This window comes from Urocitellus parryii, chromosome 3 (genome assembly GCF_045843805.1).
Source record: "Urocitellus parryii isolate mUroPar1 chromosome 3, mUroPar1.hap1, whole genome shotgun sequence".
Lineage (NCBI taxonomy): Eukaryota > Metazoa > Chordata > Mammalia > Rodentia > Sciuridae > Urocitellus > Urocitellus parryii.
The window spans coordinates 77,091,541-78,244,973 of NC_135533.1; the positions used below are offsets into that span (position 1 = coordinate 77,091,541).

At 35.1% G+C, this 1,153,433-nt stretch overlaps 3 protein-coding genes and 2 non-coding genes across 7 annotated transcripts; 1 reads left to right on the plus strand and 4 right to left on the minus strand.

Moving 5' to 3' along the window:
* Positions 1-22,841: 22,841 nt before the first annotated feature.
* On the minus strand, positions 22,842-22,964 carry LOC113196838 (U6atac minor spliceosomal RNA). Its single transcript, XR_003302609.2, has one exon. It is a non-coding gene; the product is annotated as a U6atac minor spliceosomal RNA (small nuclear RNA).
* Positions 22,965-111,631: 88,667 nt separating this feature from the next.
* Positions 111,632-773,962, plus strand: Hdac9 (histone deacetylase 9). Of its 3 annotated transcripts, XM_026407939.2 has the most exons (27): positions 111,632-111,709; positions 306,700-306,762; positions 387,989-388,230; positions 392,001-392,151; positions 393,178-393,304; positions 395,543-395,664; positions 428,417-428,548; positions 433,725-433,840; positions 443,737-443,859; positions 447,146-447,356; positions 447,763-447,980; positions 458,672-458,752; positions 464,767-465,030; positions 523,785-523,965; positions 534,231-534,364; positions 547,155-547,275; positions 551,898-551,947; positions 577,809-577,916; positions 613,453-613,508; positions 613,753-613,840; positions 619,442-619,561; positions 619,874-619,971; positions 661,117-661,235; positions 718,314-718,447; positions 731,497-731,581; positions 759,972-760,119; positions 773,751-773,962. In XM_026407939.2, the coding sequence occupies exons 1-27, from the start codon at positions 111,694-111,696 to the stop codon at positions 773,788-773,790; spliced, it is 3,348 nt and encodes a 1,115-aa protein (XP_026263724.1). In that variant the 5' UTR covers positions 111,632-111,693; the 3' UTR covers positions 773,791-773,962. The 3 variants fall into 3 exon arrangements, with proteins under 3 accessions (XP_026263724.1, XP_026263756.1, XP_026263821.1); XM_026407971.2 differs by lacking the exons at positions 458,672-458,752; positions 523,785-523,965; positions 534,231-534,364; ... (10 more) ...; positions 759,972-760,119; positions 773,751-773,962 and having other exon boundaries at positions 393,178-393,298; positions 464,767-467,597; XM_026408036.2 differs by lacking the exons at positions 428,417-428,548; positions 458,672-458,752; positions 523,785-523,965; ... (11 more) ...; positions 759,972-760,119; positions 773,751-773,962 and having other exon boundaries at positions 393,178-393,298; positions 464,767-467,597.
* Positions 235,355-235,460, minus strand: LOC113196861 (U6 spliceosomal RNA). Its single transcript, XR_003302616.1, has one exon. It is a non-coding gene; the product is annotated as a U6 spliceosomal RNA (small nuclear RNA).
* Positions 773,963-853,405: 79,443 nt separating the features above from the next.
* Twist1 (twist family bHLH transcription factor 1) lies at positions 853,406-855,202 on the minus strand. The gene is made up of 2 exons (XM_026408662.2): positions 854,442-855,202; positions 853,406-853,897 (listed from the first exon to the last, which is right to left on the minus strand). Exon 1 carries the CDS (start codon positions 855,084-855,086, stop codon positions 854,484-854,486), a length of 603 nt encoding a protein of 200 aa, XP_026264447.1. The 5' UTR covers positions 855,087-855,202; the 3' UTR covers positions 853,406-853,897; positions 854,442-854,483.
* A 25,673-nt stretch (positions 855,203-880,875) lies between these two features.
* Ferd3l (Fer3 like bHLH transcription factor) lies at positions 880,876-881,382 on the minus strand. The gene has a single exon (XM_026408927.2). It carries the CDS (start codon positions 881,380-881,382, stop codon positions 880,876-880,878), a length of 507 nt encoding a protein of 168 aa, XP_026264712.1.
* Positions 881,383-1,153,433: the final 272,051 nt, after the last annotated feature.

Below are 1,153,433 nucleotides of genomic sequence, written 5' to 3' on the forward strand. Positions count from 1 at the left end.
TTTTATTGGTCGTTCATAACATTACATAGTTCTTAATACATCATATTGCACGGTTTGATTCACGTGGATTATGAACTCCCCCTTTTACCCCGTATACAAATTGCTGTATCACTTCAGTTTCCCTTCCATTGATTGACATATTGCCTTTCTAGTGTCTGATGTATTCTGATGTCTGTCCTATTCTCTACTATCCCCCCTCCCCTCCCCTCCCCTCCCCTCCCCTCCCCTCCCCTTTTCTCTCTCTACCCCTTCTACTGTAAATCATTTCTTCCATGTGTATTATCTTGTCTTACCCCTCCTTTCCTCTTGTATGACATTTTGTATATCCCTGAGGATCGCCTTCCATTTCCATGCAATTTCCCTTCTCACTCCCTTTCCCTCCCACCTCTCATCCCTGTTTAATGTAAATCTTCTTCTCAAGCTCTTCGTCCCTACCCTGTCCTTGTTTACTCCCCTTATATCAAAGGAGTCATTTGGTATTTGTTTTTTAAAGATTGACTAGCTTCACTTAGCATAATCTGCTCTAATGCCATCCATTTCCCTCCAAATTCTATGATTTTGTCATTTTTTAATGCAGAATAATACTCCATAGTATATAAATGCCACATTTTTTTTATCCATTCATCTATTGAAGGGCATCTAGGCTGGTTCCACAGTCTTGCTATCGTGAATTGAGCTGCTATGAACATCGATGTAGCAGTGTCCCTGTAGCATGCTCTTGTTAGGGCTTTAGGGAATAGACCGAGAAGGGGAATAGCTGGGTCGAATGGTGGTTCCATTCCCAGCTTTCCGAGAAATCTCCATACTGCTTTCCAAATTGGCTGCACCAATTTGCAGTCCCACCAGCAATGAACAAGAGTGCCCTTTTCCCCACATCCTCTCCAGCACTTATTGTTGTTTGACTTCCTAATGGCTGCCAGTCTTGCTGGAGTGAGATGGTATCTTAGGGTAGTTTTGATTTGCATTTCTCTGACTGCTAGCGATGGTGAGCATTTTTCATGTACGTGTTGATTGATTGTATGTCCTCCTCTGAGAAGTGTCTGTTCAGGTCCTTGGCCCATTTATTGATTGGGTTATTTGTTATCTTATTGTCTAATTTTTTGAGTTCTTTGTATATTCTGGTTATTAGGGCTCTATCTGAAGTGTGTGGAGTAAAGATTTGTTCCCAGGATGTAGGCTCCCTGTTTATCTCTCTTATTGTTTCTTTTGCTGAGAAAAAACTTTTTAGTTTGAGTAAGTCCCATTTGTTGATTCTATTTGTTAACTCTAGTGCTATGGGTGTCCTATTGAGGAATTTGGAGCCCGATCCCACAGCGTGTAGATCATAACCAACTTTTTCTTCTATCAGATGCCATGTCTCTGATTTAATATCAAGCTCCTTGATCCATTTTGAGTTAACTTTTGTGCACGGCGAGAGATAGGGATTCAGATTCATTTTGGTGCAAATGGATTTCCAGTTTTCCCAGCACCATTTGTTGAAGATGCTATCCTTCCTCCATTGCATGCTTTTAGCCCCTTTATCAAAAATAAGATAGTTGTAGTTTTGTGGATTGGTTACTGTGTCCTCTATTCTGTACCATTGGTCCACCCGCCTGTTTTGGTACCAGTACCATGCTGTTTTTGTTACTATTGCTCTGTAGTATAGTTTGAAGTCTGGTATCGCTATACCACCTGATTCACACTTCCTGCTTAGTATTGTTTTTGCTATTCTGGGTCTTTTATTATTCCATATGAATTTCATGATTCTTTTATCGATTTCTATAAGATATGCTGTTGGGATTTTGATTGGCATTGCATTGAACTTATATAGGACTTTTGGTAATATCGCCATTTTGATGATGTTAGTTCTGCCTATCCATGAGCAGGGTATATTTTTCCATCTTCTAAGGTCTTCTTCTATGTCTTTCTTTAGGGTTCTGTAATTTTCATTGTATAAATCTTTCACCTCTTTTGTTAGGTTGATTCCCAAGTATTTTATTTTTTTGGGGGATATTGTGAATGGAGTAGTTGTCCTCATTTCCGTTTCAGAGGATTTGTCGCTCATATACAGGAATGCCTTTGATTTATGCGTGTTGATCTTATATCCTGCCACTTTGCTGAATTCATTTATTAGCTCTAATAGCTTCTTTGTGGACCCTTTTGGGTCTGCTAGGTATAGAATCATATCATCTGCAAATAGTGATAATTTAAGTTCTTCTTTTCCTATTTTTATGCCTTTAATTTCTTTTGACTGTCTAATTGCTCTGGCCAGTGTTTCCAGGACTATGTTGAACAGAAGTGGTGAGAGAGGGCATCCCTGTCTTGTACCAGATCTTAGAGGGAATGCCTTCAATTTTTCTCCATTCAGAATGATGCTGGCTTGTGGCTTATCATAGATTGCTTTTACAATGTTGAGGTATGATCCAGTTATCCCTAATTTTTCTAGAGTTTTGAACATAAAGGGATGCTGTACTTTGTCGAAAGCTTTTTCTGCATCTATCGAGATGATCATATGGTTCTTGTTTTTAAGTCTATTGATGTGGTGGATAACATTTATTGATTTCCGTATATTGAACCAACCTTGCATACCAGGGATGAATCCTACTTGATCATGGTGTATAATTTTTTTGATATGTATTTGAATCCGATTCGCCAGAATTTTATTGAGGATTTTTGCATCAAGGTTCATTAGAGATATTGGTCTGTAGTTTTCTTTCTTTGAAGTGTCTTTGTCTGGTTTCGGAATCAGGGTGATGTTGGCCTCGTAGAATGAATTTGGAAGTTCTCCCTCTTTTTCTATTTCCTGAAATAGCTTGAAAAGTATTGGTGTTAGCTCCTCTTTAAAGGTTTTGTAAAACTCTGCTGTATACCCATCCGGTCCTGGGCTTTTCTTAGTTGGTAGTCTTTTGATGGTTTCTTCTATTTCCTCTATTGTTATTGGTCTGTTTAGGTTGTCTATATCCTCCTGGCTCAATCTGGGCAGATCATAAGACTCAAGGAATTTATCTATGCCTTCACTATCTTCTATTTTATTGGAATATAAGGATTCAAAGTACTTTCTTATTATCTTCTGTATTTCTGAAGTGTCTGTTGTGATATTGCCTTTTTCATCCCGTATGCTAGTAATTTGGGTTCTCTCTCTTCTTCTCTTCGTTAGCATGGCTAAGGGTCTGTCAATTTTATTTATTTTTTCAAAGAACCAGCTTTTAGTTTTGTCAATTTTTTCAATTGTTTCTTTTGTTTCAATTTCATTAATTTCAGCTCTGATTTTAATTATTTCTTGCCTTCTACTTCTTTTGCTGTTGTTTTGCTCTTCTTTTTCTAGGATTTTGAGATGAAGTATGAGATCATTTATTTGTTGGTTTTTTCTTTTTTTGAGGAATGAACTCCAAGCAATGAATTTTCCTCTTAGAACTGCTTTCAATGTGTCCCATAGATTCCGATATGTTGTGTCTGTGTTTTCATTTAACTCTAGGAATTTTTTAATTTCCTCCTTGATGTCTTCTAAAACCCATTGATCACTCAGCAACCTATTGTTCATTCTCCAGGTGATGCTTGATTTTTCCTTTCTTCTTTTATCATTGATTTTCAGTTTCATTCCATTATGATCAGACAAGATGCATGGTATTATCTCTACCTCTTTGTATTGTCTAAGAGTTGCCCTGTGACATAGTATATGGTCTATTTTTGAGAAGGTTCCATGTGCTGCTGAGAAAAAAGTGTAGCAACTTGATGTTGGGTGGTATAGTCTATATATGTCAATTAAGTCTAGGTTGTTAATTGTGTTATTGAGTTCTATAGTTTCCTTATTTAACTTTTGTTTGGAAGATCTGTCCAGTGGTGAGAGAGGTGTGTTGAAGTCTCCCATGATTATTGTATGGTGGTCTATTAGACTCTTGAACTTGAGAAGAGTTTGCTTGATAAACACGGCTGCACCATTATTTGGGGCATATATATTTATGATTGTTATGTCTTGTTGGTATATGGTTCCCTTGAGCAGTATGAAGTGTCCTTCTTTATCCCTTTTGATTAGCTTTGGCTTGAAATCTATTTTATTAGATATGAGTATGGACACTCCTGCTTGTTTCCGTGGTCCATATGAGTGATATGATTTTTCCCAACCTTTCACCTTCAGTCTATGTACATCTTTTCCTATCAAATGCGTCTCCTGTAGACAGCATATTGTTGGGTCTTGTTTTGTGATCCATTCTACTAGCCTGTGTCTCTTAATTGGTGAGTTTAAGCCATTAACATTTAGGGTTATTATTGAGATATGGTTTGTTCTTCTATCCATATTTGTTTATTGATGTTACTATACCTGATTTGTTATCCTCTTTGACTACTTTCCCCCCTTTACTGTCCTACCTCCCATTGTTGGTTATCAATGTTATTTTCCATTTCCTCTTCCTGTAATGTTTTGCCAAGGATTTTTTGAAGAGATGGTTTTCTAGCTGCGAATTCTTTTAACTTTTCTTTATTGTGGAAGGTTTTCATTTCATCTTCTAATCTGAAGCTTAATTTCGCCGGATACACGATTCTTGGTTGGAATCCATTTTCTTTAAGCGTTTGAAATATGTTATTCCAGGATCTTCTAGCTTTTAGAGTCTGTGTTGAGAGATCAGCTGTTATCCTGATTGGTTTACCCCTAAATGTAATCTGCTTCCTTTCCCTTGTAGCTTTTAAAATTCTCTCCTTATTCTGTATGTTGGACATCTTCATTATAATGTGTCTAGGTGTGGATCTCTTATGATTTTGCACATTCGGCGTCCTGTAGGCTTCTAGGATTTGGGATTCTGTCTCATTCTTCAAGTCTGGGAAGTTTTCTTGTATTATTTCACTGAAAAGATTGCTTAATCCTTTGGTTTGGAGCTCTGTGCCTTCCTGTATCCCAATGACTCTTAAGTTTGGTCTTTTGATATTATCCCATAGTTCTTGAATGTTCTGCTCATGGTTTCTTAGTAGACTTGCTGAGCTATCTATGTTCTTTTCAAGTTGAAATATTCTGTCTTCATTGTCTGATGTTCTATCTTCTAAGTGATCAACTCTGCTGGTAGTATTCTCAATTGAGTTTTTAAGTTGGTTTATTGATTCCTGCATCTCTAGTATTTCTATTTGTTTGTTTTTTATTACCTCTATCTCCCTGTGAAATTGATCTTTTATTTCCTGGATTTGTTTGTCAATATGATCTTTCATTGTCTGATTTTGCTGTCTCATGTCTTCCTTGAGACTCCAGATCATCTGAAGCATGTATGTCCTGAGCTCTCTATCTGACATTCCATCTGTTGCAGCTATTACCTCTTCTAAAGTTGAGTTGACCTGCATTGCCTGTGGTCCTTTCTTTCCTTGTCGTTTCATACTTCTGGCGTTTCTTTCTGCTTGGTGAAATTGTTGTGTCTTTGATATTTTCCCCCTCTATTTAATTATATTGCTCTTGTATAGTTGAAAAGTCACCCTTTCAGGGCAGGTAGTGGCTGTGATCCTCCTCCAATTAGTGTGATTCTGGGGAGGAGAGATATTAGAAGGGGAGGGAAGAAGTCACTAAAGAGAATGAGTGTAGGCAGGTAGAATTCAAGGAAGGTGGAATAGGAAAATTGAAAGAAGTGAGAAGACAAAAGAAAAAAAAAGTGAAAAGAAAGAAGAAACGAAAAAAAAAAATAAAAAAAAAATAAATAAAAAAAATAAAAATTTAAAACCAACAACAAAAAAAAAAGAAAAAAAGAAAAAATTTTATAATGATAGTAAAAAAATGGAAATTAAAGTTTAAAAAATAATAGTAATACTAATAAAATAAAAAGAATTTAAAAAAATGAAACCATTAATAGGAGCGTTAAAGAACAACAACTACATCAACAACAAAAAGTGAAAATAAAATTAAAAAAATACTAATAATAATCATTAAAAAAAATAATAATATTAATAAATGCAGTCATATAGCTCGATTAACTTCTCATCCAGTTGGTGGAGCTATGCCCACTGGGCCAGGCTTTTCTTCTTGATAGGTGGGAACCAATCACTGTGCCTCAGCTCTTCTTCCCAGACTGTGTGGGTCTCTAATCCTGAGTGCCTAGGGCCTTCTCTTGTGGTTCCTCAAGCCAGGCCCCGCTCACCTGTGACACTCACCACAATACTGACTACACGCCAGGTCTGCTGCTCCTGGGAGCCCTGTTTTCATGGGTGCCTGGGCACACCCTTTCTGTTTGCCTCCCTCAGACCCTAAGTTTGTAGGGCTTGGGGCTGAGGGCCCCCAGCGAATTTATTTGCCCTCAGGTAGCAGCAACTCCCCTGATAGCTGGTGCAAGGGACCTGTTGTCAGCACTGGTGATAGCAATAGCTGGGAGTCCTGCACCGCTAGTCCTGCGTCACTCCTGATTCCCTGGGTCTGGCTGTGGTGCTCAGTTGGCTTTTACCTCTTTGAGTTCAGGCGGGCCTACTAGTTATTTCAGCGGGATCATTAGTGTTGAGTCCATGAAGCAGGCGAACCTGAGCTAGAATGCAGCCAATTCGGGCTCGGTGTGTTCTGAGAAGGCTAGACCGTTCGCCCGGGGTCCACTTCAGCTCAACCGTGCCTAGTGGTCCTGAGCGAACAGTATTTTGACAGTTTCCTTCTCCCTATGCCCGTGCAGCTGAAGGGGTTAGAGACTTGATCTCTCCGCGTCCTGAAGGGGTTAGAGACTTGATCTCTCCGCGTCCGCCGCCATGTTGGATCATTTAGATTTTAAATTGTCACTCATCTCATCAGCTGTTCCATTTTACTCGGTTAAGAGTCTGTTCTAAGGTGCTCCGTGGAAAGCGGTGGCGGCAGCGGCGGTGGCTGCAGCGGCGGCAGCGGCGGTGGCGGCAAAGCTGTGGCCTTCGGGACCCCCGTGGAGGGGGTGCGGGCTGGGGGAGGGGAGGCAGCGCCTCGGGGCCCCGCGCAGGCTGGGTACTGGGCACGCGAGAGAGCGGGTGGGGTGGGGGAAAGAGATTGAGATCTAGATTTAGGGAGTGAGCGTGGGAGGAGAGATGGCGGGGGAGAAGCGAAGCGGAGAGGCGGAGAGGGGAGTGAGAAGGGGCCCAGGGAGCCCGGCAGCTCGGGGGCTGCAGCCTTACTGCTCTTGCTGAAGTCGTGGCGGATTCACTCCATCTAGGCCCTTTTCTTGACACGGTGCTGAATCCTTGTCGACAGAAGTCCTTTGATGATCTTTACTTCTTCTTTTAAGAAGCAGCAACATACGCTGCGGCGGCGGTGGCGAGGAGCACAGAGCAGCTCACTCATTCCCCGCCGCCATCTTCCACTCTCAGCGACTATTACTTCTAAGGCACATGAGGATTCTGTGCCCTTTTGAATTTGTCTTCCTTTTTCTCCTCAGTGGATCCTGTTCTGTTCAGCACACCGAGCTCTGTGCCATCCCTAGGTCCAGATTTTCTACCTGCAGATCTCTCAATGTACCTTCCTCACTTCTGGAAGTGTTCCTACAAGACCTTGCCCTGACTCCATTCTTCTGTGAGGTGTTTCTGGGTGACCCTGACATTTATTACTTCTATCAATTCATCTCTCAGTGTTGGGGTTCGTCTTCCTCAGATACCCTGAGATTTCGGAGGGCAAAGCATGTCTTCTTAAGCTCCCTTTTTTTGGGGGGAAATATAAAGGACTCACTTAACCATTTTATTTATGGTTTCTCGCTTAGGTGAGTAACAAATTGCCTAGCACATTAAAGGAGCCAAATAAATGAAGAATGAAAAGACACCCTGGGAAGGGACTGATGATAGTGATGATGGTGCTTGGAGAAGGAAGTTGAAGATACCTAAGCAAAACCAAGTTACTTCCTCTCTGTTGTGAATCATGGCCCTTCCTCTGATTTTCTATTATTTACTCATTTGTTGACTCTCTGTTCTTTATTCACATCTTCTGAGTGACAAATATCATTCTTTTGTCTCCATTTAGTACTACCCATTGAAATGTTTTCCCCCTTTGTGAGGTTTCTTATCTATGCCTTGAACATTACAATAGAGTGGTCATTGATTGCAAAACCTGTGGGCTTCTATTGAGTTTCTTCAGTGTGGAAAATTTGCCAAGTTGGGAGCTGTTTTATCTAACACAGTAATAGAAGCAGACCCTTCTATTTTTATAAACCTGGACTTCTCCCTGTTCCAATTCTTCTAAGCCACTTCCCTCTCACAACAGATATACACCATAGCTAAGAATAGTGGAAAAAGTAAAAGGATTTTGAGTAGTGGGTAAGCAGGAAGTTATTTTATGTTAGTTTAGAATCCGTAGGTCCGGCATTCTTTAAACTTTGAAAAATTAATGCAATTTTTTGCTTACTGTGTTAATGGTAACTTTTTTATATGTTAGATTTCTGAGGACCTTTGGTAAAAATATGTAAAAAGGAAAGATGGCTTAAAATTGATAACTTTCCAATCTCTCTATATTTTTAATTCCTCTTACTTCAAATGACTAATTTATAAACACTTTAATGTAATAATTGAAGTCTTCATAAAGATCAAGTTAGGATCTTACACTTTCTTGTGCGTTTCCATTGAAAAATATATATTTTGGGCTTTATTTATTGCTTGACAATGTTGTAGTGTGGCATTTGATGTGATCCCTTATATTGGATTATATCTAGTTAGATGAGGTTATTTTTGCATCTGCCCAAGAAATTCATGTTTCTAAGGATAATGGGAAGAACAGATGAGGAAGAGACAAGCAATCTATGTCGTTCACCCAGAGCTCTTGGGAGCCTCTTTGGGTAGACTTTGTTTGTCACACACTAACAAATCTGTCTTACCCTGAATGATGCAATGGTCCAGCCTCCTGTGGGGTAACATCCTTTGACAATAACGCCACAACCCATTAGTTGATCACAAACTCCCTGAATCTGTAGGGACTTGTCCCAATCTAAATGAGTGACTAATTCTTAAACTACAAGGGGAAGCTGAGGTCCTTAGGGAGTAGCGACATGTTAAGGCTGGATTGTTTATTTTGCTTGTTATAACTGCAGGATCATTAAGGAAATGCTTATATCCTGTTGTGGTCATATGTTCTTAACCAATATATAGGGTAAAGAGGTTTTGATCATTTTTTGCTTCTGATGCTGTCAACTTCCTGACCATTCTCTACTCTCTACCCCTGTGGAAAAAAATTCATACTCATTGGGTCTAAAGAATCCCATATCTCTTTGCTTGGGATATTTTTGTTACTTTATCTATTTATCTATTAAGCAAAGTTATACAAATTAGTATAAACGCAAGGACTTAAGCACAGGCTCTGAAAACACCTATCTTTTATGTGCCATTCACTAACTCTCCCTTTGTCCTAGTTTCCTCATTTGGAAAATATGTCATGAATTTGCTTTAGTGGTATGTAAAGGTATAATTGTAAGAAAGAGCCACTCACATCAAGCATTCATTTAGTATAATCACATATGAAGTTGCTTTTTTTTCCCTCCTCGATACAGTGAATGTCACTGGAGAATCTGGTGTCTGTAAATCTTTCTCCACTGATAAGACTGATGCCTAAAACCATCACTTCCCAGTCCAATCAGATGTTCAGTTTTGATTCCTTCTCAAGGAGAAATGTTCACTTTTGAGCAAATAGAATTATGCCATGCTTCTTTTTTATTATATGCCAGCTTTCTACTTTAGCCCACCCCCAATAGTAAATGACTTAGTTGCCTTGCTTCACCTTTTTGGTGTGTTAGTATATTTTTGACATACCAGCATTTCTTATGAGTACCACCCTCCACCCCACACACTTATCCTGTGGACATTTGCTGATATACAATGATGCCTATGGAGTAATAAAATATTTTCTCTGAGTATCTTTGTACTACACACTTCATTTGTCATTTTTGTCAAATGATTTTTTTTTGATATATCAGATATGTCATTGATACAATTGGGATTTATCATTTTACTATTTTTCATAGTTTTGATCTTGTAAGGTTATATATCTTGTACCCAGATTTAGATTCAAGAGTTATAGATCTCTGTGGGCTCCATAATATGTGGTAGGCAACATAGCAAGATGGAAAGAGTAAGAGTACCAGAGGATCCAAGGAGTCCCTATTAAAAACTTGCTCTGCCATAATTGATTTTGGGGCTCTGGACAAGTTACTTTACCTCTCTGGGTATCATTTTTCTGTCTTGTATTAGTTTCCTGTAATGATTTACCACAAATTTGATGGTTTAAAACAATATAAATTTATTCTCTCACAGATTGGGAGCTAGCAGTTCAAAACCAGTTTCACTGGGTTGAAATCAAGGCATTAGCAGGGTCATGTCCCCTCCAGAGGCTCTGGGGGAGAGCACATCCCTTTTCTCTTGTGGCTTCTGGTGGCTGCTGGCATTCCTGTTTATGGCTGTGTTGCTTTGGTATTTGCCTCTCTGGCCACATTGCCTTCTGCTCATGTCTGTATGTCAAATGTCCCTTCTGCCTTCCTCGTATAAGGATAGGTGTGATTGCATCTTGGGCCCAGCTGGATAATTCAGGATAATCTTTCCATATCAATATCTTTAATTATATCTATGAAGTATTTTTTTCCTATATGAAGCAATCAGTATTCACAGCTTCTAGGACTAAGATGTGGGAATCTCTGGGGTGGTGGTGGTGGTCATTTTCAGCTACCAAATACCTAAAATAATTTCTGAAGTAATGCTAGCTTATAATTTCTGTTCACATATTTTCTAGTCATTCATGTACTCATCAAACTTTGATTTCATCTGCTCTTTGTGCCAGATACTATGCTAGGTATTGGGAATAATCTACTGTCCATGCCTTTAATAAATTTACTATGTTATCAGTAAGATTACCATACAGAATAATAATGTAGACAACCTAATCCATACTGTTGCATTAGATTTCGGTAAGTCTCCTTTTATATGGTTCTATAGAAAAAACTATCATTATGCCTCAGTGCTCATAAATCATTTCTGTGTCTGTAGGAGTGATGTGTGGCCTGTAGACCAGAGAGTATTTTATAAGGGGAGGGGAAGAAAGCACATATCAATATAAATTCAACTCAAAGTATTGAATACAAATGTAAATTCTACACCTCACTCCCCCAGGGAGTTTTAAATTGTATACAATTCTTATTAATGATGGCTGCATATTAGCATCAATATCAGAGATTTAAAAACTCATATATCAGACCCCCAATCCCACCTGTATGTGGTTCTGGGTGGGGATACATATTATAAAGCTCATCAGGAGATTCTTAACATGCTGGTAGCATCAAGCATGGAGAACCTCTGATCTAATAGAACAGGAAAACAAATACAAAGGTACTGATAAATATTCGAGGTAGAATGCCATAAGTTCCATTAAGATATATAGAAATAAAGTAATTTGGATACTTGAAGTAGAATGAGATCATACCTGGCTCAAGGAAAATTTGGAGAAGGAAATGTTTGAAATGTCCTTGATGGATATGTAAGATTTGCACAGGCATCATTTAGGAGAGGGCAATTGGAAGAAAATCCAGAGGTTCTGAGTTGGGGAAGGAGGTGGGTCATGGCTGCAGTAAGGTTCTGGGGCCAGAGTCTAGGCACCAATTTTCCTTTTACTGTGACTTTCTGTCCTATAGCCCTGTGGAGTTTTAGGTTCTAAATTTAAACTTGACTTTCTTGGTCATTAGGAAGGTATTTTTAAAGGTAGGAGGGTAGAACATATTTTATTTAACAGCTGATAGTTTGCTTTATACTTTTTAAAAATTTAGAAAGAAGATAGCTGGGCTTCCATTTGTATTCTTGCTTCCATAAGCATTGGGAACAGGCTACAGTGAGAGAAACAGAAATGGAGAGGAAGGTTTAATTTGAAGTGTTTCAAAAGCAGAATACGAGGGATACAACAACTGATTGGAAGATGGAAAGACAGTGGGAAGTAACAAAGGGTGAATAAGAAGTTCAGAAATGATGGTAGAATCAGCATGAAGGAGTGATATTGACAGAAAAGATAGTGTTCACTTAATTCTATTCACAAGCCAGGAGCTTTTCCACTGCATTTTCTTTAGGTCATTGAACTCAATACATAACCCTCAGGTAGATACTATTCTTGTCCTCATTTTACAGATGGGGAAATCGAGACCTTGAGAGTCGAATTATCTTGCTCTGTCAGAGTCTCACAGTAAATTGAGTGGAACATCCAGCACTTAGATCCAGGTACCTAATTCCAGAGTTTGCACTGTTAGCCACAGTGTGCTAGTTGTCTGGGGGCTAGATTAAGAAGAAATGGAGGGAAAGAAGTTGTACCCAAAGATAGGAGTTTAAGAACCATTTGAAGACAGACTGCAGATGAAAATATGGGTAGCATCAAATCAGCAAACATCCCCTTATCAATTAATAGCTGCAAGAAAGAGAAGCAGGACAAAGACCAAGCCTAACTAAAATGTGCTGGAGGGTCATCCCTCTTTATGGCTGCTAGTCAGTGAACCTATGAGGCATTGAAAAAAAGATTCTTAAATATTTAAATGAGCACACAAACTGATCTCTCAATCCTGAATTTTTTCTACCTGTGCTTAGGATTCTACCTACTTAATAATTACAATGAATTGAAGGAGACAGATGTCAACGATTTTCTCAACCTCTGTTCTTGTTTTTGTGAACCTTATTAGTTTAAAATCCTTGGGCTTTTCTTGGATTCTTTTTTTCTACGTTATTTCATCTTTCCCCAGCAGAAGAGGTTGCTTATGGGGAGGTTATGCTCAAATAAGAAGACTGGCAGAATAGTTCTCTATTTTTTGTCACTTGAAACAGTCTGTGAACTGAAATATTATTGACAAATAACATAAATTGTGAGGTATCCTGGCTGTCAAGTGGCTTTCTTCACCACATCCTCTGAGAGTGCCTTGAAACTTATTTTATTTTACCATTCTCATAATGAGTATGCATAAAGAGGCACTATTCAATAACCCAGGGAAATACAAATATTGCCTTCAAAATATAAAAATTATATTCTTTGTTGTTATCTGTCATTATAACCAGATAAGTTTTGTATGCTTGTCTTGTTCTCTTAACCCTCATTGTTCCACAGTCACAATCTAGCATATTCATTTGCAATTTTTCAGGGTAGTGAATAAAAAAGGACTTCAGCGTAGCTATATGATTGTGTAAATATTTTAATGTTATAATGCTGTGCTTCTTGTGGTGGTTTTCTCAGAATTAACTTTTTTCTCATTGAGATTTGTAATTTTAGCTATTACAAAAGTAGTACCATGCCTAAATTCTTAAAAAATACTGCAGTGCCTACTTTCCTCTGCATCTTGCCTGTTCTATTTTCATTAGTACTCCAATCGAGTTTCTGTGTACAGTGTGGTCTTCCTACATATTTCATCCTATCTGACTTTATTAGGAATATTAATGAATGGGAATCTCATGAAAGTGTTTGATTAGAATCCAGGGAAATCAAAGTCCTGTGCTAGAAAGGTCAAAACTGGCTTTCACAGCCAATGATTTTATGACTAGAGTAAAACAACTTTATTTATAGATAGCAGTCAACAAGGCAAAAGATATCATTTGTTATTTGAAAGATGTTGGAGAAGCTAGTGATTTTCAATTTGGAATATGTATTCAAATCACCTGGAGAACTGGAAAAAAAAAGAAAGTAAAATCTGAACCAGATCCATCAATCATCTCAATGAGTCCAATGTAGTTTGAGCTCTATGAGGTATAGGCAGGGGCATCCCTTGAATCTCCAAGGTGATCATAGCGTACACCCAATGCTGAGAACCCCTGTTAAAAGAAGCATGACAAAAGCGCAGAGGAGCAGCACAAAGTAAATAAATAAGAATTGTTCCCATTTAGGAAATGACGTATTCTTTCTAAAAGAGGAAATATTGTTTAATTAGTTATGAAAAGTCACTTCTATTTTGAAAGGAAGCAAATTAATCTTACTTAGATATTAATTGTTATAATGATATGTGAGAGAGCAAATTTACATTTTTTTAAAAAGCCTTTTTTTTTTCTGTGTTTTTAAACTCACTTATTTTATTTTCAAGATTATTGCATCTCCACTGTGGCCATAGATTTTCAGCTCTAAATTATTCCATTTTGTGAATTGGAGCTGTACATTAATTTGCAAATGAATAATTGAAAGTCAGTATGATGAATGTGGCACTTGAAGTCAATGAAAAATTCAATGATTATCTTGGGCATTTTTTTTCTCCATAAGGAAAGCACAGTTACCCTAACAAATGATATTTTGCAGAATACCTTGGCCATTGTGGGCTAGGGTTGCTTTCTCTGTGAAATTGGGACATTACACATTGCTGAACAGTAGTTACCAAATGTTGAGTGTTCATTGTATTTCAGGTTCCAAGTGTATGTACTAAGTGCCTTATATGGGATATCTCATTTAATCATAGTAAAAACTCTAAAATTCTCTTTTAAAGATGAGAAACCAAGTCTCATAGACTTGTCTTAGGTTAGCATTTCTACTTAAGGATTGGGCCACAATGTGAATCTCAGCAGTCCAATACCAGGGCCACTGGTAGCAACCTAACAGTGATCCATTATGAAGGCAATTCTTTCTTTTTGACTAAAACTAGAAATTAAAGCTTGTTCCTTTTTAGAGGGAAGCTCTCCAAAATGATAGTCTCAATACTTCCCAATTGAATACAGATTTGTTGTTGTTGTTGAAGCTAATGAGAAACAGGTGAACTGCTGGCAGTAGTGTCAGCTCCCGGCGCTGACTTGGTGAAGGACAGCTGCTCTCTGGTACTGGTTGGGTTTTGAGGAAAGAGCATTACTCTCAAAACTTTCTGAACCCCTCAAGATTGACCTTCTGTTCACTTCAGTGTCTTAGGGAAAACTTGGGCTGGGAGCAAGATGGAAAAGAGTTCATCTAGATGAAAATGAATTGGTTTAGTGAGAGGCGGTAGTGGAAAGCCCAGCAAACTTGTGGTCAAAAAGACCTTAAGTATATTCTTGGCTCTGCCATTTATATCCTAAAAGTCACTCAAGTTTTCTGAATCTCCATTTTCTCATGTTTGTAATGGAAATACCTGAAGGGGCCAAAGATCTAAACAAGACAATATAGTGTAAATACTATCAGTGTAAGAGTTTCTGGAAATTGCTAATAAAGAAGCTTTTCTAGGTGATGGACTTTATCTCTTTAACATGCAGAACAAAAAAACACAACTAAATTTTACTCCTGAATTCTACTTAAATTAGAAAGTCCCCCTGCAAACACTTACTGACTTTTACCTCAATATTTAAAACTCCTAGGCATTTAAGCAGCCTCTAAGAGCATCAATTACTTACTACCTAATGGTCAAATCCCATCATCTTACTTTTAGATAGAAAATAATATCAGTAATATAATATATAATATAATATTATAGCAGTTAAATAATAATTCATTCATTCAACAGTGGCATGTTGAGTCACTGGAAATAAAAATTAGTGAAAAAAGGCAGCTCAGTGGTAGAGCTCTTGCCTAGCACGATTGAGGTTCTGGGTTTGATCACCAGCACTCACACATTCACATTCACATGCACACACACACACACACACACACACACACACACACACACACAATCAGTGAAAGTAAGAAACAAAATGATCTCTTAAGCACACAATATGTATCAAGTGTGACTTATAATCTTCTTTGATCTTTACAATGATCCTGTGCTGCATATTTTGCTAGCATTACTCAGGATTGAGGATACCAAGGTTCTGAGAGTTAAGAGACATATCCAGCCTCTCCTGGCAAAGTTTTGGTAGATCTGGGATTAAGTCCCAATTGCCTCTTTCAGCAAATGTTTTTCTTTTAACCATTCATTAACTAATACTTCACTTAATCTAATCTTCCTTGATGTTCTTTCTGTGAGCATCACAGATATTTTCTTAGCCATCTGTGCTTGAAACAATAGCACCAGTTTTGAAACTCATATTTTCTTCCCCTTGGTATTGTCTGGTTGAGGCTTGATCAACTTTTTCTTCCAGTTTTGTTGCTAGCCTTTAGTACTCATGACGTCTTGTTCCTACCATTGTAGTAACACCCCGTACAGTTTTTCTACTTTTACAGTCTCCTCCATTCAGCTTGACAAATCTTACTAAAACATAAATCTAATTATGTCCACTTCCCCAAGTCTGCATGACTTTCCAGGATCTATCATAATTGTCAATACTCACTATTATTGTTTATATATAAAGTGTCCCCCAAAAGTTTATGTAGGAGACAATGCAAGAAAATTTAGAGGTGAAATGATTGGGTTAGGAGAGCCTTAACCTAATCAGTGCATTAATCCCCTGATAGAGATTAATTGGGTGGTAACTGTAGGCAGGTGAGATATGGTTGGAGGAGGTGGGTCCTTGGCAAGTGGAGTCTCTCCCTCTTTGCTTCCTAGTGCCAAGCTCTCAGCTGCATTCTTCCATCACATTCTTCCATCATGATGTTCTGCCTCATTTCAGGCTCTGAGGAACAGAGTTGGCCAGTATGGACTGAGAACTCTGTAACTGTGAGCCCCCAAATAAACTTTTAGTCCTCTAATTGTTCTTACCAGGTCTTCTGTTCACAGCAGTAAACAAGCTGACTAAAACACTCACCATGCATTTCTAGTGTCCAGGGAATAGGGCAAACCACATTTGAATTTTCTTCCTCAATATGCTGCTTCCTGTACACAAATTCAATCCTTTCCAGGCTTGTCTGATAAGAATTCTAGGGGGCTTTTTGTAGCCACATTCCTAGGCCTCTCTTGAACCTACTGAGCCAGAATCACCAGAGATTTGTAGAGCCTGGCAGTCTTCTGAAAGGCTCATGGTGCAGGTGCAGAGCCAGGACCATCCTGGTTCTTTAGCTCCTACTGTGTGTTGAGGAACTGTTAGCCAATGCCACCTGAGGTGATGACACTTAATCATACCTGAGCCCTCTTCTCTGCTCTTTTTCACACATCACTGGGGTACAAATCAAGTGCCTAAACCTCCCAGGAGACATTAATTCAAGTGAATCTTCCAAAGAGATGGTTTTCTCATACTTGTGTGAGCATGAGGTATTTTTGTTGAGCACAGAGCAAGACACATGAAGGAGTTAAACCTGTCAACAAATATTTATGAAAGTATATAGATGTGTAGAGTTGTATATAATTAAATATGCCTATGTGTGTACATAATTTGGGGCATATGTATAAATGTGTATGAATCTATGTGTGAATGGATGGTTTGCCTTCCCTGAAACTTACATAAACTGGTTTATAAAAGGATCAGCAAAATTGCAAGATAAAATACATTAATGACCATATACAACAAGAGGAAAACACTAGCCAGAAAGTAAGATGGAATGGTAAAACTTTTCTACATTGTCATTAAAATGTACATTGAAATATATATCACTGCTTTTCTCTTTTTTTTTAATACAGCACAATTTGCACTATTAACAAGTAAAATTAGTTTTTAAAGTCATTCATACTACCATACAACATGTTTATAGATGTTTTTCTAAAGAATTTCTATTTTCCCAAAATTCCTTTTAAGTATATTATTTTTATTAACTGAAAGTTTAAAAATTCTAATTAAAAATGGTAGCATATAATTGTTTTGTTTCTAAAATGTTATTTGGCTTTTATACCAATTATGCTTAAAAGTTAAGTATAGATAGATGTTTAACTGGAAAGTGAGAAAATAATTTTTTAGAGCTCCAAAGAAAAATGGAGTTTTAAAGTACATTCTGAATGTGGCCAAGTGGCATGTTAATTCATTCTTTCTTTTTTTCTATTTCCACCCATCCATCCGTCCATCCACAGTGTATTTATTAAATGCCTCCTGTGTATATTGCAACAGATATACACTCTTAAAAGTTTACTTTAGCCTTGATATTCCCTCAGTAATACTGACTCCTTCAAAGCAGAAGAAAGATAAATGAGATCTGCCTCATCACTCTAGATTGATTTGCTTCAATAAAATACTTGTTATTTTCACATATATTTAATATTTTAAATATTGAATCAAGTAACTCAATATTGTGAAACTTTTTTTTTCCTGACTATTAGAGTCCTCCTATGTCTGACCAGTGGTTCCCAGGTCTCACTGGGTAGAATGTTCTTTTTCCAAATATGATCATTGGTCTAGGATATGTGCTTTTATATAGTTCCCTGATCTGCTGCATTGTGTCAGCAGCATGCAGGCCTCAGTAGCCTCTTACACAAAGAGGATTTGTGTGTGCTGCATGCACCACACATGCCGAAGGGGAGATAGTGAGACAGGCTGTGGTTGAACCTGGTTATAGCTCTCCTATTTTGGTGGAAAGAGGATGGGCTTTGAAGCTAACTAGACTCAGACTACTTCAATCCAGTCTTTTCCTCTTATCTGATTTTGGCAAAATTATCATTTTTTACATTTAAAAAATGTGGAGAATATTATCTATCTTTTGGATTTCACCCACTGTCAAAGTTTACTTATGTGACTGCCTGACCAATATGGTTCTATAACATGTATACTCAGAAAAATGAGAAATTATATCCCATCTATGTATGACATATCAAAGTACATAAATGCTTTCTACTGTCATGTATAACTAATTAGAACAAACAGAAAAAGAAGTGGGAGAAGGGGATAAAATAAATCATTAAAAGCAAATAAATAAAATTCAGAAATCATTTAAAAAAAGTTTACTTCTCTTGTTCTCTTGCACTACCAATAAATAGTTCTCCAGTGCAATTAAGTAGTAACATTTTTAGAATTATAGGTATCAAACTAATTGTGCTTCTTTCTTTACTTGTTGAGTTCTTTTATTAAACTTGTCAATAACACCTTAGCACAAAGACTATAATTTTGCATCTTTGTTTAGGTTCTGTAGTCTTTAGTGTATTTGCTGGATTCAATAAATAACTGTTGAACTAAAGATACAGAATAATTAGTCTTTATGATCTTATTAGTACAGTCTCCTTTTATCACTGTCCCCACTACCCATACACAGAAACTGGTGGCAACTAGGGACGGGAGTATAGCTCAGTGGTAGATTGTTTGCCTACCATGGCATACACAAGGCCTTGGACTCAATTCCAATACCACCAAAACGAAACAGCCCTTTGGCAACTTAAACAAATTGATTAAAATAAAAACCTCTAGTTTGATCAGAAGGCTTGTAGGCAAAATGGCATGAAACAGTTTTTACCATGAGGTTGGGTATGAAATAGAGCAGGACTTAAATTCTGTCTCTGTTATTTATTAGCCATGTAGGTGGAGAAAAATTACTTAACTTGACCAAGTTTAATTCATTTCTCAAGTAATCTTTGAAGACCTCATAAGCATTAGATGAAATCATGTAATAAAACAAAAATGTGAAGGTCTTCTGAAGTGTTTTGTTACCGTGCACTATCATTTAAATATGTTTACATTGCTTCTGAGTTCCTGAAAAAATGATTTTGGACTAACCCATAGAACTCCCTTTGAATATCATTCTTTGTTTCAAACGTTATTTCCTTGTGGCAGGAAGCGATAAAAACACATGGCACAGACAGCTAGTGACTGAAGAGGAAGTTAATGGTGTTTGTTTTTCCTCCAGAATTAGTAGTTCAAAAATTAAAAATAAAAATGTGTCTTGCCAAGTTTGTCAGATACACAGAATGCTTTGATTACAGGATTACAATGGTCCTAACTTCTTGATATTTGTATTTCTTCAATATTTATGCATTCAAACTTTTTAACATTTAAAACTTTCAGGCTCTAAATTTTATTTTATAAACTACAAAGATTAAAATATCCAAATGCCATAAAATACACGTAGGACTTATTTCTTCTTTACCCTCTAAGGCTTAGAAACCAAGAGAAGTTTTAGAGTAAAATATTTTGAAATATTGACAAGCACAACATTCACCATGAGGATTCCATGTCAAGGTTGCATTGCCTTTGAGGAGACAAAGGTTTAACTGGTTTTAAATCTGTGATGAGAAGAGGTAAACAAGGCCTTTCCCCAGATACATAATTGAAAAAATATACCTGAGTTGTGATTGGAAAGTATTGCTTGACTCCCAAAACAGCTCATTTTGTACCAGAGATTTCCTGCAAATCTGTGGAGATGAGGCGGAGGGTGCTTCAGCGGAAGGTGGCAGATTAAGCAAATCTGCAACAGTGACCATAGATGCTATTTTAGAAAGTTAGAATATTTTTTATTTCAGGGAACAAATTCTTGGAAGGGAGAATAAACTTGTTTAAAATGTCTTTCACTTAATTAAAATTCAGATTTATGTCATTTGTTGCTGCTGTATAATATCATTCTGACTTTTGCTTGGCTAATGCCTGATGGTTTATAAAGATTCAAGTGCACTTTGTTATGGGTAAATGGAGTTCTTTGGGTAAATGTTTAACTTTTTATTGCAAAATCCCTTGTGCACACTTCCATTGTCAAGTTTAGCAGTAGCATACACCCTGGGAAAAATCACTTTTAAAGCCTTTGAAAAGAAAGCATTATGGGTATTTACTGTGAGAAGGAAGGGAAGGCAAATATGTAGGGTTGTGTCATTTTACTGAGGAATCAGCTTTGGAAAGGTCATTGAGGAAGTAGTATTTGGGAGTGGTGGATATTTTTAGATTGCTTTTAAGTAAAATTATGTTTTTTTTTAATGAACTGGAAAGAAATCATCTTGTTTTCCAAACTGCATGTCATGTACTATTAATGGGTTATGAAATCAATTTAGTAGGTTCCAATTAAACAACAGAATGGAATAGACTACAAGACAGTATACCAAAGTGCACTGACATTTAAAGATTAAGTATTAATTTATGAAGCTGATGTTTGAATTTTATATAGATAAGTATGTCTCTATGTGTGGTGTGTAAACTGTTTTTATTATGAAACATATTTACTGGTGTGAATTGTAGTTAAAAAAGCTGGAAGCCTCTGGGTCCATTTCCTAATTTACAAGTGAGGAAACTGAAGAAGGCTGGCAATTTAGTGTTTCTCTTTGAGGTGGCTTATCTGACATCAGGCTCTCTCTTTTTAGAATCTCTTTGATCAGCTATTAATATTCTACAGTATTCCCCCTCCCTGCACCATGCTTTAGCATTCTTGCATTTTTGTGACCAAGAACTAGATGACAGATGCTGATTATGGGGGAGATAAATTATCACCAAGTCTCTGAACACCATGTTGGGCAGGTGTTTGATAACTGTACTGCCATTGGAAAGCAACACCATATTTATAGCTCTCTCTATAGAAGAGGTCAGTTATTTTACAGAGGTAAAAACAGATGGAAATTTGGGACAATATAATCAGCAAATTTCATCAATAGATACAGATAATCTTTACCAGCTTCTACCATTTGTTTCAGTTCACTTCAACAAATATTTATTGAACTTCTACTTTGTGCCAGGTGTTTTACCAGCTACTTACTTCCTCCTTTTTTGAGGAATGAATTATTCATATAACTACATTGATCCCTCTATTTGTTTGCAGTATATGCCAGGAGATTTATTGAAGAATGAGGTGTTTTGTTCATCAAAGATAAAAGAAATGTAGCTCCATGATTCAAAACACAGTATAATAACTCTTTGGAACTCTTTTATGCTTTGTCCAATGTGTTAGGTTTTTATCTCTAACAAAATAGGCTTAGAAGAGGAAAGATTTATTTTGCCTCCTAGTTTCAGTCCGTGGTCAGCTGGCTCCATTGCTTTTAGGCCTGTGGCAAGGCAGAAACATGGCAGAAGGGCATGGTAGAGGAAAGCTGCTTACCTCGGGGAAGCTAGGAAGCAGAAGGAGAAAGGGGCTGGGGACATAGCCCTCTATGGATGCCTTTAATAACCTACTTTTCCCAACTAGGCTCATCTTCTAAAGTTTCTAGTACTCCTAGTAATGTCATCAAATTATGAATCCATCAATGAATTAATCCACTGTTGAGATCAGAGCCCTCACAATCAAGATCACTTCCATAGAGCCCCACCTCTGAACGTTTCTGCACTGGGGTCCAAGCCTTCAATGCGTGAACCTTTGTGCAACATTCCGAATCCAAACCCTAACATCTGGAAATGTTCTTGGTATCTTGCACTTGACCTTTTATTCATTATGAAGTCCTGCAAAGATCACCAGTAGAATTCACCTTAAATGTTTCCCTCTGTCTTTGCTTTCATAACACATTGATTTTTATTGAACTTTTCCCCTGTAGCTGTTTACTCAGTGTCAGTTCTGTACTGTGAACTGATGATTTTTTTTTTTTTTTCCCTCTAACAACCTCAAAATCAAGGAAGCAGAACTGGGAGGGCCACTGTCTGGATGCCATGTGGAGCTTTGTCATTTGCACATTGATAACACTTTTTATTTTTTTTTTTTATTTTTGTGTGTGGCAGTTCCTGAAGGTGGCGGTCTGTTTTCTGACTCTTCTTTTTGTTTTTAAAGTGTTCAATGCAAAGGATATCATTCTACTTTTTGCTTGCTTATTAGTTGAGAGTTAGTGCATGACTCACTGTCTAAGGCAGTAATAGAAGCAGAAAACAGTCCCCAGATGGCACCAAGAGCCTCTTCTTGATAGCTGTCAGTGCAAAGAGGGATGCCCATTAGGTCCAAGTCCAAGGAGGGAGATGTATAAAGAGTTTGCTCTGTCAGTGGGTTTAGAGAAGCTGCTTTTGAAAAAAATTTGTCAATCATTTTTATCTTTACTACTTGGAAAGATTAAATGTAATATTTTGTAGACAGTTTTACATGTATTCTTGATTACGAGTGATTTTGAACTTTTTTTTCCGTATCTTTATGGTATTTTCTCCCTCCAATTTTGAATTTGTGTTCTCTGCTCATTTTTCTTTTTCTGCTGTCCTCTTTTGATTTATAAGACTTTTGTAAATTGTGGTTGATTTTACCATTGTAACCTTGAGTGTATACTTTAGTGTTGTTGAGTACATTCACATTATTGTGTAACCATGGCCACTCTCCAACTCCAGGAGTTTTCCATTATCCCAACCTGAAATAAACAGATGTCACAAAATGGGCAGCAAAACCTTAACTGTGTATGTGTGTGTAGATCTCAGGGCCTCTTCCATCTCTATCCAGGGGAATGCTAATTCTCCTCCATTTATAACAATTATAGAAGTACTTCTTGAATGATATAATTCCTTAATCAGTTATCTGGCTCTAAAACTGACGAAATTGTAGATACTTCACTTAAAAAGAAGTTTTCATACATTAAATTAACAGTTGAACAGCTGTTCTCTTATAACCATCTTAACTGCACAAGGTTCTGTTTTGTGGACTCTTTATAGTTCCTCCACTTTTTATTTAAGCTACTGGTGTTTGATGTTTTTCTTGCTTGCCACTGTGGTATTTCCAGCTGTGCATGGAAATTAATTTTCTATTTGAATAGACAATTCCCGGAAACTATCTATTAAGGTTATAGGAGGCAAAGAGAATGTTGCTTTTCCTTTTTTTTTTTTTTTTTTTTTGTGATGTTCCTGGCATTATGAGGGGGTGGGAAGGTGACTTAAGAGTTCATGATTGGCAGTTTATTTTTGTTTTTAAATTATATTACTTAAATAAAATAAACTTTGCCACAGTTCATAAAAGTGAACAATAATAGAAAGTATGTGGCACTGAGGACTTATCCCCCATGCAGCAAAACAATTCCAAATGGACCTTCTGTAGGCTCTGAAAACAGTTTGGACAACATAACTCTGTGTATCTGACTGATTTTGTGGGAGTTCAAAATCCAAGTTTCAGAGAGTCTTATCTAAAACCCTAAGGGGAAGTTGTGTATTGGAATTGAGACTTTATCAGATTTTAAAAAGGTACTATGATTTTTGAAATATACTAGGTTTTGAAAAAGACCCTTTACCCTGTATTTCCTGTCACCTTCAGTGGGATCTGAAATGACTCCCCATAATAAAAAAGGTTCATATTTCTGCAGTGAAGTTCAAAGATATTAATACTAAATGAGATAAATTGAAATAATAAATAACTTTATATTTGCTTAGGCTAGTTTTGTTGCCTAATGAGTTTAGATTTGTCACCAAATGATTTCTAAAAGTCCTTTGTTCTTTATGATCATGGGCAAAGAGGGATAAGCAAAATCTCACCTCTGTGTTAGGGACTTCCAGCTTCCTTGGTTAGAAGCAGCTTAGCTGCATACTCTAGCCATGCCTCTCACATTGTGGATTTGGCATTCTCAGTCTTACAGACAGTTTTGCCTCTGGGGTTCTATACCTGCTACTCCATGATTCCTCTGCTGAATTTAATCTCTTGTTTTTCAGTCGTTTTGTACCTTTTTTTATACTCAACAATTTTGCTATTATATGTAAATGTTTCATCATACCTTAAACACACATATTATCTATTCTCTTTTCTCTATTCCTTTGCACTGGTTATTTCAATACTTGAAATATCTTTTACTTCCTTTTTCCTATTAAGTTTATCCCTTGACTCCTATTCTACTAGTAAAATGTAGATTTTTCTTTGTTACATTCTTTATATTTTCTTAGAGCTTTGAATCCACCTATATTATAGCATGTGGTGCATTGCTCCATAATTGTTTGCATATTTATCCATTATAACATAAATTCCTTGAGGATCGTACCTGCACGGTGCTGGCACATCACAGATTCAGAGATTTTTAGCCCAAGATAAATAAAAGGTGTATATTTGGAGGCTGTGGGATAACTCGTAGAATAGGGAAAGAGGGATACACAATAGAAATAAATAAGTTAGGAACAAGGCAGACTAGTATAGGGTAACAGTTTTGTTTAGTTCATACAGTTGTATGAATTAAAAAATTAAAAGACCTGAATGATTTGAATTATTAAGAAAATTTCATAAAGGATGTAAAGCTCGAGACAAACCTTGGCAGGTGTTTAAAACTGGGATAGAAAAAGAGCATATAGTGCTGTTCAGAGAAGGGGTGTGTTTTGAGTGTGCATTGATTGGTGCAGATGTGTGAAGAAGATATTTAAACCAATGGCCTGTTATAATGGAAGTCATGAATTAAGAGAGTGAGAGAAGAGAAAGGTCAGTTCACAAATTGGGGCTGGATTATGTAGAATAATATATAAGAAAAAGAATTAGAGTTTTTCGGAGTAAGGCCATTGTGGGTTCAAGAACAATGGAGGAATTATACTGTAAGAACAACATTTCTGAAAATAAATGTGCCATGGCTTATGTGGTAATGCCTGAACCAGTGATGTAGACAGTGTGAGGACAGGGCTGGTTCATATCCATTTCCTGAAAACAAGTAGGAGATTATACGAACTTTAGAAGTTATAAATTCTAAAGAAGAAGATTCAGTGAAATGATTCTAAAGAAGAATTAATAACTTCTAAAGTTATTATTGAGAAGATGGTGATGAGCAGGGCAAAAAGGTGGCCAACTTTTAAAAAGTAAAACCATAATGGTTCATTTGTAGTGTCAACTTGACTGGGCCACAAGTTGCCCAGATATTTGGTTAAATATTACTTTGGGTGTTTCTGTGAGGGTGTTTTTGGAAAAGATTCCATTTAAATTACAATTAGACTGAGTAAAGCAAATTGCCTTCCATAACATGGGTGACCTTATCTAATTAGTTGAAAATCTGAAGAGGATGAAAGACTGACCTCTTCCTTCACTCTCTTGTAAGAGAGAATTCTTCTGTCTGTTGACTTTTGAAGTGGGATATTGATTCTCATTCTATAGGTGCCTGTTGGCCGTCAGACTCCACCATTGTGAGTCAGTTCCTTAGAATCTTCCCAACCTGTCAGAATCAATACGTATCTCCTATTGGTTGTGATTCTATGGAGACTGAAAACACATAGGATGGGGGGCGTCTGATAGATAATGGGAGTCACAGGAGGTGAGGAAGGAGTTAAATATTTTTAAAAATTTGAGAATGAGAGTTTTAGAGGAAAATAACTGTAATAACAGGAATAGGGAAGCTGAAAAATGGCAGTTAATTTTAAGGGAGATTGTGTTTGGTTTTGATTTTTTGGACTTGGAAATGTTATTGAAGATTCAGTGAAATGATTTGAAACTACCATGGTGAGATAGGTAGCTTGTTTGGGTGAGATTGGGTGTGGTGTCTTGGAATCTCTAAAAGCAGGTGAACAGAAGTCACAGGACAGAGCAAAGTCCCCAGTGGAGTGAGAGAGACAAGCGTGAGGCATAGATTTGTGCAAGGATTTCTAGATGAGAATTATGGAGCCAGAGAAGAAAGGTGAGCTGCTGGTATAGGAAGGGATTTGATGGCAGAGGTCTTGCTTGACTTTGGTTTGTCAGCCTCCTCCATCTCAGCTTCAGAGGTTGTACTTCAAGTGTTCAAGATCCCTAGACGTTATTCGTCTCTTTATTTTTCACTAGAAAAACATTTTAAATGAAAACTGGAGCAGGGATTAGGATTTCTTTGCTTCATGCTTTGCATTTAAGTAGGTTTGTAGATTGAGATTTGATATTTTAATTCCTAAGGCTTTGGTTTTCCCTTCCAAAAAAGGAGGTTAGATTAAAAATATTTACTATTCCCCATAGCTCAAAAATTCTGGAGAAAAATTTCTGTATGCCAGGACTAGTTCAAAGCCTCAAAAATGTCCTCAAGTATATTCAGAAAATAAAATTTTATAGCGAATCATTTCTTCACCTCTATTTTTTGAAGTTTTTATTATTTAAGTATCAGTCAAAATATTTCAGTCAATGAAATTGAAGTCTCACATAATCTTGTCAAGTTGCAACTTTGGGCTAAAATTTTTGTCCTTAAATATTATATTTGTGGTTTAAAAGTAATTCTTTAGAGAGGGCCAAACCCTGCTTTATATAATGTTTAATTAATATGACTGTGAAAAAGAAAAATAAATACAAGCAGAATTTCTCTTTAAATTTCTAAGCTATAAGGAAATTTTGAGTCTTGTGAAATTTTTTTTTCTATTACAAACTTTCAACTCTTAAAATGTTTTCAGAGAATCAGTGTGTGATAAATACTAAGGGAGGAATCCCTGGTTCAGATAATCCTGTGTGTTTAACATACTCCATCCAAAATTCTGTTGCACCTCCTGTTCTGTTTGTAGATCTGTGTTAACATCATGCTGTCCCACAATACCCATTTTAAATTTATGTAAAGATACTTTCTCTTCTGAATGGCACATTCTTCAAGTCTATATTCATTATTGTTTTGGGTATTTGATGAATGTATGATGTTTAAGTTATATTCTATTCCATATCCTTTAAGAATACTTTTCCTAATTGTACAATTTGAAATTTGATGAATTTCCAAAAACAATTTGGAAAAAAAGTCCTCCTTTTTTTTTTTTTTTTTTTTTTTTACATATACAACATTCACGTATGTTGACATAAAGTATTCAACACAAAAAACTATTGAGCAGTTGAAGAATATATGCCATAAATTTTATTTCAAATGAATTCAACTACTAGCATTCAAAATTAACATTTTTGTATCAGACAGAACTCTTTGGGCCCCTAGGATATGCACTGTGAGTTAGATATTGGTTACCATAACAATTTTTCTTCCTTCTTGGTAAGCAAGGGCACTTTCCATGTCTGTTCTTGCTCAGTGACCATCTACAATATAGGACTTCCACCGGGAAATAATCTGCCTTGTACCACCAAGGTGCTGCTGTTGCTTTTAGTTATTTAATATCTCTTTTATTTGCTTTTCTGCTTCTTAATTGAGGATAGTTAACAACTAAGAATTCTCTCAGGAAATAGTGTCACAAAAGTAATCAGATATGGGCTTTTCTGATAACAATTAGTCTATCTTCAAAGCAATATCTAGAAATATTTACTTCCAATAGAGATACTCTAAAATTGTTTATTTTTATTTTCCACATTTTCCGAATTTCTGGATTTCTTGTGAAATACCATAATTTATTCTTGGATTTATTTTTATCTGTATTTTTGAATACAAGACATTTAGCATTCACTTTGGCCAACTGCCCTCTTAGTCTGTTGGTATTATATATAGTTGTATAGATAATAAGGATCTGTTAGACATAAGGATCTGCTTTTACTGTTTTATTTGTAATAAGACATATAAGAAAGTAAGATAATAATAATGGGATCTACATACTCAGAAACATAAAAAAAATGGTAAAACTTTTGTGATAACTTTACTCCATTTATAAGTCACTCTAATGACTGCTTTGCTTCTCAGTAATTTTCCATTTGTAACATTTTATACCTGGTTACACAAATGTAATGCAATTGAACAAGAAAACAATTATCTGTCTGGTGGAAATAATGTACTTATCTCATTGAAACAATTGACTTGTTTAAAAATACACAGAAGTTTTAGTTCTGCTCAGAGTGCGGTTGCCTGTAATTTGTAACAAATTTCCAGGAAGAATTAAAATGCTCTGATGTAATTGGATCAGCAATTGAATCCACTAGTTGTGAGTGATAAATTTGGGGGCTTAATTCCCCTCTCATATAAACTTCCATGTGGAGCCGTTTTGGATTTGAGAAGGTTTTTTCAATAATATATGAAATACATTGGCTGAATGTCTGGAAAACTTCACTCAAAGGTTTTGTCTTCCAGAGAAAGCTTTGCATTGACTTGTGGGTTCTGTCAGTGGAATATTTCAGCACTTTTTGGACAGTTTCAAATGTTTCTTGGAATTTTGTGTGATGTTTGGCTCAGACTATCTATAGGATCACATTGTATTCCAGATAAGCCCTAAAAGCCATAATTTTTCTATGACAATGTGGGACTTTGTTGGGTTTTGTTAAGAGGGCTAACACCATTGGGCAGTCGAAGGCTTGACATAATTAATGACACTTCCTTCTCAGGACATAACTGCTTAAAAAGTAATACAGAAAGGCACAATTCCTTTAGCCCAGTATTGTTTTTCTTGTATCTGACCTTTTTCACAGAAGTCAATGTCTGTTTCAATTCCTTATTATATATGTCTGTCTATATACCCAAGCTAGTTAATTTTAGTTATAACATCATAGAATCTTGATGGTGCCCTAGGAAAGGTCTGAGACAGCTCCCTTGTTTTACACACAAGCAGAACCAGGCCCACCCAGCTCCTTAGTTTTCCCAGGAAGCCATGGCACTGCTGGCTACATGTCTTTGGAGGCCTCTCTGGCTGCTTAAAGATCTGCCCTCCATTCCCCATCTCAAATTTATATCTCTATGAAATTTTCCTTAATGTGTTGTCGCTCCCTATATATACTTCGCATTAATTTGGGAAACCAGCAGAAACATTTGTTTCATATCTTGTTGGGATTTCCGAGTGCTATCTACTATTCCATTCTCTTGAGTTCTGAGTCACTAAGAGATCAATACAGGAAAAAGAAGGGCATCACTGGTAACAGCTCTGTCACATCATGTTGGGTTGTAAGACGCAGTAGACCAAAGGCTGAAGCTGACTTTCTGTGCCTCCCCCAACTTCCTGTTGAATTTTCACCCCTTCATAGAGAAGTGTGGAACTGTGGGTGTAGGGTCCAAACCCCTGTAGGGCCGCTCTAAGGGAGGACAGAGAAACCAGCACCTCAGAGAGAGCCAGGAGCCAAGGGCCTCTCTCAGAGCCTTTTATCCACTCTGGGCAAATAAAGCAGGCCTGGTTCTACAAATAGGAAGCAGTCTCTTTCAGTAGCTCACTGTTTGGTAATGATCTTCATCTTTTCTTTCTTCTTGGTTTATCATTTCTGTTTCCACTAGCATTCTGAAACCAGTGTCATTTACATTTCTTCTCCCTGCATCATGAGTTATTTTTCTATTATCCTCTTCAATAGAGTTGAAAAAAGCAAAGGCAGTGAAAGCAGCCTAGGCAACTGCTTATTTACAATTGAGGAAAATAAATGAGAATTAGGGAGCTGGTTGATGAGAGATGGCACTTTGAAAATGTGCTCAGAATACTTCACAGGAATGGAACACGAAGAAGAAGCCATTCTTCTTCTGGTATTTTTAAGAGGAGAAAACTGGAGAAGACTTTTACTTCTTTATTTACAGTCTTTGTTTGAGCTCTAGACTGCTGTCAGGGCTCCCTATTATATATTAATAGATATATTTCCAGCTGTCTATAGGCAGATTCCAACAAGCTGACTTTGCTTTCATTTTCCTGTGGACTTAAAATCAAGTAAAATGTGAGATGACAGATGTCTTGGATTTTTAGTTGACCTATGTATGTAGATTTCTACCAAGTTTCATTTGTTTTTCTTCCAGTTATTTTTAATATATTTTTTCTTTACCTTCTTTATTAGCTTTCTTGAAAATATTTGCCTACAGCAACCCAAAGACTCTTTAACAGTTTCCTTCATATTAGGGGATTTTCTCTATTTAGGATTTCCTGTCTTGTGGAGCACGTTGCACCTGTGTGCAGACACTTCTACTTAATTTGGAGGTAAATTAAAAGTGATTTAAAATTCTAATGTTCTAGATACACTTCTCCTTTCCTGCTGTTCTACTAGGCTTTGCTTCCTCTCGGTAGGCTGAAGTCTGTTTAGATACAGAGAGCTAATTACAGACTAATAGAATTAAGGTTTAAGATGTTCCAATACCATTCTTGGAATTGAAATCATCTTTCAGATGATTTGTTTTCAAAGAAGTGATGTAACGGACATTTCTGGAATCACCATTATGCTTTTGTTTAGTTGGCATGTCAAGTATCTGTTGCAGTGGAAACTGAGAAATGACAGACAGAAAATAGCAGAAAAGTAGCCCCAGCACATGACATGTGATGCCCAAGCTGCACTTAGTGCTGGTGGAGACCATGGGCTCTGGAGCCATGTGCCTTGTGTTGAAACTCAGAGAAAAAAAAAAATTGTGTTTGCTTATCTGCACAATGCACATACTCATTAAAATATCTACCCCCAAAGGAAGATCATGTGAGGGATGAATGGATTAATCCATGTACAGCACTTTAGAGCAGTGTCTGGAACATTGTATGCTTTATAAATGTTAGCTGTTAGTCCTCATAGTTCTAATTGGGTATGTGGATCCAGGTTTCCTCTCTGTATTTTCAAGTGTTTTTCTGAGAAACAGTATTATTTAGGAAAACTGGACTATAAAGATCTTTTCTGAGGTGTTCTGGCCTGCATTTTTGTTTACTTAGTTTTTATTTGCTTTTTTTGTTTTGTTTTCAGTTTGCAGTGCTAGGGATCAAACCTGGAGTAGGCTGGTGTAGCTCATGTATCCACACCTCCCTGACTTCAGGCTTATTTTTAAATGTGAAGGATGCATCAAAAGACTTTTGAGTCTCATCTTTGTATAATTTAATATTAGTAAATAACTTGGGCTTCCTGGTAATCTGTGTGAAATAATTTGGGGATTTCAGGCAAAATTATATATATTATTTTCAGTTTTGGCATTCATTTTGGCACTAACTTAATTTTGTTCAGTATCATAGTTGCTCAGATTAGAAGGGAAATATTGAGAGAATACTCTTCAAGTTGCTGACTGATCTAAAAAGGCATAAAATGATTGTGTATTTTGGAGAAATGTAGCATAATCTAATACCCAGAAGCAAAATATCCCAAGGTGAAAATTCCATAATATTGTATGTGTTGGTGGAAGAGGAGTATTGAAGGAAAAATATTAAGGGAACCTAAAAGTTTTACTTTAGTTTGTATAATAATTAACTTGGCTACATAAATACCAGGGAAATAATTAGAATAAACAGATTATGTTGAATGCTTAAAGAAATATGTTTGACAACTTTTAATTTTCTTTCCTCCCACACACCACTTCCTACTTTGTTTCTGGCACAACAGATGTGCCTCAACACAGTGAGTGATCCAGTAGAGTTTTGTGAACACCTGTGATGTGAAATAACAATTTTTAAAAAATTTTGGTTACATTTAATGAAAGTCACAGAAAGTAAGAGAAAGAGCACTATAATTTCAGATAATGTTATGCAGATATAAACGGTAGCCAGCTTTGACTACAAAACTACCTATCAATGTTCTTTTTTAAAGGTAATATTAAAGCTTGTGTCTGAATGGTGAATGTAAACACATAAAAGCTGATTGTAACCTTCTTTACGTTTCCCAGTTAGACACCAATGAGCTACTATTAGGCAGAAGAATGAAGAGTTATAATTGGTAGAGAAAAGTGAAAAAAAAAAGCAGTGATAGAGAATTTTTTAATACTCTCTTTATACTATTCCAACTTCTTTGAATAGATCAATTAATTTATTTGGTAGTTTTTTTCCCCTTTATGATTCCATGAATCAAACTTGGGCCTCATGCATGGGAAACAAGCACTCTGCCATTGAGCTACATAGCCAGCCTTGATTTGCTGGTTTTAGCTTAAAACTAACTTTAATTCTTGATTTCCATGGAGAAAATACATCTTATTTTTGCTTTGTCCAATGTAGATTTACTACATTAATTTTTTATTTTAGTTTTAGCCATTTATTTTTCTATTTAAATGTCAGAGCAAGAACCACAGCCCAGAAATGTAATTTTTCTGGAAAAGAATTAGTTTTATTTTTAGCTTTGGCCTTACTATGATACTTTCATATATCCCAAATTTTGACATCTACTACTAATTTAACAACAGCTAACAATTTTTTTTCTAAATTTTAAATTATAGAACAAATAATGTTATAATTAAGAACTATGTCAATATACCAACTTGTGTAATTTGTTCCCCTTTTTTTTTCAGGGCATGTTATTTTTCAATTTATATTGTCCTTACACACAATAGACACTTTAATGACTTTGTAATATTGTATCCTTTCTAGAGTGATTGTTTGATAATCCTTAATTATTTAATTATTGCTCTGAGGATATAGGTGTTTATTTTTAATGTTTTCCTGTTATAAATTACATCAATACAAATGTTTATTTAAATTCTCTCTCTTTGGGATTATTTAGTTTATAGTTTCTTGCCTCAGATAGCAATAATATATGGATTTAACATTCTCAATTTTTCAATAAATTATAGTTAGTTGGACATATTCAGAAATTTTTGTATTTATTCAATAAATGTAAAACGGTACCTAGGTGTTGTTTTAATTTGTCTTACTTTAATAAATAACATTTATTAAATGTAATTTTATTCTTTTATCCATGCTTAATAATTTAGTTTCCTCTTGTGTAATTCCATGTTATTGAGTCATTTTTCTTCTGAATTTTATGTTTTTCTGTCAGATTGTTTATCTTCTCTACATAACACAGAAATCAACTTTTTATATCTTTTAATAAAAATTTATGTAGTATGTCATTTTTCTTATTAAAGATTAGACTCTTTTATAACATATCTCTTTTTTTTTAATTGACTCAAGGCTTAAAAAGTTGTCATCCTGTTAAAAACCCTCTATTTATGCTAATTTTTAATGAGCTTTTATATATGCAACTAAATTTCATATATTTTGTATGTATGCACACATACATACATACATATATGGATATAGAAAGTGATAGATTAGTATTATAATGATAATACTGTAAATTTTGACTCATTTTCCCCAAATTATCAACTATTTATATTATTTATTAAATAGCTTTACTTCTACCTCTCAATTATTTTGTATTTCCTTTATATCACATTATTGCATGCTTAAATATAATTAAATGTTTTAGTGCACTCCATTATTATTCACTGATCTATTTCAAATTACATATCAAAACTTACTTCAATTATTAATTCCTTATAGTTTGTTTTAATAATGTTTTTTTTTTCTTTTTCAAATATCATTGAGTTTCTGCATGACAGAAAAAGTATACATATAGAAATTTTTTTGTCAAACGGGAAGAATTTTTTTTTTAGAGAGAAAGAAATTTTTTTTTTTTTAGTTTTCGGTGAATAGAACATCTTTATTTTATTTTTATGTGGTTCTGAGGATCGAACCCAGCACCCCACGCATGCCAGGTGAGCACGCTACCGCTTGAGCCACAATCCAGCCCTACATATAGAAATTAAAATAACCCAGTTCCCCCCTTCTGGTAATAAAAGTCTTACTGGAAAAATGGGTATGCAAAAATGTAATTATGCTATAACATGGTAAAAAAATCAAGGAGAGGTAAACAAAGAATTGTGATTGAACAGAAAAAAATGGATTTATTTTCATCTGTTTATTTTTCTGTTACATATTTTCTAGTTCTGACAAAAATTCTATTGTAAGGTTAATGGCTATTTTATTGTGTCTACAAAATAACTGGAAAACATTTGATTTCTTTTTATTGTGTGATCTTCTTACACAGAATTAGGATCTGTCATTTTTTTGTTTCTCAATTAGGTTCTGTGGTTTTCTTTAATGTGAAACACTTGAGAGAAATTTCAAGTTAAACATGTCCAGGGCATGAATATTATTCATGATAGTATGCAAATAATAATTATGTATTTGATTAATGATTTTTAGAAAGTCTTTATTTTCCGTCAAACATTCAGAGAAATTTGGAAGACATACTCCTTTATTTATCTATTAATTCAGTGTGGGAGCTCACTGTTCATTGGTAACCCTTTGGGGACCTGATAAGATGTAACATACACATGATGATAAATGTGGAAGTGTCTTTGAGGTTTTCTTGAATGATAATTTTTTAGCAGTTCAAATTTTGAATAGTTAATTTTTGAAATCAATGATAGCCCAATGAGAAATTCTTATACCAAGGAAATCATAGTCTTATGACCACTTGGTTGGAATTAGGGAACTATATATGTTTCATAGTCATGGAAACCTGTGACTCATTATTTTTGGCATGTGAATATATTTTCTATCATTGCAGCTGCTAATTGCCAACGAGGAGGGACAAAAGGTGTTAAGAGTTTTGGAAAATAAAACTTAAATACACATCAAATATTAATCATTTTTGGAATTCTGTTTGTATTAGTTATATAAATCCTGCTTTTTAAGATGCAGAAGTTTATTCCATCGTTTTAATTTTCTAAACTGTGCTTTATTTTAAAAATACTTTTTATTTGCAAATTAGGTCAGGAATAAGCGAGATCTTAGTGACGTAAATAAACAAATCCCTGTGGAAGATTGTCTTTGGACTTTCTCTTTTGTGTAATTCTTTTTATACACAAGAACACGTCTCTTGGCCAGAATCCCATTATAAAAAAGAAAGGGTAGGAGTGTATGTGTGTGGAGGGTGAGTGTTCCCAAAGAGACTCCTTGAATTTCAGCCTTTCAATTACTTGATTATTCTTGTGGTTACAGGGGATAAAAGAATAATGAGGAGTTTGTTTCCTATGTGGATCATAAAAGATAATATGGGTATACATAGGGCCATTGACTTGAATAAATGGATAGCCTTTTAAAAATTCTTTGGAGGGGTGCATAATGTTTTTTTGGAACACATGGAAATTGTTTTAGTGATCCAAGTTCCATGTTTTCAGAGGAAGTTCAAGTGCAGGAAGGGGAGTGGCAGCAATTTGATAATAAATCTGGCTTAAGTGTTTGTCTTATTTAATTTATGCACTGCCTCATTCACAAAATGATTGAGCATTCCTCATAAGAACATATTCAACCTAATGATGAGCAAACATATTTATAAGAAGTATAGTAACAAGGAAAAATACAAGTAAGAAATCCTAACTGGAAAAAAGAAAATAAATATTTTAAGACCAGTGTGGTTGTTTTGTTTTGATTCATCATTTATTGTGACCCTGAATTTTCTAGCAGCTATGGCATAGATAGATGGAGACAGATGCCATGTCTCTTTGCTATATACACACAGGGGCTCACATGTGCACACTCACACATTTATTATAAATATTAAAATGGCTTGTTTTACTTATTATTAGATCTTTATATTTATGTTATTTTGAAAGAGCAAATTGCATTGATGTTCGTTATGGGCAGCACAGCAATGTGAATCTAATTTCGAAAAGATATTTCTCATACAGACCTTTACAGATAATGTACCAGGTGATGTGCTTACAAGTACTGTTAAGTTATTCCCTTTAAACAAGCTGGCTTAGTTGTGGGTGATTTCAGAATAACCTCTTCAGTTCCAAATTCAAGAGTGTAAGGATAGGAAATGTTGGGGAGGGAGGAGAAGATATGATGTAGAAAAATTAGCAAGTCCTTTATTTGAGAGACAAGTTCAAGTGCTTCTTGTTAGTTACTCAGATCAACACCTTTTACATTTTTCATCTCAACGTTGACCTCTCTTTCTTACCCTAATGTCACCTGCAGTGAACAATACAAAAAATAACTCCCCTAATCTGAAGTCAGTTTTAGGTTATCTCCTTTAATTTATAAATGAAGTCTACGTGGGTATAGAGTGTAGGAAGACAATTTAAAGAAAAATTTGATATTTTTATCAAGGAGAAAGGAAAGCAAGCTGAATAATAAAAGTGCAGTTAGCATGAGAAACATGAAAAACAATTAGAAAATGTACAAGTGTATAAATAATTAGATAATTTTTAAATTATGTGGCTTGTAAGTCACAAGAGAAAAAAGTCTTAGCATAATACTGAGTCAGAAATGGCCCCTGCCTTGCTCAGGCATGCATTTTCTTTTCATTATATGTAACTTAATTCTTTTTTTAAAAAATATTTTTTGTAGTTGTCAATGTACCTTTATTTTATTTATATGTGGGGCTGAGAATCAAACCCAGTGCCTTACACCTGCTAGGCAAGTGCTCTACCACTGAGCCACAACTCCAACCCTTAATTGTTTCCTGATGAAGTCTGAATCCATTGAGTCCATGTAAGTTCCCATTATTTCATATTTAGCAGGTGTTTTTGTTTTTAAATCTTATTTTGTCTAGTAGGTCATTCCCATATTCCTTTAGTCCCTTTGGTCTGTGGGCGTAGATATTTTAATGGAAAAAGCTAATGACTTTTCTGATTTTGTGACCTTTTACTTTATGCTTCAACAAAACTTTTAATCACCTGCTTACGTAACTGGCACTCTGCTAAGAGCTTTTACACATCTTATCACATATCATTTCCCATAATAAACTCATGAGGTAAGTCCTTTATGGCCCCCCATTGAATACGAGGGAATGCTGAGCCTCTGGGAGAAAGTAGCTGGGGGTCACATTGCTAGATGGTGCTGAATTTTGACTCAAGTCCAAGTCGTTTGTCCTTGAAGCCAGTTCTTTTATGGTCCTGTCTCCTGCAAAGAGCTTCTGACTTTTACTTAAGATACACTCTACTCTTTGTTTATTAATTAATCTTGTGTGAAATGTAATCTATTAAATCTAAGAATGCTATTGTTATCTGGGCCAAATTGTAGAATTGAAGTACTGAAATGCAGATCTGAATGTTGTTGACTGTACAATACCTTTGAGAAGAGCCAGATCAAGTTTCCCTGGGTTGCAATCAGGGTGATTAGAGCCTAATAAGAAAGGAAAAACAAATCTTTAAGAGAAAAAAAGTGTGTAATATTTTTGACATTGACCTTATAGCTCTTTTTGACTACTATGGACAACTACAGACAGATATAATGAGGAAGGTGAGGCAATTCTTTAAAATTTAGTTGTGGTCATCAGACATTTACTGAGCACCTACTAAAATTGAGATATTCTGCTATATTCTGTGATACAATCTTAAGACATAGTTCTGACGCTCAAGATAATTATACTCTCATGGAGAAACTTTTAATCTAATGAGATGCCCAGTTTTCAAAATTTCAAATTCAGTAAATTGCCTACTATAATTATTGTCTTTGGATATTTAAAACTTTTCTAATGAAAAAATACAAGTTCTAGTTAAGAGGGTTTCCTGTTTTAGACAATGCTTATACCATAAGTTTAAAACTTTTTCAAATATAATCCACATGTTACCTTTAGAACTAAAGGATATAGAAAAGAGTTCATTTAACGTAATTGAGTCACTCAACCAGGTCTATTTTAAAACCAGTCACTTCCTTTTCTTTCTTTGTACCCTGTGACACATAGACTTCTAGAATCAGGAAAGTATTGTTTTTGTAGAACAAAACTAAGTTAATATGGTTAGTATTTTTCAGCTCAAGGTAGTAAATTACATTGAAATTCTCTCCCTACTCCTTCTAATTTCAGGCATGAAATAGCTTCTCATGTTGTAAAATGACAATTTTTATTTACTTATAATGAAATAATCCCTTTTATTTATAGCCAAGTTCATCATTTTAACATTTAATTCTCCATGACAGTCCGAAGGAGAGAACTTGGCAACCCTTCATTATTATCTGTTTTTATCATCAGAAGGCATTTATTTGCATGGGGAGTGTGGCAGTGACGTCAAGGATAAGAATGAGCTACTCCCTGACTTTTTGATACAGGGCGGCCTTTCCTTTGGAGTCTTGATGGTAAATATGACCATAATTACCTAAAATGAATTCAAGTAGTTTACCAGTCAAGATGTGCAGAGTTCCCTGGAAACTTGAAAGCACGTAATTATAGCTGCGGAAGGAGAATGTCTAATAATAAAAAGAGAAAATGGCAGTCTTGAATTAGTGATTCGGGAATCCCGTCAGTGACCGTCTATGCAACAGCATCTCATCTGATTTTAAGCAGCTTTACAAAGTTCTTGCTGGATGGTGCTTTTGCACCTTTGTAATTGTGGGAAGATTCACTCATCAGAGAAGCCCACTAACTCATCATTTCAACATGACACAGAAGTAGACTGTCAGGCCTTGATGATGTATCTTGAATATAAATACAGCCTTTGTGGGTGAGTTTTGGTATTTTCTGTCTTGTGCAAGATAGTGCTGTATATTGAGAAAAGTTCAATGTCAAGGACATCCAAAGTGATTTTGTTTTATTTTACTTTTTGTCCTAGCATGTGAAATTATTAGCTTCTATGGAACTGTTGATATCCTCATGATTTACTTCTGAATTGGTCACAGTATTCCATGGATGCTATTTGACTTCGTTCTAATGGAAAGGCATTTCCTGTGTCTACTTCATTGATGATAAACAGGAAGGAAAATAATGGAGAGAATTGGAGAACTGGGTATTCTATTTTATTGCTGATTTTTTTTTTTTTTTTTGCAGTACTGGAGATTAATTCAAGCGTGCTTTATCCCCAAGCTACACCGTGAGCCCTTTTTATTTTCTTTGAGACAGGGTCTTGCTAAGTTGCCCAGGCTAGCCGTGAACTTGTGATTCTCTTTCTTCCACCTCTCCAGTCACTGGGATTCCAGGTGTATGTTACCACACCTGGCCAGAGAACTGGGTATTCAAAATCTGTGCCCCAATAAGATGATTATGGTCATGCTCTCAGCAAGCACTTCTGAATACTGGTCATTGTGCTAAGGCCTCGAGATGCAAAAATATCTTGTAAAGACTGTGTCTATAAGGATGGAGATCACAGTCTAACTGGAAAGATAGGAATAACATTTATGCCAAGAACAGATTAATTAATATAAAAGATGGCTATTGGGATTATTTATATTATGTTGAATTCAGATTGTTGGGAGAATTAATAATTTGTCTAATTTTTAACTTTCTTGTACTCAGATTTCATTGCTGTAAATTCTGATGATTATGGGGGAGTGAAAATAGCCTACAGGAGAGGAGTGGGCATTTAGCTGAGAAAGAAGAGGGAAGAGGAAACAGGGAAGACTGTGAAGAATTATGGCTCGAAGAGGGAGAGTGACAGTTTGAAGAACAAAAGTCCACTGCAGTGTAGTGAGCAGAAGGGAAAATGGCAGAGATAAGGGAAAAGGTCCAAAGATTCTTTTGGAAGAGAATTATTTAGTTACCCAAAGATTGATCTGTTCACTGAGCTTAGTGATTCATTGACTGTGTGTTTTGGGCAGAGGCCTACAAACACTAGAATGCCATGTCTTTGTAGTAATCTCAGTGTTTTCTGCATGTTTCCTTCCAGGCAGCATACAAATTTGTCTTTATGCAATGTGATGATTGGGATTATGATAGGATGATGAGTCATACCACAATGGAGAATTAAATTAGGAGAAAAAAGTTTATTATTCATCATCTTTATTATTATAAAATTTAGTTCTGGAATATTCTGAAATGCTTCTTTTATCAAAATTTATGATCACCTTTGGTAGTATGGTTGCATTTTCTTATGATTATTGACCCTGTCATTGGTAATACAGCATAATCTTCAGGCCCTGGGCCTGATAATTGTTCCTACATCCTAGGAGAGATAAGATACTGCATCAGGTCTCTTGTTATATCTTTCCTTGACTATTTTATAAGACAGAGGAAACATCTTCTCTACGTTCCTTCCTTGGAACCCTGAAATAGAGAGGAGGAAGGTTCTAAAAATTAGGCTTCAGACTATTGAATTCAACTTGCAATCCCTCCTGTACAGCTGGAATCCAAACCAGAGTGTCACATAAACCTTTTCCTAATTGATGGTGGTTGTTCATTTATTAATGTAGACGCCCTGAGCCTTGGATGTGTGAGCCCTAAAAATATACTTCCAGGGATAAAAATAGATCTCTGGGAGTTCTGAGATGCTGCTTAATCAGAACCAGCTGCAAGCTGTCTAGAAAATGCAAGTTATATGAGCCAGATGGCTTTTGCCCTTTTTGCTTTAGACAGCATGTAATTTGGATAACTACAGCTACAGTAATACATTTTGCCAGTCACACTGTTTGATAAACATATTTGTTGAGAACAGCCACTTCCAATTAGAGACAGAGTAAAATGTTAATTTATTTTAATAATTTTTCTCTCTTGGGTAGGACAAAAATACTTTTACCAGGTTACAGAAATATCTGTTCATGGGACAAAGTACTATTAGAGAGTTATTGTATGCTGGTGGTTAATTTTTAGAATTGGCATTTAAATAAGGATGAGGACTATTCTTGACCTACCCCTTCATTTTTCTCCTTTAAAAAAATGTCCTCTTCAGGACAGGATTTTTCATACTTATGTTTGCTTTACATGTAGAAACATGGTTTGTATAATTTTTAACTTTCTTGTACACCGATTTCATTGCTGTAAATTCTGACGATTGTTATTATATTATTGTTTGTCCACACACCTTTATTAATGGGGTGGTTACGGTCATTTTACTTTTTTGGCCCTCCTCTTAGAGAATGAATATTCTCTATTAACCCATTGCAGCGTGACTGATTTTCATTGCTGAGGACTGAAAACATGGACACTGACATTGACTGAATTCTAATTTCTTCCAATTATTACTTTACTCAGATAAAGCATGAAAGCTAACACTGTTTAAACTGTTTACACCCGAAGACCTATACTCAGATACAGGCTGATTTTGAAATGTGAAACTAGCAATTCTGCCATTTCCACTGGTAGCACTACTTCTGGATAAAGCATTTTAAGCCCTGGTCCCCAATCACACGCATTGAAGTATTCTGTACTTTTTTTTTTTTTAATTGGTTGTTCAAAACCTTACAAGGCTCTTGACATATCATATTTCAGACATTAGTTTCAAGTGAGTTATGAACTCCCATTTATGTCTTGAGACGTCTACCAGCCAGCATGCCGCAGACTACTAAGTACCTCTGAAGGATCTCTCATGTCATAATTTTTTCATAGTTCCAAGGCTTCCAACATTGTAAGTTTAATAATCTCCCAGCAGTTTTTTTTTCTTACTCAGTTTAAAGAGGAAAGGGTATTTCATGTACAGGATTAGTGATGTTGGAACATAAACACTGTTATAATAATAGCTACAGGTTTATTTACTCTTAACTGTGGTTCCAGGAACTATGATAATCACTTTATACATTCTTGCATCAATCCTCATAACAACATAACAGTATTACAAGGCATGTATTTTTATCCTGTTTTTCTGAGGATGCCATGGCTTTGGAGTGTAATTATTCAGCCTAACACAGAAAGTGTCAGAGCCAGAATTTGAAGCCATTGTTGTATTAATGGTCTGTCTGATTCATAATCTTTTAACTCCATCCATGAAGCTATGAAAACTGGCATTTGGCTTATCCAGAGCTGTATTTTCAGAAGCAAATGTGTTCCTCTGTCCATCTTCATATGCTTAACAGAATTCACAGTGTTGCTTCTTAGAATTTAAGTTCATATTTATATATGAAAGGATCTGATTTCTCTTATTCAGCCTTCTTAGATATATTATAACTGACGTGCCTTAGAAATGATTCATATCACTGGGGAAAAAATCTTATTTTGGTGCCAATAGGTAGTTGAGAATTACCCTGTTGGGTAAATCTTGGAAAAATTGGTAGGCACTTGGGTGATATGAAACAGCACAGGAGACTAGCATGCACAAAATTTACCAAAGTTATGTTTAGCACTTTATGTAACATACAGGTAATAAGATAAAGAAATTCATTGATGAATGCAACAGATAATGCGTGCACACTGTGTTAGTGTCAACAGGGAATAAGATGAAGCATTTTTTATGAAGACCTCTTAGTTATGATTCTGTTCATCAAAAGCAAACTGGAGGTCATGGAAAAAATGTTGTTTCTGACAAGTTTGGTAGAGAATACTATTGGAGTCATAATATACTATTTCTTGAAAGATAATGTAAAATAATAGAAAATTTTATACCTATGTATTGTGATTTAACAGTGAACTTAATGCTATCTTTAAATGAAGGGTCGATGTTATTTGCTGTTTCTGGAAATGAAAGAGAAATGCAGATAAAATATTCTTTCTAATAAATGGATCATTCTATTGAACTCTATTCTGCTCTACAGTATTAAATTCACATTTCACAAAATTATACTCAATTAGATACAGATTTTAATATGCAATCTGATACTTGCCTGAGCTGATTGGAAAAAGAATATTATCATTGGATGAGAGAAATTATAGAAGGCCTAGAGATAGTCTGTCTTTTCTTTATGTGGAGAGATTTATGTTCCAATCAGCCAAAAGGGCTTATGCAGTCAGTAAATACACCAATTTTCTGCTAATGTGTGAAGTCCTGTAGTTGGTGCTCTTGATAGGGAAAATGATACATTAAAAATGATCTCTGTTCATGTGTATTCAAATATAAGCAAACTGTTCCTTTCCTTCCCTATGAAGATTTTAGTGGCTTAATAATTTATTATGATCAAGTGATATAATAAGGAAGTGTTAAGCATCTAAGAGGTGGCTGTGTCCTTGTTCTGAAGGATTTTTAACACTTGTCACCAAAAAAGGACTTTGTTCATGGGTGGCTTAAAATGTGGTCCCAGAAAAGTGTGGTGTTTGGGAAGATAGTGATTCCAAGAAAACATGGAATAGGTGAAGGGAAATTTTATTCTTTATTCCATGGAAGGTTTTCTTGCCTTAGTATTCCTGAAGAGAAGAAAAGTATTGGGCTGAAAATATTTGTTATATACCCTTGGGCTCTACTGGCATATTCCAAGCTGTTATTGTCAATCATATAAATACATATTTAGACACTTTCTGAAACACTTCCCATTCCTTGAAAAGAGAGAAGTCACTCATCTGGGTGTGCCACGTTAATATGTACAATGGCTTTCTAGAACTGTCTGATTTATCCACTGTGGCCTCTCTTGTCCTGTACTTCTTCAGAAGGCCGCCACCTCTTTCTTTTTTCACTAAATACCATAATTTTATTTCAAGTTTGTAGAATTATCAGATGTATCTGGAGAGGGAGAGGAAGAGAGAACAGATTGGTGGTTGTTTAGTTGATTAATTGTGATTGGGTCTTTGTTAGGAAAGTTTTCCCACTGTTTTTGTTGACATATTGCAAAGTTAACCAAAATCTCATTATTTTTTTCATAGATTTCACATAAACACTAGTTTTTTTTCAAGATAGGCAACAATATTATATTCACATATAATCTGTATTCCATTGTTTATGAATTTGAGTTCTTTTCCTATTGTATTGGTAAGAATGTCCCAATTTCTGGTGGCAACCACAATGGAAAGCAGTATGGAGATTCCTCAGAACACTTAGAATAGAACCACCATTTGATCCAGCTATCCTACTCCTCGGTTTATACCCAAAAGGACTTAAAATCAGCATACTACAGAGACACAGCTGCATCAGTATTTATAGCAGCTCAAGCACAGTAGGTAAACTATGGAACCAACCTAGATGCCTTTCATCAGATGAATGGATAAGGAAAATGTGATATATATATATATTTATATATATACACACAATGGACTATTACTCAGTCTTAAAGAAGAATGGAATTTGGCATAGGCAGATAAATTAATGAAGCTGGAGAATATCATGCTAAGTGAAATAAGCCAAACTCCCCAAACCAAAGACCAAATACTTTCTCTGATAAGCAGTTGCTGATCCATAATGGGGATGGATAAGGAAGAATGAAGGAACTTTGGATTGGGCAGAGGGGAATGAAGGGAGGGGAGGAGGTGTGGGGGTGGAAGGACATGGAATGAGATAGACATTATTACCCTATATACATGTATGATTACAATACCAGTGTGACTGCACCATGTAATGCCAGAGGAATGAGAAGTTATGCTCCATTTGTGTCCAATGTGTCAAAATGCATTCTACTGTGATGTATAACTGGTTAGAGCAAATTTTTAAGAAAGGGAAAAATAATGTCCCAATTTCATCCTGATATTAGTGATGGATATCTGTACATATGACTTTATTGGAAATGACTCTACTAAATGTTTATAAGATATGGATTCAAAGTTGAAGATAGGGAGTCTTTATTATATTCTTGAACTGTCCTGGTTTACCAGCCTATGGATATGGAACAAGATGACTGTTTTTTAGGGGGAAAGGAGAGATCTGTTTGAGTTGATTTGGGTCTGTTATTTACAAAACTTCATTAGTAGATTGACTAATATTAAATATTGCTGGTATTCCTAAAACAAACTCAATTGGACATATATTATTATTATTTTACTATTGTGCTAAGTTTGGTATGTTTTTAATCCAGCAGTTTTGCCTCTCTATTCACAACAGATACCAACCTGAATTTTTTCTGTTTTATGAGCTGTTTTTAGGTTTAATGCAAAAGTTACTAGAATCCTCACTTATGATTATATATGTTGCACATTACCACTTTAATATTATACTTTGTATAGTTATTATGACAATTTTGCAAAGGAGGGCAATAACATATTTTGAGGAAGGGACTTAAATATCAGCTAAAGAATGTTCTAACCTTCTAAAATGCATAATTAAGTACTCCATATTTTTATATTCCTTAATTATTTAAAGAATCCACATGTAAAACAATTATTTAACAGTAACTTTACTTAAATTTCTTCTAGAACTGTTGGTCTGTTTAGGTACCTATTCTACTCATCTGGGATGATTTTATAGTTCTTTTGAATTTTTAAAAATCTTTAGCAACTATGTTAGTTTTCTGTTTCTATAACAAAATGTGAGGCAGGTAAACTTTCAAAGAAAAGAAATCCATTTAGCTCACAGTCTTAAAGGTTCAAAGGTATGGTGTCAACATCAGCTTGGCTTTGGTAAAGACCTTATAGCAGATGGAAACACAGTGGCAGAAGTACATGTGAGAGGAAAAGATCACCTGGTAAGATGAGAGAAGAGAGACTGGTCACAACCTCCCACTAACCTCGCATCTTAAAAGTTTCACGACCTCTTAACATGTCCACACTGGGAACCATGCTTCCAACACATTGGGGGACACATTTAAACCATATCTACAGCAGTGACAAACTGTATATGAATACTACTTTTAATTCTTTTAGTCTATTCTGCATTAATTATTTATCTTGCCTTTGTTACTCATTTAATTTTTTTTAGGGGGAGGGTTGTTTTCTTGAGCATTGAGGTTTGCCTTTTGTTTCTTATTCGTTCCTTGTCCTAATTTCTTTTACTTTCTCTACTAGAATATGTTTTACTATTTTTTTGGATCAATAGTTTTCTTTATTAATTAGTATTTATTAGTCTTTAGTATTTATTTCCTTTTGTTTTCCTTTAGATATAGCTTCTTTTTTTCAAATAAAACAAAACCAAACCCAAACCCAACTATTTGTGCTGAACAACTAGCTGGTTTATTTTTCTAATTTTTTATTTTTTTATGGGGCTGAGGATGGAGCTCAGTACCTTGTGAATGCTAGGCAAGCACTTTACCACTGAGCTACATATACCCTCAGTTCCTAGCTAAATTATTTTTGTTCTTTATTTACAAAGGAACTTTCTAGATACTTTTTGAGTTTACTAATTTCCTGCAGTCAGAGGATTAAATTTATACCTGACGTAGGACCTCTTTGCAAATGTGTTTTTACCTGTACCCTACCTGTCCAAGAATTTTTTGGAAACATTTAGCTTGAAGAATTGACACGCTGAGGTTAATCTTAAAAATTTATATTAGGATTATGCTGTCAAACAATATCTAATGTTTTAAAATGGTATTTCTTTAATTCTAAAAGCAGTAATGCATGGATATGGACTAGTTATATAATGATTACTCTAAAATTTAACAAGTTAAAATGACAATTATTTTCCACCACAGTTTCTGAGAATTGGGAATCTGAGAGTGGCTTAGCTGGGATGTTTTGGCTCCAGAACTCTCATAAAGTAGTGGTCAAGCTGTGGGACAGAGCTGTGCTCATCTGAAGTCTTCAATGGGTTTGCAGACCCATCTGCAAAGATGGTTCACTCACACGGCTATTGGCTGGAGGCCTCAGTTCCTCACTGGCTTTTTGCAGAAGGTCTCAGTTGCTCTCCACAGATGCTGACTTCCTCCAGAGTGAGTGATCCAAAAGAGTGGGGTCGAAGTTACAACGTCTTTTATGCACTACCATCAGAAGTGATCCCATGCCTTTTGCCTTATTCCTTTGACTTTCTTTCTCTCCTTGATGCAGTGTGGAGATGATGGCAAAAAAGAGTGAATGCCAAAGGTGGGAATGATTGGGCTATCCTGTAAGGTAGTCACTACACATACAGAAGGATATAAAAATTACTCTTAGGTCTGCCATCCAATCATAATGGGTCTTGCCAGTTCTTTTTCCTCCTTCTGTAACAACAGAGCACAAATATTTTTTCATGTTATGAAGTAGCATTTTTGAAATATGATGTTTCTAATATTTGTTTAGTGTGCAATGGAATGTGTGGGCATGCCAGTCTATTCACATTATTTTTAATTACCTTGATTTGAGTATTTGACTATTATAAATCATTTATCATATTTGCTTGCCCATAATCTTTGAGTGCTCTCACTATTTACCTAAAATAAATTCCTAGAAACGTTATTCCTATGTTAAGGCATATAAACCTTTGAAGGCTTTATAGACATACTGCCAAAATATTCTCCAGAAAATGTGTACCAAATTGATGCTTTCATTGGCTTAACAAAAGAGTACTTGACTTCTTAAGTGCTTACCCAAACTAGGTCCACTATTTTTTTTTAAAGTCCCTGATAGGGAACATACTATCTCATTGTAATTTCAATTATTCTTTTGATTATTAATAAATTAGGGGAATTATCTTGAAAGTTGTTTTCCTTAATCTAAATAGTATCCCTTTACTTTATTTTTAAAGGTATAAATTTATCCTACTTTCAAAGATATATGTAGTTTTCTTAAGAAAGCTCTGTTTTCTTTGAAAATTTGTTCTTCTATTAAGGGTACACAATGAAACTGTTCTGTAGTGAACTTGGAATATTGAAAACTAATTGAATAACTTGAGCACTTTTGAAATACCATGCCAATTAGTTTGATGGTTACTAACAGAGTTTCCATAACTTACATTTTATTGAGGGAACATTTGCTAGGATAATAGGTTAAAGTGTGAGAGGATGCTTTTTTCACTTTTGTTGCCAGCCATCTGCCAAAATTTGGTGAGTGTTGAGGAACATTTGTCAAGGCTAAAAGCATAATTGAGAGTTGTCTGGTATGAAAAAATAAGAAAGGCACTCTCAATGTTCCCATGTGATAGAATGACTTACTACTGGAAAAGTTTTCCTATTCATTGTTTTCATCGTTTTAGTGTGGTACCAAAAAAAAATTAACTTGCAGAACAGTTTTCTAATTCTCAAAAATTTCACTTGATTGTTTTGTGTTGTTATCATAATCAATTTTAAAGTCAAAATGTCATTATGAAGTCATTATGAAGCTACATCACTGAGCATGGGTAGGATATAAGATGCACACCTCCAAGTGGTTGGGCAGGAGCAGAATATAGCAAAAAAGACCTTGGAATCTGAACATCTTTATTTAACAGCCAGCCAGCTCTGTTAACTTTCTTTGTGACCTGGGCCCTTTTTGTGTTGGTTTTCTCACCTGTAGAAAAGTGATTAAAAATGCCTACTTTGCCAGTTGGTTTTCAAATTAAAGTATATAATGTACACATAACACCCGGCACACACAAGTGTGCCATGATATGTGTATGAAGCAACGTGAATACTATGGAAGTGTTTACTATTCTTAACTTAAGTGGTTGGAAAGTTGTATCTTCATAAGGTTTTAGCAAAATGAAAATTTAGTGATTTGTAGATGGATTTTAGTTTGTGCTATAGGTCTCTCCAAGAGTATATGTGGTAGGGGAGAGGACAGCAAATAACTGTGCAACAGTGAGGTATTTTGCTGTTATTGTATTTATACAAAAAATTGCTAAATGATTCAAGATAAAGTAACACTAGTTTTAACTCTCTTCTGTTAAGAAGTGCAGACCATGCCAGGCAAAGTAAGCTGTGAACTAATCCTATGAGCATGAAAATGAAAGTGATCAATGTGATTCATTCTGTGACACTGTGACTAAGGGGGAGGAATGAGCTGAGCTAGGGTTGATATGAAAACCTGTGCAGATGTCTACTTGCTGCTTTGTCCTGAGCCACATTGACTTAACTTGCCATCAAGGATCTGTGTTTGGTGTTCAGTGTGGATGGGGAAGGTATGATTACACCACAGGGGACCTTGATTATCAAGAAAAAGATTATGCACATGGTATACCATCACTTGAAGCTTCTGGAGCAGGAGAGAAGTTATGATTCAGGTGTTTGAGAGAATTTAATGTAGAAGATGTGATGTAGGGCCTCTGTCATAATTCAAATACAAGGGTGCACCCTGAAAGAAGGAAAAGAGCAGGACAGAGGCTGCCAGACTCCTAACACTTAGAACCATCACTTTTAAATTCTCTGCTCTTCCAAGTGCTTCTAGTGATCTGGTTTTTTTCTTTTGTGAATATATTGCAAAAATAAGTAATTAAAATGGAGATGATGGTTGTTTGCCTTTGGTTGACTTCACTTTTTCTTTTAACACTTTATTTTTCAAGTAGACCAAGAAAATGCATACTTTGAAAATCATATGAATATAATTATATAACTATAATTTTAATTCACAATTTTCTTCCTCTCTTGGTGTGCTCACTGTGAATGATCCTGGCTGCAGACAAACCCAAGAGAAAGTAGCATTTATGGAGTCCCTTTGCTGTTTTATGAATATCAGTACAGGACCCCTTTATTATCTATAACATCCTTATAAAGTAGCTGATGTTATTCCTATTTTATAGGTAAATATTCTGAGATTATGTAAAATTAGATTCTGGTGAGTGTTGTGCAGAATGCTCTGCTTGTAGCAGGAGAAATTAAGGACTCAACCAAGAACAGTAATGTTGATTTTTCCCCCTTGTTTCCAAAATAGAGAAGTGAGTCTGTCTTGGAGGATACAACTTGATCCTTTCTCAGAGATATAATAGCTAGTCATAGAGCTGTTCCTCTGCTTCCTGAGGAAGTGAGATTCTTCATGAAGTGGAGTGGTGGTCTTCCATGTCTAAAGATAATTAGAGTGTGCTCTAGTCAAACTGCTAAAAACTATGGAAAATAACCTCAAGAGAAATCTAATATTCCACATTGATAAAGCAAATATCTTGTTTTGTTGTTCCTGAATGAATGTTCGTGAATGATCATGAATGCTCTACATAATGGTAGTTTTTGAGAGAGATGAATTAATATGTCATTAATAAGAGGTGGCTTTTTCTCCTTTTAAAAATTATGATGAAAGATATAGGATTTTTTGGGTCTGGGGAGCTGCTTGGTTTCTAGTATGAAAAGAGTTTGAAAGTTGAATTAAATTGGACCCTTTCCTGTTATTAAGATATCTTTAAACACTCTGCCTGATCTGGCTTATAATTCTTGGTTTCAAGTACTAATGGAGATGTTACTTGCAAGTTAAAGCCTGAACTGAAAAACATGCTTGTGAATTCCTTTATAAGTGGCTCTTTTAATTGTAGTTCTTTTAAAAAGGAAGTTAACACTTAAGTATCTATTAATTCTTGACAAGGACCTTATTAGACTGAAGCAAAAAAGTGTTTTTAAAAAGGCAGGTAGCTGTTAGTATTATATGAGAATCTGAAACTAGGAAAGTAATTATTATGAGTTTCTTAATCTTTTACTTTTTTTTTTCAAAAGGGAAATGTCTCTGTATTTTCTTATTAGAAAAGCAATTGTTAAATGTTAAAACATGTTCAAACAATGCTGAACATTGTATATTAAAAAGTGAAAGTTTCCCATAATTTTACCCCACCTAGATCACTACTGATAACAGTTTAATATGCAAGTATATTCTTACAGGATTTTTTTTTGCAAACACTGTATTGCTATCTACATATGTTTTAAATGGAGAATTGCTTATAATGCATGGACTATTCCTTAACTTCTTTTTTTCTTATTGAAAACTGTTGTTGATCTATTTCCCTTCAGTAGTATCAGATCTACCTGTTAGATGTTGGTTGTTTTGCCATTTTAAAAACAGTGTGAACAAATATAATTTTTGTATGTTTTTGCATGCTTCTCTCTTTCCTTAGGCTAAATTCATACAAATAGATCTGGTAAGGAAAGGCAATGCCTATTTCAAATTTCCATATACCTTTTAAAAATGCACCATAAAATATTTTACCAATTTATTTTTTATTTTTATTTTTATTTTTTTTGGTACCAGGGTTGAACGCAGAGCAACATCTCCAGTCCTTTTTTTCTTTTTCATTTTCTATTTTTTGAGACAAGGTCTTTCTAAGTTGCTTAGGACCTTGCTAGTTGCTGAGGCTGGCTTTGGGCCTGCAATCCTCCTGCCTCAGGCTCCCAAGCTGCTGGGATTACAGACATGAGCCATTGCACCCGGCCCAATTCATTTTTCTCTCAGTGTTGTATGAAAAATTTTTTTGCCTTACTCTTTTAGAACAGTGTGAATAATAGTTTTTACTAGTCAGGAAAGAAGAAAATGTATTTCTTTGATTGTTAGTGAGTTTGGAAATAGTGTCATATGTTTGTGAGTTCTTACTTTTTCCTTAGGAACAGCTTGTTCATGACATTTGGCATATTTTTTCTTACAGTGCTTGTTTTTCATATTAATTTTAAAAACTTTTAATATATCCTTTGATATATATGTTGTAAATATTTACCTACTTTTTTCTTTTACCTTTTATGATGTACAAATATTTGTCGTACAAATGGCTGAAGTTTATATATTCACATAACTCATTTGTTTTGCTTATGGCTTCTGCTGTTATTTACATGATGAGTAAAAACCCCAGTTAACGTTTCTTGAGACCTAGGCATTTTATGTGCATGATCTTATTGAAGTTTGATACAACAGCCATGTGAATAGGATACTGTTAACTTCATTTTCATAGATGATGGGTAAGTAATTGATCCAAGATTGCACAGTTTTAACTGACAGTGCATCTTTCAAATATAGGCTGTCAGATAGCTCTCTCTCTCTAACCCCAAGATTATTAATACGTAAAACAAAGACCTCCTGTATCACTTGTACTTTTCATGTTTAAAAAAATCTTTGTATACTTAATTGCCATGGGATTCATCTATTTATTTTCATTTTCACCTTATACTAAATTTATATATACACGTGTCTCTACAAGTTCATTATAGTCTCTCTTTATTATAATAATTGTGTTATTTCTTTCCCAGTGCCACATTGTTTAAATTATTCTGGCTTTAGAATAATTTTTTTCTTCTTCTTCTTTTTTTTTTTTAATCTAAGGGAAAATCTCCCTGGTTACTTTTCTCTTTAAAATTCTTCCTGACTATTCTCATATACATGTTTCTTCCAGAATCAATATGTTAAATTCAATGTGCAAATTCTCCCTTCAAAACACTTTGTAATTATACTAATTATAACAGCACAAGTAGCATCACTGCAATATCGATCTTTCTATGCAGAAAAATGGTACATCTTTCTATTAACAGTTTAAGTAAAGTTGTGCCATTGATTTTATTCAGGTTTTGAACAATTTGTTTTAAGTGTATTCTTGAGTTAAATTTCCATCATGCTGATTTTTGCTCAAATTTATGACTGCATGCTATTTTGATAGTGGATATATGTTAGCTGTCATTGATATTTATGAAGTCCAAGTTCCATGTCATGAATACTATGCTAGTTCATATCCTCTTTTTGTATACTCAGTGTCAGAAAGGGAGGAATGGCTTTAACGTCCTGATGGCCAAAGGCTTCTTAACAAGCTGTTTGTATATGATCGTTCAGTTTTTTTTTAATTTTAATTATATGATTTCTAGTTACTGGTTCATTTGAATTCTGGATATCCATTCAAAATGGTAATTTGAAGCCATAGTGGTTGTTAGAGGACCAGAATCCTTTGAAAGTGCCTTGGAGGGCCATGGTGATGTCACACACGTCACAAGTGGAGGCCCTGCTGTTCCTTCCATACTGCCATGTTCTTGGATGAACAGGAAAGAGCAGACCTTCCTTAACAAAACATGACCAATGACTGGAGAATTAGAAGTGAGTAGAGAGTGTAATAGAAATTGAATTTCTAAAAGAAATACAAGGCTGGAAATCAATTGCAATGATGAAAAAAGGCCACGAGAAGCCCGAAGAAGGAGGCAGGATAATAACGAAGAGACAAATAGGAAAAGATAAAGGACATTTAAACAAACAAACAAACAAAAAATCAGTAGAGAAATTTGGAAGATAATCAGAGCTGAAGGAGCAAACAGTATGAAAAAAATGTAACAATGTAAGATGATGGAAATTTAGTAAAACTGACTGATACAGATATAGTTGGCTTAAAAAAAATCTCCCTGATCTTTTCCTTTAAACTACTCGGTGTCTAAATAAAGAAGTTGCTGATTTTTCTGTAGCAGGCTATTTCAGTAGTGCATTTTGAAGGTTTCTTCATGGAACATGATATTTTACTACCTGACTGAAAGTGAATAAACAGAACTGGAGAATTTCTGCTTTGCACATTTCTGAAGCTTTATTATATCCTTATATAGGTAAAGAGAGAAGTATACACCGACTATGACAAAATGACCACATGCTTCACACTTGCACTACCTCTTTTTATGAAGCTAAATTTGGACTTTTCAAAACCTCCTGTTTAAAAATACATCCCAAAGACTTCTGCTTATTGCACATTTTGTTCCTGTCCTGTACAACTTAGATCTTCATTTACAATTCTTTTTTTGAATATTTTTCCTTTCTTAGGAATATAAAAGGAAGTTATTGACATATAATCCTTCACTATGTTATATGTGATAGTTAATGTAAGAATTTTAACTATATGTGTTTATGTAAATAAGATTTGCATATAGACAAATCTTATGAAAAAAATTCCCTGAAAGATTTTTTTTATTATATGATTTATATTTTCCTGTCAAGTTCCCATTTTATTCGTTCTGTCAAAATGAAAACTTGCATTCTGATTTTATTTTATTTTAGGTATCAGAGATGGAACCCAGGGGCAGTTAACCACTGAGCTACACCCCTAGCCCTTTTCATTTGTTGAGACTGGATCTCCCTAAGTTGCTTAGGGCCTTGCTAAATTGCAGAGGCTGGATTTGAACTTGTGATCTGATCCTTTAGCCTTAGCTTCCCAAGCCACTAGGATTACAGGCGTGCAACACTGAACCCAGCCTGATTTTAATAAATAAGAAGTCATATTTAGGAAAGCATCAGTCCTTTAAAAATAACACTTAAATACAAAATAGTAATGTTATAATATTTATTGACACATATATCTAGAATATTAACATGTTTTCTGTTAAGCTTCACAGAATTTTTAAAATTAAAGATGAAAGTACCAGAAATTCTCAAAATACAACAATTAATCTTTCTTTTCTAACTCATTCATTATGTAATTCACTAACCCAATATTCCAATTTTCAAAATGCTAACTTACCTCCTTCTAGCATGTTGAACTATATTTAACTGTAACATGTTTACATGTCCTGAACAATATAAATTTTGAATATGTAAAGTATAGCCTGAAATATTTGTGAAATTGTTCTTTGAACTATTTTCTAAATGTGTGATTTTCCTGCGGTGAAATAGTGGATCAAAGTAATCTACAAATTAGTGAATTCTAAATGTGTTAAATCATTTGTTTCCAATTTGGAATTTGCTTAAATAATTTATAGTGTCATTAATAGGAATTTTAAAAATGTCAAATTGATGTCAAGAATCTAATATTTATTAAAATAGAAGGTGTTGAATGGGGTAGTCTTTTAAGTAACAGCAATTCATGTTAAAAGTAGTGACAAAATAGTGGATAAAATGGAAGTATGGGATCTAATTACTTATTTAATAAGCAACAGTTTGAAGTTTCTACTATTAGTGAGGCACCTGCTGCATTATGAGGACTACGATAGTCAATCAGACTTATATATATTTTTCTGCCTTTCAGAGCTTACAGACAATCACCAAAGATGGTACATAATTATAATCCAAGAGATTTGATGGTTTCCAATAAAAATTACTTGTTGTGTCTGCCTGATTTCTAAAACCTGAGAAATAAGAAAAAAAATAGTATGGTGAATGGGAAACAAAAATACCACCTTTGGACAGATTCGGCTGATATTGGGGCATCTGTCCTATATTAGAGAACAAGTGGGCTTTCTTTCTTTCTTTTATTTTTATGTGGTGTTGAGGATCAAACCCAGGGCCTCCAACATACTAGGCGAGCCCTCTACCTCTGAGCCACAACCCCAGCCCAAGTGGGCTTTCTAATACAATTGGCCATTCGTATCCATGGGCTCCACATTTGTGAATTCAAACCACACTGGACCAGAAACTAAATTAGGCCTGTGATGGCTGAATCTCTACTAATCATGTACAGACTTCACTTTTCTTGTCATTAGTTCCTAAACAATACAATATGACAACAATTTACATAGCACTTATATTGCATGGGGTATTATAAGTCATGATTTAAAGTATATAAGAGGATATGTGAGGGCTCTATGCAAATACCACACCATTTTATATAAAGCACTTAAGCATTTGTGGATTTTGGTATTTGTGGGGTATCTTGGAATCCATCTGTGGAATCCACCACAGATTCAGGGATGACTATCCTAAACCCCAGGATTAGAGAGATTTATCTATCTAGTTCTGGGAATGGTAGACAACTGTGGGCTTCCCTACAGGAAGAAGGCCTGTGTGACATACAGCAAGAAGATAAGAATGAGATTGTACATCTCCCTTTAAAAAACTCATCAGGTCAGTCTCTGCTCCTTTGTGGAAGAATAAGATGTTCATACAAGTAGTGATCCTTCCACATGCAAGAAACTTTAGGAATAGGGAAGGAGTGACCCCAGCCCACCCCTTAACAACAATGATGGGTGGTACAATTTAGGGCTTATGAGAAAGAACATGGAATACTATGGGAATACAATCTGATCTAAAGTTTCAGTGGAAGTGATGTTGAAGGTAAAGTAGGTGGTAAGACTGGGGAAGGGGATTTCAGACAAGAAGAGAGACATTCTGACACGTGTATGGAATTCCATGCAATTCAGCACAACTGGTTACAGCTTAGACTATGAGATAGAATAGAGAGTGATATAGTAGGGTATGTGGGCAGTGATTGAATCTTGAGTGGATTATGAGTCAAATTCAGGTAAATGAAGGGTGATCAGAAACATTAGAAGACTAATAACAGAATCAGGTTAACTATATAAAGATCATCTTAACTATAGCTTAGAGGAAAGCAAAGCCAGAGAGCAGAAGGCCTGTTTGGGGTATGCAAGGGAAGAGGTTAATGGGAGGGCCATATGGGAGATGATGCTTTTGTAAATCTTGCTTGAAGGGCAAGGCATTCAAGTAAAGGTGTTTAGAAGGCTAGTTTGGTGCATACACATAAAAGTTTAATGAATGCCTATAAGTATTTGAAATACTGATCTGTGAATTTATACTAAACTGAAGTAGTTAGAAATTTAACTTGACTTATTTTCCAATAGAGATTTTATAGTACTTCTGAGTGTTTTCTCATAAATACAACCATTTAAGTAAAATTATTTAACCAAAAACTTTTTTGGAAGAACATTAAAACTCAGCTTACTGCCACTGTTTACTATAAGATGCTGTTGATTTCTTGTAAGCATTCTGGTTTGTGGGACAACAAAGGAAAATTTATGTCCATTTTGGGAGAAGACACATTTTCATTGAAAGTGAACTTGCTAAAATTTCATAATCACATCCAAAAGTACACTGTGAAGCCAAGTTTTCTTAGCTGATACTAATATACAGTGATTTAAAGGGTACACAATTTCTTTTTTTTTTTTAATTGGTCGTTCATAACATTACATAGTTCTTAATACATCATATTACACGGTTTGATTCAAGTGGATTATGAACTCCCGCTTTTACCCCGTATACAAATTGCTGTATCACATCAGTTTCCCTTCCATTGATTGACATATTGCCTTTCTAGATTCTGATGTATTCTGCTGTCTGTCCTATTCTCTACTATCCCCCCTCCCCTCCCCTCCCCTCCCCTTTTCTCTCTCTACCCCTTCTACTGTAAATCATTTCTTCCATTTGTATTAACTTGTCTTACCCCTCCTTTCCTCTTATATGACATTTTGTATAACCCTGAGGATCGCCTTCCATTTCCATGCAATTTCCCTTCTCACTCCCTTTCCCTCCCACCTCTCATCCCTGTTTAATGTAAATCTTCTTCTCAAGCTCTTCGTCCCTACCCTGTCCTTGTTTACTCCCCTTATATCAAAGGAGTCATTTGGTATTTGTTTTTTAAATATTGACTAGCTTCACTTAGCATAATCTGCTCTAATGCCATCCATTTCCCTCCAAATTCTATGATTTTGTCATTTTTTAATGCAGAATAATACTCCATAGTTTATAAATGCCACATTTTTTTATCCATTCATCTATTGAAGGGCATCTAGGCTGGTTCCACAGTCTTGCTATCGTGAATTGAGCTGCTATGAACATCGATGTAGCAGTGTCCCTGTAGCATGCTCTTGTTAGGGCTTTAGGGAATAGACCGAGAAGGGGAATAGCTGGGTCAAATGGTGGTTCCATTCCCAGCTTTCCAAGAAATCTCCATACTGCTTTCCAAATTGGCTGCACCAATTTGCAGTCCCACCAGCAATGAACAAGAAGGGGTACACAATTTCAAAAGATAATAATTTGTTATCAACATTCATCAGTACAAAGAAAGAGCCTGGAACCATTTCTGATAAAACTTCCAAATTTACATGAGAAAGTCTTTTGCAAAAGTAAACTCCTGCTGCTCAGCTGAAGGTCCTGCAGTATCAACCGCCAATGTACTTGCTGTGTGCTGTCATTTTCCCTTTTATTAGAACTATTATCATATTATTATTTTAATGCCTTTTGTGTAATGTTATAATAACTTCTAAAGGATTTCTCCTAATATTTTGATAACTTTTGTTTGTACTCCCCGTTTGAAATAGTGTGACCTGTTAGTACTTACAAGGTGAATTATATGCTTTGAAAATCTCTTTTTCTAAGCTGTCGTGCTAATACATTTTTATTTATTTTTCTCTTAAGCCTCATGGCAATCTTCTTTAGTCTATATGTGCTCAAAAGGTGTATTTGCATTTCTATTCAGAAGAAATCTAGATAAATTTTGCTGGAAATGGCATCATGTGAATTAAGTTTCTTTGGCTTGAAAATCCTAACCACTGTGCTTTATCTGGTGGAAATGTTAATATTTGGTGATAAAATAATTGCAAACACCACTAAACAGACCTTTCTTCACAGGCACTTCATAGAATAAAATTGTAGATGGCCTACAACTGCAACAATTCACTATCCGTGTTCTGGTTTTGTCATTTTTATTATTGCCAGGTGATTTTTAAAAAAATTATTTTAGAAATAGACAACTTCATTGTCAAAGATAGCAGATGAACTTACAGAAAATGAAGCTTAAAACTCAGTTTTTGTGGTGGGTGCATACTCCTTTGATTCAAATAATCTGAAACATCTCATCCCCTAACACGTGATTTCACCTGTACAACAGTTCTGATGTTTGTTTTCTGTCACTGTTCTAAAGGAAATCTGTGACATTAGAGGATAATCTTTCTAGAGAAAAATAGGCAAATTACATTTCCTTCCTCCCAGGGAGGTTGTGTAGAAAGTTTGTGCAGCCTGTGAGGCTGGCCTAGAAGTGAGAAGTTCTAGTTCTAGAAAGGGATGGGCTTTTTCCTTCTTAGCACACTTTTTCTTTTGACCCATTCTGTATGCTGGGATCAATGCCGGAATAAATGTGCTCACCTGCTCTTGTCTTTATGTGTCAGTTGGAAGAAGACTGGAATTGGCACATGACTCTGAGCTCAGGCAGAGAGCTTAGCTTGAGAAAATTAGACTGAATGGGATAAAGTTTGTAGCCTTCGAAGCTGGTCCAATTATCTTTGTAAGTCCAAAAGGTAGAAATTGGACCTTTTAGCAGAATACAGCTGTGCCAGCCTGTCATTTTGAAATGGACTGTGTGTGGAGAGGCCAAACATTTGTATAGGGACTGGAGAAGGAAAGAATTCAGGTGTTGTTGGGTGTGAATTATATACAGTGTTTGTGGGGGGGGGTGTTAAGAAAAGGAGCACAAAATTACAAAAAAAAATCATGAAAAGTTCTTAGAAGGGGGCTGATTCAAGTAAAAGGGACCTGTGCTTAAGTTTCAGAACTTACAGTAAATCCAGCTCTAGCCTCCTATGTAAACTTGAATCTGTGAAGTTTTAAATGTAAGTTTATGATAAAACTGAATATATTAAAATAAGGGTGAATGCCATATTCCTGAGCAGAACTTCTCTGCTTCCTTCCTTTGTAATTCCCCATGCCTCATACATGGCGTGGTAAGACCCAGCTTCTCTGCCAGTTGCCATTGGATTCTAAACTGCACATCAGCTGGGATGTCCTGCCCAGTGCTGTACCTCTCATGACTTGCCCTGTGCTTGGAAAACTGTAGTTGCTAGAAGTTGAATAGGGGGAAGCTGGGGTCATGACACCATCTAGCACATTCCAACAGCAGCCGAGGTGCTGTACTTGATGTACTAATAGAAGTCTCTAGTGCTATTATGTGCAGAGACAGTTTCATCAATCATATGGACAACAGCTGCCAGGTTTTATTTGGTGAGTAAGTTATGGAAAAGATGCCTTCCAACTGTGCACAAAAATTGGTAATGAACAGGCTGGAAGTCCATCCTTCTGGTAGGAGAGAGTAATTATAACAGGTCTGAAGGCAGAGAATCTCAGAATGCCCTCTGAGGATATTTTGCTCATCTGTCAATACATTTGAAGATTTATTTCCTTAGATAATAAGATTCAGGGGGAAAAATTCAGAGATCAAATTGTTCAATTTGATCAAGCTAGACTGAGTAACTGATTTTAAACCAGAAGTCTGTTTACGGATTTTATAACTGAGACATCTAACCATATCTAAAAACCATCACAATAAATGTTATTTCTTGAATTTAAACAGAAAAATGATGTTTTCTCTTTCCTCAAAATAATTCTCTTATTGCTTAAGTTTAGTGTTTATAAGATTTCAGGCTACTGAGTGAGTTTATATAACTGGTGGTGGATTATTTTTAATGCTTAGGACAACATAGGATAAATACTGCAAATATTATACTTTGTATTGTCAAAAGAGAAACATCTTAGAACAAGAAATGTATGGGATTATCTAAGACCTATCTGTAGGAAAGATTTCAAGACCTGCTACATAATCTGTGATATCCAGTGTAAAATGAAAATGAAAATCTTTGGTTAAAAATTATTAATTTCAAGATAGTCATAGCAATAATTTAACCAAACATGGAGCTTTTCTAAGTTTGGGGCACTGTGCAGTTGAACAGGGCATGTACCCAGCTGGTCCTCAATGATACCTTTGCATGGTTATAGAAGCCCTTAATAACTGTGTTACTTGGAAAATGGTGGGAAATTCCTCTTTGATCTCAGCACCAGAAGAAGGTTGATCTTCCTAAATGATCCACTACATTCACTTGATTGAGCAACACTAATAACCAGATTTTAGCTTGTAATCCCAGCTACTCAGGAGGCTGAGGCAGGAGAATTGAAAGTACAAGGTCAGCCCCTAAGCAATTTAGTGAGACCACCTTGTCTTTATAGATATATGTGTGTGTGTGTGTGTGTGTGTGTGTGTGTGTGTGTGTGTGTGTGGAGAGAGAGAGAGAGAGAGAGAGAGAGAGAGAGAGAGAGAGAGAGAGAGAGAGAGAGAGTACTGGGCTACAGATGTAGCTCAATGACAGAGCACCTATGGGTTCAATCCCCAGTACAGAAGCATGTGCTGAAATGAGATCCTCTTCCTCAGTTTGTATTTTCTGATTTTTCTCTTTGTTATTTGACTTTGATTTTATGTGCAATGTTAATGGATTTTGCTCATTGTAAGCCACCCCAAATACTTTTGAAAGAAGGTAAAGAACATAAATAAAACTCTCAAAAATGGTTTTAAAAGTTGACTTAAAAAGTCTATCCTCATCAACATTATTTACCAGATGCAGTAATAGTACTATTAATGAAATTAATGCATTCCAACAACATAATTTGTTAGAGACTTCCTAACTACAGATAGAAATAATCTAGAAAGCAGAAGGATGCATTTTAGATAAGCGACAGCATGCAACAGATTTTCAATAGGAAGAAAAATGTCTTAATCTTAAAAGCTTAAGAAATTAAAGTTAAAGGAGATGGAAGTTGGGGCTTGGTTTATATACTTGGAAAAGGAGAATCTTTGCGGAGCAAGCATAGAGGGGGAGAAATCCGGGGGAAGACAGTCCTTTGCCAGGCTCATCTCAGAAAATATGACATCTGCTTTTCTGTTCCTTAAAATGTCCAGCAGCCTTAGCCAGCACTCCAGAAGAAGAAAGAGTCAGTGTGGCTCATGGAGACTCGAATTTTATGCCTTCCTCTCCAAGTCATCTCAAGAGAGTCAAATTGGATTGTCTTCAACAGGGCTGCCGGGTTCAGCTGTGCCAGGGTTTTCACAGATTCACTGGGTGACAGTTGAGTGACATCTGAGTTCCTCCTCACTTTATGAAGATCAAGCTGCATCTCCTCTCCAGGGGCATGTTCTCCCACTCTCCCAGGAAGGGGAACCATGTCAACTAGTGTTTGGACCCTCAAGAGCCAGCTAAGTAAGCTTAGTAGACAGCCTGGATATTCAGGAAATCTTTAAAGTGAGAAAAAGCCTTTCTTTATTAGGAATAAAAAAAAATATTTTCAATTAGTGAGCTCAAAAAATGAAAATATTTTAATCTTCAGAATGGATTAAGTACTGATTGAAGTAGAATAAGAATAGTCATCCTCTACTTTCTGACAGGATTATGGGAGGTGGGAATCAGAACCTCAATATGGGAGTTCTCCTTTTGCACACATGCACACAGGTGAGATAGAACACAGACACACAGACAAGATTGAACCCAGAGGTGCTTTCCAGTTTTTTTTTTTTTTTTTTGAGACAAGTTCTTGCTAAGTTGCTCAGACTGGCCTCCACCCTGCAAACCTCCTGCCTCAGCCTCTTGAGTTACTGGGATTACCAGCATGTGCTTATATGGGAGTTGAGGGCTTGGGAACAGGAGAAATAAATAAATATAGAAGGAAACAGATACAGTGTTTTCCCCCTACACTCATTTTGGTTTAGGTACCTTCTTTCAGGGGATTTGCTCATTTAACTATTATTTGTGTTAATTAAAGTACTATTTGATTTGAGTGTAATATTCTCCTAAGTTTTTCTAATCTTCTGTTATAAAATAAATCATAGTCATTCCCTTGTTAAAACTAATGGAAACATGTGAAATCACACATAAACACATGGGAAGATAAATACTGATAAATTAGATAATATTTTTGTAAAAGCAAAGTGAGAAAAGTTAATTTCCATTGAAGGTAAAATAATGAGCACATTTGTGATCGGTGCCTCTTGTACAAATTATGAGAAATGATATTTAAGCACATATAAAATGAAACTTAGCCTGTACTTTCACATTTGAAACACTAGTTATCTAGGAAGATCACACTTAAATGGCTGTCCTAGCTAGGGGAGTTTTCCTCCTTGATGCTTGCTGGTGGACTTGATTCTCTTCTCCCTATGCATGTTGAGTGCCCATTTTGTGCCAAGTGTGTTGCCAGAGGATCCAAAACCCAAATCTCCCAAGTTGCTATGTAATTGGTATGTGGTATAATTATACCTGTCTTCATAGTTTGCTTCTCCCCTTTTTACTGTAGTCCCCAACACTTCCTAAGAAGTACCTTTTAACCATTATCCCAGGCTTGCACATCTTATCAAAATTATAGGCTTCCCTTTATCACTATCTGCTCTGTAAAATCTTCATGCATTTCCCTAGTTGGAGCTAATCACTTCCTCCCTAGTGTTTCCTAGAGCACTTCAAATTTTATGTTTGTATCATAGTTATTTCTGTGTCTTTATTCCCCACTAGACTTCAAGGTCCCTGGAGATGTGGATTCTAATTAATCATTGTTATCGCTCTTCCTTATGATATTAGTGAGATGCTTTTCTCATAGTTGGTGCTCAAAAAAGTTAATTATAATAAATCAGTTTGGATTAAATTAGTGGTTTATTTGCTAACATTTCAGGGACATAGATTATTGCCTTACTTGGTATCCAGCCAGTTTGGGTGATTGTTAATATTCTTTGTTATATTTAATGTACAATGGAAAACTTAATGCCTGCTGTCCAATTCCTGAAAAAAAAATCCTCTGTAGTTCTTCCCAGTCTGCTGTGCATGCAAACATTATTTCTATGAAGCCAGGAGCATAGACTCATAATAAACCATTTTATATTCTATGCTCTTCTGTCAGATATGTAGGAGACTCAATTAAACTAAAAGAAAAAGCAATTTTTTTTTCTGTAAGTACAAAACTTTTGAAAAAGATTGCTGTCCCCAAACAGCTTTTTAATTCTGAGAGAAGCGTGTCTGGAGGTTTCTTATCAAGCTTCCGAGAGTTCGTGCTTTCAAACATCTCTAATGGCTCTGTCACAAATGCTGCCCACAGACATCAGGGCATCACCCAGAGCCAACGTTTTCTCCCATGAAACAGCAGCATCTAATAATTTGTGATGAACTTCAAATTATTTTAATGGGATTATTCTGCTTCTTGGCATATCAAGCAATTTGTTTTACACCTTTACTCATTATTTTTCATTTTTGAAGACTTAAATAGAAGAGACATGACAGAATAGAAGCCCTGTTTCATCTCTTGGACCATTAATTATGCCACGGCGGTTTCAGTACTGATGAGAGCCCAAGAGAAATGAATCCTGTCGGGTCGGACTTGGTTTAACAGATTTCATTCTTTATACTTCAAACAAGTTTTCCTAGAAAATCATTAATCACTAAACTATGGATTAAATAGTGACAATAATGGAAATATAACCAACAACAAATTGTTCATGGTTGGCTTCCCCAAGGGTTTGACAGCTAATTTATAAAACAAGTTATTTTTATACAGCAGGACTTTTGTGACTAAAGCAAAATTGCCTCAGCAAAATGCTCAGCCTTATTCTGTAGACTGTGGGAATGATTCATATATGGACCTTCATCTTTCACTCTAGACCCCCTTTTCTTACCCTTTTTTTTTGGTGAGATTTCAACTTGTATTCCCACTCTGGCTCATTGTCAGCCTGTGCCCTTGAAACAATTACTAAGTTTGTGGATGTAAAAGCCTACGAAATCAAATCAATTTTATCTTTGTCAACTCAGGGTCTGCATTGCAAAGCTCTCAAATCATATTGTAGGAAACTTGGCCAATAGGTAACACAATTTTTTTTTTTGGATTTGATTTTTATTGTATAAGTGTTATGTATCAATTACATTCATAGTTCATAACACAACACTGACATATAGTAGATAAGACTTTCTTAATCTGGAAGCTTTTACTTTTGCTGGCTCTTTGTTTTGTCTAAGTGGGTGTTCTGTGTCACATTTTATTGTTGTCAGGAAATTCAAAGCAAGAGCTTTATCCCTTCCAGACACCTGTTATGTCCACAGAACAGTGTATAGGTATTAGGGAGTGCTACTAATAAAGCCTAGGCTGGGGAAAATAGGACCAAAACCATGAAGACAACTTATATTTCCTTAAATGTTTTCTTTACTCACTCTTATTTATTCATTCATGCCTTTAACATCTTTATTAATTAAAAAAAGCAGCTAACATTTAGCTGTTCAGTCACTGATCGTTACATGTATCCACACAATAGTAAGTCGTTTTGCAGATTAGGAAAACTGAGCCACAAGATTTGAGTAATTTGTCTAAGACCAACTCAATACTAAGTGGGAGAGCCAGGTGAGATAGGCAGTCTTTCTGGCTCCACAGGCTGCTTTTGACCAGCATGTCTTACTGGTTTTGACCTAACATCTGTTGACTTCTTGTGAAGTGGTAGGTCTTCAGAGAGGGATAGGACATTGAAGGAGAACTAAGTCCCTGCCTTTTAGAAATTGGGGCCATTTGAGAAACCACAAAAGCAAGGTTGAATACCAGGGTCTCTAACTTCAGGTGTACTGCAGGGAACAGATGGAGATGGGGAGAAGGAAGGTTGTGACCAGGTAGAGTTTGAAGTCATAGTGTGAAGTCTGTGTTTCATTCATAGCTGCACATGTCAGTAGGATCACCTATTTGGGATTCCTCCAGAGCTTGTGGAAACTGCCCCTCTGGATTCTCCGCTGGAACTTTCCTTCAGATTCTTAAGAGTAGGACCTGAAACTCTCATTTTATACAAGTGTCCCAGATGATTCTTACCCAACTTTAGGTAGAAAACCACTGGCATAGGTAAAGAAACATGTGGTAAAACACCATATTTATTTACATTTTTATGTTTGGCTTAAATGATAACATTTTTGTGTAACATAACTGAGAAAAGACAAAAAAAATTATCACTTTATCAAAAACTAACACTGGAAATATACTTCTAAGAGGGCCAGTAGGTGCTAAAAGCAGTAGAATGCTGTTAAATGTTTCAACAAGCAGCTCTGTGGGAAAAAAAAAAGCAGCAGCAGCAGCAGCTTTGATTGGTAGCACTTGTGTTGATTTCCAGAAAGCAACTTAAGGTTGGGAACATGTAGTTGAAAAGTACATGATTGGTTCCAGTTCCCCACTACCTGATATTGAGTTTCAACAATGAGTTACTGACAACATTTGAAGTCTTAGGGAACAATTAAAAGAAATAATATATATATATATGTGTGTGTGTGTGTGTGTGTGTGTGTGTGTGTGTGTATATATATATATATATATATATATATATATATATCCAAGTTTATTAAACCTTCAGCAACTTAAACTGATGGGAAGATCTACTACCTTTGAGTCCTGAAGATATTTTGTGAAATGTCATGCCAGCGAAGGTAATCTCAGTCTTCTTTTTTCCACATATTTTTTATTGGTGCATTATAGTTGTATATAATGATGGGATTTGTTGTTACATATTTGTGCATGCACACAACATAACAGTCTAATTTGGCCAATATCATTCCTCAGTATTTCTACTTTCCTTCCCCTCCTCCAAAATCCTCTGGTCCCTTTCTTCTACTCTGGTGATCTCACTTTTATTTTCATGAGATCACACCCCTTTTCCTTTCTTTTTTCTCTAGCTGCCACATATGAAAGAAAACATATAACCCTTACCTTTTTGAGTTTGACTTATTTTGCTTAACATAATGTTCTCAAGTTGTATCTATTTTCCTGCAAATGACATAATTTTCATTTTTGTTTATGGCTAAATGAAATTCCATTATATATATTCATTCCACATTTTCTTTATCCATTCATTCATTGGTAGATACCTAGGCTGGTTCTGTAGTTGTGCTATATTATAAATTGTGCTGTAAACATGGGTATGCATATATCACTGTAGTATGATGACTTTAATTCTTTAGGATAAATACTGAGGAGTGGAATAGCTGGTCATATTGTGGTTCCATGCCTACTCTTTTGAGAGTAGGCAAAAGCGTACTGATTTTATAGTAGTTGTACTGATTTACAATCCCACCTACAGTGTAAAAGTGTTCCTTTTTCTCCACATCCTCACCAGCATTTATTATTGTTTATATTCTTGATGACTGCCATTCCATCTTATTTTATAGTGAAGAAAGCTGAGAGCTACTACATTTAAAGAATTACCTAAGGTAACATGACAATTTAAGAGATAACATAATGCCTGACTTGCCTCTAGACTATTTATTGGTCAAGTCATTTTTCTTCATTCTGCACTGGAGCTTTAGTATTTAACAAGCTACAGGATGCAACCAAGAGGAACCGTGTGTGCAATGCTAAATGGCTGACACTGTGGAGGTAGCAAAATGATACAGTAATTCTGATATATTAGAATTACTTTACTGATATATTAGAATTATATTTACTGTATGTGTGTAGATTATATGATCTATCCCCAAGTTAAGACATACAAGACATTCATTCTGCCTTCACTGGGAGTTGTTTTCTTGCCACATAGAGAAATGACAAGCTTGAAGGAGACAATTCAGAGGTTGAAAGAAGACTAATGAGGAGCTGAGGTCATTTAGGAGATACCTACACATAGGCTAGTGGCCCTCAATGGATAGTCCTTGAAATGGGCAGCATCAGCATCACATAGGAACTTGTTAGAAAAGCAAATTCTTGGGCCCACATCCAGACCTGTTGTAGAAGAACCTGTGGGGCTGGCCTCAGTGATCTGAAATTAATAAGCCCTCCTGGTGATTCTGATGCTTGCAGAAGTTTGAGAAGAACCCTAGATTTTTCTGAGGCCTCAGACCCAGAAGGCCTAATGAATTATATGGGATCTTAAAGAAGAGAAGACCTGGGTGTCTCATTCCAAGCTGACAGATTTTAAATCAGAAAAAACGTGAGTAATCACTAATTTGATTGCAGAGACTTGAAGAGACTCAATTAAGTTATATGCTATTAGGTAGCATTGGGGGTTTAAGGTATAGATTCAGTTCAGTTGAAGGAAATTAAGATAGTCACCTTTCTTATATACATGGCTTTATGGCTTATAAAATAGGATTTTCTTTGTACACTTTGGATGTCCTTAGAATTAGTACTGTGCCAAACAAATGAAGTGAACAGTAGATTTTGGTACATCATATACAGTTAAGTGGTAGTTCATACTCTTGACTGAATTAAGACTCATTATGTACAGCTGTGGGTCTGGGGAGGCAAAACTTTTGAAATAGCAAGCTATTTCAAAATATGGTCCATGTGAATTTTTCTTGGCCTTTGGCACCATGGATTCTGGCTCCCTACTTCATGGCTTTGACTTCGAAGACCTGATTGTGCATCTGCAGCTTGGCATAGCACACCGGTAGTCTTAACTAGTGTGACCAACTCATTCTAGTTTGCTTGAGACTGTTCCTGTTTTTCAATTGCAAATCCCAAGTCCCTCAAATTTAAGTCACTCTCTTCTTAGCTCACTTGACTTAAGACCCCCACTGGGTACTTACTTTGCTTCTTCCACTTTGTGGGCTGGTGGCACGTTCCTGGCAGGCTGGCAAGCCTAGCTTGCCCTGTTCCTGGGAACTCCAGAGCAACTGGAGAGTTGCTGTGAAATAGTCACTTTTACTTCTTGTACATATAAGTCATATTTGTAGAAAGTATGATTAGAAGTTATTTTTAGCCTGTGTTAAGTAATTCTTACTGATTTAAAAATATCTAGTCACATATTACTGACACAAGTCAGATTACTAACAGCAATTTATTAAAGCTTGGAAACATCTTGCTGTGGAATGACTTCAATTAAGGAAAATCACTCAGGGTAGAATTTAAAAGCTTAGCGTGGCACTGGAGTATTGATTATTTGGTATAAATGAATGATACCTGAAATGGGATTTTTAGAAAATTCATCTTGCCTGTATGTGGAGTAGAATAGAGGGATTCTGAGGTGTGGAGGCTTAAGAGGAAACACATGTCAATCAAGGATTAAGATGATAAAGGCACACCAGGATGTTAATTGTCAGAGGAAAAAGAAATAATCATTTTAAGATATTTTGAAGGAAGAATGGGTAAAGTAATAACCTGGGTAATTAGGAGAATGGTAGCACTGGTAATAAGTAGGCAAGTCTAAATCTAGACAATTGAAATGAACTCAGTTTTAGGTAAATGTCAGGAGCTGAGATACTTCAAGCAATATGAGATTTGGGTGAAGGCCCAGGAGAGAGGTATGGGCTTCATTTACCCATTTGTATTCTCTTATTAAAGGTGATGGTTGAAACCTTGGAGGTGGCTTACAACCCAGCCCCTTAATTAATGTTTTATTTATTTTTTGTTAGTTGCTCATGACAATACAGTGATCTTGACATATCATACATTTGAATCAAATGGGGTATAATTTCTCATTTTTCCAAGATGTAGAATCACATTGGTTATACAGTCACATTTACACATACAGCAGTACTAGTGTCTGTTTTATTCTGCTGCCCTTCCTATCCCCCATCCCCTCCCCTCCCCTCCTATCACCTCTCTCTACCCAATCTAATGTGACACATTTCTTTTTTTCCCCTCACATCATCATACATGTATTTTGTATAATGATGAGTTTTAATAATAAAACCCCCAAAATTCTCAAAAGCTAGTTTGTTATTCCATTTCTATCAATTCATTTTCTGTTGCTATAATGATATACCTGAGGCTGGGTACTTATAAAGAAAAGAGGCTTGCTTAGCTCCATTTTGGAGACTGAAAGTCCAAGATTATGTGGCCTCATCTGTTGTTTCTGCTGAGGATGCCCTTGGCTGGGTCATATTGAGGAAAAGAAAGGGGGCCAAGTGGCCTTGCTTTGCAACTGGCTGACTGGAGAGAGATAACTTACTCCAAGAGACCAGTATTAATCCCTTCTAAGGGCAATGTCTCCATGACCTAGTTACCTTACAGTAGGCCTCGTTTCCTAAAGGTTCTCCTTCCTTGACACCACCATACGGGGGACCAAGCTCCTTTGGTGGACAAACTATATTATAACCATAGCAACAATGATATGGAAATCAGTATTATAAGATACCAATCTCTTAATTTCTACAGTATTTATCATTTACAAAGCACTTTATCATTTATTTATTATTTCACTTATCTCTGACCGAAACCCTTTGAGGTAGGTGATTTAATCCCTAATTCATAGATGAGCAAACTGAGGCTCAGAGTGATGGCACTGGTTGCAAAGACTTATGGTAAAATAAACCACAACCAAGTCAGGTTCTTCCACAGCCGCAGGCATGTCTCGCACTCCACCACTTCACACCAGTGTGGTGAGTTGTTGTTCCAGTATTTCCCCAGCACAGTGCTGACTTCAGAAGCTCATGGTGATCCGCCTTCATTAATCACACAAAGATAGACCCTCTTTTTATAGGTGTTTTAGATGGGTAAATATACCTGACAATGCTCTAAGACTTGGGTACCTGAATTTTCAGATTCAGTCATCTTCACTGAGAACCCAAGAATAAAAATCAGGCTGATTGAGGGCAGAAGAAGGCTGAGCCAATTAAAGAAAAACCCTGGGAAGCCAGGATTAAGTAGCACAAACATGCAGATGAGTGAGCTGATGAAATTGCACCCTTTGCTGAAAAGCAGCACACTTGAAGTAGAGCCATAGAATGTTCCACTAACTTTTAGCAGTGGGAGTTACATAATCTAATAATTAATTGTCTGTAGCTTCCAGGCCTATTAGGGAGGTGGGGAACAGACTCCCGAGGCAAATCACTGGCTTCTGTGGAACATTGCCCTAGGCACTCAGCCTCAAATTGATAATGCTTACAAGTTGTTTTTCCCGTAATTTTTAAACCCTAGATACAATCCTTCTCCGGCTAATGGATATTTTAAGTGTATTTTTAAAGATTTTTTTGCTGGAGTTCCACTTATGGTTGGAAATTGCCTAGTTGATCACAATACTTCCAAGTATTAGATTTGATACTTTTTTTTTTTCTTTTTCGTTTTTCCTCCCTGAAAGATAATAATGTTCAAAAATACAAGGTGACTGAAAATTTCTGGTACTCTGGAAAACAAAACAAAACAAAACAAGAAACCTGGGAGCATGTGCAAGCAGAAGCATGCATTCTTTTGAAACAGTTAAGCTGCCATTAGAAATAGAAGGAAACCCATTTTATCTGGGTTACAACGATGAACAGGCTTTACTCTCACAAAAGGAGGAATCTGAACAACCGGCAGCTTCTCGTCTCACATCCCGACTTGAAAAGGAAGAGCCTTGCCACCACATAGTGGGCGCAGAGGCTGCAAGTGGGTGAAGGGCCTCAGTCATCGGGGCCATAGGTTTCCTTCTGATGTACATAAAAGCTGACCAAGGACTTTGTGAAAACTTTGAGCTGCCTTCCTGACCACCTTGGTTTTTGTCCTTCACCCATAGATCAGCGTCATTGACAATCCTGTTCTTTTCAAGTGGTAAAAAGAAGTTAAAAATAAAGTTCTATTTTTGATGTACCTTTGATTTTCTTCAAAAACATTTCAGATGATAGGAAAGAGAAATACAGTGATAAATTTCAGCAAAGACCTGGCAGAGTCTTCCTATAGTTTAATCAAACATGGGCTCAGCTTCAAATATATTAAGTTGCCGCAGGAGAGGGGGAATGCCTTTTGGAAACAGTTAGCGCTTCCCAGAATCTTAACCTCCTTTTATCACAATACACAGTAGAAGTTCCAAGGTAAATAAAGACAAATAACACTTAGGGGAATATTGCATGAATGTAGGGTTAAGAAGCAACATGTAAAAAGGAATGATCCTGCACAGGTTGCCTATTCCTATAATATATGCTGTTTTTTTTTTTTTTTTTGGTCCTTTTCTTTTTTTCCTGGATAATTTGGACTTTATCCAAGATGACAAATTCCAGTGTTTCTAAAGTCCGTGTGGTCAGTCTGATCTCCTTAAAGGTCAGAAGGGATCCCTTAGCTTGCAACTTGTTGAAGACAATAGAACCTACTAAAGATCTAAATGCAAGCACTTTGGAACAAATTCTTCAAAACATGCCTGTTTCCTAGATTTATAACTGGAGATACAGTGATTTCTAACTGGAGATACTCGTCCCAAAGCAGGAGACCCTAGCATAAACATGGGAAACTTCAAAGTACAAATACTTTGTGCTCCAGCTATATGGTTGATCAGCTGTGTGTTTTTAGCTATCAAGTTTGTTAATTACCACTTTGCAAAACCAAAACCATACTGAACATTTCGGATAGTACATCTCTTGTCCAATGAAAATGCAAACTACTAATGTTCTCCTTGTAGTTCCTGGGCAGCCTGCTATTGCCACAGGTGGGTTTATATTCTTCCCTGGTGTTAACAGAGAAGAGGTATTTTCTCCTTGTGTTACTCAGAGCTCTTTTCTCTATGTTCTTTCTGTTCCTTTTGGTCCTCCGCTGTTCAGGGGTTGTTTGCTTCTGTTTCTGTGAACTAAACCTTGGCCTCACGACATTGCAGCCCGTTTGTTTCTCTTTGTGTTTTCAGCTGTTTGTTGTTTTCATTGTATGTAGATCTGTGTCAAAAACAGACAGAAGAAAAATTACCTTATGAAAAATTCTACCTTATGAATGAATTAAAAGGGCAGTTAATATCATTCAGTTAAAAGCCCAAGTCGCTAACATTTTAGTATAGTTTATCTAAATGTTTTCTGGTCACTTGGTTCAACAATGGCTGCATACCAAGTTTCCGAGTTCCCTGATATTGATTTACCTGATGTCTATTCATTGGTTGAAATATATCAACATGCTTTAACTAAAAGCATAGTTAGTGACTTGCTTCTTGGGCCAAAGAATGCATTTGCTTTTAAACATAGGCTGTAAGCCTGTGCTGTACTGTGGAAGATAAGGCAGAGAATGGTCTGTCTAGAGATTGGGCTGCTTCTGTTATATAACTAGAGCAACTCACTTCTGGGATTTTTAGGGAACCTTTTGGAATGGCAAAGATTTGAGTTTTAGATTGTGGCCTTTGAACAGCTGACTTCCTGTGTAGGGATAATCCATCTTCATCAGGCCCTTCTGGATTTTTGTTTTTCTCCAGTGCCTGGTAAAAGAGTCATAGAGTATCTATTGGTTCTTCCTCAATATACAGTTCTCTCCCAAATTCTAAGTGACTTAGAATTTCTGTATTCCCCTATCAGCTTCGGCTCTTTGAGTAGTTTTCTGAACATATAGCTCAGCTTCTGATATAGGTAGACATTTGCTACTCCTTGATGAAGAATTTAAGTTGTATGATAGACAGGTAGTATTTTTTTTATCACCAATCCTTCTATTATTTTTGCATGAGAAGAACTTTTTGAGGTATTATAAGCCCTTAATTACTGGAAGGAGCAGAAGTCCAAATGATTTGCTCTGAGAAAAGTGCCTGGGTAGGAAAGCTAGGAATATCAAATTGAATTTCATTCCTTTAGATGATTTTATCTGATCGTGTATCATCATTCAGAATCTATCTATATTTTCTCAGTCAATATTTTTCTGATAGTCTTCTTCATTTTCTTCTTTAGAAAGGAATTTATATGTATGTCATTGTCTATTCTTAAGGATTAGGGTCAGTATTATTTTCTCTTTGTGATATCAGAATAAAATTCTACTTAATTTATTTGGTAATCATAGCCTTTCATGTTTTTATTTTTCTGCCTTGTACTTTTTTTTTTATTAAATTCCCTACTTTAGATGCTTCCCTGACATTTTCCTTGGTGTAATCACAAATAAATTCTGTTGGTTTCTTTTAGTTCCCTACTCTCTATAATTCAGTTACTGTGAATCTCTTGGCTTATCATGTGCATTTAGAATGGAAGAATCTCATTCGAAAAATATTTTTATTTGCATCATGTTTATTGACAGAGAAACAAAGACCTTCATGCTCTATTGTTAAATGCATAAAATAGCACCAAAGAATAGATACTGGGAGATTAACTTTCTTGAAAAACAAATACTTTGTTACAGCTATTTGCATATGAAAAGATGTTCATTCTTAGTCACCAAAGTATTAACTGATTACTGATATTGTTTAAAATATTGGTAATTATAGCTTTCATTTTTCCCACTATTTCCTTTTTCATTCACTCATTTATTCTTTTTTTGTATATTTTTATTTTCTAATTTCCTGTCTTATTGGTGTTAAAAGGAAATATTAAGTGGAAAAATAGATATACATGAAAAAAGAAAAGTCTCACAAATGTAAAGAAATAATTGTGAACTGTTACATGATTTTATTTCACTGACAGTGTTATGAACTTCTTTCTCTTCTTTTATTAGACTGAAGTCTAATGCTACTTCCATTGAGCCTTGGAAGGCATAGAACATGTCTTCCCATTAGTGTTAAATGCCCCATGTTTTGTCAACGTGATCAAGAAAGGACTTCACTTTGGATATCTCCTACAACTTACTTGGGCATGAAGAAGGCCCATTTCAACAATGATGACCCCTGACCTCTGGATAAAAATGGTAGAAGGGCACTGACTCTTTTAAACTCTGCTCAGGGTAGGGACAATCTGTTTCTGAGCAGAAACAGAACTCAACACCTGGGCAAGTCATGTTGAATTCATATTATCTTAAATAATATTGCAAATGACAGAAAGATAAGATTGGAGAAGAAAGCATGGCCCTAGGCTAAGATGCATCCCTCTTTGCCACCATACATTTGTTTTATTTTCTGGAATGAAAGATGGAGGTATTTCAAATTCCTGTATAACAACAGTATCAATAAGATGCAGCTTAGTTAAAAAATATATTTTATTTTTCCATTTGTGATTACACTAAGCCTCTGTGAAAATGGTACACACCAACTTCACAGCAGGAGAGGATGGATATAGCAAGATTAGAGAGGCAAGATGTTCAGGATTAGAAGGATCTGTATGGCTGAGAGTGAGGTAATGATAATGATTATGTGATAATAGTACTGTTGTGCTGTTTTATGAGGCAGTAATCCAGCTCCCAAAGCAGATAAACTATGGGGGTGAAGGCTGAGTTTATCCCATGGAGGGGAATAGATTGTTGCTGAATAGCCCAGCATGACAGTAAGTCTTTTTATTTTTTGAGGCAGGAGCTTAAAGTAAGTTTTTAAAATAAAATGAGTAACTTCCTGAATATGAGCAAAGGAACAGCTGAGCAAGGGTAATAGAAAAGCAAACCATGCAGGAGGATGAGGGGTTGCTGGTGGATTTTTTTTTTTTTTTTTTTTTGTAGTACAATAGAGACTGTAGTTCTCCTAATAGCAGAAAAAATTTCAGGACCCCAAACAAAAGCAAAAACCCCACTCCTAGGCAATTTTGCCACTGAAACGTAGTGATACTTTTTTTTTCTGGAAAAGTATTAAACTACTACAAAATGCAAACACATTTCCATTCATCTCATTTTAAATCATTCTTCATTCATTTCTTGAAAAGTTGCTTGGTGGAAGGGACTGCATTAGTTATAACAGGAGTTGAAGACAAATAACACATTATTTTTTTTATTTCTATGAGCTTACAGATCCATATAGCTTAATAAGATGCTTAAAGAGCTAAATCTTTGTCTTTTATAAACAAGATTGACTAGAAAGCATATACCACTGGATTTTAGGGATTCATCTTTCCTGCTCCAGTGTACACACACACACACACACACACACACACACACACCACACCATACATACGTAATCCTCTCAAGGCTTTCTCAGTTCTAGTGGAGGTGGTTTCTCAGTATGTATTGGTCTATACTGGTGGCTTCTCCTGGGTGTGTGGGGCTAATTCAATGGGATTGCTTCACTGGCAGCAAGTCTCATTCTGGGACAGCTGGGAACATTTCGCTTCATCTCCTAAAGCATTAGTGCTTAGTACGAATTCTTTCTCTCTCACAGTCTGCCAGCAGGCATCCCTGTGGGGTATTGTCACCTCAGAGGCTGCACTAGCAAATGGGCTCTTATGTCTTGCACCCTGTAGAATTGCAAACCATGACTTTTCTATGTTTCTGGAAAGTATTAGGACACCCCTCTCCAAGGCATGATGTCACTTCCTCCTCTGCTTCTTCATTCTCAAACAAGAAAATAGTTCAGTACCTCATGGGCTTGGACCTTCCAATGCAAAGGCCCATTAAATTTTGTCTTTGGGGGACAAAACTTAGCTTGAACTTCTTTTCAGCCTAATCACTCAAGAGACTAACTTTAAGGACATTGAGTTTACCCCAAGATTACCTTCCGGGGAACATGAGGATGAAAGAAAAAAAAAACCTTTAATTCATCCTTTGTGAAGCTCAATTCAAGAAAAGCAAATCTAACTTAAATTCTCAGAAAGTTACTCTGCCATAACAAATGTCCATAAGGTATTTGCCTATTTGGTAAACATTCAGGTCCTAACACCTAGCAAATTACTTGGCTCATAGTAGGTCAAATATGTACACTTTTAAATAAATAGTGAATGTATCAGGCTCTTAAAAAGATGCCAGAAGGTAGTTTCCATCATTGCCTATGTCTGGGAGTACCAAAGAAAATTTATTCACAGAGGTTTATAATATGCTTATATACATCAGACACCTACCTGGTCACTTGGAATTTATTACTGAACATAACAGACAAAAGCACTGCCCTCATTTTAGCAAAGGAGACAATAAACAATAACCGCATTAAATAAATAAGCTATCAGTATTATAGAAGACAAGTGATATAGAAAAAAAAATAAAAGGATTGATCAGGGTAGGTTTTATTATTAAATAGAGTGGCCAAGATTGACTTCACTGAGAACATATTGAATGAAGACTTAGAGATGGAAGAAAGTAGTCAATGGATTTTGGGGCAAGAGTATGCTGGGGGCAGAGGAAACAACTATAATAAAGTTTGTAAATGTGTTTGGTACATTTTTTAATGGATAAAATTGACTTAAAATTCCCCATTTTAACCATTTTGAACTGTACAGGTCATTGGTATTAGTGCATTCACCCTGCGTAACCAACACTGCTATCTAGTTTCAGAATATTTTCAACATTCCTAAAGGAGACCCCATACCCACTGAGTCACTCACCCTCAACATCTCCCCTACCCCTACTGCCTGGCAACCTCCAGTCTCCTCTCTTCTATGGAAGTGTTGTCATTTTGAGGTAGACTAAGAGGAAAGTGTGGGCTGGAGCATAGCAAGTGAAAGGGAGTTAATAGCGGAGAAAGCCAGTGCATTAATGGAGAACTGAGTTGGATTATAACCCATGTAAAACTTGTTGTAAGGAGTATGGGTTTTACTCTGAACAAAATGAAGAACATTCTGGAATTTTAAAGTTATAGATTAAATGTTCTATAGAAGAGTAGATTTTGTGTGTGTGTGTGTGTGTGTGTGTGTGTTGTGTGTGTGTGAGAGAGAAAGAGAGAGAGAGAGAGAGAGAGAGAGATGGGGGAAGAGGTGTGTGGTGGGGTAGGGGAGAAGAGAGTAAGATTGACCAGGAGGTTATCAGTATAATCCAGGAAAGAGAGATGATGTCTCAGAACATGGTGATAGTAGTGAAATTACTTAGAAGGGGTAGAATGCTGGAAATATTTTGAAGCTAGACCCAACAGGACTTGCTAATGGATTCCATTTCAGGTGATATAGAAAGAAGCCAAGGATTGCTCAATGATTCTGACTTGAGCAACTGGAAGGATTAAGTTGTCATCAACTAAAATGGGAAAGCTATTACTAAAACAGTTTTGAGGAGGAATATCAGGAATACAGTTTGGGGCAGGTTGAGTTTGAGATGTGCTTACCCAAATGAAGATGTCAGGTAAATAGTTGGATGCATGTGTTTGGATTCTGAAAGAGGTCTGGATTAGAAATTGGGAGTCATTAGCATAGAAATGGACTTTAAAGCCATGCGTGTAGAGAAGGTCACCAAGGGATTGCAGCTGACCAGGTAAAGAGACCAAGTCCTGAAGACTGACCATAGAGCCTCCTTCAATGTTGAGGAGCACAGAAGAAATAAAAAATGGAGGGATTGCGGTAGGACAATGTGTGTGTGTGTGTGTGTGTGTGTGTGTGTGTGTATGTGTGTGCAGTGTTTTTTGAAGTCGAGTGAAGAAAGCAAGCCAGGAGGAGAGAGTGGTTAACTGAATGAAATTCTGCTCTTTTATTTGTTTTTGTTTTTATTTTGGTACCAGGGGTTAAATTCAGGGTCACTAAACCAGTGAGCCACATCCCTAGCCCTTTTCTTCCTTCTTCGTTTTTCCCCCATTTCTTTATTTTTGAGACAGGGCCTTGCTAAGTTACTTAGGGTCTTGCTAGGTTGCTGAGGTTGGCCTAAACCTTGTGATCCTCCTGCCTCAGCCTTCCCAGCCGCTGGGATTATAGGAGTGCTCCACCGTGCCCAGCTATTATGATCTTTTGACTAATGATTGTGGGGAAAAATTAAACTGAAGTGAAAGTCAGATTGGAATAGGTTTAAGGAATAAGTAGAAAAAGAGGAATAAGGGACAGTGAGTACACATGAGTGTTTCAAAAATTTTCTTGCAAAAGGGCTGAAAGAAATGGCAGTCATACTCCTTTCTTCAGCTCCTTACCTTCACTAGGAATCTCACTTTTTAAAAATTTTTTATAACAGATAATTATATTGTTAATTCTTGCAAGTGATATTTTTCTTTGCAAAATGTTATGTTTTCTTTCCGCACATTCTCAGGACAATCTTGCCATTTCAAAAGAAAGATGAACCCATGGGCAAGACAGTGAGGGAAACATCGAAATGAACATTCTCTTTCAGACTCACTAATAAGAAGCCCAATGTTTTACAAAATAAAGAAAACCTTTAAAAACTGTAAAGATTTTGTTCATATACTTCTTATAGGTTATTTTATAACTGTGTCTACAAAAGCTAAGGAAATTTGGAAAAATTTAAATTTTGGAAAATTTTAAAGTCATGTGGAGAATATCTGAATAACTCTTCCTTCTAGTTCTTTGGAGAAAACAGAAAATTATATGCAATGCTTATTTTAAGGCTTTTACAATGTTTAATTTATTTAGGAACATAAAAAATGTATTATGTATAACTTAGCTAATAAAGTTGTATCTGGGATAATTAAATTTTAAAAATATGGTAGATTAACAAAGCCATTGCAGATTTACTAATTGAGTTAGCTATTTGATGTTTTTAATTTTTTTTAAATCACAAGTGGGATTCTAAAGTGGCTGAGGTGAAATGAATTTAACATTTCTCATGCATTCAGTACTTGAGAAGAAGGCAAACAACAACCATAAACACTAGTATTAGAAATAAACTTTTTAACTATTTGTGTGCTCTTATGACATTAAAAAGTTTGAGAGACACATTTTATTAAAAATAACTCCATAATAAAAGAGAGAACCCATGCATTCACTGGACATGGTATTTTTGACATGAAATTTGGTGCAGTCCTTTGCAGGTTTTGAGCCATTACCTTCTTCAGTATTTTCTGGCACACTGTCATGCCTAGTTCCTTCTAGCACGCTGCTCTATAATTATTGTTTAATCTCAGTGTTTCAAAATGAAGGTCACCCCCCACCATGCGCTGCATGAGGCAGAAGAGGCTGAAATACAAGATGCAGACTTTTCTGAGGGTTGGCTCTCCAGTATTCTCCTCACCAGGCTGTGGGAAGGGAGCATTTCATGCAGCATTTGTTGAGTACCTGCTATGTGTTGAGCATTGTATCAGATGGTGCGAGGCAAAGATGAGAGCTAGACTCATTCACCCAGCAATTATTCATTTCATCAACATTTATGTAAAAATCTTTTAGGTTATTCAAACAAATATCTAAAGGTAGTCATTATTCTGCAGCAGCCAGAAAGGAAGGTAAAGTTTGCCATTCATTGCTTTGTAATTTAATCCATCTATAATATACCTGCTATAACTTTATTTCTAGCCAAGTCTTAAATTTAGACTGCTTTCAGCTAGAAAATCTTAGGGATATAGTTGAGGAAAGAGTTCTTGTTATAAAAAAAGTCCCAAAGCTTATAAGAAAATTCTTATTTTTTTATATTTAATATTCTTTACATTTTCCAACTTCAGGATACTTTTAAAACAAGTAAATACTAATTTTTTGTTTTTTAGAATGAAAGATAGAATATTCCCATAGTCTAAAGTATCTATTTTTTTAGTGGGTAGTGTTATAGGTGTAAAGTTATCTCTTAAGTTTCCTTCAAGTGAGCAAATGTGTCAGTGCTTCCTGCTTTCTACAGACACCTACGTCCCCCAAGTTAACTTTTCCTTATCAATGAATGATCTTTCTGTTTCTCTCAGGGGAAGGAATCCATTAAATAATTAGGTACCTAAAGTCTTTAACATTTTTTACTAATATCTGCTAAATTGCCTTTCCCCCTCCTCCTCCTTATACTTCCCCTGTAATTAGAAAACTAAGATGAGAAGTTGGTAAATCTTTTTAAAATAAGGATTTGATTAATTATGAATATGACTGCTAATTTTAGGCAAGATTCTGTCTTAGCAACTGGAGGAATCCAATGAAAATGAATATATTTTTCTACCTCTGAAGTAAATAATAATCCAGTGGGAATCAAAGAGGGAACCCTGCATCGTTCAGGTAGAATTGCATTTAAAAGCTCTGGTAGTAAGATAAAATAAAAAGGGGGAGCAAAGGTGGATTCTTGCATTAACCAGGAAAATCATGCCATAGTGAGATGTGTTACTTTTGTAAAGATTGTGAAATGCTTTTCACTGAAATACTACATTATTCAAGGTGGGAAGGGCCTGTGTGAGATAAATCAGAGGGTACAGAAGAAAAAAAAAAACAGGATTGAGTTTAGAAGTAACATCTCAAAGGAAGTGATTATTTTGCACTCCTCTGCCCCTGTAGAAACTAATGTCTTAGTAAAAGAGAATGTATTTCCTAGGCCATCAAATTCTTCCTTCAAGGGTCCTTCCCTTACAGAAGGAATCCTATGAAAAGGAGAGAATGGTCCCCACTGAGTATCCTCCAGGCTTTCATGTCCCTGAACTTTGAGTCACCACTGTTGATTGTTAATATGCCTATTGTTCTATCATCCCATTTTTTCTCATAGCAAAGGGCTTTCTGTGAGTATCCCTTGATACTCTATCACCAAAACAAGGGCAAATATAGGAGACCATCTTGCATCCTTAGCATTTAGCTGAGGGCCTAATGCACAGTCTGGGCTCAATAAATATTTGTTAACAATTGGGTTACTATGCACATATCCAAGCCTTTACTGAATTAAACTGTAGGGTGAGCTTTGGGGCAGGTGAAGAGCAGGGAGTTCCCATGAGTAAATAGTTGTGGTATTATAAAAACAAATCAAAACAACATCACCAGTTGACCCTTACCCTTTTTAGGCAGGACCTTAACTCTAAGTAAACTGGACGGCTTTTCATGTTGTATCAAGTCAGTGCTGTCACCTCCATTCAAGAAAGGCTCATTGAAGTATGTTCCTTAAGTATCTGAGTGATAACAGGTCAATGAAGTTTGTATATGTATATATGTGTGGCTTCCAATTCCTCAAACTTCTGTGAAGTTAGCATTGCAAAGTGACTTTGTTATGGTTGGACATGAGTTAAAGGAAAGGAATCAGGTGCACAATACATGTTTATGTTCCTCCAGTGTACACTTTCCAAAAAGGAAGGGTTGCCTCACTGTATTTCCCTATATTTCCACTTCTATCACTGTCCTACAAATAACTACAAATAGTTTTTACATGGAAGTAAGCTAGTCTTGAGAGAACTCAGCACATACTAGCACAGAGCAATATACAGTAAGGAACAGATGAAATCATCTTCTCTTGTGACATTAACATTTCAGCAGAGAGGCCAGGACACACAAAAAAATGATGAAATAGCTGAGGCACCGACAAGAGAAATATGGAACTACAGCCAGTTACAGTGATCCTCAAATCCTGAGAGGTGGCTGAAATCGTGTGGTCACTGCTTCCTGGAATGGTGTGGATCATCTTATGCTAACTTTCCAAAAAAATATTTGATGTCATCAAATTCATCATTCAAATATGAACATTATGCATGTAGATTTAGGCTTTTAATATTTTTACCACTACAAAAAGAGCTTAATAATATGTCCTATATACTGAACTTATTCTATCCCATATGTAAGTTATATATCCTGTATATAATAAGGTATGTGAAACATGGGAACTACTTTAGAAAAATCAAAATTAAGAATATTGTTGCCATGTTTTGAAGGCAAGAATTTGGAGCTGTGCATAAGCAACTAAACACTTTTAATGTAGTCCTATATTTGTCTCAATTCTATATAACACCAAAGCACAGAAGCATTGTTGGTTTGAAAGTAGATAATATCTGGGGAAACTGTACCTGAATTTACAGTTTTTGTTTATAAAATATTTATTAAAAGAGAAATTAAATTCATTCATGTTTCTATTACAGAGGAGAATATACTTAATGAGACCAAATTTTGATTGGTTAATACAGTAAAGGATTGTTTCTCACCTTCTAATTATCCCATTTGAGTTAGAGTTGGTGGTAATGGGGAAGGTGTTGGGATCTTTGGTTCTATCCAGACATTTAGAAATTCTGGCTTATTTCACTGACAGTGGCTTCACTCTCAAGGAAGGCCTTTGAGTCCCCAGTGGGTACCCTGCATCCAGCCAACAAACAGTGAAGGAGAAAATGTGGAGGATGGTATTGGAAGGTGTGTTTTAAGTTCTTACCTGGTGGTTCTAGCTGTCATTTCTGACCACCTTTCTTTTGGCCCTAATTTGATCACATGGTACTACTTAATGTAAGGTAGCCTGGGAAATGCTTTTGATCTGGAGGAAAAAGGAAGCAGGGTTTGAAAATACAGAACACTATATTTGCAATAGTATTTAAACATTGCACATTAATTTGAAAAATTTGGGACTTTCAATATATTTCAGAAGTTTCTATTTTAACACAATTCCCATGGGTCAAATGAAAAGGGAATGACTCAAAACATGATATGTCAACTTGATTCTCTCTTTAGGGGTGACAAACAGTATTTGATGTCATACAATTTGTCATTGAAATATGAACATTATACACATAGACTTTTAATATTTTTACAACTACGAAGAGTAGCTTAATAATATGTCCTGTATAACGATAAGAAGGAAGACATCAAATTAATTGACAAATTTGGGATTGCCTGTATTTAAGGAAATAACTGACCAAAGACAGTTCAAATGGAAGTGAAAGATGATTAACTCAGTGCCTCAAATCTTAAACTGTAAAGAGACCGGTGGTTATCGCCATTAATCAGCTGTGTATCATTAAGCCATTCACTTATCTTCTCTGAGACTTGACTGCTTCCTATGAAAAGTGGAGGTAATATTGATATTTGTTTTCATCTTTGCTGTGAAGCAAACAAAATCATGTATGTGGGAGGGTTAAAAATATTAATTGCTCAAAACATTTTATTTCAGGCTAGTTGCATTAAAGAGAAAATTATTTCCAAGACTACTTCTGTCACTCACCTATGACTCATGAATTTTCAGTTGGCATAGAGTAGCATAGAAACTCTTTCAAATATTGTAAAATCAAGGTTTATCTGAGGTAACCTTTGCTTGTCTTTGCAAGTATGTGGCTGAGTAATAGTTCAAAAATAGCAAGTTATTTTGAGGAAGAACATATGTTCTTTAACAAATAAAATAAGTACTCTGATGAGAAATTTTATAGCATTTTTAATCACACATTTAAAATAATTTGAATCCTGCAATTTAAATCACTCGTACTTTCATAGGAATTTAGTGCTTTATTAAGTACAATAGTACTATTATGTGGAGTTGCATGTTATGAGTAGCTCTTACCAATCTCTGTGAAGAAAAACCATGCTGTGAGTAATCAAGACTGAAAACACAACTAAGCGTTTTATATATTCATTGTGTGTCTTGCAAAATTATGAATAGACATTCTATACATACACATGAATGGTAGGTGTGATTAAAAGTGACTTTTTTTTTGGTAAGTCAAACAGCTCTCTGCTTTATGATGAATTTTGTTAGTGCCTTTCTACCAGGAGTTCATGATATGCTCATTCAACAAATATTTGAAGACCAAGCTGTTGTAGGAAGTAGGGGATCTAGTAGGTGTTTTCAGGATATTAACAAAAAGTAGATGTAACTTCCTTCAGGGAGAATTTATCAGCTATTAGATCTCTGATATGTAAGATAAATAAAATATAGTCAAACCAGTTTTTTTCCTCTCAGATTGAAGAACAGGGAAAGACGGCGTCATGTAGGAGGAGCATCTTTCTTGATTCTTGGAGGATGGGTTGAATTTAGTAGTGTGACAGTCATGAATAGTACTTAAGATAGCAAGCATGGCATGGACAAGAAAAGCTGATGACAGAGAAGCCGTTAGCTGTGCCTAGAGAATTAGATGTATAAAAGAATAAAGGGAAAGTTAAGTTTGAAAACAGGTTGTGATCAAACCCTGGATAACCTTAAATCCAGACAACTCTATGATCAGTTTTGATGAGACACTGATGAGTTGGCAGAAGGAAATGACATCACTCACTTAGAGAGCTTTGAAAGAACATTTTAAAAGTCATAGTTTCTGAGATGACTTCATGATCACTGTCGACTCTTCAGAAACCTGGCCATCTTAGCATATCTAGAACTTTATCTTCTTCAGTAACTCGAGTAGCTAATTTTGTTTGCCCCAGATTTTTAAGTCATATCTTAGATCCATGGTGAATGTCCGAAATTATCATGCAGTGCCACCTGTTGTAGGAATCCTATATAAAGATAGTAAGGCTGTTATTTAATAAGGAGAAAGAATTACTGACTGGCCACATGGAAAGTGGGGGTGTTAGGTGAAGTGAGGGAAAAATATAAAACATGATGTTATTATTATAACACTGTGTAACATTTGGAAGATATCAAATAAATAGAAATTAGTTTGGAGGGATTTAGAGTTGTGATTGGATTTCAGAGGAGCTGGGGGAAGAAGGCAAAGGGCCCACAGTAAGTAATGAGACTGATGGTGGATCCTCAGGAAGCTTCTGGTAGATCACACAGCCAGTGAGGAGCTGGTTCCGTCATTTTGCTGGTGTTTCTTGAATTATTTTCAGAAGCCCATTGATATCGTAATGGCAATGATAATTATAACTTTTGGAACCCAAAAGTTAAAACTAATTTAAAATCAATGAAAAAAAAAAAAAAAAAAGAAAAAAAAAAAATCAATGGATAAAAATTATTCAGCTGTTTTGTAATTTTTTTTTATGAAACAGTGGCCACATGATTAAAAACTGATGAATTTACTTTTGCTTCTTACAAGTTGAACAAATCCATCCATTTTCCTCTTTTTCCAATTTTATTGCTCTCTTATTTGAACAATATTTTAAGTATTTTTGAAATATATAAAGGTAACAATACAAAAGCCAAAATGTAGGGGAAAAAGAGCCAGTAATAAGGACACGTAAGGGAAGAAAACGTTGGGTGAATTAAAGATTCATGAAATCCAGATGCTAAAGTGATATAATTTTGTATAAATAAATGACTCATATATCTGTATCTGAGTTTTCCAGAAGCCACAGAAGAGAGGTAAAGATGACAGGTTTATGAGATTGACAGTGTCTGTGATCTAAAACAAGGCAGCTGCTCAGGAGAAGCACAACTATTCCTAATAGCAGATCTTGGAAACATCTTTTCCGTAGGCCTTCTGAGAAGTTCCATAGGATGTAATGCATAATGAATGTTTTCAAAAACATCCTTATGGTAAATCAGGCAAACTTGTCTTATAACTTCTTAAAGTACATTTTTATAATGCTTTTGGCTAATTACATAATGCTTAAGAAGCACCCAGGGATAAACAAGGACCAAAAAATGTATGCCAAGCACCAACTGTAAGGGAGGGAATTAGAACTGGGCCAGTCAACAGCTGGGCAGAGACTTCAGTATCACCTGGGGGCTTGTTACAAATGCAGATTCTCAAACTCCTTCTCAGAGCTACTGAGTCATAATCTTCAGGGCATGAGAAGCACATATTTGAAGTATCTAAGATGACATAAAGGACATTTAGATAGTCATTAATATTATGCCTCTTAACTGAGGTTTAGATAAACATTAGGTTGCAATGAATTTGGAGGTTGTCCCCATGGCAAAGTATGTGAAAGAAATATACATTCTTTTACTGGTTAAGGGTAGATCTGATGTTTTTTCTCTTATTAAAACCTGGGAAACATTAGGCATTTAGTTACTGCCTGATATGTGCAAAGCCCTGTGTAAATTATTTTAGAAATGTAAAGATGAGTAAGACATGGTTACTATTTGTAACAAGTAATCTATTAGGGGAGATTCAGTTGCAAAAAAGTTGGCACAATGAAATAAGAAACACAAGGTACAAGCAAAATCCTGTGATGATCGTTTATTTCTATTGCATAGTATTTTTTTTTTAATAGACGAGGAGATTGGCTCAGAGAAACAGTTGCCTCAACTATTAGGTTTTGAAGTTAGGAATTGAATTTAAGGTCTTTGTGTTTCTAGATACAGTATATACTTTAAAAATATAACTTCTTAAGAAAACAAAAACAAAAAGGTGGGTACGGTGGGGCATACCTGTAATCTCAGCCACTCTGGAGGCTGAGACAAGAGTATGGTAGGTTCAAGGCCAGCCTCAGCAACTTAGCAAGGCCCTCAGCAAGGTAGTAAGACTGTGTTTCAAAATAAAAAATAAAAAGGGCTGGAGATGTAGCTTGGTGGTAAAGCATTCCTGAGTTTAATTCCCAGTACCAAAAATTAATTAATTAATTAAAAGGGGAAGAAAAAGAAGAAAGTCATTACAAAGGTGAGAAAAATCATCTTATAAATCAGTAGGCTTCTGCATCCAACTTCAGTATTCCAGAAAGTGTCATAATTTTGAATCACATCTCCTGTTTTTAGTTGCTATAAACTTAGATGAATCCTGCAGTTTTCCTCAGGAGGCAATTAAGTAGGGATCAAAATTTTGCCAAAATAAAGAGAGTCATGATTAATTTTTTTCCTTTGAACAAAAACAAGATTTTATTGTTATATGAAGAAAACTCGTTTTTACCCTTGAGGGCTGGTGTGAGATTTAGTGAATTAAATATTTAGCACATAGTTGGTCCTCAATTAATACTGGTTGGGTAAAAGAATTTAATATTTACCCTTGATCACTTTGGCATCCACTTCTAGTGGATAATGAAAGCAGAGTCAAAAGAATATATTTAGAATAAATAAATCTTGCCTCCTTTAGAAACATTTTATGCTATACTAATCCTTGTTTCCAGATTGGAGCTCCCCATCACTCAGGGGAGCTTAGTGATGCTTCAGTTATACTTGGCCACACTTAACCCCCATGCCATACTCATGTATGTAATTGTCTTATATTCCTGTGGTAATGGAAGCCTTCTGAAGACATATTCATATTTTTCATTCCTGCATCAAATTGATTAGGGGTGTGTATGTAGGAGGTGCTCAGTAAGTATGATAATGAAGAATGAATGATGATCAGTACAATAATTATAAGTCAAATCTAGTCTAGAATGATGTGCCTTCCAATGGTTGCCTTTCAAACCTGATTGAAGTCTTGCTAATTGAAGTTGTTCTTTGACAGTGCTTCTGAGTGTTTAGAGTACTACTATAGGGAAGGCTGGCATTTACTGTGTGCTTGTTCTGTGCCAGTTTTCAGTGTTTCATTAGTCAGCACAAGTCTTAGGGACTCTTATTGTTTCTACTTTGGAGATAAAGAAACAGATTTATAAGGAATTCATAATCTATGCAAACGTGTGGAGATAGTAAGTGGTTGAGCTAGGATTTAGATTTGCTTTTAAAGTGCTGCTTACTGCTCAAGGATGAGAGTAAATGAAAGTAAAAGAGTAACCCGGAGGTAATAATTGACCAGGCCATTTATTCCCAAAGAGTATGAATACACAAAATGACCTGATTTGGAAAATTATACCACTCTCATCCCGGAAGTTGGATTTGGTGGGATGGTCAGACTCAGACTTGCAAAGTCATAAGAAGATAGATCACAGCAGTGTGCAGAGAAGGGAAGATTCAGTATATCACCTGAACCAGCCTTAGCATAGGGAGTTGATGGCTCTAAAATGTAAGTGAATATGTTGTACAACTTTATACTTATTTCTTTTTTTTTTAAAGAGAGAGTGAGAGAGGAGAGAGAGGAGAGAGAGAGAGAATTTTTAATATTTATTTTTTTTAGTTGGCGGACACAACATCTTTGTTGGTATGTGGTGCTGAGAATAGAACCCGGGCCGCACGCATGCCAGGCGAGCGCACTACCACTTGAGCCACATCCCCACAGTTTCTTCTAACTCAAGAAAATGTATTTTGATAGGACCCTGCTCAGCTTCTCAGATGCCAGCACTGCAACCTTTTCCCCCATTTGTTCAGGAATCTGTGGTTAAGGAAGGGACCCCAAAGCACACATCCCAGTCCAGGGCACTGAGTCTGTATATTGTAAGGTAATCATGGGAGTCCAGAAACCGTGAGGCTGTCATTCCATGGGAATAATGGGAAGAAGTCTCGTCTTTATTCACACTCCAAAATAAGGTTTACTTTCTGCATCTAAGATGCATTGGAGAGCACCAACCCCAAAGGGTTATGGCTTCTGAAGAAAACAAGTGTGGACTGGGATACCAAGTGTTGTATGAGGCACATGCTTTCCATAAATTCGAAGAAAAACATTCTCTTATCTTTTTCTGTCCAGGTTTCAAAGTTTTGTAGAGTTTCTGGTTGTTTCATTCTTGTTGTTGAAATAATGGAATGAGATTTTAAGTGTGCATGGTGACTATTTGTCCTAAAATTTGAATAACAACTAAATGGAAATTCTCTTTCAATTCATTTTAACACAATGATTTACTGTCTATTAATACAGTCCACCCAAAAAATTATAGCTTTAGCCAAGCAGATTTGTCCTAGCAAAAATATCAACACATCCTTGATGTGTTTCTCTTACTAAGGCATTATTTTTTAAACCAACAGGGATCATTTAAATATGAATAATAATAAATAATGTCAATGACTTTCTTTTTCTTTTAAAAAGTAAAACCAACACAAAGTAATTAGCTGCAAAGGACTATGTAATACCAACTCAAAGTTTGCATATTTAAATATAGGGGTATCTGGGAGTAAGAAAGTACAAAAGTTAAGTTTTTTTTTTCTTTCAGTATTGGTATTGAACCCAGGGACATTTTACCACTAACCTACATCCCCAACCCTTTTTAATTTAAAATTTTGAGACAAGGTCTCACTAAGTTGCTTAAGGCATCAATAAATTGCTGAAACTCACCTCAAACTTGAGATCCTCTTGCCTCAGCCTTCCCAGTTACTGGAATAACTGTGCCATTTCAATCACATAGAAATTCAGTTCTTATAGAAACAAACATTAACTCCACTGCATTTTTCTTGTTGTACATTAAAATATATATTTAATAGCCTAACTAAATACATATTAAGTTTAATATAATTTGTTTTTTTATTAGGCTAATGACCTTAATTTTGCCTTTCTTGGCTCTTTTGTCTTTAAATTTTTAATTTTATGGATTTCCTATTTATGATACTCTATTTTTTTTCCAAAGGGTTAAAAATACAGTAGTATTATTATGGACCTTTTACCAGAACTATGGATCATTTGATAAGTCAATTTATTTAAAAATTAAGCCAGTTGCCAAGTTTAATAAAATATTTTAAAAAGATTTATTGTATCCAATGGTGATGACAAGTCAGCTAATTTTAAGTAAGATCTCATTTATTAACTAAAAGCTTCTACAGCAAAATACCAACACATTAATTTTCATCAGTATGACATGAGATTCAATAACTCACTTTAAAAGCAGATTCTCATATTTTAGGCAATTTAGTTGGACAGAACTTTTAAAATATGTGAACTTATTTTGACATACAAAGTTTCAAGCATTTATTTTATGCTTGTTAAAGCCCATCTTACCTAGCTATATTTGAGAAAAAAAATGGAAAGATGTCTGATTGATCTCAGAAATGTCCTAGTATCAAGTCTCTGATGATGTTTAGTGGAAGGCTTGGATGTGTTTGGTATAATGCTGTGCTCTTTCTCATCTTTGTAGATAGCACCCACAGAAAGAGCCACAGGAAATATATAATTATCATTTCACAGTAAGACCTTGAACAAGCCTATGGTTGTTCAAAGCCATTGGTTGGGTAAGGCCTCTCTAAATGAACTGTGTGTGTTGAGATTATGTGAAAACCACATGGGGATCAGTGCTGGAGAAATCCTGATCTTGGAAGATTTTCATACAACTGCTTGGGATTTTAATTTGAATAAAGAAGCACTTTGACAGTTTTTACACTATCTTTAATAAATAGTTTTATTGAAATAGGTAAGCATGTCATATTTTGACTTTTAATGCTTGGATTAAATGTTATATTTTAAGTCATTTGTAAATTTTGCAGAGAGAAATTTGTTCAGATGAGCATCATCGAATCATAATTCATTTGGAGCCAGAGAGATTCTAGATAATAAACAATTCAAAAGAAATAATAACATATTGGTACTAGTACATTATTATATATATATCTTTATATGCATATTTTATGACATAATATAAGCTTTGTGCCATTTAATTAGAATTCATTTTGATGAAATTTCAGTGTGTTGCTTCATAATAAAATATAATTTTTGTAATGGACCCATCTTAGAGGGGGATGTGTAGATCTGTGTACCTGCCTAGTAAATACCTGAGAAGGTCCTAATCTTTCACCTCTGGATGTCCTTGATGGACTGAAGAAGCAGGAAGTGATGGCTAAGGCAGAGTTGTAAATTGCCTGCCTATATGTCGAATCAATACCCCAACATCAGTAGATTCCCTTGGCAAAGGCTGGGAAACATACTGGTCCAGGCACTTAAGGAAATTTTTTTCTAATTATTAGTTAATCATGACTCTAACTTGGTAGTAACCAGTGACTACACAAGGCAAAGAATATAGACTTTTGAGAATTGTATCAGAAAAGTCACCGAAGAGCAACAGCAATAATAACAAAAAGAAGAACAATGAATAGCTAAAACAACAAACCCTGGTAATGTTTTGTTTCTATAGTTATATCTTTGTATTATTATTTCACATTGTATAGTTTTCAACAAGAAAGCAAAGTTAAAAACAAAACAGGAAAGAATGGCTCAGATATGGGGGGAAAGCAGCCAATAAAAACCATCCTTGAGTAAGCTCAGACATTGGAATTACTAGAAAAATAAATTGAGATATTATAAATATATTAAAAAATATAAGTTTTTGCTTGAAATCTCTAATTTTGTCATTGAATAAATACTCTTGGTAGTTTTCTTTACAGTGACAAGTATAGTTGGTTTACTTTTGCCAAATATTCTGGTTTGAATAGCATTTAATTTAATCTTTTAAATAAAAATTATTTTCTGTTTTTGAAAAGGCAACTAGTTTGGCTCACAGTTCAAACAGTTAAATAAGTACTTTTCTTTAAGACAGCCACCATACATCCATATGTAGTAGACAAGTTTTATGTGTATATTCCATATAATCACACAGAATATTTAAAAAATAGATACCCAAGAGTTGGGTTTCAACAAAATTAATTTATTCTGCTTCATCAAGGGCATTCATAAATGAAATATATATTAAAGGATTTTTTTCCTAATGGCAATGGTATAGTCTTAGAGGAATGCCATTATTATTAATATAGTTTAGTGCCACTGCTTTGTTTCTTGCTGAGGCATCAGCCACTTTATACACCTTTGCTACTACATCATCAGTGCCAATACCAATATGGTTAAAATAATATTTTAATGTCATTATATAAAAAGAATATCAAACCTCAAGGGTCCATGTGTCACACTTTTTGAGAACTGGAGCTTTAGAAACAAAAGCCATAACCTATATAGGTATTAAGAATTTTCTAACTGAACATAAAAGTATCAAAATTATATATCTAAATTTCAACTTGAGCTCTGTGCTTTGAATTATGAACAGAAAACAGTCAGCTCTGAGAAGATCAGTCTACAGCACACATATTCCCTAGCACATTTTGCTTGATCAGGTTCATATTTAGAAGACCTGACTTTACAATGCTAATGCAGTTTAGAAACATTAAACAAATATTTTGATTTATTTTAGTTGACAAATATTGAACACACTCATCATGTACAAGGTGTTGTTTTGAGATATGTATACATTGCAGAGTAAGATGAAGTAATTAACATATGCATGACCTAACATCCTTATTTTTTGTTGTGAGAAAACAAAGTGTACTCTGTTGGCAGTTTTTAAGAATACAGTGCATTATTATTAACTGTAGGCACTATATTTTACAATAGATCTTTTGAACTTATTCTTCCTATCTAATTGAGATTTTTGTATCCTTTGACCAACCTCTCCTCAATTCCTCTTTTGGTATCCACCATTTTTAATCTCTATTTTTATGAGTTCAACTTTTTTAGATTTCAGATAAAAATGAGATCTGTAGTGTTTCTATTTCTGTGCCTGCCTTGTTACACTTACCATAGTGATCTCCAGGTACATCTACATTGTAGCAAATGATAGGATGTCCTCTATATTGAGGCTGAATAGCATTCTATTGTGTGTGTATACCACAGTTCCTTTACCCATGCATCCACTAATGGACACTTACATTGATTCCATATTTTGGATACTCTTGACTATACTGCAGCAAACATGGAAGTTTAGATATTTCTCCAACATATTGATTTAATTTCCTTTTGATATATAGTTTGTAGTGGAATTGCTGGATTTCAACTAGAAATATTTTGTGCTAGACAAATTTTAGATGGATACACATACTATTAAAATATCAATAAACCTGAGGAGCTATTCTCATATAGTATATTTCTTATTTTACTCTTTCTTTGCTTAGAACTTGATAGAATGCTAAGCAATCATGAATGAACACTATTGATCTTAATTGATGGTGCTGCTCAGTTATTGGAGTCATTTAAAATGTGCATTTCTTGATCAATTAATATTTTCTTAAAAATCAATTATTTAACAGAGCTAATTCTTTTATAATATTCAAAATCCTTCAAAAAATCAATTATATTCCATATTTCAATTACTTTCAAAAATTTGTTACCTATGTTAATGTTTCATTGATACACATACAATAGGTATATACATTGTTTGAGCTGGTAGTTTATTTGATGACTGTGTCTTATCTGTCATGTACCCATAGTATTTGGCACACAGAATTTGCGGGACAAAGTATTGTAGAATAGCTTCTATTTTATATCTTATTTTACTTATATTTATCTTTGTGAATTGTGTTTCCAGCTGAGCTGAAGAATGTTTGGATATGAGAGAAGGTGCCAGAAACAAAGTTGAAAAAATATTGTTGTTGAAAATTCTTTCTTAGGGTTAAACTCCTCAATTTTCAAATGTAGTTGATTTTAATTAAAGTTTAAAGAGAAAAAGAAACCATTGGAAAGATATGGGAACTAAATAACTTGCTTCTTGTGAACAGGGAGTTTGTGGTTTGTGTTAATGGTATTCATTACACTGATTAAAAGCAGTGATGCATTTGCCCTGTTTATTTTCCAAACCAGTGTTTTCAGTAATGGGGGGTCGTTTGTACTCGATGCTTCATGTGATGAGGTATTTACTGATGGGCTACTTTGACTTCTCTATGTAAATTGATAACCACTTGGAAGGAACTGATCAAACAAAAGAGCAAATTCTTTTCTAGAGCTGGACCATTTATTCCAAATTCAGACAGTAAGAAAACAATTGAATAGCTTTTATTGCCACCAGCTGTGCTATGGTTATTTGAACAAATGGAAGACTCAAGTAATTGTACAATCTCATTATATACAGCATTACAGAAAATCAAGATTCTTTTGCCTAATAAATATTGCATTTATAGTTAAGGAATGTATTATTGTTTAAGTTTCTATGACTATGGTGAGTGTTCGGCCCTTTGAGGGTTTTTATGCAATTCTATCGAAATTGATTTTCTAGAATTTCAGACAATATGCTCTTGTAGAGTTTGAAGCAAACTCATGATTATTTCTCTTGTAGTCAGATATATACAGTGCATATACATGCAATACATATATGTTTGTGTGTGTGTGTGTGCATGTATCAAACCATCTAAACTTTGAAAGATTGTATTTCCCCATCAAGGAATTCCAGAGATTTATATCACTTGGCTACTCTTGGGATTTGGAAAAAAATGAGAACTGGTGTTTAAATGTTTTAAGAAGTCATTTTCCAAGCAATTGAGCAGGTAGTTAAAAATACTTTGTTTTCATTTCCTTGCCTGAGAAAGCCCTAACATCTAAAGGTTTAAAAGAAGAGTAGAAGAAATGACACTGTATACCCCAGAAAGAAAATCCCCACATTTGGGTCTACAGAGTTCATTAGTCAGTGTGTGGCCTCCTCATGTTTGAAGTATGAGTATGGGAACTGGGATTGCCTCTTGGTTGGGCAATTCTGTGGACTAACTGTTGGTGTACCTGTTGATTCTTGTGACTCTTTAAATGTTATCCTTAAAAAGGGTGAGAAGATCTTGACTTTGTAGAAGGGGAAAGTCCACACAAAACAATTCAATCAGGTTTTCTCAACCTTAGCATTAATAATATTTTGGTCTGTATAATTTTTTACAGGGTCTTTCATGTGCATGTAGGATATTCAGCAACCTCCCTGGCCTTCATCCACTAGAGGCCAGTAACACCTTCATTGCACAGAGTGACAGTCAGAAGCATCTTTATGCATTGCCAGATGTTCCCTGTAGGAGGGAGGGCAAAATCATCCCTATTGTGAACCACTGTGATAGACAGTGAAATCCTAGCAAGTGATGTTGGTTCTCATTTATCTATCTTCATTGCTTATTGAAGTGCCTTGCATAGAGTCTGATCTCAATAAATGTTCTCAGTAAATGAAAAAAATAATGAGACTTATTTTATTTTTATTTTTCTCACTTTATTTGCCATTGATTTCTCACATTATTGATAGAACAGAAATGGAATAAAAAATTCAATGTTGGGTGCTGGGGCTGTGGCTCAGCGGTAGCACACTTGTGGGGCATGTGTGAGGCACTGGGTTCAAGTCTCAGCACTGCATATAAATAAAATAAAAGTCTATCAACAACTAAAAAATTATTAAAAAATAAACTCAGTGTTGCATTGTTCAATAAAAAAAGCCAAATGTCAGAAAAGGATCTTAATGCTAAATAATATAGAAATGGCCATGTTAATATGGTGCATTTCCTCTGTGGAACATTACATATTAAAAAATGTGTTATCTATTAAATCTTTAATACTGTTTTGTAAAATGTGCCTGTAAAGTTGCAAATGATCTATCTTTGAGGACACTTATATTTATGTACCTGTATATGTACATGCACATACATTATTTTTTGATAAAAAAAAAATGAGTAGGTAGGGAATACCAAAGTCATTGTTGCTTTTAGCAATAGATTAGATTTTATGTGTTCTTTCTGAGTACTTTTTGAGAAGATGCTGTCCTTTTCTTTGGTCATTTGAAAAGCTTGATAAAATTAATAGAAAACCAGGTTAGTGAATTTTATATCATTATTTGAAATGGCATTTTGTTAATTTTTAATGAAAAGTCTAAAATATGTTACCAAAAAATTTCTGTAATTATATTATTTGCTTCTGTTGTAACATTGTTAATTGACATGAACAAATGAAGCATTAAAATTGGATTAGCACACCAAGCATATCTGCAAGGAATACTCTGTATTCACTAGCTACTATATGGAAATTCCTTAAAATGTATGGGAAATAATTTCTACAAAGTTTATATATATTTCAAGGTGGTCATGGGCAATTGTTATCATCTTTTGTCATCATTCTTTATCATTATCTCATTGTAGTTTTTCTTAAAATGTAATTGAGCAGTGGAACAGATATTTCAAGTATAAAGTGATTTTTAAAGGATGACATATTTTCAATAATTGGAGAGATTCATTTGTAGCTACAGATCTGCTTGCTTACTCTGTGTATTACATTGTATGTTGAAATTAAATTGCACAGGAGGTATTTGTGAATTACATCCAATTCTCTTGCCTAAACTTAGGCTCATAGAAAATTTCTTAGAGAGATCCATAGCTTAAAACAATAGGAGGGCTGGAGATGTGGCTCAGCGGTAGCGCGCTCGCCTGGCATGCGTGCGGCCCGGGTTCGATCCCCAGCACCACATACCAACAAAGATGTTGTGTCTGCCGAGAACTAAAAAATAAATATTAAAAAAAATTCTCTCTCTCTCTCTCTCTCTCTCCTCTCTCACTCTCTCTTAAAAAAAAAAAAAAAAAAAAACAATAGGAGCTTACATGCCTTAATGTTTGACTCCATGCCTTAATGTTGGACTTGGCGGTCCATGTATTAATATGTATTCAGGTTGCCATATGTTTAAATAAGACAAAGAGAAAACATTTGGTATTAGTTTTCCCTTGCTGTATAGACTAACTCTGGATCTTAAAAATGCTGTAATTTTGTATTTAATGCATTCCAGGTCTTTGTCTCAACCTGAAGCTCACTGTCTCTCTTTTTTCACCCTAATTCTTAAATTTCCATTGTTTGAACAATACTTCCTTAACCTGGGCATTCCATGATGCTTTCTTCTCTGGGGTACCAAGGAACTCTCCTAATATTGTGCTTTGCTTGTCACAGCATTGCAGTACAGGTTGGAGAGCCCTGCTTTAATTTCAGTCTTGTCCAGGTGTCTGGAAGCTTCTGTGAGGTCAGTCACTACAGTGTCTTCAGTTCCTAACACATGGATAGCATTTAATAAATGTTTACTGAATGAGCACATGCCTGAAGGATGGGAAGGATTACAGTTCCAACCAGTTTTGGAAGAAAAAATAAGAAGCATAGAAACAATTCTTAAATAATGGAGTAGTACAATATTTATTGAACAATAACATGAGATCAGAGATTTAGTTTTTCTTTTATCACCAATGTACTGACTTGGTAATGTGGAATTATGGATATGTGCATTTTAATGGCATAATAAATTATTATAGGATAGCAATATTCCAAATGTTTATTATTTTGTAAAATGTATACTAATTATTCCAACAATTGTAGTATTCACATCTGCATCAAACATTTTCCAGTTAAAAGAAACATTAGTTTTTCATCTTAACAGATTGGGATGACTACTTTTTTCATCTGCAAAGTGGCCAACCATTCAGTCTCAACATATTTTAACCTTATAAGTATAATAAACTTTTTTGACAGAGGAATATTAATATATATATATGTATATATGTATATATATATATATACATATATATATATAAATGTTGTCATATATATCTATGACATGGTATATATGTACATAAATATATACATATATAATGCATATATATATTCTTGCAATAAAACCCTTTCTAGAGTTGATGGAATTATAGGTAATTTTTTCTATAATTATGTATATTTCTATATTATGATTCTGATTTTTTAAAAATATGTTTTTAAAAGTTTCTTTTGTGGGCTTAGTTTCTTATTTTCACTGTTTCTTGAAAGGCTGCCTTCTGCAAAATTTTCTTCCCCTTCTTTAGAAAGTTTCTTTCGAAATGAGTCCCTAAAATTGTGGGTAATCTTGCCTGCATTTTTCTCATATATATTAATCTTAGCTCAATTCAAATTAAAACAAAATAATAGCCAATAGTATGTTTATACTTCACCATCATTATGGGATTTTATTTCTCATTTAAATGTCACAACATTTTGTAGAGAAGGGGATTAGCCATTTTGTCATTCATTTATTAATAATCAATATGCATATAAGGAGCACTAAATGTAAAATGTATGAGTATACAAAGATAAAGATGTATTTCCATAGTTAGAATACACTATTGAAGAAATTACTAACAGTATCCCCAAATCAAAAGAATCCTAGAAATAAATCTCATAAAAGGCACAAAATATTTTGATGTACAAAAATGAGCTTTAATGAAAGTCATTTGAGAAGATTTAAATAAATGGATACAGGTACCATGTTCATGGATTGGAGTAGTTGATACCATATGAGTTTTAGTTTTCTTCAAATTGCATTGGATTCAGTAAAATTCTAATTAATACTGTGATAGAATATTTTTTATGAGGTTTGACAGACTAATTTATGTAGGAAAGTAAAGGTTGAAGGAAAGAAAAGACAGTTTTTTTAATAAAAATATAAAGTGGGAAGAGTGGAATCATAAAGTACCTAAACTTTCTTTTAGAGCCATAGTGTTGTTTTGTAGCAAAACAGAACAGACTGCAGGCCCACAAAGGATAAATTTGTATGTGGAAACCAGACATAAGACAGAAGCAACATTGTTGATCAGTGGGAAAGGAATGAGTTATTTAACAAAATGGAGCCAGGGCAAAAGTTTTAAATTGTAGTATTTATAAAAACACAAAACAATTTAGATGAATTAAGTGTTTAAATTGGAAATGCAATTGAGAGAATATCTCATGACAGTGATGCAGAAGATGTTTCTAAATGAAATGTTAAAAAGTTCTGGTCTCAAAGGAGGGGATTAATTATTATGAATAAAAATGATTAGCACATTTAGAATATCCAAAAGAAATATAACTAACCCAATGGAAAACAGAACATATAAGAATGGTCAGTTTTGATTAAATGAAATTCAAATGGCTATAAACAACTGCAATATTGATCAGGGAAATGCAAATTAACACTACAATGTTATACAATTTCACACATCCATTATATGAACGAAAGCATAAATTCAACAATACCAAGTGCTGGTGAAGTTATGGGGCACCAGGACATTTCACAACACTGAGAGGTGTAAATTGAGACAGCAGGGAGAGGAATTTTATACATGTACAAAGGCAAGGTGTTTTGTCTTCTCAGGGCCCAGCAACTTCACTGGGACATAAACATGTTGAAGAATGTTTATTCAGTATGGTTCACGGTATTGAAAAAGTTGGAACCAAACTAAAAATTCACTAATAGGAGAGTGGATGAATAATTTGAGATATTTTCATGCTATGTAATATTATGCATCTTTGATAATGAATAAACTAGGGATGCACATATTTTCATGAATAAATCTCAAAATATGTTTATAAAAATAGGTTGCAGAAAATTATGTATACTTTATCATTTATGTAAAGCTGTAAATGTGCACAACGCTGCTATAGATAAAGTTATAAACATATGAAATAAAATATAAAGATGGGCTTAAGAATGAAAATCCTAAGTTCTAGAGCTGATTATTTGGGAGGAAAGGTGTAAACAATCTTCAAGAGTACTGTAATGTATTTCTTAAGGGGGTGGCTTTCAATGCCATTTTTATAACAACGCCAAATTTGTGTGTCTAGCACAGAAAGCTTACCTGAATGTCAGGTATGAAGACCCTGATGTTCTGACAACCTTGAATGACTATTGAACTCCAGATGTTCCACTAAAGTGACTCAACACACAGTCTTCCTAATCCTAGTTGATGAGCAATTCTTTAAATTGTTCAGGTCAGAAACTTTGAAATAATCACATAATATCATCTTTCCCTGATACCCCAACTCCAGTCAGAAATTCCATACCTGTCTGTACCCTTAAAACACTCAGTTTTCTACTACCCTGTATATATATATACTGAAATCTTTTGTTTAGATTTCAAAATAGTCTCCCATTTCATCTCTCAGCTTCCCCTCAACCCTATCACCTGTTCTCAAGGCAACTGCTCAAATGGCCCTATTAACTATAAGTCATATCATTCTTCTGCTCAAAGCCCACCAATAATTCCCTCTCTTTCCCCCAGAAAAATCCAAAGCCTTGCAGTGGTCCCCAAGGTATTGTATGGTGTGGTCCCTATCGTCTCTCTCACCCTCTCCTGGTAACTCTTCCCTTCATTGGAGTTGCTCAAGTTTCACTAGCCTACCTCATGTTCATGTTCTGCCCCAAGTGCCCCTGGCAGATACTTGTACTTGAGCTTTCTTTCCCCTTCAGTCTGCCCAACCAGTTCCCCTTGTGTGTGTGTGTGTGTGTGTGTGTGTGTGTGTGTGTGTGTGTGTGTGTTTGTAAGCCCTTTCTCTTCCTCAAGTGTTTTCTCAAAGGTCAGCTTTTCACTGAACCCTACTATGGCCGCACTATTTAAGTTTACATGCAGTACTCCCATTCCATGTTGTATGTGGAACCCACCTGTCATTTGCCTTGGCTTTGTGTTCACTTTGTCTGCCTTCCATGCTAGAATATAAGTCCTGAAAGAGTCAGGATCTTTGTGTCTCATTTGGGAGTGTTATCCCAGTCACCTTGAATAGTACAGGTGTGGTAAATGCTCGAAAATTATATATTGAACAAATGAATGGATGAATATACAGTTGTTCATTATGTTATTCTTTCTATAATGTAACATTTAATTTTTTCTTGTAGTTGTAGATGGACAGCATGACTTTATTTTGTTTGCTTATTTTTGTATGCGGTGCTGAGAATCGAACCCAGTGCCTCACACATGCCAGGCAAGCACTCTGCCAATGAGCCACGGCTGCAGCCCTATAATGTAACATTTTAAAGAAAGGAATTCAGTTGAGAAATAAATCACAGTCCACAGGTTGACACTAGAAATAATAAATTATATAGTTATACAAACATATAAGTTTTCATATATTTTGGGGATATCTGGGATTGAACTCAAGTGGGGGGCATTTGACCACTGAACCACATCCTCAGTCCTGTTTTTTTTTTTTTTCTTTTGGTAGTTGTAGATGGACAGCATGCCTTTATTTTATTTGTTTCCTTTTTATGTGGTGCTAAGAATCAAATCCAGTGCCTCATGCTAGCTAGGCAAGTACTCTGCCACTGAGCTACAGCCCCAGCCCCCAGCTCATATATTTTTATGTTAAAGTTTGACTCCATTTTTTACCTTTAGGAAGCTAGACATGGAAATAATGGTAAGGCAGGTGTGCATATTTAATGGATAACTCACACAAGGGAGGATGGGCAAGGAAGAACTCATCAAAGTGCAAGTGTGGACATTGACCCCCTGTTCCTTTACATTACCTTTTAAACTCTTGTATGGGACTTTTGCAAACCTCAAAATCCTCTCACTTTCTATTGAAATTCTTTTAAATTTCTCAGCTAATGCATTCACCTTGTGTCAGCTTCTTGATATTATTTTAACACATCTTTCTATAATTGTTATTTAAGTGTGGCACTTGAGTTTTCTGGAATGTTGTGAGCTGTGATTGATCATTGTACATGCATTTCAAGTAGGGACATCTGTCTCTGGAGCATATTATGTCTCCTGATATGCCATTTCTCAGCTTGACAGAACACCTCTAGAGGGCATAGGTTTTAATAAGAGAGTATGTGATTTTTTTTCTCTTCCATAGAAAGAGAGCAGCATTATGTTTTATAATGAAATAACGAATAGTTGGAATGACAGCTTATCCAATTTGCTTTTCTTCATGAGCCAAATATAAAAACAGAAAAAAATGCTTATTCATTTTAGACCTTCTAATATTTACTTCAAAAACATTTTAGGTGGAGAAATATTTACTAAATTTTGCATGTATTCATAGTTGACAGTGACCAAAGTAGCTTCATGTATTTTTGTCCTAAATTTTTCTTTTTATATCCTTATTTTTATACCCTAATTTTCTTTTCCATGCTATTATCTAAGCAATTTTTCCTCCAATTTCAAAACATGCTGTTTTTATGCTAACTGTACATTTATTTCCATATTATTGTTGCCAGTCATCCAGTAATCATAGCTTAATTCTTAAATAATAATAACAATAATAAAAGAATAGCTTGGTTTGGACTCTACCCTGGAGGAGGTCACAGTTTGGTGTCAGAAGCAAACAAAATGCCTTCATAATGGTATGAGGTGTGCACTCAGTAGGGGGTGCCAGCATGTGGCATGGGGGAAACAGTGACTCCTCTCCTTGGATGGTGGACACCAGGCAAGTGGGTAAGTTATCAGTGAAGATAACTGATCCAAGTCTAAAGGAAATGCCAGTTTGAGTGTAGGAGTTGGGGTCGGGGGGAGGACAAGTAGGGAGCAGCAAGTGCAGGTAAGTAGGAGTGAAAGTTTGGGCCTGTTGAAAGAGAGATCATTTCACCTGTGGCAGGTATGAGGGGAGCTGATGGAGGAGGCTGGAGAAGTAGAACTTCCTTGAGAGAGTTCACACTCCTTTCTTCTGTTGTGATTCTTTCTCCCTGGCCCTAATTCTTGTTTTGCACCTGACTGTGGTGCAGCTAGTTAGCAGGAATCCTTTCCATGTCTGTATTATTCTGCTTTCTTCTGTGCATGGCATTTGTACCTTTACTTCATCAGCCCCCTCCTACAAACAGGCAGGAATGCCATTTTGAACTTTTGTAGAAACCTCCGGTCCTCTGAACTCTTTTCATTATTACTTAACCAGCTGTTTCCCATTTCTGGGTATTTTGGTAAATTTTCAGAGCATTTCAAAATTATATATCACTCCTGCTTTCAGTTGCAGGAAATTGGCCTCTCATTTTAGAATCCCGTGATCTGTGAAATGGGCATTTGGTTACTTAAAAACATTTCAGGAGATGAGTTTCAGGTCTAGAATCTTTGCCTAAACACTTCAAAGGTAAGTTTTATTTTTTTTTTCACATTTAGCAGTGACTAAAAAAATAAATAAATAGAGAGAAACAACCTTTGAATGAGCTGCTTTATTAAAATAATGGAGCAACTTGGTAGAGGAAGAACTCCCTGGGAAGAGGTTAAATAATATAAATAGCTCTGCTGAGAGTGCAACAAAGTTCTTTATTGTGCTGTTGCCACAGCAGCACCAATAATTCAAAACAAGGAAATGGAGTCTCATGTTTAATATAATACAGACTTTTCCCTAGAACTTCTGTGGTCTAGCATTTTTCAGGGATCGGCATGTTTATCTACATATGTCTAAATTTAGACATGCCTTTTATGTAACATGGTAAAAGAGAAGTACTTAAAATTCTATAAGATGCAGTTATTTCTTCAACATTTTTTTTTGTTCTAAATTGACTTTAAAACATCAGGAATTTTCCATGCTGAAATAAATGCCCCAGGACATTGTGAATATGTGCATATGAAGAGACATAATCTTTTATGCATTTCACATTTGATTTAGAAAGGTCACTTTGAAAGGTATGAAGAGATGTTTAGTAATTCAAGAAAGAAAAATGTTTTTTTTTTCCCCTATTGAACATGTAACCCCATAACAAAAGCTGTCTCTTCTGTGAAAGTAGGATCTCTATTCTGAAGGTCAGAATCTGAAAACTCAAAAACATGATGTATAAGTTTAGGGGGCTTTAAATTCAACTTTAGTCACTTCAGAGATAAATTTGAATGATATTGAAAGCCAATCTCAGGTATGCATAAAAATTCAATTCATTATTCAACAAAGCACAACTACACTCCCCCCCCCAAAAAAAATCGAAATACAATAAATGCTTATTTACAAATAAATGTTTCAATGTAGCAAATTACTTTTTATTAAATACATTTGATACAACACAGTATTCATTTAGTCTTAGATTTTTTTTGCCCCTTTGTTAGTTTACTTCATCTCATAGCCAGCCTAATTTTTACACCACTAGTTTTATTAGGGTAAAACTTAGCGTAAATGTGTTGGCAATTCTGATGTTTATAAAGTAAGAGTAAATGAAATGATTAGGGAAATTTTCATATTCTGATCTATTCCCCAGTTACTTCATGATAAAGATGATGTATAGTACTGGTCAAAATATTTACCCAGTGGATATGTGGGTTTACATTTGCCTATTTAATAGGGATAATTATTTCCTGGAAGTTAGTTTTGCAAAGCTTTAATTATGTACTCTGTATAAACTGGTTAAATATTATTTTTTCATGAAAATTTTATTAAGGAATTGTAGCTCAATTGTTCACTTATTCCCTCTGTCTGGTATTGAAAGGGGAATTCTGAGTGTTGAAAGGGGAATTCTTAGAGATTTAAGAAAATAACTGTGAATTAGCCTTAAAAATGATTGAAAAGTTAAAAAGCAAATAAAAGGAAGTGAAAATGAATTTATCTATTCAGCAAATATTTGTTAGGGACCTATTTCTGTCAGTTATGTTTCTTGGCTCTGGGAATAAAGTATTCAAGAAGACAAGATAAGCTCATGGAATGTATGTATAATACATATTTAAAGTAGGAATTTGGATAATAAAACAAGTGACATCTTCTAATATTATTATAACTTCTTTTTCTACTTGATCATTTGTTCAGGCACTATTTACTGAAGAACAAATAAAAATTTTTATTATGCACCCTTATCACTCTTCCTTCACCAGTTATCTTCTAATTTCTCCAAAGGAGTAATTTTTTTTTTTTTTTTTTTTTTGGTGCCAGGGATTGAACCGTTTGTGTGTGTGTGTGTGTGTGTGTGTGTGTGTGTGTGTGTGTGTGTAGGGGGCTTAACCACTGAGGAACATTCCCAGCCCTTTTAAAAATATTTATTTAGAGACAGGGTCTCACTGACTTGCTTAGTGCCTCAAAGTTGCTGAGGCTGGCTTTGAACTCTTGATCCTCTTGCCTTGGCTTCAGGAGCCACTGGAATTACAGTTGTGTGCCACCATGACTGGCTAAAAGGATACATTTTAAAAAATTAAATGGACCACACATAGTGTTGGGAAATAGTTAGGGTTATCCACCCAGGCCAATGTTTTACTCAGCTATTCCAATCTGTACCTTCCTGACACTGTGGTTTGTGAAGGTGTATCCGAGGAAGACCAAGTGTGAGGATAATAAGCTTTCTGAATGATGGCCATATTTTATTTGGTATTACTGAGCATCAAAACAGTTCTTTGACTCCTATTCATAGATTTTTCTCAAGGGGGGGAAAATATTGCATGAGATTTGTAGCCAGTCTTCCTGGTCAGACCTACTGTGCTTCATAGATACTGCTTTTATAGTCCTCTCTTTAAGAGCGAGAAGTGGACAAAGGATTATATGACTTGTACTCTTCAAATAATCAAAATTAAGGACCTGGTGAAGAATTTCAGGAAACCACTTCCTTTATTGATTCTCTTTTCAAGTAATATGTGTTTCAGAGTATAATAGCCTAAAATTTGACTCCAAAGCTTCAGTGTAGATGAGGAATTCTTCTGGCTGAAATTTATAGCAAATGCTCAATTACCTTAGCTTCTATTGAACCATATTCTAAACACCTTCCTTTGTAACCATCACCTTGTGCAGAAGTCTATATTTTTAGCCTTTAAGCAGAGCTCAAGCACTGTATTTAGACATCTGACTTGAAGACTAAAATTTGCTCAGTGAGCAGAACAAATGTTCAGAAAATAACATTTCAAGGTTAGAGTTAGTGTCCTGAATAAAATCCCTTTTCTTCTTGTTCTCCCTATTGAATATAGCATAAATAGTGTATCCTGACTGGCTTTCAAGATTAAAAATCAGAGAATAACAGTGAACTTGGAGAGGGAAGAGGGAGTAATTAAAATGTGAAGGGGCTTCTGTCGAACAATTGTTTGCTTGAAACTAAGTACATGTTTTATTCCTGATTCAATAGGATTATGGATCTTAAAAGGATTTTTAGAAACTATATAGTAAAGCTTTTAGAAAAAAGGGCCAAAATGAACTCATAGCTACTAAAATATATTGGAACACACACAGAGACACACACACACACACACACACACACACAATCATCCTATGTCCTTCTTAGTATAAAGAGAACACTATTTAAATACTGTTTGTTACTAGTTTTAATGGTTGTATTTCTCAATGTTTGACCATTTACAATATATTAGCAACTGTGCAAAAGCTTTTTTATATAATTAAACTTTATTTAATGTTCACAGTAAGTCTATGGAGTAAGTATTATAAGCTTTATTTTATAAGTGAGAAAATAGAAGCCAGAAAATTTAATAACATTTCTGAAACTATGTAGTTAGTAAGTGGTGGTCTACTATAGATATTTCTCTGAAAAATCCCCAAATGGTGCCCAAGACACCTTGGTGTTGTGAAATGAAAATAATTATTTCACCCCTTTCTCTCAGCAAAATGAGGAGGTAGAAAGTACATCACTGTGGAAGTTTGAATTCAAAAGTCCTGCCCCATGAGCTGTACAAACGGAGCGATTTATACCACCTTAATTTACTTAAGTGCTACTGTGATATTTTTATGTGTGAATAGAAAAAAAGTCTGGGAGGTGCCAAGTTTTTAACAGTGACTTTTTTTACAGTATAGGATTATGAGGCAGTTTTTACTTTTGTTCTTATATAGTTTTTTGTATTATTTGATTTTATAATCATATTATTTGTATAATAATTAAGACTTTCCCTTTGAATTCAAAAGCAATAATTATGTATTATTATTTACAAGTAGTTTGTAAGATGCCAGTTTAGACACATACATGTGCACATACATACACATATATAATTTTAATTTTTCATTAAATGCTGGCATATGGTGGCTGCATGAAACTCTGGGACCACTTTAGTTTTATATGCTCAGACCTGATGTCCTGACTTGTGGTTCAGAAAGCTTAGGCATTGGCTCAGTTACGTATTTATTGTGTACCTTTTTCCAGTTCTGTATTAGCTTCTATTTTCTTTTCTACCATAGTAACTAAAGGAAAGAAAAGACTATTTTATTCTAATTATTAATCTCCTTTACTTGATGAACCTCTAGGATTTTGTTTTTTAGGTTGTCTGTATTAAGACTACTGCACATGATGAGATATCTGGATTTCAAAATAAACATATTTGTATAGTATTAGACACTGGCTGTGTAATCAGTTCTATTCCTCTATTTGTCAAATATGAGGCCTTGGTCAATGTACCTAATCTTTGGGTAAAGAAGTGTTTCAGTCAGCTTTTTTTGTTGTTGTAAACCAAGGACCTGGCAAGACCAATGTAGATGAGGCAAAGTTTATTTTGGCTCACAGTTTCAAAGGTTAAGTCCTTGGTTGGTTGACTTCTTTGCTCCGGGCTGGAGGTGAAGCAGAACCTCATGGGGCAAGGGTAAGGAGGAGGGAAGCCACTCAGAACATGGCACTCAGGAAGCAAAGAGAGCTCTGCTCATGAGGGACTGAATATAAACCCCACAGTCGCATCCCTGGTGACCTACTTCTTTCAGCCACATCATACCAACTACAGTTACTGCCCAGTTAATCCATACCACTGAATTAATCCACCTTAATTTTAAGGCTCTCATAACCTGATCATCTCACCCTTGAACATTTTTGCATTGTCTCACACATGAGCTTTTGGAGGCACCTCATATTGAAACTATAACAAGTAGTCTTTTCACCTATCAAATAGGTGTATGAAAACTTAACCCTGTTTAAGGATTGTTCTGATATTTAAGCAAGTTAAAGTTTGTCAAGTTTGGGGTATTATGGGGAATGACCATAAATTTCTTTCTCCTTCATTTCATTTAAATCCAATATTCACTGACACTGGTTACTGTTATCCTAAGTAAAGTTTTTCTTATTTACTTGCAGTAAATGGGATGTGACTTTTAGTACTCTGTTTTTAAAAGTTATAAAAAAATGTGGAAGTATCTAAAAAGATGACCAGTTGACAATAGATTTCACATTAACATGAAGTTGATTTCACTCTACATCTTCTGGGTTCCCAGGCAGGCATCTTTTTATCAAGGAGAAAAATAGTGGTCCACAAGTAAAAGTAAAAATAAAACCTCTAAAGCCAAAGGACACACCCTTAACATTCTGGGCTTTTTAAAATCTGTTTTGTATTAAATGTGTGGGAAAATATTATGTGTGAAATACAAGGGTGTGGATGACATGTATGTTTGTATTTCAAGATTTGTATCATTATGCATACATATTTTTGTATCTGTTCCTTTACTTACCATTGTATTATGAACATTTTTAGTGCCACTGAATATTTTCCATGTCATCATATGTAGAAGTTTATTATAATCCATCATATAATTATATCATAATTTTTATTATTCCTCTTGTTAGGCATATAGACTATTGGCAATTGTTCAATGACATTTTGAATTAACATTGTGATGGACTTTCACTTACATAAATTATCATTCACATCTTTGATTTCTTTCTTTAGAAATGATTTCTAGAAATAGAATCACTCTCAAAGAGTGTGAACTGCTTCAGAAATTCTTGATAAACTGACAGTTTTCCCCCCCAGAAAAGGTGTACCAATTTACACTCCTATCAACAGTGCTTTTCACATCATGTGCTTGCCATCAGCATCTTCAGCATCAGTTGATGGGTAAAAATGTAAATAATTTGCATTTATTTGATTACCAGTGAAGTTGAATATTTTGTGTTTACTGGGGAATACATACACATACACATACACACATGTAGGCATTGAAATGTTCTTTCTTTTCAGCAAGTAATTAAAGACATTGTATTCCATTCACAGTGTTTTTAAAATTTGAATGTATGTCAACAAGCAAACTCTTGGCTAAAAATAATCACCTTTGCAGTAAGTTCAGTCAAATGCATAAAGCATTTTAAAGAGTTTAATTTTGAGATGCTTTCTTAAGAAAAATTCACTACATGATGCTAATGCTTATGAGATTTTCATATCTCCTTTTATGCAGGGCAATTGGAAATTTTGTTGTTTACCCTGGGTTCCCCAACAGTGTTGAACTAGCAACTCTCAAACCTGCCAACATCTGCTTTTGTAATCAAAATTGAAAGATACAACCAAAAGGAAAGATTTAATTTACAAACTGCATAATCTTCTGATTCTGCAGAATTGAAATGAATAAACTTGAAAACATATTTAAGACTCAAGCTGTAGTCAGCATATAACTTAAGACAGGAAAAAGGGGTGAATTTCCTTTCAAAATAAGCACTATGCATAGCTGTACTCCATGAGAGAAAAAGAAAAGACAGTATCTGCAAAACTTACATAATCATTTCTACACCAATCACCATGGTTCAAAAACTCTCTCTGTATGATCTGGTGGTACATATTTACAAATTGCAAAAAAAATCAATCATAATTATAGAATTTGAGGTATATGTAGCTGTGTATATTAAATAGCCTTATTATGTGTGATTTTTAAAGATGTAAGCTTATGTTTCAAGATGTCAGATTTGGTACCTAGGATGCTCATCTTTGAGACATTTCTAGTCAAATATTTATAATTTGGTGGAAAATAAGTTTTCATAGGAATAAAATGTGGTCCAGGATTCAGCAGAATGAAGGATAAGATTGGCAAATAAGGAAGTTTTATAAAGTATTTTCAAAGTGTTAGAGGACCTTAATAAAATAATTTTATTGAGTTAAACATGACTCAGCTTCTAATATTAATTTTGTAAATAGGAAAAACGTAGTTAAATTACCAAAGCACCTTCATTTTAAAGGTTAATTTTATTATTATTATTGAGCTCATGGGGAAATTTATTTTTTACCCTTTTAAAAATGTTAGCTCTTTTTAAACCAATGTACAATTATTTAGCTGCTTTCTATGATATGCATTCAGATCTGCCTGTGTGGGCTCTGGCTACCTAATATAGGAGACAAAAGAATTCTTTATGTATTTGTAACATAAGGTAAGGAATCTTATTATTTGGGCACATCTTTCTTCTGACTTGGAGACGGTTTAACTTTTACATCTAGTCTTTAACTAGTGCTTGAGATGAGTGTGACTAAATATTTGAGAGGAATTTCATTTGTTCATTTTAACTGTGGCCCTATCGGAATGTCTTCAGAGCATATCATAGCTAAATTCTCTTCATTTTTAAATTAAAATATACTTTCTGTCATTTATTTATTAGTGTAAAACCTTATGTTCATTTCATAAAAATTGGAATATACTAAAAAGTACAAAGAAAAATGAAAAAAATGATATATTAGAGCTTACCTATAAATACATGGATTGTAACTCTGCAATGCATCTTATTTATGTGTAATTGTTTTTTAGAAATGAGATCAAAAAGCCTAGTCATCCGTTTGTTACACTGAATATAACATTTTAACATTGCATATTTTAAAACTGTCAATAAACATATTTTTAATTTAATTGCCAATATCTAGGTCAGAGATCATTTCAGCCTGAAGATAAATTATGTAGTTTGAAGAGTGCTTGTAATCTTTTAAATTAGATTTCACATAAAAATCCAGAGGTCCACGTTCTCTTGAAAGATGGGAAGTTTAGCAATGCTGAACCTCATATTCCTGGTTGGCTGCAGTTGTGGGAGCTGCCTGCTTTAGCAAGGGCATATGTCCTAAATTTATTGCAGTCCTTCCCTAATCTGTGCTCTTGATGTCCCTGCCCAACTCTCAAAGCCAGAAGAATTTGCAAAGGCAGGGATTTGTCTAGTGTAGTGGTTTTTAACTAGCCTTCCTGGTCCTTTGGAAATTTTTGGAAATTCTTCATGCCACCGTGCTTAGAGGGTGCTACTGGCATTTAGTGGGCTGGGGTCAGGGATATGGGGGTCCTGTAACATGAGGAGCAGTTCTGTACCTGGAAGAAGTTTTCATGTTTCCTGAATTTTCAAATATCTTTTGGGACACTCATATAGGTGAAACACCTGTTTATAATTATTTGAGTCTAGAAACAAAATCTATTGCACTTACCAAAACTTTTATTTCAAAGTTAGCATGCATTGAATTTCTTGAACCACAACTACTGTAGAATTTCAGTTAAGATTGTTCTTTGTTCATTATTTGAAGGTTTGCTATGAATTGTTCCCTACTTAGACAACCATACCACTGACACCAATGTGGCCCATGGTGCTTGAGTGACACATACAACCAGGTTCTGTCTGTGCATTTCCAGCTCCCTTGCTCAGTAGAAGAGAAGGAAAGTTGAGAACTCCTTTAAAGTCTTCTATGAATAAGGAATAATCCTCAGGTCCTATAAGAGAATATTAATTATGCTTCATGTTTTCTTTACCTTTATAGTTTGTAATTTGCCTTAGCATGTTATCTGGATTTCAGTTAATCTTATTTTCCTTTTATTTTATCATGTGCTTGCAAGTCTACTTTATTATATTTATTCTAATACTAGATTTTATCCTAATGTCTACTCAACTATTAACCTTCCAGTCTTTTACTTTCTACCTTTCTTCCAAGGACCATCTTCTTATTTATTTCTTATGAGTTCCAATTTACTCATTGGTAGTAGGGAGAGCACCAGAGGACTTCTTAAATGGGTATATACCCCTGCCTGGAAGTACTTTATTGACTTTCAAAAACATACTTTGTAGCAGTTGGTTGTATAATCTGTGAATTTCCTTTTTAAAGGGTCTGTGGAAGAGGGCAGACAAAACACTTGTTTCAAAAATGGGGCTTAGTGCTTGAGAAGCTTGATACTCTAGGTGAGTATCCAAGACAGTATAAGTGCTAAGGAGCTTTCAGTCTTCTGGGAAGACATCACATAGAATAACCCCTGAATGGATTGGGAGGATGCTAAAGGGAACTTAGGATTTCTGATGGGGCCAGCAGACCTATGTGATTCTGGGAGGAAGACTTCCAGGAGATGCTGAAGAGGTGCGTAAGCCCAATGGCATGTGCGAGTGGGGTGGAGATCTGGGAGGGGGCTTGTGACCACAGTTCTTTTCTTTAAACCTTTTTCATTTTTCCTTCCCTTCTTTCTTCTTTAGAGCTTTGTCTTTTCCTCTTCCTTCCCTGAAGGTGCAAAGCTGCCGGTAAAAGCGAGAGGAACTAAAGCCATAGGTTATGATTGTACCGTGTTGGTTTGGGGACTTTGTTTTCACTCTGAACACAGACAAATATAAAGACCTTGGGGGTTGGAACGATGCCCTTGTTCCCCTTCAGTGGGATCTCAGAAGAAAGCATTGCTTATATTTCGCTTTGTTATACCACATTTCCTTAGGTCTGATTAGAAAACATTTATTTATAGAGGTAGAAAATAAATGCAATAATTCTGCTCAAAGTTATTCTTTTTTCTTTCCCTCGTTTCATTAGGTGAGTAACACTGTGTTGGGAAATACTAAGAAGGGAGGGCGACAGTCGAGGACTGCTGGTTTCCTTAGCCTGTCCCAGCTTACTAAATTTAACTCTTTTTTTGTGAAACCATCACCACATGTGAATATAATATAAACTGTCAGAAATTCTCTGAAGGGACATTTTCTCAGCCAATCAAAAGCAAGGGTTAATGAGCCTTCGAGATGATTTGGTTTTCATACATTCTTTTTTTTTTCTAATTCCATAATCCTTAGATATGATGGGAAATATACTTCAAAGTGAGTACTCCAGATTTAATTCAAATGCCACCCATTTAAGTAGCTCAGAAAACTGCCTGATCTAGGGTTCTGGGGTGACAGTGTTTTATATATGTTGCAATCTTTCAGAGTTGGATCAAAACATCAAAAGCTTTTTATTTCATTAAAATATGTCTCGGGCTCTGTATTTCTTCTCTTGTTGCAGGCTTTACATCTAGGACACAGTTCACAGCTTCTTCTTCAGGGAATGTTTAATTTTCCCTCACCCAAAGGCTTGTATTTGCTACTTTGTCCTGTATTTTAATTACCAAGCTCCAGAGGAAGAGAGTGGTCTGAGCCAGGGCCCCGAGTTGTGGAAGTTTCTATATCCGGTAAACTGGCTCCATTCCAGGGCAGAATAATTTATCAGCAAATGAAACACCAGACACTTCCCACACGTCCTCTGATTGCATTAAAAAAAAAATCACTCCCTTTCCCACCCAAATTGAGTTTGCTTAGAGTAGAGCCAACAGGCGTTCTCTCTCTTCCTCCTCCTCATTTTGTTGCATGGCTGGTTTCTGTAGTCTATTAGACTTCTTATTAATAGTAAGATGTTCATTCATTAACTCTCTCATGCCTACAAGCCAGATACAGTTGCTCTCTCTGCCCCCTCGTTATGCTGTCTTCATAAAGTCATGCCGTAGCAAGGAAATGAGCTGGAAAACTGATTTTGCTTCTGTAGCATCAGGTACTATTTAACCAGTGGGAGGGACTGATAAAATTAGCAAGTTGACTAACCACTTCCCTTCCTTGTGGCTCTTTAATATTATAACGGATACAGAAAAGTTCAGAAGGACTGGGCTAGTTTTTGAAACCACAGCACACTTTGGTAAAGAGGGAATGCACAACAGAACCGGTGAGTTTCTTTCTTTTAAGTTTCTAAGAGAACTATGAAAAGGAAATTGGGGTGGATGGTTTTAAGTTTGACTTTGCAAATAGTGTTTAGTAATTTGTGGGCTGTGGAAAGATAGACCTGCTAGGAGGAGGGAGACAAAAGCTTTTCCAACCAGCAGCAGCAGCAACAGCAGCAGCAGCAACAGCAGCAGCAGCAGCAACAACAACAACAAAAATTAGAGTGAGCAAAGAATTCAACTCTGTTAATATCTTTACTATTCCTGATAGGGAAGATGAAAATATTTTGAGAATATTTTTACTGGAATTAGTAAATTCTGTTTTTGATCAATGAGTTCCTGTACTCATAATTCTTGAAATTTAGTGTTGTCAACAGAGGCACTGTCTATGGAACCGCAATGTCCCTCTGGATCCTGACCAGCTAAAGGTCTTCAGTTATCTTCTTCTTTATGGTTGAAATTTTTATTACTTTTAAATTTTTGATAACACAGAATTTCAAGCAAATGAAAATAGAATGAGTAGCTCCCCATGCAGCCCTCCCACAGCTCCCACAGTTAGGAGCTCAGGCCCACACTGTTTCTTCCACACCTCTGTGCTGTGTACCCCCTTCACTCTTATTGAATTGCAATATTTTGAAATGTGCCCATAGTGAACAGTAAATGAAAGCAGCCTAAAATCCCCTAAAGGATCACACCAGCTTGGTAATTTAAGTTTTAGAGAAATATTATTACAGAAAATTGAATTATGAATCACAGAAAGCAAGACTAAGTTTCTAAGGGTTGGTTTTTCCAGTGAGAGCAGGAGTAGATGATAGGATTTAAGATCATGAAATCTGAAGCCAGACTGATTGAGGTCACATTCTCAGTCTCAATGTCCTTGAGGAAGTTTCTTAACCTTTTTATGCCTTGTTTTTCTCACCTGAAATTGAAGATAAGAATACTGACCTCCTGAGGTGAAGTGCAGGTAAAGACTTATAAAAATGCCTAGGAACAGATGCTTTTGGCCCCCCAGTCAGGGTGATGTTAGTGTTGAGATCTGTGCAAGTAGCCAAACTTTGTGCCTGAGAACACTTGGTTGTCTCCTCACCATTGCTTTTCTCTTAACTATTGGATAATGGAAAGCTGGAAAAAGTCTCCATAGAGAGTGATTTTTGTCCTGGACCTGGGAAAACTCACCACTCTTGCCCTTCACCCCAGCTCTGAATTAATTCTGAAAATGAACAGTGTCACAGCTTGCCTTGTCCACCTTCTCCCTTTGAGAGGAGTAGAGGAAGTAGACCCTTGGCTCAACTCAGAACAAGGAACAGCATATCTGCAGGAAGAGCTCAGTCATGGGCCTCTATAATCCTGTGAGGAGGTGTGTTGTGGCCGTTGTGGGTGGTTTTGATGGGAAGCTGCACCCCATCCCAGCACTTATCCTTTTCTCTCTGAAGTGGAGCTCTCCAGGCTGCCTGGGCTTTCTTATAGGGCTGCAAGCTGCTCAGATAACATTTTTTCATTAGTAATGAGAATGGGGGAAATTCTGAGGCTGGCCATAAATGCAAAGGTGAGGGTCTTCTCTAGTTCATGCCATCTCTGCATCATAAATCAAATGGTAATGGCTTCCACATGCCTGTTAGTGCACTGTGTGGTGTTCTTGTTTAATCATCCCAATTTCCTTGTGTGATACTTATTGTTAATATCTTCAATTTATAGATAGGGAAATCAAGGCACAGAGAGTTTGAGCAATGTGCCTTTAGTTACCTAGCTAATAAGAGAGAGCCAGGGTTTTCTTCCAAGTCTGTCTGACTTAACAGCTTCTTAGAGTGTTTGTCTAAAAGAAATAGGTTTATTTAAATGAGTACAATCAAAATGCATCCATGATTCTGCTCTCAGTCTTTCAGAAGGTGAAAGTTACCCCTATTCCTTAAGCAAATTGTATGGGAAAGCTTTTGTCTGGCAACAGTTTTCCCACAGTGAATTTTCATAATGCCTAATTACAAGCTAGAAATTTGTCATAAATCTTGACAAATACAGAGTGGTGGGGGTGGAGTTACCACTGTAATGAAGTAAATATTGAGCTGGGGGGGGGGAAGAAATGCTCTTTCAGTAAATTAACCATGCCTCAGTGGTAGATTTTGTTTTTCAGGCCATTTGTCTTTCTTGAGTTTTTGTAGAGGATGGGTGAAATTCATCTAAGTCAATTTTCAAGAACACATAGTGCTGTTGTAAAACAAATGATAAACACTGATGCACTGCAGAAATAAAAATTGGCTGAATTTTCCGGGAGGTGCTGAAGAGAACTGGGACATGCACAGTCAAACATTTTAGAAACCTGGAATTGACTTTCGGTGCTTTTTCTTTTAGATTACTGATATAACTGCAAAAATAGAACTCAACGTGTGAATGAAGGAAGAGGTTAATTTCACAACTTTGGAGAATTGTTTCCCCCTCCAACAGAGCAAGGGTGTTTTTAAAATGCTTTCTTTTACTAAAGGGAACACTGTCTGGAATCTGGATCTGAAAATGCAAAACAGATATAAAATGATTGACTTGTCTTTTATCAGGCAATCTGATATGATCTACAGTCTTTCATTTTTACCTTGTTTTCCCTTCATTGTCTACAGTACTTATGTCATTTTGATAGACTCAGCCAAGCTTTCTGTACCTATAAAAACACTGAACAAGATTTGAAAATATGTTTTCTTTTTTGCAGAGGAGGAAAGGGATAAAGGGAGTTGGAGCTGCTGGTAGAAGAGGGAATGAAGTGGGAAGAGTCATTGTTCTTGGCTCCTTAGACATTAGACAAGGCAGAGGCCCTTTAATACTGGCAACTATAAACTGTTTTTCTTTTTTCCCCCTCTTCCTCTCTCTAATGTTCATCTCATAAGACTGTATCGTTCATAGCTCATAAAGTAAGGGTCAGGGTTGGAAATTTCTGATCTGTCTGTGGTTACAGACAGGTTCAGAAGTGCCATTTAGCTTGCTACTGCCCACTTCTCTGTGCACCAGTGTAATTTTTGATGGGCTTGGTCATCTACTGGGTTACTGAATGTCAGTATCCTCATATTTTCAAGTCCTCCTTTTCCAGCTTGATCTTTAACTTTTTAAATTTTTTTTTTTGGTCACTGTGGCTTGGATATTCAATGTTTTAGTAAAGCATTTTAAAAAATTTAAAATGCAATGGTCTCTTTGAGGAAGAGTACCTGCCAGTATGGTTGAAACATGTAAAAAGGGGAAACATGTAAAAAGGCTTACCTGAAGGTGTTGAGCAGAGTCCAGATTGTTCAGGGCCTAGTAGGTCATGCTAGAGAGCTGCAAATGGTTTAAGTGCAATAAAAAGTGATTTCAAGGTTTTTGCAGGAAGTTGCAGGATCTGAAGAACATTTTAAAATTAGTTGCAGATGGGAGATAGATTCAAGAGGTACAAGAATAGAAACATGGAAACAGGTCAGAAAACTATTGCCTAGTCTAGAAATGATGGTAATCTCACCTGCAGAGTGGCCTTAGGGATAAAGACCACTCAGTGGACAGAGTGAGAAATTCTGCATAATTACTAGGACTTTATAAAGAAGTGTATGAGAAAGTGAGAGTGCAGAAAGTGTCAGTTATGATCTTGTAGTGTGAACAGCAGGGTCTCAGGAGATGGTACCTATGAAGACTGGCACAGTGAAAGGAGAGCAGGCTTGGACACCTCAGATGAAATGCTTTTGAAACGTTTGAGGAAATATGTCAACTTGGCAGCTGATGGCACGGAAGTGGTGTGTGAAGCCATGGATGTGATTGTGTAGGGAGATGTATGACGTGAAGAAAACTCACCAAGGGGAATTCCATACTCAACCATGGGGAATTCCAAAATTTAGAAGCCGGGTAGAGGTAAAGGATCTAGTATGGGAGGTAGATAAGTGAGAAAAGAGGAAACCAGAATGTTGTGACTTTTAGGATGACATAAGATGGTAGCATAATCAGGAGGAAGGATTGATTACCTATATTGAATGCCAAAGAGCTAAGAAATTATTAAAAACACCAGAGAATTGGAATTGGCCATATGGAGTTCATAGATATAAAATAAGTAGGCAAAATGCTATTTCTTTAGAATTATATCACATGTTGACATCTTGACCAATCAGTTTTACTACTGACTAAATGAAGGCGAGAAGACGAGTACAAGCCATGTTATTTTCGCAAGTGACAATATATTTATAACTTATTTCTATTTTCATGAAACTGTATAGTGTTCAGGAAAACAATAATATACTATTTGTGCTGGTTTAAATTTATTTCCCTTCAAGTGTAAAATTCTTGATCCATTCAGATTCTTCATATGTGAGTTTCCAGTGTCAAGGACAGCAGGTGCAATTGTTCTCAACTGGAGGTAGCTTTGTCCCTAGGACACATTTGGCAATGTCTGTGGATATTTATGATAGTCACAACTGAGGTATAAGTATGCCACTGAGTAGGGAAAGACCTGGGATGCTGCTGTACATCTTCCAATGTACAGGACAACTTCACACAACAATCACTTGGCCCAAAATGTCAACAGTGCCAAGGCTGAGAAATTCTGACACATCTGCTCAGTGCTCAACATAGGGCCCTGTTGGTGGTAGATTGTCAGCATAACTCTCCTGTTAAAATCTCTAGAATGGATTTTCTGTAGAATGGATTGCCAAGAGGAAATGGGGACAAATAAACTCAATGCCTTCATGGGCTGTGGCACCAAAAGAAAAGAGTGGACTTCCTATAACTGAGACTGAAGGAGCCTACGATGAAGATGATGCTGGTTTAAGCACCATGGTAGAATGGAGGGTTTATTGACAGAAAATGCACATCTACTCAGTGCTTAACATCAGGCCTCATCAGTGGTAGATCATCACTAGAGCTTTTCTGTCGAAGGATGGGGATCTCCTACTTTATTTTTCATGGTCTACCTATAGGTTCGATCTTTGGTTTTGGTTTTCAGGTGGAGTTTGTTTGTTTAATATAATGAAGTAAGAAATAAAAGTAACTTGCATTTGTATGAACTTCTGTGAATTAAGCTCTTTTGAAGCTTATGTCCAAGTCTTATAAAAATTCCAAAACATATATTTATTGTCACAAAAATGTGACAATAAATATATGTTTGTTTTGAAAATCAGCAGAAGAAGCATATGAATACAAATAACATGACAGAGAATTTTAAAATAAAAATAAGCAAAAAGCAATAGGAAATACTCATAATGTGTTTTTAATCCATTATCTGTGGATATTGCCTAAATATTCTTTCTTCCTTCTTATTTCTTCCTTTAACGTGGCTTCAAGTTTTTTACCCCTGCAGAACTAATTTTCAACAGAATTCATCTATATGTTTATAAATAGAAGACAGTGTCATCCAATGTTAGACTTCTTTTATCAGAAGGTACCAGGGCAGATATATGCTAGCAGGTAATATTATTATTACTTTCATAAATTCTATTTTAATCCAATTTATCAAAAATTCATAAACATAAATGAGAAATGTAAGACTGAAATTTTTACATTTGTTAATCTGAGATAATTTTCTCAAAACAAATTTTTATTTTCAAAGCAATTCATTTCCTTTAATTTATACTTGAATTGATTATGTCCTTCAGTCAAGGTTCATGTGATTTTGTTGCTGCCTAAACACTCTTGGGCATATACTATGACTGCTAGTTGTTTTAAATATCCCATATGAAAAGTTATAAAAACAAATACTAAACCTGTAATTATAGATTTGCCTATAAGAAAACTGAAATTTTATTAAAAACATTATATAAAAATTTTACAATAACACAAACAAATGAAAACTCAGTAAGTGAAAAGCATTTTATATTTACAGTTAAGAGTGTGGCTCAAAATAATGAGTTAGATTTCAGACTCCTTTTTGGTTCCCAACTTTTCTAGGGTTTCCCAATGAATAAAGATATTTGTATAATTAAAATTCAGTTAATTACTGAAACTGAATTAAGATGACAGTGAATGAGCAGCCTCAGGTGTGTGGCTCTGCATTTTAAAGTGGTGCATTTAATGTTTATGCAAGAGTAAGATTTTTAAAAAGTGATTAGCACCTTGACTGTACAGCTCCTATTTTTTTTTTTTTTTTTTTGGTAACACTGCATAAGATTTGAAGCCCTCTTTGCTTCAAAATTTGACCTATTTAGAAAAGTTCTGGATAGTTTCTACGTAATATATTCTCTCAGTTTTGTAAGTGCCTTTGGGTAATATATTGAAGAGGCAAGCAGTCTCATCAAGCAACATAATGGACCTTATCACATTTCAAGATACATTTTTTTTCCCCTACTACTGCTGCTTCAAGTTTTGTTCTGTGTTTAATGATACCACACTCTACTGGCAAGGGGAGTTTTCCAGAAGTTTAATTCTCTTTGCATACAGTGCGGTTTTTAGTCTGGCTGCCGTTTTCAGATCTTTTCCTTGAAATGAGGTGACATAATTTGATTTTTTACAATAAGGAAAAAAAAGAGTTTTGTTCATCCTGAAAGGATAGAGAAAGAAAGTCTGTGACTTGATAGAATGAGAAAAATGGATTGGTACCAGCTCAAGAAGGCAGGAGACAACTCCTGCTTGGATGAAAAGTATAATTGGTCTCTTAGTAAAGGAAAATCCTGGGGATACATCATTCCAGTGTTCAGCCAGGGAGAGCCCAGCTGCTAGAGGAAAAGGGTCCAATAAACCCCCACCATAGTGAACACTTTTTCCTTCTTGGTAACTGTGAATGGCATATTTTAGTAGCAGATGTTAAATTTTGATGACTTGTCAAGAGACACCTGACAGGTAAGATACTCTTTACTATCTCTACTCTTTGCAACCCTTGAAGTCTCAAGAGACACTAAGTAACTTTACCAGGAACTCAGATATCTCCACCCTAAAATTCAGGTCTTCTTCGTGGTAGAGCTACCTCTTTAGAGATATGCTGACTTTTCTGAGCAATGTTTAGGGTAAGATCTGATCTTAATTGGTTTCACACACTGTGGAAGGCTTCCTTTAGTAAACATCAGTTCTCTTGCTTTAACAATACCTTAATGAAGAAACAATGAACTGAAGGACATTTTAAAAGTAGGTTGTATAAGACACTTAAAAAATGTTGAATAACACAATATTCTCTGTAAAATACTACGTGAACTAAGCAGATTATAAAGCAATATGTTAATATAGAGGAGTTATTTTATCAAAATTAATTAACTCACACTATAAGAAAATTTTTATTTATTTTTTGCAAGGCTGGGGAATCTACCCAGGGTCTTGTGCATGGCAGGCACAAGCTTTACTACTGATCTATACTGCCAGCCTTAGCAATTAACTTAGTTTTTCACCTTTGACATATCTTCCTAAGTAAATATAAGTAAATGTAAATATAAATAAATGTCTTTCTTTTTTTTTTTTTTGGTACTGGGGATTGAATCAAAGGTTGCTTATCTACTGAGCCATATCCCCATTTTATTATCCCCATATTTTATTTAGAGACAGGGTCTTGCTGAGTTGCTTAGGGCCTCACTAATTGCTGAGGCTGTTTCTCAACTCGCAGTTCTACTGCCTCAGTCTCCAGAGCCACTGGGATTACAGGTGTGTGCCACCACACCCAACTAAACAAATATCTTAATAAATATAAAGTTATTGAGCTCTGTGCAATGCAAACTATTTCACATAAACAGTTTATGTTAAAACTAGACAGATCTTTGTCTTGGTTTAGAAAAGAAATATTCTGTATATATTTAAGGAAGATGAAGTGATTTTATATATGTAATTGATAAAAAAACTTCATTTTTTTAATAATGATTATGAAACAGCATTTGAAAATCCTGAAATCATCAATTATAGTTAATAGCTTATACCTATTCTTATATCATGGATTATAGTTATGGCTTATACCATTCTTTAAGACCCATGCTGAGAAAGTTACTGTCAAATTAAGGAGAGTTAAATTAACTTTTCTCTTTAAAACTGAAGTTGAGAAATATCAATATTTTAATTCTGTAAGTGAAAACACTTTTTTTCCTGCAATGTAGTTTTCTAAATAAAATATTCATTGCATAGGTAATATGACCATATCCTACACATTTTGTGTGAAATTACTAAAAAGAATATTCCTTCAAATTGATTCATTCAATTGGAACTTTCCTGCTTTTCAATATAAGCATCAGAATTACATTTTAAACATCATGAGCTGTTGTTTCAGTGATTTGAAGATAACAATGTGTATTTTCTTATATAAAGCAAATTAATTTAAATATTATAGCCAGAGTTGCATTTTATGATGAAACATGAAGTATTCTTGGTTTTAAAGCTTATGTTGAAAGTAATTATAGCAGAAAGCAATCTAGACATAGTACATATATGTTTATTCTTGCATAAAGTGATTTAATCCTCAGTTTTATTCCAGAGACTTATTTAGGTTTCATTTAGTATCACACTGGGATAGTAAATAGCTTAATACTTTCTTTTATATTACTATCTAGGTATTTAAATGCAGAAATGAAGACAACACTTTGACTCCTACTGTATTTGAATGTATGAATTTACATATATAAAAACATACAACAATAAATTTGTTTATAGAACAAAATAATATCTGTTTTTGTGACTTACTCACTTACTCTATAGAGACCGTGAAATCAGAATAAGTCTGTCCTCAAACGAGAGGTGCCACCTTCTTCTCCCTTTTCCCCACCAGACACTAATGGTGTGAGTGAATGACACAATGGAAAGTTCTTGTTAATTAGGTGTTCCTGATGATAAAGACTTAACACGTCTCGGTTTTCCTATTTCCTCTCAACCATCACCAAATTCAATATGTAAGAAAATGATCTCATAAAAATCTTTGAGCTTAGTCATTTTTTGTACATATGCATTTGACAAAGTAATTAATTCATTTAAATGTTCAGAGACTATTGCTGTTGAAATCATATGTGCAGTTTTCTAAAATATAAAATATTAGGTGTTAAGAGCAGAGGTCTCATCATCAGTCTGATTTTCATGAATGGAAATTTAAGAGTTTAAATTTAAGAGCCAAAATGGTACAGCAATTAAGTAGAAAATGTACAGGATTAATAATACTCCCAGTCTGCTTGTTGGCCTGCACTCTTGGGTTAGGGATACTGATTTTATGCATGTAATTGCCACTTGTGATTTGTGCCCATATGCATAGTTCTCTAATCATGCATGGTTCCAATGGGGACTGACTTGGCATATGTAGTTTTTATGTATAGTTTTAGCTAGAAAATGTGAAAGAATTCAGATGGTGATATTGGTTGTGTCATATATTGCTTTTTGATTAAGGCATTGTAAATGTGCAAGGTATGGTTGGATCTGGGGCTTGAAGTATCATAGAAAAGACATTGGTCTCAGAGTCAGGAGGACCTAAGTTTTCACATAATCATTAACTATTTGAGTGACATTTGCAAACTGACTTTACTTTCCAGAGTTGGTTTTCTCATATAATATCTACTTTGTTAGGTGAAGTAAAATTATTATTATTTTTTTTTGTGGTATTTGGAATTGAATCCAGGGCCTCAAGCATGCAAGGCAAGTGCTGTGTCACTGAGCTACACTCCCAGCACATGAAAAACTTAAGTAAAGTCTGAACCTAGCCTTTTAGAAGACAAAGAAGAATTGATTTTGCCTTTATGAGTCCCAGTTTCTTCACCTATAATGTCTACTCTGTAAGGTGATATCAAAGGTAAAATTAAATTATTATGTAAAGCTAGAAACTAACTTTTTAGGAGGCATAGGCAGTGTTTGGTGTCTAGTACAGTATTTGAGGTTTAACAACTGCCAGTTATTATTTGCATGAATAAATTAATGCACTTGGAATGCTGGAAGGTAATCAGCAAATATTCATTTTATGCTCTTCTTTTTCAGAGTTCTACATCTGGTTAAGTTACTAGTTAACAATAGTTAAAACTTCAGTTAAGTAACTTTTTCTTCTTGGTTTCATTTTCCCACATATATAATATTGTGCAGTTTTATCAGTTGTTCTTTCATAAATGATTTTTTTTCTAAAAGCATAGATTTTCACTGGATGCAGTAGCATAAAGTTGCCTTTAGAAGACTGGTAGTTTTTCACAGAAAGGCTAGAACACTGGTTAATGCAACTATTGAGTGTGTAGTAACTTGATTTCCATTGTAATATGGCAATATAACCTAGAATAAGGAGCTAAGTTTTTAGAGATGGCAAAAGGGTAGCAATAGAATGAGACCTTAAACTTTTTACATTGAGAAACATAGGTGTTGACATCCATGACATGTTCGCTGTCTACCAACATTCACTCCTCATTGTTCCATGGAAATAGAGTTGTCTCTGAGCACATGGTCCACCAGCTAGGCACTACCACCTCCAGATAGGCGTGACTCGGTTCTTAAGAAATAGAATGTGAGCCAATGTGCCTCTATTGGGCTTTGAGATGTCAGTGGCTGTCTGTGTTCCTTCTCTCTCCTACTTGCTGGAACCTCAGATGGTTTGGGTCCACTTTTAACCATGTGTTGACAATGGTGATCTAGAATCTGTCAGGGAAGCAAGGGGAAAAGAACCTTGGTGGCTGAAGGCCCCACCAACTTGAAACGTCGTACAAGAAAGAAATAAATGTCTCTGTTTAAACTACTGTATATTTATCATCTGACTTCATTGTTCTAACTGCTTAATCTAGACCCTGACTGATACCGAGTCCCATGGAATTTGGTTGATCCAGGTTCTTCCCATCATTAACAATTAGGGGATCAGATTTGAATCTCCATGCCTAGGTGCCCTCATGTTATGTGGTACTATTATGGGATTGTGTAAGAGCTTTAACAGTTTGCATTTACGATACCAGGTACAGTGCTAATATACTCTGTCAATTAATGTTCTTGATCAGGTTCTAAGTTAGAAATTATCATCTGGATTTTACGGTTGGGAATGCAGAGAAATAATGATTGTGTGTTACTTCCCGAAAGGTCCAGAGCTAGTCATTACAGAGGCAGGTTTTAAGTTAGACATCTCATTACAGAGGCAGGTTTTAAATTTAGACTACTTGATCCCCAAACTCACAATCTTAAGCAATATTAACAGCTCCTAACACAATGCCTGGAAATATTAATTTATATTAATTTATTCCATAGGTGCTAATAGTGTTATTCTTTATCAAACCTTAAATGGGCATCTGATGTGGGTAAGATATTGCGGGCTATGTTGTGAGGAGCTTGAGGCAGGGGACCCGGGAGCATAAATAAGGCATTGCCGTGCAAACACTGCATAAAAGCTGAACAGAAGTAGCTTCTGTGTGACTAAGAAGGAAATCTTAGAAATCCATGAATCCTAGAAATTAGATTGTCTACCATGAGAGCATAGAATATGACACATTCCATACCGTCTGTATCAAATCAAGATTTCAAGGTGCATACTTCAGTTTCAATGAGGATAGGATGGGGAAGCTATTTTTATGTATCTAAGAATAAGTCTTGTGTTTCTCTAAGATAATTCTCAAGTGGGATGGAAGGACAGAGACCCTGAATGGAAGAGGCATCAGCATCAAGCATGTCCTAGACCCCTTCTTGCTTACTTGCCCACTAGGGAATCCTTCTTAACAGGGCAGTTGATGGAGTTCTCATTTTATTGAACAGAGTCAAGTGTCAGCTGGGATTTCTAAGTGATACTTTCTGGTGGGCTATGAAGTTGGCTTCTGCTCACATTCTCATCCCTCCAGGCAGGAGACCTTTCGCAGCCAGCTCCATCTGGAGTCCCCTTTCTCTCCTGGTTATTCTCTTCTCCTGGATTCTTTTCCCTTTGAATCCCCCTTTTTATAATTCTAATGTTGTCTGTGCATTTGTTTTTACTTGTATATTGTCCATGCTCTTCCATCTCCACCCTTGACTGTTAATGCCACAGTAGCAAAAATCTCCATCCAACCCCACCCAATGTGTACAGATCTTCTTGGCCAGTGCCTCACACGTAGCAGAAGCTCAATAGATAGCTGTTGAATAAGAAAATGGATGGATGGTTTCAGAGTTGAGTAAGAGAAAATTAAAATGTTTTAGTTTCTTGTACCTTCTCAACTAATCCTGAGAAATAACAAAAATAAAAACACGTTTTGGATAAATTGGCTTTTACCAAAGTCAGAAAACCATATTCCAATTTGCTAGTCTTTTCACCTTTTCTCTTTCTCCCAGCTCATATACGTCCAAAGAAATGTATCCAAACACCAAACTAAATAAATTACAACTCCCCTTTTATCAGCAGGTTTCTCTTCCTAGTCAACTGAGAGCTGTAGTAATTGATAACCATTTAAACCACTCAAAGATCTGTCCTGCCATCATGGTGGGTACAAAGAAACAAACTTTCTGATCTCTAGGTAGGGGCCTGGTAATTTGGAGATAATAAAAATACTTTAAGCTTTCAAAAGGCAGAAGAAAAAAATATTTCTGAGACCTACAAATATAAATATTTACATATTTATATATTTCACATATTTATATTGTTATGCATATTATGACAATTTAGATTGTCATATATCATGAAAATATTACAAATATAAAACACAAGCTCTTTAAGTATAATTTTAAGCACTTTAGTTTTATGTTTAGATGCCCAACTAGACATTTTATCAGTGTCATTAATATTAATTATTAAAGACCTGTTCATCCAATGAATTGCCTTCTAGCAATCTTTCTGAACTAGATTAATTAGAGTGTGAAGTTTAGAAAATCAAGCCTACATAGAATATTTTTAAATATTAAAGAGGAAAAAAGAGTCATGATTTTAACCTTGTTTCTGTCATAGTTGTGTGGTTTGCTTAATCATGAGCAAGCAGAGAACTTTTCCCATGAGATAAGTTAAACTTGAACTCAGATCTGTTATTATTCAAGCTTTGGAGAGTTTATAGCTAATCATTGCTTGTTCTACATATACCATACTCCCTCCTAAAGTGATATTTAACCTGAATTTATCATGTGCTACTGGATTTTAAGTATCTTAAAGATAATAGAAAATATTCACATCTTTTCTAGATTATTGGTAGAGAAAAACAAATGTTAGATATGACTGCCCTGAAGAAAATGTTCTGCTAATCCTTTTCATATGCCAGACATAACAAACAGAATTATAGAATATATAAAGACAAGATTTAAGTTACAAATATTGTAGGTATGAAGGTTGCTAGCCATTATTTCCCCTCTTATTTATGCTGTATTAAACTAAAATTCTGGAGATTACTATGAGTTTTCATGGATTAATACAGAGGCAAGAAATAAGATCCATTGAATACCTTTATAATGCCCTGTCTTCAGGTCCACTTTCTAAGGCAGGCAGCACCTGTGTGTATAGACAGAAACTGAGGTCCAGAAACTCCAGGAAACTGCCCAAGTCCCATGCCTGATGAGAAGAGAATGAGTGTCAAGTCCAAATCCCAGGCTCTTGCATGTACTTGGTATATCAAATCTATACCACTCACATTTCATTGCATAATTATAAGTTTACTGAGACTTTGACCAGAATTATTGTAAAGCCGGGCTTGCTTTATGGCTTTGGGAAGAACTGAAATATGTCATGTCAAGGACAATGAAATGTTAAGCCTTTTATGTGGTATTTAGTTTCCTTTACCCCGTGCACACTTATCCTTGACTTAACACCCATTTCCTTCAAGGTCTCTGTAATGAGACCTTGCACATTTTCCAAAAAATACACTTTGTCAGTGACGGTTTATTCACCTTACTTACATAGTTCGAGGAACTGCTTGTTTAAATTTAGATACTGTCTCTGATGAAATGTTTTGACAAAGTAATACCAGCTTGATACTATTTAAAATATTTTGACAGATGGGAAAATTGTTTCAGTCTGAGTTGAGCAATACTTTATTGCAGTATTTTGCGACTTAGGGGAAAAAAATGGTAAAGGTAGCCTCACTGTTCCCCAAAATAGCATCCTGCCATCCTCCCTGAGAAGAGAAAGGCCTCCATTCACTCATAGATTACAATATGTGTGCCGCGTATGTTAAGAAATTCTTGCAGTTTAAACAAGAGGGAACATTTGGGGACTATTTCCAAACAGGGAACATTTATTGTTCTGTAAGCAAACAGAACCTAAAGAACTTTTAGAAACATTTGCTGTGATGGCATTTTATCAGAGCCTTTTCATGCCCTTGGTGAGATTGCCTTGAGTTAATGAAACAAAATCATCAGAATTTAAAACTGGCTTGGTTGAAAAGAAAAAAAAAATACCCTCAAATGTAATGACTTCAAAGTCTAGATATTTTAGGATGTTTTTGTAATAAATGTATCTTTCAAATTAGTTACAAAGGAATAAAATGTAGATTGTTCTTGTTTGTGATGTTAAACACATAGGAGGAGAGATGACAGGGCAGAGGACCAGCGGGAGCAGCATCACCTGGGAACCTGTAGAAAGGCGCATTCTTGGCCTTCTGAATCAGACCCAGGTGGAATCCAGCCCTGTGGGCTTTAACCAGTGTTCCTGATCTTTCTGATGCACCATATTGTTGGCTAAGTACCCAGAGAGAGCAGAGATTTTCAGAGTATCCCATTGACCTCCTTCAATTTCTGCCATGTGGAGGGAGGAGGGTTTCGAGGGGAATGATCAGAAATGGTTTCCAGGTTCCTCCACACCTGTTTCAACTCTTCGAACCTCTTTTACATAGGATTAAGTTTTATATTGGGCTCTGAAAGGATTTGAAAACAACTGTGATGGATCTTTCTTTCGAGGAGAATACACGATGGCCCAGAAACTCTTCATGGATTGACAGCATCTCTTACTGTGTTTCCATTGTTCTAGGCATGTATGTGACCTGAAATTGAGTTTGGTGAGTGAAGTCACAGTGGATCTGTTTGTCGGTGACAGCCTGGTGCTCAGGACTTGTAAGGAACCTATCCATGCTCAGATCAGGAAGTCGGCTTGACTTTCCTAGTTACAGTGGAGGCATGGCCATAACCATTGTGCACATGGATTTGTGTTTAAGTCTTGATCTTCTCACTGTGCACAATTCAATATGTAGAAATGGGAATATCCCTACCATGTGTGTGTCCAGTAATAACTTGTATTGCCCATGACCAATTCAGGCCTCTACTTCCACATATTACTGCAGGTTGGATCTGGATCTCATACAGGGCTGTTACTTCATGAATGTGGAATCAAAGAAAAGGAAAGTTGGTATTTTCTTCAGGTTTGTATGAGCTTTTATAACTCCCCTTTGTGTGCACAGCCACATTCACACACACAGAGTCCATCATTTACCATGTTGCTGAGGGCTCCTAAATTCAGTCTCTCTCTTGATAAATCACATTATATAAATTACTCTATCATTTCTTTCCAAATTATGTTTTTAAGAAATTTTCCAAGTAAATTGATGACAATTATTTCTATAGATATTTTTATATTATTAATTAAACTTTAAGAAGATTTGTATTATTTTAATATAACTTATTTATTATGTTAATAATATAAATTGCTATCTTTAAACCCTGGATTCAGGCAGTCTGTTTCAAAATCTTCACTGCTAAAGTTATATTCTGTTTTTAAGATTGTAATACTATCAATAAAGATACATCAAGTTGGGATTTGTTTTCTCCTCAATATGGGGGCAATATAGTGGCTACCTCAGAATTTTTGAGTAGAGGAATTTAGAGATGAAGGATGGGGATATGTTGGAGCCTGGCTTTGGAGCTGCCTTTCCATCACAAGCATCTCTCCCCTCCACCCCCTCCTTATCCCTCCCTCCAGAGTGTTTGGGGAAGTTTTTGTAAAGAGGCAGATGGAGATTAAGATGGAGGGGAAATGGCTTTTGCCACTAAAACACCTCTTGGACTACCATGGGAAGTTGACTTTAATCCCATAGTTAGAGAAGACACTTCTCCAAACCTTTGTTATGTGGAGCCTCTGTGTGATTTTTCTGCACCCATACATTTTAAGCATGCTTTACCTCATTTCAGAAAGAAAGTATTCACTGTTTTCAGGGAGAGAAAGAAATGATGTGATAGGCCTTGTTGCTCGGATTCCCCCCTGGACATACCATTAGATCTGAAGGACTTTTAACACAGCTTGATATTTTGAAACACAAGGATTATTCTTTTCCTGGCATGATTAGATATGTCTTTAAAATATGCCTTCAGTGTACAGATACAAAATTCAAAAACAGGAGGGCCAAGAAGTGAAAAGTCTCTCTCTCTCCCGCTTTTTTTTTCTGTTTTTCTTTTTCTTTCCTTTCCTCAGAAATAATCACTATTTCTTCTCTCTTGTGCAGCCTTCCAGAATGTTGTGCTATGTGTGTCTGTGTGGGTATGTGCAGTAAATATAAACATGGTATAGCTTATGTTACTTGCTTTTTTTCCTCTTGATGTACTACTCAGAGTTTGTTCTGTATACGTAAGTACTTTTTGCCTTCATCTTTTTCACAGCTATATAATGTTTCATTGTGTGAATTTTCTGAAATTAACAGAACAGACCTTCTTTGGCAGACATTGTAGATAATTTCTAATCTTTTGCAAGCCTGAATGTTTTAAATGTAAATTTCCTGTAGGGTTATGAGTCCTCTGTGTGGTCTCTGATTCTTAGCTGAAGCTTTGCCACACTGAGTCTTCAGCAAGAACTGATAGAAATCCCATTTTTGAATTAGGTCAGATGTGTGTCAGGAAGCTGCTTGATCTCAATTTTCTCGGATGGCTATTTTTAGCTTCTGAACTGTAATCATAATAAGAAATCTTCGTATCTTGTCCTAGACAATCTTCTGTTAGAAGATTAAAGTGATCCCCTTTACAAGTTCAAGAAATGCAATTTTCTAACAATTTAATGGGTTGATTAGGGACTTTGAGTGTTTATTTCTAGATGGAGAAAAAACCTGCACTCTAAAAGTTTTATCTGCTTTATTCTAAAAACTCTGAAAAAATCATTTTTACCCTATAATTCATGAGATTTGGATTGTTAACTATAAGGCACATGTTTCCTTAAATGCATAGATAGCTATTTCTTTGTCGTATTCTTTGAAAAAGGTGTGGGGACTGTTAATTTAGTTTAAAAAAAAAAAAACATTTCCTGACCACGTGAGTTTTCTGTAAGCCATGCATTTCAAGCGTGTTTTAGCTTATTTCAGGAAGAAAGTATTCAATATTAGTGAGTGATAATTATATGGAAAACAGACCAGCAAGGCAATCAAGTGGAAAGTTGGTAGAAATGTGTGGCTAAGTGATGTGGACCATTCTGTGTTTTCTGACTCAATTATATTCACACTGCCTTAGAGATAACAACATTGGTGCTATGTAGCAAATAATCTGAAGAAAATAATGCTGCAAATTCTTTGAGAAGTAGTTTTAGAATTTAATATTTTCCTGTCAGGAGATTTATGACCTGACACTGAGCATTATTAAGGCTCAGATCCAAATACTTAGTTCATTTCCTCTTGCTCAGCATTTAGCAAAAATGTGAAGCACACTAGCCAGATACCAGTTCGTCAAGCTCAGGCTTCAAGATTTGATATCCTTGTCACCATGAGTGAACTTTGGAATATTTGGATTTTAATATATGCAAATGGTTTTATAATGTATGATGTGTTAGGTGAAAAATTATTACACATGCCAACAATTTAATTTAAAATGTTACTCTTGAATATTTTATAAACCACTGGAATAATAACAAACCCTTAATGAAAATGAGAATGATTTTGCTTTGTTTGCTAAATCATGTAGCCTGCATTTTATTTAACACATTGCCTCAATTTATCCTTTTGTCCAAGAGATTTCATGTTAGAATAGAAAATAAACAGCAAATCAAGTTGGACTGCAATCACCTTCACTTGGGAAATTTTACTTAGAGCCATTTGATACATTTTTGGAGGAGTTTCAGGGACCCACATTGGTTAATTTGAATCTGCAACTTGATTACACATGAAATTAAAGTTAATCTAAGTGGACAGAATCAATACTTTTCTGAATTTAATTAGATGGCCAGCATCCAAACAAGAGATTATTCTTTTTTACTATCTTCCTGTCCTCTTTCCTTGCAGGGTGAAATCATTCCTTTGCCAAAATATGTTGGACAGTTCCCTGGTGACAGGTTCTATAGAAACTCATAGCTGTGTTGTTAGCAAGGGGGAGCCCAAGGGGAGGGAAATGGGGGTGTGGAGTCCATTGTCTTCTGGAGATGGCAATAAGACCGCCGCCTTATCTCCACATCGCAGCCCTGCTGTGAGGACAATATCCCATTTGCAGTAGATCAGCAGTGACTCTCTCAACCAAAATGATAAACCAGGATGGTATTTCTTTTAGCTGGGGAATTCCAGGACAGAAAGGCAGGCAAAGTGGGGTGATAAATTATGAAGTAGACTAGACTTGCATTTTGAGGATCTTGCTATTTATAGTTATGTTTGATATGGAATGCCTGGAAATATGGCAATAAATTGAAGCTAAGGTTTTATTTCAGGTAATAACTTTCTTTTTATCTCTGTTGGAGCGTTACTGGACAACCTAAAGGGGTTTTGGAAGGACTGCATGGTATAACCTTCATTGCTCTTTGTGTTCAGTGCTATAAACATGTTTTTAGTTATTGTGGGGTAGGTTGTCAGTAGAGTTTTAAGGCAATTTGACTCTAGCTTCATGAGACAGTTGAATTGCTGTGGTTGATACAGAAATGGCTTGATGGGTAGATACATTGCAGTCATAAAGTAAGTTTAGTAAGGTTTAAGCCACATGAATATATTTCCAATTTTGTGGTTGTTGTTTTTTTTGAATGAATGAATGAAGTCTGAAATTTGTGTTTTCTAATTCAGATTTTTATTTTTTGTATTGTACCATGACAGATAAATATGTGCCAAGCGTCTAGTGTGAAGCAGCAGCAGTGGGGGATAAAAGCAAATATCAGAAAGGTCCTGTCCTCATGATTCTCAGCAATCTGCTTGAAAAAAAATAATAAAAAACCTGGCAAAAGTACATGGAATGATTAAGTAACAATAGCCACATAGAGATTGTGATCTTATTTTAGGTGTCACGAAGAGTATCAAAACAGAAGGCATTTGTGTACACCTCATATTCAAGGAAATGGATTTTTTTTAAGACTGATGAAATCTGAAAAAAAAAACATCATTTGTTCCTTGTTTCATATGCTGTCTTTTAAAATTAATATTTATTGAACACTTACTAGGTGTTAGGCACTATTCTGTGTGTTCTGCATGTCTGAATTCCTTTGATATTTGACTTCATGTGAGATAGGTCCTGCTATGATCATCCCCTTGGAATAGATAAAGGACATGAGGCACAGCATGGTTCATTAGTTGCTCAAGGTCACAGAGCTTGTAACTGCCAAGGAAGCCCAGGTGGGAAAATAGGCAGCAGTGTTTTGGAGTGAGTCAACCCTTTTGTGTGTGTGTGTATGTGTGTGTACTGGGTATTGAATCCAGAAGCTCTCCACTACTGAGCTAAATTCCCAGCCACTTTTATTTTAAGACAGATCTTGTTAAGTTGCAGAGGCTAACCTTGTACTTATGATCCTTCTGCCTCAGCCTCCCGAATAGCTGGGATCACAGGCCTGGGCCAGGATACCCAGCTAGAGTCAACACTCTTGACCTCTGTTCCTCGAACTTTTCCTCATTTTGCTTATTGTTAGTTAACAATATTCTACTTGAACCCTAAGGAGATGTCCAACTTGCCCTGTGATCAGAGACTAGGAATTTATTTCTCTAAAAAAAGTGACGATAAGTTATTTTGGTTCAAGTATTCACAGCCCTACATAATGTAAATGACGAAATTAATCCCCTTTGAGGAGGTGGATAGAGTTAGGAAGACACCTTAACTTTTGAAAGTTGAGAACTGCATATTTATGTAAATGTGCATTTCCTCTGTTTCAGTCCAAACTGACTTTCTTCCTGGGCAGATAGATCTTTATTTATCATGACATCTGTCCCAGATCACGAGAGCATCTATCACAGCCTTGAGTATGTGCACTGAAAAGGGACCCTAGAGACAAGGGGAACTACTTTCCAGAGATGATCCTTCACCTAAAACTTTTCTTCATTTATAACAGAGGATCCCAAACTTCAGTGTGCATCCGAATCAGCTGGAGGACTTGTAAAATAACATGGATTGCTGGTCTTACCTGCAGAATTTTAGTTGAATAGATTTGGGGAGGGGCCTGAGAGTTGAGTTTTCTAACAAGTTCTCAGTGAAGCTGATGTTACTGTCTGGGATCCATACTTTAAGAACCATAAATTTACTCTAAAAATGCAAATTGAAAAAGACTAGGTGCCATTTGCCCTTTTTTTTTTTTTCTTTGCATTTGGGCCAGCACCTCATTCTTGAAATGCCTATGCTTTTATTAAGAAGACCACACAATCAATGAATAGCTTTCTTGGACCCTGGGAAAATTTACATAAATCTCCAAATATAATAATCACTGATTAGACCATGGTTTTAATTATAATTGGTTATAATTATTAAAACCAATTCACTCTGCTCACTGTACGTATTATCTTCGTAAAATAACAAACGTAGGTTGGATCTTATCCTCATTCTATATTGGGAAATTGCAGTTTAGAAATGCACATGACTTTCTCAAGGCTATTATGTACACAGTAAGAGGTTTCCCTAAAAATTCAAACCCAGGATTTGTTTGAATTCCATTAGAAGGCATGCTCTTAACTACCACATTTTAAAATCTGTAGTGATGAGCTGAATTTCACTTAGGTCTAAAGTTTTAGTGTGGAGTCCTTTATTTATAATACTGCTTTTATTTATACTTTTAAGCATCCTAAAACCAGCAGGAAATAAAAAGTGCATGACCACAGATTTTTAAAAGAAAATATATAAATCTAAATTGCTCTTTAGAATGTGACTTTTTTTTTTTTTTATTTGTAGTTATCCTCTTCACATTTTGGGAGTTAAAGTATCAATGTTAAGATTTTTTTTGTGTGGATTGTGTTCTCTCTTTGCTTTTCAATTGTTTGCACCTATATGTATTTATGACAAGAATTTCAAGCAGTGATTGTTATACTTTGAGGGAATGTACATTTCTTTGATAGTTGGTTAAAAACTATGAAGTTTTTCATAAGAAAGTGCACTAACTTTGCACACTGCCCAACACCTGTCTGTGGACACTGGATGAAAATGCTGTGGATTCAAACAGCCAAGAGAAACAAACTGGACTTCTGTATCTGAAAGACCTACGTTTGGGCTGGGGATGTGGCTCAAGCGGTAGCGCGCTCTCCTGGCATGCGTGCGGCCTGGGTTCGATCCTCAGCAACACATACAAACAAAGATGTTGTGTCCACCGAAAACTAAAAAATAAAAACGTTAAAATTCTCTCTCTCTCTCTCTCTCTCTCTCTCTCTCTCTCTCTAAAAAAAAAAAAAAAAAAAAAAAAAAAAAGCACAGTGAAAGACCTATGTTTGTGTCTGTTCCTTTCTGTTAATATGAAATTTGGGGAAGTTATTACCAAGTCTTGTTTCTTCATCTATAAAATGGTAGTGATGAAAGTGATAATATCTAACCATATCTAATATGATAATTAGATTTTAAAAATTCAATGAGAATTCAATTTAAAAAATGTATATAAAATATTTGCTCCATAAGTGTAACACCAGTGTTTCTCAAACTTTAAAGTGCCTTTAAGTCATATGGGGATCTTGTTAAAACTCAGACTCTTGATTCAGGAGTGAGACCTGAGATTTTGTATTACTAACAAGTTCCCAGGTGCTGCTGCTCCTTCTAGTCCAAGGATGGGACCATATTTGAACATCAAGGTAGTACACGATACACATAGAGGAAGTGTTTCTATAAACAAGAGCTCTTAAATGTCACATTAACAGAGCATCTCTGTGGCTAATTTAGCACTGGCTTGGGGTCATCTGCTAAAATATGCTAATACAATATTTAAGAAATGAGAAACCTGGTCTCTAGAATGTTCTCATTGGGAAGTGGTGCATTGTACTCTGGTTTTGTGCTGCATTATGTTCCCCCCCAATACATTGGGAGTCCTCTTTGGAATAAAACTCCATTAAAAAACTATCCACATGAAAAATTCTCCTCTCGGTGTGTCACAGTGAATGAGAAATGTAATTGAATAACTTAGTGTCATATGTTCAGTTCTTGTGGCAGGATTTTCTTGGCTAAAATAATAATACGCCATGGCTTCCTGATTGTTCTAAAAAGTAAATTGATGAGGGCTGGGGTTGTGGCTCAGTGGTAGAGCACTTGCCTAGCCTGTGCAAGGTCCTGGGTTCCATCCTCAGCACCACATGAAAATAAATAAATAAATAGATAGATAGATAAATAGATAAATAAATAAATAGTATTGTGTTCAACTACAACTAAAAAAATAAGTGTTTTTTTAAAAAGTAAATTGATGATGCTGAGAGCATTGCTCTTTATATATTTTGAATAAAGAATTGCTAAAATTAAGTATGTTGTACTTCTGTCTGGTAAAGATTGTTCTCAGAGTAGACGTTGGAAGAAAAACTATATAGGGATAGCCAGTCACTTCTAATGTTGACAGAAAGGGTAGTGGTAAGACATACATGGTTTTCCTAACATGGTTTGAGTAACTGGTTCCAGTTTGTCACTGGGGGCACACTGTTCTAGTGCTGATCCATTTTCTCTGATAACTATCAAATCAACTGGTGCCTACAGGAGCTGGGAGCAGACAGGCAAAGAGCCTCCGGGCACATGTGGAGCTGTTGTTCAGACTGATAGAACTTTCTCCTTAGGAAAAGAATCCATGGTGTAAGGCCCCACTCTGTGTCTCGTGTCTTTCTGTTAGATGTTTTTTTGTGTGTTCTCCAGAGTTTCTCATAAATGTTATTGCTCCATCTTGCACAAATGGCCTAGTATAAAATGATGGGTTCTTCTTAAAAATCTGCTTGTAAGAGTGGAAGTGGGAGTGAAGGCTGCCCTGCTTGAACTCTGAAAATGTGATGATGATGGTCTTCAGGAGGAGCTCTGGCTAATCATATCCTTTCGGATGGCATGTACTTGCCTTTAAAACAGCATTAAAAGAGAGAGAAAGGAATCATGCCAGACCCTGCTTCACCCCAGAGTGCTGGCCTCCCCGGGAGAGTCTAGAATTGATGGTTTTCTACTTGAAGCTGCAGGGGATGCCAACATCTCTTGGGTCAGAGCCTTTCCTTAAATAAGGGAGATTTACAAAAAGACTGTAGCCCAGGACAAAGGATTCATCAAAAGATTACAGTTTGAGTGCTTTAATCCAATAGAAAATGCTAAATAAACATCCAACTTTTTGAAAAGATGAAGTCTTTTCCCTCAAGCCCACTTGCTTGATCAGCCACACCTCATACTTGCCGTTTTCAATAACAAATGGAATGCAGATGATATTTATTGCAGCAGGTTTTCTATTCAGAAGGCATAACCAATGAATAACTTTGGTGACTCCCAGAGTCACCTGTGAAGATGGTGAAAATATTTAGAATTCTCAATTCCCACCACATTCATGCAAAGAGAACTATGTTGGAGTGGGGTTGAAGCACCTGGATTTTTAAACTGTTCTATTGTTGATTTGAATTAATTCATCATGGATTAGCAGGTTGCCAGTAAAGAGCACTAACTACTGATAATGATAGATTCTTTTTTTTTCTTGAGAGACGAAGGCAGTGAATTATTACAAGGCTTGGGATTTGGTTTCAAAGGGACCAGGCTTCATGTGTTGGTTGTGTTACTTAAATACTTTTATTAAATCTCTCTTTTCCTCTGTTTCTTATTTGATAGGTGGGGAAAATTCACTTTCTATCTCAGAATGGTGAAGACAGTTATGCCTAGTATTGAGTTGACTAGTACATTATAGGTTCTGCTACTTAAAATCTGGCCCTTGGATTATAGTAGCAATATCACCAAGAAGCTGCTAGAAGTGCATAATATCAGGCCCACCCCAGATCTCCTCGGTCAGAATCTGTTACCGATTGCTAGTGTAGTAGTGTTTGCCATGTTTGGGGGTGTTTTTCAGTTATTAACTGATAATCTTAAAAACACTTGATCGTTGAAACAAAAACATTTTGTTTGTGTTTTCTTTTTGTTCTTTGTTACTAATGAGTAGTTTCTGGTAAAAATGAGTTTGTGCTTCAGTAAAACTTCCAAAATTGCATCTCAGATCTTAAGTAGCTTTTAGTTATTTTCTTTTTCTTTTTGTGCTTATGCATTTAAATATAAACTACAAAGCCAAAAAAGCAGTTTAAGAGTAGACATAATGTATCCACAGATAAAAACTCATCTAGCAACCAATAAAATGGAAACTTGTGAATGTTTTCAGCAAATTCCCAGCCAGATTAAAAAAAATCAGATCAAATAAAATATTTGGAAACTATGCTATTTGTTGATGCCTATAAGTTTAAAAATAAACCAAACAAATCTGCTTATTCTTGCAAAGCCTAAAATTTATGAGTTCCCTTCATTATTGGAGTGAAAAATCACCATTGTAAATGCTGTCTATGCTAAATTTAATTTCTTTATTTGAGTTTTAAAATTCATCTATATGTGTGTGTATGTGTGTGTGTGTGTGTGTGTGTGTAAAATTCAACTCTGGCCAAAGTATAGAAAAAGCTAAATTTGAAATCACCTCTATTCTGTTCCTTGAAGAAGTTTCTAGCCATACAGTTTTGAAAAGAAGGTAAAGATGTATTTGTCATCAAGAGGCAAGTCTGAATATTATTGACATGATTGTTGAAGGCTTTTAGAAGATTTTTATGCAGTTATTGAAACTAAATGCATTACCATTCATGGTAGACAATCTCAACATTCACCCAATATTTTGATTTCCCCTCCTTGGAGTACAAACTGAGTGAGAAAAGCAATTTTCGTTTTTTCATGTAGAGTCTATTTTAGTTAATGTAACAGGTTTTTTGTCAGTGTTGACCAATTTTCAGTTTCAAATTTTAACCTAAACTACTCAAGATAGCGGGAACAAAAGATTTTCTCTCAGTCCTTAGCCTGTTATTTCAGCACCTGCTGCTCACCCCATAGGCAGCCTGGCTTTTAACAGGCTCATCAGCAAATCTGTGGGAGGAAAGTCTTAAGGACATTCAAACACATTCAGGTGTCCAGTGATGATCAAAGATGCTTAAAGTAACAGCCAATTATTTTTATCTGTTTATGAGATTAATTGTGTTGGTCAGATAACTGGACTATACTCTTTGTCTTCCCCCTTCCATGGGATCCATGGTTGATCTTATTAAATCCCCTAGAAGCACCTCCGTGGACTTCAAAATCTCTCTGTAACTTTCAGTGAATGGGGGAGCTTTACTGTGAATGGTATGAGCTCCTATTTTTCAGAACAGTAATAATACTGAGTATCAAATCCTTTGTACTGGCTTCCCTATCCAATCCTGAAAATGTGGAGCTGCAGGACCAGTGACTCTTTTTAAGTATCCCTTATTGTCAATCACACTGACTAATCACTAGCAGAGGACTCTTGAATTTGGCAAACTTGGGATTTATTCTAAAAAGTGCCACTAACTTATGGCAACTGTCATTCTTCCTGCTGACTCATTTTTATTCCTTCATTGATCTCTGGGACATGAGGAGGAAGGGAGTTAGTTCTATTTTGGTAGATAAAATTTTGTCCCTTCGTGAAATTGTGAGTGTGCTGATTAAGTCTGACATTTGACATGACTTCCTTACACTCCATTTTTCTCTTTGGACATCCTCCTGCCCACATATTGGCACAAGGGTGCTGTGGAAGGGCTCCAGTCTTGGGGGACCCTGATGGCTGGTTCCTGCTAAACCATGGCTAGCTGTGTGAACTCAAGTCATGCTCTAACTTCTTTGGGAAAACTTTCCTGTTGCCCAATTCCAAGCATATTTATTTAAATTGTGGTTGGGAGGAAGAGAAAGGAGAGATAATTAAGGAGATAACTAGCATTGCTATAAAAATATTTATCTTAGGTTGAGCCATATACAGTTCCCATTTTTATAAGATAGGCAATTTCACATGATTTGACCTAGTAATTTTCTCTTTCCACATTTCAAGGCCTAAGGACTCTGATATAAATAAGGCAAGTTCTATAGATGTCTTTGAAATTTTCCCACTCAAGTCAAATCTGGCTTGAGTCCAAATAGTGAAATGGAAATTGTTCTTAGTGTTTGCAACTACATTTTTTTTTCTGTCTTTTCCCTTTCATACTCTTCTCTCTCCTCCCTGGTTCACTCCAGACCTTCAAGACCTTCATGTGCTTCCCATCCTACCCTCTCATGATCAGTCCACTTACCTCTCTTTTCTGCCTCCTGATTCACTGTCTTTTTAATGATTACCAGAATCTTTGCACTATGCAAGAGAGAGGAAAAGAAGACACATGAAGATGAGCTAGACAACGATGATTAGCTCAAGGATTGGCCATTCTAAATGAGTGATATGCCTTTATATTGCTAAACATATTCCATTTGAACCACAGGATCATTTTGTAAGCTTTTGAAAACAATTTGTATGATTATGGAATTACAGGAATAAGATTAAATGGGAAATGGTTTGATTGAGTTCAGAAATGGCACATACTGGTGAGCTGTGGAGGGTTATTCCTTCACGTATTGTGCCATTTTTGAAGACTCAGGTTCCTGTCTGACTTGGGCAGTGAGTGCATGAATAATTGCCTTATTAACTTTTCTTTCCTGAACAAGCCAAGTTCCAATCAAATTATATAGTGAGCCACAGATGAGATGCACCCTGGTGCACAATAGAACCATATAAATGTTGGTATCCATTTCTTTTAAATTGCAGAGTGGTAACTTTTTTATTGCTTTGAATATTTCATTTAGAATTTATAAAAAATAAGTAGGGCAGAAATTGAAATATTTCTGTTTTCCATTATGTATTAGCCTCATTTTCAAAGGTATTTAACTTTTCAAGCTACTTAAATTTATTTTACTCTTCTTTGAGGTAGGAATTCCTTTGAGATTTCTAGTGGAAGAAATGTATAGCTCTCACATCACTCAGCTTCCCAAGGGCCTTTCTCTTTTATTTGAACCATCTTCTGACAATAACAAGTAGAACAATATCACTCAAAGGTAAAGCTGATATTAAAATCATTCCTCCTTCTCTGTGGATTTAGCTGCATTAAACACTGTTCATCTGTAAAGTGTGGCACAACCTGAAAATTGCATTTTTGGTCTAGGACTTTAGGATTTAAATGTGAGCAACACAATTTGGATTACTCAGTTTATTTCTTTTTCATAATCACAGACTTTGGGCATAAGAGACAAGTGATTTTCGATATGGAGGAAGAGGTATTGAATGTAATTTCCATGATCATAAACTACCACAGAGTGACTAATTTTTGTGGATTACTAAATCAGATACCACAGAGTCCAATTTCCCTTTAGGATTCCAGTTAGATACATGATTGTTTTGTCTGTGAAAATAATTTTCAGGGTTTACTTAATGGGAACATATTATTTTTAATACACTATAACTCACATTTCCTACTTTAGCAAGAGATTTTGTTTTCATATTGAAAAAGTTGAGTCTGAATAGTTCAATTTTATAGAAAGTTGTAGAGTTAGCTTTTTGTTTATTCTCTCCTTAATTGAAAGTTGGCATGGCTTATGCTGATTGGTGATGGGCAACAAAGGTGTTGTAGTGCAGGAGAGGAAAGCAGGCAAACCTGGCTAATAGTAAGTAGGGATTTGATTAAAAAAAACCAAGGGCAACATATTGGGTAGGTGAAAGAGAGAGGAAAATGGCAGCTAGTTTCAGGATAAAGGTACAACAATAGCACCCCCCGCCCCTGAGATAAAAAGATCCAGGAAACACAGGGAAAATTTGAGAAAGGATCTTTGAGGGTAAGGGGGGGCTGTGGGAAAAGCTGGGAAATTGACTTGGAGAAGAGAGGTTTAGGAGGAACAGAGTAGGACGGGACTAGAACCCCACTCCTAAAGTGCAGGCTCCATTTTAAATGACATTGACCTTGGAGATAGTTGGCCTATTTCTGGAACAAACAGTGTCAACCATTTACATGTTTCTTACTCCCTCTGAAGGATTCCTTATCTTAGCCCATAGAAAGCTTGCTCTTAACAGTTGCTCAAGCTGAAAACCTCAGTTATCCTTAATCCACCTCTATCTCCCAGCCCCATATCTGATTGTCTTTAATTCTTATTGGATCTTTTGTGGAAAATGTACCTAGGCCCATGACCATTTCTCTTTTACTCCCCTGGCATGATTCTGGCCCAGGCTACTGTTATCTCTTAGCCATTTTATTACAGTGGCCTCTGACTCTTGGCTTGACATTGTTCCCCTATAGACAATTCTGAACTCATCAGCTAGAGGGATCTTGTGAGAATGAAAATTCAAGTCCTTAACTGCATTCTGTGAGGCTCAACATGAGGGATTTTTACCAGGAAGCACCTTGGAATCCTCTGGGGGAGTTTTACAAACCAGTTCATACCTAGGCTCTAACCCATAACAGATTTGAACGGAATGGTGTCTGGGCATTGTATCTTTTAGAAGCTCCCATGTTTAGGCACTGGATATCAACAATAGATAACATGATGTTCCAAGTCTCAAGCTTCTGACCCCTGGCAAAGAAGATCAGAGGACCCTCCACCCAGACAACTGTGACATTCTGCAAGTGTTAACACTAGCTGGATGAAAGAATTACTGGGGAAACTGAAGGGGAACTAGGTGCTAGCAGATTCTGTGTCTGGTGAGGGCCTGTTTATTGGCACATAGATGACTGTCCTTCTCACTGTGTGCTCACATAAGGGAAGGGGTGAAGGAGCTCTGTGGGGTCTATTTTATAGGGACACAAATCCCATTTATGAGGACTTTGCCCTCATGACTGAGACACATTTCAAAGGCCTAGCCTTCAAAATCCACCACGTGAGGATGAGATTCCACCATAGGAAACTTGGAGGGAGTACAGAAACGTTCATCTATAGGAAATTATACAAAGTGGGGGAAGTGAAAAAAAAAAAAGTAAGAAAGAAAAAAATGTGGCATCCTTCTGGGCCTCAATGGATGAGGAAGGTTTCCCCTAAGAGAGAAGGAAAGTGCATCCAAGAGGACTCCTTTACCATGTTGATGAGATACCAAGAGGAAACATGATATGCTTATGAGCAGAGCCTTTGAAATCAGGCAAACCTGGGTTAAATGACTTCACCTATTAGAGTCCTAATGTTCCTGTCTGTGAAATGGAGATAATAATAGTATCTTCCTCATAAGGATGGAAATTTTTCACTGTATTTGACACAGTGTAGGTATTCAGTAGTATTGACTTTCTACAGAAACTAACTAGGCATTTCTCACAATGGAAATTGAAATATCTTTTAAGTGGTTTATGATTTCAGTTGGGTGCTCTGTGCCCTTGCTACTCACAGAGTAGTTCTCAGACCAGCAATGTCAGTGTAACTTTGCAGTAAGTCAGAATTGCCATGTTTGGGGCCCCTTCTCAGAACTATCAAACAGAATTTTACTTTCTAACAAGATCCCTTGGTGATTTAAGTACACATTAAATTTGAAGAGTATTGGTGTTAAGCATGTGAAAGATGAATAAGAAAATAGATCCTGCCTCTGTGCAGCTTTTAGAGGTCTCTGGAACAACTTTAGTATTTACAGAAATAATTATAATGCAGGGTATAATGTGATAAATGACATGAGACGTCCTCACCAAATTCTAAAATAAAACAGATTGTTTTAAGTTCAAACTGAAAATAGTATGAAGTTCTTTTTCTGAAGATCAAGTTGAAAGTTCTTAAAGTTACAATGAATTTTTTTTCTTTTCTGCATCCTCAAATGCTATAAACCATAGAGCATATCATATATAAGTGTAGAACTTTATTTGTTCATGTATATTGTGAACAAATGACCCACAAATACAAATTGAATCCATTGTCTGAAAGAAAAGGAACAAGAAGTACCAGAAGGTAATAAAAATTATGTGATAATTTTAAGTCTATGGGATAAACTAGGCTATGGAGAGAGAGGTCAAGAGGACAAACATGTTAGTGAAAATATTGCAATTGCTTCAATTTTTGAAGCTCAGAACTTTGGGAAGGAAAATTCCATTTTTAAAATACAAAAGCAATGAACAAAACAAAATTTTAATTTTCTTTGTTAACATTATGAACAAAACACTGATGTATTAATTACTCTGCTTTTAATAGTAATAATTTCATCTTTTCAAGCTGACCATTGCAAATTACTAGAACAGCTTTAAATAAAGCAATTTAGAGAAAGAAGATTATAAAGTTCCATATAATCACTGTGAGGTACTGATTACTTTTGAAATTCATTTTGCTTTTTAAAATTAGCATATAAACTTTTTAAGTATAGTATAATTTCTCTTTAATTTTTTGTTAAAAAACCACATAGCCTAGTGAAATATAAGCAAAAACAATAATTTAAGATAAGTGTTTTTTTTGTCATTGGCTACATTAACAATGGTTAATGAAAGTGAATAAATTCTGCTGGAGTTTTGTTCTTGATAACATAAGTGTAAATAGTGAACTGCCTTTTCAATGGCAAATTGGACCAAATTATTCATAGTTAGTTATATTTTGTGTATAGCATTAGGTAATGTAAATATATATTATTGTCTTACTTCAAGTTGCATTTTTGCTAGCAGGAATTTTAGTTTTTACTTTCATAACTTAATTCAACTGAAAGTTCCTATTTACTTTTTCAAATACTGTTTATTTTAATAAAATTACGTAAAAGAATCTATCTTCAAAATTATAACATTCTTAGGAGTTTTACAAATTGTTTGGGACAGGGGAACTTGGGTAAAAGATATTGAGAAGCATTTATATTATTTTCTTGGCTATTTAATTCAATTGATGTTTCATTTTTCTCTTTAGGAATTATCTGTTCTGAATTCCTCCTCTTCCCTTACACATTTCTGATTTTGTCCCAAAACAACAATGCACACTGGCATGTTCTCAGTGCCTAGAATGGAGAGTAAGAGGAGTATGTTGATAATGTAGCATTTCATCTATAACCAAGATGGATGTAATCATTGGGTTCACCATCACTTAAATTTTTTTTAACATTTATTTTATTTATTTATTTTTACATGGTGCTGAGGAATGAACCCAGTGTCTGACACATGGTAGGCAAGCACTCTATCACTGAGCCAAACCCCCAGCCCTCACTTTTAAATTATTCAGAGTTTTAACAACTCTAAGAAGGGCAGGTTAAGAGTTGTGTAACTCTGTGGGCTGTTTTCTTTGGATGCAAGTCCATCTTTGCAAACTACTTCTTTGTGGATATATTCCCTTTTGTATAAGATAAACATTTTGAAGAAATCTGACGTTTTCATAGTTAGAATCCATAGAAGAGCTTCTGTTAGGTAGTGTTTTGAATGATCGACTGTTCCATGGATTGATTATTCAGATAAGCAAGAATCTTCACCCCAAATATATTATTTTCCATCATCTCTTCATTTTCCTAGGATTTTGGATGTCTCATGGTATTTATAAAAGCAATTAAGACTTGAAGGATTTTTTTCATCTTTCCCGTCTGCTAATAATTCATTAAAATCCATATAGCTATGTGACAAGATATCCATAAATAAATTCTTACCCTGATTTTTATTTCTGTTTATGCATTCTTTTTTTTTTTTGTATGTGTGGTTCTAGGGATTGATACATTCTAGGAAAGAGCTTGATTACTAAGCTACCCACCCTAGCCCTAACATTTATATTTATATGAAATGACTTGACATTTGATTTATTGGTTATTAGACTTATTTAAGTAAGGAAACATTTTTTTTCATTTTTAATTAGTATATGGAATGCTTATATGATTACAAATACTTTTTTCAGGAAAATTTACTTATTTCTTATAATAAGCTGAGTTATTTGCTATAAATTAAATTTAATCTGGCAATTAAGATGTTGTTATTCTTAGTTTACAAATCAGAATCCAGATACTATTGGGCAGAAAAGATAACATCAGAAGATAGCTAATTTGTAGTAAAAACTACATTTTCCAGCAAGCATTAATTTGAGCCATATGTAATTGCGGGTATTTGACCATTTCTGACCTACAGATATGGCAGTTGCATATGATTCAAACTAATAGACAAAGCCAAAATTTGGAATGTTACACCAATTAAAACAATTACAAACAAAACACAGAATGGGTGACACCTCATCTTGGGGTGCAAATTTTTATGCTTAAAAAAACAAGAAAAACATTTTGGAGGAACTTGCTTTTATATCATCACATAAATGTGAAAAAGCTAATTAAAACTATTATTAACCAGAAAATTGAAGACCAAGTTGAAGAGCCTACCAACTCAAGTTGGATAAACAGCAAAAAATAAAAATAAAATATGCGAATCTTTTGAAATACTTTTCTGTTTCCTAATATCACATCAAACTTCCTGATTTTAATTAGTGGAGAATCAGTTATTGGTTATTTTAATCTTCTTTTGGTACTTGTTTCCTTTTTTATTGTTGTAGGATTAGATGAAATAATAACATTAATTTGCTCCTTTGTAAAAAGGGAGGTTGTGTTAGAAGTATTCTAAGGTGCCTTTCAGCAATTGACTGCCAACAAATAGGAAAAATATAACATGGTTTGAAGAATATTTATTTAAGCAGTAATTATGACTGGAAAACATCAGAGTGGAAATGAGGTATAGTTTAGAAACCTCTGCTTTAGCTCCACTCCTTTTTTTATTGAGTTCATTAAAATAAAATGAAATTGTAAAAACTTAAACCATGACTATTTTTCTCTTTGAATTTTAGTTCCTGTTGAAATTGGAGAGAAAACCACACAGCAACTAAAGCACGCTAATAGGAGAAGTGGCTACCCTCCAGGGGTTTCACAAGGTGGCATTGCCTTTACTGATTCATTAATTAAAAAGTGCTTGTTAGGTGCTGGGGCTAGACTCACATTTTCCAGACTCACAGTGAAGCTTAGCAGTGGCCATTCTGAAACTTCCTGGGTTAGCATATTGGGACAGCAAGGTTTGCATTAACCAAACTCCCAAGGTATGAACATAGGAACTGAAATGCAAATATGTTGGTTTATACAAATTGGTTTATACAAATTCTTTAATTAAAATCATCTAGGATACACACCAAGTCAGTGTTTATTTACTGGAATTTTCTCTATAGGGAATCAGAGTGTAGTTAGAAGGTCACTTCGTGAGGCTGAGCTTGAGCGAGAATTGTATGATTCCATGTATGACATGTTCCATGATACTGTTCTCTGACAGTCTGGTGCCTCCATTTCTACAAAAGTGATGCACCTGCCTGAGGGACCAGCTTGCTCAAGACTGGACCAGAATATGTGTCCTGTTGACAGTGCTTGGATATAGATTATAGCTTTTGTTCCCTTTTCTTCTTCACAGTGTACTCTCCTTGCTGGCCAGTATTTTATATAAGCTTACTAACCCAACTTTTTAGCTAAGTGCCTATCCCCAAAAAGTGCTCGAGGTATATGTAATCAATTTATATCACCATCTAGCTAGCCTCAACATTCTTATAATTTTTGCATTGGAAATATTATATATGTTACTTCTAAGATACTTTGGGTATATTGTATGCTTAAGATTCTGTGGGTGTGCATGTATGTTTTCTTGTGTGGGAGGAAAATAGGAAGGCATGATACCTACCTTTTGCCTTTCTGCTTTGGGAAAATAAAAAAAAAATCAGATTATATTGTTTCGCAGAAGTTCTGTATGTTTCTCAAGTCTTTTGTGCTTGCCAAATAAAGATGGAAAGTGTGAAGATTATTTCCAGAGATAAAACTTCAACCATCAATGAAACTCAGAGAAGCCTTAATTCTTGTCTGTTTAATGAAGATCTGTGTGTTGTTGGTGGGGATGCATGCAGCAAGAGAGGGACCCTTGAAGGTCATATCTCAGATGCTTTCATGTTGGTCAAGAATCTGAAACTTGTTGGTTCTAGTCTAATCTTCATTAACTGGATAATCTTTTTCTCCTGAAACTGCTATTCCACTATTAAAATTAATGCATATACAAGATGTATTGTCTCTGACTAGAAGAGATAATTTTAATATTTTGCCACAATACCTCAAGGCATTGGTCTGCAATGTAGACTAATGGGTTGAAAAAGATATTAACTTCAGAAAAACTGAAGAGAGTTATTCACTCAGAATACTTCTATAACCACTGACTTCTGAATTTTATATTTCTACCTCAAGGAAGGGGGGGGGAACCCAAGAACTATTTCCCCTCCACTGCCTCCCCCCTTTTTTTTTTCTAAAAATAATTCACTTTTGGTTTTGTTACCCTGTAACACATGCCAAAATTCAACCCAGAGTGAATTTTTGTAGCTAACTTAGAGCCCCAAAATAGAAACTGCTGACAGTTCCTTAAATACAGTAACACTGGCAGGTGCCTTGGTAATAAATTCATAAGCTTAGAATCCACAAAACAATAAAGTTATGCAAATTGGAGCATGTAGGAAGAGTAATCTGAAACAAATGGCAGAGAAGCAAGTTTTGCTCTGTGGCATCCTGGTTTTGCTAACATAAGGCAAACAACCCTGAGGAGAATCAGGGAAATTAAAGGCCAAGAGGGGTTTCGCAGACATGATCCAGGAGGGCAGTCTGAGCGGACCAGCTACACACTGATTTCTTTGTTTCTACAACCATAAATAGATATGAGAAATTGTAGGTTTTTCATTTCAGGTATACCCCTCAGAAGGTAAAGTGAGAATTAAAAGACCTAACATGATTGAAGTTATCAGATTTGCTCTGTTTTAATTGTTCCTTTAGCAACATTCCCATCAGTCATATTCAGATTAGTTGTTTAATTTTAGTCAAACAATCAAGCATGTCAGACATTTTTGAATTCCATTTATTTAAAATATCCATTCTTAATTATCCCTTGACTTTGATTATTAATCTCTGCTATTATTGGCATACCAGAATATTGTCTTTTTTTAATGCTCAGGGTTTTTTTGTAAATATATTTTCAATTAAAACTTCAAATACCTCTAATCATCTCAGACAAAAATGGAGCTGATAAATATAGCACTATCATTTATTAGGTGTGTGATGAAATGTAATTTTGATCCTTGTACTATTGCTTGAAGAATGTAGCAGAAATGTTTAATGTTTTTGCTTTTTGTTTTTTACCAACTTTAACTCCTGAATAAGTACAAAATATACACACAAATATTAGAATGATGATATTTTTAAAAAATTTCTCATTAACCATCTTATTTGAAGTGCAGAGTAGTGGACTGCTACAAGATATTTTTTAGGGCTAGGGATCATAACTACCCTTTTAAATGGTATAACCCATTACCCAGCATTGTTGTCTGGCATTTACTTTATTCTCAATAGATACTACCTGAAATAAAAACAAAACAAAGCAAACAAAAAACAGCCTTCATCTGAAAACTCTAGTCCACAAAAAGCAAGCTCAGGGGGATGGGAGTCATTACCCATGCAGAGCTACTCAGGTCTGGGAGATCTAGGGAAGCATGTAGTATGAGATGCTCAGGTCACAGGGACAGGACTGAAACACTGATACCAGACTTATGTTAGCTCAACATGCTCCCCATCTGCATATTTGCTAGCCATCCAAACATTTAAACTTGTTTAAAATTAGTGCAGTTTATTTCTTTGAAGTTATAATTAAATTTTTTTTTTCTAGGAGTGAGAAATTTATACAGATACTTAATATTTTTCCTGGTTATTTTCAAACTCAGAACCAAAATATTCTGGTGGAAATAAGATTGACCAGTAAATATTATGAAGTGACCAGGATAGCCATAGTTTCTCTGACAGACTTCTTTATCACACCTTTAAGACAATTTTTCATTTCTCAAAGTGTCTGCTTAAATCTCTCATTCTCTCTGGTTTTTCTAAACAAACAAATGACAGATGAAAACTTCATCATTTAAACTTGGCTCTTGCTTCTCTTCTTACAAGGTTTTTCTAATATAGTTAATGAAAAAGTCCTTAAAATTTGTGAGTATATTCAATATTTGGACCAATAAAAGGAGAGGGCCCTTTAAAAAGGAACTATAGCACCAGGATCCAAAAAATTATTGTGCCCCCTGACCACTCTATACTAGATGTGAGATTATAGGCCCATCATTGAACCTTTGTGGATGTCAATTAATACATTGATAAGACACATGCAAGAATTAAAGATAGTGGTTATTTTAAATGATTGAAAAATCCACATTTCAATTTGGTTGTCATTCTTTTTCATACTCAACTGTGTGTGTGTGTGTGTGTGTGTGTGTGTGTGTGTGTATTTTACTGGAGACCAAATGGAGGGCCTTGTACATCCTAGACAAGTGCTCTACAACTGAGCTTTATCCAAGCCCTTTTAAAAACTGTATTCTCAGACAGGGACTCACTAATTTGCCCAAGATCACCTTCAACCTGTGATCCCTGCCTGAGCCTGTCAAGTAGCTGGAATTACAGGTGTGAACCACCATGCTCATTCGTTTTCACATTGAGTAGACTATGAGAAAGTAATTTTGTTAAAGGCAGATAAATCTATATATCTTATAAGATTAGGAAAGTGGAGACCTGGCTTAATTTTGGATGTGAGAGACCCTTTGACAAACACCCAATTGTGAGGACATAATCTTACTCCAGGATCCCTTCTCAAAGTATTGGAAGTCTAAATTTATTTTATGCTCAAATTTATGGTCATGCCATATTTGGTTAATGATATTATCAGGCATTACTTTATATGCTAAGATACCTTGTATAGCATACGGTAGATCACAATATGTAACTAGAAATTAATAACAAAGAATGATAATACAAACAAATACTTGGAAGAAATAAACCATTAAAACCAATAGGATCTGAGGAAATTGAAACTGTAATTGTGTGTGTTTTTTTTAAAGAATAATATCACTATTCAGGAAAAACTCAAAATATCTCATGAGATTCAGCCAAAGCTCTACTTATTTCAAATATATAGCATTAAATGTTGTCAATACAAGACTATTCCCCACACAAAATAGGAACATTTAAAAATTATATAAAACTTAAACATATTGTAATATTGAGGAATGAGATGTGATAAACAATAAAATTTAAAGGAACAATAAAAAGTAGCATTCATATATGCAAAACTGTTTCTTAAAAGTAATTATTAGAAATTTATGGATATAGCCTCCAGAAAAATTATGAAGCATAATTATTTTAAAAATGAGTAGCAAAGTTGAAATGAACTTCTAAATTTAATAAAAATCAAAAATTATATGCTGATATACCATGAAACTTGATGGCAGGAAAAATATCAATGCCTACCTACTCTGAGTTTCAGAGTATAAAGTGGAAAAAAAAAGATAAATCATCATTTAAAAATAATTCCTCAAAATATTTTTACCAGTAAAATTTTCAATTTTTAAGAGGTTAATTCTTGTTTTTATGAATAGGAATTCATAAAAAAGCATTCCAATTAATGGTTAACTTAATGTAATTAATTTGAAAGTCAAAAACCTGATTCTAAAATCTGACAAAGTTTTGCATTGCCAAAAACATATCCGTAATCCAATCCATTTTTAAATATATAGACAAAAAGTCTAAGTGTGAAATAGCAAATGAAATTTAGCAATATCTTAATGAAATAATTCACTTAAACCAGTGATGGCTGAGTTGTGAATTCATTAACAGTTAATCAGAGAAATAGATCAAAATCTCTCTAGAGATGGAATAAAATATGAAAAAAGCTTACTATTTATTCCCGGGAAAAATATTAATAAACCAGAAAGAATATACCTCATCACTATATAGGATAATGTATTTAAATGAGTAATTTAGTATGATATGCCCAAGGCATGCTTGCTGTATGTCTTATAATCCATGATATACTAATGATATCAAATCCAAAACATCAAATAATAAACATATTTATCTTCATTACTTTCAGAAATGCCATTAAAGTAGCAATAAAGATTGAAAGTATGAATACACAGGACAAGGGGAATAGGAGAGAAGGAAATTGCAGAGAAGGAATATCAACACATTTTTGGAAGATGTAGAGGTGTTAGTACCATGGAGGAAATTCACATTCAATGTCTAGAAAGAGTGTGATATTGAGAAGCAAGATATTTTGTTCCCTGAACTCTAAAGACTCCCAAGATTAATGAGTGGGTTAAGGGCTGAATATAATGGTTGGTTGGAAATAGGTTTAGATATAAGTTAGATTACTAATCACACTTCTCTCCTACCCTCACCACCTTATATGCTAGGGGAATACCCTAGCACAGTCTCCTTCTTATCCATCAGGGTTTGAGAAGCTGATCATTTGAAGAAATCAATGCATAGGATTTTGAGAATATGGGACACCAGGTATGTTAGTCAGCTTTGTGTGGCTGTCACCAGAAGACCTGATAAGAACAGCTTAGAGGAGGAAAAGTATATTTGGGGCTTACAGTTTCCAAGATCTCAGTCCACAGATGACAGACTCCATTGCTCTGCGCCCAAGATGAGTCAGCACATCAGGGGGAAGGGCATGTAGGAGGGAAGCTGCTCCCTTCATGGAAGCCAAGAAGCTAGAAAATGGGTAGGGAACCCACAGAGAAGATGCAGCCTTCTAGGAGATACCCCCAGTGGCCCACCTCCTCCAGCCATGCCCCACTTGCCTATAGTTACCACCCAGTCATTTAAACTAGGATGGCCTGATTAGGTTACATGTTTCACAATCCAGTCACCTTACTTCCGGATATTCCTGCATTAACACATGAGATTTGGTGGGACACCTCATGTCCAAATCATAATGCCAGTGATATGGGAAACTGGGAGTGAGGAATGTGGTTCGTAAGAAGGAGATTAAGTGAAAGTCTACATTCTGGATGTGAGAATTGTCAGTCTGTACCCTCCATGCTGACCATCTTTCAGGAGAATGCCCAATTCTAATGAAGTAAATAAAACCTTGAAGATGGGAAGAAAGCAAAGAGGAACCTAAAAGAAATGCAATTAATGAAGGAAATGAAAAAAAAAAAAAGCAAAAGCATCAGAGAAATAAGAAATACATTATGTCAATTAAATAAGGGGACAGTGTTTTTGTTCTCCTGTGGGTCCTTTTTTTCTGGATTATACTCAGTTATAGCAATCTTCTCACATCTTTCTGTGACTCTGTTGTTCTCTCCATTTCTTTGTCTTACACAGTCTCTATGCCGCCAACAAACCTAGGTTCCAGTCTTGTGGCTTCCTGAAAAAATAAGCCTGTAACTGGAAGATCCCACGTCCCAGCTTCTCTTAGATTGCACATTGCCATGTTCCAAGTTAGACCAGGCCCATTCTAGTCTTAATATAGGTAGATTTGCTGTGAACTCATTCAACCCTGGGAAGACTCAAGACCTGTTTTTCATTGTGTTAGCTTCCAGGATTCTACTGAAGCTTTTTTTTTATTTGCTTTTTTTACTAACTATTGAGTAACTATTGAATGAGAATGACATTTGTATTTCCAAATATGTAGGAAGATCAACACAAGAGACAGTAGACTCATTTTCAGGAAAGGAAGAATGATAAGATATTGTTTATCTTTCTAAGAATGCTTAGAATGTTTTACTTAAAGCAGGAAGTAAAGAAGAAATGAGCGAGACTATAAACCATGCTCCACATGGGTTGATTCCAAATCACCACTTCTTTCTATCATCACACGTGGTGAATGGGGAAGGATCATGGCCTGTACAATGGTGGGGAAGAGACTAATCCATATGTAAGGGGCAAACAGAAGTAAGACATGAATTAATATCATTCAAAAACATTTCAGCTACACAAAATTTTGTATTTTTCAACTTCTTCATGTGTTTATGTTATTTTTCCTGTTGCTATACTGATAATATAAATTATATAATGATAAAAGTATTTAGTTCATAACAATTTAAAAATTTTTAAGAAAATTAAGAGTTTACCTTCTCTAGTTATAATTCCTAGAATGAACTCAACTCTTTGCTAGATAAAGGGCTTTGAACAAGTATTATAATCTCTAGTGCTTCAGTTTACCCATCTGTAAAATGGAAAGAATAATAACATATATAGTATATGTTCTGTCAGGTCAGATAACTATTCTTATTATTGTTATTGGCATTTGGTTTAGCATCATTTTAACTTGTACATAAATATTGTCTAGCTTTGTTTTTCCACTTTTATATTTTAATCTCTTTTTCCCCCTCACATTTTTACATTCAAACACTGATTTAGATGCATTCTACATAGTCAAGTTTTTAACTACAGATAAGCAAACAGGGTCCTCTGGATTCTGTAAGCAGAGTCTCTTTTTATTGTAAATAACAGTGTCTTCAGTTTAACATAGGTACTTTTCACTCTGAATGTATATAAAAAGTCCTTTCTATATTTTAAAGAATAAAACTGATAGAAACTTGGTTGCGTTTCTAACCATTTAGGAGAGATTTAATTATTATTACTCATGTAGTCTTGTGTTAAATATTTCTAAAAAGTCATGCTCCAATTTGAAGATATTATGCTCATTTCATATTTTACAGATGACAAAGTATTGCCACTATTTATTCCTTATCTATTGTCTTTTGAGGAAGCCACTAAACATAAGTTCTTATGGAGGCATTTCTTTAAACAGTAGTGGTGTCATATCACTTACAGTAATTATTTTAAAACTGACATTCTGACAGTGTGTTGAAAAAAGAAATGGTGGCTATGTGAAATTTACATACTTAAATTTTAACTGAAATTCATTTTGTCAGAATATCTTATAATCACCAAATTAAAACACTATATAATTAAAATAAAATGACCTCTGCTTGTGCCTTGAAACTCATCTCCTAGTGCTTTTGTTAGTTTTTCTCCAGTGACATTATTTTATTATAATGACTATTTTAGAAATGACAGAGTAAATTATTTTCCAAAAATTTGCAGTTGTTCAGAGAAATCCTTGAACAATATACTGTATGAATTATTTTCACATTAATTTAGTGACTTTTAAAAGAGGAACAGCAAATCAACCAACTTTCAAATTCCCCCCTTCTCATACTTCTGTATTTTATTTATAGCAGAGGAAAACCTTCCTTCGTTTCTTCCTGTCAGCTGTGCAGAGGCAGTTCCACTAAACTTGGGTGAAGAGATCTCCAGAATATATTTTGAGTTCTTTGAATTAGTCTCTGTTAAGTACTTTGAGTAAGATAATTATTTCTCTAGCTAAATTGACTGCATGGTTTCATGATGTAGATCTACAAAGTGACCTATGTATTTTTTTTAGCATTTCTATATAACACTTTGAAAATCTCCTTCATTAAGGAGAATTTATTGTTATGGAGTAACTTTGTAGAAGTATGAAGAATATGTTTTATATTTTGGAATCGAATGTTATAATAAAATGAGTTCTTAGTTCCTTGATCTAATTTTCCTCACAAGGTCACTTGCTCATTCTTTGACTGGTTTGATCCTCTTATAACAGAGTAAGATTGTTCGAGTATGTATAATCAATTTCATTACTGACAGTTTAGAAGCACGTTAGAAAGCTTTCATATTGAAAGTATTTGTAGGGGCCTATGAGGAAATAATTGAGCGTGTGCCACTACATTCAAGAAAGGTAATGCATGTATATGAAACTCTCTTTCTTAAATAGCTGTGGATGATGGGTAACTCACTTAACCTCTCTGGACCTCAATTTCCTCAACTATAAAATAAAGATAATGCTACCATTTCTGGTGAACCCACAGAGTTTGAAAAATGAGATAATGAGAAAATTGATATAAAAATGCTTTGAAAAGTATAAAGTACTATATAAAAATTAGCTGTTATTATTTTTCACTCTTGTTTTGCAATCTAGAACTTCAACAGAATTAAGTGCCTTTATTCTGGTAATAAGAAGGGAAATAAACAAGTATTGTATTTAAGATAATTTATATCTAAGAAAGAGAGAATATGCATAGGCCTAAAATGACAAGATGATAAAGTTACATAATCTGTTGAATGTATGGTAACAACACACTGTGTTGGAAAAGTTGAAGTCTAGTATAAAGCTATTATTATTCAAAGAAAATCTAACCAGATGAAGAAAAAGATATTGTAATGATGATAACCATTTTTCTTAATGATTTTGTAAATCTAAGAATTAGGCTCAGGTGCATAGTAGGTACTTAATAAATATATTAATTTCTTACTGAATGAATAGCACTTATTATAAGATATATCCAAAATTTGTACCCATTTCCATATAGTTCACAAAAAGTTTAGTATTTTTTCTGCTTCTGTTGAGATTTCATGTCACTTACTCTGTTAATGTGTCTTTTATTAATGGATTTTGTGTGATAACCCACTCTTACATTACTAAGATAAATCCCATTTGATAAAGATATATGAAAATAAGATAATTTTTATATTGTTCTGGATTCTAATTGAATAATGTTGCTTTTATTTTTAATCTTCTCTTTTTCTTAAAGTGGAAAGCAAGGTAACTGACTTCAGACCTTTCTTATTTTCAAATATAGCTATTTAGTGCTATAAAATTTCCTCTAACTGGTACATTAGTTGCAATACACAGATTTTTTATATGCTGTGTTTTCATTATTTTTAAATACTTTCAAATAATAAAAAAGAAAATTGTGTCAACGATAGATGTGAATTTGCTTGGCTATGATAATCACTTAATGATTGACATACATGTGTATCAAAATTTCATGTTGTATACCTTAAATTTACACAACAAAAATACTTTCAGATTTTCCTTTTAAGTTGTTCTTTGATCCACAGATTACTTAGAAGTATTTTATTTATTTTCTAAGTATTTGAAGATTTTTACATTTATCTTTTTTATATGTGATTTCAATTTATTCTGTTGGTGTCAATAAACATGACTTCTATGACTTGAATTCTTTTATATTTATTTAAACTGGTTTTATAGTGTTTAATCTAGTGTATAAAACCACATTTGTAGGTAAATATTGCATACCCATTTGAAAAGGATGTGTATTCTAGTAGGAGTTTTATATAAATGTTAATGAAGTCAAGTTTATTGATTGTGCCATTCAACTCTTGTCTATCCTTAATGATTTTTTATTCACATTTTCTACTAACTATTGAGTAAAGAATGTTGAAATCTTCTACTGTATAATCATGGATTTGTGTTTTTCTTCTTGCAGTTCTATCAGTTTTTTGTCGAGGCTCATTTATAAAAGTTCATAAACGTGGGCTGGGGATGTGGCTCTGGCATGCGTGTGGCCGGGTTCGATCCTCAGCACCATATACAAACAAAGATGTTGTGTCTGCCGATAACTAAATTAAAAAAAAAAAAAGTTCATAAACGTTTAGAATTGCTATATCCTCTTGGTAAAATGACTGCATTACAATTTTGAAATGGCTGTCATTAGTGATATTCTTTGCTTTGGAATCTATTTCGTGTCAAACTTTCTTTTTTTTGTTAGTATGGTATACCTTTCCCAGTTCTTTCACTTAACTTGACTTTTTTTCGGGGGGGGTACTGAGGGTTGAATTCAGGGGCACTCAACCACTGGGCCACATCCCCATCCCTATTTTATATTTTAAAGACAGAGTCCCACTGAGTTGCTTAGTGCGTCAGTTTTTGCTAAGGCTAGCTTTGAACTTGTTTTTCTCTCTTCTTTGTTTCTTTCTTTCTTTTTTTTTTTTTTTTTGGTGTTAAGTGTACAACCAGAGAAATGAAAAGTTGTGCTGCAATTGTGTACAACGAATCAAAATGCATTCTGCTGTCATATATACCCAATTAAAATAAATAAATAAATCTTTAAAAATCAGTATATAGTTGAGTACATTTTTAAAATTCAATCTAGCAATCTCTCTGCCATTTTAAATGGACTATTTAGGCCATTTGCATTTAGACATTGATAAGATTAGGTTTAAATCTGGTTTTGGTATTTATTTCCTGCTTATCTAAACTGTCCTTTCCCTTTTCCTTTTGTAACTTAGTTTTTGATTCATGTTTTAGAAATTTTTATTTGTTTTAATTAGTTATACATGACAGTGGAATACATTTATGTACTTTGATAAATCGTGCATAGATGGCATATAATTTCTCATTTTTCTGAGTGTATATGTTGCAGAGTCATATTAATCATGCAGTCACATATATACATACAGTAATAATGTCTGTTTAGTTTTACTATCTTTCCTATCCCCACATCCCCTCCCCTTCCCTCCCATCACTTCCCTCTACCTAATCTAAGGTAACACTATTCTTCCCTAGTGCCCCCCACCTTATTGTGAATTAGCATCCACATATTAGAGAAAACATTTGACCTTTGGTTTTGTGGAATTAGCTTATTTCACTTAGCATGATATTCTCCAACTCCAACCATTTACTAGCAACTGCCATGATTTTACTCTTCTTTAAAGCTGAGTAATATTCTATTGAGTGTATATACCACATTTTCTTTATCCATTCATCTATTGAGGGACACCTAGGTTGGTTCCATAGTCTAGCTATTGTGAATTGAGCTACTATAAACATTGATGGGTCTGCTTCACTATAGTATGTTGATTTTAAGTCTTTGGGTATAAATCAAGGGGTGGGATATTGAATAGAAGTGGTGAAAGAGGACATCCATATCTTGTTCCAGTTTTTAATGGGAATATGATTCATTTTTTTTAAAAAAGAAGTTATTTCATATTATCTCTTTTTGTTGGCTTATTACAGCTCTTTGGGGTATTTTAGCTGTTATTTTAGAATTTATATCATTCATATTTAATTTATCATATTCAGTCTATAAATGATATTATGGTACTTCATGTATAGTACTAGAATTTTATGGAAACTATACTTCCATTTTACCCTCCTAATGTACCATTATTGTCATAGATTTTATTATTATTTTAATTATAAGCCCTAGATTATAATTAATGTGTTAATGATTTTTGTTTAAATGTTTAATTATCTTTAAAGAAATTTAAATAACATAAAACTTGGGTTTTCCCACATAGTTACCTTCTCTGGTGTTTTTTCATTTCTTTGTTTAAATCCATTTCTTCCGTCTGGTATCATTTTCCTTCTGCCTGTAAGACTATTTTTCAGAATTTCTTGTAGTACATACCTTCTGGTGATGAGTGATTTCGGGCTAAGTCTTTCCATTTTTGAAGGATGTTTTGGCTGTATGTGGAATCCAAGTTGACATTTCTCTTTTGGTACTTAAAAGATGTTCCACTACTGTCTTCTTGGTCACAGTGTTTCTGACCGGAATATGCTGCCATTCTTATCTTCGTCCCTCTACACTTAAAGTGTGTGTGTGTTTCCCCCCATAGCTGTGAATATATTCTCTTCCTTTATGATTCTTTTGGAGCAATCTGATTATAACCAGGTTTGCTGTATTTTTGTTTTTTGTGCTTGGTGTTTGTTGACATTGTTGGATCTGTCTTTATTGTTTCCATCAAATTTGGAAAAGTTTTTGTACATTATTTCTCCAAATATTTTTCACCTTTTGGGAGCTTTACATACGTGTTTTTAAAACCACTTGAAATGGTCTCAGATATTGACACTCCTCCTTTCTTATATAAAAATGGAAAATTCTCTTATCCATTTCATATTGGCAGTTTCTGCTGCTATGTCATCAAGTTCTAACCTTCTTTACCCCCTGCAATGTCTAATCACCTGGTAGCTTCATCCAAAGTTGTTTTTCATGTGACATATGATAGTTTCCATTTCTAGAATTTTCATTTGGTTCATTCTAATACCAGCACTCACTACTTAACATTGAACACACAGGACATAGTTACATAACCATTTTAGTGTGTTTTATTTTTTCGGTTAATTCTAGCATCTCTCAGTTTTGTGCCTTGTTTGATTGATTTTTCCCCCCTTACTTGGGGTCATATTTTCCTGCTTCTTGCGTGCTTGGTAATGTTTATTATAGGCCAAGTAATAAAAAATTTACCTGCTTGGGTGTAAACTTTTTATATTCCTAAAAATATTCTTCAGCTTTATTCAGGGACACAGTGATTTAACATTTTTATCCTTTGTGTTCCTTTTAGGCATGCTTAGTACAGTGCTATCTAGACTTTATTATTTCTGTGAGGGGAGTCTCTTTAGTTTTTCGGTATCCACTGTGCCATGATTCATGAGGTTTTCTCTCTACTTGGTGTGAATAGGTGTTATTTGTATTCCTTAGTGACTGTCAGGCTCTATTGCTGCCAGTCCTTTATGGTGACTTTTCCCTGGGTTAGTTTCCTTACACGAATGTACTGATGAGAGACTGAGGATATAGTTATATTTAACCTGATTTAAACATTTTTCATTATGTACATGTATGAAAGTATCACATTACTCAAGGGGCTTTATGTATAGCTCTAGAATTTGTCTCTTGGTGCTATTCTCTTCTTTCTGGTTCTGACCTGTGAACACTTTGGTGTTCAGACTTGGGACTCTGCCCCTTCAACTCTGGGTGTCTTCTGAGTTCCCCCTGGGTTTCTGCTCACGGTACCTTAACTGGAAAATCTTTCAAGGAATTAAGCTGGAACAATCTCTGGGTTCATCTTGTATATTTTACAACTCTCAGGAATCACCATTCTTTATTGTCTGAGGTCTAGTGTTTTAAAACTTATTTCAGATAAGTTGTTCATTTTATGATTGCTTCAGATGGGAGAGTAAGTCTGGTCCATTACATATATCATCGTGACAACAAGTAGAAGTTTCTTACTCAAAATAATACTTATATGATGAGAATAATGTTTTAATGCTTATTTTTCTCTATTTTATCAAAAAGGCTAAGTATTTTACCTCTGTAATTCAAGTCTCTCATCTATAAATTATAGTTGTGTCTTCTTTTAGGATTGTTGAGAGATTTAAACAAAACAGCACTCTAAAGCACTGAACAGATACTTATCAGCTCCCTGAATAGTTTATATTTTATTGTTATCATTTTTAAGTTAAAAATCACTTGCAACACTCTTTTACTTATAATGACGGTCCACTTATATTAAATTAAATTTCTATTTCTGTTAAAAAAGCTAAATGTTTATGTTTTATTCAAGCTAAAGTTTAAGTGGATCTACTGAATGAGAGAGAAGAATCATATTTCTTGAAAGACATACAGATGGTAACTGTTAATATAGGAAGTTGGGTAAAGGTTTTGGGGACAAATTTTGTTAAGGAAACTTAACATAGCACTAAAAATCTTCTTCTTTTTGTGCTTTTTTTTTTTTCTCTTATTACTGGGAATTGAACCCACAGGCACTCAACCACTGAGCTACATTCCCAGTCCTTTTTGTATTTTATTTAGAGACGGGGTCTCACTGAGTTGCCTAAGGCCTTGCTAAGTTGCTGAGGCTGGCTTTGAACCTGTGATCCTCTGCCTCAGCCTCCCAAGCTCAAAATGTTGTTTTGACAATGATAGTCTCTATCCTAAAAAATTTCCGGTACCAATTCACTGAGTCCTGTATTCATGATTTGTATTCCCTTGCATAAAATCACCTGGAAAGGAAGATTCTCTTTTACTTTCATCTTTCTCAATAAATCTATTCTGTTTAACCAAACAAACTCAGCAGCATAGGATTTTAACTTGTCTCTATGGTATCTTAGTCATCAGTTTTTTAATGCATGGGTCACTGAAATTACCCATTGGGAATCATTTCAGTATTCCCTAAAGTGAAAGAAAGAGCTACTTAATAGTGAATACTTCATGTCTTATGAACTTTTGGCAAGGGAGGTAATTAGTAACTTGCTATTTAAAACTTCCAAAGCAGTTTGTGGTATATAAATTATTTACATGCAGTTACAATACATTAAACATAATTTAATGGAAAAAAATGGGCACATTTCAAATCATCATAGAATTCATGTTATCTACAGAAAACTTGCCTAGGTGTCTGGCACGTTCTGTGCTGTGTCATGTTGCAGAATATGGCAATGCAGAAAGGAACTATTCCTCACATCACAATTAAAACTAGAATCCAAATTCACCTTTAAAAGCTTATGAGGTCTGTAAGGTACTAAGTTATAGTAGTAAGAAATTCTGGTATATCACATAGTAGGATGATTATATATAATGATAATTCATTATATATTTAAAAATACAGGAATTTGAGTGTTTTTTTTATAAGGAAATGACAAATGTTAGAGGATATAGTTATATTTGACCTGATTTAAACATTTTTCAGTATATACATGTATGAAAGTATCACATGGTACTCTATGAATATGTTCAATTTTATGTTTTTATGTATCAGTATTTTTATTTAAAAAGTAAGTTCAGTTCAAATAAAATAGACTACAATGATAATGTCAAATTTATTATTTTTAAAAGACAGCAAAATATAAAACAGGAATAAATTTCTAACTTGATTCTCACTAGAGGACTTTGCCTTCTTAACCCCTCCAGGTTGTCCCCCACATTCAGTGAAAGAAGAACCATTTCAGTATAAATTTTTTCTACACTAATCTAAATTTCCTTTAGAAAACATTATTTTCTCAGCAAATTCCCCCTTTATGTATGTATTTATTTCTGCCAAAAAGAATCATAGTAAAATATAAGAAGGTATTTATTTTAAGGTGCTCACTAAAGTAAAAAACAATTCAGTATATTCTAGGAATGCTTTGAAGGAACCTTAATTTTTTCAGTTAACTAACCATTTGTACTGGGTCATGATCAAGTCATTTGTACCTTCTCTAGAATTTCTTCTGCAATGAGCAGTTCAACAGGAATATCCTTCCATAAGGTCTTAATTAGTATTGGGGAGAGGGGCAGAGGGATTGGTATATTTGAAAGAAAATATTTAGTGTCTTAGTAGGGTTCTCATTATGTAAAATATGCAAAATCAGGGCATTTCAGATTATAAGTGAAAATTGTAAATGCCTTTTATAAACTTTGCAAATGTTATGGTTGTGTCTTGAACCAAGTAGGTGCAATTGTCTAACAGGTTATGATAGTGGTAGGATCATTTATTGATACTATGTGGTAGAAACTAGTTAAGAACTTTACAGGTATTATTTCATTGCACTAAGCTTCTGAGGCATTGTTATCTCCATCCAAAAGGTAAGGAAACTGAAGTAGAGTGGTTAAGGATATGGTCCAAGACACAAAAACCAAATTCTAATAAAGTTGTCTAATTCAAAGACAGATCATGATAGTGTCTTTATCAGGGTGCTGGTGTTTATATGTGGTCTCCAGAAATAGTTTAGGTGGTATTAGTACTAAAATAGGAAGACAAATTAATCTCCCATTCTGTTGGTTTTAAAAGCATTTTTATTTGCATCCAAAATTACTATTGTAAAATTTTCAGAGAAGATAGAATCCACATATTTTAAGCCTTTGTTTTGGCAGAAAAAAATAGGATTTAAGAATTTGAAATTTGCTCAAAGTGCAAATATGCTGTGGCATTTTGGCGTTGTTCCAAGGGCACAGATTTAACTTGGAATTTTGGTGACTGTTGCTGGGAATGTACTGTTTATCAAATTCAGTGTTAACTGCACAGTTGAAGATTTTCTAGAAAAACTCTCTTTTTAACTCTTAAGAAATTCTTCACCAACTTCTAAGGGTTGAAAAGTAAAATTCATAAGAAGATATGCTTTGATGAACAAATCTATTATAGGGTCAGTGAGGTTGATTCCTAGAGTTGGCATAATTGGGAGTTGGCTGGTCTGGCCAACTAAACCCTCTACTAAACCCTCATGGCCTTGCATCTTAATGGAATAAGAGTGAGTGAAGTGTATAGCCCTTCACTATCTTAGTGAGTAAAATAATCAGACAGAAAACACCTGTTCAGTGGTGGTAGTTGCTTCTGAGAGATTTATAGGTGGTACATTAATCAAATGCATTAGTAATTCTATGTATGGAGAGGGAGTATTTTCAAAGACTGAAATTTTCCATTCTTCTAGAGGTAATGCTGTGACCCTATGTATGGAATGTATTAAACACTAGGAAAAGGGAGTGTATTTTAACCTAGGTTGATTTTTTTTCCTAGCCTACTGTTCATTGCTTTCAGAAAGTTTACCCTCTCCTTTGCCTCTACATTGTTAAATCATTCAGCTCATGTTGGATGTCATTTTCTCTCACGTACTAGAACAAATGTCTGATGAAAAAGTCATTGACAATAGGAATCACAGTTCTTCTAGCCATTCATGTAGCAGAACTCAAAAATTTGTTAATCTAATACATTCTTGTTTAATGATAGTTCCTGGTTTTCTTTTAGTAGGGTGATTCATTCTCTTTGCTAGTTAACCGAAGATGAAAAAAGACATTTTTTCAGGTAGTAGAGGACTGATGAAGAAATGCCCTATAAGCTAATTGTGTTCCATAGAATAGATGTAGAAAGAGATGAATTTGTTTTTCATGGGACGGAGGAGGTATAATTCCAATGCATATTATATCCTTGGGACAAGACCCTAAAGAATATGATTACTATCCCTTATTTGATTGAGTGGCGGATTCTCCTTATTTCTGTGTTGGTGCTGTCTGCACCTCCATTCAGCATTTTCCTTCCCTTTTAACCTATATTTTCAGGGTTTTACTCCCCCTGCTGGCTCTTGGCGTGCATTAAAGTTGAATATTTTCCAGGCCTCTGAATTGTGTTTCTCTTAAAGAACTCTCCTGTAGTAATTAATATTTGTGTTCCAAACACAGCGGCGGCTGTTTCTGAGTTTGAAGGTATGCATTTTATATTTTCATGAGCTCATTTCTTCTCGAAATTTCCCTAGAGAGGCTAGAGCAGACCAATGCTAATTTAGAACATACAGAAAAGACATTTTGAATTTTTGAATGCTGCATATAATTGGTTTAATTACAAATCATTTGCTAAAAGAAAGTTATATTCTGGTCCATAATGAAGAAAGTTTCTTTCTTCCTCTTAAGATAGCAGTAATTGTGCTATAAAAAGAGAAAACAAAATGTGTGCATTTTAAAAGAATTCATAAAACCTTTGAAATGGATAACTTAATGTTGCAAATATATCGAAATGGATGATTTCAAGCATCTTTAACTTGATATTGCTTTGGAACAATGATCACCCATTTCCATTACATCTTTATGGATATTTCTTTTTTAATATTATTTTTTATTTGTAGTTGGACACAATTCCTTTATTTTATTTATTTATTTATTTATTTATTTTTATGTGGTGCTGAGGATTGAACCCAGGGCCTCACACATGCTAGGCGAGCAATCTACTGCTGAGCCACAACCCCAGCCCTTTATGGCAATTTCTTTATGAGAGAATTTGGGTCACTTAAACCCCCAAATTGTCATGTGCCTTTGTAGTTTTGCATTTATTGGACATAGTTTTCTTTTTAAAAACTTTGGGTTGAATTAAAATATGAAAGTGAATATTTCCTGAGAACCAATTGTTTTAATCTGAAGAAAAGAACTGCAGTTTTTGTTGTTACTAAAATAAAATTAAAACAAAAAAAGTCCTCTGACTTGGAAATAGTATTTTCAGAAACTATGCACTCAAAATGTTCCTCTCATCTGAAAACCTTTGTAATGTTATTGCTTGTTTGGAATACTGGGTGGAACTGAGGATGCTGTTTTTCTACATTTCCAACAGACAGTGTCATGTTTTGTCAGCGATTCTCATCAGTTAATATTCACTGACATCTCACAGCAAGGAAAAGTAGAAGTTTCTCATTTTTTCTTGGGAGCCAGAAGATAAAAGTTTATAGTCATTTTTCTTGGTCTGAAAAGAGAAGAATAGCTTGTCTGTCACCTTGATATGTTTTCCTAGTCTTTACTCATTTATGGACTACTATACTTTGGATGAGTATCCTTCCAAAGTCCATATGTTAAATATTTGGTCACCAGTGACACTGTTGGGAGGGTGTGGGGACCTGTAAGCTGTGGGGGCTTATGGGAGGCCATTAGGTTACCAGTTCACCAGAGGTATGCCATTGAAGGAGACAGATGGACCCAAGTCTGTCTGTTTCTCTGTTTCCTGGTTTGGATATGCATGGATTACCCTAACACGTATTTCCCGCCATTGCCATCCAGCACCCTCGCCAAAGACTTAAAACAATGGGACTGCCCAATCTTGAACAGGATGTCCAGAACTGTAAGTTTTCTCTGTATAAGTTAATTGCCTCGGGTCTTTTGTCACACTAATGCAAAGCACACAAATCATGGGCAATCATAGGAGCGTGTGGTGGTGGCACAAAGATAATAGGATGCTATTGGACAGATCCATTTTTTTAACATCATATCACAGAATGGGAGTTTTTAAAAATTGCTCTTATTCTCTGCACTACACTGAGTGCATATTTTACAGAATTTCTCTTTAGAACACAAAACTTTATGAAAAATATAATAATTCACCATATTAATGTAACAGCATCCAATCCCATCCTAGTTAGCAGCACTGTGAAGTTTTCATACCACCCAACAACTGCCAGAATATACAGCATGTGTATTTTTAAAGCATATTAAGAAGTTTCCAAATGAAGACTGTTTTCCCACTCCTACCAGAAAGTAAAGGAAAATGAGCATTTCATCAGCAACACTCTTAGTGCTGTTACCAAGAAATAAAATATGAAGTGAAATTTCATGATACTGTGAAAATTTGGTTGTGAGCCTCTGGGGGTGGTCAGGAAGGGTATTTTTTATAACTAGTTCATGAAGGAACTTCCAATCTTAGACCATTTTTCCTTAGATATTTGCTTGGATTCCTAGTAGTAGAAAACCAAAAGTACAACCAATAGCTCCCATGTAAATTGTGTTTACTCCCATTCAGATGAAATAACCACAGGGATCTTAAGGCAAAGTAAAAACACTGCAATATTTTTTTTTAAATCTATGTATCTCTCTTTGCACATAAGTTCAATAACTATGCAATTTTAAAGTAGGTAGAGGGTTTAAAGGATCAGGTATTCTTACTTTCTCTTTTTAAAAGAGAATGAAGTAGCAACTACAAGTTGAAAAGGCCGTTATACTGTAACTATCCAGTGTTTCTCAGAATCATTTTATCGTATGAATCTCTTGAATTCCCTGTTAAAAATATCAATTTCTAGGCTGCTCCAAGAAAGATTCTAGGTCTTGCAGAAAGTACAAACACCTCAGGTACTTTTTATGATTAGAATTTAGGGAGCACCCACTGATTTAATGAACTGTAGAAGCAGTATCAGCCATTAAGAGGTGAGATTCAGAGTAAAGATTCATATGTTCATTTAGGAAGCGCTTATGTATTAACATCTACAGAGCACTTACTTTGGGCCAGATATGGCCACACTTACTAGGTGTGTGACTTTAGCCACGTATTTTACATTCTCTGAATCTATTTCTCTTTCAAAAATGAATTTACTGTCATACTCATAGGTTTGGGGAATATTCAATTAGATATGTACTAAGAAATATAGAAGTTCTATCATGCTGTATGTCTATTTTAATTCATGGAGTATAGTGGAGGGGTCATAATTTAATTATCTTAATTAGGCATTTGTATTGTATACCAAGTTCTCTTATGAAATTAAACGTTTGTTAGGCTGGGGTTATAGCTCAGCGGTAGAGTGCTTGCTCCGCACATGTAAGGCCCTGGGTTCGATCCTCAACACCACGAATAAATAAATAAAATAAAATAAAGTTAAAAAAGTGTTTGTTATTCTTATATACGGTTCTTATTGGTATCTTTTTGGAGATTTATTTAGAGATCAAGAGTCACTTAATATCTTTCAGGATTTAAAAGCTAAATATTAACTTTTTCCCCTTCTCTTCAGCCCTTTGAAAAGTTGTGTTTTTTTCTGCCTGAAGTCACATTTTGCAACATCATACAATGCTATTAAAGCAACAGCTACTCTTCATAAGCGCTTACTGTAATCGAGGCTCTCAGGCACTCTTTGTATTATTTAGTCTTCTCAATAATACTACATTGCAGGAATGATGACCATTGAAAGGAAGGTTGAGAAATTCATTAGTTGGGACAGGGTCTTATAGATATGATAGAGTATAATAGAAATTATTTTAACCTATGTCTTGGTTCAAGTTCCAAGTTTTGACCATTTTTTCATATAAATTCTTCCTATAACTTAAGTACAGTCATATTTCCCCAAGATTAGGAAATGCATTTCTCACATTGGCTTTCCAATGACTTCCTCTCTCAGGGAAAAATCTAGACCTTACTGAGACCCACAAAGCACTGCATGATATGCCTTACCTAGTCAAGAACATTTCCACTTTCTGTTGCCTCAGCCCAGAACTGTTTTCTCCTACATAAGGGACCAGTTTTTTCATCTTAACAGTGACATCTTACCAGGCAACCTCATGTGCAGGAGTGTCAGCACAGGCACACACAGTACTGCCTCTCCTTCTTGCTGGACTTCTTTATCTGTAGCACTAATTAAAAAATTATATGGTATTCTTAATTTATTCTTAATTTCTCCCTAGTTTAATGTAAGTTCTTAAAACAGTCACTTTATATTTACTCTTGTATTTGTATGTTGAATCTTGAATTAGGGACATACTCACTATTCATTGTATTAGTAATTTTGTGCTTTTCATAATATTAAGTATTTTTATTTAATTTCTTGATAAGTACCCTAACATTGTCTGTATTAGCTATATTTTTCATAACAAAGTTCTTGAACCAAAAATGTGTTGTTGGGTTTCACTTTTTGTACCAATAGAAATTATCACTATGCAAAAGATAAAACATATCTTTCTAGGTAGAATATTTAGGGTTTCATGGATGTATAAAATGCCAGAATACATTCTACTATCACGTATATCTAAAAGAACAAATAACATGAAAAAAATTTTTAAAATTATATGCCATGTTTTAATATCATTCTTATAGATTTGCCTTGTACATATTTTTTAAAAAGTATTATTTAATATTTTAAAAAAGAATATTTAGGGTTTCTATGAAAGAGTGTTTTAAAAGATCCCTTATTTAAGCAACTAAGTAGCTATTTTGTATTAATAGCCAGTGTCCCTTGCTTAGTCTTTCCCTTGGAAGCCACAGCGTGGGACTCCATGTGAGGGTTAGGTACTACCTCAGTCTTAAACGGTATTCTCATTGGGTATGCTTCCTGGCCACTAGCTCTGATCTTTATGATATTAGTATTACATAAATGTGGTAATGTTAATTCAATAGGTTTCCAGAGGGCCTTCTTTTTTTTCCTTTCTAATATCTTTTACAGTGCATTTTTCCTTTATAGAAAACTGAATGTGTGAATGTCAGAATTATTTTACATATGTTTAATTCAATGTCTTAAGGGTAATTATCCACCTTGTCTTTTTTCTTAAAAAAAAAATTCAAGTTCTGCCAACTTTATTTTACTGAATTTTATGTAATGTTAATGCTAAGTTTTGAAAAGCAATGGTTTTGTGGAAGCGGCCATTTTAAGTATTTAGATTCTATGCAAAAGATAAATTCAGAAGCTCACTGTACACCAGGTTTACTGACATTTGTGCAAAGCAACATGTAGCAACTGTTTGTGGCAATGTCCATCTGATTTCCCTTTATCACCAGCTGGTAGATCATGTATCTTTGTCAAGGCTAGCATTTTAATATCCTCTTTTAGCCATCTTTCTTTCTTAATTTCCTTCCTTCTCATCCTTCCTTTCCTCATTTTAAGCTACTTTGAAACTTAATAGTATGTTAGTGATGTTTAAAATGCAAATCACTTTGGAAATGAGGAGGTAGACATTTATACGTGTGTTCTGTTTGGGAGTTTCTAAGTCTGTTTCTCTGGGATGGTTAGTACATTCTGTAGCAATAAGGGGAAAATCCAAGTTTCACAAAGTAAAGGTCAAGAGACATGGAACAACTATTTTATTATTTGCTTTCAAAACAGAGGGGATATGATTTATGTCAGATATAAGCTTATGTCATAGCTATGCAGGTGCTGCCGTGAAGCTGTGACCCCCGTCTAATCCCCATAACGACACTGAGCATTGACCACATTAGCTTTGTAGTTACCGACAGCTTTCCCAGGGGCCTTCTAGTTTCTGAACCCAGCCGCCAGCTAACTGGCTGGCCTGGGCTTGGTGCAAGAATATTGTTTTCTGAGTGCAACCTGAAATACATTTTGTAATCCCTTTTTTTAGTTAATTGACCAGTCTGTTTGAGTTTGAATCTCAACCCTGTCCCATCCCAGCTGTACAATTTGAGTTAACCTCTGTGTTTCATCTGTAGAAGGGGTGGATAAAAATAATACATATACCATAGATGTTATGATAATGAAATGTGTTCATATTTGCAAAACCCTACGTAAATATTTGTTAAAGTTTAACTTTACCATGTAAATTCTTTTCAGTTTTGTGTTTTTCTTCATTCATATAGGCGCACAGGTTATCACAATTTTATCAAGAAATTATTATCTTTGTCTTAAGTCTCAAAAATTTTGAACTGATATAGTAAATAAATGGAAAGCGAGAATCCAAAAAACACCTCCTATTTAGAGTAATATTTGGGATGGGACAGAGGATTTTACACAGCCGTGGAAAACAAAAGCTCAAGAAGAAAAAAGTTCAAAATAAATTTGTATTTTTTCTCACAATAGCTGTGGGCACCCTTCAAGTTTCAGTGAGGTGATGACAACATAATTAAACAGTAAAATATTCAATTTCTTATCTGTTCCTTCGTGTGCCTGTAAGTCATCTCCGAGGATCCTCAGCTTTGTTAAGGTGTCCTTAGGCTATCGGTTTCGTCTGATTTCTCTGAAAAATGCACATAAGTAAGTACACCCTCCAACCAAAATAATAATATTTAACGAGCAAATGCTGTAGCAAATATTACTTATGAGTAGGACAAAAAAGAGTGAGGTAAGATAGAAGAGCTGAAACAATTGAATACTCTAGAGGGAAACAGTAGGTCACCACTGATTTGTAGGTGTATATTTTAAAACGTATTTGAGGTGGAAGGAATAAATTGCAATGAGGATTCTGTAACATACAGCTGCTTAGTTCCCATTTCATTAATTGAGGGAATGTATTTGCCAAGAAGTCCCCTCTGGAGGGCAGTGCAGTCCTACTTTTGTTGTAGGAGAGTCTGGTACCTTTAAAGTTTCAGGAAATTTCACTTCAAAGATTCCTACTTTCTAAGATGTGAATCACTCCCTCTTTTAAATACTCAAAAGGGACACAAAAGTGAAAGTCAAGTCTCTTTTTGTTAAGATGGTTGGCATGCTAGACTGGGGGGGGAAATGGCCCGAAACAGGACTTTGAAATACCATATGGAGAGTGATTCAGCATTGCTGTCCCAGAGTTGGTGAAGCTGGGTGGTGCAGATTAGGAACTCCTGATCTTTGTGTCTTTTCCCCTTTGTTTTAGATACTTGTGCACTTCAACTTTATGATCCCTGTTTTTGTCTCTTTACTCTAAAATACGAATCTGTACCTTTTAAGAAACTCTGCTGTCAGTCTTACTATATAGGGTCTTACAGGTCAGCCCTGAAGCCAGCGAATGCCTCCCTATACCTTAACAAATCAGCAAAATATTTTGAGAAATGCTCTGCTTTTATGAACAAATACCCTGATAGTTATTGGATTTGTCATAGCATCTAAGGTTTCTTTCATAACCATACTGACCTTCACGTGCTATTATATTACAAAACCAACTCTTTATGTAATCAAACCAAAGGAAGAATGCTTCATTAGCTATACATGACCCTACATGACGATAGAGGCATACAAAAGTTATTTTTTTCAGCAGTATCGAAGTATTATACAAAGAAATTTCTTTATACAAGAATAAGACCTGGGATATTTGATGTCTCAGGAGTAAAGTAATGTTGGGATTTTTTTTTCCCCTTTTCTTTTTCTGTTTGACTCTGAAGGCTGAGAGCTTTCAGCAGGGGGATACCATGTAAAACGCAGCTTCAGATCTTATAACTCCAAGCGTCACAAAAATGTGTAAGCTATGAAAGACTTTTCTTGTGAGCAAAACAACTGTGCTTTTCAGCTCTAAATCATGACATAGTCTTGTTATACCACAAAGAATTAAAGAATGTTAAGTAAATGGCTTTCTTCCCTCCCTCTGTGCCTCTGAGGATAGTTATTAATGCCGATTCTTGCTGCTGAGTGATCCTAAAGCTACTGTCGCAACCTTTTTATTCCCCGAGTGCAAATGAATCCTTTATGAGGTAATTGAAGGAAATTGATGACATTATTTGCTGTACCTTGGGTATCAACAGCATATAAATGAAAAACACAGCAGAAGGACTGGGCCGTATCACCATGTGACCAACACATTTGGATCAGAAAGATCTCAAGTTTTCTGCCTGAGCAAGCTTGTGCCTTTGTTTCATAGAAAGTAGCAGGTACACAGCTTTTTAAAATTATGAACTCCTGGTGTTAGATTACTACCACCCCATGTACATGTAAGGGATGTGGATTTTAGCAGCACAAAGAGCCTGAACTTATCCATTTTGTTCTTCTTTGTTTATTTTAATGTTGTCTTCACAATCTAAATAGTACTTGTTTTGCCTTCTTTTATTTGAATGTTAGTGTCTGCACATTCTAAGTCAAGGATGGCTTTGCCTTTGTGTTCAGACTCACTATTTGGGACAGAGCAAATTCTAGCATGTGTGTTTTAGGAGGAGAAAATAAACACTAAAAAGAAATTTAAAAAATTTTTACCATGGAGTGTAGATGAACGATTTAAGTAGAGATGCTATTTTAAGTTGGTCCTACTCAATGAGCTATACTAAAAGAACATTTATTTACCTAGCTAGAAAAAGTCATTTTAAATATGTTCTCTAGTTACTTTCCTTCTCATTTATTACATTTGCCACTTCATTGTGACCTTAGTGTGACCTTGAGGTTTATGGGCTAAAGGTAACCATTATGCAATAATGAAAATATGTAGACCCAGCTTTACCACCTAGAAAAAAAATGGTTTCTTATATTTTGTTTAAATTAACACACTTTGGTGTTTATAAAACTGCTCCATGGTGCTTGAAAGAGGAGAGAAGCATTAATCGCAATTAATGTGCGGATTTGGCTTTTAGAGACTGTGTTTAGTGGAGGTGAGTCAGCAGGCCTGGCTGTATTAATTATAGTGGTTTAACTCTCCACTGGTTTTGATTCACAAAGATATACACTGTTCCTAAATTAATAATGCTTTAAAGCCTAAATTGCTTAGAAAATAATGAGGCCTAATCAAAACTATGAATACCCATCTTTGCTTTCTTGTCTCGTTTGATTTGTTTGATTTGACCTAGCTAGATGCAAATATATTCCACTTCCACCTTGCTGTGATCCCATAATCTGACCTCAGTGAGATGAGCAGTTCCTCATTTGGATGGTGAGGGAAATACTCTTCAGAAGGACCCAAAGCAGGCAATGCAGAAAGCTTTAGAGAGTCAGCACATTTGTGACACAAAAGCTCTGATGTGACTTATTTCTTTGAGACCAGCTTTTGAATTCTGCCTGGTTTGGTCCTTACCCTTGTAAGTGAACTGGACCACAGACATCCTTGACGATCCACAAAGCGTGTGATACAAATAATTGTAAATTGATGATTAAAAATCTCCAGTCTGCTTATTTTCAGCTGTTTTTCTATGATCAATCAAAACCCATTCTTTATTTTCAAGTAGAAATGATGATAATTATCCATGGTAAAATAACTTTCAGATCCTATTGATTGCAGTCAGTCACTGTGGGCTATGTTCCAAGCATACTTCTCACCACTTACACATGAAATAAAAACTTTTATTATCTCCATTCTTTCATGAGGAAACTGAGGTACAGAAAAACTAGGTTCCTTCCTCGAGTAACAATAAGTTTCAGAGCCAGTTTCCCATTCCAAAAGACTGAGTCCCTGCTCTCACCTCCTGAGAATCTCTGTTTTTAGCAAAGGGTGTATGTCACATCATCTCGACTAAAATGTTTTGACAAATTTAAAATGGAATTTTTTTAAATGCTCCTTAGTAAATAAGTAAATATAACTTAGATTTTTGGGAACATGCAGTTAAAATGGGTTTCTCATCAGCAATGAAGGCAAATTGTTAAAATCGTGAATCATTTATAAACCTTGGGACATGAAACCTTATTTTGAAATGGGCCGTTGATCTGTACACTAAAAGTATAGACATGGCTAGTTTTCATGGACACATTAGATACAGACCTAACATCAACCTCAAATCCTTAAAAGGTTAAGTATATACTGTATGAGATGTTGCGAATTAGCCATTTACATGTTCTTTCCCCAAAAGTTTGGGTCAGTAAGTAGCTTAACTTCTTTCTATTTTACGACATTGATTAAAGCTGGGTATTTTAAAGGAGAAAGCAGCATTACAAAATGAGGAGTTGTCTTAAATGTTGTGTTATAGAGTGTTTAATTCTATACTTCTGTTTTTTAAAAGTGAAATAACGCTCATATCTGAAAGTAGGTATTTTTCAGGGGTTAATATGGGAATGGATATTAGCTATAAATTGGCTGGATTATGGTGATAGCTGCACAATCTTGTTTAAAAGTACTTTAATAGGCATTGAATTTGTATCATTAAAATGACTAAATTTATAGTACATAAGCATACCTAAATAGAGTTGTTTAAAAATGCACATAAAAACTAGAAAAGAAAAAAATAATGACACGGAATTGTTTTTCAGACAATCATTATTAGAGTAAAATTAATTTTCCCCCTGTGAGGTTTATTTACTTTAAAAATCTAAAGCCTTTCGATTTCCAGCACCACATAAAAATAGATAAATAAAGATATTGGATTCAACCACAACTAAAAAATAAATATTAAAAAAAATCTAAAGCCTGACACCAAATGTGATATTTTTTTAATTGTTGGTTGTTCAAAACATTACATAGTTCTTGATATATCATATTTCACATTTTGATTCAAGTGAGTGATATTTAGGCCAGCCAAACAGTGAGGAATCAGCAGGTCCTGCTTTCTTTTTCCTTTTTGATGTTATCTGGTTGAGTCAATATTCCTTGTAGCCTCTAGAGGGCAGCACATATGTTTTTATTTAAGAGACATGTCATCCCAGAAATCTTAACCTTTTCAGAACAAAGTGCAGTAACTCACAAACATCAGGAAAGCCAGAATGCTTCAGATTAACTGTCCCGTTCCAGGGGTTTGTCCTGAGGACCTGCACATCTGAGGACCTTCCTTTAGGAACTCCTAAAAATGAATCAAATAATAAAACCAGCATTTGCATAGGAAAGGGCTGTAGCTCAGGAGATTGTGACAAGAATCCCTGAATCTCTTTAAGTTTATAAGATTACATTGGAAGAACTGGGCTATGCCAAAGACAAATATAATTCCAGAGTTCTTAAGGTATTCATAATTAGGAACACAGGACTTAAAAATTTGTAAGATTTTTTTTTTTTTTTTTTTTAATATGGGGGAGTTAACTCAGGGACACTCAACCACTGGGCCACATCCCCAGCTCTATTTTGTATTTTATTTAGAGACGGGTCCTACTGAGTTGCTTAAAACCTTGCAGTTGCTGAGGCTGGCTTTAACTGGCCATTCTCCTGCCATCCTCCTGCCTCAGTATCCTGAGCTGCTGGCTTTTAACAATTTTTAAGACTTAAACATCTTGGTTTTGTTTTTGGTTATTCTTTTATTATTATTATTTTACAGTAGAAACCAATAAATAGTGGTTGAAGAGGAAAACTAATTAGTATTAAATGATCATTTTTTGAAATAACTGGTCTTCTCTCATCCCAGTAATCAGTGGCGTTTTCTCTATTCTTACTTAATTTAAAAAAAGTCTTTAGGGCTGGGGATGTGGCTCAAGCGGTAGCGCGCTCGCCTGGCATGTGTGCGGCCCGGGTTCGATCCTCAGCACCACATACCAACAAAGATGTTGTGTCTGCCGAGAACTAAAAAATAAATATTAAAAATTCTCTCTCTCTCTCTCCTCTCTCACTCTCTCTTTAAAAAAAATAATAAAAAAATTTAAAAAATCTTTAAAATTATATAATTTTGAGATCTTATAAGATGATATAGAATTTATAGGAGTTGATTTCAATGTAGACATCTGAAACAGATTTGGACTCTCACTATATCTTTGCTTTGGTTCTGAAATTCTTTCTATATGTCTATATATATATATATATATATATATATATATGAGATAATCTATATATCTTTGAATAAATGTTTATCTCTCAAATGCATATATATATACATATATATATGACAAAGTATCATAAGTTTAAAAATGCAAATAGTAAGAAATAATGAGAAATGTGTGAACACACAATCCAGTGATTTAAAAAATCACTGAATTTGGGTGAACTTAATGGTTATTTTTTTTCTCCCTTTATTTTCCTCCTTCCCATTTCTCCCTTCCCCCTTCTTTCTTTTTCTCACTAACTGTGACTGCAGGCTAATTGTGTGCTGGACATGGTTTCTTTCCACAGATACAACAGTGAGAGCACAGCACAGTTTATGCCTTTGTGAAATTATAATCAGTGCAGGAGGTAGAAAAATCAACATATAAACAAAAAGTAATATGTAATTATGGATTGAAATCAGTTAAAAGAAGAAAAAGGACAGGACATGGAACTCCTAGCTGACTTGAGGCTGGAGAATCAGGAAAATGCATGGGGGCAGGGGGTGTGCTACTTTTGGTAACCCCACCACATAAAGAATTGGGCAAGGAGTTCTTTAGAAAGTGGAACACAATAGGAGAGTTCCTGAGTCAGGGAAGACCTGGAGTTGTGAGAACTGAACAGATGTCAAGGTCTCTCACTGTGAATGAGGACCAATTGGTCCTTGTGAAGAGCTTGGATCTGTTTCTAGGTGTCGTAATGGCTTTAATGGGCAAAAGGAAAAGAGTGACATCCTCTGATTGAGCTTTTGAAAAGATAATTCTGGTTGCTCTGTGGAGAATGGATTGGAGAGGGGCTGAAGTAAATGTGGAAGAAATTAGGTGGCAGTCCTAATCTCAACAGATACTCTTGCAACTGTATTTCACCTGCACTTGACGAATAGGAAATAATGTATTGAGTCCACTGAGTAGGCAGTAGAAGAAAAAGCTCCATTTTTTTTTCTTTAAATGTATGCATAGTTTTCAGCTTGTTAAGTGTGGCTACACTGAGGTAGTAGTTAATGATTGTAGGATACTTAAAAGTACTTTTGAAAGCCTTAATATTTTGTGTTTTTTGTTTTATGTAAACTGACATTGGTTGTAAAACACTGAGATAATCTATATATCTTTGAATAAATGTTTATCTCTCAAATGCATATATATATTTACATTCATGAATTCCAAAATATTTCAGTAACACATTAAAATAACATGGACTTAACACATTTGTGAAAACTGCTAAATTGTCTTTATATCCTAGATTACTAGCTTTCTGACCCTGAGCAAGTTATTTAACCTTTCTGTGCTTCAGTTTTCTTTCACATAAATGTGAATAATAAATGCACCCATTTCTTATAGATCTTAGGATGACTAAGAGTTATATGCAAAGCACTTAGAATATTAGCTGGCATGTATGAAGCACTATACTGGTGTTGGTTATATTTCCAGTAACATCAATTAATCACTGGAGGCTATTAAGCTGACCTCAACACAGAATGTGTCTTCATCAGGTCATGCAAGGTACTTCTTAAGGCTTACTATTTCAGACACAGACATTTTCCATCAACCAGAAATTATGAGAAATGCAAATAGCATTGTTCTCTTAGCTACCAGTATTGTAAAGTGAACTTTGGGCACTCATGTAGGGGTTTTGACCCAGCTGAAAGGACTTGTGTATTTTGCTTACCCTATATAGTCATCTTAGAACACTTTGGAATAATTATCAGAATATACATCTTTGTATTAATCCACTTTTGAAAAATTGAAGATCTGTGAACATAGATTTGCTTTACACATGGCAACCATTGACTGCTACTAGGTGGTGAATATTCCTTGAGCCCCATCTCAGAGTTAGGTAGCTCTTCATCCCCCTAAATTCATGTGTTACCTAATTGGCTCTTGGAGGCATTTGAGTTTAACTCTGAAATAGCTGTGGTTTGGGTATATGCTAAATAAGAGGTGTAGAAGCAAAGATCTAGGAGATACTCAAGTCTTTGTGCTCAGGAAGCTGGCTGAAGGCATGGTGTAGTAAGTTATACTGTCAGGTATACCCTCTGAGTTCATTTAGTAGTTAAGAACACAGGTTCGGTTATCAACAGACCTGCGTTGGGCTTTTGGGTTTACATTTACCAGCTATCTCTTGGATACTGGTATTATCACTAATCCTCCTGAAACTGGAAAACTGAGATAAAATAACCATGTTGTAATAATGTCATGAAAATTAAATGAAATAACGCATATAAAGGTAGCCATCACATAATCTGGGATTTCTTAAATACTGACTAAGTGATTTGCCCAAGGACAATATCAAATATATTTCAGGGTTGATATTTGAGCCCACAAGAGTTTGCGCCCAAACCTGCCCTGTTAATTTTGGCATTGTTAATAGCTGCTTATAAATTGGGGTGGTAAAGAGAGAAGGAAGGAAGGATATTTGCTGTTATCCCAAACTACCATTCTATTTCTCTTCTTCCTTTCTTGCATTTCCTCAACTTTTATTTCATGCCTTGAACTTGCAATTCATTTTTTTCTAAAACTTAAGGAAATTTCCAAAATCGCACTAAAGTCGACTCAACAGTGCAATGACCCTCCATGTAGCCATACTTCCCAGAACTCACTTTCTGTCTCCAGTGGATCTCCTTCCCACACCTGAAAATACTTCCCTAAACTCATTTTCCTCTCCTGTTGAGGCACCTGCTGGCAGCACTTCCTCCTCCTGCCTTGTCTCCCTCTCAGTCCACAGTCCCCTCTCAACTCCTTACTTCTTGGTCCTTTGCTCTTCCTTTTCTAGGTTGTTTTAAGAAAATCCTTATAAATTTTTGGATTTGACTAGGGTTCTAGTTTAGGGATTAGTCTTCAGTCCTAATCTCCTGACCTATCTATAGTCCTACGTTTTCAATTTCTTTGCAACATTTCTGGAAAACAAAAACCAAAAAGGAAAACACCCAAAAAAACAAAAAGCAAAAGAAAACCAAAAACTCATCATCTCTCTCACCAAGAAGACTTGCTGTACACCATCATTTTACTCATTTACACAAGTGGCCTCTTGAAGTTCTTCCTCTGTCCTTTCATATTCCAGCATTCAATCCCTACCACCATTGGTGATATTTTTTAGTATCTTTGTCTTACTTTATTATCTCTGCTCTAGACATGTATCAACCTCACAACTTGTTATCCTTGCTTTAATCTTCTTTCCTACACTTCCTAAAACATCTCTTTCATGAAAAGTTTCCAGAGGCTTCTCATTTGCTGTGAAAAGAAGGAAAACTTAAGAGTCACCATTTCCCCCACCGTCCTTCTCTATCCAATGCCTGTTCTTTCACTATCACTTTAACCTAATACACTCTTTATATCTTCTAAAGGCTACTTCAGTATCATCTCCTTTTTGAAGATTTCCATTTCTACCTTCAAAGAATAATTTCTATTTTCTTTAGGCCCTATAGTTACTTTTGATGGCACTCATTTCAAAGTTATTACTATTTATTGCTGACAGTTTTTATTCATTTGTCTTTTTTTTAAAGAGAGAGAGAGAGAAGAGGGAGAGATAATTTTTTAATATTTATTTTTAGTTTTTCAATGGACACAACATCTTTATTTTTTATTTTTATGTGTTGCTAAGGATCGAACCCGGTGCCCCATGCATGTGAGGCAAACGCATTACCACTTGAGCCACATCCCTAGCCCTCATTTATCTTTTATATTAGTAGATGCTTACTTTTTAAGGGCTGCAACAATTTCTTCATGCTTATTTGCTTTCACAATACATCATTTCTTTGTCCAGTTTTTGGGGAGCAAGTACTGAGGATTGAACCCAGTGGTGCTCTACCACTGAGCTACATCCCCAGTCTTTTTTATTTTTTTTATTTTGAAGCAGGGTCTCCGTAAATTGCTGAGGGTCTTCCTAATTGCTCAGACTGGCCTTGAACTTGCAATCCTCCTTCCTCAGTCTCCCCAGTCGCTGGGATCCCAGGCATGCTTCACCATGCCTGGCTGTCCATTATTTGTGATGACTCTCACACTGGAAATGTGGCAGAAGAATTATCCTCGTCTGGTATCAGTTTTGTAACATGCCACAGTTACATGCAAATTTTCAGTTTATTAGGCTTATTCCAAAATAGCCTGTTTCCTAGAGTAAAATGGTGTTTCTCATCTTCCAAAAATTATAAGAAAGTGTTTTAGTTAGCAAATTTTGGTCCCACCTGCCCAGCTGTATTTTTGTTTTGTTTTGTTTTTTGTCTCCGTACATTCTAGCCTTGAACAATAGTGTATTTTTATAAAATATACTAAAGTTTCTAAAAGATGGAGAGGTTTATTCCTTTCTCTGGTACAGCCTAGCAAGGAGAGAAACGGTATCTCAAGCAATGCACACGTAAGTGACAGTGGATGGCACCTGTTCCCTCACCCACTTCCTCTCTCCTGAGGTTACCCATGCCAGAGCTTTCTTTCTCTTTAACATCTCCACCATTGAATGCTTGCTTCTCCTTTGGGTAGCATTTCTGCCCCCGCCCCAGGAAGAACTTAAACTTTAAAATTAAAATTTTAATTTAAACATTCTCATTTCGTATATTTGGTAAACAATGACATTTAGTTATGTTACACCAGGGAAACCAAAGGAAACATTCATTTCTCTTATTTTAGAAACACTGACTGACTCAATAGGTATAAAATTTTACTGAGGATTAGATTTCTGTTGACTGTATGTTTAATACTACTTCTGTTTAAGGAAAAGACCTTAGGTTTAATTCATACAGCAATACTGTTGCAAATGTGTAATTTTCCAAATTGTCCATAGTCCACAAAACACTTTAATGTACTGTTTCCTTTATTGCAGGGGGAGAGAGAGAGAAACATTTTGGCGGAAAGCCAATTTATTACTGATGCACTCAGGAGACCTACCGTCAGTACATGATATGCTATTTTCCTCCTAGTCCTCTGTATTTCTTCCCTTCTCTCCTTGCCAGCTCCCCACCCTTCTGGAATTTCTTGGTTCAAGGACAAGTGCTGACTCAGCGTGGGCCACCCTCTCAGGGCTGACTTAGAGCTTTCTCTGCTCCTAAGGAGGTGCCTTGGGGGAGCAAGTGGAGCACCAGCGAATTCTGCATTTCTCCTGGGAGTCGTAGCTCTCCTCACTGATTATGAATTGTTTCTGGGAGAACAGAATGAGCTGTTAGGCTGCAAATGATCTAACATTTCATACTTGACCATGTGGACTCTCAGCATTTATCATGTTTCAGTCCTCATTTCCAAATTTCACTATATGACTGCAGACACTGAAGGATTCTATTGTCACGGGATAGAAATCTGTGATGCTTATGTGTTGCAAACCTAGTTTATTATACCTCTGTGATGGAGGGGAAGGATATATGTATATTATGTATGTAGAAGAACCTTAACTTTTTTATAAAAATATCAATCTCGATAACTTAGAAACACAAGTTTCCTGGGAACTTGGATGACCCATCATCAAAATCATGATAACAATTTTAAACACTAGGGAATGTGGAGATTTAAGATTCATAAAGGTATGAAAAACAATAAATTAAATAGGCATAGGTTATACAGACATAAATAGTTTGGCATTATTATGAGTGCAAATGTTAAGCATACAAGTAGTGATTTCAAAAGGTGAGCAAAAGTCTTTTTTCTTATAACCTTTATTCACATTATAACCCTTTATTCACATTACACATCAACTCATCATGCTGGGGATTTTTTTTCTATTTCTTTCCTTCCTCCCTGCCCCTCCTTTTGAGGTGCTGGGGATGGAACCCAGGAACTCCCTCATGCTAGGCAAGCCCTCTAACACTGAGTTACACCCACAGCTCTGCTTAAATTTCATATCCTGGCTTTTATACTGTCTACCTCTTAGCAAGAATTATTCATGAATTGTATTTGAAGGTAGAGCAATCCTGAATAGTAAAAGTTCTGGCTCATTTTTTAAAGGTCAGAAAATATGCTTTGTTATGTTTAGTTTGTATCTCCCTTCTAGTAAGCATTTATGCCTGACAATTACCAAAATAAAAATTGAATTTATGAGGAAAAAAAAATATTCCAGATTGATTCAAGTACCTAGAGGTGCCAGTTTTAGACATGTGTTGATAAAATGTATTAAAGTGGTAAACTCACTAATAAGCAATTTTGCATTTTGGATTGATTAAAGAATGTTTATGACAAGAAAAGCACATTACGAAAATAATTACAACCATTAATTATAATTAATTCTATTTATCTCTTTTAAGGAAGGATAGGATTTAATTAGGTGGTTTTTCTTAGAATCTTTAATCCATGGCTTTTATTTTAGCCACAGTGGATTTTCATATAATTTCCTTCTTTACTTTATTCTTCATGTTAAATGAGGTACATATCTTTTGTAACTTCTTAGTCTCTGATCTCAGATACTTCTAAAGATGATTGTGAGGATTAATGGGCAATCTTCTAAATAATTTTGTGTTCTCAAAGAAATTTATTAATTATTGATCCTAGAAGAAGAACTGGCACATTTTAGCACATTTTGTAGAATTCCATCTAAATTAGCAAAAAAAGAAGAAGAAGAAGAAAGAAAGAAAGAAAGAAGAAAAATAAAAAAAAATTTTTGAAGAGTTTCTCATTGTATGTTTTCTTAAGACAGAAGTCATCATTTGTTGTGCTATGTTTTGGGGTTTGCATTTGGTACTGTGCTGTGTAGATAAATCAGTAGGGTCTGAGTTAAGCTTGATTTTGAAGTTCTGTTATTGATTCACTAAGTGCCACTAAGTCACTGCATCTGCTTCCTATTTACAAAATGGAAACGTTTTCTGCTTCTAATTTGCCCCTCAGAAGTGCAGTGTTATGAGGGTTAATTAAAGAAGACCAGTGGACTGAGCATTGAGGAAGGAATAAATATAGGCAAAAGGTAACATTACCAGGTGTCCGCTGTGTGGCTGATCTCAGTTCTGAGAATATGACTTTTTTTTTTTTTTGCATTTGTATTCAAAGGGCAGCACACTGGATCAGTCCATTCAGAGATTTCCCTGGTGTTCCAGTTCAGATAGGAAATATCCCCAAAGGTCATGTGTGAGACAATGCAAAAAGTGTCAGAGGTGAAATGATTAAATAGTGATAGTTTTAACCTAATCGGTGGACCTATGGATTAACTGGGTGGTAACTGCAGTCAGGTAGGATGTGGCTGGAGGAGACAGGTAACTGGGCTTGTGTCTTTGGGTTTATAATTTGTTCCTGGTGAGCAAAGCTCTCTTCTCGGCTTCCTGGTTGCCATGTCCTGAGCTGTTTTCTTCCACTACTTCCTTCCGTCATGATGTTCTGCCTCACTCTGGGCCCAGAGCTATGGAGTGGGCTAACCTTGGACTGAACCTCTGAAACGATAAGCCAAAATAAGCATTTCTTCCTCTATGTACTTCTTGTTAGGTCTTTTGGTCACAGAGATGAAAAAGTTGGCTAAAACACCTGGCAAAATGCCTCATCATGTCTCAGTCCAACTTTTCCTAAACTTTTCAACTTTTACTCAGCCTCAGAAATTTTATTCTGAATGGTTGGACTTTATCAGATATTATTTTGCAATAGCAATCCACTCATTCTTCTACCTCGTCTATCTCATTTCCTGCAATGGTTCATAAGCCCTCTTTCTGGAGCCTTTCCCCCATTTTTACCACACCTTCTGTCCACTTACCTTAGAGCTCAAGGTGGGCATAGCTGACTTACTCATTATTTCTGGAATAAAACTATTGTGAAGCAGGATTGCCAACGTTGAAATCTTAGTCTTTCTAGTTAAATTCCTTGGGGCTGAATTTCTATTCTAAACTAGTTGTGCATTGTTTTTTAATGGTACTGACACTTCTCATGGGTTCTTGTAAGGACTAAGATAATAGAAGCTCTATGGCACAGTGACCGGCACACTTTTTAAAAATAATACTATTATTTGTGTTCATATCAGAAATTTTAAAAGGTTAGGCATAAAGGGGAAGAAAATAAATCAATAAGGGGGCACAAAATGGACAATAAAAATGTTGAAAGAATCAGGTTTTTTTTTCCTTCACTTTTTGGAAGTAAAAAGAAGAGATGGTGATTCAAAAAATGGAGAGTTGTATTTAACAATGTTACTCAGAGGGTCGTCCATGGATCAGCAGTGTGGGCATCACCTGGAAGCTTTATAGAAATTGAACACCTCAGTAAGCCCCGAGACAGTTAATCTGCATTTTAACAACATCCCCAGGGATTCACATTAAAATATGATAAGTCCTGGTCTATATCTTCAGCTGCAGCAGGGAAGACAAATGAGATTATGATTAAACTAGCCTTTGAATTTGCCTACTAGCCCTTAAGAGGAAAACAGGAAGGAAAGAATAGGTGACAAAGAGAGGAAATAGGTATTGCTAATTCTTTAAAGAAACTATCAAAAATAAGCAGGTCTGGAATGATATTAGATGATTCTTTTAAAATGCAATGGGACTGAGATGAAATTTATTTATCTTCATGAACTAGAAAAAATAGAATATGCTATACCATGACAGTAAAGTGTCACACAGTGGTGAGAGATTATAAAATAATGTGTAAGTGAAGTCACAGATACTAAGAGATGGGACAGAGAGTTAAAAGAGGGGGAAAAAAAAGCATTGGAAAAAAATTGTGTTGAGAAGGATTCTGAGGCCCACATAGTATCAGCAGGCAAAAAGCTATGCTTGTGAGCAGTTCCTGACATTGGTGATCAAGTGGGACGAAGGATCACCTGGCATTGTGTGAAGTTAGTCAACAGAAATACAGAAGTAACTATCCCATGGATTTGTGCTGAATCCCTGCAGAATTATTTGATCTTTCTCCAGGAATGCTTAGTCTAGGAAGAGGAAATGCAATCAAAGGAATGAATAGCAATGAAATGCCCTACTCTGAGGTCTGATTTTCATACAGAAGCAAATAAACCTAACCTTTTCCTAGGACAAAATACTCCACTTCCTAATTTTTAACATGCGAATGATAATAGTCACTTCCAAATAGAGTTACAGATGAAATGAATATAACATATTGGCTTATATATTAGTTGTTTCCCCACTTTTGTACTGTTTTTAATTTTTTTCTGTCAACTTTTCCTGTTAAAAAAAAGTGTTTTTTTTTTTTTTGTTGTTGTTGTTTTGTTTTGTTTTCAGCACTCAAAGCAACCAGGAAACATAGAGTAGGGTTGAAAAACAGAATGGCAGATTAGTATTCCCACTCTCCTTTCCCACTACTGTAATTTAGTTCTTTAATTCTTCCTTTAATCTCATTAATTTTTGTTGCTTTGCATGTTATGTAGAAATGAGGTGGACAAAAACTGATCATAGGGTGATGTTGCTTTGCAGAATTAATTGTAAGCAAAGCATATTCAGAAACTGACAAATCCTCAACCAAGTGGCTCAGGAGGCAGTGGTTCCATTACAGTCAGTTATTAGCTGGCAGAGTCCTGCAGGTTCAAAATGAAAATAATGGGATAACATAATCTAGGACCTTGGGAATTGAGGTTTTTGAATCACACAGCAAATGTTCTAGGATGTAAGACTTAGAGTTTACATCATAAGAAGGTTTCTGTGCCCCCCCCCCGCCAAAAAAAAAAAAAAAACAACACAAAAAACCACATAGACTTGTGCCTACTTTTCCACGTGTCTGGCCTTTCAGCTACGTTTGGCCAGGAACCTTCTTGGCTGATTTGGGAGCCTTGTAAACATGGCATGATAAGGTGCTTTTTTCATTGAATTTTTTGTTTCTAAATTCATTCACAGGGCATTATGTATGGCTGGAATTGATTCACCTTTTACTGCACTTTAGCATTCCACTAATTGAATCAGTCACATTTGCTTATCTAGTTTTTTCCTCAACAGGTGTTTACATCGTGTTTTAGATTTTTGCTATTAGGCCAACAATACTCTTTTGAATATGCTTCTGTGTATTTCTGGTACAGATGGCGTTTTCCCTTGAGGCATATTGGAAGTGGAATTACTGAGTCATAGGGTAGATACATATTCAGTTTAATAATTCCAAATTATTTTTTAAATGGGAAAGCCAATTTATACCCCCCCATTAGCATTGTGTGAGAGTTCCTGTTGCTCCATCTTTACCAACTCTTAAATATTCAGATTTTTGGGGGGAAGGATACTGGGGATTAAATTCAGCGGTACTTGACTACTGAGCCACGTCGTTAGCCCTATTTTATATTTTTTTATTTAGAGACAGGGTCTCTCACTGGGTTGCTTAACACCTTGCTTTTGCTGAGACTGACTTTGAACTCACGATCCTCCTGCCTCAGTTTCCAGAGCTGCTGGGAATAGAGGCCTACGCCACACCGCAACCAGCTCAGATTTCTTAATTTTTGTCATCCAGACAATGCTTATGTGATCTTAATTTTCACTTCCCTAGTTATACTCATGAGCTTGAGTATATTTTTATGTTTTTATTCCCCCAGAATAATGTTTCTTTTTATGAGAAATACCTCTTTTGTCTATTTTTCTTTGGGATTGCTTCTATCTCTTGTTGACTTCATAGAAATTGTTAAAATATTCTAATACTAATCCTGTGTAAATTTTCCCAGATCATAGATCCTTTTTTTTTTTTTTTTTTTTTTTACTTTCTTTTACTGTCCTTTGATAATGGGAGTTTTAAAGTTTGATGGATTGAAATTTATTGTTATTTTTGTTTGACAGTTAACACTCTTTTATGTATTGTTTAAAAAGTTCTTTCCTATGAAACACCATAAAGATATCCCCCTACATTTCTTTCTAAAATTCAAGCTACCAATTACATTTTACCTGTTAATTCACCTGGAATTTTTTTGTGTGAAGCACGAGATAGGGATCCAGTTTGATTTTTGTTTTTCATTGGGTTAACCAAGTATCCCTGACTACCCAGTGATCTGCAGTGTCACTAATGCCACAGATCAAATGGTCAAACACAGGGTTCTATTTCTGGACTGCAGTTCCATCGATGAGAGCTTTGCCTTTCCTATAGACTCAGTGTTTGTAAAACAAAACATGTTCTTTTGTTAAACTGTGCTTTATTTCCTAAGAGGAAAAAAAAAAAGAGTTTAAATTAATTTTATGGGAAGAGGTCACCAGTTCAATTCCTTTCCTGTGCTGTCTGTGCTGGTTGAAACACTCACCTCTCCACTATCTGGGTTTCACAAGGATCCACTGGGTTATGCTAGAGAAGTAGAATAAACATGTCCAGCTTTCACAAACACACTCAGGGCAGCAAAACTGGGTACAGAAATTCTTCCACAACCACCGGCCAAGTTAAGAAGGAAAATGCCATCCACAGCAGCCGTGGGCAGGAGTAAGGGGTATAATGGCCACAGCCTTGTCCTTAAATACATTGCTGACAAAAATCCTTACCGGTATTTAGACACAGTGATTATAAATTATTTTTTATTCCATCTGCTAATGTTTAAAAATCTACTAAATCCATTTTTTCAGCCCTTGAAACTCTACCACCTGGCTAACTGCTTTCACACTATTTAAATACCATGCAATGAGGGCTTTTCTTAATTTTCTTCCCTTTGTTCTACTTCGGTATCATTTCTGTGTTTAAAATGAAAGGTACTCCTAAACTTTTTGTACCTGTGACTATAAAGAAATGGAAGAATCATGTTATAGTTCTGTTTTTCTAAATTAGAAATGAAATTAAATCCCGAGTTGTTGCTGATGAATAATTTTGAGTCTGTTCTGTCTCAGTGTCACAGTCCAAGAGTAAAATGCTGCTTGTGTAAACAAGTTTTTACGCTTTGAAATGTTTTAAAGTGTAAAAACCTCTAGTGAATTCAAAGAAAAAAGTAATTAACAACCTATGTCTTTGTTTTTTTATAATAGTACTTAAATATTGTCATAATATGCTTCTGTGTTTCTGAAAATGAACCTTTTGGTTCACTTTTAGATCTAGTCAATTTTTTTCATCTCTCTTCCTTTCCCTTTCTGTTTTTCATACTTTTTTTTCTCACTTAAATGTTTGTAAATTTGTGTCCTTATGTAGAAATCTTGAGAAAACTTTATCTTGAGCTTTTGGTCTTTATTGACTTACTGACTCTCTCAGTGGCATTTCTCATTATGTGTCAAATAAGTTTTCCCCAATTTCTACTCTGTGGATTTTGCAGAAAAGGAGGCTGTACCTGAAGCCAAGGGACTCAAGACAGCTAGCATTGTTATTCTAAACATCATTTCAGAATGATGCAGAACAACTTCTGAAAAGTGTTTCATGGTCCATCAAGGAGAGACTGTGGAAGTATGCCATTCAGTGCGCCTGTTTCGGTCACCGCCCCCAAGTGGGATTGTTTGCATCAGTGTAACTGCTGCTCAGGAGGGAAAAAAAGGGTTTATAGGGAATCTCTAAATCACTCTCAGGTAGGAAGGGATTATAAGGTCAACTTTTCCACCACCTGCCAATGCAATAATTTTTTTTTTGGTAGGTTCAAAGAATATTCAAGAAGAGGTGTTTTTTTTTTTTAAAGGATTTTTAAGACTTGCTTTTTTTCAGTCTCTCTCTCTTTTATTCCATAGCTACAAACATAATTGGTCAATGGAAATAATGATAATCCAAGGGGGTGGGGAGGCTGAATTTTAACAGACTGGTGGTGCACAAGTTATTAAGAAAGTAAATTTATTCCTGCAAATCACTGTGCATGTGTTCCTATAGGTTCTTCCAGCCCCCAAGTGGGTTACCTTCTTCCTGGACTCACTAGCAAGCCCGTCAGTGTGGTTCTAGTTAGAATCCCATAAATCTGTGATATAATTAATTGCATATCCTTTCAGGCTAGCAGTGAAAGGAGTAACATTGGCCAGGATTTTGATGTTTTGCCATATTCTAAAATCAACATGATGGTATACGACACTGCTGAAAACATTAATTTAGGGGGTGGCTGGAAATTGCTGAAAACACTGAACTCCAGCTAGTGAACCCAAACATTCTCCTTTTTTTCTACTCCTAGATCAGAGAAGTCTGTGTAGTTAAAACTTCATTCCTAATCTCTTTCTCTATTTCAACTATATATGCATAAAGATATATATATACACACACACACATGCTGAACACTGCTTCTTATAATGTAAGTCTGCAAATTGTAGGTGTGAGGCACTTGGATCATTGTGCTCTCTATGAGGAGTATATTCTACAACAAGGTTATTTTATTGGATTTTTATCTAGCCCTTGCAGGCAATATACTGGATTTAGTTTGATGCATTTTTGCATAAGAGTTCTCTTTGGTCCACAATGGTTGGTGTAATGAACTATTTGTCCTCTTTTGATGACATCCAGTTGCTTAAAACCTATAATGAGATGTCAGGTGAATTGCACTGATTGGCACTGATGTATGGACTTGTTGAAAGATTGCAGAGTTTCCTGAAGGAGCATAGAGGAAAATGGCTGTTTAGAGGTTTGGGTCTCTTAAGCATTGAAATTATAATCACATAAACAGAACCACTTCTGCAGGTCTGAGGTGTCATCGTGAATTTTCTGGCTAATCCATCCATTCATCTCAATGGTCCAGAACTTGCGCTTCATGTCACTCTTTGCCTTTGTTCTGTACTTTGATCTTTCAAAATGTCTGTCAGAAGAAAAGTGTTTATATTGAATTATGTGTGGACAAGGGTAGAGTGCATACTTCAGAAGCTTGGCATGAAATTTGCTAAACAAACGTTGCCAGTTGTTCTGCAGCAATAATCAAGGTATGGATTTCAGTTTAACAATATGTACGTGTACATTTTTCCCCTGCAAAAATAACTTTAATGTGGATATTTAAGTACAGGAGATTCTGTTTTTGTTTCTTTTCTGTAGCAGGCATCTATCAACCGATTGTTTGCTTTTAAAAATTAATGTTCATAGGAAGTTAAATAACTTTTTAAAATAAATTTTCCTCCTAAAATTCTAGTTTAGTGAGTTAACTAAATAAGTGCTTGTGATGAAGAATCTTTTTGTGTATATATTTATCTCATTGATTCTAGTATTGTTATGATAGCCTATTTTGGTATGTATAAATTATGTCTATTATAATACATGTATTGGAACATATTAGGAATTGTGCAACAAAACCCCAAACAAACAATGGGAACTAATTTCCCTGAAAGCACTATAGCAGACACAATAGAGGGAAAAAATGGCTCTGTTATTAATTGCTGCAATCTGTCACGGCTACTCATATTCTCATGTCTCATATCTTTTTAAATAATTATGAAATCAATTAGGGATTTGTGTCTGTAAAGTATCTGAAATGGTTTAAGAACAATAAATCAATTTCTCTAATGTGATATTATGGGTGTGTGTGTGTGTGTGTGTGTGTGTGTGTATGTACACACTATATATATATTGTGTGTGTGTGTGTGTGTGTGTGTGTGTGTGTGTGTATATATATCAATGTTCTAAACTAGTTTACCTGTAATGGGCAAGAACAGAATTCTTTGACATTGGTCATTTTCTTCCTTTAATATGGAGACTGAAGTAATAGTGCTCTCTATTGCTGTTCCCCGAGAGTCTTGAGGAAAAGGCAGATCTTAAGCCAACTTTGGGACTTTTCCAATTGAAATTGAATTGTAACCTGCAGTGACAGTGGTGATCTTCTTTAATCTGTTATTTTCTCACTATAAATGAGGTATTCTTGGACTCTGAATGAGCCTCACCTGTCCTATAAGGCAACATACACTCAACCAATTGTGATTCTGTATTTGATGAGGCCCAGGCATGAGTATTTCTTAATGTTTCCCAGGTGATTGATTCCAAGGTGCAGACGAGGTGAAAGCTACTGAGCTAAGGAGATTGAGCACAGTGATTGGGAGCTGTGAGAATACCAGACTTTCCAGGCAGAATGAATTACATGGATACCAATGAACCATCCGAAGCAGGAGCTTGCCCTGCTATTCTTCAGAGGGCTTCTCAGTCCTGAGAACCAAGATAGGCAGAGCAATGATTGAACCACAGCAGAGAGCTGGTAAGGCAAGAGCAGACTGTTTTCCAGGTGTGGGTTTCCTATTGTCTCAAGATCATTTCAGCTGCTAAATAGAAGTTTTGATCCTTAAGAGGTTTTGATTTGCTTAATATGGGTACCTCTTCCCATTCCTAGGGCCAGTATTGAATGGTTGCAAGTGTTTTGATGGAAGTTTAAAAAGATATTGCTGGTATAATTATTTTCTGAAAAATTTAAAACACCAACCTGGGTCCAAAGTAGTTCTAGTTCCTTTGGAGGTCTATGATCTACCAAAGCCAGAGAAAAAAGCTTTTCTGACCAGCTGGGAAGCTTCTGGCAGACTTCCCTGTGTCAGTGGTGTGGGTGGCCATAATGGTGATGTTATGATAGTAGCTAGCTGTTGGAGGTTATAAGGAGAACAAGACATTTTGAACAAGCAATCAAAAGAGAAACCATATAACTGATTTCTCTGTCCTTAGGAGTGTACTTGAACAAACTATAAATTGCATATTTGCAAAGGCATTTGTCTTGAGACAGATTCAAAACTTGAATGAGTTGGAGTAAATAGACTTGATTTTTTTTTTATTTGCAGTTGTAGTGCTCTCCAGCTGAGCACCAATGAGCATGTTACTTTTTGTAAGAAAAAGTATGTTTGCTCATGTATTAAATTCCAAGTTATGATTTATGTGAAGTCCTATAATTTCAAAGACTTTTTTAGTGAGGACCTATGGTATATGTTATATAAAAGGGATATCTTAAGTATGTTTCTCTGTGTCTCAGTTCACTCATTCATCTGTAAAATGGACAATAGTTACAGTGTCACTCTTCTAGGGTAATTATTATAGAAAAATATGTGTATTTAGAGGATCCTAACAATGATATTAAGAGCTATTCTGTTTATCTTTGTGTCCATGTACCTCAAAGATCCTGATGAACTTTGTTTTGTTTGAATATTGAAGACATTTTTCTACTTTAATAGTATTTCATAGTAGATTAGAGATTCCATTGCAGGAAATGAGGTGTAAATGCCACATTTGCAATGCTGCTTCCCTTGATACCAGGTGAAACCCAAGGAGCCTTGAAAGGAACACTCCAAAACCTGAACTCCTGAGGGAACCCTTCTTTGCTAATCACTGACATTTTTCAGTTTACCTTGAAATTTCATTTGTTTTGGAAAAATAAAAAAGAGGATAATGTGTGTGTGTGTGTGTGTGTGTGTGTGTGTTTCTGGCATTTAAGATATGCTAAATTTTAAAGAGAAATAGTGAACTTATACTTGTGACTCAATTTCTTTTCTGTTGATCTTGATATATTTAGAAATGTGAAAAGAACTCTATAATTAGATAGTTAACCTGACTACTTCCAAAGTAATGTGGGAGGCATTAATTTATTCATGTTATTCATGTTGTAAGATAATTTAGAATATAGCAAATGTACAAATAATTATTAATTCTAGAATGGATTGGACATAACTTTCCTGTGTTCATATATGAATGCACACTAGTGAAACTCCATATCATGTACAACCATAAGAATGGGATTCTAATTAGAATAAGTTATAGTCCATGTGTGCGTAATATGTCAAAATATACTCTCCTGTCATGTATACCAAAAACAACAGATTAAAAAATTCGTAACACAAAGCTAAAAAAGTTAATTATTAAAATCAAAGAATGGAATTAAAATGTAACTAATTCCCTCTTAGATGTATTTCTTTTACTTTGAATGAACATTCTTTGTTATTTATTAAACCATACATATGTATGTTTTAATCATATCAATATGCTATATATGATCATATATAAACATACAGATATTTTATGGTTTATTGGTAGTATGGGTATGTGTAAGTGTGTGAGTGTGGGTGCATGTGCATTCATATGTGTTTCTCCTCTACTCACTCTGTAGCGTGTCTAGTAGAAGCAGAAGTATTCCAGAAAAAGAAGATAAGCATCCAGTTCAGACAGGCTTACATGCTTTTGACTATTATCTTACCCTATTTATTAGCTGTGTAGCCTTGAACAAGATCACTTAACTAACCTCTTAAGAGATGTATTTTCCTAATCTGCAAAAGTAACTGATAAAACCTACTTCATAAGGTTGTTTGGGAGAATAATGAGATAATTTATGTAAGGTACTTGGCATAAAACAAGCACTTAATAAGTTGTCCTTTGCCTTTCCCCTTGGGTGGACCACCACCAGTGTCTCAGATAGTACTCTGCCCTTGAGCCCTGGCTGAGGAGTAAGTGGGTCTTACAATTTAGCCATCTCTCTTAATCAGCTCAAGCCTTAATGTGGAACTGTTTTCACACTAGCCTGAACTACAACTTAGAGCCCCGAGGTGAGAAGCTGAAGTCCTGGCCTGACTTGTCGCTGCCCTACAGCTATGTGGCCCTATCATATCCATTTCCTCAGCTATAGAGCAGGCATCAATATCTGTCCTCTAATGCTAATCCTCATGTCATTTTTTGAAGATGAAATGAAATAATGTTTATGGAAATAATAATTATACAATTAATATGTTATGCCAGTTGTCATGTAATAGTTTTTAAAATTTGTTGTTTTTTAGATATTTATAACAGTAAGGTGTATTTTGACATATACTTACATGGAGTGTAACCCATTACAATTTAAATCCCATTGGTTGGCTGAACATGATGTGGAGTTACATTGGTCATGTATTCATATATGAGCATAGGAAAGTATGTCTGATTCATTCTAGTGTTTTTCCTATACCCATCTTCCTCCCTTCCCTTCATTCCCCTTTGTCTAATCCAGTGAACTGCCATACTTCCCCTTCCCTACCCTCCTTTGTTATGGGTTAGCATCCGCATATCAGAGAGGACATTAGGCCTTTGGTTTTGGGGACTGGCTTATTTCACTTAGCATGATATTCTCCAGTTCCATCCATTTACCAGCAAGTGTCATAATTTTGTTCTTTTTTATGGCTGAGTAATATTCCATTGTGTATATATATCACATTTTCTTCATCCATTCATCTGTTGAGGGGAACCTAGGTTGGTTCCCAGAATAGCTAAATCAATCCTTAATGAGAAAAGTAATGCAGGAAGCATCACAATACTAGAACTCAGATTACATACACTACAGAGCTAAGGTAACAAAAATGGCATGGTATTGTCACAAAAATAGGATTGAAGAACAATGGACAGAATAGAAGATACAGAGACAAACCATCATATAGACAAAGGCGCCATAAACAAATATTGGAGAAAAGATAGCCTCTTCAACAGATGTTGCTGGAAAACTGGAAGTCCATATGTAGTAGATTGAAATTGAACTCCTATATCTCACCCTGCACAAAACTCAATTCAAAGTGGATCAAGGACCCTGGCATTAGATTAGAGACCCTGTACCTACTAGAAGAAAAAGTAGGCCTAACTCTCCATCATGTACGCTCAAGAATGGGCTTCCTAAATAAAACTCCTAAAGCACAAGAAGTAAAGTCAAAAATCAGTAAATGGGGTGGCATCAAACTAAAATGCTTCTTCATAGCAAAGGAAACAATCAAGATCATGAACAGAGAGCCTACAGAATGGGAGAAAATCTTTACCACCTGCTCTTCGGAGAGAGCATTAATATCTCTAGGACACACAAAGAACTCCAAAAGTTCAACCCCCATAAAACAAGTAATAGTTTTTTTGTGAAACAGAGTAGGCAAGAAGATGAATGACTTCAGGACATTTGCTGGTAAATGGATGGATCTGGAGTCTATCATGCTAACTGAAATAAGCCAATCCTCCAAAACCAAAGTTTGCATTGTCTCTCTGATAGGTGGATGCTACCACATAACAAGAGGTGACGGAGAATAGAAGTTCATTGGATTAAACAAAGGGGAATGAAGGGAAGGGAGGTGAGGTGAGAAAGACATTAGAATGAATCTGACATAACTTTCCTTTGTACCTATATGAATACATCACAGCGAATCTCAACATTGTGTATTTCCACAACACTGGGATCCTAATTAGAATAAGTTATACTCTTTATTTGTAGAATATATATCAAAATAGATTCTATTGTCATGAATAGCTAAAAAGAATAAATTAATAAAACAGAATAGGCAACATGAAAACAATGTTTTGATTATTGATATTGAGTGTTATAGTTCAGTTAGGTGGGTGTTTTCAAAGAAGGGGCCGAGAGAGCTCTCTAACTCTCCTGGACCAGAGTTGTGGTACTGGAAGAGCAAGGGAGGATTGGGAATGAGCCTAAGGAAAAGGTGGCCTAATAAGTAAGACCCTGGGGGGTAGGTGTGGGAGGGGTGGCAGGCCTCTGTGTGCGTGTGATTAGAACATGCCATCCATGTTGCCTGGGCCAGCAAACAGCAGGAAACAGAGAGGCAGATACTGTGCTTGCTTACAAACTTTATCAAAATAAGTACAGTGTAGAAGTAGAAATAGTCTTTCTTCCTAAATAATATATGAAATGTATACATTTATAATAGTTCTGTATCCAAGATATAAATAATATTTAAAAATTACTAATTTTTCCCCAATGCCATAATTTTGATTCCATAGAATGAATGTATACTTTTTCATGATTCATAAGTAGAAAGCTTTGATTCATCATCTTTGGTATATTGGGATTGCTGGCACACTGAATCGATGCACATTTCATTTTCTGTCTAATTATTGAATTGATTAGTGTATATTTCTATTGCTTTACGAGGCTGGCATTCATGAACTAATTCTTGCACCATATTGATGCTGGCTTCCTTCTATTAACTGTAACACTACTGTGATGCTCCCTTTCCTTTTCTTGAATTAAGAAAAAGCATGCAGAGATGACTGGGTGAACATCTAATTAATTATAATCTGTGGGTCAACCCTTTGTTCATCTCTAATCTCGTACTTCTACTTTTAGAGTTACTTTATTTCATCAATAATCATAGGCTTTTCCCCTTAAAAACATTGATGTCCTAGTCAGATTAGGCTGCTATAAAAATAAAATACCATTAACTGGATGGCTTATAAACAAGAGAAATTTATTTCCCACAGATCTGGAGGCTGGAAACCCAAGATCCAGGTGCCAGCATGGTTAAATTTTGGCAAGGGCCTGCTTCCTTGTTCATAGATGCCTCCTAATGCCTTCACACTGGGGGCTAGGATTTCAACATAGGGATTTGGAGGCACACACACTTTAGTCTGTAGCAACTAAAAATTGGTTTTCTTTAAAAATAAGCTCAAGTTTTACTCACAAAATGCTGCAGGTATTTTACCACTTAATAGTGTTTATTAACCCCATAGATTACTCATTTATTCTGGAAGATCTGTTTATTTTCTTTCCCATTAAAAATGGACAGTGTACTCATTTTTCACATTTACAACACTTGATTTGAGGAAGCATAGGCTTAATAAAGATAATATTTTTTTTGTAAGTCTTAAAGTCCTCTTAACAGGGTGAATGTGGTGAATGTGTTTAGTATAATTTGAAATTTAAATATCAGTCTCTAGAGCTCAGGCATACTCTGTTCTTTCTGTAAATTAGACAGACTATGTGTATGTCTTTGTGGTGTGTGTGTGTGTGTGTGTGTGTGTGCGTGCATGTAGAGAGGGACAGAGAATGAGCAGCTATCCTGATTTATCTCTTGTGTTTTGTACTCCAGAGATAATAATGGTGTAACGATAGTTCACTGAGATGCGATTACATTTCAGCATTTAAAAATTTACAGTTACTCATATAAAGAGAATAATTTTGTTTTTCATATTTTTCCTTTAAGATTTTAAGTAGATCCTGGTCCTTTAAATAGGCAAGGGAACATGGAAGTGGTTCAATTTTACACCTTGAGAAATACTTAACTTGCATTCCAGAAAACCTGAGGAGGTCTCAGATTCCTCAGAAGGTGGATCAAAACTAGTGAATCTGGAGACTTGAAAATAGATGATGCTTTAAATGGTTAGTCAGCAAAATGAAGTGCTTCTAAGGTTTTGAAGCAGCAAAAAAGAAAGCCCTAATAAACAAAGAAGCTCAATCAGGTGCCACTCTATCAAGGGAACTCCATGCTGACAGTACCCAGGGACTAACAAATGTGACTGAATGATTTCATGCAGATTTAGGAAAATGTAAGAGATTAAAGTAACTGGCAGGTGACAAATCAGAGGGGTTTCACCTGTAAAAATGTCAACACACATAAAAATTTTCTTTCAGTGTAAGCAAATGCCACAGCTCAATCTCTGAAAGAGTAAATTACTTAGTGCATATTGTATACATATTTATGTATTTGTGTATTTATATTATATTTAATAAACCATGTATTTATTTTATGTTTGTGTATATTTATAAAATAAATGTATTTTGTTTCAGTTAATCGCTGATCATATTACAGTATCTTTAATAATGCCAAGTAAAAATATCTGAGAATAGGTTAATTTCACATTGGAAATAATTAGTCAAAAAAGTCAAATTTATGTTTTTGGCTAGGATAAAATGAAATTATACACACACACACCGCCCTAACTGTAGATATGTATTTATTTACGCATGTGTGTTTATATGCATATAAATATGTTTATGTGTATGCATAGTGTCTATTTTGGCATAAACATGAATTTTATGAAAACATAGCCCATACCAAAACAAGACAAAATGCCTTCCCTTCAATATGTCTGAGAAATTGAAGCAATAAAGCAGATAGCAAAGGAAACTTGTTTTTATTAAATGATATCTGTGTTGTTTTTAGTAGAACTAAATGTGGAAAGCCTTCTCTTAACTCAATTTTATCTAAAGCTCTAATTGGTTATTTGATTTATGGGCTCATCAGTTTTATTCAAATACCTAGTGAAATAAAACCAAAAGTTATTTTTCAAAATATGTCTATCTAGACTTCATTATTTTTATAATACATAGGGATCTGTTTTTTTTTCTTTTTGTCAAGGAGCAGCTTTTGAAATGTATGACTTATAAATGGCTTCTCTCTTTAGTAATACTGTTAGTAATGCTTTGCAAAGTCCACCACTCAAAAATTTGATGGTGTGAATAATAGAAAATGTACTTAAGAAATTAATAGAGAGCTACATTGTTTTTAGTATATCATTAGTTTATGTTGTTTATATTGTCAGTTTATATAAGTATAAATTAAAACTGTGGAAGCAGTATCTCCTGTTGCAGTCACTGTTTGGTTTCTATTTTTGTTAGTTAAAGCAAACAACTACATTTGCCTGGTGTAGCAAACAGGTCTCATAGTCATGTATACAGGGAAACAACTTTTTTGTCTTCCAATGAAAAACCTGTTTATTTTGTGAGCATCTTCTTAGGGAAATCAATACTAATCACTCACAGATCTTTGAATGCATTTCACTATTTTGTGTTTGGGTAGCCTCTTGTCCTACATCAGAAATCTGAGGTAAAGAATCGGGGAGTCCACCAGTTAAGTTTTATTGACTCACACACACAAAACCTAGCTTCACACGCAGAACTTTAAGTTCAAGGAGAGTGACCTTGAGTCCATTTCTGTCTTACTTTCAGAACATACTACAAGGGGACTAAATTTTTTCCCCCGATGCTGTCTTCCTTCATAAGACAGTTATTTTTCTGGGGCTTACAGCACTTCGTGGCAAATAATGATAAGTTCTCTGTTGTTGTTATTTTTTTTTCACATATGGTTTTGAAAGCAGATGTAAGAGATCTGAAGAATTCCTGATGGATCAATCTGAATTTCCTGGAACACCCCTGGATTTGGGTCTTGCAGCTGACTCTTATCCAAGAAAACCACCATTGGGAGCAAAATCCCTCATGCTTCTCCCTCCTGGTGTAAATGAATGAAGTAACTCATTTTAGTCTTGCTATAGTCTGCTAGTCCCTAAGTAAAATGAGACATTTACTTATATGAATAAGTACAAATGTGTCACATTTCTTCTTTGAAAACTAGAGTCTCTCAGATTAGGTTTTTTTTTTTTTTTTAAATGACCCAGCAAGGTTAAAATCCAATAATGGGTTAAAATATATTCTAACTCGTATATAGTCAAAAGGGAATATTATATAACAACTCATGGTATGTAAGACAAAAAGCATTAAGTAAGGAAGAGATGAATGTATTTTAAATAATTTACAGAAATACCTACAGTTAAAACGCAGTTGGGATAGGGATTCAGATTCATTTTGATGCAAATGGATTTCCAGTTTTCCCAGCACCATTTGTTGAAGATGCTATCCTTCCTCCATTGCATGCTTTTAGCCCCTTTATCAAATATAAGATAGTTGTAGTTTTGTGGATTGGTTACTGTGTCCTCTATTCTATACCATTGGTCCACCCGCCTGTTTTGGTACCAGTACCATGCTGTTTTCGTTACTATTGCTCTGTAGTATAGTTTGAAGTCTGGTATCGCTATACCGCCTGATTCACACTTCCTGCTTAGTATTGTTTTTGCTATTCTGGGTCTTTTATTATTCCATATGAATTTCATGATTCTTTTATCTATTTCTACAAGAAATGCAGCTGGGATTTTGATTGGCATTGCATTGAACTTATAGAGAACTTTTGGTAATATCGCCATTTTGATGATGTTGGATCTGCCTATCCATGAGCAGGGTATATTTTTCCATCTTCTAAGGCCCTATCTCTCGCCTTGCACAAAAGTTAACTCAAAATGGATCAAGGAGCTTGATATTAAATCAGAGACACGGCATCTGATAGAAGAAAAAGTTGGTTATGATCTACATACTGTGGGAGCAGGCTCCAAATTCCTCAATAGGACACCCATAGCGCAAGAGTTAACAACTAGAATCAACAAATGGGACTTACTCAAACTAAAAAGTTTTTTCTCAGCAAAAGAAACAATAAGAGAGATAAACAGGGAGCCTACATCCTGGGAACAAATCTTTACTCCACACACTTCAGATAGAGCCCTAATAACCAGAATATACAAAGAACTCAAAAAATTAGACAATAAGACAACAAGTAACCCAATCAATAAATGGGCAAAGGACCTGAACAGACACTTCTCAGAAGAGGACATACAATCAATCAATAAGTACATGAAAAAATGCTCACCATCGCTAGCAGTCAGAGAAATGCAAATCAAAACTACCCTAAGATACCATCTCACTCCAGTAAGATTGGCAGCCATTAGGAAGTCAAACAACAATAAGTGCTGGAGAGGATGTGGGGAAAAGGGCACTCTTGTTCATTGCTGGTGGGACTGCAAATTGGTGCAGCCAATTTGGAAAGCAGTATGGAGATTTCTTGGAAAGCTGGGAATGGAACCACCATTTGATCCAGCTATTCCCCTTCTCGGTCTATTCCCTAAAGACCTAATAAGAGCATGCTACAGGGACACTGCTACATCGATGTTCATAGCAGCACAATTCACGATAGCAAGATTGTGGAATCAGCCTAGATGCCCTCCAATAGATGAATGGATTAAAAAAATGTGGCATTTATACACAATGGAGTATTACTCTGCATTTAAAAATGATAAAATCATAGAATTTGGAGGGAAATGGATGGCATTAGAGCAGATTATGCTAAGTGAAGCTAGTCAATCTTTAAAAAACAAATACCAAATGACTCCTCTGATATAAGGGGAGGAAACAAGGACAGGGTAGGGACGAAGAGCTTGAGACGAAGATTTTCATTAACAGGGTTGAGAGGTGGGAGGGAAAGGAAACGAGAAGGGGAATCGCATGGAAATGGAAGGCGATCCTCAGGGTTATACAAAATGACATATAAGAGGAAAGGAGGGGTAAGACAAGATAATTCAAATGGAAGAAGTGATTTACAGTAGAAGGGGTAGAGAGAGAAAAGGGGAGGGGAGGGGAGGGGAGGGGGGATAGTAGAGAATAATACAGACAGCAGAATACATCAGACACTAGAAAGGCAATATGTCAATCAATGGAAGGGTAACTGATGTGATACAGCAATCTGTATACGGGATAAAATTGGGAGTTCATAACTCATTTGAATCAAACTGTGAAATATGATGTATGAGGAACTATGTAATGTTTTGAATGACCAACAATAAAAAAAAAAAAAAAAATAAAAAAAAAAAATAAATAAATAAATTAAAAGGAAAAAAAAAAAAAAAAAAAAAAAAAAAACGCAGTTGGGGTACTCCATTTACCAAAACCAACACAAAAAATAACATTAAATGGAATAACATTTATTAAATTGTATCTTTGTTGTTAGGTGATTTAAATTAGCAAAATGGAGACCAAGACATTATTTGCTTTAGATTTGCCATAAGTTTGTGCAGGGTATAATATTAAACAAAAGAGAATAGGCTGTACAGAGATGGAGGATGCATTGATTCCTGGGTGCGGGGTGGCCTGGGCTGGCTTTTCCTTTGCCTCTAATGCAGCTGTCCTTGACTCTCCTGACCCAAGTGCCATCCAGGTACTGACCTCACAAAGGAGAAGGGGCAGCAGCATACTTGGTATATTGGAATCTGTTCATATGTAGGCGTTTACCACCATTCTGGGAAACTCTATATGATCTATATGCTCTCAGAGGGCTTTTTTCTTTTCATTCTTTAAACAAGCTCATCATTTGTAAAACTGCATCATGATCTGGAAGGAAAGAGCAATTAGTGTTGGGGCTTCCAAAGTGTCTTTACTTCTAATACTCTGGAGTTCTGGAAAGCTGTCTCTTCATATTTATGAAGCAAAACTTCTGCAGAAGAAGACTAATTGTGTTAGGTATACAGTTATTCTAAGCCTTTGACAAATGGTTTGGGAAAAAATGTTGAGGATATCATTAATATGGTTAAATAAATATCTCAAACTAGAAAGAGAACAGTTTACATTATCTGACCACAAAGCAATACAGTATAAATTAATAACAAAGCTTTTAAATAAGGAAATTACTAGAGACATAAAAGGAAAACCACTTTTCTAAATTTTTGGATCAAAAGGAAATCAAAACTGTAATTACTGACAATTAAGAACATAGTGCCAGTGATAGGAAAAATATTATAATGTGTGACATATGACAAAATTACAATTAATAGGCAGATTTCAGACCTATGCTTATTTTGTTAAAAAAGAGAGAAAAGAAACTATGTACTCAATACTCAAATTTAGATAATACTTCTGAAACAATATGAGGAAACTAATTTTTAAAATAAAATACTAATGAGAGACAAATTTAATAGAGTAGACAAATGAGTTGAAGAGTATGTCTTAGGAAAATGTATGTCAGGACTTGGCAGTACACATTACCTTAGAAAATATTTTAATATTTTACATACTTTTTTGTTGCTTGTTTCATATTTTTTTGCCTCAGGTATGTGGACTCTTGGTTAGTTCATGAAAAGAGTTAATGCCAGTGGATTTCTAAGGTCAAATACAAACTTGTGTGTAACATTTTTCTGGATAGTGTCAATTTTAGCTTGTTAAGGTATTTTGGACTACCACCTTCAAAGGTCAAATATCTCCACTCATAATAGCAACAAATAACATAACGTGTATTTGGAACAAACTTTACAAAATGTATTTGGAACAAACTTTACAAAAACGTGTTAAGCATATAACAAAAACATACATGAGTGTGTATGTAAATGTATGAATACAAATACACACATTTTTTGAATTGAGAGAATGTGTGACTTAATCGAACTACTTATATTTCTATCTAGAAGGACTCATTATTGTAAAGATGGCATTTCTTTTAATATTTTAAAAGTAAATTTATGATTATAAAGCAATCCTACCAAAATTCTTGAAGAGACTTATAAAGTGAATATGATACTCATCAGGAGTAATAAACATTAGGAAATGGCCATGAATAATTTGATTAAGAAGAAAAAAGAGTACTCTACCTGCAAGATTTTACATATATATCACAAAGCCACAGTAGACTTGAGCTAGAAAATCTAGAAACTAACCAACTAGAGCAGGGATGGGACATTTGTGGCATCTTGTTGCTATGGAAAATATTTACTGGTGAAGGATGTTGGCACACTTTCCTACTGGGCCTGCACAGGGCCGTGGAATGCTCCATATAGGTAGTATTTGGCTATCAAAGTTGGCAAAACGTCTTGGCATCCATTCTGGTATATGATAAAAGTGGCATTTAAATTAGTAAAGAAAGGAAGGATTATTTCAGAAATGATTATGGAAATGCTGGCAAACTCTCTGGAAAAGAAAAAGAGTCCTTTACTTCACATTATATACAAAAATAAATTGCAGATGGATCAAAGGGAAAAAAGAAAGAAAGCAGGAAAGAGCCTGAAGATAAGATTTTTAACTAACATCAAAGTAAAGAATGTCTTTTAGCATGAATGCAAAGGATGCAAAATGGTAAATGAAAAAACTACAACATTTTAAGGGTTTTTTTTAAATCTTAAAATGTACTAGTCACAAAAAATACTTGCTTTATTTTATACCATTTTGGAAAAATTTCAAAATATACATATACCAAATAGATATAAAAATACATTTAGCCATTCATTAAAGGTTGGGAGATTATGGGTCATATTTTTCTTTTATTGTTTTTGCAATAAACATTTTATTATAAAAAGGAGTATGTATCAGGATTTTGAAGGGAAACATAGGCATTGAATATATTTTTAGTATCTAGTATTTTTAAAATATTCAGTATTTTTACATGCATTATTTTTAAATTTCCTCAACAGTCTCTGAAAATAAATAAAATTTTTAAAAAATGTCAGGAAGTTAAGGTTCAGTGAGATTTAGTTAGGAAGCAACAGAATTGGGATTGGAAGCTCATGGTTGTACAGTCCCATCCGTCATTAGCCAGCATCAGCTTGGGTCTCTGTGCTATTAGATATCAAATTAGAGACAAAGAAGGGGAAAAAAGGTGACATTTAAACCCTGTCCTGATCTTTCATCAGCAGAAGGGGATTATTTTATCCTACTTTCTATGCCTGTCCCCAGATCATTCCATGTCCCTCCCATTCAGTCCTTCAAGGAAGTGATAAAATCTATATATTTCTCCTATAAATGATAGGCTTTTGGAGACACAACATCAGAGTTGGATAAAAAGAAAGCTCTCTCTGTCTCTGTTCAACTTTTGCAGATGTGAGTCTGTGCTGGGAGATAGTTCTTCCATCCTTCTTTTTCTCACTGACTTGTAAAGCTTGCATTCAAATTCTTTTGGTGACCAAGACTGCTGATGTTGAGAAGGAAAAGTTTATTTCCTTATCATAGGGATTCTGGAGTTCTTAATTTTATGTGTTATAGGAGCCTTGCTGCAAAAAGAGGCAAAGTGGTGGAATCAAATATATGCATTATGGCTCCAGGTAAGAAATAAGCACTTCTCAAGTGCAGAAGTATTTTGAGACTGTTAATTATACCAGACCGGTGTATGTTCAATATATCTTTCTTCTCTCAGCATGTGTGCTGCTCAAGTCCCATCATTTCCCTTTTGGATAATAGCACCATAAGAAATGAATAAATTTGTGTTAGGATGCTGGTGACTGCAGCCAGTTTTCAGTTTGGTTCTGGGATATACTAAAATAAGTTTGTGTGTAGTTTGGAAAGGTATTTTGCTATTGATATGGTATTGTTCTCTGGCCTGTGTTTGGGGTCTTCCCTGCTTCTGTTCACAGAAGAGTGTTACTTGAAACATCTCACTAAATATAACAAATTTCAAAATGACTAAAACAAGGACCATAGTTATATTTAGGACTTTGTTCCTCTGGAGCTGTTTGCTGACAGTTTTCTTTTAAGTTGGCTTTAAAAAATACCTCTAAACAGCACGATAGTGAGCACTTTGTTGCACAAACAATCCCAATTCACTCAAGCCTCTGATCCTTTATTTTTAGGGACAGGAGGTGGTATGTAATATTGCAGCCATTATAGGCATTTGTTAAGAGCTGGAGGAAAACTTCTCTAGCACAGGGCCTGCTGGGCAGCCTATAGTGCAGACAATGTTACTCTCCCTGTTTTTTTTTTCTCCTTCTAAATCTTTAGTAGTTTCCTCATTGCTTATCAAAAACAGTCACACTCCATATAGCCCAAGCCACTTTTATTATTTAACATATCCTTTGTTTCAGTAAAATTATGGCATTTAATATTCAGATGATGATGCTTATCCATTTTCTGTTTCCTTTGATCATCGTGTTTTCAGTTTCCTGGTCTTTCTGTCTTACATGTCTCTCTCTCTCTGCCTGAATGGCCCAGCATAGCTTATCCAGGAAGCCTGTACACATCTCCAAATCTGAACATCATAGCTTAATCACTTCTATCTCTGATACCATGTACCTTGTGCAATCTATTTTGGAAGTTTTCTTGCTGGTGCAGCTAAGCCTATGGCAGCCCCATAATATGCATGCAAGGTATCTATGTTATATATACAATTTCCCCCCAGGATAATTCTTCATGTCTCACATTACTTGGTTTCTAATTCCTATTGACTCCAGTTTTACAGCTTAAAATGGGGTTTTATTTTCATTGAATTTGCATTGAAAACCTCATTTTGTATGTATGAATTCATTCATTTATTTATTTATTTTGTGATGACTTCTCCGGGATAAGAATTTTTGCCCTTATATAAGTCACTTCCTACCTTTTGCTCTTATAAAGACCTGAGACTAAACCCTAACTTGATACTCACTCTCACCTTGAACTTGCCTATCTGCCAGAGGAGGAGAATTAGTCTCTTAAGCGTTTATCACATTTAACATTGCTTTATACAAGGTGGTTCCAGAGTCCCTTTGGTGCAGCCTAGTAGGATGGTAATAAAAATGACCTATTATGATGAAGTCACAACTAGAAAGGAGAGTGTTCAGTTTCTTCAGCTTCCAGCAAATCTATTCTCACTCCTGTGTATTCCCTTCACTGCCACCTTTAGTGTCTTTAGCTTTGACTGAGATCCATTCATGGAAGTTTGACTTAGTGTCTTGGGATACACTTCATGGCCAAATGCATGTTCTGCTTTCAGCTTCCTCACCATTTTCTTTCCCTCCCCAAGTCCAGCAGCTCATAAGTCCTTTTCAAGTCTGTGCTGCACTCTTCTTGTGCCTGGTCTCTCATGGACATTGTTGGTCTTAGATCTGTCTAATTCTGCTTCTAGGTAAGGAGTGGTGAGCTGAGTTTTTGAGGATAAAAGAAGACTCAAAGGAAAATAGTATCTCCAGCTCCAAAGAGTGACTGTCTCTATCTTTGCCTTAGACAGCTCCTTTTCAAAATAACTTTAACCTTTTCTCTGTTTCAGCATGGGCTGAATCAAAGGGGGAATCCTGCTTTGTCAATTTTTTTTTTTTTTGGTTCACAAGGATTCTGGTTCTATTTATGATTTTATGGGTGCCCCATCGGGAGTTTTGTGTATAGAAGGTGCTCAGTGAAATGTTGGTTTTATAATCCTGCCCATTTTTCTTAATTCCTGCATCTCATTTTCTTCTCCTATTATAGAATCTGAGTACAATTAAAGCTTTCTCCGAATCGCCTGTGTTTTATTTCTCAGTCAGAAGCTTGCAAAGAATATTTTAAACAGTTGTCGTGTGGGCTTTTCCTGAAATGCCATGTCACTCCAAAAGTGATACTCTGCTATTTTGACTACTCATAGAAAATGAGGAAGGAGGTAGGCTGAACAGAGAGAAATTCCAACTGAAATAGTACTCTTGCCAAGCCAGTGGTAGAGGAACGTTGCTAATCTTTAGAATTTTAGAAATAATTACGGCATGGCGAACTTTAAAAATCTTTCTTTTCAGTGGCAAAAATAAATGATTAAACAATATTAATTGTTGGCATAAAGAGAAACTATTGAATAAAACATATTCTAGTAATTCTAATGATATGATGTGGTTATATGATTTATTGAGATCTACGGGTATGGAAGTGCAATAATAAGTTATATCATCTCATTATTTTAAAACTATAACTGTTTTTTGTATGTCAAAATAGGTTATAGGGGACAAAATAAACCATGAGAGGAAAAAAGCTTTCCATTGACATTAGATTTAAGTAACCCAATGTTGTTCTTATTTTAAAGGGTTTCTAAAATTTGAGTTTTTCAATTATAGTAGCAGTATTTTAAATTATACATGGGATACATGTGTATTCATCTTGTTTAAGAGAAAAGAATCTATTTGACTTAACCATGTGGGCTTTTTTTTTTTTTTTTCAAAAAACAATACTTTGCTGTATTTGTGTCTGTGGCTAAGATAATCAAATGAGGCAAAATTGTCCCAGGAACAGTATTTTGTCCCCAATTTATTCCAAAATTGCCCCTACAACATTTTTTTTTTATGTTCTCTGTAGCCCCTGTCATGATCTTCTAAGAAATTCTCCCTTCACCATGATCTTCCCTGAGTACATCTGAAGTGGGTAGTGATGTAGGTAACCAATGTTAGACACCTTCTGGAGACACCTTCCCAGGGGTGAAGGTTTGAACCCCAATGTTATTTTGTTTAACCTATAAGGATAGAATGGGAATGAAGGAAGAAGTGGGTTTTTGTTTCTTTGTTTGCTTTGTTTTTTGAGGACCTGCTTCAAATGCCTATTGGGACTGTGATCGGATCATTTGTCTCTTTTATTGGAGACTGTAGTTTCTGTAGTGATTCAGTTCCCTCAGAAACTTAGTAGGTTATAACATATTACTTCCAGTTAGTTTGACAGTCAATAAAAACATCCCCAATTTTTCAAAACATAGTTAGTTCCTAACTCTGCTTTACTTCTTCCCTTTCTTCTTGTAGATTCTTTCTTATTTTCCTGTGGCCACTCTGAGTTCATCTGAAAGAATAGATTGGGGGAAGTGATAGAGGTGGCACCATCTACACTATAGTATTTTTTTGGTCACAACCTCACTTGGGAATTTTTAATGGACTTTTACTGTTCAAAGCCTTTTTTAACATTTTTTTTAAAATTTTTTTATTCTATTCTGTTTGAAGCCTTTTAGTGTTGTGTTTAGTTTTGCTGTTTGAGAATGAGACACAGTCTGATTTTTTAGTTCTATGAAGTCCCAAATTTTTGTGATATTTCTGTCTACAAACTAGTTCAATTTTATCCAGATTAATCTTTTTTTTTCTTGTCACACCAAAAAAAGTAGTAAGGAACAAGGAATGAACAAGAACATCATGGCCTTTCGATATCTCTTCCTCCAGAACTGCAGTTTCTTAGATAGTTGGATTGCCTTTTGAATAATTGTAGGCTTCAGATATATTAAATGGCTATTCTCTGGCACGGGCTGCCAGCTTTTCAGCTTGCTACATCTGTCTCCTTACTACCATATTATGACACAGAGCCAATATTAAAGTTTTGGGCCTTTGTTGCAATCCCATTCTATCTCAAATTGTCAATTCTGTTTCTCTGTTAAGCTAGACAAGGTGTGGCAATTTAGCACAAAATAATGAGTGAATTAAAACAGTGACATGTTATTCCTCGTTTGTATGAGTCCTGAGGTTACAGGCCTTTAGGTCAGCACAACCACTCTTCTTCTCTGACATTCATGGACCTATCTTGAGGTAGTCTCAGAATCTTCAGCACATGGCTTCCAGTGCTGTCCAGAACATCAGCATCCCAGGGACTGGAAGGGAGACGGCATCTGGAGATATGCTAGTCATTATTCTGCAGAGCCTGGATCAAGAATGGTGGCTGGGGTGTGGCTCAGCAGTAGAGCACTTGCCTCCCACGTGTGAGGCACTGGGTTCAATCCTCAGCACCACGTAAAAGTAAAAAAACAAAATAAAGATACTGGGACCATATATAACTAAAAAAATTTTTTAAAAAAAGAATGGCATATGTTACCTTGCTCAGTTCCACTGGGTGGAGTGAGGTCAGTTCACCTAACTATAGAGGAAAAGGGCCTGTGTATGACAGAGGAGAAATGCTTTTAGTGGCTAACTACCAGTGGCATTCACCATAGGCTGATGGGAAGGAATTTCTCCACGTCAAAGATAGGTATTTTTAGATCTCAGTTGTGCTTGCCCCTAAATGATAGACCACACACAGTTGCGCACACGCATGCATATGAGTTCAAAAAAGAGGCAGTCAGGGATGAGATGAGGGATGAAAACTGAAAATTTATGCAAAGGTTTGCCAGTGATTTTCCTGGGATTTTTTTTTGGGAGAAATTGAAGTTAGCTGCATTTATAAGTAACGTTCATATGATGACTAGATTTAATTTTATAGAAACTATGTGGTTACTGTCCCCTAGGATAAGTTTGTAGGGCTGGAGAGGGGCTATAATGCCCAATCTTAGTTTTTTTTTTTTTTTTTTTCAGAATTATAGCTAAAATACCAGTAGGGCAGCAAGTTCTGTCTCTCAAAACTACCGGCTCCTAGCAGTAGACAAGGCTTTCTTTTGATTTTGGATGGTTGATTCTATTCTTGCTTCTGACCCCATCCCAGATCAGGCTGCTTTGCATGTCACTCCTGAATTTGTAAAGGTTGCTAATATCTCACCACTTCAGTACATTATGTGCCATACTTTTTCCTGCTCATGAAAATCTTAAATTGTTATGCATTGTCCATAGGATACATTTTGAGATCCCTCACTATCTGTGCCAGATCTTTAGTTCTGGCTCTGGGTCTACCTCTAACTAGCTGTATTATCATCGAGAAATCACTTAGGGGACTGTTAAGTGTCAACAGCTGTTCTGTGAAGCAATAGTTATTTCTTGGTCAAAGAAGATTAGGAAACCTTGTGCTCTATGTCCTTATCTTAGTAATATAAAATTGGTGATATATTTTAGTTTCTGAGAAGTCCTGCTGCAAAGTGGACCTGTTTACCTGGATTTAACCTTCCTACCATTCTCTAGTGGACCATGAGATCCTTTTACTTATATAGAACATCAACACTCCAACCAGTGTTCCCCAGAAGCTGCAACTTGAAATAGTGAACTACTTTGAATGACACTAGGGATCTCCCCCCAAATATTCTACTTCTTCCTCATTCTCATTTAATAAAAATGGCAGCTCTGGAGTAAAACACTTGGATATAATGACAAGAACTGTAACTTGCTACATGGGCAGGCTTGGGCACATTACTTAGCCTTTTTGTTCCCTAGTTTCTTCTGTAAAATGAGGGTGAGAGAAGTTTTCCCTCATGGGCTTATTTTTAAGAAAACATGAATGACATGCATGTTTACTGCTCAGAGGAGGGCCTGGCATGATGTAAGTCTTTAGTAAAATTTGTTTTTATCATTATTCAAAATAAAAGGTACCTGGAGGAGAGTAGATTAATAAAGATAATTAAGTAAATTAATAAAGATTAATAAATTACCCAAAATTCTGCCAAGATTTATAAAAAAATTAAGTGTGGAGATACACATAAATTTTACTTTCCTATTTTTTCTACTTATATCTTTTTCCTAACATGAAATGAGATTATCATCCTCATCACTTATATCTTTTTTGAATGAAGTGAGCAAAACACAGTGAGAAGTGAGGTTTGTAGAGTTATAAAGATTTGTATTTATATCCCCGAACCACAATATAAATTTTGTCACTTGAGCAAGTTACTTAGTCGACCTGAACTGTAGATTTCCTATCAACTAGCACTATTATGACCAGCCAATTTTCTGTAACTATTCAGTTAGTTATTCTCATTATCTCTCTCCCTCTCAAACACACCACACATACACACACGCACGTATATATACATGTATATATACGTGCGTGTGTTGTGTGTGTGTACCACCCATACAGAGTACATACACATGTATGTATGTATGTATTCTGTATGGATGGTACTAATCTCAGTTACTGGCAGGCATAAATATTTGGTAAATGGAAACTATTGCTGTTATTGTAATTGTAATATTATTCGCTTAAATCCCATTCCGACAGTGTCAAGTTCTCCGACACCTGCAGTCTAAGTACCATAAAATTTCCCAGAACTGTAAGATTTTCCCCTCTGTGTATTAGGCATCCACATCATTTTATTGTTGACATATTTTACATATTGACTTTTTTTGCAACAAAATCTTTCAAGTCATGATTTTTGTTTTTTAGAGGATATGGTATTTCACTTTCCACTAGAGAGGTGTTCAGTTGGATATTATTTAGCTTAGAAACAGCCAGAGGAGGGATGAGGAAAGCAATTGAACAATATTTCTGTTGTCCCTGTTTATTTGCTGGACTTGACACTTAGAGTTCACTAAAATGCTCAAAAAGATGATAAGTGCTGAACTTTTTGGATATGATTGACAAAAAGTAACTGAAAAGATTAATGAATACCCCAAATTCTGCCAAGGTTTGTAAAAAAAAAAAAATTCAGTGTGGAGGTACACATAAATTTTATTGGAAATGGAAATGAAAACAACACTGATTTAATAGAGATGTTAAAATAAAAAGAAATATAAAACTATGTACTGATAACTTTTAAAAATTAGATAAAATGGAATTTTTTTAAAAGGAAAACATTGTCACAAGATGAAATAGAAAACCTAAGAGTCATTAAACATTATACAATTTAATTTAGCCTAAGGGGCAGAGTGAACTAGTCAAATTTATAAGAATGATTCTGGACAAGAAATAAAACATAAAATTAATTAAAATTAGAATTAGACAAAAAAAAAAAGAGAGAGAGAGTTTTGCAGAAGAGATCGTTTTGGCCCATTAGGACCAGAGAGGTTATCATAAGATGCATAAGCTGTGCTTGGTAAAGGAAAAGAGAGAACAAAAGAGATTTGAAGCAAATATAACAAATATTAACCAGTTTCAAACCAGGCATGCTTCTCATATTATTTTTGTTACTTTTCTAGTTATTTGAAATATTTCTAAATTTTGAATTAAGGTTTTAATCGAAGGTGAATTGAGATAAGGCAGGAGAAGTATTTAGGACTGGGAGGAATACTTCATGTGGTGTACATTCTTGTTTAGAGCACAGGAGAGGGTGAGCTAAACTAAAGCCACAGAATTTTGGACTATTTTGTGAGTCCCCTATTTCCCATTCCTTCCCTGACAGAGATGCTTTAATACCCCAGATGCTAAAAGGTCAGGAAGTTTATGTTGCTCTCTTGCTCTTTCTCTCTCTTCCTTTCTCTCTCTGTCCTCTCTTTCTTGTGAAATCATTTTAGCCTTCCTTTCCTTGGTTGTAGGAAATTGTTTCAGTGAAAGTTTCCTAAAGGCTGCTAGAAAGCAATGCGTGAAACAGCGGTCCTTGTGGCAAGTGAAATGCGTGCGGGGTAGCTTTAAGAGTTCAATGTGAGTTATTTTTATTTCCGTTCATAGGCATGTCTCCATGAAGTTCAAATTATCCCTTGGACAGTAGAAAGCAGTCTGTTAATTTAAAGCTAGACTTTTTTTGGTTCCATAAAGCCAAATTTAGGATGGATTTCAAAAGCTAAATAAACAACAGTCTACCTCCCCATTAAAAATGAGTGTGTCAGGTTTCTGTGTACTTAAGTCTTTAAATAATCTCCACTTAGCATTTCTAAAAGGACCTTAAATATTTAGGAAGAGGCTGGCCTCTACAGTGATACCTTGTTTGTTAAAGGGACCATCAGAGGTGGGGAACCTCTTAATCTCCTCACTAAAATCTTGTAGGTATCTTGTTGATTTTAACAAATTAAAATGGAGACTGAGGAAGCTGGGCTTATTGGGGGTGGTATGGGACTGAAATATCAAGAGGGGGCAAAGGCCATAGTTCAGTATCATTTTTGTATATAATCCCATAAAATATTATTTTAAAAATTAGTTCATTTTTATAAACAAATTTATGCTTTATAACAGTAACCTGTATTTTGACTTTTAATCAGAGTTCCCTGTAGAATTCTTGAGTACACATATTTGGATCCTGCTTTGGAAATTTCAATGTGGTAGTTCAAGTAGTGTGTATGCTCTGGATGGACATGTGTGTACATGTGTGTGGAAGTTCCACAGTTATTCTAAAGCAGATCCCAGGATCAAGGGCTATTATAATATGCCAAATTTCCTCTTTGTAGAACTTTATCATTTAAGAACTACACTCTGCAGATTGCCTGCCTGCCAAGATGTAGCAAGGCTAGTGCTTATAAGGTTGCAAAGCCAAGCTTTATTAGAGCTGTTTTATGTGTGAATGTTTCATTTCTTGTATCACAGGACACTTTACAAATCAATCAACAACACAGATACCTATGCATTTATTAATTAATAGATAGTTTTAAAATTTTCATTTAAGATAATTTAACAAAATAAAACAGAACTTCTACTGAGTAAAACAATAAACATAAGACATTTAGCATTGATCTGGTTATAATAGTTGATATGATTTACAGGAAAAAAATTTGGCCAAAATGATAATATAGCAATTGTACAATGTAGATTTAATTTGATCATTGTGCTACATTTGTCATTCTGCTGAAGAAAGTATTTTTAACTGTTATGGTATGTGGACACAGTTATGATAAAATGGACAGACCTTGAAAGTTCAAATAAGTTCAGGCCTTGAATCTTGGTTTCCCACTAGCTATGTGATCTGGAAAACAATTTAAAATAGGGCTTACCAATCTCATGAGATTATTTTAAGGTGAAAAGGAGATACTGTGTGAAAATGCTACATAAAAATAAAGCAGTCTCATTACTTGTTTGGATTGGGTTTTGCACTTTCTGTTGGAAATGTGCATATGGGCATGTCATGTTGTAATTTTGTGTTTGTAGATTTCAGAAGAAATTAAATTATGTCAGATATCTTTCATGTTTATATTTTTAGCAATCTAACACTTCAAGTAATATCTATGTACTCTTTTGGGAAGGATGACATTCTTTGTTAGGGTGTTCTCAAGTATGATTATTCTCTCAAAATTGGATTTCTTTGATATTACTTAGGATTATAAAAGATATAGTCCATGTGCTAGAAACTTGACATTGTCAACACATATTAGAATGTTTTTATATTTATTTTTTAGTTATAGGTGGACACAATACCTTTATTTTATTTTATGTGGTGCTGAGGATCGAACACAGTGCCTCACGCATGCTCACTACCAAGCACTCTAACTCAGAGCCACAACCCCAACCAACCCTTAGAATTTTTTATTTAACACTTTAAACTTCAACCACTGCTCTCCCGAAGCCAATACCTCATTTCCAAGAAAAAGCTAAAACTTTATTTTTATAAACAAATTTATACTTTATAGCAATAACCTGCATTTTGATGTTTAATCAGAGTTCCCTGTAGAATTCTTGAGTACACGTATTTGGACCCTGCTTTGGAATTCTGATGTGGTAGTCAAGTAGTGTGTGTGCACGCTCTTTGGACACGTGTACTTAAATCTAGAGCTGTATAATTTCATATTGAAATTTCTATATGAAAAAACTTGGGAGGTGCACTTTTTCAAAAACTACATATTAGTCAGTAACTGATTCTACTTTAGACTTGTTTCTCACAATGATAAATTATTATATTTTGAAATATTAATTTTATTAAGAAGAATGGACAAGGCATTCTTTATGTACAATTATTAGTTGAGTTTTCTAAGTAGCACCCAAATTGCTTGTCATTTCTGTCTCCACTCCCTATTTGCCCTTCCTCCTCTCTCCTTTTTTCCCTTCCCCCATTTTTCCTTCCACTCTTCCTTCCCTTCCTGCCACATGTGTTTAGTGAGGGGTACTATGTCCCAGGCACAGGCACTGGGAGTAAATATGAAGAAGAAACACGGAGTCGTTCCTGCTCATAGAGAATTTATATTCCAGGGGCAGATGGACATTAAGTAGAGTTTTTAAAAATTACGCACACACACACATACACACACACACACACACTGATTACAGAAATGATAAGGACTATGGAGATATTTACAGGGAGCAGTTATAAAGGGAACGGACGGTGATGTGAATGGACTCACTTCCTTTCACAAAGAATGTGAAGTTAGGTCATCAGTATCCTCAACAGCTTGGAAACAGAGGAGCTGACATTCACCCCTCCTCCCACCTTGGCTTCCCCATATATTCTCCTCTCTAATTTTATTTAACCTTTGAGGCTGCTCTTGTATTTTTATTTGAACCCCATTTTAACCCTGTAAATTGTTTTAAAGGATAGAGGTCAAGGTGCTAATTTTTACCCTTGACTGCCACTCTTAAGAGGTGGTGCCCCAGAGTTTCACACTCCTTTATGGAGACCAAGCTTAAAATTCCCGGTGTCTGATTACTGGTGATAATCATGTTCAGTCAATATATTAAAGACTGCAAAATATTTGGAATTTTACTTGAGACAAGTACTTCAGTTAGTATGTTCATACAAGCTCTTCTGATTCATTTTTTGGGCTGAAGGGTGTCATCTTGTAAAACAAATTTCTTTGTTATTTATTTTTTACTTATGCAATATCTCTTCCCTCCCAGTTCCACTCCTAAATGCCAGATAAAGCCTAAGTTAAAAAAAAAATCAATCCTGTGTTAGAAAAGATCATTTTTGTTTCCTAGTTTTAGGCACACCAAGAAGGGAGAGGAGAGAATACAGTTAAAATGTGTAAAAGTAAATGATTAAGAAAAATATGTTTATGAATAAAATAGAAGACATGCAGGTTTTAAGGGGATAAAGATTCGAGGAAGAGAATGGGGATAAGTGGTCATTGTATGTTCATGTCCAGATCTTTTTTATCAAAGAAAGGAAAACGATAGAGCCACATTAGCACTAAGCTAATGAAGCTGTTTATTGTTAGATATGGTGTTATCAACTTAGAATGGAGTAAAAGGCAAGCAATGCTTGTTACAGAAAGAAAAACGTCATGGAATCTGAAAATAGCAGTTTGAAGTCAATAATGCTCTTGCATCATGTAGGCTCAGCCTAGCGATTACTCCCTAGGTGAATTCTTTGGGCAATTTATTTACTGTTTTTGCAAAATGTAAACATCACCACCACCTCTTGAGAAAATATCTAGGTTCCTCTCCTCCCAGTGGATGTTAATGAGTGTCTTTGAGAATGCAAAATTCTAAGACAGCATTCAGAAATGAATCTTCTTTTAAAAATTCTTGTGATACATGGACAGATTAAAATACAAGGGGTCTTTAAACATCCTGCTATATGGATATACATTATCTATGACATCCTCACCTGGTTATCTGATAACAAAAACCAGTTGTAGTGAGATTCACATCAGAGTTCAAAGACAAAAATTCCACATTCCCAATTATTATCCATTTATAATTGTAGGACTAAAACAGTCAAGAAGGCCAGAGAGGGAGCTCTCCTGTGGCCTTTAATAATGTCACACAGTAGCAATACCCCAAACCAGGTATTGCCTATATATTTCATCCTAGGAAAGGGGAATTGGAAGGGATAGTGGTAATCATAAATCCAAACCTATCATCTTACAGTTGAGGAATCTGAAACCTGCTGAGGTAAAGTGATTTTTTCCCAAGGATAAAATACCCAATCTTAAATTCCAAAGTAAATTCGTATTCCAGGGTGGCATAATTTATTTCTCAGCCTAATCTTAGAAGGTATCCCTGGTAGCTTCAAATTATGAATGTTTTTGACAGCTGCTTCAAAGTATTGTCCTTCTTCAACATACAATGTTTCAAAATAAACAAAAAACTATTCAAGACAGTTCTCAAAAGAAAAAAAAAAAACAGTCACAGATTAGCACCATTTCATAATGAACCCTATCGGTTTTGTGATTTTTTTTTCACATTTTAGATGATGTCTTCTTATTTCCAGGAAGAAAAGAAAGTATTTTCATTGTGAATATTGGTGAATCAAGGTTTTGTTGTTAGAAAACTTTTATTTAGATCTCAGAAAATACAGTACTGCTTTAGAGTTCGTTTTATTTTGCTTTTCCTTTTGTTATATCATTTTAGACATTAATGCATTCGCCAGGTTTTTGCTTGAGACATTGGTGGACTTTGTAGATCTTTAAATTGGACAAGTGGAAAGATACAGGGGTATAAGTGTGAGCCTGGACTTAGTCAGTGTTTGAGCCATGTTAGCACACTGGATTCTTTAAGATGTATTCAGTCATAATTTTATCATTTAAATGTGACTGAACTGTGTTTAGCCAATTCTGATACATTTTTTAAAAGAATGTGCTGCTGAGCTAAGACTCTATATGCCATATTTCAGCCCCAAGCAGATTTTTATGACAAAGTCATAAACCCCTGGAAGCAGGTTTATAATGGAAAATGCAACTTGACCTTAACTAAAGGAGCCCAATGCACCTTACAAAAAGGCTCATTTTTGAAACAAACGAAATCTCTTTCTCCCAGGGGTGGTGTCATAGGAGAAAGGTGTATAATAATAGTTGTATTTACCATAAATACCTAACATATTTTATGATGATTTGATTGTATTAAAAAATTTCACCTTATAGATTTTAATAAAGCTACCTATGTGCAAAGTTATTGCAGTTGGATTTCTTTTCTTTCGCCCACTGGTCTCAGTGGAAAGAAGCAAGCAACTCTTATAAAAGGCTTTAGTTTTTAGTACCTGCTTAATAAAAAATAATTTCCTCTTCTTTGGACTTGTTCATGAAGCTGAAAAATGACTCCGAAGGTCAGTGGTGTGTGGCAAAGCTAATTTCTATAAGCTTTTTATCAGGTGGTACTGAGTAAAACAATATGGGGAAACTGAAAAACCCACACTACTATACCAAATTTACCAGGGTGAGAGTTATCCCCGGTGTCACAAAAAGGAAAAAAAAAAGTGACTTTTTTTTCTTCTTCTAGATTTTTAGTACAGCAACAACAACAAAAAAATCTGTGATAAAAAAGGAACAAAAGGAAAACCTAAAGCATATGGAAATTTTCAGCTACCTTTAGCTTTTAAAAATTGATGTAAATGGCCCTTATTGTTTAAAACACAGTATAATTCAAGTTTTGTTTGTTGTTTTGTTGACAAGGGAACTCACAGTAATAAGGGTGAGTGAGGTGATCCATATCATAGCAACCTGGAAAGTGACTGTCATTCAAATAGGTATGCTCCTCTGCAAGGTACCTTTTCCCCAAGCATCACATTTTCTCAGAGGAGCTTTAGGAGGACACTCTAATCAAGAAGAATGAGGCATCTTCCCTGGAGGTTCAGTAGAATGTTTGCTCTGTGTCTTGCAGAGCAGAGTAGAGGATTATCACTCCCCTCCAGCATATTCACAGGCCAGCTTCCAAGAAAGAAGCTGGGAGCTGGGCTGCAAGAAGTGCCGGAGCTCCTGTGTAGCTGGCAGCCCTCTCCTGGTAAGCTCAAAATCACATTTCTTTCTCTAGCTCTTTAGGCTTGGGAATTGCAAGGACATGTTGAAGCAATCTATGCGTAGGAGGTCAAAGGTTCCCTTCTTACAATCCTTGAGCCCAAAAGAACCAAACCCCAGGAACTTGGAGAGTTGATGAGTCCTTCATTATTTTTATTTTAATGGCTAGCTTGGAGAGTTGGAGATAACATTAGGTGGAAGAAGGAACATACTGCTTGGGGTCACGTCTCAGAGGAAGGTGAAAAGAGCAAAATAGCTATAATGACTTTAGAAAAAGTGGCCAAAGAATTTGTTTCCCCTTTTTTTTATTCACTTGGCTAAACAATAAGTCATGGGTTGTATAGATGTGAAAGAGAGATGTTTAGATTGTCAGGTTACAATATATAAAATCTCCCACATAGCTGCTGTTCAGCAGTTGTATACTTGGTTAAGATAGTGATGGTCGGGAAGAAGGGCATATTCTACTCCTGACGTGGGAGACAGGTGATAAGGATGATGTGGACTCAGACAAGTGGTTGTTAAAGGAGCAGGGTGTGAGAGCATTCCTTCCCATCAGATGACTTCTTAATTTCACAAAAGTTGAAAGAATGGTCATTTACTGAGAGGGGGTTGAAGAGGTTATGAATGAGAATTTGAAAAGAATGGATATGAAGGAAGCAGGGTTTACAGTATAAGAGAGGATAGTGACAAGTGACACAGAAAATTAAAAGCCCAGCTTCAATTTATTTGAATCAGTAGAGAAGGATGAAGAAGAATTAGATGGGTGAGGTGAAGGAACAGTAAGTGTGATGAAAGCAATTAACCAAAGACCTCTGGAAAAGGAAGGGTGACCTTCAGTGACAATCCACTTCCAGAACTGGTGATCTTGTCATATAGGTCTCCCTTTTGCAATTTGCAAAACTAATTTTATCTTAGGTTCTCTTTTTCTATCATAGGAGGGTATGAGTGTTTAGGTTGGGCCATCAGCTAACGTAGAAGGATATGAGTGTTAAGGATGAGTTGCCAGATACTAAATAAGCACAGTACAAATTGAACATCTCTAGACATCTGAAACCTAAAATGTTCCCAAATCCCAAACTTCAACATGATGCCTCAAGTGGAAAATTTCACACCTGACCTCATGTAACAAGTTGCAGTTAGAATGCAGATACACTAAAAATTATATATGAAATTACCTTCAGGCTTACATGTAAGGAATATAGGAAACATGAATATATTTTATGTTTAGACTTGGGTCCCATTCTTTAGGTCCCATGTATATATTCCAGAATCTGAAAAAATACTGAAATCAAAATACTCCAGTGATAATTATTTTGAATGAGGGGTACTCAGCCCGTAGTGTAATTTGTGTAAGCTATGCTCAGATGCCTTAAGTGCTGTATGAAAATGGTAGGAAACTCTTCAATCTAAACTTAATCATTTTAGGCTATTTATGACTCTTCTGGAGTCTTAGAGTCTTCTTGCCTTTTGTCCAGCTTTTAATACTTTTTAGTCCTTTTAGTTTGGGCATGTCAAAGATTTGCTCTATAAAAACTACCAGAAGTTGGTATTTTTATGAAGTGTTATACGTTTATATTGTGACACAGTTTTGAAATTATAGGCTGATAGGAAATAAAATCACTTGATAATCTCCTCCTGTACTCTGAGAAAACCATTTATACTAGAGGAAAGGACAGTCCTCTTATCTTTATATTCTCTCCTTTCTAATTTGTACATATCTACTGGGCATCTCATCTTCCCTCAGCTGCTTGACAGGATTTTATAACTGTTTATCTCAGTTGGAGATGGAGTAGAGGAGAAGAGGAGGGAGCAGCTTTGCTGAGGTTTCAGAGCTTTGTTCTGGTGCAAAACACCCAGCCCTTCTGGACCTTCTTTAAACGGGAGACTTTAATATCTTCTAATTTCGAGTTATTTATTATTTACTTTTGATGCTGGATATTGACCCCACCATGCCTACCACACCCTCTGCCCCTCAGCCCCTCAGTTGTATTTAAAGCCATAAGACCTGATTATACTGGGGTGGTAGTGACAGGGGTGGAGAATAATCCTAATAGTAAAGTGGCATTGAATAAACAATGATTAGTGATTTTGCCTCTTGTCAAAACTGTACACAAGCCTGATGCAGTGGCACTTGCCTGTAATCCCTGCAGCTGGGAGGTTGAGGCAGGGGGATCACGAGTTCAAAGCCAGCCTCAGCCAAAGCAAGGTGCTAAGCAACTCAGTGAGACCCTGTCTCTAAATAAAAGGCAAAATAGGGCTGGGGATGGGACTCAATGGTCAAGTGCCCTGAGTTTAATTCCTGGCACCAAAAAACCAAGCCAAAACAAAAACAAAGACAAAAAATAAAAACAACAAAGACACAAAAACAACTGAAACCCTGAAGTGGATTTTGCCTTACTTGCATCTGATATGGTTTAAACTCCTTAAATCCATGAGCCTTCAAAGTGCTCCATCATACTCTATTCCTATCCTCCTTTTCTTTTTGCTCCATGTTATCCTGCTATATATACACCTCTCTTGCCCAGTTACTATGCATAGTTCACAAGCTGTTTTTATGGCCTCTGGCAGTTTCTCTGGGTTTCTATTTTCTTTTATCAAAATTTTACCCACTCAAAAAGACCCAATTCAGTTAGAACTTTTGTTCATGTTTTCAATCCTCTGTTTCCTCTTTCCTCTTTCATTGGCTTTTATTTGTTCTGTCCTTTGTGGCACTTGTCATATTCACTTCTTGATTTATGGCTGTTTATATACTTGTTTCGTCTCTCTCTCTCTCACCAATCTACTTGGCAAATGCCTTAAGTACCTTTTTGGGAAAGGATTATTTATTAAGCACCAATCTTGCATTAAGCAACGTGGCTGGTTTGGGAGTGGATACCAAAGAAAAATAAGACTTGCTTCCCTATTCTTCAGTTCTCAAGGATCTTTCAATCTAAGCAGAGGTAAAACAGGGAAGCAAATTATATCAAAATAATATAATCAGTGTAGCCATCCAGGGATCTCAAATTATTCTGGAAACAGAGAAGTCACGTGGCCCAGGATGAAGAGTTCAGAGAGGGTTTCTTAGAGGAAAAACTCTTGAAGTAAAATCTAAAAAGTTGAGTAGGAGTTCATGGGTTCACGGAGGGTTTTGAATACCAGCCCAGGGTGGGGAGAGTTCTAGGCTGAGGAAAGAACATTAGCAAAGTCAGGAAGGCATGGCTCAGCTCGGTGAGTAAAGGAACCACAACCTTCTCAATAGGAACGAAGTATAGATGGTAAGATTGGATGAGGTAGGAGATGAACCTTGAGTAGAAAAGAGTTCATAAAGAGTTCTCAAATGCCAAGCCAAGGGGCTTGGCTTTTATCCAGGATATATTGGAGCGCCCTCAGAAGGTTTCAGATGTGTGAGAGGCATATGATTGTTGGTTTACAGAATGCAGTCTGGTGACAATATGGGTCATTACTCTGGAAGGAGGGAGCTGGTTAATATTTGGGATTGCTTGTTCTTAGAGTGAATCTTGTATTCAACACAGTTGAATGAAAGGTTGCTTTCATGCTCTTCTTTGATGAGGCATTGCTTTCAAGAACAAGCTCAATCAAAAGCAATGTACATTATTGTTAACCTTCAGAGAGAAAATTTGGGGTAACATAGCAAGTCTAAAAAAAAATCCACAGGAAATCTGATGTTCTAAACAGAGTGATTATATAAAATGCTGGCTGTGGCTGAGGCAGATGCAATCAGAGAATTGCATAGTTGTGAGTCAGAGTTGGGTTGGTCCTTAAAGTCCTCTGCTTGATAGTAAATCAGTGGCTTGGGGAAATATGTTTACGTTTCACTTCTTACTATATATCTGATTACATGTTTTGAGAACTGGATAGAAAATATCTTTATTTACAAATTTGGAGCATGAATTATATTGACTATATGTACATACAGGCATAGAGTTCCTGTTCAGTGTATAAATATAGTGAGGTATATATTTACATGATAAGATACTGCTAATTTGCCATTTTATTTCAGTCAGAAACATATCCAAGATGTAATGAAATTCAATGACTCTAATGGTAAAATTATCATTACAATGGAATACTATATTATATTTTATGATTTGATCAATAAAAATTTGTTGGTGAAAAGAGGAACAGACTTAGCTGGATTTTTTTTTTGTTATTGTTGTTGTTTTGCTCTTTCTTCCCATGTGCTCCCATATATCTTTTCTGTCATACAACTTAAACACCCTGTTGCACTCATTATTTTGCTTTCTTTTAGATTGAATACTTAGATGTGTGTACTTTAGAGGCTTCAAGCTGTTCTCACATGCCAATTCTGACCCTGTTATAGATTGGTATAGTTCTAGTTTGTAGGTATTCATTCCTTTACAATATTTAATTACTATTACTGATTTCCCCTCCTTGATTATTTTTTCAGTGTCTCTCCTCGGATTTTTTCCCCCCATAGCCCTCCCTCTACTTATCTTCCTTTCCCCAGGTGGAAATATAGCAGGGTCAGGTCAGTTAGGTCAGGGTCATGCACAAGCCACAGAGCAGCAGGAATAGCCTTGGTCCCTTCTCAAATGGAACAACTCTTGCTCATCATATTGAAAATACAATACCCAACTTATGTTGGCATCTTTCTGGAAAGATAAAGAGGGCTGGAGCATGAAAAGGAAAGAAAATAACTTTGGAAAGTACAGAACAGTTTTGCCAGTGAGAGAAAAGAAAAGAAGAAGAAGCTGGAGAAAGAAGTAGGCGACATTGTTAATAAAGTTAGCATATTCGAATATTCGTTCTTGAATTTAAAAAAATTCTTTTGTAGTTGTAGATGAACAGAATGCCTTTATTTTATTTATTTATTTTTATGTGGTGCTGAGGATCAGACTCAGGGCCTCACATATGCTCAGCAAGTGCTCTGCCACTGAGCTACAACCTCAGCCTCAATTTTTTTCTTTTAAAATACAATTTTGATAATAATTTCCTCTTACCTTCAATTTTAGTGCTTGAACAAAAGCACTGCTTTAGCACTTTAACTTGTAGCATTCAAAAGATAAAAAACCAGAAAAATGAAACAACTAATGGGCTGAAACTCAGACTGCTCAGTTTTCTGGGGATGCCTTCCCTACCCTTGGTTTCTTGTTGAGTCAACTGTGGTTACCTAGCAGGTTTTTTTCTTTTCTCTGACCAAATTTCTGGGTAACATGCCTCCCCTCACCTCCAGGCTTTGTGAGTACTGTCTACCAGAAGTTATCACACAAAAGACTACTTTCAGACCATTGCTGGTTATAAATGTATGACTTAAATATAAAAACAGTACAATTATGATACTTAGCATAAATAGCATAGGTTTTTAGTCACCAAGATTTTTAGCATACTGAAAACATTCTACAAAAATACTGATAACCTAGAATCTCATTTTAGTCTACATATCATTTAATTGTTTCAAAATTATATGAATTTTTCATAATTATGCCTATACTGTACACAAAATATTGTCCTACTTTTTCATCTGAACATTTTTAAACCATGTTTGCACTTTTGCTAAAACACTTTTGCATTCAACTTTTTTGGTTCCTAATTTTGATGTAGCAGCTAATCATACTGCATATAACATTTTTCTTATATCTAAAGTATTAGGTTCTTTGTTTTGGTTTCTTTCTTTCTCTTCCTGGTTATTAAAAATAATATTACCTATGAATATAGCAATGGGTTGATATAAATAAAATGTATTACTTAAAATGATTCATCTGAGACAGGTTCTCAGAAATAATCACATATATCTTCTTTGAGGAAATAAACTGTCTGGTTACATGCATTGAAATTAGTCATAGGACTATAGAAACTACGTATCTATGAGTAGTTAAAGTATACAAGGAAATATAGGACCATTTTGGGTAAGTAGTCTTTCATACAAAGATCTGCTGATCTCATTTTGTATAGTTTTCCCCGAGTCCAAAGTCTTTTTTATTTTTATTTTTTATTGTTGGTTGTTCAAAACATTACATAGCTCTTGACAAATCATATTTCACACTTTAATTCAAGTAGGTTATGAACTCCCATTTTTACCCCATATACAGATTGCAGCATCACATCGGTTACACATCCACTGTTTTACATATTGCTATACTAGTGTCTGTTGTATTCTGCTGCCTTTCCTATCCTCTACTATCCCCCATCCCCTCCGCTCCCATCATCTCTCTCTACCCCATCTACTGTAATTCATTTCTCCCCCTTGTTTCCCCCCCCCCCTTTCCCCTCACTTCCTCTTGTATGTAATTTTGTATAACCATGAGGGTCTCCTTCCATTTCCATGCAATTTCCCTTCTCTTTCCTTTTCCCTCCCACCTCTCACCCCTGTTTAATGTTAATCTTCTTCTCATGCTCTTCCTCCCAACTCTTTTCTTAGTTACTCTCCTTATATCAAAGAAAACATTTGGCATTTGTTTTTTAGGGATTGGCTAGCTTCACTTAGCATAATCTGTTCTAATGCCATCCATTTCCCTGCAAATTCTATGATTTTGTCATTTTTTAATGCAGAGTAATACTCCATTGTGTATAACTGCCACATTTTTTTTTTATCCATTCGTCTATTGAAGGGCATCTAGGTTGGTTCCACAGTCTTGCTATTGTGAATTGTGCTGCTATGAACATCAATGTAGCAGTGTCCCTGTAGCATGCTCTTTTTAGGTCTTTAGGGAATAGACCTTTTTTCCCTTTTATTCTAGATTTCAATTCTTTCTCAGCCTATTCAAGATTAATCAACTCCCTTGAACTTTAGATTTTATAGACCTACTTATTGAGTGCTTTGCTATGTTTCTAGAAAAAGTCTGAGTTCTGTTTAATCATCTTTTCTTCAGAACCAAGAATCATTTCTTTTCTGCCCAAAGAAAGTGTTCCTTTGAACATCTCTGTTCTAGCTATCAGTTGTTCACCAGGGACAAAAATGTTGCACATTAAAATCTTGTCTATCCTTCGTATTCTGAGGCTTCATACTAGAAACAAATCTCACCGTGGGACCACATCTATTTAGGCAAGGAATCCAAAAATATCTGAATGATCAACAGAAATAGAAGATTCAAAGTCAGTGCCCAGCCATCTGTTGTTGGTCAGTTCATAAGCAAGATCTCTGACAGAAAACAGCCCCACTGCACACACAATCTTCAGCCCAGTATGTCTAGGCACTTAATCAGTTGCATTGTTTGGATTCTTGAAACTTTGCAGAGCATTTATGAGTTAAGTGTTAGAGGACCTGGAAGCATCAATTCCATAGAACAGTAGTAAATCTTCAAAACTGTTTTTCAGATGTCAGTAGGCACGGTGCTCTAGAGACTATTAAGGAAAAGGATGCTGCTCTTCCCAGTTTTTAAAGAAAATCTGATTGTGTTTCCTTCTATTAGATATATAAATTCCACTGAAAATTTCTTTGAGTTGAGATCCTTTAAGATTGGATCATAAATGATTTTTCAGATAGAAATGAAACCCTAAAGAAAGACATAGAAGAAGACCTTAGAAGATGGAAAAATATACCCTGCTCATGGATAGGCAGATCCAACATCATCAAAATGGTGATATTACCAAAAGTTCTCTATAAGTTCAATGCAATGCCAATCAAAATCCCAGCTGCATTTCTTGTAGAAATAGATAAAAGAATCATGAAATTCATATGGAATAATAAAAGACCCAGAATAACAAAAACAATACTAAGCAGGAAGTGTGAATCAGGCGGTATAGCGATACCAGACTTCAAACTATACTACAGAGCAATAGTAACGAAAACAGCATGGTACTGGTACCAAAACAGGCGGGTGGACCAATGGTACAGAATAGAGGACACAGTAACCAATCCACAAAACTACAACTATCTTATATTTGATAAAGGGGCTAAAAGCATGCAATGGAGGAAGGATAGCATCTTCAACAAATGGTGCTGGGAAAACTGGAAATCCATTTGCATCAAAATGAATCTGAATCCCTATCTCTCGCCTTGCACAAAAGTTAACTCAAAATGGATCAAGGAGCTTGATATTAAATCAGAGACACGGCATCTGATAGAAGAAAAAGTTGGTTATGATCTACATACTGTGGGAGCAGGCTCCAAATTCCTCAATAGGACACCCATAGCGCAAGAGTTAACAACTAGAATCAACAAATGGGACTTACTCAAACTAAAAAGTTTTTTCTCAGCAAAAGAAACAATAAGAGAGATAAACAGGGAGCCTACATCCTGGGAACAAATCTTTACTCCACACACTTCAGATAGAGCCCTAATAACCAGAATATATAAAGAACTCAAAAAATTAGACAATAAGACAACAAGTAACCCAATCAATAAATGGGCAAAGGACCTGAACAGACACTTCTCAGAAGAGGACATACAATCAATCAATAAGTACATGAAAAAATGCTCACCATCGCTAGCAGTCAGAGAAATGCAAATCAAAACTACCCTAAGATACCATCTCACTCCAGTAAGATTGGCAGCCATTAGGAAGTCAAACAACAATAAGTGCTGGAGAGGATGTGGGGAAAAGGGCACTCTTGTTCATTGCTGGTGGGACTGCAAATTGGTGCAGCCAATTTGGAAAGCAGTATGGAGATTTCTTGGAAAGCTGGGAATGGAACCACCATTTGACCCAGCTATTCCCCTTCTCGGTCTATTCCCTAAAGCCCTAATAAGAGCATGCTACAGGGACACTGCTACATCGATGTTCATAGCAGCACAATTCATGATAGCAAGATTGTGGAATCAGCCTAGATGCCCTTCAATAGATGAATGGATTAAAAAAATGTGGCATTTATACACAATGGAGTATTACTCTGCATTTAAAAATGACAAAATCATAGAATTTGGAGGGAAATGGATGGCATTAGAGCAGATTATGCTAAGTGAAGCTAGTCAATCTTTAAAAAACAAATACCAAATGACTCCTCTGATATAAGGGGAGGAAACAAGGACAGGGTAGGGACGAAGAGCTTGAGACGAAGATTTTCATTAACAGGGTTGAGAGGTGGGAGGGAAAGGAAACGAGAAGGGGAATCGCATGGAAATGGAAGGCGATCCTCAGGGTTATACAAAATGACATATAAGAGGAAAGGAGGGGTAAGACAAGATAATTCAAATGGAAGAAGTGATTTACAGTAGAAGGGGTAGAGAGAGAAAAGGGGAGGGGAGGGGAGGGGAGGGGGGATAGTAGAGAATAATACAGACAGCAGAATACATCAGACACTAGAAAGGCAATATGTCAATCAATGGAAGGGTAACTGATGTGATACAGCAATCTGTATACGGGATAAAATTGGGAGTTCATAACTCATTTGAATCAAACTGTGAAATATGATGTATGAGGAACTATGTAATGTTTTGAACGACCAACAATAAAAAAAAAACAACCAAAAAAAAAAAAGAAATGATAAAGTCATAAGAGGTGTTGTCAATTCTAACAGAGTGGATTTTGAGATTTGGCCACGATTGTGGGTGGATGGCAACTCAAACTTCCGTAGTGTTTGTGTCATGGCATTTTTGGAAAAATTAAATGAGATGATGTACACGGAGTACTTAGAATTATACTTGGCAAAAAGTTAGCTCACAATGAATGTAGTTACTATTCATTTTACAAATGTGAGAAAGCAGTGAAGAACCAGCCTAATGGATTTCCTGAGTACATTTTCAGATACATGAAAGCAAGGTTTTTTTTTTGTTAAATTATTCTATCTATAGGGTAAAGTTCCTGAGTTGTAGAGGCACTCAGTGAAATGGGAATCAACGAATGAATGACTTCCTTACTTGTATCTGTCTGTTTGCCTTTGAGTATGTATATATTCTCTCAACTACAGCAAAATCAGACACCATAATAATACTTCTACTAACTTTTTGGCATAAATCTTTTAATTTCCCTCTTAGGAAGTAGTTCACATAAACAAAGCTCTAGAAAATAAAATAGCTCTGCCTGGTACTGTAAGTTCAGAAAAATAGCCAATTTCTTAATATGGTAGTAATTCCTAGTATGACTAACTGGGCTGGGACTGAGACCAAGGACCTTGACACTAATGGGCCGTTTGTGAAACTTACACAGCCTGCAGTCATCCTATCGGAATGTCCTTAGAAGCCATTGCCATTGTAACAGAAAAGAATTGGGAGCCTTTTTCTTTCTTGGAGGTTTCTTTAGATTTCTGTATTTTGTGAGTTCTGCCTTTGGGAGCAGGGTTTGTGGTTTGGTTACTTACCTAAGAGCAAATTGTCCTAATAAACATGTAATATTCTCTAAGGCAGCCTCTTGCTGAAATGAATGAAATGGCATATATCCATATCACAGCACTTAAAAAGGCACAAATCAATTTGACATAAGAGCAACCTATTCAAATAAAATTCTTCAAGCAGCAAGTTTTTAGAGATAATCAAATCCATTTTTAAACTTCCACAATTTCACTAACTTTATGCACTCCCTACAGACATGATTATCTTATATAAAAAATAAAATAAAAAGAGCTGAAGATATAGGGATATAGTTCCTTGGTAAGCTGTTTGTGTGCCTTTCCCTTTTGATGATGTTGGTAAAGAAACAGTCCTGGAATATAGCTGCCTTGCAAAAAATTCAAGGAAGTGTTTTCTAGGTTTTGCTGACTTGTCTTGGAAGCAAACGAATTATGGTGCAGGGCTGGAGCTTTACCTACTTGTTAATTGGCAGGTTAAACTTTTATGAGTTTCTGGTACCCTGGCGATACATGACTATTAAAATTTGCAGGTGGTTCAAGGGGAGAGAGATGTAAGTTCCTGTGCTAGTAATATATCATAAAAGTGTATATTTCATGTGCCTGTTGTGAAAATGGAGACTTTAATACTCTTACACAATATAAGCTGATTAAGGAATCTTTATGGATCTCATTAACTATGGGTCTTTTTTTCATAGAAATGTGAAAAGTGTAATGCTTATAGACAGAAGCATAGAAGAACATAATTAGCCTAGAGGTACCTCTTTGAAACTGAGTTTAGTTGTACCCTCTGCATTCACCTTCCTACTCTTGGAAATTGCCCTCTGCATAAGACGTTGCTTCTACCATATGAAATGGTATAAATCTGACATTTTAATTTTCCCTTCAGAAGACAGTGTTTGCTTAATTATACCTACGTTATACTTAAATGTTAGCACATTTCCTCTTTTGAGCATGCCTTTTCATCAGGAAATGTAAAGACACAGACTGTGGCTAGTGATGTGATACCACATAATTAACAAAATTTTGGAAAAAGTGATATGATTGTAGTTCCTTAGAAGCTATGTTTTTCCTATGTTTTACATGTGGTTTTAAGAGGGAAACCACCCTCAAATATTGGCTAAATTAACCATTTCCCCTCAAATCTTAGAAGTAACACTGTAATTGGGACTATAGCTGGTTTTAACCCAGTGAAATCATGAAATGAATTAGTTTGAATTAAGAAACAGGTAGAAAAATAATAATAGAAAGTATTTATTTTAAGTTCTAATTCAATCTTTTTTTAATCCACTATTTGGGAGGAATTTTTTTTTTGTTTTTCCTAGTTCTAAATCATAATCTAAAATTGTTCTTTTGGAATGCTAGGTTATGTTGTAGTTTCTTCACTGTCTTGGTAAAAATGTAATGTTTTTGTTTGAAGGAACTGAATCCATTTGTACTTTCTGCTAAGAAAGAAAAAAATCTCTCTTCAAATTTATTCTTTAAAGAAATGATTATTTTCTAACTTGGTTTGCCTGTGGTCAGGATGAGGAAGCATCAAGGAAGGTGGGACTCATGGGGCAGTAACAGACAGACTGAAGACAAGATAGGTGTATGATGGAGAGGTTGAGGACCCAGACTGCAGGAAGGCTTTGGTCGGCATTAGCATGAAGAAAGAAGTGGTGCTGAGCTGGGGAGGCAGAGCTGATGCAGGAGGATTACAGGTTCAATGTCAGCCTTGGCAACTTAGCCAGACCCTTTCCTCTTACATAAAAATAAAATAAAGATATAAAAAAATAAAATAAAAAGAGCTGGAGATTTAGGGATATAAATGCCTCTGGGTTCAATCCCCAGTACCACAAAGAGAAAGAAAGAAAGAGAGAATGCTAGATAGACAACATCATTAGGGATTTTAGTTTTGACATCAATCATAAGAACTTTGCAAAATTCTGCCTGCCAAGAAGCCACAAAACTTTATTTTGACAAAGAATGTTTTCTGAGCATGGCAATTATATATGAATATACATTGGTGTATTACACACACTATACATACATGTTATATACATAATACACTAAGATACTATATTTTTGTAAGGACTCACAAGTCAATTTAATGGTGTTTTAAAAATGTCATTTTTAGTTGGGTGTGATAGTATACACCTGTATTTCCAGCAGCTTGGGAGGATAAGGCAGAAGTATAATCATAATTTCAAAGCCAGCCTCAGTAATTTAGTGAATCTCTGTCTTAAAATAGAAAATAAAAAGGGCTGTGAATGTGGCTCACTAGTTAAGTGCCCCTGTTGTATCAAACAATCAATCGATATTTCTTAAAAAGTCATTTTAATTGTGTGACAGATCATACAATAAGTTTAAATATTTGTTCCCTTTACTTTACTTTCTTCTTTAGAAATATATTGTTTCAGACCTGGACATGGTGGTGCACACTTACAATCTCAGGACTTGGGAGGTTGAGGCAGGACAATTACAAATTCAAGGCTAGCATGGGCAACTTGGAGAGATTATGTCTCAAATTAAAAATCAAAATGGCTAACTCAGTGGTGGAGCACCCCGGAGTTCAATCCCCAGTACTTAAATAAAGAAAGAAAAAAAGGTGGGTGGTGGTGGTGGTGGTGGTGGATATATTGCTTCAGGAAAGAAAAATGATAGATTCTTTTGACCTGATAAAATATATGAAGTTGTGAAAAGAGGCATTTATTAAGGTATCTGTCTTAACTTTTTTTTTTAATTTCAAAAGTATTCCAAATGATTTTCTTACCAAACAAATTGTCTTAGAAAAAAAATGTGGTAAATAGAAGCTTGACAAAGATTCCCTGTTTTGTTGAGCTTGTAAGGTACAAACTTGATTTTATAGGAAAGATGTAAAGAGAAAAGGAGTGCAGAGAATTATAATCTAGTCAAGGAAGTATTTGGAAATCATTTCTTGCAAAGTGAAAAGCTGCTAAGCTGCTCAATACAGTAGCAGAGGCATGTCTGCCATATTTGGGGGGTGCTCAACAGCTAATAAGCCAGGACCACCAGCTGAATTATTTGGTCAATGCATGGCATACTGATGGGGACCTCACCTTACAGAAAGATTCAAGTCAGTTTACAGGATTTATTAGGGACCTGTTTTCTATATGTCTTTCACTAGGTGCCTGCCTAGGAGAAAAAAAATTACTTAAAAATAGGCAGTGGGGTTATGTCTCATATAATTCTTTATTTCCTAGACCAAACAAACAACAAACAAACAAACCAAAGAGTTTACTGATAAAACATTAATAAACATAAAAGTCTAAAATATAGATATTAACAGTCAGAGGAGGAGGCAGAGGCAAGGGTTTCAGAAAAGGAGGGCTTCCCTGTTGTGGTAGAGAGTAGTCCTGATTGCTTGCAGCTGTGTTGTCTGGCTTTGTGCATGTGCCTAGTGATGATCATTTGCTTTCATCAGTTAGTCTTCTAGGCCTCCTCTGATGGAGACACGACTACCCCCTGATATAAGAGGACCCTGAAAATGGGTGGAATAAATTGTTGGCCATTAGATCCCTGCAAGACTCACATTCACATCTGACTTGCTCCAAAGACTGCTCTCTTCATCACATTGACAGAAAACAAAGCAAGTGTTCCCAAAACTTGAAAGTGTATGTCACATTCAACAGGACACATATCTCCAGTTTTCATAATTCAACTGCGAAATGAAAATTGACAAAGTAGAAGAAAAGACATTTTCCACAAATGGAAACTCTTCATCTAGTAAAAACTCGAAAAAGAAATTACCCATTTCATTACACTATTGCTTTAACTTTTTCAAGTTCTCAGTAGATGAAGAGTATTGATTAAAAATACTTTCATGGGCTGGGGTTGTGGCTCAGTGGTAGAGAGCTTGTCTAGCATGTGGGAGGCAGTGGATTTGATTCTCAGCACCACATATAAATAAAATGAAGATGCATTGACAACTAAATATGCATATACATATATATATTTAGTTGTCAATGCATCTTATATATTATAATATATTATTATATATAATGCATATATATATGTATATGCATATATATATAATTCTTTCATAATTTAAAGTTTCATAAGAAAGAGTGTTCATTTGAGGACTTTAAGAAACTAGTATAATATGAAACAACTTAAACCACATCAATAACAAATGTTACACACCTCAAGGTTTTAAAATATGTTAATTTTCCGAATAATTAAAACATAATTTAGCTTTAGAAACAAATTGTAAAACTTCTTAGTCAGGAATGTACATTGACTAAAGTTCCTCTTAAAGGCATTCTTTAGCTTTAACCAACTAAATAAGGAAGGTTTCATTGTAATTTGAGAGAAATGAAAAATAATAGTATTTAATTTATTATAAATACTTCAGTTGTGAATTGCATTTGATACAAGGATATCACAAAAGGAAGGTGAGACAAGAGGAAGTGGAGAACTGTCAAAATCTGAAGAAATTGTGTGATAAATACAGTATACTACCAATTTTCTAGTTTCATTTAAAAAACTGTAAAAAAAAAAAAGAGCAGAATTTTTGGTTCCAGATAAATGAGTCCATCTCTGAATTCCTAAGGATTCACCAAGTTAAAAATCTGTGTTCTTCTTGATAATTCAAAAGTTCTAATGCTAATAGCTTTCCTCCATATAGGGCTAATAGGAAGTATACTTGAATTTTTCAGTCTTTATAACTCCATTAATAGCTTGAAAATATTGTCTTTTCCATTTATGAGATGTGTCTTTGTTTATAAAGCATATGTAGCCATATTCTTTACAAAATGTGCTTTCTGGGCAAAATCTTTGAAATAAACATGCACTTAGAGGAAGAAATAGTGAAGAGTCTGGGTAATCACTAGCCTGAATACTTACACAATTAGGTGAGTAAAATGGCACCTCATACATCAGTGCTGAACTAAGGTTGATTTTTATGCTGCATAAACTGAAGGTATTTATCATTTGTGTTATTAGTTAATAGTGATTAACTCTGTGGTAGGTGCTATTCATGTGTGTGTCAAGCTAAACATACTTTAATATTTGATACTTCTTTAATATCATCTAAGCTTATTATAAAAAGAAATCTAAGTGAAAGTCTCATAAACTCACTTCAGACCAAGACCACACATGAGAACCTTCAGCTTAAAAGGAAATTGGAAGGCCAGAGGGAAGAAATTACAAGGAAATGAATGATGTTTTAAAACTGAGGTACTATAACTAGAGTGCAGCTACTAAGATATTAAAATACTTAGACATTTAAAAGACAGGGTTAATTGACATTTACTCTACAAATGCATTTACATGAAAATTTGAAAAGTATTTGATCAAAGCAGAGCTTTCAGATTTCTTTTGTTACCAAACTATTTTACTTCAAGTATTTAGCAATGTAGTGAAGAATTTGACCCTTATATTACATAATGTCCATTAAAGGACAAAAGTAAGAAAGAAGCACATTTATGTTTTTAATAGGAGATATGTCTTCTTCCTTCCTTGCTTCTAGGTTTTTTTTTTTTTTTTTTTTTTTTTTTTTGCCATGGCCAAGAGAAAACTAAATTTCATGTTCAGCAGAGGGAAACAAGTTATTTCAGTTTAATTACAAGGACATACCTTTCACTCTATATTTTATTCATATTTTAAATTATTCAGTAATGTGTCTTTAATTATATATGTTACATAAAATTCCTTTTAGCTATTTATGGCAAATAAATTACAGGTAAAGGAATGACCCTGAGATACATAGGTTTTTGCATTTGCTATTTTCATTAGTTGTCTGTTCTTTAGTGAATAAGCACATTATGTAGGCAGACTATTAGGATATCAACAGTCACTCCTACATAAAGAAGAACATTGTAAGAAACTTGGAAGAGATTGAGAAAAAAATATAACTTCAATCAAGAGGAAAGGCTATGTGTTATTTTTGGAGACTATCCTGGCTGAGTTCATATTTATTGGAGAAGCAGAGGGTCATTGAATTGGATAGTTTCTTTTATCTCAACTTATTTCTCTCCCCATCCTTAATGTAGACAATACCTTCATGCGAAATGCCTTAAATTTTGTCCTAATTCTGTATTTTCCCTAGAATCACCTTGCATCTTTATTCTATGATCTGCTTCTTCCTTTCCTCCTTACCTTGCTGGTCCTCATCCTTCTTCCCTGTGGTTCCCCTATTTTTTCCCTCCTTTTACATATAAGAAAAGTGATACTCAGAGGCTTGAAGCAGCTTGACAGAGTTTACACAGCTGCTAATTGGTCAAAAACTTAATCTCCTGACTCTTGCTACATTGCTCTTCCCGAGTTTCTAAAGGAGTTCTTTCTTAGAACATGATACTACCAGACTGAGGCATAGTTCTCATTTGCTTGAAGTGTATATGTTTTCTGTTTAAACTACAATGTCCATGGGTCAATATTCAGGGAATTCATATCTAATTGTGTCAGTTTTAAAAAAAATATTTTAAAATATTGAAATATTTCCACATTGGCCAATAAGTAACCACTGCCTATGCACTGTTCCCCTTTTATTTCAGCAGCCCCCAAGAATCTCGGGCTCCACACCCAGTTAGCAGTGCCCTTACAACTCTGCTTAGTAGCATATGAGGCACCTAGCTCCCAACAGTTGGATGAAGGATTAGTAAAGCACTTCAGGTTTTCATACTGAGCTACACTCTACCATATTTATCTTTAGGGGTTTATTTCATTTTCATAATAGTGATGAGAGGGAGAATTTACTTGATTCCAGGCTTTGCTCATCTTTTCTTTCTAAACATTGTGTGTGTGTGTGTGTGTGTGTGTGTGTGTGTGACTGTGTGTGTGTGTGACTGTGTGTGTGTGTGACTGTGTGACTGTGTGTGTGTGTGTGTGTGTGTGTGTGTGTGTGTGTTGAGAAATGTCTGGAAACAAGATACAAGAAAGTTATTATGTAGTATCAAACTTTTCTAGCACCTAAGTTCACTTTAAGTTTTGCAAACATATTCCTTTTAAAGATCATATAAAGTTTCAATTCTGGAATAACTCAAAGAATCTACATATGTTTTATGGATTTCAAGTGTTTTATGGATTTCAAATTGTGGAAAATTATTGTTATATCTTTAATAAGTTCTTGACTTTTTTGTTTAATTTGTTAATATGGAGAATCGCATTGATTGCTTTTCAAATTTTCAAACTACTTAAGAATTCTGGGGATAAACCCCACTTAGACATGATGTATTAGCTTTTTACTTACTTTTGCATTTGATTTGTTTAATTTTTATTTAGACCGTTCATATCCATGTTACGAGAGATATTACTCTGTAGTTTTCTTGTTGCATCCTAGATAGGATGTAGTATCAGAATAATGCCATATAGGATAATATTATGTATTCTTTGTTTTTCTAGAAGAGCTATGTGGAACTGATATTTGGTTTTTAAAATGTTTGATAGAATTATCAAGTGAAGCATTCTAGTTTTCTTTTGTGGGAAGATTTTAAAACAAATGTTCAATGTCTATTATAGATACAGGGATATTCAGGTTATTTATTTTTTTCTCCAGTGAAATTGATAGTGTTTTTCAAGGAACTTGTTCATTTCCTTTAGGCTGTTCAACTAATTTGAAAAGGCTGATCATATTGTGTTTATTTTCCTTGTAATAGTTACATAATCTGTAATGATGCTACCTGTGTGGGTTTTTTTATTTTAAATAACTTTCCAACACTTTAAATAAGTTTATTCTCTATCTTTTTGCCCATATTGTTTCTTATGGTATATTTGCTGTCACTCTTAGTTGTTATTCTGTATATTATTTGTATTTTTACTCCAAATTTAAGTATTTTCTCTTTATTATATGTTTTGAACAGTTTGATTATGATATATTTTGATATAGTTTTATGTTTTCTGTGCTTGAGTTTCATTTCCCAGTGAACCTTGGACCTGTGGATTTATATATATCATGGAATTAATTTCCTTTAAATATTTTTCTTCTCTCCTCCCATTATCCCACAGTTCATTAATACCGTTTCCCTCTGTATTATCTTTTGAGTAATTTCTTTCTCTCTTCAAGTTTACTAATCTTTCTTTGGCATTGCCTTCTCTGTTATTTTAGCCCATCCTATTCATGTTTCATCTTACACAATGTAGTTTTCACTTCTAGAGCCCAATTTCTATTGTTTTTGTATCTTTGATATTTCCACTTACGTTTTGAACAAATGATTACATTTTTAATGACTGTCTTAATGTTCTTGCCTGCTCATTTTAGCATCTGTTTCAGTGCTAGTTCATTTTAGGCTGACTGCTTTTTCTCCTCACTTTGGTCATATTTTTTGAATGCCAGATAATTTTTTAATTGAAAATTAGTCATTGTGAATTTTAACTTATTGGTTGCTAAATACTTATGTACTACTGTAAGTCCTGCTTTTTTCTCAGTGCAATTAATTTATTGGTGAAAGTATTTGTCTTCTTGGGTGTTGCTCTTAAGATTTGTTATTATTAGGACTAGAGAAATATTTAACTTTGGACTACTTACTTCCCAGTACTGAGACAACACCCTTCTGGATACCCTAATGAATGCACTTAATTTTATAAACTTTTGTAGTCAGGCTGGTAGGAACAGGTGTTCTTCTGGTGACTGCTCATCACTGTTACTACCAGGTCTGTTAGGTGTTTCTTTCCTGGCCTTAGTTCCCTTACTTGTACATGTTAATTTCTCTGCTGCCAAATAGTTAATGGAAACCCCCTGCAGATTTTCAAAGTCTGCCCTCTGCCCTCTTCTCTCTGGTAATCTGTGAAGAACACTCTGTTTCATTCTCCTTGGCATCCTAGCTCTCTCCTCTCCAGTGTGGGAGTCCATCAGGCTCCTCCTGGGCTCCACCTCCCTATGCTACCCCAGAAGTGCAAAAACTTTGCTCTTCATTTCTCAGGATTATTAGCCTTTATTTTCTCAAGTCCAGAATCTTGAAAACCATTATTTTGGCTTTGCTTTGTTTGTTTCAGAGTTCCAGTTGTTTTAGTCAGAAAGGCAAACTCAGTTCTTGTTACTTCAAATAGGTCGAAAGCTGGAGTTCCTTGATATTTGGTACAGAGTGGAAGTGGGAAGACTTTGAGACTGCATCCTGAAGTGCTGTCCTCAGAGAGTAAAATTCAGAATAGGTGGTAGTACGTTCACTATTGAATACATCTTAATACTTAAGTTTTTTCTTTTCAGAAAATAAAAACTTACTCATTTTTAAAAATAGGAAAAGCATACAAACAACAACAACAACAAAAACTGTGGACACACATGCATTTAAGTTTTTCTTCAATGAGATAGTAAAAATATGAAATATTCATAGGCAATGCAATAGATTATAATTAGGTGGTTCCCAAAGTTGTGTCTCTGTATGAGTAATTATCTTTAAGGAATGTACACAAAATGAATTCATACCATTTGTAAGACTTTCTTTATTTTATGCCTTTGTCCTTCATACATTATTAGTGATGGAGTTTCATGCTTTATTAAATTTATTATGATGATTGAAGGATGGTAAGGTTTTGATTTTGTTTTAAAAATCATTACCTGATAAGCCTGTGGCTCAGTAGTAGAACATTTGCCTAGCACCTGAGAGGCACTGGGTTCTATCCTCAGTACCACATAAAAACAAATAAGCAAAATAAAGGTATTGTGTCCATCTACAACTAAACAGTTTCTTTTAAAAAAGTCATTACCTGACAAAAGTATAGAAGGATGGTTCATGTTGTGTTGATTTCCTCTAAATATTTTTGTTTTAGTGTTCTGTGCTTCAGTAGTTTGGAGACAATTGGCTAATCACAGGTACTTTTAGCCTTACATATGTTTTTTTTTTTTTAAATATGGAATGCTTCATGAATTTACATGTCATCCTTGCATGGGGCCATGCTAATCTTCTCTGTATCATTCCAATTTTAGAATATGTGCTGCTGAACTGAGCACATCCTTACCTACTTTTTATTCAGAGATTGATTAACAATAGATTTTATTTAGGAAAACAGAAAATGTTTCTCTTTCTGAGTATCTTTATTTAGGGGATAGTGTATTCTGACCTATACAACTCATACAACATGGACAATGGACACATCTGAATGGCCAGTTTCTTCCTTTTCTCCATAATAGATATGCAACTGAACCCTTGCTCCAATACTTCAAAGCAGTACTAGGAGGTGGATTTTTTTTTTAATTTGATAAGTTCCTAATATTGTTTCTGTATGACAAGAAAACAGGAATTAACTTGGTCCTTGCCCTCTTTGTTATAAGTATATGGCTAGTGAGAAAATTGCCTTATGATGATAATGAATGGGTTAATAATTAATGTACAAAGAAGTATATCTTTTATTTTTTACAATAGTGTTCAAGGTGCCCATTATTATTCTTATTTTTTTAAATGAAGAAATTGAGTCTTAAAGAGTTCAATAACTGCTCAAGGTGTCACAGTGAAGGTGAAGCTCTAGATGAGACCCCAGGGTGTCAAAGACTGTGCTTCGCTGCCTCCAAGTGAGAGGATGAGATTTTAATTTTTTTTTCTAATAGTGGCACTGTTCCTCTGCAGACACACTCAGAATCACCAAAGCAGAGAAACGACTCTATTCTGTGCACTATTTATCACTCCTGTTATTATTCAGAGCTTTTATTTAAAAAGGAGAATGATAAATTACACTCTTGTTGAAATAGGCCTTTTAGACCTTTGAAGAGTTGGAAACCAAAGGAAACAGACATTCCACAAGAAATGTGACCTATTTTTTTTAAAAATAAATCTTTTCTTTCACTAAATCTCCTAAAAATATTACCATTTTTATAAAACTGTTCTGGTTTCTTTGTGCAAATAGCTGCAAGGATATGTCAGTGGGTAGGTTCATTAAAAATTACAAGCATGCACCATGACTGTGAAAAGTTCTCACAGCCTATTTCCTGCACTTTGGGAAGGGCGCAGCTTTCTAGCGATGGCTGCCCATGAATCTTGGAGGCCAGCACCTGCAGATTACAGCCTCGGGCACAGACACTGTGAGAACAGTCTCATTTTGTAAAACCAAAAAGCTCTGCTGTTCTACAGAAATGTTTGAGACTGAGGAATGGACCTAGATGAGATAAACAAAACTCATAAACCACTGAGATTAGATAAATTGCTGGAGTTGTTTGTGGGGCTGGGCAGGAACAAACATTCTCTTCCTAAATGTAGTTTTCCTGCACTTGGGACAAGCACACTATCTGATTACCCAGGATGATTTATTTATCTTTCTAGACTGTTGACATGAAGTCTGAATTTCAAGCCCAAGAATAGGTGTACTTCCTGCTGTTATTTTCTTTGCAGAAATCACTGACTTCTCGTGTTACCTTTTGTGATGGGTGGTGCCAACAATATCAAAGTTTAGTGTGCTCACCTCATCTGTAACAGTAAAACTTAGTAAGTCACACTGGGTTTGAAGTGTAGGTTCTGGTGTAATACTCCAACAATGAATAGGGTACCTGTTCTCTTTATAGTTTCTGTTACAGCCTTGTATTGGTGACATTTCAGTGTCTGTTTGATAAAGATTGTTCATACCAATAACTCATAAAATTCATGCTGCAGGGTATAAGTAAGTTCTGCTGAAAGCACTCATTTATTTATTTGCTTTTTTCACTGATTCTACAAATTGATATTATAACCCATCTCTTCCAGACAGTCATGTGGATCCGGGGTGATCATGGGGACTCCGGTGAAAAGAAGATTCTTGCTCTTTTAGAGCTTGTGTTTTAATTGGGGGGGGGGGCTTTTGTGTAAAAGATGAATAAAATGGACAAGAACATACCAGGTAGTGATACAGCTCAGAAGAAAGTAAAACAGGGAAACAATGAAGTGTGCCGGAAGCTGGCTGTACATGGTGTGGTCAAGAGTGGCCCCACCACTGAGGTGACATAGAAGTTCATTCCCACATGAGAAGCAGGCCGCCAGGGGAAGATCTTATGCATGGATATTTCAGATGGAGATAACAGCTAGTGCAAAGACATAGCTATGATGAAGACCTGGATATGCTTACATCCTCTGCTCTGGACTTGCCCCTTGATTTGCTTGCACTTTTACTATTCATACCCTTCCTTATCCTTCACATCCTTAATGAGAATTACACTGTTCAGCAACTATGCAAATATTGTCTTTAGCTAACGGATTCTGTAATGTCTTCAAGAAATTTCATATTTAGAATAATTTTACAAAATGATTTCATTTAAAAGTAGTTACTGAACAAACAGGTAAATTGCAAAACAATTTCCTAAATATCTTTCATCTCAAAACTTACTTTTTAAAAAAAATGTGCAAATATATTGTCTCTAAAAAACAAAAGAGGGAGGGAGGGAGGAAGAAAGGAAGGAAGGAAAGAAGGAAGGAAGGAAGGAAGGAAAGAAGGAAGGAAGGAAGACATGCAATTCTTTTTATGTCTGGAAAGACAGAGAACTGTTTCCCAAATGTGGTTACTTTGAAACTGGGAGACAGATTCCCATGTTCATAAGGGGAAACTTCCAGGACATAATTTCCTAAATTATTTCTTTCACTGCCCTCTTGGTAGCTCAGTGTCACGGATGAGTGAGTTTACCTCACAAGTAAGCATTTAGCTCCCCAAGAACAGACTCTTAACCTTAGCTCGCCACGTGATTCGACTCGGGGTGAATGCACAAGATTAATGAGGACCTTGAGTGAAAACAGTCTCTTGTAAGGACAGCACTAAATCTTGAAAGGCTGCTTGTTATTTTTCATGGTGGTTGAGCCCTGGACCAACCCCAACAAGGATTGGTGGTGGTGGCTCTTGATCTGGGTGTATCTTTAATCCCCTGATCCTATTTCTCTGTTATTGACATTATGTGATTCTCTGTTGGAATCTATTTTTAGGAGATACTGCAGATCCTTGCATTTTCTCACTATATCTAAAGGTGAATCTTATCGTTTTTTATGCCACTTATTTTCTCAGGTGATGGGAACAGGACACATGTTACATCTGGAAGTTAATGCCTTAGTTCTAGTTTATTCTTTCTCCAAGTACGCTAAAGACTTTCTTTTGTAGCATTGATCTTCTAGTGGACAATAAAATGGTGAGGAAAAATGCTATCAACACCTCCCATTCTTCTCAATTTCCCACTGTCTCGTGGCTTTTTTTCCATACCTGTACCATTTTAGTAAAGAAAACACAGAGCAGTAATCATTAGGCAGAAAGGACTTGAAAGGAGAATCATTGGCAACTCATAATCAGCCCAGCAATAGCAACAAGAGATTTTATATTGTCAGGCGAGACAGGCTGGGTAGAGAATGCAAAGGCAAATGATAAATAGAGTATAAACATATACACAGGAGGAAAATCTGAATCTACTGCACGGTTCACTTTCCTTCAGTGGGCTGCTGGCGGTGGTCTCAGAAGAGCACTCTGATAGGCGAGCAGGAGGCACTGGTTTTATAAAACAGAATCTTCAAAGGACGAGGAAGGCAGGCCTGTGGGGAAAGAAAGCAGAAGTCTGGCAATAGGTCATGGGAAAGGAAGGAATCACTGTGGGGTTTGGGCTTGAAGAGAGAAAAAAGTAGCAGCAGGCCACAGCCAAACCTGTCATTAGCTTGCGCGCGCGCACACACACACACACACACACACACACACACACACAGACACACATCACTGATCTTAGAATTGGTTGGACTGAATGTTATTTTTTTCCCGTCTAGACTCATTTCCTATCTTATGTTAATAATTTTGCTGCTTCTCTACACTTAAGTCTTAAAACTTAAAAAAATCTCATAGTCCTGCATATGCCCCCAAAGTGTTATGCAAAAAGAGTTCTATGGAGCTAATACCTACAAATACATCAGTTTTCTATCAAAAGTCACTTTATGGCAGGCTGCTATTGGGTAATTGAGATGCACTTTACTAAACATATAACAGGTTTAAACTAGCAGATTTTATTAATACTTGTTTTTGTTTTTACAATCCAATTACCTGGAACAGTGCCGTTTATTCAGAACAGGTTTTTTTTTTTTTTTTTTGCTTTAATTTCAAAAACTACATTGATTATTTTGATGGATGTTTAAAACTTCACTGCTTTCACAGAAAAAAATACTTCAAAAAATGATTCTTGTTTTTTTTCACTTTTTGTGTGTATTGGTGGTGCTTTATTTGTACCACAGAAGTATTCATTTATACATTTAGAAAATGAGTAATCCTTGTTCATTTCTTCTTTGACAGCAATATGAGAGTATAGCTTTTACGTACTAGATAACCCATCAAGAGAGGTTTTCATTCAGAAAATGTTAGAGGGTGCTAGCAATGCCTTAAATGAAAAGAGCTAATTTACCACTTTCATTTCCTAAGAGTGGGTATGGAGTGACTTAAATTTTTTGCTCATGGTTTTGCATTTTGGAGAGTACTTGGCAGAATGGTTTGTGTGTGCTCTTAGCTGAGAATGAAGATTGCAAGTCCAAGGTGGCTTTTAGTTCCTCAGGGCCATTCTCCACATGGCCTTCTGTCATTCATAATCACAAGCTTCATACAAGGAGAATTACTCTTGAGGTAGTGATAGCAGAAGGCTAGATCTGTTTAAAAAGTTTGACTTGGAGTGAACAGTACAACTTACACGACATTGTGTGGTGCAAAACAAGTCACATGGTCAGCCCAGATTCAGAGGGAAGGAGAATGGTCTCCAAATTTTGTTGGGAGGAATTGTGTTCATTTACATGGAGGGAAGGAATTGTTGGGTGCTATATTTGGAGACCAGAGCACTCCTCTTACAAATATAACATTGAATATAATAAGAAAGCTCAGTTTCTTAATTGTAAAGGTCCTTTTTAGATGTATAGCCTATAAATATTGTGCATAATTTTGAATTCATTCTTTCTCAATATGAGCTCATGTTTCCTTGATTTGGAGTTGTGATACTCCATGTTTTTATTGTTATTGTTATTCTTCTTATTATTTTTCATTCTGGGAATTGAATCCAGGGGCACTGAGACATCCCCAGCCCTTTTAAAGTTTTTTTTTTTTTTTAGACAAGATCTCACTAAATTGCTGAGGCTGACCATGAACTTGTGATCCTCCTGCCTCAGCCTCCCCAGTTGCTGGAATTACAGACATGTGTCACCATACCAGCTCCATGTTATTGATTTTTGATTTTTGATCTAATAATAAAGAGCTTCCCTTGTTCTACAAGTCAGACAGTTTTTACATGTTCACCTTTAATTGATTCACACTCAACTGATTTATTTTGAAAGTATTCTCTATACCATGCTTTGTTGAAAAGAATCTGAAGACAGATGGATTTGAGTTCGAATAAAAATCTATCCTCTTATTGAATGTGGACATTTGGGTAAGTTACTGAAATTATTCAGGCTTCATTCTCCTCATTTATATAATGAGAATAATTATATTTTATTCATCAGATTAGTATGAAGTTAAGTAAAATTCTTATATATATCACATAATATAATTTCTGGTGTATTTTATTGGAATGTAGTAGGATTTTCTTCCCCTACATTCCTTCTACATAATAATTAAGTTTCTCATGTAAAATTGTTTTAAAATAGTTCAGGGAGATATAGCCTTCTTCAATTTTGGATTTAATTATTGTAATGAGATCTTATATTAGCAAGAGCAATAATAATATTATTTTCTTATCTAAATACTTGGAGAACAAAATCAAAGTTTGATATAAATTCTAGAGGTTTTATGTTTTATGTTCACTGGTGCCTAGTGTTTGCATGAAGTTTTCACTTTTCAGAATTCTTTTTTTTCCTACTTCTTTATAATGACAGCATTTCTTATAAGCTAAGAAATTTTGCCTTTATGGATATGACATTACTTTGTGACTTTTATAATATTATCATCAAAAAATCTCATGAGATATTTCCCCCTCCATTAGCATTTAATATTTAAATGAAACAATAGCAATATAATTATATTTCATGATTATCTTGTTTAGACTGTTCTAATATTATGTATTTAATTTACCCTGTTAGAACATGTATTTTTAGCAAAGATATTTGTGTTTTACCTAAGAGACGTTTATGGAAATACTTGATTTTTGAATTCAATCTCCAGGTATAGTAGACCACTTCTTTTCTCATCATGAAATAGCCTTCATAATGTTGAACCTTGGCTTTTACCAAAATCAATTGGACAGAAACTTGTAGATAGCTCACATGGTTACATCCAAGTAAGTTAAGTTAAAAGTTTTCAAAAAAAATGCAAAATTATTACTAGCAATTTTGTTGCAGATAATTTTGTTCAAACAGATATAAAAATAGTTGGAAAATGCTAGTTTGCATCTGAGATGTATTATAGTGACTCTATTTTGAAAGTCAGATAAGAGCTAAGATTAACCAGCAAGTACTCATGTTACCATGAAATAGAAAAATGCAGCACCAAGGGTGGCATGACATGTTCCCCCATTCATAACTGAGTAAGCAGGTGACACATGTTAGGGAGAGAGCTACTTTCTGATTTTCCTCTGATGAGGCTTGTCAACTAATTTGAATTTGGGGATTTCAAAATATTACAGTGTATGAAGTCACTGGCATATTTTAGCATTTAACAGAGTCTTACACGTAGTTCCAGAGGAGGATCTTCCTTCTCCAGTTAACACTAAATTATCAGTGCTTTGGCAGGAAGCAGAGAGTGCCATGTGGGTTGTGTTTCTGGGGAGTTAACATTGAAAAACTCATTGTACATTACATTTTTAGAATATATTGAGAGGAAATTTCTCCCTGTTAGCTCCACCAAGGTTTAGGCTCTTTTTTCAAATTAATTTTGAGTCCCTTTAACACAGTCTTTGGGAATCTGTGCAGGTAGATGAGATCATCATGTCTTTTAAGAGATCTGTCATATATTTCAGTTATTATATCCCTTGTGATAAACTCAAGCCCAACTTAACTTCTATCAAGCCAGCATATATTCTCAACATTGGGAGGATACAACAGAAGAAAGATTTGTTTTCATTTGGACATGACTGAGTAGTTGCTGACACTCAATGGGGAATCGATTCCATCCATATATTAGCACAACAGTATGTGGATACACAACTGCAGAAAAGCAGACTAATAATGATTTGCATCTGATTTTGGGTTCAGTGTGTCTTCGGAATAAATCAGGCATAATTATAAGACACATACTACAACAAATAAGGTGGAGTAATTCCAGGGAATCGATGGATCTACAACATATATCAAGAGCTTTAAAAGAAAAATCTCAGTGGCTTATATTTATTATCTTTTGTGCATGGGAACTTCTGAAGGTGAATATTGTATGAAAGTAATTTTTCGTTTTTTTCTCCCTTTAAGAACCAATTTAAGAACCATAAATTGGCAGTATTTCCACAAAAACTAATACTTTTTTTAATCTTAGTAAGAAATACTTAATGTAGTAAAGTACAATGACAAGGACACCTAATATTAAGTAGCAGCTTTTATCCAGGAGTATCTATATGATTTGCAATTGAATTGGCTCATATTATTTACAAATATTAATGATGTTGGGTATCCATATTAAACCATAATTTTTCTGAAATATTAGTACGCTGAGAGGAAATGTGAAATTTTCAATCAGCATCTTCAAAGAGAATGACTACCTCAGGCGTATAATTGTCAACAATTTAGTCAGACTCACATACACAATTTCAAAATCACTTTTATTTACCCCTCTCATCCTTATTTCAAGTCTAGTTGTATACTTTATGAATCCACAAATGATTGCCTTTATTGAAAGGTTTGTGTTATTCAAGATGACTTGTAAAGTTTACTCAGTCTTCCCTAGCAAGGGAAACAGGAAATTCCAGAGAACACTAGACTCAGCAAACCTATAAAATCTGAGAAAGCAGACCATTATTTCTGGAGACATTTCACATAACACTTTGAGAAGCAATGACTAATTAGTTTTTGGTCTTAACAATAGCACTTTCAGCGGCTGTTTTTCTCCCCTTTTATAGCTTTCATATTAGGAAAAGAAGGAAAGTACCTCCGAATGATGAAATATTGGCGAAGCATGCACTTGCTTCTCGGTAGGAGCTCAACTCTTTGATCCTTGGATAAATTACCTTCATTGCCTGGCTGGTATTAACTGGCTGGAGAGTAACAACCAATTGTTGGCAGTACAACAACATCCTAATATGCTTTGCCTCTAATGACTGAATGATTATTTCAAATTGAAGGTTCTGTTTTTCCTATTCCAGAATTCATGTAAAATGAGCCCTTAAAGAAGTCTGGCTGCTTATTCATACCTGTACCCTCGTCTTATTCGTGGAGCACCTTGCCTAGCCACCCACTCCTCAACTGGCAGCCAATTGTTAGTCATTAGCAGAAGAAGATCTATTCTGAGTCCTCTAAATGCAAACATTTGTACATTATGTCTCCTGGCTTGCTTATCTTATTTATTTACTTATCAACTTATTTACTCATTTATCTGTTTTAGAATCTCACCTTTTATCTATATCAAGTCAAGAAGTCTTCCTTGACTCCTCTTACCTCTACCTTCCCACAATGAATCTGTCCTCAAGTCCTGTCTGCTCCTGTCTGTTATTCTGCTGATCCTGGTCTCCAATGTGTAATAAATTTAGTTGATCTCTTTGTTTTTCTTTAAATTCCCCCCTCTGATCCAACCAAGACTGGCTACATTTCCTTCCTTCTTTTTTCTTTTTCTTTCTTCCAATATTTTGTTTTATTTTGGTACAAACACTTAACAGGAAGCCTACCCTTATAACAGATATTTTTAAGTGTCCAATATAGTATTATTATTCTGGGTTCAAGGTTGTACAGAAAATGTCTAGAAATTATTCTTCTTGCATAACTGAATTTGATTATCAATCCCCGATACTCCCTCCCCCTTCCTAGACCCTAAACCACCTTTTGTTCATTGTTTCTATTTGACTGTTTAGAGACTTCATTTAAGTGGAATCGTAGAGATTTGTCTTTCTGTGACTGAGATATTTCACTCAACATACTGTTTTTGTGTTTCATCCATGTTGTTGCATGTGGTAGGATTTTCTCATTTTTAAAGGCTGAATAATACTCCATTGCATGTAGGTACCTATTTTTTTTTTTTTTTTTTTGTAATCCATTCACTGTTGATGGACACTTAGATTCTCAATTCTTTTAGATAAATACCCAGAAGTGGGATTGCTGGACCATATGGTGTTTTTATTTTCAATGTTTTGAGGAAATTCTAGATTCCTTTCCATAGCAGTTGCTCCACTTTGTGTTTCTACCAATAGCATACAACAAACTGAAAAACTTCTCCTCAGCAAAGGAAACTATCAACAGAGTAAGAAGGCAGCTTACAGAATGGAAGACAATATTTGCATGCTATATATCTGATAAGGGGTTCATTACTAGAATATATAAGGTACTCTTACACCTCAATAGTAATAAAATGAATAACCCAATTAAAAAGTGGGCTAAAGACTAGCATAGACATTTCTCTAAAGAAGACATGCAAGTGAACGAAAGGTATATGAAAAAGTGTCCACTGTCACCAATCACCAGGAAAACACTAATCAAAATCACAATGAGATAGTACTTTACAACTGTTAGAATAGCTATTTTAAAAAAGACACACATGGGGAGAATGTGGAGAAATTGGAGCCCTGGTATATTCCAAAGCCAGCAGGCTGCTTGAGATTTTAGAAGTCATATCTTGGTGTTTCCTCTGCTCAGAACCTTCTAGTAGTCTCTCATCTTCCTCAGAGTAAAAGCAAAATGCTTTTCATGGCTCACAAGAAACTGTGGCGCCCCTCACTGCAATTCCTGTCTGTCACCCAGTCCTTTGGACTGGACTTGGGCATGCTGAGTGCAACTGGGTGCTGCCTTAAGCACTCAGAGCTCTCACACTTAGGCAGTTCAGCTCCAGATCCCTGTGTGGCTCTTTATCTTCCATCTTCAGATTTGTGCTCAACTGTCACTTTCTCAGAAAGGTTGTCCTGGACTACCCAGTATAAACAGCATTTATGCCCCCTTCCACATTACTTTTCTCTGCATCCTGCTTCCTCCAAAGCACTGTTACGAACCGACAAGGTGTTTGATGAGTTGCTTATAGTGTGTCTCCCCTCATTAGGACACAGACTTCATGGAGGCAGAGACTTTATTTTGGAACTGGCGTAGCCCTCGTGCAAGAACAATAATGCCTAACACGAAATAGGGATTTAATAAATACTTTGTATTTCTTGAATGAAAAAAAAATGAATAAAAAATTAACCTGTCTTTTTTTTTTTCTTACTCTTTCCTTTGTCTTGTGTTTCCCACCGCCACTTTCTGTCATTCAGTTTTATATCTTGAGAATTTGTTTTTTTTTTTCTTTGGCATCAATTATAGAAGTGTTACCCATCCAACCAGTTTTGTAGTAAAGTTACTTCCAAGTGGATGCTGGACTTATTTAATGTCCTCAATTCCAGATGGCCTGAAAAAGTCTGGCTCTGTGTGTGAGAGTGTGTGTGTGCGCGTGTGCAAACATACATGCACGTGTGTGCTTTAAACTTGTCTTTACCCTGCCTGTAATGTTTGCAATAAAAACAAAAAGGAATATAAATTTCATATAATGTTTTGGATACAACTTCCTCATGTTGTTGCAAGTCATTCAAGAATGAACACATAGCATAAAGTTTAAATTTGGAGAGGCAGAAATTCATAATTTCTTTGACCCGAATCATGGAATTCCTTTGCAATTTAGATACACTTCCAATTGAATCAGATAGCTGGCATAGAATTGAAACTGTTCTCAATGGACTGGATTTTTCTGTATTCTTTTTCCCAATATTTAATTGAAATGCTAAAATAATTCATTTGTTATATTCCACTAACATTTCCTGAGGGACTACAATGTAAAGTAATATTAATTTTTATACACACTTAAGTGTTAGGAACTCCAATAGGTATTTCATACATTAATTTATTTAAAAATTGATAATTTACAACAGTTTTATAAAGGTTGAGAATATCATCCTTATTTCACATCAGCAATCTGAGGGTTCTGAGAGATTAGTTTACTGAAGTACACAAAGCCAGGAATAACATAGCTTGGAAACTGACCCAGTCTGAATTAAGAACTTGAACTTGTTTTCCTAGACTAGAGTTTCTCCAACTGTGAACTGCGACCTATAGTAATGAAACAATTATAAATTATGATTATTTCCACATACATATTTTTGAAACAAAAGTTTCTTTGTATAATACCAATATCATATATACCTGTATTATAGATGCATTCTAATATTTTCTACTCAATTCCAGCCTAGCCTATCCCAGCCCATCCCATCCTGTCTCACCACCTGCTAAATTGGCTTTCTGATGTACCCACTGTTTTAGAAACTGCTTCTAGTGGCTCTCTCTTTGGGAGGTTGAGGAGGATCACAAGTTCAAGGCCAGCCTCAGCAAGTTAGCAAGGCCCTAAACAACTCAGCAAGACCCTGTATCAAAATTTTTAAAAAAAGGACTGAGGATGTGGTTCACTGGTTTGGCAGTCCTGGGTTCAATCCCTGGTACATAAAAAGAAAAAAAAAATCCAAGACAAAGAAGGAAAGAAACTGCTCCTATATATTTGAAGTACTGTGAACAAAATTAGATGATCTGGAACTTACAGATGGACAGGAAAAAATAATGCTTAGATACAGTAATCATCAAAGATGATATATTAAATGTAGAGAACTTTTTTATTTCCATAAGGGCACAAAAGTGGATGATATTCTTTAGATCCCTTCTCGTGGTATTTTCAAGTGTCCCAGCCTGACAAATTCATGAGAATTGGGGAAACAACTCCCATAATATGGTAAAAACATGCATTTGCCATTTTTCAATTTCTTTCTTTCCTATCTGTGACAGTGATTTTGATACCTAACCAAATGGTGTTATGCTTTAATTTTGGGGGGATTTTTAACGTGAGCATTATATCCCTAATCACCCTGTGAATGCTAAAGGAGAAAACGAGAGAGAGAGAGAGCTGCAGATGAGCTTTGAAAAACAGAGGGCTAAAGACATGCACTACAATGTTGCTGATGAACATATCATTGTCACATTATCATAATACCATTACACCTGCATGTTGCCTTAAAATTAAACAGTAAATAAGTGTTTACTGTGTTGATGAACAAGTGCATTATATACTGATGTCAATATCTTGTGGTACGTGCAATTGTGATTAGGACTGTGAATTACATATCAATACCTTGCTGCTGTATTAAGTTATCTGTTGTGAGAAAAATCAATTTATTCTACAAAATTTATTGAAAACTTGGTATGTGTGGAAAGAACTGTGTGCAGAATACCATCTCCATTGCCTACACCACAAACACAGGATTCATCTCCTGCACATTCCTCCTCACATTCTCCATGGACAAGTAATTTTGAAGAGTCCTGAAAAAAACAAGTGTTCATGCCTTTAGCACTATTTGTCTAAATAATCTAATCATGCCTTTCAAAATCTCTACCAATTTTCCTTTCTCTAGGGGAGAATTAATCGTTCATCTATCTACTTATCAAAAAATGCTTACTTCCATTCTGTAGGCTGTCTTTTTATGCTCTTGATTGTTTCCTTTGCTGGGAAGAAGATTTTTTTTAATGCCATCTCATTTATTGATTTTTAATTTTACTTCTTGTGCTTTAGGAGTCTTGTTAAGGAAGTCCATAACTGAGCTAATAGGTTGGAGTGGTGGGCCTGCATTTTCTTCTAGCAGGTACAGGGCTTCTGTTCTAATTCCTAAGTCTTTGATCCACTTTGAGTTGAGTTTTGTGCAGAGTGAGAGATAGGGTATAAATTTCATTCTGCCACATACGGATTTCCAGTTTTCCTAGCACCATTTGTTAAAAAGGCTATCTTTTCTCCAATGTATGTTTTTGGCACCTTTGTCTAGTATAAGATAAGATAACTGTATTTATGTGGGTTTGTCTCTTTGTCTTCTATTTCATTCCATTAGTATTCCTGCCTGTTTTGGGGCCAGTACCATGCTGTTTTTGTTATAATAGTTCTGTAGTATAATTTGAGGACTGTTATTGTGATGCCTTCTGCTTTGCTTTACTCACTAAGGATTGCTTTGGGTATTCTGGGTCTCTTATTTTTCTAAGTGAATTACATGACTGCTTTTCTATTCCTTTGAAGAATGTCATTGGAATTTTGATGTGAATTGCATTAAATCTATAGAGTACTTTTGGTAGTATGGTCATTTTGACAATATTAATTCTGCCCATCCAAAAACATGGGGGATCTTTCCAGATTCTAAGGTCTTCTTTGATTTCTTTCTTTTGTGTTCTATAGTTTTCATTCTAGAAATCCATCACATCTTTTTTAGATTGACTTTTTTTGAGGCTATTGTGAATGGGAGAGTTTTCCTAATTTCTTTTTCAGCAGATTCATTATTAGAGTATAGGAATGCAATTGATTTATGGGTGTTGATTTTGTATCCTGCTACTTTGCTGAATTCATTTATTAGTTCTAGAAGTCTAATTTAAAATGAGTTACTATACATAAATAGCAGAAAGATCAGTAGAGCAGAGGAAAGGGAACAGGGATGGGGAGGAGAGTATTGGGAAGTATTGGGGACTAAATTAGAACAAATTATATTTCATTATTTTATAATCATGTCAAAATTAATTCTGTTGTCATATATAACTAAAAAGAACCAATAAAAAATAAAAATTAAAAATAATGCTTACTGAGCAACTACCAGGACTCTAGCTCTGTGTTGGACAGTTTTTTTAGTTCATTAAGTTTGGTAAATTCTCTGGGAGGCATCTCCTTCTAGCTCTGTATAGACACTGTCAGCCTCCTCATCCATTCCTTGGTTGTAGCAGAGTGCTGTGGCAATGTCTGTTTTTGCTTTACTTCTCTGTTTTATTCTGATAGACTTTGAACTCTCTTTTTTTGTGTGTATGGTGCTGGGGATTGAACTCAGGGCCTTTTGCATGTGTGGCAAGCACTCTACCAAACTGAGCTATATCCCTAGTCCAACTTTGAACTCTTTTGATGACATATATTTTAACTTATTTATCTGGATTTTCAGAGGTTAATATGAGGGCCTTGCATACAGCAGACACACAACAAATACTGAATTAATCAATGGAGAAAAATTCAGTAAAATTTGATATAAATTTCTCATTACAAGCCTGGTAATTCAGGCTATCCCTAGTCCCTCAGATTCTGGACCTTTTTTGAAGCATTCCTATGCACTCATATCCACATGTTCACCTGGAATCAGTAATAATGCTACTGTCGACCTCCTGAATGCTAACTGAATATTTGAATGTTCAGTTTGCATGCTTGAAACATTGATAAAGGGCTCTTGGCAGGAGCAAAGTCTATTGTTATATAGATTACAACAACCAGAGTCAAATAAATATTATTTGTACTATACTAATAGCAATATTTGTACAATACTTACACTGATGGCTCCTATGAGTTTTCTTTGGAGCTATTGAAGTGATGTATGAGATAAAGTAGTAGCATAAAATTTATTACTGCTGCAGTCTTAAAAGTTTGTTCAATCAGAATTTGACTAAAAATAGGAGATTTCTAGTTCAAATAAGATTATGTAAAAATTATTGCTCAGTCCTCCATTTAAAGATTTATACGGTAATCTGAAAGGAACAAAAATGTGTAACTTTCAGTTGAAAGTTTGTTTAATTCTATTAGGAACTCTTGTGTGTGATAAGAAATGTGAGAAAGATTCCTTGATTCCATTCATTTTTCATTTAAAAAATTTACATGTGGTTGTTTGTTTTCACACTAGTCTCTGATAGACTTATATTTATGAACCCATCTGTCTGAATTTTTGAACTGATTTTAAATTATGGAAATATTATGAGGGGCTATTTGGTGCTTCACATTTATGACAAGCATTTAATTTAACTCCTTTGCAAAGGAAAAGGATGTAAAACATTTAGTATCTGATATGAATGGTTGTACCTGGTAATTGTAATTCAGTAGATTGTTTTAATGAAAAATTAACATTGTTAAATGGGGCTTTATTTAGTACACAATTTGTAGTTAAATCATTCATGTCTTAGTAGTAGCTAAAATGAAACGTACATGGTGGTTTAGCATTGTTTATTTTTTGAAGGAAAATGTAGATGGATAAGGGTAGATAAAATGTGGTGGAAATAATTGGCTTGCTGGTCCTGAAATTCAAGCCCTGTTACATATCATTTACTGATGAAAAAATCTAACTGTACTGATATAACTAACATATATTATTAACTTATTCCCTTTAGGATAAAGCTAATTGTGAAGTGAGGAATTTTGAGGGCTCTCTTCCAATGGGACTGGAGGTTTTATATACTAGTTAAAACTCTGTAAATCTCCTCATAGTACATAGTATCAAGTTTTCTGAGCTGATTTTAATTAAAGTTGATTTTAGGCTCAATTTCACTTCATTTGAAGCTAAAATGGTCTGTAGAAAGTAATCTTTTATGTAGAAGGGTAAAAGGAGAAATTTTAAAGAGTGTATATGTATCTGTGTGTGGTATGTATATATGTTTATATACATATAATATATTCAAGAACAGCAAGGAAAGTTTGCCAAAAATATCATATGACCTCTTTGTTTACTGTAAATTTTTTGAGCTGTATCCAGAGGAACTTTAGCCTACTGAAGTCAGACTTTTGAATCACCAGTGTATATGTGTGTGACCATGGACAGCTCATTGAGAACCTCTTGAGTCTCTATGTGCTATCTTTAATCTGTTTTTAAAAATTTGCCATCATCAAAATATGCACTTCAGAAGCCATAAAAAAAGATTGCAAATTTGACATGTTGTACATGTCAAATATATATATATATATATATATGTGTGTGTGTGTGTGTGTGTGTGTGTATACACATATATATGTGTACATATATATGATGCTGAATAAATATATAAATATGTATTTTAAATATATTATTAATATTTGAAGGGTTCCTGCAAATCACGAAAGTACTACAAATGTGGATGAAGGCTAAGCAAATATAATTCATAGAAGAAATTCAGATGGCTAATAAACATGGCATATGTTTATGTGAATAAGTTATCAAATAAAATGATACATTTTTATTTACCCTGAGGATCTTTCTAAAAGATTGGTATGACCCAGTGTCAGTGATGGTGTGGGAACCTGGGCAATATGATGTGCTATTAGAAACCTTTAAGGGCTAATTTTTCATTTAAAAAGTTTAAATTTTATGCTTTGTCAGGGGTTTGACTTTTTAGAATCAACATATAATAAATAACTATTTATACATTTGTATAAACTCATGCATGCAGACTTTCTATTTTTAATCATAAAATTATTATAGAAGGGTTACACTGTGATGTGTCTATAGTTAGAAAGAGATATGTATAACTGGACATGAAGGATGTCCAAGACATATTGCTAAGTGAAAGGACTAGTTGTATGCTATGTAATATATGTGCTATATATTATAATATATGCTATATGACATGTTATATATCAATGTGCATATGTGTGGTGTGTGTGTGGTGTGTGTGTGTGTGTGTGTGTGTGTGTGTAGATACTCAGTAAAAGGTCTGCAATAATACATAACAAATTCTTAGCAGTTGTCAATCCTGTGGAAGGAAATGTTCCCTTTTCATTCTATAAACATATGAATTGTTTCAATTTTATGAGGCTAAAATTTTAATATTTAATAATTATAAGTTATTTCTGCTTGCATCATCCTAATAATAGTAGACACTTAGTGAATCAGTGAAGTGAAAATTACTTTCAAATGCATTGCACAGTACAAAATAATGTGCGTGCATGTCGTGTCCTGGTACAGCTTTGTCCTTAGTTTCTGTATTTGTGTTGACGTGCATCATATGTAACTTTGGAAGAGTTTGAATAGCTTCCACTTAACAGGCAGTTAATTTGACCTGCATAATTCATTGTTTATTGAATCCAGTGGTTTTGAATGATGCTAAATGTTTTTCCTCTGGTAATTTCAGAGATTCAAAATGGGAAGACTGCCATATTTGGGAGTTTTCAAATCAATATCAATGTCTTTCATATTCATATTCTCTCTCATGCTCTCTTTCTGTGATTCTGTGCAGTCTATTTTCCCCACTCTGCCTCTTTGTTCATCGCTTCTCTCATTCTCATAAAATCTAAGAATACTTTGAATGAATACTGTAAGTGAATTGTCATTTGACTTCCTAGAGGTAATATGAGGCTTTGTAATGCTTAAAATTCATTAAATCAAGGCAACAAATTAAATCTGTCTGACTGTCAGTCTTATTATAGTCTGTCAAGATCTTTAGCCATCTCATTTCAACTTCTTCAGGTTCCCCATCATCTCTGCACAGATGATGCTCACAAGCACTGCTGCCTCTTCCCCTCATGTCTCTATAGAATCCTGGAAGCTCCAGAGATCTTAGCCTTCATTACTACTGTTTTCTCACTGACAGAAAGACCAATTAGCAGTTGAAGAAATCAGTTTAGTGGATTAAAATGAATATTTTCAACAGGATTGAAAATGTCAGAATGCACAAAATGTAGCTAGCTAAGTTTCATCTCATAAAACTCCTCCTAGTATGTACTATCATATGTATATGTATGGGATATGTACACATACATACACAATGTAAATGTTAATTCTTATTGTGAGTTACAGTCAAGAAGTTCAAAAGCCCTTATCTTCTGAACTGGCTTCACTTAATGATACTTTGGAGTAAGCTTTAGTTTATATTGAAGTTCCATTATAAGAATATATTTTCTGAAGTTTATCATTGCACTGACACTTGAGATGTTATCAAGGAAGTTACTCATTCCATCGCATCATTATAGAAACTCCTGGGAGAAATTCCTGTATGGTATTAATATAAGAATAATTGTACCTATCTTGTTTTATTTTTATCATTGGGACACTGTGAAATAGGTTCCCATCTATGTTTACTTCTTTATATTGCAGTTAAATAGAGTAAAACTATTCATCCTTAAATGAAGACACACACACACACACACACACACACACACCCCACACACATTCATAAAAGGATCTCATTTAGTCTTATTTTTGGCTTCATCTTATCCCTATTCTTATTTCTTCTTCTTATATCTGGCATTATTTTATGGACCTATTCTTGTTTCTCTCTTTGTATTTCATTACCCTTACAGATACATTAAATCTTTTTTTTTTACAACAAATACTTCCTTTTCTTCTCAAATAAAGTAAAAGAAGCATACAGATTCTAATGATTCTAAAAAATGGCATAGCTACTATGTTTGTCAGAATAAACAAATACAACAAAATGTAAAGCTCTGGGATTCTCCTTCTCATTAAAGCCTTTATATTTGTCAATTTTCTATTTAAATGCTAACTTTTCTTCCAAGCTAGAAGTCAAATTGCTTGACTTCCACGTTTTCATGTTAATGTTCTGAAAGCCAATCCACAATAAGAGTCAATGATTGGGGTGCAGTGGCACATGCCTGTAATCCCAGAGACTGGAGAGCTGAGGCAGGAGGATCCAGAGTTCAAAGCCAGCTTTAGCAAAAGCAAGACACTAAGCAACTCGGTGAGACCCTGTCTCTAAATAAAATACAAAATAGGACTGGTGATGTGGCTCAGTGGGCAAGTGACCCTGAGTTCAATCCCTGGTACCTGCCCCACCCAAAAGAGTTAATGAGATCTACCACATTAATTAAGTGCATTAGGGGAAGAGATCTGGCTTCTAGTTTCAACTTTACCACTCTGCTCTTAGAGACTTTGGCAAGTTGACAGCAACTTCATAAGGTCTTTCAGTGTTATGTAGACATCTGGCCTTTATTTTGTAACTATATTCCATTACTTTACCCATATCATTTCTCAACTCTTATTGTAACCTTTTACTTGATCATTTGTCTTTCCCTCTATTTTTGGATTATCTTTTCTTTTAATGAATTTTTAATATTTTAGTACTGTGTGGCAACTCAAACTGTTACATTTTTAAATAAATATATTTATAAATACATCTATGTATATAAAAGTCACATGTTTGTATATTTAAAATATATAGTTTTTCAAATGGTATAACACTTGCTTGGAAATAATGTATTATGATTTATCTCAGCTTTTATTTTCATTCATGCATAACAAAGATTACATATTATGATACATTCTGATGACCTCTTTCAATATTTACCTGTTTAGGGGTGAAACTCAGATGACTTTTATTTTGGAAACAAGAAAACAAATTATAAAAGATTCCCGTTGTTTTCCCCTCCATCTTCCACCCAGAGAAGAATTTATACAGTTAGAAGGACTATCTAAGCACAGAGGGAAATTAATTTTCACACAGATTTTCAAATTCCAATGTAAGGACTCTTTCAAAGTCTGAGCAACCTAAAGAGAAGAACAGCAATCACAACATTAATGACTAACATTATACACAAGATGCCTCTCCTATCAACACTGTTTTCTACTACTATGTTAGTTGTGGATGGGAAGAATTGAAACTTTTTCTCTGTTCTACTCATTACTCTTACAATACACACCACTCCTGTAGATTTAAGATTCACCAAAATTATTGGAAATTAGTAATTTTCAACAATCTATATGATCAAATACTATTATTCCCAAATTGATGTTCTCACTTTTCTGAAAAGTTAAGATCTGCACTCCATGTGGTCTTGGTGCATCTTATTCACTCTCCCCCCACCTTTGCTTACTATATTCATGCATTGATTTCATCAGCATTAAAGGGGCCCACCATTGTTTGAATTCCTGGGATTTCCAATGGAAACATTATCTGAAATACTACAGTTGTTCTCAGAGTAATCTGAACTGAACCATGTCTGCAATAGGTTTTGTACTTTAGAGTGAAAGAGTTTATACCATCCTACTACTTTGCAATATCTATTTATAATTCTTTATGCTGCAGTGTCATGGAAAAGCAGCATTTTTCCCCCTTCTCTCTGGGGTTTTCAGTGGTTTGAAAGTCAAGACAGTGCCTGGCTAATTAGCTTCTAGTTTGTCTACATCTCCAGAGGCCCATTCAGCCCCACCTCAGCCATAAATTAGGGAAAGTGACTTAGATTCAGACCTTAGATTCACAAGGGGCTTTATTTGGGAATTCAGCTATAGTAGATGGCCAAGGTACCCACACTGACAGCTGATTGGTTCCTAATATCTGAATTATTTTCCTGAGCTAATGCTAATCAGTGGCAGTCTCTGATTTACTAAGGTATCACAGACAGAAACAGCTTTTATCGCAGTCCCTGTCCTGATACAAACCCTCTTCCACAGAAGTGAGACAGAATCTCAGTGTGCACAGATGATCCACGGATGGCAAGGTCCTACATTTGCCTCAAGTGGCTTATGGGTTCCTTTCTGAAGAAAATTCCATTCTATGCTTTTGTTTGTGCATTCTACAGTGATAAGTTAAGATATATTTTAGCACTAATTTTGTGCACTGTGATAAAATGATCAGTGAAAATTATTTAGTGATTTAATGTAAGTGTATTTTCTGTGACAGGAAATTAAACCAAAAAAGACCAATTGGCAGATAGCCTCACCTCTCTCACAAATACCTGGTTGGAAAATGGTTAGTTTGAAGGAATAAACACATGTATCTCATAGAAGGAAACAAAGTTAAATAAACAGGAAGTAAGTACAATTAGACAATTGAGCATGGATAATCTTTTAAGACTTGGATATTCACGTGTTAGCTATGGTCCATTCTAAAAAATAAAAGGTCTTACTCTTGTAATAACAGCCTTGGAAACGAATATTAGTTAAGTTTCCAACGCAGTATATATGTATTTAAAAATATATATATATATATATATAATGTAAAATATATACTGGCTTAAAGACAAGTGTTTTATTAACTAGAAAGCCCAGCATGTCATTTACAAAATAGAATTCATGAGGTTAAATATGTTTTGAATGACACTAGAACTCAGCTTGAATTTGTACACACATATATAGGAACATACTCCCTGTGCATATAGTATCTACCTACCTACCTATATGGAGAAGAAAAGCTTCATTCTGACCACTAATAATAAAGATAGTAATTACTATTAACAGCAATATTGAAGTAAATCTCTGAATAGACATCTTCATACATATTTTTTGCATATATTAGCTTATCTTATAAATAAAAGGGGAAAGCTAGATTACTATACTTTATCCTCCAAACACTATATGTTCAATATTCATCTTAGTATTTGAATTGTTATTTCCAAATGCATTCATTTTTTTAAGTGTATGGGATGAGATGATGGTATCCTTGTGATTGATGAAGGTATCTGGTTATTTGACTTTGCTAGGATTCTTTTTTTTTCTCTTGCAAATTCATAGTTTTTTATACTGTTCCATGACCAAAGGAGGCATTAATCACAAATAAAATAGTAAACCATAATGTTTTAATAAATGTTTGGAATGAGAACTTAAATTGGGTGACTGATAACACTGTTACATTGTCATTTTTCTCTAAGTAGGGTTTTGCTAACCCTCTTCTTTCTCATTAATATCAAGTACTATTCATAATTTTTGTCATAAAATGACTTCTATCATTTTATTTTGTATGGAGTAAGAATATAAAACATTTTCTTCCTCATTTATTTCATTTAATGACTAAATTTCCCTAGAATATACAACTGATCAGGGCTGGATGTCTTAGCTACGTTTGAGTTTCTTAAATTATGCCAGGCCTTAATCATTCTATGACCTGAGAAGGCCCTGTCCTCTTACCAATATATGTATTATAGAAAGGCGGGAGGTTATATTCACCATATCAATGATGCAAGAATTCACAGCTGCAGAAAAATGAATTATGCATTTTTAAGACAATAATCTTATCATGGCAACAGACTGCATTCTTAATCAACTGTAATCAGCTTTCACTAATCATGAAGGTAAAATTAGTTCTATTAGATCAAGACACAACTTTAATAATATAAATCCAATTACATTGAGTTATTCTAACTTTTTGATGAACACTTAGCTTTTCACTATAGACTATTCTTGAATGAGTTGTATAATTTGTTTATATATTTACATTATTTTCTATACGACAGTACTAATCAACTTTATGTGTTGAGAAGCTGGTAACTTTCTGTTCACTAAATCATTTTCCTAAGTTCTCATAGTACAAATAATTAATGGTGAAATATGGCAGGACTGAGTAGACCCTATAATTGTGTTTCAGATTGCATCTGTCATTATTGAGAGAAAGAAGTACCTAGGATAATATGAGTCAATGTTCATAGAACTTTCTGAGCCATTTTTAATGAAAATTTAAATCAAACATTGTTCGTCAGTGTCTGTAATTGTTCTCCTGTATGTTATAACCAGGCCTGTCTGTTCCTGAATGCCCAGAAGCAGAGCTGTTTACAGATAGCAATGAAAGCATTGTTTTGAAACTAGCTTGCTGGAATCAAATACCTCTTTTTACGCATGGCTAAGTTGGATAGTTGACAGCCATATTTGGAATTATCCTGAAGTTGGTTTGACCTTTTCATTAGGTGCTAGAAATGAAAGCAGAGAATAAAAAGAAGACTTTAATTTAACCTTTTTAACAAAAAAACTGCTTATAAGTCAAACACTTCTTGATATATACATGAGCTGCTGACGCCATAGAGGCTCATTTGCTTCTTAAAGAACAAAATTTAAGTCCAAGGGAAGAGAACCTTTCTCTGGAACAAGTAAGCTCTATTTAAAAAGTGTAGGTCTCTATTTAAAGAGAGCAGGGCTGGCAAAGGCCTCTGTCATCTGGCCAACCAAGAGGATAATGTGCGGAGACATTTAAATTCAGTGGGACAAACACTACCCTTTGTTGGCTCCCACACTCTCAGACACACACAGAGAGCTCCCACTAAAGTTAGAGAACTGTGTCTAATTTGGAATTCAGAAGATGGCCAAAAATAAATAGTTTATTGTGATATTCGGATTATATTCACAGTTTTCTAGGTTTATGTGGATGACATCACTGCTTTCAACTGAGCCATTCATCAACACTGGTCACTATTCTTTCATATGCTTTGTGGTGGGTGGGCTTAGAAAAGAAAAAAAGAGAAGGACTGAATTTAGAATAGATTTGACAAATCTTAAAAGAAGGAGAAGGCTTACGGATATGTTTTTGACTCATATCTTATCCTTTACTCTAAACATGCTCCGTGTGTGTGTGTTAACTATGTAAATATTTCAGGTATTTTAATGACAAAAAAAATAGCATGTTAGTTGAAGATATCAAAAATTTTAAAAATACTAAAGCTTCCTTTCTCCCTCTATTTCTATTTCCTTGGGGAAAGACTGTTAATATGGTTCTTTCAGGTTTTTTATTTTCCCTTTTAATTTTAGATAATACAAATGTGTTTCTCTCTCTCTCTCCCCCCCCACATACATATATACACATACACATATATATGTGTGTATGTATACACATACATATACATATTGTTATGTATACACATATTCACAATATGTATATGTGTATATGATAATATGTATATATGTGTGTGCTGGTACAAGATGCTTTTTAAGAAAAACAGTGACATATCAAGGATGGCCTTCTATATTAAATGCTATAAATGCTCTCAATATATTTTAACAGCTGCACATTATTCAGTGTAGGAACAATATGAACAAACTTTTTCCCAACTATTGGGTATTTAGTTAGTCTGTTCTTTTTTTTTTTTTTCTCTCTATTTCAAAAAACCAAAACAAAACAAAACAACAAAAGAAAAAACCCCAAAACAAAAACCAGTGAATATCTGTGTGCATTTTTATCGATGAATGCTTGTGACCATGTGAGCTTTCATTTTTAAAAACAGTTGTGGAAATTTGGGTAAATGTCATCAAATTGCCATGTTGACAGATTCTTTCTTTCATTCCTAAAAAATAATATAGGATTACTGATGTCTTTAAAATAATGGAAATGTTTATTGACCCTCATATGTCTATGACATCAATGACCTTTTAAAAAATACAAATTTAGATGTCACTGTATGAAAATAAAAATAAGGGTTTCAAATGATTTATGATGAAATACATTGAATCTAAAATAAACTGTGTGAAGAAAAATACCTCATAGTGTTTATTTTAATGATTACTGTATTTCTGTGAAATATTTCTACACCGCTTGTGAAAATGATGGTCTCCAATATTAACTGTGTTTTACTGTTTCTTTTCCAGAGATAAAAATAAATACTGATAATTTTATGCTACTTATAAAGCAGAAGAGATTAAGATTTGCCTAACTTAACCATTATTGTGGAACTACTTGGACTAGTAGTCCATGAGAAAATGGAAATGTTGCCTTGTCTATCATCATTTTTTTCATGTGTAGCCTAGAATTTGAAATGCATAAAAGTAAACTCAAGAGTGATGACTTTTGTTGTGCAAATTGAAATTATAAAAACTGAGATTTTCATGTCTCTCAAAAATATGTGCATTTGTAGCTCTTATACCCTATGCTTTCTTATCCAGACTGAATATTGTGGCAGTAATTTTATAAATAAACATCATGTACACCTAAAATCATCACCATATACTTTATAAAATCAAAAATTTTGATTGTTTGAAACTCCATTGGCTCCTATTGTGTGTGTATTCCTATTAGGATATATATTTGGAACAACACAGGTAATGTGTGTGAAGGGAATAGATAAATTGTAGATTGATATGAACCCCTGTGCACATGTCAGAAATAACTGTAGGAGGATCTGTAGGTATTTATCTTGTGGAGAAGAGACAACCATAACTATTATAAAGTATATCAAGAACTCTCATATTGTGAACAATATGAAACTAAGACCAATGAGTAGATATTAACAGGGAAACAGTTCAACTGTGGTTTAATCCTTATGGATATTTTCTGTACTAACAGTGCTTATTTATTGTACAAAATGAAAAGTATTGAAACAAAACAATAACACCTTTGACTCCACTACCAAGAAGTACACTAGTTTGTCATATGTTCTTAATTGTATTTAAATTAATTGAATATTCATTAGAGTTCTGGGACTAATTAGGGTCACAGAAGGAAGAACGGGTTATTATAACTATTTCATGGTAATTTGAATGTAACAATTTTTTTCCACTCAAATATTTCACCTGTTTAATACTACTATTTATGGTCTGTCTCTTGTTGATTTCTTGATACAACTTGAAAGGGAGTCTTCAAAAATATGTTGCAAACATAATGCAAAGAGATTTGCAAAGTCAAGTAACATTTTTTTTGGAAGATTTGGAATTTTATTAATTTTGCTGAAAACATCAGTTGACAAAACATTAGAGAGCAAAACTGAAATTCTGGTAGAATTTGACCTATTGATACTTCAATAAGGCAGACCCTACAAGATTTGTTGCCTGCTAGATTGCTTAAAGGAAACTGAGGTTTGGGTTGCAAAGAGAATAATTTGCATGTCAAAAAAGTAAGAAAAACTCTTGGAAAAATTGATAAGTTCTAGAATATTTCAGCAGAGCTGAAGATTGTATTGGAAATTATTACTTGTTTTGCTGGTAAAATTAAATCCAAAAAAATTTATATTAAATCTGAAAATACATATGCCCTAAGACCTGGCATAGACCTTTAGATACATTCTCTATAGAAATTACATATATATGAATAAAAATGTATTTACCAATGTTTATAGAAGTCTATTCATAATAGTAAAAGTGTGGAAACAACTTCAAATTTAAAAGGATAAATTTTTAAAATTCATATAGGGGAATATCATATAGTAATGAAAATGAGCGAAATTTTCCGTTACATGAAATAACCATCAATGAACTTCACAAATACAATGTTGAAAGGAAAAAGCAGACACAAGAGTGCCTTGAGTATGATTTAATTTTTAGAGTTAAAAATTAGGCAAACCTAATCAATAATTTTAGAAGTCTGGCTAGTTCTGGGAGTTTGTGTCTAAGAGGGAATGAGGAGCTCTTCTGTGGTTCTCAGAACCTTCTCAGAAATACCAAAATTCTGCTGGTATTTTGGCTCTGTTTGTTTGTGTTTTCACTAAGATCTACTACTGTGGTTTGCTTATTTTTCTGAATGTATGCAACATTCAAATTAAAGTTCATATTAAAAAAGTTTCCCTGCCCTATCTCCCCGCCCAACACACACACAAAAAAACAAAACAATTCATTCTGTATTCATTCTAAGAAGGAGCTCAGAGTTATAAAAATAACCTAAATCTGATCTGGGGATGTTGCAAATGGTAGAGTGCTTGCTTAGCATGTGCAGGGCCCTAGGTTCAGTCCACAGATTGAAAAACAATGAACAAAACAAAACACCTTAAATTTTATTAAGTACATATTTACATTTCTTTATTTGTATGTTTTATATATTTTTATATATCTATTTTTGAGAAAATATTTCCCCTTCTGGCCGTGCCCCCATGGTTTAATATGAGATTTAAGTACACTAATGGTCTCAATATCTCAGATAATGAAAAATCTCCAATTTATACCTCCAGTATATATCTGTCTTTTTAATTTAGGAAATTGAGAACTATCATACATTTTGTTTCACTTATCATTCTGTTGATGCTATTTTCCATGACATTCAATATTTTCAATTAAAAATATTTCATTGACTGAAAGTACTAACATATATTTGCAATCTCCCTATTTTGGATAATATAAGTTATTTCCAATTGAGGAATTACTTTCTAATAAAGACATTAACAAATAAAACAGATTTCTCAAAAAAATTCCTGTTTTTTTTTTTTTTCTTTCTAAACATTCAAGCTGAGGCTAAGTGGCCACTTATTAGAAGAGTGAAGGGAATTAGACCAAGATAGTGCTTGGAAAATACTAGGCTCCTCAATATGTTTGTGAATAAATTAGGTTTTGGAAGTCCATCTAATTCTGATTGCCTAAAATATGTAAGCAACTGGAGTCAATAAGAGTATCGGGGAATATTTGCTAAGGCTGAAGCACCTGATTCTGATTTTTACATCCACAGCTGTGATAACTGATTCAACTCCAGTGCTTCAATATTTACTCATCAATTTTGCCATTATTTTAAAAATAGAAGATTGGCAGAATTAATGCTAATGGGAGCCTTTGCTTAAGCAAATGAAAGGTTAGACGTCTCCAGTAATGGCTTTATTTTAGCGGCAGAAGAATTTCTAACAGAGCTTATATACTTCATTTTTATTTATCATCACCCTTTCCCAAGGCTGGCTAAAGTCACTTGCATAAAAGAAGTTGATTTTGGGTAGGACTGTATGGCCCTGGGGACAGAGACCTGGGATCAGGGTGACCTGGGTATTGGGAGAATTGTGGATTTGGGAACAGCCTGGTAGTTTTACCAGAATCTGCCCCAGTTCAGCCATCCTTATGGTAGATGCTTATCCCTGGATGTTAAGGATTGCCTAGGACCCAAAAGAGAGACTGGGCAAAAGTATATGTCTCAGGTAACTTTGCTGTGGAATCCAGCATCTGAACCTCACTCAGTGGTGTGAGTGGTTGTGGATCAATTCATCAAATTAGAGTCCAGAGGCCAGCTACCCAGAGAGGGCAGTGTATCAGCTACTGACCTTAGTCCTGGGCTGAGTGTGATAGATGCACAGATATTAAGCATCACACAGTAAAAAAAAAAAAAAAAAAAAAAAAAATGCTGCCAGAGCAGGAATAGGCCCAAATTAGCAAAGGAATGAGGGCGAATATAAAATAGAAGTAACTGTAGGAACACTGGGCAGCATAGGCCTTTAAGAACATATATGACATCCTTAGAAACAACCAGAGTATCAGAAATGAATCTTTGAGTTTGAGGCCCATGCTGTACAGTTGTGGCTAAAAAGTTGGACCATGAGCTGATTTGTCCAGAGAAATTTGTGAGAAACCACAGGAGGAAGGTCTGTTGCTTACACAGGTAGAGACAAAGAGCAGGTGAGTTGTTAGAAGACATAGTTGCATCAATAGGTAAGACACACGTGGGCACCCTACTAGGAAGTGTTGTTGTTGCTTCCCAATGCAAGTTTGTCATGCTTTCACTTTTCTCCTGTTATTCTGATGCTTTTCACAAAATAAGTTAGAAAGTACTCACTGAATGAATTTAGATCTTCTGATCAGAATTTTTCTTAGGAACTTCTCTAATCATGTGGTTAGGGCGAAACCTGCTTTTTGTCTGTCTGTGGTCTCAAAAGACTGGAATTTACAGTGTATCTTTTTACATACCCAAGGTAGTCATCTGCTTCTTATGAATTTCTCAGATTGGATTATTTCTAATAATATTAAATCACATCTAGATGTAATGGTGATTCACAAGGTCAGCATGGGAACAAAAAGGAAATTTGTGTCAATTCTACATTTGTGAGTAAGATCTAATTGAAATAATACATTTGCCTGAATAATATAGATGAAAACTAAACTCCCATTCAGACTTGCCTGTAAACAAAAGTGGAGGGACTCATAAGTCTTGAGAAAATGGGGGAAATTGTCCCTTTTTAGTTTAGTTGCAGAAATATTTATTTAGCAACTACCAAGATATTCTGGGAATTATATTATGCGCTGAGAGCCTCATAAATTAATATGAAAACAGACATATTATTCAGAAAGCATAATTGACTACATTAATAATTATAGATTGCTAAAATTTCTAAAGTGTTAATTATGAAATCAAAAGTTGGTTTAGTTAGAGCAAAAAAGATCTAGGGTTTGTATGATATAGTTATTAATCTTATAAAAATATTAGAGATTTACGCAGAAATTTTTAAATTTTTAAGCTCAAAAATGTTTTAATTAACAATTTGATGAATTGTAGTTCTTAGGAGATGTAATTAACCTTCTAATTTTAGGTAGGTCACTCCAATTTTAGATTAAAGCTTAGGAAAATTTTATAATAGAAGTATTTTATATTTTAATAACACTTTACAGTTTGAAAAGAGATGTTTTGAGGTAATTTACTTGTTAATATAAATAGGTCAAGTACTTCTTCCATTTTCTACATAAAGTATCCATAGTTGAGTTAATCAAGTTTACAAAGCTGGTGGAGTTGGAAGTCAAACTCAAGTATTGTTTTTTATCCCCTAAATTTTTTCCTTATGTTACATTAAGTCCAACATATTTTGAAAGGTTTAAAATCTAAATCATTATAAAGCAAAATAAAATTTAATTCATTTACTTAATTGCTCGCTAAATTAAGAATCTGTAGGTAACAGGAAATTTATTTTATTAGTTTTCTAATTAATAAAACTGTCTTCTATGTTATTAGACAGCTGTTATTTTCAGCAATTATCCTAAGAAAAGTGGCATATGATAATTAACTAATTAAACAAGTTTTATTTAGCAATTCTGTTTTCCCATTACTAGGTTAAATATAATAATTTTTCTATAACTGTGTAAAGTAGAATATCATAAGTTAATCTTCATTGCAGAGCTTGGTTCTTGCTAAGAACAAATGTTCAAAACAAAAGTTTTCTTTTACCTAAAAATGGAGGAGGATAGCATCAGAATTTCCTTTTTTTCTCAGCTGGTTAGTTAGTTGCCCCTGAGCATGAAGATCATACATAATTCACAGCTGTCTGTTGTCTGAATTTTTCCTTTCCTTTTTTTTTTAACTGAATGTTTATTTGCTTCAAAGTCCAACATTTGGATTAAAAAAATAGAATCAGGGATAAGTATGTTAAGCATTAAAAAAAGGGTAAGTCTTTTCTTGTTTCTTCTAGGAAAATTAATATTCAGTAGCTTAGGTATACTTATGTAAATAAAAGATAAAATGAGTTCTTTTTTCCTTGACATTCAAGATGATATTTAAAATGGGTTTTTAAAACTGTTAAGTCAACTCAAAGAGTCCTATAAAACTTGAACTGGAAATACTTGTGGTTGTAATATCATTGGCCCCTTTTACCATTTTGAGTGACATTTTGAACAGATCATAGATTTAATTACACAATCAAAAATTTCTGTGTGATTAAAGGATTTAAATGAAATGGGAAAAATTATGTATTGGTATTTATCTCTTCCAAACACAGAGGGAAAAATTCTTACAATGAGAATCTGTTAGACAAGTCTATGTTTATGTAATCATCAGAATTTTAAAAAATATATTAGAAATGATTTACCGCTTTCCCAAAGATCTAAGTACAAAATCTGTTGTACACCCAGAAGAGAGTGCAAGAAGAATAAGCTGAGTTGGGGATGTAGCCAACCATCTAATTACACAAATAGATTCACAGCACAGTTGGGTCACAAATTATGTTTCTAAACTTAGGAGATGAATCTCCACCATAAATTATTGAAAAGCACTCTGTGGTGCTCCTCTCTCCATTTCTCACAAATTAGATTACTGAGAGCTATAAAGCAGCTTTAGAAAGTGTTTTCCTGGCTGTTTTAAAATTTTCCTGTATCATCAATTAGTGTCAACCTTGAAAACATCATTTATAACAAGAAAACATTGAAACCAAAGGATAAAGAAGTAAGGAAAATATTTCTAAAAGAAACAAAAGAATTTTTTAACCTGCTAGGTAAATTTAACTAAGTTATGGAATATTTGTAAGTTTCTACATCCCAAATTTCCACGGGATAGAAATGTAATTGCACATTAAATAAATAAGTCCCCCATTTCTTTTCCCTGTTGTTGATTAAATAATCATAGAAGTAGAACAAATATTATGAAGATAATTTCCTTCCACTATGCATTGATCCACTTGCATATTGAGCCACATTTAGTCTTAAGTTTACTTATATTCACTACTTTCATTCATAAAATTCATGAGCCTGATATCCAGTGGATATAAAATAGGAAATAAAATTATGAATGACACTACAATAAATTTAAGATGTAGTTGTTCTACTTAGGTTTTGATTTTTTCTATCCTTCTTCCTTTCTGGGCTTATCAGATGGGTCAACAATCCCTTTGTCAGCTTAAGAAAGGGAATGATTAACAAACTTTTTGTTGGCAAACAATATTTCAAATCTGTTTTTCCAATACTAAATTGAATATGAAGCAGCGTGTGATTTAAATAAAGGTTCATGAGGTCAAACCAAGTTCAAATATAGCTCTCTTCAGGAATAACAAAATGATTTTGTTCATTATCCTTTGCTCTCTTGTGCATTGGCTTCAAACTCCAGTTTTGTTATAGGAAGTGAGTAGTGCAGCCCAAGTGCTTACATTTTTTTGAGATCTTAACCTAGTAGGAAATACAAGATTACTTTTCCCAGGATTCCCTCCAGATAAGTTCATTGAATCTCAGAGGTTATGACTGGTTCACATGTCCATTCCTCAGCTTAATCCTTTCTTAAGAAACAAGAAGACAATATGTTGTTTTCAGATCCCAGAAGATATGCATGTGGTTCTGTTTACATTTTTCCTATAGCATTTTGAGTTTACTACTTGGTGTCCATCTCATTAATTTGTATTGCCTTACTTTCTTAATTTAGAATAAAATAAATACTTGTTAGTAACTGAAAGGGAAAATTCTTTGCAGGGGTTTGTTAACTAAGAAATAAAATTTATGAGACGCTAGGAATGTATTTGCTTTTGAGATTTTAATTTAATGTTAACTAATTACAAAATATTATTTAACAAAGAATAATCATATCATTCTTAGACTTTTAATTAAGGGTTTCTTTCTGATTAGTTATTGCCTGTCTCTGTGTGGATGACCCTTCATATTTACAGATTGGTTGGTTTCTGCGTATGAACCTTAATAGTCTTATAATTATATGTTATGAAAATCTGCTCTAATTAATTTTCCTTTATGTCAACTGAATTTGGCATCCTTGTTGAGGCATTAATGAGTTTCAAAAATAGTAAATTTATAGAGAGTTCCATTTTCTGGATTAGTCAAAAGTAGTGTTAAACTGGCTTCTCTGTGTTTGATATCGGAGTTTTTCAGATGAAAACCATTTTAAAATGGATTTTTCTTACCATTAGATAGGTCTTATTTCTTACAATTGATAGATCTCTGCCATTGGAAGATATACTGCATGTATTGCCTAAGGGACGGACACCTGCATATGCAAATGCACATACGAATACTATGGAATATGGAACCCATGTTCTTCCTATTTCTCACTTTGAAGTTGTTTATGGGTTTGCATGCTTCAAGTGGGCTTGATTTTTGTATAATTGTTGAGCTGAATCATATTTGTTTTGTTGTGACATGTGCTGCCTTGCCATCAAATAGTAAGTGCCATTGTGCTGACAATTCCTTGGCATTTTGCCCCAGAGAAGTATTGTGTCATCAAAAGAAGCATTCACCCTGTCAGTATCCACATGCTGATAATTATAATGTGGACATTTGACCACAATTTGCGGGAGGAAACCATCAAAAAGAATATATTAAAATAAGAACCTTGACTAGGCAGAGTCATCTCTAATAAGAGAAGAGCTCTTTTTAGGCTTGGTAACTTACATGAGCATATGTGAAAACGGCTAATATTTCTGAAAGAAAATGGTTACTAGGAAACTGTGAAAAGCACCCTAATTATCTGACCTCCAAGCTATCTCAATAAATATAGAATTCAGATCACTTTGTGTTACAACCAGTACTAACCAATCCACTAATATTCTTCATATCCTAATGGTTTATTTCCAAGGGAATTAAGATGCACTGTCCTTTAAAAGATTGGATACCACCTCAAAAAAAATGGATTTACTTCAGAATTCACAGCCCATGGGTTTTAACTACTGCATATTTCGTTTCATATTGCAGTCTTCTATATCGTAGGTAAAGTCCACAAAAGAATATGAAAATATCTTTTGTTGTTGTTGTGTGTCTGGCTGTGACCTTAAATTCATAAATGTTAAGTTCTTGAACTCTACCCAGAATCGTTCAGAAGAGAGAACTCCAGGTGGTGGCTTTAGTCTGTTGCTCATGCTCCCACAGAGGGCCCTTCTTTCCTAAACCTGACTGTCCTACCCCACCAGTCCTCACGTGGACCCTCACACTGTGTGTGCAGCTCTGGGTCCACTATAGTTTCTTCCTTGGTAAATCCAGACCTCACCCAGCTTCTTGGATTTCTTAGAGGTAAGCTGAACATGAGTGGGTGACTTCCTTTCCCATGCTATGGGTCAAAACTGTGGTCAGTGTCAACTTTGGCCAAGACCTGTTTGACCCAATTCCACTATGGGCAACTGACCAAGAGGTTGTTGTTGGTAGCAGGCATGAGTTGGACAAGCAGGTTTACCAGCTGGGCAAAACTTGCAGGTTGATTGTGTATATCTTTGGGTTTTTCACCTTTTCCTATTTTATTTATTGATTGCTTTTTTTTGCCTCTTACCTCAGCTCCATAGATCACTTTCTCTTAGCTGCCTGTACCTGAAGTCCTTACTTCCTATTAAGTTTTAATAGCTAAGTCATAGGTGAAAATGCTAAGAATCAATTCTTCTCCTTCCAGACAAGTTTGATTTTTAAAAAGATACTGTAGAGAAGCAAGTGTTGGATAGGAAAAAGCATAAAATTATATTAAAATTGTAGAAGTGGAATGAAAGAAATTTTCTATGAGAATGATGAGTAAATAAATGAAATACCATATTAATAATATTCAAGCTCATGTTCAAAAGGCTAATTTTTCATTTTTTTCCCCTCTGAGTGGTCTGTTTTGTGGCGAGGCAATTTTTTTTAACAGGTAAGACAAGCTTCATTTCACTGACTATAATTGACTAATGGCAACGGTAGAAAATAGCCCTTAGCCTCCAATTTTTGCTCCCTTGACAGTGACTCAGCCTGCCTAGGGTGATGATTTAATTTTCATGGTATTCAAATTACAAATTAACATTTGTGAGTATAGTTGGGGAGATGGTGCTAAAGCCTAGTAGAGTTCTCTAAGGATGGGGTGCCCCCCTGGGCTACATCATCTAACTTCCTTATTAAAGGGAAAGGAAATTGGCTTTTGGTTTTCTTACAGCATACCTTCTAGTTCTCATGTTTAAGAAAAGCATTCATCTACCTACAGAATCTGAAAACCTCATAGCTTTTCTTATTTTAGAATATTTCAGATCTTCAGTTTGTATACTGCTATGGATGAAGTTAAAATGATTGAGAAAGGCAATTGTATATTTGTTCTTAGTTATTGCAGTTTTATATGAGCACAATGTATACCTAGCCCATCCGCATATTGATGATAAATATAGGATTACAAGTACTTGTGTTTAACCTTTATGGAATTATAAGGAGAAAACAAAGCGTTTTTTTACAGCAACTAAGCTTGATATCAGGGCAGGTTAAATAGTTGTTTATTCAACTACATAAAATTTTGTGGAATGGTGGTATAGAACAGCTGTATTTGGTGGCCAAAAGTCACAGTTTCTATATTTTATGAATTTCAAATTCATTATTTGGTAGCAAGAGTGGATTTTTCCTGAACTCAGATAGAAAATATTTGGAGGGAAAGAATACTGTGTTTTCCTGTAAGGTAGATGGAACAGAAAAACTATAAAAACAAATGTTCTGCTGTGACTAACATTTGCAACTCAACCTGTTTAATAGACTCTGGAAAATAAACAGTGGTTCCTAAGGAAGATTAGAAGAGCCAGAAAGAGAAAATTAAATTAGTAGCAGTCTTTCTGTGGCGAAGCCTATTAAATGGAGAAAGGAATAACAGCATCAAATCTAGCAAAAAGTCTATTGTGTGTGTGTGTTTGTGTGTGTATGTGTGTGTGTGTGTACCATGTGTATACATACGTATACACACATATTTCTATCAGACATACATGGATTTAACAGTCAAAAAAAATTTTGGAACCCTAAGTATTTGGTTAAGTGCTGGAAACTGATACCAGATTGATATTTAGAATGTAAAGTTAGTTCTTTTTGACAGATTGATCCTATGATAAAATTATAAAAGTCATGAAATTTAAAAATAAAAATCTGTTATGCAATGTTGAAGCAGATTTGGAAATTTTAGATTAGGTTTAAGTTAAAGTGATAAAAATGGGAATTTTAATGAAAGTATTTCTTACAAAATTAAAGGTTTCTAAAATATTTTGTTTTCAACTTTAAAAAAGATTAATCTCAAAAGATTTTATTTAAATCCAATATTTCTCAAAAAATGTCTACAAAATTGTAACCTGGTGGCATAGCATCTGCACCTGCTTTTATTAGTGGAAATATTATGTTATTTTCCTTCTGATAATAGGACTCCTGTTTTTTAATCATGAAATAACACTATATTGGCAGTGTGCAAAGAACCTGCTTTCTAAAAAATCACCTTAACTTTTCCTGACAAATTTAAACTGAAATAATCACTTTGTTATGAGTTAAGCTGCCTACTTGTAGATCCAGGGAGCATTTGAATAGAAATCTCCTCCAATTTTAAGACCAGTTTCACGGCTTTCCTATTAGGTTTAGTTCCTGTAAAGTTTTACAAGAGATAGATTTTCTTCTTTATTTTCACCATTACATATGATTTATTACTGCTTGTATGTTTATGCTTAAGTGACATTCTTTCATGATATTTTTATCCTTTTATTTGACTTTATCCCGTTATTTGGTTAATGATAGGATTCTAAAATTATCATTATTTCAACTAATAATGATGTTAGTCACTTTTACATGATTCGACGATGGTGATTCTAACTTATGTGTAAGGGTGCTTATTCTGTGTCAAGCATTCTGTTGAACATTACATAGATTATCTCAGTGACACCTCCCAGGTGTTAAATTAGGATGAGAAAATTGAGACCCAAGAAGTTCAGTACCATGCTCATGCTGAATAAATTTGTAAATGGTTGTGTTTGACTAAGTACATCTTCTTATGGTTTAGTATTGTCTGTATCCATTCATTAATTGTAAACCCAACTTTGAAGCTGCTGGTCTTGACATTTGAAACAGAATGGGCTGGAAATTAAAAGTCTGTTATATAAAAGTGTTTCTGTTAACCTTTCAAGTAATGATGTTATAATAATTCCATTTCAATAGTTAGCTCCCAGTACTTAATCTCTGATAAATGAATTATTGTTTGTTATAGTCTCTCATCTTCTTTCTTGCCTCTAGGCTTCCTGTTCTCATCCAGAGCTTTATATAACTATGTATATTATTACTCAAATAACAGACTCACATTATTTTTCTGTTATTAAAAAGTACTGTTTAAGGCCAGGCCTTTTTTCTTTTTTAATGTGATAAAACCCACACAGTGAAAATAATGAAAGTCTGCCTCCCAGATGAAGAAATAGAATTCAACCAGCACTTCATAGCAACGAGGTCCCTTCCAATCTCTGGTACAACTTCTTTCCCCCAGGTAATCTCCATCTTGATTTCTATTAATTTCATTTCATTTTGTCTGTTTCTATAGTACACATAATTGTCATTATAATGAACATATTCTTCTGTGACTGGCCTTCTCATGAAAACTTAAGTTTGTGGCATTTACCCACAGTGCTGTTTGTGACTATAGTTTGCTGCTTTTCAGAGCTGTGTAGTATCCGCTCCCTAACTATATCACAATTTTGACCAATTATGAATATGTTGTTGTTCATGCCTTTTTCCCTTTCCATTCTGTAACCTATGAATACAATGAAATTTAATATTCAGTATCAAACAGTTGTCCCGAGTAGTTGTTTTACTTTACAGTGTTACTAGTACTCTGTTGAATGTACTAGTTGCCCTACTTCCTTGTCAATATGCAGTGTCCCTACTCTTTGTCTTTTGAACCAGGCCAGTGGCTAATAGTTTTGGTTTTGTTATGGTTTGAGTTTGTGGTGTCTCTCAAAGGCTCACATTCTTGAAGGATTGGTCCCCAATGCAGCAATGTCCAGAAATAAGGTTTATAGGAAGCGATGAAATCAACAGAGGATTGATCCATTTGATGGATTCATAATTTGAACAGACTAATGGGAGGAGGTGGGAAACTATAAGGCAGGTAGAGAATGTTGGAAGAAATAGGTCAATAGGGGCTTGCCCTTGGGAGCTCTCTCCCTGTCTTTCTCCTTGCTTTCTGGCTGCCATGAGCTGAGCAGCTTTCCTCTGCCATGGCCTTCTGTCAATGATGTTTCTGCCTTGGAGCTGGCAGACCATGGAACTGTGTTTGTAAGATTGAGGTACTGTGTTCATGCTGTCAGCTGAGGGCCACGCCAAACTTCCTGAGGCCACCTACTTTCCTATCTCATGACCCTCCTCCTCCATCTTGAAATCTAGCAGCAGTGAGTAGAGTTCCTGTTATACCTCAAATTGTGTATTTTTCATCATTTTGTCTCTCTGACCAACTCTTATGCACTAATGCACTAATGTTCGTCCTTCCTTCCTTCCTTCCTTCCTTCCTTCCTTCCTTCCTTCCTTCCTTCCTTCCTTCCTTCCTTCCTTCCTTCTTTCCTTCCTTCCTTTCCTGAGGATTGAATGCAAGGTCACTTAACCACTGAGCCACATCCTCAGCCCTTTTAAAAACTATTTTTATTTTGAGACAGGTTCTCACTAAGTTGCTTAGGGCCTCACTGTGTTGCTGACGCTGGCTTCAAACTTATCAATCCTGAGCTTCTGGGATAGAGGCATGGGCCACCATGCCTGGTTCCTTTTCTATTTTTGAGAACACTTATGACTATCTGGGTCCACTGAGATATCCAGGATTATCTCCCTATTTTAAAGTTAGGTGATTGCAAACTTTATTCCACCTGCATCTTTAATGCCTCTTTTCCATGTATCATATTCATAGGAGTAAAACCAAGGCCAGCAATCATGGAGACCAAAATTTTGTCTGTCACAGTTTGTGTCCAGTCCACCATTGTGTTCCAAGTGCTCCCATTTCCTTTTTCGGAGATTTTCTATTGTTTCAGAGTAACTTCATTTTTCTAAATTTCCTTTGTTTTTCCTATTTATAGTCTCTCTCTTTTTCCTTTACTCTCATGACCAGATTATTTATTTCTCTGTCTTTCCTGGGTACTTTTATTATTTCAGGTGGCTTCAATGACCATCTGTATACCAGTGATCGTCAAATCTCTTTTGAATGCCAGACCAAAGGTAAAACTGCCTACTTGACACTTCTACTTGGATGTGTGACAGTCAAACAATTTTAATGAATACAAAATAATTTACTGTCTTTCAGTCCTACTGAACTATTCCAGACCTACAGTTCCTCCACTTATTTCTTTGTCAGTAATGACCCTACAATCCCAATAAGATAAGCAGACCAGAAACTTAGTGATCATTTATTGTATCTCTCTCTCCTTCCTACACCACCTCCATTGGTCATTGATATTTTTCTTCTTTATAACTATCTCTGGGATATTTCTGCTAAGTCTAACTAACATGTGAGGCCTTCATTATACTCCAGGCCTCTGATGTTTTCTCTGTCTGGAACAACTCTCTTTGTTGCTCTTCTTGTTATTTGCTGGGTATATTATGTTTATCCCTTAGAGCTCAGATAAATACCACTTTCTCAGGAAAACTCTATGAATCCCAGAGCTTTCATAACATCTTACCCTTGTGACTCATAATAATGGTAAGTGATTGATAAATTATATAACTTTATAAAGTAAACCTTGTACTGTAGGACATCTTATATTTACAGAAAAATTGTCCAAATACATCTAAGTCCCTGTATATCCCTCACTAATTTTGTCTTCTGTATTATTCACATCTCACATTACTATACTGCATCCATTAAAATCAAGGAACCCACAATGGTACATTAATATTAGCTACATGCCATAGTTTCTTTGGATTTCATGAGACTTTCCTTTTTGTACTTTCCTCTCCTAGTGGTCCATCTAGGCATCTAGGATAACTGTTTTATATTTCAGCATCATGTCTCCCTAGCTTCCACTGGTCCATAACATTTTCTTGGACCTTCCTCATTTTTGATAACCTTGACTATTTTGAGAAGTAGTGGATGAATATTTTATAGAATCCCACCAATTTGGTTTTGTCTGATATTTTCCTCATGGTTAGATTCAGGTTATGGGTTTTTAGGGGAAGACCATAGAGGTGAAGTGCCTTTTTATCACAGGAACATATCCCTGTGACTCACACCAGATGATTACCTGGCTGAGGTAATGTTGGCTAGACTTCTCCAGTGTAGAGTTATTTTTTTTTTATTCTTCTGTCCATACCCCAATCTTTGGGAGCAAGTCACTAAGTGCAGCTCATAATCAAGGGGTTGGAAAGAACTCCTTCTCCTACTTGAGAAGAAAATATCTACATAAATAATTTAGAATTTTTCTGCATGAGAAAAATTGAATTCTTGCATTGATTTATTGAACCACTTATTTATATCCAGTGCTATTCTATCAATATGGGTAGATGAACATTTATTTTACTCTTTGTGTTATAATTCAATACTATTTGATTTTGTTGCTGAAATTTTTATAGCTTTAACCATTGGGAGGTATAATATTTTAAACTGTACTTTCTTGGTTGGAATATAAGCTCAAGAAAAATAGATGTCATCTCTATTTTAAAATTTTAGTGAAAGGCCTGGCTTCTAGTAGAAATCAGTATTTATTTCATGCTCAAATCAGTGCATGCATGAATGAATTAATAGGACCTATAAAGATAAGAAAATAGCGTTCTGCTTATTTAGTGTTGAATAATTCCTGAGTTGTCTTTGATTTCTAGTCACTTAGTTATTTTTCATATTTTTGAATCTTCAAACGACTATACAGGTATAAACTAAATGACACAAAAATAAATTTAAAAGAAAAATAAATTTTCTGTAATGTTAGACTTGTGTTTACAATGATGATATCATTGTTACCTTAGGCCTGTCTCATTCCAGATGTTTATTTATGCTTTTTTGTCATCCTGCTATTCCTTTATGTCTTATAATCACCTACTCTATAATGATTCTGACTCATGCACTATTCATTGCCTTTGTGATTCCCCATAGTTAACTGTTGGGTTTTTTAAACTTCTAGTTTTACTTAGTTGTCCAATGTGATTAAGTAAAAACCTATGAAGAGGATCTGAGAAGATTTTTGTTTTGGGACCTACATGTGTATATTTCAATTGTGTGTGTGTGTGTGTGTGAGAGAGAGAGAGAGAGAAAGAGAGAGAGAGAGAGAGAGAGAGAGAGAGAGAGAGAGAGAGATATGAGGGCAAGTGGGTGTACTTGGTAACTTATTTATGATATTCTGTCACTTTCTCTTTGGGGAAGAGCAGCACATTTTTTTGTTTAAATTTGGGAACTTCTCACTATTATTCATCATCAAATACAGATATCATAAATCAAAGAGCAGCATTAAATGTCGTATTTATATACGCTATTTCTGGGAAACACCAGACCTAGAGTTATTTTGGGAAACTGTGGGTTGACCTTGCAAAACTCACATAAAGAAGAAGAAGAAAAAAAAAAGAGCACATTTTAAATGGTGACACATCTAACAGGGAACTTAACAGAGCAAGTGAAAGTGTGTAGGTGTTCAATAGTAACAACCTAATGGTACCACATTGTATTTCATGAATGGAAGCAATTCACAAAATTCCCATAAATAGGACTTCATGCAAGAACATACCTAATAGCTTTCTCTATCATTCATTCTATGAACATTTAGAGTCCCTACTAAGTAGCAAGCAGTATTTGGGGAGCTATGATAAAAAAAAATGAATGAATTACAATCCCTTCCTGCATCTAGATCAGTTTAGTGGTGGGAATTTGAGACTTACAGTTAAGCCACTTATTCACAATAGAACTAATGAACTGTAGGTAAGGTCAACTTTGAGAGTAAAATCATGTCACTCACAATGACTTTTTCCATTTGATAACCAATTACATATAACAAGGACTATAAGGAAATACATCAGAGACTAAATGGAGGTGATCTCTGTGTTCCATGGCTTCTAAAACAAGGATATATTTGTTTGATTTTAAGAAATAAAAAACAAACCAAAGCAGAAAAGCCACTTATCTTAAGCTACTAAAATTTATAAGGATAATCTCAATGTGCTTCATATTTACTTTCATGTGTTCAGATGTATGCAGGGATTTGTATTATAAGTAAATAGAATCTGAAAGCAAAAACAGACTCAAAATCAGTTCTCCCAGCTAATAGCAGCTAAGGCTAAGGAATTTTCTTTTTTTTAGTATTAAAATAAAATTATTGTTTTAAAATCATTAAAATGCAGTGTTCAAAAGAAACTTTCACTACAGACATTAGGCGGCCTACTTGGGAATCAATTAAGGCAGAAGTGGCAAACTTTTTTCACTAAAAGGGAAGAATAAATATTTTTGGTTTTGAGGGCCTTATGGTCATTGTCACAATGAATCAACTCTGCTTTATCAGAAAACAATGATATGTAAATGAATGGGTGTGACTATATTCCAACAATACTTAGAAAATCAGACAAAAGTTTAAATTTCCTATAGTTTGCCCAACCTCAGACTTATGGCATTCATAAAAATGCAAAGAATAAGTCCTTATACCAACCTGAATTGGATATTTAACTAATTGTCTATATTATTATTCTTACTTACCTTTAGGGTTGAGAACATCTATATCATTTACTTACCCTGATAACTGAGGTAGGAATTTGTCTCTACAATATCCCTAAGACATTTCCATTTAGCTTGAAGAATTACTTTGAAGTGTGTGGAGGAAACCCTTATCAGATGGAAGTCTTATTTCAAATAATTGACAGAGAAAATATGATGGGAAAATTTTCTGCTGGGTTTAAGTCCAAAAATGAAAATACAAGAAAGCAAGAACCTTTTCTTCTGTGTTTAGTGCTATATTTCTATTACCTGAAACCCTGCCTGGCGCTGTATAGCTATGGTGAGAAATGATTTGTGTAAAGAACAAATGAACTTTTGCACATTACTTCCCTTGCAGCATACTGTGAAGTCTTAAATCCAAATGGCTTGATTGTCTCCCTGACTGATATCCAGCAACCAAGCCCTAGGCACAGCTTTCCTGGTTTTTACATCTTATCTTTCAATTTTTATTCAATGTTTCACCTCTTTTGAGTATTTTTGGGGGTTATGAATCTTTCCAATGAGGTGTCATTCCAATATTTATGGCTCCAAAGCAACATTTATAAACGTTGATGATTATATTAGCTAAGGATGTTTTGGCTGTATTCAATAGAAATCCAATAGAAATCGGTATGGCCATCCTAAGAATGTCTGTTAGAACAATGGGTTAGCAATGATGGTAGAATGTGGTGGACATCATTATCCAAAGTACATGTATGAAGACGCAAATTGGTGTGAATACACTTTATATACAACTAGAGATATGAAAAATTGTGCTGTATATGTACAATATGAATTGTAATGCATTCCGGTGTCATTTTTAAAAAATCAATAAAAGAATAATAATTTTAAAAAAGAACAATGGGTTACGTGAGACCTCTGTGTCCCTGGCTTTGGACATTCTCCTTGTCTGCCACCCTGCATAATGCAACTCTTTACCTTTTGGTACCTCCAGGCCTTTGCACGCATCTTGTTCTGTACTAATTTTTAATTCCTGCAATGAAAACCGGGATTAACCCAGATGAGGCCAAGTGCTTTAATTACTTGGCTAGTAGTTCTGTGGTCCCATAATGTTACCATCCTTGTGGAAAGAAAAGTCAGACTATAACCAGAAAAATATGGAAGAAACATATGCTAGGAAGATTCAAATAGTTTAGGTATGTTGATTTTATGTCCCCCTCCTTTAAACTTGTAAATGGCTATTTATACTCTGGTTTTCCAAAGCTGTTCCCAGCTTTTAAATTCTACTATTAATAGAAACCAGTCGAGGCAATCCATGCCAGTACCTTTCTCTCTGTCTCCTTCTCCACTGTGAATGGTCCTCTTCTGTAATTGTTGTAGACTTCCTCTAAACATGATGATTTGATTTGGTGTTCTGCTTAGCTGCCTTTAGCTGGGAGATTTGATTTTGAGTATGGTTTTTGCTATCAGATTGTATTTACTTGTAATACATATTCATGCCTATGTCTAAGAAAAGATCATTACTGACAAGTTTTCAATTCAATCTCATGGTATACAACACATTGGTAATATTCAGACCATTGCCTCTAATGAACTCACTGCTGGTACTGTCCTTGATTAATTATAACCCAGACATGTGCTGCCCTAGTGTGGTCCTGGGCCTGCTCCATAGGGTAAGGTCCCTTAGAGAGAATGAAGTTTTTTCCAAATTAAAGGTCCCATTACCCACATAACTCCTTTACACTCTCTCATTCTTTATTATAGTCTGCAGGGCCTAGCAGCTTCTGAACACTATCCCTTCTGAGAGCATCTTGTATACCTCTTTCCATTGCTTTATGTGATGCAGAAAATTGCAGATGTTGCAGATGTTCCTTTGTCTGGAATGGGCCTTCCTTGGGTATTTATAAGGTTGACTCATGTGTTTTAGATCTTAGCTCAGGTGCCACCAATTTAGCTAGAGATAACTTCTCTGCCATCATTTCTAAATGGTACATGCCTCTTAAATTGCTCTACATCCCATGACCTTGCTTTATTTCAGTGTTTCAGTGATCACTATCTACAATCTCACTTCTTGATGTACTCATTTATCATTTGCCTCTTCTACTAGAATTCAAGCCTTGGGAGAAAAGGGATCTTGCTTTATACCAGGTATGGGAACAGTACTCAGTATACTAGGTGCTCTGCTATCTAATGGACTAAAACCTCTTGGCAATTTCCAAATCATCTATGATAGACAACATTCTATATGTCCAGCAGTCTAAATTAGCTCACCTATCTGAATGATATCAAAACCAGGAAGAACAGAGATCAGCAATCAGTACCTTTCAGACTCTGGGAAGCTGTGATTATTGGATTTGCTGAATCTCTGTTCCCAGAAACAAATGCAGATACAGGGATCATCAGCAAGACTTAATACCCATTCAAAGAAAGGTGTTGGGGATTTGCAGCAACTTTTATACCCATGCTCTTGTGTTGCCCTTCTGAGTATCTGTGCCAACATGTTTGTAGAGCTCAGCAAAAAATTTTGCCAGGCTGGGAGAAATAACATGTGGTAGGTATGATGGAACCTTAACACAAGACATTAACTCTAACATTAAACTCAGGGGACTTATTTTTAGTTTTTCCTTTGAGAAGACCCAGCATTTCTATTTTCTGCTGAAGCAACAGTACTATGTATACACTAGCGTCACAAATCTCTAAGAAACAATATTTCTTTTCCATTTATATGTGCACCCATAGCCCAGATGCATATTTTCATGTACACACAGTGTACTGTGTCTCTAAGAAGTGTTGGCATAAACCAAACCATTACCATAAGGCATTAAAACAACCTCTGAGTATATAAGGAGGGATTGTTTTTGGAAAATTTTAAGTTAAATGAAAGAAACAAAAGGTACTTTTTTTCTCCTATAACTCTTTTTGGAACATGCCTAATTATTCATGCTATAGATATGCAATTGGTTCACTTCTCACTGGCTACAGCTTTGTTGTAATGTTTTCCTCAGAGGTTCATGCTGGTGTATCAACCTTTCAGTTTTAATGGTCTTAAAGTACTTCAAAAATCAGGACTTCTGGGGCTGGGGTTGTGGCTCAGCGGTAGAACGCTTGCCTCACATGTATGAAACACTGGGTTCAAGCCTCAGCACCACATAAAAATAAATAAACAAAACAATGTTAAAAAGTTTTTTTTTTAAAAAGGTATTTAAAAAAGCCAGGACCTCTGATCTCTTTAGGTAGAATCTAAGAAGAACCTTACATTATATTAGCTGTATAATAAATAATCCTGTAAGGAGGCTCCTGTATGAGTTTAAAGTGTTCCATATGAATCACTTAAAATGTAAAAATAAAATAAATAGTTCTTAGTTTGCTCTGTTCTTGAACATCTCCCCTTCTTACCTTTGTGATTGGAGACCATCTAAGAAGTTATGGAGGAAGGAGATAGCGCCATGATGTTTCTCTTAGAAATGTTCTCTGTGTCTTTCTGCCCAAGCTGATATCTGTTGAGCCTCAGTTATGGCTCACATCTTTTTCTGTGTATGCACACATTTTTTTTGCATTTTATGGAAGTGCCATTAAATTAAATTTAGAACTAGCAATGTAATATGGCAGAATGTTAAAAATGGGTAAATCTAGGTAAAGGATTTGTGGAGTTTTTCACAGTATTCTCTCACCTCTTCTCTAAATTTTAAATTATCTAAGAAATGTTTAATGAACTATGAGCAACATTCAGGGGAGTTGGACTTGTGATTTACCATTGTAGACATGCTCTGTAGCTAACCCCACCACATCAGTTTTCCCCTAAATGACTCTGGGCATAGTAACCTCCATGGTAGGCTTTGCCAAGCTGACCAAATCAGAGACATAGGAAAATGAAATTTGAAGAAACAAAGTTTGTGTCTAAGTTTTATAATGCACCAAAACTGTCCTAAGAAAGCAGCATTTTATAACAATTGATGTTAAAATATTCTTTTATTTGTATTTTATTGTCTTTGAGCTATAGTGCCCCCCCACCTTTTGAGGAGTAAGACAGATTCTTTACCAAATTTTAATAAACCTTTACATTCTCAGATAATTTGAAAGCATGCTTGAGATATATGATGATTATTTTATGTGTTTATTTTGAGCTGAAACGCATATTCTCTGTTTTCAGGATATTAGAGAACTACTTCTTAATAAATACAGCAGTAGAAACCTGAAAGTCAGGGCTGGGATTATGGCTCAGCGGTAGAGTGCTTGCCTAGCACGGGCAAGACCTGGGTTCGATCCTCAGCACCACATAAAAATACAGGCATTGTGTTGTGTCCATCTACACCTAATATATATATATATATATATATATATATATATATATATATATACATACAACCCTGAAAGTCAGAGACACAAAAATACCAAGGTGTAAAACCATCCATAATATAAACCTGTTAATAGAATTTCAAGCTAACGTTTATTGTGTGGCATGAATTGACTCTGTGGGTTTTGTGGATACTCAGGCTGTAAGCCCGGCCTGGTATAGTGTCACAGTCAGATGTAGCACTTTACCCAACAAAGCTTGGAAGGATCTTGAGGTGGTTAATAGCCCGTGCTGATCTTCTCACCCGAGGAGGCTGCTTCCTGAGAAACAAATCTCTGAAAATGGAATATGAGCCATTTAATCTTCTGGCCATTTCCCTGAATCCACACAAATTCCCATGTTACCAAATATTCTGTATCTTGAACCAATGTGGAATTATTCTGTCTGTAAGAATGAGTGAATTAAATTCTCCAAGTCATATTTTTGTGGAGATAGGAGTTAATTTTACAGAGGGTGCCATTCTTCTTAGAAGCATGGATCTGTATATATGTGTTTTAGTTGCAATCCCTCTGTCTCTGAAGATCTGCTGCTCTCATTATCAGAAATTTATTTATGGTAGATAGAGATTCATTCTGTAGCCTCAAAGAAGGCATAGGTGGCAATTGGACAATAATTCAGTGCTTTAACTGTCAGCATGAAGATTCTTTTTTTTTCTAAATTTACTAACACTCTAGCCAGTCACCAATCCTCCCCAGTCCATGCAGCTGCATAATTATACATCAGATCTCCAAAATGAATTAGTTTATTTTTAAAACAGCTAATTGCCTTAGTGGAGTCATGTTTTACCAGAAGCACAAAAGGGCTTTGTTCATTGCAGGGAAATTTTCTTCTGGAATGACTGTGTTAGGCTTTAGCTTCTGCGAATGTCAGTCATAAACAGCAAAATATTAGCAAAATCTGTTAAGAACACTACTATTCCAGAGCATTCAGATGTGACTTCAGTATTATTTTCTCTGCACATAACTGTGTAAGATCTTAAAATCAAAATGGCATACCTAGTTATGATCTGTGGTACAACTGATAAGTAATAAGACTCCTTTTATGTGTGTTTTCTATCGCTCAGTGTGGATTACTTCTCTTGGGGCCATCCAAGTATTTATAAAGCACAAGTCCTATTTCATGTTTGATTTCCTTTGCCAATGATATACCAATTCTTTGGACTCAAGACTTCTATTACATTCTTAAACTGGAATTTTTGGAATTTTGTTTTCAGGTGCTATTTTCTGTTGCTAGAACACAATAACACAGACTAGATAATTTACAAACAACAGTAGTTTATTTGACTCAACAGTTCTGGAGGCTGGGAAGTCCAAGGCCATGGAGCTGGTATCTGGTGAGGGCCCATATGCTCCCTCATTACACGGAAAAAAGGAGAGTAAGACAAAGTAGAGAAAATCAGGTTGGACTCATCCTTTAATCAGGAACCCCTCCTGTGATAACTACTCAATCCCTCCATAACAACCTCAATCCATCATGAGGGTTCTGTCCTCTTGACCTAATCACCTCTCAAAGTTTCCAACTCGTAACAACTCCTTAAGTTAGTGACAAATTTCAATGTGAGTTTTGGAGATGACACAAAACAGCACTATTGTACTTAAATAGAAGTAGCAGGTGTGATATTTATATATCACTCTGCGGGGAGTGGGGGTAAAGGTCTCAGAAAACACTGATTAAAGGATGATTGTAATAAGTCCCTGCAGGGTGGCATTACCTCAACAAATTCACATTGGTGATGCTCACAAAGACTAACACAATCAACCCTGATATAAAATGAATACTCATAAAGAAAAGTATCCAAGAGACAATATCCTCATGAACTCTGAACAGCAAGTTCTGGAAAAACAAATTGTAATTAGAAGGATCATGGCAGAATTTCGACTCAAATCCATTTTTGTTAGTTATGTGACTTGAATGTTTAGTAGCATGAGGTTAAGATGGCTGGATGAATTGGCCTCTAAGGGACCCAGATGTTGGCCTGCTCACCACAGAGAGCCTCAGATCTGACCCTGACAGAATGTGAAATAAATTTCTGTATTTTGTTGCATTTTTCAAAGGTAACTTTAATTGCTTAAATTTTAAGACTTAAGACATTGGTAGGTATTTTAGACTATTGTAGAGAGTGAGAGAAAAGGGAGATGATTATCACATAATGATACCCGTCTTTTAAATTTTTCATTAGATATATTGGTTCTTCCCCTCTAATATTCCACCTTAGCAGCCAATAACCTTATTCCCATTTCTCTGCTTTATTTTTTTTTATTCTTTCTCTACACAGCCACTCAAAAATATATTTTTTGAACAATTAAGTTCTGACTCCAGTTTTTTATTCCCACCCAGAAAAGCAAAGCCTAAAATTAGCTAAACTTTTTAGTTTTTTGCATTTGTTTTCTTTTCCTTTTTTGATACTGCGGATTGAACCCAGGGACACTTAACCACAGGGTCATATTCCCAGCCCTTTTTATGTCTTGAGACAGGATCTCACTAAGATGCTTAGAGCCTCACTAAATTGCTGAGGCTGGCCTTAAACTTGCAATCCTCCTGCCCCAGCCTTTCAAGTTACAGGGCAGAGTTCTGTTTGTTAAGTGTACTTGCTGTTTGTATATTTTGGATTGGGTCTTTTCTAACCTTCCATGTTAAATAGGTTTTCAAAATATTCACCTAATAGTTCTAGGAAAACATTCTGCTCTTAAGAAAAATAACACTTCCCATTTGTAATTATGGGACACTCTCTCCCCAGAGAACTTGGGTGGGCATTGACAATGTTCACTTTTGTGTGATGTTGGCTTTGACTCCTAAGCTAACTAAAACTCCTTTGGATGGATATTTAATTCAATAGATACTTAGGTACATTACAGTTAACTCTGACTAGTCTGAAATCTCTTATATGTCTTCTAATTCAAGTTAGATCCCTAATAACTTGAACATAAGGAAGATACTAATAACCTCTGAAAGCTAACTTGGACCCCATGTATTGACAGTTTAATAATTGACAATAAATAGCTAAAATCCATCCAAGGGAAGCCTAGTATCCAGTGTGTGAAAATTCCTTAATCAAATCTGACAGAGAAGTTAATTATATATATATATATATATATCTCCATATATGCACATGTGTTTATTTAAGAAACCAGAAAACTGTTTACAAAATATATTTGAGATGGATATAATCTAGATGAGATATTTAGAAAATTGAGGTCAAATTGTGTCTATATGGAGAAAATGCTTCTTTAATAGTAAAATATATTTTTATAATTTAAGAGCTTTGAGATAGTCTTAGAATTCATTTCTCATCATATTTCCTAGCTTTTAAGAGTTTTTGAAACTTTGAACTGATGAGGAGCTTATCATTTGGCAATGACACAGTAATATTACTAGAATTTAATTTATATTCTGTTGATTCTTATTCTGTTGATTGCAAATTACATTTATCACATATATTCACAAAAAATGGAGAGAACTTTAGAACAACCATAAATTGTCTTTGATCTAATACTAAAATTTAACAGGCTATAACTACCTTCTGATCTTTCTGCCAGTGGTGTATTTATTAAGGTATCTTAACAATAGTTCCAGAAGTTTCCATTTTAGGTTAAAATGCATTTGCCCATCATGACTGTGTCTGCATTTTACAATTCTTGCTTTTGACACTAGAAAACAAAGATCAGTCAATACTTTAATTGCCTGAGGGCTATAAACAGACATGAAGCCTTTCTTAAAGCAGTAATCATCTTTAGAAAAGAAATTGTGCTTTTAAGTGCAATTTATGCATTTACTAATTTTGTACTGCACTATCAAGATGATGGGCTGCTCATTAGCTCTTTCCTTTTATGTTACATTACTTAATTTTAAAATCAACTTTTATTTCAAGTGCTATAGTGATTTCTCATTGTTGATAGCAGAATTACAATAAGAATATCTTCAAAAGAATACATTTAGTTTAAATTAAGCAAAAAAGAAAAGAGGAAGGTAAACTTAGCCAAGATTCAATTTAGGATTCTACCCAGAATACTTAGTTGTTTTAGAAAATACAAAATGTTGCCACTTCAAATGGAAATTTCTTGAGTAATCCTAGTGTTTGTTAAATGAAATGTCTGTAACAAAATAAACTTTTGTTATCAATGTATAAAAGTTCTATTACTCAACATTATTACTGATATTTGGATATTTGACTTGCCATTATTAGATTCAATTTTTGCCTATCCACTAGATTTTAAATGGTATCTCATTGTGGTTTTACTGTTTTGTCTCTTGACTATAGTATGCCTGAACATTTTCACGAATGGATTGCATATTAGAATTTCTTTTTCAGAGAATTCCCTGTTTGTATATTTTGGATTGGGTCTTTTCTAACTTATTTGTAAATGTTGCAGACATATATTCTGGACACTAATTATTCATTGATTAGATGCACTGTAAACTTTTTAAAAATCTGTCATAAATTCTTTTTCTTTCTAAAGGTGACTTAGCATAAAACTATATTCTTACATCATGTTTATCAATTTTTCCTTTATGATTTGTATTGTTCTCACTGAAATCTATCCCTAATATGAAGACTTCAATATGTTCTTCTATATTTTTTTTCTTCCAAAGCTTGTGAAATGTGACCTTTGTAAACAGATATTTAATATACTTGGATTTTGTGAGTGAGCATGAGAGTGAGTGTGTGAGTGTGAGTGTGAGTGTGTGTGTGTGTGTGTGTGTGTAGTTTTAATACATGGATCTAATGGTTTAACAGACAAAATCAATTCTCTTAACACCAGTTAACGAAAATCTACACTTATCTATACTAGTACTGACATCTCTAAAGATTCCACCTGTATTTGGGCCTGATCTTTTGTTGATTTTATTCTGTTATCTTAGCTATTTGTTTATATTTGAATGAATAACATTATTGTAACAATAAATACCTTCTGAAATCTGATGTAGCGTATACTCTCATTGGGACCTCTTTCAAATTTTTGTGACTTTTCTTGGAGCTGTGATATTCCATGTAAATTTTGTAATTAGTTTATAGGTGATGATATTAATATTATTGACTTATTTTCTGTCCATAATCTAGTATTTTCTTCCATCTAATACTTATCAAATGGAGGCACTTTTTTACTACCACTCAGGCTATCTTTATTAATATTAGTTTAACATTATGTAACATGTTAATAGTTTATTATATCATATAATATTTAGGTGCAAAAGTCAGCCTATAACTGGGTGCAGTGGCACATGCCTGTAATCCTAGTGGCTCAGGAGGCTGAGGCAGGAGTATCATGAGTTCAAAGCCAGCCTCAGAAAAACTGAGGCACTAAGCAACTCAGTGAGACCCTGTCTCTAAATAAAATATAAAGTAGGGCTGGGGATGTGGCTCTGTGGTTAAGTGCCCCTGAGTTCAATCCCTGGTACCCTCTTCTCCAAAAAAAGTCAGCCCATGTGTGCCAACATTCAATTATTCTAGGTTTTATGATTTAGAAAGGTCTGAAATCTGCTAATTTTAGCTTTTCTTGCTCTTCCTTTATTTTACAAGTTCATTTCTGACTTTTTTTTTTCCTGGAAGATTGCCTGTTTCTAGCAGCACCCTTTCCTCCTTTCTATTTCTTCCCCCTAAACTGTTGCCAGCTAACTTTTTAAAATTTTTTTTCTAAAATAAAAATAAATAGATTTTGAGTATATGTTTAAGACATACTAATTAATTAGTTACTATAGATGTCCTCAACTTATGACAGTTTGACTTGTGATTTTTTTTGACTTTCTGATGGTGTGAAAATGATATGCATTCAGCAGAAGACATTCTTAGGTTTGTGTGAGACATGTTATGTCATCACAGCGACTCTGGCATTAGTTATGTATGGTACTAGCCATGAGTAGATAGAACTGAGGAAAATTTGCCCCAGGTCGTGATGTTGGAAAGCCCTGTAGTCAGAGCTGTACACACACATTTATTTCTCTCCCAGCACCATCCTGCCTCTAGTACCAAGAAAGATCTTAAATTGACGTTTAATCAGAGGTGATATGTGTATTCAGTAGCTGTTGGATAGAATATTCGGTAGATGTCTCTTAAGTCCATTTGATCTATATTGTATTTTGACTCTTATGTTTCTTTATTGATTTCTGTTTAGTTGACCTAACCATTGGTGAGAATGGGGTGTTAAAGTCACCCACCAGTGTTGTATTGGGAGCTATCTCTCCCTTTATTCCTAATAGTGTTTGTCCTATAAAATCAAATGCTTCAACAATATATATATATATTTAAAATCCTTATATCTTCTGAATGAATTGTTCCCTTCATCAGTATGTAGTGACATTTTTATCTTCTGATTTGATTTATATTTGTCAGATAAAAAAGGTTACAGCTGCTCTGCTGTAAGATTCCATTTTCTCATAATATCATATTCCATCATTGCATTTTCAGACTGTGTATGCCTTTTCAGGTGTGGTGAGTTTCCTGCATGTACCATATTATTGGATCTTGCTTTCTTTTTTAATCCAGTCAGGCAGTCTGTGTCTTCTATTTGGAGAAATAAGACCATTTATATTCAGGATTATTACATAAAGGTATGTAGTTGTTTCCATCATTTTATTTAGGTTATTTTGAACAGTCTGTGTTCATTTCTCCCAGTCTTACTCATCTTGGATATTTGATGGTTTACTATATTCATGAGTGTCTACTCTTCTAGTGAAATTTACTCTTTTCCGTGCTCTTATGGTTGGGTTAATCTTTTTAACTCTTCTAGGTACTGGGTTCTCTTAAGTATTTTTTTTTTGTAATTCTAGTCTAGTGGTAAAGAATTCCCTTAGTTTATACTTATTGTGGAAGGTCTGTATTACTTCTTCAATTCTGAAGGATAATCTTTCCAGGTATTGTAATCTTGGTTGGCAGTTTTTTATTTTATTTTATTTTATTTTTCTTCAGGATTTGAAATACATCATCTGATGTCCTCCAGGCATTTAGAGTTTTCTTAGAAATCTGTTATTCTGTTGAGTTTGACTTTAAATGTGACTTGGTGCTTCTCTGTTACAGTTTTTAATATTCTTTCTTTGTCCTGTATTATGGCAATGTAACTATAATATGTCGTGAGGAGGTTCTTTTATGTTCACATCTATTTAGGATTCTGAATGCCTCCTATATGTGGATATCCATGCCATCCCCAGGACTTGGGAAATCTTCTGCAATTATTACACTGGGTAGGTTTTCTATGCCTTCAGCATGTAGCTCTCCTCCTTCCAGTATTTTGATTATACGGCTGTTTGATCTTTAAATGTTGTCCTAGAGATCCTGTATGTTCTCTTCATTCTATTTTTTTTCTCCCTTTATTGCTGTATGAATGTGGTACTTTGAAAGAGTTTTCCTCAAGCTCAAATATTCTTTCTTCTGCTTGATCTGGTCTATTGTTTAGGCTTTCAGCAGAATTTTTCATCTGACTTATTGAGCTTTTCACTTAAAAGATTTTTATTTGGTTCTTTTTCAAAATCTCTATCTCTTTATTGAAGTACTCATTCATTTCCTCCATTGTCTGCCTTTGTATTCTCTGTGATTTCAGTGAGCTTTAGAAAAATCATTCTTTTGAATTCTTTGCCTAGACTGTCGTCTACTCCCATATTTATGAAATTCCTTACTAGAGAATTAGGAGTTTTTGGAGGTGTCATATTGCCTTGTTTTTTCCCCATATTTCTTGTGTTTCTATGTTAAAATTTGCACATCTATTAGGATGAATCTCTTCCACTTTTATGTGAATGCCTTCTAAGTAAGTAGCCTTCTCTTGATGGTGTCCTTAGGTATCAATCTGTTTAGTGTTGAATTTTAGTGCAAACTTGACTTCATAGTGTAGTTTCCTTTTGGTTTATTTGGCTGTGATTAGTGAATTTTGATACAATATGTACTTTGTCAGAGCCTGAGGGACCCACTATATCTGTAGGTCTCACAAGAGTGGGAAATCCACAGTGTATGGTGACACACACCTGTAATCCCACCAGCTGGGTAGGCTGAGGCAGGAGGATCGAGAGATTAAAAGCCAGCCTCAGCAATTTATCAAGGTCCTAATCAACTTACCAAGACCCGGCCTCTAAATAAAATATAAAAATGGTCTGGGGATGTGGTTCAGTGGTACAGTGGAGTCAATCCCTTATACTAAATAAGAAAAGCAGGGAGAGGGATGAGGGAGGGAGGGCAGGAAGAAGGAAAGAAAGATGGAAACCCTTTGATAATTCAGGCAGGTGTAGTGTAGACAGTAGCAAATGTGAGGTGCATCCCATGTGGTTACTCCTGCAATGGGAATGGAAGCCATTAATGGATATTGGGGTTTCCTTGGGCTCTGATGATATTAGCTGTGTTACTTGAAAGCAGTTTTTCTAGTGACCTTTCCAATCATGGTGATGGGATTGGAGCTTTTATTCTCTGTTTAGACATAGGTGCAGCTCCATTTATTGCACAAGAAGAGGGAGGGGCTGGTGTCAAACCTTCCATTGTGGCGCTCACCTCTGTTCTTTTCAGCAATGTGTCATCTGATAGGGTGTGGGTGTGATCAATGTGAGGTCACTTGTAGGTGCAGTGTATGCAACAATTGTGTCATTTCTTTCTGCTGTTGCTAAAGAGACAAACAATAACCTTTGTTTATTTATTTTTATGTGGTGCTGAGGATCAAACCCAGTGCCTCACATGTGTGAGGCAAGCACTCTGCCACTGAGCCACAACCCCAGCCCCTATTCTTCATTCTTTAATTTGAAGTATCTACCAAGGTTCAAGGGACTAGGCTGTAGCTGGAGCAACGTACAAATCCTTCAAGCCGGGCTAGAGCTGTAACCTATTGTCAGAGTAACCGATCAACTCATCCAAATTTCCCCAGCACTGGGAAGGAGGAGGAAAAAATAATATAGACTAAAATGCTAAAAATTAATAAAAAATAAATTAATAAACTTTTAAAAAGAAAAAAAACCCCAAGATTTCAGGAGAAAAGTTAAAAAAGGGAAAAAGAAGAAAAAACTTTCAAGGAATAAAAGAGAAAAATGAAAGGGAAATCAGGAATAAAATGAAAAGGGGAAAAAGAAAAGTCAAGTATTAAAAGGAAGAAATAAGAAAGAGAAACAAACACAAAACAGCAACAATAAAAGTGTATTAATAAAAAATAAAAACTTCATCCCCTCCAAGGTGCTTCAGTGAGTGGGTAAGGGTGGTAGATGTTTGTAATCTCTCTGAATTGAAGCTTCTCTCCTTGTCTGTGGCCCTTGGACAGAGTAGGGTTGGGGGGTATTTATCCCTCTTCTTCCTTTTTGGTTTTTGTCAGGTGACTACCAGAGTGATTGCTAGCTAGAGTCAGTATTCACCTCTCAATTGCTTTCTATGTTGGCAAGAGCCGGGGCTCCCCAGATGAAGATTCTCTCCGGAGTTATTGGAAAGCCCTGAAGATTCTCTTCAGAGTTTAATGTGATGAAGACTCTTACCTTTGTAGGGCAGGGATAACATTGGCTATGTGGCAGGACCGCATTGGCTTCCAAAAGTGGGGAGAGGCTATGGAGTCCCAAAGATCTATGCAGTGGGGGGATCCAGCAGGTTCCCAGTGCTCCCGTGCACAGGATGCTGGTATTTCCAACCCTGACTCCCAGTGAAGTCACCCATAACTACTCATTCCTCCGGACTTCGAAGACTAGCCTACAGAAAAGCCAGTTCCAAAGGGAAGTGTTTTCATTCCCCCAAGCCCCACAGTCTGTTGTAATGCCCCATAGATCTCTGCAAGTTGTGTTAGTCTCTTCCCTGGGCTGGTCTGACTTTCAAGGCTGCTGCCTGTGCCAGCCAGTGCAGGTATATTGCCATGGGGTCCAAGAGACAGGAAAGTGCAGGGGCCTTTGAATCCCACAGAAGTAAGCTTAGACAATAAGGCCCTTCTGAAAATGGCTCCCACTTAGAGCACTGTGAGAAAATATTGGAAAGTGCTGATAACTTCATCAGACCCAGTTAACTATGCAAATCCAAGGTCTTTTACCTGTTAAGACTGTTATTTCTGAATAACAGAGAGTGCTGAATCCTGTGCCAGTGGCATTTACTGGTTTTCTCTTTCACTTCTACTCCTACAGGGGAGTGGGGCACCCCCCATGCTCCCTAGTGTATACCCATGTGATTGGTGCTGGGGCACCCTTTTTACCTCTATTCCACAGTCAGTCTCTTGCTTCCTCTAGTCTTTGTCCATTGTTGAACTCCAGTGTTCTCCCCTGGTTGCTCCCACTCAATCAGCAGCTATACTCCATTTGTTTTGCTCCTGTCTCAGGGAGAAGTAGACAAGTGCTGGGTGCCTCTAATTCATCACCTTGAATATCCTTAAAGGGAGTTTACAGTGATCAGTCTGGTTTACTGGGACATATATTCATCTTAAAAAAATCAAATAAAAATGATAAGTAAGTAGGGAATAGTAAAGTATAAGGTGTTGTTGGTTCATATGTGAATTTTTGCTAGACATGAGAAAACCATAAGAGTAAAAATACAATAATAACCTTCAGTAAGAAATGAAAAGGACTAATGGGCACCAATGGGTTGCTATATTCCAGCAGTAGCAGTTAGAAATATGTATGAGAAATTAAAACTCACAGTATTCAATGAGTCTCTCATGCACATGCCCAGCCTGGCCAAGCTGTTGGCCCATGGCAGGAGATACTTCTGATGTCCATGTGAGGTGCAGCCTCCTGCCACAGAGCTCCACTGCCCTCAGCACTGTCTCAGCCACCACCCCCCGCCCCAGTGTTCCTCCTTATCTGTGTTATTTACTGTTTTGTGCATTTATCCTTCCACCGTGAGACCTCTAGCCAAGCTGAGCTGTTGGACTTTTTGGGGTGTGCAGTGGGCTGGGGAAATCCAACTCACTCTCTGGTTAACAATTATGAATATTTATAATAATATTATAGGATAATTATGATAATGACGAATATAGTAGTATGGTTACAACACAACAGATTTCGAACAGTTTTCCAATAGCCCTATCATCTATCATCCCATAAAGTTGTTTCTCAGAGTACATGTGTACCAGAATATGAGTTTTAGCTGGAACATGATTGTTGTGTCATAGCTACATGCATGAATGGCTATTGTTCTCTATTTTCTTCATAGAGTTCAAAAACCATAAATAATGGACTTGACTTACTTAGATATTACTTTTGGGTTCATGAAATAGGTATACTTAACCAACTTAACCAACATGCTGCTACTGTAAATGCTGGATACTTTGGGACACTTTTACTCTTTATTGAGTATCGGAGTCTTTGTCTCCAGTAGCCAAATAGTGTTGCCACAGCATACATCAAAATACCTAGAAATTTCCTTTTTAATTCAGCTGTTTGAAACGAAGATAATAAAACAGTTTAATGTCAATTTAATAAACTGCTTATTTTCCTGCATAGTTAGAGAAAACACAATCATATATGCAAATGATAAATCCTGATATGAATCTTCAGTTCTTACCTCCCTGGAGTTAAATCCATCTAGATTTGTTTTGCATAGTATGCTATAGTTGCTCTTCTGAGTTAGCCACATCATTGACTTTTAACTGTTACCCCATCACATCAAGAGCCTTGTTATTATTTGAAGAAAAATTATTCTGTATTCTGTAATTGCCTGTGGATCACTTTAAGTGCCAAGTCTTTGCCACTTGCCTTTCTAAGAGGGCTTGTTTTCCTTCTAATATTTCAGCAAATACCTGTTGTAAGTTGTGTATTCCTGAGGCATGAGATGAGCATTCACCCAGGATCCTCTGTACCTCTGACTGCGCTGCATTTTCTCTGCAAAGTTGATTCTGTTCTTTCTGGCAAGGTAGAGGGGCTCTGAGCCAAAACCAAGGACAGGATCATGGTTCCCCACCATGCACTGTCACATTGTCAAAGGGTCTCCCTGGCTGCTTCACCATAGGGATTTCTTTGTAATAATTTCCCTCATATGTGAATACTGTTTGTATTTTTGTCTTGGTATCAACTGCTTTCCAGCAATAATGTTTATGATATTATTATACTAAAGAAATCTTGGAAATGAATATGACACAGGGCTAAAAAATCATATTGAAGAATTAAGAACATGAATCCTGAAGGAAACACAATCAAACAATGCCCTTATTCATGTATTTATTTTTTATTTTTTTCTGGAGTCACATGGTATACTTTTAAGAGTACAGTTTTAGGAATCCAAGGACATGATTTTTCTTCATAGGCCATAGATTAAAGCAGTATGGAGGGAGTAGTGACATTTAGATACACTTGAAATTCCTGTCTAGTCACATACAGACCTCTCTGATTATTCTAACTCTGCTTGAATACTGAATTTACTTCTACCCATGAGCCTTTAGAAGAACCACCATTTGTCAGAGCTGATAATACTTGTTGTTTAAATACTGTAATTGCCTGTAGGTTGCATTAAGTGGTAAGTCTTAAAGTATGCTGCCTTATAACAGGACCATGATAGAAATGTGCCATAAGGTGATTTTGTCATTATCCAAACATCACAGTGTGTTTACACGAACCTAGATGGTAGAGCCTTCTATGGTTAGGCTGTATGGTGTAGCCTGTTGCTTCTAGGCTATGAACTTGCACAGCTTGTTACTGTACTGAATACCATACATAGGCAATGATCACATGATGACATATGTGTATCTAAACAGAAAAACTGCAATAAAAATACATAGTAAAAGATAAAAAATGGTGTACCTGTATAGGACCCTGATCATGAATGGAGCTTGTCGGACAGGACAGGAAGCTGTCCTGGGTGAGGCAAGTGGGGAGTGAATGTGAAGGCCCAGAGCATGAAGGACAACACTATAGACTTCATTTATGAACAGTGAACATTTAGGACTCACTAAATTCACAAAAACCTGTACTTCACTATCAAGTATTATGTACTGTATGTGATTTCGAGTGCTATCAGAATTACTACAATCATGTGAGTAATGTGTTGCACTGTGATATCACTACAGTGATAGGAATTTTTCCTCCATTATTATGCTATGGGACCACCATCAAAAATATGGGCTGGCTGGGTACGGTGTAATCTCAGCAGCTCGGGAGGCTGAGACAGGAGGATCTCAAATTCAAAGACAGCCTCAGCAAAAGCGAGGCACTAAGCAACTCCTTGAGACCCTGTCTCTAAATAAAATACAGAATAAGGGTGGGATGTGGCTCAGGGATCAAGTGCCACTGAGTTCAGTCCTTAGTACCCTGCCCCCCCCAAAAAAAATATATGGTCTGTTATTGACTGATATGTCCCTATATGGCATGTGACAGTATCATGTAACTTTTTTGTGGGGGAGGGTGGCTACAATGGATTGAACTTAGGGGTGTTTAACCACTAAGCCACAGCCCTGGCCCTTAAATTTTTTAAAATTTTATTTATTTTTTAGTTATGGCTGGACCTTTATTTTTTAACTTATTTTTATGTGGTGCAAAGAAAGGAACCCCAGTGCCTCACACATGCTAGGGGCATGCTCTATCACTGTGCTACAACCCAGCCCATCCCCTGCCCTTTTTAAGTTTTATTTTGAGACAGGGTCTCTGAGGCTGGCCTTGAACTTGCAATCCTCCTGCCTTAGCCTCCTGAGTTACTGGGATTATAGATATATGCTACCATGCCCAACTGTATGAGGAAACTCTTAAAATTAAAAAAAAAGCAAATGCTAATGTCTTGCTTCACAGGCAATGTATTTTTTTTTAAGTAATGGTCACAAGTGTTACTTTTGCCTCTGCTGCAGTTTTCCCAGTAAGAAAATTAGCCAGACACTGAATTATGCATTTGATATATACTACAAAGAAAGATGAAAGAAGGAGAAAATTTTATGGAAACTAATGGGTAAGAAATATATTCTTAGCTTTAGGGCAAGAAGAAATTTGACTTCTGATTTCTATGTGAGAAAACTAAAGCATCAAACAGTCATATTTGAATGAACTTCTCAAGGAATAGGCAATGATTGTTAAAATGAAGATGATACTTAAAATAAATGGAAAGGATATTTGAGAGAAAGCATTGATAGATAGTCTGGATACAGTAATTTTGAAGAATCAAAAGAAAAATGAGGGCAAGTTTAGGAAAAATAAATAAAGAAAAAAATCAACACATAAAGGCAAAGTGGAGATAATTTTGACCAACAATCTGTTTGATAATGGATTTGTAAAATGTGTCAGCCAACATTATTGTTGTCATGATCACAGGAAAATCCTAGAAAAGAATGTGCATGCAATGAAGAGTGTCTTCATCATTCTATTGTGGTTTGTTATTCAGTTCACCCCATGTGAAGAAGCTTAACTATGGAATATTTAAAATTGCCTCTGGATACATGTAGCAATTTCTGGGAGACTTTTTTTCCCTCGGACATATGCAGTCATTAAAATTTATACAAATCAAGTTAATTCAGTCTTTAAGTTTCAATTTTTCTAAAACCGATGCTACATAGATAATTTATGAGAATTCAAAGTTAGCAGATTTTATTATCAGAGAAGCAGGTATCATAACTGTGTATACGTTGTTTTAATGACACAGATTCAAAATTTTGAGCATCACTTTAATCTTGCTCTTTCCTATCAAAGGATTTGCATCATATATATTTGAATGTCTGAAAGCCAATAATTCTATTTAATGATTCTCAGTTTCTCAAGGTGTTTTAAAGAATAATTTATGATCCATTTGCAAATAATTTTTAAAATATGGTTATTGTTGTTACACTTTAAATAAATTACAGTGATAGGTTCCTTATAATAGATCTTGAAGGTGATTCTGGGTTCTTTCTTCTCACCTCCTATATGAATTTAAGCTTTCATCTTTTTCAGGCAACGTTACATGTACAGCTGCCCCTATTTAGAGTGAACATATATTTTAAGTGAAGTTCAATCACACAGGTTGTTGAATGTCATTTTCTACCAATGTTTCCCCTTTTTATAAAGAGGATACCATTAACTCATTTTTTAAATTCCTCATCTTTTAGCCCTCAGAGTATTAATTGCCTCTAGATGTTAGCTTTCCCTGGTAGGACTGGGTTTTGTGAAATCAATATGTAATTTTTCAAATAGTTAAAAAAGTAGTAAATTTTAGTCCAATTAATGTTTGAAATTTAAAATGACTGAAATTGGCCTCCATCAGGTTCCTTCTGCTTATAGTCATGGATATTAAGAATTCCCTCCAGATATGACCAAAATAAGAAGATAACAGTCCCCAATTCATTACAGGACCAGGAACTTCAGGTGAAATAACTAATGTTAGTATATTGATTTTTAAATAGACCATCCCTGCCATCTATAAAGAAAACAGATTCTTGTTTTCTTAGTTGGGGAATGGACTGGGTATTGAGGATATTCCTACGTTAGGAGTAAATGCCAAACATAGATGTCATTCAGTGTTGACTGTGAAGGTTCTGGTTCTTGTGAGTGTTGTTATCCTGTTCTGTTCCTCATGTTACATTGCTGGATTTGGCCTCACAAAGAGAACATAGCAAATAACCTAGCATATACCATCATTTTCTTATTTATCATTTTGCAGTTAGGAATCTGTGAGTTGTTGAACGCTCATGGCTTATTTAGCAGCAGGGAAGTAATATTAATGTGATGAGAATTTCCATCCTAATCTTTCTTATCTAATTTCTATTTTACCTTGAATAGAGGAATCTATTGATTTTCACATAATGTTTTATGATGTTTATAGATGATCTTGATAAACAGGAATTATCTTAGTTCAGAACTCAGAAACCTAAGTAGGTCCTCAATTATTCAGTTCTTAATTTACATACAAATACTAGGTTACAATAATAATAATAATAATAATAATAACTACTGTATATTGAGTACTATTATATTCTTATCATAAAGCTAGAAACTTTAAAATTACTGTTTTTAAATATTAAAGGTATATTGTAAGGCAGATGTTAAAACCCCATTTATAAGATGAGAGGGTTGTGACTCTGAAAGTTTAAGTATTTTATCCAATGTGTCGTTCAAAACTGCCTAATAAATGGCAGACACAGAAATTAGATACTTTTTTTCCTGAATCCAGAGACACTTCTCCATACAACATGCCACATTATTTGGAAGGTTTTGTGATTGTCTTTCATGTAAAAGATGCATTAATTCTCAGGAATCATATCTAAATTAGTATCTGAAACCAAAGTGTCCATATTTTCCAGAATATCTCTCTTTGATCTAGAAAATTTAAGAACTAAGTGCTCTATTTCTAAAGGCTTAGGCCAAGTACTGTATCTGAAAAGCTGAAAAGAGACTCTTCAAGTCAATGGGAATATAAGGTGGAACTCCTTTTAACTGGAGCTTCAATAGTGTTAGAAGAGCCATATCCATGTGTCCTGTGGAGGAACTGTAATAGGAGCCAGCATGCCCATTAGACAGAGCCACAGAGAATCCTAAGAGCATAGAAACAATAGTCAGGATTTCAAAAAATCCTTTTCAGTAATATATATATATATATATATATATATATTTCAGTGTAGAAATGGAGATTTTTAAATAAGTTCTCTGGAATATTGAATTTCTAATTGTTGTGTTAAATTCTAGAGAAAGTAAAGCATTATAAAGAATCTGTATTCCCTGTGTTTTATATTGATGCCATAAAACTTATCATGCTTATGAAATAGTCCTGAAAAGTATTGTGTATAATACAATCATCATTCTGTGACCAGGTGATGGTGACGGCTATGGAAGGTCATCTCTTCTAAGGAGGAAACCAAGTCCAGAGATGAGATTAGAAGAAGAGTGGTAGATGGAATGGGGAGAGATGGTGTATAAGACAATAGAAATTATGTGCCTGAACTTTGGTTTTGAAAATAACTATGCATGGAGGTGTACTGATATTGACTGCATCATGTGTATGTATGTAGATTTGTGTGTATCCGTTCAATCAACACAAGTTTGGTACTTATTGTTTTCTAGGCAGTGTGGAGCAGGCACATAAATAAAAGACCTTTTCCTGTTCGTGACTTGCTGAGGTCTTTTGTGGGGAATAGACCTGTAAACAAACTGTTTAAATATTCTATGATTTATGTCACGACTGGAAAGCAGAGTTAGGTTTTCTCATTCATGGTTACTGAGGCTAGGGAATGCTTTCCAAAAGAGATAACCTTTTGGACAGAGATTTGAAGAATGAATAGATTTTATTACTATTAGCTCCCAAGAAGACTGTACCAGCAAGAGCTGCTGTCTCCATTCTGTGAACTTACCAAATGCAAAGAGATTTTTATATTAGATGAAGGAGAAATAAATCCTGGAATATGCTGCCTATAAGAGAGAGCCATGCCTAAAATGAAGATATGGAAAGGATGAAAAAAAAAGGGCTAGGAAGGTTTCTACCAGGCAAAATGAACAAAAAGAAAATGTGTTGTACTAATTTTATAGACAAAAAGAATTTGAATAGGCAAAAAGGGCATTATATACTAATAAAATGAAAAAGAGTTGACCAGATAGAAAAGGAGGGATAAAAACTCAGGATTACAAGAATAGCAGATGTTAAAGCTTAGAATAATGAAGAATTTGTGTTGGGGGGTCACCAGAGCATTGTGTCTATTGTGTAACTTTTGAAAAGGAGAAAGGTTGAGCTGCTAAGTCAGACTGTGGTCAGAACTTGAATGGCCTTGGAGCCCTTCCTCTCTGCTCTTGAAAGGACAGTCGTGAAGTAGGACCAATTCTGTACCCATGACTCCATATCACTGTGGGACATGGACAATTGCAAATGTGTATAATTTAGTTATATGCCTCTGCTATATATATTTTTAATCTCTCACAAAAGCAAACTGTGTTTTAGATGCATTCTATTTCTTAGATTTTGTATTTGTCACCTGACTAGATTGAATTATGAAGTCAGAATTGAATAGCAACATTAAAAAATATGCTAATTTCAGAGGCAAGCATTCCAGAATTCTGCCAGTTTAACTTGGTGACAGGTCATGGCATGGTCTGGTGAATATCACACTGTCCTTTATAGTAACAAATACATGAAAAGATTTGGGTTGGTTTTATGATATTTGCTATATTTATATCAGCTCATAGAAAAGTAGTCTTATCACAGGTCTAAAAGGTAGTATTTATCCATATTCTACACATGACTGAATTAATTTTTGGTGTTCAGAATCCCATTTACTTCTAAATGTTAAAAGACTTATTTTGTAGAATAACATGAACTTACACATTTAATTCTTATCAAGTGGTAGAGATCAGGATGCTAATACTATTTAACTGGACTTGCAGAATTTTTATTTTCATAGCACTGCAGCCAAAAATAGTGTACTGTGTTGACGTTGAAATTTCCTTTAAGAGCTTCTGATCCCATAGAGAGCTTGTGCATACAAGCCTTAGTCAACATAGATAGGTTAGTCAAGGTTGATTCGTATTTCAAAGTACATATTCACTAAAGAAAGGTGATGTCTCATTATCAGTATGAACCATTACATGCCATTTAAGCAAAAGCAAGGATTTCTGGTTCCTGCGTACTGATACCTACATTTAGGAATATATACCACATTCATTAATGTAAAATGATGTTAACTTGCTTAGTTTTCTTATGTGAAATGTTAGTTTCACAGTCACAGAAATATTGTATGTACAAAATGTTGAAAATCGTGTTAAAAGTTTCTCAAGTGAATTTTGAAAGAGGGGGAAATTGGATCTGAAGTTCAGAATATTGAGAGGAAATAATAAACTCAAAGGAATTCACCAGTTGAAAGCAGAGTATGTGGACACTAGCCAGTGCAACTGACAGCTAGACTTTTCTAGAAGCTCCGCCATTATTGCCCATTACTAGATACAATATTGTAAAGCAGGGCTATGAATGCATTTTTATATTAGTTTCTTAGTGTCAATGTCTTAAATATCTCACGAGAAAGCTATTTTAATTCTTGGTTCACTCAACTTGTACAAGATGACAATCATAGTTGAGGAGACCATGCAAGATCATTTATCTTATAATCTTTCCACTGGACATTCTATGTGCAGGGTCAATGATAAGGCAAGAGAAAGGCAATAAATTAAAGAGTAATTAAACATTACATGATTTCATTAAAGGATTGTTTTTCAGATATGAAATTTTTATTGTGGTTTACTTATTATTGAATTGGTGTTTTAATAAGAAACTATGATAAAATGCATAGTAACAAGGAAATATTAGCTGTCAAATAGCACATTAGGGACTTACTCCAGATCAGTAGATACTTAATAGCATCCCCTGGAGAAGAAATCATTTGTCATTACAGAAGTATTTATTTTGTGACATACTATGTGCCAGATACAACAGGAAGCAAAGAGAATAGCTTTTCAAGTTGATGAATGAAGCTTTTATGGCTATGAATAAGGAACTCAATATTTAATCAATTGCATAACTTATTTTTTTTAATTATACAGTCCCTTAGAAAAAGAGATGAGTAACAGCTTCTCAAATATTTTAATCACTGCAGTTAAAGGTTCAAAGAAGGGCATTTTCATTGTTACTAGTTATAGTAATAATAGCTACCATTTATTGAATGCCTGTTTGTTTGCCAGGTATGATATCATTCTCTGTAATCCTCCTAACAACGCTACAAGGTTTATTATTTTGAATCCATGGTTATAAATTCAAATTTAAGGAAGATTGAAATAAAATCTGTTACAGCGTTTCTTATCCCACTGTATGGTCATTATCCTCTAAATCTGAAAATCTTCAGTATTTCTTCTAAATCTGACGATTTCATGAAATTAGAGGCGTGACATCCCTCTATGCATCTATATCTTCAGAGCTCACTCTGTAGTTATGAAATAAATGTTCAATATATGATTAACTGACTTTCATACAAAAAAAAAAAACAGCTTCCCTTGATTCTCTCAAAGGACCATTAAGTTTTACTTGTCCCTCTAATTACAGGACCATGCATTACTATATTGATTTCTCCCCCTGCATTGGCTGCTTTGAGCTGTAAGTTGCCCAAGGGCTGATGGATTGGCAAACACTCAGAAAAATAGAATCTAGAACAGAGTGGCTCAGCTGGGAAGAGCAGTGGACACATGCCATCGTCTGAGTGTAAAATGCTGGTCTCATTTTGCAATAGGCAAAGATCACTTTCTGGTGTTGCTCAGTCTCTTTATATTTTGAATGTTGTTGGCATTGTTTTTAGTCTCTTACCTAGTTTAATTATTTTCATTTTTAAAAATCGTTCTCTAATAATACTTGCTAATTTGAAATTGCACCATAAAAGATATTTTATCCATCTATATTTTTAGCCATCTAATTATTGCTTTGGAAAAGATGATCTAATCTTGTAGTTCTCAAACATTATTTGTGCATCAGAATCACTTGGAGGGCTTGTTAAAATACAGATTCCTTCCAGAGATTCTGATTTAGTAGTTCTGGGGTAGAGCCCAATAAATTTCATTTATAACAAGTTCCCAGGTGACCCTGATCCCCTGTAATCTCCTAAAAATAGAATAAGTCATGGATCAACATTTGAAGGAAAGAAAGAAAAAAAATCATTTCAAGCAAAGCAAGGCCTGTGACTCTAAAATTTTTGTTATTGTTGATTTGTTTTGTTTCCACGTAAAACAGGCTCCCTGAAATTTCATTGCAGATGTATTTTCTCAAACTACCTGCTGATGGGACCAGACATGCTTTTCTCAGCTGAAAGCCATTTGATGACCAATTAGGATTCTTCAGTGGGGAATAATCACTTATGAATGCAGTATCTTCTATTTAGTAAGAATGGGTGCTGTTCCTTTAAGAAAGAGAAAATTCAGATAAATAAGCTAATTACCAAGCAAAAGTTACTTTATCATTCCCCTTCCACCCTGTTTCTTAGGGGTCTGAGAGAATTAACCCTGTTGATTGTAAACAAATGTGTATAACTTTATTGCTGTTAACAGTCGTTGGAGAAATGTGAGGACCAGCAAAGAGAGAGTGTTGGTGAATGAGTGAATGGAGGATACTAGTTATTGATGAGTAATTTGTAGCTTTCTTGTAAAGCACAGTTAAGTATTTCAAGGAGACAAATTTTAAAACTATATAGAGTCCATAATCACAGGATTTGGCACTGCATGAAAAGTCTGTTTTATTGCACATAAACAGAATATATATTGTGTGGTAATATAAATCACATTATACTATTTGCCTTGCTTCTCTACAGTGGGGTCTTTAGGTATTACTAAGACTGACCTGAGAAACAGATATGAAGATATTTCTGTAATAAGAATTTTAATACATTTTGGGGTTTTTTTGGCCTACATACTTGCATAAAAAGAATTGTAATTATCATAATTTTTAAGTAATATTTCATATTAGGATTTGATTCCCATTCCTACTTTCTAGTAAATAGAGAATGTAGATTTTTGTTTTTGCTTATTGGCCTTTTTTAACCTGTATAAATATAAAGTATGATATTTAGATCAATTTCAAAATGCTTATTAAACTGAATTAGAATTTATTATGTTGAAATTATTTTTAAAGCCACCTGTTTTAGTTAGCTTTCTCACTGCTGTTATCAAAAGACGGGATAGAACAATTGGAGGAGGAAAAGTTTATTTGAGGGCCCACAGTTTCAGAACTCTTAATCCATAGATGGCTAGCTGCATTCTTTAGGGCCCAAGGCAAGGGAGAACATCATGGTGGAGGAGTGGGGTGGAGGAAAATAGCTCAGGACATGGAATCAAGAAGAAAAGAGAAAGGTAAGGGGGTAGAGCGGTGTCAAGGATGACAGGACAGCTCCGCTCTCCAGGGACAAAATATATACCCCAAAGGCACAACCCCAATGACCCACCTCCTCCAGCAACACTCTATCTGCTACAGTTACCACACAGTTAACTCCTATCCACAAATTAATGCATTGATTATGTTAAAGCTCTCATAATCCAATTATTTCATCTTTAAACTTTCTTGCATTGTCTCACACATGAGCTTTTGGAGGACACTTCATATATAAACCATAATACTACCCTCCTATTTTAGATTGACATTTATATCAGCTTATTAGGATTCATACAAAAGAAAATGTACATCTGTTTCCCCAAATCAGTAAAATTGGTTTAATAATCAAATCAATCACATATCTTTACCGATATTGTGATGGTATAAGAAAAAAAAATTAACCTTCTTAATATTTAAGCTTTGGATAATAGAACTGTGGCAATCGGCATCGTTGGTGGTTATTTTGAAGATGTTTATATTTCTTCCCAGAGACAAGTGGATCTATTTCACAATGTGTCCAATATCTTTTCACACTGAGTAATTTTTCATTATCAAGAGTTAAATGAAAGACAAGACTGCTAATGAAAAAAAATGCTGAAGGCATGTAGGGATGAAATGTTAATGAACTTCAAGTTAAAAACTTGAAGAATACACATTGGAATGCCCTTTCCCCAGAATTTCTGAGAAATTGGAGATGCTCTTCTGGAACTTTCTTCAATTTTCTTTTTCTTTCTTTTTTTTATGGCTATAAAAACTTGGAGATACTTTTTTATCAATTGCAGTTTTATGGTGTAATTGAACAAAATGGCAAAGACATATAGGTATATATCATGATTTTGTTATCCTGTATATATTTATCATGATTTTTGTATATTCTGTTAAATACTTTGACACATTTAAACAGTGATTCTATTTTTCATCTGTAGATTCTATTAAACTTTTTTCTGAATATCTCAGTTAATTATTTGCATCATTTTAGTAAGGGGAAAGATGGCTGACTGGAGAGCATGAATGCTAGACCTGCATGGTTAATTACCTGGGTTACCTTCAGCAAGCCTCTTTAGGCCTGACTCCATTAGAGAGAAAGATTGAAAGGGAGGGAAGAAGGAAGGAAGGAAGGAAGGAAGGAAGGAAGGAAGGAAGGAAGGAAAGTAACTAGCAAAGGAGATGGATAAAAGCTTGATTGTGGTGATTTTTTTCAGTGTATGCTTGTCTCAAATCATCTGATTGCATATTTTAAATATATACAATCTTAATTTATCAAATATACCTTAATAAAAATGTTTATTTATTTATTTATAATTTTTTAAAAATATTATTTTTTAGTTGTAGATGGATATAATGCCTTTATTTTTTTTATTTTTACATGATGCCAGGGATTGAACCCAGTGCCTCATGCATGCTAGGCAAGCGCCGTACCACTGAGCCACAACTCCAGCCCCTAAAAATGTTTTTTTAAGTAAAATGAAAAAACAGAATTTTGCACTCCCAAATATAAATCCATATAAGTGGAGCTTCCCTGGTTGAGGGGAGAGCCTCATCTGGGCAAAATGAGGCAGCTTCCAGGTACCCTTACATCCTGCAGTGGTTTCCTGAGGCAGAATTTGAAGATTATTGTGGCCAACCTCCCCACCCCAACCCCAGGTTTAGAATGCTATATGTGATCACTATATAAATACATCATCACAAGGAAAATTATCAGATCCACATTATTTCTATACCTTGAATTTCATACACACATTTCTTAATGGAAAGCTTATTTATAATATCAGATGGAATCAAATACTTTTTCCACTGATAGGAACATAAGATTTTGTTGTTTAGCTTAAGTCAAATGCTATTTGAAATAACTATTTTTAAAAAAATCTTATAACTCACTTGTCTAAATGTGCTTTTTCAAGAAGTGGTATACTGAACAGAAGTTATCTATGAAAGAAGAGGAATTCAGCAGTGGGTTCGCTATTAAATAATTTAACTTTTTTTTTTTTTTTTTTTTAGCCAAAACTCTATGAACACTTCTTTGCTTTTCCATGTCCCATACCCTAGGGTTGACCAGGTTTTTCTTCTGTCAGATTGCTCTGAGGACCTTGCAACAATCTGCTTTTCCTCTTTCTTTCCCTGTTGTTACTAATGCCTTAGGAATTGTTATTTTTCTTGCTGATCTAGTTTAGAAAAGCTTCCATGAAGAGTGAAGAGCTTCTATGACCAGTGGATTATACTTTTGTGTTTGCCCCTGGGAGCGGTTAGATGCTGGCATTCCATTTTGGGATGCAGAATTTATTTCTCACAGACACTGATATAAATGTACACCAGAGACTGTAGAACTTTTATTCTACCTATTGTAGTGCATTTACTTTACAGGTGAATGTCAAAATGTCTGCTGGTCTGGAAATCTATCAACTATCATAAATGCTATTCCAAAGAAAAGTGGCATCTATATTTCAGACAACCAATGTATAGATAAACCCAGAATATTCATATTTAATACTTACTTATTTATCGACAGGTGCACAAACATGGTAATTCTGCATCCATAGGAAAGTATCAAAATTTTCTTTTCCTTTTTCAAGTCAATTGGATTTAGCTTAAGAGAGCGAAAGAGGGAGAAATTCCAGATCTTAGCCATCCATGCTTTTATGTTTTTGTTTTTTAGATAGAGTAGGAACTGGATGCAATAAAATTGACAGGTGGTACTAAGACCACATTAGGATTCGTGAAATGGACAATTGCCTTACATAAATAGCAAGTAAAAAAATCAAACCAGTCCTTCATAAAAATTTTATTCTGGAGTGTGCTTGTTTTCCGAAACTACCTCTACTAAATCTCCTGTCAGTGCTGAAACTAGAAGGCAGAAAAGCTTCTAGTGCTACAGCCAACTGCAGTGTAGCCAGAGAAACAGGCAACAAAAATAGAACACCAGGATTGCTGTGCGTGGGTGAGGCAGAAACCACATTATGAGCAAAAGCTTCCAGTATTATTTTAGAACCAATACAGAGCTCTGCACTTCTCTCTCTCTTTCTCTCTCTCTCTCTCTCTCTCTCTCTCTCTCTCTCTCTCTCTCTCTCTTCCAAAAACACATACTACAAAAATAAAATGAAATTAAATGTATGTGCATTTGCCCTCTTTGAATTATGATTCTTAATTTTTTTTTCCCTTGCCTTCCTTTGGACTCAAATCGCCAGTATGAAAACAGTGTGTAAAATGAGCTTGGAGGCAGGAAAGAGTTAATTGCTTTTAAGGCCCTGCAACAGAGAATTATGGTTTGAAAGATAGAGGCTGGACAGCTGGGTTTGCTGGGGTATTTTTAAATGCATTAATGCAGGCTCCAATCACTCGGCCATGCTTGACCTATTTTTGGCTCAGGCCGACCATTGTTCTATTTCTGTGCCTGTGGGCCATGCTGTTGTTGATTCATATGCAAATGGATTATCACTAGCTTTAGCCAACTTGAGCTGAGAGAGACTGAGAAAGGGAAGAGAGACACACACAAACAGATACAAGGGCACCGGCTGGAGCCACTTGCAGGACTGAAGGTTCTTGCAACGAAACCCCTAGCAGCCTGAAGAACTATAAGCCAGGTTTAATTGGTTTCTTTTTCTCGTGGGTAGAGTTAATATTTTGCTACTTATTCTGACAAAGAAATAACCCCGAAGCACATTCCTGATTCCCACCTGCTTCTAGTTTCCTGGATAACCTAAAACTCTAGAGAGCTATAGCATCCACTCTGTCCTTTCTGCTTTGCACACAGGTTGGTAGCGGGGGAAAGTGTCCAGGTCTTTTTAAAAGTGTATGTCCGTCTGAGCAGAAATGAAATCATTGTCGAAGTTGATCCTCTGCCGCTTCTCCTCAGGGAGGAGGGAGGACCAGCCAGGGTAGCTCCTGGGGCCAGTGCACTGAGCAGTGATGAATCTTTCATGTAGCTGAAGTAAGAGTGATTGGAATATGCTGCAGACAATTTACGAGAGTGACTCTTGTTTTTCCTCAGATGGGGTGGCTGGACGGGAGCAGCTCTTGGCTCAGCAGAGAATGCACAGTATGATCAGCTCAGGTAAGATCCTCTTTCATAACTGAGACCTTTTATGTTTGAAAGAGGGCTGGCTTGGGAAATGCAGCTAAGAAAAGCACCTCTCTTCAGAAATGACTGCTTTTTCGGTTTGATGTTGATGTTTTCCTGGTGCCGCTGTAGGGTTTAACTTAGATCCCTTCCATTACTGTTTCTGTGCATATTCCGGAGTCTGTTTAAGGAGGCTGCTTCTGAATGAAATTGCAAAGTATTGCTTTGGAAGAAAGATGAGAGTGAGATAAGTAAAATGTAGTGGAAGGTGTTTTGCCTTACTATGCAACTAGAAAAAGGAGATTCGAACTGATTCTAAGCATATGCTAATAGGACTTGAAAATCAGGTAAGTTCATATTGGGGCTTCAGTTTAAATTGCAGCCTGGCCAGCCTGACAATTTTATATTTACAGTGTGCATACAGAGCACATCTATTTATAGACCTACCTTCTGAAATGTGTTTGTCACAGAGTTTTAAAGGTAGTTTTTTTTTTCCCCCCTCAATGTGGCTTTTTCTCCTCACCCCAAAATGAAACTGTTTAGGATGAAATAAAATTATTATTAGTAGATGCTTATTTTAATTGTTGTCAAAAACATTTGGGAAGTCTGGCATCGTCAGGCAGATGCAGTGGCATACACACATATAATGTGTTAGAAGCAGGTGCAACATTTTAAAGGATAACAGGAACAGATTCCAGTTTCTTGTTTCTCTCTGTGTGTGCTTGTGCTCTCAAAGATGTGCTGATGGGAGATGAATCTTGTCAGCTTTATCAGTTTATATTTGTCAAAAGAGCATATTCTCCAGGAAGTGTTATTTACTTGTAATTATTGCTTTTTGCATTTATTTCTTATTACTAATTCAGCTTTTAGGACTCTTTGTTTCTGTTTTCTTCTGAATGCTTCTACCTAAATTGGTTTAAAGTTCTTCCTCAGATCTCCAAAGTTCCCATGTTGGTTTAATTGTAATTACAGATCACTGTCTAGCTTTCCATGATAAGAACGTAACATAAAGCAGCCTGCACATTGTGGGGCTAGGCGTAAAAACAATCAATATTCCACAGGTTGGTAGGGCAACTGCTTTGGCGCTTAACACACCTTCTCATCTATGCACATCCTGTTTGAAGCAAATTTTCTTTAAAACTCTGGTAGTCACATTGATTTTTAAGATCCTTCTGTTGGTCCAGTCTTTTCATGAAATCAGAATAAAGCATCAATTTTATACAGTTTTGGTGTTTATACACTTAAGTGACAAGTCGTGTCTGCTTAACCAAAGTAAACCTACCAGAATTACATTAATTTATTATCAGAATGAAAGCTGATGTGAGCTTCTGGACAGGTCAGCAGGTGTATCTCAGATGGAAGTTGTCGCTTAAATAATAAAATATATATTAATATATTAATATCTAATTTAATTATATTTTTAAAATATTGAGGGACTCATTGAAATTAACTTTTTGCTATTTTTTTCAGTACTATGCTATATCCTTCTAGTCTTTGCCTCTGAGTACAAGTTTGATATTTCTTTCATATGGCAGAAACACAGCCCTGCCTTCCAGGCAGGTTGGCCACAGGTGTTACAAGCTTTGCCAGTTCTCCATGTCTTTGATCATCACACACACCTGTACTTCCATTTCAGCTGAAATTGTCATTTCCCTGACTCTTAGTGATTTGTACGCAAAGTGACGAGATTTTTAACAGGGAAGTGCTTGAGATTGTCCATGCTGTTACCTTTTATACCAGAAGCAACACTGAAGTACTAGCTATTTTTTATATATATTATATTTTTAGTTGTTGATGGACCTTTATTTTATTAATTTATTTATATGAGGTGCTGAGAATTGAACCCAGTGCCTCACACATATGAGGCAAGTGCTCTACCACTGAGCCACAACCCCAGCCCTGAAGGACTAGCTATTAAATGGAAAACGATGTAGGTTAATATCAACTCTCAAACCTGTTTGTAAATAAGGAAACTCTGTGTTCTACTTACTTTTGAAATTTGAAACATAACTGCGTCCTCCTGATGATGTTGTATGATATTTGATTTTATTTCATATTGTATGTCCTTGAATGTAATTTACTCAATCTATATTGTGGATTTTCTGTGAGGCACTGGTTCTCAGAGTGCCCATAAGTGTTCTACAAAATGTGATGCCTGGAATCTATCCCTAAAGTATCTGTTTTCATTAGTGAGAGCCACAGTATGGACTTTGGGGTTTTAAAATCTCCCCAGCTCTTGCAACCTTCAGCAAACTGGCCTGGGGTAGAGAATGGGTGATGATGATGGTGAACCAGCATCAGTAGGGTCTGCCCTTTGAATTCATTGATGAATTAGGAGCTTGCTTGTCTTAATTTACCCACCGATGTTGTTCAGCTTCCTCTTGGATCAATGGCCTGGTTGTGATTTGTAGGCTAAGAAGTGGATGGAGTCTTTGAATCTGAAAGAGAGAAAAGATACTTGGCTGCAGTTCAGAGTTTTGGAGAGAGCCCTGTCCTAGGAGCTTATTCGCACATGAACTCCATTGCTAGCCAGTTGTATAATGGGTTTGTTCATCTTCAAAGTGAAGAATAATTGTGTCCACCTCCTGATCTCTTAGCGTTCTTATTAAGGTTCAGATATATCAGCATGTATTTAAAATGTGATACAATTATTAGTATTTTTACTGATTGAAACTAGGATCCTCACTCTTCCATGCCATGTTCTACCAGATGAGTTAGATTATAGGTCACATGGGGAAATTAATTTTTATTCCTGTAACCAGGTTTCTTTAGCTATCATATAAATCTATTATTTCTTTGGCTATCTTGGTCTGATAAGACTGGTCCTTTTCTTATGTAAATTGTGTCTGTACTTTTGGATGGCTTGTGTGTATGTGTGTGTGTCTCATGTAATAATAAAAGACAAAGAAGTTGAAGGGGATGTAATCAAACAATGAAATCCCTATGGAAGTTTTCTTGAGATTAATTACTTAAAGATTTTAGTTTTCTTGTATAATTGTCATTAGCAGTTACTTCAGAGTTCCCACTTAATATTTTAATTCTGTTGGCTATTATGCATTCTCTCTCTCTCTCTCTCTCTGTGTGTGTGTATGTATATATATATATATATATATATATATAGAGAGAGAGAGAGAGAGAGAGAGAGAGAACACATAAAAGATGCTGGATTTTATATATATATATATATATATATATATATAAAATCCAGCATCTTTTGTGTTCTATTGGATTGCAAATGTTGTATATGATTGTACTTTTTCCTAATATGGTCCCAGTGATGCTAGATATCTTGGGTAAGATTCAGATGTTGTATAGAGAGTTCTATAACATAGTCTGTGAATACCTTTCTGTTAAAATTTTTTATAATAGTGAATCTTGGAATTCACTATGATTGACACATTTTTTTTCCAAGTACATCTCCCCTTTTGTGGCCAGCGTGGGCCAATGTAAGTGATAACTGTGGCAGAAACTGAAGCATATACAAATATTGATTCAGGTCTCTCAGCAGGCGCTGGCAGAAGCAGGGGTATTTTCCTGTTCCCAGGCATGCTGCCTAACATGTTGGACTGCAGAGCTGTCCACACGGTACTGGAACAGTTATTATAAAGGAATTTCCTACAGTTTGTACAGAACTAATGTCAGTTATAATAAGGGACAATTCAATTTTTTACCATGTATTCTCATTTTAATGTATGAAACTAAAACATTTAACTCTAAATCCTAAAATTTTTATTAAAACGTGTCTTTACTTTTCCTTAATCCTTTTGTACCTTGGTGTGTGGTATTGAGAAGAAGGGAACATATTGGATTCAATCATTTATGTCTACTTGAAAAGCACACTCTAATTATGAAAATATAAGTCTAAGAAATGCCACTGACATGTCGAGAATCACGTCTAATATTCCCTATAATTACTGTTTTGCTGTTCTCTAAGACAGATTCTTCACTTATAAATCTGTTACCAATTGGGATAATTGATAGATATCAATCAAAAACTAATTATAAACAGGCCCATTGAGAATGGGGGCAAGAATGAGTGTTTCATATTTCTGAGGATGACAGAGGTGAAGACTTTTATGTTCATTAAGTAAGAAAATTCAATAAAACCCTGTAGGATTGATTCCAAAAGAATCACACATTCGGATATTAAATACTAAAAACATACTAAAGGTAACTTCGATTTTAGAGTTGAAAAATTTGAAAATTCACCATGTAATTTCTCAGCATCAATAGATACTTAAGTGACCCCCCCAAAATATAAGTCAGCAAACACCTGCTCTACCTGCTCCAATATTCAATAATAAGAGGAAATAAATCTATATAACCCAGTAGAACATACATCATGGTACAAATAGCCAAGGGAAAAAAATGGAAGCAGGAGTTTTTGATCAGAACATAGAGACTTGTCTCCTGGGCCTTCTTCAGATTTTACTGGCAAGTTGACAACTTCCTGAGAATTATAACATTTCCAAATCTGGAGAGAAGCAAACAGGGTGGATACCCTCAGCATGTTTGGTTGTTCTCGTTTTCTGTTTTGACTGAGGAATATGAGAAATGATTTGGGAGAGAAACTGGTGAAATGGAGGAAGGTTAACAAACGTGCTCTCTTTGGAGAAGGGAAGGCTTGAAAACAACTTTTTAACTGAGGAGATGGGCCTTAGCACCTTGAGATGAGATGCCCCTTCCTCCACTAATCTTAGAGATCCCAATAAGAAGAAAACTCATTGAACCCCAAGTTGTCTAATAATCACTTCCCAGAGCTGCACCCTTTAGCAAGAACATAAATTCCACAAAGCAAGATCTCGAAGGTGAGAATTATAAAACAATAAAATGAGATGAAAAGGGAGATTTAGATCTAAATAAATGACTTGAGAATATAAAAAAAACATGATAATTATAGAACAAAAATTGTTCTTAGAAATAGCAGAAAACTGAATAGACTTTAATGGAAAATCTTGACTGAAACTGTCAGGAAACAAGGAAAATGAGGTAATACAACTAGAGAAAAGTCAATACATTTGAATGACAAAGGTCAAATGTCAGAAAGATTATTCTTGTCCCAGAAGTTGATATCCTAAAACAATGAAACAGAAGGAATCTTTATAAAAATGGAAAAAATGATTTCATTAAAAAAGAAAAGGGAAATGAGCATATTAAAAGAGCTCCCCATATTTTAGAGAAATTTGATGTAAGTGTTCAGTACTGGTTCATATTCTGATTGGCTAATGACAAATAATTCTTCAGGTGTTCAGGCAGGGAAAGCAGAGCCTGTGGACAGGGAGGTTGGGAGGAAGTGCCTTCCTAAGATTTAGGAAGACTAGTCAACCTTAATACTCCATGATGGAGGAGAGTGAAGAAAATTTCTGAAATTCTAAAAGAAAGACAATCCAGTGTTACCCTCAGCTAAGATGTTATTAAAATGCAAAGAAAATAGGTGGATAAAGTAGGACTCCTTAAACCTAAAAGAGACTATTTGACAATAAAACCCACCCAATGAAGAGCGTAGCGTAAAACATAAGGTAAATTCAGAAGAAGAGAAAACTTTGTGAAAGTTATGGGGGTGATGATGATGAATTCATTTAAACAATATGTGACTGTGGTTATAGGAAAGAAAGTAAATGTTATAAAGTAGGGCAATGTAGACATATTAATAAAACAAACCCATGTGAGGTGTTGGGGAGAGGTGAGATGGAAAGATGTGAGAGGTGCTGATATCTTTTTCCTGAGCAGGAACAGATTCTCTGTTGCTTAAAATAGAAACACACTTTAAAAAAAAAAAGATTCCAAACACTGATTAAAAAAAAATTTTTTTTTAGTTTATTTAACCTTAGATATTTTTGGAAATAGTATCTCTGTATGATGAGGAAGCATGTTTATAGTTCCCTCAAATACAGTTTTAAATCTGCTAAATTTAAATTCAGTTTTTTTAAAAAAATAATATCAATAATATCTTGATGAAATTATTATTTTTATTTATCTATTCACGTCCCCAACAAATTCATGTACAGATAGAAAGAAATCAGGAGAGATTTTTTTTGTTGTTGTTTGTGCTTTGGTGAAGGGGAGGGAAATTTGTTTTTATGAGATTTTTTCCTGCCTTTTGTGAACTTTTTATAATAAATAGACATACATCTTCTAAAAGGTGTCCCTTTCATCTTCACACACAAAGCTGTTACACCAGAATACTAACAATGATTAATTGTAGAACTAATTATATTAGGTGTTTTCCACTGCAAGTAAAATAAAACTTTGGTCAAAATGACGAATAAGGACTTTTATCATTTAATAAAGCTGGGTGGTCAGGCACTACCAGGAACTCAGTGATGTCAGCGACATTCAACTCCCTCATATAGTGCTACTATACTAGTTCTAGCATTGGGTTCTGTGATCATAAGATCCATTCTCCAGTGGTTACAACCCCTCCATAGCAGGTCCAGGCATCCTGGTAATCATTACAGGAGAAATTCCAGAGACAAACAAGGGAAACTTTGCTTCTTTGAGGTGTCCTTTTAAGAAAAGAATCTTAACGGAACTTCCTAAGCAAATTATGCTTCATAACTCATTGGCCCAAATAGTATCCATCTCCACTGACCCATTTTTCAACAAGTTTTGAGAAGAATAGTTGCTCTGGATGATGTGGGAATGGTGGCTATATGAACCTTTGGGAAGAAGAAAGAAGGATCAAGAATAGAAGTTAGCTAGGTACCAGCAGTGTTTTCCACTGTGTGAACATTGGTGATCAAACTTGTTTCTGAAAACCTAAATAAGTAAAGAAAATGGACTCTGATTTTAATTAAATCGTGGATGCTAATTCATTTTCATGACATTTTACTAGTACTGAGTAGATTGTGTTTCTTAGAACTATTTTGTTAGATAGGATCCCCTAATAAAAGATAGCAGTACATAATTGTGGAATAAAAACTGGGTTTTCTAGGTTGTAATCATCTTTTAGAAAGGAAGAAAGTCAAAATTGCTGTCTGATACGTTACAAGTATTTATTGTGAACTTAAATGCAGTATTCTTTTAAGGTTGGCTCTCAGGGATAAAGAAAATTTTTAGAGAAATTTGATAATATATGAATTGTTTTCAATTCATGAAAGAAAGAGGATCTTTAAAATATCCAGAATGCAATGTCTTTGCCAGTAGGTTGTCATAATTACATTTTAAGAATAATGAACAATTTTTACATCATGGAATGATAACTACATTTTAACTGTTTTTTTCTGAATTGGACTACATTGAAAACAACTTAACTGAAATGAAAATTTATGAAATGATTTTTAAAAAGTTTAAAAATGAAATTCAAAGATACATTGGAATGTACTTCCAGTCAATGTGGCCGTGCTGTGGGTTATCCTGTTCTGACAAGGAAGTTGAAGTGCCAGTGGTTAGCTTGGAATGCTGTTAGGTGTCTTTGCTGTTAGCAGTTCTCTTCTTGCTCCTTCTCCTCCCTTCCCCTCCTCACTTCCCTTCCCTTCCTCTCCCTTCCCTTCCCTTACCCTTCCTTCTTTCTTCCTTTGTTCCTTTGTGGTACTAGGGATTGAGCCTGGGACACTTTTCCACTGAACTACATCCCTAGCCCTTTCCATTTTAAAATTTGAGAGAGGGTCTCACTAAGTTGCTAAGATTGACATCACACTTGTAATCCTTTTTGCTTCAGCCTTCCAAGTAGTTGGGTTTACAGACATGCACAACTGTGTCTGGTTAGTTTTCCTGTTTGCTAACCCCAGAAGATTGGCAATAGGAAGGCAGAAGAACTAGAAAATACCTTGTATTTCTAGTTCAGTTCTTTTTCAATTAAGTCAATTACACAAAACAAACTTAATTTAAACAACATGTTTTTTTTTTTTTACAACTCTAAATGATCTATCCTCTTAAGTGTTAAGAGCACATTATGTTTAGGGTTACTCTAAGCTGATATGGTTCATGAATACAAAACAAAGCTATTCTTATAAGAAGTTATTTTTATAAGAATATGTTATAAAGTTATTTTTATAAGAATATCTTTTCCATTCATTATCATAATGTTAACTTTTCCACAGTGAAGTAAGCGATGGGTCTTTTATACATAGTGTTTTTTAAATACCCAATAATTAAATCCAATGGAAACCACTTTTAAGGAAGAAAGAAATTTATCAGACCACAGAATGTAACTAGTCATTTACTTATGATTGAGCTTTTGCATGCTGATAAGGTTGGAAATACCCACAACTTTACTTTTCTGCTTTTCCTCATATTCTACCGCTTGTGTCATAAATTTTTAAATTCATAGTTTTTGTTCATTGTTGACCCACTTGCAGTGATGTGAATGTTATCTGCCATTTGTTTTAGGTAAATTTTGATGAGTGTCTAAGGCATGACATTTCCAAACTGGCTTCAAATATGATAATGTCATGAAGTTGGTTGAAAAATGTGAAACTTGAAGTAAAAATCAAAATTGAAATAAACCAAATTAAGACAAAAAGCCAACCCACAAACAGCAAGAATATTTCACTAAATTCTTCAAGTGACATTGTAGTTTGTGAGTTCTTGCTTTAGTAAAAACATTTACCGCAAAAGTTTTCAGGGAATTCCATGTAGGGTGAACTAGAAAAAGCTCTTGATGAGTTGAACATCATTATAATTTATTTTTAATCATCCTTTAAAAATCTGAATGCAATTAAATTTCAGGTATGTATTTTGAATCCAAAGGTATCACTATCAGATGCCCTTTTCATGTTTTTCTCTGCTATACTCCCATCTGATTTTCTGGTTGTTTAGTGAAAATGTAGGAAGTGAGGGATCAAACTGTTTTTTTTTTTTTTGTCAGTCTTCTTATTATTGATATAATAGCTAATGGTTCAAGAGTTTCTCTGTTCCATGCATTGCCTTATCACTGATTTATGCTGTAGTTGCTGCAGTGTTCATATTTTACAGCTGAGAAAACAGGTTCGGAAAGGTAAGGCACTTACTGATTTTTATGGTCTAGATATGAGGTGTACCCCAAAAGTAAGAAAGTTTAGAGGTAAAATGATTCAATTATGAGAGCCTTAATCTAACCAGTGAATCAATCCGCTGGTAGGGATTAACTGGTAACTGTAGGCAGGTAGGGTATGGCTAGAGGAGGTGGGTTGGGGGTCTGCCTTGGGAATATATTTTGTCTGTGGTGACGGCCATGTCCTGAGTCAGTTTCGTCTGTCATGTTATTCTGCTATGATGTTCTGCCTCAACTCAGTCCCCAAAGAAAGGAGTTGGCCATCTATGGACTAAAACCTCTGAAACTGTGAACTCCCAAATAAACGTTTTCTCCTATAATTGTTCTTGTCAGGTCTTTTGATGACAGCAGTAAAAATGCTGACTGAAACACTGGTGATTACCATGGGTAGGAAATGGCAGGCTCTGGTTTCAACTCCTGTCACTTTTTCTCAAAGAAAATAACATTCAGCGTAGGATAATTTTATTCATATCTGTTGGGTACTAAAAATGTGGAATCAGCTATATTTATAAACAAACATCTATGCAGACTTCTTAATCCTGAGAGAATTAAGGTACAAGTAGGAAACCATATTGAAAGTATAGTTGGAAGAGTCTCACTTCACATTCTCAGTGCTTGACAAACAGATTCCAGAGTGCGGTGAGCTCAGGGAAACTCCAAAGTTCTATGAGAGTGATCTCTGTCCTGGGGCAGATGCTCTGGACAGAAGCAGTGTTCCTAATGCATATGGCATCTGTTTGCCAAGGTTTTACAATACACAGATCAAAGGTTAGTCCAGCTTTTAAACAGCACATTATTGCTAATGTTTTAGTAGGAGAGCATTTTTTTGAAATATTAATATAATGGATTTATTTCTTTTTGCCAAAAATGTTTGAATTATGCCCACCTTGGTCTTTATCTAGAAACATGGGATTAATAAAGTCTGTGTACCCATTCAAATCCTGATTTCAATGTGCAATGTGAAATTCTTGAGCTGAAATAAAGGTTTAATCTAGCTAATTCAATTCAATTTATGTTTAATTTGTCTAATTCAGGTCCAGTTTAAACTTTCTTGGTGAAAATTGAGTGGTAATATTTATATATACTCATGATGTTATATTTTACTTTTTCTTGAGTTAAATTTTACTTTTTTGTATGGAAAGTGCATATTCTGTAGGTCACAAGCATAAAGTTTACTAATTAGATAGGGATGAAGTTTAGGAAAGAGCCAATTCTTTGGTCAACCAATTTTTATACTCTTATTTGCTATAAGAAGAATATTGAGCCATCTGTATAAATCAATATGTTATAAAGCATTATTGATTATAATATTAATGACCAACATAATTTATTGCCATCCTGGACGAAAGAGGCTTTCAGATCATTATATGCATTAGAACCTGCAGATGCCCACATGTCTGTGCCTCTCTTTAGCAGGCTGACTCCTTTGGGTCAGTTATTCTTAGCCTCTGTATTTCTATCTTATGGCATTGCAGGTCTAAGATTAGCTTGTTAGGCGTTATCATGCCATCTGAGTTACCTCCTAATATAACTCTACACTGGAATGATTATTTATAGAAAGAGCATTCTGTCATTTTTGGGTTATTTCTAGTAGTTTAAATAAAGAAGAATAACATTCAAGTGAAACCACAGATTCCTTCCTGCTGCCAAAACAACATGATAACTGTCTGCTCAAGGGGCAATAATGTTGTTTAATGAATGCTTAGGGCGATTGCATAATTCTTTTCATCCTGGCCACCTTGAGAGAAAGGGGAGGTCTTGGGTAGCAATGCTTGTAGAAAGGCAAAGAGGAGGCCTGGATGCTATGCCACAAAGCACACGAGACTCTGCTTGATGATGACAACAAGAGACACACAGGGTTATTTTTAGAAACAGACTTTGCTAAGCTTTCTGTTTGGTGTTAATATCACTCATAAACAGGGCTCCTTGGGGATATTGACCCTTCCACTGACTGTCGCATTTCATGAGGGCAGGAGCACACACACGAATGATTCCATTATTTTTTAAAATTGTAACTCTTAAAGAAATCTAACTTCTATTCAATTTCTCTAATAGATTTAGAGGATTTCTTTAAATCCATAAAGAGATTGTTCTTGAAAAACATTTGTTACATTATTAAACACAATGAATATACATGTTGATGATAAGATATAGGAAAATAGGTGTATATGTATTTGTATTATTTAATTATGTTATAATTATATTCGTATTATTTGTTATGATTAATTATGTTAAAATGCATCTAGTAATATAGAATAGTTGTAAAAGATATTATAATTAAGGTATATTAGTTTAATATGATCATTTAAATAATGACACTATATTCAGCATATGAAAAATGTTAAGAATGAGCCTCTATTCTAGTATAACAAACTCTTGCTGAACTATTTCTTTTCAAATACAATAAAATGTGCAGTTTTATATATAAAACATTTGTCTTGGGCTGGGGATGTGGCTCAAGTGGTAGCGCTCTCACCTGGCATGCGTGCGGCCCGGGTTCGATCCTCAGCACCACATACAAACAAAGATGTTGTGTCCGCCGAAAACTAAAAAATATATATATATATTAAAATTCCTTCTCTCTCTCTCTCTCTCCCTCTCCCTCTCCCTCTCCCTCTTAAAAAAAATTGTCTTAGTTTACTTCATGTGTGCTTTATTCTGATCTTAATAATTGGTTCTTTGCTCTCAAAGTAGAATTTTGATTTTAATATGTCAATATTTTCATTTTATATATCTTGATTGTTAAGTCAAAGCTAGATAAAAATGTTAAAATGGTATATTAATACATTTCATGAGTAATAATGGTTTAGAATGGATAACTAATAAGGTTCTTTAGGAATACTCATCATTTTATCATTTCTTGTAAATAGAACAATAACATTTACTAAAATGCCATATTGTCTTCTTAAAAGATAATTTTTTTTGTACCCAATAAAAGGAATCCACTGACCATTAGGCATTTTCAAAATGAAAGACAAAAACAGGAACTACACAGCAATTAAAGTGTATAGTAAAAGAAATCAAGATGTAAATAGGTGCAGATAATGGACATAGACGTAGTTGAAGGAACAGCATAAAGTGTGCGTGTGACCATTTTTGTAATTTCAGGTTGAGGTTTCAGAGGTGATGAAATTGTTTGGAGTTTTGGGAGCTAAGGTGAAATAATCATTCATCTGTTCATTTTTTCACTACAGAATATTTGAAAACCAACCACATTCCAGGTTTTATTTTAGACACAGAGAACATGACTGTGAAACCAGACAAAGAAACACCTGATTGATTGTTCAATTGAATGATGGATGGATAAGTCTACTGTAAATAGTAATAAGTGCTAAGGTAAAATAGGGCAGTAGGATAGAAAGTGATTGATGGTAGCAGGGGCACTGTTAACTAGTGTAGTTAAGTGAAGCCTTTGGGGAAGGCTAAACCATGAAGGACATCTTTCCAAAAAAAGTAAACTTTCCCTCAGCATGCCATTTGGTCTAAGTCCCATAGAGTGAAAGCAGTGTTAGAGCAGAAAGTATTCTGGAGTTATTTTAATCTCTAGTTACCTCTGCCTTATGGAAGGAATGGGGAAGCTTTAGCAGTAGTTCAGTAATGGAGCCAGAGAAATTCTGTTATCCAAGGTTTTCTGTTTTCGAGAGAGAGAGAGAGAGAGAGAGAGAGAGAGAGAGAGAGAGAGAGAGACAGACAGTAGAGTCCAGTGGATTAGTGTTATTGACTGTAAGTGAAGTCCCTTTCTGAATCCCTTAGCTTTCCTTACTTCTAAATGTTCATCTTTGTCCTTCATTCCAGCTCTGACCTCAGCTGTGCTAAAACTTCTTCCCCAAGCAATGCGAGCTTGCTAGTAGCTCAGCAAAACCAACAGTTTCTTTTCCCTGGGGTCCACCAAAGAAGGGGAGGAGTAGATAGACTGTCATTAGCTGAAGTTGGAAGTCAGAACATCTTGTCGTAAGTGCAATATTACACACTTTTTAGAGATAAGAAATAAGGTATTCATTTCACATGTACCTAACGGGCCAGGTATTTGATTCATATAAATAATGGGTCAAGTTGTACCTTTGTTAGTTGAGTGGAGAACTGTAACTTCCAAACAAATGTTTAGAATACATGGTCTTCATTGTGTTGGCAAGTGGCTAGGTTTGTGACAAATTATTACAATAGTTGAAAAGGAAGTATTTCATGGAGGTGACACATCTATTTTTAAAAAAAGAAGAAACAGCAGTGTGTGCTAAGAGCTATTTCCCCTACATGTTGTGCTTTCTCATGGATGGTGAACTATGATGGATATGCACAATAGGTTGGACAAACAGTTTTGAGGGACTGACACATTATCTCACATGCTCAGTGCCTCATGGGGTTTTCCCTTGGCATTCCAATTGGTCTAAGTCAAATAAAATGAAAGCATAGCTAGGACAGAGCAGGAAGTATTCTGAAGCTATTTTAATCTCCGCATACTTCTGCCTTGGAAGGGATGGAGAGGCCTGTATCAGCTCTTAGGAGAGGTAACTAAGGGAAGCTATCAGCTGTGATTTACCCTTAAGAAGGCCAGGAGTGAGCCAAAGTCCTGGCCAACATGCTCTGTGGATTTGTAGTGTAGCTTGATGAAGAGTTAACAGAAATTACACTTTCTCCCCCACCCCCAAAGGGTCTCATTCAGTTAGTACTCTTCACTTCTTGACAGCTGTATTTTTAATCGAGGTTTGTTGTTTATCTATTGTTGTTATTATTGATACAACACTTGGGTACATACCCACACATAACAATATCCGGGAGTTTCCTTTCTCTGAGGTACCTTTCTGCAGTGTTCTAACTATTCACCGGGAGACATCCTAACTCTCACAAGTCTTGATCCAGGTTCCCCAATGCCCAACAGTCATTGATTCCTTCTTACCCAGTCATGTTTATTTTCCTCTTCCCCTTCTCCTTTTCTTTCTCCATTCCAATGAGCCTTTACTACTCTCTTAGAACATTTCCATTTTCTGTTTTACATTGTGGTTATTTATGTACATGTGTCCCCATCCCCCTAATTAGTTATATTATAAGCTCTGAGAGGAAAAGGATCATGTTTTACTTCTATTTTTATTTCCTACAGTGCCTCACACATAATTGATCCCTGAGACTATTTTTAGCTGGATGAATGAGTGATTAAAGAGTACGGTGTTATTGTGCAAAATGTGTTTCGTCTTTTGTGTGTGCGTATGTGTGGTGCTGGGGATTCAATCCAGGGCCTTGTGCATGCGAGGCAAGCATTCTATCAAATGAGCTATAGTATGTTTCTATTAATTTTACATATTTTTAAGAAAGGATTCTTCTCTTATGTAGGAAATAACTCCTCAGTGTCTTTGTAAATTTGAAAAATATAGGTATTTTAGGGTGTTAGAGCCCTTCACTCAAAAATTAAAACCATTCAATATAGAATTTAAGCCAAGAATGACCTTCAGTGCTTTAACTATATATATTTAAATGTTTCAGTTATTCTGAACAAATGGAATTTTGAAATATTCTTATTTAATTTTATTTTTCAATGAGTAATGCCAATAGAAATTTCATGAGATATGTTTCCGCATTCAAAATGTGAAGTGTGAAATAGCTAATTTAAGACTGCCTGAATATAAATGCACACTTTTTATCCAAGGAGAAGAATAAATTTAGTTGTGAAAATGATTACAGGTGTACTTTTATATTATTTAAATACAACTTCATATTTAATACTATTTTTCCCCTCTGTGATATTTTATGCAGATAATTTTCTTAGATAAAGAACAAAAAATGGATGAATTTTTCTTTTAACAATAGTATCAATTTGAAATAATTCTCCTCAGTTTGCTATTTAGAGCCCATCTACATTTATTCAGGCATTATTTAATTGGCCATGTTCTTTGACAAGGAGGCAGGAAAATAAGATTTTTTGATAAACAATTTAATAAGCAAATTTTGAATGCCAAGGGTATCTGTAATTTTTTAAATTATCTAAAGTAAAATGTCAGAATAGGGAAATCACATAGTGAGATATTAAGCAAAGACAGATGGAAGGGGTGAATCAATCTCTGTGCACAGCAATTCAAAGAGAAGAATGAAATAAATATATTTATGTCTGAGTAAGAGAGGAATGGTGAAGGGAATAAGAAGTAGTATCCATAGAAAAAGACGAAATGTTTTTCTGGGTAGTCTTGTTGCTCTGTTTTAGCCTTAAATCTCAGCACAAGTTAGGTTAAAGGCATTAAGACTCAGGAAATTGAGTTAATTCATGATAGAAGTGTAGGCCAAGAAAGGAGATGTATAATTAAAACAAAGTTACGAGATAGGTGTTGAACCCAGAAGATGAGTATATCTTTGTAACTCAGCATGTGTTGCCAATTGTGTTTTCTCATCATTATTGGTTCAAACTAAGTTTCTGACTGGTGTAATAATAAGATTGAGACAGAACAAATCTAGGTTGGTCTGACCTTGGATTTAGAATTTTCCCATTCCTATATTAAACATTAGCAAAAAATAAGAATTAATTCAAGCAGCTCTTCAGGGACTTTTTATGTTTGGAGCTATAAACTCAGTTCATTGGGTTTGCTCTTTTTTTTCTGGAAAGATATTAAACATTAGAAAAAATTATCTGTGTATCAGCTTAACCTAATATGTTGCAAGAAGGAAAAGAAACCTCAAATAACTGGTGATAAATAAAACATAATAAAAACCATGCTCTTGTCTCATTCTATTCCTTATTCCAATAGTAAATGAAAATTTTTCCATATTGTTGACCTGTAAAGATCAGTGATCCTGTTTCTTAACATTTTTTTCTACCACACAGTCTCAAATATGAATATGGATATAACATTAGAAACCCTTATAGGAGTTCATTTTTAGATGGCTAGAAAATATATGAAGTTGCTTTGTAGACATGGGAGACATCTTTCTATCTGATTATCCATTGTACAGTCAACTTCCTCAGACACCAAAAGACATTATCTTTATGCTTCACTAGTCAGGTCTGTGAGATCCATTTTCCCCATATCCCTGCCAACACTAGATATTATCAGACTGTAGACATTTGCCAAACTAAGAGATGAAAAATGATACGGTCTTACTACTTTTTTTTATATGAGTTTCCCTGACTAGTGATGGACTTGAACAGTTTTAATATATTATTAACCATGTTTTTAAAGTAGAGGTAATTCCAAGAATGTAAGAATGGTTAAGGGGAAAAAGTGTACTAGTGAATGTCATCCTGTTAAGAGATTCAATGAAAAAAATAGGATTATCTCACTGGATTAAGAAAAATATTCAAGCAAAATTTAGTACCCTTCCAGGATAGAAACTTTTATTAAATTAAAAATAGAAGAGGAAAGTTAAAACATATTTTCTTTAATGTCAGGAACTTTGTCTTTGGAGGGCTTTTTCACTGTTCCAAGACATGAACATTCCATAAGATTGAAGAGAATTCAAGGGTGAAGAAAGTAATTGAACTGATGAGGAGCTCAACCAGATTGCTAGTTCAGGGTCAGTGCTGCACAACATAAAAAATGGCAAGATAAAAAATGAGAAGAGTTGCTGTATCAGAAACAACGAAACACAAAATGTAATAAAAACAATAGCAAATATAGTAGCAATGGACACTTTTACTAATAAAGTTATTGAAGGTCATTCAAGAAACCATAATCAGACTTGAGAGATCATGTATTCATGAATAGGAAGACTATATCTTTTAAAAAGCTATTTTTTCAGAATTTATCTATAAATTTCTGTCTTTAAAATAGCTTTCCTTAAAAAATAGATGTGTGATATATAATAATAGTCAATTATAATAAATAACAGTATATAGCAAAATGTAAATCTCTCATCCATGCCAACTTTACCAGCCGTTCAATTCCCTGCCTCAAAATATCAGTGTATCAGTTTCTTCTGGACTTTACATATGTTTTGGAAGCCAGTGCAATTTCAGATGAAATCCTAACAAGGATCTATTAGGAAGTGTGGCGTACTGATTGTAAAACTCAAAAGTACCAGCTAGTGTGCACAAATGGCAATATTTAGAGCAACAAAAGGGGAGAATAATGCTAGATTTCAAGTCACATCAAGGTGTATTAATAATGGTTGTTGGGCCAAAGCAGAAATAGAATACATTTATTTTTAATAAATGTGTGATGATTCATTCAAAGAAGATAGATAACTCCATCTTAAAGCTTCACCAAAAGGGAATTGCTGAATAGGATCTGTGAAGATGAATGTGGAAGTGAGTGTTAGCAGAGGCATTAGGGACTGGAAGAGGCCATCCATGTAAAAGTAGAAGAGAGCCATTCCTGACAGAGGTGATGGTCAGTGCAGAGGCCCTATGACCTAAAATATTTGACTGTTCTTAGAATGAAGACCAGCGGGGCCGTTGCATTTTTAACAAAAAGAGGGTTTGGGGGAGTTGAGGGGTTTAGACCACAATTGGCCATCGTCTATGTGATGGTAGAAAATGTAGTTGTCTTCTCTTGGCACCTGTAAGCCATAATACAGTGCATGGATTATTTTTGGTATTTCTGATGTATTTTAAAATGTTAGTAATTTGGCTTGTTAATGACCTATAACAGATCAGGTTGCAAGACCATGTCTTCCTTGTGCAGTCAAAGTAGTTTTGGTTAAAGGGGCAAATAATCCCAGTGATAATGGATGTGCTTGATACTATCAATTTATAATAATACAAATTTTAGGTTTAAACTTTCATTGAGCCCTAGTTTATTTGATCTCTATTGTTTATACTGAAGCTTATGCTGTATATGACTTTGGTTTTGAACATATTACCTTTTCACAAACATGTTATGATCTGACCTTTTTACAAAGAACTGTTTAGTCATTGCTATGACTTGTCTACCTTAGTTTGATACTTTACAGCAATCAAAATCATTCTCTCTATATATGTAAGTAGTTGTGTGTTAATAATAGGTAAACATTTTAAGGAATGTGTCATTAGGCAATTTCAGTGCTGCATAAATGTACTTACATAAATCTGGATGATATAGTCTACTATATACCTGTGGTATGTAGTGTAGTCTGTTGTTCCTAGGCTAAAGCTCATATAGCATTTTGATGTATTGACTACTGTAGGCAATGGTATGACAACTGTTAAAATTTGTGTATTTAAACAGATCTAAACATGAAAGGGTACAATGAAAATACTAGGTGAACAGAATTTTTCAGGTTCATCACAGTCACGTATGTGGTCTACCATTATGCGAAATATGACTGTTTGTATGGCCATGTGTGTATATGCATGGACATACATAATGCATGCATTATAATTGAATAATTTTTCTATCTCTGTAGAAAGAATCATGTCAGTCTCCTTATGGAAATAGGAGGAAATAGGAGTATGTATTAAATTTCTTATACTTTGGAAATAGATATTTGATTCTCATTTTAGTAATAAAGGTTATCATTTGATTATCAGAAACTTAAGATTTTGTTCAGCTTATAAATTGAGCAGAAATTTCAGTTTAAGTAGCACTATAACAGCAGTGATTATAAAAAAGCAAACACTTCAGTCAAATACTGTAATGAATGTTACTGTTGAATATAATGAATTGCTACAGGTCAGCTACTTAATAGATCAGGAATTATTTTCACTTATCTTTTTTGTCTCCCAATTTATTTTAATTGGGACAATTTTCTGTGTAACAACAGTATTTTGGAATAAGTATGACAGTTCTTGGGAGTTTTTTATTCATAACTTTTTCTGAATTCCAGTTTATATGTTTAAAATTTTGAAAAGAGAGAGAGATTATATTGGTTATTGGTTCTAAAGTCATATTATATTGGGTTTTACACCTACTATGGGTGATATTTAGATGATGCCAAAGCTACATGTTGCAATCAAGATAACAAGAGTATTTTTCTTCTTTTTCATTCCAATCTTTTGAAATGTAATGCATGGAAATTTTTCTTTCATATGTTAAGTGTATCTCATTGCTGAATATAGTGTGCCTCACTGAAGTATTCACTTCTTTGCCAAAAACACATCAGTCATTCACAAATATTCCGTATTCTGAGAATGAAATTTTATTTTAGCTACTTGGATAGTTGGTGAAAGCCAGTTTGCAAAGATTTCTAACTCCTAGACATATTATGTGCAATCTAGGGCTAACTATTAGACTCTAGCACATGAGAGAGAGTTCTAGATAGATTGGACTCCGTAAACCATGGTGTCCTACACTAATTTTGCATCCAGTTAACAGAATGATGTTAATCAGTCTTCTGTTTTGTCAATGAGATAATTTTGGAGAACAAAGTGGTGAGTTCCATCTCTGAACAAATTTATTAACATTTAAGGAAAAATATATAAAAGTAAAATTCTTGAATTACTTAAAACATGGAAATTGAAATAAGCAAATCTAAGCCTGTAAGAATGCCTGACACTTAATAATTGCTGAATAAATGTTTGTAGAGTGAGTAAACGAATGAGTGAGTGACTTGAATATTATCCATTTACAGCAGCAGATATTTCAATTGCATGTAATTTTGCACTTATTTATATATAAATAATAGATTTTAAAATCCAATTTTTAATTCAAAAATGTGAAGGAAGAGTTTCTTGTTCTTCACTATTTTTCATTAAGTGCTCATAATTTATGTATATTAACTATGTCATATTTCAACTATGGAGATCCTTCAGTGACATTTAAGTTTTGGGGGCTATTTCCTTCAGACAAAAATGGCTTTGCAGATGTGATTTTAAACTCTACTTCCTAGTTGCAGGCCTGTTTCCAGTGGACACATTCTATCATTCTAGTTTATTGTGTGCAGTGTAGTTAAGGAATGAAATAAGAGATGGACGGACTTATACTTTGGCTAAAGCAGGAGTTACAAGACTTTTAAGAAGGATTTTTTTGGGGGTAAACTTTATTCGGTTAAGTTCATATCCATGCAAAATGTAGTTTGGACGATAAGTTGTCCAATGCTTAGGTCCTTAGTAGATTCTGGATAGCTCAGATTATTAGTGACCTCCAGAGGAAAAAAAAATGATCTTTGAGTCCTACTCCAGGTCCTGTTCACCACGAAACACTAACAGGAGATGTCCAGGTCAGCATCCTTCCTATCTTCAGAAGAGAGCCCTAGAGAATGTTCTGATGTGTGTCACATTCAAATTCAGAGAAGATAGTCCACTAAGCATCTGATCTGCCAAAATCAAACATCTGGCATTGTCATAAAAAAATTACATAAAATGATTATTTTAAAAGACCAACTTCTGATTTTAGTCTTCTTTAAGGGAAAGAAGAAAATAAAAACCAATTCTCCCAGAATTCTCTATATTTCTGATTTCACTCTAAATAAACACAGATTATTTATTCCAAAGGTTAGTTTCTTGGCTCAAAATTGGTGACCTCACAACAGAAAAGCTTACTTCCCAGTGTTTAAATACAAACACAATCCATAACATTCTGATGTGGAGGGCAGCTGATGTAGAGGGCAGCAGTCCAGCACATTATGATGTGGAGGACACTGGTCTTTTAATAGGGTCCAGCTTCACAACTCCCTCATGGCCCTGCCTCTGTTTGACTCTGTTTTTTACAAATGGTGAAAGTTCATAGAATGCATCATGAAAATGAGTTCAGAGGATGCTTTCTTTGCTCCTCTTCACTTGTAGCTCACACAAACTGTGATCCTTGCACACAAACTTGATATGTTGCTTGGGAATGAAAGGACTGAAGGGTAAGCTTGTGAGAGGCAGGACTGGCTTGGAGTTGCTTCTTCCTCTCTCACATGCTCAGAGTGTAGCACAGCTGCTATTTTTCCATACACTTATTCTAAAGAGTGAGTTGTGGTGTGTTTCACATCCTATACCAGCTTTGTTGTTCTCTTACTTACAGCCAGCCTCTTTTCTCAATGATCTGTTATGTGCCCCCCTTTGGGACAAGACCTTGAAGGGAGAAGCATAAAAGTTAAGCCAGGTTCCCTTAGCTAAGGAAGAGGACTTCTTGCCTTTATTTTTTTCTTTCTCTCCATTTTTACCCCTCAGCTTCTGCCAGGATTGTGACACCAGGGTGGAAAGTGGACTTTTAAAGGAGAGTTGACAAGAAACAGGGTATTAAGAAAAGCAGCTTCTCTAATGCCCTGAGGAACTCTTGACTAGTAAATTAGTAATTGGAATGACACCTGTTCTGGCTGAAGTACAGTTTTATGTTTTAAAAAAATACAAAAACTCCCTTTCCTTTTCTTTTTCTAGTTCTCACACTCACATGCTCATACATTGCTATACAGCAGTCAATTATACATTTTTCATTGTCTTCCTATTTGAAATAACTTGTTATAAGACATTTCCACCATAGACAAATACATATTTTGCATGTTTTACCTGAGCATTTAAAGAGAATTATTTTGTTTGATTTTTACATAGACTAGTCTATTAATGAACTTATGAGTTAGGATTACACTGACTTAGATCTTTCCTAGAATGAGTTGTAATAACCTATCTAGAGAAAATTATAAAAGAATGACAGTTGATTTGGCATTCTAGGTCAGAAATTAAATGTCAAATTAAGCCTCTATTTTCCACTATGTTAATGGCAAGAAAAAGTTAACATTTATTGAATGCTCAAGAGGTTAATATCTGTAGGACACAAATACGGACTACAAATCATTAAGAAATTCTAATAACTCAGTTGGAACAATGGTCAAAGACTGGGAATGAAGACATTCACAGAGGAAGAACCATAAATGGCCAATGAATGTATGAGTAAGTGATCGATCTTGGTATGATCAAAATCTCAATGAGGTACCATTTTTGTATCCATTATATTAGTAAAAATAAAATGATGTAAAACTAAGTGTTGATTGGGGTTTGGAGAAAAGGCCACTCTCACACATTAATGGAAGAACATGCTGATGATATTTTAGAGGAGCATAGATTGTCAGTACTAAAAAATTAAAAATCTATACACCTTGCAATCCAGTAATTTCACTTAAATGTTATACAGACGTACTTGCATGAATGCATAAGAATTTGTGTACTGGGATATTTATTTATAGTATGATTTTATAGTAACAAAAAGTTGAAGGCAGTTTACACACTGGTCAATTCAGAAACAAATGGCCATATTTCATCTACTCAAATGCTATATAATTATTAAAAGTAAAAGTAATGTCTGGAAATATTAGCATAAAAGAACAGGCGCAATATACTGTTGAGAGAAAAACATGTAGAACTAGATAGATTAGACAGACAGACAAATGCATAGATAACATGGTAAACTCAGCAAATAGAGCCATAATATTGTTTTTTAATTGTTGTAATAGCAATAGAAAAATTATATATATACACACACATATATATATATAATTTTTTGTAAATATGTTACTTTATTTTTTAGAAAAGTTATATTTTAACCAAATGAAAAAAATCACAGAGCAATTTGTTAAAGACATGATACATGAATTTAAAACGAAGTATTTTTATGGCAATATATTAGCTTAAACATATTAATAAGTTTACTTCTGTGAAAAAAATTACGTATGTTTCTGTGTGTGTATCATATAAGCCTTTTTGATATACTAGTGTCAAAATACTAGTGATGCTATGTTTTTCTCTTCATTCTAAAAAGCACCTTCTGCAGATATGGCTCCCAGTTACAGAAGTGGTGGATTACCTGTTACTTTAAGAAATGGCATTCACTATTAATATTACTTTGCAACATGGAAAAAATTTTTCAGCATAATTAGAGGCAACCAGTCTGTTTGAATGGCTGGTTAATTAAGTTATAAAATTCTAAGGGAGCATGATGAACTAAGCAGACATATGTAGTTAGAGCTTTCTGTTCTGCTTTTTTACGAAGTGGTTCTGGCACCTGGGTTTTCTCAACTGTCCTTCTGTTGAATATGGTTTTCAAGTAGAAGTTAGGAAGAGTAGTGTTCTATGGACAAACGAGCTCTTCATTTGTAGAGTAATGATATGTCAACACGCATTTTCCAAAATAACAGTCCTACTACCCTCAATGTCCTGGAAGGAGTTACCGGATATCCAGAGTGAAGTTCAGCTAGCCTAGAGCTGGGTCTGACATCAGGCAAAAGGGTGTATAAAAGAAGAGAGCCCAGAAAGCTGGAGCCCTGCTCTGCTGTGTCGACATGTCTAGAGCTCAGAATAAAATTGAGTTTCCTGCTTTAGCCATAGCTGGGTCTTAAAATAACCTGAAGAAATTATAGTTCTGATTACATAGAAAGTGAAGGACTTAGAACATTCTCCTAATAAAGCCATGAGAATGACACAAAGCTTAGTCATCGGCAGTCCTTCTCTAACAGGGATTTTAGAGAGAAAAATAGAGCTTTGAAATTGGATAATTTGATTTGAAATCTTGCCTAATTATTTTAAGAATGCAGAAAACCTTTCTTTTTGGCCAAAAAAATAATGATCTGGAATCCAATTATGAAAGAACAGGCTTTTAAAATGTTTGCTATCTCCAGTAATGGGGGAAAAAAATCATGTCTTTAAAATTACATTCTGCTGGAAATCTCATTCTTGGATGTCTTGCTTTTGCATTTTGAATGGACAAGTTTAATGTAATTTCCTTTGGAAACATGGCATTGGAAAAGTTAGATGAAATGTTTAATTCTTTGTTGGATCCTATCTGCCAGAGTACAGATTTTAAGGACAAAAACACTTCTTGTTTCATTTTAATTCCCCAAGGGAGATATCTGACCTAACCAGATGCCTTGAGATTTGTCACAACATAGATCATTTACACGGAATCTGTGCCCAGTCACCCATCTATTTGATTAGCACATCATGAATAAAATAAGCAAAGTGGATAAAGCCTCTAATAATCCCAATTAAAATTATTACTCACTATTACTTTTCACTGTTAATATGCTATCCCAAATGGCATTTATCACTGAACACTCTAACTATGTTTATTTGTATGCTATTTCTTTCTCAAGATACTTTATATTCACATAATATTTGCAGTCCTGTAAATAACATGACTGATCAGAAATAATTGTCCAGGATCTCCAGCTTTTAGAAAAGGGATAGGAAAGCAAGTCAAAGCCATTCACTTAACAAAATCTTTTGATTAATATTCTGAGATAGCTCCAGTTATTTTTCCTGTAAAGCTAACTGGACCTTTACAGAACTTTTGCATTTTACATGAGTGTAAGATTTAACTAAGCCTCAGCACAGTGCCTTGAAACAGGAGATTGAATGAACATTTGTTGAAAGGAAAATCAGTTATTGAAATATTGTGTCTTCTGTTATCATTCTTGAGAAATGGTGGTGAGACAACTTAGTAGAAGTGACTAACAACTACATATACAGAAGACAGGATGTAAGTCTCCAAGGTAATCAAGACCATCAGGAGGATGTTAAGTCAAAATTAACACCGTGAGAAATGTGTTATGCATATATTACAGCCCACGTGTGGAAATCTGTTCATTTATAGAGAGATTGCCTCTCTGTGAATGGCTAGGTTGGCTCTGCCAAGTACAAAAAAACCCACTTGGGGCCATTCAGAAGTACAAGCCACACACTCTGAAGGATTTTGAAATCAAAAGATACCTGATTAGGAAATACATCTTTAGTATAGGGATGGAAGTTTTAACAGAATAAAGGATAAGGATGTGGAGGACTGCAGGAAAAAGCTACGAGTTGAGAAACTCAGAACAGTCTTCTAACAAGGTACTAGGAGCTCACACCCAGGTGGCTGGCCACCTTTGCTTCTCTTCATCCTGAGGATTGATCATCAATTCCTGGTCCTATTTCTTCCCAGGGCATGGTATCTTACTTATCAGAGGCATCATAAAGTTCATTTACTAATACTGAAGGAGAACCAAGTTAGAAAACATCAACCAACAAACGAGAAAACCATGCATTTCATTTCTTGCTTTATCTAATTTTATTTAGACCCTCTGAGGCAATTAAAATAGGGCTATAGGGATGTCTTCAGGAGGAATAATAACATTCAGTGAGCATGTATTAAATGCTGTGAACTTTTGACATGTGGCATTTTATCGTGTCTCCCAGGAGATCCTGTTGTAGGTGGTAACACTTAAGTGAGGAAACTGAGATCAAACAGGCTGAATCACTTTATTAAGAAGCCTTCATGGATGGGCACCATGTTTAGACCAAAGTGAGCAATGTATTAACTTGCTTCCAAAAGTGCACTGTCTAGATTGGAGGAAAAAGGCAAAGTAGACTTAATTCAACAAGAGGCAAAACCAGCGTAGGCAAGATTGGGAAGGTCTGGCAGGCTTTTCAAAGGAGATAAAGAAAGGGAATTTCAGTGTGCTTTAGGGTAGTGGGAGGACACAATCTATGATCTTGCTATGAGATGAAGCTGTTAACCAGGCAGGAGACAGATGACTAAGCATCTCTAATTCCATGAAAAGATGGTAACTGTGAACCTCTGAAAAATCAGGACAAAGATTTCTGCATTATCAGAAAAACTTCTTGGAATTGTAACTTTGGCAGCACTGGAAAGGATGGAAGCCTCCTTAAAATAGGTTATGCAATTATCACATTTCATTAACTGTTAACTGTAAGTGCCCAGGCAGAAATAGTGAGAGGATAATGAGGGAACTAGAAGGACCAGAAATGGAAAAATCAGTCATTAATTCAAAAGGTAGAAGAATAGATACAGATTAACTCTGAGGTTTCCAGCATGAATGACTAGTTAGATGAGATACCAGTCTTCATTCATTCAACAAGTGTTTTTGAATGTCTCTTATATGCTGGACATTGTCGAGGTGTCTAAATAGATGAGGGAATAAAACTTACAACCTTATGTACTTTTCCTTGTGGACCTTGAAATGTATAGTATTTGCCTTTCTGTCTGTCTGTCTCAGTGTTAGGAGCATAGAATAATGAGTATAAAAAACTAAATTACGTAGTTGGGTAGTAATAAGTGCTATTCTATCACATGTGGAAAAATAGGGCAGAGAGAGGTGGATCATGAGTGGGAGAGAGAGTTGCTTCATTACATAGACTGATCATAGTGGGTGTTTTTGTGAAGGTAGAATTTTTAACAGACTTGAAGGACAATAAGTGAGATGAAGAACTGCAGCAAAAGTAACACAGGGGAGATTACTCATTTAGTGCTTTCAAGAGTCAATCTTCTTATTCTTCCTCTTGCTTATCTTGCAACTCTTCTGGACTTACAGAGGTGGGGGTTGGGCTTGGAGGGAATATAGACCAATTTTCACAAAATGATGGGTAGAGGAAGAACGAAAATTTTAAAAAAGTAAGCAATGAAAGCATATAGGGGAAGGTTCAAGTGTGAGGGAGGAGAAGATTAAGAGGGTGAGGATGTGTATTTTCTCTTACTCTTTCTTCTAGAGATTGAGAGAGACAAAAAGATTGAGAAAGTGAATCAGAGTGAGTGGACATAACTACAGCATTGCCCAGTAGATTATTACACCCCAACCCTTGGGCTGAAGTATAAATGGAGAATTTTTGTATGAGATTTTGGGTAAAAGGGGAGTGTGCTAAAACATAATGATTTAAGTTTATATGTAATAAATACATGTATTCATATGGAAAAGAATGTATACAGAAGAAAAGTTGCTTCTAAATGTAATGTAATGCTTTTAAGACAACTCAGTATACATAATGCTCTAATTTTAAAAAAAGATATGACTCAAGAAGTTTTAGGCAACTCTGAAATCATTTTAAGAAATAATGCATTTAATTTTTAGTATGTCATTCATTACTAACTAGAAAAATCCTAATAAATCAGTTGAAATCAGTAAAGCCTCATAGATATGCACATGATAGTGTGCTTCCTTAGCCATTCTTACAGGAGGAAAAAAAATGTTAATTATTCAGTAAATTTAATTTCAGAGCAAATGTGTTGACAGCTGAGAAAACACATAATGACTTGGACAGAGACCAGATGTAACACCAGAACAAATAATATTAATGATTTTTTTTAAAAAAATAATAACTTATGATAAAAATATTATTGGGATAAATATTTAAAGTGACTAAAAATACAAAAGGTTTGTTTCTTTGGTCTCTTTCCCACTTGAAATTCCTTCCTTCCTTCCTTCCTTCCTTCCTTCCTTCCTTCCTTCCTTCCTTCCTTCTTTTTTTTATCTCTTTTTTTTCTTTCATGGTACTGGAGGATTGAAACGAGGGTGCTTTACCACTTAGCTATGCTCCCACCTTTTAAAAAATTTTTGAGACAGAGTCTCCCTAGGTTGCTGAAGTTGGCCTTGGACTTGCAAGATTCCTGGCTCAGCCTCTGGAATCATTGGTATCACAGGTTTGCACCATCATTCCTATCCCCATTTGGCATTCTTAATCACTTTGCTGATCATAAAAGATAATTCTTTAAAATTACTGAGTTTGATTATTTCAAAAATCAGTTGATTTTCCCCCTGGAACTATACTCTTCTAATTCATGTGCAATCCTTACTAAAATAATTATATAGATATTTGATATTCATTCTACACAATTTTGCCCAAGACATATTTTTATAAAATGACTTCCTCTTCTTTCTTTCTTTAAGCTACTGTTTTTATATACTCCTACCTTCCAGTTTTTCATGTATAATATAAAAGATGTCATTTAAAATGTTACTGAAACAGAATATATTAATGACCTGATAAAAAATAGGACCTCTCTTTTAGTCTAGATCTTTCTCTGTAAAGTAAGTCTGGTCTCAAAGAGCAGAGCAGGATACCCACTACCTGTTGTCTGAATTGCAGATCCTTTGGCCTTGGTTCTTTCTCACTTTGAGAAATTACTACTCCTGTTTTTATTTTTTAAAATTTCTGTATCTCTTTTACTTTCTGCATATGACTTCTGACTCATCTGAACTTGAACCTTTGCTGCTGCTGCTGGTCCTACTTTTATATGCAGTCCATACTTTCTCCTCCTAAGAGATAGTACGCCATTTTGCCTCTTTGCTTGTCACTCATCTGTACCACATGAAACTTGTTGAGATATTGTTTGGTGGGCACATAAAGAATGACTTTCCTCAAGAAGTCTGCAATCTGCATGGGAAATTTTTACAAAGCAGTTTTAAAGTAATTGGACCAGATTACAAAATAGATTATCACATGATCTTCTTGATATATAATGTTTTGTTTGGATAATACAGCATTATTTTTAAGTGGTTACTATGTAAGTAGTTCTTGTTTCCAGAATCACTTTTTGATGTGTAAATCCTCCCACTCATCATCCCTGACACCATAAAGGAGCACACTGTAAACACAGCAAAGTCAACTATTAGAACTTAATGGTCACTACAATAAAGGCTTTAAAATATTAAAGTGATGCCAAGTGATGAGCAGTGGAAATTTTCATGCTGATTTTGAACTAATACTATCTTTATTACAGCTCTGAGTCCACATCTGAAGCTGCACACTTTGGTAGTTGTCATATAATAGATGTGAAAGGTGGGAGAATCCAATTCTTGTCAATGTGTCAGCAAACATACTATCAGAGTTAATCTCATAAAGGTGTCAAAGGAAATTAAAGTTGCCTTTGGCTCCACATTAGAAGAATTGACTGGAATTTCAAACTACCTCAGTAGCCGACTATATACAGCAGCAGGAAGCCTTCAATTAACTGTACCACTTCTATTTGTAGTACAAAGGATCTATAGCTTAGGATAGCCCCCATAAAAGGAAAAAATTCAACTAGATCTTCACAGAATCCTGAAGTACAACCTGAGAAAAAAGGATACACAGGGTCAGTAAGGAACATGGAGAATAGTAACTAATTCAAAGGCAAAGGGGTCTTAGGTCGAACTTTTAAAAATGTTCTGTCTAGTCAATATGAAATTCAGTGAAAGTGTCTTTGAAAGAAAGGTAAGCCAGAATGTAGAAGTAATATTCTAAATTCTAAAGATTTTTAACAATAAAAGTCAGCAATATGAAGTGATTTAGTAAAGAAAAAGATGCACTTTTAGAAGAATAAGAGGTAGAAAAGGGTTCTTGAAGCTAACTAAAAATTCACATGGATTTAATAGTGAACAATCATTTCCATATGATCCTTAGTCTGGCCCTGTTTCTTGGACTATAATTGAGGGGAAAAAAATAAAATATTGCAAGGACATTAAGAGAAAGTATCCAGGAGTGGTAGTGATTCCAATAATATACCTTTATACTGTGAAACTATACCTTATCCTAATTTTTGGGAAAAACTTGTTGAAAGAGTAAAACTTACAAGCCTTTTGCATAACTTTAGTTAAAGCCAAGTGATCAAAATTTTGCTGTCTTTGTTCTTTCCAATTGCTCCCCTCTTTTCCTGTCGTATGAAGCATGTCTAATTAAGTAAATTAATTTTGAAAATTTTTCTTAAGCATTGAGAAAATTTTGGGGAAATCTCTGGGTCATACCACAAAATTAAAGTCAATGAAAGAAATATTGTGGCTCAATGAGGAAGTTGTTAGATTTGCAATAATTCTGAAAAAAGCCCCTGTTTTGATTTTCTCTAAATTAACTATCATAATTCAAAAGACATTCTAAGAATTATAATTAGGCTAATAAGTCTGATATTTTGCGCAGAATTTAGCATTTTTGGTAATTAGGTTTTACAGAAAATGTTTGATCAAATTACAATTAAAATCTTTGGGCACCAACCTGTGAATTTCCGGTATTAATATACTTATGTGGGATTTACATGATGAAATTATTTTAGCCTATTATTTTCTTAAGTTCTAAACTTACTGGAATGTTTGCACTATATATGTATCTATGTACATGCTAATAATAAATAATTTTGAATTAAAATTTATTCTTAAGACAACTACATGGAAACTTTCTACTCAGAATATAGTTTCAACTGAGTGATTTCTTCCTCCTCCTTCTCCTCTTCTATATCTATCTATCTATCTATCTATCATCTATCTATCTATCTATCTATCTATCTATCTATCTATCTATCTATTTTAGTGGCACTGGATACTGAACTCAGGGCTGCTTTACCACTGAGCTATATCCCTAACCATTTTTATTTATTTTTTTTTCAAATTTTGATGTGGAATTTTGCCAAGTTGACCAGTCTGGCCTCAAACTTGAGATTCTCCTGCCTCAGCTTCCTCATTAACTGGAATTAAAAGCATTTGCCACCTTGCCTGGCCATGAGGTATTTTTCAAAAAGTGTTTAAGTCAAAATTAATTTACTTATTTTGAGAAGGTAGAAGTTAGAGCTGGTAACTAGAAATAAAAAGTACTAATATAGTATAATGGAAACAAAAATTATTAAAGTAAACCAATACATTTGCAAGCTCAGTGAAGGAAATGGAATAAAGTTTTTATAGGTCTTCAGATCAATTGGATTTTTGGATCCTTTATTTAAAATTCTGAATATCACCATTAAGATTAAAGTTCATTTTCCTTTGCCTCTTGTTTTTCACAATTTTTTAATGGAGTAATTATTTAACAAGCTCCTATATTAGGAGCATTCCTTTTAGTAAAAAATTTAATCTAGGAACTCATTTCTGAAAGTTTTACAGTTTTACCAATTTGCAAATCTTCCGGCATTAATAATAACTTTTATGAGAGTAAAAGATATAAGAAAATAGGAATCAATATGAGTGGGACTGTTATGGAAACATGGTAGTTTGTTGTTTTACAGTATGTGAAATATTATTAAAGGGTAGTACTCCTCCATCTCTACTATTCTTCCTTTCAATTTCAACAGTTTCTTGCCCCATCTAGTGAATGTATATTTGAAATTGTATCCGTTTACAAAGGAACCACAAAAGTCAAATACCTGAGGTGAAGCTACCTTTTCAGTCATTGGAGTTCTTCTGGGGTATTTGTGTTACATTCTTGTAGGGTGTCTTTGTCCTTCCATCATGGGACTCTCTGGATTCTACAACATTTGCCTAAGTATAAAACCCTTTCCTTATATGACTCAATATAAGAGGGCCTCAAGAACTAAACAAAATAACAATGAGTAGAAAATCCCTGTAGCCAAGAGGAAAATTAAGAATAGGAGACAGGAAATAGCCAGAGAGGATAAAAATACCTTTCAAGAGTATGATGAAAATATTTGGCCTTTGGTTTTGGGGTTCAGCTTATTTCACTTAGCAGGATATTCTTTAGTTCCATCTATTTACATGCAAATGCCATAATTTTATTCTTCTTCCATTGGGTATATGTACAGCATTTTCATTATCCATTCATCTGTTGAAGGGCATCTAGGTTGGTTTTATAGGTGGCTATTGTGAATTGAACTACTATAACACTGATGTGGCTGCATCACTGTAGTATGCTTGTGTTAAGTCCTTTGGGTATAAACCAAGGAGTGGGATACCTGAATCAAATGATGGTTCCATTTAAAGTTTTCTGAGGAATCTCCATACTGCTTTCCATAGTGATTGTACCAATTTGCAGTTCCACCAGCAATGTATGAGTGTACCTTTTCCCCTACATCCTCATCAGCACTTATTATTGCTTGTATTTTTGATGATTGCCATGCTGACTGGAGTGAGATGAAATCTTAGAGTAATTCTTATTTGCTCTTCTCTAATTGCTAGAGTTAATAAACATTTTTTCATATGTTTGTGGATTAATCTTATATCTTCTTCTGTGAAGTATCTTTTAGTTCCTTAGCCGGCTTATTGATTAGGTTATTTTGTGTGTGTGTGTGTGTGTGTGTGTGTGTGTGTGTATGTGTGTGTCTAGCTTTTTGAGTTCTTTATATATCCAGTGAGGTGGAGGGATAGGGAAGAATGAAGGAATTTTGGATTGTGTAAAGGGGAGTGAGGGGTGGGATGGGGCTGTGGGGATGGGAAGGACAATAGAATGAGACAGACATTATTACCCAATATACATGTATGATTACACTACTGATGTGATTCTGCACCATGTACAGCCAATGAGAAGTTGTGCTTCATTTGTGTCCAACGTGTCAAAATGCATTCTATTGTCATGTGTAACTAATTTGGTCAAATTAAACAAAGGTAAACAGAACAACAGCGTTTTTTGCCAGTAGCATACGGATGCACATTTGTCTTATGAAGCCCAGTAGTTGCAACCTAAAATTCTTAGCCCATGGGCAAATTTAGTACAATTCTGAAAGCCTGTTTGCCTGGTTTGTTCAGAGCACTGGGACACATCTTATATCTGTGGCACAGCACGGTGCATCAGATTATGAAACCAAGGAGAGCAGTGCAGAATTTTGACACAGAAGATTAAATCTTAATAAGTCCATACTTTGCAACACGATTGTAAATTTTCTTAAGTGTAGTATTTTGCCTATAATACACAAATCAGTAGCAGCTAATGTGCTAATTTTTTTTTTCAGATGGGAATGTTTGCTAAACTGCCACAAAGAAATGATGTATCTTGGCTTAGACTATTCAATTTTAATGTATATTCATGAGTATTATGTGCATCCTAATCTTGCACCAAAGACAGCTTAGTAATAAATAATTTTTAAGTAAAAACAAAACAAAAAGAGTATGATAAAATGCCTTCGAGTACTTTTCCCAGGAAAGATAGCTCTCATTTCTTTCTCCTTTCTTCCTTTATTTTCATTCCCCATCCCCCTAAGGTCTTCACTTTTCATAGGAGGATGATAGGAAATCAGCCAATGAAAACCGGGATGAGGTATAGTCCAGACCCGAATGAGTATAAAGATATTATTTCACTCATCCAAGAAAATTTTCCATCAAACACTTGGTTTGGTAGAATTGGTGGTTAATGGGTAAATAAAATACCCTTAAGATTTTCAAAGTACAGGCAAGCTAGGTTGAGGAAGTCAGCAGAGGGTTTGTTCCATCAAGAAATTTGAGAAATGTCCTATGAGGACTTTAATGTGGCGGAAAAGAAAACTGACAACTATTTGCATTTTGTGTATTTATGCTTATACCCATTATGTGGATTATTTCATATATAGGCTTTTTTTTCTCATTTATTTAGGGTTAAAATATATGCACATATTGTTAAGGAAAAAGGCTTGAACTAGCCTTTTTACCATTTTTTAAAAATCCTCATTGCTTTCCACTGATCTAGTAAGGTTCATAATTTGTCATGACATCTATTCTTTGAATATGAATCATGAAAAACAACTTTTTTCCATTTGTTATGTTAGGTATCTACAACATTATTTTGATTTCTACTCAAATTATTTTTTAAAATATATCTTTATTACTCTAAGAATGGCATTATTATAAAATGATGTTTATTCTACCTGAAAACAACATTGTTTATACCCAATGGAAGTTGCTTTCAGAATTAGGGTGGACTTGCTGATGTTGTCAGCCAATGTCATAACTCCTTCAGAATATATCCAGTGTTTGATATTAATGGATAGAACATGATGCACTTGCTGAAGCTACTTCTAGTTCTGTGGGGCTCCAGCAGAATATTTATTCTGTCTTTGCATTTAGTGGGATGACAGGATGATTTTTAGCTAATAAGAAATCTTCTGGAAAAAATAAAAGGAAACTTGTTGAAGTCTATAAAAAGGCATGAAGTTTCTTGTTTTACATTAGCTAACCTTTTATTTTATTCAAAATTCAAAAATGGGTTATTGTTCATGCATCATGAATTCACAATCAGGCTCTCCCCAACTTCTTCAAGGGTTTCCCCTAATGTCAAATCTTCTGATGTTATATTTCATCTTTGAAAAGTATTACATGCTTAATTTGAAATATAAAATATTCATTTATATACATGTATGTGTATATAAAGATTTATATGTAATATTTGTGAAAGTGTTGAGGATTAAATTTGGATTCATGATTTTAAAAAAATCCATCAGTATAGAAAGGCTTATACTGAAAAGAAATTGTCCTCTCACTTCAACTTGCTCCTCAGTCTTGCTTCCTGTACTTGCAAATTTTAACATTTGTTTTGTACTTACATTCTAGTGATATCCTCTATATCCTTAAATACTAATTTTGATTTACTCACTTTAAAAATTATCTACAGACTTGTTGCATAGTAATAAGAAAAACTTTTCCTCCCACTTCATATTATAGTTACAGTACTATTCATAGGTCTTCCATTTATCATTATCATTTAAAAAAATTTTATTAGTGTTCAGTAAACCCAGGAATAATAAGGGTCTTTACTGGTGTTCAGATTGTTGACGTATGTGTATATTTGAGTGATTTGGAATTTAAGTAAGTAGAAAAACTATAAATACCATATAAATGTGCTTTATTAAGACTGTGGTTATACTTAAATTACTATTTTCGTTAAGAAAATAAGAATTTAAACCATGACGTAAGCTGTAGGAACTTGTTGGATGATTTATCTTAATTTCTTCAAACTTTTTTCTGATGTGCTAATATGTAGAAGCCAAATAAGAAATGGACTCTTTAAAACAACTTTAAATTTTAAAAAAACTTCTAAAAACTTAAGAGGTCACCTTTTGGTCTGATTGAAAAAACAAAACACCCAAGTTAATGTAAGATCTGCATACTGCTTTTTGACAGCCTTTAGTAGACAAAGTGATTAATTTTTTATGAACAAGAAAATAGGAAGAAAAAAAAAAGAAAATCCTCTTTTCCCTTCATACTAGTCTTCCTGATTCATGAACTATACGAATGCAATTCTGCCTTTATGTGCTTATGTAAGTACAACAGGATTCCTTTAACCTCCCAGAACCACACTTCTGTTATCTGAGATATACTGAGATATACTGAACTCAATTTCAGTGCAAACAAGTAAATGTTTAAAAGTTATTGTGTGATGAAAAATTAACTCTTATGTTTTATCAAAATGTTGGTGAATCTGAAAAACAAACAAGAAAATAGATTATATTTTATTTATAGCTTTTAAAATATTTAATGAATTAAAACACTTCCATATCAAAGCATTACATTTCAGCTGTCCAGGGACACTGTTCTCTGTAGTGAGAACACAAGCTATCCTAAATAGTTATTTCTAAAGCTAGATTAAAATATTTGATTATTTCACAGTACAGGAATGAGAAGAGAAGTGATCTAATTATTTATTTAAAATATACCAGTTCTGGAAATTAATTTTTAATTTCTCATTAAGTGGTACAGTTTTTATAGGAAATCATAAGCATCCTTTTTATTTTTTCGCATCTCAATATTGACTATAGTTAGAGCTACTCAAGGCATTTGGCGTGATTTGAAATTCAAGTTCTATTACAAATTAATAAGTAAAATTATCAAAAATGTTGTGTATTCTATAGTCTTTCTTTTCAATAGAAGTAAGGCATGCATTTAATTTAAAAAGTAAAAAATTCTTTTGATGATAATAGCAGTTCTTTGCTTTTCTTATCCCTAGTCCTCCTTTTCATTCCATGGAGGCAATTACCTTCAACATTGCTTGCTTTCTTCTATTTTTCAACCTTATTATTTTTAAATAATACTTAGAAAATTCTTAGTTTAGAAATTTTAATCATTATGGATTGTTTTCTTGCCCTGGGCATTGAAAAAATTCCTCCCTATACCAATATGTGCAAAAATGCCCATTTGTGTGTATGCACACACAGACACATAAATATGTACACTCTCTCCTAGGTGTATCAAACCCATGGTTAGTGTTTATGACAATCAAATGCTGATCACTGCTGGGCCAAGTCATGTTCTGGGATCATGCCATTTTCCTCGTTCAAGTCAGCCTATTCCTTGGAGTTTATTGCTAATTCACCCCTCTTCTGTCTGTCTGGTTTTCTGTGCTTAAATCTCTCTGCCACATGCTTATAGAAAATATTTCCCATGCCTGCAACACTTCCGGTCTGTTTTCAGTGGCATTGCCCTTTTGTCTCTGCAGAAGCTGTTCTGGGCTGTTCTTGCAGCCTGGATCTTTTTCTTTGCTCTTGTGTGATCCTCCCTTTCTCAGAACTTTATGGCTTCTCTTTTGTTTATATCCTTGTGTTTATCTTCTGAAGGACATTGTACAATAGCTTGTACTTAGTGAGTTCTGGCATGTCTGAAAATGTCATTTTTAGGTCCTTATCATTAAACGCCTTGTGTGATTGGGCATAGAACACTAGGTGAACATCATTGTGGATTCTAATCCCAGCTCAATTCTCTTTCCTTTGAAAGTTTCTAGGCTGTTCTCTTTATCTCAGCTCTTTTAAAATGATAGTCTCAGCCTTGTGCATTTTTCTGAGAGCTTTGTGGTCCCCTTTAATTCAGAGGCTCATCTTCTTCAAGACTTGGGTATTTACTTGCAGTATTTTTCTTCTTTGTGTTCTTTGCTCTCATTTTTTTTCTGGAATTCCTCATAATTGAACATGAGATCTACTGATTTGATTCTGCTTTTTTAATATCTTTCAGGTAGATTTACCTCATTTTATCACCAAGGACATTTAATGATTTAGTGAACATTTAACTTAAGTTACCGTTTTTAATTTTAAGAAGCTTGAAAGTTTCTTTTTAAATTTTGCCTTTATTGAAGTGCACTGTTCTTATTTTAATGTAGTGGGGAACTTCCTCTATTAATTAGAATCAGATTTTTATTTTTCTACCTGCACTTCAGACTTTTTCTCTGCTCTGTCCCTTTCCACATTTATTTTGATCTCCTGTGCATGTAGGAGACATATATTTCAGTGTTTACAGATTGGAAGCTCATTATTATATAGGAGTAGTAGACTTGAGGACTTCCAGTCTTGAGTACTTAGCAATCCTTTGAGTGTGTGTGTTATGTGGGAAGGGGTTGTGGATGTTTAGAAGGAATTTTTACCTACTATCTTTAGTTCTCTTCTTGGGAGTTATTGTATGTCTCCAGAGAAGAATCTTCCTAGATTCTTCTGCTGAAGAATCCAGGATTCTCCTGCTGAAACTCAGGGAGTTCTATGCAGACTGGCAATTAATTTGTCACTTTGCAGCCCTATGTGTGCACCAAGCTTTCTGCTAGGACTGGACCCACTTCACCAATGTTTTAGTGGAAAAGGGAATAGCATATAGGTGATTGTGAGATTTTGTTTTTTCCATTGCTGGGGATTGAAGGGAACAGCATATAGGAAAGATGAAAAGGGAAAATGTCCTTGACCATGGGGCAAAGGACATGATGGTTTATTACTCTGTAATCAGATCTTCAGATTTTGAACCTCCCTAGCTTGAGTCTGCTGGTTGCTCACTCACTGCAGAAACATCAAGTTGTGCTGTCTTTTTTTCAGTGAGGCTGTTATCACTATTCAATGCATGTTCTTCTTTAGAGATTCCGTGAATTCTCTTGCTTATTCTCTCATTTTTTTTCATTGTAGGTTTATAGTATTTTCATTCTTTACTGCCATGTTATGGCCTTACATATAAAGTCTACATATAAAGTTTGAAATCACACAAAGTTAGTATTATCAATGTTATTGTTGGTGTTCTTTTTGTTATTATTTGAAACAAAAGATATTTTAAGATAATAATACAAGAGCTTTTCTAAGAAATTTCCTAAAATAGAATTATGAAGAAACCCATTATTATCATGGGCCTGACATGTTTATATCTATAATTTTAATGAGGGGATGTGATAAGCCTAAAATTTTAGATAGACATTTGTGGTCTCTGTCAATGATGTATTTATATCCACATATGTTCATTTCTTACTAATAATAGCTCATAAATACACAGTTCTCAGCTCTCCACCCTATTTTATTAGTGACAAATGCCAGAACAAAGAATGTATCCAAAAGAGGTAGGAAAACCACGTTTTATTGATAAATATTTACAAATATTTATCTGAGGTTATCCTGTAAGGGAATTAAGCAAAGAAACCGTCAGCTTTCTGTTTCATAACTAGGTTCAACATCTTTTGAAATTTATATTCTGAATGTATAGAAGTTAGCAAACAAAACAGAAGAAGATTAAAAGAGAAGACTATCAGCCAGCAAGAAATAGTCAACTATGAATGATAAGCAAAGAAATCCAGATTTCCTAGTGGGAACGTGTGGTGGAATATGTAGGTCCCCCACCTAAACCTCCCAGAGTTCCATCATTTTTATGCTTCCTGGCCAGCCACTTGGTATCGTAGGTCTCTCTTTTCCTGAAGGCTTTCTCTAGTAGTTCAAGCCTGCACCTCACAGCCCTAGCCCTGGTGTATGACAGATTGGAGGAGTCAGAGAATTGCTACCAGGAAGTAGCCTGCAAACAGTAACTGACGGGAGTTGATGATCACTCAACTTCATTGCCCCTTGGTTAAGTCTGAAGTATGTGTTGGGTGCTGGTGAGCAGAGATCTCCGGTGGGATGAAGCTCTGGTTGTCCATCTTGGTAAAACACTTGCTTCTTGGCTGCCTTCTCTTACTCTCTCATTTCCCAACTGTAATACTGATGTTTTCTAGAATCATCTCCCAAGTAAACCACATGGACTTTAAAACCCAAATTAAGAAAGGACTTTTTAAAAATTGTTTGGAAAACAATTATATATTCCTCATTAAGATATTATTATATGTGCAAAAAGTAAAATATCTAATTCTTTGAATGACCCACAGTCAACGAAATATTCAGTTATATTCAATGCATTCCTTTTCAGAACATAAGGATTATGGGTATATTTAAGAAAGACTTCCACTTAAAATAGCTAATATATTGCAATTACAATGTTTGACCTTTACTTATATGGAAATTTAAACCCTCTTGAATAATTCATCTGATTAAAATGCTGGATATCCAAGATGCTGTTGTGCTAATGAAAACACATGTGTGGATGTTAAAGTATGTTAAGGCAATAAAAGATCACTGAACTTAATAGTGTTCAACAAAAATCCTCCCTAAGCCTCTGTAAATTTATGGGTGTCTGCTTGTGAAAGTATTAATGAAGTTAGCCATAGTTACCACCCTCATGGAATATGGAGTCTTTAAAAACTAAAAAAAAAAAACTTACACATTTATGAAATAAATCCTTGCACAAAATGTTCTGTACATATTTATGTGTGTTTTTCTCATTTTCTTCTGAAAATGAGCTTACTAGAATGTCCTTATTGCTAACATATTTTACATTCCCCTGTTCTCCTGGTATCATGGGAAACATGGGACAAACTTACTTTCCCTCTATCTCAGCAATTTACGAGGCCTAATTTCATAGCAAATATTTTAAGCATAACCTGAATAAAATTTTGTCTTCATGCTTCTCTTTTGTGGTTTCACATCTTCTAACTGAAAGGGGTGAAAGAGACTCTAAGGACTAAATTTTGAGATAGGCATATATAGGCAGACTTGAATTTCTTTGCCAGGAGAATGGAAGAAATTTATTTGTTGCTGTGTTGTCCTGAGAAGAATGGAGTTAAGTAAAGAAGGGGAAAGGTTTGGAAAGTCATAAGAGGGAGGAACTAGTTGGCTTAGTAGACTTTTTCTTATTTGTGTTTTACACTGTTTGAGCTGCATTCCTGTTCCCCAGTTTTATAAATACAAATACCCACACAAAGGCCACAATGGCTAGATTTATTTTTTATGGGCTCAAAACTTACTATCTTTCTTTTTTTTTTAAATTCATGTTAATAACAGGATCAATAATATGGCATGGAAAAGATGAAAAATACGGAGCAGAAAAAAAAACAATGTTGTGGAGTTGAGAAGTTAAAGCCTATAGTAGCCATCAGGCCCTGGGAATTCTTTTAGGTGTGGGAAAAGATTTGTAGATGGAGACACTATCAGTGCAACCCAATTTGACATTATGTGGGGAGAAAGTTAAGGGTCAGGGCATGCAGCTAATATCTAAGTATTCAGTGTTCATAGACATTGCAATGCTTGAAAATGGCCAGGCCCTGAACTTGAGCACCTCAGTTTCGGCTATAGAGCACAAAGGTGGACCAGCATCTTTCCTGAGGCCTCAATAGAAGGGCCACATCTGCCATTCCTCCATCGCCCTTCAGCAGAGCTGTTCTCTGTGCCTGATACAACCTCTCTTCTGTGCTTCACAAGTTATCATGAACTTACTTTCCAGTAGGCTACTCATTCCCCATTAGTGATTGTATGGAGAGAAGGAAGTACTGTGGTTACAATACTTTTGTTTTTCTCTAAGCTGTCTATATACTATGTTCTGTAGACTTCTAGCATTCAACTTCTGAATTTCTTTTCTAGCCATGCATTCACTTTTATCCTCCCATGGGATCTCACTTTCCCTTTAGTCCTCCTCTTCCCAGACATGGTACTATTAATCTGTGTCATCTGGTACCCTCAGTAATGACAGATCCTGTCTATCACTTTGCTAATTATCACATAGCTCATCAACATCCTTGTGAAATAAACACTCTAGTTCAAGTATGTTGGTATGTTCAGGAGGAAAGGTAAAATATGTGACTTGCATACTTATAAACGGTGACAGGAATTTATTGCTTCACTTCTGTTGACATTTATTTTGAGGTAGATGAAAGGGCAGTCTAGTGAGAAGAGAATGTGTTGGGTACTCAGATATTTGTGAGCTTCAATTTTACATCTGCCTCTTTCTAACTAAAAACTATTTAACTCCCAAGAGTCTCAATTCCCTTGTAAGATCAGTATGATACAACATCTCTCCTGTGTGCACTGACAAGAAAATGGAAAACACCTTTCACATGATGACTTTTACTTGGTAGGGATATGGACAAAATATTCTTGCAGTAGTTAGTCATAGTAGCACTTTTAAATTGGTATTCCAGTAAATCGGGTATAGACAAGGCGGGGGGTGGGGAGGAGAGGTTTGTAATATTAAAGTGGAGCAACCTGGCAGAATCTCTTCAACCAAATGATCAAGATGGGCATCACCAGTGCCAAGAGCTCTGGATCTATTGCACTTGTGAGGGTGTGATGAGGCAAGAAGGGTACTTCCCTTCCCCAAAATTCATATTCTCAGTCCAGTCATGGAAAAATCTCAGACTGCTCGAATTCAGAAGTGTTCTACAAAATAGTTTAGCAGTAATCTTTAAATGTCTAAAGGGCATGAAAAACAAGGAAACACTGAAAACTGTCACAGATCAGAAGAGATAGAAGGGGACATGGCAAGTGGATACAACCAGGGACCCTGGATTGAATCTTGGAATATTGAAAGAGATACTTGGAAAAGCTGGTGAAATCCAAATAAAATCTATAAATTAGTAAGTAATATTGTACTGATATCAACATCTTAGTTTTGACAAATGTCTCATGATTGTGTAAGATGTTAACCATAGGGGAAACTAGTTGAAAAAAGGCATATAGGTACTGGAAATACTATGTTGGAAATTTCCTGAAATAGGAAATTAATCCAAAACAAAAAGTTGAAAAATTCACAGTGGCATAGAACATAGCAGTCAATGCCAGGTTTGGAGAGTTGTTATGGTTTAGATGGGAGGTATCCCCCATGTGTGAGACAATTCAAGGAAGTTTAAAGGTGAAATGATTGGGTTAGGACAGCCTTAACCCAATCAGTGAATTAATCCCCTGTTAGGGATTAACTGAGTGGTAACTGAAGACAGGGAGTGCATAGCTGGAGAAGGTGGGTCATTGGAGCATGCCTTTGGGACACATATTTTCTTCATGGTGAGTGGAGCATGCTGTGCCGATTGTCATGTCCTGAGTGCCGATTGTCATGTCCTGAGCCGTTTCCTTCTATCACACCCTTCTGCCTTGACGTGCTGCTGCACCTCAGGCCCAGAGTAATGGAGGCAGAGGTCTAAGAATTGAGACCTCTGAAACCCCCAGCCCCAAATAGACTTTTCCTCCTTTAAGTGTTGTTGCCAGGTCTTTTGATCATAGTGGTGAAAAAACTGTCTAAAACAGGTGAGGGGGGCCATTAGAGAACTTTTGGGGATGGGACTGTTCAGTATCTCGATTGTAACTATGGTTTTGTGAATCTATACATGTGTTAAAATGTAGATCTATGTACCAAAAATGTTAGTTTCTTAGCATGTCAGTTTTAAAAGTAAGGCAACAAGAGGAAAAAAGTGAATGGGTGCAGTAAGGTAACTTAAATAAATGAGACATAAGCAAAAAATCATAGGTAGAATAAAATTAGAACCTTCTGTTTTTACATATAATATTGTCATCAAATCAATAACACCTTGTTAAATAGGTTTATTATTTTATTAATTAATATTGATTGGATCCCATGCATGTGTCAAGCACTGTGCTGAGACTTAGAAGTAGAGAAGAGCCTGATGTGTCCTAGATGCTGAGAAGAACACCTGTTCCACTGCAGGACAGCAGACACCATAAAATGTACCTATGAAAAGTCAGGGCACAGGGAGTTAAGCAGCAGTGAAATATTTACATAGTATTTCAAGATAATGTCAGTGCTGTATTAAATGCAGTGAATTATGATGCTGAAACTTCCGAAGAGGCAAAGACATCCTTGGGTAAATGATGAGTTTCTATAAAGGAGACAAAAAAAACTTGGAAAGAGCTTCCTTGTTTGAGATGTTAGACTATTACATTTAGGAAGTGAGCATTGGTATTTAACTATGACAGTGTTTTTGTTTCAAAAGTAAATTAAAATATTCAATATTAGTGAACATGTAGAATAGGTAAAGCACTATTTTAAAGATGTACAAACCTACAATATTCTCATAAGAACTGTAAAATGTAGACCCTATCATATCCCCCATTTTACAAATAAAGAAAACTGAGTCACCAAGCATAAAAAGGGCCTGAGACCACACAACTAGTAAGTGGGAGCGTGAGGATTTGAATCCAGATTTCTGATTCCAGAGCACACACTTTTACCCACTAACCACATGTCATCAATGGTGATGGTTGATAAAGTGTCCTAACTAGAAATAACATAAAATGTTTCAAATGTCCAAGAAACTCTTATTTTTTCTGAAAAAAAATCCTTTAAAATACAACTGGTTACAACATTTTCTATTTTCTGGAAGCAAGTAGCCTTGCTGTGCCCTCCAGTTGGCACTCTGCCCCTTGCTAATGTGCATGGACGGGTGCCTTTGACTGTGTCGCCTGCCAGCAGAACGTGACCTTGGCAGGCTGGTGTGTCAGCCGGGATTCCAGAATGGCAGAAGTACCACTTAAATTCCTGATGAATATCTTTGAACCAGCAAGGATGTCCTGCCACATTGAGGCATGTGGCAATAATGCTTTCACAAGGTGGCTCATAAACTGATTCTAAGTGGAGCTTACTCATTTCTCAGTGTGCTTATAATGCTATTGTAATTCTAATATATTTTCTCCTAAATTTTGTGTTTTTCTATTGTTGGAATTGCCTAGCTTGTCTAAAATATTATGTTCTGTATTACTCAGCAATGACACCATTAGCTTGCAAATATTTTGGTACAAACAGAATAATTAATTATATGGGATTTTCTTTTAAAATATTTTTGTTGGAACAAAAAGAGGAATTCATAATTCTATATACAATCCCTGAAAAACAAGATCCTCTAAAACTGAATTAATATGTATCTAAATGTTCACATATTGTAGTCTGATTAATTCTAAAAGTGTAATAATAAATTTGATACCAAGCCTCTAGTGAGTGGTTTTATTTATTTATTTATTTTTAATTTTTATTGTTGGTTGTTCAAAACATTACATAGTTCTTGACATATCATATTTCACACTTTGATTCAAGTAGGTTATGAACTCCCATTTTTACCCTGTATACAGGTTGCAGCATCACATTGGTTACGCATCCACTGTTTTACATATTGCTATACTAGTGTCTGTTGGGGGATAGTAGAAGATAGTGAGTGGTTTTAGAGAACAGAATACGTTCACAGTGACTCTGTATTGTTTATACCACATCTTTCTCTCTGACCTAGACAGATTTTCTGAGTTCCAATATAAAGATAGTATATGTCCATTTAAATCAGGGGTTTCCAGCCCCAATCCTATTAACATTTTGGGACTGGCCAATTCATCATGGTGGGTACCGTTTTCTGCCTCGTAGGATGTTCAGCAGCATCCCTAGCCCCTGCCCAGCAGGTTCTAGTAGCACCAGCTCCCCTTCATGTTGTAATGATAAAAAGTATCTCAAAAGTAGCTAAAACACTCCAGGCAACAAAACCATCTCCAGTTGAGTACCACTGACATACATGTTCTATAGACTTATGAAAAACAACACATACAAAATTAAACTAATTTCCCCCTCAAACCTTCTCATTCCAGAGAAGCTAACAGCTGTCTGAGATAGACTTTACCTCCCTCTGATGATAGATGAAAAAACTTCTCTTTACCTCAGTTTCCTCATGTGTAAGATAAGTTCATTAATAAAGCCTCCTTTGTATGAATGTTGTGATGATTAAATGAACCAAAATACATAAAACACTATGTATTTTACATACTTGAGTTAATAAATTTTTGTAATAATAAACATAATACTTTTAAATGTTAGCAATAGTCATACAATATAAATATATTGTATAAATAGTATCCTTGCATACTTGAGTTAATAAATTTTTGTAATAATAAACTAATACTTTTAAATGTTAGCAATAGTCATGCAATACAGTAAAATTATTTTTTTTCATTCCAAAGGATGTGTTTTAAAAGGGAAATTGACAAGTGACATGTAATACATGAAACAAAGTTCAGTATCACTAATAAATGAAATATCAAAACAATATTATGATACATGACTTAAGTATTAAATTTGAAAATATTTTTTAAATATATTTTTAAAAATAGTGATAGGAGTATGGTAAAGGCAGTAATATGTTACTGAAGGAAGACTACTATATGGCTATGTTCTTTGTAGGCCACGTTTTATGGAAGATCTTTAAGCAGTATATCTCAATAAATCTAGCTCTAAAACTCTATCATAAGGAATAATTTGCTTAAAAATTAATAAAGAAATATGTTGATTACCCTGATATTTATATTTATAATGACAATTATAATTAGAAGCACTCTAATATATCATTTATACAAGAATGATAAAATAGCTCATGGTATATGTATATAATGCACCATGTACCTATCATATTTTCAAATACTATTTAATAAATTTGGGGAAATGCTCTTGCCATGTTCAAAATACCCCTGTCACTTTTGAGAGTGTGCAAGTGTGTGTACCCACAGAAACATACCTATTTTAAATTTTTTTTGGCAGATCCTGCCTATTTATCTAACTATTTATTCTCTCTGGGTGTTTTAGTCAGTTTTTGCCCCACTGTGACCAAAAGAAGAGAACAATTTTAGAGGAGGAAAAGTTTATTTGGTGCTCATTGTTTCAGAGATCTCAGTTCATAAATGGCCGACTCCTTTACTTTAGGCTGGATGGGAGGCAAAATATCATGGTGGAAAGGTGTGGTAGAGGAAAGGAGCTGGGAGCATGGGACCAGGAAAAAAAAAGCACCACAGCTCAAAGAGGACAAATTATAGTACCCCAAAGGCACGCACACCTAGGGACCTACCTCCTCCAGCCATAGCTTACCTGTCTATAATTACCACCCATTTAATTGCTCTCACACTGATTAATACACTGATTAGGTTAAGGCTGTCATAGCCCAATCATTTCGCCTTTAAACTTCCTTGCATTGTCTCACATCTGAGCTTTTGGGAGACACCTCATATCTAAACCATAACACTAGGTTCCTTTCCAACTTCTCCAATCCCCACACCTTAAGATAATCTGATATACCATAAGTAGAAGGACATGAATCTTTATTTGAGAAGCATTAGCAAGCTCTTCCAACAGGTGAGTTGTAAATCTGTGTGATGTGAATACCAAATGGCCAAGTACTGCTGCCCAGTTCCCCAACTCTGCAGACTTCCTTAGAGATTCCTGAATAAGTCTTACTGCTTTGCCCCTTTGAACTTTGACCCACTAACCTGTTTTCTTCACTTCAAGTTGTTCTTTCATTCTGTTCTTAACCAAGATAAAACAATTCCTGCTCCAGGACACTTTCCCCTGCTATATGTTCATATGCCCTGCTCCTCTGTACTTTTATGGCACTACATGCAGACCTCTTCACTCATTCATATATTCTGATTATCATTCATCTTATCAAACAAATATGAATTGAGGTATAACTGTGCCAGATGCCATAGTAAGTGTTGTATATGCTTACTGAACAAAAAGTCTAAATTTTTTGCTTTCATGGGGCCTCTACACTTGTGGTGAGAGGAGATCTTGAAAAAGTAAATTTATCTTAAGAAGGGATTTTGTTTAACATCTTGAAGAAGCAAGTGAGTTGACAATAGTAATATTAGATATGACATATTAATATTAGATATGACAATAGTAATATCTATGAGAAAAGCATTGTAGTATAGGGAACAGAATATGTAAAAGTCCTGGGCTCACTTAAGGTATTCTAGGAATAAAACACAGGCTCAGGTGACTGAGGCCAAGAAAAGACAAGAGAACAACAAGAAACGAGTTTGGAAGGACATGCAGATGTCAGGTCATATGGAGTTCTGAAGACCATTGTAAATATCTTGGATTTCACTCTATGTATGGTTTTAAACATGTGAATAACATAATCTTATTTTAAATAAGCATCCTTCTGTCTGTTGTGGGAAGAAGATTTTAGGGACAAATGTCAGATTACGTTGATGAATCAGAGCTGTCAGAGTGGTTTAGCTAAGGTATGATGGTATCTTGGATTTGGGTGACAACACTGGAGGTGAGAAGCTATCAGATTTGAAGATATTTTGAAGTAGAACAGACAAGATTTGTTATTTGGTATAGGGTTGGGAGAAAGAGAAGCTTCAAGGATAGCTCTTGGGATGTGGGGCTTAAGTAGGATAGATATTGGTGGTATTTAAGATGTGGCAAACAATAGGTGGCGGTATAGTTAGGAATGAAAACACCTTACTGACTGTGTTGGTTGTGATATGCCCACTAGATATCATTGTGAAGATATTTGGAGGATAGTTTTTAGGAGAAGGGTTGGAATATAGTTATAAAATTGAACATTATCAGCATTTAGATATTACTTAAATTTATGGTGCTTATATGCTCACCAGGGCTATCACTAGTCTGTGATTTGAATTCTGGGCCACTGCATCATGTAGAGAGCAATAAATAAATAAATAAATACTGAGGAAAACATGAGTAGAGGTGGTTAATGAGATGAGGGAACACGCAGATCATAGAAGCCAATAAAAGTGTTTCAAGAAAGGGGCATTAATCACCTGGGTCAAATGCATTAAAAATTTACCAGTACCTTTGCCTTGCAGAGGTCATTACCAGATGGCTATCTCTGTAATGGCAATGATGTTGTTCGTTGGCAAATTTCAGTTTACTTGTCTATTTCTTCCATTAAACCTGTGAACCTCAAATGCAATCTGTTATGTACTTTAGGCAATGTCCGGAGAAATTTTGGTGGTTAAACTGGAAAATGGGAGTTGGTGCTATTGGTATGTAGGGGACAGAGGCAGAAGATGATGCAAAACATCCTGCAGTGTATAGGACAGCAATAAAGGTCTGTTGTGGCCCCAAATGGTCACAATGTCAGAATTAAGAAATCTGGCACTAAACCTGCAATTTTAAAACTCTGTGCTTAGTCACCCCAGGGTGGACCCACAGGAGGCCGTGATATATTCTAAAGCTTCAATAGACATACAGAAACATTTATCCAACACCATGTGAATGACTAGCTCAAGGTAGTTCACAGTTTCATCGTTAGCTCTTTTCATGTCTTTTAATATCATATCTCTGCACAACTGGGATTTTGGAAGTTGCTGTGATAAAAATCAAGTGTCTTGTGAAAAACACCATGGAATAGAAAGCAAAGGTGGCAATTCACAATCTGATTCTAAAGTTTGAGAAATTGGGTAGTGCCCGGAGGTGCTAAGCTGGTAGTATGTAAATAGTTAAGTTGTTTGGATTTAACTTGATTCATTGATAGGTATTTCTTTTGGCTTAAGGGCTGTAGTAAAAAAATTACCAAGATGCTTAAGGTACCATGAAGGAGAAATTTTGGAAACACTGTGCTATACTTTAAGTTCCCTAGGATTAGATATTGTGTATCAATACTTCATATTCACAGCAACCAGCACAGCACCACATCTAGATGTGAGATGTAAGAAGCCAAACAAAAACCCACTTGGAGATGGAAGGAAATTGAACAAATATAATAAATGAAATGATGGGTATGGAATAAATGTATGAAGTGGGCACATGTGCACTGTTATATCAAGGTGATGAAGTGGTAAATAGTGAAATTCTATCCATGGATTCATTATACACTATGACATCCCTGAACATTTATATATAGTGAAATCAGAGCAGGGAGAAACAAAGTTTGGCTTTCTTATTCTTTTTTTTTTTTTTTTACAGAGAGAGAGAGAGAGAGAGAATTTTTTAATATTTATTTTTTTTAGTTTTCAGCGGACCCAACATCTTTTTTGTATGTGGTGCTGAGGATCAAACCCGGGCTGCATGCATGCCAGGCGAGCGCGCTACCGCTTGAGTCACATCCCCAGTCCTGGCTTTCTTATTCTTTGGCCTATGAATCGCTGGAGTAAAATTTCCTGAGTTTAGTACTTGCAAGTTTACTTCTTTCAGTTAGATTGCTTAAAAAAAAAAAAATCAATTCAAGTTCTTTTCTCACTTCTGTTTTCACATTGACAAAACTCTGGTCTTATTCTGAGGGATTATGAGAGGGCACAGTTTGCCTAGGTCTCATTTTTTGGCTTCTTTTTTCCCTGTCACTTTGACCAAGTTCTCCATGCCCTTGCCCAGTTTTTACACAGACATTTAAAAGAGATGTTCTCCTCAGAGTCTGTCATTCTATTTTATATTAAGTAAAAGAGAATCCTTTCAATATAAGAATATGATTCAGTGTATAAACTTAGAGAAGCATTCCTGGTATAGTGGCAAAAATCACCTTTTAGAAAGAGATGAATAGTTCTCCTGCATCCACCATCACTCCGAGACACCTGGAACAAGGTGTGCAGCCTGTTTGCCTCTTTCTTTTGTCACCTGTAAACTTTGAATAAAAACTCTTAAAGTTGTCATGAGGATCAAACTAGTTAGCTGATGGTGTCTTTCACATTATGGGACACCGGATTGGGGGGGTTCAATAAACTGTAATTTCGCTTCCCATTCATTCCAACCTGACTCAACCTGACACTGTCCTCCGTTTTCTAAGTCTCCTGTTTGACTTTTAGCACCTACGATGAAGCTTATATAACATTATCATTTAAAAATAGATAGGTTTTGTTGATATTTTAGCCTGTATAGTATTTCCCTTCCTAAAGTGAAGGACAATAATACATCAAAAGATATAAACATATCTTTAGAAATTTCCCCATCAGGGACAGAGTTGGGGAATACTGAGTCACCCAGAGGTCCATTCCAGTCTTTCCCAACAGGGAGTGGTCACAATGCAACTTCTGCTCATTGTGTATTCTCTGTCCTTGCTCCAGTGTTACAGCCCATCCTTAAGGATTCAAGGTCATAGACCTTATAAATAATCATACCTCAAGAGTGTATGTAAAGCTAAATTTCTATAGTTGTTTGAACGTCTACTCTTTTTCATTAGAGCTGCCCAGATGCATTCTGCTGTGAAATCTGGCTGTCTTTCTCAGATCAGTTTATTATACATTAGCCCTGGTCACAATTGTACTGGTCATTCTCTGAACATTACTCTGCTCTGTTTTGCAAGGGGCTGATGCTGGCAAATGTCATCTTCCAGGCCCTTTTACCAACTGTTTCTTTCTTAGGTTCAGCCTGTGGGAAGCATTAGGTGGAGATTTAACGACAGATGGGGAAACTCTGGTTCTGCCCCAGGCACACTCTGTGCTCCTAAGACTCTAGGATCCCCCTCCCACCATGGTCACCACATCTGCAAGGTTCCATTTTCCCCCAAATGACTGCATTTTCTCCATGGTCAAAGATTCATTCTTCTGGCCGTGGCCTTGTAACTCTCACAAATGTGGCACCCTGGGTGGCCTTATAAGGTTTTTGATCCCTCCTGCTAGATCTAGCTTCTAGGCTTTAATGTTGGGTCCTTTATTCCTCTGATCCTAGATGTGGGAGAACTTGTAAAAATCTCTGGTTACTTCATCTTCCTTGTTTTCTCCCAGGAGCTCTCCAACCAATTCTGCTGTATTAATTTTGTTCTATTGAACTAGCTTGTATAAGCTGCATTTCTCTGATTGGCCACAAACCAAGATAACGATGATGGTATGATATTTCTACAACTGCTGATCATCACAGTGTGATACACCAAAAGATGTAATATTCAAAGGAAAATCAGGAGAAACAGAGGGGTATAAACCCCACTCATGAACATGAGATTAACTTACTAAACAGCTAGGTTTTCATTTTGTGAAAAAGAATTATTGTGAATAAAAATAAAGTCCTTATCAAAATGTATTTGTGCCAGGTGCATTGGTGCACACCTGTAATGCCAGAGGCTTGGGAGGCTGAGGCAGGAGGATCACAAGTTCAAAGCCAACCTCAGTAGCTCTAAGAAACTGAGTAAGAACCTGTCTTAAAATAAAATATTTAAGGCTGGGGATGTAGCTCAGTGGTAAAGTGCCTCTGGGTTTAATCCCCAATAACACTCTTCCTAGCCCCCACAAAAATCAAAGGGATTTGTGAGGTATATATCAAATACAGTAAGAAAATAAGTTTGATTTTCAGTACAATATAAACTGTTGTTGAAACCTGAGTGTACATTAAACGGAAACCCATTCATCCATGTTCCATCAAGTGTCAAAAAGATTAAGTTTGAAACAGACTTTTGTTCCATTGATAGAAAAATCTGAAAAAGGGGTGTGAACTGAGTGTGTGTGGGAGGGGAGTGGTAATAGATTTATAATAATATGTACCATAGATTTACAGAAATATACAAATGAATGTAGAATATATATTTATAAATATTGAATTTTTAATTTAATTTTTTCTGAAGAAGCAGAGAAAGGTCAGAGAGATAATATGAGTGAACACTGGGGAAGAAACAACCAAAAAGAATTTTTATCAGTCATTGAAGTGTAGTTACATTTTTTTGTATAATAGGCTCTTGGGTTTACTGCTTTAGTAAATGTCTTTGATATGAATCTGTAGGTGTAACCTTGAATATACAAAAAGCAAAACTCTTACATTTATGACAAAAAGCTCCTACTAGGAAGTTTAAATAACTCAAAAGTCAACAGTAAAATAACCAAACAGGGCAATTAGAAAATGGACAAAAACATTAAGAGATGTATAACTGAGAAGGGCCTACAAATAACAAATGAGCATGTGAAAAGATGTTAAACATCACTAACATTAGATAAACGATGTTTAGACCTCTCAGAAATGTTAATATACACCTATTAGTATATTTTAGTTAATATACAACTAAAAATTTTTTTTAAAGTGTCAATACCAAATCCTGACTAGGATTCAGAGAAATTAAATTGCTCCTACATTGCGGGTGGAAATGTAAAATCAAACTGACATTCTGAAAAATAGTTTTGCTGTGTTTTAAAAAAAATGTAAAAATATACTTACCACATGAAACAGTGGTTGCTTTTTTGGGAATTTGTCCTACAGAAATGAAAACTCACATACACATATAGACACATCACCTATACACAGTTGTTCATTGTATCTTTATTGCATATGTAAGCATGTACAGTAGGTGTACTACTGTACATAATACAGTAGTACATAAGCTGGGGTACATCTATACCGTGGAATACTGCACACAGCAATGTAAATGAACAAAGTGTTGATATGGGCAACAGCTTGGATGATTTCAAGGACATTGTGGAATTTAATATGGCTTTTGGGAGAAGGGAAGGGTTAAAAATGGACTCCAAGGTTCTGGACCTGAGCACCCTGAAGGATATAGTTACTTACCAGTGGCCAATATGGAAATGGAGCAAGTTTGTGGGGGAATTCAGGAGTACTGTAGACTTATCTTCTAGATATAAAAGTGTTATCTTCTTTGCCTTATCTTTTAAGCATACAAGTAGACATTGCTTATAGGAAGTGAATATGTGGATTTGGAATTCAGGAGAGAGGTCTAGACTGGGAATTGGTGGCTGACACATAGTGATATTGATCATGAGATTACATGAGATCACCAAGGCAGTGACTATAGACAGAGAAGAGGACCAAGGACTAGACCCAGGGAAACCCCAGGGTTAAAAGGTCATGAAGAAGAGAAAGAATCATAAAACATGACCAAGAGGCAGCAGCTACCAGTGTCGGACGAATCCTGAGTGTCCTGTCCTCTAAGCCAAGTGAAGAATAATATCACAGAGGATCCAGTTCCTAAAATATATCTATGACCATCAGTGTAAGTGGGTGTGATGTGATTTAACATTTTGCTATACACCTAGTTTTATTTTTATTCTATTTTTATACTGGGAAACAAGGTAAATTTTTTGTTTGGAATTTAGCCTGCTAAGAACAAGTCGTCTTGTTTTGGTTGCTTAGGTTTCAAAGAATCGTTTTTGTTTTAAATAGTTTAAGAACTAGGATTTGTGGTAATAATGTTTTTGTGGTGATTTTGTTTCTATTTGGCCCACTATTTACAGAAGATGAAAATGTGATATGTTATTAAGATGTCCATTATACTTATTCTATGAGGCTACATTTAAATGTATTTTTTTAAAGAGAGAGAGAGAGAGAGAGAGAGAGAGAGAGAGAAAGAGAGAATTTTTAATATTTATTTTTTAGTTTTTGGCAGACACAACATCTTTGTTTGTATGTGGTGCTGAGGATCGAACCCGGGCCGCACACATGCCAGGACAGCATGCCACCGCTTGAGCCACATCCCCAGCCCTTAAATGTATTTTATGTGTAATTATTTCAAGAAAAATAAACTCCTTTAATGGGATCAGTTTGGTTATTATTAGTATCCTTTGTAACTAACACTATTTTGGCTTCCTGTTCTTGTGCATCTGTGCATTTGAAAAGATGATGGACATTTGACTTGAAATTATTAAATAATCCTTTATAATAACTTTGATTTAATATATGCAGAAATTTATATCAAGAATTGACTAATATATGGAAGTTTATGCTCTTCTTATTGAGTATTTCCATATTTTTTTCAAGCACATCAAGTAGTTAGTTACATACCAAGTACATATAAATGAAATTATAGAATTATTAAGAATGCACTTTTATGATCTTAGTAAAGTGACTAGATTTTGAAATTAATTTGCTTGTATTTCATGTGCTTTATATTGTCTCCTGCTTGAATCTGAATTCTTGGCTTCTGAGTTTCCACCTACTGAATAGGCTTTACAGTATCCACAGATTAATGCAACAAAGTTAAAAAAATGAAAAGCAAACTGAGAAAAAAAGATATACTACAAACCTGATGAACCACATTGCTGAGGAGAACAGAGCTGAATAAACACAAGCTTCCCTTTTTGCAGTAACTGTTCCAAACCAAGCAGGAGCTGCTGCTTTCTTTCAGGGAAGGGAAAATAATGACCGGGTTTTCTTTTATTTTTCTGGTGAGCCATTTAGCTGCTACCTCCATTTGGCATATTCTCTCACTTCTTTTATTGGAATGTGGTTATAAATATAGATATGGCCTTCTTTACCACAATGCATATTTCTTTACCGCAATGTATATTCAGAGCCATATTTACTAATGCAGATATTTAGGTTTTCTCTGAGATGTTGTTTAGAAAGAAATGGTGCAGGGAAAAATGCAGCACCAACATGGGGTACACCCTGTTCCAGGCATATAAGTATGTGTCTGGTCTGTGGAGTTATCACCAAGGAGAGAAGACTGCTCTCCCAGATGGCATTACCTTAATAGAAACTGCTAATATGCACATGCTTGAAAACCATGTTCTAATCCAAGTTGTCCTGGCAGCGTGTTATTTTTAAGAATAGTTGAATTAACTCTTGAACCTTTCCTTTAATTATTTCTGATTTTTGAACTGGACCTTTTGAAAGAGAATAGCTCTCCCAAGTAGGTTGTCTTTGGAGTATGGTGTGTGTGCACCTTTGTGCGTGTTTGTGCTGTGTGTAAACCGTTGTGTATTTTGGCATGACCTGAGTCAGCAGGAAGGCTCCAGGGTTCGGGCTGCTTTCATCCTCTGTTACACCCTTACAACCTTCCTGTTTTACGATAATTCTGAAATCTGATGCTTCTGCTCCTTTTAACTCAGAACTGTGTTTATTTGCCTGTGGCCTATTTTATTGTAAAATAAAAATCTTAAGAATCCTATGTTTTGGGGGTGTTTTTTCCCTCAAGAACAGTATGGTTGTCTTAAAGACTAAATGACTGTGCTTTTAATAGTGTGTAAAGATTCAGTAAAAAATAAATCCTGGCAATTTTGTTTTAAGAAGAAACTTTTAAAGGCAATACATGCTGCGGACTTCAAAAGTCCAATCAAACAATTAAGAACAAACTGTACTGTGTGAACTTATGGTTTTCTTCTGGACTTGCCATAGTGAGCTAAGTCTTAAGCCTCAGAATTCCAAGTGTCCATTGGTTAGGGATTTGGATCACAATTATTTAAAAATAAGTTTTCACAGATCTTGAATGTCTCCAGGGATGTTCCCCCCTGTGCCAGATATGGGATTGAGGCTGATTTGCTTTCCCTCTGCCAGGCCAAACATTTGATAGATGATTGTCATTTATTTTACCTAATAGCCTCATTGTTTCTTAGTAAGACTGCTCATTGGTGATGCATGGTAGGTAGTGGAGTAATTCATAACAGTTGGTGATATACTTACTTATTTTTGAAATTTTTCTAATTTTTGTATTAATCTATCATGCAATATTTACTCTATTATATATCCAGCACCTATATGTTTTAGGTGCAGTAAAGATAACAGATGTGTAAAATGTCATCTTTGTCCTCAAGGATGTTGCAATGTGTCTAGTGTTCCTTAAGAATGGAGAGTGGGACATTTTAAGTAGACAGTTCTTTTCTTGTGTGGGAATATTTGACACAATGCAGTAAGCAGAGCTTCCCTGGTTCCTGCCTAGTAAATGTAGCACTATCAATTATTCTGGTAGCAAGTTACATCTAAAAAAGCGTTAGCTACACTCCAACTCCTGAGAAGACCTGGGAGATGTAGATTATATGCTACATGGATAGGAAGTTAGTACTGTGTTGTTGAAACTCTGTTGAAGGAATTATATGTGCCATAAAAGCTGAGAAAATACAAAATACAATAACAATAACTATATAAAACAATGGCAGGTTATTGCTCCCATGCATGCCACATTGTATTCTGAATCACTCTCCTCACAGCTCATTCTGATCTTTTTGCTAGACTGTCCTGTCTTCAATAATCTTTCTTGGATAACTCCTATTTAATCATCAAGAGAAACTACATTGTTAGAATTTCCAAGAAGACTTCAAGAACTTTCTCTCTTCTGATTGAATTGGATGACTCCAACTTTTCTCTTATAAATCCTTGGATATGTAACATTGTGTTCCAGCATTCTACTGACATCATGTACTACAGATATATTATAGCTGCTCAATAGAGTAGACACTTATTGCAGGCAGGAACTGTACCATACCTCTGTTCTAACTAGTAAATTCTATGTGTGTAGTACATGTTCAGTTCACTGACCTGTACTTAACTGGTAAATGATGGAGGCATCTATATTGTATAGTTCATTATTCTTGACATCAAATTAAAACTGTTCAAAAGTTTCCTGTAATATTTAACATTACTCATCCTAAAAGCATTTTCATGCTCTGCTGTTGGAAATGTAATTTGGTACAATGCCTTGGGAAAGTCATTTGGCAGTAGGTATCAAGAGATTTACAAGTTCATGGCATTTGATTCATTAATTCCATTTCTGGGAACCTCTCCTAAGGAAACAATTCTAATTATAGAAAAAACCATATACACAAAAGTCTCCATTTCAGCACTGTTACTAATAGCAAAAAGTTGGAAAGTCTTCAACAACTCTGGGTAGTAAAAACAGACTTTGCTAATTATTGATAAACCATTCTAATGAATAATTTTGGGATAATTATGGGGAATTATGTGAGAATATGATCTGGATTTTAGATGAGATGAAATTATCCTGAAGTTAAAAGGTAGAGATTATTGGCCCAGAAAAATAATACAAAATACAAAATAATTTGAATGTACAAAATAATATGGATGTGTAACCTTATTTTAGTATTATGCAAAGATGGATACACAGATATGTATAGGTTAAAAAAATCCAACATGATATATAAGATATTAACAATGGTGACCTCTGGATATTGGAAATTGAGATTTATAATTTCTGATTTTTATTGTGTATTTCTTAATTTTCTATAAGATTCACTACACAAGGCATCATAGTAAAGGATTAAAAAAACAAATTATTGAAAACAATTTTAATGTCCATTAGTAATGTGGTTAAATTAATTATTGTAGGTATACATGCTAAATTATTTTATTACACTTAAAGACAGCACATATGAGAAATTTTGATAATGTGGTACAATGTCACTATTGCAATATTCAGTGAAAAACACAAGATGAGAAACTTTTTACATAGGTTGGTCTCATTATTATATACTTCCAAAGCAGATCTCAGTGATTGTTTAGTCTAAGTGGTGAAATCCTGGGCTTTTCTTTGGTGGTTGTTGTATGTTTTTTGTAATGAATGTATAATAACTTTTTAGACGAAGAAAATATATATAGTCAAAAATCCTATTAAAAGAGCTTAGATATATGTTTCAAAAGTTCTAGGTTATTGTACAGGTGGTTCCAAAAGGTTATTGCTGCAAATCATGGCTATGTTTAAGTAAAAGTAACACTTGGTACTAGAATATAATGAGAGGATTATGTAATGTATTCTATAAGGATAAAGTAAGAATCTGCAAACTTCTTAGAGATGAAAATGGCAACAAAATTTTGTATAAATTCAGCATAAAAGTCCTGGGGCTGTGATTTGGCTTGGATTTGTCCTTTAGAAGTTAAAATGGTGTAATGGTATTGAGAGGTGTCAGACCTTGAAAATGTGGGCCCCAGTGGGAAGTAGTAGATCATGGGAGCACTACTCTCAGAAGGGATTAGAACTCTTCTCCTCTTTCCAGGAGTGTAGGTTGTTATAAGGTGATTCCATCCTACCTGGTCCTCCTCCTCTGCCAGCATTGCTTGCCACCATCATGCACTCTCCCACCATGTAATGCCACCTGCCATCTTGTGGCATGATATCACCTCCTTGTCATATCTGGACTTCTAAGCTTGGACTTTTGGTTTCCAGAACTGTGAGCCAAAATAAATCTCGTTTCTTTGTAAATTACCCAGGTTTGGATATTTTGTTATAGCAATACAAAATAGATTGAGACAGGTATATTCCTTAATATTACTTTTCACAAAATTATTTGTTCAATCTTTCATTCAACAATTATCCATTGAGATGTGCTCGGATGCTAGGGATCCAGGAATAAGAAATACAGAAGGAGTCGATAGCTAAAAATGACTCCCCTCTTACCTTTTGGGCAAAAGTTGGAAGAAAGTTAAATTCCATTGTGCCAGCAATATCTTATCTGATCAAAAGTCCAAAGCATCTTTATTTTATAAGTAAGATTTACTGGAATTTCCAGATGTTCTTTCAGATCTTTAATTAGGTTCCCTGATTTCTGTCTCATTTCAGTATTGAAGTCAGCAGCCAAATACCACATATGGAAAACGATTCCTCTGGAAGTAAATTGAATATGTAAAAATTTACTGTCACTTATCTTAATATTTAATTCAATAAAACTTCTGTTTCTCAGTGTTTTACCACACATTTTCATGTGTCTGCTAAATTTTTGGGAATGCTACATAATTCCACAGAAAACTAAATGGATTCTACATCATTTAAAATTGCTTTAAGGGTAATGTGATAAAATGTTCTTTGGAGTAATTAAATATATCAAGTACTGTTTGATTTCTTATTTGTTTAACCAATCTTTTAATTTGCTTTCTATATGGCAATTTCAGAAAGCTATTAATATCGCTGTTTATTTAGAGGGCTTCTGCACAGATTTCCATGGGAAAATTTACCTGATGATAGACTCAAGAAGAATTTTTAAGGATCTTATTAGCAACAGAAAAGATTCTTTACACAAATTCCCAGCTACTTCAGATGATTATGATTATTTTAAAAGCTAGAACAAGTTATTTTGGAATCCTTTTAGTTCAACATTCTAGATCTATTCTCCATGTGATATTGACTTAAAATTTAAAAAGCAGATGTAGGTCAAAGGAGATTCTGCAAACACTTTCGGTGTTTCATCCTGGGGCTTTGATAACTTGAAAGCAAAGAAGAGTTCTTCTTTATATCTAATCTGTAACTTCCTGATATATGTTAAAGTCATCTCCTCCTAGATTTTCTTCATTACAAATGCAAATAAAAATAGAACTCTTATGCTATCTCATGGTATCTGTTTTGTCCAGGGAGATAGAAGCATAACATTTCACAAAAGACAGATGTCATGAAGAATTCTCAGAAACTTAATAGAAGTTTGTTCTAGGAGTTGTAGTGAGAGGTAGTGAGTGAGAAAGTGGGCTTTCGATCTTCCATTTATTTCTTATACTGCTGGAATGTTTTACTGTGAACATACTAGTACTTTAATAGTTTAAAACAAAGAGATAAATATTTTATTTATTTACATACTAATTGTAGGTTTACCTTAAGCTTTTGGTATTTTAGGGGCTCAATAAATAGTTAATTGACTCTCAGCATTTACTTACAATTATTTTTTTATTTTTATAAGGGAGCTTACCAGCTGCTGATCTTAAAAGAATGTAGCATTTAAAGTTTTTAACAATATACAAGACTTAGAATAAACAAGCGCAAGCACTTTTAACATTTTAAAAAGCTATTTAAAGAATGGTCTTATATTTGTTATATTTGGTCCCCAAATACAGAAAGTATTTTTTTTCACTAAAAAAAAAAAAAGGGCCCTAGAGAACGCCCTTTAACCAGTCATCTTTTCTAACCAATCATTATTAATAGTTATTCTTCTCATGTTTTACATATTTTAAGAATCCCCAGAAAACATATTAATTTTCTTCTACTGCTAAAAATAAATAAGTGTAACAAAATTTTTCTAAATATAGTGTATTTCCAGTTATTGTCATTTCTTTCACAGGCCATGGTAAGTGACTAACTATGGAGAAATAAGTGGTGGAGGAGGACAAGAATGTTGTTCCAGGGCCTTTGTGATGCCACTGTCATCTAAAAACCATGTAGTGGGTTTGTTTCAAGATTGCATTTGAGGACCACCCTACTCAAGCCACATGCCACTCTGTGCAGATGTGGACAGTGTGCTTGTGTTTCGCCTGACACACTAATGCTTAGTTCTTAGGTACCAACATGGTAAACAGATTTAGTCCCTCTTTGGGCTAATTTGTTTCTCACAACTTTTGTAACTTATATTAAATATATGGGTGCCAAGAGAAAGCCAGCTTTCTACTCTCTCTTCTGCCCACTCAAACCAGGACTGAAGGAGTACTAAATTGTGGGCTCCCTGTCTTCTCTGGTCACATTCAGATAATTAAAAGTCTTCAAGACTCCTTAGCTTGAAGTGACTTCAGTTTAGTAATTCTCAATGTAACAGTCAAGTTTCATTCAAAATAAAACTTTCTCCATTCCCTTGGCTCAGGCCAGCTGCATGGACAGCCCTGAAATAAAGAAAGGCAGTGCCCGCATAGCTGTTTCCCCCAGCTTTTGGCCCTGCACTCCAGCTTGATGGAGGTGGTGAAATTGGGAAGCATGGAGAAAAAGCAGGAGGCAGGAAATATTTTGCTGCTGGGGAGCTGACATCCCTGTTTGAAGAAATGATTAAAGCTGGTGCTTTGTCTGGTGGGTGCTTGTCAGGGTCCATTCACCTACAGTTCCTTGAACTAAGTGAAATGCTCCCTGACTGGCCAATTACTTCCTCATCCTTGGCATTCATCTTTTTGATTCCTCAGGCTCGTGTGGGATACCAGTCCACAACCCCAAAACTTCAGGAAACCTATCAATTTAAGTGTACTCTTTTTCAGTCCTTCTCATTAATCTGAAGGTGGGGTTAAGTATACCTTCCATTATCACTAAGGAGGGTGAGGAAGAGGGCATGGAACATTGACAACTCTCTCAAGAAATTTTCCATCTCTTTTCTCCAAGGCTTTGGCCAGTTTTACCACAGCCCTTTTATACCTTTGAGTTTTGCAGAGGACAGGGTACCCAGACTGGTTTTCAGTTATGCCTTTTCCTTTGTGCATTGGTAGTCTGGAAGGTAGAAGCAGTTGATACCTGCTTTCTTGGGGCTTCAGCCAAAATGGAAACAACTATTTTAATAATAGGTTGGAAATATGACTTTTCCAAACATAAAGTAAATTATGAGATACTTTTTACACTCAAATATTTCATTGTAAAGTCTTTTTATACAAGTGTGTGTGTGTGTGTGTGTGTGTGTGTGTGTGTGTTAGAAGCAGTAGTGCTGACTCTACTACATAAAATATAAATTTAGGTATCAAAGCTAAGTTAAGCTGACACACATCTCAAAGTCATGTTTTATTTATTTAGATTTAGGTACCAAAGATAAGCTAAGCTGATACATATCTCAAAGTCATCCTTTATTTAGTTAGATTGATTATTCATTCATTTGAATAGATAATAAATAACATGTTATGAAATCTAAAATATACGAAAGAATATATAATGACAAGTACATCTTTCTTCTGCTCTGGTGTCTCAGTCACTGTTTCTAATATTTTATTAACTATTCTTAAGGTTGTTTTCTATACATTTCTGGAAACCTCAAGATCCACGTGAATAACTGATAATAAATAGTTTTCTAATTGGGCTCAAACTGACCTGATTCAGTGTTACATATATGTTATCTGTTATCTGTTAGAGTTATTGGGCATGGAACATAACTAAATCTTGGTAAACCTTAGTACTTCATTTGTAAAATAGAAATCATAATAATAAACACCACAGAGTTGTGAAAACTAAGAAAAATAGATTTCAAAGGATTGGTACAGTTTCTGTTACTCAATAAATGTCAGTTTTTTGAAGTCCCACACTTTGTTGCATAACATGAACCTGTTTTTTCCCCCACTTTCAACATTAGCTGCTCTAATACCAACATCCTATGTTGCCTCCCTACATAGACCCAGCTCCAAAACCTTGCTGTGCTGTGGGGTGCACATGGTGCCTTGTACATATACGTCTCTGACATAGCACTTCCTAATTGTAATGTGGTTAATATTTATTTTTGTCTGCAACTTAATATGTTCTTCTATGTTTTGTCACTCAATTCAATGATTGGCACATGGTAAACAGTAGTTATTTTTTGAATCAAAGAATTTGCAAATTAAGCTTCTTCACTGAAGGCCTGTTGTGTTTTGACAGAAGGGAAATAAACAGAGGTGAAATATTTTGATGCTGTGGGACTTGTGGGGACTATGGGACCAGTTCACCTAGAGTCAAGAAGGAACATTAGCTGAGTGGAGAGAGGGGTTTCTAAGGAGAAGGCAATAGGTGAATGTGGAAGGCCACAGAAATCAAGTTACACATTTAGATGTTTTACGTAGACCATATGTTGTCCTCACCCTTGCTCCAGGTATTAGAAAGTGGCCACTTGGAAGCTCTTAAGGGAGACCATCTATGTTACTACACACTATATCAGTTAGTCGCAGAAAGCCCAAAGTGTCAGGAGATTTTTAATAAAGGGATCAAGAAAATGAGCCATTTTTCTCTTTCCCTTCAAAGATCTATTGCTTAGGTTAAAAGCATGGAGTTTGTATTTGTGGTAGTATTTTAAGTCTGTGCCTTTTTAAAAAAAATTTTAATTGTTGATGAAACTTTCTTTTATTTATTTATATGTGGTACTGAGAATCAAACTCAGTGCCTCACATATGCTAGGCAAGCGCTCTATCACTGAGCTACAACCCCAGCCCAGTCTGTATCTTATCACATGCTTCTCCATAAAGTTTTTGACAGCTAGAATGAAATACTAGTAAGTTACTGACAACTGTCACTGTGCATACTTTGAATTTTCTAAAGGAAGTAGTATATAACGGTCCCAACTGAGTATCTCTTGTATTTTTGAAATGAAGAAATATATTGTTCTACATACTATCCTGTTATTCTCAGGTCTCAGTATAAACAACTTAGTTAGATTTTATTAACTGCTTTACTGAAAAAAAAATCCATTTAAAGTATACAATTCAGTGTTTTTTAGTATATTCACTAAATAGTAGTATCTAATATAGTATCTAATATTGACTACCTTTGTCCCTCCAAAAGAAACTCCATATCCATTAGTAATAAATTCCTATTTTTCCTTTCCTTCCTCTCAGCTATAACACTCACTAATTTACTTTTTTGTCACTGTAAATTGGCCAATTTTGGATATTCAATGTAAATGGAGTCATACAATATATTTATTTTGTGATTGGATTCAGTCACTCAGCACAGTGTTTTCAAGTTTCAAATATATTGTAACCTATTTCAGGACTCAATTTATATGTACTACTGCTGAGTATTATTCCATTGTATGCATATAATACATTTTATTTACCCATTCACCAGTTGGTGGATATTTGAGTTCTACTTTTTGGTTATTGTGAATAACAATGCTATGAATATTCATGCACAAGCTTTTCTGTAGAAGATATCTTTTAATTTTTCTTGTGTATACCTAGGAATGAAATTGCTGGGTCATAAGTGTTTGCCAACTCTTATCTCCTCCGGGCACTGGAGCCAATATACTTGGGAACTTTTATTTTTCCATATTTTTTGATGATTTATAATTGAACATAATGGTGGAATTCATTGTTACGTATTCTTACATACTCACAATATTACAGTATATTTTGGCCAATGTCATTCCCCAGCATTTTCCATTTTCCTTGCTTTCTCTACTGATCTGCCTTTGATTTTCTGGCATCTATATTTTTGATTATGGCTATTCTAGTGGTATATCATTGTAGTTTTCATTTGCATCATCCTGAAGACTAATAATGTTGAGAACCTTTTCAAGTTCTTATTGGTCATTTGTAATATCTTTGTGGAGAAATGTCTTTTCAAGTTCCTTTTCTATTTGTTAAGTTGGGTTATTTGTGTTTTGTTGTTGAGTTGTAAAAACTTATACACTCTAGATGTTAGGTATATATCTATGATTTGTAATTATATTATTCCATTCTGTAGACTGATGGTATCATATTCAACAAAATATTTTAATTTTGATGTAGTCCAGTTTAGCTGCTTTTCTTTGATCAATTGTGCTTTGGTTTTGTTACTGAAGAAACCTTTGTCTAATCCAAGGTCATGAAGTTTCACTCCTGTGTTTTGTTTTGTTTTTCCTATCAGTTTTAACATTTTGGTCTATGGTCCATTTTGAGTGCATATGATTCTCTAGTTGTTCCAGCATCATTTATTATAATAACTATCCTTTCTGCATAAAATTGTTAATACTCTTGTCTAAAATCAATTGACCTTGAATGGGAAAGGTTTGTTTCTGGACTCTATTCCATTGACCTATCCATCTGTTCTTATGCTACTTGTCTTCATTATTATAACTTTGTAGTAGTGTATTTCAAAATCAGGAATTTTAAATCTGCCATATTATTCTTCTTTTGGCTATTCTGAATTTTGTTGTAGTTGTTAAGTGCTAGGGATAGAACACTGGGTTTCCTATATACTGGGCAAAAGTCTTACCACTAGGCATGAGTTCCACCACTGGGCTACACCCCTTTCCTAATTTCCATTTGAATTGTAACACTGGCTTGTCAATTTCTGGGGAAAAATGATAAAATTATGATGGGGATTGCAATGAATTTGTAGATCAAGTTGGAGACAATTGCTATCTTTATATTAAATATCCCATCTGTGAACATGGGATGTATTTCCAGTTACTTAGATCAACTTTAATTTCTGTTCACAGTATTTTACAATTTAAATGCAGAAGTGTTGCATTTCTTTCATTAAATTTTTTCTTAAGAATTTGATGTGAGTCATGTTTTATTGACCTTTAATTTAGTTTTATTGTGTAAACTGATCAAAAGTTTCTGAGAATTTCTAAATATAATATAATTTTTTACAGTTAGAAAACTGTAAAAGAAAATAGTTTCTTGTCACTTCTGTTCCTGCATATTGCTCTCAAATAATTTTGCCTCTTTAAGGAAAAAAAATGTTCTTTTGGTTTCTGATTTTAATGTGATAAAAGTTCAGTATGCCATGGCAGTGCTACCATAATATAGATATATTAGTGAATTTTAAAAGTTTACCTTCTTTTTTCATCCATTTGGACTTCAAACTTTGCTGAATATACATTGGAAATGTTTCTCAAATTCATCCTTTTCTTATATTTTGTTTGGTAGGCCTACTCATTCAATGGCTATCTTTTATTGGTGAGGTGTCTTTTTTGTTGTTGTTGTTGCTGTTAGCTAATTTTCATTATTTCCCTGTCCTTTAGCCTCTTCTTGGAAGCCTTTCTTTTGACTCATTTTCTTTTAATAGACAACTAATTTTCCTTATTTCTGTGATCCTACAATGTACTTATGATGCCAGAACAATATCTTTCAATGGCATAGGTCACCATCTCTATGTATGTATTTTTTAAAAAAATATTTTTCAGTTGTAGATGGACAGAATAACTTTATTTTTTAAAATTTATTTTTATATGGTGCTGAGGATAGAACACAGTGACTCACATGTGCTAGGTGAGTGCTCTATCAATGAGCTACAACTCCAGCCCAATTTGTTTGAATCACTAGTGTATCATTTAGCTTATTCTATGTTTTTTATGTTTTCCCTCCAAGTTTCCACTCCCTGATTAAATTTAAAATTTATTGACAGTAATGACTACTGAATTCTCCTAACCTTTGTATTTTTAGCACCTATATTTTCGAACTAAGAAAACAGAGTAAAGTTGCAATCCTGCAATTGAAAAAGAAAGTTCATATTTATAAATTAATGTTCTTCTTTTATGTCTGTCAAATTAGGGATATTGCTAATTGCTAACTTGGTGAGACCTTTATTGATAAATAAATGAGCAATTACAGTTTTTTTCAAGGTAGAAGTCCTACTTTTTTTTTTAAACTTGATTGTTCCTATTAAGCATCCAAAAAAATTTTTTTAAAAATCTTTTCTGGCATTATTTTATAATTTGGTTTTATCTGTTTGTTCTATTTGCATACTGAAGGGGAGCTAGTATATAGTAATCTGAGCTAAGTGGAAAATAAGTGTTCAATTCCAATGTGCAAAAGAAGAAGATTACAGTTTTTAAAAACAATTTTTCTATTCTGAAGAATTGTTACAAACACTACAGTATTTATATTCTTTTAAATTATTTAATGTCATATGCTTATAATAGTCATTGGGTCTCTATTTCTAGATTTTTGGTTAAGATGCTACATCTATACTAATAATTTATCAAAATAGTATTCAAAATATTCATGATTTTAACTTTACACCTTTTCTTTATTCTATGTCTTAGCAACACCCTTCTTCAAACATTATTTTAATTTCTTCTTTGGGCTTCCACTTTTATTCTACTTTCTCTTATCATTTTAGACTGTAAATCCATGAATCCATGATCATAAGGACCATGTCTTAGCTTCCTTTGTATCTCAAATGCCTAGGCTAGCATTGACTAAATATATTTTTAAAAGTGTCCCATGGTTTGTTTACCATATAATTTAAAATAGAATAAATATTTCTCAAAGGGAGAATTTCTGAGTGTAATTTTTTTTTTTAGCATCTTAATATCCAAACTCTGCTTGCTTACAGGATGACTTAATCAGCACCATATCAGAGACAGCTTGCTGTGTTTACCATTGTTAGTTGGGCCAGCATATGTCCAAAACAGTTGGAACAAGGAAAACAGCATTGACTTGCAGCCAAAGTAGATGGGGAGGGAGAAAGAGTTCTTTAGCTATTGAACAGGACTAAATGCTTTGGACAATGTAGGATACTTCTGTAGAAAGGGGGATCATTTAAGTCACAAAAGGAAAAAATAGATGCATTTTGCAAAATCTAAATACACTGAAATAATAAAAGCAAATTGGTGGTATCGTTTTAGCTTTTTTTAAAATATAAGCCTTTGGAAGTACTATAATCTTTTGTTGTTGTTGTTGTTGTCAACCAAACAAGGGGATTCTAAGATATTTATAATGTAGATTTTCTTTTTTTCATTTTTAGCCTTGTGACTTAAGTGGGTTTTGTTGTTTATAATTCCTGGAAATTTTCTGTTTCTTTATTAAGCAGTGTGGGAGTCCTTGAATATCCATTCCATTTCATAGGATCAGAATAATATTTCTGGTTTTCCCCCAAACTGGGAATTATATTGCTGTTTAGTAAAACTTTTAAAATGAGAAATATGTCTATTCTAATTTTCTTAAGTAATGAATTACAAAAATAGATATTTTATGCATTATACCCTCTTGAGAATCAACTCTTAGAGAAAAGAAATATTTTTATTGAAACAGAAAAGGAAATGGAATGGAAGTCTTGAAGAGAAGTTTCCAAATACCACAATCAGGAATAAACAGTTTTGACTATAATTCAGCTTTCTTTCTTAAGCAAAGCCTGACCTAGGGTAATTTTTAGTTAGATAAAGTTTTCCAACATTCAGTTCTCTGTCATTTCTTATTTTGTGAGGGTTCATCCCTTTCTCTTTGGTCAGAACTTGTTCTCCTGGTTATTGCTTTACCCACAGAGGTCACTGAAGACCAAGAGTAATTATCTCTTTCCTAAGACATACTTTCTGATAGAGATTAAAAAATAAAATAATGCAAACATGTTATGTATAATTTTGGGGTGAGGAGGGAATAGTCTTGCCACAAGAGAGGGCATAAGCTACATCAGTTTTTTGTTTTGCTGTAAACAGGAGGAACCAAAGACTGATAGAAGTGGAGTGATCAGGATAAGAACTGTGGAGTTCTTTCTGCCATATTCCACTTCTGTCCATTGACAAGATATAGGACATTAGCCAGCAATTGAGAGAAGATCAATAGATAGGTTGGTTTATTCATTGCTTTATTTTATATAACATCTGTATCCTGTGCTTGAAAGAATCACATAAGGAAAGAATTGGTATTAACAGTGATGTTAGTGAAAAGTTTGTGAAAGCATTTAAGCACATCATATAAGGTGGAAGCTAGGCTCATATCCAAAGTCCTGGAGGTGAGCATGCACAGAAGAGAAGGCTGTTGGGTACTAGGCATCAAGCCATCAGATGTTGAGTCTTGGTTATCAGGTCAAGTGTGTCAGGTCTGGCTTTCCCTTTGCTGAAGATGAGTTTTTCTTAGGAAGTGACTTAGACATTTATGCAAATGGACATCTGCTGTGCCAACCCCACCTGCTCTCCAGACATGCCCAGAAATTTCTGAACCTTGGCTATGACTGTATAATGCACCATGCCAAATTTACCTTGGTAGGAATAAACCCAACTGGACTGACTCCCTAAGTGTAATGGAGACATGCCTAAAGTGCCAGGTTGAATTTCCTTACTGAACTCAGGAACCACACGAAATTCAGTCTTCATGCTTCTCCTTCTACCCTGCAAGGTGAGGAAACCTGAACCACCCCCATAAAAACCAATTTCTCTTAAGATAGAGAAAAATCACATCTACTCTTGTTTTCTCTCTTTTGATTATGGCAATATTTTTTTTTCAAGGATTACAAAATATAAACCACTAATTTAAAGCATTTTTTTAAAAAACTGAGACTTAAAATTGTGTATAACAAAGGAATTTCAAACTGCTGATTGTTCTACTGGTCTCTTCTAAATTATATTATTAATTCTGTGGAAAATAAATAGAAGCTATTGGATTCAGAGTGGCTTTGCTAAGCTCTATGATTAGGAATGTATTTCCTATGAATTTGGAACATTTTTTGGAACTATTTTTTTCCATAAGTTTTTTTTTTTTTTTTTTTTTTTTTTAATTACCAGGACAATTTTGTCCTTAGTTACCAGGACAATTTTGAGGTACCAGATCTTTTTAGCGGTTTGGCTACAAATCTATCAATAGGATATAATTGCCAATCTTGTAGTATTATTTTTGCAGCTTTGAGGTACATAGGATGGTATTTTAAAACCCCAAGGTTTAAAAGTATTTTGTATAAACAAAGATCAACGTACACATTATTAACAAAAATTTAAAATGCCAAATAAACACAATAATTTTTAATTTCCAAACATTCCTTTGCAAAACTCACTCAAATACTGATTTCTAGAAGATACACTGACCTTTCAAAGATAAATTTATGAAAGTATGTAGCAACTGCTACACAGATTAGAGCCGCCTTTCATTTTATTTTATTAAAAGAAATTTTAATTGAACCAGTATTTGTTCTATACTTAAATTTTTGTAAGGAATATTATCTCTGCCTCCTAGAAAAAGAAATCAGGAAGAGAACCCACCTAAGTCTTTTAGTATGGCATATTATACAGTGTTTTCCATTTATCACTATTCTGAGTATTTATCATGTTTTTAAATAAGCCAAATAGAAAAGTACCACTTAAAAAGCAATGTTGTATGAGTGACATTGGCAAAGTCACTCTAACTTGTCTGTTGCTTATTATCCTGACGTAAAATAGAAATAATAAGGCTGCTGCACTCAATGAGAGAAACCATACAAAAATCATAGCAAATGCTTAGCTTCTATCATTTTAAAATGCCAACATTCTTCTTTAGATTCTTGTTTTCTAGTTAACTGTTTAATGTGAAGTGCAAACAGTAAAGTCTCGAGTACATTAACCTAATGAAAATTCTTGGAGCTTGTTATACATAGTATTTTCCTTGTCAGCACATTCTATTCCCTAATCATGCCCTATTTTAGATGAAATGAACTGTGATAATTTTTAACCTTCTACATTGGCCAAATGTGAGAGGGGTATCTTGGGTTAAGGTTTTACTTCTGTTGTGTGAGAATAAAAATTGACCAAGGATTCTCTACAGCAATGGTCAGTAAGCTTTCTCTGCCAGGGGCTTGTGGGAAATATTTTAGACTCTGTAGACAACTAACTGTGTGGCACTCCATTCTGACTTTGTAGTATAAAAGCAGCTGTAGATAATGCATGAATGAATAAGAGTGGTCATGTTCTCTTTAATATATAAACACTGAAAATTGAATTTTGTATAATTTTATATTTTTTTTTCAGAATTTTTTCCAACCATTTAAAAAATGTAAAAATCATTCTTAGAACAGAGGCTATAAAGTAACAGAGAGACTGGCTTCGTCCCATGAGCCGTAGCTTGCTGATCCCTGCTCTACAGAGTTCAGTTTAATTTTAATATGATTTAGAATTTCCTATGCTTTTGTTTATAGAGAGGTTATACTTTAAATTGTACACAGATATCTCAAGACTGACTGAAATATAGAGATGCATTCTGCAATGCTGACAGTTCCACCATTCAGTTTAGTTCTAGGAACAGATACTATGAGTTCCACCAAAAATAGAAATTTTAATGACAGTCTAATTAAATAGAAGCCACATGAAAAATTATTACATCTTCTTATGTCAAGTTATGGATGTCTTTAATTAATGCACAGATATATATTTATGTATTTGAAACTTGGCTTTTCTGACAGCTTCAGGACTTTTTTTTAAGGTAGACTCACTGTTTATCTATCAAGTTATCTTTTCATGGCCAGTAATTCTTTCTCAAAATGCAAAGGATTCATGAACCAAAAAAACCCTGGAGTAAGAAAGAAACTGTACTACTACAGTCTATCCTGTCAAATCTTTTCTCACACTGTCAAAAAACAGCTGCCTTTTATTTTATTATTTTTTGTACTACATTCTTCAATTAAAAAAGTAGTCTAAAAATTTATGAACAATACACTGAGACCTCATTAACACTGTTTACAGTTAATTATGATTCAGTATCTCTACCTCTGAAAAAAATCCAATGGGATTTAGTTAATCAAGTACCAAAGATGACTTCATTATTAGGCAGTCTTCCTCTGAGTCTGTAGATCCACAGATTGGAGAGTAAGGCCATGGTGAATTTAACGGGGGTGGGGGGGAATAAAAGGAAATTGTCTAGACACAACAGAATTTTATGTAACTAAAAGAAAGGGTGAAATCCTAAATTTGGAATTAAATACAGAACTGTTTCTTAAAAAGAGCCTTGAAACACATGTGTTAAGAAAACTGCTTTAGGCTCACCTGAAAATATACAAATGTGTCAAAATATGCAGAAATGTATTCAGTTATACATCTCTCTATGGAATATATTGGCAATTACAAGTAAGTGCTTTTCTTTACCTCTAAAAATAAAAATATGTAATATTATTTTAACAAAAACATTTTGGTCTCATTTATACCAAGGCATACTGTGAAGTGCGTAAATAAAATAGACTGCCTATTTTGTATTACTGAAGAAGAATTAGAATGGAGTGGTTGAGATCTTGGATTCTGGGTCTGGGTAATGTGTGTTCTATTTCTGTTGCTCTACCTTATATCTGTGACCTTGCCAAGGTCCTCTGTGGCTCCTTATCTGTAAATGAGAAGCATACTAGTGTATACTCAATAGGTTACCCAATAGTACCTCCTCAAAATGCTGTAAAAAAGAACAAACGAATTAACACTGTTCTGAACAGTGTTTGATACATTACACGTATATTAGTGTTGGCTTCATAATTTAAATAATAAAAACAGAACAATCAACATTTTGTTGATAAACTTTGTTCTAACCCATGTTTGGAAAGACATGTGGAACCATTATAGGAAAGTCACATTTTATTACAATGCTTGAGTCCTGAAAACTCACATATTTTAAAATTCACATATTCGAAGTGCTTGCTGACAAACGATAGTAGGTACTTCTATTTACAAGCAAAAGTGGTGCCACCATGTGGCAATAACATAAATATAGCTGCCAGTCCATTTGGTTTGGTGAGTTTTGAAATTATGCAATATTAGAATTTTTTTTTGTTTTAATCCTTACTTTTTTTCTAAATTGCATGTACATTTATTATTTTCAATTCAAATTTTTCAGATATCTACAATTCTAGTTCTTCTAAAATAAGAGTACATTGTTCTATGAAAGAGCAGTATATGATTTTTCCCCTGTAAAAAATATATATTTTATTTGTTGACAGATTTATTTTATTTATTTATTATGTGGTGCTGAGGATCAAACCCAGTGCCTCACACATACCAGGCAAGTGCTCTACCACTGAACCACAACCCCAGCCTGGAATAGTGATTTTCAAACTGAGTTCAGGGGAACTTGAATTCCCAGAGGGAAGGCACAGGGAAGGCCGTGAGTGGATGAGACACTGGTTCCTTCCCCTGTTCTCCAGAACGTTTGCATTCATGCTTTATATGTTGGTACTACTCACAAGATTTTTTTGAAGATAGTATCCAGCTATTTAAAGGAATGCTTTTGCTTTTTGAAAGCCAATGCTATCCTATATTAGAAAGCTTCAGTAGGTCTCAATGACTTTTTAATTTGTTTCTGTAATAAAGATTTCCTAAACATTAGGAAGCCACAGAGTTTGGGAGTAAAAATAGAATGGTTTAATCAAAGTCCTATTCCCATTCGGAAGGATTGAAAGAGTAAAGGGGAGAAAAGGAAAGACATTTTGGATCAAAGGGGAAAAGAAGGGAATTCTCATGCACAGCATTTCTACTCTTTTTTCTTCTATTTCTCCTCCACATTTAATGGATATTGGTGTCTTAAATATATTAAGCATTAAAGCTTTCAAAAATATTAATAATTTTGTACTGGTTCAAGTAATAGTTTCTTGTTAACAGCGCACAAGAACCAATAAAACTCTTTTTTTTCCTCCTTTTGTCAAAATAGCACATGGTTACATGCTTCTACAAATATGGGTGTCTGATATAAGAGTACAAATACACTCTGAAAAAAACTTTGCTGAATAAGTGCTATTAGAGTATGTGCTGTGATCATTTATTCAACCAATATTTATTAAAATTATATTATATGCCACATAACATACTAGGTTCAGGAGTTACAAGGAAATCCTCTGCTTCTGATATGTTTTCATGGGAGGAAGTTTTGTTAACCATTTGCAAATAGTACTTGTCAACAACCTGTTTGAAAATATATGTTGTAGAAAAAATAGGGAAGAGGACAGTTTGTGTACCTTCATTGTAGTTCTTTAGTAATGAATTTACTCTAGATCTTGGATGAAGAGTTATACATGAATGAACAAATGAGTCTTATAGATTAATACCAGCATTTTCTGTTTTAAAATGTTAAAATTTCTCATCTATTCAAGATTTCTTTTTCAGGTATCTTAATATCAGATTACATTTTTATCTCAAATTACAAAATAATATGGATTAGATTCTTAGCTCCCATTACTCTAAAAGTTACATAAATTGGCTTGATTTTGTTGCCATAGTGCAAGGAGCTCAATGAAGCCTTCACCCAGTTCTTAAATAGTAAAGAACTAGCAAACATTGCAATACTTCAGAACTAAGTATGTATTACAAATTAGTTGGCAATTCATGTTTGTGTTATGGTTTGTTATGACTGCTTAATTCAAAAGCATATTTGCTGAGAGGGAGTTTGAATTAAGTAAATCAAAATAATATAGGCTTTGATTAAAAAGTTAGTTTGCTTTAACTTAAGTTGATATTTCAAGGCCTACTGATATTTTAGTCATTTGTGGTTATTTTGTTTCCTGTTCATACTCCTGGGAAATAAGGGAATAGTAAATCAAAGCCCAGATTGCTTTTTGCATTTATTTTCTTTTCATTTATAACATGTATTAGTACACTTTAAGTAACTGAAGACATTTATGATTTGAACAAAATCACTTTGAGGGAGAATTGTGTTTCTGTACTAACCAATTTAAATTCTTTTAAAAATTTTCCTTTTAATGTTTGATAATTTAGCAATTTTTCTTTTTCCATGATGATGCTGTCATAAATATTAATAGCAGAAAATCAACTTTGGAATATCTGCATTACTAAAGTGAAATTTGTGCAGCATTATTATCAAATAAGGCTGTATTACTTTTTTCCTATTTCCCATTTTTGTTACATAGATTCAAGTTTATAATTTAATTTTCTAGAAAAGTATATATGCCTTCCAAGACCACACATTCTAACAAAGAACTTTCGGTAAAAAATTATTTAGCATGTTTCAAAAAATCACTGGTAGTTATTTTAGGTAAAATTTCAAAGAATTTTGGTTAAATAAGTTTGAGAGACTTTACCTTTTATATGCATTTATTTAATTCACCTTTCAAAGTGGAGATTTGAAAAATAAAATTCTCACTTTACATTTTTGCCAATTTTGATTTAGTTTTCTAATAAGATTACATGGATACTCATTCATGACTGAGGCATTGTCATTTATATAATTCAGAAGATGGCCTATACCTGGCAACCCTACTGAGGCAATCAGCATGAATGGGTAGGCATTATTTTCCTCTGTGTGGAATTGGCATTTAGATCAGAGATGGAATAGTCACCATTTAAGAAGAAAATAAAGCCCTGGAGTGAAAGAGATTCCCATAGAGAGGCCTAGAGAGAAAGTAAAGAGGGCCCAAAGGGCTTCCAGAGGACAGTACCAGCCTGATTGTCCCCACTGCATCAGTTTCTACATGGCTTATGGGTTGATCTCCTGCATCAGAGTGTGAGTTTCTTGAAGGCAGAGGTGATGTTTCCTTGTCTTGACTAAAAAAACTGTTTTGGCATGTCATAGGGCGTTACAAATGTTTGCTGGATCAGGGACTGAGTGTCGACCTCATGATGCAATAAAAACAATGACTTCAGTGTTATTTTAGATACAGCCCTAACAGTCTCCTGTATTTTCTTTACATAGCGTAATATTGAAGAACTGATGCTGCAGTGGAGCTATTAAGGCAAAGAATCATACAAACAAAATGCAAAAGGGCATCCATAAGCTCTGTCCTCAGTCAGCTTATGCTATGATAACACCAACAGAATCTAAAGGATAAAAATATAAATAAAATTGCAGAATTGTATTTGTTTAAACCAAATCAGTGTTAGAAGGCAAGGGGTAGGTTGTGGTAGCAGACAAGGGAAATATCAAGGTGTGGTTTAAAGCAATTTTCAAAGACTCAAGAAAAGACGTAGGCTATTCAACTTAGCAAAGCCTATGAATTCTGCCTGAAAACCTCTCTCCTGTTTATCTCCCTTTCTGTTTCCCTACTTCCACTGTTTTTTAATTCATTAATCTGGCAGAGAAAGGAGAAAGGGTGAGAAGAGACTCTTTTCCTCTAGCCTCTCTCATTCCATGTGTTCCACTCCCACTGCATAAGCCATTTTTTCACACTTGCTTTTCTTTAACAGCAGCTGATGTCAATTAGTGCTGACAAAATTACTCAAAACTAGGTAGGTCAGATTGTGGAAGGGAATAAACTCAGAGGCCACTGCAGGTTGAATGCCTTGTCTTTACAGTGATGCTGATGCTGGTGGCTCTGGCATTGGCCACACTGGCTACTTTGTGAAATAACTGTCTCCTGCCTCTTTCTGACCTTTTAAGTCACCTGTGCTTAATGGGGTCCAGTCACCAAGCCATGTGCAGTTGCCCATTTCTTTTTCTTCGTGCATACTGCTGTGTGCCCTGAGTTCCATTCTTTTCTTTTGAATGGCGTAGGAGGGGTCAGGCAAGCATAATTTTCCTGTGAAGTTTTTTCTCACACCACCTGGAATAAGCAGTGACTTTCCTTTTTTAAAAAATTCCCTATAATGAACAAGACAGTATATTATTTGTGCCTCTGATTATAGTGTGCCTCTCATGACTTTCTTCTACCCACAGAACTGAATCAGCCTATCCCATTCTGCCCATTACAATATTTATGTACTTTATTGTGACCTTTGACAAGAAGGGAGTACCTCAAACTCTTCATTTTTATTTCCATTATATTTAAGAGAGTAATAGCATACAGTAAAAAAAAGTATTAAATGAATAAGGGAGGATGTCATGGGCACCGAACAGTGCTACAGGGCCTGAAGGAATACTGTGTGTTAGAGACCAAGGTTTAGCTTCTGAAAGTGGTAGAGAGGGGTAAACTAGAGAGGTGGGGCAAAATCTGATGATGACGAATTTGTTGATCAAGCGGTGTTTTAGGAAACCCAAACTAAAACACATAGCACAGATTAGGAGAAAGAAATTGAAAAACAGACTTGTTTATAAATAAAAGCTTTGCAGGCACAAGCCATTCCACCCTGCTTGCAGACATAAGGCAACTAGAGTCCCTAAGGTTCCTTTGCCGGAGCTCTCTGCACAAGGGAGGAGTAGCTTCTGGGGAAGGGGTATTTTGTGATGCTAACCTAGAAGAGCAAGATGGTGACATCCAGTGAGAGTGAAGTGACAGGGGTTTTTCTGGGTGGTAGCCCACAGGCCCCCTTTCAGGTCAGTGACATTGAACGAGTATCTTAGCCTGAAATTGACTATGACCTTTTCACAACTGGCAGCCTGCTAGAAAGAAGTAGTATTGAGTACCAGTGACAGGCTTCCTTTGGTGGATTCTGAGCCCTGTGTCATCAAGAAAGAGCCTGTTTTTCATTTTCTTTTGCTCTGGATAAAAGTTCATAGGTCCCGAACTTGCTCTCGGAGGTGGCTCAGTCTCTTTATCATATCTCAGGATGGCCAAATTAATGATCTGAAGGAAATATAAACTAGTGTGAATCCTTCGGGGACATTTATCAGGTGGTTAACATAATGGCTAGAATGTTAGAATCCTAGTTTCTCAGGAGCATGGAAACTACACCACACAGCACTATTGAAGCTTCTTCCAGGTGAAGCTGACATTTCATACATGAAGTGGTATGGTTAGGAAATAGAAATAAAATGTGCTACTGATGGGTCTTCTTCCACCCAGGCCCCAAGGACTTCAATATCTGTTCAAGAAGGCTGATACTGAAAACTGTACTTAAGTTAGCTGACGAATGACCAATACAATTGCACATGTGACTTTAAGCCAAATAACCTCCTAATTGGTATTGGGTGTCTCTATAATAAATTAGTACTTACTAATTTGGGATTGGCCAAAAAGTACAGAAGCAAGAGGAAAAGTCTGCACACCATAGAGAGAAGATCATCTTTCTGATAAACTAGTATCATTACACATCTCGTTATCTTAGATCTGAGTTTCTAAGATTACACAGTATCACAGGATTCATGCTGATGTGTTAGAATAGAACTAGCCCACCATGGCCAAGTTTAAAATCATCAACAAAATGGAAATATGAAAAAGTTAATGATAGAATTCAGCTATTCCTACTGAGGTTTTAGGTAAGGAATTTCCTGTAGAATTTGGCAGGTACATCACCATACTGAGAGGAAGCCCTGACTGCATGTATTCTGAGGCAGCTATTCTACCATCTTTTCCAGACCCCAAACTAGTGATATTAACTCTATGTGGACAACATTAAAGCAGAACACACGACAACAGGTTGACTCTCCCAGTGAACAAAGCCATCGGGCCCAAATTCTCCCAGCTTTCTATGCATGAAAGGAAGAAGAGAGAAAGCAAAATACATGATCAGAGCAGCCTCTCTTTCTCCCCAGATCTAGAAGTTTTAGTGCCTGTGTCCATTTGTCAGTGGTTGTGGACAACCATTTTTTTGGTGTAAAGAACATAAGTGTGAATTAGCTCAGCAGGGATACTGTATCCTGAGTTGCTGCCTCTGCAATTATGAATATTAACTGAGATGGTTTTTCAATTCCCGGGCTGTTAAAAAGTTAATTCAGAGTGCTAAGGGTAATCAAGTAGCCATGAGATTGTTGAACATGGTTCCAATTTTTTTGTGGCAGTTCTGAGTGGAAAAATTAACTAATTGATGCACAAATTGGTGGTGTGACTGAGCCAATTTTTTTGTGTGAAAACCTGTATTTTGAACACCGCTGCTTTGATGGCACCACGATCTGCTTTCAGCAGCCTTAGTGTGGTTGTACATGGACAAAAGAGTGTATTCTTAAAATGGTCCCATCCCTGGGACCTAAAACATTCTCAAAATGGGGGCTCCTTGTTTGCAAACCAGCCGATGAAGTAGCAACCCAAGTCTTGTTTTAGAACATGTGAAAATTCTCCCTGCTTACCTTTGTTAAGAATAAGAGCATCTAAAGTGAAGCCTACTGTATTATTCTTAGCACTCCGAATTAACTTTATAACAGCTCTGGAATTGAAAAAAATAACTCATATTTCTCACAGTAATTTAAACAGCATATATGTATGTTGCTTAAATAAACATAATTATTCTAAACATCTGTATGATCTCGGATTTTCTTTTGTTTTTCAAGTGGGAACTTTTTCATTTATAGGTTCATGAAAAACTATTTCTAGATAATTACATCAGTAGGTAAATATTCCACAGATAAAGGAGTCATGGTCAAAGAAGTAAGCTGTGAAGAAAGAATGAACAGGATTTTATAAAATGGTAATTCAGACTAGAGAATATAGATGTGGAAATGTTCTGACTGGGCATTTGGTATATAAGAAGTAGAATAATATAAAATCACATATGTTTGCATATATTTGTAATCTCAAACAGGGGGAGTCCATGTAAAAGCTCTGTCATGGTTCTTTCTCAAATGTGTCATGAGGTACTGAGATCTGTTTAAAAGAATCTGAGTCATTTATAGCTAATATTAGTATTACTATTTTTTCCCTATCTCCTTCCTTCTAAAGTATGTATCCTTGACCACCTGTTCTGAGTAATTTCTGAGGAATTTTAATATTTCCAAACAAGGTACATTGTGAACAGAGAGAATTCCATTTACTCACTGTTAAAACTGGTGGTTAATTTTTCCTTGTAATTGATTATTCCTATTTATGATAACAGAGCAGTTCTAGACAATGCCCACTCTTTCACATTCTCTGATAAGAAATGGACTACAACTTGTTGAAATTCAGCTTTAGCATTGTTACTATTATTGCTCCTGGGGAGGCTCACTAGCCTGTCACAAAAGATGTAAGAAAAATATAACATCCCTTTTGGAATCTGATGAGCCTTTGTCACCCACAATGCAATTAATGCTAAAAATAGAAAGAATGACTATGATATGATTATGATTAGGCAGAGATGAGCTATTGTCCAAGTAACAGGAACTAATCCAGCAGGCCAAAGATGACCTACCCAGAACCATCAGTTTGCTGATTGCCATTTCTCTCTGGGTTTGATGAAATATTCATGCCTTTGCTCTCCTCTCTGTAGGCACTATTGATTTCTTGTATAAACGTTGCTATATTTAGTCTAGACAAATGGAATGTGGATTGCTGCTGAATAAATTGGATGAAAGACTGGGATCTTGCCTGCCGCTTTCTCTCAGTCTTGGGCAATTATTTATAATCAAGAGCAGTTTTTGTAAGTTGAGGGTGATTTTTCACAATTTAGTGATTAGTCTCTGAACAAAGGCAAGCAGTTAGACACAATCATTTGTGTTGGGATAGCAGGTTAAGAAGTCAAATTACCCTTTGAGGTTTACAATAACTGTTTCAGAGAGTTGTGGGATTTTTTTTCTTATCTTTTTTTTTTTTGCTGAAAAATAAATTTAAGGGTTTGATCTTTGTACTTTATGGATAATAGGAATGCCAGTAAGGAGAGACTGCAGGGTCTTTTGGATTTTTACATTTTGTCTTTATTGAGTTAAAATCTGACCTTTGTTTACTGGGATTTTCATGTAAAAACTGAAGGCCATAGTTTGGCTTTTTTAATGTAAAATGAAATATATAATTAACAGTCATTGCTTTGGGTTGAAATTATGCCAGCTTTTTAAGTTAATGCTCAAAATCTCATGTTACCATCGAACTGACTGAAAGTTCGACATTGGGCATTACAACTAAGAGATCTCATAGGCCATCATCCTCATTTGCTTTCAGACTTGTCACAATTAATTTCTTTCCTTTCATAAATATCATGTTTTAGAAGACATTGTCTATCAAACTAGGGTTTATTAATGAATCATTTTCTCATTTTTATTAAAGTGTCACAAAAGGTGCCATCAGTGAAAACCTCTGATCAGTACATGCAATTCTGAAAAATAGCCAATATTAACACCCAAGATTGGTACTCATCTACATGCACATGCACATACAATTCAAACGACATGCAAGGACATTTACAGCTTTAGTATTTGAAACCGTAACATCTACAGACAGGATTTCTGTTAGGCTTTCTTAACTCATTGAAAATAGCTCTTAAATCCATATGGAATATTAACTTTGCAGTTCCCAGTGCGGGATCTGAAAATCAAATTTAGATACTTATAAGAATACTCAGAATATTAGTTGCAATTTTGAAAAATAGAGAAAAAAAGAAAAAGGAGAAGAATCACTCATATTTCCATTCAAATTACAACCATGCCCTATTCCCTGTATCACCAGTCTTTGCTATTAGAATTCACAGACCAATATGATTAAGAACCTAAATAAAATATATAATTAGTGAGGGCTGGAATTTTTGTCTTTTAAAAACTACTGAACCCCATCATATAGAATAAAATCCAGGGACTTTAAGGGGATAAGTAATACATATTTAGTATATTGGCTAAATTAATTTTATTTACTTGTAGTATAAATGTATCTTCATTATTCTTTTTTTTACTTCATGATATAACAGCATTTTTAATGTTCTTATAAACATTATATTTTTAGTGATTGTGTGTATATATATATTTTTTAACCAAATGGATGTAACATATTTTACTTTAACATTTTCTTGTAGTTGGGGATTTCAATTTTTGATAAAAATAATACTGCAGTAAACAATATGTCATTGAACATGTCCTTTTTTCTCCGTTAGTATTATTTCTGTAAAATATATTTCAAGAGGTGGGAAATCTGAATCAAATGGCAGAAATATTTGATAACTCTTGACACATATCATCAAATTGATTTTGCAGAACTTTTATATCAATTGGCAGCACCATTTGCAATAAATGATTTGGTCACAGCCTTGCACTGTACAATGGTGTGTTATATGCACACAGATGTATACATATACATGAATCATATATGATAATTGAATATTTATGCTATATTTTTTTATAATTCTAATTTCTTCACTAGTGAAGGTAATTTTTCACTTGCTACACTGTGTGCTTTTCTTTTTCTAGAAGTGTTAGTGTATTCATTTTCTAATATTTAATAGAAATAATACCATTTTTTACTATTTTTTCTTATATTGATTTATTATAATATGTAAGATATTGCCATTTTAATATAATTTTAAAAAGCAAAACCAAAATTTTTATTGAGAAATGTCCTATAAGCTATAAGTTTTATGAATGAGTGATCTAACTTGAGCCTTTTAACAACCTGATTGTTACTATTATTGTAGATATCTCATTTTAAGGTACTGATACCTAGAGAAGTCAATAACATCCTCAGGGTTGCACAGCTGGAAAAATGAGAATAGATATTTAAGAGTTTAGAGCAGAAATTGAAAACTAGCAGCCTTCATATTAGAGTTGGATTATAGAAGGATTTTGTTAAGCTCCCAGAATGCTTACTTTTTTGAAAAAATTTTCAATTAAAAATTTGGTTATCTTAATGTGTATATTGGGTTTGAATATTTTCCCTGTGAATAATTGGTTGGATCCGAATAGTAGTTCACTTCTTTCAAAAGAGACATAACATCCAGTTTCCATTCCAAAATCCCTACTGTCTTTAATTTGTCTCATTTAATTATAAATCTCTCCTGATTCCTGTGGGATAGAATCATACTCAAAATATTTCATGACCAATCAGAATGGACACTAGGCATAAACAGCCAATGCCTCTGGACATCACCCAGTGAGTGAGCGTTCTTGCTTTACTGTTAGGAAGCAACATTCTTATCTATTAGAAGTTGTACTGAGCACTTTACATGCATTATCTCATTTGATTTTCATCAATTTAAATATTATCTTTTATAGTTATCCTTAGATCAGCAGATCTTTCTTCCTTCGGTGGGTGGTTTAATTAATTATAACTTTCAGTTTCCTTATACTTCTGCTTTGTTTATTTCAGAAATGAGGTTATGGAGATACAGATGATTACTACTTAAAGACTGGCACTTAGAAACCTGACCACTTTCACTCCATGGTGTTTGTCTTTGGCCACCCATTTGCATCATTTTTATGGTCAATTGACATTTCCCACATTTGTCTTATAGATCTGTGTTTTTTTTTTTGGTTTTTTTTTTTTTTGCTAGGCCCGATATCCCTGTAAATATATTACAAGTTTTACTTTTTTATGGTCGAATGTCTTTCTGACTCTAATTTTAGAAAAGTTCATAAATGCACATATTGATTTGTTGTAGAATATCTTTCTTGATATATGACATCTTTCTCTTAATGTTGTCTTATTTCTTGGTCCCAAGTTGACTTAATATTTTTTAAGTGGTCTAGTTGAGAAATTTTATGAACAACTTTGATACCAGTGAACTCATCTTGTTGAACAACAAGAGAAGTGCAGAAGATTCAGGGCAGAGTACAAAATACTGAATGAAAGTTAGCACATGGTCCATTTATCAAAACTGACATACAAAAGCCTTTCTATCGTGATTATAAAGAAATGACTAGAATCATTGACCTAAGACTTGTTATACGGGATATAGTATAGTATCTTATTTTTTGCTTGTTTCCAAATTATTGTATTAATCCCTCCCCCCCTTTTTTTCCCTCATTTTCTAGTGGATGTGAAGTCAGAGGTTCCAGTGGGTCTGGAGCCCATTTCGCCTTTAGACTTAAGGACAGACCTCAGGATGATGATGCCTGTGGTGGACCCTGTTGTCCGTGAAAAGCAACTGCAGCAGGAGTTACTTCTTATCCAGCAGCAGCAACAAATCCAGAAGCAACTCCTGATAGCAGAGTTTCAGAAACAGCATGAGAACTTGACCCGGCAACACCAGGCCCAGCTTCAGGAACACATCAAGGTAGCAAATGTTTCTTTTGTCTCTGATCTTAGTCGGGGAATCTGCACCATGACATACATGGGCACGAGAAGTACCCATGGGAGAACGGAGGGGGAAGTTTCTCTGTGATTAAGACATGGATATATGGCTTGAAGGTAATTTGTGTTGTATTAGTAAAAACCTTGGGTAAGTACCTGCTAAAAACCTGCTTTGCTTAATAGAGAGATTTCTACCACTCTTATCCTTTCGCTTAAGAGAATCACTCCTAATGAATAGTAACTTCCCAACTTGCCCCTCACATTTAGATTCTCTCCAATATGTTCATTTGTCCCATCTTCTTACCATCAAGAACCATGAACTTGGAAAGACCCATTTTATATTTATATAGAATCTGCATAAACAGTTTACCAGAAAGGATAAATTAGTCACCTTATATGAACTGAGAGGACTTTTTTTTCAGTACTGGGGCTTGAAATGAGAGCTTTGCATGTGACATGCTAGGCAATCTCTCTGCCACCATGCCATTATATCCAAGCCCCTCAAGGGTGTTTTATATGGACAAACTGGTGAAAATATTTTAATGTTTATGTAGGATTGTAGATAAAAACTTATTGAATTTTGAGGAGAGTAGACATTTTATGATTTGGGTTGTTTAGATTATCCCCAAAGAAATATATCCATATCCTATCCCAGAATTATTTTCACAATGGCCTATTATCAGATTATTATTGATGTAACCATGTATTCATTTTTTTTGTATCTTCAGATAGAAATACTTTATTCATGTTTTTCAACTATTTGACAAAGACTTTTAAAAGCAAGGATCTTTAAATTTGATGAAGTAAATATTTGTCTTGAACTTATTATGACAATAATATAAAATAGCATATATTTATGATAAAATTTTATTTTTATATCTAAGTCCTTCAAAGATGATTTCAACATATATTAATTTATTAATATAATGAATTCTGTATTATATTTTGTCATTCTGTATTCTAGGAACTTAATCTTTTGCTTGCATATCAGGTACCACTGATGTGAGGTTGGTATAGGTAACTAATCTTTGCAAATATAATATAATTTTACCAAGTTAATATTCCAGTGGCTGGGAAGATCGAATACTATCTCCGTCCCTGTGTTTCCTTAGGGTATTTCCTTAGCCTGGAGGTCTATATTATCTATCTTTATTTTAAGAAAGACTCAAATATCTGATACAAAATATAACTTTTTCTTTTACTAATGAACTTTACCAAAAGAACTCTTTTATATTATTGATATAGAAGATACCTTAAAAGTAAGAGTAAGAATTTACTTTTGGGTCCCTTATGGAATCTGTAGTTCAGGGCTGTATTTTAAAATATGAGTAAACTTTATTCTGTTTATGAACTTATTTTTGAATGAATGCCAAAGTATTGTTTTGATTTGACTTTGAAATAATAATGGGAACATTGACGCCTTGATCTCTTTCCTTAGTCCTCCCAGATGTGTTAGGTTAGAAGTGATGCATGAGGAAGATTTGTACTCTCCACCTAGTTGGTGAAGGAACTGTGTAGTTCATTTTACTTCTCTATGAGTCATGTTTCCCTGAATACAGCGTAATGCCAATAAGTCATTAGCATATTAGTTGCTTGTCTTTAAGTTTCTACTTTTCATTTTTATTTGGTGCCTTTTGTAGTCAGAAGATTAGTATAATTTTTGGAAAATAGCTTATTATTTAACTTTACTCAAAAACTAATAGTAGAAAGTAGATAATTGATTCTGTGGCATAAACAAAATGATACAGTATAGGTTTATTGACATCTGGAAAATGTTGGAAAAGAGCTCTTAAGAGAATAAGGATTATGAGAAAGCCAAAAGGAAAATTTGGCCTTTAAAGTGATTTCCAAATTAATGCATTATTTTTCTCAGAAGCTAAAGACATATTTAAAATTTCCTTCTAAGATTAGGAAGTTATTTACTTTCTAACTTTTTATTTCATTTTGTTTCTTTTTATGGGTAAGGCTAAAAGTTAATAGTTTTAATTCTCATTAAGATTTTACTTGCATGAGGAAGATACAGTCCATGAGCTTTAAATATGCACCTTTTTAACTCTCTTGCTTCTTTAATAATCAACATCTGTTGAGTTTGGTTTCTCTTATCCCATTTTTCCACCTAGTAAGCTGAGGTAGAGGTAAATCATGTAATTTTCCAAAACTACACAGCCAGAAAGTAGTTGTTCCAAGAACTATAGTCTTGCCTTGTCTACCCCCACAGCTCCTAAATCACCCTGCCTTGCTCAGGGGTCAGAACATCTGGAAATAGATGGGTGAAGTCTTTATTTCTTTCTATTTTTTAAACCTCTTTCATGCAATCTTTGTAGTGAATAGTAGCTATGGTAATGAGACTGTGTGCTTTTCTATACTCCTAAGAAAGATTGAAGTTTAGATACACTGGGGCTTTGGATGAAGCACTGAATCAATGTGACCAATCCTAATATCTATGTAGAAGTAACATTGAAACAGTGTAATCAGAGTGATTTTTTTAAGCCACAATGAAACATTTTAATATGAAGAGTAACCAGAACTGCTTCTAACCTTGTTCTTTGCTAGTGACAAGGCTATCATGGTTGACCTGCACACTTGCTTTTCTGTTATTCCTGAGTGACCCTGATGCCGTTTCATAGAGGTTTTTTGTTTTTGTTCTATAACTTTTCAGTATAAAATTCAGAGGTTTAGGTACTAATCTAATATAAAAATATACTTTCATTAGTGTCAAAAGTTACAAATAGTAATAATGAAAACTAATATGGTTCAAACCAAAAAACTAAATTTGTATGCATTATGAATATGAAATATGAGGAAGACTGTTCTCTATCTCACTTATGAGGAACTGAGGCTCTGAGTAGTTTAGTAACTTGTCAGGTCTTATACTAGTAATGTTGGAGGCTAAGTAGAATTCAGAGAGTCTAGTAATTCCTCAGTGGGCACATTTACTATTCTTCATAGATATAAATTTCTCAGCCTGAAAGTAAGCTGACATCTTGAGATAACTATTAGGAATATTTCATATTCATGTTATTCATTATTTAGAAGTGAATTCATGGAACTCAGAAAGCCAAATAATAGTGCATTAGACTATAGTTTCATGGAAGTGATTTCATCTTAACCAGTGTCTCTCATCTAAACCTTTTTAAGTGCTATATGAAAGTCTAGGGACTTCTGCTATTTTGAAAGATGAACCTATTATGGACACGCAGATTGCCTTAGTCTATTGAGAAAATTTTCTGTAAGGTTTTGACATTTTCAGCCTTCATTCTATTTCAGGTATATTTCCCCCAATTGACTCATATCTCACCATTTTATTCACCTTGATTTTCACATCATTTCTTAGGTTAAGAACTGAAGATTTAGGTTATTTATTTATAATGTGAGAGACTTTGTGAAACAGACTTCTAGGCAGTCCCTGCACTTGCCTGTTTGTATATTTCGTAAGTACAAAGGGAGTTTGTCAGAAAACTAAAGATTTAATCAACATAAACTAAAATATATGAGTGGATTTGGTAATTATCTTTGATAAGGAGACACAGGGAACGGAGTTAGCTAAAAACCGTATCTGTCAGTGATAATAAGACCATCTTGACATTTAGTTGCTTGCCTTCAGATTTTGATGCTTTTCAAAAAGAGTGGGTAAAACTATGAACTAATGACAAACAAGTTCCAAAAGCTCATAACATTTCACTTTTGACCAGTCAACGTTGACTACAAAGCTTAAAGAAATTGCACACTCTCATGTCTTTCTCTTCTCGCAAGTTGCAACAGGAACTTCTAGCCATAAAACAGCAACAAGAACTCCTAGAAAAGGAGCAGAAACTGGAGCAGCAGAGGCAAGAACAGGAAGTAGAGAGGCATCGCAGAGAACAGCAGCTTCCTCCTCTCAGAGGCAAAGATAGAGGACGAGAAAGTAAGAGGCATCAGGGTAAAAGATGGACTCTCTTCCCTCACCTTGAACTGATCATCATTTGTAAAGAAGCCTGATAAACAGTGGAATTAAAATTATCAAAACTGCCAGTGTTTAATTAAGATAATAAATTATAGACTCAAGTGTAAAGCTGTGACATTCGTATATCAGCTCTCTATTCAGTCTGCAGGGTATCATAGAAGGAAACGTTAACAGTGGAAAGATGATATTTTTGTTATTTGGGACCTTAAATATAATGTCATACTAAAGCAGTCTTGTATAAACCATTCTGTTTAATAACAAAGTTGCTTCCACATAGCCTCATTATTTCTTTCCTCCTGGCCAAGTAATTAAGCATTGCTCCGCAAGCCACATCTAGCCTCCATTTAATTTCTGAATACTCAGACTTTGGAAAGATTTAAGACAGCACATTTGAAAACGTTCCGTCCACAAGAGGGAGACAAATCCAAATAATTCCCCATATTAGGTCAGTTCAAACTCAGGTCGTAGCAAGGTTTAAATATGATGACTTGAACTGAATTGTCAGCAATATTTATTTGTTTAATGCTCAAAGGGGTTTTTAAAAATGTTAAGTTTTTCAAACTATAAACCCAGAAAAGATCATTTTAATGTATTTAAGGGATCTGATATGGTCCCCCAAGAATCTTGATTTTTAAAACACAGTGTTTTGTTCCTCAGCAGTGTTTTTTAAACTTAAAAAGACATTAATATTAATTCCAGGAATCCCCTTTCTGCAAAAGCAATTAAAGAACTCATTGAAGGTCTTTTGGAAATTGGCAGTTTAACTAATAAGTTGCAAAGTATCGCCGTGCCATTTTCTAAAGCCTATTTAGATCCTGGTTTCTTATTTTAATAGGAAAACTTTATATCCTATGACCAGTGATGTTACTTCTTAATCATTGTTAAATATTCTAGATGCATGAGAGGACAAGATTCACAATCAACATCTGTTTCTCTCTCTCTCTCTCTCTCTCTCTCTGTGTGTGTGTGTGTGTGTGTGTGTTTCAGGGGCAGTGGCAAGTACAGAAGTAAAGCAGAAGCTTCAAGAATTCCTGTTGAGTAAATCAGCAACGAAAGACACTCCAACTAATGGAAAAAATCATTCCGTGAGCCGCCATCCCAAGCTCTGGTACACGTATGTTCAGTGTTTGGCTATTTTCATTCTCAGGGGTAAAGAGCACAGGTTCTGTATTTAGCTGAGCAGGGCGCAAATCCTGGGCCTGCCATTTCTCAGCTGTGTGGCTCTGGGCAAGTTCCTTGAATTCTCTAAGGATCAGTTTCCTTCTCCATAAAAAGAGGATAATAATAGTACCTGCCTTCTAGAGTTCCTGGGAAGGTCCTATGTAATAAGGTGATAAAGTTACTCATAACCGAGAGCAGTGCTTAACAAATATTAGCGTTTGTCATCTTGAGGACAAAGAAATATATTTTTTTCTTTGTTGAACAAATAACTGACAAATGCGGTGGGACCTAGAAATGAATTTGTATTTTTAATCTTTCTGTTCTCAAGTGGTACATCCGATATCTACATATCTAAAGATTTGTCAGATTGTGATTTTATTTTATTTTGCTTAGATTGATATGAAATGGAAGTGATGGCTATATTTAGAAGTCCAGATGATTTTTGACTCAAAAATATAATAAGGAAGGAAGGGAAAGAAGGAAAAGGAAAGGAAGAGAAGGGAGGTAGTTAAATAAATAAATCTTAAGTCTTCAGTGAGTGAGTAGTTTACCCCTGCCCACTACACCTCATTTCTTTCCAGTGTATGTCTTCTGACACATACACGGACAACATAGTGCCCTGTGGTATTTGAGTTTTTATGGAATTGTATTTTCCCAAGTCCGGTAAAGAGATATTATGTAATATATAATTCTTTTTCTATAAAATATGAAGGATGTGGTAAACAGAGCAAATATTGAAAGGCAAATCGAATTAGGATTAATAGATTAATAGACAATGGTTTCACTTCTCTCATAAATGTGTTTACTGAATGACCATAGGATTTTAAATGAACATATTTTTTAATTGCTCACATCATCAAGGATAGGAAGTAAATACTCAATTACTCTATTATATGGAAATTGCAAGCATCCCAGGAGATGTTTTTATACAATTATTATAAGTCTATTTTATAGGTATCTACCCTTTTGTGCATCCTGAATAAAAAGTAACAGGCAGATTCCAGAATGTTTTACGCATTTTAATGGTTTTTATAATCACATGCATGTCAGTTAACTTGAGAAACTGCCTACTGAAGTTTTCAGATATTTAATCAGCATCCCAAAGCATTTTAAAAGAAATACAATTGTTAGCCAAAATTGCATTCATAATTTATAATTAATTCATATGTCCCTTAAAATTAAAGCCTGTTTTAAGAAAAGATAATGCTATTTTTTACTTAGAAACAACCTCATGCAAATAATTCTCAACTGCAAATTCTTTGGCTGTTCTCTTGAATATATTAAATGTGGCTCTCACATGTTATTTAGCAATTCTGTCTTATTTAATTGAACTTCAGTAGGGTCCACCTCCAGATAACCACAAATCATTAATCTGTGAATATGAATTTAATACCATTTTTTCCAGTTATAGGTAGATGAAATATCCTTAAAACAACCAATTCTTAAGAATATTCAAGTAAATAGTACTGATAGAACAACCATTGTGATAATGGTGCTATGCCCTGTTCATTGTTTTCATTGTGTATAACAATTATAAAGGTAAATATCGGCGAGGTGGTTTGTTTCAGTCCTATGAAGCACTCTCCAGTAGCACAGTTGCATATTTTTCAGTGTAGTCACCCAGGAAAGAAAAGTATTTTTAAAATTTAGTTTCATATTGAGGAAGAATGTGGTCTCCATGCCACACCTCTGGAACTCAAGAGACCTGAGACTTTTGACAGTGTATTGTCACTAAAGAAGTCATCTTCAAGTACTTGAATGTGCTATCTAATAGCTATTTTTAAAGAACTCCTTGTATATGTCTATACCTTGGTTGTTCTACATTGATGAGTAAAAAGGGATCCAGACAATGATTGTTTTTTTCCCACTAGTATGACACTTAAGAAAACATGCACAGTAATCTCAGATTATCAAAACCTCTGGCATTTGGTAAATTCTTCTTTTTAGTGAGGTGAGCTTTTCTATGTGACTGTATGACCAAACACACAGTGGGCATTCTTAGGCATCCTGGGTTACTCTATAACATAATGCTATAGTGAACGTGGTTACATGAAGCTGTGGTTTGTATACACTAGGAAAAAGGAACATAAACACAGCTGAGGCGCGTGTACAGCATGTGCAACTGATTATTGCTGACCAACATGCAGTAAAAACTCCAGCGTCAATGGTGAACCTTCTTTGTCTTTTGCAGGGCTGCCCACCACACATCATTGGATCAAAGCTCTCCGCCCCTAAGTGGAACATCTCCATCCTACAAATACACATTACCAGGAGCACAAGATACCAAGGACGATTTTCCCCTTCGAAAAACTGGTAAGTTGACTTAACACAAACCCACTTGCTCTTCCATAACTTACTGGTTGTTTTATTTGGTCACTTATAGAGGAAAATCAAAGGGTTTGAACTATAGGTATTAAATACCTCCCTTCCCCTGCACCCAGTACACACAAACATGCTAACATGGTTGGGTGCACATGCAAACACAAACAGTCCCACACACAGAATCACACACAGAGACACATACTTCCCTGCCTATTTATCCATCACTTGATTCACTATATCATCACAGCAACTTTTTTTTAAATTTAAAAGGCAATCATTTTTGATTGTTAGCCAAATATTTTTGTATTTACAATGAAGACTAGAGTAATAGAAAATAGAAATTTGATCCCTCAGAAAATTTAACTATTTTCCATTAGTGAAGCCCTTTAATTGCCTCCACTATTTTTCTCCTGAGCCTCAATGATTTTCTACAAAAATGGGTATAAAAATTTTATTTTGCCTGAAAAAGTATGTTTTTAACTTTAACTGCTTATGTGGTGAAAACAGGTAAGGCCAAGGATACCTTCCTGAGTAAGTGACTTGCCTAATGTCTCACAGATTGAAGAACTGAGAACAAGAATTTGGACCTAATTATATCATATAGTTATATTAAAATTTATTTAGGGGAACTGGCGTAATAAAGCTTGTATTTAGAATTTAGTAAAATTCTATGTAGCTCTAAGGGCTATGTTTGTTTTCCCATCTTCTTCTCCTTTGTGAGCTTTCTGAGATGTGTATACTTAATGTGTTATGTGCTCTTATCACTATAAAAAGTATATTTAAACATTATTTGGATATACACTATAAAAAGTATATTTAAACATTATTTAGATATACAGAAAAGTAGCATTTGTATACATTCTGTTCTAAATCTTATGATGTTTGCCAAATACAGTTTTTAGATAAGGCAGTTGTCATTTTAAAAAATTTATATCCATAATTTATCTGAAAAGTTTTCATAAAGGATAGTTTAGTCTGTTGTATTTTATTCAGGACTACTTTAAAAAGTATAGATTTCTGTATATAAAATCTATGGAGTAATAATGATTTCAAATATTTATATTCATTCTCCAAGAAGTTTTGAGTAATTAAAGAGGATGTGGATTGTAAAAACATATATTGAAGCTATTTTCTGTCATATAATTTACCTATAGCATAATGAAGATCTAAAAAATAAATCAATCATGAATAAAAATGTATTACCCACAATGTAGCTCATATTCTTCCAGATACTGGGAAAGAATGGTTACATGTCATACATGTCACAAAGCAAACTGTGCCTTTTTATTTTTGTAGCCTAAAGGATTTAGTGTTTCTGAGTTGAGAGGTGTAGTAAAATACTTCTATGGAAGCCTACACAGACTCATGAATGACTGCGTTTTACATATTGTATCAGTATTTCTCACTATTATCAACAAATCCTATTGCCTTTCTCATAAATAAACTTCTCTGGGATAAAAGGAAAAAAGTAAAGAGTAGCCTCTATATATTTCAAAAACATGGAATATAGTTTATGAAAATTGATTCCTAAAGGACATGTGACTTAGAATGTGGGGACTTTGATCTACAACCTTTACATTTAGTTGCACCAGTATCTTGTGGAGGAGCTAGGGACAAAGATTTTGTGAATATTGCCCCAGGTCTCAGGGAGTCACTGGCATGCAAGAGCCCAAAGAATCACTAAAAGGAAAGAAAATACTGAGTCCCCTTATGGCAGGTTACTGATGAGTGATACAGTTACATTCACAGAGAAAGACTTCTGTCCTGCTGAGCACACAGCCTTTGAATATATTCTTACCACTGGGAGATTGAAAACTGACTGCAGAGCTGACACTGTCTTTGAAAAGAAGTGGCATTTGGGACTAGTAAGCATCCAGAAAGAAAATCTGATCTTTTTCAAAACTTAGGGATAAGTACTAAAAACACATACTTTGTCTCTGTTTCCATGAGAACAGGTTATAGTTTTTCCTCTCTGAAGAATGAATAGCAAGCTGTTAATTTATTCTCATTGAAATTCTCAGCTCACAGCAAAATTCAAGAGAAATTCTGATCAGGATATATGTTACACACTCTTATTGAAATCTTTGCAAATGTGCAAGACCTTTTCTGTGCCTGTTTATTTGATATATAGTAATAGTGAAAATCCTTGGCTCTTTCGAATAATATATTTTCTGTATTTGTCCGGTATTTCAAGTTTCTTCCTTTTATATTGAAAATCTGATATTTATGAAGTGTCAGGCTGTTGATCTGTAAAACTAAACATTTTCAAGCATTGTAGCAATAAAGTTCTTGAACAGCCGTTAATACTTTAATATCTCTATAGGGGTTTCAAAATATTCCTAATTCAATTCCCATTGTCTTGTTTAAGAAAAGTATGAAATAATTAAATACAGATGTTTTCTACACGCTATCTATCTAAAATACTTAGAGATACCCTTCATTAATTACAAATAGGCAGAAATCTTCCAAGTCTTAGAAATTTAATACATTTGGGTTATTGCCAATTTTGTTGTGAGAAAATTTAGATATGTATTTGTGCTCAATAGAAGAGCATTGGAATATTGTCAAACAGTACTTTTACTAAATCATTTGTAGTATTTCAGTGATTCATAAATCATTATTAAAAGGTAAACTATTAAATTTTACCATAATGAGGCAGGTGGTGATTGGGGAAACTGTTGAAGGTAATAACATTTGTGAGATGCTGTCTTATATTACATTGCATCTATGGGGCTGAAGATGTAGTTCAGTGATAGAGCATTTGCCTAGTATGTGTGAGGCTCTGGGTTCCATCACCAGTACGACAAAAAATAAAAAATAAATAAATAAACTCCATAGGAGTATCATAGATCATATAGCAAAATACCAGAACAGTTATTATATAATCATTCTTTGCTGTTGGAACTAGATTACCACTTCTGTTTTCTACTTGGATTTCATTGAATTCAGTCTTAGAATACACCCAACAACCTCTTTTAAGTCTATCTTTTGATCAGCATATAATACTAAATACATTTAATTTCTTTTAAATCAACATCAGTACTGATTTACCTATGCATATTAATAAGATTTAAGAGAGGAAAACTGGAACCAGAGAAAGAAAATTCCTAATGACCTTAAATTGATTAAGGTGGCCCCAGGGGTGTCCCTTAAGCTGTGAGCACAATTTGGAACCTCTCTTGACCTTTTAGTCCCTCCACCCCCAGTGACAACTCAGGAACAGTCAACTATAGAAGTCTCATTTGCCTGCAGAAATCTGACCTTTGTCTTGTAAAGTGGACCTTTACTTCCTTCCCCTTAGGAGAACCATAGTTGCCCTTAGAATCCCATTTTAGAAACATCAGAATAGTAATAATAGTTGGCTCTAATCATGCTGATTCTTAGTTTACTTTTAAATGTGGGAATTAAGTGTTTTTTATTCCTTTACAACAGTGAACATCAAAGCTTTATATAATTGATTTTGAAGTAGAGAATAACAACTATTTTAATTTTTATATTTTTTGCCCACACTTAAAGTAGCACTTCCTTCTAGAATTACACTCTGTGATTCCTTTTGTTCATAATACAAGGATGTGTTGATAGGGAAATTTGGAATATTTTACTGAACTTTAGACTTTGGCTGAAAATAGTACTATTGTTACAGTAGGTGACTTTTCCCTCCTTATATAACACACTGATGGACAGATAATAAACTTCAAAGTAGGGAATGGAAGCTTCTGGATCCAGGCACTTTTTAAATAGTGCCTGTTTCTCACAGAGATACTGAATATGTGGTGACTTTGAGCTGACCTTCAAAACCATTTAATGTGGATTCTGTTCCAATGAGTGTGTGCATATGTTTCATAAAATATTATGGTAAAAATTTCTGGAGGTTTTATGCTCCATTATACTATTGAGGGCTTACCCAGTGAACTTTGCCTTTCTTTGAATGTTACAGTCTTTCCATTTAATACTTCTGAACAAAGCAAGCTGGCTGGGTAGATTAACCTCTTAAAGTGCACAAGTCATATAAAGCTTGGCTTGGACTAATAAGACTGTTCCAGCCCTACTGAAATATTCATTTTAATAGTCAGCAACACTAGAATAAGACTCTAAGATGGAAGGGGTCCAAACATAAGTTAAGGTTTTGGAAGGCCAATGGCATTTTCCACACTGAGTAAATTGGAAAGGAGGCAGAGATGAGATATATAGCTTTATAAATCTCCCCTTGGTATAGAGTCAGCAGTTATGTTGTGGTACCTTGGTGACCTATTCAAGTTATTATAATCCAAAGTGAACACAAGGAAATTTTTAAAAGCCTTATGATCTCTCTTTTTCTCTTCCTTTCTCCCTCCCCCCTTCCCCCTCTCTTTCTCCTCTCTTTGCCTTTCTCATAGTACACAAACACATGGTCAAGTGACACACGTACATGCACACAGTTCTTCCAAGATTGCAGTAACTTAGCACTTAGGCTTACAAAAATACTTGCTCAGAATCTTACCTCAGATTGACAAACACTGGAGCATTTTCATGTGTTCTAGTATTAGCCACATTGTTGCAATGAAATATCCTCCTCATGTAACTTTTATACCGGTTTTCCCAGAACTGAGAAGAAGTGTGGCACCATAACAAAGACTTTGAATCCACATGTGCCAGTTTGAAATTCGGATCCTCAAGCCTGGATGATGTAGCATCTCTGGACTTTGCTTCCCTGGTCATAAAGTAGGGAGAATGGTTGCACTTGATTGATACAGTTAACTTGAGGACTCAGCTGCGTGTATTCAGGTAGAGCACTGAGGACCACGCCTAGGATTTAGGAAATGCTTATTCTTTATTTTATTTTATTATTATTATTTTTTAAATTATTATTTTTAGATATACATGACAGCAGAGTGTATTTCAAAAAATTATCCATTAAAGGAGTCTTTTATCCTAATTAGGATCCCATTCTTGTGGTTGTACATGATGTGGAGTTTCATTTATGGTATATTCATTTATGAACATAGGAAAGTTATATCTGATTTATTCTGCCTTCTTTCCTATTCCCATCTCCCTTCCCTTCCCTTCATTCTCCTTTGTCTCATCCACTGAACTTCTATTCTTCTCTCCCCCACTCCTCGAGTGCTTAGTCTTGATTTTTGGTTGTAGTTACTAAGGGATTTCAGTTTCATTTATTTTCATTATGTCAAAACTAAATCCCTTTTTGTTGTGGAAGGTCATTTTAAGATCTTCTGTTCCTTCACCTTTTATGATAAAACAAGAAACCTGAGGACAAAGTGATAAACATTTTCTTTTTTAAGCTATGCGCAACTTGCAAGGCTAATGTCAAAATAGGAATAAAGGTTTTTGATTTTGCATATTCCTTGGCATTTCAGATCCTAGTGTGGTGTCCAAAAGTAGCAGCAGCTTGTTGCATTTCTTTACCATATGAGGAGCTCTAATTGATGCTCTGTGCTTACAAGGGCCAAACTGAATTTTAATTTCTTCTTCACTTCTTTTTGAAACTAATTGACTTTTTACAACAGTTTTAGATTTATAGAAAGATAGAGCAGATAGTACAAAGTTCCTTTGTTTGACCACCCCCCTTCTACTCTGAATACATTGGAGGTATGAACCACTATTAACAGATTATTATTAATGCAGTCCACAGTTTACATTAAGGTTTACTCTGTTGTAAAGTTCAGTGGTTAATAATGCAAAATATCACCTTATGGTTTGGATGTTAGGTATCCCTCCCGAAGCTCAGGTGTGAATCATGTAAGAAAGTTTAGAGGTGAAATGATTGGGTTATGAGAGCCTTAACATTATCAATGCATTAATACCCTGATAGGGGTTAAGTAGGTAGTAACTGTAGGCAGGCAGGGTGTGGCTGGGGAGGTGGATCATTGGGGGGCATGCTTTTGGAGTTTATGTTTTCTCTGTGGTGAAAGGAGCAATCTCTTTCTCTCTGCTTTCTGACTGCCATGTTCTGAGCTGCTTCCCTCCACCATACTCTTTTGCCATGACGTTCTACCTCACTGAGGGCCTAGAGCTATGGAGCCAGCTGTGTATGGACTGAGACCTCTGAAACTGAGTGCCAAATACTCTTTCCTCCTTTAAAATTGTTCTCATCAAGTCTTTTGGTCATAGCATTAAAAAAGCTGACTGAAACACCACCATTAGAGTATAATGCAAAATAGTTTCACGATCTTAAAAATTCCCTGTGCTTTGTGCTTTACCTGGTTATCCCTCCCCACACCCAACCCCTGGTAACTAGTAATCTTTTAATTGTCTCTATCATTTTGCAGAATATTATGTAGTCAGAATCATATCATAAAGTTAGAATCATACCATACGTGGACTTTTCAGACTGACTATTTTTTACTTAGCAATATGCATTTAAGATTCTTCCTTGTATTTTTCTGGCTTGAAGCTTATTTATCTCTGAATAATATTCCATGTGTGGCTGAACCACAATTCATTTATACGGTTGCCTATTGAAGGACATTTTGGTTGCTTCCAAATTGTGGTAACTCTGAATAAAGCTTATATAAATATGTAGCATTTTTTGTGAACATGTTTTTAACTCAATTGGGTAAATATGTAGGAGCATGTTAGCTGGATCTTATGGTAAGACTATGTTTAGTTTTTTGTATAAAACTACTAAACTTGTCAGATTCAGCATTTTACAAATTTCTCTAATCTGTGATTGTCTTAACTCAGTTATTGGTGCCTTTCACAGCAAAAAAGATTCTAATTTTAACAAAGTTAAATGTATCAGCATTATCATGTGTAGATTATGCCTTTAACTTTACATCCAAGAACTTACTGTCAAACCCATGGTCACCTAGATTTTCTCTTATGCTGTCTTATTAAGCTACGTGCAACTTGCGCATAATAAAAATTTTGCAGTTTTGTACTTTACATTTAGATCCATGTTGAGTTAATTTTAGTGAAATACGTAAGGTCTTTGTTTAGATCCATTACTTTGCATATGAAGACCTAACATCACCTGCAATTATTGTCAAAAGGGCTTCCATCTATTTTCCAGTGAATTGCTTAGCTACTTTGTCAAAGGGTATTTGGCTGCATTTGTGTGGGATTATTTCTGGACTCTATTTTGTTCTATTGGTTGTTTGTCCTTGCTTTGCCAATAACACATTGTCTTGATCACTGAAGCTTTAGGGTAGTTTTTTTTAAAAAAAATATTTTGTCTTTTAGTTGTAGTTGGACTTAGACACAATAACTTTATTTTATTTTTATGTGGTGCTGAGGGTTGAACCCAGCACTCCGCACGTGCCAGGTGAGCGCTCTACTGCTGAGTCACAACCCCAGCCCCTAGGGTAGTTCTTTTTATTTTTATTTATTTATTTTTTTGGTTCTGAGGATTGAACTCAGGGCCACTTGACCACTGAGCCACATCCCCAGCTCTATTTTGTATTTTTATTTAGAGACAGGGTCTCACTGAATTGCTTAACACTTTGCTTTTGCTGAGGCTGGCTTTGAACTCGCAATCCTCCTGTCTCAGCCTCCAGAGCTGCTGGAATTATAGGCATTTGCCACTCCGCCCAGCTAAGGTAGTTTTTATAGTCAGTTACTATTGTCTTGGAGCTCTTCTTTGCTAGTGAGTTGGCTCATCTGTATTTTGCATTTCCATATTAGAATCTTTTTGTTTATAGCTACCAAATAACTTACTGGGATTTTTACTGAGGTTATATTGAATTTATATGTCAAGTAGGGAAGATTTTCATCTGAACTTATTGAGTTCTATCCCATGAATGCAAATAATCTTTTTTATTTAGAATTCCTTGGGTTTCTTCAAAGTTTTATTTTTTTCTTCATTTTAATTCTATATATTTATTAGATTTGTTCTTAACTATTTTGTTTTGGGGTATTATTATTATTATTAGTGTTATTGTGTTTTAATTTCAAATTTCAATAGTTTATTGCTGGTATATAGGAAGGCAATTAACTTTTTAATATTAACTTTATATTTTGCTAGGAGTGTAGTTCTGTGTGTTAGCTTATGTGAGACTCTGGATTTCAACCCCTGGCACTAAAAACAAAAACATTGTATCATGCAAACTCGTCATAAATAGTTCATTGGTTTTAGCAGTGTTGTTGCTGTTGGTGTGTTGAGATGTTTCTACACTAATGATCATGTGATTTGTGAACAAACATGGTTTTATTTCTTTATTTTCACTCTGTATACATTCTGTTTATTTTTCATGTTTCATTGCATTAACTTGGACATTCAGAATAATGTCAAATACAAGAGGTAAGAAGGGGATAGCCTTGCCTTGTTATCAGTCTTAGCAAGCAGCATCTTTTTTTTTTTTTTTCACCAAATAAGTTTGAGGTTAGCTGTAGATTGTGTATGCATGTTCTTTATCAAAATGGGGAGTTTTCTTCATTTCTAGTTTCCCAGAGTATCATGAATTGGATTTTCTTAAGTACTTTTTTTAATACCAATATGACCTTGTGGGCTGGGGAAGTAGCTCAGTTGGTAGATTGCTTGCTTGCCTTGCATGCACAAGGCCCTGGGTTCAGTCTCCAGCATTACACCCTGCCCCACCTCCCACACACAAATATAACCACGTGATTTTTTTTCAATTGGTTGATGCAATAGATTACATGAACCCATTTGCAGACATTGAACCAGCCTCATATGCCTGGAATAAATTGCATTTGCTTTTGTTCCATAATATTTTTTGCATATTGTTATATTTGAGTTGATAATACTTTATTGAAGATTTTTTTTATCTATATTCATGAGAAATATGCAGATAGAAAGATATCTATTCCTATAATGTCTATCTGATTTTGGTAGTATAATAATGCCAACCTCATAGAATGAGCTAAAGTATTCCCCCCAAAATTGTTCTGGGATAGTTTTGATACTCTTTATCCTTTAAATGTTTACTATCTTTCTTGAGAGTTATTAGTTATTGATTCAGTTTATTTCATTAGATATAGACCTATTCATATTATTTACCTCTACTGAGTATGTTTTAGTAGTTTACATTTTTCAAAAGAATGATTAATTTTATCTGATTTTAAAGAACAAAAGGTTATTCATAATATTGCTTTATTACCCATTTAACCTCCATGTTCTCTATTACATCAGTTAATAATGTGAAACATAAAATATTTTTTTTTACAAAAATATTTTATTTATTTATTTATTTTTTTTATTGTTGGTCATTCAAAACATTACATAGTTCTTAATACATCATATTTCACAGTTTGATTCAAGTGGGTTATGAACTCCCAATTTTACCCCGTATACAGACTGCTGTATCACATCAGTTACCCTTCCATTGATTGACAAATTGCCTTTCTAGTGTCTGATGTATTCTGCTGTCTGTCCTATTCTCTACTATCCCCCCGAAATGGAAGGCGATCCTCAGGGTTATACATAATGACATATAAGAGGAAAGGAGGGGTAAGACAAGATAATACAAATCGAAAAAATATTTTGCCTTCATACATTTTTTTAAATATAGGTCAAAGTTTTTGACCTATATCCATTTCTTTCTTCTTGAAAAACTTAACATTTTTGCAAGGCAAGTCTACCCTCAGTTTTCTTTTGTTTGAAAAAGTCTTTTTTTTTTTTTAATTTGATGTTTGAAGGATAATTTTACAGAATACAGATTTCTAGATGTGTTTTTTTCTTACAATGGTTTCAACACTTGACTGCACTCTCTTTTTAATTGCTTGATTTCTGACACAAAATATAATATAATTCTTATTTTTGCACCTCTTTTTTGTAATTCTAATTTTGCTACTAGATAAAAGGTCCTTACTCCTCTTTGGCTTCTTTGGTTTTTCTGTAGTTTGAAAACAATATGCCTACATGTTCAGTTTATTATATTTATCCTGCTTCATGTTCTCTGAGACTCCTGTATTGGTATCTGTCATTAATTTTGGGTAATTCCCAGCTACTGTTGCCAAATTAATCTCCTTTCTTCTCTTCCTTTCTTGATATTCTGGTATTCCCATTATTTGTTAGTTATACTTTTTGTAATTGTACTGAAATTTGGGGTCATTATGTTTTATGTAAACATTTTTTAAGCCTTTTAGTTTGGGAAGTTTCTATTGACACGTCTCAGGTCATTGATTCTTTTCTCAGTAATTTCCAGTCCATGATGATATTCTTCATATTGGTTACTGTGCTTTTCATTTCTAGTATCCCATTTTATTCTTTCTTAGAGTGTCCATCTCCATTTCTCTGTTTCATTACACATCTGTTGTGGTATACCATCGAATTTTTACTTTGGAGCCTTTAACATATTACTCATAGTAACTTTAAGTTATTTATCCAGTAATTCCAAAGTCTGTGTCATATCTGAGTCGAGGCTGTGTTTGCTTTGGCTGTTCAAACTGTGTTTCCCTTGACTTTTAGCATGCTTTGTAATTTTGTTGAAAGCTGGAATGATATATTAGAATTTAGAAAGTGCATAATTATGCTTTTGGTGTGAGGTTTTATGTTAATCTGGCTGGAACTGTGTTCTATTTAATATTTGTTGTAGCTGCAGATGTCAGAGGCTTCAATTTTCTTACTTCTTTTTTCTTTCCCCTCTTGTCTTGGAGTTTCCTAACAATTTTTTCTTAAATAGAGTCTGTGTCCTTCAACTCTCTCAATTCTAATCCACCGTTCTTATACTGATGATGTGGTGGTAAGGTGCTGTCCAGAAGTGTTCTGTAAACTTGTGTTCACATCTCATATTTTAATGGGCCTAATTTCATGTCCTGTGATTCCCAGAAAGATTTCTTACCAATTTTTTTCCCTGCCTTGCAGTGATAAAGGAAGGCTATAGAAGGCTGAGATTGGCTAGTTGCCAATCCCAGGTCAGAGAGTTTCTGTAAAATATTTTCCCTTGGAAAGAAGGCTATTGTTATGTTTCTTTCTTTCTTTTTTTTCCTTTTTCGTTTTGCATACTGGAGATTGAAACCAGTGTTCCTACATGTTAGGTGGTTGGTGGTTGCTCAACTACTGACCTACATCTCTATCCCAAAGCTTTTGTTATAAAAAATGCTCTGTATATGTATCAAAATTTTTACTTTTGCCATGGGCATATTTCAGAATACCTTCTTTTCTTGCTGCTAATGCCCCTGTATCCTACCCTTATTTTAAAAATTGGGTTTTTTTTTCTCTAATCTTCACTCAGAGAACCTAGTTGGGTCCCTGGGGGGGGGGGGACGATGAAACTATAGGATCTCCCTGAGATGGACCCTTAAATTTTTAACTCACACACTGCTCTACTGTCAGCTTCCAAAAGTTTGTACCTCCAGCAACTCATCAAATGTGCTGTTTAGGTATTCCTATTAGTTACTGACTCCAGTGCCTTCTGCTCCCAGGATGATGAGACAGGCTGTGAATTTACATATTGTGCATTATCTCTAGATTTTTATGGTATCATTTCATCCTGAAGCCTTAATTCTCTGATAGTTATAAGAAAATCATTTTCATTTTACTCTGTTCACCTTTGTATTTGTTGTTAGGATGAGATTAAGACTTTCAAGATCTTTACATGTTGGGCATAAAAGCAGAAATTTGCCATTGAATTTAAAATCTATAGTAAATTGAAAATAAATTTTCAAACACTCAGTTTTCAATTTTTTGAAGTGACAAATTCATATTTACACAGTATTTTTCTCACAAATAAATGATTATAGATTTTTTTAAAAAGATTTATATCAGTGATTGACTCTTGGTCATGATTAACAAGACCATAGGCTAAAAATTGAGGGAGAGAACAGACTAAGATAATTTTGTCATGTTTTGGAAGGAATGTTAAATTTCATGCTAAAGTTTTTTGTTTAATTATGTGATTTTTAAAAATTCTAAATTTTCTTTTATGTGTCACTTCTTAATAGAAATCAACAGTCCATTGAGTTTTGTTGCTTTGACAGTAAGTTTGATAAAATATTTTGTTGGAACAGAATATAAACTAAGCAATATTTGGGAATTGTAAGGACTTTTTATCTTTGTATGTCTGGATTTTTCTCATAATACCCGCCCCACTAAATTTTAGAAGGTAATAAAATCAAAACAGTATTTGATCCTCCAAATATTAGAATTTTCATCTCCTTTTAAAAATAAGGTCTAATTTTTTACCGGATAATTTACTTTTCGAATGATGGTGTTTGATAGGTTTAATAATTTCAGTTTTAAAAATTAATTTAAAATATCATATTTTATCAGTTTTAAGATGCTTATTTCTTTAAAATGTGTCTAAAATCTGAATGGATCTAGTGGATGATGTTTATAAGTGAACTAGTAATATTTTTTAAAAGTGGTACTATAGGTAATCATACATTTTATAATTGATTAAATACCATAAAATTTCCTGAAGATTTAAGTGGTTTAGGATAGAATATTTTCCTTTGATAAAGAAAACAAATTTATATTATATACTTTTTCATTTTACAATCAAACATAACAGAAATTAATGTTTCTAAGAATTTTTTTAATTCAAAATTTATGGTTAATGGGCTGGGGTTGTGGCTCGGTAGTAGAGTACTTGCCTCGCATGTGTAGGGCACTGGGTTTGATCCTCAGCACCACATAAATAAATAAAATGAAGGTATTGCATCCATCTATAATTAATTTTTTTTTTAAAAAAATTTATGGTTAGATTAGAATCCATGAACAAAATTATTTGAACTTTACAGTTCAATAAGTGAGATGTTGATTGTATATGTGATTATTGTGATAAGTAATTACAGTCTAGTTTAAGTATCAATTGTGAAAAGAATCTCAAAATTTAGCATTAGATAGACATGGCTGAGAATTCTAGCTTGGCTTAGAGCTATAAGTTATACTTGAGCTTAATTTAGTTTTCAAATATCAAGTGTGAAAAATGATTACCTTGTAGGGCAATAAACTTACTACTTGAAAGTGTCTTGCCAAGTGCCTGACATGCAGCAGTTTCAGTATGTATGTTGCCAGTATGAGTTGCTGAGAAAAATGGTGCAGCATTAGTGATAAAAATCATTAACATTAGCCATATAGTGCAATGTAAAATAATTGACAGGAAAGAGGAGACTTGGGTTCTGTTCTTAACCCTGGCATCTAACCTGACCATATCACTTCATGATTGTAGATCTCAGATTTCTTATTTAAATGAAAATCACCAAATGGTACCTAAGATTATGTATAAGAAGAAAATATATCATTTGTCTTCATGACCAGTATATAAGAAAATATTGATGATTTGAAGAATATTTAAGTAAGAAATAAAAAATTGTACATATGTGTGATTATATCTCAAATTCATCATAATAGTTAACTGTAGCAAAGTCCAATGACACATTTTTCTCTCCCCATAAAATGCTCAATTAGAAACAGGCAGGACATTTTAGATAAGACTGGAATGATAAATTGGCAAAAAATAATAATTAAGACTTTTAAAAGCATTTAGCCATCTGTTATACAACCATGAAGATGATTGAAAAATGACTCCTCATTTGAAATATTCACAACTGTAGAACTTGAAACACTGGGGAAATATTCCTGCAAATATACGCACTTACGGGTCCCTAGACATAGCTAATGAGAAAAATTAAAGCGTGACACAAATAAATAATAAAGTTTGTGAGATTATATTCTCCTTAAATTTTTATTCACCCAGTTCCTTTGAAATTAAAATGTCCTTTGTGACAAAGATACCTGAGGGTGAGGAGGTGGACTGCTATCTGCTTGTTCAAGAACCTTAGTATTTAAACCAGTACATAATAACAGTTTATCAAGGCATGCAAAATTTTTCATCAAAGGCCTTATCTTTCTTTATGTCCACCAACTCCCTCTTTTATAGATTATTTGCTTTATAGCCTCTTCTAAAGAGAGTAAAGATTTTTATTCAGCTATTTATACTGATTGCTTTTTTATCCTACCTTTCCACATGCAAAATAAATTCAAGTGTTGTTTTTCATAAATCCTTTATTCTGACTCTCCTCTTAATGTTAGTCAGCTTTCTGTCACTCTGACTAAAATTCCCAATGAGAACAACTTAGAATATGGAAAATTGATGTGGGCCTCATAGTTCTCAGTTTTAGAGGTCTCAGACATTGTCGGCTGACTTCATTGCTGCAGGTCCAAGGTGAGTCAGAACTTCAAGGTAGAAGGGCATGGTGAAAGAAAATTGTTGAGCTTGTAGCAAGTAGGAAGCAGAGAGAGAGGAAATCAAGGATCCAGTGACAAAATATGATCTCCAAGGCCATGCCTTCAGTGAGCTACTTCTCCAGCTGTGGTCCACCTGCCAACATTTACCACCCCGTTGTTCATCCAAATTATTAATCCATCAAATTAATGAATCCAATGATGAGGTTATAGCTCTTATAATCATTTTACCTCTGACATTCCTGTGTTATTTTAGCCCATCAGCTTTTCAAGAGATGTTTAATAACCAAACCATAATACCCCTTATTTTCATTCTCATGTCATTATAACTATTCCTATAAAACACTAGCAATTATATGTCAATTGTTAGGTATCAAATTTCATGTTGTTTTTATCCTTTTTTTTAATTTATCAATAGGTGGCAAAAGGTATCCTTGAAGAGGGTATTTGTTACCTCTTCATTCCTTATTTGATAAAACACACTTTGCATTGGGCCTTAGTACTGAGTAAGAAAGAAATCAGATTACAAAAGAATTTTGACATTAAGGAGCTCACAGTCTTCACAATGAAGCATATGGAGTCGGTTTCTAATAGGTTGATTGGACATTAATGTATTAGCATTTGAACCACCTCCCTTCTTGGGAAAGTACTTCAGATGTACAGATCATCAGCATTCTTGAGTTAAAGCAAAGATCCATCTGAAGAATACAGAAAAGAAGACATTAAGGTGCTGATATTTTTTTTCCTGTTCTAAACTTTCGGTGTGTTTATTCTGCAACTTCTATTTTAATATTTTTGGGTATTTTGCTTAAGAAAATTCTCAAAGAGATTTCATTGGCTGGTGTAATTATACATATGCTTTTCCTTGAAAATACCATAGACTAGTTCTTCCTAGTAGAATTTTCTGTGGTGATGGTAAAGTTCTCTATTGGTTCTGCCCAATTTAGTAACCATTAGCTACATGTTGCCATTAGACATTGAGCAACTGAATTGTGGCTAGTACGATTTAGAAGTTTAATTTTTGTTGACTACTTTGAGTTAATTTAAATCTAAATTTAAATAGCCACACATGGCTAGTGACTGTCAAACAGGACAACACAGATATAGACCAAGGCAGGAACCCCTGTAGCAGAGATCACTGAGAAGAGTTTACTCATCAGTCATAGCAAACTCTTCCCTTTGGATTTGGGCATGACCTTCCTTAGAAGCATTCTAAATCACATTACCCAGAGAAGAAATAATGTCTGAGAAGAATTCTGTTTTTCAGGCTCTTTTATTTTTAAGGAGCAAGAACCAAATACGAACCAGTTTCCTTTGAAAGGTGGAGGGTATTGGGAGGTTTTCACTGAACTACATTCTTCTAAGTGCCTAGATGCTTAGATAATGCGAGTTCATTGTGTTCAAATGTTCATATTAGAAATATGAGTTCTGGTCTGGTTTCTGCTAGTCTTTGTACACAATGATGAATGCATTCTTCAAATTAAGGAGAGCATAATGCAGAACAGCCCAGACTTACTCTTCATAGCTTTACAAGAACACCAAAAACAAGTATTCTTTTCTCCAGTTCTCAGGACTCTTTCACTTGGAGGCCTTGGGGGTAGAGGGGAAGAAAGAATCTGTTTTACCTGTCCGTTCTGGAAGTTTGGATAGAGTTGATTATGACTCTCATTGTAGAATGAGTGAAACTCTAACCAGCATTCAGCCTTCCAAAGGGCAGTTCTGACTCTGGTAACTCTCTTACTGAAAAGTTTGTGTGATTTTTCACTCATGCTTTGGTTTTTTCCTCAGTGAACTCTTCAGATCCAAATTGCCTGCTCATTCTTCAAACGCCATTTTAAGTATTACAACTTACAGGAAACATTCCCCAATTCTCTACCTTCCTTGACTGAAGCTGTGATGTTAGAATCTTTTACAATTGAGTTCCCTTAATTTGCCCTTGCCTCCTCTGTAATAATGACATTTACTCAGTTTTAGTTTTGTAGCTTCCATGATAGGAATCAAACAATTTTCATGTGAATATATCTTTGTCTTTCAAAAAATGTTTTTGGCTATGGCCAATTCATGCACAACGTAAATACACACAAATATCTGAAAACAAAACAAAGCAAAATTTATAATAGTCTTTTTTTTTCCTGTAAAGTCTTTTCAATTTATTTTATTTAAAATGTTGATAAGAACACAATAAATTTCTGTCAAATCCACCCTGCTGTGAAATATTACAGAAGGTGATCATGTAAGGTTATAAAACAAATACTATATTTGCCATAGAAATGCACTGAGACATTTGTGATTATAGACCATGTTTTAGGAATGGTGAATATAATGTTAAGAGGAACATAATAACTAATTAGATGTTGATAGTGGTTTACCTGCTCAGATATTGCATTTTTCCACCTGTAAAACACTGATAAAAATGCAGCAAACTACTTTCATGTGATATTCAGTGAGGAGTAAATAGATAATCACTGGGTTTTGAGATCACAACTAGCAGGGATAATGCATACATTTTAAATATATTTGTTAAGTAATACTTTTGAAGAGAATTAACAACCAGCTATGTTTACATATTAGAAACAGATAACATTGGACACTATGTGCCAGTCGTTGTTCTGAATGTTATACCCTGCATACGTTATGCCATACAGTAATATCCAAAATATATTTCATTAATTTTTATAGTTTTATAGATAAGAGAACAATCACAGAGAGGTTTAATAATTTTGCTCAGTTTTCATTTTATTTACCAAAGCAGCATGTACAGTGCCATGTCTGAAGACAGGAATTTTATTTCAGAATCTGGTCCCTTAACCTTTATGCTTTGTTCAGAAATAACCCATATCTAGTATCATTGAAAAAGGCAATTTTACTAAAATCAGAGTACTGCATTGCATCCATCCCAGTAAAAGTAGAAATTTATAACAATTAGGTTGTACTATTTGCAAGTTAACTTCAGTCCAATAATGAGTAATGTTCAAAATGTTTTAGAAATAGCATGCTAGTTTGGGCTATTCATTTCATTGTAAGGCCAATTGTGACAAACATTTTTCCATTGAAAGGAAATTATTCAAAAACCACAAATTGATATGTTCTTTCTGCATCTAAATATTTAACTTTTTTCCAAATAAACTATTCTAAAAGCATAATATCATCATTGAAAGTTGGGATTTCCAAATGTTTGTCACAAATAAGTATAAGAACTAATTTGTTGATCAGTGACAGAATTCTGAGAACTGGAAATGTGAAATTAGTACCAAAATATGTCAGTTTGCAGTTTCTATACACAAATAAATTATTTTCCAAATCTGGTACATTTGTATAGGGGAATAGAAGACTGTGGACTCATTATGTTATTCACTTACAGTTGTAAGAAAAACATGAAGAATATTTCTCCAGCTTTTATTAATGTGGGTACAGACAGATCCATTATGTTTTCCATTACTATTGCATATGCATACATGTCAAGTAACTTCCCTTTGGATTCATTATTAGAATAATATTTATCTCTCTCCAAGAATTAGTGTGCTTATGTGTTGCAAATATAATGATTTTATGAGCTGTACAGAAAAGAAAGATGAGAGGGATGGAGGAGGAGAGAGGGGAGAGAGAGAGGAGAGAGAAAGAGAGAGGGAGGGAAGGAGAGAGGGGGGAGAGAAAAGGTGGGGTGGGGAGAGAGAGAGAGAGAGAGAGAGAGAGGAGCTTGTGGTGGTGGAGAGATGGGGAGGTGAAGAGGACATAAGGTATAAGCACAGCAATGTTAGAGTCTTGAAAAGATTTCCAGAGAAATTCAGGGTAGGAAAAGAAGATGAGATGTAGAATTCAGTGGTGAACTCTGCAACAGGAGGCAGGAAGAGAAATAAAGTGTTGGATATTTCAAGGACAGCATTGATAACATTATAATACCTTTCATTTGCTTAAAAATAAGTACAGAAGCTATACTGGGAAAATTTCAGAGATGCAAGACATAAGGCCACAGGAAAATACAGAGGCAGGAATGGAGATGCTGCTACATAAGGGAACCTCATGACTCTTGGCCTTACCTCTTAAGGTCCAGATTCTAAAAGGAGAATGTAAAAGGCAAAAATCAGGAAGTTTATGTTTACAGTCGCTCTTTGAGTTTTTAAAAATTGTCAATGTTAAAAGGTGAAACTTTAGACTGACTAGAAAAGTACTTTTGAACCGTATTGGTAGAAATTATATTCAAGGGCGTAGTCTAAGAAATTGTATATTTTTAACTTAGAACTAGAAGGAAAATAAAGGTGAGTAAGAACTGAAAAGCAGCTCAGGGATTTAGGTGGTGATCAATGAGACTTCTTCCTCTGACATTGAGTATATTTTGCCTTTGGGCTGCTTCAAAGAATGAAGATTGGAAGGGACTGAAAATATTATGATCAGTCATTTATTTTTGTCATTCTTCCCAGAGTTTCATTACTAATCTTCTAATTCAAGCTATTGCAAAGAAAGAAATAGTTTTCACAGTGGCCCCATTCAGTCTTGCTAAATGAGACAGGAGAAAAAGGAAATGGGAACAAACTTTTATTCGGCACTTACTCTGGGCCAGAGGTTGTGGTCACTCTGAGCGCACAGAGCTGATTAAGAGACAGTCTTTGATTTCAAGTTACTCAGAGTCTGTTTCCAATAGACTTTGTGCAATTATCCCCTTAATACAGTGTCTTCTGGGTTTAGCAATTAACAGGCTCCTTTAATATTGCTTCCAAACCCTCAAAATCCAGCCCTCTCCTGAAAAGTGAATTTTAAAAAATAAAAAAAAAATATTTAGATGGACCACCCTGTGATGTTGCTATAATTGTTTTCTTTTTTCTTTAGTTATCAGACTCTGAGCCTATTTTTATCATCACGTATAATATGATTGGGTTCTGAATAATGTTTATTTAGCATCTATTCCAAAATAATTCTGTGCTAGGTTATGATGTTGTAGAAATCTATATTATCCAATGCAGTTCTTTTGTCTCTTCTAAGTCAATATTTTCAAAGGACACCAGGGATTCCCAAATCATTTTCAGTGGAATTTTTCTCAGGCTTTTCCTTCTTTCCTTCTTTTCTCCCTTCTTCCCTCCCTCCCTCCTTCTCTTTCTACATTCCTTCCCTCCGTAGCTTTTAACCAGTTGATCACCCCATGCTCCTTGGAGTTTTAGTTTTGTATGCTGTGCTTGCATTCATCTGTTTTTCCCCCTCTGTTTTCTACTAAGGCATGCATCACATCTGTAGGCCATGAAACATGGGATCTTCAAGTTTAATCATGCCTTCTTCTGTTGTTTTCATTTTTCTGTTTTAATTATCATCACTATCTAATGATGTTAGTTCTTATCCATTCTGATAGGTCAGTATTTCTAATGTTAAGGCCTAACTCAGGTTTCTCACCTGTTATATGAACCCTGATCAGGACAATGTTCATCTTTTTCCCTTAAGTTATTTTTATGAGGTCTAAATCCACATCTCTACCTGTCAGCCCTTTTGTAGACTGCACAGAGTGTTTCTAAGATGTCCTAAATAGGCATAGAAGTCGACACCCATCTTCCACCTCAGGAATTTCTTCTCTTCCTGATTTCCCCATTCTGCTAATGCCAATCTTGCAGCCTCCACCTTAAGACTCAAGTCTGACCCTCTCACCTTCTGTCTCCTCTTGTCCAGTCTATCATCAGGCCAACATATTTCTCCACTTGCTTTTTTTTCCCTTAAGAAGGAATCGTCTTGATTTTTTTTTTCCTTCCATAATGCCTAGTATAAATACACAGAGCAAGTACTCAGGAAATATTTCTTGAAAGGAGTGTCGCATTTTCCTTCTCTTGTTGGATGCTTAGTACTCCTTAAGAAATGGCGAATCATAATTAAAGCCAACAAAATAAGAATCAGAACAACATTCTCATTTTTTTCCACCACTCGCTCAAGTACATTTAAACCACCTGAAATAGAATAAACTGGTTAGAAAAACAAAGTTGTTCTTTGAGCCCCTACAGAACATAAATTCAGTGAAAATCTGTTCAAACCACAACTCTAATTAAAGGTTTTAGCTGCCAAATAATATGTTCTGGTTAAAGCCAACTTAGCATTATGGAGTGTTTCATGAATAACAGCACAAGCTTTATACTTTGCTGTTGATTTTCTCATGGGAAACTCATGTGAAGGAGAGTGATACCTCCCTGTTGACTTTAACTTTTAGAAAGGCAAAGCATGCTGAAATTGTACATAATTCTCTTCTAAAGAAAAGGAAATAGCATTTCAATGGTTTTCCTCAGTGTCTTATTGAGTTATGGTGGGGCACAATTATGTCTGTTAAATTGATTTACCAGATGGAAGGTTACATTTTATATTTAGCTGATTAAGTTGTAGGAGCCTGGGATTGTATCTCATGCCATAAAGATCTTATATAAAAGCAAAAATATTTTAATTAACTACAATTTGAAACTAATTAGAGGTTTAAATTGGTTCTCCTCCTCTTTTATTTACATTGAACTAAAAAGGGAAATTGTTCTGAAAAATAGTCTTTATCATAGAGTTTTTGGCTTAATAATTTAATACCTCAACTGGAATCTAAAGAAAAAGAAAAGGAAAATGTTCCCACTCAAGACTTGGAAATTCTTTGCTTATCATGGTTATTTAATTAGGTACAAAGTACTCTCAGTTTTTTAAGGTTACAATAAATAACTCTTAAACTTTCACAGAAAGATTTAAGAGGAAAAATTATCCTTTTTGCCTTTCTTTTAAAACTGTTAAATTTTTTTTTCAAATAAGTATATTAAAGTCTTTACCTTTGTAGAAACTTAAGTGTGATAAAGAAATAAAATTAATTTTAAATTATTATCCCAACACTCTTGGTTATGGGCATATATTATTAATAGTTCTCTTTGATATCCTTCTTTATCACCTTAAAAATAAGGTACAAAACAGCACAATAAAACCAAATTTATTTAAAACCAGTATTTCAGAATCTTCAGATTTCCAAAACAGTGCCAATTTGGGAATTCATTAGTTGTCTCTATTGGTTCCCTTTGGGTGCTTTAATAAATTACCACAAACACAGTGAAAGCAATGCATATTACCTTCCATTTTAGAAGTTTGAAGTCCAAAATGGGTCTCACTGTGCTAATGTCAGGGTGTCAGCTATGTTGTACACCTCTCTGGAGTCTCAGGGGCAAATCCATTTTCCCACCTTTCCCAGCTTCTGGGAGCTGCTGCATTCTCTTGCTGTGGATGCTTTCCATTTTCAGTGCCAATAATAATCAGTCTAAGTTTTCTCAAGCTGTATCACTGCTTCTCTCTTTTATATTTTAAAAGGACCCTTGTGATTGCCATTGGGCCCACTCGTTTAATCTCCTTATCTTTAAGTCAGCTGATAAGCAATCTTAGATCCATCTTCAATTCCCCTTGGAGCACGTAAAGTGACATATAGTCAGCCCTCTGTATCCTCAGGTTCCACATATGCAGATTCAACTAACTGGGGATCAAAAATATTTTTAAAAAATGCCTGTACTGAATGAACATGACTCTTTTTTCTTTGTCATTATTCCCTAAACAGTATACAAGTATCTATATAGCATTTACATTATTTATTACAATATATATTATTTATTATATTGCATAGCATTTGTATCATTATTTACAAAGCATTTACATTATTCCCTAAACAGTATATGGTATAATAAGTATTTACATAGCATTTGCATTGTATCTGTTATAAGTACTCTAGAGATGATTTAAAGTCTGTGGAAGGATATGCACAGGTTACATTCAAATGTAATGCCATTTTATATGAGGGACTTGAGCATCCAAGACTTCAGTGTCCATGATGTAGGGGAGGGGAGGTATCCTGGAACCAGTCAGTTCACAAGTTATGAGGAGTAGCACATAGACATCTTTGGGTTGGAATATTATTCTTCCTAATCCAACTGCTTAGAGTTTTTATTATGAAATTTTCTATAGTATACTTGGTCATACTACCAGTTGACCATTTTATTTGAAATACTTTTGAAGTTTCTTCATCTTCATCCCAAATCATCTAGAGAATGTAGACTACATAGAAGGTGTTTAACAAAAAGTCTCTGGAAAAGGGTTCTGTGGGACTTGAATAAATCCAGAGATGAAATTTTGCCTTTTATATAGTTTTAAAGAGATAATAGTGTTTCCTTATAAATACACACTAAAAGGAAAAGTCATGATTTATGGTGGAATAAAGCTGCAGATTCCATTGAGGCAGAACTGAATGACCGAGAACATTCCAAAACCACAAAGCTTATAAAGTCAAAATTTACAAAGGAAAATAAATAATAATAACCTCCTTAAGGACTTAGAAGGGTTTTGAAAGGGGAAAAGAGCAAGAGATGAGGTGGTATCTGGGCAGAGGACAGATACCTGTTGGTAGAAAGGTAGTGCTCATCCTTTGTTGTGGGCACTGCTACGGAGGACACCTAATGTCAGAGGGCTTTCCAAGAGCCAAGCAGACTAGTGATTGCACCTGAAGACTTAAAATTAAGAGACGGATTCAAGTGGGTTAATCTGTCTCTTATCAAACTGTGAAATATGATGTATTAAGAACTATGTAATGTTTTGAACGACCAACAATAAAAAAAAAAAAGAGACGGAGCATTCTAAGTAGCAAAATGGATTGTTAAAAATATGTGTCTATGACAAGATTGACCAGAAAGCCACCTGAACTAAGCAGAATGATGTGATTCCCTTCATGGTGACCTAATCCAGAAACATGGGAGCTGCATCAAGCTCCTAGTTCTCCTTTATCTTATCAGATAAAGTTTGTTCTGACACCTCCTTTTTTTTTTTAATCAGGCCTACTGTTTTAATTCATTCCCATTTATTTCAATCCCTTTATTTCAATCCTCAGTTACTGACCTTTCTCTGGTTTCATATACATTTGTCCATTAAGCCCTTTATCTTTTAAAATTTAATTCTAGTCTTCCTATCCTCTTATTTAAAAAACATTTACTTTTACGTTCTCTTCTGTAACATACAAGACAAGTTCTTCCATGGCAAGCACAACCTCTTCCGCCTCCCTAGCCTTCTCTCTTGCCTCCACCACCTTATAGAGGTCCTAGAGCTACTGAACTGGAAGTTCATGGACAAATGTTTCTGTTTTGCGCTCACACAAGTTATTTAACACCTGGTTTTCCAAATGCTCCTTGAATTTAGAAAACAAAGTAAATGTTTTTTTCTTTGGGTCATCTCTAAATGCTCAGCTGACACATGCTCCCCCTCTGTTAAGCTTTACTTGGTCCCTTCGTCTCCAATATTCATTGTGTTCTTTATGACAAGTATATATGCCCAAATATACCTGGACACACTTCTGTGCATGAATTTCTGTATTAAAAGTAAAATTCTCTACTCAGTTTAGCAAACCTTGAGGAAAATATAGCTTATTTGGTATTGTATCCCTAGCATCTTCAAAGAGCTCATAATAGGCACTTAATAACTTTCTCATGTAGATATAAATATATGGACTACAATAGGAGTTTACATCCACAAATAGGATTATTTTTAACATTTTATTTAAAATAGTATGTATGTTATGTGGGAAAATTAAAAAAAAAACTTTGTATTTGAAAAATTAAAGCATAAAAGAATTAGCATATGAAGGCGTTTTAAGCTGTGTGGGATATGGATTCCCTTGACTCCAAAGCATGGTATTTGTGATGCTTGCCAGAAAAATGAAATTCCTTCTGCATTCCACATCTGATCTATAAGACCTCTTGCCATAACATTCAGCATCACAAAATTCTTAGGCATTTAAAAAGAAGAAGTTCAGCTACTTCTCAACATTTTTAATCCAGACTTTTAATGTAAGTTTCCTTTCATGTTTGGATACATTTATAAACATGCATTTATTCCTTTAAAATAATTTTATTGACAGCTATCATGAACCTATGTAGTTATTAGGTACTGAGAGCAGACAAAAAAAATCTATTACAGTGTTCACTGTTCTGAGCACTCTCTGCAATATAGTAGTTTCAGTGATTCAGTGAGTACTTGAACCACATTGTAGTGTCTTGAGGTTCAGGAAATGATGGTGGCAAGTACAAAGCTACTTAAAAAATAAAGCTTGACTTGAATTAAAATTCAAATGCAGGAAATAGAATGTAAGATCTGTGTCTATTTGAATGTGAAAGATTTAAGCATGTACTATATATTGAGAGAAAGAGCCAAAAAGAGAGGGGATTTAAAGACATATTAAGTGTATATATTTTTATTTGATATTCCTTTTCCCAGCACCATGTCTAGTCCTCATTTCTCAAAATTGTGGGCATCCTCCCTAGGGTGTGGGATATGGTTGTTCCCTTTGCTTAGCACTGTACTCCCCTCCCACTGTTATCTGTCAGCATCTCACTCAGCCCTGGGGCATCATCCTTTAAAGCAAATGAAGCTCTTCTTTACAGCCACAGCGTTCTGCTTATACTTATCACAGGCTGATGTTCACTCTTCCTAGGCATTAGCAGTAAAGCTGTCCACCTTATCTCTGAGGCAGATGCCTGAGCATTTCACACACCCTTTTCCCCATCCTTCAACTCCTCCTTTCTTGAAATAACTAGTGGGTTTATGCCGTATAATAGGCATTGCTTTGATGCTTAAAAACAACAATGGAATATAATTAAATATGCTTCCATTCTTCATGAAATTTGAAGCCTTGGTTCTCATAATTATTTCATAGCTGTTTATTGAATTTAATTAAACAATAAAATCAGGTCAACAGAAGGTTTTAGTTTTAACTATAAAAATAACTAAATATTTTACAACTTATAATTTGTTTCTGTCCAGAATCATATTGCTTGATTAAACTATATTTACCTGTTAAAAATGGTAGATTGTATGCAAAATGTCCAAAAATTTTGAATAGAACCATAATTCACTCCTTGTCCCAGTTTTTTTAAAAGGGCAGTGTTGACTAGCACTTTTTGCATTCATTCATTCACTCACTAAATGTGTTTTACCAAGAGCCACCTAAGCCAGCTGATCACTAAGAAACTGCTTGGCAGATAATACCACTGTTAGGTTGAGGCATCTGAATGTTCTGTCATGGGCTTTGAGCTCCAGGGGCCCCTGTTCTGGCATCCTGGGTGGTGCAGGGAAATGCCATCCCAGAGCTGTTAGTCCTCTTGGGGTCATGCTCCCTTACCCAGGTCCCCACTCTAGCTTCTCATGCTATTCTGAGCTGTTTTCGGTAACTTAGGAATATTCTTTCCCATGTATGCCTATTAGTATATTTTTTCTAGTCACTAGGAGGATGTCATTGGTCAGTAGTATTGTTCTGATAGGTGAAAGTAACCCAAGAAATTAAATTCATCTTTACACTGATGGAAGGAAATACGAATAGCCATAGAGATTCACAATGATATGTATCACTGTGCTGTCTTTCAAAGTAAAACACTACAGACCAACTACATACTCAACATTATCATACACTTAAATAAAATATATTTATATGTAAATGTTCATAAATATGTGAACTATATCCATGTATTTTTTAAAATATATAATTGTGTGAAAGAGACACATAATCACACATACAATTTGGTTCTCATTTTCAATTTCTTTTACAATAAAACACAAAGGAAATGTTCTGGAAAGGTGTCCTCAGTTGTCCTAGTCTTAAGCATCTCAATCATGTATGGCATAGATAATCAGAAGAAAATAATAAATGTGATTACAAAATGAACACTTTTCAGAAGATTTCACTGTAAATTGTGTAATATAAGTAATGTTTATCAAAACCATTTTTATAAAAGGATAACTTTTTTTTTTTTACCAAATAAACTTTTGTATGTTTGCAGTAAGAGAATGGAAAGATGTTTGCAGTAGTATTTTTCAATTGAAGGATTCTTCAGGAAATTACATTCATATATTTCTATAAATATGACTAGTTATTAGAAGCCAAAATTTCCCCAAAGTGATTTTAAAAGACTTTTATATATGAATTTCATATTGTTAAATGGTTATAATTAAAAATAGATTAGAAATTTTGCTCCTTAATATTAAAGTGTATAAAATCTTGACTCACAACATTAAAGATTCATATTACCCAAGCCAAAAAAAGGCATAAGTTGTGATACATTTATTGCATTATTATTACCAAACTCTACTTTTGAAAATACATAGCATTTGTCTAATTATGGAACTCATAATTAGCATAGCCTATCTCTTTTGATCAACTAGATTAAAGGTTCCTACTCTGTCCCCAAAGTTTCTTTCATAATTGTAATGTGTATTCAGTTGAACAGTTCACATGGAACATGGATTTCTGCATGGCTAGCTTAGATGAGGGGAGAGACAGGGGCAGGTCCTATTCCAGGAGGCCCAATCATCATCAGAGACAGAGAGTAAGCGAGTGATAGATTTCACGTTTGGTTCCAAGTGACAGAATGTTTGAAATGCCAACTTTTAAGGCAGCCCTTTGAGTGGGAGATAGCAGGAGAAACTCTTGAGAAAAACAGCCCATGTGGATGAGGTAACAGCTGTCCAGTATACTCAGAAAGAATAGACATTGCCACTAAAGGAATCAGAAGCTGACAGTGGAGGCTGAACCTCCATTTAGTAGCTTTTAGAGCTAAATGTTCATGGCAGGTGGGATTGTTGAATATTGTTAACATTCTTTAGTGTAAAGAAACATTAGTGCTTAATCTTGATGAATATTTACCTTTCTTAGTATTAGGAAATAGTATGTTTTAAATAGTATTAACATAAATAATAATATTTTATCACAGTGAGAAGTAGTTCTATTTTACCTTTTGATCATTTCCAATAGGAACAGAGATTTTTCACATACTATGATATGTAGTATTGACATTTTTGTCTAAATTATTGATGTAAAGAATAGTCATAGCCTAGGATTAAAAATGAACAGAAATAATGTCCATATAGTACATTTATGTGTTGCAATATATTTAAGAAAACAAATTAATAGAGTAGAATTTATAAATAAGTCAATTCAAAAAGTAAGGAAAATATGAAAAGTCAATTATTAATAAAAAGGCTTTTAAATACACTAAGTAAAAGTTCAGAAAAGGATTACTGCTATTTCATTGTTTTTATAGATCACATTCACTAGGCTCAGGAGTCTTCCAATCAGAGCCATCTATCCCTCTTGTTATTTTTTATCTTGTTAATTGTGTTTTAACCTAGGTTTCTTAGCCTTATACGTGGGCTGTATGAAGCATGCATTTATTCAACATCAGTGTGACAACCAGTTGGCTAAACTTGTTCTACCTCTTTAATCCTTCACTAAGATGTTTGATAAGGAATGTCATTCCTTTTTTATAGATGATGAAATGATCCACAGATTGATCAGCTTATCTGGCATATGGTTAGTCCATGAAAGAATTACCATTGAAATCAAGACTGTGGTCTCATTATGTCAGAGGCCTGCATACTTCTACAAAAGGTTGTTTGTGTGTTTGTATGTGTGTTTACATGAACAGATCATGACACTGCAGTCTCATGTACACTATCACACATACACATCCTAGTGAAAAGACAAGTCTAGGACGCCATTTTCTGTGCCTTGGAATCCTGGTTTTGTAACCTGTGTGTCTACTACCTAACTTCACTATCTATTTCCCAATTTTTGTTCTCATACCCTAAGTTTGTTCTGAACCATACAGATCAGTATGAGAACAAAGATTTGAAATACCTTTAGTTCGTGCAACATTCTTTCCATGTTTTGTTGACTTTAGTTCAATATTTTTTTCTTCAAGTGAGAAGATAAAAAGTTTTAGGTTTTCTCATTTATTTTAGTGTTGTTTTCACTAGATCAATTTTTTACAAACCCAGGGTCTCATGCATAATAATTTTTTTGCAAGTTTATCATTTTAGCAGAAAAATGCATTTAATTAAATATGCAAGTAAAAAGTGTGCTCTCTGTTTCTATGATTAATTGAGATATAGATGGTTATGGGTGTGGGGTAAAAATAGAAAGATAATTAGTGCAAGTAGCCATAAAATGCATTCACATATAAGCAGAACTTCTCCCCATCTAGTGATCTCTTTCTGGGCTCTGAGGATTAGCATCCCATTAGTAAGTTCCTAGCATAGAAGTCTTCAGCCTCTGGGAAGAGCAGAGCATTAAAAATGGAACTAACTCTAACTGCAAACTGAGTCAGCACACTGGGTCATTAATTCTAGGGCTTAGGTACATATCATGCTGAGCTTTGGTGTATGGGCTTCTGAAACTGTTAGTAGTAAGTTTATAGAGCATTGCAAGGACTATATGATGGCTAGCTATCATTCCATTCTTCACTTTCCCCCCTGAGATAGCTCTGGTGACTCAAAACCAGTATTGAAATCTAGGCAGAATCTTTTCCTTAAACCATTGGATAAGGGCCCCTTCTTTACAGAAATTTTGTATTATATATTTTGCAAAAACAGGTTAATGTTGCACTTACATATAAGTAGTTCCTAGTTTTTAGAAAGTTATGACTTCAATTTATGAAGATGAATAAAATCAGAATGTCTCAAGTATTATGGTGACTAGATTGACTTTCTTTAGAAATATTAATGGTATTCACATGATTGCACTTACATGTGAAGTCTGAAATATCTGAACCCATAGAAGTAAACAGCAGCATAGTGGTTTTCAGAGAATGAGGGTTACACAAAGTCTCAGCCAGGTAGGAGGAATATGTGTTGGTGTTATATTACACAGAGGGTAATTGTAGTTAACAATATCATATTATAATCCACAAGAGTTAGCAGAAAGGATTTTGAATGTTCTCCTCAAAAAGAAATCATGACTTTTTTAGATGAGGGATTATTTAAGTATCCCGAGTTGATCAATTCACAGTGTATAAAGGTAGCAAAACATCACACTATGCTCCATAAGGATGCACACTTATTATCCATTAATAAAAGTTTTAAAATAGAAATAATAGAAAAATTAAAAACATGTTCAAATTCCTTTCTGAGAGTAAAATTTATGTAAATATTCAATATTTTCAAGGTATATATAGCATTCTCCAATTTCTAATCATCTTTGCTTACCCTTTTGGGGATACTTTTTGAGGATCTCTGACAGTTGTTATTATCTCCTTTAATCATCCCAGAGTAACAGACTTATTAATAACTGCCATTCACTGATTGCTCACCCCAGGGTTTCTTAGACTTGGCACTACTGACATTTGGATCCAGATAATTCTTTGTTGCAGAGGCAATCCTGTACATTTTAAGCTATTTGGCAGCTCCCCAATACTCATGACCAAAATCATCTCCAAACATTGCCAGATATCTCTTGGGGGCAAGCTCTTCCCTAGTTGAGACCCAGTGACTTACCCTTTCAGGACATTTTGATTCTACCATGACTTCTACCTCCATTTTACTGTATTAATCAGGGCCCTGGCAGAAACAGGCCTCTGTGGCATGGGTCATAGACTTTTATGAAGGACTGCTTACAATGAAGTGAGTAGAGTTAAAGAAACTGTGGAGGGATGTGGAAGAACTAGAAAATAGCTGCAGAAGGAAGCCACTTCTATTCCCAGGACTAAAGGAATAAGAGGAATAAATTGTTCTTGAGTGCCAGAGAATTGAAGCCATGAATCAGGGGCCTCCAGAGGGAGGTGCAGTTGGAAGGGTGCAAAGCTATGGCCAGTGATGAGCACCATACTTGAGAGAGTACAGGATACACTCTTCCGTCCCTGATCCTTGATCATTTTGCAACCAGCCTATCCTGCCAGTAGATTGAGTCCAGAAGAAATCTAACCACTCCAGAAAAGGAGTAGAATGGTGTACTTCTGGGAACCAGTTGCCATGGGTGCTGAGAAGGAAGAAAAATGGAATCGTTGGGCAGATGAAGAAAATCCAGATACAGCAATCCCCATTATAACATGAGAAATGGGGATTTAAAGATGTTGAGTAATCCATTCAAAGCTAGATAGCTAATGTGTGGAGTCAGTGTTTACTTGCATACCTCTTTAACTCCAGGATTGCATTATGTGGGTATCATCTTAGCTGATTTGGATAAATGAGCAGGTGTTCAATGAGTCTATGAATTTTTCAAGGTCAGTGTTTTTGTTTTTTTTTTTTTAATTAGATGGTAGATGCAAGACTAGAATGCAGTACTTATTCCTATTCTGGAGTTTGCTTCCTGAAGAGCTAATATGTTCAGCTCTTCCTCAAATGTTCAGCTATCTACCAAAACTTGAAAATCATTTCTTTATGAAGGGTCTGTGAAATTCTAGGCTTCTTGTTGAATGTTTAAATGATATTTGCTGTTTTTCCAAGCTGTTATCAGTTTTGTGTCTTGACTGTGGACACCGAGTCCCAGCTGGTGCAGTGTGTTAGGAAAAGGAAGACAAGACTGAGAATCAGGAGATTTGGCATTCAGTGCTGGTTCAGCCATTCCTAGCTGGGTAACCATCACCAGTACTGCTAATAAAATAAATTCCATACGCTTTTTCTTTCCTTTCGCATTCAGCTAGATCTTAGTTCTTCCCAGGTTCTGACTGGGTGACTATATCTTGGTGAAAGTGGGGAGAGTATTAGTTTTTATTTCACAAATGAATAATCAGGCTCAGGAAGTACTGGAGTCTCACTGAGAATCCCCTAGCTGGGAAGGGATGAGGTGCAGACTCAACCCCACATCTGCTCCCTGAAGATGCACTGTCTTTGCTATTCCACCCACTGCAACTGACTGACTCTGGACAGCGAGTTTGTAGCATTTAATCTATTACGTTTCATCATAAATTTCTGTCTATATCTAAGTGTGTGATTTGGGTCCCAGGGTTACAGGCAGAGCTGCAGAGAGGATGTCAATGTAGTTAGGACCGAGAGACTCCTAGTACCTCATTTTTCTTCTAAGAAAAATTTTTTGCAGCTTTTTTAGAGTTAAGATTGATATTTTAAATGAATTTTAAAATAAATGTGTAACTGGAAACAAAACTAAGTAAATTAATACAGTCCTATTTTCTTACTTTACGCCTGGGTAAGTTAGTGTTAGTAGTTGAGATTCAGTCTTATGGCCATAGGTAAAATGGGCTTTTAGCCCCAGAAGTTATGAAAGGAACTATGACACATTTCAGTTCTGTATCACACTGATCTACTTGTTCTCAGCCCCTGATCTCTTCCCCACCTCTTTATTTTCTACTTTTACAATATTTTTTAGGCCTCCACTTTTTTATCTTTTCAATATTTTCAGGCATAAAATCAGGTACCCAACATATACATACCAAAAACAAAAACAAAACAAAACAAAAAACTGGCTGTCCTTTTTGTATTTGATCTTAGTCTTTACTTCAAGTTCTTATTTCACTTAGCCAGTTCCAAGAAAGCAAATAGAAGAATTTTCGGTACAAGTATAAAACTGCAGATAATGGAAAAAAAAACAGAGAAAAATAATTATAAGTGTTTGAAGCCTGAAAGTGAAAGAAGGGGAAAGATTGTAAGGTCCCCTTTTGATATCATTTGTCTGGCAAAAGTACAAATTCCTTCAAAAAAAAAAAAGTTCTTTCACTAATTAAGAAGTCCAGCTCAGATAGTGGTGCTTTGGAAAATTATCTTACAATTTTTATATTGTTCATTCTTAAGGAAAGGTAGAGGAGCATTATCTTCAATATTTTGAAAAGACCAGTCTCCTTGGGTACAGATCACTTTTACCCCTGTTACCTTGGGCAAGTTACTTATCCTCTGTAGTTTGGTTGGGGTTTTTTGTTTATTTTATTAGTATTATCATATTATAAACAATATCTATGCCATGTGGATGTTCTTAGGGTCAAACAAGTTAATATTGATAATAACAGTACTGGAACATAGAAAGCATGATATTAATATTAGTTGTCATGAGAAATACCCTTTCTGTCACCACCATCATCATTAAAAATACCCTTTCTATCATCATCATCAACTTCTATTACAGAGACCCAATCCAATGTTTCCATTCTTCTAAAATTTGATTTTAAAAACCTAATAAATGAAAACTGTAGCTTCACTATTTAGAAAAACATAACCAAAGAAATAGTAGCATAAGTATGAATAATATTTGTATGTATTTTGGGTAACCTCATTTCAGACTTTCACTTCTGAGACTTGGTCAGTCTCCCTTTCTAGATGATGGTATAATGAGTACATAGAAAGTTTTATTCACAGTGACTCTGGCTGGTGTGGTGTTATTTCACTGAGTATATTTTCCCAGGGTTTTAGGTTAGAAACTACTGACAAAGAAATATTCCAGGAGTCAGAATTAGACATAAATTATATGCTACAGAGGTGTCTTCTTATTACCAGAAGTCAGGTCAAAGTCTCAAAAATCACATTAAGTTACTGCTTTTGTGGTTATTGAGTTTCACCCTTGAGAGAATTAAGAGGCCTGACAATGAAGTATAATAAATCTTACCATGACCCAAACATGATTAGTGATTAAACTTCCCATGAACGATCCCAATCCTACTAGATAAACTAAGTAGAAAACTGATTTTTTCCTCTCTTTGCACATTAATGTTTAGATAAGTAGAAAAACATTTCACGTGTTTTATAAAAAATGATCACTATATGTGTCTGTTTAATTATTTTAGAGTCAATGCCTTATGTACATGCTTGGGTTTTTAAATTTGAGAATGAGAAGGGAGCAAGGAAAGGGTTAGACTTTTTCTTTAAACACAGGAGCAAATGGCTCTTTATTTTTTAATTTTTATCTATTTTCTTTGTCTCAATCCCCAGCCTCTGAGCCCAACTTGAAGGTGCGGTCCAGGTTAAAACAGAAAGTGGCAGAGAGGAGAAGCAGCCCCTTACTCAGGCGGAAGGATGGAAATGTTGTCACTTCATTCAAGAAGCGAATGTTTGAGGTGACAGGTAATTGAGGATTGGTCAGTCATACACTAACAAATGCTGGTAGCAGGGATTTTTAAAAACTAGTTTAGAATAAATATGCATGGTGCATATTAAAAGTTAATGTGAGGAGCAATATTTCTTGAAAGGAAATTTTATTGAAAACTCACAAATAGTTCAGTAAACCTTGCTATGCATTCGCCAACTGTGTTAAACAGGAAATGAATGAAAAAACAGAGCTATGTGTCAATCAAGGCATGCCCAGGGAATACCAAAGCCACCTTATTCTTCTCAGAAACAGGTAGTCCATTTTGGGAATGCCAACCAGGAGACTATAACTTTTAATGAAATCTGATCAGAAATAAGCAGAGGGAGGTCCAAGAAGAACACTTCCCCCATGCTCAGACACGAATGTACAAAATGCATCTGGGAAAATTAAACTATGTGGAACAGCAAGACCTTGACTTTTCAACAAATTTACAGAACTCATAAATGACTTTATGTGTTTACTAGTGAATTGGGACTTATGGCAGGAGGGGGATATATTGCTTTTTATGAAGGGGAAGAAACTGTCATTTTCACTAGTCTCAAATGGAAGAGTTCATATTTTTTTAGCTGCCTGGTTAGTAGTGGGGTGAACAGGTTAGGAAATTCAACCTGATGTCTTACAAACCCCCTTAGTCCCAGTTGGACCTGGTATGAAATGAGAGAAGACCTAAGGATTCGAGAACCAAAAAGGCTAGCCAAAGTATTACTGACTACTGTTTATGAATTACTTTCTTAGAGCCATGCATTATACCTGGTCTTTACCTCTGGTTGCCTCAAGAGAGAAGTGGTGATCTGCAACCATTTTTCTCCACTCTCAAAGTAAATTGTGCTTTTGCCAGTGTAGTCAGTCAGAGTAGTTCTCCAAGACCAGTTTTTTTGTTTGTTTTGTTTTTCAATACTGAGAATTAAACCCAGGGCCTCATGCACGCTAGCCAAGTGCTCTACCACTGAGCTACATTCCCAGTCTCTTTCATTTTATTTTGAGACATGGTCTCCCTATGTTGCCCAGACTGGCCTGGAATTTGTGATCCTCTTGCCTCAGCCTCTTGAGTAGCAAGGATTACTGGTATGTGTCACTATAACTACCTGGAATATTATCCTTAGTTTGTTTTGAAAACAAACTTATTTTCTTTCTCTCTGTTGGCCATGTCAGTGTCTAGTATAGGGAGGTAATGGAAAGAATGTGGAAGTGGAGATGGAAAAGTATATTTAGGTACAGAATACAAATGCAACTTAACAGTATGATAGGCTGTTTGAGAAAAAAAATAATTATCTCCTATTAATTCTGATAGGTTGGCATTCTGATGGGCAGAAGAGTATTGGTGATTGCAGTGGGAAAAATTTTCCTTGAGGGATTAAGAATATTAAATAAATGAACAATAAATAAAACTTTTATGAAATTTTATGTTTGTTTATCATTATCAGTGTAATCACTAATTAGTACTAATTTAATTCTAAGTTTGAAATCACAGGCTTTTTTCAAGAAATATTATAATGTGTTAAGTAAAAAAGAATCTGAAGACATTTTTCATAATAGAGGTCCTTTGTGGGATTGGGAGGTTGGGGAATGAATCTGTTTTAATGAATGTAAAAGAACAATAAACATCTCAATTGCCTGATGTAAATGAAGATAGGTGGTTTTTCTAATTGGAGAGTGTAGATTTCCACTAACAGAAAAACCCAAAAAGAGAAAAGTGTGCATGTTGCTATCTTTTTCTACATTATAATCTTAATATCTATCCTCATATTTATACCCATATTCTTTTCTATTTTCCTATTAGTCTCTTCTTGGTTACAACTTTTGTCCACATTTTTCCCTCTTTAAAATTTATCTTTAAGCCTGTCTGAATCATGGCTAGTTCTCATTTATAAGGACTCTGACTTGGTCATTTTTTTTTCATTTGAGTTTCATTATATTTAAAATATGATGGGTTTTCTTAATTTTGTGAGGCAGTAACTCCCCTTTTCATACATTATTTCAGGAAATCATGTGTATTTGAAGAGGAATTAGTGCATTTGCGAGCACACATCTCTGGCCTGTGAGCCAGCACTTGTGATGCTTTGCTAGATATTTTTAAGTGGTATGCTGCACTTACTCTAAATGCCTTTGGCAGCTCTGAACTATCAAGACACAGCTGTCTTCACCTGTCCTCTTTCCCATTTCTCTGCCAGTTTTCATCACATTTGGATGAGCTGTATTTGGATCTTAATAGTAAATACTTTCAGTCATCTATCAGAAGCCACCATGGTGCAATGGCAGTTAAATTGCCATTGCTGTCATTTTGTTTCCTCTGTGTCTTCACTCTCTTCCGCATTTCATGGGTTTAAGTGTATACTCTTCTTAAACCCATGCCGCCTTTCAAATCACTACAGTTGATGTGTGGAAACCACTTGCTATTTTCCTTTTTCAGATTCAAGTGCCTTCTGTTCCTCTGATTCCCCAAAGCTGTGTTTTTTAAAAAATTTTCAGCATGGACACCTGTGCCTGCAGGGCCATTTCTACCCCTCTTCTCTTCTCCCTTGCCCCATTTCATGAACTACACTTTTTCAATATCATACTTTCTCTAAGATTTTTCTCAGTGTTACTGGGAAAGTAAATGCTATCTCTTCCCAGTTCCTGTCCAGTGTGATGCTGTATACTCCTATTACAGCAGTTGCTGCCTTAACTTTTAATGCTTAGTACAGTGATTTCTACATAAAGAAATACTTTTGTTTGAATATCAAATAAAATAATATAATAACAGAATTTCAAATAGAAATAGAATTTCAAATTTCACAATAGAATTTCAAATCAGTAAGTCAGAAAGTTTTAAGGAAATAGTTTTTTAAGAAAATGGGGAAAAAAATTGAAAATATGGAAACATAAATGAGATGGTAATCAGACTTTCATGGGAAACCATACTTATAACTGGAAAGATAAGGGAAGTTGAGAATTTTTGTTTTAATTTTCACTTGCTTTGTTAAAAGAAGAGCCATCAAGATAAAACACAATGATGAAAAAGACCAAATTAATCAAAATGTAAGCAAAAAATATGAACAGAAAGGCAGTGAGCATGATGTGTTCAAGCATTTTATAATACTAATAACTTGTTCAAATGCTACAATATGTAACTGGCAGGACCAGAATTCTGTCACCAATGGCAGTGCATATCTGAGTAGAGAAATACTTATAATAGAAGGTTGAAAGTAATTGGTTGATTGGAGGGAAAGCAGGAAAATACTGTATGGACCTTGGGAGCACCTGTTGTCTGGGCCACAGATGGTACATGACAAACTTTTAAGTTTACAAGTGGGATTGGCCTGCAATGAAGTGAGTGGGAGAAAGGAGGATAAAAAGACATGAAATGGGAGAAGGTTAATTATGGAGAGTATGTGATTCCATGTGACTGTGTAGAAAGGGCAATGGTAGGAGATGATAGTGGGCTCCCCTTTGGAGCAGATGGACATGGTGAAAGTTGTCTCAGTAAGATCCTTCTGGCAAGAGTTTGAAAGAATGTTTTGGGAGACTTCTGTAGTGACTCAGGAATAATTTTGCCACAATTCAAGAGAGAATAATGAATACTTACTGTAAAATGATTATAGTGAGACATAGAGGAGAGATAATATAAAGGACAAACCCTACTAACTCTTTAGGGTAAAGAAGAGAGTGAGGTTGACGTCAAGGGGAATAATAAAATACAGAGACAAGCAGGAAACATTGAATATTAGGATGCATTGTCATGGGAGATTGAAAGTATCCAGCATTCCATAGGAATTCAGGCTGAAATTTATGAAGCATTCAAGGCAAGAAATAAAATTTTCATGAGAATGTTCAGCCTAAAAATGACATTTAAAGTCACCATATTGAGTCACTTTGATAAAGGAAAGAGAAAAGGGACAAGGCCACAAACTTAGGTGAATGTCCATTTGGGGGAATAGGAGGAGGAGGAGGAGGAAATGTGAGATGGAATAATGAACATGGCAGTGGAAACTGTTACTATATAAATGATTAGGAGAATGAGGACAGATTTGTCAAAAGCCTTTATATTTGGTGGCATTTGTGAGAGAGCGGTTAATAACAAGACACATTGCTAGGACTTAAAAGGTAGGCACTGTAGGAGAAACAGTTTACCTACAAAATGCATAAGAAGACTGTAGGACAGAGAAAAGATGCTAGTGGAAACCAGATCAGACACCCTCAATCTCTGAAAAGTATGAGGCTAGTTGTTTTGTGCAGAGTTGGGTTTACACAATGTAAGGATGAGGCAAATGAAAATTGTTGAACTAAACAAATTTTAAGATGATGAGGAATTAATTAGAGCTCACTTAGTAATTTTCCAAGGCCTGATAAGATGATTTCTCCAGCTGGATTTCTAGGAATTGGAAATTTCTACTTTTTAATTAGATGTTTAGTAAATATATTAGTTTCTTCATAAATTGAGATGTATATGAATTTTATGACTAAAGAAGAAATAGATTAGTTAAATAAATAGTCTGTGTTGTTGTTATCTAAGTTTTGTTCAAAGGAATTGCTTCTTTTTTTGGTATTGAAGTTTAACATATTAAATTTAGGCAACGTTTCATCTTCTGGACAATAAGTTGTACAAAGTGAAGGATTATGTTGTATAAGGTCATTGATGCAGGGTTGAGATTTTACATACTACTGTATTTTCTTTATTCAATTCCACTTGCATGCGCTATATGATAAGGTACAGTATTAGCATATACAATGACGAGTAGTTTATAGCTTAGCATTTAAGCAGTTTTTTTTCAAACATAGTATGAACTGCACTGAGTTCCATGTGTTGATGACTTGCTTTTCTGATGTGTGCAAGTTCATCATCTCTATCACTGTTTATTTTTTTAAGTTAACACAAAAGCAAGGAAGAGAAGATTTCTTTCTTTCTTTTCCTCATTATGATTATTTCTGTATCTTTTTACTTCTCTAGAAATTGTTGAATACTATGTTGTAGTTTTTGCAGTGAATACAGAAGGAAGAGGGAGTAATAGAAATTTTAGAAACATTCCATAAACTTCCCTAGTTCTTTTGTTTAGTGAAACAGTACTTGTCATTCACTTAGGAGTAAAATAAAATCATGCCTAGTGCTGTATGTCACAGTAACTAAAGTTCATCTTGGTATGTTGTTCATAAATATTTTACAATGTTTTTCAGAATCCTCAGTCAGTAGCAGTTCTCCAGGGTCTGGTCCCAGTTCACCCAACAATGGGCCAACTGGAAGTGTTACTGAAAATGAGACTTCGGTTTTGCCCCCTACTCCTCATGCAGAGGTAAGACCCTTTTTCTTTGGTTCTTTTACAAACTGGTTCCCTGATTAGCTTCTTCATACAAAGTGATTTTTTGTAATTTCATATGTTTTAAACCTATAAGAAAAATAAGAGTTGTTTATAAGAGAAATAACAGTTGTTTATTAACTGATATAAATAAATATTATTTATGTTTTATATGGGATGGAGTGAACTTCATCTTATTTATGGAGGAGACACTTTGGGATGTTTGGATAACAAGCAGGGTTTGGGAAGTGCTGAAATACAATCCTCAAATTAAACATTCTTAGTGATCCTGAGTATGTACACAAAAGTGTACATTTTGCTATTTCTGTTTGATTATTGGTTGTTCTGATGGGATTAAACCCATCAGTGAGTAAAAACAAGTTCACACAATCCTCTCAGAAGTACAACTAGCAACTAGGTGAGTTTTATCCAATTGACTTAAAGAGTAGTGAACAATAATTGAAGTACTTATTGTAGTCAAGGGGCACTGAGCTCCACTGAGCCAACACTTATTAAGTACTTATTACATGCCAGTCATTTTACCTGGTGATGGACATATAGAGATAAATCAGTACTCTATCCTTAATGATGACATGTTAAAAGAAATTACTTTAAAATCACATTATTTATTTATTGTAATTAATGATACAAGACAAGAGGAGAGTAAATGTGAGCTGACAAGAATTTTTGTAGTTTAAGTGTTAGACCAAGCAAAGCCAGGAGTCTGAAAGTAGCCTTTCTCATGGAACTCACTGTTTTGAGGTCACCGTCCATTAACTGAAAGTCTTAATTTTTCTGTCATTATAATGCCTCCTTCACTGTGCATTCCTCTGGGCAAGGAAAGGTGGTGTGATCACTCCCTATACATAACTGTGACATATTTCTTGTGTCATATAGAGTCATCGTACTTTGGGTCTGATAGCAACTGTTGAAATCTCACATTCTTAGATTGCACCTATTGCTTTTTTGCCATGTGATTATCCAGCCTCAACCAGAACATGTCTGCCTTTAAAGGAACTTACTCCACTGTCTCCTGACACAAGCCAGTTGATTTTAAACAGTTATCTTGACCATCAGAAATATCTTTCAGACATTATGCCAAGAATCAGTTGTTCTGTAACTTCACATATATCACACATGCACAAATACACACATATGGCTTTGTAATAAACTGTTGTACATTATGAAATTATTAGGCTAAAATATAAGTTCAGGCAGAAACCCAGATGTTGTCCCTGATACGTAGAGGATGGAAGCCAGTGAAATTGCGTTTACTTTAAGGACATTTGTGTGCTTGAGTTTGAGTTTTGGTTTCCTGAGCCTCACAAAGTCAAGAGATAGAAAGCAAAGCCTAATGTTGCCAAGGAGGATAATTTAAGAGGAGACCCCTGTCCCCGCCCTCCTCCAAGCCTGGACCCAGAAGGCCCGGATCTCTGCTACATTGGTGAGTGGCTCACCCCACAGCAGGCTTGGCTCAGGGCAGAGGAGGAGGCAAATACTGAGGGGTTGTAACCACAAGTTTGTCCTTGTATGGTATTATGTCCCCCAAATCACAAAACCTCTAGTTGTTATTTGGTTTACAGTGGCCACATATTTCTAGTTTCCCAGGTGCTTATGAAAGGCAAATGTGAATCCCCCTAGAGGTACAGTCCTTCATTCCAGATCTCAAAAATTTCCCTCAATTTTTCAAGGGCCTTAAGTAGGAAAGGGAGATGTTCTTTCTTGTGGTGATCTTTCAGTTACTTGAAGAATAATAGTCAGACATTTGCATTATCTCTCTAGTTCCTTCATCTATTTCTTGTTTCTTGTCATCTTGTCACCCCTCTTTGTATCTTTTCAAAAACATACTAGGTGGAATAAATATTCCACAAATTTTGTGACCCAGAGACATAAGTGAGATTATTGAACTATTGGGTTGCTTCATGTGTTTATATTATCAATATTAGGTGGTTTTCTGCAATCCTTTAATTTCTAAGAAAATAAAAAAATCAATTACAAATAGTTTTTAAAAAGTATGGTTGCAATTTTAATAATATGGTTCCCAGTAACTGCATAAATACCAAAGGATATAAGTTCTCATGGGTCCCTGTATGGATTTTTTGGAAACTGAAAGAGACTCACTCCCACTACATTCAGTAGCATATATGATTCTTATATAACATTCTTGTCAATCTAGTAAGTTTCAGAAGACCACTTAGACTATGATTATATTTTATTAGGATTTAATTCATTAGCAATATAATATCATTTGGGAATATGTAGTAAAAAGTTTATTTTAAAGTGGTAAGAGGGTGATGAGCACAAAATTTAGTGTGATGATTACCTTTCAGAAGGAGAAGAGGAGAGATACGGTTTAATAGTTACTAAAGAAGCTGATATATATATTTCATCATCATAACTGCATATATATGAGAATATAGTACTTAACAGGACATAAAGAACAGCCAAGAGATACACAGTGATAAGATTGGAAATAGATTTTTATCTTTGCTTCAAACTTTTTATGATCTATTAAATTAAATCTCCAAGAGTGTATGAACTTCATATACACACACATATACACACACACACACAACACACACACATATACAAATAAAAGAGAATATAAATTCATGGAGTTTGATTATTTATATGGTTTGGTTCTGTTTTATATTCCTAAACCCTTTGCTCTCCCAAATTATCTGTTTAGATGCCTTAGCTTTTCAGTTAATTGTTCAATATATTCTGTCATTACAAACTTTTCCTTCTCCCCCACCATTAAAAAAAAAAAAGAAGAAAAACAAAACAAAACAGAAGGAAATGTGATTTAATGGAGTTTAAAAGGGTAGAGGTATTTCTTCAGGTCATTGACAGGACATTCACCTCCAAAGCTGGAAAGACTAGTTCAAAAGCAAGCAGTGACTTACCTCATAATGAATTAATTGTGTGCCTGAACTATGATCCAAAAGGCCAGGTGGGCAGACCTTTATGCACTGATGGGTAGCCTCTCTGTGGCCCAGAACAAAAAATGCAACCCTGATGGCTAACATGTGGTTTTCTGCTGCATTACATTTTCAGAGATCTGTAGTGTAATTCATTCTGGATAGACGAGGAAGCAGCAGAATTCAGACCCAGACTGTCAGCAAATTAATATCCTAGCTTTGTAACACTAAATGTTTCCACCTAAACCAGAGAAAGAAAAATATTTTTAGCTATACTTGATTAACCATTATTTAGAATTGCTTATGATTTTTACAGATGTCTTTTAAGATTAATAGAAGAATGATTTCATAGCAACAGAAAATTTGGGGGTACAAATTATTTGCATCATTTTATGCTCATGAATTTAGTTGCATACTTCATCATTTACAGATAGCAGATTTCTTCTGCTATCTTTGCTAAAGCAACAAACGCAAGTTTTATTTTATGGCAGTATTATAGTGTGCATTTGAATGAATTGCCTAGTCCATGACCTGTAAATAGAAAAGCATGCCAACCCATTCATTCAGAGCCCTTGTAAATGAATGGGATTCTACCTCCTTTTGCTGAGTCAGAAATAGAAATGTAAGGTTATATCTAATATTCTTGAGCCCCAGTTGAAACAAATTTTTCCATCTTAGAATTCAGAGGTCCTGCCTAATTTAGATAAAAAGATAGAGCACACCGCGGGGAAATTCAGAGGCTGGGTATGAACCTGACTGCAAAACCAACCACTCATGATGAGTGATCAAGTCACCAAATTTCCACTGATTCTCAGATTCCTGATCTAGTAAAAGGTAGTAATGCCTGAACCAACAACTTGGTTGAAAGGCATCTGTGTTCAGAAGGCAGGTGGTAAATTGTAAAGTTAGGAATAAGTTCATTTTTGTTGTTATTATCAGTGCTGACTCCCGGTAGGGAAAACTCATTAGCTTATTTGTCTTCAAGCCAGCAGCCCTCATGTGAAAGTGAGTCTCCATCTGCTCTGACCGCTTCTGTTCCATTTCTACTATTTCTTACATATGTCAGTCCCAGAACTAAGACTGCTGGAGCTACTTGTTTCACTCATTTGTAAACTTGGTTGGGGAGCTTAAACTTCAGGGGTTTCTATTTCTAACTGCAGTCAGAGATGTCTTTACCTATCTAGTTACTTTATTGTTATTATTGTGGGCCTGCGGGTTCAAATGTGTTTCCATGGATATCAGCATCATTACTTTAGATTTGGTAGATTTATTTGATAGCTATTTTAACAGTAGCCAAGCTGCTGATTTATTTGTAGTTGAACATTAGTGGCTATCTTTGCTCTGCTATTTTTTTAATTTTTTTTCCAGTAGATGAGTAGATGCAAATGATTTTGTAAAAGGATTCTAATAACAAGGTTAAATGTTCTAAAATCATATGAAATGTCACTTGTTTTGCCCCAATCTCACATGACTCATCTGCCTATTGTTTCATAATAGCTGTTGTGACATTTGCTGTAAATGTTATGCTCCCATCTGAGTGGGTGTAGAGCTATGGTTTTAGATGGCAGCAAATAAAACATTTCCCCCTTGGAAAAGAGGTTGCTATGACAAAATAATCATTTACTAGGAATAAGATGAGCCAATATTGTAAAGCAAGATTTTTAACAAAACATAAATGCAAAGCTTAAAACAACTTTGAACTGCAAAGCAAATCCTATAAATGATTTTTTTCTTTTTTTTTTAAATCTCACATACATTCTATAATAGTAATACATTCTTCAGAATCCAGTAAACTTGAGGACTTGGAGATTTTTACTACCTGAATAATTTTCCTTTTATTATAGGAAACTCTTAATTTTTTATCAGTTATCTAAAAGAAGAGTTGAAATAAATACATTCTTGAAAAATAATAGTAAATGCATGGACAAACATTAGATGATTAAGGGAATTTTCATCTAAGCATGGCTTTCTTCTTTTTAGTTGGGCATGATTCAGGAATTTGACACTTTTCAAAGTCAAAGTTGATTGACACTTACGAGCATGTCTTACCTGTGCCATTCTGATAGACACAGCTGGTATCTGATAGAGCTATTCAGAGGTACTTCAGTCTTAGGCTGAAGAATCTGACATCCAGGGAAGGTAGGTGACTGACTAGACAGACTCACAGCCAGTGAGTGGTAGAGTTTAAGTATAAGGCAATAAACCAACTTTTTACTAGTCCAAACTTCTCCCAAAACTCTGGGATCCCCCCCCCCAATTTTCATGAGTATTGTAGATAAGTTTGGACAAACAAGAAACAGAAAATTCTACATTGACTTTTCCTATCTCTTTAAAAATATGTAATTATATAATTATGTAGTATTCCATCAAGAGTCATTGGTTGACTTCTTTTCCCCTTAAGAATAAGAAAGTTGCTCATTTACCTTCCTCACCAAATCTCTTTCCCTCCCCCATTCCTTCCTTCTTTTTTCCCCCATTTCCATTTTCCTTGTGCTACATGCATGTATTCTCCTGCATTTTCATTTACATGAATCCTTACATGCTATGTATTTTTTTGCTTTATACCAATGTGTTTTACTAGATTAAATGGCACAGTGTTATCTATCTCATTTCCTTTCTTTATCACTAACCATGTGTTTATAAACTTGGTTGTATGTGTATGGATGCTTTCAATCACCGAAGAAATCTGGTGGGTGCTGCTCCATTTCATCCATTTCATTCCTCAGGTAACTATGCCGGCAGCCTCCAATTCCCACCCATCACCAAAAAACAAAGCTTCAATATATACCCACGGACATCCGATAGCTTAAAGAGAGAATTTCCTGTAGTTATGATTCCCAGAAGACGAATCACTGGGTCATAGTGCATAGTATAATTGTTTTGGTTTATAATGTAGAATTGTTCACCAGAAATACTGGACTCTTCTACAGTCCCACTAGCACTGTATAAGGGATTTAGCTTTTCTATGTCCCCATGTTTGATATTGCTCATTTTTCTAATTTTTGTCAGATGCTGAGTCTTTCAATTGAAACTGATAGCTTCTTAATTCCAATTACTAAATAAATAGCTTTATTGGGCTTTTTTTCAGTCATTTGTCTACATGTATTTTATTCATCCAAACTGAAATATTATCTTTAAGATATTTTCTCAGCCAGGCACAGTGTGCATGCCTATAATCCCAGTGGCTAGGGAAGCTGAAGCAGAGGATCACAAGTTCAAAGCCACCCTCAGCAAAAATGGAGGGGCTAAGCAACTCAGTGAGAGCTTGTATCTAAATAAAATACAAAATAGGGCTGGGGCTGGGGCTCAGTGGCTGAGTGCCCTGAGCTCCATCCTCGGTATCCCCCCAGACAAAAAGAGAGAGAGAGAGAGAGAGAGAGAGAGAGAGAGAGAGAGAGAGAGAGAGAGAGATATTCTTCCAATTGATATGATAGTGAGAAAAGAGACTGAGTAAAATTTTGAAGGATCTTACTAAAATGTGAGTAGACCCTTTCCCCCAACTCAAACACCAGGCACAGTTCATATCCATCTCAACATCCTGATCCATCTGGTAAAGGCTAATTATCTATTAAAACCTGGTTTTAGATTGACACCCTTCTCTGTGCCATCAAAATTTTTAACATACTGTGTGGAGCTATAGTGGTTATCATGAGTCTTGTGAGTTATTAGTCTGCTTTGCTGTCAACCTGACTAGCTTGTGAGTCTGTGAGGCCTAGGTCCTCTCTATATGCCTAGCACCCAGCACCATCAATGTAATACAAAGGAGTTACTCATTAACTGCTTCATGGGGCTTATGTGATAGCCAATCACACATTTAATATTTCTATTTTATTTAACTACAATAAAAGTTTCTAATTCTGAAAAATGTTCACATTGAAACCATCTTTTCCACATTCTAAGCTGTGAAATGTTGGCATCTTAGCAGTATAGCACTAATTAAGGGTTGAATCAGTTTCAGAATTGGTTCCTGGAAAAATCTTGACTTTGCCTGAAAATCCTTGTTAGCTTACTTCCATGCTAAGGTCGGGTGGCCTTTTCATCTTGAAGGAATCCTGGTCAGGATCCTTCATTGTCTCAGTGGAATGGTTTCCCCATAATTTGTGTGCATTCAGGTAGCAGTGTAGAATACCATTCTAGGTTTTATTAAGACTCGTTAACCTGGAACAGATAGATGACTCCCACAAGAAAACTTAGCTGAGGATAGCTGTATTTAAAGAATCCAATTTGAGGAAAATGGTTGTTCAGTTCTATTAAGTATAATTCTGGACACTGAAAGTCTATATAAACTCTTTGCCTGTTTCCTTATCTATTATCAAAGGAGAGAAGCTAAGCAATGTCCAAGTCCCTGAAGTCTGTAGGATACAATGTCATGCCTGTTAGTCTCTTTGGGAAAAGACTCTACCCACAGACCTGGGAACACAGAACTTTCTTTGCATCCTCATGAATTTTCTATATGACTTGAAGATCCTCACATCTGAAAAGCCATAGAGCTTTTTTCTTAAGTTCAAGTGGCTACCACTTGTACTCCATACACCCCTTCATAAGTCATAGGACCTACATTTGTTTTCTCTCCTTTTCTTAAGCAACCATTATTATTAATGTTTTCAGAGTAGTTTGCACTTTCTGCAGCAGCATCTAAGTTTCATTGCCCATCCCATTGGGAAGCACCATTACCTCGCTCATTTTCTTCAGTGTCCTCATCTACAACAGGAGCATCATGGTAACTCGGGAGTACATATGAAGAATAGGTTAACCTCCAAAATATCCCATGGCAGAGGGTTTATTAGCACATGGTGGGCGCTGAAAATCAATGCACCATCACAGGACATGGAACCATTCAATTTGAATGTGAAACTGCAGGAGACTGCAATCCTAGTAGGAATGTCCCAAATCCTTTTACTTTAGTCAAAGCAGTGTGGACATGCAGCATACTCTGCCATCAATATATCTAAGAAAAAATCTCTTTTTCATTTCAGTATGTCTGCTTTTTGTGATGAAAGACATCTCAGAATATCACAAGAATTCTCTCTAGGAAACAAAGATAAGCTCTTTGAGAAAGCTGTGGGAAGGACACTGGGAGGCAAGAAGAAAAAAACAACAGTGTCCTTCCCACAGTCTATTTTAAATCTCAGTGCTGTGAACTTTTTAACAATCTTGAATGAAAATTATATATGAAAGTGCTTATTTTTTCATATTTGTTTTCTGTGGCTACAGATCAGTGAATGGATTATCCTTTTATTTTAAATTACTATTTACTGCCAGTAAGCTAGTTAAAATATTTTACTTCCTTGAACATTCTTTTGGTTCTTATTTAGGTGTATGTTTATAGTAAAATTTATTTTAAAGTTTCTATTTGTATAAGCAAAATCATACCTGGCCTTTTTGTTTAGAGCAAATTCGGAAGAATTGCTGATAGTCACTAAAATAAAATTGTTATCTCACACAATATAATGTAAAAATATTTTCCAATTATCTTCATCCTTTGGCATTTTAGACATTTATAATTTTGTGATATAATAGTATCAGTATAATGTTAATAAATTCAAGATACCTCTTGCTTTTCAAGCACAAATATTTGACATGTTCTTTTGAGAAGAAACAAAATCTGAGTTAGCTGGGAGTTCCAAGTTGCAATGAGAAAACTCCATTTAGCCTTCTGCTCTTATTATGTTAAGGCTAGGACTCATCTCCAAATAGACATATGATTGAGACAATGTTTTGGAATAACATCCTGTGTTTTGGTGGCGCATCACTCTTCAGTGACATTCTGAGCTTGCATTGTATTAGCACGTGATATTTTTCCTCAGTTAATTGATATCCCAGGTTTGTCCAGAGGAAAATCTACAGCTCCCCCAAACATGCTTGACAAGTTATTATATTTACTTTAGTCAAAGCCCGTGTGTGCAGTATCCCTCTTGGAGGTGGTCTATTATTGGAGTCCCATATGCTTTTTGTTTGGGAAGAAAGCAGTCACTGTGTCATACCGTTACATGGAGTATTCTTTTTCAGGGATGTTGTTCCCTTGGGGACCATATCAGGCCAGAGTTCCTTAGTCTAATAAGACCTTTGTAACTCTTATTGTATAAAAGTTCTGGGAGGGAAGCAAGAGTTAAACAGAAAATGTAATTCAAGAAGCCATATTAGGCCACATGTGGGAAAACATGACTAGTATTGGATTAAAAAAGGTATTTGTTGTAAAAAAGCACTGTGATGCCAAAACTGTGTAATGAAAGCTACTGTGGCATGGGGAACACCTAACAATTTAACATTTACTTCTGTTTCTGACTGTGAATGATCTAAAGAAAATCACCACACAGAATTGTCTATTTGTAGATTTTTTATATCAAAAAGATGTGATTATTATAGAAGCCCTATGTGATGGTGTGGACTTTCTTGTGTGTTTCTGGTAGTGTAATGACATTTAATTCTGATGAAGATAATGACTGTGATGGTGTTGTATATGTATATTTTCACTCACTAATACAAAACAATTGCATATGTAAACTCATCGAAATTACCTAATTTGATTGTTGTACTTTACCAAGAGACGGCAAACATGTTTATTATATTCCATAAAACCAGAATTTTTAAAATGAATTTTGCAAAATTAATATATTAATTAATATTATAATTACAAATTAATATTATAATATATAATAATATCAGTATAATGTTAATAATCTCAAGATACTTCTTGCTTTTCAAGCACAAATATCTGACATGTTCTTTTAAGAAGAAATAAAACCTAAGTTTGTTTGTTAACCCCTTTCTTATGATTTTCTATCTGGGATGAAGAAATTCTTTACTTAATTTTTCCATTGTAACCCTCGGATACAGAAATCAAAAAATAAGAACGTAAATATTTTTCTGAATTATGATAATATAAAACCTCTTATGAAGTGTGTCTATTTTGCTATAAAATCCACGATATTGTGATATTATGAGACTTTCCTTTACTTATTTTTTTAACAGCAGCTGGTTTCACAGCAACGCATTCTAATTCATGACGATTCCATGAACCTGCTAAGTCTTTATACCTCTCCTTCTTTGCCCAATATCACCTTGGGACTTCCAGCAGGGCCATCCCAGCTCAATGTAAGTCATTACACAGTCTTGCCTAAAACAGCCCAAGTCCTATGTTCATATGGGAACTCCCTTTCATTTCTTGTATATTTAGACATGAGAAAACTTTTTAGGGTGAACCTATCCTGTGCTATTTTTTGTTTGCTACACTGTTCAAACGTGCTCAGTTAGTTTGAAATCAGAGAATTATATTGGTTTGCATAATCATATAATAAAACAGCTAACATTTGTATAATGGCTTATAGCTTTTTTTAAAAAAGCATCTCTCCAGATATGTGATTTTATAGCTCCAGATGACCATCCCATGAAACAGGATAGTCCACATTTTTTACAGAAGAGGTAGCTAAGACAAGGAGAGTCTAAAAGTTTGAGATCACAGAGCCACTGAGTGCCAGGCCTGGAACAACACTGGCCAGAGCTGAGAGCTACATCTTCCAAACACAGCAGCATATGTTTATGGAATTTATTTTGTGAATGACTTTATTTTGGGAATTTAAGTTACTGACGCTGTGGTCCTGAAAAATACATATCTGGAAAAACTTTCTAAGAATAACATTAAACTATTCCCAGGAGATCCAAAGGGAATTAGTTTAAAAGTTCTGACAACTGAAATAGGATCTTTTAGAGGTAATTGTCCTACTAGCAGAAGATAGCAATAATTATTTTATGTGCATTCCCTAAAATAATATAAATTTAGTTTTTCTCAAAGATTTGTAGGCTTTACCCAGAATAATTCATCTCTGAAAGGTTAGTAAATTAAATTGTACATACACAGATGTCCTGTGATATATTAGCTTTAAAGAAAAATTTGTTTCAACCCTTGTCACCAATTTTGCCAGTCTTTAGCAGCAAGTCCAGCATGTCAGATTCACATGTATCATCAATGCATATTATAAAATCAGTCTGAGACATTTAATTTTGTCTGGAATTTTGTTATATCTGGATTTTTAACAGAATATGTTATCTCCCATGATACTAGGATCTTATACCAATTTAGAAAAAGCAAATTTTGGCTGTTGTTTTATTTCTATGGATGAAAGAACAAGGCTTGAAAATCCTGAATTCAGCTATACCCTTGAAATTCCATGTGAAGCATTTGTAAATAATTGGGTCTAGTGAAAAGAAAAATGGAATTAGAAGGAAGTAAATGTTCATGGATAATATTTTCAAATCCTTGCATATTAAAACTTATTTTTCTTCTATTCCTATTTTTCCCATCTCTTCTAATGATAAGTAAACACTAACCCCCAAATTTCTTGTGTCTGACACATGCAGAGGTGTTTTGCCGCCATTGCTGTTTGAATGGTCTAAGCTGCTCCTCCTTGATAATTCACACATGTACCACTTTTATTTATTTATTTATTTATTTATTTATTTATTTATTTATTTATTTTTTTTTTTTATTGGTTGTTCAAAACCTTACACGGCTCTTGACATATCATATTTCAGACATTAGTTTCAAGTGAGTTATGAACTCCCATTTTTACCCCAAATACAGATTGCAGAATCACATCAGTTACACATTCACCTTTTTACATGTACCACTTTTAATGTGGTCAGGGGAGATTTTTTTCCCAAAGGACCAAGTACTAAAGCCAGACCATTTAATGTTTCGATGGTAATGCAATTTGGTACCATTGAATGAATAAACCAATGTGGTTTGGATTAAAGTTTCATGTTTTTTTTTTTCTTGCATTTTGGTGTGGATGAGGCAATCACAATTAATTTCTCAAGCTTAACATTGCTCTGGCAAAGGGATCTCTCTAATATTCCATTTCCCCACTGAATTGTGGGAAATTTTAAGGAAAGGAGGCCAGGACCAGGCATCACTTCTAGATTAAACATTGCATTGACGAGCTCTGTGACTCAGACAAACCATTTACCTCTTTGTCCTTTAATTTCTCCCTCACTGAAAATTGCTTTGCTTCCCTGGTGCACAGCAATTTTGAAAGATGAAACATGAGTTTTGAAAAGAAACATGCCACATAATTTTGAGGTATTAGACTTCTGCTTTTGTAATACCAAAATGACCACCATTCATTAAATTCTTTGAATAGGATAATTCATTATTGCTATTGATGATATGATTATTATTGCCTTATTACCGTGTTATCATACATTTCAATTTTTTTATTTGATATCTGATTTCACTTGTAGTTTACTTTATTATACAAGAGTATATGGAGTGTCATTTTTAATATTTATAGATTTGGGATCTGTTATGAATTAATAGAAAATACATGTTTAAATCAAATTCCTGCATATTTTGTACCTCCTTTCATTGAGTTATTTTAAGAATTTCATTTTAAAAATTGAATATTGGAAACTTACAGTTCTGTGAAATTATTAGAGGACATGCAGAGAAAGAGTCAATTGGTATTTTTGCTTGAAACTGCTTTCTCTTTGGACTGCTTTCTTTTTTCCCTATGATATAGTCTTTAACTAGTCAAATAAATTTTATGTTTTCAGCATAGCTCTTATTTAAGCAGCAGATTTTAAAATCTTTCAGAAGTAAACTGTGTACTTATTAAGTCTGAAATTAGTACTTATTTGTCTTTTGACAGAAACATTATATCTGCATATGAGTTACATAAAATTATATATATTCATGATTTACATGATGGTTTTTTTTTGGGGGGGGGTACCAGGGATTGAACTCAAGGGCACTCAAGCCACTGAGCCTCATCCCCATCCCTATTTTGTATTTTATTCAGAGAGAGGGTCTCACTGAGTTGCTTAGTGCCTCACTGTTGCTGGGGCTGGCTTTGAACTCCCAATCCTCTTGACTCAGCCTCTCTGGGATCATAAGCATATGCCACTGTGCCTGGCTTACATGGTGTTTTCATGTGTATGTATAATCAAATTTGCTTAATCAAGCTACTTAAGATATATATTACCTTACTTTTTTGTGTTAAAAACACTTATCATCCACACTGCACAATTTTCAAGTATATTTTTATTAATATAACCATAATCACCATGGTGTACAGTAGACCTCTTGAACCTGTTTTTCCCATCTAAAATTCTGTATCTTGCTTTGTTGTTAATATTTTAAAAAAACTTTTGAAGATTCTGTACAGATGCCCAGTTACTAAATACTTTACAGTGCTTCAAACCTATTTTTATTTGTTATTTGTTAATTTGGTTAGTTTAAAGTCATACTGTTACCCCTGTCCCTGACTCAGCCATTGGATATGGTCTTCATTTTTATAGAATAAGAAACTCATCTACTGATGGAGAGACCTGGTGACCCACATGGATGAAAGAGGATTAATATCTTTGTTATTTCTTCACACAGGCTTCGAATTCGCTCAAAGAAAAGCAGAAGTGTGAGACACAGACGCTCAGGCAAGGTGTTCCTTTGCCTGGGCAGTATGGGGGCAGCGTCCCGGCATCTTCAAGCCATCCTCACGTGGCTTTAGAGGGGAAGCCCAACAGCAGCCACCAGGCTCTCCTGCAGCATTTATTATTGAAAGAACAAATGCGGCAACAAAAGCTTCTTGTGACTGGTAATTTAATAATGGCACCATTCACAGGTCATGTCAGGACTTTTATTTCATCGGTGATCCAGTATAATGTCTCAAGGCCCTAATAAAGATTTACTGTGCCATACAAGGATCTCCCTGGCACCTGGTACCACGGGAAAAGCTATGATCCTTTATTTATTCCTCTAGATCTGTCAGGTGTGGGTGGGGAGAGAACTCCCCTCATTTAATCTTGATACATACCAGGCTAGCCTACTTGAGTCACCTGGTCAGACACATTCCTGTTCCACCACCTGGCCTAGACTTCTTCAGAGGCTTGCCTGGCACATGGCTTCTTACCTTTCCCTAAAATTACAGGTGAATACATCTATATATAGGCATACATAAACGCACATACACTCACTCACACATATAAATAATTGTTTTTCAGGTGGAGTTCCCTTACATCCTCAGTCTCCCTTGGCAACGAAAGAGAGAATTTCACCTGGTATTAGAGGTACCCACAAACTACCCCGTCACAGACCCCTGAATCGAACCCAGTCGGCACCTTTGCCTCAGAGCACATTGGCTCAGCTGGTCATTCAGCAGCAACACCAGCAATTCCTGGAGAAGCAGAAACAATACCAGCAGCAGATCCACATGAACAAAGTAAGCCTGCAAATCAAGCCAGAATATTGTAACCAATATTGTAATATTGGTTTGGAAATTGGGGTTCTGTTACTGATACGGGTATCTAAGAGGAGAATTTTGGAATCAGTTACAGGAGAAAGGAAACTACTGTCTTAGCCCAGTTATATGGGCTCACAAATGTCATCACAATACCAGTGTTGTCACCATTGTTACATTCGTGGGAGATAGGTAGAAAAATCAAGATAATAGATTAGCAAGATATTTTATGATTGAATGCCTGTTGTAATATACAAGCACATCCAGGCACATGTGCATGAAGCCCTTATTTTTGTAAAAAGGACTTGAAGCAGAGTTGCATACATGGATTGACAAGTCAAAAAGTTTGCACAGGTGATGGCAGATAGGCAAGATTGGCCACTAAGGTATTGCTTAGCAAGTTGGATGCATGTAGTTTATGGTTATATTTTAGTATGTCCCACTTCATTCCAAATAGCATTTGAATCAGTTTCTCAGAAACTTATAATAATTTCTTTCTGGTGGCCCTACTGTGGCTGAAATGGACAGTGGATGTCTATGTCCTTCCAAATGCTTAGGAGCTCTCCTGCTGAAGCAACTACAAAAAACAAACAAACAAACAAACAACAACAACAACAAAAACAGTGATTACAGTATGATACCTGCCAGAGCAGTAAAGCATGTTCTACAAATTTGTATGCAAAATGATCTTTCCCTCTCTTCTGTGCCATGTCATCTACAAGTATGTTTCAGAGGGATTATGTTGAAAAGTGAGACCCTGTTTACTGGTAGACAATAACTACAACCTGGCTTAGCAAATGCATTGTTGTATTGTGATATAAAAAACAAGCAAAGCAAAACAGTAAACCTTCATGGGAAAAGGTCTCATTATCTTTCTAATGACAATAGGAAAAGAGATTGTGCTGACTCTATTGATAATATTGCTGACGTTTTCTCTTCTTTTGAGCCTCCATCTTACCAAGGGAGCCATGGTGTGGGAACATGGGCTGCAGAGTGTAGAACTGAAAATAAAATTCTTCCAGCCAAGCACTTTGCTGCTTTCAAAGATGGTGTGTGCAATATGTGGGATTAGAGTGTTGGGAGTGGGGATGGCTAGCAAGGCCAACTATCTTTCCACCTTCTTTCACTGTGCTTTGCAGACTCTGTGTCATCAGTTGAATGCTTTTTAAAATTGTGACTGTCTAAATTTGTCAAATAATTTTGTATAAAATCAATCTCCTCCAGAGAGAGCCAGCTTCTTTTCCTGCTTAATGGCGTAATGCCCATCAACTTGAAGATATGTTTGCTCTATTATGGTAGTTAGGTTTGTTATTTGTTTTGTGGTTTCTCAGCACAATGCAAAATTACTAGGTATTGTTGAAAATTGTTGAGTGTCTACTGCAAGAAACTTATGTGGGAGGGAATGTTAGGAATTCTGCTTTTTGCCTTAAAATCCTTTGACCTGGGATTAGGTTTATTTATAAAACTTAGTATTGAAGTGTATGTGTATGTGTATGTGTGTTTGAGTGATTCTCTTTCCTTCAAATATGTGGATATATATATTCTGCTATAGATAAATTAGGTAAATTGATCCCTTTGAAATCATAGTCTACATTGAATACTTTTAAGAATATACATATATATATTCACACACGCGCATATATATATGTATGTGTGTGTGTGTATGTATGTATGTATGTATATATATATATATATTTTAACCTAGAATTATGACAGTTTCAGACTCAGATGGAATGCTCAGATGGTATCTTTCTTTCTTGGTGTCATACTTGAGATTTTGACAGGCGGATGCTAACCCCAGTCACAGGATAAAACTAAGATGAAAAGCAGGCATTTGCATTGTAGCAATGACAAAAGAAAGCCTTATCAGAAAACTTTTCCCATGTGGAGCTGATTCCTTGGAATCTGTTAAGAATTCTTCCTAAAATTAGAAACAAACCTATACTTTAAGGTACTTATTTGTACAGTGGTTTGATTATTAAATCTTGTCTTAATTAGGCAAAATGAAGACCAGAAAACTTCAAAGTACAAAGCTGATCTTTATATGTTAACCCCTCTCAGCTTGGGTGTTTAGATTACTCACACAGGTCTCCAGTTGGCTTTCCTCCAAGTATGTATTCCATATGTTTAATCAAGTGGCATGTGCACATCAGGTACTCTCCAGATTTTGAAAATATTTTACCTGCCCTCGATTGTCTAAGAAAACAAAGAAGAATCTATTAAAGAAAATATTGGACCTGTGTCCTATTTTTAAATATTATCAATAGAACTTTCAAGAAGGGAATTTCCACTCTTCATCTTCCTCCCTGGGATGATGAAGACATTTACTCCACACTGGGTCAGGACTATAACGTAAATGCCAAAAGCTAAGTTTCCATACAGAAATATATTCATGGGTACTCTAACCATTTAGAATACTGATTAGTAAGCAATTACCACAGAATCTTATACACATCATTTCCTCCATTATCATGCTTGAATCTTTATTAAATCCATTAGAACTGGAGTTTAGATAGTTGGCATCATGAAAGTATGGCCATCACTCATGAGATCCTTACCATAGCAAGAAATATAGGCACACATGAACCTGTAGGTATGCACATGACATATTCAAAATGTCTTTTCCTTTTATTCTCTTAACTTCTCTTTGGTTCTTATTTTGAGTACATAGGTAAGCAAGAAATGAAGTTTGAACAAAGAAAAAAATATAAGTAGATTTATATGTAAGCCAGCATCAGATGAATACAGTTGGCCTTTCTGTGTGAAATTTGTAGTGATGTGATTGAGTTGCTAATCAACTTCAGAAGAATTAGAAGCAAACCTAGAGTTTTAGGAGCATCATTGATAAAATGATGAACATTAAATTTTGAAGAATCTATCATATGTATCTATATAACGAAAATGTTAGTAACCCTAACAGATGATTTAGCTGCCTGTGGTCTTATACTTTCATGATAATTACATGGGATATTTGTGTATTTAAAGATTATTTGACTCATAATTATGGTCTAAGAGTTCAAGAATTTAGCAGAAATATCCCTACAGTTGGTTTATACGGTATTTTTAAAGTTATATTTGCCAGTAAATAATGCAGGATGTTAGAAAGGAGAGTGCTGACTGCAGAGGAAATCATGTCAGAATGATTTATCTCTGCTCATGAGTGTGAATACCTCATTTTCACTCAAAGTGTTTTGAAAAGTTTAATCAGGAAGAAAATTGCGGCTTAAAACATTTCTTCTTTTGTTTTTTTTTTGAGACATTTTTAAAAATTTACAAATGCATTAAACAATTTCTGTTGCCAATATGTGGTATGTTTATACTGTGATGACTTACATTTTGGTAAGCTTTTTAAAAAAATGAAGTTTCTTTATACTAGTACCAAAAGAAGACTGTTGCTTTTTTTGCCAGTGAATTTTTTCTTTCCTGTTGGAAGAAAAAGCATTTATAAAATAGAATTTTCACCCCAAAATACAAAAGAGCAAACAAACAACAAAAAATAGGATATTAGTAATTTTCTCCTGAGCCCACTTGAAGTTTCAGTATTACCAATTTAACTTTCTGGTAAAATAATAAATACTATGACTGATTAAAACAAAACACACCAAAGTTACTTGGACATATTCATGATTTTAAAAGAGTTTTCTAATCACTGCTTGCAAAACAAAAGGACCATCTCTAGCTACATCAATATCTGGGTATTATGTGCAGCTTTTCCAAACTCTTCAGACATTTTTGTAGAGTGTATTTTAAATTCATTTCTGGCAAACACTACCCACCCCCACCCCCATTTATGACAACATTATTCTTTTAATTTTATTTCTTTGTCATGGTATTAATAGAGTAGCATTAATTTGTATCTCTTTTATCTAGAATTTTCTAATATTTGTTTTTCATATTCCATCAGGTCACATCTATGTGAGCAGAAATTTTAAGTCTTTGTTTCGTACTTATTTGACTGAAATACTCATTTGTGTGTGCAGTCATTCAGCAAAATCTTATTTTGCACAAATTCTGACTTTGTGCAGACACTGTTTCAGGCACTAAGTAAACAACATTCTGGGCCCTCGAGGAGAGAGCAGAGTGCAGGGTGGCCCACTCAAGTAAACAGCACGGCTTGCTTCGTATTGAGATAGACAGTGTGAGGAAGAAATTGACTTCTTTTACAAAATAACATTAGAAATTTATTTAATTGCCTTTCTGGATTATATTGTCCTTATTATATTTTTTTTCTTCTTTCCATTTTTACTTTCTTTTTCCTCCTTTATTTCTAGCTCTGTGATAAATTTCTTACGCATTCCTATGACTGGATATCAGCCAACACTTTTTTAAAAACACTCATAAATCATGAGATGATATCTTATATATGTCAAGGTTCAGTCTAAATATAAGTATTTATTATATATTTATTACTATGATACTTAGGCATTTTGACATGAGTACTATTTTATCATAATAAAAATATATCTAAGACAAGACCGGTAAATGGGAGGCCAAGCAGATGTCCTGGGTTGCCTCTCTTAAAACAGGTAGATGTTGTTTTCTGACAAGCCAAGGCAGAATATGATTATGCTCAATGCTGGATCTGAGTAAATGGGGAGCTTTCATTAGTTTTGTTGTTTTGGGAGAGATTTCAACCCTTTATTCAAGTAGTATATGTTTTATTCCTTTCTTTTAGAATAATTTTAAAGCATCAATGGTAGATTTTCTCCATAACCTCTCATGATTCAAACCCATTCCCCATCTACCACCATTTATCCATGACAGCCCAGGAGAATACATTCTTTCATGCCTGAAGTCACATATAAGCATAGCTTGCTTGTGTATGTTTCCTTGTTAAAATCTCCCCAAAGTCCATTGTAATATAGAATTATTTGGGGAATTATTGGAAAAAGTACATATATTGCCAAGGAAACAAATTCTATAGGTGTATAAAGCCTCAAACATTTACATTTTTTTTCAGTAATACGTTATATTCTAAAACAAGAAGTATATGTTTTATATTAGCTTTATTCTAATAAATATGATTTTATCCAGGGCTTACCTGTGTGTGGATTAAAATTTTAAACATAATTATATAAAGAACATGTACCAATCTTTGTTTTCTTGCTACCCTCTTTCTCTTAGTGTCCTTGTGAATTTCATTAGCACCTTCTCCATAGATACCTTAAGACAACTAGTTGAACTTAAATAACACCATATCCCTTTCTATGCAGGATCTAGCATGGGCAGCATCTGTATCTATAGTATCCTCAACCTTAGCAATTCACTTTTTTTTTTTTAATTTCCGGAATGTGAATTTTACAGGACTTAAACTAAGCAAACTAATCTGGTTGATAAAACTACCAGTTGACAGAGGTGGAATTCCAACATAGATTGTATGGCACAAAAGTCTGTGTTCTTAACCGCCTGTTTCTGTAATTTCAGTCTTGTTTTTGTCACCAAGCAGGAGATAAGCTTTTCCTAATTTTAATTCTGTTCAAAGTACAGATCTCATAATTAAAAACAAGGCAAGAAAACATGTATAAAAAAGGAAAGACCATCTTATCATGATCATTGTGAATTCTTTGGATTTGCCAGGATGAAGAAATCACTTTTCTCTACCCTGTTTCCCAGCTTCCCATGCTTTGCCCTCCATCCAGTTACTCACTTGGCAGTTTGCACTTGGGCTTGGCGGTGGGACATTCAGATATCCTGATCCACTGCAGGGCTTTCCAAATGGTGCAGTGTGCATGCAGTGCAGAGCCACAGGGCCAGCTACAACCACATCACATTTTGTTCCTTTCTTGTATGTTGCCACATAATCTTTTTTTTTTTTTTTTTGATTGGACAAACATCTACTCACAAGAGTGAGTGTTCAGCAAGCCTGAAGCTGAAGTTTACTGATTTCATCAGGTTCAACTGAAATGCAAATGTTGGCATGTCATCTATGGGTGGTTGGAGCATGCTTTGTTTTAAGTCTTGAAAAATGGATGAGTAGAAATTTGAACAGGGCTTTCATTTAGGAAAGTAGGCATTACTGTTGTCAGGATTAATTTCTCTCCATTCATTTGACAGCTTGTTTCCATGCAGAGTCTTTAATCACCAATTTAGGATTACGTTTTGCCCATTAGATGGATAGCATGTTCAGAAACTTCAGCAAGCATTGAAAGGCAGTTTTAGTTTTATAACAGTAAAAAGCCTCCTAGATTATTTATCTATCTGTGAAGGTTTATAAAAGAAGCTTTGACTTTACCCTCACATACATAGATGCTATTTTGACCTGATTAGCCCAATGTAAATAGATCCTCATAGGTATGTAGTGGGCTTTAAAAAAAATCCACTTATGCTACGGTACCAGCTTACATCACCACAGAGAATTTATATAGAATCATTTTGCTATATAATTACAAGCTGATGGTTTATAATATACAGAAAATGACTTGTTGTTTTATATTGGATGTGATGAAATCCCCTGTTTGGAAAAGAAACTAAAGGACCATTTCAGTGGATTAATGTGTAGCATTCATAAACATTCCCAGTGCTGCTCTTACAACTTGAAGACCAAGGGGAGGGACCTTGACCTTTCCTTTTCACTCTTCACTGTTAATCTAGTCAGAGATGCTTTCATTGAATGAGAAAAACAATAGTTGGACAGGACTATGAGGTAAGAAAATAGGGGAAAGAAAAAATATCTGGGGAATAAAACCATATGAATACTTTGACTAATGTTGATTCCATGGAGTTCAAAGGAAGAGGGAAGCTAAATAATTTGATTGTTTCCCAACCTTGACAAATAGTTTTATTTGACAGAATGAAATAATTAAGTCTCACTGAGGAATTTTTAATATAGCTAAGTGATCTGTGGACATGAAAACCACCAGTGTGTAGCACTGTCTTTGTTAAGGCTTTTGGTAGTTTGTAAGTTCCTGATTTTAGTTCTTCTTCCTGCGTCTTTCAGCTCTTTCTCTAAATACTTAGGAAATCTGAAGGATTATAATGACCTTAATGTCATCTGGTCTAGAGTATTCCCATTTCTTCAGGAAGAATTACATCCAGAGCTGTGATCCCAGACCCTAAGCTTACTGTTATTGTCTTCTTTTAACTTAATTCTGTCAACCAGCAATAAAAACTTACTTCAACAAAATAATATCCCAGCATAGAGAAATGGATGATGTTCCACAAAGATCTATTTGTTAACAACCATTATGCTGCATACTGTAAATGAAAATGACGAAGGCAGATTCTTTCTCTGTCTCTCAGACCTGCAAACAGGTAGTTATTATCAAAGATGGCTGTGTCTAAAACATAGCTAGTGTGAACTGCAAAATCTGGATTGCTTGCTAATCTTTTCCAAAAGAAGTTGCTGAGATCTGGAACAACTACTTATTACTTTTGCAACTTGCATCAAGGTATTCAACGTTTGTCCAATATTTCTCAAATCAGCAAAGTGAGAATTACATGAGAGGATTATGTGAAGGTACTTTATGAACTTGGTAAGCACTAACAAAATCACAGTATTCATATTCTTCTGTAGCTTTGTGGTTCTGTTTTTTCTTATTCTGTCAATTAAAAAAAAATGTTGTCTGGAAGTGCTAGAAAATTTTCAAGACACACATTTCCCACTTGCCTCAGTATTGCATCAGGTTGCTTTGTTGTAAACCAAATCACTGAAGCTTGTTCCAACTCTCTCCTGTGTTTCTGTATTCACCATGAAACAGAGCTCATTTTCTTTTTGGAACAGTAATATATTTAGTGATTGGATTTTTTTATCAAGTATAATTTCCACACAGTAAACTTTATTCTTCTGGATGTACAGTTCAGTGAGTTTTGACAAAAGTATATCATCATACAATCATCTCACTCAAGATATAGAACAGTTGCTTCAACTTCTAAAATGTCCTTATGCTGCTCCTTTGTAGTAGATTTCTACCCTTCCCCCAACTCCTGGCGAAGTGGTTGAATTTCTGACATAAAACAAATCACAAGTATGGAGGAAGTTGTATTTTAAGAGCACACAGATATCATCCCTAACTGATCTAAATCATAGAATGCTCAAGCAAGAAGTGACCTTAGGGATTATTTTCAGAGTTTATAAGCTGCAGTCTATGGACTGGGCCCATCAACAGGTCTTTTGTCTTTGACCTTCCTGGTGGCTTAAAAAGCTTTCAAATGATTGGTTTATTCTTAAAAATAGAAAGAGTTCAAATTTTTAAAAAATAGATTTCTGTCATTCTCTGAGAAACTGAGTGGTCCAGCCACACTGAGCCCTTGTTTCCCTGTGTAATTATCATCTAGAGCTTTAAATTACTCTGCAGTTTACCAAAGCCAAGAATGGGTCCTCAGGGAGAAAGGGTGAGGTCTTCCAGTTGAGTGACCCAAGGACCACTGGCTTTGAGATGGTGTCTGCTCAGAACTCAAACATCTCTTTGAGTGTTCTGTCACTCAGAAAACACCAAGCAAAGAAAATGAAAATACTTTTTCTCACCAACCCTTTAATTTTTACCCTCAAGGAGCACAGGAGGAAAACTTTTAAGAAAAACAAGGTACTCTCAACCGAAGATCGGAAAGATTTCAAGGGGGAAAAAAATCCCATTATGTAAGACGTACAAAAAGGAAGTCGGCTTATTTGTGTTCTAAAGAATACCGCCTAAGAACTCTGGCTACACTCTCTTGCTGAAGAGTGTATGTTCTGAAAGTCGAGCCTTCCTGTTTGCACTTTGCCTACCTAAGTTCAATCTTTCATAGCAGCCATGGTGATTATTTAAAATGCAGATCAGAGCATGTCATGGTATTGCTTAATGCTCCCCAGTTGTGGCTTACTGAATGTAGGATAGAATCTAAAAACATTAATGTGGGCTTCCAAGCGGTCATGACCCGGCTCCTGCCCCTTCTTCTCACTGCCCTCATCTCCTCTTCCCTCCTTTACTTAGCTCCAGCCACAGTTCTGTGTGGAGTGCTCAGCCTCCAAGTCTTCTCAGGATTTGAGCTTGTTATTGGGGGTCTGTCTGTCTTAGCACTAACCTCCTCTCTTTAGAGGGGCCTTCATTGCCCATCTAAACTAAAACGGACATGCATACTTATCCCTCCCCTGCATCTTTTGTGACACATGGACTCCTCTGTTCCTTTCCCTTTCTGTGTCTCTCAGTGCTGGGATCTTGGTTCATTAACCGTTCTCTCCTCAGGACCTTGCATGTAGTAAGAGCTCAATAAAAGTAATTGTTGACATAATGAAAGAGTGGGTGGACACCTTTCTCAAACTAACTGAGAGAAGAGATATTTGAATTTCCTTTCAGGAAGAAAACAGTTAAATTATTGAAATGTTAGGAAGTTTTGAGAAATATTTTCATTATAGGCATTGTTTTGGACAAACATTTAGAGTTAAAAAGATGTTTATTAAAAATTCACTTGGTCCTTAGATTAATTTTATACCTCTTCAGTATTGGTAAGAAAAAGGATGTTTGCCAGTTAAGACTTTTAATTATGTAAATAATGAACCAATATTTAGAAAATCTTTCCTCTCTTGTTATTTAATTTTGGTTCCCCTGATTATTTTCCTAAAATGCACAGAAGTTTTAAATGACATGTTTTGGCTTAAGGCGGGAGTCCTCTAAGTAGACCTCTCAATTTGAAAGCTCTCCAAGTTCTGCCTGTTGTTTTTGAGAACAGTTGGTACATACCTAATCTATTTGTGAATTTGAGACAGAATTTTATCATTATTTTTAAATCTAGTTTCCTTGGAGCTTAAGAAAAAGGTTTTATTTTCCCAAAGAAGAATATTACATTTATTTCACAAAAAAAAAAATAAAAAAGAAAAGAAAAATGATGAACTTGTGCAGTTGCCATTGCCTGAATCAAAATCTTGTCTTAAAACCTGAGGCCAAATAAGGAAGGGGTGAGTTGTGTTAAAGGTCATTTTGCGTTGATTAATAATCACATTCTAACATGTGTGCTTAGTGATATTTTGACAATGTCAGAAAATTAGATGTCTGTCCTAAGCAGATTTTCTCTTTACCTATTCCTATACTTACTTGGTATTTCATATCTGAAGCTATTTGTGGGGACTATGAAGGATTTCTGTGGAAGAAAATAAATCCTAGAATTTAAGGATATTGTATTTAAAGGCACTTACGCTTATATTGACTTGTAGACTTGTGTTAAACCATGTAAGTTTCATAGAGATGAGCTTAAAGTTCTAATAAGCAAAGATTAATGACATGGCCTTTAGATATGATGCCTACTGGGAAGGTAAAATACTGAAGTTGTGATTTGCTCTAACCCCATTAGGCATCGATAAAATCTGAAGAGTTTAGTTGTAATACTTGAAGGTGTTAGACGTTTGGTCATTTGCCATGCTATCTGGCATATAGAATATCTGTGTCAATGTGTATTAGTATATGGGTGTTCCCAACCCGGGATAGTTGTGGATTGCCTACAGTATTCTTAGTGTCCAGCACAATGGCTGTACAGTTGTATGGAGAATACAGAGACACTGACAGATGAGTAAGAGCACAGATAAAAGGAAAAGAAGAAGCTGTGCAGCCACTGTCTTCATCTCAGCTGGGGTCTCCCCCATAGTAACTCACCTGGTGTCAGACGAGTGGCTCACAGTGTTTTACAGATGGGGCCTCAGCAGAGATTCACGCAGGCTTGCACATTTTATCTGTCACACAGATGTTTCGTCTTCTGTTTTCTAGCCAGCAAGGCAACAGCTCAACTTTGCTGGAGGATCACCTCCAGATGTTCAACCAAAGACAGACCCTGGTACCCCACTGAGAGTAAGCAGACATTTCGCTGCATCTGGGGCCACTCAGCAGCAGTACAAATTAGAAAAGGGTTAGCCATACCATCCTTGTAATGGTGATATTTGTAGTTCAAAAACACATAGAACACAACATTGTCTAAATGCTTACAAATAGCACCAAGTAACTTCATTTTAAAAATCTGAAATAAGTCAAACCTGGCAGGCAATATTTTTCTGTGACTTTTGTTTGTGGATTTTCCTTGCTGATGTTAATTGCTAATTTTTCCATTCTGGCAAATTTGAGTGTTTAAATGAAAACAGCTTTAGTTAAATACCTCAAGTAAAATCAGAAGTGCAGGTTAACTCTCTCTGTGCATTTATACATTTTTATAACACTGTCCCTAGGATGTCCCATTTATCTTTCTCTCTCTCTCTCTCTCTCTCTCTCTCTCTCTCTCTCTCTCTCTCTCTCTCTCTCTCTCTTTAGTGGCTCTATACAAAAAGAAATTTTATTCCACAAAAGATGAGCAAGTGGTTGTTACTAGTCATGTAGACATTGGCATTGCTTCATAACCTAGGAGAAAATTGTGAAAGCATTGTTGCTCAGCATTAAGTTAAGTGTTCATATATTTATGAAGCTCCAGCTAGGTGTTATGTGATTGATTATTAGGTACTAGGATAGAATATAATGAGAAACATCAAGCTCATGACTTCATGAAGTTTAAATTCTACTGAGGGACATGAACACCTACGACTGTAAACAAAAATAGTTACATGATGCTAGACAGTTAGAAGGGCTATAAGGAAATATCATTGAGACAACAATAGAGGTAAAATCTGATAAGAAGGAACTTGTTAGGAATGTAAATGAGGAAGCAAAGAGAGGACAGCCTCTCCTCTGACCCTGTGGGAGAATCATGTTGGCATGTTCATGTTCTTAGGACAGGCAAAAGTACTGTAACTAGAGTTCAAGAATGAGACTGGAGGAGATATTATGAGAAGTCAGGTGGGGCCAGGTCCTAGAAAGTCTATGCACCATGTTATGAGATTTGTATTTTATTATAAGCCTAAGGAGAAGCCATTGGAGGACTGCACATAGAGAACTGATATCACCTAAACTATATTTTGAAAAGAATTACTAGAGCTACAGTAAGAGAAGGAACCATTGAAGTCCAAGAGGGCAAGACGCAAGCCCCAATAGTTGATTATTTTGGAAGTTCTTAAAGAAAACAATGGTACTTAAGACTGCAATGGTGGCAGAGGAAGTGGAGAACTGTGTCCAGATACAGGCTGCATTTGGAAGACTGGATTGCTGAGGACTTGATAATAGAAGGAATAGAAAAGATGGGAGAAAAACAAGCATAACATCTAGATTATTGACTCCTGCAGTTGGGTGATGCTGTTCACTCAGATGAGAAAGATTGGATGATCAGTACATTTGGGTGGAATGAGACTAAAGATCATTTTTGAACTATTTAAAGTTTATGTCGATACCTTTTAGATATTTTAGACCTAAGCATTTAGTAAGCAACTAAATATGCAAGGTTAGAGCTCAGGGGAGAGATTAAAATTGTTTATATTAATTCAGTTGTCATCATAATATAGTTTTCAGAAGAGAATACAAAGAAGAGAATAGAATGTTCTAGGTTTCTGCTGTTTTTTTTAACAATCAAATTCATATTTTGCAATCTCGGAGATGAGTTGGCTTCTTTGGGGCATGAGATTTCTTTTTTATAAAATAAGGGTCTTAAGAATGTTATTAGACGTTTTCAACCCCAGAATTTTATATCTATATGATTTCTACTCATAAATTGCTTTTTTTATGTCAAAAAAATTTATTTTATAAACTGTTAAGGAATTCTACTTGTGGAAAAAAAGAACATTTTGCCATTTGGCTTTTTAATACCAAGTGATCCCAATGTTATTCATTCTGGCTTTCCCCCCCCCCCTTTCTATTTCCCTTAGTACATCAGGAGTGTAGATGAAGTCAGAGGAATTACTGGAACAAATGCCATTGTTTCCATATTGTGCACTAAAAATTATTATGTACGGTGTCATAGATGTCTCTGTGTTTGTGAGGTTGTGAACACTGATGAGATTTGATTGATGAACTGATAGAGGTGATTTCTGGGTACTTCACTGGCCTCAGACATACATTAATATGTCAGATTTCAGAAAGGATTCTGTTAAACTGGACCTTGAACACTCAAGATTTTATCTGTATTAGAGTCTTCTTTGACTTGGTGTCGATGGAAAATTATATTCTAGCACATTAATGCTCAGATTGTCTGACCTTTGGCTGCACCAAGTGACATCAGTCTTGTTTTTCAAGATGCTCTGATTTTTGTCTTGTTCCTCTACCTAAATTGGTTCACCTTCACTGACGCCTCTTAACATCTCATTTACATGGCTGATGGATTTTGCATCTGTGCCATCCTGAATGACCTCAATGAGAGAGATTTTGGTCAAATGATGTGGATAAAAACCTAGCTGACATAGATTCTAAAGAGAATGAAAAAAAAAAGAGAGAAATGACAATGAAGAGATAACTGAAGGGGTTTCGTGGTGGAGGGAGAGATACAGCAGCGGAGAGAGGGTCAAGGGAAGTTTCTTCCTTAAGATGGACCATATTACTAAATCATGTATAAATGAGAAAATATCCCAGTAGGAAGGGCCACGTAGGACAGAGGGCAGAGTGCTTCACTGCAGGAGTAGATGGGATCCAGGGCATAAGATGAGATAGGCGTGACATTTTGTTCACTGTAACAGCAGGAAAGTTGGAAGGAACCACTTGGTAACTGCAGTGATAGAAGGATGCTGAGTTTCTCTTCTGCTGCTTCTATATTCTCAGTGAAATAAGAACAAAGGGATCAGCAGGGAGTGAGGAAAAGGCAGGGATGTCCAGATTTGAGAAGAAAGAAGGCAGTACGAAGCAATCCTTGGAAAAGTAAGAGTGAATTAACTAGAGAAAGGGAGGAGGATTTGCAGGCAGCATGGAGGGCCATCAGAGGCGCAGGGTTATGAATTTAAGGAGAAACACTCAGCATGATTTTAATTAGTTTGTTTATTTCCTGGCTCATTCCGCTGCTTGAATTTGGCAGAGATTTAGTGTGAACCAAGGTTAGGAGTCTTCTTTGTCCAGTAAAATTCATATTAAGGAGGGTTAAGCGGGATCTAGTCCAGCAAGAAAGGAAGTTAGCAAGTGAGGGGAGCAGTGGGCAGTGAGATTTGCCTCGGAGGACCCACTGGAGGTGAGGAATGGTTGGAGTCCATAGTATTCAGAGAGTGATCCAAAACAAAAAATAGTGCTTGAAATGGAGATCTAGGAGACTTCTGTGCAGTCACTGCTGAAGACGTGGAAGGTAAGATCATGGTATTTTGAGCTGAATTAGAACAGAAGACCCCAACTTTGGAGGTTAGGAGATCAAGTGACTGAGAGGCAATGTTGGCACCAGGAAAAAAATAAATAAAAAGAAAAACAGCAAGAGAAAAGTCTTTTTGCTTAATGAGAGGTGACCATAACCTCCTCTGGATTATTGAATACTCCCCATAGTATCAACAAACATCTAGAAGCTGGCTGAGGTTCAGAGCCACCCTCTAGTAAGGAGGGTCTTCTGACATGACATTACATAGCGCAGCGGCCCGTGCTCTCTGGCCTTTCATGTCGTTGGAATCATTTCCACCACCCTCTTGGGGGTGTCTGCTTGCCTTTTGTGTGTCGTTGTTCTACCAGCTCTAAGAAGCCATCTCCCGTTAACCTTTCCAGCTAAGCTGTGGTAACAAGAGGGAGCATTTCTACAGCTCAGTGAGCATCCATCCAGGTGAATTGTCAGCATTCTTACTACAAATACTTTCTCTGAAAGGCTCTTTAGCTTCCTTCAGCTTTTTTCAGATAAATCCCTTCTTCCCACAAGACCCTCTAACCTTCTCTCTGTAGGAAGTAAGGGCTGGGGCCTGACTGACTTCCTTTCCGTCTTCAAAGCAGTATTCTTTCTTATCCCTCTTTCAGCACAAATTAGGACTTTTCCTTTAAAATCTGACTTGCTTTTTATGATCTTATAGGTTCTCTTTCTAAAAGCAAATCCATGGGACCCTACAGTTGTGTAGTCAGAATTCAGGACTATTACATTTCTCTTTTCTTCAGCTTCACAGAGGTATGCAAACTATTACAAATTTAAGACAGAGATTGCTGGTTAATGTTTAGCATTGGATCACAAGTACAGAATATAGTTGCTTCAAATTACTTTAAGACATTCAGAACAAGATAACAGGAATATTCTCCTTGTGCTGACTGCCCAGGAAAAATAGCAAATAGATTGTCGGCACCAAGGACATTAATATTGAAACTGGCTTTCTTCAGTTTGATGTGGATCTTAATTAGCTCGTGTTCTATTAGCTTGATCCTGTCTGACTTAGGTCTCGAGATACTTAGTTCTCTTATATGGTTTATTCTAAATTATACTTTATTTCTAGAGATTCTCTACCCAAACAGCATAAACTCCAGCATCATCTTTCCAGCATTTTCTTCCAGTCTTCAAATCCCACCGGCCTTTTCTCAGGAAAACTCCCTTTTCCCCATTCCCACTCCTATATCAAGGAGGATAGGCCCTCATATCATCCATGTTCCTTTCTTTAAAGCATTTGTCCTACATAAAAATAAAATCTTCCTTCTTAAAAAATAGTAAATTTATTTATCTGTTTCATGACTTTCTCACACACTGAAATCCAGGCCTTAAGGGCAGCACAGTGGTTTTTTTCCATGCTGAGCATGCTGTCTTAAAGACGGAGATAATTATTGAACAAATGAATGAAAACTCCCAAGACATCTACCTATAGTCAAAATGAGGGGATCTGTTGGTGTGTTCAGAAATATTTGAGATTGTGTGGACCAGAGGATGTCTATAAGCTTAAAGAGCTTGCCCTTCAAAGTTTGAGTAATTATGTATTCAAACTTTAAAACATGTTTAGTTTTAAAACCTAATTATGTCTGAGTGGGAGGTTAACTTAAATTTTATGTAGAAAAATCTGTATTCATGGTTTTTTAGTGGTGGTATTCTAAGTGTGCTGCTAGTTATAATAATTGGCATCTTGCTTGCATAGGCATTGACTTAGCAAAAAAAAATTCTTACCACCCTTGAAAACTCAGTTTGAGGTCTACAGATGACCAGTCAATAGGACTATTATGAAATAAAACAAAAGGCCCATGTAAGATGAAATCATCTTTAAACTATTTCGCCATTTATTGAGTCTTTGTTATGCTATTTTGTTATTGTTTAAATTAGGAATATCATCAGTTGTCTTTCTTAATCACCAAGCAGCTAACCTAAATGTTTTTGAAGATTACATGTAATTTAATCTATAAAATAACCAAAATGTCTAAATAATAATTTTTAGATTGAAAGTTAATTCCTTGTTTCTTTCCCATTACTCAGTTTCATTTGGATTTATAAAAACATTTGAGTGTATCAAATTTTTTAAAAGTCCTGTGCCTTTTTAAAGTTCAGAATTTCAAAATAAATGTCTCTGTGTTTTATAAGTATATCTGTGAAGGTGCTTTATCACTTGACTATGATTTGACTGTGTAGGTATTGAAAAATTAGATAGACATGAAAGGCTACTTGCATTTGTATTTGGGGCTTCTATAAAGGTTAAAATTTGTTGAAAAATTATATCTGGGAAGTTTTTTATTACTTCCTTTCCTCTTTTGAGAAAAGTATTATTTCCAAGCTTATTTGTATTAAATGGCCTACATCAAACCTGTCCTTGTGAAAGTTTCATGGTTACCTTTTCCCCCACCTTTTCCACCATTTTCTAAATGCATTAGGGAGTAATCTTTTTTTTTTTTTTTTTTTAAAGGCCAATACAGATGGCAGGACTGCTCCAGATTTTGTGTTACTGAGGAAGCTGTTGCATACAAATTTATTTTGAAACTATGAGCAATGATTAAAAATCAGAGGGTGTTGCAGTAGAGTTATTAGAGGTCAAAATATGATTTGCTGTTACCATCAAGAACTATTGACTTTTGAACCCCTGAACACTCTCTTCTAGCTGCTTTCGAAATCTATTGAACAACTGAAGCAACCAGGCAGTCACCTGGAGGAAGCTGAGGAAGAGCTTCAGGGGGACCAGGCCATGCAGGAAGACAGAGCGCCCTCTAGTGACAACAGCAGTAGGAGCGACAGCAGTGCTTGTGTGGATGACACACTGGGACAAGTTGGGGCTGTGAAGGTCAAGGAAGAGCCAGTGGACAGTGATGAAGATGCTCAGATCCAGGAAATGGAATCTGGGGAGCAGGCTGCTTTTATGCAACAGGTAATAGGCAAAGATTTAGCTCCAGGATTTGTAATTAAAGTTATTATCTGAACATGAAATTCATTGCAGGTTTTGGTAAATGGATATCATTTCCTATTAGTTTATAACTCTGAAGGATCTGATTTTAGTGTTTGAGGATTCTAATACAGGTGAATGTATATATCTATGTAGAGATCTGTCTATGTTGATCTCTAAGTAGATATTCAAGGTTTAATTGAAACTCCACTGGTAAGAAAATACCTGTTACACTAAAATTATGCTACATAATATCCAAGTAATTAATAGGCTTTAAATTCATCCCAAAGCCTGCTGCACCATTTACTTCTAAGGAAAATGAACTTACTGTTATTTTTAGTTTATCTGTTGAGATCAGTGACTGCTGGATGTACTCATCCAGTCTGATCAGTGAAACATCCTATTAGTTTTTGGTCTTTTTGAACATATAGAATCCGATTTTCACATCACTGTACATAATGTATCATACTACTGTCTTAAGCACTGTTAAAGGTAGTCTGCCCCTCCTTCCTCTCTCTTTTTTGTTAAGTAGAAATATTCTGGTTACCATACCAGTAGTCCTAGGCTATTGTGTAGATTGCAATTGAAAATATTAGAAATGCAGGCGGTTTTAAATATGTAAATGCAAATTGGAGTACTTTAAATATAACATTATGTCTCACCTAGCACTGCACATTTTACTTTTATCTTGTGTAATTTGATGACATTGTGCATTTAAAAAAGATCAAATGAAGCAGATGCAAATGTTGGTGAGAAGTAATGTGCAACATTATGGTCCAATCAGATACTTATCGTATCTACAACTGCAGAAAATACAGTGATTGTCACCTGATAGCAAGTCAAAACCAGTTTTTTAAAAAAGGTGTATTTTATAATCATTATGACTAGATGCTCTTAGATATAATTCCATAATGACATGGCACATGCCATATCATTTTGGCAAATGAAAAATTATGAAAGTTGGGTTTAACAAAATAATTTACTTGTATATAATGCACCTTCAGAAGGACTATGTCCTTTGATTCTATAAAATACAAACAACTTTGAAGGCAAAGAAGACCATGTTTATTTAAGTCAGTTCTTTGTCAGGTTCCTGCTGTTCTACTACAGAAAAGTGATTCTGTGAGGCTGAACAGGAAATGCCTTGTGGAAACAGGAAGTCCAAGTGATTCATGTACTGAGGAATGTAGGAAAAAAAAGTCTGAGGATAGTGTTTTACTCTTTCTGTTTTTAAAGGGCACTCTATGAATTGATTTATTGTCTAAGAAAATAACACCACAAGTAGGGAAATTGTTACGGAAGCTTTTCACTGGAACATTTCCTTCATATTCCCTTTTGATATGTTTACCTTGTTTTATAGGTTTACTTTTGTTAAGCTAGTTAAAGGTTCATTGTATTAAGATCCCTTTAATATGGATAATCCAAATTGACCTAGAATCTTTGTGAGGTTTTTTTCTATTAAAATATTTATATTTCTAAATTCAAGGTATTTTAAGGTGTAGTATCCTGTTTCAAAGGAGATATAGCAGTTTTGCCAAATGTAGACATTGTTCAACTGTGTTACTGGCACGTGTTGTTTACATTTTGCTGTGACATTTAAAAATATTTCTTTAAAAATGTTACTGCTAAAGATACATTATCCTTTTTTAAAAAGGCTCCATTCAAATTAAATTAACATAACTAGAAGTTAGAAAGTTTAAAACTTTTCCATATAATGAAAGTCCTTCTGATAATTTGACAAATAGCTATAATAGGCAACACTCCCTATCACCAACATATTGGCTAGTATATTCCTTCATATTAAAATGACTTTTTTGTCAGTTGTTTTGCATTAAAAATATGGCATGCCTAAGATAAAATTGTATATTTTTTCCATCTCATAAATATTCATTTTCTTCAAAGTCTTTTTTCAATCTCATAAAAAAAGGGATAGTGCATCTTTTAAAATACATTTTATTTGGGGAGGAACATGTGGCTGAGCAGACTTTTGTATAATATTACTTCAAAGATATGTAATCACAAACAAAAAAACTATTTTTTATAATGTTATTTGAGAGAGCTTCATCAGTACAGTTGGTGGACGTTAATTGTTTGAATTTGATAGTCTTTGAATTTAATCAAGAAACTACCTGGAACCAGTGAAAAGGAAAGCTGGACTTAAATAATCTTAGAACTAATTGATAAATGTCTCTTTTAAAATATACTGTATTTATTATAATTTACACCCTTGAAGGTGATCTCTTGTTTTGTGTTGTAAATATATTGTTTGTATGTTTCCCTTCTTGCCTTCTGTTATAAGTCTCTTCCTTTCTCAAATAAAGTTTTTTTAAAAGATCCCCTTTCATACATTTGGCTTTGTGTAAACTTTATATATTTAATTGAATTTGAAACTTGTATGCCAGGTCTCATATGCCAAAATATATTGCCATTTTTTTTGTTGAATCAAGAAAATAAAGATATTTTGAGAAGTTACTTCTAATACCATTAAAAAATAATCATTCAACAATAACGACTCTAAACTATTTACACCAGCCATTATCAAATAGTAAACATATGTAAAATTTGTTGCATTCTCCTTTTTCCAGTGTGAATTTTCCCATGATATGCTATCATCTTTGGTATTTAAATTAAAATGTCAACTTATAAATATAAAACTTCAAATAAATAGATGTCAGTTCCTAATTTTGCTCAACTTAAAAATTATTTTTAAAAAGCTTATTATAATCCCTTGATGATAACAAGCATTCAGTAAATATTAAAATGAATAATTTTCCAACTATTATAATAATTACGCTTATCACAATGAGATCTTGAACTACACATATATAGTGACAGGGAATAAATTCAAAGAGAAAATAGTAATTAAATGAGCTCCCCTTGTGTGGTAACAATTGCTGTAATACTAGTGTGAAGAACAAAGAGCCTAATCAGGTAAAGGGAACTGTACCATACTTGTCCCACGGGCCAGGCGGTATCTACTTACTCCTCTTCTAAGGTGTTGCCAGCAAAACTCGAGTCAATGCTTCATAATGTGTTACTGTGTATTTGGTTCAATAGGTTAAAAGTAATTTTTTATGTTCTTTGGTTCACTTAATCTAATCTTCAGTAGTGTCATATTCTAAGTTACAACAGTATTGCATTAGAGTGTTAAGAAATATGGAGCTATAATTATTGAATATTACATAATGCATTATCATTCTATGAGACCATAACTTGGATAACTCGGTAAGAATTCTGGAAATACCATTAATGCTAGTTATAATTTTCTGAAATTTGGCTTTGGACTATTATTCAAAAGATTAATTCAGAAGAGATCCTAAAATAAGAGAGGAATCCATGAAATAATGGTTTTATAGTGTATATCTGATTTCTGAAATATTATATAAAGTAACCATTTTAATAAAAAGCATCAGTATTTTTTTCTCCATAAAAACATTCCTTGCCAAGGCTTGGTATAAAAAAAATCATTAGAGTTTTTCTTCTGCAGTAAGCCTCCTCCCTGGTGAAGGTGATTGCTAAAGGGTAGAGTACTACTTTTCATAGATTGCCTTTAAGAAGTTTTTATTTGTTTCATACTTTTCCTTCCAAAGGATGTTATAAAAGAGTTTTTAAATCTATAACAGATTTTTTTTAAAATCTGGCATTTCTTGGTGATTTTTTTTCCAATAATTGGAACATGAGTTTATAAGTCACTGTAGAAGGTATAAATGGTGGGTGTACATTTGAGGATTTACAGTGATAAATAGTTGAGGGCTTTAATTGTAACCAGTTGTAGTGAGAAGCTTTGAGATGCAAGAGAAGGCTTTTGAAACTATCTCTCCCTTTATTATTGATAATTTTTCCATCTAATATAGGAGAGTGATCAAAGAATTTAGACAAAGGGAAAATGGGTTTGTGATTTTCCACCAAGCTCAGAATATATTTGGACTTAAAAAGGTTTCTACTCATATGGTTTCATATCTTTTTGTAATAACTTCTTTGAGGCTTATGAACTATTTAGACAATGTTTCATATTTGGATCATCTTTATTTGCCAAAAGATTTTTACTTTCAATGATTGTAGCCCTACAGTGCAACCAGGCATTCTTGCAAACACTTTGTATCTATTAATCTTCTCAATCTACTCACATCTATCAACTTGTTCAGGCCTCACTTATTAAGTAAATAACACTATCATTCCATCCTAGAGCTAAGAGCACTGGGCACTGAGTAGTAAAAGTCAAGGTCACCCAGTTAGTGGCAGTCCAATTTTAATGTGGCACCAGAGTCCTTGCTCTCAAGCTTTAGCACTGCTCAAAAGCTTGTGCAGCAGTTCTCTTGACATGTCCCATATGCATGCTTCTGACCAGTATATTCAATTGATCCTACTTCTCAGTCTAGTCCATCCACCATCCGCCTCCCCATTAGCATTTACCAAACTGTTTTGAATCACTTACCTCTCTCTCTTCTTTTAATTACTGCTACAAATTACAAGATTAGGATTCTTTTATTTTCCCTAACAGCTGAGGGTTGTAATTCCTGCAATGATGTAGTCAGTCATTTTTAATCATGAAAACATGGGGGGTTTTCTTTTGTTTTGTCCCTTACCCCCAGTTCCAGTACTGAGATGGATTAAAATAGAGTGACCATACCTGGGTAGAAAGGACTTCAACCAGCCAAGTTGACCTTCACCACTGCTCACCTAATTCCCCAGCCAAGGCACAGAATCCAGTTTTTAAGTAGGACCCTGTCTGTTAAAACATTTTTAACCTGTCAGGCATGCACTTGATAATCATTTTGACCTACATGTTCTGTATAAAACGTTGAGGATGGAAAAACAGAATCATCCATTGAGTTGTAGACCTCTGAAGCATTTTTTTTTTTTCTAATTAGAATGTGCAGAAGAGTCCTTTTGAGAGAAACAGATTCTGACCACACTCCCACAGGTTCTGATCCTATAGTCCTGACCTGGAGCTCAGGAATGTACATTTTTCAAGCCATTTGGGAGAATGGTTCAGAAATGACTTTGGAGATGGCTAACGACCTTAACCTGTGGCCTGATTCTTAATAGCTTTTACCTGAGATTCTCAATTCTTTGGTTCATAGTTTCAGAATATACTTCTCATATTTCTTGTATGATTATCCTTGTTTTCTTATTTATTTTGACTCAACTGTGGTTTATCATCACTACATTCACTGCTATTCCTTCCATTGGTAGTATTTGTTCTTTCTTCTAATTTAAATAATTTCTAAGCTTATTTTTAGAGCTGTAGTTGACCAAGATTTGGCTGATTATTTTTCTTCAAAGTTTCTGTGCTATTTGTTGTGCTTTTAAAAATTGGGATAAAATTTTAAAATATAAAGTTCACCATTTTAAGCCTTTTAACATGTACAATTCATTAGTTTCTAGCACATTTGCAATGTTCTGCAGCTAATGCTACTAATTCCAGAACATTTTCATTATCTCTGCTTCTTAAGCAGTCACTCCCTGTTCCTGTATGCTCCCGACCCCTGGAACCATTCACCCATTTCATATCTGTATGGATATGCCTATTGAAGATATATTGTATTCATGAAATCATGCATTATGTGGTCTTTTGTCTCTGGAAGGTTCATCTGTGTGGTAGTAGGTATCAGTCCATTTCTTCTTGTAGCTGTATACTATGCCCTTGTATGGATAGACTGCATTTTGTTTATCAGTTCATCTGTTGACAGATGCTGGATTAGTTTTAGTTTTTGTCTCTCATGGGTTATGCTGTTATGAACATTCATATACAAATTTTTATGTTTATGCATGTTTTTTATTTCTTGGCAGTATATATCTGGGAATAAACTTGCTGGGTCATAAAGTAATACTAACTTTCTGAGGAGCCACCAAACTGTTTTTCCCATAGTTCAATTATTCTCACTTCCCACTAGTAATACGTGAGGGTTCCAATTTCTCCATATCTTTTTTACACATCATTTTCCTGTTTTTTTGATGGTACCATACTAATGGGAGTGAAGTGCTGCCATTTTTGCTCTGGTTTCCATGTCAAAAAGAAGTAATGATTGTGATCATCTTTTCACTTGCTTATTGCCAGATGCATGATGGAGAAATGTCTACTCAAAGTCTTTACCTACTTTTAAAACTGGCTTATTAAGTTGTAAGAGTGTATTAAAATACATTTTGCTTATTATTCCCCTATCAGACATATGAGTCCCTTGATGAGTGGACATCTTAAGTTTTACTAAATCCTTTTTGTCTCTTTTTCCTTCGGTGCATGTGCTTTTGGTATTGTAATTAAGAAACCATTGCTTAATCTAAAATTGCAAAGATTGACCCCTGTTCTTCCTTCTCAGAGTTCTGTGGTACTCACTTTTAAGCCTTTGACCCCTTTTGAGTTACATACACTATTTTTTATAAAATTTTCTTCCATGCATTTGAGTTATTCTTAAAGAGATACTATCTTAATGACTGGCTCCATTTTTTCATGCATCGTCTGTTTTCCTTATTTCTCTTTGACTTTGGTCCTGTGTTTCTGCCCTTCCTGCTGCTAATTCTTGTTGCTTTCTAGCATTTGATACATTTTATTCCCCCTTTTCTTCCCAAAGAACCATTTAAATGCCACAGTCTTGATGTTGATTATGTTTGATACAAACTGAGTGAAAAATTAAGTTTATTTTCCTTTAAGGGATGCTTTATTCCTTGTACTTTTAAAAAACTAAATTGGTTATTTCTCTTCATAGATATGGTTTTTAAATCCTACCCTTCACTCATTTTCACTTATGTCTACTTTGCACTTAAATTTCACATTGCACTTAAAGTTCATGTTGTTTGTGTCTTTCCTTTGAATTTTATGCCTCTGTTGATAGAAAATGTGGAAAGACCCTCAGATTTACTGTGTTGAAAGTGGTAGCTGCTTATAGCTATAGAGCACTGAAAATGTGGTTGGTGAGAATTGAGATCTGCCTCAAGTACAAAATGCACACCAGATTTCAGAGACATAGTATAAAATTTTATTAATATCTTACTAAGCATGGTGTTGATTACATATTGAAATAACAATATTTTAAATATCCTATTATTAAAATTAACCTTGTTTTTTTAAAATGCAACTACTAGGAAATTTTAGATTATATATGTGAATTAAATTTCTGGCTTACATTGTATATTTTTATTTCTGCTTTAGATCATCTCTATCTCATCATCTCAGATCTCATCACATCATATTGGAAACCAGTGGGCTATAAAACCTGAACCAATAAATATTTGTTCTTGCCAGTATCTTTTCATTGCTCTTAGTCTGACACAGAGGCACAAAATCTAAGTATTAGAAGAAATATGTGACATCTTACTGGGTTCAAAATTTTTTTTCTCCTCTTAAAATAATGATTAAATATAAGTTTTATCATTAATATTAGTTAGAAGGACAATTCATTGACTGCACTTACCCTCATCTTAAAGTTAGTAAATTCATCTCTAAAGTGTGCTGGTTTTTTTTTTCTGCTCCTTTATTTTTTCAGTGAAAACATTTAGACACAGGTATGGATTAATATGAAGCTATCTTTGTTAATCTTCTCTCCTTTATTTCATATGTGTAATTAGTCTTTCTGTTTCTAATTTCAAACTCACCATCCTTTCACTTTCCCTCTGGCTCTGCTTCCCCTGGGGAACTACCTTCATTAATACTAAAATAAATTTGTGGTCTTATCATTGTAATAGCCTCCTTGGAAACACTGGGATGTTTCTACAAATTTGATTAATATACTGTGACTTGCCAGTGCCATATTCCCATTGTCTGTGGCATGACCTACCTGGTGATTTCATCCTAATTGTTTTCTTTGAGTGGTATCAAGAAGTTATGTTCTAATATATTGTATATTAGAATATAATATTTTGTATTATATTGTAATCCAATGTTACACTTGCTCCATCCAATATATTCTAATTACTTAGGCACCTTAGTGCTCCAGTCCACAGGACTTTCGTCAGCTTTTGAGCCTATTGAGGAAGCCTTGGACTTCCTTTGTCCAAACCCTGTTCTGCTTTCTCCCTGTGGCATCTCTGATTTCTCTTACCCGCCTGAACTCTCCAGTCCAGTTTGGAATCAGTTCGATATAAATCACCATTTAATTCTTCTGTAACCATAATCTTTGTATCCTTGTCTTTTGTCTTTTGAGTTTAGGGAAATATATTGTGTTTCTCTTCATTCCTACCACCATCCACAGGTTCCTTGAATGAATTCTGTTTGTTTTTCTTTTCCCTTATTCAGATGAAAATGGCAAACAGCCATTTTCTTTCTTGTTCTTCTACATGCTCACTTTTGTTTTCTGTGTGAATGTATAGGATTATTTTTAACTTGATGGACTAGTTCTTGTGCCGAGTCCTCATTAGTAATATTTTCATTAAGCCAGCTCTAGTAAAAATAGCTGCTATTCAGTTTTCACTTTTGGCCCCTGGTAAGGGATGGAAATTGTTTTCTTGATGAATTTCTTATTTGATATTACAAATATATTCACATATGAATCACTGTTGCTTCTGTTATATTATCTGGCATATATTTTTAGATTACAATACAGCATTTCAAATAATAAATCCTCTTTATTAATATTTCTATTTCCATGTAACCTACTGATCATTTTTAAAAATTAGGATTTGTAAAGACAACAGAATGATTCATATACATTAATATTTCTCAAAAACCAAATCAACCTACCTCATCCTTATACACATTTAAATAAAGAAAATTATTACTGAAAGAAAATTATTATTGACAATGTATGCATCAGACCCCGAACATTGTCTTTGAGATCCTTGCATGGTTTGCCCCACAGAAGTAACCACTTAGTAATTGTGACACTGAATCTATGGTCAGACTGCAGGAGCTTCATCTGCAACACCATCACCTACTGGCAATTCCATGTGGAGCAAATTACTTAATTCTACCAAGCCTCAGTTTACTAACTCGTTAAATATGATTGGCAGTTATGTTTTTTATAAATTTAATTCCCACCCTAGTATCAATCAATCAGAAAGCAAAACCCAGAAAATTGGCATTGCTTTCAAGGTATTCTCTTGTTTGTCACATTTGTATTGGACCTGCCTTTCTTCAGAATCAGCATGAAATAAACAATATTCCATGGCCACGTCTTTGCTTTCTAACAGATACTCTAAGAATCTTGTTTGTCTTCTACTATCTTCACTTTGGAGGATGCTAACAGGACTTAGAAGGAGACATCCTGAAATGATTTCTTGAACCTAAGTAATTTGCTTCCTGATTTTAAATAGCGAGGAGCCTTCTATTACCTTTATTTAACAGATAAAGAATTAGATAACAATTTTTCTACAGTCTTAAATGTGTTGGTCATGTAAATGATGTGACTAAACCCCTATTTTCTTTATATTTTGTGAACTTTCTTATTCAGTTTTCTGGTACATATTTTAAGTGGCTTGATTTTTTAAAAAAATATCTTAAATTGTATGATAAACTCATATACAATTTGATTTATATACTTGTTACTTTCTTGACCCACATACAAAGATCCGCATCTCCATATGTTTTTACCTTTATGCACGCATAGTGGGTATTTGTACCTCAGTATGATATTCTACCTCAGTAGTATATTTCTGGATATAAAAAGTCCAAAAAGAGGCTCTCCCAGGAATTCAAAACACTCCAAGTTCTAGTATCCTGGATTGTGTTCCATGATAAGTTGAATTAATCTTTTAAAATGAGATTTATACTTTGGTCACTTAAACTTCCTAAATCTCATTGCATTTTTAATCTACTTTTCAAAAGTATTACTTACAGAATTCATTCATTGTATATGTTTAGTTCAATGAATTTTGACAAATGTATATACATATCCCAATCTAGATATATAATATTTACATCACTCCAAAGAATTCATTTCTTCCTTGTTAATCAAGCACCCACTACCATTCTTCAATCAGCCCCATGCAACTATTGATCTGTTTTATGTCACTATTCATTGGTTTTGATTTTTTTCTAGAATTTCATATAATTAAATAGTGTAAAAATGTATTTTCAGTCTGGATTTTTTTTCAGCCAAAAAAATAAATGCAGCTGAGATTCATCATAGTGTGTTGGTAATATGGTTGTCTGTATTGCTAAATATTGTTCTCTACTATGTCTACATCATAGATGTTTATAATTCATCTACTGGTGGAAATCCAGTTATTTCTAGACATGGAAAGTTATCAGTGAAGCTGCTATGAATATTTTTTTATTTCTTTGGGGCAGTTACCTATGAGTGAAATTGTTGAGTTGTATGATAAGTGTATTTTAAACTTCATAAGAAAGTGCCCAATCATTTTAGAAATAAGGTTCATTATTTTACATTTATATCAACAATGTATGAGATTTTCTATCACTCTACATCTTTATCAGCACTTGGTATTGTCAGACTTTTTGTTTTAATTTTATGCATTCTGTGAATTTTAGTGGAATCTTGCTGTGGTTTTAGTTTGTGTTTCCGAGATGTCTAATAATGTTGAGTATATTTTTGTGTGTGGTGGTCATTTTTATACTTTCGTTGATAAGCTGGTAATTCAGTTTATATTGCTTTTGTTTGGCTATAGGAGTAACACACATTTTTGAATTAAATTCTTTTGACATCCACACACACAAAAATACATGTGTACATAGTGTCATATATTTTGAAGAGCAGAATAGTTTAAATCTTGTGGGTTTAATTCTATCAACTATTTCTTCTATGGCTAGTTCTTTAGAGCCCTAAAAAAAGAAAATTTTGCTTCTGTTTTCTTTTAGTTTAATTTTTTACATTTAAGTCAAACATCTACTTTGAGTTAATTTTGTATATGGTATGGATAAATTGAAGCTCATTATCTTATATGGATCTCTAAATTTTTCAGTACCATTTTTTTTAAAGATTATCTTTATTCCTTTTAATTATTCTGGTGCCTTTGTTAGAAATTTTTTGAACATAAATTTGTGAGCAAATTTCCAAACTATTTTCTTCCATTGATCTCTATGTTTAACTTTACACTAATACCACAGAATCTTATGGTATTATGTGGTTACTGTTTGCTATATAGTAAGTCTTAAAATCAGATAGTATATTTTTTCTATGCTTGTTTTTAAGATTTTCAGCAATTTGTTTCTGATATGCCTAAATGCAGATTTCTTTGTGTGGAACCGTGCTTTGTTTTACTGAGATTCTTTTATCTGTGACTTTTTCACTTTTTTAAATTTTAGAAAATGTCAGGCATTATTTCTTCTAATATTTTTTATCCTGTTATTTCTTTTTATCTTTGGGGACTACATGTACATGTGGGGTAGATTTCTTGATATTGTTCCTAGTTCTCTAATTGTATACATTTTCCCCTTGTTCTTTTTTTCTATTTCAATTTCTATATCTTCTATTGCTATGCACATCTTTTCTTCCTAATAGATAAATTTTATTCATCACGTACAGTAAATTTTCATTTAAGACATTGCATTTTTCAGATCTAGAAGTTTCCTTCTATTCTTTTATGCATTTTACATTTATTTATTCTTTATATTCACATTTTTCTTCAACTCCTTGAGCATATTCATATTTGTTTTAAAGTCCATTTTTGTTAATTCTATCTGTCATTTCTTAATTTTTAAAATATGTTTCATCTTTTCTTGCTGCTTTTAATGTCTAGGAAGCTTTAATCAGATGCTAGACACTTTAAATTTGTTTTCTTAAAGAATATTCACCCCTTGAGACTTTCTAGGTTTTTAGCACCAGGTTTTTGGTAGCCTTTACTCTCATTGTAGCTTCTCTCTTGCTCACTACTTTGTGAGTTCTCAGGGCCACTACTAAATTCCCTGAATGTTGTCAGGAATGGATGTCCCCAGGGAAGGATCAATGCTACCCTACTGCCCTAGAGAAACAGTAAAGATGAAAAGAAGGACAAGATTTAATAAAGGTGTAAAGACAAAAATGCAGCTGTTTGGGAGGAAAAGCACTGCTTTGACTCAGTTTTAGGTCTGTCTTTACCTAAGAAACTGGTTGGTCTCTTACTGGCACCTACCAAGATAATTCTTTATGGCTTGGCGGTTTTCTCTGAGGCAGTGGATATTTTCGATTTTGATCATCTTTATATTCAAATGCTAATTTCAAACATAGCTATGGGGTAACGATTGCTCATAAGTACACAGTCACAAAATGAATGGGCATTATTAACTCATGTGTTTTGAATTAACTTTATCCTACAATTATACAGAATAAAACAAGTGAAAGTAATAATGCCACCTACTTTCAAAAACCCTCTCAAATCTCACTTTAACAGGTTAGACTGACTGGCTTTTTTTTTTTTTTTTTTTAAGCAACATTGAATCCCTGTGATTTAGGTTTGTCTTTGTAGTCAAAGATCATACTGCTTTTTTTGGATCACGGTGCATGAATTTAATCAACTTTTTCATATAGTAACAAATAGTAAATCTATTGAAAAATGTTAAGATCAGTGTTAAAATGCATAGATAATGAAAACTTAGGACCCCTGAATACTGGGTGCCATAAATGCCACTTTTATGTTACAAAGGGAGTGCCATTTATAATTTGTATATTACATTACATGTTTAATGGTTGTATGTGCAGTTTTATTAATATATAATTTCCATAGCCTTTAGTTGAGCTATATGAAATGTTAAAATGTTCAATCCAGTAGTTTTAGTTTGATAACAGAGTTGTGACCACCACAGTCAATTTCTGAACATTGTCATCCCATAAAAAAGAAACTCCATAGCAATTAGTATTCACTCACCTTTTCTCTCCCTCATCACAAACCTGTCCTCTCTCCCCAACTCTCTTGACTCTGGCAATAATTTATCTACTTTCTGTACATCTCTACTTATTCTGGACACATTTAAAAAATATATCTCTCCTGTTTTTCTGTAATTATACCTTCTTTGACCATATTGCCCCACCTTCTCCCCACCTCCTAACCACCCAAACCTCTAGTAATTAGCAATCTGTTTTTTACTTATATGAAATCAGCTTTTTAAGATTCCATATTTGAAAGCTATAGTGATCAAAACATCATGGCTCTGGCATAAAAAGACATATAGGCGAAGGGAACAGAGGAGAGAACCCACAAATACACTCACACAACAAACAGCCAACTGATTTTTTAAAAAGAACACACATTGTAGAAAGGTTTTCGAATAGTCCTGGGAAAACCAGATAGCCACATGCAAAAGAATGAAATAAGACATATATCTCTCATCATATACCCCATATACAAAAATCAGCTCAAGTGGTTTACTTAAATATAATTTTTAAAACTGAAATTTCTAGAAGGAAACATGGAGGAAACACTTTAAGACATGGTTTGGGTGACAATTTTTTGAATGTGACTTTAAAAGCAGAAGCAACAAAAACCAAAATAGACAAATAAGATTTCAAGGATCTAGAAAGTTTCTGAACAGCAAAGTAAATATTCTACAAAGAGAAGAGATAGTCTTCAGAAAATATTTTCTAATTATATTTTTCAACTGTACATTTTTATTGTTAATATTTTTAATGTGTGTATACGTAGCGGGCTTCCTACAAAAGAAGTAAAGAACCAGTGAAGATTAGTCCCAGAGACTAATACACAGTTTTAACAAAGATTGAGTATATATTTAGTAAGGGGTGAATATTCAAAATTTTAAGAAATTCAAGCAACTCACATGTAAGAAAACAACTGGATTTTAAAAATTGGCCTAGGTATGTCTCAAACAAGATACATGAATGGCCAACAGGTATATTAAATAATCAAAATGATTTATTATCAGGGGAATGCAAACCAAAATCACAACATCACCTCACACATTTGGAAATGGCTCTTATTTAAAAGGCAGAGATAAGTATCAGAGAAAGGGAATCTTTACTTTGGGTGGAATTGTAAGTCAGTACAGCAAATGTGGAAACAGTATGGAGGTTCTTCAAAATATAACTAGTGTAATGATCCATCATTCCCACTAATGGGCATATATCTAGAAGAAATGACATCAGTATATAGGTGATATCTCTCCTCCCAAGTTTATTGTGATACTGTTCTCAATATCCCAAATAGGGAATCAGCGTTAGTGTCTACTATCAGATGAATGTATAAAGAAAATGCAGTACATAAGCACAATGGAGTACTATTCAGTCATAAAGAAGAATGAAACCCTACCATTTGTAACAACAGAGATGATCCTGGAGAACATTAAATGAAGTGAAATAAGCCTGGCACAAAAAGACAGATATGCCATAATCTCACTCGTATGGAATATGAAAAAATATTAGTCTTACATATTTAATGTTTACATTTAAACAGATTAGTTACGCTGTGATTCCACATTTTCTATGTCAATCAGTTAAAGCTACTCTACAGACTTCTAATTCAGGATCCTTATTCAATAAGTTCCTGGCCTTTATTTTTCTACAACAATACCTAGTCCTGGCCCTCTTCAGGATGACAATTGCCATTTCATAGTACTTGCTTTTTGTATTAGAAATAAATGGCAATGAAAATCATGATTGATTAAAATGAGTGGCATCTACCAAGCCATGGAAATGCTAGAACTATGAATGCATGAATGTGTTTAAAATGGAGTTTTGAATAAAATGCTACAGCTGTAATGACAAACTCAAAAATTTATTCTGTTGGGTGAAAAACTGTGGAGCACCTAGGAGGAGAGTTTCTCAAATGTTCCAAAAACTTCTATGCCTTTTTTTTTTCTTTTCCCCAATTTGTGTCTTAATCTTCAGTTGGGTAATGGGGAAGGCATATGCAAAAATGGTGGAAAACGTGCAATAAAATTCATTTTAACTTGGATTCAGAAGTATTAAGATTTATATTATATTTTGTATACAACTGTGTCTTAAAGGATCAGAATATTGGCTTAAGTTAAAGTGTTGGTGAGACTTTGCTGGGGGGTGGGATTCTTTTTCATCCTCTGCAGTTACTATAGACTTTTAGATGACTCTGAAATTAATTAGCAAGTTCTTAGATGTTTAGCATTAAAGTCAAGGCCCAGGGAGGTTATGTGGATATGTGACTTTTGATTCTTGGCTGGTGTGTTGATACTGTATATTTTTTAATGGTTCCACTTTTCCTCTACTAGTATAAAAGATTTAATGTTACAGTTTGTGTGTGGCCAGGCAGTGGCATATGGAAAAGCTGTTTCCTGCTATTTAATTTAATTAGTCCAATCACGTGCCAGCCTTCAGGCATGTCACTCTGGACCTCTGAGGTTCTTTGTCTGTCAAAGAGATGGACAATATCTTAGCTTTGTTTGGTTGCTGGGGATGCTTCCAGATAAAACCACTGAAATTCTCACTGTTTGTTTAACCAAATCTTTGCATTTTTACCATTTGGCTTTGATTTTGTTTTGTACAAAAAAAAAAAATGACATTTTGGCCTTAGGGTAGTGAAAAAGAAATACTGAGGATATGAAGAAGAGCTATTGCTCTCTGAGGTTTAATAAAGGGTTGAGAACATCAATCATTTTCTAATCAGAAATTTTGAATTGGCTTGTTACTGCTTTGTTAGTAGAAATGAACAGCAATTACATTGTATCCTTTTAGCCCTAGCTTGGTTAACAAACTGTTATTTTAATTCAAGCCTCTTTTCGGGGGTTCATGTATATGTATGTGATTTTCTTCATCTTTTCAAATTTCTAAATTTTGAAGTCAATTCATAAAATATTTTGTTTGATTTCTTTGGGGCGGGGGATAAGAAGATTCAACTTTGTTTTCATAAAAAATAACGGTGATTAACCCAGTTAATCATCTCCAGAATTGTTCCTAGTCTTTTACCCTTTCTTTTAAGGTTGAAAGTATTTAAATGTTTCCCTCTTGTAATCAATATATTCAAATTTATAAAGTTATCTTGAATTATATTTGTTAATATATTCCTAAAATTTTTAGAACTTCAAAATCTGTGAAGAACATATGAAAAGAAATAGAAATTTAAAGATATATACTGAAACTTAGGAACTTAATTTGCAGTGAGGACAGTTGCCTAAATTTTTTGGCAAAATTAATAGCAACTTCCAGGAGTCATGGTGGCTTGTCCAAGGTGATGAACTTATTGGAGCCTGTAAATTGCAAAAATAAGTGTCTTAATCAAAAATACACAAGGCTAGAATTTCAGGAAGGACTGTACTAAGTTAAATGACATCACACTGCACATCTAGTCGGCATGTGCCACCACCCCAGTGCCCACATGCTGCTCTTGCCCTCTGACATCTCTTGGCCTTTGGAGCAACCCACAGGTCCTAGGCTGAAAAAATGGCGATTCCCATCAAAGGAAGTATCCTTTGTCTAAAGTTAATAGAATCATTGTTTTCTTTTTTTAAAAAAAAAAAACAGAAGAAACTATACTTTTTTTTGTTTTGGTGAATTTTTGCAGATTTCACTTTGATAGTGAGAAGTAAAGTTCTTACCTCTGATTAATTTTCAATTTAGAGACAAAAAATTTAAATAGTAAAAGAAATGATATTAAGACCTAAAAATGTAAAATATATTAAGTTTTTTAAAAGTAATTTATATTCATAATACAGACATTTACAGCAATCTTATGATATAGTTGCCACAAGTGAATAAACCTTGTTAAGAGACTCATGACCTGCATAGATTTTGCATTTTATTTACGGACACGTAAACAATCAACAATGAAATGAATATTGTGCTTTTGATCTTCTAGTGCTTTTCAGTATCAGTTCTCTTGTGTAATTGTACTTAAATCTGCAATCTTCATATCTATTTTCAGACCCAATATTATATTCTACAGTTCTGTATACATGATTAACTTTTTATTTTTTTTCCTTTTACATGTATGTTTAGAGTGTCATTTTTTTCTGAGGGCACACACACTTATATACACACATACCACTACCACCACCACACATGGATTTTAAAGTGTACACGCATACCACTACCACCACCACACATGGATTTTAAAGGGAAGTAGTATCCATTTAAGAAAATTCATTTTGTTGGTAACTCTTAAAGAATTAATATATATTAAATATTAAGTAATATTTTGTTGAAAGTATTATAAATTATAATATCACTGAAGTTTGAAATGCAATTGATCATTTGGTGACAATTCAGGAATAGAGATCTCCTTAAGATTTCTTTCTTTTCTTCTTTCTTTCTTTCTTTCTTCTTTTTTTTTTGTTCTGCTTAGTTATACATGAAAGTAGAATCCATTTTGAAGTGATTATATAAGAATGGAATATATCTTATTGTAATTAGGACCTGATTCTTGTGGATGTACAGGATGGTGAGATTCATATATGATGGTGTATTCATATATGCACATAGGAAAAATATGTCGGATTCATTCCACTGTCTTTCCTTTTCCTATCCTTCTCCCTGTCCTTCATTCCCCTTGTCTAAACTTTTATTAGTTAACAAAAAGGAAGATTCTGAATCAGGATATTAAAATGGTACCTTTCTTTCTGTTAGAAAATATAATCTTTATGAAATACTAGTTTTTACCAAAAAAATAAATAAATGATGTTGCAGTATTTGTGCAATTTCAAGTAAATATTTAGAAATGGCAAACTGTGTCAGAGTCCTCGTAATTATAATAATAAATTAAGGTAGTTTGCAGCAAACATTGATCCAAATTTTCTTTACACATCATCCTAAAATTTTATTAAACATACATTTATGAATGTATGACCATGCGTATACATTGGCCAATGGCCCTCAATCTATTTTTTGATTGTAGTTTAACCTAATAAACAGTGATTGCTCATACCAATTCAATAAATGTGCACCGAACAACTTTGCTGTACTAGGAACAGCTAGATATATACTATATAGATAGATAGATATAGATATAGATATATACTGAAACATAGGAACTTAATTTGCAATGAGGAGAAATTAGGTAGCTCTAGGGCCTTCAAACTTATAGTCTCTCAAAGAAATATACAGATAAATAAGGTCGAAAATACTATGATCTTTGTACTGCCATGGTAAAAAATATATGAAGCACAAATCTATATGAGACCAATGCTTCTAAGAGGCTAAATTGTGATCAGAAAACACAGACAGTGTCTCTGTTCTGTCCAGTAACATTGCCTCTGGTGAGTAGAACCCAGAGGTCAATGAAGGACTTACCATTTTGTTCCTGAGTGCTGAGAGTAGAAAAGATCCTTGGACTCCTGCAGTAGTACACAGCTTCTGCTGGCCACTAAGAGACTTTGAGAAATGACTTTCATTGATAATTATAATAGTTTTTGTATGTTTATGATCATTGTAGAAAAATGCCTGTTTTTTAGACGACTGATATGACTTCTGTAAGTTTTTTTTAATAAAAATAGGATACTATAAGCAGAAACCAAATCTTTAATTGTTTTATTTCAACTATGCTTGTTAACAAGCTGGAATCATCAAACTTTGAGATATCCGAGGTTTTTTTAATGTAATTTATGTTAATATACTTCCATTCACAGAAACTTTTACATTTTCAAGTGTATTTATACCAGCACAACATAATATCTAAGCCATGAGCATCAGAAGACATTTTTTTTGTCCACCTTATTGGCAATTAAACTTTTTTATCAAAACTGTCATATGTTACTGAAAGAGTTTTGATTTATACCCTAAATGATACCTTTTAGATGACTTAAAGATATCTTTTGTGCCATTATTTCAATCAAGGCATCTATTTTTTAAATTATACATTTCCTAATTTTTAAACATAAGATCCAGGCCCTTAAAAATTAAGATATGAATTTATTATCCTTCAGTGGCTTGGGAACCTTGTTTCGTTTTGTCAAAGATAATTATCTTCTAAAGTAACCTCACACATACCACACTCACATAAATACACATGCACAATGTGTATGCACATATGTCTAAGTGAGTATGTATACCCATGAGGGATCTTTTCCCTTTGCACACATTTTCTGATGGTATCATGAAAATTTTCCCCCATCAAAGTTGTTTCCTAAAGTCAATCTTCTGGCTGTTTAATCATCTCTTTTGATTTTAAACATTTGAAATCTGAATGAAAATAGTTTCTTCTGCAACATGCTTGTCTCTATTCAGTTTAATGTGGTTTTCTTTTCCATGTTTCTCTTCCTCTTTAAGGTCCTACCACTTTTTGTTGTTGTTGAATCAAATATGATTGAATTGCTCTTTGAAGTTAATTTATGGAGCAGAAACTGTCCTCCACCCTCGCTGTGGCTTACCACAACTCTAGAAAGGTTAACTGGAGTACATGGAAATAAATAGATACTGGCAAACAGCAGTTCTCCAGCTACAAAATCTACTGGTGTATTGCTTGAACTTGCTAGAAAGCTCATAAAATTAAGTGTCATTATGTACTATGCTGTACTTTCAATCACATATTACCGTATACCTCATCTACTTACCTGAGGGAAGCAGCCTCCCTGGCCAGGCTGGGCCCTGAGCTGGAAAAGTAAGGATCAGAAGAGCCAGGCTTTCTTTGTTCTTGGTCACTTATAGGATTCCTACAGGTTATGTATCTCAATTTCCTCATTATTTTAATTTAAAACTAGTCCTCTCCCACCATGGCATGGAGGGATGGTATTTATCCACAGCTCTATTGACAGCTCTCAGGCAGGCAGACCAACGTGGAATGACCATCTTAGTTTTAAAATTTCTCTCTTTTTTTCTTTTATATTCATATGATTTCCTTCAAATCTCCAACTGGTTAAAATAAAAAAGCCTTGTTGAATGTTTAAAAAAATGTCAGGTGAATGCTAATTTACTATTTTTGAACTTGAATTGGCAAATAAAGAGAGGGAGAAATGGGAGAAACACATTCTATGCTGACAGAGTTTTTGATGTTTCTCAGGGGTGAAAATAACACAGCTAAATTAGTCAAAATATCTGCAAAAATAGTCAGCTTGTACCAGTATTTAAAGTTTTACAGAAAGCACTATTAAAAATAGTATAGAATGACAAAATTTTATTAATGGCAGGCATTTCAATAATGACAAGAATAGCAACAATAAAAGGTAGTATATATTGAAGGCAAATTAATTGCCAAATGCTGTATATGGTTTAATCATTATCCCTTATTTACAAGTGAAGAAATGGAGGCTTTGCCATGAGTGGTGAAGCCGTTGCATAAATTCATCTATCAGAAAAATGATGGAAGCCAGATTTCATGCCCAGTACAAACCCAGAGAGGTTAAGAGACCACACTGAAGTCTCACAGCCAATTTATGACAAAATTGTTATGGAGACTCAGATCTGATTCATGGACTACTGAATATAAATTCCAGGTGTGGAAAAATAGTCTGCAAAATGTCTTTTATGGAATTCCCAACTCTTCAATGCTTACTAGTTGTGTTTGATGTAGAATTTACGTTGGGTATTAAAATTTTTATTTAAATATATATGTCCATTCCCTTTGTTTCTTAGTATATATATTTTAAAAATCACAAATTTAAGCACATAACTTGACATAAACTCCCCACAGTTGACTTAAGCCTCCTTAGCCTGCCCAGAGTATTCTGCAGTTTTAACTCTGTCAACACTTTACAAAAACTTTTGTGATCTCACATCTGCAATGTGCAGAACATTGTCTTAAATGTTGGGCAAGATCCTACCTGGCTTAAGCATCTCGTAATCTAGTAAGTAGAGGACAAGGCATTTATATAAATAGTTATTAAATAAACAATGAATTGTACTGCAGGATAGGCCCAGATATGTTAGTACTTTGAGACTTTATATTTTTATAATTATTAAAGGTTGAATTTTCCAAATACCTTGTAGTACAGCATACACATAAATAGTTAATATATGCATTATATTTGCTTTTTGATTCTTCGAAAAATTTTAATGTGACTTTGTTAATGTGATTTCTGTGTATGTACGTTTCCTAGCTTATACATTTTGCAACACAACAATAAACTATTCAATATGCAAGCTAGTATACAGTACAACTGATTTAAGTAGATGCCACTTAAATAAACTTTTTACCCAATTCACTGGTCATGCTGGTTTCCCTTTATGTATATTTACTTGCAAAACCACAAAATAGTGTAAGGTTCTTGCAACAGCAGATATTCAGTAATACATACAATACTGTTATAAATTATAATCAATACTATCATAGAACACCCATTGACTGGAAAATAGTCTATCTTAAGGAACACCTTTACTATCCAAAATTATTTTAGTGCATTTTTATTCTTTCATTTTCCAGGCATTTTAGTAAATATAATACATATATTATTTCTGCACTATAGTCAATATTCAGGTAAGTTTGATACTAGGGGATAACTCTTTTTTGTTATATAGAGAACAGATCCAAGGAGGTGACCTCAAAGACCTGAAGGTTAATTAATGGCCTAGGATGAATACTCCAAATGAATAGGAACACAGGAAGGAGGGTGAAGCTGTGCATCTCTCCAAGGTTTAACCACTAGTTAGATGGATGGATTGTATTTTATTTGCTCACAGGGAGATGTTTTCCTTCATTGTCTGCTGAGGTGTGTTCTTTTGTAATAAAGATTGCTTTAGTCTTTACCCAATAAATGATCCACACTATCTAGTAAAGCCTTAGCTAGATACCCTCCCCTTTTTTTTTGCTTTTTACTTTTCCATTATGTAATGTGTGAAGAAGTGAAATGACTATCAAATTTCCCTGCATAAGCTCACTGAAAACTTGGAGACCCACAAACGACCTGAATAACTTCAAAATTGAAGAACAATGGCAATACTTAATGAGTTCTTATAGATGTGTGTGTGAATGTGTATGCTATTTAGAATATTTTTCTAGTCATCATTCTGAAATTACTCCATTATACTTCTCTTAGTTTGTCATCATCAAAAGGAATTTAAAAATAGGATTTCAAAGCAGCACAATAAAGGATCATATGGCTGCAAAATGGGGAGGGAAAGTGCTGTTGTATAAAGACAGAAGTCTGTTTAGTCTCGTCTCAGTTTGACCAGTGATACTGAGATGCTTCTGTAAACTTTTACACAATGAATGTCCCACTTCTAGTGCATTTCCACACAAAATCAATGAATAATGTGCAAATATTTTTTAAAAATGATGTGCTAACTCCAATTCCAGTCATATTTTTAAATCAAGTGTTTTGGAAATATTCTCACCTATGCCCACATATTGCTGTAAAAACTGATTCATAAAATATTTATTGTTTGTTATCTCTAGTTTTTTCTTATTTTGATACATAATTCTGGGTTTGCTTACAGTTGGCACATCTACATTCCTGTTTACTTCTTTCTAAACCTCCATCTTCCAATATTCAATTATCTAACTCATATATCCTTTTGAATAGTGAGTAATTGGCTAGAGAACTACATCCTACTGCTTCTACTGAAAAACTAGCAGAAGCACACATTCAAGGGAAATGTCTTTTAGTTTATCTTTAAATTGGAGCAGGGCAGAGGTCACTAGCTGAAAGGAAGTCAAAATGACAAGAACTCAAACGGTTGCAAAGAAAGGTTAAGACAAGTAAATATCTTTCCATGAGACACTTGGACCATTGTTAACTACCTGGCACAAATGATTTTCCAGTGAAATAAATTCAAACATCACTGATTTAGAAGAAGTAAGGGAAAAATAGTTTAACTAAAGGGAAATTTCAATTATAATCTACCTTAAAAGTGAATTAATTTTATTGCTTCTAAACCTGCACTCTCTCACATAAATTAGTAATTAGGAACAACTAAATTGAAAGACATATATTGAAAAATAACTTCTAAACACTATTGAAGCCTAAACATTGTTTGCTAGAAGCCAGGCAAACCTTGAAGAAGAACTCCATAATTTGGATTTTTGGAAATTTATCCTTCTAAAATGTGTAGATCCCAAATGAATACATCTTTAATCTCCTATTATGCAACAAATAATGAATTTAAACTAAGTCATGAGAGGTAGAGGTTTCAGGTACTATGGACTTCTTTACAAATTTCAAAATTCAGAAATGTCATTGGCTTTTCTAGTAATATATGGCTGGGAAGCAGTGTCATAAGGGTAAATGGCAATTACTACAGAGGATCTAAGTGATCCAAGAGGAATGATTCAAATGGTAAAAAGGATGAAAACATAATTATAACCAATGGGACTCCTCAGGAATGTGTTAGAAATGTACTGAAATTTATCTTGACCACTGCCTGAGAGTCCTGGAGATTTTCACACTAAGGGCAAAGCTTTTGTCAGTTTATGGCTTTATGGCAATGCTGTTTCTAGTCAGCTTTGTGCAACCATCTTAGCAACAGGACTAGTGCTTAGCATGACGGATTTATGGTTCATGTTGTGCTTATGGCCATTAAGATCATGAGCAGCCTTGTTTTCTTTTGATTTAAACAGGATATTGTTGGTTTGGTTGGTGGTTTTTTTTTTTTCCCTGTGGCTATCCGTTGGCTCAACCTAAGCATTTTTGATGTCCTTGTCAAGTGCAACTCTCTAGGGAGAAAGAGTAATCCAAATTTCCCGAATGACGTTAAGAAAAGGAACCATGTGCTTACATATAGCAAATAAGGGAAGACACTGATTCATGGTGAATGTATAAGACGTTCTTCCATGGGTGATTTTATACCTTAAATCAAAATTTAATGACATCAAATGGTGGTGTTTCAGCAAACCCAGGGTGAGGATCCTTGAAAATGCGTGGAGATAGCAATAGCAGAATGAGACTCCATGTTTGATGAGTTGATTCAATTCCAGACTGGATGTGGCTGTCAGTTTCTCAACTCTTTCTGCAAAATGCCCCTTATCAGTAATTCAGGGGCCTATTTTTCATGGTTCATATTCCTGGATACTAGATGTGAGCTGAAGTGTATTAAAATGCCTTGGAGTAGACATCTTGAAGAGAAGTTACTGGCAGGATGCGTAGGCAGCAATTTGCATTTATGAAAACCAATATTTGTAAGTCATATCCCACAACTGTTCATAGATTTTATGACAGGAGGATTAGACATTTTATTTTTGTTTTGGCCAAAATTGGTGTCTTTAAACTTTGACTTTGCTTTGCAGATTGATGCTGAAAGGGCCGATCATAATGTTTTAGTGAATACATCTCTGGTGGGACAATTTCCATCACACATATCTGATGTGTTGTATCCCTGACCTAGAGTTGTTTTTGATTTCTTGCTGGGGTTCTAAAAATGAGAAGGATCCCCCTTTCTTTTTTCACCAAGATTGGATTGCTAAAGTATCAGTATTTTTTAAAAGTAGCTCATAAATATTGTGCATTGATTTCCTCATAGAGAAAATTATAATTGTTTAAGGAGAAACTGCTCTCTAAAATGGAAAGATACCATAAAGTAATTTTTCAAACAAGACGGAGTGCCTATAACTAGCATGCTTCAGACTTGTGCCTTTTTTTCTATTATAAGATATGTAAGTTTTGATAATATAATTGTTTAATGTCTTTAGGGACTTTCCCTTCCCTCACTCAGACCAAGGCATATTTCTCTATGATCTTATATCATGCAATTTTAATTTTCCACTGAGGAATTATGAGGAAGAACAAAACATCCCAATATTCTCAAGTATTTGCTTAATGCATATTTATTTATGAATGACTCCTGTGAAATTCTCATACCCCAGAAAGAATTCTGGGAAAATGCTAACTTCATTTAGTTTGCAATATTTACACATGCATTAAAGTATTTTTTAAAAATCTTAGTTAATGATGGAGAAGAGGTGTTCAAAACAGTACATTCAGGACACGGCAAACCATTAAATGTGTATACTCAAACTTAACTTTTGCTTCTTGATATAAAAAAAAAAGTGCTTTGTGATTTAAGTGTTTAACATGTCCCTATAAATGCTAACAGGTCATTCAGAAGTTTGTATGTTTTGCCAACATTTTTCTAATGATTTGTGGATCAGTCTTGCTCTTTTCCATCTAATATTCATTTTAGTGCCAGTGAGTAGAGAGACTTTAATGAAAAGTGTAAAACTGAATTTTATGTTGCTTTTGTTCATGGGTTATTAATGTCTTGTTACTGTGAGATAGAAAGGATTGCATCATGGTTTTGGGCTTTGTAGTATTTTGCTTGTCAGTAATAAAAAGGAAGAAAACATAGAACACCAATAACATGATTGTTGATCTCCAACTGCTCTTTAACATACATTCCTTTGGGTTATTTCCAGATTTATCTTTGGTTAGCAGTGGAACATTTATGTATTCTCCTAATGTGTGTGTTATACGTAAGAGTCCTTTAGGATGGATAGTGTTCTGAATGAAATTAGCATCATATATGAACATTTTTCACACAAAATAGAATTCAAGTTTACATAGTCTGCAGTGGTCAAAGATCAAACCATCAGGATTGCCTGTGTGTGATATTCCATCTTGATCCTGAGTAGGTAACATGTCCTAGACATACCAGAGGAGTCACTAAAGAGTCTCACCAAAAGAGAATGGTTCTTGCAAAGGGGAAAGGAGGTTGGCCCTGTGGTGAGCACTTCTTGTGTTTGAGTCCTGGCTTGGCCACTTCACTTGTCCTGAGACCTCTTGAGTTCTGAGGCTGAAGTTCCACATCAATGAGATGGGTTCATAATCCCTGTCTTTGGGGGTTTGGGAGAAATGGTGAGTGAGCTTCAGAAGGAAGAGCATATTTCATGTCTATCACAGAGCAAGTGATCAATCTGATAACTGCTGACTGGAAAAGAATGAAATATCACTTTCCCTAAAAGCTCTGGAAAGAGAGAGTCAGGGTGATTTTAAGAGAGAATTTTCAAAAACGGTGTATTTGAAACATCATTCCAGAGAGATATTCTGTAGTTTGCTGAGTTCTGGAAAAGTTGCATTCTATATAAACCTTGTGGAGATATCAATGTTTCTTAGCAAATATTGGCTCTGAGAAATCCTGTAACAAAGCAACTTATGTACATAGTTTAACTTGAATTTTATTTAAAAATTGCCATGACTTTTTTTTAAAAAAAGTATTGTCCTGTGGAACAAACTTTTTAAAACACTGTCCTAGAACATTCATAATAAGTTCTTAACTCCTCACTTCTTAGTCTTTACATGACAAAACAGAAGGGAAGCATAAACTATAACAAATTGTCTCTCCTAACTATTTTGTGGCACCTGGGAAAGATGATTTGGGTGTGAGTCCATTTATCTTGACTAAATTTTGTTCTCCTTGACAATCTCTCTTTAAAGATACTTTGTAAGTCATAAAGAATGAATGGAGATCTGGTTAGTATATCCTACTTTGTCAGCCTGGTGTGGCTGAGTTTGGTTGTTTGCTGATCTTGTATGTAAATAAGGCTTTAAAGCATATGGAGCTGATTATAAAAATGCGTATCTTAAAAATGAAAATGGATTGTTTGGGTACTGATAAATAATGATTTTACTTGTTGTTGTTCTGCCATTGTTGGGGGAAAAATCTTGTAGTCAGCTGTTTGCAGTAAAAGACAATAATCACATTGAGTAGCTGGTGACAAATGCATTGCCATGTGATGTTAAGTATGCTATAGGGTCTGGTATATTAAGCATTTTTGATGTTTAATATTGTCGTTATGATAAATTCACATAACATAAATGTTTATTTTTAAATACTACAGTAGTTAAGAATGCTAACTAGATCAACTCAGATATCATTAAAACCCTCATACAAAGCAATAAAGTAAGATAATGTTACATCTAACATAGTTATCGCAAATAGAGGTAAACAGCCAAACAGAAATGTTTTCCCCTATTTTTCTATATATTGCATTACTTTTCTAATAGTTATTAGAATTCTGAGCTACATTTGTTAAAACTAAAGATATTCTTTGATTGTTATATATAGAAGATGTTCTCGAATTGAGAAAAAAATGGATAAATTTAAAATTTTGAATTAATAGACATAATATTCTTTTTAAAAATACCTTTATTTTTTTTATGTAAAGCTAGGATCAAACCCAGGCCTCACACATGCTAGGCAAGCACTCTACCACTGAGCCACAGATCATATTTTAACAAGGTCTATATATTTTTATAGGATGTATGTAGTATATCTGTTTCTACTAAATATTCAATATATAGGAAGAAAGTGATAATTTACTTTCAAAAAGATAAATGAAAAATCCTTCCCGCAATAGGGAGTGAGAATAGATGTTTCTACTCCAACAGCAACAAAATTGACCCATTGTCCAGTAGGGGCTGCTCACAGAGCAGGAAGGCTGGTTGTAAGCCACATGTTCCAGGACTTCAATGAGTGTGGGGTTTCAAGGCCACTCAAGTGTCTTTGGTTGAAACTCTTCAAGTACTCCAGAAGTGACTAATAAACTAATACGTGTACAATTTAAGAAGCACTGAATGAGTCATTTGTATCTTGTCATCGACCTTCATAGGACTTTTTTTTTTTTTTAACCCCATTGCTTATGTAGCTCTGCATTAGTGAAGGGGAATCTCAGAACTACTTTTCTAAACAGAATCAAAGTGTAGTTAAATTGTTTTTAAACACAGATTTAGAGAATGAAATTGAGGGTAGTAAACTAGTAGCCAACTAAAGCAAAACAGGCTGGAATGTTGGTAACCGATTGCACAGAGAGGATCCAAGCAAAACATCTTGAATTGCTAGTACTGTAATAAATTATAGATCTCACATTTTTATTTTGCAAGTGAAAACAGCACTAAGTCAAGCTTGTGAAATAAAGACCAAATGATGACATTTTTTAATTTGCCTACACCTATGATGACCAGTAGACCTACTGCAACACGCGAGAAATTGGATAACAGGCTGAATTGTAGATGGGAGAAAACTCTGAGGTAGACAAAGGGTTAATTGTCACAGAGGATCTAATGAACGTGATGAATCCTCTTGCTTTCTTTTTCTTTCTCTCCTCACAAGAAGACCCATACTACATTCAGCTAACACCCATGGGGCTATCTAATTTTCTTCAGGGTTAATTTTCTCTCTTAAACATAATAAGATAAATGACTGAATAGGGCTAGTGTCCCAGGAGTGTTCAGAGGGCAAGAAATGGTCAGGAACTGGTTTATCTCTAAACTTCATTAGCCTATTAGATAACTGATGCAGGGCACCCCAATTACCTAAAAGAATGAGCAACTTCTAAAGGATGAGAGTCAGTGCTAGCATCATGGAACTTGGCCTCCTGTTTCAGAAAGGAGATTCACAAATCCCCTTCATGGAGCAGGACTCTCCTGGGTTAGAGGATGGGCTGATTTATTTCTCCATGGTGTCCTGGAGTCTATCTGCCAGGGTTGACTCCCTTGATCTTGACATCAGTCACTTTGGAGTCAAGATAATGAAAACTGCATTAAAGGGGCCCTTTTAGGTTATGCAAATGGAACTTTATCTTCAAAGGGTCAACATCCTTAAGAGAGTTTCTTTGCTATTTAGAATTATTAATGAAAGAACATGTGTTTGATACTTCCTTCCTTCTACTTCTTGTTCTAATTTACATAGACATACAAGTGACTTTTCAAAAAAGTTTTATTCCGACCCTAACTTTTCTCAATGCTTTATCTAAGGAAGTCAAATTATATTTAGTCTGAAGTTTGTTGCAAGGAATTCGCTTGAACATAAATGATGCTTAACATTTTAAGCATTACTCTAAACTAATGAAGTTCTAAATACTTTAGGACTTCTTGAGACTATATGTCTGGAACCAAGCTCACTGGAGGAAACAGTCTTGCAATCAAGCAGGTTTCCTTTAGAGTAATAGGACAAAAAAGATGACACCATTAGCAATTTTGTTTGTAGATAGACCATCGGCTACCAAACTAGACAAAAAATCATGTCTGTATGTATATTCTTTGGATAGGGAACCTATAATAATGCACACAGGGAAAGTTTTGGAATCATCTGGGCCTCTTGTGTTTCTCTTTTTGGCTATGCTATTTGACTAATAATATCAACATAAATTTGTGACAGAAAATGAACATTATATTTGCATGGCATGGTTCGTGTCTGCTGTATGTTTTAGTAGACTGACTTGAAACAGTAAAAGAAATAAGTTGATACCATATTGTTGACACTTTCAACCAGCAACCTGACTGGGACTTAGAAATCATGAAAGAATGAACAGACACTTACTTGATAATCTCTCTGATGTTTTCAGAATGTTGCCAGGGTTATAGATGGGGATTTGTCTTGACTTTGGTGTCAGGTTTGTTTCTTTGGTGTTCTAAATTTAGAATGAATAGGTGGATTATGACTGTCCAACAGGAACTTATCCTCACCTGAACCTTAAGAACAACCATCAAAAAAAATTTAATTTAAATTAAATTAAATTTAAATTAAACATAATAACTTTGTTTTTTCTCTCACATTTTAATTTTTTCTTTTGCTAACATTTTGAGTATAATGAACCTAGATGTTAAATATTTTCTATAATATTTTGCATATGAGTGCTTTGAAGAATATGCTTAAATCCTTACCTTATTTGTTCTAAAGTAAATATTTTAATATCTTTATTGTAGCACTATACTGCATTCAGGAAACATGGTTAAAATGTGGTAGGATGCTTTTGCTCTGAATGGCATTTTCGGCTTAGTCTTTTCCTTAGTATTTTCAATCAGGTAGTTACTGTCAACTAAATATATTAATGTGTATTCTAAAATGGTGACTTCTTTAAGCCAAGCAGACTTTTACTTCCAAATAATCACTGAAATAGATTAGCTGTGAAATCATAATTAAATTTTCTGTTTGGGGGGCAGTGAATTGAAATCAGGGATGCTTTTTCACTGAGCTGTATCACCAGACTTTTTATTTTTTTTATTTTGAGTCACAGTCTCACTTTTGGCCTCAAACTTGTGATCCTCCTGCTTCAGCATCCTGAGATTACAGATGTGTACCACCATGTCTGGCTTATGGGGAGGGGAGGGGAAGGGAGGGGGGATAGTAGAGAATTGGACAGACAGCAGAATACATCAGAAACTAGAAAGGCAATATGTCAATCAATGGAAGGGAAACTGATGTGATACAGCAATTTGTATACGGGGTAAAAGCGGGAGTTCATAATCCACGTGAATCAACCGTGTAATATGATGTATTAAGAACTATGTAATGTTATGAACGTCCAATAAAAAAAAAAAATAAAAATAAATCATCTTAAATGCATCATAGAATATCAAACTATATCATAGTTGCATGTTACATAAATCTATTGCAACTATATATTTACATGTATTAGTTATATAATTATATAGTTACATATGTTTTGATTATTATGATAGAACATATTATACATTACATAGTTATAGTTATGTAATCTCTATACTGATTAAGCTGAGGTCATTCTTATGACTTTATGGCTATACAGTTTGCAGGTGATAGTCATATAGTGAACAATCATTTTACCTGGGCAGTAACCAACTACAATAGAACAGAGAGCTGCAAAGCAATCATTATATCCTCCACAGTCTTGAGTGGGTAAGAAAGATGATGACAGAGATATCTGTTAGGTTATCATTCTTTCCATAAACAAGGAAAAACAACTTTTCGAAGAGAAATGAATAAAAATAACAAGGAAACTACCTTTGCTAGAGAAGACACAAATAATAGATCCTGGAATTGGCTAAGAGTAAAAGATACCTGAGGAATGTTCTTAAAGCCCTAAAGACTTCACTCAGAAGGCTCTCCTTCTAAAAATGGCCGTACAGTTTCCCTTTAGCAACCAGTAAATTCTACAATAACTTCCCTAGGATTCTGCCCAGGCCATGTTCATCAGGGCTAGACTGAGCCTAAGGGAGATGGCTTGGGGTCTTTACATGTTTTTGAAAAGGGCTATGTGTTTTCCTATTTTTATTTTTTTTCAACATATATTTTTTAATTGTAGGTAGACATAGTGCCTTTATTTTATTTTTAATGTGGTGCTGAGGATAGAACCCAGTGCCTCATGTGTGCAAGGCAAGTGCTCTACCACTGAGCACCAGCCCCCGCCCCAGCCCCAGTCCCCTCTTTTAATTTTTTGATCCTAAGAAATAAAAATCACCCATGATCCCATCACCCAGAGGCAAGCACTGTTAGAATTTTGTTTTCTTCTAGTTGTGTTTCCCTTCCCTTCCTGAAAATTGCCTTGCTGCTTTGCAAAGATAGTTAATATGTCTTTCTTTGGGTAACTTCCAACACTTTGAGGTAGAAGTATTATACCACTTCATTACCTTTCAATCATAAAATCACCTGTAATGGCGTTTTTCAATGATTGATCTTTTAGACACTGATATTGCTAATGTGTTGGAATGACTTCTCTCTGTCCCTTGAGTCACCAAGGTTTCCTCAGCCTTCATAGGATCTGTAAGGAGATTTCTTTCATCGATGTTAGCATGAGCCAAGGGTTCAGAGTTCTAGCATTCCTTTCTCTGGTTCAAAATAGAAGTAAACAGACTTTTTGTTATGCTCCTTCCTGCCAAGATTTTCATTTTAAGTTTGCATGTCATATGGCTAGTGTGGTCAACATTTAAAGCCTTGATATTTTAAAAGAAAATTTAGGTGGTAGTTGTGGAAATGTGTAATGAACCTTTTTTAAGTACCTCATGAACCAATGATATCATGAGTACTATTAAAATTAGAACCTCTAGGAATAGATGCATGAACAAAAATTACGTGATTATTAGGCATGAGAAACAAAAGGGAAACTTTTCTCACAAATGCAGATGATAACTCTGGGAATATTTTGCTAAATACATTAAAATAGTTTTTGATCGGAATTTAATAAAAGCTCAATGAGTTGATTATGTAAGCCCTGTGCTACTTCTCTCCCCCTCCACTGAATGCCTAAATAAACTTTAGTTTTTGAGTTGAAAGAACCATTCTAAAATTCCTCATTCTTAATGCTCTAAAACGCCTAGGTTCAAGAAAATTAAATTACTCCATTTTTATCTGTTTGAGATCAGCTCTGTTTCCTCCTTTGCTTTGTGTTTACTTTCCTGCAGTAGCTGACATCAAAATGTTTTCTGGAATGTTAGCCCTAAATAAGTTATGCTTAACTCAATATCTAATACAAATAGCCCTGGGGAGCTTCAGCAACACAATCATAAAAGCTATAGTTTCTTTTAATAGCTTGCCACACTTTGCTGATATAGTATTTCTCTAATCACCAATCTTTATGTGCCTTCCTGACCTTGGAGCTCTCAGACCAAATGGCTTTGTGGTATCAAAGGACTATGTCATTGGAAGAGTGAATGGCTTTCATTTTTCCCCTTGAGACTTCCGGTTCCTGGCATCTGTAAAGAATTACTCTGAGTGGTGTTTTGCTGCCTTGCGGCCACTGCCCTGTCCAATGGAAGTGACTTTTCCCAGAAAGGTCACAGTGGTCAGTAATAGGTGGATATTTCATTCAAGGAGGAGGCAACTGTGATTTCTCTATTTTATTTTTTCTGTTAGAACATTAATTACACTTGTATCACATTCGCTGTTAAAATTCCAAGTCACATTTTGTTTGCAAAATATTTCAGCAAACAAGGGTACACTGTCAAGTACTAAGGCTGAAAGGTCAGCAGTGAGCTTCATAAAGTCATCCTATTTGCTGGGGAGAAGTAAACTTCCTATTTACACCTTATGGAGGAGATTACTTTTTGGCAGTGTGTATGAATTCATCTGCATAATCATAAGTAATCTATTACTCCACAGCACTTCAAAGACACATACAAAATCATGTCACAGCACTAACTGGAGTCTCAAATCTACAGTGTCTATGACTATGAGCTACCTGGGAAACCATTAAGACATGGACTTCTGATACACACCTTATTTTAAAATTGCATCTCTCAATGTAATTATATTTTAAGTTTTCTGCATAGACAATAGGGGATTATGTGACTATATTTCCAGTTTATTGGCTTGGCATGGAAGTTTGAATAATAGGTAATGTATCTAAATATTGTGATGATTCAGTGGATTCTTTTAAATAATATCTAATGTCTGTTTTTTAGAATCTTGAGAGAGAGAGAGAGTGAGAGCAAGAGAGAAAGGGGGAGAGGTCAGGGGTGTATGTATGTATGGGAATAAGATAGATAGAATACTGGCAAGACCTGTGAGGTAATTCCCTATGCTTTCAATGAGAGATTCTTCATGCAAGTAAGAAGAACATACTTATGGAAAAAAATGAGGAACATGATTACAAGGTTTAGCAGTACTTTTCATGTCATCTATCTACTTATTTGCTCAAAATTGGAATGTGCTTTTACTATTGTAGTGAAAACCCACTTATGCTTGGAAAGTCTCATTGCCTATAATTTGATCCAAATTTCTTGATTTTTTCCTGATTTTTGGAATAGTACTGTATATATTAAGATGCCCCCCAATGATTATATTTATACTAATTTATTTTGAAATAAAAATATTAGTAATACTGAGGATTAAAACTAGAAAATAAAACTCTCAGAATTTGTTAAAATCTTCTATTTTGATACATTATTTTAGTGTTTATTCTTATATTTATAAAATCATTGAATGCTTACACAAGTAAATTCATGTTATATGTACAATCTTATAATTTTTCAATTTACATTTCAGCATTGTTCCTATTTACTGAGTATTCTTCAACATCTTATTTTTGTGGGATATTTGGAATATTTTAAAGGAATATATTTTTAAGAAAATAAGATGTTATAGATTATGAAATAACAGACAAGCTTGTTCTCCCACTGGAAGGTTCAGGATTTTGTTTTTAAGTGTCTTCTTTTTGGAGAAGTAACTTTTCTCAAAGTTTTGAAGTCCTGGAGCAATTAGAGGATTTGGGTGTTTCCTTATACAATGTGTGTGTGTGTGGCGGGGGGTAACAGAGAGAAAGTTCTTTAGAAGTCTTTGAATTCATCTTATGAATAAGCTGTCTTGTCTTTACTGCCTTCACTTGACACCCCTGACATCCCTCACTGTCTTTTACTTGAAGACTGGTGACACTCAGATTGCCATCTGAGAGTTTGGTTTCCTGAAAATAACTGAAGAAACTATTTGTTCATCATGATGAGATCAAAAGTGAGGGCTATCTCTATCTCTGAGCATTAGGACAGTTTTCAATCATTGTATGCTTTAGCTGGATTTGTAGTTATACTTTTGGAGGAACAGTATTTAGTTGGCTAATTTTTGTTCTGTAACAAACCAGCCTATCACATGCTATTTCTCCTGTGTTTGCTGATCAGCTGATGGCTCTGATCTTATACAGCTCTGGATGCCACTCCTTCTCCCACTGCATGTCTGGGAAAGTTGACCTGGCTGGTAGTTCTGGGCCTCTGTCCACCTAGTTCTTGATCCCCAGATGTCTAATCCCGGTAGGCTCACATGGCATGCCACTAGGGTTCCCAGTAGACAAAGGAGTTTGCCTCAGTTGGCAAGCATTTTTCTAGTATTTGCTTCTGTCACTCCTGTGCTTGTCTCATCGATGGAAGCATATCCAATAACCAAGCTCATAATCACCACAAAAGGGGACTACTCAAGTCCTGTATATAGGAAGGAATGATCCACAGGAGGCCCTTCCTGCTACCTTCTCCCTAATTTTTGAAATCAATATGATTAATCAGATAAAGGGCCAAATTAATATATATATATATATATATATATATATAGAGAGAGAGAGAGAGAGAGAGATATAGATATAGATGGTTAAATTATGTTTCTGAAAAACTCATGTTAGGGTCAATAAGCCTGAATATATTGAAACTTGTTTATGAAATGTACTTTTCCATAGTGGTTCCCCCCTCTTTTAATCAGAACAAAGAAAAAATAAAACAAATATGAAAACAATGCTCAGAGATAGACTTTCTCCCAGTTTGGGTGTATTACTCTAATCATCTGAGATATTTAGGAGAATAACGAATGAATGTGTTTTACACAACTAAGATATGGCAAGCCAAAAAAACATTTTTAAATTATTTATCACAGAAATTTATCTTGCTATGCCATCTGTTCAAAATTAAAAAAAAAAAAAAACAGAAATTCATAGGTTAGTACTATGAGCTTTTTTCTCTCTCCTGCAGTACTGGAGACTGAACTCAAGGGCTCGTTGGTACATGCTAGGCAAGTGCTCTACCACTGAACTATATCCCAGCCTTGGTACTATGAAACTCAATTGGTTAATGTTGACGTGGATTTTCAGATGAAGGCAGTTTCTTAAGGATGAGTTATTTTTATGAGCATCTCCTAGACATGTAACACTAAACATCCTACATGCTTTCCCTAAAAGTAAATGCAAAGTGATTTGAAGATTGTGTTTTAAAATCAGGACCAATTACCACTAATCTCATCATGGGAAGACAAAGCTCTGAGTAATTTGTGGATACAGGCATGTGTTAATCTCTCAGCTATTCATGTATGAAATAGATAGGGAACACCCAATACATGTCCAAAGAGGTCCTCAATTCCTATGGTTTAGTGGTGTCCTATACATAAGATTTCCCATAAATCCATCTGGAGAGACTGTAGAAGAAGGAGCATGCACATTGTAGACAGACATGGCTTAAAATTGGTAGTCATTGTGTAACCTTGAACACAATCCTCCAATTTTCTATATCTCTGTAAGAATGATGTGGAATTATGGTAGCAATGCCAAAGGCATAGTCTCAGGGAGTGTTGGTTGCTTTCCATCCCATTTTATTTTTTTCTTACTGTTTAACTACCTCAACCCCAAAAAGGGGTTGCAACCTTTCTGATAAGTTACATGTCAGGCACTGTTTGCGAGCAAGAAAGGAGACAGCACTTTTGTTTGAATGTTGCTGGTCCACATAGAGCTGGTCCACATATTACTTTAAGAAAGATCTCTGTGGCTATAGTGAAAACGTAAAGGACAAAAGTCAAGACCTTGAGAGAGTTTACAGATACACGGCTGCTTGCAGCACCTCCAGAAAATGACATTGAGGAAGAAGGAATTCTTCCACTGTCTAGTCTGCAGGATTCTGGGGATGCCACCTGTGAGGCTTTTCATCTCTAGGCCTTAAGTTTGAGTTTTCTGCTAAATTAGATGGCTTAATTTGTCAGTGGATCAGAATAAAAAATGCATTAGGACAACAGTAATGCTGTCCTGAGAGAATCCAGGGACAAGGTAATTAGGACTAAAGAGGTGAGATGGACAAGAGGGTGTGTCTGGGTAACTTCACAGGGTGAAGTCCCCGCATGGGAGGTGGCAGCTGGGAAATCTGCTTAGTAACAAACCTGTCACGAATCAAGGACAACTTCACAGAACAATTAGAATTAACATTTCACTCTGACATTTCTCAAAAATCTCTGCCCACATTTTCCTCTTTCCAACTAAATTGTGGTTTTGTCTTAACATTTAGTAAGCTGTTGTCCAGCTTCAAACATCCCCCTGTCAGGCACGCACTTCCTGCTGCAAGAGTAAGGGAGTTACATCTTTTGTCTCGTCCCATCCCATAGGAATCCTAGACTTTTCCACTTGAATGACAATGCATATTTTGAAATCCACACATACTGCCTGAATCCAAAATTTATTCCATTTGTAGGACAAATACTGTAAGGACTCAAGAAAATATTGTGGTAAATAACATCTGTTTCAATGACCTCGTCTTCAAAATCTCTTACATTTTATTCTTTTCTAAAACTCCACAAATCTAATCAAAGAAAAAAAATACTATATTTTATATTATATGTAAGTGTAGTAATTGTTCTAATACTATATTTTATAGCATATATACTATAAAAACATATTTTTCCTTAAAAAATAAACAATTCTGATTTTCTGATGTTTTTCTGTATAAAACAATAATTTAAATGTGTTTCATTTTTTTTTAACAGGCTCAGAGGAAATAAAAATATACAAAGTATTAGGGTATATTTTATGCTATAATGTAGTTATATTTTGACTTCCTATTTCCATCAAATTGTTAGGGTATTTACATATCAGAAAGCACAAGTTCCACCAAATTATTCATTTTTGTAATTAAATATAATACATCAAAAGTAGCAGTAGCAGCAACACTTATTGCTGGATTTTTTGATTGTGCAATTTAATAACTGATTTTTAAGAAGACAAAATATGTTTGAGCAAACGTGGTTTGAATTACTCATTTTACTTAGACATAGTGAAATAATGAGTGAAACATTATTGCATATTTACAAAGGATACTGAATTGGAAGAGTTGGAGACAAAACAGTGGAGAGAGATCAGCAAAAAGGTCTGAAAACAAAAGGGAAGAATATGCTGACAGGCTCCCCTCTCCTTCCAGTGCCGTGGGCCGCCACATTCCTGTTGCTTGCAGAAGAACAATGCCAGTGGGATCTGGGGTTGCTCCTCATTTTATTCCTTTGCTCCACAACACAGGCACACATTCAATCCATTACTAATTTTAGGCACTTCCTTTTGTGAGTTCCCACAACCAAATCCTAGGCCAAGCTCTGACCTTGTCCTGCCTTAACAAATGTGGCATTTCTGCAACTCCTGGGCTGGAGGAGGAGGGTGGCTTGGAGAAAAAAATGTCAAAAACAGCTCTTCAAAACAGAGCATCCCTGCTTCTACCCTGCAAGTGTCCCCTATTAGGGCCCAGGGGTGGCTTGGCTGTCATGAAGGCCCAATGATGTGTAGGCATTCTGCCTGGCCTGCCTGCAAACATGACCTTGGAAAGGTTTTATTTGGCTTACACAAATCAAGAAAGATTCTGAACATCTTTATAAGCTCATATACCACTCCTACTTTTGCTTCCATGCATCTTCCTCTGTGACTTGCTAACTTTGGAGAATAGGAAACTTTGTTTAGAAATACTAGAAATACTGTGGGCTCTTCCTTACCTTTTGGGACTTCAAGCCTCAACATTGTTCATGTACTATGGAAAGCCCTTACTGCATTCCATTTTTCCTCTAAAGAGTTTAAGTGTTTGTAATTACTTAATTAAATTTGTGTGTATGGAATCTCCTCAAATGACTGACACATTCTCATTGGTAGCCATGTGGACATAACTTGGATAGATTCTCATCTGCTTTCACCTTGATATTCTTTTCCTTTTAGTGTTTCAGAAATGGGACAAATATAGGATATGAAGCAAGGATAAAGTAAAAAAATTGAAATTTTAATATATTAGTTATTTTAATACCTGATGAAAAACTAATGTGACTTTAGACATCTGAAGAGCATGAGAGGTATTACCTTACATATAATAATTAATTTTTTTAAGTATAAAAAGACAGTTTTTTTTAAAAAAGAGATGACATAGACTAGCTGTCACCAGCAGTTAAATATTAAATTAAAATATAATAATAAGAAGAAGTAAGATAAGTAACATAGCAATTGATGCTGGTTAAAATAGGATTTCAACATTTTATAGAAAATGGAATATTTTGTTTTATTAGTGTAAAAAAATTGTGTAGTTCAGCTCTGTCCAACATAAATATAATGTGAGACAAATATGTGATTTTAAATTCTTTAGTAATCACATTAAATAATAAAAAGAGATAAGCAAAATTATTTTTACAACATACATTTATTTCATTAAATATGTTTTATCCAAGATGTTTAATATACTACCATGGTTCATGAAAAAATAATCTGGTGAGATCTGGTGTTTAAAGACATTAAATGGAGATTGACTGAACTGTAAGACTGCTGGATCCTTTAACATACTAGTTTGTGTTGTGGATCTGTAAGCATAGGTTAGAGCAGAGTTTCCCAAACTCAGCTCTGTTGGAATTCCAAAATGTCAGCCCATTAATACTTTGTTGTGGGGGCTTTCCTGTGTAATAGTATTTTAGCAGCATTTCCACCCTCTACATTATAGATGTCAGTAGCACACCTTCTCTATCCCCCTACCAGTCTGTATAAAAAATGCCTCTAAATATTGTCCTGTGTCCCATGTGGTACCAAATTCTGCCCACACTCCACCCCACTGAGATAAAGTATACAGCCTGATTCCACATATAGGCTCACATCTAAGTGGGTTCCCTTCTTCTATCCAATGATTGATTGAACACTTCTATCTATGCCTATGAGCTGAATTGAATTAATTCAGATGTCCTAGACCTCTAGACATTAGGATATATTTCACTGGAGCAAGCCAAGAACATATATGGGTTACTAAATTAATGCTATATTTGAAAGGAATATTCTCCTTGATGTCTGGGTAGACTTGTGTCCTTGAAGACTCAGAGACTGAGGCATATATTTGAAACCTTTCCCTAGTATTTCCCATAAGACTGGAAATTACCCTATTCTTACCTTTATACCAATCATATCTTTTGTTCACATGTGGTAAAATGTCTTTTCTGAAAATTTTCCTTTTTTGTTGCCTCTCTGAGCAGCAAGGAAATTTCCAAATTGCCATAAACTTTAACATTTCATTTGTGTAATTAAGTTTCCATGTGCATGCTGATTGCTTGTTTGATTCATTTTTCCCCTAAAAAACTGAACCTCCCTGAACTTAAGGATTTTTTAAATTTTATTTATTTATTTTAATTAGGTATATATGGCAGCAGAATGCATTTTGAATCATTGTACACCATTGCAGCACAACTTTACATTTCTATGCTTGTATACAATTTAGTGTTACACCGTATGTGCAGTCATACATGTACCTAGGGTGATGATGTCCATTTCATTCCACCATCTTTCCTGCCCCCATGTGATTTTTAATACCTACCATGAGTCAAAGAAATTTGTTAGTAATATAATATTTGCTTAATTGACAATAAAAATTGAATCCCTTTAAAAAAATAAACCTGTTCCCACAATTTTTCTCCCAATTTTGCCTTATATTTGTCCCATCTCTTTATTAGATATAATTTATATGCAAGACACCAATCTGGATACTGGGGAAGAAGTGATGAATACACAAGTCCCAGCCTTGCAAAACTCACAGTGTAATACAGTAGTTCTCAACTGGGAAGATTTTGTCTCTAGGGAACATGTAATAATGTCTACAGACATTTTTTATTGTAACTTTTGGGGTAGATTTCTACTGGTATCTAGTGGGTAACAGTAAAAAAAGCTACTTAACATCCTACATAACACAGTACAGAGCCACACTAAAAATAATTGTAGCCTAGAATCTCAATAGTGTAGAGAAGCCTGGAAAGAGAAGGGCAAGTCCACCAACTTACTGGGAAGTTAGGTCTGCCATGATAGAGTCACATAAAGAATGCTATAATGGCTTGCAAATGGAAAAACAATTCAGAGTACAAAACTGAGAGGCAGAGACAGATCCTCAAGGGAGCTAACGTGGGTTGGGTATGCATCTTAGGTGCCAGCAGCACGGAGTGTTAGGCATTGGTTCCTCCCAGGGGAAATATGAAAATGGAGCCAAGAGCCTTTAGAAGCCAATGGTCAAATGCAAGCCAAGGAAGAAAAGCCTGCAGAGGAGATAAGAAGGACTTAGAAGGGCAAAAGCAGGGAATTGGCATGAAGATGGCTTCGAGGAAAGAACCAGTTACCATGTCAAATACCTCAGAGAAGCTGAGTGAGTAAATTCAACAATTCAACTTCTCTTTAATATTGGAAAGAGGTCATGAGTAACTGAAATGAGAGAAATCTCAAGTGATGGAGGTCCTAGAAGTGATAGAAGGTAGATTGTCCGAGGCAGAGAAGTGGATGGGAGGTGAGGAAAAATATGGATTTGTTTTCAGAAAGTGTGTTTATGATTATTTATAGAAGATAGGAATGGAAGATAGTCTAACTGTTTAATAAAGAAGGCATTTAAATTGTTACAGAGTGAAATCATTAACAACTCAGAGATGTTTTTGAAGGGAACTGAAGGCTATAGAAAAAAAAGGTGCCAGTATGGGAAAAGATGAGGATACAAACTGTTGTGCAGGATGATACCAGTATTTACTATAGGCAGGAAAAAGAAAACGGAAAAAATCCTAAATATTAAATATTCATAGTTGGCATCCTTATATGGTAGATACCATTTGCAATTATCCTTTTATTTTTTGAAAATTGATATCCAAATAATGTCCAAAAATAAGCATGTGTTACTCTTGAAACCAGAAGAAAAAAAGAAAAAAAATAAGCTTGTCTGATAAAGAACAGGGGAAGTTTGGGCAGTAACTTGAAGGGAACACAGGGAGGGAAAAGGAGTGACTGTGTGTGTGTGTGTCTGTGTGTGTGTGTGCCTGTGTGTGTGTGTGTGTGTGTGTGTGTGTACGCACAAGCCTGCATGCACTTGTATGTCTGTATTTGAGTTGGAAGCAATAAGAACATTTTTGTGTGTTGAGGGAGGGATCCCTCGCACCTCAAGAGGCTGAAGATACAGGAGCTTGGGTGATTGATGGAGCACCTCCCTGAGGGAGCCGGAGGGATGGAATCCAGATCACAGGTGGTGGGATTAGTCTTGGCCAAGAAGAGAGACATCGCTTCAACTGAAAAATGAGGAAAAGACGTCAGGATGGATGTGGGTGCTGATAAGAGTGTAGAGGAGGGGGCAGGAAGTTGAGGGAGTTGCTGTTCGGTTGGCCTCTATTTCCTTTGTGCAGTAGAAGGTGAGGTCATTTGCTGAGTGGGGTCAAGGGTTTACTGAGAATGATTGGGATTCAGGAGGGCTGCTAAGGAGGAGGGAGGAAAGGGACTTGGGACACACAGATTTCCCAGCTGCCTTAAGGAGGCCAGCTGAGGCTAAAGACGGAATTTTTAATGAAAGGTATCTATTTGTGTAGTCCCATGGCTTTCTTCAGTGCAGGCTGTAGTTTTAAAATAGACAAAGCAAATAGTAAGACTGGTTAAAAAAAAAAAAAGGATGCATATTGTGCAGAAACAACAAGACTAATCATATGGGACCTCTATGTAAGACCCTAAGAAACATTATTATTGTTTTGAGTGCCTGAAATGAGAAGCAATGGAGTTTATGCTAGAAGGAAACAGAAATAAAGCCCAAGGAGGATTGAAAGGAATGGAAATCACATGAGGTCTACAATTTCAAGTAATGAGAGGCACGGAGTGAGAAAACTTTTAATGATGAGAGGTTTGGGTGTGAATGGGTATTAAAAGGTAATATTCTAGGATGAGTAGTTTGGAGGTGTAGAGCAGTTGGTGTCTCCTCAGACTCTCTCAGTTAATGAAGCCCCTGGACAGTGAAAGCACAGCTTCCAGTCTTATGTGGTTTGAAGAAACTCCTGCAAAAGCAAACCAAAACAACTGTGGAGGTTAAATTTCCTCTCTTTCCTTTCTTTTCACACTCCCTCACTCACACGCATGTATGCAAACGTACACCTTCTGCACCTTCTGAATATACACTTGGCCCTCTACATCCATGACTTTTACATCTGTGGATTCAACAAAACCCCAATCAAAAAATATTCAGGAAAAAGTTATATTAGTACTAAGTATGTATAGACTTATTTTCTTATGGTTGAGTAAAACAATACAGTGTAGCAACTGTGTATAAAACATTTGCATTGTATTAGGAATTCTAAGTAATGTAGAGATGATTTTAAATATACAGGATAATGTACAAGGGTATAAGCAAATACTGCTCCTTTTCATATGAGAGACTTTTTCCATCATTGGATGTTGGATCTACAGGGGTTTTTGGAACCAATCTCCCTTGGATACCAAGGGAAAACTGGATGTGATTTGAAATATTATTCTGAGAATAACATGACTGTTAAAACAGACTCCCCACAAGTATAAAGAATAGTGGACTTTGTTTTGCTTCAGATGTTTAGTTGCTCTATATCTTAACAAGTCACATTCACCTCAGTAAACTTGATTTTCTCATTGGTAAATGGGAAATTTGGGCCCTTTATGTAAGACCCTGAAAAACGTTGAATGAGATTAAAAATTTAAGAACATATCTCAGAGTTTTTGAAAGATCAAATATTAAAATTTAGTTAATCTATTCAATAAATGTTGATTGAACAATACAATATGTCTGTGTCTGTCATTGGGGAATATTATTGTGAAAAAAGCAGACATATTTTTCTCCCTCACAGGTTTTAGAATTGAATGATGGAACTTAAGGGATCATAGTCCAAGTAGCTGAGTACATTTTTTATCTGTAATTCTATTTCTCACTCTACCCCCAGACTTAAGGATTTCCCAGGTGTGTCCCAACTAGACAGAATACTATCTCTTGAGATATGTTGGGGAAGAAAGACTTTGAATATTTGTGGTCACAATTTGTTAATGATTCTTCTTCTATTGCTATTATATCTGTTTAATTATTTGATATCTTGAATTCAAGTTTGTAATTTTACTTAAAAATAATTATTTGTATTCCTTATACACACATGCACACATACACATATATGCATATAAATACACAAGCCTATATACATAATATATACACATGCACATAACCTGGCAGTTAATTATGCATAATCAAAGTCCAAAGGAGATTAAATATTCCAAATATTAGCTCATCAAAATTCAGCATATTGGGCATAATGTCTATGTTAATACATCTGTTCATCTAACAGATGGCTGGCATTTATATCTCAGAGTTGAAAGTACATCAAATGCTTTTGATAAGCTAAGCAAAGTGAAATTTTCTGTGCTATGCCCCTAGTAAAGAAAGTACTTGAATTTATATAACAGTGAAGAGCATGTAAAATAGAGAAAAAAATCAATGTGGGACATTTTATTGCTTAATCTTTGGATTATAAAGCTTAGCCAATTGTACATATGTGCATATTTATACAGGTAAATAAATATAAATTTTAAACTAGCAATCACAAATGAGATAATATATTTTAAATTTGCAGATGGTACAAATAACTTTCTAAAATTAAAATTTGCTTCTTATACTTTAACTATTCTCTGCAGGTGGGGTAGTAATTGTTAGCATGTCTGAGTGCCTAGAACTTGCCTCACACTGTTTTTTTGTCATTTCATTTAATTTTGACAAAAATTTCTATATAATAGATACTGTTATTCAAAATTCACAAATTCAAACATATGGGACAACTGAGGCTTCAAGAATTTAAGTAACTTTTCTATCATTGCTGTTCATTGCCCTCAGTTAGAGAGAACATCTTCCTAATTCAACAAGTCATGTTCATTCTGTCTTCTAACCATTCCATGGACCCATCTTTCTCTTTTCAATCCACAACAACAACTCTGAACTGACTTTAATCAACTGGATTATGTAGTGTCTCCTGCCTGTTTCTAGGAATCTGACTTCTGGGTTTATTTGTAAGTCTAGTGGTTGGTTGGTGGTTTCAAAGGAGTACATATCACTATGAATTTCCAACCTCTTGGTATCAGAACAGTCCCTTACAGCATAACTCTGAAGGAGCCTGGTCAATGCCCCTCAGGTACTTCTGAGTGTTCCTTGTAGTCTTGCAAGTGTTCTAGAGTGAATCTGCACTTCCTTGAGAGCCACCAACACATGTTTTGATCTGCTACACCCGCTGCTGCTGCCCACACTAGAGTTGCTGCCTCCACTGTGTTCAGAATTTACCATCTTCAGAGTGCCAACTTGATCTGTCTTGCCTTGAGTCCCTGATGATATTTTCTATCAAAAATGAAAAGACATTCAAACTCTGTTGCATTTTGCCACCCAAGGCTGTAAGAATAGTGCTTGAGCTCTAAATCTCATATAAAAACAGATCTTTCACCTTTTACCTGCAGGAATAATATTTATTCCCTATCTTTTCCTATCTCTTCTCTTACACTCATTTCTCACCAGAATTCCTCTCTTTTCCTTCAGGAAAAACAATCAAGTAAGCAAACAGAAGTGCAACTCATATCAACTAGTGCAAGGGTACAAATGTTCATAGAGGGCACACAAACAGGATGAAGGACATGTGGCTCACCCACTCACTCAATAGTCATGGTTCATCAATTTCAAATCTCAATTCAACTAAATGGAGGCACCCTAAATACCCCTTAATTGCTAATATAACAGTGTTCTTCCATTCCTTCAAACATGTCAGTGACTTCTCATTGTCTTTAGGTTGAAGACAATTCAGGTTCTAAATATGGTTGGCAAGGTTTTTTATTCACCAGACATTTTGAATTTTTTTCCTCCTATGTCTATTGCAACAATCTCTTTCACAAACCTTATTTCAAACCTCATGTTCTAGAGAAAAAATATGCTCTACATGCAGAGAATTATTGTAAAACAAATAGTTTCCCACTGAGCTGTTGTGGAATACCATATTAACTGTTCTGCACATTTATAATTATGTTTATTTTTGTTAATTTAGAAATAGTCACTATTTATTAAATGCATGGTTTAAAGTCTCCCGAAGATAACCAATAAAAAAATTTCTTACCATCCAAGAATGCTCATGACAACTGTTTTAATGTAAGTGGTGTAAAAATAACTGAAGAACCAACTAGAGGGGAAAAATAATATGTTACATACTATAGGTATTGTAGATTCAAGGATAGGTTATAAACCAAATAAAATTGAGTTTGGTGACAATTAAATATAACTGCTTTTAATAGCTTTTTCATATTTAGTATACATTTCAGGTCTTATATTTTAAATATAACAGCATTTTGTAGTACTTTATAAATCATAATATATGCATAACAATATTTTGTGTTCTTTAGGGAAATGAACTGACTTTTATTTCATGATGTTTATTCTTCCCTATTTCATATTTCTCTTGATAGAACATTTGTACTATCTTCAAAATAAACAGTGCAAACTTTGCACATTCTGGATATATGATTTTTATCCACATAACTTTGATATCACTCTACTAAAATTATAAATATAATTTTTTATTTGCTCTTCTTAGTTATACTTGACAATAGAATCTATTTTGGTATATTTATACAAACATGGAATTTATCTTATTCTAATTAATATCCCAGTCTTGTGGATATATATGATGTTGAGATTCACTGTGGTGTATGCATACATGTACATAAGAAAGTTATATCAGATTTATATTTCCTATTCCTATTCCCACTCCCTTCCCTTTATTCAAATCAATTGACTTTTAAATTGAAAAGTTTATTCATGTAAGTCGGAAAACTATTTTAGAGAGATTTACTTAGTTTTCTATTGATTCTATTTAGAACTGTGTCTGACATACTAAAATAATACCAGACAAGATAAGTTGTTAAGCATTGTCTAACATTTTATAATTTCCATTTATTCTTTATTCCATTTAATGAGCATAACTAAAATTAAGTAGGTGAATTTAACTTAACTTGACTCTGAAGTGATACAAGGTGTATGGCAAGACTAGAGAGTACCAAGTGCCCATTCAGTGGGAAGTAACTGCTATAAACAATTGTAAGATGTAAGTGGAATAAAAGAATAAATGTGAACAATTGATAGATGTGAATAATTCATGTAAACTAGTGAGACCATTTAGCACAATCTGGTTGCTGTGGGACATGATTTATTTAAACTGTGCTGTTAGGATAATAGTTTGATGGTAAGTATTATAGGTTAGTTGATAGAAAAATTATTGACCCATGAGACTAAATATAGGGAGCATTTCTGAAATCAATCATTAGAATATACATGAAGAATAGAAACACAGACCAAGAAGTATGTGAAGATATATCTATTAATTAGTTTGATTTAATCATACCATAATGTATATATTTATCAACACAGCATATCATATATCATCAATATCCAATTCTTACTTGTCAAAACTAATTTTTTAAAAATATAAAGACAATATAATAGACTTAGGGAGTTTTGTTTTGTCATCCTGATAACTATGCAGGACATTAATACAAGAAATTTTATCAATATAATAATCTTAGTATAGCATAATAAAATGTATATAAAAAGCTAAGTATGTATCTAGGTTCTGGAGATGTTCCTAAATAACTTTGGCAGCTCAGAGACACTGTGTTAGCTGCTAACTGACCTGGGCAACACTATGAAACAACACCTAGAACTGACACATCAATCTTGGAGACCAAGGAGAAGGTACAAAATTGGATAAACCATGGCCTATTATAATTCATTGTGCTATTATAGTCAATCTGAGTTTGGATTTAAAAAAAGCTTTGATATATAAAATGAATGAGCTAATAAATTAATTCCACTAAAGTCAAATAATTACATAATTGTTTTCAAATCCAAACACTTTATTTTTGATCATTATTTTTAAGTTTGAAGAAATAACTTAAAAGCTTCCTTTCAAATATTAAATGAATATTTAAGTTGTATGTTACATTCATCTTAGCAAATTCACTGATAATGATATTTTATTAACAATGAATTTTCTTGTCTTATACAGAGGAATACATACTACTACTCAGTAAGTTTAAATAGTAATCCTTATTAGGTTAATCCTTTTAGGATTATTAGGTTAATCCTTATTAGTAATCCTCATTAGGTTTTTCAGAGAACCCACTTATTCCTAAAGATACTGTCTGATACAAATTGTCACTTCATTTTACAAACATTCTTTGAGTGCCTTAAAGTATATTTTCTCTAGTTTATACATTAGTAAGACGGTAGGGCTGGGTATAAACTCAGGAGGTTTTTGTTGTTGCTGTTTTGTTTTGTTTTCTGAATCCCATGCTTTTTAAAAATAACTTCAAATTATTTAAGAAAGCACATTAGGATTAAGTTACCTACTGTATATTAAATATGGGTTATTTTTCTGCTGGTCTGATCATTTCAAAATATAAATCTGTTCTTATCAACTCTGTTTACTACCTAATTGCCCGGCCCAAACTTCTGAACTAAAACTGTTCATTGACTTGCCATAGCTCCTAGGATTAAGATTTGGTTTGTTTTTGTTTGTTTGTTTGTTTGTTTTAATAATTTTTTAGTTGTAGTTGGACACAGTGCCTTTATTTTATTTATTTTTATATGGTGTTGAGGATCGAAAACCCAGCGCCCCACACATGCTAGGTGAGTGCTCTACTGCTGAGGCACAACCCCAGGCCCAAGAGTCAGCCTTTTAAAGACGATACAAATACTGCATTTTCTCATTCTGTGACTTCTTCAGGCTTAGCTGGAGTCACAGCCACCTCTCAGTATGATGGCCTTGCTGAGCTGCATGTGTCCACAGTAAGTGTCCTACCTCCAGAGTGGCTTTGCACATGCTGTTCCCTCTACAGGGACATTCTTCCCTTCACTTGGCCAACCCAAATCCTTCTTATCATCCTTCACTTTTTGGCTCAAATACACTTCCTCAGAGTTTTTCTTGAGTGCTCTTAAATTAGAACAGTTTGTCTCCCATTCCTAGTTCTTCCCTTAGTTACTCCTTCATATTTGTTCATGTGGAAATTTGATGAATATTTGCCTTCCTCAGGAGATTTTAAACTCCCTGAAGAGGAATGACTATATCTGTTTTGTTCATTTTTGTATCTTCTAGTTTCTAACACAAAGCGTTGATATATAAAATGAATAAACTAATAAATTAATTTCACTAAAGTCAAATAATTACATAACTGTTTTCAAATCCAAATACTTTATTTGTGATCATTATTTTTAAGTTTGAGGAAATAACTTAAGAAAAGCTGCCTTTCAAATAAATATTAAATGAACATTTGTATGTTACATTCATCTTAGCAAATGTACCATAGCATTATTTTTAAATATCAAATTTTCAACTTAATAACAATAAGCATTTATTCTAGGATATTCTAGATTATATTTATTTATTTTGCATGCTATGAGTTGAGCTGTGTCATTCTGAGATGAAAAAAAGAAAAAAAATTTTAAGAGATTGTTTGTGGTCAAATACCAAAATATTTGCAGATTAAAGATTAAACAATATCCACCCCACTTTTCATTAGCCTAATATTTTAGCAAGGTACTATCAGCAATTAGCTTTCAGTTCAGTAATAAAAGAAATTTGGAATATCTATATCTTACATTTGATTCTCTCAAACTTCAAGAGAAAGAATAAAATAAGAATAAATTCATATTTTTAAGTTTGACATGTTTGGTAATTTGCACACATGCAATTGGATTTAGAGGCTGGTGGTGAAATACAGGAGGTTCTCTTATGTTAAGGTTAGTAAAATGCTCTCTCAGGCTGAAAGGGTATAAAAGCTTCATGCCTGAAGCTTCAAGAGTTCTTATTTTACTTACGTGACCCAACTAATGATATGTCTGAACCCATGGGTTTATGAAGAAAAATCTGTCATGGTTAAAACTGTTATGTTTAGAAAGCAACATAAAAGTTGTAATTAGTGGGCATTTATTATGTCTAATAATTTGTTCTTAGAGCTGTGCTTCATAATATTATTTTTAAAAACTAAAGACCCCTTTGATGAAAGCTATGGACTTAAGAAAAATTTACAATTCAGATTCCTATACAATTTTGGGTATAATTTCAGGAGTTTTATATTCACCAGAATTCTTCTGCAGATCTTAGACTTGGGTCATCTATTCAAGACAAATCTATCCAATTCATGTGTCTTAAATAGCAATGATATATTGCTTGTCAACTCTCTAATTCTGAGTTATTTTATATCTGGATTCTAATTATCTAACAGGAGGAATAAAGAAAATGCTCAAGAGATTCATCATATTCAAACGAACCATCTTTTTCCTCCTTTATCTTCAGGCTATTATTTCTAGGCCAGAGCCCTATTGTTCATCCTGTTCTGTCCATTGGCTACGGACCAGACAGAAGATACTATTCTAGGCCATTGTAAAATTTCATCTTCCTCTGGGCTGTTACCTAATTAAAATAATTTCAATTTGCTCTCTTGAACATTTTTTTTCTACAGGCAATTGTAAAATTGTAGGAGCTGAAAAGCAATTGAAGGGACAAAAATATAACTTTTTAAAAAACTTTTCTATTGTGAAAGAAATTGCTCATTGTAGACTAGTTATTTAATTTCAAATATTGAATGTGGTTTCTTTTGTATTCAGTAACAGAGTACAGTTTCCATTGATTTATAGGGGTCATTTTCTAAAAGTGCTCCAAAGTGGGTGGATCTTAAACATTTCTAAAGCAACTATCCTTGCACAGATGTAAGAACATAGTGCAACAAAATTGTTAATTTATTTTCCCATTTATCTGGAAATAGAGATATAAGGAACTCTTATATCTGGGAATATTTACAAGTGTACTGGAAGCTATCTATAAACTTTGTGCAAAAAAAGTAGTAACTTTTATTAACATTCTGCTCATTTTAAGAACAATGTTGTTAAGTAGGTTCATCTTCACAGCTGCAGAGTTAGCAAAAAAACCCTAAGCCTCCAGTCAGAATCATGGTTTAACTGAATACTGCTACACTGCTCACTTGTTAACACTGGGTGCTCTTGAATACTTTTCCCTTGGATTTTGCTTTTGAGGCTGTGGCTAAAAAGCTCCGCAGTGTTCAGTGTATCACAGTTCTGCTTTGTGAATTTTGACGTTGTTGATGGATTCCTCATAATTTGAATATGAGGCTAAAATCTGATATGCAAAATTTTACTTCCCTTTAGCACTTTACTTTGGGTGCATGTTTGTGTATTTTCTTTGCTGGCATGAAAAATGTGCTGGACAAAGACTCACGTGTGGAATAAGAACCTGAGAAGAAGGAAGGGACTTGCTCTCACTAGACATGATCAGTGAGTGTATAGGGGGCAGTATTTCATCTACCTTCTTCCTGACTTCTGCTGCAAGCAATCAGTACTTGGTCCTGGAAGGAAGGTTGGCAGAAAGTAGTGAGTGCATTCTGTTGCTGGTCAGCCCAAACCTGCTGATTCAGCTCCTCTTGTACTGTGTACCATTCATGCATACCTAAATCCAGAAATGCTACATTGCTATGGGGAGGAGGAATAATAAATACCTTCACAGTTGTCAAACATGTCCTCTACCTTCCAAAATTTTTACTTAACGAAAAGGACCACTTCACCTTCCAACTTATATGCATTGGTCTATAATTTTTTTATCACAAACAAAAATAGTTCAGCATATATACATATATACACACATTTATAATTTCACAGGTACATAAATGTAAAAATATGTTATAAATTACATAATTGTACTACATCAGTAATAAATTTTACTTTGAATTAATAGGACTTGTTATTTCTCTTGGAAGGTCTTTATTTCCCCTTCTTTATGAAGGAAGGGCTTGATAAAGGTACAGTGTTCTTGGTTAGCCATTCCTTTCTTTCAGAACTTCAAACACATCATTTCATGACCATCTGTCCTATAGGGGGGAATCACAGCATCACCTCTGTGGTCTTCACATCCAATTTTGTCAGCAGTGTGAAGTCAGACAAGATATTGAATGGCCAGTGTTAGGGGAACTTGTAGATTTGTTGTCGGCAAGAATTGTGGTGCTCCTCTCTGTTGTTACTGTGGACATGCATGTCCAGGAATGGGGCCTCAGATCCCCTCTGGCCATGTCCCCACCTGGGACAGGGCAGTAACTGGGCTTTTTTTCCTCCCTGATTCAGCTGTAGGGTTGAATCCAGTGATGGATCAGGAGTGGATTTCAGTCAGAATCAGGCAAAATTCTACCCACATAAAGTGTTTGAAGTAGAGAGGCAAGAGCGGAACACAGCAGGCACTGAGTAAAGTCTCTCTCTGGACCTTGTTAGTCTGGACATCGCTCAAGACAGTGTACCTGTGGGCAGGAAGCAGTGGAACCACAGACCTCTCCCCTGCTTTGTTAGTAAAAGATGCCACCGGTGGAGTTGGGAGGAAGAGTGGTACGAACAGAATGGATGGCTGCCTTCAATCCTGGCACCAACATGAAATCACACATGCCTGGCCACCCTCCAGGTCTCAGAGGGCAGCGCCCGCTTCTTGGGTTTGTTAAGGTGGCACCATTCCTTCCCCTCCGTGTGGAAACACCCATCCCCCATGAAGCAGGGTTCTCAGCAGATTTGTGTCAGAGTCACTCTACTGACCTACACTGTGTTTGTGAGTAAACTACTCATTGAGTCAGTGCAGAGGAATGTCTCTGGGGTCCCAGAGATGAGAACATGAAGCTGTTTTCAATTCCTAGTGCAGCAAAAAAAAAAAAAAAAAAAAAAAAAAAATCAGACAGTAAATCCCTTCTCAAGATGACTCCTGGCTATAGCACTCTGGGCATACACTAAGAGGTGATGTGAACTTCTTTTCCAAAGCCAGGCTATTAGGCAGAATTCAGATTACTTATCTAGTTTACTATAATCCTGTGAGTCTTGTGAAAGTTTCCAATAGCTAGGATTGCCCGTAACTGCATTGATAGAGTTTTCTGGGACTCTCCTTCAAGTTTAACCCTGGAGATAGAAGGCTCCGCCTCCTTGACTATGCATTCAGGGTGGCAGGTGCCAGGTTATTTTGTTTCTCTTGCTATTATCCCAGATCTCTGGATCTTACAAGGTTTCCATTTTTCTCCTGTTGATTTCTAGTGTTCTCCCATGATCACTCACCTCAATATGCAGCTATACACCTGTTGCTTTGGTTCTTTGTGGAGGAGCAGGTGAGTGCTGTATGCATCTATTCAGCCATCTTGCCATTGCCCCTTAAACACATATTAAACATTTAAAGTTTGTTAAAAATATATTCATATATGAAGAAAAAATACTTCGGTAATGAAGACTCTTAAATAAAGACTCCAAAATAAAACATTATAAATACAATTGAGATTTCCTGTGTATCTCTCTCCTGTTGCAAGTCCCTTCTATTCCTTCTCTTCTGAATTTGCTGGGTGAGGTTCCCTTGCATTTTAAGATATTTTCATTATTTTTATTCATGTTTATTTATTATATTTACACATGCATTTCCTTAATATAAGGTATTAATTTTTTGTTTGTCTTTTTGTGGTGTCAGCAATTGAACCCAGGGCTTTGTGCATGCGAGGCAAGCACTCTACCAACTGAGCTATATCCACAGCGCCAATATATGGTATTAATTTGTATGATTTAAAACTTCAATAATTGTCCTATGTATTAATGCGGGTTTTTTTTTTTTTACTTTTTTTCACTCACCATTTTTTCCTGTAGTTTGCTGTCTATCCTTATTTTTATTAATTATTAGTGAATTATTCTTTATATTGGTTCAAGTAGGCTGCTCTTTCTTATAAGCACTCTATAAATTTCTCTTGCTCTATTTTATTTCAATAATGCTTGGTATTGCCAGACTTGATCTACTGATTAATGTGATAAGTATAAAATGGTATTTTATGACAGTATTAATTTGCATTTTCTGATTATCAGTAAATTGTTTCTATTAACACATTTGTTGCCTTATTGAAATATTTCATTATTTAAAATATTCACAATATTTGTCCATCTTTCTGCTCCTGTTTCTCTTCCCTAAAAATATATATCTCATACACATACACACACACACACACACACACACACACACACAGACACACACACATAAAATCTCCTAAATGTTTTCTAGAAAATTCTGGAACTTTCTTTCCTTGTAAAGTTGAAAAAAAGTCCATTGAAGATATTAATTCTCTTAAGTTTGTTAACCATTGCATTGTTGCAGTGGTGAATTTTGTAATAACTCATGTGCTTGAAATAATGTGCTTATTGGCTGAAAATTCAATATATTTCAATCTAGTGAACTGTGTTATTCAAATCTTTTATAAATTAAATAGTTTCATGATAAATTTTTCACAAAACTCCTCTGTAATGTGGATTTCTCAGCTTTTCCCAGTAGTTCTGCCCCATTAGTATTTTACATTTTGAGTTCAAGTTATTAGGCACAGATAAATTTACAAGTTTTCTGTTGTTAATTGAATATATGTATTATTTACAAAGAAACCCTTCAATGATCCCTAAAATTTTTCCTTAATGTCTATCTTGTCTCTTTTTAATGTGACTATATGGGAATTTTACTTCTTTATCATATTAGTGTTTGCCTGGTATTTCTTCATAGAACTTTTCAATTTAATATTTCTCAGTCAAATCAATTTGGCTGACACCATCATTTAGCTGGTAAATTGCATTCAAATCAACTGTGTTTACTGATATATGGGGATTTGTTTCTAGCATCTCACTTTTGTGATTTATTTTTGTACAGCTTTTTCAATGCTTCAGGGTTTTTTTTTCTCCATTTATTTTTAGGTTTGTTTCTTGGTTTTGCTTCTTTAAATTTTTTTTGTCTACTTTAGAATTAGACACATTATTTCTATTTATTTAATAGCTACTCTTAAATTATTAACAGGGATGTTTAGCTTTAGGAGGTTTGAAATTAGCCAAGATTTCTACACTCCTCCTGAATAATACAAAGACTTTAAATATGCAAATACCCCTGGCATCTGACAAGATAACCTCTAGGGATAATCAAGATTCTAAATTCTTTGTAAAAGCAATAATTCTGAAATTAAAAACACTGTGAACCAAAACAAAAATTCAATTTACTCAACACCAAAAAACAAAGAGTGTCACATTATTTAAAGACCACTTTATTTAAGGAATAGTTGACCTATATATCCCAGTAAAGTAAAATGACACTCTGGCAAAATAACCAGTCAAAATCAGGCCCTATTTTTGGCTGGGGTTATGGCTCAGCGGTAGAGGGCTAGCCTAGCACGTTCAAGGGCCTGGGTTCAATCCTTAGTACCACACAAAAATAAACAAATAAAATAAAGGTATTGTGTCCAACTACAACTAAAAAATCAATATTAAAAAAAATCAGGCCCTAAGTTATATCACCTGAAAAAAAGAAAAAGAAAGACTAACATTTACAAAAGAAATAGATTCAATGTGTGTATTTAAATGTTTTTAATCAAAAGTTCTGTGTGGTGGACGTGCTTCCTCTTTACATGAAGGACATGACACATTTCTAATTGTGCACCGTAAGTGAAATGTGAATTTGGGTATACATTCAATTTTTAATAACTGTAGGTTCTCATCTATTTGACATTTAATTTTCTGACAATGCAAGAAAAAACATGTACTTTCATACTTAAAAGTACCCAAAATTACCTAGATAAAATTCTCTTCTATTAGGTAGAGGGAAAAAAAAAAAGTTTAGTGAAACTCTTCCAATTCAGCTAGAACAGAAAAATGTAATCTCAAGTTTTCATCCTCAAGAAGGATACCTTTTTATTGATGAGGAAGGAGACATTTGAATTTAAAGTGGCCAAGCATTTTCTGATAACGTAGTGACTCATGTGCACTGTATTAATGTGTGGCTTCCTGGATTGTTCTAACTCTCCCTGCACATTAAAAGTCATACATCATTTGTAAAAATACATGATTCTAGTCAACTAATTTTGAAAACTAACAACCTTTTCTTTCTTAAATATTCCTATTTGGGAAGCAGGTTTGAACATTTTGACCCTGTCTGCTTGTATGTATAATGATTATGAATCTGTCCTAATGAAGTGTTTGAAAGGTTGGACCATTTAGTTTAAATAACATTTACCATTTTTCTTAATTAATTTTTTAACATATATGATAGGCAGAAAACTTGGAAACCACATGAAAGTACAAAGAAAAATAATCGTCAAATCACCGGAACTTTTCCTTCATTATCTCTTGGCACCAGTGCTAATTTCAGGGTATTGTCCTTTGACAATTGTTTTGTCTGGACTCAATTTCTCATATTTTTTCTCAGCCATTCCTTAACTCTTCATTGTTATGACTGCTCTTAATATGCTTGTTTGATTAATTTATAATAAAATTTTAAGGATGGCTATCTTTGTTTTATTAATTTATTTATTCAACATTCAAATATTTATTAACATCTACTATGTGTAAAGTATTGCATGGGAATATATAACAAACAAAGCTCATTTCCTCATGGAACTTACTAATTAGGGAAAAGCCTAAGCAATTTAGTGAGGCACTAAGTAATTCAGTGAGAGCCCCACTAAATTGCTTAGGCTGGCTTTGAAGTTGTAATCCTCTTGCATCAGCCTTCTGAGCTGCTGGGATTATAGGGATGTGCCATTGCACCTGGTTTAAAATTTGGTTATGCTGCCCAAGTGGTGGTGCATTTCTGTAATCCCAAGGACTTGGGAGGCTGAAGCAAGACAATTGCAAGTTCATAGCCAGCCCGAGCAATTTAGCAAGGCACTTAGCAACTCAGCAAGAACCTGCCTCTAAAGAAAATATAGAAAAGGGCTGAGGATGTGGCTCAATGGTAAGCAACCCTGGGTTCAATCTCTGGTACCAAAAATAAAGTAATAAATAAATAAATAAATAAGTAAGTAAATTTTGGTGAGATTATTTTTAAAACATGGCTTTTAACTTACAAGTATCTGTTCCATAGTCTTAATGCACAAATAATTTTTTAGAAAGCATGAGAAAAGAAAAATATAGCAGAGCAAGTCAACAGATGAGTTATGTCTAGTTCCTGCTTCTAAAAGCTTTCAATATTACATAAAGAAAGATAACTTCACACACGTGAGCACCTACCCACACATGAGTAAAATGTCTATAGAGCTTCTTCCCACTCTGTCTCTGGCTCATTCTAATTAATCCTTCACATTTCAAATTGAATATATTTTCTTAGATGAAAATTACTTAACCCTCTTTATCAGCTTTTTTAAAAACAGTTTTTAAAGCATCCTGAATTTTTCCTATATAGCATTCATTATATTTATAACTATAAATATTTAGTATCTCTCTCCTCACTAGACAATGAACATAAAAAGCTCAACATACTAGCAAAGTGTCTGGCACAAACTATGAGCTTAAGAAATAGTGACTACATGAAACATCTCAAATCTATAAAAGACTGTGGCAGGGAAAAGCAAAGAGAAAAAGGAAGTGTGATGGGAATGTAATGGAAAGAGAAAGAAGGCTTAGATGGGTGCTCAAAAAAGGCTCTATTTGAAGTATGAAGTGAACCTTAGTGGATATGTATCAGAGGGGTGTTACAGAAAGGATGGGCTGGTAGAGGCAGGAATGATTAAGGTCGATAGACCCTTAGACATAACATACCAGGACTGTGGTACTTTTAGGGGCCCACGAAACATTGTCATTTATTAAGCTGAAGGAAAGAATGAATGTAATACTAATCAATATATAATAACGAACCAAATGTGGGTATAAAAATTATAGTATTGTTTTTTTGGCAGAAAAGGACTCAGTAAGGTAAAAGGATACAGGGCCATTGAACATGATAAGGCAGCCCTGGAGATGATGCTTGTGTACAGGAGGCAGTATTTTGGCTAGAAACCTAGAAATATGAAAGATGACCTGAGGCTGAAAATGTAGGTTGGCCTCAGGTTAAGTAGAGCTGAAAAGACAGGTGGAGAAGGTTCTTTAAACTTCAACTGGCCTTCAGAGTGTCTTTGTGCCAACTTTTAGTTTTCAGCAGGGCTTTAAGAAGAGAATGCTTACAGGAAGAAATAAGGCTGGTTAAGTAAAATGCTCAATTCGAAGTCTTTTGTGTTGATTTAGATGAGAGTTAAAGAGATTACGGGAAGGTGAATGAGAATATTTGAATATTCGATATTTGAATATTTACCTGTGCAGTTTAGATCATATGCAGAAAAGCTTCCTTTTCCTGATTAGAAAGCCCTGAAGCGATATGTATATATTTATATTCTTTGTAATTAAAACTTCTATATTCTCAGGGCATTGAACATAGAGATACACAAGAAAACAAAAAAGTTCAGCTCTTGGGAATGCATTAAATTTTCTTCTAAACCTCATTGACTGAGCCATTCTGATCAACAAAGCAAATGACCAAAGCATGAGCATATGACAGTGAGTGCCTTCCAATTGATTGATGGTTTGAATATTCGGCTCAGCAAAACTGAAGCAACCACATACATGTTGATTATAATCCATTTTAAAGTTAACTTTCAATGATTCATATTTTTTTCTGAATTGAGAAATCTCTGTCTATATTCTGTAACTATTTTAAAAGTTATATTTTTTCATCATCAAACATGCATTGATGTATAGCATTAATTCATGTCATGTACAGAAAAAGCTATAATGACATAAAACCACATACTATGCATGAAACACAGTTGTGTTATATGTAGATTTGTGAGCTTCCTCCCTTAGTGAGTGATTTTATGTATCTAAGATTTGTCAATCCTTGTGTGGGAAATACAGGAAGAGTATGACATGTTGGGTGCAGTGGAGTATCTAACCTAAAGGGAAAGAAAAGTGAAGTTTGCATCAAGTCCTGAAATGCTAGTCTGGCAGGTCAAAGCAAAGCAACATACACATTTTTCAAATTATAGGGATTAGACTTGCATTTTTTTAAATTTTGTTAACCTTTTGGAACTTTACCATCCTTATTGATGGCAAGCGATAATCAGGTTTTGTAGCACTGCTCAGCCATTTTCCATATTCCTTAGGAAAAATATTTAAAAAACAGCATGAAATTTATGAATTCCTGTTGGTAAGAGATTAAATAATTACTGCATAGTTTTGATGGTTAAATTAGCTGCCAACTGTGTTTTACAGAGTGTCTCTTTGAAGACAGAGAAATAGACTAAGTGAATTTTCTGGAAGCTCCTAAACTCTGGTCCTTTGATCAACTTTAGAAGTATGAAAAACAATACACCTAATATATCTAATACTCTCTCAAAGAAACAAATTACAGTGTTGAGATTATATCCTGTAAACCATGAAAAACTCATTGTTCTACACCATTATATGAAAATTGAAAGATGTCAAAACAAAACCATCTAATTGGTCATTTTTAGAGGCGCCCATCAATTTCATTAACAATATTACTGAAATAAATTCAGGATAGAATTTTCATAATTGAGACTTATGTGGAAAGCAGTTGAATGATTCTCCCACTTTTGTATTGCAACCCTTCTGGGGCTGTATTCAAAACGTTGGTATCAAGTTAGGAAACGGAGTAAGTCAACGTTTCTCTTGGGGTTAAAGGTCTGTTCCTTTCAATCAGTTGAAACTGACAGGCGTCCTGCCATCACCTTCTCCAGAGCCAGGCAGACAGGCCCTGGCCTTCAGTGTGAAAACATCTGTTGAATGGATTTATTGACTGGATCTTGTTTTTTCTCTCCCTTTCTCTCTATTTTTTTTTTCCTTTTCCCTTCACACCGTTTATTATGTCTCTGACCTGATGAACTTAATTTGTTGACATGTCGCTCTCAGTGTCTCCCTCGATGCTGGTCTCACGTTTCTGTCTACTGTGTTCTTTGCTCTGCAGCAGCCCTTCCCGGAGCCCCCGCACACACGTGCACTCTCGGCGCGCCAGGCTCAGCTGGCTGTGGTTGGCATGGATGGATTAGAGAAACATCGCCTTCTCTCCAGGACTCATTCTTCCCCTGCTGCCTCCATTTTACCACACCCTGCAACGGACCGCCCCCTCCAGCCTGGCTCTGCAACTGGTAGGAATCCCCAAAGACTCTCCCTAATAGGCAAGCGAAATGCACCCTTCTTGTAGGATTAGCCGATTTAAATGCTCAGAATAACTCCAACAGCAGAACGCTCCATTTTAACCCAATGCAACCCAAATTTTATGAGGTTACAGTGGCCACAAGACAAACAGCACATCTGATAAATCTTGGGCTTAGTATTAATAGCCTCATAAATTGCTATCATTCAAGGGCCTGGAAAATACATCAACAGGTGCATGGGTCCCTTTTGGAAACAAAAATCCCTACAACATTCTTTAGGAGTTTCTTCAGTATCTTTCATTCTAGCATTTGGCCATTCGGAAATTTATGATACTTGGCTTCCTCATTGGACTCTAAAGAGCGTCCTTTCCTCAGTTTCTCTTCTGGTTGTTTTGTTTTGATATTTTTGTCTGACTTCCCACTCAAGTGACTCATGGGAGTCTATAGTACCAAGGCAATCGGTGCCTGATATGTTAGTATCACTTCCATTTATTATGGTACTTCTGGGTGGGCTTTTTGACCAATCTCTTCCTTTGTCTACAGCTGCCTACAGAGGAAAACAAGCTAGATAATTCTAAGGCCAGAGGAAGGTCAAGTCTGGAGCACATGCACACACACACACACACACACACACACACACACACACTAATGGTGATGGTCGTGGGGTACAATTCCCTCTGCAAAGGAACTGTGCTGTGAACCTATGGATGGAAAATTATTCATGCTCTTCTGCTGTACCTCATTATTGTTCCATGCTCTCAAACTGTGGTTGATCAAATGAAAGATAGTATAGCCCTAAGAGTTTCACAACTTGGATGCAGCAAGGAGAAAATTCATGTGTACCCCTTCCCCAAAGGCTCTTATGGGTTATCTGAGGGTTCTTTTTTTTTTTTTACTTCTGTGATCTCATGCAAGCCTTCATGCTTCTAAAACTTAAAATACATTTTTTTTGTAAATCATGTTCCTAAGCCTTGATATCATCTTTCAGTTAAAAATCAATGTCTGGAATGGTCAAGTTATTTAACTGTGTGCATCTTTAATAAATGTGCATAGGAGCTACTTTGTAGAATGTGTTATACCCTAAGACAACATTCCATGCTAGAACCTAAAGGCTGAGCATATTTCTTTTGCCAGATTAATCAGTCCATCTGATCCCTCTATTTCCAGAAGCACAGCATACTTGCCCAGATATCCTGAACACACTGTTATCGCAGCCTAGTATTAATAGAAGCCTTCAAAATCAATCATGCCTAGGAATAGCCCTGTATGTCTAGCAAAGAAGATTTTGCTCATAGAGAAATTCCTGTTTTAATATAGCAAGAGCATTATCTTTAAGGATTATATACTTTTCAATTATTTTTTCCTGAAAGTGTCTTTTATTCAGAGAACACAGAATAATAACCATCCTGTTGTAGTGCCATTTGTATTGACTAAAAATAATTTCTCTAATTGAAAAGTGAGCTTAAATATAAAGTTTCATACTGATGTTAACACCTGTTGGCAGTTATTGAAATACTCCAGGTAGGGTTTCTTCCGATGGTTTAGAGGAGTCATCCTTTCCTGACATGATTTGGACTGCTCCAGTGTGTACATATTCCTTTGATATCAACGAAGTGAGATCTCTGAGAAATCTGACATGTTTGAGAAAACAGTTTCTAAATGGAAAGGCTATGTAGGCCTTAGAAGAATCCAGATCCAAGAATGGACCAGAAACATAATAATATAGACATGATAATATATAGCATTATATATGTGTGTAATATATATGTACACATATACATGAAGACTTTTCTTTATAGTATGTTTGAAACAATATATTTCTGAGCATAAAACTCCTTTCTGTTGACTTTTAATTATTTATTTGTTGTGCATATTTAGAAAAGATCAAAGTGACATTCAAGTGTGTTCTTGGGAAATTTTTTTTTTCAAAAAAAAGTCATACTATCTCATACACTCAATAGTTATTCCATCGAACAAGGAAGAGGAAACAAACACGTTATAAAAGTAGGCAATTGACTTAAATCCATTCTGTAAGATCTATACTTTTTTGGTACAACTAAAGCATTATGTAACACTAATGTTACGTAACTTTTAAGGTATGACATTCAAACCTTCACTATCCATGTGGATCTTTAGCAGCCAACTGGAATAGTCACTCAACTTCCTTTTTTGGAAAGAACAAAGCAATGTTCCAGGGTAGATATATTAGTCAGTTGTTGAAAGATGAAGTCCCCAGTCCATTTCCTGAGAGGATTCCCAAACATAGCATAACATGTAGCCAATACCTGGTGGCCCACAGAGAACTGTCATTGTCTGGAGAGAGACTGTTTTTAAGAAACCCCAAAAGAACATGGGGTCCTATAGCTGCAGTAGTGAAAATGAAGAATAAGTGTATTATAGCTAGGTTACCGTGATCCTATAAGGATTTTATATTCTATTTTATTATGGGTAATAATAGTCAATTTTAGAGGTGCTTTTAAAAATTCTAATTAAAGATTATGCATGGTGTTTATTAGAGGTTCTGAAAATTAAGGAAAGGGCACTGCGTTCATTTTCTCTGCTAAATTAATCTCTTCGACTCAATTACTCCTTATAAAGATGAGGTTTGGCCATGGTTTACAAGAGAGGTTCTGAAAGATGATTGTGCTCCTTTATACCAAATGGTATCCATCAGAACAATAAATTAATGTTAATAACGTGATGGGGTTTATCTTACACATCAGCAGATAATCTAAAGTCTTCTTTCTTTCAAATACCAGGATACTCTACATAATCCATATAAATAAGTTCTTTCCTTATAGCATTGTCTTTTTAGCCAGAGTCTAATATGAAATAGAATCACAATGCTGAAATGGTTTTAAACCAACACTTGTGAAAGCCATTGCAATAATCTAATCAAATCATTATCATTATAAATAATCTAATTAAACAATTAATTTAAAAATATATTTAAAAATTGATATTTAGTCAGTGGCACACATGATGGATAGTTAAATATACTTGAATATTTTTCAGAGTGAGTCAAGGCTAATTCCATCTGATTCTTCAGGTTTTTCATGTTTTACTTTATATGTTACTTCCTTCAGGAAGCTTTATAACAGATGTATTTTTCCATCAAAAGTTATAATTATTTATCTCTTTGGGAGATTAAGTTACAATGGATAGTCTATGAGAAAGAACTATTTTTCACTTCTCTCTAATATTAGAACTTGGTTACTTACATTAGAACTTAGATACATTACTAACACATGAAAGGTGCTAATATATATATATATATATATATACATATATATATATTTGTGTGTGTATGTGAATATATATGTGTGTGGATATATATACATTTATTGTATAATAAACAAAAGAATCAGCAAAGAAATAAATAATTGAATGAAATGGGAGTAAGTAGATGTGAATTGTATGACATTATACATAAAAATCATTAAAATATCAAGTGATATTTTGTGTAATATTTACATTTTTGTTAATTAGAAAAATTGATACATGTTCATAGAAGGCAAATTGGTAAATCTAGAATAATGTACAAGAGAATCATTCATTATTTTATTACTTTTAGGTAAACAAATTTAAATGTTTGTTCATATTGTCAGTGGTTTTACCTCTTCCTTAGGCTTCTCTTTAAAAAAAAGATATTTGCATATTTTTGTACATAACTGTATGCATGTGTGTATGTGTAAATTTGTATTGTCTTTTATATATATTCATTTGTATGCATGTGTTTGTTGTGTTTGTAAGTATGCATATGTTTAAGATTTTTCAAAGTAATTTCTATTACTACCTATATTAGAATAGAGAGGTTAATTTCTTTTTGTAGGTAATTTATTTTCTTAAATTGCTGTCCTCTAATATCTGTTTGAAATTTCTCAGATTAACTTCAAAATTTGCTCATCTCATTATCTCTAAAGATGATAAAAATAGCTATCTTGTTTATTTAGGACATTAACTCAACTCGATGACATGTATCATATCAAAATATATTCACATACATAGTGTATTTATAAATATATCATTATGTATTCATCTTCCTTGTGTGCTATATATACATATTTGGGGACATGTCTTTATACCTGAGAATGTCATCTTTTTGTCTTCACACATGTCTGAATATAGACTTACTGGACACACATTTTTGCCTGAAAAGTTTGGAAATGTCCTATGCTCAAGGGTGCTGGCACTGAAGGGAGGAGTCTGAGGCCAATCTGATAGGTGTTTCTTTGTGGGCAGCCTGATTTTTCTTTTCTGGAATTGGTGTATTTTCTTTATCCTGTTAACTTAAAAATTACCTTTCTGATGAGTGTTCACTTACAGATGCACATGACTCTCTTACTTATGGGAAGCTTCTTTAGTTATTCCCATTGTTCAGTAAGTCTGATTTTCTCCTAGAGGGCAATCACAGCTTTCTCTTCAGCTATTTTCTCCTCTGATTTCCCATTTTCATCTCACTGGGTCCATCTCTTAGAAATTTTTCTTCATGTTCCAAGGGCTTTTTAAGTTTGTGTTCAAGAGCATCAGTCTGATTCTCTGAAATGTATAAATTACTGTCTTTGAATCCTGTATAGATTTTAATTTTTTCTTCAAAATTTCTATTTATCATATTTCTCTTTCTTTTTCACTCTTTCCATTGTCTTTTTAATTGAGTTAGATCTCTCCCTTTAGCTTTTGGTTCCTAGTTGATTGAGCCAATGTCTTTTGACATTTGAAGATGCCAAAACATTTCCTTTAAAATCTTATATTGGTTCCTCCCGTAGCTCATGTTTACTGAGCTATGAATGACATTTTCCTTTACAATTTCTGTAGCATATTATCATAGGTCCTTTTTTTTTTCCTGATCACTTATTCTTGAATGTAGAAAAATCTTTCCAGATATTTTGCCTCCAGCAAATGTGTAGTGAATTGTGTTTGACTTCACTTTTTGCCAACTTACATGCTGGCTGAGGCTCCTTCCTGGCTCTCTAGCTGAGTGGCAACCCTTAATCCAGTTCATAGACTCTTAAAGACCTTTCCCACAGTGTTGATTAGAAGGCCTATAGCAGAACTTTCTTCTAGCCATTCCCTTTTCTCCTGATACTCTAATAATGTGAGTTACATGAGAAAACATAAAACAAACAAAATTGTCTTAGGAAATTTCTTACCTAGTAAAAGACACAAGTTACCAATATTTTAAATAACCATTTTTTGATGTTACATTATTTGCTTGCTTGACACACTAAGTTAATTAAATTATTTATTAAATATAATTAAAATTGTACAGTTTGATGCTTTTATTTATGTATTCCAAATCAAAGGTCTTATAGCAAATATTAAATGTAGTAGAATGTAGAGAGTGGGGTGGAAATAGAAAAAATAAGGCAAGCTTTATGGATAGATGGGAACAATATGTAAGAAAAGTAAAATGGCTACTGTGAGTATTTGAAGATTGTTAGAAATGATCTTTGTTTCAAAATGCATTCATTCCTTGATATTTGTGGAGGATTGTTTTCAGGAACCTCCAAGAATACCAAAATCCCTAGATGCTCAAGACATTTATATGAAATGGCCTAGTTTTTGCATATAACCTTTACACATTCTCCTGTATACTTTCAATCATCTCTGGATTATTTTTGACACTTGGTACAATGTAATTGCTATGTGAATTGTTATTTTACTGGTTTTTTTTAGAAAAAATACTATAAGAAAAAAGTATGTACATGTCTAGTACAGATGTAATTTTTTCCAATAATATTTTTTAATCGCTGGGTGGATGTGAAATTCATAGATAGAGAGGACTGACTGTAGTTCCTTTTGTCCATTCTATTAATGGCCTCACCTTCCATCATTTGTAAGTCATTTTGTCATTTAAATATTTTTGTTTTTGAGAATTCTCCTCTTACTCATCCCACATTTTTTCCTTCCTTAGCATACGGAAGTTTTACAAATACATGTCATATGTTTGTACGTGTCTCACTTTAACTACTAGATTGTAAGTTTAATGGTAATAAATTGAAATTGCCAATGCCTTGAACATAGTGAACCATCATTATGTGTTACAATGCCATGTCATATAACTTTGTTTTGTGCTAGTCCTCCCTCTTCTCCCTTAGCTTCAATAGTGTTTAGTAAATGTCTTTAGAAGGTGTGAAACTTCAGGCAGTTTCCAGAAATGCAAATTAGCTGAATGTTAGTAGCTAGGAACCAGAAGAAGGCATCTAAAGATGCTAGACTCCTCCTTATAAACCAGCTCTACTCAACCAGATGTCACTAGACTGAACATAAACCCTATTATAGACATGAACAGATTCCACGAGCTAAAAAATGTCTTACCTACATGTAATGATTTATGAAGGGAAAGACACTGTATTCAATGTTTCAAATACATTATCTCATTTAATAAAATAACCTAGAGAAAGCCCAAATTCCAAGCTTATCTAAAATATTCAAAATTTTGAGGAGGGTTTGTTTTGTTTTGTTTGTTTGTTTGGTATGAAACTTACTATTAGGTTTAAAATACAGGTAAAAATTTTTAAGACTTGTTATGGTTTGGATGTGAGGTGTCCCCCCAAGCTCATGTGTAAGACAATGTGAGAGGGTTCAGAGGGGAAATGATTAGGTTGTGAGAGCCTTAACTTAATCAGTGAATCGATCCCTGATGGAGTTAACTGAGTGGTAACTGGTGGCAGGAGAAATGTGGCTGGAAGAGGGGGATCATTGGGGGTATGGCTTGGGGTATATATTTGTATTTGGAAAGTGGAGTTTCTCTCTCTCTCTGCTGCCTAATCATCAGGTGAGCTGCTTCTTTTCACCACACTCTTCCTTCATCATGTTTGGCCTCACTTTGAGGCCCAAGGAATAGAGCCAGTTGCCTAAAACCTCTGAAACTGTGAGCTCACAAATAAACTTTTCCTCCTCTTCAGTTGTTCTGGTCAGATCTTTTAGTTGCAGCAGGGGAAAAGCTGACTAAAAAAAGACTCCTTCATATACTTTTCCAATTATTAATTTTTAACTTTTGTCCTATTAATGAAGAGAAAGAGTGATCCATTGGCTTTTGTTGCCAGTGACAACCAGTGGGACAGAAAGAGTCAAGGAAAAATAGAATTCCATATGAATCCTGAAGAAAAGAGTAGGCTTATTTTTCACCCTATAAGTCCCTGGTTTTGAGAGGGAATAAAAAAAAGAGGAAAGGAGTAGAGATGAAGGATGAGGTTAAAGTCTCACCTTCCAGTCTACCTGTTAGCACCTCATTGATACATCATTAAGATGAGGCAGTGAAGGTTGGGGAATCCAGGTTTTATTTATTTCCCCTTAAATTCGAATGTCTTTCCAAAAGCTCCTGGACTTTCTATTATAATCTCCAGATCCCTGGCAATAATTTCTAACTACCACAACTTGTTTTGTAATTTTCTTTTTCTTGGCAGTGAGTTATGAGGAAAATGATGTTAAAAGTGGAAAAATTATGATGGAAGTGAGCTTGGATATGTTAAGAGATGAAGTAGAAATAGTTAAGCAACATGATGATCAAAATTCCTACTCTTGAAGAATATATTTTCAAAACAAAACAATACTCTACTTTTGGTTTATGTATTATTAGTATATCATTTATTTTTTTGTAGTACAAAACTGTAGTTGAAAATACATTAAACAGCTCCTGTTCTGAAATAGCAACTCATAAATGCTTGAGAAATTTGAATTGTGAAGACATGTCTCATGAATTTTGTGTTCTGAATGTCATTCTTCTACCTGCTTTCTTTTCTGCCTATCTTAAAGTATTCCATTTGACCTTATTGAAAAATATTTTTTTATGTTGGGTTTTATACAAAGGAAAAAATGGACTTTGTGAAAAATACTTTGTAGACATACAAAGCTGAGTAAAATAGATCCCTGTAGTAGAGGCACTTGCTGGTTGGAAGATAAGGCATGTAAAATTTAAAAAGTAGAATATTAAAGAAATAAGCCTGCGTGAACTTCAGGATGCCAAGGAGACCCACTGATTAGATTTACCAAGGAAGGCTGAATCATGGAAATACCTGGCCTAGTTCTTGAATCCATCCACTTATTTGTCTTTCATGCATTCATTACAATGTACTTTTGAGGGCCTACTGTGACAGACACTGGAAGTTCAAAGATAAACAATACTATAGCCTGTCCTTTCCTATATCTTAACATTTAGTGAAGAAAATGTACAGTTAACAAAATTACATGCAGCAATTACATAAATGTGAGCAATGCTCCGAAAGAGATGGAGGATGCTATGAGACCAGATAGAGGAGGAGGAGATCCCACTTAGAGTTCTCAGGGAATGCTTTTTTGAGGACATGGTGTTAAAATTTTACACCATGAAGGATGAAGAGGAAGTTAGCCAGTTGGGAGCTATAGTTATGAAGATCAGGAAGGAAGAATTTCTGGCCCAGATGGAATAGTATGTACAAAGGCTGATGGGACTTTGACCTTTTTAAGGAGAGGAAGGGAGCCCTTTGTAGGAGAAACTGAGATCAAAGGAGGGAGGGGTAAAGTGATGAAGCTGGAGAGATGGAGAGGAGCCTATGGATGCTGACCTTGAGGAATTTCTGTCTCAGTGAAATCATTGAAATGTTTAAGCAAAAAATTGCTACTGTCTTGTGGTGAATGGCATAGAGTGAAAGTCAGGTAGCCAGTTATGAGGCTGTCTCAGGAGTTCAAATCAGTGATAATAGTTGCTTGGATTGTATATGGTTTTGGCAGTGGAGATAAGAAGTCAGTGATTCAAGATCTGTCTGGGAGGGAAAACAGATACTCCTTTGGTTCATAGAAGAGGGAATGTCAAGAGGACACAAAGGTTTCTGGCATATTCATTGATGGATCTTAGTGTCCTTTGTTAAAATAAGGAACACTGTGTGTGGTTTAAGATCATGAATTCAAAATTGAAGACATTCTTACTTTATGAAATCCATGAGACATCCAAATGGAAGCTTTGGGTGGGCAATTGAATAGGTAAGTTTATAGTATATTACTCAGAAGAGAGGTCAGGGCTAAGGATGAAAACATACAAGCCAGGAGCAGGCATAAAGATGGGTTCTGAAGCCATTGACTCTTAAGAATGGAAATTATTTGAACCAGCAAAATGATATTTTTTATTATACATAATTTTTTCCACATGGTTTCAAAATGCATATGTTATATTTTTCTGTAGGATTTTGGTATACTCAGGGGCAAATACTTTTCCCCTCTGAGAAACATTCCTTTAACACAGTAATGTAAGTAAGTCAAATTTTGGTACTTATCTGTTCCTGAATAGATCTTTTTTTTTTTTTTTTTGGCTCTTTAATTTCTTATCATGGATACTTCAGTCCCTGTTCCCCATAATGTAGTTTGATGGTCAAATATTAGAACAGATTTGTTAAATAATCTTATGTTAGTCAATTTTGTAAGTAACATGTTCTCCCCTCCCTCAAGGGAAGTGGTTATGGGTGGAAATCCTAAAATGAACCAGAGTTGTAATTATCATCTAATATGTTCCTTTAAAAAGTCCTTTTTTATATACTCTTGATAATTTATTTCACCAAATTTTTCAAACATGAAATATACTACCTTCTAATAGATTTTATTCATTAAGTAACTGAACTCTGTACTAAAGGAATTACAACAATCATTTATTTTTTAAAAGAACTACTTCAAATGTCTCATAATATATGGGACTTATATATCTCATAGATTTACAATAGTCATATATTTTATAAAATGCTACAAATTTTGAGGAAAACATAAGCAGAAACTGAGTACCCATCTTTGATGACATTTCTAAACAAAATGGAAAAGAGTTAGAAAATTGTTCAGTTTATTACAAAGATGTACCCTGATCCAAAGGAAAAGTGGAATTTACTCATTAAATAAATTCAGGATGTAGAAACCAGCTCATTTTGTGGCTTGAATGATAAAATGAAAACTTCTACTAAATTGAATTATCTGCCCCCAGTTAACAATGATTTTACATACTGGTAAAACTATGGCATTCTTTTTTTTAATCTGAAGTTTCCTAAAATGTCACCATCTTTATCACTTTACAGATTTACTAAACTAAGGTCTGAGTACTAGTTAATCTACTGATGGAGATATTTGCAGACATATGCAGATACACCAATTAAATCCTCCTATGGAGTCTTAAGGATATAGATGTTCTTTCTTTGTAAATTTCATTTTAAAAAGAATAACTTTTTGGAGTGATCACGTATCGTCCAGTGTGTATCCACTACCTGTTCCATTACATGTTTGTTTTCTTTGTCTTGAAGGAATTGCCTATGACTCTCTGATGCTGAAACACCAGTGCGTTTGTGGCAGTTCCACCACCCACCCTGAGCATGCTGGACGAATACAGAGCATCTGGTCACGGCTGCAAGAAACTGGGCTGCTAAATAAATGTGAGGTAATCCTGAATTGGCCACACTTTTTTACTTACTTAAATAAATCATGTAAAGAGGCCAGCATTCATTTGGGTAGTAGTAAAAAAATGTTAACCATGTAGAGCAAACATTGTGATTGATGATCAGTCATAAACAAATAGCATAGAACTCACTATCTGACTCTGGGCTGGGCACACAGTAGGTAATCAAGGTTGATGGATTAAGCAGCTGCCTGATATGTGTATTCTGCTGCAGCATACATACACATGATAGCATTCTTGTTTGTAAATGGACATCATTTATTGAGTTAGTCTTCTGAGAAACTGCTTGCAGAGTGTTAAATGTTAAGTAATTGGTATTTTTTTGTTAGAAACTGCCCTTTGAACTCAAATATATGCCAATTTTGCTTCATGGAAATGAATAAAATTCAAAGAATAACAGTTTTAGCACCAAGAAAAGATACTCCTTTTTAATGAAGTAGCTAATATGTTTGTAATTTTATGGTAGGGCTTTTAATATTTTTATTTTACCAATTTTTTAGACTCATTTTTGTAAATTTCTGATGAGAGTTTCATTTTCATTTAGAAAAAAATTATTTCTTTAGGCTTTTAAAGATTAAACAAAAGTGAAAGCAATTCATAATGGCTCCCCTTGTCAAATTTGCAAAATATATAATAAGCATGAGCTATTTGATTAATTGATTAAAATTTCCATTGTTCCCTAAAATTCAGTAACTTTTTGCATTTGCATATGAACAATTCTTAAAAAAAATACGTTCCATGTATTTTCTCACTTTATTTTAGCATTTATTGATTTTTTAAAAATTTATTGAATATGTATTATATTATAGATGTGTTTCAGCCACTGAAATTGCAAATTTCACAAGACAGATAATATTCCTGATCTCACAGACTGCCATTTTATGTTTCTATTTGGTTCTGTTGACCTATCAATGAAAGAAATTTAACATAGTTTTTACTTGCCTAGGGGAAAAAATAAATGGATAATATTTTGACTATAATTATGGCATGAGAAAACTGATATGAGACCAAATGAAATTCATTATACTTCAATAAAATTAAAATTGATTTTTGTGAGTACTTTTCAGATTATATGCAAACTACTTGTGACCGTTTGCATAGTCTATCAATTTTAAGGTCAGACATTTAAAACTGGGATTATATAATTGTTCCTATAGTTGATATTAACCCATAGACCATCTTTGAAAATTTTCTGTAGTGTATTATTTTGGGCAACTGAAAATGCAGTCAACATAATTCCTTTGCAAATGTAATTTAAAAAGAACCTGGAAAATGTTTTGGTTGAAATATAAATGCCAAAGAAGAGAAAATGATCCTAAAGGTCAAGTGCATTTGCCTATACTTGCTAATGTGAATCACATCTGTCTGGTCCTCCCCTGCAAACTAGTGAAAATATTGACTTTTGAAGATGCAAAGCATTTATGCAATTTGCTCATCACTAAGGGAAATTTTCCTTATAGACTTTGTCTTTTAAAAGTGATATAGGAGAATAATATATTCATTTTACAAGGATATTAATTATCTTTGCATCAAATTATTGATAATGTCCTGTAGGTCAGTCAGGAGTTGAGATTGTGAATAAATACAACAGAACACTGGTCTCACAAATTTTATTATATGTTTATAATGGAAATGTCAAACATTTTTTGTATTTAAAGCTCTGCGTCTGATTAAATGTATCCTACCTAAAAATCCCAAAGTGAAAGAAAATGAGCTACATTTATTTCTCTGGTTCTTTCCTGAGTAAAGTCCTATTCATCCTGTGCCAGTGGCATCCATATTATATGGCAGAAATCTTTCATGCTCTTTGGATAATTTTAGAGTTAACTTTAAGAATTTCATATTTTTGAGAGTGCAGCTTGGAGGCCAAACCATTCTCTTTTCCACAAACCCCATATGGAATACACAAAATGGGCAGCCAAGGAGACTTGTTTGTCTGATCTTAATGGAGAAATTACAGACTGATCTTAACACACAAAACTCATTTATTCTTGTGATCTTTCTTGTCTCACTTTGAGACTGCTATGGATGTTTTCCTGCTTGGCAAAATTTTTTTCTGCTTTTGCTAGCTGAGACATTGCCACTTGCATTTTTCCACATTCAATTCTTTGTTATATATGGCAGCATTTGGCCTTTTCCCAACCTCTCCAAATTGGCAGTGGCTCTAGTGGAATTTTGAAAAGCTATAACCTGAAGTACTGTTTATGAATGGAGCAGAGTGCAGAATTATGGGGAATGTAGTATAGTTCACACTGATCTGAAAATCTAAAAATGTTTGTTATCATTCCTTTCTAGTCAGCCATTTTCATGAATTCCTCCTACATCACTTTACTTTATTCCTATATTATTTCAAACCATGCAATTCTATTATATCTCACTGGCTTATGTGTTGTCAACCACAGAGTGAAATGTCGGAAGGACTAGAGTTGTTGAGAATAGGTTAGGTAAGCCCCAACCCAGTCAGAAAACAGGAGTCTTCCTGGTAACAATCACAAAATTAAAAATAATTCACTTGGGAACCCAGATCAGCGGAGTAGCTCTTAAAGAAGACCATGAACAAGTGTCTTATCAAAAACTTCACAAGCATGCAAACAGAAACCATTTTCAGACATAGTTCGATGGCAACTTCCCAAGTGTTTAGTTTCTTAAGTGAAGAAATTGTTTCCCACATTTTATGTTACCAAATTCCTGTGCAATTGCAGGAATTGTTGCACATATGAATTTATTTGCTCTTTGACTTTATGATGTGGTAACCAAAGTAAAAAATAAACAAATAAAAACATGTAATGGAATTTCTAAAAGCCCTAACAATTCACTTTAAGACACCTAGGTGTTTAATGTCCCTCTGTCTGTGAATGACTTTAGGAGGATTCAAAATGGAACATTATAAATAATTAACTAAATAGATATTCTCCTTTTCTGGAGACTTTTAGTTCCATGTAAGATAAAACATAGAACCAAAAGGGAAAGAAGGTTTCCATGACTTGATTTCTTTTTCTTCCTGTTTTTACCAGAAGAGAAGAGAAGAAAATGAAAAGGAACACAGATTATTCCAAAGCAGTTTAGTCCACTCAGAAAGAGTAGAATCTACACCATCATTCAGGACTGCCCAGCCCAGGCCTTTACTAAACACATTTGGAATAATTGATACACATTTTTATGGTTTTCTCTTAAAATATGTTATTTAATAAATCAATTCTACATACAAATTTATTAATATGTTATTAAATCCTCTTCTAAGAATGTTAAACTTTTTATCTCATGCTGAATTATTTGGAGAATTTTAATATTTTGAAAAAAAACTGGGAAAGTTACTAACAAGTATTTTAGCAATTTATCACACTTCATAAGAATCAGAATTGTTAAAGAATCAGGGGAAAAACCCACCATAAGAGGCAAGTGATCTTATGGAGTGAGTCTTCTCTGTGTGAGACTTAAGCTAGTTGAAAGGGGGAAAAGGCTCCCCTGAAAGCCTTCCTGGTTAGTGTTTCTGAACCTCCCAAAGGAAACCAAGCCAATGACAGTATCTGCTCCCTTGCAGTTAATGCATTTACTCCAAGAGAGGAAGTGGGGTTGCAGCTCTGGTGAGAGTCCTATTTAGCAAGCACCCCCAAAGACCCAAATAAAGACAGAATGGAGACCATTCCTTCTAAACTGCCTGGGAGGAGCTATAAGGATGTTGAACTCTAGTTCACTTGCCCGGTTTTGTCTAACTAGTATGAACAAGAGAAGGTGCAATCTTGCTGGCTGGTTCTCCAGGGATTAGAGTACCAAGACTAGGGTATCGCTCTCCTAAGTGGTCTGGACAATGTTCTCTCTTGATGGTGGGAAATAAGAACTTAACTCAATAGTTTCATAATAGAGAGAACTTATTAGATTCCACAGAAAAGGATATAATCAAATAGGAATGCATCCAAGCTGGATCAGCACATTGTTTCCCGATATCCAGATAGTTATCTGCCGTTTTTGGACATGATTTGCCCTGCACATCTATGTGACCACCCATGGTTAGAAATCAACTTGTACTTTCAGAGAAGAAAATCTCAAATAGCATCTATTAGAATCCTCTCTGGGGATGTTCAGACACAGATGGCTGAGCTCTAGCCTTAGAGCTTCTGATTCAGTAGGTCTGAATGGAGGTCTAAGTATTTGTTTCTCCAACATGGTTGGTGGATCCTGATATTGCTGATGTAGTTACTACACCTTGACAACAGCAGAATATTTGTTCAATGATATTAATATGAATTTGAGGTTTCCTGGCACCTCTGTAAGGAGCAGGATATATAATATAGTGGAAGAAAGATATATTCACTGTCTTCAAGGAGGTTAACATTTTAGTGAACTCACCTGACTTTGGTCAAATGATCACACAAAGAAATACATAATTACAAATTTGCAAAGGGTTTGAGTCAATATGTTTATGTTGCTGTGATTCTGAAGATTCTTATTGATTGGGCTTAGAAAAGAAAAACAGAAAGACGGTGGTCAGCTGCCTTCTTTGTCTTGAAAGCTTCAGAGGGGTTCTGTGAACAAGAGAGAGGAGGTGATGTTTTAGATCAGTGTGAAGGAGAAAGTGTCTCTTATATCGAATAACTTGCTGTGCTTCTGTCATTATGTGGTTTCCTTCATTTACTAGGGTTACTATTGCTTATTTCTCTGGGAAAAAGATAAGAAGTCCCAATTCTGCTGGCACATAGAGAAAAGTCAACTTTCCTCATCCAATGGCGCGGTCAATTGTCCACTAATGAAATGACAATAAAATGATAGAAAAGAGGGCAAATTGAAAACATTAAAAGGGCTCCTTCATTTCAAAAGGCTAGACTGACCCCCAAATCAAACTTTTGTATTGTATCAACTCATTCAGCAATGTGGTAAATTAATCAAAATGGATTCCTTCCAAGGTAATTATTTAACAATAGATTTAACTTTAGCCTGACCATTAATTATCTGTGTACTTTAGTCAAATCATTTAACCTTGTTGATCTTCGATTTTCTCATGCTATAGATGGGCATGTTATGCAGAACATCCTCTAGGATTTCTTCCAGATATAATATTGTATGAAATTAGAATGGCTAAGGAGCTCACTTTAGACATAACACTCTCTCTTCTTAACAGCAGACTAAATTTTTAGCATGTTTTGGTAAACACTTTGCTCTTAGTTTGTAAGCTACAGTGTAAATTGGCTTTGCTGACTAGTGCTGATTAGGAGCCAGAGAAAACTTTAGTCCTTATTATATTAGATTACAGTGGTTACATGGGTTAACTTCTTTTGGCATGACGTGGCACTGTTTTAAAAAAGTTGAGCGGTTAGTAGTCCTTCATGCCAATACCATTTAATTTTTTCCCCTATTGAATCATTCATACTTAGTTTAGAGATTCTGTTAGGAACACAAAGCAAAACCAGCAGCTTTCTGGTCACCGTGAGAAATGGATCTGGGACAGGGGGCAGGGAGTAATTTGGTATCCTGTTGAGAAAACAAGCTCTTCCATTAGGTAGCTGGGTTTCTAAAGTGCCTGTGCTCCTGGAGAAAGGAATGTGCTCCTATGAGCTAAAAAAAAAAAAAAAAAAAAAAAAAATAGAGATTGACCCATCATCTGTTAGAAATGCACTTGCAGTTGTTTTTCCAGAAGTGCTCATGTCTCCCAGCCCCACCAAGCCACCCACAGACATTTGCTTGCTCTCACATTTGTTTTGAGAATAATAACATTTTATAATGCTTTTGTTGGATTACACATTATGTGGAATTTGCATTGCCTCTTTGTGACTAATATTGAATAACTTTGTTTCGCTTAATTCATAAGTAAAAGCCATAAGCAACATACTGTGCTGAAATGTTTAACTCTTTTATTCAAGTGCCAACACAAAGTAATTACAAAACAATTCTGGGACATGAAACCAAGCTACTGTTGCCCCTTCTGGGATTTCTCAGCAGTTCCAATGAGCAAAGTGGAGAGAAACTTTAGTATAAAATCTTAAGAAGTCCAGCAGCTCAAGGATAAGGTCTTTAGCACACTTGCCAGCACACACAAGTGACTTAAAATACCCTTTTTAAATTCAAATAAGGAGATGTGTTACTTTTGGAATGTACAGGTTTTCTGACATCAAGATTGTGAAGCTCTGCATACTACAAGTTAATGGAAATTCAATTAAACATTTGTTTTATAGAGTAGTCTAACTAGATGGCAGCACATAACAGCTTACTGTTCTGTTTAGTTTGTAAAAAAAAAAAAAAATTAAATATGTTTGTGTCTTAGAATCTAACCACAAAGCAGTAAGAAAGTCAAACAGGGAGTCCTGTGAATTGTCTCTAAAGGATAGGGCAGTTGTGGGGTGGGGAGGTGGAAGTAATGCAAAAGATCTAGATATGATGAGTAAACCAGGGAGCATTATGTCATTTTCTGAGAGATATTTATATATCACAGTAAGGTGGGCCCAGGCAGATACATATATAAAAAGCCAATGCACAGCTTATAATCAAAATTGAGACAACATGGAAGTTTAAAAAATTCTGCTTGTAGAATACAATCAATAAAAGGAACAATGAGAGATTTTCTTTCTGAATCCATTTGGAAAATAAAACAGGGATTTTTAGATAGCAGCTTAAGGCTTATTAATAAAAGTGAATGTTAGATATATTTAAGTCATTTGAACATTGCAGTATTCAAGTATAAATATTTATCAAGAAATTTTGTTACATACATGAGTGATATTTGAAAAAGCAATGCTTTAGACTAAATCATTAAAATATTTGTTATTAAAAATTACAAGGTATAAGATTTGGTTTTATTAAAAATTATGAAAATGGAGCAATGAAACTAAGGCATAATTTCTTTTTGTTGGATGAACATAATGATTTGAAATATATGAAAATAAATTTAAAAAACATATATAACACATATGCTCATGACCACCCCAGAACTTTATTGTTGGATAAGATTTGCTAGCTTTCTGAAGTGCTTTAGAAATTGCTATGTGCTCTGAAATATTTGAAAATAAATAGTAATGACTGAATCAATAAAATTAAGACAAGTAAAGATACTTGCTAATTTTGGAGACAAGAATTTTTTTTTTTTACTCCTTGATGTTAAAAACAAAAAATATTTCATAGTCCCAAATATTGGTCCATAGTGACAGTATCTTGAATTAATTTATGAGTAGGAAGCACAGTCTGCTCCTTCCAACATGTGGTTCTTGACCCAGGATTCTACCCATTAGATTCCACTCAGTGGCTTTAAGTGTCCAGTGCCCAGGCTGTGTCCACACAAAGTGAATCTAAAGCTCCAACTGTACCTCTTAAATATCTGCAGCTGGTTTCAAGAACCTCTGCAACACAAACTCAACTTCTTGCATAAACTTAACAGGTAGAGACAAATAGGCAGATGGATCAAATATTTGGAGATGAGAGAGTTCAAGCATTTACTTGAAACACACAGGTAGCTTTAAGTCAGAAGTACAGGCTAGGAGTGTAGTTCACTGTGAGAGCACTTGCCTAGTGTGTGTAAGGCCCTGGGTTCAATCCCCAGCATCAGGAAACAAAACATACAAACAAAGCCAGACATTCTGTACCCTAAAGAATTTAGAAATTGGGGAAAGTGTTTATTATTTTGAGGTTGTCAAATAGTAGTATAAGCTTTGAAAAATCCTCTCATTTTTCAACAGTGATTAAACTTTTAAGAAATGGGCTTCAATGAAGAGTTGGACTGTTTTTGAAAATCTTCATGGGCCTACTTTCTGGCCTCCACCATAGTAATAGATCACTGTAATTGTATTTGCTTGCCTCAGGCAAATTCATCAATCAAAGTGAAGCATATTTTCTTGAATTTTTATGGCGTATAAAGTTATTTTGCCACATAGAATCTTATCAGTTAGGGCTAAAATGAAGCTTTGAAAAAACTTAGGCAAACTTCCTAATGCTTATAGATGAAGAAACCAAGGCCTGTAGAGATGTTTCACAGCTGGCTGTAGGCACAGGGAAAACATTCAAGAAGCAGGATAAGAATTCTGGCTCTAAGCTTGCAGTCTAGTTTTCTTCCATGTGCCCTACAGAAGGGAGAAGTCTGGTAGGCTGCCTGCCTGTTCTATTACTGCCTGCCCCCTTTTATTCCACCTTATGAGAAAAAATTCTGAAAACAGGTTACTATATGATGAGGGCTATGAGGAAAGATTGTACAGCTCTGTGTTGGGGGGTGGCTATTAGGAAAAAAAAAACAACTTATAAAATATTCAAAGAAACAATTGATTGTTATCATCTGAAAATTCCAGGAGATATGCTTGGACATGAACAATGAGACCACATTTTTGTGTTTGTTTTAAGAGAAAAAAAAATATATCAAGAATAATTAATGGACCACAAACTGACTCCTTAAGTATTAAATATGGTATTCAAAACTGAATCTAACTTTGACATAACTCATTTATGTTTTTTTTAATTGAATATTGGCAGCACTGTAGATTTTTGGAGGAAAAAATAAAAATATTCCTTTACTTAGAGACATTGGATGAAATACTTTCGGAAAATGAGGTATTTCAGTAGACATTCTTGCCTAATATGTCACTACTTTGAAAATGATTAAAGAAAATGGAGTCTCCTCCAGTGGAGGCAGGTACTTTGACTTGTCAAATTTAAGTTGGACATTTTCTCTTAGTTTGGAACTGCCACAAAATGAGCCCTTTCATGTCCTCAATAATACCCAACCAATGCAATCCATCTGTTCTGCTAAATTATTTCTAGTTCCCTAACCAAAGGCACTCCTTTTTCATGCATTTTATCATGATTTTATGCCCTTTATTATATTTTACAAAAGGTTCTGATTCCTCCAGGGCCAATGAGAACTGATTAGGACACTGGCCTCACTCCAGGCTTTGAACACAAGCAGGGAAGGAATAGAACTGTTTCCTTTTTTCTCTGCTCCTTGGCAGAAAAAAATATGAATCTATACCGTGTGTGTGCTCTGTGTGTGGGTGGGTGTGGGTAGGCTGCATTTTATCCTGTCACAGTATGACTTTGTAGATCATGTTCAGAACATTCCTTCTATAATCAGTTTGCATTAACAGGCTTTATTTCAGAAAGACTATTTCTTCAGGAAAGAACCAGAGTGCATTGTGAGACTCAATGATATGGTAATTTTAAATGACTTCTTTAGTCAAACTTCCAACCTGAATAGAGGCTGTCTAGGGGTCTGCATTGAATATGATCATTTTCCTAAGCACAGAGTAGGCTGAGTCCTGGCTACTTTTCTACTCTCAGGAAAGACCCGGATTGAGTGTAAGTCGCAGAATAATAATTGTCAGAATGAAAGCAGTCCTAAATCACAGCATTTCCTTAAGCTGAAAGAATTGCTGGAAGCTTCTGTTCCTGGGCCTATTAAAGTATTCAAGACCTATCTTTGGATTTCATGTGAGAACTCTCCAGATAACTCCATCCCTTATATGCATCGAGTGTTCCAATATGCTCAAAAGCCTTTTTAGTCAGAGCATCATAGATGACTTCATGTAGACATCCTGCAGACTGGTTTTTCTCTGAGAACGGAAACCAGCATCTCCCTAAATTAAGATTATCAGAGCACTTTATCCTATTTTGTTAGTCATTATGCTATTGACCTTTGACTCTAGAGAGCATCTTAAGAGAGAAATGGAGGGATACAGGGTACACAGGAAGTAGAACATTCGGGAAGAGACAAAATGAGAATATCTATATTAAGCCTGAGCAAATGAAATTCTAAATTAAAAAATGGGACTGTTGGAGATCTCGATAGGAGAAGAGAGCTGAATGTGACAAATTTAAGGCATCTGATAAAAGGGAGGCAAAATGGAACTACTCCAGGAGATCCTGTGTGTTAAGAACCAAAGCAAGTGGTTGCTATTTCAGGATTCTTGGCTTAGTCATCCAAGTTCCCATAGTAGTGTTTCTGCAAGATACAAATCTAGAATGTGCTTTCTCCAGATCCTTTCTATAGGTAAAGATTGTTTTCAGACTGAATTGGTTTTCCTTGCTTTGGGGGGGAAACAGGCACTGTGTTTATGGGGCTTGTTCCCTAGCAGCTAGAGAAGCAGAAGGTGATTGTCAAGAATGATTCCATCCTTATTTTGATTACAGTGATTTCTAAGAACTATTTATTATAATAACACAATCTGCCAGTGTAACGTACTTTCAGAGAGTCAAAGGAAATGGAAGGAGAAGGTGGAAAAAGAATCAAAGGGATAATGTATGAGCAGTTTTACATTTTAATAGTGAGGTAAGGACTAGAGTATAAATCAGAAGCAAAACTCTTGAATAAGTAAATGCTAGGTAACTTGTCCAGATTCTGTGTCCATACTGCCAGTTGATTGCTACACTGGGAGATGAAAGATTCGGCAGGCATCCTCATGATTTGCTAGCACTTGAACTATCGTCATCTACGGTGAATCTTATTAGCAGATTATTGTTCAAATGTGTGGTTGAACATTTAGTTGGAATGCTACTGGGATTGTAGGAGAATAAGAAATGAACTTGGGACAGGCATTGAGTGTACAGTATATAATATATGTGACTAGTATATGAAAACATAATAATAGTGACATTTAATGTTAGAGCCAAAAAATTCAACTGGGAACTGAAAAAAACAATCTTAATAGAAAAGGAGAGAGGGAAAAAATTTGATGAAGTTTTATGATATTCCAGTAGTCAAACATGGCTCCAATTCTTAAGTTTTAGAATTGACATTATTTAGGATTTTGATGTCTCACAGTATCAGCTTTTATGATATCTGTGGCTATGGATTTCATAGACCCATAGAAGTGAAATCTTGGAAGCTCTGTTATTTCATGGTGTTCATTATTATGCCAGACTAGGACTGATTGTCACAGTCTGTTTTTCAGCACTCTGTTCATTCCAATTTTAGATGACTCAAACCGTGGAGTTACTACCATTTATCTTGGGGGATTTTCCATCTGCTGAAATCTTGAAGTTAAAATGTTTCCCTTTAATATTGATTCTCTCTTTTCTCTTGCTCATTTTATCTCTTGACCTGTCATTCTACTTCTTTGGGTTTTGCTTGTTTTCCATAAACCTTTGCATATTTCATGTTTACCAGCAAATTACCCTGTTCAATACAATTGTTTATTGATCAGAACGAGGCGGACCTGAATGCCGTCATTAAATTTGCCTTTGTCTTCAGTATTGGGATTCTTTTCTTAACTACCTGGAAATGATTTCTCAAAAGCATATTTCATGTTTCTAGAAATGTAAATTGGGTAACACAATGCTGAATGATAGTGTCGGGAACAGGGAACTTCAGTGTAATGGCAAAGAAAATTCCACAGGTATTTGTTGGTTTGGCACATAAAGGCAATCTTGAGATTCTGCTTTAAATCATGCTCCTCTGTTACCCCTGTTGTTCCCACCATTCCTCCCTCACTGTGACCTGATCATTTATTTTCAGTGACAAACAAACTCTGCCTCCTGTCCAATACACCCCGAGGAAGTGTCATTACCTAGAGATTTTCCCAGCCTGACCCCTAGTAACCCACACATAAACACTGAAGAGTCTGCCAGCAGCCCCATCACCTTACACAAGGGAGACTGATCACGGAGTTGTCCTGGTCTCAAGAGAGGTGTGGTTGTCACTGGATGTTTCCAAGTCAACTGGTGGTTCCACAGTCAGTCAGCACTTCCTGAACAGACTCTCTTTGAATTTCTCTTGAGTTCTGTACTGAAGTATTACCTGACCTGTCTTGTGATAGTGTGTGTTTTAAGAAAAACTTCATATTGTTTATGTAGTTTTAGGAAGCATAGGCATTTCCGAAAGTGAAGGTTAATTAATTTCATACACCAGCATGATGTTTATCAGGCTCACAGATGTGGTAAGAAATGAGACCACGAAAATCACTTTGTATGTTGGCTAATAAGGTTTAACTTAAGGTACAATTGTATTCGTGTCAAAGGACCTTTCTTTGTTAGATGGGGCAAAAAGTCTCTGCCTAGCCTGAGTATAAAGAATTGATTCTAGAAAGTCTCAAGTTATCTCTGGTTAAACAGCAGTTTTTGTTTCTGTTTAATTTCCAATCTGTCATATACTAAAACTTTAATAAAACACACTAAAAGTGAAATGGTGCAAAAGTGAAATAAAAATTGAAGTCATATGAGATTTTATTAAATTCAAAAGACATAAATTTGCCATACAAGTTTCTAAATATTCACTCTGAATTTCTGTACTGATCTCATCATGGGCCATTGACAGGCAGATCCTCAACTGTTGCGGGTCCCATGGGACAAGCTTTGAGTAACATTGTAACAGCATTACACAGAGTAATGCTGTGGTAAGGTGCACTCACATGAAGTAATGAGCATAAAATACATTACACTATCATGGTATTTACCCATGTCCTTTAAGAAAAATTCATTTCAACAACAACTTCAGGTAAGTATAAAATAAGATGGTAATAAATTTAATTGTTTTTCAGATAAACATTAGCCCTTGGCTGTTTTTAAGCTCATATTTTTTACAAAAGAGACAACCATTAATTTCTTTGTTATAGATTTATTTTTTATGCCAAAGAAGAATAAGCTTTATGTCAATTTCCTACATGGGCATAAGCAATCCATCGCATCTCAACCTTGCATATGCTCATTTTTCAAGTAGTATTAGAGTATTTTACCAAGAAGATCAGTCTCACATTCCTGCTTGATGAAACTCAGCCCATTATTAATCATCTTAAATGTGACTTGGGGGTCTCATTTTCTTCTAAATGTTGTCAGAGGGGTACTGTAGGTTTCTGCTATTTTCTTTCAGCGGATTCAAGGTCGAAAAGCCAGCTTGGAGGAAATACAGCTTGTTCATTCTGAACATCACTCACTGTTGTATGGCACCGGCCCCCTGGATGGACAGAAGCTGGACCCCAGGATACTCCTAGGTCTGTATGGGCTCCATTTGACTGAGAACAGCACATTCCAGAACTATCATTAGTCAGTACAAGTGTCAGTCCAAAATACTTGGCAAGCACTGTGACAAAAAGTCAGTTTTTCCAACAGCACTGCTCTGTGGAACGAGTCGTGTACAAGAGAATTCAAAGTAGATTAAGAAACTCCTGCACTACAAAAGACAATGTGTGTTCTATAATGTTGACTTTAAAATTAACCTTTCTTTGGATAGCAGATGTGTAGTGTAGTTTTGCATATAGGGATATATACATTGCCAAATTTGTTTACTTGGGTTTTTGAACTAAAAGCCAATAAGATCTTTTCACCCTTTTGTGCAAATTCATCTTTACCTTTCCCATTTGTTTTGTGTCTTTCAGGCTTTTTTCCCATGACTTTAACACACAAAATTATATCAGAGACAAGTCCTATTACTGTGCCTAAGATACCACATTTTATAGTAAGATGGAATTTAAAATAGCATCGTAAGCTTTTTAGTGCACACCTTCCCTGTGGGTATTAAATAACACAGTAAATGACAAATAGAAAATGAATAAACATAATTTTTGTCAATGTACGATTTTTCAAAATTTCATCATCAGATTTTAAAATAAAATTGAAGTTGCAGAGTTTTATGTAATCTTTATATGAATGCTATAAACAACAGATTTTTGGAAAAATACTAACAAAACATTATTTTAGTAGAAGTAATTATATTTTATTAATTATCTTTATAATTGAATAACAACAATACATAAAGTGGCTAATATTTTAATTAAAACCCACTTTAGAACCTTTTCTTGTCCCTTTCTTTCAAACAAACTTGTTGAGTCAGTTCCAAATTATTGAACTCTTTCAATAACTTTTGTCAATAATAATTTTAAATAATTTATGTTAATTGGCCCTAAATGATTGGGAACTAATATATGACAAGTAATAGGTAAGTATTTTGGAAAGCGATTATAAGGAGAAATTAACAATTACCCTTTAAAACACATGCAAGCTGCTTTTAAAGATAAACAGCAAGCATCCCTAAAGACGTGTGGCGAGGTACATGGGGAGTGTCTGCACGTGTGTGTGTGTGTGTGTGTGTGTGTGTGTGTGTCAGGATAGGCAACAGAAGTACCTGGAAGAGAAATGGACACAAAGGGGCATACACAGACCACTCAGTGTTGTTTAGAGATAATATTGCCAAACTTTGATAAAAAACAATTTATATGGTAAAATTAAAGTTATGCTTTAATACAAATACAAATAAATTGATCTAAACATCTATGCTCCAAACATTTTTCCCTTGGTTCCTTCAAAGGAACCAGTTCTCTACATGTAGATATGTTACATAAAGTATTTCTTTTTGTTCTGGCTGCTGTATGATAAATGTTCTTATTTTTAACATGAATTAATAATCCTACCCAACTAAGCACAAAGATGCAGTGATTTTCATGGTTTTATTTGGTCAAAATTACTCAAGCACTTAAAATAGGAAAGTGTCTATGTGATTACTTTTTAATTTAGTTAAGAGAAAATAGAAAACGTTTTTCTTTCTTTCTTTTCATTTCTTTTCTTTCTTTCTTTCTTTCTTTCTTTCTTTCTTTCTTTCTTTCTTTCTTTCTTTCCCTTTTTTTTTTTTTAACTATGGTCCCAAAGTATCCACCAACTCAGTCATAAGACTAGGTACTCCTGGACTTTACTGGACTTGAATATGATTGGTCAAATTGTTAATATCAAAATGCCACAATTTAAGAAGGAAGACATATTTGTTAAAAGAAATGAAATTTACACTTTGACAACATCAAACTTTTATTTATGAAATACGACAGTACCACTGCTTTTAGAAAAGGAATTTGACAATTTTGAACAAATCTAACTTTTTCAAAATATTCAAACTTTCTATTACTTTAAATTTGGTAGATTCAAAAATGAATTCCAACTTGGAACTTGGACAAAGCTTCTTTTCATTGTATGTATGTGATGCAAGTTTTGATGATTCAGTCTTTACAATTTTAGGACAGATTAATTAGCCTTTTATCTCATTGGGTTTGAATATTTAATGGGAAATAGCATTCATACAATTGGAGATTGGGGCTAATATTCTGTATACCTGTGGAGTTTGAGAGACACCAATCAGTGATCAGGGCAGCACTTTCAATGTAGACTACCTGAATCCACACATACAGGGATGGTGCCTTCTGTGAGGCCTGAGGTCAAGTGCGAAGTTCAACTTGGACATATCCAAACTATTTCATTTATTATGGTGAATTCAAAATTTATCTGATATTCTTCTGTTGTTATTCAAAGTGAATTATTTATTTCTCTTAAAAGATTACTTTTTTGTTCTTTGTGACATTTGGATTTTTATAGTTTTTACATTTATAACTAAAAGACCACGTTGAAGCTGTCATATACAAATGTATAGAAATTAATAATCAAGTAATTTGCTTTCTTTATCTATTTCTTGCACTACTATACAACTAGCTTGCCCAGTCCCTCCAACACAGATGGGAGGTGGCATTTCTGTGTTAAATTGATAATACTGCTCTTGAAAATTATGTTCTAGGTTAGGAGGAAGGATTTAACTGAAAGTTCACTAGGATCAGAACTATTAGTCTTTGTATCTTGAAAGACATCTATAGATTATAAAATAATTAGATTTGAAAATAGGCACAATTTATCTCTTTAAATACTTAAGATTCCGTAAGGTGACACTTTGAAAACATTCTCTCTAATCATTTCTGGTCCAAGGTTTTCCTTAACATTAATATTCCTGTCATTGTTATTACCAGTTTCTATCTTGTAGCTAGCCAGACTTTAGTCCATTAACGAGGAACTATAATGTCATTAAAAAAATAAATTCAGTCAATGCAGTGAATTAAATTTTTTACACACTGCTAAATTTACGTTATCAATTATTTGCCTTTTATGTTATATAAACATTACTACATAATATTCTCCATAAGAGGCATAGCATTTATTTTCTCTATTCTCTTAGGGTTTAGTAATTTTTTTAATTTATTTTATTATGTTTTAATATTATCTTTATCCCTTTTAACTGTAAATGAAGAGTTCAGATATCTATATGTGTGTATATATATATATATATATATATATTTAATTTACTGGTGATATATGGATTCAGTCTTGCAAAATATTCAAAGATATAGAAATACCTTTGTTAAGAGCAAAGACATAAAAAACTTCACCTTTCATGTCATCCAGAATTTTTTTGAAACGTCTTTTACTTGTGCCAGCATTCTAATTTTAACATTTTGCCTTAGGGTGTGTGTGTGTGTGTGTGTGTGTTTGCCGTTTGTTTGTTTGTTTGTTTGTTTGTTTTGTTTTCTTTTGTTTTTGCAGTACTGAGGATTGAACCTAGCACACAGGAAAGCACTCCACCACTGAACTGTATCCTCATCTTTTTTTTTTTTTTAGAAAAAGATATCTTTACATAACTACATGTCCTCATCTGTGCATACATTTTTCTTTATTGTTTTCCATCTGTTAGTAATTGCATTTGAAAAATAAACTTATGCAACTCATTGTTTTTAAAATAAACTTTCTTTTATGACAGTACAATCTACTATTAGAATTTTACTAACATGGCATGTAAATTATACCACAAACCTGTTTTCCATTTTAATTATTTATATAATTGATCATTATCAGGACAAATAAAGGGGTAAGTGAATTAAAGAGTTTGTCACCTGCTTCTACCACTGGTCTTCTGAGTGACCCATCTAAGTCACTTTAGAAAAATTTGACTAAGATCTTAGATAGAAATGTTTTATCTTTCTTTTTAGTTAATGAATAGACAGATTTTAGTGCCAGAAATTTGGGAACACTTACTGTTTCTCTGTCTATTCATGAAGTAGATAAGTACTGAAAATTAAAGTATAGATAAATGAAATACTTGCTTAAAGTCCCATGAAATGCCAGTTCCAAAAAAGAATCATAATTAAAGATTTTGGCATATATTTTTAAAAGGAGACTTTTTATAATGATACTGATATTATAATTTCCCAAATGTAATTATTCTTTATAGTGTTTTGTTTAAAAACCTGTTCATGTTAGAAAGGCTTATGGGTATACTTGACCTTAGCTACATCTTAAGTAGATCCTGTATACTTAACTGTTTCTGAAATAGAAATGATGAATAAGTGTGTACTTGAGAAGATATCTTAGTGTCTCAAATATTTTTAAAATGACAGTATATAGTTTCATAAAACTTGTGGATCAAGTATCATCTTGGAGGAATGCACTTAGTCAATAGCTGTGTGAGTTTTCATAAATTATAATTTTAAAATTATAATATACAATATGGATAAGTAAACCAATTAAAAAATCTTTTATCCCAAATTTCATGGGCTTGTGTTTGTTCCTGTGGGGTAATAGATCTTTATATATAATAGTATTAATATTCATTTGCTTTGAGTTTTTACCTATGTATTTATATAAACAGAACAATGCATTCTTAAAATGAACTTCTTTGAATAATTGGTCCAAAATTTCATTGATTTTTCTTATGAGTACAATGATAAATACCATGTGACACAATTTATATGTTAATCCACATAAACAATAATACTCACAATGTATTTTTTTATGTTTTCTTACCGTATAGGTGATGACTCTCAAAAGTTTTTTTCCTCCTTACCTTGTGGTGGACTTGGGGTAAGTATGAGTTTAACCACTGCTTTTAAATAACAGAAACTTAAAAAATATCTCCTTTGGTTTATCTATCCAATTACCTTTAAGACTCTTTTTTAAAGTAAACCTTATATTGTACTTCAGAATTAGTGGTATAATTTTCACAGCTAATTGCCAAATGCAAAGCCACTTGTAAAAAACTTATTAAGCACTTCAAGATGGTGGCAACAGAACTAAACGGAATTTGAGGGCCTTCAAACTTCAAGTTTCTGTGTGACGGCCACACACTCCTGAAGCCAGTGTTTCTGGATTTTCACATAGCTGGAGAAAAGTTAATGCAAGAAGTTTTAACACAGTTTTGCAGTGGAATTCAGTTTTCAATAGAGTCACACTAACTATGCACATACATTATATTCCTGGTGAAAATGGCATAAACTTCACAAAGTGCTTTGCATTATGGGGCATTTGTTTGTGAACCCCTTGAGGCCATTTTTTTGTCTTCAATAATTAACAAAGCCTTTTGACCCAGGATATTTATACCACATTTCAAGGACAAATTTGTTTGAATCCAGCAACATAGGAAGAAAAATGTCTACATTTTTGTAGATGATTAGAACAAACTCTATAACCTGCAATCTATTTAAAGTTAACCCTTACCAGTAACATAGAACTAAGTGCTCAGTTATGTTAGGGCCACACAATTCTAGGTCAGACATCTATGGACTAAAGTATTTAAATCAATGAGGTTACTTGGATACTGAAAAGAGAGAACAAACCTATTTGTTTATGGATCATATTTTAGACAGTCATTAGTTATAACTAAATTTTATATAGGAAAATGCCACATAGTTTTTATTCATTCTATTCTTTTTAAAAACATTTTTTTAGTTGTTGATGGACCATTATTTTTAGGTGGTGCTGAGGATTGAACCCAGTGCCTCACACAGGCTAGGCAAGCGCTCTACCACTATACTATAACCCCAGCCCTCATTCTATCATTTTAATGATGCCAGACTTAATAAGGAATATCTCTCTGTTCCTTTGCCTGTGATTCTGCCCCCCCCCAAAAAATAAGGATTTTATCAATGCACAACTAGATTTCAGAAATCCAGTAAAACAAATGATCGTTATTATTAATACCATTTTGCAGATGAGAGACTAATGGCTCGGAGGAGTTATTCTCCTGAAGTCCCACAGAAAAGGGTGGAAAGCTGAAAGTATGGGAATGCTGTGTATGTTCATGTGAAAGCATTCTGAAAGATCTTATTTTAAGTCTTTAACAGTGGGCCTAAGCCCCAACCCCACCTTCAACCTAGCAGCATTTCGGTGTGGCTAAGGTAGCATGGCTCCTTGTGGCAGCTCACCAGTGACTTTTGCTTTTTGACCCTTGACACAGAACTATCACCACTCCACATTAATCCTTGCTCATTTTAGCAAATCTCCTGTGGGACCTTGCAAACTCATTCTTAAATTCAAAGGATAAACTGATTTTTCAAAGGAGTTCATTGATTTTTGAGCTTATTTTCTCATACCCCAAGTGGCTATTTTAAGAGAAGAGCTTTTTAACCTGCAAATGAGGCAAAGAATTAAACGAAGTAAATGATGACTTCATGGGAACAGTGATGGGGAGGACATCAAAGTCGTATAAACTACCACTTGCTGATGCTCTAGCAAACCAATTGGATTCATTCTTTTTGTGTTTTTGTTTTCAGAAACTAAGTCATAATCTTATCTATTCAGATCTTGTTTTCTTAGATCTTTGATTTTGACACAAGTGCTAGGAGAAACTCTGGGTCCTTTGCATTTGAACCAGTCTAAATTTTCACCTCAAGAACAATCCTAGACACATTAACTATGCAAAAAAACAAGTAGGAACTTGGAGTGATCTGATTTAGCATCATGGGGGTAACCTGGAAAGCTTGGAAACTACTGAAATTGCCTTTTGTTTAAGACACTTTCCTGATTTAAACAATCTAAAATAGACCCATTGGTTTAACTCCAAAATGCTCAGTGATTTCCAACAATTAAAGTGAAGTCACATTATTTAGGATATATAACTTCATTATAGAGTGGTTTAACATATAGCTACTGAATGCTTATGGGTTCATTGTTTTTGGAGATGTCTTAGAACATTATAAAATCAAAATCCTCTACTTGTTAAATTCCCTCCCCCCAATTGCTTGTGGTATTGGAGTGTTGGTGGAACAACTCAGTGGGAAAATGATATTTAAGGTGCCTTAAATTATGCTGTCCAGAATTGCATTTTATGAATAATCTCAAGATCTTTGAATTCCTTTTTGCATCTCATTTTATTTAGTTACTATGGTATGACTCATTTCTAATGATGTGATTGATCTATAAGAATATATGCCAGTTGAAAAGAGCATTTTACCAAAACCCAGGACTTGGTCATTGTATAAGGAAATAGATAACTAAGGAACTTTGGAAACAAAACCAGTTCAGGACCAAGCTAGTGCATACTCCTCAGGGTATATCACTAAAAATAGTGATCATTTTCCTGGCCATGTGACCTGCTGCTGTGTGAAGAAATCTTGAAGTCATTTCTCAGCCTTAGTCTCCCTTTTTCACTTGATAGGCCACAAAAAAACCCACAAAAGCAAGGACGAGCAGGCTTTTATGATAATGTCGTCATCAGCTCCCAGCTTCAAACGCTTCTGCGGCTTTTGAGTTGTCATTTATAACTTGGAACTGAATCGACCCATAATTCCCCTGATACACTTAGAGAAATTGATAACAGACTCTGCGCTTCTTTTATGGCTCGGAGGAGGCAACTCCAATCACATCACTATTGGCAGGCAATATTATTTTTTGACATGGTTGTAAAAGTATAAAGGGGCTTATGGCATTTGTTTAGATGAGGAATGGGCTCTCAAGCTGTGCTGGGGTTTACAGGACCAGATTAGTGCGAAGCAAAGGGAATATGATGTTTGCAAACAGGATATGATTTTATATAAGTTTGGGTTTCATGCTCTGTTCCCTGGGGAAAGCCCTGCAGACAGCAGAGAATTCCACTTTTATCCTGCAACAGACAAACTCCCAGTGCCAAAAGGCAGAAAAATAAATGTGGACAATGGGCAGTGTCAGACCCTTGATTGGAAGAGGAGGAGCTGTGAAGAGGTGAAATAATTCTTTAGGAGGGTTGAGGAGTTGCAGAGCCTGGGCAGAATCTTGGCCTGCCCGACTGGTCAAAGTTGGGCCAAAAACCAAAGCACCATTTATAGCAGCAGCTTAATGAGTCTATGAACACAAAATCAGCTTCATGTTACAAATTTGTACTTTGCCCATATTCTATTTGATTACACCTACATCTCACACTCTTGCATGGATTAAGGGTGTCTTTTTTGTGTTTGGGGGAGGGGGACATGGGGCAAAGCATCAAGTGATTATTGGGGGGGTATATGATTCAAGGCTCTTTGCAGTTGCTCAGAGGTTTTCTGAAGATCTCTCGGGTACATGCTCACAATTACCTACTGTCGAGGAGGCACATTCAGATGAAATATCTTACATTTTCTTTCACCCTGTCAGAATTAGTATGTAAGCTTTTCCTTCTGATATATAAATTTACCTATGTGTATATATATGCTCAAAAATATTTTAAATACATATGTATTCAGAAGAAGATTCTGTTATTTTATACCATGTTTATCCATTTATATTGTTTTTTTTACTATGTATTATACAACATTGGTCCTCCACATTTATTCTCCCCAAGAGTTACTTAGAACTATTACTCAAAATAGTTATTTAGAGCCATACTGTAATCCCAGTGGCTTGGGAGGGTGAGGCAGGAGGATTGTAAGTTCAAACCTGGCACTAATCAATTCAGTGAGAACCTGTCTCTCAATAAAATATTTTTTAAAAGGGCTGGAGATGTGGCTCATGGTTAAGCAGCCCTGGGTTCAGCCCATGGTATCAAAAAAAAAAAAAAAAGTTATTTAGAAACAGGAAACAGTTCCATGGAAAACCATTTAAAGAACTGCTCAGATTTTTTTTTTTAATTCTAATACTAGAGAGTGACTTAAGACAAAATCTATGGACATATAGTTAAATTCAATGTAATAGAACGATTTTGTTGAAATGTATTTTACTACTGTAATTTAGGATAGTATTACGGTTTGGATCTGGAAGGTCCCCTAAAGTTTCATGTATTGAAGGCCTGGTCCCCAATGCAGCAATGTTCAGAGGCAGGGATTTGGGAAGTGAGTGGATCATGAGGGCTCTGACCTCAGCAGCGGTCAATCCATTGTTGAATTAATAATTTAATGACATTGTGGAGAAGTGGCAGAAACGTTAGCAGGTGGTGCCTTTTTGGAGGAAGTGAGTCACAGGAAACATGTTCTGGAAGGGCATTTCTTGTCTCTGGTCCCTTTCTCTCTGCCCACCCCCTCTCTCTGTTTCCTGGCTGCCATGCCCTTCATCATGCCCTTCTGCCATGATGATCTGCCTCATGTCAGGCCCAACGTAATAGAGCTGGCCAACCGTGGCCTGAAACCTCTAAGACTGTGTGTGGCCCAAAATAAATATTTTCTCATTTAAATTAATTTTGTCCATATTTTGGTCATAGCAATGGAAAGTTGACAAACATGGAAGATCTTCTTTAAAATAATACCAATGTTTTAGAAAGTATGATTTATGCCATCTGATGAGGAGTGAAGGGCTGGGAAAAGTAAGGCCAGACTTATTGCCAATAATTAGGCAAGGTGCAGGGATGCAAAGACGAATGAGTCAAGGCTGCTGTTCTTAGATGCTCAGGGCCTACCCATTGGGCTGATTTGGATAAATGTCATGTTATTGGAGCACAAAGGAAAGGCCTTCCAAATAGAAAAGGATGAAGAGGGGCTTGGGGGCACTCAAGCAGTCATAAACTAAATCTTTAAGAATATTTCGCATCAAGAACACTTAATAATGACTGAGTCTATGTGTGTAACACATGGAAGGTTGGTTATGAATGTGGATTAAAGTAAGGCAGCCAGGCATTAACTGCTGAGGCTAGAATGATACACTATATTATTTATAGTTGTACCACACTATAAATTGTTGCCAATTGGTAGAGAAATTGCCTACTCCCCCACTCCCTGTAAAGTACACCACTTAAGGTTTTTGCCCAGACTTTGGATGTTCCTAAGGTCTTCATATTGACTCAGGACCCTTTTTCTTTTATCATAACTAGATTTCATCGTGTGTTATTCCCACCCAATTACCCTGAGTAGACACAATGCCTTTTGTTACATCAGCAGAAAGGGGAGGGGGTGGCATCTGTTTCTCACATGAAGTAATCAGGATGATGTTGATTACCTTCATATTAATGTTCCGCTCAAACCTGGCTTGCAATCAGTGCTTCATTTCCTCTGCTGCCACTATCAAAGAGGCATCACAGTCCTCTTCCTTCCAGCACAAGGAGAGGATCCACCCTGATTTGGAATCTCTCTTTTCCCCATCTCCCCTCCTAATTGTATTTGGATTTTCATTAGCTTTAAACTTGATGTAAATGATACTAACAGGAACACCCCACGGCACCTGGAAAAAGTAAAACTGATAAGCTGCCTTAATGAAATTGTTTTAAGAGTTTTGTTTCATTCTATGGATTCCACAAAAAGATTATGTTGCTCTAGACTTGGAAAATATAGCACCAAGAATTATTGGAGCCAAGGAATTCCTTCTAGGAAACAAAAGAAGTTTCCAGTATTGCACAGATTATGCTAATTCTATATACTGAATAATAGTGGTAGGGATGTAGACAACACTCTGAGCAGAGATAAACATGTATACATTACTCTGTGTTTACTACAAAATGTGATATTTTGTAGAACCATTAAGCATCTGATGTCCATTGCAGGAAGAGGAAAATTAGAAATGAAAACCTTAACTTCCTCCTTAATTCACTTAGCTGTAGCATCCCATCTGTGATTAAATTCTTTCAGTTGCTTTGACATTGAAGCTAAGTGCAAGAGGATGCATTCTGAAATAAGAATACTTCATTTTCTTTTTTAAAATAAACATGAATATCAAAAAGCTATGAAAGTTCTTCGGTTGTCAACAAAATAGGATGACTGGAAAATACCATCATCAAAGCTTTACATATGTGGTTTTTGTGTTTTGGGTACCACATCACCTATAGACACACACACACACACACACACACACAGACTATGTAAACCAAAGTAATGTCAGTAACAGGATATCAGGGAGGAAGAAAACAGATCCATTTCTAGAGTTTCTTTTTCTCTAATTTTTGTCCCATGAGAATTATCCCCAGTTTCATATATGCCTTGATTGTAAACATTGAGACCAAGAGAAATTGAGCCTTAGACTCTGTGGTAGCTGAAGGTAAGTAGATTTGATGAATTGTAAGATTCTATCTAACTTAGAAGTTTTATGGTTCTTTGCAATAAAAATTCAGAGAAATTAAAAGATACTTCGCTAAATTTAAATGTGCAGTCATCTACTGTTTGCTACTTCTGACTGTCAAGAAAATGTAAGACATTAGGTCAAATAAAAATTTGGAGAAGACAAAGAATATGGCACTACGTAGAAAAAAGGAATCTGTGACAGCCTGAAATGCAGGTAAACTGAGGCCCAGCTCAGCTTTTCATTTTGACATGAAAAAACTGTATTTGTATTTTCCCCTTGTCATTTTTCTACCCTGAAAATTTGCAGATTCAGATATCCCTGTGACAAGCCAATACCCAACACATAGTACTGACATATCACTGTTGGGTTTGTGTTTGTGAAGTATTTTGACCCAAACATTGTTAATATAAAACAATATTTTGTGTTTCTTTTAAAATACAAAACTAAAATAGTAAATATCCTGGTGAAGTTTATACTCTATTGGGGGAGAAAGATTAAAAAATATGCCTGAGTTTAACCTGTATGTGTGTTTGTGTGTTGGTGAATGTTATGGAGAAAAGAAACAAAGAGTGCATGTGGAGTCTTGCAGGGCTGGGGATGGAACTGAGGTCAGAGGGAAGTACTACATTTTTGAGATTAAAATCGATGGGTGTGAGTGACTTGGGAGTCCTAGATTTTTGTGGTGACTGACTAAAGAGGAGTACAGAGAATAATGAGATTTGTACTGAGAGTGGTGAGGAACCAGGAAAATTCAGGGGGTGGGGGCAGGGCTGCCAAGTCAGCTCAGAATTCTGGTGCCCCATTCCCATTCTCTCTCATGAAGGCATGGACAACTGGAGGTAGAGCTGTTCTTTCCAGAAGAGAGAACCTGGACTTTCTTTTGACCTCTGGATTGAGGTGTGGCAGGAGTGGTAAAGGGGCAAGTTGTATGTACAGGCTCATTCTGAGATCCTGAGATCTCTCTTAAAATCTGGCCTTGGATGTCTGTCTGGAGGAGGGGGGATGGTAAGGGCAACTTATCTTTATACTCAAAGATCTGGGATTCAGTGGCAGTCTCTGGGCTCAGAGATGCTTGTCTGAATGGATCTCCATCTTAGCAGCACTGTACACTTTTGGGTTCCCAGTCCTTCAGGATGGTATTTGGACCTAGTTTCCAGTTTAAATGGTGCAGCATCTAAAATTAGACTACTCTAATACCTGCCCATTTTCAAGTTGATGAAAATGCCCTGACATGTATATGACATTTCCCAGTGCCTTTGTACCTGCATTTTAGTGTCTCTTTGAATGACATGCCTATGTTTTGGCCTCAGTTGTCTCAGATATAGATATAGATAAAGAATTCTTTATATCTGAGCTGCAAGTTCCAGGATAACTGACTGTTTGATGCCATTAGGTTTAGTGCATTAACCAAAGGATAATGAGTTCTCAATCTTCATACATCACATTTTGTGTTTCTTGTATATAGTGAAAGGAATGCAAATTTTGGTGTCTAAATTTGAGAAATATATTTTATTATCAACTATTGATATCTAATCCTTAGTTTCCTAAATAATAAGTGAGACCATATCAACAAACATTTTGACTCAGTTCTTTAGGTTTGTATTCTAACTAAATAAAATAATAACCCTTAATTTTGACCCTAGTGGTATCCAGAATATTGGTTTTAATGATGACATTGTCCTAATGGGAAAGGTAAGATTCTCTGGAGTAAGCAGGACCTAGAGAATCCTTTGAAATATATTCTATTAGTTTCAGAAAAAAAAAAAAAAAACAACTGTACTGATTCAAAGTCTTACATAAAATAGTAGCCATTCTCTATTTCCAGTGAAAACCTACCTCAGTCTCTTTTAATCTTCATAATAATCCCAACGTTCTTATTACTAAAGAAATAACTAAGGCTAACTTTTCTACAGAAAGGGCAACTGAAGCTCAGAAAGGCAACTTGTTCAAGTCACACAATTAGTAGGTGCTGGGGGGTAGAGATGGTTGATTTCCAAGCTCTTAACCACAAGACTGTGCACTCAAAGCTCAAATAATTCCAACCTCACATGAGTGTCAACACTCCCTTCCTAAATGAGAACAGCCCTAGCCAGAAGAAAGCACACTTAATTCTTTTGCCAAGAGCATTCTCCTTTTTTATTGAAATTCCTATGAAGTGTTAAATCTAAGCACTCAAACATCATCAATTTGGGGTAAAAAAAAAAAATTACACATCTGTGCCTAGCATCTCTGCTTTGGACTAAACCACTGTGAGATGAGTTAAAATCTCATTTCATACACCTACTGAGTCAGACTAAATTTTATTAAGCTTCTCCCTATAAAAACAGGGCTCTAGTATGCCCTGCCTAGTGAATAATAATATGAAGTACCCTTTATGCAGAATGTACATCAGATTAAATGAAGAAGCAATAGGAAAATACTAAAATGGAATTACTTGGCTCTATTTCTAACTGAGTCTTGGTAGGACTGAATTCACTGAAACTGAATAAGAATAGGGACTCAAATTCCTTGACTGGCCATGTAGCCCACAGGAATCTGTATATGACTTGTCAAATCTGTGAGTGCACTAGTATCTTATGTCAATGTCCTAAGAGTCTCATGATGTAGCATTTTTTTTTTTTTGCCAGAATAAACATATTTCACTACTTCTTCTTGTTACTGGCAAGTAAATAGCAAAGGGACATTTTTCTGAAGATGAAGAGTGAGTAGAAATTGCACATGCAAGGTCAATGGGAGCTTCCAGAAAGCAGTCGATCATACTGGGAACGGCTTGTGGCAGAGTATTAACACACCCCATGTGCCCCTTGTCTCCTCCAGCTGCCGTGTGAATAGTTCACGCCTTCTTTCCATATGGAATATCAGTCACAGTCTTCATTCATCATATCCATGGTTTTATTTGGAATCTGAAGGTCTTCCCTGTAGCTACTCTGTTTCTTTTTCATCTTACCATGACTAAAGAAGCTAAGGTGTGGGCATTATAACCTATAAGTGATCCCAAGGGAATGAGCTGTCATTCATGTCTTCCTCCCAGTGTTGAACAAAAGAGAGAAAGCATGTGGGGTTACCCACTTATTGTCATCATAAATCCATCCCAGCTCCATTTCAAGGGTCTCAGGTTTTCAGCAGAACAACTAACATGAAATGAATATATACATTTAAGGAGATGGCATGTTGTGTCTCATGAGAAGAGAGGGTACCCATTATTATAGGCTGAAGAGATGATTGAAGAAGATTGCAATAAAGAACATGAGAGGTCCTCAGCCCAGAAGTTTGACTCTCAGCATTATTCTACAGAAGAGAAAATGACAATCACCCAAAACTTTAGAGAGCTCTCAGGAGGTTTTAAAGTGTTGACACCTAAGTGTCTGGAGAAATGCTATGAGTGATTTTATGATTTTAGGGTATGTGTCCCTCTTCCTAGCTGGAATCTAAGAAACCAATAATACAAAGGCTCTGATGATTTTTATTTCACTTATTTGAGCTCCAGTTTCTTCATCTAAGAAGTAGAACTAAACAAGTATCCCTTATTAAATGATGGTGAGGATCAAATGGGATGATATAGGTTATCAATGGCAGCTGTATGTGGAAATGGGCACTGATTTACTCCAGGCAGTGGGACAGGGGAGCCCTGATTAGGTCCAGTTCTGCAGAAAGTAAATGGGCTGCTCTGCAACCCTGAGGTCTCACCTGGCCTACCTACCCAACAGCTTGTTTATCATTCAAATCATGGCACCATGGGGAGTGCTATACACTGGGGGTTACAGTGCTTTCAGAAAACCCAGTAATGGTGCACAGGGCAAAGAAACTTGATTTAGTTGTGAAAAAAATCTGGATTCAAATCTTCACATTGTTACTGCTTCAGAAGTGGTTTTCCAGCTCTAATGTGCAGAGACCAGTTCAAAAGGCCTGAATGGGGCCTGAGAGTGTGCATTCCTCATAAGCACTCAGGTGATGTCAGTGCAGCTCACTGTGGACCACACTGAGGGGCCAGATCCTGTAAGACAATGAGGTCTATGAGCCTCAGTTTCTTTGTCTATGAAATAAGGTGACAAATGAAAGGTGATTTAGTGTCCTCTCTGATAATCAGATTTTACATAATCTAATTTTAAAACAGATTTTTTAAAATTAATTTTTCTTGGAAGATCAGTTAGCGGGCTCCCATTGGTTTGTCATAGAGAATTTAACTGATATAAGTCTGAAGTCATCTGTTTTCTTTGAGCAAATAGTTATTGGGTAGGGGAGTTTCTATAAGAGGTGGAGATGCTCTATGGTGATAGAGGTCCAGGGTATTGGGGCACACTGCAGGTGTTGGTGGATGATTTAGTTAAGAGCCATGTTGCAAGATGACACATCAAAGGAGGCATCAAATATGGGCAATGAGAGCGGGGAGTCTAGGGATGGGGCTGCCTGAAGAGGAGAGAAGACTCTTCACAGTCCTATATGTATTGCAGGACCTGAGTAGGAGAGGGATTTTATATTGCATTTTAAATTTTAGCAACATTTATAAACACTGTCTGGAAAAGTATACTATAGGATTAATGTGTTCTTTGTCTCTAATTCATTCTCTTAACAGAATTTATTAAACTTCCATTGCTATTATGTTTCAAACCCTGAAGGTACGGTGTAAAAACAGATACCATATCCCTATACCTATGGCACTTAACACTAGCTCTCATGGCTTATCATCAAGAAGACTACTATAGGGTCTGGGGTTGTGGCTCAGTGGTGGAACGCTTGCCTAGCACATGTGAGGCTCTGGTTTCGATCCTCAGCACCACATAAAGATAAATAAATAAAATAGAGGTATCTATCTACAACTACAAAAAATAAAAATAAAGTAAAAATGAAGAGTACTATAGAACAAACAATATAAAACAATTTTTAAAGGATTTTAAAACCTTCTTAAAGATCACCATATTTATGGTGTATCTTGGACTGCCATAACAAAATAACATGGTCAGGGTGGCTTAAAAGGAAACTTATTTTTTTCACAGTTCTGGAGTCTAAATGTCCAAGATCTTGGTGTTGGCAGATTTGGTTTCTCCTAAGGTTCCTGCCCTTGGTTTGCAGATGGCTGTCTTGTTGTGTCCTCAGAGAGCCTCTTCATAATAAATCTGCATTCCTGGTTTCTTTTTTTCTTCTTATAAGGACATCAGTCATTTAGTATTAAAGCTCTAACCTTAAGGTTTCCTTTAAACTTAATGACTTCTTTAAAGGCACTATCTCCAAATAGAACTACATTGGTGTTTAGGGCTTCACAACTATAACAATATCAATGTCCAGGGGTAAATTTGGTTGAAATTTCAGCTTTTTGGTTTATCAACTTTTTAACTTTGGTCAAGTTCCTTAACCTCTTGAAAACTCAGTTTCTTCTTTTGTGAAAGCAATTAATAATACATTTATTCAACTATGATAAGAGGAAGCTTTAGGTAATGTTTTTTAAAATGCTTAAAGGTGCCCAGTTGCTAGGCAGGGCCTCAATCTCAGTGCCTACATCTTTCTTTAAATGCTGACTGAAGTTATTTGCTTTTTGCTATCTTTGGACAATGCATGACTCTTCATTACCTTTTCCATGGAATCTACTAATAAGTTTGATATTTTTTTTCCCTCTGAACTTCACTCTTCCCATGTTCTCTATCTCCATGTTCAGAAACAACATATTAGAAACTTCACTTCTAGCCTTAAAAATAGAGAATTGAGGATAGAAAAATACTGAGATGCTCAAGAACCTCTGAAGTGGGATAAGGTAATAATACCAGTTCCCAAAACCAACAAATAAGAAATTTGGTTTGCAGTTGCCCCTTTACACAATGTATGGGGCTTAATATAGAGTAAGCTAGTCAGAAAAAAAGAACAAAAATAAAATTATAGTCATTAAGGCAAGTAAGAATGATTTCAGTGATTTTTTTAAAGATATGAACTACTTTCTATGTTACCAAATTAAGATGCTGTATACAGAAGTATTTGACCCACAATAAATAATTCTTTAAAAAGTGCACTTTACCTAATGCAATGCAAAACTTAAAAAATAGAATTTCTTTTACAGTGAATTTTTATACAACATGCCTACAATGGCGCTGAATCAATACTGTGATGAAAAACCTCTGTTTCTTTGTTGAGTCTGGTGTCTGTCAGTAGGTTTCTAAGGGCATCTGATCATTATTTAAGCTTAAACTCAATTATTCAAAAATGCCCTGTGGCCCTAGCAGCAGAGCATAGCAGCAAGAACTTACTAAACTGCTTAGTATTGGGTGAGGAGTTTTATTTCCCAACTTTCAGGGTGAAATGTTCAAGGCATCTGAACAAGAATCATGTACCTCGTTAACCATGTACAGTGCACATGAAATCTGTTTTGTTAATGGGCACAATGGTATTATATTTAACTCTGGGAATATTTCCGAAAGAAATCAACAAGCTGCATTTAGATTATACAAAGGAGACTGTGCCTAAATTCCTTTGCTTCTCAGTCATTCCCTTTCCATTTTAAATACCTTCACATCCACTTTGAGGACAGGTAGCTTAATCTCTATCATGTGCGGCTTTTCAGAGCATTAGCTTTGTTTCAAGTGCCAGTGATTGAGCTTTGCTGCATGTGCTTGGCAGAGTCTGCAAAGGCCCACGTTCATTCAGGAAACTCCAGTTGAACTAGATCCATATGTTGCTTAAAAAAATGTAGCTGTCTGATTGGAGGTAGTTTCTGGCTTCCAGCATTATCACAGATGATTTTTGTTCTTTGATGTGTTGCTAAATAGAAAGTAATGTTAGAACCAGAACTCTGGGATTCTTTTTTCTCCTTGTTTAACGTTTATTCCGAGCTTACTATTTCAGCATTGAGTTGTACTATGTGAAGCACTCCACATGCATTGACTAATTGAATGCTAACAATAATCCTATGAGGAAGATCTTCATGGAGGGGGCAGAATTTGAATCCATTAATAAACTTAATCAAGTCTGAATAGTTTGCAAGTGGATGTCCTGGTTTTCAAGGTCTCAAACCCTGAAATCAACACAATTGATAAGTGCTATTGTACCTAATGGGGATGATCCCCTTGCCAGTGCCACCACCTAGAATCAGAGGAAACTTTGCCGAAAGATTGGTTCCTTGTCACATCTGGTAAAAATAAAAGTGAAACTGACAAATTCTCCAAATCCAGGGATAGTGGGAATCTCCAGATAGAAATTACTACTAGGTAAATTATTGGAAGCCATTCTTTCTTAGAACAACTTCTCTTGGTAAGGCTAACTTAGAAATCAAAATGCCTAAAACACCTTTCCAGTCTTACTGTGGCTTCACCTTTCTTTGTATCCCTTTTTCCCAGATTGAGTTCTATCTTTGTACAATTTGCAAGTAAAATCCTTTCTCAGTGAAATTAATGCTTCTCAAAATATGTGCGAAGGAAAAGGTTTTGTTTACTCATGTTTTATTTCCCATCTGTCACATTACAAAGCAATACTTTCGTAAGATGCAATAAATACAAATGACTAAAAAATGAGATACAAAAGAGACATAGTAAAAAATAACCCTAGTCATTTTTCATTAGATTCAGTAGAGCATTCTCTATTCTTATCCTTAGGCAGAGGCTGGAATCCTTCATGAATGCTCGTTCTTAAGAGTTAGACTGGTTAGACTCCCCAAGTGCCCAACTGGAAGAAGTCTCCTTGGGTTAAGTTTTGATGGTGACCACACAAAGCATCAGCTCAGATAGTTCCTCTGAGACATGGTTTTGCCTTCCCTGCTCTAGAATTTTCAAACTGTGTGTAAGAATAAATCATTCCAGGGTCTGGGGCTGTAGTTTAATGACAGAGCACTTGCCTAGTTTGCACAAGACCCTTGGTTTGATCCTCAGCACCACAGAAATATTTTTTTTATTATTATTATTTTAAAACACCTCGGATAGCAGAAATTACACACTGGCAGGCCAGGAACAGCCTTCAGCACAGATAGGTTTATTTTAGCCTAGTCTAAGATTTTTTAAAAATGTCAATTCTTTATCAATATTAAATATTGAAATGTTGCACCTTAGAACACTATATTTAGGACTACTAATGAAATATCATTTCATCATTTCCTTATGACAAAAAGTGATTGAAACTGTGTAGACCCTGCCCTTTTAGACAGGGCAAAGACATTCTATTCAACCACAGTTCCAACCAGAGGACCCCCATCCCCACCCTATGCCTCTGCCATTTACCTTACATTATGTCACAGTATGTTACCAGGCTGGCCTTGGGAGTCATCCAAACACCTTTAGCCCTAATCTACACCCCTCTCTATGAAAGTCTCTCCAATTTTTTTAATACTTTGTCCCTGTCCAGGAACTCTGCTTGGTCCAAATATGTCTAATTTGTCAACCCATCTCTTCAACACCAAGAAAATTCGTCATACAATGTTAACACTTAAATTATTTCAGCTCCAGATCTGAGGAAATATCTTAGGGGAGAAAGTTGCAGTTGTTATTATTATTTTTTGAATTATAAATTAACATAATGAATATTGTCCAGTGACACATTTATGGGCAATTAACTTACTGGAAAATCTGATCATTTTGTAAACTTCTAGTCACACTTTTATTTTCTTGTCCATTTTTTTATGTGGTCAAATTCAGAGTAAACAATTAAAAAAAAAAAAAAAAAAAAGAACCACTGAAGGCCACCTAGGGCTTGCCCTAAAGGTTTCCAAAAGCACAGAGGCCTATGGATAATAGAGCATGCAGGAAATATCTGTGTTCTTGCAAAATCCTGAGTTGGCCCTGGATTTTTACCATTTTAAAAATCCTAATTCACAGTGGAATGAACAAACTGTGAAAATGATGTTTTTGAAATGTTATACCCATCTCTCAGCTGCTCAGAATCTGTTTCAAAGGAAGTGAGCAATTGGGAAGGTGAGTATATGCAAAAATGATGCTCACATATTTATCCAACACAATGAATCAGGGCTGCACAAAAGCAGCAGGCTCTCCCTGCTGCCCCTGTCTGCCAATGGGCAGGGCCAAACCAAGGTTTTCAGGAACTGTTACTCAAGGACCCTGCTTTTAGTACATGGAAGTTGTCTACTTTCTTGTTCTTGTTTGTTTTGTAGAGATGCCCATATTTATATGATGTCCTTTGATCTTTTATTTTGCCACTGATGATGTATAATTATTTCTTTTTTTAAATCATTAACATGAGTTGCAGACTTTCTTTTGATGTGTTAAGGAGATATATAGATATAGATATAGATATAGATATAGATATAGATATAGATATAGATATATATATATATATATATATATATATATATATATATATCTATATCTATATCTATATATATATATATATATATATATATATATATATATATAGTGAGGTGAAGCAAAAAATGGGAAAAACCACAAAAAGTTTTTCCTGGCTCTGTCACTAACATTTGTGAAACTGAGGGAAGAACCATGCTTAAGAATAGGTTGATAGCAAAGTCAGGCATGGTGGTGCATGCCCTTAATCCCAGCGTCTCAGGAAGCTGAGGCAGGAGGATTGCAAGTTCAAAGCCAGCCTAAGCAACTAAGCGAAGCCCTAAGCAACTTAGGAAGATCCTGTCTCAAAATGAAAAATAAAAAGGGCTTGGGATGTGGCTTAGTCATTAAGTGCCCCTGGGTTAAGTCCCTCACATCTAAATAAATAAATAAAAGATTAGGTTAATAGCAGCATTGACTCTTCAGCTGTCAGAGTTATTTAGATAAATTAGGGAGAAAGACAGTGTTGCTAAAAATGATGTTTGGTCATATTCCAAATAAAAAGCAAGACAAGTAGCACAATTTCTATAAGACTTAAAATCACCACACTACAGTGATGCAGCCACATCAATGTTTATGGCAGCTAATTAATTCTCAATAGCTAAAGTATGGAACCAACCTAAATACCCTTCAACAGATGAATGGATAAAGAAAATGTGGTATATATGCACAATGGAATATTACTTGGCCATAAAGAAAAGTGACTTTATGACATTTGCCAGTAAATGGAAGAATCTGGAGACTATTATGCTAAATAAAATAAACCAGTTCCCAAAACCACAAGTTGAAAATTCTCTCTGTTAGGTGGATGCTAACATATAACAAGGGGTGGGGGAATAGAAGTTCACTGGATTAAACAAAGGGGAATGAAGGGGAGGAAGGGGCAACAGGAATAGGAAAGACAGTGGAATATCTAACACAACTTCCTATGTACATATATGAATCCACCACATGAATCTCCACATCATGCACACTATAAGACTGGGATCCCAAATAGAGTAAGAATTACTCCATGTTTGTATAAATATGTAAGAATATACTCTACTGTCATGTTTATCTGAAAAGAACAATTTTTTAAGTAATAATAAAAATAGAAAGTATTTTTCTTCCACTTCTACTCTCTGTCCTCCGTCACTAATGGTTGACACAGGTTTACACATTATCCCTTACCTTCTTTCATTATCCGTAAGGGAGATTGCAACATGTTCTGCTTTCAGATGTGAATGGTGTTATGTAGAGGGAAAGTTTCTTAAAATAGATATTTAACAACTATGTATTGGCCTTTACTTTTCTCCTATTAGAGTTTCTCCTTTGCTCTGCAGAGAGAGTATCTCCCTAAGTATTTTAGAAGCCTTGGGTAATGACGTTCCCACTCTCTCCTCTCCTCCACACCTTCTGGGCATCCTCTTGGATTTCCATTTTTGCTTTTTCTTCCATCTTGCTCTATACAGTCATGCATGGCTTAACAATGAGGGTATGTTATGAACAATGCATCTGCCTTGTTATGTGATTTTATCTCTGTGCAAACATCATAGTAGTGTGTATTTACACAAATCTACATAGCATAGGTAGATCACTCAGGATGGCCTTGGGCTTACAGTGAAGAGATGTGATAAACAAGGTAAATGAGGTCCCTGCCTGCATAACACAGCAGACTTTTTTTTTTTACAGTAAAATTATTTTAATATAAATGTGAGGACTCTAAAATAACAAAAAGTGTAGTTTAGTAAGTTCATAAATCAGCAACATAATCATTTATTCTCATTATCAAGTGTTAGGTACTGTAGCGCATTTGATGTGCTATGCTTTTGCATGATTGACAGCACAGTAGGTTTGTGTAACTGCATTGTCATGAACACATTTGTCACATATTTGCTATGACATGATGATGATTACAGTGTTACTAAGTGATAGGAATTTTTCTGCTCCATTATATTCCTATGGTAAAAGAATTTAAATAAAAAATAAGGGACTCCAAAACAAACAAGCATAGCTATTTACAATTTAAATAAAGAGTAGTAATTATCTGAAGATAAAAATACAGTGATCCAGAAATGAAGATCGTACATAGAGTACATGTAGTTACCATTTTACCATTTTTGATTTTGATATTTCCAGCAGCCAATATAGGGAAGGCAGCACTCTTATTTATATGTTTCTCAGTGTTCCTAGGACAGGATTCCTCAACTTGGGCATTACTGACATTTTGAATCAGACAATTCTTTGTCCTGGGGGTTGTCTTGTTGCAGGTCATATTTTAGCATTATTCCTAGCTTTCACCCAGAAACCAGTAGCACACCTCCCGGCTCAGTCATAACAACAAAAAAAATGTATCCAGAAATTGCCAAATGACCCCTGAGAGGTGAAACCACCTTCACTGAGAACCACTGCTGTAGAATAATGGCAAACAAATTACAACACTCAGGAAAAGCATAATTATATCAGGTACAACTTGAAACATTTGACTTTTAAATTTCTTTAACAATTGTAAGAGGATGAAGTTTAATAATTCTGAAGATAAGGCATTTATGTAGGCCTTAAGAAATAATTAGGAAACTCTGTAGAGTCTGCAAATATGATTATAATGTGATTTTAATAAGTCATTTTAGGGGCTGGGGTTGTGGCTTAGAGGAAGAGCTCTCCCCTAGCATGCATGAGGCACTGGATGCACAATCCTCAGCACACATAAAAATAAAATAAAGTTATTGTGTCCATCTACAACTAAAAAATAGTATTTTTAAAGGAGTCATTTTTATTCATTTTAATTTTTAAATTTTGATTTTACTAGCATGAAAATCAATATCGGTTAAGAGCTCATACTCTTCTAGATTCTCATTCCAGTTTCTTTAATTACAAGCTGAATCTTCTCTGTGACTTGTGTATGTGAAACTGCTCATTGAGTACACTTCTGTCAATGGCAGTGGTAAAAATGGTATGAGTTAATATAGGTAAAGAGGATTGCACAGTGCTGGGAGTATAATAAGTTCTCCATGACTGTTAGATAACTATCATTACTGTTATTGGCTTTGTTATTTCTAAACAGTAGAAAATTGAACAGAACTTTAGAGTAGGGGATGTACAATGAAACATACTATCCATCTTCGTTTTCTGACTTTCTCTGCTGAATTTGAGTGGGTGAAGTCCCATTTCTACTCTCTGTGCTCCACCACTAATGGTTGACACAGGTTACACGTTATCCCTTACTCTCATTCACTATCCGTGAGGGAGATTGCAACATGTTCTGCTTTCAGATGTGAATGGTGTTATGTAGAGGGAAAGTTTCTTAAAATAGTTATTTAACAACTATGTATTGGCCTTTACTTTTCTCCTATTAGAGTTCCTCCTTTGCTCCATAGAGTGAGTATCTCCCTAAGTATTTTAGAAGCCTTGGGTAATGAATAATAGGAATAATACCATATGTTTCTCTCTTCCTCCCTTCCTTCTTTTGTTCCTTCTTTCCCTTCCTTCCCTTTTCATATCAATGAGTCCTGCTGTCGGCTGTTGATGTATGGTATCAATATTCATGCATCTTGGCAATGCCAGTTGCTCTGGATTCTCTAAAGTTAAGACAAGTGGAGAATCTGCCTCTCTCCCTCCTTTAAGCTTGTAGTATTTTAAAAATAGGTTCCAAAGCTTTCTACTTTATTCTCATTTGTAGAGAAAAATAATTTGCCTGTTTCAGTTTACTTGCTATCAAACATTTTTTTCAATCCCTGTTTTTTTGTTTGTTTGTTCTAATTAGTTATATAGGACAGCAGAATGCATTTCAACTCATTGTATACAAATGGAGCACAACTTCTCATTTCTCTGACTGCACATGATGCAGAGTCACACCATTCATGCAGTCATACATGTATAATGTTCATCTCATTCCACCATCCTTCCCACCCCTATATTCCCTCCCCACCCCTCACTCCCCTCTGCCCAATCCAAAGTTCCTCCATTCTTCCCTACTCCCTCTGATTATGGATCATTATCTGCATATCAGCGAAAATATTTGGCCTTTGATTTGGGGGGATTGGCTTATTTAACTTAACATGACTATCAAACATTTCTGACAATGTAACTAATGTACAAAACACAAATTCAGTTTTATTGGTCTGCTGAGTATTGGTTTTACTTATAACCATATTTCTCTCCACTCATCCCTTTCTACCCTACTAAGTAGACTTGTGTTACTGAGGGCATGGGCTGGGGGGACCTCAGTGACAGACTGCTGCCTTTGGAATTGTGCCTTTTCCACTGATGTCTAAATCTTCCTGGAAGGTTAAGCTCATACAACTCTTACAAAAATGTAGTTCCACCCTATCTCACTAAGTTTGTTGGATTCCTCTCTCAAAAAGCCTTTTTGTGGGCTGTCTCCCTTATCACATCTGAACTGTAAATTTGGACCCATGTTAGATTCAGGCCCTCCTACATATTGATAAAGTGAGTTGAACTTAGGGGGACTGTTTTGAGATTAATAGTTTTTCATTCCAGCAATAAAATAAGGTTTCTGTAGACAGATTACTGGGCAGACTACTTTATGTTTTGAACATTTAATTACATTGTCAGAAATATTTCATAATCGAAAATACTTTCTTTTCCCTTATTTTTGAATGACATATAAACACAAGGTTGGTAAAGATGCCTGAGGAATTTCAAGGGGGCAGTAATTGGGATATTGCCATATTAATTCTAACATACAATTATACCCTGCTTGCCCACATAAGCGTGGGAACTTCTTGGGAACTTCTGTTTAGAATCCTGGCTAGATTTCTCCTCTGCTATCCAACAGACTACACTCCTGACCTTGAAAATGAGACAACCTTATCCACACTTCCTCAGGGGTAAGATGAATACATCTTGTCTTTCTCCTCCCAACTACACTGCTCTTCTCTCCAGTTAAAATATGTCAGTCCCTTCCAGTTTAAACAACCTCCTTTCAGTTTAAAAATTTTGTCTGTTACAGATCAACTTTTATTGCCAGGCTGACTCTCTTTAAGTAGTTGCTCAGTTGCTCAGATTTTCCTCTCATGGTGGCATTTTGATACCTAAAGAAGGGATGGAGACCTGATGGGGTCCTTGGATCCTCTAGCTATTCTTTGCATACTCAGGTTTCGTGTCAGTCTCCCAATGTCGCCTTGCTCTCTCTCTCTTTGAAGCTGAGTTTGCCAGGGGATTAACTCCTGATTTCAGCTTTTTCCACAAACCGAAGCTTGTCAGGGCCCCTGGACTCCAGCATCCTCCCCTTGACTCATGTTGGTGCTAATGGCCCCCTCTGCCTCCCCCATGGGCTGTGCTTGGCCCCAACCATAGTTAGTCCATTCCATAGGCTCTCCCAGGGCATGCCCCTTGAGGATTGTGGGAATTTGAGGCTTCCATTTGTGCGACACAAGAACCAAGAACACCTTAGTAATGCTTCAGTCTGAACTTCTATTCTTTTTTTCCACACTGCTCTACAGTCTATTAGATGATTCCCAATTTAGTGCAGACAAGACTCCAAAGGTCCCTAATGTGTCAGCTTCCTGAAACATTTGCCTCTTTTGCTCACATACCACTCTCTGCTTCTGTTGCTTTTGGATCTGCATTTTTCAAGTTTCTCAGGACTGGAAGGATGGCTTTTATATTTTCCTTTTTGTCATCATATCTTATATGCAGCATAATCAGCAAGCCCAGTACCTGGTGGTCACAGGTAGAAAGAATCTACTCCCTGAACTATCATTATGGATGCAGTTTCTCATTGCTGTCATTAACATAGGACTGTGATCCTGGGACAACCAGTCCTTTTCATTTCTTCTATGTCAATCCTAATCTTCTTTTCAGCTCATATGATGTTGTCCCTTAATTCACACAACACACACACACACACACACACACACACACACTCACTCACCCACCAAGAAGATGTTGGAGAACAGATGAAGTGCATGGAAAGAAAAATGATAAAACACTTTTTTTTTTTCAAAAAGGAAATCATTCTATTGTTAAGAGTTTGCCTTGCATATCTTAGTATTATTTCAGAAAGATCTTAGTAACGAGCTAGCTTGGTCAGCATGCTAATCCCCTGCTCCATCTCCATTTTTTCCTCTTTTATTATTCTCACCGACTACATCTTATGTTATTTTTCATATTCACAGCCAAATCTGTACCACTTCCCTTCAACTTCCAAAAACTAGAATGCCTGCCAATTTTCTTATTTTAAGCTTTCTAGTCTTTGCTTCCACCATCATGGGATTGCTAATTCAGCCCCTTGATCCTGCTTATTTGTAGCCATCTCTTTTAAATAATCCTTGGTCTTGCCCTTCCTTTCCAATCCCCAAATATTATTCCATGGAAAGAACTACTACCAGTGGATAAACTCAACCATTATCCCTTCACAGAGTTTTTCCTACTGTTAAGAAATCCTACAGTAATTGCAATCAGAACTCTCAGATGTGGGTGACTCTTTTGATGCTATCACTGATGTAGGAAAAATGTTTTTGGCAAACTCTTTCACTAATAAGAGGAACATAGAAGAGATATTTACTTTCTACCATTGTGAATGGAAGAGCAGGAGTAGACAAGGGTGTTTCCTTTAGTCATAAGGATTATAACTTCTGTTTCATCACTGGAGCTCTTCTAACACATGGCAATGCATGAAGGATAGTTTTTGGTAGTTAATTTGATCCTGCAGCACCATTTGGAATATGATGACTTGAAAAGTATGCTTGCGAACAAACTTTGGGGGTATGACCTTGCTATAGAGTTAATCATATGCCCTTTAAATTCATATGTTGAAGCTCATAACCTTAATATTATTGTATTTGATAGGATTTTAGGAAGTAGGTTAAATAACGTCATAAAGATCCTAGTGCAAGAGGAACCCAAACACAAGGCCATGTGAGGACATAGTAGAAAGGCAGCCATCTTCAAGCCAAGAAGAGACTCTCCCCAGAAACCAGCTCAGGCAGCATTGCTCTTGAACGAACAGCCTCCAAAATTGTGAGAAGTAGATTGCTGTTGTAGAAGCTGCCTAGTCAATGATATTTTATATAGCAACCTGAACTAAGACAAACCTGTTCATAAACCCAAAATTCAATATAATGACCCATTTTGATCAGATTATGTCCACCAAACTTGACAGTTATTGAAATTTATTTATAAACTAAATGTATATAAAATATAGGTTGAAGTAGAATTTAGATAAATATTCTTTATGTGTAAGTAAATGAATGAATGATAAATTCTGTAGGTTCCTAAAGAGAATCCAGTCAGAGATTAAACTACTAAACTTTGGCTAAAGACCAAAACCTCAAGTATGCATTGATTTCCTATGTGCCCAACACTTCTTGAGAACAATAACTATATCTTTATTTAAAAAAAAAAACTTCACTCATAGTAGTAGTATGGAGGCTAGCTGAATTGAAACAAAAACTTTCTTGACTGGTGATTTATACACCAAAATTAATGACAATCATCTGGAGTGTTAGCTCTACAAGAATACTTTCAGGAAGACAAGTATGGACAGGCAGGATATCACATAAATTTTTTGTAGCTACTATTGTTCTTAGCTGCTGGAACATTTTTCTAATAAAGTATAGTATTAATATTTTTTGGAAGGAAATTGTGTTAGGTTTCTGTTGCCGTGGCCAAAATACCTGGAGAGAACAACTTAGAGGAGAAAAACGTGTATTTTGGCTCATGGTCGCAGAGGGTTAGTTCATGATGGGCTGACTCTGTTGTTCTGGTCCCATGGGGAGATAGAAATCATGGTGGAAGGGTGTGGTGGTAGAGTTCTGCTCACCTCAAGGGGCAGGGAAGCGTAGAGAAAAAGGGGAAGAGATTATAGGGAAAATGAATTCTTCCAGGACACAGTCCCAGTGACCCTTCTCTTCCAGCCACACCCACCTGACTACCCAACCAGTCCCTTCAAATTAGGATGGACTTATTAGATTACAGCTCTCACAATCTATTCATTTTTACCTTTAGAGGACATCCCATATTTAAAGCCTAACAGAAATTCTTCTGTACTGTTTTTAGAAATAGAAGAAGAAAGAAAATTTATATTATAAATGTAATATAAATATATTATATTCAAAAGTGGAAAGGGGTTTAGAATTATATTTGGCTTGGGGTTACCCAATAAGTCTTTTGGAATTTAGTGATTTGTTTTGTCTTCCCAGTAATTTAACATCTGGTGAGTCCAGGCATTTGTGTCGCAGTGTAGGTCTGCAATGATATGCAAAACCATCCATATCATGTACATTTGGGTTTTGACTTTTTCAATTGACACAGCAAGATTGATCCACATGAATCCCAAATAAGTATGTACTTACATTGGTTCAGGAAAACTTTTGATTTGAAGGAAAATGGTTAGCATCTAGTGTCCACTTGAGTGATTCCTTCACTCTTGAGTGAGCAGTGAAGACTATGACACAAGCCGAATGTTTTTAGAAAGCCCAGGTTTCTTCAGGGGTGTGGTAAAGGGCTTGTGCTGACAGGGCCTAAGGTTATGTGAGGGTTTAGAACCAGCAGAGTATGGTGCAGACTGTTATGCTCAGTAGATGGTTTCTAGAACTCCACCGAGTGCCAAGCATTTCAAAATGGGGACAAAAGTAGACAAAATAAAAGTAGCTAACCTTTGCTTATCACTTACTCATTTTAATCCTGACCGACGTCGTATGCACATGGTACTTTTTAAAAAAGTTGTCATTTTCACAGGCAAGGGAACCAGGGCACAGAGATATTAATTAACTTCTCTGTGTCATTTAGGTGTAATGATCAAGCCACTATTTTTGTCTCTTACAGATTGATTCCAGAGACTTCTCTTTTGACTACTTTTTAGAAATCTTAATTATCTACTTACTTATATATTCAAGGCTCTTTGTCATTATTTATTTACTTATGGTTCTCATTTACTATTTATTTATTCATTGTTCTTAACAACATTTAAGATGAGAAGAACTGCATGAGAAAAAGAGACAGCAAGACAGCGTGAACATACTCAGAAAACTGCTTAGTAATTTGTAAATATATGTTACTTTTATTTATTGTATTTCTTCCATGTGATTAGGCCTCTTGAATCTAATTCTCATTTTTTGATGTAAAACTTTTGTTTTTTCTCTCATTTGGGGAGGCTTAACATTCACAAACATCGTATTTCATTTTCTAGTGCTTCACATGATACATGCATCCTAAAATTGGTGCTGTCTTCCATCTGATACTTCTATTTATTACATTAGAAATACCTTATACATAAAATATGCAATATATAATAATTATAAACCCCTACCTTTGCACTTTTCATTATATATATATATATGTATAAAATTTCATATATATATAAAATTTCATATATAAAAAAATTTCATATCACATGCATGAGAAGATTCCCAATTTATAAAGGGGAATCCAGAATATTGGGGTAGTCTTTTTTTTTAACCTGTATTTCACTTATTTTTTTAATGTGGTACTGAGGATCGAACCCAGAGTCTTGCATATGCGAGGCGAGCACTCTACAGCTGAGCCACAACCCCAGCCCCTGGGGTAGTCTTTTTTGACAATGGTACTCTCTACTATAGGAGGAACTATGCATTTTACTGACCTATCTACTTTTAATGAAAGCAGTGTACAGTGAATCCAGCCAACTGTACTAAATGTTAGAAATCTTAGGCTTCTCCTTTGAAAATCACATTGTGCCTTGCACTACTGTGAGGGTTTTAAGGGTGAGGACCACAGGTTTCTTCCATTGATTCAGAACCTGAGCTGCGGTTGCTACTTCCTACTCACCAACTGCTACTGCTACCTGCCTAAAAATTGTCTTTGGCTCCCTGTAAACCTGCAGTCAGAAAGGTATTTGAATTTTCCCCCTCCAGCACTTGCAAATCCGATTTTTATGTATAACTAAGTGCTCTTAGTTTTTACTCTATCTACTACTGGGGCCTGGTTTCTACCAGGCCTATAACTAAGCCAGATCCGGCCTATGTAATGCTGTTTGTAATGAGAAATCTAAACAGGGAATGGCAGTGAGGCATGGCAGGAATGTGTTTCCATTGGAGAAGTCAGTGTAGAGAAAAAGTATAAGCAAAGCCATGTCCAGAAGGCCCTCTCAGCTGGCCAAGACGGAAGACTAATGTTATTGTACATAGGCAGTTACCCTGCCAGCCCTTCCTCACAGATTTGCTTTCTCTCTGTTGCCCTCCTGCCCCCTCCCTCCTTCATCTCTCCCTTCTCTTTCATTTTCTTCTCTCTTTCTACGGACTCCTTGCTGGCTGTTTGCTCAGGTGGACAGTGACACCATTTGGAACGAGCTGCACTCGTCCGGTGCTGCACGCATGGCTGTTGGCTGTGTCATCGAGCTGGCTTCCAGAGTGGCCTCAGGAGAGCTGAAGGTGAGGTCTGGGTTGCATTAAGTGTGGGAAATCCAGAAAAGAAGCTGAAACTGAGATGTTGTTGTTTGGGAATTGTGGGGACTGTGGTGTGGTAATAAAAGGAAGGAGGTGGAGGGTGGAGGGCGGGGAGATGGCCACTAAGGTGTGATAATAAACTCCTCTGTAGGTAGACAGCAGCTGATCCTGCTCTTGGGGCCTTCCTCTCCTGGAGTATATTCTGTGGTCAGGGCACACTGGTATGTTTTTAAGAGCGTAGAAATGGTGAGTAAAGTCATGGTCTAGGTTAAAAATACCCTTAGTGTATACATATCTGTCATGCCATCCTGGGATTCTTTTTTGAAACAATTTTAAAAATATGATTACTGAGTAGTATGTATAAGCTCAGAATACCACCCAGAGAGAGGAGGGGGGAGAAAGGTAAATACCAGACGGGAAGGATTGGGAGGAAGAAGGAAATTGTTGATTAGGAGGGTAATGATCCAGAGTATGTTTTTCCATGAAAGAACTTCAAAAATGAGCTATGCTTTATTGTTCTTTTCTTTTTATGGTCTCTTCTTTTCTACATCATATGAAACGAACAATGTCTAAACCCCAACGTTTCCCAGTCTAAACAATTTATAAAAGCCAGAGACCTGACAGACGTTGACATTTTATTTGGTATTTTAACAGTGCTATTTAAAGGTATGCCATGTGTGCCTTGAATGCAGTTACCCCAATAAACTTTGTTGGTGCTAACACAGCTTTATAATGCACTAGTTCACACACTTCATAACCCAATCTTGGATGGTGATTGATCCGGTATTTTTAGCAATTGTGGGGCTTAAGGGAAATATATTATGACCAAGAACACATGCGTTGTGAGTTTTGTTAATCTAAGGTAAAAATCTAATTAGGATATTTTTCTTTATGTGTAATGAATTTTTATTCAATTACACCTGATTCTTCCTTCTACTTAGGTTTTAAAATGTAGGACTGGAATGCACACTTTACAATGCATCATCTGTCCCAGAAGTCACAATCTGCAGAAATAAAATTTTGATGAGATGGGCTGTATTAACAACAATAACAAAAAAGAGCTGCCTCTGTAAATTCAACATGATCAGTGTGAGGACGCTAACTGCTCATCTTGGGGGTTTTTGGAGCCATTAACCTGGTAGTTAGTATTCAGGCTTTACCTTTAGTAATGAGAAGTTAAAAAGTGGAAGGGAATCAGCTCCATGGGCAGGTTTTGACTATCTCCCAGTAGCACTTTAAGAATAATTCTTCCTGTGAGTAATGTTATATACTATAATAAGTTGGCATTTTAAAAGAAGAACATTTGAGGGCCTTATTTTCAGGAGAATTCAAATTACAGACAATAACCAGAACACAAAATTATAATGTTTCATATTAAGCTGGCATAATCCCACATGATTATATTAGCATTCAAAATTCTAATTGTTTTAAGTTTATGGAAGTTTAAGCAATAATTCAGAAACCTTTTCAAGTAGAATACCCGCATAATATTTACATTAATCAAAATCATCATTAGCCTCATTGTGTGGAATGGACAGATTTATATACCAAAAACAAAACTGAATTCCACCTTTTTAGCAGGTAAGTATTTAAAATGGCCATTTACAAACTAAGTATCAACAAAATATAATATGGACATGCTGATCACCAGCTGTACCAATGCTGGCTCTTTATGTTAAGAAGAAGGATTTGTAGAAATGGTTTATCTCTCTCTAGTTAAGGAATCAGCAAATGTGGTTAAAAGGGAAAGGAAAGAACCAGTTTAAGAGTCAAGAAATTTTGGTCCACAGTACCTCTTAAATACTGTGCCATTTTTGACAAATCATGTAACTTCTTTTGGCTTCAGTTTCCTGTTCTGCAAATTCATCAAGTGAAATTGATAATGTTGAAAGTTGTCTGTGTCATGAACTCTAGCTATTTGCGAATGAAAAGTGATCAGAGAGTCTCAATTATGCACACTGAGACATATCAAATAGTGGGTATTCCAAAATGAAGTCCAGCATGTTTTGATGAAATCCAAGATTTTTGAGTTGAATTACCTTTCTGGTTGTCGAGATCAGAGTAAAAATCTAACACAGCAGGACCATACCAGAGGCACTGGTACCTATCCTGATGGGCCAAGACAAAACACATACTTTGTGGAGAGTTTGGGTAGGCCACTGTGGGAAGGGTAGAAATCACAGATGATTTGGAGCCAGTGAAGAACCCAAAATAACTTAGGTAGAGGGCCATGTTTGGGGACCCCTATTCAACCCCGTCTACCTGCCAATGTCTACCTGTTTCAGATGCCAGTGCACAGGTGGAGTACCTGTTGGCCAGGTACACTATTACTCATCACTTCATTCAGATCTCAGAAGGACATAGGGATGCTTATTTGAGGATGCTGATAAGTAACCCTCTGCTAAGTATATAAAAAAAGCATTTAGTTTTTCATATTTTGCATCTGCATCCAATTCTCATATGCTCTACCCCGTTCTTCCTGTAAATCAATACTGTAATGAAATGTCATTGTCATATTATAATAGTGCTTCTTTGGAGATTGTTCTAATTTTTTTAATTGAAAAGAATTAAGATCCATATTTCAAATAAGGTGAGCTTGGGTGGGGTGCTGTCTTGAGAGATGTAGGATAGCTAGGGAGAGGTCACTGAACTCATGAAGGATGCAACCCTAGAAGATTAGAAACAGAAATATGGAGCAGAAATAATATGTAAAAGGCGAATAGTCTTTCAACTTATAAATAAAAGTTGGTTCAATATTTATTTATTTATTTATTTTTATTTACAAAGAAAGGAAAATGACAAATACAATTACTTAGAACTTTTGCTTGATGCTGGACTGACCATGACCATCCTCCACATGTCTGACAGACTCTTGTTCTTTCTTCACCTGGGAATACTAAAGAATTAGAAGAATGAGATAAGCAATGAGGCGGGTTTCATGTTGACAGTTAAATATAACATAATGCAGCAAACTAGAGCAGTAAATCAGCATACTTTTGGCACAGAATGGAAATTCTCAGTGAAGTTCAGTAGAAATTATGGGAACTTTCAAGGTTTCTAGGTTTTTACAATTTATTAATACACACACACACACACACACACACACACAAGCACATGAATGCAGGTGGAATAATTCCTTAAATCTACAGATGCCTCATTTAGCTGTTTCTCAAATTCTGGTATCCAGAAGCACAAATATTCTGAAAATGCTGAATTTTTCCATATATGGGAAAAATAGATATCTTAAAATACTTGCTTTGTGTGTTTTATGACATTTTAGAAAGTACATATGGAACAGAAATAATCTCTAAAAGGTGAACACTCTTTCAACTTATAAATAAAAATTGGTTCAATATTTATGAAGATTTATTGTAAAACTTCAATTTGGTGCTATTTTTAAGATGTTAAAGTCTGTAAAAGGAAGTTAAAATTGCTTTAGCTCTCTGTACATTTTGCCAAACAAAACAAAACAACTTTCCCCCAAAACATACAAAAACCACAAGACACCTAGCTATCTGAATGATGGATAGATTTCTTTAATGTTCAAGTGGAAATTGTGATGTCATGTTGCTAATAACACCTGCTCCTCATTGTATACCTGCTGTGGGTTGGGCAGTGAATATGTAACTTGTAACATTCTTACAATGTTCTCTTCAAGTAAAGGCCACAAACAGAATACTGGCTGAAGACATGAAGTGACCTTTTCAGATCCTGCATATAGGATGATAAATCAGAAGTCTATAAATCTCATAATCCTCTGTTTACTTACAGCCACTACATCAGGATTTTTGTGTTCAGGTAGCTCAAATATAATAAGAATAAATAGGATTAAAATCATCTGTTTTAAATAGTCTATAACCTTTCTTTTTAGTGTTATAAAATGTTCAATCGGTACAAAAAGACAAGTTACTTAAATCACAAAACATTATAATAAATAAATACCTATGAAATCTTCATCCAACTTAAGAAATAGAATTTTGCTCACACTCTTAATGTTATCTCAGTATTTATGCCTACCTTTCTGAACCACAGATAGCTATTAATCTATTGAATTTTAAAAATTATTCCTTTTCATTTTTTTTACTGCTTTTGAACTTGTTTTCTGTTTTTATAAAAATGGAGTATTTGTATTATTTTTCAGCTTTCTTTTCCCCTTTAAAATTGTTATGGGGATTTGTCCTCATGGATATACATTTATGATTCATTTGTTTTCATTGCTATAAAATATTCCCCTTGTCAATCAGAATTTGTTTATTCAGTCTTTTGTTGGACATTTTAATTGCTTCTAGCATTTTTGTCTTTGAACAGTGCTCCATGAACACTCTAACATGCCTGCTCTTCTACTCTGCTATAACTAAAATAATTGGCTACTAGGCTAGCCATATAACATATTTCAGTAAGTAATGCCACGTGGAATTCCAAAATAATTTTCCCACAATGACATCTTTATAAATGGTAGCCTAACCCTCTGATAATTCTCTCCTCCATAAAAGCAATGACAAAACTGGCAAAAGTTGTAAGGATGATTTTTTTCTTCAAAAATCTGGAAATTAATGAAAGGCCCACAACAACTCAGTAAGTGCATTTCAGAAAACAAACTGATTGAATGTTAACATGAACAATGAGCTTTGTGGTGGTTTAAATCACCCTGTTCCTGTCTTTCCCTTTACAGTACCACAGTAAACTTAATAAATAACAGTCTGCATTCTCAGTGAAAACCAGTAATTTGGTAGTCTCCGAGGGGATATAATGAGATTGGAGCATCTTCAAAGTCTCATTTCTAAAGAATTGTCATTATCTGTCCTGTCTGGTGCTCCTTGCAAGACCCACTTGCAAGACTGTCTTTATTTGATGGTGGGGTTCATGCAGAAGCACTTGTTGAAAAAAATAAATGTAATTGATAAACTTTGCCTGAGGTGGTGGATAACAGTGGGGTAAATAGTGGACAACCAAAAGCTTCAGTGGAAAAACTTAAGAATGAGAAGTACAAAAGAACTATGAAAAGTTCCATCAGATACCTAAGAATCTAGACTGGACTGTCATTTGCATGATAAAGCTATGTGCACACTCAGGATAAGTAAAAGACTTGAGAAAGCCCTGACCTCTTACCTCAAGCTGAAAGGGAGGTTCTGCTTGAACAGAGAGTGAAGGCCAAGGTGGAGGCCAAGGACTGATTAAATATTGAAGGATATATAAGCTAATACACACACACACACACACACACCCTTTGCAAAGACTGGAGGACTATTTGTTATTATTTCAGGGCATTTAAAGAAATCTCTGTCCAGTCATTAAATGACAGACTCCATTGCCACATAAAACATAAAACACAAACTTGGTACAGTTAGTTCAGAAAAGTCACCAAGCAAAATAATAACAAATAATAATAAAAAATCCCTGGGGAGAGATGAGATTCCATACTATTTGTTTACAATATCCATTTTTCAACAAGAAAGCATGATTTACACAAAGAAACAAGAAAGTAAGGACCATACACAAGAATAAACAGAGCTAATAACTGTCCCTGAGGTAGCTCGGGTATCAGACTTGTTAGACAAAGGTGGTCAGGGATTTTTAATATTTTCAAAGAAATAATTCAAAACATTTTTAAAAGATGGTATAAGAATATATGTCTCTAAAATACAATATTAACAAAAAGAAACTGGAAAAAAAGAACTAAATAAGAATTATGATATTGATAAGTACAGTGGACACAAATGAAACATTTACTTGAGGAACTCATGAGACATGAGCCGGCAGCAAGAAATTCAGCAAACTTGAAGATGGCAAAATGAGAGAGTTCAGTCTCAAAAACAGAAAGAGGATGAAGAAATACTAACAGAGTTAAAGACCCATGAAACATGTCCAAGTGTACCAATATATGCAAAATAGGAGTCCCAAGAAGAGAAAGAAAAGGGACAAAAGAATATTAAGACACAATGGTTTTCATTGTTTTTCTTCCTAAATCTCGTTTATAAAAAGTTAGTCTATATATCCAAGAAACTCAATGAACTCAAAGCAGGATAAACTCAAAGAGATCCACATCTAGACACATTGTACTTAAACTGTTGAAAGCCAAAGGTAATTCGGAAATCTTGAAAACCAAGAGAGGAGCAGCTCATTCTCCAGTCCCCTGAAAGATTAACACTGACATTTCATCAGAAACCATGAAAGCCAGAGGGCAGTGTGGTGACATACTCAAAGGGCTGAAAAAGAAAAAGACCATCAACCAAAGAATTCTACATCCAGTAAAACTATCCTTCAAAAATGAAGATGAAGTTGGGCTGTGGATATGTTTCAGTGGTAGAGTATTTTCCTCATACATAGAAGTTCCTGGGTTTAATCACTAGCACTGAAAAAACAAACAAACAAACAAACAAACAAACAATGTTCCCAAGAATGCAAAACAAAGAATTCATGGCTAGTTAACTAGTGTTATGGAAATGATGAAGGAAGTCATTGGGACTGAAATGAAAGGACTTTACACTACACAGTAAATTGAATCCCCAAGAAGAGATAAAGAGTACCAATAAAATTAAAAACACAGGTAAATACAAATTATGGTATAAATGTGTTTTTTGTTTTTAATTCTTTTTCTCTTCTCAGAAATAATTATAAGCCTGTGTTTATGTGCATGTTGTGTATAAAGATATAATTTGTATGACAATAAGAGCACAAAAGAAGGCATGGGAGATGGAGCTACATAACAACAAAGCAGAATTTTTGGCTACATAACCACAAAGCAAATTTAGGATGGTGCCTGAGCTTGATTGTTAAAAGTTAAAATGTTAATTGTAATCCACATGGTAACCACTAAGAAAATAATAAGCAAGCAAGCAAGAAATAAAGAAGAAAGGTTGAACAAGAAAGCTAAAAGAGAACACTGAAGAATGTCTATTTAACTCAAAAAAATGCAGACATGGAAAAATAGCAGAATAACAATAATGAGAAGACAGTGTGGAGAATAAATTCCAAAGTCTTTTCTGCCAATTTTCACCCCTACCACCAGCACAAAGGACTTCCCAATACTCTTCATTCTTGTCTATATTTGGCATTTTAAAATTTTTAAGTGTTTGCCAATCTTGTGGGTGTAAAAACTATCTTAAAATGTTTTAAATTTGTATCTCCTAAGCATTATTTTCCATTTAGGTTGCATATAATATTAAATGCTTTATGTGTCTTTTACTTAGTTTTACATTTCTAATTAATGTTTAAAACAATTTTAAAGGTGTTCTGAATACTGGTACCCTATCACATTTCAGTTTGGGGGCTATATTTAATTTTTTAAAATTATGTATTCCAAGAAGACATTTTCTATTTTTTTTCATTGTTATTCTCGTTTAAGTCTGGCTTTAGATTTTCTTTCCAATCTTGAGGTCATAAAAATATTCTATATTTTCTGTTTGATTTATTTATTTTTAGTTAATTAATTAATTTATTTTTTCTAATTTGTTATACATGACAGTAGAATGCACTTTGATTCATTGTACACAATTGCAAGCACAACTTTTCATTTCTCTGGCTGTACACAAAGTAGAGTCACACCATTTATGTCTTCATGCATGTGCCTAGGGTAATGATGTCCATCCCATTCCACCGTCTTTCCTACCCTATACCCCTTCCTTTCCCTCCCCTTTGCCCTATCCAAAGTTTCTCCATTCCACCCATTCTTCCCACCCCCATTATGAATTAGCATTCACTTATCAGAGAAAACATTCAGCCTTTGGCTTTTTGGGATTAGCTTACTTCACTTAGCATGATATTCTTCACCTCCATCCATTTACCTGCAAAGGCCATGATTTCATTACTTTTAATGCTGAGTAATATTCCAGTGTGTGTGTGTGTGTGTGTATCACAGTCTCTTTATCCATTCATCTATTGAAGAGCATCTAGGTTGGTTCCACAATTTAGCTATTGTGAATTGAGCTGCTTTAAACATTGATATGGCTGCGTCACTGTAGTATGCTGTTTTTAATTCCTTTGGGTATAAACCAAGGAGTGCGATAGCTGGTCAAATGGTGGTTCCATTACAAGTTTTCTAAGGAATCTCCATACTACTTTCTAGATTGATTGCACCAATTTGCAGTCCCATTAGCAATGTAAGAGTGTGCCTTTTCCCCACATCCTCACCAACACTTTTTTGTTGCTTGTATTCTTAATAACTGCCTTTCTGACTGGAGTGAGATGAAATTTTAGAGTAGTTTTGATTTGCATTTCTGTAATTGCTAGAGATTGAACATTTTTTCATATATTTTTTGATCAATTGTATATCTTCTTCTTACAAGTGTATATAGCCCATTTATTGATTGAGTTTCTTGTTTTTTTGGTATTTAGTTTTTTGAGTTATTTATATATCCTGGAGATTAGTGATCTATCTGATGTGCATGTGGTGCTATTGAACTCATGGCCTTGTATATGCGAGGCAAGTACTCTACCAACTGAGCTACACCCAGCCCCTGTATTTTCTGTTTTGAAGTCACAGTTTTTACAATTAAGTCTTAAATTTATGAATTTGTCATTCCAGTTTTGCATTTGCTGAGATATGGATGCAATTTCTCTTCTTTATCTTTTTTCTAAGAGTATATTCTTTTTTTATATACACTTATTTTATTTATTTTTATGTGGTGCTAAGGATCGAACCCAGTGCCTTACACGTACAAGGCAAGTGCTCTACCACTGAGCTAAAACTCCAGCCCTGATTAACTTTTTAACATTAAAAATTATATATTCTTGAGATAAACCTGCCTTGGTTATAATTTAATATTCTTTTCATACATGACTTGAAGGATTTTGGTTAAGATTTTTACATATATGTTCAGTACTGAAATTGGTCTGTAATTCTTCCTGATATCATAAAATAATTTTGAGATTATCTCTATTTTACTCTACTTCAGAATAATAATTAGGGTAAAATTGGGCAGCTCATTCCTTCAATATTTGATAGAACTTGACTCTAAAGCTATAAACCCTTGTTTGGAAAGATTTTTAACCACTGATTCAATTAGTTTCATAATTATAAAACTATTTAGAATTTTTCTTTCAAATCAATTTAGTTAGGTTTTTCTAGATATTTGCACATTGGAGCTAAATTTTCTAAATTGCTGACATGAGGCTGGGTGTGGTGACACATGCCTGTAATCCCAGCAGCTCAGAAGGCTGAGGCAGGAGGATCCCAAGTTCAAAGCTAGCCTCCCCAAATGTGAAGCACTAAGCAACTCAGTGAGAACTTGTCTCTAAATGAAAATACAAAATAGGGCTTGGGATGTTGCTTAGTGGTCAAGTGCCCCCAGTTCTATCCCCAGTACCCTCCCCCAAAATAAACTTAACATGAATTTGCTTGCAATATCCTCTTTCAATACTTCAGTGTTTGAAGGAGCTTTAGTGATAAATCTCTTTTATTATTCTGGTGTTCACTTCTCTTTACCTTTATCACTTCTTTCAGAGGTTTATAATTCACATAGAATAAACTTTTGTCCTTTTTAGATATAGTTTATATTTTATGAATTTCTTTTATATTTTACTATTTACTTTTTATTTAAAAGAGGGACATCTTGAATATTTATCTTAATAATTTTCTAAGTAATTTCTTCAACTCATTATATTTAAAATTTTAGTCTTTTTCAATATATAAGTTATAGCTACATTTGTAGTTCAGTAGAGTTTTACTTAAAAATAATGTCACTTTTCTTTTTCTGTACCATTAGTGCATTAAAAGTCTGTTTAAGTTATGGTTATTGTTATTGACTTAAACTTAAGACATTCATAGAATTTGGTGTGTGTCATTCTAGTTCATACGAGATTATGAGATCAATTTTCTTGCCTGAAATTTTTGCTATTTGTAAAATATATTTTGTGTACTTAAGCAAATTTCTATCAATATGTTCTTGTGTATAAAGACCTTTATATGAAAATTAATAAGAGCTTATTAATTATTTTGTTCAATATTCTGTATTTTGTCACATGATCTTTGCAGGGTTCTACAATGGATGCTTTATTTTATTTTTTATTTTTATTTTTTTAAATAGAGAGAGAGAGAGAGAGAAAGAGAATTTTTAATATTTATTTTTTAGTTATTGGCGGACACAACATCTTTGTATGTGGTGCCCTACAATGGATGCTTTAAACTATTATTTTAGAGTTTCTAAATATCATGACAGACTTATTTAACTTTATATAATGTTTAATTTATATAATGTTTAATTAATGTTTAATTTTGTATTATATATTTTGATACTGTTATTAGATCTGGAAAAATTATTGTTTTCTTGTAAAACATTTTATTAATATTTAAAAATTATCCTGAATAAATTTTGTCCTCATAATTCACATAATATTAATATAGCAGAACCAAATTATTTTTCATTTTCTAGTATTTCATTTTCTAGTATTTGCCTGGCTTATCATTTACTATTCCTTTATTTTCAAATGTTCTTTTTCATATATATATATATATATATATATATATATATATATATATATATATATATTTTACTTGTTGATGGACCTTTATTTTATTTTTTTTACATGCAGTTCTGAGAATTGAATTCAGTGCTTCACACTTGCTAGGCAAACACTCTGCCACTGAGCCACAACCCCGTCCCAAATTTTCTCTTTCTTTATGTAGTACATCTAGCTCTTAAAAATAGCACAAAGCTGTATTTGTTTTCTAATATGGTTTTGCATATTAGAAACTCATTAATATTTCTTATGGTTTGTAATATGCTCAAATGTACTTTGATCATCGTGGTTTTTGCTTCCTCTTTGTCCCACTATTTGTCCCTTCTCCTTCACCCATTCCTTGCTTTATTTTCAGATGAATTTATTTTTAGTTTGTTTTCCTTATTCTAATTTGGGGGAATATATACACATTGTTTTTATTATTTTAATAATTACTTCTTAAAATTCATCCTTTACTAAAGGCTAAATATTTACCACTGTCTTTTGCTCCCCATTAACAAAGAATTTTAGAATGTTTAAAAGACAATAGTTATATCTTAAATTACATGTTATTATATGTTTATTCTTTAGTTTTATTTTTTTAAAAAATAGCATCCTAATGAGACATTCTTTTCCGTCATCAATGTCTCTTTACATTTGCCAGTGTATTTCCATTTTCCTTACTCATCACATATCTTTGTATCTGAAACCTCCATTCTGGGATTCTATTTCTCTTCTAGCACATTTTTTAAAAGTTTCTTTAGTAATGGTTTCTCATATTTTTATTTATCTATGCTGTCTTTTTGCCCTTGTTCTTGAAAGATAATTTAGTAAGTACACAGTTAAAGATTGATACTTTCTCTCATAAATTTTAAGGTTCCCTGTCCCTGCTCCTTTGGCTTCTGATTTTAATAAGGAAAAATCAACCTATAGTCTAATGAACTTTTTTTTTTAGATTTTATATCTTTTCTGATAGATTTCCATGTCATATTTTGACTTTGATATTCTGTATTTTACTTACTATGTATGCAATTAATTATGTTGTTTATAATACATATTAGCAAACCAAATTTAAAGTATATTTAATGCAACATACATTGTGACATTTCACCTGCTTCAGACTGAAAGTAACCTTTTCGTTAATTTTTTATTTATTGTTTGGTACCAAGGTTTGAACACAGGGGCACTCAATCACTGAGCCACATCCCCAGCCCTTTTATTGTATTTTATGTAGAGACAGGGTTTCACTGAGTTGCTTAGCACCTTGCTTTTGCTGAGGCTGGCATTGAACTCATGATCCTCCTGCTTTAGCCTCCCAAGCTGCTGGGATTACAGACATGTGCCACTGCCGCAGTCTGGCTGGGCACAAGATCATGAGCCACTCACAGCTTTGTAGATTCAAACAGCAATTCTTTATTCCCGAACTCACACCGGCCATCTACAAACACATTCTGGGGAAATCCAAGTTCTGCCACAAAAATTCACGTACTCCACCAGGCTTTGAATCCCAAATACTTTCTGAATTCCACAAGAACTCAACGGGAACTCAGGCAGCAGGATACGCCCTATTCCCAGCAGGAATAACCTTAAACCTGGAACCGCCCTAAACCCAGATTGTTCTAAACCCTGAACGCCCTAAACCCAAGGAGTGGGATACTCCCTAAAACCTGATCCGCCCTAATCCAGTAGGATGCTCCTTAAACCCGGATTCACCCTGGTCCTTGAGCAGGGTCACCTTTCTCAAACATACATGCAATGTCACTTCAAATGTCCATTTCCACGAGTCCTTCCTCTAAGCAACATGGGGTATGCTGGCAAGGAAATTTCGATGCGTCATTCCTATTTGGCAATGGCTCTCAGCATGCCACTGCACTCAGCTGAATGTAACCTTCTTGATTTCAATCACTTTTTCATTTATAAAACAAATATATATTGAGCATCTATTTTTGTTCGAGGATCTACTATAAATACTAAAAATAGTACGGTGACCAAGAGAGGGAAATTAGGTGCCCTTAAGGAGAGCAATGATAAAGAGATAAAATAGACATTGGAAACGAATTCATGTGAAAATATGTGGTATGGACAAAACATGAAGCATGAAAGGCAGCTAGAGGAGTATTGAGGGAGTGGTATCTCAGGAAGGCCTTACTGACAGGGAAACATTTGACCTGAAGAAAGGAAAGAATAATGCAGAGATTATGTGGGAAGAATATTCCATATATAGGAGAAAAGCAAATATAGAATCTCTCTTGTAGAGTGGGGAAAAGTTTTGCATGTTCAATGAGGGGAATGATTCTTTAAGGGGACAGCAGCACAGCATTACTGAAGGGCCAGGTAAGGATGCATGCACATTACAGACACTGAAATACAGCATACCCTTCATTATACACATGTAAAGAACATTACAACCTAAGAGTCTGTTTCTGATAGCTTGGATAATAAGGATAATACTACACTGAGTACTGATTACTCATGAGAAAGCTATATTATCACTTCACCACCTGTTTGTCTTTTTTTTTTTTTTTAATGCCATATTGTCATCAGGCCTAAATGGTTTCACACACTGTGAAATATTTGTGTTTACTTCAGTTTTGACTAAATTCCTAAGTGGAAGGCAATGGATGTTAACTGTGTATGCTAGACAGCTCTTCGACTAATTCATTCAAACAAAGTCAAATAGACCTGCAGTTATCTTACCTAGTCCAGTTCATGTAACAAAAGACAAAAGAACAAAAGCTGTGATTGATGGAAGATTCTTTAAGGGGAATTTAAGTATTTTGGCTATTCTGCTCAGTTCCCTTCCTGTGGTTTCCTCCCACCTAAGCCAAATATGCAGGGGATGGGGAGAGGGGGCTAAGGAAATCACTCCTGTCTGTAAATGCAAGGAGTGGCCTTTCAGTCATTAGTTTGATTATGCTGAGCTACAGAAATGCACTATCAAGGCAGGGCACGAAGGAGTTCACTAGGGGGCCTCCATGTGTTAGGAGTTCTGGAGCTGGTGTAAAGAGCAAGAATGACTGCCTTTGTCACCTGAGAAGTGCATTTGGAGAGCTGGCTAGCAGATCCAGGAGAAAGGGGAGAATAGCTGCATGGACACTGACACACACTGTGGGTAGGCAAGGATATTCTCCCCCTCCTTGTGGGCCAGTGGACTCTGGAAGGTAGCAACATTTGACTCGTTTTGAAAAGATCTCACCACAGAAGTCTGTCTTCCAGTGTAAAAGTCCCTGGTAAATGAGAATGGAGGAATATAAAAGAGTTGATGAGAGCTCACAAGTTTAACCCACTTCTGCATGATCCACATGAGTATTCATTGCAGACTGGAAGCCATTGGCAGTGAATCCATAAAGGGACAGTGTTTGGATCTCTGCTGCAGCAGAAGGCACTTGAAGAACACAAAGAGATCTCCAAATTGCACTGCCAATCCAAAGTCTTTTTCTTCTTGGCACCCTCTAGAGCCATGGGATTCAGAAGTTAGGCATGAAGGAAGTGAAACAAGAAAGAAAAAAAGTAGAAATGACTAATTAGATAGTCTCCAATACAGATAGATATATCACATTTGTTCAGTGCTGGTTCCTGATTTTGTGGGCTCCACAATGGGGACAAGCTTTAGATGTGATACCCAAATTTTCAATTTGACTGAAGTGGACTTTTAATACCTAAGATGAGACTGTTCTGATAACTGGTAGTTTTCTGAAAAGCTGTAGAATATGCCAGGTAAAAATCCAGAGAAATGTTAGTGCTTGGATAAATATAATGCTGTTTGATTTCTATACCCTTCCAATTCAGCCCATTTGACATAATTGTATACTATTTATCTATTGCTGCTATCACACATTACCACAGACTTAGTGGTAATCTGAAAACAGTGCAAACTTCTTACAGGTTGAGCATCTCTGATCCCAAAATACTAAATGTAAAGTGTTCCAAAATCTGAATTGTATGGGGTATTAACATGATGCAATCACATGTTCCAGACTTGGGGGCAATTTGCTTTTGGGGATTTTTAATCATTGATGCTCATGAAGTAAAATCTGTGCAAATATTAAAAAAAAAAAAACTTTAATTTTGGAAAGACCTCTAAACCCAAGCTTTTTGGACAAGGGATATTCAGCCTTTATTTTCAATCTTAGAGTTCAGAAGAACTGTATATGCCCCACTGCACTAACCCAGAGTCAGCAGGGCTGTGTTTCTTCCTGGAGGCTATGAATTTGTTTCAGATCTCTCTTTTTTTTTATTTTTCCATGTGTTTAAAGGACTGAAGTATTCCTCCCCCCCCCTTTTTTTTTCTAGATATCAACTGGGACTACCTTTAGCAGGTAGAGGCTTCTCATTATTTGGGGAATAATCCCTTGAATCTAATAGCCAACAAGAGGGCATCAAACTGTCATCATATTTCAGATATTTTCATCATTGCATCTATTTCTGACCATAGTTAGGAGAGATTCTGTAATTTTTCTTTTTTTGGGGGGTGGGGCACAGTGCTGGGGATTGAACCAAGGGCCTTGTGCATGCTAGGCAAGCACTCTACCAACTGAGCTATATCCCCACCCCCAAGAGGTTCTCTGACTTTAAAAATGGATGTCAGTATGATGTTAGCTGTGGGATTGTCTTCTACTTCTATAACTAAGTAGAACTTAGTTATAGAACATTTCTTTTATAACTAAATAATTGAGTTTTTATTATGAAAAGATGTTCAATTGTTTCAAATAACTTTTAGCATATATTGAGATGCTCATATGAATTTTTCTTTATTCCATTAATATGGTATATCATGTATATTGATTTGCATATATCAAACCATCCTTGCATCCCAGGGATAAATCCCATTTGATTATGGTATCTAATCATATTAATGTGTTGTTCAAATTGATTTGATAATATTTTACATCTACATTCATCAGGGATAGGGGCATATAATTTTCTTTACTTGAAATATCCTTGTCTGGGTTTTGGAATCAGGGTAACCTTGACCTTGCAAAATGAATTTGGAAGTGAATTTGAATTTACTTCTCTTCAATTTTGGGAGGAATTTGAGAAGGATTGACATTCATTATTTAAGTGTTTGGTGCAATCTAACAATGAAACTGGCCCTGGACTTTTACTTGTTGGGAGATTTTTTTTAACTACTGACTCTATCTTCTTACTTGCTGTTGTTCTGTTTTCTATATCTTCATGATTCAGTCTTGGTAGCTTGTATATTTTTAACAATTTACTCATTTCCTCTATGTTATATAATTTGTGGAATATGCTTATTTATAGCAGTATCTTGTGACCATTTGTTTGTCTGTGGTATCACTTGTAAATCTCATCTTTTATTTATTTGAGCCTTGTCTCACTCATTCTTTATAAATTTGTCTAGCTAAAGGTTTGTCATTTTGTTTATCATTTCAAAAGTCAACTCTTAGTTTTGTTAACCCTTCCACTTCTAGTTTGTATTTTATTTCTTTCTATTTCAATCTTTACTATCTCCTTCCTTCTGCTAACTATTGACTTAGTGTGTTTTTTCTGGTTTCTTGAGGTACAGATTATGTGGTTTGATATCTTTCTTTATTCATAATTTAGGTTTTTATAACTGTAAAATTCCCTTAGAACAACTTTTGCTACATCCCATAATTTTTTTTTTCATTTTTGGTAACAGGGATTCAACCTAGGAGTGCTTAACCACTGAGCCACATATCTAACCATATTTTTATATGTTATTTAAAGACAGGACCTTACTGAATTACTTAGGGCTTGCTAAATTGCTAAGGCTGACCTTGAACTCATGATCCTCCTGCATTAGCCTCCTGAGCTGAGCTGCGGGGATTACAGGCATGCATCACCACACTCAGCTTATCCCACAAGTTTTTTAGTTGTGTTTTGTTTTAATTTATTTTAAGATTTTTCCCTTTTGATTTCTTCTTTTACCCACTCTTATTGTTCAGAATGTGTTGCTTAAGTTCCACCTATTGGTGAATTTTCTAATTTTTGTCCTGTTGCTGATTTCTACTTTGTTATTAGAAATGATATTTTATAAAATTTCAATATTTTTAAATTTGTTAGGATCAGTTTTGTGGTCTAACGTATGATCCATCCTAGATAATTTACTCTGGGTTCCTTAGAAGAATATATATTCTATTTTTGTTGGATGGTATATTCTATTTATGCCTGCAAGTCTCATTTTATCTATAGTATTGTTAGTCAATTCCACTGTTTTCTTACCGATTTTTCTGTTTGGATAATGTGTAGTTTATAACCAGGAGCAAAACAATGATACTCACTCTTGTCACTTATTTACACCATAGCACTGGAAGTCCTAGACAGAGCAATTAGGATAAAAAAATACAAAATGCATAGAAGTCCAAAGAATTTTTTTAAATGTCATAACTAATTAAAATAATTTAGTAAATCTTCAGCATAGAAAATCAACATAAAAAATCAGTTGCATTTATGTATACAATAATGAACTATCTGCAAAAGAAATTAAGAAAATAAATTCAAATTGTAATAGAAACAAAGAGAATAAAACACTTAGGAATAAATATAACTAAAAGATGAAAGATCTGTAGAATTAAAACTATAAAACACTGATGAAAAAAACTGAAGGATCCACAAATAAGTGGAAAGACAGTCTATGTTCATGGATTGGAAAAATTAATACTATTGAACCATTAATTCAATCCCAAACAATATATAGATTTAATGTAATCTCTATTAAAGTTCCAATGGCATTTACAGAAATAGGGAAAAAATTCCTAAAATTTATATAGAGCCATAAGTGATCCTAAATAGTCAAAACAATCTTGGAGCAACAGGAAGAAGGGTGGAGACATGACAGTTCCTGATTTCAAATTATATGATAAAACTACAGTAATCAAAAGTGTATGGTTCTGGCATAAAAACAGACACATAGAAAAATGGAAAAGAATGTAGAGCCCAGCAATAAACCATTGCCTATATGGTTAACTAATTTTCAATAAGGATGCCAAGAACATAAAATTGGGGAAGGTGAGTTTGTTAAAAAATGGTGCTGACAAAACTAGCTATCCACATATAAGAAAATGAAAATGGACCCTTTTCTTATATCATAAATGAAAATGAACTCAATGGATTAAAGCCCTACATGTAAGACCTGAAGTCATAAAATTATTTGAAGAAAACAAGGAAAAAGCTTCTCGACACGGGTATTGGCATTGGCAGTGATTTTTTTTTTTTTTGGATATGACACCAAAAGCAAGGCAACAAAAGCAAAAATTGGCATGTGAGATACATCAAAATAAAAAGTTTCTGCACAACAAAAGATAAAATTACCAAAATAAAGGAGAAATCTGTGAGATGTGAAAATATTTACCAGCCATATTTTGGAAAGGAGTTAATTTTCAAAATATATGAACTCACACAACTCAATAGTAAAACAATAATATGGTAATAATAATAACATGATGAAAAATGGACAAAGGACCCAAATAAATATCTTAAACCCTTCTCAAAAGAAGATACAGATCATCAACAGGTATATGCAAAGGCACTCAATGTCACTAATTGTCAGAGATCTGCAAGTCTAAACTAAAATGAGATCTGTTAGGATGGCCTTTATTTACAAAAAAATATAAATTTGGGTGAGGAAGAAGAGAAAAGGAGAAGGGAACTGCGATACATTATTGGTAGAAATGTAAATCGTTATAGCCATTATGGAAAACAAAAAGAATGTTCATCAAAAACTTAAAAATAGGACTGCCATATGATCCAGCAATCTTACCTCTAGGTATTTATTCAAAGGAGTTGATATCAGGATCTCAAACAGTTACCTGTACTCTCATATTCACAATAGCCAAGATACAGAAACAACCTAAATGCCCATAGACAGGTGAATGGATAAAGAATCTGTGGTAATACAAAAACATATATTGGAGAAAAGATATCCTTTTTAACAAAAGGTGCTGGGAAAGCTGGTGGTCCATATTTGGAAGGACGAGACGAGATCCTTATCTCTCACCCTACACAAAAGTCAACTGAAAATGTATCAAAGACCTAGCTAGAAATTAGACCAGAAATTATTCAACTTGTAGAAGAAAACATAGGGTCAACATTCTAACCCATAGGCAAAAGCAATGACTTTCTCAGTAGGAGCCCTAAAACTCATGAAATAATACCAAAAGTTAATAAATGGAATAGAATTAAATTAAAAAGCCTCTGCACAGCAAAAGGAAACAATTAAGAATGTGAAGAGAGAACATGCAAAATGGGAGAAAATCTTTGCTACCCACTCTTCTGATGGAGAATTAGTATCTAGAATATTAATAAACAATTAAAAAACTTAACACGAAAAACACAACCTAGTTAATAAATGGGCAAATGAACTTAACAGACCCTTCCCAAAGAAGAAATACAAAAGGCCAACAAATATATGAAAAAATATTCAACATTATTAGCAATTAAGGAAGTACAAATCAAAACTATACTGAGATTTAATCTTACTCTAGTTATAACAGCATTCATTTAGAATACAAATAATAATAATTACTGGAGAGGATGTGAAGAAAAAGGAACATTTTTACACTTTCACACTGTTGTTCCATAGTACAACCATTAGGGAAATCAGTGATGGAGGTTCCTCAAAAGACTAGGAATGGAACTACCATCTGATCCAGCTATACCACTCCTTGATATTTATCCTAAAACATTAATGTCAGCATAAACTATACTGATACATGCATACACAATACACAGTAGTCAAACTAGGAAACCAGCCATGTATTTCATCAATGTGTTCATCAATGAATGAATAGATAAAGAAAATGTGGCATATATGCACATTGGAGCTTTATTCAATATAAAGAAGAAGGAAACTATGTCATTTGCAGGAGAATGGATGGAAGGTGAGATCATTGCGTTAAATAAAATAAGCTTAACTCATACAGTCAAAGATTATGTGTTTTCTTTCATAGGTGAAAGCTATCGAGGAAAAAAAGAGAAAGGTGGAGCAGGGTAGGGGTTGCAATCTCATAAAAATTTAAGGGGGATTAGGAGAGTAAAAGAAATAAACTATAGAGAAGGAGGATGGGAGGGCAAGGGGAAATACTGGAGACTGATAATAGCCAAACTATATTGTTATATTCTATGCAGGTATGAACATGTAACAATGAATCTCACCAATATGTACAATTATAGTGCACCAATAAAAATATGGGAAAAGAGAATTAGTGGTAACACACATGAATGTAGACAGACAGACAGACAGACAGACACACACACACACACACACACAGGAATGTCATTTCGCTTTACAAAAATAGAAGGCAATCCTACCATGTGTGACAACATAGATGGACCTAGAGAAAATTATCTCAAGTGAAGTAATACAGATGCAGAAAGAAAAACTACTATATAATCTCACTCATATATGGGGTATAAGATAGCCAAACTTGTACAAATAGTCAGTAGAATGATGATTGCCAGGGGCCAGAAGAGGGAAAAATGGAGAGGTGATGGCACAAAAAGGAACGGCAAGCAAGCATGTGATTTTATTAAACCTACTTGGATAATGCAAGATAATCCTCCCATCTCCTCTTTAATCTTAATCACATCTGCAAAGACTCTTCTGTCCTTTAAAGTAACATTTTTATAGATTCCAGGGATTAGGATATGGGCATCTCTGGGAGACCACACTTTTACCACAACCAGTTTGCTCAAAATTCAATTCTTCAATATTATTATTGTCTAGGTGGAAAGCAGTTTAGAAATCCAGTAAGATTTTTGAGAATTAGGTAATTAAATTTATTTTTAATCAAGGTATAAGTTATATTGATTGGAATGTCCTTTTCAATGGTATGATGTCATTTGATAAATGTCTATGCTTGGGTACTATAAATGTTGGTATATTGTGTTTTAGTTTTCATTACGTTCAAAATACTTTCTAACTTCCCCTTTGACTTCTTTGACATCTGAGTAAGTTAGAAGTGTGTTATTTAGTGTCTGACTATTTGGGTATTTGTTTTTCATCTAGCTTTCTGTAATTCATGTATAATTTAAATCTTCTAGGGTCAGAAAACACTTTGAATGATTTAACTGTTTTTTACATTTACAGAAGTTTATAATAGTATAATTCTGTATATCTCCTACTGCTCTTTTTATTATTTTCTCATATATTACACTTTTTATATAATAAATCTGCATATTAAATTACCAGTAATTTCTCTTAAATTGGCTGAAAAATTTAAAACAAGTTTAAAAGTATGTGTATGTGTATGTGTGTTTGCGTGTGTGTGTGAGAGAGAGACAGAGAGACAGAGAGAGAGAGAGAGAGAGAGAGAGAGAGAAATAGGGAAAGAGAGAGAGAGAGGGAGAGAGAGATAAAGCAGGGAAGAAAGAGAGATATATACATACAAAATAAAAATTATAAATGTTATTCATATTAGACCACATATTTAATCTTCTTGGTGCTTGGTATCCATTTAGGCAGATCCAGGCTTCCATCTGGTATCATTTCCTTTCAATCTGAAGAATTTCCTTCCACATTCCTTGCATTACAGTTCTGTTGGCAACAAATTCTCTCATCTTTTGTTTATAAGAAAATGTTTTTCTCAGAATGATATTATCATTTGGCTTAGAATTCTATAATTGACAGTTACTTAACACTTGGTCTTTCCAATGTTATCTACATCTTTCTTTTTTAAAACTTTTTTGATGATGAGCAATCAGCTGTCATTCCTATCATGGATGTCATTAATTTTTTTTCTTGCTATCTTTAAAATATTTTACCTATTCTTTTTAGAGGTTTTTGAATTAGATACAATTTCTCGGTATTTATTCTGTAGAAGTTTATTGAGCTTCCTGTGCCAGTGGCTTACTATTTTTTACAAAAATTGGAGAACTTTTAACTAATATTCAAACACTTTTTTTTCCTGCCTCATTCTCTATATGCTGTGTTCCTGAGGGTCCTGTTGTGTGTGTATTTGATGACTTCATGCTGTCCCTCTGGACATTGATTCTCTGTTCATTATCTTCAGTCTTGCTTTCTTTTCTCTACCCCTGTTTGGCTAATTTCTCTTGACTTATCTTTATGTTCATTGTTTCTGTCTTCTTTCCAATCTGCTATAAATTCTATCCAAATATTTTTCACTTCACACATTATACTATCAATATCTAAGATTCCTAATTAGTTCTTCTTTACAGCTTCCATCTGTCTTTTGAAATTTTTGTTCTCTTCATTACACCTATTCTTTCCCATAATAATGGTAAAGTATCTGATAATTCTGAGTCACTTGTGATCTGTTTGTATTACCTTATTTTCCACTCACACATTATTATTATGATTTTTGCTTTTTCCTATGTCTTGTAACATTTGATTATATGCTTGGCATTGTGTTTAAAAAATAATAAAGGCTAGAAAGGGGCTGTTTCTTTGGAATTTGAGTTTTTAAAAAAATTGTGTTCAAACTTCTTCAATGATTTTAAAAAGTCATTCTTGACTATTTTTTGTTTGTCAGGATTAAAGATTTTGCACACCCTTCTTCTGATCAGGTGTGTATTTTCAAAACAAATTCATAGTTGAAAGGATGCTGAAGTTCTTTCCTGTTGCAAATTTTATGTCTCTCACTAATAAAGGACAAATATAACTGATTAGACTGGCATATTAAATTGTTTCTCTATTTGATTCTTCAGCTTAAATGAAGGAAAGAACAAATATGTTGCCAATATACTGGCTGCATAGGTACTGTTGAATGGCTACTTTAACATCACAGGAAGGGAGAAACCTTGGCAGTTACATGTCAATCTTGTGGGGAACTGCTTGCTGTCACTCAGCCTCCTACTTCCTCTTGTACTAGGTGCCTAAATGCTTTCTAAAAACCTGAAAGTCAACTTCTGTGCTGATTTACACCACTGAAAAGTAACAAACAAGGAAACATTTAACAGACCTTAGGTGAAGTAAAAATCGAGTCTGCCTATTACTTTGATTTTTTTTTTTTTTTTTTTTTTTTTTTTTTTTTGCTGGAGACCTGTTACCTATTTGGCCTGCCTGGTATGTTCCCACTGCAACATCCATTTCCCGCTAGGTTTTTATCCTACCCATCTGCTTTTCTGATGGCTAATATTTCAATTCCTAGTTTGTAGTTTTAACTGCCTGCTCCATGGTAATTGGATATGCCTATATCCAGCCTCTTCATCTGATTCTTGGTTTTGAACTGTCCAGATTTCATTAGTCGTCTGTGGTTTAGCTCATACTGACTAAAGTTTGCTGTATCTTACTTAAGACTCTGTGTCTGCCTCCACTCTAAATCTTGCTGACCTCTTCTGACACACACTTTACACTTTTAGTCAAAGTCTTAATGGTATTTTTTTTAAAAAAAATAAATAACTGACATCAGCAAAAATGCTTCCTGAAATAAATTCTAGTCTCAAATTTGGCACATGCTTACAAGGTTTTCTAGTGCTTTGTTTTTGTCCTCACTATTTAAAATATGCAACAAACAAATAATATCAAATGGAAAATGTGTTCCAATAATTTATGTTTGTTTTGGGTCTTTTGATAGTGTTAAATTTGATACCTGCTGGTTTATGTGTATTGCAGATGGTTTTGCTTTTTTGTTTCAACTTCTGCAAAAGACATTGTTTTGCTTTTTTTGATACCAGTGTCCAAATTGCACATATCATACATACTCAGAAAACATAAGTATTTTACACTTTTGTAATTTTATATAGCAGTAAATTCAGTGTGTGTGCGCACACACACACAAATTTGCTGGAAAATGAAGTCTGGTCAATTCACTTTGTGTTTTTTTTAATAATGCTATTATATATATTAATTATTCATAGTTTCTTTGGTTGAAAATTTTATTGAACTGCCTAGTTGTAACTGAATTGATCAACCTGCTTGTTAGCTATTCTCCTTCTAGATCATGGTCATGGACAATTAGAATTTAAATGCAAAAACAAATTCTATAATCAGAATAATGACAATATGGCCAAAGTTAAAATTATTTACCCAAATAACCTAATAGTTACTTTAAAAATTTTTGAATACAATTGAAAATGTTTATATGCATAATATGGTATCAAAAATATTACTACCACTATATTGGTTGAAAAAATATACTATAGAAAGATATGAGTATAATGACAAAAGAGATATTACTATTCATTGGTATAAATCCTTCTCCCCCAGCATGATCTATGCTCAGGTCTTGGTCATTACTATTATTTTGTAATACTGCCTTTAAAAAACGTCTATGATTATTTTTCTTTAAAAAAATGATTTCTGGATCTTAAAAAAAAGTGAAAGCAAGAACACTTTTGCCCTCATTCCTGTTTTTCTGAAGTTTTTCATACTGAGGCTCTGTTTACATTATTAAAAAAAAAAATACCTGATTTTTTTTTTCTTTTTTGGTCATTGTGGTCCAAAAAACAGTCATATTTCAAAAAACTCAGCCAATTGAATTGTTGTTGGGCCTTGTGTCAAATGAAACCACTGATTGATAAACTAAACAAATTGCTTTCAGGGGGTTATTATTGCCTTACCAAGATCCACATCCTGATGACTTCCTCCCTCACAACAAAACCTTCTTCATAGTGGATCCGTTGTTATTATTTTCATAAAAGGCTCAACTTAAATTACATGTAATATAAGCAGCATCGGATGCCTCATCTCCTTCCTACCAGGAGCCTGGTTTTTCACGGATCCATTTAGACCCATCTATAGCCACAGCTTTGCCAGGCTCAAGGCTCTGGGCATTATGGACCACAGATGCCAGGCTTCCTAAAAACTTTTCCAGTACTGTCATCAACCGCCTTCTTTCTGGAGTCTTCAGGGAGCGGGGCTGGCAGCTGTGCATAAGCTTTGGAGTCCACCATTCAGTTAAACTGCTAATGTTAGGCTCCTGTTTTCCTGGCTCCCTTGAGCTTCCTCAAAGAAACAAAATGGTATTCCCATATGTCCCTTATTGTTTTCTTGGCAACTCTCCCTACCTCCCTTAACCTCCCAGATTCTAGTTTGATTGAGACAGTCTTTCTTTGTGAAACTTTTTTCCCTTAGCGGCTGTAGATTAATAGCATTAATTCTAAGGAAACCTTGTCTTTTCAGAAGTTCTTTTTTTAAGGCTAAAATTAATGAGTTTTAGAAGCAAAACTTGTATATTCCAAAATATTACACATAGTAGTGAACTACAGTTAAAGACAACCCAAAATACTCACCTTAATTTATTAATTTAAATATAAAATTTTAGAAATAGTTCAGATATTGTTAGGAAATGTCTACTGACTAGTGATCCTTTCTTTCTCATAAAGATTCACAACTATCTACAACCCTTAATAGACAATATACATTTCTTTTTACTTCTAAGAAAGGTTTGATTTCAAAGAAATTAAATCTTGGAAAAGATATATTAAACTTTCACCATAATGTTTCCACAATATAAACCACGTGAAACCATTTTTATCATAGAAATTAGTGTAGCTGAAGGGAAAGCATTTGGAATAAGCCAAGAATTTACAGTTATTATCAATAGGGACCTTGAAGGAAGCCAATATAAGACATGATGAATAAATGATAATCTGTCACATTCATAATGGTCAAATTGATATTGTTGCTTATTTAGTAGCTCATCAACAGCATAGCTCTTCCTGAGCTATTCCTGAAATGTGGAATCTGAACCAATTGTCACCCAAACTCTTACAAGGTAAACAGAATTGGGGGAGGTTAAGACAGAAGAAGAGAATATATTTGTCCTTCTCTGCTCCTGAGTTGTGTTCTGATAATCCAAATTCTCCAATCTATTATCAGAGGCTACTAGGAGGGGAAGGTAGTGTCCATCCAACTTTCTTGTACAATCTTACCCCAAAACTTAAACATCTAGTGATATCAACAAGGACACTGTATTTAATTTCCTTTGAAAATTTTCAGGTTAAGAATTGAATTTCATACCACTATGATCAGTGTAACTTGCACTGTTTCAGTTGGGGAAGCATAGTCAAATCAAGTTCAAGTGAACTGTCATAGGTGTTCCACCAGGCCCTACAGAATTTTGATGGACTTTTTCAATGTTACTTGAATAGAGGTGGGGAATTCTTATAACTGAAAGGCTACTATAGGAAATGAGCAATATTATGTATATTTAAATTCTGTGAACAGATGGGATTGCCCACTCCCTTCTACACCAAAAACAGCTAAAAAATTCTAATAAGACCAACAGATGACACAATCCCTTCAAGTACTGATTTTTAAAAACAAATTTTTAGTATAATGGGAGAACTTTAGGATCTTTATTCAATCAAATCTTTTAAAACCATTATGTCTTTACCATGTTTCTCACTTCTTGACCTCTGTGCTACCTCACATAAAGAATAAGAAGTTTATTCCAATGAATAATTTTTAAAAACCTGTTAATTGAGAAAAATGCATCCTTTATTTCATTATTGTCTTACAGGCAAAGGACTTGTATACATGGAAAATAAATCTATTGAGAAGTTGGAAAAGACAACCAAATTGGGGGAACAAAAGTTGTGCCATGCTAGCATAATCATGTAAATTTTAGGTTCTGGCTGCTTCCAGCACTTTTTTTTTAACCAAAATAAAAGGGTACATGCACATATTTGGTAACTACATTTAACATTTAATATCAAAGTAGATTAAAATATTCCCAACTATTTTCCTTAAAAAAATCCTTCAACCTATATATAGATAAGGACTGTTTCTTAAAGTCATCTTCGCAATTGATGATGCATCAATATGAATCTTTTTGGCATAGCTAGGATGTTGGCTTCCAGTGAAATATTTCAACCACATAAAACATTGCATACGAATTTCCAGTTCAGCAAATGCATTGGAAGTAATAATTCAACCATCACATCTTTACTTGGAAATGCATCCTGTAGAATTTTTCTATGCTGTGCTTGGTTTTGTTACATTTGTTTCACTACCCATTTATACTTTGGTACATTTAGAAATACTTTACTAGTGATACTTACAATTGGGAGGAAATTAATGAGCTCTAAATTAGCAGTGCACTAAAAGAGAAAATTTTAAAACAAACTCCCAATCAGTTTCTCTGATATGCTCAATTAATCTTTGGATAGTAGGCAGTTGTGTTATGAAGAAAACATTTTATTCCAGAGTATGGGTTTATCTAATGTTCTTATAGCTTTCCAAAAGAGAGAAACATGTTTTAAAAAATTTAAGTAAGAATATAATATTTGATCATCATAATTTATATATATATATATATTACATATAAATATTTCTAAAAAAGAGAGAGATATTTTTAAAAAATTTAAGAATATAATATTTAATCATCATAATTTATATATATATTTTACATATAAATAAATATTTCTAAAAAAGAAAAACAATCATTTAATCTCTTGTTCTCAGTTCATAAAGGTCAAATAGGCTTTCTCTTCTCTGTACTGTTATCCTTTTATCCAGAGTAATTAAATAAAAATTAGTAAGTAACTAATGGGATGGCTGGATATTTTAGGTAGTGTCAGTTTAAGCTCTAGTTCCCTTGTTTTTCTTAAAGTTTATACAAGTCATCTTTGCTTTTCTGTTTTAGATTCTGTGTTTAGCGTTGATTCTGGTACATAATGTGCTCTTACTATATCACTCTCAGTGTGATTAGACTCTTGTTTTCTTTGATTTTGAAACCTAGCTTGTACTGTTCAGGTTGGAATTAGTAATGGAACCATGGAAATTCATCCATGGTTCATAATGGCCATGGACGTGGGATGTGCATCTCTTCTGCCCAACCTTATGAACACAAGTGAAATGGTTAGATAATTTTCACATTCTGAATTTTCTGTACCCATAATGACCACGGATAAACTCAGCTTATGTGGAGTCAAAAACTGAATGTTTAAAGTGGTTTCAGTACTTTGTTTACTGTCTTTCTTTTATTTGCCTAGGGAAATTTTCACTGTGTATATAAGGAATGAAAGAACAAATTTGACATTTTGATAAATTTTCCCAGAAAAAAATGTAAATTTTATCAGTTATAAAAATAGGCTAATCTAAAATGATTAGATTCCTTTTCCTCAAATCCTTATATGTGGGCAGTATTATAGATTTTTGTTTCCTGGATGTCACATAGATTATATACAGTAATCTGATATTCTACTGTATTTCCCCACATGGTGACACCAAAGAACACACCATTTCTTCCCTTTAAACCAAAGAGAAACGTCCATATGCTAATCTAAACAATAAAGTGGGGATGCGAGCACATTCAGTACTTGAAACATTGTTAATGTTACTTACTAATTGTTATCATCTCCTGTAAGGAGATGATAAAGGTTACTTAAATTTAGTTTTATCATTCTTTACTGGACAACTGCTGTATGCTGGGTACTGTTTAAATGTAGAAAATAAATGATTTTAAAATACTTTTGAAACTCTATGATTGGTCATGCTTATGACTAGAACAAATATAAAACTGAACAGGAATAAATCAGATTATTGAAACAAAAAATATATTGCCATAAATTTCATATAAGTCCAGAAAAAGTACTTTAATATGCATTTACTTATATTAATTACTTGGTCATCATAAACTTGAATAAAATATAAATCAAAGAGATATACAATGGGTAAAGTAGAAAAGAAATCAAAATTGTATTGAATAATATGGTATTTCTAGGTTTTATACTATAATCTGCAATGTTCACAAATTAAAAGGGAAAAAGTACAAGAATACTGTATGCTCTCCAAAGTTTGTGAGAACAGACTTTATACACAAAATGAAAATCATTATCTATTATCATTAGTATTTATAACAAAAAATAAACCAAGTCATTAAATCTTTTATTGTACATTATGCACATTTTTCTTATAATTATATTTTTTAAAGGGTAGTACATTATTGTTACTTTAAAATGAGTAAAATTAAGTATTACAAAGATTCATTGAAAGATATCAACTGATGCAACTTGGGAGCATGAGGCAGGAGGATGGTAAGTTCAAAGCCAGCCTGGCAACTTAGTGAGACCCAGCTCAAAATAAAAATAGAAAGGCTAGGGATGTAGCTCAGTGGTAGGCTGGCCCTAGGTTCCAATCCCCAGCACCAAAAAAGAAAGAAAAATAGTAATTGAAGAAATATATGTGCTTCAGCCAAGGAAAAACCTGGTTGATGTGGTATGAATACAACAAATCTTTGTACCAGACATTAAGGGGTACAGAAAAATACTAAACACATTCCTTGTCAAAAGCTCAGAATCCAATCTGAGAGATATTTCTATAAGAATAATGTCTTTATTTTCAAAGGATGTCAGGCCTCTTTCTGCTACCCTAATGCTCTATTTATAAAGTGCAAAGTATTTTATGTATTTCTGAGAAAGAAGGTACTCTCAAATCTAATAAGTGATTTCCTACAAATAACTGGGGTGCAAAAATTTGAACCTTTGCAAGACTAAAGAACCGGTCTGGCCAAGGCCAGACTGGACAAATGGAGAGCAAGAAAAGAAAAAAATTCAGCATAGAATATATTCACAAATTTAGTTTTATCATTCTTTACTGAACAACTGCTATCTGCTGGGTACTATGTAAATGTAGAAAATAAAATAGTAAGGAAAAAAGAAATGCTTTGGTGAATGAGGTTGTGATCATACTCACCACAATAATGAAAACAAATGAATCAAACAATTAATCTTATAGGTACATCATCACAAATGTAGATGAGTTTTCAGAAGAAGTATTTGGCAGGTCTCTGAGTATCTTCATTCATTCATGCTCCTAAAACAAAATACCACAGACTGTGTAATTTGTTTTTTTTTTTTTTAAATGTGTTCTCTCATAGTTCTGGAGACTTGGAAGCCCACAACCAAGATGATGGCAATTTGGATTGTCTAGGGAGGTCTGTCCTTTGCTTCCAATATGGTACCAGAGGAGTGTGTTGGAGGGAGAAAGGGACAAGCTGAAAGTATGTTGAGGAATTAATGTGCCTCACTCAAATCCAGACATTGAACACTTAGTTCCCAGTATGACTGTTTGGAATAGGACCTGTAAGGAGATGATTAAGGTTACTTAAGATCAGAAGGACCTTAATAAGGACCAGTGCCCTTATATAAGGTGGAGGAGACAGCAGAGTGTTCTTTCTCTGAGTGCTCTGAGGAAAGGCCATGTGAGGACTGCAGTGAGAAGGTGGTCATCTTCAACTAGGTAAGGAGCCCTCACCAGTCAAACCTTGCTAGGCATGGACCCAGAACTTTCAGCCTCTAGAAAGGGAGAAATGAACTTGTGTGGTTTGAGCCACCCAGATTGTGGTATTTTGTTATGGCAGCCTGAGTGGGCTAATATACCAGGGGGATATTAGGGAGAAAAGGACAAAGTAACAGAGTACAGAAGGTAAGTGAATATAATCATGGAACTGAAGTCGCAACCAGATAAGGAAGAAATTGCACATGGTGGTGGGATGAATGGTGTACAGCAAAAATTAAATAAGGTCAATGGGTTGGAAGTCCCAGTACATCTGAGGTTTTCATTGGAAAGACATGATAGTGATCGATTAGGATGTTTGGCACTGAAATTATGAAGGTGAAGTTTTTATTGGTAATGACAGTGTCTAGGAGTATGACTACAAACAGAAAACCCATTTATAAAAGATAAGGAGAAAATCTGCATGAGTGGATTTTCTGTGTGGATATTGAAATCAATAGTAATAATTACTGTAGGAATGATGGAAAGAAAGGTAGAAATTTAAAAGTTAGAATATTCAAGGAATAGGCACATATATGAGTACATCAACTTAAGTAATAAAACCTATAGGGATTGGTTATGAGAGAAAATGAGATGAAGAAAGGTTATGGAGAAGGAACCACTAAAGACAATTAACTTCATTGGTCTCTAACTGATCCAATGACAAATCATGATATCATTGCTAAATTAAATAAGGCTGGCAAGATCTAGGTTTGATTTTGAATATATTGAGTTTGAAATGACCTTGAGATATCCAAATGAAGATATTAAGTATGTGGGCTAATATGATGGTCTGTGCTCAGAGGAAAATTCATCCTGGAAACATAAATCCATGGAATATCTTCTAATGGGTATCCACTGAATTCATCCATTTATCTATTCTAAAATTGTAGAATCCTAAGATGTGGCCTTGAATAGCATCAATAATTGATAAACAGAAGACTTATTAGGAAGTAAAAAGAGAGGTAAGAAAACTAGGAGAGAGTGAAATCAAGAAGCCACAGGAATAATCTTTAATAAATGAAAAAGTAGCCAGTAGGGTTGAAATTTTATGAGGGGCTAGTAGGTTGAAAGAGTAAAATTACTGGATTCATTGACACCCTTGTAAGAGCTTCTTTAGTGATGTAGTTGGTTGATTGAGACAGAGATTAGGAGAAGGAGAGAGGAAACAGGATAAATTATCTGTACCAGAATTGTGACTGTTAAAAGAAGAAAAGAAGTGTGGAAACTGGTGGAATTGATGAGATTTAGGATGCATGTGTGTATCTATCTGTCTACTCCAAAATGGTAGGAGCCTGAGCCTATTTGAATAGCAGTGAAGGACATTTAATAGGGAGGGAAATTTTAATATAAATTTAACATGTGGATGAAAGAAGGTGGATAAATGAGAGTAGGAGAGGACGGGATCCAAACTGCAGGTGGTGAGACTAACATCTCCTCTAGAGCAACAGGGCACAAGGGACCTCCAGTGCCTTAGCCAGCACTCTCTCGGTCGTCTTATTGTGTTCTATCTTCTCTTTCCCTGAGTACTTAACCTTTTGTTGTTGTTTTACAAGAATGTGTTCTGGGAGTGGATGAAGTGGGTTTTATGATCTCAAAGCAACAGTGAGAAACAGAAGAACTCCATCTCTGCCTTTTACTGCAAGCTGGTCTGGGAGGTTTTGGAGAAAAGCGCTACAGTGAGCAGACTGCAGGAGAGGCAGCCCTAGCAGGTTTCCGCTAGGAAAAGTGGTGCATGCAGAGAATACCTGGAGGTGTAGGGGACTGGATGTTCCTAGGGGCACAATAGAAGATTTGAGTGGATGCTGATGACTAAGAAAAGGTTTATTGAGATTGGGAAGGAGATCATTTTAACATAAAATTAAACAGTTTAGAAGTAGTTTAGCAGAATGGTGGCAGTCACAGCAAAAGACTGTAAGTGGAAGGCGGACTTCTGTTCAAGGAATATGACTGAAAGGGAAAGTGGGGGGTGTGGTTCAAATCCCCTCTCTCCCTTTTTTTCTTCTTTAACTCAGCTAATGACCTATGTAATTTCATTTTTATTTTTTTTTTCTCAACATGAACTTTACTTGGATTGACTTCCTGTACATAATGCTTTCTTAAGCTTCTTTCTTCTTTGAATTCTGGCATTTACCCTGTCCAGAATGTCCTTTAAAAATCCATTTCTATCTATGTGAATACAACTCTTGTGGTATGACCCATTAATATCTACCTCGAGGGTTTCTCTTTGTTTTTTAGTTTTCTCTTTGAAATAACTCATAATTTTTGTAAAACCATTTGGAAAATATGTAAAATCATCACGAAAAATAAAATCACATCTATTACCTTAGCTTCAGAGATAACATTGTATATATTACTGACACTAATACTTTTTGAATTAATGTTATAAAGTCCTTTCTGTTTCACTGAATATTTATAACAAACTTTTTTTTGAGGGGAGGTACCAGGAATTGAACCCAGGGGTAGTTAACCATTGAGCTACATCCCTAGCCCTTTTTATTTTATTTTTTTATTTTGAGACAGGGTTTCACTAAGTTGCCTAAGGCCTCACTAAGTTGCTGAGGCTAGCTTTGAACTTTCAATCCTCCTGCTTTAGCTTCCTGAGCTACTGGGATTAGAGGCGTGTGCCAGTATGTTCAGCTAACAAAGTTTTAATGACTATCTAATATTCCTTGGTATAAATGTGTCATAATTTACTAACCATTCTCTTAATATTAGATAATTTAGATAATTCCCAATATTTAATTATACATTAGACATGAAATTTTACGTAAATACTTGTATACATAGTTACCATTAAGGCAAAAATCCTATAAACATCAAATCAAGGGATAGGATTGTTTTTCTAAAGGCTCCAGATATATCAGGTGGATTATTTTCCAACAAGAATGTGAGTTACCCTTCTACAAGCAGCATATGAGTGGATAAGCTATAACTCTTGTCAGCAGAGAGAATTTTCTAATATTCAATTAGAATATTGAATATTCTGGGTAGAAAAAAATTGGCTTTTCATTCAGTTTTCATCTGTATTTATTTGATTATTTGTTAAGTTGAATACTTTTTCTTATAATCATTGACAACTGGATGTTTTCTTCTTTGCCCTTTACCCATAAAAATGTAATATTTTAAATTTATTTATAAAAGATTTTTCATATTGCTAATTTAAGATTTTTACATGCAAATTCTATTTCTCATGCCTTATATTTGTTGTTGTTTTCATCCTATTGTTTTTCCAGTGATTTAAATTGCATCTATCATAATCTTTATAGAATTCTCCATTCTCTGTAATAGCACTGCATAGTCTCACCCTAGAATCTTAAAATTTTAATTTAACCACTATATGACCCAGCTATGCAAATCCTCTGTAAAGAAAGTTGTCATAGTATGGTATACATGCATACCCATGTTTACAGCCGCACAATTCATGATAGCCAAACTATGGAACCAGCCTAGGTGTCCATCAATGGATGAGTGGATAAAGAAGTATGGTATAGGTCAGGTGCAGTGGCATATGCCTGTAATCCCAGTGGCTAGGGAGGCTGAGGCAGGAGGACCACAAGTTCAAACCAGCCTCAGCAACTTAGAGAGGCCCTAAACAACTTAGTGAGACCTTGATTCAAAATAAAACATAAAAAAAGCTAGAGTAAAAAAAAAAAAGTGTGGTATATATACACAATGGATATTTATTATTTATATTTATTCAGCCACAAAGATAAATGAAACTATATCATTTGCAGGAAAATGGATAAAACTTGAGGTCATTATGTTAAGTGAAATTAGCCAAAATTAAAAGGTCAAGGGTTGTATGTTTTCTCTCATATGTGGTGCTAGAGAAGAACAAAAAGAAAGGTAGGGGGTGATCACATGAAAAGCAAAGGAAGATCAGAGGAAAGCTAGGAAGTGGGGAGGAGGGTGGAAACACTGCAGAGAGATATGGGCCAAATGATATTGTTATATTATGCACATGTACTTAAGAGAAGCCACACGTGTCAGATACAGGAAATATGTCACAACAAATCCCAGCATCATACAAAACTGTGATGCACCAGTAAAGATAAAAAAATTAAAGGATCAAGAAGAAAATAGGGAATTTTTTTTTAAAAATTCAGTCTTGATTGTCTTGTATAGTCCTTTAACTTTCATATTTCTTCCATATTAATGTATTATTGCCAGAGAAAAAGTTCTTAAGAAAAAGAAAGGACTGTTTTGTTACCATTCCAGGAGTCATTTATTCATACATCCCTTCCTTTTTCCCTCCCTTCCTTTCTTCCTTCTCTCTCTCTCTCTTTCTCTCTCTCTCTCCTCTCTCTCTCTCTCCTCTCTCTCTCATATTCTGTACCTCTGAACTACATACATCCTAGTCCTTTTTATTTTGAAACAGGTCTTGCTAGTTGCTGAGGCTGGCCTCAACCTTGTAATCTTACCTCACAAGATTTCCAATCAGCTTGTTATCTTATGTCTTAGTCCATTATCTGCTACTATAACAAAATAACACAGATAGGGTAATTGATAAACAATAGAAGTTTATTTGACTTACTCTTCTTGAGGATAGGAAGCCTCAGAGCCTAGCGTCAGCATCTGGTGATGTCTTTTCATACTTAGTCATAACATGGCAAAAGAGAAGCAACACACGTAAGATACAGGAAATTCTAGCCAAATTCATTCTTTTCATCAGGAACCCAATACTTCACTAACTAACCCACTCCCACATGAGGACAGAGCCCTCAAGGCCAATTTACCTCTTAATACAGTTACACTAGGGATCAGTTTCCAGTGCATAACTTTTAGGACACAGATTCAAGCATAGCAATTCCTAATTTGCTTCTGAGATTGTCATTATATACACACACCAAAATAGATAGCAAATCAACTTATTGTTAATCACTGTAACAAAAAATTGTATGTATATTTAAAGACCTAGGGCATAGATGGTTTTCTCAATACTTTCATGCTTACAGTTAAAAATTGGGGGAAAAATCCCTTGGGTATATTAAAATTATTTCAAAAGTTTAAAGATTATGTATTAAAGAAATATTCTCTTTTGAGCATTTTACTTAAATCATAGTTAAGTGAAAGGTGGTGTGAACCATGTGATGAATGATTATTTTTCACAACAGACAACCAAGTTTTCTGAGCACACTGGCTTTGCAAGGATTTATAGTTCCCTGCCTTCATGCTGAAGTTACTTCAGCTTCCTGTGATGCATTCCAACTAATCTGTAGGTTAAGGCATTCCTTGATCATGGATAGATCCAATTGCTACTCAGCCCTGGAATTCTTTATAAAATTCCAGAACTTGGGCTAGAAATTGACTTAGGGAATCCAATAAAGTTGCAAGTCTTGGCAGTCGTCCAAGCTAAATTTATAGACTGGAAGAAATATGGGCTTTCCATTGTTCTCTTTTTCACCTTTGTGAGGTTTCTTTTGTGTCTATGTGAGTGTGTGAGTGTAAATTTATCATTTTGCTGACATCGAAGTGGAAATAATCATTGAAGGAATCCAATCCAGCTAAAAAGTTTTCACTTTGGATCTTCTCAGGTCTTTCCAAACGTTGACCTAAAGTTGCACCAAGAGTGAATTTCTTCTCCCTTTGTAGGATGTTGATGTCATGAAAGAAGTTGTTCTTGAAAATGAATCATGCAAATATAATAGCTGACATGCACGTCTGCCAGCTAGGTATAACTCCCAAGTTTCTGTTCTTCCCCTGGCTCTGTGGGAGCCTTCTTTTTGAGACATGATCTGAGAAAGTGTGATCATATGTATTGTTTCTATCCATTCTGCAATATGGTAATAGGGGCAAGAAAACAAGATCAGGAGCATCTAAGAGATAGTATTTTAAGTGTGTACCTAATGTTCTGTAGGGTGTAGAGATCCAAGCAAGCCCCTCATATCTGGCCACTGAAAACCTGTCTTGTTCTTACAGAATGGGTTTGCTGTTGTGAGGCCCCCAGGCCATCACGCTGAAGAATCCGCAGCCATGTAAGTACCAGGAACTGTTGCCCATCTCCAAGCGCCACGGTTCCTGGCGGTCACCTGCCCCATGCATGTTTCTGAAGCCTCTAATTGTTAGCAGATGGACTGAAAAATCTTGCGAGGTACTCCCAGAAGCAGATTTATGGCTTCAGAGATCATATAGCATTTTAAAAAATGCTCTGAACATTATTTATAATGGTTTTCCTGGATGATTTGCTTTCTTATTTCTCTGTTCTTCTCTATTCCACAGGGGGTTCTGCTTTTTTAATTCAGTTGCAATTACCGCCAAATACTTGAGAGACCAACTAAATATAAGCAAGATATTGATTGTAGATCTGGTATGTATTCCTGGCCAGTGCTGCGTTTCCAGGGACTCTAGATAAAAGGAAGTGGATTTGTATTTCTCTGTTAGGTTGTCTTGCTTTTAGCACTTGCAAACAACTGAAGGGTGTGTTTCCTTTGAATGTGGAAACTCATTAAATTCAGGATTGCAGTTCTGAAACCATAAACATTCACGTTTCACTTTCATGGTGTTAACTGCAATTTAATGAGAAGAAGGCGCAGATCAGGGCAACTTTTATGATCCTTAAATGAATTGATACTTCCACAGTTAAAATAACCCAACAGAACCTGAATTTACTTTTCCCTACAGAATATAGACTTTAAATAGTCAGATGTGCTGGAAAGAATGCTGTTGCTTTGGTAACCAATTGGCCACTTCCCCTGGTTAGCAATCATTGTCGCTTGTTGTGCAACAGTGGTATTATTAAAACAAGTCAGCATGTCATTTTTTTCTGAAAAGATCTCAGATCTCAGATGCCAGTTTGGGATGACTCCCTGCAGGAACTCTGAATGATTAAAAGTCAGAGGCAGTAACTTAGTCTTGCATTTTAACCTGATGCATTCTTACACAATAGTTATAATTTGTTTAACAAATGGTTTGTTTAAATGCAGATGACACTTGGCATGTTGTCTAAAGTATATTCATGAATAATGAGCTGGAGATCTGCCCCATACAAAAAAGGACCAATCCAGGAAAGGGCGAATGAGGGCTGAATGGTGATTTATGAGCCCCGTTTTCAGTTTGCCTCCAGTTCACGAGGAGGTGTAATAGGTTGTCTGACAAGGCATAGACAGGAAATGAACCCTGGCATCCAAACCGAACCTGCTACATCTGCACTTAATTAATTTTTGCAGGTGATAAAAGATTTAAAGGCAAAATATGTTAAAGGTTTTTTTGAAGTGCAAGGCTTAATAGTCTAAATCTTGTTCATATCTGCACTCATAATTAAATCTTATTGGAAGTCGTGGCCTCACCCTCCAGCCCTCTGATTTAGTTAAACAGGCACACCAAAGGGTTGAGAGAGCACAAACAAAGCCATGTGAAGAAATACTTAGTTAAGTTAAAATGAAGATAAAAGGAATGGAAGATAGATAACCATTTCTAGTGCTTGGTTGAAATGGATGTTTTTCACACTCGGTATTGTATCCCTCCTGTGTACAGTTTTATGCAAAGAATATCGAAGCCTAGCTTTCCATGCATTTTCCAAACATGCATACGTTTTAGTGTAGGTCACAGTTCCCTGTTAAAAAATGTGTTGAAGACCTAGATATACTGCAGCAGCAAGGTCTTAAAATTTTTGCAAAAATAAGGACATACCATATTCATACAAAAAGGACATTTTAAGTAATTTATGACTAGTTTTGTATGAATTATAGGATATTACATTTGAAGAAATTAGTATGCTCTTGGTACTGTAAATTCTATGCTAGAAAGATAGACCAGAAATGGAAAAAGAGGATAGTAGATGAAGACCAAAGATTGTGCAAAAAGAAAAATAAATAAAATTGCTAAGCTTTTTAAATTTGTCCACATTATGTGGCAAGATGATTGATCAGCTATTCATCCTATTCTTAAGAGTCTTTCAGTGATTACTTTCTGAAAATTTTCTGTTATCATTTTATGGTTCTATGAAGATAATAAATGTTTAGGGTCCCTTTTGAAAGCACATTTGTGATATCCAACTCAAAAACAATGAATTGTAACCTAAATGCCTATCTTATGATAGACGGATACTTTGTACTTCAGAGGATTTACATGTAAAGTTTTGTTTTTGTACGTTAACATAGGAATAAAAGACTGCTGGAGATAATCTGATACAATTTATAAAATAATTTATTTGGTAGCTCCAAGTAGTTTCCTGTGAGCTTGCTGGCCTTTGATTATAAATTTGCTCCATTATCCAATCATAAAGGATGCTGATTTCCCAATAGGCTGTATCAGACGAGAAGTTTTTGTTTCAAATTCTCTAAATGTATGAAGTTCTGTCCAAAGGGTTGCCTCTGAGCTCACCACCAGCCCCCATATCTTACTTTCAAGTCTTCCAAATTCTGCAGCTGCAGGGCTACTTTGAGGAAATTCCTGTTTCTTCCAGCTGTGGAGAAGGAAGTTTTAAAGTGCCACGTGGCTCTGAGACATCCGTTCTCTCTGGCTGACAGGTCTATTCTGTGAGTTTGCAAAGGAGACGGGGTGAAGGTTCTCCAGTGGTGGAAAAGCCTCATTCCTGCACATCCAGAGTCATTAATGTTGGCTGGTGGGTGTAAACTAGCTCCACACATTCTAGAGCCAACAAAAAGTAGGGCTACTCCATTATACAACAGCTAGTCTGGGGCTTTTCATGTGCCTAGTAAATACAGAACCAGAGTTCTTAATTCACTCCCTATCTTGGGTCACAGCCAAATTCAAATGCATTGAGCATTGTGGGCAGATATGATTCTAGTTGGTGTGTGAAGGACATTCATTCCATTTCTCCTTGTAGGAAAGAATCTAAAAACATTCACTCTATGGAGGGGGAGCAGGTGTAACAGTTTTTTAACACATTCGAGACTGGCCATTGTGTTCAGGCTATATCCTAGAAGTAGATTTGTCTACAAGACTCATGTAGCTTTTGGGTAATGTGACTTTTAATTAGAAAATAATACTTGTTAGATTTTCTTTTTTTTTTGAAAGAATAGCTACTACAAGTGTCCTTAGAGTTGGGGAAATTCCATTTTTGTTCAAGTACATTTAGACCTTTGTTACAAATCCTTGCACTAAATAATTTTGAGTGATAACATTAGCTGGTAGAATATGTGATGTATTCAAAGCTATTTTGACATAAAATTGAAAACATATTGGTTCTAACTTCTTGTGCAGAATCCATTTTTACAGTATACTTTTTTAACCAGAGATAAGTTTTCGCATTTCCCAGCAGATCTGAGAGGCATGGTTTATTTTAAGGTTTTTAATGATTCAATTTATTTCATTTATATAATAATTTTTCATAAGCACCAATAATTTTCCTACCTTAGTCTATATATAGTATATACTTATTGTTATGAAGAAACAGGTCTCAGATTATTTTGAGTATATGTATGCATGTGGTTTGTATGAATACTTTATAGCAATAAAAACTGAAAAAATAAAGACATCTTAAAAGTTATACTGTAAGTTGTTACACAAAACAAAAAACATACTTGGATTTAACTTTATTCTCTAAATACTTAATGACTATGATACAGAATCATGGATTTCTCAAATAGTAGAATGGGTCTGTGTATTTTAATGAAGAATGTTAGTTCAAACCTTTATTACACTGTGAACAAGATTGTATTTCTTTAGAAGAGTATGGACTAATAAGTACCCAAATATTTTTCAAGAAAACATAATTTTATATCTCAAATTATCATTTTATTTGACCTTTTAAAAATAAATTTGTTCAATGTTCCTAGAGAAACAAGAGCAATCAAAGCAATATTTTTCTGATTTGCCAATTGCATATACATTTACAACCCTAAGTATTATTGTTGTATTAAGGAAATGGAAACATCTTTTCACTTATTTTTCAAGGTTTTTTTGGTCCATTCACTAGATATTTAGTAGCAAACACAAAAGTTGTTGTGGGTTAAATTGTTTCATTTTTGTTCCCATGAAGGAAATAATTTTACTATCTCTTCCTTTTCTTTGAATATTTAGAAATCCAGGAATTAATATATTTTCAGTAAGTTACTTTTTCCCCCTGATGTATATGTCTTTAGCTGGAATAAGTTTCTGAGATGATCCATATCTTCCCTAATATTATGATTTTTAGTTAATTTGGGGTAGGCATGCTATACAAAAGGTGGAAAGAATCATTGTATGTCTACTGTATGAATGACAGGCTCAGTGTAGGTTTTCAGAAAATACCAAAAGGAGGCTTTGGTAGTGTCTAGTGAAGCAGTTCCAGGCTAGAGGATGGAGTGGAGACAAGTTAAATAAATCTCAATAATGAGAAATAATGTCCAATGACTTCACCTTTCAAATTTGCCAAGAGGACCAAAGAGAAAATGGGTCTGAATTTAACTGTGATAATTAAGAATTTTTCATTTAGAGTAAGAAATGAATTCAAGACTTTGTCTTCCAGCTTACTCTCTATATCCTCTTAGTAAATTACTGAAACTCTCTGTCATTTTTCTTATTCTTTAAATTAGGGCTAATACCACATACACCATAATAATCAATAAATAATTCATGCAACATATTTAGTATAGTGCCTCACTTCAAAACTATTTGAATTATTTTTAAAAAATAGTGTGATTCTTACTAATGTAAAACATGTAGTTGCAAATTATCAAAACTTTTTATAACAGAACCAGAAATTATATACTTTATAGGTTAATGACATAGCAATAATATTTGCCTGAACCCTAATGCATAGATTATCATCATTTTAGAGTGTTCTATTTTATTTTTGTTCCAAAGATAGTAAGCATTTAACTGTAGTTCTTAATACCTGTAAAGACATTAAAGACATTTTTTAAAAAAATGCTGTAAGTTTTATTTTGCATTCTTGTATTAATTCTGACCTGTTTATATTAAAACAACAACAACAAAAAAGAACTATCAAGTTTGTATCCATTATCATATGCAAATATCTGAAGAATGTTTCATTCATTTTAATGAAACAGGCTTTTATTTTTATTTTTTTAGTTGGAAGGGGGAGTGGTATGGAAATAGAAAAGGAAAAAAAAAGATCAGGAGGAAAGCTGGGAAGAGAGCCATGATATAATATTAAAATTAAGCAGATTAGACAAGATTGCACAAAGCCCCATCCCATCTTTCTGCTTGGGCCCAAATGATTTAAGAGCTAATGAGCTCATACTCCCTGTGTCTTTGACTCTTGCCGTCACAATTTTACCAAAATGAAGTATGAAGTCCTTTTTTGCATCTGGCACCTCTTTTGAAGTGACTCTAACTGCTGAGGGATTGCTAACCGAACTGAATGCTTCAAGAAAGCCAATTTATTCAGCTGGTTGCAAAGCCTTTGACCTTAATGGTGGGACTTGGCAAATCAATGCATACACGTATGTTTAGTGTTCTGTCAAGAATTGCGAAAATGCTCTGTAAGCCATAGATCCTTCTGCAAAATACTAGTTTGTAGTTTAAACATTAGTCTTTTTTTCAGGGGCCAATGAGGCCAGTTAATTAAGCCTGAGGGGTTATGAACTGTTGGCAGTTAATAAGTCATAAAATTCCTCCATAAAACAGGATGCGAGATTCCATCACTGAAGCAAAGAGTACAAAGGGCCGGTGTATAAATATCTAATTGTACCAAAGGACTGGGCTTTTTCAATGACTGCTCATCTGGAGTCTCCAGGGCATGCTCGCTGTGGTTTCCTGATTTTTAGAAGCCAGTTTAAAAAATGAGTGCATTAAAGGGTAATTTGCCTGAAAGTTCAGGAAGTAAAGGGGGTGGTGTGGAAGCAGGCTGAATGGAAGAAAGAAAGAGAGGGACACAGTGAGAAGACAGAAAATGAGAAGGAGGGTGGGGTAGGAAGACAGGGAACTAGAAATCAGAAAGGTTGTCTCCATGCAGAGTTAGACATGACTGTATGTGTCATCTGTTTTCTTTTCCCTGTAGGATGTTCACCATGGAAACGGTACACAGCAGGCCTTTTATGCTGACCCCAGCATCCTGTACATTTCACTCCATCGCTATGATGAAGGGAACTTTTTCCCTGGCAGTGGAGCCCCAAATGAGGTTCGGTTTATTTCTTTAGAGCCCCACTTTTATTTGTATCTTTCAGGTAATTACATTGCATGATTACCCCTAATTTTCTTGTCCTTTGCTGGTGTTTTAAATTACATGAGATTACTGAATTGTCCCACAGGACTAAGATCCAGTGCAGAACAAGTGCAGAACCCAGAGCACTGGTTGTCAAGCCAGGCTGGGCTGATTTGACACGTTGTTTGATGTTTATTTCAAGAGGTCCCATGTGCTTGTTTTTCCTCTCTGCTTGCTTTCTTCCCTTTGCCCTCTTCTCTACCTACTCTGGTGTTTTTCTCTTCCCAGGTTGGGACAGGCCTTGGAGAAGGCTACAATATAAATATTGCCTGGACAGGTGGCCTTGATCCCCCCATGGGAGATGTGGAGTACCTTGAGGCATTCAGGTTGGTACTTCTTTCTTTCTGAAAATGACCAATTAGAAAACAAATGTCCATTGGAACAGCACCAAATGTGAAAGAGAAACATAAATTTCTAAGTAAGGTGAAGTATCACTAAAAGCTATGTAGGACTATGTGTAAGAAAAAAAAAAAGTATATCAAGACCTAATTGTATTTATGCAGGTATATTGGCCAATGGCCCAGACATATACTCTCCAATTCCCTCAAAGAAAGGGCGCAAAGACTTTATTTTTAAATAGTTCTGTCTGGAAAATTCTGCCTATTATAACACATGACGTGATTTACAATAGACATTAGCATATTAAATATTCTGAAAAGTCCTTCACTACCTATTTAACTGTGCTGAACAGGTATTTCCCAAACTCCACTGGACTCAGATCCCTGTTTTACACAGCTAGGTTGGCATTCCTCGTTCTGAGGAGCCAGCTTACCTCAGGAACAGAGGCCGTGGCTATCTCATTTTATGGTAGAGTTAATGACTTCTGTATGTTTTCCCTCTCACATTAAGACATTAACCAATTAATTGGCTGTTTTCAGTTTCTATGGAGTAAATGAAATGTATCCATAATGCATTCTGCTACTTTCTTTTTCTCTCTTTGAAAGCAAAGAATTTTAAAAAATAATTTAAACATGCTTTTTTTTTTTTTTTTTTTTTAGAAATGTAACTTAAGAAAGGGCAGTTAAAAATTTTAAAAAGTTCGGTCTTTGGAAAGGTGTCTGTTTTAAGAAGAAATGTCAGAATGTGTCAATATGAGCCTTGCTGGCAAGATTTTAGAAGGAGATTTTAGCATGTCGGTAATACCTAATTGCTTAGATGTTTAGTTAAAAGTAAAAGCAAACAACTGCATGAAAAGAAATATGAGAACTTCAGAGTTTTGAAATTTACCATTTATAAATTCCCAAGAATTAAAATCCTATTAATATTGTATTTGAGACTTTGGGAAATAATGGGAAATTTTTCCAATATATGTAATTTTAATGGGATTCTACTGTCTTATGTGTCATGCTTACTTCATTTTCTCACTTAAAGATGACTTCCCATTAGAAAAGTCATCCAGGAAAAGTGACAGTAACTATTTAGTTACTCTAAAGATGCATTTAAATTAAATATATTTGGCTTGGTATTGAAGATAGAAAGGAAAATTCTACCTACATTATAGATATTTGGGAAACAAATATACACAGCAATGTCTACAATATTTATTTTAAAAGAGCTGAAATAATGTAAACTTGGGTTGTGTAGGAAGATATTTTGCTTTAATTAGCAGTAAAATATCTGAATATTATATTAAGAAATAATAGGGGTCTAAGTGTTATAAATTTTCTTTTCCTATATTTGGAACTTCACAAACAATATTATTTTGTGTAAGGTAGCTTTTCTTCACTGTGACCAAAATACCCAACAAGAACAACCTAGAGGAGGAAAAGTTTATTTTGGCTCACAGTTTTAGAGATTTAATCCATAGTGTACTGACTCCATTGCTCTGGGCCCAAGGAGAGGCAGAACATCATGACAGAGGGCATGGCAGAGGACCACGGCTCATCCATGTAGGTCAGGAGACAAAGAGGACAGGGGAAGTGTCTGTAGCAAAGATGAACCGTTCTGGGCAATTCTCCCAGTGACCCACCTCCTCTCGTCATGCCCACCTGCCCAGTGGTACCACCCAGTCAGTCTATTCCAATGAGGATGGGCTGATTAGGTTACTGTTCTCATAACCTAATCAGCAACCTTTGACTATTGCATTATTAACACAGGAGCTTTCTGGGGACACCTCATATCCAAACCATCACGATGTCTCAAAGGAATCAGAGAATAGACTTGAATACATATGATGTATGAATTTGTCTGCTTCCCAAGTTAACCTGGTAACTTGAATGATATGAATTAATTCTTAGTCTCACTATAGCATAACATCATATCCATTGATCTATAATACAGATCAGATTTCCTGGTATTGTAATATTACTTGTGACATAGCTTTTATATAAAAATGTATTGTGTATGCACAACAGTGAAGGACAGTTTATATTTTGTGCCTGTTACTTCTCATATTAGAAAGTGAATGGTGAATGAACACAATAATTTTTACTAAATAATATGAAAACAGATATAAGTGCACAATACTGCTTTTTAATTGAAATGGTAAGTAAATTACATTTTCCTGAAAAGTGGCTGTCCTCAAGAACAGCACATCTCTGGGCCTGAAATGTAGACCGTTTATATTAGCAAAATTTTCTGAACTCCCCAGTAAGTAGTACTTGAATTTAAGTAGAAAAGTGTCATTATTTACACTAAACTGTAAAAGCTTAGAATTGCTGGGTTTTGTGTATGTGTGTTCATAGTTATTCCAGATTTAAACTATAATAATCCTATTAATTTTAAATTATATCTGCTATTCAATGTTCATGCTCAGAAATACCTGTGAATTTTTTTATGGAAGAATCAAGAAAATAAGGCATTCATTCAAAAAAATATTCATTGAACATGTCTGTCAAGCATGGTGGTCAGCACTTGGAATTCAGAACTGTCTTTGCTCCCAGGGATCATTATAGAAGTGGTATTTATTGTTCTAAGGAATAGCAGTGCTTAGACAGAATAGCAGTGCATAGACAGAATAAAATACATAACTATTTCTGAAAAATTTCAGGTAAGGCTTCATCAAATATTGTTCAACCTGTGTTTTAAGTATGAGTAGGAGTTTATGGGGGGGAATTAGAGTAGGGAGAAATTCACACTAGGCAGAGAGGATACACTGAAAAATATGGAGTCACAAGAGTTATGAAGTATTCTTTCTTTGTTGCCTCAAGGGCATGAGGGTGAGATTGATGGAAGGAAAATGGATCATATTTCGTAAAGTCTTTTACCCATCTTTGTCTATGATTATCGTCTGTCTGTCTGTAAGATAGATTTCCCATAATTTTTGATGTAGTATTATTGTATAAGCCTACTGATATCTTTTGAAAATGTCCCCCAAGGGTTCATGTGTTAATGGTGTGGTCCTCAGCTGATGGTAATATTGGGAGATGGTGAAACCTGTAGAAGGTGGAGTCTAGTGGAAGGAAGTTAAGTCAGTTGAGGGTATGTGCCTTGCTGGGATATTAGGACCCCAGCCCCTTTCTCTCTTTTTCCTTCTGGACTCCATAACATTGGGAGTTTCTTCTCCCAAGTGAATTCTGCCATGATGCTCTGCCTCATCATAGGCCAAAAGCAATAGCGCTGAGGAATCATGGACTGAAAACTCTGAAATCATGAGCCAAAATAAACCTTTATGCTTTTTAAGTTGATTATCCCAGGTACTTTGTCACAGCGATAAAGAACTAACACATTCATCCTTCTTAATACAATCATTGTTTCTCAGCATTAAAATGGAAGATCATTCTGGCATGTGTGTGTGTGTGTGTTTGTGTGTGTGGGTGCAGGAAATGGAGGTAGGGAGTAAACAATGAATTTTCTAATTTCTTATTTTTTAATAATTTTTAGAATATGATAAGTATCTTCGGAAGGGAAGCTTCATTGTCTGTAAAGCTACATTTATAGTGGGATATAAGATGGTTACTTCTTTTACTAGCCAAAAATTGACATATATATCATATATATGGTTTCTGTTACATGCTTTTTCTATGATAAAAGTAAAATTGTTGGCAAGCCAACATTTTCATGTTTGCTATGAGCTTTAAAGATGATTTTTATGTTATTTCAGATAACTTCTTATTTTTTCCAAGCAGTTGTCATTCATCCCTGAAATAATTGAAGGGTATACTTAAATTTTTCATGAGAGTTTTAAAAATATTCTACAATATCAAATATGTTTCCAAGGTTACCATATTTTAAAGGAATAATGGTTATATTTATTGAGGTCTTACATGCCAGGTCCTAGATTGGAAACTTCATAGGCATTATGGGTAACTCCAAAATGCTTTCTATCTATACATCACAGAACCATGAATTGGAACAGCCATGATGTGAACTCAGTTTATGGATCTAAAAACTGTGCTCCTTTTGCCATGCCACATTGCTGCTTTCCTACTGTTGGACTTAAAATACTCAGGAGTGCCAAAGCACAGTGAATTTTATCAAAATGTAAGACCTTTGTGCCCCACTGCCTCCTGCCCTAACCCATGGATACCTCATGCACAGCATGGCCAAAAAAACAAAAAAAAAGAGGTATTCAATAATATCGGTTCAATTAGTCAAAGATGAGAGATGATGCTAACTACAAGAGGAGTATTGAAAGCTCTAGTATTAAGTAAACCTAGAAAAGCCTGAAGAAACTACATAATATCTTACGACCTATCATGACCTCTTTTGACCTCTCAAGGAGTCAGCTTTACAGACAACTTTGAATGTCCCTTCATTTGACTGTAAGAGTGTCAGATGTCAGATGCCCTCTCTTTACTCAACAGCTGTTCTTCTGGATGCCTGCTCAGCAGTCTCTGTCCCCATCATTTCAAAAGATTGTTCCAATGGTTTTAAATTCTTCATGATCCCTTGATGAGCATCAGAATGTTATTTTTTTCCCCTAAAGACTAAGTCTGTAAGGGTCTTTCAAATGTTAAAGTGATCATTTATATATGACAATTCACATGGTTCATTTATAGTGGGTAAGAAACAGCAGTACATGTCATACTTCTAATTAAATTTAATAAGGAAAACATCTTGAAGGGTTGCTTTTCTTTTTTAAAGTATGGTTGGGTATTTCTTTATTTTGTTTATTTATTTTTATGTGGTGCTGAGGATCTAACTCAGTGCCTCACATGTGTGAGACAAGTGCTTTGCCACAACCCCAACCCTTGTGGTTTTTTAAAAAAACTTTTTAATTTTGTTTTGTTTTGGTAAGCAGTGATTTTCAGTTCAGAAGTCAGGTGATAGTACTCCTTGAAATTATGCCTATTTTATTGAATGAATAAATGATTGAGTAAATGAATGAATGACAATCCCCATGTAGCCTTTCAATTTCCAAAAAGAAGTTCAGTTACATGCCCCTTATAGCCACAGATGGGTTCCATATCTGTGGATTCACACAACTATAGATAGAAAATACTTGGAAAAAATTACATCTATTCTGTATATGTACATATTTTTCTTGTAATTATTCCCTAAATGGCATAATATAAGAATCATTTAGTTAGTATTTTTTTCATTGATAAAGATTTTCAAAAGGCAAAGGATCTATTTTAGCTCTTCAGAGAAATTTATCTCAGGGCAAAACTGAACCAGAATGATTCAATTTCACTGAGGTTTCCAGGGTGCCAATTGAAAAATTGGACTTAAGAAAGTTGTCTAATCCAGGAAATAAAAATTTAATTAAAAAGTTGATGCTTTCATTGTAAACCACCTGTTTTTCCTTTAATCAGCTTATGAAGTATCTCTATTTTGTCAAATGTGATGAGTTCAAGCTTTGCTAAATTACTTTAGCCATATAACCAACTAGAATTTTTATAAGGGTAGAGTTATTGCTACAGAACTAAACCATTGAACACTTTGAGCGCATGTAAATAACTCAACCAGCCTGTAACTCTTTATCTTGTCTTTGGCTTATACTTTTTTGCTATAGTACACACACTAAAAAATTCTAATCTATTAAACAATGGTTGGAAAACAGACCAGATATCATGTCTGTTTTTAGTTCACCAATTTTGTTCCTGAGACAGTCTTTAAAATAGAAATCATGGCTTTCCATAATTCCTCCCCTGCTTCTGGTAAAAATAAAAAATGTGCATTTAACTCAAACAGAGGAGAATAGAGTTTTTTGTCATATTTACAGAGCAAATGCTCCTCAGACAGCTAGTTCGTAATGGTCAACCTACAGTGTACCAAGGGTGGTTGGTTTCTTCCATACAATGATGGTAGATAATTTGGGGTCTAGGCAAATAAAGTAGTACAATATTTTATTGTTTTATCATTATTATTTTATCAAACATCATCATTATTATAATTAATTTTAAAAGACTAACTTCCAAATGTTGTTGCTATATACATAGACTGAAAAAGAAGAGTCTCTCATCTACCAAAGAAATAAAATGGGATCATAAGTAAATATTTAAATTTTCTCTTTTGATAAGGGCCACTTAATAAATATTTTTATGGTTATTTTTCTTATTTTACTTTAGTGTAATTTCATGTTAAATGAATAGAAAACAATACCATTGTTAAAAATTATAATGTTAATAATGACCTCATAATATAGGACACTCACTGAGAATTTAATTTTTGCTAGCTGCTTATTTTTAAAAATCTTGAAAGGTTCTTAAGTGTTCTTATTTTACAGATAAAAATTCTAAACCTTTTGAGTGCCAGTAGATCTGTGTCACATAGCTGGTAAATGGTGACTAGTGGTTTGTGGCAGCAAGTGTCAGTCCTCTTTGGCCCCAAATTGTGGTTCCTCTATAAAGGGTATCGGGTGACAAAAAAATATGGTGAGAAATCCTTTGCAAATGCCTGTTAACCTGTCCATCATTTGGCTTAGACATCTAAATAATATCTAAATTGGTGATGTTATTTTAAAACTGAAAAATCCTTCCTAGATTTTTTATCATTCTTATCTCATATAATATCTTCAAGCCACTCTTGTGCCTTTTCCTCATCTGACAGAAGAAGAGAGCCTATCCCATTAAATCCCTAAAACATTTTTTTCCTTCTGATCACCACTCTATTTACAATTGGAAATATATTTTTTCCATCTTTATTAAAAGAAATATTTCCTCCTTATGTATGCATTTAGATTTTTTGTAAGGGTATGTGATTAAACTTCAGAAACACCAAATTAAAATTTTAAATACAATACAAAGTGATAAATGAACTTTTAGATCCAATTTTGAAATAAAGAATGATTTGTTGTCATCTAAGAATCATACTCAATACTGTCAAATGATTTGGGGTCTTGTTTTGTCTACGAGAACTGCGGTTGATGCTTCCAAGTCTTGGAAAGGACTCTCAATTGTTAGTGACAAGCAAATATATTATACTCATGATAGTGTACGCTTTCCCAAAGATGGCCAAGACATTTGGGGAAAGAGGGTAGAATTTCTTGAAACAATTTGCCAATATGAAATACTGTACATATCAAATTGGCCTGACTACCATCTTTCCCAGACCATTTATCATAGCTCACAAATCAAGCCCACATTTTCTCTTTCTGAAAGACTTGGCTAATAAATAAGATGTGGGTCTCAAATCTGAACCCGTCAATCAATCTTGGGAACAAAGCAATAATGACTTTCATCTATTAATATTCTATTTCAATAACAAGGAATACATATGAATTTATGGCTGTGTGAGCTACAATTCTATTCATTATCCATATTCTATTCTCTATATGCATCATGTTGCAATATTTCAATATATTTGATCAAAACATCACAAGGAAAAAATCCAAAGGAATAAATATTAGAAGACTGTCAGCTCTATCTGTTCTTTAGCTTCAGGAATAAACATAATTTAAGAACATTTTTTTCTTCTCTCATCTGTGTAACATATTGTACCAATTTTCATCAAAAAATTACAATTTCTATAGGTGTGTGTCTCTAGATACCCTTAGAATTTCTGCTCTTTGACCCTTAGAGTAAATTGATCTCATGCACACCTGTCTTCCTTGGGAAACTTGCAAACTTGATTTTTGAGCTGAGCATCAAAGAGATATGATATTAGACAGTATAGAGGTCAGGTAAAAAGTCCAGGAAGTATCTTGAAGTGCCCGAAGTTTTGAAAAGCAAATGATATGTGCAGTGAATAAGTAGTTCAAATGCTACTATTTATTTTTATTAGTATTTTAAAAGTTTAGATCAACCATAAAACAATTTTTTTCTGCCTTAGAGTAGTTCTAAAGCCAATTTTTTTCAGAAATTTTGATATCAAATATTAAGGACTAAATAAAAGAGTTGTTATGCTTAATTAACTATTTTCCCTAATGTTTCTTTATAAGCAGGTCCTTTGTGTGCCCAGGAATGATTTGTTTTTATTTTTAAGATGAAACACTGAATTATAAAGCCCTTGCCTTGCACAAAATCCTCCCAACATATGTGCAGTATTCTGAGATAGCAGGAAATGAAATCTTTTCATGACATACTGTGAAGATTTCTAGGCTAGAAATAGCAGATCTTTTGGACTGTCAAACAGCTCAGATCAATTCATCAACTTAAATTATCTCATCTAGTAATAATGGAATTGTGTAGTTATTTATGATATGATATACTCAGAATGGAAGATAAATATAATGAAGGAATTATGAAGTCACACTTTTTTTTCAGTGTTCCAATAAGTATTTGCAGATTTGCTTCATTTATTGGTAAGATAAAGCTCTGGTCCAAATAAGAGTCACTTATCCTCATTGAACATTTAACCAAATTTCAGTGACTTGGGGTTTTAAGTTGTGTTCTCAAAATTGAATAATTTTTTCTTTTTTCATGATTTTATATCTTAAGTTTACTATAACTAGATGTTTTTGAGGTGATGAATAATGTGAAAAAGAGATTGTTTTGATATACTATACATATAGAATTTTAGTCCCTTTTGGGAAAACTAGATATATATTGTGGTTTAATAGTGGGAGTTTACTTGGCTTTCCCAGGTGCAGGAATCATCCTCATGAAAATTCTATTGAAAACCTCTTCAGATGTTACTTTTGAGGTTCAGGGTTGAAGTTCGCACCATTTTCTGGGGGCAAGACCATCAGGGAGAGGTTCAAGTCCTTGCATGACATCAAGCATCTGGATGATAAACTCAGTTTTCCATATTTCATCCCAATGATTTGATGTTATGGAGATGAAACTACAAATGAACATCTGTTCTCATTTATGCAGTCATTCAGACTCCTCTGGCACTCTTCTACAAGGGCAATGGCTTATTCTTGTATCTGTTATGAATCTGCCCATCTTTCTTGTGGGCACCACAGTACTGGGTATTGGCTGTCTAAACATCTTCTATTTTGAAGCACAGCATTGATGCTGTAAAGCCATACAGAGGGCCATGAGCTTATGAACTGTGTAGCTTTTAATGGAAAAGACAGCAAAATAACATTCTTGCCATTAGAGTTCACATTTCACAATTTTTAAAGTGGATGGGAGGAGAAAGGAGATAGATGATTTAATCGACTTTTAAGCTCAGCAGAATTTTAGGTCTATCCACATCTCAATGTGAGGATATCTTGCATTTTAAAACAAACACGTATAGGGAAAAAAAAAATCAAGGGATAACATTTAGAGCAGGGAGTGGTGGTGCACACCTATAATCCCAGCAGCTCAGAAGGCTGAGGCAGGAGAATTGTGAGTTCAAAGCCAAGCTCAGAAATTTAGTAAGACCTGATCTCTAAACAAAAGGCTGGGGATGTGACTTAGTAGGTAAGACCTCCTGGGTTCAATCCCTGATATCAAAAAAAAAAAAAAAAAAAAAAAAAAGAAAGAAAGAAAGAAAGACCATTTAAGTATTATTATGTAAAGAAATGTATCATTTCATTTGAAAACAAAATGTTGGTTCATTTGCTGTATATTTTTAGTTGGTACATAACTTCTTGAATTTAAGGCAATAATGGAGTTACTGAAATGGACTGAATTTCAAAAACAAACAGTTTTACTGGAATAGTAGCCAAGGGCAAAGAAACAAAGGGGAGTTTATTTGAAACCAAGAGCAAGAAAAAAACAGGAATAGGTTTCTCATTTAAAAGTTTTGTAACCCAAAGAGTTTGATGCCTCATTTTGTACTTCCAGTTTCTGAAAAAGTCTCCTAGATATTAGAGTTGCCCCACTGGGTCTCTGATTTAATTCATACACTCAAGTCCTTCCCTTTCTCCAAGTTTCTGTACTAGTTATCTTTTATGTCCAGGGTCTTTATGATGAAAATATCATTGCAGAAATTATTTAGTGATGCCTTATTTCCAATAACTATAATGACATTAGAGGCAAAAATGATAATGTCTGGTGGGTGTTGTGTTTTATGACTCCGTTTAAATTAAGAGATTAAGTTCTAAATTATTCAGAGAACCAAAGTCTGCCACAAGTTTGCTAACATGTTCCATTTAGCTTAACTTTTGGAGGATGTGACAATAAATGATAATCAAATGATTACATCTAGAATCCAAAAGAAAAATGTTTAATTAATATGAAAGAAGCATCACTTGCCTGTATTTGTCAATGTCAACTTTTTTAAAAAAAAACTTTTAACAAATTATTATTTTGTCTTCCTTTTAAAATCACAGTGATATGTAAGATTTGGTAAAGTTAATATGCTTTAGGAGAAATCAGAAGCTAACGAAATCATCCCATTGCCAGGGCTGACCATAAAATCCTATACCAAGTTAGAAGGGCTTATGTGGCCCAATTTAAAATTTTGTTGTTTTATAATATCTTTGGAGAAGTGTATTGTTCCTTGTAAAATACCCACATGCTCTCCTTTGGAATGGCTCCAGACTGTAACTGAACCACGAGGTTGCCCCCTGGTGCTTTATGTATTGTTTAATTGTTTGCCTTTGGTGGATGTTTTTATTAAAAGCCTATTATTTAGGATAAGACCAAAGTGTCATTTTAAAAACAACAGAAGCAGAGCTGTTCCGTCTCATAGGTCTTTTTCATAGGTGTATTAGTGCATACTGGATGTTGCTAATGAGCCCGAAGAAAATTCTTCTTGTAATACTTCAAAAAGAGCAACAACAACAACAAACAAAACTCTGGGTTTTTTATTTTCCTCTAATAAAATGTGAGTGGATTGGCTAGAGAAGCTGCGATTCTGTGCAGTCTGTGCGACTGTGCCCAGGGCATGAGGGAGGAGAGGCTGTGCTCAGCTGCTCAGTCTTGTTTTGTTCCAGAGGTTTGGAGTCACATGCACGTTGGGACACGTGGCCATTTGGAGCACAGGAGCCTGGGAGGCAGGGAAGTCCTTGTAGCTTCCTGGGGTGTTTACCAAGCCCACGCAGGCTTCACTGTTTGTGACTGGATTCTGCAGTCCCTAATGCCTTCCCTTTCCCCACAGTCCAACTATAAGAGACCATCTTAGTGCAGAACATTCCCCATATAAACTAGGTCTGGGGAATATTTTTAACCAACAATTCTAATTCTAAAAATTCTTTTTCTCCCCGAATGTTTTCTTTTCTGAAATGGCATCACCATATCAGTCACTGAGTTGAGTTCTTAGAATCTGATGCTGGAAAAAAAAAAAAAAATTTCAGTGGTTCTCTAGCAGGTCCCTGTCACAGAGAGCACACAAGAGTTTGACAGTCATCTTCGAAGGCAGAGTGGGACTGTGACCCAGCCTCAGGCAAAAAAACAAAAAGGCAATATACCTTGACCAAATTTCCAGGACTTAAAAGATCTCATTAAATTCTGACTCTAGATATCATGTAGACATTTGAGGAAATATGATTATTGACAAAATGTAAGCCTGTTACACACTATATCACTTCAAAAGGAGAAAGGCCATTAGGACGTAATTACATCAGAAACAGTATACACATTTGGCTGGTTTATAAACTGTCACTTTCAGAAGTAGGAAGACATATAAAAGTTTCCAAAGGTTCCATTATGACCCTATTTCCAACAGTATTCTCTGACAAACTAAATAAATTACTGCATGTATTGGACCTTTGAGGCTTGGGGCAAAGAATGGAAAAATTATTTACAAAAGCTTGAAAATATTTAATCACTGGAGGCAGGGGGCAACGGTGTTTTAATTAGCAGGTCCTCAGGCCATGGCTGACTGGAGGCTTTCTCCAACAACCACACAAATGCACTGAATAGCTGTTTGCCAGCCTCAGGGTCAGGCCTGAGATGAAACAGATAAGATAATTGGCTCTAATGAAATCCAGAAGGCCTTGGCTTTCTTGTTTGAGCTTGGATTTGAAAAGTGCGTGTGGAAGTGAGGCTTAATTCAAACCAGAACTGAGCTAGGCCCGTTTTCTCAGTGACTTTGATATTGTTTGAAGTTCTAAAAGTGTTCGCCACACCACTAGCCTGCTGGGCTGGGCCTCCCTGGTACCCTTAATTACTAAGCTTTATGGCTGACTTTACTACACAGGAAAGGGGCCATTATATGTTCCATCAACATCAGCTCTTCTCAGATTGGAGGAAAGGGCAGGGTTAAAGGCCACTGTAGGAAGGCAAAAACTTCACTTTGAGGTAGTCAGATCATTTACCAGTGTTGAATTTCACCGTTACGCACATACATTCCTCACAACACAGAAGCCCAATTTCCATTTTTTAAACAAGTGATTACTTTTCAAAACATTTTTGTTTGTGCCTCCTTTTTTTTTTTTTTAGAAGAGAGAACATTTATATTTAGGGATTGAAATGATTACACATGATATATGGAAACAAAAAAGAAAAGAAAAGAAAAGAAAAGAAAAAAAGCCAAAGAACAACACCTCCCAATTAATCATCACACCAGAAGGTCTGGTTGGATTCTGTAATAAAGAGGATTATTATTAATGCCCCTTTGAAGTGGAAATAAGTGAGGACCCCTCCTGTGGTGTGAGAGTTGTCCTGACACCCTGAGGAATAAAGACCCCTCAGGAGACTCTACAAAATTAAATCCCAGCTTCTAGCGTCTCTGACAAAGAAGTTGCACAAAAGTGCTCCCAATACACCTCGACACCCATAAGCAAAGTCGAGGAAGTTTCCTTCCCAGAGGCTGGCTGTGGTGTCACTGAGCATTCCATCTTTCCATTTCTTGCTGCTGCTCTTTGTGGCCCAATTGGCAAAGATGGATTATGAATCTGAATTAATTACCAATTATCCAACCCCTAGCCCGCTCAGATGAGGAGATCAGGTCATGCCATGAAAGCCAAGGGACATGCAGTCTGGGCCTATTTCCTGCCCTATTCATCACCTTTGGGTAAGAAAGTCACAAGTGATGTCATCAGATTCCGTTCTTTGTAAAAGAAAAAGTTAAGCATTTGCTTTTGCATTATTTAAGTGAACTTGACATTAATGTGTTCCAATTTCATGTATGATCCTACTGACCATTCATCTGATACTTCTCTCTCAGTATTCTTGAGCACAGGCTGGACTGGACACTAGCTCTCCACTAGGATAATGTATATGTGAGCCTAAGAAACATACTGAGAACCTAGGGAGATCAGTAATGGGAAGACAAAGCTAAGACACTACTCGCCAGCCTCTCCTAAAAGAAATTAAGGAGGTCCTTGACAGAGCTGTTGTTCATGACAGAGTTGTTGTCCATGACAGATGAACTGATTATTATGTCACACCAGAAGAAGGAAGAATCTTACTCAGCTCATTTGAAATATTAGCTCATTTTTCATTGGATACTCTTATAGACTAAATGACTATGTACTTTTGCCCCTACATTCATATATTGATGCCCTAACCCCCAATGTGATATATTTGGAGATGGAGCCTTTTGGGTGCTCATCAAGGTTAGGTGTGGTTCTGAGGATGGGGCCCTGCACTGATGGGATTGGTGCCCTTATCTTAGGCTGCAGTAGAGAGCTTGTTTTCTCCCTCTGTTTTCTTGCACACACACCAAAGGAAATGCCTTGGGAGGACACTGTAAGATGAAGACTGCTTGCTAGTCAGGAAGCAGGCCCTCACCAGACCCAACCATGCTGACATGCCGATTCTAGACTTGGAGTCTCCAGAACTGTGAGAAAATAAATTTCTGTTGTTTAAACTATCTGCTTCATTATATTTTGCTATAGCAGCCTCAACAGAGTGAGATCAGCAGAACAAAGATATTTGCAAGACCAAAGGATGCAGTAATGACTCCAAATTTGAGATACCAAAGAAAGTGTCCTCTAAACTATATTCTGCTAAACACTAGATATAAGGGATAATAATAAATGCTTCTCAGTAATAAATATTCTGTATCCTCTTAAAATTACATATTATATACAAGCATAGTTAAAACTAAGAACTACAGCAGCAATTTTATGTTATTTCATATAGTATCTCCTCCAGTTATTTGAACAAAGGACTCTCAGCTCCCCAGCTTATATATATATATATATATATATATATATATATATATATATATATATACACACACTCATACATATATGCATATTATGTATGTATATACTCATATATATGTATACATACATTTATATAATTATGTATTATACATATACATATATATGTGTGTGAGAGTGTGTGTGTATATGTATACACACACACATTATATATATATAAAATCTCATTGAAACTAGTATTCCATGGAATACAGTTTTAAAATCCTGATATACAGGGAAGAAAAAATTAGTGGGCATTTAGATTAGTTCATAGCCAATTCAATAAACACAATAATATAAAAGTAAGTAAAATAAACCAGCCCCTAAGAATCTCAAAATCTAATAAAAATAGTTGCAAGACGTTACACATTATTATATTATATTATCACATACACTGAGCCCTGAGTAACCCATATTCTACAGGTGGTCTCTCCATTCCCCACTGGTTGCATCGTAGTGGTTCTTAGATAACATACCATCATGAAGACAAAGAAAGAAAGGAGGAAAAACAAAATCAACAAAGTAAGTAAAAGGGAAAAGAAGGTCAGTTTCCTTTGATATCACTATTAAATCACCCAGTGAATTTTCTTAGGGTAAAGTTACTGCCATTCACAATTATAGCAAATTGGTGATATTTTACAGTCACTCTGTATATTTTGTTTCAGTTTAAATATAGACACATTATCTCCCAAATGTATTTTATTATCAGATATGACACATTAAAAATGTGGATTTGAGTTTTTTTTAACTCTTGCAATTAGAAACTAATTGCAATGTGAATATGTAATTGGTTTTGTGAATAAATCCATTTGTGGAATTACAAAGGTTGAAGACTTCATTCATTATTTGTGACCATGTTTTGTTGAGGAAAAGAAACGGACAATAGTTTGTCTCTCTGTAATTGAAGGGAGAGGATCCATTACATGAGCATAGTCCACGATGAAAACACACCCTGAAATAAGACAGTAAGTCAAAATGTATAACTTTCCCTGATTAAAGAACAATACAGCTTTGAGTATAGACCCTGTGGCTATGATGGAGTGGTAATTCCATTTTGTTCCCAAATATAACATTTATAGATATGCAGATATTCTGAACTTTATTAAACTATATATATAATATATTTGTTCAAAAGATATCACAGCTATCAAAGCAGTTAGTCCTTAAAGTCCTTCATCCTTAAAACCCTCTTTTGCTTTACTGCATGAGGAAGCACTCTACCAATGCCGTTAGGAATTCCATCTGGGTTGAATTGTATAGTGAATAAAGCAAGCAAAGAGCTCCATGAATACGAAAGCATTCAGTTGTCATGAAACATATTATGACAACCGGACCTTTGTCACATTTTCCTGGTTAAAATAGGAAAAGAAGAAAATGCTTTTCTTGAATGACATGGCAGGATGCAGCCTTCCTTGGCTACAGCGGCTCTCATTTGTACAGTGAGACAAAGTGCCTGGGAAATCACCAGGCAGCTGGAAGGCACAATGTGTAGATGATAGACTCTTGTACTTTTTGCTCTTGGAGAGCCAGAGGTGTGACAATTCTCTTCCAAAAATGGTAGTTCAGGGAAGAATTCTTCCCTGGAATGAAACCTACAGATTGCTTCCTTCTGTGAACCACTAACAAGTTTTTCCTGGGCCTAAAATACTGAAAAAGTATCTGTCTTCTGAAAGCTCAAAAGCTCTGATCTATTCTAGTATTTCATTTATCCCCAAACATGCTTATGAATTGGAAAAGGTGTTTAGATCACACAGGAAATTAATGCCACGGACTATGTCCTCACATCCATTCAAAATGAAAACGGAGTGCATTCCTGACTTAGTCTATTAGGGCTGCTATAACAAAATATCATACGTTGGGGGGGGGGGATTCTAAATAACCAAAATTTCTTTCTCAGAGTTCTGAAGGCTGGGAAGTCCAACAACAAGGTGCTAGACGATTTTAATGCTGTCTGGTGAGGGCCTACTTGCTGATTCATAGATGGTGTCTTCACATGGTGGAAGGGGCAGGGCAGATCTCTGGGGCCTATTTTGTTGACAAGAAAACTAATTCCATTCTTAAGAGCCCTGCCCTCTTGATCTAATCACCTTCCACAACCTGGACCTTTAATACCATCCCCCTTGGGAGTTAGGATGTCAACATATAAATTTGGATGGCTGCAAACTTTCAGATAATGGCAATTCCCACAACCATCATGAATGGACTTAGACTATATTGAGAACTAACTGGTTCTCATGATTGCATTAGTGATGGTTCCCAGTGTTCAAAAGCAGTGGCTCCCTGTGCTTTCACCAGATTGCCACCAGAAGCGTCTAGGCTGCACCTCCTGCCCCTCTACATTTACTGTTGCTTGTTTTGATTTAGTATTATCTCTTAGTAATCGTCATCCTTTATTTGCCTTCTATTGAAGCTTCAATTTTAGTTGTCACAGGATGTACATAAAAGGTTAAGGATTAGATTTATATGATGTAATTTTTCTGAAATGTTGGTTGGTTTTTGTGCTTTATGTTACGTCATCCAATCAGCTTTTAAAAATTGTATTAGCATCCAAATGCCTGGAATTAGTTTTCTCTTTTAAAATACGTTTATCAAAGTAATCCATTTTCCATTGATATTTTTCTTTTATGGAATCAGCAGCTTGAAGTTGGTTTCCTGGACACTTAGATTCATTAGACTTTTCTTTTCCAAAATATAAAACCAACCACTCTGGGGCTGCAGTTGTAGCTCAGTGGTAGAGCACTTGCCTAGTATGTGTGAGGCACTGGGTGCAATCCTCAGCACCACATAAAAAGAAATTAATAAAAATATCAGGATGTAAAAAAATCTTTAGGGAAAAAGAAAAAACACTCAGCAATGAAGTTGTCCCTTCTCACAGAAGGTATAGTCCTGTGGGGGAAATGCTATGGAAATTGAGTCTATTGGAAGAGAGGTCTTCTGACATGGCTGCTTAGGGACACAGAAATGGCATAGCACTGTCCTGGCTTCTTGATCAGCTAAGCCCTGGTGCTTTGAGGAGGTAACTTTCATGAGTATGAACGTGCATAAAGCTCTCCTAAAAGAAAGTGACCTACTATGTGCTAAACTACAAGGTAATTGTATGGAAGATACAGAAGTATTCAAGAGTCCAGGTTCGAAGAGAAAATCACTGTGATACAATTATAGAGTGAACAGAACATGGGATACTGACATGTAGTCGAGATCACAACTGAAAGAACGGGCTGTTGATATAAATGTTATAAGCATCCCAGGCTTCTGTGGGCATGGATAGGAGCCTGGGGACAATTCTAGTCAAGTAAGAATGATTTCAAACCACACAGGCTTCAGTTTGTGGGTCTCAATCCTGTATAACTATAGAAATACAAAAACAATTAAAAATAGGTACAGGGACTTTGAAAGGGTTCGTATGAGTGAACTTTTTTTTTGGCTTCATTAGCTTTATAATAAATATGCCTTGGTTCATAAACCCTAAGAGTTATATTGTCATTAATTGGAATGAATCAACATACAACACTACATAATGAGCCTTAGATAAAATTAATGACTATGCTAGGTAGTAATGGGAAGAAGGAAAATGCTACAAGGCTGAGAGATTAGAGAAACTGAAATGACAGAAATTGTCTTAAACTTAAAAATTCAACTGGGATACGTTTTTCATCTGAAGGTACATGCTAAGGAGATTAAAGTAAAGAAATTTTTTTCTATTGTGTGTGTGTGTGTGTGTGTGTGTGTGTGTGTGTATACATGCAATCAACCCAAATAACATAAAACAAAGCAAAATAGGGGTTGGGAGAGTTACCAATGATTATGTGGAAGCACACAGGTTTCTGTTGGTTTTGGTGTAAAAATTCTGTACCTGTTTGTGAACAGTTCAAAATCTGGACTGAGGCTACTCCCTGAGCTGGCCTGGCTAACTTTCCTCCTAAGGGGTAGGGTTGCTTTAATGCAGTTCACATGTATGGTGTTTTATCTTAACCAGAGTGATTTATGTTAATGAAATGAAACAGAGAAAATACCCTTGACATCCTAGTCTCCTTTAAAAAATATTAAATAAATATGTCCAGGACTTTTGCATGATTATTTTTATTAAAACAAATGGAAGACTTCAATACATACCAGAATAAATTTGCAGGTGACCCTGGGTAGGGTTAAATCCATTAGGGAAAAATGAGTTTGGGGGTTTCTTATGAATTCTGAATGTTCTAAAAAGAGCCATTAAAATGAGCAATAGAAGCTTCAGACACTGAGCATCAATTCTAAGGTAATTTATTCTATGATTTAAAATATTCTTTTGTCTGGATTTTGAAAATTTGATCTGCACATCATGATTCACAAAATGTCTTCAGAACATCTTTATAAATCTAATACTAGGCCTCCTTACTATATTAGGAATTAAATATGTGCCATATTTACCTTTAAAATATATCTTCAAAAGTGTTAAAACTCAATAGTTTAAGTTACAGTGGTTACATGTCATTACCATTTTATTAACTGGGAACTAACAATTTAAACAGAAATTATAAATATCAGAAAACTTTTTTATTCTTAGATTTCATTAGTATGCATTGGTTAACCCAATGCACATGATTATATGATTCAGTTCCACAGAAATTAATAAAAATGAACAGATTTTTAAATAGTTGATTGGCATTTTTCTCAGAAGCTACCTATCTGATGAAAAATATTGGGTAAAAGATTCATTTGTCTCTTTCTCTTAACTTGATTGAATTGTAATTTATGAAGCAGACTATGACATTCACTAAAACCAGAATTAAGCAAGGAACATATTGACATGGTCTTAATTCCTCTGGTGGAAGTAAACAGTGACCTATTTTTTGAAGATTTTTTTTAAAGTGAAGATTAAGAAATCGAAAAAAAAACAAAACTTGTATTTTTAAAGTCTTTCTGTTCACCAGTGCACCAGAAATTTGCCTAATGTGATGTAGTCATAGGTATTTGACAAGCACCTCCGTGAGTAGCTATCTGCCAATATGCAGGATAAGAAAATAAAATGAAAAGGAACTTTTAAAACACATTCCTGAGAAAAGCTTAGTTCTTTCTGCTGGTTGATAGATCATCCATTGTCATTCATTAGGAGCTGAGAGATTGAATGCTATTTCTGCTATCTCAGAGGTAGTATTAATTAAACAATATTTTTATGGGGCTCATGGTAGAGATGGGATTGTGTTGATGTATAGACTGGTCATTGAATGAGTTCCAAGGCTGCCACTGTATCTTTTAACACAGAAAATAAGTGTGATATCAAAGCAAGAAAAAAAATAGCAAATGCTGTTATTTTAAATTACTGCTACAATTTATGAAAATGATATTTCATCACTATCACTGAAATTGTATCTATTATGATTTAAGTATTTTGACAGTTCACTTAAACCCCAAAGGAAAGCAACAAGGTCAGTGCCTGCACAAATTGCTCAAGTCTATGGCATTGTTGTTAAGTATTTTTAATATCTCCAAGGTTTAAAATAATGCCTTTATAACATAATGGGAACACGAAGATAATTGATTGCTAAGTAATCAGCATCAGACTTGAGAATGGAAGGAATTAGCTAGAAGTATTCCCTTAATCTTTATCCTTTACTCTCCAAAAGCAGTCAGAAGCCAGAGAAATAAGAGGACATGTCTCCTCATAGAGCCAGTGAATGGCAGAGCCTGGTTTTAAACAGATTGTGTGATGTATGGCCCAGGACTGTCTGTAAGTTAGATTTTATATGGCAAATTTTGGAAGTTGGTGGTAGGTACCAGGGATTGCTCTCAGGGGCACTCAGCCACTGAGCCACATCCTCAGCCCTAGTTTGTATTTTATATGGAAGCAGGATCTTACTGAGTTGCTTAGAGCCTCACCGTTCCTGAGGCTGGCTTTAAACTCATGATCCTCCTGCCCCAACCTCCTGAGCTGATAGGGTTATGGCATGCTCCAACACACCCTGCCTGTATGGCAAATTTTTTGAAATATATTTTCCCAAAAGGTTCATCATCTTGCCCCAGCATTGTGTTATTATAGAGAAGGAAGTTTGAAACTAATTTATTGTTGGCTGTTCTCTGTATACCTGATATAAATGTACATTTTCTCTTTAGAGAAAATAATTTCAGTTATTATTTTTTAAACCTGCTCATTCCTGTCTTCATGAGAAGTTTCAACTCTTCAACATGAGCATGACTTTCCTGATCCCAGCTTGTGGCATCCACTGTGCTTAGAAACAGTGGCCATGCTGAACTTGCACACTCCTCTGCTGCTTGTGGTTTTACCACTTCTTAGTATGTTAAATTTAATTAGGCTGTGGTTGCTAGCCTCTTGGTTCTTTTCTTGCCATTCTGTCAGTTAATGTTTCCCTTGCATAGGTCAGAGGCAGAGAAGGGAAGAGAAGAGATAGGAGGAGATCCTTAGCCAAATACAGGTCAAGCTGTCTAACCAAAAACTGTAGCTGATTCTACTGCCCACTTGGACTATGTTTCCCAGCCTCTAAGGTAGCTAGAGACCTTTGCAATCATGAAAACATTCCTTCTTTTACTTCTGTACACCTTTGTCTTCCCTGAATTCATGTAAAGAGACATAAGGGGCAAAATAACTGTGAGCATTAAAGCCTTTCACTCTAATGACCTTGACTCTGCACTGGGATAAATGTCTAAGTATGAAGAATTCAGCACAGACCACATTAGCAGGACTGATGTTTGCTTTGCACACAGACCCAACATCTGTTGTATCTTTGGAGCAGGCTTTAGTAATGGGAGCTGAGTCCTGCTGTTCTCTTAAAATGAGTACTTTGAAAGAAGGTGCTCTTATAATATTTGGTCCTAAGAGATATTGCATCATAGGTTCCAGTAGATGCTCATAGCCCCAAAGAAACTATGAGTTACTGGCTAGATTTTTAATTGCAGATTCAATACCTGGATTGATCCTACAAATCAGAATCTATTTTGCTGTTTTGTTCATTATGAATAGCAGAGGGGCTTTAGCACGTGATCGTTTCCCACCTCTCAGGGATACTTACATAGAAATGGTTCCCAGAGGGCAGGGATGTGATCGATTTTAGAAACTACACATACATAACCTCTATTTTTCTTTTATTGAACTTGGAGTGGGCTACAAGAAGACTATTTTCTACAAATGCATTAGCATCTTCCCTTAATTCAGTTTATTAGTTTGTGTATAAATGAAAAGATTTTGTATATATTTATCTTTGGATATAACACAGTGACTTAAATGAATTGTTTCTCTATGCTTTTCTGGACAATAGAACAATATAATCAAATGTAACGTCAATTCAAGTGTAAACTATTTTTATTTGGGAAATTGATTTTCTGATTCTTTTTTTTTTTTTTAGTATTTATTTATTTTGTTTAGTTTTCAGTGGACACAACATCTTTGTTTGTATGCGGTGCTGTGGATGGAACCCGGGCCACATGCATGCCAGGCGAGCAAGCTACCGCTTGAGCCACATCCCCAGCCCAATTTTCTGATTCTTAGCAGTATTAAAAGACAGGTTGCCTAATTACCTAAGTTGTTAAGTATCTGAGTCAGGAAACAGAATGTCTGGTTTAAACCTGAGCTCCTTTTGCCTGTGGGACCTTGGAAAAGTCACTTAACCTAAGTGTCTCAATTTTTCATATCTGCAAGATGGGAAAAATTAACAGAAATGCTTTCTGAGGTTCTTTGCAAAATAGATTAGTTTATTTACATACAGCCTGATGCATGGTAATATATTATAATTATTAATATTTTGACATGGGCCCTCTAGAGTGATAAAGTTGTTTTAGTTATAATAAGTACCTAGAGAAAAAATTATGCTAAGTTTTCCTAGTATACACTCTGCTGTTGTAGTTTTTCTGAGTTTAATAGTTAATATCAATGTATGTTTAATGATCTAATCAAATAAATATTTTACTTCCATGTAAGTATTTTAATTCCATCTTATCATAACACTAGCCAATGCAGATCGTATGTTCTCTTCCAAGCTTTGGGAATGTTTTGCTTCTAGAGAAGGTTTAAAACAAACTTGTTTTTAAAGAAAGAATATGCTGACTAAGGACTTGGTCTCACACTTTTGATAGAAAGCACCCCAAACACTGTTAGGAAAATTATGTTTTCATATTAATTAGTATAATATATCATATATATTTATTAATATCATATATATGCATATATATAAATTTTTAAAAAATAATTTTTGGTACCAGGGATTGAACCCTGGAGCACCTAACCACTGAATCACATCCCCAGCACCCTCTCCCTCCCTTTTTTTGAGACAAGGTCAAGGTATCACTAAGTTGCTTGAGGCCTCCACTAAGTTGCTGAGGCTGGCTTTGAACTTTTGATCTTCCTGTGTCAGCCTCCCAAGTCACTGGGATCATAGCAGTGTGCCACCACACCCAACCCTTAGTATAATGTGTTCTAAGTGTTACATATCACATTATAGCACCACAATTTTCTATTGCATAAAATGCATATCTTTTTAGGAAAAAGGTGGCATAGAACCATGTGAGTATCTGAGGTCCAAAGAGACTGCCTAAAACGAGGTACATCTAGAGATTTCTCCAGGGCACCTCTGTCCTTCTTCTCATGTTCCTGTCTCTCACTGGCTAGAGAAGGGCTTCTGGGCTTCTTAAAATGTTGTGGGATGCAGACAGGTGGGTGCGATAATATTAATGTGTTGTTGGGAATACATGAATGTTGTAGAGATGTTTTAGGTCAAGATGTGGTTTGTATTGAAAAGAGCTCACCATATCTATTTATTCAGATATCATTATCATCCACATAAACTGCTTTCATTTCTTGACTGAAACTATTTTGGGGGCTGGCACCTATTCACAAAATCCAAAGTGACAATAGTTTTGTTGTTGTTGTTTTGCTGTTGTTAAGCCTGTTATCTTTCTCACTCTCCCTGATACTTGGTATTTATCCCTCCCCTTGAAATGTGTAAGCTTCCTGCATTTTATAGCATCATGGTCTATTGAATCTCTTTCTGCAATTTTAAGTGCTCCTTCTCTTTCATTTTTTCTTATTTGACTTTGCTCCCTGGAAGGTAGAGTATTCATGGTACTGTCTCAACTCCATTTATGTCTTGGAACTTGATCTAAGTAGTAGAAAGGTTTACATTCACGATTCAGGCTGGTAAAAAGAATATAATTATGCTAGAGAAAAGTGGGAAAATGGAAATGTGATAAAACCAGCACCAGTAAGACTTCTCACAAAAGACAGCATAATGATTTTAGGATGAATACAATGATTATAAAAAATAAGTTTGTATTTGGCTAATAGTGTAATTTTAATTTTTAGTAGATACTAAGCCTTAATTTATTTTCCACTTGGGAAAATTAAATTGAGATCCCTGTAAGATTGTTCGTATTTTGACTCTGGATTCAGCTACAAATGCTAATTAGATAACTTTTTGTTCTCCAGAAGCCATTTTAACTTTATTAATTCACTATCTTTGCTAGAAGATAACTTTCCTATGTTCATGTATGAATACAGGATCAATGTAACTGCAGATCACATACAACCACAAGAATGGGAATTTTTACTCCATGTATGTATAATATGTCAAGATACATTCTACTTTCATGTGTAACTAAAAATAACAAGTACCAATTTTTAAAATAAATAAATGTCAAAAAAGTATTAGTAGGAAAAAAATGTATATTTTAATAGAAATTTACACTTTTAAAATACCATTTCCTCTCATGTAATCTGATCTTTGTTCAATGAAAAAGAAAACAAAATTTTAAAAAACCTCTATACGTATTAATTAATGTATAAGTGATTGTAATTATTATCTACAACTATACTGACAAGTTTTATATAATTACAAAATCAGTGTTTTCTGAAAACACTGTCATGTTTTATAGAAAACATGACATAAAAGGGTAAAGAATAAAATAAAATATACTACCTATAATCCACCAATCTTTAAATAATCTTCAATGGTTTTCATGTTGCATCTTTCACATCTATTTTGACTCCTTTATTTTAAAATTGACACTAGAATTTCCTTGTATCATTAATTATTTTTTAAAATATAATTTAAGTCAAATTATTAATATGAACTGTTCTATTTTTAGGTCAAATTAAAACAATTTCTAAAAAATCTTTTGTCAATTGATAAGTAAAGATGGCATATTCTCTGCTTAATTTACCCTTTTCTGATTGCTAATATGGTGGATTTTTTTTCAAGTATTTAATGACCATCCATAGAAAACCATTAATGTTTATTTATAATGATAATTTTAAAAAACTATTTTATTTGCTAAAAATATTCAGTTGAATACATGAATCTCTATGACTAGTTTAAGTTTGGGAGACAGAAACATTTTATTTATACTGTTTTCATCTTCATCCTTTCTGTTCCTGCTCTGTGTGCTATAATGCCAGCTAGCTAACTTGAATCCCTTCTTAGGAATAACGTTTGAAACTGCCCACCACTATCCATGCCCAAGCCGCTCCCTTAGCTGAGGTCTTCATGACTTTTTCCTGTCACGTGTATGGTGCATTCCTGTCTTTTCTCTACATCAAGACTTTTCCTAAGACAATGGTGAGGCTCCGTGTCCCACCTTCATGTTCTCTGCAGAACCATTGCTGTCACACTAAAATATTCCTTTGAAGGAAATAAGTGTCTAAGTTTTTGAAATCTGATCCTACATTTTTTTCTCCCATCTCTTAGCCTTATGGTTTCCTTTCTCCCCTTAATTCCTCTCATCTAGTTTCCAACTCTTCACTCATATGCATGTTATGATTCAGCTCCATTTAAATTTCTGCCATTTTCTCTGTTAAGGATTCACAGAACTCTCTTGACTGGAACATGTTATTCCCTTTGTAAAGAATTATTTTCTTTCAGTGAGAAATTGCTCCTTTTTAAAAAAAAAATATAGTAATTTTTGTAAAACTTCCATACAATCTAGCTATACTCCTTGGTATATACTAGAAAACATCAGTTACCATACTATAGAGACACCTGCATCACCACGTTTATTGCAGAAAAGTTATGGAATCAGGCCATGTGCCCATCAGTGTATGAATGGGGTAAAGAAAATGTAGCATCCATACATAAGACTATGACTCAGCCATAAAGAAGAATAAACTCATATCATTTGAGGGAAACTGGATGGAACTGAAGAACAAAGGGAATTATAAAGCAAACTCAGAAAGACAACTATCATCACATATTTTCTTGTATATGTGAAGTCTAAGAAAAAAAAATAGAAGATGGACTATTGGAGAAAAGAACAGGGACCCTGAGAAGGGAGGGAAGAGAGAAGTAGAGAAGATGGATATGATCCCAGTACATAAGTATACATGTATGAAATTGTCACAAAGATTCCCATTATTTTATACAATTAATAGATACAAATGAATATTATAAAAAATAACATAGTATTTTAACTATGAGTTGCAACTCACTAAAAGGCTTTAAAATTGATTTACTGTGTCAATCAATATTGACATTTGTAATGTAATGGAATGGGATATCATAAAATTTACAGGAGTGCAAGTATTGTTTCACAAAACATGCTTTAGTCATGTGTGTGTGTGTGTGTGTGTGTGTGTGGTGTGTATACATGTATCACAGTTCATTGTAGTTTGAGAATTTTTGCAGTTCATTGTAGTTTGATAATTTTGAAACCCACTAAGACATTATTTAAGCAGCCAATTCGAATACCATTTCATAGTGCTTCTCTATTCCATAGGAATAATTAATAACTGCCTTTTCTTCATCTATATGCACAGCAATGCTTTTTAGAGTAGTTATTATTTTGAACTGGAAGAAAAAAGTCTATATCTGTATTAAAGAACATATTACTTTTCATTGTGGAAAATTTATTTGCAGATCTATTTACATGTGCCACATGAGCTTCTTAAATGTAGGGACCTGTCCTCAGAGTATGAAATCAGCATTTGGCACTTTGGCATTGTGATTCAGTGCAGATGCTCAATGAATGTTTGGGACATACATTTTGAATGAACAAATGGAAAAAAATCCACGAGTAAGACAAAGTTGTCATATTCAGCTCCAGCTACTTTGTTTTCAAATGGGAATATGACATATAGAAACCAATTTGGATATACTTATGGAATATCTGCTATTTGGAAAGATTTATAATAGTAACAATTGAGATCTATTAATGTGAGGGTGTCACATTGCTATACTGATGACTGTAAAGCATTATTTGGTTCTAAGACAAATACGCTTTCATGGAAGATTAACTGTCAAGCTTTTCACCCGTTGGAACCTTGGGGTCTGCCAATTGTTCAGCGGCTCATATAGCATGTCACTGTATCACTTCCGCAGTACCCATGTGCCACCATACCATCCAATTTTTAAAACGTGAAAATGGTCAGATAACTATAGCTATTTGTGTATTTGCATCCAGGCATCTGGATATTTGGAAAAATGAATGATTAACTTATTTTTTCATTCTTATCTGGAATGTTTGTGTGTACTTAGATATTGTTTTCATGTTAATTCAACTGACAAGCCGTAGTCTAATTGTGGTGTATATTCTCATAGTTAATAAAATAGTGAATATGAATGACTTTATCATACCCTTATGGGAAGTCCATGCTTGTGAGTGGAATGTATATGGGGGTTAGATTTGTGCCAATAATATGTTGCTGTTTCCTAAATATTGACAGCAGTTCTAATTCACATAAACATTGAAGTGATTAAAAAAATTAGATGCACATGAAATTCCTTAATAGCCTCATAGAATCATATCATTTAGAAAAATTAATTTTTCATGCAATAATGTAGTTAAAAAGTAGTAAAACTATCAAGTTTCACAGCTCATGGTCTTTGGTTCAGAAAGGTCTGGATCCTCAGAGCAATTCCAATTCAGCCAGTCATTTGCTTAATCAACTTAGCAAAATCTTGTAATACATAGAGTGTCACTTTCATTATCTATAAAAGCAGAGGTCAAAATATGTATTTTCGGTTCTGTCATGGGCATTACAGCATTTAGAGCATATAGATTGCATAATTCCCTGCCTGGCACAGAGTATACTGCTAAAATGATAATTTTATTATTGTTGCTAGAAGGAAAGAGTTAACTTTCCCCCAACATAAATGAACTATTTCCTTAGCTTTTGGATGAATCCTGTTCACCTGTCATCTTAGATATAGATTAAAGGACCTTGGCGTGCTCTCCTGGTTGAGAGGTAGCCTGTCTTTAAGCTTCAGAACTCCATTCAGGCCTCCATTTCTTCTTTTTTCTTGGTCTTTTTCTGGTTAGGCCTCAGGGAAGGAGAAGGATTTAAGTTACTAAATGAGCTTGCCTTTTGTTTTGTTCATCTCACATTGTTATTCAATTAAAAAAAATCTTGATGATGCTGTCTCCCTCAGAAAGGCCACATCAAAAGGTAGAGTTCACCAAAAATAATACACACTTTTTCCGAAGACACAAACAGTTCCTTGAAAAGGATGTCATGCTGTAATTTGTTTTGTGAATTCTATAAACCACAAAACATTGACTTACAGCAAAGTCTGACCTTTCTTTTTCTTTCTTTTTATGTCTCCAAAGTTCCCTCTTCTCTTCTTTGGAGAATATAAAGACCAGCATTTGTGTGTGAGTGTGTACGTATGATTTTATTGGAATACTGAATTTAATTTTTAGCCAGGGTTCTCTGGCTTTGTGTAATAATGTTTTATGGAATGCAATCACTTGTGCAAAGACCAAAGAGAGGCCCATTTGAAACTCTACAAAAAGAATATTTTGTGCTGCTCCTAGGGTGATGGGAAATGCAATATGTGTACTAAGCTCCGCGTTGCACCCCACCGAAAGCAGAAAAATCCTTATGACTGATTCAATGGTAGTAAAATCTCTTCAGGGATTTTTTTGGATAAAGAAAGTAATAACAAGAAATGGGCACATAATTAAGTTTCCAGAGTTCACATGTCGCAAACATCTTATTGTCCCTCTGGAAGGACAACTTACTATTGACTCAGGCTGACATTTTTCCTGCCACCAGCCCATTTAAAAAAAGAAAATCAGAATCGCATTCTCTGAACGATTCTCTGCAATTTTAGTCATAATAACTTTTCTGTCATTTGTGTTCTCTTTTCTATTCATTATGGCAATGTTTTACAACCACCAGGTTGCTATAGAAATGAAAATAAACAAGGAATTGGAAAGAAGCATGTTGCTGGAGCCTGTTCTGCCTCTCTTGCCCATAACATGTGGATTACGTTCTTTGAATGTACTTTCTTCCTTGGTTATCCAGTTGATCTTAAGGAAACAGAGTTGAAAAATTTGTGTTCTCATTCGTGTGAATTCCGCACCCCCCCATCTTAGATTCTTTTCAAGTCCTTTAAGAATAAATTGGATTTAAACTGATTTCAGTGACGGAAAAAAAATAAAAGAATGAAAAGAAGGAAGGAAGGAGGGGTAATAAAGATAGACAGGAGAGACATGCAGCTGCCTACAGAGATGTTCAGCTAACATCTCTAGGGGCACCCACTGTGGGCACCATGAGGAAAAATCACATCTACTCTGGGAGTTGCTGGTGATTTTGATACTGAGGAGACCCTTTTCTCTCCCACCCCTCAGTGTGGCTCAGCATTGGCCACTTACGACTCAGCCTTCTATAACTGGATAGCAGCAGAACAAGAGATAAACCTTATTCCCTTTTAGCCCTCACCTTTACAAATATGCAGATTTTTCTCAGTAATGCTTTTAAACATATACACATGAAACCATCTGTGAGTTACTGGACCTATGTTTGGAATTATAACAAAACATTTCTTAAGAACTGCTGTTACAAAATATTTGCCACATTTTTGGAATTTTAAAATACATGGCATTTATATACTTTTATACAATAATGACTGGGACGGAGAATACATAAATATATTTATAAATGCAGATGTTTATAAATTTATTGCTTTATATATTTCTCAGCAAAAGAATTTTTATTTCAACAACATTTTAATATTAACTCTAAATCACTTCTAGAAACTAAGCATGCCTCACAACTATTTTTTTTTTTTGCATATCTAATTCTGGTGTTTTGATTTTTCTAGACCAGACTTCAGTAGAATCTGAGCATTTTATTATATCATTTAACTTTTAGATGCTAATACGACAAGAATCTCTATCTATTTTGATAGACAGCAACCTCAAAATTTCATGCTGCTTACTATGCTTAAATGTAGAATTTTACCTTTAGAGGCAGCATCATTTTGCATTAAGAGGAGCACCAAATATGTTACTATAAAGAAAATAATACTGTACTCCCTGGCAATATCACAAAACCTAGAAGAGAAACGGTTGAAAAAGTATCTCCCAGCCCTCAATTCAGGGCAGTATTAGGCAGTATTTCTGAATTAGTAAAAATGTTGATGCTACGTGATACTCCTTAGGTAAGGAAAGTCCCTTAATCACTTCAAATATATGTTCTTTATAAAAAGCATCATCATAAAATTAGCGTTGGCATTTTAACATACTAAAACAATATACACTTACTAAATATCATATTGTAAACTCACAAAAAGAATGAACTTCTAGACTATATCATATTGATCTATATGAAAACTCACACATGCATATTCCTAGTTAGAATGTATGGTTTTATTACAATACATATGTGCTTTTTGTACATAGGTTCGTTATTTTTATCAAGGTTCAATTTCTTCAAAAACACAAAGTACTATAATCAACATTGGCATGTTAGCATAATGAAAAAAAAAACTCACTAAATGTCATGATTAGGACTCCAAGCTCTGAAGGAGTGATAGTTCTTCTCCAGGATTATAGTGTATGTAAACTTTGTTCTTAAGAGTAAAAGTGGTTTGCTCTGTACCTGAGCGTGTAGAGTCGTGAGAGGCATGTAACAAAGATTTTGATCAGAAAGAATGCCGAGCTTCAAGCAATGGTTCTTCTTATCAAATGCAAGAGAAAGAAAATGAGAAAATATGCTCCTTTGACATACGAGCTCTGGGACATAAATCAGTCACAGTATGTGACAGCTGCATCTGACTGTGAACATCGGGTAGGCAACTCCCCAGCCCATGGTATAGTTGAGGAAACTAAGACACACAAAGAAAAAGCTTATATACAATGAAGCAACAAGAGAAATGTGAGCCGCCTTTCACTAACAGAAGCATTTTAAATATATCTGTGAAAAGTGCAGAGTTTGAGGAAGAGTGAGAAGCCCAGAAAACAACTATTTTTTTTTTTTTTTTTTTTTTGCATATGTACCATGACATGAATAGGCCTCCTTCTGGGCTCCTGGGATGCATCTGGAAACAAAAGGGCAAATACTCTCTTTCATTGGGGAGCTTGCATGCAGTGGGAAAATCAGAAAAACAATGAACATAGTAAATTGTGTGTGTCCTTTTGGAAGGTGTTACAGGGAAAGGCAAAAGAGAGTCTTGGAGGTAGTGATAGGTATAGGAGAAAAGTCTTGAGAAAAATAATAGATAAATAAGGATTTGAAAGAAGTGAGAGAGTCACCTAGGAAGAAGCCTTCTAGGGAGAAAGTAGAGTCAGGGTAAACTCCCTACCACTACTGTGAACAATGCTGCCATGCACAGAGGAGACCAAGTATTTATTAGAGATCCCAGTTACAAATCTTTTGAATAAATCTTCAAGAGTGGGATGGCTAAATCACATGACGTTCATTTAATTTTTTTGAGGACATTTCACACTGTTTTCCACCTTTTTACATTCCCAGCAACCGTGTACAAGTTTCCAGTTCTCCAAATCCAACAGCCTGTCAATAGTTGGATGAAGAAAATGTAGTGTTTACGTGCAGTGGAATATGATTTAGCCTTAAAAAAGAAAATTCGCCATATGTGACAACATGGATGAACCTTGAGGACACTATACTAGGTGCGATCAACTAGTCACAAAAGGCCAAACACTGCATTATTTCCACTTATATGAGATATCTAAAATAGTCCACTTCATAGAAGCAGAGAGTCCAATAGTAATTACCAGGGGCTGAGGAGAGGGGGGAATGGAAAGTCATGTGAAGGGTGTAAAATTTCAGTTATGCAACATGAATATGTTCTAGAGATCTGCTGGGCAGCATTGTAAATAACGATACCATATTGTACACCCAAAGTTCTGTTAAGAAGGTGGACCTCATGTTAAGTGTTCTTACAATAACAGAAAGAAAGAGACGGAAGAGGGAAGGGAAGAGGAGGGAAGAAGAAGTGAAGAGAAGGGAAGGAAGGGCAGGAAAAAAAGAAAAACTTCAAGATGATTGAAATTAATCAATAATTTATCACCCTTAAAAAAGTTTGCTGTCACAGAAAACAAGGTGGAATGGTGGTTTCCAGGGCCTTAAGGGAGGGGAGAAATGTGAGTTTTTGAATAATTGCTTAATGTACACAGAGTTTCAGTTTGAGAAGTTGAAAACCCTTCTGGAGTTGAAGGATGGGTTGCATAACAATGAATGTACCTTATGCCACTGAACTGTATTGCAAAAATAGTTAAATGGTACATTTGATGTGAGGCACATGTTACTACAAAAACATATTTTGTTGTTGTTGTTAAAAAAAAAATCCCTTTTTGCAGCTGGTCATGGTGGGGAATGCCTGTAATTCCATTGGCTCCGGAGGCTGAAGCAGGAGGATCACGAGTTCAAAGTCAGCCTCAGGAAAAGCTAGATGCTAAGCAACTCAGTGAGATCCTGTCTCTAAACAGGATACAAAATAGAGCTGGGGATGTGGCTCAGTGGTTGAGTGCCCCTGAGTTCAATCCCTGGTTCCCCTCCATTAAAAAAAAAAAAAATCCTTTTCCCAGAGTGCATCAGGCATGTATGTAAATAGAATCCTGGCAGAGAGTGGCAAGAGACAGAGACTTGTAGGCCATAATAAAAATAAAATAAAATAAAATTAAATTAAATAAAAGGCTTTGCTTTATGCTGAGAGACATAATGCAGGTCTGATTAAACCTGTGGACCTGATGGCTGTCATGTTGAGATGTTGTGAGCAGGGGGAGGGGGATAAAAGGCAGTAAGGGAGCCTCTGTCTTGGCTGTAGTCTTCATCAGGAAGTGAGAATGCTAACACAGATGATGGGATGGGATGAGGACTTGGGATGTGTTACATTCCTGGACATGTTTTAAAAGTGTAGACAGTAGTATTTGATAGTTTGGCTATGGTGTGGGGGGAAGTGGAGGAAGCTGCCAAAGATGGGGAATTGAGGCAATAAGAAAAGGGAGGGTGGTAAAAGCTAGAAGTAGCAATGAAATTGTGTGTGTGTGTGTGTGTGTGTGTGTGTGTGTGTGTGTGTGTGTTGGGGTGTGAGGAGATGTAAAGTTGAGCTAAGGAAGTAGAACAGGACCTACTCAGGTTAGGGCTGAGATGAGCACCAGCTGTGCCTGATGTCCTCACAGCTCCCAGACCTGACCCTCTTCCAGAGATGCCCATGATAATATCCTTTCATTTGGTGCTTTCCCCACCGCCGTCCAGTGGTCAGTGAGGTGCTGGCAGATGTCCTGAAGCCCCGGCAGCCCTAGCAGCTGCCTGGAATCTGTTCAGCTGATGTTCTTTGATGTGCTGCCTTGGCCACTTGTCCAGGTGCAGACGGTCAGGAAGAGTTTTCCTTGCAAGCACCTTTCCTTTGTTCTTCATGCACCCACATGTATGAATGGATGGGGAAATGTGCATGATATAATGTACACATTTTAAAGAAAAATCTTTTTAAAAAATCAACAGAAGTACTTACACCATTTTAAAATGTCTGATTTTATAATCTGATGCTTTTAAGCCACGACCTACAACTAGACTATAAAAAATGCAGACTTTGGATTTTCACCTATAATTCACATATGCACCATTATATATATGCCATGATAAATGACACAGAGGGACAAGTCTGCTGTCTCGGAGGTGGCATAAATTGGATCAGGGCACTCCCTACTCAAAACTTCCAGGCTCTCCTTCTTATTCAGAATGAAACCCAGGGTCCTATGATGGCCTCCAGAGTCCTACAGGAACTGGCTTTATTGCCACATTTCTGACCTCTCTTCAACCATTTTTCCTGTCATGCACTTGGTGTCACCTGCAGTGACATACTTGTGATGCTCTGAATACCTGGAAGACGCTACAGGGTCAGGGTGTTTGCTGGAGCTCTCCTCTCTGGCCACTGCTCTTTGCTCATAATTGCAGTGACTTGCCTCCTGTGTCATACAGTACCACTCTCACCTCTGTTGTTACCACCTCCACTGACCTTCTCTGTGTACACATATCTAAAATTGCGCCAACCTGTGACTTTGTGTACAACTTACTTTTTTTCTTAGTATTTTATTTGTTATAATTAGTTATATGTGACAGTAGAATGCATTTTGACCCATCATACTTAAATGGAGTCTAACTTCTCATTCTTCTGGTTGTATATGATGTAGAGGTACACAGGTCATATAATCATATATGTGCATAGAGTAATAATGTCTGATTCATTCTATTATCCTTCTCCCCCCTCTACCCCTTCCGTCCCTTTACTCTCCACTGTCTAATCCAAAATACCTCTAGTCTTCCCTAGCATTCCCCACATTGTGAATTAGCATCCGCATATCAGAGAAAACATTAAGCCTTGGGTTCTTTTGGATTGAGCATGTTATTCTCTAGTTCCATCCATTTATTGGCAAATGCCATAATTTCATTCTTCTTTTAGGCTGAGTAATATTCCACTGTGTGTGTGTGTGTGTGTGTGTGTGTGTGTGTGTGTGTGATTACATTTTCTTTATCCTTTCATTTGTTGGGCAACTAGGTTAATTCCATAGTTTAGCTATTGTGAACTGTGCTGCTATAAACATTGATGTGGCTGTGTCACTTGTAGTAGGCTGATTTTAAATCCTTTGGGTATAGACTGAGGAGTGGGATAATTGGATCAAATGGTGGTTCCATTCCAAATTTTCTGAGCAATCTCCGTACTGCTTTCCAGAGTGGTTGCACCAATTTGCAGTCCCATCTTTCTCCTCATATCCTGATCAACCTTTATTGTGGCTTGTATTCTTGATAATTGCCATTCTGACTAGAGTGAGATGAAATCTTGGTGTAGTTTTGATTTGCACTTCTCTAATTGCTAGAGATGTTGAGCAGTTTTCCATATATTCTCATGACTTACTTTTCTCCTTAGTCTTTACTACATGCTTGCTTGTTTATATACTTTCTCCCCTATTGAAAAGTAAACTATATCAAGGCAAGAGACCAATCAGGACGTTTTGTGCTGTGAACCCTGTCCTATGACAGTGCCTGGCACAACATAGGTAATTGGTAAAGATTTACTGAGCCAAAAAAAAAAAAATGTGAATGTGTTGAACTTTGTTAACTGTGTGAAGCACTGTGCAGTTATCTACTTTCCAGTTCTTGGAACACTCACCACTGCCCACAGTCCTTCCTCCCCAGTTGGCTCAACAGCAGGCTCCCCTGGTTCCGTTTCAGGCGTGTGGCTTTAGATCACCTGGTCCTGTAGCCTCCTCTTCCATTGCATCCCCATGTACACCATATGCCCATGCACAGCAAACTATTCATCCACACCCTTTCAGTTTCCCATGCCTTCTCCCTTGCCCTCCATCAGCTGAATCATCTTCCCTACTTTTGTTCCTGGCAACCTCCTACACTAACATCTCTCACCTTTCATGTCCCCACTGGTGAGCTTTCCTTGTATGGTTTCATCCCTGCTGGTCGCCCACACTCCTGTTTCTTGGAACATTGTGTGCATTGAGTTTTTCCTACACCTAACTCAAAGATAAGTTTTCCTTCGAATTCACAGTCTCCTTGAGGGCACAGTTATAATTTATTTGTATCCTTGTATCCCGGCTCCATCTCAGCACTTTCCATAGAGGGGTTCAGTAAGCGGCCACTGAATGAATACAGACATAGTTTGGGGTAAGTCTGTAGACTGAGGTGTTTTGAATGCCTTACAATTTGAGCTTCAGGCAGGAAGCCAGAGCCGCTCTTCTATGATGCTCCTGTCTTGTAGCTGAGCAGGAGATGAGTGGGTAGCATCTCACTCTTTCACTCAGCATTTGCTGGAGTGAGTCATTGGGAAATGACTAATGCAGTTCAGCTTAAGGACAGGCCTGCACGGGACTCAATGTCAGTGTGGCCAATGGTTTGGCCAGTGACTAGAGATGAAGTCGTTCCAGGGACCCAATTCCAACTGAGGAAGTTCAGAATCTGAATCAATGATTCCAAATCGACTGGAAAGATATCGCAAATGGGATTCTTTTTCCCTGAGTGTGTTCAGTCTCTAGTTATATGATCTATGTCTTCCTTTGTAGTAGCCTTTACCTTTATTTTTATAAGTTCAGTGTCCTCTCACCTGGGATGGAGATATGTAAGGAAGAAGGAGGAAGGTTGTTCAGGAAGACTGTGCCAGAATCAATGGAGGTCAGTGAATACAAAAACACAAAACTAAACAAAAACCATGTATGCTACGAGTTTGGCTTCAATCACTTGTTTTCTAGCAAATAAATGGACATGAAAACCAAGAGTAGGCCTTCTTTATTCTTCTATGGCATAGCAACTATTTTGTTCAATGCCTGCTTCTTTGATTTACTTTCTTTCCTTGCAAAAGTACATTCTTGAGTTTTTTAGAAAAGGTGCTTTGGAAGTCCTTCCCTGTCAAAGTATTTTTTTATGTAAGGACATACTGAAATACTAGCCTCTAATGGATGGGAGTAGAAATAAAGTTTAAAAATGATTTTCCTTCAGAATGAAAACACATTGACTACTCCTCATGAGACATGTCTGTTGCTATCTTGTTTCTTTGAAGGATATCCTTTTTCTTTCTTCAAGATCTTTGGGTTGTCTGAAGATCATGAGCCTATGTCAAAGGCTGCATTTTTAAAACAGCTTCAAATTCATTAGACTTATTAAGTCATAGACTTGGTATTTTTAGTCCCTAAAAATCATTAACAATTATTGTGAGTTGATAGTTTTCTCTCCTCTCTTTTCTTGACTTTCTCAGGGACTTCTATTATTCAAATACAAGGCTTCTGCAATGATCATTTGTCTCATATTTTCTCACCTACTGTATAGTTTACATATTTGCTTCCTCTTGAGGTGTTACCATTTCTTTGATTTACTTCCTTTCTTTGTAGAAGTATATTCTTGGAACTTCTGAGAATTTTACTTTGCAGAACGTCTATTATTTTGTTAATAGATGCGATTGTCATTTGTCTTTATTTCCATAGTTCTTTGATCGATCAGCATGTCTTTGTTTTGAAACTAAAAGATTTTCTTGTGTTTCTCTGAGAATAGTATTTCTATTTCTTTACTTATCTCTGTTTTACCTAGTCATTTAAATGTTCATTTTAATCTGCCCTCCCATACCACTGGATCTCCTTCTTTGTCAAGAAATCCCTGATTTTCCATTGGTGTTTAAGGAATTAGTAGCTGGTGTCTTCTTTCCCAGGGATCACATAAATGATCCAGTGGATTTACAGTGTATTAGAGCTGAAGTTCCTTTGCCTCTGCTAAACCCCAAGTTAGGATTAGCACTGTAAAAAGTATTTAATGGCCTCTGAATTCCCTTAAATGACCAAATAAGAAGGACTATATTTGGGGCACTGATAACTACAGTAGAAGCCTTAGCTTTGATTACCAAGTCCTTTTCCTCAGGAAAGAGAACCTGAATGTCCTCCCTGGTTGCTGGCATAGAGAAAGGTAATCAAGGTATTGTCTTTTCTTTTCTTTTCTTTCTTTCTTTCTTTCTTTTTTTTTTTTTTTTGAGGTGGGGGGAATACCAGGGATTGAACTCAGAGACACCTGACCACTGAGTCACATCCCCAGCCCTGTTTTGTATTTTATTTAGAGACAGGGTTTCACAGATTTGCTTAGTGCCTAGATAAATTGCTAAGGCTGGCTTTGAACTCGCAATCCTCCTGCCTCAGCCTCCAGAGTCACTGGGATTATAGGCTTGGGCCATGGCACCCGGCCTGGTATTGTTAACTGTCTGTCATTTCCTTAGTTTGTTTTCAGTCCTGTCTCTCTTTCCCTTCACCAGGCCTATTCCCTCAGTGGTGTATCTCACCTGTTCTGTGGGCCCTGAGAGCAGATCATGTGCAGGACAGTAGCTTTCTTTTCTTCTTTTTTCATTTTTTTTAATATGCTCCCATCAACTTCCCTCTTCTGGATATTTATTAAAAATCTGTTTGTTGACATCTCCCTCATTCTCTCTTATTCTTAAATATTTTCAGAAATCTAATGTTGGTCAACATTTTATTTATAAATAATATTGGAATTATAGGAAAGTTGTCAAAATGGTAGTGTTTTCTTTGTCTTAATAACCTATAGAAATCATAAGTTGATCAAAATTAAGAAACTGATATTTGTATAATGTTGTTAGTTAAAACTACAAATTATATGTAGGACTGTAAATTTTCCACTAATGTCTTTCTGGGGTTTGAATCAAATTCAATCCTCACATAAAGCTTAGATGTCAGACTTCCTTGGTCTTCCAACCTTTGGTAGTAGTCTAAATATTCGTTAGTTTTGGTTTTTTTGTTTTTTTTTTTTGCTTTTTGTTTTTGTTTTTGTTTTGTGGCCATAATTCTTGAAGAATACTATTAGTGTTTTGTTAAATGACCCTGTTAAGTTTTTTCTAATGTTTCACCATCATTAGAATTGAGGTTATATATTTGTAGCAGGAATACCACAGAATCAATCTGCCTTTCTTCACACATCTTATCATGGAGTATGGACCCAAAGGGCCATATCTCTGGAAATGTTAACCTTGCTCACTTAATTAAGGTAATGCCTGCAAGTCTTCTTTATTGTCAAGTATCTAATTTTTTTCCAGTGCGATATCTTTGGATAGATATTTTGGTAGTCTAGAAATACAATGTTTCTTCTCAAACTTTTGCCTAGTAATTTTAGTATCCATCCATAAGTCTTGCCTCCATCAAATATTTCTGTCTTGTTCAAATAGTGATGTTTCTATTTTCCCCATTATTCCAGAGTTGTTTGTTGATATTTTTCTGTAAGGAAGAGTTATTTTCTTAATGTTTCTATCTCTTTTCACTCCGTGATTTATTTATCATACTATGGACACATGAATACTTACTTGATTTTATGAATATGATCCATAGTATAATTTTTAACTTTTTTCTTAACATTTTTCTAGCTTTGGCCATTGAGAGCTCTTTTGCATTGGTTCATAAGTTCTGTTGACATCCCCTCTTTCCTTTTTGAGCATTTCCTTAACCATGTCATGACAAGATGCCTTAGAGTCTCCTTCTGATTTCTATGAGTGCAGTCCTGGAATCAACCGCTTCAAGGATCCCTGGATACTTTTATTAGAGATTAAAATTAGAAAACAAAATCTGAAAAGTATGTATGTTTCTTGTTACAGGTGTGTCATTGTTATTAGAAAATCTATCCGTATGCATACATTTAAAGTTATTTCTATGTCTATTTAATTGATATATAGTGAAAGCCATGAGTTCATAAGTGTATCCTTATATTCCTTTTTAGTAGTATATTGGGAAAGATAAGTAGCAAACATATGTTTTGTTAGCCATCTTCAGCCAGAAAATGCAGTCCTTCAGAGTAAACGTTAAATAAATGAATTCGAGGGTTTGTTCTAAGAAAAATTTTCTATTCTTCCCACTAGATGCTCGAGTACAAGTGTTTTAGTCCTTCCAACATTCTCTTCGTTCATTTTGTGTTGCTGTAACAGAGTATCTGAAACTAGGTCATTGATATTAAACAGAAAATTATTTGACTGATGCTCCTGGAGGTTAGGAAGTTCAAGACTTTGGTGCCAGTGTCTGGCCAGGGCCTCCATGCTGTCCTAACATGGTGAAAGGCAAGTGGGAAAAGACAGAAAAAACAAAACAGAACAGGAGAACATCCTTTTGTCAGAGTCCAGGCCCATAATGCTGGCATGAATTCATTAATTCCTAATAATTAATTTCTTAGAGCCCCTACCAATACTCTTACGATAGTCACCAAATTTCAACATGAATTTTGGAAAAGATATTCAAACCATTAACAGATAAATACCCTAGATTATTTGAATAAACGTCAATCCAGAGTGTCATAAATAGAAGAATGCAAACAGGTCCATGTACATTTGTAAAATCATTGCAAAAATGAAGAGATCTGAGGTGTCTTCATTTTATCAGTTTATGGGTGGGGGGGCTGCCAAGAAAGAGTTTAATGTCAGCAATAGGAAAATATAATAAGATTCAGTTCAAAATTGAGCACATCATTAAGCCAAAACAGTGTTTGGAACATAATAGGTACTTAATATGTGTTTGTTACAATGAACGAATAAACCTTCACCAACATCACCATCTATGAACATCTGTTGCCATATAGGTTAGTACATAATTAACAGCATGATTTTGAGTATAATATCACACTGCTCTGATCTAATCATGCACAACTAATTCATTCAACATACTACTACTCAACAAACTATAATAGTAGGCATGTATTATTTTAGGTGAAAGGAGTCTATAAGATAATGTGGTTTTTTTTTCAAAAATTTCTGTCATTTTTTTTTCCAAAAATTTCTGTCATTTTCTTGAGTGATTTCAGATGTATAGGATTAGTCCTGTGAGATGGAACATTTTGAAAACCTGTGTGAAATTGTAAAACCCTTATGTGTGTGAATGCAGGAATGATCCAACAAAGGTGTTATTTGCATAAGACAAAAATCAAATTATTTGTTCTCCAAGAAAGTACCTAGGGTTAATAAAACTAAGTAGAGTTTTGATAAAACATTCTTGCTTCATTGAAAAAACTTGCTCCAATATCTCAACAACACATGGCTATTTTGTTCATATGACAAATAGTGAATTAGTTATATGTGACACTTTTTACAATATAAGAGCTGATGTTATTGGCGAGGGAAAGGATCCAATATATCTCTTCAAACAATAGAGCTATAATAGAAATTCTTAATTTTATTGAAAAAAATAATGAATTTAATTGTACATAGTAAATAACATTAAGGTTTTACAAGTTTCACTGATGGGCTATTCAGTTTTATGTGGTCTTCCAATTATTGGAAGGAATACCATGGAAATCATCTAACATGTACATTTATAAGCTTGAAGGATAAAATTTGCATGATCGTGGTAAAGTTATTAAAATATTTAATTAATTTACATCTCTAGATAAAGTTTATTGACATCGTTTTTTATTTTCTAAGTTTAACAACTTCTCACTTATGACATGAAATTTATTTTTAAATGTAAAATTAATATATGATCATTGTAGAAAATCTGAGAAATTTACAAACACAAAAATTTAAAGAATTATTCCACTGCTCAAGAAAAACCACTTTAATATTTGTCTTAGATATTTTTCAGAAACACACCATAGAGAGCATATTCCTTTTAAAACCATGATAGTGTGCATTTGCTCCCATTTTATTAAAGTCTTTGAATTTGTACGTTGGTACGCTGGTCTCAGGCCTAGGTGACTTTTTTAAAAAAAAATTTATCAAAGTCCTGATGATCCACTCATCATTCTCCCTCAAAACTGACGATGATGAGAGAGGGTTGGGGGCTCTGAGAAGGTTGGAGAGGTAAGTGCTGACGTGTCTGAGTGGGGCCAGCAGGGGCTGCTGTCATGGATGAGCTGCCACATTCCTGGTGTGTCTGACCTTGGACTCACTTAACATTATAGTCTGGATTCTATTAAGGAATTTTGTGTTTTTCCTTTGTAAGAGTCACCCCCTACCATGACAAATATTTTAAAATATTTCTTAAAAAAAAAAAGGCAGGAAAGCAAACTTTTTCCCAAAAGAAATTTATAGTTCAAATTTACACCAAGTTCCCACTAACTAGAGCAAGCTAGGTTTTTGCTAAAGCTTCGATTTTCCTCTGTAAAACATTAGTCACTCCCTTGGAAGAAGAAGACTTTTTTTTTTTTTTAATAGGCAGTAGGATAAAACAACTACAGATGTGTATGTAATATGATGGGTTTTAGAATGTACCTGTAGAATGCGGGTGTGTGTCTATGTGTGTATATTCAATTCTGAGGAAAAAAAGATGAAAGAGAAAAGGCTGAATTGGAATGCAAAAATAATAGTGATGCGGTATTAAGGAAATGATGTGTTTTTGATCCATTCAAATGGTGTTTTCTTTACCCATTTTCTTTATTCCCAGGAAGTTCTGAAAGTTGTGCCAAGTTGTTTTCACTGAAACAATTTTAAAAATATGTGCATTTCCCATGTGTGACTATTGCCTTTTTACTGTGCAGGACTGTCCTGATGCCTGTGGCCAAAGAGTTTGATCCAGACATGGTCCTGGTTTCTGCTGGATTTGATGCATTAGAAGGCCACACCCCTCCTCTGGGGGGGTACAAGGTGACAGCAAAGTGTAAGTCTCTCATTCAGGACTTTATGAAATGCTATGCTATCATAACATCTTTTAGGATTTTGGAAAGACAATATGTTTCACACAAGTCCAGTAAATTTTGGTGATTTACTGGACCAAAATGATTCAAATGATGTTTATTGCTCTGTCAGATTCATGTCTCAGTGAAAATTGGCCTTTAAGGAAAACAAAGTTAACTGGTTTCTTTAGTGAACTTGGTGGGACATGTCAGGACCTTTATACCTTTCAGGAGTCCCATTTTTCATTTAAAGACAGAAGTGATAGGGCTTCTGTTTAAAATATGCTGGAAGAGCTACTGTTTTTTTTTTTTTTTTCTGCAAGAAGAATGGAAGTCTTTGTCTTTGTTTCCTTGTACATGGTGTGGAGATAACTATTTTTCAATAGTGTTATGCCCTTCCAGGTTCAAAGGTAAAAGTGTAGTCTCCTTGCTCACAGGCTCTGTGTGGTCTATGAAAACTTCTCGGAGTCTCTACTAGTGTTCTCTTGTGTTGCAAAGCTGAACTTTTTGTCTGTGTTCTGTAGTAACCAGACACCAAACCAAGAAATGAATTTTGGTGTTATATTACATTTAAATAACACAATTCAATGGAATTTGGCTGGAAATGAGGCTTTCTTTAAGAAAGAAATTTCATTGCTCTGGGTGTGAAAGTAAGGCATATGTATAGTTCATGCATATAAATGTATCCTGGCAGGATGGGTATCTATAAAAGAAAAAATGTAAAATTACACAAAGAAATAGGAATCACTATTGTATATTTTAGGGAGAGCTGAAAATCAAACAAAACAAAAACAACCCAAATAGTTTTAAGTGGGAGAGATGAGTTTGGAACAAGTGTGCTGTATTAATTTGAAAAGAACCAAAGAAACAGCATCATGCCAACCTTTGTTTTTAGTTGGCTGCTCATGTGAGAGAGTTTTCTGTACTCTAATTATTCCAGTAACATTGTTAGGTAGTAGCTATTTTTAACATCTATTATTTACTCAGAGTTCTTGGTGCCTTGTTGTCTATTGAAAACATATTAAAACAGGCAACTCCACAAAGACAAAAAAAATAATAATGCATAATTTTGCTAAAATTGAATAAAGAGGTGTTTGCTTATGTCAAATCTATCTTTATGATCCTTTTTTGTTGTTGTTCATTGAATTCAACTCAAGTAGATGTCAGTTTTGAATTGAAGATAAAACTCACTTGGGTTAAAACTGGTGAATAATTTAGTTTAAATTTTAAAAAATAAAAATAAATAAAATACCCCAAATTAAGAAAAACCCAAACAATACAAAACACATGGACAGCAAAGAAAGAAATCTATAAAAGGTGCTCCTTGCCATTGGATCCAAAAATATCTCTCAGGGGAGAGGAATGGTAATCTTTCAGGACTTTTTCCCTGCCAAGGGGGAAGTTGTAACATGTTCATTTCTGAAAACTAGCTGGAAGGGATTAATCTTTCTGTTTGCTCATTTTTATTTATTTTTTTTTTGCCAAATCTAGTTCAAATCTCAAATGTCATCTTGAAAGGTAGAATAGAAAGTAGTAGTAGCATGTTTTTTTTTTTTTTTGGTTATGAATGTAAGAAATATGAGTTCTACCACTCTACCACTTTTAGTTTCAGTATCGTGTTAATCAGCTTTCCATTACTGTAACAAAATACCTGAGATAATCAACTTACAGAAGAAAGGTTTATTTTGGCTGACAGTGTGGGAGGTTACAGTTCATGGTTAGTTAACCTGTTGCTTTTGGGTCTTTGCTGAGGCAGTACATCATGATGAGGAGTGTGTGACAAAGCAAAACTGTTCACCTCATGGCCAGCTAGCAAAAGAGAGAAGACAGAAACAGGGTGCTACAGTTCCTTTCAAGGGCATGCTTCCATTGACCTAAGGATCTCCTACTAGTCCCAAGCTTGTAAGGTTTCCACCACTTCTCAATAGCACCAAGCTAAGGACTAAGTCTTTATTTACCACATGGGAATCTTGGAAGACACTTAAAGGCCAAATAATAACAAGAAGAATGCAATAAAACCTTTTTTTTTTCAATCCATTTGCATTGTTTTGCATTTGGGGAGAGCTCTTCATTGCTTTCTGTCCCAGAGTAAATCTGAATATAATCTTTACCCTCTCCCCCCACCTCTAACCCCTTCATATCTATTTCTTCCCTTGAATATCTTTTCTACTCTAGAAACCATACACTTTTTTGTTGGGTGCCTGTTTCTTAAGAAAAGCAAATAGATAGGCTAGGGTTGTGGCTCAGTGGCAGAGCACTTGCCTAACATGTGTGAGGCACTGGGTTTGATCCTCAGCACCACATTAAAAGATAAATAAATAAATAAACAAATAAAAAGTTAAAAAAAGAAAAGAAAAGCAAACAGATGCAGGTTTTAGATGATGTAACAATTGCCCATTTGTTGAATATTTGCCTATTGATAAGGCATAGATACTCAACAAGGAAAGAGAATCTTAGACTCAAAAGAGATTATAGGAGAGGCAGTCTCCTATAATTCACATGTTTCATAGATAAGGAAACTAATTTTTTTTTTTTTATCATCTGAAATAGCCGGGGTTAAAACCAAAATGCTTTTCCTGAATTTGTAGTTAGATGAAATTGCTTGATGCATTTACTAGATTTTTCCATTAAAGACAAAATCATTTTATCAAATGCATGTTAGAGAATTTGCATGCACACTCTACAGTGGCCAAATTCATGCCAAGACCCTTATCTCTACTATTAGGGCCTGTGATAGACACTAACAACAGAGCCTCACTGCTGGGCAGCTGTATATAACATCTCCTGTAGGCTTTAGTTTGCTGGCGCTATTTTCTAGTGAGGCTGCCACACTAACAGGGTAGAAGCCGGGGTTTATGGGCAGCTCTGCAGTTATACCCCAGTGGTTCACCATTGGCTTTCTTTGTTTGCTTCCTAACCACCAGGCTCTTACTTTAGTCTGAAAGTTCAGGACAGGCAATTAAAACTGGGCTCCTGTTGTTCCAAGCCAGAAATCACCTCCATTTGCAGGGAGTCCCAAAATGAAGTTAGAAATGAGCTAAAAAAATACTCACATAAAAAAGTAGGTATAAGATACAAAAGCAAATTCCTCCCCTAAACTTTTTGGATTCTGGCCACATTCATCTGTGTTCCTAGTAGAACACTGAATAACGTTAGAGAGTTATTTTGAGGTTATTATGTCAGACATACTTAAGTCTTATTTTTTAGCACCTTGAATCAATCTTTTAAAATAATTTTTTAATATCTCCAAACGAAAAAGAGAGGACAAGTAAAACAACAGAACTTTTTGTTTACTTTATACATCTAGTTAGCAATCTAAAAAATAAATAAAAAGAAAACCAAAACAGAAAGGTAGGTCTATGTCAAAAGTCCCAGCCTGAATATAGACGTGGTTAAAATTCAACGGATTTGTGACTAGTGCGTTTTTCATCCTTCCTCTCTTGTGTTTAAGAACCAGGCTTAAGTTCCAACCTTCAAGGAATAAGTAGCTTTATTTCTTGCCCTAAGCCCAGTATCAGACTTATCTTGCAGGTATCAGTTTATCATTTTAAATATGCTGGTTCAGATAGAATTGTCTTCATTTTACAGTTTGAGGAGATTCCAAGCTGGGGTTGTGGCTCAACCATAGAGCACTCACCTAGCATGTTTGAGGAACTGGGTTTGATCCTCAGCACCACATAAAAATAAATAAATAAAATAAAAGTACTGTGTCCAACTACAACTAAAAAATAAATTAAAAAAAAAAAAAACAAGATTCCATGACAACTCAGTACCAGGGTCAAACAATAACATTGATTCACCATATTGCAGTCCCGACTGGCTTTCTAGTGTTGTCAATTTAAACAAACAAGAACAGACTAGGTTCATTAGTTCAAAATCATTTTTTAAAAAATATTTATTCTCACATTTTTATTGGCATGTTATAGTTGTATATACTGATGGGATTTATTGTTACATATTCATACATGCACACAGTACAAAATGTGACAACATAATTAGGTCAATATCACTTCCTAGCACTTCCTTGTTTTTTTTTTTTTTTTTTTTTTTTTTTGAGACAGGGTCTTGATAATTGCTGGGGCTGAATTTGAATTTACCATCCTCCTCCCTTGGTCTCACTGGGATTAAAGGAGTACAACACCACACCCGGCAATTTTTATTTTATCCCCCTCCCTAGTATTGCAGATTGAACCAAAGGACACTTTAACATTGTAGTTCAAATTCATTTTATAACAAGATATATTTTTTTCTTCCATTTAACACATGAATGCATTCTACTTTCTTTGGTATATGAAGTCAATTCCTGTGTACAAATTGCTTTTATCATGTGGATAGAACTTTTTCTGTCTTTGGGATAATGCAAAAGTCCTTATGTTATGATAGTGTCTCATAAAAAATAGGTTCCTTTTATATAAAATATGTTCCTTTAGTAAATAGCTTATAGTCTGAATTATAAATCATTTCCCTTGGAGAATACATAGTTTTTTTGAGAAATACTAGTTGGAGGAAAAAAATCAAATAGCATATCTTAGAGTCTTGAGTTACTGTCTTCTCCTTGACAGAGAGTTACTCCTTTTGGTAATCCTCCTATTCTTTTATTCCTAAGAAGGTCTGTAAAAACAGGGAGAGAACATTCTTTGAGGAATAATTGCTAAATGAATTCAGGCTTTGCTATGAGTTATCTTGGGGTAAACACAGAAATTCTATGATTAACCTGTTCTAAACACAAGTTTATAAAAAGTTAGGTGCTAATTCAGTCTACAAATGAATGCCCAGACACAAGTTTTATCAAAATATAAGGCTATGTTGGTCTATGCCAACTGTTAATAATGATGTATAGGCTTCATCCTGTGTGCACATATATATATATACAGTATGCAACTCAACTGCCTTCTATCTACATGTATAATTTGTCCAAGCAGTTGAATATTGATTGAGTTATGTCCATTTACACAAAGTGCATTTTTGTGACATTGACTTATTTTTTCTCTCTTTTTCTCCAGTGAATCTATATCTACTTTAAATTGCCAGTGGCTGTCCTACATCTCTAATTTTCTCATTATTAAAATCTATAAAGGACCTGATTACATTTACTTTTGTATTTTATTTATTGTATGATTATACTTTTTTTAAAGCAAATGTATTTCAGCTAATGTGATATGTCTCTTTGGCAGTTGTATTTTTTACTATTGATCTGTAACTAGGGAATTGATGTCTTATCTTCTCATAATAGAATGCCAGTATCAAACCACAGCAAATGAGTGTGGAGAAAAGAGTGTCTAGAAGACACCTAACAGATAACTCTTCATGAAGAGTCAGCCTGAAGCCTTGTCTGTTTCTGTGCTTTTAGGTTGGGTTGAAAACTGGGGAATGTCATGCAGCATTGATAATTCCAAGCATCATATTAAACCCTCTTTGTACATCTGCACTGTATTTTTGGAAATTAGCCCAAGGCCTGGTACACAGCATATTTTAAAGGAAGAATGCTAACATATAGATGCTCCTGTTATGTTTAATGTTATATGAATTAGGATTTCTTTATTTTTTTTATCATTGCTACTCCCCCATCTCTTCCTCCTCCTTTTCTTCCTCCTTTTCCTCCTCCTCTTCTATTTTTTTGTTTATTTGTTTTGGATCACATATTCATCTCTCTTATACTATTTTAATTACCACACACTCATGTTTCTGTAAATTGTTCCTAACATATTACTTGTTCAATATGTTCCTTTAATAGAAATTATATGGAAAAGACTATAAGGATTAAATGGGGATGTAATGATTTACCCTTTATAACAGTGGCCTTAGATAAGAGTGTCTAGTCCAGCTGTTAACAGCTGCTACATTCTAATTGGTGAGATAAACTCATTTCATTCCTGCTCAGAGAAGCATGGTAGTGGGATATTATTGAATCCTTAAAATATTAAACTTGAAGTAGGCATGAAGAATTAGAGTATAGAAGAGCTTATTTGGTTGTCAGAGATCTATGTTCAAGTCTCAACTTTGTCCCTCACTAACTTTGTAATCAAATTAGTTTCTTAATCAGAAAGAAATGGGATAAAGAGTAGAGAGATGACAATTATTCCTATTACACAAGGAATAAATGATTAAATATTATGAATTAATAGCTTTAATTTTATTTTCAATATCATTTTTGCAGTTCTAGAATTCAATAAAAGTCTGGGCATTTATATAGTGTATTTGAATACAAAATATATGCCACAAATATTGTTGGAAGATACTTTAGGTTCTTAATTGAACAAAACTTGGATGATGGCCAGAAATCCCAGGAAGCAACACAAAATTCTAGGTAAATATTAATTGTATTGTCCATTCAATTAAAAGTCAATTTAGTTATAGAAGTGCCTTCATTTCATATTTCTATACCTGTAAGTGTGCCTACTTTGTATAATTCCAGGGGCCATTGGAATAAATGTTAGTTTTTTTAAAAGAAAATAAAGGATTTATTATTTTACAATGAGGATACCTCAGTCATTGCTTCCTAAACACTCTGTATCTTGTTTTGGCATAAGGAGGTGTGCTTTATGCTTAACATTTTTTAAATATTCTGATATAGAATAAATTATCCAGTTATATTTTTTAACAAGTGAGCTACATAAAATAAACAAGGTTAAGAATGATAAACACAGTTAAATCAGAAAAAAAATCCTTAACAAAACACTACCAAACCTAATTCCATATCACATTAAAAGGATCATTCACTATGTAATTAAGTGAAATTTATTCATGGAATGCAAGGATAATTCAATATAGGGGATTGATAAGTGTAATAAATATACCATTTTAACAGAATAAAGGAAAAAATCATATGGTCACCTCAATAGATGCAGAAAAGTGATTCAATAAAATTCAGCATCTTTTCATGATTAAAACTTCTAAGGAAGTAGGTATAGAAGGAATGTACCTCAATGCAATTAAGACCACCCATGAAAAACATATATCTAATATCATACTCAATGGTGAAAAGTGGGAAGGTTTTCCTCTAAGATCAGGAGCATGACAAGGATGCCAACTCTTCTGGAAGTTATAACCAGAGAAATAAGATAAGAAAAATAAATAAAAAGCATCTAAATCAGAAAGAAAGAAGTCAAATTATCTCTATTAGCAGATGACATGATGCCATATATAGAAAATGCCAAAGAATTCAATAAAAACTATTAGAACCAATAAATGAATATAATAAAGTTGGAGTATACAGTATTAACATACAAAAGTCAATAGTGTGCTATGTACTTGCTAATAACAAACTATCCAAAAAAACAAATCAAGAGGACAATTCCAATGTCATAATTTGGACCTAGGCCCTCAGAATGACTGCAACCTCTTGAAAACTATTTTCTTGGTTGATCAGAAAACATTAATTTCACCCCATTAGTGTTGTTATTGATGATAGAATAATAAAAACTAATAGAAATATTTGAGGTTTTAATTTATGTTAGGCACTTTGCATAGTATTTTCTCTATTATCTAATTTCAGTTTTATGGTTAAACAAGGTAATATTAAGAATGTATTTTTATTATTATTATTATTTTACTGTATTACCCAGAAAATATTAAAGAGGTTTTAATAGTCATTAAATTTCTAATTTTAAAAAAAATTAAGTACCTTGCTCAAGTTACATCGCTTGAAGAAGAACAGAACCACAGTTTGACCTCCTGTTCTTGATCTTCACCTTCATATCTTTTCCACTGGGTTTAGAGTTACTAAAAATATCCCAAATAAGTGAGTAGAGTTTTTAGTTACTATAAAAGTTTATTCTAAATTGTGAAAGTATAGAAAATTTCATGGTAATGATTTTCTTATTTGAATTAAGTTCTCCAAATCAAAATACAAGCAGAGCTTTTCTAGCATATTACCAGTTTGGAGAGGCTGTATTTCTTATTTTTCGTGGAGTATTCTATGTGACAGTCAGGATCTGATTCTGGCTCAAAATTCCCATGCATCAGTATGTCATTAGTTATATTCTCCAGCAAGTACATAGCTCATGCTAAAAAAGCGGGGAGTGGATCTGCAAAACATTTATGAATTTATGCAACATAGTTCACTTATATGTATTTAACTACTAACATAATGAGAAACAGCTAATTAAGAAAGAAAAATGTCAGCATATAAAACATAACCTATCTTAGGTTTTAGAATAATTTCATTTGTAAGTGACAACCCAAAGATCTATTCAAGTGACTGAGTACTCCATATTTTATTATTATCTTTCCTCCATTTTCTCTCTCCATTACCTGCTTTCTTACACCATATGACAACTCAGAAACCAAATTGTAGAAGAATATTTTCCATCTGCAGTATTTAGTTACTGATAAAACAATACTTAGGCTAGGCTTGTGCTGCTTATCTTTGAAGAGAAAAATTACTCTGTGTCATAACAGAGACCTGGTAAACATTGATTATGGAAAGAAAATACACAAGCAAAATTAGCCCTGGAGGATGATGGCAGCTGCAGCTGCACATTGAATTGTGGAATGTATTTTATTAATTCTAAGATGTACTTTTTCATATTTTAACATGTCTAAAAATTTGGATGCCACTTATGCTTGATGGTACTTCATTGTTATGAGCAGTATATAAAATAATGCTCACACAATTAATTAGTGCTCCAATTGATGGAATCTTAGATTCAATGAAATACAGTATTTTATTCCTTGAGATGTTTTTAAAAATCCAGAGGCCATAATAAATCTACAGTTCTGATTTCCATTTTATATGTTTTATATTTACTTTTTAGTTATAGGTAGACACAATATCTTTATATTTTTTAATGTGATGCTGAGGATTGAACCCAGTGCCTCATGCATGCTAGGTGAATGCTCTACCTGAGTCCCAACCCCAGCCCTCTACTTTATATTTTCTTTATAGAGTTCTTTTAGTTGAAAATAAAACTCAAGAAAGCATAAATTAGTTAAAACACAAACAACAAAAATATTATTAGTTTGATTTTAGCACAAAGATTGTTTTCCCTTGGCCTTAAACTATGATGACCATAGGCTCTGACTATTATGATTTTATAAAAGAAAATGGTTTCTGACTCATCTCATAAATCAAACCAATAACAAAAAAAGAAGAAAGAATCAAACAATTTGTGGAGTAATATTATAGTGCCAATAGTGTAAGCCAAAGGGCCACAGCTGTGTGACCATGAATTGTCTACCAACATGTGCATGACTGATAAAGTAATCAAGGAAATTTTGAGAAATGAATGTGTTCCTTGCTCCCAAAGGAAATTCTCCTTACACTACTCTTGTGGGTTGCAGAGTCACTGTGGACTAAATAGTGGTTTCAAACTAGCAGGGACCAGCGTAGCCTGGAGGACTAATTAGGTGTGCTAGGCCCACTCCCAGAACTTCTAATTTCTTAGGTCTGGACTGGAGCCTGCAATTTGCATTTCCAAGTTCCCAGGTGTTGCTGAGACTCTTGACTAGGGCCACACTTTGAAAACCACTGGGCTAGTTTGAGGAAGGAGGGACACAGGATTTTGATTTGATTGTTTTGGGTCTAATTGGTACACAACTAACTCACCCTTCTGTGCCTTAATGTTCCCTATTAAATAGAAATAATACCAATTAAATCTAAACATAGGGCCTTTATGAGTATCAAATGAGGTAATGGACTTCCGAAAATGCTTTGCAAAATGTGACATTCTACAAAGGATAAGATATCAATGGTAAGATGCACATACCATTTAGGGATTCTGTTGTTTTCATACATATTAGCTAGGGTCAGAATTCATATGTCAAAATACTTTTATAATTATGAATGAAAATTAATAGTAAAATATCAACGTGACTAATATATTTGTATATTTTTAGATATTTTTAAACATTTTAAATATTTAATTGGTTTTCACAGGAAGATGGCTGGATTTCCACATAACTCTTCCTCTCCCTAGCTCTTTTCCAACAGACCCTCCAGGTTTATCTCATGTGACACTGGGGCTCAGTGCCACAGGCAAGTCACCAGGAAATGCAGCCATTCTCATAGATCAGTTCTTATGATTCTCGAGAGTGCTAGGTATTCAGCCTCTCTGCCCAATATTTCCCACAGGTAGTTTCAGACCAAGACTCACCTCCATAAGTTTTCCAGTTTCTCATGGCCCTAGTCAATTCTTATTGGTTATGAGTATCATAAACTTTGCTTGATCCCTTGGTAGACAGAACTCTGTAGAAATGAACTTTCTGTTGATCTCAAAATTGGACGCATTTTCAATATACAACATGAAATGTGACATGATAGAAATGTATAATTTTCTTCCAAGTTATTCTAAAAATACAAGACTTTGTTCTTTCCCATCTTGCAAGATGGTGGAAAAGAAAAGGCAAATACTGAAAAGACTGATGAAGCCAAGGAGACCATTGCCAGGGACAAAGTTAGAAAGAAGAATGTCAAGGCAAGTGAGGCCGAGAAAGGGACACCTCCCTGCAGTGGAAAGCCTGTCTTCCTCGGAGGAATTGGCAGATGCTCTTGATCAGCACCATATCTCAGAAAGGTCATGTACAGTAGAAGTACTCAGATACTAAATCCAAAATTGAAAAAAGAAAAGATTCTTGCAACTGTCACAAAATTGTTTGATAGTGACTAGAATGGCAGTCCCTGGGTCAAAAAAAAAAAATGCCTAGATATTGTCTTACTGAAAATGTACCTCAAAAGCAGTTGAGTCATAACAAAAAAATCTGTCTGTCTGCAGCATGTGGGGAGACTGGGAGCTAGCATGGCCCCTGGCAACTTCCTGGTCAGCCACTCTGCATGCCACAGAGGCAAGACAGTGGTTTTCCTGATGTAGCTAAGCAGTAGCTTACTGCTGTGCCTGGATCTCTTTTCCTCAACTGAGTACTTCCAGGTAGAACACACCAGAAATTTGTCATCACAGTGACATCAAAATTGATATCATCAATGTGAAAAAAAAAACAAAACATCTCACTGATGTTTATTCAATTCAAGAAGAAGCTGCTTCAGGAACCTAGACAACAGGAAGATGAGCTCTTCAACACAGAAGAAAGAGAACCTCAAGGTTACAGAGCAGCACAAGGTTGATCAGAATGCTATGGACTCACAAATTTTACCGGAAAATCAAAGCTATGTGTTCAGAGTTACCTGCGATCCATGTCTACTCTACCAAATGTGATTGATCCTCACAAATTTTTGTTCTTATTTCTTACCCATAAACTAACTGAATAACGAATATGCTTAAAAATTAAATGAAATGCACAAAACCATTTGGAAGTGACTAGAATGGTGACACCCCAGTCACAAAATGACTAGATATTATCTTACTGAAGATGTGGCTCAAAAGCTGAGCCACAGCAAAACAACTCCTAGTCATCCTGAAAATATCTTAAACAATCATCCACCAAATTTTCAAGTAAAAGAAAAAAAATACATTAACTTTATAGAACATGAATACATCTTAAATTAGGTCATTTGATTTTTTAAGGATAATAATTATTCAGTAAATGAATTCTGTAAATTTGGAGTCTGGACAATGGGTGAGATACATGGTAGTCAAAGGCACACTGTAGCTGTAAGTAGCATAGTTTTAGCAAACAGATTAAGGAAGGGAATGGAGAATGACTAGGGAGTGGGCCCACTCATCAGGAAAGGTGACTTGAGAAGGCAAAATCTGAGCTGAGAAGATAGTCAAGTAACACTGAAGGAGAGAGGGGTGCTTTTAAAGAAGCATCCTCATCCAGTCTCCCACATTCACCCCAATCCCAGATCTTAGTAGCATCTCATCCTGTGAGATGGATTTGAGTTGGATTACAAGCTTTTATTTCTCTTCTATTATCTCTCAAGATTTGTGTTTTATTTTTCTGATTTAGGGACATGGTCTTACTAAGTTGCCCAGGCTGCCTTCAAATTTGTGATCCTTCACCAAGTAGCTGGGATTACAGGTGTGCACCACCATGCCTGGCTTATTCAGATTTTTAAAGCATGGAATTTTTGTTTTAATCTAAGGGAGTCACCTGGTAAAATAGGTGTTTATTTAATAAAGGAAGAGAAACAGAAATACCTAGAGTTATGAACTTAGAAATCTCTGCTTTGATTAGTACATGTTGTGTGATATTTAACCTTTTTTCAGGAATGACTTGTGTTTTTTCATATATACTAATACAATCTATAAATAAGGCCTTTATTCCCTGTTGTTTTCCTCTTTTCTCTACCGTGATAAAAATGTCTGTCTAGTGGAGAAAATATTTATTGCAGAAATTGTTTTACTGTACCATTGTTTTACTGGCCATCTGTGACGGATGACCCTCTTTGCCTTTCTTCCAGCTACAGTTCAGTATGCATACCTTAACACACATGTCTTTTCTTCAGTCTCCTCATCATGCTATTCTTCTCTGCCCTTCCTTTGTTCACTGTGCTTCAGCTTTGCAAGTCTTTCCATCTCTCCAAACAGACCAGGATCATTTCAGAGTCTTTGCACAGGAAGATCCTCTGTCTTCTCTCTGGAACCCTCCCTCCTTCAGTGTTACCTGACTATCTTCTCAGCTCAGAAGTCACTTTCCTGACCAGTGCACCCACCTTGTTATCCTCCACCCCCTTCCCTAATCTGTTTGCTAAAACTATGCTACCTAAAGCTATAGTATGCCTTTGACTACCATGTATTCCCAGGAGCCAAACCATCATCTCACCCATTGTCCAGACACCAAATTTATTGAATTCATTTTTTGAATGATTGCTATTCTAAAACAATAAAAAATCAAATAATCAAATAAGTCCTATAAAGTTAAGTTTTCATTCTTATTTTACTTGAAAATTTTGTGCATGGGTATATATTCAAGTTATTTTCATAATAAGCATGCTTGTAGTACCATGTGTATTGTTACGAAAAGAGAAAAATAAATCATAACCAGCCTGCCATGTGGTTTAAGCAGTGATTCTAAAAAGCAAACTCTGTGACATTCTACAAAGGATAAGATACCTAGAATGACTTCGTAGGACTTGGTTATGAAAGTTTTCTAATAGTGTAACCTTGGGAAACTTACTTTACCTTTTAAGGAAACTTAATATCCTCATATGAAAATAAAACTATCTATTGCATAGATTTCTAGCAATTAAACAACATGGCCCATTTAAAAAGAGCAAACACTTAACAAATGTTAGGCAGCATTAGATAATCTTAACATGTTCATGAGCTTCAGCATCTCTGGATTACAACAAGTCAGATGCATACACAGCCTAAGGCTCTTATACATGGAAGCTAAACAGATCTAGGTCTGCATTGTGATATCAGCATGCAGCCCTCTGAGTTTTAAATGCTTCAAGTTGACTTACAGATGACAACTGAAGTAATAACGGACAGTTAACCAAAGCTGCAATACCTGAGTCAAGAGTTTGGGAGATCTTATCTGCCAATGGAGTGAACCTCTCAGATCTCTTTATAACAGGGAGTCAGTCTAGCCAGCCAAGCATAGTGGCTGATATACACAGACTAATGATATCTACTACATATTAAAGTTCATTTAGGAAGCACTTCTGTAGACATCTCAAAGGTTTCCATAGAGATAAAGCAAGAGTCTTCACATTGCTCAAGATAAAAACAAAGAATAAATCTGAGGAAACATTCCTATGTATGACTGGGATTTTACCATATCTGTTGTGTTAGATTACCTTTTTTTAAAAAGAAAATATGTAAAATATACAGTGAGAAAATGTACTATGTTAAGTCATAAAAAGTTATTTTTGAACCATAGTATAGAAATTTATCTTATAGTACCATGATATAAACTAAATGAAGATAAAAAAAAAAGAAGATCGAGTGGAGGAGGTCATGAAAAGACAAAGGTAATCCCAGAGAGGCTGACAATTAGGCCCAGGTAATGTTCTCAGGATTTATTTGGCCACCCATATGTAACTCAAATCATGTAGGCTATTTTGGGGAATCTCTCTGATCAGGATTTCATAGCACATATTTGTGGACTATATAAAATCCAACAGTCTCATTTAGATTCTTATCTCAGATTCAAATGGTTGCCTGTTCTCTTCATTTATTTGCAGTTTTCTAGATCTGCCATAAACAGTTTTCTCAAATGTTGCTATTTTTAGTCAAAAAATTTCTCCCCATAGCACTGTCCTTAGGCAAAATATTTCCTTCCTGTTTTAGGATAATTATCTAAATAAGGCACACATAAGAGTCCCTAAAACCATTTTATTGCTCAAGTAGCCAGCGGAGGGAATCATTTATTAAATGGAGCTAATTTCAGTAACTGACAGGCACACGAAGTGCCTAAAGAAAATAGGAGTGTTGGGCTTCTTGGGATGGTTCCAGGAAGGTCGTCTACTTTAAAAGCTGCATTTTATTAAGGATCTGTGATGGTTATTGGAACTTTTCCTGTTGTTTTACTCAGTAGTCTCTAGGGGACCATTTGGCACTAGGGTGCAAAATGAGATCAGCAATTAGGAAAGGACACTACTGCAGGCACTTGAAGAGTAAATCATTGAGTACCAAACTTAATAGCTAGCGAGTACCAGGCCAAAGTCACAGCCTAAGGATGTTGGTAGTCTGGCTGCTTATTCTTTCCAGTGTGCCTGGGGTCTTAGCTCCTAGTGTGACTGCCTCCAGAGGGTTCAGGTATTTAGCAAGAGGAAAGGCAATTGCAATCAACTCTCAATCCAGGTAGAGTGCATCACCAAATATTTAAAAGTTTTATTACCTGGAAGTTAAAAACACCTTCACTAGCCTCTCTGTTTATCCAAGGTCAGCTACAGTCATCCCTCTCCTAGGACAGTCTGAAAGATCTGTGGGTGAATGGATCATGCCCTCTGAGGGTGGGTAGAGAGTTTCCAGCTGATCTATTTGATGCCTCCCCATGCAGATGAAGAAAAAACTTGAAAAGCAGAATAAGTAAATTCTTATTTGCAACTAAAACTACTATTTCCACCTCTAATTCTCCTAGGTCTACTTACTCCTTTTACTTCCATGTGACCATCAAGAAAAGTGGAAAGGGGCTGGGGATGTGGCTCAAGCGGTAGCACGCTCACCTGGCATGCGTGCGGCCTGGGTTCGATCCTCAGCACCACATACAAACAAAGATGTTGTGTCCGCCGAAAACTAAAAAATAAATATTAAAAAATTCTCTCTCCTCTCTCTCTCTCTCTCTCTCTCTTTCTCTCTCTCTCTCTCTCTCTCTCCCCTCTCTCTTAAAAAAAAAGTGGAAAGAAATAAGGGGAAATGATGAGCATGAGAGTGTTTTATTAGAAAAAAAAAACACCAGCTAAAAAATGTAGACTAGTCCTCAATCAAACATTCTTTATTTTAAACATTGGTATCTCCAGTCTTCATCTAGAAAATGTAATATTTAGACCCACTAATGCAAATGACTTAAAATTCTCTATCTAGGGCAGAGAGAGCTACTTTTAATAAATGATTTTAATCTACACAGTAAGCACGTTACATTTACCATCTAATCTCTATAATAGCACTGTAAAATAAGCAATATTAGTAGAACCTCCATTTTAAATATGAGAAAAGTAAAGCATAAAAATGATAAGAAACAGTCAAGTTATGGAAGAGCTAGACCTGGATTCACAAGACATCTGACTTTAGACCTGGTGAAATGCATTTTTCTATTTATGTTTACATTAGAAACCAACCTTGAAAACAAGGAGAAGCAATCTCTCTTCCTCTCTTCTATTTCCACAATTTTTCCTTCTGTCCTTGAAAAACATTTTGTATATGGACAGCATCAATCTACCCTGAAGAACTTGAACTCAGTCCTACAAAGATGGAAAGAGGTAAACCTGGGTCCCTGTTTGCCTGTTCTCTCATGATGTTTCATGAAAGGATAACAAGGGGCAGAACAAAGTGGGAAAGGGAGATTAATCACACACAAATAAATTCACAATTATCAGGAAGGTGTATCTGATTTTGTGTCTTTCAGATTGTTGTTAAATGTGCCCCATGTAAGATTGATGAAATTTATTTCTTGGTGGAGAGATGAGATTTCTTTTCTAAGGATAATTACTGTTGAATTTAAAGAGCTTAAGTTTATCTTAGATAAATGTAATATTTTTCTCCCTCCCAAGCTATCACTTGCTGCTTCTCATATCTGGCCTTTGTTTCTGAAGCTAAGTCTAGAGAGTCTATGCAGGGTTTCAAGTGGGGAAAGGATTAAAACAAACAAAAATCATGGACCCCTAAGTACCTTTATTGTTAAGGCAGTGACAGTAGAGAGACAGAAAAACACGTCCACGTCTGAGCCTCTCTCCCCATATCCTTGCCTGTCTTTTTATGTTGCTGGTGACAGTGGTGGTAGAGAGCAGAGAGAAACCTGCAGATTCTAACAACTAGGTGATTATCTGCAAAATAAAGTTACCTACTCAGGGTCAGTGTAGTTTCTGCCTTGCACAATGGACTAAGGAGTGATGGGAGCTGAAATGTAACCTTTGTTTCTTTCACAAACCAAATACCATGGGCGGAGGCAAAGTTCAACCAGGGAAATGAAACCAGAAAGAAAAGAAAGTGATTCATTTCATTCACAGAGATACTTTGGACACCTGCTGTGTGCTTGATATTGCAGGTGCTGGAGTGACATCAGTCCAAAACCACTCTTGTCCCGCAGCTTGTATTTAAACTATGCTCTCTAACAGGAGACCTCCCCACTGGTTGCATGTGGATATTTAGGTTTCAAGTTAAACTAATTAAACTATATATTTCAAATGCTCAATATCCACTCATAGCTGGTAACTGCCACATTGGACAATATAGATATTGAACATTTGCATCATCACAGGAAGTTATTTTGGAGAGCATTGTCTAGTGGTCAAAGCCTAAATTAATAAACAGGCCAGGCATGGTAGCACATGCCTGTAATACTAGCAGCTTGGGAGGCTGAATCAGGAGGATCATGAGTTCAAAGTCAACCTTGGCAACTTAACGAGGCCTTAAGCCACTTAGTGAGACCCTGTCTCAAAATGTAAAATAAAAAAGGGTGAGGGATATGGCTCAGTGGTTAAGTGCCCCTGAGTTCAATACCCAATACCAATAAATAAATAAACAGTATATTTGGAGTTGGTCTTTTATCAATAAAACTAAGGCAAGGATAGAATTAGGTTTGCTGAAAGAAGTGAGATTTGCAGTTTTAACAAGGGTCATCAGTGATGACTTCACTCATAAATGTTGTTTGCATCAAGATTTGAGGTGAGGAAGGAAGAGATGTGGAAATGTTACAGCCTTGTGGGCACAGGGAAAGGCCAGGGCCAAGACCCTTAGGCAGGACCAAACGTGGGTGCTTAAGGACGAACCTGGGAAACAAGTATGAGGTGGAGTGATGAAGACAAAGGTGAGAGGAGTGGTGAGAAGTAGTTATATTCTGGTTTATTTTAAAGGTGGCTGAGCTGGACTGGTTAATGGATGGGATCTGTGTAGTGGGAGAGGCTGGAGACAGGAATGGAGGAAAAGATAACTGTAGGAATAAATAGCTGCTAACTAAAATGGGGAAAGGTGTGGAATAGGTTTAAACTGACAATTTGTGTTCAGCTTTACACACGTTAGGTTAGAATAGTTCCCCAGACATCCAAGTGGAGCTGTTGAGAAGGCAACTGGATATATGTGCTTTGTGTTCAGGATAAAAGTCAGAGTTAAAAATATAAATGTAGTTGTTCTCAACACTGTATTTAAAACCATAAGCCCAGATGAGATGACCTAGGGGACAAGCTTAGGTCAAGAAGAAATGTAAAGATTGAGGCTTGCGACATCCCAACATTAGGACATTGGAGCCATGTGGAGGAGGGAACAGATGTAGGGTGGCTGATTTCCACTAGCAGAGGGTGCTGTGCTGCAACCCAACTAAAGTGAGCAGTTCAAAGGGGAGCTCCATCAGATGTCCTTGATGGACAAATAAGGTAAGAACTGACCATTCCATGTAGTAACATGGAGGTCACTGCTGACCTGGACAATAATGGGTTTGGTAAGTGAAAAGCCTGACGAGAAGATGGAATTGTAGGAAAGGGACTGTAAACTGCACAAATGGATTGCTCATTGAGGAATTTTGCTCTAAAGGGAACAGTGGGTGGGGAATGACAAGGGGTTGAATGCATAGTTAAAAATAATATTGATAAAACAGCAGCATATTTACGTAATGCTGGTAGTGACCTAGTATAAAAGGAAAATTGATACTGCTACAGAAAGAAAAGAGTACTGCTGTAGAAATGCTCTTGAATTTGAGAAGGGAATGAAGTCTAGTGCACAGATAGAAGATCTGGCCTTAGGTATGTGATTATGCATCCACAATGACCACGGGAAAGGCAGGGCAGGTGGTATAGATGCTGCGAACGGGTGGATACAGTGATGGGGGGTACCTGAAGTGTCCTTCTGATGGACTGTCTCCTCTGTGAAATAAGAATCAGATTTTGAGAATTAGAATGGGAAAGAGAGTTGGAGGTTTGAACATTGAAGATATAATGTAATTATCTAGGAGAGTGGGAAAGGAAACCTACTAGAAGAAAATGGCTTGGAAGAGCTTTAAGGGTCAAGGTGAGTTTCATGAACACCACTTTAAAGTGAGACCAGGAGCATAACAATGTAATTTTCACCCACCACATTCAGCAAAGGTCCAGGTGCCCACAAGGCAGAATGGATGTAGCCCAGGTTGAATTAGAGTGAAAGAGGCAAAGACATGGTTACCTGAGGCTGGATGAATTTTAAAAAGGGAGAAGAGAATAATGAAGGGGACTCAAGAAAGGAAAAGTTGGTAAGGTCACTGGATTGCAGAGCCCAGAATCACTGAAGTTGTGACAGGAGGTAATGATGAGAAGGGAGGGTACTACAACTGGTATTATGGAAAGGTTCTAATTACTGCTGAGGAAAGAGACCAGGGTAATAGAGAAAGCACTAGTCTGTAATTCCCACCCTTAAGGACCAATTTTTTTTTTCCACTTTTCTTCAGTGGTAGCCGCATTTCTCTGTATGTCAGCTACATAAAACTTAAAATCTCACGTTTCTCTATCACACTCTTGTTATAAAAAAACACTAAGCCCATCTCTGAAAAATTCAGTCAGACCAGATTTTGTTCAGTGAGCATTTTTCTCCAATTTGACTTTAAAAAATATAAAATGTTAGTAAAAAAAAATAGTTTTGGGGAGTTCAAGAAAGTTATAGGTCATGATTTTAAAATAGAAAAAAAATTAGCAGGAAGGGAGACATTTTAAGTTTTTATTTGGTCCTTGTAGATCTTGTCTCAGTAAGTTTTTTTTATATTTATTTTTTAGTTGTAGTTGGACACAATACCTTTCTTTTATTTATTTGTATGTGATGCTGAGAATTGAAACCAGGGCCTCGAACATGCTAGGCAAGCGCTCTACCACTGAGCCACAACCCCAGACCCCTCAGTAAAAGTTTTATGTCTTTGTGAAAGAAGACATTTTTGATGAGGTACAACTGGTTGATGCTTAAATTTTGAAATAAAAAAGAAAACAATGCAGCACATTCCCCTTTGCATCAGACAGGTCTTTCTTTCTTTTTTGGGGGGTGGGGGTGGGGGTAACTGAGAATTGAACTCAGGGGCACTCAACCACTGAGCCACACCCCCAGCCTAATTTTGTATTTTATTTAGAGACAGAGTCTCACTGAGTTGCTTCGTGCCTGCTAAGTTGCTGAGGCTGGCTTTGAACTCTCGATCCTCCTGTCTCAGCTGGGATTAACAACAAATGTGCTCCACTGCACCCAGCAGATAGACCTTTCTAACTTTTGTAAGACCTGATAGTTGGAGTTTACTTTTGATCTGGGGCTGAAGCTTCTTGTTCTACCCAATTTCCCAGAGTTTTCTGTTTAGGGACATCAAATACAAGCCTTCAAATACAATAGTAAGACATTATTTAATTATGTTTAGCCACTCTTTATATGAATATATTTCCAAACAGGAGGAATGACAGTGTTTTTAGGTCTGGCTTCTGTACTCTTTGTCCCACCATATAGAAACCAACCATTAATTTTTATAATCATGAGACCTCAAAAAGGAGCAGGTAGAGGTTTCACTAATACAAAAGGCAAAAAGCAAGATTCCCTAATGTGCAGGGAATTCTAAGTGTTATTTATAATAAAAGAAAAATTCAATGACATATAATTAGTTGATGCTTAAATTTAAATTTTATTTGCCATTAGAATCTTATTTCCAAAATAAATGGACAAACCAATGTTTACAATACCTTGTGAGACACAAATGTGGAAATGTTTCTGCCTGTTGATTTGATGATTTATTGGCATTCAATGATTAAAAAATAGAAAAGAGACAAATTATTTTAAGACTCAAGAAAAACATGTATTATTTTCTACAATTTTACGGTCACTTTGTTAAAGCACTCAATTTGGTCAGACAGGATTCATTCACGATTACCTATAAAAGCACAGGATAGAAACTTATCTTCCTGAAGTAAGTGCCACTGAATGTCTGGCACCACATAACTAACCAGAGAATTCAGTAGCTTAGGTCCATGGGATGCCTCAAGTTCAAAGGGAATGGAGACATCCTGTTTGGTGTTGTATTTCACTCATGCTGTTAAAACTGCCCAGACCCACTTAAGTGTTTTCTTTTTCATTCTTGAGCATGATCTTCTTTGTCCCTCATGAATAACGCAAAGCATAATAAAACCCAATGTCAGATCTGATAATTTTCACAATGTGTCTTAAGATTCTATTTTTAGGTATAAAAATCTTTCTTTCGGTACAAAAGTCATTTTGTTAATGAGGTAAGTGCGGGTCACATGCCACTCCTGAGGACCTGTGTCTTATTAGAGAAGCAGGAATATTGCATCAGCCCCAGCTCACAGAGTGCAAGATCTGTTATTGAAACTTTTAGTACAAAGGATATCCATAGAGAAATGGTAAGAGTAGATAAAATAAGCTCTAATTTGTCCAATGAGAAAAAGTCATTCTAAATTCCTGAAACCAACCATGAACAAAGAAAAATAAAATGTTTTGAACTTCCTCCGCATATGACATTCTAAGATTTGACGGGCCTGCGTCCATTCAATCCTGGAAATACTGATGCTAGGATTTTTTTTCAACTAATTTAAAATCGTGACCTATTACTTTTTTGATCTCTCTCATTTTTTTTCTTCACTAATGTTTTCTATTTTTAAAAGTCAAATTGGAGAAAAATGCTGATTGAACAAAATCCAGTCTGACTGAATTTTTCAGAGATGGGTTTGGTGATATTTTTTATAACAGAGTGTGATAGAGAAACGTGAGAATTTAAGTTTTGTACATCTGATGTACAGAGAAGCGTGGCTGACGTTGAAGAAAAGTAAAAACACCTCCCCAAATGATCATTTCTTGAATAATTCCTAGAAATCTAAACAATCCTCAAAGACCTGGGGGAAACTGTGGTTTGCTGTAAGTCTAGGACTTCACACCTTTGTTTGCTTAGGATATAGCTGGCAGAGAACACATACACACCACATGACTCAGAAAATCCATGTTTCAGTTTAAATTGTTTAAAGGATGCTGTTTAGGGCCTTCTGAAACTGTGTGCTCTGCTAACTTTATCTGAAGAATATCAAATATTCAAACTTAACAGCAACCTTCATTTTGCCCATGCTGGGCAAGAGAACGTCTGGTTAAACTGCTTGATTTGGCCACTTGGAAGGTGTGAATGATGGACTATGGTTCTATTTTTAGAATTAGTCTCATTCAAAATTTTTACTTTATGTGTGCTAAATGGATTTAATTGAAGTTTAGAAGTGGTTATAAAACACATGTATATTTCCCACATCCAAACATCCTTTAATTTTTTTTTTTTTTAACATTGCCTGCCCCCTTCCAATGATGGTTCTGTCCACCAGGGAGCTATGCACAGATCTAACACTTTTAAAAGCCCATGTCCCTGTGTGGTCTTTCTAGACACTGTTTTTTATTGTCTTTCTCAAAATGTTATGGTCAAATCAATCTCTTAAGAAACAAAGAGGGATAATAACATACATTTTTGTATGTACAGAAGTTCATAAAGCATATTTCATACATTCCTTTCAAGGAATTGTTTCCTCTGGAGCATTTATTTATACATGGCTACTGTCCTTATAAAGCACCATTTTATTGTATTTGCTTTTTTTTTGGGGGGGGTACTGGGGGATTGATCCAGAGTTGCTCTACCACTGAGCTACATCCCAGCCATATTTTGTATTTTATTTAGAGACAGTTGCTTAGCACCTCATGTTTGCTGAGGCTGGCTTTGAACTTGCGATCCTCCTGCCTCAGCCTCCCAAGCCACTGGGATTACGGGCATGCACCACCGCACCTGTTTTAAAGCACCATTTTAGAAGTTTCTCCATGAAATTATTAAGATCTAATGAGTTGTGGTTCATTTGTTTCATTTGAAAACATTTACTGAGTCTTTAACACATGATGAGCACATAGTCTGTTAAGAAAGGTATGCATACAACTATGACAACATAGACATAAAATACCTTCAATAGCCCTTGGAAACACTAATGAAGAAGAAGCTATTTACCTGGTTGAGGAAAGCATCACGGACAAGATAACATGAGTATAGCAAAACAAGAGAGGTATTTGGCTAAATGAAACAGACAGCTAAAGAAATTCTAAAAGAACATTGTGTTTTCAAGGGTTTGGAGGGAAATCGAGTGGACTCGTTTTATAAATGATTGGGTATGTGAAGGAGAGTGACTAAGAGAATGTATTCTTTCTGAGGGAGCTTCCTATGATTGGAAAGCAAAGTGAGTGTTAATCTTTTTAATCTATCTGTCCACTTATCCATTATCAATGTACTTAAGTTAGGATCCACATTCAGATCATATGAATAGAAAAAGTAAATAAGGCATTTCCTAGCCCCCCCCCAAAAAATAAGTCAGTATGATTCAGTTTCTTGGTGTGACAAATAGAAATAGTATTGTCAATTTGATTGTATGGTAAACATTTTCAATAAATTGAATAAGCAAAATTCAGAGCTCTAATATTAAAATATCTTAAAATCTGTTAAAAATGTTTAAAAAGTACATATTTAAAAATACTAACTCAAACCCACTTAAAATATGAAAGAAGGCTTGTAGTTTTTCAAATTCTCTTTAGATTGATAGGTAAGGTAAATGTGGTTTATAAAATGATGGAATACTATTCAGCAGTGAAAAGAAATGAAATCTTGTCATTTGCAACATCATAAGTGGAACTAGAGATTATTATGTTAGATGAAATAAGCCAGGCATAGAGAGATAAGTAATGCATGGTCTCACTTATATGTGGATCTAAAAACTTTACCTTGAACAAGTTGAGAGAAGCACAGTGGTTACCAGTGACTGGAAGAGTATGTGTGTGTATGGCGGGTGGGTGATAAATGGGTACTAAGTTACAGTTATACAGGAGAAAAGAAGTTCTGCTGTACTATTGCATAATAGGGTGACTAAAGATGACAGTTATGTACTGTATATTTCAAAAAGCTAGATGAAAGAATTTTGAAAGTTTTCACCATAAAGAAATGATAAATGATTGAGGAGGTAGATATGTTTAACCTAATATAAGCATTGTACAGTATGTGCATTATCAAAATGTTGCATGATACCCAATTAATATGTACAACTTTTATGTTTTTGCATATCAGTTAAAATAAGTTTAATTTAAAAGAAATAAGATTATGCTACCAAAAAAGTATGAAGATTGCTGAGTTAGGAAATTATTGCTTAGGGAAAGTTTCCAAAGTATGGCTTAGGTTTTGGAATCTCTACTAAGCACACTGTTATTAATGATAAAACATGTTTTAATCTTAGGATATATTTGCCATGGTTTCACTGATTGAAAACATAACTTTTGGATGAGATATAGACTTACCGCCCTCCAAATCAAAATGCTAATTGGATGTCACATCAATAGAGGGTATTTTCTGTTGCAGAGCGTAGATTAAACTGAGCCCTTCCTTGGTAAACAGCTATTCATATGTTCCTGTGTTAGCACAGTATCACTTTTTCTGAAAGTTACCTATTCTTCCTATACATGGACATGAACTTGACTTCTTCTTTTTCATTATCTCTACTAAGAAGAATGAAGAATCTAAAAGCCTAGGCTGAAGTACATTAAAGATAATGACCTAATGAAAGATGGTCAACCACCAGTGGCAAATTTCAACTTATTTTGTATCTATTAAATATGTTTTACTTTAAAAACTTTATAGGCTCCAAAAGATACAAATTTTGATCATTTGATTTATTCCAGTTAAAATTAATGGTATTTTAATTATTCCTTTAGAAGTCATGGTAGCTACCTTATATTACAAAATAATTAATATAAATACAATGGGGTAATGACACTTAAATCACTATATAAACCTTGAATTATTCTGTGTTATTTGTCACTGGAAAATAGTGTGAATAAGGGCACATATCCACATTCATTATATTTGACTTTTAATAAGTTGCATAGTCTCTGTGATCTAGCATATAAAAGCCAATTTTGTCTTTGGTATGAAAATATTAACAGAAAAGAGGTATGAAGGTGAGATGGGATAGAGAAGGACAGTGGAATGACTCTGATCTAACTTTCATGTATGAATAAACACAGTGAATCTCACCAACATGTACAGTCGTCACAAGACACTAGTTACAAAAAAACCAAAAAACTATAAGCAGAAAGATCAATAGTAGATCAGAGGGAAGGGAACAGGGGGAGGGAAGAGGGCAAGGGGGAGTACTGAGGACTGAATTAGAACAATTTACATTCCGTGCTTTTATGTCTAAATGAATCCTTTTGTCACTTATCACTAAAAAGAATGAATAAAAATGTTGACTGAAAAAATTCAAGTTTATATTGCATATTTCCAGATTTCAAAAATTGAGAATGTTGTGTTTTTTTTTAAAATGAAGCTTTCATTGAAGGAATTGATAGCACACACATACCACTATTGGAAGATGACAGAAAGATTCCTCTGTATTTGAATCTCAAACAGAGAGTTTCTCTAATTTTTATTAGTAGTCAAACAATGCACTAAAAAAAAAAAAAAGATTCTATCAACACAATATTCCAGAGATTTTTTTCCTCTGATATAACTGTTTGAATTTTGCTCTGTGTCATGTGACTTTGGAGTGTGCAGAAACAACTAGAAGCTCCCAACATGCACACTCATATGCATGCAGGCATACACAGATAGACAAGCACCTACTCATACATCATTATTTAGAGATCAAAGGTAAGTGAGCTTAAAATATGTATCGCTCGGATTAGGAGAGCTGCAGAGGGGCTGACACCAGTGAGCATGAAATGTACTTGATCCTGGGATGGCGTGAAAACTATGAGTTAGCCGGCTGAAGAACAGATGGCCCCTAATCACCCCATGTGGCTAAATACACAAATGCCAACCTCAGAGACGCCTTACCTTTGCCCTGTCTGTCCCTGCTAGGCTGGCTCTGTTATACTAAGGGTTATTGCCTTTTTGGCCCTCCCTGCAATCAGCTTTTGAAGTCCATGGCCAAGAAGGCAGTGTGAGAATACCATTATGAGAGAGGTGTTTGCTTAAAGACATAGTCCGGACAAGATTCCACAGAGCCCTTGATAGTCTAGCAGGGAACCACAAACTCCGGCCAATATCTTCTAATCCCCTGAGGATTCAGAACTGCCCACCATAAAAACATAATGGGCTGTTTATCTGAGCAGCCAAGAGATAACATCTTAAAGTTACAATCTGGGTTGCAGACTGGTGACATGAAGCCATAAGAAATACGAGTACCACCCCTGTCCTGGGAAAACACATGTGAACAGGCCAGTGTGCAGATACCTCCACATGCTCTCTTCTCATGCTAATGAGATCACAACTTTCCCAGCATTTTTTCTGTTGAATAAATTAAATATAGTTGGGAAGAAATGGATGGGCCCCGCCCCTTACTCCATTTGCATGCTGTATACTGTTTTTGAAGTTTGGGACTATGTTAGGAAATATTCCCACTGGCACAATCAAATGAATTTTTGTGGCACATTTTGACTTCTTTTCAAAGATTGCTCAAGTTCTGTGACATTAATCATGATCGTTCTAATAAAAAACTACAGAGATTCTCAGCAAGATGTTTTATTCCCAGGGCTCCAATCCTGCAACAGATCTGATGCTTTATATATATATATGTAAAGCATGTGTGTGTGTGCCTGTGTGTGCGCACGCACTCGTATGTGAGAATAATGTATTTTCTCCTGTGATTCTTCAGCTCTCTGCTGGGACGGAATTAAAATATTCCAAAGTTAAAAAAAAAAGTCCTCCTTTTCAAAAGGCCTGTTATTTGTCTGCATTATTGACTTTAAGAAAAAGAAAAGCAAGGCTTGATATTCAAACTGTGTCTATTGAACACATAATATAGTGGAGATTTTACAACTATTTGTTCCTTGGGAGCCTGTTTGTTATTATCAGCCAACTGGGAGATTTTGATGACTGTAGGGGATACCCCCCCCCTCCAAACAAATGAATCTCCATGATTATGGACAGTGAGCAAATTAACCACATAACTGCCAGATATCTCTTCATTGGATCTTATGGGTATTTTAGCATATACAAATATGGCCGTGAGCCAAATATGTTTCAACTTGGTCCATTTTAACCATTTCTAAAACATTCAATAGGACTATTTTCAATCCTATTTCATCATAAAAGTGGGTTCTGTATATTGGCCGAAACTTTTCTTTAAAGTTCTCATCTGCATACACACATTTCTAACCCATGTATTTCACAAGTAGTTTTGTCCCTCATTTCCCCTGGGGGGGATGTCATATTGTTTTATGCCAGATTCAATTTCATCACAAGCTTTGCCGGGTCTTACCTACTTTGTTTTCTTCTACTCTTTCAATAACCCTGTAAAGTGACAGAGGAAAAGTTGCACATAAAATTGCCCTGAAAGGTATGGAAACACTTCAGTCACAACTGCAGCCAATGCAATGCAATAAAGTCACTCTTGGGGTGATTGCCCCAGAGGCTGAAGCATCTGAACTAATCCCAGGGAGAGTGTGCTGCATTCCCAACGCCTAATCACCAAATGTGATTGAAAAGTGCAATGTCTATCTTGTTGGGGGACGTGTGCTAATGCTGTTTTCTCGTACCACTTGGAAACACTTTATTGGTTTTAAGAATTTGTTTAATCAAATCTTAGTGAAGGTCCTTCTCACTCCTGGGGCTGTTTAGTAAAATATGGATTAGGGCAAAACCCTCTAATGTATCCTTGGGAGAGTCATCTCAGTGTGTGCTCCATTGAGGGAAGGGGGATATAAAGTCTGCAGAAGACGGCCTTTAGCCAAAAAGAGGGAGAAAAATGAGGCTTTGGCAGGAAAGCCTCCCTGTGTTTGAAACAAAACTATGAAAGAAAAGTATGTCAGTAAAAAGATTTCCCTAAAGATTCGTTGGGAACAGAACTTTCCATATAATGAAGATAAAACACTTTTTGAGAACCCCTCTAACAGTATTTCATTTCTAATAAGATTGCCTGTGAGCAACTAAAATAATTGACAAGGGTCGGGGAAATGATTGAGTGAACCCCATCACTGAAATAAATAAAAATATGCTTACCTGGGCTCAACATCTTGTTGGATTTCCTGGAATATAATTATTTTGCTCAGTAACAGAATTAGTACATCAGTGAAAGAGAAACACTTTTGATTTTAGTATCTGAGGACTAGGAAGTGTGGGGAAAAGGAAAGTTCATACTATTTCTAAGTAAAACATGTTTCTTCTAACTGGAGTACATAACTCTCACCATGTCATTGCTTTGAGTTTTTAAACAAGTATAATCGTCAGCAGTAAACAGGGCTGATTTATGGAGTAGGGAGGTAAGAGTTGAGCAACAGCAATCGGGCAGAGAACTCCTGGCTTTATAGGAAAGGTCAATCTGATATAATAGAACATGATACAAAGTTATTCAGGGCAATGTTAACAGATGTATTCAGCAATCTTTTTCTTTTTGTGTAAGCTATTTGCAAACAATTTACAGGTTGAGGCCAGGGAATATGTGTGTTGATCAAGAGCAGGATGGTTGGAATTTCAGCCTTATGGTTAATGACAGCAAGGATGGTAGGATTAGATAAACTTGCATTTGGGTGCTGACTAAATGAGGCTTTGGCAACACACTTTAGGCAAATCGCTCATTTCCAAAACCCATTTCCTAACTTGTGAAAAAGAGAAAACTGCACTTTTTTCACAGTTCAGGAAAAATACTGGCATGGTGTCTTAGCAGTGGTATTAGGTCAGAATTAATCGGTGATAATCCTTTCATGTTCCAATCCTTTTTCATCTCCTTGGGTTTCCTTATTTCATATTCTTCTTGCCAATCTTTCAAAAAGACCTCCATTGGAATTTCCTCTCTGCCACTTTCTGAGAACAACCATGGAGTGTCTGTTTATAGCTTCCTTGTTCTTTTTTTTTTTTTCTTTTCCCAGTCAATATCTCACTGGCTGCAAGTACTTGGACCACAGAGAGGTCAGTTTTCACGTCCTCAAAGGAAATATTAACATTTTTCTCCATCCTTTTGCCAGTTTTTACTCTCATGTCTTCTGTTATCTTTCTGCCACACATTCTCCTTACATCTTAAACTAAGCCCTGCTAAGTAGGCCTTCTCTACCATCCCTCAGCTCCCTTCCCTCTTTCAGTGTCTGTCACCATTAGTGGAGAGTGCACCATTTGGCTGGCTCTGGCTAGAGATCTTTGTAGTCAAGTGTGCTGTTCCCTCTGTCTATTTTATCAATCTGGAGTCACTTTAATGTTCCAACTGGAATTGGAGCCAGATACCTCATACTCTGTTCACCTCCACATGACCTTTACACAACTGGCAAAGGATCTGGGATCAGAATAACGCTGGCTCCGGTGGGGAACAGAGATTCTGCTGAATGTCTATAGTTTCAAACGTCATAATTACAATAGGCACAATTCTTATCTTTCCAAAAACACCTGACAATTGGAACAAGTACAAGCTTTAAAATACCTTAGATTAAAAAAAATGTGTATATTCCCAATTTCTTGCAAAGTTGATAAAATTTACTTTCTACTTTAGTAAAAGGTAGTAGAAAATTACTCACATTCTGAGGTTTAATGTCTACTTTGAATATCTATACAATAAAAGTAGAAAATAATTATGAAACATACACACTTTTTCACATGCCTATTTTTTAAAAAGAAGAGAAGGAGCCAGTGCAGCTTACAAGTGAAAGAGGTGACAGGGTAGCTGTGGTGGCCAGGGTGTTGTGTTGCCACCAGATGACAAACTGTAATTAACATAAGATGTGATCTTTGCTCTCATGGAGGTTAATATCTACCAGGAAGAAGGTGAAATATGTACTGGAAAGTGTAAGCTCTGAAATCCTTGGGCTCTTCAGGTATTTCACTGATTTATCATCTTTCCTTCCCACTTTCTAGCTAATCAACATAAGTTAACAGGAGCCCTCTAATCGTCCCATCTCTTGTTAACCACTCACGACACTGTTGGAATCTCTCCGGTTGCTAATCCCTCTGTCTTTGCACTGCTATATGCTGTGGCCATGGTTCTGCCTTATGTCCTTTACCAACCTGCAGCCACTTGAAGATTCAGCATGGCAATTTTACACAGAGTAGGTGGACGTACATTAAGGCTACCCTGTTCCTTCAAAATCAGATAAGCTTTATTCAAACCTCCTTTCCATAGACTTTGAAAAGTCCGTGCTTCTCCCCAAGATTCTGCAAGCATCTAGGGATGAACTGGTGAAGGCAGTGGGGGTACTTATGGTTTTCTAAGTGCTGTGGCTCTGTGCACAGCTTCCTGCCAATAAACTCATCTTAGAGACTATTGCCACACCTCGCTGGTGCCGTTCCGATCTTGTGCCATATTGATTCTAATATGATCCTTTTAAAATTTTTCACAATGAAACAAACCTACAAGTTTCTGTGTGTGAAAGTCCTTATTGTTTTAGGGAAACTGAAGAGATTCCATCACAGATGAGAATGAAATGTAGCGCCCCAGTTCCTAAAAGTATTTTAGCCATCTCTACATTTTAAGTTCCAACCCTGGACATATTACTTAGTCCTCATAGTTTCTCTTCTCCATCCTCAAATTATGTGTATTTTCTAATGTGGAATAACTAAGTTCTGTGTTTGTTGATTTTTTTTCTCATTAACTAAAACATCTAAGTGTGATTTTTTTTATTCCCGAATAGTCTGAAATCAGTAATATTGTTTTATATCTTAATTCAAATGCATGAACTGGTGAAGTAGAGTTTGTAGAGGATGTTCAGGAAGAAATGAGAGCAGATAAGAGAGCCCACAAGAGAGGTAAAGGAAGGCAAGTCCATCTGCTCCTTCATGGCTCCTAGATAAAGAGTGGGCCTCCTTCTGAAATCATGTGGTTGGACTTGACCAACCCCAACAGACTTGTTTAACATGGAGATCCCTCATTGTGACAACCAGAGATGGGAATCTGATAGCTCTTTATTCAATATATACAATAAACCTTAGGGCCACAGACCTAGCAATGGTATGTAACAGCAGATATGACCATGACTATATTGTCCTTTTCCTAAAGTTTCTAAGGCCAGGAAAGGCATAATTCAACTAGAAACTCTCCAGGAATCTGCATCAATGATAAGAGAGTTTGAGTGTAAACCTGGGGATAAAGAATAGGTAGACTGGAAGGAAAATCCCCTATTATCCTCACATTTGGAACACCTGCATGAGAAAGGAAGAAACCTTTTTGTGTTCAAAGGTGGGAACCACGAGGAGGTATTAGGGGTACAAGATCTCAAGATCTGGCTTATAATACAGTGTTACGGTCACAACATGAAAAGGTTTTTGTTTCTTTATAATATTTTAAATGGAAAAAAATCGTTTCCAGATACAGAAGGAGGTAGATTTTCACCTAACTCATGAGAATTCTGTGATGTGAAAAATGTTTGCCAAGAAAAACAGAATGTTGTCCAGAATAATTATTAAATGTTTGTTACATACATAATGGAGATTCAAAGTACTTAACCCATAAGTGAAGGTTTATTTTAAAAGACTTTTATATGGGGCAAGTAATAAGTCACTATGCCATGATTACTTTACCCTTAGCTGTCCACTGATAGATGAATAAAGAAAATATGTTATAACTATAGAATGGAATATCATTCATCCATTAAAAGGAATGAAATTCTGTTATTTGCAGCAATATGTATGGTACTGGAATGCATAAAGCAGGCACAGAAAGACAAATACTAAATTTTCTCACTTTTATGTGAAAGCTAAACAGTTGATCTCAAAGAAATAAAAACTAGAATGGTGGTTACCAGAATCTGGCAAAAATGTGGGGAGAGAGGGTAGTTAATGAAAGTGGTGCTGTTCGATAGCAAGAGTAACTTCTAATGTTCTGTAGCACAGAGGGATAACTATTGATGATAATTAGATGAGTATAGCTAGAAGAGAGGATTCTGAATGTTTTTAATAACACAAAGAATGATTTATATCTGAAGGGATGTGTATGTCCTTTACTCTGATCTAGTCATTTTTCATCTTACACAGGTATTGAAGTGTCACACTGTACCCCATAGTTATGTATAATTACTATGTATCAATTAGAAATAAAAATATATTAAAATATTGTATGACCTAGCTTTATTCTCACTTGGTTCTAATTGCTAGTGTAAGAAGTCTCCACACATTTTGTGATGCCATGTTATTAGACAGGAAAAATTTGAGAAAAGATAGATTATACCACAACCTGAACAAGCAAAGTAGAATCAGTGATGATATCACAGTGGCCCTTACCTTTGACAAGAGCCACTGACCTTTGGAGTCATAGGTGATTCCTAGGACAAGAGTTGGCCCATTGTCTTCCACAGCAGGCAACCCAGTGATGTGCAGTCACATTATTGCAGAGCAAAAGCAAAATCTACCAAAGAGGAACATGCAAAGAATATGACGCATTTTTATAGTTTACCTTATTCTTGGTGGGGTAGTAACATGTTGGTGGAATAGTGACATCTTGAGGGTAGGTATTAGAATGTCCAATCCTTTTAGTATCATCCACAAGGAGAAGAATCTTGAAAGTGAAGACTGAAGGAAACTTCCTAAGAATGGTTCTGATCAAATTTATACCTCTAAAAATACATCATGGTATATTTTACTGTGAATATATAGTAGGTATACATTGTATGTCCTGTTCATTCTTACAATACTTTCCCCATGATATTATATATTTTATTCTAAAGGAAAAGAATTCATTGAACTGCCTCTTAACATATGCTTTAAAAAAGAGAACTTTATATGGATATCATTTAAAAACATTGCACAATTGGTGCTTCATAAATGAGATATATTCTTAGACAAGATTATGGTCTAGAAGTAGAAACAATACGAAGGCTAAAAACCACTCATTACAATGCAGTGTCTTTACATAGTCAGAGCTTAACAAACTTTCATTGAATTGAATAAGTTGGATATGAATGTCAGAACTAAATATATTTAAATCCTGCATAGTAGCCGGGGAACCTTTAAGAGGTTATTTTTCCTTTTTTACGTTCAGTTTTCTTATCTGTGAAAATGGACAAAAATCCTTATATTTCTAGGTTTTATGACAATTAATTAAGATAATATTTTAAAACTTTTTAGGAACTGAAATAGTATTCACTAAGTGATAGAAAGTAGAATTACTATAGATCTTTGTTCTTTATCAGCAGATAAGAAACACAAAAATGCAATATTTGTCAAAGTAACCTTTTTTTTTTCCTAAAAATTGGTTTAATTCAGTGGTTCTCAGCTGGGAGTGGTTTTGCTCTCCAGGAGGTATTTGGCAATGTCTGGAGACACTATGATTTTTGCAAGTTAAGGGTGCTTCCAGCATCTAGCCAGGAGCACCCAGAGAATGTTGCTAAACATTCTATGATGCACAGAACAGCTGCCCAGAGCAAAGCATTATCTGTTTCAAAACGTCAATAGTGTGGAGTCTGAGACATATTGTTCCTATTTTAATTAAAGAGAGAGAAGCAATTGTATATGGCATGACTTATAAGGATTCTAATAAAAATTAATGTTATCCTCTATTGCCTAGAATTTACACTAAGACAGATTTGTGTTAAACCTGGGCATGCTTAAGATGTAGCTATTATAATTCATGAAGAGCAAGTTCCTGCTTCCATCCTGAAAATTATGTTAAACCAGAGTTTACATAATATGTTTAGTAATTTTATTACCCATGCACTATGAATAATACCAATCTTAAATATTATAAAACTATCCAAATAGTGGAAAGATTACTATTCAGCTGTACCACGTATAAATGCTTATTTTTCCTGCTTAAATATTTTTCTCTTTCTCTTTTGGATGTAAAGAGAATCCAGCATTCTTGAGAACTAGACCAAAGGCTGTGCAAATGTATATAAATAATGCAATCTTTTCAACACATGGCTAATTTTCATGGTCATAATTTCTCTAGTTCTTAGCCAAATCTTTTCCACATCCCTTCTGGAGAAAGAGATCTTAATTTCCTATATCTAAAATCTGTTTGTATTCAAGACCGTCACTCATATCAGAATAATAGAATGTAAACCACTTGATGTAGAAATGTTTTTCATTTGTAGATGGAGGCTGTTGTTGTCAGAGTAGAATGGGAGGAAGTTTGGCAAACCATCTGATGATTATTTAATACTTAAGGGATTAGGCTACTTGACATACTTGGTACCTCCCTTCCAGACTCTTACAGTCCAAAATTCTAAGGTAATGACATAGCAATCCACACTTTACTCCTCCCTCCTTTAAAAAAGATAATATGTATAATTTTCTTCCTGTTTCATTTGGACCACATGTACCTGAACCTGTGCCAGAAAATAAGAGGAACTTCTATTAACTTTCCTAATGACTATTGACATCACAGAGAATGTAAGTTTTCATTAAAGTTATGAGAGGTGATTCTGGAGTTGCAAAAATGCAGTTTATTCTAGGTTAAAAAAAAGTTAAAATGCTAGAAGATGAAAATGTAAAAAAGAAAAATCAATACACTGACTCGCAGTGCAGGGATCAAACAGTTATATACAGTCAAGGAATTATGAGCAGTTTCAGGCCATGGACAAACAGAAAGCATTCTGTATGTTCTAATTCTTCCATTCACTACCCCAAGTAGGAAGACAGGATCAAATAAATTCCACCTTCCAGGTCTTTCTTGAAATATCCAAGATAAAACGTAAAAAGGAAATGACTGTAAATTATGAATTAGCTTTTCTGAATAGTTTGGGTACAGAGGACAGTAAATTCAGATACCTCTGTAGGTACACATTTAAAAAGTAGCTCCCCAAATAACAATAAATGCAAAACAGACAAACTATTCTCACTGCTGTGATCTGAATGTTTGTTATCTCCCTAAAATAACATCTTGAAATGTAATCCCCAGTGTTAGAGGATGGGGTCTTTGGAAGATGAATAAGGATAAGGGTGGTAGAGCCCTCATGAATGGGAGTAGTTCCCTGGAAAGGGGGCTCCAAGGAGCTGCCTTTCCCTCTTTCACTATATGAGGACATGGTGACAAAGTGCTATGTATAAACCGGAAGGTAGACCCTCACCAGACACTAAATGCTAACATCTTCATCTAGGACTTCCCAACCTCCAAATTTATGAGAAACGAATTTCCAGTCTTTATAAGCTACCAAGTTTATAGCATTTTGTTATAGCAGCCCAGATTGACTGAGACACTCAGTTGATCAATTTCCAGTACTACCATGGAAGTTACTAAAATGACTTGAGAAGAGAGATGCAATAACAAATCATCATTGAGTGTCCCCTGCCCCTTTGTTACTAGGGGACTTAATCCAGGGGCACCTAACCACTGAGCCACATCCTCAGTCCCATTTTTTTTTTTTTTTTTTAGGTTTTATTTTGAGACAGGGTCTCACCAAGTACTGAGGCTGGTTTTGAGCTCACAATCCTCCTGCCTCAGCTTTCCAAGCCCCTGAGATTATGGGCGTATGCCACCTCATTGAGTGTTCTTACCATATGAATACAATAGATGTAAAGAACCCTAAAGTATAAAGGATAACAAATGTCATAAAGTAATGAGGTCATGAAGAATTTGTAGTATCTAGTAATATTGAACATACAATTTATAAATTATAAGCCCACATAATTTGATATTTACTACTAGCTACACTTACACTAGCCTCACAAAATTCCTAAAATCTTATAAGTCAGTATGAGCCAGCCTCAACAAACTACTGATAGGAATAGATATTTCAACTTCCCATTTCACTTTGACATATAGATTTGGAACTTGATATCAAAGATGACTTATATATTCTGTAGATGAAGGTTAATACATTGGATGAAAAAAAAACATAATTTAAAAAAATTTTGACTATTAAGGATATACAGAAGGGGAGAAATACCCTAGGATAGTTCACTGTAAAAATGTAAAGACGTTGAAAAAAGTACAGCAGTTATTTGAGAAGAGTATAAATATTAGAATAATATATATGATGAATCCTAGAAGGAATTATAGATAAAATTCCGAATGAGAAAGATGATTGTGGTTACTAAGAATGTTTTAGCCTGTTTATGTGTGCATTTACATTTAAAAGGGGTTGTTGAATCACAAGATTTCTGTGTATCTCATTCAAATTAATGTGTGTAACCAGTGACTGACAACATTAACTCAATTTGTTCCTATTTGTCCATGTGTATGCTTTGGTGGGAGCTGGCGGAGGGGGCGGTATATGTATGGTCAAATGTGACATCTGTTGGGCCAAATTTGAAATGAACAGTTTTTATTAAGTATCCTTGAAATCTTTTTTAAGAACCTTTGGTAATTACAGCATGAAAACCAGATAGGCATTTTCTTGGGACAGCCTGAAAATTTAAGGCACGTTTTTGTCTTTATGCCAAAAAATTGGGTACTTTAAGAGTTAAACCCTGTATTTCCACAGCTTTTATCAAAACGATTCCATTTAGTAAATTGCTCTGGGTTTTCCTATTTCTTTCTTTACTTCAGAAAACCACAATCAACTATTTTTTAGTTGAATAAAATAAAAGTAGAATGCCTCACTTTTGAGGGGAAAAGAATAGATGAAAACTAAGCCTAAAGAGAAAAAAATTATAAAAGGTTATGTGCCACATAAGGCTTTGAAAATGAAGCCTTGGGGGGAAGAAAATGAAAGAATGACAATTTGTAAATCAGGAGTCCAGAAGTTCTGTTTTATGATTATGTTGCCGTTTAATTTCTTTATATCTTGCTGCCATTGTTAAAAAAAAAAAAAAAAAAAAAAAAGCAGCCAGAACTTCAAAGGGACCCTGCATGTGTTCCGAATCAGGGCTTCAGAGCTGATGTCTGACAGCCCAGAAATTAAAACGAAATAAATGTGCTGTTTAAACTTCCATTTTTTTCCAATAACAACAACAACAACAAAATCACTTTTTCTGGATTTAGGGTCTTCCCCCTGTCCTTTGCTAATTTTCACATTTTGTTGCCTTGGATATTTCCTTGTTTAGCAATTATGGGCCTGGACCGACAGAGTGCGGGATTCCCATGAACTTCAGAGGGAATTTCAGACAACGAGAGTGGATGTCAAGGCTTCGGGATCAGGCTTTGTGACTTTTTTTTTTTCCCCTGTACATTAAAACAGATCCCCTCTTAAAAAAGAAAAAAAAAAAAAAGACAAAGAACCTTAGTTGTTAGGCCATGCCCAAACACCTGCGTTTGACTGTTCTTGCATTTTCTTAGGATGACGGAAACAGACATCTCAAAAGAACAAAGGAAGGCTTGGGGATGGTTTGTGTTTGAAAGTGTACTAGCGTGAATATGAAATGTCAGTCACTAGCCAGAAATTTGGCAGCCATTTCTTGGAGCCCTAAAGAGAGTAATTAGAGTTTGACCTGTAGAGCTCTGTTTTGTGGGGGTAAAGATGAATCCTTGAGTGATGTAGAATCATCGTGCAAAGGGACTTTGATATCATCTCCAACGATTAGTTTTATAAATAAGGAAATGAAGTACTCTGGGTCTCATAGTGGCAGTATGGTTTGTTAAAGATGTTACAGCTAGCAATGGATGGAATTTTAATGAATTCTGTGATTTGGCTAAGAGGATGATAGAAGCCTTAGAAGCCACTGGGCTTCAGAGAGAAACATGCTTATAAACACTTTGGATTGAGGTTCAATGTTCTACCTGCCTATCAGGACCACTACTCTGAAACTTACCCCTGACTGCTTCTTTAATCGATTTTACCAAATGATCAGAAAGCAGATAGCAATCAGGAGTAAAGGATTTCCCGCCACGTCTTTGCAGAGCACAGCAAGCTGCTCTGGGAGTATTCCAAGTTTAATAGGCTTGGGTTCATTCTGTCTTCTCCCACAATGCCATCTCACAGTCTGCACATCTGGCCTGCAGAGCATTCCCAAATGTTTATTTCCGGACCCTGAGAGGTTTTCCTGACTATGGGGCAGAGTCCATGTTTTGTTCATGTTAAGCTAGATTTTGAGACTAGATGTGCCCAAATGGAGAAGAAGTTCTTTCTGTGTGCATGTGTGATGGAGAGATAATAGCAAAAGTGAGCTGAAATGTTTCCAAAGTTTGTAAATATGAAATTTTCATACATTCCTTGAGAAAGAACAAAGGATGCCAGAGTACTGATATCTATCACAATGCTTGCTGACAGTCACAGGGAAGAACTGAGATTCAGGAGGAGCACTGTGTCATCCAAATGACTCTCTGGACATGAGTGTGTTGGAAAGTGACATTGTTTTTCAGTATAAAGGACTGTGCTGGTTTAATGGCTGACATGCCAAGAATTGGGATGTTGAGCTACTCTTTTCAGAATCATATGATTAAATTGAAAATGAAAAAGACATACATGGTAGAAAAGGCAGCTTTCGATTAAGTTACTTTCCTGCAGAATGTAGTGCAATCAGAGAATTTCTGAGAATGTAGTTGTTGGGGGACAGCAGAGCTGGGTTTTGGAGATGAGTCACACAGAGATGAGAGAAAGAGCAAAGCCGACAGAAAGCACAATACAAGCAACTGTACCACATTCGTTCTCCAGTGACATTTGCTGGCCTTTACTAAGTAAACTGCAGAGTTCTAAGTAAATATGTGCAGTGTTCCATTTATTCGCTGTAACCTCAAGAGTTTTTATCCCCAATTTATAGAGAAAAGAATGGAGACTCAGGGGAAGTAAGGGACTTGTTTGGGATGATACCACTGATAGAGATGACACATTGAACTCCAAAATCTGTGCTCTTACCTAATGTACTCTCAAGAGGAAAACCTTATCAGGAAAGTCAGCGGACGATAACAGCATATAATGGCCTTTATTACCAACTTCTAAAGTTTAAACTTACTTGTCATTGAGTATTTTGAGCTAGTTTGTTATTATCATGGACAGATATTAAAGTCTCACAAACTAGATGTTCTATTGGCCAAAGTAGGGACATCAGAAGGAGAAACTGAGGAAGACAGATAATGGATAATGTTTAGAAGTGTTTAATTAAAGGCTAGTTGATGTGCCAAGAAATGCAGTTACTCTTGGCAGTTTGTGATTGGATATAAGAGGAAAGGAGGGCAGGAGGAGGTGGCGATTTCAGTTCCTGACATAGTGATGGATTTAGCTATGACAATGAGACATTCGTGTACAGTGGAATGCTTGGGATAGCGCAGTTTGAGGGGAGAGAGGAGTGCTGAGGACAGAATCTTGGGGACTCTCACACCATTTCTCAGGTGGAGGAAGATAGAAGAGCTGACCACTAGATCAAGCAGAGAAGGCACAGGAGGGGGAAAGTCTGAGAACATGACAGCATGAAGCCAGCTGAGAAGAGCATTGCAGAAGGAAGGGAGATATAATAATGTTAATAGCAGAGCACCACTCAAGAGATCGTCCAGACTATTTATAGTCTAATGTATTTAAATTAGATATTATGTGATTATTAATGTTTTTTTCCCATTTACATTAAGAATAAACATAAAATTTTCAGGGTTTTTTCAAGTCATTGAAAGTTGCCCCTAATTTAAGCCACCAACTAACCAGGTTCTTTATATTTTCATATTTATTATCTGCCTCTCTTCTGCTAAGAGATTAATATATTCTTGGGAAATGTCTTCACCCACAGCCAGTTGGACATACATCCCTACAAATGCTGCCACCTCTGTTGTTTCAACCAGAAAGTTGATTTCAGTAGATTTGATAATTTTTTTTATATGATCAAATGAAATAATGAGATATCCTAGGAACCTGTATTTCTTTATATATTAAACTATGGCAGTTAGAAAGAACCAGAATTCTCCTGTTAACCAGCTTTATTTTAACCTCAGGAACCTGAAAGTTGTTTCCTTTTAAGAATACCATCATCTTAAATAGTGGTTCAATGTGGCCCAAGTCCTTTTTGTTTAATCTGTCAGAGATCCTCTACTAGAATCAAACCTATTACTTTGTAAGTAATAGGTAATAAAAAAATACAGCATAGAAAATATTCCTCAATAAATAACTTGATTTTAAAAATAAGTTATGATTAATTTAAAGGCCTACTCATGAAGATAATTCAATATGCTTAGAGTACAATTAAAATCTTTAGCTAGTTAGGATGAAGGCACAAGGACACTTATGTGACACTGTTTCCAAGGAGGTGCCCGTAATCATGATGCACTAAACCATTTCTTTACCTTCAGTGGAGGATTTTCTTTGTGTTGGCATTTTACCTTTTGTAATCTATCATAAGACTAACTGAAATGTTGGTAAACAGGTTTGGTCTTAAATGTGAATAAACAGTTTCCTTTAAGACGGTATTTAGTGAGAACTAAGACACAGTTTTAAATGAGAAAAAAATTCTTAATAGAAAGTCTTTTGTCATTCCAAAATTAGCATGCTGTTGTAGATATCTTAAAATGGGCCACTCTTCTATGAGCTTTTCTACTTTTAACATTTAAATACTGAATTGAAGCCCTCAAATTTAAAGCTACCTGATGACGACAGCCCATTGATATAAATTCATTGTGTCAAGCCCTTCATGAAAGCAGATTCATGGGCATGAGAGGGCACAGGGAGGCAGCACTTGAAAGGAAGTCCAGATGCAACCAGAATAGGAAGGTCAGTTTGAAATGCTACTACCTCTCATATAGTCATACGGAAGCCCTCACCTGCAGTAACACAAACTCTTGATTATTATTTTAAAACTTGTTGATTAAACACAACATTTATCTTGTTGATAAACTAAAACAAAAACAAAAGTCTCTTTATGTGTTGCTTATTGTTTCTTGGTAGGCTTTTAAATTGTTGGCTACTATAGATATTAGAGGATCAACCAAATGATAGATCTGGGAGGGATCTTCAAGATTTTGTCTGAGATGGCTCTGGAAGCTCAATGCAGGTAGAAGACTAGATCTCAGCAGGAGGACTTTAAATGTGGTCTGGGTCTCACCCAGAGATTTGGATTCAAACTTGGTCTGGGATAAGGCTTAGAAATCTGCATTTTAACAAACAACTGTGTGACTCTGATTAGCCAGAAGTTAACCACTTTTTAAGAAATACTAAACCTGTTCCACCCTTGTTTTTGACCCATAGAGAAGTGAAAACCTTGAGATGGGGATTGGCAGGTCCAACTATTCAGCAGGTCATAGAACCTGAACTAGAATTCAGTTGGTAATACCTTCTGTATTTGTTGATTAATGTTATCCAAATTCAGAACCTGTGGTGCTACCCTGGTTCTGTTCCTGATGCTTCCCAAGGCAGACCAGATCATCTTTTCAAGCAGCTAACAATTTTTAGGAAATAATAATTGGCAAATGCTTTGGGAGGATTTAAGCAGCTGGCGGAGAACATCTGGGTGTCTCTTAAGAGAAGTAATTTCTCTTTAATGAATTTGTCTGAGGTTGAAAATTATGATGATGAGTTACACAACTCTTTTGAGATGTAACGGTTATGATAAAAGCCATATTCCTTTAATAGTCGCTTGGAATTTCCTTTGTCATCCTTGATTAATCAGGCAATTTTAAATGCACAGTTGCTATTTTTTTTTCTGAAGCTATTACCCTTACAATTGGAATAGAAAAAATGTTGATAGTCTCACCTTAACAAAATCCTTAGTTTTTCTTTTTTTTTTTTTCATTTTATGGGTTTGTCAATTATCCAGGTTATAAAATTTTAACTATTTTTGGAATATCTGAACAGACACGCTAAGGGAGAAGCAATGGGTCCAACAGCTGCACATCCCATGTGTATTCCAGCTTGACTTCCAGCCTAGTGCATCTGTGAGCATCTTTGGTTTGAAATTCTGTTTCCTAATCTCATTACAGACTCTTGTTGAAAGATGTCTATGACCTCCCAGTCCTAATGATTCTAGAATGGCCAGCAGATTACACTTCTTCATGTATTTTGGTACATACCCAGCAAGTCCCAAATGTTGTACCTTTGATCTGCCCATCCTGACTCTGGACTTTGTTTACTTCACTCTCTCAACATTCAATTCCACAATCTCATCATCTTTCAGATCCCTTAAGTGTCTTGAAGTGTTTGACCAAAAATGCCACCACTCCCCCCAAAATGCTTGTGTTTCTCTTTATTAAGATTTTTGAAGTATTTTTTATAAGTTGAATATTGGGCTTCGTTTACCATGAAACTTTGCATTAAGTTGTAGACCTTTAGCACCATTCTTTTTCATTCCCTGATTCTCCAACATGGGAAAGCAGGAAGAAAATGCAAGATAGAAGCTGTGAAGCAAGGTACTCTGGAATATTTAACATTTTTCCTCAAATAATTATATTGAAATGTCTGTTATATACATGATGAAATTCGCATTTTCATCCAATGATTTTTTTCTTAAATGACAAATGGGAATAACCTAAAGCAGAACAAAACCACTTTGATAATATTCAAAACGAAGTCTTTATTTTGCTGATATTGGCAGGTTGGATCATAGCATTTATAAAGATCATATAGAATTCTGGCTGCATTTACATGGCAGATTTTTTTCTGCAATGATGTTGGGAACTAAGCTGATTTTTTTTTTCCAGAACTACCCTATTGGGCTTATTAGATTCTCATGAGGTTTGCTAAGTGCTATGCTTTCCTTTGCAAATGTTCTTTAAGTATTTCAATTAAATGGTGATTTATTTTAAAAATCAGCAATAACAAATGTGTAATAGAAGCCTATGTATTATGGAATTCTTAATCTTTAACAAATACATCTAGAGCCATTTTATATTTATTTAACATACAATTGCTGTCTAATTTAATCTAAATTAAATGGTTGCTTGAAACCTTTAATTTGAAGGGTTCCTGAATGTCCTTTTATGGAAGGAAAAATAAGAAATCATCAGTTTTGCCCAGAGGGTAGGTACTTATCTTTTAAAATCAGGTATTTGGGCCTTGAAATTATAAACCTAGTTCATTTGGGAAATGCAATTCTAAGGAATGTTTTGGCAATGAGAAGATTGTCCCCCTTTTCCTTTAAGGGAACCACTTGTTTTTCTACCATACAACGAACATTAATAATTTAGCTGATATTTATCCAGTATTTTGAAGAGGAATCTTCACCTGTTTATGAGTAATATGCATACTGTGATTCAATACTAGGATTTTGTTGTTCATCTGTTTTAAAAGGGAAAACAGATAGCTTTGGGTAGAATGTGTCAGATACTATGCTGGATGAGGATATCAATTTTTTTCTTTCTTTTTTTAAGAGCAATTAATTATGAAGTGGCCAGGAGGATAATAAGGAATCCTGGTGGATTAGCTTTTTGACAATAGCATTCAATTACAAATGTAGCCCAAAATAGTCAATGACATCATTGTCTGAACTGAATTTGGGGAATGCCACCATGAATTAATGCTGAGGCTGCAATGCCAGCCTAAAGCTAGCACGGTGGTCCCCATCTGTAATTCCAGTTCCTTGGAAGGCTGATGCAGGAGGATCAGAAGTTCAGGACCAGACTAGGCAACCAAGCAAGACGCTGTCTTGAGGAAAGGAAATGAACATTAGATTCACTGGTTAGTTTGAAAAAGAATTAGTTTGCTTGGTGGGGAGAATTGAGGGGTAAGGGAAGTTATATTTTCTTTTCAAACTGAAGCATATCCAAAGAATAAAAGTGAATTTTCCCCCTGAAAATCAATTTTCATTAATATAAGTTAAAGCTTGAGTAAGAGGACCGGGGTAATTATTAAGGCTTGAGATTTATTATTCAGATAAGAGTGGCATTATGAGTATAGTACTAACATATTAAACTTGTGCTTCGGTATCATTTGGATTTAGTCACAGTCCAGCAGTTTGGAGGACAGGTCCCTGGGTCAAGTGACCAGTCTGTCAGCACAGCTTTGCCATTTACTGATCTAGATGCTTGGGCAAGTTCATTTCCTTATTACTCATCTTCCTGTTGGGCAGCTGTGTGGTAACTAAATGAGATAATGCATTTCAGACACTTGGTGTGGTGCCCGGTTCTGCTAGCTCTCACTAAGGAGAGAAGGTAGGGACCACCTTTGTTCAACTCATGTCCTCATGATCCAGCCCAGTCCTTAGGTCACATAGTAGGCTCCCAACAGATACCTCCTCTGTGAATGGGTCTCCCATAGCTATTTTATTCAGTCCTCTCAAAGGTGTGGTGCTTTAGTTTCACTCTGTGAAGCTAAATGAATGACATTGCCACTAAGTTTAATAGACTTATGTAAGAAACAATCTGAGACAAGGAGGATTTGGTTTTTATTTTTGGTATGTTGTATTTCTTTGGGTTGAGCTTCTTTAGACAATCCTTTTTCCTCACCTCCCCCATCCTTAATCCTTGAAAAAGATTTTCTGCTTATGCTCCCACTATGTATTTTTTAAAATATTCTGAAAGAAAAACTTTTTGTAGGAGGTATATCATAAGGACATATCACTTTTCACACATTTCTTCACTTGTTTTTTTTTCTGTTTTACTTTTTTCCAAAAAAAAAAAAAAATCTCTAATATAACCATGAACCCTGAATCCTGAATTAAAATTTGTATATTATAGTCACAAAACTGGGTTCCATAGTTTCTTATGCTTAAAATCTCTCTTGTAGTCAGAAACTTTAAATCCTATCTTTGCCATTTTACCTTGGGCAATATACTTAACTTCTCTGTTTTATCATCTCTAATATAAGAATAATGTCAATTCTTCTTGTATAATTTTTGGAGAGTTCTACAAGTTCTAAAGTGTTTAGCATCAAACTTAGTGTGGGGTAAATGCCATATAAACTTTATCATCACAGTCAACCAGCTTCATGAGTTCTGCTTCAACTCTATCAACTATTTATTCACCAGTAACTTTTTAAAGATATATTGTAATTGCCCAGCACTGTACTAGACACTGGATGTGCAAAGTCAGGTGGAAGTGGTTGCTGTCCTCTAGCAGTTTGTGGCCTAATAGAGTAGCCTAATAAATTAACAAATATAGAGAAAAAAATGGGTCTGAGCAGCACATAGGACTATATCTACATTTCCCATGGTGAGGCATCAGGACATGATCACACTGAGGTCAACAAACCAGTGACTTAGCTAGGGGTGGACAGGGTACTCCATCAGTAGAGACTCAGAATTATGGGCCACCATTTGACTGCAGTGTTCATCAAACTGGACAATAGTTGCTTCCAGGTTGAGAGAGGAGTGAGTATGGGGTTGTGGCACAAGATGGGAAGAGGGAGCAAGAGACCATGACAATGAAAGACTTGAATTTAATCATGAAAAGTGTGAGAAGCCTGTGACAGGTGGCTGGGTGGCTGGCATCCTGAGCTCTGTACTAGAGAACCTAAAGTTTCCTCTAATGTGCTTGTCCATCTCCAGAGTCAGGGTCTTCTCCTACTGTGCACATTCTCTTAGTCGCCTATAACCTCCTTGAGAGCAAAGTATACCAGTTAGAAAAACTCTATTGTGTCACATCGGGTGTGACCAATAACAGGTATATGGCAAATGCTTGGTTTCTTCGAAGGATTTGCAGTTCTATCAGTCACTCTGCTTGAGATATATTACCAAGTCTGTGTGAGCCCAGACTCATCCAGGAGTGATGTTTATGGGTTCTTTTTCACAAAATGATCCATAGATTTTGATTTTGTTCAGTTTCATGGAGAAGTAAGCAGCACTAAGACTCATCTGCAATAGCTCATCATAACTGAAAACCCATCACAACTCTATTTTTCTTCTAGCAACTCACCTCCATCATACACCACAGAAAATTTATTTATGTATTGCCAAGGTTCCTGTCTTGTACCTTAGCATATGGGTGCTTGGCACTTGGTGGAGAATAATGAGAGCAGATGAACCCTTTGGGCACATAGCAGCATGCAGTGGTTACTTTAATGCGTTCCAAGTACACGTGCCTATGTATAGAATTTAAAAAAAAATGTTTTGGGCTCTTCTCACTTATTTTTAAGAGGCAGTATTCTCAGTGGTCTGTGCTTCAGAATCTAAAGTCAGAAAACTTGAAATGGCTCCTGACTCCATACTTTCTAGTTGTGGGACCGTGGGAAAGTTATTCTACTTCTCTCTGCTCCTCAGTGGAAGGTTGGATCCAGTAGTTTTTGTCTCATGAGTGAGCATGAGCATTGGATGAAAGAAACACCTGTATAAAGCTCAGTATTTGCTGGAGGATAAACATTTTTAGAATCACTAATCATTGTATTATTCTAACCTTCCTGATAGTCTCAAATTTGTCTCCTGGAATGATGAAACTGATTTCCTTAGGCCTCTAGAACATCCAGAGATGTGGGAAAATTAGCACTTTCTAACACTGCCCATTTATTGTCTCGAAGTTCTGTAGGTCACAAGTCTACACAGACTCAGTTGGGTCCTGGCTTCTGGTCTCACAAGACTGATACCAAATGGTTGGCCAGGCTGGATCTTTAATCTGAAGGTTCTGGGGATGAATCCCCCAAAATCTGACAAAATTTAATTCCTCACAGTTCGAGAGATGAGGTCCCCATTTCCTTGCTGGCTTGAAGCCACCAACATTCCTTTGCTGTTCTCAATTTTAGAACCATCAGTGACACATAAAGTAATTCTTATGCTTCAAATTTCTCTAACTTCTTCTGTGACCAAAAGGACAAACTGCTTTTAAAGGGTTTATGTGATTAGATTATCTTTCTCCCTCACCTTCACCAGTGCCCCAAATCTCCCTTTCAATTTACTCAGTCAACTAAAAGATATTTTTGCTATTCACAGGAGCAATATATATACATGTATATTAATAAACCACAGTGGATCTCACCATCATGTACATAGATAAGAGTGGGATGCTAATTAGAATAAGATATTTCATGCCAGGTGTGGTGGTGCATGCCTGTAATCCCAGTGGCTTGGGAGGCTGAGGCAAGAGGATCACGAGTTCAAAGCCAGCCTCAGCAAAAGCTAGGCACTAAGCAACTCAGTGAGACCCTGTCTCTACATAAAATACAAAATAGGGCTGGGGATGTGGCTCAGTGGCTGAGTGCACCTGAGTTCAATCCCTGATATCCCTCAGAAAACGATATGTTTCAAGTTTTTATAAATATATCAAAATAGATTCTACTGTTATGTATAACTAAAAAGAACCAATAAGAAGATTATAAAAAATAAATCAAATTTTAAAAAAACAATAGAATCGTCTGAAAGTATAGGCTCCTATTCACTAAGCCTTATCTTTTCATTCTCCAGTTGGCTCTTTTGGGAACTGTGGTATATCTGGTTCTATATTGATGAAATTGAGTGATTTTATAGCAAGAGAAAAAGTAAATAAATGAAAATGATGATAGCATCTAGAAGATATACAAATTTATCTAATTGTGCTTTGAAACCATGAATAGGGTCAATGGACTGGAAATGAGGCAGTAATAGTTATTGACCCTGCCTGTGTGCCATGAGCCAGTGAATGCATTTTACATATATTATTTCAGATAAACTAATCCAAATTACTATTCCTATGTCAGCAATGGGAAGCTAAGGCCAAGTTTTACAAATGTAGAACACTACAGATATTTAAGTGTATATCATCTGTTATCTTCTGAGTCTCTTCTAAGCAAACTTATATCCTCCCTCTGTTAACCTTAATGACACTTTATTTTATAGCCATTAACTTTCTCTGTGTTAAATGATACTTATCTGCATACGTGTCCCTTATATTTGAGTCCCTTGGAAACCAGAACGATATAGCCTATTCGTCCTTGTATTTCCCTTGCTATTATTAGAGATGTGCTCAGGAAATGCTGGTTGGATTTGAGCTGTACAAACTACCATAATGGGATCATCATTGCTTAGCACAAGTCTGATCTGCTCTTATTCCATCCCACTTGGCCAATTATGCATGAGCATCGATGGGAGAATGGATCCCATGTGTTTGATGCGTTATTGAAAACAGCAGTAAAAACTAGTGATTGGCAAATCAAGCTGCAGTTGGGGTTTGGCACAAATCAATTTTGTTGAGGGGTGGCAAGGAATAGCCCTATGATATCCAAAAGCATTTTCTAGGGATTTTTTCCCCCTCACTGGTTTTATACTTGCATATTTTAAAGGAAATTTAATTCATATGCTTCTGGTTTGTTTACACTTAACACACCAAAGCAACGATTTGTAAAAACCATTTGGTGTCTAGGAACTCCTTCTAAAGTAGCTCCTTTTAAACTGAAAATAATATCCGAAAATATGGCCTGTATTAATATCTGTTAAATTGGCAGCAAGGAACAGTGGGAAAGGCACGGCTGAGGGATTGGTGTTCTAACTCCTGCTCTGTTGTTAACTGTTTGCCCTGAAAATTCAATTTTCTGTGTCTTTGTTTTTTTTTTTCATCCTTAAAATGAAAGAATTGGAATATATAAATTTGAAATTCATTTCTAGATCTAAATTATTAGGATTAAAATCTCTCATTAAAATAGAAATATCAAGCACCTACTGTATACCAAGATCTGTTCCATATTCTGTGTTTATCATTTTAGGTGGCTTTTTATGATCAGACGTTCATTTCAAATCTGTAAGGTAGAAAAATAGTAGTTATATTTATGGGTGAGAAAGCTGAAGTTCAAATAGAGTTTGTATTTTTACATACCACTTGAAGTATCAGATTTATACACAAAATGATGGCACATAGTAGGTATTTAGTAAATAATGGTTGATTTGTACTTAGACCATAGATGGATGGACTGATATATAGCCAAAATGCCAGTCAGCCTTTCTTGCCCTTTTAATTCTTGGGAATTCCTGAGGATAAGTTTTATTTTTTTAAAATAGTGGCAGTGAAGGATTCCATTGTTTTAGACTTCAGTTAGGACACAAAGCAAATGTTTATTTGCCTTTAAAGGTGCTGAGACTATAAACTTACCTCAAGGAGCATCATTGACTAGAAAAGTAAAAGGATTTTTACTGTGGTTAAAAGTGCCTTCTTTAAAATGTATGCAATATTTATAGGGCTGCTTGGAGTAAGCCAACTGAGAGATTTAATGATAATAATCTCCATATTTCTTCTAGAATTGATTTCCGGTTTCAATGAACTTGGAAAGAGTCCTGGGACATCAAATAAGTAGAGATCTTAACATGAAATGAATCTTTAGAATATGTTCATAAATTTACATTTAAACATGACCAGAAATATATATATATCTTTACCCATTATTAAGGTGATACTTTAATGAAAAATTTTCATTTGCATGAAATAAACCTTTTTGGCTACAGATGAAAGGATTTTATGGTAGCGACAATGGTTTTGTGAGTTAAATGATCCCAACATCATCAGGAACGAATCACAAGTGCCTACCATATGAATTACAGCACCATGAGTCTTAAAAAGGTATTTTTGTGGAAAGCATTCCTCCCATCTGCAACAATCAGATCCTGCTTTGAAGTGCTGCTGGAGAGCTTCACAATACATGAGACTGCCACATGCTACCCAAACTTCTCTCTCAACTTGAGTTTGACTATGTTTTCCTAAAGAACACCACATTCACTTAATGACCAAGGGGTTTAGAGAGGGAAATGGTTACAGTTTTTGTAATTGGACTTCTCTGTACATGCATTCTTCAGTAATCCTTTCTGCATATTGCTATAAAAGTATGCAAGTGCATGTGCAAAATTAAATTTCAAGTTAAAATGGGGGCAAAAATGTGTGTGATTCCTACTGCATTGGCTCTGCAAGGAAATCTTCACGAACATTTCAGGCCCAAATGAAACTAATGTGTTCATAAATGAACATATTGGTATTGAGGCTTTTTTTAGCCATAGCAGTTACAAAAATGATATAATCATCTCTTCCAAAGAGACCTTCACACTGCTGACCTCCCTACCTCTGCTGAATGGCAGCGTGGGGAAGGAGGTTGCCAATATCACTTTTGGGTTTTCCCTAGAAGATTTTCTTAAGCAGAAAATAATAGTGGAGGATGCCTTGTAGGAAAACAGGAGACCGACATCAGCAAGTTAGGATGTTCATTAATGGAAGTAAAGTGACTTGCCTAAGCAATCACTCTGTCATGACTTTTTTATAATCAAGAGAAGCATAACCCAGGTACCTTTCATGGGGAGTTGGTGGCTGATTGTAGACTCCAGTGTGTTTTATTATAGGATGGCAGTATCACAACAGTAGCTAAATATTAATTTGGAGAGAATTCCCTCTTGAACTTGTGGCAGAATTCCCTCCGTTTCAGCCTCCACAGAGATTTCTAGTTCTATTTGCAATTTCGTATTAAAAACAGTCTTTCTGGGAGTACTGTTTATTTTCTGAGCTTCTAGAAGAATGTTAGAGTCATCTACAACAGGCACTGCCAAGCACGTAGGATATAAAATAATGACGTTTATAAAGTGTTGACTTCACTTAGTTTCCATTTTGCCTTCACATGCCTTACCATTGATGTTCTATCCAATACTCTGGTTAAAAAGAAGTTAGCAATAAAAAGTCTCTTTCAATACTTTCCTTGAATAATACATAATAACACTGTAATCAAATTCTAGTATATAGTGTTGATTTTTATCATAAATGGGACTATTTTTTTGCACTCTTTTTAAAAATATTTATTTATGTATTTTTAAGTCGTAGTTGGACACAATACCTTTGTTTGTTTGTTTGTTTTTATTGGGTGCTGAGGATGGAAGCCAGGGCCTCGCATGTGCTAGGCCACCGCTCTACCGCTGAGCCACAGCCTTCCCCTATTTTGCCGTCTTACAAAATCGAAAACCTAGTAACTCGATAAATTTAAATATCTAAAAACAGAGAATTGGCTCATACATTAATACATTTAAAATGATATTAAAGAAGATATGAGAAATGTTTTCACATATTGACATTTGTAAAGGTAAGTTAAAGACATTAATCAGCCTGTTGTATTTAGAAAATGCTTATAAACAACAGGCATCAAATACACAAAAGCAGAATCAGTCTCTGGTTGATAGAACTATGGGCTTTTTATTCTATTCTATAAATTGTTTTCATCACTGTTGTTTATTTTACTTATTTATTGAATGATAGGCAATGGATTCATATACTGTATAACATATGTAGCATATTTATTATATATCCTATTGCTATTTTATTTACTACTATCTATCATTTTCCAAATTTTCTGCAATGAACATGGGTTAATTAATTTTGATTTTCAAAATAGTTTCTCTTTTAAAGACAATGAAAATAAATCTAGTCAGGGTTGTTTCCCTATTCCACTATTCTCTGGGAATTATTTGGAAACATTAGAGAGAAGCAGTTGAGATTTGCCATTTTGAAGAATGAATCTGTTGATGTCCTGTGATTTAGTTATTAGCTGCATACCTAAGGTTTAATCTTGGAGCCTTCTTGAACAACTTTTCATCTCAAGCAACTTTTCTGAACCAATAAGAACACTGACATGCTATGACTTCATAGAGCCTCAGGAAATCAACTTGAAATTTATAATTTAAATCACTCCCATATTTATTTTTTGAGGCAACACAATTAAATTTGTTTCTATTAAATTAACAGAAACAGCATTTCCAATTGAAAATGACCTTCCAACATGTTTCTGCAATGGTGTCCCATTATGGTGTCTCAGTTGTATTGTATTTACTTATGAAGGTAAATATTTGATACACAGAGCTTCCTTCTTGTGCTTAAATGTTCACGCTGATGAGACTATTTTTAAAACAAGTAGATTACGTGTAGGATTCTTTGGTAATGGTGTAGGTAATGGTAGTAATTTATTAATTAATTTATTAATCTGCAAGATTATCTCAAGGGCTTTAGGTGGCAAATTTATCTTTGGAAAAAAACCACATTTCTTGCAAAATTCAGTTGCAATCAAATGCAAGTGGTAGGAATATTACCGAGGCTAATCAGTCATTGTGTGCCAATACCAGTCACTAACCTAAGCCTGCCCACATAGGTGCATAGGTGTCCAGGTTTCTCCTGCAGTTGTGCACTCCTGCCTCCAAAATTTCAAAACTAAAGCTATGCCTGGTTTCTGCAAACTGATTTCCATCTCCACATCCAGTGGTTGCTTGAGCCTTTCATGTTCCATGAAATATGGAAATATTTTTCTCCCTTGATTATTTGGTCCACCAGTCTTCACACTCAGAACACTCTAGCTCCCCTGAAGAAGGTCTCTGTGATGTTTTCTACTCTGAGTGCTATGCAAACATTTATTGTGACAAGTATAGGAAGACCTTTGGGGGTTTTGTGACGATGCAAGTAAATGTGATTATAAAAAATGTGACTGTGCTTATAAACCATGTTACACAGACTCAAGTGTGCGCGCACACACAAACACACACACACACACACACGGGCACACATTTCACTGAAGCATTTTTCTCCCATATCTTTAAAAATATGAATACTTTGATACTGGTCATCACAACCAGCTGGCATTTCTGAAGTTTCTAATATATACAACAGCAATGGACATTGTAGAACTCAGGATAATAAAACCTAAGGATTATTCTTAAATTGCTTATTTCATCTCTTTGCTTCACCTGAATGTTTTGTGCATGCATACCTCAGAGTGCAGCTGCCTTCATCTCTAACTCCAGAGATCACATGGGCAACATGTGAATGGAAATAAACCCTGTAGGTAAAAGAAAGAGGAATTTGGATAGAGATCAAAGATTAGCTTCATTCCACTCTTTCCTTCCACTTTTTACTATCCCATCTAAATTTGGTATTTTATGGTACTTTTTTTTTATTCCCAGAGGAAAGAGTGAACTTAAATCAGATTTGGGGCTTTCTCTGTCTCTTTTGGAAACACATATAATTTAATTTGTTCAGTAGTGAGTTTAGATGGTTGAACTGTCAATTTCTAGGAACCTTTAATATGAAAGATAGAGTGGACTGGCCTGATTTGTTATTGTTATTATTATTATTGTTATGTATTTTTCAATCTTTACCGTGGCCCTGGTTAAATTTTGGAAAAACTGTCTGGAATATTTAACCACATGATTAGCAGAGGGGTGGAGTTTACTGTGCTCAGCCTCATTCCTCAGTGGTCTATGAAAAAGATTCTTATTGGCATTGTCCTGAGGTCCACAGGAAGTGAGAAATACTGAAATGCTATAAAACAGTTTTTCCCTGATTTTAAAATGCTTTTTAGAATATTTTTCCAAGTGTATAAAAATATGGGATAATTATAAATGGCTCTTGATTTTCATCCAAATAGTAGCTAAGTGGTTAAAATCAACACCAAAGTGCTTGCATTAGTCAGCTCTCCGTTGCAGTGATGAAATACCTGAGGAAATCAACTTTAAGAAAGAAAGGTTTATTTTGGCTCATGGCTTCAGAGGTGTTAGTCCATGATCCAAAACCTTTGTCCTTTGGTAAAGCAGAATATCATGGTGGGGAGCACATGACAGAATAGAGATGCTCATCTCATGGTGATCAGGAAGCCCAGAGAGAGAGAAGCAGGGTCAAAGGACATGATATACCCTTCAAGGCCATGTCCTCCATACCAATATCCTACAGCAAGGCCCCACCTCCCTGTTTCCACCACCTCTCAATAGCGCCACCAGCTGGGGATCAAACCTTCAACACAGGAGCCCTTGGGGGACCTTCTAGATTTAAACTATTAAGAGTGCTTTAGGAAAGTAGAGGAAAATTGCTTTATCCCATTCATAGCTAACCTCAAGTATTAGACCAGAACTGAAAATATGGGCAGTTGTTTATTTGGTAGAAATCTTAATGCTTTCCCCCAAATTAAGATGATAGTATTTTATTGTTCCAAAATAAAAGGAACTTGGTTTAGGTTTGGGTTCTTACTGATTGAAAATTTTATATGTTTTCATTTAGTTCTAGCAACTATATTCTGAGGAGTTATTTTCAAACATAAGACAAACACTACTTAAGAGAAAAACTAAGGTTGGATTTGAGAGTAACCCAGTTACATTTGAAGAGTATAAACTTGCATATTCAAGTTTATTCTCTTAGTCTACCAAGGTTGTGATATATATATATATATGTGTGTGTGTGTGTGTGTGTGTGTGTGTGTGTGTGTGTGTTTTAAATGATATAAGTGTTATAAATAAGGGACAATGAAATCATGGCTCTTCTAATTTAGAAAGGATAATACAAGAAGCTAAAATTCTGAATTGCTGTAAGCATTAAAAAATAAGTGACAAAGCTATAGAGACAAAAAAGATCATTGATTGCAAGTAGTTGAGGAGCAGAGAGAAGTGATGAATTAATGCATCTTACAGGATATTTTAGAGCAGGGAAATTCTTCTGTGTGACACTGTAATGGAGGATACATATTATGCCTTTTTCAAAATCTGTATAACTGTGTAACACAAGGTATAATCACCAACTATGGACTTTGGTAACAATTATATATAAATATTGGTGTTTAAATTATAACACATGCACCATGCTAATGAAAGATGTTAATAACAAGAAAATAAGGGAATGAATAGAAGAACTCTTTGCATTTTCTTCTCAATTTTTCTGTAAACTCCAATCTGCTCTAAAAAAATCATTCTATTGATTATAAAAATACATTTGATTTAAAAAATAAATGTTTTTTTCCTATAAGTTCACAAAGCATACAAAAGCAAAATGTCATACTAAAACACATGCTTTTGTTTATTTTTTGTTTATCCTATTTGTAATAATCCTTGGAATTGAATAGTTTAGATGCAATGCTAAATTTTTTAAAAGATTGGATAAGAAATGTCCAACTTTGGCAAGATGAGATACTCTCCCATGAAATATCCCTACATTAACATATCTCAAAATACTAAGTTAAACCTGAAAAACAGCCATTTTAATGTATGGATGACTTTCAAAAGATGAGGCAAGGTGAGCGCATCTTAAGTTGATGGTCATCCTGGGGGCATATATAACAATAATCTCTATCTGGTTAGAACTTGAACAGTTTTAGTCTACTGCATAGTTTTGGAAAAGAAATTCAATACCTTGAACCTAAAATGGGAAGGAAATTTGAAGGTCTAAATAAAGAATGGCAAAAGGTGATCTCAAAAGAAAGGGAAGAGTAGGAGTATATACTGATGAGTGCAATTACAAATCTCAGCTGTCACTATCAATAGAAGGGATCTTGAAAGAAGGGAAAATTAAGGAAGAAAAAAAGAGGAAGAGAAGGGGAAGGGAAAAATAGGAACAAAGCTGAATTCCTCCTTCTTAAGAAATTATAATCAAGTTTTGGAGTTAGAATGTATGTGCCAAAACAAACAAAACTACTCCACAAGTTCTGATAATTTAAAATTGATTTGAGATGGTAGTATCCCAAGTATCCCAGCAGAAGCAAACAAAATCACACTTTCCCAGGCTTCAAAGATAGATATCACACTCACTCCCACCAGTGCCTTAGTGAAGGCTGCTATAACAAAGTGTTATAGAATGATGGCTCATAGACAGCAGAAGTGTGTTTCCCACAGTTCTGAAGGGTATTATCCCAAGATCAGTGTGCCCATGTGGTCAATTTCTGTTGAGGGCCTTCTGGATTGTAGACTTCTGGCTTCTCCCTATATTCTCATATGGAAGAAAGAGGCCAGAGAAGGCCTTTTACGAAGGCCTTCATCTCATTTACCTAATGGCCTAAAAGTCCTTCCTGATACCATCACTATGGGAGTCAGTATTTTAATACATGAATTTGAAGTGGGAGTAGGGGTTGGGATGGCACACACATTCTGTCCATTATACTGGAATTCCAAGATTCTTTTAGATATAAAGTTGCAGAAAAGATAAACCAAAAATATAAACAACAAAAAGGCAACAAATGAACCCTCTAAAACAAAACAAAACAACAACAACAACAAAAAAATACAACCAGATAAACAGAGGAGAATTAAGGGAACCATGAAGATGAATCAGAAGACACAACAATTAGCAAACTAAACTGGAAGAATTCAGAATTTTGATACAGAACACAAAACAATTATGCTGAAAAAAAATAAAAGCAAGAACAAGGAAGAAGAATTATTTTTAAAAAATGATTAGGAAGTTGTGAGCTACAATAAATAGAAACTGTGGAATTAAATAATACATTCACTGAAGTGAAGGTATGCATAGAGGAATTAAACAGGAGAATGGAGCCATCTGAAGAGAGAAAGTCTGGAAGATAGATTTAAATAAAAAACATACACATTGCAGGACAGAAAGAGTTGGAAATATGAAAGAAAACTCAAGAGACACTGAGGATACATTGGATAATTATGTCCTCATACATATAATTGAATTCCAAAATAAACAAAAAGAAAATAATTTTATTTCAGTAAATTTAAACTCCTAAAGGAAACAAATTCCTAGAAAAATATAATCCAGGAAAATATAGAATGCATGAATTGTCCTATAATCTCTTACAATTCAATCAATATTTAAAAATTCTCTCAAAAAATGCAGGACACATATGGTTCTGCCAGAGCTGTCTACCTAATCTTCTTTTCAGATAATGAAAGAGATATAGCAAGTGAAGAACTACATCAAATTTTACATGATCAATCCAAGAATGGAAAATTATAGATTAATGCCATTCATTAATAGAGGTGAAAAATTCTAAACAGCATTAGTAAAATAAAATAAACCCAGATGTGTATTAAAAAGATATTAATCATGAACAAGCTTATTTTATTCCATAAATGTAATATTAGAAATATTAATAGATGTAACTCACAACACTACAAATTGTAGGAAAAAATACCATCCATGTAGAGAAAGAATTAAATTAAATTCTATAACCATTTGAATAAAAACTCTAATTCAAGCTAGAAATAGAAAGTTCCCTCCTTCTACTGAATGAAACCACAATAAGCTGACATTATTTATTCATCCACTTTGCAAATCATACCAAATGTTGGCAAGGATGTGACTGGACTGGAATTCTTATACACACAGCTTCTAAGACTGGGCGTTGGTAATAGCCCTTTGGAAATAATCTGGCATTGTTTAGCAGATTTTCACTCAACAATTTCATTCCATTCTTACATATGTGCACCAGAAGACTTGCATAAGAATATTCATAGCAACATTGTTTGTAATAACAAAAAAGGAGAATTTTTTTTGAAACAACAAAAACAAAATCTGTTAATAGTAGAATGGGTAAATAAATTCTATAAACATAAATTGACCTACTGACAGCAGCAACGGATCCTGATTTCATACAGGGAAGGCTGATTATATCTGAAAGGGGGATATGGGGGCTTCAAAGGCATTGCTAATGTTATTTGCCCTAAAGTAGAAGATGAATAAGCAGATGTTCATCATATTATACTTTATAACATATACAGATATAATTTATGTTTTACTTATCAAATATTTCATAATAAAATAATATCTATAAAGACCTAATGTGATAGCCAAGTAATGTGAGGTGAGGTATAAAACACTTCCTTTTATAATAAAGTAAAGGCACATGATGGAGGTGGGAGGCACATGGGAAGCAAATAGGATAGTTTGCCTTGTTAACATCAGCTGAGCAATATTCAAGTTTTTCATCCAGATACATGTAGCATGTGTCATGAGAGACCGTACTGGGCACTGGTAAAGAGCCAGATGGGTGCAAGTCTTGATTGTGGTACTTTTTATCTGTGGAATCTTGGGCTTTGATTCCCTCCTCTGTAAAGGAGATAATAACAGGACCAAACCAAAAAGTTTTTATGAGCACTACATGTGTTCTCACTGGAAAGGCTGAGAAAGAACTTACACAGAATAAATGCTCACTGTTAGATTCTAGTGGTCACTTTCTTTGATTTAATGCTTTTGAAATGTTCTGTTTGTGTCACGGTAGGCTTTGGTCATTTGACGGAGCAACTGATGACATTGGCTGATGGACGTGTGGTGTTGGCTCTGGAAGGAGGACACGATCTCACGGCCATCTGTGATGCGTCGGAAGCCTGTGTAAATGCCCTTCTAGGAAATGAGGTAAAATTTACAAGTGCAAAAGAGTCAAATAAAAGGCTTAGACCTGTATGAATGAATATTTTAATGTCTTTTTAAAATTCCACGTACTTATAAAACTCAATTTTGTTCTTTAAGGAAGTAAGCAAGCTATGAATAAGTGCAATTTAACAGCTCTCATGTTATATATGCTACAACTTTTTCCCAGCCACAGAATCCACAGAGTACTCCCTTGACACAACTCAAAAATGAGTAAAGATAAACTCTGGGAATAAGACCCAATCAAATGAACATTAAAACATTCAATAAGAAATGAAATTTTAACATTGTTTCTTTTCTAAGATTTCTTGTAGGATTGTCAGTTCAGAAAAATAAAACTTTTAAAAATATTGATAATCTACTTTTATCATCATTTAAGAATTCTCCATAATAAAAAGGAAATATTATTTCTAAAAAAAGTTGAGAAATCCATTGATCTAACGCATGCAGCCAGAATGCATTAGATCCAAGATTTGAGCTTGAATGTAAATAGCTATAGGTCTTTCTTTTTATTTAATACTACATAATTACATTGAAGTACATTTTACTGACCACTCTGCAGAATTAGGACTGAATTTCTGTGAGTTTTATGTCCAAATCCTGACAAACTTTTGGACCAATTAATTGCAACTCAAAAAAGTATTTCAGAGATGGATGCAGTGGCACATGCCTGTAATCCCAGCGACTTGGGAGGCTGAGGCAGGAGGATTGCAAGTTCCAAACCAGTCTCAGCAACTTAGCAAGGCCTAAGCAAATTAGTGAGAACTTGTTTCAAAATAAAAACATTTGAAAAAAAGTATGGGGATGTAGCTCAAGTATGGTTAAGCACCCCTGCGTTAAATCTCCAGTACCCTGCAAAAGTCCAATTCTGTATGCATTAATATTATAATTCACTTATTCCTTATAGTGAATCATCTTTTGATAGTGTATGAAATTGTATATATTTTGCCTTTCTTTTGTGAACTTGAAATATAATTTTACTTATGAAATAAATATATATATTTTAAAATTATCATTCATATTGTTTTAACAGTAGCACATGGGTTTGCCTATAGTATTTATGGAAAAAAGGTACCTTTTTCCTTGCATTGAACATTTATCTTTTATTGTCACATTATCTTATAAACCTATACTGTTTTGACATTATTATTTTGACATATTTATTGAATTAAGTATATATATTTTTAATTCAAAATAAAAATATTAGAGAGAAAATCTGATAACTTCTCAAGTGCTTTACATATTGGGCTGCATAATTTTAGACAGCAAAATAACCCACAGGATGTAATTACATAATGATTAGTGTCAACAGTGGACTTCTGCTGTTTCAGATCACACACAACTCAAGGTTTCTAGGATTCCCTTAAAAGTTAGAATCTTTTTCATTTTCTTGTGATCCATCAACATAAAAAGAATGTTGGATTTTTTTTTTTTTTGGTGAGGCAATAAAGATGCAAAAAATAAATGATTACCTATTTTATCAGCTAATTTGTTCTACTCTCCCTGAACACCTGATAACATTTTTGCACGTCCTGTGTATATTCAAATCCCCTATTTGATTTTAAATACTATAGAAATATTTTAGAGAAGCAGACTGGTTTTAATATTTGCATTATAAAGGCTTACACCAGATGTGCAGAAAATCAGAATAGGTTGTGGATTATGGCTACTGATGATTGACCTGCTCAGAAAGAAATGTTACCTGGCTCCAAAAGCAAACTACTTTTCTGACTAAGTGGAAGGAAATTACGGATTTCAGTGGCTCTCTTTGAACACCCCATTCAAATGAAATTCTCGTTTTGCTATTGTAATCTCTGCACTTGGTCCAACTCTGTTCTTTCAAGAGAGTATTTCCAGTGAGGATGGAATAATCTCTTCTATGATCCCTCTCTTTAAGAAATGATTAGGTTTCAAAACAGATTCAGCTGAGTGCAGTTACATGGTTTTTATAATGTATTGGGCTAAAGTTTGAGATCTGTGCCTTTTCTCTACAGTTTTAGAAAGACCAGGCAGGTACAAAAATATCAATGGTCATTCTTAATTCTGCCCACAGGGGTGTAGAGATTGCTCAAAAAAGTTCCAGGAAATGAAAACCGAAATGATTATTTTTGGCTCTATTGACTATTAAATTGACTTCAATTTTCTGGATGTCTGACATTACGTTTAATGGCGTTATTATAATACCCTAAATATGATCTTGTTTCTTGATTGGCCATCTTCAATTGAGTGAGCACAACCAAAAATTTGTTCATTGTGAAATAAAGGAAGTTTGAATAATCTAATATTTCTGTATTTTTTTCCACTAAAGTTTCTTAGAGACATACACAAGAATATAGATTTCTCACCAGATACTGTGAGGACAACAGATGGAGTTGTTACATTGAATATTGAAAGGGAATTTTTTTTTATAACAGGTCTATCAGTGCACAGAGAAACAAAGCTAAGAGAAAGAGGATTTTTTTTTAAATGAAAAATGGAAGAAAAATACAAGTGTGTTGTACGTTATAATTCATTTGGAAAAAGGAAATGAAAATGTAATACTTGAAACAACTCAAGAAACAAAGAGTTCTTCTCACTTTCATTGACAATATAATTTATAATCCAAGGCCTGGTTTTTGGTATTTTTTCCAGGTCAAAGATCATCATGACTGCATTGAAGTTTTAAATTTCATTCCTTTAGAAAAAATAATATAAAAGGCAGATTGCATGTACCTCACCATTTAAAAGGCGCATACATGCAGTTTTTACAGCAATTTTATGTGGTGAGCTTTAGGTAAGAAAATAAAAGAGACGTCTTTCAGATACCAATTATTGCAATTTCAAATCCCAATTTCCCTCCAAACCTCCTTTTCAAGTGATTAATAGAGCAATTATAACTTATTATCTGGGATTTCGCTTTTACAAATAACAAAAAATGTACTAAACCTTGAGCTTAAAATACTGGCAGAACCCACTCTGGCTTCTCAACACTGAACATGCAATTGAACTCAAATTAGAAAGGTCAAGAAGGGCCTTTTTGAGGGACTCTGCACTTTGTCAGATGTATTTATTCATGTGCAGAGGATTAGAATTCATAAACATTTTGCCAGTTTTTTTTTTTTTTGAATGCTATTTCTTTTCCTTGTTGTTCTTGGCCAGGCCATGTCAATATAGCAAAATACTGCTTCTTATGGCTTATTATCAGCAAAATAATATGTAGTACATAACCCAAAGGAATTGTAAAATCGGCAGGATCTGTTGGCTCTGCACCTTGGTGTAGACCCATAGATGGGTACCAAAACTCTTGATATTTAAGAAATCAAGTTATCTGAGTGTTGTACCCCAAACCAGTATTTTCTTCTTTTTAAATATTTTTACCATGACATAATCTACTTAGCAAAACATCTCTTAACTATTCTTTTAAGAAATATGCACAAGGTCAGTCAAAATAATATACTGTTGGATTAAAAATAATTTGAGCATGGTACAGGAAATTCCTAGAGGCAACTGATTTGGAAGACATACCAGAGGTTTTTTTTTTTCCCCCCCTTTTCCCTGGCAAAGTTTAGAACTTAGATTTATCGGTCCAATCAGTGTTTGATGAATATTTTTGAACTTCTTCATTGAAGCGCTTAGAAACACCAGCTTGGGATTTGCAAGAAATTGAAGTGAATACCTACATGAAAAGAATCATGAGTTTACTTGGAAAAGCATCAGGGATACTTAAATGAATAGCCACATAGTTTTTAGAACTGGTAATAGAATTCCCTGGGGAATCTGATTTTGGTAATCTGTATTGGATCTGGTTGGCAAATAGTGTCACAGTTGCTTTAAGACCAAATTTACCTACTGTTATGCAAAGCCAATTAGTGGCACCCTGAGTTGATTCCTCTGAAAGAAATTTTCCCAAGAGGTGAGAAAAACTTTAAGCAGTTGCCATTCCTATGGAATCCGAAAGGAAAACATTGAAAACTTTGGAGAAGTAAAGGAAAGGATGGGAGATGGGTAATAGGAGCATTGATAGTGAGCTGAGAACATAGAGGTTAGAAGACCACCTGTCAAAACACAATAAATGATGGCTTGAGAGGGAGTGAGCCAGAGAGAGAGAAACCCACATCATCTTAGACGTGAAAGCTGTTGAGATGGCCTTGTGACCTCTAGTACTGAAAGTTTAGTGCTTTTGCTCAGGAGTATACAATATATTTTTTTTTCTAGATCTTCCTCACTCATTTTGAAGTTTGAATTCTGATTTCTGTTTCCTTTCTCTCTTCTTCTTCTTCTTTCTTTCCTTTTCTTTTCTTTTCTTTTTCTTTTTTTTTTTTTTAATAAGTACCATCTCCTGTTGAGTATGCTTAGCTGCTTTCATTTGACTTGGATTTCTCAAACAGTGGCTAAACAGTGATCGTGTTTGTTGATAATCTTTTTAAGATGACTTTTTCCTCTAAAGCTGTGAGTGTTGACAACCACCCCTGAGGTGAACTCTTGAGATGCTGTTGTCCAAGTTGCTCATCAGGGGTCTGTTTGCACTGGATTTTGAATAGGGAAGTTGTTTTGCCCTCTTTTTCATCCTTTAGATTATGTATGGCTGAAGTGTAGTCCATTGGGGAATTGGTGTGAATCTGGGAAAGCTTACAAGGTCCTAAATGGTTCCAATTCATGAATAAAAGAAAGAGCCGAATACCAGGGAAATGTGTGCTATGCCAGAGCAGTGTGTTCGGTCTTCTTTCCGACACTGAAGTGTCTCCATACTTTGAAAGAGAATTTATGGATGATCTGAAAAGAGGAAAGCTGTTTTGGAAAATATGATTTAAAGATTCTTTCCAGTATAGATATAGCCTATGAAGTTATGTTCTGTATATTTCAGCATTGCTTATGAGAAAGCAAGCTGTCTGTTTCAGCAAATGCCAAATGAACCATTGATATTTTGATAATTCAAAACTCCATTATGCAGGTCTCCTGTATTATCTGTTGAGATTTTTCAGGAGATTTTAAAAGAATTGTGGGTTGTGAAACTGGACACCTCATAGTTTATGGTTACCTGTAAAAGAAAAATAAAGCATTTCTTTTTTTAAAAAACGTTATTGGGGTTAGTCATGAGGTTTTTTTAATACTTGAATTTTTTAGTTTGATCTTTTTTAGTTATACAAGACAGTCGAGTGTAGTTTGATGTATTATACATACATGGAGTATAACTTTCCATTCTTGTGGTTGTACATGGTGCAGAGTTACACTGGTGGGGAATTCATGTATGAACACAAGAAAGTTATGTCTGATTCATTCTACTGTCTTTCCTATTCCCATCTCCCCTCAATTCCCTTCCTTCCCCCTTGTTAATCTAATTAACTTCTATTCTCTGCTGGCCTATATTATGTGTTAGCATCTGCATATCAGAAAGGACATTCAGCTGTTGGATTTTGGGGATTGGCTTATTTCACTTAGTATGATAGTCTCCAGTTTCATCCATTTACTGACAAATTCAATAATTTCATTCTTCTTTATGGCTGAGTAATATTCCATTGTATGTATATGTGTGTACATATATGCATATATACATATATACATATATAATCACATTATTTTTACCCATTTACCTTTTTGTAGTGAAGCAAACATGTTATAACATTCATTTATCTGTCCATTCAACAAATAGCCTTTTAGTGGGCATTTATTTTGTTGGCAAAAGTTGTAATACAAGTAAAAGTCAAAGGAATATAATCAAAGTGTTTTGGGAATATAATGTAAGATTATTTGCTTTTAGCTATAAGGGTTGAGGAATATTCTAGAAGAAGTAGCATTTAACCTAGATCTTAAAAGGTGATTTGACAAACTAATGTCTAAGGAAAAGATTTATTGTATAGTATAAAAACATAGATAAAGACTTAAGGACTTTCTGGGATTGTGGATGGCTCTTCTTAAGTTAGTTTTTTTTTTTTTGGTTTTGGTAGAGAGGAGGCCATTTGAGTGGAATAAAGTAAACGGTAAGGCTGGATCAGTGGAATAGAATATCACAGGATTAGAATTTGTGTGAAAAATATGGAAGCTTTGGTCAAATGAATCCATGCTTTGGGACAAAATAACAACCAACATAACAGCAGCAACAAACACCACACAGTGATATTTTTTGTTATAGAGATGGCAGAAGCTCATTCAAGAAAATAATAGTTTATTGGGGAGAGAATCATTAGGAGCAACTTGACCCAGTTTATCAATGAATGAAATTGACTCAGTTTACATCAGTTTTATGCCACAGTTGACTCCTGTGGGTTGTGAAAGCCAAGTGTGTCATCTCTACTCAAGTGTGAGTTCCTTGTCCTCACAATGGTAGATTAAAACAGGCCCTGGTGGGAATGTCGACACCACAGACATTAGCAAGTACCAAATGAGGGCTATTTTTTTGGACAGTTAGTGGTTAAATGTTTATCAGAACACCACTGTTACATGAAATGAAACAGATCTTCTTAAGCAGAAAAATCAGCCTTTGGAAAAGGTTTATTAAAACAAAAGATGGAAAAAAAATTCAAACCATGAAAATTAGCAGATTAAAGGAAGAGGAAATAGAAAACAAATGAGTGGAAGGATATCCAGGATCAAAGAAAATGGAGCACTGAGGACTCATGAAATATAACTGTCCAATTTCCACTTATTTGTGGAAACAGGGGCAAGTAAACACAAGATTTGGTACATGTACTATGAAATAAACCACCTTCCTAACAACTGATGTCCAAACTGTGGCAGTGTGTTGGAAAACTACATAGAAAGCACTGAACCAACTCCCCTTTGATGTTATTGAAACATTAGTTTTCAGTATAAATATTGAAAACCTGGGCTTTTCAATGTATGTGGTATTTCCCTAACTTCCCTAACTTCACTTTGGTTCAAAATGCTTTCTCCTTATGCTGTAGACTTACAATCTTACCTAATAACAAGAATATCGCTAGTCAGATTTACCCAGAGAACTGGATTTATTACCAATTGAATTTTTTAACTTTCCAATAGACCACTATGCCACTATTCAATAACCACAGCAGTAATATTAGAGCCCAGCCCATTGGTTCCTCTTATCTTGTTTAAAAATGTTCCTCAGTATCTCACATGCACTGAATGACCAACACTGTTTTGTTGTTGCATCGTGGTCCTCCCATTACTCTTGGGCTTGTAGAAGTGATATTGAGTAGAGATGTTTCTTTGTTGCTGTGTTGATGTCATCCTTTTTATCATCCACACAAAGGTAGGGTGCAGGCAGACCTAATCTGAATAGTCTCACAGTCTGTCATTATAGACGGATTGTCAATAGAATCTACCCTGATTTCAGTGCCCCCCGCAAATCTATTTGGTCAAGGATATTAGTGACTTCAAACAAATAAAAAGGGTTATTTTGAGAATGACTGACTCATTCATCACAGTATGGATAAAATTATAACCAGATTGACTTATGCAATCAAATTAAACATATACAACTAATTGCAGGCATTTCTAAGCCAATTATTTAAATGAGAGTTGAGTTTAAATCACCAATACCTCTTCACTAGGGAATTGATAATAGTTCATCAGCCCAAAAGTTCAAGTCTATATCACAATCTGCTTCTCTTGTCCTCTTGGTCTTAATCATCATATTCTTTGAAAGTTCCCCCAACATCTTGGATCCTGACGATTAAACACATTTTTCATTTTGTCTGAGTCAGTTTGAATGTTGCAGAGAACTTTCAGCTCCCTTTGTAAGTGAATCATGACCTGTATCTAAGAATGTAATTTGTTGCTCTTGCTGCAAAACATATAATCTCACTGTTTTTAGAAGCACCATAATGTAGTGGAAAGAACATGTTCTGAAGATCCAGGCTTTGTGTCCCTGTTCTCTTATGTCATTTGGGAGACTTTTACTTTTTCTTTAGTAGTTTATAATTAGAAAATATAATACCTGTACAGAAAACAGAATGTACATGAATGTGCAAATCAATGGTGTGTTGCAAAAGATTAACTATGTAACCATCAATCAGGTCAAGAGATATAATAATACCAGCACCTCAAAAGACCCCATCTTTCTTCTTCAAATCAGTACCCCATCTCATACTATAAGGGGTCTATTTTCTGATTTCTAACACTGTGTTTCATTTGCTTGTTTTTGAACTTTGTGTAATAAAACCATATATCATGTATTTCTTTGAATCTAACACCTTTTGCTCCAACATTTTGTTTGAAATATTGATTTATTTTGTTGCAGCTAGCTACACTTTGTTTGTTTTTCATTGTATAATGTTTCATAAAAATAATTTGTGTATAGTTTCATAAAAATAATTTTTAGTAAAATGCTATAGATTATTTATATATTCTAACTTTGATGCATGTGGAAATATTTTTCAAGTTTTGGAGTTTTATGTACAATGCTGTGATGGTAAAATATGAAAACTTTTATAAGAAACAAATGATACATGTACTCTTACTGCTTCATTTCAGCATTTCAATGTGAATCCTAGGTAGTACAATAGGGTAAGTAAAAGAGAACCTATTCAAATAAGATTGGAGAGGAATAAATAAATCTCATTCACATATTATGTATGATTAGGTATGTAGAAAATCTATAAAACTTATTTCTATTTAAATTACAAATTAATATGTAAGTTTACAAGATTATTAGTCAACTGAAGTCAATGAAAATTCAAAAATCGTTCAGAATATCACATAAAAATAAGTTATGTATATTTTATACCATCAATAACAGTAGAAAATAAAGTTAAGAATGTATCGACTTTCTGTAACCTATTATCATTAAGGGAAACTGGATGAAGTTTCCTGTTTCTCCTTATATGGGTATTTGGCACTATCTTCGTAAACCTTTACAAGTCTAAGATTATCTTCAGAAAGTTTTCCTAAATAAAATTACATACACACACATAATTTGCAAAATCATCAAAACATAACACGTAGACAACATAAATCTATCAAAAATGTGACCCTATGTATGACACACTGTAAGTTATTTTCAGAGAAATTACCAAAAATCTGACTAAATGTAAAGAATATACCATGTGTGGGGGTTGAAAGTCTAGGTACTATGGAGACCCTAATTACCCCCAAATTGGACTAATCTCAATGCCTTTTAAAGTCTCATTTAATTTTGCCTCCATGTTATGGCTTTCTATTCCTTTCCAGTTTGGAGTGATTATTTTCCTCTGTTATCCACTGGCATTTCCATTCTGCATCTCCTTGCTCTGGGTCTTGGTTTCTTTTCCATTTTCTTGCATATTTTCTGGAGAAGTACCTGTCTCCACATCAGGCAACCCTGCCAACACACACAGGGGAGAGGAACTGTCTCAAACTTGGGCACGGTTTTCTAAGAGAACAAAATGATTGTCACTGTTGTTTTTCTGGTCTGTCACCTTAAAACCATCCCTTGGTCACAGCTGGCATCCAAGAAGAAAAATATATTTCACTCAGGTTTGTCAGTTACAGAGAGTGAATGAAGACCACATCTTCATGTTTGTTTTCAATTAATCCCTCCTTCATTTGTTCCACCTTTTTTTTCTTTAATGCCTACCATATATCAAGCTCTATTTTAGTCTTTAAATGGCTCACAACAGAGTAGAGAATGGTAAATGTGGCTGTGATATAATGTGCATAGGAAACAAGAGTATTGGTCAGGAGAGATGCCACAGAGGTGGAAATAATTTGTTCTATCAGAGAATTTGAGAAGCAGACAATATTTGTGCTGGTCCTTGAATGATTAGCAGTTTTGCTGATTCAGTGAAGGGTAGAGAAAAAGAAGTCAGAAGGAACAGAATCGATAAAAGCATAGAAGTATGAAAACATTTGGGATATTAGGGAAATATCAGAATGTAACATAAAAGCTTACAAGAATATTTAATAGATCCTTTACTTGCTTAATGAATGCATTCATCCTTATGTACCTGTTACATTCACAAGGGCTCTGTTTAGCTTCTCTTGTTCTGTTTTGAATCATGAAAATAACAGTGAGCTGATTTTTATGTCTCACGAGCACAGAGTGTTTTAAAATTCTTAATCAAGAGCTTCTCCAAGGATAAGCTTTGCTTCTTTCCACAGATGGATCCTGACCAACGGAAAATACTTTTCATGATTTAGATGATCTTATTCTAAAGAACCTGAAAATGATAATGACCACAATTTTTATGGTGTTTTAAAATAGCTAGAGTACTTAGAGTCACACGGTATGCACAACTGAACAAACATCTGAGTCCTGTCCATAGAATATCTCATCTTTCTATAAAGATGAAGAAAAATAAATTTCCTATCATTTAGCTGAGATTCTCAACTCTATATGAAGAATGGCTGTAAGTAACAGTTGTGATTAGCTTTACATATAGCAAAGCTGAATGAGAGATTTGTGTGTCTAGAGGTTGTATCTAGTGTATCTTAATTCCATGATAATTACTATTACTTATTGGAATTGCTCCACAGAGATAGCATAATGGTTGCGTAATATTTCTTACATTGCATCTGTTTTATCTTACTGTAACCTTTTGCATGCAAAAGTTTTTTGCTTTGCATAAATTTCTTCCTTATTTATCTTTTAATAATTCTGATTAGCCTCAATTGCCAATATTTTTGCTGTTTATTGCCCCAACTAAATACATCACATAGCTTTAGTGTATATTCTCATTTTTTGCTCCAAAATTATAAAAAATAACCATTTATTTAATATTATTTTATTTTATACTTATTAGATTACTACTAAAAACCAAACTCATAAATATTTATCAAATAGGTGCTTCAATTCATGGTTTTAATACTTATAAATATGAGTAACTAAGTCAACAAGCTCTCTAAAAAACAACTTGATTCTGTGGTCCTTCCATACAAAGTTTTAATTTTTATGAAAACAGACTCTAAATACTGTTTCCTTTCTTGCCAAAGGACAGAATATTACCAATTGCCTCCTTTGCAGAGCTACCAGAGGAAAAATAAAGAACCTACACTGAGAACTTTCTGAATTCAGCACTGTCTGTGCATATACACCCCAAATGAAACAAATTGGGACAATTTACTGAAGGTTTAATCCTCTAAGTGACATTCACTTAAAACATACAGGGAAATGCTTTGGGAAGCTTAAATGATCAATTTAATTGTCATAATTCTCTGGTATGCTTTTGTAAGTTGACACAACTTTATCATATCTCACTGAAAATTCCAAATTGTGGGTTTAGGGGTATATGTATTTTTACTCTGAGCACTTGAACCACATATACTTTCTATAGAACCAGGTTATATAGACCTCAGTGTGGGACAATTCCAGAAATCAGTTTTTGCATTGGTGATCTGCCTGTAACACTCTTTCCACTGGCCAGCACCTTTCAATTTATTGTCATTTTTTTTTTTAAATCTGAAGTCACAGAGACACTCATGAAGAACTAAATATGCTGACATCACCTTGAGCTTGTATTCTTAAAAATCTGAATAGGGATGCTTCAAAATATTTTATTAGCAAAACCCACCCAATTTCTATTAAAAGTCATTTTCGCTGAGTGCTGAGAAATAAGTGAAAGAGAAGCTTATTTATGGGCAAGGTGGCTCCGTGAACCCTGTTTAATTTTTAAATGAGTTTTCCGAGGTACCTATGATTGATGATTCAGTAGTTCCTCTGAATTGCGAGGGTGGTAGAAGGGTAGCATATTCTTGAAGATATGATCTGAAATACCATATTTTGAAAAAAAAAATGATTTTAACAAAATTAAAGAGTCTAAGATTTCAGAACTTTTCACTGACACTGAGCGGTGGTAGCGTATTTTCCTCTCACCAAACCATTGAACATAAGCCTTTTGATGTTTTAAAGGTTTTTTTTTTTTGGCAGCTAAGAAAAACACTCTGGAAAGTTATATTTAGTGAATTTACCCATGTATAAATATCCCTGAGCTAGTCTGTTTTCCTGCGGCATCTGGAAGAAAGGTGCTATTGTTTGAGATTCCACGATTGAAGTATAGAATAATCAATTCAGAGAGACCCTGCGGGGAAGATTCACTCACATGTGCTGTGGAAACTTGTAATCCCTCAGTTTTTTCAGTTTTTCCTGCAGATGAAGAGGCATTGATGAGTCTGTGCTTTGGTACGTCTAGTGACAGCAATTCCATTCATGCCACATCATAGTTGAACCACCCAGTTTTTATTTGAGACTATTAACTTTTTCTAGGAAAACTGCACTTTTGCTAACCCTTTTATTGCTATTTTCTCCTTGCTTTGGGGGGGGGGGTCATAATAGCTGGATGGCTCTTTTGTTTGTGAGGATCCTGCAATGCACCAAGCTCATCACCAAGGCATTTTCAGTGCTGCATCATCAGACTTGGTTCTGACAAATAAGCTCCATAAATTATTTACAGCTCCTTTTCATTTCTTGTAAAGCAATGTTTGCTGAGCTCCTCCATGAAAAATCGATGTAATTCCAGAGATCATGATAGATTTTCAGGAAAGGAATTTATCCTGTACGTAAAGTCAGACATCAGCAGAGTTATGAATTATGGGTAGAAATTAAGGGAAACTGTACAGTTATTTTACCTTTGCTTTTACTTGAACATTTTATCTTCTACTTTATTCAACGGCAGGTAAATAAGAGCAGCTGTCTCGTGCCTTTCCACCGTTAAGTGTTCAAATGTGTGAGGTGGTTAGATATGAAAACACGGCAAAAGTATGGATAATAGACTCCTCGCTCTGTCTACTGCAACTTCCCTGAGATTTTGTTTGCAGGGCCCAGCTGCGTATACAGACATGATGGAATTTGGTTTGTGAAGAACCTACAAAAATTACACAAATAACTCATATCTTAAATGACTAATACACAGACATGCACCTGCTTCAGGGACTTCGTAGATTAATCTTGTAACCAATAGAAAAGCCCCTTGGAATTTAATTACATGGATGCAAAACAGAAAATAAAACAGGCTACACTTTTAGTACTGATATCAGCAAAATGTTAATCAGTTCTTGGAGCAAGCTTTTCCTGAGGATTAGGTTCTTCGGTTTGCTTTACTTCTGTTGATACTTGCTGTAAAATCATAATATTCTGCTCATAGTCTTATCTCATATTCTTGCAGCTGGAGCCACTTGCTGAAGATATTCTCCATCAAACCCCAAACATGAATGCTGTTACTTCTTTACAGAAGATCATTGAGATTCAAAGTATGTCTTTAAAGTTTTTATTTTTAAAAATTCTCTAATCAGGTAAAGCTAATTGAAATGACATTGAGAATTAGAGCACAAAGAAACATATTTAAAGTTATTTTAATTTGCATATAGTGAATGTTCTTACCTGAATGTTTTATTGTATTATTCTCAATGTGACAATCTTATCTTACACTGATGACATAACTAAGACGATAAGATTTAGAATCTTGTTTTTTCTAATATTTTCTATGTACTTAGACTTTTTTCTCTATTTCTATCATTAAGCATTCACCTGGAAAATGAAATAAATATGGAAATTGTGATTGTGTAGTGAAATCTTAACTAGAAATAAGTTTTTTTTCTAATGATGTTAAAAATTCGGTTTTAAGCTTGGAAGGGGAGGGGAAAAATAATGAGAAAGACTTCATTATGAGTAAGGCCAACTTAGTAAAACAAGACAAGGCAGAGACTTTTTATTTTTTAGTTCCCCTTACATACATCTACAGCCCTCTGCTACAAATTAACATGAAATTTGTCAGGAAGAGGAAAGCCACACAGCCACACAGCAGAACTACAGATTAAGAGGATCGAAAACACCTGAGCTTTACTAGTGTCCTGTAGAAGCACTTTTAAAACACTTGGGAAGCCACTTTCCAGACATCTCTTAGAGTCAGTGCTGCACTTGCTCACCAGACTTGTGAGATAGGGGTGTAACTGACCTTCTAGTATTTTTGACATTGCATTTTTGAATCATGTCTCACATAAACTCAGAGTAATTCTCCACCTTCCTTAATCTCACTCATGCATGAAGTGTGGCCATTTTTACTCAAGAAGCATTATTGTCTCCTAAGTGGAATAAACTATGAAATTCAAAGATTATCAGAGAACAGAAAAATAAAAATAAAAAATCAAATCCTGGGAGCAAAGTCTCTGAGACAAGATAAAGGAACTGACAGACCCAGAGGGAAGGCTGGAGACCATTTATACATTTGAATCTCAACTGTCTCTCTTCTACAAAGGGTGGATTAGGAAGTTCCATTACATGTCATTCCAGATATCGAGGCAAGGAATCCTCAAGTGATCTTTGACAACATTCTCCTCCTGTTCACCCACATCCAATCCAGTGTCACCAATAATATAACAATATCTCAGTCTGTACACACTATTGTATTTTATTCTGAGCATTCTTTTGCCATTGCACACAGAGTGTTACTAGATATTGTTCCTAGGTATCTTCTGAGCATGGCACTTCAGTAGGCATCTTGAGTACTTCATCTTTACATGCTCATCAGTTATCAAGGCACTGAGATTATGAAGAAGGAGGCAGAGTTTCTAGCATCAAAGACTTTACAGTCCAGTGAGTGAGAGAGAGCAAGGTTGATAGTTCACAGAATGTGTTCACAGGATGCACTGAGGTTATGGAGAAGGAACCGTTCTTTTCTTCCGTCCCTGTCAGCTGGGGAGAGAGGTGCTGGAAAGTCAGTAAGGTTCAAGACAGTCTTCTTTGCAACTATAGACTCTGAACTTGATCGTAAGGGCTGAGTGGGACTTGGATAGCTGCAGAAAAAGAAAGAAGATGCTTTGAAAGGAGTAATGGAAGCAACGTAGGGGTGATAAGTCACAGTTTGTACACACTATCAGAAACTGTACTATCGCCTTTTGTATTGGATCTAATTTCTTAGTAATGACATCTGCTTCAGAGCATTTTTTCCTCTCCTAACACTGATATTTTGAAGTCGCTTGTACAGTCTGTTCTCTTCATGAAAACTTTTTGACTCCTAGAAAGGATTCACTGTGCTACATCAAAACTTGCTTTATCTGATTGAGAATCCTGCTCCATACTGCATTTCGTACCACCCAACACTGACCACTTTTCCCATTTAAAAAAATCGGTTTTCTTCTAAACTCTTCCTGAGTGTCCCATACAACTTTTTAACCAATAATTTAATGACTTCACAACACTGATCTATGGGTTTTGCTCAGTGGTAACTTTATTTTCAATTTTTGTTTTGTTTTTTTAGGTTTTATATATTTTAATGACTGTTAGTCCTGATTTCTTAATTTCATGATAAGCAATAGGAGACAACAACAATATTCTTGCATCCCTGAATATCCCTACAGAGAAGGCTGGCAGCAGGGATGAGGCTTGAGGTGTAGGGGAACCTGGGAATTAATGAAGGTAGATTTAAGTAAATGGGATTGGAATAGCTCTTCAAGGCCAGAAGAGCCAAAGTGTGCATCAAGGGGAGCTTCTAATGAAGAGCTCCACTTCAAAGTCAAGGGCATGATGGAGCAGGCACTGTTGTTGGTCTCTCCAGCAGCCATATGCTCCCACACCTACTCAGAAGGAGTCTGATTTTACTTATGAATCCTTGCCACCAGACAACATGCAACTCGGGGAAATGAACTATCTCCAGATCCAGGGGAGATAGATGTTCTTCTTCCAAAGCTGAATCGGCCAACTTACTTAACAGTGATTGATCAAGGAATGGGTACATTTCCCAATTCTGGCCAAGGAAAATTGAGAAGATTTCTGAGCCATCAACCTGTGAAGTCACGTAGGCCCGACGGCTTCCAAGGGCCCATGCTTGGTTTAACGCTGTTGCTGTTGCCACCTTAAAATTCTTGGTAGGTTTTGAACAAGGGGTCTCCTACATTTTCATTTTGCTCTGGACCCTACAAGTTATGTGCCTGGTCCGGTTGAAAATCAAAGTGCTAATGATGAAAAAAAAAAAAGTACATATATATTTACTAAGAAAAATTGATAGAAATATCACCAAAAGGAGAATTCAAATTGTGGTTAAGAAGGAATTGAGTGGTGATTTGAAGTTGTAACAGGAAAGACAAGCACAACACAGCAAAGTGATCTCTCACCCTTTGGGATATGGGTGAAAATCAGAACAGACAAAGTGGTTCAACACTGCGATTTTGATACTATGTACTGCATTTTTATGTGGTTCTATATGTGTATATGTTTTGGGAACTGTTCTTTCAGATTAAAGGAACCGAAAGAGGGTATGTAATGTCCATGAAGTAATAAAGTAGAGTGAGCATTTTAGAGTCTCAAACTTCATAATGGCTTGGAAAATTAAAATCATGGGCTCTTGGCTTAGCACACAATGCTTGATTTCTTTACAACATGTAAAAGCCTATTCTTAGTTTTACTTTTCCCCGTTTTATATCTTACTCTCCCATTTCAAGTGCTCCCATAGGATTCCAGGTCCTTGATTGGGGTCTCCATTTCCCCTTTCGTAAGGAAAGTAGTCAGTAATGGCTACTTTAGTGCCCAGTGCAAAATGAAAATGTGTGAATCCTTCCTTGCTAAAATGCTATTAAGAATTTTAAGAAGCCACAGCAGAGAACTGATTCAAGCTTGGGTCCCTTATGAGCCTGAGACCCTCGCCTGTTAGAAAGCAGGCCCTGAAGGTACTCTTTGTTTAAACAAAGTACTTCCTCATCACATATGTCTCTGAGCGTCACACAGGTGTCTCCTTTCAACTCTGGGAGGTGTTCCTGTTTCAGCCCACCTCCTAGCCCAGGTTCTGAAGGATTCTTTTGTGCTGTGGTTTGGACTACAGTATCTGAATACTCTGTAAATGTGAAGAAGTGAGCCTTGTAGCATGTGGGAATTCAGTCCAGTTCCTAGATAGCCTTGTCCCAAGGCACATGGCAAGGTGCTGACAGGCCTTCTATGACTTTCTCTTGACAACTGAGCCTCCAGCTGAGGGTGTGCAGGTGCTGGAGGCCGTGATTAACATTGGCTCACTGCCTGGCTACATGTATGCAAGTACTTTGCAGCAGTATCATCATTGCTGTCCCATCCTTACTTAAGTTACTCGTTTGACTGAGGAGAAAAGGCTTTATAAAGCTACAGCAAGGCCACCGTTTCTCCTGACAGGTAGAGAAATCCCTCTGAAGGTCAGGAACTGATTGCATCTTGTGGTAAGTGAGATATAAGGGTCAACCTTCTTTGCAGAGACAAAAGGGAAGTATAGTTGTTTTTTTTTTTAATGCTGCATATTTTTCCTCCAAAATTTAAAAATAGAACTACCATATGATTCAGTCATCTCACTTCTGAATATTTATGCAAAAAAATCTAAAAGCAGGATCTTGAGAAGATATTTTGTTGCCACATTATTCACAATAGTGAAGAGATGGGAACAACCTAAATGTCCATCAGTGGATGAATGGGTAAATAAATGTGGTATATATACACAGTGGCATATTATTCAGCCTTAAAGAAAGGAAGGTCTGTAACAGGTCCCAATTTGGCATAATGTTCTTTTATATCAGATTGTTCTTGCTGATGTTCTCCTTTGTTCGTTTGCCTTTAATTGCTGTACCTTTTGCACAGTAACTAGCATAAAATAGGTGCTCTGCAAATGTTTGTTGATTGAAGAATCACTCAAATTGTCAATGTTTGTCCCACTTTTTTTTTTAATTAAGCCAAGATTGATTTTTAAACTAATTTAAGATATTTATACTCCTTGGCCAAGACAATGCAGAAAAAGAGATTAAGAAGAGCAGAAAAACTATATGAGAGCCCATTTCTTCTCCCTACTTTACAACCCACAACGATGAATCATTTCTAAGTGAGGAAGAGCACAGACTACTTTAGTGAGCTGCCATGGCAAAGCTTGGATCTGATAATTTTTGGAGTGGAATCTAGTTATTGGCTGCATGGCAGTCATCTCCAGCAAGTGATGCCAGAGTCAGCCCAGAGTAGGATAAGGGACCCTCAAATGTGTGTTTCCTTTCCTGAGACCCATGCTAACAACTTGTAGAGTCTGTGCAACATTGGACTCTTCCACTGTGCTGTATGGCGCGGTGAGAAGCAGAGTTCTCAAACACCATTCTTCATGCCAGTGCCAGCCCATGATAAAATTTTCACTGATGGTGGAGGGGAAGAACCATGAAATGAATATTTTATAAAACTAAATGTATTTCATTCAAAAGACTATAATTTTAAGTTCTAAAAACATATCATGAAGGATATTGATATTGATCTGTGAAACCCCAAAATATGAGAACCACAAATATAGACCAATGGTTTCCTTTGATTTATTTAAATTTTTCTAGTAAGAAGAGTACTCCTTTTAAGTGTCAACCAACTTCGTAGACCTCCTGCATGATAATAGTGATAATCACAGCATCTTTTGATTTGCGGATTGAGGAAATAAATATGTGCACAAGGATCTGAGGAGTTTTTTTTTTACAAATTTTGCTGTAACCCTTCAGTGGCTTATAGCTGATAAGTTGAAAAACACTAGTGTAGAGAATTTTAAACTGATATGAATTTGAGTGTAATCCTCCCCTCCACTCATCAGCCAAGGGATGATTGAGCAAGCCTCTTTTCTGAGGGATTTGTAGAGGAATGAGACGGCATGTCACCGTGCTGCTTTTCTAAGTTGGGGTTCCTTTGGCAACAAAGTGGCACATAGGAAGGGAATCAAAAGAATAGTAGGAATACTTCCTCCGAAACCCCACTTTTATCTTTTACTCATATTCAGGATACTTTCTTTTAGAGAGGATTGGGGTCTTTCTGAATTCCTTATTATAGCAACCAAGGCAAAATGGTGACACACGCCAGAGTGAGGAAGGAACAATATTTGCAATTTCACCATCTGTTCTTGTCAACTGTGTGCTACATAAATGGAAGATCAGCTTCCAGCTCTCTCGTATATAAAATTTGTCACTATAGCTAATCTGCTATTTTTTTTTTTTTTACCCACACACATACACACAGAGAGAGTATTATTTAGGGCAATGAGAAGTGAATTATTAGTCCTCTGAATTTACCCAACTTTTGAGGACAATTTCAAGAGACCTATGATTTCCTTTGTTGCAGATGAATATTACAAATAATTGGGTAACTGACTATAGGGTAGCCAGTTGTCCACATATACATTTTCACACATTCTATAGAAATAAGAATGAAATCAGATTTTTTCCCTGGGAGTTGAGAGGAAAGTATATTTGGCATCTCCTCCAAAAGTATGCTTAATTTTATGACTTGTATATGTACTATTTAGTGAATGTTTTTCTCCTCCTCTTCCTCTTGCTTTTTTTTTACTCTGATTCTTTTCTTTTTCTTATTTTTATTCTAGCTACAGTTCTGAAAACTACCCTTAGATATAACCACTGATGTGAAAAAGAACAAATGAATGTTTACTTTGCTGACCTTTATTTTTACTCTATTTCCAAAGAGAGATAACTAGTTGGTAAAATATTATGATAAACACTGATGATTTTTCATTAAAATAGGTAATCAGAATATATGTTGCTTCACAGGGTGTGGTGGCACACCTTGTAATCCCAGCATCTCAAGAGGCTAAGGCAGGAGGATAGCAATTTCAAAGCTAGCCTTAGCAACTTAGTGAGACCCTAAGCAATTTAAAGAGACCCTGTCTCTAAATAAAAGGGCTGGGGATGTGACTCAATGGTTAAGCATCCCTGGCTTCAATCCCTGGTAACAAAAATAAATAGATAGATAGATAGATAGATAAAAATTTAAAAAAGAAAAGAATATGTTATATTGGTGCTAAGAGATCTGGACCAAATGAAAAAGAGCTAGTTAGAGTAAGAGAATATTTGCTATAAAGGTAAGAACCATTTTTCTGCCTTTACCTGAAATGCTATTGCTGGCCCTGCCTCCATCACTGCAGGACACTACCTACCCCTCCCATGGAGAAGGTGATTTTCATCAGACAACCCAGAAGAAAATCCAGATTGTTTCTAAGCTGATAGGAATGTATATACATCTCTTGCTATGGGGAAATTGTCCAATATTTTAACCTCAGGGGTCCATGCACATAGTTAAAGGGGTTGTTTCCCCAGATTGCAACATGTGCGGCATAAATCATCTCACAAGCTTGACTGACGTCTGGATTCCACACCCAAGTGCAATTTTTCCTCTCTCTATTTTTGTCCCTTCCTATTTCATTTTGGTTTGCTGCTTTTTTTTTTTCCATATCCTACTTTTCCTCTTTCCTCCATTTCTATCCTACTGAAATCCAGGGGAGAAAGACAAGAAGATAACCACAGTGTTAGAAAGGGGCTTTTTACTTACAGGGAAATGAAATTTTATTTCAAGCTGGAAAGAAGCATCATCAAACCTACATTTCAAAAGATCACTATGCCTGCACCAAAGACAGGAGAGGAGCAGGGTTTATAGTCAGAGGTGAATGGTTTAATCCAGAAGTTGAATTGGCACGAGGTGGTGATCAATTGGCACCGAGAGATGATTGCTTTCTACATTTTCTGGTTGGAAAACTGAGAAGATGGAAGCAATCACCTTTTGAAATGGGAAACCAGTGGAGGAAGAAAAGGTTTCCAGTGAAAGAAGAAACTTAGAAAAAAGAAACCTTGCTGGTTGAGAGTCTTGAAGACTGGAGCGATTGCAGCCACATCTTAAAAAACATTTTTTTCTCTATACCAAAGTTATAGAGGGATGCTGGACATTATGTATATAAAATACAAGCCCTATAAGCTTGTAGTAAATAATAAAATAACAATCATTGAATGCTGACAGTGTGTCAGGTACTATTCTAAACACTCTTGTTAATATAAATTCACTCAATCTTTCTAACAACCCTATGAGATAAGTGCCATTTTTACTCCCATTTTATAGCCAAGTAAAGTGAGGAACATCAAGGTTAATTAACTTGCTAAAGGTCACAAAGATAATGAGTGGACAGAAGGAAGATCTTTAACCAAGCAGTCTAGCTCTAGAATCTTCCCCCCTACTATATTATATGCTATCTCACAAGTAAATTAATTCCTCATGCAACTTTTGTAGACACTTTTTTCCCCACTTCTTCCAAAACTCATATAGTTAGAAAAAAAGTCATTTTAACTTAAAATGTAGAATTTTGGATGTTTGGGCTAATTTTAGTTGAGGCATAGTCCATTCTAAAAGCCCAGTGCCAAATTACAAGGAGCCACAGAGCTCTGAGTCCACTTTTGAGCCCCTTGTAAACTTGTAAAATACTTCTAATCAGAAAAAAATGCAAGGATTGGCAGAATTTCAAATCCCTGCCCTGTCGAGTTTAAACCCTGACTGTTGTCAGGTGTGAGCTGCTATTTGTCATATATTCTTTGGCTTCAGACAGAGGCCTTGATGTTGGAGCCCTGGGCCAGGCAGACCTTCATTGAAGAAAAGCAGTGCTAGGCATTTTCCCACTATTAACCCCATGAACCCTCACTTGTATCAGAGCCAGGTCAAACTCGTACACATGGCTTTTTCAAAGTTGATTCTGAATTTTTAGTTAACCATTCTCTTGAAATGTTGAAACTCTAATTATTGTGTATTGGAGCCCTACTGCTAGAATGTACCAGAATAAAAAGGAAAATCTGCCATCTGCTTAGAGACTTAACTTGCCTTGGTAATTTATTTTTATTCCAACTGCATCTGCAATTATGAATTCTTTTCACTCACATTTCTTCCAAGGCAAAATGAATCAAACCAAAAGAATAAATAAAACTATGAATGCTTCTGAGAATGAAAACTCTTCAGGGGCACTTTGTGATTTTTTTTTATATCTTCAGTCCTTAGCAGGTGATTTTCACATGCACATGTGATACCTCCAACTGAGATAGGGTGAACTGGAAGAATGTGAGAGATGTTTGCACAGTATTTGCATAAATTATGTCTAGTCTTCATGCAACTCTGAAATGCATAATTATTTTCCTCATTTTGTTCATGAATGAATTGAGGCTCGATAAATGTTTAGTTGAAGGTCTTTTTACTAGGAAGCAATAAAATCAAGATCACACACCTAGTTGGGCTGTGATGTCAAAGACCACTTTCTTTCTATTAAAGCATCTATGTAACCTTCTTGTTCCCACCCCATTTTGCAAGTAAAAATAGAGTTCCACCAGACTTCCTGTTCCCAAGGGCAGCTAGAGAGAGAGATTCTATAGCTGTACTCTCCTAAAAACACAAGAGGGTCTGCAAATGGTAAAATAAATTATTTTATTTTTTTAAAGAGAGAGAGAGAAAGAGAGAGAGAGAGAGAGAATTTTAATATTTATTTTTTAGTTATTGGCAGACACAACATTTTTGTTTGTATGTGGTGCTAAGGATCAAACCTGGGCCGCACGCATGCCAGGCGAGCGCACTACCGCTTGAGCCACATCCCCAGCCCTAAAATAAACTATTTTAATACATTACTCCACTTGCTAGAATGTAAGAAAATGGGAGAGAGAAACAAAATAGAAGTTGGAATTTAATAAGGTGCAATAAGCACTGAGTAACATAAAAGGGAGTATCCTTGGAACCAATGATGATATTTGTGCTATAATGCACCAAAAATAAGATCTGTGTCAAAGTTGCATTATGAATTTGAAAGGTATTGAAGAGGTTTCAGCTTTATCCACTCCTGGGTTCTGGAGGAAATTCATGAAATTCCTTTCTGTAGTAAAGTATCTGTAATTTAAACCATTGGTAGATACAAAGACTACATCCAACAAACTATGATTTCAAAAAAATAAATAACAGACTCAATGGAAGAAATGAATAAAATTCAACACGCAAGGACATAAGACACTAGGAAGAGTCAGCAGAAGCAAGACAAGAGACACAAGAACAACTCTTATTTGTGGATTAAAATGGAGGAAGGAGACTACTTTCAATTGATAATACACAGAGTATTCATTTGATTTCACTCCTCCATGGAATCCTACCAAAATAATAATAGAGGTTTTTTTTTAATCCTTGGTGAGTGTATGATTTAAAAATGAAAAAATCTTTTTTTCATTTTTAAATCATACACTCATAAGGATAAAGAATGAAAAAGGAAATAAGAGGAACCTGGACAGCAGATGACCATCTGTTATTGTCTTAGCAGATTTGAAAAAAAAAAAAAACTGAATCATAAACCAGCACTGGCAGGCACATCCCTGCCAAAGACGGATATGTTAGACCATCAGACCCGTATGGGATGGAATTGTTGACCTGCATGCCTCAGAATCTATTTTATTTCCTATTTAATTCCTCATTTCTCCTCATTCATTATCCATTTCCTTTCTTTGCTTGTTTCTATGTACAGTTTACAAATAATAACACTTAGATTTATTTGCCCTTCTAACTTTCAGTCTACTTTACTTCCAGTCTTACTTTTCTACTTTACCTATCTGAGAAAAATCTCAACTCTGGGTATATTCTACAAACTTTCTTCAAATGTGGTTCTGAATAAGATTGTCATGAAACACAGCAGTTTCACCTCCTGTAAGTTTATGATCACCCAACTCAAGTGGCCCTTATAATCCTCTCATCTTAAAAGTGAATTAAGCTGAGCACAGTGATGCACACCTGTAATCTCAGCAGCTCAGGAGGCTGAGATGGGAGGATCGAAAGTTCAAGACCAGTCTCAGCTATTTAGTGAGTCCCTATGCAACTAAGACCCTGTCTCAAAATTTAAAAAAAATAAATAAAAATTTGAAAAGGGTGTGGGTGTGGCTCAGTGGGTAAGCACTCCTGGATTCAATTCCTGGTAAAAAGAAAATCAACCCCATCACACTCACTCTTTCACCAATTTACCAATCTAGAACTTGGCAAACCCTTCAGAAACATGTTTTTGAAAAATGTTTCTACCTAGTTAACATTTTAATATATTACACCACTTGGATCATTCTGGTCTGATTGCCATCTTGCTCTGATTCCCAGCAGCATCCCCACTGCCAGATTTAAAAAATGATTTTATTAAATTTTTCTTCTGAAACATTTTTAGATTTAGAGAAAAGTTGCAAGTACAATACAGAGCTCTCCTCTATAATGTCCACCTGCTTCCTGTAATGTAAATATATTGTATACCCCAAAGCACAATCATCAAAATGAAGAAATTAATATTGGTATGACACTATTAGCTCTAATATGACATCTTTTGGATTCCAGCTGAGTTTTTTACTAATTTCCTTAGTGCATTCCAGTATTTCATTCATTATCCTGTATTGCATTTAACTGTCATCTCTTTTTGTCTTCTCCCATCTGTGACTGTTCCTTTTTGTGCCTTCTATGATCATAACACTTTCAAAGAATGTTAGTCATTTATTTTACAGAATGTCTCTCAGCTTGGGTTTTTCCAGTGTTTCCTCATGATCACATTAAATAGATAAATTTCTGGCAACATCACAGCAGTGATGCATGGTACCAGTGCATGGCATCAGGGGTATGTGATGTCAGTGTATCTTACTCCTGGGGATGTTAGTGGATCATTTGACTAAGCAGATTTCCATTATAATATTACAATATCTCCCTTCAGAATTAAAGATGTAGTAGGAAGATGTAGTAGGAAAAGATGTAGTAGGAAGATACTTCTTTACCTTTTGCCCCCTAATTTTAGCATCCTTTAGTGGATCTTTCTTACAACAATTGTTACACAAGTGTTCCAGTGCTGATTTTCTGTTTTCCTTATTTCTTCTGCATTTGCCACTTGGAAACAATCTTTAATATGAAGCTGTATTCTCTGTTCTATTTTTTTTTTTCATTATACATTTATATCACTCTGGTTCATGGATATTTATTTTATTCTATGAATCATAATCCAACATGATCATTTTTTTGTATTGCTTTTTAATTGTTTCAGCTCTAGCCATTAGAACTCCTTTAGGCTGGTTCCCATGTCCTTCTGAGATGACTGTCTTTCTATGAGAATTTACTTTCTGGCCTCACAATATACTCCATGCTTACCTTGGAAAATATTAGTTTAGTTTTCCTGCCTGTATTAGTCTGGATTCTCCAGAGAAAGAAAACCAATAGGAGATATACATAAAAATAGATTATTTATGAAGATTTGGCTCACATGGTTGTGAAAGTTGAAAAGTCCCAAGATCTGCAGTTGACAAGTGGAAGACCCAGGAGAGCTGACCATGCAAGTTTCAGTCTGAGTCTGAAGGCCAGAGAACCGGGAGAGCCAATGGTACAGAGTTCTAGTTCAAGTCCAAAGACAATGGTGGGAGAAGATGGGTGTCCCAGCTTAATGATTTCCCCGTCAGTAGATTGGACAAGGGAAAGCAAGTTGTTTTACTCAGACCACTGATTCAAATGTTAATCTCATTTAGAAGTAACTCCTCTCAGAGACACACTCAGAATAATGTTTAACAAAATATGTGGGTATGCTGTGACCAGTTTCAAGTAAACACAGAAGAGTTACCATCACACTGCCCTGGACCTGGAATTCACTCATCTCCAAGGAGCTTTGGATTCTTTCTATGGAAAAATCTGTTTTGAAACGATGATCTGTGCTCATTGCTACTGGAGTGCCATTGCTTCCAGGCCTCTCTGTGAATGCAGCCAGGAAACATACGTGACTATGCTAAGCCATGTATACACACATCTATATTTATTTTCATATCTAATTATAACTACATATATTTTTAAAACATATTTCCTACTGATATATCTGACTCAATTCCAATACCACAGGGTTTATTCTAGCTTTCCCTTTTTCCTTATTTATAATTTCTTTCTCCAAAAGTGAGAAATCTGGCTCTCATTATCGACAGTATACTACTTATTTTTTAACTCTTACATGCACATAAAGCAGTTTCAGAATAGCTGATCCACATCCCTGTAAGAATCCATGTTCTAATTAGAGCTCGACATTTGTGTTCACTTCTTTTTGTCCTTAGTCTTATAGTATCTATTCAAAACACTGCTGTTTTATCAGCGTTTTTGCTTCTGTGAACAAAAGACCTGAAAAGAACAAGTTTAGAGGAGAGAAAATTCATTTGGCACTCACAGTTTCAGAGGTCTCAGTCCATGGTCAGCTGACTCCATAGCCCCGGGCCCAAGGTGAAGCACAACATCAGGGTGGAAGGAGGAAAGCAGTTCAGGACATGGCATTAGGAAGCAGAGAGTGAACTCTGTTCACCAGGGACAAAATACAAACCACAAAGGCACGCCCCAATGACCTACCTACTCCAGTCACGCCCTACCTGCGTACAGTTACCACCCAGTGAATCCATTCAAGTGGATGAATGTTCTGTTTAGGTTAAGGCTCTCTTAACCGAATTATTTCACCTCTAAACATTCTTGCATTGTCTCATATATGAGCTTTTGCAGGACACCTCATATTTAAACCATAATAATTGCTTTCTCACCTTACCTACCTTAGTTTTTTTTTATTTCCCTCCTTTCATTGTATTAATGTTATTCATTTTAACATAACTAATTTCATTTATTATGGTGTCTTCCATTTTGGGTTCCCACATGTCTTAGTTGTCTTTACAAATTTACAAACAGTAAGAAAAAAAAAATCACTCTTTCTGTTGACTAGTAACATGGGTATTGAAAAATGCATGCATTCATGTCCCTGCCTGCCACACAGTTCATCACCCCAAAAATTCTTCCATGCTTTCCCTTTGTACTTATCTGCTCTCCTCACTCCCAACCCATGGTAATCACTAATCTATTCTCTATTCAATTTTTTTTTTACCTTTTCCAAAATTTTATATAAAAGGAATCATAAAATATGTATTTTGAGCCTGGATTCTTTGTCTTAGAAAATACGCTAAAATTCATCTATGTTTCTGACTATATCAAGAGTTCAGTACTTTATATTGTTGTGTAGTATAAATTATAGGGATAAACCACACTTTTTTGTCCATTTACCTACTGAATAATCTGGATCATTTCCAGTTTGGGGTGACAGTGAATGAAGCTGCTCTCCGCATTCACATACAAATTTTTATGTAGTTGTAAGTTTTCATTTCTCTTGGGTAAGTACGTTGGAGTTGGACTGCCTAGTCCTATAGAAACTTCATTATAAACTTGATGAGAAAATGCTGATCTGTTCTTCCATAGCATCTATATCATTTTTGCATTCCCACTAGTAAAAGCTGTTGTTCTGTATCCTCACTTGGTATTGCTTGGTACTGTTTCTTTGTTTTATAGACATTCTATTAGGTATATAGTGATATCACATTTTAATTTTAATTTCCATATATCTAATGATTTTGAAGATGTTTTTATGCATGTTTGGATTCTGTATATCTGCTTTGGTGAATTGCTATTTTAGATCTTTTGCTCATTTTTTAAATAGGGATTTTAATTTTCTTATTGTTGAATTTAGAAAATACTGTATACATTCTAGATACATAGTATTTGTCCAATATATGAATTTAACTCCTCATTTTAGTTAACCCCTCAAAAACATTTGATACTATTGAACATGCCTTCTTTCTTAAAATACTTTCCCCTTCCCTCTTCCTATTTCTGGATTTCTTTCAAAAACCGTTTTCTCTTCTTTCCATATGTTCCCTTACTGGCTTCATCATTCTCTGAATGAGTCCTTTTTATTTTATTATATTCTTTTCTGAATGAGGAAGTTTCCTATTGTGGAAGATTTTAGGTTGCTGCACAGAAGAAAGAAACTAAAAAAGGTCCAGTTGTTTTACTGAGCTGAGAATAGAGTGAAGTTTGAGGAGACTGAAGTGACTAGAATTCAAGAGGCAGAACCTTGGAGATGAAGTTCACATGCACACAGGGAAGCTACATGTATCTGAATACTTGTTTACAGGTATGAGTTCAAACTCCACAAAGCTGGGGATATAACCAATAGAAAACAGCAGGTTAAGCAATTCAAAGAGTTCATACAAAACTGGGAATAGTTTTCAATCCCGTTAACCTAAGTAGAGAGACCTCGAGATTCACAAGGTAACACGTAGAGACATCATAATGAAAGATATCATAATGGTGCTTGGAAGCCACCCTAAAAAGAGTGCATGTAAGCCTCCAGAGAATTATACTTATTGCAAGTAGATTAATGATATGTCAAAAGAATGTCCAATCTGTTTCAAAACAAAAATAATCTAATAATGCCAAGCATCCAGATGAAAATCACTAGGCATGCAAAGAAGTTAAGGATGAAACACACAATATTCGAAATTTAGAAACACACTGAGATGGATTAATGGCAGATTATGCACTTTAAAAGAAAATAAAACAGTGAAGTTGAAGACATGGTATCACAGTCTGTACAAAGTAAAGAACAGAAAGAAAAAAAACTGATAAAAAGAGTGTATCAGTGATATGGGGACATCATCAGTCAGTCTAACAAATCTGAAATTGGAGCTTAAAAGTTCATATGTGTATGTATTTGAAGAAATAATGGAAAAAGGTTTCCAAACTTGTTAAAATCTCTATGAATCCACAGATCAGAGAAACCCAAATGGATCTCAGGCGGAATAAAAATGAATAAAATCACTCAATTAGGGTTCTTTAGAGGAACAGAACCAACAGGAGGCATGATTATAAAAAGGGGATTTATTAAATTGGCTTAAATAACCAGAAGCTGGATAGTCCATAGTGGCCTTCTGCAGGCTGCAGAGATGGAGGAACTAGTAGCTGAGCATCCCAAAATGCTGACATTACAGAACAAGAAGGACAATGATGCTACCCCAGTTCAAGATTGAAGGCTTCTGGAAACTCTCTGGAGAATTACTGGCAAATTCTGCTTTGGAAGACCAAAGGAGGGAGAATCTAAAATCCTCAGGCAGTCGCAGCAGCAATCAAGAACTTGTTCAAGAAGAATGGAGCTTGCATCTGCTGCTGCTTCCTTTTTGCTCCAACTTTTATTCCTTCCAAGCCTCCCACCTATCGGACAGTGCTGCCCATGCTTAGGGAGGGTCTCCACTTCAGCTTGCTATCCCACATGCCTAGACACACCTTCACTGACAAGCCCAGAAGTCTCTTAATCTTCAGCATCCAATCAACCCAACAATTCAAATCGACCATTAGGATCACCTTGAGGAACATCATAATCAATTCTTAAAAGATGAGCAAACCCATGCCTGAACTCAGGCCCAGGTCAGTCACAGCACCAAACCCTGAGACCACCTTGTAGCCAGGCCTATCCCACCTCCATCTTTGGACACTGCAGCCATTGCCATAGACCTCCACATGCAGTAGCCTCCACCTTGCAAAAACAGACAGGGCTTAGAAACAGCTACATCTCATAACAGGCAGTCCAAAGCCATTGTAAGGCCCACCCATTCAGCCCCATCTCTGAAAGTATTTGCATCCATCTTGGGACAACCCGACATCTATCTTGAGTCACTCTGCTATTGTTTCCACCACCTTTAGTTGTAGTAGCATCCATCCTGGGACACCAGCAGGATCTGGAAGCCCAACACCAAGGTGAGATACAGATAATCGGCAGGGACACTATAAGATTATAGGATAGAAACTATAATACCTCAGATCTGCACTGCAAGAAAGGAAGACACATAGACAACATGAAAATAAAAAACAAGAGGAAAAATTGCCCCAAACAAACCAGAAACCAGGACACTACAATAACAGAATCTGTGTACAGTGCAGTTGATGAAATGACAGAGAAGGAGTTCAGAATATACAATAATTAAAATGATCTGTGAATTAAAGAAAGACCTAAATGAGCAAATACAGGCAAAAATTGATCACTTCAATAAAGAGATAAGATAGCAAATACAGGTAGCAAAAAAAATACTTCAAGAAAGAGAGATTCTGAAAAAAAAATCAGAAATCCTTGAAATGAAGGAAACAATAAATCAAGTTTAAAAACTCAATAGAAAACATCATCAACAGACTACATCATTTGGAAGAAAGAATATCTCAGATAATGAGGGAAAAGTATATACAATCTTGAAAATAAAGTTGACCACACAGTGAAGATGGTAAGAAACCATGAGCAGAGCATCCAAGAATTATGGGATAGCATCAAAAGATGAAATCTAAGAATTATTGGGATAGAGGAAGGCACAAAGATTTAAACCAAAGGGATGCACGATTTCTTCAGTGAAATAATATCAGAAAATTTCCCAAACATGAAGAATGAATTGGAAAATTAAATACAAGAGTCTTATAGGACACCAAATGTACAAAATTAAAACAGATCTACACTAAAGCACATTATAATGAAAATGCCTAGCATACAGAAAAAGGATAGAATCTTAAAGGCTGCAAGAAAAAGGAATCAGATCACATATAGGGGCAGACCAATTCATATCTCAGATTTTCAACCCAGATCCTCAAAGGAGGAGATCCTGGAACAACATACACCAAGCACTGAAAGACAATGGATGCCTACCAAGAATCGTATATCCAGCCAAATTGCGCTTCTAATTTGACATTGAAATAAAAACTTTTCATGATAAACAAAAGTTAAAAGAATTTACAGGAAGAAAGCTTGCACTAGAAAACATCCTCAGCAGAATATTCCAGGAGAAGGAAATGGAAAACAACAATGCAAATCAGCAAAGGGCAGAACTACATGAAAGGAAAAGCCAATCAAAGGAGAAACCAAGTCAAATTAAAAACCAAAAATAACCAAAGTATCTGGGAATACAAATCATATTTCAGTAGTAACCCTGAATGTGAATGGCCTAAACTCATCAATTAAAAGACATAAACTGACAGTTTGGATTTAAAAAAAAAAAAAAGATCCAACAATATTTTGCCTACAAGAGACTCATCTCACAGGGAAAGACATCCACATACTGAAGGTGAAAGGGTGGGAATAAAACATACCACTCACATGGAACACCTAAATAAGCAGCGGTTTCCATCTTCATAGCAGATAAAGGGGACTTCAAACCAAAGCGAGTGAAAAGGAATAAAGAAGGACATTTTATACTGCTTAAGTAATTCATACATCAACAAGACATAAAAAAATCATAAATATTTATGCCCCAAACAATGGGGCATCTATGTATGTCAAACAAACTCTTCTCAAATACAAGGACCAAATAGACCACAACACATTAGTACTAAGTGACTTTAATACACCATTCTCACCACTGGATAGTTGTTCCAAGCAAAAATTAAGAAAAAGAAACTATAGAACTCAATAATACAACCAATAATTTGGACTTAACAGACATCTATAGAATATTCCATCTATCAGTGAGCAAATATGGATCCTTCTCCAAAATAGATCATATGTTATGCCACAAAGAAAGTCTTGGCAAATACAAAAAAAAAGAGAGAGAGATACTATCAGACCATAATGCAATGAAATTAGAATTCAATGATAAAAGTTAAAAGACAAGCTACTCCAACACTTGGAGACTAAACAGTATGTTATTGAATGACACATGGATAAAAGAAGACATCAGGAGGGAGATAAAAATAATTCTTAGAGGTAAATGAGAACTCAGATATAACTTATCAAAATCTGTGGGACACTATGAAGGCAGGGCTAAGAGGAAAGTTCATTGCATCAAATTTATTTATTAAAAAAGAAGAAAAAGTCAACAAATAAACAATATGACATTAAATTTCAAAGCCCTAGAAAAAGAATAAAACAACACCAAAAGTATAGAAGAAAGGAAATAATTTAAATCAGGGTGGAAATCAATGAAATTGAAATGAAAGAAACAATTCAAAAAATTGACAAAACAAAAACCTGGTTCTTTGAAAACATAAATAAAATTGACAAACCCTTAGCCACCCTAACAAGGAGGAGGGAGAAAAGTCAAATTACTAAAATTTGAGATGAAAAAGGAAATATCACGACAGACACTATTGAAATACAGAAGACAATTAGAAACTATTTTGAAAGTTTATACTTCAGTAAAACAGAAAACTTCAAAGACACTGACAAATTTCTAGAGGCATGTGATCAACCCAAACTAAGTCAAGAGGACATACACAATTTAAACAGATCAATTTCAAGCAAGAAAAGAGAAGACGTCATCAAAAGCCTATTAACCAAGAAAAGTCCAGGACCAGATGGATTCACAGCTGAATTCTACAAGATCTACAAAGAAGAATGAATACCAATACTCCTCAAATTATTCCATGAGATAGAAAAGGAAGGAACCCTCCCAAACTCATTCTATGAAGCTAGTATCATCCTGCAACCAAAACCCAGGCAGAGATACATCAAGGAAAGAAAATTCCAGACCAATATCCCTGATGAACATTGATGCAAAAACTCTCAACAAAATTCTAGCAAATTGCATACAAAAACATACTGAAAAAACAGTGCACCATCATCAAGTGTGGTTCATCCAGTGACTCAAGGTTGGTTCAACATAAAGAAATCAATAAATATAATTCATCACATCAATAGATTTAAAGATAAGAATCACATGATTATATCAATTGATGCAGAGAAAGCATTTTACAAAATATAGCACTTTTTCATGCAAAACACTAAAAAAAACTAGGGATAGTAGAAATATACCTTAACATTGTAAAAGCTATCTATGCTGAACACAAGGCCAACATCATTCTAAATGGAGAAAACTTGGAAGCATTCACTCTAAAAACTGGAACAAGAGAGGGATGTCCTCTTTTATCACTTCTATTCAACATAGTTCTTGAAACTCTTGTCAGAGCAATTAGATGAAAAAAATTAAAAGGATGCAAATAGGAAAAGAAGAACTCAAACTATCATTATTTGCTGATGACATGATTCTATACTTAGAAGATCCAGAAAACTTCTAGAACTAGTAAATGTATTCATCAAAGTAGCAGGACATAAAATCAAAACCCATAAATCAAATGCATTTCTGTACATCAGTGATGAATCCTCTAAAAAAAATTAGAAAAACTACTCCATTCACAATAGCCTCAAAAGAAAAAAAAAACACTTGAGAATCAACTTAATAAAAGAGGTGAAAGACCTCTCCAATAAGAACTACAGAATACTAAAGAAAGAAATTGAAGAAGACCTTAAAAGATAGAAAGCTCTCCCATGCTCTTGGATAGGCAAAATTAATATTATCAAAATGGCCATAGTACCCAAAGCTCTATACAGATTCAATGTGATTCCAATTCAAATCCCAACATAATTTCTTATAGAAATATAAAAAGCAATCATGAAGTTCATTTGGTAAAATAAGAGATACAGAATAGCCAAAGCAATTCTTAGCAAGAAGAGTGAAGCAAGAGGCATACCAGATCTTACACTATACTACAAAGCAAACTAGCAAAACAGTATGGTATTGGAACCAAAATAGACATGTAGACCAATGGTACAGAATAAAAGATGCAGAGACAAAACCATATAAATACAGTTATCTTATACTAGACAAAGGAACCAAAAACATACATTGGAGAAAAGATAGCCTCTTCAATGAATGGTGCTGGAAGAACTGAAAATTCATATGCACCAAAGTGAAAATAAACCCTTATCTCTCACCATGTACAGAACTCAACTCAAAGTGCATCAAGGACCTATGGATTAGGCCAGAGATCCTACACCTAACAGAGGAAAAAGTAGGTCCAAATCTTCAACACATTGGATTAGGCCCTGACTTCCTTAACAAGTCTCCTAAAGCATCAGAAATAAAATCAAGAATTAATAAATGGGATAGATCAGATCAAACTAAAAAGCTCCTTCTCAGCAAAAGAAACAATCAATGAGCAGAAGAGAGAGCCTAAATTTTGGGAGAAAATTTTTTCCACATGCACATCAGGTAGAGCACTAATCTCCAGGATTAAATAACTCAAAAATCTTAACACCAATAAAACAAACAACCCAATCAATAAATGGGGTAAGGAGCTGAACAGACACTTTTCAGAAGAAGATGTACATTCAATCAACAATATATGAAAAAATGTTCAATATCTTTAGTAATTAGAGAAATGCAAGTCAAAATTACTCTAAGATTTTAGCTCATGCCAGTCAGAATGGCAGTTATCAAGAACACAAACAACAACAAATGCTGTCAAGGATGTACATTGCTAGTAGGAGTGAAAATTGGTGCAACCAATATGGAAAGCAGTATGGAGATTCCTTAGAAAACTTGGAATCAAACCACCAGTTGACCCAGCTAACCCACTCCTCAGTCTATACCCAAAGAACTTAAAATCAGCATACTATAATAATGCAGCCACATCAATGTTTATAGCAGCACAATTAACAATAGCTAAACTGTGGAAGCAACCTAGATGCCATTCAATAGATGAATGGATAAAGAAACTATTGTATATACACAATGGAATATTACTCAGCTTTAAACAAGAATAAAATAATGGCATTTGGAGGTAAATGGATGGAGTTGGAAAATATCACACTAAGCAAAGTAAGCCAATCCCAACAAACCAAAGGCTGAATGTTTTCTCTCATAAGTGGATGCTGATCTATATTGTGGGTGGGGGTATGAGGAAAAATGGAGGAACTTTGATGGAGCAAAGGGGAGGGAGTAAAGAGGAGGGGGTTTGTGGGCAGGAAAGTTGGTGGAAGGAGATAGACATCATTACCCTAGGTACATGTATGACTGCACGTCTAGTGCGATGCTACATTGTGTACAAATTGAAATTGAAGTTGTGCTACAATTGTGTACAATTAATCAAAATGTATTCTGCTGTCATGTATACCTAATTAAAATGAATTAATTAATTAAAATTATATTACATATAAAGAAACAAAGGTATAGATGATAGAGATAAAAAATTAGTTCCAAAAGTATTATGTCAAGTGAAAGAAGTCAAAACTGTACTATCTGGTCCCATTTATATAAAATTCAAGAAAAAATAAAAATATGGTGCAGAATTTCAGTGGTTGACAAAGGTCAAGAAGGAAGGAGAGTATGGAATTGATTCCAAAGGGTCAAGGGGAACTTTACAGGGTGATGAAAATATTCTGCATTTTAATTATTATACCTATTATATGACTGCATACATTTGTCAACAAGCATCATCTTAATTGAATCCTAATATCAGCAAATTTTATTCAGTGTTACTATAGCTCAATGAAGCTGATAATAAATAGTTACCAAATGGAGCAAAAATATGTTTTCGAAGATTTTGGAGAACTTCAATGACAGTAAATAGTGCTTGCAAGAAGAAACTCATTTAAATTGATCCTTATTAAAGCAAGGAAATAATTGAGAAAGGATAAGTGCTCAAATCATGCACAAAATTTTATTTATTTAAGAACTCTTATGTGTAGATAGAATCTTTGATCAAACTCCTACAGTTATATAAATTCATATTTGATGATCTGGAATGGAATGAAGTAAAAAATGTCAGAAAGTTTTTCTGCATCTGATTTGTAAAATTTTGTAGATTCATAAATAGGAAACTTTATTGTTTTGCCTTATAAAATATTTGACAATGATGTTTTCTATTTTGAAAGGAGAAAAAAAAGATGGTAGTCCTGAAAACTTTTGGAATACAGTACTTATTTCAATATCTTAAAAACTAGATATGAAAACAATCCCATTTAGTAGAAGTTGCTCTGAGTTTTCCAGATTTGTAGAGATAGTATTTCTCAACCAAAAATATTACTGTCTCTTGAAAAGAAAAATTAAAGACACCAAAAGTTTCAAGTTAACTGTAAAATTTTAACTTTGAAAAAAATTGTAAGCAATTTTATGAAAAAAAAATCTAAAATATTTGGATTCCTTTGAAACAAAAAGCTTATTCTTTATAAAAATATTAGTGATAATTGTAGGTGAACAATATAGTCACAAAAGAAATCGTACATGAATATCTACCAAGCATAATTATGTTTATGTTATTTTATAACATTTGTATAATCACTATACATATACTGGTTTCTGTGCCTTGAGATACATGAATTAAGCAGATTTTATTTATGCATCTTAAAGCTGAATATTCGTGTGAAAGTAAGCTTTGAATAGGACTATTCCATGGGTCTAAATTAAAAATAATTTTAGATGAATAAATAAATATTTTCATAATGTAAATTTTATCCTTGGCTCCACTTAACCTCAAAATTACCACAATATGGTTGAAAATTTTAATTACTGGGTTACTCAATTTTTACACCAATTTTCAATGCATTTTTTATCTTTACATTTATACAATGTTTTAGATCCTGATCAAGTTCTTCATTTAGCTAAAAAAATCTTAACCATTAAGTCCCATGTTTTGAATTCTATAGTATTTCAAGGAAATTGACATAGGTGCATTAAAATAGGTTGGAAATGATAATCCAGAGCTTATATAAATTATGATATTAATTAATATCACTACAGTATAATTATTGTCATTATATAATTATATATTAAATACTATATTTAAATTTTTCTAGGTGTTCCACATTTGGGGCATTGGGACAAAATGGGTTCAATTAAGTATTAAGAATCTCTAGAGAATCTACAAGCCTGGGTCTCTCATAAACCCTAGGCGTTGATAAACTCTAAGGTTGAGGAGGACAGGAAGAGTTTTAATTTAGTATTTTTTCTTTTTCTATGAGAACATGGTGTGTAAAGATGATAGGCAGTATCATTCTAATGGCAAGAAGTTTTTTTAAAAAATAATCAGAAGGCATGACTCTGAGGCTCCCAAATGATGATGGAATGGGAGACTTGAGGGTCAAGTGATTTTTAAATTGTCCAGAGGCTTTGAATGGGAAAACATTTGGTGAACACTTTATTTCTAAGACAGACTTGCATAAGTCGACAACTATTATTTTACAAAATTGTTCATTACCAGAAGTGTTATGGTTTTTCCCGAAGTCTGATTACACAGTACCCACCCATAAGATGCCCTCTCTTGACTCCTATCTGACCCAGTGAAATTCCATCTGTGGTTCCCACCCCAGATCTCGACTGTCCTCATTCCACTATCTACCTTGTACCTTTATTGTGCATTCATTCTTTGCTTTACCTTTGCCAGATAAAACAAAAATGCAGAATAATGAGGGCTGAGTAGTTCTTTAAAAAAGTGCTGAAAAGTGGGAAGATTTACATAGTGGGAAAAGCGAATAAGGATAAAGGATATGACTGAAGAGGGAGTGTGCACTCCAGTTTGAATGGAAAACTCCTCTCTTTTGCCAGTTTTATTGCCATAGGAGAGCAACTCAGTGGTGCCGGTTGCTAATATTTTACTTTATGAATAGCAACTCCTGAGAACTCTACTCATAACATGTGGTTCATTTCTCTTATGTGCTAATGGCATTATTATTCCCATGCCAATAGATATGAGTTTCTTGAACATCTGTTTCTGAAAGAAAAAAAAACCTACACAACACATGAAAATATAACCCATAAATTATGGGGTCTGAGTTGTCCACATATTGCATAGTCTGTGTTATACCTACTTGCATTTTAATTATTCTCTTTTGTGAACATAGATAGTGGACTATAAGTACATTATTAATGTAGAACATTTTTCTTGTTTTTTTTTTTTTTTTTTTTTTTTTTACATCTTGCTAAAGGCCAAATTGAATTTAAAATCTTTAAATTCTAAGTCAGGAATCTCACATATTTGGATTAGAGCCAAACTTCTATTATTTGATCCTAACAGCAGAATATTTTATACACATTAAATTTTATCCAAAAATATCTCAACTATTCAAAATCCTTCCTACTACTCACATACTTATAGGTCAAAATTTGAAGGATCATTGTCAGTCATTCTTCCTAAAGATTAATCTTAAGAATGCATGCCTTTTCATTCTCTTTTGGGAGCAAAATTGTTTGTTATTTATGGCCAGGAGTTTTCTTCTTGAGGAAAAATTTACAGTGCTTGAAAATGAAAGTCCTTGGTCATTGTAGATATGTCATTATCTGAAAGTTGCCGCAGTCTGGCTGGGCACAAAATCACGAGCCACTCACAGCCTTGTAGATTCAAACAGCTATTCTTTATTCCCGAACTCACACTGGCACTCTACACACGTTCTGGGGAAATCCACGTTCTGGGCAAAATTCACGTACTCCACCAGGCTCTGAATCCCAAATACTTTCTGAATCCTGCGAGAACTCAATGGGAACTCAAGGAGCAGGCGGGCGCTTGAGGCAGCAGGATACACCCTATTCCCAGCAGGGTACACCTTAAACCTGGAACCACCCTAAACCCAAGGAGCAGGATACTCCCTAATCCCAGCAGGATACACCCTAAACCTGGATCCGCCCTGGTCCTTGAGCAAGGTCACCTTACTCAAGCATACATGCAATGTCACTGCAAATGACCTGGGTCCAAAGGCAAGCCCATTTCCACAATGGAGAGTCCTTCCTCTAAGCAACATGGAGTAGGCTGACAAAGAAATTGCCATGCGTCATTCCTACTTGGCAATGGCTCTCAGCAGAAAGTCAATACTTAGTAACCTCTTTGTGGGTTCATAGGCTCATAGAAATGTAATGCTTTTTTGACATAACAAATGTATGATAATATCCAAGAGTGATTTGTTAACTAGATCAGAAGAATCACCATTACTGAGAATTAGAGCAGAATTAAATCTTTCATAATCATTAAACTCAGTGCCATTATTTTGTAAATATGGAGACTGTTCTTCATAGTGATTCCATGACTTTCCTAAAATTAGCATAAGATTAGCAATCTGAAAATTTTGTATTTTAATTCAGAGCTCCACCTTTATGTACTTTTTATTTATACTTTTTAGTGAGCATTGGTCTCCAGTTGTATCATAGATTCATTGGTGACTTACCTGGTAACCCAGTACTTGCAATAGTACAAGGTTATGAGAAATGAAGTGCTTTAGTTGCTTTTTTTGTCACTGTGACCAAAATGATGGGTCAAGAACAATTAGAGGAGGAATTTTATATTGGCTCTTGATTTCATAAGTCTCAGTCTACAGCTGGCCAACTTCAAAGCTCTGGTTTGCAGTGTGGCAGAACATCATGGTAGAAGGGCATGGTGGAGGAAAGCATCTCAGAACTTGGCCACCAGGAAGCAGAGAGAGTGCTCTGCTCACCAGGACAAAATATAATCCCCAACACATGCCCCTAGTGACCCACCTCCTCCAACCACACCTACCTGCTTTTAGTTACCACCTAGTTAATCCATACCAGTGGATTAACTCACTGGTTAGGCTATAACTCTCACAACCTAATCATTTGACCACTGAACGTTCTTTGTCTCACACATGTAATTTTGGGGGAACACTACATATCCAAACTAAAATAAAGTATAGAAAAAAACAAGTTTAAACATGGTGGTCTTTCTTTGTGCAAAAAAAAAAAAAAAAAACACCAGAAAGTCCAAAAAAAAGTGTGTGGAGTCACATATCTAAGGAACAAAGATAGCATGATATTTCTTTTCTGGTAAAGTGAAGAATCTGTAATGTGTACAATACTTTTTTAAGTCAAGATTTTCATGTATTGAGAATATTTTTGTGTGTACTGGGTGGAAGATGGAGGAGGACAGCAAAGTGTAAAGGAAGAGATTTGTGAATTAATCCATCCTGGGAAAGAATTAAAGCTCCTCTGATCCTGAGCAATATGACCTTTGAAAAAATTATCCAACATTACATAGTTGTCATGAAGATTAAATGAAAACAAATTAGAAATGTTAAAAATCCCTATCACACAGTCTTTGACATATATTAGGTGTTCAGTAATGCTAGTGTCTCCTCCCTGTAGTTTTTATAACATAATTTGACCGTCAATCATCAGTTATTTGTGGTGTGTTTGTCAGAGTCCCCGCACTTGTCACTCCGGAGAACAAGGAAAGAATGCCATCCCACATCACTAGCTTTGTGAATATAATGTGCCAAAGTAGTGCTTAGTGACATTTTGTGAAACTCATTGCAACTCTATTTACTAAACTAATTGATGGTTACAGCATTTCCAAGTTGGGTAGGATAATAATGACATTGTATTCTAGAGTAATGAGGCACTTACAATGAAATTATCAATTCAAGGACAAGTTTCAGGTTTGAGAGATGTGAGGTATACTGAAGAAAAAGCCAAGATATATTTCCATTGCTTACCTCCTAAAGGTCCCTAATTCATCTTCTCATTTCTATTCCATCTTGATTTACTACCTGGGCTTTTGCCAGGATGTAAAATTGGTCTTTCTGCCACTATCCTCATCACTTTTTGATCCATCATCCATGATCTTTCCAGAGAAATCTTCTTAAAACATTAATCTGATTATGTACCTCTTCTACTTATAAGTACAAAGTTGAAGTCCAAGATCATGGGCATGTTGTTCAAGATTGTGTTAGTTTGCCTTTGCCTACAATAGCAGTCATTCATTACACGCCAGACTCTTCATTGCGTTTATTCCCTCCCAAGGATAATATGGAATTTTTATACACAGATATGCCATTGTTAACTAGTAGGGTTAACTCAACTAGAATGGAGGATTAGGATTAGGAGCCTCTTTGTGACATCAACATCTAGCATAGTCTCAGCTTCCAAAAAATATTAGTTTGTGGATTCATTGACATAACTAATGTTTGATTCAAATTAAAACATTTGTGACTTTCAGACTTTGGACATAGTAGATGATCACCGTAAGTAGTGTGGACACTTATGTCAGAGAGTGTTTTTGGCTTGGCATGCAGAATGCACAGGGAGACTGAGTCTCTTTCCCTAATGTGACATTCATTCCTTTGTGAAACAGTAAAGTAAAGAGTATTTGAGCTGGAAAATATTTGAAGCAATCCCCATCTTGGAAGAAGCAGATATAAAGTCCTAGCAGGCCCATGAGCATGATAGGGATGTCCAGAGGCAGAGCTGGGTCCAGAGCCCAGTTAGCTTACTTTGTAGTCCAGTATTCATCTATCTTCCTTTTGCACTCAAGCAAGACTTTATTTTTTTTTATTTGAAATAAGCAAATCCTCAGCATGCCAAGTTTCCATCTAATTGGTCAAGTTGTAAAGATAGTTCTAACCTGATGAGTCATGTCAGCATCTAGGGAGATTTTCCGGCTTTAATTTGAGACTCAACATTTCACACACACACACCAAAAAAAAAAGAAAAGAAAAAAAAAAAAAAGCTTAGGGGCTGCAAGAAGGGCTTTGCCTCTGCTCTTTTATATTTACCCCACTAGCATGTTCTCATGAAATGACTATTTTCCTCTTATTCTCCTTTTCTGCCTTGTCTCACAAAAAGAAATATCAATATGACACATGGATGGATTCCAACATCAGCCAGTGCATATATTAAAGTTTTCAGTCAATTATTGTTCTAGTACACACCCTGAGGTTGAAAAAGAGAGAACATCCAGGACTAACAAGCCCAATTGTTCTGGCAAAGCTGCCATTTGATTCATGCTGGCATTGCTGGGCTTTGCTTTTTTCTTTAATACTCCAACTTCATTTTTAAAAAGTTAATGATTCAAGTAGTAATTTTTAACATTACTATTTCATTCATTTTTTCCAGGAAACTTCTACCTCCAGGTCTCTCAAGGGCTTCCCCGGGGGGAATGGTGCCTAGAGTTTGCTTACTTAGTTGTACAGACAGCTGTCAGTCTTTTAGTGAGTTCATTAGATCATGGATTATCCCTCACTGTATTACTTTCAGAGCAAGAGAGATTTAAACTTGGGAATGTGAGTTCATCACAATTTAACATTCTTATATTAAAAAAACCCACTTAATCATAAGAGTTAAGGAACCAAATTACAACTGTGTATAACAGGGGGAACAACTGTTATACAACTGTTTAACAACTGTTCTGAGTTGGATCTATTCGAGTGTTCTTATTACTACTGCTCTAACCAAAATTCCTATAAAGTATAATGGATGTTTTTTCTAGGCAAGTACTGGAAGTCTGTAAGGATGATGGCTGTGCCAAGGGGTTGTGCTCTGCCTGGCGCTCAGTTGCAAGAAGAGACAGAGACCGTTTCTGCTCTGGCCTCCCTGACGGTGGATGTGGAACAGCCCTTTGCTCAGGAAGACAGCAGGTATGAATCCAGTGTGGGGAATCATGAGGGTCAGTAACATCCAGGCTCATCTCTGATGTTCATGAACCTTGCTCCTGGTTTTCCTTCACCTGTCTCCTCCACTTCCTCCACCTGTTTTCTCCAAAACCACAGATGCCAGAGCACATGCTTTGGGTTATAGAAAATTCAATTGTTTTGTTCTTCATGGGAAACACAGACCTGGAGCATGTGGTTGCAGTTCACAGAGAACTAGAGAGAATGAGATAGTCGGTGAGAAAAATCACTCCTGGTTGGGTAATTTAGTGCAAATCATTATGGAAAGAGCTGCTTGTGGCCTTAATTCTTTCCCTAGTTATTTCTATTTTTCCAGATGTTCTTTTTCTTCCTCTCATCATTTTGAAATTCCTCATATAACAAAGGAAAGAGGAGAGCAGAAGCTGGAGGTAATGTGAGGCAGTGGCTAGCCAAAAATGCATTCGCACTTTGTCCATTGTGATTGTTCTTGAGGTCCAGCAACTGGATGAATGTGGAAGTTGTCTGCAAAGGAGACAGAGCATGTGTGGACTGAGTGTGGACTTGAGTCTTCCTTTACTTCACATTATAGGAAGGAATTGGTCTCTGTTCAACTTCATATGAACATAGCTTTCTGGGGAAAAAAACTAAAGGTCAATATCTAAGATTGGGCTCCCTTGTTGTCTTATTAAGGAATCTTTGTCAGTTTGTGCCTTTTTGGGTCCATCATTGTATTCTATGGACAGTGCTACATTCAGGATTTCTTTAAAGTCTACCACGACCAAAGTCACCACAAATGTACATTGACATTGGTACTTTCTATGGCTGACTTCAAGGTCTTATTTCCTCAATGAGAAAGTGAATCAGGAAAGGGTTTGCTAAAGTTCTGCCAGTTTATACTCTTAAATTGCTTCTGAGAAGAAAATCAGATTCCCCCCATCAATAACATCACCATTAATTACACAGATCCTGCTACTAGTGCATAAGTTGGCAATTTTCCCAAGAATGCACAAATTTGAACAATTCTAGCTTTCTTGCTTTTACTGGATACTCAGAGTTTAATGGATTTAACATCTTGTTTTGGCCAAGAGCACAAGATAAACTGAATAAGTGATCTCAATTTTACGCAGGTATTTTCTCTTATTCTGAGCACTAAGGAGCAGATTAGCAGTAGAGAAAAAAATTGTATATTGCTTGAATTAGAAGTCATTTTCTTATGATTTTTGAAGCACAGGGAAATTTTTTTTTCTTTTATGTCTTTGATAATATGAACGAACCCCCTGCTGTTTCCAGCTAAGAAGTGAACCAAGTTCATAATCCAAAGGTGTTGCAATTATTCCCAAGGCCAAAAACAGTTAGTTGTCTGTCATCTGAGGGCTATAAAACTGAGGAAACTAACATCTGTTACTGTTGAATATAAAAGGAGCATAGCTATTCTCTAGAATTCATTTAATATAGAAAAACGAGGCTGAATTCCAACCTCAGTGAAATGAATTGTCCGTAATTTTGTCCATTAAATTGCAGAGCTTAGAATAATTAGCAATAATAATTGATTTTATGAGCCCCAAGTAATAAAAAAAAAATCTCAGCACATTGGCAAGAACTGGCTTCATAAGCACACTTGTTGATCCTCAGGTGAATAGTGTGTTGACTCCTGATGATCTACAGGACTTAACCTCAGTTTCAATCCAGAGTGATTTTTAAGCTTCATCTGATGGCAGAGAGCAAATGGAAATGTTAATGTCCTGCTGTGCAGGAAAGCAGAGTTGAAGTTTGTTGTCTGCTTTCATACTCATTTATCAGTTTTGAACAGATTATATCTAAAGTGATTGATTTTTCTTGTGGGAAGAAAAATGATTTTGCTTGAAATATTTTCTGTGGCTTTGAACTCCTTTTCTCAACAGAGGAAAAGAAAAAATTCTTCTAGAACTGGCTCTTGCATTTCAGATGAACCATGAATGCATTTCATGAGAGAGAGAGAGAGAGAGAGAGAGAGAGAGAGAGAGAGAATGAGAGAGAGAGAGAGGGGGGGGAGTCCTTGAAAGTCACAGAGCTCTTAGTTTTTTCAGAGGAATGCTATCAAAATTGTTCCCCTATTCAATAGGCAAAGATGATTTTCAAAATAAGATAAAGAGGTGGAAATGTTCCTGGCTTTTGTTATAAATGCGATATTATGAACATGCAGGAAATTGAAAAATTAGAAAAATCAGAGACCTAAATGGATGGAAAAGAGTGAAGGCAAGGTTCTTTTTATAGGAAATTCTTGCCAGTTATTTTGGAGGATATATTGGTGTTTGGAGTGAGATGACTCATTTCATACTAAGATTTTGGGTAAAGCAGCTCTTTTCCTGGCCAACTCATATCTGACTCATTTACCACTAGTGAATAAGGGATAAAATGCTCCTGGCTAAGAACCATTGTAAGTATTTTCTGTTCATTTTTCTTGGATGGGGGAGGGTGACAACACGGTGCAAAAAGTCATTTCAGTTTTATACCTACACTGATGGACCTTGAAGAACAAATTATTAGGAAAAGGCTGGTATGTGGGAATTCGTCTTGTGGATGTTTAACTGATACAGTTTTCAAAGACAATTTTAGGGTGGCAAAGAATTTGAATGGGGAAAAGTCATTGATGGTTCAGGAAGAAAAAAAAAAAAAGCAAGACCATCCCTGAGCAGGTCCCAGATATATTTTTAAAGATTTAAATAGATAGGCCTGTTTATATGTAGCATATTGTTTAGAAGCAAAAACTGTAATATTAGAGTTTTTTTCTTGTTTACTAAGAAAGTGTACTTTTGAAAGATTTGTAGTCTACATTTGTTAGATAGCCGTTTCAAAACACTTCTATTGGACGGGTTAGTAATGTACTCAGATTTATTCTTGGATACCAGTTCAGGCTGTGATGAAAATCAAGAAAAGTTCTCTCTGGCAATCAAAACTTGAGGGTGATCGACTCTCAAGTTTTTAGGAGCACATTTACGCTCTGAAATTCCTAACTGTCTCACTTATTTTTTTTTTAATGCAAAGCAAAAACTGAAAGTTAGATTTTCAAATGTCAGTATGACCTGTTGATTATAGTGTAAATCATCTTAAAGTTTTTAAATGGAGTCTGGAATGATTGTTTATTTAATCATTTAACGTTCCATTTTTGGCAACTTTTCTCATGAAAGAGATGGTTTCAAGTCATTATATAATACAGAACCATGAGAAAATGTATGAGTCCAAGTCTTGGTATTTTGTTTTTTGTTTTTTTTTCAGTAACTATTTTGTTCATACTTTTAAAAGTATAACAAAATAAACTGAAAAATCCTATGCATCATTTGCCTGAGCTTTGAATGGCTTGTCAGTACCTCTGAGGATATTAATGACTCCATTTTCCTCAATCCAGTGATTTACATAGAAATACAAACCATTAGTAAGTACAAATTCATGTCTAATATACTTAGAAACATGAATTTGTCCAAATATCCCATTCATTGGGATTATGTCTCTAAGGCTTCCAGAAGGTAATATTGCACAGATTATGCAGGTTTCTGATTTTTCTCTATGCCATTATTTTGAGCACATGTGTACCTAAGTAGGCAAACATTCTAAAATAAATTTAATTTTTAATTTTCTCTTAGTGTCAATAAAGCCTTAGTTGAAAAGTTGAGATTTAGAAGCTCCTGGTGAAAGAAAAGAGCAATCCATGCTCTCTTGTCTTTCCTCCTCTTCCCAGAGCCATGATTTTATCTGTTTTCAGTGTCTAATATAGTCCTTAGGTATGTATGAAATTGGACTTGGTGTATCAGGGAATAAATTCAATGCCCTATTGTGTATTTTAGCCATTCCATTCTAAATTCCTTGTAAAACAGCATTTATTTTGAAAAAATCAAATAGAGCCATAAGTAAAATGAGATGTCTGATAAGTTTAGCTTCCCATCTCGTCTTTGCTCTGTCCCTGTATGCCCATCCTCTTGCCACTGTAGAGGAAGACTGGAGCTCAACTCTAGAGTCAGCTTGTCTAGGCCTTCTGCATTTAATAATTGTGTACTCAAGGGCAAGTTACTTAATGTCTCTAAATTTTATTTTCTGTTTTTAAAACTAGAGGAAATTTTCACAGGGCTATGAAGATAAAATGAGAACACATTATAAGAACTTAACACTTGACACAAGGAATTCCTCAGTAAAGGCTGATTTTTATTATTATTCCTGTCATTTTCCTTTTTCCTCAATTTGTTGTTTTTTTTCTTTCCCCGATACACTATTCATGATATAGAGATCTATAATATAAGAACAGAGGTAGCATCTTTAGGTTTAACTTGGTTAAATGAGCAATGTAGTCACTAAAAATAAGAGTCCAATAAATAAGGACTAAGTAATAAAATTGATTAAATTAACTACTCTATGGTGAGCTGATCTAACTCAAAGACTTTTATAGTGTATAATACATTGTAGATAATAAACATATTTATTGAATGAGTAAAAGAATCCATTAGAAGACAAAACATTGTTAAAATTGTAACAGCATTTCGTAATGCTACATGAGCTCTACTTATCTCAATGTTTACTATCTTTACAGGAAAACATGTTGTTATATTTTTGTGGGATTTTTCAAAATGTGTAATTTACTTTTTTTGTGTAGTACAAATTGATAATGTCCATTTTCAGAATATGTTAGCTAACTAGAATCCATAGTATTCTAATGTCATATAGGTGGTTTGCCTGAGAAAACATACTAAGAGGGGCAGGTATTGCACAAAATATCTGTTTGAGTGGAAAAAGTATTGCATTCAAGGGCAGAGAAAAGAATGGAAGTGATACTCATTTTTTACAGGACCATCCTCCAACATGCAGCATGAGGAGAACATGTGAGAACACCGAGTTCATTCACTTTCAGACATTCTCTAATTCTTTCTGTGTCAAAGTGCTAAGAGCAAGTTCAAAGCTATTTCGTAGTCTTCAAAACATTCATCTACTTGGAGATTGTAATAATTCTCTACTGCTGCTGCTGCAAAAAAAAATACTAAAAATGTAATAACTTAACACAAAGGTTCTGTAGGTTGGAAGTCTGGCACAGGTCTCACTGGCTAAGTGGGGTGGTGGTGGACTGCAGTCCTTGCTGAAGGTTCTAGGGGAGACTTTGTTCCTTCACCTTTTCCAGCTTAAGTGGCTGCCTGCGTCACTTGGCTCCTGACCTCCTTCCTCTATCCTCAAAGCTAGTAATTTCCATCTCTCTGACATTTCTTCTGTCATCATATCTATCTCTGACTATGGTGAGAAAAGGTTTCTGATTTTAAGGGCTTCTGTGATTAGACTGGACTCATCAGGGAAAAATAGGATCATTTCCTGACCTCAAGGTCCATAACCGCAACCACATCTACCAAGTCAGTTTTGCCATGCAAGATAGCATATTCACAGGTTCCAAAGATTAAGACATGGATATGAGAGTTTTATTCCTACAACAGAATCGAGTATGAAAAACAGGAAGAACGTATGTTACTTGACAATCAGGTATAAGTTATTTGATCAGATATAGTATACATTACTTGATAAGATTGAGATAATATCTTTCACGATGAAAGAAGACTAAGGACCAAGGAACAAATCACCGAATCAGTGACAATTGAGACAAGGTGGAAGGATATGTAGGATTTTACCTAGAAAATAAAATGACAGGCATCCAAAGAGATGATAACTTGAGCATACAATCAATTTTGTTTGTATCTCTCAGTCCAAACTGTATCACTCAGTCCTTGATCTTTCATCTAAACACTTAATTTACTTTCCTTACTTGTTCACATATCCATATGTGTCCTTTCTATTCTAGTTTCTATAATCAGGAAGCTCTTTAAAAGAGAGAGAGAGAGAGAGAGAGAGAGAGAGAGAGAGAGAGAGAGAGAGAGAAGGGATAAAGTAAATGTGGTTGTGCTTCTGTTTGAAACTCTCCCATGCCCTTCCATTTCTATAAGCATAAAGATTGTCATCTTAACAGGATTCATAAGCTCTGTGTGCTTACCCTCATGTGTATTCCAGGTCTCATCCATAACATTTCTCCTCTCTATTTTGTGGTCTATGTTCCAACCACAATAACTTTTTTTTATAAACTGAGGCACATAGAATAATATGCACAGACCCTAAGACTGTTATCTACACCACATGTAAACACCTCCCAAAGCAAGAAGGAGAACATTTTCACCACCTCAGAAAGTTCACTTCTACCTCTTCCCAGTTCCCAGCAGTAACTACCTTTTAACACCATCCAGTTTTGCCTGTTCACTAATTTCATTTAAATGAAATTATGCTCTTCATACTGATTTTAATCTGGCTTCCTTTACTCCACTAAGCATAATATTATTGACATCCATTCATTTCACCGACAGTTAGTAGTTTATTCATTTGCAGTGCTGTTCATTATGCCAGTGCATTAACATATCCTAATTTGTTTATCCACTTATCTGCAAGTGGGTGTTTGGCTTGTTTCCAATTTGGGGCTATTATGGATGAATCTACTATGGATTATTTTTCATCATTGTGGTATAAAACACATAAATCTTACCACTTAAAAAGAGTTATTTGTAAGTGTGCAGTTTGGTGGTGTTAATGAGAGGCACACTGTCTTGCAAGAGCTCTCTGGAATTTCATCTTGCAAAACTGAAATTCTGTGGCCATTAAACAACTGCTGTCCCTTTTCATTCACCTCAGCCCCTGGAAACTGCCTTGGGGCTTCTAAATACCTCACGAAAGCCAAAACATGGGTATTGGTCTTTTTGTGATTGGCTTCCTTCTTTTAGCCAAGCTTCTTCAAGGTTCATTTATGTTGTAGCATATGACAAGATTTCCTTCGTTTTAAGTCTAAATAATATTCTTGTGTAAGTGTATGACACATTTTGTTTTTCCATTCATCTGTCAATTAACATATTGTGAATAATGCTGCAATAAGCACAAGTATACAAATATATCTTCAAAACTCTATTTTTAGCTCTTTTTGATATATACTCAAAAGTTGGAATTTTGACTCATATGGTAACTTTGTTTTTAATTTTTGAGAATCCTAAATCTCTATAAATTCTTTTTATACAAACCATGTGTGTGTGTGCGTGTGTGTGTGTGTACATATGTAAACAGCACTCTGTTTTCTTGGACGTATAGGTAAGAGTGAATTACTACGTTATAAGGAAGTCATATGTTTTACCTCATAAGAAACTTTCAAACTGGTTTGCAAAATGGATATACTGTTTTTTTATTCTCACTAGCAATGAATGACAGTTCATGTAAATGTGGTATAATCAGTCTTTACTATTTCAGCCTTTCCTGTGGGGGTGAAGAAATGAGATCTCACTTCAGTTTTCTCCTAAAAACCATACTCTTTTCCATATCGAGGTTTTCTTGGCACACACCTTGTGCTGTGTTTGTAATACATATCTTGTCCTTTTCCTCATATCACCAACTCTATAATGAGCTCTTCATTCTTTTAATTTAGCTGTTAGATCTCAAACCAAACAGCACTGACGCTGATCAGGGAACACATTCACTGAACACGAACTAACTGCAAAATTAAATTGGTCACCCTTTTTCATGCCTCCTCTATATCTTTGCATTATTCCATATGATATAAATGGAAATTATCTAATAAATATTTGATTGATATGTTTTCTTCTGTAAGTTTCTTATAAATAAAAGCCCCTTTTGCTTACCATTATATCTCCAAAAACAGTATAAAACCCATTATGTATACTTAAAAATTGTTTTTAGTAATAATAGAGCAGAAATCCAGAGACATTTGAGAGAGTATGTAAGCACAGTCCTTAGGAAAGGGAATCTTGTTCTTTTCTAAGTTGGCAGTCTGGGAAGCAAAAGATGGGTACAGAAGGCTTGGAAGGATATTTAGTTATTACCAAAGGAATATGGATTGCATCCTCTTTTTAGTAGTAAGATACCAAAACAGGAGACAGACAGCATAGGACTATGTATCTAAAAGACAACAGTATAGAATAGGGGCTAGCATAATACTAAAGAGGTGGTCAAGAAATTCTTATGACAGTTGTGATAAGAAAGCTAAATAATGATGGGAGAAGAAATGTAGAGAAAGGAAGCATATTGTAGGTAAATTTCTGAAGAATCATGCACAAATGGCAATTCATGAAGGGAGAAAGAAAGCCAAAGTAGTATTCTTGGGCTGGGGTTATAGTTCAGTGGTAGAACACTTGCCTAGCACATGTAAGGCCCTTGGATTGATCCCTAGCACCACCCAGACAAAAAGAAGTAGCATATAGATGGTGATGCCATTAGATGAGAGAGAAAAAGGAAGGCTTGTTAAGGTGATTGTACATTGTAGAATTAAAGAAGTGGACAAATAAAGAAAATGAACTAATAAGGCAAGTTAGGACTGGATAGTGGGAACTATTAGAAAATTTATGACTACTCACCACAAAAACTTGCAGCCAACCATATGGTAGTATTGTTGTGTGTGTGCGTGTGTGCTTGTGTGTGTGTGTGTGTGTGTGTGTGTGTGTTGGCTCTCATTTTGTTTTTGATTCCTGCATGCCTTTGTGATATGATCCTATATACATTTCCAGATCACACATTCAGGTGTGGAATTATAGTTTAAACTAAGATTAATTTGGGAAATTCTATCCTTTGCTAAAATTCTTGTTCTATTCTTGATTTATATTACTTCTAAAGAGCTATAAAATCATCCCAACATATGTTTATGAACATTTCATAAAGTTTTTATGGAATGTCTACTAGGTATATAAAATAGTTAAGCAGGGATACAAAAAAGAAAAGTGAAATGAGAGAAATGAGAGAAAGAACATAAAATATAATTCATAAAGCACATAAGGACAAAACAGTACAGTATAAAATGAGTTCATGAACACTGGAAAGAGCAAATTAAAGAAACCTGCAGGACAGACACATATCATCGCACTTACTTATGAAAGTCCTTTGATTCTCTTTTTATTCTGCATTGTGTGGTTTGCTGGAAGACAAATCCTTTAAAGAGATGCCCAAACTCATTAGTAATCAAAGAAATGCAAATTTGAACCAGTATTATTTTATATACATTAGATGGTAAACAGAAGATAAGGTCAGTGTAGAGTCACTGGAGCTCATGTACTAGGAAGTTCACTACAGCTCTGTTCATGAAAGGTACAGTGTTAGTCAAGCCCTGTGTCCATTTTTGGGAAAATGAATAGTTAAAATGTGTGAGCAGGGATTCAATAAGAATAGAGATTTTTGTCTGTTTTGTTCACTGCTGTCTTCCCAGTTCCTGAAAGAGGTCCAAGGTACAGAGTGAACACTCTATGTCTATTTCAAGAGTCCATGGAAAGAGCTGGGGACAATGGCACACACCTGTGATCCCAACTATTCAGGGGGCTGAGGCAGGAAGATCACAAGTTTGAGGTTAGCCTGGGTAGTTTAGCAAGAACCCTGTCTCAAAATAGAATTAAAAGTGTTAGGGATGTAGACCAGAGGCAGAGCACTCCTGGGTTCAATCTGCAGTACTTCAGATAAGCAAGAGAAAGAGAGAAATCAGTAGACCAGTAGTCTGGGTAGTGCTAGCATTGCAGTTGTGAGGCTGTGAAGCCTTTCCAGATATAGGAAAATGAACTATGGCAGTATGCTAGATAACAGTTTAACACCATTTAGTGTACAATAAGACATTTTACCCAGTAATCTTGCTCTTGGAAATGAATACCAAGATATTCTCATCTGGAGTCACTAGAGTTCATGTACTAGGAGGCTGACCACAGCTTTATTCATGATGGCTATAGTGTTAGAGTCAAGCCCTATGTCTATTACTGTGAGAATGAATAGTGAAAATATGAATGCAAACCACTGGGATGCCGTGTAGTAGTTAGTGGCTACAGATCAAATAAATATGAATGATGCATCTAACAAATGCAGTATTGAGTAAATTAAGAAACAGAAATGATGCATGTGTGTATAGAAATGAAATTTACATAAAGTAAAAAGATATGCCATTAAACAAAAATAGCTTTAAAGAACACAAATAATGTATGCAACAAGCATCAGATTGTCTTTGAGGAGGAAAAATAAAATGCACGGATTAAATTAAATAAACATAAACAAAGACGAATTGGGGGAGAGAAAGGGAGAGAGAAGGGAAAGCATATGGAAATGGTAGGAGACCTTCAATGATACACAAAATTATAAGAGGTTATAAGGGGCAAGGGGGAGGGGGAAAAAGGGAGAGAATTGAACAACAGCAGAGGAGGTAGAGAGGGAAGATGGGAGGGGAGGGGAGGGGGGGATAGTAGGGGATAGGAAAGGTAGCAGAATACAACAGTCACTAATATGCCATTATGGAAAAATGTAAGTATGTAACCGATGTGATTCTGCAATCTGTATTTGGGGTAGAAATGGGAGTTCAAAACCCAATTGAGTCAAATGTATGAAAGATGATTTATCATGAGCTCTGTAATGTTTGGAACGATCAATAAAAATAAATAAATAAACAAATAAATTAAATAAACATAATAAGAGAAAATATGTCCTACCAAATAACAATCTTAGTATGGATTAACAAATATTTTTTTTTTAAAATCATAGAAAATAAAATATCAATTTAAGGGAAAATATAGGAATTTAATTTTATGCTTTATCTTTCTATCCTTATCTTTCCTTCCTGCATTTACCTTTGTAAACTAACTTAATCTATGATTGCTGGACTGAATGGATCTTCCCCTTTATGGTATAATAACAATCTTTTGCTCTTCATTGATAGAGAACTGTCTGTGTTCCCTGTGAGGCAGGCTTGTAGTAGTAGAAGTTTTTGTCTTTCAATTAGTTAAACTGTTGTACTAAAATTTATCTTTGGTGGGTTTACTTTACAGCTATCTCTGAGCTTACTGTCTCTACCTCCCTGCTTGTAAGGGGAACTTAAGTTCAAAGATGTAGAAATTGCAATGTCTTCCCTTCCTCCATTCTTTTCCACGACTGTGTTTTTATTAATCGAGGTAAACTCACTTTCCACGTGTTTCTTTAAAAACATGAAAACATAGGAAATATTTATGTAGAGACAAGTAGTAAGAAAAGATCATGCCCCTTGCACTGAGAGCTATGAATAAAAGACAGGAGATTCTACAAATTTTTGCAATGGGAGATACTTGTAATGCAATTATTCTGTAATTGTTTAACATTGTATGATCCATTAGCAGGCTCTCTTTCATTAACTGATTGGATTCCCACACCCTTAAGGGCAAGTCAGGGGTTATTATTTCCATTTTGAAGAGAAAATAGATAATCTAGAGACACTGACTCTTGCTCAAAGTTAAATTGTAGAAAGTGACAGAGCTGGAACTTGAAGACAGATCATCTACCCTTATATATGAGCTATTTTCCAATGTGCTATGTATAAATGCATCTAGCTGCAAGACAAGAAAGAGTTGGTCAGTTGTGTGGATGTGGATGTGATTCGGTAAAAGGTGTGCAACAGTAAATGGACTACCTTCAAGACAGAAGTTAGTAGGAAATCATTTTAAAGGGAGGTTAGGGACAAAGAAATATCTGATAGAAGGGTTTTCTACTTGCAAGTCTCTGTGATCCAACAGAAGAGGCTCAGTTTTCACCAGTGAGTGACAAAAGTTGTAGACACCCTGCCCACACCCTCAAAAACAAGGTTGGACCTGTGAGGAATGCACAGATTCTGCACCAGAAAGAGAGATCCTTTATGTGGGTGACCCTTGGGATATTTCCTGCATCCCATTCTCTGTGGAATTCCAAGTCCTGTATGTGGGGAAAAAAAATTGTCTCACTGTGGCTTTGGTTAGATTTAGGAAAATTCAGTTTGCATTAGAGTATTCAGTTTGAGTATTCTGCAAGTTCTTTGTCCACATATTCTCAGATGTAAATAGATTTGTATATTTACACATAAATTTGTTTCAAAATTTAAATGTTTTTCTAAATGTTAAATTTTTCTTCTTGGAGTGCTGATCAGTTTAGATAGAAAGGATTTTAATTAAGTATGACTCATTTAGCTAGCTTTAATCTTGGTTTAAGTGTTTATACCAAGTCTAAACACTTTCTCACAGCCTCTGTATCCTGAACATTCTTGGACAGGGTATAACTTCCTCAGAAATGACTTTTTTCTTTTTTTTCTTTTTCTTTTTTAGTACTCTTCACAGACTATTTTAGAAATTTTTTCTATTTGCTAACATTAAATGATGAATATCTTTTGCTTCTCATTCTTTAAAGGATGTGTTAAAATCTTTTTTATTACCACTCCATGGATAATATCTTACTTTCATTGTTTTAAATATATAATAAAAAAATGCTCAGCTAAAATAGCAACTGCTTTATTTAAAGATGCATTGAAATCTTGGCACTTTTTCTTTATAAATCTGTAAAATAACATGGCTAAGTAGTTCATTTGTCTTCATAAGCAGCTGTGTTTCAAACATAGCATTTTTTCCTAATATGAAAGTGATTCATTATACAACATTGGCAAGAAGATAAACACTATGAAAAGAAAATGAAAACCGCGTACCTATTCTCCCACCAGCTAGAAAGAACCAACGTACAAATAGTGAGTTCCCCTCTGGTAGCACAGGCATGACACTGTGTGTCATGTATCTGTGTGTCACTCTACTAGATTTAATGCAAATTGTAGATGATGAAGAGATGAATCCACACATCGAATAACTAATGTCTCATAATGTTTGTTATTTACATCCTTCTTTATTTATTATTATTATTATTATTTTTATTTTTAGCCTTCACTAATACCGTAAGGAACATCTTTTCCCTCTGATTTATGCCTGAAACCATAGCTTCACAGAAGGGTAGTTACAACATTAGTAATTGCAATATTTGCAAATTACAGAGCTCAGACTCGAACTCAATTCTCCCTGCATCTCAAATCCCAGTAATCCAACTTCCCCCGACAATCCAACTACCTCATGTATTTGGATTCCTGCTACAATTTGTTCTTTTGACTAAATTAAAAATCATTCTAAAAGTTTGCCTTTAAACACCCTCAAAGTGTTACTAAATTAAGGCTAAATCTGAAGTATAAATTTTCAAGCAATTAGTTTTGGTTTTGCCCGAGCAGAACACCCCACAGATGATGCCGAATAAAAACTATTTACACACTACCATAGTGCATTTCTTATAAAATGTTGGTTCTGTAGCAGCGATTTGCTAATCAAATTCAGAATTTGATTTGAAATGCCTCCGGCAGGCAGCCAACCCAGTTATGAAAGAACAGAAGCAAAAACCAGAGCCCTGGTGAGACTCCTTCGGAAGCTAGCTAGGTCCTTAGTTCTCATTAGCAAACTGGTTCCATAGGAAATCACTGCAATTGCTCCTAAAATAAAATATTGTAGTTAATTTTTGCAATAAATTATTGGACCGTACTAGACACAAAACATGTACATTTTGGAATCTAGAGTTATAAAATATTCTGACATGTTTTAATATAAACAGGAACATTTCCAATGATTGCTTGGATCCAAAATGTTTTTCCACTTGACATTTGTTTATACTTCCTAGGAAAGAAACTCTATTTATGGATAACTGAATAACACAAATAAACATCAGAGAGAGCTGAAAAATCAGCTTTGATTATGCATGAAAATCTACAATGTCATTGTGTACTCTTATGCCGTATTCTGATTGCCTGTTTATTTTTACAGAACTGCTGGTGAGCCCATGGAAGAGGAGCCAGCCTTGTGAAGTGCCAAGTCTCCCCCAATATTTCCTGTGTGTGACATCATTGTGTATGCCCCCACCCCAGCACCCTCAGACATGTCTTGTCTGCTGCCTGGGTGGCACAGATTCGATAGAACATAAACACTGGGCACAAAATTCTGAACAGCAGCTTCACTTGTTCTTTGGATGGACTTGAAAGGGCATTAAAGATTCCTGAAACGTAACTGCTGTGATTCTAAAGTTACAGTAAACCACGATTGGAAGAAACTGCTTCCAGCGCGCTTTTATTACGCTGGGTGACCCACTCCCAGACAAAAGTATGAACTAGAAACATCCATTACCATATTAGATATTGTTAATTTCAGAAGCTGTAACAGCCAGTGAAATTTAGGGCAAAAACCTGAAACATACTCATTCCTAACATTCTGATCAGTTTTTTTATTGGGTAAATTTTGTCAGTCTTAAATTGTTTCCAGGATTTGCTTTCAGCCTTGAACGGGTAGCAATTCCAGACAGATCGCCGTGGTTCTTTTTTTTTTTTTTTTTTTAGTTTTGTTTTTGTGTTTTGCCTTCATTTTAACACATGGTTCAACTCTTCCTAGCAAGAGTTCAAGATGGAGGACCTGGGGGTGAGGCTTTTCTCAGTGGAATCAACCACGCTGTATCTCAAAGTCCACATGCCAAAGGAAACCCACATATGTATGTAATGGTGCAATATTTTATGTCTTTTTTTTTTTTTTTTTTTTGAGGAAAATTACCCTACTTCCCTAGCATCCCTCTCCTGGTTCTCAGGCAGGGACGATTTGCAATTTTGTAGAGGATGAGGTCTCCCTCCCCGCATACCTTCCTTGTCTTGATGACAGTGGTTCTAAAGGTATGTTCCCTTGAAGATTTGCAGTCTTTGAAAAAAAGCACATGACTTTTCAAAGATGGTCTTAATTTGTTCCAAAGCTATCAAGAATTTATTCTCTCACCTTTCCTTTTCTGCCCTCCATTGCTTCATCTTCCCCCCCCCCCTAACCTTTTATCCTTCCTTCTTTTAGAAATACTGGCAATTACTCATAATCTCCCCTATTCCTCAGGGGCTTTGAGTTTTTCCATTTATTTTGTTTACTTTTCAGATTAACACCGTTGCATTATCTGATTGTGTTCTTTTAGCTTTGAGACTATTGAAGCAAGATGGCTTAAACAATGTCACTGAATGTTCTAGATTTGGAAATGTGTTAATGAAGGCACTGTTAATGAAGGAACTGAGTTAACCTAGAAACTGTGCCTTCGTGTGAAAACAAACACAAAATTTAACCTTTGCACACGTTGCCTTAGTTGCAAAGGTTTAAAACAAAGGACATTTATTTCTGAGATTCAAAGAAATTTACTAAATATAAATAAGCAGGTTATCCCTACCTCTGAAAATTCTATTTCAATGTGTAATTCAAACACCTAAGGACACCAAGGTAGAATACCTTGCATATTTAATACCTGACAATACTTTCAAAAGAGTTGATGTTTCTTTTTACATATTTTCCTAACTCAACGGATATATTAAAGCCATAAGTGAAGATTGTCATGCTTTTATTCAGAAATCTGAAAGAAACCTTAATTAAAACAAGGTTTTAGGAAAGGCCATGATATGAAAGATATGGAACAATATGGTTTTAGTTAGAGAGGACTCTAACCTGTAAATCAAAGATGAAAGATTTCACTCAAGTAGAATTATATAACTCTCTTTTGTTATACAGTCCGACCATATTTTCATGCATTTGGTTTTTTTAGGATTACCATTTTAATTTTAAAGACTTTTATTACATATACAAAAATGGCTCAATACTTGGTTTAACATCTTAGAAATTTGAGCTACCCTTTGAAATAGGAAATCTGAAATGGAATGTAACTTAGTATTAGGTAGAAATGACTTTCATTGCATAAGAGTTAGGTCAATCAACTCATAAGAGCAATGAATTTCTTGTAAATTTCATTTTCTTGATATTTTCAGAGAAATTTATCCCAATTATATTTGCTAGTTCTTATTAATGTGTAGTAATTTCTTGAAGAAATTTACTTAAAGAAAACCAAACAGGGAAGCCAAAGGCTTAAAAAAGAAACCTTTTCCCTTAAAAAAGAAAACAAACAAACAAAACCACCATTTATATCACATTTTAATTAGAAACATAATTGTGAAGTTTTAAAAGCAACTTTGTAATTATAAATCCCCCGTGATTACCTTTCAGTTCTCCCAAATATTTTTTTTTAAGATGTTGGAATAGAAATTCAAACAGTGTAGCACATTCATACTAATTTACTGATGTTTCTTTCCTCCAACAAGATAGCCACGTTCTTCTGCTGAGCCACCAATTTGATAAAGACAACTCACTAGGACATGGCCATGGTCGTTGAGATTTAAAATGACACATTGAGTTAATCACACATCCTTCCAGGTGACACTGTGCCCAGTTGGATGCAGTTAGAATCATTAGGATACCGGGATAAACTGTGGAGAAGATTAATCACAGCTGAATGCAGTTGTAAGAACAGAGCACCAGTGCTTTTTGATTATACTATTACAAGATGGACCGTAGCCCTGAGGGACAGAATGGAGCCTTTTGAGAATATCAACCTTTTTGTTTGAAATAAAGCAGCAGTTTTTGAACAGGCACTTCACTTGCTCTAGTTTTCTTCACTTACCCATTTAATTTTTATAGTTTTCTTCACTTACACATTTAATTTTTATCATTCACAATGGCTCCCAATGACAGGGTGGTAGAAGAGTGGCGCCCTGAGCATTACCAATTATCCTGGTCCATATTTTGAATGATAATCACATTCTTACAAGTCTTATGATATCTCATACATAGTAAATAAAAATAATAATTTAGGGGAAATTTATCAGTAAGTAATGCTATGAGTTTAATGAGATTTCATAATAGATACAGAAAGAAAACAAGAAAATTAATTTTCTCAATCATATAGCATAATTTGGAGTGGTATGTTAAGCTGATAAATACTTTTATCGAGTAGTGGGCAAACTGAATCTCTATTGAAAACAGGAGTTATCATTTAGTAAATGAGAATATTTAAAATGAAATATTTTTAAATATTTTAACAGATTTACATATCAATAATGGAGACAGAAGTCAGCTTTTGGAGAAAACATATTTATTTTAAAAACAAACTTCTACAATTCCCATTTCCTATTTCCTAGGAACATAATTTTGCCTTTGGTTTGGAATATAACCCTATGTGATACGCTCACGCATCACTGACGACATGGTAGCCTTGGAAAACAGTGCTTCTTCTCCCACAAAGGCTTCAGAAAACACAGGACTAGTGTCTCCTGATAGTTCAGTCCTGTTTTATTTCTGGAGATCAATCAAAAAGCCTTGTGGATTTTCTGGGTTTCTTTACAGACTCCATATGAAAGTAAAATAGAAGGATCATGTGGAAAGTCTCTTGGGCGAAAATTCCTCTTTAATAAGCAAATATATGTTTATACGCCCAGCATTTATGTTTAGGACAATTTATTTAAATATTTTTTACTATTTATCTTCTGAAAATTTACTCTCAATTTTTCTCACTGGATATAAGTATTACAATCTAACAGCCCCAGAAGAAACAAAGCAGATTTTCTGTGTTAAAAGAGATTTATTCTGAGCTTGACATAACCATTCGGTCAGAGTCTGACATTGTCATTCCTAGTGGTATCTATCTTTATATACTTTTCCCGCTTTAGGAATGAATTCACTTGCCTGCTGAGAAAATAAGAATTGGGTGGGGAGAAGTAGGGAACAACACATCTGTTAGACCACTTCCATAAAGGGAACATTTTCACCTCCAAAAGAAATGAAAACCAGAAGACCTATCCTAAGAGGTGAAGGCATTTTATTGTTGTCTTCAAAACTGATCTTCTTCATGGTCATGATCACCATCAAATTTCTTGTGTTCCCAAAGGACACAATTATATTTGGTCTTCAGTATTTTGTACTACTTACTTCCTTTTAATAGAAGTATTATTAATTATTTTATCACCTTAACACCATCACTAAAATATATAAGTGCCTATTTACAGTTTCTATTTTGGGGCATATTTATATTGAAAATCATAGACCTGGCCTCCTAATCAGAACAACTTGCTTTGATCCATCACATGTTGCACGAAGCAGAGCATGATTTTCACATGGCCAGAGGACAACCACTACAATGAACACAGTATACACACACAACACTGCAGAACTCGGTTTCCCCAAACCAACTGCAGTTCATTTTACCTATGATATTCGTGGCTGGTTTTATATAATGCATTAAGCAACAACTAAGTCAGTTATCAATATGTTGGAAATAGTTAGGTTAAACAAACATTAGACAATTGATCTGGGGCTGCTTGGAGTTGATCCCTGTGACAAAGTATTAGAGTTATAACAATTTTTCAAAGCATCTTAATTCTCAAACTGGAACAGTTAACAAATACACAGTGAATTCACTCTACAGTGCCAATCTTTTTAACCAATACTTTCCTTTCTTCCTTTCTCTGTTCTCCTGCTTTCCTGCCAGAACCAAATTGCCGTGTCTAAACAATCAGAATAATTTCTGAAATCTCTACTTTGTGTTTTCTAAGCAGAAACATTCTTGACAGCTTCTTTTCCAAGACTCCACAGGACATGCTTTCCTTCATGCCATTATATGTAAAAACTAAAGCTAGTCATCTTTATCATTCTTTTTTATCTCTTCCTTTTCCAGAACCACTTAACATTTTTTTTTCAAAATAAGATAAATAAAATTACTGTGTTTGGGTCTGTAGTTTGGGACTTGGCACTTTATTTTATTAATTCAGAATTTGCTTTTTGCTTCAAAGATAGTTTTCTACCATTCTTACTACTATTCAATTATGTTGTGCTGTTATTACATCCAAGTTGTACGTACAATTTCCTTGTCCTTTGGAAGATGTCTTTGTGAGACAAACCCACATGCATAAACTTCCACCTGAAGAAAAACATGGCAAAAGAAGCAGTTTTAAATCAGTATATCTTGGAAGTAAAAGAATGCCGGATTCTTCAATGAAGATTGGAGTTCTTTTATTTTATTGTTTGGGCCTTAGGCAAGTTACAACATCCAATAGAATAAGGAGAGGAAAATGTTTTCTGGGACATTGTGGTCATATCATTTAGCCTTCATTGTGGTGCCCTTTCTTGAAGATGGCATTTTGTAATAATTGATAGAATGATTGCAGCAATATCTGCCTATCGGTCTTATTAACTTAAAATTGAATAGAAAAGGAATTTTAAAAAACTCTATAAAGAATTCTTATTCTATAATCTGAGGAGTTGACCGCAGATAAAAATCTCCATCAGCTTTTCCTCAATTGTGAGATTCTCAAACTCTTTCTGGATCGTTGATGTCAGAATCTATCTACAGGACAGCTAGGTTATAGGAAATTGCCTTTTCAGTAGTTGCTGGGAAAAACCAGCATACAGTAAAACATGAGTAGCCATTTTGTAGGTTCGAGATTTGACAGTTTATGTCATTAGAAAGCAAATATCCTGATATTTTGAAATCAGGTGGCCAGGTCAGGCAGGAAACCAATATTTATTACTTTTGTGATTAAACATTCTAGACCAGGCTTACTGATCTGTATGCCAATAATCTGGAGTTTCTGGCTTAGTGTAAAATTAAAGTGTCTTTTCTATTGTGGTCTGATATCTGTCTTTGTAATAAGATCAGTTTGTTGTCCTCTGTATGCCAGTGGTTTTGCCCTTAATTTTTTTTGGCTAGCATTCACCAAGATCTGACATTCAGAGCTGCTGAGAAAAATATATGTTGCCAAACTTCTTTTCTTAAAATTGTGCTGCCAGTGGTGTTTCCCCAGATGTGCAAAATAATTATCTAATTAAGGATTAATACCTAATAACAATACTATTGTTGAACATGCTCATGGAATGTTCACCTTCTTTCTGATTCCTTTTTTTTTTTTTGTATTTGAAAACACAGTTGTGTGTTCCAAATTATTGATGTTGTTAGTGTCATGATTCTTCTTCTTCAAAAAAAATGAAATATGCCCTATTGTCTTGTGTTTTCTACTGAATTAGATTTTCCTCTAGTCCTATGTGAATAAAAGCTATTTGAAATAAAACTGTTCTTATTTTTCTACGTCCTAGATGACTACCATTAGATTCTGCATACCAGATATTTGAAAAATATATGTTGAATAAATAAAATATTAATTATGACTTATCTTGACATATACTGTTCCACTTTCTAAATATGAAAAGATTGACTTTGCAAATAAATCTTCCTTATAATGAAATGAGAGCTCACAAAAAAAAGAAAGAAAATTAAAAGAGTTGTTGGTTTGAATGTAGTTTTGCTGGTCAAGATAAAGAATAATAAGATTTAACATAGATTAAGCACCAACCATGTGCCTGTTATTCTATTAAACACTGACCAGAATTCTACTTCACCACACTTGAACTCTATACCATGTTCGTTAATACTTGCAAATTCCAGTGAGGATACCGTGCATCAAATAGGTTAACTCCCTCATCTATTGCAGACTATAAGAGACAGGATTTGATCTTCATCTATGTCTGTCTAGCTTTAAAGTCTGTCCTCTTTCCAAATGGCATAAATTATATGTCAAAGATGGCATACTTAAGATATTTTAACCCCAAACTACAATTAACCTTTAGAATAGACTGTATGCTCAATCTCTGCTAACCTTAACATTTTATTGAATTACCATCTTAAATGGGTCTAGTAATTGTGGCTAGGTTTGTACAGTAAGTACAAGTTACAAAACAATTCTTTCTTTCCTGATTTCAACATCTTTTTAAAAATCTAGCCAATAACTCTAAGATGTCTTTGAAGCACATACTCCAAAAACTCCTGAAATCTGTTCCAAAACCAATACATAGTTTTGTATTTTAGAACCCCCTGCAATGTTTAACATTCTAAAGCATAATTGTTTCCAATGGACAATGGTTTGGGTTCCTTTTAGGAAAAGATAGTAATATTTTGTCTAACAGAAAGTAAACCTGAGATGGAGTGAGTGAGTAGAGTCTGTTTCAATGGTAAACACCTTTGGTTTAATCAGATTTGTCAAACGGCAAATGTTACTTCATGATTCTTTGTTTATTTTAAGTTTCCATGGTGAAAAGAAAGCAACTTCAACAGCAGAGTATAAGTAGAAAAATAAGAATGAATGTCAAACTGTTCCTTTTAAAAGAGTAGATTATAATTGAAAATAGAAGTCTAATGAATTTCTATCATTAACTATTTCTATCATTAATTTCTATCAAGCACTTTCATGGTGCTTTAGAATTATTGAACTCACAGTCCTTGCAAATATGGAATTACTCCTGGGCTTTCCAATATCAATTTGTTGAGCTCATTCTTACAGTCCTCCAGGTTGACCGTCAATGGATCATTCCTAACACATCTTAATAAGTACTTTGGAAAAGATTTATCTAGTCTTTTAAATGTTATAACAATTGGGAAGCAAGATTCAAGATAAGAGGTGAATAAATTTCCTTTTAATATTTAAAAATTGAAGAAATTAAGAGAATTGAAAAGATTGCATTCACCTCAGATCAAGTTAAATTTGAAGTTCTTAGTGGATCTAGAAAAGACACTATGAATTCCATGTCAAAAGTTTACATAGTACATTTAAAATATGATATAATTCCCTGTGCGTTTTTTCCAGTGTTGATTTGTTTCCAAAACAATAAGATTTAAAAATTAGTATATAATAAATAAAATCAACTTAATGATACAATAAAGTGATTATTTTAATAACAATTTAATTATATACTTATGAAGATTTATTCCTAATTGAATGTAGACTTTAAATCCACATAAAATGAGGTAATTTCCTTTAAGAATGTATTTTAGTGCATTATTTTACTTTTTTTTCTCCTTTGCTAAATATATTTTGTTTCAGTTGTTATACTTATTCTAAAAACAAAAATATTAATAATTATTTAACACTTATCTTTTGCTCTAATTTATATCTCACCATAATCCTCTGAGAGGAGTAATATAATACATGAAAAAATTGAAACTTTATGTCAGAACAAGGCTCATCTTCTTTTTAAATTCTTTTAAAAATCTTTTAGATGACATAAAAATTATATATATTTATGGGAAATAATGTGATGATTCAATGCATGAATACATTGTATAATATTCAAATCAGAGTAAGCATATCTACCTTATCATAAATTTATTATTTCTTTATGATGAAAACATTTAAAATCCTTCCCTTTAGCTTCTATGTATTTTGAAATATACAGTACATTGTTGTTACCAGTAGTTGCCCTACTATGCAAAAGAACATGAAATATTATTTTTTTCCAACTATAACTTACTATCCATTGACCACCTTTTTACCAAATCTCCCTTTCCCTGCTCTCCTACTATTCTACTTTCAACTTTTGTGTTTATTTTTCAACTTTATTCGGTTCTACATACAAGTAAGATCATGTGGTATTTATGTTTCTGTGTTTGGTTTATTTCATTTAACATAATGTTTTCCATTTCAGTCCATGTTGTTGCAAATGGTAGGGTTTTATCTTTTTTTTTAAAAGCTTAACAGCATCCCATTGTGTATAAGTACCACATTTTTTTTATCCATTCATCAGTTCATGGAAACCTAGTTTGTTTACATTTCTTGGTTATTTGTTTTATTTCATTTTATTTTTGGTACTAGGGATTGAACTCAGGAGCACTTGACCACTGAGCCACATCCCCAGGCCTTTTTTGTATTTTATTTAGAGACAGGGTCTCACTGAGTTGCTTAGTGCCTCACTTTTGCTGAGGCTGGCTTTGAATTCTCGATCTTCCTGCCTCAGGCTTTTGAGCCATTGGAATTACAGGTGTGTGCCACCACTGCTGGTTCTTGGTTATTTTGACTAGTGTTGCATTAAACATAAGCATGCAGATGCTTTTTTTTTTTTTTTTTTTTTTTTTGGTGAGGGAGGGCTGGTACTAGAGATTGAACCCAGATGGGCTTAGACGTCAAGCCACATCCCCAGTCATTGTTAAATTTTATGTTGAGACAGGGTCTCACCAAGTTGCTTAGGGCCTTGCTAATTTGCTAAGGCTCTCTTTGAATTTAGGATTCTCCTGCCTCAGCCTCCTGAGTTGCTGGGATTACAGGCATGCACTACCATGCCAGGCCAGGTGTCTCTTTGAGAGATACTGATCTGAGATACTGATCTCATTTCCTTTAGATATAAACCCAGTATTATAATTGCTGGATCATGTGGAAGTTCTAATTTTAATGTTTTGAGAAACTACCATTACTGTTTTCCATGATGACTTACATAAGAATCCATTTTCTTTACTGGTGTCCAAACTAGTATATTCAATGAAAGCAGATAGTGTTGAAACTTAGAAATGCAGAATATTAATTTTGTAGAAATCCCTAAAAATCTCCCTAGAAATTTCTCCCTGAATTCTAGTCACTTGGTTTTCTTTCATTATTTTTAAAATAACAACAAATAATGATTTCTTTCAAGTCCCAATAATCAAGTTCTGCGATAACCATTTCTAATTCTCTCCATTTGCCCTTTTATACAACATAATTTCTGACCTCTTACTTTTTACAACACTGATCTTAAATAAAGCAGTACTTTCAATTCTTTCATCAGATTCCAAAACCTGAGAGAATGTAGTACCCTCATCAGACATGAAGTTAGAGGTTGTTTCTGTGCCACTAAAACAATGCTATTTTGAATTTTTAAATTCTCCGTTTTAAAATTCTGCTCTTAACCAGATGCATTCTAATAATCATCTACCCTTTTTCTTTCTTTTTTTTGTTTTTTAGTTACATACATGTCCATCTCTTCCACTAAACAAAATTCAACCCAAAAGCCACAGAAGTCAAAATCTCTGCTTTACAATTATTTTCGATTTATAAAGGACTGACAAATGCTATGAAATACTTCCTTCTTGTAACTACACCTTTTAAATTCAATGGGAAGTGAATGGAAAAATATATGGAGCCCCATGTAAGAGTCTAACAGAGTTTTACAAATTTGTGTGTGTGTGTGTATAAGATCAACCAAGTCAGGCATTTAGTTCTTTAAGAAATAGTGCTTTAAGAATTAGAATCAAAAGCAGCTAAGAAGCCAGTAAGGTGGCACATGCCTGTAATCCCAGTGATTTAGGAGGCTGAGGCAGGAGGATTGTGAGTTCAAAGCAAACCTTAGCAACAGTGAGGTGCTAAACAACTCAGTGAGACCCTGTCTCTAAATAAAATACAAAACAGGGCTGAGGATGTGACTCAGTGGTCAAGTATCTCTGAATTCAATCCCCAGTACCCAAAAAAGAACAAAAAATGCAACTAAGAACACAACTCTTGCTTACTTACACCATAAAATATTTAAGTTTGGTAAATACATGGTCAGAGTATTTCCAGAGAAGAAAATTCTAGCCTCAGAATCCAGACTTTGGTTTCCAGCCTTATTTCTATAATGCCCTAGTTTGTGACATTTGATAAGTCTTTTATCTTCTTTAGTTTTCCCATTTAATGATAATTATACATTAAATTTCTACTATTTTAGTGATAACTTCTACTATTTTAGTGATAACTATTTTAGTGATAAAATGCTGCCTACACTTGAAAGTCCAACGTGTTATCATGTCTCTTCCACTCTCCTCTTGCAGAATATGAGAACCTTCAATTTTGTACTGTTGCCCACACATCATTATTGTTTAGTATTCATTTCCCTTGTTTTGTAAGCCTTGAATTTGTTTATGACAGTTATTGTTGTGTACAAATGACTATTAATATATTTTATTTATAATAACAAAAAATAATAAGTCAGTAGCTATCAAGATTTTGTCATATTAGGTAATTTATTTGCTTGGTAACTTTGCTCACCCCAGTTTTTTTTCTCTTTCAGGCTGAGAATAATTAACTTATTCCTATTTTGCCTGTTTGGAATATATTTATTTATTATGCTCATTCTTTAATGATATTATGGATGGTATAGAATTCTGGACTACCAATGATTTTTTTCAACACTATGATAACCTTATCTTATTATCGAATTTATGCCTTGACTTTCATTACCAAGATGTCTTCAAATGCCTAATTGTTGCTCCTTTGAGTGTTATCTATGTTTTATTCTTCCTCTCTGAAATATCTATTCAGATATTCTTCATAAGCAGCTGAGATTTTATATTCAACCTGCAAGAGATCTAATATGTTTCCTAAATCTGAAGATTTAATCATTTCTTCTGGTCTGGAAAATTCTAGTTACTTATGTTTGACAATAGCTCTTACAATCTCCTATTCCTTTCTTTACTAATAATTATTAGACATAACTTTTATTAGACACATTAAAGTCCTCACTGTACCTTTGTTGGTAAATTTGTATTTTATATTTTCCATTGCATTGCCATTTCATGCTACCATTTCAGCAATTTCCTTTCATTGTCCAGGTCTAACTTCATGCATTTTTTATCCTATAAATTTTAACTTTCAAGAATTGCTTCATTCATTTTTAACAGCATACTCATTTTTTCAGTATTCCATTATTCTAGTGTCTTATTATCTTACTTTAACATTTTTATAAATTTTCTACACATTCCTATTTGAATTCTCTTTGATCTAAATACTCAAGTACTTACTTTTATTAATTTACCCTAATTGCTTTTAAATTCTGAACTCATTTTTGGTAAGATTTTTATCAATTGAATTCCCTGTTATCTAGATTAAGGGCATATTCCTCTCAGGCAATTTTGCTTTTCCATTGAACAGACATTCCCGCAGTTTTACCACCTACAACCATTTTAATGCTTGTCTTTCTGTTTATGGATTCTCTGACCACATGACTAATGTGAATTAACATCACAAAACTTGGTCTAGACTTAACAGTTCTCAGGAGAAATATTTTGCCCCACCCAGTTTCCAGGAAGAAACAGCCACCTATTTGTTGTGATTCCATTGTTTGCTGGCAGATTTTTCTTGAATCTATCCCAACACTTAGGGGACAGCCTTTCAAGGATCCTGGGTTAATTATGAACATGTGTGACAGGCTTGGTTTCTCAGTTCCAATTCTCTATTTTAAGAAGTTTCAAGTATTCATCTCCTTTTCTGCACTAAAACAAAGATCCTTGGGTTACACAGACTGCCATTCCTCCCAACCTCTTTAAACCAACAATAGCATCAGTGCTCCATCTGCCACTCTCTTTTTCATTGCCTCCTTCCTTTTTGGTGCATGGATATTTTTCTAATTTAAATAAATATAGCTGCACATTTAAAAGAAAATTCTGTCCAGCTGCTCTTGAACTTAATGTCAAGAGTGTTGCAGTTTATAAGATCCTTGATATAGACATTGTTGGAAGTGGTTTTTGGTTCCTTCTATGAAATAAGAGGATTGAATACCTAAACTCTATAATCCCTTTAGTTCTGATAGTCTGAATTTTTCATATGCATGAAATTGATACTTCAGTTTCTGAAACTACTCAGAATTCCATTACTGAAGAGCACTCCTCCATCCGGATAATGAGCAGCCTGTGCCATAATAGTTTTTAATAAAACAAATGTGAATGAAGTGTTTTTAGGCTGCTTCAAGACAGAAATCAAAAGGTAAAAACAGATAGACCATCTACAGAGATCTAATTACTCTTCATTATTTGATGTTTACTTCGACCTCTGAAAATTACCTCTAATAATGGAGTGCTGGTAGTCCATTCTTTCAGTGTATGTGCTTAATCTTACTGTTGGCAGCAAATGAAAAGAGGAAGGAATACTACTGAGTACCACTTGTTTGAAACTCAGAAATGAGGATAGGATTACAGGGGCATCATTTTCTTCTCTCTCAAAACATGACAGGAAAACAGATACCAATTACATGTTGGAGGGTGAAAGACATGGGCTAATGTTTGGCAGGACGTACAAAGCTGAGGTTTCATTTCTTTGCTCTCTAGTATATACTGTGGCCGTGTTCAAGTTTAGGCTTCACTTTCTTTTCTAGTGAAAAAGAGATTTAATAAATAGGTTACATGTACTTATAGCTGCTAAATGACATGTGTCCTCTGTTTTGGGATATTCCTTTTTTGAATCATTTAAATTTATTGTGTGTGGATATCTTTCTGACTAAAAAGTACTCATTGAAAGAAAGAGGAACCACTGCTGTGGGACAAAAACATTTTCCCTCAAAAAAGAATGTACAAGCACACAAAAAAGATGTGGGATTTTTATGAATCATATCCTGTAATTTTTCACTTTTTTTCCAGCTACCTCCTTCTCAGAACAGAATCCAAGAAAACCAAAGAAAACTATTTGTGCTGTGTGCAAAAATTTTGCCAAATTGAATTACATAATTCATCTAACAGATTTGATGAGTTCCTGGATGTAATTTATAAATTTTCATTTGGGGCACTAGGAAATAATGCATTTGTTATATATGAAAAACACAGTGTTTGTTACAAGACCATGATTTGTAATTGCTCAAGAATGTCTCTGTATACATGTAGAGTATATATACATGGGCATAAAACTTGGCTATTCACCATGTACATTTCAGGATATTTGCCTATGAAGAGAATGGCCTGTGGAGTCAAATTCATGAATTGGTAAAAATGAAGCATATCTATTAATTTATATTAATTTATATTAGTTAGATATTTGACCAACTTGGAAAACTCCCAGGTAATTATAATTATACTTCCACTAATGTATCATGTTTAAACTCATTATATCTTATTTCCTATTTCTGAAAATAGACACTCTAAATTATGGAGAGATCACATTGGCATGGTGGTAGAAGACGATGCTCTAAGAATGTGTTCCTAACAGAAATATCAGATAAACAACTATGGACTTAACAAAATAACTTCATAGGAGCTCTATAAACAAGTCAATGACCTATGGAAATCAAACAAATGCCCAATAAAGAAAAAGCCACAATCAAATCGTAGAAAATTCTCTTGTGTTTTTATTCATCCACACTTATTCCACTCCATGTACTGAGGTCAGAAGAAAATGATCTGAGTATGCTCAGTTACTATAACAAAATACCATAAGCTAGATGACTTAAACAACCTTTACTTATCACAACAGTGGAGCCAGGAAGTTTCAGATTAAGTTGCTAGCGCGGTTTAGTTATGGTGAGTGCCCTCTTCTGGCTTGCAACGGATTACCCTCTTGCTGCACATTTACATGAGGGGAAAGGAAACTCTGATGTTTCTTCCTCTCCTCATAGGGCATTAATTGCACCGTAGGGTCTCCATTCTAATGACCTCATCTAAAAGTAGTTAACTCCCAAATGTCTCATTTTGGTAACATCAGATTGGGAATCATATATTTATTTGAAGGTAAACAGACCTTCAAATTAATATGAATTTAGTCCACAATATAGTCCAATTCCTTGATCCCTCACTCAGGTCAGAAAGAGGGAGGAAACTTGTTTCTAAAGTTTTGATCTATCTGTGAGCTGCACAAAGGAATGTTATCACTTTATCTAACTCAGAACCCGGGAAATAAATAGTGGCATAGTTTAAAGGTTGGAAATCATAAAAAGTAGTGGTAGGCATCATGGCATGTGAAAACTACAAGAATACTGTGGACTTGAAAGTACCTGGGAGCAAGAAATTGACTATAGATGGAGAAATCAATAAAATATGTAGACCCCAAGAAACTTGAGTAAGACTCTTTGGAAAATTAAAATATTCAAAGGCAACTAGGACAAAAGAAAAGCATATCCATAAGCTCAAACAGAATCCATGCCCAGAAAAAGACTTGAGAATATTGCACCCCAAGCTAAACTTATGGTTTCCCAAGCTAAACTCAAGTCTCAGGGTCCTACTAATCAGTAAAGGACATTCATGCTAGTCTTCAAGGACTGGGAGAGGTGGATATTTTTTCAAACGTCCAATAATCAACGAGAGATCACATAACATACAAAGAAATAGGGAAACATATGAAGAATAAAAATAAATCTCCAGAAACAGCTTGAAGAAACATGTATCATGATTTTTAGACAAAGATTTTAAAACAACTGTCTTAAATATGCTTAAGGTTACTAATGGCAGACACAGATAAAGCACTAAAGGAAATCAATGATGCAATCTTTGAACAAAATGACAATATCCACAAAAGGACAACTTTTAAAAGTAAAAAAAAAATGCTAGCACTGAAAAATATAATAATCAAATTGAAAATTTCACTAGAGGGTTGAACAAAAGGCAGAAGAATGGATTAACAAATGTAAAGATAGGTCATTCAAATTATTCAATCAGAAGAACAAAAAGAAAGAAGAATGAAGAAAAGTGAACAGAGCCCAAATGACTTAAGAGACACTGTCAAATGAATTAATATATGCATTATGTAAATCAGTAGTAAAAGAGGGTGAGAAATGCAAAGAAAGGCTGTTTAAATGAATAATGGCTGAAATTTTCCAAGTCTGAGGGAAAGGCACAGATACAAATATGAGTTCAAAACCAGCCTCAGCAATGGTGAGGTGCTAAGCAATTCAGTGAGATTCTATCTCTAAATAAAATACAAAATAGGGCTGGGGATGTAGCTCAGTGATTGAGTGCCCCTGAGTTCAATTCCCAGTACCTCCACAAAGTCAACATGCTATACTGACATGGTCACATCAATGTTCATAGCAGCTCAATTCACAATAACTAAGCTATAGAACCAACCTAGGTGCCCTTCAGTAGATGAATGGATAAAGAAAAAGTGGTACATATACGCAATGGAATATTACTCAGCCATACAAATAGAATGAAATTATGGCATTTGCTGGTAAATGGATGGAACTGGAAGCTATCATGCTCTCAGATATGTGGATGCTGACTCTCAATAGGCAGATGGCAGGCAGGGATTGGAGGTTCACTGGATTGGAGAGGAGGGAATTGGGGGGGAGGGAAGGGGATGGGAATAGAAAAGATGGTAGAATGAATTGGACATAACTTTCCTATGTTCATATATGAATACATGACCAGTGTAACTCCACATCATAAGCAACCACAAGAATGGGAAGTTATATTCCATGTATGTATGATAGGTCAAAATACATTCTACTGTCATGTATAACCAAAAAGAAAAAAAATTAAATATTTTTTAAAAATTGGCTCCAGGTTTGTGCTATCTATAAGAGACCTACTTTAAATCTAAGAACATAGGGTAAGTTGATAAAGAAAGAGATATTCCATGCAAAAAATTCATTAAAATAGAGTTATGTGTCTATACTTAACATCAATCAAAATAGAATTTAAGTAAAAAATTGTGACAAGAGACAAATATGGAAATGACATAATGATAAAATGGTAAATTCAACAGGGAGATACAGTTATCAATATCCAGGTACCCAATACCAGCACTCCTAAATATATAAAAACTTTGAGAGAATTAAGGGAGAAATAGACAGAAAAACAATAATAGTAGGAGACTTTCATATCCCTTCTTAATAATGAGTAGAACAACTAGATGGAAAAGCAACAAAAAACTTGAACTTGAATAATACCATAGACCGATAAGACATATATAGAACACAAACATTTTAAGTGGTATTTTTTTTCATTCAGAGTCTCTCCCCATACCTCTTCCCCAAAATTCCTTTGTCTTAAATTTTCTAGTCATGTTCCCTCCAATTGCCTGGTCATCCAGCCAAACCACTGGCCATAGCTAATGAGTTGGTATATAATCCCCTTTAGTAATTTCTCTTTCCGAGAAAAGTGAAAAAACAGGTGCATTGCTTGAAGTTTTGCCCACTGGAAGGATTTTACTTTATCACTGTTTTTCAGGGATGCCCCAAATAGCACTGAAGCTGTTGAGTGGCAACTGTATATCATGGCTAAGTCTTCTCTTCTTCTGTTAACCAATTGTATATATGTATCACTATAGCATGATGACTTTAGTTCTTCAACTACTGAGGAGTAATATAGTTGGGTCAGCTGGTGGTTCCATGTCTAGTCTTTTGAGGAAATTCAATTTTTGTTGTTGTTGTTTTTTTTGGTACTGGGAATTGAACCCAGTGGTGCTTAACCACTGAACCACATCCTCAGACCTTTTTTGAATATGTATTTTATTTAGAGACAGGGTTATCACTGAGTTGCTTAGGGCCTTGCTAAGTTGCTGAGGCTGGCTTTGAACTCACGATCCTCTGCGTCAGCCTTCTGAGCCGCTGGGATTATAGGTATGTGCCACTGCGCCTGGCTTATTGTTTGTATCCTTGATAACTGCCATTCTGGCTGGTATGAGATGAAATTTCAGTTTAGTTTTGATTTACATTTCCCTAATTCCTAACGATGTTGACCATTTTTTTCATATATATGTTGGCAATTTGTATTTGTTCTTTTGAGAAGTATCTAATTTATTTGCTCATTTATTAATTTTTGGTGTTATGTTTTTTGAGTTCTTTTTATATTCTAAATACCAATCCTCTGTCAGAAGGGTAATTAGTAAAGATTTTCTTCCATTCTGTAGATTCTCTCTTCACATTCCTAATTGTATCCTTTGCTGTTCAGAAGCCTTTTAATTTAATGCCATCCCACTTATTATCTCTTGGCATTATTTCCTGAGCTTTAGGGGTCCTATTGAGAAAGTCATTGCCCGTACCTATATGCTGGCGTGTTGACCTATGTTTTTTTTCCTAATAGTTCCATAGTTTCCGTTCTAATTCCTGAATAATTCCTGTTCTAATTCTTTGATCCATTTGGAGTTGATTTTTGTGTAGTGTGATAGATAAGGGTCTACTTTCATTCTACATATTCCTGTTTTCCCAGCACCATTTGTTTAAAAGGCTATCTTTTCTCTACTGTACATTTTTGGCACCTTTATCAAGGATCTGCTGACCGTAGAAGTGTGGGTTTGTCTCTGTACCTTCTATTCTATACTATTGGTCTATATGTCTGTTTTTATGCCACTGCCATGTAGCTTTTGTTACTATCATTTGAAGTCAGGTATTGTGATGCTTCCAGCATTGTTCTTTTGGCTTAGGATTGCTTAGGCTATTTTGGGTCTTTTATTCTTCCAAATGTTTTCTAGTTCTGTGAAGAATGTCAATGGCATTTTGATAGCAATTGCATTGAATCTGTATATTGCTTTTGGTAGTATGGTCATTGTAACAATATTAATTCTGCCTATTCATGAACATGGGATGTCTTTGCATCTTCTGAAGTCTTATTCAATGTTGGGACCTCTGCTGACCACGGAAGTGCAATTGCTGGGGAAAAAGATATCCCCAGTCTTGTGATTCTGGTTTTGTGATTCTCCATGTACCTGACAGAGCTTGAGAAATGGCTTCCATATACGTGCCTGAACGGCCCCAAGATATGGCTTCTGAAAACACAAAGAATAACTCCCCAGCAACGGGGCACACATACCTGATGGGGTATTGTTTCTGTAACTAGGGTAATGGGGCTCTGTTTCTTCAACTGGGGTGCCTAGGCTACCCCAATCTGGGGGACTCTCCGATCTCTGATTGGCCCCTGCCTTTGCCCCCACCTCCCTTCTCCTCTCTCTATATAAATCCTCTCCCTCCATAATAAACTGAGTTGCTGCGCCATCTCGGCTGACTCAACTCTGGACTCAGTGTGATTTTTGCCAGGCAGGGTGGCGGGCGGGTCGAGACACTCACCAGCTGGTCTAGTGATTCTCCTCAACCTCTGTTGGAAGGGCGGTTCTGACAATTCAGTTTCTTTTATTCAGTGTTCTATAGTTTGAATTTTAGAGGTCTTTCACCTCCTTGGTTAGATTTGGCTGTTCTAAATAAATTTTTTTTCCTGATGGCTTTCTCAGTAGATCATTGTTATTATATAAGAAAGCTATTAATTTTTGTATGCTAATTTTGTGACCTGCTATTTTGCCAGATTTGTTTATTAGCTCCAGCTGTCTTTGGGTACAGTTTGTTTGGATCTTCTAAATATAGGATCATATCACATGCAAACAGTGATAATTTGACTCCTTCTTTTTAAATTTTTATCCCTTTTGCTTCCTTCTCTTGCCTAATTTCTCCAGCTAGAATGTCTAGTACTGTATTAAACAGGAGTAGTGAGAATGGACATTCTTGTATTTTAAAGGAAATGCTTTAATTTTTTTTTCCATTTACTATGAGGTTTGCTTTGGGATTTTCATATATAGCCTTTATGATGTTGAGGTAGGTTCCTTCTATTCCTAGTTTCTTCAGTATTTTTTTTTTCATGAATGGGTACTAAATTTTGCAGAAGGCTCTCTCTGCATCTATTAAGATGACTAAGTAATTTTGTCTTTAATTCTAGTTATGTGGTAAATTACATTTATTGGTTTGCCTATGTTAAATCATCCTTGCAACCCTGGGAAAAAATCAACCTGGGTGTGTTATACAATCTTCTTACTATGTTGTTGAACACAATTTGCTAATATTTTATTAAGAATTTTTGCAACTAAGTTCATCAGGAATATTTGTAGATTTCTTTCCTTGATGTGTTCTTGAGTGTGACACTGGCTTTATATAATGAGTTTGGAAGTATTCCATCCCTTTCTATTTCACAGAATAATTTGAGAAATATTGGCATTAATTCTTCTTTAAAGGTCTGTTAGAATTCAACTGAGATTCCATCTGGTCCTGGGTTTTTCTTTGTTGGGAGGTGTTTTATTACTTCTTCTATCTCATTACAAGATATTGGTCTGTTTATATCTTCTATGACTTTCTGACTCAATTTTGGCAAATCAAATGTGTCTAAATATGTATATGTGTCTTCTAGGTTGTTCAGTTTGTTGAAATATACACTTTTGAAATAATCCAGAATGATCTGCTGGATTTCCACGATGTATGTGGTGATTTCTCCTTTTTCATCTCTAATTTTATTAACTTGGGTCTTCTTGCTTTTTCTTTTGATTAGTGTGGATAAGGATGTATCAATTTGGTTATCGTTTCCAAGAATCTACCCTTTGTTTCACTGATTCTTTATGTTGTTTTTTATCCTTGATTTCATTGATATTGACTCTGATTTTGCTTCCTTCCTTCTATTGGTTTTGGAATTTGTTTTTTCAAGGGCTTTGACTTGCATTATTAGGTTGTTTATTTGGGATCTGATTTTCTTATATAGACACTCATAGCTATAAAATTTACTCTTAGAATTGCCTTTATACTGTCCCAGAGGTTGTAATATGTTGTATCACTATTGTTGTTAGAGTCTAAGAATTTGTTAATTTTTCCATTGATTTCTTCTATCACCCATTCATCATTCAAAAGTGTATCATTAAATCTCATGTGTATATGTAGTTTCTGTAGATTTTTTTTTCAGGTTGATTTTTTATTTTATTCTATCACAATCTGATAAAATGCAAGGGATTATATGTTTTTTTTGTATTTGCTAAGAGTCAATTTATGGTCTATTCATTTAAGTGTTGGCTTCACTCTTCTAATGTAAATTTAATGTCATAATGTAAAATGCTGGCCTAAGAGTTCAGATAGTGATAATGCACATATTTTATTTAAAATATTCATAAAATACTCTGAATATAATTGCTTATTGCTCCTTAATTTTACATAAAATATATACAAACATTATAAGGGCTTTCATCAATGAACTTGAACACAAATAAAGCAAAAATCTTTAATGAAGTGGTTGATAGAGCAGGTAGGAAGAGATCAGGATTAAAAAGATCTGAATTCTTTTTTCAGTGTATATATCACCATAGTTTACATAATTTTATTCTACCCCACTATTTCTCTGGATGCAATTTCCCCATGATGAGCAACTGTGAGAATCTACTGAGCAAGTCTAATAAACTCTTACTTAAGACTTTGTCAAATCAGTTCCTAAACCAGACCATCAAGGCAGACATATATTTAACACAAGGAAAGTTGTTAACATTATAATGAACAACACAAAACCCTTAGAAAAGACCATGCATTATGCCGCAGTCCGGCTGCAGCAAAATAACCTGGGGGTGACGAGCAACTTGTATAGATTGATACAGCAGGAGTAGGAGCCGTTTATTGTAGGACAACAGAAGTATATATACATTCCACACAGCTTATCTTAATTAACATAAACTAGATACAGCAGTCAACTAATAAGAAATCTCCACACTTAATGGCTCGCTGGCACCACCTCACAAACCACTCCCTCTGGCATTTTGCCAGGCGCCATCCTGACTTGTTTACAGACTCTAACAGCATGAGATGAAAATTTATCTATCCACAGTGTAGTATGAACAAGCAGAATTTACAAACTAGTCATATTTGTGAACACTTGAAGGAAAACCACCAAGAGAGAGAAAATGCTTTAGAAAAGACAGCTGAAAGAGCAAAGAACAAACTTCTACTTTATACTCAAACTGTGGAAACTTCAAAAGGGTTAGCTATGTATGACCCTTTGCTACAATTAATTTTTCTTCTAGTAGAAAATGGATCTCTGTCTTTCCAATTAATCTGTACCAAGTCAAGAATTTTTAGTAGAAAAATAAGTTCTTACAGCCATCTATTAACACAGAAATGAAAAAATCTATGGATTATTGACTGATTTATTTAAAGCTGATTACAGTCAAAAGTAGCAATCTAGTTTTCCAAGAGTCTAAGTTGTGAAGCCTGTGCAGATTAATATATGACAGAAAAAACACTACTCTGCATTAGTTGGGCTTTGTCTGCAAAGAACAGAAGTCCTTTGCAGTTGCCACAGTGGGGTTTTCCTGCCATTAGAAGGAAGTACTGTCTGGAATGTTAACTTGATAACTTTGATTGTGGTGAGCCAAGTCATACCGAGGTGGGTAGTCTAGCTGGGCTTCTGCATTGGAAGACAACTATAGAAGCTACTGAAATATCACTGGAAAATGGTCCCAGATAACTCAAGTTTCCACAGGGGACTTCTTATATAACTGGCAAAAGGTCAATTGGCCCTGATTTCCCTGAAACAGCACCCTAGAGAAGAAATCAAGCACACTCATCATTTACTCTTGCCTGACTTTATTAAAAATTTTCTCACAGACATTTGTAGGTTATATGGTACAACTTTTAGTCTCAGGCAGCATGGGGCATATTATCAGATCCGGTGATTTATATTTCTATCTAAAAATGGCAACCTTTTATCTGGTCTCCAGGAACTTATTTCATTAAGATAATCAAAAAAGAAAATTGAAAACAAATATCAGGAAATACTTTGCCTATATGAAAATCAGTGGTTAGGAAGAGGAAGATGGTGGGAAAGAAAATTTAAACATTATGTTTACCTTTAACTGAGTAAGAGTGGCTGATGCTAAGTAATAATGAACAATGGAAAATTTGTGAAACAAAAGCAATGTCAATAATTTGAAATGTTATATTGTATCCTATTCAAGTAGTATAGTCCTAATTATAATACAAGAAAACTGGTTTATTTTATTGCCCTTAAAATGTGTTCAACTATTAACTAAAACAAAAGAATGTTAAATTAAGTAAATTAAATCAAATCTTTAAATATTTCAGATCAGTTTGAAGTGGACTTCAATATTCAATTTAAGATACTTGCAATGCCAATCTAGCCCCAGTTGTGAGAATTAATGTTATAAAACATCTTTATTAGATATATACAGTATTAATGCAATACTAATATTAGTATACTATCTGGAACTAATTCAAACTTAACCAGGAAACAGATAAATAATGAAATCCCTCTTAAATAATCGACTTTCCTATCTTGTTAGGAATTTTGGAGGTGGGATCTCAAATTTTGGCCACCAGCCAATCACATATCCTTCTGCCATATTAAAACTGGTTTCCAAAGCATCTAATACATGGCTAATTTATACTTAAGTTATGGCAGATAAATAAGAAGAAAAAAATTATAAAACTGCATGTGTGGAAAATAAGAAAAAAAATAATTTATAGCTTATGAATATTTCAATAAGAATTTAATAAACTAAATACTACTCAGTAGGGATTGTTTATAAGCTCTTGTTGGAAGCAAATTGTGGAAAGAGATGGTCTCCATAGGATCACCGTAAATATCTTTGTGTTACTTAAAGAGAAAGACCACATGCCCATATAAGAAGCGTTCCCAGCTTGTTCCCATTGGGCTCTCAGATTAATCAGGTGTTAGCATAAGAGATAGATATTCAAGGCATTGGTTATTAGCACGATAAGTAAAGAAAAAAAATGTCAGTGTTCCAACACAATGGTGGAATGGGGAGGAGAGATAACATTTCACTGGGAAGGCTTTGAGTGTAGATGTTGGTTGGTTACTTGGGGTTCTGTGTGGGGAAAGCAATGACTGCTGGACATGAAAGGAATTAAAAGATCAACCATTGACTGTATTTATCCCAAATATCAACACTTTTTATCCCAAAAGGATATGCAAACTGTAGGTTTAGAGGGGCCAAGTTTGCAAAGGGATGATGTCACGGCAGGTGAAAGTGGTAATAACTTCTCTTGACATGGTATGTGCTAATAAAACTATACCAAAGAACCAGATTCTGAACTGTGATGGCTCATTCGGAGTGAAAGAAACAAACTGCAACATTTGTAGATTAGGAATACAGAAATTACATAAGCATTGTTGAAACCAAGAAGAGGAACATATTTTATATAAAGATATCTTTTTGGTTCAGTAATGAGCATAGGAGAGCCCTGTCATACTAGTCTTATGTCTTTTCTCACGTGTAATAATTAGATTTTTCAAGTTTTGAAGAAAATTCCAGCAAGCTGTTATCTACCCTTGGAATGCTCTGGAATTTCAGATGTTTTCTTTCTTTCTTTCTTTCTTTCTTTCTTTCTTTCTTTCTTTCTTTCTTTCTTTCTTTCTTTTTTTGGTACCAAGGATTGAACTTAGGGGCACTTAACCATTGAGCCATATCCTCAGCCCTTTTTTATATTTTATTTGGAGACAGGGTCTCATTGAGTTGCTTAGGGCCTTACTAAATTGCTGAGACTGTCTTTGAACTCATGATCCTTCTGCCTCAGTCTCCCAAACTGCTGGGATTTCAGGTGTGAGCCACTGTTCCAGGCTGTTTTCCTTTTTAGTCCCTTGGAAAATATATAGAAAAATGAAAAGATTTTACATGTTATCTTCAAAGAGAGAAGTCAATTAACTTAGTATTTTACAGTACTAGCTTTAAAAAACAAAATGGCCAAAAATAAACTTACTCTCCACAAACTTTGCACAATATCTTAAATATAATGAGTTCTCAATAAAGTTTGTTGCCTAATAATAACCTCTTGGTGTGGTAAGCTCCCCTATTAATGATCCTTAGATGACATTTAGTAAAATCCCTACAGCAAGGAACATTCAGTTGGAAGGGTTATTTTATAACATTTGACAAACTTTTTGTTTGTTTTTTTGCAGTGCTGGGAATTAAACCCAGGGCCTCATGTATGCTAGGCAAGTGCTCACCTCTGAGTTACATCCCCAGCCCTATTATACTTTGAAAAAGAGACTAAGAAAAACGTAGTGTTATAAGAATTGTTATATCATCCCAAGTCACTCTGTTCAAATAACGATAAGACTCTGAATCCATATGCTTCAAATGCAATGCCTTTTGCTCTTTGAACAATTTTCTTTTTATCTTACATCTGTGAAAAGTTTACATGACTTGCTTTTCTGATTGGATGAAAGGTACTACTTTGTCCATATATGAATACACAAAGAGTAAAACTCTTCATCGTGTTCAGCTGCAAGAATGGAATACTAAGTAGAATAAGTTATACTTCATGTACATATAATATGTCAAAAAACACTCTACTGTCATGTATATTTTTAAAAAGCAAATAAAAAAAGAAATGAAGCCTAGTTGGACTTGTTTTAATGGGTCAAGGTTAAATCTACTCAATGTTTAATATGGCTGCTTTAAAACTATCATTTAAAAATGGACATTGTCTTTATAGACAGTATCTGATTGACATAGATTGATTTATTTTTAGGAGCTTGCTTTCACATTGAACTTTAAAATGTAGTTACTGTGCAGTTGACTTGTTAAGGTATCCAAGAAGAAGTCACTTCCCTCTAGTCTTCCAAAAATTCCCGAAATTGTACTAATTCCCATGAAGTCCCCAATTTGTTGAGAAGTATTCCCTGGAACTTAAGTTAGCAATTTCATGAAAGGTGAGCAGTATATATCATATATATAATTTTATATATAATATATTAAAATTGTATATATAATATTATATATAATTATTTATATATAATATTTTAAATTTAAGTACTTCCTTAACTGAGACCACAATTTCTGAAGAGGACATAGTATACTTTCTCCCCATTTCTCTCACCTTACAAACTGCTTATTGAGTGAGCTGAGATGATTTTATTCATCCAATCAGCCTTGAACATAGGAATAGTAATAACAATCAACAATCCCAATAGCAAACATTTATGGGGCATTTAGAAGATGACAGCTTCTGTGCTAAGCTCCTAAAGCTTTTAATCTTCAAAATCACACTATGGCATATGTCCCTAAAATAAATTATAATGTTCCTTTTTTTACAAATGAGAACACTGAGCCTTAGTTAACATGCCTCAAAGAGTCCCATAGCTAGCATATGCCAGAACTGAGAATCGAAGCCAACATCCTGAATATTATACTTCATTTATATTGTGGGACTAAAGTTTCCTTACAAATCAAGTTATTAATAAATCTGTATATCATTTATAACCCTCATACCTAAAAGTTAGGCAGCAAATGAAGGTGGAGATCAAAGTATGTTCTTCGCCAACCATGGCTATAATTTATACTTTGGCTTTATGGACTGTTTTTTAACATTATTTAATTTGAAGAGAAATGAGGTAGAATTATGGGTGTGGAAGCATCTGTCCATTACCTCCAAACACTCAATGACCTTTCCCTACTGATTGAGATTGTTCATGAGTTGCCTGCCATCCCTTGATCTCAGAGTCTTTTTTGGTTCTTGCCCTAGGCCAGGAGGTAAATCTCCATTGGTCTGAACCATTGTAATTATCTTATTCTTTTCGGTCAGTTATTGGTTTAGAACTGGTCATGTGGCTTAAGCTATAAGAAGATAAGATAAAGGAAGTTGGCTGTACTGGGCTTCTAGAAAGGCTTTTCCTTTTCCCATTAAAAAAAATAAATATAGCATCATAGATCTTTGGTACTTTTCCTTTCTTCTTGTTGGGAATATGGACTTAATTGCTTCCTGTTATGTCAGTCATGTTGGAACCAAGAAATGACCAGCATAAGAATGGTAGTCAACATGTTAAGCATGGCAACGCATGAGGGATGCAGAAGGAGCCTGGATCCCTAACACTATTGAGCATCGGCATCAGCTCCAGGCAACTTACCTTGGCATTCATGTTTATAAGGGTGAGGGATGGTGCTTAGTTGTTTTAGCTATGGTGTGTATGTTATCACTTCTCTTCAGCAGAACATATTGCTAATTGATAAAAGTCTCAAAACATGACCCACAATAAGTACAATCACTACACAAGCTTTCGTTGAAATATTTATCACACCAAAAATTATGAATACCAAACCACCTTTACTAAGCCCACCACTGGATCCCACCGAGATCTTTGCATTTACTCTGAGGCTTGAGCTAAACCCAATGCCTTTGTAGTCAAATGAGAGGAAGTAAAAAGCAGTGACTTCTAACTACACAAAAGTATCTGTTGAAATCATGAAATATCTTGTGGACTTGGAGACAGCAGATGGATTTAAGATCTTATGATACAATTTAGAGAAATAAATAACTAGAATTTTGAAATGAAAATGAAATGAAGCCATGCTAATATTGGCAGAAAAGACTGTGAGTAATCAGAAAAAGAATTTGGAGTGGTTGAATTATGTAAGCATGAGACTTACTGAAGTGAGGTCCCGTACTGATTACACATTGTTATTGCTAGATTTATGAGAAAATTCCCCAATTCATCACAAACTATTTTCTAATTTATTTATAATGTATAATATGATTTGTATTAATCCCACCATACTCCAGGATTTACTTTATTAATCTAATATTTCCCCACTGTGGTGGTAGTAAACCAAGGAAATAGCAAATGGGGTGGGGTTGGGGTTCTCTATGTTTGAAAAAGTTAAGAAAGTAAAACAATTTTGAAATATATTTAAGATTACTAAAAGGCCTCTGACATTTCATCTAATTCCATAGTTCCTGGAAATAAGAATATTTGTGCATGTGTGAAGATTTGTCTTTTCTATGTTTTTTTTGTTGTTGTTGTTTTGCTTTTTGTTGTTGTTGTTGTTGTTTATTTTTTTAGTACCAGGGATTGAACCAGTGGTGCTTAACCACAGAGTCAAATCCCTAGCCCTTTTTAATTCTTTTTTTTTTTTTTTTTTTTTTGAGACAGAATCTTACTAAGTTGCTGAAAATGGCTTTGAATTTGCAATCCTCTTGCCTCAGCCTCCCAGGCTGCTGGGATTTATAGGTGTGTAACACTGTGTCCTGCCAAGATTTGTCTTTTTTAAAAGAGGTTAATTTCATTTCATTTGAAATATTTTTGTGTAAAACTTTTGGCTTATATAAATACATCCCACAATAAAAATGTTAATACAATGCTTAAATGTACAAAATGTTGCTGATTTTCTGATCTTGAATAAGACACTAGTGTATGAACACAAGCAAGATGAGAGCATCAAAAGTGATTTCTTTGTCATCTGTAGCTAGAGAAATGTAAGTATTTGAGTATAACTAATGTACCCTAAAAAAACCCATATTATATATGAAAAAGACTTTATACTTTCATTAATAAGTACTTATATAAGGAACCAATAGGGAATATTTAAAAGCACACAGCAAAAACACATCACTTCTATGACTATATAAGCTATTTCAGTGACATCTGATCAAGAAACTATTATATAAATATATTATTTCTTTCGTGTTTTATAAAATATGTGTGCATTTTGCCATCTCTACATTTTTTTGTATTTTCTTTTCCATCCTTGTTACTTTATTTTTTTATTAGTTGTTCATGACAAAACAATTATCTTGACATATCATACATTTGATTCAAATGGGGTATGAATTCTCATTTTTCCACGTGCACAAGTTGCAGGATCACATTGGTTATATGGCCACGTATATACATACAGCAATAATAGCGTCTATTTTATTCTGCTGCCCTTCCTATCCCCCCTCCCCTCCCCTCCCATCACCTCTCTCTACCCAATCTACTGTGACACATTTCTCTCTCTCTCTCTTTTTCCATCTCTACATTTTTAGATATTTTTTAATCAAGTTAACATACCAGAGTCATTTAAAAGCCAAATTACCTGTTGATAATGCTGAGTGTCCAAAGTCTATTAAATAGAAGTGGTAATATATAGGCAAACTGAAAGTGAGTACATTGGGCAGTAATTAGACACGTAATTTTAGAGAATGAATTGTTGAAATGGAATATGTGATTTTTATATTTGAGTATATACACATACACACGGGCATGCACATTTTCCTTTTTATATCTACTAAGTGAAATTGTCTTCAGTTAACATTACATCCAGTCCCATCATTGCTTCTGGAGACTTCCACAATGAAGAAATGTAAATGTATATCTATAAGAAGTAACTGACTTTATTTCAACTCTAATATTTTTTATAATTTTAGAATAGTCAAAGTCATGATAGTTTTCTGCTTTCCAACAGTTGGAAATAAATACTCTTAAAGGAAAAGCATATATATACATATATACATATATATATATATAAATATATATATATGTAAAATATAGTTGCTTAAAGATTAACTTCTCTGTGCATTACCGCTTTATTATCTAGGTATGTTATCCTATTTGCAGAATAACCATTTAAGATAAATTTAATTACATAGACTGTCTAGAATTTTGGCAAAAATGGAAAATATCTAAATCAATTTTTATTAATGATATCTTCTTTATGAAGCCATTTCAAATACTTCTCAGGTGTTTTAATATTCCTTTAATTAATGAACATTGCTTACAAAAAAAGTTTTGTCATTCAGAGAAAATAATTTCAAATTTGAAGTCATTAACCACATTTTGCCATTTATTCTAGTATTAGTTGATTAAAACAAGTAGAAGTTATGGATGAAATAATACCTAGAGTTACTTCTGCCTCTCAGTAAGATAAAACACCTATCTTTTCTTTAATTCATTTGATCAACACACATTTATTAAATTCCTACTAAATGCCTGATACTGTGTCTTCAGTGAAATAAATAAAAACTCTTGCCATAGTGAAACTTATACCCTAGCCTGCAGAAATAGGTAATCAATAATGAAATCCATAAACACGTTAAACAATAAGTTATATGATGGTGTTTCTGTAAGAAGAAGAAAAAGTGGAATCAGACTAGGGGAATCTGGAGACACAGAGTATGAAAATCGCCATTTTAAATGAAACGATCAGGTGGACATTACTTCTTGCGGCATAAATACTCCCACTGTGGTCAATTTCAAGCTACCAAAGGTTTGAAAAATGGTTTGTGAAGTTCCTGAATATTTAGTAATTGTCTGTCCTTGGTAAAAGCATGCTCCAGCACAAACCTTGGGCAAAGACTTAAAGAAAGTCTGAGGAAAGAGCTGTCCAGAGGGAGCTGTGAGAGCAAAGGTAGTCCCAGGGAGGGTGCTGAGGAACCTCTGGACCCTCAGCCTGTTGGAGCACAGGGAAAGATGTGAGGAAGAAAAAGGCAAGTGACCTGATGCTGGAGGCCTTGGAGATCTTGGCAGGAGTGAAAAGGGGATCCACAGCATGGTGCTGATCAGAAGAGTGATACAATGTGACTTATATCTTCAAAGGATCAGTTAGGCTGCTTTGCTAGGAACAGATTTTAGAAGAACTAAGGTAAAGGCAGAGAGATCTATTTGGAAGCTAAGCCACTGATGCAGATCATGTTGGCTCAGATCAGGAAGGCAGTTGGTAAGGAACAAGTTACATGAAGATCTTTGAAGGCAGAACCAAGCAACTTTACTGAGGGATTGGGTGCATTGTAAGAGGGAAAGAATCAAGGATGGTGCTGAAGTGTGGGTGTTATAAAGACAGAGTTAGATGCTTTTGAATTAAATGGAGAAGACTGTGGGTGGGTCAGTCTTCAGAAGAGCAAGAAATTCAGATTTTAACATTTAGTATTTGTGACGTCTAGCAGACATATAAGCAGAGATATCAGGAGACAGCTTGAAACATAAATTTCTACTTTGGGAGGGAGATCTGAATTAAGTACCTACAACTTGGAGCCACAAAATCTGGATGCTATTTAAAGCCATACCATTGGAGGAAAACACCAAGGGGAGACAGTAAAGACAGGAGAGAACCAAGAACTGACTTATGGAGTATTTCAACATCAACAGGTTGGAGAGAAGAACAGGGATCAAAAAGGGAAATTGGAAAAGAGTTAGAAAGTGGGAGAAAAGCCAAGAGATTATGGAGTTTTAGAAGCCATTTGAAGAAAGTATATCAAATATGGATTTGATACCTCTTCTAATTGAAGTGCATTTTCTTTTCCAGAATGATTGCTTCTTATCCTAAATAGGTGGCATCTGGGATTTATATAGAGAGAATTATCATTCTAGTGAAATGATATTTTCTATGTTTTAGTAATAATGTCCCTTACTATAACAATGATTAAATTAACTATACCTACTTTGGTTATTTTAATTCAGTTTGAACTCAGCTGAAAAGGGAATCTGATAACTTTTATTAGTGATTCCACTATCAAATCATATTTTCAATTGTAAGTTTTTAGATATACAAAATTGAATTAATCACAGAGTTCATCATACACTCAACATTGCATGATCTGCTTTCATTTACATAGATATTTAGATATTTATGTTTAATAGCCATAGTTTTCCCATCTTAAACTCAGCACCCTAAACAAAAGTTAGGAAATTAAAAATTTCTTAATCTAACCATATGATTTGCTTTCTATCCCATTCTTCTGACTTTCTGTACATAAAACAACCTTTCTCCCTCCTGAGTTGTATGTTTATCATCTTTCCCTTGCTTTACTTTTTAAAATAAATAAATTTAGTGCATCCATATGTACTCCTTAATAAGTATGTTTTACTTTTTTTAGCTTTTCAAAATTTTATTAGAAAGACAAAATGTTATTATTCTGTAACTTTCATATTACATTACTAACATCACACATATTATGTGTGAAAAGTTCATTAATTTTGACTGTTGTATAATACTTCATTCTGTGAATATATTACACTCATCTATTTTCCAGTTGATAGAACTTTGACTTCTCTCTCTCTCTCTCTCTCTCTCTCTCTCTCTCTCTCTCTCTCTCTCTCTCTCTCTCCTCTTTCTCCCTCTCTCATTCGTTGTAATGAATTGGCTCATGCAATTATGAAAATTGGCATGTCCAAATTCTGAAAAGTTCTTAATCATTCTCTCTTCCTTTTTTTCTTTCATTTTCTTCTGGGACTATGTTTAGGATTTTTCACATTTTCCTCCATGTCTCTAATATTTTCTTTCATATTTCCCATTTAGATATTTTTGTACTACACTGATCTTTCAGTTTACTGTCTTTCTACTCTGCCCTGCATTATAGATTTCTAAGCCCATCTTGAGGTTTGACTTTCAATTATCCTATTATTTTTGAATTTTAAATGTCCTATTTAAAATATCTAATTTGTTTTTTTGTATTTTCTTTTCCTTTTTTTAAGAGCTGCACCTTACTATATGTCAGGTTGATTTGTAATTAAATCTAATCCCAATGCCTAAAGGGTTATAATGAAAGTGGGTTATTTCTACTTCGTGATAAAAGGCATTTTTTTTCCTCTGAGAGCTAAAAAAATTAATCCGTCTTACGTAAGTGTGCAAATTGAATTTATACTTCAATGATTTAAAAATCTGTAAATAGACAAAATCTGTTTAGTTGGTTTTAATTCCAAATTATACCACAGAGCTATAGTAACAAAAACAGCATGGTATTGGCATCAAAACTGACATGAAGATAAATGAAATAGGGTAGAGACAAACACACATAGATATAGTTATCTACTACCTAACAAAGGTACCAAAAACATACATTAGGGAAAAGATAGCCTTTTAAACAAATGGTGCTGATAAAACTGGATATTCAGACGTAGAAAAATGGAACTAGATCCTGTCTCTCACCTGCACAAAACTCAACTCAAAAGTAAATCAGAGACTTAGGAATTAGACCAGAAACTTTGTAACTACTAGTCGAAAACATAAGCTCAACACTCCAACATATTGAGTTGTTAAAGACCCTAAAAGACCCTAAAAGCAGAAATACAACCAAGAATCAATAAGTTGGATGGCATCAAATTAAAAAGCTCCTGCACAGCAAAGGAAACAATTAAATGTGAGAAGACAGAGCTACAGAGTGGAAGATCTTTGCCACCTATTCCTCAGATTAATATCTGGAATATATAAAGAACTTAAAAAACCGAACATAAAAAACAACCTAATTATTAAATGGGGAAAAGTACTAAACAGATACTTTTCAAAAGAAGAAATGTAAATGTCTGGCAAATATGTGAAAAAAATGTTCAACATCTCTATCAATCAGAGAAATGTAAATTAAAACTATGTTGAGATTTCCTCTCACTCTAGTTAGAATGGCAATCAATAAAATAACACATAATTGTAAATGCTACTGAGAATGTGCATGAAAAGGTACACTCATGCATTGTTAGTGGGACTGCAAATTAGTACAGCCACTCTGGAAAGCAGTGTGGAGATTCATCAAAATATTAGGAACAGAACCACCATGTAACCCAGCTATCCCATTGCTTGCTCTTTATCCCAAAGAACTAAAATCAGCATACTATAGTGATATAGGCTTATCAATGTTTTTAGCAGCACAATTGACAATAGCCAAGTTATTGAACCAGCCCAGGTGCCTGTCAACAAATGAATGGATAAAATTTGATGTATATATGTGTATATATTATGTAATATATATATATATATATATATATACACACACACACACACACACACATATATATAATATAAAACCCCATTTATATATAAATGGAGTTTTATTCAGTCATAAAGAAGAAAGAAATTATGACATTTGATGGTAGATGATAGAAATGGAGAACAGCATGCTAAGTGAAATGAGCCATATTCAGAAAGTCAAAGATTAAGTGTTTTTCTCACATATGCAGGAGAAAAACCCAAATAAGGACAAAAATACAGGGATGAGTCCTACAAAAATTAAAGGTAGATAAGTGGAGCAGAGGAAAGGGATGGAGGGGGTAGGAGGAAGGAGAGGAAAAACAAGGAACTTTGGAATAAAATTGACCAAATTGTGCTTTATACATATATGAATTTACTACAGCGAATTTCACCTTTATTTATATCTATAAAGCTCTAACTTTAAAAATGTAAAAATAAATAGACGGAAGACCAGTCAAGTAGAGGAAGGGGAACATGGGAAGGGAGGAGGAGAGGGAAAGAGGAAGTACTAGGGACTGAAGTGGGGCAAATTATATTTCATTTATGCATTATTATGTCAAAAGGAATCCAATAGTATGTATAGCTCTTATACACTAATAAAAAACATGTTCAAAATAGATGTTAGGAATATAATTATTATGAAAAAATACATAATACGCAAAATTAAAGAACACTGAGCTATTTTTTAGGGTTCTCATTTAGATTTTCTTTCTACATTGTCTTTCAGAATGGCACAGGTGAATATTGATGGATCAGTTATGTCAAAGCATCAAAAATTGTAATAAATTTTGTCATAGAAGCTAGGATCAAATGCAAGTAGCTTAATTCCAGAACTTCCTAAAATAATAAACACAATGCTATTTTACCCTTTAAACACAATTAAATGCTTCTCTTTAACAAAATAAGTAACTTTATGGGTTATACTGTCATAAGTGCAACTAAGTACAGGTCCTACAAAGTGCAAGTTTCATAATAATATCATATAACCAAAAATTGTCTGCCCTTAGAACACAAGATTTGCCACATGATTCAAGGAGAAAGACTAATATCTTTGGACACTTAAAATGATATCTTGCAAAAGCCATTAGACACAAAACAAATACCATCAAAGTAAAGGAGCAAATAGAGATAATGGAAGCTGAGACAATCAAAAATTTGTAATATGCTTATTGTAGACTAAGGTCTCTAGAAGCAGAGTTTTTAGGGACTAGCACAGGTGCAATGGAAAGGGAGATGGCAGAAAGGGCTATAGAGGAAATCTAGAAGTAGGCCCCAAGAAACTGTGGTCAACCTCATGGTGAGATCTGAAGTTAGAATAGCCCTCAGAATTATGTAACTTGGATCTGAACTGGACATTTTCTAATCTCACCATGACCAGTTGTTGGATGTGAGCTGCTCTGGGAAATTGTGACACCAGTCCAGATGGTCCTCTGTAGCTGAGGTGAATCCTGAAGGGCTGGATAGGGGAAGACTGTCTATTGACAGACAAGGAACATCCTCCCATGAGGTGGGTTCTGAGCAGTAAGCACATCTCTCTCACTAGCACCGTGCTTCTCCATTCCTGACACCATATTAGGCTCTATGGATGGTTCCATTGAGCATGATGTTGAGAATATGACTCTAAGTCAGAGGTTGGGGACTTAGGTTTGGGTTCCATTTTTCACTTCCCTGAAGCTTTCAATTAAGCCACCCACTACAGTGCTCCAACTCAGGTGTCAAGATTCATCTGAACTAGAGATTAGAATCTCCCATTCCACAGGATACTGATCTTGCTTATTCAACAGACCTTGCAATACTATTCTCTGTTTACATCCTGCTCATCAAGCATATGTATGTGCATATTTTGACAAAGAAACCATATGCCAATAAAGAATCTTCATTGCCTAGTGAATTAGAAAAGCTTAAATTTACCCAGGGAAAAGACAAAGATTGTTTAACAGGTTTTAACTAGGAAAAATGGCATATTTTCTTTTTAGAAAAGAAAATTATGGATATTATAAAAATATTATCACAAGCATATTAAGGGTGCTTACAAATGAATCCACAGGACTCATTATTGAGTTCCTAAGAGGCACATAAGAAAAACATTAAGAATGTTAATGTCACAAGTAATGTTAGCACATTCCTTTAATAACATAAAACCTAATTTTATGAATCCGTTATAAATGAATGGCTATTTTTAAATTTTTTATTATATCTACTCCTGACTATGAACTGATATTTAAACAATGCAATTATCTTATGATTTTTCTTGGAGTATGTGGCAAAATTTCATTAACAATGTTCTAACTTCTTCCTTTATATTTTCTTGTTCTATGTGTGCCCCGATGAAACACAATTGTTTCTGGGATTTAAAAAAATACAAATATTTCTCTTTTAAAGTCTTTCTTACTAGTACTTGTTTCTGACAACGTTCAATCCTTTCAGCCAAAGAATTTGAGGCTGTATGTATCATAAGTCAGGAAGACCAAGATTTGTTTGCCTTCTGTGACTTTTTCTCAGCCCATGAATAGTATAAGTTAGCATATTGAGGTAGTAAAATCAGGTAAAACCCTGGCTCTTGCATACATCCAATATTTTTGGCTGAGACATTTGTAATCTATAAACTTTGTGCATGTAACCCCAGGTTTCCAGTAACTGCAGACTTAGTGGCAGAAGTAGCAGTCGGGGAGTATTCAAAGTCTCCTCCACAGCCAAAAAGATTTTCCAGTGTCTTGATGTTTATTGTCATCCTGCAAAATGTTTTGTACTTTAGATAATGTGACTATTTTAAGCTCACCATTCTTTTGTGAAGTGTTTTTTTTTTTTTGCCTCTAGAATTTATCATCTCAATCTTCTTTTTTCTCTATCTTGTCTGAAGATTTAAAATTAAAAATATATATATTTTATAAATTGTAGCCAGCCTTATAATATGGTGACTTATTATAAGAACTGCTAGACTTTGAGCTCTTTTTAAATAGTATTGTGGATCTCTCTGTGAATTATTTTGCCTCAACTTATACCTTACACTGTAACACAGAATGTAATGTCTCAATTGATTTACAGCCCCACCGACAACAAAGAAGTCATGGCAAACTTTCCCAGTTCCGCTTAATGGACCGTTCACTGAGAAGTATAATTTTGACCTTTTAATGATTGGGCCCTCAGTATTTTTTCCAAATAGTATTATTCAAGGGGGAGGAAGTGATTCCTATTAACCTATAGGACACACTTAATTGAGAGAACTGTCTACTTGAGACATCTTCCAGATACTCCATTTAAAATAATGATGCATAATGGCAGTAACTGCCACTTAATTAGAAGAGTAATTCTGCAACATCAGAAAGTCACCAAACAAAAAAATGTCATTTCATTCCTATTAATGGAACAAATTCCTGTGACAACTCCTGTCTCAAATCCTGTGACAATTGGGTATATTTCCCAGTATTTTAGCCCCATTGCTATCCTGAAATTCCAATTATTAATGGTTGACACTGATTAATAGTCTCAACTTAATTGGGAGTATTATTTTACCTGACATATTATTGGAAAATACAAGGGAAAATAGTAATATTTACCAAATGTTTTTCTGTTCAAGAAGTCTATATTGTGTACTGAGACAAATATTTCTTCTGGTCTTCACAATGTATTTCTGTTCCTATCTTACAAACTCAAAAAGTTTGAATAACTTGTCTGAAAGTGTATAGCAAAAAAGGGCCACAACTTGTTAATTAGCTTGACTAGCTATTCTACAATACATTCATAAACCACAATATCCCTTTGTATCTCATAAATACAGCTATAATCTGTCAATTTACAATAAAATAAATTAAATTCAGTAAAAATAAAAGTTAAAAAAAATTTTTAAAGTGCAAGTGTGTTTCAAACCTTAATATATTTAATTCTTTACTGCTATGGGTTCCATGGTTTTAACAAGTGTTAATATAAAGTTAAGATTGAGTCACATTTTTAAAACATTCATGAGATGTAAAGGAAAATAAGAAGTTTGAGTGCTGTTCTTACATTCTTTACATTTATCAATATCCAGTCCATCTCATGATTCACTTATCAGCAAAATTTTAGTTTCAAATAGCTCAATTCTAGGAGGTAAAGATGAAATCAGAATATGATGAATGGGTTGAGAACTCTCCTGATGCTGTCACTAAAAGTGTATTCTCTAAGAAAGATGAACTATGTAGAGTTTGAAAATATCATTTACCTAAGACCTAAAAAACACATTCCTAACCTAGCACATGATGTTTAAATTTTATTGAAGTGAGCAATCTTTCTCCCAGCCTAACTTTCTAGACAAATAAATTCTAGATTGTATTTACAAATATTTCAGACCAGTGTTGCCTTATATAATCTTTGAGAGAAACTACACACACACACACACACACACACCAGCATCAACATTATTCCTACTCTGTACTCTTTTAGCCCAAAATAATAATAGCTATAAGACATTTATGCTTTGTCTGTAATACTAGAATGAACAATGAAGTAAAAAGAAAGGAGTCAATTTTCTAAATTAAGTATCCAAAATGTTTTAACAGGAAAAAAAATCAGTATGCTTGTCTGTATTGATCAAATTCTTCAGTTGTTTTAGTTCTGCATTTTACTCTACTGACATCTACAGAAACGCCCAGGAAAAAAAAATCACACTCAGCATAATATCTACATGCTTTTGGAATTAAATCACCAGATTTTTCTGTAAATTTAAACTGAAGAACAGACACAAATTGACCCAGATGATTATATGTATCAATTATCCTCACTCATGAGTTACAGCTTCTCATTGTTAAAGTGATCACTTCTTTTTTCTAATTAAAAAATTGAAATAAATGTCCAGATTTTTCAAGAGTTGTGAGAATTAAACATTAAGAAGCAACTTTTCTGTAACGTTCAACTTAAATATGTCAGGGTTATGTGTGCTTGAGGCTTTTACAGAACGTAAACAGATAGAGATTCTTACAGGAAAAACACTTTTCTGAGCAATTTTCCTCCTTTTAGTAAATGTTGCTACATATGTGATAAATATCAGTGTTAATATAGCTAGATATATTGTATATAGGTGTTTGTGCATGTCAGTCTATGTATATTAACATAGAGAATGACTTTGAATTGGACACTTCAGCACTAGGCAGTGAGACAACTGATACAATCAGGATAAGTGAGATCTATCTATTCAGTATATATTCAAAATATAGCATGTATCTATGCCAATCTCTATGTAACATACTGTATATAAAAAACAATTTTTCTTGTTTATAAGTGCATGTGGCAAGAGTAGACACAGGAGGAATAGGTTGATATCATTTTTTATTGGAAAGAACAACTACTAGGCAATCTATGGTCATTCAGATATGGATATTTGGCAGACATTTTTTTGAAAATTATCCAAAGGGGCCTGTTGCTTTAAAACAAATAAAAATATCTTCTGCTGATGATATAATATAATTTCTTTAACAATATTAGAAAATTTTGAAAAACTTACATCAGGCAGTCTGAGCTTCTTTGCCAATACTTCATGCTTCTTGGATGGCAGTATTAATGAATGTCAGTTTTTGATAATGGTATTATAAAGCATTTGGAAGTTCTGTATAACTCCAGTATTGATAAGCATTTTTCAAATGATAAATACCTAATGTTACAGCATCATACAGTTGGAAAGATTTATTCATAGTACCAGATAGACTAATAGATTTTAGTGTAACAGAGTTGTAAGAGTGTAATGATGTAATTTCACACTCCACATCAAAATAAAGTTTTAAGAAATGGCCACTGTTGGGTATTGGTGTAATATCAAAGAAAATATTGACAATTATCTATCTAAGGCTACTAAAAAACTCCTTTCCATAGCTTCATATTTTGAGAGTACAGAATTTTACTATACATAACAATCAAAACAATACATCACAAGTGAATGCAGGAGCCAAATCTTACTGTCTTTTCTTAAACCAGACATCAAGAAATTTTTATTATAGTAACACATGACTTTTACAATCAATAACTTAGACTTAACTGATAGAGAGTATATTATCCATCAACGAGCAAATACACTTTTTTTTCTCAGCAGCAGATGAATCCTTCTCTAAAATAGGCCATATATTATGTCACAACACAACACTTAGTAAATACAAAAAAAAAGTATAGATACTACCCTGCATTCTATCAGACCACAGTGGAATGAAATTAGAAAGCAATGGAAAAATAAAAGCTACTCCAACACTTGGAGACTAAATAATATGCTATTAAATGAACAATGAGTTGTGAAAGATATCAAGGGGGAGATTAAAAATAGGAAAATTCATTGCATCCATGCATTCCTTCAAAGAAGAATAGTAAACAAATAAATGACCCAACATTATATCTCAAAGCCCTAGAAAAAGAAGAACAAATCAACCAAATGCAATAGAATACAGGAAATAATTAAAATCAGAGTTGAAATCAATGAAATTGAAACAAAAGAAATAATTGAAAAAATTGACAAACCAAAAAATTGGTTCTTTGTATTTCTGAGCCTTAGAAAATAATTATTCTTTAGTAAAACATTTTCTTTTTCTTTTTCTTTTTGTACCCAGGATTGAACTCAGGAGTACTTGATCACTGAGTCACATCCCCAACCTTACTTTGTAATTTATTTTGAGACAGGGTATCACTGAGTTGCTAAGTGCCTTTCTTTTGCTGAGGCTGACTTTGAACTTGTTATTCTCTTGCCTTAGCCTCAAGAGTTTCTGTGATTACAGGCTTGCACCACCATGCTTAGTTAAAACATTTTCTAAGTTTTCACTTATAATAATAAAGTAAATGCCAACCCATATAATCCAGGTATACAAATTCCACAGACTGCTTGATTGTTTCTGACGGTGTAAAAGCGTGCTGAGACCAGAGTTTGAGAAGCTCTGGTTATTGAGATATTCTAACTATCAAGTGAAACTATAAAAGGAGTTCAGCTCCACTGGGGCACTTAAGAAAGGAAGAAGAAAGACTGGAAAATCAGTGAAGTATTTCACTCATGAGGCAGTTATCTTTTGAGCTCTTAAAATTTTTACCAGTTATATTTAAATCACAATATTTCAGGATAAGTGTTGCAGAAGATAAGCCTTTTAGCTTTGTGTGGTTTCAGGGAGGAACAAAAGCAGTTATAGTAGAAGAATAAGAGCAAGAACTGATTGTGGAGAAGGCAACAGGTGAGCCTTGAAGGAAAGGAACTAAGTGATGTTCCATTTCTCCAGGCAAGGAGTCAAAAAAAAAAAAAAAAAAAAAAGTAGAGCTGAAGTGTGGTATAGAATGAACTCCAACACAAAGAGACAACCTGAAGCTCAAAAAGTTTAAGTAACTTGTTTGAAATTGCATAGCCAAAAAAAATCCAAGTGACTTTGCTTTAAGTCACTCAAGTTATTTCCATTCTACCCAATAAGTCAAAGGAAATAAATTACACTTGAAGATGGAGAATAAAGCATGGCTCTGGGGCTTCTCATTTAATGCCTGGGTATTGTGTGGGTGGTTACTGACACTCAGAAAATATTTTATTATCACCATTGAGGTCTGTCTTTCTGCCTTCATGTGATTCTTTGGATTCCTACCTGTCAGTCACAAACCAGGAAATCCTTGGTGCTCTGATTAAAACAGGATAACATGTATGACAGTGCATCTATTTGAACCAATTTGTTTTACAGATAAAGAAACCAACATCTTGAGTGGCAAAATGATTTGCTCATATAGTGGCAGAGCTAACACTAGAATCTTAGCTTTTGAAACAGTAGTTTGCAAGAATATATATACATATAAAGATACCTTAAAAATATCACAAAGAAACCAAGAGATACATTTCATTCTAAATGATCAATGTGAATGCTCTATAATCTAGATTTGAATTCACTGAGTATATCAAAGGTAGAGTAACCAAAACAGACTGCCTTTTCCATATGAGATGTTTTAAAGAGGAATGTCAAACATATGCATGCACATCCTAAATCCTGTTTCATTAATTCCATCTGCAGCTACACTGGCTTTTCCCTATATGGTATAGATCACATGTGCCCCTTTAGATGTATTGCATCCACCCTTGTTTATGATGTGTATGGTAGAATCTCTCAAGTATTACCATGCTGGTCCATTTCTATGCTTAAGTGAATAGGTCACATAATGGTACAATATGCAATCCAGAAAAACTCTTGATTGTCCACATTAAAGAAAGAAACAGCTTGCAGATTACTCAAAAGAGTGACTAATCCAAAAGACATTTAAATTTGAAATGTGCTTTGTGCTAACATTAAACAAGGACTCATTATGTTTTAAATGTTTCCTTCAAACATGAAGTCACTCTCTAATCATCTCACTTTTCCTTGTTTTTCCTGTTCAGTTATCCATACCTTATTGCACATCTACCCATTGGTCTACTTCATCATAGTCATGCCTGGAGTCTCCAAAAGAAAATTTATTTTAACAACATAAATAACCTAATAAATAATGTAGTTGAAGTATAGCAAATATTGGCTTCATTTGTGGCTCTTATCCTTCAGTCTTCAGTAGAAATCTCTTATTGTTCGTAGCGTTCTTAGGACCTAAATCAGGCTTCTGAATCCTCCCAATAGCTGTGTTGTTGCAAAAGAATTAAAATGTATTTGACAGCTTTAATTCCATCAGTCTTCCTGGTAATGTTCAGTCCTTATTCAGTATCACATAGTCATTTATCTACACAACTAAAGAATGTAAAACTCCTCATTCCAAGTCTCATAATTTTTGTTTGAAACTCTTAGCATCAAAAATCTCACTTCTTTAGATTTAAAAAGAGTTCGCTGAGTGTACTTATCTAATGAGTTTGATGTGTGTCACGTGATTGCTACTTGTTACAATGATAGTAAAATTTGACTCTGAAAACTTACAGTGTGGATTATTACATTAGCCTATATTATCATTTGTCTTAAATTGTTCTTATTTGTTCTTGCCTTCATATTTTCAATGAACATTATAGAGACTTGTTTCTCACAATATTTTTTTCATTGAGATAACAGATTATAATATCAATAGGCTCTTAAAGATTCTTTAAAAACACACTTAATCATCATTCAGAAATACATGTGGGACAGTTCTTCAGGTGGTATTACATTTACTGTATTTCCCTCTCATTTACTTCTTTGGGGGGGGGTTACCAGGGATTGAACTTGGGGGTACTAGACCATTAAGCCACATCTGGGGCTTCATTTAAAAAAATTAATTTTTTAATTGTTGATAGACCTTTATTTTACTTATTTATTTTTATGTGGTGCTGAGGATCAAACCTGGTGTCTCACACCATCCTAGGCAAGTGCTATACCACTGAGCCACAACCCCAGCACCCCAGTCCTATTTTGTATTTTATTTAGAGACAGGGTCTCACTGAGTTGCTCAGTGCCTTGCTTTTGCTGAGACTGGCTTTGAACTTGTGATCCTCCTGCCTCAGCCTCCTGAACCACTGGGATTACAGGCATGCCCCACCATGCCAGGTACCCTTCCTTTACTTTTTTAGTGCTCAAAAATAACTATAGAATGCACCACTAATGCAACATTTATGAAAGAAAGGAACAGCCAAGACTGCCCAGACCTTCCCTCCCTAGAAAGAAAGTATCTTTTAGTGCTTTAACCCAGCAAGTCATGTGGCCCTGGAATATAAAATCCTGGAAATGCTGTTTTTAGGGATCCCTCAGTTATGATGTAGATGGGCTACATGCAGTAGAGACACCATCATCCCAAACAGCTTTCCTGAGTCTTGGGAGAGCAGCTCACAATGAATCCAAAGCTCTTTTGTCCCTTGCTATCTATAAGTAATTAATCTTCTCTCTGTAATTTGTGTCTATAACTGAGCTCTCTCACTAGATTAGGACAAGTAGGTAGCAGTAAAACTGCCTCTCAATATACATCTACATGAATTACATATTTGGGTGTAGCAGAGACTAGCTATTGGTTACAAAAGTTGTTTCTTTGTCCTTGGCACACAGTTATTCTAATGCTACTCAACATGCCAGACCTCTGCTAGAAGTTTGCAACAGAATGCAAATCAACACTACTTTCTTCAATAAGAAAATTGTTACTAAATTCGGATGTCCTTAGTGACATAGTATCTACATCAGAACAAGCTCTTCATCTTATTTAGGATCAGTAACAAATAGTTTGTAGATGAGTAGTCAGTCCCTAAACCACAATTTGAGTGTCCCTGATCTAGTCCATATTCCCCTTTTAGGAAATTCTAACTAATATAATGTGGATGGAATAAGATCTATCACTTCCAGGGATGTTTGTATAAATTTCCATGTGCTGTGTTCCATGTTCTTCCCCAATATACAGTGGCTTTTTGAAGTCATGTGTTTGAAGATGGTATGGTTATTCAAAGAGCCTAGATTCCTTCATTATCCCACCAAAATACCTATATTGGTCTGTACATGTGCAAAATATAAGCAACTATTTTGTCAAATCACTGATATTGTGAGGATCATCTTAGATCAGATAATATACCTTATCTATATGTTAAAGATCTTCAACCATTAATCATCTAGATTTCAAATCATTTGGCTTTATTTTTTAATGATTAACCCATTTCAGAAAAAAATACACAAAAATTAATTAAAATTTATTTTAAAGTTAATTAAGAATTACTTGAACTTAATTTTAACCTTAAAATTAAAAAAAATTCTTACTCATAAATACCATATTTTATTGTTTTTTAAGCCTTAAATTTAGCTTTTAACTTTTCTCAAGCAGATCTTGCTTGTCAATTTTTGCTTGGGACAAGTCAGCTATAAATGACTTGATTTAGGTGTATGTCTATTACTCCAAGATTTCTCCGACCTGTAGGCTTTCTGTGAAAACAAGTCTCCCTTCATCACCTAGAATGGACTAGGCACTGTATAATTATCTGTTGAATGAATGATGGAATGAATGTATTCATTTTTCACATACATAATTTTAGCATACTCTTCCATACAATATAAATAATAATAACCAAAATTTATTGTGTGTGAGATGCCAAGGTAGATGCTTTCAAATTAGTGTCAATAATCCTTATAACAATCATCATGACTAGGCATCGTGAGCTTGTTGTACATGAGAAAACTAAAGTTTGTTGGGAGTATTTTGTACTAATTCACAATGTAAATAAACAAGATCTGTGATTGTAATTCAGAAACCATAATTTTTCTACCATTTAATTCTATCACACATATTGACCAAAATAACTTGTGTTTTTCTATGCATCCCTATTGTGATTTTGCTGCATATATTATGTGTAATCACCACACTTAATTACACTATTAAATAGCCAGTGAGACATTCACCTGATAGTGAATACTTCCTGATGAATACTTTCATTGAATCATGATGAATCCTTCGTCTCCTGCCTGGGAACTGGGTATATTCCACAATTTCAACATAGGGATCCTGTTTCCAGCCAGAATATGAGACTAACATACTTAGGAATGAACCATTAATTTTGTCTGTGATAGGTTCAACCTTTCTGATGAAAAGATCAACAAAGCACTGGGTAGTTTGTAAGCTTTCAGCTAACCTCTGAGACTCTTCATAGTATAGTGATTAACAGTGTGAGTTCTGAAGCCAAACAGTTGCATTCCAGGCAAACATGTCCCTCTACCACCTAATTTGAATCAGTTTTATAACCTCTGTAGGCATCAGTTTCCTAAACTTTTCACTTCATGGAATAAATCTGAAGATTAAAAAAATGAATACATATAAACCAGTGAACAAAGTATTAGGCAAATCATAAAGGCAAATCGAATACCATTTATTACTGGTCTACATTTCTTATTTCCAATTTCTAGTGTTTTCTGTGACTCTTTCAGTGGAAGCTGCCCTGTTGACTACAAAGAAGATTAAGGTAATTTTTTTATCAGGTGACTTTCTTGTTTGGGAAAATACACAAAACATGGAACTAAAGTCCAAGTAATAAAAAGATGGAGAAGACACCAAAATAGAAAAAAATACTGAGGAAAGTGATATAGATCCTTCTGAGTGGTTTAAGCAGCACATGAATTAACATGCCTGTAGCAAACATCTATTATTACTAATGAATATGGGAAAAGTATGTGGATTTATAGCTAATGAAGTAGTGTTTCATATGTAAACAATAATAGTTATTGGCCTCTGGCACAACAGTGTCTCAAAGAAGACAGGATCACTATTTGAAACTCTGACACGGTATTTTCCAAGCTCCCTACCATTAATTTTTAATGAAATTACTCTTTATATTGACTTTATTTTAAAGTATACTTAAAGATGAAGTTACAAGACTTTAATATGCTTTTAATCATTTCTGACATTTATTCTGAATGTTTTCATCAGTTCAAAATTTGAATATTATTTAAAGATCAATTTTGCTAATGACATTTTAGAGAACTCTCTCATCAAGCAGCAATTCATGTTACAATGTAACACTAAAGAGTTGAGAAACTGTCCTCCAATCTGACTATACCATGATGAAACAAATAAAAAATGACAAGAAACAAAGCAATGTTAAAAACCAACAGTTGGCACTGTATTAGCATTAAAATAGTATCCACCCAATGAAATGTTTCAGAAAAAAATTTTAAAACAATAAATTCTGTCATCTTGAAAAGATAATTCCAAATAGTTTCCTGTCTCCTCCACATTGTAGGACTTTGTGTTCTCCAGTGTAGGAGGAAAGAGTAAATCAGGAATTTTGTTTTTTAATGTTAAGCACAAATACAAACCAAATTTTTAAAAAGTAACATGAAAACTTATTGGAATTGTTCAGCCAAAGAGATATTTAACATACTCATAGTCCATCGTTTTATAAGTCCAAAGTAAAGCAATTTATTTGTACAAATGACCAACAATGTTTTATAATATACCAAAGCTAAATTTGATGATCGTAACAAAAGAATTTTTACAGACAGCACATTTTGCACTGTTATAAAACAATTGTTATGAAATAACTTTTACTGAAATGCAATATAACATTTGGAATAACAAAAATTATCAGAAAACAATACTCATAATCATACCCACTTTTTAGTCTTTTTTCTATAAGCACTTTAATAATTCATAGTTAAAATTACATAATGGTTTTATCTTTTTTTCACTTATAATTATTACATTCAATATCCTCAAAAATCTTTGAGAAAATAACTTAATTTCTGGATAAGAGTTCAGCTTTGAAGAATGTCACATTTGTTTATTTGTAATGTAGGACATGAAGTACAATATTTAACATTATATCTATTTCTATTGCAAATAACTTTGTGCATAAAGTTTTATTCATATTTCATGAGGGAACACTCTAATAACTATCATTATTGCCCCTTAGGTAATGAGTGAACATCAGACCTACCCATCAATATGATGAGGCAATCAGAGTAGATTTGCTATTCTGAGCAAGACTGGAACTTTTTAAAATTTTCATTCATTTTATTACAAAATGAGGTTTGGTTTTTTCAATATCAATTGTACTTGTTTTTATCAACATTTTTTTCTTATTCTACTATTCCTAGATTCTCTTTTCTTTTTAATTTATATGCACTTGAAAATACTTATATTCATAGAGTAAGAACACTTAATTAAACTATTTGTGGGATTCTGTACTTAGTTTGCCATTTAAGTTAAGAATATTTAAATTCTGTCACTTCTACAAAATCATCTCATTTTCATAGATAAGTTTGGTTATTGATTGTTCATCAAATTATTTGTTCTTATCAAATCATAAAATCTACTAAACATTTTACAAGACAAGTGTTGGCTAGGATGTCAGGGGAAAAGGCACACTCTTACTTTGCTTGTGGGAGTGCAAATTGATACAACAATCTAGAAAGCAGTGTAGAGATTCCACAGAAAACTTGGAATGGAACCACCGTTTGACTCAGCCATCCCACTCCTCGTTTATACCCAAAGGACTTAAAATCAGCATACTACAGTGATGCAGCCACTTCAATATTTATAGCAGCACAATTCACAATAGCTAAATTGTGGAACCAACCTAGATGGATAAAGAAACTGTGGTATATACACAATGGATTATTACTCAGCATTAAAAGAGAATAAAATCACGGTATTTGCAGGTAAATGGATGGAGTTGGAGAATATCATGCTAAGTGAAATAAGATAATCCCAGAAAAGCAAAGACCAAATGTTTTCTCTGCTAAGTGGATGCTGATCCATAATAAGAGTGGGATGGAGAGCATGAAACTTTGGATAGGGCAAAGAGGATAGAAGGTAGAGGAGGGAGCATGGGAGTAGGAAAGAAGGTGGGATGAAATGGTCATCATTACCCTAGGTATATGTAAGAAGACATGAATGGTGTGACTCATATTTTGTGTGCAACCAAAGAAATGAAAAATTGTGCTCCATATGTGTACTCTGAATTGAAATGCATTCTGCTGTCATGTCTAACAAATTAGATCCAATAAATAAATTAATTAATTAAAAACATTATAAATAATTTAAAGTGATTTGAAAAAAATTTAAAAAAAGGTTTTAAGGTAAACAACATACATGAAAATATATACATCAAGAATATCAAGTCTCCAAAAAAAAATCAAGTCTCATACTCATTGCAGGTATTTTAGATATTTCTCACTTTTTGTCTCCTGATTTCATATATGGGGATTATTGTATTTTGATCATAGATATTTTGATGTCTGGTTGATATTTTTGTTACTTTTTCTATTCATTGAAGCTATGGAAATTTTTAGATAACAGATAGATATTGATCTTTTTCTTGTTCTTCAATTCAATTATTTTCTTGATCTGAAATATATTTTTTAGTTATGTTATGAAATAAAGTACTAGTTTTTCAAATACTTATTCACTTCCCTGATATTTTATGTTAAGGAAATGATTTATCATCGATTTTAATTTACCTCATATTAACTTCTTATACACTTATCTTCATCTAGATCAATTTGAGTAAATAAAGATATGTTTTCATTATAAATTCTCATTCCAATGACTTGGCTATTTTTTCCATAGTCACATTGTTAAAATTATTGTGTCTTTAAAATATATTGTAATATCCATCATTTTGTCTCATTTTTCCTCAAAAATTTTATAGACATGTTTACTTATTTTTTCAACTTAATGGTCCAAATATTTCATCAAATATCCACTTAGAGTTATGAAGAGATTTTCATAGGGCTTCCTAAATTTTTGCTAAGTTTTTTATCTGTATCATATTTAGTTTTACTAGCCAAAAAAATCATATTAATCTACTCATTTAAGTGACTTATTAAGTTAAGTAATTTGAATAATAACAATTACCATTAATTCATCACCTAACATGTTCCATCAATATGACTGAAGTATTCACAAAAATATATTATGTGAATGTACATTTTATCACATAGTTGACCTATTGTAACACTTGAGAAAACAAGCTCTAAAAAACTGATGATCGTAAAGTTAACAAGTGTCAGAGTTAGAATTTTTTATAGATATGGTTCTATTTTATTTCCATATGGATATGATTGTCCTTTTCAGTCCTAATATTTCTTATATTGTTTGTTTTAGCATTTTGTATTTTTGCTGTAATGTATACAATAATTCTTGTATTAATTTATCAACAATCATTAATTTGAATTGCTTCTCCACTAATATATAGTGTATGTTGCTGTATGCAAATGTTTATTTCCTTCTAAGCTATGGTGTGTGAATACACCTTAATGCCTCATAACTAGAAATGTGAGTTTTTGTGTTCCTTCCTTTTTCTCCTTCTATAAACAATTAAGTTATTATATATCCTTGGGAAAAATTCATTGCATACATACATAGTTAATTGTGTAGCATGCATTCCCAGAGATGAAATTGTTGATCAAATGCCTAAGTATATTTTAGGGATTTTGTATGCTGCGACCTCAAAAAACAATGCAATTATATTTCCAGCAACTGTTTATGAAAGCATTGTTTCCCTGGATGCTTGTAAAAAATAATAAAGCTAACATTTAACAATGGTTTATCTCTTCATTATTCTAGTACTTTAGTACATTCAGCTAGTACTCACAATAACTCTTTTTAAAAAATATTTATTTATTTCTTTTTAGTTTTCAGCGGACACAACATCTTTGTATATGGTGCTGAGGATCCAACCCAGGCCTTATGCATGCCAGGCGAGCGCACTACCGCTTGAGCCACATCCCCAGCCCCACAATAACTCTTGAGGTAATGATTATTACTTGTTCCATTTACTGAAGTAGAAAAGAGGCACATTGATATAAAGTAACTTTCTCAAATTAAACTGCCAGCTTGTAATTCATTATTAGGATTTAAACCAAACACTTTGATTCATACATTTTTTTTCTAAATTTGATCAAAATATAAATCCTTTTCAATTACAATTTGTAAGGCTAAGCCTTTAATACATCATTGTTTTTTCTTTATTTATAAAGTTCCTCTTTTTCTAATCAAGTTTATTGACATATAATTTACATATAACTAAATGTAGCTATTTCTAGTGTTAATTTTCACATATTTGCAAATATATTCAAGTATGTGGTCAACATTATAATAAAAATGTAGAATATTTCCATCGAAAAAAATTCCTCTCCCCAAGTCCAAGTAATCACTGATGTTTTATGTTAATTTAGGTTAATTTTGCCCATTTTAGAATTTCATAAAAATGCCTTTTTTTGCTCACAAAATGATGTTGAGGGCTGGGGATGTGGCTCAAGCAGTAGCGCGCTCCCCTGGCATGCGTGGGGCCCGGGTTTGATCCTCAGCACCACATACAAACAAAGATGTTGTGTCCACTGGGGGAAAAAAAATTCTCTCTCTCTCTCTCTCTCTCTCTCTCTCTCTCTCTCTCTCTCTCTTTCGCTTAAAAAAATATTTTTAAAAAATAATGTTGAAATTTATCTATGTTCTCCTGCATTAAAAGAGCCTGCTATTAAAAAAAGAATACTACTCTATTATGCATGTATACTGCACTCACTTTATATAGTGGCTTTTGATGGACATTTGAGTTGTATTATACTGACCTCACATTTTAATGTAACTGCTGAAAACTTTCAAGTCTTACTCCTCTTTCTACTCTCATGCCCCACATCTAGGAGAATGAAGAAAAAGTCCAGGTGCAAGTAGGAATTTCAAATTATACAAGCCTTGGCTCACACACAGGAATCCTCACCTTAATACCACCCTCTATCAACCATAAACTCTTCTTTTTCGTCTCTTTTGAATCTTTTGTCCTTTCTCTCCCAGAAAACTTCATAATATGATCGTTATATTTTTCCTACTTTATATATGTGACATCATAAATCTTGACACTGAAATAAAATTTTATATGAAGGTTCCACATTATTGTTGCTGATGTCCACAACAGGTTGTTTCCATTTGGGGACAATTTTGAATGTAGCTGCTATAAAAAAATTACATTTTAAACTTGTCTAATATATGCTTCTAAATTCTCTTGAGCTAATAAGAGCATAATTAAAATCTTTAAAATCTTTTAAAAACTACAACTTATTTTCTAGTTATATTGGTTATACACTTATTTGTATCATGGGAGAGTTCAAATTGCTCTATATTCTCTTCAATTGTTTTGTAAGGTCAGTCTTCTTTAAATTAGATATTCCAATAGTAAGTAGAATGCTTCAACAATGTTTTAATTTGCATTTCCTTGATAACTAATGAACTTTAATATATTTCTGTATATTTGTCATTTGTAAATCTTTTGTAAAATGTGTATTTGAAGCTTTTGTCCAATTTAGGTTGATTTTTCTTATTATTGATTTTGTACAAGTTATTTGTATATGATAAATGCAAGTGTTTTGTAAGAGATATGTATTTTGAACATTTTCTCTAAATCTGTAGCTTGCTATCTAGTTTTTGTAGAGGTATTTCCTTACTCTAATCATTATGTTCCATTTCTTCTTGCTTTTTGGTAGCACCTATGAAATCCAGTATAATATTGAATAACATTGCTGAGAGAAGAAATCCTTGGTTGGTTCTTGATGGTTTCTAATGGGAAAATATTCAATCATTGAAATGTAAGCTATATCTTTGCAATAGTTGTTCTTAATCAGATTAAAGTTCCTATATTAAGTCTTCTGAAGATTTTCACATTGATGTTTAATTTTTTCAAGTGAGTGTTTTGGTACATTTTAAAATCATATTAGGTATTTTAGTCTATTACTATTCCCAAGTTTATTGATTAATTTCTAAGTGTAAAATCAACTTAACATTCCTCAGTCATGGTGCATTACATTTTTGATAAATTGTCAACATCAATTTGCTAATGTTCTGTAAAGGATTTTTGTATTTATGTTCATGAGGAATGTTAGTCTAAGTTTTCTAACCTTTGTATGTAGTTTTAAGGTGCTACTGGTTTCATTAAAAAATTAGGAACTAGGCTGGGGATGTGGCTTAGCGGTAGTGTGCTTGCCTGGCATGCGTTCGGCCCACGTTCCATCCTCAGCACCACATACAAACCAAGATGTTGTGTCCGCCGAAAACTAAGAAAATTAAAAAAATATTAAAATTCTCTCTCTCTCTCTCTCTCTCTCAAAAAAAAAATTAGGAACTAAATCTTTTCAATTTTTTTTTAAGGTAAGGCTTGTTTAAATTTAGTTATTTTGGTGAATAAGTAGAATGTTTTATTGAAGAAATGTAAAAGTCTAGATGTTATAAACACAACAAATATAAGGCAATTGGGAGAAGAAGACACACAAATCAATGACATTAGGACCCAAGAAATGGCCAGTGTGGTATCCGCAGAGACCTATTGAGAACACTATATTACTGTAACTTATGTCAATGGAGGCCAATGAAGAATCTGGATTTCTCCTGTCATTTGGCAATGGTGATAAAGTACACTCACCTCCTTCACTCAGTGGAGAGGTGTGAGAGGAAGCTTGTTAAAACACAAAATTTAAATAAGATCCAGAGTCTTGTAACATAATACCCAAAACATTCAATAAAAACTCATGTCATGCAAAGATATCTCAAACTTAGTAAGAAAATACAATTAAGAGATGTCAACACAAAGATGTGAGAATTATTTGATGTCAATTCTAAGGTAGCCATCATAAAAATGCATCAATAAGCAATTGCAAATACTCTTGAAACAAACAAGCTGTTTGTCTGTCTCAACAAAGAAATAGAAGATGTAAAGAAGGATCAAATAGAAATTTTGAAACTAAAAATTATAATAACTGAAATAAAAAATTGAATGGATGTGACTGGTTTCTTCTTCAATTTGTAATGAAATCAGAAGCCACTATCCTATCCTTAAAATAAGGAAAAAATAAATTGAACACATTGAAAATCAGTAATTTTTTTTTTGACTCCTTGAAGAACTAAGGTCCATGAGTAAATCACACACTGAATCTGGAGAGACAAATCCTGAAGCAGAAGTCATCAGAGTCATGTATGGTAGTAACATTTCAATTGCAATTGAATTATTATTGAATTACTGGATTATTGGAGTGTGGACCAGTGTGAGTGTGAGAGACTCCTATGGACTTACTCCCAGGAATCCTACCAAGTCCTCATAGTAAGAGCAAAGAAGATGCTCTCATGGCTCTAGCAGGGAAGATGCAGGGTTACCCATTGTGAAATACACTCTTGATTGTAACAGTGGTCTATTCTTCCTACTCCTCATAGTAAAGACTTGACCAGTGCCTTACCCCACTGAGAGAAGGACATCTCTCCTACTTTAGCCTTCTTTATACTTCCTGTTTCTCCTGAGAAACACTTGGGAAGTCATCTTTTAGCGCAAGGACATAGGGCCACTAAAAGATTAACATGTAATCCTAATCTATAGAACACCTTCCCTCCCCTCTTCACCTTATTAACCATAAGATGGTGGATTATAGATAAATGAGCTGCAAGACACAGACTCTCTCTGAACAGTAACACTTGAAGAATTCCAAGGTTCCAAGATCAAACAAGAGAGACACAAAACAAACAAAAAAAAACAAAACAAAAACCCAAGGGAATTTTAATCTACATCTACAGTGAACATAAAATTCTGTTCTAAAGGCCAACTCACCTAAGTACCTACTGTCAGCCACATTATGTCTATCTGTTAACAATAATTTTTAAAATTACAAGACATGCTACAAAAAAAAGCTAAAAATCCACAAACTGAAGAGACAAAACAAGCAATAGAATAGCTTCCTGTATTATGAAACACTTAGTGTTTGCATATAGTCAGCTTTATTTAATTCATTCTCACAATTTCAACTTAAAAAAAAATAGTTGTGGATGGACTCAATGACTTTATTTTATTTGTTTTTATGTGGTACTGGGGATCCAACCCAATGCCTCACATGTGCTAGGCAAGTGCTCTACCACTGAGCTACAAACCCAGCCTCTACAATCTCAACTTTTTAATCATGATATCTAAATTATTGTCAACTAATACAATTACTCATATATTGGGGTTTAAGTGCATGCTCTTTTTTATTTTTTCTTATCGATTATTTATTCATTTTTTTCCTCCTTTTCTGATGTGTTTTAAATTATCATTTTAGTTTTCAGAATAATCAGCATGTTTTGTTTATTAGCTATATCTCTTTGTTTTGGTTGTTTTTCTTAAACAGTTGCTCAGGAGTTTATAATATTCATCTTTAACACATTGCTGTGTATTTTCAAATAATATTATAAGACATCACATAATAAGTGAAATATTTACAGCTTTATGCTTCTCTTTCCCCTCCCATTGCAAATTATATGTTTTGATTGAATATAGTCAATTTCTTTAGAACGTGTTGAACTTTGATTTGACTGGCAGTTAAGTAACCTGCAGGACATTTCAAAGTCTAGTTTTAAACTATATCAGGGCAAGTCTAGAATGCCTTTTACTCTACATCTAGTTTTGATTTACTATTAAGGCATTGTACTTTAGTATTTAGTGCCGAATGCCCAGGTGTTCAACAGGCGGTTTTTCTCTAGTTGCTGGAACTGACATGTCCTCCATTCCCACGTGAGCTCTAAGAGTTGTTCAGCTTACAGTTCCCCAGTAGCTCCCGACCTCATGAAGTTCCCTCCTATGTGAGCACGGTTTCATAACCTGCTACAGATTCAAGGCACTCATGCAGACTCCAGTGCTCCTTTCCTAGTTGGCTCCCTGCTCTCCAGCATTTGTGTTTTAAATTGCCTCAGCCGCCCAGAACTCTCATCTCTTCTTTTACTCATGAAGCTGTTGTGCTCTTCTTTGTTCCTCCTTCCTGCCCCATAGTCCAGAAAACTCCTTCAGGCAGAAAGCTGGTACCGTTGTGAGGCTTAATTGGTTTATTTTCTTTTACAGAGATCACAGTCCTGCACTGTCTATAGTCTAATATCTGAAAATGATTGCTTCATATATTTTTGTCCAGTTTTCTAGCAGAAAGGCAATCTGGGACTGATTACTCTTTTGTGGTAGAAGCTTCAATCTCTGAATTTCTCATTTTTGTAATCTGTGGTGCAATACAGTAGCATAAACCCCAACTCTGCTACTGCCTAGATATGTGTCCATGCCTACCTTATTAAACTCGTTGAATTTCCTTTGCCTCATCTGTAAGATGGGCGTAGAATTTATGCCACTAGACACCTCTGCTTGTTAATAAGTTAACTATGTTGATAGACCCATTTAGAAGTCATGTTAAAATGTGAATTCTAGGGGCCTGGGATTGCGGCTCAGCGGTAGAGCACTCGCCTAGCAAGGGCAGGACCAGGTTTCGATCCTCAGCACCACATGGAGATAAAGGCATTGTGTTGTGTCCATCTACACCAAAAAAATAAATATTTAAAATATTTTTTAAAAATGTGAATTCTCTTCTTTCCTCCAAGAAAAAATACCATGAAATAAGACCATTTATTACATATCTAAAGTATGAAAAGCAAATAGGCTCCCATTTATGTCATCAAATAAAGGATAGGGACTGATTAAAATCTGCCTCCTCAGTGTTGAAACAGTTGCCCCAATCTGTTCCTAACTTCTACCTCTTCTATTCCAGTTGTGGAATTCACTAGCTGCTACCTGCACATATCAGCATCACCTCATCTCCTTCTTCATGATTTTAATTGTTAGCCATTCTGTCGGATTCTCTAGTTTACTTATTCTTACCTGACAAGTCACCTGTAATATTATTTCTGCATAAAGTGAAACCTGAGCAGATAATTCTGCATATTTGTGCTTCTTACCTATGTGGACACCAAATATAAACACAATTAATTTTGTGGAGGCTTACTTCTTTATGCTTCTAGTTGAGATTACAGGAAGCTGTTAAATAAATGCATCATCTCGTACTTTCTCAAATAACAGCACCCTTGGCAGAAAATTTGCAAGTTCACAACATTTCTTTTTAAAAATACATATTTTTTTTAGATGTAGATGGACACAATACTTTTATTTATTTATTTATTTGGTGCTGAGAATTGAACCCAGTGGCTCATATGTACTAGGCAAGTGCTCTGCCACAGAGCCACAACCCTAGCACCCTCACAACACTTCTTAAGAGAAAATAGGTTTGCAACTTAAGAATCAATGTTGAAAGTATTCAATTTCTAAATATCTACTATGTACCAGTAATTATTCTAGATTCTAGAAGGACAAAGATACACAAGATATGATTCCTAAACATGAGGAAGAATCAAAAAATCATATTTGAAAAACATCATAAATTGTATGGTTAGTTAAGAGGGAAATATATAAAATCAGAAAATAGAAAATGCACTGCTATATTCTATGACTTTATAAAGGCTTAATATAAATTTCATACTTTTCATGATTCTCCCATTCCATCCAAAGCAAAAAAAGAAAGAAAGAAAGAAAGAAAGAAAGAAAGAAAGAAAGAAAGAAAGAAAACTAAGGATCTCTTTTGTTTTTCAATTTCTATTATATTTTTATCAACAAAAAATGTTAAAGAACTTACTTATAGCTTGGTGATTCTATGCATTATGTATTTGAACTTGTTGTTATTAGGATGACTTTCAGCAGGTCAAATCCTTCTGGAGACCTATGGATTTTGTAATTGGAAGCCACACAATTATCTATTCTGGTCTCTTTAATTTCCACACAGATTTTATAATTGGCTTGCCAGTTTCCTCTAAGAAGTCAGTAGGGAATCTACTAGGGAGTAAAATTTGTATATGAATTGGGCAGTATTATCATCTTAATAATATTAAGTCTTGTGCATGAACATGAAATTTTCTCCATTTATGTAGATACTCCTTAATTTCTTTCATTGATGTTTGTTAAAGGAGCAAAACAGTCAAAACAATCATGAAAAATTATCAAAAAGAGATTCACATTTACTACTTAGCAACCTTAATCAAGACAGTGTGATCCTGACATAAGAATAGACATAATGATCAAATGAGTAGAATTTAGAGTCTAGAAATAAATCCATGTGACTATGGTCAACTGATCTCCCAAGGTCATTCAATGGGGAAATAATTATCTGACAAATTGTGCTTCACACAACTTGGTAGCCACATGCAAAACAATGAATTTGGGCCCATACCTCACACCACACACAAAATTAACTCAATATGGATCAAACACTCCAATGTCAGAGACAAACTATAAAACTATTAGAAGAAAATTTGTGGATATGTCTTCCTTAGATTTTGGCAAGGATTTATTATGTATGATAACAAAAGCACAAGCAAAACTAGGAATGGTGGTGTATGCCTATAAATCCCAGTGACTCAGGAGGCTAAATAAGGAGGATTGTAATTTTGAGGCCAGCCTCAGCAACTTAGAGAGACTCTCAAAATAAAAAAAGACTGGGGATGTAGCTCAGTGGCAAAGTGTCACTGGGTTTAATGCCCTGTACCAAATAAATAAATACATATGTAAATAAATAAAGTTAATTTCCTGTCTAAAAAAAAGTAAAACATGAGCAACAAAGGAAGATGAGGTAAACTGAATTACACCAAAATGAAAACTTTCATGCTTTAAAGGATACTATCAAGAAAGGAAAAGAAAACTCAAAACAGAAGACAACTTCTATAAAACATACATGTAGTAAGAGACTTATATCCAGAACATACAAAGAATACATACAACTCAATAATAAAAGACAAATAGCCCAATTCCAAATCACTGAAAGATTTGAATACACAGTTCTGCAAAAATGATATATGAATGGCCAGTAAGCACATGATGCTTCACAACTTTAGTCATCAAGAAGGTGCATATCCAACCACTTCATATCCAACTAGAATGACTAGAATCAAAAAGTCAGGCAATAACACAAATGTATGAAAATACTGAAAATACACTGCTGTTGGAAATGCAAAATGGTGCAGACACTTTGAAAGCATTCAGGCAGATCCTCAAACTAGTAAACATAAAATATCATAGGATTCAGCAATTCCACTTCCAACTATATATCCAAGAGGAATAAAAAAACAGACATCCAAACCAAACTTGCACATGACTGTTTATAGAAGCATTACTTGTGGGGCTGGGGCTGTAGCTCAGTGGTAGAGTGCTCGCCTAGCACGTGTGAGGTGCTGGGTTCAATCTTCAGCACCACATAAAAACAAATAAATAAAATAAAGATATTGTGTTCAACTACAACTAAAAATATTTTTTTAAAAAGAAGCATTACTTGTAATAGCAAACAAGTGGAGAGAATTTGAATTTCCCTCAGCTAATGAATGGATAAACAAAATGCAGTCCATTCAAACAAGGATCATAAAAAGGAGGGAAATATTGCTTTATGTTACAACATTGATGAACCTTGAAAACACTGTGCTAAATGAAAGAAGCCAGTTACAAAACAACAACAACAACAAAACCCTACATTATATGATTCCATTTATGTGAAATGTTCAGAATAGACTATTCAATAAAGATAAAAAGTAGATTAGCCGTCACTCAGGGCTAGAGAGCTTAGAGGCATAGGGTAGTATATTAGGATTCTCCAGAGAGACAAAAACCAAAAGAATGCAGGCAAATGAGTAGGTAGGTACATAGACAGATACATGAAAAGGAATTTATTAGGAAATTATCCCACATGATTTTGGAGAGAGAGAGAAATTTCATGGTTAGTCAAGCTGAAGAACCATGAAGGTCACTGACATGGCTGTGTCCAAGTCCACTAGCCTGATAATGAAGGGCACTGACCTAACAGTCTAAGCCTGTTGGGCCTGAGAACCCAGGGAGCAGTTCATGCAAAACCCAGAATCCAATGGCCAGAGAATCTGAAGCTCTGCTGTCCAAGAATGGGAGAATAAAGGTTCTGAGTCCCTAGAGAGAGCGAGAGAGAGACAGAGAGAGAGAGAGAGAGAGAGAGAGAGAAAGGAAGGAAGAGAAAAAGAAAGAGATTATGCCTTTCCTCTGTGTTTTCATACTATCAGGTCCTGCTGTTTGGATGATTACCACCCACAATGAGAACAGATTTTCCCTGCTCCATCCAGCCACTCCCACGCCAGCTCCTCTGGAAACACCCTCAGAGACATATCCAGAAATAGTGCTCCAAGTCTTCCTTAATCCAATTAAGTTGATACCTAAAATTAACCATCACCTAAGATGATAATTGAATTGTTTGGGTTTTGATTTTGAGATGATAAACTTATTCTAAAATTGACTGTGGTGGTTCTTAAACTGTAAATGTAGTTAGAATCATTGACTTGTACTCTTTAAGTGGGTAAACAGTATGGTATGTGCACTATTTCCTAATAAAGCTATAAAAAAATCTACTTTCAAAATATCAATTGTAGAATTGAATGATATTTAGAAAATGTGAGAGTATATGGCCAAATACTTCTTCCCTTTGAAGGCTGGGGTTAGTCATTCCTCTGTTTCTAATTCATCGACATATAATTCAGCAGCTTGGTTTCTAAGGAGGCATTTGATGACCAAGGGGACAGATAAAACCTTTATTTGGTGAACCTTGGTTGGATGTTTTTTCTTTTTTTCCTTCTGAATCATGATTCTGGGCTTGACAACATTAGTTTTAACTTAGTTCTGGGATGGTTCATTTCCAGTTCCAAATTCAGATCTCGAGAATTGCAAGGGAGTCCTGCGTTTCATAAAAATGCGGAACATATTATTTCCTCTGATTTGAATGATGAAGCGCAGATTACATGTGACACTGATGAGCAAGATAGCAAGTTCAAATGCCTGGAGTTTTTAACCATATGTAAAGTCATACATAACACCCAAAACATGCTTTACTCTAATTCATTTTCCTGTGGTTGGAGCACCCGTTAGGATGAAGAAGGCTGCCACACAGGTCCTGCTAGAAAGGCAGGAGAGACAGTCATAATAAGGGAGTCTATGGATGCAGTCCCACATGGTAACCTCCTGCTAGGCCCCTCATACATATTATGACTGTGGGAGAATTATTTTTTTCATGCTTTCTGAAGTGATAATAGTTGCTTAACAAAAGAAGATTAAGTAGTTATTAGGCAATATGATGTGCCACACATTGGTTTAAATCCTTCACATAGATGATCCCATTTAATCTGCACATGCTTTAGGGATAGGCACCAATGTCACCAAACTTAGTAAAGGTGAAAACAGTCACGAGAGATTGGGCAGCTTGCATACCATCATGTTGCTGAGCTGACACAAGGGGAAAATTTAATCAAGGGAACTGACGTTGGAAGCCAAGGGCCTCACCCATATGTAGCTGTGAAAGGTAGATCTCAGGCAAGTGAAGAAGACACATGACCTGTAACTTAATTTAATTTGCTCGTTGGGAACCTATATATTTTTCCATTCCATATTAAAATTCAGTCATTACCATTGAATATGGAGGGAAAAGAAACTTCTCTTATTTTTAGAACATATTATGCAACATCTGGGAAGAAAGACTTTCAGCAATAGACAGAATGTTTAATTCATAAGGCATTAAAAAAATCAGGTGACACTAGGACCAAAATTGATAGAAATTCTATGAACACAACTAAAGGGCCCTATAAATTATCATAGAGTTAAAAGGAAACAAGCAACCCTGCTGAAAAGTTATAACAGAATTGCTCCCTAAAAATAGATCAATCATATGATTTAAACAATTCCTCTAGAGAATAGGGAGGGGACATGAAGAAACAGGAATATTTAAGATATTAAAAAATCCTTCTAAAGGCTTGAGAACAAACACAGCTTTAACAATGTGGGCATCAAGCCCAAAACTGCGGAGTTGCCTTTGGGGAAAAAGACATTTAATTGCGTTCCTGAATGTATAACAAAGCAGACTGCCTCCCTCTCCTCCCACCTCCCCTGTAAGGAATGGCCAAAGATGCACCCTGTGAAAATGATGCGTCTGAGCTCAAGACCATATGCTGACACTGAGAAACTGCAATGGGCTGACTCATGGGTCTTGTAAATTTTTTCTTCATTGTCCTGATTAACAAGATTAAGTTGAAGTCAAGTTATGAGAAAACCAGTTTAGAAAAGATGAATGATTTTTGTTTCTTTTCAGAAAAATACCACCCAGTTTTTAATCACACGTGCTATATTTACAACAAATGAATATTCAATCCTACTTTACTAACCAGAAGAGTAATGTTTGGACAATGTTTTAGCAGAATATATAAGAATGTTGTCAGGTTGTAATTAGCTGTATTGCCTTAGCCCTGTTAGAGTGGCCATTTTGGTCTGGGAAGGATGAGATCATGGTGCTTTCAGCTAGACAGACTTAAAATGAACTACTGGCTTTGTCAAGTAATGACTGTGGAGCCTTAGGTAAATTATTAAAGCCCCTCTGAACTTCATTATCTTATTTGTAAAATGAGTGTTCTGTATACATCACACTGTAATTTGAGGATTAGAGAAAACATATATGTTGCCTAAAATTCTGTTTAAAATAAGGATGCAGAATGATAAGCACTGCTTAATTTTTATGAAAGAGGCTCACTCATCACTGTTTAGGACCATAGATATGCTACCACTACTTCTAGTCCTCTTGGTTCCTTTCCCTTTAGGCGGAAATGTGAGGTATCAGTCTTGGACTAGACCTCTACATTGAATCATTATAGAGAAAAAAAAATGACATTTCCATTAACTGATCTTAGTAGAGATTTAAAAAAAAAAACTCTGCTTATTAATTATTTTCTCAGTTTTTCATTCTCTCACTTCTCTTCTTTGGCTATTAAAAACAAGAGGAAGAGGGTAGGCAGGGTTGCAAGTTACCAAACAGTATTTGTCAGCAGGAAATGATTTGGGATGGTATCAGTTAGTTCTTTCTCATTCATTTTTTCAGAGTTTTACAGAAAGTCTGAATGCTGGACCAATATAACAGGAAATTCTTTACTAGGCCCACTTGTTCATCTGCTGCCTCTTTTTAAATCTATTTGCTGAAGGACAGCAGTGTCTCCAAGTTTCCTCCATTAATTTTTCAACAGGCAGTTCTTCGCTAGTGACCCTGTATTTTTGGTAGATGATAGATATCCCAAGTCCTTTATTTTTTTCAGAAATAATAATAGGGGAAAATTCTCACAAAGAGGCAATGAGAGAAGAACACTGTTCTTATACAGTCTATACAGTTATCAGAACAGTACATTTGTATGGTGTTTTTTCCCCAATGTTCTCTTTGAACATTTTCTCCCCTAATCTTTAAGACAACTATTGCAGAAAATGGCCATTATTGTCTGCATAAGAAGTGAAAGAAGGGGAAAACCTTGGCAAAGATGTTATCTGAGTCAATCAACAAACAAGTAGACCTAGAGCCCAGGTCTCCTGCTCACATCTACTACATTCCCTTGCAGAAAAGTACATAAGTCCTGAGTTTCTGAGCACATATTTCAACCTTTCTGACAATTTGAGTATATTGGCATTTCTTAAAAATCAAATAGTTTGATTGAAATTACTAATCAATCAAGTGAAAAAAAATTTCCTGGTTGTATATGTGGCTACTGCCTTAGGGTCTGTAGTATATGGGATACAGGTGTGCTTTGTTATGTCAGTGGAATTCAGAGCAAGTAATGTTCTCTTTCTCCTGTTGCCTAGTTAGCACACGGCAAGGCTGGTCTGTTTGAGAATCCTCATGTGATCCTTGATTGCATTACAAAATATGATCAAAAGACTCCACCTCAATGGGCATGATTGTGCTGCTTGCTAAACTCAATGGCAATTTATTTAAATATGATACTCTGCAGGAGAACTCCTTCAAAGAAAAGGCACAACAGGCAGTTTATCATTTCCATGCGAGGCATTTGGAGTTATTGCCTCTTGAAAGCATTGAGGGAAACAAGGATAATGCTGGAGGAAGAGTTAAAATGTGATATGATCATAAGCCACACTCTCTATGCACAATGCTAGTTATGACCTAGAGTTAATGGCTTGGTGGTCCCTTATTAACACAAATCAGCCTTCAAAACAGAAGAAAGGAATGGGTGTGGGTGGTAAAGAAATTAGAAGCATGGATTCTAGGCAATAACGTATCTGAGATAATCGAGTGATGCAAGCACATTACTATTCAGTGTGTGGCAGAGTGCCGCTAATTCACTAAAAAGCTAACTCAGGCAAATATAAATTAAAGCATGTGTAGGGTTTGACTGTAAGAAAAAAAAATAGGAGCAATTAGCACTGCAGTATGGGCACATCTGCAATAATCCTGTTTGATGCATCTTCTATTAATTTACTTTATTGCAAGAAAAAAAATCAGGTCAACAGAAGGAAATGCACAGCTTTTGACCACTACAAAGCATTTCCAAACACTGACTAAGTTTGCTATGTAAATGTGTCAAAGCCCTCCTTTAAGACAAGAATAAAAAAAAGCAAACTTCCTCTTATTTGCAAAGCTGTGATTATTAAAATTACAAATTTTAATTTCTAGAAGTGTACTAATGACAAGTTGTACTCAGTTCTCCCTTTGATAACACGTTTTCCATGTTTATGGGGAAAATTATGTTTAAAAGTAGGTTTAATAATTTCATTACTTTCATATAACTGCAACCCATTCAAACCTTTAATTTGAAATAAGTAATGTGAGAAATTTTAATTATGCATCAGAATCTGTAAATATTTTGTTATATAATCTTTATTCAATAATGTTTTAAACATTTCACAAGATTTTCAGATCTTAATTTGTAAGATTCAATCAGTACAGAAGGTATTTCTATAAAGCATCAATTAAATTTAATTAAATTTTACTCCTTGCTTAGTAGATTGTTAAATATTTCTTACTTTGCCAGTATTTACTGAAATCACTAGTGTAGGCAGATGTTATTAGCTTTTATTAAAATTTAATTGTATATTGGGATTTGGTATTTTTTAAATATATAAATTAATACAATTTATAATTAATTTGCTTATAAAATAGGTAGAGCTCTTTTTAAAATAAAAACTTGTATTTGGAGAGGCAAAAAACAAAAAAAAATGTTATTTTCTTTTTGATTAAAACTGAAAGCTATTTGTGCTTTCTAACTCAAGTAAATTTATCTTTAACTTTCCAAATCCAAATTTGCTTACTTAAATAATGAATACATTTGGATATTACCACCCTTCTTTATCATTCAAAAAAGAGCAAATATTACAGCTATAAATGAAGTAATATAAAGTAATATACTGTTTATCAATTAATTATCATCATTTATTTCTTTTGATAAAATTCCAATTCAACCAAAATACTTTCAAAAGAATATTATTATCCCTGTGATTATGACCTTTGAATAATATTGTCAAAGGGAGGTGTATAGTTTGAGAACTTTCAATCTTTTTATTTTTATACATTAAAAGTTTTAAAATATTGTACTCAATACAGAAGGACATTCTGATATAAATTAAGCTTAATTGTGATGATAAATCACATTTTAAGTAACTTCTTTAAAAACAATACCACTTTTGGTATAAATGTACTTATTCAAAATTCAAGATATGTTCTATGCACTAAACAACAATTAAATATTAAGATAAAAACAATGGGCAATTGTTAAGATTTTTTAAATTAAAATATTTATTTATTCTAATTTGTTACAATTGTAAGATCTTGAAGAAAAATGTTTTGTAATTTAAATGAACTCAATACAATATAATAGCAAATCAGATGAAATGTTTTTATCAGTACAAATCTGCTTTCTTGACTGATTCATGATTTTCAGTTTCTACATGAATGTATGAAAAATAATGCTTGAAAAGCAACACTTAAAAATATGCCTTCTGCAGTTGAACTTTTGCTTCTATGTTAGGTACAAAAAGGAGATTTTTATTTCTGGAGACCTAATCTGGGTGAAGAGCCTGGATTTCTGGCCTTTTAAGTGAGATTAGTAAGAAAAAGTTCAGCTTAAAAGCATAATTTCTGCCATGTATACCACATGCACATATTATTCAAATGAATATTACTTCTAAAACTCATTCGAGAACATTATTTTTGTCAAGCCCATATCATTAAATATACCAATATCATCAATTAAAATCTACCTGGTCATATTTTAGACATCTTTGAATGTAGACTTTTAACCTACACATTAGGATAAGAATAAGGGTTTATAAAGAATATTATTTTATATTAAGTAGACGTGAAAGCTAGTGTCTCAGATAAATTGCCCTAACCACGGGTGCCCTCTACCACATCACCCTGCCAATGCAGTGTTTGTTTTTGTTTTAGGTTTTATGTATCTGTGGGCTGGGTACTACCTGTCATTCTTCAGAGGTCCTTAAGTCCCTGGGACAGAGCCAGATCAGAGCTTCTGCATTAACTCTCAATTTCCTGGCTTTTTGAGGGCTTCGACAGACCCATAATGTTTCTTTAACATTGGGGTTTTTTTGTGGTTTAATATTTCTAAAAGCAGTAAATTATTTCCATCATATGTAAAAAAAAGACAAATTTCTCTGTGGTTAGTGACCACAAAACAAAACAAGAAACAGAAATACTTCAGAGTATGGATCCTAAGAAAAGTTTCTAATTTAAAACTCTTACTTTGATGTAGGTGAAAAAGGAAATTGTGATGAAGAACTACAAACTGTAAAGTACTTTACAGAATACTTTTAGCCAATACACATCCCTGCTACCTGTCATTTCTATGCTCAGCAATAAGCACACTGATCATTAGGTAAACATACACTCCTTGTGTCTCATATGCATGTCACTTGGCTATGAGCTTTTGAATAAGATTAATATTGACTAGTAAAGATATGAATAATTTAAGATAGACACTTAATCTTTAGGCAACTTAAACAAAAGCGTTTAAGTCAAACACTGGTTAATAGTAAATCACATAATGTTGTCAAGGAAGAATAGTTCATATTTCAGAGATCTTCAGCCTAATAATTGTGATGTTAGGGCAAATTACTAAGTTTGAATAGTAGAGACCAAAAAAAAAAAAAATCTAGGAAAGAATAAGACAGTTATAAAAAATAGAAACACTCCTTAAGTTTTGAAATATACAGGTAACTTAAAGCATACATATATTCATCCACATATGTGTGCATGTATATAGCTACATATATATGTGTGTGTGTGTGTGTGTGTGTGTGTGTGTGTGTGTCTATGTTGCACATAACAAAACACAGTATGCCTTTTCTCCCTGGCTGAGATTAACACATGCTTTCTAACTTCAGAGTGATGAAACTTTAAATCATGCTTCTAATCAATGTTCAAGTAATATTCTTGTATTTAGACACATTTCTTTATTTTCAATAAGTCCAAAGCTGTTACTCTTTTCTCCCTTGCATTGGTATGTTTTCTTTTCTGCACCAGGGTGCCTTTTCTTAGAGCTTTTCTTTTTGGAAGGAGAAGAAGCAGATAGGTAAGATGTCAGGGAAACACAGCCCTGCTGATGCTCTGGTACATGGGCTTCTAATTCTAGCAGTAACAAAGACTGCACTGTGTGCCCTCAGGTGAGTCACTTAACCCTGCTGTGTCACAACTGCTCCACCTGCACATTCAATAATCACCTTTGCCACCCATCTTCCCCGAAGGGTTGTTTTGAGAATGTCATAACTGGTCGTTTATTTGATCCATTCAAGAAACACCCGATGCCCTTGGACCTCTGAATATGCATACCCAAGTGCAGTTCAGTTATGAAATGACATCCAACAGCAATATTTCCTTACTGAAAGAGACAAAGGGCAGCCAATTGAAGAATGCCAGACCCAAACAACATCTTGAAGGCCTTTGAGATTCACAGATGAAAGGCTTTATATAAAAATAAAGTGTTGTTATTACCTAGGCAAAGAAAAATGCATGCATTTTGTGTCAGCATTCAAGAGCCAAATATACTGGTGCCCTCTGCTCCCCTTTGATATTTTGTTTTCATCCAGTTTGATGACAATATAGATAAATCCTCTCTTTGGTGCTGTTGGACCAGGGTTACATTTGGTGTGTGGAAAATGACGAAATGAAAGAGAAAAGCCTTTGAAAGAAAGTGAAAATAAATGTAATAGCCAAAAGCCAAATAATAGAGTATATTTAAAGTCTATTAAATAGCAGCAGTCAGGGTATCAAATGCACACTCTCTCATCCTCTGTGGTCAGCCCACTATGTGGACCACCTGCCTTAAATTACACAAGTTCACCGCATCCCTGGAGTGAGGAGGGGAGGCAGGAGAAAGATGGGGGTGGAGAAGCAGCATTCTCCATTCATACTAATCATACCAGATCTAAAATCTTTTTTAGAATGCTCCTCTTCAATTCACAATCAATTGCATTTCAGTGTCTAAACCACCACCCTTGGCTTTGAAACAATGGGTGCATATCAATAATGAATAACTCAAATTTTCAGTTTTTTGAAAGATAAAGACTGATGAGTACAATTTAGTTATCAGTAATTATGCCGTCCTAGGGGGTGACAGAGCGAATTGCAGCTGTTTACAGCACAGAAAAATAAGAAAATGAACTTTCATTGGACTGAATCAGAAGAAGGGATGGACTCTTCTGGAACAGGATGCCCTAGTTTGGTCAAGAAGCACATATGGAGAGTTTATTTGGAGCTGTCTTAGGAATCAAGTGGAATCAATTTCACAGACATTAAAATGGACTGATAATAAGTTAGCCAAGTATTTCATTAAACTTCTTTATTGCTTTTGGGGTGCCAAGTTTACCACATATGGTTGTGAGGGATATTCACTGAACAAAGGAGGTTGGTCCACAAGTCTTAGGGGACTGAAATAAGCCCTGTTCATCAGGTTAAGCCATAAGCCCTCAGAAAAGGGTGTCCCTTTACTTATAAAAACAAAGAGATCATATAGGCAAATGGCAGTTTGGGGTTTCATAGCTATTTTAATTCTAAAAGACTTGAGGTAAAATAAACGTCTTAATCTGATGTTTTAATAACTGTCTTCTGAACATCGTACGTGCTTACTTGGGTTTCCATTCTAACCATAAATTTAAGAGATATTAATATGAATTCCTTCTTCACAAAACTAGGAGACTTCTAAACTAAATTTTTGGTTCTTTGATATGTGGATTCTGGCCTCTCTGCCTTCATTTTCTGTTAGTATAAAGGGGGATGTTATTTAAAATTAACAAAAATGCCATGTGCCAGGTGCTAAGCAAGGTGCTGGGATGACATCAGTGATATGGATAGGCTCCTGTAGGCAAAACACTACATAATCTGGTAAGTGATTGCCAATGGATAAGATGTTGTTATGGATTGATGAAAAAATAAAAGAAAAACAGTGAATGCAAAATAAAATGTTCCTGGTCTTATTTCTATTCATTTTGTTCTAAAATTTATACTTTCAGAATGTTCATGCAGAGGTACTTTCTTTTCTCCCTTTTATTCTTTCACAGGTATTGGGTACCTAATTTTCTATACCACCCCAAAATATCAAGAAAAGCAGGGGTAAAACAGCCACTTCAGGGACCCCCACTGTGCTTTAGTGAAATATTTTCAGGTGAGACCAGTTTTCTGGATTCAGTGGCTTCTTCATTGTCACTTCCGAATGGCCCTTACATCTCAGTGAGAAATCAATGCTGTTTGTTGACTGATCATCATTCATTTATTTGAATGAAAGCAGTGTCCTAGTGGCCACCCACACAGCCTGTCACTTGGGGAAATGACTTGGGGAAGAGTGAACAATTCAAAATTGCTTCTGCTGATCTGGATGATTTTTAACTCTGTCTGTACAGTCAGATAACTGAGTAGATCATTTTACAGGAGTAAATGAGAGTCACCTGTGGATGTACAATTGAGCAAGTCCACACACTCTTTACCTAAGTTGTTATTTTTCTGAACTGAGTAACCTACAATCTGATGACATGTTGTTCTTCACATCAGAAATTCATGAAAAGTTACTAGGGAAGCATGTTAGACGTGAGAATGGTATCACAGATCACAAAGTGAAAAGGTCTCTGGGATAATTTGCACAGAGTAGTAAAAAATATCCATAGACCACTCTCCTTTGGTTCTGCCTCAGTCCATAATCACTCCATGGAGCAAACTGCACCCCTATTTTCTGCCTGGAGCACAGTTTCTGCACATGTTATTTAAATTACCTTTCTTTTTCATCACTCTTGAATTCAGAAGAATCTTCTTAGTGGTACTTACTTATCCTTATAAAAGGTAAAAAATCATGGCCTTAGGACACCTTTCTACAAATAAGGCTTTGCATCAGGAATTGTCAAAATCAAAATAAAAGTATTCTGAAATTTAATGTATTCAAAATATTAGAATCTTAATTTCAATAAATATACTCATTTTCATTCTTGGAAAATGAAAAAAAATGTGATATCTAAATAGTAATACTCATTTTTGTATCCTGGCCTTTGCAGTTTACCAGGTGTTAAGTAGACTCATGGATTAGTGTCTAGTTTCATTTATTAAAAGTCAGTAAGGACCTTGTTGTCTGTTTTGTTGCACAAAACTTTGTAATAAAAGAGAAACTTGGTGAGCTTGTTTGAGTAGTTCTGGTATCTAGGCCAATTTGGGAGTTCACTATCCTGCTTAGAATCTGAAAACCATGTCTCCAAGGAAAGAACCAAGCACTGAACCAAGGTACATTGGCCTTGGGCAAAAATCTCAAACACATTGGGCTTGGGTCCTTCTAATAAAGTAAATGGTTGAATTAAAAGAATCTGAACACTGAGAGAAATAGAGACTATTCCAATCGTGGAGGGCCTATTGATAATCAATCAAAGAAGATGTAAAAGTCACCAACAGATCAATGCTAGTACTGGTAACTGCTCATTTTGGGAGGAAGGTAGCTAGGTACTCAAAGCAACAGGCATTGTGAAGAAAACCACAGGGGAAATCATTATGACAACAACATCAGACCAACTCTCTAGGATTATCAAAGAAACGGTCCCCATACAGCAGCTGACTGAAAGAATAACTGCAATTCAACAGTTGAAGTTTGAATGCCAAGTTTAAAAGATCAATAGTCCTCTGGAAACTATACCTGGAAAAGAAACTGCAGCTTGTAGTGGAAGGAGTAGCTATCAAAAGATTCTACTTATATTTTGGAGGTTATTCCAAGTCACACATCATCAGTCTTGCTCATCACAGCCAACTATAGAAATAACACCACCAGTATCATTTTCCAATGGCTTTACATCTCACAAAATTATAGGCTAGGAAGAATATTTGATGAAACATTTCAGAAGGCAATTTGTGTTAGCTGCTAACAAAAATGACCACATTGAGGTACACCCCGCCCATTTCTTACTGAAATAATGTTTGCTATCAGAGATAGTACAGATAGTTTTCCACAGAAAACAAACACATATGAGTTCAACATTGATTTCTCCTTACACAGAATATAGGTGATCCCTTTGGCCACCAGCCTGTCTTTTATACTACTTTTAGAAACTCTGTCAGGAAGAATAAAAATTTCTGTGGCTTGTGGAACCTTTTGGGGGTAGAAGATCTTGATCAGCAAATATGAAAGTATATTGTAAGGTTTCCTCTCGATATCAATACTTAGTATCACATTTTGGGTTTTGTAAGTGCTCCCATATGTTTCAGAAATAATTAAACTTTTATTGACATTTTGGCCTGCCTCCTAAAGATGAATATCCTTCAGCTGTTAAACATTCGATAGGTTTGAAGTTGGGAAAGTTTTTTTATTTAATATTTTTATGCTCTATACATACAGAAAAGACAAGAGGTGACCTGAGTCTTTTGATGTAGTGATCAAACTCTAGAAAAAAGGCAGTGACTTTCAAAAACTCTGAGACTGCCCTTTGAGAGAGGGCAGGGGAAAATCCTATGCCTTTTTGTCATATGATTAAGCTTATCAAATCAGGATCGGTTCTACATAAACCAATAAACTCGGATCTAGTTCTGTGTTTTGTAATGCAATGTTATAAAGAATGAGAAAAGCTTGTGCATTGGAAAATAAGTTTATTCAGAGAATTAATCCATTCTCTTTTATTCAGGAAACTGGCCTTTTTGTTTTTCAATGGAGTATGCAAATCATTGACCTTCAAGTTACTAACCTGAAAGGAGTGAAGTCCTAGACATATCCCAAAAGACAGAGAGTCAGTTACCGTTCCCCCAAATATTACAGATGCATACCTTTTAGGATTCTAGTCAAATATCACTCAGGGCTGAACTTTCCTCTGTAAGCAGACATTTACTAGCAGTGCCCTAGCCCCAAACCTCTTAACCACTGGTGTCCTAGCCTGCCAGGCTCATTCCTTCCTTAATTTGCCTTCACTCTAAGAAAACACCCCCGCCACCCACCCCAATCTATTACATTTAGACGAAGTAGTAACTGGAAAACTTCCTTTCCTTTGGGAAAAGCGTCCGCTGGAGGCTACTGAGGGTTGGGCCCACCTTTAGCTTCAGGTTGACAAATGCCTTCGGCGCATTCTCAGCTCGCTCATCCCTAGGGGTCCCCTAAAATCGCGCTAGCGTCCGCCCTGTCTGACCTGCCCCCCTGCCGCGGCGCACATTTCAGCTTTTCAGCTTCACGGTGGAGCTCGCAGTAATTGAGTCGGGAGGGTTATTTTTCCTGGCCTCGCCTCGCTGTCCTGAGCCTGCAGGGAGTTTTCGGAAAGACATCACCTCCTCCCCCTTCTTCACCCCCACCCCTGACGCCCCTGGCAGCTTCTGAACGCTGCCTGTGCCTCCACCCCTCGGGAACCAGGACTTCGATCCGCTCCGCTGTGGCCAGAGGCTGAAACCATCAAGTGTCCCAATGGAGGGCTTATTCCTATCCTGCTTCACTTTGGGGGTAAAGGAGGAAGTGTTAAATCGCCTTAACGCCAAGCCACCAACCGGGTGGGGAGCAGGTGGTCAATCGCACAAAGCAGACTTACTGGAAGAGCCTAACTTTGCAGGCGGGTGACTCGATTTCCCTCGTAGCTTTGTCATCATATATAGCAGAACCCTTCGCCCTCTTTAGTTAGAAGACGGGAAAGGTGTCCGCAGCTCTCGAAGGAGGCTGGTGCACACTACTGTCAATTTAGGATGACAGACTGGCAGGCGTATTAGGCGCTAGGACTTCCATCCGCCAAGCTGTTGGAAGCAAGTCTCCCCATCCCTTCCTAGAAGAGAAGAGCTGTGGCATCTGGAAGTGTCAGAAAAGAGCCTTTTGCCATAAATCATCCTGAAAAGCATTCAAATCAGACAAGCGTCTAGAGACCGCTTAGACACTCCACCCCTCAAATCCTAGATCAAAGAGCAGTTCCTGGAACCATAAACACCTATTATATGCAAAATCCCACTTATCTGCAGGATGCTAAAACTGAGGGAAGAGGAAGGGGTAAGGGGCATTTTTCGCTGTAAAACCCTCCACACAAATTCACAAACTATTTCTTAGCATTGTCTACTGCCTTCTTGGAAATAGCCGCACCGCGCTTCTAAACCCGCCCAGTGTGTGTTTCTAAGGTACTCGCAACAGCTGGCCAGAGCGTTTAGCACACGGACTGGACATTCGCCTTCGCCTGTTTTTTCAACCAGAGGAAGCAGGTGCGAGAGAGTCTGGGGCTTGGGAGGTGGGAGGCGGGGAAAGAGATTCTATTTGGTCCTCATGCAGAGGACAGCAATTGCCCCTTAGATCTTACACTAGGGCGGCAAAACCAAGTACAAAACACCGATAGCCCGAAACTTAGAAAACCCGAACAGAGAACACCCGCCTAGCCAATTTCAGCTCTCGCTAAACTCTCCCCGCTGCGTTCTGTTTGCACCATATACTTGGCAAATCTCTTCGTTCTTCTCGGAGGAAAGATTATTAGGGCGGGTAAGGACACTAAGACGGGACCTGAAAAAGAGATGTCTTCGATTTTGAGACAGGAACTTTCTTGCTTCAGAACTAAAAAGACGCAACTCTCGCCCTGCTGGGGCAACCTACTGTATTGAAATAGCCTCAAATCCGGAACAGAGATGGCCCAGGCGGATGCCTGAGGAGGAGGTCGTGGGGCGGCAGGGATAGGGGCCAGGGAGGTTCAGGAAGGGGACCCCATATCTTACATTCCCAGTCGCGAGACTCGCTCGCCACGCATTGATCGCGGGAGGGGTCTTTGGGAACAGCGAGGCAGCAAGCAGAGTCCTGGGTTGAGATTATTCGACACGTGTCTTTTACTCCTCACAATCCATTTCTTACGGGTGATTTATGAAGGAGCGTCTTTGATCAGGAATGGTTTTATCTGTCCACTGCTACAGATGACAGATGCGGCTGCTAAAATGCCTCATCCCTGCTGCCTAAGAGGTTGCCTCTCCCCCCTTCCCAAATACTGTTGCTTTTTCTCGGACGATCTCCACCCCCTGCCTCTAGGATCCCCAGCCCTACCCCCAACCCCGTTTGCTATCTTCGTTGCAATCCCTCCGGGTGGTTTAAATCAACAAAAAGAACTTGGCAGGGTCAGTGGGGAGCCTAGGAAGGCAGATTTTAGGCAAGCCATCTGCCTGGTGCCACATTTGTTGGGGTCTTAAGAATTCCCCCAGCTCGGGACCAGGAAAGCGCCCCAGGTGTGGGTGCCCTGCTTGGAAGGAGGAAGGCGAGGTACTCTCAGCCAAATCCCCGTGGGCCTGGCTTTGCATGAAGGCTGGCGCTGGGGCAAGGTCCGGGGTTGCGGAAAGCAGCCTCAGTTAGCAGTTACATGCCGGCCGGGGCTCATCAGAACAACCATTTTGGCTTAATTGGGGAAAGAAGGCAGCAGGAAAGGGGGAGAGGGAGAGGATCACATTACGAACCCTCCCAGTCCCTAATAGGTAAAGGAAAAGCCGAGTCTCTGAAGCGGTTATTAATAGATTTGTGTGTGTGTGTGTGTGTGTGTGTGTGTGTTAGTAGTATTTCATTAAAACCATACCCTGGAACAAAGAGTTGTTCTTTCATGTTTCTTAGCTTTGTTATTGCTCTGACAGGAGTTCTAAAAACAGGATTTTCCAAATCAAAGGATCCTTGGAGTTGTCTGCCCACTCCTAGCTACCCCCCCTTCCTTCCACCAAAGTGCTCTCCGTATCATTACCCCCGGTATGGATTCTTTCTTATACTCTTGATTTAGCCGGAGGACATTTAATAGCTGACTGGATTAAATACTGCAGACTCCAGCCTGGGCTATTTGAAAATCCGGGTCGTGGACTGTACCTAACATCAGAGGAGGAAAACTGATCTATGAGACATGTTTTAAGTTTCACTCAGTCCGGCTGGGAGAGATGGAAGAGGAAGAGGGATTCTCCATTCCAGGTCTCTTTTATATGTTACAAAGTTAGGTTTTAAAAGGTGTGTGTTGATGTGAGTAGCAAGAGAAGTCAGGGGTGGAGTGAGTCCAGAAGCAACCATTGCCACAGGCTAACAGAAATTTCCTTCTGTCATAATGTGGAAAAGGAATTTATAAGAACACTTTAAAGAATACCATTTTGGAAGGTAAAAGTCTGCCCTCAGGAATGGAGCACTGACTTCATTAGGGTGAATCCACATTCCTCTCAGAAGGATTATAAGTCATTGCTAAATTTGTAGTAGGGAGATGATCTCTGCTTCAAGTTCTCTTTCAACAGCAGTCCAAGTCCTTGATTGGTGTTAAATTTTGGGGGGAAGGGAGGAAGAAAGGAAAAAAGGAAAAAAAAAAGATTGTTTTGTCCAGTTGTATGTTTAGAAAATGGAGGCCTGAAAGTCCCCCCAAAAATCTTTACACTGAGGCATTGGGGTTCAATCCAATGATTCCTTGAAGGTCAGGCAAATCCAGAGAAGCAGGATCTGACCACTGGTCTAGGTCTGGAATGCTTTGGAGGCTATAATAATATGATATGCACCTAAAGGTAATAAATCAAGGTTAGGTATGGGTGGATGAATATTGATATTAATTGCTATGTAGAGTAAGGACCTGTCTGCTTATCTGGTCCTGGGCATTTAAAAAATTGTCAACCCGTAATGCTGAAGTGATCACTCTGAATGTTTTTCATTTCTGACCACTTCTGTAGGAAACCCTATGAAGAACAGGATAAACTCAGAAAATAAAATTGGATTTAATATTGTAGAAGAAAATACCCTGACTTCTAAATTTTGTCTAGAGAGTTATATGTATGGCCATATGACAAGCCAGATGCAATGTCAATTTAATAGAGATGTAGGAATAGTGTTGTATTTAACAGAAGAGCCATAACTGTTAATATACAGTGTTTAATGTACAGTCTTAATATATGAGTCAACAAATTTTTTAAAATCTTATTGAGTGTAGAGACCCAGGTCTGTGCCACATGTTAATATTCACAACGACTTTATGAACACTTCTTTGCAACATAGATGAAGAAATTGGACTCTCTTTCACAACTGGACAACTGCTAATTCATTTTAATATTGTTTACAAGCTGAGCTTTCTTCATGCATGGAGGGAGGAAACGTGTCTTGGGTGTACAAGTCATTTTTAAAAATCCTTTTCAATCAGACCGGTCACTTATCTTGGTAAAAGCCCTTCCCAAGGGTTCAGGGATACTCAGAGCTTGGTTCCTGGCCCCAGGAGGGAGATCACCCGCTCATCTTTCAGCCCATCTAAGTATCTTGGAGGTTTGGGGTCTGTCAGGCCTGGCATTCTTTCGCTCTTCTTATCACTCTCTACCCCTTCAAAAAGGCAATTGATTAGTTTCAGCTTTTCCAAACCGAGATCCGATATGTTTCTCAGGATCAAACGTCTTCAAGAAGCTCAGAAAGAAATGTGGGGGATGGGGAAGTGAAAAAGCAAAACAGACGGGGCGGAGGCAAAGTACGCCCCACACCCCAAACCTCCGCACCCAAAGAACCTAGGGAATGCTAGTACTGACTGGGCACGAGTGGAATGGTGATTTCTCCTGGAAGACCATTTAGCTTTAATATGTCCCCTCGCTTTCCGGAAGCAAATATTTAAAGGAGCAAATGGATAAGCAAGGTTGATGATTTATGCCTGGATTTCCCTCCAAGCATTTGCCTTCCTTGTATTTACAGGCGTGGCCCCATTCGCAAGTTGTACATCTGTTCCCTTCACGTGACATTTCATAAAAGCCCTAACATCTGGGCAAGATAAACTTCAGGTACCTGCTTAACTTTTCACTTGTCACACACGAGTCCCGGGCGCGTCCCTTTCCCCCTCCTGCCTGCCTCAGTGGTGGCGTCTGTGGCGCTCTTTGTCCCAGTCCTCTGCGCTCTGGCTTCCAGTCCAAACTCCCAACCTCGACTCCTTGCAGTGCCAGCCTTTGGCTAGTGCCAGTTTCTTTACCGCCTCTTGCTCTACTGGGCAGGTAAATGAGGGCATATCTTGAACCCACGGGGGAAAAAATTCACATTTCTATTCAGGCTCCAGACCGAGAAATCAAACCAAAACAAAAGCCGCCTCATCAACAATATTCAAACTCGGGTTCCGCAGTCTCTTATAAGCCCATACATTCCTCAAAGAAAGAGTAAGGCGAGCTGCTGACTTTGATGATTGTCTTTTCATGAGCTTTCCCTCTATCTGATAGATGTTTAAACTGCATGTTTTATAGAAATTTAATTTCACTAGCGCGCAATCTCCCCTCCCCCAAGAAGGCTGCCTCTGGAATGAATGCTCTTAGAATTGTTTTTTTCTTTTCCTAATCTGGAGTTTTGTTCCTCTGGCTTCAGCCTAAATCTCACGCAGAAATCCGACGACACATCCACCGACTTGGGGTTTAAAAGAAAAACACAGAAGGAAAAGAAAATAGTCCACGTAAACAAGAAAGAAGGCCGTTGGAGGCCCTCACTGCAGCAAACCCCAAAAACGATCTCGTTGCCGGGCGCCCACGAAAATCCCGGCTATAATTGAGTGTTTTCTTTGAGGTTTTCTGACCATGTGCTTTTTACCATGGCTATTATGACTGATACAAGAAAATGAATATTTATTATGATCCCATCCCAAACTTTCCCCAAGGTTTATCTCTGCCTTTATAAAGGGGGAGAATATAAAATGGGAACGTGCGTGCCAGTGATTTTAACCTGCCCCACCTTCCAGTGACCTGCCCACATGCTCCTTCTTACTTTATAGACATCTGGGAATTCCATACATGCCTTAAACTCCAATTACACACCTTCTTCAAAAGGACACGTGCTTTGATTTGCTAAGAACATTAAGTGGGCTCCGTTCTGGGGCCTTGAAACAAAAGCGAATGGAAAATGTAGCCCATTCACTGATTACTGAGTGTATCTTTTGCTGTTCAATAAATAAATACAATTAATGATGCTTCAGCTTGCATTTTCCGGTGTTCAATTTGCGAAGAGTAGTTGGGAGGTGTCTGAGAAACGGTGGAGTTGCCGGCTCTGAGAAATTATGCAAAAGCCGATTTCTCTTTCCATTTTGCCAGTGCCCTTCCTTTCTACTTTCGCTGGTGCTGGGGGGTGGGGCACTCTTTATGACACATAAGCAGAAAATTCTGGAAAAGTGGCCCCTGGGGATCCCTGTCCCGACCCCTGTTTGTCGCTAATGTGGGCCTGTCTCTGGAAATTTGAGGTTGGGCCTTTGCCTGAATCCATTGCTGCTGCTCCCTCTGCTACCGCTGACACTTGGCGCAGCCGCTTTTAAGCAGCGGCCAGAGGCTGGGCCGGGCGGGTCCACACCATCCAAGGAGGGCACCAACATTGTCACTCGCTCCACCGTGCGGGCCGGGCCGCCACCCACGCAGGGGAGCCTGAGCCTGTGCCCCTCTTCCGCGCCCTCCGCAGGTGAGACCCTCGCTCCCCACGGAGTTCTGTTTGGGTTTCCGTGGCGTTTGTTCCCCGCAGGTTTGTTTGTTTTTCTTCAAATTACAGATGCAGGGAAAACCGCCTGACATCATGAGAGCGGGACAAATGCTCACTTTGAAGGATTCCTGGGCAGAACTTCAAGTGAAATCATATGCCTGAGAAGAACTTGATACCGGTCTAGAGAAAATAACTAGTTCTGACTTTGCCAAACCGTGGAATGTGCAAAATGCTCTACTTTTTTGCAAGAGGCCAAGTGTCCCTTAAAAAGCTCCATTATGAATATAATCCTGAAGACCGAAGGGGCAAGAAGCTTCTGCCCCTTTCGAATGTGGGGGAAAAAAAGTACTTACATAGTTTCAGCTATTTAATGGTATTTTATAGCTTGCACTTTGGGGAAGGTATCAGCAACTGTGCATGAATTATTATCTGTGCATATATTTAGCGTGTATATGCACTAAAAGGATAACTATGTGTATGTGGGAACAAAAACTTACAAGTATCTTATGACTGAAGGGGATCAATCACTTGAAATTTAAAACAAGATAAAAAGAATTATTTTCACAATAAAGGAAGCAATCTTAATTCAATTTTTAAAGAAGCCACCCAAGATCTTTTTATACAATACTTTCCCCTAGTGAATGCATTCTGGTTGAAGGGCAAAGACCTTGAATGTAGCCACATTAAACGAAAAGAGTTAGCTCCTTAGTGATGAAAAAGTGGCAATTCATTTGATGTGATCTTTAAATAAGTGTAAGTGATAAATAAAGTGAAATGAAACAAAATGAAAAGAAATAATGGTGGAAGGGAAGAAACACAGGTGACTTATTACTACTCTTTAAAAATGAGCATTTATATAATGTGTACAAGGGGTAGGAATGCAAAAATAGTTTGCAAGCTGAAAACTATATTTGAGAAGTTAATGTTTTCCACTATGAAGTCTCCTCAAAACTGTTCACCACCTTTCTTTTGTTTATTTATTTATTGCTCTGAAAATCTGGAGAAAGTCTATCTTCAGTTTCGTGTTTAGTATTCCTCAATACAAATGTAGCATTTGTTTTCCTCCAGATTTTTTTTTTTGAAAACAAAAATGCAAGGTACTATTTTAAAAAAAAGAAGATAGTAGGCTCTCTTTCTTTGAAATATCTAATATTTACATCAAGAAGTAAGGTAGAGTTTACCTTGTCAGCAATGATGGTCAGCTCCATTCTGGTGTACATCAAGAAATCTGAAATATCAAATAGTCAGACCAAGCTAGTGAACAAGAAGGTTCCCCCATGAACAATTTAGAAAATGGAGGTAATTGGATGATACACACGAAAGAGAGAATTATCATCTTGATGTTCTCCCTAATCCTACATACACATACACACAAATACACACACCCCACAAAAAATACCCACACATCCTATGGATATACTTCCCTTTTCATTATTTGATAAAGGACTATCAAAATCCTAATAATCATAAAAGTAATAATAATAATCCCCAGCCTTCACTAATCCTTTAATGTAAGTAAATGCTACAAGCTTATTATAAAATACAGTCTAAAATATTCACAATAATAAATTCATAATGATGTCATGTCAGCATTCTGAGGTGCTGTGTGAAGAAATAAAGAAAAATATTCAGGCAATAAAATAACCTCAACCTTAGTTAAGCAAACACAGTCTGCTCAGATACACATACTTATTTGACATACTCATTATTTGAATTAGGCACCCATATAATTTTCCAGTTTCATAGCTTCCCTAATTATAACTGAACATAGTAAACTAGATGTAAAAAAAAAAGTTAAGAACTAAGTAGATAAGAATCACCACTTTTAATGATATTAATCATAAAAGTCAGTATGTTCCTGGCCCAGAAATAATCAGAATGAAAGAAAAATCAAGCACCATTTGTCCTCATTATTGTTTTTCATTACTTCATGAGATTATAGGGGTGTGTGTATGTGTGTGAGTGTGTATCTCCATGGGAAAATACTATGTAATTTTGAATAGAATATATTTTTTAAAGAACTAAACTAGAAACTGAATGGTTATGCATTTACAACAGTAATTGTTCCAACAGTTACCAAGGATACTGAAAACTCAGGTTGTTTATTCATTGTACTCAGATGTATAATCTTTATGTGTAAATTAGGCGCATACTTCTCAAACAGATAACAAAAACAAAGTGAAATTTTCTTTTTAGCAAACATGACACTGAATGTCATACTTATTCATGAAATAAAATTAAACAAATTATAAGTGAAATTGTCTCCTGCTGAATTTATCATTTTCCAAGCATTTGTATTTATTTGTGTATGTAATGTTCATAACACATTATTCTTTCACTGAAATAAACCTTTAAGAATCCTCATCTTTAAGAGTGGAGGGCATGACAAAAATATATAGTAACAAGAGAAAATAGTGCTAGTTTTGTACTGTTTATTTGAATGTTTTAGAGCTGTTACTTCAAGTTATAAGAAAGAGAAGCAAAGGGCAAATTAATTTGCTCATTTTTTTTTTGCTGCTGGAGGATTGATAAGAAATGGAGAGATGCTATTAAGCTCCACTGAAAACCAAACTGGAATAATAATAAAGCTGTCTTTTTAAATAACATGCCTGTGCCTGTCAGTAGCTGGTTTATTTGAGTTTTTCATTGCTTTGTTTATATTAGTGCCCCCTCCCTCCTGGGTGCCTCTGGAGTTAAACAAGCAGGTATTTACCACCAACATAATCCTGAGCTTTAAAAATATAGACCAAACTCTAAGATTCTTAAAATTTTGAATCATATTTATTTATTGCAGAAAAATAATATACAAAGATATTTACAAAACAATCATAAAAATATGAATGCATTTAGACACCAGATCTATTTGCATTTTACCATGGGTCATCAATAAATAAATAGAATGTTGTTTTTTTTTTTTTTTTGTATTTTAAGTATTTATTTCCCTCAGAGGAATGAAAAAAGGAATTAACTGACTATGATTTTTCTGGCCAGTTTTATCCTAGTACGTTTATTTCTAAAGGTATTCTTAAAATTCCTCTGAATGTTACCATTTTAAAATGGAGAAAGTCCATAATGATGCCTTTCCTTTCAGTGGCTGATTGGCACGACCTCTTGAGAATGCATGCATGAAAAAATAAAAATAAAAACATTCTTCGTCAAGAAAAAAAAAAAAAAAGGAACACAAACAACTGTTCAGACTTCTATCAGAATGTAGAGGTGTGAGGATGGTGCCGCTGCCCGTCTGGGATCACTGTCCACGGGCCTGTCTCGCTTTCTCTTTTAAAAGTGCGCCCCACGCCCTGTTTCTTTGAATTTGGGTTCTGCTCTTCTAATTTCCAAGAAAATCTTTGGCATATATATTTATTTTTAGTTATCCAGCTCCAGAGTCTCTAGACTGTCCATTTTCTCCTTCTCTGGAAACAATGACATCTGCAAAAACCCAGAGAGGGGGGAAAGTTGGTTATTGTTTAGGTCTCTGCCGCTGTTTTCTAAAACTAGTGAGCTCTGTTATCACTACCACCGAGAAATTATGCTGAACAACCTGGAAGGATTTCAGCTGGAGGGCAAGAGGAAGTGGGTGGGCGGAAAGGAGGAGGTGGAATTTGGGAACATTTGTTTTAAGAAGAACAAAATTTAAAGCCAAAAGAAAGGGAGGCCCTGGCAAAACCGTCCGTTCCCTTACCCTTGAACCCTGAGTCTTTCTCAGTCTCCCCTCCTGTCGATCACACACACTCACGCACACACGCACACCTCTCACAAGGGGCGCATACCCCTGGGGACTCTCTCCCTACCCGGGGGCTGAACTGGTTTCCGGGGACACTGGTGGGATGAGATAGCGGTGTCTGGTTAGGTGGGAAGGCTGAGAAGAGAGTTCGAGAATGGGAAGGCGGCGAGGTGGGCAAGGAGCCGCGGCCTGGGCATTCGACTGTCCATCACCTGAGCGACAAAGAGTCGCTGAGGCGCAGGTCCTTACCTAGGTCTCCGGCCCTGCCGAGGGGGTGGGGGGCTCCGCCTGCTAGTGGGACGCGGACATGGACCAGGCCCCCTCCATCCTCCAGACCGAGAAGGCGTAGCTGAGCCGCTCGTGGGCCACATAGCTGCAGCTTGCCATCTTGGAGTCCAGCTCGTCGCTCTGGAGGACCTGGTAGAGGAAGTCGATGTACCTGGCCGCCAGCTTGAGGGTCTGAATCTTGCTCAGCTTGTCCGAGGGCAGCGTGGGGATGATCTTGCGAAGCGCGGCGAACGCCTCGTTTAGCGATTGCGTGCGCTGGCGCTCCCGCACGTTGGCCATGACTCGCTGGGTCTGCAGCTCCTCATACGACTGCGGGCTCCCGCCGCCACTGCTGCTGCCGCCGCCACCTCCCGCGCCGCCGCCACAGCCCGCAGACTTTTTACCGCGCTTGCCCTGGGCCGGGCTGCCCGGCTCGTCGCCGCCTCCGACGCCCCCGCCCGCGGCCCCGCCGGGCCCCGCGCCGCCGCCCGCGCTGCGCCGGCTGCTGCGCCGCTTGCGCGCCCCGCGCTTGCCGCTCGGCTGCTGCTGCCGGTCGGGCTCCTCCTCGCTGTTGCTTAGGCTGTCGTCGGCCGGCGAGACTGGCGAACTGGACACGTCCTGCATCATCTCTTGAGCTGCGACGTGCGGCCTCGCGGGCCCGGGGCAGAAGGGCAGCCCGGGAAAAAGGAGGGGAGCGGGGCGCCTCAGCCCGCCAGCTTCCCCAGCGCGCGGCGCCGGCCCGGGCGGTGCGGCCCGCTGAGGTGGGAGCTGGAGGAGGGACAGTGAGGAGACCTCCGCGGGGAGGGCGCGCGGGGGAGGCGGGGAGGGAGGCGGGAGGGGGAGGGGACGGTGTGGATGGCCCCGAGGTCCAAAAAGAAAGCGCCCAACTGCCGCACGCACACCCGGCTCGGCCTCCGGGAAACAGTGCCGGTGCTGGCGAGCCCGCGAGGTGTCTGGGAGTTGGGCGAAAACTGCAGACTTGGAGACTCTTATACCTCCGTGCAGGCGGAAAGTTTGGGGGCAGCAGTGTCATTGGCCTGACGTGGGGAGGAGGGACTTTTCGAAGTTTTATAGGAAAGTTTCCGCTTTCCAACCCCCTCCCCCGTCCCACTCCCCCCCCCCTTCCTCGGGGTCTAACAATTCGTCCTCCCAAACCATTCAAAAACGACCTGGCCCGGGCGGCCGGCCCCTCCGCCCGCCTCCTTGCTGCCCTCCCCCTTCCCTCTCCGCGATTTCCTTCCGTGCCGTAGAGCTGGGGAGCGCCCCCGCACCCTATCGCAGCGCCGGGAAACGGCCAGAGGGGACTGTGCCGGCTGCTGTAGCTGCCCCAAACAGAGTGGCTGTGACAGCAACGGTGGCAACAGCTTCTACGCAGTGGGTGATGTCTCATCCCTACTCGGATCCCTATAGGTCTTTGGGGCCGGTTTGGGAGTCCTGGGCGCGGGGAAGAGGGGGTAGAGTGGCAAGAAAGTGTCAACCGCGGAGTCCACCCTGTGGTCAGGTAGACGAACTCCTGGGGTCCCCAGGGCTTAACCGCGCGGCCGGGGCTTAAGGTCGTGGGCGTTTCTGAGGACGTGGCTGCGTAGCAGGGGCTGTGGATCTATGCCCCGGCCTGCTCTCTTACCCCTCCGGGAGAAGCATCTGGGCCCTCCTTTTCCCTCTGCAGTGACACAATGTACAGCCTCTCTGCACCCAAAGGACAGTGCCTCTGAAAGTGTTAGAGGCAGAAGTTCATTCTCTCCCCCACCCCCACCCACACGACGAGGGAAGCCTTGTCTTTGGGGAAGGAGCAAAGCTGGAGGAGGGCAGCACACGCCTTCACCGCGGCCCGGTTACCCGGCGCAGCAGCCCAAGGTGGAGAACCCTTTAGTCAGTCTCCGCATGTGACCTTGGAAGGTCAGTGCATCGGACAGTGATGCGGGGATTCGATAGCGCCTATACTTTTGGGGCTGCCTGCTCTTGAGAGTACCCATGTTCCAGCTCCCCTTCCAAAGAGGTCCAGTGGGCAGTTATGCTCTCAACGCCCCAAGTGCATTCCAATTATTTGAACACGTTTTCACTTTAAGCATTTCTATCTAGAGAATTAAATCAAAGATCCCCAAAGCGGGTGTTCATGCAGATTCTGGTAAACTGGAAGTAACAAAGTTGAGCGGGAAGAGGAGCCGCTGTGGAAGAAAAGCCCATCTTGGCAAAGCTATCCTTGCTCCCTTTTGGAAAGAGTTGGGGTAAAATAACAGTTTCATGTTCATCTTTTACATTTTAAAGCAAACTAAAGACCAAAGGCAATAGTTTAGGGCAGATTTGGGGGGCACCGAGTTGTGTGCTTCGCCCTGCACAGGCAGAGGTCCGCCCACTGGCTTCCTAGTCCGAACTCGCGGGTGGGAACTGCTAACTCAGCAAGCACCCTTTTCTGGGCTGGACCGAGGGTCTTGGCCACGGATGTTCCGAGAAGGAGGCGGGAGCCCTGGCGACGCGCGGGCAGGCCACGTGGCTGTGCCCCGCTGAGGCTCGCAGCTTCGGTCCCGGAAACCCTGGGGTTTGGAGCTCTTTGGGCCGGCTGAAAGGCTAAGCCTTTGTTGGGGCGTGAGGGCAAGAGTTATCTCTCCCGCAAGGGGTAAACAGTACTTTGTTTCCAAGGGATGGGAACCCTGCTGGGGTTTTCCTTCACCATTTTCACAGAAATATTCAGAAACAATTACCGCAGCATGCCGATTGGCCTGCTTCTCAAGCCGCTGCCATATTTTAAAATGACAGCCTGTCAGAAAATCAGATTCTACTTGACCTCCACTTGATTTCAATAGCACGAAGGCGTTTCTTGTCAAAGCAAAGTCATCCCGCGCACCCTTGTATTTGCATCTTCTGCCTATAGGATTTTATCTCTTGGAAACAGAGACAAGGCAGAAATTCTGCTCCATTCTCTACCAAGTGTTCTCTTTTTTTTTAAAAAGTCTGAATTGCAGATTATTCAAAAATTCTTATTTTGAACGTGGCTGCAGAAATCTTGAAAATTTTCCACGTTAGCTGTCTTTTTTTTTTCATGCTAATATCAGTCTCAAATCTTACTCCCCCCCCCCCTGTAGTTGAGTCTCAAAAAGAAAGAGATCGAATGATTGGACTCTTTCCTTTGTGACAGGGGTAAGCAAGACAGGAAAGTGTGGGTAAAGTGTAAAGGAAACCTTACCTGACCAAAGGGAATTGGGGAGGAGGAAGGGTCGTACAAGGTGGAGGAGAAGCAGAGTCCATGATGGTGCAGCAGCCAGGGGTCATTAGCCAGTGTGACTTGCAAAGTCATCAATCTCTAAGACTAATTCTTAAACAAGGGAGCCTAGTACTTCTCTGGCACTAACTTCCAGCGGTTGAATGGCTCCTGGCCTTCTGTAGATGGACCTCAGAGCTGAGGCCAAGCTCTGGATGCCAGTATGCTTAAAGAGAGTTTAAAATGAATGACCTAACCAGAAGTATCCTGGCCATGGAAGCTTCCCAAAAGGTCACAATTGATGACTTCAGTTCTAAGATAAAATTTCTCTTGAACTCTTGCAAGGAGTAGAGGATGAGACCAGTTTTTTGAGTTCTTAAGTGAGGCTGGAAAATTACATTTTGAGCAAAAGTAGTAGTTTGCTAGGTGAATTACCTTTCAAAAAATGCCTGGTGCTTGATAATCTTTGCTTTTGCAAACTGCAATATGCCAGTGGCAGGCTGTCCACTCTGTTCACGTATAGTGGGCTCTAACATTTTATCTAACAATTTTCTTTTCCACACTTGCTGGAGCAAGAATGGCTTTTTTTTTGTTTTTTTCTAAATGTGCTGACAAGCCAGATATAATTCTGGATATCTCATATATGCAACAATAATTTTAATTTCCACAATGTTTTGTTTAAGATATGACAGCTTACTTCATTCTGAAATCCAAATTTCAGGCTTTTGAAAATAGTGTTAGGAGTTTTTCTAAGAGGACTGCACTTGGTCTGGAAGGATGTCAGTGGAGGACTACCTTCTTTGGCAATGCTAGATTAATTGGGATTCGATCATTTTGTCTACTTCTAAAATAAGATCCCTGAAAAAAAATTTAACTGAAAGCAAAAAAATTTTTCTTTTGCACTTGGATAATTTAAAACGAGCTTTGTTTTCAAACTGCAAACTTGGCATGTTTGCAGTCCTTCCTGAGGAATGTGTGCTGTGTTAAAAAAATTGAAAAAAAAATACTGTTCGAAGTTACAGAGCTAGAAATCTCATACTGAGCAAATGTAATAAGTATCTGTATCCTTACAGTTTGAATATGCACTGACATTCTCTTAGCAGCAATGAATTACAAATACTCTCAAATAGGGTAAAGAAATGCACTATAGAATTTTTAGTAAGCTGGTAAGTTTGGGAGTTTGGGCTTGTGCAAAACGTGGGTTCTCCAATCTGTTCCTCTGCTTCGTTCTCTTTAGATGACCTGTCACCTGTTTTTTGGCTTTGAGTTCTGTGAACTAATTTCTCTGAATTGCCTAAGCAAAACCCAGGAGCATTCCTACAGAAGGGGGCACAAATTGGAAGAGCTGCAGTTGAGTAGATCTCAGATGAGGTTGTACATCATAGGTTGCATGGTATTTGAACACTTTACAGAGATTGCCCAATGTGTTATTTAAATGACAGAATTTGATTAAAGTGGAATATAAAGTGTGTGTCCGCAGGAGTGAAGGAATTTGACAATTCTGTGTAAAAGGAGATTCTTCATTGATTACCCAGGTAGTCTTACTGATGTTTGAACATCTTGCCCTAAATAAGAACTCATTCTTTCTCTTTTAATGAGATGGTTTAATTTGTGAACATAACTAATCCTACCTTTCTTTTTCTGAATTTCTTTGATCTTACCTTTCCTTTCCTGAATTTCTTTAAGAATAAGGAACAAATAAAATTATTTAAAAAAGAAATTGAGGAGCATCTCAAATGAGCAAATGGAAATTTCAAATGGATATTAATCATTAAAATGTCTGATATTTTGTTCTCAAATTGAAGATTGAATAAAGAGACATAGGGGGAACAGGACTAAAGTTTGGTGTGGAAATGTATGGGGTCTTGAATAACATTTTGCCTTTTTTTTTTTTTTTCCTAACCTTATAGGAAAGTGCAGCCTGTCCATTGGTATCCCATCTCAGCTGCCAATTAACTTTGTTACATGCCCACAACTTACTACAATGAGCTGCTGGAATAACTAAAAAAAAAAAAAAATGTAAGAAATATATAGTCACTCATAAGACTTATCAATGTTAGTTGTGCTGCCTAGTAAGCATTTGTGTGTCTTTTAACCATCTGATGATTGGTAATTTAAATACAAATCGAACAATTTTGATGTTTTCCTAATTAAAGTTCCCTTCAGAGACTCATACCCTTTATCTTTCTTGCTGCTTCAGGGGATCTTCTTTTCTCACATGTGGGTTTTCCTGAAGCTCAGAGTCCTAATTCCATTGTTTGGTTTGGTTCTTCCCGCAGAAAACATGTTGTTTTTGCCAGTGACCACAAGAGGACACAATTTCCCAGAGAACTTAATTTAAAAAGCTCATAGAAGAAAGCTAACGAAATAGCAGAAATACCACACAATTAATGAGTGTCACTTTGGAAATGTCTGGTTGATTTATATGAATTTTATTGAATTTTAAAAACAAACATGCATTATTATTGAAGCTTTAGATGTTTCTAAGATACCATTTTTGCCTTTTTGTAGGCCCCAAATATAAGTATGCATTTCTGAAAATATACAAAAATGCTACTGTTGTAATTCAAATAAAAATGTTTATAATATACTAGTATAATTTTGTACAAAATTCTTGATGACATAGAATTTTAGTTAGTTAATTTTAAAGTCATGCTTGGAGATGAAAAAAAATGAATATTTCAAAATGCAATAGAAAGTTTGAATTTTTAATTTGATTGTCTGGGGTGTTTTTATATAGAAAATTTCACAGAAACTATGTTTTATAGTTTGACAAGTGCATTTAAATGTGTATGACAGGTTAATAACAAAATTATTTGCAGAAATACGAAAATAGAATTTCTTAAGATACTTTCAATACACTTCCCCCAAAATATTATACACAATATTTTATTTAAGATATTCTTCCTCTCTCTGCTTCCTTCTCTCGAAAGGTTTGAGAGCATTGGCTTACTTTGTAAATTAAAATGAATTAGGTCTTAGATATTTTTTCTGGAAGAATTTAATCCTTCTGCTGGATTGCTAGGACAGCTAGGCTAGAGAATCTTGCTTCCGTTTCAGCTTAAACTCTTGCTTTACATTTGTTTCTTAGAGCAGATATGTCCCTAATCACATTCTCTGAGACTTTGCTGGAGGAACTGGCAATCAACCAGAGACCTGGAAAAAGAAGAGGAAAAAGGAAGGGAGAGAGGGAGGAAGGGAGGGAGACAGAGACAGAGAGAGGTAGAGAATAACAAGGAGGAGATCAAGAGAGATGGAACAAAATCTGGGGAGAGGGTGAAAGAGGGAGCCTGGGCAAGTAAGAGTGATAGAAAGCAAGAGAGAATGAAGCTTGATATGTAAGGGAATGGAAGGTTAAAATATCAGAAGAAAGAAATTAATACACTTTGTAGGAAATAGAAAAGCACCCAGATTATTAACCTCTATGCCCTCAGAGACATTGTGCCAAGTAGTGTGCCTGTCCTTTGGCATAGACATTTAGTTTTAAAAATCTTTGTCATCCTTGCCCAAGGTGTAATAACAAAAGACAGATTGAAATGTCATGAAACTTTTAATTCAGCTTGATGCCCACCTCCTGGGTGTGCTCTTCCCTAAATTAGGGTAAAGATGGTAATATGTTCTCATTACTGGATCTCACAGTGTATCTCATCTAGGGAATACTGTGTTATTCCTTCATAAAAAGTGCTACTAACCTTGATAGAATTTTAGAAATCCTATTTAGCTGCCTAGACTCTTAGCTCATAAGTTATTTTCTTTGACCTACACAATAAAAGTCAAGTTGTTTTTTCCTTATGGCAAGTGAGGCTCCATGCCTTTGCCTTTCCCATCTTAGTTACCTTAGGGAAAGACATCTACAGGAGATGAGACTTATTCTCACTCACTGTAGTCAAGACCTTGAGAAACTGTAAGATTCTGGGTTTTTTGGGCATTCTGGATTCTGGTTTCAACCAGCATCAATTAATTGCTATGTGCTCATTGATTCTTTTGTAATTTGACAAAAATGTGTTGATATCTGTTATTGTAGTTGTGTTTAAGAGTAGAGATATTTCCAGGAAATATGAAGTATATTTAATGAAGATTGAAAAAACAAAACTATCATGAGCACTTTAGTGGCAATTTTAACTTCACAGCAAGTTTAAAGACTGAGGAGAAGTAATAATTAAATATAACTTAAAAAAACTAAAGATGTTAATTCTCAAGCAAATAGGCAATAATTTTAATATCTGGGGAACAGATATGGCAAATGAATTGTATTAATTAATTTATTTTTATCCAGTCCCTCCACCACAATAGACTATAGTCCAAAATAACCTTAGGAAAAATAAACTCCTAGATGTAAGTAACATTCTTTCACTGTTATTTTCATTATATTGATTCTTATATAAAAGCTGGGCATTCAGATATTTTATAGAGAATTATTAGATATTTTAAATACTTTTTGATTTAGCCAGATTTTGTGTTGTTGTGACCAAAAGAACAATTAGAGGAGGAAAAGTTTATTTAGGGCTATCAGTTTCAGAGGTCTCAGTCCATAGACACCTGACTCCATTGCTCTGGGCCTAAGGTGACCCAGAATATCATGGTGGAGAAGCATGGCAGAAGAAAACAGCTCAGAATGTCACAAGCAGGAAGCAAATAGAACTTTACCCTACTCTTTCCAACCATGCACTTACCTGTCTACAGTTATACCAGCTAATCTGTATGAGTAAATTCATGCACTGATTATGTTAAGGCTCTCACAACTCAATAATTTCACTTCTGAACATTCTTGTATTGTCTCACACATGAGCCTTTTGAAGATACCTCATATCTAAACCATAATACTTTGTTAGAAAATTGAAAACATATTTTTAAATTGGAGAGAATTTTATGGCACATTTTGAAAGACAGAAAGCCAATCCAACTTTACATGTGAATACATCAGCAGTAGAATCTGTAATCACAGTCCCTAGTTTTACTGTTTCTCTGTGCTAATAGGTATGCCAGAGATTTGATTATTAGAATAATGCCATAGAATAAAAACACAGTTGGTAGACTATTGCCTTGCATGCACAAAGCCCTGGGTTCGATCCCCAGCACCAAAAATAAATAAATAAATTTAATTAAAAATAAAAGGAACCTAGGTAATCTTTAAGGCAATTAGATTAGATGATCATTATATTTTCATTTATCATTAATGTCTTAAACCATTATAATTATAGAACTGGGGAAACTGCTTATAAAAAAGCAAAAACTCAGAGTACTAGGACTATAAGAGGACTTAGAACTTCTGAATGCCTCTTTCTTTTCTGGCAAGGAAGAGTAACTGTAGAGAACAGTGTAGTGGAGAAGAACCTGAATTCTGGAGACAGTCCACCTGGGTTTAGTCCACTCAATGCCTGAGTGACCCTAGATAATTTGTTTACCCCTCCATACTTCCTATGAAAGGGAAGGAATACTGTGTATCATTAGGTTGGTGTGATGATTGGATTAATTGATTAGGGCTAACTCCTTACAACGGTGGCTGGTACTTGGTATATTTTGATATTATTATTTTGAATAAGGATTAAATTATGCAGGAGCTTGACATTAAGCAATAGCATTCAATTCTAAGTGCAAAAGGAAGGATTTAAGGGGTAAATGAAATTAATTGATGATCCAGTTCTGTTTGAAGAGCAACTAATTTTATATCCATGCATCATTCCCTAAAGACTCGAAGTTCAGGAAAAAGACACTAATTGGAGGAGGTTCAATAATTTATACATGTCCTATCTGTCAAGGAGTGGTAGCAGGAGGCATGCTATCTCTTCAACTTCTGAACTGTGTGGAATCTTTTTAGCTGTTATCTTCAACTGTCTATGAGCTACCATAGTGAGTTTCTTACAAACATCTCAAATTTATCCCTATTCTCAAATAACCTAGTCTTCCCATTAGTGCAAATCAGTACATTTTAGTAGATATTTGATTGTTCAGCCTAATAATATAGACCATTGTCAATTCTCAGTCTTTCTCAGGCCACCTTTTTCATCCAAGTCCTCATGAGAGGAGTGTAATCTCCCACTAAGACTCATATATGTCTTCCTGGATTCTAAAATTACTCAATAAATACCTCTGGTCTTTATCACCTAAACATTATTAACAAATAATTGGGACACTATCCTGTTTTGTATCATAGCGCTAGAATGACATGACACAGAACAAGTATTGGTGAGCAGAAAAACCTGCAATAAAGCAAAAATTAATTGTAAACTCTCTATTTTATGTTCTTTGCAAAGAAGAAGTTAAGTCATTGACCCTGAGCTGGAAGAAGAGGGTCTTTCAATTGTGTAATTTAAAAACAACAACAGACATTTGTGTAATAAAGTAGGAGAAAGTGAAGTACCCAGTCAGAGGCTGTGGCCATTAGAATAAAAGAACAGTTTATTTTTTGACTGCTGAAATATCATTTTTGTCTTTTTGATTCCTCAGAATGACACAACCATTTAAGGAATGGTCCATTCTGATTATAACTCATGAGTATTTACTTGACCACAATATCCTTGTCCAAGAAGGAATAATGTTGACATAGAACTGAGCCAACTTTGATGTCACATCATGTGGGCTTTTCTTTGGGAGGAACAGAGAGACTAGTTAGGAGGTCATTGCAGTAATCTAAGTGAGAAGTGACCTAAACTTGGCTAGTAGCAGTGGAGTTGGAGTTGGGGGGGGGGAGTGGTTAGATTCTAGATATATTTTGAAGGTAAAGCCAACAGGATTTACTAAAAATAAAACATCAAGTATGAGAGAGAGAGAAATTTTAAGACTTTTGATCTGAGCAAAAGAAAAGGGGAGCTGGCAACCACTGAGATAGAGAAGGCTATGGATGGAACCTATTCCAGGGGAGACAGCTCTGTTTCAGACATGTTAAATTTGAGTTGTCAGCTGGAAATCCAAGTGGAATTGTTGGGAAGCAATTGGATATGTGAGTCTGAAGTTTGTGGAATGGAGGTAAAATTTGGAATTCATTAGCATATAAATAGAATTTTAAGCTATGTAACTGAGAGATGTCACCACAAGTGTGAGTATGTGTGAGGAAAAGATGAGGACTGAAACTGAAAAACAATGATGATCACTGCAATGGAGAGAAAATAAACCAAAAAAAGGGCATAGGGATTTATAGAAAGAGGACAATTTATGGTAATATTTGTGAAATTAGAGATCATTCATTTTCCTAAGAAAAAACAAGGACAAATTGAAAACAAGCAATAATCAATAGTAGATGACAGAAAAAAATCCAAATAATAACAGAGTTCATAAAATGGAATAACACACTAAATTCTGGGACAAGTTCATGAAAGCAGATCTATAACCATAAATATTCTCAGGATATTTTTTACTATTAAAGATATTATAGGTATCCAGGTAAGGAAAATTAATCATCTACAAAGGAATGAAAATCAGGTTACCAAATGGATCTTGATACGAACAAATGCCAAAGAATATTGTAGTCTAACAAGTTTATATACCCAGCTAAGACTGCATGTATGTGACTACATGCAGTAAAAATATAGAAAGACAAAGGGGAAAAAAAGAGTCAAATACATTTTTAGCTTATTGAGAAATATACTTCCAAGAACTGTGATACATAGCCATGCAATAAACCAAGAGTGAGGTGTAATTAATTGTTTTAAAAAATGGCAACAAAAGTACAAAATAAAACATTCTTAAACAAGAACATTTTATAAAAATGTTCATTTTTAAATACACATTTAAGTACAGAAAAAGAATGGAGATAAGTGATGTCAACAAAAGAAAATCAGGAAGACATTTAACAAAACAAAGATAAATTAATTAAAAAAGCAAACAAGATAAAGTAAAACTTAACTGAGTTAGCAGTAGAATGTATGTACAATCTCTTAATGTATTTTTCAGTGGTGAGTCCAACACTTGACTCTAAATCTACTAGATAATGTGAACAGGTATTATATAACATTGTTAAGATTTATGGAATCCATAAGGAAACAAACACACAGAAACACACACACATACACTGTCTGAAAGATGCCCAACTGTTCCTGGTATTATGACCTGAAACAAAATTTTTTACTTAGCTTCATGGAGGAAGAAGCATTAAAAATCATAAAGGATAATCTTCTTGATAATATGTGTATATTAAAACTCAGAAAGTTTTATTGTTTTTTTTCTAAAAAAGTAAGAACTTTTTAATGTATGTTTATGGTACTATAGTGGCGACAAAACAATTGATTTACTCAAATTTTACTAGAGGCAAATTTCCTTCTGCTCATATGACAGAATCGCACTATATATAGGTTTTCAAGATCTAAAAGAATACATATACTTCTGGTTATCTTCTGTAAATATCATTTTTATTAACTGAGATATGGGAAGTTATTGAGAAGTGACTTGAGTTTGTGTTCACTGAAATTTGATAATAAAATGCAATATTCTAAGTTACCAATGAAATGATGATTTTTCTCTTAAGAAGTACACTGAGTCCACCAAAATATTAAAAGGATGTATGCTTAACTGGAATGCTTTGTTACCTCTATTTGGAGGTAAGGTTATAACAATGATCATTCAGTCATCATAAGCTACATTTCAGTAACATCAGCCCAAATCTCTATTGTTGAAGACAGAAAAATCACTACAGAGATGGATTCAGTCCTTATTATTTTATATAGTTAGGCTGTTTTCCCCTTCTGAAAATCAGAATGGTGCCTTGTGAGATAAGCTAGGCTGTGAGGAACTGAAGTGTACTATAAACTAGTGTGTGTAGCACCTCCTCCCTCATGTCATCCTAACACACAACAATTTCAGCTTGGCCCTTGTCTCTCTGTACTCTGCTTTTATACATGAAAATCTTTAATATAGTCTGAGACTACTCTGTCCCTTGGGAGTTCCTAATATTAATGAGAACACAGTGTGTGTCAGATACTTGAGATAAAGTGATGGATGAATAAGATATGGCACAATAGCAAGTAAATACGATATATATATATATATATATATATATATATATATATATATATATATATATTGAGTTAATCAAGGTGCTTGTTTCTTTATATTATGAAGAGTTTGAATATGTGTTGTAGGCTTGGCTCAGTGCCTCAACCATGATGGAGATTTTACTTACTGCTTTGCCATCCTCAAAAATATGGCTGCAATTTCATGGACAGAAATGACCACTCCAGGTCTCATGCCAATTTTGTATTTCATCAGGTGGGAAGAATGAAAAGCAAGAAAGTCAGTTTTGTCCTTAAGATTCCAGTGTAGAAATTTTATCTGAGACTTCTGCTGATACCCCAATACTAGATTTTAGTCATATGGCTACAACTAATGTAAGTGAGACCTTGAAACACATTCATTAGTTAGATGGTCATGTTAAATGTTTATAATGTTTGCCCTGTGGATTATATCCTGGAAGCAGGTAACTTTATTTATTTATTTATTTATTTTTGTTTCTTTTTTGCAGGGACTCACAACTATTTGCCTTTAGTCTTAGAGGAGACTTTGAACTTAGACTTGTGTTAGTGGAGACTTTGAACTTAGACTTTTGAGCAATGCTGGAATTGTTAGGACTTTGATGACTCTTGGGGTGAACTGAATACATTTTGCCTTATGATATAGACATGCACGCAGTGGACATAGTGCAGAAATATAGTTTGGATGTGCAAAGTAACCAAAAGGACCATGTGTTAAAAGTTTGGTTCCCAGACTTTGGCAATATTGGGAAATGATGGAACTTTTAAGAGGTGGAGCATAATAGTAGGTTTTAAGTCAACGGGGGGTGTGCTTCCAAAGGGGATTATAGGACCCTAGTTTCTTTTTCTCTTTCATACCTGGCCATAGTTGAATGGAATTCCTCTATTGCACTCCTGCTATGATATGCTGCTTCACCACAGGTCCAAAAGCAACAAGGCCGATTAGTCACGTATTAAAACCTCCCAAACTGTGAGCCAATATATTCTTTTTATAAGTTGATTATCATAGGCCTATTTTACAGTAGTGGAAAGCTGACTAACACAGCTAGAAAACCTCCTAGATTGTACTTCTGAAAAAAAAAAGAAGAATGGAGAATGGATATTGGCAAATCAATATCAGACTCTTAAAAATAATGAACTGGAGTGATTCTTGGTTTCTACTAGCTCTAATGTTAGAACTTACTCCTTGGCATTTAGTCATGATCTGCACTCCAGTTCTATGTCAGTTTTGCTCAATCTGTTACCTGTTAGGATCTCCAGTAGCCTCAACTTATGGATATTGCAGTATAAAACACTATAGAACTTACATTACATGACTTATATTCTCCTATCTCATCATAGTAGCTCATTTTATTGTTTCCCCATATATCCTATCCAATATCTGCATATATTGGTCAAACTTTATGTCCTTAATTTGACTCTGAGCTGCTTTGGGGCAAAAATTCTTACCCAAATAGAAAACTGTTAGAGAGTGGAGCCATGTCTTTAGAAGGTATCCAGTAAATAGATGAAAGATTTTTATTAAATTGGTAATGAAAGTTAGCACAAGAGTTGGATATTGAACACAGCAAGAAAACTCAATCTGATCCAACCCAATTTAAATGTAAACTGAGCCTGCATTGTTGCTACTTTTCACTCTCTCCTCACCATGACATTTATGTGCTTGTTTAGTTTAGGGCTGCACATAAGAATGACCATGAACATTTGACTTGGGTAAGGGGAGTCAGGAAATTGTTCACCTTCTTGATCATTTTGTCAACTCCTATTTCCCAAAGGAGACATTTATGTAGACCAATAACTTCACAAAGCTAAAATAAAATATATCTTCATGTTTTGTTCCTCTGTAATTTCTGTAGGAAGCATACAATTTGTGTACACTTTTACAGAAGGAAATAGTCTTGAAAAGAAACTTAATTTTACATGGTAGCATATTAAATTTAGTCAATGAATTCAACTGACATGTCTGTATAAAATGAATAAAAAAGATGGTGGGTAAGTAAGAGGGAGAAAGAGAGAAAGGAACTGGGAGAGAAGAATAAGAAAGTACAAGAGAGCTATAATGACTTTTTAATTTGTTCTGTTTTAGGTAGTCATTTGTGTCATGGATGATAAATGAACAATGAATAGAACTGTGAAATAGAATAATACGTGGAAATCCAATAGCTAATGATATAGAAGCAGGAAAAAGCAACTACAGATAAATTGTAGAAAATCAGAGTACAAATGAAAAATATTACATGTATGAAAAGAGTAAGTACTTTTAAGGAACATCCACAAAATCAGAAATGTAATAATGTACTTTAAGCTGATGAAGAAATTGTTATAAATAACATTGTTTGATTTGGAAATTCTCCCAATGCTTGAAATCTTATTTTAAGAGAACTTCATTTTTGAATTAAAGGCCATAAATCTGAGAATTACATTTACTTTTGTCATTTCGTCCATTTGCTAATAAATTTAATGTAAACCTTCATGAAAATTTTCCAGCCATCCTCGGACTCACAGTTACTGTCAGTCTGAGTAGTGTCTTCTTCTGTGAAAGAAAGTTTCCTTGGCCTTTGTACACACTGTGCTCTTGGCCAGGGCCTTAACATTCCTGACCTCATTGCTGCTCTTGTCGTTTATTTGGACTCCTTGGCTGTGACAGTATAACTTAGCAAACTACTTCTTATACTAGCATTGCACATGGACATGACCTAGGCTTAGTTTAAAACCCACAAATTGCACAAATCTTTACAAATTTTCTTTGTTTTAATGTTAGATTTTTATATTTTAAAAATTCATCTCATTAAAAAAAAAAAAAAACAATTTCAAAGAGATTGGGGGAAAAGAGAATAAACCTGAAAGTAAGTAACTCTACCCAGTAGCACAAGGGTATTGATATCCATTTTGACCATAGTGGAGATAGACTTGAGCTAAAACACAGGATGTAGATTTATCTAATGGTCATATTCTCTTCCTTTCTTTCTCTCTCCCTGTACTTTCTCTTTTTCCTGCTTCCTCTCCCTCTGCTATTTCAAGTATCATAAATGGGATAAAAATCATAAATAGGATATTTTATCTGACACCCTATAATATGATCGATTATGAAGCAGAGACTTTAATGAAATATATTGCTGGAAGGAAAGACCAAGGGTGGTGTGGTCTTGAATTAGTAGCCTTTTGACTATATCATTCAGAGTAGGAGGTATGTATATGTGGCAAATGCACATGTGCATGCGCGAGCACACACACACATGTATTTCTGAAGCTTAAAAAAAACAAATTTAGATTCAGAGAACTATTTCTTTCTAATTGTATGAACCTGAAGCAATAGTAATATGTAAAATGAGATTAGGGAAACCTCATACAAATTAAATGAAATAGAAATTACCCCAGTTGCAACACATACTTTTGGAAATATGATATAAATTGAAACAATAGGAATAGTAACTTTATAGAGTTTTTTTTCAGTTAGTGCTTGTAAAGTGCTCATGGTCCACCCCCACCCCCAACAATGCTGAGTCACTTTTGCAAGGATTTTATGCAAGCTGGCATCTCATTTTCATGGGCACTGGCGACAATAGAGCAGCATTCGTCAAGGTTACCTCTAGAGATAGAGGCAACTAGATCACCATTGTCTAAATTGGGGCATGCTGTTTTAATTAATTCAAACTTGTTTCCTTATTTGTAAAATAAATATATTAATACCCATATTGCTATTTTGTAAAATCTGAATGACATAATTTATGCAAACAGCTAGTACACTGTAGTTGTTCAGTAAATGAATTGCCATCTCCATTGGCTTTGAAGTACCTATCTCTGGGCTGTCTTCACTGAGTGGAAGGTTGCAATAACTCTGTGGAACAGCCTGTAGGAAAGAAGGTGCCTGTGCAAGTGGAGGCAAAATACCAGCCAAACAAACAAAATTGGATTCATTGATCACCATTTCTGAATTTGCCCTTTGTATTCCTTTTATTCATCAGTGAAGAGTTGAATACAGTGGAAAAAAAAAACAATGCTGTTTTCTTTTGGGAATTCACCAGAATTTTCATAATCTCAGTGACTGATTAATTTTTACAATTGAATATGAACAAAGAAGAATTGTAAATACTATGTAACTGCGTGAATCAATGGACAGGGTTTTGTTTTGTTCAAATTAGCTCTCTTGGGGCTAATATGACCATATTCTAGGTATTGATTTAGCTTAAGTGGCTCCCACTTAAACTGTTTTGGTTTCTATGGAGACTTTTGCTCCGGTTTACTGGTATATAACTGTTTCCTCACCTTTTCATTTCCTGAAATAGCACCAAGTACAGTATCTAAATTTTGACTAATATAAATCAAAGCACATGCTTTCCTTTCAGTAAAGTCCTCTGTTTCAACACGTGTGCAGGATTTTCCTTTTTAATGCATTAGACATCTGTTATTGCTAATGGGGATAAAATGTCACATGTTAAAAACAATAAAAGTTATTAAAAGCAGCTCAGGTTTTAAGTATTTTGAAATTATGTATGTTAGAAATGTGTTTTTTTCTTTTGTTATATGTCAAAGTTTTCAAATCATGAATATGCAAAATATGAGAAAATGCATATGCAAAAATATATGAATATGTAAAACTTTTGGGTTTTTCATTTACCAGGTACTAATGTATCTTTTAAAAAATAAAATTGAATGTTACATTTTCTTTTTTCAGCTTTTGTCTCTATCTTCATCCTCTCTCTCTCACACACACTAGATTAAATAATAAATACAATACTATCTATTATAAAACTATTTATTATAGTACTATTTTTTTGCATAAAAACTAGAGTTTTATTAGAAATGTTAAATGTATTCATGATGAGATAATAAATGTCTTAGGATTAGTTTAGATTATTGTTAGCTATCTTGAGAAAGAGAAACTGCGTGCGTGTGCGTGTGCGTGTGTGTGTGTGTGTGTGTGTGTGTGTGTTTTAAATTATGGGTAAATTCAACTGTGTTTTAGAAGAAACCCTCAGTATTTTAGTTGAGTTTTTCATTCTAATGTCAGTAAAACTGAAGTGAATTTTTGCCAAGAACTTTTTCTTTATAATTTTAAACTGTTATTCAATAATAAATTTAATCCATAGCTTCTTAATTAATTTCAACTTTGTTTTATTGAGAGGGCCACCAGAATACATATTTTATTAAAGATAGATTTATGAATTAAAATTAATCTTTTAAAAAACCTCAAAATTTTTCTTTATATGAAACAATACAAAAACTGGGGAATTAATGTAGGCTGTTAGAAAGCAGGGTACAGAAAATCCTTGCAAAGAGAAAGGAGCAATGACTGGAAAGGCCTCTTTTGTGCTGGGAAGGTTCTGCTTTCTAGAACCAAAAGAAAAATGTTACAGAACATCACTTTTCAGGACCTTAAATACTTAGTTTAAATGTGTCAAAATTAAGAAAGCAAGAGTTCTCAGTCACAGCATCCTGCCCTTCCACTAAGAGTGAAGCTCATAAATTTCATGGTTGTATTGTCCACTTAATTTAAAGTAATTATATAATTTTCCTAATTACAAAAGGATGATAGCAACCTGAAAAATACAAACAAGCACAAAAATACAACCAATTCTCTAGAATGTATAAAATGAGCATTTATATTTATAAGTATAAGGGTATGGACATATATACATATATACTTGTACACAGTCTCATGTGAAATAGGAATAAAATCAAGCCTTACATATTGTTTTATAAAATACTTTTCTTACCACTTGTTTAATTATCTTCTCCAGTATAAACTATTCTTCTGCAGTATACTTTTAATGGCCATAATAGTTTTAAATGGGGTCTCACTTTTTAAACATTCCCCCCCAAAACAGCATTGTTTTTCTATGTTACTTTCCATATTTGATGTTATTAACAATACTGAGATGCATATTTGATAGTTAAATCTTTGTGCATAGTTTTGATTATTTCCTTAGGCTAAATTCCTGCAAGGAAAATTTCTGGAGGCAAGCTGTAAGAACTCACAAAATGTCATAATATTGTAAAATATGGCTTAGGTCTTCTCAATCACAGCCAAGGTTCAGAGAGGATTGAATCATTTCTAAACCTTTCTGAAATGGTAAATTACCTGAACTACAGATACTTCTGAATCTCCTCAAGAGGAAGCAGCTCTGCTCCCAGGGAAAATTCTGTTTTTCTCGTTGAGTCAATGACCCTCGTCTAATCAATGAGCGCTCTGTAGGTTCTCAAATGGCAATTCCAGACACTTTCTTCTCTACCATTGTCTGGTTGCTGGTCTTAGTAATTATATTCAGGCTTGATATACATAAGTGGGTCCAATGCTTGATGAAAAGTTAGAGTAATTCCTGTGCTTGGTTTCATTATGTGAAAAGATGTTGATGCTCACTTAAATGACTATTTCAGTGACAAAAGATGGGTAAATTAAAAAATCATTAATATTATGACTTTTGGAGTATCAAGAAAAAACACGCCTGTTAGTAGGAAAGAAAAATGGTGAAATGACCAAATCATGATGGAAAAAGAAAAAAAAATTAAAGGTTTAAACTAGGTGTAAAAATATTTATATATGCACAACTTATTTTAAAGTACATGTGAAGGTTTTTTGATGGAAATAGTTTTGCATGTATTCATGTTTGCTTATATGTGGACCGTACAATGGAGTGTGGGGTTGGATTTATAAGTAGAAGTCTGAGGGTATCCAGAGTAAAGACCCTGAGGTTTGGATTGAGATATGGTGCATATTTTCATGTGGATGTAATTTGGAAAGATTTTGTTGTGTTTTGTCGTGCAATGCTTCTGAGTTTGGGGCATTTTTCAGCCTGTTTCATGTTAACTTTAGAAGCAGTTGACTTCATTTGATGAAATGTAGTATACTAATAAGGAGTATAAAGTTTAACTTGTGGTTCTGTCATCCTGAAACAAAGTGGCATCCAATATATATTTTAACTGAGCTCATCTGCTCTAATTTTAATGGGCTTTAGTGAGATTAGGCAAATGAATAATGATGAAAGAAATGGTGTGGCATGTTCAATAAGATCTGCAGTTAGTAAAACCACTACTTGTCAAATGCTTGTTAACTATAGTCACCACACTTTTTTGGCTAAAGATATGAACCCATGGTCATAATATTTGAAATTGGGTGTGTTTCCTAAGATGGAAAAATTTTAGTAAATTTCAGATGGTCCTTTACCATCAGCCCTCAAATGAGCTACTTAAAGTTAAATCAAAACTTTAAAAGGGAATAGAATATTTAATAATTCCCCTTTTAATTTTAAAGGTAAGGAGGAAACATTATTATATGAAATAGTACATATGAAAAATATAGAGCTACTCATTTATAAATGTTGAGAGATTATTTGCACTCTAAGGCCAACCTTATCTTTTAAAAATGTTGTTTAGTTTGCAAAAGAATATGGACCAGAAAATACAAACCTTTTTATTTTGTGTGTGTGTGTGTGTGTGAAATATTGTATAAATATACTAGTGTCAGTGTGCAAAAAAAAAAAAGTTCTGTGTGAAAAAAGAGGGTAATGTCAGGTGTCAAAGACTACACAAATGGCATATAGGACACAGGATATCCAAGGATGTACTTTGGGACCCATATTCCCTCTTTGATGCTTCAAAGAGGGGCCCTTTTTCTTTTCATCCTTGATGTCTTTTTGTGGGAGACAGGTAGAAGCCACTTAAACATCTCAGGTAGGAGTTATCTGCTTATCTACCTGAAAAGAGAATTTCAATATTGCTTTCATGTATGTTCTGATGAGCCCTACTACAAGGCAGAATCATTTTGTCTTCTATACATATTCAAGTTTGAAATAATATATACAACAGCAATAACAACATTGGCTAAATATTTATTCTATGTGAGGCACTGTACTTAGCTCTTTATATTATCTTTTCTATTTATTTAAATAACTGTGTTTATGATGTCTAACTTATAGATCAGAAGAGATAGGTTTAAGTTTTAAGTGATTATCTAATTTAGTAAGTTGCAGACTGGGATGTACAAATGCTATAAATCTATACTTGAGACTGTATTGGCCAAGCAAGTCAGTCCAGACCAAGGGACTCAGAGTCAGACACTCAGTTTCTTAGTTGTACCCTTTAGGATCAGGTCAAAAAGCAAGTTCCATTTTTTATTTCAGAATCTGTATAATACCACATACAAAATGTTAGTTTCACTTTCATGAAACTCTTCAAGCAAAGTTATAAAATAAGGCATGATTCAACTCTCTGTGGATGGCTGTTAAAATTAATGATAATTTAATGATAATTTTAAATTAATGGTAATTTATACTTGTATGGTGCTTTACAAGGTCAAAGTTTTGGCATAATAGTCATTTGATTTTTTTCATTTTTTTTTACTTTTTATTTTGAAATAATTATGAGATCATAGGACAATGCAAAAATGACTAGCTGTTCATTTCTCTTTATAGCATTGCTATTTAAATATAATGATCATATAGACTTATTTTCAAATAATAGTAGCCCTTCAGATCTGATTTCTGAAATCCCTATCTTGGTATAAATCTTAGCTTCACTATTATGTAGCTGATTGAGCTTGGGAAAATTAACTTCTCTACTTCATAGTTTCCTCAGCACTATGGAAGAAGCAAGTGTCTATACCCTAAAATTATTAGGAGGACTTTAAAAGTCATATACAAACTCAGTAGAAGGTTTAGAACATGTGCTGTCAAAAGTAAGCAGTACAACAGATATATTATCATAGTTATTACTGCTTATTATTATGGATATTGTTACTTCATCTAGATCTAATGATCTAATTATTTGATTATTCCTTGGAGACTACTTCTGGTTTCATCAACATTTCACTAAACTCTAGGAACTGATATAGTTTACCAGTTCATAGTTTGACCAGTAACAAATATATTTGGGATTTTACTACTACTGGAAGAAGATAAAAAATTATCTGCAGTACACTAAGAGTGTGATCATCCATTCAGTCATTTGAACACATGATGTTTTTGCGTTCTACTGTTCACCATTTGTTTGATATATTTCCATATTTTCATAGGCATTTTCTTCCCTTTTGAAGAATGGAAATCATATATATTACCAAAAAAAAAAAAAAAAAAACCTGTCCATAACAGCTGCTTTGAGGTCATCTACGTTTGTTGGCTGCAGGTGGAAATCTCCTTCACAGAGCCCTAAATAGAAAGTTGTAAAATCTGGCCTTTAAGGAAGCCAGACCCTACCAGCCTTTTGTATAATTTATCATCCACAGAACGTGTTAAGGTGCTTTTGATCTTTGAAGGCAATATCTTTCAAAGTGATGTGTGCTTATATGTGACCATCAGTCCTCTTTTAGGAAGCTCAGCATCATGCTGTTTTCAATGATGAGAGAAGGAATGTGTAAGATGGCACACGGATGATTCAATTTAATGGAGAGTTTCTAGATCTTGTGGAAATTCAATGAAGAAGATCAAATTAGAGAAGCTAAGTGGAGGGCATTTTGAAAATAAGCACTAAGAAATATAAGGCATTTTATTAAGATGATTTCTATCAGTCTTATTTTTCAAATTCTTGATTTTACCAAATAAAGTTAATTGCTTTCTGCCAAATAAAGGATGATATTCTACCAAGTATCAGCCATAAATAATGTTTTAAAATATATCTATGCTTTTCTTTGCATTTTCTTTTACTCCTTTACGGAATGTGTTCTAGTCACAGAATGAAAAATTTGGTGTCATAAAGTTATAGGCTTTGGTTTATAGAGACTTGCAGAAGTTTTTCCATCTTTCTGGTATTTTATTCCTGTCAGTTTGCATTGCTTCTTTCCTTTCCTTCTCCTTCTCCGCCAGGTTTGGTTTTGAGCTTTGGATTCAAAGAAACCCCAAAGTCAAAACAAAATGGTCAGAACTGCTGACTCTTGTTTTGTAACCTTTTTTTAGGCCAGTATTCACAGGAAGAGATGGTGCTGACCAGAACTTGGGCCTAACTTCACCCAAAATGTTGGCAAAGTTCAGAAATCTTTGAGTGAATTTAAGCCAAGCTATAAGATATATAGCAAAACTTCACCACTTATCGAAAAACATTTTAAATGCAACTTAATGAATAATACCAATCAGTAAGAAGGTCAGCTTAGTATTTAATATTCAATATTTATCTACTAGTTCTTTTTAATGAAAACAAAATAATGATCTAATTTGTATTAAATGAATCCTCTTGTTTTTAAAGTTACAGGTACATTTTGGAACTGTAAAATGTATTTGTGGCTTCGTTCTGTTTGAAGTTTCTTTTAAAGATTTGTAATCAAGAAGAAAATATATTCTAAAATTTTGCTCACCAAGATTCATCTCACAATTTTGATAACCATGTCATAATTCCACAAGAGTATTTTATAATGGGAATGCTGACAAGTGTGATAATGAACACCAACCTACGGGCCTTAATTGTATGTTCATTCAGGAATCATGCATACTAGCAGAATATTTGGCTGAACCTCCAACACTAATTTTTCCCAGATCTGCTTTCAAATTGGGCAACTAACTGTAGAAGATAATCAGTCTGAGTGGCTCCCTGTTAATGAAAAAGCTTCTGATATATTTTGCTTTCTTTGAAAAGTCTAATTATACCTTTCAAATATGATTTCATTTATATCTTTTCATGGTTTGCATGTCTGAATACTAATAGTAACCTGAGAGTTATGTGGAACTTAGTTTGAAACCAAAAGGCAGTTTTTAGTGAAAGAGAGAGAGAAAATGAGAGTGAGAGAGAGAGAGAGAGAGAGAGAGAGAGAGAGAATAAATTGCCTCCAAGCAACATCTAAAAATGTAGATTCTAAATGTTCAAGTAACTTTGAGATTTCAAGAACCAATTATCATAATCTTTTAAAGTAACTGACACCATTAGGATTAAAAAATGGTAGAAACTATTAAAAAGTCAATGTATACTGATGTTTCCATCAATATTGTCTAAAAGAGTAAACCAACAACCAATTTTAACTTAGCATGTGCTGTATTATAAAAAAAGGTCTTTATTACAAAGTACACTGATTACATGGACCTAACATGGGGAGAACTAAAACAAAACACTAGTTAGAAAAGTTGTGTGAAAATATGGTGGTGCATCAGATTTAATGTTGGGATGTGGATCATTTCATTCTATTTCTATTGATGATTTGGTGTAAATAATAAAAATCAATTAATTTCTCTGTGTTTCTGATCCTTACTAGGCTTCAAATCATTTTAGTGGTAGAATGATTATGATAATGACTTAAAAGACATCACATTCTGGGACATGTAAAAACTTACAAAAAGCAAAGAATTTGTAAAATCTAACAGTTATAAGAACAGTGAATGTAATTTTTTTAGTGACAACAAAGATAATAGAGTAATAGCTTTCCATTTAGAAATTCATTAGATATTATTTACTATGCTGAAGAGGCATTCACTATAGGAATATTATGTGCTTACTCAGATCATAACAGTAAGATGAAATATGAGGAAGAGGAATAAGGAAAATGAATGGCTGTATTTACTTTTCAGGACCCAGTGATGCTTGGTCCCTTGTCTACCTAGTTCTGTGTTGTTTCTGATTTTCAAAACTGGTTCTTCCAACAAAATGTTAAGGACTCCAAGAATTGAATCCCCATATCTTTTTACTTATTCAACATTTGCAGATATTCAAAAATGATGCTTAATTTCCAGAAGAACTTGAAGGAAGGCTTTTTCAATTTTGAAACCATCCACACTATCTATAAAAAGTCAACACTTGATTGAACGGATAGACAACTGGGTAAATTAATGTGGGGTTTTGATGGAGCCACTAGAGATTATGAGGAGTTGGGGCACAGAATACTGCTCAGATTGGGAAATAACTATTTTTGTTTCATATATCAATATGAGTAATTTTAAATGTATCTTAAAAGATACGAATATAATCATCTAGGTTACTAAAACGTTGTCTAGAGAAAGAAGAGGAGAACAAATAATTTTACTTCATAAAACAGATAAATAGGTCATTTTCCAAATCTCAGTTTATCTTAATGAAAGTGCTAGAGATAGAGAATTAGAAAATAATTAATTTCCTGGTTTTGTTATTGTTTGGTTAATTTAGTGTTTATATTTTTTTCTCTTACCTGTTTGTTCCGATATGTTTATAGCAGAGGTGGAAAGAATCCTAGTGGAAAGAGAGAGTTGAAAAAAAAAGGGGGGAGGTGTAGGGGCTCATTTCAGAACTAATCCAGTTCCTATGTTAAGGAGAACTGGGAAAAGTTTCAAGGGCTTTAAGTACTGACAAAGTGGCTGGGGGACAAGACAAATCCTTGTTGTGCTACTGGGATGGAGTGTGAACTGGCAAAAGCAAATCTGGCCATTTGTGTTCACAAACCTATATGTTCATTTTATCCAGAGATTTCAGCTCTAGGAATCTAATATTAGAAAATTATAAAGAAGAAGCATTTATAGGAACGCTTTTTGTGGCATAATGTACTTTTTGAAAGGAAATGTCTTCGCTACCCAACTGTAACCAACTGTGAAGGATTTGGATTAAGTTGTGATACATCCACATGACAATAAAATACAGTAATCAAAATCATTTTTGAATAATAAAGTCAAGGGAAAAGTGCTCATTCTATAATGCCAGGTGAAAATAAAGTCAGTATCCTAAAGTATCCAAAATTTGTTAAGTGCATTGAATCTATAAGTACATTGGAAGGGGGGGGGCAAAGGGGAGGGGGAAGGCGGGAGGAGGGAGGGAGAGAGACACTGACTAGAAGAAAACAGATGAAAATACTAACAGTGTTTTAGTGTGGGGTGATTCAAATTTTCTTTTTTGAACTTTTGTTTCACAAACTTTCCAGAACACGTATATGTTGCATCTTCATAACACGAATTCTATTATATGAAGCATCTTAAAAGTGTGATAGAGAATTGTCTATGTGTGCTTCCACACCTGAATATGCCTATGCACAATGAAAGGCAAAAAGAAGTGCTAGAATAACCATTGGGGGTTTATTCTTTAGGAGCAGTGAATTTACAGTTAACCCGGCATCATTGCTCCAGTTCCTCTCTTCACTTAACCTCTCCTTTCTTAAAACCCCCAGTTCAGGTGCTAGCAAATCACAAAGAAGGAATTGTGGAGTGACAAAGGGTTCAACTGGAGGCGCCTCTCAGCAGTGAACCTGCTTCAACCTCTTTTCCATTGCAAGCATTCTGCAGTGTCAAAATGTATCTCCTCCTTTAACTATTCGCCTTCCTGGATACCCTTAAAATGAAAGCAATCCCCTTTCCCGACAGCTGAAGATTTTTAAACGCGTTGGGGCATCGTAGCTCCTAGAAAGTCCCAGGCCCTTTGAGTGCAGCGAAAGTTGGAAGTGCAAGGGCGGTTAGGGCGTGGGCGCGCTCAGGGCCTCCTACAGGTCTGGCAGAGTCCCTAGCTTTAAGACCAGAAGTACCGCCAGCCCACCTCTCCCAAGCAGGGCCGGAAGTGTCACAAAGAAGGTTATTGTTTCTGCCAACGCGGCGATTTGCACGCGAGCTAAGGCGCAGCGTAAATGCCACTGTGATCTGGCTACGTGCTGCCTTGCTAGGAGCTAAGGTCTCTCTGGGAATATCAGAATGGCAGCTCATCTCGGATCACCCAAATCAGGTGGAGACAGGAGGGAGAAGGGCGAATGAAGAGAGAGGAGAGAGGAGAGAGAATGATTCTTTCTCAGAAGTTGGTGCACTTGTTGCACGTTGTCCACCCCATGGGAGGTCGAGAGCCCCTTGACTAATCAGAAAACTCAGCACCATCGCACCCCTAGTGGTTCTCTGCCCACCAGTACAAGCCAGACAGGACCTCCTGTAGGGGATGGTTCAGCCCCGACTCTTGAGTCTTAAAAAAAAAATAAAAATAAAAAAAATTAAAAAGTAAGATTTTTTTTTAAAAATTCTATTTAAAAAAAAGAAGGAGGAAAGATTGTACTCCATAGAAGCTCTGAACTCTGTCGTTTGAGAAGATGAACTTTCCACCCACTCAGTCCTCAGAAGATGCTGGGCGTGAGCCTCACACAGTCCAGATTCCTAGTTAACAGACCTCTGGCCCCTAATCTCCATTCCTTTGAGGGCGACCGCATATATATTAACTCTACAGCTGCCACACTTCCCGAGGGCTGTGGGGATTTTACAATACTGAACCCGATCTTCGGAAGGTCAGCCGTTCTGTCTTGGGGCGTCCCTACTTGCCTTTCAGCGACACTCACTGCTGGGTCCTGAGACACCCCAGACCCACGCGCGCTCAGGCGAGGAGGGGGCTGATGACCCCCATCCCACCCGGCTCAGCCGGTTTCCTTCTTCTCGCAGCTCTCCAAGAGCTCAGTCATGAAGGAGATGTAGACGATGGCCAGGCGTAGGGTCTCGATCCGAGACAGCCTCTTCTCGTAGGCAAAAGTGGGCACCTTCCTCCGCAGCTGGTCAAAGGCTTCGTTGAGGTTGAACATCCGCTTTCTCTCGCGGATGTTGGCGGCCTGGCGCTGGGCATAGGTGATCACCCTTTTCCTCTTGGGTCGGCCTAGTACCGAGGGTCCTCTCCCGCGTCCCTCCTCTTCCTCCTCCTCTTCGTCCCCATCCCCTTCATCTACTTCGCAATCCTCTTCTTCCGGGGTCCCCTCCTCAAACTGCGCCAGCCTCCTGGGCCTTCCCTCTCGGAGCTCAAGTGCCGGGTCCCCAAAGGGGACGCCGGGCGAAAAGTCGCAAAGGAGAGGGTGTCTCGGGGAGGCCAGGGACAGGTCTGCGACGAAGTCCAGCACAGTGGCGTCCACGCAGCTCTCGGGATAGGCCGCCATCGCTTCAACTTGGCCCTGCGTCTCATCGAATGAATTTTTCGCAGGGAGGGGCGAAGCTGCTGATGGGGCTTCTTAACAGCCTTGGGTCTGATGGAACACCATCACCGGCTGGCTGGGGGACATTAATATTTATTACCAAGCTGATAACAGGATTAGTCGCCCCGATTGGGAAGACTCTGACAACGTCCCTCCTCTGGAAGCTGATGAAGGAAGACAAGCCTGAGTACGCCTGGGGGGCGCAGAAGGAAAGGCCTCCACTTCTGAGATCTTTTCGCTGCGCCACGCGGACAGTTCCTTCTTGGCAACAACCCCCAGTTCTTACCTGCTGTGTGCTTTTTGTGTCTCTCTTCACCCCCGCAGCCAACTAATGTTCTCCAGGCTCCTTATCTCATGTAGTTCTTTAATTTCGATTTGGATTTTCAAAGCCAAGGTATTTTCCAGCGCGATGGTTTCTCCTTGGCGTCAGGGTAGAAGTCCTGAATCTTGCCACCATCTGCCAATGGATGTGAAGCAAGTGCATGTGCTTTTAATGATGTCCTGAAGAGGGGCCCTTCCTGCCAGGGGTCGAGGGGAGCTGTTTGTCTGGTATCCCAGTGCAGCGGCTGCTGAAAGGCAAGACCTTCCATTAGCTTAAGTAAGCATGGCAGGGGGGCCTAGAGCACATTCCCCAGAGTCGCTGTTGGAACCGGCTTTCTTTTTTTTTTTTTTTTCCTTCTAGGGCATCTCAAACAACTCTGCTGCGTGGTTACAAACCCTGACTTCTAATGTCTGTTTGTAGCAATCAGCCTAACAATTGAGATACTTGACTTTCCTTTCCTTACCCTCATCTTCCACTCACGTGGAGATTTTATTACAGGGAAAAAGTTATCATGACAACAAAATGAAAAATGGTAGTTCACAAATTTTTCTCTAGTCGGGCTGTATAATTGTCAGCATTGGGGACAAAGCAAACCCTCCGCCACCCCCCGCCCCCAACAAAACTACTTCAATCTCCTTTCAAAAGTAAGATTTATCCTTGGTTAAGCCAAAGGGTAGATCAGCTCACCCCTCTGCTGAGGAGTCTTTGGACTTTTAAATTGCTGATCAAGTATTTACTTGTGAACAAAGAAAAATCCTGACACTTTTATTGGACTTATTTTCATCCATTTGTTTGGTTCAGTCTACAGTAGGTTTTAAGACTGGAAACTATACCTTAGTGAATTTATTGGCTGCCTTTAGATTTTTTTTTGAGAAAAAAATTTAAATCTAGCATGATTAAAATAAAATTTTACTAGTTTCATAAAATCCCTAATTTTAACAAAGAAAGGCTTTCCCCCCTTCTTTGTTTGCCAATAGCTATAGTTAATTATTCATTGTAAACATATTTAAAAAGCCAAACGGAGCAGAGCAACACTTTGGAAAATAATATCAAAGGTGAATTAGAAGAAATAGCTTGAATCCTGATTACAGAAGCACCCTAGTTTCAGAGAGAACCAATGAGGACAGCAGCCCCTATTAAGGGGGTAAATTGTGGCTATGAAGTTCACTCAGTACATTGGACAGCTCCCAGAAACCTTCCCTTTCTAACAAGTAGGCACAATTCTTTTCCTTCTTTCTAGTCTCCCAGGGGGTAATCAAAGCAAGAATTTCTGGTGTGTTGTTGCACAGTAGAGTGACTATACATAATTATACTGCACTGTACATTTCAAAAATCTAGAAGAAAATATTTTGAAATTTTGTACCATAAAGAAATGACAAATGTTTCAGAAGATAATGTGTTTAACCCGATTTAAACATTGTACAATATGAGCTGAAACATGAATCACACTTCATTAATATGAACATTTTTTGTGTTTCTCTGTACCAGTTAAAATAAATTTAATTTAAAAAATGCAATATGACCTTGAATCTTTCTTCTGTTGTAAACTCTTGATTAGGGTTTTTCCTTTTTCTTTGTCCTTTAGTAGATTTTCTCTTCTGCTTGTGTTTACTCTTCATTATCCAATTTATTTTGTGGTTACACAGACAAAAAAGAAGTGAAAATTTTCTTCTTCAAAGATGTTAATGAAACAGAAATCTTTGTGATGATCAACTATTTGATTTTTATTAAATTTCTTGCAAAGGGAAAATTGAAAAATAAAAATGGTTAATGAAACAGTGATTAAGGAACCAGTAAGTGGGAGAATTTATTTTTGTTTTGAAAAGCAGTAATATGATGATTTCTGGTCCCTGTTTAACTGTGTTATTAAATATGTGGACAAATTTTGAAATTGTTTTTTTATCATGTTAAGTGTTTCTCCATGATTTATTTTCATTTTATTTATATAAGTGGATATATACTTGAGTCAGGTGAGAATCCAGTTCTGCAATAAAATATATTAGGACACTTAATGAAGGAAAACATACTAGACACTTAAATGTAAAGTTTGATAAAATAGGGATCAGAAGCTGTAATGAGACTCTAAGAAGATAATTTTTTTCCACTAAAATCACTTATGATTTTAGTAAAGGGAATGAATATTTTAACTATAACAAAATTAATAAAATCAGCACTCAAGCTTTGTTGAAATACTAATATTAAAGTATTAGAAATGTTGAAAAACATGTCTTAATAAGTATACTTGTAACAATTATTTAAAACTTTAAATTCAAAAAACCCAAGATAAACACTTAAGTTCATGCTATCGTAATTTGTCTATATTATGAGGATCTTTCTAATCATGCCATAATTAGAGCAAAAATGTCATAAATCTAAGTTATGATAATGAATATTTTCATTTCTAATCATAAATTATAGGAATAAACAAAATAATTTTTCTCTGCTTAGTTAGGATCATACACTTTATTTTAAAAAAGCTCTTTGCATTTGTTTTCACAGTAAACATGCATAGTACATGCAGTAATTTATAAAATGCTAAGTGATTCAAAGCAGTTGATCCTATTAAAAGGAATCATTATTTTCATTTATAGATTTGAAAATTAAGAGAGACACAATTTTTAAAAACCCAGTTAGGAATTAAAAGAAGCTAAATTTAAACTTAATTCCTCTGGGTTCTAGGCCTATAGTTTATAATTATTCAGTGGCCTATATACAGATTTTCAGAGAGTCTGATAAGTTCTCCACAATTTTTTTCTCAATATATATCAGGAAATAATCAGAAAATGACAACTGTGATATTCATGTTTTTCTTTTTTTTTTTTTCCCTTTCTTTGTGTGTCTGTGGTGGGGTGGAGGGGTTACTAGGGATCAAACCCACTACCTGGTACATGCTAGGCAGCCATTGAGCTATATTCCAGCCTTTTAATTTTTATTTTGAAACTGGGTCTTGTTAAGTTGCCTAAACTGGCCCTAAACTAATACATGTTTTGCCTGCCTAAATCTCCCAAGAAGTCAGGTTTAGAGGCATGTGCCACCACACTTGTTATAATGTTCAGTTTTGTTTATTTGACGATTAATTTTTCTCTATTGGTCAACTCCATTAAACATTTTGTGTATACTAGTGTCTTAAATTTGGAATTGAAGCAAAAAAAAAAAAAAAAAAGGCAAGTGACCATGAATATTTGAGCAATAATTCTCAAGGGGACTGGAGAGGGGCTGGGCACGGTGGCACATGCATGTAATCCCAGAGGCTCAAGAGGCTGAGACAGGAGGATCATGAGTTAAAAGCCAGTCACAGCAACAGTGAGGCGCTAAACAACTCAGTGAGACCCTGTCTCTAAACAAAATACAAAATAGGGCTGGGGATGTGGCTCAGTGGTCGAGTGCCCCTAAGTTTGATTCATGGTACCAAAAAAAAAAAAAATTTTTTTTTTCAGTGAGTAAAGTAAATCTCTAATTCTCCCAAATTTGTTAAAGCTCTCCCTTCCCCTCCCCTTTTCATACTCCTTCCCTTATGCTTTCAGAATCATTATATATTTTTAACTTTTCCTTTTTTATTTGTTCTTTTTAGATATACATGAGAGTGGAGTGTATTTTGACATATTGTACATACATGGAGTATAATAGTATCTAATAGGATACTATTCTTGTGGTTGTATATGATGTGGAATTTCACCAGTGGTATTTTCATATGTGAACATAGGAAAGTTATGTCTGATTCATTCTACCATCTTTCCTATTTTTATCCCTCTTCCCCTTCCTTAATTGCCCTTTGTCTAATCCATTGAACTTCTAATCTCACCCCTGCCCATCTTATTATGTGTTAGCTTCGAATATCAGAGAGAACATTTGAACTTTGGTTTTGGGGGAATTAGCTTATTTCACTTAGCATGACAGTCTCCAGATACATCCATTTATCAGCAAAAGTTATAAAGTCATTGTCATTCTTTTTTGTGGCTGAGAAATTCATTATATATTTTTAGGACAAATGATTAAAAAATGATGTAGGTAGGTATTGAAGATCTTTGCAGGGAAAATGGCTTAAGAAGTATTCAGCTGACAGAGAAGGGACTTATATCCTCTTTCTATTCAATTTCAGTTTATGTATGTCTATAGTCATGGCTGATTTTAGAGATAGAGAAATATATCCATTTTTAATTTTTCCATTTTATATTTTAAACGTTTTAAAGTTCAGTAAATATGTCTTAAAATTCACTAATCAAATATATGTAGGTCAATTATTTTTCATAAAATGAGCATACCCATGAAGCTAGTGCCCAAATCAAGAAACAGTATGCTTTACTGAAGTCTGAGTCAATGCAAATACAGATGACTTATGTGGATAGTTTGAGACTATCTCACAAAGTAAGCTCATCTTTATAACCAGCACTCAAATCAAGAAACATTCCAAGCATCCTAGAAGCCTTCCCCCATAATGTGGCTGTATCTGTTCACTAATCACTTCCCAACATATCAGTATCTGACAGATTAATTCAATCCATTTTAATATAATATAAAAATAAATAATATATAAAAGTAAATCATACTCCATACTTTCAGTGTCTTTCACTCAACATTTTATTTATGAGATTAGTGCATATCATTCTCATTGGATAGGATTCATGAATGTGAATACAACATTACTTATTGCTTCTACTGTTGGAGGGCTGTGTTTAGCTATTAGAAATTAGCATTAGAAATAGCATTTTTATGGATATGTCTTTATGTGAGTATATTTATTCATTCATGTTTAGGATATATCTCAAAGTGGAACAGTTTATAGATATGTTTAGCTTTAGTGGTTACTGGTAAATTATTTTCCAAAATATTTGTAATAATTTACATTGTCACAAGTGATGTACTAGAATTCTAATTTCTTCACATCCTTGTCAGTACTTGCCATTTTCTATTCTTTTATTTAAACTCTGCTCAAGATGTGTATGAATATCACATTGAGGTCGTAACTTGCATTTCTCTGATGGTAAGTAAAATTGAGTACCATTTCATATTAGATGACCAGATTCTGGCTCCTTGGTATAAAGTGCCTGCTCAATTGTTTTGCAAATTTTTTTTCTAATTTTTGATTTTTTATGAGTCCTTTGTGAGATTTGTTTATTGTAAATATGTTCTCAAAACTCTGTGGCTTTCACTTTCACTCTCTCTATGGTATAGTTAAAAATTTACTTCTAATGTTTTCCTATTTGTATAGTGGTAAAGTACTCTTAAAAAACATTGTCTTAACTTTGTAAGTATCAGTGGTATAAAATACATTCATAGTGTTGTGCAACCATTACCACTATCTTGCTAAAACTCTTATCTTGTAAAATGGAAAAATCTATACCCACCAAACTAGAACTTCCCATTCTCTTCCCTCCCCACCTGCTGACAACCAACATTCTCCTCTCTGTCTCTATGAATTTGACTCCTCTAGGTATGAAGTTGAACATTGAGATTGGATCTTGTTTCTAACTACCTATTTAACCTCACCTGACCCTTGTCTTCAACAATCAGGGGAAATATGTTTTCTTCCATTACTGTGAGTTTGGTGATCACAAGAGGTCCTTAGAGGCAGTCACCCTCTCTAGCTTGTCACTGTGTAACATGTCAGAAACTGTACACAGGCAAGCTAATCAATGACAAGAATAGTGTGGGAAAACATTCAGCTTTGTTCTTAAGATATGCAGAACTGAAAAGCATCTCCTGTCTAGGTGATTAGGATCAGATTGTGCATCACTTGGCCACAAATTTCCACACATGAAAATGTGCCCACCAGTCTGCATCACCTCTCTCCCATACAAACCACCCCTAAATCAGTTTCCTAGCAAGATGTACTTTGGACAAGAGTCCTTTTTCTTGTCCAGCTGATGATTTAAATAAAGTCAGTGTTTTGAATATATTTGTCTTCCTTGTCTCACTTGACCTGTCGTGCAATAGACTTGAATCTGGTAATAGGTACTGCATATAAAGGGAATTATACATTTTTATTTTTGTTACTTTGTTGATTTTTGTTGGCTTACTTCACTTAGCATAATGTTCTCAAGGGTGATCCATGCTGCATTATACATCAAAATTTCCTTTCTTTTAGGCTGAATAATATCCCACTCTATGCTTATGTATTTTGCTTATTTTTTTTAATTTACTGATGGACATTTGAGTCACTTTCTTGTTTTCCTCTTGTGAATAATGCTGTTTTGAACACATTCACCATCCCTTTGAGGCCTCTGCTCTCAAAGCTTCTATTCAGAAGTGGAATTACTGGTAATATTATTCTTCTATTTTTAATTTTTGAGTAAAAGTGCTGCTTTTCATAGCAGCTGCACCTTTGTAATGTGCTACCAACATTTATACGGGTTCCAATTACATCTTCACAACACTTGTTAGTTTCTAGTTTTTGATAGTAGCCATCCTAATGAGTATGAGCTTGCATCTCATCATAGTTTTGATTATCATTTTCTAAATTATTAGAGATTTTGAACACCTTTTCATGTACTTATTGACTATTTGTTTATCTTTAGAGAAATAGTGAAGTACTTTGTCCATTTGGGAATTGGTTTGTTTCTCTCTTTTTTTCCAAGCAGCTTTAATGGATTTCTATTGTTTGGACTATGTATTATACACCTTGAAATATGGTACATATAGGAAAAGTATTTTCAGAAAAATAATTGTTTCTCTACATTTATGTAAAAGAAATTCTCCATATATTCTGTATATCAATCCTAATTGGTTAAATTATTTGCAATATTCTTTTCTCATTTTGTAGGTTGCCTTTTTACACTGTTGATCATCTTTAGGTATGCAAAATTTAAAAATTTTCATGTTCTAATATGTTTAATTTTTCTATTGTGGTTGCCTATGTTTTTTTAGATGTCACATTCAAAAAATTACTGCCAAATCCCATATTTTAAAGGTTTTGTCCATGTTGTCTTCTAAGTGTTTTATAATTTTAGGTCTAACATTTAGGCCTATCATGCATTTTGAGTTAATTTTTATATATGGTGTTAGGTTAAGGATTCAACTTCATTGTTTTTGAATATGGATATACAATTTTCCTAGCACCATTTGTTGAAAAGTCTGTCCTTTCTCTATTGAATAGTCTTGGAGCCCTTGTCAAAAATTATCTAATCATATATGTGAGGACTTATTCTTGTGCTATTTTATGACTTTGGTCTGTATGTCTGTCTTTATACCAGTACAAAACTCTTTTGATTATTGCAGATTTCTAGTAAATTTTGATATCAGGAAGTATGAGTTCTTTGATAATAACTTTCGATGAAAAAAAATCCTATTTCTACTGTAGTTCAAATAATCATTTTTTGACTCCTTGCCTCTCTTTATGTTATGTTTAAAAATCTGAATCTATTCCAATATCTTGAAGTTATTTTTAATATTTTTTCTAATAACATTTTAGAAAGCTAATTTTACAAAATTTTAGTAATTTTGTAGAAATTATTTTTGTATTGTGTATATAATAGAAAGAGTGGTAAATATTTATTTAATTTTTTGTTAGATATTTAATTGGCACATCACCATTTTTTGAAAGGTCATCCTTTTCTTATTAAACTTATTTATTTTATTAAATTATTTCTAAGGATTGGGGATGTAGCTCAGTGGTAGAAAATTTGCATAGCATGAACAAGGCCCTGGGTTTGATCCCCAGTGATACCCCAAAAGCCAAAACAAAACAAAAATATCTAAGCTACATGGGCATATTTTCTGTCCTTTAAAACTCCAGGTGAAAAACCAAGGAGGGTAAATCAATTCTAGAGTTTTTTTTTTTATATTTAAAGTTAAGAAATTTTTGCTTACATTCAAATAATATCTTGCTATTCTGATTATAATCCAGAATATAAGTAAGTAAAGGCTCCCTAGAATGTTGTACTTCAATGACTGGTAAATTTCTCTTCATTGGCTGAAATGGTAAATAATTTGAGTTTTATAGGTCAGATCATCTGATTTGCAATTACTTGATTCTGCTTTTGTGGAGCAAAAGTAGCCATAGACAATATGTAAATGAATGAGCGTGGCTGTTGCTATAGTTTGGATCTGGAATGTCCCCCACATATTAGAGGTTTGGTCCCTAGCTTAGTTGTATTGGAGGCTATGGAAACTTTAAGAGGTGGGGCCTGATAGGAGGTTTGAGGTCACTTGTGGGTATATCAGTCTCTGGTGTCTTCCTCTTTCTCGATTTCCTTCCTAATCCATGGGGTGAGCAGTTTTGATCCACCAAGTGCTCCCTGCCAGGAAGTACCGCCTTACCACTGGTCCACAATCAATGGGCCAACCTCCAACACTATGTGCCAAAATAAACCATTACTTTTCTAAGTTGATTACCTCAGGTATTTGTTATAGCAACAGAACGTTACTTACCTGGTTATGGTCTCAAAAATTTTACTAACAAAATGGCAGAGAGCTAGCCTTGGCCCTTAGGCCATAGTTTGCTGACCCCTGCCCTATGTAATAATCTTATCCATGGTAATCCTAATTTGGAGACTTACTAAGGATAAGGAGTCAAAAATACAAGTGAGTATGAAATTGTTGAGTGCATATCTTGTTTTCGTGTGTACATGTGTGTGGCAGGGGTAGAGGAAGTAGTGGAAAGGGAGTGTACATGTGCTCCTGAACCAATTGAATCTGTAGCTTCTGTCCTTGAAATTATGGGAGGTGTTGTAGAGTCTAACAAGTGGAGAGATACATACCACATTAACATAGCTACTGCAGAGATTGAAGGCTTTTCTAATCACTGACAACAAATACCAAATCTGATGACCTGCTCCTTAAAATATCATCAGGTTGTGGGTGAATTACATATAACTAGGCCCAGTTCTTGGACAAAGCAAACTTCTACTTTGTGAAGTGCTTTTCATGCTCAAAAATCTCAGTGTGGTTTTGCCTGATTCAGTGAAGTAGACAGCTCCTTCTAGAGGCTTATCCTTTTCACCTACACCACCTTCTTTTTGCCATGGGTAAGCCTAAGAGGGATGTGCACTGTTCCCCAGTTTTATATTCTCTTTTTGCCTTTTAATAATGCATTCATTCACATATATTTAAGGTGGGCACATTTCTTTTTTTAAAAAAATTATTTGTTCTATTTAGTTACACATGACAGTAGAATATATTTTGACCTATTTGTACCAACATGAAGTACATCTTATTCTACTTAGGATAGCAGTCTTGTGTAGGTACGGGATGTGGAGATTCACTATGGTGTATTCTTACATGTACATAGGAAAATCATGTTAGATTCATTCTGCTATCTTTCCTATTTCTATACCCCTTCAGTCCCCTTTTTCTAATCAACCGAACTTCTATTCTCCCCCACCCCTTGTTGTGTATTAGCATCTGTTTATCAGAGAGAATACCAGACCTTCAGTTTTTTGGGATTGGCTTATTTCACTTAGCTTGATATTCTCCAGATCCATTCATTTACCAGCAAATGTCATAAAGACATTTGTTTTTGTTGCTGAATAATATTTCATTGGGTATATATACCACATTTTCTTTATCCATTAATCTGTTGAAAGGCACCTAGGTTGGTTCCATAGCTTAGCTATTGTGATTGAACTGCTGTAAATATTGATGTAGGTGTCACTGTAGTGTGCTGATTTTAACTCCCTTGGATATATACCTAGAAGTGGTATACCCCCATCAAATGGTGATTCCATTCCTAGTTATTTGAGGAATCTCCATACTGCTTTCCAGAGTGGTTGCAAGGTGGGCACATTTCTGATTCACTACCTTCCATCAGTAGAATATGAGCTGAAGTGATATGTGCCCTTCAAGTCGACATTTTGGAAAGGAAGTAGTCTCCCCTCCATTTGGTCTTTGTCCTTCTTCCCACTCCCTGGAATGTGGATAGTTATGGTGAGCTAGAATTAGCCATGTAGACAAGGATAGCGCCTATAGCAGGTTTGGAAACCTTTTCTGTAAATGGTCAGATTCTAAGTGTTTCAGGCTATAATCTGTCACAAATACTCAAGTCGGCCATTGTAGTGTGAAGATGCCTTATAATATGTAAATGAATAGCTGTTACTATTTAAAACTTTATTTACTTTAAATGGGTACAGGCAGAACTTGTTGCTCAGACTGAAGTTTGCTGACCCTGGCCTTAGGGGATGGAAGAGCAACAGGAAGCTGGAACTCAGAACTTTAATTCTCAAAAGCAGATTAATAAGTGAGCAACAATACAATTCTAATGTGATTTCTGCTGGAACCTAAAACACTAAAGATGATTTGAAAGATGAAACAGACATGCACCCTTACATCTTTTTAAAGTATCATTTGTAAAAACTGCTTAAAATAAATTACATTTTTCTTTGCCTTAAGCTTTTCTTCTTCATATGAAGTAATTCCATTTCCACTAGCCTTTGGGATAAATCTATTTTCCAAATTTTCATCTATATTAGTTCTTACATTAGTTGTTGTTTGAACCTTCTCCAAATTCTTCACTTTTTGAGAACATGTGGAAAATTAGAGAGGTGTGAAGGAAAAAATATCCCTCAGGATGCTATAAACTACTACCCTCAAATAATTTCCATTTTTTCTCATTTCCTATACTATATTTTTGCACATTATTTTTAATGGTGGCTTTCCTTTGTAATAAATTTTATAGGTCTTACATTCATCCTTAAAGCCATAAGTTCTTTGTATATTTGTAGATTAAATACTATATGTGTGATTTTGCAATTTAATAATTTTTCAAAATTTTTTACTATTATACTATTAATTTATGATACAAGGAAAGTATTAATATTAAATTGAAGCATATGAAACTGCCAAAATCAAACCATTTTAAACCTGAAATATGGGCAGTTTCATTTGGCATTAAGTTAATATATTGAAAAACATTCCTATTTATAAAAATGTGGAATTAAAATGTAATCAATCATACATCAACATACAACTTGTATTAATGTATAACAGATATGGATAAGTCATCCTATTATACACTAAATTTATTGCATAATAAGTTTAAAATGTTTATTGAATGCTTATGATGTGCTGGATCTCTGTGACATTGACCTAATGGTTTAGTATATATCGACAAACAAGATAGGAAACATGATTTTTAAAATTCTGTATTGTGCTGTGGGTGGTAAGTGCTATAGAAGAAAACTTTCAGCATAAAGGGGACGAGGAACACTGGAAAGTTGGGGGACAGTTACTATTCTCAATAAGCTAGTAAATTAAAAGAGTGATACTTGAAAGAATACTTAAAGGTAAGGAGAAAGTGAGTTAAGTGTGCCTCAGGTGAGAAGGTTTCAGACAAAGAAAACTGACATTTCAAACAAGATAAAGTGGGAGAGCACCTTGGATATTGGAGGAACATCACAAAGGCTACCATGACAGAAGTGAGGGACAAGAAAAGTTCTCAAACCATGTGGTAATATGGGGGCAGGGTTGTATCATGAAGGGCATCTTAGCTTTTCCATTAAGATGGAATTCATTGGAAATTTTAGAAAGTTTACTAGCATTAAAAAAGAAATTCCTCTAGCTAATGTGTGAAGAATAAATTCTATGAGAAGCAATGAGAAGGTAGGGAGACCTATTAGGGGCTATTTTAGTAACCGTGTTCAGTAGTGGTTGCAGTGGTGTGAAGTGGTTGCACTCTGGTTATATTCTGAAAAACAATCAGCAGAGTTGCTGATGGATTCTATGTAGAGCATGAAAGAAAGAAGGGAGTCAAGAACCATCCCAAGGTTTTGGCCTAAGCAACTGAAAAGAAAATTGCCATCAACTGACAATGAGAAAGACCCCAAGATGAGGTGATTTGGGGAAGGGCGAAAATCAGGAGATCAGCTTTGAACATCTTAAGTTTAATGTTTATTAGACGGTCAAATGGAAACACTGGGTAAGTTTCCATCTCAGTGTAAAAGTTATTACTCTGTCTTACAAGTTGCCACATTTCCTGCCCAAAACTTGTGAGGACCTCATCTCATTATTTTTCTTCTCCTTCACTCTGCATGAGCTATGCTAAAAGAGTACCTTTCCATCTCTTACTGCAATACATTTTCTCAAATACTAGGTATTTGGAAGTTTCCGTTACCTCAGTTAGGTCCTTTGGCAATCCCAGTTTATCAGAGAGCCACTCTGTGATCTGTAGGGTGGTTTATTAACCAATCTAAATAAATTAGTACTCTGTTTCTCTGTCTTCACTTCCTAACTCTCTTGCCTTGCCCTTTCTCTACAGCACACAAAGAACATGACACAATCTATATTTACTTCTTGACTTGTTTACTTCCAGTTTCTTTGACTAGAATATTCCAGTTTCCCAGCTGGTAACTATGAAAGTGCCCAGCTTGGATTTCTCTTTTAGCTTCAATGACTGAAATTAGGTATTTTGATTTTTCTGCAGTGCCTTAAGGAAATAATGCAGGATTCAGAGCTAGACAAGACACTTTTTGGACAGCCCCACAAAAAGAAAATACTAGGCTTTGGCTCTTGCTACTCAACACAGACTTCTCTACAGAGGATATTTTCTCCAGAGCTCCCAAGATTTTTTCTGAGATTTTTTTCAGTCTAATTCCTGTTCTCTTTCCTTTAAGATATTAGATTAGTATAAGGATCTCAAGCCTTTCCCAGGTCAATTATTTCTTTCTCCTTTTATCTGTCACAGTAGTTGCCATCCTCCACTGCCTTCCCCTCTCCCTGCAAAACAAAAACAAACAATAAACAAAAACAAAATTCCTACAGCATTCTTGACTCAATCTTAGGTCTTACTATCTCCTTTGTGAAGAACCTGAACTGATATTGTTGTTATGGGTATATAATAAATTGGAATTTGGGAAGTGGATCACACCTCCCATGACTGCTCATGAGGACCTCATCCTGTGTGGTATGTGGGACACAGGTAGACTCTGGTAAAAAAATGGCGGTATATTTGCTAAGAGTTTCATTGGGGATAACTTGGTGGTATAATGATTCAGGCTGTTTTAATAGTATGGGGGATGCAAAGAACAATGGAATTGACTGGCTGTTAATAAATTTAGATGATATCCTAGTGAAGAATGATGAGAAGTTGAAATCAGTCAGTGCAGAAAAAAAACGAAAGCCAACTTTAGGGCTTAATAGAGTTGTTGAGTTTCAAAGACGATTGACTAATATTCCAAGACACCAAAGGTGCCATTTGGTTATAAGTTATGGATCCCAGGTAGACATTTTTGAGTCCTGTGTCCAGGGAAAACCAGGCATGAAAAGAAAACAGAATGAAGTAGGAGGAAAATATATGAAACTCAGATGATCCATTTTGGGGAGTCTTGCAATTCCTTTGCATAATTCTGACTGAGATGAATATGGTTATCCTAGATAACCTAGATAACATGGTTATCCTAGTAGAGATAATGGCTGAGGTGGCAGAAAATTGGAATGTAGAGTGGAAAAGGAAGACAAGAAGTACCATTGTAGCCTCAAGAGGAATTGCTGTGATGGGGTGATAGCTGGTTCCATTTACCTCTCGTTTTAAAATATTTGCTCAGAAAGATGGACCAACTGGAACCTTGAAGGAGCCAGTGCTTAATGCATGTAAAGGTGATCATGTGGTACCAGGAATGAACTGTAGTATTCATGAAGGTGAATACTACAAACCTCCCTTCTAGAAAGAGTTTGTTCAGCTCCCAGGAGTGTTGTTAGCTCACAGCCTTCTACTGCAGCATCTACAACTTGAAATTGAAACTTCTGAGACCAGGACATGATTTTCCAAGGCAGTCTCCAGTCAATGACTGGGTCTGGTGGTGATGGTACTAAGACGTGGCTACTCTTGCCCCATGTGCGACTCTTCTAAGGAAAGACTTTGCACTATAGCTCCCATTGTATTGCTGAGACACTGTCGTGTCTGCAGTGTAGTCTGTGTTCTTCTGCCCAGTTCTTCTTCCCCATTTCTTTCCTGTCACAGGTTATATCTGTGTCACAGTCTGAAGACTTTCTTGCCCAATTGTTACCCCTCTTTATCTTTCATAAACCTTGTCCCCTTACATTCCTAAATAATCTCATTATGAGCACAGAATTTTATCTTTTTGATTTTCAGCTGAATCCCCAGGGCCTTTAACCATCTCTCCAATTTGAGGACATTGAATAAGGAAAATTTGAAAGTTGTAATATGATTACACTTGACAATTATGTCCTTTCTCATGAGACTGTGGACTCTCTCAAGAGTAGTATAATAATGTTCACTTAATAAGTGATAAGTACCTATTACTTGTGTTATCATATTTCACACTATAGCTTATACAGAAGTTTCAATCATTTCTCCATTTTCCAAGTGAGGCCCCAAATAGTTGAGTTCTTAATGTGTAAATCAGGATTCAAGTCAGGATTCAAGAAAGTGAGCTCAGGAATTTGATTCACAAAATACACTACATCCCACTAATACCTGTTAATCTTTCTGATATCAGCACAGAGCCTATCACATGAGTTCTTCAACCATTTAAAAAGTTCTTCTATGGGGCTGGGAGCAGTGGTACATCCCTGTAATCACAGTGACTTGGGACGCTGAGGCAGAGATTACAAGTTTGAGGCTAGCCTCAGCAATTCAAGGAGACCCTCAGCAACTTTGTGAGACCCTGTATCAAAATAAAAATCAAAAAAAGACTGGGGATATAGCTCAATGGTAAAGCACCCCTGGATTCAATCTTCAGTACCAAAGAGCCAAAACAAAAATTACACAGCCCTTCTGTGAAATTTACATCATTAATTTTATTTGCCTTTTCTTCTTTTTTTTTGGGGGTGGGGTACTGGGGATTGAACTCAGGGGCATTCAACTACTGAGCCACATCCTCAGCTCTATTTTGTATTTTATTTAGAGACAGGGTCTCACTGAATTGTTTAATGCTTTGCCATTGCTAAGGGTGGGCTTTGAACTTGCAATCCTCCTGCCTCAAGCCACTGGTATTAAAGGCTTGTGCCACCGTGCTCAGCATTTATTTGCATTTTCTTTAGACACTTTTAAAAACTATAATTATTCAATCGTATTAATTGCAAAAAATAATAGTCTTCACCTTGACATCTCCACACATGTATATACTGTGCTTATCTTTTTCTTCAGTGAAGAATATTGCAGTGGGTTCACTAGATATTTTTATTAAATAACTTTAAGTAATGACACCAAGGGTGGGTATCATTTAGATTTATTTCTGTCCTATATTATCTCTTCTAAATTTAAGTGATTTACTTAAGCTTTAAAATGCTGGCTGTATCAGAACTAACAGCTTTGAAGTGAAAGCTTCCCTAACCATTTTCCTGCTTTTTGACTCTCCAACACTTGGACGGGATTTTCTGGGTATTCCACCACTGTCTTTAGCCTCTTTGTGGCTTCTCATAGCTATCATTTGAGGATTACAGAAGTTCCATATTGGTTTGTATCATGGATAGAGAAAATTATTATCGTGGAGGAGCCATTACTGTCTTTATCTCTGCGGGTCTTGAAAGATGGTGTCCTTCAGGAACACTCTCACAAGTATTGCTCTACGCCAAAAGAAGATTCTAATTTTTAGAACAAATTTTCCCTTGTTCCATCCAAGTTTACAGTAATGTCATATCAGTCACTTTATTTGACAAAGTGGTTTGACATACTCTCTTGTTTTCTCCTTCCTAGAGGAAGACCTTTTTCAATGCATTCCGCTGGGCATTTCTAATAGCCTATTTGGGGCTCATTTTGCTCTTTCCTTTATGGCCACACTCACTCACCCACACATCAGTGACTTAAAGATTCTTAAAAAGTAACATCACCTCACCCACAGTATCTAAGAGGAATCAAATTGCTCTAGAGTCTTCCATCTACTTGATTTTATTCCACATATGGATGTAGTCTCAATCTTTCCCCCTATTCCCCAGGCTTCACTATTTAGTATGCTACTCCTACTTGGATTTATGATTCTATTCCCTGGATTTGATCTGCTATTCTCTAACTGACTTTGAAGTGGATTTTGGGACCATTATCTCCAGACTGGTTTGATTATCATCAGTCCAAAACCTCCATTTGAGGTTCTACTTTACAGAATTATACTTATCATGAGCTACTTGATCTCTGACTCTCTTGGAGAATGTGCTACGAATTATATGATTGATTTCTTTTTCATGACAAGGTAAAATTATAAGATGATCGATTCCTTGGAGACTTCAGAGAAAATTAGATATAAAACTTATACTTTTAAGATTATAGAAAAAAACTGGTTAAATGAATTTTAAAGTTTCCAACAATTGATCCATCCTTAGTAGATAAAACAAGACTTGAAGGATTTGTTTTTGTCTAACTGTAACACATAATCTGCTCACTTTGACCAGATTTGCTTGATTATCAAAGCAAAAACTGTATAGGAAAAGCAAAAATAAAAACAAACAAACAAAATGTATAGGGAAGCAATGATTTTAGACTGAAAAGAAAAATCAGTTGTTTTTCTATAATAAAAATTTAAATCAAATCCAACTCAAATCTAAAATTATAGCAATGTAATATATTTTCTTCATCATAAAACTCAGTTTGCTGAGAATATTTGTAAAAGGCAAATACACACGCATCAATCTTTTATAATTTTTCCTTTGTTGATAACTAATGATAGTCATGAAGATATTAATTAATTTTATTTTTTTAATCATTTTATTACTCTCAATTTACTGAATGCTTAAGCATGAAAGTCAAAAGATGAATAGAGTTTTTATAGTTAAAGTTCTGATCCTAATAAAAATTTTATAGATTAAAATAATGCTAAATATAATAAAAAAGATTCATATAGTATAGAAAAGTGATATAAAGCCTTATATTTAGGGTACCTGAAACACAAAATATTTTTGAGCTCTAAGCAATATTTTAATTTATAAAAGACAATCATTTATATAAGGCAGAATTGAGAAATGAAATTGTTTTAAATTGTGGAAGGCTCTAAAACTAGGAAAAGCAACTTCTCTAATTTGAATTTTCATTTTTACAAAGGTACTCCAATCCCATGTCACATTGATTCAATATCTGAAATTATCTCCTAATATACTTGAAACTCATCTTCATCTCTTTTAATCCATATTATAATTAACCTAAATGACATTTCTTACATTTGATTTCTTGATACTTTTGTTAATGTGTATGTATACAAACATTATGTGTATGGCTATATAGTTAGAAAATGAAATCCTTTGAGTGACATTAGAGAACCTTCAGAATCCCCCTATATTCTAAATTACCATTAAACCTCACATGCTTTCTTTTAGCCATTCCAAGAACCTGCCTTCTCATTCTGATTATTTGCCTTTGATCATGGTACACCTGGGCCTCTCATTTTATCCTGCTGCTCTCCTTACCTTATGGTCACCTCTCTGTCCAAAATGTTTCACATTTCCTAACTGGTCTCTGAATATCCTGCCCTATAGTAACACATTTTTCACTCTGAAGCTTAAAGTAGTTCTTTTAACATTGCAAATCTCAAATCCGCCCCAATTTTGTTTACAACCTTTCAGTGACTTCAACCATTCCCAGGATGGAGTAAGAAATCTGTGACTTACTGAAAAGAGCTTTCAGTAATCTAATCACTGTTAATCTCTTCAGACTTTTCTCTCACTTCTCATTGTTCTAGATTGTTTTTCATGTTCTGGGATAGGCCATAGTACTCTTTAGGATTTATGACATGAGTCCCCTTACTACAACATTCTGTTTTGTATTCAGTTCTCCAGGTAAGAAATAAATATAAAAATTTTGAAGTTGACATCCATTTTTTTTAAAATAAAGAATATGGGGGGAGGGGACTGGGTTGAGGCTCAGAGGTAGAGCACTCACCTACCATGTGTGAGGCCCTGGGTTTGATCCTCAATACCACATATAAATAAATAAAATAAAGATTTTTTTTTTTTTTTTAAAGAATAGGGAACTTTCACTTTTAGGACAAGCTGGAATAATAGGAACTGAACTTCCCTTACTACTTGAAACAAAGAGAAAATGGACAAAAATACATAAAAACTTCCCAGGCATTAGAATTTTTAAACAATCCTCAAATTTGTTCCATCACTCAATCTGTAACTGGAATTTTTGGTTCTCTAATTAGCCACCATGAATTTCTTCTGTGACCCTACATCAGAAAATTTAATTTTATGTATATTGAACGTAATTTATATTTTCCTAAAAATGGGTCATAACTGTAAAACTTCAAACTATAAAATTTTAGGAAAAAACACAGGAGAAAAATCTTAGTTTAGTGATTTTTGAGTTATGCAAGGATTTCTTAGCTAGGATTCTAAAGCATGATTAAAAAAATTTAAAATTGTGTATTAGATTTCATCAAAATTTAAGCATTTGCTTTTCAAATGGCATTTAAGACAAATCATAGACTAGGCAAAATTATTTTCAATTTGGATAACTGAATACTTAGGAAGTATATTTAAAATACACTAAAAGTTCCATGAAAAATTAATAAGAAAATAAACTATCAAACAAAAATTAGACAAAGTTTTGCATCAAAGAAATATTTTTCATTATAATAGCACTTGAAAAAAAGCTTTACATCATTAAAGAAAAATATAAATTAAAATCATATGAGATACCATTACACAGTTATCAAATGGATAAATTTAAAAGACTGACTAAACCAAATGCTAGCTCTTGACGCAGTGGTGCACATGTTATCTCAGAGGCTCCGGAGGCTTAGGCAAAAGGATTGCAAGTGCAAACCTAGCCTCAGCAATTTACTGAGAACTTGTTTCAAAATACAAAGGGCTGAAGATGTGGCTCAGTGATTAAGTGTTCCTTATTTTAATTTCTGGTACCCAAAACAAAACAAAACAAAAACTCCAACAACAACAACAACAAACAAAAACCAAAAAAATAAAATAAAAAAACCTAAGTGCTGGCAAGAATGTGTAGAGTTTAGACATCTTATACATTGCCAGTCATAATGTAAAATGTTATGACTACTTGAGAAAATAGTTCAGTAGTTTCTTAAAAAGTTAAACATGCACCTACCTTATTATCCAGTCGTTTACCCTTAGGCGTTTAAGACAAATGAAAGTATATCTGTTGCACACAGATGCTTTAAAGCAGCTTTACTTGTTACAGACCCAAATTGGATACAATTTTGCCGGGGTCCATTTAAATGCCTATCAACAGACAATTGGATAAACAACCTTATTACATCTTTACAATGACATACTATTCAGCAATTAAAATGGAATGGACTATTGATACACAGTACAACATGACTGAAGCAAAAAATAATTACACTGTGTGAAAGAAGATAAGCAAAAATGAGAGTATATATTTTATGACTTCACTCTCTCTATAAAAAGTTCTAGAAAATGCAAATTCTAATAATTTAAATCAGATAAGTGGTTGAAAGAGAATGAGGGCTGTATGCTTGAGAGGGAGAAATTTCAAAGGAACATCAAGATATTGATGGCAGTTATAGATGTGCTTACTTTTTTGTGTGTGAAGCTTCACAGTTGTATATCAAAATATAAAATTATATGTAGTTTATTGTATATGTTACATTTCAATGAAGCTGTTTTTTTTTAAAAAAAGAAGTATTTTTAGTAGGCAAAGCTTCTTTTAAGCTATTCTGTAGCTTTCTTGAGTTGGTGAGAGGTGCCTTCACTCAGCAGACTTCTTGGTACCCAGCCCAGATGAAAAATCAATAATGGAGGGGTTTGAAGAATGTGGCCTTTGGTGGCTTGAGAACAGATCTGGGTTTTTTGGATGTAGACCTGGTAATTCCCAAAACCTTAAAAGTTTTTGGTATCAGATTAGCATTCTAATCTATGATTCAGGTATGCTTTTCTTGAGTTCAGTCTCCCAGTTTTGTGTCACCTGCAATTCAGTAAGATTGCTTTGAGCTCTGTTTTTTAGATTATATATGTAACATTTAATGCAGGTAGAATATTTTAAAATTCAGTTTGTAAATGCTTTATGTGATTTTGATAAACCTCTTGGAAAGGTTTCCATATAATAATTTTAATAAATCTTTTTAATGAGGCACACATACTGTGCATGCTCTAATAAATACCTTGATTACATTTATTATCAGTATGAAACTTAATGTAATCCTCATCCTAAACTTTGATACAAGTTAATGTGATTCCATAATTTTGGAAGGTTAGAAAGACTCTTTTTTTGTGGTGAACAATTAAATGTAGGACCAACGGTTTTAGTAAATAGACGAAAAAATATGAAAACCACATAACCCAAGTAGTTATATAATACTAAACAAACTTTCAGAAACATATTTTTAGGGCTATATTCAGTCCAAGATATGTGAAATCAGCAGTTTTCCCATGGATTATTTTTCTGATGGCTTAATATTCTGGTGCTTACATGACTGAAATTACAGTTGGAGAGCAATGGAATTTACGTCACAGAAAGTTTGCTTTTTTTTGCTGCTTGATGAGAATTGTTTTTGATCAATATGATGATTTTTAATATTTCTAGTGTTAGAAAGATTATTTAGTTTTTATGTAGAAAAGCATCCAAATAGTTGTTCTCTTAAAACATGTATAAAAAATTAGTGTTTTACTTGACTGAGAAATAATAAGAAAAATTACACACCAAACATGAAATCAATATTATTATTACCTGGCTCACATAGACACTATTAAGTATTATCTCCTGAAAAAAATAAATAATGAAATTCTGTCTAAAGATTTCTAAGTAGTTTTTTATATTTGAATAACATGGCTTATATACATTCAAATTGTAAGGTTAAAATGTGGTTTTATTTTATGGTTTAATTAATGCTCTTTATGCCACTTGAGAACTGGACTAGTAAGTAGTTGTTAGTGAACACAGGAACTGTTTTCTCACATATTACTATTCTAATAATGACTTAATTGTGCAAATTAATGCTATCTTTAATTTCATATTGGCCTTTGCCAAACATGTCTAAAGACTAGCCAATTTTACTTCCAGTTGGGGAGCAGGGGTCATACATACCTCTTCCTCTCTATTCTTTTATGCAGTTGTGGGTTGGGACTTAAACTGCCTTTCAGGGTAAGAAGATTCTAACCTCTAGGTAGACTTCCAGACTTTCTTCAAAGCAATCATTTTGTCTTAGTGGGAGGGTCATATTTCAATATCATTTTGAAGTGCCAATTCAAACATTTTATCTGTCTCTTGAAGCTTGAACCTGTTTTCAACTTTTAATTATACTTAAATATAATTAAAATATTTTGTCATTGTTTTCAAGGTTTCCAAATTCTTGCTCTTTCCCTATCTTCTCTGTTTTTATATGGTATAGCAGCACCATCTAATAGATGTGTTGCAAGTCAAGTGTGTAGTTAAAATTTTTCTACACCTTTTTGCTAAATCAGTCTGAGTCCAATTAGGAGACAGATATCACACTGCAATTTAAACCAGGGAAGTTTAATATACAGAATTATTAAGCTAAGACAGAAACTATGAAAATAGAAAAATAACTTTAAAAGGAATACCAGGGTTGTTTGGAAAACTAAAGGAAAAATACCGTGCAATGGGAGACCCACTTCAAATCAAGGTTCAGGGCTGGGGATGTGGCTCAAGCAGTATCAAGCTCGCCTGGCAAGCGTGCGGCCCGGGTTCGATCCTCAGCACTACATACAAAAAATAAAGATGTTGTTGTTCTCTGAAAACTAAAAAAATAAATATTAAAAAATTTTCTGTCTCTCTCTCTCTCACTCTCTCTCTCTCTCTCTCTCAAAAAAAAAAAAAATCAAGGTTCATATATCTTTGAAAAAAAAATGTGATTTTACCCAATTGGATGGCCGAGAAGTTTGCTTAGCTGACTGGTCCAGATATGGTCCATAGTCACTGAGCAGCAAGAAACAATTTGCATAGAGGGGTTGCAGTGTAGGCAAGTTGGGGCCTATAGGCTGGTGTCCAGAAAGAGTCAGGGTAGCCTTCTGGGTGTGAAGCCTGAAACATGCTGTGTCGGTATGAGAAGGGTGGTGAGAAGGGGATTGTTGGACCTGAGGTGGGCTGTGAAAGTGCTGAGGGACCTCATGCTGTGGATACATGCTGGGCACAGTTCCACCAATGTCTTTAAACTCCCTCACTGACCAACTGTGAAATGGGAGCAAGATAGAACTCAAATGCTCAGCAGAGAACCAGGAAGGGGAGTCTATGTCATCTTGCAATGTGTCTCTAGAACTATCAACTGACAATGCTTAAAGTTATGTAGTCTATAAACAAGAAATGTTTTAAGAATCTAGCTCATTGTCATGAAGCAATGAAAGATGACTTTGAAGCTCATGGGAAATAAATTGATAACAGCCAGTCACATTATATAGTAAAAAAAAAAATCCAGGGGAAAGCAATTTTAATGGTATATTGAAAGTAATATATCAAAATAATATTTGAACATTTAATCAAAGAAAATTATTAATAAGATACTTTACATTATTTTATTACTAAGTATTTAAATTCCAATTTATATTTCACATTTACAATGCACTTGAATTGTACTGGACACTGGGTTTTCTTCCTTTTATTTATTTTTTTTGGTATCAAGGATTGAATCCAGGGACATCACATTCCCAGCCTTTTTTTATATTTTATTTTTATTTTGAGACAGGGACTTGCTAAATTGTTTAGGGCCTCTCTAAGTTGCTGAGGCTGGCTTTGAATTTATAATCCTTCTGCCTCAGCCTCTTGAGCCTCTGGTATTACAGGCATGTGCCGCCACCCTGGTTTGGACACTAGGTTTTCATTGCAGACATTTATCTGTGTGAAAGTTTCATAAAATTTATTGTAAAAAAATAGTTTCACTTACCTAAATTATTCCAAATATGCTTAAAAATTTTAATAACTGAGAATTCAAAATAATTTTCCTGTAACATTAATTTCCATATTGATACTATTGCTTGGTAGTTTATAGTGTGAATGTGTACTTTTAACTATATCTTTTCTCAGCGGTGGACTCCTAGATCTCTAACTTCTCAACATCACAAACATTCTTTGTACAACTCCCTTGTGGTTGGGGTCATACATTTTATTCATCTTGAAACAGGTCTGTTAATTCTGTAATTTTGGACAGTCTACATTTATATATGTAACTTTAAAGACTCATATCCTACGTTTGTCCCTGGGGATTTAAGTTAAATGCCATAGGAAGAAACCTTTTAATCCCAAATTTAGGGGCTGCTGATCTTCCCACAGACTTTCTAATGAAGTGAATCAAGCCATTATAGAGTAGTTTAAATTCTGTGTGAATATCAAGTACTGTTCAAATAGTCATTAAAAAATACTTATGGAAAAAAAAATTTCCCATGGAAGTACATGAAAATTGTTGCTATCATTATAAAATCATTTGAAAGCAGCATATTGTTTGCTATGCAGTCTGTCATAACTTCTTACTTTAAAAAATAATTTTGAGTACTGTGAAGGAATTGCCATTTTCTGCCCTATAATCATGAATCTTGGCATCCTTGACAATTCATCTGGGCTGAGTTGAAGTTATCCATAAATAACGCTATCCATCACATTTTCAGGCCAGTGGCTAACATGAATAACAAGTATACTTGGATCCTGGTCAACATTATGTGCTATTTTTTAGGCTAATTAAAATTTCTAACATAATAGAAATTACTTTTTTAATAAAAATGATTAAGTATATTGAATTTTAGAAATTTGGAAAGTTAAATATTATTTGATAATGTCTTTATTTCCAGCTAAGAGATTAGTATGGTAGTTAAAAGTGGCCACAAATTATTTTACATTCTTCCCATTGAGAGAGAGTATCTGTGCCCACCTCTTGGACCTGAGTGAACTTGTGACTTCTTTGAGCAATAAAATATGATAATGTGATATTGTGTCTGTGTGCAAACTTACTTTTTAAGAAACTGTCAGTTTCTGTAAAATACCCTCATTGTTATACAAAAATTACATATAAGAGGAAGTGAGGGGAAAGGGGAAAAAACAAGAGAGAGAAATTAATTATAGTAGATGGGTTAGAGAGAGAAGATGGGAGTGGAGTGGAGGGGAGGGGAGGGGGGATAGTAGAAGATAGGAAAGGCAGCAGAATACAACATACACTAGTATGGCAGTATGTAAAAAAGTAGATGTGTAACCGATGTGAATCTGCAATATGTATACGGGGTAAAAATGGGAGTTCATAATCCATTTGAATCAAATGAATGAAATATGATATGTCAAGAGCTTTGTAATGTTTTGAACAACTAATAAAAAAAGAAATATTGACTGAAATCAATTTATGCCTTTATTATGAAGAATAATTAGAGAATGCCTGCAAATCTCAAGGGAGTACCCAGTAGATTTAAGATGCTAAACTTTATTACATAATACTAATAACATATGTAAATATCACTATTATCATGTCAAATGCAAATGATTCTAATACTGAATAAAAGATAGCAAGCAGCAAGAGAGATTGTTCAGAAAGGGAGTAAGTACACAATTCCTCCATTTTTAGGCAAACTTCAGCAGAGTCCAGAGTCTAGTAGAATCCCAGTCCTTGCTATTGACAGTGGTCCTAAAGATCTTGCAAAATATTATGTTAAATAGCAAATATTGGGACACCAATGAAAATGTTCACTTTTGACCTACTTTTTAAAAAATAAATTATACATTTTGAAAGAACATATGCCTGACAGTATGAACCAGAGAGTGGAGGACTATGCAAGTTCACTGAGGTCCCTAGAAATACTTAAAGAATTTCCTGCCTAACATAGAGCTGAGTAATGAATAGGAGAAGTTAAGTTGATACAATAGTTTCTTCTCAGGGAGGTGGAGATGAGATTAGAACAATATTGTTCATAATCTGGAGGTATTTTTTAAGCCCCTTATGCAATAGTTTTCCTCAATGCCTGCCTTTACAGTCCTCATTCCCTCCTTGTAGATGACATATATTTGCTGCACTTTTTAATGTGCTGCACAGCCTTCTACCAGGATCATTCACCTCTTATTCCTTTTCTGACTGATGCCTAATGTTTGTTTTCCAATCTGTTCTGTTCCACCATGGTCCCCTTTCCTGGCGTTTCTATGGCGATGTTATGGTTTGGTTGTGAAGTGTCCCCCAAAAGCTCATGTGTAAGACAATACAAGATAATTTAGAGAAATGATTGGATTATGAGAGCCTTAACCCCATCAGTGAATTAATTCCCTGATGGTAGTAACTGAAGGCAGATAGGGTGTGGCCGGAGGAAGTGGGCATGGGGGATCTGACTTTGGAGTATATATTTTGTATGTGGGGAGTGAATCTCTCTCTCTCTTCTTCCTGATCATCATGGAATGATGCTTCTTTTCACCACACTCTTCTGCCAGAATGTTCAGCCTCACTGCAAGCCCTGAGAAATGGACTGAAGCCACTGAAACCATTAGCCCCCAAATAAATTTTCCTCTTCACAATTGTTCTGGTCAAGTCTTTTAGTCAACAAAAAGCTGACTAAAGCTGTGGCTACCTGAGCTTTGTTTAATCTAACACCTGCATCATTATTCTGAAAGCATGAGTGCACTTGTTTGTTTTTTCCCCTAGATTGTAAGTGCCTTGAGGGAAGGTATTGTTTTATTTTTATTAGTATGTACAGTCCTTGGTAAGACAGGAGTCACTCAGAAAATATTTGGTGAATTAATGAAAAAAGAGATATTTAAAGCCAGCGGATCAACTCCACTGAAGTCTCTTTGAAGGAAAAAGAGCATGCTGCCCCAGGCCAGGGATCTCTGACCTATGATTTCCATTCTCCTTTCTCCAATTACCTTTCAGAGCTGGTTAAGTTTTATATATACATGTATATTTTTCCTTTCTTCATGTTTACTTCAGCTTTTGTATTTCCATATTTATATACATTACATCACATATTATTAAAGAGCTTGTGTTATCTCTATGTTAAGTATTGACCTGTTTTTCTTTTATAACCTAAAAGATGAAATTTTCATTGCAAGCACCGATGTTCCTTTAACACAAATTAAGACCACATCACACTCTATAGTATTCCAAAAAGGAAGGTGACCTGTTTTCAAAGGTAATAAATAGCTTTAACAACAAAGGATGTAAACACCTCATGAAACAAAAAGTCTCTAGTCATATGCATGACTTGTGGCTAAACATTTCAACAGGATCAATCTTTGTTTCTTTGATCTTGAGGTTTTTACTTTTGAATGTCTACACCTGGCATCTGCAGTAAAATACACAGCATCTGGATTACAGAATACAAATAACATCCATTCAGGCAAATCTCTAAGAATAATTGCTTGGAAATAATTGATTTCGATTGTAGTAGAAATTTTCTCTGATTTGGAGAGGTCAACTTTTAACTTCGTTGTTGTTTGTTGATGGACATATTATTTCTCCTTTCTCGGTACTGAACAGAATTCTTTTACTAATTTCAATATCATTTTAATACTAACCATCATTAAACTTGTACACTTAGTAAAAACAACTACTGTTTTTTCTTCTTTGAAGTTCAACATTCTGCTTTAAATGATTTAGAAACCCTGAGAGAATGATTTAATACATTTTCCTTATGCTATTTATTGTTTGTGACTTTTAGGTATCTTGAAAGAATGTAAAAACTTGAAAAAAACAAAAAAAATTTTTTCTCAATTTTACACCATCATGACTTCCTTTTTTTCTAAATGGAAAAATGGAAATAGAAATAGGAAGAAGTGCAGCATTAGCAAGATACAGGGAATGGAAAACATTAATTTACGATGTAAAATTGAGTAATGTAGAAATTTAAATACAAAGTGTATTTAAGTCATTGGAGGCAAAATATTCTGGGATGGACTTTTTATTAAATAGACAACCATATGAGTTTGTGCTCCAAGAAAACTTGTATATCATGCTTTCTTTACATAGATTGTTAAATTTATTTTTAGATATAATTAAACCGATTTCAGGTTGCAAAAGCAACTTGTATAATATGTTTTAGGTTGTTTTAATTGTTTAAATTTAAATTGTTCTAATTGGTTATTGTGCATGCACATATAAATAATGCAATTGGGTTATGGATTTTATTTTTGTCATAATATGGCTATTGTTTAAGCATGTGAAGAAAATATATTCAAAGTGAAGACTTATACAATTAAAACCAATTCATTCAGACAATGCTTTAGCTCCTGCTAATTTTTGCCCTATTTCTATTCATCTAAATATCCAGATGTTTGATGTTACAAGTGATTGTATGAAAGCTCTGATCTGAAATCCTATGGCTTACTGGATTACCCTTTACCCACATGGTTTAAATTAATAATAAAAAAATGAACCAGGGCAATCTTGCAACAAAAGAACAAGACTTTATTGTATAACAGAATTGCAGATGTGGAAAGGTGCTCATAATGCAGACAGAATATTTCTGTTTCATAGAGCATCTGGAATGCCACAGAATCCTAAGTTATCAGGAGCTAATATTAGACAGCCTTGGCTTGTGATTAATTTAATATTCAGAGAGACTTTTTTAAAAAAGCCCTGTGCCATTCATCATCATAATGTCATTTCTGCAATCCTAAAATGATTTACAAAGTCAACTTTCCCCCCCAATTTCTAAAATAATATTAAGACATCAAAAAGTTTCAGATACAAACTTCAAAGGGCAGCCAAATAAGAGATTTCTGGCTAAGACAGTTTAGATCATTTAATATCCTTTGGTTTTCCTAGGATTAAATTACAGCCTATAGAATTCTTGGAATCTAGCTAAGGAAGTATTATATAATATAACATGGCAATTTTGGGAAGGCTGGCAAAGACTACACAGGAAAGGAGATGCCTTCCATCTTTTCAATTTATCAACCTTTCAGTGAGTGCTTGTGAAATATTAGAGGTCGGAGAAGTTATCTCAGTGTGCACACAACAAGCTTTGATAACCAGAGAAATGTTTGCATATAAACTCAGGATGACATTCATTTGTGGACACTTGCTTTCTGTTTTCTGGTCATCACATTTTAGTGAAACTTGGATCCAAGTAGTGAATGGATGTCTCATTAATGAGTATCTGAGGGGGAACAGACACCAAGACCCCATTCTGGGACAGCCACAAAGAGAAATACTTCAAACCACTGTGGTTTGCTAGGACAGTGGTGACTTCTGTTTGCTTTTGTAGCAGTATGACATGGAATGCAAAAATCACCAGACACATCATCCTGGCTGCTGGAACAATCCTGTGTGGAACTGCCAGGTCATTTGGAGGAAGCACCATTTTTCTAAAAGAATGACATTCAGCTTGAAATTAAACTGATAATAAAAAAGTAAAGCTCTGTGAATAAGTTTTAGTGTTCTGACTAAACCAAAATAGAAGTGATTGTTACAAGAAACATCCTGTTACAGAGGTGCTTCCTCTGCTAACACATATGCTGCCAGAAAGGTGAGCATGTTACAGGTTGTATAAAAGAAACCTGGATGTGTGTGCATGAGTGTATGGATTTGTCTCCAAAATCGGTGACCCCAGGTTTCACTATTAGTTTGATAATCAGGTTTGTTTCTAGGTCTTAAGTTAAAAATAAATCCTACACACATTTTTTTACCAATGTTCTCATGATTTAGAGAGAGAGAATACATAGAAATTATAGGAAAAATTTATAGAAAATAATTTTCACAATTTTGATTAAGATTAAATATGTATTTGCTATTCTTAATTTCAATATCTTGTGCCATGACAAAAGTTTTAGTAACTTAAGTCTGATAAGTATGATTTAAATTGATTAAGTATGAAATGTACTTCAATATTTAATGCATCTAAACCATAGTCTTAGGAAACCAGAATTCACTTTGTAGGTATATTTCAGTTTGGCGTAACTAAATAGATCCAAGCTCTTGTTAGATAAAGCTACAGTTTATTCTGTTTTTAAGGTCCTCCCAGTATATTTTCAGTTTTAATTTTAAATTCAGATATGTTAATTCATCAGAATGTGGCTACTCTTTATTGGTTTTAAAGGGATGGGACATTATTCAGCTTTAGCCTGAAGCCTTGCATAAATTGCTCTAAGTCACTTTTTGGTGTTTATTTTTTCCCTTCCACCCTCCTGTGTAATTCTACAATAAAGAAAGGCAAAACAGCACAGAGGTGCGGTAGGTATGATGATGACGTCAGCAGCACTTTTCATCTTCTTTTCATAGTACTTTGTCCTCATTATAAAAATAGATGAAAGCTAGAAAAGAGGTATTAGGGAAAGCATAGAGACACAAGATTAGAAAGAGGATTGACAGGTGATGTATGTCAAAACAGATTGAAAGATTCAAAAAAAGAAAGGGGCAACATAGCTATGGTTTGAGTTTTGTCTGAAAGCATTCAAACCATGGTGCTAGAACAACTGTGGATAAATAAAAGTGCAGATAAAACTGAGAGTGGCTTCAGAGAGTTCATCAACGACAAAATGTTATCCCTTTGTCTTGAGGCAGATTCTTTTTCCACCAGTTTATTATGTATCTGCCAGCATCTAGATTATTTTATTTTAATAATTGTTTTACTCTTCTCTTTAGATCACACAGTAATACTTAGAAGGAACTGAGTAGATAAACAAGGTAAGGGTGTCCTATCGGGGATTATATGTACCTCAATTCTATTGACTTGTTGCTACCAGGGAGTATAAGGCCTGTGTCACTATGGTAACTCCTTATCACATCAGCAAAGAAACCAAAATTTCATTTTCCCATTATTTAAAAAATACTTAGAAAAAGTCAAAATTAAATATAAAAACTTAGTATTATGTAATTTATTCCAGGTATCTTCAGATTAAGGGGAAAGCTCTTCCTCAAGGGGCTCCTTAAAAAATGGTCAAAAACTATATTTCCACACCATCTCACAAGCAGTCAGGCTATAATAGTTTCCTGCAAATAGAAAAGTCTTACTACATTCTATCTAACAATCAAATATTTGCATCTGACATACATGTATTTGTCGGCAAATATTCAATTCTGAGACATAATGTAAATGGAATTCACACAACTGACGATGTATTTCTAGGGCAGAATCTATAAAATCAGAGGACTTAGAATAGTTCTTAAAACTACCTCAATGTAATTCCTGGATTTGCCATTTTGCTTTAATAACATTGGTAAGATTCTTTGAAAAATGTTGACGGCTTCGTAATTCATATGGTACCTATATTCTAACATCTCTCAATGGTGCATTAGAGCCAAATGTAAAGAGAACCAACAAAGTGAGAAGAACTGATGGAATTGGGGAAAGATAGGGGCTTAATTCTCTCCCCTGGAAATGCATGGTCTTGCAGGTCCACACTGGTGGTGTTATCTTCCAGACACATCCCTGCTGACACATGTCGTGTTCTGCCCTGCTGGAGCTCTCAGTCAGTCTCCCCTATAATTGGTTTTCACTTTTAAGAATGGCTATCCTCCTGCTCTTCCAAGTGATTTAGTGGTCAGTCATTATTTGGGAGCCAAGGATATCTATAGCTTCAATGTCTAGAAAACAAACACTTTTGGGATTTCATGAATCATAACAGCAGGGTTTTAGCTTTGTTTTTTGAAGAGATTGAACAATTTCTATGTAGTATTTAAATTACTTTAAAGGTGATATATTTTGGCTTTGAACCCTCTACAGATACTGCCAATTAGTTTTGAAGATTAAATTTCTATTTTAACATGCTCTAAGAAACATTAGATTTTTAATATTTTTTTCTTTTTTCTTTTGGTACCAGGGATTGAACTCAGGGGCACTTGACAACTGAGCCACATCCCCATCCCTATTTTGTATTTTATTTACAGACAGGGTCTCACTGATTTGCTTATCACCTCACTGTTTTGAGGTTGGCTTTGAACTTCTGATCCTCCTGCCTCAGCCTCCAGAGCCTCTGGGATTACAGGTGTATACCACTATGCCTGGCAGATTTTTAACTTTTTCTGTTCATGTCAATTACATGTTATAGAACCATATTGAATGGGGATATGTGATTAAGTGGTATTATGTGGTAAGTATAGCATTTTATTCTTTACATGTATGGCTTGGTCAAATCTGCATGTATGTAAGTGTATGTATGTGTGAGTATATATATGCATGTATACACACATGAACATGTATGTACATATTTCTATATAATTTATATAGAAATTTTCTCTAACTTAGAGATATGTTTTCGGGGCAATATTTTGGAAAGCCTAATTGTCTTGGAGTCTACTAGTCACAGCTTCTAATATGTTCTTTAGGCTTTTGATAGAGTTGAAAAATATTAGAACATAAACGAATAAAGATGATAAGGCTAAGCTGTGTATCATAAAAACATAGTAGTAGCGTGGTAGGCAAATGTTCAGTGGATGGGAAATTTTCCCAAGAAAGAATTGTAAAATAGGATAGAAATAAAAAGAAGGTGATCAGGAATAGATGCATTTATTTATCCCTTATTACCAGCACACTGTGTCCCTTTCTTAATTTATCCGAAAATAATTATTATGTGATGCTTAGTTTTTTAAGCATGGTTCTCTCATCAGTGATAGTCACTCTCCCCTCTTCCTTCATCAACTCAATGCATCGATAGAGCGTCTTCTCATTCTTCTGTGCAGGATCCCTTGTTCCTCTTTGTTAACTTCATCCTCAAGGCACTGCACTTACTGCTTCTATGTGTGTGTTCCATGACAGTCACTAAATTACGCAAAAGATTTTTGTTGCTGTGGTTGAACAGCAGGTATTAAAATCTCTTTCCAGGCACTCTGCATGTTAGAAAGTCTGCCCAGACGGGAGACCTGAGAAGGAGAAGTATGTTCTTATAGGTCTGTACTTTCAGTTTGAGTGTCTAATGAGGTAGAGTAGCAAAAGCATTAACTTGGAAATCAGGATTTCTGAGCTAGAGAACTGGATGTGTTACCATTACGTGCTATTAAACAAGCCTATAATTTTTTTTTTTGGCCTCACTTCCCTCCTCTATAAAATAAAAGGATTTAGTTATATGGTCATGGATCCCCTGGATTATAAAATTAATTCTATTATTTCATGAATAATTTCTCAAGGAATTGAACATCTGTTATGTATTCATTTGGTGGATCAGGAACTTATTTAAACTCATTTGTAAAATGTGAATCAATGGGCTCAGACAGGACTCCCCAAGTTTATCTATTGAATTCATTTATGAGAATTCTGAACTCACTATAAAATGTAACCATTGAAAATTTCAAGATTCATGAATAGACTATATGTGTATTTTTAAATACTATAAATAAAATTATGTTATCATATATTATGGTATCTTAATGTTATTATATTTCAGTAACTATCAGAAACAAACCTTCCTGGAGTCCTTCCAATTTACTTCCCTGTTTTAAAGTTCTAAAAATGTACAAGGAACTACTTGCTCATGTAACAATTATTTTAGAGAGGGTTTTATGTAACAACTATTTATTCTTATTGATCCACTTTATGAAGGCATGCCCCAGCTCTTTCCTCCTTAGCATAGTTGTTTCTTTCACTGCATTTACCAATTTGAAGAAAATTCAGTGAAGCTAAAATGAACGTTCTGCTTAATTGTTACTCAGTGTGTTTCACTGTATCACAGGACATAAAACAGAAATATGATCTCCTTAATCTTGATTCTATTTTCTACATGTTCCATAACTTACACCATCAATACAACCAAAGCAGCTGAAAGTTAGGAAACTGTGGGACTTGTCTTCAAATCCCTTTGCACTTAGGTAGTGGGTGTGAAAACAGAAATGCAAGAAACAGAACATGTGTGATATATGAATCAAAGTGTAGAGGCTATTTGGTGTGAAACAATGTGATCCTTGTAGCTCCTGCTAATGCATCATTCGGCAAATGTCTGAAAAGGACAGAGCTTTGAATGGCAAAAACAGCCTCCTGGAAATAGACCCTACATTCAGTCCCTTGCCTGAAACTTTACCGGATGAAAACAAAGGAATATCTTCCTCTTGTGAACTTAAAATAGGTGTCTGAGGGTGGATACATAACGAATACATGGAAATGAATTTGTTCACATCATTGCTGTTTTTCCACAAAGCTAGTTTCTCTCCATTTCAGTGAAAATTCTCAACCATCCAAGGTGTCCCATATCCAACGTGGAAGCAGAAATAAATGTGGCTGAGGCATATTTTCTAAAGGTTGTAACATAACTGACTTTACTGACCTTGGACTCAAAAATACAATTATAAGAATTAGGTAGAATTCACCCAGACCAAACATGTGAATATCTATCAATACTTGAGAGACTTTCACATTTAGAACTTTAGGAAGGTAATAATTGGTGAGAATGATATTAACCATACAGATTTCTACTCAGTCCATCTAAATATTATTATGTTAGCAAATTTCAGAAGAAATATTGCAGATCTTGAGTAATTCTGTCCAGAAACTGGTGAAAACAGACATGGGTAAGAGAGAGTATAAGTGAGAGAATTATACAGATCAGGCCTTCAGCTAACTGTGATATTTTTCTGAGTGTTCCCAGCTTTTCTTATCTGTTTCACGTGAATGCCTACTTTATCTTTGTTTCAGTGGCCTTGTTTTTATTTACAGAAAATTCTGACTCTAGTACTATAATTGGCTCTGAAGTCTCCAAATATTGATTAGTACCATTACTATGAAAATTTTACTTTTTTTTTTTTTTTTCTCAATAAGTCTGCCGAGTACCATGAGTGGTTCATTGTTGAAACATTGACCTCACTCCCTGTACTGTGGTCAACTTCCCAACCAGATTGTCCACCGCCTGCTCAGTTTTGCAGTCAGTGAGAAGGCTCAGGGGTGAGAGTGTTCTACTCTTCATGGTTAGCTCTAGAGTTGAAAGTGGGTCCTCCCTGGACGGTCCTCATGACACTAACTATGAAATTCGGTTAAATGAGCCCTAACTCTCCATCCTCCCACATTCTAAGCCCCACCCAGAGAATTTCAGACATGTCACCACAGAACAGTTTCACCTCTGGTCCAAACACAACCTCCTTCCCCAGAGCCAGGCCTATGGATTACTGAGTTCAGACCTGTTTACATCATTTTGGCAGTTGCTTCACTTTCTTTATCTATGGATGTTTGGCCAGTGTTTTCTGCTCTTTGGTGGAGTCTTTTCAGTTTTCCCTGCCTTGCCGTCTGAGTTCACAAACTGGTTTCAGAGCAGGGCAGGTGGCAGATGCTCTGTTGGAATTTTTTTCTTTCTTTTTCTTACAGAGTATTTAAACTTGTTGTCTATCTAATGCTGAAGTTATGGGTCTTGTGTGGATTAATTCTTACACTTCTTGATTTTACTCTTTTGAATGACTGAAGAGAATATTTGAAAATTATTGTTATTGCTTTAAACCTCTAGAACTTGTATTTTAATAAGGACATACCAACTTTAAGCATTATAGAAGTACTGCATGATGTGTCAGGAAGGCAAAGTTTAAGCACTCCATCTAGAATACAGCAGCTCATTCGATAAACAAATTTTAATTTTCTTCTATTTAGAGTTGAAAGTTTTGAGGACTGATTGGTGTAATATATGAAACATTTGTAAACGTTTTGACTCCATAATTTGCACTCGTCATTGGTATTACCCATAATAACAATGTATATTCTGCTTCCCACTCTGGGCAAGTCTAAGACCAGATTCTTTTTCCTAGAGTAAGATTCTTTTCTATTAGGCTTTTCAATGGAAAAAATTTAAAGATACTAAAGGTGGTGTGACATTTATATATGATATATATATGTATATGTATGTATGTATATGTAAATATGCAATATATGCATATTAAAATGCTTTTATGAATATAAGAAAAGTCCTTAGCTATTAAAATGCCTCAGGTTTTTAATCTCAGCCTATCTTTACCTCTGAGGAGCTATGCATTTTGAAGTTACGCATTTGTAAGGTTTCATGGATTATTTTTTGGAACGTATTATGTAGAACATGAGCAAAGAAACAAAAATAATTAATGGGTGTTTCTTGTACCATCTTAAGAAAATGAACTTATATTAAGTGATGGCTAACATAACAAATTCTAAAATCAGATATGATTCTAACATGACAATATATTATTCTCAATAATCTGATGTCAAGGTGCCTTTAAATATAATAAAATGGTGAGAAGATTTAGAAGAGAAAAGTATAACTATTTCATTTTCATGTATTTAATTTAAAATTTATGCTAAAGTAAGAATAGAATTAAAAATAAATTGTTCCATTATTTTGACTATATGTCTGTAAGTTTGGTTTTACTACAAGAACCTCAAGACCTTGATAAAATTTCTACTTTATTACTGTAACATATGATCATATTTATATATAATATATTACACAACCACAAGCTAATTAACATTTTTGTGGAAAAACATTAAAGTATAATAGTTATTAACATATTATAACATTACAGCACTTATGATAGTATAGTTCATAAAACATGTAGATATGTTTTAATCATAATATTTTTCACTATGGACTGTTTCCTCTGTAATGAGCTATATACTTATCAGTATTACCCACCTGATTTGAGTTCTTTGAGTATACAAACTGTATGCGTATGTTTAGTTCAGTGTTCTGCACACAAATATTCTCTGAATTTCTGTTCCTTAAAGTACATTCCCTAGCATATATGTTTCTTGACATAGTAATGATTTTTCTCCTCTCCAAAATGTGTTCTGTATCAAAAATATTTTGTAACTCCTAGGTTTAGGAGGATTCTTTTTGGCAGGACATCTCGGGCCCTGGCTTAACTTATGTGTATTGTGAATTCCCTCTTGCGTGTTATAGTATGAGGGTTTACATTAATTTATTCTTGAATTCTTGCCTCAATAATTTGGTTTTTAGCTTTTTCCAACAATGTTCCTATTTTCTCAGACTTAAAGAGTAAACAAGAAGGCAGAGTCTTCTCCTTAGAGTTCTCCTTTGACATAGAATTCTTTCTCAAGAAATGTCTCCTAGGAATATCTACTACTCTGCTCTTAACCTTTTAAAAATCAATATTATGTATATTATAATATATATTTCTTCCTTCCAATGCTTCTGTTTTCACAGCTGTTTATAGATACACAGATGTCCAACTATTACTATGAAGGCTAACACCAAGTACTTATTACATACTATTATATGCTAATTGATGAAAATTAAGTTTATTAAATAGTAGCAAATCAAAATTGTCCAATCCTGTCTGTCTTTGACACTACTTTCATCCTAATTTTATTGTACACTATTTATCATTTCATTCCTGAATTTCCACTAAGCATAACATTTACACATGGGATTATTTCTTTGGATGTGTATTTTCTTTTAAGTTTCCAGTCACTGCAGAATTACAGGAATGCTAGAAAATTAAGGGTTTGATTATTTTGGTGCCTGATCATGTTAGGAAATAATTTTGTGTTCCAAAACCAAGCTTGGCCAAGAGCAGAGACAAATTGCGTGGCTTATTTGGAATCTTGAAATTCCCACAAAGAGATTGTTGCTGGAAAATGATGGAGAACAAAAAGTAGAGGCACTGGACCAAGAAGATACTTCATCACCAGAGAGAGAAACAGGCTCCAAACAGTGGCCGTCCATGGAGAGTTGTTGATGGCCCTTGTGTCAAAGTTCTCACTCCTAGTCTTCACTGACAGGGAGCTGGCATGTATCACCGCTGTGTCAGGAAATGTGTTTTTAACATTTGAGAGGTGAGAAGAGAGTCAGGAAGGAGACTTTGGGACCTTTTAAATGATTACACAACTTAAGCCAGATACTTATTCTATAGAAATAGTCATATAGAGTTGTAAGCAGGAAAATCTGGCGCCACTCCTTTATATTCTCAGAAGGGCTTAACATTTCATCTTATTTTATCCAGCAACAATAATGCGTTTCACCTGCATTTAGCATTATGCAGTAGATATTTAGTGGGATTAAAAAACTGTGACTTTAGGCTCTGATCTATCCACTAATAATTATAAAAACCTTCATAATTGCTATTTTGTAATTAGTTTTGATCTCATTGGCAGTATCTGACCAGTCCAAAAAGCAAATTGTACTTTTACCCTTTCTTTCTTCAATCAACAGTTTTGTGGAATAAAAAAAAAAATGATCTATACTGTTGAGGTTGAGTGTTATTTCAAATTTTGTTTCTAAATACTACAATAATTAAAATTGCTTTGGAATTGGGATAGACCTTTGTTTTTGCGCAGTAATTTTGGCTTCTTTCTCAGTGAGGGGTTATGGGGTCAGTACGATAATCCCTCACACTCCCTTCCCATGCTGTGCTCAGGATATAAACAAGAAGGGTGCGCTGATTCAGGGAAAGCGTGATGTCTACTGGGCTGCTGCCTGCTCTGCCCCTTCTGGGCCTCTGAAGTCAGTGCCCACGATTTTAGTTGGTTAGAACAGGCTGGGGAACGCTTCCTCCCACAGAATGAAGGCAACACATGATAGAAGAGTTTATAAATTTGACAAAAGACTGGGCATGATGAATTTAATTTATAAGATGTAGTTTTCTAAACAGCCAAATTCCAGTTTTAAGTTAAGAACAAAACAGAACAGCAAGTCAACGGATGTTTGCTACCTGCTCACCTCCTGAAATTCTGGTGGGGGCCCGCTATCCCACAGGCCCGCTCTGATCACCATCCTGGCTTTGGGTCTTCGCATCCCTGGTGGGTGTTGGCCCACTGTACTCACAAACCCATATCCTACCAATCAGTTCCTTGAATGGGAGCCTATATTCTCATTGCCCAGAGCTTTGTTTGTGTCTCCAATTGTTCAAACACCATCTGTGGAACTTCCAGCTGTTGTGCCTCTATTTCTACTGGCTCCAGTTATTTCTCTTCCTATTTACTATGGCACAAATAAGTAAAAATATTGAAAAACAGATGGTTTTTCAGTGTGAATGATTCCGATATTAGTCAAAATCCCGCTGCTCCAAAAGGTCTTCTTTTCTCACTAGGGTTTAATGAGATTTTGTTGGCTGAGAGATGCAGAAAAATTTAGGCAAAGAAAAGATATGATGTTAATTTGGGCTGCCAGTAGAGTTCCATGGTGGAGTGTGTGCAGTTTAGTATGCCCAGGTCCCTAGTTTGATCCCTAAAACCTCCAAAAGAGTTAATTTGCATATTATCAGAGGACAATGTCTTTCTTTTTTTTTCTTTTTTTTTAAAGAGAGAGAGAGAGAGGGAGAATTTTAATATTTATTTATTTATTTTAGTTTTCAGTGGACACAACATCTTTGTTGGTATGTGGTGCTGAGGATCGAACCCAGGCCGCACGCATGCCAGGGAGCTCGCTACCGCTTGAGCCACATCCCCAGCCCCAACAATGTCTTTCTTAAACTATTCAGAAACTTTTGTTTTTCAGAGTGTCTTCCACTCCTTCTACCAAATCCACTGACTAGTACTTTTTTTTGGGGGGGGGGCGGTACTGGGGAGCGAATTCAGGGGCACTGGACCATTGAGCCACATCCCCAGCATTATTTTATATTTTATTTAGAGACAGGATCTCACTGAATTGCTTACCTTCTTGCCATTGCTGAGGCTGGTTTTGAACTCATGATCCTGTCTCAGCTTCCCAAGCCCCTGGGATTATAGACCTGCGCCACCGTGCCCGGCCTGACCTATAGTTTTGCTAAGGAGACGGGATGTTGAGTATCATCAGGAAACTGGTTGTTACAAACGGCCTCAGATTTAGGATCCTAAGTTATTATTGTTCATATAAAGGGTATCAGCAGGGTAAAATACCAGCTACTTTTGAAGCCCGGTGATGTTGTATTTTCTCCTGAAATAGTCTTAACAAAGAGAAGCTCAGGGAAGCAATTAATGTTAGGCCTCCAAAAAGTCAAGGATAAGACTCTGTGCAATGATGAGAAACTTCTACCTGATATATATATATATATATATATATATATATATATATATATATATATATATATTTTTTTTTTTTTTTTCATATATCATGCTTCCAAGTCCTTACTTTGTCATTTTTCTTCAAAGAAACTTTCTTATTGAGGCTTTTTGGGATATGTCTCTTGAGGGATAGAAGTGGTGGCAGGAGGAGTGTGTGTCTGTTTTAGCTCATGAGTTCTGACCATTAGAATGGAAGGTAATATTTCAAGTGGGTTTGGGAGATAAAGGAACAAATGGCACAAATGGGCTGATGTGATGGTTTTATTTGAGTCAGTGGCAACTTGAAAGGTTGATAGGTGTTATGGCTAATGCAGGCCTGGATTGGAAGTCTGAAGATGTCAGGGTGGCTACCAGCTTGAGCTTTGTACCAGTCACTTAGCCTGTCCTTCCTCTTCCTCAAGAAGAGGGTAAAATTACACAAGCCAAGAAGGGAAAAAGGTATGGCTAATTTTGTAGGGATAGTTAACAGAATCACAGAAAATGTGTTCCTTAAAGGCTCTATTTTCCCTGTAGTATCTTTTAAATTGTTAATCTTTTCCTTGTTCTCCAAAGTTCTGGACTGTGTTCCATTGGAGCCCATCAATTATGATCCTACATCTTCAAAAAAAATTTCAAAATGAATATTATGAGGTGACAAGGTAATGAAAGCAGATAAAGTCTGCTTCTGATAGAAAAATATATATATATATATATATTTAAGTCTGTTTTGGTTTCCATTAGCATTTAATAATGTCCTTTAAAATTGTACAAGGAGTAATAAAGAACTGATATTTATGTGGCATTTTATTGTTTTGCAAATGCTGGCACATGTTATCTCACTTAAACATTACAACAACTTTATGTGAAATTGCCTGAGGAATTTGGGTTTCAGAGCCACTATGTGGCTTGCCCTACAACATACAGCTAGCAAGAGGTCAATCACACTAGAGACTTTCCAGCTTCAAATCCAGTACTCTTTCCAATATCCACCACAATCTCATCAAAGACAAAGAAGAAATTATTCTTCACATTTGCATTTGCTGAACATCATGATCAATATGAATCACACTATGAAAAAAACCTACCTGGTGAAATTAATAATAAAATTAATTATTTGATTCCCCAGACAATCCTTATGCCCAATTTTTAAACTCCAAATCTTCCTATTATCTTTAATAAGCAAAACACTCTTCTTAATTTACTTGAGCACTTTAGAGATTATATGTCCTCATGCATTATGAAAAACGAATTCGTGTGTTTTTAAAACTCAATCTAGATTTGTTACTTCTTACGTGATGTTCTCATATATCACAAAACAAATTCTCAAACATATTTTGGCAAAGAAATGGAGGAGTGATTTGAATTATAATACAGCTGGCAAAACTGTAGGCATCATTGGTAATTAAGTCCAATTTGACATGTTTATCATTTAGTGCAAACAATGTTATCTGATCCAGTTTCCTTAGTTCTTGATATTTTATTATGCTTCACCTCTCTGGTCTACTTGCTGGCATTGATTATTAAACACTCAACTCCGTAAATTGGCGAAATTCTACGTAGCTATCTTATACCTTTCAGACATTTACTTATGCATTTACCACATGTGTTGTTTCTGTGAGTTCTGTTACTACAAAGAAATGGAATGACTGCCATGAAGTCACGTGTGCTTGGTGTTTGATGGGTATTCTCTTTTCTTTATCTGCTTTCAGCCTTTTAAAGTGCAAAAGCACCATGATAACAACATTAAAGGAGTCATGAGAGAGAAGACATAAACTTCTGCCCTGCTGCCTTTCATGCAACAGATTTTTCCTTCCTGGTTTGACCTTAGGGCTTCATTTTACTTCACACAGTTCTGAATGAGCAGGTCCAGCTCAGAACCCTATCAAGCTGCCTCTTGTGCTGTGTTGTGATTGACTTTTCACTTATTGGTCTCTTCTCATTACAAACTCTTGTAAAAATAAGAGGGGTGCTTTATTTTGCTAGCATTGTTACTTGCAGATCATAGAATAGGGTCTGCCATGTACAAGTTCCTTAACGAGTGTTTGGTGATTAAATGAATAGCAAATCAAGTGAACTGAGATACCCTCTCTATTCTGCTCTGTTTTCCTGGAGCATGATGCTCAATATCTTTGGAAGTGGTAAGAGTAGTATTCTCAGAGACTATTGAAGATTTAATTAGATATGCATTCATATTGGGATGTACTCTTCAAAAGTTGTTAGGCTAATCACCAAAACTTTGCTGTTTTATTTTCTGTGAATATATCATAATCATGTGTACATGTTGCTTTAGTTCAGGTCGGGATTGTTCCAATAGCAATGTAAGTAGCCTTTGTGCCATAGTTCCTGCTTTGTATTACACACTGAATCCAGGTTAACTGTTGAAAACCTAAAATAATATGTCAATTCCTCATTTCACAACCTTCAGCAGAAGCCTGTCTGATGTATTCACCATGACATCACCACCTCCATGATATCTGTGCACATAACCCTTTGATAAGTTTTTCTTCAACACCTGGAGGCTTCCTAAGAAGGGCATAAAAGAAGCTTTACAACATGCCTCCTCTTGTCTCCTCAGCCTCCAAACTCCATGAACAGTTGAACATGTTCCCATAAAACAACCAGGAAGTCCTCAAACAGGCTGTGTTCTTTCATACCCCAGTGCTATTGCACATACTTTCCTATTCTTCCCAACAGGCAACCTCCCTACTCCACTGGGGTACTTGACAAGTATTTGTCCTTTATAGCTCCGCTTAACATTAAACACCTCTTTGAACTGTTTCCCTTTTACCCACAGCAACTTCCTGTCATTTGAGCTCCACAGCAAGTCGCATGTAAACATTGTCTACACAATATACAAAAAGCCCTGTTAATAATTATTTATATGTGCTTTTCTTAACTAGTTAATGAGCTCTTTGTGTGGAAGCTGAGGTGAATGTCTGCATTTCCTGCACCTAACATGGTGTTTGATATTCTATAAGCACGCATTAAATGCTTCTGAAATGAATTGTACAACTTTGTAGTTATAATTTTGTTGGCAACAGTATATTTGATTATGTTCTACTAGAATTTACTTCATCAATCTTATGTGGAAGTTTTGGTTATTCCCAATTATTCAGCATATAGATTCTTATTTTAAGTGAGATTTTCAGTTAGTATAAATTCTCATGAAATATAAATGTAAGTGTAAATTTATTCTCAGGAAAGTAAATATTCAATGCTTATTTTCTTTACAACTGTTAGCTTAAAATAGAACAAAATTATAGTATCTTCTGTAAGTCTATTTTCAGGCAGCTGCTTAATATATATAGTCAACCACTCAGTTATCTGTGTAAAATATTTTGTGTAACTTGTAGACATGTAACTTTCATTCAGATAGTTAAGTGTATAAAACAAGAAATTAAATAGAAATAGGTAAATAGTCTGGCTTGGCAATTCATAGAAGAGGAACTAAGTCAGGGAAATGATGCTCTATCTTATTAATATTGCAAGAAATGCAAAACAAAGACAAAACCAAAACAATAAGACCTTATTTACTTCATACCAGTTGGAATGGCAAAATCTATGGAAAATGTTACTACCAAGTGTTGGAAAAGATTTGAGAAGACACAATTTCTTGCACTGCAAAGTAGAAGTGCAAACTATGTGGTCATTCTGGAAAGCAATTTTATGGTACTTAGTGAAATTAAGGGTGTTGTTTTTGGTAGCAGGGAGATGAAGCCTACCTAGAGGTTAGCAACCCACAGAAGAAACAGTGGATGCTGCCTATGGAGTGTGACAGGGCAGTCGGAGACGAAGGAACCGATGTTATAAAAAAATCATGAAAACATAATGATGAGTGGGAAAATAAATAAAATGCCACATATATTTACATTTCTAATACACTATTTACTTTCTTATCTGTTAATGGCAATGAGATAATGAGATTTTTTTTTCTTGTCTTGCTAGCAAAAGGTATACTTCTAAAGCAAAATTAATTATGTAACATATTCCAAAGCTACACTTACTTGTTAAGAAGCCAGATGTTAAAATAAATTTATTTTTTAAAAAAAGAAAGTAGAAATTTCTCCCACAGTTGGTGACTATAGGAAACATAATTTTATTTTAAATGAATCATGCTATTATTTTAATATATAAAACTAGATTTATTGTAGTGCTTCAAATATATACATATATACACACATACACACAAATGAGTATATATACATATTTTTTTAATCCTTCTGAGAAGGAGATGGAGATCAAAGGGACTAAGGAGAATAATTATAAAGTATTACAAACTCTTAGTTTAAGAATCCAAGGGGTCAGTTCTTTCCTTTTTCGTGGCATTTTCACATGAACTACTTTGTTGAGTACTTTCTACTTTCTGTTAAGATTCAGGGAAGATGAGCAGAGATGTTAAACACACAGATTTTTCCAACCATGAGGGGAATCTGCGTGGTAAAGATTGAGTGCAGAGAGCAGAGGATACTTCAAAGGAGAGAAGCTGACACCTGTGCCATTTTACAAATAAATCTGGAAGTTTCTATATGACTCCCTGTGTCTGCCCTCCATGTTTCTCCAATTAGAAGCTGTCAGGGTTACCTTCAACTAGTCTATTTTACTTGCTCTTAGATGCATCCAAAGTTATTAAGTCCTGTGAAGTCTCCCTCCTGTATTTCTAATCTATCTCCTTAAAAAAAAAAACAATATTTTTATTAGTTGTTGATGGACATTTATTTATTTATTTATGGTGCTGAGAATCAAACCCAGTGCCTCACACATGCTAGGCAAGTGCTCTACCACTGAGCCACAACCCCAGCCCTCTCCTCTATTTCACCATAACTTTCTACTTAATATCTTCCTTAAATCAACACACCAGACTTTCTATTTTGTAGTATCTCCTCACTGCAAACCATCTTCCCAGTTGTCCTTTAAAAATTGTCACTAGGTTACTTTAAGATAAGTTTTCCTGTTACCCATCAGAGTCTGGCCGGATGCCTTGGGATGACATTCAAGGCCCTGTGCCAAATTGTGATATGCTCACTTTCTGGTTCTGTCTTCCAGCACACTTCCTCCACCTTGATTCCTGTACAGGTGAAAGAAGAGTGTTTAACACCAACCAAAAATGATCCTCCCTCTGGGGAACTGCTCCAAGAAAAGTGGGGCTCATCCTGTGTGTTTCACTTGTGCTGTGTTAATGTGTGCACTATAGCACTTACCCCCGTAAATTCTACAAGTTAATGTAGGAAACTATTCCCCAAAGACGAGCCCTTACGGAGCTTGACAAGGGTAGTACAAGTAAGTAATATACTTTAGAAAACAGAGTAGCAATCCCATTTGAAAATTTAAAAGAAAAAAATACTAAGCAGTATAGACCTTTATTTATTAGAATTGAGATATATCATCTATACATTTATCTATATCTATTTATTTATTTTTTATCTCTGTTTCTATTTCTTCCTGAAAAAAAAGTTCAGAATAGAAGATGGGATAGAGAGGGATATTTGAAAAAAATTTTCCCCTTCCTTTCTTCAAATATATATATCAACCAATGCTACAAATGTATCTGTGTCCCAAACCCAAAGTCATTGCATTTATAAGGAAGAATGCTGTCATTTAGAACACATTTTTTTTCACATTAAAATTCATGATATAATAGCCAATTGGGGCTGTAGACATACAAACAGGGTCAGATGTTTGAAAGCTGCACTGAGTTCTTTTAAAAATACCATACTAATGTTACTTACAATGAACTTATATTAAAGATGCAGATGTAGGCATGAAGGAATGTCCTCACTATTACTATGATTTTGAAGTATAAACAACAAAATTGGGAATCAAACCATGGAGTCCTTGTGCTTTGGTCATTTTATAGCTCCTTTTGGGTATAAATAAATTGTTTTTATGTAATTTGGAAAGTTCTCTACAACCTCAATAGGGGAGACTTTTTTCCTATCATTTGTTTAGAAAAAGAGACAAAACTGGTAAATTTAGGATTTCTTTGTAGAAAGTCTCTGTAAATGACACTAATTAATCTTGATTCAATAAACTTGGATGAATATGTATTTTGTCATAGTTGAATGATCTAAGTACTCTGAAGTCAGATGTGCTTTCAAAATACTCCCATAAATGTAAATTCTTAATTATGATCATTTTAGGACATTTATCTGTCTCCTGGTGGTTGTTGCTACTTTGGCCCTTTTTATATGTTTTGGACAGGGAAGGAAACACAATGCTTGCATTCCTGTGGTTGCTATAGTAATGAGAAAAAAACTGCAGCTGTGATTGTAGACTTGAAGAGAAAGACTGAGGTCATTTCAGCCCTGGAGACTTAGTAAATATTAATTGTGAAGAAGAAAGCTCTTGTTCCCATTCTTTAATAGTTTTTTTTTAATAAGAGCCAGAAGTCATTATATTGAGATAAATTGTGACTCAATGTTACTGCCCCTTAATTGCATTCCAAAAGTAAGTTGAAATGTTAGCTAAAATTTTAATCAGTAGGATTTTTGCATTCAATTTAATGAATTCTCTGGCTACAGCTAAGATATTCTAAGATACAGAAGAAAAACGTGTGGTTTGATTAGGAAAAAAAATAACAGTTGTATATTCTCTTCTAGAGAAGAAACTAGTTTTCTCTCCCAGGTGTTTCTTGATTAAATATGTTTCTAAATAAATATTCCATTTTATTCTGCTTCTTTGCTCAGTTACATAGGACATGCAGACCTGCCTCAGAACAAAATCTTCTCTCTGTATTTCATAGAACCCAGACACAGTGACAGTCTAGGGTAACCAAGGTTGAAATCTTAGTTCATGTTCAATATGCATTTTCTATTATTATAATTATTTTTGTAGCCAGAGATGTTATAACATTATTAATTTTGTTTCAGGCATAGCATCCCGATTGGTGACCAGGGTGCAGAACATGAAGGTGAAATAAACTGTCCTAAAGACAACAAATGCTAGCTGAATAGAGAAGAGAACCTAATAGCTGTACTGAACCTGGGGAGATAGGTGGGTTTTCATCAGCATATACTTATTGACTGTTTTCCACGTATCCTGTCACTGTGTTAGGAATTTATGGGTGAAAAGAGTCACAGAATAATATTCCTTCCTGCTCAGGATAACCATATATATATTTATGTATATGAGTCTATGCGTGCATATATTGCATATTATGTAAAATATGTACGTAGTATTTTGGCTACCGTGGTATATATTTACCTATATTGTGAGAAGCATTGTGACCCAGGCATGTAAAGGGTGCTATATAAGCACACAGGAGAGAAAATACTTTATAGAAAAAGTACTGAAGCTTGGTTATTGACAATGAATACTGGATCCAGGATTAAACCTCAACCTTGTCATTTCCTTTCTGTATAACATGGGCTATGTTATTTAATGTTGCTTTATTTCTATTTCCTCTTCTGTAAAAGGTGAGTGATAAGAAGCTAGTTGATGGGGGTAAGAAGAATGTTTGTTAAAAGTGGGGATTAAATGTCATACATCTGCCACCTGTCACCTATCTACCTATCTATGTTAGTGTAGTACCTGGTATTGCAAGTGCTATATGTATGTGAGCTGTTATGTGAAGCATGTTGGGTCAGTAGGCCTTCTGCTGCCCACTGATTATATCCTGAGCCTTCTGGTCTCCTGGATTCAATGTGCAATTTTTCTAAAACACAGAATTTAGAGGTCATATAGTGAATGTACTGGATACATACACACTCTAATCTTATTGGGTTGGGTTTAAAAATTCACTAAACGCTATTTAAAACAAAACAAAACAAACAAAAAACAACAAAACCCTGCTTTCACAATTCTGGATCAGACTAGGTAGAGTTGCATGAATGAGAAGCCATTCAAATTAAATCTCATTTTTCAATTTAAAGCACTTATAGTTGAAACTTTCAGTGTGAAACAGAAACTTATATTACTGATGTCCAGAATATTTCTGAAAACATGACATGTTCCTTCTAGTTGACAGACATATGAATATATTGTTAAACTATATTGAAACTTCTCTGAGGACATCCCAAAGAAAATTTATGTCTGTTACAAACTTATATTTTAACTGAAATTATGTAATTGGAGAAACTATATCCATTCTTTTTGTGTATAATTCAGAAAAGATAAGTATGTGTGTGCTCACATGGGTCATTTGATTATTGTATTTTATTAGTAGGACCATTGGATGGGAGACTTAGAAGTAATTCTATAGATAATGTGTGGGCACCATTCTCTGTCTCCTGCACTGCTCCTGTCAGGAATGTGATATACATTTATATTCATAAGTAGCTTTAGGCATTATAGATTAAATAAAGAAGTAATGTACAGTGAACTAAGGAATATTTGGCCAACATTGGAAGGTTCACTAAAGCTTAGTAAGGCTATCATCACTCAAAATTTAGTACTTTGTCTTTCAAGTCTCACAGAATGATTTAGTTTTAGTAGATTCTAGAGGCATTTATGTCACACATAATTGATTCCATAAACTCAGTGTACATGAGTCTAATTTTAAGAGTTAGAATGCAAATATGCTTCCCTTGCAAAGAACTTCAATGGCTCCTAATTTCTTATTGGGTAAATTCCAAATCTGTCAGAATTCCTTGCTCCATGATCTAATCCAAGCTCCTTTTCAACCTCTTTATAACTTTCTTCCTAAATTCATGACCTTCAGCTAGAAGAAAAGAAAATGTCACATATATCCTCAGATCCTCCAGTTTTTCCAGCAATGACTCTACAATTCTTACATTTTCATCTTCCTTCTCTGCATTCATTCAATCCTTTCACATCAGTCAAGCATCATCAACTATTGATAGCAATTATTGGGTTTGATAACTAATAACTGACTTTTATTCACATCTCATATATATGGTCCAGCAACATATCTCACATCCTAATTGGCCACAGCAGTACTTTACTAAGCTGTCTTTATGTTTCTCAGCAGGAAGTTGTCAGTTGTTACTGTATACCTTTTCTTGTTAGAATCAATAATGACTTTGAGATTTTTTTCAGCATTTTTTAACCATTTTTTGAAGAATGGGATGTCATTTATTTTATTGCCAAGAACCAAGATGTTGCCTCAATGGAAACAGTTTCAAATATGCTGTGTCGTTCTAGTTCTTCAACGTAGAATTTTTAAAACTTATTTCACAAGTCTATCTCAAGTTATTTTTTTTTAAACTGATCAAGTTTTGAGACTGGCTGTGAATTACCTTCTGCCTGGAAGAGGTTAATATTTTATTCTATTCTTTTACTTCTTTTGTTTTGGCTAAATAATTCTTCCATGCTGTCTAGCTAGTCTCCAGTATCCTTAGTGAGATGGAGAATACAGAATTATTCAAATTTGTGTATTTTCTTCTGTAACCCAGAGATCAGCCTACAGAATTACTGACCTGACCCATTTCAAGCAGAAAGGTGTGGTTTTCTTGGTGGCCACAGGGCTGGAACTTATTTGAAGAAGCCAAATTGATTAATTCATTCATGATGTATTTACTAAAGCATTCAAACAGTCATTGAACATTTTTGTATCCTCATCACTGTTCTATATAGTAGCAATGGTGATAGAAAAAGATTTTGATCACACTTTAGAGCCATAAATTCATGGGACAAATACATAAACCAATATAACAATATTCTATGAATACTATTAAATCATTCAGTATGATCTTTTTAAAGTCCTGAGCATGGAGAACACTTTTTCAGACTAGATACTTATGAAATAATCCATCAAGAATGGCCAGAAATATTTTTCAATGGAGAAAGAAAGGGAGGGATTGCAGGTAGATTGAACAGCATATTAGGAGATCGAAAATGTTAGTAGCGACCTGTATATTCGGGATCTCTAAAGTGTTGGTTATGCCTAGAGCTTAGGGGACAGAGATAGAAGCAAGAGATGAGATGTGAGATGCAAAGACAGTGCTCTGTAAGGCTGCTTATACCACCCAAGGACATAAAGCTTCATTCAAAGGAGTCTGGTTTTGAAAGATATCAGTCTGATGGTTGATGAGATTTTTCTAGAATGAACAGTCTTTTTTGGAGGCAAGTCAGAGAGAGACTGCAAGGATCCCTACTATGACAGCTTAGAATAAAGCAGTATCAGAGGTGATGAGGAAAGAAGAGACCAGAAATGAGACATTTCATTGATTGAATCAATAAGAAGCAATGACTCCCTGGATGGTGGGTATGAAGGAGAGGGGGCAATGTCTGACATTAATAAAACATTCCAGTTATGGCTTGGATGTCTGAATGGAGGGTATATCCTGCAGGAGTGACTCTTGTCTAAGCATACTTCCTTTCAAAAATTGGAAATCATTTTTAAATATTAAAACCATCTCACTATGCATCTGTAGAAAACCAAAATGTCTATATGAAATTGGGGGTTGTTCAACCTCTTTGTGTCTCTTTTTGCCTATTTTAATTTTAAATTTGGTAAAATATGTATATCAGGGTTTTCCACCTTAACCATTTATAAGCATATGGTTCACTAGAGTTAAGTACAGTCTTCTGAACTCTTTATGTTGTATAACAGAAATGTTTATCTATTAAACAATAACTCCCTTTCTTCACTCTCTCCAGTCCTTGGTAGCCACTGTTATACTTTTTGTCACTATAAATTTGACTATTTTAGATATCTCATATAAGTGGAATCATATGGAAGTTTCTGGTATGCTTACTTAGTATAATATCTTTAAGGTTCATCCATGTTGTAGCATGGGTATGAGTTTTCTTCCTCTTCGAGGCTGAATAATATTCCATTGCACACATTTGCCACATTTTGTTTATCCAGTCACCCATTAATGGACACATTAGCTGCTTCTACCATTTGACTATTTCATAATGAATAATGGAATGAATAATGCTGCTGTGAACATGGATGTACTCAGTTTAATTATTTTTCAAAGAGGATTAATGGTAGCCCTTACACCATGGGGAGTTTGTGGAGAATTAAATTAGTTAATAAGTATTTAATGTTACAACTTGCCTGAAGCAATCATCTAGTGAATTTTAGTTATTTTTATTGCATCTAAGAGAGAAATATAAAGTTGGCTTAGGAGCATGGAAGGAGAGAGGTTGTATGAACTGTAAGACTAATGAAGGTCATTACAGAAACAGGATTGAAGCAGTCTAGTTGGGGCGCACCTCCACCCACTTCCTCCTCTTCTGTTCTGATCTGTTTCCAAGCTTACCATACAGCAATTTCATTACTCATGCAGCCTCTGATGTAAACCAAAGTTTGACTTTTAAACTAAGAAGTAGATCACATTGCAAAGTATTTTGAGTGTGGAGGAAAGGTTATCTTACATGAAATTTTAGGCTTTTTCATTTTATGATTCTAGCACATTAGTGGTTGCAAGACTTGAAATAGGCATATTTCTATGGAAAAGCAGCTTAAATGGTAGTTGCTTTCTGGCAGATGGAGGAATTTAGTTCATATCTAAATATGAGCTTTGTTTATTTTTATCAGATTACCAACTCTGCAAATTGGATTAATGTGTAATTTTAAGCACGGCAGGCATACAACTTCATAGAAGGGCTTTCTATTTCTAGCATTTCCATCTTATTGAGTTATGTTTAAATTTTCCCTACTATTGATATAGGAAAAAGACACATTTTTATTCTCTTTCCAGTAGCATGGATATATAAAATAGTGTTATTTCTTTGATAGATTCCTTAAAAGAAGTTACCTACAAATCATATCTGTGTAGTGTTTTGTAGCTAACTACAAGGACAAGATGCTCAAATTGTGTCACTGAGTTGGTAAAGACTAAAAAAAAAAAAAAAAAAAAAAAATCTCATGTGGTACAGAGGAGGTTGTATGCTTCCCCATCTGCAAGAACCCGAGATTTTAGACCTGTAGGGGTCACAGTGGACCCCTAAGCCCAACTTAGCTCTGGGCTCAAGGCCACTGATTCCTGGGGCCTCTGCCATCAGTCTGTCTTTTGGAATAGATAAATATCTGAACTCAACATCTAGTTCTTTCCTCTAGCTTCATGTGTTCCTTTGTGAATTTCTAGAATTTCCTGTCAACTATTCAGATATCAAAGTGATATTATTAGGTATTTCTGTGTAGAGACCCCTTGACTAGTGACTAGTGATATGTAAAGACACGCCCCTCCCCCAAACTCTAGTAGAATCCCCAGCCCCAGCTCAGCTCACAGAAACAGGGAAGTCTTCTGTGGCACAAGCAGAAGGGAACATGAAAAAATAGTGTGTGTGTGGTGGGGGGAGGCTGTGGAGAACAGAAAATGCATTGGAATGCACGAATAGTGGGCCTTTCTTTGAGAGGCATTCTTAATTTTACTTTTGTTGCTCATCTGATGAAAACCCAGGAACGTAAAACCAGTGGAACCAAGATCTCTAGAGTGAACACACGTGGTTTGATCTAGCTCTGTCGCATTTCCCTGAGATGTTATATGACAACACTGTAAGCTCACACTGTGAAGTGGCTGGCAGGTGGAGTGGAGAAGCTCCCGCATTCCTCAGACCATGGCACCTTTGGGGGCATTGTTTGGGGGCCATTGTTTGGGGGCCTTCTTACCTCCAACTCAGAATGTGCCAGGGAGGGATTTTATTCGGCTGACTTTAGTCTAACCATTGTTCATGCTTTCCTGAGACCATCGCAGTCCTCTGAGGATCTCAAAACCACCTCAAACATCTGTAAGATCCCTGGTAGCTCCAGGTTCCAATCACGTGGTGCTTTACTCATGGATGCTGTTTGCACCTGGCAAATATGCTCCCTCCCTTTAAAGTAGGAACTTCTTCAAGCTGCTTGGCCCCAGCATTCCGTAGGCAGTCGCCAGGCGCCGCGTAAGGGCAACCTGCGATACTGCTAAATGGACCACGATGGGCACCAATGACAAATTCACTACGTGTAATTCAATTATGATTCTATAAAACAAGGAATTGATTTATGTTCATCTTTCTTATTGTAGCATATTTCTATGAGGATGAGAAGTGACATTTTATATTTTTTAAATCAATGGATTAAGGTTATTAAAATATTTTTAAACAATTGAAATCATCTGAAACTAGAGATTCTGATTAATTTCTCATTCAAGGAGTCAGTATTCTTACTTTGGCTGACATATAGCCTTATTTTGTGTATATATATTTAGTAACAGAACACTTAGTTCAAACTTTAGTAGATTCACTAAAAATAAACAGAAGCAACTACAGTGCAGTGAACAGGTATTTCCAGACAATATTTTCTATTTACTGTCTATTTATTGGCTTTTTAGATCCTTTCAGTGAGTTAAAAAAGAATATTTTCTTCCTCAAATGTGCATAAAATACACCTAAAAATGATTATCACATTAATTGTCTAGGAAAAGTTAGTAGTTATAATCCTGGCAAAATATTCAACACTTATTCTCTAAAATGCTTTATTCACTAAATTTGTTTTCCAGACTCATCTAGTAATTATTCTCAGTAATAACAATTATCTCCTATGACTATATAAGGAAGTGAATGTTAACAGGATAACATTCTAGTTCTACAGTCAATATTAATCCTTTATGACTACCAAACTATTTCCTTTATTTGCACTCACTTTGTAAAAATTATGCTGCTTTTTGAATTGGTTTAATTTAAGATTTGCATGCATGCCTTCAGTGCAATAACTGAAGGTAGTTTGTGAATCTTATGTTTTAAATAATATTCAAATTTATTTGATATTTGTTTTAATATTTTTGCTTTGATTATAAAAATAATTTATATGTATAAAATTTAAAATGTATAGAATAAAGAGAAAATTAATATAACTTGAAAAAATTAGATTGTATTTGCTTAGCATTTAGATGTGTTTTTATATATTCATATAGGATAATTTTTATGAACATCCATAGATTTATGTCTCTACTGATCTATATGCATTATATGTGTTATGGAATTCTTGGGGCAGCAAACTCAGAAGGTATTTTCTGTAAATGTATAAGTGTATTTTTCCTAGGAAAAATAATCTTGAGGAGAGACTTCCTGTATCTACATCCATATACTGTAACTTTCTTTGTAACCCCCAGCCCTGAGTCTCATACAGATGATTAGATTATGGTAGTCAGCTCCCCTAAGCAGTGTAAGAATTTTTCTTAGTGGATTTGAAATCGAAATGAATGTATTTTCACCTCATACTGCTTAGTTTGTTGAATAGAGGAAAACCAAATATATTCTGATACATGAAACAGAAAGCAGAGGACAGGAGGATGTATCAGGGGAGGACAGCAAGACAGGCCAGCAGAAAGGAACAATTCAGAAATAAGGACTTAGTCCTAATTACTGTGCATCCATAGTCTGTTTATTTCCAAATCTTGCCCAAATTTTGGCCTTTGGTTTACATTATACCTTTTTAGTTTTGCTTAACTGAGCCAGAGTGAGTTTCATTTATTTTAATATTGAAAATAACAATATATTTAAGATGATTTTTTTCATTTAGCAATATATTATGGATATTTTCCTGTCATTACATTTTTTGGTAAAAACTATTTTTACAGTGTGCCTATTTGTTTATCCAAATTTTTATAAATGGAGGTTCTAAGTTGAAGTATGAACATTTGCATAGCTATTCATCAATTTATTAATTATCTTCCAGAAGCATCTAAAAACAGCAAATTTTTACACTTTTAACAGTGCTAGATATTGTGAAATTGACATTTCTTATTAATAACAAATGTATTTTAAAATACAATAGTAGAAATAATGTATCATATACAATTTCTTAGCAGTTTAGAGTACTTATAACTTAAATCAAAATTTTATCAGAAATATTAAATTTGTAAGTTTTTATAAGAAAAAGGGAAGCCCAATGTTATGTGTTAGATTTAAAAATGTCTGACACAAAACACGTGTTAGGCAAGGTAGTGGTGAAATTGGATTATGATATCTATAACCTCATTATCGGATTAGTCTACTGGATTAATAATTTGAATTAATTACTGGCTGGTAATTATAGGCAGGTGGAGTGTGACTATAGAAAATAGGTCATTTGAGGATTTGGCCTTGGACTATATCTGTCCCTGTCCCCTTTCTCTCTTTTTGCTCTTTCCCTCCTTCTTCCATGAGTTGAGTTGCTTTTCTCTACCATAGTCTTCTGCCATGATATTTCTGCTTTAGGGCCTGCTGACCACGGATGGACAAGGACTTTTGAAATTCTGAGCCCAAAGTCACCTTTTCCTCCTCTAAACGTTTAGAGGAGGAAAAGGTGACTTTGGGCTCAGAATTGTCAGGTGTTTTGGTCACAGAGATGAAAACTAATACACCCAAACAATAAGATGTAAAGAATACCAATCATTTTTTAAAGTCTTGCAAAGAATATAAAAAACAATAGTAAGCATTTTTTGAAATGCAGTATCAAGTTTCACTGTTGAAATCCAGGTATTTTTTTCCTCCGGGTGGACAGAAATTATACTTAAAATGATCAGACTCTAATTGATCATCCTATATTTTCTTAGATATGTGTTAAGACCTCACACACAAGACAGCTGCCATTAAACCAGGGGACATCTCCTGCAGTGGGACCTCTTCAGAATCTGGCCAGAAAGAACCACTACTAGCCTCAAATCACTAAAACCCCTCTCCCTCCTCTTCGCTGTGAACAAGGGGGAATGGGCTGGGGAACTGCACCTAGCCCTGACAAGCTCTATGAAGCCTCTTCTGCTGGCTCCACTCAGTGACAATAATGAAGCAATTTGGGCCCCAATCTTAGGAAAGCAGATTCATTAAATCTCAATGACTGACACTGGGGGAGGCACCATGGGAAGCCTAGGGACAGTCCCTAGGATCCCGAGGGAGTTTGTACCAGAGGGAAGCTGCCTGGATATTCAGTGACCTAGAGACCCAGTGAGAAATTACCAGTCTATGCAGAAGGAAGGGGCTGGTCCCAGTCTTATCTGGTGCACAGCCTGAACAATGATCACAACTGACTAGTGACAGGGCTTTGTTTGGATACTTGCAGGACCTTGCATCAGATTTAGTAAACAGAGGGAATCAACACTCTCCATTCACAACCTGGACCAGTGGAAACTAGTATCCATGTTAACCACTTGAGATCTTCACTAAAGTGCCTCAGAGAGCAGTGTAGCTGGGAGAATACTTCTGCACCACAGAGAACCCATAGCCAGATGCTGACAGCCAGCCACCAGGATCCTCACTACCATGACAAAGATCCTGTATAGGGAAGCAGGTACATTGTGACCCATAGGAATCACAGGGACACTCCAGAGCCTGCATCCTGATCCTGCACACAATAGAAACAACCAATTCACAACATTTCACCCTCCAAGCAGTCAGCTGCAGACCCTGAGCTGACAAGTCAGAAGCTGCTGGTAAGAAGTTCATAGCAAACTGGCTCCTGTGCCCCAGCAGCTTGGGAGAGATCTATAGCCCCAAACTGATAGACGTCCACTAAATGTCCTTAATGAAATCGTAATGAAAATTAGGATTAACCTTATTAACCTAATGAAATCCAAACCAATATTCAACAAATTTTTTTCACCTCTGACATGGTTTATATACTATAAATAACTCCAAAGTCAATTTTGATCATATATATAACTCTTTTACTTGAATAATAACTGTTAACCCAAAAGCCAACATTATACCTTCAACCCATTTGAATGCATTTCATCTAATGGTTTAAAGCATTAATTGGAATCAATCTTTCTTTGTTTTCCTAGCTGTAGTTAAAAACTGTTCCTCTTACCACTTACTCCTCCTCTTGCATTATTTGCTACTGCCTCAAATACCAACCATTCATTTATTGCTCCTTTCTACCTTGGCATGAATTTTCCTTTTACCCCCTTTCTTTCTCTATTTTCCCCTCCCCTATATGCCCAATATTTCTTCTTCCCTCATTTTAATCCTCACTTAAAGTCATGGAAAATCTACTAAATTTGACAACTTTATCAACCTATTTCAGATATTTATTTTAGGTTTATACTTGAGTTTGAGGAACTTCAAAGAATAATATAAGGTTGAATAGAACAAGTCTTGGCTCTGAAGTGCTTATAGTAAATACGGCTCAGTGGCAACTCTTAAAGTGATGCTGATACTGGGTTCAGCAGAGGTCACAGATTGACTTAAAATATTGTTGTCTGGATATTCACCCAACCCAGGACTCTTTAAGAAAAAGAAATTCACGAAGTAGTCTCTCAATAATAACATAGAATGTAAATGGTCTAAAGAGTCTAAACTCTTCAACCAAAAGACATAATTTGGAAATTTTGGATAAAAAAAAAAGCAAGAACTAACAACATGCTGTCTGCAAGAGACTCACCTGATAGGCAAAGACATCCACAGACTGAAAGTGAAAGGACGGGTAAAAACACACCATTCACTTGAATCTCATAAGCAAGCAGGGGTTACTATTCTCATATTAGATAAAATGGGCTTCAAGCCAAGAGTCATAGAAGGTCACTTCATAATGTTTAAGGGAATCATTCATCAACAAAATTATTTATGATATAATGATCATAAATATTTATGCCCCAAACAGCAGAACATCTATGTACATCAAACCCTTCTCAATGGCAAGAATCACATAGACCACAATACAATAATACTGGATGACTTCAACAGGCCTCTCTCACCAGTGGAGAGATCATCCAAACCAAACAAACCTAAGTAAAGATTCTACAGAACTAAAAAAATATAATTAATAATATGGATATAATAGACATCTATAGAATATTTCATCCACTAAGATATAATTCACTTTCTTCTCAGTAGCACATGGAACATTTTCTAAAATAGAAGCTCACAAGAATAAAATCTTAGCAAGTACAAAAAAATAGAGATAATACCTTGCATTTTTATCAAACAATAATGGAATGAAATTAGAAATCAACAATAAGGGCTGGGGATGTGGCTCAAGCGGTAGCGCGCTTGCCCGGCATGCGTGCGGCCCGGTTCGATCCTCAGCACCACATACCAACAAAGATGTTGTCTCTGCTGAAAACTAAAAAATAAATATTAAAAAAATTCTCCCTCTCTCTCTCTCTCTCTCTCTCTCTCTCTCTCTCTCTCTCCCTCCCTCTCTCTTAAAAAAAAAGAAATCAACAATAAGATAAAAAACAGAACAAATGTAATAATACCTGGTGTCTTGGTTTGGATGTGAGTTGTCCCTCAAAAGCTCACATATGAGGCAATGCAAGCAAATTCAGAGAAAAAATGATTAGGTTATGAAAGCCTTAATCCAGTTAGTGAATTGATCCCCTGATGGGATGAACTGAATGGTAACTGAAGAGGTGAGGCATGGGGGGTGTGGCTTTGGGATATATATTTGTATCTGGTGAGTGGAATTGCTCTCTCTGCTTCCTATTCATCTTGTGAGCTTCTTCCTTCTGCCACATTCTTTCTTCTTCCACATTACCTCCAGCCCCAAGAAATGGAGCTGGGCTTCTATGGACTAAGACCTCTGAAGCTGTGAGTCCTCAAATAAACTTTTCCTCCACTACAATTGTTCTTCTTGGGTCTTTTAGTCACAGTAGCGAGAGATGTCTGGAGATTAAATAATATACTTTTGAATAATGAATGGTTAGCAGAAGAAATCAGGGGAGAAAGAAATAAATAGAGGTAAGTTAGAATAATGATACACCATATCAAAATCTCTGGGACAGTATGGTATCAGTTCTAAGGGGAAAGTTTATAGCCATGAGTCCATACATCAAAAGAATAGACAGATACCAAATAAATAATCTAAAATTGCATCTCAAGGCCCTAGAAGAAGGAGGACAAACTAACACCAAAATCAGCAGAAGGCAGGAAATAATTAAAATCAGAGCTGAAATTAATGAAATTGAGATAAAAAAATACAAAAGATTAACAAAACAAAGTGCTGAATATTTGAAAGAATGAACAAAATTGCTAAACTATTTGCTAAACTAACCAAAAGAAAGAGGGAAAAAACTCAAATTATCAAAATCTGAGATGCAAAAGGAAATATCAACACAGACACTATTGAAATCCAGAAGATCATCCAAAATTTTTTTGAAAACTTGTATGCTAAAATACCTTGGATTTATGGACAAATATGTAGAGACATATGACCTACCCAAATTGAGCCATGAGGATACAGAAAACTTAAACAAATCAATTTCAACTAATGAAATTGAAGCAGCCATCAAAAAGCCTTCCAACAAAGAAAAGCCCAGGACTGAATGGATGCTCAGTCAAGTTCTATCACACATTTAATAATAACTAATACCAATCCTCCTCAAATTATTCATGAAATAGAAAAGGAGAGAACACTTCTAAACTCAGTCTATGAAGCCAGTATCACCTGATACCAAAAACAGACCAAGACACATCACTGAAAGAAAACTTCACACCAGTATCATTGCAGAACATAGATGCAAAAATTTCTTAATAAAATATGCCAAACCATATACAAAATAAATTAAAAAGATAGTGCGCCATGATCAAGTGGGTTTCATCCTAGGGATATAAAGTTGGTTATACGTATGGAAATCAATAAATGTAATTCACCACATAAATAGACTTAAAGACAAGAATTATGTGATCATCTCAATAGAAGTAGAAAAAGTGTTTGACAATGTACGGTACCCATTCATGTTTAAAACACTAGAAAAACTAGGGATAAAATGAACTTACCTTGACATTGAAAAGTCTATATATGATAAACTCAAGGCCAACATTATTCTGAATGAAGAAAAATTGAAGGCATTTTCTCTAAAATGAGGAACAAGACAAGGATGCCCACTTTCACCACTCCTATTTACCATAGTCTTTGAAACTCTAGCCAGAGCAATTAGGCAAGCAAAGGAAATTAAAGGGATACGAAGAGGAAAAGAAGAGCTCAAATTATCTCTGTTTGCTGAGGGCATGATCCTATATTTAGAAGACCCAAAAAAACTCCACTAGAACACTTCTAGAGCTCATAAATAAATTCAGCAAAGTAGTAAAATACAAAATCAATACCCTCAAATCAATTGCATTCCTGTACTCCAATGATGAATCTCCTGGAATAAAATTAGGAAAACTATCCCATTGACAATAGTCTCAAAAAAAAAACATACTTGGGATTCAATCTAACAAATAAGCAAAGGATCTCTACAGTGAAAACTATAAAACACTAACTAAAGAAATTGAAGAAGACTTAGAAGTGGAAAGATCTCCCATGTTCTTGGATAGGCAGAAATATTATTGTTAAAATAGCCATACTGCCAAAAGCACTACATAGATTCAATGCAATTCCTATCCAAAATCTCATTGATGTTCTTTACAGAAACATAAAAAGGAGTTATTAAATACATTTGAAAAAATAAGAGACCCAGAATAGCCAAAGCAATCCTTGGGGAGAAAAGAGAAGCAGGAGGCATCTCAATACCCTATCTCAAATTAGCTACAGAGATACAGTAACAAAAACAGCATGGTACTGACACCAAAACAGATATTAAGATCAATGGGATAGAATGGAAGATGCAGAGAAAAACTTACAAAAATATAGTTGTTTTAGTCAGCTTTTCTGATACTGGGACTTAAAGACCCAACCATAACAATTATAGAGGAGGAAAAGTTTATTTAGGGACTCATTGTTCCAGAGGTCTCAGTCCTTAGGAGGCTGGCTCCATTTCTCAGGGCTCCAGGTAAGGCAGAACATCATGGCAGAAGAGTGTGGCCAAGGGAAATGGCTCACCTGATAATCAGGAAGCAGAAAGAGAGGTCTCCACTTTCCAGATACAAATATATACCCCAGCCATGCTCCAATTCCCACATCCTCCAGTCATACCCCACCACTTCAGTTACCACTCAGTTGATCTCTATCAGGGGATTAATTCCTCTCAACCTTCTTGCATTGTCTCTCACATGAGCTTTTGGGTAACACCTCACACCCAAACCAAAACAACAGTTATCTCATACTAGACAAAATTGCCAAAAAATACATTGGAGAAGATAGCCTTTTTAACAAAAGATACTGAGAAAACTGGAAATCCATATGGAGATTTACCTTACCCATTCTTTCAACCAATCTGAGCCAATCCTCCAAATATATTTTTCAGCATTTTGTTAGGAAGAAATATTTATTTTTCACTATTAAAATTACCCTGCACAAAAGTCAACTCAAAATGGATCAAAGGCCTAGGAATCAGACCATAAATTTGCACATGCTAGAAGAAAATGTTGGTTAAACACTCCAACATGTTGGCTCAGAACTTACTTCCTTAAAAAAAGATCCTGAAGTGCAAGAATTAAAAAAAAAAAAAAATTAACAAATGGGATGGCATCAAATTAAAAAGTTTCTTCACAGCAAAGGAAACAGAATGGGAGAAAATATTTGACATTTGCACCTCAGGTAGAGTATTAATATCCAGGATATAAAAAGAACTCAAAAAACTTAACACCAGAACCCAAATAATCCGATCAATAAATGGGCAAAGGAACAAAATAGATACTTCTCAAAATAAGAAATACAAATGATCAACAAATGTATGAAAAAAATTTCAACATCCTTAGCAATTGAGGAAATGTAAGTAAAAAACTACACTGAGATTTCACCTCACTCCAGTCAGAATGGCAATTATCAAAAATACAAGTAACAATAAATGTTGGTGAGGATGTGGGGAAAAATGAACACTCATACATTGTTGGTTGGGTTGCAAACTGGTGTAACCACTCTGGAAAGCAGTATGGAGATTCCTCAAAAAACTAGGAATGGAACCACCATATGACCCAGGCATTTCACTCCTCAGTATATACCCAAAGGATTTAAAATGAGCATACAACAGTTTGGCAGCCACATCAATGTTTATAGCAGCACAATTCACAGTAGCCAGGCTGTGGAGCCAACCTTGGTGCCCTTCAACAGAAGAATGGATAAAGAAAACATGGCATGTATATACAATGGATTATTATTCAGCCATAAAGAAGAATGACTTTATGTCATTTGCTAGTAAATGGATGAAACTGGAGACTATCATGATAAGTGAAATAAGCCAGTTCAAAAAAGTCAAAGGTAGAATGTTTTCTCTGGTATGCAGAAGCTAATCCAAAATAAGCAAGGGAGGGAGGAGAAAACAAAAGAATAAAAGAAACATCAGTGGAGTAGACAAGGGGGAATGAAGGAAAGGGAGAAAGGATGGAATAGGTAAAGAGAATGGAGTGAATATGACCCAACTTTTCTACGTATACAAGAATATGCCACAAAGAATCTCACCAACAAGTATATCCACTAATTTTAAAAAAAGTATAAGTAAATAACAGATCAGAAGACTAGAGGGAAGGGAATGGGAGAGAATAGAGAAGAGGGGAAGAGGAAGTACTAGGGACTGAATTAGAACAAATTATATTACATGTTTTTATAATTGTGTCAAAATAAAACCTATTGTCATGTGTAACTAAAAGGAATCAATAAAATAATTGATTATTATTATTAATAAAAATATTATACAATTAAAAAAATATATAAAAATCCTTTGTTTTTAAAATTATTCTCTCTGAGACTAAATCATTCAATTTTTCTTTATAGAATTATAGAAATGGAAGGAACTTTAGAGACCTTTTAGTCCTAGAGATTGTACAGATTATATAAAGCACTGTCATTTCCTCATCTTTCCTCTTACCTATTCTTGAAAAACAATGGCATATGTAACTGTTTCTTCTTTAAGTAAAAAAGGAATAAAATACCAATTCTTTCAACAAATATGTATTGAACTCCCAGTATATGATTAACACTTTTCTAGGCCATAAACAACAAAAAAAGTAAAGTCCCAGTCTCAGTGGAGCTTATGTTCTACTGATTTGGGGAACCTAATAAATCTCACCTTCTTATCTCTCACTTATTTGAAAACAATGGATAGGCCCAAGAGTTTCGGACACTGGAGATGAACGTGTCTCTATAAATGCTGACAAAAATATTTGGATTGGCTCAGATTGGTTGAAAGAATGGGCTTCATAATTTTGTACCAAGTCCTAAGCAAAATCATCTGTATGGGCATAAGAAATGCTGAGAATGGGCAGGGCAGCAACCTAAAATGCTGCTTATCAGGGCATAGTCAGTACACATGTCTTCTGAGGCAGGAACATCCCAAAGATGGGGTTTGAGTGGCCGGAGGCGTGCATTCATTCCCAGGCTCTCTGTCAAATCTCCATCCTCCAGAAGGGGGAAAAAATGAACACTAAGCTGGAGGCCAGGAATTTACTCTGAAGGAAGCTCCTTCACAGAGAAACAGAAGCACTGGGGAATAGAACTTCTTTCCTAAGGATTTTTACCAATTATCCCACAGTAAGATTAAAAAAAAAAAAAACTTGTCTTGATGGTGCTGCATTTAACCTTTCAATTTGCTATATACCTCTTATTCTAGAACATTTTTATGCCATTTTCAGACTCCCATAGCTTTTCTTAAATATAAATACAGAGTCCTGCCTCAATAAAGAGGAACATAAAGAAAATCCCACAAGAGTGGCCATATGTTATAGATTATATAGATATCTGCTTAAATTATATAATTGTTTTGGGGATTAGAAGAGTACAATAAATACTACTATTATTTTCCTGGGTTTGAAACCAATTAAGAGAAAGACAAAAATATTCGAGCAGATGGATATCCAAGTAGAAGCTTGATGTAGATGAATGGTGTATGGGAGAATTTGATAATAATGAGACTCTCAACAACAAACCTGAGAATCTGGTTTATCCCCCATGTTACAGCCAGCTTTAAACAGCCACAGGCTTTCCTATGTGAAAGTGAATGTTCTGTAAACTTTATAGCTTGGAGGCAATAACCAGAATGTACACTCCCTATAGATAGGGAGGTTCTCAGAAGAAGGAAAGGAATGGGGACTGAGCTGTGTCTCAATTCCTTGTTCCACATCTTGTCAATCAAATGCATCCCTTTGAGCCTTCCTCTTCTTCCAAGAGATTGAGAGAGATTGGGACTGTTCATGGAAACTGTCTCTCCAGGGAAATTTTAATAGTGAAAAATAAATATTTCTTCCTAACAATATATAACTTAAAAACTAAATTTTAAGCCAGGTGCAGTGATGCATGCCTATAATCTCAGCAGTTCTAGGGGCTAAAACAGGAGGATCTCAAATTCAAGGCCAGCCTTAGTAAGTTAGCCAGGCTCTATCCAACATAGTGAGACCCTATTTCAATATAAAAAAGCAAACAAACAAACAAAAAGGGACTAGAGATGTAGCCCAGTGGTAAAGCATCCCTCATGTCAAATCTCCAATATTATTACCACTATTGCTACTACTACTACTACTAAATAAAACATTAAATCCCATACTTATAAAAACCATAAATTATGAGAAAGCATGCTTATTAAGTGCCTTTTAGGACCAAATTAAATAATTAAACTAGAGCACAGAATGTTAAAAAATGGTGTTAGAGGGAATGTGAAGAATAGGACAGGAAGTGAATAAGATCATGTGTGCCCAGGAATGTCAAAAATTAAGATTAAGTTGCCAAACCTTTTGTCATCTGTAAATAAGAACAAATACTTTTTACTTGTGCTAGTCAATTAGTATATGAATTTGATAAATTTCAAATTCATGAAGTCTGAACTTGTCAATAACTTTAAGGATAGTCTTATAATTAATGAAATGTAAATTTCATCAGTGATGACTTATTAAGAATTACTGAGATTTGCTACATGCTAAGCCACAAGGATACAGGAATTGTTAATTGTCATACATAATTCATTTTGTTCTGTAATGTTTTTTTTTTCTTTTCTATCCCTTTGAGGATTCTTCTACAGATGTCCCTTTTCTTTAACCTCTGACAAACAATCTATCCTAGACTGAATTATTATAGATTAGTGGAGTTCGGGCTTTAGCAAATTTTCATAAGAGGAAAATGTCCTTAACCCTTTGTGAGACACACAAATGTTCATAAGAATCAACTCGTGAAACTTGTTAAGATGGGTAATACCAACTTCCACCCTAAAATATTCTAATTCCATAAATCTAGGCTTGATCCATGAAATCTTCCTCTCAATATGTTACTGATGTGATTTTTGGACTATGTCTTGAGAAACAGCATCAGGGCATGTACACATTGTAATCTTGAGACTGTTGGAGTCTACTGACTACTGCATGCTCATTAACTACTGGTCCTTATGAACCATGTGACTCATTCCTTTGGGCAGCCTTGAGAAATGTGTTCCTTGCCACTTTTCCATCCACAGAGGTGACTCAAGATTTGCCTTCAGTAGGGCACTTTTCTTCTCTTTGAGTTTGGGAAATTTATCAATAGGTAGAATATTTTTAACATTGGGATACATTTAGAAATATATAGAAATAAATTTTCCTATTGTGAAATCCTCTGTTCTTGGTCTCTTTTCTCATGGAATCAGGAGGAAAGCAGATGATAACTTGGTTAAAGGAATCATGAGGGACAAAGCGTCGTATGCTTTGATATTTAAAAAAAATGATAGTAGGAAGTAGTACTAAGAGTGTTAAAGGGATTTTGAAAAATCTTGACTTAATCAATACATCCATGAACAGAACAGATAGTGGGAGAGGAAGTCAGATACAAAACGTCTTGTAATGTGTCCTGCAAGCATGCAGGGATGCATGCAAACACCAAAGAATATTTATTGACATCAGAGTCTGCTCAATTAGGTGTAATTCAGAGAAGTTTCACTCTAGCACAAGCTCAGGTTTGTACTCTGAGACTTGGTCACACTTGGAGAGTGAGGGCTGCCAGGTGGATGAACCCCACAATTTCTCTCTTTGATTTCCACAGTCTGTTCCTCCCATGCAGAAGATCCAGGAATTGCTGGACGCTTGTGGGGAAAGAAAGGGAGCTGCTGATGCAGAGTCATATATGTCTCTAAGATACCCAGGTGGCATCATGGAGAAAGATACTAGAAGAAAGAAATCAGAAGAGAGACCAGGAGATTCTCATGAAAGACAGATTTAATTAATAGCTAACTAACGAACTATAGAAACCAGAACAAACTGAAGGAAGAAGATTTCATTGATTAAAAGCTTAAAAAAATTTCCTCACTAAACTTTTATGAAGCATGAAGGGGGAATATAAAGTGATAGCCTACTTCTCAATCCAAACATCATGAGGCTCTATAATTTTATTCAGTCTACTCTGATATTTTGCAGTCTTGCCAGTCATGAAGTGGGAAATTCACACGGATTAGACTTCAGAGCTCTCAGTTATTTGCAAAAAGTCCCAACATTCAGTACCAGTGGGATGTTGGCATTTGAAGAATGCTACCACCACCATACCACCAGAGCAGTTGCCAGGAGTAAAGTGGCTTAATAAAAATTCGAATTTGATCCAAGGAGCGTTTCCATCAGCTTTCTCCTATTTTAATCTCAGCAGTTTTTAAAATAACATGAGATTGAGAGTAAAACCAAATTGAATTTATAGGAATCCTAATACATGCAAAAAACTCTTGAGTTGAAAGACAAAGACCTTTGACTCTGTGTTGGTCACTTTAAAGCCAATGGCATTATCTCTTTTTCAAATATTCATTTTCTCCTATTCATATAAAAAATAATGATGTTCAAGATTTGGCCAAACTATTCATATTACCAATTAAATTTTTATTTGTTTTAACTAAAAATACATGTTTGTTTGTTTATTTATTTATTTTTGAGTTACTGGGAATTGAACTTGAGGGCAGGGTGTCACTATACTGCTGAGACTGGCCTTGAATTTGTGATCTTCTGGTCTCAGCCTACTGAGCTGCTGGGATTACAGGCATCTACCACCATGATGGGCTAAAATCCATGATTTATTAAATGGACAGTGTTAGGGTTTTGATATTAGGTATCTCTCAAAAGCTCATGCATGAGGCAACACAGCAAAGCTTAGATATGAGATGTTATGAGAGTATTAACATAATCTGTGTGTTATCTCCCTGATAGGGATCAACTGGGTGTAATTGTAGGCAGGTAAGCTGTGGCAAGGAGGTAGGTCCCTGGGAGTGTGCCTTTGGGATATATATTCTGTCCTTATTGAGCAAACCCCCCCCCCCCCATCCCTCGATCCTTCCCTTCCTCCCTCTCCATCCCCCTCTCCTTCCCGGTGCATTTTCCTGAGCCACTTTCCTCTGCCACACCCTTCCACCATGATGGTCTGCCTCACCTCTGCTTGGAGGAATGGAGCTGGCTACCTATGAAACTGTGAGTGCCAAATACATTTTTCCTCCTCTAAAAACTGTTCTTCTCAGGTCATTTGGTTGCAGTAGCAAAAAAAAAAAAAAAAAAAAAAAAAAAAAAAAAAAAAAAAAAAAAAAAAAGCTGACTTAAACAGATAGCCTCACTCTTTTGTAAGCAATTACAAAGAAATGGGGATCTAGACATACCACAAATTTACCAGAGCCATAGTATACTTTTAAAGATTGTTGCTCCTGGAAATAATGCTTTGTTCTTACTAAGTTTAAATGTTTCAACCAGACACATGGTATAGACCGTAATCCTTCCTTCATTTCTTATGATGACAGTGGCTACCTTTAAATTGTTCTTGCAGTAGTTTTGTTTGCCTGGTTATAAAAGGGCATATTCTCCATAACATAGGGAATCCAAGGTGTTTGGAAAATTCTGTCCTTTTCTTTTCAAACGTTCATGCATTCTAGATCTCCAAATTACAAATGTTGGGAGTTTTGGAACCTTAAAAAAAGAGTATGACATTTGCTGACTCTAGCAGTTGGTTCTGTTTATTATAATTGCACTGATCAACTTGCAAAAAGTTTCTGTTTTTATCATGTCATATAAAACAGGACAATGCATGCTTAATTTGTGACATATATGAAAAATATACTTACATGATATTTACTCTCAGTTTTTTCTTTTCTTATCCCTGAAATATGACTTTTCTTGAGGTTTTTTTTTTTTTGCATTTTTGACCATGATGCATGTGATGATTTTTATATTTTATTTGACTTGTCTCAAATTTTACTCAAAATTGCACAAAATGATACAGGTGAAAATGCCTTTAGATTGGTAGAAAACTATGGAAGAATGATGTTTTTGATTTTTACAGTTCTTGTCAATGGACCTTACGTGGACTTTTCTGTTGCAATGGTATGTGTTTTAGTCAGCTTTTTCAATGCTGTGACTAAAGGACCTGACCAGAACAATTGTAGAGGAGGAAAAGTTTATTTGAGGGCTTCGAGTTTCAGAGAGATTAGTCAGGAGAAGGCTGGCTCCATTACTCAGGGCTCCAGGTGAAGCTGAACATCATGGCTGGAGAGATTGGCAGAGGGAAGCAGCTCACATTGTGGTGATCAAGATGCAGAGAGAGAGAGAAAGAGAGAGACTCTATTCTACAGATAGAACTATATACACCAAAGCCATGCCCACAATTAACCATTTCCTCCAACCACACCCCACCTGCCTCCAATTACCACTCGGTTAATCCTATCAAAACCCAATCATTTCTCTTTTGAACCTTCTTGCATTTTCTCACACGTGAGCTTTTGGGGGACACCTCACATCTAAACCAGAATATTCCATCCCTGCCCCCAAAAGCGCACACTCATCTGACAATGCAAAATACATTTTGCCCATTCCCAAGAGCCCCATAGTTTCAACAGTTCTGAGATAGCTCTAAGTTCAAGTTCAAAGTCTTCTTTGAGGCTCAAAGCAATCTCACATTGTAAGTTTCTGTAAAATTAAAAGCAATTTACAAGTATCCGGTATATAATGGTACAGAGAAAACATTTCCATTCACAAGAATACTGACATAGAAAGAAGGGATAGGACCAAAGCAATACTGAAATCCAGCTGGGCAAATAAGTCCTGTAGCTCCATGTCCAGCATCTGGGGAACATGACATTGTGATGTTTTTTCCAAAGGGCTTATATAGTATGATAACTTTGATAAGGAAGAAACTAGAAGGTCTTCTAAATCTCATTTCAAATCAGAACCAGTATATTAGAACAAAATAGTTTATTGTAATAATTTGGGTTACTTATCTTAAATGCACTAATGTACATGTTCACATTGAAATACATTTATCACTCGTTACACAGCATCAACACATCTTCCTTCAGCTTATTCCCTACACTTTTGTTATGTTTCAGTTGTTTATAGTATCATCTGCAAACTGAAATTTTACTACTATTCTTGCTCTTGGAAGATAAACAGGTATAAGCACCTTAATTCCTTCAGCTCAGTTATATCCTCCACAAAACATGGGGGTGGAATAGGAAGAAACTGAGATCTCATCTAGCTCGGAAAGTATATAATGTTCTTAAAGTTGGAATTAGAATTTCTTTGAAAAGTTACTATTTCAATTTTTTCCATCCAAAGAAGTATCTATTTTGAATTTTTGTTTCCTTTTAAAAACATTCCATGTATGTGGCAAATCAATTCCTTGTGAATAGCCTTTGGATTGGCATCTTTTCTAAGAATCTTTCTAAAGCACACTAATAGATTAATCAGCTTAAAATTTCTGCTGACTGGTATTTTGTTGCTTTCAATTTGTGGAGAATATTTAAGTTGTTTGAGTTGCAAATCATCAGAACAGATATTGTATAGAGAAAGGAAAATTCTTCTGTACTATAATGCAGTTGTGCAATTTATGTGTGAAGATTAGAGTTATTATACAAATGGGTTTATAGAGGTGTATGCCATTCAGTCTTTGAGCCCTCAAAGACCATGTCTTTTCCTATTATCCTCAGTGACAAGGATATTATAGTTACATAGTGTGTGTACAATATTGGTATAATTGAATTAGATTATTCATGCTGTTATTTTTCTACTGCCCATTTTCCATTTGTGAATGTGCCTGTGTACACTCTGATCAAGATCTATCAAGGTTCAACGCTACCAACTTAACATTCTCCTGGTGCATCATCCTTCTTTCTCCATGTGGTTTTTGAGACTATACAACAGTAGTTTTCACGGGGCTCACTAGCTCTTAGGAATCCTTAGCCATTGGCAACCTACACTTCTGGGGTGACAAGCATGAGCAGGAGTCACTATTGGAAACACATTGATTCAGAAATGAACTTTTTTTTTTTTTTGTAAGACCTCTCTCAGCCCATTATCTCACTCTCTCAAGAAATTTGTCTACGTCAATCATGAACTTCTGTGACTCAAAAGGAGGAGTATCTCTTTATCAAAGACTAATTTTACCTGTGTTCCACATACACACTGGAACCTCTCCCCCATGTCCTGCGCAGGCAATGGATATGAGGTTCCCATTGGTGGAATGGGATGGCTGAGAAATAAAAGCTAAGGCAATAGAATGATGAAAAAACCACAGGACACAGAATATAATTTCAAGAAGTGGGGGCAGGACAGGCAAGCCGATCATAGAGATTGAGCTTCTATACTCTGGCAAAATGGAGCCCATGACTGCCTTATTTATTTATATCAGGGGACATCAAAGGCCTTCTGTAGAATATTCTCCAAAAAGGTTAAAGATGGACTGTCCTGTTCCATTCGGGTTATGCCTGTCTTCAGAGAGATCACGAGATCTTCCTAGCAGAGGGAAGATAAAGGTCCTGTGCCTTGGGCAATCTATTTTGTGGGAGAGCCATGCATAGTTCCCAAGGTTAAACCTAAACTCTCCCTGCCTACATGCAGAGAGAAGATCCTCCTGTGTTTTTCAAGGACGACTCCCTGCAGGAACTTGCCATTTCTTTTGCCTTCTTCCTCAACCTCTTCTTTCCTTTTGTTTTCTTTTTTGGTTTCAAGTTATATGTTCCCTAAACATAACTAACTGGAATAAATCAAACTCACTCTTAACACTCGCATATACTATTTCTTCTTACTGTTTTACTTCATGACCTGACACGAAGTAGGAGTCATTTCAAATTTTCATAAATAATCTGGCTGCTTTCCTCTAACCCTCCAATGAAAGCAAACTCTTAAAGATGAATAGAACCTGTGTATCAATCCCAGAGAGTTTATTTTTTATTCATTGCCCTCTTCTAATCATTAAACCATGGTGACTCCCTTGTATTCTACCACATTTTTGTATCACACCTAAATTCATTGCTCCTTTTCCTTTCTCTAAGAGAAGCAAGAGAGTAAGGAGGAACCTAGTAGCAGGTGATAGTTAATGATATGCCAACCCTGGTTTTACATGTTTTTATTTTTATTTTTTAACCTCTTCTCACTTTTATTCTTCAGCATAGTTCCATGAGGAAGATATTTTTCCACTCAAGAAATTCTAGAAATTTTTTCAAAGTCACCCAAATCTTGGTGAGACACAAATGAGAACCCATATTCCTTTCTTACTCCGTGGTATCTTGTGACCTTGTGTGTCTTTACCTCATTCCACCATAATGTGTAGACAGGCATCTGCTGAAATTTCATTCCATACTTTGTTTAATTTAAGGCGTTTGCATATGGTGTTTATGTTTATCTCTTAGAATTATATGCAAATGGACCTAAAATATATATTTTAAGCCTCTCAGAGATGTGACTTGATTTTTCTTTCCTTCCTTTTCTCCCTCCCCGTCTCCTCCCTGCTTTCCTCTCTCCCTTGCTCCTTCCTTTCCTCCTTCCCTCTCTGCATTCCTTTTTTGCTTTCAGCCATGGTAGATATGTCATGGTATTACTCTCATTGCACACTTATTAGAAGCTCCGTTTTAAACAGGAGGAAACAGAGGCTTAGAGAGTTTCGTAACTTGGTAAAGGTTAAATAGCTAGCAAGTACAGAACCAGGCTTGGAGCTGACTTTCCTTTGAAATCTTTGCTCACCCCTGCTCCTGTGGGAACACTTGCTGTTTTCTGAACATGGACTTTTCTTTTTTACTTCTTACCTTGGTTATGCTGTTACCTCCTATTCTCCCTACTAGAATTCTATTGATTTCACAAGGTAATTTTCAATGGATCCTTCCTGAAACCCCTTGACTGGATGTGTTGTTTCCCCATCCCCAGCATCATAACATTTTGCATCCCATGTGCTCAGTTTCTGTAGGCACTTATGTATTTTCCTTCTATAATGTACTTGCTCATTGAGGTGGAAACTGTCTTTCAGATACAATAAGTGCTCTCAGTAAATCTTGTTAAATTGTCACAGATTCCATCCTGGCAATGCATTGTTTCCTTAAAAACAAAACAAAAATGCATATGACAATTATAGATTTCAAAAACAGGATTACTAAAATAACTGATTTTCATCATAATTTAGAGATTAAAAAATAGAGACTGTATTAATATTTGTTTCTTTCTTCATAGCTATTCAGTTTGCTAAATTTATTTTCTCCCTTATTCAAATTCTTACTCTCATCCACAGGACAGAAACTGCTAGGAAACCTCCTATTGCTAACATTTACAGTGTGTCGATTGCAAATAATTTTCAAATGGCAGTGAGCTCATTATAGTTGATGGTATTTTAATGTCTCTTTATTTTTTTTGGTAATTATCTTTGAATCCAATGAAAGAATTTTAAGCCTTTTGTCTAATTTCCCTAGTATAATTAAGCAAGACAACTACAGGGGTTTGATCCAACAAGATTGTTTTGAATTTCCTGTTTATTTTGTTTCTGGATTCTCCAGTTTCCAGTTTGAGAGGTTAGACTTCAACATTTGTATAGATGGAATTCCCACAGAAAGCTACTAGAGATTGGTGTGTGAAGGATTACAGCCTGGGTATAAAGGAATCATGTTTCGCCTTTCTTTCTTTATTCTCCAGCTGCTGTTCCTTAAATAAAACTTTAAAAATAACTTTTATAGGGTGGTTAATACATTCCTACCCTGTGGGGACAGGCTAAGTTCTCAGCTGCCCCAGATTTCAGGCAAGCTCTAGTAATTTGGGTAAAGAAATGTGCTTTTGTCTGGAGTGTTGAAGGATTGCTACAGGGTCAAGGCAAGAGCAAGGGAACATGGCCCCTGATGAACTTGGTTCTACACACAATTTCCTAGTGGTTATAAGGGAAGAGAAATGCAGAACTCAGGTGATGAGGAGTCCACAGCATCATAGGAGTAGTCTGAATTTTAGGGGGGAAGAAAGAAAGTCATAGCTCTTAAACTTAGAAGGTCTTATGCCTTCCTCAAGTACTTTCTTGTATCGTTCTTGAACCACCATTTATTGAGTTATTCTTTGATATTTGGCCACTTGTGGTAGCATCCAGCCTCACTATGACTACTTATAGAATTCATGCAAGCTTAAGCGTCCCAGTTTTCTTAGGGAATAAGCTGCACTTAGGTATATTGGGCAGCCCCAAATCCCTGTGATCCTTTGTATAAGAACTGTTACCCCCTTGGGTCCATAGCAAGAGCAGTACTGTGTGCTGTCATCTTGTCCTGCACACCTCAGCAGAAATAGTGTTGAATCTGTGAAGCCAGTGATTTAGCCATTTGTGCTTCAGAATCTACTTACCTCTGTGAAAGAGATTTAGCTTTCTTAGAAAAATCCAACTGAAAGGTGGGAAGGATTCCAAGAACTAGTAGATGTTCAATGAGGTTAACCTCACATAAGATGGAACAAGCAGATATTGTTGTACCCATTTATAAACTTGAAAAGTAAAATCCAAAGAAAGACAAGTAATTGAGTCATGAATGAAAAATTATTGTGTTACTTATGTCCAGGTTTGTAATGTGCTAAAGAGGGGCAGTGCGCAGTGCATTAATATTAGTATTACTATAATGTTAATTTATAAATACATGGCCTGTATAGGTTAAGCATCCTAATAGAAAAATATGAAATGTAAAATTCCCTAACGTCCAAACTTTTTGAATGGCAACCTCTGCTATGAGTGGGAAATTCTACACATGACCTCATAAAGGGATGACAGTCAAAACACAGTCACACGAAAAATACTGTATAAAATCACGTCCAGGCTATGTGTTTAATGTGTATATGAAACATAAATGAACTTTGAGTTTAGATTTGGATCTTATCACCAAGATACTTCATTATGCATATGCAAATATTCCAAAATCCAAAAGAAACCAAACACTTCTGGTCCTAAGTATTTCAGATAAGGAATGCTTAAGCTGGATGTGATAACATGATGGACATTATAGAGCAGCAGGTAGTTTTATTGTAGTAAATTTGTATTTAACCATATCCTAAATATTTCATTCATTTGTTTTTTTCATTTTTGTGCTATAAGGAATACAACTTTTATTCTCTGATTGCTAATTATGTTCTTAAATGAGATTCTTAGAATTTAAATTACTGGGTAAAGGGGGCTGGAGGACACTTATTATCTTTATGTGCATACCATCCATTTCCCTTCTCCTGGAAAGGCCGTCTGGATTTTCCTTTGTGAACCACCTCTCCCTGCTCTGTCTCTGTGATTCAGGCACTAATTCAGACAGAACAAACCCCACGTGCAGTGCATATGTCTAAGGGAGCTGAACCAGTTCTCTAATCATAGTGATTGTTTCAGAGAGCAGCATGTGACCCAAGTTATGCCAGGAAGATATCATGAGGTATAATATTGGTGCATTACAGAAAGTCCTGGGGAAGTTGGAGTCTTCTTTCTTCCGGCTCATTCAGCCAGTAGAATGTAGGCCTACAGTGCAGGTTGCCACTGTTTATATGGAAAGAACCACCTGCCTGAAAAATAAAAAGCCGTCACAGTTGAAAGCAGAAACGACATGCAGAGAGAGATTCGTAATTACATATTTGAACACTGGGCTCCAACACAAGCACTGTTTGGAATTTTCCCCTATGTGAGCCAATTCATCCCTTTCCTCATTGCAGCATTTTGAGTTAGGATTTTGCACTTGCAGCAGGAGTGCTGTTTTAGTACAATGGCTCCAAAGGGTCTGAATATATTTGAGGGTTCTTAGAGACATTGCAAAATTAATTTCTAGACAGCAGTACCAGCTATGGAGTACTCACATCTGGGTGCCAGTATTGATACAAGTAGATTATATTTATATGTGAAAATATTCCCTTACATTTTACAATTTTTCACATTAAAGGACATTTTACATTTCTTCTGTGATTTGTCTGTCCATGACCATTGCTTGCTTTTATTTGGATGGTTGCCAATATATTTCTTCATTTTTACGAGTTTTTTTTTTCATTAAAAATATAATTCTTTTGTAAGTTTGTGTCATACTTAGTGAAGATGTTTCCCATTTTCCATTTGTTCACAAATTGGAGTGATACTGTATATGAAGCTCTATGTAGTTTTCCTTGTAACTGTCATAGGACTCATTATTAGAATGTCATTTACCTTCCCAAGATGAATTAAAAGTTTCATCAATATTTTCATATTTGCATTATGCTTCATTTTAAAATTTAACCTATTCGTCTGCTGGAATTTATTTTGGTAAATTAATTCATTTCTAGAGCTGTCAGGAGGTGGGGTGTTCTTGTGAAGAGAACAGGGGTATTTCATGGAGCCCCTGTTCTGGATTCAGCCACACTTCAGGGAAATACAGGGACCCAGGGCGGACCTGCTGTTGAGACTGTCTCTGATTCTTCCTCTTTGGCCTGGGTTCTCAGTGTATTTCCTCAAATGTCTCACTTGTTTTTGCGACTTCCCTGTGTCCCAGTGGGATCCATCTAACCACCCAGAGAAAGACTAAATCTGGCTTTCACTTCCAATCCCAATTCCCAGTAAAATGACCCTGTTTTTCTAATTTGGACACGGTACTGAATGTTGCCCTGAAACAAGGTCATGTTGAATGAACCCTGGCTGCTGGGAGCCCATTCTCTGTGGATCAGATTCTTCACCAAAGAATCAGGGGAAGGGTAGTTACCAGAGAAAGGGAAAAATTTTGAGCTGGGGAGAGATGAAGACATAAAAAAAAATATTTTTCAGATGGCCTGCTAATAAAAATACTTATTGGTACTCTATTCTTTCATTTTTAATTTTTAATGTTTGCTCTGTCCTCTATTAAAGTCTCGAGACTATGTATATGTGTGTTTCTGGGTTAAGATTTTCTGGTATAGCCGGGTGTGGTGATACTTGTGTGTAATCCCAGCAGCTCAGGAGACTGAGGCATAAGGATAGTGAATTCAAAGCCAGACTTTGCAATTTAGCGAGATCCTTAGCAATTTAGCAAGACCCTGGCTCAAAATAAAAAATAAAAAGGGTTAGGAATGTGGCTCAGTGGTTGAGTACCTCTGGGTTCAATCCCTGGTAACAACAACAACAACAACAACAAATTCCATTTTTATACTAAGATATATTTCCCTTTATTCTCTTTCCTTTAAAATTTGTTTGACATATATTCCTCCATTTATTCTTCTAGGAAAATTTTGTTGTATGTTGAAATAAAATAACTACTTATAATAACTATTGTAACTTATTAAGGAAAACTATTTTTTTTGCTTATTTACCATATAATTAAATACTTTTCCAGTTTATGGTAACTCTAAGAAATTTCCAGTAAATAAATGATATTATTACCAATATTAATAGTAATTTAATCTTTTCCTTTCTTTATGCTACTTCCATTTTATGTCTTATAGAATTGATCAGATTGTCTGATAAAATAATGATTGAGTTAATACTCGATGTCTAGTGAAAACATTCATAAGTCAAATGTAGCCTTAGAAATTTATGGGAGTTATATTTTAAAAACTTTTTTTTGGTACTGGGGATTGAATCCAGAGGCATTTTACCACTGAACCATGTCCCCAGCCCTTTTTATCTATTTATTTTTTAAAATTTCAAGACAGGGTCTTACTAAGTTGCCGAAGCTGGCCTTGAACTTGTGATCCTTCTACCTCCGCCTTCTGAGTGGCTGGGATTACACACGTGCACTACCACACTTGGCTAGGTGAGTTATCTTTTTTTTTAAATGTTTTTTTAGTTGTAGATTGGCACAATACCTTTATTTTTTTATGTGGTACCAGGATCAAACCCAGTGCCTCATGCATGTTTGGCAAGTGCTCAACGACTGAGCCACAACACCAGCCCATGAGTTATCATATGTATCATTGTTTTGCTAATTAAGAAATTGTGGCTTAGAGAGGAATGTTCATTTGACCTGAGCATACAAACATGGGTCTGTCTGACTCCAGTGATCATATTTGTAAAGATTATCCATATACTCTTCAAAAAGGGAAAACAAAGTTATCATTATTTGTAGAGATATGGTTATACACTTAGAAAGCTCAAAATGGTTTTACAATAACCATTAAATTGTTTTTGCAGTCTAAAAAGGTCACTGGTAAGACTTTCCATCTTTGGAGGCTTTTTAAAATATAACTGATAATTTTGCAACCTTCTGTATGGTTGCAAAATTCGAGTTTTCTATTTCTTTTTCCTTTGGTTGATGTTGATAACTTTTTCCTCTAGAAAATTATCAATATTATTGAAGATTTCATAATTCTTTTGAATAAATCTTCTGAATTTTAATTTCAAGAAATAGCTATAATGTTTAATTTCAGAATCAGTTACCCTGCAGACAGGGTAAAGTATATGGGTGACAGACTAATCTCAAAAATATTCTTAAAAATGAGAAGACAGATGATAGCTTATAATTATTAAATCATATGTCAATGGATTTCCATTTTTATTCTCTTTATAGGAAAGCAAACTGGCCATGGTGGTACATGCATGTATTCCCAGACACTTGAGAGTCTGAGGTGTGAGGTTCACCTGAGCCCAGGAGTTTGAGGGCAGCCTGGCAACATAGCAAGACCCTGTGTCAAAAGAAGGTAGCAAATGTATGCAGAAATGTCTAAATGAATGTAAACCTTTTACCTTTCTATCATTTAAGCACATTTTTACATTACATTGTCATTTGATTTTTAAAAAAATGAATTTTAACTGTATTAATTGTGGAAGGTTTGTGTTGCTATTTCATCTTCCAAATAGTTTAACATAGTAACTTTGTAATTCATAGCCTCTAAACAACCTATGTGTACTAATTTCAGTATGATGGGAAAGATTATGTGTGTAGGGTAAGCACTCATTAGGGTATGCCAAAAATACAAGGATGTAGGTTATGTTAGCCTCCTTTGAGATATCCTTTGTGAACCAGAGTGAAATAAATATTTAGTGGGGCCTGTTAGCATCCTTCAAACAGGAATCTGCAAGCACAGGTGAGTATGATAGGATCAATGGAATCATCAGTGAGACAGATTAAATTTTCATTCAATTTTACAGCTGCCCTAATTTTATTCTGGATATAACCTTGTTGTTCTTTTGTTATATTGATTGAGTAGGTTGTGCAGTTCAGAATAGTAAACTTTGAACTCAGTTCTGGTCTTAATTTTGATGCTGGTTTTAAAATTTCAGACAAATACTCTATTTCCTTGAAATTTTTGCTTCCTTTATACAGTAAATGCTATCTTTCCTACAGTTCCAAAAAGAAAAAATCTCATAAATTATGATTTTTTTTTTAAAAAAAGTCTTTTTATGGAAAAGTCCTAGGAGTGTTAAATGCCTTTCTCGGCGTCATATTGGAGATAAAGCTACAACAAAGCTCCAACCAATGTCCCCTTCCACCTTCAGATTCTCACTAACAGTAGCATCAACACGCTTTTAACAAAGATTTCATAGCTGTACCAGGGTTAGCTAGGAGACTGGTTAATGATGTTATTGCTTTTATAAAAATACATGCATATGCATGTATTTCACAAATTTTAAAATATGGATAGTGACTAAAAGAACTCTAATTAAAATAGCAATAAAGTGACAACACATTTAGATAAGTATTAATTTTTTTTTTGCTATATAGTAAGAAGAATTGGGGAAATAAAGAACAAATAATTAAACATATGTGGTAGGTTATATTTTCCAAAGATGGTCACAATACCCATCTTCCATACCATGTTTTGGTTACATTGCTACTTTGAGAAGTGAGTCTATGTTCTCTCACCTCAAACCTTAGTGGTTCCCTGAGCTACTGTATAAGCAGTCCATCTTCCCAGAGGCCACCATGTTGTGAGGAAGCACAGGCTAATCTATGTGGAAAGGCCACATGGGAAAACTTTCAGAATACCTAAAGAGAAAAACAAGGCCAGTCTCACCTGTTATAGCTTTACTTATTGTCTGATTGATAACCTGACTCAAAACAGCCCAGTGGAATTTCTAAATTTCTGTCCGTGAAAACTTGAGAAACAATAAAATGATTGGTATTAAGTTATGTTCGATTTTAACAACTGGCTACTACTCTCCCTTCTAAGAAAACTAAAGTTTTGGTTAATATTTTAGTGATTTTTCTAATGTCTAAAGAAATATTACATTAAGTGCTGATATTGGAAATTTTTTAGTGAGGGGCCATCTTTGTTTAAGAAAATTATATGGTAAACTAAAGGCTAACATCCTGAACATGTGGATTAACAGAAGGCAAGGAATAGAGATATCGAATCTGTCTTTACCTAAAAAGAACTGAGGTGGAGAAAGAGAAGCATTTACTAGGATGTTGTCTGAGAATTATGTGAATGGAACCTTTTAAAGATTATTGTGTCTAATTTTCTGTGTGAAGTTATTTACATTATTGGAGTACAAACGTTTCATTCCCTGAGGTAAATCACTTCACTGACTTTAGAAAGTCCACATATGCCCTCATTATTTTGAGTGAGGGGATTTCATTTTGATTTGACAGATACTAAAGAAAACTCCTGAATTACACACCTGGGGTGATACAGTGGAGATAAGGATAGCATGTTCAGAACATTCAGAGGACCTAAAGCTGAGCTTATTAAGTGAAAGCAGTTGCTCAGATGGACCCCATTTGGGATTGATATTACTTGTGTACAAAACATGGAATCTCTGAGTGTTGGAATAATCTAGATGGGATCTTAAGTCATAAGTGGATACTAGTTGACATCTGGGCCACACATGTTACACAACTGATGTACATGTACAAACTGTTATTTAACAATAACTGAATGATTGTTTAGCTGTTACTGCATCCTGGATATTGGGGCTGAGGTAACATTTTTTTTTTCCCCATGACTTTCTGTAAAACTGACCATATTTGAATAGAATAAACTTTACTTTAACCATGTTGTATATTTCAAAACTATTTAAGAATTTAATCATAGAAATGAAATTTTAAAATATATAATTTTTTTCTAAGCCTACAGATAGAATCTTGCATTTGAAATATATAATGTAAAACATAGCAGCAAATATTCAAACATTACTGACTAGTTTTATTAAAATTATTTTTTCATTTTAAGAGATGTGTGCAATAAGACTCACTCATTTCCATAAAACTTATTCCATCATCCTCAGTAAATAACAAGTCTGAAATATCACTCCAGCTTATGAAGTCCTTCATAAGAACAGTACCATAAAACTAGAAAAATAAAAATCTTCTCAGATGTTTAATAGTTCTATAAATAAGGAACTAAAGTTATTTTAAAAAGCTATTATAAAAATGTCAATAAAATACACCCCAAACTACATTACATCATTTCTGAGGAAACATTAACCAAGCAAGCTTTACCTGAACATGCAAAATTAAAATTAAAATAGTAACTCTGGATGGTGTTGATGGTTCAGAGGCTAAGCACCCAGATCATTCTTGTAGGCAAAGACATTTATTTCTATATGGCCTGTTTTTGACTTTATGGAGCAGCCTCCAATTCTTTGCATTTCTGAAACATACAAGGGCCTATGCCACCTGTTACTTTATAGGGTACTATATGAGCTTCTGGCTTTTTCCTGAATTACATTTCCATTTAGAATGATGTGTGGCCTATACGTAACCTCATGCTGTAAGTTTTCTTTTAAAGTTTTATCTCATTTAGTGATCAATTTTTTGTACTGGAGAAGTTGATTGGCTAAGTAGGTTCCTTAATTGGATTTTCTTGTTTTTGTTCATAATGCACGGTCAACACATTCATCCAACCATCACATTTCTATGCTTTAAATTTGTCTACACCCTTTATTTTCTGGCAAAGGAACCATTGCTTTCTTAGACTGTTCTATTTTCTTTGTGCTTCTATCAACAAGACTTGCTCTTGACATTCTTTGGGATTTTCCACAGAGACAATGTTTTACTCCCTTCACAAGATTTATTAAAAACCTCAGGAAAAGAAGACAAATGAAAACTTGAAACTGTTGCATTGAGGATGGGTGGATCCCGGGGTGAACACTGAGGCTCCCTCTACCACATCAGCCCCTGGGCCCTTGGGATTTAAATTCGCAACTCTGAAAAATCTACTTCAGTTTCAGAGATGTTTAGGATTGTTTTTCAATGTTTCTTATTAGTTTAAATGGGAAATGTTAATTACTCAAATGCCAAGGGGTCTCCAATAATTTAAGTTGACTCATAGATCATGGGATTTGACAATCACTGGGAATAGCAAATAAGTTTTAGAGTCATTGTCAGTAGTCGATATCTAAAGTCTGTCCCAATTGAGAAATCGTTTCCCTTTGCTGTCATTTAAAGAGAAAGAAAAAAAAACAAATTGTGCCTTCTAATTTAATCTAAAATGTTGGAAGACACTCTGACCACTTTCAAAATTCTGGTTCTGGGAGTAAAAATGAAAGTATTTTTAATTTCACACTGTACCAATTATAGGTGCAACTTTGAAATTTCCCCTTCTCTTAGATTTGACAAATGTTACCTAGTGTTTTCATAATGACATAATAGTTTTGTGGAGTACACAATCAAAATGTCATTACTGCACATTACCCAACCACTGAACATGCCATTCTCTGCCAGAGAATCTTTTCTTAGTACATGTGTTTCAAAAACACTTACTCTGTAAATGAAAGATTAAGGCTTAGCTGACCTAGATGGAGCTGTGGGGATTTAAAATTCAAGGATCAATCGTCTTGGGTCTACCTCAGTTCAATTCTTTTTTCAATTTTTTGGATGACTTGGTGGATTCATTTCACTTCTGTGAACAAAGAAAATCTTTCATGCTTGCTTTAAAAAAATAAAATAAAAACCCAAACCAAGCCAAACAAAACAGAGTGAAATAAGCAAGCAATCTTAACATGATTCTCTCTTTGAATAAGATACCATTAGTAGTGTTTATTTCATATTGTTAAGACAAGCTAGAAATTCTATTGCTGATCCTGAAATCTCTCAGGAGATTGACAGAAAAGTCCCAGACAAATGTATAAATTTATTTGGAAATAAATCTTACTCACAAAAACATCTCTTAAGTGTTTCATGGCATTCAACCTCTTACTCCTAAACTCTAAGATGAGCATAAAATTCTTTTATCTGCTATTTATGAAGAACCGACAACAGAGAGACCCAACATAGTCAGAGATACTGTACTTCCTTTTTAAGTTCTGTAAGTAAAGAAAAAACAAACATAAAACCTTTGAAGAGTGCCTGGTAGGTATGGAATTTTGAAAATGTAATCTTACATGGAGAAGTTCTTTTTCAAAAGTCTCATGATTTCCAATTCTGCTTACTTTTGAGGAAAAGAAAATTACTGAAAATATCTTTAGAACTTTAAAGACTCAATTTCCATTAGAAATTGAAAATACAGTTTAAGAACACGTTTAGTCCCAAAAGAAAACCAATTTTAGGTAGCAATCTGGTTATACTTTAAGACATATTAAAATATACAGTTAACAAGTTTCCAAATGCATTTATTTTTATAACAGGTTGCTATTGCTAGACTATGGAGTGTCCCCTCTAAAAGTCATGGAGTTTTAAATATATTGTGAGGTGTTCAGGGGTGGAAAAATTAATCCACTACAGTGTTTAGAGATGGGGCCTCTGGGAAGTGATTAGGTTTAAAAAAAATCATCAGGGTAGAGGGCCCAAGACTGAATTCTTATGACTTTATAAGAAGAAAGGAAGACACAAGAAAACACACATTTGTGTTTGCTCTCTCTTGCTATGTGATACCCTGCAGAACTTCTGGAGGCTGCCAGCAAAAGGGTCATCACCAGCTGTGGTTCTGTGATCTTGAACCTCCCAAACTGTGAGCCAACTTAGCCTCTTTTCGTTAAAACTCACCCAGGATATGGTATCGTGCTATTAGTAACAAAAGATAGATTATAATACGAAGGTTTTTTTGAAAATTAATTGCATACCAACTAGCAAGACCTTCAAATAGAAGTAAAAAAAATTACATTTTTAACATTCAGTAACTTGCAGACAAAAATAATAGTATAGATTTGCTTTTTCTTTATTTTATTATATTTGGTATCAGGGATTGAACTGAGCCATATCCCCAGACCTTTTTTTATGTTTTATTTGGAGACAGGGTCTGACTGAGTTGCTTAGCGCCTCACTAAATTGCTGTGGTTGGCTTTGAACTTGTGATCCTCCTGCCTCAGCCTCCTGAGCCTCTTGGATTACAGGCGTGCACCACCACACCCAGCAGATTTACTTCTTTTACTCTAATGGAATAATGGGACCAGATTTACTTTTAAATATTTAACAACTCGATAATAGACAAAATATTAAGCATCAATTTCCAGACAATGGCTAAAGGAAATCACAAGAGCATAGATCCATAAAAGAGGCTGTTAGAACAAGCAATCACCAAGAGTACAAGTAACAGTAAATGTTGGCAAGGATGTGGGGAAAAAGATTCACTCGTATATTGTTGGTGGTAATGAAAATTGGTGCAACCACTGTGGAAAGCAGTATGGAAATTTCTTAGAAAACTTGGAATGGAACCACCATTTTACCCAGTTATCCCACTCCTTGGTCTATACCCAAAGGACTTAAAACCAACATGCTATAGTGACACAGCCACATCAATGTTTATAGCAGCTCAATTCATAATACCAAGCTTTGGAACCAACTGAGGTGCCCTTCAACAGACGAATGGACAAAGAAAATGTGGTATTTACACACAATGAAATATTACTCAGCTATAAAGAAGAATGAAATTATGGCATTTGTCGGTAAACAGATAGAACTAGAGACTATCATGCTAACTGAAATAAACCAGTCCCCCCAAATGAAAGGTTGAATGTACTCTCTGATATGTACATCTCATAACCCATAACAAGGGAGGGTAGGGAGGGGGAGTATAGAAGTTCATTGTTGTTAAATATTTGAAAGTAAATCTGGTCCCATTATTCCATTCATTGAAGTTGAAGGCCTAGCAATGAAAGCTATTGAAAAATGAACTACCTGGAGAAAAAAAAATCTTGAAGAAAATAGTTCAAAATTTACCTGTGGAAAATATCAAGTGTTTAATAACACATGTGTACTAAAAAACCCAGAAGGAAGAGGAAGGGGAACAGAAAGTATAATAGAAGAAATAATGGCCAAGAAGTTTCCAAATTTGTTGAAAATTGTAAAATCCAATAAATACACAAAACTCAAGGAACTCCAAGAAGAAATATGAAAATGACACCAGGCCTATCTTAATCAAATATTTATGAACTAATGATAAAAAGAAAAACTTACATGTAGACACAGGAAAAAAGGGCATTCCTTATAAAGGAATATATTTTAAAATATCAGCAGATTAGTTGTCCTGAGCTAAACAAGTAAAAGATATTATTGTGACATCTTCAAAGTACTGAAAGAAATAATTATCATTGTATTATATTGTATATGCAATAAAATATCTTCCAAAAATTAAGGGAAAATGAAGACTTCTAGACAAAAATAGAGAGATATCATCACAGACCTTTACCTAAAGTTTTCATTCATTAATTGTTAAATTCAGACAAAGTGTGATGGATGGAAATTTGTAAAAACTGAAGATCATGTGAAATGATCAATACATCATCACATATGAAATACTAAATATTTCATTCAAATTTTAATAATGATGATCAAATATGTCATTCAATAGGAAGCATTTTCTTTACATGTTTTAAAAGCTCTTTAAACATAACTGAACACTTAAAACTAATAATAAATAATTTAGAAAATTATAACATTGAAATGAAGTATATAACAACAGTAGCACAAAAAGGTGGGTGGAAGTAATTAGAAGTTTAAGGCCCCTTCATGTACTGTGAAGTGGTAGACTATTATTTAATGGTAGACTCTGACAAGTTAAATATTTATGATGTGATCCTTAGAGCAACCAAGGAAGAAACAAATCAAGTGTTTAGACAATAAGCAAATAGTAAGATAAAATCCCACATAAAATATTTCATTCCAGAGAAGATAGGAAAAGAAGGAAAAAGAACAGTTAAGACAAGTATAAAAATAGTAAACATGACATATTAATATTCTAAAAATTCTATTTACAAGACAGATTGCCAAATTGAATACAACACACACACACACACACACACACACACACACACACAACTGTATATATAACCCAGAGGAACCCCCTTAGATGGAAAGTAAAATTATAGACAGCAGATAAACTATATATTTACAAAGAAGTTTAGGTTTAACTTTCTTGTTAATTGGAAGTTTTTTCTGTAGAGCCCTCTGTATCTTTGTGGAGAAAATCATACTGTATATAAAAAGTCTCTTCCATTTCTTACAGCTTCAACTTAATTTCCTTATCCCAGTTTATGTATATGTATTTGCTATTCAGTTTTGGAAAACTCAGCATAGATATGGCATTTAAAAAAATCCAATCTTGACGTGTATCATTTAATAGGAGGTGCTTATAATTACTGATATGATTTTATTGGAATAATTTTAACTATTTTATTTTGTGGTTTGTCTTTTCCTGATCCTCATTAAACTTTCCTGCTTTTTATTTATATTAGTATTAAAGTTGAGCAGCTGGTTCTGGATTTAACAGGTCTAAACTTAATCACTATTTTTTTATCCTTCTCTAGAACATTGAAAAACTCAGGAATTATATAGCTCTTCTTTCATGTTGTTTTATCAAGTTATCAGTTCCTTTTTATATTTAAATCACCCAAACTAGATATTATTATCATCATCTTCATCATCATTGTTGGTGAATACTTATTTAGATTTACTTACATTTTTACATTTTTTTTTTGGTTCACCATTGAATACCCTCCTTTCCTTGGGTTAAATTTTGCTCTTACCCAATTGTTCTCTTAGGGAATATCATGAAGAGAAGTGAACTTTAAAATAAAATGTATCATTATGTTAACATTTATTTAAAGTTTTGAAAATAAATGGATAGAACTATTTGAGATAAGTGAATTTTTACCAAAACCAACCAACCAACCAACCAAAACAACAACAAAAGACAAATATACAAGAACAATAAAGATAAAGGAAACACAAAATAATATAAAATCAAACTTTATACTTGTGCTTGACTTCTTTGAATTTTGATTTTTCTGATTTTTTTGGAGATATATATATATATATATATATATATATATATATATATATATATATATTCTCCCTAGACATGAGTTAATAATTATGTTCCTTTTTTATTCTAATATTATTATTTTCAACCCTTATTCCTTGAAGCAGGAGAATATCTCTTCTGTGTCTGTTCAGACTGTCTATCACTAGACCACTCCTTCTTGGCTCTTAGGATAAATTTAAAAAATGACTTCGAGCTTCAATTTTTTATAAAGCTACTTTTCAGTGTGGTAACAAAAGTACTGTTTTTCTCTTGGTAAAATGACAGAGAACTTTCAAAAGTAGATAGTTTTAATAGTATTTTTTTTTTTACAACATTGAAGCAGATACACAAAACTTGAGTCTTTGGTCATGGTAAAACTGGTATGTCTCAGCCTTCTTAAAGGCTATTTAGAGGAAGAAGTCAGCACAAGCAGCAGTGTGTCAAGAAAAACAGGAATTTCCCAGTCTTCCGAGGCAAAATTCCCTGAAGTCAAGTTCATAGTCACATCAATGGTAGAATCTCTGGTCTAAGTTTCTGGGAACTTTAAAGCAGATACCCTTCTTGGTTTTGAGTAACGATTCTCATATTGTTCTATGAAAATATCCCTATTATGCTTTACTTAAGAATATGGTGACTTCTGCTGTAACTTCACTGTTCTGTGTATTTGTTTATTAATTTATTTTATTTTTTTCCCCACAGATTTTTTTAAAAAATATAATTAAACTTGTGCACAGATGTCTTACAGTTATTCAGTGGCTTTATAAATTCTCTTGGGATTTCCATGTGTGTGCGTGCATGCATGTGTGCCTGCGTGCGTGCGTGCGTGCGTGTGTGTGTGTGTGTGTGTGTGTGTGTATTCTTGATTGAAACACATAAGTTAGGTCAGAATACCTTATGAGAAACTCAACAATGCCAACTTCAGTAAGATGACCACCTTGCCATCCTCTAATAAGGGTCACTTTGTTATTCAAGTCTTTTTAGAAATTGAGAAGAATGCACACATACTTAAAAGTTTAAGAACCTAGAAATCATCTACTCAAGTGAGTATATAGGAAGAACAGGAAACAGTCTAGAACTTATTACAAAAGTATTTCTCTTTAAATATTTATTGAAGAAAGTACATTACACAGTTGAAGCATGAATTAATAATATTTTATTAAATACTTCTTTGTGCCAGGCATTGCTTTATATCTCTGAATGAATTAACAATATTCAAAATACACCTATTACAAATTATGCTCATGTTACAGACGAGTGATCTCAGGAAGAGGGAAGGTGAATAACTTGTATAAATTCATATGACAAACAAGTACCTGAACTAGGATTTGAATATAGTGCAGTATTCAGATACTGGACTGTCACTGGTTCAGAGTAGAACAAGGGGTCTGGGGTTGTAGCTTAGTGGCAGAGTGCCTGCCTAGCATGTGTGAGGCCCTGGGTTTGATCCTCAGCACCACATATAAATAAATAAATAAAGTAAAAATCCATTGACAACTAAAACATATTTTTTTAAAAAAGAACAAGGACAGGTAGAGGTAAGACTCCTATGATGCCTAATTCCTGATTTAGCCTTGTCTAGGATGTTCATTTCTTGGAGATACCATCTAATATAGATCTAATACAGATTGTTGATGTCCATTAGTTTCATTTTTCTAAGTTGAAAGGTAATGCAATTCACAGTTAAATACTTGGAATATGGAGGGCCATACTAGCCACTTAAACTTTTACCTGTTTGACATGGCAGTTATGATGGGAATGGTGAGAATTAAGTTGTCATTCATTTCTTAGACTCCGATTCTGCACTAACTGCTAGGAAGGCAAAGCCACTTGGGTTCAGTGATTATATTTTTAGTTTTTCATTGTCCACATTCATTTATTTCTAGGTTTTGATATGAATGCTGAGTGTCCAGATGGATTTGCTTTGTGGGATTTCATGGCCATGTTTCATCTGTTGTAACATAGATCAGGATTATGTCAAAATTTGAAAGCAGTTCTTTACAAATTTCTAGTACAGACTACCATAAAATCACTCAGTGATGAGAAATTGATGGTTCTTCGCATTTCATTGAATTGCAACACTAAGACTGAGTACGTTCTGGGCTTTCCTTCCCGATTCAGTTTTGTTTTCAGGAAATAGATGGAATTTTTAATGGAATTCTGAGATTGATCAATACGGTTTTCCAATAGATTTATTGTTTTGTTATTAGTAAATTTGTCAGATAAATACATTTCTGGGTTATTTCTCAATGTTCAAGTTTGTCTGCCACGTTTAATATATGAAGAGTTGAAATGCTCTAAGAATAAAAGTTAATGTCTAAGATGGATTGAGTCCACAGTGAGCTGCTTCCACAATTGCAGGGCAATCTCACATTGGCCTACACACTAGTGAAAAACATTTTTGTTAATTGGGATTCTTGTACAATTGGTCAAGTTTTGGATATTCCTTCCCTTGAATAAGAGGGATTTTAGCTTTATTTATGACCTTGAAAATGCATCTTTTCATTCTCAATTGTAAACTGGTTACCACAAATGTTATGTTCATAAGATCCATAACCATTATGGTAACAATGATGTACCAAGAAAATCCATCAATGCCAAAACTGCACCACAGATGTATCATCTGTTTAAATGAGGGCTCCAAACCTTTTTATTTACTTTAAGAACTTGGAACAGAATGATGGCCTTGAATTGTATTGTTACAAATGCATTTTGGTGTAGTTGATATAGTTGAATTTTTGGAACTTAGGAAGCACTGAAATCCCATTTGTTTAACTACTAACTCCATAAGAAGTGTTGATAACAATCAAAACATTGATTAAGATTTAATATTTTCTAATATGTGCATGGTTCTGTGGTTGATTGAATATTATTATAAATGGGGTTTGATAAAGATTAAGTTTAAATCTGGGGGTTTGTCTTCATTAAGAAGTTTTGAATTAAGTTTTGGGAATAAGAAATTTTAAAATTTTATCTCAATTTATTTCCACATCAACATTATTTCAATTTTAGAACTAGGGCATTTTCCTTCCTAACTCTTTCAAATATCACAAAATATTTTTCGTAGAGACCTAAAATTTAGACACAATGGATTTGAAAATATGTTTGATTTCTCCTAAGTTTTTCAACTCACCAATATCTGATTAACTAATATATGATAATTATTTTAACATGGATGACATATCAAAATGGCAGAATTAGTGGGCAACCTGGATATATCATATTAACTAAAGGATCCTAAAAGGAAAAATTTCTCATCTTTTCTCCCCGTGGGACTCTTTTAATAATAGGCAAGCAAAAAAAAAAAAAAAAGTGAAAATTATATACTTACACAGAGTCTGACCACATAATTACTCATTTAAACCTTTGGCTTAGGAAGTGGCTCGGTGGTAGAGTACTTGCCTAGCATACACAAGACCCTAGGTTCATTCCCACCATGGGGAAAAAAAATCAGATATCTTCAAGAGTGAAATGAAGCTTGATTAGTAATGACACTGGGATAAAAGGCACCATGTAATAGTATAATAGATATACAGTTGTATATAAGTCTGATGTATCAAAATGTTTGCCTGTTATATGCTCAGATCACTGTACTGAATAAAAGACTTATTCAAAGCAGTGGCAATTGTCCCAAGCAGCATTATATGATGTTTAGTCTAACAGAATCCAGGGATGTGATTGACTAGATAGGCCCCTTAGGGTTCTGCCTAATGCATCAGACCTAAGAATGAAAGTTCCAGGCCTTGCTAGAGTTCAGTTTAGTTTACTCATAGAATGGCGGGGAATGCTTTAAAACCAGTATATGTGAATCAACCAAAGGAAATTCTGAAACAGCCAACACTGAAGTGGATTCTGAGAGTTTACACTGACAAACTGCTACTAGACTTTGGACCTTGTTTGAGTAATAAATTTCTAAATGAATTTAAGTATTCCATAAGTCTTGGTCACCTCCTACTTCACCAGCAAAAGCCCATTTCATCACTCAAATTAAGAACATATCCTCAGTGTCACTGGTAAGACCCCATTTTAGATACACCATAACTTATTTGTAAAGCATTGGCTACTATTCAGACAGAAATCCAGGATTGTGCTAGCCACCTCTCTCTGGTAACAGGACCCAATGTGACTGCATCAAGACTATGCATTCTTGATTAGCATGCCATTGAACCACTCCTCAAACAACCTTTCTTGATAGGTGTGTGGGTGCTTGCAGACCTTACAAAACACACACGTTTTATCACCTTGTTGATGCTGAGGTGTTTCAGTGTGGATTTCAGGCATTGTGACTTTTTATCTATTTTGCTTTTTATCTTTCCATAGCTAATATACACTATGAAATTTTATAGTTGTGTGAACATTTGATACTAGCATGAAAGAAAACACAGATACCATAGGCTGACCCAAGTGTTACTTAACTCAGAGACTCACAACACAAATACACTAGTGTCCTCCTGGCATAAGTTCCTCAAATTAGTATTGAGAATCTTGATGGCCATCTGAGTTCCCCTAATAGTAATGAAAGGTACTTTTTTTTTTTTGCCTTTACAAAATGTATTCCTCAAGAAGTAAGAGAGATTGCCCAGAATCTTGCTCCCATAGTAATGTTAGGCTTTTGGACCTAATGATTCATGACTGTATAAACCAGCATGGTTAATTTCTAGAAAATTATTTAGCCTGAGTCACAAAGTTTGATTGAAGAAGCTCTGTCTCTGACATTTTTGTATTCCTAAGGCAGTCATTTAATGTTTTTGTCTTTATGCTTTTATTTGTAATGTAACAAAACACTATAACTGCACTGTTGGGATGCCCAAGTGAATTAATATGCATGGTATGCTTTGAAAAAAATAAAGTCTAATAAAAATAAATAAAATTATTATTTCACATTTAAAATAATATTTAACTAACTATAAATCATCACAGATCATTTTTTTTTGTGGCCATACACCCTTCAGGACATTAAAGGAAAATCAAACTGTTTTCTATCTCTGAATATTTAAGAATTAGTGATGTATAATGGAGGGGAGTAAAACCAAACGTATACATGTAAATCATAAGGACATGTTTAGCTATAGCTATTCAGTTCTCAAAGCTGAGATTGCAGAGAATTTTGAATAACAAAGCTTAGATATTTATTCCTAACATTAGAGAATACAACCATGAAATCTAATTTTCTTTGTTTCCTAAAGAAGGAATTACTATCTCACTTCTTTCTCTTCTTTATTTTGACCCTCTTGCCTGGACAAGGGGTGTTTGTGCCATATAAATGACCATTTGTTTTAGATTTAAGTGGATTGAATATTTTCTTTTCTCTTCTCTTTATAACCAGGATCACAGACATTATGGAAAGTCTCTTTGAAGTTTTATGCTGGTACTTTCTGCTAAAGCTGTCATTTTCCTCTGCTTTACTTACAGCCTTTCCATTATGATAAATCACTGAAATCTCATAGGCTTATTCTTACAACAAAACTATCATTCCCTTCTTTCCTTTTTTATTTTTCTTTTCCTTCTATGAAGTTTGAGGACTTAGACGATTCAGACTACATATGCCACGTCGAAGAGTAAGTCACCTGTCCAGCAATTTTGCATCTATTGAGCCTGTAGTCCCCTCCAAAGCATGTCACCTATAATCACATGGCAATTGTGAAATAAATGTTAAACACTACTAAAATGAAAGTAAAAGAAATCAATTTTAAATTCAGCACAATCTCACCTTTCTATCTTGTCACTGTATCAATTTTTTTTACTTACCATAAAAAAAGAAATACTGACCTGAATCTTTAAACTCCTTTATGCTATACCCTGTACTAGACCTGTAATGTTTCCCATGTGCATATTAATTAGTGATACTGCTGCAGTATATAAAATCTGACTTTATTTATACACGTTCCCATACTTGTGCTCTTCAAAAGTTCACATATTTAACTCCACTGTTGTTTAATTTAAATTTCTGGTCAATTTCTGGGTGTATAGTTGTGTGTGTCTCAAAAGAAAGGTCTATAAAAATTTTCCATAAAATTCTGAAACTAAGAAGTCAGAATTTTCAATTTCACTTATCTTATATTAGACAATATTTACAAAATTTTTATAAAATAAACCAAAGTTATTATTGCATTTAAAATACTATATAATAGTTCCCTATAAACTTTTGAATAATAAGCTTTAATATTTAAACAACCAATTGCTATTACTAAATTAGAATTCATTTTCTAAGAAATCAGTATATTATTAAGTTCCTAAAATATCAAACTCCATGTTAGAAAATAAAGAATGAATTTCATCTTCTGGGAATTCATGTATCATAAATAATAATTTCTTTTATTAAGGTGATATAAAGAAACATCACAATTTTTTTTCAGAATTCTCCTTGAATTGGATTGAGAGGAAAATTACTTCTGTGAATTGATAAATCAATTTTCAAAGGTATAAATGTGACACAGACAAGATGCTCTTAGCTTGGTATACTCTTTTCTTCCCCCACAGAAACTATATTTATTGCTGTTATCTCTGAGATTCTGACAGATGCTCAGTAAATACTTGGTGAGTAAAGCTGTGTTAGTTCCGGGTACCCAAGAGAATACACAGTTGTTATTATTTTTTTTTCAATTACACTTGCTTCTTCCTTAGGGAACAGAATCCACCTTGCAATAAAATCTCCACATACAAATTTGAATATTTGAGTAGATATATTTTCCTAAATGTATCTACCTGTACTGGTCTATTGGTTCTGTCATTATTTTATATATTTTTTACATGGAACTGTGCATCAAAAAGAATATAATGAAAAGTACATCAGCCTAAAACAGCACCTTTTATAAAAGTATGATTAGTACTGATCTGAATAATAAAATAACTATTGCAGGTGTTTTGCTAACTAGAATCCAAAAAATCTGATGTCCTGTGTGGTTTTCACCCATGTGCCTTAGTTAATGAAACACTCTGCCTACAAATGGTCATTTTTAAACAGCAACAACAAGAATCCCAATAAGTATCATAGAATGAACATTAATGAATTTATCCCACAATTAGACTTAGAGGGACTAACATCTACCTCCATGTCACTTCTCTATTAAACCTTTCCTGGCCCTTCCCCCAGAATTATCCTGAAATTTATATCTGTAACTGTTTTTTTCCTTTTAATTCCAAGATGTACACTTAAAGTTATAAGTTCAAAAAAAAGTTATTATGTGGTTTGATAAATAAGCAACACCTGATGCTTTGTGATGGACCAGAACAAGGATCAAGCGGAGCCTTCAAGAGTCAGCGGGATTTACTTAATTGATGGGAGTTGACATTCCAGATTTTTCTGTGTTTGCATGATGTTTGGAAAATCATTGAAAATGAGGCTGGAAAGTAATGCAGGGCCAGATGGTGGAGGAGTTTGCAAGCCTTACGAAGTGCTTGAACAGGTTATAGGAAGTGTGGGAAGATTTAAAGAAGATGGAATACATGATCAGTTTTGTTATTTAGAGAAACCACCCTAGGAGTAACATGGAAGCAGAAGTTACAAATGGGAAACCAAAGGTGGCCACCAGAGTGTGGCAATGTTTTAGGTAAAATGTTGAGGACTTATGTAAGATAGAGGCAATGCTGATGGAAAGAAGTGAGAAATTTATAAAGAATTTAGAAAAAAAATATCAACTTGTTTATCAATGTGAATGATTGGTGGGAATTGTGCTGAAGGTTGAGATATTTGAGATTCACAGATTTCCCAGGTAACCTGTTGCATTACTAATGAGGCTATAAACCCAGCCTAGGGAATTCCGTGAAAAGAGAAGTTTAATGCAGGATCTGATAAGCATATAGAGAGGGAGTTTATCCTATAGCCTGTTGAATTTTCTACAAGCTATGGGACATACCTAAATCTACAGATGAATACCCAAACGGAAGAGACTTCATTAAGAGTTCCAGAAAACTTAAAATCAAGCAGTTTTCAGTCTCAATTTTTACTCTCAAGGTAAGAACAATTGAAGTATATCTAAGACAAAGCAGAATATCCTAGGTGGCATCAAACAGGAACAGGCAGTGCTAAGCCGTCTTCAGACCAGGGTGAGCATGAGTATTTTAGTTAGCAGAGATGGTGGTGAAGAAAGGGATGACCAAGGAAGTCATGGCAAAACAGCAAGATACAGACACAGCAAGCATGGAGAATATTTATAGAGAGTCCAGCCCTTCATTTTAAATTATGGTTTAAAAAGAAGATTATTAAATAATGAATCTGAAATAAAAATTGGACCCAGATTCTGAAGAGCTTTGAATACTAGGCATTGTAGTTTATTTAATTGGCAAATGTATTGGGGATTGGAACTTTAAGCTTGAGTGTGGTTTTAAGGGTAAAATGACCTATCAGAGTTTCACTTGAAGAAAAATTAATGAGGTATAAACATATGGGATGGACTGAGGACACAGATGAAGTCTTTGAGGACTTTGTGTAGGAGCCTATTAAAATCATCCATGAAGAGAAATTGAAAGCCATTATGGGCAATAGAAAAGAAGAAAAGAATGGATCGAATTTCATATTATTTTCAAATTTTAAGGACTAACAGGAGGAGTGAGCCAAGAATAGTTTTCAGAATTTGCTTCAAGTACTTGGGAAAGCTGAGTATGTGGACCTGATGATTATCATCATGTCAGATGATTACGTATTAGAAAAAAAAAATCAATAGGGTCTGGGTGATTTGGAGGAACTAATTTACCTGGGAAGAAATGGTTCCTAAAGATAGCAAAGCCAGGAAAAATGAAGAGTAGGGGGAAATTATTCATTATCTCTGAATAAATGCATTTATTAAAATTGTGGGCATAGAGGAAAGACTATGGAGTGGCATAGAGTTTTCTCTATTCATAAAATTATTTAGCAAGAATAATGTCCCACAAATTTCTTTCCAACTCTAAAGCTCTGGAAGTCTAAGATTCTATGAATGCTAATATTTTCTTAAGAGATTGGGGAGTGAGTAAATACAGAGACTGGGTATAATAGTTGGATTTTATTTGTAAAGGGTAATGGCTAGCAGGACGAAAGACTGTAAAGAAGCAAAATAATGATAATGATGAACAAGACCCCTGAATGAGAGCCACAGTAGAGCAGCAGGCATTTGCTGGGGAAATTGGAGCAGCCCACAGTAGCAACTAGGGAAGAAATGATGGACAAAGACAGAGAAAGGTTAGAGGAGGGATTTGAGGGAGGCCATTTGATTGACTCCACCATGTGGTAAATTAACAGATGAGGGTGAAGGAGTATGGAGAGGAAACTGGAGGCGTCTGCTCAGCATCTTCTGGTACTGCTCTCAGGAGTGTGATAGACTGAAAACTGCCAAATAGCAGTGGCGATGCAGGTTGCTTTGGGTCTACACCCCCCTTTGCCTGCATGGCCTCTCTATTTACTAGAGCAGAGAGTGATAATTCAGAATGTTTAAACGGATGCTCTTTTTCCATTGGTTGTAGGTCTATATGGACATGCTTCTTCTACAGCCCACATCAGTGAGGTTAATTAAAGCTTAAGAGCCCAGGAACAAGTGGGGGCCTCCATGGGGCAAAAGGCAGGTGATTTGGGCTGGAAGAGAGATGATGCTTCTTTGATCCACTGCTCTTCATTTAGATGAGTGGGTATACATAAATTCTTAGAGGGGATTTTCTAAAGTACGTCTTAGCACAGACTTAGCCCAAATTACCATGGCCGACGCTCTCTTAGCTTTCCATGGAGGGCAAAAAGCAAAGAAAAGTGAAAAGTCCTGAGCTGAATCTCTTGTCTAACTTTATCCAGGTTTAGAGAATCCAGTGCAAAAACAGACACAATGTTTTAAAATACCATTTACCCATAAAAATACCAAAAGAGGGGTACTTAGGAAAGCGTATTTATTTATTCACCCACAGGTAGAACACAACAGGGGCGACACATAGGATGCTTGGCCACTTTCAACATGAGTAGAGAGAATCGTTAAGTGAACTCTTAGAAAACTCTCTTTGGTCAGCAGTTATCTATGGACTTCCTTTACTTGGAGTCACAGCTGGGAAACAGAGGTGGGGTCAGGGGCAATGACATTTTTTAGCACCAGCAGATCTCTGGTAATTGGACTTCAAAACCATGCTGAGTCCTTGTTTCTTGAAAACCAAGCTGAGACTCGTGTAGCATTTTACAACAAAATAATGCTCCCTGGCCAAAACCGGAATCTGCAAATCCAGGCAACATACAATCTGGACCCATTCCACCTGCTTTCAAAAGCTGCCAAGTGTTTACTTTCCTCTCATTTTGTCCTGTGTTGTGTTTTCACTCATAACACATATTTTGCACCAAAAATAATTTAGTGGCTTAGTGGGAATAAAGTCATAAATGAGGAGAAAATGGAGAAACTGCTGGCTGCTGGAGCAGCCCACGATTAATAAATTGTGCAACATGTGACTTGGCAGCTCTTTGATTCACCAGTAGAGTCCCCTCCCTTGTAAATTCTAGTTGGCTTTCCCATACATTATTATGTGGATTCCTTAGAACCACTTCCCTTTCTGATTTTCCAGAGACAGGGTATAAAGTTTCCCTAAACGCCAATAAAATGTGAAATCTTATCCCCCTCTTCAGGCTGGCTTTGTGCAGTCATCTTCTAAAATAAGAACAGCAAATGTCTGAAAAGTTGCGATTTTCTATTTTTATGTTCATTCAATAGTTACCATTCTTCAGAATATCACCATTTTCATCTCGACAACAGTTCATTAAAACTATTGGGCTGAACGTTGAGAGAAACTTTACCTATTTTCTTTTCATCTTGAAAAAATTAATTTCTCATCCCACGGTGAAGAAACATACACACTGTTCAATCACTAGATGAGACACCAATTTCTCCACCTAATCTAAATCTATACGTAAATGCACTTCAAAGAAATACAGTAACTACAGTAACTTCAAACCCTTTAACAGGTGATCTTAGCTTGCTGACATCTTCCTGAAGCAACACGAAAACACTGAGGTTAAAAATGTTGATTTCATTTACGTAATCAGAGAAGATGCATCTTCCGTGGTGGCAATGGATTCAAACATTGTTGTTGATTATTACACATTAAATGAAAAGGATGTTTTACTACACTTTACTAGGCCAAAACATTTGTTGACAAGTTTTCAAGAGGAGGTTTCCATTTTGAGTAGTGGAGGAGTAGAGGGATATAAATAGCTTTCATCAGTGTCTTCTGAGAATTATTTTATTTATTTATTTATTTTAAAGTCTTTTCTTTTAAAGTGGAACTTTTGGCAAGGAAAAGCCTGAAATGCACACATAGCATGACATCATTTGTATTAAATCATTTTGTGTTTTGAAGACCTTCTAGATTCAGAGAGTAGAAATTAGTTAGAATGAAAAGATAAATAGTTCAATATGTCTCAAAGCCTCAGAATCCATGTTCCCCAGTATCAGAAAAAGTTCACAGCATATTTATATGAGACCTGAAATGTGTAAATCTGGGTGTTTTAAATGTTGCCTTGGAATAAACCTGGAGAAAAAGGATTTGCAAAATAAGTTTTGTGAGTTTGGGATGAAGGGAATGTAGCTTCATTAAATTTTGATTTTTATAGTTCTCAACAATACTTAAATAAAGCAGATAGTATTTTGGAGATTCTGATATGCTTTTTTTTTTTTTTTTGCATTTCTAAATATATGACTAGGATGCAGATGGACACCAGCAGAGACCTGGGTATGAAATGTAATAACAGAGGGGGAGAAATTCATTTGTCTGATGGCTGTTGTTCCTGGGAGGCAAGATTGGCATCTCCACCCAAAAAATGGATTACTGAGTGGATAATGAGGTAATCAATTTGGGAGTGTAGAAACAGTTTAGAAATGGAAGTCATAGGATGTCCAGAAATCAGATGGTTTGGGAGCATTATGCTATTAACAAGTGTACAAAGCTAATGTATGTGTAGAGATCAGTTTAGAGAGAGGCCTGGTGTAGGGGTTACCAAATGAAACATCAGCTAAAGAGGCCATTTCATACATGAACCGAATGAGTTTTAAACTGGATAAAGCTAGAATTTGAATTTTTTCCCCACTAAGCAGTAAGTGGGGATTAAGAGGGGAAAATCAGCTTATTTTTAAGGCTAACTAAACGAGCTACATTTTTCCAGCATATTTGAAGACTACTGATCCACCCTATTTTGAGCAAAGCTCTGCATCCATTGCTAAAATTGCTGGTTGTCTACTGAGCAGCATCACTGTTCCTGAATGACCAAATTTGTCTAGTGATGTCATAGCACATCTTTTATTGCATTTAGGAAGTGGCAGTAAAAACTTCCCTTCTGATGCTTCCCATAGCTCTTCTTTGTAAACATAGAAGACGTAAACTATTTAATAGTCTTTATGTCATATTAAGCTTGTAGATATGTTTTATCTGATCCATGAAATTATTTTAAAAACTAAAATATTATTTTAAATTTCCATTATTTTCACAATATAATGGATTTCTGGATATTGATGAAAAGATTTAGAGGTCTGGCAGCACTGTATCTACTTTCCTAAATGTCAGTAATGGCTTGTGCTGAGTTTTGGATGTTTGAGATGACAGTTCACTTTGCCACTGGCCACATTACTATCACTGCTGAGTGTAGTTCTACTAGATGCCCATGCCTTTTTAACTCTTGGCTCTTTTTGACACTTGGTTTCTTTCTTTCTTTCTTTTTTTCTCAATTTTTGTTTGGTTGTAGATGGACACAATACCTTTATCTTATTTATTTATTTTTATGCGGTGCTGAGGATTGAACCCAGTACCTCACACATGCCAGGCAAGTGATCTACCCCTGGGCCACAACCACAGCCCCTGTCATTGTGTTTCTGACTGCTACATTCAAAGGATAAGTTTGGGCTTTATGCCCAAGCCCTCCGTGATACCCACTAAACCTGTATTTTCAGCCTCATTTTTCATTCTATTTCCTTATGTTCCCTCCTCTTCAAATACAGCTGCAAACTCTTCATTTGTGTTGCCTGGCTCCATTCCTTTCTTTACGATGTTTGAGGTTCCCCCACCCCTTGCTTCTTTTAAGTATAACCAAACCTTCAGAGTAAAAGCTTTAAGTCAAGCCAAGACCACAGACATTTCCTTAAGATGCCACTGTATGCAAGGCAATTGTATTAGATGCTGCCGGGATCCATTCCCATAGGAGATTACAATATCATTGGTAGTATAGTGCATAAACATTTAAAAATTAAATTAAACATATAATACACTAAATAACAGATCATCAGAATGATAGAAATGATATCATAAGGCAGAATAACCCATGGCGCCACAGAAATCTAAATGAATTGCCCACATCATCTGCATCTCCTTAGGACAGAGAATCAAAATTCGTGTTTTCTGTCATGGAAGAGTAGCTTTATTTATTTCCAGGGTGTTGCTGAATCTCAATGTTAAAAACTTATTTATTTACATTTAAAACAATGCCTAAGAACTAACACAATTTATATCAATTTGCATCTTGATTTCATGCATACATACCTACGTAAGTATATAATGTACATTTCTTTGAAGTTAACAATGATTAAAAACATGCATATATAATTCATGTTTCTTTCCAATTTGGTAGTCAGTGGTTCTTCAAAATTGTGCATTTTAAAATTTAATAATGTTAAAACAAATTCATAATTGTTTTTTTTTCTTTAGTTCTTTTAAGTACAAAATGGTAATTTTTCTTAGTACATTAGAATTTCCCCAGAAGAACTAATTGCTATGGAAAATGTATTCTTCAAGGGAAAAAAAAATTTTGTTTTCTGCACTGACACTGTCAGGACTTACCTCTCTATGCTCAGACCAAACTAAGAAATCACAAAAGTATCCTGCTGGTAAGCAAGTTAGCTGTTAAATAAGGCTCCAGGGCTAAAGGTTAATAGGCATGGCTTCCACCACAACTTTTTATAATAGACATAAGTCACACCAATTAACCTAAACACCTTATTGTATTTATCATATTGATTGTGTTTTATTTCAAATTTCACCATTCCCACCTAACAAAATTGTTGTTCCCCTTATATTCTTTGGGGGAAAAAATCACTATTGTAACATTGAAACTCTTTTTCTTTATTGGTCATATTCATATTAGCCACTTAAATTATTATTTAATTAAGACCAATCAGAAAAAAGTTCTCAAGGGAGTTTTACTTAAATAAACTGAAATAATACTGCTGATCTTCCTTTTTATTGGTTTTCATGAATGATTTTAACTGGTGGAAATGAAACAGTAACTGCCAAAAGACGATTGTATGAGAAGATATGTAGCAACCCATTAACTTCAAACAGCTTGGTGATTAATGAATCTAGGTTAGTTAATTAACCTTGTGGTATGGTATCCTGTGAGGGTTGGTCATGGTCATCTATCTACACTGGGGAATTGGAGGGTTCAGAGTTTTCCATAGTCAGATTTTCATACTGTATAGAAAAAATTATTCATTTTACTATTTGAATAGGTCATCATTTTCAGTTCAAAAGAAGGAGAAGGGCTGGGAGTGTAGCTTGGTGGTAGAACTCTTGCCTAGCATGCAGGAGGTCCTGGGTTCTATCCTCATCACTGCAGAACAAAACAGAACTCCTCCCCCACAAAACATCAGTATAAAAGAGACTCACAGAGGGAGAGAGTGTTCTCTATCACTTTCCCAGGACACTACTGAAAGCTTATCTGGTCTTAGTTTAAATATGCCTGGTCCTTGCAAGGGAACCATTTTCCTCTTTCCCTTAGTCTACTCACCTTGCAACCTAAAAAAAAATCCACAAATTTATCCCATATGTGCAACATAAACATAAGGGTATTCAAACTCAGAAGATTTTCATAAATTTCAGTATATGTCAGGAATGGAACTAAATGCTAATGTTATTCAGGGTATCTCTGATGAAATGGATGTTATGTGAGTTTGAGTAGCAACATTCTATTAGTTAGAAATGATTATTTTTATTTAGTGGTCCTTGATTCCCAAATTAAAATTTCTTTCCTGGATGAAGGAGATCTTACGGTTTCCTTTTAGTGAATCACTGAAAGAATAATTTTATAATTCTCAAAATCTGGTGCTTAAAACAGGGATATAGTCGCATTTTCTTCACAATAGCTCAATTTTCCTCATCCTAGGAATATTTCCATGATTTCCATCTTATTTATAGGAACATTTATTGTTTTAAAACACAGAGTCATAAAGATTTTAAGAAAAAAATTATATTTACATGTATAGTTAGTAGTTTCCATCTTTTTTTTTTCTTTCAATTTAATTCTTTCTAAACTTCCAAGTTTCTCTAAACATTTACTTGGGCAAATTGAAAAATAAAAGACACAATTTGAAAGAAACACTCAAATGTACAAACACATCAGTATAGTAAAAAGTGTTCTGCTGATAAAGTTGTCTTATCCAAATATTTATAAACTGTTCTGTCAGAACAACAGCCACTACCACAACACAAAACCAATGGAACAAGCTTTAATTTGGGGACACAATGCTGTGTAAAGCAAGCTTACTGATAATTACAAATTAGGCAAAATTGTGGTTAGCTTAATGAAAAGGCTTATGTGTGCTAGGCCAATGGCAAAGGACCTGAATCTAAGGACAGAGGAGCTTTTCTTGATTACTATGATTACATCATGGTCATTAGAATTTAAAGCAACTAACCCAAACACAGACATCATATCTTCATTTGATAGCTGTAGTCTAGTAAATAGTGGGAAAGGATGTTATGTATGGCTTAAGCTTGATGAAATGAAAACAGACATTCTTTTTGAACCTGTCTGGCAAAGAAAATGAGAACTTCAGAATCAGGCAGTCAAGTTAACTTTTTCAAGCTCCAGCTCTTTGATTGGAAGGGGTCTGTGTAGTGTTTTTAGCTAGTCTTTGTTTTATAGGGAAGCCACTACAACAACAACTAGCTATGGATGACCGTCTTTTTCACATAGGGACTTCCTTTTTGAAAACTTAAGCCAATTAGAATTTCCAAAGCATAATGAGGTGCTAGCAATATTTCAGTATTTTATTTTCTCATCTAAAGTCATATAATGTCACTTCACATGTGAGTTTTAACTCTCCAAATGTCAGCCCTCAAAGGGTCTGCAGGGTCTTACCCTGCTCTGCATGTAGACAATTCATGCTGAGCAGACAAATGCTTTGCTCAGGGGAAAGGGATGCATTGGGTTACAGTTAGAGCTACATACATGAAAGCTAGCCCAGTGGCCCCTGACCCTAAACTCCACTTCATAGCACTACCTGTGGGAACCCAGCCTGAATAGAAGTATTTAGGAAGATCAGGGGAGTCAGGCAAAGGAAAACAAGCATAGAACAAAACCCAGCAGGATGGAGTTTCTTCATGTTACCTGTCCCATGAATAGAAGATCTAACTTGGTTTAAGAAACTGCAGATTTTTTAAAGGGTTTGTTTCTATTTAAAAAAAAAATGAAGACAAAGAAGCAGGCTAACAATATCTACATTATCCAATTTTAAGAAAAAGCACACTGATAAGACAACGTGTGTGCGAGACATTAAGTGGAAGTAAAGACAAGAACACCCCTGTTACAACTCCATCATTATCATCATCAAAAAGCATTTATTGAGTGTCTGGATTCACTGAGCATCATTGAAGCTACTAAGTTTAAAGTACTTAAGAAAGGAAACTAAATCTTAGTGTAAACATAGCTCAAGTAACATGAATTGATATCAGCTCCTTAAATTGCACCTTGAAGAGACCATTAGATCCTTAAAAAAAAAATAGAGACAGACTACATATGAAGCTTGCATGTTTTATCACTCTGGTATATACGTAGTTTCGTTTTCTACTTTGCTGACATTTCAAAATGGTTAGAGGGACTCGCAAAAGTTCCACAGCAATTTTCAGATAAGGTTTTATTATTACAAAGAAAAAGCATGGATTAAATTAACCTTCCAAAGTGCACTTTCTTGATCCATTTGGTCTTGGGCGGGGATGGGGGTGGGGAAGACAATCAAACTTGTAAAGTTTTACATTACCTGTTGTTTTAGCATCTGCCTCAGCCTCTGCCAAGGAATTTCCCTCAGAACCTAGGCAACGAGTATGTATAATGTTATTGTTCAGGAATTTTAAAATCTAAGACATCAAGGACCTGAAACCTAATCTGCTCAGACAGAAGCTAGGGAGGTGGCTGTGTCATTAAAAATGCATGGAAGCCTCAGGGAGAAAAAGTTCCACTTCTTTCAGGGCAGCAGGACTCGGCCAATTTTGACTTAATTCTTTTGGGCCAGCACCATGCAGAAGTATTTTATCAAATCTTCCTAGGTGATTCAAATGTTCAACCTCCTAAATACCTACAAACTCTGGTCACTCTTATTTTGCCTCCTAATTCCTATGGCCATGCCATGGGAATTAATGGGAGAAAAGGAACTAGCCATATTGAGCTTCCTAGATACTGGCATTTTTCTTATCAACTTGAGACAGACTTCACTAAGTTGTCCTGGGAAGGATGGGATCCCAGCTTTTGGGACACTTATCATTTAAAAAGTAGAAAATTGGAGTGCAGATCACAAAAACTGATAATGTTTATGGATAAAAGTCAAGTTGGATCCTAGTTCTAGGCCATCCTAGGTATCTATAGGCAGATGCATTATCACATTGCAGAAAAAACAAATGAAGGAACATATGTGTATGTATATATATATATATATATATATATATATATATATATATACATACATGTAGAGTTTTAAAAAGAGGAGAATTAAGTACTGAGGATTGAGGAACTCAGAAGCTGCTAAGAAAGCAGCGGTTAAGAAACAGACTAACTGGCAAGGAGGTTGGCATAAGTAAGTGCTGAATAACCTGGAAACAGAGGCCATGTTCTTCCACTTAGAAATGATGCATATTCTTTTAGAGCTGGACACTGAGCTCTGGCAAGCAAATAAAGAATAAATCAGCCCCAGCTTCGGGCCATTTGTTATTTCAGAATCCTATGGTTCGAATAAAGACAACAAAAGTATTGATGAATCATGTGTATCTGCTCATCGTTCTATATTTCATATATTATGTCACATTTAGTTCTCATAATAATTACAGATAAGAATTATCTTTTTTTTAGAAGAAACTGGGAATTCAGAGGTATTCATTAACTTGTCCAAGGAATAGACCTCTTTAAATGATAAAAAATCAGATTTGTAATAAATGTTAGGTATTTCTCTTCCCTTTATTTGCTTTGCATTTTACTCCATCAAAATTTTGTAATCCAGAGTAGAAAGTTCAATATGAGTTACCTAATTTTGATGCTTTTTAAAAATCACTTGTGGAAAAGCAAATTTGTTTTTTGTTCATTTTTGATATTTTTATATTTAATATGCTCATTTCCTTTTCTCTCAGTTGTGTAAACTTTACTAGATATATCTGAAGTGCTAATATTTGTCAGTGTATTTTTAAATTTTGTAACAGTTTATAATAGCTTCAGTGGAATTAAATATATAAAAACAGTGCTTAACTTTATTATGCAGTGGGTATATTTTTAACAATTACTTTAAATGGGAACATAGGTTTCTGAGAGTTCATGATTCTGGGAAAATTTAATGATAGGCTGTCAGGTTTGTTTGCATCTAAATACCAGCAAAAATACTGAGGTTATTATTATTATTATTATTATTATTATTATTAAGAACACAAAATTTAAAATATAATTATATATTTTTAACCTGAAGTCATCTGGATAGAAAATATTGTAGTTTTCATGAATCCAAAACCTAACCTATGATGATTAGGAGCTTATGTTTTATATGAGTTTTTAAAATTTTTCTAAAATGTTAATATATTCATAAATTTAGGAAAAATTCATGCAATCTTTGAAAAGTCACATCATTATGTGTTTATATATGCTATGTGTGTGTAGGTATATATATCTTTATGTATACATGTATGTATACATGTATGTATACATAAATATGTATATACACATATATATTTTAAATGTCTGTTGTCAAAGGCAGTATTAATAGCAAATAAAAAATCAACAGAAATTTATTAATCCTTTTCAATTTGATGAATTCTCTTACATAACTAAAAGAAGGGTTCTAAGACCTGGTTCTTGATCTCAAAAAAAAAAAAAAACTTAAGAAAATACTAAGGGAATAACAGAAGACAGTATTAAGTAAACAGCATTTTAATGTGTTGTGGATACTTTGTATCCAAGGCAGGAAGGAAACAGGAAGTCAGGCTAGTAGAAGGGCTTATTGAGGACCTGGTATGGAAACTCCATGCTCAATCACCAGGTATCCTTTAAAGCAAAATTCAGTGGTTGTCAAACTTAAAGGTAGGATGGAAATAAGAATATATCATGGCTAGCTGGGGCAATGTGCTCATTTTAGAGAAGTGATACTGAACACAAAACCTAAAGCCAGATATTGTAGAGTTTTTATTTTTCTAGCAGTGTTTTAGACATAGAACAACTTCCTAAAGGCTTTTTAGGTGTTATCTAATCTTTGTTTTTTATATATTTATTTAAACATCAACTGGATAAAGCTTTGCAGATTAGCCTGGAGAGACTACATAGTTTATGGCAAGCTTAATGACAAGAAGCTGAAGACGTAGAAAAGTAGAGGGAGAAATTGCTGTATCACTGGGGATTTTCCATCTTTTTTTTTTGCAACAATAAAGTAGTAAGGATTATTTTGAAGAAATGAGAAATACTACTTCTAATTTCTCTGCACAAATACAAAAATTTTCGCTTTAGAGAATATCTTCCAGTCTTGATTGCTATGTAGAGACATAATAATATTCAAAGAAATATTTAATTTTGAAATATTATATTTTTTAAAAATCCCCATTGTGGTTGAAAATCATAAGGAATTTTGAAGAAAAAACTAGAAGATTGAGTACCTGAATACTGGGGATGTAAATGATAGAAAAATTAATTGTGATTCCAAAAAGCATTTATAACAGTGATACAAATACCAGAATGGAAGCTGGTTAGTGAATAAGTATTCAGATTCAATTTTCGACATGCTAAGAGTAAACTGAAAATATCTCAGAGACACTTGGAAATGAGATTATTGGTCTGGTCTGGAGATGTGGATTTGACAGCCAGGAGACAGGGTGACATAGAGACTTTATGGTCATACAGACTCCGGGTTTGTTATGATCCTTTCTGTTTACTATCTGGCTGACTTTAGCCAAGTTATCTAAATCTCTGGGGTCATGGCTTTTCTTTGGAAATAACAAGCTGTCCTTCAGAATTCTGGTGACTAGCACTATTCTAAAGAAATAATTATACAAAATTTGCTGTGATAGATCCACTGCTGTTTCCTTCTAACAAAAGAACAAAACACATCATCAGACATGTTAGATTGTTTGTTCTTAAGTCATTTTCTTTCACTACTATAGAACCTTTATGCCAAGAGACACAGCTGATGTGAAACACCTATTCTTGCAAAAGCTGTCTGAGAAATGAGTAATGAGAAATAGTGATTTCTGTGTAGCCAGAATATGTCTATCAGAAATGATACCTGATGAAATGTGAAAACACTGATTAATGAAGGAGAAATTGTACAGGTCTGGAAATGCAGATAACTCTGAACTCCAGGTTGCATCTGGACTCAGAACTACAGAGAGAAATATTTTTTTTCTGCCTGCAAATAAAAGAACTTCAGTCTCTGTGACTGCCCATCTGGTATTTTTCACCAGCACCAAATTCATTAGCAATGATTAGTCCTTTTCTCCAATCTCTTCACTCAAAATAAGTAAATAAAAGGAAAGTTTGGGTAGTAAAAGATCAAGGGAGAGTATCTCTATTTTGAGATGTTCTTAAGTTATCCTGCTTGGTCAAGACCTAAACAAGAATTAAGGAAAGAGCTATGTGATGAAAAGATGAATTTCCCCTAAATGTATGTTCCATTTAAGCTAACATAGAGAATATAGTTGAAGTCACTCACATAGATCGACAATTGATCATGTAAATTTAGATTGCAGATGACGTGGTAATATACTTTGGGCTCTTTATTTCATTTCCCTAACCACATAGAAAAAATATTTACTCTCTTTTACTAATAGACTTATCTATTATAGAAATTCTTGGAATATACATAATTTCGAGCTTATCACATTTTATGTGCAATATTGGCTTAAAAGTTATGTTTAATGCATTAAATGGTTGTTTGGGACACCCAAACATTATGTTGTTTTATATTGTAAAGCCAATATGATTCCTTAAATACTTTAATAACTCTTCAACATTTAGATATCAGCAAAGTCAACTCTCACTTTTTAGGACCCAGTTTTAAAAGGAAGAGAGAGAGGGGGAAGGAAATTGAAGAATAGATTTTCCCCAAGAAAAATCTCTAAATCTTAATATTCCTTAATTCTTCTCAGAAGGTGCTGTTTTACAAAGTGCTTTCAGAAGTTCATATCATAACGTGGCATGCCTCAAATAAAACCAGGATTTACAAAAACAGTGCAAGCCTTAATTTTCTAATGAAATGCATATAATATTATAAATCAATTAGGAGAAATGAACTTGCAACTACAATGTGGCCAAAATACTATAATATGATACTATTTTTAATATTAAATTTAATGAGCATTTTAAGTAACAATGCTGAGACATAATGTAAGTGGCTTTCTGACGTCTCGTAGTAGAGTGTTATTTCTTGACTATATTCTCATTCCTCCCTAAGCAATTTCTGTTTTTATTATTATTATTATTATTATTATTAATTTATTGAGACATAATGTTTTAATATCTCTCTAGAGTACACTGTGATAATTCAATACATGTATACAGTTGTATAATGATCAAATTAGGATAGTAAGCCCTTCCATTTTTTTTAAGCATTAGTCATTTTTCTGGTTATTTTGAAATATATCACTGATGGTTTTAACCAACAGTTTGCCTACTATGTGACAGGAAATCAGAACTAATTCATTTTCCCTAACTGTTTTGGTGTCCCTTACCTAACTTCTTTCTGTCCCTCTTCCTCTCTCCTTCCAGGTCTCTGGTGACCACTATTCCACTCTGCTCTTCCATGAGATGGACTGTTTAGTTTCCAGTTTTGAGTGAGAACATGTGGAATTTGTCTTTCTGTGTCTGGTTTATGTCACTTAAAATAATGACCTCCAATTCCTTCCATGCTGCTGCAAATGTCAGGATTTTATTCTTTTTACGACTAAATAATATTCCACTCTGTATGTATACCACATTTTCTTTATTCACTCATCTGCTGATGGGGTTTATTTTGTATCTTAGCTATTGTGAGTAGTGCTATAGTAAACATGGATGTGCAAGTATAATGATTTCATTTCCTATAGACCCAGTAGTGGAATACTGGGTCATAAGGTAATCCTATTTTAGTTTTTAAAAGGTTCTCTGTAATGTTTTCCAGAATAGCTGTACTAATTTACATTCCCACCAACAGAGTATGAATTCACTTTTCTCTGCATCTTCATCAGCATTTTTTAAATCTTTAGTGATATTGAGTATTTCCTCATATACTTGTATGAGAATTAATACTGAGAATTTCTCATATATATACCAGTTGTATGTTTTACTGTTATTATTTGTTGCTATTCCTAAAAAGTTTGAGTTTGTTTCCTGAATTAAATGTGTTTGCAGAATTATAGTAACCACTAGTGTTAGGTGAATAAAAATCACTTTTCCTATCCTTGACAGCCAGAGTGTTTCTATCATGTAAACCTTGTGGTAATGTAATAACAACTTTTTACCTTCTTTGCATTTGTTGTTAGAAGACTCTGAGACAAGCTCATGACTAACTTCTAAAGAGATTAGAGGACTTAATGGTGCTCTCTTCACACATTAACCATACTTCTCATATCCTTATTTTCCATTATTGTCTTATATTGGTTATATTTTATGTTTTTGGAAAAGACTTACTTGTGTGACTGAATATTTAACATACTGGATGTACACTCTAAGACTGGTAACAACTTTTACCACATATAGAACATGCATTTTATGAGAGCCCCCCAAATTTTTTCTTTTCTGACTTATTTGTACATAGGTTTGTAAATACAATAGTTTCAATAATTTTTGAAAAAAAAATAAAAAATAAGATGATTAACTGATCAGGTAACACTGAAATCTGCCTTTATGATGGTATTAGTAAATTAGGAATTTACATTTTTTTTCTTTCAAAAGAGAATCATTAAATGCCTAGAACGAGGACTAACTTAGTAAAATTTCAGTGATGAATACTTGTAACTGTTTCCTTAACAAATCATTTATTTAATAATGATAGTGGCAAAATTAATTTGTCAAATATTTGTAGTAAAGCCTGTGCTAATTCTTATTTCATCTTCACCCCTATAAAGAACCTCCTCTGCTGCTAATACTCTGTCTTCATTGAAGAAAGCATCTTTTGCCTAAAGTGAGAATAACCCAAAGAGGTCCATTTGAGAGTGAGGGACCTCTGAGCCTTTTATTTATCTATTTTTATTAGGTTAAGTATTACAAATAGGCAATTCATCTTTGAAATGGGAACAAGTTGTATAACGTTATCTATTAACGAAAACCAGAAGTCTCGGAACTATCCTACCACTTGGCCATGTAAGTGACTTGTGACAAGCTATAAATCCCCCTTTCATCAAAAGTTCTAGAGGTATACTTTTCTGGCATCCATACTCAGTTGATAGTGTATCTCCACAGGAGCTGTGATACCGTTTTGCAGATGTGGTAGAAGGAAGAAGTGGCAGTACTTAACAACAGCAACAACAACAACAAAAACACTTTGTTTTCCATTTGGGCAATATGGATTCTCCATTCACACAGCTGCAAAACACCTAGGAATAAAAAGGCTCTGATGTAATATCTCTAATGAGGGGAAAGTCTGGGATACAGCCTTTTGGATTAGAATTCAAGGGACTAAAGTTCTTATTCTAGTGTAAGGACCCCTACTCCCTTGATGAAATCATTTAGCTTCTCAGAGGCCGTCGTTTTCATGGGATAAATAAATCCCTAAGTTTCTAGAGATGTCTCCTACCTCAGCTCAAGGAATGACCCCCATCCTAGCTTTGTTGAAGACTAGAGTGCGTCCATGGTTCTCCCACTGGTGTGAGTACTCTGTCACTTTGATATAATGTAAGAAATAAATGAGTATTGGCTGGCTTAGCTATACTAGATAAAGGCTGAAATTTATGAAACTTCTGCATGCTTAGTTGTTTTGGCAGCACTTTTTATAATAATATCTATGTTTTATTAAATACTGATTAGTACAGACGGGACAACAAATTTTTGTTCTCTAAATATTTTACTTACTATATTCTTACTTTTTATAGAAACCAGTTACTTAGCTGGAGTTGAAAACAAAAGGTGGTTTGTTTTATGTGAAAGGTTTTACTTTAAAAAAAAACAAAAGTAATAAAAAGTTCAACATATATGAGAATAACAAATAAAAGGATTTAAGATAGCATACTTTTATCTGTGTTGAACTTAGTCTTATTTATGAAGGAATTTGGTATCACACATAGTTGGCTCAAAGGTGATTAGCTGGGGGAAGTGAAGTTTTATTCTGATCAGTGTATTATTTATCAGTTTGTTTCTAAGCTAAGAAGGTAATTCCTAAGAAAAATATTCAAAAACCAAAAATAAACAGGAAAAACTGAACTCAATAAAATTATACTCAGAGTTTATTTCTATCATAATCAAAAGTTGTAACTTGAGTATAGAAGGCTATGTCTGTTGTTGTTTTTTTTTTTTTTTTTGGTACCAGGGATTGAACTCAGGGGTACTGGACCACTGAGCCACCTCCCCAGCCCTATTTTGTATTTTATTTGGAGACAGGGTTTCGCTGAGTTGTTTTGCTTTGCAGTTAATGAGGTTGGCTTTGAACTTGTGATCCTCACGTCTTAGCCTCCAAGCTGCTGGGATTACAGGCTTGCACCACTGAGCCCAGCTGTATGGTTTCTAACGCACACATTCCTCTGATGTACCTCTCCCCTACTTCCCCATCTACCTGAGAAGAAGTCAGCCGATTCTAGACTATGACATTTGCGGAGACTTTAATTTCTAAATCAAGTTATTACAGTAGGTTTGCTAACAGTCTCTGTCACTCTGTTGAAACTCTAAATTGATTCTCAAGAATAATTCACTCAAACTTTAGGGGGTTAGGTGGGGAACCTTTTCCAGTTTTGTCTTAAATCTTACAGCTACTTTGAGTTTGTTCCAGGAAAGAAAACAGATTACGACTTTTGATAACATAGGAAGAAAATATTATTATCACAGCTTGAAATCTGTTAACAGGAACTTTCTTTAGGGAACAAACATTAAAGTACAACAGAAATTTAATTACAAGGAGATTTTCCACTTGTCAGAAATACTTGCATTAATGTCAATAACAGCTCCAAGAAAGAGACGATTGTCTGGGGCTGCAAGACAATGAAAAGATAAAAGAATCCCTGAATCCCTGTTACAGACACACTACAGGCACATTGATTGTTTAGATTTTCTTTTGGAAAATCCTAAATAAGATATTGAACAAAAACATTAAAGCAATGCTCATTCATCAGTATCATATTGATTGTCAATGTGTCACCAGGGAATGGTCAGGGCTGCTATTCGTCCTTCTGGCCTGCTATGGAAGTAGGTGACAGAGTATAGTATTTATGAAGAAATGTGACAATAACAAAAAAGAATATTTGCATCTTTTATTGATTCTTCATTTGTGTTCTACCCCTGGTTCAGGACACTGCTTATAGGAAGAGCTTCATGAACTCTCTATGAGATCCAGATAGGAAATTTATTTAGAACCTGCTTTCAGTGTTTGTAAGGACACTGTAAGAATCAGGGGCAATACACCATCCCTAGCAGATCAGACGATTTCAAATGCTGTGGTTACAGGTGCTTTTGCCATAGGGAACAGAAAAACTTCTTATGAGATGGATAAAATGGAGAAAACCAAGAAGGGTCTCATGAATCAATTTTTGTCATCCATCCAGCATCTCTTGGAAAGAAAGGAGCTCTTTACAGGGCTCTTACTACGTGTGAAACTCTTTACATCCTCACAATGTTTTCACGATGTGGATACAATTATGCTCTTTTTAGAGACTTCAGAGAAATAAAGTACATTTCAACCAGAACACAGTGGGGCCATGATTCAAATGTGAGTCTGTGGAGATAACATGCCATGCACTCAATCACACCATTTTTCAATGACTTTGGTGGGAAACCTGAAATATCCTCTGAGACAAATTTCAGGGCCAAAATAATGAAGGCCAAATTTTTATCCACTGTTTCCCATCCTAGGGATCATGAATTCTTGGGGGACCTCCAAGTTAATATCAGGCATTCTTGAATCCAATATACATAATGCATTATCTATAGACAATAAAGATGTCTCCTAGTATGAATATATTCTTTGTTAACAATATGTGTATGTTCAATGATTAGTTCATCATTGATTATAGGAGTTTCATTCATTACCATTTTCTGGCCAGTTAATATTAAGAAGAGATTATTCTTAAAGTGAAATCCAATAGTATTTTTATTATTACTTACTTTGAAAATGCTAAGAGTAGTTATTTGAAATCACTAAGATCATTCATTTGTCTATTCATCCATTCATTAGTTAACAAATTCTGATTGAGTATCAACTGTATGCCACTGTTAGTTCTATTAACAGTAAAGAAAATGGACAAAGGTTCCCCATTTTGAGGAGCTTAAACTTTAGTGTCATTGTATTGTGTTATAATGTATGTGTTTTATCACAACCAGAACTGTTGTCTGAATATTATTGTCATGGTACACGTTCCCATAGAGTTGGAATGGGAAGTAATTCAGGCTATATCTCAGAGGTTCTAATGGGGTGATTTTGGATGTTGGGATTGGATCAGCTGTCAATCAGAATCAGCTGGATGCAATGCCTAGGCTTTAGGATAGCCAGACAATATAATCTTTGCAACCCAACTCTTATCAAAACTTGGTTTTTAAGAAGTTATATTAGAAAAGATAACACAATGGATGCACAGCCCAGTCCATGCGGGTTGCTAAATAGTATTTAAAAATGTATCACTGAATAAAGCTAGGCAATCAGAAAGCTGTGGGCTTAGACTGTGTGGTTTTGGCAGTCCTTCTGAATTGCATTTGCTAAGCTGCACTTCGGCATGAAGTCCCCGGTGAAAATGGTGGGGCGGCCACAGTGAAAAACAGCTCTGTGGAGCTGTCTGTGTGATGCAGGGATATTATTGGGGATGATGCCCCTACAATTCCCAAGTATCTCCTCTATGAAGAATTTTGGGAGAATTTTGTTTAGACTCTAGGATAGTTAGTAGGATTTTTTTTTATCTTATACAGCATAATTTTATACCTTATCATATTTCTCACTTCAGTGAATCTGATAGAAGACTCAGAGCTGAATTTATGAGCAACCTTTAATTCTTTTTTTTTACAACTTTAATTCTTTTGCAAAAATGTATACATTTGTCATGTACATCTACTTGTATAAATGTGTATATATATTTACATATGTAAATGTATACATTTATCTTAAGTTCATATTCTTGGGCTTCTTCATAATATACAAGCTTTGTTTTCTCTATTCCCTATTTTCCCTAATTTAAACATTTTTATTTTACCATGCATCTATAAGTACTTTTGGGAATAAGATAAGCTATATATTTATTAATGAAATAAGTATAGAAAGAGTCCAGAGATCTCAAGAAATAGTCTAACCCCCATGTTAAAATCAGAACGAATGTAAACTAACCCTGACAGTTGACTGTCTACCATTTTCTTTAAAGCTTTTCAAAACCAGTTCCAGGGGCTGGGGTTGTGGCTCAGTAGTAGCATGTTTGAGGCACTGAGTTCGATCCTCAGCACCACATAAATGTAAAATAAAGATGTTGTGTCCACTTAAAACTAAAAAACAAATGTTTTAAAAAAAACATCAGTTCCCAGAAAAATTTATTGGAATTATCTTTAGGTTCCTGCCCTCACCCCTGGCCCCGTGTTGGCTGTTCTGAATAGTTTCCAGTTTTCCACAGAGCATTTCAAACAGAACCCTTCACCTGAAAATAAGAATTTAAGTAAAGGTAGAGATGGATGATATATTTGTAATTTTTTACTTGAATTCTGCCATCTGTGTATTTAAGGACCTCACCATTTTGTAACTCAGATCAGGATAGCATCCTTATTCCACCTAACATTTGGATAGAATGGTTTGATACCTGTGAGATTTTTCCCTTCTATTTCCCTCCCCATTAGGTTAATTTGTATAGCCATTTAATTTTAGTCTCCTATGAATAGGAATGTTTACTTATTTAACAAAGAAGGTTTGGTTTTGTTTTAAAACATATCTAAGTTTTGGAGAAAAAGTTATATTGAGAATTTAGAGCTATCTTCACTCTCTAGTTGGTCTAGTCTCTCTTCATTTTAAAAATCAGCATGTCTGTGGTCAGTTTTCTAGGTTTATTAACTGTAGAATTTTTAAGTAACTGATGCTCACAGAAGGTTCCTGTTTGAGTTCATTGGAGTGAGGATGGCAGATCTCTTAAGAGGAATTCAGATTAGGAGATGTACAGCCCTCGAAGGTCATATTAAGCTGACTTTTCCCACATCTGACTGCAGTTCTTTTCATAGAGCACAATTCATACTCCTCCATGGTCCCAAGGAGATTGTACAAGTAAACAGGAATTTTCTCTTGTGGAGTGAGAGAGAAGTCGAGCAGGATGTGAACCAGGCTAATAAAATGTGAATTTATAGGTGTTCTGCTTCTGAGCCCACTTTCTGTGTCTGTTATGACCAGCTCTGCCTAATCCTTCCCACTACAGGGAGGTACTGTTCCTTTTGTTTTATATAGAGAGATAATAAATATGAGAGTTTGTTCTGAGAGAATACAAAGATTACAGAGATCACAGCTGCCTAAGGCAATCCCATCAGTACTCAGGTGATTAGGAAGAACCAAAACCCAAGCTGAAAATCTCTTAGAGCTTGCTAATATGACACTTAATTCGGCCCTGTACTTGAAAATAAAATCCATGACTTCCTTCACAATTTCCCCAAATGTTTTAATTAACTCTGTAGAAACAATTATGTAGTAGGTATTATCCCAGACCAATCCAATAACCATTTAAAAAAAACTTTCTATTCAGCACTTAAACAATCAAATATTTCTTGTGAAAACAAAAAAATACTGAGCACAGCATTTCTCATACAGTCACAGATAATAAACCATGTGGTTTTTCTAAGACATTTAACACTTTTCTTGAAATGAAAAGGTTTTCAAAGTTAAAGTCAAATATTCTTGTGGAGGGATTCTTCAAACACATAAGAATGCAAATGGTCAAAAATTGAAGCTAACCTCTTTTGACAATTCTATAATATCTACCATTATAGATTCAAATCAGGGCAATAATTCCATATGAAAACTTGGCTAGTTTGGTCTTACAGAAATTTAGGATAAAAAGCCGTGCAGGATGCTCCCACATAGTATTTCATAAAATTATGATTTGATCTGATCGTCAGAGTCTGGAACATATTTTTCTTGGTATTTGGCTTCTTTCCCCTCACGCCTGAAATAAATTTTCTGGAGTCTACGTCTTTGCTACATACTCTGTATTCAGAACAAAAATATCTTCCTTCTCTAGGGAGTGACTGAGGCGAACGCTTCTTTACACAAGCTATTCACAGCCTGCTCTCTTTCAGGTGCTTTGGCTTAGAAATGTCACTCAGTTCATTTTTACCTCTTCCATTTTTTTTTAAAGTACACTAAAACCCTCCTCGTTATCTTGTGCATTATTAACTCTCTAGGTCAAGTTCAGCCTGCTGCTTGAACAAGACTTAGATCTATCTGGAATACTGACACCTATTTTCTGCAGTTTCCCTTCTTCACTTTTTTAAATAAATAAATAAATAAATAAATAAATAAATAAATTTCTTACATACATGATGATAATGGAGTGCATTACGTTCATAATTATCCATTCACAGCACAATTTTTCATAACCCTGTATATAAAGTATGTTCACGCCAAATTATGCCATTATACATGAGCTCTCTCTTTGTTTTTGCATTACAATTCTTAATACACCTTTATAACACAATTTATCATATCCCTGTTTGCACACAAGGTATGTTGACACCAAATTGACATCTTCATACGTTTATTTTGTATAATGATGACCGTCTCCTTCCACCATCCTTGCTATTCCCCCTTTTTCACTTTTTTGTTTGCTTCTACTTTTCTTAGTGCAGGCTACTTGGAGATGCCTAGTGAATGATCAAATAAACAAACAATCTGTTGCATCTGCCATATTCTTCCTTGCATTGTAAATAAATAGTGTACATACATGTTAAGTACAACATCTTGTAACGCTAGACTCTGTCCCCCTCCTCTTCTTACATACATGTGTGCATACCCAACACATACCCAGTGCATACCCAACAGTACCTTGCTCAGAACTTGGCCATACTAGGTTGTAGATGTCAAAATATTTATATTGAATATGTAAATAAAAGGAGGATATTGACATATTTAACATGGAATATGCTGACAATACATCTTTAATGTGGTACTATTCTTTATTTATTCATTCAATAAATCTTTATTGGGTTCCGTAGTATGTCAGACACTCTTCTACGCACCTGTACATTGGTAGTAACAAGGCAGAGTCATGACTGAAGCTTTTACATTCTAGTTAGGGAGACAGACAACCACAAACTTAGGTGAATGAACATATGACATGTCATTCAATAAAATACCATAAAAAAATAAAGCAGAATCAGGGCCTAGTTGTGGCCTTGAAAAAATCGGCTACAGCAAATAAGGATTAGTACAGATCGTTCCATGGTACTGACGTTTAAGTAGAGATATGCATGAGAGGAGGGCTATTTGGAAGAGCAATGTTCTAGGCAGAAAAGACAGCAAATAGAGTGTTCTTAGATAGAAATAAACTTGGTCATTTCAAAGATGAGCCAAAGGGCTAATGTGGTGAACACATATACAGAAAAGACTCCTTCCTTGACCTGGGTGCTTTTTTTTAGATGTTAGACAGGTATCTCCAATGAGGAGGTGCCAGCAAATGAGACTGAGAAGCAGAGACCATTGTGGCAGAAGGAAAACCAAGGACTTTGAAACCTTGGGGAAAAAAAAGTGTCTCAAAAGAAGAAGAGATTATTTTCTGTGCCAAATGCTGCTGAAACAAGAATGTCAAAGGAGATCTTCAAAGAATGGTTTCCACAAAGATGGAGGATGAACACCTACCTGGAGCTTCTTTGAGAATGAGAAGAAACTAGAGTGAGGGCCTGGGGTTGTGGCTCAGTGGTAAAGTGCTTGCCTAACACGTGGGAGGTCCTGGGTTCGATCCTCAGCACCACAGAAAAATAAATAAATAAAATAAAGGTATTGTGTTCAAATGCAACTAAAAATTAAATATAAATATATTAAAAAAGAAACTAGAGTGAGTTCAGGCAGTTATCTTGAGAAGTTTTGCTAGACAGGAAAGCAGAGAAAGGGGAAGTTGCTGTAAAGGGTACTTAGGGCCTAGAGAACTTTTGTATTTGTTTATTTTCTTAAGATGCTTGATATTACAGTGTACAGTATGTGTTGGAAAAAGAACAATATACTCAACAAGGAATAGCATCTGTTCTCTGGCTCTAAGATAAGGATGAGAGGTTATATTTAGGTCATAGTCAACTTGTCTGACATCATTAATTCTCTCTCTCTCTCTCTCTCTCTCTCTCTCTCTCACACACACACACACACACACACACACACACACAACATATGCATAACATTGAAATGCACAAATTCGTTCAGGGTTCTAGCAGTTGGCATTACTAACTGGCAGAATAATTTAATATTAGAGGAGATAATTAATATGTTTGTAACTCCTTACGTATTATACATGATATGTTGATATGTTTGTAAAATATCCATTCATTTGTTTCATAAACATTTATAAAATGCTGCTCTCTTTGTCAAATACTGTTCTAGACATGGAGTGTGGAGAGGAGATGTGAACAGACTTGATCTTTACCTTCTTGGTACTTGTACTCTCAACATACGTGATCCAAAGAAAAGTTAGCCTATTTTTCTCCCTTGCATCCCATAGGGTGTCTGTGATACACTGCTCTAAATAATGCACATTAAGATATCTAATTAAAATTTTGTTCATATTTCTATGGGGTTAATTAAATTTATATTTTTATAAGAACATTAAAATGAACAAAACTTCCTTGTGATATTTCAGAGGTTGCCAAGAGCTTTTGGAACACATTTTAATTTTATTGAGAAAAATGTTTAATTATTTGCAGCTCCTATGATTATTAACTCTGCTAATAAAAAGTAAAAGTTCCAAGATTTTTTTTTTTAATATTTGATATAGGATTGCCAAACACTCTTTGTAAAAAGAAGGTCTGGGAAAAAACAAACAAACAACTCCCTCAATCTGGTGAACATCCAATTCCAGAACACACACGCAAATCTCCTATTATCTGGGTTAAATCTCTGCATTACAGTTATAAGTAACCACTATATTTGCTATGTGACTCCACAGGCAAAAATTATTGACTGACTGTTATGTGTTTGATTGGCATTTTTGTTGTCATTTCTGCCTTAAGTTTTGCCAAAAGTTTTTTGAAACTGGAAAACTGACCCACTTGCAATCCTCCTGGGGAGAAGTGAAAGAGGGAAAATTTTACGTGAATCTGTTCCAGAATGATATACGCCCAGCATGGGGTGGAATGGGAAGAAGAAAAAAGGTTGAAGAAATTGAACGACTTTATTGAGCCTCCTGTGTGGTGTCTTTACAGTAGGACTTTATTATTTCCCTTGGAGTAGCTCCCTAGAGCAGCAGATCCCAACTTAGTCAAATGTCAAAGTGAAAACAATTGCTGATTCAAAGCCCAGGCTGTCCTAGGGAGGATATGTCAGTTTGATCATCCACCCTTCTGTTTTCTTCCATAATACCTGCAACCAACTCTCATTTGTACCTATTACAATTTTCCTCTCAGTTATGTGATTTTATTTGCTTGATATGAACTTGAAAAGCAATGATAAATTCCCATTATATTTTCCATATTTTAAGTTTATACTTTCAGATCCCATGATTATATTTTAGATCATTAAAATTAAAGTTTGCTTATAAATGATATGCAATTTCACAAAAGCAGAATCTATTCCTAGATTTGTGTTAGAGTCTGTAAACAAGTCTGGATGGCGCCTGGCATTTTGCCAGGGGGAGTGGTTTGTGAGGTGGCGCCAGTGAGCCATTAAGTGTGGAGATTCCTTATTGGTTGACTGCTGTATCTAGTTTATGTTAATTAAGATAAGCTGTGTGGAATGTATATATACCCCTCCTGTCCTACAGTAAACGGCTCCCACTCCTACTGTATCAATGTACACAAGTTGCTCATCACGCTCCCCCCCCCCCTTATTTTGCCCAGCCAGCTGGGCTGCGGCAGACTCTCCTGGGGAAAAGAGTGGCACATCATAGATGGAGCTGGGCACACTGATAATACAATGAAATTGAGGAAAGGGATTTATGCATTTATAATATTCCCCCACACATTTTCTTTTAATATGCTTAAATATTTTATTTAAAGGAATCTAATAACAAGAAAATACTACAGTAAATTTTCTAGTGAACTTGCCTTAGTAGAGGATATAATTCCTCCTGGAAGTCATGAGATAATTTGGTGATACAAAGCTCAACTTCAAAATAAAAATGTTACATTTTAAAATTATTTCTGTAATTTTTAAATAGAGTTACACAGGAATTGATCCTGTGGAGAGGAGAACCTTCTAATTTATTGAAGTCTTTTTAAAGGAAAGTGTAATGTCAGAGAAGAAAATTTCAGACAAACTAGGGTGTGCTTTTCACAAAGTTACTCACTATTAAAATCAAATTATGATGAAAAAAATTTTGTGACTCTAATTTATAGCATGTATATTTTTACCTTGCATAATTATAGCTGGGGGACAGTTCACCACAAGGTTTTTAGTACCTAGACTCCATGGAACCAGAGTCCTGGATCCTGGCAGACTGAACGCTATCCTAATCCCTTGGAGGTAGATGATGGAGTTCCGCACAGTTTAGTTTCGGAGATCCCCTTGGTGCTGCAATATATTAGTGACTGCACAGATCCACCCTGGTGTCCTTGGCTGGAACTTGTGTGGGACAGCCAAAAGGCAAAGAAACATTAAGAGCTCCAGTTAGGTACAGGGCGATGGAAACGTGCTCTGTCCTCCTCCTCTAACTATATAGAAGTTACATCAAAATTCAGGGCAAGAGAAGAACCTTATGAGAGTGTTATTGATTGATAATTTTTCATCATTTGATCCTGGGGAAGATGTTGGTTAGTTCAATCAAAGTACCTAGAGGGTCAGGGGAGTATGTGGGGTCTTCGTTGTCAGCAGCTTCAAGTCCTGACAATTTCTTGGAGGTAAACTTACTTCCCTTTTTAGAAGTTGAAAGAAGGAAGAAAAGGGGACTGGGGTTGTGGCTCAGAGGTAGAGCACTCCCCTACCATGGGTGAGGCACTGGGTTCGATCCTCAGCACCACATAAAAATAAAATAAAGATATTGTGTCCACCTATAACCAAAAAATAATTTTTAAAAGGATGAAAAGGAAAAACAGAGGGACAGAGAGAGGCAAGAAAGGAGTGGTGTGGGGAGTGGGGAAGGAGGACAAACATAAGAAAGCATTGGTTTTATTTTCTTAGCACTGATTTGCTCCTCTGAGAAGTCTTCATCCTACCTGTCAGCCAGCCTCCAGATATACCCTTTCAGCAAGCCACATTCTCTGCAGCCAGGCCATCATGACAGCATCTTTGTCCAGCTCTGAAACAGTCTTGCAAAGACTCTTGGGATTTGCATTTATATTTGCATAATACAATACTATATTACCCTTATGCTTGGAATACGGTTGGATAAGGTTAGAGAAAAAAGACTCAGGGAAACTCTCTGTTTTTAGAGGAATAAATACGAAAAAGTTGATGCTATGTGGTGGCCTGACTGGTCATATGATTATGTTTCTTTTATTCTATTGACAGCTAGCAACAGGTATTGTTGCTAGCTGTCAATAGAATAAAAGAAACATAATAATTGTTTAACATAATACTTTTCATATGTATTATACACACATGTGTATAATATAATATAATATAATATAATATAATATAATATACACACATATATATGTAAAAGAGCATATAATCACAATCCATCTATAGTTAACTGGTTTTAAATGGAAGTACTTATATTATAAGGCTCATTTCTTTGGCTATTGTTTCCAATCTATATATCATTCAGTACCATGCAAGAATACTATGATAATAACTTCAATATTTTTTATATTTTCTTCTCAATAGTATAAATGAATCAAGCATGGTTCCCACTTTCTTTTTTTGATTCCTAAACCCAATAGCACCACAGGATCATTCACTTAAAAATAAGATGGTGATATAAGCACCAACAATCATGTGTCACTTCTTCATTTCTAACTAGTTGCGTTATATATAGCGTTCTATAATATATACTGATGTTCTAAACTCTTCATGACTATTCCATAGTACAACATATTCACCCCTTTTGTCCTGGCCAAAGATATTTATAGTTAGGAGACTGCTGCATAACACTCAGGTTTCATTTAAACTTCTCTTTCTCAGTGACTTGACCCTGTTTTCCCCTTAATGACTTTTCTGCTTGGCTTCTCTCCCACCTGTGGGGTGTCCCTTTAGTTCATGTGTTTTTTTTTTTTTCTACTTTTCCACCTCAGACAGTTATGTTCTTCTCTTTCCTACCTTAAATTCAATCAATAACAAATTTTAATGATTTTGAATTACACAAAGGTCTCAATGACCTTTAATGACTTTTTCTTTTCTTAATTGTTATAAACAATTTTTCATTATTTTCAAATTGGGGCAAGAAATATTTTAAACTGTTTTTATACATTTTTTAAATTTAAAAATTCCTTTTAAAAGCTGGGTATGTTGGCATATGCCTGTTATCCCAGCAGCCCAGGAGGCTGAGGCAGGAGGATCTTAAGCAAAATCAACCTCAGCAACTTAACGAGGCACTGAGCAACTCAGTGAGACCCTGTCTCTAAATAAAACACAAAATAGAATAGGGATTAATTCAAAACCCTAGACAACTATTTTGTGTTTCATAGGGTTAACTTTTTAAAATATTTACTTTTCAAATCAAACATTCTAGACTACCTTATTGTTTAATTTTCTATTATTTTAAATAAGCAATTATCTTTAAATATCAATCATCTCTAATACATTCGGAAAATGAAATTATTATAAAATGAATAAATAATCTGATGATTATTCTTAGTTTTGTGAATATTATATAGATTTTAAAGTAAATTGTGTGTGTATTTTAAAAGTTACATTTCTAGAATGAGGGACAAAAAAAGACTTTTTATTAACCAATTGGGTACATCCTGCATAATTATTATAAAGGGGGATTCAAACTGAATCTAGAAATTGGCTCAGTTGAATTGCTTTCTTGAAAATGTAAAAGTGGAGGGCAGTTTTGGGTAAAATTTCACTTTTAAGAAAGAGAAGCAGTGGGGGGAGAGAGAGAGAGAGAGAGAGGGAGAGAGAGAGAGAGAGAGAGAGAGAGAGAGAGAGAGAGAGAGAGAGAGAGATGCGCACCACTAGAGACTGCTTGTGAGGATATAGTCCTTGAATATTCCGTAGAAACCTGCTTTTGATGCATGAATCCAAACTCCTTTCTTTGTAAGGTAAATATTCCCTCTAAATTACAAATAAAGCTTAATAGTGAATTTTAGTAATGTTTAAAACAGTAAAAATAGCAAATACTTTCTGATTCCATGAAGTCTTTTTTTTAAAAAAATATATAAACCAGAAACAGAATAATTGAATCTGAAGGGAGGGCTTGAAAATTTAGATTTCTTTCTACATGAGATTAGATTCATACTGGCTGAGGAATCTCATTACCATACTCTGTGTACACTACAAAGAGGAAAACAAAGTAGGAAACAAATATCCACCCTATATAAAACATATTATTTCCTGGGTTTGACACCCAGTACACACACACACACACACACGCACACACACACACACACATCTCACCTATGTTTTTTGCCAAGTATACTAATTCAGCTATTTCCAAACAAAAGTGATGAGCAATCAAGCTTCTTCTACTAAGACATCCAAAGAAGTGTAAGAATGGTGAGAATACATCTGTTGTTTTCTGTAGAAAGACAAATTGGTACAATCATTTTTTCCCCATGTATCTCTCTACTGTCTGAATTGAACATTGTCTGTGCCTGATATTTATATTTCTTAGATTACATTCATAGTGTCTGTGAATGGGACATTAATGATTGGAATATATGAGAATCTGTTTTTTAAACAGAGGCTACTGCTCTGTCATTCTGAATGAATTACCTGGGAGATCGATTTGAGAATAACTGTATCATACTTTAGTGTGAGAAACCTTTCAGCTCATTACCAGACAACAATTAAGTGAGACATCATTCACGATGATGATAATGGTTTGAATTATTCTGAGCCCAAATTATAAGGAATCTCCTGCAAGTGACCAAAATTTATAGCTGTGGCTTGCATAGTAGCTTAGCAGTTCACATGTGGCTCATGTCAAGGGCAGAAACAATGTTATTTTCTAAATCACATTGATTTGTTATGTGGTATTGAAAGATTTTAAACAGAATCAGGTCTATAAATTGCAAAATGGAGTCCTCAAAACTTCTTATCTCTGTTTCAGTTCTGTCAAAATGAGCCCAAGAGCCAAGCATTCTGTGTACACAATGCTACTAGTCAAAGAATAAGAACTGAGACCATTCAATTTCCTCTTTTTTTGGCAAGGTGCCAGACTGACATTTTCCTTTCTGTTAGTTTTGGCAACGAAGAAAGAGAGAGGAAACTTTACTGCTCAGTTACTGATGGTTTTTCTATTTTGTTTTTATTAAAAATGTTGAAACATGGGCCCTTTGTCAAAATTATTTTATTATTGAAGGGTGGGTGGGGTGAATGAACTGGCAACTGTTCAGAAAACCATTAACAACACTGATAATGGACAATCTTATTTGGGTTCCCCAACACAGAAGTGCTTAATTACAATAAATTATGCTGCAGCCTGGTGACTGATGTGCATGTTTAATGAATTGGTACGGACTTAGAGGCTAATCTGCTGGGAGGGAACAAACTTAGTCCATCTGATATTGCAATAAAAAGTATGATCTTTTTAAGTTACATGATGATATATTTTGGGCATGAAACTAAAAGAATGAGTTTTCATTGGCTGTGGCTTTGTTGGGTCTCAAAGCCTAAAACACTGAAAAACCAACATCCCTAATGGTGACATTTGAATGAAATACAAAATGTAAGTATATCATTGATGGAATGCAACCCACCCAGAATGAAAGACTGGAGGCCATCAAAGCACTTACCGAAGTCGCAGTGTGTGTTCAGAAAACAGTTACTGTGAAGTCAAGCCATCCTTACCTATGTGATGAAGTATATTGTTAGTTTTCAACTTATTTATATAATGAGAAAATAAATAACCTTTCTACATGATCCTATGACAAATATTTCTTGGAGTTTGTAGAGAAATATGATCTTCTCTTGGAAACACAGGGAGAAAATGATTTTATAAGCCTAAACCTGAAACTGAGTATCAATTAGAAAAACACTGAAGGTGGATCTGTTGAGGAAGTACTTGGGACTGAAATGGTACAGACTTTTTTCCATGCACATATAATTGTTATGAAAATAAATCTTATTAAAATGTGTAACTATAATGAGCTAATGAACAAAATAGTGAATCTGTTGAAGATGGTAGGGTCACTGCCTAGATAAGTGAAAAAAAAAACAAAACAAAAAACAATAACCAAACAACACAATTCTTCAATATGTGAAAAAGTTTGCAAATGAGGAAACATAGAAAACATTTACTTCTCTATTTTGTGATGAAGTGTTTAGTATTGTCAGTTCAAAATGTGGTATCTAGAACAGGCTGAAAGTGAGATTAAGTTTTTCATGGCACAATATTTATGCACCTTAACATGTGAAGGTTTATTTTTTTTCTTTTTTTGTCATGGAATAAATATCCTGACACAAGAATATCAGACTATATACTTGGAGGCAAATCCCCTAGCTATGTAGTCATTGAAAGTACAAGTAGATGATTAATTAAAATGCTTAATCCGACTCCAATTCCTATCTGTAGCTTTTCTGTGGTGTCCTTTGTAGATGATTTAGTGACAAATCACTGACAATTAAGGTCCTAGAGAAAAGTTAAAATATGAAGCAGTATGTTTCCAAAGGAAGATAAGACCCAGTCTTCCAGATAAATCAACCAAGAGGCCTATTTTGATAACAATTATCTAAGTGACTGTATAATAGGTTTTAAAGAATAGAAACATAATGAGAGGATTGAAGACATTGTGCAGGCTCTCATGAGAAAGATGTTTTCATTTCTTTGTGCTATGGTTTTCTTATTTACTCACATGTTCATGGATATTCTGATACCGTTACAAAGTCTTACAAATGAAAACCTACAACAAAATGAAAAAAATTCTATTATTATTCTTTACTTCTTAAAGACCAGTATTACAAATTCCCAAGTGTCTGGGCTCTGTTTTCTTTGAATTTGCACATTGATAACATTGCAGCTATTTTTGGTGCTGTACAAGAATCAGAGAGCATCCTTATGTGTTTCTGGCAACTTCACAATGTGCTTTACTCTCCCTCTGAAGAAGATAGGATATTGGAGATCATTTTGTTCAACTCTTATTCGAGCATTCATTATGTAATTTAATAATTACTCAATATAAATATTCAAATGTTCTTTTCTCCAATTTTACGACAGAATAACATAGGTTTTATATTATAAAATGTTGTTAACCTATTTCTAAAGAATTCTTGTTTTACACAATGAATTCTCTAATGTTCACTTACATGTATAGTTTAAAATTGAGGAGAATTTGGTTATAGGCAAGCTTAAAAAAAAAAAGATACAGGAGAACAGCCAAAGCCACAGGTTCAATGTTTTCACCGTTGAAAAAAAATAATTTCTACCAATTTCATTCTGTTGAAGAAGGAACAATTTCAACAAAGAGTAAAATCGGCAGATTCCCTATGTTTTATGATGGTGCAGGAGTCAACTAACAGGTTGTTATAATAGTTTATCCCACATATTAGTCATTTTTTTTCTTGGATAGGATGACCCTCAAAAGTGCCCTCTTAATTTTCTGATCTGTTCACAGTATTTTAATATGCCCTCAAAATATATTTGAATTTGTATAACAAAGTGCTCAATATAAAATTAACTAAATGTTGGACTTGATGGCAAGTTTTGTATAACAGTTTTAAGAGAATGGGCTCTTTCAGAACGATGTTCATTTTTTTTTTAAGGTTAAATCAAGATATTTGACTTTGGTAACAGGGAACGGTCAAAAAGTAGAAACAGAATTATATTCATTAAAAAAAAGAGACTGATTAAAGCTATGCACTATATAGCAAAAACTTGGAAATAGTCCATACTTTAAAAAATGAATTGAATTTTGCATTTTTTTTTTAGCCTATCAAATTCTGTCTTCACCCTCATCATTGTGACATTTTTCACTAGCTCTGGGGAAAGGCACTGTCAACTGGTAAAGGCTTGAGTGGGCCATCCTTTTATAGTTTCATGTTTCTTCACATTTGGCGAGAACATGACAATCCCAGCCAACAGAAGATGGATGACATAGTAAGCAACACCATGTCCTGAATAGGGTTGCAACCCAATTTCCCACATTCAACAAGTGAGACAGGCCTGCCAGGAAGTGCAAGATGTGAGGTGGAGAACTTGAACAGGCTGTGCTTGGTATATGCATAGGAATTTTTCAAATTATTTATGTTTGAGAAGAGAGAGTTGTTTTTGCTTCTTGAAGGAATGTACAAAATAAGGATAGTGATGAAAAGGGAAGGGTGAGATCCTGCGTGAAGACTGTCAAGATGGTGATAGAATGATGGAGTGAGGAGGGTTGTCCTGATGTGCAGAAGAAGTAAACACCATGTTCATAAATTCCTACTCCTTCTTAGGGGTATCCTTAAGGACAGAAGTAAATTAAAGAAAAAAATTCCTGTTAAAAATACAGTAAAAAATGTTTTCTTATAAAATTCATCTAGTTTTCTTTTGGAAAGGAATATTTGTTCAGTTTTATACACAAACTTTTACCTAAATCTTAGCTTCCAAATATGGTAAATACTAGTGTACAGTATTTAAGGAATTGAAGATAAATAGAGAACATTATCAATCTTTGTTATGCTGTTGAAATAGAGTTATGAAGGTGCCCTTTAAAGGAGTTTTGTCATAAGAGAGCTAGTCTTGAAGACGTGATAGTTCCAAAGTTATAAAACTAATGCCTATTAAAATTAAAATCAAATGGTTTAATTCTGATGCCAATGTACTTTTCAATACACCACACTCTAGGTGAAAAGATAAAATTACTCCATATTACTGATGGAAAATGTAAGACTCAGAGGTATCTGAAGCTATAATGTCAGCAGCAAATGTGGGACCATCAGTTACCCATGCTACTTGATGGCTAGCCCCAGTGCTGATCAGCAATGGCTGAGTTTTTACGTGTTCATCTGTCAGGATCATGCATGATACTGAGTAAAATTCTTATGTGTTCATCAACAAATAAATGCACAAAGTCTCCCATGGAAGATTTGGCACATTTTGTTAAAGGAGAGGCATGACTCATTAAACGTTTTTTTCCTATACTTTGAGAAAACAATAATTTGAATGAATCATACTTTGTGGAGGGGAATGGGATGAGAGGACAAGTCTTGGGTACAAATCTGTTCTTCACCACTTGCAGGTGTGAACTTGAGTAGGCACTGCATCTTTCTATAATTTAGTTTTCCTACCTATAAGCTTGGGATAATAATACTGCCCATTTCTTCTCAAGTTATTAACTAAAGAAAATCATACATGTACATGATGAACACAGAAAGCACTTAAAACACAGAATCAACACTCTACCAACTGAGCTATATCTCAAGCCCCTCATTTGCTAATTATTTTACAGTCCCATCAACCACAGCAAAATTGGAGGGATTGTATGGCAATGGTCCTATACTTGGTACTCTTTCATTATTTTCAGTTTATTTTTATTTTTAATCCTGGTAAAATATATTTATTATAAAATTTATCATCTTAACTATTCTTTAAAAGTACAATTCAATAATGTTAAGTACATGCATGCCATTGTAAAAGTATCAGCACCATCTATCTCTACACTCTTTATTTTTCAAAACTAAAACTCTATACAACAACTCTCCATTTTCTCCTCTCCCTGATGAAAATATTCACTTTCTATTAATTTGAATGTTATGATTATGTTTCTATGAATTTAACTACTCTGGGTTCTTCATATAAATGGAATCGTATATTATTTCTTTTAGTGATCAGTTTATTTCACTTAGCCCAACACCCCCATGAATCATCCATATCATATGGTAGAATTGTTTGTTAGTTTATGTAAAACCATTGATAAACTGTGTTACTTCCACCTTTTGGCCATTGTGAATAGCTCTAATATGTATATGGCTCACAAAAACACATTGAGACCCTACCTAAAAGTATTTTACATATATAATCAGAAATGCAATTGCTGAAATACAATCTATTTTCAAGTTTTTGAGGAACTATCATTCCTTTTTTCACAGTGGCTGAACCCGTTTACATTCCTACCAACAGTACACAAGGGTTCCAATTTCTCCACAACCTCATCAGCATCATTGTTTTATTTTTTATAATAGCCATTCTAATGGGTGTGGGATGATTGAAACCTTTTATTTTTAATATAAAAGATCTTTGAAGAACTGTTTTGACATTTGTCTTAGAATATGACTAGGAGTCTGCTGTGAGTTTAACTGAAAAATATCACAGCCAAAGGTTGGGGAGATAATCCCAAATTCCTAAGGACCCACTGGCATTTGCATGACAACCATGGATTGAAAGGATCCCTAACTAATAACTGACATTTGTATTTCACAAATGTTAGGTTTATATGAGTAATTCTGAATTCTAGTTATTCCATACTCAGTCTAACAATAACAATGATAAAGCCCAGTGAGTGTTGAGATTAGGAAGCTTTAGCCTGTTTGTTTCTTTTATAGATGTCAGTGTTAGGCAGGCTTCTTAAAATTTTCACCATTATCCCCTCCTCCCCCACCATTTTGTTGCTCGTAGGCAGAAGTATTCCAGCCAAGGCTGGTACCTGAGTGGAAGAATTTTCTTGTGGAAGGTTAAGTTAGAGGCTTTGTACTTTTCAAGAATCAAAACAAGATATTTTATTCTTTTGCTATTGATTTTTATGTATATTCACATATGAATCCTGAGGACTACTTACAGAAATACATGTACAATTTAGAAATATATTTCTGATTATCAAAATGAAGATCAAAGCAGAAATTTGTTCATGAGAATCTCTTCTAATTAATTTTAAAGAAAAATAATGGGTCATTTACATTGGGTAGTATCTATTTCACTAAACACCAGTCAATGATAGAAAGACTAACTCATTCATCGCTTGGTGTGCTCTTTTTTTTTTTTAAAAAAAAAAAGGAACAGAGAATAAATTATTTTAAAGAGAAAAATAAGAACTTAAAGTAAAAAACTTGCCACCAAAGTTTATTTTGCTTCCCTCAAATTTATCTGGTAATTAGTTGATGTTTATTCTATGGTATTTTAAGGTCAATTACATACATTCTTTAGTCTGGATTCATTATATCAGAATAAATTTCAGGGGAAAAAAGGGAAGAATTTGAATCTTATGATTCATTTCTAGTGCATTTAGTTCCATTTAGGACAGTCTGGAAGTGTGTCATATATATTTTCTCATTACTAAAATGTATGGTGGGTTTATACAATGACTAAGACTTACAGAGTAATATCATGATTGATATTGCCAAAATAATACTCTCTTACATTTTAGCTATCCAGAAATACCATTAAAAAGGTTTTGGAAATCTCCTGATCTGCAAGGAAGTTAAAAAAAAAAAAAAAAAAAAAAAAAACCACTGCAGGTTTTGGTTTCAGACTCTTACATTCTTGTTAAAACTGACTTCTTATTTTAAATTTGGTTGTTTAGTTGTAAAAGATAATTATAAAGTAGCATTGGATGAGCTAAATTAAACTAGAAATAAAACACACTTAGTATATAGAGTATGTGCTAAAAATATTAGTTCAGGTTTCCGCTTTTTGCACAATACAGATATTCAAGAGATTGTTTAGTTATTGCCAAAAAGAAAATTTATATATTCCTGCTTTTGTTTTAATTTGAGTTTGTGAATGCTTTATTTATACATGAGGACCTCCAAAGTTCACATCATTTATATTGGTGTTAAAATTTATTCATTTTTATTTCGACTCATAAGGATCAAACTGGATCATTTCTCTAGCCTGTCAGGGGCTGAGTACGGCTGCTTTTGAGTAAAGACTTCAATTTTCTAGGATTTTTTTCCTCCTTAGTTACATTATACAGAGCTGACAACTTCCACAAAAGAAAGTATTGTTCAGGAAGCCACAGCTGGGATTGCTGATGATATTATGAGGCCTTCAGCAAGTTGGGTTGGAAAGAGGAGGGGCTGATAGGTTTCTGCGTGGGGAAACTGATGGCTCACCAAAAACGCGTCTATAGAGAATGGTACCTCGAAGCACAGATAAGGGAAGAACTTGACTCATGCACAAACCACAGAGAGAATAACTACCTTCAGTGAAAATAAGTTATTCTCTGAAAGATGTCTTTCAAAATGTTTCTTTTGATCACATTAATTTTGCCAGAATAATTGTACAACATTCCAATAGAATATTAGTTATGAATCGACTTACTGATGATGGGAACTTACTCACTATGTTGAATTATGTTGAGTGACACAAGGGGTATAAGACATGAGCTCTGCTGCTGAAGGGACACAGCATATTTACTTTCAGATTTTTAGAAATTTATCCAGAAATAAATGATTTGCCTCAGAACATAGCCTCCTTAACTCTTGCTGTGTGTTTCTATTTGTCCCCTGACTCTGGCCACTCTTTCGTTTAAATATTCATGATTTAAAAAAAATTCATCTCTATAGTTATAATAACCGGAAATAATAAACATTTTCAAATGTAATATTTAAATAATTTATGTAAGAAAAACCTGTTATATTTTTCTCTAAAATTTTCATATATCATTACTTATAAAATTTCTTATTCTTTTTTTTTCTTTCCTCTCATATAATTAAAAGAACACAGGATGGAAACACTGAAAAACTAGAATCTTAGACTGTGGCCCTTTGGGTAGGCATGAAAGTAAGATAGGTTGCAGTCAGATTTTTGAGATGCTCTGTATAAAACTGATAACTAACTTTATCAAAAAAGAAATTAAGCATGCATAATTTCCATTCTTAGAAAGAATACTTTATTCTTAATGTTCTTCTGTTCAGGATAGTATATAGTGGATAAAAGGAAGGAGGCAGGGAGGCTAATGGAGAGAAGAAGATAAGAGTCCTGTATTAGGTAATGAGAAAGGAACACTCCTCTCCCTGCGTGATTCCCAATTCACAGTTGTGTCTCCTACTTCTCTCACCCAGGTTCACTTTACTCTAGCTAACCAGGTCTTTCTCTCAGTCTTCCTCCTTCAGGTCTTTGTAAATATTCTTGCTTCTTCCTAGAATTTGTCAAGAATTGGCAAAGAATTTGCACTGTTTCCCCTCTCCCCTTCCCTATTTCCACTAAGGTCTCAGCTCACATAACTGGGAAGATGTTGATTGATTAAACCCTACTATTTGCTGTCTCAAGTTCTTGTTTATTCCATAGACTCACATCAGAGTTGCCAATATTTATTTATTTGTTTGCTTACATTATGGGTTTTCTCCTTGGAAACTCCTGTCTGCCATGTTAAAAGCCCACAAAGAATACTGAAAAAAATTACAAAGCTCAGTGGCTTACACACTTCTTTCATTTCACTAAAGTAATAACAAATATTTGTGAAGAAAGTATGCGATTTCTGTCTGAATGTTGGTATTCTGTCCATTTTGCTTTTTCCGTGAAGTGCGGTGACATGATAGTAACATGCTTTAGCAGAAAGAATGTGTTTCTGCCTGAAATGTGCATAAGGTAACATTCATAAATATGTCCCTGACATTGAACAGAAACTCTGTAAGCCTAAATTAGGGACTGCATCCTCACTATAAGATACAGATGCAACATTTTATTTATTTTTCTCTTTGTCCAACAGAAATGAACCTAACACCTCTGGTAGACGTTCTGTAACTTCTGGAATAAAGCACATTCCACCAGTTTCCTCAGATGCTGGCAAGACTTCAACTTAATTCATTTCCTTTGCCAATGACAACATTCTGTATTTTTTAGTTGTTTTGGGTATCTATCTGACAAGGTTTTCTTTATAACATATGTGCATTCACTCACACATTGAAGTTTTCATGAGATCTGTGCCCTTAACTCTAAGTGGCAATAGAGTCATAAGCAGATACAACATAAATCTTTGCTAAAGTTGACTGTGTGGCCATTTCATGACATATTAAGTTTATTCTTCATATCCTCTAATACATGTGAATAGGTATAAAAGACTGAAAGCTTGTGTTTTAGGTGATTGTTTGTAACACTTTCATACAGTCTATATGCTTATATACAAGGACCATAGCTCATATCTTATTAATTTCTTTATGTGCCAATATTTCTAGCATAATATAACATATTTTTTGTGTGTGCTGAATTGTTTAATCCCCTCATGCTATATTTTCAGGCAGCTAGACTTCAAATTGTTCTATCAATAATTTTAAAATTATACTCCAACTATTTTCTACAAAATTCTTTGAATATTTTTTTTCCACCTAATATTTTAAAATTTGATATTAACTAAGGGAAAACTATGCACATTTAACTTTGAAGTAACAAAGTTGATGGTTACTATTACATTACATTTATCTTCATTATTATTTTAGATTCTAAAATGACTGCATAGGAATTGGATACACCAACTGAATGTAACTGGCAAGATTCTAATTTGTGTCCTTGGTGGTTTTTATGGGACCAAGAAAGGCACGTTGAACTATCTCAAGTTATTCTGGGCAAGTTTGAGGTAATCTATTTTGTGTCTCCTTAAGATCTTGTTACTCAGGATAGATTTTTACTATGGGGAACATCAAGTGTAATGATAATTTACCTTAGAAAATCTTGACTTCTGTGAGACAGAAACAGTAATAATATATCATAAAATATACATTATCTTGTTTCTTTTAAATTTAATGATACACATTAGTGACCTTGATTGACTAGAAATTCATTCCAAATTGTACAAATAAAGGGGAAAACCCCCAGTAGTGTTATCAAGTTTCAGCTAAGGTCCAAGAATGACCTGTCCATTATAATAAAGTTCTTACTGTCTTCAGAACATCAGAGAACTTACTATCCGTGGTTTGGTCTTTGAAGTCACCATGACACCATCGCCTCTGATAAAAGAGTTTATTTATAACTTGGTCTGCTTATGTCCTTTCCCACTGAATCAGCAGGCTCTCTAAGGTTTGGGGATATAATTTCAAGGACTGTTAAACCTCTGTCAAAGTTTGGTTGGCCCCCTGAGGGGCCCTGTTTTTCAACATTCTCTTTGCTAAGACAAGACTTCTCAAGAAAGTGCTCAGAAAAGTGACAGCTTCAAGGACCAGAGTTTTTGTAATTTGAAGTGGCATTTAATCTGAAAAATAACACTAGCAAATCAGCATATAATTGGCTTTCTATTTCCTTTTTTTCCCACTCCCCCGCCCAACCTTTGGTTAAGCCAAGACACCAAGTCCAAATTACACTTAGTACAGCAATTTGCTAATCTCTTCAAAAGTTTCTGTTCTATTCACCCTATAATGTGGATGGAGTGTCCTACTCCTAAGAAAGTAGTAAAATGTACATTTTAATAGGAACTGTATATATTTTTGGTGTTTCTTTTGCATTATTTACTTTATTTACTTTATTATTCAACTGATATTTTAAAGGAATCTTTTTAAACAACCAAACTTTGTGAACAAATTTAACAAAATATATTAAAAAAGGAAAACACTGTGTAATCTTTTCATTCCGGAGTTAATTGTTCTTGGTCTCCTCATCACCTTTCAAATTTCTCTGCTTCTCATCTCCTGTGCTCCACATTATCCACATTTTAAATTAGTCAAACTGAGGGGTGAGTGGAAAAATACATGTGGCCCTTCTGCAAGATCTGGATCCTTCTCCTACCTCCCTAAATTTTTATTCTCCATAATTCAACTTATAGCAGTTCCTTTGTTAATGTCCACTTCTACACTAAGCAAGGTTTTGTTAAATAATGTTTGTCCTTTAATGAATTATGCTTTAACTTGAATTTGTTTCACAATGTTTTGGTTGACATTTGCTATATGAAACACATTTATTCAATGGAATTTCCCTTTCATCCTCTGTTATGGTGTTTCATCCCTAGGTGACAGTACCATGCTACTTCCACTCTTATTGTGTAGATCAAGGAGGACTGGTGAGGATATTGGCTTTGCTTGAGGTCCTTCCTCCTGACAATAGCCTAGGAACTAGGGATCTGGACTCTGATTCTATGTACTCATTAGTATTTAGAGTTTTGCTTCTGCACCTTTACTAGCCTGTCATCGTTTACTTCAACAGTATCAATCATGCTGGGTTTGTTCACATTGTGTGGACTAGGTCCCCAAGCATCTATCAAAAGTCTACTTGAATACATAGCTAAGCTTAGGTTCTGCAGCTTTAATTATGTTTGTTGGTATCTGCACAAACCTTACATTTAATCCCAATTCCTCTCTTTAATAACTTGTATCCTCAAAATTTCCAAGCCCTTTTTCTCATCTTTTCACTAGAATCATAATAATTTCATCACAAGACTATCACAAATTTTGATGAGACATTTTATATAACATGGTCAAACTTGATAAATGGGTGGTTATTATGGTTAACAGTAAGCAGAAGATATAAACCTTGCCCTTAATCATTTTGCAATTCATTTGGACAAATAAGAACAAACTGTATGATTTTTTAAGAAAATCATAAATACCAGTTATTAAATATTTACTACATATGGTAGATATTGGGATAAACATTAGAGAAATGTGTAACTTAATTGATTCCAATAAATCTGCAGGAAGATATTACTTATCCTCTTTTTTAGATCATGAAACTAACATATTAGTATCTATATTTCTATGCAAATGTTATCAATACATTGTTACTACTATTATTTTGAACCAATAGTTATCTGTTAGATCAATTAAGGATAAGAAAAATATAAGTTTGATTTTACCCTCACTTTTCCTTTTCCTAATCTCCTTCCTTTCTTCCTGTTGATCTGAGTTTCTGATCTTTATCATCCTTCTTCTGTCTAAAAAAACTCTTTTAACATTTCTTGCAAGACATAACTGTCTTGATAGATACCAACAAATTGTACCAGCTGTATAGATACCAACAAATTCCCTCAATTTTTGTTTGTCAGAAAATGTTCTTCTTTCCCCCCTCACTTCTCATGTTTATTTTTCAGGATATAGAATTAGTACATTTTTTTTATTTTCAACATTTTAAATATTTAAAATGTTATACTCTTTTCTTGTTGCATGATCTCTGAAGATAAGATGTAATTCTGTTGATCTACGGTTTCATATCTGAGCTTAATTTGGGAAAATCCTCAGTCATGATTGTTTCAAATATTTCTTCCTATTTCTCTCCTCTTTTTTAAAAACACCCATTACATATATATTCCATATCTTGTAGTGTTCCATGGTTTCTAAGTATTAAGTTCTGTTTTTTATTTTAAGTCTTTTTCTCAGTAACTTTTAGTACTAGAAATTTCTTTTGAGACATCCTCCAGTTCAGAGACATTTTCCTTTCCTATGTATAGTCTATTAAAGAAATCATCAAAAGCATTCTTCATTTCTATTACTATTTTTTTGATCTCTAGCATTTCTTTTTGATTCTTAGAGTGCCTATCTCTCTGCTTACATTATCCACCTGGTCTTGCATTTTGTCCATTTATTCTATTAAAACCCTTAGCACATTAATCATAGTTGTGTCAAATTCCAGTCTGATAATTTCACTGTTCTTGCTATATCTGATTCTGTTCAGCACTGTCTCTGCTTTTTAGTGAAAGCGATTTTTGGTAAGTGGTAAACACAATGCATTGAATAAAAGACATTGCAATAAATAGGCTCTTGTTAATGTCTGTCTATGGGTGGTAGGCTCAGTGTTCCATATTCTTATCACTAAGTGCTGGGATTTCGGTGAGCCTATGAGTCTGAAATATGAGACTCACTGGTCCATCTGTCTCTCCACATAGATGGGAATGGCTGGCTAGAGGGAACTAGAAGTGGGTATTCTCCATCACCAGGAAAGGAAGGCTCTGAAATTTAATTTCTCCTGTGTACCTGCCTTTATTTAGAGAACAGAATGTTAGGGTGTACTTCAAAATGCTTTCTTTTCCAATCCCCTTGCTGGAGCACAAGAGGATTTTTCTTTAGTCTTCATTGTGAGGATGTTGGTAGAACTCCTAGAGGTAAAATTCACAGCAGTGTAAAGGCTCCTCCTGACTTGGGTCCCTGGAATTTTCAACTCTTAAACTTGTCCACACAGAACCTCGAGCAGCTCATCACAATGCAGGTTTTCATACCCCAGTCCTGATTCCCATGGAGATTTCTACCCTGATAAGTTGTCATTCTCAGTGTCTACTGGACTGTGTCTCCAATTATGGTGGTAGTGGTTTGCTTTGTGGTCTCCCATCTCCGATGGGTCTAAGAAAGGTTGTTGAATTTTAAATTTATTCAGTTATTTATTTGTTGTCAGAATGGAGGGTCAATTCTAACCTTACATGCCAGAGTACCCATAATGAATTTTAAGACTTTTCTCAATGTTCCTTCATGAGTAGTTATGAAATTTGCTTTCAAATCAAACAGTATTAAAATTCAGGTCCTGCCATTTAATGCCAACATGTTTTTGAACAAGTTACTTGACTTCTTGAAGTTTTAATGTCTCATTTTAGATGATTATCATTAGATGATACTAATTTTTATCTGAAACACACTTCTTGGAAGTAGAAGAATTCCAATAAATATTAGAATTTAATCTTATCTCAATTCAATTTTTCCTAAATATAAATGTTTCCTTTCACATCACATGTCCCTGGGCTCTAGGCACACATGCAAATTATAAATAACTGTATTGATTATTTTTCCTTGCTAAAATTTTAGTTTTGGAAAAACTAATACTCTAACACCATAGTAATCTTCCTTGATATTTATGATATAGATATATAAAAAAATCTGCTTTCAATATATTCTTGCAGGAATGACAGGTTTAGGTAATTATGGCTTTGAAAGTCAATTTATATTTTGATCAGAAAAAGAGCCTGTAGTTTTGAAGTTCAACTTCAAAGCTCATTCTTTTAGAGTTTTCTAAAAATGATATCATATCTTCAGAATGTTAAATGGAACAATTCTGTAGAGGCCTGGGTTGGTTTCGGATTGTATCCAGAGTCTATCAGTTTTTTGATCATATACTGACATGTCTCCTAGTGACATTTGAAAAATGCCTGAAAGCAATGCATAGATCTATCTCCCAGATTTCCAATTCTGAAACACCTCTTATATAAATCATGTCATGGAATTATTTTTCTTCCAGTTCACAATTCATCTTACATGTTTTAAAATTAGCTAGAATTTTATAAATCTCTTGATACTGTTTTTCTTATTACTGTGTCAGCTGAAATAAATATCATTTCCAAAAAGGTAGTAATAAAATGACCCTGTCCAGTTATAATCATTTCTGCTAATGGCTGAATGAAAATTACCAGACAGGAAAATAAATTAACAAAGTAAATTGATTTAACCTAAAAATAATGGGGATTTAAGTCTTGCTATAGACTATCCAAAAATTATTTGTTTATTTTTATTTGCAAACATTATTGTTTGTAACTCATTTCTATATTAAAATTCTATATTTGCTCAAAAACAAACTTTAAAAAATGACTTTATTTATTCACAAATTATAATACTAATATGGACAAGGTACCATAAAAGGTATCACACTAATATATGGTAAACAAGTCAGAAAAATTAACCTTCAGAATGGGCCAGGCTAGAGTCAATAGAAGGGCACAGAAGAAAAAAAATGTTTATGTAAAGTTTACATTTTGAATACACAGAAAAATAATGGCAATTTTTTAACACCTTCTTTTAAGACTGAATGTAATATTACATATTTAAACAGAATTTAAATAGTATGTTTCTTTTTTCTCTGTCTTGGTCATGTATGTTTTCATTTTGTCTAAATTCACGTTCCACCTTAGTTCTAGTTCTTGTATGTCTATTCATTTGATCCATAGACTACTTTTTTTATTTTACTAAATTTTAAGATGTCAACAGTAATTTTTATAACACAATTAGTGCAGATCTTAATAGAAAAGAACACTAGTATCGATCAGAGGATAACTTAACTCAGTTAAGAGGCTTCACCTTCCATATGTAAAATTTTTCTGCAGTTACCAGTTGGGATTTATGGTTGTTTCAAGTTAGGATCCCAGACCTCTAACTGCTGTGATGTGTACTTTGTATTCATTCAGTATTTCAGCTGCTTCACTGCATCATGCTAACTTGCAAAGTGTCAACTTGGCTACACTGAAGAACTACACTTTCCCAGAATTCCTTTTTCTGTAGATTGCCAGGTGGCACTAACACCTAGTTGCTCCCTTTGCTCTGGCTGACAGGATGTCAATCTCAGGACCACTGACTCAGGCCTACCTGGACCATCCAGTCCTTGGCCAACAATTTGAGTAGATCTCTAGAGAACTATAGAGGCCGCCAGCTCAGACCAACCCATAGCATGATGAGCTAAATAAATGTCTTTCATATAAGCCAATAAGTTTGAGGTCATTGTTATACAGGATATAAAAAGAATGGGCATAGCTAGGAGGAGAGGAAAAAGATGCAGATTGGGATAATGCTATCTGCAATTATTTTGGCAAAAATAGAGATTATGATCCTTAGGTTTGGGGGATAAAACGTACATTCCACAAGCAAAAATATAGAGTTCCAGATAAAAATTCAAGTATAAGAAAAGTAATTCGTTGAAGGAAATCTGGTAGAAAATAAAGTCTTACAATGTTTCTAAATTGGCTTAACTATGATGTATATGAATCTAAATTTTTCTTCAGAGGTAAAGAGCCATACAATCACATTTTCAAAAAATGCGATAGTGTTCACTTGTGAAAGTTCTAGTCTCCCACAATAAATATCTTTAAAATTATTTTTAACATGGAATTAGATATAATCTCTTCAATTGGAATATCTTGTGAAACACTTTATACTACTTATATGGCACTATCCTACTGTTCTTTTGTAATCATAACTTACCTGACTTCTATACTTCTCTTTCTTCTTATTTTCCATTTAAAATCCTTGTGCACATATAGAACTGTGTTTTTCACAGCATGTGCCATTGACCACCTGCATCAGAATCAAGTAGAGTATTTGTTTGAAATGCAGATGTTTGGATCTGCCTCAGAGCTTCTGAAACGGTTTTCAAGGATGTGGTTGGAAATTTCCTTCCTCAGTAAGTTCTCATATAAACACTAGAGTTTGAGAATCTTTATTATGGATTTAGCATAGTTCTAGGTGCTAAATTTTTAAAAAATATATTAAAAATGCATGGTAAACAGAAATATTTGTACTTAGTTAAAACTCCTATTTTAGTATGTAAAATTTGTCTATAGAATTTACACAGAAATAGTTCATGCCAGTATTTCCAAGTAAATCAATTGTTTAATCTTTGTTATATTGAATGTCAGAAATTGAATGCAATGAAGAAATTGTTTGTATAGCTAGTTTTAAAAAAAAAAAATACTGGGCAATTTTTCTTTAAGAATTTAGCATAACCCTGCAGAGACAAAGCCTAACTTGCCATGACAATACTACAAATTCTTCCTCAAGTAATTTCCTAGTATAATTAGAAAGCCACCTCTGTGACTCCCAAGAAGGTCCTGGAAAAATGAATAGAATCTGGGAGATTGGTACTAATGTTCTTAAACTTATATTTGTGTGACAGATGTTTGTATGAACTGTAACACTGAAACTCAAAAAAGAATAGACCTAAAAGTCCTTAATAATTTTGTGTAAGTCCATCTCTGTTTTTGAAAGAAAGTGATGAAATAAGTTTTTAAGTTAAATATCATTATTATGTGGATGCATAAGGGAGTAAAGGGAAACAGCAATAAATAAACCCTGCATAGATGTTAGTTTTTAAAATGTAATGGTAGAAATGATGTAAAGAATGTCTTGAGGAGCATGATTAAAATATCGTCTTCTCTGTCTGGAAGAAATAAAATGCTCAAGAGTTCAATCACTTCTCAAGAGGAGTCTTTGACTTCTTAAATATCTTATTAATTCTGTCCCAACATGGTGGCACACTACTGTGAATTAAACACCAAGACTCAAGAGTGCATGAATATCACTCATAGACTAGCGAAGCAGCAATACCCCTTCTCCCCTCCTCACTATTTCTGTAGGCTACTTTGCCTATTCACAATGTCTTCTATTATTCACTTAAGAGAACGAAAATATTTTGTCTTTCCTTTTGTGCATTTTATCTGAAAATTAAAGAATTATAAGCAGGACAATTAATTTGCTACATTTCTCTGAGTTAACTAAATAAATATTTTCTAACAACTAGGATTAGTTGTTCCTAACAACTAGGACAACCATAATTTTGGGAGCAGCTACATAGCTGGAAGGCAGTGTGAGTGAAGTTCACTGCCCATTGCTTTGAATATATGTAACTACACTAAGGAGAATATGCCCATACAACATCCAAAGTAAACAGATATATTGTTTTTTTCTTTTTTCTAAACTTTTTGCAGAATAGGTCTTTTAAGTTGTGAAACTTCCATCGCGTATATGCGTCATCCAGAGAAGAAACATGTTTTCCAAGTCTGGTTTGTAGATTTCTCAGAATCCCTTTTGATCCTTTTAATTTTATTAACTGAAGTGGAAACCTCTTGACATCAGAATTTTTGCAAAGTTTATTCCACATCCCAGCCCCTGAATACTTTTTAAATACCTAGGGGTTGGTCCAGATTGTCACCTAATGAATAAGAAAATCTTCCAAAGTTCCTAGCACTTGGAGCCATTAGTTGCCATAAAATCAGGAATGATTATATTATCCCTGTAAAAACAAATTAAAACCTAAGGTTTATTCTACTATTTTCCCATTATAAACAGGGGCTTTCCAGAATCACCAAAGAAGTATACTTGCCAAAAATGTTTAATCTGTCATTTCTTTGGACCAGTTTACAGAAAATACAAGGTATAGAAGAACAAGTCAAACAAGAAAATAAGCAACCAATCAAAAGGAACCCCATAATAAGACCACCTACAAAAACACTGCCTCAGTTTTCTCAAGAATCTGGTGTTTTAAATAAAGGACAGAATTAGAGGAAGGGCAACTATAGTATATTAAAAGAGATTTTAGAGATAAAATGACCATATATCATATATGGTTCATGACTAAATTCTGGTTTGAGCAAACTAGCACTAACTCTGAAGCAATTAGGGAAATGTGAATATGTATGGGGTATTAGATGCTGTTAAAATATTATTAATTTTGTTATATTTGATAAAGGTATTGTGATAGTTACTTTTATGTGTCAACTTGGCTGGTCTAAGGAACATCCAGATAGCTGGTAAAACATTATTCCTGGATGTGTCTGTGAGGACGTTTTCAGAATACATTAGCATTTAAATGTGTAGGCTGAGTAAAGATGAGGCTTACCAATGGGGTTGGGCTTCATTCGATTCCTTGAGGGCCTAATTAGAACAAAAAGAATGCCAAATTTGCTCTATTTGCTTGAGCGGGGACATTCACAGTTCCTGCCCTTGAACATCAGCTGACTTGGTTCTTCAGACTCCATTTCTTGTGTTTCTGGACTCTTGGTCTGGGACTTAACAGCACTTTAAGGGTCTCCTGGTCCTCAGGTCTTTGATTTTGAGGGAACTACCCCTCTGGCTTTCCTGGGTCTACAGCTGGCAGAAAACTGACCAGGGTACTCACCAGCTTTCATAATGTGAGTCAATTGTTCACAGTGAATCTTTTTCTATTTATCTATATACATTCTATTTCTGTTTTTATGGAGAACCTCAACTAGTACAAATATTACAGTCACATGGGTAAAGAAGTATCTTACTTTTAAAGATGTATATCAAGGGGCTGTAGCTCTAGCTCTGTGGTAGAACACTTGCCTCACATGTGTGAGGTGCAGGGTTGGGTCCTCAGTATAATATAAAATAAATACATAAAAAGATACTGTGTCCATTTACAACTAAAAAAGTATATAAAAAGATGTATGTCAATATTTAAAGATAAACTGTCATGATAAATATGATATAATTTGACACAACTAAGAAAACTATTTGAATTAATTAGATTGATGAAGTAAATATGGCTTGATATTTGCTAATTATTACATCTCAGTTTTAACTGTATGGTTTCATTATTCTATTTACTTTTACTGATTTAAAAAATATATTCATAATAAAATGTTATAGGGCCTAGATGTCTTTCTTAATACATTCAATTATTTAGCACTTTTTAAAAAAAATGAGAATGGGCTTTACAAACATCATCTATAAAGTACATATTTTAATGGCAAAGAATACTTACCTTGGTATTCAGAGAACTGCATTCAAGTAAAACCAGGAGTAAGGACCTAGACCAATCACTTTCTCACTCTCAAACCAGGATTTAGTCAAGGATCTCTCAATCCTATTTAAAATAAGAACAATAATCCTTGTCACCCTTCCATGTCAAGGGGGTGTTATAATGATGAATGAGCTCCAGGAATAGATTTGGCCTGCTGATATATTTGTAACACATATGGCTGCATCACCCTTTGACTTTTCTAAGAGAAATGGAAAATAGCTACATTTAGTATGCCACAAATTAAATTTCTGTCAAGGTTAGCTTTAAAACCAACTTTCCAAGCAACTCAGGTTTTCAGAAGCAGGCAAAGAATCTTCATAGGACCCCAGTAGAGTACTCTGCTCTTGTACTTGCAGTGGTACTTTTGCGTAAGATGAAATGAAACCACTGGTATCTTTAAAAAGTACTGTTTTATTTTTTAGAACAGCTTTATTAGAGTATAATTGATATAAAAGGTATGTATTTCATATATACAACTTTATAACTTTGAACATATGCATACACCTCTGAAACAATCACAATGACGAAGCTAATAAACCTATCTTCTACCTCAAAAAGTTTCTTTATGCTCTTTTTATTTTTTTTCATAAATGAGCATTAAGAATTGGTAATGCTGTGCAATCTAACTATGTGCTAAAAGAACCCCAGTATTTAACAGAAAGCCAATATTTTTGGTACTAATCACATCAAAGAAGAATTTAAATTAAGTAAGATCTTAGAGGATGTTTGTACTTGGTTGTTAAGTTTCCTTGATTCCTAAATGAAAAAGTGTATATTGCGTAAGTGCTTCATATTCGTAATAAAGATGAACTCAGTACATTTACATTAGAAGTGTGTCACACACTAGAAGAGGAATTTTTTTAGCTGTTAACTTCAATTCAGAAAACACTTATCAGATCTTATTCCTTGTGTCAGATAGCATTTTTACAAGAGCCTTTTCAGGAAAACTTGGCTTTTTGTGTTTTTGGAATTCATATGTGAGACTAATCTTAGAGAAAACCCTCATGTTTCATTCTATTAAAAGAAAAGAATACCTAGGGTATCTGTGGAGGGTGGTGATTTGAATCAGATTATGGCCTCTGACTCCCTGTGTTTGCTCTCAAGCTACCAGTAGGGAGACCACATGGGGTTGAACCATAGGTACAGAGTTTAGAGTCAATCAAAGTTAAGACAGCATCCTGAGTCAAAGTGAACTTAGAAATGCACGGAAGTACCTTCGACATCCAAACAAAATATAAAGATAAGATAGAAAGAAAGCTTTGTTTTGATTAAGATGAGAAGGTTGCAACTGAGATCAAATTAAGATCAATGATTAGGACACGCCACCAAAGAGCTCTGTAAATACCTTGTGGTCTCCCTTCCGTCAGGGAGGTGCTGATCGGAGGTGGAGGCCATTTAGATGCCCATGGAGCTAGGTGTTCAGCCTTAGCTGACCTGAGTTAGAGCATCGTGGACATATGTCTGTGGCTAGTATGTTTCTTGAGGCTTGTGAAAGAGGGCCTCAAACAAGGAATCTCCCCTTGGAGAAACAGGATATCTACCAATCGCGAGAGTATGGGTTCTTTAAAGGAAACGTTTTGGCATTAATCAAGCCTTGAGCCAGGATGAAAAGCTTTATTGAATAACAGTCTTAATTGCTATATCCTCAGTGCTCACAGTCTTATTTGAAAAACTGAGGAAGTTTAGAAGACCCGCTTGAATATTTGGCCCATTGCACCCCCACCCCCAAGAACAAAGTCAGTGATTTCTAAATACTGTGATTAATGCTTCCACAATTTCAGTAAAGGGGCATTTATTAGGACATATGAAAACTGAAAGTGATCAATAATCACCATAAAAATAACTTCAACTTGAGTTAAGGAAAGTGGAAATGTATTTTATAGTAATTAGATAACAGTAGTGATTTTTCAATTATGTCAGCCTAATATTGATCAAGGCCATTTTTCTAGAAATCTGTTGAATAACTATTTGTTGAACACCTCTAGTGGGTGAAATATCTTATCAGTAAACATCCCTAAATGATAATAATATTTGCCTTGCATATATAACAATGTTGACATTTGCATGTACAAAACTAGGAATGCATTCAGATTAAAGTAACAAAAGTTCTGATTTAGAGTGACTAAAACAAAGGAAGGTTTATGTTTAACTTTTTTTCCACGTAGCATTTACATCTGGAGATGGAAACTCTGATGTTGGTTCAAAGTGCATGACAACATCTGAAGTATCTGCAGTTTTCTTGGTCTTTCCTTAAGATGTCAAAATAGCTATGCAAGCTCTAGGAATCATGACTACATTTAAATATAATGGGGGAATGAGTTGGCCAGCCACTTTAGTAGGAAAGCTAAAGTCTGACCCCCAAAAAAACCCATTTGGATCAAACTTTCCTTTAAATCTTATCAACTATAACCCAGTCACATAATCACCTGTAGCTATAAAAAGAATCAGGAAAATAAATATCAGGCAATGGATTGTGGAAATATTTTGACTCATTGTTAGGGGCTGGATATATATGTGCTCTGAATATAATCAAGTATTTTTTTTTGTACCAAAAAGGGCAAAGGGAAGAAAAATGTTGAGCAGAAAAATAAGAGTCCATCAAATCTTCAAGTCATACACACACACACACACACACACACACACACACACACACATAGAATGTCATCTATGTTTTAAACTCCAAATCTTAGACATAGATATTAAACACTACAATATATAATCTGTTATAAAGGTGAAATGTATGCTAGATGATAAATGGAAAATACAAATACGATTTTAAAATATTTATATAGTCTAGAGAATTAAAACCTAAGAATTGTCTTTATGTTGTATAGCTGCTGTCCCATGTAAAGGAAACTATCTAAAAACTACAAAACAATTATCAATTGAGTATGATCAAAAACCTAAGAGAATACTATAAAAGGAACAATGACATACTAATATAAACATATGCAATCCTATCTAACATCCACCAGCAGTTTCATAACCTTGAATAACTTCTGTTACCTGTCTGGTACTTGGTTCCTTATTGATAAATTGTTATCTCTGGATTCTGAATTAGGTCACTGTAAACTGCAGGTGCTTGGCAAGTCAGATATATATAAAGTACAACTTGGAAGATTTGATGATCATGGAGTACTAGGTAGTTCAAATTTAAAGGATGAACAAATATTTCATAGCTTAAATCAAAAATTATGAAGTTATCATTGAATCTACTTCAATAAATTACTGCTCAACTCACTTCAGTAAGTTATCTTTCCTTTCAAAAATGTTTTTAACACAGCTTATTTAACACAGGAGGATCACAAGTTCAAAGCCAGCCTCAGCAAGTTAGCAAGGCTCTAATCAACTTAGCAAGACCCTGTCTCAAATATATAAATGAAATTGTTTTATTTATTTTGTGAAATTATTTATTCATTAATATTTTTCAGTTCCTTTACACTCATTATTCCACAATGTAGTTATATGAGCTATTCCACATTTGTCCAATTAATTAATTATGGTCAGGGAATATTTTGTTGCATTTTTAAAACAAAAATTTTCCACCTGCACTCTCTGCCTGTTATCTACACTGTGTTTATATGGTAATTATAGTTGAAAAGCCATTTATAGTTTACATGACCACTTTGAAAATTTTTGTGTATGTTAACAACATTAGGGAAAAAAAGCCCAAATGAATAAATATAGCAAGTTGAATGAGAAGGCAATTTTAAGATTCAAGGGTAAAAAAATTAAGTCTAATTTTTTAAATTACACCTTTCTAGTTGGTTCAATCAGTGCATTCAAATATATTTCCTGAAGTTTTTAAGTTTTGCTTAATCAAATTGGCTGCGGAAATAGCCCTTAAGCAAGATTACATGCAGCTTTTAAAATAAAGACCTTAAAACTAGTGGGCATAACAACTAACTTTAGAATCTTTAAAATACATCAGCAATGTTAGGAAATTTTGACACCTGGGATTTTTTTTTTTTTGCATTTGTGTTATAGGTATACTCAAAGTATTCATGTCAGAAAGATTTTTCAATGAAAATTCCAGATGTTTAACAAATGTGTTGACTCCTAATCTTCCTTAGACATATGTTTATGTCCATTCTTCCCAAGAATTTCTTTTTAAAAAAATAGCTAAGCATCAATAGGTACTTTGACCTAATAAATGACAAATGCAGATCATTTAGATTTTGCACCAAGGAAAAAATGTTAAATAGTGTATGTACAGTTGACAATTTTGGAAGCATTTCCATCTCTTCTTATTGTCATATTGCAGTGGATTTCTGTGCCTGGTCCATATCAAATATTTCTCATTTCTGAGTTTAAGTGCAAAGCAATGCCCCTTCTGATTAAGAAGTGGAAATGTCTGACGTTTTATTTCCAAGATTCCATGGCAACAATGACTTAGCATTTTTCTATCAGATTCACTGGCCCCAGACTTTGAATTAGGAGTTTGGTGATGCAGTGACTGCCAGGAACTCCTCTTTTGGAAGTTGCTGAAAGAGGCAAATTCCTAAAGGGGCAATGTCTGTGTTACTAATGGTGGCACTGGAAATCTGATACTTTCAGTATTAGTGGTGCAAGCTGCCTTATGCAATCCCCAGAGGTAGCTCATTTGGGTTTTAACTGGACAGTTCTGAAGGGTGATTGCCAGAGTTGTTTCTGGCTTCATAACCTTGAATTTTGCTCTTTAGTCCTCTTGGTATTTGTGGTGCCTCTGAGAATGTGCTTCACAGGCCTCCAGCTATAGAAAACTTACTTGACCAAGGGTCTAGATGCTCTGATCTGAAATTCATCTCTAAGTTTGCTCAATCCATGTCTATAGGTGTACTAAGCAGACTGAGCTCAGCGAGAATAACAAGACAGGCCTGCTGTTGGTCAATGGATAGTCTTGCCCAACTACTCGGAAGCTTCCATCCCATCTCCCTCGGCCCCTCCTCCTGCACCAGTCATCAGATTGCTGCATGGTCTGTTGGTTCTTCAAGATCCCTTCCCATTTTCTTTCAAAGGGTGTTTCTCCTAATGAAATTCTTGTACTTTTTAATCTTATCTTAGGGTCTGCTTCTTGGAGGATAGAAACCAACCTACAGACCCAGTGAGCTAACACATATTTCTTAAATGTATTTCTTCTCTAATTAAATGAGCCAGAGTTAGGTTTTGCTACTTTGGAAACATAGAATGATACTTATATGTTGTAGAGCCATTACAAATTGGTGTTACTTACTATGAGTATGTCTATAATCACCTTCTCTGACCCAGGTTTTATTTAAATCTATTATAAAATTATGGTTTTTCAAAACTAGAATCAGAAAACATTATAATTTAAATTTTAATGATATTCTTATACATTTATCATGTTGTTATTCTTATAAATATATTATGTTGTTTAGAAATATACATATAATGACATAACTAACCTCCCTTTTGGTGAAACAGTGTTCACCAGACACTACCCAAATTAAAGAGCAAAAGTATTAAAAATGTTTTGATCTGTTTTCAGTACAAATATGTACACAAATATTTACCAAGGCCTTGTTTGAAAAGAGTCACTTGGGTAAATGAGAACATTAGTTAAGAGGAGGTATTGAACAACTAACTAAAGGTCTTTTTTAGGGAGGGTACATCATGGGACAATCATAGATAGTGAGCATATATAGTAAGCATGACCATCCATGGGGCATGGAATGTTTAAATATAAAAAGTAAAATAATACAATAAAATAAAGTATATTTTGTTACTTTTTATTGAGGTATTATTTGTATATAAGATAAGCTGACTGAATGTAAAGTTTAAAGAGTTTTGACAAATGAATCCATCTACTTGATCATCGAAGAAGAAGGGTCTTTTCATCACCCTAATGAGTTCTTAGAGTCAGTGTCCAATTTATCTTCACTTCCCCAGGTTCCTTATAATCTGATTTCCATCATTGTATCTTTTATAGTATACAGTGGTTTACATATTCAAAATTTCACATAAATGGAATAAAACAGTATATCTTTTTTTTTGTATCTGGGTAATTTAGATTAAAAAATGCCTCTTATAGTTATCTAAAGCATCGCTTGTATTAACACTGTTATCTTTTTATTCCCGAATTGTACTTATTTTATGGATTTATCAGTTAATTTACCCATTTTCCTATTACAGACATTTGGATGGTTTGCAATTTTTATAGATTCTGATTAAAATTCTTATGAACATTCTTATATAATTCTGCCTGTGGACATATTTCCATTTTTCTTGGTTAAGTACCTAGGGTATGTTTTATAAAATATGTATTACTGTGACTTTGGATAAATGTATGTTCAACTTCACATTAGAAACTCCTGAGTTATGTTCCACAGTGATTGTACAATTTTCTATTTGCATCTGTAATGAATGAGAATTGTAGATGTTTTAGATCCATTTTTTCTCTGTGCCTCCATTTCTGTCTTTTTCTATTTATTGTGTATTTTTTTGTGTGTTCTATTCAATGTGTTCCATTTTCTTTTTAACCTTCCCTTCTTATATTAGTCTTTCCAGAAGTTGCAATACACATTTCTAACTTACTACAGACCACGTTATAATGTCATCTCATGTACAAGAATCTTATTGGATTACAATTACATTTATATATGTTCCTCTTCTGCTATTGTCTTTACATATTTTACATCTTCATGTATTATAAACCTTATAACACATATCTATTATATTTGCTTTACCAAGTGAATTGACTTTTGGAAGAGTCTAAGTGAATGAAAACCACTGCTTTGTATCATTACACATAGTTAACACAATTTCTACTTTTATTCTTGGAGATCAAGAATTTTATCTGATATCATACTGTCTTAAATTTTTAGACAAAAATGCTCTTGGCTTTTATAAAATGGGAAATATCATTATTTCTTTCTTATTAATTTTTTTAAATTTTGTGACAGGGGTCTGTTATGTTGCTTCTGAGTGACCCTTTAATTTGTGTATATAAAAATCCTGGAACTTGAAGATAAATGGAATATTGTTAACAAGAGAATAGTTATGATAATTCTATCTTCCCCTCCTACCTACCCCACCCCTTTGTTTCTAGAGTATTGAGGCTAACATAACAATTTTGGGTAGAATTAGAAAATATAATTAACACAAATGGTTGTGTTGAAGCATACATATACTTACCCCTAAAGTATCCTCTCTTACAAGAATTCTACCCAATTAAAGATATTAACATATTAGCAGATAGCTTCATGGTTTTTTCCATTTGGAATTTAATTACACAAAACAGTTGAAATTATTTTGGCAATTTTTCACTTCTTAGATTATTTTATTTTGTCCCCAAATAATTGTAAAATGTCTTCTTTGTCCTTAATATTTAGAAAATACTAAAGTATATCTATGCATGGATTTTAAAATATATATTTATTTGAAACAGGGAAATTTTCCGTCTGCACACCCAAGTTTTGTCTTAAGCAAAAATGTTTTCTTAAGTTGTCTAAAACAATTTTTAACTGCAAGACTAATTTCTCTAAATATTATCTTTAGCTATAATTCTAAGATTTGATATCCAATCTCTATCAGCCTCCTTCAAATATTACCATGCTTTTCTTTTGTTCTTGCTTTCTGGGTGTATATTTTTATTTGTTCTGTACTTTTTTTCACTTAGTGTTTCTCCATTTATTTAGGAAGTTTGAGGCTTTTTATTATTACAGTTCGGATTTCAATTTTGCTTTTAAAGTTTCAATTCCTGATATTGCTAATCTTCCTTTGCTTTCCGTGATATTGTTTCTTCAGGACTTCTGATGCCTGTTTTGTGATGGCCAAGTCTTCTATGCTAACAAGAATTGATAAAATCCACAAATACTGGGAACCTGTATTACTTCTGAGGTGTTGTATTTCTCACTGAGGATGTAGTAGTGACCTCAATAAAAAGGAATCAATAGAAGGGAAATAAAAAATGATTCTAAATATTAAGTTCAGGCTTTTAGGGGATTCTGTAATATGAAAGAGAAATTTTTAATAAGTCTATTCCATAAGATTTATTTCAGAAATTTAAAACTGGGTCAAAGCAGGAAATATATCCAAGTATATTATGATCTTAACACAGCAAAGATCTAGAGAGTTGAAGAAACAGCTAGGAGGCCCTGGTAGCAGCAGTAGGTGAGTAAGGAAGAAAGGATGGAGAAAAGAGAAGCCAAGGTGGGGAGCTGACCCTGGAAGCTCTTTGTAGGCCACAGTGATGACTTTGACTCTTCCCTAAGTGATACAACAGGACTTTGTAGTATTTTGAAGGAAGAAAGTAACATGATCTGATATCTAACATGATATCTAACATGATCTGACTTATATTTTAAGAAGGTCACTTGGCTCTGTTAACTAACTTCAGAGATGGAAGAGGAGTGGCAGAAAGATGAACCTTATATTTTAAATATTGCTAAAACCTTTTGCTGATTTTTTTTAAAAAAATTCCCATTCATCTTCATGAGTAAAATTAGTTTAATACTGTTTTCTAGTGTGTCCTTTTCTAGTTTGGGTTTCATGTTAAGTAAATTTGGGGTGAGTGGGAGCCCCTGCAAATTGGCTCCTGTGTACTCCTGACATGACCTCATTGTTCCTTGAAATCCTCCCTCTATGGTGCTCTAAGATGGTCTAGGTTTGTCTTTTATTTTCCTAACCACTTCCTTAGGAACAGTAATTACTACAAGAAACCATAAATCTTAGCTGAGAATGGTACTTGGAAACCAACATTTGGGCTTGAGGTTGTTTGTATTTTTTATGATATAAATTCTCCCCCCCCTCAATTTTATTTTATGGCTTAATGTTAAAATTAATTGACAAAACGTGTTCATTTTGAGGATTCATTTCATTATTTAAAGATTTAACTATTTCTTTAAAAGTTTTGACTTGGCTTTTAAAGCAATATTCTTAAATGGGTTTGGGTTTTGATCAATTTTTGTTTTCTTTTTTGAGTTTGTGTTTATTTTCTGTTTCTGTAATTTCTGCTTTCACCTTCATTTTTCTTCAATTTACATGGGTTGGTCATACTGATCTTCAGTATTCTTACACTGAATGCTCAATAATTATTTTCTATTTTTCTTTTAGGAAGTTATTTTGTTAAGATTTATAGTAAAAGAATATCTAAGACATGTATGACATATTAACAATAAAATAAAAACAAACACCTTTTTCTCTAGCAACTTAATTAAGACCATGTTTGATATTGCTGTTCTATTGATAAGATTGCATATTGATTGCATGTTGTGAACTCCTAGGGGGCTTTTGAAAATCCCAATGTCTAGTTCAAGCACCTACTGATTAAATCAGAGTCAGGGTGGTTTTTTGTTTTGTTTTGTTTTTTGTTTTTTTTTAAAGAGTCCCAAGTAACTCCCAAGTGCATCAAAGTATGGGAACCATTGGGAAAGGATAATCACATTAGTTTGTTCCACATCATGTTCTTTGTTAAATATAAAAATCAATTAATATTTCTGTTTTGTGCTTTTCAAATATCATTTCTTGTAGGCTAAAAACCTACTGTTCCTTAAAACATTGTTTCATAATAATCTTTTAGGAAACTCAATTAAGTTTTGAGTTTCATTTTGCCCATATTTCTGACATGAGAGAAACAATGAGTACTATGAGAACAGGTCCTCTCTTTCTGAGACTAGGGGACCTTAGTTTAAACAAAGAAAGGATCAGAATAAGGAAGAAAAGTAGAAATTCAAACTTATAATAAATAATCAACAGTTACTGCTTTTAGAGAATGAATTTAAATGGTGACAGGGTCCTCCTATGTAGGAAGATTTGTTGTGGCACAGGGAAGCGGAAGGATTCATTCCTTGTAAAACTGATCCCAGACAAATGAGAATTCACCAGTAATATAAATTCATTACAGCCCTACTATGCCAAGTTCTTTCTTTCCTGGTCTTTCTTACTTCCTGTCTTCTACACTCTCCAATCTTTCCCTTCCCCCTTCATACTTAATTATATTCGAAAATTCTTGCCATTTGGAACAGTTTTCAGAGCACCAGAAAAGTGATGCTTGAGAGGTGAAAGGCAATCACAACCTGGCCTGGAATCAATTGATAGGGAGAATTCTTGACAGCACTCACCAGCTGATTCCCAGCTGTACTTGGGATGCGGCTGCTCAGCAGCAGTCTTAGCAATTTGGGTCCACTCATGGTAATTGGTTTCAGATGGAACCAGAATAACTCATTTCACACTGTCCTCATCCCACTGCCCGAAGAACTGGAGGACATAATATAACTTATTCAGGGCAAAATCCCAGCTTCATGGAAATCCCATCACTTAAATTCTAGTCTGAATTGGATCTGATTGTGTCCTTGTAGTCCCTGTGTGGTGAGAAGGATTATTATAATGTTATTTCAGTGGTTAGTTGTGTTCACCCTGCTGCTCTGGCTATAACTCTTTTATTTCCCTCAGAACATCTTATTTTACAAAAACTAAATGTGTCCCTAATCATGTAATTAAAGAAAATGTTTGTGATCATATTCCTAACTTAGAAAAGAAATAGTGGGTGCAGTTTTACTGTTGTTCTCTCTAAATGCCCATACTCCTGTAAACTTAAAGCTTCAAATAAAATAAAAGTACTTTTCAAAAAATGTATAGTTATTTTAACATACATTTTTAAATAAATAAATAAATTGAGTCCATTTTATTCTTATTTTCACAGACTGTAAGTGATGTTTTCAGCTTCAAGAAAAGTGCAACATACTGGTTAAGTAGTTATTTTGGCCATGAGGACCTTTACCAACATACAACAGTAGGTGTTCCAAGGCTGGGTAAGGAACTAAAGAAGGACTCATGTCTTTCATCACGATCACACTACCTCTTGCACCATCCTTGCTGTCTCAGTGTGCTACTGATGTCCACACTCATGATGACAAGATGGTCACTTAGAGCCAAATCTCATATCTCTAGAGGATTTCCGTGGTGTTCTGGTAAATGTTTTATAGCCTATTCTTTGGACAACCAAAACAAGAAGCATCCTGATTCATAGCATTTGCTGGTTTCCAAGTTGTAAGTTTTCCTGCTGGTTAATTTCGCACTCTAATAGAGTGTTCCCCCAGGATGTGGAAGCGGGAAGAGAGACTCAGCCCTGAGTCAGTGCAAGCTTGCTTCAGTGTACCACTACTAGATATCATGCAATGGTAGAAGGAATTTCTTTTTTAAATTTTTTATCTAGAAGGGAAAATTTTTATTTTAAAAATCTTGTCAGATATCCATAAATTCTCTTACATCTCATTGGTTTGGCTTGCATTTCATGCTTTCCCTAACGCTGTTACTTTGATGGAGACTGGAATGACCATGATTGCTTAAAAAGATTATTATCAATTCAGTCTCAGGGACATGGTAAGATTATAGGGGAGTAAAGACCGGAAAAAGCTTGGAGCCGTCCATCATATAGGAAGGGGCTGAGAGTACCTGGGGGTTGGGCAAACAATGGGGTCTGCCTAAGAGACAAAACCAGACATAACTGTGTTCTTATAAACAAATACATGAGGAATATCAGAATGTAAGCACCTATTTTTTCTATTCTTATTTTCAGCATGTTTTTATGAGTCTACCATAAATGTGAGCATACACACACACACCGTTTGGATGTGTTATCTTTTTGTTTGGGCAACTCCTGGAGCTTGGTCATGGTGCAACATCAAAGCAGAAGGAGATCACGAGCTGAGTTAGGTCGACAGCTCTCAGAGAGCACTTCAAACAGTGAGAATGGTGGGGAACAGCTACAATTCCCCAAGAAAAACATCATCATTTATATGAAAGATGGCCCTGAATAATGGTAATGTATTTTTTAACATGAGTGCTTTATTATCTACTATTCTTCATCACCTTTCCAAACCATGCCCATGGTTTCTATCATTCAAAATGTTTCCTTCCTATTTAAAACAATGAAGGCTTATGCACAGAGATGTGTAGAGGTAAGAAAGATAGCTGGAGATGGTTAAGAGCCAGAGAAGACAAAAATAAATAATGTGTTTTTCCTGAGGTCAAAAGAAAAGATCTTTGTTCCTCTGATAAATGGAAAATAATATAGATCTTTTCTTCCATTATGCCACGTTCCAGTTTCTTTTTATATTTTTTTAAAGGAAAGAAATGTCAGCTCTTTTATTTTTAATGTTCACATCTGTCATTCAGCCTTTTTTGCTCCTTCTGTCTCTGTGCTCTACCTGCACACACAAACTAAGTCAAGAATCTGCATTTAAAGAGAAACTAGTTTTTTTGCTACTTATTTATTCCATGTTCCATTTTTCAGTATTATTTTGCTTTTTGACAATGGAGAGTCAACATGAGTAGTTCAAATTCTGTGCTTATAGTGAGAAAAGATTGGTAACTCTGCTGTTTCAGAGTCTGGACTAGTCAAGTCCAGCTTTGGGACACCCTTACCAAACTGATGAACTCTTCCCCTAAGATAGAGCAATGCATGATCTCCTAATACAAGAAGAACTATTAACAATGTCATTGTCATTGAGTTGTCTGTTGCTAGATACTTAATTTTGTTACTTTGGGGTTCTTTGGTTATTTTACATGGCTTAACCTTTGCTTAAGGAGTAGTTAACTCTAACAACTGTTATGTATGAACTAAGGATTAAAAGAAAAATTTTCTCTCTCTTTTTGTTTTTGAGAAGGAATAACAATCACTTTGCTTCCTGTCACTAGAGAACTACGCAAGTGAAACAGACTTGGATTCAAAAAGAAGAGATGTTGGTTAGATGTAAGGAAGCAACCCTTTGAGGCTATAACTTTGCCAAGAAAGATGGAGCAGTTGTCAATCTTATAAATCTTTAGAAAAGGATGGGCGTTTTTTTCTCCTTTGATATTTCACAATTACCTTGTCAAAAAACTTGAGATTGACCCAAAAGAGACCTTATGTCTTCCAGCTTTGAGTCTGTCCAATATTATAAATTCAGTTTCGGATCCAAAGCAAATTTGTAAAGTGAACTTCTCACTTTGGGGCACTGGATAAATTCTATTCTCTTTTTTTGTGGGGGTAGGAGGGAAGTAGTTCTTTCATGGAGAATTTTTCTATCAATTTGCAGACTTTTTCCACAATCTGATGTCAGATAGTCAGTTTGAAAGATGTTGGTATAAGTTACTGACCAGTTATTTGATCATTCCATGGATGTTCATGATGATAATATAATCTTTACATTTCTGATGAAGATGATGATACTGTTTTCCTGATGTCAACTGAAGAAGGCACATATTAAAAAAATACCTATGTATAACAACTGCTCCTAAACACCACTAAAATCTAGGTTTATTATATCTAGATTTCTTCTTTCACAGCTTTTGTAAATAAAAATATCAATTTTGGAAAAGTTTTTATAAGTTGGTGATCCTCAATACCAAGATGTGTTTTAATGAAATTTAGATAATTTAATTAATGCAACATTAGGGTAATTTAAAAAATTTAATTTGTGATTTTTGTTATTCCTATGTTGACACAGATAAAATGAAGAATCAGCAAGAAACTTAAAAGTAAAATGTAATTTATAGTTCATCTCTTTTGATCATCAGCATTTCCTTCTCTTAAAAGCATTATACATAGTTCCTATAGCTTCCTCCTTCCTCAAAATTTTGAAAGAAAAAAATGTTGTTCTTCATCAAATACACTTTTGACATTTTAAAAATCAGGTTTTTATTCTAGAATAATTTTAGATTTGTGGAAGAAATTACTAAGGTAGATTTCCCATATACCAACCCACTTAACTTCCCCTATTAATATTTTACATTAGTATAAGATGTTTGCCACAATGAACGAATCAGTATTGTATATTTTTGCTATCTGAAATTGATACATCATTGAGATTTTCTTAGCTTGTACCTGATGTTGTGTGTCTATTTCAAGATTCCACCATGATATCCCATTATAATAAGTTGTGATGTTTATTTAGGCTTCACTTGGCTGTGACAGTTTCAGGCTTTCCTTTTTCTGTTGTTATTGTTATTGTTTTGTTTTTTTCCTTGCTTTTGATTTATTAGTTTTGAAGAGATCTGGTTGGGTACTTTGTAGGCTGCCCATACTTTGGGCTTGTCCCGTGTTTTCTTATGAAAACAGTATGGATTTTGAGAAGGAATCCAAGTGCAGTTTAAATGGAAGTATTTTATTCTGTCTTCTCATTTTCACACTGCAGATTTTGTTTATGTTCATGAAAGTACAGGTTAGAGGTCCCTTGGAAACATGGATATTAGCTACATTGTTTACTATAAAGTTATAAGTAGATCATATAACAAAGTTAAATTTTCCAAATCAAGGAAATTCATAACTTTCACAAAAATTTGCTTCCCCCTGGAAAGAGTCAGGTGGCTATTATGAATTTCCAGTGATTTCCTGACTTTTCAGTCATAAATCTACAGGAGTAGAAAAGACGAATCCCAGGTGTTTGAGAGGCTCTGTGTTAGAAAACAGTAGTTTCTTAACTTGTTAGTCATGGAAATCTCTGTTCAAATGAAATCTTCCAAGGCCACTGTCATGAGTGTTTATTGTTGATTCAGTCTGAGGTGCAGTTAGATTCAATCAAATCTATTTTATTGATGTTCATCACACTTCAGACACACATCCTAATTCTGAGTCCTAACTGAGTCTACGCGTTCCATGTGTCTTAAGTCAGGGTCACTGGAACTAGATCCTAGCCAGAGGAGTCTGGTGCAGGGGAGACAACAGCAACAGAGGTCTTGGCCTCTCTGTCCGGGTCTTATTATCCTTTTGCCCCACCCCCCAGAAGTCTGGGTTTTTAAGTCCTAGTTCAGTTGTGCTTGCAACTGGTAACTGGGTGAGGTCTAGGTATAGACTCTTACATCACTAATTTAAGTCTATCTAAGTTCTGCAGTCTATCTAAGTTTTGCAGTTCACATTACATCATGGGCACATTGCTTATAGTCATTTACTTATTCACTCAACACACACTAATTAATATAATCAACAGTCAATAACAACTGCACATTGGCCAGTTTGGCAGGTTGGTAGAATGAACAAGAATGGATACAGCTTTAATGATGTGAGAGGCATCTAGTGCTATGAATTTCTGGCACATGGTCACTTAAGAAATACCAGATTCCCTCTTGTCAAACTATAATTGAGTAAATGAATTGTTATTATACCATTTGAGTACCAATGTCTATATATTTGTATATGTAGGTGTATAACCTAAAGAAAATGCATATAATGCGGAGAAGATGAGGTAGTTGTGTTTAGCAATTATTATTATTATTTTTTTACCAGTAAGAACAGCCTTTATTTGTTGCAGTGGTGAATGGAAGAGAGGGCAGATGACAGCTGTGGTGGCATTCGCAGATTGGGTAGCTGCTCTCGGAAAGCTAGTAATTAATTTTATGTTATGAAGTTAAGATAATTACCGAGGGTTAATATCTAAACTGAGACTAATCAAATAAAATTAGATAAAATATTTCTCAACACCAAAAAATGCTATACTTTAAATGCTTTTTTAAAGCCATGGATATTCTCTTAGCAGTCTTAACAGCTTTTGTTCCATATATCATCTTTCACTGAAAATGTGTTTTTGATATTATACAGTATATTGTCAGTTATATATTCAAACAATAATGTGTACTCTCTAATATTAAAAAGAAATAAAGGTGGTAACTCTTCTCTAGTTTGTATTCCAGGAAAATGGTAGCTTAGAACTCAATGGAGAATTTGTCTAGGGTTTAGTATCAGAGGTGAGAAAAACAAGAAAGAATATCGATGCCACTAAATCAGAATTTTAATGTAATTTGCTATATCAATGTTTAAGAAAAACTTTCAATAATAATTAAAATACATGTGAAAATTTCTTTGAATAATTGCAATTTGTCTTTGGAACACTTGGAGAATATTAATAATATTTTAAAATTTTCAAAATGTTGCATTTGACCTTGGGAGAGCAACTAATAACTTTTTAATGTGAGTTATCATTGGTATTCTTATGTATTCTTATTTTAGTAATTAATTGTTTTAAAAGTCATCAATTAAAATAATATTGCAATTGGTTTTTAGAATATTTCATATTCATCTAAGCTAGGGAGGGGGAAAAGTGCATTTTTAGCTTACAGATGAATAAATCAAAAGTAATTTGGTGACTTCTCTGGATTGCAGAGGGACTCTGAATCAATAGAGTATCCTAAATTCCAAGTAATTTTTTTTCAGCAAAAAGTTGTGTTTAGTTATATAAGCTTGGTTTCTTCTTTTGCTTTTGTTAAGCTAAGAGTGTTTTTGTTATTTGAATCTTCCAAATTGTTTAAATCATATGAATTATATATCTGATCTCTTTGGTTTTGAAATGGCAAATTTTTAGGTGAACTAAAGAATGACAATGTGTGGTTAGGTACAACTTTGTGGACAGTCAAGTTACTCTTGGTGGCTTTATGCCATGATATTTTGCTGAATTTACTCTTGGTCCCAGCCAGTTTACTGCCTATATCTTCCTTAGTTTACAAAAATAAGGTAAGGGACAGCTGATTGCTGTCAAGCCACAACCACCACCATCACCAAGAGTGATTGGGAGCATCATCTGCATTTGTGAATGTGAGAATTGCTTTACATTTTATTTGGTTCATTATTAAAACTTGCATATATTGGGAGTTTATTTGTTGTTTCTTAGAATACTGCAGACATCAAGAGAACATTTAGAAAACTGGACTGTTAACCTAGACAGAAATGATGAAGAGATAAATTGTATTATTTTTATAATAATTTAATTTAAGGGCTGGGATTGTGGCTCAGCAGAAGAGAGGCCGCCTAGCATGGGCGAGACCTGGGTTCGATTCTCAGCACCACATAAAAGTAAAAGGTATTTTGTTGTGTCCAACAAAAAAGATATTCTCTCTCTCTCTCTCTCTCTCTCTCTCTCTCTCTCTCTCTCCCTCCCTCCCTCCCTCCCTCTCTCTCCTTCCCTCTCTCAAAAAAAGAAAAGATTCACTGCTGTTTAAAAATAATAATAATAATAATAAAGCAAATAAGAAACATTCATGGTATACTTTGGATCTGCAATGTTCGCCAAAGTTATGGTCCCTAACTTGTGGTGCTATTGGGAGGTAGTGGAACCTTAAAGAGGTTAAAGAATTTTAAAGGGACCCAATGAAAGGTCTTTGGGGATGTCCTCTCTGAGGGAATTTGGAGAACTCTGGTCTATTCCCTTTCCTGTTTCTCATTTTGCTTCCTGACTGCCATGAGATTAATGAGCTTACTCCACTAGACACTCCCTGTCATGATGAAATGCTTCACCACAGGTTCAAAAGCAACAGGGCCAAGTGATCATGGACTCCAAAACTGTGAGCCAAGATAAACCTTTCTTTCCTTATGATTATCTCAGACATTTTGTCATAATAAAGGAAAGCTGATTACAGCATTAGTATCCCCAGACTTTTTGGAGTTTGTAAAATTTGTCTAAAAACTGTTTTCTTTGAATCTTTATTAGTAGCAAGGCGTAGGCAGTAAGCTGTACTTATTGGGAGCTTATTTGTTGTTTCTTAGAATTTTCTAAATGTTCTCTTGATGAGCATAGCCTTTCTGGGAGGCAGAAATAATCTTAATTAATAAGCATCAATAATCTTAAAGTGGCAATGCTGAGCTGCAACCTTCTTTAATAGAAGATTTAGCTTTAACTCTTTTGCCACAGGTCATTTCTATTTCTTTACCATTAGTTTAATGTGATGGAAGTTATTCACATATTTTGAGAAGATGATGTTTAAGACATCTTTTTTATCAGTGACCCCTATCTGTAAGTCTTTCCTGCCACCTGAATTTCTCTAGTTCTACATTTTTTACTTTTCTAGTACTTTGCACTCTTTTTGTTACAAGCATGCTGCTTTTCCTGGGTGCCCATTCAGGTAAGGAAGCAAGAGCAGTGATTTACCTCTTCCCACCCCTAGTCCCACTTTGGTGTTCGGTGTATTGTAAGGAATCAGAGAATATTTGTTGAAGTAAATCTTTAGATCACCACGGAATGTTATTTAAAAAAGAAAAAAAGAAAAAGGAAAAGAAAGAAACTTTTGCTTAATATCTCTGAATATTTAATTCATTTGAATGTTACAAAAATCACATAACTCTAAGTTATCAGAGCAGAATATACATAGAGTAAACAGCTCTCTGTGGGTGCATGTCTTTTGTTTTTAGATTGGATTTTTTTCTTCTTTCCAGCGTTTAGGAAAGTCCAAAGTGGTTTCCAAGTGTTTTAAACACAGAGACCTCTCTAACTTTCTGAATGTTTATAGAAGCCATTTTCTACTTAAACTTAGCCTGCTTCACTTGTCATTGTTTTATGTAGTTTTCTTCAGTTTTTAAATGGTCTATACAGCTCAGTAACTACACCATGTTTAAGGTGTTTGGATGCCATTTGGAAGCTGCATAAAAGAAGGTCAATTGGAGTTCAGAAATGTTTAGAAAAGAGAAAAAAAATCTTAGGAAGTTTCTCTTCGGGGTTAGCAACTTAGAACCTCTGTGTTGTTTGCATTCAAGATACATATGCCACGCTAAGATCCTCTGTTGTGAATCAAACTAAAAGCAAAGTGCAAAACAGGGACAAAGGGAGTGGTGTCATATTTAAGGGAATACCTCAACTCCCTTGTGCCTGAGTGCTTTAGAACTGTATACATAAATTCATAGTATTTTAAAGTGATGTACTTACTGAATCTGACCAAGAAAAAAAAAATGTAAAAGAATATGAGAAAGTCCTATTGCTCTGCCTGAATTTATTGTTCCTAGTTGTGGAACACTGACCCCAAACTATAAACTCCTGAAGGTGGAGCTTCTGAGTCATTATTCCCTTTCTTGTTTGGCCTAGAGGGAAGTAGAATTTAAGACAGTCGCTTACGTATCTCAACACACTACTTTAACTGTAGCTGGCCACTGTATCCATTGAAGAGAGATGAGAAAGGAGGTGGAAGTGACCAATAGGGCAGCTCTGGCTGGATAAAACATTTACACATAACTCCTGGCTTCCCCTCAAGTGGAGCTTTTGCAGGGATTTATAGGTCAGATAGCTCAGCAGTTTCAGCTTGTTGCCCACCGTACCTTAACAAAGCTTGTGCGTGTTTGTACAGCTGGACTGGTAGCTGTGGGAGTCCCGAGAATCCCACAAGCCTCCCGTCCCTCTACCTCCCCTTTGCCATTTACCACCACACAAATACACACAGAATCAAACTGTCTGACTAGCAGGTTAAAGGCACACAATTCAAGCCCTGTTTATTTTCTTTCCTTGATTTCCTGCTGCTACAGTGAGTAAATGATATTTTTCCCCATTGCTTTTTTTTTTTTTTTTTTCTTTCTTTCTTTCTTCTTTTAACTGTTTGTCTATCAGTGTCTGGCAGGGAATGAAGGCAACACTAACCCACTAACATTTTACCATAGTTTCTGGGACTCTTGCTTTGGACTACTATTTGGGGCTTCCCTCCTCCCACCTACCTGCCTACCCCAACTTTTTTCTTTCAGACTCTCCCATTTCTCATCTTTTTCTTCATGTTTTTTGCGGGGAAGGAGGAGAGAAGGAATTTATCCAAAGGAAGGAAAGAAAAACATCCCTGAACTCTTCAAGTCTAACTTCACCCTGAGGAAGGGTGTTATTTTAATTACCGCTGAATCCATTCTGTAGGGAGGCCTGTAAATGCTTGATGCAGTGAGGAAAGTGGCAGTTAATATGCCTTTTGAATCAGTGCCACAAACTACAAAGACTGCCATCTGGGGAGGTATTACATTTGTAAGAAAAAAAATAGTCGAGACTTTTCTTTAAATGAGCTTGTAAATTCCAGTCAATCTTAGGTTCGTTTCTTTTTCTTTTTTTTTTTTTGCAAAGAAATCCTTCCATATGAAATATTTAAAATCATATTCATTATCCAGACAAGGAACAGATTCTGAATTTCAATTGAATTTCAATGACTTCTATTATGCCCATAGATTTCATCGGCATGTTTACATGTTGACTTGTTCACTGTCCTTCCCAACAACCATTTCAACTGAATCCCTTGGCCTGGCACAGAATCAAACTGAGAGAAAAACATTTTCACATGTTTTATATTTCTGAAGTTTTTTTTTCTTCATTACCCAAAGATTTGTTAATTAGAAAGCAAAAATAAAATGTTATTTAATTTCTGATAGTCTAAATAATTGGTCACCCTTCATCTCCCATGTGTAGATGTTCTGGCAGATGATGTAGGAAAACAGGATTATTGGGAGTTAGACAAAACTGAATTCAAGCCTGACAGTTTAACTAGTACATTGTTCAAAGGCAAGGCATGCAAACATTTGGAGCCTTGGCCTCTTCATCTGGGAAATGGGAAAAAATAGCCTTCCTTGCCAGCCTCACAGGGTTGTTGAGAGAACCAAATGATATAATGGTTGTCAAGGTGCTTTATACATGGAGAAAATTTGTGTAAATCTTAAGCAGTCTTATTTTTCTAGAGTTTTAAATGCTCTTTTGAGTTTTTCCCATTCTTCTTCAGAGTACACTTTCATGGCAAATTCATAATTGGTGGAAGGTAGAAATTTTAAATTAGGATGAGAATCTAAATTAGTGGTAAGGAAATTTCTTTTTTAAAGAGCTTTGTTGATACTGTCTTTTCACAAAAATATAGGGATACCTGAAATATAATGAAGCAGATAACCACAGTATTCCGTTAGTAGCCAATCCAATCAATCTAAGAATATTCAGAAAGAGCTCATGAACTTATTTCAAAACACTCCAGGATGCTTACACATCACACTTTGTTGACATTTTAAATGTACTTAGCAGGAAACCTTCTGGTATTTATCCTTCCATTTGCTGAAGTTCCTTAGTTCATGGCCCCATGGAACTGCAAACTTCTAGACACTAATTTCAGAAGGAAAATATACACATAGCTTCACATAATAGACAGTGAGTTACATTGGGCTACATACAACCCCTTGGCCATTGGAAAATATTAATGTCTTGTATTAAAAAGCAATTAACATTATTCTGAATGAATAAGGACTAAGAAATTATTCTTTTTCTTCACCAAATATTTGAATTCCAATATAGAAAAAATATTTGAATTTTCCTCTAATCTCTTTCCACTATTCATTCCTGTCTATGCCTGTCCATGATTAAGAAGGAGTTATCTTTATGATAATGCTCCACATATCTGTCCATGTTCATATATCCTATGGACATAGACAACTGTATCTGTAACTATTTTTTTTTGTCTAACAAGAACAGAGATTTTTTTCCAGTATATCATTTGAATTATAAAAATAATTCTTTATCCACAAGATAGGTTTCACACAAAAGTAAATATTTTGAGAACAGCTACTATTGTTTTTCAACTAGAAAAGCCTAATGAAAAAAATTAATTCTATTTTTATCTACTTCTGACAATTTACCTGTGTTTTATTTACACCTTCTCTTTCTGTTCTTTTCTACTCTTCTTAGCATCTTTGATTGTAATAGTAAGTCTTCACTGGAGAAAAAAAGCATTTACATTGCCCTGTGATGGATCAACCTAGGGATTTGTACTCCCTGTGCTATAATCCTTCTTGGAGATTGGATTGTTTTGACAATAAGTTTGCTCATCCCACACATTGGTACTGCTAATCGTTAAGGCACTAGCATGGTGAAACAGATAATAAGGACTAGAAGTATATTGCTCCCATGACATTCCATGTAGCCGAATTGGCTAACTGCATGAAATAACTTTACCTGGTTGGGCTATTTCTCCTAAGTGCCCAGCAAATACTCAACTGCCCTCTTATTTGAATAGTTTCTTACTCTATAGATTTCAAACTTTCCTGGAACAATCTGCTTAGTAAATAAAGAGAGGACATTGAAATAAATATAAAGGCAAGTTTCTGGCTTAAACCAGCAGCTGAATACTTCAATGAATGTCTTGGTTAAGGAAGTACTTAAAAATTCAAAATCTTTAATGAGTTTCCTAACTGGGGTTGGGGAAGAAGATACAATCAAGATAAATTTCCCTTGTGAAATGCAGAAGATTGTTGAATAGTATTAGAAGCTGAACAGCTGGCCACTGTTTATGAAAACAGCCGGGCTCTTATCCATAAGACAGGAAAGAGAAGCAAAAGCCAGAGTCTCCTTTCAAGATACAGCTGGAAGACTTTCAGAGTTCAGGGAAAGATTTAAACCCAGGGTAGATATACCTTTTCCTCCTTACAGATACAGGGAAAAGAAAGCACAAAACTATCCCAGGAGTAAAAATATCTTCACCAATTCTATAATTTATATTCTACAAACTTTTGGAGGAAAAAACATATTTTGCTAAATTTTACCAGAAATCACAGTAGGTGAGGGTTGTAACCACTATAAAAGTAAGAGGAAATAGATTAAGTCATGTAATAGAGAAAACAATGAACAAAAATATACCCAAAATGAACAAAAATATAGTCGTGGTCTCTTAATTGACTGAAAAAGAAAATATTTAGCAAGGAGTAACTGAAAGCACGATGAGCGATTTACCAAATCAGTTATTTGGTAATAACCGCTGTTATCTAGGAGATTCAGGGAGCTTTATGAGCAAAGGATCTCTTACTCAGAAAAGGATTTCTGGATAGGAAAATGAGGAGAAAGTAAACTGTATTCTTTATTTCCATATTATCCTATTGATAAATTTAATTTTATTCCTTCATGTACCTCATTTTTATCCACTGGCAGAGGAAGATTAACCTGCTTCAAACCTGAGTTGTAGGGATTAGAGTTAGAAGCTATTTTGAGTAACTGAGGGAAAAAAAATCAAGATTAAAATACAAGTTCTCACAAATAAACTTCCCTTCACTCTGCATTTGTTTTGGGGAAGTATCAAGTGACTCTATTTTAACAGGTGACATGATCTATGAAGGGGGGAAAAAAAAAAACTGGTCCCCAACAGAAAAACATGAATTGTCCTACCCATAGCTGGAGCCATGTCTGTATGTAATATCTGTGAATATTCCATTTGGTGCTGTTTTATTTCTTTAGAATGCTACTAAGATCTGATGAAATAATTGATTGTTATTTTGGGTGAATTTAAACCTTATGTATAGAAAAATAAAATAAGTATACACTTATACATTTAATAGTAAAATAGAACCACATATTTAGTCCATTTGTTCAGGTAGGTTAAATATGAATTCAAAATAAAAGATACCAAATTGACATGTGGAATGAGGTAAACCATGGTTTTTAAAACTTGCACACACATCTAGTTTTTCAAATAAATTAGATGAGCAGCAATAGATTAAGGTTTATGCCAATCTGTACCTAGTTTTATTTTATTTTATTTTTTTTTTAATTTTAACATTTATTTTTTCTTAGTTCTCGGCAGACACAACATCTTTGTTGGTATGTGGTGCTGAGGATCGAACCCGGGCCGCACGCATGCCAGGCGAGCGCGCTACCGCTTGAGCCACATCCCCAGCCCCCTAGTTTTATTTTTAATTCCTGCCAAACTTTCATAGTATTCATGTATTTAATGTTTTGACTGGTATTCGTTCTTTCCATGGTTTAGTTAAGGCCACACAATCTAGCTGAAAAGAATTATAACAATAGTTTGAAATAAAATTCTACTCCCTTTGGAAAGTGTGTGGCACTTGTCTTTACCATTCTAGGAAAACCACCCCATCTCTCACTTTATTTTCTTTGTATCATTATTAATAGTCCTTCTGCAAAAGAAGATGCAGATTTTACTTATTTTTCTAACCAGATGTTTCTAAGTAATATCAATCTCAGCTCATCCATGATGGGAAGTACTCTTAATTTTCCTTGTACATGCCAAATGCAAAGTTCATCTAACTTTTTGATAATTTAATTACTCCTCCTCTGCAACTCTCAGCCTTTGCCAGGAGATGCTTCTTGGACATTAATAAAGTCAAACAAAATAAAGCAAAAGCCCCTCACCCCATACAATTTGTAACCTTGTATATTTAACTTTTATTGTTGCAAGCCAAGACTTTCCACATCTATCTTCTTATATTTTTGTCAATAATATCATGGAACATCTCATTAAAATGTCATGCTTTCAGAGTCATGAACTTTCTTTTAGTTGAGTATACATACAGGTAAGTAATAGCCTAGGGAGATCATATAAAAGCAAAAGCATAAATAACAAAGGCATATCATCTCAGATTAGGAGACAGGTGTAAAATGATGACTAGCAGAAAAAAAATATATTTTCCTCTTTCTTTTTCTCTTTCTCCTGACTATCTACCACAGTTTCCCTCTCGGTTCACCCAGCACAGACATTTAGGTTGTTTCTATATCTTGGTTATGGTGAGTAATGCAGCGATGACTTTTCAATAATAGCCTTTTTATCATAAGGTGTGAGGTGATTTCTCATTGTTTTTTTTTTCCAAAATGTTTTTGGTGCATTTTAATTACACATAACAGTGGGATTCATTATGCCATATCCATAATGCACATAATTTGACCAATCTCATTTCCCAGTTCTTTTCTTTTCCCTCCCCCTTCCTCCTTTCAATTTACTTGCTCTACTCTACTGATCTTCCTCTGTTATTATTATTTTTACTTTTATTATTAAATAGATGGTGCTGATCTAGGAACACAAGATATCTTTCTATTACTTATATTTTCTTCATTTCTTTGGTGTATAATTTTCAATATACAGATATTTTTAACATTTATTCTTTTGGATTATTTTGTAGATGGGATTTTTAAAAAATTTCTTTTTAAAATAGTTTGTTCTTAGTGTATAGAAATCAACTGACTCCTATGGTGATTTGTTATCCTATAATTTTGCTGAATATATTTATTACTACTAACATTTTGGGGTGGTGACTTAAGAGTTTTCTCTCTATATATAAGATCATGCTATCTGCAAGCAAAAAAATTACACCTTCATTTCCAATTTGGATGACTTTTATTCATTTCCTTATCTATTTTTTACTGATTTCTATCTAATTGCTCTATAACTGCTAGGATTATGTGGAAGAGGAGTGGTTTCAGTTGTCCTGATCTTAGAGGAAAACTTTTCATTTTCTGCCACTGAGTCTGATGTGAGTTGCAGGCTTGTTATATATGGTCACTGTACTTTCCTTTATGCTTAATTTTGTGAAAATTTCCATCATGAAAAGGATATTCAGTTTTCAAATGCTTTATATGAATCTGAGATGGTATGATTTTTATCCTTTATTTCATTTTTGAGAAATATTAACAAGTATTGTATTTATTGATTCACATACATTAAACTATTCTTGTGTCCTGTAATTATGGTGTATGATCTTCTTTTTTAATATCCTTTTTTTTTCAAAACTGTTTTATTGGTGCATTATAATAGTTTATAGTGATGGGCTTTGTCATTACATAGTTGTATAAGTACTCAATTTAACAATATAATTTAGCCAATATTGTTTAATATATTGTTTTTCATTGCTGTGCCAATCATCATATATTTTAAAATTCATTCATTTATTTATTCTAATTAGGTATATATTACAGCAGAATACATTTTGATGCATTGTACACAATTGCAGCCCAACTTTTCATTTCTCTAGTTGTACACAATGTAGCATTGCACCAAATGTACAGTCATACATGTACCTAGGGTAATGATATCCATTTCATGCTACCATCTTTCTTGGCTCATGCTTCCTCCCCTTTCCTACTTCCCCTTTGCCCAATCATATGATATTTTAAATGTGTTACTGAATTTGACTTGCTAGTATTTGCTTGAGGATTTTTCAACTTATGTTCATCAGGAATATTGGCCTGTATAGTTCCCTTGTCTGACTTTCATATGACAGTGATGCTGACCTTATACAGTGTTTTCTCCTCTTCAGTTTTTGGAAGAGTATGAAAGAACTCACATTGATTCTTTAAATATTTAGTAGATTTCACCAATGAAGTCTTCAGTTACTTGTTTCTTTTTTAAAAAAAATTTTTATAGGAGTTTTTTGATTACTGATCCAATCTTCTTCTTCTTGGTCTCTTTGAATTTTCTGATTCAATCTCCTTTTTCTAGTCCATTTTCTTCTGCTATAACAATGGATTGAGTAATTTATAATGAATAGGCATTTACTGGCTCACAGTTCTAGATTCTGGGAAGTCCAATACCAGGCTGCTGGCATCTGGTGGGACTTCATTCTGTGCCACAACAGAACAGAAGACATCACATGGAAGAAGGCAAAGAGAGGGCAAATCCATGGTAAAAGCTTAAGTCCATTTATTAAACATCTTGTAAAGGTTCCTACTCTTAATATTGCTATAGTAGCAATTAAATTTCAACATGAGTTTTGAAATGAATAAACATTCAAACCACAGCACTGGTTCTTCCTGATTCATGGTACATTGTATGTGTCTAGAAATTTTTCCATTTCTTTTAGGTTATCCAATATATTGGTGTATTATTGTTCCTGGTAGTCCCTTATGATTTGTACAATATTAGTAACAGTTGTAATGCTTCCTCTTAAATTTCTTTTTTCATTTATTGGAGTCTTCACTATTTTTTTAATCTAAATAAAAGTTTGTCAATTTTATTTATTTATTGACAAACCAATTCTTAGTTTCTGCAGTCTTTTCCATTATTTTCTATGTCATTCATTTCTGCTCTGATCATTATTATTTCCATCTACTAGATATAGACCTAGTTTGTTTTTCTATTTTTAGTTTCTTTAGGCGTAACTTTAGGTTGTTTATTTGAGAAACCTCTTCTTGCTTAATGTTGATGTTTATGGCTACAAACTTCTGTTTTACAACTGTTTTGCTACATTCTATAAGTTTTGTACATTTATTTTCATTTTTATTTGTCTCAAAAAATTTTTAAATTTCCCTCTTGATTTTCTCTTTGACCCACCAATTGATCAGGAACATATTGTTTAATTTATTCATTTATGAATTTTCCAGGTTTTCAACTGTTGTTCCTGTTGTTGATTTCTAGTTGCATACTATCATGGTTGGGAAAGATATCTGACATGATTTCAGTCTTTTCCATTTATTAAGGCTTGTCCCGAGGTCTAACACATGACCTATCCTGGAGAATGTGTATTTTGCTACAGTTTAATGGACCATTTTGTACATATCTTATAAGACCATTTGATCTACTATTAGTTAAAGTTCAAAGTTTCCTTATTGAATTTCTATCTAAATGACCTATCTATTATTGACAGTGGAATATTTAAGCCTCCTACCATTATTGTATTGCCCTTTACCGCTCCATTGTATCTATTAATGTTTACATTATGTATTCAAGCACTTTGGTGCTAGGTACATATATATTCATTGTTATATTTACTTGATGAACTTATCATTTCTTTTTATAGTTCGTGATTTCCTGTATTTTTTAATCTGTATATAGTATAGCTACCCCTGCTCTTCTTTGGTTTCCATGTGCATGGCTTATCTTGTCCATTCTTCACTTTCAGTCTATGTGTATGCTTAAAGCTGAATAAAGTCTTGTAGGCAGCAGGGTTGGGTCTTATTTTTTAATCCTTAAAGTCACTCTATGTCTTTTGATTGGATTGAAGAATTTAATCCATTTACACTCATGCAATCATAGACATGTAAAGATTTACTACTTTACATTTGGTGTTTTCCAGTCATTTTGCCATTGTCTTTTGTGTTTTGAAGATTAATATTCCTCTCCTGGTATACTTTGGTCCTTTCTCTTTCTTTTACCTTTATCTTCTGTAGGTTTTTTGCTTTGTAATTAATGAGACTTGCGTATAATACCTGATAATTTTAATTGTCTTTTGAAAGTTAACAACTTCACGTTGATCACATATAAAAACTCTACATTTTTATTCTTCTCATTTTGTTTTTGATGACATAATCTACATGTAGCTGTAGTTATTTTAAGTTTTGTCTTTTAACCTTTCTTCTATAAATGTGATTCATGTACAACCATTATGCTATTAAGTATTCTAATTTTATTACTTACTTATTTTTACCAGTCAGTCTTATATTTTCATATGATTTCATATTACTAATTAAGATCCTTAATTTCATCCTGAAGAACTCCCTTTACTATTTCTTATAAGGCAGGTCTAGAGATGATTAACTTCCTCAGCTTCTATTTGTTTGGTAAAGTGTTTTTTCATCCTTTGATTTTTTTTTTTTTTTGGGGGGGGCGCTGGTTTTGGAGGTTGAATCCAGGGCCTTACACATGTTAATCATGTGCTTTACCACTGAGCTATATCCTCAGCTCCCTTGCCTGCATTTCTGAAGATCAGCTTTGCCAGGTTAAATATTTGGGGTTGGCAGTTTTTTCTTTCCTTCTTTCATTACTTTGAAAATATTTTCCACTCTGTCCTGGTCTGCAAAGTTCTGCTAAAATCCCATTGATAGCCTTAGAGTGGTTCTCCTATATGTGAAAAACTTCTTTTTTCTTACTGCATTTGACAGTCTCTCATTGCTTTGATATTTGACGGTTTAATTATGACATATTTTGTGATGTCTTCTTTAGATTTAACCTGGTTGGGGACTTCTGAGCTTCATGAACTTCAATATTTATACCCATCACCTGATTTGGGGAATTTTCACATATTTCCTTAAAATAAGCTTTTTCTCTCTCTTTTCCTTCTGAAATTCCTATGGTGAGATTCTCACCTCTCTTTATTGTGTCTTTCTCTATTCCTTTTATTTTCTTTTTCTTTTTCTCTTCTGTGTATTTTTAAATACTCTTTCTTGAGTTCATGGATTCTCTCTTCTTCTTGATCAGTATTCTCTGTTGATCAATATATCTTTATTCTTGTTCCAATAATCTACTGTATTTTTTATTTTGACTCAGGAGTTCTGAAATTTTTATTCTATTCCCATTTATGAGTATTTTATTCATAAATTTAAATATTTCTAAGCTGAAATTTCTTTCTGTTGAATGTTTTATTTATGGATTTTTTTCCCTGATAGCTTCAAGTTGCATAGAAGTGCTTTCTTGTTGTTTGCTGATCTTCCTTAAACAATTATTTTGAACCCTTTGTAAGAAAATTCAAAGTAAAAAATCAGTTTTTGCTTTACCTAAAGGAAAGATATCTTTGATCCATTAGAACAGACATGTTTCCAGTGATATTATTCTAGTTATATTTGTGGTCTGACTTCTATTATCTACCAATTTGTCTTTCCCTCATCTCAGACCTATATTGCTAACATTATTAGACTTACATTGCTGATATTAATTAACTGCTGGTATAAGAATTTGGATTTTATTGTCTTATGTAAGAAAAATACCTCTGTTTAACTCCAGTCAAATAATTTCAGATATCACTCAATAACCAATTGAGCTAGATTAATTTCAACCTGGCATTGCAAAGAGTTCTACTCTGTAGCAGGAAGTGTCATTTTTGGAACAATGTTGATGCTCCTTTCCATTTTACTGTCTCCTGACAGAAATTAATAGTGAAGGTCTTAAAGAGCAATTTGTGAACTACCTTTTGAATTCACTCTTTTACAAACCATATGTCCTCATTGGAGGCAATATGTTGCCTATGATTTTGCATCAAAGTGTCAGTGAAAGGCAGATTCTGACCAGGCTAAGCTCTTGGGAGTAACTGATCTGGGTGACTTGGACTTTGGTTAGACTCCTTGAGGCCTAGTCTTGAAAGAAGCTGAAGGGACCTGCAGCAGGGCTCTGAGTGATCCACAAAATATGTAAACACAGATGGAGGAGCAAAGGCTCCCAGTCCAGCAAAGAGCCTGAACCAAAGTCAGAGCAATTAGCACATTGTGAAGCAAAGTGCCCATGTAGACCTCAGAAAATAAACAAGCTGTGTGTGTGTGGTGTGTGTGTGTGTGTGTGTGTGTGTGTGTGTTTAAAAGAAAGAATCAAAGTAGCTTAAAATTTTGTAAAAGAGTATAAAAATAGGAAGGATTACGTATGGTCTATTTATATCTTTTGTAAAAATATAAAGACATAAATCTACATAAATCAGTATTGTGTATCATTAAAGTTAAAATGTCCTTAAAAATGCACACTCAGCTAATATTAAGTAAAGTCTGGGCATTCATATTAATTTTACCAAACACCTATATTAGAAGGAAATTAAAAATGTGCCACACTAATGCAAGAAGTTAATAAAAGAGGAAGCTCTGAGTTGGAGGGAGGAATGTGGGTGTGATATGTAGGAACTCTCTGTACTTTCTGCTCAGTTTTTCTGTAAATGTAAAACTGTTCTAAAAGCAGTATGCTAATTTTAAAAAGCAATTATGAAAGAAAAGTTAAAATAGTGCCATAATGAATTATGGGATAATCCCCCCCTTCCCTGTCCTCACTGTCTGCTATCAAAAAGTCAAGAAGAATAGCAATTTTTTGTATGTGTTCAAAATAGAAACCAGTTAAAGTTACATAACTTACAGAAATGCTTCCCTAAACATGGAAGATACTAAAGTGTATATAAAATATTTTTTAAATTACTGATTGAGTACTCTTTCTGAGTTTTTATGTAGAAGAGAAGAAACAGAATTAACATGTATGTATTTGTATGAAATATCTCATCTGTGTGTGGTGAGGTGAGTGGAGTTTTGTAAAGATGTTTTCTCAGTGATTGATAAATAAGATCTCTTTCTTATAAAACTTTGGAAATGATAAAGATTTATCTTTAAAAGGTGATTTAAAAATCTTTTTTAGTAAATCAAAATAACTATTAATATATTCAATCAGGCTCCATTATGTGTTGATGTTGGTATGGTTTGTGGACAATGTGCATTTGCAAAAATCTGTTGCTTACAGAGGGAAAAAGAGGGGGGGAGAGAGAGAGAGAGAGAGAACAAACAGAGTGGTATTCTGGTAGAAACTATGAAGGGATGTTTTCCAGTAGTGAATTTCATTTTCAGCCATTTCCTTTCTTAGAATATGTCTTCTGATTCTGCTTTGTCTGAGAAATAACAGCAAGTGAACTAGAAGAGCCTGAAGTTTTTTTTTTTTTTTTTTTTTTTTTTTAAAAAAGCTTGAGGTCTTGACAAAGAAAAATATTCTTTCTAATTCTGTCATATGATTTCCAGGATCAGAATTTATGGAGGGCTGAAGTTCCTGGCTCTACCTGACATAACTGGCATTATTTGATCTTTCTAACCACAGCATGCTAAAGCTGAAAAGAATCAGTCCGGTAGAAATCACATTAATTTTTTCCTTCAATGAAATTCATTGTATAGTAGCATATGTTTAAGCGAATGTGTGAGTTTTATTGCAGGTCAGAAAGGCTGCAGTTCTAATCCGTGATTCACAACGAAAACAGAGCTCAGAAAGCCCAGTGCAAGACTGCTGGGTTGGAGATTGGAAGGTCAGTACGTAAACCATATTCCAGTCTGATATGTGTGCAACAATAGGGTAATAAAAATGAAAATATTCCATGTGGATAGGAGACAGTCTTCGTTTTAGGGCCCTTAATGTTTTATTTAGAGGTTGTTGGTCACATTCTTGCAAGGCCAGAATAATTCTGAGAAATGGTGCTTTGTGAAGTGCATAAACCATTTGTAAACTCAAGGGGAATATCAAATATATTTCACTTGCCAAGAAGTTAATCAGTCAACCACAGATCCTTATTCAATGCAATTTATTGAACACCTGCCATATTAGAAGTGCCATAACCAGCCAGGTGGTGAACTGAAATGGCAACACTGCCCTCAAGGTGCTTATAATCAGAAAAAATAAAGAGGAGGCAACTAAAATTTGCAAAACCCTCCCATTTGACAGTATTTCACCAGTATTTACAAAGGATGGATGGTCGAAGCATGATAACTTATGTGGAGAACTACCACCAACCAAGACATATGCAAACATGCTCAGTTATATGTACTTGTGTATGCACTAGTGAGTGAGTGTGCAAACATGTGTGGGGGGGACACAATTAGTCTTTAGTTAGAATAACTTTAGGAAAGGGTTGAGCTTGAAACAATTTATGAAGCAAAGGTAGGAAACATGGAAAATGCTTTGTAATTAGGGATCAGAGTTCTGAATGATGTGTTTGGAAAATAAATACTAGGTCAAATTTCAGTAATCATGTAATTAACTGTTAGCTTTGCAATTTAAAGTACTAACTAGGTTTTAAAATAATTGGGAACAGTTAATTCAAAGGATTTGAGTAGGGGAGTGATATAAATAAAAACTCTCTTGAAGAAGTCTCTTCTGCCTTCTACTTGTTGGACAAATGACCAAGAAGAAGCAGGCTAGTTTCATAAAAGGAAAGTATGAGAAGGAAGACTAATATCTCTTTATGGGAAAGTTCTAGACAGATCAGTAGAAGTTAATTTAGCTTTTATTTTTTAAAAGTCAATTTTAATATTGTAATAACTTATATGCAATAAAATATACCCATTTTTAAATACACCATTTCATAAATCAGTTTTGTTTACTTTTTCAGTTTTATTGAGGTATAACTGGAAAAAAAATTGTATGAGTTATGTAATATTACATATACATATGTATTTATGGGTATTGCAAAATAATTATCATCATCAAGCTAGTTAACATTCATCACATCAGAGTTACTTTTTTTTTTTGGTGAGAATGCCTAAGATCTACTCTCTTAGCAAATTTAAAGTATACAGCACAGTTTGTGTTAATGATATTTTTCTCCGTGCCTATTAGCTCATCAAGAAAATTAGAATTACAACAAAAGATTTTTATGAATATTGATGAAGTCTTACTAAAAAGTACAACTCCTAGTAGGCACTCAAATGACTTGCTTATTTTGTGTGTAAAATGCAATCCACTTATAAAATTGAAATAATGAATTAGTATATGAACTCAAAAATAAAGTGATCTTTTAAATAAATAGATATTTAATTTTAGGACAAGGCTATCCAGGAAGATCTTCACCCAGCAAAAGCCATGCATCCATAGTAACATTCCATATTCAGAGGAAAAAAAAGTTTCCTTTCTCACATTGTCCTACTTGTGCCAAATTAGAATGAATCTATAGTAAATCTAAGTGATTTTTTCTTTCTTTTTTTATAATAATCTTTTTTTATTAGCTACACATGACAGTACAATGATCTTGACTATTCATACATTTGAATCAAATGGGGTATAATTTCTCATTTTTTTCTGATTGTACAGGTTGCAGAATCACATGACCAATGTGATTCTATAATAATTTTAAAAGGAAAGATTACTTTGGTTTTCTGAGAAAAACCAAAAGTCTGTGAATAGGATCTTTCTGAACAGCATTCACATTTCTCTTCAACCAGCCAAATGGATATTTTAATGCAATCTCAATCCATCTTCTCATCTAATGTGTCCTTTCTTATCAAATGGGATTTCAAGGAAGTACCAGTCTGTTTGTTTGCATAATTGAGTATGTAAAACAAGAAGAATGTTTTAAAAGTCTAATTGAGTGGCTCTATTGCAGAACACTGTTTTAACTAATCTTATCTTCTAGTTCTTTGCATTTAAAGATTTCTTTTGAATACATTTTTAGGTTTGTAACATATAAATAAATAAGGGAAGTTGTTTGTGTGATTATTCTACTACAGTACCAACTAGAAACCCAGGCAGTCCTGTTTTTGAAATTTAGTTTCATCTAGATCAGGGATTCTGGAAGAGTTAACTAAATCTCCAGAATTGCTACATTCAACGGGGCTAGATATAGAAAGCACCCAACACAGAGAAAACACGTATCAGATAATTCATTTTTTCTTTCCTTTTTCTTCTTCTTTTTAGTTATAACTTCACTCCAAGTACAGATAGACTCAAATCTAAGATAACTAATAATGATAACAATGTTTGCAAATGCTTTTAGTTTTTTTAATATTACTTGGTGTAAACAGATAAACTAGTTCTATGACTGTACTGAAGATTATTTTGGAACTTAAATCAGTTTGATGAGATGCTGTAAATCATTAAATTGATAAACATATGATGAAATTGAAGCCTGGATATCTATACACTAAGGACAGGACTCTTTACCATTCTATTTTGCTTTTGACTGTGGGTTGAGATGGGGGGGTGTTAAAGATAATAAGACAATTAGATGAACACAGGAGCAATTTATTCTAAGAGGTAAGGTGGAGTCTTTAAGACAAGTCAATTCTCATTTGTATGGGTCAAGATAGATGCCTCATTTTCAACCCAATTTGTTTAAAAAAGTCCTAAGCTCTTGAGATAGAATTAAGAGTAAAGCCATATGTAGGTACACAATCAGCAAAGATCAGGGGCTTGAGGAAATACTGGATTTAATTTTGGTAGAAAATAGTGAAATAGCAAGTGTATAAATGCTTTTAAAAGGGCAAGAAAATACCTCTGTTCAGTAATGCAGGTGTGCTAAAACTTTGTGTTTAGGACATACTTTCTATTTATTTGGTTCATTTGCTGAATTAGTTTGTTCACAGTGTTCCAAGTCCAAATGTACCAGAGTGGATACAGCAAAATGTTTCTCCCTCAGGTAAGTCATCCTAAGCACAGTTACCCTTCTGTATCAGCCAGGGTTCAACCAGAGAAGCAGAACCAGTAGTGAGTAATATGAACAGATAAACATATAAATTTATGGTCATTAGTCCCTTAACAATGAGGATATGTTCTGATCAACACTTAGGTGATTGTGCCATTGTGCCAACGACACAGAGTGTGCGTACACATACCAAGATGATATAGCCTACTATACAACACCATAATGTTTTTACAGTGAACTTTTTTTAATAAGTAGAAGTATGCTCTAAAATAATAATAAAAAGTATAGAAAAGTTCATAATGTAGTAACAATCTTTTATCATCATTATCAAGTATTATTAACTTTACACAATTATATGTGTAAATTTTTATTGTGTGGTGGTGCAGTAGGCTTGTTTACTCATATCACCACAAACTCTTGAGTAATGGGTTGCATTCCAGGGTGATATTATGATGGCTATGATGTCACTAAGTGATAGGAATTTTTTATTCATAAAAATTATAATATATAATATCTTTGATCCATTATAACCTTAAGGAACTACCATTTTTGTCTGAAGTGTCCCCCTTCTCTGTCTCATATACATTGCGTTAGATTAAGTAATTGTGGGATCTAAGAGGGAAGTTTGTAGGACAGCAAGTCAAGTTCATGTGTAGGTTCAAACCATCCATGGGCTACAGGTACAAGGTGCAGCTGTTATTTATAGGCATCAGGAAAGGAAAATCATGAGCAGGATGAAACTCCACATGCACCAGGATGGAACTCCACATGCACAGGCAGAAACTACTGGCCGTTCCTTTTTGTCTCAGGGAAATCTCAGCCCTGCATTTTTTTTTTTTTTTTTTTTTTTTGCCTGTCAGTGGATTGTGTCAGATCCATGCAGATTTATCCAGCATAATCTCTTAATTTAAGTCAACTGATTTGAAACCTTAATTATATCTGGAAAAAACCTTTTCTTCAGCACCTAGATTATTTTGCCTGCATGGCTCTGGACTGCAGCCTAACCCAGCTGATGCAGCAATAAAGCCAGCACATTTCCTAAGAGCAAGCAATTTCATTAGCATCTTGCACAGCTTCTCAGGTCTAATGTTAAAGTTCTTTACCATCCAGAGGTTATAGACATGCTAATGTTACTTTTAGTGTTCAGTTTCATTTATCATATTCAAATCTTTGATCCATTAGGGATTTGTTTTTGTGAAAGATGGGAGTTATGTAGTAACTTAATATTTTATCCTAAATGGCTATCCATTTTTCCAATACAATTTCTTTTTTATGCAAATTTTTAAATTATATATGACAGCAGAATGCATTACAATTCTTATTACATATATAGAGCACAATTTTTCATATCTCTAGTTGTATACTCAGTATATTCACACCAATTCGTGTCTTCATATATGTACTTTGGATAGTAATGGTCACCACACTCCACCGTCATTAATTACCCCATGCCCCCTCCCTTCCCCTCCAACCCCTCTGCCCTATCTAGAGTTCATCTATTCCTCCCATGCTCCTGCTCCCTGTCCCACTATAAATCAGCCTCTTTATATCAAAGAAAACATTTGGCATTTGGTTATTTGGGCCTGGCTAACTTCACTTAGCATTATCTTCTCTAACTCCATCTATTTACCTGCAAATGCCATGATTTTTTTTCTCTTTTATTCCTGAGTAATATTCAATTGTGTATATATGCCACATTTTTTATCCATTTATCTACTGAAGGGCATCTAGGTTGGTTCTACAGTTTAGCTATTGTGAATTGTGCTGCTATAAACATTGATGTGGCTGTGTCCCTGTAGTATGCCTTTAAATCCTTTGGGTATAGACTGAGGAGAGGGAAAACTGGGTCAAATGGTGGTTCCATTCCCAATTTTCCAAGAATTCCATACTGCTTTCCTATTGGCTGCACCAATTTGCAGTCCCACCAGCAGTTCCAACACAATTTCTTAAATAATCCATTTTTTTCCTTTAATGATCAAATTGCAACTTTTAAGATACAATTTCCTAAATGGATTTGGGTCAATTTATAAATATTCTGGATTTTTTTTTCAAATGATCTTTATTTTTCATGCAATATTACCTAGTATAACTATTGCTTTTGAATATAATTTATCACATGGTAGGAAGAGGATCTTCCATAATTTATTTCATTTTAATTATTTGCTTTATGTTCCATTCTGAATGTTAAAACAAGCATATCTAGTCAAAACCAAAAATATCTCACTTATTTTTTAATAGGAAAAACATTGAACATGTTGTTTATTTTAAAAATTTTTATAAATATTTTTCCAATCTCTAGTGTATTATATAGTAGTAATTTATTTCTGTTGTTTTTTTTTGTTCAGAAAAAAAACATGGGGTATATCATGGTAATTCAATACATGTATATAATGTGTCTTAATCAAATTGGCGTGAGAAGCATTTCCAGTTCTCAAACATTAATCATTTTATGTGCTGGGAATTTCACACTCTTCTTTTCTAGTCACTTTGAAATATATCATAGATCATTTTGACCTATAGTTACTCAACTGTACTGAGAAAGAATCAGAACTAATTCTTCCATTCTATGTTTTGGTGTCCTTTCATGAACTTCGTTCATCCCCCTTCTCTTTTTTTTCCTTCACTTTATTCCTTTTAGTTCTTCTCCAAGATTGCTTTATTAGTTTTACAAATTATGGGAATGTGTGGTATTTGTCTCTCTGTTCCACTTTGACTCCACTTTTGTGTACAGTCTGGTTTATTTTGCTTAACACAATGGCCTGTAGTTCCATCCATGTTCCTGCAGTTGACAGAATTCATTCTTTTTTTTTTTTTTTTTTAGTTTTGTTGATTTTATTTTTTTAAATACATGACAGCCGAATGCATTACAATTCTTATTACACATATAGAGTACAATTTTTCGTATCTTTGTATATAGAGTATGTTCATGCCAATCATGCCTTTATACGTGTACTTTTTTTGCATTACAATTCTTATTACACATATATATCACAATTTTTCATATTTCTGTTTGTATATAAAGTATGTTGATACCCAATTCGTGTCTTCATACATGTACTTTGGATATTGATGTCCATCACATTCCACTGCCCTTGCTAACTCCCTGACCCCTCGATTTCCCACCCACCCCTCTTCCCTATCTAGAGTTCATCTAATCATCCCACTCTCCTCCTCCCTATCCCACTGTGAATCAGCCTCTTTATATCAGATAAAACTTTCCATATTTGTTTTTTTTTCTTTTCTATGACTGAATAATATTCCATTTCGTGTATGTATGTGTATGTATGGGTGTATTCACACATCCACCACATCTTATTTATTCATTTATCTACTAAAAGACATTTGGGTCAATTCTATATTTTCACTACTGTGAATAATGCTACAATAAACATGGGGGTGCTGATAGTTTCTTGGTATGATTTCAACTCTTTTGGATATGTTCCCAGTAGTTTTATTGCTGGGTCTCATAATCTTTTTTACAATGGCTGTACTAACTTATTTTTCCACCAACAGTTTGTAAGATTTCCCTTCTCTCTGCATCCTCAGCAGCATTTGCTATTTTTTGTCTTTTTGATGACAATCATTCTAACTGGAGTGAGGTGATATTTCATTGTGGTTTGTTTTGTGTTTCTCTGATGATTAATGAGATTGAAAATTTCTTCACATACTTGTTGCCCATTGGTATGACTGCCTTTAAGAAATGTCTGTTTTTAGTTCTTTGGCCCATTTTTATATTGGATAAGTTCTTCTTTCCTTTCTTTTTTCTTTTCTTTCTTTTCTTTTTTTGTGTTCAGCTTCTGAGTTCTTTGTATATTCTAGATATAAATTTCTTGATGGGTGAATAGTTTACAAATATTTCCACATTCTGTTGTCTCTTCATTCTGTTATTTTCTTTGTTGTATAAAGACTTCTTAGTTTGATATAATCCCATTTGTCTTCTTTGACTTTTGTTAACTGTGCCTTTTTGGGGGTCACATCTAAAAGATCATTGCCAACATCAATATCTTAAAATGTTTCCCTGATGTCTTCTTTTAATAATTTCATAGTTTTAGGTTCAACATTTAGACCTTTGATCTACTTTGACTTCACTTTTGTGAACAGTAAGGGAAGGGGCCTTGTTTTGTTCTTCTTCATATGCAAATTTGATTTTGACTGCACCATTTATTGAAAAGAGTGTCTTTACTTGTGTATTCTTGGTAGTTTTGGCAAAAAATCAGTTGATTATCCAATGTGGATTAAATTCTGCTCCGTTGGTCTGTCTATGTGTCTGTTTTTATGTCAGTACCATGCTCTTTTAACCACTAAAGCTTTGTAGCATGTTTTGAAGTCAGGCTTTGTGTTGTTAAGTTTGCTTCTTGTATATCTTATACATTTTATGCTAGTTTATCACTGAAGAAGTTTTATAATATTTTCATCATTTCAGTCATTCATTGTTGGAAAAGAGGAACTTTTAAAATTGTATGTTCTGATCTATTGTGTATCTATATAAAGGATATCAATGACAGTTTATCTTTGAAAATTTATTGAATTCTCTAAAATTTTAGTTTCATTATCTTAGTTTTCCATGTATGTAATTATATCAACTGCAGTTAATTCCATTTTGAGTCTTCTTTATCTTTTTGCCCTAGTTTCTTCTCTTAGCTTAACTCTAATATAAGTATTTATATAATGTTAAAGGACTGTGAGGCTAGCAGGCATTTTTGTTTCAATCTTGATGTTATTGGAGATCTTCTTATTTCTGTATTAGGCTGATGCTGTTTTTTTTGTGTGTATATATACCTACACATGCACAAGCACAAACATACATACATATACATTTATATACATTCAGACACAGGAAATTATTAAGGTTGGATTATTTATTTTAACATATTCCTTTCAGCATTTTCATAATTGTATGATTTTTCTCTTCAGATCTATTTTTTGTTGATTTATATTAATAGATTTTCTAATATTGAAACATCCTTGCTTTCCTGGAGTAAACATCTTTGACCTCTTTTAATATTCTCTTAGTATTATGTTGTGTTTTGCTTTATTTTTGCCTGGATTAGCCATCTGCAGGGGAGCGGATGGGGTAGTTCAGTCCTGAGGCTGGCAGTCTTGGAATGCAGAAAGAACCTGTGTTTCAGCTCAACTCCAAGCCTGGAAAAAGGCTAATAATGTCCCAGTTTGAGGTGTGTGGACAGGAGGAATTCCTTCTTACTCAGGGTGACATTAGCTTTTAGTTTCTATTCATATGATTAGAGGATGCTCACCACATTATGGGAAGGGTAATCTGCTTTATTTAGTCTACCAATTGAAATGTTAATCTCATCCAAACACCCCCTGGCAGAAACACCCAGAATAATATTTGACCAAATGTCTGGGTGCCCTGTGACCCAAGCCAGTGGACACATAAAATTAACCATCACAGACCCAGAGTTTATTTTTGTTTGTTTTTGTGTTGATTTTTCATGACAGGAGAGAATCTGAGTGAAAACTCCTCTCTGCTTATTTCTTACTGAGTTCTCAAACTCTTTTCTAAATAAATAGTGAGCTAGCCAAACTTTGAAGAATATAGGTTTAAATGGATGCCAAATTATAGCTTGCCTGGAGTACCCACGGATCTTGGGCTGGCCTTACTCCTGAGGTTTGTGCATGTGGCTCTCAGCACCTCCAGGGACTGAAAGCTCCCTGTTCTGTAGGAAAGAACCACTCTGTGGGAACCAGAGGTTTAGTTCACATGACCTCATTGTGGAACTCAGTGTTAACACAGTGGGTAGGGATCTCTGAGGCTACTTAATAGCATGGTAGTTCACGAAGTTTCTCCTTTCAATGTGGTACATAAAAGTTGTGGTGACATTTTTGCTGATTTTATATGGTGAACCAACATGTGAGTCAATAAGTGGATTTTTATAATTCACTTATGCATTTGCATAATAATAAGAGGGTCCAAATGGCAGGTTCAAGAAGCCACATCCTGCCTTTAAAAAAAAACAGAATATCTGAGGATGAGGTTGGATGTTGCCAGTTGAAATCTCATCTGTGAAGTGTATCGGAGGAAGAATTGTTTGGAACCTGAATGTATAAAATATCAAAGAAGAATAGGTAAAAGAGGTTTCAGTGTTAGTTGAAAGAAAAGTGATTGAAATTCAATGACAATGTGAAATTATGTTTGCTGATTGTCTTTAAGGAAAAAGAGCAATGCATGAAATCCTATTAAAAGAGTCAAGAGAAATTTTAACAAAATCCTTTACCTAAAGAACTTACAGTTCGATGTGATTAAAGGTAAAGGATGACGGTGGGTGTAGCCATGTGAGTCAAGAAGCAAGCTCTGCTTGTGCCACCAAGGGCCTTATTTGTGAAGATAAGGAATGTGAACCTTCCCTCCCAATAGGGAACTATGAAGATAATTGAACAGATGAGTGAAATAATTGATAAATTTCTAGAAAAATTTCAGTGATATTAGTAAGGACAGGTGAAGGCTTGAACACAGTTTTCAAAGCCCTAAACACTGAAAAGATTTGGGGGCCTTTTTAAATGTAATTCAAGATATACAAAACATACATGAACGCTGAAATAAAAGTAACATCCATAATTTTGATATCATGATTATAAATGCTTTTCAGAGAGTCCAACTTAATAATTCTGGATAAATTAAGTGAACCTAAGATTCTCTCACATTTTATATTGTATTTGCTTTACTGATACCCTAAGAACATGAGTTTATTAATCATTAGGTAATTTCTCTTGGCACTCAATTAGAATCTGAAATAATTCAAGAGTAGTGGAGAGGCATGGGCAACAGAAAGTTCTAGAAGGTAGAGCTGAAAGCACACAGTGATTAGGGGAAAAAATAGGATCAGGGATTTGAAAGTTTCTAGAATCATGGGTAGATTGAAAGAAAAGTGCACTGGAGAAAGGAAACATTTGGAAACATATGGTAAATCTAAAATGTAGATTAGTTCTTACTGACTCACATGGAAGTGTTTTAAAAAATAAATTTCCTGGTGGTTGGAGAATGTATTTTTCTAAATTTATATAGACTAAGATTTTATTTTTGAAAAATAGAAATTTAAATAACTTTCAGAACTTAATATAAATGAAATTGAGAATCGAAATTTTATCTTCTAATTTTCTAGAAGGTTTTCTGATGGCAGAAGTTGGTTATTTGGAGATAGCCTACCATACATACATCATGTAACTTCTTGCATTATAATTTTAGCCAGCTGTCGGATACTGGTCATGCTTCTGAATGGCTTGAATTGCCCCAGCCAATGCCAATATCAATGATGAACATGGGTAGATGCTCAAAAAAGTCATAATAAGAGAACCAGAGAGTTTCAGAATCCTAAAGAACTCACTCCTGCTACAGAATTCTGAAATCCTTTTCATCCACTTGAGAAATGTTTCTTTGACACAAATGAATACACAAAAATCTTAAGTTCAGCCCTGTTCTTTGATATGGTATCTGAAAAACATGCATTCCATTCTTTATGCACTAGTACTTCTTTGGCCTGAACTTATATTTGAAAATGTTGTTATTATAACAACATATTTTTTTCTTTTTCCTTATTACTGGTTATGGTACACTTTGGAATGTGGCTAATTAATATTAACAAAAGATAAAGCTATTCGGACTGATTTAGATTGTGACTTTTAACATAGAAACAGCCTTTCCTCTCTCCTTCTAACTTCTCCTCCCTATTTGTTCTCTCCTCCTCCTTTTTCCCTCCTCTTCCTCCTTCTCTTGTTCATCAGCTTCCGCCTTTCTTGTCCCACATGGATGTGAAATACAAAAATGAGAAAGGCAAATGGAGTTCACTTTTCAGTGATCATAGCTGGTGATCTAGCTATCTCCTGATATAGTCTTTCTTTTTCTTTGGGAAAATATCAGCATGAGGAGGGGTGACCTTGTGCACTTGTTTTAGATGAAGGTAAACAGAAGATGGTATTACTTGCCTGAATGGAGTAGACTATCCCATGGAGGAAAATAATAGCTGTCTTATAGTTTCTGTTTTTCTAAAAAAGACCAGTGAGGACTTAAAAGGAGAAAGAAATAGAGAGGAGGGTGAAAGATGATTACCTTAAGGATTAGAGCTGTTACCCCGGAGAAGTCTGCAAATACTGTCTCTAAGCGATGGGTTGAAAGTCTCTCAAGTGAAATGAATTACGACTGAGGGATTAGCAGTAAATCTTTATAGGAAAATATCTTTTGGTTAGTTATTCATTTTGATAGTATGATTTCAATAAAAATGGATATTGTTCCACTCAGTAACCATGCTGTCATTTAAATATTATTTTGAAAGATCAGTAGGAATACACCACTTAAAAAAATTTCAGATCTCTGAAATTTCGTGACAAGTTTAGTACATGAATTGAATTTAAATCATCAAAATGTATTCTTTTAATGAAAAACTAGCCTTCTTAGTGACTTTGGACATGGAAATATCTTAGGTGATTTATAATAAAATGTATGGTAGTTATGGGAGGTCTCATCAATGACTTGTACATTGCTTAGGACTCTTGTTGGCACTTTTTATTTAAAAAAAAAGTAATCAAAAACACATTGTGAGCTCACAGACTAGTATATATGCTTCAGGTTAACACGGTAATGGCTCTGACCTTTAACCCCGATGCAACTGTTCTACCCTAACAGCCCTTTGTGAAAGGACACCAAATACTGAAGAAATTGGAAAGGTTAACAAAGTTAGTGGACAAAATAAACTTGATACTGAGAATGAACTTTCACATGCAGCAAAAAAATAAACACGATTCTCTTAGGCTGATCATCAAAGGATGTTTAAGATGCCTATATGCTTCTTAGTTGTAAGTTCATACTCTCTTTTGAGGAGAACTATTTATACAAAGGGCTACCAAATTCATGATGAGTAGATGACTGCAAATTCATAACCAGTGTGTATGGAAAACAACTGAAGTCCCAGCATCCACAGGGGTGGCAGCAATGTCTAAGAACTTGCTATTTCTCATGTCATTTTCATGACATGTAAGGATAAGAGGCACCCTCAACCCCTGGTATAGACCTGATTGAATTATTTCCCTATGTAATTTATGGAATTTGGGTACAAACTATAACCTGAATATTTGACTGTTAAAAAGTAATATAAACCCTGACTTCTGTTATCCACATATTTTAAAATGAGAATTATACATCAAATTACTCTTTTCTCATAAAAATGGTATAGAGCAGAATTTCTGTAAAGCTCTCTGTGTGTATGCAGAACACAGTGTGGAAAGAGCCTCAAAAGACACTGAAAAGGTAGGGATGTTTTTTACTAGTTTCTTCTTGTCATCTAAATAGTTTCACTGGAATTTTTTCAAAACCTCACACACCCTAAAGATATAAAGATGGTTTCTCTCTACTGCACACAAGTGCCTCTTTAAAGAAATATCCCAGACCTAACTTGCCAAAACACTTTTTTTTTTTTTGTAATGAGAAGTACAGGTTAGAGACTTTCTCCCTACTCCCATATCAAGAAAATAATATTTACATGAAAGGAAAAGCAAAGGAGAGACAAGAATGGTCATATCTGGTTTTGCATTTAAAAATCCATTCCTTGATGATTTAAAAAAATAAAACTTCAGGTGGTCTTATTTTTTAACTCAACAGAGTTCCAGTTGTTACATAACTCATCTTACAAATTTATTGTTGGGTTTTGAAAAAGCTGCTCCATTTTGCCAGTCTTGCAAAGTATTGGTTGATGTGGCTAGCAGTCTTTCAGAAAACACCAGGATTAACAGAGTATTTGCACACCTGCAAAGCTCATTTAATGACTGAAATTGCAAATGCTGCATGAGTAAAACAAAAAAATATGTATATTTTAAGTTATTTAGTGACCACAGCTATATAACACTATTCAGACAACGAAGAAAGTATGCCTATATGTTATATATTCCAAAACATAGGTTTGATGGATTATTATTCCATGTCAAATATTTTGATTTTTTAGAAGAAATGACAAAAGTTCATAAGAGAAATGGATGACTTTATGAGAAAATACCTGAGCAGAAAAAGCATTATGAAAAGACTCTAGTTATTTGGGAATCTTAAGGTCAAGGAATAAATGAAAAGACACAAGAATACATGTAAACAAAGGACAGCATGGCTGTTTATTTTCCTAAGGAATAGCATTCTGAAGGATTATCATGCATACTTAGACACAGCATATTAGCATGTCCCAAAGATATTTTCTCACTTATCACTCACTTTTCAACTGTATGATCTTTTTATTATGTTTTCTTTAAGTGATTCTCATTTCAATGATTTCTAGGTTTCTTTGAAAATTCTCTCTTCTCAGAACATCATTTTAATAAGAGTTGTACTCGCAACCTGAGAATGGCTTCCCAATAAGATAACTTTCTGGTGGACTGAAGTAGAGAAGTGTTAGATATTGGACTGATATTACAACCAGAGAAATTTAGACCGAACAGGAATTCTTCCCACTCTACTTCTGAAGCTCATGGCAGACATGACTAATTGGAGAAGTACATGAAACTGCAGAATCTCCCTCAGATCCTTTCTCTAGGCAGCCAGCATTAAGCTCTTAAATGGATTCAAATGGTGAAATCTGCTTGCCACCCTGCATCAGATTTGTATTTCAAGCTTTAATATCTACTACTTATATTCCCTTCAGAGAAGATAATAACACTTTTTGCTTTACTGGCCCGAGAGAGGAGTTTATAGAGAGATAGTATGATTTTTTTTTCTGAAGTGTAGCACTCATTACTCATGACAAATACAACCCACTGTAATCAAAGGGGTTTTATCAAAATTCCCCTATCAGATTAAAATCTATTGCTCATCTTATGCTCAGTTTTACAAAATGAGTAGAGTTCTTGAAAACAGAATTCTTTAGGAAGCAAGGATTTATTTGTGAAAATGATCATACTTAAATGTACTGATATCATTTTACTGTGGGTACAGGAAAAGAAGAGGTAAGGTTTGTGTCTGTGAAATCACTATGTTCATACATGAATACATCACAGTAAAACTCCACATTATGTACAACCGCAAGACTGGGATCTTAATTAGAGTAAGTTATACTCCATGTATGTATACTATGTCAAAATACACTCTATTGTCATGCATATCTAAAGAGAATGAAATAAGACTAATACATAATTGAAAACCACAATAATGTGTTGATATAATAGACCTAGAGTCATTGGAAGTATATTGAATAATAACTAACTTGCAATGAAAAGGAGATTTTATTGATTTTTCTCATTTGCCATGATCGTAAAAACCTGTGTGGCCTTTAGTGAGAGACATAAAGGAATCCAATGGTGGTGGTGGAGGGGAGAGAAATCAGTATGCTAAAGAGATGACTGGACTTCTGTTGCTTGTCACACTATTCACAGTAGCCAAGATATGGAATCAACCTTGATGGCCATTGACAAATGGACACATTTGTCATGCATAATATACCCATATAATACACACACATAACATACCCATAAAAAAGGATGAAATCTTGTCATTTGCAACAACATGGATGGGCATGGAGGACAAGATGTTAAATGAAATAAGCTGGGCACACAAAGACAAATACTGCATGGTCTCACACATATGCAGAAAAGTAGAAATCATAGAAATTGAGAAAATAATAGTGTTTACTAGAGGCTGGGAATGGTAGGGAACAGAGGGAGTGGGAAGATACTGGTCAACAGGTACATTGTAATAGTTAACAATAGTTAACAATAAAGCATCAGCATCGTATTTCAAAATAGCTAGAAGAGAGGATTTTGAATGTTCTCACAACCGAGACTGGATAAATAAGCCAGGTATGCTTATTACTCATTGATTATTACACAAATGTATACATACTTTAAAATATCCCATAAATATGTACGATTAGCCTGTGTTCATTAAAAGAAAATTGAATTTAAAATACGGATTTGCACAGAAATGGAGGAGTTTGATGCTCTTGACTTCAGGAGGAAAATTATCCTTGAAGGCCTTAAAATCATAGCCTGCTGGGTGTTAGCATTTAATGATTGAATGCCCTGATAATATTTTTCCATCTGTAAACACTTTGCTACTTAATCTTTCAACTTTACTTAAGAATTAATTTCGACTTGGGGAAAACCTGTGGGCTTTACCTGTGGTGAATAAAAGAGAATAGACACTATGTTACAGCAGAGGTTGTAAATATGTGAAGATTCCCGGTGGGAGGGGGTGGGAGGGCACATCTGCAAATTCAAAGTCTAGATTCCACTGCGGTCTGTGTTTTCCCCAGCGTGACTCACTCAGTCATCACCCAGGCTCTGTGATTGCTGATTCCCAACTATGTGAAACACTCAAACAGTTGGATTCCTTTTAGAACATATACAAACAGTCCAAATCTTGCAATTCAGATGATGTGGTTGGACCTGTGCTTGTTGTGAAGACAGAGCAAAAAAGACTGAAGGCCTGTCTGTGGCTTCGGGTGTGGTGGTGTGGGGTTGGTGGTAGGGACCTGGGGTGTCAATTAATACAGGACAATACTCAGGTTATACCCAGTGAAACAAAAACACAAATTTGCAAAGTATTTCTCTCTCCCTCTTTTGGTAGTAGATGCCAGTTAGCCTTCCACCAACCTAACCCAAGTTACTTCAGGTAAACCTGAAAATTAACTTCTCTGCACTTTTTCATCCTTATAATCAAACCCCTCAAAAGCTGAAAAAAGCCCACTATAGATACTTGCTTCTTGTAGTTCTGTAGCAGCTGCAGTGTTGTTTAACTTTTCTTACCCAAACTCTTGAAATCTTTAAATGTAATCGTTGCACAATTGCTACGGAGGAATAAACTTCCATCACTGCTTTTATTACTGCCTTTTTGTTTTCCAATTTTTTGGACTTTAAAAATTGGGCTACATTTCACATACTGAAAATTCATCATTTTAAACTGTACAATTCAGTGGTTTTCAGTATATTTACAGAGTTGTATAAGCATTGCCACTGTCTAATTCCAGAACAAGTTCATCACCCCCAAAGACACCCTATCCTCATTAGCAGTTACTCCTCAGACTCCCCTCATCCCAGCCACTGAAAACCTCTACCCTATGTTCTGATTCTATGGATTTGCCTCTTCTGGACATTATATCATTAGAATCCCAAAATATATGACCATCCATGATGGGCTTCTTTCCAAGGATAAATTATATTCTATTGTATAGTTATACCATGTGTTATTTATCCATTCATCATTTGATGGACTTTGATCTTGTGTTTTCTAATAGTTTTTTCTGTCTTTTAATTTGTCTTTTTGCTTCATATTACTCTGTTTTTTTGTTAAATTTGTGATTTTAAAAATAAGTTATTTGATTCCACACCTTCTAAACTAATGCTTCTTAAATGTTAATGTGAATACAAACATATAGGGCTCTTTTTAAAATGCAGCCTCTGATTTAATAGGTCAGGGCATGAAGCCCATGATCTGCTTTTCTGACAAGTTCCAAGGTAACAATAATACTGTTGATCTGCAAACTACCCCTTGGGTGTTAAAGATTCCAACAATATACTCATGCCAAACACACTTGTAGACGTTCTCACAAATTTTAACTCATCCAAATATTTAATTAATAGCTATTTTAATATTTAATATTTAATTAATATCTGCTTTCATGTAATACTTAAGCAAGATATATTATAATAGATAAAGCAGAGGTTGGCAATTTAAGGTCTGTAATTTTGCATGGCATCAATTTTTGTAAATAAAACTTTATTTAGAACCTAGATGCACCCATTCATTTGCGTGTTATCTATTGCTACCTAGACTACAGCAACAGAATTGGTAATTGCTACAGAGACCTACCTATATTATGTTAGTTTTGACAGATACCATCTAGTCTGTAAAGCCTAAAATACACACTATTGACCCTTTTTCAGAAAGAACATACTCACTCCTGATTCAAACACATACTATATTATAAAATAATTTAAGTAGCCTACTTAGACAAATATGTATATAGATAGCATAAAGAACTGAAGGCATAGAACAGCAGAAATTCATCACTGTTGATCATCAAGAACATTCCATAGATACCACTCTTTTATGCTAGTACAACTGAAAAATAAAAGTGTGGTCAATATTTTTCAACTATTTGAACAATTCTAAGTTTGATTTAAATCCAACTCTGTCAATTCTATGGATGTACTCAAATAGTAGATTGAATGTGACTAGGAAAAAAAAAGATGAAAAATAGTCACACGTTAATTTTATGATCACTGAATTCAACTGGACCTCATGACTGTTATTTTCCTCATCTATTTATAATCTGCCACTCCTAGATGACTCCACATGCTTCCCCCTTCTGCCCAAGCCTCCAACACCTCATCTTCCATCCTGTCTTTTTTTTATTATTTTTTTATTATTGGTCTTTCAAAATATTACATAGTTCTTAATACATCATATTACACGGTTTGATTCAAGTGGGTTATGAACTCCCACTTCCACCCCGTATACAGATTGCTGAATCACATCAGTTACCCTTCCATTGATTGACATATTGCCTTTCTAGTGTCTGATGTATTCTGCTGTCTGTCCTATTGTCTACTATCCCCCCTCCCCTCCCCTCCCCTCCCCTTTTCTCTCTCTACCCCTTCTACTGTAAATCATTTCTTCCATTTGTATTATCTTGTCTTACCCCTCCTTTCCTCTTATATGTCATTTTGTATAACCCTGAGGATCGCCTTCCATTTCCATGCGATTCCCCTTCTCACTCCCTTTCCCTCCCACCTCTCATCCCTGTTTAATGTAAATCTTCTTCTCAAGCTCTTCGTCCCTACCCTGTCCTTGTTTACTCTCCTTATATCAAAGGAATCATTTGGTATTTGTTTTTTAAAGATTGACTAGCTTCACTTAGCATAATCTGCTCTAATGCCATCCATTTCCCTCCAAATTCTATGATTTTGTCATTTTTTAATGCAGAGTAATACTCCATAGTGTATAAATGCCACATTTTTTTAATCCATTCATCTATTGAAGGGCATCTAGGCTGATTCCACAGTCTTGCTATCGTGAATTGAGCTGCTATGAACATCGATGTAGCAGTGTCCCTGTAGCATGCTCTTATTAGGTCTTTAGGGAATAGACCGAGAAGGGGAATAGCTGGGTCAAATGGGGGTTCCATTCCCAGCTTTCCAAGAAATCTCCATACTGCTTTCCAAATTGGCTGCACCAGTTTGCAGTCCCACCAGCAATGAACAAGAGTGCCCTTTTCCCCGCATCCTCTCCAGCACTTATTGTTGTTTTACTTCCTAATGGCTGCCAATCTTACTGGAGTGAGATGGTATCTTAGGGTGGTTTTGATTTGCATTTCTCTGACTGCTAGCGATGGTGAGCATTTTTTCATGTATTTATTGATTGATTGTATGTCCTCCTCTGAGAAGTGTCTGTTCAGGTCCTTGGCCCATTTATTGATTGGGTTATTTATTTGTTATCTTATTGTCTAATTTTTTTGAGTTCTTTGTATATTCTGGTTATTAGGGCTCTATCTGAAGTGTGTGGAGTAAAGATTTGTTCCCAGGATGTAGGCTCCCTGTTTATCTCTCTTATTGTTTCTTTTGCTGAGAAGAAAACTTTTTAGTTTGAGTAAGTCCCATTTGTTGATTCTAGTTGTTAACTCTTGCGCTATGGGTGTCCTATTGAGGAATTTGGAGCCCGATCCCACAGCATGTAGATCATAACCAACTTTTTCTTCTATCAGATGCCGTGTCTCTGATTTAATATCAAGCTCCTTGATCCATTTTGAGTTAACTTTTGTGCATGGCGAGAGATAGGGATTCAGATTCATTTTGATGCAAATGGATTTCCAGTTTTCCCAGCACCATTTGTTGAAGATACTATCCTTCCTCCATTGCATGCTTTTAGCCCCTTTATCAAATATAAGATAGTTGTAGTTTTGTGGATTGGTTACTGTGTCCTCTATTCTGTACCATTGGTCTACCCGCCTGTTTTGGTACCAGTACCATGCTGTTTTTGTTACTATTGCTCTGTAGTATAGTTTGAAGTCTGGTATCGCTATACCACCTGATTCACACTTCCTGCTTAGCATTGTTTTTGCTATTCTGGGTCTTTTATTATTCCATATGAATTTCATGATTCTTTTATCAATTTCTACAAGATATGCTGTTGGGATTTTGATTGGCATTGCATTGAACTTATAGAGAACTTTTGGTAATATCGCCATTTTGATGATGTTAGTTCTGCCTATCCACGAGCAGGGTATATTTTTCCATCTTCTAAGGTCTTCTTCAATATCTTTCTTTAGGGTTCTGTAATTTTCATTGTATAAATCTTTCCCCTCTTTTGTTAGGTTGATTCCCAAGTATTTTATTTTTTGGGGGGATATTGTGAATGGAGTAGTTGTCCTCATTTCCGTTTCAGAGGATTTGTCGCTGATATACAGGAATGCCTTTGATTTATGCGTGTTGATCTTATATCCTGCCACTTTGCTGAATTCATTTATTAGCTCTAATAGCTTCTTTGTAGACCCTTTTGGGTCTGCTAGGTATAGGATCATATCATCTGCAAATAGTGATAATTTAAGTTCTTCTTTTCCTATTTTTATGCCTTTAATTTCTTTCGTCTGTCTAATTGCTCTGGCCAGTGTTTCGAGGACTATGTTGAACAGAAGTGGTGAGAGAGGGCATCCCTGTGTTGTACCAGATCTTAGAGGGAATGCCTTCAATTTTTCTCCATTCAGAATGATGCTGGCCTGTGGCTTATCATAGATTGCTTTTACAATGTTGAGGTATGATCCAGTTATCCCTAATTTTTCTAGCGTTTTGAACATAAAGGGATGCTGTACTTTGTCGAATGCTTTTTCTGCATCTATCGAGATGATCATATGGTTTTTATTTTTAAGTCTATTGATGTGGTGAATAACATTTATTGATTTCCGTATATTGAACCAGCCTTGCATCCCAGGGATGAATCCTACTTGATCATGGTGTATAATTTTTTTGATATGTATTTGAATCCGATTCGCCAGAATTTTATTGAGGATTTTTGCATCTAGGTTCATCAGAGATATTGGTCTGTAGTTTTCTTTCTTTGAAGTGTCTTTGTCTGGTTTCGGAATCAGGGTGATGTTGGCCTCGTAGAATGAATTTGGAAGTTCTCCATCTTTTTCTATTTCCTGAAATAGCTTGAAAAGTATTGGTGTTAGTTCCTCTTTAAAGGTTTTGTAAAACTCTGCTGTATACCCATCCGGTCCTGGGCTTTTCTTAGTTGGTAATCTTTTGATGGTTTCTTCTATTTCCTCTATTGTTATTGGTCTGTTTAGATTGTCTATATCCTCCTGCCTCAATCTGGGCAGATTGTATGACTTAAGAAATTTATCGATGCCTTCACTATCTTCTATCTTATTGGAGTATAAGGATTCAAAATAGTTTCTGATTATCTTCTGTATTTCTGAAGAGTCTGTTGTGATATTGCCTTTTTCATCCCGTATGCTAGTAATTTGGGTTCTCTCTCTTCTTCTCTTCGTTAGCATGGCTAAGGGTCTGTCAATTTTATTTATTTTTTCAAAGAACCAACTTTTAGTTTTGTCAATTTTTTCAATTGTTTCTTTTGTTTCAATTTCATTAATTTCAGCTCTGATTTTAATTATTTCTTGCCTTCTACTTCTTTTGCTGTTGTTTTGCTCTTCTTTTTCTAGGATTTTGAGATGAAGTATGAGATCATTTATTTGTTGGTTTTTTCTTTTTTTGAGGAATGAACTCCAAGCAATGAATTTTCCTCTTAGAACTGCTTTCAATGTGTCCCATAGATTCCGATATGTTGTGTCTGTGTTTTCATTTAACTCTAGGAAGTTTTTAATTTCCTCCTTGATGTCTTCTAAAATCCATTGATCATTCAGCAACCTATTATTCATTCTCCAAGTGATGCTTGATTTTTCCTTCCTTCTTTTATCATTGATTTTCAGTTTCATTCCACTGTGGTCAGATAAGATGCATGGTATTATCTCTACCCCTTTATATTGTCTAAGAGTTGCCCTGTGACATAATATATGGTCTATTTTTGAGAAGGTTCCATGTGCTGCTGAGAAAAAAGTGTAACCACTTGATGTTGGGTGGTATAGTCTATATATGTCAATTAGGTCTAGGTTGTTAATTCCATCCTGTCTTAACAGATGACACGACAGCTTCCTTAAGAAAGTAAAACCTATCAGAAGAGAATTCCACTGGTTGCATCACTACATCCTGCCCTACTGGTTTCTTGGCCTATGTATTATGACTTTCCTCCTCTGTCACTGGATGAGTTGTGTGTGCTCTTGACAGAGGCCAAACCCCTCACCTGTGTACCATATCTCAGTGTCCAGAACCTACTCCCGAACATCATGGCAGCACTGCCTTTTATTCCTGTATTTTAAAATTTGACTCGCCTGGCGTGGTGGTGCATGCCTGTAATTCCAGTGGCTTGGGAGGAAGGAGGATCTCAAGTTCAAAGCCAGCCTCAGCAAAAATGAGGTGCTAAGCAATTCAGTGAAACCCTGTCTCTAAATAAAATACAAAATACGGCTGGGGATGTGGCTCAGTGGTTGAGTGCCCCTGTGTTCAACCCCGGTTACTCCCCACCACGCAAAAATTTGAATTGATTTTTTTTTTCCTATCAGCATACAAACACATTCTTAATTCTTCCATCTTAAAAAGAATTCACTTTTTCTAATATCATATCCCATTTCTCTCTTTCTTGTGACAGCAAATATCCTTGAGAGCTTTCTAGCCTCCAACTCCCTCCTTCCATTTCTGTTTAGCCTACACTCAGCAAACTTTCATCCCCCACCTTCCACTGAAACTACTTTTACCAAGACCACCACTGACATCTCCATTAAAAATTCCAGTGGTCATTTTCTTTTCATTCTTTTTTTAAAAATAATTTATTTATTTATGTGTTCTAATTTGTTATACATGACAGCAGGATGCATTTCGATTCACAAATGGGGCACAATTTTTCATTTCTCTGGTTGTTCACAAAGTAGAGTCACACATGCGTGTCTTCATACATGTACCTGGGGTAATGATGTCCATCTCATTCCACCATCTTTCTGTAATACATTCATTTCTTGGTGCCTAAGATCCACACTCTTCTCATCTTCCTTCAATTATTCTAGTACTTTCTCCCTACTTCCTTTTTCTTCTTCCTTCCCATCTCTTTGAATTCTAAGCATCCATCTTTTTTTTAAATTACTTTTTTCCTCTATCTACACTGAATCCCTTGATGAATCATTACTTATAATATCACATATGTATCTTTGATCACGTATGTATCTTTGGTTCCAAGATTTGTGTCTTTGGCCCAACTTCTCTCCAGAACTGTGGAATCTTCAGTCCAGCTGCTTACACATCTCCATCTGTATGACCAACAGGCAGCTTTCAGACTTAACGTGCCCACAACTACCTTGCTTTTTCACTTACCCCTAACCTTCTTCTATTTTACTCATTTTAGTGTATAATCTTTTCTTTCTTAATCATTTCAGTGAATGCTTTCATTTTTAGAGTTGCTCAGACCAAAAAACTTAGAATCATTTCAGATTCTTCTTTCTTTCACACTTCAGATCTAATCTATCAAAACATCTTGTCAACACTTTCATCAAAACACATCTGAAATCTAACTACATTCCTTCATTCCTATAGACACTATCATAGTCCAATCTAATGTCATCTCTTGCCTGGATTATTGTAATATCCTCCTCACTGATCTCCTTGCTTTCTGCTTTTGCTTCCCTTTACTATTTTCACTGCAGCAGCCAGAGATGCCATTAGAATACATGTCACTCCATACATTCTTCAGTAGTTCTCCATTTCAAAAAAGTTAAAATCAACATGTTTCCAACACACCGTAAGGAGCTATGCATCATGTGTATGATATTATCTCCTGGCTTCTCTTTGCTTACTGTTTCAACAACTTTTGGTCTCTCTGCTTTTACATGAAACTGGCAGGAATTTTCGTGCCTCAGATTCTTTATATTTTTGATTTGGTTTGCTTGAAATTCTCCCCATATTTTCCCATGATTCCTCCCTTCAGGTCTCCGTTCTTTCCTGATAGGCCATCTTTCCTCTTCTCCCTTATCTCTGTACCACACTTGTGAATGCTAAGCAGAAAATTTCTACTTGCTTATTCCAATTATTACCTCCATCTTTTAAAAATGTAACCTTGCCTGGCATGGTGGCACATGCCTGTAATCCCAGTGGTTTTAGGAGGATGAGGCAGGAGCATCATAAGTTCAAGGCCAGCCTCATCAACTAAGTGAGGCCCTAAGTAATCTGTCTCAAAATTAAAAAAAAAAAATGGTCTGGGGATGTGGCTCAATGGGTAAGTGTTCCAAGTTCAATCTCTAGCACCAAAACAAACAAACAGACATATAAATAAGTAACCTCAATGGGATCTGGGATTTATGTGTTTTGCTTACTGATATATCCTAATCTCCTATGTCAGGCACATAGTAGGTGTTGATGCTAGGTGTTGAATAATTTTCAAACTAGGTTAAGCACTGGTTTTGCTTATGTGAGGATACAACTGAAGACTAAAAAACTTTGACTTCTAAACAGTAGTTCCTCTGTCTAAAGGGATTTCAACTCAGTGTCATCTTTCCTCTGAGAGTCATCTGGGTAAGGTGGCTTGTCATTTTGCCTCTCCATGAAATTAAAGCACACAGTATGAATTCTGCATCCTTCAAACACTTCAAGGGTGGATTTCAGTGCTTCCCCACAACATGCTTCTTGGGGGGTCGATAAACAGTCTCCAGCGATCTCTGTGTCAGCCTTTGAGTTGCCTTAGCCACAGCAGCTCCTGTCGACATCACAAGTGTTCTGGTTACAAAAATGGGAAGACTTTATCGCACAGAGAAGGCCTCTTTGAAAGAGGTAAGCTATTACAAGGGAGCATGGTAGATTTGAAACATTGTTTTCCATGTTCAGAAAACAAAGATAGCTTCTGAAATATCCTTGAATGTTAAACAGTCATGTTTTAATAATTTTTTAATAGAAGACAGTTTAACGTTTTTTTATTAAGCCAAAGAATAAACAGGAAGTCAATGACAAAGTTGTGCATCTGCTTCATGTGAGACCATCCTTATATGTAACTCTTATTTGAGTCATGTTTTAAATGCTCTTCCCCAAAGACTTACAGCATTCCATCTTGTGTATGAGCTATTTTCACCTCTACCTATTGACAAATGATGTCTCATTCAGAGTCCAAAGGGACAGTTGTAAACTTGTTGCTAACTTCTGCTCTTATAAAATCCAGGTTTTAACTTCTCAATAGCAGAATTAATGTATAAATACGGTTTGTTTAAATTTGTGTATTAACATCAGTTTATATTTATTTGTATTTAGAGAATATTATTAAAATTCACTAAAAAAGAAAAAGAAAAGAAAAAAGGAAAAAATAAAAGTCCTGACCTAAAAACTAAAAGTGAATAGTAAGTCAGACTTCCTGTTAAATTGCTCCCATTTTTTGAGGAGCTTGATGGGATAAAGAACTAATCCACAGTAAACCAGATAGTGGTGTCTGGCTAAGGGTCAAGCGAATAACATTCATATATAGTCCAAAGTACAAAGCTGGCTGAGTTGTAAACTTGGTAGAGAATTGTGTTATGTTAAATATAGAATTTAATATTTTAAAATATAAAAGGGATTTGATATTTTTAGGCCAGTGTTCTATGGATGCCTTCGTTTTACACAGAATTATATTTATATGGAACACTAAATCCCACCTTCTCATGTGCACATTTAACTATGTAACTTCTCTATCCATTTCCAAATTTCCTATACCATTATGTTTTTTTTTCAACATTGCATCAGGTGGAAAAAATAGATCCTCTTTCCAGATGTAAGATACCTAACAGTGCCCTTGGTTCATTTATTCATTTTTTCTTAATTTAAATATAATTGTGTTTCTTGTATTTCTTTCTCCTCCTCCTCCTCCTCCTCCTCCTCCTCCTCCTCCTCCTCCTCCTCCTCCTTTTTTGGTGGGCAGGGTACCAGGATTGAACTCAAGGACAATCAATCACTGAGCCACATCCCCAGCCTTCTTTTGTATTTTATTTAGAGACAGGGTATCTCTGAGTTGCTTAGCACCTCGCTTTTTTGCTGAGGCTCGTTTTGAACTCGCAATCCTCCTCATTTAGACTCCAAAACCAAATATTTCATGTATCTTTCTAGTCCCTGATGCTGCAGACAAACCTTTCCTAATATCTTTATAATTAAAGTGCATTTGAATTACTCCTGTGTTTGATTTGCTAACCATACCCAGGGTCCTAAGGGCCCCTTTAAGAAGCATGTACCAAGTGAGCTCTGAAGATAGAGAATAGCTAATAAAACAGTTGCCTTGGGGGTAATTTTATTATGTAGATGATAATGAGAATGAATAGATATAATTGTGCTTCATATTTTAAAATTACTTTTAGAATTGGGGTGTGGTGGTACACACCTATAATCCTACCTACTCAGGAGGCTGAGGCAGGAGAATTACAAGTTTGTGGCCAGCTTCAGCAACAAAGTAACACTGAAAATAAAAAGTGGTGGGGATGTAGCAGGTGGTAAAGCACCCATGGTTTGATGTTCAATATTGCAAAGAAAAAAAAAGAAATAAATCACTATGAGGCATTGGCTCATTCATTACTGACTCATACAGAGTTCTTCAGTGAGCAGATTTTGGTTTATTTAGTTATTGATGCTTAAAATGCTTTCTTAATAAAAGGAGAATGGAAAAAGGATGTCCCTGGTACTTCCTCTCTACAATTCTCCTTCTTTGAAAACTCATATTGTTGAAATGAAGCTCTTGAAAATCTCTTCTCTTAATTTCTACGTAAGGGTCTCCATTTCTTTCTCTGGGTCTGCTTTGGACGTCCACCTTTTACTCAAGGTTCTAGTCTTGGCTCCTTGCAATCCTGTGTTGATTTTCCCCACTAATGAACAACTCCTCCTGAATCTGCATCTCTAGCTCTGTTCTTTATCTTAGGTGTGAGCTGAACATGACAGCTAGCTCACTCCCACTTGTGGATTTCATATATATCCACCTGAAATTTTTCTGTCTTCCTGGGCCAGTTTTTAAATATTTCCAACAATAATGGTCCATTGTCTATAATCATGAAAGCTTAAAATTTTAGTCAACTAAACGTTAGTAGCTTCCTCTGTGAATTATGCCACTACCTCCTGCATTCATCCTCATTCACACATCAGCCTCCTTGCCTCTTCTCTCCTATTATTGCCAGTCATTGCAGCAGCTTCTTCATTTTGCTTTTGTACCTCTGATTTTTTCCTTCTCCCCTGTATTCATCTAGTCTTAAACCATGTTTTTGGTTGTGTTTCTAAACTCATGGACCCATCTCCTAAACTTATATGTGTAAACCCATCTTCTTGAATGTATGTCAGCGATAGTCCCTTCAACTCTGAAGATCCCTTATCTGTCTGTTCCTCAATATCTTCCATCATGAAGACTCCCTAATCATTATCACCGGAAGCAATTCCTCTCATTTTCTGAAATCCCACATGATATCCTCATGTTTCTGCATGACTTGCTTTCTATGTTCATAATTACTATTGTGTGATTATGAACCCATGGAAGACAAATTTTGGTCTTGGTTACCTTAAATTTCCCGGGAGCAACTATTCTAGTTGTTTGCATATCATAGACACATGATAATTTTAAAAATAATAAACAAACATCAAATATGCATTATGTTTATACCATAATTGTATTATATAGCATTGTAAGACTGCTATGATTCTGTATATATGAAAGATAATGCTGAATATAGCATCATGTAGCATATGAGTCAGCCAATTCAAGCAGAATTTTGTTACGGGCATATGGTTTCATAACACTGAATTTGTTGGAGACCCCTGTATAGTCAAGCAGGGTCTGGGCAGAAACAGATGGGAAAGAACATTTCCCTGGGAGTTTTCTGAAAAAGCATAAAGCAATAGGCCTGGATTTGGAAATAGACCATTGCCTCCCTCTCTCTCCAACCACTCCACCAAGGAAAGAAAAACACCAAAATCTTGCACTTGGAACTTTTGGAATCTTATGCATAAATCTACAGAAATTTGTCTTACTCTTCAGGAATAAGGTAATATTGGACATTATGGTGTTTTTGTCCTCATATTATATGGTATTAAATAATATAGTATCAGTTGTACATTCTACACGTGACTTCCCAGAGTTACATATTACATTTTTCAGGGTAAAATCCTATAATTATTTTCTTTTTAACATTTCATTATAGATCAGAAAATACCTCAATAAAATATGTTGTGAATGGGGTTATTTTGAATATAAACTGAAGCAAAATTAATTAGAAGCTGCTGAAATGCTAGAGAAATAATTCTAATTTTAAATGGGCTCCATGTGATGCTTGATTTCATTACTGGCAAAATCAGAAAAAATTCATTTATTATACCACGAATGTTCATTAGTTTTGCAATGTATCACACACATTTCCATTCTTTCCAGCCTATTTTTTAGTCTCAGCATTTCTATTTTGACGTTAGAAAAATATACAACCAAAATCTATAAGACTTTGATTAAATGTTGATACAGCTGATTTCAACACAGCCAAAGCCAGTGACCATACATGGAATCTAAACAACAGCCAGTAATTACAATGTCAAAGGCATGTATACACTGTGTGTTATGTTTCATTGTCTGGCATGCAAATATAGTCTCCATTTCCTTTACACTATGTCCAAAGTATAAAGAAAGCCAACCAAAGAGTTCCGTTTCGTTTACACAAAAGAACAAGGTTCAATCATGTTTGATAAGTTGCAAATTACTGGTAATACCACAAGTGTTGTTACAGCTGCTAAGAATGGTCAGGAGGATGTACAAAATGCAGCAAAGGCATGAATCAAAAGAAAAAATCTAAACAAGTTTGAATGATGGTATATAGTATAGCTAACTTTAACTTCATTTGGGGCCTGGAAATGCCATACTGGGTGCAGGGTGAGGTGCCTCATATGGAACTTGGCCCGCATGGATCTGCTAGGCTTTCAACTCTTTTCATACAAATGAAGGGCCCTTTCTCAATTGCATGCAAACACTATTTACAAATCAAAATTCTTAAGAGTTTTGTAATTTAAGGCGAGCCTCTAGGGAGTAAGTAAAGGAATAAAGATGCGCAAAATATATTTGCAGACAAAAAAGAAGCCATATGAATTTTCCTTAACAAAACTGAAACAAGAATCAAAAGCACAAAGCTACTTTCTGAAGGATTTGAATATTTTAAATATTAGGTATTTGAGAAGTTCTAATTCATGTTGGAATTTCACACAGTGTGCACTTACTAAGTCCTATTTTGTGCCACAATTTCTTACTTATGGTTTTATCTCTGTTCCTCCCCATGTCTGCCCAATCCAACAATTTAGGTGAATGTCCTTCAGAATGGGAAGAAGGCTAAACAAGGCCTTTCAGTGAGAAGAGAGCCATAAACTCTTGTTCCTTTTCCTCTTTGAATCCCGAGATCTTCAATGAGTTCCTGTGTTTCTCTAGGCCTTCTTTTGCAGGCACATAAAATGAAGAGGAACTGGTGAAAGTTGCAAACCTGTGGCCCTCAGACCTGCAGAAGTGTTTGATTAGGCCTAGAGTTTGAATTAGGTTTAAACATTTAAAGTTCAGGACATGTTACATGAAACTTCAGATTTCACTTGAAAAATTGTAAAATCTGGCACTGGGTGCTTCCATTTCCTTGCAGGAATAATTGGGTGGGGTGAGTACAGTTGCCCCTTTAAATAGAACACACAATACTCTTCTTGAGCTCAGTCTTATAGTCATTATTTCTGTTACTTGTCCACTCTGATTGTTAACTCTTAAATGATCATTTTCTTCTCTGAAATTTATAAAACAATCTTTGGTAATTTTCCCTGGGTCATCTATATGACTGATGTAATCCATATTCATGATGTGAATACAAAATGAAGTTATTTATGTGTAATGAAAGCAATTCTACAATATTGTCCACTTCAAAGCCATGGTATTTGTTGGAATACTAGTCGTAGCAATAACAACGCAAACATATAATAACGGCCAAATCTGTACCTGAAAAAATTCTGAGTGCTTTTATATGTATTAGCTGCAAAAAAATGTTCACAGCACTCTATTAAAATGTAAAGTCCAAGTCAGGGTTGGTGACACATACCTGTAATCCCAGCTGTTAAGGAAGCTGAGGCCGGAGGATCCCGGGTTTGAGGCCAGGCTGGACAACTTAGCAAGATTCTGTCTCAAAACCTTTTTTTTTTTTTTTTTTTTTTTTTAATGAAGAGCCAGGAATTTAGCTCAGTAGTAGAGCTTGCCTAGCATGTCTGAGGCTCTGGGTTTAATCCCCAGTATCTCTCTCTCTCCCCCCCCTCTCTCTCACACACACACACACACACACACACACACACACACACACACGGAAAAATAAAAACGCCTCCAAGAGGACAAGGTATTATATCCTAAACTAGTGGCCCTCAGACTCTAGCATGCATTAGATCCATCTGGAGAGCTTGTTAAAACAGATTGCCAAGTACAAACCCGAGTTTCACATTGGGTTGATCTTTGGTGTGGCACAAGAATGTCTATTTCTAACCATTTTTGAATGTTGTTGCTCCTGCTGGGCCAATGTCTACCTTGTAGAACACTGCTGTATGTCCAGTGCCTAAATTTTATAGTAAATATTTGGTAAAGAATAGATCCTATATTAGGTATCATCTATTAAGTGACAAGGAAACTGAATCAACTTAGGTAAGGCCACACATCTACAAATATCAGAGTTAGGATATCGATATGAACATCTACATAACAGAGTTACAGCAAAGTGTAAATATGTATATAAAATTGCTTGGTATCGGTTAGAACTGATGTATATACATATACATATGTATATATATGAGCTATTTTTATTCTAGTGTGGGACACTATCTCCCCTGCCATTTAACATATATAAAGTTCTTGGCCTAGTGCCCAAGCAATTTGTATAACTTTCTGAATCAACCTGCACTTAAAAGAAGCTCACAGGATTACCCATGCTTTCCAGACTCTTTCTAAAACACAGTTACCAATGCCCAGGCCATGCCAAGGCTCACAGGACTGCCTCCCCACTTCTATGACTGATATAGTGTTTTCCAGAAGCTGGTATATCTCTTACCTATCTTTTATTCCTATTCAGGTTATTATTCTAAGCCAATTGACTAATAATCAAACCTATGAAATAAAAAAGCAAAAGGGTCATTTCTAGAAACATGAAGTTGAATATTTTGGAAATCTGTATAAAATGAGTCACTATAATAGAGCACTATAATGTAAGGTATGAGTTAAGATGTTGGAAAAGAAAAAGATCCAACAAAACGTTCAAAGATTCTGCCTTCTTACTGCTTTATATTTGTCTTTAGGTTGTTTGTTGTTAAGTTCACATTTCTAATTAAAAGAAAAATAATTTAGAACTTATGGATCTATTACCTATGTGTTTTGTGCATGGGAAGAAAACAAAACACCAATGGGGAACGTGCATACTGGGCGTGACAACCATGGCTTATGTCTAGAATGTCCATGGCCTGTGTTTATATGCCCCATGAGCTAAGAATGACTTTTATATTTTTACAGGGTTGTAAAAAGAAGAAGAGAAAAAAGAAGAAGCAAAAGAAGGAGGAAGCGTGAGAAAAACAGCAGGAATAAGAGCAGCAGAGTCCGCTGCAGCCCAGTAGTAGTATCAGAGGCCAACCATTGCTTTCAAAATGAACATTATTTACCACCCAATCCTTTACAGAAAAACGATTGAGGATCCACATTTCACAATGAAAAGTCATTGTCTCCCATTCGTTGTTTGTAGCTAAAATACACATTTATTTACACTTTAAATTAAAATATACGAGGTATGTGTTTTTTGTGAGAATTAGTTTTATAAGAATTACAAAAATCAAAAGTTATCTTGATCATGTTGGAATAAAAAGTTTTCTACTTGTAGAGGTGCTCAAAAAAATATTTGTCTCATTGTTCCTTTTCTTTAGTGGCCTCAAATCGGTCCACTTACCTTTAGCAGCAGATTTTAGAGAAGTCTTTGTCTCCTGGCTAATGTTTTCATCACCAGTTACCCTGAATAGTATCTGTGCCCATGCATTTGAATGGTTTGCACAAAGAACAGCAAACTCACTCGTAAGACTCTCTCCAGATGGCATTTTAAAATGAGTATGTGTGAAGGTGTCCATCATCTACAGGTGCCAGGCAGTGGAGGTAACTCTTTCAGATGCCCCTCAGTCTATCATAGCTAAGGGATCCATTTTCATGTCAAGTTGAACTAAAAAGAAACTGCTGTGGCTGCTCTCCCTCATCCACTGCATGGCCCTTCCCACAACTCACGTCCTTGCATGCATTGTTGTTTGGAAGCAGAATTTAATTCACTTCTGAATGGCTTTACTTGATGTTAAGTATGACTTCATCCCTAGGAATCTTGGCTAGGTGAGGTTGTAGGAAAAGGTAAGGGTGTAAACTATAACCTTCATACATTAACCACTTTCCCCCAAATGTATAGATGCACTGATATTTTTTTGTGTTGCACAGAACAACCTTAGGAAATAGTATTTTTTAAAAGGCTTTTTAATCTCCAAGGTAATATAAAGGTGTACCATAAAGCCATATGGTAATACTTTACAACAGCTGGACTGAGACAATGTACTGTAATTTGCACAGTTCTTTTATGTAGGTTAAATGTTAAATGTCTTTCTTTTGCTAAATGCAGTTCTGAAGGCAAGGGTATTATTAATTGCTAACGCTGCCCTCTGGTATTGCGATATTCACTGCTAATTATATAAACCAGTACGCTGCAGTCGTAGAGAACCATTTTTCTCCTGCTCTGAGATATTTGCTCAGAAGGAATTCCACCTCTGGAACAACTTGTATTAGGTTAGCCCCCTGGGAAAGTTCTAATTTACAAGATCCTTACTAAAAAAAAAAAAATCAAATCTGTTTCAAAGAGATTACATTATAAATGTAAACTTCCTAATGAGCTTGAGTGAAATGCTGTAGGCTACAACTGGTGAACTTTGAAAGTTTTTACCCTTTTCCTCTTCCTATATATATTTTTTATGTAATCTGTATTCTAAGCCCTATAAAGAGACCAGCTGTTGCTTACAGTGAACTGACGCTTATAGCCAAATCCTACATTTTCTCTGATATAGGTGACCCTTTCCTTTTTACTCTTTTCATTTAAAAAATGCTTACTACCAATAAAAACATCGAACACTGTACTGATTATATACCAGATGCCAGGGTAAGTACTTTTACATGAAATACCTCATCTGATCTTCAGGTTAAGTAACTTGCCCAAGTTTCCTAGCTGTTAATTAGATTAAAAAGAAAAGGTAACTCTTGAATTTTTTCAAAAATTCAGGTATTTTTTAAAAAATTACAAGCATAAGGAAATCAGAGATGGTAATTACTCAATTTTTTTAAAAAAAATATTAAACGTCCATTATTTAGAGGCCACAACATTGACTTCTATTGTTTTAATTCTTTCTTTTCTTCTCTGCACATAGGAAACAGATACAATTTTAAATGTCACAGTACTGTTATTTATACTCAATTTTGATCATTTTTCTTTTTTTAAAGTGTAAGTCTAAGAATAATGTTTGAATAATTAGTAAATGTTGTTAATTGGCTGATGAATGCACAATAATCTATGTATATGCCCCTGAGCACATAAAAGGATTCATGTTTAGAGCTGGCATTAAGATCTTTACAAAAGTCCCTTGGTCTGACATTCACCTATATCATAATGACCTACCTGGGTTCAGGATCAAAGTGAAGAACTGTTATTAAATGTAAGAACAAAGCTGCTCAGTCCCATGGGCTCCAGTTTCTTCATGTTACAGAAAAAAAAAATTGAATAGTCATAGTTTTCTCTCTTCAGGGAAATTTATAACTCCTAAATTCTATGTGAGTTTTAATTTTAAATTTTCAGAAAATCTTAGATTGCCACGCCCACATGAATTCACAGTGTTTGAAATCTGTTCTGTAGTTTATATACTTATTTATTTCTTGCCATCCATTTCCTCCCATTTGCCTTCATTTAGCTTTGAGACTCTGAATCACTTTTCTTCCTGAAACAACAGTGACTGCATAGAGTTGTCTCTAAATAGATATTGTGTGTTCTTGGAGCATAAAAGAAGGTTAATTTCAAGAAGCAGTTGGCGGTTTCCCACTAGTTGATAGAAATAGAGAGTGGAAAGAGGAAATTTTAAGTGATCATCCTTTGATAGCTATCCAACTTTTTCTCTCACTTTCTCCTTTCTTCTTGTGTTCTCTGCAGTATTTAAAGCAAAGCAGGATGAAAGCAACTTCCTGCTCATTCTTTGCTCAAGTCCAAAAGGTTTGATAGCCCTTCTTCTTTGTTCCCTTCTCATTTTCACTGGAGACCTTTAAAGAAAAGATTATGCTAAAGGCCCCTGTGGGCTCTGTCTGCAGTCACTTCAAAAGTCCAGGCTTAGCTACACTTCAGTAGCCACCACTTCTTTAACAGGCCATTTTGATAGTTTCCAAGTAATTGATATCAAGTCATTGATATTGCCAGGTGTGGTGGTGCACACCTGTAATCCCAGCAGCTCAGGAGGCTGAGGCAGGAGGATTGAGAATTCAAATCCAGCCTCAGCAACAGTGAGGCACTAATCAACTCAGTGAGACCCTGTCTCTAAATAAAATACAAAATAGGGCTAGGGATGTGGCTCAGTGGTCAAGTGCCCCTGAGGCCAATCCCTGGTACCAAAAAAAAAAAAAATTATGTTTAGAAATTGGAGGTGAAATGCTCAAAAACTAATATTGGTTACTGTGGATGGTAGAAGTTAATGCTATTTATGATACAAATGAAAGGGAGGGAGATTCAGAAGGATGGAGATGGAGAAAAAGAGAGAAAAGAAGAAGAAAAAGATGAGCACACCATACCCTTTAATATTTATCAAGTAATACCTGTGGCAATATTTACTCTTATCCTCTATTGAGTTTTTTTTTTATCAAATTGACATAGATAGTATTCAATACTACAAGATTTTGCTTTTTGAAATAGTACCCTATATTTATTTTCTGAATATGAAGAGGGTTTCCTCTAAGGCCCAACATTTGATAAATATTCATGGGAATGTATGTATCCATTTGGAGAGAAGAGATGCTAACTTAGGGAGGTGAAATGTATATTCTGAAATGGTAATTGGAAAACATAAAGATACCCCTTGCATAACTTGACTCAACAGTCACCCTCCCTGGACATCTTAAACACACTGGGTATCAATTAGTAGAAAGTGCAAGTCAGAGGCCAGGCTGGCCTATCACTTATAAGTCACGAGCTTATCAGTCAGTTTTGATCTTGGCTGCCTTTGACTTTTACCTCCTTCCAACCCATTATTTATTCCCTTTCTTTCTGTGAAATATTGCTCTATGTTTTAAATAATTTCTGGGATGAAGATATGAGATATACTTTTCTCTTTCTTTTTCTTGTGAGGTCATCATTATTATTATCCTAATGATATGAACAAAATTGAGTTTTCTGAATGCTTGACACAAAATCTCTTGGTAGGACAAGCTGACATTTGTTGAGAATTTTTAAATTTTTAAACTCTTTTTTAGGTAGTGGGTATTGAATTCAGGGGTGCTTGACCACTGAGCTCCGTCCCCGGTTCCTTTTGATATTTTTATTTTGAGACATGGTCTTGCTAACTTCCCCAGGCTGCCCTCAAACCTGTGATTCTCCTGCCTCAGGATCCCAAGTCATTGGGGTTACAGATGTATGCCACCATGCCCAGTCTGTGAAGATATTTTGAAAGACTTATGGCAGCTGGACTAGCAGAGGTACCCAGTGCTGATGAAAAAAAGGAGTTCTTCAAAGAATAAAAGGAGAAGAAACAAAGCTAAACATTGTATTGGATGAATGGTTTGAGCTGTGTGACCTCGTGGCTTGGCAAAGAGACATCAGGTTTTAAGTGAAATGTCAGTGGGCCATGGGATGCTGCCTACGTACCCCAACCTGGAATCCCATAAAGATCCGAAAAACATGCTACTTGTTTTGGATTTCTTATGAAAGAGAGTGAAGGAAGTTGTGTTTCAGATCAAGATTGGCATTGGCTGAAGCACACTCAATGGAAGGGGCTGTGGACATGGGGGTAGAGGTATTTAGAAACTAAGGTCCTTTGGGGTTTCTGGAGAGAACTTCCCTGACTCTCTGCTTCAGAGGTTTCCTACCACTTACATGCATTAGCCTATGGTCTGGGCACAGGTTGAAAATATTCTTGGGAAAAGGCTCAGATCAATAGAGAGTATCAGAGTCACAGAAATGATTTGGGCAATTATGGATATCACCTAATGTTTAATAAAATACACTTAATTTTCCTAATCTCCATATAATTCCCTGCTGCTTGTTTTCACTCCACATTCAAAATGTGCATCTACCTGAAGTTGTGCCATACATTACAGAAAAATCCAGAAAGAATGCAGTCCTGCGTCATTTAAAGTTTGCCAGGAACACTTACTTGATGCAACAACCACGCTCAAAGGCCACATCTTCTGTGTTATCCTGGTTTTAACTCAATACCGAAACTACTTTGTCAAAATGAGTTGCAGACACAAAGGAAAACCACTTCCAAACCCTCCAGTCAGGTGAAAAAAGTTGCTGGCACTTTGTCCAGGGATCTACAGCAGTGGTCCTGGAGCCAGGAGCTCACACAATGCTTCCCGCCTGCCTCGCGGCTGGCAGATATGGCCTCTGGTTGGAAATAATCGTTTTTAATAATGCAGATCATCACAAGAGCTCATGGGAAATCACTCTAAATATTACCCTTGGACTTTAGCATAGAAATATAGCAAAGGGAAATTGTTCCTATGATGCTCAAGGGTTAGAATAATATGGAAAAAACAACTCAGTTCAAATAATTTATTGTCTCTGCCATGCTTTTTTGCATAGCACAGCTTAAGTTGTCATTCACTGAAGAGCTATTTATACAGTCTGAAATTCCAAAGGATTCCTGGATTTGTGTTCTTCTACTCTTTTTAAATGATGCATAATAAGTTACTCTACAGAGGTCTTTTGTAATGAATGTGGAGCTGTTTAGTTTGGGCCCCTTCAAAGGGATGGAAGAACAGTAACTGGCTGTTTGAAATTTTATATTATAGAAACTATATTCTGCACTACTTGAATTGGTTAGCATCTTTAAAATAAACTCTATCCCCAGACAAAACCAAATCAATCTTTGTATTCTTGACATTTCACTGTAAAGGCCAGTGAGAGTGGTAAATAGAAACCTCAAGAAATAAAAGGAGAGTAGTTTTCCTAGAGGGACATTCTGGAAAAGATGTGTCCACGGTTGTTGATGGCATTTTTTTTCCCCTTAAAAACGGTCATGTTTTTCTTGGCTTCTTTAGCCTGATTTTAATGCTTGCTTTCCAGATAGCCATGGCAGAGTGCAGATTTGAGGTACAGAGTTCTCCAAATACTTGCTAAACATATCAAACTGGATGTCCTAAGGAACCCTGGATGAACATGCTCAAACTCTTCCCTCCAACCTGTGCCCCAGGTACCTTTCATTCCTTTTCTAAGCAAATGGCAAGTGATTTATCCAAGCATCCAAAACATTGATGTGGGAGAATAGGATGGAGAAAAAATGAGGTGAGAGGAAAATAGTCCAATTTGAGGTATGTTCTCCAGTTATTAAAATATATAGCTCTAACAAAAGCAGTGGCTTGTGTCAATGTCAATATCCTGGTTATGATCTTGTACTATGGTTTTTGCAGGATGTTATTTTTTGACTGAAACTGGGTAAAAGGCACACAGGACTTCACTGTATTTACAATTTCCCTTAACTGCCTGTGAACCTACAAATATTTCATAATTAAAAATGTTAAAAACCAAGAAAATCTCATGATACATCTATAGAAATAGAAGTCAGCAGTATTCATTAAGCAAAATTCCGTTTTTATCAAATTATATATGTGTGCATAAAATACTATAGCTAGCTTTAAATATGTTTACTCCTAAATTCTAGTCCTTTTGAGTCTTCAAATTTGAGCCAGTAAGTTGGAAATATTTTTATTGGCTAGTTATCAAGTATAGTTCTAAGCTGCTGATACCCTGTATGAGACAACAGGCACGTGACAACAAGGTAACAAAGTATGCTTTCCCTGTTAAGCCTGTACTCACTAAGGTTTTTCATTTTACATATATTTTTATGATTGAGAGACCTTTGCCCTCCTCCCCTGAAATGCAGCATGATTTTTCTAATTATGTGTGACTCCCTTTATATTCCAGATTTCTCAAGGGTTTCTGGAGATTAATGATGATTCTATTTATGGATTCTGCAATGTGATTAATGACCCAGCTGGCAATCGCTGGAATAGTTTGTGTCTGACTGAATCATAGTGTTATCTCCAAGGCCATCTGAGGATCTTCAGAATGGCAGGAGATAGTGGGGGAACAGTCTGCCTGTTTCCTTCTATGCAATGTTTGGGGGTGTGGTTTGTTAAAAAACAGATGAAGAAATCAGGATGAAGGTCAACGTTCAGGAAAAGAAATTCTCAACCTAAAAAAGTTCTGCCATATTCCCAGAAGAATACTTGGTGCTTTCAAAATTTCTCAACCAATTGCTTACTTCAAATAAATAACTATGTATGCTGCTAAAATTTTAACTGGAACCAATAATTTTCTAAGTCTATGGAATATTACTTTTAAGACAGATGATTTGGGTTAAAGTCTTGGTAGGTGAGTTGAATGTTCATGTGCCAGCTGTTGGTAGCTGAATATAAAGAAGTACATTTTTGGCCATTAAAGCACAAATCATAGATGGAACATAAAGAAAAACTTTCTTCCTCTTGTTTTAGTAGAATGTTTAGAATTTGCTTGCATCAAGTGCTTTGATTTCCCTCTTGATTTTCATTTTTCATGAGGGGATATATTTATTCCCTGGAAAGCTTAATCTGTAATCAATTATATTTAACAAGTTAACTCAATTGTAAATGATATGATATAAATGAAGATTAAAGCTAATTTAAGGCAGCATTATTTTAACTACTGTATAAATTTGCATTGGAAGAATCAGAAGGAACTATGTTTTTGATTAGGTTTGGTTTAGGTTGAAGGGTTTCAATAAGATCATTTTTTTATAAAAACTCTGAACTGAAGCCAATACCTACTAAAAGATAACAGGATATATTAGAGCCATGTCAGAAGTTGAAAAATAAAAGTCCCTGAAAATCTTTAATCAGGAAACAAACGGTGTACGTATACTGTAAAGCCTTCCCCTGCCTGCCACAGTTCAGTCATGGCCATAGCCTCTACCCTACTGCCATTACTCTGGGTCACACAACCATCCACTGTAGCCAATATTACTGCTTTCCTGAGTAGCATCTCCTGTGCACATTTACACTCCCCCTTAAGATTTCCCAATCAATTTTTCATGTTAAAATCAAAAGGATGTTTCAAAATACTGTGCGGATCATGGCCAGTTTTCCTCCTAATACTCACTAGTCGTTCACCATTGGCCTCAAGGTGGAGGTTCACGTTCTTACTATTCGTACCATGGTGTAAAATAAACAGTAGAGGCTGCTCCTGCTCAACTTATGTCAACTCTCACCACCCTTGCCTTGCAACAACACTTTCTGATCATGCACCTTATGGTCTATGAATATGCAGAGCTTTCGCTCATCTCCCAGTTTGCTGTGTATTTGGACTCCTTCTAGAATATTCTCTCTCACCTCCCATACCTGTCATTTGACTTCTAATCATGACTGAAATCGTGCTTGGAATTAAAGATTCTCCTGGGTTTGGAGTGACAGCTTCCCTGTCTGTCTTCCCATTCAGTATGAAAGCTCTCTTAGATCAGGGTCCAGATTTCACTCATCATTGTATCTCCCCATTTTAGAAGATTTAAAGATTCCTTGGAGGGTGAAACAAAACACAGAGGAACTCAGAGAGATGAAAGGCAGAACTCTGTGTTACTGTTCCAAAGTAGAGGAGCTGACACTCAGGGTTACATAGTCTGTGGCACCCTGGGACAGAATAACGGCATGCTGGTGCTGTAAGTGTAGCTTACATATGGCAAGTGGGTTGTGTCTAGCTAGGTTTCCAGAATTCCTATGATTGGATAATTTAAACGATTTTATTATCTCCAGGCGTATCAATTCCTTCTAGTTTTCTGGTATCTGGATCTGGTGTTATTGGGAAGGTACATAAATACTTTGGGGTGTAAGAACTTTCATCAGTTGACCAAGAAAAGAATCCAACTGCCTCGGGCTAGTGTTTCACAACTGGGTCAAAACAACATGTCAAACAAAAAATATTATGCTAAAGTTCAATATCTAAATTATATGTTTAATAAATACTTATTGGCACAGTAAGGGGAAAACATGGACATGTTCATGCATGAATATATGCTACCATTTGTTCCTATGACAACTATTCTGCTTTTTCTGTAACTGTCAATGATTTGGTATGATCTTACAATTGCCCATATGTCCTCTACCAGTCACTGTGTGTCCGTCAGCCTCAGTTTTCATATCTTCTAAAGTGGGCTTTAGACTCCTTTCTGTAGTGAGGAAGAGTTGTAATACATTTGATAATTTAAAAATGTACATATTTTATTTCCATAAATATTTTCTAATTATATCTATTCAAAACAAAAATACTATAAATATGCCAGCTGGCCAGACAAACTTTGCTATTGTCTGGCCAAGAAGCAGTTTATAAAATAGACAGGCCGAATTTTCTTCCTGCCATTTAAAATATACTAAAAAATTAGTTTTTTATTAAATAATAGTTTTCTGTAACATGAGTACTAGCATTGCAAATAACAATAACAACAATACATGAAATACAAAACTACATTATCCTTTAAATTATCTTTTTAAACACTGAGAAAAATTTGGATAGTTTTCTTCCCTCTTGTAGTGGTAGTTCGAGAGTCATAATAAATAAAAGTATTTGCAGAATATATGCACATTGAAATGTTGTCAAAAATTTTATGGAGATGAATGTTGTTTTTTAGCAAAGGGATAAGTAAAAATGTTTCATTGAACCTGAATTTCTCTGGAGATAATAGTTTATGTAGTTTTTTTTGCATTGTTAATATTATTTATAATATGATTAAGTCCAAACATCGATATGATTCTTTTCTGGATCTAAATTAGAGATAGGGAATCCTAAGCTATGTGTCTATGATAGACTGCAAGACCTTTATTCTGTCGCCAAAGGTCTTAAATTGCATAAGTCTAATCAGGTGTCTCTACAGAGGGTGAGGGGAAAATACATGCAAAAATTAAGCTAACCAAAACCACAAGAGCGGATCAAGTGGTATTAGCCTTAACCAGCTGTGAAGAAGGTCCTCATTCAGAGTGACTCAGATGGGCACTTGCATCTTTCATCCTTTATTGGAATCATCTTTCAATTTTTGTTTGCAAATTTTGAAACAATCACGAATAACTTGCAAATACATTTTTCTATTCCTGGAAAGCAAATTGTTGACCTTATATTCGACTTAACAAAATACTTTTTTCCCCTTGTGATTTACTACATACAAGGTCAGTCTCCCACAACATCACAAAGCAACCATCCAAATCAGGAAATGAACATAGATATATTACCTCAAACCCCACTCGGGTGCCAATATTGTCTTTTATATAGCAAAGGACTCAGGTCAGAATCGTGACTTAACATTTAGGTGATGTGCTTCTTTCATCTCCTTTGGTCAGGAACACTCTGATTCCCTCCTTGACTGTCATGAACAGATACTCTTGAAGAGGATAGGCTACATATTTTTATACAGTGTTCCTCAGATTTTCAATGTAACTTCATTATATTCAAGTTATTAATAATTGTGAAGATATCACAAAAGTAAGGTTGGGGTCTTCTTGTTGCATCTTACTGTGTCCCACAATTTCTATTTATTCCATAACTATTGATGTCAGCATCAATCATCTCTCTCAGGATGATGCCCTGTACCTTCCTTCTACCCAGGTGTGTTCATGGACTTCTCATTTTGCTTCATCTGACACCCCACATTGCACCACCCCTTTAACAGGATGTATTTTGTAGCCCAACTTCTCTGTACCACTCATGGTTATAGAACTGAAGTTCTAAGGCAAGGAAAGGAAGGGAAGACAAGGCAAGACCAGGTGAGGGAAGAGGTGGAACAAACCACTTTAACTTTATAGACATTATATATCCCCAATCTTTAATGAATTACAAATAAATATATACATTTTGCTTTCTGGCACTATATAGGAAAGTTTTAGAAGCCATCATTTTTACCCTCTCAATAAGAAAAAGAAAAGATGCAAACTAAAAATTAATAACTCTTTTTTAGATCCTGAGGTCACAGGTAAACCACCAGCCCTCAGCTGGAGTCAGGCAGAAAAAAGAGAATCACAGCGAAGTATGAGCAGAAAAGGCCATGGGAGCCAACACCTAACAAGCCTTCAAGGATAACTAATCGAGAGTGGAGACTGAGCATGGATAGCTTATGAGATGGAAAGCTCCTGGAACCCCAGAATCAGGGAGGACCTCAAGCTATTGTGAGTTTAATCTCCAAGAGTCTCAGCATCTCACCACAAAGATCCAAGAAAAACCCCATCCTTCCCCTGCTGAAGGAGGAGGAAAGTAAGTAACCATCTAGAAATGGGCCCATCCACGGCCTTCTGTTCACTTTTACAAAGGCCACCAGTTGACAATCACAGCCTAACAGTGTCCAACTCCAGCTCGTCTAGCCTTCCTATCCCATCCAGGGAGTTGAAAACAGAAGTTGAGAGATTACTGGTCCCAGTCACAGCTCGGGCAGGCTCAGTAACAGAGTGAGACCTACTCATAGCTATGACTAAAGAACACTTCACCTCCCTAAGCATTTTACTATCCCATCAGTAGGGAACCTGTATGAGAAGTGATTGTAGTTAAAAAGATCTGCAAGGTCTAAGGAGGACCCTTAAGAAAACAAAACACAACAGGAAGACAGAAATGAAAACCCCAAAGAAAATTTTAACCTCTGAAATATGCAGCTTCTTCTAATAGTAAACACAACCTAACTCCTAGCCAGATAAATACCTCCCTTGAAAGGTTGATTTCCCCTATTCATTTAATGGTATATCATGTCCAGCTTTAAACAAAAAACATGTAAAAAGGCAAAAACAAAAAAACAAACCAAACAAGCACACACACACCACAACCACACACACACACACACACACACACACACACACACACACACACACAGACACACAGTTTGAAGGGTGAAGAGACAGAGAAAAATTAGAATAAGATTCAGGTATCAAAGAGATTTGGGGATTATCAGATTGGAAATTCATAACTATGATTAACATACTAAGTGCTCTAAAGGAACACTTTATTATACTTGTTTCTGTTTTCTATTTGTTGCCCTTCTTCTTCTTAATATTTTTTTGCCTTTACTTTTTCCTTTTCTAGCTTTACTTGATTAAGCATGTTGTATGATTTCACCATTACTCCTTTATTTCAAAATATATCAACTATATTTCTTTAAGTTTTTTAGTGACTGTCTTAGCATATGCAATATACAACCAATCCACTTTAAAATAACATTGCACCTCTTCTTGGGTGGTGCAGGTACCTTATAGCAAAGTATTCAAAGTATTCTTAACTCCTTCTTCTCATTTCTTTTAATGTTGCTGTCATAAACTTCACTCAGCTATAAGCAGTAATCATCTGATTTTTGCTAATCTTACTTTGAACAAGGTGATCATAACAATTTAAAAATTGAATAATTTTATTTTACCTCCACTTATTACATTTTGAATGCTTTTATTTTTTATATAAATCTAATTTTCATATTTTTTCTGAAGAATTTCTTTTAACATAGATTCAAGAGTTCTGAAAGAACTTGTTGAAGATTCAACAATCTTCAAGATTGTTGTGGTCTACTCATTACAAATTCCTTCAACTGAGCTAGTCTTTATTTCTCCTTTACTGGATTTCCCCCTGAATATAGAATTTTGGGTGGTTGTTTTCCTTTATTTTCTTTTTCTTAAATATTTCACTACATTCTCTTCTTTTTGCTTCTGTGGTTTCTAAAGAGAAGCCTTATGCAATTCTTACCCATGTCTATTAGTAAGGTGTTTTTTTTATCCTGTACTTCTCACAAGATTTTCTTTTTAATTTTCTGAAGTTTGAATATGTTATTCAAAGGAATAGATTTTTTTTTTTAATACTTCTTATTCTCGGTGTTCTCTGAACTTCTTGGATCTGTGATTTGGTGTCTGTCAATATGTTTGGATTATTCCAAAGTGTTATTATTTGAAATATTCCTTGTCCTTCTTTTCTTTTGTTTTCTTTCTTTTTCTAGTATTCCCATTACACAGACATTACACCTTTTGTAATTGTCTGACAATTTCGGATATGTATTCCCTTTTTTCTTTTACAGAAATTTATGATGTGTTTTTCATATGAAGAGTATTCTTTTTTTTTATTGTTGGTCGTTCAAAACATTACATAGTTCTTAATACATCATATTTCACAATTTGATTCAAGTGGGTTATGAACTCCCAATTATACACCGTATACAGATTGCTGAATCACATCAGTTACCCTTCCATTGATTGACAAATTGCCTTTCTAGTGTCTGATGTATTCTGCTGTCTGTCCTATTCTCTACTGTCCCCCCTCCCCTCCCCTCCCCTCCCCTCCCCTTTTCTCTCTCTACCCCTTCTACTGTAAATCATTTCTTCGATTTGTTTTATCTTGTCTTACCCCTCCTTTCCTCTTATATGTCCTTATGTATAATCCTGAGGATCGCCTTCCATTTCCATGCGATTTCCCTTCTCCCTCCCTTTCCCTCCCACCTCTCATCCCTGTTTAATGTACATCTTCTTCTCAAGCTCTTCGTCCCTACCCTGTCCTTGTTTACTCCCCTTATATCAAAGGGGTCATTTGGTATTTGTTTTTTAAAGATTGACTAGCTTCACTTAGCATAATCTGCTCTAATGCCATCCATTTCCCTCCAAATTCTATGATTTTGTCATTTTTTAATGCAGAGTAATACTCCATTGTGTATAAATGCCACATTTTTTTTATCCATTCATCTATTGAAGGGCATCTAGGCTGATTCCACAATCTTGCTATCGTGAATTGTGCTGCTATGAACATCGATGTAGCAGTGTCCCTGTAGCATGCTCTCATTAGGTCTTTAGGGAATAGACCGAGAAGGGGAATAGCTGGATCAAATGGTGGTTCCATTCCCAGCTTTCCAAGAAATCTCCATACTGTTTTCCAAATTGGCTGCACCATTTTGCAGTCCCACCAGCAATGAACAAGAGTGCCCTTTTCCCCGCATCCTCTCCAGCACTTATTGTTGTTTGACTTCCTAATGGCTGCCAGTCTTACTGGAGTGAGATGGTATCTTAGGGTAGTTTTGATTTGCATTTCTCTGACTGCTAGAGATGGTGAGCATTTTTTCATGTACTTATTGATTGATTGTATGTCCTCCTCTGAGAAGTGTCTGTTCAGGTCCTTGGCCCATTTATTGATTGGGTTATTTGTAATCTTATTGTCTAATTTTTTGAGTTCTTTGTATATTCTGGTTATTAGGGCTCTATCTGAAGTGTGTGGAGTAAGATTTGTTCCCAGGATGTAGGCTCCCTGTTTATCTCTCTTATTGTTTCTTTTGCTGAGAAGAAACTTTTTAGTTTGAGTAAGTCCCATTTGTTGATTCTAGTTGTTAACTCTTGCGCTATGGGTGTCCTATTGAGGAATTTGGGGCCCGATCCCACAGTATGTAGATCATAACCAACTTTTTTTTCTATCAGATGCCGTGTCTCTGATTTAATATCAAGCTCCTTGATCCATTTTGAGTTAACTTTTGTGCATGGCGAGAGATAGGGATTCAGCTTCTTTTTGGTGCAAATGGATTTCCAGTTTTCCCAGCACCATTTGTTGAAGATGCTATCCTTCCTCCATTGCATGCTTTTAGCCCCTTTATCAAATATAACATAGTTGTAGTTTTGTGGATTGGTTACTGTGTCCTCTATTCTGTACCATTGGTCCACCCGCCTGTTTTGGTACCAGTACCATGCTGTTTTTGTAACTATTGCTCTGTAGTATAGTTTGAAGTCTGGTATCGCTATACCGCCTGATTCACACTTCCTGCTTAGCATTGTTTTTGCTATTCTGGGTCTTTTATTATTCCATATGAATTTCATGATTCTTTTATCAATTTCTACAAGATATGCTGTTGGGATTTTGATTGGCATTGCATTGAACTTATAGAGAACTTTTGGTAATATCGCCATTTTGATGATGTTGGTTCTGCCTATCCATGAGCAGGGTATATTTGTCCATCTTCTAAGGTCTTCTTCTATATCTTTCTTTAGTGTTCTGTAATTTTCATTGTATAAATCTTTCACCTCTTTTGTTAGGTTGATTCCCAAGTATTTTATTTTTTGGGGGGATATTGTGAACGGAGTAGTTGTCCTCATTTCCGTTTCAGAGGATTTGTCGCTGATATACAGGAATGCCTTTGATTTATGCGTGTTGATCTTATATCCGGCCACTTTGCTGAATTCATTTATTAGCTCTAATAGCTTCTTTGTAGACCCTTTTGGATCTGCTAGGTATAGAATCATATCATCTGCAAATAGTGATAATTTAAGTTCTTCTTTTCCTATTTTTATGCCTTTAATTTCTTTCGTCTGTCTAATTGCTCTGGCCAGTGTTTCGAGGACTATGTTGAACAGAAGTGGTGAGAGAGGGCATCCCTGTCTTGTACCAGATCTTAGAGGGAATGCCTTCAATTTTTCTCCATTCAGAATGATGCTGGCCTGTGGCTTATCATAGATTGCTTTTACAATGTTGAGGTATGATCTAGTTATCCCTAATTTTTCTAGCGTTTTGAACATAAAGGGATGCTGTACTTTGTCGAATGCTTTTTCTGCATCTATCGAGATGATCATATGGTTTTTATTTTTAAGTCTATTGATGTGGTGAATAACATTTATTGATTTCCGTATATTGAACCAGCCTTGCATCCCAGGGATGAATCCTACTTGATCATGGTGTATAATTTTTTTGATATGTATTTGAATCCGATTCGCCAGAATTTTATTGAGGATTTTTGCGTCAAGGTTCATTAGAGAAATTGGTCTGTAGTTTTCTTTCTTTGAAGTGTCTTTGTCTGGTTTCGGAATCAGGGTGATGTTGGCCTCGTAGAATGAATTTGGAAGTTCTCCCTCTTTTTCTATTTCCTGAAATAGATTGAAAAGTATTGGTGTTAGTTCCTCTTTAAAGGTTTTGTAAAACTCTGCTGTATACCCATCCGGTCCTGGGCTTTTCTTAGTTGGTAGTCTTTTGATGGTTTCTTCTATTTCCTCTATTGTTATTGGTCTGTTTAGGTTGTCTATATCCTCCTGGCTCAATCTGGGCAGATCATAAGACTTAAGGAATTTATCTATGCCTTCACTATCTTCTATTTTATTGGAGTATAAGGATTCAAAATAATTTCTGATTATCTTCTGTATTTCTGAAGTGTCTGTTGTGATATTGCCTTTTTCATCCCGTATGCTAGTAATTTGGGTTCTCTCTCTTCTTCTCTTCGTTAGCATGGCTAAGGGTCTGTCAATTTTATTTATTTTTTCAAAGAACCAGCTTTTAGTTTTGTCAATTTTTTCAATTGTTTCTTTTGTTTCAATTTCATTAATTTCAGCTCTGATTTTAATTATTTCTTGCCTTCTACTTCTTTTGCTGTTGTTTTGCTCTTCTTTTTCTAGGATTTTGAGATGAAGTATGAGATCATTTATTTGTTGGTTTTTTCTTTTTTTGAGGAATGAACTCCAAGCAATGAATTTTCCTCTTAGAACTGCTTTCAATGTGTCCCATAGATTCCGATATGTTGTGTCTGTGTTTTCATTTAACTCCAGGAAGTTTTTAATTTCCTCCTTAATGTCTTCTAAAACCCATTGATCATTCAGCAACCTATTGTTCATTCTCCAAGTGATGCTTGATTTTTCCTTCCTTCTTTTATCATTGATTTTCAGTTTCATTCCATTATGATCAGATAAGATGCATGGTATTATCTCTACCCCTTTATATTGTCTAAGAGTTGCCCTGTGACATAATATATGGTCTATTTTTGAGAAGGTTCCATGTGCTGCTGAGAAAAAAGTGTAACTACTTGATGTTGGGTGGTATAGTCTATATATGTCAATTAAGTCTAGGTTGTTAATTGTGTTATTGAGATCTATAGTTTCCTTATTTAACTTTTGTTTGGAAGATCTGTCCAGTGGTGAGAGAGGTGTGTTGAAGTCTCCCATGATTATTGTATGGTGGTCTATTAGACTCTTGAACTTGAGAAGAGTTTGCTTGATGAACACAGCTGCACCATTATTTGGGGCATATATATTTATGATTGTTATGTCTTGTTGGTGTATGGTTCCCTTGAGCAGTATGAAGTGTCCTTCTTTGTCCCTTTTGATTAACTTTGGCTTGAAATCTATTTTATTAGATATGAGTATGGACACTCCTGCTTGTTTCCGCAGTCCATATAAGTGGTATGATTTTTCCTAGCCTTTCACCTTCAGTCTATGAATATCTTTTCCTATCAGATGCGTCTCCTGTAGACAGCATATTGTTGGGTCTTGTTTTGTGATCCATTCTACTAGCCTGTGTCTCTTAATTGGTGAGTTTAAGCCATTAACATTTAGGGTTATTATTGAGATATGGTTTGTTCTTCTATCCATATTTGTTTATTGATGTTACTAACTCTGATTTGTTATCCTCTTTGACTACTTTCCCCCCTTTACTGTCCTATCTCCCATTGTTGGTTTTCAATGTTATTTTCCATTTCCTCTTCCTGTAATGTTTTGCCAAGGATTTTTTGAAGAGATGGTTTTCTAGCTGCGAATTCTTTTAACTTTTGTTTATCGTGGAAGGTTTTAATTTCATCTTCTAATCTGAAGCTTAATTTCGCCGGATACACGATTCTTGGTTGGAACCCATTTTCTTTCAGTGTTTGAAATATGTTATTCCAGGATCTTCTAGCTTTCAGAGTCTGTGTTGAGAGATCAGCTGTTATCCTGATTGGTTTACCCCTAAATGTAATCTGCTTCCTTTCCCTTGTAGCTTTTAAAATTCTCTCCTTATTCTGTATGTTGGACATTTTCATTATAATGTGTCTAGGTGTGGATCTCTTATGATTTTGCACATTCGGCGTCCTGTAGGCTTCTAGGATTTGGGATTCTGTCTCATTCGTCAAATCTGGGAAGTTTTCTCGTATTATTTCACTGAATAGACTGTTTATTCCTTTGGTTTGGAGCTCTGTGCCTTCCTGTATCCCAATGACTCTTAAATTTGGTCTTTTGATATTATCCCATAATTCTTGGATGTTCTGCTCATGGTTTCTTAGCAGACTTGCTGCGCTGTCTATGTTCTTTTCCAGTTGAAATACTTTGTCTTCATTGTCTGATGTTCTCTCTTCTAAGTGATCTACTCTGCTGGTAGTATTCTCAATTGAGTTTTTAAGTTGGTTTATAGTTTCCTGCATTTCTAGAATTTCTATTTGTTTGTTTTTTATTACCTCTATCTCCCTGTGAAATTGATCTTTTACTTCCTGGATTTGTTTGTCAATGTGATCTTTCATTGTCTGATTTTGCTGTCTCATGTCTTCCTTGAGACTCCAGATCATCTGAAGCATATAAATCCTGATGTCTTTATCTGACATTCCATCTGTTGCAGCTATTACCTCTTCTAAAGTTGAGTTGACCTGCATTGCTTGTGGTCCTTTCTTTCCTTTCTTTCCTTGTCTTTTCATACTGCTGGCGTTTCTTTCTGCTTGGTGCCACTGTTGTGTTTTGAAATTTACCCCCTATTTATTTATGTTGCTCTTGTATAGTTGGGAAGTCTCCCTTGCAGGGCGGGTATTGGCTCTGCTCCTCCTCTAATTATGGTGGTCTGTCTATCCTGCTGATCGGTCGCAGGTCTGCCCCCGCTGCGGGCACGGGTGGTGGCTTTGCTCTGCCCCCACTCCAATTGTGGTAACGTAACTACCACGCCCTGAGATCCTTGGTCCTGATCTGGATGTGGGTGGCGGCTCAGCTGGGCCCCCACTCCAATTGGTGTGACGAGTCTACCGCGCTGGCAGACCTCTAGGCCGGTGGGTCGCAGTTCTGCACAGCCCCCACTCCCAATGGGGATACCTAACTACCTTTCCAACGGGTCGTTGAGCCCCCTCCGGACCCGGGCGGCGACCCTGCTCCACCCCCACTCCAACCAGTGTGACGCGACTGCCTCGGTGTTACGTGTCCACCACGCTGACAAGCTACCTGGCCTGTCTTGCCAGTTGGCGGCAGGTCTGCCTGCCCTGCTTGCTCGGATGGCAGCTCCGCACAGCCCCTACTCCAAATGAGGTTACTTGGCTACTGCGCCGCGGAATCGCTGGTCCTATTCTAGGCGTGGGCGGCTGCTCTCTTCAGCCCCAGCTGCGTTTGGGGTGTCATGGTACCACGCCGGCGGGTCACTTGGCCTGCTCTGGGCGCAGGAGGAAGTTCCACTCTGCCCCTACAACACCCCGCCGGACCCTGATTGAGAAGCAGTCACCGCCGGTTCCCTAGCCTTGGGCCAAAGCAGCTTAGGTAGCCGGAACCCCGCCTCTCCGATCTGATACACTCTCCGCTGGGAGCTGGCTCCAAGGAGCGACCCCCACGGGTTCCCCAGCCCCAGGCCAAAACTGTTCCAGGAGTTAGAACCCAGTCGCCACAAGCTCAGCGCACGCTCCACTTGGAGCTGGCCTCCGCCGGCAGTCTCCGCAGTTTCCTCAGACCTGGGCCAGGTTAGCCCCGGGAACCCGAATCCAGCTGCTCAGTGCTCAGTGCCCGGCGCACGCCTTGCCTGGCACGAGCCTCTAGGAGTATTCTCCACAAGAACCCCCGCCCCGAGCCTGAGCAAGAACTCTGTCTGCTAGACGCAGGCAAATACCAGCCTGCTATCACCTGTTCGTAGTTGAATGGGCTGAGATCAGTAGAACAGGGGGATGATTACATCATCTCTCCGAAATGGCGGCTGCTGTTCTCCACTGTGGTCCGACCGGTGTCTGGAGCCAAACTGGGCCTCTTCTCTCCTCTGTTTCAAAGCCGGAACTCAGCGCTAAGGGCTCCGATGTACCACTGGCGGGAGCCCCCCTGGATCCGTATCGCTGTTCCCCCGCTCCGGCACCCTGCCGCTCCCCGGCGCGCGCCACAGACTCCAGCCTCCGGGCGATCGCCTGTCAGGCTATGCGACCCTCCGTGCGGGGAAATGGAGCTCTCAGAGCCGAACTTCGCACGATGGAAATCTGTCCACTAGATTCTGGAGCACCTCAATTTCACTGGAACTTCCCAAAGATATCCTTCAGCTGTTTTGCATCGTCTTTCTCCCACTTAGTGACGCGGCGCCCTGGGGTGATGCAGTCCCTTCGCCGCCATCTTCTTCTCCCGAAGAGTATTCTTAAGCTCACTAATTCAGCCATATCCAGTCTACTGATGAGCTTTTTAATGATGTAGTTAATTTACATTGTACAGTTTTTATTTTTAGCATTTCCTTTTGATTCTTTTTAGAGTATCTATCTGCATTTACATCAAATATCTGTTATTTCTTGTACAAAAATGCTCAACAAAATATTAACAAAGTAAATCCAATAATTTGTAAAAAAGAATAATAAACTTGACCAAATTGTATTCACTTCAGGTGTACAGGGATGGTTCAACATGTGAAAATTAATTTCTGTAATCCATTATAGCAATAGACTAAAAAGGAAAAATTATGTGATCATAGCAATGAATGTAGAAAAGAGTATTGACAAAATCCAGCCAGCATCACTGATTAAAAACTCTCAGCAAACTAAAAAAAGAAATAACATCATATCTATTTGTAAGACGTCAGACACTTTTCCTTTAGGATATGGAACAAACCAAAGATATTTCCCCTCACCACTCCTATTCAACATTGTTCTGGAAGTCAGAACTAATGTAATAGGATATTAGTAATAAAATATATACAGTTTTGGATTGAAGAACTAAAACTGTTCTTGATTTATAAAGAAAATATAAAAGAATAGACATAAAACCTCATGGAATTAACAAACAATTATAGTGAGTCATAAAATACAGAGTAATATACAAAAGTTAATTGTTTTATTGTATCACAACAAAGAACAATGAGAAGTTCTTTCATTTACATTAACATTACATTAGAATCAAGAGTCATTTACAGTAGCATTAAAAAAACCTAAAATGCTTAGGTATAAATCTAATAAAATAAATATAAGATATATATGAGGACAATTACAAATCTCTCATGAAAGAAATCCAAGATCTAAATAAATAAATAGTTCATGTTCATGGTAGGCACATCTTAAAATTACCTAAAATAAAATCTATTAGACTAATAAATACATGTGGTAAAAGATATATTCACTATTAAAAGATATAAAATTGAAATATGTTCCCCTGCTTCTCACTGTTGAAAAAGTTATATTTCCTTACAGAACATTATTATTTATTCACCATAAGAGTATATGCATATATATATATATATATATAATTTCTTTTATTTATACAATTTTTATAGTAATTTTTATAATAGAACTTGGAGATATTCTATATCAGAGCATACATATATATTTTACAGCTTTAGATTATTGAGGGATAGGTGCATGGCTCGTAGTAGAGCTCTTGCCTACCATGTGTAGGGCTCTGAGTTTGATTCTCAGCACTGCTAGATCAGTAAGTAAATAAAAATTGAGTAATATTTGTCCTATATTGATGAATACTTAAGCTTTTATTTTCTTCATTATTTGTTTTTTATTACCAATTTTTTATAAGAATTCTTATTCAATTATATTGGCACATTTTTGTTTAGAATAAAATTCTGGCTGTGGAATTGTTGGGTCAAAGGACATGTGCACTTTAAATTTCAGCAAGTATTACCATATTATCCTACAAATTTTGTAGCAATAAAAAACATTAGTTTTCTCACATCTATTTTTCCAATCCAATAGGTGAAAAGGAATGTTTTGTTTAATTTTAAGTGTCTTTACATAATTATGAATTAGATTCACTTCATATTCATAAAACTTTTGTACTTTCAAAACAAGGGACTGTTTTATATTCTAATTAGTTCATTTAATCATTATTTTATGTTTTTTACTTGTAGAGGTAGACTCCCTTTTTAACATTTTCCTGACTCAGCTTATTTTTCAGATGAACTGAACATTAATAGTCACAAAAAACCAGTTTCTCCTATGATTGATATTTCACACTAATGCACACTAATGTGCTATATTTTTGAAATTGATGAACAAGTACTTTAATAAGAATTGCAGTATACTTACAAAGTAATTTAGAATAATGGTATCTTTATAACATTGACTTTCTATATATATATATATATATATATATATATATATACACACACATATATATAGTGGCTCTTCTTAGGATTTGGGATTTTTCTTCATTTAAGTCATATATAATGAATATTAATATTTTTCTAGAAATATCATTTTTCATAGTCTTTTAAAGAGTAACAGTGCAGTTCTGTGAAAATATGCCTTGAGATAAGCTAAGGAAGACATTGCTTACTAAAAATTTCAGTGAATGTTTTAGCTCCTATTCATCTTTGTTCTCATAGGAACTATTCAGAAGCCAGATGGTGGCACATCAGGGCTCACCCTAGGAACTCACACTTTGTGGCTGAACCTGAAGAACTCGGTGTGTAGTAAGAATATACTCCTTCTTTAATATTTCCTCACATCCCTAGTATCACCCAAAACATCAGACTTCTGAGTCTTTCTTCATGAGATGCATTTTATGAAATCAAGATAATAGAAATCAGTCCAGGTTTGGATATTATAGAAGTTAGTCAAAGTAGGGAAGTTATTTTCTGGGTGGTGTGGGGTGAGGTTTGGGGATGAGAGAGCTAAATGGAGACATGAATTTTTAAAAAGAAAACATAATTTATCCAAAGTTTATTGATTTCCTATCTTTGGGCAAACACAAATATATGAGGGCTGGGTATACTATCTAGCATGGCCTGTGTCCTTTCCTATACTGTAACATATCTACTGTACTTCAGGACAACTTTGTAAGACACAGTGTTTATTATTTTACTGATTTTCTAATATCAGCTCAGAATGCTAACGTAAATTTGCCAAGGCCACAAATACGGACTTGGTTATGACAACCTGAGCCTGGAACTCAGTCTAGCCTGACTGTGATGCCCATGATCTTTTCTTTGTGCTGCTTGGAAACAAGTGGTCACAAAAGGAAAGAATACCAAGTAATGTACTACTGATAAAAGAACAGAATAATAAATAAAGCAGGAATAATAAAATTGAAAAAAATGACAAACTACCATCGTTTCCACTCTTACCTTATAGGCAGTTCCATCAGACCATATTGTATTGTGCTTCCTCTCTAGAGAATGTTATGTAGTCCTTCTGTGAACAATTTGCTTGGCAGATTATTGGAAAACCTGAATAAAATAAGATTTTCATAATTTAAGAACTCAATGTTAGCCATTTAACAATAGGTGGATGGTACTCATCTTTTTTTTCTTGTCTACTTTCATTGCTTTTACTTTGTCCTTGGCATAATAATCTTTCTATGTGACCCCTACCACTACCAGCAACACATTCACCCATTTGTCAGGCTGTAAACAGTAAAGCTGGTAAAAAATAAAAATAACTGAACAGAAGCATTAAGAGATGAGATGGACCTAAGAGGTGTTCCAAATTACCATCTCTTATTACACCCAGAAAGAGCTAGAAACTATGTAACTTAGACACAGGACCAATGATGGGAAGACGTTGGGTCCCACAGGTACCATGACCTTCACTGCTGAAAGCATCTGGGGCATTACTTTGCCCCAAAGTTTCAAGAAATTAGATATTCAGCCCTGATTTATCCTTGCTAGAGTGAATTCTAAGTATTTCCTCCTGCTTTTCATTTCTGGCTCTCACTATGGCTCTGTCAGATTAGACCCTAGCTTTATGCCGCATCTTGACTTCAAGAATCTGATAAAACAGTTATTTGATGTCTATGGTGGGGAAAAAATGTCAACCATTCGCTACAGTGTACCCCTGATATAACATGGCTCCCCAAATCGAATGCATCATTCCAGATGGCTTATTACTAATCAATGCAATGCAATTAGAATACAGAATGCATGATTATATTAAAACACATGCAAGATTATTTGAGCATTTATTCAGATCTACATCAAAGGATGGCTCATCATTAAGATTGCAGTTAACTCTAAAACTTGTCCACCTTTAACTGCCATTGAGCCATGTGTTCTCCATCCTGTATTTACACATTTGTAGCTCAATTTTTCTAAACCAAATACAGAGCTTTATATTTAGCTCTATTACATTTCATTTTGTTTTTGGCCCATCCTTCCAACTTTTTGCAATCTCTTTGAATACTGTTTCTGTCATCTAATAGAGTAACTATTGACTCTATAGCTTTATGTCATATACACATTGGATAAATGTGTTTTTTTATTTCATCCAAATCTATGATAAAAAATATGTGTCGAAAAAAATAGCAATAAGTATAAATCTTAGTGGAATACTACAAAATATTTTCATTCAGGGTGGCCTCTAACCATTTTTACAAAGTTAAAGCATACTGACTAAACATGACTTATCTAGAGTTAGGTTAAACACTTGTTCACTTTCCTTATTTGCATTATTGTGATGATAGCGATGAAGGGGAATAGATGAATGGTATTTAAAGAAAAAAATTATTTCTATATAATCACAAAGGGGATATAATTGATTATCAAAGATGAAAATATATTCTCTAATCTGGGGACAACATGCTTTTACAAAAATAAAAAATAGATCATGATTAGTTGTATAGGCAAAATCAGTCTTAATATCATATTAGTATGAATCTCAGAGTACATTATAGACTAGAGGTCAGCAAACGTTTTTCACAAAGGACCAGATAGTAAATGTTTTAGACTTGTCAAGTCATGTGATCTCTCTTGCAATCTCATCTAGCAGACTAGATTTGGCCAGTAGACTCCAGTTTGTTCAACTCTGTTTAAAAGATGTTTTTTCCAAGGGCAGGAAAGTGGGCATGTGGATTCATATATGCATGAAAATTGTGTAAGATTCTGATATATGAGGTATATTTAATAATATTATTATTACCAACATATTGTACTAGGTCCTTGAGAACAAAATCATCTTGTTCCTTTTTGAACTTCAGTGACTAACAATGTTACAGAGATCAAGAACAAAAACCTTTAAGAATCTTTTTTTGTTCAAGCTCAGATTAATCATTTTGATGATTACTCAATCATGGTAAATATAGGCAAGAACATGCTATTTTGAAAAGAATGAGGCTTCCTGGATATGTTTAATACTGAAATCCTCCCTCAACAATGAAGAGCTTATTGCTGCAAAAGCTTGAAGCTGCTGATAGACAGATCTCAGTTAAATTCCCCTTGATGATTCTTTAGATTCAAGAAAGTTCCTTCTCCCAAAGTCATGCCTCCTTCTCAGGATGACCTGTACCTCATGACTGAATAACATAGGAGAATAGAGCCCACTCCTGCAATCCAATTCAGGACAACTCTGAGGGCTATTTCAGTTTCAGAGATCCTAGTTGAGCCTTGATTGAGACTGTGTTAAAGTTAACACCTGTCTTTTCAGACTTTCTTCACCAAATGTTTATCCCAAACTAGCCTTTAATAAACCTCCTAATAATTTCCATCACAGACTGTTTTCTAGAGAATGCAACCTGGAACAATAAGAATAATATCTATTCTGAGTATACAGGTTGCAGAATCACATTGGGTCATGCATTCACATATATAAACACAGTAATAATAATGTCTGTTTCATCTGTTTCATTCTACTATTCTTCCTATCTCCCAACCCCTCCCCCCATCACTTCTCTCTATCTAATCTAGGGTAACGCTATTCCTTTTTTTTTTCCTCACATCTTCATAACTGTATTTTGTATAACAATGAGGGAAAAAATGAGAAAGTATATCCCACATTATTCAAATGTATCATATGTCAAGATCATTGTACTGTCATGTGTAACTAAGTAAAAAAAAAATAAAAAATGATTAAATCTGTTAGGTGAATGCCATCTCAATACAACTCGTTAAAATAAATTTTAAAAAAAGAATAATATCTTGTGTGGTTTGCAGCTGTTGCCAATGGGACAGTATTCAAGGCTGGGACCTTTAACAGGTGATTTGAACACGAGGACCCCTCGTGTTATGATCCTTATAAAAGAGGCTTCTTGCCGCCTTGGGCAAGTTTGCCCTTCAGCCTTGTGAGGGTTCGCTGTTCCTCCCCTTCAGAGAATGCAACCATGAGGTGCCTCCAGGGAAGCCAGCAGCAGGCAAGCCAACAGCAGACCTCACAGGACAAGAGAACTGCAGATCCTTGGCCTCTGACTTCCCTGCCTCCAGAACAGTAAGAAAAAAAAATTCTGTTCTTTTTGTAAATTACTATAGTAGCACAAAATGCACTAGAGCAGTGTTTTTATTTTTATGACAATAGTCATGTGCGTGATAGGCATTTGAATTTTTTCTCCTTCAATTAATTGAAAACAGAGGTAAGCCTAATTAAATATTATTGTTGAATTCCACCCTCTTACTAGAGCCCACATAGACTCCTTTTGTCCCTAGAAAACAGTAAGTCTCACTAATGACAGTAGGTGACTCTTCTCACCATCTTCACAATTCCTGGAATGGATACCACCACCTTCCTGCTATTTAGGGCCACTAGAGCCTTGCCCCACTGATCTCAAAAGTCCTTAACCACTGCCGGAAGAGACTGTGTTCCAGTTACAGAGACAAGTGAAAAGGAAACTAGTGCTTTCTAACAAATAGAACATTTCCAAAAGATGGCAAGGAAATTTTAGAGTGCAAAACAAGGGAATTGCCAGGAGCATGGTGCACACACCTTAATCCCAGCTACTTGGGAGGCTGAGGCAGGAGTGCAACTTCAAAACCAGCCTGGGCAACTTAGTGAGATCCTGTCTCAAAATAAAATGAAAAAGCTCAGTGGTAGAGCTTCTGCTTGGCATGCAGAAGGGCCCTGGGTTCGAGGCCCTGGGTTCAATCCCCAGGACAAAACAATAGCCATCACAAGGCAATAAAGACAAGATGATGTGGAAAGGGATAATGGGGGTGCTTCCAAAGGAAGTGTCATGTTTTCCCAGTCAAAAGACTGTATTGAAAACACAAAAGTAAAAAGAAGAAAACTTGAAGAATGGAAGATAATTTTATTTAGCACTTTGTTTCTAAGAATTGTGTGAAGCTCCTTACATCTGTTAGTCATTTACTCATTAACTCAAAGAGGCAATTTTACAGATTAAACAACTGAGGAATAGGCAGGTGTAGGGTCACACACCTGTTCAATAGATGACTGAGACTCTAATCCAATTCATTTAACTCAACTTTTTAAAATTGTTTTCATGAAAGATTAGGAAACATGTGGATAGACCTACAAAGAGAGAAGTTTATATAGTCTTTAAATTTAATTGCAGCCTGAGAAGATGTTTGAAGTATATTTTTATAAATTAGCATAGAGAGAGGCCTGATAAACAGATTTCTAAAGCCATCATTAGAACTATGCCTTCAAAATAAAATATCATGTGCACTTGGGTTGGATGAACTAAAGATTCTAAATTTTGTAGAAACAAGGTTTGCATTCATCCAACTTGCCTTTAGATTTTCAAACCAAAATAGCCTCCATGCTGTGGTGTTTCTAGAAAAATAAAGAAATTCTTTAGCAGTTACAAATGTGTAAACTGCAAGTGCTTTGTATCTTCAGTTCTTTTCCTAAATGTCAGTGCTATATTCAAACAAACTATAATTACATATTTGGAAGTATAAGTAGAATGGAAACTGGGAAAAGAAAAGCTTGGGAATGAGAAAGTACCAAATGTATAAAACTGGATGCTAAATTAAACATTTCAATTTAGGCTCCAGTAGAGTCAAGGGTGATTCCAAGGCAGTTGCTAGACCCTAGGCAGGGCACAAAGGCTAATCAAAACCTGCTGAATGTGGCGGCACACGCTTGTAATCTCAGCTGCTGGTTGGAGAGGATGCTGAGGCAGGAGGATCACAAGTTCAAGGGCAGCCTGGGAAACATGGCCAAGGGGAAAATTTTTTTAAAAAAGGGCAGGAGATAGCTAGGTAGCAGAACACTTGCCCAGCATGCACAAGGCCCTGGGTTCAGTGTCTGGTACTGAGCACGAAAAAAAAAAAAAAAAAAAAAAAGATTGCTAGTTCCATACCTTAAACATCTCATGCACACGAGGCAGTTGAGAGATGAGGCTTTCGTTTAGAGAGGACTGTTTTGAGTACTATGTACTCTGAAAACATGTAAAGTAGGAGGTGCATCCTCTTCACATTAAGACAAAAGAGGATTTTAGTGGCACCTCTCAGCTTCCTGGGTCTCTTGAAGTTAGTTGCATTAGGCAGAGACCAGCAAGCCCCCTGAGGGGGGTGTGAGGGGTGTTGAGACTGGACTGCACTTTGAGTTTGTGCAGGCATAGAGTGAGGACATTAAGGGCTTCCTGAGGTCCAGATGTGGTACATAATTATAGGCTGCCTTAGATCTTGTCCAACAGGGCCACCTAGAGGGCAAGCTGAAGTGGGGGAGAATTGAGCTGAGGCTCACTGAGGAATAAGATGGAGGAGGAGCCTGCAGGTGAGATCATCAGCCATGGGTCATTATAGAACCCAGGCAAGCGTCTCATGGAAGAAGAGGTTTGTTTTAAATATCCTTCATGCCCTTCCTAGTCCCACCCCAGGAAGGGCCCAAAATTGCAACTAGGCATAGGAAAAGGAACAAAGAAGTGAGGAACAACTAATTACATTTCTTACATCTTTTCTCCTGCTGCTTACAATAGCAGACAGCCCAACTGGGAGACTGCAGGGAAGTTTCAGCTTTGCATGGAGAAATGTGGTTAATACATTCTGATGTTCATATAGCTTAATTTATATTGTTTACCTGTTTTTTTTTAAACTATAAGACTGTAGGACCTACCTAGATTTTTATCGGGTGAGCACCATAGAATAAATTTTAAATGAAATAAAAATTAAGATGCTTTTTGATTGGATCTCATAAATCCTAGATTTGGTAAGTCCTTGATCAATGGGTCAGGTACATATATTTGAATTTTAAACATAATTTCTGTGAGCTCACAAAAATGTTTGTAGGGGAAGTTGATAGGACTGGATACTGTTTAGTGCAGGTTCATGAATGTCAGGCTAAGGCATCTGGATTGTATCTTGCAGGAAGCAGGGAATCATTGAATGTTTTGGGATTGGGCCATGATAGGTATATGACTATTACGACAACTGGTACTATTTTTATTGTGACATACGCAGGTTCCACATAGAAGCTTGCTAGTGCAGAAGAAAAGAGCTCTGAAATGTGACATACATGAGTAAATAGAAATAGGATTTTTTAAAAATTAAGTGATGTTTTAATATATTCCAAGAGTTAAGTACATGTGAAATTAAATGGCAATAATACCACAAAAGGGAGAAGACACTGAAATTTGTAAAGATCCGAATTTTATTCTGGAAATATTTAAAGTACCAATTAGGAAATACAGCAGAAATTCAAGATATGTGTTTAAAAACTCTAGGATGACTATGCTAGGAAATAACATGCCACTAAAAAAAGGCAGAGTTTAAAAAATAAAAATACTGATTCCAAAAGCAAGCAGGAAAGGCCTAGTACGATGGCAAGTAGAAAATAAGGGCATTCGATGCAGATAAGTGGATTAAACATCAATCAAAAACAGTATTTTCAGATTGAAATAAAAAGAAATGGTATTTTCAAGAAATATACTTAAATATAAAGATGTGAAAAGTTAAGACATGAAGTTTACATTCTTAGCAAATTTTAAGTGTAGCTACTATATTCTCCATTGGCTGTATGCTGCATAGATCTATAAATAAATTTTCTTTTCACATACAAATGAAATTGTGTACCCTTTACTCTCATAACCTTTCTGTTCTTTCTTTTCTTCCCCTGGCAACCACCATTTTATTGTCTGCTTTATGAGTTTTGTTATTTTAGATTCCACATTTAAGTGAGATCATACAGTATTTGTCTGTCTGATTTATCTCACTTTATAAAATGCCTCCCAACTCCATCCATGTTGTTCTAAATGGCCAGCTTTCCTTCTTTTTAAAGGCTGAATAATATTGTGTGTACATACCACAGTTTCTTCACTCATCCATCTGTTGGTAGACATTTAGGTTGTTTTTATATCTTGTCTGTTTTGAATGATGTTCCCATAAACATGGGAGTGAAGATACCTCTTTGAGATCTTGATTTCAGACCCTTTGGATATATAACCAGCACTGGGATTGCGAGATGACATGGCAGTTCTATTTTCAAATTTTTGGGGGACCTCCCTAATGTTTTTACAGCAGCTGTACCATTTAAAATTCTCAGTATGTAAAGGTTTCCTTTTCTCCTTTAATCCAGAAACATTGTTTTTATAGTCTCCTAACAGATATGAGGTACTCTCATTTTGGTTCTAATTTGCATGTCCCTCTGACTAGTGTGGCTAAAAACCCTTTCTTACACCTTTAGCCATTTGTATGTTATCTTTGCAGAAATGTTTGAGTCCTTTAAACACTATTAAGTGTTTTGTTATTTAGTTATGAGTTCCTTACATATTTGTATTTTAGCCTCTCATCAAATATTATTTGAAAATATTTTTCAAAATATTTTTCCCACTCCTGAGTTTTTCATTTTTTTCCCCTTTGTGGTATAGAAGCTTTTCAGTATGACATAACCCTAAATCCTGTTATTGCTTTGAGATCTTGATTTTTGTGTCATAGCCAAAAAATCATTGTCAAAAATCAGTGTCTTTTGAGAAGCTGTTCCCTAGTGTTTTCTTCTAGGAGCTTTGTAATGTTAAGATTAACATTTAAGTCTTTAGTCCACTTTCATTTGACTTTTGTGTATGGTGTAAGATAAGGGTCAAAATAGCTTACAAAAATAATCACAACGCTAATTGTATGATCCGGCAATTGCATTTCTTGGTGTTTATCCAAAGGAGTTGAAAATTTCCATCTACACAAAAGCTGTGCAGAAGTTTTAGTAGCTTTAAGCATATTTTCCAGAACTTGGAACCAATGAAGATGTCCTTTAGTTGGCAAATGGACAAACTGTGGACCATCCAAACAATGAAATATTATTCAGTGCTAAAATGATATGAACTATCCAGCCATAAAGGCATGGAGGAATCTTAAATACATAATTCTCCGTGAAAGAAGCCAATCTGAAGAGTTATGTGCTTTTTTATTCCAAGTGTGACATTCCAGAAATAACAAAACAATGAAAGTAGTAAAAGACTAGTGGTAGAGATCAAGAAGGTAGAGATTTATAGGTGGCACACAGGACTTTTGGGCAGTGAAATATTTTATGTAATATCATAATGGTGGACACATGTCATTACGTATTTGTCCAAATACATAAAATATACAGCAGTAAGACCCAACCCTAACATAAACTAAGAACTTTAGATAGTTATGATGTATCAATGTAGGTTCACCAGTTTATAGACAATGTATAGCTTTGGAGAGGGGTGTTGATGATGGAGGATATTATATGAATTAGAACAGAGTAGATAGGAAATCTCTGTACCTTTCTCTACACTTCACTGTGAACCTAAAGCTGCTCTTTAAAAAGTCTTTAAAAAGTAAGCAAAGCAAATATATAGTCATGTGTTATCTACTACATAGTGGGTTAAACCAAAATTTAGCAACTTGGAACAAAAATAACAAGAAAAAAGAATTTATTAACACATGTAGTTTCTATGGGTTAGGAGTCTGGGAGTGGCTTAACTGGGTTGTTGTGGGTCAGGGTCTGTAATGAGTGCAGTTAGGCTATCAACCAGGACTAGTCTCTGAAGTCTGATGGGCTAAAGTATCTTCACTGAAATTCACCCAATTTACTGTTTGTTGGAGGCTTTAGTTTCTTATATGTTGCCCTACTTGTTATATTGCTTATAACATGACTTTCCCCTGAGCAAGTAATCTGTGAATGTGTGGAAAAGAAAATCCAAGATAGAGCCACTGTCTTCCAAAACTGAATATCAGAACTGAACTGTGCTCAGATCACTTATGCAGTAAGCCATAGATCACCCAAAATGACTGATACAACATGGGCAGGCAGTGTGCAGAGTGTGGATACTAGATGATAGAAGTGAATGGCAGCCATCCAGTAGGCTACCTACCACAGGATGCAAATCAAAACAGTAGTTGCCCCTGCCGGTTGAGTGGTGTCTAGAAAGCAGTGCTAGAAAGAACTGTGGTATGTTGATTATCTGCATCTGGGTGGTGATAACATGGATGCATATACATAATTCATAAATGCACCTAAGATTTGTATACATTTCTAAAGTATGCTGCACCTCAGGAAAAATAAGAAAACCACTTTAAAATATCCCTTTTGTGACTTCATGATTTTGATCACATCAGTCTTACAATACTGACCCATACCTACTTCACCTTCTGTTGTTCCATCCATCTTCTTTTCAACACTTTGAATTTGTATTCTATCCCAACTTAAACTTCAAATGACAATGGCAAGAGTTCTCCATGGGAACTGCTGTTTTCATCCTAAGGAAGGCAGTTCTCTATTTTGTGGGGTTCTTTGGCACAGGGCATTATCATCCCTGGCCTTGGATGCAGGCTGGTCAGTGAATGATCAGGGAGCTGGTCTGGAGGTTGTTCTAGTAGGGAACAACACTCTAGAGTAGGAGTTGGCAGATAAGGATCAGATAGTCAGAAATCTTGGCTTTGTATTGTGACTACAGTACTTGTGTAAGGATGAAGGCAGCCATGGGTAATAAACAAAAGAACAGGCATAATTGTGTTCTAGTGGTACTTTATTTATTAAAACAGGCAGATGGACCATATTTGTCCATGGACCAGTGTGCCAATTCCTGCTGATGGTAGATCAGTGCACTTAAATCTGCATTCAGTGTTGCAAGGCTTCATGATGTTTTTAAACTGTCTTACACCAGCAGTATTTTCAGACATTTCTCCTCAAATCCAAAGTTCCATTTTATTACTGTATTGTAAATTTTAGTCAGTTGTAGGATGGTGATATCATAAAGTCATCATTATGTAACTGAATCGGCAAAAGATGAAGTAATTTTAAAGTCAATATAATGTCACATCAAAGAGAAATGTCATTTTTATCTACTCATTGCAAATGTGGTCTGTGATGTTAAGAGAAAAAGTAAGTGCATTTTGCCTTTTATGAACTTGACACTAACAACCTTAGTACTCCTGGTCCTTCCATCTGTATTGTGCACATGGATCAAGTATGGAATTATCTAGGGAAATTGAAATAAAATAGGAGGCCTTTGGGTCATAGCAATAATGCATCTTCTTGCCCCAGGAGAAAGCAAGCAGTGGCTTTTTATATTCAGATTGGCTATATGAGAATTCATTCCAGCTTTTATATTCCTGTGATCGTTTGGCTCAAGATTTTATCATTGTAATAACTTTATCCTTAGAGTTGAAAAATGTAAGTCCCAAGGGTTAATTATAAGCAGGGTTGTCCTTAGTAGAAAAAACTCTTTTATTTCAATTATAAACTACAGAATAATGCAATAAAATTCTTTGGAACAACAGATAATGGTCAGGTGCTTTTTCCTGTACTCTTGGGACAGCATAGGACACTGTTGGAAAGCAAAGATGGGGATTGAGAGGCTTGCTTCCCACATCTTACCAGTGCTTGAGGTGCTCCTGTGAAGTTCCTTTAACCTTTACCATCTCAGGTGATGACCTTGCAAGACCATTGTCTTTTACTCACAGGTTTCAAGGAGCAACATTAGCTGCTATTTTTTTTAAAGGAATGTATTGAGATTTATAAAAGCATCTTTTTTTAAAAAAAAAAACTATATGTACCAATATATTTCTCTTCCTTTTCAAGATTTTGGTTGCTCTAAGTGCTAATTGGAAAAAAATACATGTTTTTCATTTCATGAACTATTCTGGCACAAAAAGAAAATGGACAACAATAATAGTTAATTTAGAAGATAGATGGATTTTCTTTTGGCTATAACCAATTGTTCTTTATGGGTTCATGGTTTCTGGGGAATTTGGCTGAGGAATATGTCTTGGAACTATTTATACAGTCTTGATGTACACATGTGTGAAACATTATGCAACTTCTCCATTTGGGGTTGAGAACAAGGCAAAATCACGAGGAAAGTAGATAAGGAACTAGGGCTCTCACTGCTGATGCTTGGACTCTGAACGAGTCTGCATCTTCAGGTTTCTGAGCATTTTGAGAAGACCTCCTATTCAAACTGACTTGACGCTACCATGTTCAAACTAGCATTTCTAATTTAATCATAGTTCCAAGGGTTATGTCTGTAAATGGAAAAAGTCTGAAATCACTTATATGCTGATAGCTCCCTAGACCCTGAGGTTGGTTGCTCTTGTTAATGTCCAAGAAAAGAAATGGCAAAGTCAGAGCACTTCATTTATGTCTGTCTTAACTTTGTGAAAAACTCCAAATGTGTGACAGAAAATGGAAGCAGAAGATAAGTGCTCCTGCTTCCCAAGGAAAGGAACCTTATAAATGTACATCATCATTATTATTATGGGATCACATTTCCTCAATAATCTTCAATTCCATATCCACAAATGCCATCCAAAAGGCTAATTTTATCTTTGACCATTTGACACACAACCCTCAGTAGCTACCTGGTAAAACCTTTGCTCACTGCAAATATGTCATTATGAGTTGAAACTTTCAACTGATTATCATAGAAAAATTAAGCATGAAAATAAGCCAACACTCCAAACCAAAAAATAATAACTGAAACAAAAGGGGAGGAAAAAAACTCAAGTCAGACTCCACACACCACATAATCTAAGTCTCCTATCCCATAGTAACACTCAGTTTATTGGAAAGGCAAAGTCAAATTTTAGTTTGAACATGGTTGTTTATCTGAAATACATAATATCTCTAATCCAAGTAGAAATACATAATGTTTTGAGAAAAAAACAATAGAGAATGCATACAGCTGAATCTTTCTTCACACCAAAATATAAGACATACCAGGGAATTCATGCCCAAGTTCAGTTTAGCCTAATCATAAACCATGTAAAAGAGAATGTCATATTAGCTAATCTGGTACAATGAAGTAGAGATGCAGCCTTAAGTTTGTATTAGCATGCTTGTAAATGATATTTGCTAGCACAAGAATAAATCAATCAGCTTCTTTGTGTTGATTTTTGAAGTAAATCAAAAGGCTACTTTATACTTGAAAGCAAATGAAATGAATTGACATGTCACTGATACTAATATAATCTCCTCTAAAGTGGGTCAGCTTAGGAATTGACTCTAAAAGAATAGTTCGAGCACTTTTTAAGGATTAAAATAAGTTTATCAATTTAAATAGAATAATATAACATGAGCAAAAATAGAATAGCCATTTTAGATGTTTTCCTTGATTTTAACTGTTTTTGCACTTAGATTATAATAAGTCAAATATTATCTTATCTCATTTCCTTCCTGGATTCTAAAACTCATTCTCAAGCATTCTGTCAATTATAATCATCTTAATGTAAGACAAAGGATAGTTTCATTGGTTTTATATTTCTTAGGTAATATATGAACCAGTCTACATTTTACACATTTATTTGTTGGAAATAATTTTTCAAGTACAGATAGAAGATAAAAATATTTCTTTTTAAATTTTTTTTAGTTGTCAACTGATGTTTTATTTATTTATTTATCTATATACGGTGCTGAGGTTCAAACCCAGGGTCTTGTGCATGCCAGGCAAATGCTGTACCACTTAGCCACAACTCCAGCCCAATAAAAATATTTCTACTCAGCAACTTTTTCATCTTCCACTTTTTGAACACTTTCTATATAGAGACAATGTGCCACAATCATTTTGTGTTCCGAAATTTTGTCTAGCACCTAAGGAAAATGAGGAATTCACCCCACAAATTATCTTTTCCTATAAGTAATATAAAAGCAAACGACTTCTAAGTAACACTGGCCTGAGATCCTGAATCTGCATAACTCATAATGAAACACTTCCCTTAGAAATCTTATTTACCTAAAATTAACCTTGGTGGCAAGGATGCTTAAAAGAGAGTAGTTTCCACTCTGATAATTCTGTGTGTGTGTGTGTGTGTGTGTGTGTGTGTGTGTGAGAGAGAGAGAGAGAGAGAGAGAGTGAGAGTGTGAGGGGGGGTGGGAAGAGAGCTCAAAGCTTGTACACCTATAATTGATTTCCTGACTCCCTTATCTGATTTAATAACATTTTCCCAGCTGTCTTTTGTGTTAGCAACAGCAATATATCATCATGGAATGACTAGTGTATGCTATTGTGGCTTAAAGGACTCTAGTGTTTCAAATTAAGTTGTTTCAAGTTTCGATATAAGTTGTTCACTTACACTGCTTTAAGTACATACCTCATCCTTAACAAGCAAGGTGTTTGAATTCTGGAATGAAAATCCAGGTAAATATAAATGAACCAAAAATATCCAAGTGTATATTCCTATTTGGGGAGCCACAGATTTATCATCCAAAGGTGTTTGAGAGTAAAAGGGATAGTATTAATAATTATGTCAGGACAAAATTAGAAACTAGGACTTGGACATGCTGGGAGGTATGGTTACCATACTGTGTGTGTGTGTACACACATATTCAATTAAAAAACTTTACACTAGCATGCAAGTGTCAAACTAAGGTAAGATATAGTAAAATCCTATTATTCTGACTAGCATAGCCTTTTCATTTATTGGGTGTGCTGAGAAATGATCTATAATTAAAGTTAATATTAATAAAGAGTAGAGTACTTCTTACATCTTTGGAGATTAAGAAGTATATTTTACACATTATAAGATAATTTATAACAATTAATACAGTATATGCAAATGATGGGGTTTTTTTTAGTTGTATAAATGAAAGCATATAGTCATTCTCATCCAGCCTCTACTGGATGGAACATCTATAGCTAAAGTAGGCATCAAAGATCTTCCCCACCACTGAAATTTGGAAGTGGTAACCTCACTGAGGGCACCAGCCTCTGCTGATAGGACTCCTATTATTCTCTTGCCTTAAGCAATACTTCATTCCTTTGTCTGGTCTTAGTTCTCATTCATACAGGAGATCAGATAAAATTTATTAATATTTTAATTCTCACATTAGTCAAGAATGTTTTTGATATTTTAAAAATCTCAATAGATTAAACTGTAAATATAAGTTTTGTGTATTTGAAGACTGGGTTCGATTTGTTCATTGTGGAAAGTCACATAGTAGTATCAAAGCCTTTCAGGGGATAGTTAAGCATTGTTTCTTCATAGACAACCCAAGATCCTCAGTGTAACAGGAGTCAGAATTTCTTCTTTGTAATATCCCTTAGTTTTCTGTTTGTAGGATATGTTTGTGGGAGCAAGTAACCAGGGATTGAACTCGGGGGCACTTGACCACTGAGCCATATCCCTAGCCCTATTTTGTTTTATTTAGAGACAGGGTCTTACTGAGTTGCTTAGTGTCTCACTTTTGCTGAGGCTAGCTTTGAACTCATGATCCTCCTGCCTCAGCCTCCCTAGCCATTGGAATTACAGGCATGCTCTACCATGTCCAGCTTTCTATAGGATTTTAATTTCATGAAGAGAATTTTTACCCATAACTCTTAAAGTTTCAGAACATTTTATATCCTGGTATCCTAAACAATGTAGAATTATCAAACTTTAATAAAAACTCAAGAAAAATGGACCCTTCTTTTACTAATGATATGCTCGTACCTGAAAATGAGTGTGCTCATTGTCACAGACCCTCGTATTTGGTGCAGTTGTCTTGTTTGTATTAGATTTTGTAGACTTACCTTAAATAATTGCACCTGAAAATTACCTTGCTTACAACATTTGATGAATTAGGACAAGAAATATTGTAAAGTTGATTTGTCCATTGAGTGGGAAAAGTAGATAGTAGAATCCCATTGCAGGAAAACAAGTAAACTGGATTGTCACTTTAAGAGATTTCTTATGGAGGATTTATTCTTTAGCTTGTTATGATTTCATTTTTATAGAAGCAGCTGTACTTGTTATCACACTCTGCCACATCATCCGTCATCTAGCTACTGCAGAGAATTCCCCCAAGCAGCACAGGACATTCATGAGTTTATATTACTGCCATAAATTTTTGAGCTGTAAGTTTTTATACAAATAATCCCATGTCTCTTGTATACATTGTACCAATTGGTTGATAACATGATCTCTACTGGGGGATTTCTGGAATGTTTCTATCTTTTAAAAACAATGGTCTGGAGTACATTTTTACATATGTTAAAAATCTTCTAAATGAAATTGGTCAATCTGAGGACATCTATAAGATGAGAAAATATGCCTTTCCTTAATTTCACAGTTCAGCCTGGTGAGCCATTTCTTTAGCTGAATGACGTGAAAGCAAATTTTTACCAACAGGATATAATGAGGGTAGTTGGATTTGAAAAAAACATTTTAAAATATGGTGCAGCCTCTCAAATGAGAGTGGTGAGTTTCTGGCCATGAAACTCACTTCACAGTTCCTCCTCTTTTCAAATTTGAATAAACTCCACAAAGAAGCCCCTTATTTCCATGATGCCAACCATTCTTTTGGCCACAGGCACAATTGCTTCACAATAAAGGTGAAAAGAGTACATGGGTGCACCAGCTGACCCATCAACTAATTCCTCATGTAGTATCTGATCTACTTTGACCTCATTAAGAGAGAACTTCTCAGTGAAAGAGGATCTCACTGGAAGGAGAAATAAAGCTATAACTCTGGAGGAAATAGTGGTGAAGGATGCATCTGATAAAAGATTATTCAAAGCATACACAGAACCCTTGAAAATTTAACAAGAAAAATATCCAATTAAAATTTAAAAATTGCTCAAAGATCTTAACAGACACTTCTCCCAGAGAAGATATAGAGCATATTTTCATATGGTGATTTGCATCTATATGACCTCAAGGAAATGGAAATTTGTTAAAAAATGAGCTACCGCTTTGCATCTATTAGAATATTCCAAATCTGGAACACTGATAACAGCAAACGCTAGTGAGGATAGAGAACAACAGGAACTCTCATTCAATGGTACATGGAAATGCAAAATGGTGCAGCCAGTTTGGATGACAGCTTAACAGTTCCTTACAAAACTAAATATACTTAATATAGGGTACAACTATGCTTCTTACCCCAAGGAAATACCAAGGAAGACTTATGACAATATGATAACCCATACACAATATGATAACCCATGTTTTGGTAGGTCTATTCATAATTGCCAAAACATGGGTGCAAAGATGTCTTTCTGTAGGCAGATGGATACATAAACTATGGCTCATCCAGGCAATGGAATATTATTTAATATTTAAAAATGAGAAAAGCTATAAAAAATAAGGAAAACGTTTATACATAATAACTATGTGAAATAAAAATCAATCTGAAAAGCTTATATACTATGATTCCAACTGTATGATATCATGGGAAAAAAATTATAGTTGAAAAAAAAAATAGTCTGTTTCCAGAGGCCAAGGGGGTAGATAAGCAGGTGTGACAGTAGGTAAAACATAGAATTTTTATAAAAGTGAAAATCCTGTGTTGATACTATAAGATACATGTCACCACACATTTGTCCAAACCCATGGACCATACAACAGGAAGAATGATCCCTAATGTCAACCATGGACTTTGAGTGACTACAATGTTACCGATTGTCAGGGGATGTTGATGAGGGAGGCTATGCATCTAAGAGCAGGGGATAGAGGGAAACTCACTGAACCTTTTAATTTTGCTATGAAACTAAAATCTTTTAAAAGATGGTTGATTTCTAGACAAATTCTAAAATTTATGAGTTAAAGATGCATTTTTAATGTTGCGTTAAGACAAAAACATGAGACATATTTGTGTAATATTTTCATAGCATAAGTTATCTAATTTGAAAACGTGTTAAAATAGAGAATAACATTTTATCTGTTATAAATTTTAAGCTTTAGGCAAAATTTTAAAATATTTTCCTTTAGAATAGCATGTTTTTAGTGGTCACAAGTAGGTCAAATAAACATGATCCTTATGAGCATAATGGTAAATGTTTCTAAAGCCGACACGATGCCTTTTTACATTTGGCATTTCAAAATTCATGAAGTTTGTTCTACACATACAAAATATTTCTTAAATAACATAATAAAACTCAAAGGGAAAGCATATAAATGTTCCTGTTCACATCTAGGTCTATGTTGGACTGGGAACAGAGAGAATTACAAGGTTTTTGGAGTCTGCATCATTAAGATAATTTTAAGTGAAACCATTCTCAAGTTACAATTAATAGACTTGGCTCAGCACCCTTGGGACCATTTCAGGGAGATACTGATTTTTAAGATTTAGAAGAACATGGGAGCACTGAAGGCACAGCCTATATCACGCTATGTCTCCGTTGCTGCACCCTCTTTTCAAACTCAGTGTTTTATCACACTTAAATCTGACATTCCCAGAAAAAAAACTTTCTGGAATATTCTGCATCTCATTTTCAGGCATTAATAATTTAACCCCTAAACAGGGTAATTGAAACAAATTTGTTAGTGGTCAAACTCGGAAGATGAAAGAGCGCTGTACAGAGACAGAAGACGGAGATTCTGGTTTCAGTTCTGCCTCAATGTGAAATTTTGGCTAAATTATTGAAAATTCTTTCTTAATCTCAAAACATGAGGTGTAATGTTTTTAACAAATCCATGTCCTTTTCTTGTCATATTTCTTGAGTGCAAATCCCATGAAATTCCTCAATCATGACATCTGGGCTAACTTGGATACCATATCCCTCCCACTGCAGGCAGCCGCCTCCTTTCCCTAGGACCCAGGGTGGCCTACTGGCCAGTGTTTCCCTCTATAAAAACGTTGCCAACTAGCTATGTGCAGTGGTACGTGCCTATAATCCCAGTGGCTCGGGAGGCAGAGATTGGGAGGATCTCGAGTCCAAAGCCAGCCTCAGAAACAGCAATGTGCTAAGCAACTCAGTGAGACCCTGTCTCTAAATAAAACACAAAATAGGGCTGGGGATGTGGCTCAGTGGTCGAGTGCCACTGAGTTTAATTGCTGGTACAAAAAAAAAAAAAAAGCTGCCAACTGAGTATAACGGAATAATGTTAATCATTTTTCCAATTACTGATACTTCCCACAGTTATCCTCCTATGAGAAGTGATTAATCTATAATGTTAATGCAAAATTAATTTATCTCAGCTAGTAGTGATTACACATGTTATAGACACACATTAATATACATGAGTGATAAAGAATTCACTTTGAGTAATAAAGTCACACTTTCAGGGTCTGATGCAGAAGAAACTGGACAGGAGCAAATAGGAGGTCATGTGTGAGTAAAGCAAATATTACAATGAAGTGTTTTGGATTGTCACATAAGATAACCCAGCATGTAAGACAACCAAAGGGTACCTGAGGATTTACCATAAATCAAGGAAGAAAAGTATTAATCAACTTATCCTCCTGTTTCTTCATTCACTTAACAAACATGTAGTCACCATTAGTACCAATTCTGCTTAGTGCTAGGGTCAATTCAATAAGGAAAAGCATTTGACCATTGCCCTGCATGAGGAGAGAAGATAAATTGTATCCTCATGCCAGACTTATCCAAGCCATCATGAGGGAAGTGGAAGGAAAAATATCATGATTCACCTGTTCATATGTTGGCTGGGATGATAACGTGTCTTCATAGGGAAGACAGACTTGTATTTCCTTAAATGACAGAATTCATTAGTGCTCTTTAATTCTTAAATATTTATAAACTTAGAAAAATGTCATTATCTCAGTTTTATGTGTAAACATAGAGATACCAGAAAGACAGCTGTGGAGATGAGATTTATTGGTACATTAGGATCATACACAATAGTGGTATTCATTGTGACATATAAACATAATATGATCAATTTCATTCCCCAGTGCATCCCCCTTTCTCTTCTCTCTTCCATCCCCCCCTAATATCCATCCTCAACTCTACTGGTCTCCTTCTATTTTAATCAGCACCCCTAGTCCACTCCCCCTCCCTTTTTTTTCACTTTTTTCTCTTTAGCCTCTTCACATGAGAGAAACCATATAGCTCTTGACTTTGACTGTGGCTGATTTCACTCAATTGGATGCTTTTCAGTTCATACATTTTCCTGCAAACAACATAACTGTCCTTCTTTATTGCTGAATGAAACGCCATTGTATAAATACATATGTACCACATTTTCTTTATCCATTCATGTGTTGATGGATACCAAGACTGGTCCCACAACTTTGCTGTCATGAATTGTGCTGCTATAAACATGGGTATGCATGTATCACTATAGTATGCTGACTTTAATTCTTTTGGATAAATACTGAGGCGTGGTATAGCTGGGTCATATGGTGGTTCCATTCCTCCTCTTCTGGGGAACCTCCATACTGATTTCCATAATAACAGTAATAGTTTAAAATCTTACCAGCAATGTGTGAATGTTCTTTTCCACCCACATCCTTGCCAGCATTTACTATCATATTCTTGATTGCTATTCTAAATGGAGATGAAATCTCAGTGCAGTTTTGAATTGCATTTCCCTGATTGATTAAAGATGTTGGAATTTTTTCATATATTAGCCATTTGAATTTCTTCATTTGCCAATCTATTGATTTGTTGTGGTTGTTTAGTTATTTTTAGTTTTTTTAACCTCTTCATTTTAGTTATACATAACAGTAGAATCCATTTTGACATAATTATAAAAGCATGAAATATATCTTTATCTAACTCAGATCCCAGTACCTCTCCTTCCCGTTCCCTTTCTCTACCACAACTCCTTTCTGCCATTTACCCAGAGTTATTTTTTAAATTAATTTCTTGTATATGTTCATGATGGTTAGATTCATTGTGGTATACTGATGTACATAAACAGGAAAGTTGGGTCAGATTCATTCCACTATCTTTCCTTTTCCCATCCCCGCTCTCCCTTCCTTTCATTCCCCTTTGTCTACTCCCCTGAACTTTTATTCTCCCCTCTCCCTCAGGCCCCTTATTATGGGTTAGCTTCCACATATCAGAGGAAACATTCTATTTTCAGTTCTTTATATATTCTGGATACTAATCCTCTGGAAGACTAGCTGGAAATTTTTCTCCCATTCAGTTAGGCTCTCTTCATATTCCTTTTTGTTGTTGGTGGTGATGTTTGTTATTTTATTTTGTACTTTATGCTTTGGGTTCACTGAGCCTCTTGAAACTAGAACCTGTGAAATTTTCAGCCTTTTATTTTTTTAAACCTCTACACTCTCCTTTCTTCTTGGGAGTCTGTCACAGAGCTAAGATGTTCTATTATTGACCAATAGGTTCCTAAGGCTCTATTCATTTGTTTTCAATCTATCTTCTCTCTCTTATTCAGACAATAATTTTATTGATATGTATTTAAGTTTACTGTTTGCTCACTCAATCACCCATGTCTACCGATTTTTCCCTCCTAATTTGAATTGATATCTGTTATGATGTGTCATTTTCTTAATCTGGGCATTTTGGATATTATAAAAGCCAGTTTCACATTTAAGTCCTGTTGTCAAGATAGCTTGATATTCATGCCTGTGTTCACATATAATGTTGGAGATGCTCCTAGCCAAGAGGAGCGCTGTCTCTGTATAGCCTCTGTGGGACTAGGGCCATTCTCTGGCAGCCATTGTAGACGCCTGCTGGACAGGAAGGGAGCTGTCTCACCGCCATCCTAGGGTGATAGTCAAACTCTGCTCATGCACATAGCTTCTGCAAATGCCTGTCACCTAGAAGACAGAGCTAGTTTCCTCACGAGAGAGGTGGGGTGGAAGGCAGGGCTCCATTCAAGACCTTTGCAGGGCAGATAGTTACACACAGTGAGGAGGAAGGAGTCAGTTGGTGGTTATAATTGGGATGTTTGACTGGAGAACTGGTTATCACAACATTCCTGTTATAGAATAGGAGGGCTGCTCCTCTCCTAGGCTGTAGCTTGAACTAAAAAAGCATCAATTGTCCTGTGCACACATGTGTGTCTGTGTTTTGGTTTGCTCAGTGGTGTTTCCAGAAGGCAGAAGCTTTATCAAGATGCATGAAATAAGTAGAAGGAAGCATATAAAGAAAATAAAAGGCAGCTATTAAAAAAAAGTCAACCAACAGACAGTAAGCCACCAAACACAAACTGGAAACTCAATCCTGAGTCCTGAGTTCTCTAGACTTTGTTTCTACCACCTTTCAGAGTCCTGTTATTTTGTTTATTTTGTCTAAGGTTTATCATTGTAATAAGAATGGAAAAGCCAGGTACAATGAAGCATGCATGTACTCTTGGTGATTATGGGGGCTGAGGCAGGAGGATTACAAGTTGGAGGCCAGCCTCAGCAACCTATAGACACTGTCAGCAATGTAGCAAAATCCTGTCTCAAAGGACATGGCCCAGTGGAAAAGCATCCCTGAATTCAATGCCCGATATCTTCCACCAAAATGGAATAGGGTAAAATCTATCTTCAGAACTAGAAGCAAAATGGTATCTATTTTTAAGTTTCATTTTCTAATTTATCATTTTGTTGTGATGAGAATATTCTAAGTTCTATCTTCTAGCTATTTTGAAATATTTAGTACAATATTGTTAACCATAATCAATCTGTGATGCAAGGAACACAAACTTCTATCTAACTGTAATTTTATACCTCTTGATCGATTTCTTCTCTGCAAAACTCTTTTACTCTCTACTTGTATGAGATTGGCTTCTCTGGATTCCATGAGTAGGATCACACAGTATTTGTATTTCTGTACCTCAGTTATTTCACTTAACACAATGTCCTCCAGGTTCATCATTACCACAAATGACAGGATCCCATTCCTTTTATGGCTGAATTTTATTCCATTGTGTCTTTGTACCACAGTTTCATTATCCATTCATTCATATATAGGCACTTAGGACTGTTCATATCTTAGCTACTGTAAAAAGGGCTTCAGTAAACATGAGTACAGATATCTTTTCAACATACTGATTTCACTTCCTTTGGGTATACAGCCAGTAGTGGGATTGCTAGATCACATGATAGTTGTATTTTTAACATTTTGAGGAAACTCCATGCTGTTTTACATTATGGTTGTATTAATCTACATTTCAAATAATAGGTATGTTTTCCCTTTTCTCTACATTCATGCCTATGCTTTTTGTTTTGCTTTTATATTTTGTCCTTTTAATAAAAGCCATTCTAATTGGGGTAAGTGATACCTTATTGTGGATTTGATTTGTAGTTCCCTAATGGTTAGTGATGACAAGCATTTTTCCATATTCCTGTTGGCCATTTATATGTTTAATATTTGCCTTTCCAGGTTTAGATTTGCTTGGAACCCTCACTCATTTTGCTTTACTATTTTTTTTCCTATTATGTAAATGTGTATCCTATCTATGCTTATTTTATCATTGTATTTTGGAAGCATGTAGTAGTTTGATTTCATAAGCTCATAGCTGGAGGGTAATTTGGATGGATTGGATTGTACTTTGAGTCTCATTTATATCTGATTTTGATATATAAGTATGATTTAGAAGTCAGAATAAAGTTAATGATGGAAAAAGTTAAGATCTGGGGACAATTGAGATAGAATTCACATATTTTTCATATAAGAACATGAATTTGGTATGGGTGGGGGGTGGAATACTGCCGCAGTCTGGCTACAGCAAACTAACGGGGGGGGGGGGTAGTGACGAGCAACTTGTGTACATTGATACAGCAGGAGTGGGAGCCGTTTATTGTAGGACCAGAGGGGTATATATGCATTCCACACAGCTTATCTTAATTAACATAAACTAGATACAGCAGTCAACCAATAAGGAATCTCCACGCTTAACGGCTTGATGGTGTTACTTCACAAACCACTCCTTCTGCAAAATGCCAGGCGCCATCTTGACTTGTTTACAGACCCTAACAGAATACTATAGACTGATTATTTGTAGCACCACCAAAATCCATATACCAAAACCTAATTCTTGATGTGGTGTCATTTGGAGGTGAGGTTTGGGTAGATGATTATGTCTTGAGGGTGGTGGCCTCATAAATAGAACTAGTGACCTTATAAAAGAGGCCCCAAAGAGCTCTTTTGCCCCTTCTGCCATATGAGGACACAAGGAAAAGTTAGCTGCTTTCCAATTTGTAGGTAATTATCTCTGAACCCTGAATCTGCCAGTGCCTTGATCTTCACTTCCCCATCTTCAAAACTAGGAGAAATTTCTGTTAACAACCTAACAAGTTTATGGTTATTTTTTAAATAGCAACTCAAAAATAATAATATAGAAATTATTTTTTTTTTACATTTTTTCATATCTTTTATATAGAGTATGTTCACACCAATTCATGCCTTTATACATGTACTTTGTTTTTTTCCCTACAATTCTTATGAAATATTGTGGTATATATGTGTAATATCTGTTTATATATAAAGTATGTTGAAACCCAAGTCAAGTCTTCATACATGTACTTTGGATAATGATGTTCATCACATTCTACCGCACTTGCTAATCTTCTGCCCGCTCCCTTTCTAGAATTCATCTATTTTCCCATGCTTCCCCTCCCTACTCCACTATGAGTCAGCCTCCTTATATCAGAGAAAACATTCAGCATTTGTTTTTTTGGGATTGGCTAACTTCGCTTGGCATTATCTTCTCCAACGCCATCCATTTACCTGCAAATGCCATGATTTTATTCTCTTTTAATGCTTTTATTTTTAAGATGCTATTCCGTTGTTTGTCTTTCAATATCTAGTGAAATATCAGCTGTTTGTCCAACCATTACTCCTATATATACATATAACATCTTTTCAATCTGACAACTTTCCAGATTTGGTGTTTATTAGTTATTCTTTGTCTTGGTTGGTGTTTACAATGTTTACTGAATCATTCACAGGCTGTATTTTAGAAAATTTTCAGTCAGTATCTTAATTGTTTGGTCTCATTCTTCAACAGAGTAATTAAAATCTCTTTACATAGTTTAAGTATGTTTCTTAATGAGATTTTCTGAATCTTCTAGTTTCTTCTCTCAATTCAACATATGTATTTTCTACTGATCTCTCTTTTGTGTAAAATCTGCTGTTAAATCTATTCTGGTCATATTTTATGTCATTTTTTTTAGTTTTATAATTTTCATTTGTTTCATTTTTATGTATTCTCTGGATAAATTGTACTTATTATCTATTTAAAATCTAAGAGCTAAGTCTGGCTCCAATAACTGATTGATCTATGTGTTCATGTTTTATTCTTTTGTGTTTTGGGATCATGCATTTCTCATCAGTAATTGTCAATTGAATGCTTTATATTCTGTAAAGAAAATGTTAGGTAGAATAATCCTAATCCTTTCTATCTTCAAAAAGCTCAGCCTTTCCTTTGATAATCAGAGTGAGGTTAATTTGTTGACTTCATAATTTTGATCTACCTCTGTTTCAGCCCTACCTAAGCACACAGCCCAGCATCATTTCTAACTAGCATCCCGCAATATCTGCTAGTGGTTGACATTTTTGATAGTTCTTGAGCCTGTTTTAATCTCCTGAGCATGATGAGCCTGCTGAAAATACCACTCCACTCTTTTTATTTTGTTTTGTAGCTTTCTTGGTCTTTTGTCATGTGAAGCTAGAGTTTGACTAGTGTTTTAAGAAAATAATAGTCTGTTTATATTTTTAATTAGTTTTTCCTCTGGCATATTGAACTGAGAAATACTGACTTCCTTAAAAAATGAAAAATCCTCCAGGCTTTCAGGGTTTCCCAAACCCCTTGCCTCTCTTTATTTTAGTAGTAGTGCTTTGCCTAAGTGCTTATCTTCTCCCAGCATCCTCAATCAGCAATTGCTCCAGAGGGAGAATTAGGTAGAAATTCTGTTCATTTCTCTCAAGATCCTTCAAATATTTGCTTTTTCAATTCTGTTTGCCTTATACCTCCTCCATACATTGAGACTCTGTGTGTTTCAGTGGTGGAAGTAGGTGTTACTCAACTTTACCAACTATTTTTCAATGGAACTTTAGTTTGCTGTTTGTCAAAAGTGATAACATTACAGGCAAAAGAGGAAGTCAAACTATCTTTTTAATCCGAAATGATTTATATATTTAAATAGCTTCTTTTAAAAAGTTTCTGGTATTCTCTAAACTAATAAAACTAATGAGCACTAAACAAGATGTTTTAGTTCAGACTTTTTACATCTTTTATTTAAGCCATTATTATTTTAAATTACTAGTTATTAGTTATATCTATTTGAACCTTATTTCTGACACCTCTTTGCTTACCAGTTAAGTAACAGTGAGCAATTTGTTTTACCTTTTTTATCCATCTGTTAAAAAAAAAATCTAAAAAGACTTAGCTCATAGGTAGTTGTAAGGATTAAGTAAAATTATATATTAAAATACCAAGTGCCTGGTCTGTATTATCTAGTCAATAAATGTTATTTCCTTATTCACATGATTCTGTCCTCCATTAATGATATGAAGAACAATGGGTCACAAAATATAGATAATAGGGGAATGAAAGAAAACAAGGAACTAATAGATATGTAAGTAATTGATATTTTGCAATAAAAGCTAATGTAATCTCAAATTCAGTGACAGTATAACCTGGGATTCAGTTTAATTAAATCATTTATTCTCATTCATACAAAATTGCAAAAATGACATAGAAGTAGTAAAAACAAGAAAAAGACATCTATCAGGAATATAATAGGGCTATGAATTGATACTTATAAAGGAAGAAATTGTGAATTAATTATTCATATATTTTTATGAGAGTACATTGTTCCCTGTTTATAAAGTTGTTAGTTCTTTATGATGAGCAATAGCTACTTGGTGAAGCAAATGTGTTAAATTAAAATTATTCAATGTTTCACCAGAGAAGACTGAGAAGTGCCATTTTCTAATAAGCCTCAAAGCAGGCAAATGTTTTGAAATTACAAACTGTTGTGCCCTTGACTATCCATATCACTGGCTCGCTGGGAGGTAATATTGGGCAAACTGTCACTGTAGATTATTTTGTTGTTAATCTAGTTTCTGGAGGATTTGTGGAATGTACACAAGATCATTAAATTCAAAGTGATATGAGGACCAAATAAAGGTTCGTAGATGTAGTTAACTAAGAACATCTTAGACAAAAGGTAAAGATACCAACATGTATTAATTTCCAAAACCTCCTGTGAAACTTCCTTTGGAGTCAATTTTTCATGCTTTGGTTTCTTCATTTTTTTTACTATATTTTTTCTTTAACTATCTGTTCTCCACTTACACAAAAATGTTTTCAATCACTGCAGATTACTAAATCAAACAAGATTTATATTTACAACTACAGAGGTGAACCTGACTGTTTCATGGAGTGGGTCAAACCAAACATTTTTTAGAGTCATCCAGGCTACTTAATTTGAAAAGTCGTTGACAGTGGCATGTTTTTGTGTAAGTTAATGATGTGAGAAGTATGCACTGCATCCTGGGCTATTTTAACATTCAGAATGGCTCTCCATCAGCAGAATTTCTAATACATATCTTTTACTCCTTCCATGACACATTTAGTTCCACCAAATAATTCAAGTTCAGTTATGCTGGTCAGTTGCCTGGATTCTTCAAGTAAGACTTTTTGAGAAAGTCTTTTTTTAAGAGTTTCTTTACCACCAGGGATGGTTGAGCAAATAGAGAGAAATCATGTCAGTAGAACAAAATTTATTCCTTAGAGTATGTACAAAAGGAAAGGGAAATGGCCTCTGGGCAATGTTCTGCAAACTGCAACCTGCCAAGGACCTTCTGATTCCAGCTTATTTGGTCTGTTTCCTCTTTATTCTCCTCTAAACCTCTTGCTGGGTCAGTAATGGCAAGCTTCTGGCAGAAAAGGCCTTCCCTGGGAATCTGTGGCTCTGAATGTATTTGTATTTGTCGTAGCTGCTGTTTGGATAAGTAAGAAAAGGAGTAGTAAAAAAGGAACAGTCAGAAAGAAGGAAGAGAATGCCACTGATTTGTGTATGTTAGAATTTAACATAAAGGACAGGCATAAATTTTCCACGTGTTTAGAAATAGGTGGAATAGAAATCCCAATGTTTTAGGAAGCCCAAACCTATTATATCCTATTATATCACTATTATATCCTTACATCTTGGTGTGTGCAGTTTCCCCATTTATAAGTTGGAGGCTGTCAACTCAAATTCTAAAATTCCTTCCTATTTTACGTATCTTGTTGACCAAGTTGTGACAAAGCGGAATCCATGATTCCCAAACATTTTCTGGTTCACATCCTGTAATGCTTAATCTGAGTGTATCCTTAATGGGTTGAGAACTGAAACCTATACCGACTAGTGGTATAGGTTTTATGTGGTAACTGAGTGAATATTTGGAGATAATGCAAAAATTTGGAAAGGAAAAAGAAAAAAGGCCACCTCTGTCGAATGTTGCTTTTCACAAACAAGAGTAGGAGGACAGATTACTGTGAGGTAAAAATGAAGTGAGATAAGAGTACTTGAAATATAATTATGGCACTACAAAGTCTTTAAATGAAAATTATCTAAACTAAAAGCTTATGTCTCCATAAGGTTAGCTTTTAGAGCAACCATGTTTGTATGTGTATATATATATATATATATATTGTATATATATATATATATATATAATGTTTTCCCACACAAATACTTAACATACATCACATACATCATACATACTAGATAATTAATTGTTAAAAAACCTATCCTTTTCTTTGGTATCAGGGGACACTTGACCACTGAGCCACATCCCCAGCCCTATTTTTTGTTTTATTTTAGAGATAGGGTCTCACTGAATTTCTTAGTGCTTTGCTTTTTCTGAGGCTGGCTTTGAATTTGCGATCTTCCTGTCTCAGCCTCCCGAGTCACTGGAATTACAGGCTTGTGCTGCCATGGCTGGCTACCACAGATCATTTTCTTCTGTACTAGTTATTGAATCTAGGAGCACCTTACAACTGAGTTAACATCCCCATCCCTTTATATTTATTTTGAGAGAGGGCCTCACTAAGTTGCTAAGGCTGGGCTAGAACTTGAAATCCTTCCCTCAACCTCCTGAGTCACTGGGATGACAAGCATGTAACCCCACACCTGGTAGCTTTTTCTTTTCAATCCAGAAATTTAAGTCACTTTTTATGGTTGGTCACTAAACTAGCATGACAGGCATATAGACAAGATGCAGGAGATAATAAAGGAGGCACTTTATAATCTGTTAGATACTATGCAGACATTTTATATTTGTGATTTCACTTAGTGTTGACAGCGATTAAATAATATTTATTAAAAAGTAGAATCTCAGCAAGGCAAATTAAGAAGTCTGAGATCATATATCTATTAAGTGTTCAAATCTGAATTTAACCCAAATCTTCTACATAATACTCTTTTCAGAATGCTAAGTAGCCTCTGTTAACACAACAGGGTAATTATCATTATCATTAATGTCTACTAATTCTAGAAACTGAGTGTCTACAATTTAATTTTAGTCCATTTGCAATATAATAAATTAACCTCATACTGTATTATGGATATTTATAACAGACAAGACTCCTGGATCAGTGATGAACTAATTTGTTCCAGTATAGCAAGAAACATGAGCATCAGTAGATATGTTTGAGTTTCTACATTAGTTTTTCTTTTACCCATGTACCAAATTATCACAAAATTATAATCTTAAAACCACATTCATTTATTATCTCAGATTTGTATAGGTTAAAAATCCAGCAGGCTTGGCTTGTATACTGCATAAGGTCTTACATGATCAAAACTGAGTAATCAGAGGACCTGAGCTCTGCTCTTGAATCTATGGTGATAAGTCTACTTCCAAGGATACTCAGTATTATGTTGGTAGAAGTAAATTCAAATCCGTTATCCTACTGAGGTCCTTGTTTATTTACTGGTTATTTTTGGTTTCTTGACACCACCTATAATAATCAGAACCACTACTGGTATACTCTGAATCTCTTTTTCTTCCCCTATATGTATTTTATTTCCTTTTCTGCCTTTGTTTATAAATGCTGAAATGAATACATTGGGTTCACACCAATAATCCAGTAAAATCTATTTTATGGTGAACTATTTAGTATTTGGAGAAGTATTCAATTCTAGAATCAGCATCAAATTTACAAATACCTCTGTAAATTTTTTATGTATAGCAACATATTCATGAGCCTAGTATCTTATCATATTCAGAACCCAAGAGAATAGAGTTTAAGCTCTTTGGAGTTATAATTTTCCTATCTCAATTCTTGCTTGAAGATCCCACCATGACAGTAAGATAGGGTCCAGATGGATGTTCATATGTAGTGATTTTTTAATCCCAATTGAGAAATTCTAGTCTTGGGAAACCTATCACTTTTATAGCAAGCAATAAGCAACCCTCCTCTTTATTTGGTACACCCTAGATGATACATTATCTCATCTTGTGAGGTTACAAGTGCATGAACAAAACCCTAAATAATTACTAGTATAAGGATCAGTCAAGGCATTATGTGATTGGCATAGTTGCCAAGACTTATACAAGGCAAGAAACCTACAGAGGATCATCTCTCCCAGAAGATCCACAAAGTTTTTGGGGATAATGCAGTCTTCAATCTTTGAATACACTGGTCATTCTCAACCAAGTAAAAATCTTTTATAGATCAGACTTTTCAGTTATAGTGAAAAGTGCATTCCCTGAATTTCAATAAAGCAGGGAGTAAGTGTCCAGTTACAGCTGTCAAGTCCTTTTTTAATTTAGGGCTATGATTGCCACCATTTATAAAAGAGATTGCAACATATAATAGTCAAAACAAACTTGTAAAAAAGTTTAGGATGACAGATTAAAAAGAGATATAATGAGAATAACCCTACACATAACTAGCACAGAAGTTGAGGTTTGCACCTAACTTCTATGGATGTGTGAAGTTAGCTGAATTATTTAATATCCAAGCTTCTATTTTACTGTCTTTTGGGTGAAAATAAATATTCTCTATAGATGTATTTGGAGAAGTTTTCAATTTCTTCTAGAATCAGCATCAAATTTAACATAACTACATACAGGATCAGTGACTATAAGATCCAAATGACATTTATGTTTACAAAGTTGTCTCCCCTAAATAAAAACATGTTACTTCTATTTATTCCTCAGTGTAGAAAGCTTTCAAAAGAGAAGTTTTGAGTGTCATATGCTCAAAATATTGAATTCAACTAAAATTGTCTATTAAAAATATACAAAAAAAAGCTCCAAACTTTTGAAAAATGTGAGCCTTTCTCTGGGATGAATAGTCACCTGCAGGAGACCTTGGGAAGATTAAGGTGGTTTCACTGCTCTGGGATGGTGTCCCAGAGCACTTAGGCAGACCAGAAGGCTCCAAAGACCACCTACCCAAGTGTATTCTTCTCTTTGATATCACAAAGCCTTCAGGACCATTTTGTGGTGTTATTGCTTGGCTCTGTGATTATTGTGGTTAATTTTTTTAAGTCCATTTTTCTGCTTTCCAGCACACGCTTAGGTCTGCAGTGGAAAATACATTTATAAAAATATGTTGTTGCGTGTGTATAACTTGCATTTTGGGCTTGCCCCCAGACCACCTGGAACACCTTCACGGGTTCCTATTATCCAAAAGCCACATCATGAAAACCAGTGGGCTGCTTCAATAGGTTACTGCTGGCAGTTCTTTGAGATCTCCAAATAAATAGCAGAAGCTGATTTTTTGTTGTTGTTGCTTTTTAAAAAACATTTTCATTTTGCTATAAATAAAGTGCACCTTTGCTGCATATTACTGTGCTGGCTGGTATTTGCAATGTGCAACATTAAAAAAAAAAAAAAGCATAAAAATATTGGCCTTTAAAATTTACCTCAGCCTAAAGTTAAAATGACTGTAACATTCCGAGAATGCCGCCGCCTATTTTTCTAACCCGGACACTGGAGTCTACAAAGTGCGGGCCACACCCTCAGCGCCTACCTCAGGTTTATAGAAGGCCTGGTGTGTGGTCAAGACCTCTAGACTCCCAGGTGAAAGAGTTCAGACCAAGGAGGAACTTGGTGACACCAATGGCTTTTGATAATCAAGTTGAAACACCTTCTGGCAATGGTTCCTGGCCATCAGTCTCTGGAGCACACAGCAGTCATGTAGGGATATTTAGGTGCCACAAATTTTTCCTATGCTCAAGGATCCTGAATTTTAAATAAATATTAATGCTCTAATTTCTATGCTATGGAAAGAGTAAGGAAATGGCTTAGGAATCTCGCCCACAAATTTCATGGTTAGAACTAACTACCTGACCAGCAGACGGGGAAGGCCAAAGGCACACCAAACCACACAGTGAAAGCTCAGTATGCCAAAACTGTGGCTGAGTTGAAGTGGATTTGGCCCTAAATATATTAATTCCAGACACCCGGTGGTCTGAGACAGAAAAGGCAAAAGTAAGCAAACTAATGGGCAAAAGGAAAAGCTTCTCCCCCTTCCCCATCCCATTTGTAAGAGCGTCTTTCTCCCATGAGCCTCTCACTTTGCCTCACATCAGTCAAAAGAAAGGCAAGTGAAGCAGGTGGATACACAGAGCCAGGGTCCTGCTGCTGGGACCAAAGGAACTGTGTGTCTGGCAGAAGCCTTGTCAAGTTCCAGGAGCTCCTCAGTCACATGAGAACTCTCGTCCTAAGTGAGAGGGTTGATCTCCTTCCATTTTCCCTTTTACTAAAGTGAATCTATGCACTCTTGATAACTAGTCTTTAAGGTCGCATAAACAGACTCACAGGCCAAATAACTTGGCTCTGACCCTTTTGGAAATGTTAATCTTGACTTGGTTTGGTCTTTATCCACCTTTCATGCAAAGGAAAAACTAGACAAGGTTTAGACACAAAGTTTAGAGCAAATGTGTAGTATTTTCATAATGGTTACCTTTAATTTTTTTACTTGCTGATTTTTTTTAATTGGATATTATTTCTCTTAGAGTATTGCTTGTAATACAGGAGAACTCTCTCTAGTTACCAGCCTCAGTAACACATTTTGCTAACCAAAAAAAATTTTCCTTAAATATGGGCTATGTTTATATAGCAGTAATTTTTTTCATATATCAGTGATAAAATTTCTGCAGAGCTATTAAACTTCCAATTTATTATGTCAGATATTTTTATTTTTTTTCACTCAGGAAAATATTTCTGAAAAAATAATTCCCACTGCCATTGGCTATCCTTTATTGTGTTTCAAAGCAACAGACTAGAGATGTGTTATATCATTTAAAATGAAACTCTTCTTTATAGTCTTTAAAAATATGGGAAGGGGGTCAAGATCCAAAAATATTTGGATATAATCTCAAATCACATAGAAATTAAGCATAACTCTTTCTGTAGAATGTAGACTACTTCATAAACCCATTTAAAAGGTAAAATTAGAAAATATACATCATGTTTCTATTTTTGAATTAAATTGTTTTACCAAGGTCTACATTTCATTTCCTTGACTCTGCATATATATTTAATCTTTTTTATATATCCACTGTTAAGTTTTAAAAAATTGTAGCATTTAAACAATATAAGTCTAAATTATTTCAAAATATGCTTTAGCTATGATAAACCACTAGATTTAAAGACTTCCCATCAAAGGATCCTTCCTATGAGAGTAAGCTCTTCCCTAACAAATATGCAGCCCTATCTCCTGAAAACAGAGATGAATGAGTCTCTGTTGCCCCTGCTAGGTGGTCTTCTAAGACCTGGGTGGAGAAAGTGGGCCTAAACCAGAAGGCACAGTATAAGAAATAAACTAAAATGATAGAATGTGCTATTCATGATGATAAAGAGAAAAAATTATGGTTTGAATAAAATTCACTTTTAAATCTACTAAAATGAAGAAAAAGTTATCTTGAAATAACTTTGTTAAAACATGAGCATTTGATAACATTTAGAGTCTTGGTAGAGAAAACTGTTGGTTCTTTTTGTGTGGGTGGTGGGAAGGGCAGATGTACACAGTTCAAACTTCTAATTGTTTTGAGAGAATTCAAAGAGCACTCAACAATTCAAGGTTCTCAGCGCTCTGGCTGGAAACACCTAGTACTCGGCACTTTTTTACCCAGAACTCTCTAGTGCTTTATCATTTTTACTTTGCTTATGAATCTCTTGCATGTGAGAATGATTATGACATTTCCTGGAGCATAGTGGTTTTTAGATGTTATACACCTTTCCCCTCCCAACTCTGTGAGCACAGATTTCTATTTCAACATCAGGGTGTTTTTTTTTTTTTTTTTAATGAAGGGCAATATACCACTTGGCACAATGTCCAACATTTCATGGATACTTTGGATTCCAAATACCAACTGAATTGAATGCACTCATGAAACCAATGTGGATTTCAAGTCATTTGTAAATCTTTGCTTTGTAAATTTTTTTATAAATATCATAAATATTATAATAATATAAAAGTAAATATAAAACATGGCAATCATCAATCAAATTTTAGAGATCATCTATGTTCTCATTAATTGTTAAGGAGTAAAAGCTAAAAAGAGCCTTGTTTCTTTTGAACAAGAAGCCTTGATTCTGCTATTGAATCTCATATATTAGACTCTGATCTCATAAACCGACCAATGGGTATCCTTCATTAATAGATGGAGATTCTCCTTCTGTTTTTCACTGATAGTTTAGTTGTTTCTTTTATATCTAAGAAAAATATTAAATTTGCTTTTGATATCTTTTTTTAAAAATATTCTTAGGTGTAGATGGACTCAACACAATGCCTTTATTTTTATGTGGTGCTGAGGATGGAACCCGGGTCCTGCTGGTGCTAGGCAAGCGCTCTACCGCTGAGCCACAGTCCCAGCCCCTTTTGATATCTTTTTAAAGAAGCATATTTTCCCTTTGAAATAACCCAAAAGAAATTCTCTGATTGGGAAAGGTGAATTTGTGTTGTTTCCCACCAAAATATACTTAGTTTTCCCTTCCAGGGCTTTATTTAAACATGACTTAGTTACACATGTATGCTACCATACCTGGCTCAACTAACAATTGTTAGGCAATTTTTAGAAGCTGAGATACCATAGGGTCTTGCTTGATGGAATTTGTTTTATTGTTTGAGATTATTAAACTACAGAAATAATGTTTCAGTAGGTGATCAGCTCTAATACTGGAGAGATGCACTTGGTCAGGGGGATTGGGAAAGGTTCCCGGACAAAGTAATCTTTCATGTGGAACATTTATTCCATTTTGAGACCAAACATTCAATTATTTTATTATTCATGACTTGCCTTCACCCACTGAGTTCTTTGGTTAGGGAAACTAATTTTCTTTTGACTTTTATTAGGCAGTCAACCATATTGGTCACCAACCCTAGGCACATGAAATTATACAAATTATCTGTTCCATTGTGAAAAAGACAAACTATATGGGTTAGTTTTTATGCATCTGGGAGAAAAAAAACAGGCTAATTCTTACTCCTTTAAATTCACAGCCCCTAGGGACTAAAACTGATTCAGAACTAAAGAGTTCTGCTTCTTGTCTGGAGCCAGAATAGTTACTCATAAACCATCACAAGGTTCAACTTCTTAACCTGTCATTTCATAACAGATTTTTGGAGAAGAAAAGCCATGATTCCTAATCTTTTGCAATGACCCCTTGGGAATTCTGAGAAGCTGCACATGCGTGACTCAAAAAGATTTACAATAGCAAACCAGATCTAAGCTACTCTGCTCCCTTTGAGAGGTGAGAGAATGTTTAGATCAAGATATGCCAGAGTTCTCCAGGACTCCTAGTTGTTACCAAATTGGAGAGGACATTACTCTTTCATTTAACTAATTTTAAACTGTCAGTTTCTCAAAATAAATGTCACATGTTCTAATTTGATACTAAAAGTTAAAGTCATTTTAATAGTATATTTGATATAGAAGTCACTCAGGAATTCTCTCCTACTTTTCAAATAGTCATGTCTAACATAACAACTTTTGGATATGGTACAGAACCAATCAAATGGATTGGGGTTTTGACTTTTAATTTATTAGGCAGTCAACCATATTCTGAACAAACATATCAAAATAAACAATATAAACTTGGGAAAAATCGGAAAAAAATGTTAAAATGTTGGTCCATGCAAGAAAACCTAGGCAGAGATTATTTTTAAATTACTTTAAACCTCTTTTAAATTGATTTTGTAATTTATTGATCAATAGGTATAAAAAGGAATTTTTTATATGATTTAAAGATTATTTTCTTTTTTTTTTTTTATTGGTCGTTCATAACATTACATAGTTCTTAATACATCATATTACACGGTTTGATTCAAGTGGATTATGAACTCCCGCTTTTACCCCGTATACAAATTGCTGTATCACATCAGTTACCCTTCCATTGATTGACATATTGCCTTTCTAGTGTCTGATGTATTCTGCTGTCTGTCCTATTGTCTACTATCCCCCCTCCCCTCCCCTCCCCTCCCCTCCCCTTTTCTCTCTCTACCCCTTCTACTGTAAATCATGTCTTCCATTTGTATTCTCTTGACTTACCCCTCCTTACCTCTTATATGACATTTTGTATAACCCTGAGGATCGCCTTCCATTTCCATGCAATTTCCCTTCTCACTCCCTTTCCCTCCCACCTCTCACTAAAGATTATTTTCTACCTATGTTACTTGTTGGTTTCAAAAAAGAAACTTAAGCTTCACTATGTATGTCTAAAAAGGATCACAAAATTAAGTAAAACAATGTATTTTCAGAGAGATTTTTCAGGAAATGTTTGGAAATTCAACCCTAAAGTAATTTATTAGTAGTAGTATTACCATTATTTAGCAACCATATCTATGAATTAGGAAATTGTCCAAGTGTGAAGTTTCTTAGTTTTAAGCACAGAAATCATACTGTTCTGCGCTCCATATACCCTTGCCTGGCCTAACATACTAAGTGTTCTTTTTCCCTGTATGGAGGAGGGAGCCAGGGACAATGTCATTTTATAAGTTTGTATATAGGGTTGATAGTAAATAGGAAGATCGGGTACTGGTGTATAGGGGGGAGCGGAAAGCCAGAAGGGAGGTACTTTCACAGGTTTTTTTTTTTTTTCCTAATTAGATAGGTAACAGGGAACTAAGATATTTAAGTAAACAAAAAAGATTCCTATGTGGTGTTGGGTATCAAGACAGCAGCCTGTGTGCATGACTATGTTGAAATGGAAGCACTAGAATGTAATCAGAAATCCAGAACACCAAGTGTGTTGTATGACTAGTGCACTCCTCAGCACATTTTAGGGGATAGTTTAGAAACTGCTTTTAAAAGTTAAATTTAATTGTAACAAATTTTTGTAAGCATTTAGTTTATATTATGAAGTCCTATTTGTGAGAGAGTGGATGATGTTTCCCTAGCCTAGGGCTAGCTAGTTTTATGTCTCAAGTCTCCCTTGTCAGTTGCCAGTTCTCTCCATCTTGAGCAATTATCGGATCAACCAATGGCATATCTTGGTCCATCTCCCATCTGTCAAGGAAATACCTTGAAATAGTTCTAGGAAACATGATTTATGAAAATAACAAGAAAAAGGTAGACATTGAGCAACGTTGAGATACCATAAAATAATAGGAGAAAATAGCATAAATTCCCTGCAAGTGATAAAAATCTCATCCTAAAAATTTTGCCATAGAGCAGATGAAAATCACAACCAATAAATTAGTTGGAATTTAATAAAAGAGTTGGAACACTATGGGTGATGTAGAATGTGGTAGAAAATTTCGAGCTACCGGCATGGCATAACTGAACACAGGTCAGGAAAGAGATGACAATAGCACACAATTATATTAAGTTACTTCCCCAATACAGGTGCTATCTCAAAAGCACAGATAACAGTAATATTCGGTTAAAAAAAGAAAAAAGACCTTGGAGTTTTGTCTTTGTAGACAATATTACACATATAAGTTTACATAATTGAAAATTTAAGAGTAGCTGTATTTAATAATTAGCTTGGAAAATTACTCAAAAATAGTAATCAGCACCTGCAAATTGGTATGAGCCAACTTGAGTTATTATTAGCATTAGGCTTTTCTAAAAAAAAAAAAATAAAAACAAATTGCATGCATGGCAATGAAAATTAAACCTCAAAAAGATATTAATATAAATTAAGCTGAGTAGTCAATTTGCTTAAAGAGTAGTATAGATTGGTCATTTTGAAATAAGTTATATATTCTGAGTTTGAGCAAAATGTATAAATATTGATAATGGCAGGCATCTTTCTCTTGACCAAGCAAGTTGAAAATATAAAAATTGGGAGTGTAGAATACATCCATCCTGTTGGATTCAAAATAGAGATATCAACTCATTGATATATATTATATATATATAATTTATACATAGTGGTATATGTATACATAAATATAAGCATACATGAATGTGTAGATATGTGTATCTAATATATGTGCATGTGTTTTTGTGTATATACAGAGAAATATATGAAAAATACATAACTATATATTTCTGTCAAAATAGTTTATACTCAATTATGCTCTAATCAATCTGAATACATCTAAATACCACTCATCATTGAAAGAAACTAGAATTTCTTGGAGAAAGTGTGATTCTAGAGCTGAGAAAGGGATAGTGCAAGATGAACATGAAAACATTTTTTGCACCATAATTTAGGGAAATGTTCAAAGAATAAGGATACACATTGAAAGGACACAGGTGCCAAATAATAGTATTGCTTTATAACCAATTGAATCTATAAATGTATTCAGATACAATAAATCAATAAAGGAGAAAGGAATGTTATTTCATACTATAGAATTATATCTCATTAATAGGGGTAGAGTAACTGGGTTAGAAATTTGAAAATGAATAATAAAAATTGTAGATTAAAATTTGAAGACTATATTGACATATCCTCAAGGCTTGTAAATCAAATGAATTGACTAAAATTTAAAAGTACTAATGTATAAGAAAGAAATGTGCTAGACATTATCTTAACCAGGTAATCAAGGTTAATATCATCAAAATCAGAAAATATTATGTGCATTCTGGTCTGATGCACTAAGAAGCTCCAATGTTATATCAATGGTATTCCTGGACAAATGAGTACCTGAGTCTTTAATCATGTGGAAATATCGGAAACACCCAAGTGAATTGGGATTTCTACAAAATAACTGGCTTGACTTTGTCAAAACTGCCAAGGTCAAGAAAGCAATTTCAGAACTCTTCTAGTTTAAAGAAGATTAAAAAGGTATGGAATGATTATATAGGGCTTATCTCAGGAATGCAAGGATGTATTTTTGAACGCAACATTCCAAAATAAATCAATGCAATTTGGTAAATCAATAAACTAGAGATGATAATCCATGATTCTTTTGGTAGATTCAGAAAAACTTTTAAAAATTCTATATCCATTCATGACAAAGCTATGAAATAACTGGAGTGTCTTTGACCCAATAAAGAGCTTTTTACATAAAACTTAAGCTAGTATGTAACTGCTGGTGATCAACATTGCTTCCTTTCTAAAAAGGCAGTGTTTGATATCATTTCTAATTATACTGGGTGTCCTGGCAATACAATAAGTAATAAAAAATAAAAGCATACAAATTGGAATGCAGGAAAAAAGTTTTTATTCACAGATCATTATCTATATATAAAATTCCAAATCATCTGAAAAAGAACGCTCTCTCTGAAAGAATTTAAAATTTTACGAAGGACTACATTGAGTTTGTAGATTTCTTTTAGGAGTATGAACACTTTGACAATATTCTTCCAATCAACATGTGATACATTTTCTCATTTATTTCCATCATCTATGATTACCTCTCATCAATGTCTTATAGTTTTTGATACAAAGATTTTTCTCTTCTTGGTTAAATTTATTCCTAAGTATTTTATTCTTTTTGATGCTATTGTATTTAGGACCATTTTCTTATTTCACTTTTGTTGTTGGTATTTAGAAACAAATGATTTTTGTATGTTGATTATTCTATTCTGCAACTTAAATTTGAACAGTCTTTTGGTAGTTCTTAGCATTTTCTACATATGAGATCATGTCATCTGCAGAGATAACAGTTTCCTTCTGAATTGGATGCCTCTTCTTTCACTTTATTATCTAATTGCTCTGTGTGTTAGCTTACCAGCTATAACATAATATCTGGAACTTAAAGAAGAAAGATTCGTTTTGACTCATGTTTTTAGAGGTTCTAGCCCATGGTCATTTGGCTCCATTGCTTCTCAGCCTTTGGTGAGATAGAAGCAGAAAGAGTTTTTATAACAAGCCCCTCCCTAAAACTCATTGAACTATGAATCCATAAGTGAATTAATAAATTCCTGGGATCAGAGACCTCATTTATTTCTCTCTCCAAAGCCCCAGCTCTTAACACTGCAGCACTGAGAATAAGCTTTTAACATGTAAGGTTTTGGGGAACATTTCAGCTCCAAACCATAGCAATCTGGCTAGGACTCCATTACCATGCTGAACAGTTGTGGAAAGAGTAAGTATATTTGTATTATTTTCTCATATTAGAGGAAAACCTTTCAACTTTTCCTTACTAAACAAGGTTAGCTGTCGGTTTACTATACGTGACTTTTATTGTGTTGAGGTATACCCTTTCTTTAATACATTGAGTATTTTCATCATGAAAGGATATTGAATTTTTTTCAATTGTATTTTTTCATCCTGGCAGATGTGGAATGTAAGGAGATTCCAGTCAAAAGGAACAAAATTTTAAGTTATCTAGATTCTTGGAACTTGTTCATTTTATAAGTGGTGCTAAATATATTAATTTGATTGTGACAATCATTATGCAGTATACATAAATGAAATCAGACTATATACCATATATAACTTGATATCTGAAAATGGGTGATTTTCTACTATATGTAAATTATTTTTCAGTAGAATTTAACCATAGCAACAAAAGGCAATTGATAATAAATGCTTATTGGATTCTAACAAATAGAAAAATGAGATATAAAGAATGTCATCAGCAGAATTGACATTTGAATATTATATAAATGTTGAATAATAACACTAAGTTTCTAATATTATTTTTTGATCATGTAAGAAAACATCCTTTTCTCAGGAAATAAGTACTAAAGAATTTTCTGTTAAAGGAACATGTTTGCAGTCATATACGTGTATATAAAATGGTGTGTGTGTACAAATGTGCCTATTATACACACACATAGCTGTATGTGTGCACACATATGCAAAGAGAAGAAAGTAAAAGAGTAGAATGATAAAGCAATTGATGAAAAAAATTTAATGGTGAATGAATTGGGTAAATGGTATACTGGATGTTTGTATTTTTTTCTTAGTAATTACTTCTGTATGTTTCAAATGCAAAGGTAGAATATTTAATTTTAATTTTAAAAAAGACATTAACTGGAAATATTTTGGAAAAGAAAATAAAAAAGTATTATTTTTAGATTATTGTTTTCTTTACAGCAACATCTAAAATGTTTCAGAAAAAGTATAAGTATTAATGAATTTATCAAAGTTAAGATACATAATTGTAATCTGAAATCAAAATGTTGTATATTAAAAATATAAATTTAACACTAACGCAATACAAAATTGCATTAAGAAACATCAAATGCATAGGAATACATCTTAGGAAATATGTGCAAGGTCTTTACTATAAAACTGCAAAGTAATATTGAGAAAATTAAAGAACACAAATATGAATGAATGAATATAGCATAACCATAGATCATAAGACTTGGTGTTCTAGTATGTGTTTTCTAGTCAGCCCTCATGCTCATCCACAGTTTCAAAGACAATTTCAATAAATTTTTCTTTTGGAGGAGGAGGTTACATTCTTTTATTTTCCTATTTTATTGGTGCATTATAATTATACATAATGGAATCCACTGTTACCTGAATCATATAGGCACACATGTAATAGTATAATTTGGCCAATGTAATTCCCCAGACTTTCTCCTTTCCTGCTCCTTCTCACTCTCCTTGGCCCCCTTCTTGTATTCTAATAAGGAATGTATTCTGAACTGTTTTAGTTTTTGAATTTCTAATACCTGTAAGATAGTCACATACAAGAAAAACAACTGGAAACATAATAAATCTTGCTTTAAATGTTAATACAACTCTATATTAAGGCAATATGGAATTGAAAAGTAATACACAAATAGATCAGATTGGAATACAGAATTCATAAACAGACTCATATTTATATGAACGCCTGATTTGGGGAAGATGGTTAAATGTATTATAGTTTCAGAAAAAGACTATATGGCAAAGTGAATAATCTGAAAGTACACAAAGAATAGATTGAATTTCACATACTTCATTAAGAACAATAGAAGTGAGGCACAAATAATATGTGTGATTCAGTATATGTGAAATTTGAAAAATATAAATCTGAACTAATCTATCTTGGTAGAACTATAGAATAGATACTCTTAGAGGGCGGACTGTGACTGGAAGAGGGCACAAAAGGGCTTTGGAGTCCTGAAAATGTTTATTAAACTGAGTGCTGTCTATAGGGGTGTCTACAGTTTGTGAAAATGTATCATGTCATATACTTGTGATAAGTGTATTTAACTATAAATATTCTGTAGTTCAATGCATTATAAGTTAAAGAAACTTTGAAAAATGAGAAAATGTCCCTCTTGAGACTAAGATTGTAGGAAAGATTTAATTGGTAGAGAAGAGGGAGAGAAAGAGATATAATTGATTAACACTCATGCATTTATTATTATTATTTTTTAAATTCTATCCCAGTATAGGGAAAAGTAACCCAAACTTTAGTAGTATTTGAATGTCTACACTAACATGCAAAGGTGGCCAAAAGTGACTGCACAGACGTTTTTGAGAGATACTTTTGATATTCTCATTGTAATGTATAGGACCATCCTAGTGAAATCCTTTGAAGGCTACTAAAAGTTGGACTCACTGTTGGAACACTTAACTTCTGTGACCTTTACCAAAAGCTTGCCAGAAACTCCACAGAGCACTGTGCTGTTTCCTGAAAGAAACTGTCACACGGGATTAGAAATTCAGCAGGAAGTCTGACTTATACCCATAGGTTATAGTGTGAGTTAATTAAACTAGAGAATTAAAAAAATAAAATAAAATTTCTTACATTTTGATGCTGGTGAACTAGCCTTGTTAAAAAAACTAAAAAATACAGAAATCTATTTTATAAATCCTTTTGTTCCAAAACAAAGCCCTTAAGTTATAGAACATTCTAAGTGTTGTTCATTTAACCCCTTATTTGTAGTTGATAAAACCTCTCAAAATCCAAGTAGTTATTAACATTTACCAATTTGTAGGCATTTCCTACACCTAACATTTTAAACATCAGATTAAAATATTCAAGAAAAAATATTAAAAACTGACTTACATAATTTTAGAAGAATAAATGTATTTTGATGCATTTTAAAATACATAATTGATGTCACCATAGAATTCAAACTCACATTTTTTGAAATTTGACTAGTCAGTTGTACATAAAACAGTAACAGTAAATAATTTCAGCTAATACTTTTTATTATATATTAAGCACTAGGTTAAGTCCTTTACAGAGTTTAATCTACCTGTTGTTTAAACAACTCTAGTTCTAACTATTTCTAAATAAGGTTTATGCCATTGGTAAAATGAGGGCAGAACAAAAGTGAGGAAGTCTAAGTTTAATGCCTTTGTTTTGAACAATGAGCTAAATTATATGTGTGTGTATATATCTATATATAATTTGATATGCTATGTTTATATAGCATGCCACATTTTGTGTGTGTGTATTATAAACTGTTTACTTTGTTCCCAGACATAGGGAATTTGTTAAAATATTGATTTATGTTTGGACCACAGATTGCTGTTATTATCGTTGTACATCAAAATATGCAGATATTTGATCAGAAATATTATATGAGTAAGAGTAAGACTATGGGTAACATAAGTCTCTTAGTTACTTTAAAATGGTTTTTAAAAAGTGCATTCTTCTTTAATTTATATAAGTAAATGTCAGTTGGGGAACATTTAGGTATTTACAGCATTTAGAACAGACCATATGAGAAGTAGAGGAGCTATTAGAGGTAAGATCTTAAAATCTTAACTCTAAATCCTTCTCCAAATAAGAGAAGTGAAAATAAACTGTATGTTTAACTCAAGAAGTAGAACAACCAAAAAGAGCAGAACAAACCAGAGTAAGTGGGGAGAGGGACTAATAAAAATAAAGGTAGGAATCAACTGTAAATTGGAAAACATTGAAATGGTTAATTGTTCAGAAAAATTAAGCTAACGGGATAGAAAAGAGAAAACAGAAATAAGATCCTCTAGATTAAATTTCTTGTTTTACAAAATATAGCTGAAGGTAATGTAATGTTCACACAAATAAGTTGGTAATAATTTTCCTAGAATTATTTCTAGGGAAGCAAATTATGAATATTTGGAGTAATAAAAATTCACCTGACATCAACTCTAATTTTATAGTATTTTGGAATTTATGAGTAATGCAATAAAAATAACAAAAAAGGCATAAATTTTGGTAAAAAACACATAAAACATGTTAGGATTACCTTAAATTTGACAATTTAAGCAAATTAGCTTTATCAGAAGTAACAAAGTTACATAGAAGTTCAGTTAAAACACCAAATATTCAAATATTACAAGTAAAAACCTGACTGAAAATATAGTGCTAAGAGGTTGCAATTCAAATAACAGTAAAATAAAAATACAAAACTGGCAGTAATTGTAACAGAAACTCATATAAGCTATATGAAGAAATTTAAAAATTTAATGATGTTCTAGGAAGTCTAGAATGAAAAGAACAACAATAGCACATTTTATCAAATAAAGATGTTAGTTTCCTTTTAATGTTATACTTAATATCAAGAAAACTAGTTTTATACTGTTTTTTGAGGGAGAATTTGAAAAGCTAGTGGGGAATCATAAGAGGTTAACATAGATGACAAGGAATAGGCTGATGGCAGACCAGGCATTTGGAGATGTCCCAAAGGAACTCAAGTGACACGGTCACCTTCACCACACAGCAATGTGAACTTGGCATATGCAGAATATCTCTTACAGATGTGTATTGATTCTTAATGGTGAAGGTCAGGAAGCAGAATGGAGAGAAATAAAAAGCCATTTCTCCCTCTAGATTCATGTATTGTGCAGGGATTAAATACCTTCTATTTGTTACGATGTATGCTTATGGACACAGGACCATGATAATATTTGAACATGATTTTAAAGATTAATTTAGTGTCCCATGTAGAAGGGTGGAAGAGGAAAATCCTGGGGATTGAGCTCATGGATACAAAGATGCAAAGTGTGAGAAAAGGTGCCTAGGATCAAATCTCTCTAGCTGGAGATCATGACTGTTAATGATGAGTCTGGCTGCCAGTGCTGATGTGGTCTCATTCATCAACATTCTGAGTATGTTTTCACTACGTGTGCAGGTGGACGTGTGACTTTCTAGGTCTACAGAATGTGTGAATGAAAACTTAAGGTGCAGGTTTTTAAAATTATTCTTGAACAGAAATGCTCTAGAAAGGAGTAGAATATGTTGATATAGATTATTTCAACAACAGATTTTGAGGTTATATTGAAACATGCAGGCTTACCTGTGCTTGGATTAAAAACAATGCTTTTATCTCTTAGATTAAGCATATGAAAAAGGGAAACTAAATTGTACCCATTAGTCAATGCTTCAAGAAACTAATCATTGTGTCCTTTATTAAAAGCAGTGGTATAAATAAGTCATGATAGCTCTTATCTCTTTTTCTACCTACCCTCTCTATCTTCTCTCTCTCCTCTATTTCTCTCTCTCTCACATATACTGGATTTTTCTTCTAAAAATTATTTATATCTACCTAACATAAGAGCAGAAATTCATAAAACTGTGGTCCTTCAAATTTCTCTTAATGACTGATTGTAAGAGGGGTAGAGGGAAAAACCCATTTTCACATGAACAGAGGTGCCTTTGGCCTCTACCACAGATAAATCACACTGAACACACAAACCAATTTTCTAGGAGGTAGATTTTGTATCTCGTTATTTGTCGAACAGCAACATTGAGGAATTTATGAATAGTAAAGTAATTCTCAAAATAAATGAGGGATTTCTTTCACTTCATTATTAATTAAAGGAACTAATCTTGAGTCTTTGGACCTGCCTTGAGTTGCTCAGATTGAGAAGTACAAAGTGAAGACCCTGCTGTGTGGGTAAACTGATGACTCACTTTTAATATTAGGTTGAGCCAGGAACTCAAACTCTGCCAAGTGAACTCCACAGGGAGTCCCACTTCAACCCACTCACATTTCCTAATAACAGCACTCTGTTTCAGCAGTGCTGAAATAAACTGTGCTTCACTTTGGCATTTTTGAAGTGAAAATGAAGGTAGCATGTACAATAATGAATTGCAGTGATTTTTAGGATAAGGTTTTAAAGCAGCAAGTTAAAAGGACACCTATATTACGCCAATGGCATGCAATTGTGTCCTAATGAAAATTAGAAATGATTCATGGTTAGTATGCTTTTTGCCCCCCATTTTAGTTACAAAAGTATTTCACCTGCAGTAACAGAACGATAAATTTACTGTTATTCATACTAGGAAGATGTGGTAGAGAGGAGAGGCATATATAAATTTATGCTTGTAAAAATAGAAGTTTGAAAGAGGTTTAATTTATAAACCTGGGGCCAAAGAAGTTTCATGTGATGTAGGCCATGCACTTCTATGTTTTGACGTTGGGATTTAAGCTATCACACTGGTTAGGATTTTTATGACCCCCTTAGACATGTTTATTTGAAATCTCTCTGGCTTTCCTTGGTGAACTTTAGACATGCAAAAGTACCCCGAGGGCACACGCTCACCTCTGGCAGATTTGTTTCCCATTTTTCTCTCTTTAGAACTCCAGCTCAGCCACTATAGCCACACAGATCAAAAGACCCATGTTTATTGTCCTGGCCACATGGTGGAAAATATATCTCTGGGTAAGCCCTGCATTAGGTTTCCTGCCTGAGAAGACAAAATACTTTCTGTTCAGAAACAAAGATTGTTCTTAAAAGAGGCTTGTGTTTGCATATGAAGCAGCACTGCTAGCTGATGGCAAATCCAGCAGCATTTTTAAATGGTGACAAATCATTGCTTCAGTTTTGTTTCTTTAATGTTCACTTTCCTCCCCTATCCACAGCTCCACTGGGGCCCTTTGCAAAAGTCATTCAAACTTCATTGCACATTGTTCTTCCTCAGACTGAAAGGCAGTCAAAAGTGCAGAGAGCAG

What these genes read in the sequence shown, in the direction of transcription:
- Hdac9 (XM_026407939.2), top strand. An exon ending in CAGGGCCATCCCAGCTCAAT is followed by an intron (nt 443,860 to 447,145) that starts GTAAGTCATTAC and finishes TTCTTCACACAG; the next exon opens with GCTTCGAATTCGCTCAAAGA. An exon ending in GAGTACCTTGAGGCATTCAG is followed by an intron (nt 619,972 to 661,116) that starts GTTGGTACTTCT and finishes TTTACTGTGCAG; the next exon opens with GACTGTCCTGATGCCTGTGG.
- Ferd3l (XM_026408927.2), bottom strand. Translation starts at nt 881,382, where the DNA reads ATGGCGGCCTATCCCGAGAGCTGCGTGGACGCCACTGTGCTGGACTTC.
- Twist1 (XM_026408662.2), bottom strand. Translation starts at nt 855,086, where the DNA reads ATGATGCAGGACGTGTCCAGTTCGCCAGTCTCGCCGGCCGACGACAGC.